This window comes from Homo sapiens, chromosome X, assembly GCF_000001405.40.
Source record: "Homo sapiens chromosome X, GRCh38.p14 Primary Assembly".
Classification (NCBI taxonomy): domain Eukaryota; kingdom Metazoa; phylum Chordata; class Mammalia; order Primates; family Hominidae; genus Homo; species Homo sapiens.
In genome coordinates, this window is record NC_000023.11 from 35,598,359 (window position 1) to 36,751,791 (window position 1,153,433).

The following is a 1,153,433-nucleotide window of genomic DNA, read 5'->3' on the forward strand; positions in this document are numbered from 1 at the left end:
AGATCTACTGTTTGATCCAGCAATCCCACTACTAGGTGTCTAGCCAGAGAAAAAGAAGTCGTTATACAAAAAAGATACTTGCACACACATGTTTATAGCAGCACAATTTGCAACTGCAAAACCAGCCCAAATGCCCATCAATCAACAAATGGATAAAGAAAATGTGGTGTATATATATTATATATATATAATATATATATATAAAATATATATAAAATATATATAATATATATTATATTATATATTAAATATATTGTATATATAAATATATATAATATAATATATATAATATAATAGATTTATATAATTATATAATTTTATATAATTATAATTATATATAATTATAATATATAATTATATAAAATTATATAATTAAAAATATATAACATATATTATATTATATATATTTATATAATTATATATTAATATATATATTATATATATTAATATATATATAAAATGGAATACTACTCAGCCACGAAAAGGAACAAGATAATGGCACTTGTGACAACCTGGATGGAATTGGAGACTACTATCCTAAGTGAAGTAACTCAGGAATGGAAAACCAAACATTGCATCTTCTCACTCATATGTGGGAGCTAAGCTATGAGGACACAAAGGCATAAGAAAGATACATTCAACTTTAGGGACTCAGGGGAAAAGGTGGAGGGGTGGCAAGGGATAAAACACTACAGATTGGGCACAATATATTCTGCTCAGGTGATGGGTGCACCAAAATCTCAGAAATCACCACTAAAGAACTTATTCATGTAACCAAACACCACCTGTTTCCCAAAAGCCTATTGAAATAAAAAATAAAATAAAATTCTTGTTTTAAAAAAAACAATGCCAATCTTCTCATCTTTGGAGGAAGTTTGAAAATGTATTTATCTTTCATTAAAATGTTTATATTAAAATGTAATAAATTTGTAATTGTTTTAAATAAATGAATAAATATTTTTTTAAAAGAATTAAATGAGTTATTATTTGTAAAACATTTAGAATAATGCTTGGCATACAGTTAGTGCTGCCTAAGTGTATATTAAATAAAAATTAAATATCAGAAAAAAAAGTATAAACATTTTCTTCTAGTAATATAACTTAGGATGGGCCAGAGTTTAATTTTATGATGCTGGATGGCATTATGAGATCAATAAGGCATCCTAAGATTTAGTGTGCCTAATGTTCTTTGTCTTTTATTGTGTATCATAGAACATTAAAGGATGATGGCTGTAGAAAAACCAAGAAGGAGATTGAGGAAATGATTTGGTCTGATTTAAAATGTATACTCTTAGATAATATTTTTAGAGAGAAAATAAATTTTATTCTTATGCTTTCAAGTTATCACAAAGCATAAATTAATGGAACAAAAATTAATGGAGTTTAGCCGAGATGTTTTAAGCTAGCAAGATCTGACACGTTAAATTGAGGTTACACATAAAATTAAAATACACAGAACTCATTTGGGAAACAATTCATTCTATTTTATGCTTCCAAAATCCTCTTTAGCACATCAAAGAAGACTTTGCCACTTATTAGCTGTGTGATTTTGGGAGAATCACTCAGATTACCTAAAGCTTTTTTCTTGTCAGTAAAATGGAGTGGACAAGTATTCCAAAGCTTATCTCCCAAACCCCGTGTCATCCCACATTCTTCAGAGGGCAATCATAAATATAAGAGTTTTTTAAACAATAGAGATATATAGATAAAACTGAGTGTATATCTTGAATTGAGTCTCCCTGATAGCAGATCATGAGACAATTATTTGGGAAGAGGAGATTTATTGACAGGTTATCTACAGAAACATAAACAAAGGAGAAAGGAGTATAATAGTGAAAAAGAGGAAAACCAATAAGGAGCTGATTTTTCCTGTAGACAGATAGGCTCAGTCTCCCTGTAAACCCTATGAGTGACAATGTAGAGTGAACTAAAGAATTGGCTTCCCCCATGGGATAGGTGGCTGGCACTTTTTAATACAGACCCCCATCCCCCACCAGTTAAAGTTTTTCTTTGATGACATTAAAACCCCTGATCGGACCTGAAAGAAGGCAGAAAGAAGGCTTAAGGCAGAAAAGCAAAAGAGGCCAATTTGCTTTTGCCTTGGCACCCTAAGAGTGTGCAGGTTACTGTCCAATATTGCTATAGGTGAGATCAGAAGTAAACCATAAAGTAAAGAAATATATATATTACATATTTCATATATAATATATATATTATATATTATATATTATATATTATTTTATATATTATAATATACAATATATATAATATATATAAATATATAATATATAATATAATATATATTATATATAAAATATATATAATATAATATATATTATATATAAAATATATATAATATATATAAATATCATAAATAAAATATATATAATATATAATATATATTATATATAATATATAATATATATAATATATAATATATAATATATATAATATATAATATATAATATATATAATATATAATATATAATATATAATATATAATATATAATATATATAATATATAATATATAATATATAATATATATAATATATAATATATATAATATATATAATATATAAAATATATAATTACATATAATTATATATATTTTATATATAATATATATAATATATAATTACATATAATTATATATATTTTATATATAATATATATAATATCAGAGAAACTCTGAGGTTTAATTTATTTTAAATGTGCTACTTCAAGGAAAATACAGGATAAAAAAATCAAAGAGTATCTAAGGGGTATATATATCTTTGTGTGTGTATGTATGTATATCTATATATGTATATATACACAAACATATGTATATCTACATATATAGATATACACATATCTATACATATATATAAACACAAACACACACACAGTTATTGAGAGTGCCTTATTTTCATTTCACCAAATGAAAAGAGAACAATAGAGGATTATATCTCATCGGAATTTAAAATAGACTTTTTATATATTCTGAAGGTAGCAGAATTGTAATTACTTGCATTTTAAATTAATTGATATTGATTTTTATTAGTTCACAGTCTAATATGGATCGAAGTGGAAAGAAAACGTGGAAATTCAAATATCCTTCTGAAGCTGACTATGCTAAATATCATGCAAACAGAGGAAAGCTAGGTATCTCGGTTCATTTTCTGTCGCTATGACAGAATATGTGAGACTGAGTAGTTTATAAAGGACACAGACTTATTTCTCACAGTTCTGAAGGCTGAGGAGTCCAAGAACATGGCACTGGCATCTGGTGAAAACCTCCTTGCTGTGTTATCCAGTGGTGGAAGGTGAGAGGGTAAGCCAGGGCATGCAAAGAAGGAGAAAACATGAGGGGCTGCACTTGCTTTATAACAACCCACTCTCACAGCAACTAACCCATTTCCTCAATAACTTCATTAATTCATTAATGAGAATGGGGACCTTATGACCTAATTACTTCTTAAAGGCCCTACCTCATGAGTTTTGGCAGGGGCATTCATGTTATAGCAATAAGTGTTTGATATATATACATATATGTTATATATATGATATATATACATATATGTTATATATATAATATATATAGTTATATATAACATATATTATAATATATAATAATATATAATATATATTATTATATAATTATATAATATATATTATATATAATTATATATATTATATATTATTTATATATAATAATATATATTATATTATATATTTTACATATATTATAATATATATTATATTATAGATTTTATATATATTATAATATATATTATATAGTTATATAATATATATAATTTATATATAATATATATAAATATATAATATATAATTTATACATAAAATTTATATATATATAAATTATATATATATAATTTATATGTATTATATTATATATTATATATATTATAATATATAATATATATATTATATATAAATATGATATGATATAAAAATGAACCGAGATACCTAGCTTTCCTCTGTTTGCATGATATTTAGCATAGTCAGCTTCAGAAGGATATTTGAATTTCCACGTTTTCTTTCCACTTCGATCCATATTAGACTGTGAACTAATAAAAAGCAATATCAATTAATTTAAAATGCAAGTAATTACAATTCTGTTACCTTCAGAATATATAAAAAGTCTATTTTAAATTCCGATGAGATATAATCCTCTATTGTTCTGTTTTCATTTGGTGAAATGAAAATATCTAAGTCACTCTCAATAACTGTGTGTGTGTTTGTTTGTATATATATGTATAGATATGTGTATATCTATATATGTATATATACATGTTTGTGTATATATACATATATAGATATACATACATACACACACACAAAGATATATATACCCCTTAGATACTCTTTGATTTTTTTATCCTTTATTTTCCTTGAAGTAGCACATTTAAAATAAATGAAACCTCAGAGTTTCTCTTATACATTGGCTGAAATCCCCAGCTAACAACTTCATTACTTTAAATAAATAAGTACCTGCAGACCTTTAGGAAGAAGAAATATTTTCTTTCCTTTAATATTTTCATAGGGCAATACTCTATTAAAAACGCATAATTATTATTCAAAAGTTATGAAAGACAAGTAAATTGTGGATATAATTAAAAGTTCAAAAATTACTAAATAAAATGCAGTTTAAATTATTAATGGATCTTTAAGTTAAAGTAGGGATACTACTTTATGTTTTTATTGAAGACAAGAGATGCCTGGATGATGCTTAAAATATATGTCTTTTTGGGCTAATGTCAATATTCATATTATACATTTCAAGTTATTGCAGATGTGTGAAACACTTTGGGACCAAAATTCTAAATTTCTACCTGGAAATCAAATATTAATTTATTTGGAGCAACAAATGTCACATTTTATTTTTATTTTTATTTTTATTTTTTTAGAGACGGAGTCTCGTTCTGTCGCCCAGGCTGGAGTGCAGTGGCACGGTCTTGGCTCACTACAACCTCCGCCTCCTGGGTTCATGCGATTCTCCTGCCTCAGCTTCCTGAGTAGCTGGGATTACAGGCGCACACCACCACAGCCGGCTAATTTTTTGTGTATTTTTAGTAGAGACAGGGTTCCACTATGTTGGCCAGATTGGTCTCAAACTCCTGACCTCGTGATCCGCCCACCTCAGCCTCCCAAAGTGCTGGGATTACAGGTGTGAGCCACCGCGCCTGGCCCAAATGTCACATTTTAAAAGTGTCTTTAGGACATATAATTGAGATCACAGTGTTAACTGCATCCAGCCACTATTTTTTTCTTTGAATAATTATCAAATATTTAATAAAGGTTTATCATCAAAATACAGCTAAAGGTAAACCTTTATCTTTTTTATACCTACATCACTTCTAAGACTTAAGCGAAATTTGTAAACATTATAAAGTTTAAATTTATTACTATGAATTCTAATCATTTTATTAATATTAAGCATATAAGCATGAGTGAAAAGGTAAATCAAAACCATTAAAGTATTATTATCATGGATGATGTGGCAGGTAGAATATTTCCCTGAAGATGTACGTGACCTAATCTCCAACACCTGTGAATACATTACCTTAAATGACAAAGGACTTTTCAGATGTAATTAAGTTAAGGATCTTGAGATGAAGAGGCTATTCTTGATTATTTAGTTAAATCCAAAGTAATCACAAAGATCTTAATAAAAGAAAGAAGAGTCAGAATTAGAGAAGGAGATGTGATGATTAAAGTAGAGGTTGGAATGAGGATGCCAATGCCAAGGAGTGCAGGTGATCTCTAGCAGGTGTGACAGGCAAATAATCGATTCTCTCCTAGAGCCTCCAGAAAAAATGATAGCCCTGATGACAAACTGATCTCAATCCTGTAAGACCCATTTTGAATTCTGACCTCCAAAACGGTAAGATAATACATTTCTGTTGGTTTTGAGGTATAAAATTTGTTGTAATTTGTTAGAGCTGCAGTAGGAAAATAATACAGGTATGTATAATTTAAACTTCCCATATTATAATAGCATGCTTTTATATTTCTAAAGATGTCTTGCATAGCTTAAATCAGACACCTAACTAAATACAAAATGTATAATCGTTATAATTCAAGTTAGCAATCACATGACTCCAAGAAACAGAGACTCACTCAAGATAGTTAAAATAAGTAGGGAATTTAGTTTACTTTGTTGTAAAAGGAGAACCTTATAGGGCCCAATATTTAGAAGTAGAGCTTAACCTGCAGAAACTAGAAGAGCAGGCAGATAGTGTCTTATTCTTTTATTCCCTGACTTTTGTTCTTGCTCTCTCTTCCCAGCCTTCATCAATCTTAATATAAAAATGGATCCTAAGCTGGAAAAATATTTTTAAAAAATCAATGTTGCAAAGTGTACCAAGACTATATTATTACTGGCCTGCCAAGAATAAGACAGCAGTACCACAAACATTTTAGTATGGAATCTAAACATCAAAACAGTGCAGAAACTTTACTTTCTCATAATACAAGCCATTCTAATTAGATGATTCTGTCAAAATGTCTTCTTCAGTGGTAGATGGACATACAACTATTTTCTAAGACAGAGTTAAAGGAATCATTTGGTAGCTTACAGAAAGCCAAACCTCTACTTCTGTCTCTAAAACAGGAACATCCCTGCTCTGCAGATATGGAGTAATCATAAAGTAACTCAATAATTATTCTTCTAGTACACTGGTATAATGACTATAATTTTTTCCTTCCTTCCTCAAATCACCTCAAAAACATTTCGTTTTCTCCGTATCTCATGCAGTGGTCCTAAGATCAGGGCTGCAACTACAAGTGGTGGAAGAAGGGATGGTTTCTAAGCAAGAAACTAACTATTTTTAAAACTTATGTCAGAATTTCTAGGGGCCTGATGAGAGTGGATTGTGCCTTTACCCCATCCGTCAAAATTAGGGCTAACAGTGAATACAACTATATCGTCTGGTGGCAGAAACAGCCTACTAGTTCTGTGCCTATGTAACCTTATCCTAACTGAGTGTGAGTGGACTGAGAGGAAGGCACTTGCTGGACTAGTATTGCTATCAGCAATCTGGTCCAGCACAGTGGCTGAGCCTAATGTCCCTTCCAAATGTGGAAAAGTGTGAATAAAAATAAATGACAAATGGATGAAAAGAGAATAGCTGAGGGTAAAGAAATGAATCAATGGGTAACAAATTGAGGAAAATCTAATATTAACAACTTGACAGAGTCTCAGAGCAAGAGATGACGTTGTCTCTTAGCTCAATTATTCCAGATGCTTGAATGGATGAAGCTATAGATCTGCCAAAATGACTCTTGCTTTTGGAACCTGACAAAATTGAAAGAAAGTCTACAAACGTGAGTGGTCTCACTCTGGGAGACAGCCATACAACATGATGGACTGAACTAATTGTTAATGACTGTGTATATTTATTTATTGATGTAAAGGATCCATGGTAGAAAACCAGGGGTTGGCCTGTGGTGTTATTACACACACTATATATATATATATATATATATAGTATGTGTGTGTGTGTGTATATATATGTATGTATATATATGCACACAATAACAGGAGATACATGTATATACACACTATATATTTTACAATATATAAATGTACGTGTATATTATATATATTGTATACACACACATATATATAATATATATACCATAACCTATATATAGGTTTCCATCCAGGGTTTCTGGCTTATGACACCCATAGCCCTTGTTACAGTTTTGTGTTATAATGATGGGTGCATTAGGCTACAGGGGCAGGCCTCAGGAAACAGAATCTCTGACATTATCCTGTCCTCCTTTCACCTGCCCGAAGCAAGACTCTAACCTTTCCCTGCCTTTCTGATTGTCGGTCTTAAGACCCTCACCAGAGTGGATTCTGTCCTATACTCTGGGGAAAGGAATTCTGGCAGCATGAAACTTCCATAAAACCCCAAGGAAACTGGGTTTGGAGAGCTTCTGGATGGCTGAACATGTGGAGGTTCCTGGAGAGTGGCACGCCAAGGGATGGCGGGGAAGTTCCACACCCCTTTTTCGATACCTCTCTCTATGTTTATCTTTATCCGTATCCTTTATAATATCCTTTAGAATAAACTGGTAGGCTGGGTGTGGTGGCTCACGCCTGTAATCCCAGCACTTTGGGAGGCCAAGGTGGGCAGATCACGAGGTCAGGAGATCAAAACCATCCTGGCTAACACGGTGAAACCCCATCTCTACTAAAAATACAAAAAAATTAGCCAGGCATGGTGGCAGGCACCTGTAGTCCCAGCTACTTTAGAGGCTGAGGCAGGAGAATCGCTTGAACCCGGGAGGCGGAGGTTGCAGTGAGCCGAGATGGCGCCACTGCACTCCAGCCTGGGCGACAGAGCGAGACCCATCTCAAAAATAAATAAATAAATAAACTGGTACTTTTTTAAAAAAAGAAGAAAAGTAATTATCTTCTTTAATGCATAGGATCTTTAATAATAATAACACCCAGAATTTATTATATATTATAAAAATCAGTGGCTATCATGGGCCAGAGACCCATACTGAAGTCATTTATAAAATATCTTTAAAATTCCCCACCCAAGTAAGAGGCAGAATCAGATTTTGGATCATTCTATCCCCTATTAATAAAAACACTACTCCATTTTTGTCACTGTAGTGATAAGAACACTGTACATTCTTGTTGGTTATAAAAAATAGGCTGGGCATGGTGGCTCATGCCTGTAATCCCAGCACTTTGAGAGGCTGAGGTGGGCAGACTGCTTGAGCTCAGGAGTTCGAGAACAGCCTGGGCAACATGGCAAAACCCCGTCTCTACAAAAAATGCAAAACTTACCTGGGCATGGTGGCTCACACCTCTAGTCCCAGCTACTTGGGAGGTTGAGGCAGGAGGATCACTTGAGCCAGGGAGGCAGAGTTTGCAGTGAGCCAGGATCTCACCACTGCACTCCAGCTTGGGTGACAAGAGGGAGGCCTTGTCTCAAAAATAAGTAAATAAATAAAATAAAAACATACACAGCTCTAAAATCTACAAATTGTTATTTAATACTACTAGAAACATATAAAGCAAATGAAAAGAAAAAATAAAACCAAGTGCAATATTTTCGAGCTTTTCTACAGGATATTTACATTATTCACAAGTCATTTACCTGAATCAGAGACCTAACCACACCATCTTTTATCACTTTCAGCCTAGATTCATCCTTCTCCCAGCAGCGGTGATGAATGGCCACCAGATGAAAAAGCATAGGCTGTATCGAAAAAACTGACAATTCTTCTTAAGAGGATTAACTATGCAGTGGTTGTTGTAACAAAGATAAGATTATTTTCAAACTTGGCAGCAAGTGCATCCAGGGATAAATCCAGGTTCTGTAGTGCTTGAAGCTTGTTTGATTTGCACAGCCTCTTTAACAGAGGAGAATATAAAATTAAAACTAAAAAACAAAAGTATGAAAGGGAATATTTATTTAGCATAGGAAAAGAGATCAAAACAAATTATAAATTTTGAAAGCTAATAAATATCACAAGCACCACGAAATTCAGAAAAAGAATAACTTAATTGACTGACACATTTCTGAAATGCATTTAGCCCCTATATTTCTTGTCTATATCATCTTTTATTCCCTCTTCATGTGACAATGATTTTTGTATCATCATTTTCTATAGGAAGTATTATTTTCTATAGATAATGGTATCATTTTACATGCATAGCTGATTGAATTTTTAAATATACGTATATTTCAGCTTTATAACTTATTCATATCATACACATTCTTAAAAAGACTGTCAAGTTTGTGATGCCTCTTTTAAAGTTATTTTATAGGTGAGTTGTAAAATGTCAGGGCACTTACAATTTTCTTATGCAGTTTCTAATCTTAAATAATATTTGGCATAACACAGTTTTTTGATGTCTTCATTGAAGTGCCGTATTATGAGTTTTGAGCTCTTTCATTAATAACACTATTTCCTGTCAAAACAGCTAGAAATTTAAAAAATTGCAGTGTATTTATATGATTCATTCATCTTTATTAATTGTATTATACATTGATACAAAGGATTATTTAATAGATCTATTCAAAATGCATCTCTTCTTCATGAATTACTGTTTTAGTTATTTTCAAAAAAAATACAACTTGTTTTTTTTTTAGCTTTGTAGAGGAATGTTCTGTGTTGTCTAGGCTGGTCTCGAACTCCTAGCCTCAAGTGATCCTCCTACCTAAGTCTTCCAAAGTGCTGGTATTTCAGGTGTGAGCCACCATGCCTAGCCATAACTTGCTTTTTGATGTTATAATAATTTCTATTGCTTTTTATCATGCATTTTTGTAACATGCTACAGTTAATTATTTTAGTTTTAACTGTTCTTTTTTAAATTCCACATATAAGTGACATTATGTAGTATTTTTCTTTCTGTTTCTGGCTTATTTCACTTAGAATAATGTCGTCCAAGTTCATCCATGTTGTAGTAAACGACAAGAGAAGATAAAGAGAATAAAAGGATGGTTACCAGGAGTGGGAGGTGGGGAATGGATACAAATGGATACCAGGAGTGGTGGAGGTTTATGTCAAAGGATACAAATTCATAGATATATAGGATGAACAAGCCTGAAGATCTAATGTACAACATGAAAACTATAGTTAATAAAATAATCTAAAGTTTTTTAAGTTCTTCAATAAAGATATTTAATAAAGATAACAACAGAAGGTAGCTTTCATATACATCCAAATTAGATGTCTATATTTCATACTTCTTTCATTTATGGAACACTTTGAAATGTTCTTTAAGCTGAAAACTTCAACATCCCACTTCAGCAATGGACTGATTATCCAGTCAGTAATTCAACAGAGAAACAACAGACTTAATCTGTACTGTAGACTAAATGGAAGTAATAGATATTTACAGAACATTTCACCCAGTGGCTGTAGAATACACATTATTCTCCACAGCACGTGGATTATTCTCAAGGATAGACTGGATTCTAGGCCACAAAATAAATTATTAAAAATTCCAAAAAGTTGAAATTATATCAACTATCTTCTCTGAACACAATGAAATAAATCTGAAAATCAATAACAAGATAAATACAACTTGTATCCCCTGTGACCTGCACGTATACATCCAGATGGCCTGAAGCTACTGAAGATCCACAAAAGAAGTGAAAATAGCCTTAACTGATGACATTCCACCATTGTGATTTGTTTCTGCCCCACCCTAACTGATCAATGTACTTTGTAATCTCCCCCACCCTTAAGAAGGTTCTTTGTCATTCTCCCCACCCTTGAGAATGTACTTTGTGAGATCCACCCCCTGCCCACAAAACATCGCTCCTAACTCCACCGCCTATCCCAAAACCTGTAAGAACTAATGATAATCCCACCACCCTTGGCTGACTCCTTTTTCAGACTCAGCCCACCTGCACCCAGGTGAAATAAACAGCCTTGTTGTTCACACAAAGCCTGGATGCGTGAAACATTTAGTGCTGAAGGCCCAGGTCAGAGGGACTCCTTCGGGAGACCAGTCCCCTGTCCTCACCCTCACTCCATGAAGAGATCCACTTACGACCTCGGGTCCTCAGACCAACCAGCCCAAGCAACATCTCACCAATTTCAAATCAGGTAAGCAGTCTTTTCACTCTCTTTGCCAGCCTCTCTCGCTACCCTTCAATCTCTCTGTCCTTCCAATTCCAGTTCTTTTTCCTCTCTAGTAGAGACAAAGGAGACACATTTTATCCGCAGACCCAAAACTCCAGTGCCGGTCATGGACTTGGGAAGCCAGTCTTCCCTTGGTGTTTAATCACTGCAGGGACACCTGCCTGATTATTCACCCACACTCCATTGGTGTCTGATCACCTGCCTTGGTCATTCACCCACGTTCCCTTGGTGGCAAGTCAACTGAGGGGATGCCTGCTTTGGCTGCTCACCCACATTGCAGCCCAGGGCTGCTCCCTACCCCACTTCTCTGTGTCTCTACCCTTCTCTTTAAACTTGCCTCCTTCACCCTCCATTCCTCCTTCTTCTCCCTTAGCCTGTGTTCTCGAGAACTTAAAACCTCTTCAACTCTCACCTGACCTAAAATCTAAGCGTCTTATTTTCTTCTGCAATGCTGCTTGGCCCTAATACAAACTCGACAATGGTTCCAAATGGCCAGAAAATGGCACTTTTGATTTCTCCATCCTATGAGACATAGATAATTTTTGTCGAAAAATGGGCAAATGGTCTGAGGTGCCTTACATCCAGGCATTTTTCACACTTCGTTCCCTCCCTAGTCTCTGTTCCCAATGCAACTCATCCCAAATCCTCCTCCTTTCCCTCTCACCTGTCCCTTCAGTCCCAACCCCAAACATCACTGAGTCTTGTGAATCTTCCTTTTCTACTGACCCATCTGACCTCTCACCTCCTTCCCAGACTGCTCCTCCTCAGGTTGCTCCCCGCCAGGCTGAATCAGGCTCCAACTCTTCTTCAGCCTCTGCTTCCCCACACTATAACCCTTCTATTACCTCCCCTCCCCACACCCGGTCTGGTTTATAGTTTCGTTCTGTGACTAGCTCTCCCCAACCTGCCCAACAATTTCCTCTTACAGAGGTGGCTGGAGCTGAAGGCATAGTCAGGGTACATGTGCCTTTTTCTCTATCAGACTTTTCCCAAATCAGCCAGCGTTTAGGCTTTTTCTCATCAGACCCCACTAAATATATACAGGAATTCCGATATCTAACTCTGTCCTATAATTTAACCTGGAATGACTTAAATGTCATCCTAACTTCTATCCTCTTCCCAGATGAACGGGAAAGAGTTTTTTCTCTAGCCCAATCTCATGCTGATAACTGCCAGCTTCATGAGCCAGACCTCCAGGAAGGCATTAGAGCAGTTCCCCGAGAAGAACCCCAATGGAACTATCAGGCAGATTCCCCAGGTATAGCTAGGCGAGATTACATGGTTTCCTGCCTAGTTGAAGGGCTTAAAAAGGCAGCTTACGAAGCTGTTAATTATGACAAACTTACAGAAACTACCCAAGGTAAAGACGAAAACCCAGCCCAGTTCATGGCTCGCTTAGCAGCAACCCTTAGACACTTTACCATTCTAGACCCACAGGGGCCAGAAGGCCGCCTTATTCTTAATATGCATTTTATCACCCAGTCAGCTCCTGACATTAGAAAAAAGCTTCAAAAATTGGAATCCAGCCCTCAAACCCCACAACAGGAATTAATCAACCTCGCCTTCAAGGTGTACAGTAATAGAGAGGAGGTAGCCAGACAGCAACACATTTCTGAGTTACAGCTACTTGCCTCTGCTGTAAGACAACCCACAACCACGTCTCCAGCATACAAAAACTTCAGAACATCCAAGCCACAGCTCCCAGGGGCTCCATCAAAATATCCTCGTGGACCTTGCTTCAAATGCCAAAAGCCTGGCCACTGGGCCTCAGAATGCCCACAGCCCGGGATTCCCCCTAAGCCATGCCCTGTCTGTGCAGGCCCCCACTGGAGGTCTGACTGTCTGACTCACATCACCATCGCTCCTAAAGCTCCTGGAGCCCAAACCCAACATTCCTTGGCCGACTCCTTCCCAGATCTCCTTGGCTTAGCAGCTGAAGAATGACACTGCCCTATTGCCTCGGAAGCCCCCTGGACCATCACAGATGCCAAGCTTCAGGTAACTCTTACAGTGGAGGGTGAGTCTGTCCCCTTCTTAATCAATACAGAGGCTACCCACTCCACATTACCTTCTTTTCAAGGGCCTGTTTCCCTTACCTCTGTAACTGTTGTGGGTATTGACGGCCAGGCTTCTAAACCTCTTACGACTCCCCAACTCTGGTGCCAACTTGGACAACATCCTTTTATGCACTCTTTTTTAGTTATCCCCACCTGCCCAGCTCCCTTATTAGGTCAAGACACTTTAACCAAATTATCTGCTTCCCTGACTATTCCTGGGCTACAGCCACACCTTATTGCTACCCTTTTCCCCAGTTCAAAGCCTCCTTCGCATCCTCCCCTTGTATCTCCTCACCTTAATCCACAAGTGTGGGACACCTCTACTCCCTCTTTGGAGACTGATCATGCACCCCTTATCATCCCATTAAAACCTAATCACCCATCACCCTTACCCCACTCAATGCCAATATCCCATCCCACAGCATGCTTTAAAAGGATTAAAGCCTGTTATCACTCGCCTGCTATAGCATGGCCTTCTAAAGCCTATAACTCACTTGTAAAGGTTATAGCCCAGGGACGGAGGCTCACTAAAAGACTGAGACCTAATCATAAGATTATAGAATTAATTCTCACTCTCTTCCATGATTTACTACTCCGTTGATAGATTTCCTAAATAATAAGAGTACATTGCAGTTCAAAGAACTGCCCACCTCAAGTTTTATTTAATAAGGAGTTTCTAGGGAAACCCAATGGCAACAGGGAGGTAAAAACAAGGACACTAGAAGGCATTTTAGCTTCTGAGACCACAATTATGGCAAACAGTAAATATAATTTAAATCCCATCAAGATAAACATAAAACCTCAAATTAAAGTTCTATTATCTCATTTCCTTTCATATGCTACATTGTGTCTGGCTTTCAATAACAACAACAAAAAAATTAAAACCATGCTAAAAGGCAAGAAACATAGTCTGAAGAGACAAGCCAAGCATCCTAACATGCCTCAGACATGGTATCACTATTGGAATGATCAGACTAGGAATTTTAAATAAGTATGATTAATATGCTAAGGGCTCTAACAGGAAAAAAACTGGATAACATTCAAAAGCATAAGGGTAATATAAGTAGAGAAATATATACATATATAAATAATTACTTCAAGTATAAATTGTCGAAATACAACAAATAAAAGACATGTTTTCATAGAGGCTTTAAAAAAAATTTTGTTACACAGATAAATTAAAACGAAAAACACAACACTTGACTTTCAAGGGTGTTGAAGATTGGCAATAATATATGCATAGTGCTTGACAAATAGTAAGCATGTGGTTATTATTATCACATTTACTATTAATTTTTATTCCTCAACAAAATTTATTGTCTCAGAAATGCCCAGAAGTGCAGCACAAGTTATCAAATTGTCTTTCATGTATGATTAGAAGTGTCCGGTCTTAGTAATATCTTGGCTTTAACAGAAACTGACCATCAAATCAGTTTACTACTTCCCTTTCAGCCTCCTCGATGGAAAACTTTTTCTCTCTCTTTCTCTCTCTCACTTTTACCATTGCATGTACTGCAGGGTCATGAAATGATGAAGGTACATATTTAGTATTGAGGCTTCCAAATAATTTTTGCTGCTTTTTTCCTTCAAAAACTCCAGCTCCAAGGATATGGGTAATCGGGCAATCTCATGTATTTTAGAGTAGGAGTGCTACAATCTTTTTGGAAAGTAATCTGTTAATATTGACTTAAAAGTAATAATAATAAAAAAACTAAAGACATAGGTACTTTTTGTACCCGGAAATAATACATTTGGCAATATATTTTTATTATAAATAAAAGCATCATTATATAACCGTGCTTTTTTGCAATTAGTTGGAAGAAACAAAACCAAAAAGGCAGGGACAAGGGCTGAATGAACGAAATATAGCACATTCATGTTATGGAATATTATGCAGCTATTATAAAGAGTATCCTATGTACCCATATAGGCATCTACTTATTTAATTACTTTTCCAGCTTTGTTAAAGAATGATTGACAAATAAAAATTATATGTATTTTAGGTGTACAATGTGGTTTTGATATATGTGTACATTGTGAAATGATTACCACAATCAAGGTAATTAATGTATACATCACCTCGCATAGTTACCTTTTGTGCATACGTATGACATTTACTTATTTTTAAATACGTTTCTTTGTGTATACCACCCGTAGATATGTCAAAAAAGTTATCTGAACTGAAAAAAGCAATATGGAGATGTATTTATGTTTGCCTAGATGTTCATAAATATAAGTAAAGAAAACTGGATGTCAGAATGTTCACATTAGTTTCTGTGGTGTTAACAGGTAAAAGAGGAAAAAGATAGTTACTATTGTATTTATGCATCTTTACATTGTTTAATTGATTATACTGAGAACATGTTGTTTTTAATTAAAATATTTTTAAAATGTTAAAGATTACATCTCATTCCCCTTTTACAAGCTTACTTCTTCTGGTTAAAGTCAACTACTTGAAGTCTAGTCACTCTTCCTCATTAACTGGAAGCTCTTATTTCTGGCTCTCAGTTTTCCTTTCAATACATTTTTTTTCTGTGATTATCTTCTGTAACAACAAGGACATATGCAGAAATACATTATAGACATGCGATTTGAGATCATGTTGACATTAGGTTGCTCTCTTCCAGTCACTGGTAAAAGACAAATTAAATATAACAACTTATGAAAGTACACTGACATGTTGAGAAAAAAATATTATAGCAGCAAAAACATATATAACAAAATCATCATGAAGTCTAGATAACTTGAAGTGGAAGTAAGGGGAATGAGAATCTGTCACTATGTCTAGAGATACAACAGGGCCAGGAAGATTACTACTGTTCAACACACTTTTTGCAAGAATTCAATGATAACATCTCACAAATTGTCCTAATATTTTGCTTCAACTCTAAACTTCTTATTTCAATAGAAAAAGCAATACACAGTAGAGCAATTTTTAAGAAAATGTATTGCTGGCCAGGCGCGGTAGCTCACGCTTGTAATCCCAGCACTTTGGGAGGCCGAGGCGGGCAGATCACGAGGTCAAGAGATGGAGACCATCTTGGCTAACATGGTGAAACCCCATCTCTACTAAAAATACAAAAATTAGCTGGGCGTGGTGGCGTGTGCCTGTAGCCCAGCTACTTGGGAGGCTGAGGCAGGAGAATCGCTTGAACCCGGGAGGTAGAGGTTGCAGTGACCCAAGATTGCACCATTGCACTCCAGCCTGGGCAACAAGAGCAAAACTCTGTCTCAAAAAAAAAGAAAAAAGAAAAAAAAAAGAAAATGTATTGCTGAGGCAAAGGATGTACAGATTATATGTGATGGAATGGTTAATGCTGTTTGAATGTAGGGATTTGGGGAGGGCTGTCTGAGAAATTGAAAATGTCTGCAATGATACTAGATGCATTGTTTAAACTCAAAATCTGTCGTTCAACTTGTTGTGCAGTTTAGTGTTTTTTATTAGTCTGTGTTTATTCATTCACATGACACTGTAATTTGATCTTTTAAAACCCTTCTAAATATGTTTATTTTTCTCCTTTATTCCTATAATAACAAAGGAAAATAAAGGCAATGATGAAGTTTAAACTATCACTATAATCAATCTACGAAAGTTACCTAGCCCTTGGCTTGACCTGCATCAGTTCAGACTTAGCTGGAAAACTACTAAACATGTACAACTTAAACCACTTTTTTCCCTATCTAGTCTCAGCTTCAGAGATTCAGTCAACAACTGGATATTAACATGTAAATATCTTATTGCCATATCAAACTCAGAAAGGAAAGGACAAAACTTCTCTAGGGTATGTGACTTTGTTTCTAAATCTTTGCTCCCATTGTATCATCCTTCTTTGATGCCTTCTTATGTCCCTACTACCCACCCATAAAAGACGAACTCATTCACTCATTCTTGAGGAAAGTTGTCATAGCTTTTCCCATTCTCCATCATCTCAGTTTTCTTTGACATTCTAATAAAAATATATGATGTTTAACAACATTCATAAAAAGTTTTTATAATATAAAAAAGGAAAATAGTAACAGTTGTTTTGGCCTGTGGGTTAGATTGTTAATAACTCCCGTATTGAAGAAAACCATATTAAAATGTTAAAATTGTAATGACACTCACTAGTATTTTATTGCCTATTAGCCAGAAATTTTTATAGAGTAACTGATAAAACATATGTAAAGCTTTTCACTTTTCTTATGGAACTCTAGGCAGCTTTTAGTTTGAAGTATTATAAACTGTTAGATTTTACTAAAAGAGATCCAGAAAGTACATTACATTAAATTAACCATGAGATAAGAAAATATAATTTTTACACATATATGGAACACAGATTTGCATATGCATTATTCGCAGGTATGTGGATTGCTCTATAAAGTGTCTGTTTCATTTAGAAGTGAATAATGAACATCTGGTTTCAGCTTGGACATATTAGAAAAAACTAGGTAGTCATCACTTCCATCCTAAAAACAAGAAGAAAGCTTGACAAACTGAAAATCGAAGGCTTTTTTAGACACGTAGGAGAATTCAGGTCACAGGGCAAATTGCTACTCTGGAATCTGGAAAAAAAGACAAACACAGAGGAGCACAACCTAGATAAACTTACTTGGAGAAGAAGCCTCTGGAGCCATAAACTAGTCAAAACTTAAATGGAAATTTCGAGAAATTGCTAGAGGCTAAATGTGGATTAGCTTGAAAGTAAGAAACTACAGTTTTAGGGGTGCTGCAGCACTTTCATGGGCTTTACCTCTAATAACCTCACCACTTTCTGAAGATTAAGACAGTAAAAATCCTCTGATACTTTTGGACAGGGAGAGGCAAAGTAATAACATTGAAATACTCCCAGGGCATTCTCCATAATAAAAGCCTACTAGCCAAAGAAAGCTACTTCATTAGAGCCTTATAACTGGGTAAAGGCATCCATTAGCCAACTCCAGCACCCAAAAGCTTTTCTGTCTCCTCTAAGAAGAGAAAATAAAAGGATAAGAACCACTTTTGAAATTTGGCCCCTATTACCCAATACATCATATCCAACTTTAGGGAAAAAAATTATAATGCATGCTAAAAGGAAGAAAAATACAATCTGAAAGGACAAATCAAGCATCAGAACCAGATGCAGATATGGTGTAGATTTTGTAATTATCATACTGTGAGTTTAAAATAAGTCTAATTCACGTTATAGGCTCTGATGTTGAAATAAACAATGAAAAAACAGATGGGTAATATAAGCAAATACAGTAAAATTCTATGAAACAATCACAAGAAAATGCTAGAAAACTGAAACGGTGTGACAGAAATAAAGAATGTCTTTGATGGGCTCATTAGTATAATAGACATATCTGAGGACAGAAATTGTGAAATTAAAGACATCAATAGAAACTTCCCAAAGTGAAATATCAAGAGTAAAAAATTGTGAAATTAAAGACCTATCAATAGAAACTTCCCAAACTGAAATGTCAAGAGTAAAAGAAATTTGAAAAAGGAACGGAATATGCAAGAATTGAGGGATAGTTATAAAAGATATAAAATATGTATAATGAGAATCCTAGAGAAGAAACAAGAGGGAAAGGAATAGAAGAACTACTTGAACTAATAATGGTTGAGAATTTTCCAAATTAATGGCAGACACCAAATCAAATTCAGAAATCTCAGAGAACACCCTGAAGAACACCAAGAAGAATAGCAAAAAAAAATTTTCACTAGGCTATTATATCAAAAATGGAGATAAAATCTTGAAAGAAGTCATAGGAAAAAAAAACCCACCTTTCTTATAGAAGAACAAGGATAATATTTACATTGGAATTCTTCTCGTCAGAAACCATAAAAGCAAGAGGAGAAAGGAACAAAATATTTAAAATGTTGAAAGAAAAAAAAAGAACACTAAGGTAGAATTCTACATCCAGCAAAATGTGTTTTTCAAAAGAAAAGGGAAATGAAGACTTACTAGACAAAGAAATACTAAGGGAATTAATCACTGGTAGACTTGAACTGCAAGGTCCTGTGAAACACAAGGAATTTGAGGGTGATGAAACTTTTCCACAAATAATGTAATAGTAGGTACAAGATATTACGCATTTGCAAAACTTTTAGAACTTTTCACCAAGCAGTGAAACTTAACGTTTTTAATTTTAAAAAAAATTGTGTAGGAGTTTGGGAGATCTCAGAAAAACATTCAAACTGTGAAAAGATAAACTATATTACAAGTTACTATCATAGAAGCATACAGAGTAGAACAGTGGTTACCAGAGACTGGGGAGAAGAGAAGAAGGGCAGGGAGGATGGGAAGGAGAGGTTGATCAATGGGTCAAAGTTATAATTAGAGAGAAGAAATAAGTTTGTTCTACTGCACAGTATGACAGGGATAACAGTAAGGTATCCTATATTACAAAATGGTTAGAAGAGAGGCTTTTGAATGTTTTCATTACAAATAAATAGGTACATGAGGTAACGGATATGCCAAATACCCTGATTTTGATCATTATACAACATATATATGTAGGAAACAATAAAATTATTACCCCATAAATATGTACAACTATAACGTGTCAATTTAAAAACAAAAAAATAAATTTTAGTAATAGTTATCTCTGAAATTATAGTTGTTGAAATATGCAAACCTTTAACTTTTCACTTCACAACTCTCTACTCTGTTTTACTTTCTATAATTAGTATAAATTATTTTACATTTTGTTGTTGAGGCGGAGTGCAATGGCGTGATCTCGGCTCACTGCAACCTCCGCCTCCTGAGTTCAAGCGATTCTCCTGCCTCAGCCTCCTGAGTAGCGGGGATTACAGGCATGTGCCACTACATCCGGCTAATTTTGTATTTTTAGTAGAGATGGGGTTTCTCCACGTTGGTCAGGCTGGTCTCGAACTCCTGATCTCAGGTGATCTGCCCGCCGCGGCCTCCCAAAGTACTGGGATTACAGGTGCGAGCGACCGCACCTGGCCTATTTTACAATCTTGACAGATATTTTTAAAAGGGGATGATACCCAGTGATCAAGTAAGATTGGACTGAAATACAAGAATGATTAAGTTTTTGGAACTTATGTAAGATTTTTGGAACTAATGTAAGATTAATAGGTTTCAAGATGTGAGAAACACAAGCATTAAAAGATATACAGAAGCAATTTGTAGATAGATTGTGAAAAAGCATTCTTGCAAAATTCAAAATAAAATTCTGATTTATAAATAATCTTATTAAATAAGGAATAAAAATGTACTTCTATAAGATAGAAATTATCCATAATAGGACAGTAGAAAACAACTAATGTAATGGTAAATGCAAAAGGGGTTCCCAGTAAAGCCAGCAATGGAACCTGCTTTGACTACCATTTAAAAACTTTGCTCTATATGTTCATTTCCAATGGTTAAAACCAGGAAAAGAGACAGCAAGAAGACACTTTAGAAAACGAGTATTGCTCAAATATTTCATCTCCTTGGTTAAATTTAATCTTAAATATTTTATTCCTTCTGATGCTATTGCAAATAAGATTGCTTTCTAAATTTCCTTTTCAGGTAGTTTGTTGTTATTGTATAGAAACACAACTGATTTTTTTTTTTTTTTTTTTTTTTTTGAGACGGAGTCTTGCTCTGTCGCCCAGGCTGGAGTGCAGTGGCACAATCTCGGCTTGCTGCAAGCTCCGCCTCCCAGGTTCACGCCATTCTCCTGCCTCAGCCTCCCGCGTAGCTGGGACTACAGGCGCCCGCCATCACGCCCAGCTAATTTATTGTATTTTTAGTAGAGACGGAGTTTCACCATGTTAGCCAGGATGGTCTTGATCTCCTGACCTTGTGATCCGCCTGCCTCGGCCTCCCAAAGTGCTGGGATTACAGGCTTGACCCACCGCACCCGGCAACTGATTTTTTTATATTAGTTTTTTATCCTGAAACTTTAATAAATGTGTTTATTAGTTGTAGTATTTTGTGGAATATTTATGGTTTTTTAAACATAGAATCATGTCATCTGCAAACAGAGACAATTTTACTTTTTCCTTTTGGAATTTGGATGGCTTTTATTTCTTTTTATTGACTAATTGCTCTGGCTAGGACTTTCAGTTCTATGCTGAATAGAATCAGAGGTGTGGGCATCCTGGTCTTGTTTGCTGAAAACTGTAAAACATTGACAGAAAAATTAGTAAAATTATGAAAATAAATTAATGAAATAATGAAGAGATTTCCCATGGTCATAGTTGGAAGACTCAATATTTTTAAAATGTCCATACTTCCCAAGGAAATTCACAGATTCAATGCAAAACTATCAAAATCCCAAGATAAAATTTTAAAGATGTAGTAAAAAAATCTTAAAATTTGTAGTGACATTAAATTAAAATTTATATAGACCCAAAATACCTCAAATAGCCAAAGTAATCTTGAAGAAGAAGATCAAAGCTGGAAGCTTTGTTCCTGGTTTCAAAGTATGTAACAGAGCTATAGTAATGGAAGTAGCATGTTATTGGCATAAAAACAGATACAGATTCCAATGAAACAGCATAGAGAACCCAGAAATAAACCTATACAGATGTGGTCAAGTGATCTTTGACAGGGGTGCCAAGAATATAAAATATGAAAAAGATAGTCTCCTCAACAAATGATCTTGGGAAAACTGGAAATTCACATGCAAAAGAATGAAATTAGACCCTTATTTATACGATACACAAATAAAATCAACTTGAAGTAGATTAAAAACTTAAACCTAAAACCTAAAACTATAAAACTCCCAGCAGAAAACTTAATATAAAAGTTTTTGAGATTATTTTTGGCAATGGTTTTCTGGATATGACAGCAAAAGTACAGACAACAAAAGCATAAATAGACAAGTGGGACTATATCAAACTAAAAAGCACTTGCACAGCAAAGGAAAATATCAAGAGAATAAAAAGGCAGCCTAGAGATTGGAGAAAATACTTGTAAACCACATATCTGATATATGAGAAACTTATACAACTGAGTAGAAAACAATAAAAACAAAACCCAATTAAAAAATGGGCAAAGGACCTGAATAGACATTTTTTCTATAGAAGACATACAAATAGTCAAAAGATATATGTTAAGATGCTCAACATCACTAATCATCAGGAAAATGCAAATAAAAACCACAATGAAATATCCCCTCACATGTGTTAAGATGGCTATTAAAAAATAAACTATTTTTGTAAAAAATATGATAAATGTTGGTGAGGATGTGGAGGTATTAGAACCGTTGTACACTGTTGGTGGAAATGTAAAGTGGTGCAATTGTTATGGAAAACAGTATAGAGATTTCCCAAAAAATATTAAAAACAAAAGTACTATATGATGCATCAATCCCACCTTTATGTATATTTTCAAAAATTTGAAATTAGGATCTTAAAGACATGTGTGTACTCTCACATCCATTGCAAATTTATTAACCATAGCCAAGATATGGAAACAAACTAAATGTCTATCAAGGGATAAATGGATAAAGAATATATGGTGTGTGTGTATATATATATATGTGTGTGTATATATATATATATACATTAAAATATATATGTATTTGGAGGTTGAATAATATTCCATGATATATATGGCATATTTATATCATGGAATATTATGTATAGCATATATATGCCATGTATAATGGAATATTTTATATACTATATATGGCATATATATGTATATCATAGAATATTATTCAATTTTAAATATACACACACACACACCATATCCTGGCTATGGTGAAATTTATTCACCATAGCCAAGATATGGAAACAACCTAAATGTCTATCAAGGGATAAGTGGATAAAGAATATATGGTATTATACATATGTATTTTTTGAATACATATATATTTGAAGGTTAAATAATATTCCGTGATATACATATATATATGGAATATTATTTAACCTTCAAAAAGACGAAAATTCTCCCATATGTGATAACATGAAACCTAGAGGACATTATGCTAAATGAAATAAACCAGACACAAAAACACAAGTACTGCATGATCTCACTTATAAGTGGAATCTTAAAAAATTAAACTCATAGAAGCAAAGAATAGACTAGTGATTGCCAGGGGTTGTGGGGAGGGGGAAATGAGGATGTAAAAGAAATAGCCTGTGGCATGGCAAGTGTAATGCCATATTGAAGTGAAACCACCATGATGACCCTTGTTTGACTCTGGCATACCAAGGTGTTTTGCAGCAAGTTCTTTAGACAATGCCTGTGGCATAGATAACATCTCATAAAGATGCTTATCTAACTTCCTTAGTTGTCATCAGTTTTCGCAAGAAAGTCTGGGATGTGATCAGCTGCACGTGTCTTTACCCTAAAAGCTTGCTGTATAAAAGATACTTTCTGGAGAGTAGGTGCTGGGATTCACTGTGTTGCAGCCATCCAAGGCAACACTTCTGTTCTTAAGTCCCTATTAAACATTTCTTTCTGAGAAACTGGATTTGTCAGCCTCTTTCTTGGACCTCTCATCTCCCTTGGCTGTTGGGGGTAGATCTGCATATACCTGCTCACCTTGGAACAGGGAAGTTGCTGTTCAGTGGGTACAAAGTTTCAATTATGCCAGATGAATAAGTTCTAGGGATCTATTTAATATTATACTGTAGGAGATGGGTGAGAGTGGTGGGAGAAGCTATAGGGAAAGGAGCAGGCCTTCTGAAAGGTCAGAAGGCTCTGCATAGCTTCAAGGGAGAATAAGCTGAAGGCAGCTGTTCTCTGAAACTGAGGCAGAGGGCAAGGAGTAGGTACAAGGAAGTGTAGGGGAATTTATCTTAAATAGGCTTGTTTACTTACCTTGTCTGGAAACCGACCTTTGATCATCAGCGCACAAGACTGCTCCCTGAATGGGGGAACAATAATATTAATTACCCACAGATCGTGTTGGCTCCAGGCTTTTGGCATTATGTCTGTACTGAATAAAATCAAGCAGCTCCAGCTTATCGAGACTGCTCTTTCTTTGGCCCTTAGTGCCGGGCAGTCCCCTAGCTGCTCTTACACTGCATACCTGTGTCTAAGTACTCCTTTCATCTGTCACTCAGCCAGCATCTGCAGGACAGAACCAGCATTGTACAACATTGTGCCTATGGTTAATATTGTATTGTGCATTTAAAACATTTAAGAGTAGATCTTACAATGTTTTCTTACCACAAAAACTAACAAAACACAAATGAGCACAAAGAAGCTTTTGGGAGTGATGAATATGTTTATTACCTTGATTGTGATGATGGTTTCACAGGTGCATGCCTATGTTCAAACTCACAGAATTGTATAATTAAATATGTGCTGTATTTTGTATATCATCTATACCTTAATGAGTTAGTTATAAAAAGAAAAGGAAATGTCTGTCATTTCAAGCAGATATTATTTCAATCTAGGATATCCAAAAGGATAAATTGAAAGTGAGTAGAAATCATATATCTGTAAGTTTAAAATTTTTCCAATTATAATATAAATTTTTAGAAAATAGCTTTTTCAGATACCAAAAATATGATGAGGCAAGGTCTGGACCATAACAGTACCAACAACAAAACTTTCTTCATCTATATTGCTTACGTTTGAAATATTTTCTTGGCCAGGCACAGTGACTCACGCCTGTAATCCTAGCACTTTGGGAGGCCAAGGTGGGTGGATTACCTGACGTCAGGAGCTCTAGTCCAGCCTGGCCAACATGGTGAAACCCCATCTGTACTTAAAAAAATATAAAAATTAGCTGGGCATAGTTGCAGGTGCCTGTAATCCCAGCTACTTGGGAGGCTGAGGCAGGAGAATCGCTTGAACTGAGAAGGCAGTGACCTTGCAGTGACCCAAGATTGCACCATTGCACTCCAGCCTGGGCAACAAGAGCAAAACTCTGTCTCAAAAAAAAAAGAAATATTTTCTTAAGATAAATTCCAAGAAGTGAGATTATTTCATCAATGTATTTAAATGTTATGGCCATTTATAAACAATCAACAAATGTTAAAAAAGAATTATAAACAATAGTAGTAACAATGTGCTTTAAGATTAAATTACTTTTTCTTCCTTTCCAAGTTTTTTTGAGATTTTTTTATGCAATAAATAACAGTAAAAAATGCATTAATTACTGTTGTAGCACAATTTTTCATTAACAGTCTTTAGTTTTTTTTTTTTTTTGAGACAGAGTCTCTATCACCCAGGCTAGAGTGCAATGGCGTGATCTCGGCTCATTGCAACCTCCGCTTCCCGAGTTCAAGTGATTCTCCTGCCTCAGCCTCCTGAGTAGCTGGGATTACAGGCATGTGCCACCACGTGCCTGTATTTTTAGTAGAGATGGGGTTTCACCATGTTGTCCAGGTTGGTCTTGAACTCCTGACCTCGTAATCCACCGGCCTTGGCCTCCCAAAGTGCTGGGATTACAGGCATGAGCCACGGCACCCAGTCGTCTTTTTTTCCCCTTCTTTCCCATTCAATTTATCTGAACAATTTTTCTCAGTGCTCTGAAATGCTTTCTTAATTTACCATCTGGCTTTTGTGGGATAAAGCAGACTCATTTGAATGCACATATTTATACTACATTGCCTATAGTAGATATATGCCCATTCTATGTGTGCATATATACAAATTTATATCTGTGTATATTTCATTTTTGAAGAGATGGAGGACATGAAACTCTAGAAAAATAATTTAAAATAAATACACTGTAGACAATCTTCCAAAATATTAAAAATATAGTAACTTTCAAAGACCACTGTATAAAATGAAGTTCAAGATAATACATTCCATTTAAAACAAAATTTTGAAGAAATTATTATTATTATTATTATTATTATTATTATTATTATTTAGATGGTGTTTCACTCTTGTTGCCTAGGCTGCAGTGCAATGGCGTGGATCTTGGCTCACTGCAACCTCTGCCTCTTGGGTTCAAGCGATTCTCCTGCCTCAGCCTCCTGAGTAGCTGAGATTACAGGCATAAAACCATCTGCTACTGAGAGAAAATCCCTGAATACTGAACCCCTCATTTATAAACATTCAAATGAAAGTTTAATTGGTAATTATAGCATCAAAAACAAACTTAAAGCAGTAAGTTCTGGTTTGATCTCTAGGACTTAGTAAGCAATTCTCAAGCTATTTATTTGTAAATAGTGATAGCTTCCATTAGAAAGTAATGCACTGGCCGGGCGTGGTGGCTCACGCCTGTAATCCCAGTACTTTAGGAGGCTGAGGCAAGCAGATCACGAGGTCAGGAGTTCGAGACCAGCCTGACCAATATGGTGAACCCCCTGTCTCCACTAAAAATATAAAAATTAGCTGGGCTCGGTGGCGTGCGCCTGTAATCCCAGCTACTCAGGAGGCTGAAGCAGGAGAATCCCTTGAACCCGGGAGGCGGAGGTTGCAGTGAGCAAAGATTGCGCCACTGCACTCCAGCCTGGGCCACAGAGGGGGACTCCATCTCACCAAAAAAAAAAAAAAAAAAAAAAGTGGCCCAGCGCAGTGCCTCACGCCTGTAATCCCAGCACTTTGGGAGGCCAAGAGGGGCGGATCACGAAGTCAAGAGATTGAGACCATTCTGGCCAACATGGTGAAACCCCCTCCCTACTAAAAATACAAGAATTAGCTGGGCATGGTGGCAGTGCCTGTAATCCCAGCACTCAGGAGGCTGAGGTAAACAATCACTTGAACCCGGGAGGCGGAGGTTGCAGTGAGCCAAGATGTCGCCATTGCACTCCAGCCTGGGTGACAAGAACGAAACCCCATCTCAAACCCCCCCCCCCAAAAAAAAAGTAATACACAGCACGCTCGAGGACTCACAAGATGACGGCAACCCGTGGGGAGACGGGCTCGAGAACTCGCGAGATGACGGTGGCCATTGAGGAGCTGGGCTTGAGGACTCGCGAGATGACTGCGGCCAATGGGGAGCCAGGCTTGAGGACTCGCGAGATGACACCTGCCGGTGGGACGCGGGCTTGAGGACTCACGAGGCGATGGCGGCTGGTGGGGAGCATGGCGGCCCTTGCTAGGGGCGTTCTACAGTGCGACTGAGGAGGCCCAGGGTGTCCCGTTTGTTTCATCACCAGCAAGAGGCAGGCAGTGGTGCTGTCCGCGGTGGCATTCTTGGAGTGACTGGCGACAGAATACGTTCGTGACGGAACCGGGGTCTGAGGAGAGCTCTCCGCCTGCAGAAATGAGTGAACAGACTGCTGCATTAGATACCTCGTCGCCACGCAATAAGGCGCCTGCCCGTTCTGACAGGACTGTATCCAACAATGACTTGGCAAGTATCTTCCAGTGTCCGGTCTGCTTAGACTATGCGTTACCACCAATTCTTCAGTGTGAGAGAGGCCATCTTGTTTGTAGAAGCTGTCACTCAAAGCTCACATCTTGTCCAACTTGCCGCGGCCCCTTGGGATTGATTCGCAACTTGGCTATGGAGAAAGTGGCTAAGTTTGTACTTTTCCCGTGTAGATATGCCTGTTTGGGATGTGAAATCACTCTGCCACACACAGAAAAAGCAGATCACGAAGAAGTCTGTGAGTTTAGGCTTTATTCCTGCCCGTGCCCTGGTACTGTCTGTAAATGGCAAGGCACCATGGATGCTATAATGCCTCATCTGACTAAAATGCATGAGTACATTACAACAATAGAGGGAGAGGATATAATTTTCCTTGCTACCAGCATTAATCTTGTTGGCGCTTACGATTGGGTGATGATACAGTCCTGTTTTGGCGTTCGCTTCATGTTAGTCTTGCAGAAACAGGAAGATCACAATGGCGGCCAGCAGTTCTTCGCAGTCGTACAGCTGCTGGGAGCAAGCAAGGAAGCTGAAAATTTTGCTTACCAACTTGAGCTAAAGGGTAATCGGCGACGACTGACTTGGGAAGCGACTCCTCTACCTATTCATGAGGACATAGCAAAAGCCATTAAGAATAGAGACTGCTTAATCTTTGACGCCAACACTGCGCTGCTTTTTGCAGAAAATGACGATTTAAGCATCAATGTAGTTATTAGTAAGCGTTGAAATGGCAGTGGAACATTTTCTAGCCAGTGTTTAAAACTGTTTAATTTCACAGAAAATAAGCCACCCATCTGCCTGCCAACCTGAAACTCTTCACAAGTATAAGCTCAACAAATAGAGATAAAAAGAAAGACTGTTGAATACAGGAAACAGTTGTGTGTAGTAACATTAGTATATATAAAGATGAGCATATTTTGCATTAAGAAAGCATTATAAAATAATTTTGAATTTTGTGTTGTAGATTGATTGTATTGTTGAAAAATAATGTTTTGTTTTGTTTTGTTTTTGGGTCTGTGAGTGTGTGTGTATGTGTGTGTGTGTTTTGGTTTTTTTTTTTCTTTTTTCTTTTTTTTTTTTTTTTTTTTTTTTTTTGAGACGGAGTCTAGCTCTGTCGCCCAGGCTGGAGTGCAGTGGCGCGATCTCGGCTCACTGCAAACTCCGCCTTCTGGGGTCACACCATTCTCCTGCCTCAGCCTCCCGAGTAGCTGGGACTACAGGCACCCATCACCTCACCATGTTAGCCAGGATGGTCTGGATCTCCTGACCTAGTGATCCGCCCACCTCGGCCTCCCAAAGTGCTAGGATTACAGGCGTGAGCCACCGAGCTCGGCTGTTTTTTTTTTTTTTTTTTCCTTTAACTGACAAGCCATTTTGAGTGGTCATGGACCACTGCTTTTCCGCTTTGTGAGTCAATACGTAGTGCTACTATGTGGGGTTTTTTTTGTGTGTATTTGCTAGTTTTTTCTTCTAGTTTTTCATTAAATAGATTTGACTTTCTGTTCTGTAATTCAGGTTGCATCTCACTGTTTTGTACCGTTTTAAAGTTAGTGTCTTCTGATATGCATAATTGTTTATGGTAAAATTTATAACATGTGTTCCATACATGTTCTCTTTTCCCCCATTAATTGGTTCATTGGAAATTTTTTTTTTTTTTTGGACAGAGACTCTGTCGCCCAGGCTGGAGTGCAGTGGCGAGATTTTGGCTCACTGCAACCTCCGCCTCCTGGCTGGGTTCAAGCAATTCTCCTGTCTCAGCATCCCAAGTAGCTGGGACTACAGGCGCCCGCTACCACACCTGGCTAATTTTTGTATTTTTAGTAAAGACGGGGTTTCACCATATTGGTCAGGCTGGTCTTGAACTCCTGATCTCAGGTAGTCCACCCTCCTCGGCTTCCTAAAGTACTGGGATTACAGGTGTGAGCCACCATGCCCAGCCAGAAATATTTTAAAATCAGCTGTTTTGTGAAGATAGGAGTTCCAGAAAGTAAAGGTGACATCGGAAAAATTACCAAAAGCTATTTAAAACATCTATAAGATGGTCTTCCCATCTTTCTCTCTTCTACAGATGAGTCATATCTTTGAGATTAATTTTTGAAAGCTTAGAGAATAAATAGATGTTTACAAATACTGAAAATCATTCCTTTTACAAGTATCTTGGACAAATTACGTTTAAAATTTGTTCTTGTGTTTATTGATTGTAAAGGCATTGTCATGCACAGAACTTAATTAAAAGCAAATCATTTGTTTAAAAAGGCACTTTGCAAAAACTGTTTTGGTCTTTCATAATTCTCATTAAAAGAATATATGGCAAATTAAAAAAGAAAGTAAAGAGAATAAATGTTGTAGCTTGGCTCAGTAAACGGCTCTAGCAGCAATGCTGGACTCGTCTTTAAGAAGTGTATAAAATACACATTTTATTTATCCAGTCTATCATTGATGGGCATTTGAACTCATTCCATGTCTTTGCTATTGTGAATAGTGCTGCAATGAACATATACATACATGTATCTTTATAATAGAATGATATATATTCCTTTGGGTATATATCCAGTAATAGGATTGCTGGGTCAAATGGTATTTCTGCTTCTAGATCTTTGAGGAATCGCCACACTGTCTTCCACAATGGTTGAACTAATTTGCATTCACACCAACATTGTAAAAGCATTCCTTTTTCTCCACAACCTGGTCAGGATCTGTTTCTTGACTTTTCAATAATTGCCATTCTGACTGGTGTGAGATGGTATCTCATTGTGGTTTTGATTTGCATTTCTCTAATGATCAGTGATGTTGAGCTTTTTTTTCATATGCTTGTTGGCTGCATGAATGTCTTTTGAGAAGTGTCTGTTCATGTTGTCCTTTGCCCACTTTTTAATGGGGTTTTTTTTTCTTCTAAATTTGTTTACGTTTCTTACAGATGCTGGATATTAGACCTCTGTCAGATGGGTAGATTGCAAAAATTTCCTCTCATTCTGTAGGTTGTCTGTTCACGCTGATGATAGTTTCTTTTGCTGTGCGGAAGCTCTTTAGATTAATTAGATCCCATTTGTCAATTTTGGCTTTTGTTGTTAATTGCTTTTGGTGCTTTTATCATGAAATCTTTGTCCATGCCTATGTCCTGAATGGTATTGCCTAGATTTTCTTCTAGGGTTTTTATCATTTTGGGTTTTGCAGTTAAGTCTTTAATCCATCTTGAGTTAATTTTTGTATAAGGTGAAAGGAAGGGGTCCAGTTTCAGTTTTCTGCATATGACTAGCCAGTTCTCTCAGCACCATTTATTGAACAGGGAATATGCAGCCATAAAAAGGAATGAGATCATATCCATTGCAGGGACAGGGATGGAGCTGGAAGCCATTATCCTCAGCAAACTAATGCAGGAACAGAAAACCAAACACAGCATATTCCATAAGTGGAAGCTGAACGATGAGAGCACATGGACACCTGGGGGGAACAACACACACTGGGGCCTGTTAGGGAGGTGGGAGAAGGGAGAGCATCAGGAAGAATAGCTAATGGATACTGGACTTAATACCCAGGTGGCAGGATGATCTGTGCAGCAAACCACCATGGCACATGTTTACCTATGTAACAAACCTGCACATCCTGCATATGTGCCCCAGAACTTAAAATAAAAGTTGATGAAAAAACAGTGTATAAAGTACACATTTTAAAAAGAAAAGCACCAATGCAGGGAAAGGCATGAAAAGTGGTAAATGAGAGGTACAATTTGTAAGTAATGCAGCTCGGGAAAAAAACAAAACCCTCATTTGGACAATCCTAACAAAGAAACTGAGACTTGGAGCATTCATCTTTAGGTGAGAGATTCATAACCAAAGTCTTGTAGCTGGTAAGTTGTATCACAGTATAATTTGTTTTTTTTAAAAATTTAAGTGATACGTGATTATTTACTTTCATAACTTAAAAAAGTTACAAACCAGTTAGAGAAAAGCAATATTTGGATAAACCTACACATGTCACACAAGATTTGTGGACTTTATAATAAGGAAGCCTAATCACTAATTCAAATACTATGACATGCTTGCAAGAATTAAAAGTGCATATCTTCCATTTTCTTTTAATTCTAGTCAGTTTTATATCTAGCATATAATTAGTCATTGGTTCCTTTCTCCAACTCACCTGTTTAATTGGTATTGCATTTTTTTTTATTTTATTATACTTTAAGTTCTGGGATACATGTGCAGAATGTGCAGTTTTGTTACATAGGTATACATGTGCCATGCTGATTTGCTGCACCCATCAACCCATCATCTACATTAGGTATTTTTCCTAATGCTTTCCCTCCCCTAGGCCCCCACCCACCGACAGGCCCTGCTGTGTGATGTTCCCTTCCCTGTGTCCATGTTCTCATTGTTCAACTCCCATTTATGAGTGAGAACATGCGGTGTTTGGTTTTCTGTTCCTGTTATTTTGCTGAGAACAATGGCTTCCAGCTTCATACATGTCCCTGCGAAGGACATGAACTCAACCTTTTTTATGGCTGCACAGTATTCCATGGTGTATATGTGCCACATTTTCTTTATCCAGTCTGTCATTGATGGGCATTTGGATTGGTTCCAAGTCTTTGTTCTTGTGAATAGGGCTGCAATAAACATACGTGTGCATGTGTCTTTATAGTAGAATGATTTATAGTCCTTTGGGTATATACCCAGTAATGGGATTGCTGGGTCAAATGGTATTTCTGGTTCTAGATCCTTGAGGAATCACCACACTGTCTTCCACAATGGTTGAACTAATTTACACTCCCACCAACAGTGTAAATGCATTCCTATTTCTCTATATCCTCTCCAGCATCTGTTGTTTCCTGACTTTTTAATGATCGCCATTCTAACTGGTGCAAAATGGTATCTTGTTGTGGTTTTGATTTGCATTTCTCTAATGACCAGTGATGATGAGCGTCTTCTCATATGCTTATTGGCCACATAAGTATCTTCTTTTGAGAAGTGCCTGTTCTTATCCTTTGCCCACTTTTTGATGAGATTGTTTGTTTGTTTTTTTCTTGTAAATTTGTTTAAGTTCCTTGTAGATTCTGGATATTAGCCCTTTGTCAGATGGATAGATTGCAAAAATTTTCTCCCATTCTGTAGGTTGCCTGTTCACTCTGATGATAGTTTCTTTTGCGGAAGCTCTTTAGTTTAATTAGATCCCATTTGTCAATTTTGGCTTTTGTTGCCATTGCTTTTTGTGTTTTAGTCATGAAGTCTTTGCCCATGCCTGTGTCCTCAATGGTATTGCCTAGGGCTTCTTCTAGGGTTTTTATGGTTTTAAGTCTTATGCTTAAGTCTTTAATGCATCTTGAGTTAATTTTTCTATAAGGTGTAAGGAAGGGGTCCAGTTTCAGTTTTCTGCATATGGCTGGCCAGTTTTCCCAACACCGTTTATTAAATAGGGAATCCTTTCCCCATTGCTTGTTTTTGTCAGGTTTGTCAAAGGTCAGATGGTTGTAGATGTGCGGCATTATTTCTGAGGCATCTGTTCTGTTCCATTGGTCTATATATCTGTTTTGGTATCAGTACCATGCTCTTTTGGTTACTGTAGCCTTGTAGTTTAGTTTGAAGTCAGGTAGTGTGATGCCTCCAGCTTTGTTCTTTTTGCTTAGTATTGTCTTGGCTATAAGGGCTCTTTTTTGGTTCCATATGAAATTTAAAGTAGTTTATTCTAATTCTCTGAAGAAAGTCAATGGTAGATTGATGGGGATAGCATTGAATCTATAAATTACTTTGGGCAGTATGGCCAGTTCCATGATACTGGTCCTTCCTATCCATAAGCATGGAATATTTTTCCATTTGTTTGTGTCCTCCCTTATTTCCTTGAGCAGTGGTTTATAATTCTCCTTGAAGAGGTCCTTCACATCCCTTGTAAGTTGTATTCCTAGGTATTTTATTCTGTTTGTAGCAATTGTGAATGGGAGTTCATTCATGATTTGGCTCTCTGTCTATTATTCGTGTATAGGAATGCTTGTGATTTTTGCACATTGGTTTTTTATCCTGAGACTTTGCTGAAGTTGCTTATTAGCTTAAGGATATTTTGGGCTGAGACGATGGGGTTTTCTAAGTATAGAATCATGTCATCTGCAAACAGAGATGATTTGACTTCCTCTCTTCCTATTCGAATACCCTTTATTTCTTTCTCTTGCCTGATTGCCCTGGCCAGAACTTCCAATACTGTCTTGAATACGAGTGGTGAGAGAGAGTATCCTTGTCTTGTGCCAGTTTTCAAAGGGAATGCTTCCAGCTTTTGCCCATTCAGTATGATACTGGCTGTGGGTTTGTCATAAACAGCTCTTATTATTTTGAGATACGTTCCATCAATACCTAGTTTATTAAGAGTTTATAGCATGAAGTGGTGGGATTTGATAAAATCCAAAGGCCTTTCCTGCATCTATTGAGATAATAATATGGTTTTTGTAATTGGTTCTGTTAATGTCATGGATTACATTTATTGATTTGCATATGTTGAACTAGCCTTGCATCCCAGGGATGAAGCTGACTTGATCGTAGTGGATAAGCTTTTTGCTGTGCTGCTGGATTCGGTTTGCCAGTATTTTATTGAGGATTTTCACATTGATATTCATCAGGGATATTGGCCTGAAATTTTCTTTTTTTGTTGTGTCTCTGCCAGGTTTTGGTATCAGGATGATGCTGGCCTCATAAAATGAGTTAGGGAGGAGTCCCTCTTTTTCTATTGTTTGGAATTGTTTCAGAAGGAATGGTACCAGCTCCTCTTTGTACCTCTGGTAGAATTCAGCTGTGAATTCATCTGATCCTGGGCTTTTTTTGGTTCGCAGGCTATGAATTACTGCCTCAATTTCAGAACTTGTTATTGGTCTATTCAGGAATTCGACTTCTTCCGAGTTCAGCCTTGGGAGGGTGTATGTGTCTAGGAATTTGTCCATTTCTTCTATATTTTCTAGGTTATTTGCATAGAGGTGTTTATAATATTCTCTGATGGTAGTTTGTATTTCTGTGGGATCAGTGGTGATATCCCCTATATCATTTTTTATTGTGCCTATTTGATTATTCTCTCTTTACTTCTTTGTTAGTCTGGCTAGCAGTCTATCTATTTTATTAATCTTTTCAAAAAAACAGCTGCTGGATTCATTGATTTTTTTGAAATGTTTTTTGTGTCCCTATCTCCTTCAGTTCTGCTCTGATCTTAGTTATTTCTTGTCTTCTGCTAGCTTTTGAATGTGTTTGCTCTTGCTTCTCTAGTTCTTTTAATTGTGATGTTAGGATGTCGATTTTAGATCTTTCCCACTTTTTTCTGTGGGCATTTAGTGCTATCAATTTCCCTCTAAACACTGCTTTAGCTGTGTCCCAGAGATTCTGGTATGTTGTGTCTTTGTTCTCATCGGTTTCAAAGAATTTATTTATTTCTGCCTTAATTTTGTTATTTACCCAGTAGTTATTCAGGAGCAGGTTGTTCAGTTTCCAGGTAGTTGTGTGGTTTTTAGTGAGTTTCTTAATCCTGAGTTCTAGTTAGATTGCACTGTGGTCTGAGAGACTGTTATGATTTCCGTTCTTTTGCATTTGCTGAGTAGTGTTTTACTTCCAATTACGTGTTCAATTTTAGAATAAGTGGGACAGGGTGCTGAGTAGAATGTATATTCTATTGATTTGGGGTGGAGAGTTCTGTAAATGTCTATTAGGTCCTCTAGGTCCAGAGCTGAGTTCAAGTTCTGAATATACTTGTTAATTTTCTGTCTCATTGATCTGTTTAATATTGACAGTGGGGTGTTAAAATCTCCCACTGTTATTGTATGGGAGTCTAAGTCTCTTTGTAGGTCTCTAAGAACTTGCTTTACGAATCTGGGTGTTCCTGTATTGGGTGCATATATATTTAGGATAGTTAGCTCTTCTTGTTGCATTGATCCCTTTATCATTATGTAATGCCCTTCTTTGTCTTTTTTGATCTTTGTTGGTTTAAAGTCTGCTTTATCAGAGACTAGGATTGCAACCCCTGCTCTTTTTTTGCTCTCCATTTGCTTGGTAAATATTTGTCCATCCCTTTATTTTGAGCCTATGTGTGTCTTTGCACGTGAGATGGTTCTCCTGAATATAGCACACTGATGGGTCTTGACTCTATCCAATTTGCCAGTCTGTGTCTTTTAATTGGGGTAGTTAGCCCACTTACATTTAATATTGTTATGCATAAATTTGATCCTGTCATTATGATGCTAGCCAGTTATTTTGCCCATTAGTTGATGCAGTTTCTTCATACAATTTGGTATGTTTTTACAGTGGCTTGTACCGGTTTTTCCTTTCCATATTTAGTGCTTCCTTCAGGAGGTCTTGTAAGGGAGGCCTGGTGGTGGCAAAATCTCTCAACATTTGCTTGTCTGTAAATGATTTTATTTCTCCTTCGCTTATGAAGCTTAGTTTGGCTGGATATGAAATTCTGGGTTGGAAATTATTTTCTCTAAGAGTGTTGAATATTGGCCCCCACTCTCTTCTGGCTTGTATGGTTTCTGCAGAGATCCGCTGTTAGTCTGATGGGCTTCCCTTTGTGGGTAACCCGACCTTTCTTTCTGGCTGCCCTTAACATTTTTCCTTCATTTCAACCTTGGTGAATCTGACGATTATGTGTCTTGGGGTTGCTCTTCTCGAGGACTATCTTTGTGGTGTTCTCTGGATTTCCTGAATTTGAATGTTGGCCTGTCTTGCTAGGTTGGGAAGTTCTCCTGGATAATATCCTGCAGAGTGTTTTCCAACTTGGTTCCATTCTCCCCGTCACTTTCAGGTACACCAATCAAACGTAGGTTTGGTCTTTTCTCATTGTCCCATATTTCTTGGAGGCTTGTTTGTTCCTTTTCATTCTTTTTTATCTAATCTTGTCTTCACACTTTATTCCATTAAGTTGATCTTCAATCTCTGACATCCTTCCACTTGATTGATTAGGCTATTGATACTTGTGTAAGCTTCACAAAGTTCTTGTGCTGTGTTTTTCAGTTCCATCGGGTCATTTATGTCCTTCTCTAAACTGGTTATTCTAGTTAGCAATTCCTCTAACCTTTTTTCAAGGTTCTTAGCTTCCTTGTATTGGGTTAGAACATGCTCCTTTAGTTCAGAGGAATTTATTATTACCCACCTTCTGAAGCCTACTTCTGTCAATTTATCAAACTCATTCTCTGTCCAGTTTTGTTCCCTTGCTGGCAAGGAGTTGTGATCCTTTGGAGGAGAAGAGGTATTCTGGTTTTCAGAATTTTCAGCCTTTTTGCTCTGGTTTTTCCTTATCTTTGTGGATTTATCTATCTTTGGTCTTTGATGCTGGTGACTTTTGGATGGGGTTTGTATGGACATCCTTTTTGTTGATGTTGCCCCTATTCCTTTGTGTTTGTTAGTTTTCCTTCTAACAGTCAGGCCTCTCTGCTGCAGGTCTGCTGGAGTTTGCTGGAGGTCCACTCCAAAGCCTGTTTGCCTGGGTATCATCAGTGGAGGCTGCAGAACAGCAAAGACTGCTGCCTATTCCTTCCTCTGGAAGCTTTATCCCAGAGGGGCGCCTACCAGATGCCAGCCGGAGCTTTCCTGTATGAGGTGTCTGTCGACCCCTGCTAGGAGGTGTCTCCCAGTCAGGAGGCATGAGGGTCAGGGTCCCACTTGAGGAGGCAGTCTGTCCCTTAGCAGAGCTCGAGTGCTGCGCTGGGAGATCCGTTGCTGTCTTCAGAACCAGCAGGCAGGAACCTTTAAGTCCACTGAAGCTGTGCCCACAGCCGCCCCTTCTCCCGCTTGCTGTGTCCCAGGGAGATGGGAGTTTTATCTATAAGCCCCTGACTTTCTTTCAGAGATGCCCTGCTCAGAGAGGAGGAATCTAGAGAGGCAGTCTGGCTACACTGGCTTTGCCAAGCTGCGGTGGGCTCCACCCAGTTCAAACTTCCCGGTGGCTTTGTTCACACTTTGAGGGAAAAACCACCTACTCAAGCCTCAGTAATGGCAGACGCCCCTCCCCGCACCAAGCTTGAGCGTCCCAGGTCGACTTCAGACTGCTGTGCTGGCAGCAAGAATTTCAAGCCAGTGGATCTTAACTTGCTGGGCTCTGTGGGGGTGGAATCCACTGAACTAGACCACTTGAGTCCCTGGTTTCAGCCCCCTTTCCAGGGGAGTGAACGGTTCTGTCTCACTGGCATTCCAGGCACCACTGGGGTATGAAAAAAAACTCCTGCAGCTAGCTCCATGTCTGCCCAAATGGCCGCCCAGTTTTGTGCTTGAAACCCAGGGCTCTGGTGGTGTAGGTTCCTGAGGGAATCTCCTGGTCTGTGGGTTGCAAAGACCGTGGGAAAAGCATAGTATCTGGGCCGGAATGCAGCATTCCTCACTGCACAGTCCCTCACAGCTTCCCTTGGCTAGGGGAGGGAGTTCCCCCACCCCTTGTGCTTCCCAGGTGATGCGACACCCCACCCTGCTTTGGCTCACCCTCCATGGGCTGCACCCACTGTCTAACCAGTCCCAATGAGATGAGCTGGGAACCTCAGTTGGAAATGCAGAAATCACCTGCCTTCTGCGTTGATCTCACTGGGAGCTGCAGACCAGAGCTGTTCCTATTCGGCCATCTTGCCAGCCACTCCGGTATTGCATTTTTATCATCCCTAAGAAATAGAAATTGGATAAGCATTTGTAGAACACTTAAAAAGCCCTAGATGAGTATAACAAGACCATATATTGTAAATCTAAATGAGAAATTAGGCATTTATCTTTAAAAAATAAATGAATAAAGAGCTTCCATAGTTATGGAAGCAATTATATTTAGCAGCTTATATTTTAGTAAAACAAAAAGGTTCTAAACAATATATGTTCGAACTATGCCACTAATTTCTACATAATTTTTTTCCAATGAAAAACCTTTTTCTTGGCAATGTCATTTTAATTTTATTTCTAAACAATTGCTCTTTTAATTGGATCTTTATTGGTTATTAAGTATTATGAAAGAGGCAGGTAGTCTGCTTCTTGTACAATTATTACAAAGAATAACAACAAACCCGGAAACCTGTCTGCAATGAACCTCAAACCAAATGTTGTGGTAATGATTATAAGAAGAAAACAATGTTCCTGAAAAATTATCAGTAATGTTTTTTCACAGGAGTGTAAATGTGATTACTTTAATCCCTGTATTCCACTACTCAGACCATGGGAATCTTACTCAAAAGGAAACGGAAATAAATAAAAACTTGGCTAGGGTGCTTAAGTTTTTCAGAGTCATGGAAAAATTCTGGAATGATTTGAAAAAGGCTTCTGTGTAACAGAATAATTGTAATAAGAGAATGTAAATCTCTTCTTTAATTAAAGGAGATTTTTAGTCTATCTAAAGAGAGTGTTGGGGAAAAATCTAATAGGAATAGTAAATGTAGCTATTAAGATTTTCAGTAGCACGAGATTTTATTTTGACAAATGAAGTATTTTTCTGCTAAACACTTTTTAAAGTAGTTTATTTTTTTAAAAACATACATATTTTTGAAACCAGGAAAAAAAATTCCCTAGTAAACAAATCATTTTTTTAAGTTAGAGATTGTTTTTCTCTTCTTTTCTCCTATTCCTTAAAATCTACATATAAAGACACAAGTTTAAGGCTGAGAAACATAATTTTACAATAGTCATTTTTCTATTAAATACAATTTTTAAAATATTTACTGAATGTTTGTCCTGTGCTAAGCATATGCTAAATACTTCCCATTCACCCTCTTAGTTTACACCTGCAATGAACATATGAGGTACTCATTAGACCCATTTTAAAGCTGAGCAATCTGAGGCTTAGAGAAGCTTTGGCTAACAGCCCAAATCATGCAGTTACTAAGTGGCCAAGGCGTATACCTTCCCCTGGCATAGAATATTAAAAAGGACATATTAAGTCATGTGCAAATATCACCAAATCTGCTGCAGAATACATAGGATTTTAATGGTAAAAATAGCAAAATAATTCAAAGGGTGCTCATTGGTCACCTAAACTACTTTATCTTTTAGAAAACCTTCAAAAGCCAGTTTCCTTGGGAACAGGAAAATCTGACAGTCTTTGCTATTATTGCACTTGGTCCCCTCACACCCACCCTGCTTCCTCCACTGGCTTCATGCTTCTCCTCTCCCTATCACTAAGGAGGAGTACTGTTAAGAAAAATCTCTGTGTGACTTCGATTTCATCAACTTGTCAATTTCATGGAAGCAGGTTAATTCTGTAGAGAAGTTTTTGTTGTTGCTGATGATAAGTATTTGGTCTATACACGTTATATTACACAGGATCAAATGAATTTTAATAAAGTTTTGTTTCTCTAATATCATACTACTCTGTAAACTCTGAGTAGTGAGACTAAAGATGAAAGCCTGAAGGATCCTCCTAAGCCTCCTCTAATACTCCTACTCTTACCATTTTCCTACTTTCTTCCTTCTTTTCTCTCTTCATCTCCTTTTATCTATATTTTAACCTTATGTCTAAATCACTTTCTTACACTTTATCTACCCTCCAATAGGGGATCAAAAATAATGTGAAGAGAAGGAAATTGTATGGCTGATAGTGAACAGTGATAGTATAATCTAGTGTATTGGTAGGTTACATCTGCCTTTACTGTGCATAATACAACAATCATCCCCCACCAGTTTTAGGTTTATAATTTCTCCCCAAAATAGGGTAATCTTGAAAGTATGTCTTTGGGGTATTTTTACCACCCCTGAACAAAACTTGTATGCTACATATTTTATTTCCTAAGGGTCGTGTTTATTAAGCATCCTATAGTTAAAACCAACTAATAAACCAAAACTAAATTCATCTAATTTGGCTTTCTCGCAAGGATAGAATCTCATGGGGTCTTTTCAACATCCTTGGAAGCACATGAGGTTCATGGCTATCTAGAATCCCAGGATCTAAGTACCTAAGATTGGCAGCCATAATTCTAGCTTTGTAAGTTAATTTTCTTCTTCCTTCTTTTTTTATTTTTTTAAAATATGTTGGTTGTACTCGTTGTTCTTTCTATACCACATTGTTAACATAAAATGAGCATAACAGAGATACCATGTATAACAAAAGATGATTATTAAAATCTACAGGATTCAGAATTGTGTTATAGAAAACAGTAATGTTTTAGTTTTAGGAACAAATGCATGGGTTTTTTTTTTTTTTCTGCAGCAAAATGTCAAAGCAGTGTTAGTTCAGGTCCCTATTAAAACTACATGCTCTTCCTGATCCATAGAAGAGAAAAAGATAAATTGGAATTCATCAAAATGTAAAAGTTCTCTTCAAAAAAACACAGTTAAGACCATGAAATAACAAGCCCTGAGCTGAGAGAAAATATTTGCAAAACATAGATCAAATAAATAAATTTTATCTTAAACATATAAAGAAATATCAAAACTCAACAATAAGAAAACAAAACCTCAGTTAAAGCTGGGAAAAATAGTTGAGTAGACATTTTACCAAAATATCTCTGTGAATAACAATCACATTAAAAGGTATTCAACATCATTATTCATTAAGAAAATGCAGATTACAATGTAGTAGTACTAGACGCTTATTAAAATGGTTGAAATTAAAATGACTAACCACACTATTTCCAAGGATGTAGAGGAGCTGGATTCCCATACACTGTTGGTAGGAATGAAAAATAGAACCGCTTTGGAAAATTGCCAGGCAGTTTCCTTAACAGTTAAACATACATATACCATCCATAGGATTTTACCCAAAAGATATGAAAGCATATATCTGTACAGAGATTTGTATGTTCATAACCATATGTACATAGCAGCTTTATTTGTAATTTATAAAAGTTGGAAACACCCCAATGTCTGTCAACAGGCAGATCACTAAACAAATTTTGTTATACTGATACCATAGAATTCTACTCAGCAATAAAAGAAATGAACTATTGACACATGTGAATGAATCTCAAAATAATTATGTCAAATAAAAGAAGCTAGACCAAAGAGAGTACACACTGTATGTTTTCATTTATATAAAATTCTAGAAAGTGTATACTCTAGTGATAGAAAACAGATATTTCGTTGCCTAAGGAAATGGTAGATTGGCATGAAGGAAGCAGAAAGGGAAAGGTTTACAAATGAACACAAGGAAAATTTCCAGAGTGGTTGCTTTGATTTAGACTGTTTTGATAGTTGCATGAGGCTATACAAATGTTAACACGTCTCACATTTTATACTTTAAATATGAGCGATTTAACATATGTCAATTACACCTCAATAATCCTGCTACAAATCACTGTATGCTTCAGAGACTGTACTCACCATTCCCAGGGAAGTATTTCTCAGCAGGATAATGACGGTAGTTGAGAACTGTCACCCAACATTGGAAGTACTGCACAAACAGGGTGTGTAAGTGGAGCTTACAACCACTTATAGATTTCTTTTGGGCACTGGCAATGCCAAGTGCAAGATAATTAATGCAGAATAATTAATGAAGCCTCTATATTTCAATAATTAGAGAAGCTTTACATGGCTATCATCTGTCTCCATTCATCAACTTATCTTAGTTTTATCAATGTGCTTTAGTCAAGTATGTTTTACTGGTATCAAATGCAACTGTAATCACCTGCTTGGATGCACTGCACTATGAAGGTGGCTTCCTAAGTCTCCATGTAAAACCTTCGATTTTAAAGTTTTAGAATCGCTGAAGGATCTTCTAACCCTACAAATTTAAATAGGGTGTTTTATTCCTTATATATTAGAAAAGCATTTTTGAAGAGTATTTGAATTTGAAAAGAAATTCTAAAAAATGTATGATATTTGAATAAAATAGTTTTTTATAACAAACCCTTATATCTTAAATTCTTATCTAAATACTATACATGAGAAAAGCCTACCAAATCATGTTTTCATTTGACTGTAAATAACCCCTCACAAGATATACAAATTATTTTTGATTTGCCAAGCAAGACACACACACACACAAACACACACACGTGAGCACACACATGCACACAAACGAAGAGTTTTATCTTCTCAATATACATGCAAAATATATCCTGGTAGTTCTGAATTCAAATGTAAAGACTTTTACAGGTGGATTCATTAACCATTAGAGCCTTTCTTCCTAAAGCAACCTGAATTTATATTCAGTAGAGCATCTACAGCCTGACTTATATTCCCAGGGAGAACTAAGTCTATAATACATAATCAAGAATTAAAAGTGAATGTTGTGCCAATTAAATATGGGCCTCATGGAAAATACTGGAGTTGTAGGAGTGTCTTTCCTTCAGCCTGACAGAATGTATGCCATTGTATGCTTTTCTTCAGGTTTCTAAGTCTTCCTTGATGGTTCTTATATATTTTATGTTTTATTATACTCCTGTTATTGCACTACTATGTTTTTAATATTTTAGAAACCATTTTATTTTTGAAATGCACTGTTTCTTCTCTTTAGTAATAGCTGGATACTTGCTGCTATATGCCAAGTATTAGTCTGGAGGCCAATTCTGGCATGAAAGTCAAAGGACAGATCATTTCATGTAATAACAGAAAATGTAGTATGTGTCATGATTCATTGATGTATTAACACTAAAGAATTTATCTCTAGCCATTCATCTAAATTAGAATTGGGACTAGAATTAGTACATATCTTGATTTGAGGATCAGGGGGCTGAAAGAAAAGGTCTAGTGCTCACGAATCCTGGAGGGTAACACCATGAAGGCAGCTAAAACTGGTATGAAACATCAGAGCCACCTTGGAAAGCAGAGATGGTAAAAGCAAAAAGGAGAGTTTTGAGGACCATGAAGGGATCTGAGAAAACCTAATCTACTCTCTTCACGGTAGATCAAAACCCTCATTTTGCACACCATTCCTCTCACCTAAAAGATCATACAATGCTTTGTAGCAACCAAAACTTGTTTTGAAAGACTAGTAGCACCTGATTGTTTTTTATGCTTTTACAACTATGCAATAAACAACACTGGTGATGGGAGCAAGCTAGCAAAATACAAATTAGATTTCAGTGAAACTTTTGGCATCATCCTTCCAGGCTTTCTAATGAAATGAGCTAGGAGAGGGTGGGAGACAAATGAAGTCCAAAATCCCTATATACCCATATCATGTTAAGAGAGTTATTTTTAAAGGGATGTATAATCATCTGGCCATCACTTCTAGGCATTTGCCTGTTAACATAAGAAGAGAACAGTGGGAAGAAAGAGAAAATGGAAAAAGCAGTAATCTACATTGGATAATACTTTAACATTTCCTATGGTGGTATGGTCACTAAGTTTCTTTCAACATTAATAAGAGATGGTATGTTGGAAACAATCTGTCTGTCCACAGGCAAACATGTATGATTTCATTTATACTTGGAATGTAAAGTAGTCATATTTATAGAAGCAGTGAGTAGTAAGGTGGTGGCTAGGGGCTGTGGGAGAGGGAACGGGGAAGATGTTGGTCAAAGTATAGAAACTTGCAGTTATAAAGTGGGTAAGTTCTAGAGACCTAATAATAGCATGTTGACTGTAGGTGGAGAAAGATGTGATACTTTTCCTTCTTGAGCATAAGGATCAGGGTCAACGCTCATATAACAAAAGGCAGGTTAACAATAGGAAAGTATAACAAATTTATTTAATCAAATTTTTATATGACACAGGAGCCCTCAGAAATTGATAGTGACAGGTGGCAGTCAAATGCCTAGGCAGATAGGGGCAGATCTCCTGTGAAACCCCACCTCCAAGAGGAAGACAGTTTAAAGCCTGAAAGCTAAGCTACAAGTTAAATCCTCACAGGATTGAGAACCTTCCCTTTTGGCAAGCCTTCCTGTGATTGATCCTCACCTTTCACCTATTTTACATATACCTACCCTTTCCTAATTGGTTTTCTACACTGTTGTGCCCACCTTTGAGTGGTATCTTCACTTTAACCTTTTTTGCGTACTCACAAACCAGCCAGCATACACTCCCCATTCTGAGTCTATAAACAACCAGGGACCCAGCCACACAGGGAGAAACCACCTGACTGCGGGGGTGGGGGAACAACCCCGTGCCCCTACATCCCCTCTCCTCTGAGAGCTGTTCCATCACTCAATAAAATCCTCTGCTTTCATCACCCTTCGATCCTCAGCATGACCTTATTCTTCTTGGATGCTGGACAAGAGCTTGGGACCCACAGAGCACGGGTACTCTGAAAGGCTGTTGCACTGGCCTTTTGCCCTCACTGGTGGATGGCAGAATCCCTGTATGATGGGGCAAGAGGCCAACTGAGCTGCTAACATGCCGCCATTCATCAAGCTGTGGATGGTGGAACTAAAAGAGCTAATTAACACAGTAACACCCCTTCTGGGGCTTCCGTATCATGTGCTCCCCTGCCTGGGTGCCGCTGCATTTCCCTCGATGTAACTTACACACCTGGTCTGGCTGTGGGCCCGGCACAGAGGTTGCTTCTGTGTTGGCACTTGGACTGGCCAGCTGAACCCCCGCACTCATTGCTCATGTGCTCCCTCCTGCAAGGGGCTGAGCATGGCTGGCCAAGTAGACAGGATGCCCCTGCTGCGTGTCTGGCAAAGGGGCCAAGAAAAATCATGCTTCAAAATGAACATCCAAAGACCCAGGGAAAACAGTCTGTTTTTATGCTTAGGTGCAATGAAGAATTAACAGCTGCATAGAAATGTAATTGTACAAAAAGTATGATCTAGTGGTAATAGACTGAGGAAGGAAACCCAACAAGGCCTTTCCAAAATTTTCTTGGACACCCTGTGTGGCATTCCTTCCCCGAGGGTATGAGGCAGGACCCCTCTGAAATTAGGGTCTTCAAAGAGAAAGCAGAAGGGAGATAGTGACCTTTCTAGGTCTTATGTCTTGCTCTGGGAGAGAGCGGTTCTAGATCCTATGACCTGCCTTGAGGGTGAGGAATTATGTTTGGGAGAAGGAGACAGGGGAGCAGGAGAAAGTCAGAGAGACTTGTTTCTGAGACTGTATCTGAAGCCTTCCAACCTCCTTTTCTTCAAATTACTCAGCATGCCAAAACCACCATACTTTGGGGTATTGTGTTCTCAGCTCCAACTGTGACTACAGTTAATAATAATATATTGTATACTTGAAATTTGCTAAGAGAGTAGATCTTAAGTGTTCTCACCTCACACAAAAAAGATGGATATGTTAACTAGCTTGATTGTGGTGATTATTTCACAATATATGGGTATATAAAAACATCAAATTGTATACCTTAAGTATATCCAGATTTTATTTGTCAATTATACCTCAATAAAGCTGAAAGAGAGAAAGACAGACAGTAATGGCACAGAGATACATAACAAAGACTCTGGATACTTTGGTTCAACTCCCAGGTATACCACTGATTAGTTACATGAATGTCAACAATTTACTTAAGTTCTTCATGCCTTAGTTTCTTCTCCTCTGTAAAACAGGAAAAATAACAGCATCTATATCAATCAGATGTTTCTGAGAATCAGAGAAAAAAATATATATATAGTGTTTGTAGTTACGATTAATAAAAGAGCCATGTGTTGCTCAGTAGCTATTAGAAGACATAAAAATGAAACTGATAATCACAAGCAAAATTCTCATTAATCTCAAATACTATACATAGTTTTCTCAAAGATACAAGTAAGTGGTTGATTTTATATTTGTATATTCTAAACCAACTTCCAAATAGATTTTTTTCTAAGGCTTGCTTTATTTACATATTAAAAGATAAATTTTAATTAACACTGTTGTTTGCATGCAAAGAATGTTCTTACATGATTTTTTCTAAATAGTTTTCTAATGTCAGCAGATAAAATGAGGTGAAAATTGAAGTCAGTGTATTAAAAAAGAGTGATAAACATTATTGAGCACTTACTAGGCAAGCCCATTTCATATATTTTTATTTAATACCTATAACCACCCTGAAGGGTTAAATATTATCTATATTTTACAAATAAGAAACCTGACATTTGGTAAGGTTAAGTAAATTATCCAAGGTCACACAACCAGAGAATGACATAATTAAGTGGCAAGACCAGCTCGGTCGGGGAGACCCTAACACAGCAGCGCTAGAGGAATTAAAGACACACACACAGAAATATAGAGGTGTGAAGTGGGAAATCAGGGGTCTCACAGCCTTCAGAGCTGAGAGCCCCGAACAGAGATTTATCCACATATTTATTAAGAGCAAACCAGTCATTAGCATTGTTTCTATAGATATTAAATTAACTAAAAGTATCCCTTACGGGAAACGAAGGGATGGGCCAAATTCAAGGAATAGGTTGGGCTAGTTAACTGCAGCAGGAGCATGTCCTTAAGGCACCAATCACTCATGCTATTGTTTGTGGCTTAAGAATGCCTTTAAGCGGTTTTCTGCCCTGGGCGGGCCAGGTATTCCTTGCCCTCATTCCCCTAAACCCACAACCTTCCAGCGTGGGCGTTAGGGCCATTATGAACATGTTACAGTGCTGCAGAGATTTTGTTTATGGCCAGTCTTGGGGCCAGTTTATGGCCAGATTTTGGGGGGCTTGCTCCCAACAATTAAGAGTTGAAGTCATGCTGTCCAATTGCATAAAATATATCATTATTTTACTTTATTTTATTTATTATTTCTTTGAGACAGAGTCTTGCTCTGTCACCCAGGCTGGAGTGCAGTGGCACAGCCTTGGCTCACTGCAACCTCTGTCTCCATCTCCTGGGTTCAAACAATTCTTGGGCTTCAGCCTCCCAAGAAGCTGGGACTACAGGCATGAGCCACCACACCCGGCCCAGGGAAAACAGTCTGTTTTTATGCTTAGGTGCAATGAAGAATTAACAGCTGCATGCATAGAAATGTAATTGTATGAAAAGCGTGATCTAGTGGTAATAGTCTGAGGAAGGAAATCCAACAAGGCCTTTCCAAAATTTTCTTATGCATGGAATGAAAATACGAATACTTCCAACATTACTAGTTGTTATCCCATCAAGGGGTGGTAGTGCTATGAAGCCACTAGAAGAGCATGCAGAAGCCAGTAAATACATGATTGATCTTATATCCTGTGTGGCATTCCTTCCCCACATATATAAGGCAGGACCCCTCTGGAGCAAGGGTCTTCAAGGAGAAGGGAGAAGGGAGAGAGTGCCCCTTCTAGGTTTTATGGCTTGACTAACTTTTGTTAGTCAACTTTTGCATTTTTAGTAGAGACAGGGTTTCGCCATGTTGGCCAGACTGGTCTAGAACTCCTGGCCTCAAGAAATTCACCCACCTCAGCCTCCCAAAGTGCTGGGATTACAGGTGTGAGCCACCACACCCAGCCAAGAAGATCTCTCATGTATTTAGTGCCCTCTACATGTTCTGTTAGTGGCTTCACAGCACTACCACCCCTTGATAGCATAACAACTAGTAATGTTGGGAGTAATCATATTTTCATTCCATGCATAAGAAAATTGGGGGGTTGAATAACCAGACCGAGGTCCCAGAGGCGGGAGGTGTCTCAGAGTCTGTCTTGCACGTAATATGGATTATAAAAGCAATCATATGCTGATAATCGCCTTTGAGTTTTAAAAAGCTATATTTAAAAATAAAATATTACATATTTCTATTATACATAAATTAAAATTAGATTTTGTGAAAAATGATACTAAGTTGTTACAATAATATTGTTGAAAATCTTGAAATAGCTGCACACCATTTAAGTGGCAAAAATCAAAGGATGGCTTGCTCAGGATATAAAAAGTACCTTGGCTTATATTCAAGAACAAAGAAAAGTCTCAAAAAAGCTCTCATTAAAAAGAAAAGTATTTTACACACAAAAATGGTAACTATGTTAGGTAATGGATATGCTGATTAGCTTGATTGTGGTAATTATTTCACTATATATATATTAACACATCACATTTTACACACTAAATATATACAATTTTGGTTAATCAGACCTCACTAAAGCTGGAGAAAATAGCATTTCTTGATTTCTTGATATTTTAAAAAATATTTAACATTTGTTTTGTAAAAGCAATAATAAAATTAGCCTATTTTAAAGGAATCGTATTTAAAAAAATAAACCTCATTCTCAAAGTTACTATTATGGTTATGGTATATTGCCTTAAGAAAAAGATTAATGGTAAAAATCAATTAAAATATGTAATATTGGCTTTACCTTGAAATGTTTCCAAGGGATATTTTAAGAAACCATTGAATATCAAATTGTTTGACTTCTGAATATGTTTCTTTGAAACACAATAACAGTTAAATAGAAAGTTGAAAGGTATAAGACATGCAATTTTGCCATTACAATGTGGTGGAAAGCAGAAATATCCTGACCAAAGTTAAATGAAAATGCAAAATTAAATGGCAATACATTTGCTTGGCATCACTTTTTAAAAATAAATGGGGCAAGCAGTGCTTCTCCACACACATAATATTAGAAATCAAATTTTGGATTAAATTTTCCATTTTGAAGATGGCAATTGGCAACAAATATCTTTCTGAAAAGTATATCATTTCAGAGAGTGGCAGAATGATGACTATAAAAACTATTTTTATCTTGCTTTAATGTAGGCCTAACATAAGACCTTTATTGTGCTCACATTAAGCATTTTATTTAGACATTAAGCAGAAGTTTTCTAATATCGTATATTTACGAAAGTGGAATAAAAGCTTGTTTGCCAATTATTTGGATGAGGCTTTCTTGTGCCAATGTCATAATAGATCTTTTTCTAGTGTGCTAACTTCTGAATTGCAAATTTTTAGGAGGTGTCTTAGCTATAATTCACAGTTGTGCTGAACTAAATGAATACAGTCACTTTTCAGCAAGTAAAGCACTTACAGCTGCTATTGAACAAAAATACAAGGTATTGTTTGATTATGTTAAAATTGATCACTGTTACTTATTTTCTGGAGCTACCAGCTTAAATGACTATTTGTTACTCTTAAGGGTCATGAATAATAAGAGAGAATTTCAGACTATTATGAATGTGCAGGGTAAAGACTAAATATACCGATACAAGTGGAAACCACCTTTAACATGGGTTCTCAGCATTTTTTTTTAATGTGGAGTAAACAAAGTTAAAATCACCTTGGTAACTGCATGAATCTGAGTCCCTGCAGTGTTCTGTAATGTCTAATGACTTATTGCAAGTACATGCACATGAAAATATTTTTGTTGTGTGACGTTCAGAGATAATTTTAGGACATCAGGCCATGATCAGTATATTAAATACTTATAACTTGAATTTTGTTCTTACATCTAAAGAAATCACAATTTAATAAATGATACTTATGGCATTTCCCTGTTGCACTTCAATCAACATCGTAGGCAACAGAAAGACAGTCTATTACTTGATGATCCTTCTTCAGTTTATATAATTTCTTGAGGGGTCACAAATAAAATGTCACTAGTGAACCAAGAGAATAATTCAAAAATTAAAAGTTCGCAATGTTATCTAGAAGTCACTCATAAGAGATAATTATGATGTCTTATGTTTAAGTTAAATCCATGGCAGAAGTTCACAGTGAGGTAAATTTTGTTTAAAATAAGTTAGTGCCAGCCTTTTCTGGCAATATGCTGAAAAGGATGTTCAGAGAATCTTATCCCAGTTAAATATATCTGAAAATTTTACATTCAACACACATGCATGCGCGCGCGCGCACACACACACACACACACACACACACACACACACACACACAAAACCACTTTTTAAAATGTAGGGAACTATAAAAGGGTGAATCCACAAAAGTCAGGGAGTACTAGAGTTGATATTTTCTTTGGTGTATCTGCAACTCTACCGTGGCCTGGATGGAGTCTTGATTTTTAAGGGCTACATGTGGGAATCATGAGACAAAGGTTAAGGTGAAAACCCTCATAACCCATGTGGGTCTGAGCCCACAATTCATATTATACCTGAGGCCTCAAAAACCCTACTGTAATTATTTAGTTGAAAGTGGTGCTAACAGCTCTGGCAGATACAAATGTAAATCTTGTCTGGAAGAAATTACATATGAGAATTTCTAATAATGACAAACTATAAAAATTACAAATAAATGGCCTAGTCAGTCAGCAAATTAAAGACTATTGAAGAGAGACATAGTTAGAAAAAAGGAGCATTTGGAAAAAAAATCAGAATTCAACACAGAAACACAAAGAAATTAATAAATATAAAACAGAGATAAAAGACTTAAGGAGATAGACTAAAATGATCTAAATATATTTAATCTGGATTCCAAAGGAGGAAATAGAAAAATGGAGGAGTGATAATATCAAAAAGATAAAACGTGAGAAATTTCCAGAAACAGGGAAAGACACCAATTCTCAGATTCAATAGCCTAATTAATCCCAATTGTGTTTGTGAGTGTTTGTGCTTATATGTGTGTTTGGGAGTGAAACTGCAAAACACCAAAATCAAAGAGAAAATATTTTTTTTAAACTATAAAGAAAATATGGAAAGAAAGAACAGTTAGATTGAAATCCAATAAAAGCCACAATGCAAACCAAAGAGCAGTGGAATCATACTGCCAAAGATAAATTATCAATTTCAAATTCTATATCCAGTGAGACTACATTTCAAGAACAAGGGTAAAATAAAAATATTTTCAGACAAACTAAAATAAAGACAATATGCCACCAATATACCTTCACTAAAAGCACATTTAAAGAACATCCTCAATAAAGAAAGAAAAAGTGTGAAATTCAAAAACCATGTTGAGAAAAAAATTGGTGAACATGATGCTTAATCTAGTCTAAACGAACATGAAATAAACAACAGAACCGATATGGAATTTGTACTATATATAAAGATGAAAGTAAAGCCATGGAAAATAAGAGCGTGTAAGTGGCAGGGGACTGATTCCCTCTTTACCAGATACCTGATAACAATACTCTATTTCCTGTGTTTCAAGATCTTCCTTCACAACTCCTTTGCCCCCACTTTTATGTAGCATTCCTCTGCACATTGTCCCTCAGGTGTCTTACCACCCTCACAAATCCAAATAGCTGCTTGTTCCCTGTAGCTCCCAACCGAGATGTCTAGCTCAGTCTTCCACCCAGAATTTCAATTCAAGATTAACAAGTGATGGTTGGAAATTTTCTCAGCCAAAATATCAAATGGGGAACATTTCAAATCAAAGACATATGGCCCTCCCAGTTATGTTTTTCTTTCTCATTTCCCTGCTTCTGTGTGCATTACAACAGCTTTCATATTTATCTGGTTTGGAAACATCAGTGAAAGCTTTGACTCTATGAACCAAATTCTGTACTCAAGTTTTGGTAATACGTGACACTGATCGTCACTTTACTTTTCATTGTTGAGACAGAACAATGACAGTAATATCCTAACTCCACTCATACTTCTTCCCCGTGCCTTACCCAATTACCACCTCTGCTTTAAGCCATCCTATTTACCACCAACAAAGTTATAAGACTAAACCATTGCTTGGATCACGGCGGCATGCTATCAGAAAAGTATCAAAGCCTGAAAAACGTCTATGAATTAAAGTCTCAGGTTCTTGTTCTGGCATTTACATTCCTTTACCATTTGGCCTCGCTTACATTAAAGGGAGTGCCCTCAGGGAAAGGATTTCATTGAAGTGGACTGTGCAGCGGGGCCACTGCCCTGACTTGCCAATATCAAACTCACCACAGTTGTAGCTCCAGCAGAAGGCAATAGAGAAGGGCCAGCTGTGGGTTTTTAACCTAGTAGCCACGAACATCCAGAAGGCCAATGTATAGAATTTAAGGGGTTGGGAAAGGCTAAAGAATTGGATCAAAAAATAAAATTTGTGTTTTCACTAAATTCTAACTGAAATGCTTTATTTCCTTCAAATCTGAATGTGGGCAATGAATCCCAAGAGTGGTAAGCATCAATGACTATGTCACCAGTAAACATCAGAAGTATTTTTATCATGTAACAGTAGTGTCATATGTATTGAGATATGCATTACTGTTTCAATATTGTAGAAATTATAAGACTTTTTACTGCATATTGTTTTCCAATGTGTTAAGGTGTGCATATATTCCTATGTCACACGTGCATTTCATTTTTATTTTGACATTATTTCAAAATTATTGGTTTCCTTTGCTATCTTATGTATTTTTATTTATATAAAAGTAGTTTATTAATATTCTGATAAACATATGTCTATAAATAGATAGATGGATATTTAGGCTGCGAAACAGGTCTGAGTCAGAAAATAGCTCAAAACTGCTACACTGTACCTAGTGTGCTATGGAAGTAGGTAACTGATAACACAGGAAAGTGGTTCTGGAGGTAGACCTACAAGTTTAAACACATATCTGCTTGTTGTTATTAACTTTTTTTTTTTTTTGCTGGGCATGGTGGCTCAGGTCTGTAATCCCAGCACTTTGGGAGGCTGATGCGGCAGGATCCCTTGAGCTCAGGAGTTTGAGACCAGCCTGGGCAACATAGTGAGACCCTGTATGTATCAAAAATACAAAAAAAAAAAAAAAAAACCTTAGTCGAGTGGGGTGGCATGTGCCTCTAGTCCCAGCTCCTTGGAGACTTAGACTGAAGGATTGCTAGAGCCCACGAGACTGAGGCTACAGTGGGACATGATTGTGCCACTACACTCCAGCCTAGGTGAAAGAGTGACACCCTGTCTCAAAACAAAATTGTTCTTTTTAAAGGTATATTATGCCCTTAGAGTAGCAGCTGGAGAACATCAGGCTGATTAGTGTGGCATCCTCCCATGGAATTTAAAATTCTCATGCCAGAGGCACACAATTTAGACATATGGGTTCCATCTAGATTATTAAAAAGCAACTAGAACAAATTATTAGAAAATGATATGCAGGTTATACCAAATTATACAAACTTTAATTCTTACATGTGCAAATTAATTTTCTTACTATTGCATTAGGAGTTTCTGTATTATAAACATCCATATTTTGTAACCTCTCTAAATTATGTTTATGAATCATACTATGTTATTGCAATCAAACTAAATTTAAGAATTGTTGTTACTAATTTACAAGTTAATCAATTAGGCCTAATCATCTTCATGTAAATATTAGTCTTATGCAAAACAAACTTCTTCCTAAGCAAAATAAAAATGATTTTCCATATTTTACTACTTCATGTAAACTAAAGACCATAGTACTACATTTCTGCAGTTTGTTACACACTAATTTTGTAATAATCAACAGTCATATTATCTCTTCAAGTTATAATTTTTATGCAGATCAGAGAGGTCATTTTATGGTTATTAAGGAAAGAATCTTGACTTTCATTATGTCTTAAAGCACGACATCATTAACAAATTGTTTCTGCCATGGCCTTAAGAAAAATAGACTTCACACATAGTATGTTTCCTTGCTTGTTTTGTTTTGCTTCTTTTGTCAGTAATATAATGCTATATTTGTGAAATCGGAGTCCATAGTTTCATGTCTAGGTCATCTTATTTAATACTTTTTTTCATTTTGTGAAATATGTTGGCAAAAAAGACAATTTTAATCTCAAAATATAACTGGGTTTTTTTATCCTTGTTTTAATTCTCTTTAATTTAATGGTATCACCTTCCTTACGATTGCTCAGTACTATTGCCATTTGTGCCTCTTTTTTCTCCTTCATCTCCTCATACCCAATCATCATTAAATGTACCTGTGATGGATATTGTCAGGCACCAACCAGGAACTATTCCCCCAGGGGCTGGGGTCTTGTGGGAACATGGCATTCAGCTGTCAACCTTCTCTCAGTGTTTCCTCAGCTCAAGAACACTGCCTCTCCCAAGATCGTGAGTCCTCCCAAACCTAATCAACTTCCAATGACTGTCAGGGGTATAAAGGATTGACTCATTTGCCCCGACTCAGGATAATTCTGAAGGGTCGTCTAGCTATAGCATTCCCCATAGGGTCAGCTGAGGTCTCTGTTAGGACTGCATCACAGCTCAACATCTCCCTTTCCCAATTGTATTTCACCCTTCTCCCTGTCCCATCCATACACACGCTAGTTGATACTAATAGCAGTTCCTAATAAATATTTTGCTTGCTAAACTCCATCTTCGAGACTGCTCCCCAGGGAGCATAAAATGTGATAGAATGGTTCTACCTTTTTATTTCTCTTGAAACTGCCTACCTATTTTTTATTGGTGAAGTTTAGCCTACCATTAACTTTTTTCTTTTTTTTCTTTTTTTTTTTTTTTTTTGAGATGGTGTCTCTCTCTTGTCACCCAGGCCGGAGTGCAATGGCACAATCTCAGCTCACTGCAACCTCCACCTCGCAGAATCGCTTGGGCTCAAGTGATTCTCGTACCTCAGCCTCCCAAGTAGCTGGGATTACAGGCACACGCCACCACACCCAGCTAATTTTTGTATTTTCAGTGGAGAGTTTTGCCAGGTTGGCCAGGCTAGTCTTGAACTCTTGACCTCAGGTGATCTGCCTGCCTCAGCCTCCCAAAGTGCTGGGATTACAGGTGCTACCATTAACTTTCATTTCCACTGGCCATTCTTAACTTTCATTCCACGCCAAATGGGCTTTCAAATAAATGTTCCTCCTACAGACACATATGAATTTTGATTGGCACTTCTTGAAAGCACACATTGCAACATCACCCTTTTTTTAAAATTTCCCCCACCTATCCAAATACCGTGATAATCACTAAAGCATATGCTGTTCACAGCCTGTATCTCCTCCATAGATGATTAGATGATTCGCATGCTTACAAATGTTTTCTTGCATCTCTCTGCCTGAAGCTATTTTTTTTTTTTTTTTTGGTCATGGGAGCATACTTAGCCTGTTGATACCAGAAATATGTGGAAGATATAATAAAGTGTGTCCTAAGATAACTTTCCAAATAAACTATTTGCACTAAAATTCTTGTGTCAGAGTGTACTTTATGGGGAACCCAAATTAAGGTGCTTACATTGATAACTGATGATCTAGAACAGGGGTCAACGGGCCTGCGTGTCATGTCTGGCCTACCAACTTTTTTTTTTTTTTTTTTTTTTGGAAATCAAGTTTTATTGAAACAGGGCCACTCATGTTCATTTAGGTACTGTCTATGGCTGCTTTCATGCTATGAAAGCACAGTTCAGTAGTTGTAACAGAGACCATATGGCTCACAAGCATAAAATATTTACCATCTGGACCTTTACCAAAAAATTATTGTTACCTGATCTAAATTATTACCAAAAGCGCCTAAATAATTTCCCAGATTTAGATGTCTTATCTCTCCCCACCCATCTGTTTTATATATTACCTCCAGATTTTTTCCCTAAAAATTGTTTGATCTATGCCTCTTGCTTCCTCAGAAATAGTCAATGACTCCCACTACAATAAAAAGTAAAAGAAAATTCTGCCCTGCAAAATCTGCCTGTATTTCTAACCGTATGTCACTCTGCATTCCCCACCATATACACACACTCCAAACACACCCATCTATTCATTATTTACAGAAACTGTCTTCTCTGTGTTTTCGATAAGGTTGTTTTCTCTGCCGAAATGTCCTCTCCAAGCATAATAACTTATAAATTCCAGCTCATCCTTCAAGGTCCAAATAAAACCAAATATCTCTTAGGAATCCCTCTCAGACCCCTACTGTTGGCATTAATCTCCTCATCATGCTACCCAGCACCGTGTTCACATTTTTATTACATCAGAGTGTACCCTGTATTGAGATAATTTATGAATATCTATTTCCACAACCAGATACAAACTCCTGGAAGGAAGGAGCCATATCATATCCATCTTTGTATCCAGAGGTAACACAAAATTAACAAGCATAGATTAGAGCTCTCACTTATCGGAAAGACTGAGGTCCTGAGGCCTCCTGAGATATTAACCCTTTAGGTGCTGCTGGATTGTTTGGAGGCCCATGGAGTCCTTGGGGAAGGGTTGCAGTGGTTAGACTGGCAAAAGTTACACTATAGTAAAAACAACTATTACAATATTTTAACAAATAGAGCATAAATGTTTGAATGCCAGCCTTATTAATTACTATGCTTTTCAAAGTTTTCCTAATTATACGCTTTCAGTAAATAATTGTTGTATATATAAGAATATAATTTAGAATGAACACCGTTTTCAGCGACACCACAGACACATACACATAAACATACACAAATGTGGAAATATAGATACACATCTTCGACCAGAACAAATAGGGAATTACATGAGTGAAAATTTTATAGTCTAGTTTTCCTTATTATTTCTGATTAGTTAACAGATTAAGCTGTAATTGTTAAAAAAAACAATTACACTTACAGTGTTTTCAAACATTGCACAAGTCTTCCTATAGTAATATCAATAAAAATGAAATTAGCCTTTCCTTGGCTAATTCAATTTTTCCAGAGCATAATGGCAACATTATTTCAATTCTAAGGGACCACTCTGGACAGAGCTGTCATGATCATATCTTGCAAATATTTTGCAAATTAATGAGGCTTGCAAAACCTCTAATGTAAATGTAACCAGCAACATTTACTCTAATCTACTCTCACTTTGCAATGCACCCTGACTTGCCCTTACTTCCCAAAATTTATTTTAAAATCTGCCATACAAAAATGGTTTAAAAGCACTTATCTTATTGTAAATATGTCTTGAAATGCACGGTCTAACAAATGTTGAGAAAAACAATCCAAAAAAGTTTACACAGAAGAAAAGCTTATGAAATCTAATTATTTTATTCTTCTGTTTATTTCAATGACTCCTGGTCCAGGAGCTTTTTTTAAGGTTGTCATAAGCATTCCTAATTTAACAATGTTCTACACTTCATTGTGCCTCTTATGGAATAAGCTTGCTAGAGCTAAAATCTACCAACTTTGTAAAGCAAAAATATTGAAAATAACTTGAAGATTTCAGAAGATTTTGTAACTATTATGACATTTAAAGTCAAGCACAATAGAAGCTGAGGAGTGAGCTGGTGGGCTACTTCAATCACTGTAGGTTCTGTTATAGTGGCAATGAACAATGGAGTTAAGTAGAGCTTCAACTTTATGACAAGTTTATGCCTTTCTAAGGTTTTCTTTCTGCTTGCTATTAACATCTGGATTCAGTTTACTATGCACTTCCTTCTTTACTAAGGTTCTCTACACCTTTCATGCTAGGTATGGACCTTTCTGTCAAAGAATATTTGGTTCTCCCATTCAGTTCTCATTGAGAACCTATTCAGTTCCTCAATTCTCTAATATCTTCCAGCTCATCACATTCATCATGCCATATTTACTGTGTTCAACCTTACTCATCATATATTCCTTGTCAAAGATCAGTTGGCTTTATTTCCAGGTTCTCTATTCTGTTTCATTGGTCTACATGCCTTTTTGCATTTCAGTACCATGCTGTTTTGGTAGCTACAGCCTTGTAGTATAATTTGAAGTCAGGTAATGTGATGCCTCTAGATTTGTTCTTTGTGCTTAGTACTGCTTTAGCTCTATGGGACCTTTTTTTGATACCATATAAATTTTTGGATCATTCTTTCTAGTTCTGTGAAGAATGATGATATTTTGATGAGAATTGCCTTGAATCTTCAGATTGCTCTGGGCAGTATGGTCATTTTTGCAATATTGATTCTACCCATCTATGAGCATGGGATGTGTTTCCATTTGTTTGTGTCATCTATAATTTCCTTCAACAATATGTTGTAGTTTTCCTTGTAGAGATCTTTCACCTCCTTGGCTAAGGATATGCCTGAGCATTTTATTATTTTTTGCAGCTGTTGTACAAGAGACCGAGTTCTTGATTTGAGTCTCATTTTGGTCGTTGTTGATGTACATTGATTGTGTTCTGATACTTTACTGAATTTCATTTATCAAGTCTAGGAGTTTTTCGGATAAGTCTTTAGGGTTTTCTAGTTCTATGATCATATCATTGGCAAACAGCAACAGTTTGACTTCCTCTTTACCAATTTGAATGCCCTTTATTACTTTCTCTTGTCTGATTGCTCTGGCTAGGACTTCCAGAACTATGTTGAATAGAAGCGGTGAAAGTGGGCATTCTTGTTTTGTCCCAGTTCTCAGGGGGAATGCTAACATTTCCCCATTCAGTATGATGCTGGCTGTGAGTTCATCATAGATGGCTTTTATTAATTGGAGATGTATCTCTTCTATGCCAATTTGTTGAGGGTTTTTGTCATAAAGTGTTGCTGGATTTTATAAAATGCTTTTGCTGCATCTATCGAGATGATCATATGTTTTTAATTTTGTTTATGTGGTGTACCACATTTACTGACTTGCATATGTTAAACCATCCCTGCACCTCTGGTATAAAACCCAATTGATCATGATGTATTATCTTTTTAAAAGTTGCATATATCTTAATAAGTTGTTTTATTTATTGTTTCTAATAGCTTTGTCTGTTAGTCTTCTAAGCAAATATATAATTTATGCTGCATAAAATATCGTTATAACAATTATGTTACCATCCTATTTCAGTTTAAAGGACTCATTTTAATATTTGTATAGGACTCATACATTCCTTCAGAATTTTTTGTCGGAGGGAGGGTCTGGAAAGTCTTTATCTCTCTTCATTTCTGAAGGATTTGCTACAGTGACAGATTGCTTTTACTTTTTCTTCAGCATCCTGAATATATCATCTCACTCCTTTTCAGTCTGTAAGATTTCTACTGAGAAGTCTACTGCCAGATGTATTGGATTTCCCATGTGTTATTTGTTTCTTCCTTTCATTGCTTTCAGGATCCTTTTTTTGTCTTTGAGTCATATTTTTGAGAGTATCACTATACCATGCCTTGGGGTATTCTTATTTGGGTTGAATCTAATTGGTGACCTTTGACTTCCCTATACCTGGATACTTATATCTTTCTCGAGGTTTAAAAAGTTTTCGGTTATTTCTTTGAATAAGCTTTCTATTCTCCTTTGTCTTTCTCAGTTCCCCCTTTAACTCCAGTTACCCAAATATTTGCTCTTTTGTTGTACAATAGATCCCATAAGCTCTGTTTCTTTCTTTTAATTTTTCTTTCTTTATTCTTCTCTATGTATTTTCAAATATTCGATCTTTGAGTACAGTGATTTTTTCTTCTGTTTGATCAATTCTACTATTGATGCTGTCTATTGCATTTTTATTACAGTCACTGTACTTTTCAGCTCCATGATTTGTTTTTTTAAATTACTTGAATCTCTCCACAATTAATAATTGAATTATTTAATTCTATGATAAATTTCTGAATTTATTAAGAATGCTTTCTTGAAGTTCATTGAGCTTCCTTAAAACAGCTATTTTGAATTTTTTTTTATCTGAGATATTGCATATCTCCATCACTTTAGAGTTGCTCTCTGCCACCTTATTTTGTTTGGTGGTCATATTTCCTTGTATGTTCTTGATGCTTGTGGCCATGCAATGAAGTCTACGCATTAAAGGATTAGGTGTTTAGTCATCACAGTCTGGCTTTGTTTGTGCCTATTTTTCTTCAGAGGGTCTTCCAGGGACTCAAAGCAGATTGATGAGTTCCTTGAGCCTGTGACTGCTATAGCCATCTCAGCATTAGAGGATACTCTGAGCCCAGGCTAATCACAATTCTCACAAGAACTCCATGGTTGACAAAGATTTTCAACCCAGATGGACCTGGGGAAGGTCTAAGAAGGGCACTGGGGCTGTGTGGGAATGCTGGCCAGGGATATGAGTTCAAAAGAAACACAGTGGCCCAGACAAGGGTGCCTCCCAAAAGGTCTCTGCACAGGTAGAATTGGTCCCCAACTTCAGCAAGAGAGGCTTTAGTTGAGACTGGGACCTCTCAGGATCTGCTGTGAGAAGGAGGCTTGTGGACCTTTCTCATTGGCTCAGATGAGCTTGCATCACCCATCAGGTCTTTGCACAAGTGGGGTAGTTCTTCAACTGCAGCAGGTTGAGCCAGAGCTGAGACTTGTGCTCTTCAGAATCTACTGTAGGAAAGAGGTTGGTGTGCCTATCACTTTGGCTAAGATGGGTGCATGTCTCCCAGCAGGTCCCCGAACAAATGAGATAGTTCTTTGACTGCAGCAAGAGAGGCCAATCCTAAGACTACCCTCCCTTGGGATCTTCTGTAGGGCAGAATCTGGAGAGCCCTATCTCATTGGTTAAGAGGGGCATGCATCTCCCAACGTGTCCTTGAGCAGAAGGGATAGTTTGCTGATTGCAGCAGGAAGGGCTAGAGCTAGTGTCTCTCAGGATCTGCTGTGGGTTGGAGGTTAGAAGAGCCCATCTTGCTGATCTAGGCAAGAACACATCTCCCAGCAGGTCTCAGGACAGACAAGATAGTTCCCCAATTGCAGTGAGGGGGCCAGAGCCGAGACTGGGACCCCTCAGGATCTGATGTGGAATGGGGAATGGAAAGCCAAGTCTTGTTGTCTCAGAGGGGCATGCATCTCCCAAGTGGACCCTGCACAAATGGGATAGGTCCCCAATTAAAGCAGGAGAAGCTGGGGCCAAGATTGTGTCCCCAAGGGATCTGCTGTGGGACAGAAGTTGGCAAGATTATCAAGGAAGCTCAGACTCCAGAGCTGCGAGATATGGGAAAGTCTCCCTTTGTGTCCTTGTGTGAACCAGTCAAGTCTGACTGGGTACTTCAGCTGAGCGGGACTGAAGCTGAGCTATGGGTCAACTTTCAGGTTCGCTGCTGAGACCAATGTCAACAGACAGATAAGCCTTTCCACACACAAGGCATGAGTGTGCACAATTCCATCTGAACATTTAGAAAATGGTTTTAGTTGCAGGCTCGAGACCAAACAGGTGATGTAGCCAAGCTTCTTGAAGGATTGGTACTTTTCTGGGCTTGAATCCTGGAGCAAAGTCAGTGGATCAGACACCTGTATATTGGTCTATACTCTCAACACAGCCCTCCAAGATTTTGGACCCCATGAAGGTTTCACAAACTCATACCTGAAAATTGATGCTCCCACAGAGAGAATTTTGACTGTGGATGGGCATAGAATTCTTATTGTTGTGAGAAGATATGAGTGGATTAATGTCTACTCTGCCATCTTGGTGACATCACTCTAATACTTTACAATGTTAGCTATTACTTTAAGTGTTTTTTAAGTTTGTGTTTGGCTGTAGTAATGTGGTAATATGGACTTGTAGTAATGTGGTAATATGGATACTACACAAGCTTAATATATGGAATATGAAAACAAATTATTACTTTCTTAGTAATTTAAAAAAATGCTTCTTTTAGTCAAGTAGAGCTAAAAGTGGAACCCAGTCTTTTAATGCATATTCCTGTGTATTTTGTACCTTTTTCCATCCCAGCAACACCATCAGCAGAAAAATGGAGGGAAAGGTCAGCAGTAAAATGATGTGCATACTATGAACCACAACATAAAGACCAAAACCATCCTTCAACATGCATAAAAAGTCATAGGAACAAAGAGTGAAAAATAAGTAGAAAAATTTAGTGCCAATTAAGATGTTGAAAAACAAGTTCACAGATATAAATAGTTTCAGTATATTCAGTAGATAGAAATAATTCAAAATAATGTAGGAGTACTCAATGTGTTAAATTAAAGGAAATGATTATGTAAATTTAAGTTTCCATAATCCCCAATTGAGCCAGATACATGAACAATTGTGCAATATTCAGATATACAAATGGCACCTCAGACTTACTTTATAATTTTACTGAAGAATGGTATTTTACTATACTTATATGCATATACCAGGGTCTTACATCTGTAATAACAATTTCTATACTGAACATTATGTTTCTGGATATTTTAATGTACGTGTTACATTTTGACTTAATTTTTTTCAGTTAGACTTTAATTTGCTTGGGATACTGTCCTATACATGGCTCAATACTCCAATTTCCTATATCAGGTAACTTATAAGAATAGTTCAGGTTTCCTAGTACAGAGGAAGCATTCAGTAAATTGAACAGATTTCCTAAGTTTACTACTGCATTCAATTAATGAGGAAAAATAACTTTCACACATGATAGTCATAAAACTAACACATGATATAGATTCTCATATAATTACACAATTTTAAACAATTTTCAAAATGTAAGACTGGATTTCCAAAAACTGTTAACAGTTTGTTTAAATTCTGCTGTCTCCTTGTATTCTGAAAAATTGCTAGAAGTGTAGATTTTAAGTGTTCTTACCACAAAAAATGATAATTATATATGTAAAGTTATATATATATTAATTAGCTTGATTTAGCCATTCCACAATGAATACATTCTTCAAAACATGTTGTACATGATAAATATATAACATTTGTATTTGACAATTAAAATAAGTAAATTAGTAAAAATGTTATCAAGTATATTCGAATTTAAAAAATTCTATAATCTTCTTTGTTAGGAGCCTTACCTCCTCCTTTAGCTACCTCTACTTACACCTTTGCTATCTTCATGCTGACTCTACCTATGCTCATGGATAATATCTCATGCTCTGAGCTTTTTTGACTCTATTAAAGGTTACCAGACTTTGGTCTCAATTCCTAAGGCTTTTTCTAGATTATATATTCAATTATTTATTTCATTACTCAAAGTAGTTAACCCACTAACCTTTCTGAATGCCAGCAATGCATTAATCCACATAAAAGACAGGCATTTTAAGATCTATTGAAGCCAGATGGAGATAGGCTTCTAGAAAGACACTTCAGCAACACTGACGTAACGCCATATAAGCAGCTATCTACTTAAAAGCAGCTGTAAAGATAATGGCTGGAAGGAAGAAACTTAGTCAATATTTCCACTGGCAATTTCCATTTAGGTACTGGAGCATGAGCATTCCTGAAAAACATTTGTTATATTTCTTTATTAAACTTTAAGATAAAAATTTGCAGCTATTATTGGAATATTCTGAGTCAGCTCAACCATTGATACTTGGGGGAAAACCACTCTGTAAAACTAAGACTAAGAGACAGTAAGTATATTATTTCAAATCATTTAACTCTCCAAAGTTAGTGCTTTAAAATCTTTACATTAAATCAAGTACAGCATAGTATTATTTCTCGTATGCTTAGGCCATTTCTTTTTACTCGGATGAATTAATAATAACAGCAACAACGATAACAAATTTAATAATAATTTATCATATGCCGGAAACTGGCTTAAAGGTGTTAAACATATCATCACACAGCCTTCATTGAACAATACCTGTCTCAAAATAAAGAAATTGAGGTCTAAAGTAATTAAATAACTCATCCTATGTGAGGAGGCTGATGAGCATTGGTGCTAGGGTTTGAATCTTTGCTTATTTATGCTATAGTTTACTCTCTGAGAAGCAAAAGGAAACTTCCTGCTGCCAGTTTTTATGAAGTTTTCTTCTTGTTTGCTCTCTCATTACATTATAAATATGATCCAAAGTTAAAATGAGAACAATTGCATTACTAATATTTCTACCTTATTAGGTTTCAGACATTAGGTTCAACTATATTTGAAATAAGTTATTTTGTTTTTTCATAAGGTCAAGATTAATTACCAGTTAATTTAAAAATTATTACTTTATCTACTTTTGTCAAGCAAACTGTTATACCTATTGGGAGATACATGTACCATTTTTTTGGACATAATTGCAATTAAACAAGTTACCTTTAAGCAACATTCATGAGTATATTTTCAGTATATTTTCCTGTATTCAATTTTGTCCAAATAGAGAAATATAGGAAACATTGAACATCAGTGCCACACTAAAATTCAGCTTTAATATGTGGATTTCATTTTGTAGAATACATTTTTGTTGTTACGAAATTTATCGTGCTGTGGTATTGTCCTCTGTTCAAAAATGAGGTTTTTAGGGTTGCTTATTGCATAATGTATATTAATTCTTCATTCTAAAGTAAAATCACACAATGAGATCAAACGTTTTGAGTTCATAATATGCAATGAATAATTGTAAAATAAATCTATACTTTAGTATTAAGGCAAAACTAAATGTTTGCCACGAATGACTTAATACAAGGACATCTATGCATTGTGCATTTCTTAGCAACAAAGGCTATGAATGGGTAAAGGTAAAGTTTGAATGTATCCCTATCATAACATGGGGAAAACTGTATGCAACTAGGCATGGGAGTGGATTCAGTAGATTCCCAAGATAGTGCTGAGAACAGCTGACGTTTACAGCTACAAATATCGCTGTGAGACTGCTAGCTTAAAACAAACATCACTTGGGTGTTGGAGAGGAGAGGGGTGTTTATAATCTGTAGTCTATATTTTAAAATGTGGGTTTCTAAAAAAGGATATGTGAGTGTCTGAATATCTTTTAAGATAAATAAGAAGGCAAGAAGTCATAAGGCTAAGCAGTGAGTAAAAAAAAAATTGGGACAATGCAGGGTAGTCACAAGATATTAGGAAGAATCAATAGAAGTGGACACACTTGGTTTCAATTCTGGCACTGCCAATTATGTCCTACTTAGCCTTAAGCAAGTTTACTAAATCTCCGAGATCCAGTTTCTTTCTGTGTAAAATGACATTAACAATTTCTTCATCTGGAGAAACCTAGGGATTAAATGAAATTTGAGAGAGAAAGGGAAAAAGAGAAAGACTTAAAAGACATGTCAAATAGACAAAACCTATCAATCTTATTTAGATCCTTATCCAAACAAAGATGCTTAGACACAGCAAACACACACACACACACACACACACACACACACACACACACTAACAGAAAATCAGAGAAATATGAATACCACCTGAATATTTGATGATACTAAGGAATAATTATAGAATATCTTTAATTTTGATGGTATCATGGCCTTGTCAAAATAAAAGGATGATTCTTTTTAGAGACAGTAAACAATGAATAAAACCATGTGATGATTGGGATTCATATCAAAATAATCCTGATATTTGATTATTTTAGCCCTGTACCATTGAAGGTAGGTGAAGGGCATAGAGAGAATGATACTATAATTTTATCTCTGTGAGTGTATATACTTTATATCTTCCTAATGAAAAGGTTTAAAAATCTATATAATCATGGGAAATATTTCTTAATCCTTGATAATCCTTGTTATAGACTGAATTATGTCCCCCCCAAAATATATATGTTGAACTTCTAACCTCCACTGCTTCAAAATATGACTGTATTTGGCAATAGCGCCTTTAAGGAGGTAACTAAGGTAAAATGAGGTCATATGAGTGAGCCCTAAACCAATATAAATGGTGTCCTTATAAAAAAAAACAAAAAAAAAGGAGATTAGAGCACACAAAGGGAAGACTGTCAGGACACAGCCTGAAGGTAGCCATCTTCAAGCCAAGGAAAGGGGCCTGAGAAAAAATCAAATCTGCCAACACTTTGAGTGGGTTTGAATTTCTAGCCTCCAGAATTGTGAGAAAATAAATTTTTGTTGTTTAAGTCACTCAAAAGTAAAGAAAACTATGCCACCAAGTCAGGGATGCTAACAACTGTCAAGCAAAGACAAATGTGGACTTAGGTAAAGAGAACATTTATTCAAGAAAAGTATCTTTCTCTCTATGCCCTTCACCTACCTTCAAAGGTACAGGGCTAAAATAATCAAATATCAGCATTATTTTGATATGAATCCCAATCATCACATGGTTTTATTCATAGTTTACTGTCTCTAAAACAAAAGAATCATCCTTTTATTTTGACAAGCAGTGAGTAAAAACATAAAAATTGGGACAAAAAAAGTATTTTAAAAGAGTATTAAAATCACTCCAAAGTAAGGAAAACTACCCACCAAGTCAGGGATGCTAACTGTCAAGCAAAAACAAATGTAGACTTAGGTAAACAGAAAACTTATTCAAGAAAAGTATTAAAATAAGGAGAATGTTCTGATGTTAAAATCTGCATGCATCTAAATATCAGACTGAAAAATGCTTTTCTTTTATAGGAAGGAGTAAGCAGAGATAGCAGGAATTTAAGAAGGGAAATTGAGTGAATGAGTAGAAGCAAGCAGACAGCAGGATCAGGGCTGTCGGTTTCTCACTGTGGCGAGCCAATTCTCAGGATGAGCTTTTAACAGGCAGTGTTCTGCAGTGTTAACATTTGCTCAGATTTGGAGGCAAGCCAGAGTTCAGAAGCCTGTGTAAAGGAGAGAAATTTGACTAAAGGTTGGTCAAGTGAAGGCAGAGGATAAGTAATGGGCAATTGTGAACACCTGGTCACAATCTTATCAGGTAATACTGAATTTATTAAAGGTCTAATCTATATCTTAATAATGGAGATTAGAAATGATGCAGTGAGGACTACATGAGATAACATACATTAGGAACTTAATCCTTTGCCTAGCATTTACCAGGCACTTAAAAGATGCATTTAAATGGAGAGGGAACACTCTTTGAGAGCAGTTGATTGTGATCCCAAAGTTTCATGTGCATACAAATCACCTGGAGATCTTGTGAAAATGCAGATTTTTACTCAAGAGTTTATGAAAGGAAATAGAATCTGGGGACTTCAAACTCACTATGCCTAAGGGAAAGTTAAGCTTGAGAAGTGAATCACACAACAAACTGCCTTCCTTTTGTTCCCAGATAGCTGTAATTTCACAAGCCTGTGTCATAGGCTCAAACCTAAGCCAGTTCCCCTCAATAATAGAAGGCCACTTATCTCCCCAGAAGGCTTCCCTCACAAAATTCAAGAGGAAATTACTTGTTGGCCCCTAAATCTTTCAGGAAAACTGAGTTCTGTTCAATCTCATCCTGACAATATTAATTACAAGCTAATCTTCACAGGTATGGGACAAGGATAAGGCCAGAAATATCCCTCTCTCTACCCCCAGACAAATGAATAATTGACTTTTTCTCTACTCCCTCTTTTCACATGTAAAATGTAGATTCACTGAGCGCTAATCAGAGCCTCATGGCTTAAATGTAAACACTTGCCTCATGGCCTATCCTCCTACCTCTTTTTTCCTCCCCTTCTGCTTGCTCTTTCCCCTTTAAATATTGAAGTTCGAAAAATGCTCTTAAGTAAAACCACAGGTCACAGACCCTTCCGTGACTTCTGTTTCTTTTTCCTGGGTGCATCCTCAACCTTGGCTAAATAAACCTCTAATTGAGACCTACCTCAGTAATTTTTTGGTGTACAAGGTCTAGGATGGAACCCAGACTTGAGAAGACCAATAAAACTGAGGGCTAAAAATTTGGGGTTTAGTTACATAGTGTAGAATCTTTTCTTTTTTTTTAATCTAGCTAATGCAGGACATAATGGAGAATCTCACAACTGAATTGGATTTTGATAGGAATACAAATAACTATCGGAAAACCAAAGGGGATAAATCCAGCTTTGAATTTGGAATTGTAGCTAGTTTGACAAGTCTCACAATATTAAAACAATATTAAATGCATGATTGAGAAATTACTCCACAGATACCTTTGAGCACCCGATATATGTTTACATGGTAGATAAGTAAATATGCTAATTAATGTATATTTTAAAATATTAGAAATACCTTATATAATAACTGAAATGACAGAAATTAAAAATTTAATAATGAAACAGTTATTTCCTATTATGAGGTCAATTTGTTTCTAGTTTTATCACCACTTTCAAAAAATTAAAATCTGTTTATTATACAATTCATTTGGTGTTTTTTCTAGGATAAACTTCCCTAGAATATTATTAAGATCCTCTGTTATCTTCTGTTCATGCGGAAAAATTAAACATGAAAAAGTTTGAACATTTTAAATTGGTTTTAATTAAAAGCCATATACTCCTAGAAATAAATAGTATAGTGCATAAGATTGTCATATAGTACTTGTTTCTAAACAGCTATGTACTCTGAAAAAATTTTGAAGCAAGCAATTTTAATTTGTTTTTGTTGTTTTACTAGAAATACATTGTAGAAACCAATAAAAAGATGAATTATTTTCCAAGATAATTAGAGGGCAAATAGTTTAACAAACCAGAGACCGAACAAAACAAGATACAATTTTTTTGTTTCATTTAAATTTCTTGGCATCCATATATTTGTTTAAAATTGAGTTGCTTCCTCCAAATGTAGTATTTATAAGGATTTGGGTGTGGTGAGTATAAGATTATTATTTTCGTCTTCTGTGTGGTGCCTGAATGAAACCTGAAATAGAGCTTGCCAACTCAATGCAAATGAATACAACCACATGGGAGTCAGTTTAAAGTAGTAAACTGCTATTTGGTAGAATATTGTGCTCTAATGTAAATTATAAACAACCTCCCAGCCATTGATTGGTGCATTTTTGTTAAAATATCAGGAACTAACCATTCAATTCCATTTCATTTCATATTTTCACACAGATAGCATATTCTTTTGGACTCAGAAAAGCAACAGGCCGAGTACTTTGAACTGAAGAAGCAGCCTTAGAACCAGTCTTTCTGATCTCCTTCCCTCCCATCTCTTACCTCTCTTCCTCTCCGGAAGCACAGGCAGGGCCTTTCTCTGAAGTTTCTTTATCGAACTCAGGTAAATTCCTCCAGAAGGATTGTGATATGGTTAGGCTTTGTGTCACCACCCAAATCTCATCTTGAATTGTAATCCGCATAATCCCTATAATGCCCACATGTCAAGGGAGAGACCAGGTGGAGGTAATTAAATCATGGGGGCAGTTTCCCCCATGCTGTTCTTGCGATAGTGATGAGTTCTCACAAAATCTTATGGGTTTATAAGGGGCTCTTCCCCCTTTGCTGGGCACTTCTTTTTCCTGCCAGCTTGTGAAGAAGGTGCCTTGCTTTCCCTTCAACTTCCACCATGATTGTAAATTTCATGAGGCCTCCACAGCCATGTGGAACTGTGAGTCAGTTAAACCTTTTTCCTTTATAAATTACCCTGTCTTGGGCAGTTCTTCAGAGCAGTATGAAAACAGACGAATACACGCTGCAATTGTTTTGGGCCCCCTCCCAATAATCTCATCACACAGAGATGATTAACTCACATGAAAGAATATTTAGAGTGGACACCACATCCAGAACCCAGAGGAACTTTGTCTTAGGCTATTGCTTCTTTTTCCAGCCCATTTATCTCTCCCAAAAATCATTTATTCTTTCTCTAAAACTGTCTACATCTCCAAACTTTCCTCTTCCCTATGATGAAGGTATTTAAATTTCAACCATATGGCCCTTCTTTGTTTTTCATATTTTGTATGACTTCTCTGCACTTGCATGTTAATACATTTATATGCCTTTTCTTCTGTTAATCTGTCTCTGTCAGTTTATTTCAGCAGACTGAATTGTTGAACCTTCAGAGGAAAATTTAAACTTTTCCACAATTATCACTTCTTTTCTTTTTTCTTTCTTTCTTTTTTTTTTTTTTAAGAGACAGGCTTTTACTTTGTTGCCTGTAGGAGGTTGGTCAGGGTAGTGGGTAAAAGTTATAGGGAAAGATGCAAACCTTCTTGGAAGGCTGAGAGGTTTTGCAAAAGCTTTGAAAGAGGATTTGGCTGAAGGCCCCCAAATTCTCTTATCTGGAGCCTGAGAGCAAAGGGTATATAACAAGGGAATGTAAAGGAGCTTATCTAGATAAATTTATTTAGTCCTGTCTCCAGAAACCAACTTTTGATCATTCGCATGCAGGACTGCTCTCTACTCAGGGGTCAACAATGTTTATTACCCACAAATTGTGTTTGCTCCAAGCCTTTGTCATTAAATCTGTACTAAGTAAATGTGAGCAGGGCTGGCTTATGGGGGCTGCACTCTCTCGGTGGCTGCAGCACTCTCGGCGGCGGTGCTGAGCCGTGAGGTCCCGTAGCCATGCTGTCAGGCAAGATACCTGTGTCAGTGTACTTCTTTCATCTGTCGCTCAGCCAGTCTGTGGGACAGACTCGGCAACTGCCCAAGCTGGAGTGCAGTGGTGTGATTATTGCTCACTACAACCTTGACCTTCTGTGCTCAGGTGATCTTTCCACCTCAATCTCCCTAGTAACTGGGACTACAGGCACTTGCCACAATACCCACCTAATTTCATACTTTCTGTAGAGATGAGGCTTCACTATGTTGCCCAAGCTGGTCTTGAACTCCAGGGCTCAAATGGTCTTCTCATCTCAGCCTCCCAAAGTGCTGTGATTACAGGTATGATCCACTGTGCCCAGCCTCATTTTTTAAAAATATATTCAACTTTCATTTTCAGTGTATGTGTACATATATACTTAATATATTTGAAAATTATGCCTATTTTGCTTATGTAAAAAAATTAGGAGATCATTTTTTCTTGGAATAAAATCTGATCTAGTAAGGAATGGTAATTCAGGAAATGACCACTATGAAGTAGTGAAGCCCCTTTCCATACCAAATCTAAAGATTGTGACCAGGTAAATAAAATTCTCTGACCCATGACTGACACTTACCATTGTGAGGTATTCTAATAATCAATTCAATGAGTTTCTTTCTGCTTCTGGTTTTACATTTTCCAGTAAGAATGCTTAAATGGAATTATATTTTTTAGAAAAATGACAAAGATGTTGTAAATTCTAAGAAACCCTCCAAGAAAACATTTTATTCATTGTATGTCTAGTCAAATGCAATCCCCAATTGGAGAGTTGCATTTAACACTAGAAGAAGATTTGCTGTTAATGACTCAGAAAAAAAGAGAAATAAACATAATATTGGGAGAAAAAAACAAATCCCAACTCAGCCAGTAATTTGTTGGGTAACCTGGAACAAGTCAGGAATGCCTTCTAGATACATATATCTTGAATCATAAAACATGGCATTGACCTATACAGATAATCTTCATATTCACAATTTCTATTTATTTTCCTATCTTGAGCCTACATCTTGCCAGGTTTTGTAATTTATTTGTTTGAATTGACTGGACAATATTATATGATTGTATTAGTTCATTTTCATGCTGCTGATAAAGACATACCTGAGACTGGGAAGAAAAAGAGGTTTAATTGTACTTACACTTTCACATGGCTGGGAGGCCTCAGAATCAAGGCGGAAGGTGAAAGGCACTTCTTACGTGGTGGCAGCAAGAGAAAATGAGGGAGATGCAAGAGTGGAAACCCCTGATAAAACCGTCAGATCTCGTGAGACTTACCCGCTGCCACGAGAACACGATGGGAGAAACCACCCCCATGATTCAAATTAACTCCCACTGGGTCCCTCCCACAACACGTGGAAATTATAGTAGCACAATTCAAGATGAGATTTGCATGGGGACACAGAGAAAAACCATTATCAATGATTTTGATGGCTAAACGGGCATATTTGAGCTAAAGTAAAATTACAAAATGTTAAATTTCATGGACTAGAGAGATCATTAATCATTGTAGATTATTATTTGACTTTACCATAATTATAATGTGAACCTGATCAATAAGAATAATCACTTTTCTTTTTAGTTATGGTTTTGCATGGATCATTTGTAATAATTAAGTCAGAGAGATGAGCTGAAAGATTCAGTGAGGGTGAGAAGAAGGCTCGTAAAAAGATTTTTATGCCTACGCTGAAAAGTTCAGCCATCTTTAACACATTCTTAACACAGTCTCAAGCATAAGCTTGAGAGATTATTCCAGATACAATTTGGGAGAGCAATATATACTATGGCATGAAATATAAATGGATTACTTAATAAACATATATGGTATGCTGTGTGACATCTTCTTGTTATGTATCAGGAAGTGTTACTTTCCACAGGTTCTTAGGGTCCCATGCAATAGAAATTGACATGAGGCCAAGTCATGTATTTGCTATTGTTTCCCATGCAAGACTTTACTAGAGGTTTATGTTTAAACACAAGAGAAACAGCACTAGAGGGAAGGTTCTTCTGCTGGCTTCCTGACAGGAGTGCATTGTGGTGCCTTGAGAATGACATGTATAAATCATGATGTAGGTGAGAGTCACTACATGTGTGAGGTGGAGTGCAGGGTGCACAGGTGTAATAAGAAATCATGCTAACACATACATCACATGATCAGAAAATGGCAGATAAGCCCCTCCCTGGATGGGAAGTTTAGTGTTAAAATGAAGCAAGGAGCAAAGATCCGTCATTCTTCTAAGTCTTGTGCGCATACATGCAATAAAATTAACTTCCTTGAGTAAGATTTATTATAAGTTGAATGCTGCTTATCTTAGTTTAAGGTCCCGTGATCAGTGGGTATGGCGACTTGAGTAAGATTCATAGTTTCTTCAAGGTCTTGTGGTTAGTGGGTAAGAAAGAAAAAGAAACAAAATGCATTAGTCGGGGGAGGGGGAGGGATGACTTCCATCCCTACTCTGTCTCAGAAGCTATGCCTAAACTTGAGAAGTTATTCTGACAGTGAAATTAACATTATCTTCACCCCTTCATTACCCTTTTTTTTTTCAACTTTTATTTTAGGCTTGGGGGTACATATGCTGGTTTGTTACGTGGGTAAATTGCATTTAATTGAGGTTTTGTGTATGAATGATCTCATCACACAAGTATTGAGCATTTTGGCCGGGCACGATGGCTCACGCCTGTAATCCCAGCACTTTGGGAGGCCGAGACGGGCGGATCACGAGGTCAGGAGATCGAGACCATCCTGGCTAACACGGTGAAACCCCGTCTCTACTAAAAATACAAAAAAATTGGCCGGGCGTGCTGGCGGGCGCCTGTAGTCCCAGCTACTCGGGAGGCTGAGGCAGTAGAATGGCGTGAATCCGGGAGACGGAGCTTGCAGTGAGCCAAGATCGCGCCACTGCACTCCAGCCTGCGTGACAGAGTGAGACTCCGTCTCAAAAAAAAAAAAAAAAAACAAGTATTGAGCATATTATATGAGAGTTTTTCAACCCTTACCCTCCTCCTGCCTCTAGTAGTCACCAGTGTCTATTGTTCCTGTCTTTATGTCCATGTGTACTCAATGTTTAGCTTCCACTTGTAAGTGAGAACATGTGGGTATTTATTTTTCTGTTTCTGCGTTAGTTCACTCCAGCTGCAACCATGTTGCTGCAAAAGACATGATTTCACTCTTTTTTATGACTACATAGTATTCTGTGATGTATATGTACCACATTTTCTTTATACAATCTGCCTTTGATGAGCATCTAAGTTGATTCTATATATTTGCTATTGTGAATAGTGGTGCAATTAACATATGAGTGCATGTGTCTTTTCAGTAGTTTGGAGATTTCTCAAAGAATTTAAAACAGAACTACCATTGGACTGGCAATCCCATTATTGGGTATATACCCATTATCATATTTCTCAAGAGAAAGCTTTTATTTAAAAAACTGCTGCCAATTTACTCTGCGAGTAAATGAAAATTTGCTTCCCTTCAAGTGTAAATATGACCTAAACTGTCATTATTAATAATATTGATCTTTACAAACAGTTTCATCTTTACAATTTTCTCTTCCACCTTCCTTCTTCTTTATCTTCTTTCCTCCATATCCAAAATCATCACCTCATTTTTTGCCATTGACTCACATCTTTCTTGCTGTTTCTACTGTTAAAAATTAAACAGTGGTCCTTGTCATTCCTTACCAGAATTACAGAAAGAAAATCACAGATAGAATAGAGTGGTGTTGTGTGACATTATGTAATAGAATGTGCGACCTTACTGGTCTGTCTTTCTGCCTCCAATTTCTGTCTCCGACCCCTAAACTACTGTCTACTTTGGCTTCAGAATTACTTTCTAAAACGAAGATGGTATCAGAGAATGTCTACGATCAATACCTTCCATTGTGTTTCCGTGTTTAATAGTATTAGTAATAATAAAACTATGTTATACAACTTGAAACGTATTCCTCTCCAAAATCAGTCTGACTCATACATCCATCCCTCTGTCACTTTCCACAAACCATTCTCAGATTCAGCCATTCAAAAGTCTGTGAATTTTTGTGCTTGGCTGTTTTCCTTATGTACTTAAAATCATTTCCCCAGCATACCTCTCCCTTCCCTAACCTCTTTGTTTTATTGGCAAATTTCTACTCATCCTTCTTGACTAACTTCCTCTATTAATCAGTTATCTCTCTCTCTCTGCAATCATATAGAAATGCATTTTTCCCTCTATTCTAGAAATTGTCATGGTCTATCTGTGTTACAGAAATTAGTGGACAGATTTCAGGACACTGTGTACATTAGCAAAGACTACGCTTTGCAAAGTGTCATATAATTGAGGGCAAGGTTGTTCCAGCATAAGATTGCATCCACTGAAGGAAGGAATACATTATTATAATTTTTACCGTTGTGACATATGCTCAGTAAGGTTTTCTTATGCACATGAAGGGAGCACCTACTTCAAATTTACCGTCTCTGTGTGAGCTGGGCCAGCCCTATGCAATCTTGCTTCCTCCTCTGGAATGTGATTCCCTTGAATGCAGAAATTAAACTGTGTTGGAGGACTGAATAGAATAAAACTGTAATTATGTTATTGAGAATTCACTTTAAAGGTGACAAAGTTTATGTATTCTTATTGCAGTAAAAATACATAAAGTGAGATCTACTCTCTTAACACATTTTAAATTAGACAGTACAATATTGTTAACTATAGACACAGTGTTATATAGCAGATCTCTGGAGCTTTCTCAAATTGCATAATTAAAACTTTATACCCATTGAATAGCAGCTTCCCATTTCCCCCTCCTTGAGCCCCTGATTGTACTTTCTGCTTCTAGGAATTTGACTAGTTTACATACCTCATATAGATGGAGTAATACAATATTTGTCTTTCTGTGACTGGCTTATTTTCAGTAACAATAATATCCTCCAGGTTCAACCGTGTTGTCCCCTTGTTCACTGATAGTCTGAGGAAATGCACTGATTTTTATGTATTGATTTAGTGTTCTGCAACCTTATTGAATTTGTTCATTAGTTTAATTTTTGTGGTATCTTTAAGGTGTTTTACATATAACATCATGTTATCTGCAAACAGATAATTTTACTTCTTCCTTTTCTATTTGGATCCCTAAAAGGGATTTTTCTTTTTCTTGACAAATCATTCTGCCTAGGACTTCAGTACTGTGTTGAATAAAAGTGGCAAGAGTACGTAATCTTAGGATAAAATATTTTAGTTTTTTACCATCAAGTATGATGTTAGCTTTTAGCTTTTCATATATGGCTTTCATTGTGTTAAGGTAATTTCCTTATATTCATAGTTTTTGTATCATGAAAGGGTTTTTATATTTGGCACATGCTTTTTCTGCATCTATTGAGATGATCATGTGATTTTTTTTCATCCTTCATTCTGATAGTCTCTCTCCATATTCTACCTTTCGTTTTAAAAAGTGAGATGGTCCATAATGTTAACATGGATGTGGAAAAACATGAAATTACTCTTCAAATTACAGAAAAACAGTAATTACTTCCTTCGTCTATTACATGGTATTTGAGATGGTACCCTTGGTGCTAAAATGCTGGCACCCTTGGCATGTGGAATCTTTACAGGCTAACTGGTAATGCCATTGATAAGGAACCCAGAGGAGACCTTTAAGAATACAAAGTTATCATTTTCCAATTTTCTTCTAATTATATCTCTTGAAAAAATTGCAGTGTTTATTGTAGGATAAAGGTTTCACAGTATTAGGAGAAAGAAGTGTGAGTAAAACTGGACAAGGCTCTGCAGTGTGTAAGGGGCTCAAATTATGTGTAACTTTATGAACATTTACCATATTGATGGAGACTTCCGATTTCATACAACTCGCACCCGGTTTGCCAGTGGGCATCATGAGGTCAATACATGTTTCCAAATGTTCATGAAACAGATGGGTTTTCAACTTCTGTATGTGACCCAGGATATGAAGGGGTTTATGGGGAGGAGCTTAGCTATGAAAAAAAAAAGAGCAGTAATAACAAATTGAATTAAAGTCACAGGGCAAATGGAATGAGGCTATCATTAAAAATGATGAAGGAAAAAAGATAATAATACCCAATCTCTTCAGTTAAAAAAGAACTTTCATAAAACCCAAATTAGTTGCCTAAATGTAAAATTACATTTACAAATTCAGCAAAATATAAAAGTTTAATTTTTCACTTTCATATTCAATAAAATTAAACAAAATATTATTTTTAAACACCACGTATTAATTATGATTAAATGGTTATACATTGATGGTTGAATATTTGGAAATATACATAATATATATTGCTAGCAGGATGTCTGCATTAGCAGAGACAAAAATCTCAAGAGACTAAGAGACGATGAAAGAAGTAACATTGCAAAGAATCAGTCTAGTGCCCTGGATTTTTTCATACAATTATATGGGAGATGGCTAGAGTGACTTTCAATATATTTCACAACTGGTATGACATAGCTTCACATTAAATTGTTGTAGACAATAAATCAACAAGAAGGCCTTGCAGGGTCTTCTACTTGGGAATGAGCATGCTTGCCCTCCCAACTTTAGTTTGACATGGCAAGGCTGAAACTCCTTTTAGTATGTAGAGCTCTAGTGTGGGACTGGACAAATTTGCATAAGTTATTCAGGGATACTAAATCACATCCTGGCTTTTTAAAGTCAGCAATTCCTGGACTATCATCTGAATTGCTTCTGACGTAGGTTTGCAGACAGAAAAGGACAACAAAGGCCTGTAAGATGAATCGTCCAGAGGAAGAGGATATCTAAGTTGTCTCAATAAAAGTCTAAGGGTTGGTAGGGGAGGACTGATTATATACTACACAAGTAGCTGCAACTAGAAGCCAATCTCAACCCAGCCCTAGATCAAAAGGTTTTACTTGATGCTCTTGCCTCCCCTATACAGATCAGCTCAGTAACATCTGCTGATTTCTTATGTGGGAACTCAGGAATATACATACCAGATGTTCACATGCTGGGTATCACAGTGAAGATAGAGCCCAGGGTTGTGTCAATACAGTGATGTGCACTTTACAGTGTTTATGTGCTTTGAATGGGGTCCAGTAACCTCTCCTTGCAGAAGGTGCATTTCCTCGGGGACTGAGTCATGATTCTGCTCCCCCATTCAATCTGCCACCATTCACATGAGAGCAGACACTTCTTTAGATTTCTGACATTTGATAGGATGTATTTTTAAGGCTTTTGTAGCTTTTCCCCTATTCTGAGAATTTCTATGAATCTTGCCATATTTTTAAAGAACTGTTTATATTTTCAAAGAGCTTTTACATAAAGCATTTCAATTTTACTTAAAAGTTCAAATGGAGCAGCCAAAATGAAACAACTAGTCTTTTCTTGATGGCAGTGTTAGTCAAATGTTTCGGTTTTATACATGTAAAGCTGCCAAATGGAGGCTTAATTACAGCATTCAACAGGTGATTCTTAATGGCAAATCAGGCCTCACACATTTAATTAAGAACAGCTGTCAACTAGGTGGCTTGACATTATCTATTGTGCATAATTGCATTTTTCAATATACTTGGAAATATAATTAAATGCACAGTTTAATTGATGCATTCCCCCATATAAATTATTGCAAACTGTGTAATCTATTACATTGAAGGCATTATTTCACATTTGACAGCAGTATAATTTCATGACTTTTGCTCTTTGCTAATACTTTTTCTTACAAAACAAAGTATATGTAAAAAAGTAGTGACTTAATAAATATGAATGATAGATTAAGTGCTGTTATATTTTGATTAATTGATATAAAAACTACAGAGTCACAGAAATGGAAAACCAAACATCATATGTTCTCACTCATAAGTGGGAGCTAAACTATGAGTATGCAAAGGCATAAGAATGACACAATAGACTTTGGGGACTCAGAGGGAAAGGGTGGGAAGGGGCTCAGGGATAAAAGACTACAAATTAGGTTCAGTATATACTGCTCAGGTGACAGATGGACCAAAATCTCACAAATCACCGCTAAAGAACTTACTCATATAACAAAATACCACCTGTTCCCCAAAAACCCATGGAAGTAAAAAATGTTAAAAAACTCCACAGTCAAATATTAATATTCCAATAGTCCAATTCAAAGAATGAAATTTTCTTCCTTACTATGGTATTGAGAATTAAGCTTAGTATTTTTTTCTAAGGCTATAAATTAATATTACAAAGGGATTCAAAAGCTTTAGATCAAACTACTGTTCACATTATAATTACCAATTTTCACATATTCAGAGGAATTAATTTAAATCAAACATTTCTTTAATGGAGAATAAAAAATATTTAGTATTAATGTAAAACAGCATTTTTCATGAGTGGTAATTTAAGTGTAAAATCAAACTCCACATATATAATATGATACAAGATTTTTCATGTACAAATGAACTCATAGACAACAGGTAAGTACAATACCTCTTTCAAGTTACTATTATTTCATTACACATGCATTTAAAATAGCGTAAATATATTTGATACATTTTAGTCTGTATCCTGTGCACCTTGTCAGATAAAAAAAATCAGTGCCTTTCTGAAAGAGAGTAACTCTATAAAACCTTCCTTTTAGAGTTGCTCTGTCCTCCATTGCTGTATTTGAAGAATCAAACTGCCTTGAATCCCAAAGCCATAAGCAAATGAATTATTTTAACACGAAGGAGGTTGAAAGCAGATTCTTCCTTCCTTGAGCCTTTGAGAAGAACACAGCCCAGGTCAATCCCTTGATTGAAGAGTTATAAGATCTTAAGCAGGCCGGGTGCAGTTGCTCACGCCTGTAATCCCAGCACTTTGGGAGGCCGAGGTGGGTGGATCACGAGGTCAGGAGTTCAAGACCAGCCTGGCCAAGATGATGAAACCCCATCTCTACTAAAAATACAAAAAAATTAGTCGGGCGTGCTGGCGGTGCCTGTAATCCCAGCTACTTCGGAGGCTGAGGCAGAGAATTGCTTGAACCTGGGAGGCGGAGGTTGCAGTGAGCCGAGATTGCGCACTGCACTCCAGCCTGGGCAACAGAGCAAGAGTCTGTCTCAAAAAAACAAACAAACAAACAAACAAAAAAACACCTTAAGCAGAGGATCCATTCCAGTTGTGTCCGCACTCCTGACCCATGAAAACAGTGAGATAATAAATGTGTATTGTTTGTAGCTGCTAAATTTATGGTAATTTGTTATGCAATAATAGAAAACTAATATGCATAGGCTCCCAACAAAGCCAGGATGCCCACCCTTTGATATCATGGCACTTCTGGGTGTAGTCATAAAATTTGCTCACAGCTAGTGTAAGTCTTTGTTTATCTTTAAGGTTATGTTCTTTGTTTAGCAACTTGAGGACTGAGATTTTTATCTACATTTCTAGATTCTGTCAGAGTGCTTGGCACCGAATAGGTGCTCAATATTGTTTGCTGTCAGATATTAACCGCTATAGTGGGATAAATTAATTTTTTTTTTTTTTTTGGAACGGAGTGTCACTCTGTTGCCAGGCTGGAGTGCAGTGGCATGATCTCAGCTCACTGCAGCCTCTGTCTCCCGGGTTCAAGTGATTCTTCTGCCTCAGCCTCCTAAGTAGCTGGGACTACAGGTGAGCACCACTATGCCCAGCTAATTTTTGCATTTTAGTAGAGACAGGGTTTCACCATGTTAGCCAGGATAGTCTCGATCTCTTGACCTTGTGATCTGCCCACCTCGGCCTCCCAAAGTGCTGGGATTACAGGCGTAAGCCACTGCGCCCGGCCTAGATTAACATTCTTACTGAGACCATCAGGACAGTGAAGTGATAGCAAGGTATTGAAAATGCGGTCTATAAAAAAAGAAACAGGCTGAGCGAAGTGGCTCATGCCTGTAATCCCAGCACTTGGGAGGCTGAAGTGGGCAGATTACTTGAGCCCAGGAGTTCGAGACCAGCTTGGACCACATGGCGAAAACTCTGTCTCTACAAAGAATAAAAAATTAGCTGGATGTGGTGATGTGCTACTTGGTGGGGGGCTGAAGTGGGAGGATCATTTGAGCCCAGGAGTTTGAGGCTGGAGTAAACAGTGATTATGCCCCTGCACTCCAACCTGGGCAACAGAGAGAGACCTTGTCTCAAAACAAACAAACAAACAAAAAGGAGCAAAAGAAAAATAAAAAGCAAAAAGAAATAAATTGGGGTCTGAAAAGGATAGTTGTCACCAATATACATCTTAGAATTTGGGTCTATTCTGTTGAACTGAAAAAAAACAAAACAAAACCAAAAAAAACACCAAAAAAAGAAAACCCAGCATCCATGTGCTAGATATTACTTCAACATGATGGGAATAATTATATAAACACAACAGAAAATTTTAGTTTTATTGCTTTTTAGGCAACTTTTTGATATTCCACTGTAATGAGAAGAATGGAGAAAAATGAACAACTCTTCAGAATGTATATGAGGTTAAGTACAACTACATGAGACTGCAAAACAAAAAGCGGGGGATGGGGAGCCAGTTTATATTTACAGACACATCTTAAGTACCTTAAAATAACATGAAATCTTTTTGTTGTGATAAAATACAGACAACTCAAAATGCATTTTTAAACCATTTTTAAGTCTACAATTCAGTGGCATTGAATACACTCAAAATGTTGTACAACCACCACCACTATCTAGTTTTAGAACAGTTTTCTCACCCTTAAAATGAAACCCCATACTCATTAAGCGATCACTCACCATTGCCCTATGCCCCCAGTCTTTGGCAAACACTGATCTACAGGATGGATCAAGCTTGAAAACATCTTGTGAAGCAAAAGAAGCCAGACACAAAAGGCCACATATTATATGATTTCATTAACATAAAATATCCAGAATGGGAAAATTTATAGGATCAAAAGCAAGTAAGTGTTTGCCAGGGATTTTGGGAGAGGGATTAATGAGGACTGACTAGTTAATGTTCACAGCGTTTCCTTCTAGGGTGATAAAACTTTTGGAACTAGGTAATGGTGATGACTGAACATTGAACAGCATTGTCAGTGTACTTAATGTCTCTGAATTGCACACTTTAAAATGGTTAAAATGTTGTTTTATATTATATGGATTTTATCACAATAAAAAGTTACAATGGAAATATGAATAAACTATGAACTTAATAATGTATCCATATTGGTTCATTAATTATAACAACTGTATCATCCTAATTAATGTCAGTTAATTAGTTAATATGAGAAACCGTGTGAAGGTGGGCATATGGAAAAGTTCTGTACTCTTTTCAATTTTTCTATTAATATAAAACTGTTCTATAAAATGAAGACTATTTGTTAAAAACTCCAAGGAAAGAAAACAAAAGGGTAAAGAATATAGAATCTTTTTTTTTTAATACTTTAAGTTCTGGTATTCATGTGCAGAATGTGCAGGTTTGTTACATAGGTATACACGTGCCATGATGGTTTTCTGCACCCATCAACCCATCATCCACATTAGGTATTTCTCCTAATGCTATCCTTCCCCTAACCTCCAACCCCCGGCAGGCCCCGGTGTGTGATGTTCCCCTGCCTATGTCCATGTGTTCTCATTGTCCAATTCCCACTTATGAGTGAGAACATATCAAAAAAATCCAGGTATGAATCATGTCTCAACCCTCACCAGCAGCAATGCCTATCTAGTATAAGTCATATGATATTTCCAATCCTTAGTTTTCCTACCAGCAACATGTTAATAATCCTACATCAATTAAAATTATTTCCTTGAAAGCAATCAAAATAGTTGTTTTTCTTGAATTTATGTCCCTTCTACGAGGACTATATAAAAGCTAACCTTTGAATTATAAGATACATGTTAGAGCTATAAGATTAAGGACAGCCATAAGGCCCACCCTCGAGTATTGCAGGGCCTACCCTATGGGTCACTTAGCAGTGTGATGCAACCTGGCCCAGAATTTTTAAGAGACAAGGCCACCTCAGCACATTTATAAACCTTAAAGCTCAACCTTACAAGAAAAGCTTAAACTTCCTTTATGGAAGAAAGACCTGGTAACTCACCAAGAATGAATGCAATTATAAAGAAAGAGGGAAAGATTCCCCAAACTGAGAATAGTTTCCACACAGAGACCTTCCTGGTCATCTGGTTATCAGACCACCTGAGTATATCTGGCCCATGACACCAACATGTTTCCTCTAACCGTCTTGTGAGAGCATTGTCAGAATAAACTGATTGAATACTCAGATGGTGTCTAAGACTCATCTTTAATGCAAATAAGGCTGAAAGGGAAAAGTTACTCCTGCAGAAGCTGATTAACTAGGACCAACCACAACACCTGAATGTGACAAGCTGCAGCTTAAGATATTTGAATAATTAGAAACCCTAAGAGAAGTAAAGAAAGCTTTAGCCCTACTAGACTTCAATATGAATATAAACACTTCTTAAATGAATGTCCTTATGGCTTTGAGTGAAAGCAGTCTGACCATGTTATGACATAAAGAGTGTAAAATAAATCAGGATGGAGAATTGGCGTAAGTGATGAAAGAGACTTTTTTTTGAAAGGGAGGCGGAATTAGTCAGAAATAGAGAATGGGGTGAGACAAAGGGAAAAACAGAACTTTCAATCGGTGGTGTCTCAGTGTCATCAATGTTGTTAGCTTTCTTAATGTAACTGAGCCAAGTAGGGACAATCAAGGCTGGACTACTCACTTCTTGTGACTTGGAAATGAACACATGGTGCATTGTCTGAATTATGGCTGTTGTCTGCGCACTTCTAGATGGGCTGCTAAGGGGGGATACTATTGGTAATAGAGTAGAATTCCACACTTCAAAAGACCTCCGGCTGCCTTCAAGTCACCTGTTCCTGGTTACTCCATTAAAGTGGCAGCCCATGCTGAAAGCACAAACCACAATTCTGTCCTCATCTTTTTATTGCCCTCTCCACAGTAGCACAGATGTCAAAGGGAAGAAAGTAGAGTTCCAGGCTTGAAGTTCCTTTCATTCCCAGGTAAAGAACACACACTGAGCAGGACTCTCTGATGAAAGTGGATTTAACTTCTGTCAAAACATGAAGCAAAGCTTGTTTGCATATCATTTTATAAATGCTGTTCAAATAAAGCAGCTGTTTCAGTTAGTGATTAACAGTTTGAGATACATTAAAACGTTCAATGCATTAGAACACGATTGAAAATAATACATACATTATTTAATGAAATTACGGGTGACCCTAGCTCAAGTTTAATATAACAAAATGTATAATTATGACCTTCTATTAAAAATTCCTTAATGGAGAATTTCATTACAAAGGGAACCTCACTACAGTTTAAAATTAACCTAGTTATACATAGCAAAGGAGTCACTTATGAGCCTCTAATTTTTTGTGAACTATGTAATAGTTCACATTACAAAGTCTAATGGGCAATTCAAACTGGAAATAAAAGAATTTTATATACTCAAATATCTCTATATATTATATGTTATATATATTTATACGATATGTTATATACAAGTATATATTTTATATATTTATATATTTTTATATATTTTATATATATACTTATATATAGTTTATAAGTACTTATATAATATATATAATACTTATATACCATTTATAAGTACTGTATAATACAGTATAATACTATAGTATAGCACTACAGTATAGTATTATATATAATACTATACTATATACTATATTATATATACTATATAGTATGTATATTTTTATATATTGTTTATATTATATGTTTCATATAGATATATTTTTCTTTTTGGTGGTCATAAAACATGCCCCAAAATTTTTAAATATTGCCTTAAATTTGGTGACATAGTAGGTCAGTCTTAGTGACTTGATTCTAATCAATAGTACACTGGAAAGTGAAGTGGTGTGATTTTTCACACTAGTTCAGATACTGTAATGCAACTTCTGACAATTCTCTCTCCTTCTTAGCTCATCTGTCTTCCAGGAAGAAGCCTGGGCCACGTGGAGAAGCCATGAGTAAGTGTCCATGCCAACAGCCCCAGCTGATGTCCTAAACAAAAGGCAACATTAACAGTCAGGCATGTGAGCGAGGAAGACTTTGAAATGACTCAAGCCCCAGCCTCCATCTGACCCTGAGCTAGAACCACCCAGCTAAGCCCAGTCACCCCAGAAGTGTGAGAGATAACCATCATTATTAATTTGTGTTGTTTTATGCTAGTATATTTGGGGTGGTTTGTTCTGTAGCTCTGGATAACCAGAACATTCCTATATCCATTTTTTCTACTGATCATTATATCCGTCTTTTCTAGACGTATAGTTATTTCATAAAGTAAAGTAAATCTGTGCTCCCCTTACAATTCTAAACTTGGTGATACCTGTCCCTTAAATAAGTTTAAACAATTTGGAATAAGCCAGAAGAGACATAAAGGCCGTATATCTAAACACATTCTCTGTACATTGGAGGGAACTAGACTTGGCAGTGACACGAGACATGTGCGAAGAGTCATCCAAAGGGTCATCGAGGGAAAAGGGTGAGGACCTACACTCCAGTCTCAAATCAGCCAGCAATCTCCAGGGCTTGCCATTCTGTCTATCCTCGTAACCATGCCTGTTTAATATTTCATTTCATATTATGCTTTGTGCATAAAACAATCAGACATGAAAACAAGTAAAAACTTTTATTGAGTACTCACAGATTTTTAAGGCATCTGTGGCATGGGAACAGCCCTGACCAGTGTCACATCCACTGCTACTCACACTGTCACAAGAAAATAGGAAAATAACATCAACACAAGCAAAACTCAGAAACAATTATCTGTATTAGTTAAAACTTAGAGTCTTAAAAGTTATGGCTAACTACAATAGGATATGCAAAGACTACAAATGCATTTTATATATCATCTGGCTTTCTATATTGTTTAATTTTTTTAAAAAAAAGAAAAATACAAAAAGGAAACTAACAGGCGTCCCTATTTCCACCACTCTTTTTCAAAAGTAGATGATCTTCGTTTCGGACTAAATACGTATTATCTCCAAAAATGTTCTAGAACTTTCTTTCTTAAAAAATTATCTTCTATAAGCTGGTGTTTTCCACATTTGTTTATTTCTCATGAAGTTAGAAGGAAGCTTGGGCAACTGCATTGATTACATTTTTGAAAATTAATTTGCAGATGACAGTCTGAAGCAGCTAACTCCCTTGAAATATTCCCTGGTTTTCAGAATCCATCAACTCCAACCATATCCCTCTTGTCTTAGTATTTCTGATTGCTTTTCTCAACAAACTGTTAATTAATATTTGGTCTCTCAAACACAATTTACCTGACATTTTCTGAAAAACAAAACAAAACAAAACAAAAAACAGATTTGCCTACCTGGGCATCTGCTTTTGCCTGAAATCAGATCTATTGACTATTTCCAAAAAATTATAGTCTTCTTTCTACAACATCCTCTCATTTTGTCCATTTGATTTTTATGAGCAATACCGTCTTTTTATACCACACTCTTAAGAGGTCATATAGTCCATCTCACCATTTATTCTGTGCTTCTGGTTAACAATTTAGATAACTTTTTTTTTTTACAAAAGTAAAGATTACTTGATATTTCAATGTATTTTGATGGTTCTATATACATCTTAAATTAAGACTATTGTGGAAATAATAGATATTTCATCATTTATGTAAGAGACCATTCCAAAGTGGATAGAAGGAAGCAGAGTCTCCCTTAGTGCCTCCAGAAAGAAATGTGGCCCTGCCAGCACCTTGATTGTAGCCATGTGTGACCTGCATAAGACTTGCGACCCACAGAAATGTAAGACAGTAATTTTTATTATTTTAAGCCACTAAATTTGAGGTAATGTGTTACAGCAGCAACAGGAATCTAATACAGTCTCCAAACCTCGTTTTGCACAATACTTGCAATCTTCAGTCCTTCAGTCCCTTTTATCATAGTGTGTACAGAAACAGATTAATCTGAACTTCATCTCTATTACTTTTCTTTACCTGTTTTGTGGGAGGGTAGCTAATAAAAGTGAATAAATTTTTAAAAATTGTTTTAACAGCAATAATAGAACAACCTGATTAAAAAATAGGCAAAAGACCTGAACAGACACCTCACCAAAGAAGATAACAAACAGTAAATAAACATGTGAAAAGATGCTCTAAATCATATGTCATTAGGGAAATGCAAATTAAAGCAACAATGAGATACCACTATACACCTATTAGAATGGCCATAATTCTGAACACTGTCAAAAACAAATGCTAGCAAGGATATGGAGCAACAGAAATGCTAACACTTAGATAATGGGAATTTAAAATATTGCAGCCACTTTGGAAGAGAGTTTGGCAGCTTCTTAGAAAACTAAATATACCTTTACCATATAATTGAGCAATTGCACTCCTTGATATTTTTCTAAAGGAGTTGAAAACTTATGTTTACACAAAAGCTTACACAGGTATGTTTATAACAGCTTTATTCATAATTGTCAAATCATGGAAGCAACTAAGATGTCCCTCAATAAGTGAATGGATAAATAAACTGTGGTACATCCAGACAATGAAATGTTATTCAGCACTAAATAGAAATGAGCTATCGAGTCATAAAAAGGCCTAGAGAAACAAACCTTCAATGCATTATTACTTAGTGGAAAAAGTCAATCTGAAGAGGCTACATACTGGATGATTCCAAGTCCGTGACATTCTTGAAAAGGTAGAACTATGAAAATAGTAAAAAGATTAGGGGTTGGGAGTGGGGGATGAATAGGTGGAGCACGGAAGGATTTTAAGGAGGTGAAAAAACTCTCCTATGAAACTGTAACCATGGATACATGTCATTATACATTTCTCAAAACCCACATGATATACAAACAAGAGTAACCCTGGAGGACAGAGCAGCATGGTAGAACAGAAGCGTCCACCGTTTGTCCCCCATCTGCAAGAACACCAAATTTTAACAACTATCTGCACACAGAAAAGGACCTTCATAAGATCCTTCATAAGATCCATAAGCCCTTCATAAGATCCTTCATAAGATCCAAAAATCTGGCGAGCAAACATAGCACCTGGTTTTAACTTTACATCACTAGAAGAGGCACTGAAGAGGGTAAGAAAGACAGTCTTGAATGACTGATGCCACTCATCCCCACTCCCCTGGCAGCAGCTGCGTGGCACAGAGAGCGAATCTGTATACTTGAGGAAGGGAGATAGCAGTGACTGGGGGACTTTGCATTAAACTCAGTGATGTACTGTTACAGTAGCAAGCAAAACTGTGCTGAACTCAGCTGGTGCCTGACCATGGAGGGAGCATTTGGACCAGACCTTGCCAGAGTGAAGTGCCCAGATTAGTGGTCAGAACTTGGGTTTCTTGGCAAGCCTCGCCACCACGGGTTAAAGTGCTCTGGGGTCGTAAGTGAACTTGAAAGGCAGTGTAGGACACAAGGACTGCACTTCTAAGGCAAGTCCTGATGCTGTGCTGGGCTTAGAGCCAGTAGGCTGAAGTAGTGTGTGACCTGGTGAGACATCTCATGGGGTTGTAGGGGGAGTGCTTGCACCACTCCTCCCACAACCCCAGGCAGCACTGCATGCAGCAATGAAAGTGCTTGAGGAGGGAGAGGGACAAGTAAAGACGTTGTCTTGCATCTTGGATAGCAGCTCAGCCACAGTAGGATAGGAGAAACAGCAGATCCGTGAGGCCACCATTCCAGGCCCTAGCTCCCAGATGACATTTCTAGACACGCCCTGGGTCAGAAGGAAACTTGCTGCCTGGAAGGGAAGAACCCAATCCAGGCAGGATTCATCATCTGCTAACTGAAGAGCCCTTGGGCCCTGAATAACTAACAGTGATATACAGGTAGTATGCCACGGGGCTTAGGGGAGAGTCTGAAATGCGCTGGCTTCAGGTACCAGCTTTGCGACAGTGGAGTAGAGTACTAAGCAGGCTCTTGGGGTTTCCAAGTCCAGGCCTAGGCTCTTGGACAGCATTTCTGGACCTGTCCTGGTTCAGAGGGGAGCCAGCTTCCCTGAAGGGAGACTCCCAGATCTGGCAGCATTCACCACAAGATGACTGAAGAACCCTTGGGCCTGAAGTGAACATTGGCAGTGGCATAGCAGAACTCCCCATGGGCCAGTGGAGGTAGTGGCCTCAGGGAGAGGCTCCTCTGCCAATAGAAAGGGAAAGAAAGATCAGAAAGGACTTGGTCTTGCAGTTTGAGTGCCAGTTTACCGGCAGTTTAATAGAATACCAGGTAGATTTCTAAGGTTTTGACCCTAATCCCTGACTGCCAGACGGCATTTCTGGGACTTGCCTGAGGCCTGGGAACACTTGAAACCCTGAAGGGAAGAATACAAACCTGGAATGCTTGGCCACCTGCTGATTCTATTACCCTATGGTCTTCAGTGAACACAGAAACCTAGCCAGGTATTAGTCACAGCGAGCCTTGAGACAGACCCAGTGTTTTGCTGGCTTCAGGCCTGACCCACTGCAGTTCCAATGGTGGTGGCCACCAGTGTGTGCTTCTGTCACCCCATCCGCAGCCTATGGCCAGCCACTTCTCTCAATACTATTTATTAAATAGAAAATCTTTTCCCCATTGCTTGTTTTTGTCAGATTTGCCAAAGATCAGATGGTTGTAGGTGTGCAGTCTTATTTCTGAGTTCCCTATTCTGTTCCCTTGGTCTATGTGTCTGTTTTTGTTTTTTTGATGGGGTTTTCTAGATATAGGATCACGTTATCAGCAAATAAAGATAATTTGACTTCTGCTCTTCCTATTTGAATACATTTTATTTCTCTCTCTTGCCTGATTGCCTTGGCCAGAACTTCCAATTCTATGTTGAATAGGAGTGGTGAGAGAGGGCATCCTTGTCTTGTGCCTGTTTTCAAGGGGAATGCTTCCAGCTTTTGCCCATTCAGTATGATATTGGTTGTGGGTTTGTCATATAAGGCTTTTATTATTTTGAAGTATATTCCTCAATACCTAGTTTATTGAGAGTTTTTAACATGAAGGGATGTTGAATTTTATCAAAGGCCTTTTCCATGTCTATTGAGATAATCACATAGTTTTTGTTTTTAGTTCTTTTTGTAATTAATTACATTTATTGATTTGTGTATGTTGAACCAACCTTGCATCCTAGGGATGCAGCCAGCTTGATCATGGTGAATAAGCTTTCTGATGTACTGCTGAATTTAATTTGCCAGTATTTTATTCAGAATTTTTGCATCAATGTTTATCAGGGATATTGGCCTGAAGTTTTCTTTTTTCTTTTTCTTTTTGTTTTTTGTATCTTTGCCAGGTTTTTGTATCAGGATCATGCTGGCCTCATAAAATGAGTTACAGAGAAGTCCACCCTTTTCCATTGTTTGGAATAGTTTCAGCAGAAATGGTACCAGCTCCTCGTTCTACCTTTGGTAGGATTCAGGCATAAATTCATCTGCTCCTGGGCTTTTTTTGGTTGGTGGGCTATTTATTACTACCTCAATTTCAGAAGTCACTATTGGTCTATTTACAGATTCAGTTTCTTCCTGGCTCAGTCTTGAAAGGGTGTATGCCTTCAGGAATTTATCCATTTCTTCTAGATTTTCTAGTTTATGTACATAGAGGTGTTTATAGTATTCTCTGGTGGTTGTATTTCTGTGGTGTCAGTGGTGATACTCCCCTTACCATTTCTGATTGTGTCTACTTGTTTCTTCTCTCTTTTCTTCTTTATTGGTCTAGCTAGCAGTCTATCTATTTTGTTAATTTTTTTTAAAAAAAGCAGCTCCTGACTCCACTCTAGTCTTGGTTATTTCTTGTCTTCTGCTATATTTGGGGTTTGTTTAATCTTGGTTCTTTAGTTCTTTTAGTTGTAGTGTTAGGTTGTCAATTTGAGATCTTTGTGGCTTTTTGATGTGGGCATTTAGTGCCATACATTTCCCTCTTAACACTGCTTTAGCTGCGTCCCAGAGATTCTGGTACATTGTCTCTTTGTTCTCATTAGTTTCAAAGAACTTCTTAATTTCTGCCTTAATTTCATTATTTACCCAGCAGTCATTCCGGAACAAGTTGTTTAATTTCCATGTAGTTGTGTGGTTTTGAGTGAGTTTTTTAATCTTGAGTTCTAATTTGATTGTGCTGTGATCTGAGAGGCTGTTATAATTTCAGTTCTTTTGCATTTGTCTAGGAGTGTTTTACTTCCAAATATGTGATAAATTTTAGAGTTGTTATAATTTCAGTTCTTTTGCATTTGTCTAGGAGTGTTTTACTTCCAAATATGTGATAAATTTTAGAGTAAGTGTCATGTGGTGATGAGAAGAACTTAAATTCTTTTGTTTTGGGGTGGAGAATTCTGTAGATACCTATCAGATCCACTCGATCCAGAGCTGAGTTCAGGTCCTGAATATCTTTGTCAAATTTCTGTTAGTTTTTTATTTCTTTTCCCTACTTGATGGTGGGTTTTTTGAGGATCAGACCTGTGACTTATTAATTACTATATCTTTTTTCTGTACTAAAAAGAGTGCTTGAGGTTCTATCTAGTATGTATTTGTTGAGTGAGTACATAACTCAATATTACTGGTAAAAGCAGCAAATCATAGTATAAGAAATTATTTTCAGAGGGCTCATTTCAGAGCACAGATGATCCATTGACCATTTTTAAATTGTGGCTAAAATCTATCTTTTATACAGATCCTTGCCAGCAAATTCCTTTGGGATTAACTAGAGTAAGAACTTGTTAGCAGTTCTTGCTTATGCTAATGTTTTATAATTTCATGAAGTTAAATGTGTGATGAATAAAGAGTCTATTACCCATACCATTTCAAAGATTTTTCTACATTTACCTGTTGCTTTCAAAGAGCAGTTTATACACAGAGGCATTTTAAACATATATAATAACAGTTTCTATTATATCTTAACAACCCCTGAAAGATCATTTGAGTAACATAAAGCTCATTTGAGAAGACAAAATGTATTTATTTGGGATACATTAGCAGAAGTTACTCCAGAGAGGAGTATCAGGTACCATGAACTAGGTCATGCTGCAGTGAAAAAACAACCTCCAATATTAGTGAATTAGAAGAATAGTTTATTTCTTGGTCATACTATATGGCTATCATAGATTGAGACTATGCAGTCAGAAATCCATGCTGAGGGAGGCTCAGTTTTTACACGTTTCTACGATCATTGTATGTAGCAGGAGAAAGGAATCTGAAAAATTGTTCAGTGGCTCTTAAATTTGAAACTAATGTACAGCACTTCCCCCCACCCATGTTTTTTGCCAAATAAGTTATATTTTCACACATAACTTCTACATTGTCGAGAATGTGTAATATCACTATGTGCCGAAAAAGAGAAGAACACGAACATTTTTAAAACACTAAAAACAATTCAGTCATTATATGGAACTTTAATTTTTTTTTTACTTATTTCCTAGTGTTTCCCTGCTGATTAAACATAGATACCAGACTGGGGATTCTGTTAAGACAATGCCATGTTATTTGATTTTTAGTTTACCTAAGAAAGTTAACCATAAAGGTACTTTGCAGTATTCTCATTCTGGTTATACTTTAAAATGTGCATTCTTACATTTTGTTTTTGTTTGGAATTCTGTTCAAAAACAAATATTAAAGAGAGCGTTATAAAAATGTAATATTGTAGCATTGCTAAGCATTATTTTATTAAGACATAAAGATCAAAAGATCTTTTTCTGCCTACAATGTCAGATTAAAGATATACTAAACAACTGTGTTATTAGGGACAAAAATAATTTTTGTGTGTCCTTATGGAGAAGATTATTAGTTGTTTACTCCAATATCCTTTACCCTCTTCTCCTCACTGACAAAACCTTGATTTCAGGTAGTCATGAAAGGTTTCCTTTCATGCCAAAGTCAACTTCTAAATGCTTTTCTACTGTGCATTTCATTTTGTTTTTAACATGGCAAGCTTACCATAAAAAGGCAAATATCTTTACCTGTAACTACAGTCTATAGCTTCAATAATTTTGGAACTTTAGATCTAATCAAACAATTTCCAGAACTATATATATATATGTATGTATTCACACACATACATTTTGAAATGTGAAACAGAATTCTTATATTTTATCCCAAACTGTGAAAGTAGACTCAATTTTCACTGTTCATTAAACTGAGTCAATTTTGTTACTTATACTCACAGATATACCCAGAACATTGCTTTGAAGTTTGACTCTCATTTAATATGTGATACTGTAAATTATTTAAAATAAAAAGTAAAAATACAAAATCTTTTGAGGTGACCCAGGCAAAGTCAACATCACAAAGAAGCCATTTAATCCAGAAGATACAAAGGACCAAAGAGTTCGATTTGTAGAATTATTACTAAATAATTTGGCAATAATAGAATTTTATATTTTCAAATAAGTTAACATAATGTATCTAAAATATCCTAGTTTTATGGTACCTATAATGCACCCTTCGAGTTCAATGCATTAATCTATCTTTTATTGTTTACTAAAGCCAAATAATAAAGCAATTATTTGAATGTTCTGGTTAGTTATAATATGAACATTTAATGAAACAAATGCAGTGAGCCAAAATGTTATTTTTCTTAATAACTTCTCTCCCAAAACAACCAATAGAGAAATAAAATATCTTGCAGTATATACAATCTTTATAATTTGCTTAAAATATTGGTTTGAGTACAATTTACTTGGGGAAATTATAATATACTTCTTTTTAATCATGTGCTAAGATTAAATTTAAAAGTACTTGAACTATTTTTAATAAGCTAGGCACAAGTACATTGGCACATGGTTTCTGATGACTTTCACATTGAGAAGTCCCATGTTATCAAAATTGTCCCAATTTTTACCTGCTGAGCACTTTTTACATCTAAAACAATTACATAGACAGAGACAAATAAACATGAAAAAAAAACTAAAAGCATAGCAATAAATGTCAATATATGCCTCAATTTCATTAATAGAAATCTGCATTATTTTCTTTTGACCTGGCCTTCCTTGTCATATCACTATTTTTATTCTATTTTATCTTTGTTGGGAATGAAGTTTTTGGTGTTGCAAAAAAAGAATTAACATGAGAACAAATGGTCTCTCAGCAAGACGAGCTTTACTTTCTGCAGAAAGGGTGCTACTCAATAGCTATCCAGCCACGAGAGCACACCCAACAAAGGAGACAGAGTTATTTATAACCTGATGCAGCTACCCTACTGCTGTGTCCAGTTCCTATTGGCTGGAATAGGACCTCTCATTTTACACTTTACCCAATTGGCTATTAGTTTAAAACTTTTTTAACTGGGTAAGGGGAACAGAACAAAGAAAGAAAAGGAAATTGCCCAGGGATAGTTAAGGAAGCATCTCCAAATAAGGAATGGCCTACACTATGGGCTGGGGCTTGTCTAGTTCTGTCCAAGCATGCTGGAGCAAGCTAGGACAGCTGATTGGGAATATATATATACTATATATAAATATATATATACACTATATATAAATATATATACTATATATAAATATATATACACACTATATATAAATATATATACACTATATATAAATATATATATACACGATATATAAATATATATACACTATATATAAACATATATATACACTATATATAAATATATATACGATATATAAATATATATAGCATTTTATATATACTATATATAATATATATAGCATTATATATATACTATATATAATATATATAGCATTATATATACTATATATAATATATATAGCATTATATATACTATATATACTATATATAGTATTTTATATATATACTATATATACTATATATAGTATTATATATATAAACTATATATAGCATTTTACATATAAACTATATATAGTATTATATATATGCTATACATAGCATTTTATATATATTATATACAGTATTTTATATATAGTTTTTATATATAATATTTTATATATATAGTATATATATATTAATACTGGATAGCAATCTTATAGTAAGAAATTGTGACTTTTTATAATCTTTGAAGAATAACTTTCCCATTTCTCACATCTTCAATAGCTTTCTATAGTTTAAAAGAATTTAGAATTATAAAGCAATCTAAGTTTTAAAATCTCTGCTTCTATACTCGGAATTCAGATTCTTTTTAAACTATAAAAAATAACTTCATAAAATAGATGAAAGAAGTTTAAATATTAATGCTATCAGGTGCATATTTACCCTAATTCCATGTACATAAACCTAGTAACACATAAACAGATATATCTGAATAAAGTTTGAATAATATAAATTCATCGTTTTGAATAAATTAAAATCAACATGTAAATTGACAGTAAATTTACTCAGTGTAAATTATTCTGAATTTCCTCTGATATTTACAAGTTTAGAAACCACAAATTTACCAAAAGTTCATGTGCTTAACTAATTGACTAGGTTCAGTTCATTGTTATGGCAAAAATACAAATGTTGAAAATGACACTGAAATAAATAAAGCAAAAACTATTCAGAACTCTGTTAAAATCTAGAGGACCACAAAAAATTCTTCCTTTTATTATCATTAGTGAACAGTAATAATAATTAGAATAAATTAGAATTGAAGATGTCTAAGTCTTCTCGTCTTGCAACTCAAAATACATATGTTACAAGAGGAAGCATAGGTTTTCAGGCTCCTCTTCTGGAAAGTCTGATTCAATTGGTGTGGAATAGGGCCCAGATGAAGGAAGAGAAAGACCCTCTCATATTATTTTATATTGTTTTATACTCAGTACCTGTTTTAAGAAAAAACAACAAGGAGGTAAAACCAAAGACAGGCAGCCCGGCGCCAGGCCCAAAACCAGGCCTGGGCCCGCCTGGACTAAACCCAGTAGTTAAAAATCAACTTATGATTTAGAAGCCGACGTTATTCATAGATTCCTTACATTGTATAGAAGAACATTGTGAAACTCCCTGCCCTGTTCTGTTCCTCCCTGACCACTGATGCATGCAGCCCCTGTCACATACCGCCTGCTTGCTCAAATCAATCATGACCCTTTCATGTGAAATCTTTAGTGTTGTGAGCCCTTAAAAGGGATAGAAATTGTGCACTTAGGGGGCTCGGATTTTAAGGCAGTAGCTTGCCGATGCTCCCAGCTGAATAAAGCCCTTCCTTCTACTACTCGGTGTCTGAGAGGTTTTGTCTGCGGCTCGTCCTGCTACACAGAGACTTATTTTTTAAATAAATACCTCAAAATAGACATATCAGAAAAATTTCAGGAAAAAATGAACTAGCCTATGCAAGAAATTTTGTGAAGGCCCGTAATCTAAATGACACCTGGTTCCAAAAGACAAGCTAACATTATGCTTAGGATGCCAAAGGCCACCTCTGTGTTCCTGACAATCATCACTCCTCACACTGACTCGGCCACGCTTGCCAGAGAAAAGACCTCAGGGTACATTTAGAAGTTTGCTGGAGGTTTGCCCAAGATGACAGACTAGAAGCATCTAGTGTGTGCATCGCTCTCATGGAGAGAAATAGAAGGAGTAAATAAATACAGTACCTTCGACTGAAACATCCAGGTACATACATTGGGATTCATCTAGAAAACAACTCGACCCATTCAATACAGAGAAAAGCAAGGCAGGATGACTGCCCACCAGGGAGTGACACAGAGCCAGGGGAGTCTCCCCCACTCAGGGAAGCAGTGAGTGAGTGAGCAACCCCAGAGACTCAAGCTTCTCCTATGGATGTTTCCAAACCTCGGCTCAGGAGATCCCCTTGTGAACCCACTCCAGCAGGGCCTTCAGTCTGACACACAGAGCTACATGAGTTTTGGCAGAGCAATCGCTTAGGCACACGCAGAGCCCCAGGAGTTTGAGATACCCAAGCTTTCTGGCAAAAGCAGTTGCAACTCTGGCAAGGTGGGAGGTTAGACCCTCATACATACCCCTAGGAAAGGGGCTGAATCCAGGGTGCTGAGCAGCAGTGGTCTGCAGGCCCCACTTCCACCGCACCTCACAGGATAAGACTCACTGGCTTGGAAATTCAGCCAGCCACAGGTAAGCAGATGAGGACTAAACTCTGATTTTCTTATCTTGCCCAAATTCTTGCCTAAGGGGTCTGAGGAGTCATGCCCTACAAATCAAAAATTATCATCACATGGGTTTTATTTAACCCTATATATTGTGACTTACTTTCCAACCTGACTCTAGCATAACATCAAGACACAAGGAAGAAAATCAAAATATTTTACCGCACAACAGGTTTCTTTGCCGTATCTTGAAATGGCCCTGCAAAGCTGTCCTTTGTGGGGCAAAATTTGCGTCTATAAAGAATCTCTATTAACATAGCTAGGTCTTTTTCTGCCAGGCCCTCCTAATCCTAAAGAGATTGACTAAAAGTCTAGCACCTTTTAAAGATCTGAATAGGAAACATTTGTCATCTATTGTCTCTAAGGGCAACCACTATAAGATTTCAAAAGAACCTTGGTCTCCACAATCTTTTATCTTAATATGAACATTTCCTTTCTATGATCCCAGGTCTTTAGACAAACGCAATCGTCAACAAAAAAATGTTTACATTTACCTATAGCCTGGAAGCACACTCCCGCCCCCGCACTTTGAGTTGTCCCGCCTTTCTGGACCAAACCAATGTATTTCTTAAATGCATTTGATTGATGCCTCATGCCTCTCAAAAAATGTATAAAACCAAGCTGTGCCCTGGCCACCTAGGGCACATGTTCTCAGGACCTCCTGAGGGCTGTGTCATGGGCCATGGTCAGTTTTATTGGGCTCAGAGTAAATCTCTTCAAATATTTTACAGAGTTTGTCTCTTTTTGTCAACATCTGTATAATATAATGCCTATAGTTAACAATATTAAATTATGCACTTAAAAATTTGTTAAAAGGCCGGGCACGGTGGCTCATACCTGTAATCCTAACACTTTGTGAGGCCAAGGCGGGCGGATCAGGAGGTCGGGAGTTCGAGACCAGCCTGGCCAACATGGTGAAACCCCGTCTCTACTAAAGATGCAAAAAATCAGCTGGGTGTGGCGGTGCACACCTGTAATCCCAGCTACTGGGGAGGCAGGGGCAGGAGAATCACTTGGACCGAGAGGCGGAGGTTGCAGTGAGCCGAGATTGTGCCACTGCACTCCAGCCTGAGTGACGGGGCAAGACTCCGTCTCAAAAAAAAATATTTGTTAAAAGGGTAGATCTCATGTTCAGTGTTTTTACTACAATAAAAAAGGGATATAAGGTAACTTTTGGAGATGATGGGTGCTATTACTTTGATTGTGGTGATGGTAATAGGGGTATATGCATATGTCTCAATTAATCAAATTGTATATGTCAAATGTGTAATTTTTGTATATCAATTATACCTCAATAAATATCTTTAAAAAAGTCAGTAACAAGATTAATCAAAGATATTTTTAGACTCATTAGCACATAAATGCACAAGAGGGCACATGCACACAATTAAAATATTTTTCCATTTCTTGATATTTGAAAACTAACATCATATTCTCCTCTTTTATTTTAACCTGATATTTTGGATGCTTTCTTATTTGAGGTGTAATGTGTATCAATATTATATACTAAAAAGTTTTCACCATTCAAACTTAATCATAGTAAGAGGCAATTTATGAATTATGCAAGACATATGACAGACTTCCAGATGTACCTTTATCACTGTAAACTTAGGGTTAGGCAAATACATGAGGAAGTGTTCCTCTCCAGAGAGTAATTTAAAATTAAAGCTGGGCACTGAATTCTCATTTAAATTTTATGAAATTATGAGGCAAAAAATCTCCAATGCTTTTTTATTTCTATAAATCTAAAGTGAATCACCAGGGAAATTTATTTTGGTGATTTTCTATTAAGTCTATTAAATGGCTAGAAGGGTAAAACATTCTGACACACAAATCAAACGATTAAGCCAATATAATAAGTATTTGATCTTTTATATACTATGTATGTGCCATTTAGAGAGAAAATGGCATCCCAGTTGCTTTTGTTTGAGAAGCTTCTGTTTAATTACAATAAACAGGTTTTCCTTAAAATAGATGAAAATATACATTGTAAAAGTGAAACACAAACTGACTGATTTAAAGAAATACTTCATGATTGAAATTTGTAAAGCAGTGGTTCTCACTTTCCAGTGTGCATAATAATCACCCAGGGTGCTTATTTAAAATGCAGATTCCCCAGGTTTTACCTGCAGGCACTGGGATTAGATAGGTCTGTTATAAATCCTAGGACCTGCATTTAAAACATACCCCCAGGTACTTTTGATATGAGTTGTCCATACATTCACTCTGAGAAATCCTGTCCTAGGCCTGTTCTCTAACTTTATTCTGTGGAGAAATCCCCTGAGGATGTTAAAATGCAAATTCTGACTCAGTAGTTCTTGAAGGTACGTGAGGATTCTAACATGTTCCCAGATGAGGTCAATGCTTGTGGTCTGTGGGCCACACTTTGAGAAGCAAGTTTCTAAAACCTAAATATTTGTCAAATATTCTAGGAAACAACACTCTCAGAGCTAAAATTAAATAACGTCAAAGTCATTAATCTGTAATCACCAAGGAAATGCTTAGCAACAAATAAATCAGCTAAGTGGCTGTGGAGTATGTGTATGTGGGGAGGGTGAGTCAAAGATTTTTAAGTGCTAGAAAGGGGGTTAGTTAGTGACTATGCCAATTAAGGATTAAAAAATATCACTTTAGAGAAGACTTGAAGAGTACATAGACCTGTACATGTTGGATTTAATTCAAGTCCCACTATTCATTGGACAGAAAAGTGCCTTCAGTTAGGTCCAGTGAGTGTCACTCAAAGGTAATCATACTTTTTCAGCTTCCGCTGGCTAGAACAGTTGTGACAAAGCACAACATTCAGTTTTGCATCCCCCAGTCAAATGCTGCTGCAGATGAGAAATTTTTTAAACACTGCTAATGGAGAATCTGTTCAGCAAAACAAGGCAGATGATCATGAAGTCGTAAGTTTGATTAGCAGGTTTCCTTTCTAAGTTTTCCTAAGTGCCCTCTTCCCAACATCGTTACTTCTGTTTTCATCTTATGTTAAGAAATTCATTCAACAGTTGATAGAACCCAGTTTCAGTCTCTTGATCTAAAAACAAACCAACCTAATATTGACTGCTTTATGTGCTGAGTGAAGAAGAAACCCTGTTTACCATTCACTTCCCTGAGTTGCAGCCGTCAGACTTGAGGCTCCCACCCCATGCTCAGTTGGCTGAGCATATAAAAGCCATAGTTTCCTTAGGGAATCCATGAAATACACGTGTTAAGTTAGGTAAGTATATAATTATATGCAATACCAAATACTTTGACAAATGTTAGGATATGTAAAATTTTGTGAATATTAATAGTTTGAAGAAAGCATTCCAGTAACTCCCTCAGGTAGTATCAATCCTGGAAAAACTATAAATGTGAAAGGAAACATGTATTTCAGGAACTTACACACAGATGCAATGGACCTGGAGAGAAGGAAAGCTGTTTAGAACTGAGGTTGGGCAGAAAGTGAGTGACTGCAGGTGGCAAGAAGGAAGCCATGAGAGGGGGGCCTGGAGAATCATTTTAAGTTCTGTTTTTTTGCTTCTCACCACAGTTGTCTAAGGACAATCACCATCTTCCCCTTCACTGCAGAAAAAAGCATCAGTAGGCTGGATGTGTGGATGCCTGATTCCACAAGATTGGGTGAGAAGGTGACACAAAAAGGGGGCAGATGGACTCCTCAGACAGTCACCCCTCACCCACTTTTTCCAGTTCCCAATGGCTGGTGGATTACAATATTAGGGCCTCGCGCTGCTGCTGAATTTGCCTGGTGAGTGAGCATCAAACAGGAGTGAGCGATAGCAATTTATATGATGCCTAAGGCTTTGCAACCTGGCAAGTGATCTCTTCCCTGTCCTTAAATTCCCTGGGACTGACACGGACCACATTGAGCCTTAGGAATTTCTCCAGTACTCAGGACCAGACAAAGTGGCTGATGCTTCATCCCCATGTGAGTTTACTGTAACTGCCTGCCGCCTGAGAGGTTCTTCCTGCCCACTACATAAAGAAAGACCACGACATTGTAGTATAGAAAGAGTTTAATAGACATGAGGCTAGCCACATCACATGGAAGACAGAGTTGGTACTCAAATCATCTCATTCAAAGCTCCTACGTTAGGGGTTTTTCAAATGCAGTTTGGGGGAAGGAGTTAGGGGTGACCAGGTAACAGGTGCTTGCTTCTGATTGGTTGGAGCAGAGATGAAATCATAGGGGGTCAAGGCTATCCTGCCAGCTGAATCGCTTCGGGGTGGGGCCACAGGAGCTGGGTTGGCAGGTCCAGTTGGAGCCATGGGTGTCAGACATGCAAAAAACCTGAAAATATATCTCAAAAGGCCAATCTACAATAGTGGTGTCATTTGCAGGAGTAACTGGGGAAGTTGCATATCTTAAAACCTCTGGAGTAATGGCTGACAATCGTTCATGGCTGAGCCTTAGCAGCACATAAGTTCCTCCCCTCCCTCCAGCCTGATGGCCTCCCACTAGGATTACAAAAGTGGCTGAGTTTGGGGGTAAGGCCTATTATCATTTAAACTATAGCCTAAATGTCTTTGAAAGTCAGCTTGTGCCAGTAGCCCAGGAATAATTAAGGGAAAGGCAAGATGGGTAGTGGGGAGGGGTGGGTAGCTCAGATTTCTTTCACGGTCATAATTTTCTCACTGATATAATTTCTGCAAAGATATTTCATATGTTTTTATAGATGATATATATCATATATAATATTTATTATATATTATATATATTTCTGCAAAGATACGTTTCATATATATATATATATATATATATATATATATATATACCTAATACACCTGACATAAGGAAGAGACAGGAGTGTGTGTATGTGTGTGTGTGAATGTGTGTGCTCATGAATATTTATCTGTATGTGAGAGTGTGTGTGTGGCATGCCTGTGTTTATAATGTGGTGGTTACACTGACAGAATTATATTCTAATAAAAGCACAGATATACAATTTAAACCTCAAATTATCCAAAAAAATAAAGAAAATATTCTAGAAATTTTAGTTTTAGACTGATTACATCCTTGCCTTATTTCATTTCTCCATTATGATGTAATCTACTTCCTGGTGACTTAAGACCATGCATAGGCAGTTGGGGGAAGTACAAAAAGTTGCATGAGCTTCAGGCTTCTCTAACCCAGAGCCACATTAATGACAGGCTAAAACCAGCCCTGTCACTTAGCCACATGTGACAAAGCAATGTCCTGTTTCAGAGAATTTGTGTGAGAAAATCGGGAAGTGTACATGTTGATTATTCAGCAGGAAATAAGATCACACCACACATCTCAGTGACAAATGCTCACTTCCTATTCTGAGCATCATTGTCGTATAAGCCACTCTGTCCATACAAGCATCTCAATGCCCTCCTCACACAACTAGCCATCACTCAACCCTCCTACAGTCATTCCTTCTACTTGCCACTCTTGACCTGCACACCTAAAATTCTTTATAATCCATTTGGAAGTCTGGCGATATAATTGAGACTGACAAAGAATCCATATGGATCTGCAGCAACCTCAATTCTTCCCTCCTCAGAAGAAAGAATTTGACTGAGGGGCATAGGGCAAATTGAGAGACTGAGGCAAGTTTTAGAGCAAGAGTGAAAGTTTATTAAAAAGCTTTAGAGTAGGAACAAAAGGAAGTAAAGTACATTTGGAAGAGGGCCAAGCAAGTGACTTGTGAGATCAAGTGCATAGTTTAACTTTTGCCTTAGGGTTTTATGTGTTGGCATACTTCTGTGGTCTTTCATCTCTTTTCTCTTGATACCTCCCTCGGGGTGGGCTGTCCTCATGTGCAGTGGCCTGCCAGCACTTGGAGGGGCCACATGTGCAATGTGTTTACTAAAATTGTGCACATGCTCACTTGAGGTGTTCCCTTTCAGACGAGTGTTCCTATATATCAGTTAAACTCTGCCATTTTGCCTCTTAGTGCACATGCTGGAGCCCATTTGCCCAACTCCTGAGATCTTACCAGGAAGCTGCTGATCACCAGTTTCAGGTTTTTCCTATCTGTTGGGAGACTGCCTTTCCTTGGCACTGGCTGTGACCAATTATTAGTTTAGAGAAGCAGTTTAGCAACCACCTGACCATCACCTGATGGTTCTTTGACATTCCTGGTGGTCGAGGGGCATGCCCTGCTCATGTCTGACTAGCTACCTACTGTAACATAATGAATTTATTTACCATACATCCATGCTAGAAAATAATATTTAGATAAGATAATGGCTACAAAAAGTCAATTATAATAATGTCACAACCATTTTATAGAGATTTAAAAATCTCTGTTCCCCACTCTTTGAGATATAAACACTTAGAACACTGTTTGGAACATCATCGCCTCTCAAATGCCAGCATTAGTCTTATCCTTATAATAGATTTGCTCCACAGAACACTCAAGAAAGTGATGAATGTTTCCATCAGAGAAGACAAAAGTATTTTGTCTATAGATCACCATCCCTTAATCTAAACAGAAACATAGAAATAGGTCCTGGACTGCTTTAACTTAAATCACAAGTCTCCGTGGCAGAAGGGTATGTAAGTTACTACATGCATAGCGAATGACTCTTTCATGAAAAGCGCAAATGTGATCCTAAAAAGCTGATCTTAAAGCAACACTTGATATACATTCTTTCAACTTCTATTATAAAATTAGGGACTTGTTTTCTCAGAAAGAGTATCAGAGCAATAATGTCAGAGGCACAGAAGCCAAATAATTGTGTACATGTAAATAATGTGCACATCTGTGTGTCTGTACATACGCATGATCTCAAGGAACAAGAGTTGCCTAGAGATAAAACTTGGAAGAAGAGCCGTTTCTGTGATACTCCTTGGCTTGAGAAGAGAAGAAAAGAAATACAAAATTGAGGACTTCACCTTTAAGTAACAGTCATTGTAGTTCCTCCTGTTGCATTCTTGGGTTTGGAAATCAATAGCAGTGAAGCTTCAGCAGGACGAAGGAAGCAGCTGGTGCATTTCACAGTGATATTTATTTGAGTTCTTTTGAATAAAAGATATAAGAGGAAATATTTTGTTTTGAGAAAGATGATGAACAAGCATCTGTTCAGTATAGACTTTGTGCCCAGTGCCTACACCCTTCAATGTACTCACTTCTACAGTAAAATTAAAGACTGTTGCAGTTCTCAAGAAGCATAAAATGTAGTTATTATCATCAGTTAAGACATCTTGATCCAGTCTGTAAAATCTGAAGATAAGTTCCGAATATATAATCTCGCAAATAAAGGATTTTCTAACAGCAAGCCATAGGAAATTATACATGTATTGTGGTGTTTGAAATTCATAGGACATTCTGTGCTACTGTTTATGCAAATACTTTGTCATGTCACTGGTATTTGGTAATATGGAGAAAAAAATAAGAAAGATTTTTAAAAATGTGTAAAGCCATTACAGAAAATAACATTCAAAACTCAAAACTAAACAATGGTAGATAATGGTAACTGTCAATTATAAAAATGAATAAAGAAAATATGTTCATCTTACTGAATCTTTAATTTAGGAGTCTAAAACACAGTATATAGTAAAAAGGCTATGGAGGAGGACACTCCATTCACCAGTTTGTGGGAAATTACTATAGCACAGCATCTTGACAACTTTGCATGATTCTACATAGGCTGTATACTATTTTAGCTTTTTGAGGTGCAGTAATTAGGAAAAAAAACCATATTATTCCTAATCTCCTGGATTTTACATTCTCTAGGACATGCCCGATATTGATTACATCATTATTAAATAAATTTGAAAACCACAAATCATGCATGTGACATCCAGGAAGTAATATGAGAACATATAATAGGGAGTGTGATATAGTCTGATGGGTTAGAGGTAGTGACATATTAGGTGGGAAATGAAGGATGGGAATGAGTTAGCCAGACTGAGCAGGGGAGGAAAAAAGACATCCAAGGCCTCTGCTATGGAGGAGTATAATGTGTTTGAAGAATTAATCAAAAGCAAATAGTTAAGGCTTAGAGAGCAAGGGCGTTACTGATGCCAGATATAGCCAAGATAAAGCCATGAAAGGCTGCGTGTTGAGATACTCAGTCTATATCCTAATGGCAATGGAAAGCTATTGAAATATTTTAAGCAGAAGAGTAACAAGATCAAATTTCCATTTAAAAAAAGACTGTGGCTCTAATATAGGGGATGTATTGCTGAGAAGCCTTTTAGGAGTCTTTTGTGGCAATCTAGTTTAGAGATAATGATATACAAATTAGGGTGGAAGAGATGGGAAATAGGAAAAGATGCCAAATGTAAGATATATTTGGTAAAATCAACAGGACCTGATAATGGATTAGATCTTCATGGAAGTTGATGAAAAAAGAAGTGTTCAAGAGTGACCATAGACTAAATAACATGCACTTAATAAATGTTTTTATGGTCCCATACTTAAGTCCTATATTATGCGTTGTATAATGCATTGTATTTTTTGTATTAGGCCAATGGCTGGTTTTAGAACCAAGAAGATTTAGGTTTGTCTTGCATATAGTAATTCCTTTTTCATTTAAAAAATTCGTATAGTCATATTGAATCATGTAAATGACAATGACTCCTTTCTGAAGATATTAGCAAGTTCAGAATCAAACATGTGATCCACTTCAAGGAAGTGCCCTGGGTCTCCAGGTATTTATATCATAATGATAGGCTTCATTTTAATTTCTTTACTTTTCATTTTCTTTTGATGGCTCAATGAGAATAATGAGGAAAAAAAGAGTCAGAATTGTTTGTTAAAAACTCTAATTCACTTTCATGACAATCGCTGTATGGTTGTAGCTAAATTTAGGCATTAAGTCAGAAGGAGATATAAATATGTTTGTGCACATCCTGGTGTAGCTATTTAATCTTTTCTATATAAATGCTGTCTCTTAAGATGTGAATTCACAGCTGACAGAAAGAGCCACTATTAATTGTGATTTGGACAGGATTTAAAAAAGAAAGTGATATAAATTGGTAGATAATTATATAATTTTGATAATGATAAAGCTCAGAATTGCTTTTTTCTTATTAAAGAAAATAAAATATTTTCCAATCTCTTCTTATAAAAATCCAAGAATTTAAAATTATTTACTTAGCCAAGGATAAGAGACATTTAAAGAGCAATTTAATAATACTATTTGAATCCATATAACAGAATTCAGCCTAGAAAGTGCGAATAATTCTTTTCTGCGTGTATATTGTCAAGAATTGCCTCTTCTCTGAACCCTTCCTTCGTTTCCCCCCAAATACTCAAATGCTTCTTTTTCCGTTTTCTTTTAGTTATCTATACATATCTTAAATATAGCCATTGTCAAATTATATCCTTATTGTCTATTTGCTTATCTGGCACTCTGCTGGACTGCAAACACTTGCAAATAGCATTTCATCTTTGAATCACCAGCATTTCAGATTTAGAGTGGAGGAAGGAACAAATACTTATTGATTGTGTCCTATATTTTACAGTTAAAGCACTAAATGTTTTACCTACATAATCATATTTATTATTGACAACACTGTAGGCAAATATTCTGATCTTCATTTTACAAATAGGGAAACTGAGTCTGGGTCATAGAGCCTCTACATGTCAGAACTGAAGCCCGGAATTTAAATATTAAATGACATGAGAGAACCCTGCTAGATCACAATTGCATCTGAAACTAGATGTCTCATCTCTTCCAAATAGAAACCTCATTAAAAGTAAAACAAAATATTTAAAAGAAAAAGGCAGCTATTTAGAAGGAACCATCAATGAGCATCTGCACAGAGGCTGACAAGGGAAATAAAACTGCCGTGTAGACTCCTGGAGAAGCCATCAGTGTCCAGAAATGCCCATTCACTTGGAGAGAAGGATGGGGCTCAGACAATATCACGCTCCTCAAGGACATTTTATGCAGACAACTGAGCATAGAAACAGAATGTTTTCCACCCTAAAGTAAAGCCTTCCAATTGACAAACCTGTGCAAATACAACATCATAATTTACTTTTCTATTGCTTCTTTATAAAATACAAATGGATAAGAAAGAATCACAAACCGTTACAGTAAGTACTCCAAAATGAAACACTGAGATCAAGATAAACAAATGTAACAATTAACCTCAGAGAAAATAGATATAATTTAGTTAACAGATGAGAACTTAAAAACATAATTATCATTAATATCATCAAGAATATTAATGAAGATATTGTAACCCCAGTTTAAGAATAGGATAGTATGAAATAGGCATAATCAGATAACAAAAACTATCCGTTGGATATTTATATATCCAAGAGCAAAAGTCATAGTACTAGCAGTAAACTTTCCAGGAGGCCTGGGAAGCAATAGGTCTAAATGAGAGTAGCGCAAATTGATACAGAAGGGTAGTATACTAGAAGGAAAGAACTCCAGAGACTAGGTATAATTCTTTCAAATTCACTGGCATTCTCATCTTACAATGGGGAAGTGAAGACATACTGTATATACTGGTGGAATAAAAATATAGATAAAAGTACAAATTTTACTATTGCAAAGTAACCAAGATAAGATAAAAAGAGGAATGTTTTGGAGGTGATGATAACATTGAGGGGAAATAAACTAGATTCTAAGGTATAGATAAAAGTCAATATATTATATAAAATATTGATACACATATAGTGCCATATATATGGACTATTTAGAGATAGAGGATATTACAGGAAAAACTAAAATCAAACATAATTAAACAAATTAAAGTAGTTGACTCTGGGAATTGGATTTCTAGCAGCAGAAACTTTTCATTTATTTTTTAAGTACATGCTTATAATACACAGAAAAAAATACTATGGGAATAAGAGGATAACACAAATATGAGTAAAATATGAGTGCAATATGAATACATGTATGTATGACTACATGTGTAACTGTGCATGTATGTATGGTCACTGAATGTTCATTTGTCATTGCAGTCAAAGTTTCAAGTATATATGTATACATTCTCCTATAAAAAGTAAAACTGTGAATAAACAGAAATAAAGCACTGCTAAGAAAGTGATGATAGTCTGTTAGGTTCACTCAAGAGATGTATTATCAAAAACTAGCTCTGTTAAAGAATATGATTAAGTTCTGTTTCAGTTACACACACATATTAGTTATAGGCCTAACATATGGGAGACAGGCTTATAAGAGTGCCATATCTGGACTTAGATTGCCTATGTTTGAATCTATATTCCAACACTTAGTAGCTGTGGGATCTTTGAAAAGAAAATTAATGTTTTGTGGTTCAATTGTATTTTGAAAATGTAGATTTTCATTTTTAATGTAGATTAAAAATGTAAAATGTAGATTTTCATATTAATGGTTAAATATGAAAATCTACACAAAGTGCATGCTGTATACACGTGGTACATAGTAGATGTTCAATAAATAATAGATATTAATATTTACTATATAATGTGGTTATCATATATATGAATATACATATGTATTATAAGCACAAATGTGTGCATAAAAAAACAATAAATGGTCCAACATGCTTAGTTGTATTTATCTGAAAGGTATTTGTATTTCTTTACGTATTTTTCTGTATTTTCAATTTTTAACAGTATGCCAGATTTACATTTGTAATCAGAAAAATATATGGCATTTGTTTAATTAACAGAACAATTACCTATTGGGTAATTAAGTTCTGGGTGATGGCTACACTAAAAGTCCAGACTTCATCACTGTATAATTCATCCATGAAACAAAAAACCACTTGTACCCCTAAATCTACTGAAATAAATATTTAAAAAAGAAAAAAAGGAAAAAAAAGATCTTAAGCTGACACAGTAGAGGTTTAGTGTGGTTATCAGAAATAATTTCTCATATTGAGATCTTTTAGCTACTGGAATAGAATATCAGGTTTATGAAATTTTGCTTTTTGGAAACCTTAAAGCTGTACAATTATATAATCCTATTTGAAGGTTGGAGAACAGACCTCAGATTTTCAAAGCCCTAACAAGTTCAATGGTATTGGGATAGTATCCAAATTAACTTGTATTATCAAAGTCATCTTTTATAATGGACATATTGAAGTATAGCTACTTATGTGTCTAGAAAATGAGTGGGTTGCTTTAATAAGAATTTAATTCTGGGATTTCATTCATAACATGGACATAGTTGAGAAGATCATTACTTTTCTCAAATTTAATTAATCTGAATACAGTCATGACCATTAATAATCAGATTTGATGGTGAAATAATAATCCTTTTAGAAACAAGTATGCACTGAAGTAAACAACCACAGGCTAATGACACAAAGTTCAGGCAAGTTCACTGTTGCAACTGGGTTGCAGTTATTTTATTTACAATTTAAACTTGACCCCAGTCCAATTATTTTCATGTTTTGTGTATTAGAAGTTATAAATATTACAGTTAAAAAAGACAGGCAAATACATAATTAAATACCAAATAAATAACAAATTACTTTTAGTCGTTATAATCCGTCTCCTTTCACTGAGAAAAAATAATTGAAGTCAAACAACTAAAATGCAAGACTAAAGTACATCAGTGGTTATCAAATTTGTTAACTCTTTAGTACTGACAAGGCTATTTTAATATAATTCTTGTATTATTTAATATGACGAATTACCATCATTAACACCTATTGATATATCAAATGACATTTGTTAATCCAGGAAGAGTCATGCATTAGGTTATATTTATATTACCAAGACTATTTCCTGGGGTTCTCCTTCATACCTTATTTTGTTATATATAGTTGTAATTAACAAACTCTTTAATTAGTTTAAGAATTTGGATTTTGCACTAAATATATTTCCCCCTTTGTTTTAATTTCCTAGGAAATATTTAAGACACACAAATATGCATACAAAATAATTTAATGAGCACCTGTGTAACCAACATCACAACTGAGAAACAAAATATTGTCAGTATTGTTTAGACACCTCCTGTACCTCTACTCAATATAATAATAATAAAAGAGGGTATAACCCTCTTTCCTGACCACCTCATCAAAATAAGGCCTTTCCTGGATTTTGTATTAAACAACCTTGTTGCATTTTTTACACTTTTACTATATATAAATGTGTCCATATACAAAAAAGTATTTTTCATGTTTCCTAATTTTACATAAGCATAACTTAATTTTTAGTGATTTTTGAGTTTTTGGATTTTTCCATTGATATTATGCTTTCAACAACTATCCATGTTGATTCCAGCAGCTTTGATTCATTCATTTTCTCTAAATCTAATTTCCCATTATATATTTTAACATATTCTCCATACAAATGATACTTTTTTAACAAGTGTTTTGGTATCAGAGAGATGCTAGTAGCATTCTTATACATTTCTCCATGTGTAAATGTGCTATAGTTACCCTAGGATACATACCCAAAGGCAGATTTGATATTTCACAGACATTCTTCATATTCAAATAAATATGCTCTTGAAAAATGGCTCTACAAGATGATTATTTTGATATACTCACTATCAATGATATCCCTAACCCAATGCCTTATTGCTAGACTTTATGGCCATTTCAGTTTCTTCTTTGGTGAATTCTTGTTTATGTCTTTAGCCTTTTTGTTTTTTGTTTTTTTTGCAATAGGATTGTTGGAATTTTAGTTCTTTAGGTTTCTGAGTATTAATCCACTGTTATTTATATTTATTGAAAAAAATTTACCAGACTATAGCTCATCTTTCCACAATATTCATAGCTTTATTTAAACTTTATTTTGAGCTAACTATAGACTCTCAAGATTTACCAAAGGAGTACATACAGAGTGAACCCAGGTTGCCCCAGTGGTGTATATGTTCCTAGTTTGTTTAGTTTTTAAAGAAATACCCCCCGGGCGAGGTGGCTAACGCCTGTAATCCCAGAACTTTAGGAGGCCGAGATGGGTGGATCGCCTGAGGTCAGGAGTTCAAGACCAGCCTGGCCAACATGGCGAAACCCCGGTCTCTACTAAAAATACAAAAATAAGCGAGGTATGGTGGCTTGTGCCTGTAATAGCTACTAGGAAGGCTAAGGCTGGAGAATCGCTTGAACCCAGGAGGCAGAGGTTACAGTGAGCCGAGATTGCACTGTTACACTCCAGCCTAGGCAATAAGAGCTAAACTCCCTCTCAAAACAAACAAACAAAAAACAAAAAAAGAAAGAAAAGAAAAGAAAAAGTAATTCCTTAACGTTTTCTAGAGTTGCTGTGCCATTTTACATTCCCCGCACTGTATGAGTGATCCAACCTCTCCTCGTCATTGCTAGTATTTGTTATTATTACCATTTTTTATTTAGCTGTTCTGACAGGTGTGCATTGATATCTCACCTTGGTCTTAACTGGTATTTCCCTGATGTCCAGTGAAGTTGAACCTCATTTCATGTGCTGATTTGCCATCTGTATATCCTCTTCAGGGAAGTACCCTTTCATATATTTTGCCCATTTTCTAATTAAATTGTTTTTTAGCTATTGAGTTTTCAGGGTTCTTTATATATTCTACATACAAATTCTTTGTCAGATATGTAGTATGGAAACATTGTCTCACAGACAGTGGCTTGTATTTTTATATTTGCTTGACAGGGGACTTTTGCAGAGCAAAATGTTTAATTTTATGAACTCTGATGATATTTTTATGGATCATGCTATTATGTAATAAGAACTTTTAATCAAATCCTAGGCTACCAAGATTTTTTCCTATATTTTTATAAAAGTTTACAGTTTTATAATCCACAATTATGTGTATGCCCTATTTTCACTTTATTATTGTATATAATGTGTGCTGGAGTGCAATGGCGCGATCTTGGCTCACCGCAACATCCACCTCCTGGGTTCAAGCGATTCTCCTGCTTCAGCCTCCCAAATAACTGGGATTACAGGCATAAGCCACCATGCTCGGCCTTGTATCTCTATTTATTTGTATCTTCCTTGACTTCTGTCATCAGTGTTTTATACTTTCAAAATACAAGTCCTACCTATGCTTTGTTAGATATACACCTAAGTGTTTCAGAGTTTTCCTTTAAAAAAAATGATTGTAATTGGTACAGGCTGAGTATTACTTATCGAAAATTATTGGGACCAAAAGTGTGCTGGATTTCAAATTTTTTCAGACTTTGGAATATTTACATATACATAATGAGATATCCTGTGGATGGGACCCAAGTCTAAACACAAAATTCATTTATATTTCCTATATACCTTATATGCATAGCCTGAAGGTAATTTTATACATTTTAAAAATAATTTTGTGCACAAAACAAAGTTTTGATTGCATTTTGACTGTAACCTATCACACGAGGACAGGTGTAGAACTTTCCACTTGTGGTGTTATGCTAGCCCTCAAAAAGTTTCAAATTTTGGATCATTTCAGACTTTTTTTGTTGTTGTTTTTTGAGATGAGAAATAACTATGTTGCCTAGGCTGGTCTCGAACTCCTAGGTTCAAGCAATCCTCCCATCTCAGTCTCCCGAGTAGTTAGGATTACAAGAGTGCACCAAGGAGCCTGGAGATATTTTGGATTTTGGGATTAGGAATTCTCAAACTGTATTTCATTTGTAATTGTTGTTTCCATGTGTTCATTGCTAGTATGGAAAAAATAATTTTTGTGCATTGATTTTGTGTTCTGTGACCTTACTTAACTCACTTATTGGTACTAGAAGATTTTGCAGATTATATTGGATTGCACATGGAGACAATCATAACATCTATGAATAGAATCAGTTTAATTTCTTTATGATCTTTATGTTTTTTATTTTCTTTTTTATGGAATTATCATGCTGGCTAGAAATTCCTGTATAATATTAAATAGCAGTGGTTACAGTGGACATTCTTGTCATATACTATGTTGAATAGAAGTGGTAAAAACAGGAATCCTTGTCATGTTCCTTCCTCTTTTTTTCATTATTTCACCACTGAGTATGTTAGCTGTGCGTATGTGTTTTTTTTTTTTTTTTTTTTTTTTTGAAACAGAGTCTTGCTCTGTTGCCAGGCTGGAGTGCAGTGGCGCAATCTTGACTCACTGCAACCTCTGCCTCCCAGGTTCAAGCGATTCCCCTGCCTCAGCCTCCCAAGTACCTGGGACTACAGGTGTGCACCACCACATCCAGCTAAGTTTTTGTATTTCAGTAGAGACGTAAGCAGAAGCAAGAGAGGTAAGCAGAAGCAAGAGCGCTAAGTCCTTACCAGCAGCTAAGGTAAGGAAACTTAATGAGAAAGGAGGAGACAGTCTAACCTACAACAGAAGTAGTAACACAGGGTCTGACCCTTCCTACTGTGCTGTGAACCTTGGAAAGCTTTTAGCTGGCCTGGCTTCCTGTCTGTTCCACCCACACATATTATCATGCCCTGTGACAAAAAGCACCCATCCTTCCCACATGAACAACACTTTGAGGCTCCCAGAGAGACCCAGGGCCTGGAGAGTGCACAGGTCTCAGAGGCTGCAAATGAGGCTTCCTCTTCATCCTCCTGTTCTTTGATACCCTGGAAGAGGCTTCTACCCCTAAGATGCCCAGTATACTCTAGGATCCTCAGATTGCCAACTCCTCTTCCTTCACCTCATTGAGCAAATCAGATAATGTCTCCAGCAGCCAAGAAGAGGGGAAATAAATCCAAGCACCTTGCAGTCCCCACCAGATACTGAGAACTTGCCCATACTTCCTCTAGATGAAAAAGTGGAATTGTCAAAGTCCTGCTGCTCAAGTATGAAAATGAACAAGGCCATAAGAATGGCAGAAAGGCTGAAGAATGTCATCAGGAAATACAAAAACCACTTCTCTGGAATGCTCAGGAGAGCCTCTGAGCATATGGAGCTACCCTTTGACACTGAAATAAAGAAAGTGGACTTCATCAACCACTGCTATGCTCTTGTCAACAAACTGGACCTCAGCTATGGTGGGATGCTGAGTAATAAGAAAGGCATGCCCAAGACTAGGCTCCCAATTCTTATCTTGTGTGGGATCATGATGAAGGACAACTGTGCCTTTGAGGAAGAGATCTGGGAAGTGTTGAATATGATAGACACATATTTTTGGAGGAAGTTCTTCATCTTTGGGGAGTCAAGGAATTTTATCATCAAAGATTTGGTGAAGTAAAAGCAGCTGCAGTACTGGCAGGTGTCCAATAGTGATCCTACATGATATGAGTTCCTGTGGGGGCCCAAGAATCCAGGCTGAAACCAGCAAGATGAAACTAGACTTTTCATGCTAGAGTTCTGGCCAAGATTAATGAGTCTTACTCTTGTTACTTCCCATCCGAGTACAAGGAGGATTTGAAAGATGGGAAAGAGAGAACCTGAGTCAACACTGCAGGCAAGTCTGGCTCCACTTTCATGGCTTATGCGAGTTCCAGTGCCATGTTCAGCAGCTTCTCCCAGCTCTAGCGAATACTGAGGTAGATTCTTCACTTTGGTTTTGAAGGAGGCAGTTAGAGGTCTACATAGTGAAGAGATGAGTGGAGCTGGAGAAAAGAAAATAGTGTATAACATCTTTGTTTTTCTGTTCTACATGGGTAACATGAAGATTTATCATTTGGGCGGAGATTATTCAAATGTTGTTCCTTTTACTATAGCCTTTAGTTAGTCACAGAATCTAAGTTTATGAATGATATTGGCCATATATTTATTGTATCACCAAAATTAATCTAACAGGTCTTCTGCTAACCAGCACCTAAATTGTTTTCCATTTGTGAATATGTTTATAAAACTAAAATCAACATTTTGTAAATGAATTATAAGGCTTTCTAAAAAGACAGATACAGCAAAATGTAAATTTTGTTAAGATGAGTAGGATACAACAATTTTACATTTTTCTAAATATTCTCATATTTATTTTCAAAATTTTCTTTAAATTGTTATTCTCACAAAATGTATGTTAATAACATATACATTTATATTTTACTTCATCAATTCTTTCAATTGTAGTTGAACTTAAGAGTGAGAAAAAACTACATCACTGTTATTTTGTATTCCCCTTTTGTTTAATTAGGTTAAACAGAAAATTATATTATAATCTCACTCATATAAGCTAGATTTATACAGTCATGTCCTGAGTAACAGGATATTTTTAGCAGGCTTTATAATTCCGTTATATCAACAAAGCACTTTCCCTTCATTTGAAAAGCAAGAATTTCTCCAGAATGACCAGGTGCCAAGGAATAGGGCCAGACCAAAAAACACCTCAGCTAGTGAGGATCCAGGGGAAGAGTATTGTCCAGAGTCCATGAGAGGAACCATATGCAAAACCAAGTCCAGAGACCCCAGTGCAGAATGGCTGTTGGGATTCTGAATCTAGAGTTCAGTATCATGTGGAAAAAGAACCAGAAATGAAGAAAGTAGGGAACGTGGAGGAAGGTCCTGGACAAATTGCATGAATAGTTTTAGAAAATCTCTGAATCGCCATTGCCAGCTAAGTGGTAAGGTCATCTCAGTGGGCAAGTCGACCGCATGAAATGAACAGAGGCATGCAAGACACCCACCCTACCTTAGAATCCTCCTACCTACAGTCAGGCAGAGTACAGCTAGCTCTCTTGTGTCACCCAGTGATGTGAAAAATGGATTCTGAGAGAGCTATATGTTTTGACGACCCTGGGAGTCCAGCACACCCTCACGGATGTTCTAGGGCTGGGAGCTGTCTGGAAACCTGCTGGAAATGAGTTTTTCTTTTTTCATGGAAGTTGGCTCTCCTCCATTGAGATTGGGGCCATGTGAATATTTGATATTGCTGAGTGTGTGACAAACAGTTAAGACAGGCTAGGAGTCCCAGAGTGGTGAAAGTTAGTATGGAGCTTCAAGTATGTATTGCTTTATTCACTTGGTAATTAAAAGGGGGATATGCTGTTACTGATTACCTCAGTAACTCTACAGATAAAAGGATGGGTGTCAGTATGTCTTCTAAATCAATCCAGATGATGTCTTCTGCTCAGACTGCTTCCCATGGTTTTTGAGTCTTTGGCACACCAGAGAGTAGGTGTACCAGGGCTTTAATTGCTGGCCTACATTGCCACTACTTACTGCTTGGAGCATGAAGTTGGCCCAAGGTGCAGCCATATGTAGATTGGATAGAAAACACACAGAGATGGCACACATTCTTTTTAAACTGGCTGGAGTAACCGGGAAATATGAAGTCCAATGTCCAATGTAGAAAGCATACATCATCCTGGTGTGTGTACCCCTGCCTCCAAGATTTTAGAGCCTGGGGATCAGATGTCCATTATAAATACTCACAGTGATAATTTCAGATGGGAATTAGCAAGCTGGGTGAGCAACTGGAGCATTTTGAGTTTCTTCAATGGAGGCAAAAAGCCTGACTAGAGGTAAGGCTCTACATTCTGAACCAGAGAATGTTACCTTCTGGTACTTTGATTCATTGTTTCATTTATTCATGCATTCATTCATTCATTCATTCATTCATCTATCCAGCAAGCACACTGTAAACAGTATATGCTGTAGGTGAGACATGTGTCTAGCATGCCTGAAAAAATGAAATGAACTACTTGTCTCTACAGAAAATTTTAAAAATTAGCTTAGCCTGGTGGCGCATGCCTGTAGACCTAGCTACTGGCAGGAGTGAGGTGGGTAAATTGCTTGAGCCTGGTAGGTCAAGGCTGCAGTGAGCCATGATGGCACCACTGCACTCCAGCCTAGGCAACAAAGCGAGACCCATCTCAAAAAAGAAAAAAAAAAAAAAAAAAAGACTGTCTTAGTAGGTTTTCTGGTGTTCATTAAGAGAACAGGTAATTTTAAATTTCAGACATTTGTCTACAACATTATTTAAGTTCCTAATTTCCACATTCAGGAGGTTTTAGAAATCATTCTGGACTCAACATGAACAGTTGTTGGTTGATAGTCCATAACTTGCCCTGAGACCTTAGGAAAGCCACTTTGTCTCATTATATCTATGACACAAAGATTTTGTGCTCATCTGTCGTCAAACTGTTCCACTAAATTTTAAATTCAGTTTCTTAAAAAAAATTTAAAAATACGATCACAATGTTTTTGCTGACTCTAACATTTCATGTGTCTACTGGTGACATATACCTACATAAATATGTTTTCAATTATAATAGCTAGTCTTGAGGTTTTAATATATTTAGGAAGTTTGCAAGGCTTTGTGAGAATGACATTTTGTGACTTAGGCACTGTCATTTCACAGCTGGTTCATAGGAGCAAACTGTGCCAAAGAGTCTCAGCAATGCAAATTCATGATTTTCTTAGGTGGAATTTAATAACAAAAGTTGCTGTAATTGATATTTTATATTGTATTTATTTATTTTTTCTTCAGAGAACCTTAGCTTATGTTTGTGAATAATGTTGTCTTACCAGGAGTAGTGGTGTGAGTCTAGAGTCCCAGCTACTTGGGAGGCTGAGGTAGAAGGATCACTTGAGCTGGGAGTTCAAGTCTATCCTGAACAACATAGTGAGATCTCATCGCATTAAAAAATAAAATTGTCAGCCAGGCGCGGTGGCTCACACCTGTAATCCCAACATTTTGGGAGGCCGAGACAGGCAGATCACGAGGTCAAGAGATCAAGACCAGCCTGGCCAATATGTTGAAATGTCGTCTCTACTAAAAATACAAAAATTATCTGGGTGTGGTGGCGCGTGCCTGTAGTCCCAGCTACTCTGGAGGCTGAGGCAGGAGAATCCCTTGAACCTGAGAGGTGGAGGTTGCAGTGAGCCGAGATCGTGCCACTGCACTCCAGCCTAGTGACAGAGAGAGACTCTGTCTCAAAAAATAAATAAATAAAATAAAATAAGTCTTTATAATTTTGTCCAAATTCTTAAGTCTGAACATTATTTCCAGTAAAAGGCTAAATAAATAAGGGAATCTTGATTCCAGTTTAAAATGTTTACATTTGATTTTTATGTCATAATTAAATTTTATGTTTAAAATAGCTAGTCTTAATATTAAGTACTTTAAAAAATGACAAATTATATAGAGAAATATAAACATATGTGCATTAGAAAACTAGTAATTATAGTTAACTGTAATAACCACTGCTTAATCTAATTCAGACTCCTGCTGTTACGTGTTTAAGAAGACCATTTTTTATGCTTCTAAAACTTTATTTTGAAGTCAGAAGTTACTGCAATGTGATTACAGTTCAAACTCTAGTAGCATCCAAAGTCCTTGGATGTCTTTGCAGTTATGGAATTATCTTAGTAAGTACTGTTGAGGAAATTTTCTAAGTCTTATATCTCTTCTTCTGCCAAAAATGGAAAGAAATGAAATCGAATACAAAAGAAAACATCTCAATACTTGTTGTCAGAAAATGAGAAGAAAGATATTTTCCCTTTCCTAATCTGAGCCCTTTACCCTTTGAGACAAGAACTTAGTTTTTCCAATTTATAACTGAATCCTTATCAAGTATTACTCTAACCCATATGCAGGCTGCACAGTTATTTTCTCAAGGAGATTACAGTTACAAATTAAACATCACCGGAACATACATTTAAAGACCAGTATGAAAAAGTATTTAAGATAAGTATAAAATTATTTTACCCCAATAAAAATATAAATAAGAAAGCATTAAAAAGTCTGAAGAAAAAAATTAATATGAATCTGATCAAGTGGTAAAGTACCTGGTACACAAAATTAAAGTATATCAGCCCCTAATGTGCCGAGGGAAAAAAGGCATAGAGATGTAGATAAATCTGGTTGAAAATTTTATGCAAACTAGTAGAAGATATAGTATCAGATAAAATATAACCAATTAAAAATATTATACTATAAAATATTTGCTAAGAGTTAACAAGGAGCAAATGGTTTGAAAAAGGCATTCGATGTACCCTAACAAGATATTTCTCTATCAAAGAAAACACTTGCAAACACTGACGTAATTTTATTGAAATATTATCAACACCAGACTCAGATATTTATTTCTTCTGCAAATTGACAAATACACAGCAACACTTTTATCAGATCCAGTGTATATTAAAACCATTAGTGGGAATTAGGTGGTTCTGGTCAGAAGCATTTTCAATTTTTCTTTCCGTTCTGTGTCCTCATTTGAAAAACAAAAAAGACACTCCATCTAGTTGTGTAAATGTCTAAAGAAAAGCTGAACACATTCAAATCGCTAGATTCCCCATAAAGAGTTAATCCTCTCATGTATGAAATAGATTTCTGGTGGCTTAGGAAGATTGGACTTTACCTCTGGTAACCATCCTATTCTTTGTTTTTCTGAATTCAATATTGTAATTTATTTTTTATTTTAAAACTTTTAATTGATAATAATTTTACATGAGGTACAAAATGATATTTTGATATATGTATGCACTATATAATTAAGTGTTATACACTATGTAATTACACACTATAATTATTATATACTGTATAATTAATTATACACTATATAATTAAGATAACACCTCACCTCACCTACTTATTTTTTGTGGTGAGAACATTTAAAATCTACTTTCAGCAATTTTGAAATATACATAAAATAAATTACTATTAACTATGCCATCTAGGCTTTTCTATAGATCACTAAAAGTTATTTCTCCTATCTAACTGAAACTTTGTATCCTTTGACCAATATTTCTCTTTTGCCTATCCCCCCAACCTATCCTCTGGTAACCACCATTCTGCTCTCTGCTTGTATGAGTTTGACTTTTTTATATAGCACATACAAATGAGATTATGCAATATTTGTCTTTCTGTGTTTAGCTTATTTCACTTAGCATAATATCCTCCAGTTTCATTCAGGTTGTTCAAAATGCCAGAATTTACTTCGTTTTTAAGGCTCTACAGTATTTAATTGTGTGTATATACTGCGTTTTCTTTATCCATTCATACACTGATGGACACTTAGGTTGCTTCACATCTTGGCTATTGTGAATAATGCTGAAATGAATGTGAAAGTGCAGATATCTTTTCAACATACGATTTCAATTCTTTTGTATATATACTCAGAAGTGGGATTGCTGGATGATATAATTCTATTTTTACTTTTTTGAGGAATTTCCACACTGTTTTCCAAAATGGCTGTACCTAATTTGCATTTCCAATAAGAGTGTAGCAGACTTCCCTTTCCTTTTCTCCACATCCTCACCAACACTTGCTACGTTTTGTCTTTTTGACAACAGACATTCCAGCAGGTGTGAGGTGACATCTCATTATGGTTTTGATTTGCATTTCCCTGATGATTAGTAGTGTTGTGTTGTGTATTTTTTCATATATTTCTTGGCCATTTTTGTTGTCTGTTCAGGTATTTTACCCATATTTTATTATATGCTTTTTGGCTATTGAGTTGTTTGAATTCCTCATATATTTTGGATTAGCTCTGTATCAAATGTATGCTTCACAAACATTTTCTCTCCATCCTTGTGTTGTCTCTTTTCATGGTTAACTCTTTCCTTGGCTGTGAGGAGCTTTTTGATTAAGACAATCTCATTCATCTATTTTTCCATTTATTGTACCATCTTCAATTTCTTTCATCAAAGTTTTAGAGTTTTCAATATTCAGATCTTCTACCTCCCTGGTTAAATTTAACCTTAAATATTTACTTTTGTTTGATGCTGTTATAAATTGAATCATTTTCTTAATTTATTTTAGAATAGTACATTGTTAGTGTATAGAAATGCTACTGATTTTTGCATGTTGATTTTGTATCCTGAAACTTTAATGAATTTATTAGTTTTAGTAGTTTTATTTGGTGGAATTTTTAGTTTTCTATGTATAAGATCATGTAATCAGCACACAGAAACAATTTCACTTCTTCCTTCCTTATTTGGATGACTTTTACTTATTTTTCATGACATGTTGTTCTGGCTCAGACTTCCAGTACTGCGTTGAATAGAAGTAGTGAGAGTTGGTATTCTTTTCTTGTTCCTGATCTTAGAGGAAAAGTCTTCAACTTTTCATCACTGATTATGTTAACTGTGAGTTTGTTACTTATAACCTTTGTGGTGTTGAGTTTGCTTTTCTTCTATACCTATTTTGTTGAGAGTTTAAATCACAAAAGGGTGTTGAATTTTGTCGCATGCTTTGCCCTATCTATTCAGATGATCATGTGGTTTTGTCCTTCATTCTGATAATATCATGTATAACTTATCGATTTATATATGTTGATCCATTTATTCATTCTATGGATTAATCCCATGTAATCATGGAGAATCATTTTTTAATGTGCTGTTGAATTTAGTTGGCTAGTACTTTGTTGAAAATTTTTACATGTATGTTCACTAGGGATATTGGCCTGTAGTTTTTTGTATTGTATTGTCTTCGTCTTTGTTATAAGGGTAATGTTGGTTTTATAAAATAAGTTTGAAAGTGTTTCCTATTCTACAATTTTTTGGAAGAATTTGAGAAAGAAAAGTTTTATTTCCTCTCTAAATGTTGCATGAAATTCAGCAATGAAGCCATTAGGTCCTAAGCTTCTCTTTAATGAAAAAATTTTATTACTGATTTAATCTTTTTACCAGTTTTCGGTCTTTCCAGATTTTATATCTTTTTCATAATTCAGTCTTGGTTGTTTCTAGGAGTTTATCCATTTCTTCTAAGTTATCCAAATTGTTGGTGCATAACGGTTCACAGTATTTTTATATGGACCTTTGTATTTCTTCATAAATATTTATTAATTTTGTTTTTAATATTCTTTCTGCATGCATCTATGTGCATTCATACATTGTAAGTCAAAAAAACATAATTTTTTTTGCTTTGAAAAAATGAACCAGAAGTGAACAAGTGAAATTTTAAATTAAAAATACTTTACCAGTGACATTAGCACCACAAAAATGAAATAGATGTAAATCTAATGAAATATGCAAAAGATGTATATGAGGGAAACTGCAAAAATCTTGTGAAAGAAATCAAACAAGAAGTAAATAAAGTGAGAGATATTCTATGTTTATGCATAGGACAACTGTAAAGCAAGCTAATTTTCAATTGTGATTATGATTATTCTCATCGCTTTGCAGTCACATCTAGCATATTAATGCCTTGTATTTGATTTCGTTTCTTCAACCTGACACACCCAACATTCAAAGGTAGAAAATTGTGACTTAACCATTGTTTTAGGAACCAAATCTTGTTCTCTTTGTAAACGATTCTTTCTAGCACCTTCTTATCGCTTCACTGTCTTGATGTCCTCATGATTCCTAACCACTGTAGAGGTTAACATCTACACTTGATCTTAGCCAAAAGGCTGAGAAGTGATATAGAAGTTAACATCTAACAACAAACAATTGTTGAATGACAACTATGTGTCAGGTACTGTGAGAGGCTCTAAAATTATAGATAACAATCTCCATCCTCAAGTTGCATAGATACTAATGAGAAAGGCAGATAAGCCAAGAGTTACAGGAGTTGTGAATAAATTCTGAATGACTTCCTAGAAATTTCTCTGAGAGCAGAGTGGAGGCATACCTAATCTTTCACTGGTATTATCTATGTTAGCTATTTATAATTGTGTAACATATTAACATAAATTTAGCAGCTCAAAACAATACTCATTTATTATATCATAGTTCCCATGAGTCAGTAGTCTAGGCAAGTCTTCGATGGGACATCTGCTGAGAGTCTCACACATTTTCAGTCAAGGTATTTCCCAGAATTTCCTAGTATATATGGATTGTTTGCACATGAAAAATAATATGGACTATTAAATATGTAAAATAAAGTTTAATTATATTTAAAATTAATTTTCATAAAATTAATTTTTTATAAAATTACATATGAAGTGGTTGCATAAAACTCTAAATCTTGTTTCTCTTTTCAGTTAAAAGAATATTTCTTTTAACTGAATTTTCCAACATAAAATTTTGTGAGAAATAAAAACTAGAATGTGATTAGTGGTTTGATCAAATGCTTCTGAGTCCCCTTGTTATATAATTCATAACATTGCCTTAGAAAACTGCTAATGTTAATTTATAGTAGCATTGTAATGAAGTCAATTTCATTCTTTAAAGTAGACTATTGGAATATTAACATTCTATTCTGTAATTCTTATATCAGTTAAGATATAATTGCACTTAATTTGGCATCTGAATTTATTAAATCATAACTTTTGATTGCACATACTTTGTATTGCCTGAGAAAATATTATGAAAAAAGAGCAATCATGAACTCCTATTGCTGTCAAATTAGATAAACTATTTGCAATCTAATAGATTACAATGAATTATAAATACTTATGTAGAAAATGTATCTATTAATTTATTAATTCAATTATATTAGTACGTATATTAAAAAGCAATTATACACTTAAATGTATATTTGACCAATCTAGAACCCAGCCTACTTTGCTCCTGTTCTAATAAATGTGCAATAACAATTTTGCCATTAAGAACCACATGCTTAAACCTATAAAGTAATTTGGCCTCTATTTGATATCTTTACCTTTGTACAACAGAAACATTTCTACTAACACTGCTATCAAAAAAAGGTCGTTTGTTTTATTTTAGGTGACGTATTTGAACTTTCAAATAAAATGAAATGATTTATATAAATTACCTTCAAAAATAGTAAGATTCTACAGAATTTTCCAGTAAGATTCTTGGAAATTCTAAGTTAGAGGAAACCCTACAAAACCTCCCCCAATATTAAATGCCAGAAATCTAAAGCAATGTCTGCTCTCCTGTGAATGGGAGATTAAATGTTAGAACCTTGAGCAGAATCATGACTCAGTCCTGGAGGAAATCCACTTTCTGGGAGAAACGGTTACTGGACCCCCAAACATAGCACACAAGGACCGCAAAACACACAGCACTGAATTAACACAGCCCTGGCCACTGTCTTTGCTGTGGTGACAAGCGTGTGAACATCTACTCTGTTTAGTCCTTATTTCCTAAGTAGGAAATCAACAGACATTGCTCAGCTTTTGTGCCTGGAGGAAAAGGAGCAGCAAGTATGGGCATCAAGTATTAATATAAAGGGAAAAGGAGGGTATGCTTGACCTCGGGGCTAGGTTAAGGTAAGATTCCAGTTGCAGCCACTTGCAATGGCATAGCCAATCCTATCTCATCAAACCTTTGGGCCTTTTTTTTTGGCAACAACGACTCCTACTCCTTGTTACACTTACCTCTCAGGCTTTTGTTGCCCTTTTTGGTGTACAAATGGTTTGGTTAGAAACAATTGAGATGATAGTCCAGGCATTTCTGTTTAAAGGAAGCCCAGGTGAGAGTCAGCATCCCTCAGCAATTTATGCAAATTAGTCTAATTCCACCCTTGAGATCTACATACAAAAGGGAGTTTCAGCCTTGCCAAATCAAATGAAAGGCCAACAGGAGAAAAGGTGTTCAATCCCAGGCAGAAGACTCTGTAAGGTCTTCTGGTGATTTATGTCATGAAACAATTCGGTCTAAGGGTATACCATGCCAGTTGTTAAATATACTGAATTTCACTCTGGCCTTCTTTTTTATGTTCATTCATGTTATAGCGTGTATCAATATTTTATTCCTTTTAATGGCTGAATAACATTCAATTTTGTGGATATTTCACATTTTTGTTATCCATTCATCAGTTGATGGACATATGATGTATAATACTTTTTTGTGATCCTAAATGTCTCAAAATGGAGTCACTTATGACAAATGACTCAGATCACAGTAAAAATACTGACCTCAGAGAATAAGTATATGAATGGTGGACTGAGGTAATAAGATAACACTTGCTGTGGCCAGGCACTCCTGAAACCTGAGAAGACGATGGAGCCAAAAGGCAGCTGAGCTAGCTATGGACATTTCTCTGGCGGATCATAAAAAATGCAAAGAAACTTACCGTGGCCAACACCTGCAGAAACTCTTCCCTTTTATGTCTGCAGCAATGGCTGAAAGTCCTGCTAAGAGAAGAGCAGCAACCACTTCCTTCCGGCTCCTCCAATGGAGTTAGCACAACTAGGCTGATTAGAACCTGACAGGAGAACACATGGGTTATTTTTACCTTTTGGCTATTGTGAATAGTGTTGCTATAAAAATTCGTGTAGAAGTTTTTCTTTGAATATCTGTTTTCTATTCTTTTGAGAATATACCTCGCAGTGGAACTGCTAGGTCCTATGGTAATTCTGTGTTTAACTTTTTGAGTAATCTGCAAACTATGTTCCACAACAGATACACCATTTTACATTTCTACACACAATGTATAAGGGCTACAATTTTTCTACATTCTTGCTAACACTTGTTATAATTTTTATTTTGATTGTAGCCATCTCATTGGGTGTAAAGCAGTATCTCATTGTGGTTTTGTTTTGCATTTTCCTAATGATAAATTATGCTGAGCATCAATTCATTTGTGTGTTGGTCATTTGTATATTTTCTTTGGAGAAAAGCCTATTAAAATCTTATGCCCGTTATTTTTTTGTTTTGTTTTCTGTTGTTATTACAGTATTTTATATATTCTGGTTATTAATTTTTTAACAAATATATAATTTACAAATATTTTCTCTAATACTGTGGCTTTTCTGTTCTCTTGATAGTGCACGTATTAGTCAGGGTTTTCCAGAGAAACAGAACCAATAAGAGATGGATGGATGGATAGATAGATAGATAGATAGATAAACAGATAGATAAAGAGGGAATTTGTTATGGGAATTGGCTCACACAATTATGGACACAAGAATTCCCATGATATATCATCTGCAAGCTGGAGAACCAGGAAAGCTGTCGGTGTAATTTAGACTGAATCTGAAGGCTTGATAACTAGGGACACTGCTGGTGTAAGTCATGGAGTCCAAAGGCCCATGAACCAGGAACTCTGATGTTTGAGGGCAAAATAAGATGGATATCTTAGCCTAGGAAAAGAGAGTTAATCCTCCACTTTTCCACTGTCAGAACTCTCAACAGATTGGATGATATCCACCCACATTAGTGAGGGTATATCTTCACCCAGGCTGGAGTGCAGTGGCGCAATCTCAGCTCACTGCAACCTCCACCGCCCTGGGTTCAAACAATTCTCCTGACTCAGCCTCCCAAGTAGCTGGAATTACAGGCACCCGCCACCACGCCCAGCTAATTGTTGTGTTTTTAGTAGAGACAGGGTTTCACCATGTTTCCCAGGCTGGTCTCGAACTCCTGACCTCAGGTGATCCACTGGCCTCGGCTTCCCAAAGTGCTGGGATTACAGGCATGAGCCACAGCAGTTTGCTGATTCAAATGTCAGTCGCTTCTGGAACACCCTCACAGACACACTCAGAAAGAAACTTTTACCTGCTATCTGAATATCTGTTTTTAAAGTAACGGCAAGAACCGCAATTACTTTTGCACCAACCTAATACCTTCACATTTTATTCTTGTCCCCATCTATGTCTTCTCTCCTTCCGTAACTTTCATTATGCATATGTTAATGTGTTTGATGGTGTCCCACAGGTCTCCTGGGCTTTGTTAACTTATTTTTTTTTCCTCTGTTCTCCTCAGACTGGATAATCTGAATTGTCCTATTTTCAAATTTGTCGATTATTTGTTCTGTCTTATTATGCCGTTTTTCTTTTCTACTAAACTTTTTGTCTGTTATTATACCATTCAGCCCCAGAGATTCTAGTTGGATTATTTTTATATTTTTCATGTTTTTATTGATATTTTCTTTCTTTCATACATGTGTGTCCTTTGTTCCTTTAGTTATTTGTCCATGGTATTTTTTTAGTTCTTTTAGCATATTCAAGACAGTTGATTTAAAGTCTCTTTGGAAGTTCGGTATTTGGCCTTCCTCAGGGACTGTTTCTACGTTTCCATTCATTTATTTTGTGTATTTATGATTGGGATATACTTTCTTTTTTCTTTGCTTGCCTCATGATTTATTTTGAAAATTGAACATTCGGAATATTGTAAAAAACTGTGAGTTTTTTATTAGATCTCAGAATTTTGAAAAAAAATGATTCTGAGTTGCAATATTAGAAAACAAATTATTCTACCTCCTAAGGGTTTGTTCTGCTGGTTGTTGTAGTTACTTTTCATTAAGTGACTTTTATGAACTGTTTTTATAAAGTGTATATATTTTGCATGTGTGGAAATTGATGTGTTTGTTCCATTAGCTTAGTAATCAGCTAGAGATCTGGCAAACAATACCTAAAATGCCATAAGGCAAAAATAAATAAATATTTAAATATCTTCCAGTCTTTGCAAATTGGGTCTGTGTTGGGACACCCCTACAAAGCTTAGCTAGGTTGTTTATAACTCTATCTTAACATTTAATTTCTGCTTGCACAGAGCTTAGCTATTAGCTAGTAGTGAAAGCTCATGGTCTTCGTACTTATTTTCCGAGTATGCATTTTTGTCCTGGGAATGTATATGGCCTCCTAGGTTCCCCAACATACACCAAAACTTTTAAAAGTACTTATTGCTTCAAGTATCTTCTCTCCCAGCTTCTTTTTTTACCAGGCTTCTCATTCTGTCGAATGTTGGCATCAGTTTTAGTCCTTTACCCCAGGTGGCTGTAGCTAATACTTTTGCATTTAACATTTGCTTTTGACAAATGTTGCTCAAGAAGCCACTTCAGCCCTGGCAATGCTTTATGCAAGTTTAACAAACACAAGCTCTTGAGCTAATCCTTCAGAGGTATATCAGACATGTCAAAACACACAACCCTTTTGCTTTGAGAATAATGTGTATATTGCTCTCTCTAGTACCAGAAACTTTTAACAGGTATGTGGATTCTTCCATTCATGGCTACTGCCAAGCTGAGGAGTAGGTTATAAAAAATGATTAGGTTAAAACACCAAAATATTCTCTTATCAATATTCAACAGCTTTTTTTTAATTGAGTTTTCCTGATTGCTGTGAGTTTTTTATTAGATCTCAGAATTTTGAAAAAAAAATTGATTCTGAGTTTGTGCCAGCCTGTCTATTATTTTATGGAGGGACAAAGTTTTAATAGTTTTTACTGTGCCATTTTTGATGACTTACAAAAGTTATTTTTATATCAGAAGGAACTGAGTATTGTGTGAAAGTAGTTTTCTTTTTTTCCTCATAATTTCAATGGTAATTCACAATCTATTTGCTCTTTGATTTTGATTCAACTTATTACAACTGTTTCTCTTTTGTTTTTGTTGGTAGCTACTCTCCTCTCTACATGCCTATACCACTGACTTCTCTGGTTAACATAGAAAAAATAAAATCTCATCCTGTCAATGAACATTTGGGAAGAATTATTAACCTCATGATGACCATAGGAATTTGGGGAAACGTTACATGAAAACTGTAGTCTCAAATCAAAATAGTAATTGTTCAGAAAATTACACATAATATGAGTCTCCTCTACATTGGTGTATCTTCTCCCACTTTAGTCACCCTAATTCATTTCCTTATTGTTATCATATCATTATCATCCCACGCTCAACAATCACATACTCCTTAAACAAATGTGAGGATAAAATCTGGGAATCAAAAATCTGTACACATGTGGTAGTTATTTATTATTAGGCATCTTCTCTGAGTTTCTTATCAATGGTACTACCACTTAGTCTGCCAGGTTCTGTATGCTTTGGAGGTACAAATATTTTAGTACCAAGCAACACCACTTCAAATGCCATATACTAAATGAAGAAATAGTAATTTCTATTGGTCTACACCCATGCTAATTTTATAGACCTGATTACTATTGCAAGAAACCTTAGAATATGGAAAAGGAATACAGCAAATTTTAAAGTTTGACATTTTTAAGCTAGATTCTCAAGAATTTTAATTTATTATTTTGTTTATTACTCCCCAGGGTTTAATTTACCAAAAAAATACAGCAAGTATTCTAGGCTTGAGGACAGTAAATACCAAAGAAAGGATATGATTCCTGCCCTCAGAGTAGTCACATTAAAGTGAAGGAAGCAACCTTGTATAGGACTAATCTAACTTACAATTAAACTGTTTTAATTTGGAGTAGGCGCCCTCTCCAGGTGGATGGTAAAAGTTTACTGAGCACATATTTCATTCATAAAAATAAAAAAAAAAATGCATCTTTTGCTTCAGTGTATGCAACCTTGTACTGAGCGATCCTTGCCCTCAACAAGGTGCTCCTTGCAAGGCATCATCTATGCTAGTGTACATGGTGTCCTTAAATATGTCCACTAATTTCTATAACACACACAGAGCATGACAATTTGTATAACAAAAGGAGGAATTTATTTGTTTATAATGGTACAGACAAGAGATAACTGATAAACAAATATGTTTGATCAAAGAGAATGAGTAGAAATTTGTCAGATAAACAATGAGATGATCAAGAGAGATGTGTTAGGGAGAAGACCACGAAAAGAGCAAGGCAAAACAGGTAAGCATGAAATTTGACGGACTCTTGACCAGAGAACTCTGAGAATGGTTTGGAATAAGTGACAACAAATTGTTTGCTTAGATAAGATAAAGTGATATTGAAAAGAGCAGTAAAGTTCAAATTGAATAAATTAGGTTTTGTTTTACTGAAGGTATTGAGCATAGATATAATCTGATTTCATCTTTGTTTTATAGTCTCTGTAGCCAATATTGGGTGTATATTCATTTGAAGACAAAAACGGGAATCAGGGAGACTGGCTAATTGGATCTTGCAATCTATTCTCTGCTGCCTTTCATTTTTTTCTATGATTCTGGAAAGGAATATGCAAATCTACTGTTTGATTACTAGCAGTAGAAACAGAAAAAGGACTGTAAGAAGCAATGGTAAAAGAAAATGTGACAAAACTTGATTTGATAAAAGAAAGAGGAAGAAGAAAATGGGGTATAAGGGAGAACTGTAAAGATGAATCTGGCTGTAAAAATAAATATTAATAAGGGTATGGATGATATTCAGATTTGAAGGCAGGCAAATTTTCATTTGCTTGCAGAGCAAATAAATGGCAAATTTTTTAATCAAATATTTTTTTTTCCAAGAAATATGGTAATAATGGGCAAGAGAGGAAGGGTGTTCATTTTATTCTCACAATAACATCCAGAGTCTAAATACAGCTTTCTGGTATTTGCTAGAGAATGTCATACCACGTACTCTGTATTTTTATTAAGCAACCTGTTTATATGTTATTCCATTTAAATATGTATTACTTTCTGCAAGTGTTTGTGAAGTAATCTCTCAGGAATGCAGTTAAGATTCTGTAAAAATGACGGAATTTACTCAGTATAGTCATCCAAACCTTTTTTTAAAATTTACTTAACTTTTATTTTAAATTCAGGGGTACATATGCAGGTTTATTACATAGATAAATTTGTGTCTTGAGGGGTTGTTCTGCAGATTATTTTGTCACTCAGGTATTAAGCATAGATTATTTTTCCTGGTTCTCTCCCTCCTCCCACCCTCCTCCCACTGATAGGTGCCAGTGTCTGTTATTCTCCTCTATGTGTTCATGTGTTCTCATCATTTGGCTCCTGTGGTCTCATCATTTAGCTCCCACTTATAAGTGAGAACATGCAGTATTTGGTTTTCTCTTCCTGTGTTAGTTTGCTTAGGATAATGGCCTACAGCTGCACCCATGTTGCTGCAAAGGAGATAATTTCATTCTTTTTATGGCCGTATAGTATTCTATGGTATATATGTACCACAATTTCTTTAGTCTACCACTGACAGGCATTGAGATTGATTTCATGTCTTTGTTATTGTGAATAGTGCTGCAATGAACATGTGCACACATGTGTCTTTATAATAAAATGATTTCTATTCCTTTGGGTATATACCCAGTAATGGGAATGCTGGGTGGAATGGTATTTCTTTTTTTAGCTACTTGAGGAATCAGCACACTGTCTTCCACAATGGTTAAACTAACTTAGACTCTCACCAACAGTGCATAAGCATTTTTTCTCCACAACCTCACCAGCATCTGTATTTTTTGACTTCTTAAGAATAGCCATTCTGACTGGTGTAAGATGGTATCTCATGTGGGCTGCAATTTGCATCTCTCTAATGATCAGTGATGCTTTCTTCATATGATTGTTGGCTGCATGTATGTCTTCTTTTGTGTAGGGGTTCAGTCAGGATGGTGGGGAAAATTATAAAATAAAACACGAACCTTCTTGGAAGGCCAAAAGGTTTTTGCATAGCTTCAGATAGTTTGGCTGAGAGCAGCCAGTCTCTTTGCAGGAACCAGAGTGCTTAGGGCCCAGATACAAAGGAATGTAGAGTAGTTTATCTAAAGAGCTTGTTTACTCATGTGGTCCTAAAGCTAACCTTTGATTACTCATGGGCAGGATGGCTCTCTCGGGGGTAGGTAACCAGGTTGATTACCCTCTAATAGTGTTGACTTAAAGCTTTTGTCATTTAATGTGTGCTAAATAAATGCCAAGAAGGCCAGCTAGCTGGGGCCGTGGCTGACAGCACTCTCCTTAGAGTCTGTAAGTGGCCTGGATACTTGGCCGGTCTGACAAGCAGAATATCTGTGTCAGTGTACATTATGCATCTGTCATTGAATCAGGATATGCAAGACAGACTCCTGCACTTTTGAAAAGTGTCTATTCATGTACTTTAACCATATTTTAATGGTGTTTTGTTTTTCTTTTGTAAATTTAAGTTTCTTGTAGATGCTGGATATTAGACCTTTGTCAGATGCAGTTTGTAATAATTTTCTCCCATTCTGTAGGTTGTCTGTTTACTCTGTTGATAGTTTCCTTTGTTGTGCATAAGCTCTTTCATTTAATTATATACCACTTGATAATTTTTGCTTTTGTTCCAATTACTTTTGGTATCTTCATCATAAAATTTTTGTCCATTCCTATGTCCAGAATGGTATTGCCTAGGTTGTCTTCTAGGGTTTTTATTATTTGGGGTTTCACATGTAAGTCTTTAACCATAATGAGTTAATTTTTTATATGATGTAATGAAGTGGTCCAGTTTAATTTTTCTGCATATGGCTAGCCAGTTATCACAGCACCATTTATTGAACAGGGAATCTTTTCCCCATTGCTTGTTTTCAGGCTTGTCAAAGATCAGATAGTTCTAACTGTTCAGCCTCATTTCTGGACTCTCTATGCTGTTCCATTGGTCTATGTGTCTGTTTTTGTACCAGTACCATGCTGTTTTGTTTACTGTAGTCCTGCAGTATAATTTGAAGTTGGATAGTGTGACGTCTCCAGCTTTATTCTTTTTGCTTAGGATTACCTTGGCTATTCAAACTCTTTTTTTGGTAACATATGAATTTTAAAATATTTTTTCCTAATTCTTTGAAGAATGTCAGTGGTAGTTTAGTGGGAATAGCTTTGAATCTGTAAATTGCTTTGGGTAGTAAGGCCATTTTAATGATACTGATCCTTCCTATCCATGAGCATGGAATGCTTTTTCATTTGTTTGTGTCATCTCCAATTTCTTTGAGGAGTGTTTTGTAGTTCTCCTTGTAGAGATCATTCACCTCCCTGGCTAGTTGTATTACTAAGTATTTGTTTTTTTTATGTGACAGTTGTGAATGAGATTGCACTCCTGATGTGGCTCTCAGCTTGACTGTTTTTGGTGTGTAGGAATGTTAGTGATTTTTGCATATTGATTTTCTATCCTGAGACTTTGCTGAAGTTGTTTATCAGCTTAGGGAGCTTTTGGGCTGAGACTATAGGGTTTTCTAGATATAAGATCATGTCACCTGCAAACAGTGATAGTTTTACTTCCTCTCTGCTTATTTTGGATCCCTTTATTTTTTTCTCTTGCCTGATTGCCCTGGCAAGGACTTCCAATACTATTTCGAATAAGAATGGTGAGAGAGGGCATCCTTGTCTTGTGCTGGTTTTCAAGAGGAATTCTTCAAGCTTTTGCCTGTTCAGTATGATGTTAACAGTAGGTTTGTCACATATGGCTCCTATTATTCTTAGGTATGTTCCTTCAATATCTAGTTTATTGAGAGTTTTTAACATGAAAGGATGTTAAATTTTATTGAAAGCCTTTTCTGCATCTATTAATATAATCTTGTGTTTTTTTTCTTTAGTTCTGTTTGTGATGAGTCATACTTATTGATTTGTGTAGGTTAAACCAACTGTGCATTAAAGAAATAAAGCCTACTTGATCATGGTGGATAAGCTTTTTGACGTGTTGCTGAATTCCATTTGCCAATTTTTTTTGATGATTTTTGCATCAATGTTCATAAAGGATATTGGCCTAAAGTTTTCTTTTTTTTTTTTTTTGGTTGTGTCTCTGCCAGGTTTTGGTATCAGGATAATGTTGGCCTCATAGAATGAGTTACGGAGGAGTCCCTCCTCCTCAGTTTTTTGGAATACTTTCAACAGGAATGGTAGCAGCTCTTCTTTGTACATCTGGTAGAATTCAGCCACGAATTTGATCCTGGGCTTTTTTTTGTTGGTAGGCTATTTATTACTGACTCAATGTCAGAGCTTCTTATTAGTCTTTTCAGATATTAAATTTCTTCCTGGTTCAGTCTTGGGAGCATGAATGTGTCCAGGAATTTATTCATTCTTCTAGATTTTCTAGTTTTTATGCATAGAGGTGTCCATAATATTCTCTGATGATTGTTTTTATTTCTGTGGGGTCAGTGATAATATCTCCCTTGTCCTTTCTGATTGTGTTTATTGAATCTTCTATTTGTTCTTCTTTATTAGTCTAGCTAGCAGTTTATCTATTTTATTAATTTTTTCAAAAAAAAACAACTTCTGGATGTGTTGACCTTTTGAATGGTTTTTCATGTCTCAACCTCTTTCAGTTCAGCTCTGCTTTTGGTTGTTTCTTGTCTTCTGCTAGCTTTGGGATTTCTTTGCTCTTGGTTCTCTAGTCTTTTAGTTGTGATGTTTGGTTGTTAACCTGACATCTTTTTTACTTTTTGATGTTGTCATTTAGTGCTATATATTTCCCTCTTAACACTGCCTTAGATTCATGCCATAGATTCTGGTATGTTGCATATTTGTTGTCATTAGTTTCAAATAACTTGATTTCTGCCTTAATTTCATTATTTACTCAAAAGTCATTCAGGAGCAAGTTATTCAATTTCCATGTAATTGTATGATTTTGAGTGAATTTCTTTTTTTTTTTTTAGATGAAGTCTCATTCTGTCGCCAGGCTGGAGTGCAGTGACACGATCTCAGCTCACTGCAACCTCCACCTCCTGGGTTCAAGCGATTCTCCTGCCTCAGCCTTCTGAGTAGCTGGGACTACAGGCGTGTACCACCATGCCCAACTGATTTTTGTGTTTTTAGTAGAGACGGGTTTTCACCATGTTGGCCAAGATGGTCTCGATCTTTTGACCTCTTGATCCACCCGCCTCAGCCTCCCAAAGTGCTGGGATTACAAGCATGAGCCATCATGCCCGGCTGAGTGAATTTCTTAGTCTTGAGTTTATTTCACTGAACTGTGGTCTGCGAGATTATTTGGTATGAATTCAGTTCTTGTGCATTTTCTGAGGAGTGTTTTACTTCTGATTATGTAAACAATTTTAGAGTAAGTACTGTGTGGCAATGAGAAAAATGTATATTCTGTAGTTTTTGAGTGGAGTATTCTGTGTGTATCTACCAGGTCCACTTGATCCAGAGCTGAGTTCAAGTCCTGAATGTCTTTGTTAATTTTCTGTCTCAATTATCTGTCTGAGATTGTCAGTGGGGTTGTTAAAGTCTCCCACTATTATTGTGTGGGTGTCTAAGTCCCTTTGAAGGTCTCTAAGTACTGGCCTTGTGAATCTGGGTGCTCCTGTATTGGGTGCATATATATTTAGGATAGTTAGCTCTTCTTGTCGAATTGGACCCTTTACAATTATGTAATGCCCTTCTTTGTCTTTTTTTGATCTTTGTTGGTTTAAAGTCTGTTTTGTCAGAAACTAGGATTGCAACTCTTGCTTTTTTTTGTTTTCCATTTGCTTGGTAAATTTTCTTCCATCCTTTTATTTCGAGCCTAGGTATGTCTTTCATGTGAGATGGGTCTTTTAAAGGCAGCATACTACTGGGTCTTGTTTCTTTGTCCATCTGTCCACTCTGTCTTTTAATTGGGGCATTTATACCATTTACATATAACGTTAGTATTGTTATGTGTGGATTTGATCCTGTCATCATGATGCTATCTGGTTATTTTGCAGAGTTGTTTATGTGGTTGCTGCACAGTGTCACTTGTCTGTGTACTTCAGTGTGTTTTTGTAGTGGCTCATAACCATTTTCCTTTCCATATTTAGTGCTTCTTCCAGGAACTCTTGCAAGATGAGTCCAATAGTAATGAATTCCCTCAACATTTGCTTGTCTGAAAATAATCTTATTTTTCCTTCACTTATGAATCTTAGTTTGACTGGATAGATATGAAGTTCTGAATTAATTTTTTTCTTTAAGAATGTTGAATATTGGCCCCCAATCTCTTCTAGCTTGTAGGATTTCCACTGAGGAGCTTGCTGTTAGTCTGATGGGCTGTCCTTTGTACATTACCTCTGCTTTGTCTATTCTGCTATTAATACGTGTGATTACATTTTGAAGTTCTTGTAGTGTGTTTTTCAGCTCTAACAGGTCAGTTATCTTCCTTTCTAAACTGACTATTTTGGCTGTCAGCTCCTGTATTGTTTTATCCTGATTCTTAGCTTCCTTGCATTGGGTTACAACATGCTCCTTTAGCTCAGTGAGGTTTGTTATTACCCACCTTCTGCAGCCTACTTCTGTCATTTCAGCCATCTCAGCCTAAGCCTAATTCTGAGCCCTTGCTGGAGAAGTGTTGCAGTAATTTGGAGAAAAAGGCACACGCTGGCTTTTTGAGTTTTCAGCATTTTTGCATTAATTCTTTCTCATCCTTGTGGGCTTATCTACTTTTGATCTTTGAGGTTGCTGATCATTGGATGGGGTTTTTGGGTTTTGTTGCTGTTGTTTTCTGTTTGTTTTTCTTTTAACAGTTTGGGCACTCTTCTGTAGGGTTGCTGTGGTTTGTTAGGAGCCTGCTCCAGACCCTAGTTGCCTCATTTTTTCTCATACCTGGAGGTATCACCAGTGAGGGCTGCAAAATGCCAAAGATGACGGCCTGCCCTTTCCTCTGGAAGCTCTGTCTCAGGGGGGTTCTGACCTATTGCCAACCCAAACGTGCCTGTGGGAGGTGACTGGAGGCCCTGGTTAGGAGGTCTCACCCAGTCAAGAGGAATGGAATCAGGGACTCACTTAAAGAAGCAATCTGGCTGCTTTTTGGTAGAGTAGTGGTGCTGGGTTAGAGACCCCTTCAGCCCCTGATCAGCTTGAGCTTTCGAAGGCCTACAGGCTAAACCGGCTGAGAAGCCTGAATGGCTAAGCTGGTGGCCTGCCCTGCCCCTCAGGCACTCCATCTTAGGGAGAATATGGGTGGCCAGAGGCCCTGGCTGGGAGGACCCAGCTGGGGGAACCCCCCCCCCCCCACTAGAAGGAGTGGATTGGGGTCCTGCTTAAAGAAGCAGTCTGGCCATGCCTCGATAAAACAGCTGTGTCATGGTGGGGAACCGCCTCTGCCCCTGTTGGCTTATACTCTACAAAGCCCATAGGCTGGAATGGCTGAGTCGTTTGACATACGCAAGTGGTGGTCCTCACCCTGACTCAGGCATTCTGTCCCAGGGAGAGATCAGAGCTCTGCCCCTAATACATGCTGACAGGCATAGCTGGAAGGTCTGGCTGGGAGGTCCTGTCCAGTGAGTAGGAATGGATCGCGGCCTGGCTTAAAGAAGCAGTCTGCTGTGATCTGGCAAAGCCGTGGTGTTGCACTGCTGGGGGGCCCTTCCTCATCTGGACTGTTTGGACTCTCCAAACCCCGCAGACTGGAACTGCTGTGTCATCCAACCAAGCCGTGTGGTGGCTTTCCTTTCCTCTGGGCACTCTGTCCCAGGTAGAGATCAGAGCTCTGTCCCTAATACATACTGGCAGGCATGGCTGGAGGGTCTGGCTAGGAGGTCTCACCCAGTGAGGAGGAATGAATCGGGGCCCTGCTTAAAGAAATAGTCTGTCTGTAATCTGGCAAAGCTGCAGTTTTGCGCTGCTGTGGGGGACCCTTCCTTGTCGAGAGCCTTTGGACTTTTCAAAGCCTGCAGTCTGGAATGGCTGAGTCAACCAAACAGCAGAGTTGGTGACTGTCCCTCTCCCCAGGGCTCCATCCAGTCTCAGGCAGGCTCCACACTCTTGCCAATGGTGGGCTGGAATTCCAAGTCAGTGGATCTTGTCTTGTGACATGCCATGGAAGTGGGGCCCACAGAATGATGCTGCTCAGCTCCCCAGATCCACCCCCTTCCTAGGGGTATGTGTAGACCTCCTGCCTTGCCTGAGTTGCAGACACATTTGTTGGAGACCCTGGGGTTGGAATATGTAAAGCTCCTGGGTTTCTGCGCATGCCCATGCAACTGCTCTGCAAAGACTCCACACCACTCTGTGTGTCACACCCAAGGCTTTGGTGGCATGGGCTCACCAGGGGATCTCCTGATCTGTGGGTTGCAAAGATCCATGGGAGAAGTGTGGTTTCCTGGGGTCACGCAGTCACTAACCACTTTTCTTGGCTGGGTGTGGGGGTTCCCTTGGCTTTGTGTCACTCCCTGCTGGGCTGTCACCCCACTCTGCCTTTCTTCTTTGTGTGTCTAGTTGTTTTCCTAATCAGTCCCAGTGTGAGAACCTGTATATTTCAGTTGAAGGTGCTATATTCACTCACCCCTTTCATTCCTCTCCATGAGTGCTGTGGACTACAGCTGCTTCTAATGGGCCATCTTGATGCATGTGTATTTTCACAAAGCTAGAAGGGAGGATTCTGAATATTTCCAACACAAAGAAGCAATGTTTGAGGTGATAGATGTGCTAATTACACTGATTTGATCATTACATATTGTATACATGTATCAAAATATCACACTGTACTCCATAAATATGTACAACTATTATGTGTCATTTAAAAAGTTTTAAAAAGTTAAAATTAAGATTCCATATGAAAAAAAAACACAGAAAAACCCAGTAAGGTATCTAGAAGAGGCATGTTTAAAAATACTTTAATAAATATTAGACTCTGACCCAACATGCAAAGATACTCCCTTCACAAATATCTAAGTATGCGTTGAGTAAAATTAGGATTGACTTCAATGATTTCTCATTTCCAGTTAAATTTTTGAAGTGTTTTAATAGTATTTCTATTTCAGTGAGTGTCAATGCTTTATCACATGAATGAGATGAGCATACCAAAATTAATTGTGCATCCAAAAGTTTTATGAATTCATAACAAAGTTGAGAAAATATTACTGCAGTGTCAGAAAACAGTGTAATTAACTTTTACATTCTAAGTTTTTACATCAGATTTACACATTGTAAAATACATTTGTAATTAGTGAAATATTCACTACGTTTATTTTAAATACTCTGAGCATTGCCTTAGCTTTAAAGCTAGAATAGAATGCTTAATTAACATATTAATAAGAAAGGTATAAATTATTATATAATTGCTTATCATTTAAGCTTCCTAATGATCAACATTAAAAAGTCTGTATGTGTAAGATTCCTTTTATATCTGTTTCAAAGTCATTTTACATATCTATATATGATATGTATAATATAAATACTATATGTATTACACATATTAAATTATATATACATATATTATAGATTGAAATATTATATTATATACTGTATATATGTAATATTATATAAGATATATAATATGTATGTATATAATATGTATTAATCCAGCACCTAAAAGCCAACAACTTCCACAAATTAATAAAATTGTGTCCAATTATCTTTCACGAAAGTACAAGAGTTCTGTGAAACCATATCTTGCTCATAATTTGGAAAATCACCAATTGATATTGGTTCAGAGTGGACAACTAAATCAGGTACCACAGAAAAGTTTGTGTGCCAAGCAATTCAGAGGAAACATTTCATTTGCAGATTTTCTGTTAATGACACTGAAGCTTCCGTGTAATCGTATTTGCAATCACAAATGTGCAGAACCACTGCTCCTGATGTCATTACAGCTACAATAACTATGTTTTTTCAATACATAATCATGTTTCATATGGAAAATGGGGTGATGTTTGGAATGGTTAATTACCAGTGCTAGCAAATTCTACAATGTAAAAGGGGCTATACAAAAATAGCACCGGATCCTGAAGAACCCCTGCTGTTCCAGGCCTTAACTCTTTAGTTACCAGGTCTCGAATGGGTCCAAGATCCAGAGGAAATTTTTGAGGCAGCTCTGGTACCAGATGGGGCACTGAGAATAGTAGCCAGCTATCAACTATCCAAGAAGTATGTCAAGATTTTATTCCCTGGAAAGTATCTACCACTGTGTGCCAGGTGAACACCAGCCCTGATTTTAGTTGAACCTCATCATACTAACTTACTGTACATATCTAATTGTCCTCGCATTTAGAAGGATGTTTAATAGATGTTAATCCATATATTATGTGTCCTCTCATCCACATATGTGGATAACATCCACTAAACACAAAAGACTTGTTATATAAGTAATGAATTTTATAACAATTGGTGTATAACAAATTTTAAATAATTTTATACAATTTTCTTAGTAAACAGATTATGTAATAGCAATAAAATACTCATTGGTAAAGCTGGTTCTCATAGTATTACCATTTAACAATACAGAGAGCACTATACATGTAAATTGAATTTAATGACTAAATACATGAATAGTAGATGATGGATATAAATTCATTACTGTTGGATTGGGAAGTTATAGAAAAGCAATGGGGCAAAGCTAGAATGATCTGCTTGGTACTGAATCAGAATTTTAGATGTCAGAAATAACTCATGTTTAGCTTTATATATATATATACAGATTGACATACACAGAAATATTTATAGCTATATGTACATGCAGAAGTTAGCATACACACATATATTTTCTTGCTCTGTCAGTTGAGAGGGCCTAGAAGCATCAAGACTTCAAATATAACTACCACCTATTTGCCAATAAAGAAGACCATTCTTCGGTAAACAGAACCAAGGCTTCTTGTAGAAATAGCCAATTCTAGGCTTGGGACAAGCAACATGCAAGATGATCCTGCAGCACCTTGTACTGATAGAAAGTAAGAAAAGCCTCAAAAAATAACTATGAGGCTGGGTGTGGTGGCTCATGCCTGTAATCCCAGCACTTTGGGAGGCTAGAGTTGGAGGATCTCTTGAGCCCAGGAGTTCAAGACCAGCCTGGGCAATATATCAAGATTCCGTCTCTACAAAAATATTTAAAAATTAGCTGGGTGTGGTGGTGCGTGCCTGTAGTCTCAGCTACTCAAGAGGCTGAGGTGGGAGGATTGCTTGAGCCTGGGAGGTTGAGGCTGTAGTGAGCCATTGCACTTCGGCAGCCTGGGTGACAACAACAACAACAAAGAAATAACTACAAAGATGACAAAGATGAAGATGTGTCAAAGGGGCACAGGAGCCAGCAGAAAAAGTTCCTATTTGCCAAAGCTGGAAAAACTTGAGGAACAAAATAAAGTAGTATAGAATTATAATTCAATATATAAAATAAATACCCAAGAATTCATAGTGATACAAATAAATGATTTAATAAATAAAATAAGTAAACAGGGGAGAATAGGTAATGCCCCTTTGCAGGACAATTTCACATAATTTATGTTGATATGCATACCCTTTAAGCAGATCATGCATAACTTCCCACTTCTATGGTAGGCAGAGTGTATTTACTTTATTCCAATAAGTATATGGAAAGGGGATATAGCATAACATTATAGTGGAAAAACCTGACAATCAGTACCTCAGGCAGGTGAACAAGATAGCAGACCTCATTCCTGCTATCAGGAATATCAGTTTATCACATATGATATGTACTGAGAATGGTATTTTATCTCCATGTTCTATTGCTCCGAAACCATGACATAAATCTAAAAATGAAAAACAAATCAGACAAAATTAAATGGAGAAAAACTGTACAAAATATCTAACCAGTACGTCTCAAAACTGTCTAGGTCATAAAAGCCAAGAAAAGACTGAGAAACTGATGCAGAAAAGTGGAGCTTAAGAAGATATGGCAACAGAATGTAATGTGGCATCCTAAATAGGATTCTCAAAGAGTAAAACGCCATTGGGGTAAAACAAAAAAATCCAAATGGAGTATAGACTCTGGCTAACAATAATATATTAATATAGTTGTATTAGTTGTGTCAAATCTGCTATGCCAATGTAAAATGTACCAATATAGAAAAGTGTTTATGAGTGATATAGGAAATCTCTGTACTATTGTCATTTTTGTAAATGCAAAGTTGTTATAAATTTTTTAAAGGTTATTAAGATAAAATTTAGAAGGAGACAAAATATTGTACTAGATATAATAAAACTTGATCTTAAACCTAGCTTCTCTCATTTAAGGGCTGATTGAAAATACAGAAGATAAAGTACCTAGCAGTGCTTCTGATTTTTATACTGCAATTGGGACTTATATAATGTAGAATGTGGAGCTCTTCAAAGCATAAAGTTAGATAATATTTGTTTTTGCTCTTCATTAGCTTATTTGCAAAGAGAGAATTATTAGCAGGATAAACCAAATATACCCTAATGTCAGGAAGATACAAATCTACCCTGAAGATTCTCACAACACTATTTTTTAATAGTAACGTTATTTCCTGACAAAATGTTTGCCAGTTTTCTTAGTCCATTCAGGCTGCTGTAACAAAATGTCTTAGACCGGTAACTTATAAGCCATGGAACTTGATTTCTCACAGTTTGGAAGGCTGGCAAGTCCAAGATCAAGGCACCAGCAACATCTGGTGAGCGTCCATTCCTCATAGATGGTACCTTCTAGTTCACATCATGGAAAGGACAAGGCCTCCTTTATCAGGGCAATAATCCCATTCCTGAGGGCTCTGCCCTAATGACCTAATCACCTCCCAAAAGGCCCCACCTGCTAATACCGTCACCTCGCCAGTTAGGATTTCAACATATAAATGTGAGAAGGACAAAAACATTCAGACCATAGCACCATTGTTTAATCTAATCCCACTTGTTGGCAGTTTCCCTAATTCAATTTTTCTATGACAATTGCTTCCTGAGTTTTACTATGCACATGAATTACCTGGGAATTTTTTTAAAACATGGAGGCTGATTCTTTAAATCTGGAGTGGGGCCAGAAATTCTACGTTTCAAAAAAGTTCAAATTCTACCTTTCAAAAGTCTATATCCTCAGACTAGCAACCTCAGCATCAAATGGGAACTTATATAAGAAATGCAAATTTGCAGGTTCCATCTAAGACTTACTAAACCAGGAACCCTCCGTGTGGGGCCCAGAATCTGTTTTAACAACCCCTCCAGGTGAGTCAGATACAAGATAAAGTTTGATAACCACTGTCTAGAGCAAGGGTTCTCAACTTTGACTTCCCCTGGGAAGCATTTGAAACTTTCAGCTCCTGGGTCACCCTCCAGACAAATTATGTCAGTATTCCTCGATACCAAGAAGACATCTGTAGTTTGTAAAACCTCCCATGTGTTTTTAATATCCATCCACAGTTTAGAACCACTCTTCTAGAAAACAAAAACGCTAATATTTTAACAACCATCCTATATGTATTTAAATAACCCTGTTTCATATTATCTAGTCAAGTAATTTATAATTTTATCATTTGGCTTAAATTTTATTTTTCAATATTTCAATATCTCATTTTAATTATCTTATAAAAGTGTTCATTTTTTTTCTTTTGCTCTAAAGTTGTTTAATCTCAACCTGGGTACTAAAACATGGGAAACATATAATCATGTTTTAATACAATGGGTATGCCTTAAAAATTTGTGGAATAAAGAAAATAATGAATTGAGGACTTCAGGGTTCTGACATTCTCCTCATTGCTATGTATGAACCTTTGGATTGTGCTTGTGTTTTAGCACAGGGCCACTCCTAATTCAGGTTACCATGATGGCTGCCTGAAATATACAATTGAAATCAATTCTTGCCTTTCCAAAAGTAAATAGTCTAGGTTTGGAGGTTAATCGTAAAAAATTATTAATCTCTTTTTGGCATTTTTAGAATTCCAGTGAACATAATCTCTCAGAGCATTGCTTTAATCCTTCGCAAGATCTAGGTAAAGTACCAGTCTGACAGCTAACTTATTCTAAGTTAGAAGAAAGCAAGGAGACTTCATTGACATTATTAAATTTTTTTTTCCAGAATGTAATGTTTCCTCTCTAAAATCTGAAATGGAAACTATGGTATACAAGATGGGATTTCAGCATTCTGGTACCTCTTAAACCATGTTATCTCTGTGCATTTCCCAGATCAGACACATCTTCAAACATAACAATAAATACCAATTCTGAAACACGAAGTAAATAATCTGGAGAGTCTCCAAAGCACTCTTCAACCTCCATGAAAATTGCATTGCTACCTCTTGCCCCTTCTTTTCTCCTGCCCAAAACTCTATGTCCATGGCGACTTCTCTTATACTCTAGAAGAATTCAACAACACTCCTAATAGTAGAAAACTCATGCCTCTATAATAGCTACTGGGATTGTTTTGAAAAAAAAATTCGGAGTACTGATTCTAATGCTAACGACAATGCTAGTGTATTTACCCAGTTATTATTGCTTGTCAGGGACTGTTGTAAGTACTTTGAAAGAATTTCTTGTTAAGTTCTCACAATAATCAACTACTCAAATATTAGATGCTCACAATGACTTATCTGTTTGTCACATACCACTCTTACTCTCTTTCTTCTTTAAACTCATTTATTTTCCCTTTATAACATCACTTATCTATATGTTTGCTGCTGTTTTCTCTGTCTTTACCACTGAAATAAAAGCTCCAAGAGGGCAAGGCCTTCTCTACCTTGTTTACTGATCTGACTTCATTGCTTACAAAAAAAGCCAGGCCTATAGCAATCGCTAATTAAAGACAGAAGAAAAAAGGGAAATAAGGAAGGAAGAAAGGTAGAAAGGAAGGAAAGAAGAAAAGAAGGAAAGGAGAGATAGAGGGAAGGAGGAAGGGAAAAAGAAAAGAAAGGAGGAAGGGAAGGAGAGAGGGAGAAAGCAAAGGAGGGAAGGAAATAAGAAGAGAGAAAGTGTGAAAACAAGAAAATGAGTCAAGGAAGGAGTAAGTGAGGGAGGAAGAAAAGACAAAAATGCCTGCTTGTAGACCAAGAAGATTCACTGGAGCAAACAGCCAAGACATATTAGGAACCCAGGTTTTTGGTGGTATGAAATGCCTGTGGCTGACCTTACTTGTCACTGTTACAAAGTCGTGGACACCTGTTAGGCTCACTCAGTGCTCAGCTAAATTAAAAAATATACAAAACCTAGAAGCACCTTATATTTTGTATGTCAGAGATCCTTCTAACATAACTTTAGTTTTGTGGATGATAATATCCTAAGAAATACTGAAATATTACCTCTTTGTTCTTATACAGGCTTTTCAGAATTACATTTGCAATTCATTGGGTTTACATTTACAGTGGAAAATTATTCTTCTAATTGGGGATTTCTGATTATCTTGAAGCTGTTTAATAATAAATGCATTAACCATAGGTGATGATGTGCAGCAGGATTCAGGGAACATTCTCTATAGATGCAAATTTCCCCCACTAAAGTTAGCTTTTCAAGGCCACTTCAGTTTACTGGCTCTCTGACAACCATCTTAAAATATGTCAAAGAACTATCTTCCCCTTGAGGTAAAATATTTTGATTTACTTCACTTGCAAATTGAATTTTATGAAAGACGGGTGTGAAGACAAGTACAAGAGAAACTGGAACTGAGTAGGAAGTTACAAGAAAGCACACAAATTCTACAGTCCCTTCATTTTTCTCTTTGTGCCATAAAAATTGAAACCAACATAAAGAAATCAAACATTTGAATGAAGAAAGTGTGCATTTCAATAGTAAATATCTCATTCAAATATACTCAAGTGATAACTTGATACATTGATACTTTACTAAAAGAATGATGATTCCACACCCAGACTTGAGAGGACTAGAAAACCAGTGCTGCATCATGAGTCAGGAAAATAAAGATTTTTATAAGCAACTGGTTGAAACTTCAGAGAGGACAAAATTGTAGGCCAAAAATACAGAGTTTCCCATCAGTAATAAAAGCCAGCCCTGCAAGAATTCTCAGAGATTAAAGCATGTTTGGAATACAGAAACAGAAAATTTCCTGAACATTTAGTGACAAATAGGAAAAGATGAAAGTGGCCATGCAGAAAAGTGACTCCATGGAATAGTAAATCTCCAAACCTTAGATGTTCAGCAAAGAGATGAAAACTTAGCTTGAGGATACCATTGATAAGGCTTCAAAGCAACACACACTTTGTGAATGCACATAGCACTTCTCCAAACGAATAGAAGTGAGCTTTGAGGTCCTTATACGATGAAGCTAGGAAAATTGCCACTTTAGGGTATCAGCAAGAGATTTCTAAATTAAATCTGAACTTGAGAAGAAAGTATTATTTTGCAAAGAGGAATGCGAGGTTCGAAGAAAAGAAAATAAATTAACTGGTGAAAATGAAAGGCTTTTTTCTGTTGTGGATAGCTTAGCAGCTCAAAATAGACAATGTGAAAATGAGCTTGAGATTTTGTCATTAAGAGTAGGTTGCCTTCTGGAAAACTTAAATTGCAGAAACCATGCATTAGATCAGCAATGAGAAAGATTTTCTGGAGTGTTTTCAAGCTACTGTTTCTAAGAAGACCAAAGAGTTTGAGATTTTGAGAAGTTCTGACACAGAATCAAGAATGCTGGATCCACTTTTGAAATCTCATTATAGTTATTACCTGGGCAAGTCTTTAAGGATTGCAATCTCTCTTTAGAAAGCCAGGCAGGCCAAACAACTTGTTCAAGAATTGAGAAGTCTAAGGCTTAATTTGCCTGAAGGAAAATCCATCCAGCTGGCATTGTTGTGAGCCAATCTTGTATCTTAGAGATAAAGATATTTTGATGAGCTCTGTCTTAGCTTCAGATGTTATACATGCTATGAGCAAAGATAGTTTTTGTATATTCAGGGTGACAGCTTATCTCTTACATGTACCTTGAAGGCCAGTTCTGTTGGTCTTCTACTAATTCTACTACTAGTTCCAACAGAAAATGACAATGAAAAGAATAAGATGGCCAGGATTCTGGAAGGATTTAAATCTGTCCTACATAAAAACAGACTGAAAATCAATCTGTGTATTTTCCACCGGAAGCCTAAGACAGGATGTTGGCTATTATTAAAGCAATTCTTACAGCTGTTGCTGAAAATCATGTTAGAGTCCAGTTGGTTTAAAAGAAGGGCTGTACATTACAGAGATTACTTGTGATGAGCTCATTCTAGCTACTGTTTGTAAGAAACTGTATCATATTGAATGTGTTCCCAAAGGGAAAATTACAGTCTTTGTCTGTTACTGGAATCACGGTGTTCCCAGGAACATGCTCTATTTTATCCATGTTCTTTCTTTGAATGAGTGGAAGGGAGATTTGGCATCAAGTTCCCAGAAAAAATAAAAAAGGTCGCCTACTCATAATAACTTCAACAATTAGGAAGGGCTCTTCAGCTAGTCTGTTTGTAGCAGTGGACTGATCCTTTGCTAAGAGAGACATAGAACTAAACTTTCTCACAGAAATTTCAATGAACCTATGGCTCAGGAACTGTACAGTAGATAACAATCTTCAAGGAAAAGCTGTGTTGGCTGCCTTTCTCGATTCTTTCTGTTGAGCAACCATGAAGATGTCTAACCCTGGCATATACCAATGACCTCTCACTTACATTTTTCTCACAGCAGTCTTTCGAGGCCCTTTCTTCTGTGGAATTCAATCACGCAGAATATATGTTTTGCTTCAGCCACATGGGATTGGATATGGACTCACAGTATGAAAGGTTATGTGTGCAGGAGCTAATATGGCCTGTAACTCCTGTTCCCAATTGTTATAGCTCTCTGCATGTCATAGTATGAAGTGAGTATGGCATCAATACACCACAAGGATGATAAGACTGTGGAATGGGTTCAAACCACCAGCCTGAGGAGCATAAGAACACTAAATCTGAATGCACCTTCAACCTTTTCAACTCTGAGCTTCCATGCTTAATCTAAGAACAAGTTCTCTGGAGAAGTTCTAGTATGCCAGACACTTGAAAATGTGATTTGTTTTTAAGAGTCTGGAGCAGGAGAGATTACAACACCTGTAAGAGATTCTAAGAGCCAAGAATGAGCTTCAAAATTATACCAACCCAACCAATTTCAACCATGTGGTTCACCCTGCCTGGAGATGGAATGTATGATGTCGTGGCTCTCACTCTAAATACTTTGCTTACTTCATTAGAGAAAAAGCCAGGTTCTGCTCCGGTCAATCTGTCCTAGTAGGGTTAGTTCAGAAATAAGGCATACATTTCAAGGCTCTCATCAGATGGATCAGAGGTGGGAGTGAGCATGCCTTTGAGAAGTGTCTGATCTTGACCAGAATTTTGACAAAGTGCCTCATTCAGATTCTACCACACACTGAACTCTATCGAATGAACGACTTCAACGCCAGCAGCCTGCTGAGTTGCACCTTCCCTCACAAAAGCCAACTCTTACTAGGTTTTGAGAGGTTCTCCTTATGCACCTGAAACTTACTCCATGGCCTTTCACAATCACCTCCTATTTCAATGTCAAGGCTAATGCTGAATCTCTAGTGTTGTCCAAGGACATGTAGAATCTATTTACTAATATGAAAATGAAGAAAATATTTATTACACTAATGATTAGTTTTAGGCCATGTTATTCCGTAGAGGTAGGCAAGATCCATCTTCTGCATAGCTCTGAGACAACACTGTTTTTATTTTCCCTTAAAAGGTCACCACACAGTGTCTCTTCTATTCTGAACAAACTGAGATGCTGAGTAGGACTCGTGCTCAACTGTGCCTGTGAATGATTACATGCCTCCTTTGTAGGAAACTCTTTTCTATAGTATGTATGGTGTAGAGGAGTAGAGATCTGAGCATGAGTGTAGGTGAATATCCTTTCATTTTTAACTCAATGTAAATTCAAATGACAAGTATCATCCTTTATTATTTTTATGTCTTCTCAGAAGACAGACTATAATAAAACTCATTACATTTATAATTAAATTTAAAATATCAGTGACAGTTGTATGTTCCTTGCTTTTCCCAATTTGGGTTTTTTTTTAAGTTTATTTTTTGATCTTATAAGATTTAAATGTAGTATATGGATTACTGATTTGCTTTCACAATCTAATCACATTCTTTTATAGACTATAATTGGATAAGATGGTTTACAGTTGTGGCAATCCTATCTGAAAGATGCATATGAATTTTACTTCAAAGTGAGTTACAGAAATTCTATTTCAATTTTTTTTTTTTTTTTACAAATTTGAAGAGCTTTTGCCAAAAACAAATGTTACAAATATAATAATAACACAAGTTTAACTCTTGGTATTTTTAGAAAAATTAACTGAAGCATGCTTTTAATATTGCGACCCTCGGCAATGCTGACAATAAAGTGTAGTAGATTTGTTCCAATTAAAATCAGTTTAAATCATTAAAACTAAATGTAAATTGATACTCTGTTAAATAAAATTTAACTTTTTTCTGTTTGAAGCGTATTTGTGGTTATTCGATATAACACAGAGATGTCGGGTTTATTTTTCAAAGTATATTTCATAAATTTTAAGGAGTAATTTAGTTTCATTTTTATAACAATTTCTCAATTTTGTTTTCAGGCTGAAAAATAATTTAGCTATTAAAATGAGTAGAACTACAGTTGGCCTTTGAACAACATAGGTTTGAATTGCATGGGTCCACTTATATGTGGATTTTTTTCAACCAAATGCGGATCAAAAATACAGTATCGGCCAGGCACGGTGGCTCATGCCTGTAATCCCAGCACTTTGGGAGGCCAAGGCAGGCGGATCACTTGAGGTCAGGAGTTCAAGACCAGCCTGGCTAATGTGGTGAAACCCTGTCTCTACTAAAAATACAAAAATTAGCCGGGTGTGGTGGCAGGCACCTGTAATCCCAGCTACTCGGGAGGCTGAGGCAGGAGAATCACTTGAACCTGGGAGGCGGAGGTTGCAGTGAGCCAAGATTGAGCCATTGCACTCCAGTCTGGGCAACAAGAGTAAAACTTTGTCTCAAAATAAATAAATAAATAAATAAATAAATAAAACCACAATGAGATATCATCTCACACCAGTCAGAGTGGCTATGATTAAGAAGTCAAAAAAACAGATACTGGTGAGGTTGTGGAGAAAAAGAACGCGTTTACACTATTGGTGGGAGTGTAAATTAGTTCAACCATTGTGGAAAACAGTGTGGCAATTCCTCAGCAGCCTAGAAGCAGAAATACCATTTCATCCAGCAATTTCATTACTGGGTATATACCCAAAGGAATATAAATAATTCTGTTGTAAAGATACATGCACGCGTATGTTCATTGCAGCACTATTCACAATAGCAAAGACATGGAATCAATCTAACTGCCCATCAATGATAGACTGGATAAAGAAAATGCAGTACGTATACACAATGGAATACTATGCAGCCATAACAAGGAATGATATCATGTCCTTTGCAGGGACACGGATGGAGCTGGAAGCCATTATTCTCAGAAAATTAACAAAAGAACAGACAACCAAATACCGCATGTTCTCTCTTATAAGTGGGAGCTGAATGATGAGAATACATGGACACATTGGAGAGAACAACAGATATTGGGGCCTCTCAGAGGTGAGGAGTGGAAGGAGGGAGAGCATCAGGAAGAATAGCTAATGGGTGCTGGGCTTAATACCTTAGTGATGGGATCATCTGTGCAGCAAACCATCATGGCACATGATTACCTATGTTACAAACCTGTACATCCTGCACATGTACCCCTGAACTTAAAAAAAAAAAAAGATAAAGCAAATTTTAAAAAAAGAAAATACACAATTATTGTTAACTGGTTAACTGCAGTCACCCTATAGTGATATAGAACACTAGATCTTATTCCTCCTAACTGGCTATAATTTTGTATCTGTTAACCAACTTCTCGTACCTGACCCCCAAACAATTTCCCAGCCTCTAGTAACCACTATGCTACTCTCTACTTCTGTGACTTTTTTTTAGCTTTCACATATGGGCGAGAACATGTGGCATTTATCTTTCTGTGCCTGGCTTATTTCACTTAACAATGTCCTCCAGCTAATCCATGTTGCTTTGAATGACAGGATTTTCTTCTTTGTTATGGTTCGCTCAATAGTGTCTTATCATGAACGTATAACTCATTTTCGTTTCCATTCATGTATTGATTGGCACTTAGGTTAAGTCCCAATCTTGGTTATTATGAATAGTGATACAATAAAGGTGGGAATGCAGATATCTCTTCAACATACTGCTTTTCTTTTATTTATTTATTCTTTAGATTTATACCAAGTAGTGGAATTGTGGGATCATATGGTAGTTATATTTTTAGTTTTTTGAGGAATCTTTATACTGTTTTCTATAGTGACTGTACTAATTTACATTCTCATAAACAATGTATAGAAGTTTCATTTTCTCCATGTCCTTGCCAGCATTTTGTTTTGTTTTGTTTTGGTAATAGACATTCTAACTGGGGTGAGGTGATACATCATTGTGGTTTTGCTTTGCAATTCCCTGATGATTAGTGATGTTGAGCATTGTTTTCTATACTTATTGGCTGTTTTTATGCCTCCTTTTGAGAAATGTCTATTCAGATCATTTGCCCATTTTTAAATTGGATTATTTATTTTTGGTGTTTTTTTGCTGTTGTTTTAATTCCTTTTATATTCTAGATATTAGCCCTTTGTTAAATGAATAGTTCACAAATATTTTATCCTATTTTGCAAGTTTTCTCTTCACTTTCTTGATTGTTTACATTGCTGTGCAGAGGTTTTTTAGCTAGATATAATCCCATTTGCCAATTTTTGCTTTGCTTGCCTTTGCTTTTGTGTTCTCCATAAACTTTTTGCTCACACCTATGTCCTGAAGCATTTCCACAATATTTTCTTCTAGTAGTTTCACAGTTTTAGGTCTTACTTTTAAGTATTTAACCCATTTTGTGTTTATTTTTTTATACAGTGAGATATTGGGGTCTAATTTATGTCTTCTGCATATAGATATTCAGTTTTTCAGCCCTATGTATTGGAGAAACTATCATTTCTCCAATGTGTGTTTTGGGCACCTTTGTGGAAAATTAGTTGGCTCTAAATAAATGAATTTAAGGGTTCTCTATTTTATTCCATTGGTATATGTGTCTGTTTTTAGATACCTTATTGGTTTTAAAAAAGGTAGGAACCTGCATCATGTAGAAGAGACCAGCAAAGAATGAGTCAGACCCAGATCAAGCCACTTGGAATGCCCTCAGTTTGGCAACAGTTTAATAATTGTAATGCAGGTAAATTAATATTTGCTCTTTATGTGCATTTTTAAGATGTATTAATTAAATATATATTTTTAAAACTATGGGAAATGAGTTAAGTACATCTAAGGACTACTAGTACATAGTGAGAAGCAACTTTTTAGGTACTTAAAACACCCTTCAGGATTACATAGAGCAATTCTTTAGGACATTTTCATATTTTGGAGACTACAGTTTTAGAGCAAGCTAAGAGTATGATGAATATTTAGATTTGTTTCCAAACATCACCTGGCTTTTACATTTCACCATTCTGCATTTCAAACTCCTCCAGACATGTTACCTGGTATTTTTTAACTAATATTATTACAAATAATTTTTTCAGATACTTCATGGTAGGGCATACTGTGTTTTTCTCCACTGACCACTGAAAGTAGCACTCTGTTGTCTATTTCTTTAGTGATAATTTTGAGGGAGAGAGTAGAGATTTATTTTTGCTAAAATTTTCAAATTCTGAAATCCCAACATTAATTTTGCATTTGTAAAGAAATTTCCAAAAACTTCTAAATTTGTACTCAGTGGAAGCCATACCAATTTTATTTTTCTATTATCAGAAGAATATAAGTTGAGGGTATCTTGGTTTATCTTGGTTTATAATTAGTTTACTGAATTTTGGTTTTGCTTGTCTTTAAGGTTTTCCCCTTGAAATGACATGGGAAAAAAAAGACTTAAAGTTATTTGCATATTTTAACAAATAATTATAAAATAAACACTCTTGTATTCAAAATTCTTGTCAGGAAAGAGAACATTATTAGTACTCCAGAGGTCTATCGTAGATAATTTTCTAATTAAAATATGGTTTAAAGTCTGTAGGCATTGGTTCTCTATAGCTATTGTTTTCTACAATTTGGGGAATTTGACATGAAAAAGGTGAAATGTTAAAGTTCACCAGAGAAACAGAACCAATATGATGACTGAGAGGTCCCATAATCTTCAGTAAGCAGACTGAAAACCTAGGAGAGCCGATGTGTAGTTCCAGCCTGAGTCTGAAGGCCTTAGAATCAGGAGACCTGATCGTATATGTTACAGTTTGAAAGCTGGGAGGCTTGAGACCCAAGAAGAGCTGATGTTTCAGATTTATTCTGAAGTCTGGAAAAGACCAGTGTCACAGCTCTGACATGCAAATGTCTTACCAGTAAGTCTAAAATAGTTCCTACTTTTTGTTCACTAGGTCTAATCAGCATAATGTAACCAATGTGATGGATCAGTGTGATAGATATCGTGTGGAAAAGAAAGAGAATCGATATCCCTATGAACTAAATTTTAACATGGGGCTGAACAGTGGAGGTGATTTGATGGCCTTAGCTGAAAGCAAATTGCTTCTGGTGGTCCTTATTGACAAATATGGAGAAAAAGGAATTTGACAGATCAATAGCTATATACCATATACCACCAGATGTGTTAATTCGCTAAAACAACAAAACCATATCTGGTACATGAGCTGCAATTGGAGTCATCACCTGATTAAGCTAATGATTATCTGCTGTCACTCTTCAAGATTGTTCTGTTTCTTGCACAGGCCAAAAAGGAAGTTAAATGGGGATGTGGTGGGAATCACCACCCTAGCCTCTTTCAGGTTTTTTTATGAAGGCACTAATCTCTGCAATCCCTCTAAGAAAGTAGTATTCCTTTTACTTGACTATTTTCCAAGGTTTAGGGAGTTCTAGTGGCTTCCACTTGGCTTTTCTCATCATAATGAACCTTATTCCACATGTCAGGGAACCAACGTAGGCATTTTGCCAGCTACTGAGTATATCTATTTCAATTATGCTTTTCCAAATTGGGGAAATAACTACAGAATTGGTTTAGGGACCCACTGCACCCACTGCGAGATTAATGTGAGCTAAAACTTTATTGATTACATGACTTCCATAAGTTCTTACTTTGACTGGTGGACCACAGTGAAATTTTGAGCTTCCTGGAATTAGTGTCAGCTCGGAGCCAGTGTCCAGTAAACCCTGAGAGGTCTATTTATTTTATTTTCCCCAATGCACAGTTACCCTGATAAAAGGGCTTAGGTCCTTTTGGGGAAGGCTATGAAATAGATTAACATTATAAATTTTTAGCAATGTATTGAGGTCCTTGCATAAGGATACCTGGCCTCCCCTTCATCTAGGTGGTTCTTGGTCTGTAAGCCGGCTCACGTCTGGGAATTGATTGAAGGGCCATGACTCTGTTTTTATTACTCATGTTAGACTTTTATTCACTTAAGCTAGACATTTTCTTCTTATAAGATCAAGTTAGGATTTAGTAGGCTTTATACCCATTTTACTTCTAGGAACACAATAATTATCTAGCCAATGCCATAGTCCATGTGAATGAGACTATTCTGATTGCTGTTTTGAATGCCACCACTTGATCTCTGCCACTCTGGGATCCAATTATTCCTATTGCATGAGGGTTTCCCAGTTTGGTGACTGCAGTTCTCACTGTAATGTCTGGCCTACAGAGAAAAATGATCACACAACTCTTCAGTAATGCCAGGACTCCTCTCAAGAATTTATTTCTCACAGCGTTAATGAAAGCTGTGTCTTCTGTATCCTCTCATTGTGAGTGAGTAGAACATTTCATGCTCCCTAAACCTTTGAATCCCTTCCTCTACATAAAACGAAAGCAGGTTTGGCATTTCCAACTTGCTCACTGTGGGCTATTTCTTGGTCCATGTTTCAGCCAAACAACCAAACTCTAACTCCCTGAGCTTCAACATTAAATGTAGAATATCTGATTAGTAAGTTCATATCAATAAATTAGGCCCGATTCAACTTTATGTTTCTTCCACTATTATTTTGTACTTTCAATATCCATTGCCATATATGTTCTTCAGATTTATCTGAATATTAGAATATTCAAGTAGTTATTTTGGAGTGCACTGTACCTTTTCATGAGTCATCCTTTGTACCTTACCTTTGTAAGTGTATGTTTTTGGAAATCAAAATTGTATTACTTCTCCCAAGCCAATATTACTTCTCCCAAGCCAAAAATAAGGTAGAATATGATACAACATAGGAATATTTTATTCTGTTTATAAATTCCTATTCGATATAAAATTAAATGTATTTTCCATTGTTCATTTAATTACTTTTATGAAATATATTAAGTTATATTAATTCTTTTAATTTTATATTATTTCACTCTTTTGTTTTATTTGACCTTTATAACCTTCATTATAGCCTGAAAATTTTTAGCATTCAAACTGAACAGAAATGAATATTAAAAATGATTTAATAAAATGTTTCAGAATTTCAGCAGAGCACTTAAAATTCATCATTTCAGTGCTTCGGTTTTACTTAAAGATGAATGTCATTTTAATGAACCTAGGAGGACATGTCCATGCCCTGACTTTCAAAATAAAAGTTATCTTCCACTTGCATTAATTTCGTTCCCACTTGATAAAACTATAACTTTAAATGCCATGTGGATCACCTTGGTTATTATGTATTCAAAAAATACATATTGGGAAACATGAGTGACATGTGACATATACCATAGGTATTGACCAACAGAATTAGAGTTCGGCATGAGGAAAATGTACTAAGAAAGGTATTTTACATTTATAGTCGATAGAATTCAAACTAATGCTTCAAAAGGCTGTGCTTTCAAAGAGTTTCACAAATTTAGCGGGGGATATGAAGACCTTGAATAGCCACTTAAGCTCTCCTCACTTAAGCTGGAATGTCTAAATGGTGCACTGACCAACATGTAAGTGCTTTGTTATAACACACACCGATTTTGGGTTAGCAGATTGTATACCTCGCTTTAGTAGATGATCATTTCACCTGTTAAGTTTCTCTGATTTGGAAATAAAGATAAAAGTGGATTAATTAGGGGAGTGACATCAGCAATACACTAGAATAGGAAGTCCCGGACTTCATTCTTCCACAGAAACACTGACTTTACAACAACATAAGAATCAAAATGCTTTCCTGATAACTCCAGAAGCCAGTTAAGAGGTTTTAGTAACCCAGGTGAGCACACAACTAAAAACAGCTGCATTTAAACAGGTAAGAAGAGCTGGTTCACTTTACCAATATCCACCCCACCCCCAAGCCAACACAATTTGACATGATTGAGAGGATATATAAATACAGCTCGTGGCTTCTTTCTTGGGGAGAAGGGGTGAGAAGACTGGAATGTGCACCAGCATTCAGGTTTTTCAGAGGGCTGTTCTAGGAACTATTTTATGTCACCTAAGGGTGCTCACAGAACCAATGTAGTTCAAATGCATGGGAGTCGCTGAAAGCAAAGGAGAGTGAAGATGGCTTGCTGTGGTACCAGAGGCTGTGCAGTGCTACAGACAGAGGCGAGAAAAGCTCAGAACAATGGGGAGAGAGCATCCAGTTTACAGCTTCTCCCACAGGAAGAAGGGAGAAGAGCAGAGCATGCGTCTGGTGTTCCAGCTCTTTGGAGGATTCCTGAGGTACTGATTTCTGCTTTGCTTTACCTACGGTGCTGACAGAGAGGCAGCCTAGTTTGGATGCCTGATTATTACTCAAATCAGTCTCCCGGAGTATTCGGGGATTGGAGTTTTTAAAGATAATTTGGCGGGTAGGGGCTCAGTAAAATTCCCTCCCAAGGTTAGTTCAGCCTATGCCCGGGAATGAACAAGGACAGCTTAAAGATTAGAAGCAAGATGGAGTTGGTTAGGTCTGATTGCTTTCATAATTTCCTGTGTTATAATTTTGTGAAGGGAGTTTCAGTTACACTGAGAGAGGAAAAAAAGAAACCCAAAACAATCAACCAAGAATACAATGTCTGACAAAATTATTCTTTAACAGTTAAAATGATGCTATCCTGATAAAAACTGAAGAGGTCCTTCCTTTCTGGAACTGCCTCATGAAAAATGCTAGAGAGAATCCTATAAGAACCCTAGACAGCAACATGAAAGTATCTGAAGACATAAAATTCATTTATAAGCGTGTCGACAGAAAGAGTCAAACTCTGTAAAATATTTGAAGATATTTATTCTGAGTCAAATATGAGTGACTAATAACCTGTGATACTGCCCTCAGGAGATCCTGAGAACATGTGCCCAAGATGATTGGGCTAGAATTTGGTTTGATACATTTTAAGGAGATTTAAGGCATCAATCAATACATGTATTATGTACATTGGTTTGGTCCAGAAAGGCAGGACAACTGGAATTGGGGGCTTCCAAGTCATAGGCAGAGTCAAAGATTTTCTGATTGCCAATTGGTTGAAAGAGTTATTATCAATAGAAAGGAATGTCTGGGTTACAATAAGGCATTGTGGAGAATACTAGGTAGCAGGCTTCAAAGAGAATAGACAGTAAATTAGTAAATACTTCTTATCAGACATAAAGAGTCGTTCTATCAGTAACTCCAAAAGGGAAGTGGGTAAAATGAGGCATGTCAAGCTCCTCCTTCCTATCATGGCCTGAACTAGTTCTTTTCAGTTTTACTTTGGAATGCCCTTGGCCAAGAGGAGGTATCCATTCAGATGGTTTGGGGACCTTAGAATTTTATTTTTGGTTTACAACGGTAAATGTGTAGACAAATAAAGAATACTGTAACGCTGTAATAGAGGTGCTTAAAGCTCTCTTAATTCTGGTATAGAATTAAAAGCATAAAAATTGTTATAATTATCAAACTACATTAACTGATACACAACATGTAAAGATATAATTTGTAAAATCAATAACATAAAGTGGGGCTGGGGAGACATAAAATAATAAAATTTTTGCATGCAGTTGATGTTAGGTTTTTATCAGCTTAAAATATATTGTTATAACAGTAAGATAGTTTAGGTAAGCACAATGGTCACCACAAAAACTATACCTGTAGAAGATACACAAAAGAAATGAGAAAAGAATCCAGGCATGTCAATACAGAAAAACAAACAAACAAACACACACACACACAAAGAAAGGCAGCAACAGAACAAGAAGGACATGTTAGCTACAAGACAAATAGTCAACAATTACAAAAATATTAATAGTAAGACTTCCCTATCAGTACTTTTTAAATATAAATCAATTAAACCCTGTAATCAAAAGACATAGAAAGGTTGAATGTATCTTTTAAAAGATGCAACTATATCCTTACAAAGACTTACCTTAGATGTAAAGACACAAATAGGCTGAAAGCGAGATTATGGAAAAAGATTATCCATGCAAATTGTAACTAAATGAGAACTGGAGTGGCCTTACTTACATCAGATAAAACAGACTTTAAATCAAAAGTGACGAAGAAGGGCATTATATAATGGTTAATGGTCAATTCACCAGGAAGACATAACATTTGTAAAATATATTCACTTTACATCAAAGCTCCCAGATATATGAAGCAAAAATTGACAGAATTGAAGGCAGAAATTGGCAGTAACACAATAATATTAGGAGATTTCAAAAACCTCATTTTCAACAATGAATAGAACAACCAGACAGAAGATAAATAAGGAAAGAGAGGACTTGAACAACAGTATAGAACACAATTGAAGCTAGGAGACATATACAGAACAATCCATCCATTTCGTTCCAGGCACACATGGAAGATTGTCTAGAATAAATCACACTTTAGGCCAAAGAAGAAATCTTAATACATTTAAGAAGTTTAAAATTATACTGAATATCTTTTCTGACCACAATTGAATATAACTAGAACTCAATACATGTAGAAAAACTGAAAAATTCACAAGTATGTGGAAATTAAACAACATACACTTGAAAAACCAGTGGGTCAAGGAAGAAATCACAAAGAGAATTAGAAATATCTCGACCCAAATGAAAAAAAAACACAACATACCAAAACTTATGGGATACAGCAAAAGAAGTACTCAGAGGAAGGTTTATAGTGATAAATGCCTACATTATAAAAAAAAGAAAGGTCTCAAATCAACAATATACCTTTACAAATCGAAGAACTAGAAAAAGAAAAATGACATAAACTCAAAGATAGCAGAAGGAAGAAAGTAATAAGTATTAGAACAAAAATAAATAAAATACAAGAATAGAAAATTAATAGGAAAAAAACAATAAAACCAAGAGTTGCTTTTTTGTAAAGATAAAGAAGTGGACAAAACTTTAGCTAGAGTAACTAAGAAAAAAGAGAGAAAACTCAAATAATTAAAATCAGAAATGAAAGAAGAGACAACAGAACTAATGCAACAGAAATAAAAACAATTATAAAATACTATTAACAATTATGCAAATAAATTGGATGATTATAAGAAATGAACAAATGTCTGGGAACATACAAATTACCATGAATGAACTATAAAGCATAGAAAATATGAATAGATCTGTAACTATTAAGGAGGTTGAATCAGGAATCAAAAATCTCCCAACTAGGAAAAGCCCAGGGATAGTTGGCCATAGTGGAGAATTCCACCAAATAGTTAAAAAATATTTAATGACAATTCTTCTAAAACTCTTCAAAAAATTGAAAAGGAAACACTTCTTAACACATTTTATGAGGCCAGAGTTACCCTAGTACCAAAGCCAGATATACAGGAAAAATAAACTACAGGACAACATTTCTGATTAACACAAAAGCAAAAATCCTCAATGAAATACTAGCAAACTAACCTCCACAACATACTTAAAAGATTGTACATGATGACCAAGTGGGATTTATCCCTGGAATGCAAGAATGTTTTAACATATGAAAATCAACAATTATAATACTTCATGTTAATAGAATGAAGGACAAGAATTAGATGTTCATCTCAATTAGTGCAGAAAAAGAATTTGACAACATTCACCACCCTTTCTTAAAAAAGTACTCAACAAATTGAGAATAGAAGGAAACTACCTCAACATAATAATGATCATATATAAAAAGCCCACAACTAGCATCACACTCAACAATGAAAAAAGCAAAAGTTTTACTGCAAGATTAGGCAATGATTATCACTCTCATCATTTCTACTCAACATAGTACTGGAAGTCCTAACAGGAGAAATTAGGCTAGAAAACAAACAAAAGTCAACCAAATTTGAAAGAAGGAAGTACAGTTATTTTTGTTTGAAAATGACATGACCTTATATGTACAAAACCGTAAAGATTTCACACACGAATATATAAGGAAACTTGTTAGAACTAATAAACAAATTCAGTAAAGTTTCAGGATAAAACCTCAACACTCAAATTTATTAGTTGGGAACTTTTTGGAGGAAAAATGTGAGAACTTAATGTATTCATGTAATTTGGAAGATTAAATCAGTGTGATTGGAATATTCGTCACCATAAATACTTGTCTTTTATTTATGCTAGAAACGTTTGAATTATTATATTCAAGCTACTTTGAAATAAACAATGGATTATTGGAAACTATAGTCACCCTACTGATCTATAAAACACTAGGTTTATTTCTTCCATCAAATTCTCTATCTGTATCCATATATAAACCTCTCTTTGTCTCCCCCCTCCTCAGCACCCTTCTTGGCCTTTGGCAACCACTAACCTATTTTCCATCTTCATGAGACCCACTTCTTTAGCTCCCACGTATGAGTGAGAACATGTGATATTTGTCTTTCTGTGTTTGGCTTATTACACTTAACATAATTGTCTCCAATTCCATCCAGGTTGTTGCAAATGACATGATTTCATTATTTTTTATGGAGGAATAGTATTTCATTGTGTACGTATACCACATTTTCTTTTTTATTCAACTATTGATGGACACTTAGGTTGATTCTATGTTTTGGCTATTGTGAATGCTGCTGCAATAAACATGAGAGTACAGGTATATCTTCAATATGTTGATTTTCTTTCTTTTGGATATATACTCAGTAGTAGAATTTCTGGAACATATTGTAATTCTAATTTTAGTTTTATGAGGAACCTCTATACAGTTTTCCATAATGACTGTACTAATCTACATTCCCACCAACAGTCTATGAGTGTTCCCCTTCCTCCACATCCTTGCTAGCATCTTTTATTCCCCGTATTTTGGATAAAAGCCATTTTAACTGGAGTGGGATGATATCTCATTGTGGTTTCGATTTGCATTTCTCTGATGATTAGTGATGTTAAGCATTTTTTTATATAACTGTTGACCATTTGTATTTCTTCTTTTGAGAATTGCTTATATTTTTTGTCAATTTTTTAATTGGTTTATTAAGGTTTCTTTTTGCTATTGAGTTGTTTGAGCTCCTTATATATTCTGATTAATAATCCCTTGTCAGATGGATAGTTTGCAAATGTTGTCTCCCATTCTGTGGGTTGTATCTTCACTTTTTTCATTATTTCCTTTGCTTCACAGAAGCTTTATAGCTTGATACAGTCTCATTTGTGTATTTTTGCTTTGGTTGCACATGCTTTTGAGGTCTTATATTAAAAAGTCTTTGCCCAGACCAATATCCTGGAGCATCTGCAATGTTCTCTTTTAATAGTTTCATAATTTCAGATCTTAGATTTAAGCCTTTAATCAATTTTGGTTTGCTTTTTGTACATGTGAAGAAATGGGGACCTATTTTTTTTCTTTTGCATATGGATATCCCATTTTCTCAGCACCATTTATTGAAGAGATTGTCCTTTCCCCGTTATATGTTCTTGGTGCCTTTGTTGAGAAAGAGTTGGTTGTAAATATATGATTTTATATGTGGGTTCCTCATTCTGTTCTATTGGTCTATGTGTCTATTTTTATGCCAGTACCATACTTACATCATTGCTATAGCTTTGAATTATATTTGAAGTCAGGTAGTGTGATGCCTCCAGCTTTGCTCTTTTTGCTCATAATTGCTTTGGCTATTCAGGGTCTTTTGTGGTTCCAATATGAGTTATAGGATTGTTTTTCTCTATTTGTGTCAAGAATGTCGTTGGTATTTTGATAGGGTTTGCATTGAATTTCTAAATGTCTTTGGGTTGTATTGTTATTTTAATAATATTATTTCTTCCAATCCATTGGCATGGAATACTCTTTTTGATGTTTCTTTTCTGTGTATTTATAAATAACCTTTGAGCTAATTTTTTCCTCTGCTTGATTTATGCTGCTGTTGAGAGCCTGTAATAAATTTTTTAGTTCAGCAAATATATTTCTCTGTTCCAAGATTTCTTTTTTAAACATTTTTTATTTTAAATTTTTGTAAGTACCTAGTAGGTGTACATATCTGTGGTGTTCCAAGATTTCTGTTGAATTTTATTATTGCTATTTCTACCTCTTTGTTAAATTTCTCTGATAAATTTCTGGATTGCTCTTTTGTGTTATCTTGGAGATCACTGAGTTTTCTTAAAACTGCTATTTTGAATTCTTGGTCAGAGAGTTCACATATCACAGTCTTGTTAGGGTCAGTCAGTGGTTTCTTGCTTTTTTCAGTTGGGGAGACCATGGTTCCTTGATGTCATTGTTTCCTGTGGATGTACAACTATGTCTTTGCATTGAAGGATTAGTTATTTATTCCAGTCTTCCCTGTCTGGTTTGTTTCGTTTTTAACTGCATATGTTTGCTTAGAGATTCTTCACCATTTTCCTGTTGATTTTCTTTCTCTTTTTTACCACCAGGTTTCTGGCTCCTTTTTGCCACTAGATAGTGCTTTAAGCCCAGTTTTGCCTCAGTTGTAGCACATAAGCACAGTGTTTCCTATTCTGAACAGGAGAGGTTCCAAAGGGGTTAACCCAGTAGTATGAGAAGTCTGTTGATATGGTTTGAATATTTGTCCCCACTCCAAGCTCGTGGTGAATTTTAATCCCCAGTGCTGGAGGTGCAGCCTGGTGGGAGGTGTTTGGATCAAGGGGGCAGATCCCTCATGGCTTGGTACTGTTTTCATGATGGTGAGTACTTGTGTGAGCTGGTCATTTAAAAGATTGTGGCACCTCCCCCACTACTCTCTCTCTTGCTCCTGCTTTCACCATGTGACGTGCCTGGTCCTTCTTTGCCTTCTGCTATCATTGTCAGCTTCCTGTGGCCTCTCCAGAAACTGAACAGATGCCAGCACCATGCTTCCTATAAAGCCTGCAGAACCATGAGCCAATTAAACCTCTTTTTTCCCTAAATTATCCAGTCTCAGGTATTTCTTTATGGCAATGCAAAATGGCCTAACACAGCTGGCTAAGAGTTTATTCCCCAAGGACCTGTGTAATAAATATCCTACAGTGTGGTGCTACTGAACAGTCACTCTGATTTGGCATCTCCTACGGCTGAATTACAGAGCAGAGTTTCCAGTGCTGAGGATGGTACCTTCTCCCTTTATCTCTGGCTGTCCTCGGAGATATTTATCTCTTTAGGCACTCCTAATGCTTCCTGTGGATTGAGTCATGAGCAAGTCTCTTATCCGGGAACCCAAAATAATGGAGAACCTAGTTGTGTACCTCAATTTGACTTTTTCCTGTGTAGAAACTGTGAGTCAGGGGAAATTTTTTGCACACTTGGTGCTGGTGAGATTGGCAGGAGGAGCATTGCAGGTATGGAAGTTTGATTCTTTTACTGTCTACTTGGAGTTTTTCACATCTCTGTGGCCCTGGGAATTGTCTTATTCCCATATTTGACTACTATGATATTGCTGATGATAATCTCAGTGTTGCATGTCTGTTCTTGGTTTTCTGTGAGGTGAGGAGGTAGTAAAGACAACTTACTTCTACACCACCATTTTCCTCAATTGGGTTTCTATATAGTAAAAATGAAAAATCTTTTAAAAAATGAGAAAATATTCCTATTTACATAGCATCAAAAATAATAAAATACTTTAGAATAAACTTAACGGAGGTGGTAAAAGATGTGTACAGTGAAAACTACAAAACACTGAAGAAAGATATTAGAGAAGACACAAATAAATGGAATGACATCCTGTGTTCATGGGTTGGATTAATATTGTTAAAATATCCATATAACCTGAAGTATTTTACAGATTAAATCCAATTCCTATTAAAATTTCATTGATTTTTTTGAAGAAATAAAGTCTAAAATTTATATGGAATCTCAAAGGATCCTGAATAGTCAAGCTGATCTTGAGAAAGAATAAAGCTGAAGGCCTCACGCTTCCTAATTTCAAAGCATATTACAAAATCTACGGTAATCAAAACAATATGGTACTGATATAAAGACAGACTTATTGACTACTGAAACAGAATAGAATGTTCAGAAATAAACCTTCATGAACTTGGCCAGTTGATTTTTGACAACAGTGCCAAAACTACACAATGGCATAAAGATAGTCTCTTCAACAAATGATTCTGGGAAAACTTAATATCCACACACAAAAGGATGAAGAGGCACCTTTGTGTTACACCATATACAAAAATCAACTCAGAAAGGATTAATGACATAAATGTTAGACCTGAAATGGTAAAACTCCTAGAAGAAAACATTAAGGAAAGGCTTCCTGAAATTGGAATGGGCAATGATTTGTTGGATATGACACCCAAAACACATGCAACAAAATCAAAAATAGACAAATGGGACTACATCAAACTTAAAAACTTCTGCCCAGCACAGGAAATAATTAACATACTAAACAGGCAGCCTACAAAATGGGATAATATATTTACAAACCACTTACCAGATAAGAAGTTAATATAAAGAATGTATAAAGAATGCCTACAACTCAATAATATTAAAAAGCATGACTAAAAAATGGTCAAAGGTTCTCTGCACATTGCACCATACTGGGAGTCCAGGTGCCAAGGAAGGGAGAAGGAAAAAGAAAGGGCCATGTGCAAATACCATGGCTGCCATCTTGTTTGAGCCCCCACTTCACACCCTCTGTTCTCTATAATGCATGCTTCTTCCCTCTCTACCCTGCCTGGGCCCTCTGCATTGCCCTGCTTAGCAGGAGTGCAGGGAGAGTTCCTGCTCTTCCCTGGACTCCTGTATGGAGGCATTTTTCAAAATGGAGGCATTGCCAAAATGATTTTGTGGCACTAGCAGCAGTAATGCCCAGTAAAGCCTACAGTCCTTTTGGGCTTCACATCCTGGAAGAAATCCAGAATTTAACAGTGAAAGATTTACTAGTGCAGGAACTTCCACGGCTGGTATTAAGAAGATTATGAAACTGAATGATGTAAAGATGATCAGTAGAGAAGCTCCTGTGCTCTTTGCCAAGGCAGCCCAGATTTTTATCACAGAGTTGACTCTTTGAGCCTAGATTCACACATAGGCTAAAAAGCACTGGACTCTATAGGGAAATGATGTCACCATGGGAATTACAAAATTAGATCAGTTAAACTTTCTCATTGATATTGTTTTGACAGATGAACTGAACCCTCCAAAGCGTCAGGAGGAGGTGTGCCAGTCTATAACTCCTGCCAAGCCCATCTAGTACTACTTCATGCTGGCTTAGCAGCCCTCCACGGTCCAAGTCTAGGGACAGCAGCAAGGCCAGGAGACCACCAGCTCTATGACCACCATCCAGCTTGGGTAGATCATCATGCAGCCTCAGCAGGGCCAAATCATGCCCCTGACAGTGCAGGTTGGAGAAGGTTGGCAGGTGCAGATTGTCCAGGCCCAACCACAGGGTCAAGCCTAACAGTCCTAGAGTGACACTGGACAGACTATGGAAGTTATGCAACAGATTATTACTAAAACAGGAGAGATCCAGCAGATCCCAGTGCAGCTGAAGTTGGGCCAGCTAGAATATATTCTCTTAGTCCAGCCTGTATCAGGTACTCAAGTCGTGCAGGAACAGATATAGATGCTTGCCACCAATGCCCAACAGATTACATAGACAGAGGTCCAGTAAGGACAGCGGCAGTTCAACCAGGTCACAGATGGACACAAGCTCTACCAGATCCAGCAAGTCACCATTCCTGTGGACTAGGACCTCACCCAGCCCATGTTCAACCAGTCAGTCAACCAGCTCTCCTACAGGCAGAACCCCCAGGTGACCCATGACTGAGAGTCTGAGCTGGCAAGGCCAAGGACACCCAACACAATTTTTGCCATACAGCCTTATGGTTATGGGTTATGGGCATAGCCTCCCTCCCCAGAGGACCCGGCTGACTTCAGCACCTCCTGCAGGCCAGGACACTGGGGCACTTAGACCTCACGCCTGGGGCCTGAGATTCTTCAACAGAAAAATATAATTCTTTTTGTTTTCTTTTTTCCATTTATTTTCCTCCAAGGAATCAATATTTCAATATGTCGAGCTGTGTGTCCAATGCTATGAAATGAAAATATTAAATGACATATTTACGACATTTTGTTGAAGAGCGTGGTTTAAGAAATATTTCCCCGTTTGTTTTTCCTTTTTTTTTTTGGTTCTCACTGCCACTTCTTTTTAGGTGCAAATCTCCCAGGAGTGTCCTGTATCTCCTGACTCTTGGAACAACTGCTGCCCCCAAGATTTACCACCTTTTCTACCCTCAGATTGAGTTACGTGAATGTATATAGCTTCATTTTCAGCAGCGATCCTTTCCCCTGACCTCTGTGTTTTTGTATCCCGAGGCCGTGGAAACATTCCTTGCATTTAAGAGACAAATTCATTCCCCACGGAGAGTGGGTGAGTTCATTCCTACACCCTTCTTTCCCAGGGACCCAAGAAGACTAGAACTTTGGGCATTTGCTGCCCACCACCCTTTATTTTAAAATGCATTAAAAATTGTGCAAGTTTCCTTTGCTGCATGGACTTCAAACTACATAAAATGCAATAAATCTCGTTTTAGATTAAAATAGTGGGCAAAGGACTGGAACAGACACTTTTCCAAAGAAGTTATACAAATAGGCAAAAATCACATGAAAAAGTGTGCAACATCATTAGTGATCAAGAAAATGCAAACCACTGTCTCAATGAGATATCGTGTCATACCTGTTAGGATGGCCACTATCAAAAAAAACAGAAAATAACAAGTTTTGGTGAGGATGTGGAGTAATTGAAATCGTTACACATTGTTGTTGGGATTGTAAAATTGTGCAGCCACTGTGGAAAACAGTATTATGTTTCCTCATAAGTTTGAAAATAGGAGCACTACTACTATATGATCCAGGAATCTTACTTCTGGGTATTTATCCAAAAGAATTAAAAATTGAATCTTGAAGAGATATTTGCACATCCATCTTCACTGCAGCAATATTCACAATAGCCAAGATGTGGAAGCAACCCAAATGATCATGGATGGAGGAATAGATAAACAAAATGTGGTACATATACAATCAAATATTATTCAGTATTAAAAGAGAAGGAAATCCCAGCACTTTGGGAAGCCGAGGTGGGTAGATCACCTGAGGTCAGGGGTTCAAGACCAGCCTGGCCAACATGGTGAAACCCCATCTCTACTAAAAAATACAAAAGTTGGCTGGGTGTAGTGACAAGTGCCTGTATTCCCAGCTACTCAGGAGGCTGAGGCAGGGAGAATTGCTTGAATCTGGGAAGTGGAGGTTGCAGTGAGCCAAGATCACGCCACTGTATTCCAGCCTGGGCAACAGAGCGAGACTCCATCTCAAAAAAATAAATAAATAAATAAAAAGAGAGAGAGAGAGAGAGAAAGAAATCCTGGCACAACAACATGGATCAACCTTGAGGACATCATGCTAAGTGAAATAAGTTAATCACAAACACATATATAAGATAACTAAATTAAACAAACTTACAGAAACAGAAAATTGAATTATGGTTGTCAGGGTAGAGGAAGGGGAAACGGGCAGTTTTATCAATGGGTAATAGACTTTCAGCCATGCAAGATGAAAAAGTTCTAGATAGATATCTGCTGTACAACATCGTGCCCATAGTTAAAAATACTGTACTTGTCAACTTAAAAATTGTTTAGAGGGTATATTTATTGTGTCTGTTTTACCACAATAAAGAAAATGGGTTGATTAATGTGGAGGACATGAAACTGCACCTCTCAAATACTCCTTCAAAATAGGACTTGCTGCCCAGCTATGTGGAGTTCTGTTAGCTGACTATCTTCTTTTGTCAGCTCCTACAGAATTTGTCTCAGCTGCAGAGTGTCTCCTGGTTAAACCCCACCTGGCAACCCATGTCCCCTGACTGATGGGGCTTAGAGACCCAGACATTTTATCCTGATTGCAGAGACTCTGAAAGACAATACCGGGCTCCTACTTGATTTGGCCAATGACTCGTGGAACCTGCATAGCTGTTCTTCCTTTGTCCAAATATGCTTCCTCCCATTTTCTTAAGCAGAAATCGATCTCTGTCTGCTTCCCACAAAACCAATTGCTGAAAATTCTTGACTGAATGTCACACTTTTGGCGACCCTGCTGATAGTTACAATACAGTCTTTTCTGGTAGTCGAAATATATCTTCGATGAGGATCTCAAATTCTTTCCATCTGTCCATCCATACATCTGTCATCCTACATATGCAGTCAAAACTTCCAAGTGTCTTTTATGTGCTATGTGCTGGCTTCTGTCTTTAAAAAGCTTTTACTCAAACAGAATAAATAAAACATTTATGTGCAAGATGACTATGAAAGGAGTAGGGCAGAAATAGAAAGTAAATAAACTCTGCCAGACTGACACAATATAGAAGCACAGAATTACAGTGGTGGTAGTGAGAGTGAAAAGGGATGGATAGGAAAAAAGAGTGATTTTTGGTGAAAAAAACATAACAGGAGGTGGTGACTGATGGCAATGTGAGACATCTAAAATCCTTTGAAAGGAAAAAAAACTAAAAAGCATCGTATAGGTGCATATAGGCTTTCACAGATCAATTGCTGTAGCTTGCTCTAAACATCTTAAAAGTTTATCCATTGAATAGAACAAACTTTAAACCTTGTTAATGAAAGTCATGTTCTAGTTATAACTAGCACGTGGTTTTAAAAATCCTAGGTCTTTCTTGCTGGTTTGGTTACTGTGATCAGTGAAGTAGTTCTTTTATTTTATTTGTTAATTAAATAACCTATATCCCACTGATATCCCACATATAACATTTCTAGTGATTAGTAACTACAAACTTGATTAGCCAATTTATTGAAATCACTATGCACATTGATTCTGTTTTAAATTTTTTTGATGTCTCTCTTTCCTCCTACATTTACTCTATAGTTCTCTTGATAACTGTTAACTTCAACAGTTAAAATTCAAGGTTTAATATGGGTTTATTTTTAAGGGTTTATTTTTCCAATTTCTAAGTCCAGCAGCAAATCTTAGCTCCATGATCTTAATAATATTTCCTCTGTAACAGTGAGAGTCAGTCTCCAACTGAATTTTGTAGCAATCAAGGTTTGTAAATATCTAAATCTAACCTTTTGCAGTGTCTTGCTAGACATAATGCTTTCCTGTTATTATACTCTAGCCTGTATTCAAGCTGAAGAGCAGTGGTTTTATACTTTTCGAATACTGAAAATGTTTTAACCTAAAGCTACTAGATCCTCTGCATGACAGTACTTACATTTTACTCTGTCATTGTTGTTTTTGAAACAACAATTTACTCTAAATTCAACAACACTTTGAAGGAAATTTTTATTGTACTAAATATTAGGGCATGAACTGAAATCCATAAGATCATGTTTAAAAACATCTTATGCAAATCATTTGTTAGACGGTTGTGCATGAGGACAAGTGGAGTGTGTCAACTGCTTTTTATGATTTTGCTGCCCCTCAGGTGTCCCCAGTCCAGAAATTGGAAACCATTTTCAAAGATGATGGAGATTCATTAATAATTTTAGCACTGCAAGACTATTAATGATAATAAGCAGAGATGTTTTGGATAGATTTCACAGAACCCTTATTGGAAAAGAACAAAGCAATTAAAGGTAAATAAAGTTTGTCTGTTTCCCTATCATTGGATTTACATCCAATGGGAACATTCTGAAAAAAAATCATTTATTTTTGGAGAATTAGTGTGGTAAGGCAGCCTTAGACTATACTTGGTACATTGCAGTTCCCAGATAATTTTATTTTTTACTTTCCTTCTGTGACACTCCTGTGTGGTCACGTGTCCCTGGGTAATCACACCTTCTGCAATCATATTCCCTCTGAAAGCGATGCCAGATCATTGCCTGGCTTCCTAAGCTTTTGTGGTCATTTCATTATGGCCTAGTTGGTCTAATAACTATACTCTTGCTTAGGCATTAATACCGAACTTTCAAGCTACAAATTTATAAACAACAATATTCTTCTTTAGCATTGTTCTAATCAATGAGAATACGCATTTCATAGTGTGGTTTCAAGCATTTGACTGATGATTGGGGAAAAATATTTTAATAGAGGATTCTATAAGATGGAGTTCTATCATGATACAGAGTTTATGATCTTTTTAAATGACTTATAAAGCCAACTTTGACCTTAGTCTTTGTAAAACCCCCTTCGTTTAGAATAGTTTGATTCCAGATATTCCAGGCATAACTGTGACTTCTTTTGGCTTAGTTCACTTCAAAAACCATAAAATCTTCTAAGATATAAAATGAAAATAACCTACAAATATTATCTAGTCTATTATTTAGATAGATCATGGCTGTCTTAAGGTGCATTAAGAAATTTGAATGAATTGCTTAATAAAACTGTGCCTGCTGTGTTCATATGAGTTTATGTCATCATGGTGAAAGTTTTAGCTTTTTGTTACCAGCAGGTTGCAGATGTTGATTCACATAATATATTTAAGGCTTTTGTCCCTGCTCAAGATTCCTTGGGATTCACCATTAAATATGTAAGGATGAAAACAGGAGAAAAGCTATTATTTCATATAGTTTTACAAATTATTTTTAGATTCAGCCGCCTTAAGTATTTTAAGGCTTATCACATTACCAGAACAATCTACCATACATCACATTTCTACTCTTTGGATATTAAGACAGTGCAATTTAGTACTTTGTTAAAGTAATCTTGTGTATCTTTCTGAATACTTAAAGTATAAATTTTGCCTTTGTATATTTTTGTAATCATAGTTATTTACATATATATTTGTAAAGACAAAATTTATAAATTTAGAGTATATATACGTGCATATATGTATATACACACATACACACATATGAGCTCTTGCTGAAACAAATATATTTAGGGACTGGTAATTTCTCCTTTTTATCACAATTCATTTTTGTTTGTTTCTTTGATTTTTGAGATGGAGTTTCGTTCTTGTTGCCCAGGCTGGAGTGCAATGGCACTATCTCGGCTCACTGCAACCTCCGCGTCCCAGGTTCAAGTGATTCTTCTGCCTCAGCCTCCCGAGTAGCTGGGATTACAGGCGTGCACCACCATGCCCAGCTAATTTTTGCATTAGTAGAGACGGGGTTTCACCATGTTGGCCAGGCTGGTCTTGAACTCCTGACCTCAGGTGGTCCACCCGCCTTGGCCTCCCAAAGTGCTGGGATTACAGGAGTAAGCCACCACGCCCAGGCTCACAATTTATTTTTGGGAACCACATTGTGTTAGTCCGTTTTCACACTGCTATAAAGAAATACCTAAGACTGGGTAATTTATAAAGGAAAGAGGTTTAATTGACCCACAGTTCTGCATGGCTGGAGATGCCTCAGGAAACTTACAATCATGAGGAAGGTGAAGGGGAAGCATGCTTGGGCCTTCTCACATGGCGACAGGAGAGAGAAGAAGGGAAGGACAAAGCGGGAAGAGCCCCTTATAAAACCATCAGGTCTCATGAGAACTCACTCTCTGTCATGAGACCAGTATGGGTGAAACCACCCCCATGATCCAATCACCTCCCACCAGTCTTTCCCTTGACATGTGGGGATTAAAATTTGAGATGAGATTTGGGTGGGAACACAAAGTCAAACCATATCACACATTTTGAACTGTGTTAACAACAGATTATAGTATATTCCTTTAGGGACATTCTCTTGGAAAGAAAATATATATTGATACATATTAATCAAATGTAATGACTTAAAATACTGAAAGTGGGTCCTAAGAGAGATTTTCAGATTTTTCAAATTTTTTATAGAAATTCCATTCTGTTTATTTTACCAAATTACTGGGTATCCAGCAATTGAGATGATTCATGTGAAAACAACATATAAATTTAAGATACTGCTAAATAAACATGTATCTGTATATTTGATGAATATCTGTGGATCTCTTATGTGATCTAAAGAAGACTCTGCATTTAGTCTGCTATGCTGCAAATCAGTGGAAGACATTCATATTTGCAACATACTGGAATGGATTTAAGAAAATTGAGATTATATAAGAAAATCTATTTTAGAGCACTAAATTAATTAATGTATAATTGCTAGAACTGTTAAATTTATAAATAACAGAGACTTTATGGCCTGCAGATAGCATATATTCTTTGTTATTGCAATGCCTAGAAAAGTTAGCTGTAACTCTGCTCCTTTTTCTCCTGTCTACAAAAAGATTATTGAAAGACATATAAGTAAAAGTAACATTATTGTCAGGAATATTTTGAGTCCAATTTGAATTTTGAAAATGAATAAATCAAAACTCTGGAACTGTATTCCTAATTAACAAAATGACTTGTGATAGAGTCATTTTTATGTCTTATGACACCATGGATAAACTACCATTATAAATATACATTACAGCACTAGAATTAAAATGCACTATTCCATCAATTGTCCTAACATAAATATACTATCTATAGTAAATATTACATATTTGAATAAACATTAACACTTTTCTACATAAGAAAATTTACAGGTAAATATTTTTACTAACAGTTATTAAATTGAGAAATATTTTAAATATTCAGATGTGACTAGTGTAAGCTTCTTTACAAAGCTTACTGAAGAAACTTCGTTTTCTAGAATAACTTTCCCTGAAGCAAGCATAATCATTCAAAATTATTTCACTGATATTATGTTTTTACTTAAATAATAGGTGGATGGTAACAAACACTTCTTTTGGATGGTGATAGTGCTGGTAGAGGAGTACACAGCGGAAAACATTTTCAAAGAGGTGATGTAACATCTTTTCATTTTTCTGTTTCTAAGTGTATTTAGTACAATAAAAAGCATTGTGGCACTTCAATCCAAAGCAGTGTTAGCACTGAACTCTTTGTTAACCATGTACAGCCACTCCCAGTTTTGCAGACATAATTTCAGGTTTAGTTGCCTCATGGAGAAAGTTTAGATACACAATTCTATTAAGACTAGAGATACCTGCTCTTAGAAACCGTAACCTAGCACTCTGCCTTCTCCTCTTGTTTTAACCCTGTTGCTATGAATTAAAGCACATTCAATCAAATTCCTTTTCGAACACTAGATCTGTTAAAAATATGTTTAGGAACCTTATGAACCTTAGTTAAGACCAGAAAGAAAGAAATAATATTACAATCTTACTGTACGTGATATATTGTCTATAGACCTTCACAGCACTTCAGATGCTATTGGAAAGCAATAAAATAATGTAATTAAAAAGCTCTTTATCACAAATATTTAATATGAAGCTTCAAAATTTCAACTCTGAGATAATTTGGAATAAACAAGGTTAAAAGTAGCTTATTTCACTAATGAGGAGCAAAGACTTCAAGATGTGAGATTAGAGTGTCATTATTCTCCAGCTAATTACTGGGCAGATGAATAGTGAGACTCTATACACCTTCTGTAATGTGTTACAGGTACTTATCAGGCATTCAACTCAAAATTTTGATACTTAACACCATCATTTGCATCTTATTGGTTATTCTCTACTGTGAATTTAAAAATTCTTCGGTGATGTACATTTGTGTTTGAGGCTTTTAAAAGATAATTTTGTTTGCTTTCCCTTTTTATTCATGACAGTGACCCCTTTTCTATAATCCAACAGTGAGAAGGAGTAGAAAATAGAATTAAAACAGTAATGCGCGCCTGGGACTGGGAAAAGAAATATGGTGCTTGTGTGTTCATGCAAGTCTCTGTGTGTGTGCATTACACTGAGGGAGACAAATGTATTAGACTGAATCACATAAAACTGCCGTTTGTGTAGTTGGTGATGTTATGTAGTTCAGCCCAATATTTTGAGGTTCTTTTGATGCCCACAGTCTTTGTACTAATCTAATTAGTGCCACTGAAGCTTCAGGCATATTCCATCATTATACTTATAACATGCAGAAACGTCTATTTTTATAAGAGAAAATTAAAGCAAGCACAAAACAACATCATGAGGACTTCAAAATACCAGTGAGAGTTTCATCACTATCAGGAAATTTTTGAGTCTACTTTGATCTCTTAAAAATAAATACATATTCCAAAAACTCTGATACTTCATTCTAGTTAAAAAAATATTAACTGTTATGCCATCACAAGAGATTGAGATATGCTTGAGTATGGCAACATCAAAAAATATTTATCTAGGATCAACTTGATAAACTCTGAAAGAAAATATCTCTATATGGTAGTTTTAGTTAAAAGTTATACAGACATTAGAATGGCATGTTAAATAAGTAAAATTTGCATAAATAACAAAGAAATAATCATTTTCATAATAGGAGTTTAAAATTATTTCCTAATTTATATAGCTCTTAAATTTGATTCAGAAACTATGTTTTAATGAAGCAATCTGAAACAGATCTGAATTATCACTCCTTAATTACTTCTTTAATTATTTATATAATAATAAGAACAAAATAATCTAAGGCATGAGAGTTCTAAAGACAATGTCCCATAATCCTAGCTTTCTATGTTTAAGATTGAAAGCACCCATGCTATGAAAATATAGGCATTACAAATATACATTTTTAGAATTGTGATATTAGAACTATTATCCCAGCTGTGAATCAATGGCATTTATTGTGTACTGATTTATATCAGAGACTAAGAGATTCCTGTCATAGAACCCTTAGCAGAAGTAAGCCAAATGATATTGTTTGATGAACAAATTCTAAAAAATATGGACTAATAAATAATTAATAAAAATATTTGAAAATTAAGTTATACAAAAGGATACATCATAGTAAAAGTGTTAAGAATAATTGATTTTCATTGAATTAGACCAATTATCTTCATATTTCTTAGTTTCATGTAGTTATAAAAGACTGCTATTTTTAGACAACCTCTTGAATGAATATAGAGTAATTGATTTCCTATAGTTCTAAACCAGAGGAATGATGCATAGCCTGAAGTTTGTAGAAAATAGTGATAATTTCTGAGTGTGATACTTGAAAACAGATATACCTATCCTGTAAATTTGTATTTATAGAAAATAAAACAAATTTATGCATGTACTTCCTCATGATGCTATAAGAGGTATCTGGTTTATTTTTCATCTGCTAATAATGCTGTCCTATGCTGTGCTTTTCAATTTTGGGACCTGGCTCAGTAGTTTTTAGCTCTAAAAACCGACAATTTAGCTGCATGATGGAGTCCTTCCAGAAGACTTTACATGCCCTGTGAACCCCAGATACCTGAGACAGGTCTCAATCAATTTAGAAAGGTTTTTTTTTTTTTTTTTTTTTTTTTTTTGCCAAGGTTTAGGGTGCACCCATGACACAGCCTCAGGAGGTCCTGATGACATGTGCCCAAGGTGTTTGGGGTACAACTTGCTTTTATACATTTTAGGGAGACATAATATATCAGTCAATACATGTAATGGCTTACAATGGCTCCATCTGAAAGGGCAGGACAACTCGAAAGGGGAGTGGACTTTCCAGGACATAGGTAGATTTAAAAATTTTCTGATTGGTAATTAGTTGAAAGAGTTATTATTAACAGAAAAGAATGTCTGGGTAAGATAAGGAATTGTGGAGACCAAGGATTTATCATGCAGATAAAGCCTCCAAGTAACAAGCTTCTGCGAGAATAGATTGTAAAGGTTTCTTATCATACTTAAGGTCTCTGTTGATGGTAATACTGGAGGGGTACAATGAGGCATGTCCAACACCCTCTTCCATCATAGCCTGAACTAGATTTTCAGGTTGACTCCCCAAATGCCCTTGTCTGAGAGGAGGGATCCATTCAGATGGTTGAGGGGGGACTTAGAATTTCATTTCTGGTTTGCATTCTCCCGCTTCTGGCCAAGATTTGCCAAATGCAAGATTTGCCAAATGCCACGAAATTTTTACTCTGTCCTATAGCATTGCTGGAATGACATGGTTGCCTGCCCCAGGTCCATCCTGTCCCTTGGTAAGACTCCCTGTGCCCAAGGAACTTAGAGTATTAATAAAAAGACTTAGAGCCAGTTGAATGCTTTAGGCCAGATAGGAATGGATGTGGACATGCATTCTTTACCCCTTGAATTTTTTTTAAGTAAAAAGTCAACAAACAAAAAACCAAAGACGAGGTTACAAAACTGACTTATCTTTAACGTCTATGCTTTGAGCTACGGTGATATTGGTTTAATTACAGACTTATGGCAATGAAGTATACAAAACTTAAGGTTTGTTCTGAAATTTTTAATTTTATTTGTTTATAAAATGTATTTATTTATAAATTTATTTATCAATTTTAATTATACTTATATGTATATATTTGCATGACTCATAACAGGGAGTATTATACCCAGGAGGCTTTGTCATGGGGTGTCTTTATCCTCTAAGTAGTTATTTTTTTAATTCTACAGGAAGCAGGAAATTATGGTTGGGATGGATGAAAAGGTGCCACATAAAAGCGCAGAAGGCAAAATCTCTTGTTTTATAATCTGTTTAGGTATCTGTATACCCACTCTTGATTTGGAGGGTGTGATCTTGACCTAATTCTATGACTCAAAACCAGCCCTTACAATCTCATGCACCTACCTTTTCCATGACAGTCCCTGGACCTAGAGGGAGGGTTCTTGTATAGTCTTAGCAGGAGGACATTTGCAGTGAAAAAAACAGATCAGGCCCAGTGGAATGCCAAATGAGGGAAATTTGCATCTCTGGACTTCAGAGTACCATTATTTTGTTTTCCTTGAAAGTAAAACAAGGAGAGATAAATAACATTAATATTTTGACAATCAAAAGAGTATTTGTGTGTCAAAACAGAAAAAGAAAACTATTCCATTAGGCACCAATTACAAATAGGAAGAATAATCTAGTACTCTCTAGAGTAGTAGAGAGTACTACTCCTGGGCCACAGACCGGTACATGTTTGTGTCCTGTTAGGAACTGGGCTGCACAGCAGGAGGTGAGTGGCAGGCGAGAAGCATTACCAACTGAGCTCCACCTCTTGTCACATCAGTGGTGACATTAGATTCTCATAGGAGCGTGCAAACCCCATTGTGAACTGCACATGGAGGGATCTAAATTACGCGCTCCTCATGAGAATCTAACTAATGCCTGATGATCTGAGGTAGAACAGTTTCATCTCAAAACCATGCCCCCGATCCATGGAAAAATTGTCTTCCATGAAACTGGTCCCTGGTACCAAAAAGGCTGGGGACCACTGCTCTGGAGGATTATCGTAGCCTTAAGTTGGCTTTGCTGGAACTTTACCTTAAAATATGTTATCATGGTCAAAGCCTTGATAAAAATAACCAGTGTCTCCAAATGTCCTGTTTTAAAAGACTCTTACTAAACGTATGCAAATAACTATATTGTCTTAAGATCAGAATACTCGTGAACAGTTTCTGAATTTTGGAGAGCTCAGAAAGAAAATTAAATTTGCTCACAAAAGCATATTATACTTCACCCAATTGCTCTATACTATAAATAAAAGAAAAAGATTTGCTTGATTCTTTAATCAGAGCAGTGGCTTTCAAACAGGGTATTGTTTGTTCACCTTGGAACTGCTGTCCACAAGCCAGACAGCTCTTGTTATCTGAGAGTTGTCTATCAGGCACTGTAAAATCTAGCAGCTCCTCACATAGTTGGAATCAGTCCTAGGGGGAAAAAACAGGCTCCCTGCTTATGAGTATTCTCCCCCTTGCATTCCCTGGGTAGCAAGATCCTATATCCAAAGGATTTGGGTCCCAGCAAGGGGTTGGGCCAAGGGACTCAGGCCCTTTGGTTAATGTTTATCTCATTTGCCTCAACACTGTCCCAGGCAATGTCAGCTTTCTCATGATAACCTTTGCCTATTTGTTTATTTATTTATTTTTAAATTTTCAATCTGGGGCAAATAGTGAATGACCATCCAAAAATTTCAATCACCTTTCTGGGGCAAATCCATTGACTCCCTTTTTCCTTTTCCTTTTCTAATTACTCTAATATTTTATGAAGCATCTATAAGACCCATAAGGGACAGCAAATTTGATAGGGCTTCTCAAACAGTCACATGAGTCTGCAAGAGCAATGTTTCCCAGAGTGCCCACGTAAACGGAACCCCGTTAACCCTTAACCCCCAAATTTAGCATGACCTGGGAAATAGACATGTTAGGTGGAAGAACATTCCAGTCATCATAAAACCAGTCTCAACGTGGCTTGCATATGAAGCATATCAGCTGCTTCATCTGGGGTGCTCCATTTGGCATTTTATAGAGAGAGCTGGACAGTCCCCTTCTCAGGGTAAACAGACCTTACAGTGGTATTTATCTGGTCCACTAGGTTGTTTGCGGGAATAACCTCTTGCGCATTTGGATCACATATACCATCAGTGATTATTTAACAATGAGCTGTGGGTCCTACATCAACCCAAACAAGCTCATTCTACAGCATTTATAATTAAGGAGTTTGTCCTTACAGTAACTATTTTTAAAATTCCTTATACTAAAGATGTCTCAAGAAGCTGATGATACAAATCTACAAAATGGAACAATTCCTTTACATTATACCCTCTGGTTTTAATAGTTACTTGGCTTTGCCCTTCCCCCACATTGACTATCTTCTTGGTAACCACAGGTCTCAGAGGTAACTTTTGTTGCCCTGGCTTAATGTTTCTTTTAATCCATTTAGTTTTATCTGTGTAATTTTTCCTTTATTTTAAAGCAACTCTTAATTAACTAGAAAAAAATTACATTTTCTTTTACAAAAAACACATGCTTGTGTTTTATGAACTTCAACAAAAACACCTTTTACACTCCTACTATTTTAACTCTTAGTAACTCAAATTCCCAGTTGGGGGGCAGGGGGAACAAAAACCCAGTTTACTTAATTTAACCTGACATGACTTTAAGATTTTAAACTGCTGGAGATAATTTTGAGATTAAATTCACCAAACTAATCTTACCAAAGATTACCAAGGTCATGTGAATTAAAAGGCATCTGAGCTAGCTTCCACCAGTCTGATAAGCACTCACTTTTTTTTTTTTTGAGATGGAGTTTTACTCTAGTTGCCCAGGCTGGAGGGCAATGATGCAATCTCTGCTCACTGCAACCTCCTTCTCCAGGGTTCAAGCGATTCTCCTGCCTCAACCTCCTGAGTAGCTGGGATTACAGGCACCCACCACTGTGCCTGGCTAATTTTTGTATTTTTAGTAGAGATGAGGTTTCACCATGCTGGCCAGGCTAGTCTTGAACCCCTGACCTCAGGTGATCCACCCACCTCAACCTCCCAAAGTGCTGGGATTACAGGGGTGAGCCACCACGCCCGGCCAGCACTCACTCATTGAAGTCAATTGATTAGTGCTCTTTTAGGTAATTTGGTAGTGAAATATTACTTCCACATGACACATATAAACATATAGATAAAACAGGAATGCAGAATAAAAAAGGCAGGTCCAAAAGATATTTCATTTGTCTGTTTACAAATTCTCTGTCTTAGACTATTAATTTTTAAAAGTTACAGGAGACAACAAAAGTTAAAGGAAGGAGTTACCATCTCAGGCCTACTCAGAAGAGAGAAGGAGCTAAAGTAACAGTGTACAGCTTCTGAGATATCAATCTGAATAATTTCATAAAGAAATAGATTGTGGAATTTAAAAATTAAAAACTTCTTGGATTAAGAGTAACAATACTTTTAATAAAATCATGTTTTAACCAGTTCTTTGGTTTTCTATGAGTGTATTTTTAATATCAAAGTTGAATTTTTAGAAAAACTATTTATTATGATTTTCTCTATAGCCAGTTAATAACATAACATTTTAACAAATTTATCTTTTACTAACCTTATTATGAGTTAGACCATTGAGGACATGCTTGGACTTTCTGGTTTGTCATAAATATTTTTATGTTTCGAACAACCCAGTCATTTTATTTTAGAATTAAAAACCAACATATAAGATCCTTCCTTATATGAAATTACTTTTCTTTTAAGCTTTCTTACCAAAAAATACTTCTTTATTTTGATAAGTTTCTTTACATTTTCATATTTTCTGATTCCTTTTACCTTGTTTTATATATAACCTTTAAATAAGCTTTGAATTACACAACAATTATTTACCTTTTAATAAAAACACATTTTCTAGAAAAAATGTTTTTCTAAAACATAATTTTTTTAAATTGGAAAATACCCAGACATTTAATGAAATATCTATTATTTAATTTATTATAACTTTAGATTCTAAATTGTGACAACTTTCTATACAAGTGTTTATTTCAATACATTTACCTAATTATTTTATTTTAATAGTTTACCTAGATTATTTATAAAAACTATGATAGTCATCATTTAAAGTTATTTCCCTGTTAACCATTTTAATAGCCTGTGAATTTCAGGGCTGTACCTAAATAAGAAACTTGTGATTAAATATATGATTATTCTACCTATAATTCAAGATTTAGCTGTTTTCATTAAACCAACAATATTAACATCTTATTTATCAAGAATTACAAAAGCAAAGATTATTCTGTTTTGGGCTGGGCTTATGGTTTTATAACCCTTATGCCAAATTTTGACACCTTATAGTATTTGGCAAGGATAAGTGTGAAATCTCTTGAACAATAAATGCAAACAAAAATGTATGCTGATAATTCTTAAGGCATTGCTGATATTACTTTACCAATAATATTAAAGCAAGCTTATTTTTTAAAGATTTTGCTTAAGTCATGTGAAATAGAAAAGCATTTAGTCTTATTATTTAATTTATAAATATTCTTTAACTTTAACCTAATTTGGTAACTTGTGGCCAAAAACACATAACAAAATGTGTGTTTGTACACATAAACACACACTTACACACTCATACAAAGATCCTATAACTTGTATATCAGAACTCTGGCCATGAGATATTAATACAAACTCACTGGTTTGCAAAAACAATAACAAGAAGAAATGGTTTTAAGGCAAGAGAATAGGGAATAAGGGTAACCAAGGGTTAAGGCATAAGCAAAAGAACAGCAGGTACGGCCAGTTCACATAAGCAGAAGAACAGCAGGTGCAGACAGTTCTAGGCAAGATTAGGCAGTATACAGGCCACATCCTCACGCCTGTGATAACAACACAGAAGCTTCCACTTCAGCCCCTGACTGCTCATAGGCCAGTCCTTCATAGGGTGTAACCAATTGGAGACCCTTAAAGGTGTGTTACCACATTGTTTCAGCTTTATAAAAACCCTAATGGGGGCGTTCTTGAAAGGCCTGCTCTAGCCTACTCCCACTCTCTGGAATGTACTTTGGCTTCAATAAATCTGTGCTTTTGTTGCTTTGTCTTTCATTGCTTTGTTCTTTTGTTGCTTGTTTGTGTTTGGTTCAATTCTTTGTTCAACACACCAAGAAACTGGAAAACTCACAGTCAAGACATTCCATCTGGTAACAGTTGGATGCAAATGGTACATTTTATCTCAGTAGAAAAGTAACAGCAGACTTAAAGCAGGCAGAAAAGAAAACAGAGAGAGAGAACTCAGAAACTTCAGAGTTGCAGGTCGACCTTTGGGCTCTGAATTTTCATTGATGTAATTTGCCCATCATTTTAAAATGTGCACAAGACCAGACCTAATGTGTAACCAGCTGGAGTATTAAAAACTCTGGCATATCCTTCCATTTACACAGTAGTGTGCAAGTAGAGGCACCATAAAACCAACTGGGGGTTCATTCTCCTTGTCTTTCGTCATTCTTGGAATATTTGTTTCCCACATTTTTTTCTTAAAAGGAGGAACTGAGCTGTGGCCTAGGGTTTAGTGTAGTGGATCAAAATGTACTGATTATGGGCCAGACTCCACAATGTGTCACCACCGAGTTGTTTCTGCCTTCTTACGTGCCTCAGTTTCTCTCCCTGGAAGTCCAGCATCTCTGAGAAGGCTCAAAAACTGCAGTGACCAGCTCTTATATTCATTTCCTGGATGAGCCTTTTTAAACTAATTTTGTTGGGAGTTCCCTGTAGGGCCGCTGCATATCATGGGAGGGGTCAATCCCCCAGACACTCCCACGTGGCCCCCAGTCACCCAGGGGCACCTTTTGGCTGGGAGGATCAAAATGTCCTTTCTCTTCAGACCTGACGAAACTCAGTCTCTCATTTATCTATGAAAATGACAGAGGTCGGGCATGGCGGCTCACGCCTGTAATCCCAGCACTTTGGGAGGCCGAGGCGGGGGGATCACGAGGTCAGGAGATCAAGACCACGGTGAAACCCCGTCTCTACTAAAAATACAAAAACATAGCTGGGTGTGGTGGTGGGTGCCTGTAGTCCCAGCTACTCAGGAGGCTGAGGCAGGAGAATGGTATGACCCCAGGAGGCGGAGCTTGCAGTGAGCCGAGATCGCGCCACTGCACTCCAGCCTGGGCGACAGAGCGAGACTCCGTCTCAAAAAAAAAAAAAAGAAAAAAGAAAAAGAAAATGACAGTACAGTTGCTCATACATATGTGCAGACAAGCCAATTGAGATTAATTTTGGGAGGAAAGGCAATGGAGAAAGCTGTTTAGAATGCATCTCTGAACTAGAATTAGGATCCTAAACAACAACTTCCTAAAGGAAAAAAAAAAATGTAAGGTCACTTCCTGTAGACTGTCCTCAGCTACACCTAACTTTGTAGCTCTCATCCATCATTTCACATGCCAAGGTCAAATCCTCTCACACTACAAGGTAATCTCTGTTGCCCCCGCCCAAAGCCAAAGAGGACAGGTAATGCAATACAGGAAAACAGAGCTTTAGTTCTAAAAATAATCTGCCTATGACTCTTTAAACTCCACAAAGAAAACAGAACACTCCAAAAAGGGGTGAATGGCACCAATGTTTTTAGTTATTTGAGGGGTTTGAGTCATTGTACGCCTTCGCTAGATTTTTTATTGGTACCAAAGATGGCAAAGGGAAAAGGAGGAATAGGGTGAAAGGAAAGTAAACCAAAAAAAATTATTTATTTATTTATTTTTAAGACAGGAAGCAAACACAGAAACCAAGCACATGGTTTTTTCTTTTGTTTATTGTTTTGTGTTATTTTTCTTTTGTTTTTTTTTTTGTTTTTGTTGTTGTTTTTGCAGCTGAGAGAAACTTTAGCCAATTCAGAGGGCTTGTTCCTCATAATTTGAAATTCTCATTTGGATTTGACCAAGTTGGGTAGAGTTGGTCAACTATGATGGGAGAAAGACTGAAACAAACCAAAAATTAAAAACAACAACAACAACAATATGACCACGGAGCACTATAATGGTAAGGAGAAATGAAGACCAGCTGGTTGTCAATTTTAACCTTCAGTCATTAAGGAGAACTTTCAAGAGAGAAAAAAAAAATTCAGCTACTTACCTAGGAATGGAACCCCAGCTGAAGACAGCTCCCCACAATTCTAGAAGCAAGAACACACTCAAACTCTCCTTCCCTTTTGGAAGCAAGCTAAAACTCCAGAATGAAACTACTGCCTTCCATTGTCATGCAAGCAGGAAAACTTGCCTTTCTTTTTGGAAGCAAGTAAAACTCCAGAAAAGGAGTTGTAGAGCAAAATAACTTAGATCTCAACCAAATTTTGGGATATCAGGGATTCTCTGGAGGGAGGGGAGCTCCCAGGCCTCAGCAAATTGTCCTATTGGTTGAACCATAAATATAGTTCAAGCTGGTACCAGGCACTGGTACATTTGTCAAAAGTCAGGGGCACCTCCACTCAGAATCCCATAGTGGTTGCCAATATGTAAACCCCAAATATCCGAGACAGGTCTCAATCAACTTAGAAAGTTTATTTTGCCAAGGTTAAGGGCACGCCCATGACACAGCCTCAGAAGGTCCTGACAACATGTACCCAAGGTGGTCAGGGTACAGCTTGCTTTTATACATTTTAGGGAGACATGATACATAAATCAATATATGTTAGATTTACATTGGTTTGATCTGGAAGGGCAGGACAGGACAACTCAAAGCATGGGCTACCAGGTCATAGGTAGGTTTAGAATTTTTCTGATTGTCAATTAGTTGTAAGAGTTATTATCAATAGAAAGAAATGTCTGTGTTTCAATAAGGGATTTTGGAGACCTAGGTTTTATCATACAGATGAAGCCTCCAGGTACCAGGCTTCAGAGAGAACAGATTATAAATGTTTCTTATCAGATTTAAGGTCTGTGTTGATGTTAATACTGGGAGGAGGACAATGAGGCATGTCCAACCCCCTCTTCCATCATGGCCTGAAATAGATTTTCAGGTTAACTCTCAAATGCCCTGGACTGAGAGGAGGGATCCATTCAGATAATTGGGGAACCTTGGAATTTCATTTTCGTTTACAACTCAAACACAGACTGTACACTATCTTCAGGGCCATTGGGAGAAACATTGATAAGGAAAAGGCTGTTCACAGTCTCAAAGTTTCATCCATAGGTCATTTATTAGTTGCCAACGGGTATATTTAACATAAAGACATCTGGTGGACACCACTGTAACCAAATAACAAACTCAGCATTATTATTATTTTTTTTTGAGATGGAATCTCACTCTATTGCCCAGGCTGGAGTGCAATGGCACAGTCTTGGCTCACTGCAACCTCTGTTTCCTGGGTTCAAGCGATTCTCCTGCCTCAGCCTCCTGAGTAGCTGAGATTACAGGTGCACACCACCATGCCTGGCTAAATTTTGTATTTTTAGTAGAGACGGGGTTTCACCATGTTGGCTAGGCTGGTCTCAAACTCCTGACCTTGTGATCTGCCTGCCTTGGCCTCCCAAAGTGCTGGGATTACAGGTGTGAACCACGGCACCCTGCCAAAACTCAGCATTATTAATAACTGGGCATTCTGACCTGCTGTGCTTCCTGATGGGAAAAAAGCTAGAACTACACTGTAGCACATATTAATTTTTCATTCCAGAAATGTTCAAACCTTATCCACTCATGAGAGGACAACCAGGGAATTTAGAAAACTTGGCCTCAATTCTTTAAAAAAGGTCAATGTTATAAAGGATCAGAGAAGGCTGGAAGACTGTCCTAGATTGAAGTGAACAAAACTCAATGGGTGATCCCAATTTGGAAACATATTACCAGGATGTGGTTTTAAATATAGCTCAAAACTGGGACTCTTGAACATGAGCTATACATTAAATAATGTTGCTTTATCATAATTAAACTGTATTAGTTATAATGATAGAATAGAATTGAAAGCATGTTCTTTTTTTAGAAGACAAATGCTGAATATTTAGGGGTAAATGTGTGAATGTGTGTGTGTGTGTGTGTGTGTGTGCACATCTTAGGTCGGTGCAAATGTAATTGCAGTTTTTGTCATGGCAAAAACCGCAATGGCATTTCCACCAACCTAATATATGTAGATTAAGAAATAAATTTCAAATAAAATAGAGAAAGGCAGAAAACAGATGTTACAAAATGTTAATTGTTGAACTAGTGGAGAATGTGTGTGTGTGTATTGTACTAATATTTCAGCTGTTCGGTATGTTTGGAATATTTTAAAGTGTAGAGTTGGGATGGGGGAAGAAACCATTAATAAGGATTGTTGGGTTTGCATAACAGAAAAAGAAAAATAAATAAATATTAGACTCTAGAGATGTCTTGCTATAGATTTACCATATGCTCCATAAAGCATTTGGTCAAGTCAATTTTAAAAGTGTTGGTTAGTCTTTCCTCTGGGGAACATTTAATTCAAGTGTGCTTCTTCCTAAAAACAAAGAGAATATTTATAGCTTCCAAAATATGTACTATTTAAATACTGTCTACCATGAACATATTCAATTGTAAATTTTAGGACAGCTAGAAATGATTAAAATGTGTGTTAGTGAATTACATAATTGAAAAAAGAAGTTAGTTCAAAAGATCATAAGTGCTTCCATTCATCATTGATTATATGGCTTTGGCCAGACGTTCCAAACTTGAGTATACGAACAGCAAGACAGATATGGAAACATACCATTTTCATGCAGTGGCTAAGTACATAGCTTTATTTCAGGCAAGGGGAACTTGTACATGACCCCATTATTTTCTAATTGTGTGACTTTAAACAACTACTGGCTTTTTCAGGGCCCTGATATCAGAAACAAAGTCCAAGAAAAATATTACCTACTCTCTAAGACTATTCAGAGGCTATATGGAAATGATATAATGAATGCTAGGTAATAACACAGTACCTGGCACAAATAGTACAAGGCCTTTAGCATCACTTTTATCACACAATCCTCTCGTTTTTATCAGAAATGTCCTTCCCAACTTATGCCCAGGGAGACCATCCTAAATCATGCCAGATTGTAATTTAAATAACAGAATGGAATTGAAATCCACAATGTTGGAGTGCCTTTTCATTTCACTGTGACTTTTTTATTATTATTCTTTAAATGTTTGTAAAATTTTTTGAGTACATAGTAGGTAAATATATTTATGGGGTACATGAGATGTTTTGATGCAGGCATGCAATGTGAAATAAACACATCATGGAGAATGGGGTATCCATCCCCTCAAACATTTATCCTGTGAGTTACAAACAATCCAGTTACATTCTTTATGTTATTTTAAAATGTAGAATTAAGTTATTACTGACCATAGTCACCCCGATTGTGCTGTCAAATAGTAGGTCTTATTCATTCTTTCTTATTTTTTTGGACCCATTAACCATCTCCACCTGCCCCCCAAACAACTACACTTCCCAGCCTCTGGTAACTTTAATATTGAATACTTTTATTTATTTATTTACTTTTTTATTTTTTGAGATGGAGTTTCACTCTTGTTGCCCAGCCTGGAGTGTAATGGTTGTGATCTCAGCTCACTGCAACGTCCACCTCCCGAGTTCAGGCAATTCTCCTGCCTTGGCCTCCTGAGTAGCTGGGATTACAGGTGTGCACCACCACGCCCGGCTAATTTTTGCATTTTTAGTAGAGACTGAGTTTCACCATGTTGGTCAGGCTGATCTTGAACTCCTGACCTCAGGTGATCCACCCGCCCTGAGTAAATGCTCTACCACTAACTGTCCCTGTATGTGTGGAAAGGCATAGCGAATCTATAACTATTGCAATTGTTTTCTGACAAGGTACAAAATATTGCCCTTTAAAAAATATTTTTATTAAAATAATAGTTCTTAAATATTTTATTTAAATTTAAGCTTAATTTAATAATATGTATTATAATTTATAATATATTTTATTATATATCCTTATAATGTATAAAATAAATAGAAATTTATTTAGAAACAAGGTCTCATTCTTTTGCCCAGGCTGGAGTGCAATGCAGTGATACAAACATGGCTCACTGCAGCCTCAGACTCCTGGGCTTACATAACCTCCCAACTCAGCCTCCTGAGTAGCTGGGACCACAGGTGTGCACCACCACACCTGGCTAATATTTTTTGTTATTGTTTGTAGAAACAGAGTCTTGCTATGTTCCCCAGGCTGATCTTGAATGCCTGGGCTCAAGCAATATTTCCACCTTGGCCTCCCAAAGTGCTGAGATTACAGGCATGAGCCACCATACCTGGCAAAATTTAAAATTTAAATTTATTTAAAATCATAAAATATTGAGACATAGAGAATTAATATTAACTGCTGTGCTGTTCACTTTTCTGTTTTAATGCATTTTTAATCATAATAATTGTACTAAGTGCCCATATAGCCATCCTGTATAACTTGTAAAATTTTTGCTTCATGGAAGAATATGGGCAGAAGCCAATTTTGTGTAAGTTGGTTATTCTTTTATCAGAGGAAAATTGGAAATGAACTGTTACCTTCATTAAAAACTGGTTGTGTGAAAATAATATTAGTATAGCTGTATTCCTATTTGATATAGGGAATAAATTATTATTTTCAACTTTATTTTTCTTTAGTCCACCATCATTTTATGACCACTTGAGAGTGCTTCTTCCATTCGCTTTGTAGTTGTCATGTGCAGCTGCTTGTGGATTGTCACTAAGCTGACCTACAAATGAGAATTCGTAGGTATGTGATTAAGAAAATGCTCCCAGAAGAAAAAAAGTGGGAAGCAGAGTAAGCAGGGCAGAGAATCAGTTACTCCAAATAAAAGATAATATTTCAGTCAAAGTCAGTGTCAGTCTGATCCCATAGGGTTCTGTAGAACTGAAATTGCACCAGAGTTTTTTTTCTGTTTGAGGCAAGAGACCTGGGGTCTTAAACTCTCACACCAAACAGATATTGGCTATGAGTTTGCCACAGGGAACATGAACACCCAGGTATACCTCAGGCTTTGAACAGTAATAATCCAATGGAAATTTTCTGAAGAAGGTTAGAAGTGCACAGTTAGGACTAAGCATGTAGAAGGTGAGGGACAGGAGCACATCACAGGTAAACTGGACCCAAGGGGACATTTGATAGAGTGGTCTTTTTCTTTTTTTTTTTCTCCTTCTGGAATCACTGTTAAAATAATTTTTTGATTCTATGATAGCAATGATGATGGTGTTATGAATCAAGTATTATACATGATCTAGGTAATTATTAATTAAAAGCAGATGATCAGTTAATAGAATTTTGATTGATCACTATGCTTAGTATAAACATACAATAAGCAAAAGTAATAATTCATGATATCAAGAAATTTTAAGCTTCATTGGGAAAGAGAACAACACATAAAATAATTACATATATGTGTTAGTTCTCTATTGCTGCCATAAAAATTAGCATAAACTCAAAGGTTTAAAACAACGCTGATTTTTTATCTCACAGTTCTGTAGGTCAAAAGTCCAATGTGGCATGTTTGGGTTCACTGCCCAGGTCCCAATGTAGCAGGATGAGCTGCAGATAAGAACCCCTCAGACACCCAGTTGTGGAAGGAAAGGGCTTTCTTTATTCAGCTGGGAGCATCGGCGGACTCACCTCCAAAAACCGAGCTCCCCGAGTGAGCAATTCCTGTCCCTTTTAAGGGCTCACAACTTTAAGGGGTCTGCGTGAGAGGACTGTGATCGATTGAGCAAGCAGTGCATATGTGACTGGGGGCTGCATGCCCTGGTAATCAGAACAGAACAGAACAGGACAGGGATTTTCACAGTGCTTTTCCATACAATGTCTGGAATCTATAGATAACATAACCCGTTAGGTCAGGGGTCATTCTTTAACTACCAGGCCTGGAATGCAGCACCGGGCTATCTGACTACTGATTTCACTTCTGTCTTTTCTTTAACTCCTACTTTTTCTTTGAGGCAGAAATTGGTCATAAGACAATCTGAGGGGTGGTCTCCTCCCTTACCAAAATCAAGGTGCCAGCCAGGCTACAACACCCATCTGAGGCTTGGATCCTTTTCCAAACACAATGGTTGTTGGCAGAACTTGTTTCCTTATGGTTATAAGACTGAGACACCATTTTCTTTCTAGTCATCAGGCAGAAGTGACTCTTAACAATTAAAGACTTCATACTCGCAGGCCATCTTACAACATGGCACTTTATTCCTTCTTCCTTGAAGTCAGCAGGAGTGCATCTTTCTATCACTTCTGTACATGCAGACAAACTCTACTAGTTTCTAACCTAGTTAAAAATCAACTAAGTTAACCATAAGATGTAATTGATAATTTAGTTTGTAAATATAAATAACAAATATAATACATTCCCTGAGTAATGTTTAACTTCTTACCTGAATGAGTAAGGACTACCCAGATAATGTTCATATTTTAAGGCAAACTGACCGGGGCTTTAATTACATTTGCAAAATGTATTCCTAGAAGGACATTGATCAGTGTTTGATGAACAATTATGAGGCTGAAAGCTTTGGGGGCCATATTTAGGATTTTGCTCATCATAGCATGTAAAAACAAATCAACACTGAACAAAGAAATGAGATGTATGTCTTTAGGATGAAGAATATTAAATGATTGATTTAAACAAAATTAACTTAGAAAAAACAATATCATCCTGAGGCCACAGTAAAGAATGCAGAGCATGATTAGAAACAGGTAAATCAGGTTTAGTGGCAAGACAGGTTGAGAGGGAAAGGAAGAAGCTTGGCTAGCAAAGGTGGCCTTGTTATATAGATGAAGCCTTCTTCAGCGAGAATGGATGGTAAATGTTTCTTTTCAGACATTGAAAGGTGTCAGACTCTCGGTCTTTTCTGGATGGTGGCAGGAAGGCATAGAAAAGGGAAGGGGCATGGCTGCATTAATGGCGATTCTTCACAGATGAAAATTTTCACTACTTAAGACAGCTTTGTAAGGCCACTTCTGTCAGAATGGCCAAGCTGCAGCCATTTCAAAATATGTCAAAGAAATATATTCTGGGGTAAAATATTATAATTTTGTTACAGGTAGTTAGACAGGCATGAGCAGGGCAGGAGAGAACGCTCCCCTGACTCACCAGGAATGTCAGGCAATCATTGGGTGATGGTTCAACAATGATCACATTTCCTCTCTGAAAATGATAATTCAGCAGCCAGCACCAGGGAGAGACAATCACGTGATGGTTCACAGCTGTTACATTAAAGTGTTAATTGAATGCAGGCACCAGGGAGAAAAAAGGGCACCAATATGATCTCAGGTATTGGGCAAGTAAGCCTGGGCATGCGCATTAAGAGACAAAATGGCCGAGTATGACCTTCAGGGTGCACTCCTCAGGAAAAGGGAAGAAAGCCTCAAATGGGCATGTGTACACCCTAAACACACTGCATGTGCTCACCTCCCAAGCATAAGAAGGGCACTGCACATGTGGGCAGCCCACCCTAAGCAAAGAATCATGGGAAAGGGACACAAGACTCCAGAGGGGGGCCAGCATATAAAGTCCTAGGATCAAGGTTAAATGGGGCACATGACCTTCAAGTCACCTGCTTGGATCTCTTTCAAGTGTACTTTCCTTCTCTAAAGCTTTTTTTTCTTTCTTTTAAATAAATCTGCTCCTGCTCTGAAACTTGCCTTAGTCTCTTTTTCTACCTTATGACCCTTCGTTGAATTTTTTCTTCTGAGGAGACAAGAATTGAGGTTGCTGCAGACTTGTATGGTTTTGCCACTGGTAACTCGGATACTTTCCACCCCTAACAATTACTTTCACTTACCTACCATAAAATGTGCCAACTAGTGGCTGGCATAGTTCAAAACTGAAAGATAAACTATGCACCTGTGAGGAAAAGAAGGAAAAATGGGCATGAAATGAATGGACTCCTTCAGTACTATGAAAAGAATTTGAAATTTTTCATCACGGCACTATTAACATCTGTATGAAAGGAAAATAAATCTCGGGACTCTCAAATCACTAAGCCAAGGGAAAAGTCAAACTGACAACTACGTCACACAAACCTGCCTCCCATTTTATTCCTAAATAAGATAGCTATGAAGATATTTATTCCTAAATAAGATAGCTACAAAGATATTTATTCCTAAATAAGATAGCTACAAAGATACTTATTCCTAAATAAGATAGCTACGAAGATAAAAAGCTACCTACTTCCCTCACAATTTGCCTGCCAGGAAATTCCTTGTGGACAAAGGACAGACAGAACTCAAAGTCATCCCTCTGAGGCTCACCTGAGAGAAATGCACATCTGATTACTTCCTCCGCCCTACTATTTGGGTAAAAATGCTGATTGACTGAGTCAGACTAAATTGTGTATTCAGTGGAATACACAATTTAGTGGCTGATCAGGACTCAAAAGAATGCAACCTTTTGTCTCTTATCTACTTATTACCTGGAAGCCCCCACCTCAAGTTGTCCCACCTTACCAGGCTGAACCAATGTACATCTTACACAAATTTACTGATGTCTCCCTAAAATGTATAGAAGCAAGCTGCACCCCGACCACCTTGGGCACATGTCATTAGGACCTCCTGAGACTGTCACAGGTACATTTTTAATCTTGGCAAAATAAACTTTCTAAATTGACTGAGACCTGTCTCAGATATTTGGGGTTCACATCTGAAACATTTGAAAGTTGAATGATGCTTCATTCCGCAAAGAAGAACTTATTAGCTATCATTTAAATAAGTGTGAGGACTAAAATAGAATCTGAATCCAAATTAAGGACAAGCAAATGGCAGAGAAAACAACCATCAATTAATTAGAAGAGGGTAATGAGATAATTAAGACCTCAGTGAGGTCACTTTTTAACAAAATGATATTATTTAATAAAACATAATCTAAAGTTCTCATACATTATAGCTTTCTAAAGATTCTAAAGTAAAGGTAAAGGAAAAGTGAGTAAATTTAATTTGACACTAAAGGCAAAAAAAAAATAGATGTCATACATGAAAAAGAGAATAGGCACATTGTGATGTAATGGCATCCAGACGCTATGATAGTAAAGGTCAGGAATAATAAATTTTTAATTTCTGGGCTAATTCTTTAATAAATAACATCAACTAGCACTCAACACCCTGCAAACAATTTAAACATTGAGCTTGAGTGTAAATGATTGGTTTTCGATGATTAGAGTGTCCTCATATTCATCCCAATGATCATTAAAATATGTATATATTTTTAAAAAGTACTTGAGGTTTACTTGTTAGCAGTGGCGAATCTCTATGGGTCTGCAACAACCTCAATTCTTGCCTCCTCAGAAGAAAGGATTCAACCGAGGAGCATAAGACAGAGGGAGAGATCAAGGCAAGTTTTAGAACAGGAGTGAAAATTTATTAAGAAGTTTTAGAGCAGGAACAAAAGGAAGTAAAGTACACTTGGAAGAGAGCCACACAGGTGACTTGAGAAATTTAGGAGCATGGAGTTTTATACGTTGGCATGCTTCCAGGGTCTTGTGTTGCTCCTTCCCTGATTCTTTCCTTGGGGTGGGCTGTTCACACGTACAGTGGCCTGCCAGCACTTGGGAGGTGTCGCACACACAGTATGTTTACTGAAGTTGGGCACATGTTCACTTGAAGTGTTTTTCCCTTACCAGTTCCTAGAGGAAGGCCATATACCAGTTGAACTCTGGCATTTTACCTCTTAGTGCACATGCTTAAGCCCACTGTCCCAGCTCCTGAGATCTTATCAGGAAGCTGCTGGTCACCAGTTTCAGGTGTTTTCTATCTATTGGGAGCCTGCCAGTCTCTGGTGTGGGCTGCAACCAATTATTATTTCAGAGAGACAGTTTAACAACCACCTGACCATCTCCTGATGGTCACCTGATATTCCTGATGGGTAAGAGGGGGCCCTCTCCTCCCCTGCTTATGTCTGCATAATTACCTACTGTAACAGACTGTGATGGATGATTTAGAATATACAAATCATCAGGGTCTTTGGAAACTAGAAGTATGCAAAGAAAAATCAACTAGGTTAACCATAAGATGTAACTGATAATTTATTTTGTAAATATAAATACCAAATATAATACATACCCTGAGTAATACAAAATCACACATACACATGTTCTATTTGAATGGCATTTATCAAATATTTCTCATATTCTTAATATTTGTTATGTTCAAAGATTCCCATTGCTACAAGTCTCCATTGCATTTCCCCAGTTCATTTCTTTCTCAGCTCTGGATACTTTTCCCTCTATGTCCATGAAATTTAAAGGGAGTCCATCTTTAGGTTCACTTAAGGCATTAATTCTCACAAAATAGTTCTGCAAGGAATATTTAATCTTTGTTTCAATAAATTGCATTTCATGAACCTGGACCTTCAGGATTGCCTACAGACACTATCAAAATAATAATTTTGTTAAATTAACAAATGCCAATATTTGTGTGATGTATACATGTGTGTATCTGTGTATATATATTATAGTTATGTACCTACATAACTAGTACAAGTGCCAATTTGAACCTCTACTCTGACATTTAGTAACAAGAGGTGTGGGATATTGGGCAATTTTTTAAATGTTTCTGTGCTTGATTTTTTTTTAAATGAGGATGCAAATAAGATTATAATGAGAATTAAATATGAAAATGTACATAAAGTACATGTTCCTTACATTTGGCATATAGTAGATGTTACATAAGTATCAATATGTAAATATAATGTGTTTACCATGTGTATATGCATATACATATATGTAACAAACACAAACATGCACTTATAAAAGAAATGGAAAGAAATAAATGAATATATTAACTCTACTGTGTTTATCTGATGAGAGTTTGTATTTTTCATCATATTTGGATACAAATTTCAAATTTTCAATTATGTGCTGATCTCTCAGGTACAGTCAGAAAAAAATGATAAATATTTGTTCGTTCACTTGGAAAACTGGTTTTAATCTGACACATTAGAGTTCAAGTGATTATCAGAAATAATTTCTTCATAATGAGAGCTTTAAATACTAGAATAGGCTACTAGTTGTGTGAAAGTGTTTTTTGGACACCTTAATACTTTTCACTTTTTTAAGGTTAATTTAAGAGAGAAGAATAGACCTCAGATTTTTCAAGCCCTGACAGCAAGCCCGATGGTTCTATGATTATATGGAAGTCAAATCCTATTATCAAAGGTGTGCTTCATAATCAAAATATAAGAAGCATGACCACTAGTGTACCTGGAAAACTGGTGGGCTTTTCCTTAAGGGATTTTTTTTTCTGTGATTTCGTTGATAATATGGATGTAGATGAGCATTTTTTTTCTTATATTTAACTTAAATTGGCTATACTTCCAAACGTGACTATTCATATTTGATCAAATACATATATGAATTTACATATAAATATATATACACAACCACAGTCTAAAGACAAAAATCATCCATGTTGACTCCAAGAGCTCCAACTGATTCTTTTTTTCATATTTAATATTACATTATATAATTGTAGCACATTCTCCACATTAAGGACACTTTTTTTGTATCACAAAGTGCTGCTAGAAGCATTCTAATACATTTTTCACGTGCCTAAATGCAATAATTAGAATACATACCCCAAAGTGAAGTTAATATTCCATAGAAAATTTGTATATTCAAATGAGCATGTTAATGATAAATGGCTCTGGAAAATGTTTGTATCAATTTACTCACCACCAACAATACTCCTTATCAACATCTCTTATTAGTAGACTCTAGCCATTTAGGTCTCTTTCTTGCCAAATAACTGCTCATTTTTAGTCCACCTTTTGCTATAAAATTGTCTTTTTTCTGAATTGATTTTTAGTTTTGTATATATTCTAAATATCAATGCATTGTTACATATATTCATTTAAAATATTTTTCCACAATGACATCTTTCATGTTATTCAGCTTTATAAAATCTTTCATTAAAAAATTATACTCACAAAATGTTGCTGAAGAGTATTGTGTTGCCATTACCAAGCTTTTCCTAAAACCCAGCTTCCTCCAGTGATGTGCACGTCATCTAGTTTCCCCAATAGTAACACCTTATGTTACTATAGTACATTATCCAAACCAGGAAATTGACATTGACACAATAAAATAACTACACTAGAAACTGTACATGTGCTTCATCAGTTTTTGCATACCTTCTTGTTTTGGGTATGTCTTTTTGTATAATTCTACAAATTTTGTATAGATTCACATATATATGTGTCTACAGATTATATCTGTATGGATTCATAGAACTCCTACCACATTCAAAATACAGAACTTGTCAATTGCTAAAAGGAAGCTTACTTGTACTATCAATTTATAGTAACATACACTCCTTCCTATTTCACAAATCCCTGGCAAAAACCGATCTGTCCTTCATCTAAAATTATGTCTTATCAAACATGTTATATATATATTGAATCATATAGTGTGTAACCTTTAATCATTTATGTTGAAATAAATAAATATTTCCTAGAACTTGCAAAGATAAGTATAAATAAATATTTCCTAGAACTTGCAAAGTGAAGTGGTTTTGTTTTTAGAATTCTGCCTACCAAGTTAGTGTTTGTATACTACATCATATTCCATATTTTTATTTTTAAATTGCTGTCATTATTTTTTGCCTATGTCATTATTTTATCCAGCACATAGTTACATCATATTAATTTTATCCATCTGTCAATCTTTTTCAATTAGTGCACTTAGAACATTCATATTTCACATAATTATTCATACCTTAAGATTATGTCTGACACTTTATTTGCTGTTCTGTTTATTCCCACTGCTTTTCTTTCTGTTTCCCTTTTCCTCACTTTCTGCAGACTACTAGACCTTTAAATTTTATCTATAACTTTTAGTATATCTCTTCTTTTACTTTTGAAATTTATTTAAAATTATGCTTTATGTTTGAGGACTGAGAGAACCATCACACCATATTCATGGGAGTACAACAGAATACTTCCCCTACTTAGGTCCTAGGAAGCCGAATGCAGAGTAAGGCAGAGGTGTTCTTCAAAATTTCCTATGAAGGAACAGAAGTGAGGGTCTTGGACTGAGAGGTGTGGCCTCAAGTGACCAGAAAAAGGAATCGTGGATCCTCTCAGGGGCCAAACTAAGGATCCTGAGTGAGAACTGATGCAACCACCCAACCCAGAACAGAAGGTGACCTCTAGGCCTTGACCTACCTGCTGTGGCTGTAAGTGTTGGGAGATCACAGAAAAAACTGTAGCCAGATGAAACAGCCTTCAGTTCCTCCTAGGAAAGTGAAGGGCTTCTTCAGGGAGGTGCAGGTCTTTTTTTTTTTTTTTTCTTGAGTCGGAGTTTCGCTCTTGTTGCCCAGGCTGGAGTGCAATGGCGCCATCTCAGCTCACCACAACCTCTGCATCCCAGGTTCAAGTGATTCTCCTGCCTCAGCCTCCCAAGTAGCTGGGATTACAGGCATGTGCCACCATAACTGGCTAATTTTTTTTTTTTTTTTTTTTTTTTTTTTAGTAGAGACTGGGTTTCTCCATGTTGGTCAGGCTGGTCTTGAACTCCCGACCTCAGGTGATCCACCCACCTCGGCCTCCCAAAGTGCTGGGATTACAGGCGTGAGCCACTGTGCCCGGCCAGCAAGGCGTAGGTCTTAATGTGAAGAAATAAGCCTGAAGTCAAAAGGGAGAGAAACACCAATCCCTGACAGAATTGAAAGCAAAGACTTGGAGTGAGGACCGAGGCACTACCCACTTTTGAATAGAGGTAGCAACAAAGAGTCTGGCCCTGCCCTTATGGCCAGTCCTTGAATACCCTAGGCTGGCCCGTCGGGCTGAAGCTCCTCTTCACTTTTTAATATTAGGTCTAAGGGAGGTGAGATCCGTGATCTGAAGGTGCAGCCACTGGTTACCCAGACCCTACATGGAGTCAAGGTGGGGACCTTCAGTGAGAACTGAAGACCCCAGTAGCTCAAGACAGAAAGGGTGCCACAGATCTGTCAGCACTGGGTACCACATGGCAAGGATGGTGTCTGAAGCACCGCTTCCTTTTCTCTGAGAAAAGCCTTGGTTTGAGGTGTCAACTTTAGAGCAGCAGAAGGGAGGAGACCCAAGCCTTGCCAATCATTGATATGATAATTCTGAATGTGAAATGACAAGACAACCTAACCCAGAATAGAAGGGTCACCCCAGTATACCTCAGACAGGACTGGCAGACCTACGGCTCACTATAACTTCTTTCTAGGGTGTATAGTTTCCTAGGACTACCGTGACAAAATAGCACACATTTGATGGCTAAAAACAACAGAAATTTATTCAAGTTCTGGAGGCTAGACGACCAAAATCAAGGTGTCAGCAGTGTTGGTTCCTTCTGGAGACTCTAAGAGAGAATCTATTCCATTTTTCTTTTCTAGCTTCTGACTTATATCACAAGTTCTTAACTACTATGGATTTTTAGTAATTCGAAACATCTGATAGAGTAAAGCACATTTTGTTCTTTTTTTTTTAAGGGGATATGGGACAGTTTTGACCATTTGCAAATTAATTTAAATTTTATAATCAGCTTGTCAAGCCTGACAATGTAACATATACACAGATACACAAAAACCTTTAGGGTTTTATTTATGGGAGAAAAATTACAATCATCTATAGTTTGAATTTGAAAAGAATTAACATGTTTATAATGTTGAATCTTCTAGCTACCAACATATAATATTCCTCTATTTAGTTAGGCCTTGATTGACTTATACATAGTAGCTGTGTAATTTTTCCATTGAGTTGTTACAGTTTTTATATTCCATTGAGTTGTATTTACTTTTAGGTACCAGGTATTTTGTTATGGTAGTTTACAAATGATATTTAATTTCATTTTCATACTGTTTGTTACCACAGAACCAAAGTGTATGTTTGTACGTTAATCTTATTGTCAGAAACTTTATAAACAATTTTATTGATTAGTTTATCATTAGATTTTCCTCATAAATTCGAATCCTCTGTTAATAATACCAGCTTTGTTTCTTATTTTCCAAGAATAAGCCCTTTGATTTCATCTGTTTCCCATTACTTTCCTAATGTAGTATCTTCATTAAAATATTGACTAGAAATGATGATTGCAGGCATCCTGTTTTCTTCCCAATTTTATTTTCTTATTTTTATTTATTTATTTATTTTTGAGACGGAGTTTTTCTCTTGTTACCCAGCCTGGAGTGCAATGGCAGCAATGTCGGGTTACTGCAATCTCCCCCTCCCGGGTTCAGGTGATTTTCCTGCCTCGGCCTCCAGAGTAGCTGGAATTACAGGTGCCCACCACCACGCCGGGTAATATTTGTATTTTTAATAGAGACAGGGTTTTGCCATGTTGGCCAGGCTAATCTCAAACTCCTGACTTTGGGTGATCCGCATGCCTCAGCCTCCCAAAGTGCTGAGATTATAGGCATGAGCCACTGCACCTGGCCTTCCTCCCAATTTTAAAATAAAACTCTCAGTGTCTCTATATTGAGTATATTTACTATAGATGTTTTGTAAATATCCTTTACCTAATTTGATAACATATCATTTATCATAAACACTAATTTTTATAAACCAGTTTAAAAACTTTGATATAATTTAAATTTTTTTTTGTTAATGTGGTATTCTCTTCTGTTATGTAAGTATGAAAGCTTTCAGAGTAAAAAATTTAAAAGTATGTTTCTAACCCGCCAGGAATTGATTTTCGTGTTAAATGTGAAGGAGAGTTTCAGTCATATTTTGTTTTTAATATGGATATCAAATTGTTCCATTGTCATTTCTTAGTAAAAACACTGTTCTTTCCCCCATTTATTTGTAGTGGCATATTTTTAACAAATCAGGAGACCTTGTATAACAGGTATGTTTTGACACTCTCTATTCAGTTTCTTTGGTCTACGCGACTATGCCTGCATCTTTACTAAAAACTGTTATTTACTATATGTTTTAATAATCCTTAATATCATATCTTCTTTTTCTTTCTCAAGTGTATACTGTCTGTTCTTAGCCATTTGCAAGTCTATTTATATTTTAGAATCAGCTTGTGAAGTTTGACACACATATGCACATATACACAGTCATTCACGAACAACAACTACGTGACTTTATTGCAAGAAAAGGATTATACTCATCAGTAGAAAAAATTTGGGGAGAATTAACATGTTTACAATATTGAGTCTTCTATCTAAGATGGTATTATATTTCTCCAATTAGATCTTTAGAAATTTCTCTAAATAATAGCTGTATAACTCTTCCACAGAATTTTTTTTTTTTTATTTTTTTGAGATGGAGGTTCACTCTTGTTGCCCAGACTGGAGTGCAATGGCGTGATATTCGCTCAAAAGAACCTCCACCTCTCAGGTTCAAGCAATTCTCCTGCCTCAGCCTCCCGAGTAGCTGGGATTACAGGCATGCGCCACCATGCCCACCTAATTTTGTATTTTTTTTTAGTAGAGATGGGGTTTCTCCATGATGGTCAGGCTGGTCTCGAACTCCTGACCTCAGATGATCTTCCCACCTTGGCCTCCCAAAGTGCTGGGATTACAGGCATGAACCACTGCGCCCGGCCTCCATAGAATTTTTATACTTTACAAATTATATTTACTTTTAGGAACTGGGTATTTTGTTATTGTAACTTACAAGTTATATTTTATTTAATTTAATCTTCATGCTATCAATTGGTACAGAAAAAAGAGTATTTTTGCATATTAATATTATACCCAGGAACCTTTAAAAATACTTTTATTGCTTTAATAGTTTTTCTTTAGTAGATTTTCCTCATATACATTCTATTCATGTTTAATGACAGAAACACTGTTCCTTATTTTCCAATCCCAATCTCTTTGATTGCCTCTGTTTCCCATTACTTTATTATCTTCATTACAATAAAGAATAGAAATGGTGATAACAGGAATCTTTGCCTACTTCTCAATTTTAATGTAAAAGTTTTTAATATTTTTACATGAAGTATGATTTTTACTGTAGGGCTCTTTTGTAGATGTCCTTGATCTAGTTTAAGAAAATATATTTTTTATAATGAATGAGTGATGACTATTTTTATGAACGATTTTTTCTCTAAATTTGCATATAATTTTTGTCATTTAATCTGTTAAGTGGTATGCCAATACTGAACCTATTTGTCTCAGATCCATTCTTTACCCTTGCTCTGCTCTTTCTCTACTATACAGAGCCTCTCAATCCCTAGGCTCCCCCACATCTGAATGCCAACTGGGTTCTGCAACAGGAGGCAACAGTAGGAGATTAGAGTACACAGAAATCGGAGGGGTCAGCAATTTTCTCCTTCTTGCTCTAGTTACATGAAATATATATATAATATCATTTTATAAATATTAATTACAAAAAGCAGAAATTATTATATTCAATGATATTATACAAAATATAGGTGCAGAAGAGATTCAAATATAAAATAACTGTATACCATTATCTCAGAATAACCAACTGGTGGATAAGGAAAGGTTTGTACCTATAGTAGAATTTCAGTTAGTAAGCTAGGAATGAATAATAGAATGAGATAATTATCCTTGTATAGCCCCTAATATTATAGATAATGGATAAAAGTCATGATCTTCAGCACTGCCAATGTCACCAAAAAGGGAGACCTGTACACAGGCATTGGGTATACCCAATGAAAGTACAAAGAATAATCTTTGGAGTGGTTTTGCCAAAGAACAAATTCTTAATCTGAACAAGCTGCTACCATTAACTACTGATGACATGGGAAATGTCAAGTATATTGGGTTCATTGTACTATCATTTCTACTATTGCATATGTTTAAGAATTTGTATCATAAACCATTTTACTATAAATATTATGTCCTTCAAGTTGAAAACCCAAGTGAAATGAACTAATTTTTAGCAAAATCTAAAGGAATAAATAGGTTCATAAAACATACAGAAATATAGTCAAACAACACAAACTGAAACTGTAGTCAAAGATCAAGCCATCCTCAAACAGTTTGAAAACCAGTTAGGTTTGAAGGCCAGTTGCACTATCTATTCAGAGGAAAAAAATTAGTGTACGGGTCACGTCTGTAATCCCAGCACTTTATGAGGCCGAGGCGGCCAGATCACTAGGTCAGGAGTTCAAGACCAGCCTGACCAACATGGTGAAACCCCGTCTCTACTAAAAATACAAAAGTTAGACGGGCATGGTAGCGCACGCCTGTAATCCCAGCTACTCGGGAGGCTGAGGCAGGAGAATCACTTGAACCCGGGAGGCAGAGGTTGCAGTGAGCCAAGATCATGCCACTGCACTCCTGCCACGGTTACAGAGCGAGACTCCATCTCAAAAAAAAAAAAATAGTATCTTATGGAAACTCATCCAAAAGATCCAAAAAGATTTGAAATTATTCAAAATATTTTTACAAGTGAACATTTTTTGATAGAAAAACCAGATAAAGGTGGTCCAAGTAAAGGGGACTTGAACCAAGGCTATTCACAATTAGACAATATCCTAACTAAATTAACAGCATATTCAATATCGGAGTGAACAGGGCGCTTCACGCTTTCCACCCCGCCCCGCCCCGCCCCTTTTGTTGGTCCTGCGAGGCCTCCGTCTGGGGTAACTGGATGTGACGCCCCGGATTTCCTCTTCTGAGTCCGAGGACTGTGACGACCTTATCTGAGGAAGGTGCACCCTAGTCATCAGAGGAACGAGTCGCTGCAGGCACTGTCAGGTGTCGAGGTAAAACTCTGAGACTGAGGGAAATAGAGCGCCCTGCAGATAAGAGCCCCAGGCCCTGCAGTCAACTCTGGGAGGCCGTGGGCTGGACTTTCAGGCTGAACCCACCCCACATTTCTCCCTCGGGAATCTGATTAAGGTGAAGTCCTTATTTGGGCAAGGGTAAGAGTCCTTAGATTTGCCGAGAGTTAAAAAAGAAAAAAGCCCTTGAGTGAGTGCTGAGTCGATCACCAGAGATCACTCACAATAGAACATTGGCGGACACACTGAGTGAGGGCCGGCCTGTTTGTCAGCCCTGCAAGGCTTGGGGGCAAGGGCAGCCGGAAGTGTTGCTTACTGACTTCCGCCTGCGGAGTCTGAAGGAGGTGAAGCTTTAGTCTGATATAGGCAGTGTCGTGTCGGCAGAGGAAGGCATCTCAGGCCCTGCAGGAGTCCAGGTGAGGACCCTGAGTTTCTTTTGTTTTGTTTTTTTTGAGACGGAGTCTCTCTCTGTTGCCCAGGCTGGAGTGCAGTGGTGTGATCTCGGCTCACTGCAAGCTCCGCCTCCCGGGTTCACGCAGTTCTCCTGCCTCAGCTTCCTGAGTAGCTGGGACTACAGGTGCCCGCCACCATGCGCGGCTAATTTTTTTTTTTTTTTTTTGTATTTTTAGTAGAGACGGGGTTTCACCGTTTTAGCCAGGATGGTCTCGATCTCCTGACCTCGTGATCCACCTGCCTCGGCCTTCCAAAGTGCTGGGATTACAGGCATGAGCCACTGCGCCCGGCCTCTGAATGAGTTTTAAGGTTCTGCAGGCTCCACAAAAGAGGTTGTGCCACAGTGCCTAGGCCATGTTGTCATTTTTGGGTGTCCGTTCGTGAGGCGTTTGCTCATTTCCTTTGTGGGTATCTCATAGAGATGAAGTCTTGGTTGGAAGGGGGCAGCATCAGTTAGCCGACTGGAGGGAACACATTACCAACTAGTTTCCAATATGGGGACCCCGTGTGAGAATTATGGGATTAGCCAACTGATGACAGAGAAGGATCCAAGGAGCTTTTCCCCTCCCTGGGAGACTCACCCTAGGGGTGTCAAACTGAAGATACTGCTAATTTTCTCCTGGGGTCTTAGGGAAGTGAAGGTTTTGTCTGAGTATATTACATCAGGCCAGCAGAAGGAGTTCCAGGCCTTGGCAGGTTTCATTGAGTTCTGTCAGAAGGGAAAATACACTGCATAAAACTGTAGACCCACAAGTCACAGGGAATGTTTGGGAGACCCAAACAGAGATAGCCAGATGAGACATCCACACACTCCTCTATGGTGTTCAGTGAGAAGGAGGTCTTATTGTGAGGGAAAACTTAAGTCAGAAGGATAAGTCCCAGACCATGAAAAAGATCTGGGCCACATATTCTGGAACAGGGTGTTACCATGGGGCTGTTCTCTGTCCCTTTGGTCAGCCCTCGGAGACCCCTGATATGGGGGCCCACCAGTCAGACAACTTCATGTCATCCTTTTTGGTTTTGGGCAAGTGTAGGCCTTGGTTTGAGGGAGCTAAGTAAGGCCATCAGAGGGAAGATTCCCGGGTGCTTAAATGATTCAAAGTAAGGATGTGGACTTAGGACTGAGAGAAGAACCCACCCCAGAACATAGGTGGCCCCACAGTCTCCACCCATGGTGTCAGTCATAGGAGGCTGGATATCTAGATGAAGTGTCCCCTCACATCCTTGGTAGTCACTGAGGGGTGAATCTTTAGCATAAGGAGGGAACATCAGGCCAGCAGAGAGGAGGAGTCTCTCGCAGTGCCTGGAGCCAAATTGTAGACATTGAGTATAGATGAAGGGGACACCCATTCCAGTACATTTGGGATCTCCATGAGCTCCACTCTGCCTCTGAGTTCAGCCCTTGGAAGTCCAAGGCAGGAGTGGGAAGAATTTCCATACTGTCTTCATCTTCAGGGGTCTCAGGAAGTGAGTGTCATGGTCTGAATAGCAGCCTCAAGTCAATATAGGGGTAGGTGCATAAGGGGTACCGAGAGGTTAGGTGAAGACACAGACTTAAGACTGAGAGATGTCTAATCTCTTCCTTTACAGTTGCCACAGGGAGATGAGATTTTTCTTTTTTCGGCAGGAGTGGCATTAGCTATCAGAAGATGGGGACTGAAGCCCAACCAGTAGTCAAAGTAAGGACCCTGAGTGAGGTCTCAGGGAACCACCCATCCCAGATAATGAGGACAGAACGTAGCCCTGCTTAGCCCTGCTGTCGGTTGTGGGAGGCTCTGGGCAGGGCTGTCAGGATGAGATATCTACTTATTTCCTGTTCAGTGAACTCAGGATAACAAAGGTTTTGGTCTAAGGAAGTGATATCAGGTCCCAGATGCTTCCATTAGTCAAGGGAAGGACATTAAGTGAGGCCGATGGGAACACTCACCCCAGAAAAGAGTAATCGCCACAGAGCCCTGTCCTGCTTATTTCATACACTGGGGTCTTATGGAGGTGGTAGTCTTGAAATGAAGGCAAAGGTTCAGATAAGCATTGGATTGGGTGTCCAGGAAGTGCAAGGAGTTAACATAGAGACACAGAGTAAGGACCAATAGGAATCCACTCCAGGATATATGTCGCCAAAGAGCCCTGATAACTTTTTCAGCCAGGGAGCACTGGGCAGGGATCATGTGACAAGCACCCACTCCTCCTTTTTGAGGGTTTCTGTCATGTGAGGTTCTTGATTAGTGTACCTACATCATATCAGATCAGTAGACAAGGGAGGCCGGGGCCTGTGAAAAGTCACAGTAAGGACCCCAAGTAAGGTCCACAGAGGAAAAAGGACACAGGACACAAGGACAAAGAAAGCTTCACAGTGTACAGCCTTTGTTATTAACACTGTGAATCCCCAGTAATTGCAGATAGGTAGTGTCCTTTATCACTTCCTTCTCAGGTGACTCAGGAGGATGAGGTATTCTTGAAGGTGGAGAGTGGCATTAGTATACTGGTAAGTCACCATCACTAGCCAAGTCAAGGAGCCCGAATGAAAACTAAGGGCCACCCACCCCAGAAGAGCAGGGATTCTGAAGACTCAAGTACTGCACTGTTGTCAGCCCTGAGTGGGTATGGGTAAAGCTGTTAGGTGGAGGTGACACCTCACTACCTCCTCCAGGGTCTTGAGGAGGTGGAACCTTTTGTCTGAGGGGACAACATTAGGTTAACAGAAGGAAGGATCCCAGGACCAGCCTGGATTCAAAGTAAGGCACCTGAGTAATAACTGAGGGGACTACCCATACCATTACAGTGCCTCTCACAGAATCTAGGTCCTGCTATCAGCCCTGGTAAACTCCAGGTTGGGTAACTGGAGGAGGTACCTGACACTTCCTTTTGACTTTGGTCTTGGGGGCACAGCCCCACATTACCACAGGGGAAGTGGCACAGGCCCTATCAGGTGCCAAGTTACTGGCACTTCTGGCCATCAACTGATGACATTACCCTCCTCAGAACAAAAGGAGCTGTACTGAGCCCAACTACAAGTGTCTACTGTGAACCTGAAAAATTCTCACGTTGGGTTGGCTGGCTGCACCCTGAGAATTCTCACTTCATCCTTCAGGTTCTTGGTAGACCCAGAAAACACAATATCAGATCTGTGAGGCTCTATAACACTGCTGTCAGGAGAAGTCTATAGGCAGTGGCTTCCATCAGAGCTACCGCAGTTGAGTTTACCAGCTGAGGACATTTACACCCTTTCTCTCTCCCTTAGGCAGTGATTCTTCATTGCCTGCCCTCCTGTCCACACTCCTGCCTACTGCCACCCACAAGGGTCATCATGTCTCAGGATCAGGAGAGTCCACGATGCACACATGATCAGCACCTTCAGACCTTCAGTGAGACCCAGAGCCTGGAGGTTGCACAGGTCTCCAAGGCTCTGGAGAAGACCCTCCTCTCCTCCTCCCATCCTCTAGTGCCTGGCAAACTGAAGGAAGCTCCTGCTGCTAAGGCAGAGAGTCCTCTTGAGGTTCCTCAGAGTTTCTGCTCCTCTTCCATTGCCGTCACAACCACCTCATCAAGTGAATCTGATGAGGCTTCCAGCAATCAAGAAGAGGAAGATAGTCCAAGCTCCTCAGAGGATACATCAGACCCCAGGAATGTGCCCGCAGATGCTCTCGACCAGAAAGTGGCTTTTTTGGTGAATTTCATGCTGCACAAGTGTCAGATGAAAAAGCCAATAACAAAGGCAGATATGTTGAAGATTATCATCAAAGATGATGAGAGCCACTTCTCTGAGATCCTCCTGAGAGCTTCTGAGCACCTAGAGATGATATTTGGCCTTGATGTGGTGGAGGTGGACCCCACCACCCATTGCTATGGCCTCTTCATCAAACTGGGCCTCACCTATGATGGGATGCTGAGTGGTGAAAAGGGTGTGCCCAAGACTGGCCTCCTGATAATTGTCCTGGGTGTGATCTTCATGAAGGGCAACCGTGCCACTGAAGAGGAAGTCTGGGAAGTGCTGAATTTGACGGGAGTATATTCTGGGAAGAAGCACTTCATCTTTGGAGAGCCCAGAATGCTCATCACCAAAGATTTTGTGAAGGAGAAGTACCTGGAGTACCAGCAGGTGGCCAACAGTGATCCTGCACGATATGAATTCCTGTGGGGCCCAAGAGCCAAAGCTGAAACCAGCAAGATGAAAGTCCTGGAGTTTGTGGCCAAAGTTCATGGGTCTTACCCACATTCTTTCCCATCTCAGTATGCGGAAGCTCTGAAAGAGGAAGAAGAGAGAGCTAGAGCCAGAATTTGAGTCAGGGCTGACTCCATTTCCACAGCCACTGTGAGTTCCAGTGCTATGTCTGGTAGCTTCTCCCATACCTAGTGAAGACAAGGATAGATGTTTTATGTAACATTTGCAGAAGGCAGTTAGTGTTCAAGGATGCAGGTCCAGGGTGGGGCTGGAGGAAAAATAGTATATATCATCTATATCCCTATTTTGTATGTGTAACTTGACAGTTTATTCTTTTATTTTTTAATGGCTATATTATTCAGATGATGTTTCTTTTAATAGAAGTTTAGGTAGTTTCCAGATCTCTTAAGTTTTGAATAATATTGGTCATCCATTTAATGTTTTTCATGAGGTTTAGTGGCATATGTTTTGCTGATTTTGTAAAACAGATTGGGAAACCATCTATATTGTGTTCTGATATAGGATGACATGACATTACTAAGAACTCTGCTTTTAAATATCCGTTTAATGTTTTGCATGCAGTTTAGTAGCAAAGGTTTTGTTAATTTTGTAAAACAGATTAGAAAACCATCCATCTATATTGTGTTCTAGTATAGCATGACATGACATTGCTAAGAACTTTGCTTTAAAATATTTGGAATAAAAAATAGATAAAAGATGATCAATGTATTTCTTACTGAATACCTTTTAGTTTTTTGTTTTGTAAAATTAAATGATATATGCATTAATTTGCTTAACTTAGAAATATCCGAGAAATAGATCTCCATAAATTGCACAGGATCCTCACTATCTCTTTTATTCCCCAAACCTTAGTTAAGCATTTGCTCTTTAGTAATAATCAGAATAATACTGGAATGCTAGGATGAACAAAGCCTAGGACCTCTCCTTATAATTCTAACTTATAGGAACAGAAATCTTACAATGATGGTTGTGGGATATTTTCTGATATCTAAAGGACAAATAAAAGGAGTTAATAGGTAAGTTGGGGGGAATCCATATGAGACTGTCAAATATAGATTCCCTGAGGCAAAGAAATTTGGGGCTTTGAGAGATTAAAATTCTTTCAATGAGTATAATTTTTAATTTAATTCGGGTGTGGTGAAAGATGAGGCTGAGAGAGTGGTGATCAGGGATCAGACCTCAAGATGGCTTGTCTCAGAGTTGAGACCCAAAAGCCTGGTGTAGAAAACTCCTCATCACAGTTACCTTGGGATCATGGTTTAACCAGAGACAAATCACCCAGGGAAGGAATGGAAACTGTTCTGCTCTTATCCGTATGTCACTGAACATAGTTCATAATTAAGTCTTGTTACATGCATTGTCTCAAGGAGTTTCTGAGAGATACCAGTGACACTTTCTTGAGATGAAATACACAAAAGCCACTGGGTTGGTAGTCATTACCCTGGGTAAGAAGAACCAAGTACCACTCCACTTAAGGGATATTTAGAATAGGTTATCTTCAATATATTTTAATTACTTACTCTAAAGAATGTTTATATTTTTGGTGGGGGTGAAATAAATGAAAACACGGGTAGTTTGGATGGAGGCGAGGTGTTGGTCCTTGTTAACTGTTCTAGGAGTTGCATCAGCTAAAGAAGAAACTCTCGCCCTCATGATTGAAGGACATAACTTCCGAATGGAAAAAAATGGCTGAGATTTACTTTTCAAACAGCATTTGGTTGATGTGATATTTCATTTTCTATAGCACTTCTTGTTCTCCTCTGAGACATACTAGCTTGGAAAACATCACTAGTGGCAGGTAGGGTCAGTGATGAAAATAATCACGGTAATAACTGCCTTTCATTAAAGACCCAAGATATGCCAAGCATTGCGCCTGATGCTTTTCATACATTGCATTCTTTCCAACAGTTTTTTATCACATGCATTAACAAACTCACCCCTAGGATGAAGAATCTAAGATTCATAAAGCTTGGGCATGTGCTTGAGTTCACAGGTCTCATATATGACAGACCTGAGATTAAACCTGTGGTCTGAATTCTTCTAGAGCCTACTCTGTTCCACTTCTCCATCCTAATGGCCAGTCTTCTTTTTTCTTGATTCAGTTGTCTTTTCACTACTACACAGTGCATCTTGGGATAAAAAGGTCCTTCCATCTGAAGTACCAAAAGCAGGTGTAAAGAAGAAAGGTGAAAGTGATAACCAAATAAAATTTGAGGATTGTCTGTGGGCTTCATTTACATGGGATCCTGATGCCCTTAGCCCCAGGATTCCTTTAAAGTTACCTTTGCCCAGGGGCTGGCATTATCCAGCTCTAGCTCTTTCCTGCATTACCACACCCTTCCCCTGGGTTTTCTCTGATGTGCACTCTTGTCCAAATGGAACCCTGACCTGCTGACTAGCTGCTCACTGTGTCCTCTGAAGGCTGCACCCTGCTCCCAGTGGAACAAACCGTCCAGAATCACCTCCCTTCCCCCGACTTAGGGTATCCAAACTCCCAGGTAGGCCCATTCCTCACTTTAAAACCCCTCTGATAGCAATATCTTGTTCAATGCAAAAGGTCATTTTGACAGTGAAATTTAGACCTGTTCATCACCACTAAACATCTCCAACACATTGTCAAAATGATTTGCAAATGAGCTAGTGAATTATAATCTGATTTGGCAAAGCATCTACTAGTTTTGGGGCTATATCCCCAAGAAACAGGATTTTGAAAACCACCCTGATATTTGCAGTAGAATTTTAATGGGATTTCTTGTTTGACACAGTCTACTGGCCACATAAACCAGTGAGTGAGCTTACCTTAGTGCTTAAAAGCCAAAGCTTCTCCTGTAAGTAGCACATGAGAAAAGATCATCAAAGTAACTATGCAAACATCTGTAGTATATCAAGTCCTGAAAATTCTGGAGTCCTTCTAGACAGTAGAATATAATTTCTTGGTAGACATGATACCATTGGATAATATTAATTGATTAATTTGACTGGGCGCTGTGGCTTATGCCTGTAATCCCAGCACTTTGGGAGGCCGAGGCGGGTGGATCACGAGCTCAGGAGTTCAAGACCAGCCTGGCCAAGATGGCGAAACCCCGTCTCTACAAAGAATACAAAAATTAGCCGGATGTGATGGCAGGCGCCTGTAATCCCAGCTACTCGGGAGGCTGAGGCAGAGAATTGCTTGAATCCGGGAGGTGGAGGTTGCAGTGAGCCAAGATCGCACCACTGCACTCCAAAAAAGCGAGACTCCGTCTCAAAAAAAAAGAAAAAAATATTTAATTGATTAATTTTTAAAAATCTAGGTTTTCACTGTACATAACTGCACCTGTGCTGATGTTCAGGCATTTTTAGTCAGGTGATAGATAGCAGAGAATCCTAGGTCAAGGTTTTGTCAGTGCACCTGTGGGAAACCAAAATAGGCCACCCCAATATATATTTCTTTGACATATTTGGAGATGGCTAGTCAGAGGAGCTGTATAGCTCTGAAAATAGCTCTGAAAGGCTGTCCTTTCTTAGGGAAGATTTACACCTGTAGAAAAAAATCTACATTAGTAAGGCGAACGGGATGCTTGGCAGAGGCTTTCTCTGAGGCCCCCTTATCTGCCTAAGAAGTTTGTAAAAAAGATTCACTCACAGAAAAAGGAGGCTAAAGGTCTGATAACTTTTAAATCTCTTACAGAGAAACTTTTGCCACAGGATACATCTATTCTTTCTTAGGACTAGTACCTAGGACACTATCTGCCTAACAAGAAAGCCTTTGCTTGCCATGCTTCTCTTCAACCTTACATAATTTCAAGGAGCTTCAAGCCCCTACCCCTTTCTGTATGGTATAAAAACTTCAGTTACCTGGCCCTTCTTTGAATTTCATATTTTGTGTAACAGCAGTGCTCTTGCACCTTAATACATTTTTATGAGTTTTTCCTGTTAATCTGTTCATTGTCAGTTTATTTCAGCAGAATTAAAGACTCAAACCTTCAGAGGAGGAAGAATAAATTTCCTTCACCCTTACCTAAAGTAATGAGAAAATTCTCAGTATACTTTGATTATAGTGGTCACTGAAAATAACAGCGCAGAATGGTGCTTTTGAGTGAAATATGGTAAGCCCATACTGTAGATATTTACAGGGTCCTTTTGACAAATAATTGTGATGCTTGTTTGTTACATAGTAGGAGAATCACTTGAACCTTCTAGGCGGAGGTTGCAGTGAGCCAAGATCATGCCGCTTGTTAAAGGATACTAAATATGGTCTGAAAAGGACTCCATACTTCTATATTTGAGTCCTTGTGGATGAAGTGTAACCTAGCTTAATAGACAAAACTGAAAACCTAACTTAGTAGTATGCCCCTGTAACAAAAGCTGAGTGTTGGCTAATCCCAGCAGCCATACTTCAACCACTCATAGACTGCAGAATGTTCAAACTGCATTCAAATAAGCCAAATGCCGAGTTGTAACCAATCTCACTGTTTCTGTACCTTACTTCTGATTCCTATACGTCACTTTACCTTTTTGTCTATAAATTTGTTCTGACCATGAGGCATCCCTGGAGTCTCTGTGAATCTGCTGTGATTCTGCGGGCTGCCCAATTCGTGAATCATTCATTACTCAGTTAAACTCCTTTACATTTAATTCGACTGAAGTTTTTCTTTTATCACACTGCACTCCAGCCTGGGCAACAGAGCAACACTCTGTCTCAAAAAACAAAACAATTCTAACAATACAGATAAGTCACAATTTCTACCTGTATGATATTCCCTCATAATTCAGATCCATCCTCAGAGATAATCACAATAAATAGGGTATATCATTTTAAAGCTAATGCTAGGGTTTCTCATACATAGAGGTGCTATAAAAATATATTGTGATTATTAATCATAATGGCTAGTGAGGTGCATATTATTTTGCCATATTATTTTGCTACTTCATAACATGAATGCAGGATCTTTCTATGATAACACATTTAGATGTACTTCACCTGTGGAACTACCCAGTAGCATGTATGTGCCATGATTAATTTAGCCATCTCCTTCCAGTGTGCACATAATTAGTTTACTCATTTATTGCTATAACTTACAGAACTGAAATATTCTGAACATAAAATATTAAGCTAAAGCCTATTCTGATAGCAAAGTGGAAATTAGGTTAAAGTGGGTAGTGTGTGGAGATTTTAAATTTGTATAAATATTACAAAAATTTCATCCCCCAAATGTTTACCCATTCATATTCTCACAAAGCAATGCATGTAAATATTATAAATATACATATTTTATTTTATAAACCAAAATGCTTAATTTTAGTGCTTCTCAAATTAGATTCAATTAGAATGACCAGGTGATAGGGAATGGGGCCAGATGAGACACTCACACTTAGTATTGGATGAGGATCCAGGGGGAAATCAATTTTCAGGGTTCATGAAAGAGACCACATGAACCACATGAACCACATGAACATCAACAAAACCAAGTCTAGAGAGCCCAGAGCAGGATGGTAGTCACAATTCTGAATGCAGATGATGTGGTTTGGCTGTGTCCCCACCCAAATCTCACCCTAAATTGTAATAATCCCCAAGTGTCAAGGGCGGGGCCAGGTGGAGATAATTGAATCATGGGGGCAGTTTCCCCCATACTGTTCTTGTGGTAGTGACTAAGTCTCACAAGATCTGATGGTTTTATAAATGGGAATTCCCCTGCACAAGCTCTGCCGTCTGCCATGTAAGACGTGCCTTTGCTTCTCCTTTGCCTTCCACCATGATCATGATGCCTCCCCAGCCATGTGGAACTGTGAGTCCATTAAACCTCTTTCCTTTATAAATTACCCAGTCTTGGGTATGTCTTTATTAGCAGCATGAAAACGGACTAATACAGCAGAGTTTAGTGTAGGATGGAGAAAGGACTAGAAGAGAAGGTGGGGGATCTGGGTGGAGGGTCCAGGGCAACTCAAATGACTAGGTTTGGGGAATCTGAATCACCAGTAATAGCTAGATGTGGTATGGTTATGAGAGTGGACAGGTCTACTGGATGACAAAAAACAGAGGCATTGCAGACACCCATCATCCTTTAGAATGTCTCTGTCTACTGTCAGGCAAAGTATAGTTGTCTCTTCTGCAATATCCAGTAATGTTATTGGTCATTTCTAGGAAAGCTACATGTCTTGACTTCTCTGTTTGAACACTTGCCAGTTTTTCAGGACTTGGACCTGTCTTGATTCATGCTGAAAATGGATATTTCATCCTTTGTACAGTAGACCCTCTCCACTGTGATCAGAGATATGAAAATGGTAGTGAGTAATGAAAGACATTTGAGACACATCAAAAATACCAATGAGCAGTGGAAGGCAGTATCCAACTGCAAGGAGGAAATTAGAAAGGATTTACCCTAGTAGTAATGTTTTCAGTTTCTTTGTAGATACTGGGCTTGGTATGGACATGTCTCTTAAAACAATCCAGACAGAGTTAGACCCTGTGAAGACTGTACTCTTCCTTTCTGAACTGACTAGGGGAAAATGAGATGTGAGGGGCCCAATGAAGGAATCATCACACATATTACTCAGACAAAACTAGGGTCCACCTGCTGGGTCTCACAGTCCAGCAAAATGCAGACAGACTGGGAAATAAGAGAGTTTACTTCTGTAACCAGCCCCAGGGAGAAGGTTAGGGAAATTCACCAGACCAACTCAAAGTTACAAGTTTTTCTTCAGGATTTATATACATTTAAGCTATATGCCTACATGCGGGTGTGCATCTACAAGCAAGAGTGTTTTACTGAATCTATAGCTAATCTTTAACGAGGGTCTGGGGTCTGGTAAGTTTCTCTAGGGCCTTGGGAAAATTTCTTAATCTTAAGTGGACCCTGGTACCAGGTGTATGTGTAAGAATGCTTTTATCATTGGATCAGACGTTAGGGTCTGAAAAATCCCAGACAGGGTCTTAATGGGTTTGTTTTCACATTCCAGCCCTTGTACTCAGGCACCAGTTTCTCCAGTTCTTTAATGTTTAACTTATACATTCATCAGAGTTATAGTAAAGGGTTAGTGGAAACTGGCTTCTCTAGTTGCTAATGGAAACCTGGCCGGCCAAAATATCACCTTATTACAGGCATCTCTAACTCCAAGACACTGCTTGGGCCTGGGGAGGAGAGATCCATAATTATATTTTCAAGGAAAGTTTCCCAAGGGAATTCTCAAATTAGGTCAGCAGTTACAACTTAACACATTGAGTTTCTTTCTTGGATTCAGAAGAACTTGCCAAGTGGTAAGCTCCAAATTTTGAGTCTTTAAATGTGAGCCTGTGGTACTTTAATTCACTCATTCTTTCATTGATTCATCTAGCAAACAATGTCAAACATATGCTGAGGGTGCATCATGGACCATAAATGGGAATGTGTTGAAAGATGAAAATCACTATTTTCAAAATTCGATGAGAACTCCGGTAATTACCAAGGAAACTTACTGTGTTTTTGCTGAAGTCTGACTTTGACTTCTCTGAAGATTTGGGCATCACAGGCTGCTCAAATACTTACAGGTATCATTTATAAAAGGAGTAAGCTTTTTAAAATTAGTTAATTTATTTATATCTGATGTTCATTAAGATGCCAGATAATTTTAATTATCATTTATCTACAACATATTTGTTGCCACTTTCCAATTTTAGGAAAGAAATTTTGGAAATCATAGTAGAGTCCACATGAACTGTTATTGTTTGATACTCTTGGAGCTCTCATAACCAGCCCTGAGATCTTAAGGAAGCCACTAAGTCTTATTACATTTATGACAAAATGACCTTGAATATATCTATTCCACCAAACTTTAGTATTTCATGAAGCAGTAGTGACAGGTGGTTAGAAAAAAAAGCGAACTATTCTATAGAAGCATCCCAGCATTAAAGAAATACATAATTCAGTAAAAGAATAATGACAAGTAGACAAACCACAGTGTTATTAGGTAAAAGATGGCAAGGTATTCAAACAAAAGTTCGAGGGAGGAAGTGACATTTGAAATAGGCCTTGAAGTATGCTAAAATTTTGAAAAGGTTGTTTTTGGGGCAAGAGAAAAGTTATATTCCATCAGAAAAAGAAAGTGGTGTAAGGCAAGGAGATAGGTAAGCTAAGTGTTTTTCGGGAAAAAAGAAGTATGATTTGAGTCATCCATAAGAAAAGAGAAAGCAAGTAATGAGTGATAAGATTTAGGAGTGCTGGGGCCACATTATGAAGGGCTTGAATGCCAGGATGAGGGGTCTTATTTATAAACAAAGAATAACATGACAAGCATACCAATTCAGGCAGATCAGACAGTAGTATTTGGGGGAAGTACTTTTCCCAAGAAAGCTGTATTAAAAAGCAGAAAAAGTAATTATACTGATAAACAAGATAAATTAGAGATTGGGACTGAAATGCGTTTGAGCTGAAATACAAAAAGGCAGAGAAATAATAGTAGAGATAATAAATGGTCACAATATGTACTGGAGCCAAAAAAAGGGCTAGTATCAGAAAAGGGGGGTGTTCTTTCTATCAGTTTATACAGTGCCTAAGGTCTTCTAGAAAGGAAAGAGCTATATGCTCACTTTGGCATCACATAAACTAGAATTGAAATAAACAGACTAGAGGTAGTGGGGGAAAATTATTACCTGCAAAGTATTAACATTGCTGTGAGGCAGGAATACAGAGATGTATACATTGCCACCAATTCAGCCACCAACTCTGTCATTTTCAAAGTACAAGGAGTTCTCTGCACTCCATGAAATGAAGATCTACTATGTCTTAATGACACATAATCCACTTGCCAAAAAGAGTCCGGGTCTGACCTTGAAAACCCAAATAGTGTGAGAGCCAAGCAGACCAAAAGAAGTGTCATGTGGAAATAATACACTTGACTGTGATATTTGGCATCAATTAATGGAAAATAATGTTCTCTCTGATAATCTGCGGATCTACACTTCCTCATATACTCTTCTTCTGCAGAAGAAGAGAAGGGTATATTCATTCTTGTTTTATTAATAGGAAGTAAAGCTTACCAAAGGAAGAAGGAGGTTGTTAGCAAGAAAATAGGAAAGTGACCTGTTCTAATAGAGAGGAAAGCAGACTGGGTATGATTTGAAGAAAATGGGGACACACCTAATGCCAAAGTATCTTCTCAGTATTCTGTTATCTCACATTTATTCAATAGAGACAATATTAGACAACAGACATAGAGAGATTATTTCAGAAAAAATCAAATTTTTTTTTTTTTGAGATAAAGTTTCTCTCTGTTACCCAGGCTGGAATGCAGTGACGTAATCATGGCTCAGCTCACTGCAGCTTCAACCTCCTGGGCTCAGGTGATTCTCCCATCTCAGCTTCCCCAGTAGTTGGAACTATAGACACATGCCACCACACCTGGCTAATGTTTTTGTTTGTTTGGTTGGTTGGTCGGTTTCTTTCTTTCTTTCTTTTTTTTTTTTTTTTGAGACAGGATTTTGCTATGTTCCCCAAACTGGTCTTGAATTCCTGGACTCAAGCAATGCACTGCCTCAGCCTCCAAAAGTGCTGGGATTACAGGTATGAGCCACCACACCCAGCCAACAGCAAAATTTACACTTATATTTTAAATTTTGTTTGATTCTCAGATTTACTTTTAAACCATTAAGAGAAGGAGAAGTTAATTTCAAAGTGAGAAATGTGGCCCTGCTGGGCCTTGTGTGATGAACCAGCCTGCAAGTGTGAACCAAAGAAATCAATCTTAGGTGATGGGAAATGTGTTTATTGGAGCAAGAGGTAACATTGTTACTGAAACACCGGGGTTTGGTCTAGGACCCATCATTTGCCACACAGAATGCCAATCGCTGAGACAATGAGTATTTACCAAGGACGAAGGCTTTAATTGGTATTGCAGCGGAGGAGAACCAGAGATCTATCTGAAATAATCTCCCTGAACCAATTAAAATTGGGTTGTTATATAGAGAGGGAGGTGGGAAAATTAGGGAAAGGTAAGGAAGCAATCATGATGGATAAGAGGTCTGGTGTCTCATTGTCTGGATGTGGTGATCTGATTAATTTCAGCTCCTTGCCTGAGGGACGATTTTGTGAGGAAGGAACTTAGGTAAGACAAATGTAAGTTTCAAGTTTTAAGACCAAGAGGGTCAACTTCTATGTTTATTTGAAAAAAAAAACAGTAAATATCAGTTCTATGGGACAATTGGGTCAGTTTCACCCCCCTTTTCTATTTTTCAATTTCTCAATCATGGGAAATCTGGTAGTCAGTCTTTCTGGGTGCTTTATGCTGGGGAGGGGCATCGTGGGATAATAATGAAGAATAAAACATTACCCCTGTAACTGGAAGTACTCACAAGTATTTGGTCAGCATTTCACTTATTGGATAGCCATGATCTGGGTACATTTATCTTTATTTTGGAACAGCTTACCATATTCACTGAGATGATTAATAACACAGATAACTCAAATTTTAAAAATACCAAAGCTAGGGTCTTTGGCTGGTCTTTGAATAAGTCCATCTGAGGGTTCTCAAGACCATGTCTGTTTCCCCTGGAAGGATCCCAGAGGGACTGGTTTTACCTGAATATAATACATAAAGCCAGTTGCCCATGGCTTGCATATGAAGTATATCAACTGCTTCATCTGGGGTGCTCCACTTGACATTGATAAGTGAAGTTGGTCAGTTCCTTTTCTCAGGGTAAAAAGATCTTACAGCGACTTGTGTCCAGTCCATGAGGCTGGCTATTTTCTCATGAATAACCTTCTGTGTGTCTGAGTCTTATATACCCATCTGTGATTGTTCAATAGAGAATTATGTGTCCTGCCTCAACCAACACATGCTCTTCCATTCTCCAGCATTTAAAACCAAAGACATTGCTTCCAAATTAGTTACTCTCATAGTCCATTTTAGAAAAGGTTTCTCAGGAAGCTGATTATACCAGTCTACAAAATGGAACAATTCTTTCACATTATATCATCTGGTTTCAATAGTTATTGAAATGTTTGGCTCTGCACTTTTGCCACATTGACTACCTTGTTGGAAACCATAGATTTCAAGAGGCATTTTCTGGTTCCCTGGTGTAATTTTCCCTTTTGTGGGTAGGCTTGAGGCTAGTAATCAGAGCTCAGACAGACCCATATCTGAGCTTGGTCCAGGCTCAAGGCTTAATTCAGTATTCTCTTTACTTTCATTTTATCCATTATAGATAACAATAACCAAGAGATTGAATTTCACTTTTTCCTCATTAGTTTGCATTTCCTCATGCATCTATGAACCATCTCTCAAAGAACTGGATCCATCTTTAAATTTTATTGATAACTTAAACCTTTAATAACTGAATGCAGAACAACTGAGGCTCCATACCATGGATGATCAGGGTGCCACCCAAGAATCGAAGGTTAATCTAATAGCAAGTGTACTATGGTTTTCTTCTTAAACATATTTTTTCTTTCTGTAGTACCCCATTTATACCAAAGACAAATCATAGTAGGACTAATTTATTTGAAAAATAAGTTTTAGTCTTATTATACTTGGCCTGATCATTTGCATAAAGCACAGCAATAATTAATGTCCATGTAGTCTCTTTTAAATTGTTTTTGCTGGAACTTTTTATTTTTATTTAAAATTTATTTCAAATAAATTTATTTCAGATTAAATTTTTAAAGGCCTCTCAAGTCCAGCCAAGGATTTTCTGTGCCTGCAGATATCATTATGAATTTAGTTAATTCCTCTCTTCTCGAGAGGAATTTACTAAATTCCCAAATATTATTCCCAAAATAACTCAAGATTCTTGGGCCTGTCAGAAAGTGACATTATTTACTTACCACAGGTCAGAAACCCTACTAAGGAGCTTGTGTAGTCTTTCCAAGGGACTTTTATCAGCTCTATAAGTCGACCTCAATTTCTCAAAAAATTCTGCTCATTTTTGAAAATATCATTCCAGTCAAACCCTTGGTAAAATAACCAGTGCCTCCAATTGTGTCCTTTCATTTAAAAAAAAAAAAGCAGATTCTTATTGAATGTATGCAAATAACTATTTTGCTGTGAATTAACCATATTCACAAATAGTTTCAGAATTCTGGGGAAATCAGGCAGAGAGAAAGAGAAATATACTTAAAATTCTGTTTTCAAATATATATTCTACTCAATTGTTAAAGGTTATGAATAACTCAAAAAATCTTTTCTTTACTCTGAAAACAAAATGAATTGGCAATGTCTCAAACCAAAAAAGCCACAAAAAATATTTCAGTCCTCTATTAGTTCAGTGCCTGCATTTAATTCTTGTTCTGCTTCATATTAGGTTAGCAATCTTTATGAACACATCAGCATTTTAATTAGAGTTTTGGAAGTTTTCTCTCTAGTCCAATGGTACAATCTCCAATATTACCAGAAAACTGTACTCAAGAGTTATTTTCATGAATTCCCCTAAAGAAGTAGGTTTTGGACTGTAGCTAACTGAAAGCTGAATTTTTTTTTCTTTTTCTCTTTTCTTTTTTTTTTTTTTTTTGAGAAAGGATCTTACTTTGTCACACAGGCTGGAGTGCAGTGGTGTGATCACGGCTCAGTGTAGCCTCAACCTCCTGGGCTCAAGTGATCCTCTCACCTCAGCCTCCTGAGCAGCTGTGATGATTGGCACACACCACCATGCTCAGCTAATTTTTTGTAGAGATGGGGTTTCATCACGTTCCCCTGGCTGATCTTGAATTCCTGAACTCGAGCAATCTGCCCACCTTAACCTCCCAAAGTGCTGGGATTACAGGTGTGAGCTACCTTGCCTGGCCAGTAAGCTGCTTTTTTGAGAAGAATCAAAGTAAAACAATAATTGTAGAAGACAAAAGTCTTAGGACAGCCATAGTTAAAGACACAATTGACAAGAAATTTTGGTTATTTCTGTGACATACAACAATTTAACATAATCATCATAATTAATATTAGCAACATATCAGAATTTGATATGTTGTTAAGACAACTAATACACATCAGAATTTTAGGAAGCTCATACAGTTTTGTAACACATATTAATAACACATTTATATAAATATAACCCAAAGTAAGTTAAATATTATTTTACATTGGACAATACTTCCTGTATAAGTTTAACATACCAAAAAAAGCCTAATATGTCTCTCTTTGGTTTCTATTATCTAAAAAATCTTGGACCCTATTATCTAAAAAATTAGATTAGTTTGAAGTCAAAAAGACTGAATTTAGAACATTAAATTTTTGCTTTTAGAAAGTTTGTCAAATATCAAAGGTACAAAACATTTGATATCACAAAATAGCATCACAGGTCACTCATTTAGCCAAAATGATACTTCAAAGATTAAAAAAAAAAAAGAAACCTTTATTATTTAATAGAGATGAGACTCAGTTTCTAAAACAATAAAACCTAAGAAAGCATGAAGCCAACTAAATCTGTCTCTCTCTTCCCTTTTACCTGCAGTTTACTCAAAAGGTAAACAAAAATCTTTTATTATCTCTTATTAATATTACATGAAAATTTTGTTCAAAAGAGAACAAATCTCACCTGTGTGTGATGTATCATTAATGTTAAAGCTAATTTTTACAAAACCTGTTGAATAAATCTATCTAATTTTTATCAGTTTAACCACAAGGTAATATTTCCATAAACCTTTTGGGACCTGTTACAATTTTCTATTGAAGAGTAGGTCAATACTCTAAGAAAAGCCTGTTATTCCAACACAGGGCCCCAGATGCTAGTCTTGCATCAATGTGCCTTTGATATTAATATTTAATTTATGGAAAAACTCAACTAATTTTGTCCCTCAAAATCAGCCCTTACAATCTTGTGTGCCCACTTCCGCAGTAATCCCTGGGCCTAGCAGGTTTGAATAGCTTTAATATCTGGCCTTGTGTCTTATTAAAGCAGTTCATTTTGATTGTTGCCTTCTCCTGGATCTGAAGACAAGGCTTTGACTGTTGTCAGTGTTCAAGATTTAGCAGGAGTTGGTGCCTTTTTCAGATCCAGGAGTCAAAACCCTGTAGCTTAACAGAATAAAAAATTTAAAAGCAATACGGAAAATTACATGGATATAAAAGCCTTAATTCTTTTAAATTTCAGTTTTCCTATGCAATTAAAAACCTAATAGCAATGATATAGGAACTTTCTCAATAAAATGTAAGACCTGTTACTTAGGCCAGTTACCAAAAGGCAAAGGAAGAACTTCTGCAGCATGATTGCTTCTCCTTATGGGAAGTTCATTTAAGTAACCTGAAAGTCAAACCTGATGAACTATTTAGACATATCAAGAAAAACCAAGAGTACAAAATGAAGTTATACTGGAGGAAAATGTTGCTTTTCTAGACTTTCAGGATAAATAGTTTAGCATCAAGCCACAATAGCAGTTAGAACCAGAGGGAGGAAAAATTGCAGGAGCTGACAAAAGAAGTTGAAAGAGAGAGTTATTATCTCAGGCCTTTTCAAGGGGAAAAAAAAATTGAATGCAGCAAGACACGACAAAGTTGCACTTCTGAGATATGAATTCTGAGAAGTTTTAAAAAGAAACAGATTATACAATCAAAATCCAAACCTCATGTACAAGATCGTTTCACATACAAAATTATTCTATTTTCCTTATAATATAAGCAGACAGGGAAGGTTTCTCCAGGTATAGGAATTTAATTAACCTGATCAATCAGCCTGTTTTATGGCTTCCTGCCCTTAAGCCTATTCTTCCCCAAACCCTGGGTAGAATAGGGTCAACTCCTTGGTTTAAGTCAGCTCCTGAGATACCCCTGAGAACTTGTAGATGAACTCAAGTGAACTTGCCTCATTACTATGCTAAAGTCTTCATCTTGGGAGGAGCTATAACTTTATGACTGTAACATGCAACCTATGTGCTGACATGATGATTCACAGCATCTGCACCACTGGGGCTCCTCTTTTACATGCATTGACATACGCTTTCACCTCTCAATCACCCCATGAGATCCTCCTGTCACTTTCCTGGCGGGCACTGTTAATGAAGAATATTTCCAGTATCCTCTTTACTTGAACCAAGTAATAAAACTCTTACTGATCAAAATCTGCATTCCTGTAGACAGTCCCTTGTTACTCACCAGGTGAATGAAGCCCAGTATTTTTCAGGTAACAATAACCTTCCTTATGAAAAATACATCTTTATATTCATAAGTTTTTTACATCTGTCTCTAAGTTTTTTACATCTCTCACTCCTACTTACTGTTTTCTTTCTTCCTTATTTCATAAATAACCTTTCTAAGTCCATAATTTGAATCAACCTTTAGATAACTTCTGAATTAGACAAAATTATTCTTTTTCTCAATAAGAACATATTTTCTATGGCAAATTATATATATAGGATTATATATTAACTAAAATTATAATTCTTAGTTACCTTAAATTTTAGTGAAAAACATAAGAAGCAAGAAATCCTATACTATCTATTAGATGTTATCATTTTGTAGATGAGAAGATTCCACAACTTTAAAAAGAAATGCCTCTCCATATTATAACCGTTTCTTAATTGGATGTGACACAGACATTTAACGAGCATGCAAAATACTCAAAATACTTTCCAGATTTTAAGTTACACGAAATATTTACCTACAGGATTTACCTCATTTATGTTTAATTCAGTTTTTATAGTTTATTTAGATTACTTATTAGCAAAGATAAGTTATTAATAACTTATAATTAATAAGTAATTAATAACACAAAGCTAGTTATTATTTTCTTGTTAATTATTTTTGTAACCTGTACATATTAGGTGTTCATCTAGGAACCTTAAAGTTAAGCATATGAGTATCTTCACCAATAACTCAGTAGATTCAGCTGTTTTCATTAAACTAACAACATTACACTTGTCTTATTTATCCAAAAAACCACACAAAGATCATTTTCTTCTTGGCTTGGTTTACAGTCTTATAATCTTTTGTGCCAAACTCTGACACATTAAAATATCTGGCAGAGACAAATATAAAATCCAGACAAAATGTATGCTGACAATTCTGAAGGCATTTCTACTTTTATTTTATCAGTAATCCTAAAGCCAGCTTGTTTATTAAATATTTACTTAAATGATATGAACTTGAAAAATGGGCTCTCATTGGCTGAAGGGCATGCCAGTATAAAACTATCCTTCTGAAATAAGTGGACAAGACTGGTGCCAGGAGGAAAAGGAGTCTTCCAACAGATAGAAAACACCAGGAGCCAGTAAACTGCGTTTGCTGATAAGGTTTCATGCATATGCAAAAGGGGGTAAGATGGTGAAATTTGGCTGGTATATGACCTTCCTATGCGGATGTTGGACCAGTAAAGGAAAATTGCCCCAAGTGATCATATGCACGAATTCAGTAAACACATGCCCATGCAGTCCCTCCCAAGTGCTGACAGGCCACTGCACACGCGGTAATCAAGCAACAGCCTGCCCAAGGGAGGAATTAGGGGAGGACAATAGGAAGCCCAGGAGATGAGCCAATGTATAAAGTCCCAAGCCAAGGACTGAGCAAAGCACTTGAATCTCTCAAGTCATCCACTTTGGTTTCTTCCAAGTGTACTCTGTTTGCTTTCTTTGATAAACTTTTGCCTCTGATTTAAACCTACTTCTGCCTCTCTGCTGAATTCTTTCCTTTGAGGAGGCAAGGACTGAAACTGCTGCGGACCTCTGTGGACTTACCACCAGTAACAGCACTGCAGTTCAAAGACCCGTGGAAAGTTCAAACCTCCTCAGACTCCAAAGAACACTGGGGCCAAATAGCATTACATAAGAATAGCATTTTCCTTTGTTCCTTTGTCTCATAACTATATGCAGAACAATTTTGAAGAATGCACCCAAGAGGGTGGCATTCTAGGATTAAATTCTGATTTCCCACGACTATAGTGACACACACACATAAAGAAACAATAATCAGGGTGGGGCACAGTGATGCATGCCTGTAATCCCAGCACTTTGGGAGGCTGAGGCAGGTGGATCACGAGGTCAGGAGATCGAGACCAGCCTGGCCAACATGGTGAAACCCCGTCTCTACTAAAAATACAAAAATTAGCCAAGCATGGTGGCATGCGCCTATAATCCCAGCTACTCAGGAGGCTGAGGCAGGAGAATCGCTTGAACCTGGGAGGCTGAGGTTGCAGTGAGCCAAGATTGCACCACTGCACTCCAGCCTGGGTGTCAGAGCAAGACTCCGTCTCAAAAAAAGGAAATAATAATATAACAAAAAAAAAGAAACCTAATTGCAGTAGTGACTAACAAGCTCCAGGAATGTACAAACTGAAGCAGTCAGGGTACTTACTTCTTGCAGTTGGTTGGGTTTGTTCAACCTGCAAATGGAAATTACTTCAAAATTCTCCAAACTGAGAGGAGCAGATACTGCTATCTAGGCCCACAAAAAACACTCACCTATTCCTACGTAGATGTCAAATTTCAAAGGCTGCTCTTCCTAGACACTCAGAAATGCAGTTGAGGTTGGCAATGGCAGAGCCAGAGAGAGACTGAAATCCCCTCTAGCCAAAAAAGGGCTGGCAGCTGCTTAGGAGGATTTCCGAAACTCTCCTGGCCCTGCAGCAGCGGAGCCACTAGCGATGCGATCCCAGTCAGGGAACCAATATCTCTTAGGGAAATGCCAGGGGTCCAGTCTAGGTCCTGTTGCTCACAGCACAGAATGCCAATCACTGAGATGAGTATTGCCAGGGAAGAAGGCTTTAATTGGTGCTGCAGCCAAGGAGAATGGGAGATCAGTCTCAAATCTGTCCCCCTGGACCAATTAAAAGTGGGGGCTTATATAGCAGAGATGACAGGGAAAACAGGAATTAGGGGAGTACTGAAGCAGTCAAGATGGATAAGGGGTCTGGTTTGGGGGTTTGGTTTTTAGGTTTGGGGGTACATGTGAAGGTTTGTTCTATAGGTAAACTCGTGTCACAGGGGTTTATTGTACAGATTATTTCATCATCCAGGTATTAAGGCTAGTACCCAATCGTTACTTTTTCTGCTCCTCTTCCTCCTCTCACCCTCCATTCTCAAGTAGAACCCACTGTCTGTTGTTCCCTTCTTTAGGTTCATGAGTTCTCATCAGATGTGGTGATCTGATAAGTTTCATTTATTTGCCTGAGGGTCGGTTTCCTGAGGAAGAAACTCACATGAGACAAATGTATGTTTCAAGTTTTAAGATCGGTTATGTTAACTTCCGTGATAATTCAAAAAAAACGGTAAATATCAGTTCTGTGGGACAACTGGGCTGGTTTTAGCATTAAAGGAGAACAAACTGATGACGATAAAAGTCTTGAATTTCATTTGGTGAACACAACTAAACTAATATAGGTAATGTAAATAATTTATTTCAAAAACACGTATTTGAAAAATATATAACAGAATGGCAATGAAATAATTTAAATTTTAAAAATTCATTATCTCAAAGGAAAATATAATTGATATCTCAGAAAATGCAGTAAGAAACCAGATGAAGCTCTTCAAGTGATAAAGCATTTATAACTTCATGATGCATTTAAAAGAAAGAAAAAGTGAATTATACTTTAGTTACTCATAAGTGTAAAAAGACAAATGTCAAAATATGTCAAGTTCCTTTAAAACAATAATTTAATGTGAAATGTCTTTCAAAAATATAGTCATTTCTCTCCATATGTAAATCTAACCACAAAGAATTGTAACTGTATAGGTATATTTTTTCCCTGAAGGTAGTGTTTGCTACTGGACTAGCAAAAGACAAAAGATAAAATTTAAAAACTAGAGAAAAAACTTACATTAAAAAAATAGTGGAGTAGAAAATTAATAAAGTAGATTGAAGTCCTGTTACTCAGTGAGATGACCTTCACTAAATCAACTGGATTGGATTGCCCTGCTTTCCTCATCAATAACAGGAAGAGCTTCCTGATAGACATTTCATGTTATGGCTTCTTGATGTCAACAGCTTTCAAACTAGCCCCTAGTTATAACTAGCAATATCTATTGATGTATTGTAATCTTAAAGAAAATGTCATTGTTTGCCTTCCAAACTTCCTTCTTCTTCACTAAGGTTCCTGCTTTTTGTGGTCTCCATTCCCTTTACCAAACACTGGTTTGACCACAAGTATGGAACGTGATAGGTCAATGGGATCTATGAAGAGCCATGGGGCTATTGGGAAAGGTTTGCCACCTGAAAAAAAAGATAAGCACAAGAAGAAAAACCATTCATCCTGCTCCATGAATGGCAGTATGCTTTTCTCCCTCCCCTAACATGTTTTGCTGCTGAAACCTGATTTACTATCATAACCTCCCAAAAGGCCCATGCTCTGAGCCCCCATTCTTTGTGTAGCCTCAAGATGGTATAAAAGTGTCAACCATCTGGTTGAATTCTTATGCTTTGTATGACTCCCAGGGACATTGTAAAAGAAAATAAACCTCAGAACCCCAAAATTACTAAGCCAAAGGGAAAAGTCAAGTTGAGGACTGCTTCAGGCAAAACTGCCTCCCATTTTATTTCTGAATATGATAGCTAAGAAGATAAAAAAAAGTGTAAACCAAAAATAAAATTTGAAGGCCCCCTGGATCCATCTGAATGGACTCTCTCCTCAGTCAGAGCACCCTAAAATTTAACCTGTAAGACTAGTTCAGGCCATGACAGGAAGTGGGGGTTGGACATGCCTCATTATATCCCTCCAGCATTAACATCAACACAGACCTTAAGTCTGATAAGAAACATTTACACCTTAGGTCTGATAAGAAACATTTACACCTCAAGTCTGATAAGAAACATTTACAATCTATTCTTTCTAAAGCCTGCTACTTGGAGGCTTCATCAGCATGATAAAACCTAGGTCTCCACAACCCCTTACCATAAGGCAGACATTCTTTTTGTAGATAATAACTCTTTCAGCCAATTGCCAATAAGAATATGCTTAAATCTGTGAATGAGCTGGAATTCACCACTTCGATTTGTCCCATTCCCCTAGATCAAACCAATGTAAATGTTACATGTATTAATTGGTGTATTATGTCTCTCTAAAATGTATAAAAGCAAGCTGTACCCTGATCACCTTAGGCATGTGTTGTCAGGACCTCCTGAGGCTGTGTCATGGGCTCGTCCTTAACCTTGACAAAATAAACTTTTTTTTTTTTTTTTTTTGAGACGGAGTTTCACTCTTGTTGCCCAGGCTGGAGTGCAATGGCGCCATCTCGGCTCACCACAACCTCTGCCTTCCAGGTTCAAGCAGTTCTCCTGCCTCAGCCTCCCAAGTAGCTGGGATTACAGGCATATGCCACCATGCCTGGCTAATTTTGTGTTTTTGGTAGAGACGGGGTTTCTCCATGTTGGTCAGGCTGGTCTTGAACTCCTGACCTCAGGTGATCCACCCGCCTTGGCCTCCCAAAGTGCAGCAAAATAAACTTTCTAAATTGATTGAGACTTGTCTCAGATACTTTCTGGTTTACAAATGCTACATACCTCCTTCACAATTTGCCCACAAGGAAATTCCTTGTGGGTCTCAAGACCTTTACTTTAAAACAGTTCTGTTGGATTTCATCCTGGCAATGTAAATTGATAGCTTACCTTCACAAGTGTGGAACAAAGGACAGAACTCAAAGTCATCCCTCTCCTCACCTAAGACAAATGCATATCTGGTTGTTTCCTCTGCCCTATTGTTTATGTAAAAATGCAGATTTGCTGAGCCAGAGGAAGGTGTAAGTGACTATTCCTCTAACCCCCTCTCACATGTAAATTGTGTATTCAGTGAAAGGCTGATCAAAGACCCAAAACAATGCAACCATTTGTCTCTTATCTACGGATGACCTGGAAGCCCCTGCTTTGAGTTGTCCTGCTTTTCTGGACCAAACCAATGTACATCTTAAACATGTTGATTGATGTCTCATGTTTCCCTAAAATGTATAAAAGCAAGCTGTACCCTCACCACTCTGGATGCATGTCGTCAGGACCTCCTAAGGCTGTGTCTGTCATGGACACATCCTTAACCTCGGCAAAATAAACTTTCTCCTTTTAAAAAACTTTTATTTTAGGATTGGGGGTACATGTGAAGGTTTGTTCTGTAGGTAAACTCATGTCACAGGGGTTTGTTGCACAGATTATTTCATCATCCAGGTATTAAGGCTAGTACCCAATAGTTACTTTTTCTGCTCCTCTTCCTCCTCTCACCCTCCATTCTCAAGTAGAACCCACTGTCTGTTGTTCCCTTCTTTATGTTCAAGAGTTCTCACCATTTAGCTCCCACTTATAAGTGACAACATACAGTATTTGGTTTGCTGTTCCTGCATTAGTTTGCTAAGGATGATGGGCTCCAGCTCCATCCATATTCTACAAAAGACATGATGTCATTTTTTTTCTGGCTGCATAGTATTCCATGGTTTATAAGTACCACATTTTCTTTGTCCAATCTGTGATTGATGGGCATTTAGGTTGATTCCACGTCTTTGCTATTGGGAATAGTGCTGCAATGAACATAATATGTGCATCTGCCTTTATAGTAGAATGATTTATCTTCCTCTGGTTATATACCCAGCAATGGGATTGCTGCAAATAGTATTTCTGCTTTTAGCTCTTTGAGGAATGATCATACTACTTTTCACAATGGTTGAATTAATTTACACTTCCACTTGCAGTGTCTGCATTCCCTTTTCTTTGCAACCTCACCAACGTTGGTTATTTTTTGACTTTTTAATAATAGTCATTTTGACTGGTATGAGATGGTATCTCATTGTGGTTTTGATTTGCATTTCTCTAATGATCAGTAAAATTGAGGGTTTTTAAAATATGCTTGTTTACCACATGTATGCCTTCTTTAGAGAAGTGTCTGTTCATGTCCTTTACCCACTGTTTAATGGGGTTGTTTGTTTTCCTTTTGTAAATTTGTTTAAGTTCCTTAATGATGCTGGATATTAGACCTTTGTCAGATGCATAGTTTGCAAAAAATTTTTTCCCATTCTATAGGTTGTTCATTTATTCTGTTGATAGTTTTTCTTGCTGTGCAGAAACCCTTATGTTTAATTAGATCCCATTTATCAACTTTTGCTTTTGTTGCAATTGCTTTTGGTTTCTTTGTGATGCAATCTTTGCCCATTCCTACGTCCAAGATGGTATTGCCTAGGTTGTCTTCCAGAGATTTTTATAGTTTTGGGATTCACATTTAAGCCTTTAATCTATCTTGTGTTGATTTTTGTATATGGTGTAAGGAAGGGGTCCAGCTTCAATGTTCTGCATATGGCTAGCCAGTTATCCCAGCACCATTTATTGAATTGGAAGTCTTTTCTCCATTGCTTGTTTTTGTCAGCTTTGTTGAAAATCATATGGTTGTAGATGTGGGATCTACGTGTGTTTCTGGGATCTCTACTATGTTCTATGTGCCCGTTTTTGTAGCAGTACCATGCTGTTTTGGTTACCGTGGCCCTGTAGAATAGTTTGAAGTTAGGTAATGTGATGCCTCCAGCTTTGTTCTTTTTGTTTAGGATTGCCTTGGCTTTGGGGCTCTTTTTGGTTCCATGTGAATTTTAAAATAGTTTTTTCTAGTTCTGTGAAGACTATTATTGGTAGTTTCACAGGAATAGCATTGAATCTATAAATTGCTTTAGGCAATATGGACATTTTAATGACATCGATTCTTTCTATCCATGAGCATGGGCTGTTTTTCCAATGTTTATGTCTTCTCTGATTTCTTTGAGCAGTGTTTTGTAATTCTCCATTGCAGAAATCTTTCACGTCCTGATTAGCTGTATTTCTAGGTATTGCAGAATAAACTTTTAAAATTGATTGATACCTGTCTCAGATACTTGTGGTTTACAACATTAGTAAATTTACATACCTTTTTTTCCTATTAATCTGCCTTTTATCTGTTGATTTTCAGGAAACCTCCAAAGGGTGAAGGGGAAATTTTTTTGTTTCTTGGCCCCTACAACCCAAAGAATAAAAAGGTATTCTCACAAACTTATAAGAACATGAATAAAATAGAGATTAAAAAGGAAAAGATAAAGCTAGAATTAATTAGAAAGGTAAAAGAATCTAAATAACATGATATTAGAATGTTAAAAAGAATCTCTTCCTTTTTCAGTTTCAACCAAGAACACAATAGATTTCATAAGGAATGCTGTGCCAAATTTACAAAGATGTTTTGGAAGAGATGTCAAAACTCTTGAATCCCTCAGCCACTTTGAAATTATAACAGAGTCAAGAACGATATAAAACAAATTATATACAAGCGAGAAAATATCAGGTTAATCTCCCTTTTTCACCTCCATTTTTAATGTCATGCGACAATGGGGCACTGCCTACACAGCTCTGAGGAAAGCAATGACTCCAAAATTTCATACACAGTCATGATGAATTCATATATGAAGTAAATAAAACTGCCTTTGCAAAAATTGTAACAGTAAAAGAAATCTAACCTAACTGTCTCCACCTTGCTTCTAACTTCACAAGCTATCTGCCTTTGTTTACTTTAAAAACAAAAATGAACTAATCCCCTTCTTGCTTGGGGACCAAAATAATCATTATAGGACTAGTGAAAAGGCCACAAGTTTAGGATTGGGAGGGGCCTGAATTCTGTTAAGATGTAGGCATAGTTAAACAATAACCAGTCATTGTTCTGGAGGTCACAGGATTTGTAATTTCCCCAAAGGCTCCTATAGAAAACATCAGTATTGTTAAAACCTAATTGGTCTTTGAGATTACTTTCAGACTTTTGAATTCTCGCAATCAACTGACTCCACCCAGATCCATGACTCATACCAAGTAACTGGATCAACTGGTCCTGTGACCCCCACCCAGAAACTGACTCAGTATGTGAAGACAATTTGGATACTTCTATAATTTCATTTCCAACCAATCAGTAGCACCTGTTCCCTTGTCTGCTACCTGCCAAATTATCCATAAAAACCATAGCCTCTGAGCTTTCTGGGAGAAGGATTTGACAATTAACTCCCATCCTTCTGCTTGGCTGGCCCTGTGATTATTAAACTCTTTCCTTGCTGCAAAAGCCTGCTGTTCTCAGTGCCATTGCTTTTGTGGGTGGAAGCAGGCAAGATAAACCCATCAGGCAATTATAGAAACAGACAAATACTTGGAAAAAGAGAAAAGTCAGAGACTAGAGATCCTATCAGTCCTTTGGGAAAAACTAAGATAATAATGAAATCCAGCCAGTGAATAATTGGATTAACATAAAGACTTTAAAAATGGAGAATTTATAGTAAAATGATAGTTGGTGAACACTGGTAAAACAGAATGTAAATGTTATAAACATTGACAATTTATGAAATTTTATTTTTCATACACAAAAGTCCCTGGAGGTAGAAAATTGTGAAACGTGAGAATTACATTATTACATTATCTGTCATAGTGGAACGTCAATCAATACTGCATAAAACTGAAACATAGTAACAAAAAAACCCATAATTTATAATATTACTCATAATGTATTTTGTTAAATTTGAGAACTATTTTTAAATTATGGTGTTTATTTTGGTGACAAATAGTTACATGAAGTTTAGTAATTCTTCAATTTAACTTCAAAATATTTTGTCTATTAGATTCTAATAGAATTAAATTTAATACATTTGATTTGATACAGTCTAATCCCATTTTATAAAAAGTAAATCTAGTTTTCTATCCATCCATCTATTTATTTGTCCATCCACCTATCTATCCACCCACTTCAAGCAGTGAATAAGCCTGCAATGCAGTTTGCTTAATGTTAAGAATTGATTCATGCATAGTGAGATTTATGGTTATTTTTACATCATCCTTTTTACTTTTCTGCCATTTTAAATTCTAAATATTGAGTATGCATTATTTTTTAAAGTCATTATGATAATTTTTAAATAACCGAAAACTATTGTTTCAAGTGAAAACAGAAGAGTTATTGTAAGACCTTACATAATTAGCTACTAAATGGTAAAGACAATAATTGCTGTAGTAGATCAGGGGAAGAGGAGAAAAAGTTATAATCATTGCCTATATTTATTTGTGGTCATTTAGCCTTAGCAAATAATGCTGATAATAGTTTTTATTTACAATAGAAACTCTCATCTACTTTTAAATTGTTAACTTTAATGCAGTTATTTGTTACTGTTCGCACATCTTAATGAGCCAGGCAGATGGAGTCATGTTTCAAATACTTGGTGATTCCAGGTAAGTATGTATATAAGAGAGAAAATAGGGTCTGACAATTGGTCTATTTTTATACCTCCATTTTCTGGGATACATGACTATTGCCTTGTTAATCAAAGCTTATTACCATGCCTCTCTAGTCAATTGGAGAAGGTTTGCCTTTCTGTTCCACATTCATTTTGTCTCTTTGGCACTTCTCTGAACTTAGTGCTGAGTTTCACACTAATCACACCATCCATCTATTGACTGACTGTCACTCTCCTGAAATAAAACAGTGTAAATATAATGTAACAATGTCAGATTACCCTATTTCCATTGTCCCTGTGCGTTCTAATCTTGCAACGCCAGTGATAAATATTTATTACTGACATTTAAAGGAACGATTTGGCACCTCTGGAAGAAACAGAAACACTTTGCAAATAATTATTACTTTCTAGTTCAGTAAAATTAAAAGTTAGACATACTTGAAATAAATCAATGCCTATAAATTTAAGACTTCAACACCATATTAATTTTAAGAATACATAAAACTACTAAAAGGCCATTAGAATGTCTGAAACACTAAATGTTGCTTACTTTAACAAACTATTACAAAATGAACACTTTAAATTTTATGCAGAAATTCAGGGGCATCTTTAGATGGTACAAAAAATAAAACATTAATGTTACCAAATATACATAAAGCTCTTCTTCACTAAATAGCATAATAGCAGTATTTTCATATGTGGGAATTACAGTTATTATTTCATCAAAAATGTGGAAATAGCATAAGGAAAATATAATAAAAAGAATTTATTTTGTAGAACATCAGTTATTTGAGCAGACGTTTCCAAATGTCCCAGGTGCTAGATTTTGCTAAGAGTATAGTCAAATGAAAATACTTAGTTTTGTTGGAAATTACACCTTAGCAATAGAAAATGCTCTCTTTGCTGCTTTCAGAACTACCAGGTGATTACAGGATGATAAAATTGCCATTGGAAATCCAATGTAGCAATTGAAGAAAAGGGTCAAAAGGAATTGCACTGAAGATACCTTATGATAGGCATGATCTATTAAAGAAGATACTGGTCAGCAAGGTGTGAAAAAATGTTAGTCAGTAAAAAATGTTAAATATAGTGTTAATGCTAAAAGAGTTTTAAGCATATACAGTGCAATGAGCTATTGGAAATAGAAGGATGAATGTGTAGGAGCAAGCACTGGCAAGCATTACAAAGGCCCCTTATTCACATGAACAGATGTTTATTAAATGAAAAAATATGTATATTTTTATTTGCACCACACCTAGAATAAATAACCACATGTTATGGAGTCACAAACACAGAATGTGTATCTTATTTTGTTTTTGTTTTTGTTTGCCTTTTTAAAATAAGAGGTTTCCAGCAAGTATCTTTAGTTACTAAATGAATATTTCCCCAAACTACTGCGTGGTATCTTGTGCTCTTGGACAAGTTTATAGTAGTCTCAGGGCTAAGATATTTTAGTCAGCAATCAGTGCTGCTGCCAGACTAAATGCATATTTTATTATACTGTCCCAGGCTCATTCATCTCCCATGACTCTCCAAGGCCTACAGAATGAAGTTGTAAAACATCTGCTTGGCTTTCACAGCCCTGGATAGTTGGGCCATGTAGCCAACTATTTCCAACTTTACTACTTACTACTGTCCAACAGGCCTCCTGCTATCAAGCTAGTCCCTCGCTTGTGATCCTTCCGCATTACATCATTGCTAAGAAACTCTAATGAGAGAAATATAGTAGATCTGTTATGTAATGTAGAAAGAGCTTATCATGTTGACTCTACTGCTAAACTCTCAAGGTTTTGGGAAAATCCAAAAAGAACTTAAAATACTTTATTAATGCCCCATTTGGCCTATTTTAGAATAGAATATACAGAAAGATGACACTCCCCACCACCAACTAATCAGTTTACCCAAATAATATGCAAGCATGACCCACTTCTTCCCCCTGCAGTGTTTAAATCTTGTCTCTGCTCTGATTTTTATGCTTTCTGTTTCTGTTCATGTTAAATGAAGTCAACCTATTTATTGGTTTTCCTTGTATACAAGTAAACAGTGTGCTAAAAATAACCTCTAGGTCCCTGAGTTATTCTTTGGCATTCCAATCTTTACTCTTTTGTATTGTTTTTTAGATCTACTCCCCAATTTTCATCTTCAAGAGAAATCCTCCATGCTTTCCCATCCAGATTGTTCATCTCCATTCACGACATTTCTTTAGCATTTATCATTCCTACCACTTGCTTTGTATTCGTCTCAACAAATTTACAGAGTATCCCAAATAAATCCAAAATCAGGGTTTTGATGTGATTCTTCTTTTTAATACTCAACTTTCTCAACCTGTGCTTTTCATTCTTAGACACACTATCTCTTTATTTTATTTCCTTTTTTTATTTCAATAGAATTTGGGGTAAGAGGTGGTGTTTGGTTACATGAATAAGTTCTTTAGTGATGATTTCTGAGATTTTGGTGCACCCATCACCCAAGCAGTGTACACTGTACCCAATGTGTAGTCTTTTATCCCTTGCCACCCCCTACCCTTTCCTCTGAGTCTCCAAAGTCCAATGTATCATTCTTATGCCTTTGCATCCTCATAGCTTAGCTCCCACCTATGAGTAAGAACACAAGATATTTGGTTTTCCATTCCTGAGTCACTTCACTTAGAATAATAGTCTCCAATTCCATCTAGGTTGCTGCAAATGCCATTATTTTGTTCCTTTTTATGGCTGTGTAGTATTCCATTTATATATCTATCGATCACATTTTCTTTATCCACTCGTTGATTGATGGGCATTTGGGTTTGTTCCATAGTTTTGCAATTGCAAATTGTGCTGCTACAAAAATGCATGTGCAAATATCTTTTTCATAGAATGAATTATTTTCCTCTTGGTAGATACCTAGTAGTGGGATTACTGTATCAAACAGTAGATCTACTTTTAATTCTTAAAGGAATCTCCACACTGTTTTCCATAGTGGTTGTACTAGTTTACATTCCCACCAACAGTGTAAAAGTGTTCCCTTTTCACCACATCCATGCAAACATCTATTTTTTTTTTTTAATTTTTCAATTATGGCCATTCTTGCAGGAGTGAGGTGGTATCACATTGTGGCTTTGATTTGCATTTCCTTGATAATTGGTGATGTTGAGCATTTTTCCATATGTTTGTTGGTCATTTGTATATCTTCTTTTGAGAATTGTCTACTTATTTAATTAGCCCACCTTTTGATGGGATTGTTTGTTTTTCTTGCTGATTTACTTGAGTTATTTGTAGATTCTGGATATCAGTCCATTGTCAGATATATAGATTGTTAAGATTTTCTCCCACTCTGTGGGTTGTCTGTTAACTCTGCTGCTGATTATTATTATTATTATTATTATTTTGCTGTGCGGAAGCGTTTTAGTTTAAGTAAGTCCCATTTATTTATCGTTGTTTTAGTTGCATTTGCTTTTGGGTTCTTAATCATGAAGCCTTTGCCTAAGCCAACTTGGCTTCTTTCAGACTATTCTTCTATGTCCTTCCTCATTCTACCACTCTGTCTTTTCTTTGCTGATTCTTCATAGAATTGTCTTCTTCAACTTTCTCTTATATTCCTTATATCACTCTTTATATTCATCCTAGAAACTTTGCTTGGCCTTTATCAAACTGTTCTCAAATCCATCACAATAACTACAACCCCATTCCCACCTTTCTAATTGTCTCTACATGGCTCTATCATCAATTCAGCATGGTCAAATGGAGCTTATCATCTTCAGCCCCCAGTCAGCTTCTTTCTTTCGCTCCTTCCAGTGACTCAATTCATAAGTTTTAAAAACATCTCTGACTCTACCTCATACTCCTCATCCAATCAGTAGTGAAGTTCCTTAGATCTGGACTTATAACTGTGCTCACATTGTAACTAAAATGCAGGTTCAGTCACTCATCGCTTGCAGAGTCTAATTAGCAAGAGCAAAGACTAACGTAAAGAAAGTGACTTTGTATTCCAAAGCTAGCTTAGAGGAAGAAGTACAGCTTTCCTGCTTTAAAAGTACCATTTCTCTTCTAGAGAAGAAAGCAGGTGCTGTTAAAAGGAGACTTAGTGTGAATGGCCCACAGGGAAGGGAGCGAACAGCTGAGGGTCTACATGACTAGCTTCGGTGCCTTATCTATCAGGTGGTTGAGCTGACTCCATCATGGACAAAAGTAGTTGTACTTTTGGTTGTAAGCTGACTTTTGTCTCTTGAGGCTATCTCCTGGTGGGATAAGCATGCCCTGTAAGGAGTGTCTGGTGAAGGGAAGGTGTAAGGTTATAATTGCATTTCTAAAGAGCTAAGTAGGAAGAAGGGAACAGGGGAAAAGGGAGAAAAAGAGAAAGAAATAATTAAAATATTTCTTAGAAAAATTGGGGTACTTGGTTTTAACATTGGTTTTCTCTTCCAATAATTTGACTTCTTCAAATTATTATTCTAAGTGAAGTAACTCAGGAGTAGGAAAACCAAACATTGTATGTTCTGACTCATAAGTGGGAGCTAAGCTATGAGGATGCAAAGGAGTTCGAGACCAGCCTGGCCAACATGGTGAAACCCCATCTCTACTAAAAATACAAAAACTTAGCCGGGCATGATGGCGCATGCCTATAATCCCCGCTACTCAGGGGGCTGAGACAGGAGAATCGCTTGAACCCAGCAGAGGTTGCAGTGAGCCAAGATCATGGAGTGCAGTCACTCCAGCATGAGTGATAGAGTGAAACTCTGTCTCAAAAGAAAGAAAGAAAGAAAAAAAAGAATAACACAATGGACTTTGGGGACTCAGGCGGAAAAGGTGGAAAGGGGATGAGGGATAAAACACTACAAATTGGGTTCAGTATATACTGTTCGGGTGCTGGGTGTGCCAAAATCTCACAAATCACCACTAAAGAACTTACTCACATATCCAAGTACAACCTGTTCCCCCAAAACCTATGGAAATAAAAAAAAATTATCTAAAACGGCAGGAGAGATATCTTAGTTAATGGAGATGTTCTAAAACTGAATTTGCAATGGTAGCATGGCTGTAAATGTACTAAAAATCATCATCGAATTGTGCATTTAAAATGGGTGAATTTTATGATATTTAAATTATGCTTCGATAAAACTGTTGTTTTTTTTTTAAAGGAAAAAAAACAAATTATGTCTATGTAATCTTCACATGTAAAATCCCATCCAGGGTAATTTAAAATATTTCCACAGCCAAGCAGCCCTCCTTTAATCCTATAGTTCTTTGTTTCTACCTCTTCGCATTCATTGTATTTTCTGTATATTTTCCAGGTAAATATTTCATTCCAAGTTTTCTTTTTCTTTTTCCTTTTCTTTTGGTTTGGGGAGCAGTGGTATTTATTTGGTTTTTCTATTATTTATCATTGACAGGTAATAATTACAAATATTTATGGGATATACAGTGATATTTCAGTATGTGTATACAATGTGTAATGATCAAACCAGGGCAACTAGCATAACCACCATGTCAAGTGTTTATGATTTCTTTGTGTTCATTTGAAATATTCTCTTCAAGTTTTTTGAGCATATACAATAAATTATAGTTACCCAGGTTTTATTTTATTTTTTGATAGAGATGTTTAAGAACGAAGACAAACTTACTCATTTTTGTAGACTCTGCAGGACCTTGCTTAGTTCCTCACATATGAAACATTTTATCATATTGAAATAGAAGACATTAACTAAAAATATACTAGAAAAAGGGATAATAAATACCTGCTACTTCAAAAGGAAAGTCAAAAGCTTTTGGTCATAAGAAAAAGTTGGAAGAGAAAATTACAAAGCAGAGGAACATAAAGTTGGAGATAATCACTTGGCCCAAAAAACTGGAAGTGCAGTTAAAACAGTTACACCAGTGGATTTAAAATAAATGAGAACACGAGAGAATGATGTAGCAACAGTGGATTTCTTTAAATGTCTTTGGTTCCTTAGAACACATTTGTGAACAAGAGTTTTTGAGTTTTCTATTAATTCTAAGCAGTTATATCTTGGTATACAGCTCTAACCCTAGATGCTTCTAAGCAAAATTACATTTCAGTCCTAAAACCTTCTGCTGAAAAGGATGCCTCTAGAGTGTTTTATTCCCTATCACCTTTAGAGAATTTGCAAAGTGGATTCCAGTGTCCACTTTTATTCTTGAAGTACTGTGTGGTCTCAGTCCGTTTAATAAGGGGATTGTTAACACCTTTAGTTCTAAGGAAAATGTAAACCCTTTCTTCCAAAATTATGTTAAGAAGAAAAAACAATAATTTTCCATCTTCTCATGAAATTCGTAACATGAGCCCAAGCTAAAGGAGATTATCAGCAGCAAAACACACTAGGAATATTGTGGCTGATTTAGAATAAGTGAAGGAAGAGATGTTTAAAGAGACAGAGATAAAGCTGCCATATATATACCTAGGGGGATGGAGGGGAGTGGTTCTCAAACTTTGATGTGTACAAGAATCCAATGGCAAATTTGATAAAGAGAAAATTATCAGGTAAGAATCCCAGAAGTTCTGGCCGGGTGTGGTGGCTCAGGCCTGTAATCCCAGCACTTTGGGAGGCTGAGGCAGGCAGATCACTTGAGGTAAGGAGTTCGAGACCAGCCTGGCCAACATGGTGAAACCCTGTCTCTACTAAAAACACAAAAATTACCTGGGCGTGGTGGCAGGCGCCTGTAATCCCAGCTACTTGGGAGGCTGAGGCAGGAGAATCACTTGAACCCGGGAGGCAGAGACTGCAGTGAGCCGACATCACGCCACTGCACTCCAGCCTGGGTGACGGAGAGATCCTCTGTCTCAAACAAAACAAAACAAAACCCAAAGAAAGAATCCTAGAAGTTGTGATTTAGACCATTCTGAATAAAGCCTGAGAATTGCATTTTAACAAGCATCCTCCAGTGAGTCTATGTATGAAGTCTATGGTGTATATTTTGGGTTAAATTACTACAAGTTCTAGTCTTACACTAATTTTCACCTCAGTATCTACTAAGACAAACAGACGTATTTAAATAACACAGTTCTATTTACATGAAGGTGCATCATGTGTTTAATATTTAAAGCTGGAATTCAGTAAATATACTAATCTCATCTATTAAAAGTCCATTCGTGTACTCTAAGTAGTCATCACTAATGTTTCTAACGGTTCTATATGGTTATACTTTAAAATGAGCAAGATTTAGCAGATGTTGGCCACAGATCTGATTTAAGGATTTTTTACCTTATGTCATTGGAACTATATTTGGTTTTTAGTAAAGCAGAAATGTTCATACAGAACTCATTTTACAATGTTTTAAAATGTCCATTGAACAAAAATTCTGAACTATCTCATTTTATTTTTTAATGCAATCCATGATGTCTTCAACTGGCATCTTGCCAACACAGCTGGGCTCTTTAATTAACACACAGTTAAATTTATGTTAATGGCATATATATTGAAATTGATGTCATAAAATGTAACTATGACAATTCTGGCTGTGAATGAATTTTACCTAACATATTCTACATGGCTTGTGCCAAAATAAAGCAAACATTTAAAGAGAGAGAGAGACACAGAGAGAGAGAGAAACAGATCTCATTGCAATACAAAGAAAAGGTCAGAGAGTTATCTGGTCTCCTTGTCTTTATGTTTAGATGGAAACTGCAGATTTATCTCTTATTACATATGATTATTCTGAAAAATCTGTGATGAGTCAATTTTTATGACTAGAGTCATATTTGAAGTGCACAGGGATGCTATGAAGAACTCCAATAAAGCTAAGAGTCATCCTAATTTTATATATGTTGGTTCTTTTATATATAAATGTATATTTTAAATATCAGCCATTTTATAGCTAATCTTATCTGTAATATTATTCTGTATCTCCTGCCATTTCTAGGCATTCTCAACAATAAATCATAATTTTATTATAATTATGACACTTTTCCAATTTTCCTGTCTGAATTCCTGATAGGTCCTATGGTTTAGTAAAGCATATGAAATGTCTAATTTTAATCCAATGCCTTCTTATCATAGATATTGTGCTGGTGCAGTACCTTGCCAAATAATGTTGACTTGTTGATGTTTATTATTCTTATATCTCTAAATGAGAGACACCTAGTATGTGTGAAACTGTTCTTTGATTTTTTGTTAATTATTTTTTACCAAGATAAAATTCGAATAACAAAATTTACCATTTTAAAATTCAATCATTTTAAAGTGTACAATTCATTAGCTTTTAATACATTAAGAATGTTGTAGAACCATCATCAACATCCAGTTGAAGAATATTTGTGACACTCAAAGACAAGTCATACTCATCAGTCACTTCACATTCTCCCCTCATCCAGCTTCTTGCAAGCAGTAATTTGTATTTTCTAACTATGAATTTCATATAAATTGAATTATAAATTATGTGTCCTTTGGTGTTTTAAATTCTTTTACTTAGCATATTTTCAAGGTTGATCCACACTAGAACATGTATCAGTATTCCATTCCTTTTATTTATTTTTTATTTATTTTTATTTTTATTTATTTATTTTTTTGAGACAGAATTTCACACTTGTTGCCAAGGCTGGAGTGCAATGGTGCAGATTTCGGCTCATTGCAACCTCCGCCTCCCAGGTTCAAGCGATTCTTCTGCCTCAGCCTCCCGAGTAGCTGGGATTACAGGCATGTGCCACCTTGCCCGGCTAATTTTGTATTTTTAGTAGAGATGGGGTTTCTCCACGTTGGTCAGGCTGGTCTTGAACTCCCGACCTTAGGTGATCCACCCACCTCGGCCTCCCAAAGTGCTGGGATTACAGGCATGAGCCACCACGCCCGGCCTCCATTCCTTTTCATAATTGAATAATATTCCATTATATGAATTCATTGCACTTTATTAATCAGTTGTATTGTTTCTACATTTTTGTCTATTGCAAATAATGATGTTATGAACATTCATGTACAACTTTTTGTTTGAACTCTTGTTTTCAATTCTCTTGGGTATATACCTAGAAATATAATTGCTGAGGCATATGGTAATTCTATTATTGACTTTTTGTGAAAATATCAAAACTTACAGACTGATGCACCTTTTTACATTTCCAGCAACAATGTATGAGGATGACAATTTCTCTACATCCTCACCAATACTTGTGATTTTTGGTTTTTTTTTGGTGTGGTTTTGTTGCTTTTAAAATAAATTTATTATATGCACCCTGCTGGGTGTGAAGTGGTATCTCTTTGTGTCCCCAGTGGCAAATGCTGTTAAGCATCTTTTCATGTTTTGGGGGTTTTTTTGGCAATTTGTATATCTCTTTTTTGAGAAATGTCTATTCAAGTCTTTTGCCCATTTTTAGTTGGTATTTTTGCCTTTTTATTGTTGAAATAAAGGTTTTTTCTACATATTCAGTATACTAGGCCATTATCAGACATATGACTTGCAAATATTTTCTCCCATTCCGTGGATTGTTTTTTCATACTCTTGATAGTGCACTTTGATGTACAAAAATGTCTCATTTTAATAAAATCCATTTTATCTATGCTTTCTTTAGTTGCTCATGAATTTAGTGTCATCTCTAATAATGCATTGTCAAACCATCGTCATAAGGAATAGTTCCTATTTTTCTTTAGGAGTCTTAGAGTTTTACTATTGTATTTAGATCTTTGATCTATTTTAGTTAATTTTTATATATGGTTTGAGGGAAGGGTTGAACTTCATTCTTTTCTATATGAATATCAGTTGTCCCAGCAACATTCCTTGAAGAGTCTATTCTTTCTCCCATTGAATTATTGCCACTCTTGTTGAAAATAAATTAATGATATTGATTTCCGTGTTTTCTTCTAAGATTTTATCAAACACATTTTACTGTCCTTTTACATCTTATATATAAAAATGTTTCTCCAGTAGTCTCAATTACATATGTTACAATGTTAACTCTTAACAACTTTTATTTTCAGTGAAAAACCTGGTAAGTAAGCAATTTTAACCATCTGTCAGTTTGCAGAGTGCAGGACAAGGGCAGAGTTGTGTACAATGTGTGACTCTTTGTGTTACAACCAGAGGACATGGCTACCTCCACATGACCCCAGGCCTTACCTAGAATTTAATAGTTGTAAAATAGACAAGTCAAAACAATTATCAAAAATGTTTAGAATCAGTTTGTAACCTTAAAACATCTACCAAAGACAGTATCTGACCTGCCTAATTCAGACCACATGTCTAAGTTTTGAAGACCATTTAATTTTGCCAATAATTTTTAAATTGTCTTTATTTTCCAGAGACCACTAAAGTCACATGAACCAGAAGGCATTTCATTTAAAGTTTTTTATTTTTCTGATAAAATATTTTATTTAAGTGTCTATTCTTTCCTTTTAAGGAAATTACTTAGAGCTCTTTCATGTACTTTGGTAGTAAAATATTACACACACGTGACATATATAAACACACAGACAGAAGCATATCTTATAGAGTTATAAGATGCATTTGCAAACTAACTATCAGGAAGTTGTATTTTGGCTTTTTAACTTAACTTGTTTCTTAAGTAGATTACTGGATTTAGGGAGGGGGGGTTTCTGGTTTTTTTTTCCCCCCAAGGGATCCCAGGCTGTTAGAAATTATTTTAGGTCCTCTCATGTGGGCATTGAGGGTGGCACGAAGAAGGATGGACAGACAGTTGTAAATTGAAAAACAGACAGAATTTTTAAGTGACTAAGAATTTTTTTCTTCTTTCTCAGAAATAGAAGAGAGGCCTTAAAATTATATGTGTGTGTGTGTATAACTATATATATAATTTTATAATATACACATACACACAGAGATCTATATCAATTATAATTAAGTTGGCATTTAACTATAGAGCTCTTAAAGATAAATCTTTTCAAATATTACCAGATCTTAGCTGGGACAAACAGCTGATATTTCAAAAGTAGCATAAATATCAAAACAGAAAGAATTCATTTCTTGTGTTGGTAATTGAACCCAGACTGTCACTGTGACAACACAAAATGTAACCACTAGGCCACAGCATGGGGTGGTCTCCATTGCAGCCAGCAGGCTGCATAGGTGAACCAAATTAACATTTTCTATTCTGGCAGTGAGTAATATACACATTACAAAACACAGACACTAAGGTGCCAAAGACAACCAAAAGACCTTTCAAGACAGAGCTCCAAACCAAAATTTCCCAAGGGTTTTCTTCCAAACATGCTTCCTGTTTTTCATCCAATTGAGGAATATTTCGTCAAGTCAAGACCCTCCCTACAATCTAGGGAGGGCCAATCCAAGACTTGTAAGGGAGTCCTGATGCCTCTGGGAGGCTATGGAATCAGGAGAAGGGAAGGGATGTTGATTGCACTTAGAATGCTCACCTCAAAATCCCAAAGCATATCTTCCAATTCCATAAACTTTTTTCACTGCAAGGAAGTTAAGACACAATAGGTCAACCACACCAGTAAGAACAGTGCCAGGTGCAGCCTTCAGTTCAAAAGAGCTGCACAGCTGCTGTGGCTTGCCTCCTGGTCCACTCCATTGGCAAGGGGCCGCCAAACTGAGAGTAAACACCCTTAGGGCAGATACTGGAAGAGCCCCCAAATTTGTTACAGCCTGATGAGCTCTTCTTGCCTACTGTCATGTGTGGCAGAAAAGAAAGAGTTTAATAATCACAGCATCAGCCAAGCAAGGAGAACAGGGAGAAATTTCTCAAACCTGTCTCTCTGAAAATTCAGAGGCCAGGGTTTTTAAAGGGTACTTGGGTGGGCAAGGGGCTGGGGAACTGGAACAATTGACTGGCTGGGGATGAAATCTCAGGAGCATCTTAAACTGTCTTTGTGCAGCTTAGTTGGTTCCTAGAAGAGGTTGTGGTTCACCAGGTGGTGCCAAAATGCTGAATCTGAAAACATCTCAAAGATCAGTTCTTCAGTTTTCACAATAGTGAAGATATCTATAGAAGTAGTTGGGGGAAGTTATAAATTTTACAACCCAGGTTGTGTGACTTTGGGACAGCCAGCAACTTATAGGAAAACATATTAAGCAATGGCAGGTCGTTTTTAACTATGTCTATTCTTTAGCAAAGTTCAAGCACCTACCATAATTTTAACCTGTGTTAAGAATTAAGCTTCAGTCTCCAGACAACAAAAGGGGCATTTTTCTTGCCTCCAAGTTTAACAATAAACCAATTCCCTCTCATAGTTATCTTAGCATTTGTGCTACAATAAGCAATTATTATTATTATTATTATTATTATTTAGCCTGTAAGATTAGAAGGAAGATGAAGTCAGTCATGTTAGATTTCTTTCATTATTTATGATTCTGGAAAGGTGGTTTAAATATACGGCCTAGTTCACTGCACTTGCTGAGTAAATTCATTAAATAAATACTAATTGAAAACCTACTATTTTGGGGGCCCAGAAACCAATACCCTAAAATATAGCATTTTGGCCAGGCGTGGTGGCTCATGCCTGTAATCCCAGCACTTTGAGAGGCCGAGGCAGGCAGATCACCTGAGGTCAGGAGTTTGAGACCAGCCCGGCCAATATGGCAAAACCCCGTTTCTACAAAAAATAGCTGGGCATGGTGGCAGGTGCCTGTAATCCCAGCTACTTGGGAGGCTGAGGCATGAGAATTGCTTGAACCTGGGAGGTGGAGGTTGCAGTGAGCCAATATCTCGCCACTGCACTCCAGCCTGGGCCACAGAGTGAGACTCAGTCTCAAAAACAAACAAACAACAAAAAAAGTAGCATTTTACAATGCTACATTTAAAATACTACATTTAAAAATGTAGCATTTTAACGTGCTGAACAAAAGAAGCCTCAAGTTCTCACACTCCTCCTCCCCCTCTCTCCACAGTCTTGCCCAAATAAGTTGAAGTTCCTTTATCTTTCTAGGATCCAGACTCACTAAGAAGAACAACTGTTTTTTCTTTCTCTTCCTGTTATCTCATCATCTGTTGGAGAAAAGAAGACCAAGATGTGACCGCCTCTGAGTGGATCTTTTTAGATTTATAATGACTGTCTTTGAGAATCATTAAAATGCCAAAGAAAACTATTTACAAGTTAATCTCTGTTTTCTGATCTAATCATTCCCCCTCACAATGATTTATCGCCCCTCAATTCCTCTTCTCCCCTAACCCATAACCTCTTGCCAGGATCAAAATCCCTATTCTTACTGTAATCTTAAGATGGTGTAATATATGTTTCTATAACCACTGGGAAGTTGGTTCTTCATTCTGAAGGCTCCATTGTATACAAATTAAATAAATTTGTACACTTTTTCTCCTATTAATCAATCTGCCTTATGTCAGTAATTTTTTAGTGAAACCTTAGGGGACAAGAGTCTTGGCCCCCACAGAACCCATATATGAAAGCCTAGCACTGAAATAGCGGAGATTCACTGCTATGCCTGAACCATTCACTTTTTGAGAGCTCTATGAAAAAGAAATTTCTGTCTTATTCAAACCACTTGATTTTGTGTCTATTTTACAGCAGCATTGTCTATCCTTCAACTAATATATTTTTCATGTGAATCAAGCAAAAAAAAAAACAGCTTTAAACACAATTAGAAGTATTACCTTGTATAGCTGAAGAAATACATCTGTACATGCTTGTTTACTTAAGACTTTAAAGATAGTAATAACTATAACAACAAAATTATATTTCTTAGGTAAACAGGAACTCACAGGCATGTTTTAAGTAAAAATCATAAAGAAATAAAATTTTAAAACATTAATTAAAATGGAAAGCAAGCATAAGTCCAAAGTTTTAACTACTTAGTCAACAAATAGTTCATTAAAAATAAAACGTGTTAGATATTTATCAATAGCTAAATGAATAAATCTATGACTCCAATAAGGGATTCAGTGTTCCATAAAGTTACCTAATGACTCATATTACCAACACTTGAAAATGACTATTAGCTCATTCTGTAGTAGAAGTAACAAAAGGAGATATAAAGTTCTGAGCCTGAGTCACACCCTTTGGACTAGGCCACAGGGGCTTAGCATAGTACCAATGAACGGGGACCTGACTCTCCTACTTATGTCACATGGCCAGCATAGTACCAATGAACAGGGTCCTGGCTCTCCTACTTATGTCACATGGCCAGCATAGTGACAATGCCACAGCTAAAGTAGAGTTGCCTCATAGCCTGCAGGCTCCTCAAAAACAATTATCCTTCTCAATTAATTTACATAAAAAGAATGGTTTATTTTGCAGAAACATTATGCATTTTTGCTTTAATTTCTCTCTGTTCAGCCTGAGATTTTTTTTTAACCCCTAAAACTGAAGAAGGGAAGTGGTAATCAGTGGAGAAATGAAGCCATTTTTTTTTTTTTTGAGGATGTATATTTTGAAAAGTCTATTGAGAACAAAATTTACAGAAGCATACAATGTATTTTAGTTCTAAATTTCCAAAGAGATGTAAGTAGATATTTCTGTTAGAGGTGTTTGTAATCATTTTTGCATAGAAACACCATAAAGATTTGTGGAGAAATGCAGTAAAAACAGGGCTGCCCAGAAATAATCAAGTTTTGGGATATTATATAAATGAAACCCAAAAGCTCAAGAATGAAGTTGTCAGAGTAGGCAAATGAGCAGGAGGAGAAGGCCCTGAGAAAAGAAGATCTGGGAAATCTCACACCCAGAGACCACCCAAAATAACATGGGATAGGAACTAGGCGGGGTTGCCGAGGAGAGGGGGAAGCTGAGGACTTAAGGCAGAAGCAGGAAACTAAACTAAACAAAGAGGCAGGAACCTAAAGAGTCCAACATAATAAAAGCCACAAAACGGAACTGTCAGAGCTGCTGGCTCATTCTCTTTCAAGCAGCCCCAACTGCCTCTTTAAATAAACTCTGCTACCACTTAATTCTTGCTGCTACTGCTGTGTCTCCCAGCTGGGTCAACCCACTCTTCTCTTGAAGTATATTTACTTCAATAAACTCCCTGCTCTTTATTTTCCTTCAATAAATTATCTGCTGTTTGTTAAATTGTCCTTTGGCCCAATTCTTTGTACCAAGAACGACAAGAACCAGGGACTCAACTCTTCCCAGCAAGAAAATCTTCTGGCAAAACCCAAACACCACTCTATTCAACAATAACTATGTAGATTGTTCCTAGAAATTACATTCCTTTACTCTAACTTTCACAAAATAAATAAATAAAAATTTTAAATAAAAACTCTGTTTAAAACTCTGAAGTCATAGCTAGTAACCTCCAGGTTCCTGGCATTTTATTTTTCAACTTTTATTTTAGGTTTAGTGTGTACATGTGCAGGTTTGTTACATGGGTAAATTTTGTGCTGCTAGGATTTGGTGTAGAATTAATTTCATTACCCAGGTAGTGAGCATAGTACCCAATAGGTAGTTTTTCAACCCTTGCCCTCCTCCCACCTGTCTCCCTCAAGTAGGCCCCAGTACCTTTTATTCTCATCATTGTGTCCATGTGTACTCAGTGTTTGGCTCCCACTTATAAGTGAGAATGTGCAGTATTTGGTTGTCTGTTTCTGTGTTAATTCACTTAGGACACTGGTCACCAGCTTCATTCATGTTCCTGCAAAGGGCATGATTACATTTTTTTTCATGGCTGCATAGTATTCTATGATATATATGTACCATATTTTTAAAATCCAGCTCACTGTTGACAGACATCTATGTTCATTCCATGTCTTTGTTATTGTGAATAGTGCTATAATGAATTTAGGAGCATGTGTGTCTTTCTGGTTGATAATGATCCGTCAATGTTATTTCATCTACTGTAGCCAATGTACCACTCTGGTGCTGAATGATGGTGGTCAGGGAGGCTATACATGCTGATGGGGAGAAAGTATATAGAAACTCTCTGTTCCACTCAACTTTGCTGTGAACATAAAACTCTCTAAAAATTAGAGTTTATATAAAAATTGAAAAAAGAGAGTCTTACTTTTTTATACAACAGTATATTATCAATGGACATTCTATTTTTATTATAGGGATATCATAAGAGTCAATTTTCAGTATGGCACACATGGTTTCTCTAGTGGAATAATTTGAGGGATCATCTTGACTATAATTTCTTCCATTTTAAAATTATCATAATTATTTACTGTATGTCATATGATATATATAATATTATTTGTAATTCATCTAATAACTAAGTCTTGCAATCTTTATCCTTAACTTCATAGATATTGAGAGCGAAGCTAAAGAAAGGATATATAAGTTTTGCAAGGTCACAGTAGTAGTAAAAAGCAGAAATGAAATTAAGACAGGGACCAACTAATTCTGGAGCCATGTTATTCTAACCCAGTTCAGGGATCTCCTCCAGAATCACTTCTTAGATCTTTTGCCTTGGAAACCATTTCACTAAGAGACACAAATCCTTAAAAAAAAGGTACCAGAATGTCCATGCAAAAAATAATTTTGTTAAAAGTTATTTAAAGCACTTTGCAAAGCAATAGGGGTTGTATTATTGGTGCTCATGTCCTCTATATTTTACTAATCTCATTATCATCATTATGTAGCATGCATTCATGAACGCATTGAACAGTTTTCAGAAAAATAGCGCTTACTGACTGCCAAGTACATTGAGTAAAATAAATCATTCTCACATGCAGAATGTATTTTATGTACATTTTAGGATAGCAGATAAATGGGAATTATAAAATAATCCTGATAGAATGAACATGAACTTTTGGAGGCCAAGACGTGAGGATAATGAGATCAAGAGATCGAGACCATCCTGGCCAACATGGTGAAACTCCATCTCTACTAAAAATACAAAAATTAGCTGGGTGGAGTGGCGCGTACCTGTACTCCCAGCTACTCAGGAGGCTGAGGCAGGAGAATCGCTTGAACTCGGGAGGCAGAGGTTGCAGTGAGCCGAGATCGTGCCACTGCACTCCAGCCTGGCAACAGAGCGAGACTCCATCCCAAAAACAAAACAAAACAAGTAGAACTCTTACTAGAAAATGATCCAAAAATATATTAGAAGAGAGTATAAAAGTTTGTATTTTTTGATCCAGTCATATCACGTTTGAGAACTTTATAATATCTAGAAATGGCTGCAGTCATTTATAAACATATGTTAGCATTTTTTGTTTAACCTTTTTTTTTGCATACTTCTAGTTTCCAACATCCTTGATGACTGAAATATGCCAAGTCATACTTCAGACAAATAATCATGAATAGTCCACTTCAGTTTCTTTAAAAAGATTGTTCATTTTTTTTGTTTGTTTGAGATGGAATCTCTCCCTGTCACCCAGGCTGGAGTGCAACGGTGCGATCTCAGCTCACTGCAACCTCTGCCTCCCAGTTTCAAGCGATTCTCCTGCCTCAGCCTCCTGAGTAGCTGAGATTACAGGTGCACACCACCATGCCTAGCTAATTTTTTGTATATTTAGTAGAGACGGGGTTTCACCATATTGGCCAGGCTGGTCTCAAACTCCTGACCTCATGATCTGCCCGCCTCAGCCTCCCAAAGTGCTGGGATAACAGGCCTGGGCCACCGCACCCGGCCAAGTTTGTTCATTTTTTATGGTCGTCATGATGGAGATAGGGATCCTCTGTGGTTAATGAAAACCACTCATTAAATTCAATATAGATGTTGCAATTAAGTATCTGCAGAGTACTTAGTGCCAATGAATATAAATTATTTCAGAATTCATCCAGAAATTGAAAATATATTATTTCTGACCTGAGCTATAATAGTACTAACATGGTATTAGGTTGTTATTAATCACAAATCTCTTCTTTTCATGTACAATTCTATATACTATTTTAGTGTCAACTACATTAATTCACCCTGACTTTACCTTTTCCTTAAAGCCTTTCTGAAGGAAGTCATAATACATGAGAATTTAAATTTATATTTTATAATACATAACTTGATTAGGAGAATATAATGAAACTGACAGATCACAGAAACAGGGATTTATAACAAGATATCAAAACAGCCAGTTATTTTTTAGGGCCGCTTCTTCCTTTAACAACCAAATTCTGAATTCTAACATTTCACCTCGGATCCCTGATTCAATATTTTCCTCAAATACCTTCTGACTACCATCAGCTCATTAAATTTTACAAGAATTATTTTATTAACTAATTTGCATAAGGACACAGAAGTACATATTAACCAAGTTTCTCACCATCATAATTGTTTGAAGGAAATAATTCACTGAGGTTTTAGTGTTTTTATTGCTGTTCTCTACTTAATTGATGGTTGCTTCCCTGACATTTGCTCATTCTTAAATTGGGGGCAGATTTTGTTATAGTTCTCACACTTATTTGGATGGTAGCTAATAAGTTCTTCTTTGCTGAAGGAAGTGCCATTCAACTTTTAAGTAACTTAAGATATATTCATGCTTCCATAATGAAATATTTCCAATTCTGTTCATACTGCTTCTCCAGACATGCCTTTGATTTCTTTGTTGCTTTTTTCTCTTCATATGAACATAATCTATTTTGCCAGTTCTGAATTATGTCAGCCACTAATTGGGAGATTTTGTGATTGAGCAGAGAAGTGATGTATTTATGAAAATGGTTCACTGGGTAATTCTGCAGTTACATAAAGACCCAAGCCTCAGAAAAGCATTATAGCCCAGTTGGCACCTTGATTTCACCCTGTGGAACCTGAGAAGAGGATCTATCTATGTCATGTTAGACTTTGATTTTCAGAACTCTAAGATAAGTGGGTGTTGTTTAAAGGAATTTAGTTTGTGCTCAATTGGTATGAAAGCAAAAGGGCATTTTTAGCAGTTTGAGGAAAAATAGAGTTAAAAGGTGAAAATATAAAATATAAACTGTATTTCTCAGCCTACGTTCAGTCAAGCTCAAAATACTTTTGTAAGTGATTATACAAGCCATTTAGTCCATCCCCAAAGGACTGAAGGTCTTGAGAATTTAACCATTACAATGCAGTCTTTTTTACATTTTTAACTGACGAGAAATGGGTGACCTTTAAAGATGCTTTTAAGATTAGGAAATAAAACGATGTCAGAAGTAGCCAAATCAGGATTGTAAGGTGAATGCCTAAAGATTTTCCATCAAAACTCTCACCAAATTGCCCTTGTTTGATGAGACATATAAGCAGGAGCCTTGTTGTGGTGAAAAGTACTTTCTGGTGAAACTTTCTCAGGCATTTTTTCTGCTAACGCTTTGGCTGATTTTCTCAAAACGCTCTTGTAATAAACGATGCTTTTTTTTTTGGATGGAGTCTTGCTCTGTTGTCTAGGTTGGAGTGCAGTGGCACGATCTGGGCTCACTACAACCTCTGCCTCCTGGGTTCAAGCAATTCTCCTGCCTCAGCCTCCTGAGTAGCTGGGATTACAGGTGCCCGCCACCACGCCCAGCTAATTTTTGTATTTTTAGTAGAGATGTGGTTTCACTGTGTTGGCCAGGCTGGTCTTGAACTCCTGACCTCTTGATCCGCCAGCCTCGGCCTCCCAAAGTGCTGGGATTGCAACTGTGAGCCACCGCGCCTGGCCAATAAGCAATGTTATTATTCTTCAGCTCTCCATAAAGTTAACAAACAAAATGGCTTGAACATCCCAAAACACTCTTGTCATGACCTTTGCTCTTTTTAATTAATTTATTTGTCTTTCTTAAATACAGTACTTTGAGTTCCTGTGTAGACTTTTGCTCTTGACTAGTCTGCTTTGCTTTGACTGGCCCACTTACACCTCTTGGTAGCAATTGCTTTCATTGTGCTTTGTCTTCAGGATCATAATGGTAAAGCCATATTTCATCTCCTGTTTTAATTCTTCAAAGAAATATTTCAGGATAATGATTCCACTCATTTAAAATTTAAATTGAAAGCTCTGTTCTTGCCTGCAGCTGATCTGGGTGCAACAGTTTTGGCACCAATTGAGTAGAAAGTTTACTTAACTTTTTCAGTCAGAATTGCATAAGCTGAACCAGCTGAGGTGCCTGTGGTGTTGGCTATCGTTCTGCTGTTAATCTTTGATCTTCTTCAATTAGAGCATGAAGATTAATTTTTTCCTCACAAATCGATGTGGACGGTCTGCCACTTCGATCTTCATCTTGACCATCATCTCATTCCTTCTTTAAACAAGTTATCCATTTGTAAACTGCTATTCCTTTGAGACATTGTCCCAATAAAGTTTTTGTAAGGCATCAACGATTTTACCATTCTTTCACCCAAGCTTCACTATAGATTTGATGTTTGTTGTTACTTCAACTTTAGTAGAATTCATGTTGCACTGATAGGGTTATTTTTTCAAGCTGATGCCTTATCCTTCTTACTGCCTCAAACTATATCTTGATTAGACATGTTATAAGAAGTTAGTAAGACTATTTTTGTTCAAAACATTTTGAAAATCATGCATTTTTTCATAATATGCATTTTCCATGAAATTTTTGAAGACTCCTCATATAATTATTTTGCATGCTGTCCCATTTACAAATACAACTTAAAATTTATTGACAGCAAGAATTATTACTTTATTAATTGTGTATTTGTGCAAAGATAGTGATCAATGAAAAATTCTAATAACTGGCCAACTGTATTTAACCAATAATTACCTCTATTATATACAACATTTTATTCACAGACACCATGATCATTGATATCATAGAATCAAAAGTGTTATTTTGGGTTTAGCAGTGATTCTTAAAAGAAGGGAAAGAAAAAAAGAATAGATAGACTACTCCAGCAAATGCTGTGATTGCTCTGCCCTTTCGTCTTTATCCTCTGGGATGTTTTTTACTTGTGCTTTGCTCCCATCATCTGGGGAGGCATAGTGGGCTATGTGTAACCTTCCTCAGCGAACTACCCTTGGGCTACAGGATTGTTCAAAACCAGAAGAACCTGGGAGTTTATGTCTCCTGGGACAGGCCCACATCCAATACCTGTGTGGTGTGAGAATTTCAAATCCCAGCTCCCTATCCTCAAACTAGAAAAACACTTTGGTGTTATTTAAGGTCCAGAGAATCATATAGGATCAAACTGAGCCTGGGTCTTTAACTTAAATTTCACTCTTATTTGGAGGGTTTAAGTCTGTTTCTCTGCTATGTTTGAATGTGTCCCCACCAAAATACAGGGATTACCAATATGATGGTATTAAAAGATGAGGCCCTTAAATGCCCTTAATCCCAGCACTTTGGGAGGCCGAGGCGGGTGGATCACTTGAGGTCAGGAGTTTGAGACCAACCTGGCCAACATGGTGAAACCCCGTCTCTACTAAAAAATACAAAAAAATTAGCCGGGGATGATGGCGAGTGCCTGTAATCCCACCTACTCAGAAGCCTGAGACAGGAGAATTGCTTGAACCTGGGAAATGGAGGTTACAGTGAGCTGAGATTGTGCCACTGCACTCCAACCTAAATGACAGAGCAAGATTCTGCCTCAAAAAAAAAAAAAAAAAAAAAAAAAAGATGGGGTCTTTGAGAGGTGATTAGGCCATGAGGTTTCCTCTCTCCTGAATGGGATTAGGTGTCCTTATAAAAAGGTTTAATGAAGAACATTCATCCCTTTTTTGCCCTTTTACCTTTTGCCATGTGAGGACACAGCATTCCTACCTTCTGAAGGAGGCAGTGTTCAAGGCACCATCTTAGAAACAGAGAGCAGCCTTCACCAGATGCCTTGATCTTGAATTCCCCAGCCTCGAGAACATTGAGAAATAAATTTCTCTTCTTCATAAATTACTCAGTCTTAGGTATTTTGTTTTAGCAACACAGAAAAGACTAAGGCGTTTTCCTACCCCCTTACTGTTTTTTTCCTAGGAGTGTTTCCTTAATATATCACATATCTATGACTCTTCATTTAAGAGTTCGTTTGTAGACAATTTCACTGAAGAAAAATAGAAAACGAACAAACAAAAAGAGAATTATTGGTTCAATCATTTATAAAAAGATAAAAGATAATGAAAATAAAATTTTATTCAGAGAATCAGGTGGGAATAAATACACTAATTTTTGTTACAAACCTACTTTATTGAAGATGACCATATTTGATATCAGATGTTCCCATAAAGAGTAATTGACATAGAAAATCGACATGACCACATTCTTCTATGGAACACAGAACACAGAAATTCTTTAAGTTATGTAACATAGCTATATAGGAAATTCAAACACTGGAATCATTAGTATTACAATATATTAAAACAGAAAAGGTATTTGTGGTTAATAATATTAATATTCTAAGCTTTAATAAAAATATTTTCTGGAAAATATATGATACGTTTTTCAAAAAACAATGGTAATAATATTTATGGATTCCTACACCAATTTAAGCAGACAGAAATATTGAATGGTATGGGCTTCACTCTAAAAATAGTAGTACAGTGACAGTGAAATGAAAAGTCACTCTGACACTATGGATTTCAATTCCGTTCTGGAATTTAAATACCAACCTTCAGACATTGATTATTTATAATGGTTCTACTGGGCATAAATCAGGATGGACATTTCTGGTAACAAGAGGAATGATTTGATGCAGATGTTGATGAAAGTGATGGCAATGGACTTTTACTATTCTTGCCAGGTCCTGTGCTAAACACCTAATATGCATTACTTTATTTCCATAAATTCTCTCAACAGTCTTAGAGATTGTGTATGACTACCTTTCTCAGACTCTGACTCTAATAAAGGTCCTGAAAAAGTCAGTCACACAATTAGAAAAGTAAAAAAGTAAAGAAAAAGAGTCACACAATTAGAAAATAGAGGGGTAAGGTACAAGTTCACCCTACTTATAACAAAACTATAGTCTTAGCCACTGCAATGGGAATGGTTAGTTGCCAGATATGTCTTGCTCTATATATATGCTCAAATTTAGGAAGTCTGCATAAAGCCATCTACACAACAGTGAATTTAAGCACTTGTACCCCTTTTCATCAAATTCTCAATTATGCCATTAAGCAAAATATATTTTAATAATTTCTGGCTGTTCTGCAATGTAAAATTTTATGTTTATTTTAGAAAATAGTTTAAATAAAAGTTCTATTTGTGAAAACTATAAATATTCTCTTAGGTTCTCAGGAGAAAATATATTTGATTTCAAATGCTCCTTGGAATTAACATTAACTGACCTGTACAAAATTGTCTTCACCAAATATTTATATGGAGCACATGATGAATTCTTAAAAGAGATGGGAATTAGCAGGGAGAAAAGGCATACAAATTTATTAACATGCACAAGTGCACAGGAGCCACACAAAATATGAAACTCAAAGAAGGTCCAGATGGTTGAAGCTTAAATGCCCTCCTCACAGAAGAGAGGGAAGTGGGAGGAAAAGTAAATAAGTTTTAGGGGACATGAGTAGGCATAAGAGCAGATAGTAGCCTGGGACAAAGTTTCCTTAGGCCCTGGGTAAGGAGAAGAAGGTGGCCTGCAGAACTGCACTGTGAAAGAAGGTTGTTATATTATGCAGATAAAGTATCTCAGGTCACTGCCCTTAGAAGAAGAGTTGAAAGAATGGCTGAAAAGTCTGTCCTGTGTGGTGTCCTGGATATGGAGACTTTTAGTTTTCTCTTCTGGGATGCATGTTAATCTTCTCTGGTTTATGTAGACTACAGGGAGGAGGCCCAAGACAATTGCATTCCCTCTGGATAAACTTCCCTCAGCCAGATAAGGGAACTTCAGAGACAGCCCCTGCACTTCAGAAGGGAAGGGTAGGAGATGGTCAAAGGGAGAATTTAGTTCTGAGGCTTATTTTAGAGGCCTTGCAATCTCCTTTGTTCAAAGCACTCAGTATGCCAAAGCAGCATTATTTCGTAGTATTGTTTTCTGAGCCCCAACAATTTCTTAGCTCCCCCTTAAATCTGTAGTTTATATTTTCAACTTGTGGAAGAATTGGAAGACTAGTACAATAAACACACAAACATCTTGCACTAGCTCACCAATTAACATTGAGCCACATATGTGCTTTTTTCTCTTTTCATTGCTGTTATTTACAATTTATTTTCTTAAAGCATATGCATGTATGCACATGCGCACACATATACACATGCACACACATATACACATACACACACATTCACACATAAATATTTGGCAGATGTCTTCTAAGAACAAAAACATTCTACCATATAATAACAATTCCATCATCACAAACAAGAAATTTAATCATGATACAACAACATTCTCTAGTTTATAGATCATATCCAAGAGTTCCAATGATGTCAGGGTCCAAATTGGGATCACTCATTTCATTTAGTCTCCTTTAACCCAAGACAGTCTTCAAACTTTGTTTAATAGTTCATGTCATGGATATTTTTGAAGAATCAAAGTCAATCTCTTTATTGCTCTCATTGTCCTCTGAATGTAAACCAAAAATAAAATTCTAAGCCCCCAGCCAACTAGATAGACCCTTTCTCTTGGTCAAGGTCATTCTAAAGTAAACCTGAAACACTAGCTCAGGCCATGATAAGAATGAATGGTAGGACACGCCTTATTATAATCTCTTTCCTTTGGAATTCACGCACAGCTAACCAGCATGAACATTAAAACAGAGACCTTAAGACTAACCAAACAGATTCTTTGTAGCAATAAGAAACCAACATGACAGATAACAGATCCTGAAAGAAGCATTTCAGGAGTATTTTACACCCCAAATGTATTGTTTTGACATATTTTGAAATGGCCCTGTAAAGCTAAACATTTACAATCTATTTTCTCTGAAGCCTGCTCCTGGAAGCTCCATCTACATACTAAGATTCTTGGTGTCCACAGCCCCTTATCTTAACCCAGACACTCCCTTCTATTGATTCCAAGGCTTTAGATAAACTCTTAACCAATTGCCAATCAGGAAATCTTTGCATTAATCTATGACCTGGAAGCCCCCTGCTTCCAGTTGTCCCACCTTTCTAGACTGAACCAATGTACATCTCATGTATATATTAATTGATGTCTATGTCTCCCTAAAATGCAAGGTGTAGCTCAACCACCTTGGGCATATGTTCTCAGGATCTCCTGGGGCTGTGTCACAGGCCATGGTCACTCACATTTAGCTCAAAATAAATCTCTTCAAATATTTTACAGAGGTTGACTCTTTTCATCAACACATGATTGGATAAAGCTTAACCTTTTCTGGCAAGAGAGCTTCATGTATGCTTTCAATTAGTTTTCATTATATCCCATCAGGAAGCTCAGCAGGTCAGTGCACCAAGTTATTAGTGACGTTGAGTTTGATCATTTGGCTACAATGGTATCCACAGGATATTTTATGTTAAAACTACCTTTTCCCCTTTGTAATTGACAGGCACCTCAAAGTAACTCTGAAACTGTGTGAGCATCTTTCTTTATCAGCTTTTCCCCAAATGATCCTGCAGATAAAGTGTACACTGTGTTTGGGTTGTGTAAAGCCTTCTGGAAAGACTCTTCTGAGATTCTATTCCAGTGGTTCCAAGATCCCAAAACTGAAAGACACAGTGACGGACAACATCAGAAATTATTGTCAATATTAGCCTCATGTGGTGGCACATACCTGTAGTCCCAGCTACTCAGGAGGCTAAAGCAGGAGAATCATTTGAGCCTAGGGGTTCAAGACTGCAGCAAGCCACGATTGTGCTACTGCACTCCAGCCAGAGCAACAGAGAGAAAGAGACCCCGTCTCTAAAAACAAAGAAACAAACAAACAAATAAATATCACTTTTTTTTTTGTAACAAACTTCAATCCATGTATACAGTCCTCTGATACTACAGGAAATCAACTCCTGTACATTCCTCCTAGTGATTGTTTAAGAACAGCAGTCTTTTAGAACCACAAGAAGCTAAGGATTATGGTGATAATTGATCTACTTCTATGCAAATAAAGTACTTCTATGTAAACACTTTTTCTATGGTGCATCCTTTTTGTATTTAAATATACAAATATATATATATATATATATATATATATATATATATATATATATATACACACATACACACACAGATATACTCCAAATATATCACGTTAATTTTTGGCTAGTTCACATTTTATAGGATATGAGTTAGTTCATTCAGCCAAATCATTTGACTAACTTCTGCTAAGAATTTATCGACAAGAGTCTGTTTATTTCTAGTACAAATCAGCATACAATAAATGTCATAGGCTTATAACTGGGATGTTAGTTTTGTTATTATAATTCAAAAATGTATTTTTATAATGCTGTAATTGCCCGATAATTCTTCCTTTCTGCTGCACAGGGAAAATCAGTTCACTGAGATAGTGGTATTACAGCAAAAAAAGAGCTTAATTGATATGAGGCCAGCCCTGTGGAAGAACTGGACTTATCACTCAAATCAGTCTCCCCAAAGGTTCGGAGGTTAGGATTTTTCAAGGATGGTTTGGTGGGCAGGAGGCTAGGGAATGGATGTTGACGACTGGTTGTGGATGCAATCATAGTGGTGTGAAAAATGGTCCTCATGCTCCCAGTCAGCCTCTCAGTGGTTGGGGGAGGGGCACAAGACTGAGTAAAGAGTTGAGTGTCCTGGTGGAGTTATCCGGTAATCAGAAACGCAAAAGTCTGAAAATACGTCTCAAAAGGCCAATCTTAGGTTTGGTAATAGTGATGTTATCTACAGGAGTAATTAGGGAAGTTAAAAATCTTGTGACCTCTGGAACAATGGCCAGTTATTGTATAACAATGCCTACATCTTAGCAGAATTCAGGCCCCTTGTATAACCCTAACCTTATGGTCTTTTATTACTTTTATAAAAGTGGTTTAGTTTTGGGAAGAACTATTATCATCCTTGCTTTAAGGTTAAACTATAAACTTAATTCCTCCCAAAGTTAGCTTGGCTTACACCCAGGAATCACCAAGGACAGCTGGGATGTTGGAAGCAAAATGGAGTCAACTAGGTCAAATTCCTCTTCCTGTCATAATTTTGAAAAGGCAGTTTCAATGCCTACATTTTCACACAATGAAAGCTCTCAATCTTCTATTAAACTAAAAATGCTAGGATTAATGAACACTGCCTATAAAACTCCCATGCCTTAGTGCATTTTTTTCTTACATACATAATGTAAGAAAAATTAAAGTGTGATCATCCAAATACATTTCAGAACACATTAGCAATACATGTTTATGAATGAAACTCATAAGCTATATAAATCAGTAAGTCATTTTACATTGCTACTATGAAATTCTGATTTATTTGTTTCATTTTTAGCTATAAAATGTATCAATTTTAATATATCATCCCAATGTTTATGTTAATCTTAACCAACACTTGTATATTAAGTAACTAATATTTTATTTCAATGAAAGCATCAAAGAATGTAAAAATAACCTGTGGAGGACACATTGAGACCATGTGAACATCCCTTTCCTTATCAAACTTTCATCCAGTGGCAATCATTATTTTCTGATGTTGCAACATGCAAGAATATCTCAGTCTCTTGTGAGGGCATCATGATTCATTTTACTAATATATTATTAGACTATTAAAAGATGTGTTACGTGTAATGAATCAAATCTGACTCAAGTTTCTGGATAATGATGTAACTCTTCATTTACTTCTACTTTTATATACTCACGAGGCTGTTTTGGACTTATCTCTATTTCTTGCTGCGAAAAAAAAACATGCTTCTGAATGCTACAAATTAATTATGGGATATGCCTGAAGCTGCAGTGGCACCCATTAGATTTACATTAAGGCAGCAGGCATTAAAAGAATCACTAAATATTAGGTTGAACAGTACAAAATGGTAAACTACAAAAATGGCAGTTTCATTTAAGGCTGACTGATTCATTTGTGTTCCCGAGTTTAATGCACATATACACAGACACAGATGCACCCCCCACATACACACTCACCACATCCTTCTCTCCAGGCCCAAGCATACAATACTATCTCAACTCTGTTTTCTAATTATCTCCACAGCTAGACTGTAGGAAAGAAGTCAGTGTCTTCTATAAAAGGACAAAGCAAACAAAAATACCTAAATAAAAAATAAAAAGTAAATCAATCCACAATTTCCAGGTACACAATAAAGTATAATCAATCAAATACAAATGATAGTTTTAAGAACCATAATTTTGAAATTGAATGATACAATGACCATGTATAACATATTACAGAAAGTGTGTAAGGAACTCTTTTTCATCATCTAACTTATTGGAGAAATAATAACACTCAAATCTCAAATCTCTCAGCTGTTAGTGAAGTTAAGAGACTTTTATCCTTGTCTTCCCAAATTATTTTAGGGATGAAATTTTGAAGTTCTATCTTAAATTTCTGTGATAAATGGCTTTATAATTGGAGTATTTTATTCATTCTCAATGGCTTATGAAATACTATGATGACCTGTCAAAAATACACCATGTACTCTAAGATTGTAGTGGTATGATATATCTTTCGATCTTAGTGAAAGTTTTGTTCTTATGTGTATTACCAGAAAACGGGTTTTGTGTTCAAAAAGCAGTTCTATTGAAAATCGCTTTAATTCATAGAAATAGGGACAGAGCAAGAGAAAAGAGCAGGGCTTTATGGTGTGGCTTTTAGGAGCAGGTCTCTCTAGTTTTACTACAGTTGCCTGTCTAAACTTTTTTCCTCAAGGCTGCTGAACCAAAGATTACATGTTGGCAAAACTAAAAGATACTAGAAAGGGTTAAAGAAAGAGTTCACTGCTTTCAATGTGTAGGGCCGAATAAAATGAAAAATAGGAGAAGAAAAGAAGTTGAGTCAACCTTTGAAATTGCTATTCATTGTGAAACCAACTACCACCACCATCACCATCCAAAGCAAGTGCTTATTACTATTATTTTAAAGTGAAGACTAACAATTAGTGAAATGATTTTGAATGACTATACTTGCTTCAGGCAAAGTTACTGCAGAAAACAAACTTCCCTCAGCAAGCTTTCTAAAGCAGCTTGTACTACTTACATGTATCCAAATATATCTCAATTTAATGACTGGTAACAACATTATTTGCATGCAACTTAACCTACACAAAGAGTTAATTATTATGTTTATTTAAATATTTAATGTTTACTATAGCTAGTTTTTTTTTTTTTAGTTAGCTAAATTTATGGGACAAGTGAATTTTAATTCTGGTAGTGTAATTAGTATATTTATAACAGTACAGTTTGTCCATAATATTGCAGCATTCAAGAATGTCTCTACCACATTTGAAGACATCAATAGTTGTTTTGCCAGTTGTGATAGACTTCCAGAGTTTTTATTCATTTATTCTTTTTTTTTTTTTTTTTTGAGACAGAGTTTTGCTTTTGTTGCCCAGGTTGGAATGCAATGGCGCAATCTCTGCTCACCGCAACCTCTGCTTCCTGGGTTCAAGCGATTCTCCTGCCTCAGCCTCCTGAGTAGCTAGGATTACAGGCATGTGCCACCATGCCCGGCTAATTTTGTATTTTTAGTAGAGGCAGGGTTTCTCCATGTTGGTCAGGCTGGTCTCGAACTCCCAACCTCGAGTTTAATGGCTCACAGAGATTCATACGTTTCTCTATAATAATGTAGCTTTTACTCCTCTGTATTTTACTATCTCCGAGTGAAAAAGAAAAGAAGTAGAGTGTAGTTATTCTAATGGGCATTGCAATAACACAGACTGCTATCTGTAGCCCTGAAAGACATCGTTATTTATGAACATAAACACTTCTAAACTAAGTGTTAAACTGATTTAGTGCCCTAATGGTTTTAACTTCATCTGAATGTGCCTGGTCCATGCAAATGTATATCTTCTAATGGTTTCATCACAGCAGAATAAATTCTGAGAATTATTTTTTATAGCACGAGTCTACAAATATTCACCAAGGTTAGAAATATATGTTCACTTATCAGAAGCTTGAATTTGTGTAAGTTATTTTCACAATAATCATCTCATCTGTTAGATAATAATCTGATAAAATAAACAAAGGCTGCAATTTCTATAAACATTTGAGAAATCTGAAAATCTCTTTTAGGGCCTACCTTTACTATTTTAAAACATTATCTTGGATAAATATCTGTCAATACATATTTTCTTTTCAGGAGAGTGTACTTACAGAAAAATTCTATAATCTTTTGTTAACACAATTTAAAATACTGTTTCCAGGAATGAATTATGCCAAAAGTGAAAAATTGCCATTCCCTAAATATACTTAAATTTGGGCAAAATTGCATGTATGTATGTGTACATATGTGTGCATATACTCTAGATTTATATACTCTTTTGTCCTAATGGATGGATAGAAACACACACAGATACACACACCCGCACACACACACACACAGACACATAGAAAGAGAAAAAGAGAGAGGTGATTACATAAATATACAAGGGTAGGACATAAATTGTAAGCATTTGTAAAGGTACACAGATTACTTCAAAAGAGTAAACAGTACTGCATTAGGCCCCAAAGAGAACTTCTATATATGTTAGATTGCTCTGGTAGTGCAATCAGCTTTATAATGACTAATGAAGTTAAGTCAAAAAATTATCTGTAAACCATAGGAACCATTAACAGTTCTGCTATTTGCATCCTTACATCTTTAATGGTTAATTCCAAAGAATTCTCAGTGGAGGCAATAGTCATTAAATATATTATCTGAATCATTATCTGCAACCTGCTGATAACCAAAAGCTAAAAATCCCACAGTGATGACATGAACCCATATAAACACAGCAATCTCATTTTCATTAAGCCATTCCTTAGAAATGTGTAATGTACTTATTTTAGAAGAGAGCCAAGAACTAGCTAAAACATAAACGAAGTAATTTTTATGGGTTATTTTTATTTTATCTCTTAAATAATTTCAGCATGTTTTTTAGTGGGCATTTTTTCAAAAAGAAGAAGAGGTAGTTATGCATTGAAGTACCTATAATTAATCTATTTGAATGCAAGGTTTTTTAAATAAATATATTGTAATACAGACTAAAGTTAGAGCTGACCGTACAAGTTATTAAAGGAGGCTATCAACATTGTGTCATAATGGAATTCTCTTTGATAGAATCGTTATTAAAAATGTATTTTTCTCAATCATCTGGCCAAATCTCTGAACTCTCACCATGAAATGTTCTTTTTGATTAGAGCAATGACAAAGCAGAATTTTTTTGTTGACTATAAATCACTAGCTTGGAAGCTAAATACCGATGCCTGAGCCAGGGAAATGTTATCCACTGGGCCACAATAAAATCACCACAGGAACTTGGGAAGCAACAAGTTGGTCAGGCATCACTTTCCTAGGGAATATGGTTGCAGAAGGTGAGGTCAGCTGCAAACTCCTAGTAATAGAAGAGTGACTTAGAAGAGAAGACAAAAAGAAAATTAATCAGAAACTGTGTTATACCAAGTACAGCCAAAAACATCTTTAGCTTATTTAATATTTCAAAGTTACATGATCTCTTTCAAGACATTATCGTGTGTGTAAGGCCAGTGATAGGAAAAGAGACAAACTGTATTGGTATTGCATTGTTCCTTTATAATAAGAGGTCAATAAATTTTTTTTTTTTTGAGACAGAGTTTCACTCTTGTTGCCCAGGCTGGAGTGCAGTGGCGTGATCTCAGCTCACTGCAACCTCCGACTCCCGGGTTCAAGCGATTCTCCTGCCTCCGCCTCCCAAGTAGCTGGGATTACAGGTACCTGCCACCACACCCAGCTAATTTTTTGTATTTTTAGTAGAGATGGGGTTTCACCATGTTGGGCAGGCTGGTCTTGAACTCCTGACCTTAGGTGATCCTCCTGCCTCAGCCTCCCAAAGTGCTGGGATTACAGGTGTGAGCCACTGCGCCCGGCCAGAGGTCAATAAAATTTATCAAAAACATCTCTGCTCAATATTAATAGCAGACATTCAATGGTAGAATTACCAACCAGTTTCCATCATCTGTGAAAATGATTACCGATTTCTGGCCTGAAGACACCCGAAAAGCAGCAAATATGTAAGAAGCAGTTGAGGCTCTCCATGTCCTTACGCACAGCAGTCAGATAAATAACTTGCCAAAAACCTGTTTTTAAACATGATCTTATGGCTATTAGTGCCTTCTTTAATAGTAAATACACTGAATTTTTTAAACATTTTGTTTTTATCTGACACATTATAATTGTATATATGTATGGGGTACAGTGTGATATTTCGATAGATATATACATTGTGCAACGTATCAGGGTAACTAGCATATCCGTCACCTCAAACACTTGTCATTTCTTTGTGGTGAGAACATTCAAAATCCTCTCCTCTAATTATATTAAATTAAGTGTTGCTGAGTTTACAGTAACTTTTGGTCATACGTTTTCTCACAACAGAGAGTAAAATAAAGTACTCTCAGCCGGGCGGGGTGGCTCATGCCTGTAATCCCAGCACTTGGGGAGGCCAAGGTGGGTGGATCACGAGGTCAGGAGTAGGAGACCTGTCTGACCAACATGGTGAAACCCCGTCTCTACTTAAAATACAAAAACAAAAACAAACAAACAAAAAATACAAAAACGGTGGCACGTGCCTATAATTTCAGCTACTCGGGAGGCTGAGGCAGGAGAATCGCTTGAACCTGGGAGGTGGAGGTCGCAGTGAGCGGAGATCGCGCCATTGCACTCCAGCCTGGGGGACAAAAGAGAGACTTCGCCTCAAAAAAAAAAAAATTCTCTCATGTAGTTGGTTTAATGAATGGTTTGAGGTTAAAAGTGTCTGCAGAACTTGTAAAACATGAAACCGCTGCTCTTCATATTGAATATATAGTCTTAAACAGAGCACACCAGGCTCTCATAAGTTTATACAAACTGGGATGAAAATAAGAATGGAAGAAAGGAAGGCATCGCTACAAGTATTAAAATAGAATTTGGAACTACCTTTTGAATTTAGTAGCAGAAAAATGAATTCAACTTCCTCCGTTGATGCTTCTTTCCATAGAATTTACTTAAGTAAGAAGAGACAGAATGGCCAATCAAAGACTTCATATCCTTCCTAAACCTGTGAAGCCTTTAGGAAAGCAGTTTCTTGGCACGCCAATCAAAATCTACTAAGTATAATTGTGAAACGCCCTCCTGAGTAAAATATCTTCATTTCTAGATCTTATTTGTAAGTGAACTCTACTGCATAGGTCATATGTTACTTATCTATTACAGTAAATATTATTTGAATACTTAATGACAGGTGATCTAAAATGGTATTTAAAACTGGTTTCGTCGAGAGATTAATGCAAGTCAATAATAATTTTATTTCAAAAGTAACAAGAAGAATAAGTCCTCTAAGATTATTTGAAATGGCATTCATCTTTAAATAAAATCCAAAGATCAAAATAATGAATTTTAAATAGTCTGCTAAAATTCTGAAACACTTTTATCAAAGCACTTTTTAAATCTGGTTTCTATTCGGTTGGAATAGTGAAAATGTTCATGCTGTAGGTAAAGGTTAAAAAATTAAATGCTGAAATTAAATAAAATTAAGGATATTAAAATAAGATCGTTCAGTATATTTAATAAAATAATTAAATAAGGAATGGAAGAAGTATAGCTAGTTTTACCTTAGATGGAAATTTATAAACAGAGCAAAATATTTCCATTAGTAGTGCCATATTCTACCTTTATTTTTAACCCGAAGGAAGTCAATGAATTATGATTTCTTATAACACATCTAGTAAGCATAAAAAGTAAGGCTGAATTTTTCTTATGTGAAATGCCCCATACTATAGAAAACCATAGTTATAGAGAACTAATAACTAAAATATTTAAACCCATGCTATGATTAAGAAGAGATACATTAGACCCTTGGTGTGCTAGTAACATTCTATTTCTTGACCAGAGTTGTGGATCCAAGAGCATTTACTTTACATTGGTTTGTTAAAATATTCAAATAAGTTTTATATCATTTTCTTTATTTTGCTTCCAAAAAAACTTTTAAAAGCAATAAACTGTAATAACAAAAAAACTGACTTGTAAACCAAAATGCCTTCAAGATCATATTCCTGTGATACTTGAAAATTAAAACTGATATGGCTTCCACTAAATATAAATTTAGAAATAATTGAAAATTTCTTTTAATCAAGTAAATGTTTTCTGAAATACTCCTGAGATTTCCCACTGCCTACCTTTTAGCAACCATCATGCTAAAATTCAAGATGTCTCCTTGATCATGGGCAGCAGATCTGAGCTAAAAATGGTGTCCACAAGATGAAAACATCCTAAAGAACAGCTGTTCTTAATCAGTGAAGGGCGCTTTGAGTATCTCAAAAGTTGTTTTTCACTATCCGGTAGGGTCCCTTAGAGGTATATGACTCACTTTACATACTGATTATAAGTATATTTTTAATCCAAACATCCCAGAAAATCATACAGAGAGTGGATATTAATTTACCTACATTACACTTATTAAGCTGTTGCGAGCATTAGTGCATTCACACTCCAAGTGATTTGACTCTGGGGGTGATTCATTCTCTGCTAGTGTTCTCAATATGATGCAGGTTTCTACCTCCTTCAAAAAAAGCAGGAAGAAGCACGTGTAAAATACTTTTAAAATACTAAATTCTGACCTATTATACCCAGGTACAACCTTCACAAATACCTAAGTATATACTGAATACATCTAGGATCAACTTCCATTGATTTCTTGTTTCTAGTTTAGTTTTATAAAGCTTTTTTTTTAAATAGTAAGATTTCGCTTTACAAAAGTGGCAATTCCTGATCATATTAATGAGACAAGCATAACAAGCTTTATTATGCATCAAAAGTGTTTATAATGTTATACAAGGCTAACAAAATGCTTCTGTAGTATAGATAAACACAGTATGATTATAAGTTTTAATATCAGATCTGCACATTCTAAAATACATTTTCATCAGAAAATGTTCAGCACATTTATGATAAACACCAAGTATTGATTTAGCTTTAAAATTATAATGGGATGGTTAAAACCTACTAATGAGTAAAGTATAATTTATACTTTGTTTATTCTTTAAACTATGTCTAAACTCACATATCGTTATCTGTGTATACACGGTTCCTTTTTATTGTTACCTGCTTCAAAGTAAGAATGTGTAGATGATTCAGTATTTTAAAACCAGCAACTTCCTAAAGTAAACAATAGATGCCTACTTTCTTTTTACAAAAAGGCCAAAAATTCAGCTAAACCATATCTTACCCTTGATTAGAAAGACTGCTAATTATTATAGGTTTTAAGGGGACAACTTAATCAGGCACTACCTAGTAGTTTGTGTACCAAGCAATTCATAGAATAGACACTTCAGTGGCAGCTTTTCTGTTAATGACATTGAGGCTTTTGAACACCAACCAATTACAAATGTGCAGGACCACTGCTCCTGATGTCATAACCATAATAACTATGTTCTTTATACATACAATTATGTTTCTTAGAAAAAAAGAGTGATATTAAAAAAATTAACTTCCAATACCAATGAATCCTACAACGTATAAGGAACTACAGATAAATAGTACAGGCTCCTGAAGGACCTCTGCCATGCCAGGGCATAGCCCTTTAGTCACTAGGTCCTGAATGCATCCAAAATCCAGAAGGAGTGTTTGATGCAGCTCAGGCACTGGATGTGGGCACTGATGACAGTGGCTGCTTATCAACCTGCATAGAAGTACAAAGATTTTAATTTATTTTTAGAAGCTTTTTCTAAAACTTTCAAGATTTCATCCACTGGTTAGGACATACCATGGTGTGCCCTCTGATCACTAGCACTGATTTTAGTTCAAGCTTGTCTACCAGACATTCCTGCATTATTATTACTGTACATTTCTAATTTGCCTATCATTTAGAACATGAGTGGTTTAGCCTCCATTAAAACACCAATGTTTTAGTATACATGTAATGAATATTATACCACATAGCATAAAATGACTTGAAAATAATTTTATTCAATTTTCTTAATAAACTGACTATTTAATGGCAATAAAATTATGGTTGCTAAAATTGTTTCCCATGTGTTATAGGTTAGCAATACCAAAAACACTACACATGTAAACTAAATTTAATAATTAAATAAGTGGATGGCGGATGATAAATACAGGTTTCTCAGTGTTGGAATGGGAGGTTACAGACAGGCAAGGGACAAAGGCTAGAATTAGCCATGTGATACTGGATTAGAATTGGAGATATTAGAAAGAACTTATGTTTAGCTTAAAATAGTTATAGGTTGATTCATACATTAATATTTATAGGTATATTCATATGTAGGCATTGGTATAGGCACATATATTTTCTTGCTCTGTCAGCTGAAAAGGTCTAAAAGCATTGACACCACCAAGCAATGAACACACCTACAACTCATTCTCCAATAAATAATTACATTCTCCAATAAGAGGAACTAGAGTTTCTTAGAGAAATGGCTGGCTGATCTTGAACTGGAACAAAAAATATGCCTTATGAACAGGAAGTATCTTATAGTGATACAAAGTAAAGAAGCACAGTATTCAAAAATAGCAACAAAGGGAAGGGCATTAGAAAGAAACACAGGAGCCAGTATAAAGAGTTTCCAGCCGGGCGCGGTGGCTCATGCCTGTAATTCCAGCACTTTGGGAGGCCGAGGAGGGCGGATCACGAGGTCAGAAGATCGAGACCATCCTGGCTAACACGGTGAGACCCCCCCGTCTCTACTAAAAATACAAAAAATTAGCCAGGCATGTTGGCAGGCTCCTGTAGTCCCAGCTACTCGGGAGGCTGAGGCAGGAGAATGGCATGAACCTGGGAGGCAGAGCTTGCAGTGAGCCAAGATAGCACCACTGCACTCCAGCCTGGGCCACAGAGCAAGACTCCGTCTCAGAAAAAAAAAAAAAAAAAAAAAACAACACAAAGAGTTTCCAATGACCAAATCTGGGACAATTTGAAGGATGAAATGAAGTAGTGTAAAATTATACCTAATTATGTAAAATAAATGTTAGAGTTCATAGTGATTTATGTTTTTGAATAAATGAAAAATAAACAGGATAATAGACAAATCTCCACTGAACAACAGTTTTGAATAATATATGTAGAGAGTATCCTGAATGTAGAGACAGTGTTTGATGTACACCTCTGCCTGCGCACTGAGAATAGCCAGTTGGCCCTGTGCTGCAATAAGCATGTGGCTGAGTTTCTCATGCATGAGATAAGTTTCTTCCGTGGACTAAACAATTTAGACAACTGATGAAGGAAATGCAGATTCACCATGAAGTCTCACAAAATTAGTTCAAAATAATGCTTTCTGTGATATTGTTATAAAAATGAATACCAAACAGATTTATGCAATGAAAATCCTCAGCAAGTGGAAGACGCTTTAAAAAGCAGAGAATGGGCGGGGGTCGTGGCTCACACCTGTAATCCCAGCACTTTGGGAGGCCGAGGCAGGTGGATCACCTGAGGTCAGGAGTTCGAGACCAGCCTGGCCAACATGGTGAAACCCCATCTTTACTAAAAATACAAAAATTAGCCAGGTGTGGTGGTGCACACCTGTAATCCCAGCTACTCGGGAGGCTGAGGCAGGAGAATCACTTGGACCTGGGAGGCAGAGGTTGCAGTGAGCTGAGATCTTGCCACTGCACTCCAGCCTGGGCAACAGAGCGAGACTCCATCTCAAACAAACAAACAAACACAGAGAACGCTCATTTCCAAGGAGAACTTGATGTGTTGGTAAATTGTGATCAACAGTAGATCACTTCATGCTTTTCATCTCAAAAAGGATTTTTCAAGATGCTTGAAATGTTCATGCTTTCAAAATGAAAATCATTTGTACTTAGTAATGCATTACTATGTGAATGATGATTTACTGGCCCTGGTTAGTAAATCTGAAGGCAATCTTCTGAATTATTTGGCAAGATTCTACATTGAGGAAGTGGTGTTAGCCATCAACTTTACTATGTGCACAGAAACGTTAAACCTGATAATGTTATTTTGAGTATAAAAGTTCAGGCCAGGCATGGTGGCTCACGCTTGTAATTCCGGCACTTTGGGAGGCCGAGGAGGGCAGATCACCTGAGGTCGGGAGTTCAAGACCAGCTTGACCAACATGGAGAAACCCTGTCTCTACTAAAAATGCAAAATTAGCTGGGCATGGTAGCACATGCCTGTAATCCCAGCTATTCGGGAGGCTGAGGCAGGAGAATTGCTTGAACCTGGGAGGTGGAGGTTGCAGTGAGCCAAGATCACACCATTGCACTCTAGCCTGGGCAAAAAGGGCAAAACTCCATCTCAAAAAAAAAAAATTAGTTCATATTTTCCTGGCTGACCCTTGGTTATGACTGAAGATAAATGATGAACTGTTTGGTCTCCCATGGCCATTAACATACTTAACTACATAACACCTGAGATTCTATAAGCAATGGAAGATAGCATGGGAAAATACAGCCCAGAATATGACTTTTTTTTTTTCTTGGTGTTGTTGGGGCTCAGAAAACTATGCCCCAAAATGAAGGCTTCAGAAGCAGCCTCAGAAGAGAAAGTTTTTTTCTGACCTTCTCCTGCTCTACTGTCTTTCACTCCTTTTCTCCACAGAGGCTAGCTGTAGAAATCAGAATTCCTCTACCCCAAGGTGGATTTTAGCAATCAAAACCCCTTTTCCCTACAACCAGCCATAAAACCTGAAAATATTACTCTAATTTTCCCTCCACCTTTCTTTGTAAAAACTGGCCATAAATTATCTGACATACATTGACTGTAGGTCGTAAGACCCGCATTCCAGAGAGTGCTCTGCCCCACACCCAGAAGAAAAGAATGCATGCTCAGAGAGGAGAATCTAGGCATACAGGCCTTGCTGGGTTTCCTCACTCAGTATTAGATTATGCCCTTTTTGTCCAACCATATTTTTACACAACTGTTCATACTTTATTGAACCTAAGCATAAAAATAGATATTTTCCCCTCTATCTTTGGTTCTTCACTGATATGGTTTGGCTCTGTGTCCCCACCCAAATCTCATCTTGTAGCTCCCGTAATTCCCACGTGTTGTGGGAGGGGCTCAGTGGGAGATGACTGAATTATGAGGGCGTGTCTTTCCTGGGCTGTTCTCTTGATAGTGAATGGGTCTCATGAGATCCTATGGTTTTTTTTTTTTCTTTTTTTTTTTTGAGATGGAGTCTCACTTTGTTGCCCAGGCTGGAGTGCAGTGGCATGATCTCAGCTCATTGCAACCTCTGCCTCCTAGGTTCAAGCAATTCTCCTGCCTCAGCCTCCCAAGTAGCTGGGATTACAGGCACATGCCACCATGCCTGGCTAATTTTTGTATTTTTGGTAAAGATGGGATTTCACTGTGTTGGTCAGGCTGGTCTCAAACTCCTGACCTCGTGATCCGCCCACCTTGACCTCCCAAAGTGTTGGGATTACAGGCATGAGCCACCATGCATGGCTGAGATCCTATGGTTTTAAAAATGGGAATTGCCTTGCAAAAGCTCTCTCTTTGCCTGCCACCATCCATGTAAGATGTGACTTGCTCCTTCTTGCCTTCCACCGTGATTGTGAGGCCTTTCCAGCCATGTGGGTCCGTAAGTCCATTAAACCTCTTTCTTTTGTAAATTGTCCACTCTCAGGTATGTCTTTATCAGCAGCATGAAAACAGACTAATACATTCACTCTGAAGGCTCCCGGGTATATACGTTAAATATATCTGTATGCCTTTTCTCCTATTAATCTGTCTTTTTTGAGTTAATTTTTTAGCAAAACTTCAGAAGGTGAAGAGGAGCTTTCCCATTGGCCCAAAGTGTCTGTATGTGTAATTGCTACATGGAGGAACAGTTTTATACATAATCATTAATGAAAACTGAAGTAAAGATCATGGACCTAAAAGAACAATTTCAATTCCCTTATCACATCATGGTTGTACCTGTAGAAGCCAGAGAGACATTATTCACAGACTCATCTTCAGAAGAGAGTGTAATCTAGGGCAAAATGAAATTAAGGATTTCAAAAGCATGCATTTTTTGAAGATACAAATTGAGAAAATATACAAGAGCTATAATCAACTTGTGTTTTGGATGTTAGCAATTCTTCTAACACACCCCAACTTTGATATGTATGATGTGTAAAGAAATACTGAAATTCTGCCTTCTTTTTCTTTTACAGTATTTTTCAATTACATTTATCATTCATTGGTTTTACATGCACAATAAAAAAGTGTTTTTTTCCAATTAAGGCTCTCTAAAGAACATGATGCAGTCCAATAAGTACATTAATCACAAATGAGGATGTGCAGCAGAATTGCAGAATTTAGAGAACAGCTTTTGAATTGAAGATTATGTAAGAATAATAAGAACCCTAGCAAGATAAACCAGAACTAAGTAGGAAATGACAAGAATGCACACAGACCTAATAGCCCTTTCCTTGTCCATCTTGTATCATAGAGAATTCAAACCAAGATAAAGAAATTTTATAAATTAAATGAAGATAAAATATAGATGGATAAATAAATTATAGATGAAATAGTTGATTCAATGGGTTCAGGGACAGCTTGAGGATACAGCAACATTTTCCTAAGAACATGGAGATTCCACATCTAGACTGAAGAGAATAGAATAGCAGTACCACACTGTGAGGTCATGTACTCATTGAGCTGTGAGAACTCCAGAAGGACCAAATTTTGCTAATGATGGGTATTTTTTAGTACTTTCACATTCAGACAGCTGTAAATCCCAGGCCAAATGATTCAAAGATGTCTATCAGTAGCAAAAGCTGGCCCTTCAGGAGTTCTCACAGCTCATTGAGTGCATGGCAGAATCCTGTTCCCAAAAGCAGATTTTTGAAAAGCTTAGTGACAAAGAGGAAGTGATGGAAGTGATTATGCAGGAAACTGACTTTATGAAATGGGAAATCCCCAAGTCTGAGATGTTTAGGAAAGTGCTGGAAGCTCAACTTGAGGATGTCATTGCTGAGACTTCAAAGGAACATAGACTTGGTGATCACAGACAGAACGTCTCTGAACAAACAGAATGTTAGCTTCAGGTCTCACAATAAAGCAAGAAAGCCAGTAACCAGGTGCCACTTTAGAATATCGCAAGATATTTCTAAAACAAAATAGTAATTTGAAGAGGAAGTATTACTTTATAAATAGAAATGTGTCAGACATGAGGCCTCTCGTGTTTTAGAAGCAAAAAAACATGCATAAGAGGAGCTGCATGTTTCAGAATGCCATTAGCAGCAAGATATATTAATGTTTAAGGAGAAATTATAAAAGTCTAAAGAAGAATGGCATAATGAAACAAAATGTGAGGCAGAAGACATGGTAAAAGTGTGTGTGTGTGTGTGTGTGTGTGTGTGTGTGTAGAATAAGGTATATGAAAAAGCAAGAGCAATAAGATGTGAAGAAAATGAGAAAATAACTGGTGAAAATGAAAGATTTGTTCTATTGTGGATAAATTAACAGCTCAAAATAGATAACATGAAAATGAGTTTAAGGATTTTGCAACTAAGAGTAGGCTGCCTGCTGGGAAGCTTAGACTGCAGAAACTACTCAGGAGGTCAGTGATGAGAAACATTCCCCCGAGATAGTTTCAAGTTCTTAATTCTAAAATGACCGAGCTCATGACTCCCAGTTCTAGTTTGATATAGACAGTGCTGGGTTCACTCTGGAAAGATCATATTCAGAAGTTAGATATGGCAATAGTGTTAGAATTACAATCTGCTCCTGAGATAGGCAACTGGGCCTGACAGCAAGGTTCCAAAACCTACCGGGTGAAGAAATGATGACAAAGGATTTATGTGTTGGTATGTGATTGTATATTATTTTTGAGCTTGCATAAATACAGTGCTTTATATAAACTTACATCCTTGAAGTAGCTACAAGAAATTGTAGATAAAGAATTGTTGATAATGATCTTTCAAATCCATCACAGTCATGAAAAACTTTTTTTTATTGTGGTAAAATATATATAACATAAAATTTACCATCTTAACTATTTTAAAGTGCATGATTCTATAGCATTAGGTATAGTCACATTGTTGTTTAACCATCACCACCACTCATCTTCAAAATATTTTTATCTTCCCCAGCTAAAACCTTCATACTACTTAAACAATAACTACTCATTGGCCTCTCCTCTCAAACCTTGGAAACCATCATTCTATTGTTTTATGAATTTGACTACTCTAGGTACCTCCTATAAGTGGAACCATACAATATGTATCTTTTTGTGACTGCTCATTTCATTTACTATAGTGTCATCAAGATTCATCTGTGTTGTAGCATGTATAAGAATTTTCTTTTTTTTAAGGCTGAATAATATGCTATTTTATGTATAAACCACATTTTGTATATGTATTCATCTGTTGGTGGACATTTGGTTTGCTTCTACCTTTTGGATATTGTGAATAATGATGTTATCCACATGGGTATAAAAATATCTGCCCAAGTTTATTCTTTCACCTCTTTTGTACATGTATGTACCCAGAAGTGGAATTGCTATATATACTAATTACGTTTAATTACTTTGAGGACCCATCATACTGTTTCTTATAGTGGCTATACCATTTTACTATCCTGCAAGCAATACACAGGGTTCCACTTTCTCCACATCCTTACTAACAAGGATGGGAAGGATGTATTTTATGTATTTGTTTTTAGTTTTTGTTGTTTTTGAGAGTAGCCTTTTTAATGAGTGTGAAGTGATATTTCATTATGGTTTGAATCTGTATTTCTCTAATGATTAGTGTTGTTAAACAACTTTCATATGTTTATAGGCCACTTTTATATTTTTGGAAAAATGTTTATTCAAGTCTTTTGCCCATTTTTATCTGTGTTGTTATTGTTGTTAAGTTGTAGGAGTACTTTTTTTTCCCACTTTTTTTATTATACTTTAAGTTTTAGAGTACATGTGCACAACGTGCAGGTTTGTTACATATGTATACATGTGCCATGTTGGTGTGCTGCACCCATTAACTCGTCATTTAGCATTAGGTATATCTCCTAATGCTATCCCTCCCCCCTCCCCCCACCCCACGACAGGCCCCGGAGTGTGATGTTCCCCTTCCTGTGTCCATGTGTTCTCATTGTTCAATTCCCACCTGTGAGTGAGAACATGCGGTGTTTGGTTTTTTGTCCTTGTGATAGTTTGCTGAGAATGATCGTTTCCAGCTTCATCCATGTCCCTACAAAGGACATGAACTCCTCATTTTTTATGGCTGCATAGTATTCCATGGTGTATATGTGCCACATTTTCTTAATCCAGTCTATCATTGTTGGACATTTGGGTTGGTTCCAAGTCTTTGCTATTGTGAATAGTGCTGCAATAAACATACGTGTGCATGTGTCTTTATAGCAGCACGATTTATAATCCTTTGGGTATATACATAGTAATGGGATGGCTGGGTCAAATGGTATTTCTAGCTCTAGATCCCTGAGGAATCTTTAATATATTCTGTATATTAAATCCTTATCAAATATATAATTTGCAAATGTTTTCTCTCATTTCATAGGTTGCCTTTTCACTCTGTTAATACTTTCCTTTGATGCACAAAAATTTCTACTTTTGATGGTGCCCAACCTATAAACTTTTTCTTTTGTTGCCTGTGCTTTTGATGTCATATCCAGGAAACAATTGCTATATCCCATATCATAGTTTTATATATGGTATAAGATAATGATGCAACAACTTCTTCTTCTCCTTGTCCTCCTCCTCTTCTAACTCTTCTGTGGGTATCCAATTTTCCCAACAGTATTTGTTGAAAAAATTGTTCTTTCCCTATTGAATTGTCTTGACATCTCTTATTGAAAACCATTTAATCTTGTATAATAGGATTTATTTGGAAGCTTTGTATTCTATTCCATTGGCATATATGTCTGTTATATTGCCAATACCACATTGTTTTGCTTTGTGTATCTTTGTAGTAAGTTTGGAAATCATGAAGTGTGAGACCTCAAATTTTGATCTTCTTTTTCAAGATTGCTTTGTCTACTTGGAGTCTGTTGAGATTCCATATGTATGTTAGGATGGATTTTTTTCTAATTTTGCAAAAAGAAACATTATTGGAATTTTGAAAGGATTGCATTGCATCTGAAGATCACTTTGGGTAGTACTTGCATCTTAAAATATTAAGTCTCTTAATTCATAAACACAAAAATATCTTTTCATTCATTTGTATCTTCTTTACTTTCTTTCAGTAGTTTTATAGTTTTTACATTACAAGTCCTTTACATCCTGGGTTAAGTTTATTTTAAATCATTTTATTCTTTTTGATATTGTTGTAGATGGAATTATTTTAATTTTCTTTTTGGATTCTTGAACTGTTAGTGTATATAAATGCAATTAGTTTTTTAGTGTTTATTGTGTATACTGCAACTTTGCTGAATTTGTTTATTAACTCCAAAAGTATTTGTGAAATCTTTAGGTCTTTCTATATACATGATCACCTCATCTGATAACAGAGATAATTTTACTTCTTCCTTTCCAATTTGCATGCCTTTTTAAATTTTTCTTGCTTAATTGCTCTGACTAGGATTTCTACTACAATGGTGAATAGCAGTGAAAGCAGGCATCCTAGTCTTGTTCCTGAGCTTATGGGGAAAGCTTCCACTCTTTCATCACTGGGTATAATTTTAGTCTTGGATTTTTTCATATACAATCTTTGTCATGTAGAAGAAATTTTCTTCTATTTCTAGTTTACAGTTTTTATCATGAAAGGGTATTGAATTTTGCCAAACACTTTTTCTGCAGCAACTGAGATTACTGACTGAATCCCTTTAATAGCTGTACTTCTGTTAGGATTTTCTATGTATTTATGATTCAATCCTGGTGGGCTGTGTTTTTCTTCGAGAATTTGTGTATTACATTTTGCTTATTTAATACATTGGCAAAGAATTGTTCATAGTGCTCTTATAAAATTCTTTTAATTTCCCTTTAAAATAGGTGGTAGTATAGTTTGAATATGTGTCCCTGCCCAAATCTCATACTGAAACGTAATTCCCAATGCTGGAGGTGGGGACTGGTGGGAGGTGCTTAGATCATGGGGGCAGTTTCTCATTAATGGTTTAGTACCATGCTCTTTGGTGCTGTCCTTGTGATACTGAGTAAGTTCTTGTGAGATCTGGTCGTTTAAAAGTGTGTAGCACATTCCCCCTTGTTCTCTTAATCATACTGTGGCTATGTGTCATGCCTGCTCTCCCTTTGACTTCTGCAATGATTGTAAGTTTCCTGAGGCCTCTTCAGAAGCTGAGCATGTGTCAGCATCATGCTTCCTGTACAGTCTTCAGAACTGTGAGCCAATTAAATCTCTTTTATTTATAAATTTTCCAGTCTCTGGTATTTCTTTAGAGCAATGCAGGAACAAACTAATACAGACAGTAATGCCTCTTCTTTGATTGCATACTTAAGTTGTTTGCGTAATCTCTCTTTTTGTCTTAGTTTAGCTGAAGATTTGTCATTTTGTTTGATCTTTTTCGAGAACCAACTCTTTGTTTTCTTGATTTTCTCTGTTGTTTTTCTATTTTCTATTGGATTTATTTCTGCTCTAATCTTTAATATTTCCTTCCTTCTGCTAACTTTTGGTTTAATTTATTATTATTTCTATTTCCTTAAAGTCTAAAATTAGGTTGTTACCTTGAGATATTTCTTCTTTTTTAATATAAGTGCTTCCAGTTTTAAGTTTTCCTCTTAGCACTGGTCTCACTGAATCCCATGAGTTTTGGGATTTGTGATTTCATTTTCATCTGATTCAAAATATTTTCTAATTCTCCTTTTGACTTATTTGAATCATTGTTTTTTATGAGCTTTAACCATTGGCTCTTTAAGAGTGTGTTGTTCAATTTCCGCATATTTGTGAATTTTTTTGTTTTTCTTCTGTTGCTGATTCTAGCTTTATTCCATTTGAAGAAGAAAATATACTTTGTATGACTTCAATCTTTTTATATGCATTTTTTTTTTCTTTGAGACAGAGTCTTGCTCTGTCGCCCAGGCTGGAGTGCAACGGCACAATCTCGGCTCAGTGCAACCTCTGCCTCCCAGGTTCAAGCAATTCTCCTGCCTCAGCCTCCCAAGTAGCTGGGATTACAGGTGCCCGCCACCAAGCCCCGCTAATTTTTGTATTTTTAGTAGAAATGGGGTTTCGCCATGTTGGCCAGGCTGTTCTTGAACTCCTGACCTCTGGTGATCTGTCTACCTTAGCCTCCCAAAGTGCTGGGATTACAGGTGTGAACCACCACATCCGGCTTTAAATGTATTAAGACTTGTTTTATGCCCTAGCATGTGGCCTATCCTGAAGAATGTTCCATGTGTACTTGAGAAAATGTATATTCTGCTGTTCTTGGGTGGAGTGTTCGCTATATGTTTGTTTAGTCTAATTGTTCTGTAGTCTTGTTCAGGTCCTATATTCTCTTATTGATCTTTCTGGTTTTTCTATTTTTTGTTTAAAGTAGGGTATTGAAATCTCCCACTATTATGGTAGAGTTGTCTCTTTATTCAATTTTGTAAACATTTGCTTCATATATTTAGGTACTGTAATACTTACATAAGTAATAGAAAAAAACATGAAAGAAAGAATGCTTTATTTTTTTAGTGATCCCACAGTCTTCGACTCAGACAAACCAGATGCAAATAAAGGCTGCAACTTAAAGCAAACACTAGTAGGTGTAGTTTGTCCTTTGTGACTTTACTATCCCAAAGTCTATCTCCACACTGAGGACATCATTACTTGCTCTATTTGGGTTGCTTTTTCTTTCTACCTCTATTGGCACCAAATAGAGTATATAAAGAGAACTTATTAGACATAATTTTACCATAGAATTGAGGAGTGTGCTTCTTGTATTTACATAAAGGAATTGAAAACTATGTTCATACAAAAACATCCATACAGATATTTATAGCAGCCTTATTCATAGTTGCTAAAACACAGAAGCAGCCAAGGTAGGTTGTGGTAGGTGAACGATAAACCATCGTAGATCCAGACAATAGAATATTATATAGTGCTAAAAAGAAATAAGCTATAAAATCATGAAAAGACATAAAAGAAACTTACATGTATATTACTAAGTGAAAGAAGTCAATCTAAGAAGACTACATACTGTATGATTCCAGCTATATGACATTCTGGACAAGATAAAACTATGGAGACAGTTAAAATATCAATGGTTGCCAGAGGTTAGTGGGGAGGAAGAGATATACAGAGAGCAGATGATTTTCAGAGCAGTGAAAATACTCTGTATTATACTAGAATGATACATACACATCATTATTCATTAGTCCAAACCCATAGAATGTACAAGAACCAAGAGGGTACTGTAATGTAAATTATGGACTTTGAGTGATAATGACATGTCAATCTAAGCTCATCAATTGTAACGAGTGTACTGCTCGGGTGTGGGATATTGATAGTAGGGGATGTTGATAGTGAGGAAAGCTGTACAAGTGTGGGGGCACAGAAACACCCGTGTCTTTTGGTTGATTTTGCTGTGAACCTAAAACTGCCCTGAAAAATCAAGCCCCCAAATTGCATTTGTTGAAAAATTTTTCTTTCCTACTACGCTGACCTTCATCAGCAAATGGCCCCTTGCTTACCCTAAATCTGGGACAGAGTACACATATGGATTGTCTACAATAAATATGAACTAATAGATTAAAAACAATAAATGAATTTAATTTATTTCATAACAATTCTGTGATAAAAAGGAAACTTCTGAGAAATTTCTTGCTGAAAGATGTCATTTGTCTCAATGAGATCAGAGGTGAAATACCTAAAGACAAGAAAAGTAAGATCAACTTTGGAGAGGTGAGAAGAAAAGGAGGATCTGATTATATTCATTGTGAGAAACTAGATAAGCAGTTAACAAGACACCAGTAAGAGGACCTGCCACTATTAAGATTCCAAGGAACTCATGACTTTGGTTCCTTATTTACTTAAGTGCATGGAAAAGCCTTTCATTGCTCATCTATAATTTACAAAGTTTCTAAATTGTTTCCAATGGTTCTACTTTATCCTAAACCTACTGAGGGTTGAAACAGTTTAATGGAATTTGAGGTAATTAAAAGAAAAGTAAGGAATTTCAGGTAAGAGAAAATTTTAAGGCTAAAGAGAAACACTCAACAAAAATAAAAGAAAACTTTTGAATACAATCATACTCCTCCAAGAGAATATTTCCAGTTCTCCTCATCATCCTATTTGCTTCCCAGACCTCAACACATTGGCTCAGTGAAGTCTATTCATGCCCCTCTTAAAGGCAGTTGTACTCTTCATCTCAGAAGGCACTTAGTCCACATTAGTATTCAGAAAAACCATTTCCTTCTTCACTTATTTTATATTTCGTGTTATATTTTTGGTAGGAGATTAGATCACACTGGAATTAGAAACCAAAGCATAGAAAAGATTTTCATCAAAATTGTTATTTTTGTAGGAAATTTCATACTTGATCACAGTCAACATAAAAGTTCATTTCTTCAAAAAATTTTGACATATGTGAGACTTGTTCTAAAACTCCCCTTCATGATATAATGCATTTTATTTTGATATATTATTTGGATTTTAGGGGGCATTATCATAAAAACAATGAATACTCAGTAAACTGTTTTGGAAAGGTAAAAATAACCACAATTTACAGTCTTTTTCTCATGCATACCCACATATAATGGTTTTTAATTGTGTGCTATATGTGCACTTGCCTGAACTTCTATATATTGGTAATTTTCTTAGTAACTGCTTGTCAAAACTGCCAATTAATGTTTACCTAATGTTGTATTATATACTTTTACTTTGTTTAGCCATTCAAAAATGTTTCCCATTTTAAAATTTTCAAATGTCCTATTCAGATTTAAATCTAATTACCACTTTATAATTGGTTTAGGGCAAAATAAATGTTCATATATATTATATTTAAAATTTTTATTTTAATATTGTCTACTAAAAAATAAGTTATCAAATTATTTAATCATATTTCTATAAAATACGATTTCTCAGTCAGCAGATGACAAAAAATAATCAATATCAGAGCTGAAGTGAGTGAATTTGAGATGTGAAAAACCATACAAAAGATCAATCGTCTGTACACCAAACTCCCATGACATGCAAATTACCTGTATAACAAACCTGCACATGTACCCCTGAAATTGAAAGTTAAAAAACGAAGTATAGTAAATACCAGAAAAATAGAAAAAAGCACAATGATATGATTTCCCTTCTATAAGTTTAATAAGAATCAGAAATATTCATCTAATTAGTTAACAATTAAGAAAAGTCTCCATTGGGATTAGTTAAACCAATGTGATTCTTTTCAAAATCATGGATAAGTAATTGAGAAATTGGTTTTGAGTTGAAGTCTGCTGCTATTTAGCTATCATTGGACAACTCATTTATGCCGTTAATTTTATTGTATATGTAATGAGAAAATTTGATTAAATCTTTTTTTTTTTTTTTTTTTAGAGACAGGGCCTTGTTCTGTTGCCCATGCTATAGTGCAGTGACATGATCACTGCTCACTGCAGCCTCAACATCCTGGGTTCAAGCAAACCTCCTACATCAGCCTCCTGAGCAGCTGGGACTGCAGGTGTGAACCACCATGCCTGGCTAATTTTTGTATTTTTTTTGTGTCTCAATAAAAAAAAAAAAAAAAAAGGAAAAGAATGCTTATAAGCAGTTCATACTGGTACATTTAGAAATCCTTAAAATATATATGACTAATTTGGCAGCTAACTACTCTTTACTTTTAATATGATAATTGTATACACATGGCAACAGAAAGTCAATTTTAAAACCTCAAAATTTGAACTTCGGTTATACATTTCATTGGTTTTTCCTCTATCGGTCATGATTTTAAAAGTTTTATTGCTTAAACATGCATTTAAACAAAAGAATACATGTAACTTATAATTTATAAGTAAGCTAAAAGTCATAGTAATAAAATGAATACCCATGAATCCCACTATTCAAGTGAATTAAATAATATTCCTAGTACTTCTGCATTTTTCCCTTGGTGCTCTTGCTCAATCTTATTCTCTTATACCCCTGAACATCAACATTCTGGATTTTTGTGTAATCATGTCTTTTCTTTATTTTTGTATCTTTATTTAGGCATATATTTCTAATTATAAATATGCTTGACCTTGTACCTTTTGTTGTTTTGTAAAATGTTATCATACCATACCATAATATATGTGGTCTTCTGTGACTCATTTTTTTAAACTGAATATTATGTTGCTATGATTCATGACATCACTGTTACTTTAGCTGAGGTTCATTAACTTTCACAGATATATAATATCTGAATGTACATAAATATCCTTAATATCCCTTCACTTGTCAAAGGAAGCTTGTGTGCTTCCAGATTGGCTATTTTGAATAATGCTACTATGAAATAAAATGGAACGTTCCTTGTTTTGCACATGTAGGAGAGTTTTCTTCAGATATACTTAGAAGTGGAAATGCTGGTCTGTAGGATTCACAAACATTACACTTGCATAATACTACCTGGTGTGGTTGTATCCACCAAGAATATGGCAAATAGTCACCAACATTTGGTATTATTGGGGTTAACTTTTGCCTAAGGCAAGTAAGTAAAATAATATATCACTGTAGTCTTAATCTTCTTTTCTAAGTTTACAAAAAAAATTAGTTATATTTTTGTTTATTTATTTACATCAATATTCCTGTTGTTAAATATCTGTTCATGGTTTTGCCAACTTTTCTACAGAATTGTTTGATCTTTTTGTTCTGATTACTTCTTATCAATTCATTATTTTATATTTAGCACCTTCTAATGGCAGGTTTGAGAAATTCTTCCCTACTACTTAATCCTTCAAAAGTGGATTTTTGTGTATAGTGTGATGCAGGGATCTTGAGGTTGTAATGATGACAGGGTAACCTCCACAGGTATCTCTGCATAGGGCATCTTCCTTTAGTCAGGGGTGATCCTCTGGAGAAGGGGACAGGCATAACCTGTCAGGAGCCAACATCCACAACTGAGGCATGCATGGAAAAGCCCTGTAATGGGGATCTGGGTGTGCTCAAAGAGTGTATGCAAGAAATAGGGAACCTAATGTCACCTTATAAATAAGCCTAGTTGTGAAGAATACCAAATAAGTTATTATAACCCTCCTTTAAATAGAAAAATTAGTATGAAAAATGGCATGCAACATTATTATTATTATTTTTTTAGACTGAGTTTCGCTCTCGTTGCCCAGACTGGAGTTCAATGGTGCAGTCTTGGCTCACTGCAACCTCTGTCTCCCAGGTTCAAGCGATTCTCCTGCCTCAGTCTCCCGAGTAGCTACGGTTACAGGCATGAGCCACCACGCTTGGCTAATTTTGTATTTTTAGTAGAGACGGGGTTTCTCCATGTTGGTCAGGCTGGTCTCGAACTCCCGACCTCAGGTGATCTTCCGGCCTTGGCCTCCCAAAGTGCTGGGATTACAGGCGTGAGCCACCGCACCCAGTCTCAACATTCTTATTCAGGTATGGGCTATCAAGTATTAAATGACTGAGCTAGACACTTTAAATAAAAGACGAACATCAGTATAGACTTTCTAAACAACAACAACAAAAATTTCCTACATGTTATTTTCCAACTTTTTCCTGCTGTTACTTTGTTGCAGCCTGCTTAAAGTAACTACTTGTCAATGCTCTCACTCTCTCAAGTTTATTACAAGAAAAAATGACATATCTGTATGTAGTGGTGGCTGTCAACTTGATAATTTCCCAAGCTGTGTGCACCCTGGGTGTCAGATTTTCCTAACATTGAGGCTATTTACATGAGAACTAAGAAGCTTCTCAGAACAAGATTATACAAGAAGGGTGAGAATCTAGCCACATGAATTGAATTCAAGAAGAATGGCTTATATTCGGAAGGGGTTGGAGATTTGGATAGAACTCAATGCGAATAACACATATACCACCCATCCCCAGTCTTCTGATCCCTGTGGCAGTCCAAAGTAACAATGAAGGGGAAGTATAAATTTAAAAAAAAATAATAACCTCACCCAAACTCTAAAGATATTGAGAGTATAAGGCTGCCATGCTCTACAGCCAGTATAACAGGGCCAGTCAGAGTGGGGACAAAGTATATCAGCTCCCATTCAGGGTAATATTAATGGCAAGGGTTGCATCTGCAAGCCAGAGGGAATAGAAGTGAACTCCAAGACCTTGACCACGGCATGGCACAGGAAGTCCATATCACAGCCAGATTATGGAAGGATAAAATGACAGAACAGGAGTGTAATTAGTTGCCAATTCAGGCTGGAAGAAAACAGCAGATGCTATGGGGATAGCCCAAAGAACAGGTGTAATTGGAAGGTATTTTAAGTCAGTTAGAGATTCACATTCCTCAATTACTAGAGGAAAAGAGAAAGTAAACAAGCTGTTTTCTGTGCTTTTTATGACCCTATATTTACCCTCAAGCTCTTGTAACCTAGGGGTAAGAAGGCAAAAGTATTTTCATAATATCTGTGAATCATGGTTTGAACGTAAGTGGGAGACCGTATAAAGAGGCTGTGGGTGAATCAGATTTAAGGAAAATCAAGTAGTAGGACTAGAAAAGTACATTTTAATTTAAAAAGCAAAACAGTACTGTCGAAAGTTGTTAAGTAGGAAACCGTTCTCGTCCAAGACTTTGATTCTATTTTCTAAAACAAACAACTGGAGCAATTTTGATTCATCTGAAGCGCACAGATGCACAGAAATACCTCTAGTTTCCATTCTTTTAAAACAATATCTTAGTGGGAAAAGATTGCTGCAGTTTGTAACATAAATGATAACGATCAATTTCTCAAAATCCTAAAATGAGTTACAATTATATGTTAAATAATGTCCAGGATGTTAATCTGTAGCAATAGCACTGAGATTGGTGAAAAACGGGGGGGCCAAACAGATAAATGGATCCTGACTGTAGGATTTTTTTCTTGCCTACTCATCACTATGGTAACCAACATATTTTATTATAACAACTTCCCATGCTGTCGTGTTCCCTGCTGACCTATTTCTTCAACACTTCACTACCAGACTAATTTTTTGAAAATGTACTATAAATCTTTCAGTTCCTTGCTCAAGAACTTAAAATGGCTTCCTGCTGCCTATGAAAAAGTTATGGCAATTAAATGGCTCAACAATTTCTAAGGTCATTTATTTTCCATTGCCCAATTTCTAATCTTCATGACCACCAAGCCCTTTGCCAAGTTACTTCTATCTATTCCACTGTTAGGACTGCTTAAAAACTTTTGCCTAACCTGTTTCCTCCATCTTCCACATCGTGTCCAAACTTTAAACTCTGCCTTTTTCAGTAGACCATCTCTGATAAATCGTGCTCTTTCTTCTCTGTACTTCTGCTACAGTTTTAAGAAAATATCATGCACAGTAGCAACTAAATATTCTGAGTGTTTGAAGTGTATTTTACTTATACACTCAGTTCTTTAAAGGCAAGTGGAGAGCAAGGACAAGGACTGTATCTTGTACATTTATGGTGATCTACATGAAACTCAACACCATACATGCTCCATTAGATACACACAGAAAGTAGCTGTTTTTCTGGGCTTTCAGTGCTGACACACCTTACATTTAATCTCAGCTTTCTTTTGCTCTTCTAGTGGCATTATATCTCCACGTCACAGTTTCCTCAAAATCAAAATGAGCACAAGAGCTATTTTTATCCTAGAATACAATGAGATAATGTATGTCTGATAAATAGTGAGTTTTTAATAAATTCACTATTATTAACCTATAAAGACAGAATTTAAAGCATTGTTTTTGAAAGCTTGGTCCAGCAGCAGGTGGGGAAACGTGTTTTCTACATTTCCATCAATGGCTTACTATATAAACATATCATGTTGCTCAAGGATGCTATGGGTACAGAATATGACAGAGATGAGAAGAATGGAAGTAGTTATCTGCTTATATAATCTGATGTGAGTCAACCTTCTCCACTGAAAAATTATAATTCTTAGAACTGACTCCAGCTTAACCTCTAATCCACCCTATTCGTAAGATTCACTATCTTTGGAAACTGGAAAAAAATTTAGAAGGCACTTGCCATAATTCAGGCCAAATCTGTCAAAAACTGAAAATAGGAGATAAAATTAGGGATAGACATAAGGAATGAAACCAGAAAAGTTAATGAAAGAAGAGAAGACAGGATTTGGCATTCCAAAAATATTGCATTGGTGTAGCTAAGAGATTAGCATTAAGCTAAAGGAAATATTTATTACCTTGATTACAAAATTTAAAAAGCTCCCCAGAATATTGTGACATTCAAGTCTTGGATTATATCCTAGAAATAAAGGACAGCTTTTACAGCAGTCACATAATAGTAATAAAAGAAGATATTATTGCTGAGCTATCGCTCTGTTCCAAGTCTGTGCAGTCTTTTGGAATTCTCAAAACAACTCTATGATGCAGTCACTACTATTACTCTCTATTATAGGAGAAGAAACAAGGCTTAGAGAGGTCTAGTAATTTTCCTAAAGTCAGAGAGCTGGTAAATGTCACAGGCAGGATTTGATTCTGGGCCAGGCCTGCTCCAAAGATCACGCGCTAAACTGCAGTTATTACACTTCTCAAGTCACATCAGAAGGTTGGCTCAAATGGAGATGGTGATGCCCCACGCTTCATGGATTATTCAATTTTCTCTACTTAATCTTTAGGTGACTTTAAAGGCTTTATTTGCATGCAAGTTTTTCAAGTAACAACAGCAACTAATTTAACAAGAACATTTATTGAGAACTTACTGGGTGCCAGAGACTATTCTAGGTACTTTTTCTAAATATTTTTTAAACTTCGCAGTCATCCTCTGATGTAAGCATTAATCATCATCATCATCATCATCATCACCACCACCATCACCATTACTACTATCATCATCATTATCTATGCTTACCAGATAAGGAAATTGAGGCACAGTGAGGTAACTGTCATTGCCAAGTGTTAATTCACAGTTAGTGGTGGTACCAGCATTTAAACCCTGGCAGGCTGATCACCAGACTTGTGCTGTAACATACAGGGGCAAATAGTATCCTGCCAGAATTCTGTCTCTGTTTTCTGTATTAATTTTTCAATTAAATTTTGGCTTGTTAGTTTCAGTATATTATTCCAGCCTGTCAAGGTTTTAACTTTGATTCTCTCTCATTCATCTATTATAATAGGTAGCCTGCACAGGTTTCTACCATCTGCAAATTTGAGGTTTGAATTGCACTTTCTGTTTTTTTTTTTTGCAACAGAATTGAATTATAAACATTACTAAAAAGCCAAAATATACATAGATATTTACACATAAGGCCATGGATGATTTGTTTTTCGATATAATCATGAATTATTTTTATTCCGTATTTATTATCTGACAAAATTATGTATTTAAAATCTAACAAATTGGGTTCATAATAGATTCCAAAAGTATTCAGGGATAAAGCTACCATGATGCCTTATTTCTGAAAGCTAAAAACATGTAGTATGTTTAAATTGTTCATACTTAAAACATTCTCATTGCATTGTTGAGTTATTTCCAGTATTTCTGTCATTTTTGTATTTGCTAGAGCACCTTAAAAGAGATAAAATTCAAATTGCTAGTGTTTAGTTTTGAAAATCCAATGATGCTCAAGTGGGACCTACTATGATGTGAATATATGAATATTTGGTATGCTTTTAGTTTTTCAATATTTATTTTGAAATAATGATAGATGCATAAAAAGTTCCAAAAATAATACAGAGGTTCTTGTATGCTTCTTCCAGCACCCTATAATGGTAATATCCTACGTAGTTAGGCTATAGTATCAAAATCAGGAAATTAACATTGGTGCAATATGATTAATTACACTATAAATTTATTTAGAATTAATCCATTTTTACATGCACTGATTTGTGGGGGGTGTGTGTGTGTGTGTAGTTCTATGTATTTTTTTCAAATTTATGGATTCACATAACCACCACAGCAACCAAGACATAGAAGAATAACTCCATCACCACCAAGAAATTCCTTTGTGCTACCCCATTAGAGCTGCATCCTTCCCTATGTCCCTAAACACTGGAAACCATTAATCAGGTCTTCTTTTGTAAAATTTTGTGATTTCAAGAATGTTATATAAATATAATCACATAGTATGTAACATTTTGAGATTGACTTTATTTACTCAGCATAATAATGTTCTTGGGACCCAGTCAAGTTGTGTATCAGTAATTTGTTCATTTTTATTGCTGAGTAATATTCCATGGTATGTATGTACAATACTTTTATTTATTTGTTTTTTATTTAGAGACGGGGTCTTGCTATGTTGCCCAGGCTGGTCTTGAACTCCTGGCCTCAAGCAACCCTCTCACCATGGCCTCCCAAAGTGCTAGGATTACAGATGTGAGTTACCATGCCTGGCCTACAACAACTTTAACCACTCACTCATCAAAAGATATCTGGGCTTTTCCTGTTTTTGACTATTACAAATAATGCTGCTATAAACACTTCAGTGCAGGTTTTATGTGTGTACATGCATAGGTTTTTGTGCAGATGAATGCCCAAAAGTATCATTACCATGTCATATAAGTAATAGCAAATTTAATGTCATAAGAAAGTTCTAAATTGTTTTCCAGAATGACGTATTACTTTATATTCACACCAGCAATCCATGAGTGACCCAATTTCTTTGCATTCTTGCCAGCATTTGGTGTTGCCACTATTTTTAACTATAGCTATTCCAATAGGAGTCTAGTGATAGGTCAGTGTGGTATTTTATTTGTAATGGCTAATGGTGTCCAACTTTTCATGTGCTTATTAGCCATCTGTATATATTCTTCACTGAATCTCTATTTATGTCTTTTTCTGATTTTCTAATTGAGTTTTTTACTGTTAAGTTTTGAAAGTTCTTTATGTAATCTGCATACAATTTTTTGATGTATGGTTTGCAAAATTTTCTCCAGAATTCTACTATTGTTGGTAGAATGTTCTAAGTGTCAATTAGACATGTCGATGGATTATGTTGTTCAGCTATTCTATGTATTTTTCTGAATAACTGTCTAGTAGTTCTGTCAGTTCCTCAGATGGGTACGTTGAAGTCACCAAGTCTAATTGCTGATTTGCCTCTCCTTTCAGTTCTAGCAAAATTGCTTCTTGTATTTTTCTAGATCTGTTGTTTAGTATATACATTTAGGATTGCTAAGTTTTCTAGATATATTTGCCTTTTTACCATTACATAATGCCCTTTGTTCTTAATTTGTCACTGGTAATTTTCATGGCAATGAAGACTACTTTTTATGAGATAATACATATATTTATATATATTTGCCTATATATATCCCAAACACATGTATATATAAATATGTATAAATATACATGTGTGAATACATTTATATATATATCTAACTCTCTCTATATATATACTTGTATATACATAAAATCTATATACCTATATCTAGCTATTTATTCATGTGTGCAATAGTTTTTTTGATTTTTTTTGGATGAGTGCTTGCATGGTATAACTTATTTTATCCTTTTAATTACCACCTTCTCATATTATATTTGTAGGGAGTTTTAAAAACCTACTCTTTTTTTAAATTGGCATATTGAGATAATTTACATGTAATATAAATAATATATATGTTAGAACTAAATCTGCCACTTTATTATTCGTTTCCTCTATTAATCATCTCCCTTTCCCCCCTTTCTAACCTTCCTGTGGGTTAGGTGGGGTTTTTTTTTAGAATTCTATTTTGTTTAATCTATGATTTCTGTAATGTTTTGCATACAGACAATTTTATTGGCATATATGTATGTATGTATATGTGTGTGTATATGTATGTATATATGTGTGTATGTATGTGTGTATGTATGTGTATATGTGTGTGTATGTATGCATGTATATGTATGTGTGTATATACATTGGCATATTTACACACATACATATACACACACATATATGTATGTGTGTGTATATATATATATATATATATATATATATATATATATATATGGATCAATGGACAGACATAGCTATATAGATGTAGATATCTATTTCAGCCTCTCTACCATTTCCCCATCTGACAATGTTATACTTTTTGCTTCAACAATCAAATAGAATTTTACACACTCAAAAGGAGAATAATCAGTTATATTTGCCCCTATTTTTATCTTTCCTGTTGTTCACTATTACTTTTTAATATTCACTGTTTCCTTTTGTTATTTCTTGTCTGTTTGAAGATCTTACTTTATCCACTCTTTTAGGGATGGTCTGCTGCTGACAAAGTCTTAGTTTACATCCACCTGAGGATGTCTTTATTTCACCTTTTGTCCTAAATATATTTTTATTGCATACAGAATTCGGCATTCACAATTATTTTTTGCACTTGAAAAATGTTGTGCTACTTCCTTCTGGACTGCATGGCTTCTGAATAGAAATATGCCATCATTCAATGTATTTTGTTCCTCTATAAGTTATGTGCCATTTCTCTCTATCTGTTATAGAACATTTTGTTTATCTTCAGTTGCCAGAAATGTTAAGACAATGTGTTTTGGTGTTGATTTGTTTGAAATTTATCCTATTTGGAATTTGCTGAGTTGCATTATTTTATAGGTTTTCACCTGGTTGCCAAAATTGGAAAAGCTTCTTTCTTTCTTTAATTATTTCTCAGGCCTATATTATTCTTTTCCCTTACCTTCTTGGACTCCAATGATACAAAATTCAGGTATTCTGCTGTTGACCCACAGGTCTCTAAGGCTCTGTTATTTTATTTATTTTTAGCCTATATTTTCTCTATTATTCAGAGTGGGTGTTTTCTTTTTAACTATCTTCAAATTCACTGATTCCTTCATTTGCTATCTCTAATCTGCTATTGAATGCTTCCTGTACATTTTTTTAGTTTCATGGTTATATATTTTGTATTTAAAATTTTCTTTTTAAACATATTTTTCTTTTTTAAAATTTTTGGTAAGATGTTCTATTATTTCCATTTGTTTCAAGAGTGTTTGTAATTTCTCCTTGGTTGTTTTTATACTAGTTGCTTTAAAATCCTTGCTAGATAATTACAACCTCTGTTTCAGACTCATGTTGATGCTTGTTGATTTTCTTTTCTCATTCAAGTTGAGATTTTTCTGGTTTTTAGTATCTCTACATTTTGCATATTATGTTTTAAGACTCTTATTCCTACGGAAATAATCTATTTTAGGAGGCAGCTATTCAGTTTTGACTTAGCAAACAGATCTTAGCCTACTTTTGTGAGCTGTGATTAAATGACAACTTCAAATTTCAGAACTATTTCAGTGTTATTCTTGTCTGTTTCTTTTGTGCAGTACCCGGAGAGCAATCTGATTCTTGGAAAATTCTGAAGGTTTAAGGTTTTAGTTCTTAAACCTTCTGACATTTTGATATGGTCAGTTTCACATGAGACTTACTCAGGAGTTTGCACAGGACTTTATATTTGTTTTAAGAGTCCCTTTTTCTCATCTCTACCCTCTCTGTAATTCCTTTTCACCTCTCAAGTGTGGAGGGGCAGGAGCACCGCTTCATTTGTACTGGGAAGGAATGGGAGTCCATGTCCTCCAGTCAACCTCTGTTGACTCCAAACCAGCAGTGGGAAGAGGGAGAGGCACCTCCTCGTTACTGCTATGCAGGGAGTAGATGTCTGAGCTCCCCACTCAATCTCTGCTGACACTGTATCAGCAGCAGCAAGTGAAGTGTCACTGCCTCATTACTGCTCTGTATGGATAAAATTCTAGGTTTCCCACTCAGTTTTTGTCAGTGAGGAGGGGGCACGGCTTCACTGCCGTTGGGGAGGGGATGAAAATTCATACTTCCTCCTCAGCCTCCAAAGACACTGTGTGGACAGCAGAGAGGGACAGGTCAGTGTTTTTCATCATGGTCTTCAGCTGAAGAAGGGTGATTATCGTAAAAATGATTTTTGCTCTCCTTTTTTGTCCCCCTTCTGGTCCTTAGGCTCGAGAGGGAGCTTTTTTTTTTTCTATACTTGCTGCCTTTTCTAGATTGTGAGTTTTTCCAGCATCTTGTCTGGGATACATAGGAAGTAAGAAAAAAACCAAAACCCAGAAAACTTACTGCCTTGCCGTTCATCAAATGCCAAGATCTTTAGCCAAATTCCTCATCCTTTCCAACTTTTTGGAGGGTATTTCTATGGTTGCTTTATGTGTCATGTATAGGAGTTTTAGCTCTGTTTAATGTGAGGAACAAAGAGAAATCTGTATTTATTTATTTATTTTTTGAGATGGAGTTTTACTCTTGTTGCCCAGGCTAGAGTGCAGTGGCACGATCTCAGCTCACTGCAACCTCCGCCTCCCGGGTTCAAGCGATTCTCCTGCCTCAGCCTCCTGAGTAGCTGGGATTACAGGTGCATGCCACCAAGCCCGGCTAATTTTTGTATTTTTAGTAGAGACGGGGTTTCACCATGTTGGCCAGGCTGGTCTTGAACTCCTGACCTCCAGTAATCCACCCGCCTCAGCCTTCCAAAGTGCTGGGATTACAGTCATGAGCCACCGCGCCCAGCCATATCTATCTTTTTAAGAACTAAAGTCCAAACATTTTTTTTACAAACAAATTTATATTTGCTTTATGATAACAGCTCACACACGTGAATATAGGGAAAGCTGTTAACAGTTGTGTTAGAATGGCAAGATTATTCCTCTTTTTTTTTAACCAATATTCTACCATGATACTTATATTACTTCTATGAAGGAAACATTAAGTTTCTAATTAAATTTCTAAATGTGCTTATTGTGCTTTATGTTTCTCAGTTATTTAAATACTCTTTAGCTCAGGTTTACTTACTTACCTATCACCGTAAGTGCCAACGTCTCTATTTGCCAGATCACCGCTGACCTTTCTTTTGAGAAGGAAAAAATTTTAAAGAAGTAAAATACTCTATCTTTTGCTGAGCATAACACTCAAGGTTTGAACAGGATCAAAAGGAGATATATATTTAAAAATTTATTGCCAGGAATTGGCTTACATGATTGTGGAGGTTGTTTAGGCAAGTCTGAAATTTATAGTGCTGGCCATCAGGAAGGGCAGGCTAGAATGCTACAATAAGAACTACTGCTATACACAGAATTTATTCTTGTGTAGGGAAGCCTCAGCTCTGATTTTAATGCCTAGTAACCGATTGATTTAGCCTTACCCTGATTATCTCGGGTACTTTACTTTACTTAAAATCTATTGATTATGAGCCTGGTGCAGTGGCAAACACCTGTAATCCCAGCTGCTGAGGAGGCCGAGGTGGGAGGATCACTTGAGGCCAGGAGTTCAAGACCAGCCTGGGCAACATAGTGAGACCCTGCCAAAAAAAGAAATCAAAAGATTATAGACTTAAATCACATCTACAAAATACTTTCATGACAATACCTAGACTAGTGTTTCAATAGCTGAGGACTTTAGCAAAGCCAAGTTGACATACTCAAAAACCCAATACACTGGGTAATCTAATACAAGATTTTCTGTTATAGCTAATAAAATATTTCAAAACAAAATATAAAAATTACATCAGAGCATAGGTCATGTTCAAATGTGTACTAAAAAAAGTTATTTAAGCATTGTGATTGTACAAGATGGGGCATGAATTGTATATAATTTATAGGTAACATATTATTATATGGATTTAAGATATGTTAAAAACAGCAAAATTATATTGTGAAAAATTACTACAAAATATTTCTGTGTAATAAATAAAATTGCCTTAGCTATCTTTTTATCAGATTTAATTAATATAAATGTATTACCTAACCTTTACAATGTAATATTTGTAAAAAATTAATTTTGAAGCAACAAAATGTGACATAATAAACATTCTGGAAATGTTTTTATAATAAAATAGAGTGAAAAATATAAGATGCAAAATCTAGTATGTATATTATGCACTCAATAGTAATGTTTGTTTTGTTTTGTTTTGAGACAGGGTCTTACTCTGTCACCCAGGCTGTAGTGCAGAGGACTGATTTCGGTTCACTGCAACCCCTGCCTCCCGGGCTCCAGCAATCCTCCCACCTCAGCCTCAAGAGTAGCTGGGACCACAAGTGCGCATCACCATGCCCAGCTAATTTTTTGTAGAGATGGGGTTTCGCTATGTTGACCAGGCTGGTCTTGAACTCCTGGGCTCAAGCAATCTGCCCACCTCGGGCTCCCAAAGTGCTGGGATTACAGGTGTAAGCCATGGCACGGGCCTGCTAATGTTTATTATAATGTTAATTATTACTAGAAAACATTATTAATCAATGCTATAGTAAGCCCATACTATATGCCAGTCACTCCAATAAATGTTTTTGATGCTCAAAGCAACTCCATTAAGTATTATTATCTTCCCCTTATTACAGATGAGGAAATTGAAAGTCCAGGAATTTAGCTCGTAGGGATTAAATCTAACACATAGGCAATGTAACAATTATCTCTATAATTAAGTTTAAATACATAGGAAGGAATTTTGGTGAATAGCTTTAAAATCTTTAGGTAGGCCGGGCACAGTGGCTCACACCTGTAATCCCAGCACTTTGGGAGGCCGAGGTGGGAGGATCACCTGAGGTCAGGAGTTCGAGACCAGCCTGACCAACATGGAGAAAGCCCGTCTCTACTAAAAATACAAAATTATCCGGGCGTGGTGGCGCATGCTTGTAATCCCTGCTACTCGGGAGGCTGAGGCATGAGAATCGGTTGAACCCGGGAGGCAGAGGTTGCAGCGAGCAGAGATAGTGCCATTGCACTCCAGCCTGGGCAACAAGAGCGATATTCCGTCTCAAAAAAAAAAAAAAAATTCAGGTAGGGGAAATCCTTTTTAAAGATTGAAACTTTCCATAAATCATCAAGAAAAAGCCCATAACTGACAGTCTGCAAATTTAAAACTTTTAAAAAAAGTTTAAACGTAAAAAGCACTGCAAAAAACAATGTTTAAAGACAAGAAACACTGGAAGAAAATATTTTCGTTTTTCTTTCTATGTTACATATTTTTCTGCTGGTTATCAATTTATTGACTCTCAGCTCCAAATGCAAAATTTCAGGATGCTCTCTGAAATTGAATCTGGGCTCTTTAAATATTTTTCCTTTGCCAACTGAAATTGAATCATTCTCAATAGAGGGCGCCAAAGATACACTGCAGGAGGAAAGGGTTGTACTTCCTTGTTCCGCTGACTCAGCGGGTTCCTGAAGCATGCTTAGCTTTCTCCGACATTAGGCTCCTGCAGCACAGGCAGTTTCTCCAGTACCTAGCTCTTGCAGTGTACAGTGCCAGCCGTATCCAGCAGTAAGTAGCTTCCCCTGGCATCCTCCCGAAAGCCTTTTTGTAGCAAAGTGTTTCTGATGAAATACCTCTCCACGCCGGGAGCGGTGGCTCACGCCTGTAATCCCAGCACTTTGGGAGGCCGAGGCGGGGGAATCACGAGGTCAGGAGATTGAGACCATCCTGGCCAACATGGTGAAACCTCGTCTCTACTAAAAATACAAAAAATTAGCCGGGCATGGTGGCACATCCCTGTAATCCCAGGTACTCGGGAGGTTGAGGCAGGAGAATCGCTTGAACCCAGGAGGCAGAGGTTGCAGTGAGCCGAGATCGTGCCACTGCACTCCAGCCTGGGCACCAAGAGCAAGACTCCGTCTCAAAAAAAAAAAAAAAAAGAGAAATACCTCTCCATGGGCAACTTACCTCCTCACCATAGAGGGAAGATTTCCAAAAAGTTCTGTGAGTGTAGTATTCCAGACACGTCTCTGTTATTCAGTGAACCATGGCTGTGGTCTCTCCAACAAGGTCTGGATTTCAACCCTAGGGGAGGGGTGTCTTCCTGGGGTGCTCTATCTTAACCCTGACATAGTGATTACTCATTATATCTGCTATTTCTATATTCTTTAGAGTCATCTTTTCTTCCTACTAGCCGGTCTTTCATGATGCCAATAATATAATTATATTATTGTTGATAATTTTTTATGCTATAGTTAATGATTATAGTGAATATTCTTTATATTAAACACTCCCTGTTCAGATTATAATATGGTTTGTCTCAGATTCAGATTGATATGCAATTGGTACCAGTAGTGATCCCAGGAGATAGACTCTCTGTCAAAAATAGGATTTTAGTTTGGTCATACCTTTGGGTTTGAGAGCTGTGCTGATCTCCTTGCCAATGGGAAAATTGATGTTGGTGTGGTGGCCTCAAAATTAATCAAGCTATCACTTGTGGTTGATTGTGATAAAATGCTAACTGAAACTTGTGCCTTAGGAGCCCAAGTGGCTGCTAAACTTGATTATTATGACAGTAATGATGACTAAAATGACTGTGGTATGGAATAGATTATTTGGAGTTCACTTGAGTGCTAACAAAGAGAAAATGACAAGCTCAGAAATGTTAAATCCCAGCTCCAGTTATAGTTCACGAATCAAAGACCTTCTATGACAGTCCTAAAAGGAGCTATTACTTATTGTACTCAGAGGGCTGATGTTGCTGAAAATCAAACACAAAATTTAATTATGTGGGTTGCTGAATTACAATGACAGTTAAATTCTCAGGCTTGCCAAGTTTCTCGTGAAATTTAGGGCTAAGAATGGGATCCTGAAATTTGCAGTGGAGACAATTGGTTGGATCCACATAAAATTGACAATCTCGAGCTCCAGTGTCAAACTTTCTAAGGCATTTCATTGCGAAAGCTGTGGGCAAGAGCTAACAAGCCAGGTTTGAAAATGCATCACAGGCTGCAGACTTTATTTCAACCTGTAGTGCCCTTGAACATGTTCAGAGGTCAAAAATATCACTATATGGAATCAATTCCAGAAACCTGTCAGTGGATAAGAAAACCCTGAGAGTATCTCCTGAAGAAAAAAGAAATCTTTCCTCTGAAGAGTGAATGGAGTAGGAGCCATTAGAAGGACAGAGAAAAATAGAAGGAAATAGGAGAGGAGGATGTTGGGGAAACACATGTAGGAGGGTATTTACAAATGATAGAAAGGGCCAATGGTGTAAAATACTGCAGTAAGTTCCATTAGTGAAAAGACTTAAAAGTGTCCACTGGATTTTCTCTTGGTGACGTTTGCAAGAGTGGTTTGAGTATAGTGGAGTAGAGAGTGGGATGGTAGATGAGGAGGTAGGAATACAGATTGCCTTAACTCATCTGCAATAAGTTACTTCCTTTGAGTTTGCCCTGTGTTTCCTTGACTGACAGTAATTGTGAAACAATATGTGTATTTCCTTACAGACAGGAATAAGGTCAGCATGCCTGACATCACCACAAACCTTAAATATAATTCTGGATGTTCTGACAGTGTAATGCAGTCATAAAAAAGGAAATGATAATGATGGTGATGATGATGGAGATGCATAAATTCTTGACATAAAGATAAACATTTGGTAAAATATCATTATATGAGATTGAGAAACTGTTTACTTAGAAAACCTTGAAAAATAACTGATGATATACTAGAAATAATCAGAGAAGTTCAGTGAGGGAACCAGATGCCAGATGAAATGGAAATAAATAAAATTAAGCTTTCTTTTAACGAGCAATAACAAATTAAAAATAATAATGAAAAATATTTCCCACTTACAATATATGTGCATATTAAAGATAAATATGTGGTAAAATTTGCCATTTCTTGAGTGGAAAAACTCAATGGCTTAAATGTATCAGTTTTCTGAAAATTATATATTTAAGGTCATCCCAATTCAACATTACAAAACTTTTTATTTCTTAACACAGAAAAAAATTACTCAAGAGTATAGACAGTTGAATGGATGAAAAGAGTCGAGAAGTCAATGTAATTGATATCTTTGAGGTAGAACTTTCTGTAAAAAATAGTAAAGAGTAGTATAAAGTTGTTGTAGTTTAAAAGAAAAAAGAAAAACACCAGGATTTAAATGGACTGATAGATCAAGAGCACATAATTAACTTAGCATATCACAAAAGAGTTATTTTATATCACTGTAGATACAGAATAGTATTCAATAAATAATGTCTATCAGGAAAAATTTAGGGAACAAATACTGCTAGACTCCTACCTGAACTCCTCCGTAAGAATAAATTTAAATGATTCTTTCCATTATAAATGTCTGTGAATATGCTTTTCCCCCAAGCTCCAAAAAATTAGTCATAATAAAAACACACAGACGAGTATGAAACAAATGACAGTGAAAAGGTACTGACTGCAGCACTGGTATAACACTAAATAGTTGGAGATGACCTAAATATTCAAAGAAGGGATTGGTAAAATAAATTAGGGTGTATCTATAAAACTGGATAATATAGAACCATTGAAATGAGGATTTATATATGTGTATAAGACAAAGATGATCACTATTTGTTGCGTGAAAAATTGTTTAAAATATTATTGGAATATGTATGCATTTTAGTAAAAATGTATATATTAATATATGTTTAGAAAAATTTAACTATGCTGACAGTGATATATTCATGTATAATATATAATGCCTATGATATTTATTTGCTATCTTCATTATATTTTTTCTGACATAATTTTGCATTCATATGAAGTAGCAAATCTATTTCATAATTGACAGTAATATATTGATGGCAACCATTTTTGTGTATTAACAGAAGCTGCCTTTTAGATTATTTGTAATGAAAATAGAAATAATCGTATAAGCTAGGTATTACTGCATAATGGCTTAAAATAACAATCAATTGTTGTTTACCATAGTTGTTATGAGTCCGAAATTGGAGAGGGCCTTGGATGGTTGCTTCTGGCTTTGGGTCTCCTATTAGGTCTCAGGACTGAAAGATCAGATTCCAAGGTAGATCATTTACATGGCTGGGAAGATAGTGCTGGCTTGTGGATCAAAGACCACAGTTCCTCTCCTCATGAGGAGAGCAGCCACGGGACTGCTTGCATGTCCTCAATATATACCTGCTGGCTTCTCCCACAGTTAGTGATTCAAGAGCACAAATTGGAAGCTGCAAAATCTTTTATGGCATATCCTTTCAAGTCACAAACTGTCGTTTTCATAGTATTTCATAGGTTGCAGGTTTGCCCCATTTTTTATTGGAGGGGATTACATAAGGGTGTGAATATCTGGAGGTGTGGATCAGTGAGGACTATTTTGAAGCCTAACACATAATTATATTAAGAAAACATAAAAATAAAATAATAAATGTATAAAAAATTATAAGATGCAATAGAATATCTGTTATGTTAGCATAGCAAACTGATTGGTCTTATTCATCAGCTGAAATGATTGAAAGCGTTATTGCAGAGAAAATATTTTAAAACTAATATTAGGTAAACAAAGATGCACACAAAAATGCATATAGGGTATTAGCTACTATTTAAAGTGAACGGTGGATAAAGATTGAGGTAAAATGAAGAAATTCAAATGGTTATATTAGAGAGTAGGATTATGGGCAGATAAACATTTTTATTTATTTTCTTTAATATCGTACCACTTTTTTTTTTTAACAAGACGTATTTAAAACAGAGACAATGTCAGTATTATACAACATTTAAGTCATTATATATTCTGTTTGTCTATAATTGAAATAATGGATGATTAATTCAAAACAGTATCAAAAATTAATAAAAACAACACAAAAGCCTACAAAGAAACCAAGAAAATTTATAAGAAATTTATAAGAAAATTTATAAGAAATTTATAAGAAAATCTTACAAACATCAAAGAGCAAACATAACCTAATGATAAATATGGATAAACCAATATTGAATATGCTTCTGTAAAAGTTGAGGGATTTTAAATTTGGACACATGAATACAAATGTTAGAAGGTAATATGATCCCAGCACTTTGGGAGGCCGAGGTGGGCGGATCACGAGGTCAGGAGTTTGAGATCAGCCTGGCCAATATGGTGAAACCCCGTCTTTACTAAAAATAAAAAAATTAGCCGAGTGTAGTGGCGCACACCTGTAGTCCCAGCTACTCGGAGGCTGAGGCAGAAGACTCGCTTGAACCCGGGAGGCAGAGGTTGCAGTGAGTGAGCTGGGATCGCGCCACTGCACTCCAGCCTGGGTGACAGAGTGAGACTCTATCTCAAAAAAAAAAAAAAAAAAAAGGTAATATGAACTGTTTCCAAATTGTTATGGCACATTTATTTCTTCATTCAATAAACAATTATGGAGCACTGGTTTTTTGTGTGATCATTAAATGAGGTGTTTATTACATAAAGTTGGATAAGACACTGTCTTTATTCTCCAGGTACCCATAATCAAGTAGTGAAAGCAAATAATTGCGATATATTATGATAAATCTTATATTTAAAAGCCTGGTATAAATAAGGAAGTAATCTCCATAAAAAGAGAAAGAAGGGATCAGCAAAATGATTTAAAAACTGAGTAGAGCTCTTATTTTCTATATACTATCAAAATGAATAACAAACCCAAGAACATTGGTGTTTTAAAAGATTAATTTTGTTCTATTTTGTAACATAGTTTTCTGTACATATGTTAGCCTCTTTCAAGTTGCAAGACACATGCTCAATTTCCTTCCTGTAATAAGATTTGTTTTAAAGATAAACAGAGAAGGCAGGAACAGCAGCCACACAGCCAGGACTCATGTGCGATTGAATTGTCAATCAGAATGCAACAAAGCCTTAGCAATTCAGGTATCCTGTCCTTCTCTTAAGAAAAGCTACACCTTGCTGGCATATCCTGTAGATATGTAATACCAAGTTTGTTTTTTCAGTGTGTAACTCAAGGTTCCTGCTGTTCGTGACTTGTACCATCCAATGGCTTCTCCACCATTAGCTGAATTTATCATCCACTCACTACTTCATACTCAGTGCCCTGCTGGGTAGCAGTCTAATGTCAGACCATATAATGAAATACCACTCAGCAATAAAAAGGTATGAGCTACTAATCCATGTAGCAACATGGATGAATTGCAAATGAATTATGCCGAAATACACCACTCAAAAGGCTACATACTGCATAATTCCATTTATGTGAATTTAAAGATAAAACAATATTTTAGGGGCAGAAAGCAGACCAATGCTTGGGGTTGGTGATAAGGGGAGAGTATGAGGTAATATTTTGGGGTGATAGAAGTGCTCTATATCTTGAGTGTGATGGTGGTCACATGACTATATGCATTTGTCAAAACTCATAAAACTGTACACCAGAAAGAGCAAATTTTATTGTATGTACTTTATTTTTATTTATTTATTTATTTATTGAGACAAAGTTTCACTCTAGCTGCCCAGGCTGGAATGCAATGGTGCGATCTTGGCTCAGTGCAACCTCTGCCTCCTGAGTTCAAGTGATTCTCCTGCCTCAGCTTCCCAAGTAGCTGGGATTACAGGTGCCTACCACCACCCCCGGCTAATTTTTATACTTTTACAAAATACAAATGAGGGGTTTGAAATATTTGTCATTCTTTCTTATTTATTTCCTCTTACTTTTAGTCTCTAACCAAGGAACTATGGAGAGACGGGGTTTCACCATGTTGGCCAGGCTGGTCTCGAACTCTTGACCTCAGGTGATCTACCTGCCTTGGCCTCCCAAAGTGCTGGGAGCCACCGCACCCAGTCTACTTTGTTTTTAAACAAGTAAATATAAAAACTAATTTACGGTTTTTATGCACGTAGCTTCAAGATCCAAAACAAACTTACAACAGAGTTACCTGGGAATCACAGAAAGAAAAATGAAATTTAGATCTAGAAAACTTGCTGTCAATAACCCCTCATTTTATTTAAAAAATTCAGAAGTTGAGCCTTGATGGAAACAAAAATACTTGCAAAAGGGGGCAGAAAATATTTAGTCTTGATCCTTTGAGGCCCACATCAAAATATAAGGAGAAGATGACAGCTGCTAGGCACTTCCCAGAACCCACCATTTGATTATCTCAAGGGGCCAGAGAAATAAAAAAGAGAAATAAATTCTTGAAAAATGTCCAGGAATCTCTGAATTAGATTACAGGTGAATATGAGACCTCAAGGGAATATTCTATATATTGAGAGTAAACAGGTTATTCTTTCTAATATTCTTCCATTTTTCAGAAAGTTTAATCCCTGACAAATAGTTTATTTGAAATATGAGATAGTCAACCCACAAACTCCAACTTGAAATTTTCTCCCTCACTCTAAGCTTCTCAGAGAAGAATTAATAATTGAGGAATCGGGCAGTTTGAGTGGAGTCTATTACTTTGCCTTGATATTGGGGACAAAATGAAGGTTTCCCTTCTTTCCCTTTCTCTGACTCCTATGTGAAGACATCACAGGAATAGGGAGAATATTTCTCAACTCTGGAAATTAAGTATCATTTAATTGACCCGCTTTTCTAATAACTGATTCAATTTTCTTATCTACATGCTATTTTTTTTAAATATAAACATAGTGTTAGATTACTTATTTTAAAAATAAGTTTGAAAAGATTAACTCTTCCTCCATAGTTCCTTGGTTAGAGACTAAAAGTAAGATGAGATAAATAAGAAAGAATGACAAATATTTCAAGAGTTGGAAAAAAGAGAGTAATAGTACTATTTGGCCTCTAAGATCTTAACAGCAAACACTGATGGTTTTAGAGGTACATATACCTCATGCTGTGCTGTGTTAATAAATACAATTTTTAAATGAAATGAAAAGCTAAATAGTATAAAAGTTATACTTTCAACTCCAGTCATGCATATTGTGTAACTGGGGCTGAACACTTGAGTTTTCATTATTTAACATGAACTGGTCATATCACTGCCAATTCCTTTTTTTTTTAGAGATGGAGTCTTGCTCTGTCACCAGGCTGGAGTGCAGTGGTGCAATCTTGGCTCACTGCAACCTCCGCCTCCTTGATTCAAGAGATTTCCCCTGCCTCAGCCTCCTGATTAGCTGGGACTACAGGCACACGCCGCCACGCCTGGCTAATTTTTTGTATTTTAGTAGAGACAGGGTTTCACCATGTTAGCCAGGATGGTCTTGATCTCCTGACCTCGTGATCTGCCCGCCTCAGCCTCCCAAAGTGCTGGGATTACAGGCGTGAGCCACTGCGCCCAGCCCAATTCCTTCTTTTGTCATAGAATTTTTTTGGAAATAGTTTGTTTTCATGACAGAATTATGAAAGCATAAAATATCAGAGCACTTGTTACTGGTTACTGAGCACTGGAAATATGGCTATTGTGATACAAGAGATACATATTTTATTTCATTTAATTTCAATTGATTTAAGCTTTAAATAGCCACATGTGGCTAGTGGCTACCTTATAAGGAAACATAATTCGATACACTGGCCAAGAAGACATGTGTATGGCACACAAGAAAAGGAGAGGTTTGAAGGACAAACAAATTAGTCCAGTCAAGGATGTCAAATATAACTGCAATTGTCTGCTAGCACTTTTGATTATATTGAAACCTTATGCGGCATGGGAAAGGGTTACCACTAAAAATAAATCAGGGCCTTTACTGCTGATTTCACGTTTTCTTGCTACATAGGTCAACCAAGAGAGTACCAACTGGCTGGCTATTTACATTTCCACAAGAAAACAACAGACAACTTACAGCTGCCTATAAATATAGTGGAGGACACTTGAAATGGGAAACCAGATAATCAATCTGCCTCACTGGCACAAATTTACTGAGCGAATTCTCGCCGGGTGTGCTGTCTATGCAGGATTTTATATATTCTTCACACTGTCTGGCTGAATTATATTCATATAAATGAAATAAATCTCCCTTTGAATCCACAACAAAAGTGGAATGGTTTAGAATTTTGAGCAAAGTGGTACACTCACCATCAGGAATATTGTGCCCAAACACGAGATATTATGTTTTGTTATATTCTTAGACCTCATATACATTTTCCTCAGATATCCGAATGGTAACACTTTCAGGAGTAGAGGATGCTATATACATTTTATTTATTTGTATTTATTCAAAATTTTATTTAAATTCTGTATTAATATAATTGTGGATTCACATGCAGTTATAAGAAATAATACAGAAATCTCTTGTGTAAAATTTTTCAAGCTTCCCTTAATGGTAACATTTTGCAAAACTATCATATAATATCATATCCAGGCTGTTAACATTTATATAATACCCCTATATTATTCAGATTGCCAGTTTTACCAGTACGTGTGTGTGTGTGTCTGTGTATGTGTGTATTTAGTTCTATACAATTTTGACACCTTTAAAGTTTCATGTATCCTCAACCAAAGTCAAGATAACACTTCCGACACCACAAGGATACTTTATCCTGCTCTTTTCTAATCATACCCAGCTTGCTTCTGCCTTACCCTATACTTAACTACTGACATGTCCTCCATTTCTAAAATGTTATCATTTTAAAGATTACAGAAAGGAATCATGCATTATGTCATCTTTTGGGAATAGATTTTTTCTCACTCAACTATTGATACACCCAAGTTTCTGCATGTATCAGTAGTTAATTCCTCTTCATTACTGAGTAGTGTTCCATTGTATAGATATATGACAGTTTGTTTAACAATTTACCGGTTGAAGAGCACTCAACTGTTTTCAGGTTTTATTATTATGAATAAAGCTGCAACGAATATTCAGTTTTGTGTGAACATAGTTTGCGTCTCTCTAGGATGAATGTGTGTGACTGCATTTGGTGGACTGTATGGTAGTTATATTTTTACTTTAATAAGAAAATGTAAAACTGCTTTCCAGAGTGGCTATAAATGTTACATTCCTACTAGAAATTTCTGAATGATCCAGTGGCTCCACATTCTCATCAGCATTTGATGTTATCCTTATTATTTATATTAGAAGTTGACAATTTAGTGGTCTTTCACCAAGCAGCTCTCGGTTACATACAAACACTTCCCTCATCACCAAGTTCCCCGTATAGTTTAGCATAATTTTGTTTGGATTAACATACAACTGTTTTTTAGTTTTGATTTTAATTTTTGAGGGGAGGTAATGGGCATATATATTTATGGGGTACATGTGATATTTTGATACAGGCATGTAATACATAATAATCACATTATGTGAAGTGGGATATCTATCCCTTCAAGCATTTGTCTTTTGTGTTATGAACAATTCAATTATACTGTTTTAGTTATTTTAAAATATAAAATTAAATTATTTTTGACTATAGTGGCCCTGTTGTGCTATCAGAGACTAGATCTTATACATTATTCCTAACTATGTTTTCTTTTTGTACACATTAACCATCTCAACCTCCGCCCCACCCTCCCACTACCCTTCCCAGACTCTGGTGACCAACCCTCTACTCTCTACCTCCATGATTTCAACTGTTTTGATTTTTAGATGCTACAAATAAATGAAAACATGAGAAGTTTGTCTTTTTGTACATGGTTTCTTTGATTTAGCATAATGACCTCCAGTTTCATCCATGTTATTGCAAATAACAGGACCTCATTCTTTTTATGGCTGAATAGTAATCCATTCTGTATAAGTACCACACTTTCTTTATCTGTTCATCTGTTGATGGACAGTTAGCTTGCTTCCAAATCTTGGCTGTTGTGAACAGTGCTGCAACAAATGTGGGAGTGCAGATACCTCTTTGATATACAGATTTCCTTTCTTTTGGGTATATAGACATCTACAGAACTCTCCACCCCAAATCAACAGAATATATATTCTTCTCAGTGGCACTTGGCACTTATTCTAAAATCAACCACATAATTGTAAGTAAAATACTCCTCAGCAAATGCAAAGGAACTGAAATCATAAGAAATAGTCTCTCAGACCACAGTGCAATCAACTTAGAACTCAGGATTAAGAAACTTGCTCAAAACCACACAACTACATGGAAACTGAACAACCTGCTCCTGAATTACTCCTGGGTAAATAACGAAATTAAGGCAGAAATAAAGAAGTTCTTTGAAACCAATGGGAACAAAGAGACAATGTACCAGAATTTCTGGGACACAGCTAAAGCAGTATTAAGAGGGAATTTATAGCACTAAATGCCCACAGGACAAAGTGGGAAAGATCTAAAATCAACACCCTAACATCATAATTAAAAGAACTAGAGAAGCAAGAGCAAACAAATTCAAAAGCTAGCAGAAGACAATAAATAACTAAGATTAGAGCAGAACTGAAGGACATAGAGACACAAAAAACCCTTTAAAAAAGCAATGAATCCAGGAGCTGGTTCTTTGAATAAATTAACAAAACAGATAGACCACTAGCTAGACTAATAGAGAAGAAAAGAGAGAAGACTCAAATAGACACAATAAGAAATGATAAAAGAGATATCACCACTGATCCTACGGAAATACAAACTACCATCAGAGAATACTAAAAACACCTCTACACAAATAAACGAGAAAATCTAGAAGAAATGGATAAATTCCTGGACACATACAGCCTTCCAAGACTAAACCAGGAAGAAGTTGAATCCATGAATAGACCAATAACAAGTTCTGAAATTGAGACAGTAATTAGTAGCCTACCAACTAAAAAATACCCAGGACCAGATAGCTTCACAGCCAAATTTTACCAGAGGTACAAAGAGGAGCTAGTACCATTCCTTCTGAAACTATCCTAAACAACTGAAAAAGAGGGACTGCTCCCTAACTCATTTTATGAGGCCAGCATCATCCTGATACCAAAACCTGGCAGAGACACAACAAAATAAGAAAACTTCAGGCCAAATATCCCTGATGAACATCAATGCAAAAATCATCAATAAAATACTGGCAAACTGAATCCAGCAGCACATCAAAAATCTTATCCACCATGATCAAGTCAGCTTCATTCCTGGGATGCAAGGTTGGTTCAGCATATGCAAATCAATAAACGTAATCCATCACATAAACAGAACCAATGACAAAAAACACATGATTATCTCAATAGACGCAGAAAAGGCTTGCAATAAAATTCAACATCCCTTCATGTTAAAAACTCTCAATAAACTAGGTATTGATGGAACGTATCTCAAAATAATAAGAGCTATTTATGACAAACCCATAGCCAATATTATACTCAATTGACAAAAGCTGGAAGCATTCCCTTTGAAAACTGGCACAAGACAAAGGATGCCCTCTCTCATCACTCCTATTCAACATAGTACTGGAAGTTCTGGCCAGGGCAATCAGGCAAGAGAAAGAAATAAAGTGTATTCAAATAGGAAGAGAGGAAGTCAAATTGTCTCTATTTGCAGATGACATGATTCTATATTTAGAAAACCGTAGCATTTCAGCCCCAAAACTTCTTAAGCTGATAAGCAACTTCAGCAAAGTCTCAGGATACAAAACTGGTGATTTTGCCCGTTATTCAATGCAGTTTCTTCATAGTGTCATCGGTCTTTATTATCTTGGTGTGTTTTTGCAGTGACTGGTACTGGTTTTTCCCTTCCATATTTAGTGCTTCCTTCAGGAGCTCCTGTAAGGCAGGCCTGGTGGTGACAAAATCCTTCAGCATTTGCTTGTCTGGAAACGATTTTATTTCTCCTTTGCTTATGAAGCTTAGTTTGGCTGGATATGAAATTCTGGGTTAAAAATTCTTTTCTTTAAGAATGTTGAATATTGGCCTCCACTCTCTTCTGGCTTGCAGGGTTTCTGCTGAGAAATCTGCTGTTAGTCTGATGGGCTTGCCTTTGTCAGTGACCTGATCTTTTTCTCTGGTTGCCCTTAACATTTTTTCCTTCATTTCAACCTTGGATAATCTGATGATTATGTGTCTTGGGGTTGATCTTCTCATGGAGTATCTTAGTGGTGTTCTCTGTATTTACTGAATTTGAATGTTGACCTGTCTTGCTAGGTTGGGTAAGTTCTCCTGGATAATATCCTGAAGTGTGTTTTCCAACTTGGTTCCATTCTCCCCATCACTTTCAGGTACACCAATCAATTGTAGGTTTGGTCTTTTTACATAGTCCCTTATTTCTTGGAGGCTTTGTTCGTTCCTTTTCATTCTTTTTTCTCTTCTCTTGTCTGCACACCTTACTTCAGCAAGGTGGTCTACAATTTCTGATATCCTTTCTTCCACTTGATCAATTAAGCTATTGATACTTTTGTATGCTTCACGAAATTCTTGTGCTGTGCTTTCCAGTTCTATCGGGTCATTTATGTTCCTCTTTAAACTGGTTATTCTAGTTAGAAGTTCCTGTAACCTTTTATCAAGTTTCTTAACTTCCTTGCATTGGGTTAGACCATGCTCCTTTAGCTCAGAGGAGTTTGTTATTACCCACCTTCTGAAGCCTATATCTGTCAATTAGTCAATCTGATTCTCCGTCTAGTTTTGCACCATTGCTGGAGAGGTGTTGCGACCATTTGGAGTAGAAGAGGCATTTTGGCTTTTGGAATTTTCAGCGTTTTTGCACTGGTTTTTCCTCATCTTTGTGGATTTATCTACCTTTGATCTTTGAGGCTGATGACCTTTGGATGGGGTATTTGTGTGTGGGGTGTCCTTTTTGTTGATGTTGTTGTTGTCCTTGCTTTCTGTTTGTTTTTTTTTTTTTCTAACCGTCAGGCCCCTCTTCTGCAGGTCTACTGCAGTTTGCCAAAGGTTCAGTCCACACCTTGTTCACCTGGGTATCACCAGTGGAGGTTGCAGAACAGCAAAGATTGCTGCCTGCTCCTTCCTCTGGAGGCTTTGTCCCAGAGGGTCACTAGCCTGATGCCAGGTGGAGCTCTCCTGTATGAGGTGTCTGTCGACCCCTGTTGGGAGGTCTCTCCCAGTCAGGAGGCATGGGGGTCAGGGACCCATTTGAGGATGCCATCTGTACCTTAGCAGAGCTGGTGCACTTTGCTGGGAGAATCCGCCTTGTCGAGATCTGCTGCTCTCTTCAGAACTGGCCAGCAGGAAAGATTAAGTCTGCTGAAGCTGTGACTGCAGCCGCCCCTCCCCCGAGGTGCTCCATCCCAGGGAGATGAGAATTTTATCTGTAAGCCCCTGACTGGGGCTGCTGCATTTCCTGTAGAGATGTCCTGCCCAGTGAGGAGGAATCTAGAGAAGCAGTCTGGCCACAGCCACTTTTCTGTGCTGTGGTGAATTCCGTCCAGTCCAAACCTCTCAGTCTCCTTAGCACTGTCAGGGGAAAACCACCAACTAAAGCCTCAGTAATGGCAGATGCCCTTCCCCCCAACCAAGCTTGATCGTCCCAGGTTGACTCCAGACTGCTGTGCTGGCAGTGAGAATTTCAAGCCAGTGGTTCTTAGCTTGCTGGGCTCTGTGGGAGTGGGATTTGCTGAGCAAGACCGCTTGGCTCCCTGACTTCAGCCGCCTTTCCAAGGGAGTGGATGGTTCTCCTGTCTCGCTGGAGTTCCAGGCACCACCAGAGTATGAAAAAACTCCTGCAGCTAGCTCGGTGCCTGCCCAAACAGCTGCCCAGTTTTGTGATGGAAACCCAGGGCCCTGGTGGTATAGGCTCACAGGGGAATCTCCTGATCTGCAGAATGCAAAAATCCATGGGAAAAGAGTAGTACCTGGGACAGGTAACACAGTCCCTCACTGCTTTCCTTGGCTGGGGGAGGGAGGTCCCCCAGTTCCTTGCACTTCCTGGGTAAAATGATGCCCCATCCTGCTTCTGCTCACTCTCCATGGGTTGCACCCACTGCCTGACCAGTCCTGATGAAATGAACTGGGTGCTTCAGTTGGAAATGCAGAAATCACTTGCCTTCTGCATTGGTCTTGCTGGGAGGTGCGGACCAGAGCTGTTTCTATTCAGCCATCTTGACCAATACTATTGAACACCTTTTCATATGCCTGTTTGCCATTTGTATGTCTTCTTTTGAGAAATGTCTATTCAAATATTTTGCCTATTTTTAAATCAGGTTATTATACATTTTTTTCTTATAGAGTTGTTTGAGCACCTTATATACTCTGGTTATTAATCCCATGTCAGATTGGTAGTTTGCAAATATTTTCTCCCATGCTGTGTGTTGTATCTTCCCTTTGTGGATTGTTCCCTTTGCTGTACATAAGCTTTTTAACTTAATGTGATCCTATTTGTCAATTTTTGCCTTGCTTGCTGTGCTTGTGGGGTACTTACTACTCAAAAAGTTTTTGCCTAGAACAGTACCCTGGAGAGTTTTCTCAATGCTTTCTAATAGCAGTTTTATAGTTTGAAGTCTTAAATTTAAGTTTTTAACCCATATTGATTTGATTTTTGTTTATGACGAGATATATGGGGCTGGTTTCCTTCTGCATGTGGATATTCAGCTTTCCCAGCACCATTTATTAAAGAGATTGTCTTTTTCCCAGTGTATGTTCTTGGCACCTTGTCAAAAATGAGTTCACTGTAGGTATGTAGATTTGTTTCTGGGTTCTCTCTTCTGTTCCATTGGTCTATGTGTCTGTCTTTATGCCAGTACCATGCTGTTTTGGTTACTATAGTTCTGTAGTATAATCTGAAGTAAGGTAATGTGGTTTGTTCTGTTTTCTTCTTTTTGCTTAGGATAGTTTTGGCTACTATGGGTCTTTTGTGGTTTCACATAATTTTTAGTATTTTTTCTGTTTCTGTGAAGAATGTCATTGGTATATTGATAGGGATTACATTGAATCTGCAGATTGTTTTGGGTCTTATGGACATTTTAATAATATTGATTCTTCCAATCCAGGAACATGGAATATTTTTTCACTTTTTGGTATCTTCTTTAATTTTTTTTTATCAGTGCTTTATAGTTTTCATTATAGAGATCTTTTACTTCTTTGGTTAATTCCTAGATATTTAATTTTATTTGTAAATGGGATTACTTTTTAAATTTCTTTCTCAGATTGTTCAATGTTGGCATATAAAATGCTACTGACTTTTGTATGTTATTTTGTATTCTGCAAACTTACTGAATTTATCAGTTCTAATAGTATTTTTTTGTGGGTTTTAGGTTTTTTCAAATATGAGATCATATCATTTGTAAACAAGGATAATTTTACTTCTTCTTTTCCACTTTTGATGCCCTTTATTTCTTTCTCTTGTGTGATTGCTCTAGCCAGGATTTCCACTACTATATTGAATAACACTGGTGAAAGTGGACATCCTTGTTGTTTTCTAGATCTTAGAGGATATGCTTCAAATCCATTTATTTATGCTCTGATCTTGATTATTTCTTTCCTTCTATGAATTTTAGGTTTGGTTTGCACTTGCTTTTCTAGTTCTTTCAGATGCATCATTAGGTGGTTTATTTGAAGTTTTTCTTCTTTTTTGAAGTAGGCATTTGTAACTATAAAATTCCCTCTTAGTACTGCTTTCCCTGTATCCTATAGGTTTTGTTATGTTGTGTTTCCATTTTCATTTGTTTCAAGAAATTTTTCAATTTCTTTCTTAATTTCTTCATTGATCCACTGATCATTCAGGAGGATATTATTTAATTTCCATGTATTTGTACAGATTCCAAAATTCCTCTTGTTATTGATTTGTAGTTTTCTTCTATTGTGGTCAAAGTAGATGCTTGATATTATTTTAATTATTTTGAATGTTTTAAGACTTGTTTGGTGACCTAACATATGGTCTGTCCTTGAGAATGATTCATGTGCTGAGCAAAATAATGTGTATTCTGTAGCCATTGGATAAAATGTTCTGCAAATATCTATTAGGTCCTTTTGTTATATAGTGTAGATGAAGTTTGATGTTTCTTTGTTGATTTTTCTTTCTGGAAGATCTATCCAATGCTGAAAGTGGGGTTTTGAAGTCTCCAGCAATTACTGTATTGGGGGCTATTTCTCTCCTTAGCTCTAATAATGTTTCCTTTTTCTATGTGAGTGCTCCAGTGTCGGGTGCATATAAATATATCCGTAATTATTATAGCCTCTTGCTGAATTGACCCCTTTATCATTATACAGTGACCTTCTTTGTCTTTTCTTATAGTTTTTGTCTTGAAATCTATTTTGTCTTATATGAGAATTGCTACTCCTGCTCTTTTCTGGTTTCCACTTACATGGAGAATCTTTTTCCATCCCTTTATTTTCAGTCTATTTGTATCTTTATAGGTGAAGTGTGTTGCTTGTAGAGAACATATCATTGGGTGTTGTATTTCTATCCATTCAGCCACTTAAAATCTTTTGCTTGGAAAGTTTAGTTTATTTACATTGAATGTTTTATTGATAAGTAAGCTTATTCCTGCCATTTTGTTATTTTTCTGATTGTTTGTGGTCTTCTGTTCCTTCTTTCCTTCCTTCCTGTCTTTCTTTAAGTGAAGGTGATTTTCTCTGGTGATATAATTTGGTTTCTTGCTTTTTAATTTTTGTGTATATGCATTGTATATGTTTTGGTTTGAGGTTACCATAAGCCTTGCAAATACTATTTTAAATTCCATTATTTTTAAGCTGATAAAAACTTAACACTGTTTGCCTAAACAAACAAACAAAAATGAAACTAATAAAGACTCTGCACCCTAAGTTCATCACCCTAGTTTTTAACTTTTTGTTGTTTCTTCTTATATCTGATTGTCCTATGTCTTGAAAAGTTGTAGTTATTTTTTTATTGGTACATCATTTAGTCTTTCTACTTAAGATTAGAGTATTTTACACACCTCACAGTGTTATAATATTCTGTGTTTTTCTGTGTACTTACTATTACTAGTGAGTCTTGTACTTTCAGATGATTTCTTGTTGCTCATTAATGTTAATGGCCTTTTCTTTCTTATTGAATTACACCCTTTAGCATTTCATGTAGGACAGATCTGGTGTTGATGAAATCCCTCAGCTTTTGTTTGTTTGTTAAAGTCTTTATTTCTTTTTTTAAAATTTTTTTGAGACAGAGTCTCACTCTGTCACCCAGGCTGGAGTGCAGTGGCATGATCTCAGCACACTGCAACCTCCACCACCCAGGTTCAAGCGATTCTCATGCCTCAGCCTCTTGAGTAGCTGGGACTACAGGTGTGCACTGTGAAGCCTGGCTAATTTTTGTATTTTTAGTAGAGATGGGTTTCACCATGTTGGCCAGGCTGGTCTCGAATTCCTGGCCTCCAGTGATCCACCCACATCGGCCTCCCAAAGTTCTAGGATTACAGGTGTGAGCCACTGCCCCTGGCCTCCAGTGATTTTCTCTTTCTTAACAGAAATTTACTTATGTATAATAACATCTCTTTACAATCACACCAAGAAAGTCCTAGGTCTCAGAATCTCTTTTTTATTTTATTGATATAATAGAAATAATGGCTGTCATTTGTGGAAACTGCATGTAAGTCTGGTTGTAAAACAGTGTATTGAGGGTTCAGCCAAAAGCAAACCCCCCCCACCAAAAAAAGAGGAAAAAGGGGAGTAGGAGGGTGTCAGGAAGAGGGGAAGAGACAAAACTTTCAAGAGCTTCTTCATGGAGAGGAAAGAGTTTCCGATGTATGCTAACAGGGATGAAAAAGCAGTTTATCCAACATTGAATAACATAATGGATTTGGGTACACTACAAGTTATATTTTCTGCAACCATTCAACAGGAGCAAAACTTTCCTATTCCCACTCTCACCTCCCGACTCCTGCCCCTGAAGATATAATTGCTAGGATTACTGGTACTCTTCAGATGCAAATCATCAGTGCATTTTTAAACACTCATTTTTTATTATGAAGAATCAGCTACTTTATATATTTACTTTCTAAAATAATATATGTATATATATGATTTGATATATTAATTTTCAGTGTGCTTTTCTATAAAAGAAAATATATATAATATATGTATAATTTGATATATCAATTTCTAGTATGCTTTTCTTTTCTTTTATTGAAAAGCAAAACATACTGAAAATTATATCAAATGATAATTATATTATACATATATATTATTTTAGAATCTGTAATCAAACTTTTTTTCATTACCTGTTTCACAGTTTTTTCATCCCCTTTGGTTACAGAACATATCTTCAAATTATCTCATTTATTTTGCCAATATCACAAGCCCTATGGAAACAGATTTTTTTTCTATTGCACATAATTAATACCAAAGGGGTTTGGGGAAGCACTAGGAAATGAATTGAGGTAAGAAAGATTCTTGAATCATTTGATGAATAATTGCTTTCACAATTACTACTTTGGGACTTTTTTCTCAGTCAACTAGTCACATTTATTCAGGTCCTGATTTGATTGTAGTTGCGTTGTATAATTCAAAAGGCATCAATATCCCATAGCCAAAATATATTTGATACAAAACTAGTTTTGTCTAAAACGCCAGCGTATATAGTTCAGCAATCAAATACTGAACTCTTAAATAAAAGACAGAAAGATACAGCAATTTTTGCTTTGACAAAAGCATAAAGTTAAAGGGAGAAATGACAAAAATGGAATTGGAAATGTACAACAAAGGGAAAGGGCAAAAATTCAGGCATGTTGAAACTATGGAAAAAATCAGAGTGAAACAATTTAAAAATACATTCAGAGTCATTACCTAGATATAGTAAATCACAACAGAGAAATATAATTATTAATACAAATTGAAGAGAAAAAGTAGGAAAACCAATATGCCAAAGTGATTATTTGATAGAAGTATTGGAACTCAACAAGCAATTCCCAGAGAATAAATAAGGGAATGTGCTATCTAAAGAATTAATGTTCAGTTGTTAAGTTCTGCTAATCATACACTAAATTAAACTTTTGAGGAAACTTTTAATATACTGTACTACATTTTGAAATTATTATCATAAATTATGCAGTAAATGATGTTGGGGTAGTTTGGATCAGCAAATCACTTTTATATCAGGATAAATTTTATATGAATAAAAACCCAAACAAACAAAAACATGAAAAAGCCCCCCAAAAACCCCAAACAGAAACAATAGTAAACAAACAGTAAAAGCACCAGAAGGAACCATGGGAGAATGTTGGTTCTTCATTATCCAATTTTGGCATAAGGAGAGTTTTTCTAGGAATAAATAAAAATGCTTTTTAAAAACCTGAAGCCATAAAAAATGATACATTTCACCAATACAATAATTAGAAAAGTTTAAAAAATAGATATACAGAAACATATATTTATGCAGACAAGACTAATTTCCTTAATATATAAAGCACTTCCACTATTGATAATAAATAGATCAACATTCCAAGAAAAAATATATGAATAGACAGAGTATAGGAAAAAATAAATACTAATGACTTTTAAATAAATGAAAAGATGTTCATTTCTATCATAATAAGAGAAATGCAAATTAAGATGCATGGAAATATCATTTCTTATGTAAGATAGTTGCAAAAATATCAAAACATTGATAAAGTTTTTGTTTCCTGTTGCTGCATAACAAATTACCACAAAGTTAACAACTTAAGACAATAGACATTTATTATCTCACGTTTTTTGGGGGGCAGAAATCTGAGCACTGCATGGCTGGATTCTCTGCTCAGAAATGCAAACAAAATCAAGATGCCCGCAGAGCTACACTCCTTTCTGGTGGCTCTAGGGGAAGAACTCGATTCCAAGGTCATTTAGGTTGTCGATAGGATTTAGTTCATTTATACTAGAATATTCAAATTCAAATCAGTAATGGTGTATTAAGTCCTTCTTATACTAAAAATGTCTCTGACTGGCCGGGCGCAGTGGCTCACACCTGTAATCCCAGCACTTTGGGAGGCCGAGGCGGGCGGATCACAAGTTCAGGAGATGGATACTATCCTGGCTAACAAGGTGAAACCCCGTCTCTACTAAAAATACAAAAAATTAGCTGGGCGTGGTGGCGGGCGCCTGTAGTCCCAGCTACTCGGAAGACTGAGGCAGAAGAACGGTGTGAACCCGGGAGGCGGAGCTTGCAGTGAGCCAAGATCGCGCCACTGCACTCCAGCCTGGGTGACAGAGCGAGACTCGTCTCAAAAAAAAAAAAAAAAAAAAAAAGAAATAAAAATGTCTGACTTCTGGCTCACTCCTGAGCTTGAGAAAGCGCTCTTATGTTAAATTAGGCTCACCTGGATACTCTCCGTATCTTAAGATCTGTTATGCCATACAAATTTACATAATCGTGGGAGTGATAAGTCATCATATCCACAGGTTTTGTGAATTAGTTCAGGATATATGAGTGGAGGGGGTATTTTAGAGACCCTGCCTACTACACATACTGTAACAGCTTAGGCGTGGGAAGAAATGTACTCTCATTTTTTGCTAGACTATGATGAATATAAACTCACTGAAGAACAACTTTCTAGTTTCTATTAACAGTGACATTTCTTGATAACCGTCTAGTGACAAGTGCACAGAACTTTGGTCAATTCTCCTTATAGTAATTCTATATTATTCTATAGATATACTCACACATGTGAGAAAAAATATACACGACAACAGTCATCACTACCCTGTTTGTAATTTTAAAAAGATTGCAAACAACTCAAGGTGAATCAGAAGTTCACCAGGTCAATAAATTATTATACATCCACATAATGGAATATTATGCTGTTGTAAAAAATGAAGATACTCTTGATGTACTGATATGACTTCCAAGATGTATTGTTGTGTGAAATAAGCAGTAAAGTAATGATGTAATAGTATGCTACGAGTGATATCAAAAAGAGGGAGAAAATATTCCCCCTTCCCCTGTGCCCCACGGGTACATGTAGCAATGTTTGGAGTTAGTTTGGGTTGTCATAATTGAGGGGAGGGGGATGTGCTACTGACATCTAGTGGGTAAAGGCCAAGGAAGTAGCTAAATATTCTACAATGCAGAGGATAGCACCTTAAAAATATAATTATCTGGTCAAAAAATGTCAATAGTTCTGAGGTTGAGAAATTCTGCTGTAAAGCTACCATTTTGAGATTTTCAGAGTCTTGTTGGTTTTAAAGTTTCATGAAAAAGTTTGTGTCTATTTTGCTCTTTCATGTGAGTACTATATAATTCAGCCAAATTCTTTCCTAATTCTTCACATTTCCATACTGTAAAGTCCTGATATTTTAGATTGCTTGTCTTTCTCTCGATTCCTGTAGATGTTATTATCCAACTGTGTTAAAACTTTCTTGTGATAGATTGACTAAAAGTGCCAACATCCTTTCAGGTAGTACGAGAAATGGCCCTGTAGGAGAGTAAAATAATGCAAAAATTACTCTTGTTACTATCAAGTGAGGCCTCTCCTGATGAGAGATACTGCATGAGATGATTGACTTTCAATTGCCTGTTTCACTCAGGAATCTATAATTACTCAGGAACCAGAGGTATACTTGCCATCAGGTATTTGCCCCCAGTGAACATGAGAGGAAAATCGAGGGTCACCACAGTAGTCTAGAGGTAGGAAAGGTTGGCAGGAGCTTTGGATGGCTAAAACAAGGTTTTTCAAAAGTTATGATACTCAATCTAATAGGGTGATATTATCAGAACTGTTCAACTTCATGGGGACATGCCCTTCAGAGCTCCTGTCCTCTGTTGGTGTCTGCGTTGATTAGATTTAGCTGCTCTATAGGGACTCAAACTAATAGTGCATTAAATATGATTTAGTTTCAACTCTCTCTCAAATAATAGTCCCAGCTGGGTTGGTAGTTTTGCTATACAATTTAGTCAAGGCCCAGGCTCCTTTGATCTTTTCACTCTATCTACCTTAAAGTGATCAGGTGGCCCACTACCATATTTACAATGAGCCCAAGAAGCAAGGTAAGAGGGTAGGGAAAGCATCTCCCACCATTGTAAGGCACCACTTTAACATTATAATTCAGAAGTGGCACAAGTCAGTTACACTCACAACGAAACCTTGTTTGCATGGCTATATCTAGCAACAAGAAAGCCTGGAAAATGTAATCAACCTGTGCAGTCATAGGCACATCTAAAAACTCTACCATGAAAAAATAGGAAAAAATGGATAATGCGGCACAGTTAGCAGTCTCTGAAATAATTTCTGTTTGTAGTAAAGCACACTTGTTACTAACGTTAGAGAAACGTGTATCCTTTGGCCCTGATCTCTTGAAGCCTTTCCTCATTCATCATATCCTTTGTAAAAACAATGGATTATTTTTCTGGTAATTCATCTTGCTGCCATCCAATTCACGCTATTCTATTCTATCCAGGCATTAGTCTCATCACGTTATTCTTATTGGCATGGCTTTTTATTATCTAGAAGAACTTTTAATCATATGCTACGTTAGTCAATTGTATTGTACATTACTCACTTTCAAATTATTTCATAAACACATTGATTACTATACTTTTGTATTTTATGTCAATGATTTTTGGGGAACAGGTGGTTTTTGGCTATCTGAATAACTTCTTTAGTGGTGATTTCTGAGATTTTGGTGACCCTGTCACTCGAGCAGTGTACACTTTGCCCAATATGTAGTATTTTATCCCTCACCCTGCTTCTGCCCTTCTCCCTGAATCTCCAAAGTTCATTATATCATTCTTGTTTTTTTTTTGAGACATAGTCTTGCTCTGTTGCCCAGGCCTGAGTGCAGTGGGACAATCTTGGCTCACTACAACCTCGGCTCACTACAACCTCTGTCTCCTGGGTTCAAGAGAGTCTCCTGCCTCAGATTCCCGAGTAGCTGGGATTACAGGCATGTGCCACCACACTGGCTAATTTTTGTATTTTTAGTAGAGACTGGGTTTCACCATGTTGGCCAGGCTGGTCTTGAACTCCTGACCTCAGGTGATCCACCTGCTTCGGCCTCCCAAAGTGCTGGGATTACAGGCGTGAGCCACCACGCCTGGCCCATTATATCATTGTTATGTCTTTGGATCTTCATAGCTTTGCTCTTACTTATAAGTGAGAACATAGGATATTTGATTTTCCATTCCTCAGTTACCTCACTTAGAATAGCAGCCTCCAACTCCATCCAAGTTGCTTCAAAAGCCATTATTTTGTTTCGTTTTATGGATGTGTGCCTAGAAGAAATCTTTTTATCCTATTTCAGTAACATCTAAGTCAGTACTCTAACCACTATAGTAGATTTTTCTTGATTGCATGCAGACTGCATTTTAAATGAATTATTTGATCTTTTAAATCATTTTTTTCAGTCCTTTAAGCAGATCTAAAAGTAAATATCCAAACATTCTACTAAGGATAATTTTGCATACTTCCTCATTGTTATCCCTGCCTTGTTGTTCAGAAACTCTACACTTCATTAGAATTTCCTCTAGCTATATATGAAGTAGAGCCTTCGATTTCTAGTTCACATGGCAACTTTTATAGTTATTAGATGAGAGTTATATTTTTTCATAAATTAATTCAGAGTAGAATGGCAAGTCTGAATTGAACATTTAGGACGTCTCTCCTTAACTTCAATGGCCCCGTAATAGTACTGTTCATCATTCACTATAATAATAAAATAAAGTTTAACCTTATTTATAATATATACATTGTTTCAGTAAGAACACCTTCTTTGACTTTTACATACAAGTTCTTGCCAACTATGCTGTCTTGGAAATGTGAACAAAAATGCACATGCATATTTAATCCATGGTATATAATCAACATTATTCTTCATGAAGCCCCCAGAAGATTTTTTAAAAAATATAAATAGTATTCTATATGTATAACATATAGAATACTATTTATATTTTAATTATGATTATGCAAAATCTCTTGTCATTTTGTGTTATTTGTTCAACTTTAAAGTAATTACATAAATACACATTGTTGAAAATTTGGCTAAAAACAGCTTATATTTCAGTAAAAAGCCTTGAACTGTTAGTCAACATAATACTGGAAATCTGAGCTAAAGCAATCAGACAAGAGAAATAAATGGAATGGAAGAAGTCAAATTATCTCTGTTTGAGATGATATGATCTTATATTTGGAAAAAAAATCTGAAGACTCCAGGAAAAAACCTATTAGAACTGATAAACAAATTCAGTAAAATTGCAGGATGCAAAATCAACATACAGAATCAGTAGCATTTCTATATGCCAACAGTGAACAATATGAAAAAGAAATTTAAAACGTAAGCCCACTTGTAATAGCCACAAATAAAATTAAATATCTAGGGATTAACCAAAGAAATGAAAGATCTCTAAAATTAAAATTATGAAATGCTAATGAAAAAAATGAAGAGGACACAAAAAAATGGGAAACTATTCCATGTTCATGAATTGGAAGAATCAATATTGTTAAAATGTCCATAAGACCCAAAGCAATCTGCAGATTCAATGTAATCCCTATCAATATACCAATGACATTCTTCACAGAAATAGAAAAAACAATACTAAAATTTATATGGAACCGCGTAAGACCCATAGTAGCCAAAACTATCCTAAGCAAAAAGAAAGAAACAGAACGAATCACATTATCTTACTTCAGATTATACTACAGAGCTATAGTAACCAAAGCAGCATCATGATACTGGCATAAAGACAGACACACAGACCAATGGAACAGAAGAGAGAACCCAGAAACAAATCCACATACCTACAGTTAACTCACTTTTGACAAAGGTGCCAAGAACATACACTGGGGAAAAGACAGCCTCTTTAATAAATGGTGCTGGAAAAACTGGATATCCATATGCAGAAGAAAACAAACCCCATATATCTCGTCATATACAAATATCAAACCAAAATGGGTTAAAGACTTAAATTTAAGACTTCAAACTATAAAACTGCTATTAGAAAGCATTGAGAAAACTCTCCAGAGTCCTGTTCTGGGCAAAAATTTATTGAGTAGTACCCCACAAGTACAGGCAAGCAAGGCAAAGATTGACAAATAGGATCACATCAAGTAAAAAAGCTTGTGTACAGCAAAGGAAGTAGTAATCCATAAAGTGAAGAGACAACACACAGAATGGGAGAAAATATTGGCAAACTACCCATCTAACAAGGGATTAATAACCAGAATATATAAGGAGCTCAAACAACTCTATAAGAAAAAAAAAACTAATGATCCAATCATGAAATGAACAAAAATTTGAATAGACATTTCTCAAAAAGAGACATATAAATGGCAGTTACATGAAAAGGTGTTCAGCATCACTGATCATCAGAGAGATGCAAATGAAAACTATAATGAGCTATCATCTCACCACAAATAAAATGGCTTTTATCCAAAAGTCAGGCAATAATAAATGCTGGAAGGGAATCCTCATACACTGTCGGTGGGAATGTAAATTAGCACAATCACTCTGAAGAACAGTTTGGAGATTCCTCAATAAGCTAAAAACTGACCCACCATGTGATCCAGCAATCCCACTGCTGGGTATATATCCAAAAGAAAGAAAATCAGTATATCAAAGAGGCATCTGCACTCCCACGTTTGCTGCAGCACTGTTCACCATAGCTAAGACTTGAAAGCAACCTAAGTGTCCATCAACAGATAAATGGATAAAGAAAAATGGGGCATTATTCACAATAGCAAAGACTTGGAACCAACCCAAATGTCCAACAATGATAGACTGGATTAAGAAAATGTGGCACATATACACCATGGAATACTATGCAGCCATAAAAAATGATGAGTTCATGTCCTTTGTAGGGACATGGATGAAATTGGAAATCATCATTCTCAGTAAACTATCGCAAGAACAAAAAACCAAACACCGCATATTCTCACTCATAGGTGGGAATTGAACAATGAGAACACATGGACACAGGAAGGGGAACATCACACCCTGGGGCCTGTTGTGGGGTGGGGGGAGGGGGGAGGGATAGCATTGGGAGATATACCTAATGCCAGATGATGAGTTAGTGGGTGCAGCGCACCAGCATGGCACATGTATACATATGTAACTAACCTGCACATTGTGCACATGTACCCTAAAACTTAAAGTATAATAATAAAAAAAGAAAAATGGGGTACATATACACAATGGAGAACTATTCAGACATAAAAAAAGGAACGAGGTCCTGTCATTTGCAACAATGTGGATGGAACTGGAGATCATTATGTCAAGTGAAATAAGCCAGGCACAGAAAGAGAAACATTGCATGTTCTCACTTATATATGGGATCTAAAAATCAAAACAGTGAACTCATGCATAAAGAGAGTAGAAGGATGATTTCCAGAGGCTGGGAAGGGTAGTGGGGGGCACTGGGAGAGGTGGGGATGTTTAATGTGTATTAAAAAATCATTTAAAAGAATGAATAAGACCTACTGTTTGCTAGCACAACAGGGTGACTTGACTATAGCCAATAATTACTTAATTGTACATTTAAAAATAACTAAAAGAATGTAATTGAATTGTTTGTAACACAAAAGCTAAATGCTTGAGGTGATGGATACCCCATTCTCCATGATGTACTTATTTCACATTACATGCCTGTATCAAACCATCTTATGTAACCCATACATATATACACCTACTATATACCCACAAAAATTAAAAATTGAAAAAATTAAAAAGTCTTTATATGGCCATTCTTTGAAAATAGAAACTGAACAAGAGAGTTTAGAGCTAAACATGTGATGCAAATATTAGACTATTTCATCTAAAATTAATAGTTTGAGTGGATAAAAGAATATATAAGAAGCCAAGAAGGTTTATGTATAGTTACTAAGGACAATGGATTGAGCTTTAGGCTTGTTGAACTTGTAGAGCTATGTGACATTCCTCCTTTGTTGATGAGAATACCAACAGAACAGATAAACAAAATTGTTCTTCATTTGATTTTTATTGCCATATCTTTGGATTATACACAGAAGTCCAGACTTGGCTTTTATCCTTGAGAGTAAAAAATTAGGGAGTTTTGAGGCTTCTTCGCAGTTTCCAATTTTTTCAGAAATTGATTGAGGGGCTTTGTATGAGCTGTGGTCTTGATTCAGTCAAGTTATATGAACTATTGTTATTTCAATGCTGTAAAATTGTCCTGCTTAGGGGCTCAGGAACATGGACAGGATTTGTATTGTGATATGGTAGTAGCGACTAGTATAAAAATTCCAGCCATGATTCACATCTCCCACTTGTTAAACCAAGATCTATAGAATTTTGAAAGATAATGTCGATGGTTTGCATCTATCAATTCCTAAGAATTTACAAATAATAATCACCACTTCTGCTGTTTTTCAACTATTGACAGCAGTTCCAAGAAATGTGACTACTTGTCTTTGTATTTAGAACTACTTATTAATCTCTGCATCCTTGTGGAAAATGAAGCAAGAAATTCTTTATCATCTTGGTACTGTGAGAACCTTGTAAAAGTGTTGTGGGAAAGGTTTTACTGTTCAAGAATGACTAACTGTTTGGCTGGCAGATGGAGAGGCCATTCTCCTCAGAGTGAACATAATGTGCAGTAGCAAGGAGTAAATGAAAGCGTGTGGTATATTTTGAAACTCTGAGATAACAGAAGAAGGACGAGGAGAGAGTAGGGACTGGGCAATGTGAATATGAGTTTGTTGGAAAAGTCCTCATCTAGCAGCGAAGACGTGTGATCTCTATCTCCTGAGCAACACCATTTCACAAATGAGGACCCTGGAACAGTTAACAAGGTTCCTAAAGCCTCTATATTCAATGTGTGGCCCCGGAACCAGAAGCATTGTAATCACCTGGAAGCTTGCTTGTCATAAATACAGATACTTAGACCTTGCTTCAGACATACTGAAACAGAATCTGCATTTTAACAAAAGACCCAGAGGATTGCTTTTACATTGTGTGTGTGTGTGTGTGTGTGCATTTAAAAAGATACAGGTGTCACAATTTCTTATTGTTTGGTCAATTTTAAAATTTAATACTGTATAATGGATATCTCTTATGTCAACACAGATCTACGTTATTATTCATCATAAATAAACAGTAAGTTATTGTATCCATCGCTACTGATTGGTATTCATATTAATCCAATATTTTGCTATTGTAAGAAACATTCTGATTCAGAAACGCTGACGTAAAGACCTCTGAGCAGGACATCTAGGAGACACTGACTTTGTTATATCTCCCTTTCTGTTATATCTTGCTGCCTTAATAGACCACGTGGGCACATCACTTTCACTGATCTTTTTTTTCTTTGTAAATGTAAATTTTAATTGAATTATAAGGCCAGTTTACAGTGCATCTGTGGGCAGATTTCTTTAAAATGCATGGTACTTTAAACTTTGTCTTACGAGAGGTCCAGGAAAATGCCCACTAAGCCTCTGTGATTTTAATACCGTGCCAGGCCATGGCAAAGTGAGGTGCCTCTGACGTTTGGGCTGCCACAGCGTGTTTTTCAGTTACTCTGGTAACACCTGTGACCTGAGGGTTATTCTATTCGCGTTAGCAACTCGCGCGGGTTGGGAGGCGCCAATGAGAGCAGGGCTTGAAACTAGCGCTTGGCGTCTGATGGTTGCCTAGCGACGGTCGTCGACGCTAATCCTTGGCCGGACGGATCCACATCTGTTTTCTGGCTACCGAGAGGGCAGCCATGAACACCCAAAAGGGTTCCCTCACCATAAACGTCCACAGAGGTTCCCTCGCCATGAGCATCCAAAGGGGTTCCCTCGTCCCCCGGGATATGGATAGCTCGGGTAGAGACATGCAGCTGCGGGTGATCCCGGCTGAGGTGAAGTTCCTGGACACGATGGCCGGGAGGGTGTACCGCCTCCCGATTACTGTGCATAATATTTGCCGCTGGAACCAGAAAATCCGATTTAAGGAGCCCGTCAAGCCACAGGTGACACACTAAGGGGTGCTGGGAGCGGGACCTTGTGAGAGCGCCTCCTCACACTGCGTCTCTCTTTGCCCCAGGGAGTAGTCATCTGGCTCCTGCCGGGATGGAGGGAGGATTGGGCTTCCCGGGAAACAGTGACAGGTTTCTGTGTGTGTGCTCTTTTTGTTTCTCTTTGTTTTCTGTTTTGTTTAGGATTAGGAGATGGGGAGGGCAGGGTGGAGAAAAGCTGACCTAGAGCCTCCCCATTTCTTCAACCTGGGTTTAGAAACTTGTTAACAATCCCAAAATCTGTGCAACTTGGTTTTATGATTTTGCTGTTGCCTTAAGAATTATGAGAACAAAATTCTCTATTAACTGCCCTTTGAATCATAAAGTGCCTGATAACTCCAGGAACTGTAGGATTAGTGGAAAGGTTCATTATTTCATATTTTAACAAACATTTGTTAAGCACCTACTATATAACGGGTAATAGACATGAGGAATACGGAATGGACACAGCCCTGCCCTCATAGAACTTAGAAACTAATGAGGGGGTTTTAGTACAGATCTAACCATCAAGAAAGTTAATGTTCTGAGAGGGTGTTTCTATCTTCTAATTTAAAGTGGGCAGAATTTCCTCTGTATCTCACTGTGTTATTTTACATCATGTGTGTGAATGGATGGTTATTAGTTCAGTATGATCACATTTTCTCAGGCAAATTTTTGATATAGGAAATGCGATAAGAATTTTTGAAATGTAAGCAATAAATAACTGAAAACTTCAAGAGATATTCCTAATAAAAAGTAGTGTTGAATACAGCTGGACTATATGTGCAGAAAAAAAAGATGTCCGTAATTTTAGATTAAATTTACATATATTTCTTTGTATATATGTAGAAAAACCTATGTTAATGATTAGAAGAGCAATGAGAAAAAGGACTTCCATGTTCTAATTTTTGCTCTGTTAAAAAAATCGATGTATTATTTACTTACTAAAGTGCACAGATCTCAAAAGTAAAGTTTGATGAATTTACAAAAAAATAAATATGTGTGTGTGTAGATAGATAGCTAGATAGATAATCTCCATTAGCTACCACCTGGATCAAATAATAGAATATGTTCACTACCCCAGAAGATCCCCAGTGCTTCTTCCTTACAGTACCTGGAGTAATCACCCTGTGGAACTGACCACTATTCTGATTTCTAACATGGTAGATTAGTTTGGCCTCTCCTTGGCTTTCATATAAATGGAATCAGGTTTTAATGATTTTCATATTTAAATATTTTTATTAAAAAGTATATCTCAAGAGACTATTAACTCCTCTTTAAATCAAAAAGTACTTGCTTACTCCAGACACTGTAAAATTAAGGAAAGCCTGTGTTATTTCACTACCTTAGCACATATTTATTGAACAATTACTTGTGTATCTGAAAATACTTTCTTTTGAAACAAGCTGGTGGTAATAATGTTTGGATGTGGACAACCACTATTTTATGGATGTTCAGGGGACACTTGTATGGATGGTTTCTGTGCAGTAACAAGAAAAATATTATAATTGGTTTTATTTCAGTTTATATCTAGGATATAATGGAAAACAATTCATTCCACAAGTCTTGACATTGACAAGAGAACATCTAGATATGCTTAGTAGTTAGAAGCCAATATCAGTGTGAATTTTCCTTTGTTGCAAGACTATGAAATGCACTCCTGATCCTTCATAAAGGGAATTAGATAAATAGTGAAAAGTGCATCTTGTTGGGGTGGGGGATAAGAAAAAGTAAAAACAAGGTGCTGTGGAAAGGGCATTGTCATCATCACTATTATAATCACTCAGAAAATGATTCCTCTAACATACAGCAGTGCTTGTTTTTCACCCAGACTCAAGAACCTGCATTGACCCTATGTATTGAATACCCACTATGTGTCATAGATTGCTGGTAGAAAAATAAGAAGACACATACTTTATCTTCAAAGAAAATATAATTGATAGTACTATTACTGATTTTCAATAACATCCTTCAATCTCACGAACACTATCCATCTAAGAGTGTTTTTATGGCTTGTGTGGCCTCTGGTCTGGTCAGACCAGCCTTACTCATACCTGCCCCCTCTCCCTTATGACTCAGACTTCTTTTTCTTCTCACCCACATTTTCATACCCTGTCATCTGCAAAAATCATCCCTTTCCAAATCCCATGCATCTTTTAAGGTCAATGTGAGTTCTCATTTTCTCTAAGAAGTCTGTTATTATTTTATCCCCAAATTATTTCTGTCTTACTGGATACCATTTTCATTTACAGACATTCCTTATAGTTTGAATTTGTGTCCCTATGCCTCTTGTTAAATGTTAGTACTGCCTCCATTTTCAGCTCATAAACTGCTAAGAGTAGGGATGGTGCCTTGCACACATTTGCATCTCACTAAGAGTGCTCAACAACATGCAGTTTGACCAAAAGCACATGGTTCTGAAGTATTGGTTTTCCTTCTTGAAACTATAGCTTACTTACAAGAAGATAGTCAAACCTGATATGTGGACTTCCAACACCCAAAGGCTTATGTGGAAAATATTGTATCCCTTGTTTTCCTTCTGTTCTATAAATTGCACGAGGGTTGAGAGTTCAAATGTGGTAGTTAGGAGGTATCAGCATTGTTTGCTGAAAGCATGAAGCTCCCAGATCAGTGTTACTTCCAAATCACTCCACTTCTCTATATCCTTAATTGCTGCAAAGCACTATTTAGACTCAGCCTCACATTAGAATCCCTGAATAATCATTTTCAACATAACCTCCATTGTTTCTGATTGAGGACTCTTGCCCAGGGAGGCTGGCTTATTATCTGCTTTCTGAGAGACTATTTTGCTTATTCTTGTTTCTGCTTGTGTCTGAGATATTTTTACACCTATAATGAGCACCTTCCTCGCTTCTTCTCCACCTTTAATATCCATTCTCTAAGACTAGGCCAGGTACACTCCTTTCTAGCCCACAATAATCATGTCCTCTCATGGATTTTCTTGACACTTATGTCTCTATCACTCATATGGTGCTTAACTAGTCCCTGGCTTATATTTAATTTTCAAGGGGTTTGTAGTCTGCTTCCTTAAAGAGATTATGTATTCAGGAGAGGGACTCTTTCTAGTTGAAGGGGAGGAAGTGCTTATGATTTAGAGTCAGATAGATATGTTTTTGAGTCTTCACTTCCTGAGTGACTTCAGACGTTAATTATACTTTACATGTCCCAGTTCCCTCATCTATATACTGAGAGCCTTAATATCAGCCTCACAGGACTGTAGAAGTGTATTTACATAAGATAATACATGTAAAATGCTTGACACATTATAAATGCATAATAGATATTATTTCTCTTTTTTCTCCCTTTATATTTTTCCTGGCATCTAGCAAACGTCTTACTAGAACAAAAGTGTTTTTATCCTCTTTGTTGTATTCTTCTTTTATTTTTCCTCCAAGTTATGAAGCTCAAATTCCCATGGATAAAGCATATAAAATATACATATGAGGGCTGGGCACGACGGCTCATGCCTGTGATTCCCAGCACTTTGGGAGGCCGAGGCGGGCAGATCACGAGTTCAAGAGATTGAGATCATCCTGGCCAACATGGTGAAACCCCGTCTCTATTAAAAATACAGAAATTAGCTGGGCATGATGGTGCACACCTGTAGTCCCAGCTACTCAGGAGGCTGAGGCAGGAGAATTGCTTGAACCTGGGAGGTGGAGGTTGCAGTGAGCTGAGATTGCACCACTGCACTCCAGCCTGGCGACAGAACGAGAATCCGTCTGAAAAAAAAAAGTGTATATATATATATATGTGTGTATATATATATGTACATATATGTATATATGTACATATATATGTGTATATATGTACATGTGTATATATGTACATATATATGTGTATATATGTACATGTGTATATATGTACATATATGTGTATGTATGTGTATATATGTACATATATGTGTATATGTGTAAATATATATGCACATATATATGCACATATATGTGTATATGTACATGTATGCGCACATATATGTATATATGTACATGTATGCGTACATATATGTATATATGTACATGTATGCGTACATATATGTATATGTGTACATGTATGCGTACATATATGTATATATGTACATGTATGCGTACATGTATGTGTATATATGGACATGTATGTGTGCATGTATGTGTATATATGGACATGTATGTGTGCATATGGACATGTATGTGTACATGTATGTGTATATGTACATGTATGTGTACACATATGTATATATGTACATGTATGTGTATATGTGTACATATATGTGTGCATATGTGTATATATGTATATGTGCATATATGCACACATATGTGTATATATGCACACACATATGTGTATATGCACACATATGTGTATATATGTACACCTATATGTGTATATAGGTGCACCTATATGTGTATATATGTGCACCTATATGTGTATATAGGTGCACATATATGTGTATATATGCACATATATGTGCACCTATATGTGTATATATGCGCATATATGTGTATATATGCGCATATATACACACGTGCATGTGGGTATATATTATGTATGTATATGATTGAGCAACATTTTTATTAGGTTGTTCTTCCTTTTTTCTGTATTCAGATTTTAAGCTTCTTAGAATAGAAGCCACGTTAGTTCTATAAGTATCTTATATTTTTAAAGTAGTCCATTGGCATTTATATGTTTCTTAGCTACCTGCATTGTCAGATTCAAGTTGTGTACTCTTGAAAGCATATCTTAAATATTTAGAATCAGATAGGTAAAAACATGAGCATTAAGTCTTTGCCTTTAGGTACATAAGACAAATATCACTTGCTCTCACTTACATGTGAAATATAAAAATTCAGACTCGTAGAAGTAGAGAGTAGAATGGTGGTTACCAAAGGCTGAGGGTTGGGGTGGGCAGAGAAAGGAAAAATGTTGGTCAAAGGGTACAAAGTTTCAGTTAAACAGGAAGAATGAGTTCCGGTGATCTATTGTACAGCAAGGTGACTATAGTTAATAATAAAGTATTGTATGGCTGGGTGCCGTGGCTCACGCCTGTAATCCCAGCACTTTGGGAGGCCGAGACAGGTGGATCATGAGGTCAGGAGATCGAGACCATCCTGGCTAACACAGTGAAACCCCATCTCTACTAAAAAATTACAAAAAATTAGCTGGGCGTGGTGGCGGGTGCCTGTAATCCCAGCTACTCGGGAGGCTGAGGCAGGAGAATGGCGTGAACCCCAGGGGGCGGAGCTTGCAGTGAGCAGAGATCACGCCACTGCACTCCAGCCTGAGCAACAGAGTGAGACTCCATCTCAAAAAAAAAATAATAATGTATATCTCAAAATTGCTAAAAGAATGGATTTTAAATGTTCCCAGTACAAATAAATAAGTGATGTGATGGATATGTTAATTAGCCTGATTTGCTCATTCCACAATGTATACCTGTATTAGTACATCATATTGTAGTCAACGAATATATACAATTATTTGTCAATTAAAAATAAAATTAAAATTAGAAAGTCTTTGGCATTAGGGCAGGAATAGAGCCTGTATTTTGATAATAATATAACACTCCTAACTATAGTTGCTAACGTTATTTATTTATTTATTTTTTGAGACCGAGTCTTGCTCTGTCACCCAGGCTGGGGTACAATGGCACGACCTCGGCTCACTGCAATCTCCACCTTCTGGGTTCAAACAGTTCCCCTGCCTCAGCCTCCTGAGTAGCTGGGACTACAGCTGCACACCACCACGCCCGGCTAGTTTTTTGTATTTTAGTAGAGAAGGGGTTTCACCATGTTGGCCAGGATGGTCTCGATCTCCTGACCTCATGATTCGCTGGCCTCCACCTCCCAAAGTGCTGGGATTACAGGCGTGAGCCATTGTGCCCAGCCATGGTATTTTTTTTTTATAAGGAGTTAAAATGTATAATTTGACTCTCTTTCTCCCACTGAAGTTCAAACTGATGTTGACCAGTCTGGATAAAGAACTTGCTTCTGGCCTTCAGATGACAGCTATGGTGGAATATCATCCTGATAAAGACGAAGACACTTTTGACCGGCTACTTATTTCAATAGAAAATAAAACAACAGAAATTCCTCTAATTGGGTATGTAATCTTCATAGTTCATGCTGACATTTTGAATACTCTTTAAATAAAAATGAGGGTCAAAGTAATATTTTGTATTTTTTCTGACATAGTTTCCTGACAGTTGAACTTAAAGGACACATTTTTAGAAAATAGTAGTGTTTGTAAGAAATGAAACCTCATTCTCTGTTATTTTTATTTAAAAAACGACATTCAACAATTGAATGTATTAATAATTGAATTTTTGCAAACTTGTATTCACATTTTAATTTAATTTTAAAGTATTGTCAGGTTCACTTCACCAAATTTTAAATTAGGCAAATGTTTGGTGTCAAAAAAATCAAAATGCTGTTCTTCTGAGACTGGTTGAAAAATATGGATGGATGTAAGTATAAAAAAGAGCTAAGTGACTGACTTGGTTGTTACAAATTATTTAACCAGGATGAATGATGATTCATTTGTTGTTTTTTAATATTAAAAAGTATATTTCTGTTCATCATAAATTTATCAAAGTTAGTGTTAAAATTTAAAGTGTTTCTTTATTTATATACATACATATATGATCCTCCTTTTCCCCAGCAGAATGTGGTTTCCATAGGTGTTTTCTTTTGCCTCTATTTGCCCACCACCTACAGAATTAATTTGGAATATTTTCTGCGGATTACATGGTATTAGATATATACCTTTTACAAAATTCCCTTCTATTCAGGCTGGGTGCAGTGGCTCATGCCTGTAATCCTAGCACGTAGCACTTTGGGAGGCCAAGGCGGGTGGATCACTTGAGCTCAGGAGTTGGAGACCAGCCTGGGCAACATGGTGAAACCCCACCTCTACAAAAAATACAAAAAAAAGAAAAAAAAACCTGGGAGTGGTGGCGCATGACTGTAGTCCCAGCTACTTGTAGGGCTGAGGCAAGAGGATCACTTAAACCCAAGAGGTAGAGGCTACAGCGAGCCGAGATCACGCCACTGCACTCCAGCCTGGATGACAAAGTGAGACCCTATCTCAAAAAAAAAAAAAAAATTCCCTTTCTTTTTCATTTCTATAAACTAAATTTAGATCCTCAATTATTTTGTTTCTTTGTGTTGTTGAGAAGTTCTGATTTAGCACATCATCCCATTTTTGCATAGGAATCAAACAGTAGACACATGGTAGGAAAAAAACAAGCTATTAACCCAGTATAAATATTTAATTCGTGTTTTGCAGTTTAAGTAGAACCATTTTGTATGCATTCTGCACTTTGACATATCTATGACTGGCACTCAGATTTGCTTGTTTGTGGTATGTATGGAGAGACAGGTTGAAGATGCTTCTGTCCTTGAAAACAGAGATTTTTTTCTTGTTTCCAGAGTATATGCCCTCTCTCATCAGAAGCCTGTTTCTCACCATGGTTGCAATATAAGAAGAGCACTGCCCTTCTTTTGGTGTGATGGACAGGGTTGAAGGAAGGTGTGTGTGTGTGTGTGTGTGTATGTGTGTGTGCATGTGTGTTATTAATTTCTACACATTTTTTATCACCTGCGTAGGTTCTTGTATCCACCACCACAGTCAAGATAGTGAACAGTTCCAATACCACAAGAAAGTCCCTCCTGTTGCTTTATTACAACTGTATCTACTTCCCTTCTGCCTCACACCCACGAACCCTAAACTGTGGATACTGCTAATCTGTCTTCTACATCTCAAATTTTTGTCATCTCAAATATATTACATAAATCGAATCACACACTATGTAGCCTTCTGTTTTTTTCTTGCAGCAAAATTTCTTGTAGCAAAATCTTGCAAGAGATTCAGCCAAGTTGTTGAATGTATCAATATTTTGCTCCTTTTTATTGCTGAGTAGTATTCTATTTTATATATATATATATATGTATATATATATATCACAATTTGTTTAACAATTGACCTGTTGAAGAACAAAGGGACAGATTCCAGTTTTTAGCTATCACAAATAAGCTGCTTTAATATTCCTGTACAAGTATTGTCTGAGCATAAGTTTTTATTTTTTCTGGGATAAATGCTCATGAGTGTAATTGTAGGGTCATATAGTAATTACATATTTTGTTTAACAGAAAATCCCAAATTGCTTTTCAGAGCGCCTGTACCATTTTACATTTCAAAGAGTGATACATGAGTAATCCACTTTTACGGTATCTTTGCCAGTATTTTTTGCTTTCATCACTACTTAAAAATTTTAGCTATTCTGATAGATATTTAATGGAATCTCTCCATAGTTTTAATTTGCATTTCCCCAATGAATAATGATGTTGACAACATATTTTCAGGTGCTTCTTTGCCATCTGAGTACCCTCTCTAGTGAAATCTCTGTTAATGTGTTTTTCTCATTTTATGATTACATTGCTCTTTATTATTGAGTTTTGCAATTTCTTTGTATATTCTGGATACAAGTCTTTTGATGGTTATGTGGCTTGCAAATATGTTCTCCCAGTTTGAGGTTTGACTTTTCATCCTTTTAACTGGGTATTTTGTAGAACAAAAGGGTTTTTTTTTTAAACGTTCAATGATGTCCAATTTATCAATTTTCCTTTAATTAGTACTGCTTTTAGTGTTAAGTCTAAGAACTCTTTACCTAATCCTTGATCATAATGGTTGAAGATTTTCTTCTATTTTTAACTTTTAAAGTTTTACATTTAAGTCTATGATATATTTTGAGTTAATTTTTGTATAAAGTGTGATTTACATTGAGGTTCTAATTATTTCCTATAGATGTTCAATTGCTCTGACCAAATTTGTTGAAAAAGCTATTTTCCTCCATTGAATTGTGTACCCTTGAAAAAAATCACTTCAACATAATCTGCATTGGTCTATTTCTGTGTTCTGCATTTTTTTTCCATTCATCTGTGTATCCATACGTTTGCCAACATCATGCTACCTTAATTACCTTTGCTATATAGTAATTCTTAATATCATGTAGAATAATTCCTCACGTGTTATTCTTCTTTGTCACCATTAGTTTAGTTATCAAAATATCTCTACCTTTCCATGTAAATTTTAGAATAATCTTTCTGAGCCTGCAAAAAAAAAATAACTTGCTGGGCTTTTGAGAATAATTGAGCTTAGCTTATAGATCAATTTGAGGGAAATAGACATCTTTACTATAGTAATTCTCCCCAAACATGAATGTGCTATGTCTTTCCATTTATTTGGGTCTTCTTTGATTTCTTTTATCACTATTTTGTAATTTTCAGCCCAGAGATTCTCTACATGTGTTGTTAAGTGTATAACTATTTCATTTTCTTTGGAGTGATTGCAAATAATATTGTGTTTTTAATTTTGGTTACTGCATATTCCTTGTTGCTATATACAGAGAAGTGATTGATTTTTGTTTGTTGACATTGTATCCTCTGACCTTGCTGAACTCCCTTTTTAGGAGGTTTTTGTATGTTTTTTTAGATTCCTTGCCATCTTATATGTAGATAATCGTGCCATCTGTAGACAGGGATAATTCGTTTGTGTGTTTTTTCCCATTCAAAAGCATATGCTTTTTACCTTTTTTTCTTTCTTTATTTCCATGGCTATAACTTTCAGTATTATGTTGTGTAAGAGTGGTGAAGCTGGCTTGGTGGCTCACGCTTGTAATCCCAGCACCTCGGGAGGCTGAGGCAGGCGGATCACTTGAGGCCAGGAGTTCGAGACCAGCCTGGCCAACATGGAGAAACCTCGTCTCTACTAGAAATACAAAAATTAGCTGGGCGTGGTGGTGCACACTTGTAATCTCAGCTACTTGGAAGGCTGAGGCACGAGAATCACCTGAGCCTGGGAGGTGGAGGTTGCAGTGAGCTGAAATCATGCCAATGCACTTCAGCCTGGGTGACAGAGTGAGACTGTCTCAAAAAAACAAAACAAAACAAACAAACAAAAAAAAACAGTGAGACATCCTTTCCTGACGATTTTAGCTGTCAGTATTTTTGGATGGCCTTTATCAAGTTGAAGTAATTCCCAACTATTCTAAATTGCTAAGAGTTTTTATTATAAAGGAGTGTTAAATTTTGTCAGATGCATTTTCTGTGTCAACTTACATGATCATATTTTTTTTCCATAACTTAGTGATATGATGGATTACATTGGTTAATTTCTTAATGTTGAATCAGTCTTGCCCTTGTATACATGAAATAAATCCATTTTAGTCATCATGTATCATTCTTTTTATATATCCTGGAATTTGATTTGCTCATGTTTTATTAGGGATTATTGTGTCCCAGTTTATTAGTGATATTGGTTTATAGTTTGATTGATTGATTGATTTCTTTGCTTTTTTTAATTGTCATTGTATGGTTTAGCTATCAGGATAGTGCCAGCCTCATAAAATGAATTTGGAAATGCTGCGTCTTCTATATTCTAGAAGAGCTTATTTAATATTGATAGCAATTATTTAAATGGTAGAATTCTCTAGTGGAACTGTCTGGCCTGGAAATTTTTCTTTCAGAATGTTTTAAATTATGAATTTAGTTTTTTGATGCTTATAGGGCTATTCATACTGCCTATATTATTATGTTGTTACTGTAGTTTCTCATTTCCATGGAATTCTTCCAACTCTAAGTTGTCAAATTTATGATTTTAGAGCTGTTAGAAATTTTTTCTGATTATTTTTAAATAAATAATAAGCTGCTGCATCTGTAGTGATATCCTTTCTTTCATTTCTGATGTTGAACATGTGTGTATTTTGTCCTTTTTAAAAGTATTGCTAGTGGTTTATCAACTTTATATTTTTTCCAAAGAATCAGCTTTCTATCGTTGACTTTCCTTTCATTTTATTTTAAATTCCGTTGATTGCTGCTCTCTATTATTTCTTTTCTTCTGTTTGATTTGAATTAATATTGCTCTTGTTCTAGTTTTTGATATTGGAAATTAGATAATGAGTTTGAGAAAATCTCTCATTTCTAATGTAAATATGTAACGTTATAAATGACCCTCAGCACTGCTTTAGCTGTGTCCTACAAATTTTTATATATTTTTATTTTGACTCAATTCTATGTATTTAATTTTTTTTAAAGTTTCTCTTTGACTCCTGGATTATTTAGAAGTGTGTTAATTTCCACAGGTTTATTATGGACATATTTATGATCGTTATTCCTTTCTGGTAGATTGATCCTTTTATTATATATAATGTCCCTCCTTGTGCATGGTGATTTTCTTGCACTGAAGCCTCTAGTAGATATTAATGTAGCTTTTTGCACTTTTTTTTCTAAGTAAAATTTGAATACTATGTTTTTTCCTATTCGTTTACTTTCACCCTACTATGGCCTTGAATTTAAACTGAGTTTTTTCTAAGCAGCAGCATATAGTTGGGCAATGGTTCCCTTCCCCATATTTCGACCTCTGTCTTTGGATTGTTGTATCTAGGCTATTTATATTTAAGTTAATTTGTATATGCTATAATTTGTCTGCTTGTTTATTATTTGTTTTCTCATTGTTCTCTTTGTTTCTCATACTTCTGTTTCTCATTTTTGCATTCCTGTAGGTTAATTGAAGGTTATTTTAGGGTTGCATCTTGATTTATTTATACTGTTTTGTGTGCATCTCTTTGCATAATTATTGTAGTGGTTTTTCTGGATACTTCAATATGCATACATGATATAATATTCTAGTGGCATAAACATTTTGTCACTTTAAGTGAAGTGTAGAAGCTTCATTTCCATTTGAGTCTTTTTTTCTTTCCCTACTTTTAAATATTACTGTCTTGAATATCTAAGGGTGTTATGATTCTTGTTTTCATCATCAAATATAATTTATAAAACTTATGAGGAAAAATATAGCTGATTGTATGTAGCTAGTGCTTTGCTATTTCCATTGCTCCTCCCCCTCTCCCTCCCTCCCTCCTTTCCTTCCTTCTTGGCTTCCTCCCTCCCTCCCTCCCTCCTTTCCTTTCTTCCTTCCTTGCTTCCCTCCTTTCTCTTTTTTGAGGCAGGGTCTTCCTCTGTTGCCCAGGTTGGAGTTCAGTGGTGTCAACATGGCTCACTGCAACCTCAACCTTCTGGGCTCTAATGATCCTCCCTCCTCAGCCCCCCAAGTTGCTTGGACTACAAACATGCACCACCAAGCCTGGCTAATTTTTTCTTTCTTTCTTTTTTTCTTTTCTTTTCTTTCTTTCTTTCTTTCTTTTTTTTTTTTTGAGATGGAGTCTCTCTCTGTTGCCCAGGCTGGAGTGCAATGGCGCAATCTCGGCTCACTGAAACCTCCACCTCCCAGGTTCAAGTGATTCTCCTGCCTCAGCCTCCTGAGTAGCTGGGATTACAAGCACCCGCCACCACGCACTTTTAATTTTTTGTAGAGGTGGGGTTTCACTATGTTGTGCAGGCTGGTCTGAAACTTTTGGGCTCAAGCAATCCTCCCACCTTGGCCTCCCAAAATGCTGGGATTACAGGTGTGAGCCACCATGCTCAGCCTGCTCCATTTTTTTCTTTCTGATACTCCAAGATTCTCTCTTTTATTATTTCCTGACTTTCTGAAGAACTTTATTATATTTAATTTTTTTTTTTTGAGACGCAGTCTCACTCTGTCGTCAGGCTGGAGTGCAGTGGCGTGATCTCAGCTCACTGCAACCTCTGCCTCCTGGGTTCAAGTGATTCTCCTGCCCCAACCTCCTGAGTAGTTGGGATTACAGGCACGTGCCACCATGCCCAGCTAATTTTTGTATTTTTAGTAGAGATGAGGTTTCACCAGGTTGGCCAGGATGGTCTCGGTCTCTTGACCTTGTGATCTGCCCGCTTTGACCTCCCAAAGTGCTGGCATTCAGGTGTGAGCTGCCATGCCTGGCCATATTTAATTTTTATGGGTGCATAGTATGTGTATATATTTAAGGTTCACATGAGATATTTTGATACAGGCATGCAATGACTAATAATCACATCAAGATAAATGAGGTATCCATCACCTCAAGCATTTATCCCTGTGTTACAAATAATTCAGTTACAGTCTTTTAGTTATTTTAAAATGTACAATTAAATTATTTTTTACTGTGGTCATCTTGTTGTGATAGTAAATACTAGGTCTTATTATTTATTCTTTCTAATTATATTTTTACACGCATTAACCCTCCCCCTTCTTCCCCACCCCCAATTACCCTTCCTAGCCTCTGGTAACCATCCATCTACTCTCTATCTTCATGAGTTCAATTGCTTTAATTTTTAGATCACACAAATAAGTGAGAAATAGAATGCTTGTCTTTCTATGCCTGGCTTATTTCACTTAACATAATGACCTCCAGTTACATCTATGTGTAAATGACTGGATCTCATTTTTTATGGCTAAATAGTACTTCATCGTGTATATGTAGCACATTTTCTTTATCAGTTCATCTGTTGATGGACACTTGGGTTGCTTCCAATTCTTGGCTACTGTGAACAGTGCTACAATAAACACGAGAGTGCAGATATCCCTTCAATACACTGATTTATTTTCTTTGGGTATATACTGAGCAGTGGAATTGCTGGATCTTAATGGTGGCTTTATTTATAGTTTTTTGAGGAGCCTCCAAACTGTTCTCCTTTGCTTTGTGGTTGTACTAATTTACATTCCTACCAACAGTGTATGAGGGTTACCTTTTCTCCACATCCTTGCTAGCATTTGTTACTTCCTAACCTTTGGATAAAAGACATTTTAATTGGGGTGAGATGATATCTCATTGTAGTTTTGATTTGCATTTCCCTGATGATCAGTGATGTTGAGCATTTTTTCATGTGACTATTTGCCATTTGTATGTCTTCTTTTGAGAAATGTCTATTCAAATTTTTTGCCCATTTTTAAATTTAACTATTGATTTTTTCCTAGAGAGTTGTTTGAGGTCCTTATATATTCTGGTTATTAATCCTTTGACAGATGTGTAGTTTGCAAATATTTTTCCCATACTGTGGGTTGTCTCTTCACTTTGTTGATTGTTTTCTTTGCTGTGCACAAGCTTTTTTACTTGATGTGATCCTGTTTGCCAATTTTTGCTTTGGTTGCCTGTGCTTGTGGGGTGCTACTCAAGAAATCTATGCTCAGTCTAATGTTCTGAAGAGTTTTCTGGGTGGGTCCAGGGGGTACCATCCAGGAACAAGGGACTGGGGTAAAGTACCTTAGAAGTCTACCTATTGTACTGTGGCTGAGCTGGTACTCAAACCACAAGACAATGTTCTTCCCAGTCTTTCCTTCCCTTTCCAGAGGCAGAGGCGCCTCACCCTATGGCCGCCACCACCACTGGCCCACAGGGAGTACTGCCAAGCTTACTACTGATGTTCTCTTAAGGCCCAAGGTCTCTTTAGTCAGCTTGTGGTGAATGTTGTTTGGCCTGGGACTCATCCTTCAGGTCAGTAAACTCCCTTGTGGCCCAGGGCAGGTCCAGAAATGCCATCCAAGAGTTAAGGCCTGGAATCCGGGTCCCCAAAGGCCTGCTTGGTGTTCTATACCTCTGTGGCCAAGCTGATACCTAAGGTACTAGATACAACCCTTTTACTTTTCCCTCCACTTATGTCAGGTGGAAGGAGTCTTGCCCTGTAGCCACCACAGCTGGGAATGTGTTGAATCTCACCTGAAGCCAGCAAGTTTCCAAGTGTCACCCAAGGCCCATGGCACACTACTTAGGTATCACTGCAGGTTACTCAGGGCCCAAGGGCTCTTTAGTCAGCAGGTGATGAATCTTGCCAGGATTGGATCCTTCCCTTCAAGGCAATAGGTTTCCTTCTGGCCCAGGGTGTGTCTAGAAATGTTATGTGTGAGCTAGGGCCTGGAAAGGTGGCCTCACACCTCTGACTGGTGCTCTATCCTACTGTGGCTAAGCTGGTATACAAGATTCAAGACAAAGTCCTATTTATTCTTGCCTCTTCTCTCCTCAAGTAGAAGGAAGGGGTCTCTTTTGGAGCCATGAGCTATGCAGCCTGGAGTTGGGGAAAGGGTTGGCACAAGCACTCCCCTAGCCACACCAGCTGGTGTCTTAGTAGGTTGTGTGTCTCCCCATGTCCACTGACTTTGACCCCAGTTTAACACTAGAACTCATCTAGAAGTTGCAGTCCTTGTGGCCTAGACTGCCTTTCAAGTTAATCTATGGTCCCAGAGCATGTTAGCTCATGGTGGCAAGGCTTGCTAGAACTCAAGTCGTGACCACTGGGATAGGTGATTCCTCTCTGGCTAGTGCTGGTTTAAATGTTCCCCCCATGGGCAGGCATCAGCTTAGTTCCCCTGTTTTACTTTCTGCTGTGACAGGGCAGCAGTGAGTTCAATGCAGTGACTCACAATTGCTGTGATCTTCCTCCCTCAAATGCACAGATTCTCTCTCCATGCCATGCTGCCACTGCTGGGGGTTGGGGAGGGTTGACAGAGGTGATTCAAAACTGTGTTTCCTACACTCTTGAATGCCTCTTTCAGTGATATGAAGTTAAAACCAGGTACTGTGAGTGCTCACCTGATTTTTGGTTTTTACGAAGTTGCTTTTTTTTTTTTTTTTATATAGATAGTTGTTAAATTGGTGTCCTTGTAGGAGGGATGATAGGTGGAGCCTTCTTCCTCTGCCCACTTGAAGAATTTTTTTAGGTGATCTTTAAGTGTGTGTTTGCTAGTGACAAGTTCTTTTAGTTTTTCTTTGTCTAATGTCTGTATTTCCCCTTCATTATCAAACGTAGTTTTAACAGAAATCGAGTTTTCAGTTGACAGTTTTCTTTTTCTTTCAGTACTAGAAAAATATTGTGACACTTCCTTCCGGACTCCATGGAGTCAGATGTGATACGTGCATTCATTTAATTTGGTGTTTCTCTATATGGAACACATTCTTTCTCTCTGGCTGATTTCATGATTTTTGTTTTTATCTTTTGTTTTCAAAAGTTCAATTATGATATGCCTTTACATGATTTTCTTTGAGTTTATCAGGTTTGGGTTCACTCAGCTTTTTTGAATTTGTATGTCAGTGTCTGTTGCCAAGTTTTGGAAGTTTTAGCCATTATTTGCATTTAACTATTATTTCAGCCCCATTCTCTTTCTTCTGTTCTTCTGAGACTTTAATGATGCAAATATTGGATCATTTGTTATTGTCCCACAGGCCTCTGAGACTTTGCTCATTTTTTTCTCTTTCTCTCTCAGTCTTTGTCAAGTCTGGGTGAATTCTATTAATCGAGCTTCCATTTCACTCATTTTATCTTCTGTTATCTCCATCCTGGTATTGTGTTCATCACTATGTTTTTAGTTTGGTTGTTGTATTATTCAATTCTATAATTTCTATTTGATTCTTTTTTATAACTTGTATTTATTTGCTGAGATTTTCTATTTATTCATTAGTTTCAAAAAAACTTGAAATTGCTTGTTGCAGCATTTTTTTTTTTTTTTTGGCAGTTGCTTTAAAATCCTTGCTAGATAATTTCAACCTGAGGTTCATCTTGGTTGACATCTGTTGATTGTCTGCTCTCATCAAAATCGTTATTTTTTTGGTTCCTGATATGACAGGTGATTTTTGATTGAATGCTAAATTTTTTTTTCTGTTATGTTAGGAGACTCTGGGTCTTATTTAAATCTGTTATTTTAACAGGCACACACCCCATTTATGTTCAGCATGTTTTTCTTAGCCTATTTTGTATGCTGTGGTTGTGATGACAATTTAGTTTTCAGTATGTTTGAGGTATTATTTTGATCCATTTTATTTATATGTTATCACTACTGCTCCCACTGTCTTCTGCTGGTGCTTCCTGAAGGAGTGGAGGCATTTTTTTTTCCCAGGCCTGGCTGCCACATGTCTCTTGATAGAGGAGAAATGTGGTGAGAACGCTATACAAGTACCCCCTTGGCTGCCCAGGTCTTCTGAGCAGATAGAAAAATCTGACTTATGGGGCAAAGAAGTTTGTTGTACTGGGCCAGTTGCTGTATCTAGATCTCTTGCAAGTCCCGCTTACCTTTCCAGTGTCCCTGAGTGAAAAAGGAGAGGTTTGAGCCAGCAGTGACAAAGAGGCTTTTCAGATATAGCTGCTTGCAATTGCTGTTTTTTTTTTTTTTTTTTTTTTTTTTTTTCCTGGTTTCCTCAAAACTACCTTGGTGTCTTTGGACAGAAAACTCCTGAGAAAGAGAACTCCTCTTCTGCAGGATCTCAGGCCTGGAGTAGAAGGAGAGTGCTTCCCCTTGTCACTTATGATTGGTATACCTCTTAATTGATCCCCAGGCTGGCATTGTCTGGCTCACCTGGTGTGTTCAGGGGGGCTCCTGTTTGATCCAGAAAAAGAATGATTCTAACTAGGTCAGCGGGCAAAGAATACTGGGTCTGCGTGGCCTTTCTCTGTTGGTTGGGGGATTGTGAGACACCCTGCTGCTATTGTTCCTCCAGTCCCAGAGTTCTAAATCAGCCAGTTCTCCTTTTCACCACCTTTCATCATTCTCTTTTGCTTGCCTCGTGTACCATTTTCAGGGTTTATAGTTGTGTTTAGTAGAAGGAACAGGAAAAAATAGGCTTATGCTATTTTTTTCTGGACCAGAAGTTTGTATTTGTTTGTTTCTCTCCATTAGATTGTAAAATTCTTGAGGTCCAGGGGAGTTTTATTTTTTTCTATAATCTAAATTGTATATACTCAGTGAATGTTTTGTGAATAAAGTTAGTCCAACTGGATCTGAACTACTCCCTAATGGCATGACTGGAATGTGATTAAAAAAAACTGTTGGAGTGAGCACATTTATTTTTACTTCAGAGTTTCTGTATATGGATCAGACATGTAATGAACCTTCTATTTGTTATGGAGTGAACCCTGAAAAAAGAAGAAAGAAAACAGAAACTACATGATTGATTTCTACATTTTCGTACATCAACCTGGACTTCCAAAGTGCCCTAGTTGGTAGATGATATAATTAGTGATTTTCAGAGCTTTTTTTTATGTGTCTCCCAAAACTATGACCTTCTTTTATATTTAAAAATATCTACGATTTTCATCATTAGTTTGAACACTTGTAAAGAGGTAATGGCTTATATATAGTGAGTGTTACGATTTAAAAATAAAATACTTATATGCCTTTTTAAAATGTATCCAGTAGAATGAAAATATCAATAATATGTTAGCAGGTGAAAAAATTACCTCTTTTCTTTTCCTCTTAAATTTGTAGCTCCATTCCATTTTTCACCACAGCATCACATCCTAATGTATTACATTTTTATGCTTAGAAGTTTTTTTCATGATCACCAGGAATAAAGTGCATAGGTAATTTGTCTATAGTTTATGTCTATATAGGTATATGTACATATGAACCTATATGTGTGCATCAAATAAACAGCTATATGTTTAAATATACTTGCTATAGTCATAAATCCATGCATATTTTTAATAATTCTTATAAATGATATTATTAATACAAATTGATTTAAACTCCATATATCAAACTAAGTTTGACGAGTTTTTTTTTAACAGAAAAGCAAAGTATTACTGGAAATATTTATAATCAGATGAATGGAGCATTTTAAACTTTTATTTAGTTAGCATGTTTATGGATGATAGATACTTATTGCTTATGTGAATCCCACATGCATTTTATCCCTATTTAAAATTTTTTGATATGGATGCTGAGAGAAGTTGTCTCCATAATGAGTAGATTGGAATGAAAGGATTTTATTGTAGTAATATCTCTCAATTTTTTCAACTCCGTAAAGTTATAGGGTAAAATTACAGCAGTTGTTTATCAAGTGTTATTTTTAACAATGTGTCAGCTACGTCAGTTGTATTCCCCTCTTTTAATGTTGATGAAAGAAAACTGGATAAACACATTTATGTAAATGGATTTGTTACCTAGTAATTTTGGTCACTCACTTTATCAATATCAACACCAATATTTTCAATTGTCCCTTAGTTTGGTGTCCCAGAGATGTTTCCACTCCAAAGCAATGCATCACCATTAAACTAAGAAAAGATGACATCTATTTCTCCTTTTGTATAAATAAATGGGAGAGGAATTGTGAAAAATGGGCTGAGAAAACAAAATATGCATAGACCTCTTTGTTCTATTTGTATCAGCAAATATACCGAATGAGATAGTAAAATGAGAAGATGCCTTTATACCATTGGAAGGTATTGTTTACCTATTAGGGCATCCCTGAGTTTAATGACCACTTGTACTTAGCCTTGTTGTGTTTGTCATTCTCTTCTTTTCTAGAGATTCCTTATACTATTGTCCTTATTTTTTTTAAATTTAATTTAATTTTATTATTATTATACTTTAAGTTTAAGGGTACATGTGCACAATGTGCAGGTTAGTTACATATGTATACATGTGCCATGCTGGTGTGCTGCACCCATTAACTCGTCATCTAGCATTAGGTATATCTCCCAATGCTATCCCTCCCCCCTCCCCCCACCCCACAACAGTCCCCAGAGTGTGATGCTCCCCTTCCTGTGTCCATGTGTTCTCATTGTTCAATTCCCACATATGAGTGAGAATATGCGGTGTTTGGTTTTTTGTTCTTGCGATAGTTTACTGAGAATGATGATTTCCAATTTCATCCATGTCCCTACAAAGGACATGAACTCATCATTTTTTATGGCTGCATAGTATTCCATGGTGTATATGTGCCACATTTTCTTAATCCAGTCTATCATTGTTGGACATTTGGGTTGGTTCCAAGTCTTTGCTATTGTGAATAGTGCCGCAGTAAACATACGTGTGCATGTGTCTTTATAGCAGCATGATTTATAGTCCTTTGGGTATATACCCAGTAATGGGATGGCTGGGTCAAATGGTATTTCTAGTTCTAGATCCCTGAGGAATCACCACACTGACTTCCACAAGGGTTGAACTAGTTTACAGTCCCACCAACAGTGTAAAAGTGTTCCTATTTCTCCACGTCCTCTCCAGCACCTGTTGTTTCCTGACTTTTTCATGATCGCCATTCTAACTGGTGTGAGATGGTATCTCATTGTGGTTTTGATTTGCATTTCTCTGATTGCCAGTGATGGTGAGCATTTTTTCATGTGTTTTTTGGCTGCATAAATGTCTTCTTTTGAGAAGTGTCTGTTCATGTCCTTCACCCACTTTTTGATGGGGTTGTTTGTTTTTTTCTTGTAACTTTGTTTGAGTTCATTGTAGATTCTGGATATTAGCCCTTTGTCAGCTGAGTAGGTTGCAAAAATTTTCTCCCATTTTGTAGGTTGCCTGTTCACTCTGATGGTAGTTTCTTCTGCTGTGCAGAAGCTCTTGAGTTTAATTAGATCCCATTTGTCAATTTTGGCTTTTGTTGCCATTGCTTTTGGTGTTTTAGACATGAAGTCCTTGCCCATGCCTATGTCCTGAATGGTAATGCCTAGGTTTTCTTCTAGGGTTTTTATGGTTTTAGGTCTAACGTTTAACTATTGTCCTTAGATAGGCACTTCCTCTGATAGCTGACTAGATACTCTGTTGTCCTCAGAGGTCAACTGTCTTTATATGCTGTGGTGTGTATGAAGCCAAAACAAGATTTCAAGATTTTTTTACAAGAGGAAGAGAAACTAACAGGAGATGCAGAGAAATCATTATATATTACCAAAATCTTAACACTGAAGTAGACTCTGTCTCTCTTTTTCTCTCTCCCCCGCTCTCTCTCTCTGTGCGAAGTGTGGAGATTCCTAAGAAATTATTCTTAAGACCTTTTCCTATATCCAAAGTATGATAATATACTTAGGGGTACTTTTTAACCATGAATGTCTAGCCAAATAGAAAATGTATGTAACCTTATATGGTTTGTATATAAGATGATAATGGATTTTTACAAACTTGTAGGAACACATGCTACAAATATGCTACAGTGAATTTTTTAGAAATACATATGGAAAATAAATTGTACTTACATTTTGTAAGTACTTACATCTTGTACTTACATCTTGTTTTAGACCCTAAATGATATGTTACAGCATCACTGCATTCTTTTATTTCATAAGATTTGGAGACATTCAAACTATTTATTTGGGATGACATACCATGCACTTAGATGCATAAAGTCTCATTTCTTTGTTAAAAATGTAACCCATTACCTTGTTTTCATATCTTTATTTCATAATTCCTTTTATTGACAAACATGCCACCAGTAGACCTGTAAATAAACTGAAATGTCTTTTAAGGGCTTAAGTGTCCATCTATATTCCCCTACATATTTAGCTATCAGGCTCTTATGATTGTTAAATTAATTATGTGGCCTTCTTTTCTCCTCCCTAGGTTGATTCCATCCTGTCAATTGGAAATTGAATCAGTAGTTAATTTTGGCACACTGGTTGCCAATAGTAAAGTATATTCTAAAGAGATTACTATCACTAACCATGGCAAAGCTCCAGGTAAATCCTTCCTGTCATATTTACTTACACTTTTAGAAGAGTTGGTATTATTTGAAATGTATACCTTGTGTAATAGATTACCTAATTTAACTGAAAAAAGGTCTATCATTTCAAATAGCTCAAAACCAAAGGTCCTTAATAGTATTACTGTAAAAGACTGATAGGCAACAATTCAAGAAAAATGAACCTTCCTCCTTATGATCCTGATTAATACAGTCAGAAAATGGTGAAATCCCTCAGGATAGGAGGCAGGATAGTGTCAGAGAAGTTACATAGTTCAGAGACAGAATTAGAGCACAGCGCCTTATTAGTTGTGTGATCTGGGGCAAGTATTTTTAAGGATTTTGAACTTGAGATTCCTCATTTATAAACGGGTGCTGATAAAATGTATGATGATGAATTATGTACATACTTTAAACTGTGGTATGTTACTTGGCTCATCATAGATGCTTAATAAATATTTGTCTTCTTTCTCAATCATATTCAACTTTAATTTAATGTCAAACTCCCCAGAAGGCTTTTACTAATTCTTTTTTGAAGGAATAAATACTTCTCTCTTTTCCAGATTTAATTATTTCCAGGGATTCTTACTGTGGCCTAAGAGTTTACATAAGGATGTGTGTGTGTGTCTGTGTGTGTGTGTGTGTGTGTGTCTGTGTGTGTATATTCATATACACTTTAAATTGATAGCATACAATAAGCATAGGATTGCTTATCCCTTCAGTGTCCTGATTCAATGGCATGTGGGGTTGCAAGATTGCCATTTCTCCCAATCTAAAATGAGGACTAGCTCCAGACAGGGAGGGTATTTCTATCTGAGACTGTTTGTTGAATATATAAAGTAGGTCTTAAATCCAAGCTTCTATTCCACTAACTGAGAGTGTTCTCTGGGGCCACCTGATTGAGCATTGGGAATTATGAAGACAAAGGCAGTCTGTCAGTTTACTGATTTCTTCTTAGGATACAAAGGAATAAAACTCATAACCGTTCCACATTGGATGTTACTCATCTCACTTTCTATGCTTTGGTTTTTAAATGAGTGCATGTCTGATGCCTGTGGGATTATAGAATTAGGCTCGTTTGTGGCCTGACTCGAGTGTTAAGGAGGAAGTCTCTTACAGCAAGTGATATGGGCAATATGATCCTTTAGACTCTCTAGTTATATTTTAGAGCACTGATATTTAATTAAGGTATTTTTATTTGTATTATTTTACTTTCCAGAATTTCTTTTAACTGTTGTATATTCAATAACCTTCAATGTTTTGATAGCAATAATATATTCCCTTCTTGTTCTAAAATCTCACCAAATTTTACAGTTTCATTTCATATGAAAACTCTCTGTAAGTAAAAAAGGAATATGGTTTTACTTTTCATTGAACATTTAATATAATTTTACTCAATAAATTAGAATAAGTACAATTAAGCTGCAGACCAGAATACATAATGTTTTAGGAAAAATACTGCGCATTGGCTATTAGGATTATGTTAGTATTTTATTTGTATATAGTATTTGTAATACCTTGGTTGGGTTTATTATACTTGAGTACTGTGAAATGTTAATGGCTATTACCTTACAAACTGAAACAAATTGTGATCAATGAATTACATTTTCTTAGTGTTGACTTTATCCCACATGCTTGGAATCAAATCAGATTATTGTTTCTACTATTATCAAAATTGATACTGTATATTACATTCAGATTAGCTAGTGCCTATAAAGTGTCATAAAGTCCTTATCATCTACAAGCAAAATATATACGTGTTCATGATAATAGCAATGTATATTCATGAAGAAAAACATTCTGAAAATAGATTCAGCCATCAAAGTTGATTTTAATAACATTTTTAAAAAACATTTTATATGGTGAATTTTTTGTAGGTTTAGAGTCAAAGTTCAAATGCTTACAAATTTGTATGTATACTTAATAGGATATTTAAAACTCAACACTTGGCAGATTTAACATTTCCACATCTTTGTTTTCTCTCTCTGGTAGTATCACTGCAGTTATAACCTTTGTTTTTATAGACCCCCAAAGTTTATGTGTGTAACAACTCCTTGATGATTTATTTTAATAGTCTCTTATGGAGTAAACATCCATGGATCTAGCCATATGTTGTTGAATAACTTTTGTTTCCTCATCCTTTATAGAAATGGTTCCCAAATTTACCCCTGACTGTACAAAGCAGTGCTCATCTTTTCTTTCTGAAGACATGGTCCATTCTTTATGGTGTCTCTAATGTTAGTACTTTGTAGGTTAATAAATTCCATATTTACTTTTATGATTTTATGGCTTGATAATACCACTATTGTTTCTCAGCTTTTATCACTGAAGATTAGAAAAAGAAATTATTAATTTAGCATGCCTTGAATTAAAATCATTTCTTCCTTAATGTGAGCATACTTATTTATTTATTATTTTTTAAAATTTTTGTGGGCACATGGTAGGTGTATATATTTATGGAGTACATGAGATGTTTTGATACGGGCATCCAATGTGAAATAAGTACATCATGGAGAATGTTGAGTAGACTTTTTCTACTACAGTATTATAACATAGAACAGTTTCTCAAATTCCTAAGTGAGAGCCTTACATATCATTTCTGAGTTTGAACATCTGCCTCAGAACTTATCATCCTTTAGGTTTATTTGGTCTACTTTGTCCAAAATATATGACCTTTCATTTGCTCTTAAGGCCCACTCTGCCTTTTCCCCTAATCAGCAGCATCATTTCTCTACTTCATTGTCTAAAATATCCTGGAATCAACTGTAAACCAGGAAATTTGTCAAACTGTACCAAACCCAGAAGTGGTCCTGGGGATCTTCCTTAGTAACTCACAAAAGCACCCCCTACTTATTCTCAGTGCATAATTCTTGTCTTCAATTTTTTTTTGGAAACTGATGCCATGGCATCTCCATATATTCTTCATGCATAACATAACCCTAATTTATAGGATTATATATTTTGACATAATCATAATTTATTTGGTTTAGTGATTTCTTGGAGTTTCACTAAAGAACTATGAAGCTTTTAATGAAAGATGATTAAACCCAGAAGGAACCTGTTAAATCCATATGAGCATTCTGAAGAATCTCTAAAAATTAGTCATTTGGAAACATGTGGAGCCTCATACATATTTAGTGTGCTTAGAACCAAGGGAATTTTAAAAAATCATAAGAAATAGCAATAGCCTGGGGTACATGACAACTGATTTTTAATAACATTCTATAGAACTACAGAATCTGGTTACCCTGGCTTGATCTTACAGATACTCTGAGGCAAAAATCTGCTTAGCAGTTCCTAAAAATTTTTTCAAGGAGTATAGACAGTGTAACCATGTATACTGCACCACTTAGTGTCTAATTTGCTTCTCTAGAGAAGATAGAAGAATCCAGATTCAAAAATCACACAGATTTGTGTGAGGGACCCCTCATCGCAGCTGTAGCTGTGGGTACCCTTATGTTTTATGTGCCCCCACTAACTCTTATCAGTGGGCAAGTCTATAGGTCTGTTTTACATGGCTTATTGGCAAAAGTTGACATAGTTAGCCACTGCCACTTTCTTGGGAAAACAAAACAAAAACAATTCAAAGCCCTTTGGCTTCTGTGACAACTCACTCTCTTATATAGAATGCTAATTAATAACTCAGGTCCTGAAGTGTGGTTGAATAGGGCCCAAATCTTAGTTGCATCATTTACTATCTGGGAGGCCCTGGGTAAGGAATTTGCACTTCCAAAACATCCATTGTCTGACTTACACATTAGAGATAAAGATAGTACCTTCCTCCTCTAATGGTGGTGATGATTAATAAAATGCTTAGCACACTCTCTGGCATATATAACTTTTCAGTAAATGTTAGCTATTTATGTTATAATTATTATTTTTCTACCACCTCTGCCCTCTTCAGTTCTCTTTCCTAGACTGGTGTTTCTTTTTGTGGTATATTAAATGTGAATGTTTCCTAAGGTTTGCCACAGACTCTTATGTTTCTTCAGTCAAGGTACTCTCCTTGGACCATCACTTCCCTTCCTTTTACTTCACTGACTACTCCTAGATCTATACAATCCTTTGGGTATCCTTCAGTTTTCTCAAACTTAACAGCTTCCCCCAATACTTCTTTTTTCTTTGTCAATTAATGTTACCACTATGTATTTGGAGAGTTCCAAAACTTGGCAAAATTTTCAACACCTCTCTCTTTTTCACTTCCTACCCCCTTAGTCAATTAGTAAATCTTATCTGTTCACTTCATAATTAAGCCAGTAATACTACTTTTCTCTGCCCAATGCCACTTTTTTTACAAAAAGCCATTATCTTCCCCTGCTGAATAACTACATTAACCTAAATTATTTTCCTGACGTTACTTCCTTTTAGTTTATTTCCCACACATTAGCCAGTGCCATATCTGAGAAGAAATGAAAATTTGATCACAAATATTCCATTTTTAACATTCTTTTTTCTTCTTCTTCTCCTTCTCTTTTTTTTTTTTTTTTTTTGAGACAGAGTCTCACTGTGTCACCCAGGCTGGAGTGCAGCGGCGTGCTCTTGGCTCACTGCAACCTCCGCCTCCCAGGCTCAACCGATTTTCCTGCTTCAGCCTCCCCAGTAGCTGGGATTACAGGTGTGCGCCACCATGCCCAGCTAATTTTTGTATTTTCAGTAGAGATGGGGTTTCACTATGTTGACCAGGCTGGTCTCGAACTCCTGACCTCAAGTGATCCTCCCACCTCCGTCTTCCAAATTGCTGGGATCGCAAGCATGAGCCACCGCACCTGGCCAACATTCTTTTTTTCAATAACTCTCTTCTCTTAGGATGATATTCTTGCTTCTGTTGTTAGCAATTTAAAAAGCCAAACAAATGGTTTTTGTATTAAAGTTAAATAAGACATAGTAATGTTGACATACCTGCAATTTAAACATATTTAGAAAATTAAACAATATTCTTTTGTATTTTGTGTTGCTTCTGAATAAGTTTTTGAAATATTCACTTAAACTCTTTTGTCAAATTATGTCTAAGTAGTTACAATATGGGAAACTTTTTCACTGACTCAGTCCTAACTAAATTTATATACCTTTTTTTCTTACAGAATGGAGTCAATAATACCTATTTATTTGAAATGGATATAATTTTATATATTTTTGATTTATGATATAAAATTAACTTCAAATATTATGCTGTTAGCACATCTATGAAATGATTGAAGTGACCAATTTTGTTACTTTGCATTTTCAAATATTGTCTTTTTAATATTTTCATTACTTTTATTGTGCTAACATTTTGTTTTCCTAAATTAAATGAATACATTTGGAAAATATCATCAGATGTGATTTAAGACTGGTGATTTCAGAATTTGCCAAACTGTTTATTTTAGCACCATGCTCATTTGTGTTATAATGATAATAAAGGGACTAGTGATTGGCTGCTTCTATTTGTTGGCCATACTTTAAGTACTGCTTAGTGCTAAGCAGTGTGTGGGGTGCTGTGACCACAGACATGAGAAAGAGATTGTATCTGATTTCAAGGACCACATGCTGTAATATAGGCACAAAACATTACCATAAATTATGAACCATTTCTGCTTTCAGAATAAGAATCTTTGTACCCTCCTTCTCATATGCCATTTGATTTCAGAAACCAATCCCCTTTGCCCTTATCCTGTGTGAACTGGATAAATTCATCTCCTAGGGAATGGTAATAACTATAAGTATGAACCTGTGGTCAGAAATATCCAAGTGAAAATCTCATCTTCATTAGTTAGTTACTAACTGTAGTAGTTATTGCTATATAACAAACCACCCTAAAATATCTTCAAACAGCAGTTATTTTTTAATTGGTCATGTGGTTATGTGTATGCAGATTGGCTGGAACTTGACTGATCTAGGCTGGGCTCATCTGGGTGCTCTGCTTCAAGCTGAAGCAGCTGGGCCTGTTCTGTTTCTCACTGCAGGTCTGTGGGTCAGCTGGGTGGCTCTGCTCCACATTTGCTCATTCTAGGGCATGGGCCAAAAGGACAGCAGTTACTCAGGAGAAACACTTCCCAAAGTCAAGGGGCTTGATCATGTGATTTGCTTTGGCTAATAACATGTGGGTGTAATTGATAGCATGCCAGTTCCAACCTAGATGCACTTCTACCATGGGAGGTGGGAAGTGTTTTATCCTGTGTAATTGCTGTCCTTTTGGCCCATGCCCTAGAATGAGCAAATGTGGAGCAGAGTCACCCAGCTGACCCACAGACCTGCAGTGAGAAACTCTGGAACAATAGGGTAAAGATACGAATGTGGAAAAAGGTGAAGAATTGTGGTCAGCAAGCTAATCTACCACAGTAGTTGTGTGACCTTGAACAAGTCATTCATCATTTCAAAACTTCTATTTTGTTACTTGTAAAATGGAGGTAATGATTGAAAATATTATATCATAGATTATTTACGGAAATTAAATAACCTATGCAGAGCTCTTAACATAAGTGTCTGAACGTAGTAAGCAGATAATTTTAACTATTGGTGAGACTTGAATTCTAACAACAGGATCATATTTGTTGGGTGACCTCAGATATTGGACTTACAATTAAAGCTTTAATTCTTGGTACACTGTAGACCATCTGCTCCAGGGGTATTCAATCTTTTGGCTTCCCTGAGCTACGTTGGAAGAAGAAGAATTGTTTTGGGCCACACATCAAATACACTAACACTAATGATAGTTGATGAGCTTAAAATGTCTCAAAAAATCTCATAATGTTGTAAGAAAGTTTATGAATTTGTGTTGGGCTGCATTCAAAGCCGTCCTGGGCTGCATGTGGCCCATGGGCCATGGGTTAGGCAAGCTTGGTCTACTGGGTAAAGTATGTTGGTCCCCTACTGAGAGTGTACATGCAACATTGTAAGGGTCCAGATGTAAATCAACTGCTCTTATTCCCTATAGGCATATTTAAGGCAGAATACCACGGCCAATTACCCATCCTCATTTTTCCAACTAGTGGTATCGTGGATGCTAAGTCATCAATGGTTATTAAAGTAGATTTCTGTGCAGACCAGCCAAGAATTGTAGATGAAGAGGCAATGTGAGTATATACTGTGGTTCTAAAAATTATAATACAGATCTCAATGCTTTCCCGTTTAACCCTGCAGATGTGACTTTGATTGTATGTTAGCTCCTTTGTTCTTCCATTCAGCGTTGTTCATTGAGTCTCTACTATTTGCCAAGCAGTAGGTTTTTAAGAAATGGGAAGAACTAGAGGATAGCATATGGGTACACATAACAGGATCTTCTATTTTGAATTTCATTGAGGTGAGAGAGTGGACCAGGGAAGGGCTCCACTAACAAGGTGATAGTTGAATCAAATACTTACTGGTGAGTAGTAATTAGCCAGGCAAAGAGCAGTGATGTGATTTGGGGTGTGTGTGTGTGCGTGTGTGTGTGTGTGTGTAGGGGTGGTGGGAGTTAGTGATGGGAGTAGCATAGAGGAGGGATTTCAGGCAGAGCAAGTAACATACTGGAAATCCTAGAGGCAAAAAGACAGTGTTGCACACCAAGGCATCTTTGGCAATGTAGAATTAAAAAGATGGAGGTGGGGAGTGACAGGAGACAAGACCAGAAAAACCAAATGGAATGTCTAGTTTGAAGGGCTTTGTAGTCCAACATTTTTGTGCGGTATGTCTTAATTCATTGCTAGAATGTGCAGTCAATATAATGAGCCATCACCAGTATTTTTAACAAACGACTTAAAAATATCAGAATGCATCTGTGGAGTGTGTGTGTGTGTGTGTGTGTGTGTGTGTGTGTTCCGGCACTGGAATATAAAATACTTTTTTTACTGAAGGTCACAGCCATAAATATGTGATAAACAGGTGTGAACCCTGATAGGAGCTTGGGTTTTATTGTGAAGGCTATGAAGTCTTAGGAGGGTTTTAGGATGAGAGTGTCATGATTAGTTTGTATTTTAGAAAGGTCCTCCTAGTGGCAGTGTGCAAAACAGACCAGGGAGTACAAATGTGGAGTGAGAATCTTGACTAGAAATTACAGTAAAGCAAGAGGAAAATGATAAAGGTCTGAGATAAGGTCAACTGAGAAGACTGATAGAAGTGTGCAAATTGGAGATAGGTTGTAGAAGTAGATTTGACTAGATTTGGTGACTGATTGTAGCAAAGGAAGATAAAAGGTGGAACAGGGTTATGGGAGAGGATCTTAAATTCAGTTTTGATATGTTGGAATGGTTTTACTTTTCAGATTCCTGGTGGAGCTGGCTGCAGCTTATTAAATTATCTTGAGTCCCAGAAAGAAATTTGATTTAGATGTACAAGTTGAATGTTCCTTACTCAAAATACTTGAGATCAGAAGTGTTTTAGATTTCAATTTTGTTTGGATTTTGGAATATTTGCATTATACTTACTAGTTTAGTAACCCTAATCTAAAAATCTGAAATCCGACATGCTCTAATAAGCATTGCCTTTGAGTTTTATATCAGCATTCAAAAAGTTTGGGATTTTGGAGCATTATGGATTTCATATTAGGAATACTCAGCCTGTATAGGGTTGAAGATCATCAGTGTATAAGTGGTAGAAGAAACAGAAGTGTTGAGAATAACTTTGAGAAGGAGAGTAGAATGAGAAACAGTAAGAGAAAAAACACTACTATTCATGTTAACTATTTATCAAGTTTAAAAAAGGTCCCAGTCTTAGAAGAGTGAGAAGGTGGGGCCTGAGTGAGTTAAAAGAAAACCTTGAAATTATGGTGTCAAGGAAGCTAAGGGAGGAGCAATTCAATGCCCAATGTTATAGGATATAGTGTAAGATAAGGGTTAGGTGATAGTTGTGGAGTAGTCAGTTATCTGTGGTATCTGATGGGCCTAAATTGAAAGATTGCATTTATGCCAGAGTGGAATAAAATGAAAGAGCAGTTCCCAAAGAGAATTGAAATTCATTTGAGAAGTGAAGTTAATGGGGAAATGTTTATTTCAGCAAAGAAGTGGGATTTTTGTTTCGTTTTGGTTTTGAGATGGGGTCTCTTCCTGTCACCTTGACTGGAATGCAGTGGTGCAATCACGGCTTACTGCAGCCATGACCTCCCATGCTCCAGCAATTCCCCTACCTCAGCCTCCAGAGTAGCTGGACCTTAAGGTGTGTGTCACCATCCCTGGCTATTTAAATTTTTGTTGTTGTTGTTGTAGAGATAGGGTCTCACTGTGTGGCCTAGGCTCGTCTTGAACTCCTGGACTCAAGCAATTCTCCCTCCTTGGCTGCCCACAGTGCTAGGATTACAGGTGTGAGATCACACCCAGGCAGCAGTGGGTTTTACTGAGGTACGTTAGATTGTAAGGAATTGAGGTGTAAGGATGGGGATGAGATAAGCTGTTGGACTTGGGAGATGAGAAGAATTAGAAAAGAATTTCAGAATTTGAGAGCTAGAGGTAACCATACAAATCATTTAAATAATTGGCAATATGAATATGCCATTGAGTTTTTTCTGGGTTCAATTCATGAGATTGTTTTACAACTTTACTGTTTCCTGAAGACAGTGAATTAGGCTGCACATATGCCATTCCATTTTGTAGATTCAGATATACAGAAGAACCTGATAACCTCTGGTATGTACGTGAAAGGAACTACTCTTAGGCTACTGAATTTTAATGATAATGTGATTCTATAAAGTTTCTGTTTGTCGAAATGTGTGGGAGAAAAACAAAGTATATAGAATTCTAATTAAAATATGTATGTATGTGCATATCTTATTATCCTGTAGAGTGATTTTGCAAGGTCAACCTGAGATGCTCTTGAGTATCAAAGCTCATGTGGTTGAGCAGATTATTGAATTATTAAGCATGAGTAGTGACAGAAGGCTGGAATGCATACACTTTGGTCCTGTTTTCTTCGGATCATCAAAAATTAAACATGCACGTGTATACAATAATAGCCCAGAGCCCATAAATTGGGTGGCCATCATACAAGATGATGCCGTGGGAGAAGAATTGGTAAGTAAGTGGTGCGACAGGGATATCAGATATTATGACTTAAAAGAGATTGTGTTAAATCTAATAATAACCAACAAGCTTTTTAATTATTCAAAATATCTTTTAACATGGGCAGATAGATTTGATTTTATGTGTATCCAATAGCAACCTCAAAAAATTCAGAAATTAAGCTAACATTTATAGTAATATATATCTGAAGTAAACCAGACAAGTGCTTCTTATAGATCAGTGGCTAATTGAAGGTATTTCTGTTCTCATCAATTTTTTAATCCTTTTTCAAATTGTATGATGTGCCTTGGTCAAATTTATGTGTAAATGTTACTTTAAAGATAGATATTTGCTATTTCCTAGATTCTGGAATTTCAATAATTATTTTGTAACCTCCTCAAAAATTTTTTTGTGTTTTGCCTTAATACTCTTTTATATCTGACTTTATATTACAGGGTACAGATATTCAACAAAGAACAGATATTGCTTTAAATAATCTCACCTACATAAGAAAAATAAAGAACATAGATACTACTATCATTATCTCCTGTCTTCCTAATGAAGGGACTTTACAACCTTATCAAAAGACTGTAATTACATTTTGTTTCACCCCAAAGTAAGCAAAAATTAATTTCATTGTAATGTTAAATATTAATGGAAAGTATATTAACCACACTTTAATCAGATTCACTTTAATACTATAATAGTAAAACTTGCCAGAAGGCACAAGTCAGATTTTTCTTGTCATGGTTCTAGATGTTTCTAACATGGTTAGTAATATTTCTAATAATTCTAAATATGGTTCTAAATACTTCATGTAAAGTTAAAAATATCCCTAGACCTTGTGGAAATGGGGTGGTGGAAGTGCAAGTTTTGAGTTGTTTTGGAGTGTGGCCCCAAATTGTTTGTGCAGTCAAGACCTTGTTGTCCCCACGAATAGTCAGGTGCATGCAGCATGTCGTAGGTCCCTCCAAAGAGGATGCAATACTTCTGGCAGGGCAGAATTATTGCTGACTATCCTAAGTATTAAACCTATAGCACCTTCCAGGGATCAGTCAAACTTGTTTGCTGAAATTCATACAGACTTTTAGCACTTAAGCCAGTGTACATTTTTCATAATTCCATGAACTTTGTTTTGTTATTAAATTTGAAGAGCATGCTGTTTTAAATATATAATAGCAATTTCAGTGACACCTTGATAAGTTGTAATATGTGTGAACTGATTCAATTGCAAGAATATTTTCCCTTGTTTGTGAGAGGGTAATGTTTAATGTACTTCTTGTTTGTGGAACAGGGTTGCCTGTTGAAGATTGAGCTTGCTTTAATTTAAAGAGGTTAATAAATCAAGTAATTGTTCTATATGTAAATCCACAATTGCCTTATTAATGATACCTTCATACAAGTAGTTTCTTTGGTGAATCTGTAAGATTCTGTTTAATACACAATCTTTGAAATTTGAAATATTCTATTCTTTTTTCATGGCAGCATGTTAACTTGAGAGTCTAGCATAGAATCATAGGTATATGTATGATTTGAAGTCTTAGTTAAATGTGTTCTGACCACACTATTTGTATTCATATTTAATATTACATGTCAGTATTTTGTAAATGTAGTTGAGTTTGCACTACTAGAGAGCTGACCTCTAGGTAAGGCAGGTAAAAATAGCCAATGAGCAGACCTATGACATAAACCATCTCTGCCTTTACTCCTATTTCCCTTCTTCCTAGCCTTCCTTTCCTTTTCTCCTCAAACAAAATTTAACTGTTAGCAATTCGTGTTCTCCAAATTACTTGTCCACAACAAGAGCATGGCTGGCAATATGCACTTAGTACATTGGGGAAGACAAATTTGTAACAAATGTTTTTTATTATGCCCAAGAGTAAGATGGACTATTGTAAAGAATTAATCAGAGTCCTTAGTTAGAGATGAATTTTGTCTGGAAGAAAATTCTTTGCAGAGAAAGTGGCATTTGAGCTAGACCTTGATGACTTGGTATATTTAAATTACTCTTGTCTTGACGATGTTGGCACGAACTCATTTTTCTCAGCTTTATACTCTGTAGCCTTCTTTTGGCAAATCTCTCTGGCTGTGCAGTAAATTTGGATAATGGATTACAGTTGTATTTTCATTCCTTAACATTCATTTGCTTGCATAGATTTAAAGATTGGATTGATATTTCCTCTTACAAGGTGATAAAGTATATCAACTTTGCTTTAAAAATAACTCATTGTGATTTTTTTACAGGCTAATGGCTGTTGGTAAAAAGGATATTGGACCTTCATACAGACAGGACTATGCTCTCTTTTTGAGATTTGAGTCCGTAGGAAGTAAAGATGGATTTTTGAGAGATGATGACTATAAAACCATCAAAAGTAAGTGTGAAATTAACAAAATTATCAAATCCGTAGCCATTTAAATTGTTTAAAAATTTGAACATGAATATCTGTAGAGACAATCTAATAAAATATATAATTATTGAATAGAAAAAAAAGCAAACATGTTCAAGAGACCTTAAAGTGTCATCTGTGGCATGTTAAGAAGTCAACTTCACAATCATTTACATAATAATTTTCCAGGTTGGAAGTTAGGTTATAATTTTAAATGATGTTAGATAAACATGATGATCTAGGGTTTAAGGAATAAGAAAAAAAAACCCGGATTTGTTTTCTATGTATGCCTAGGTTTTTTCTCAGGGATTGGTATGGGGACAAATGACCCTTTCCATCTCTACTAATCCTTCAGCTCTCTTAGAATCTACAAATAGGAACAGTAAAAAACAAGATCTAGAGATCTAGTTAGTAGGGTACAGGACAGTGTTATTGGATACTGATAATTGCACATGTTTTGCAGGCCACATGTCAATATGCCTTATATGTTTTATATTCTCAGGTTATATTAGGTTGGTTATAGTGAGGAAAAAAATGGAATGGGACTTGGAGTTCAGCTTAGCAAGACAGATCAAAGAGAAAATAGAGAATTAGGAAGGTTAGGAATCAAATCCAGGAAAATGAACTATACCAAGGAGGGATTAGATCACCATCCTGGATATTTATGCAAATCGAGTGTGTCAGTATAAGTGATATTGAGCAGGATTTAACTGTATTCCTTGGGCATAAATGGATTGTTCTGTTACTATTTATATTGTGTTTTGTGATATTGAGCTACGTCTGCTGATCCTAGACAGCAATGAGAATTCCACATTTGTACAAAGTTTACAGGTTAATCCAGTTTTGAATAGCCAGGGATGGAGTTACTAGGTTTGCCTTAAAGATAATTTAGTCTAAGATTGGCTACTAAGAGCATTAGTGAAAAAATGCAAACTCTTTTTCTTTGGTTCTAGTTACACTGCTCTCTCTCTGCAAAATTGTTCTTCTGTTATCATCTTTCTGGTTTCCCAAAAACTTCATGTTTATATTTTTGCCCAGCTTCTATTCCATTGTCCATTATTCTAATTATTCTTTTTCATGTGCACTTATATCTGTTGGTCTGTCTCCCACAATGACTGAGTGAAAAGCCTCTAATTCTATGAAATTCAGCTTTCAGCTTACATTGGGTCTGCACATGGGAATCTGATTGTGTTGGAGAAAAACATACAACCTTGTTGAGAGGTTTCACTTTGTATCTGTAATCACTAATCCCAAGTGAGTTCTTTAAGCTGTTTGGCATTCCCTATTGCATTCACCCATTCATTCACTCTTACACAATCTGAGATGAATATCACACACCTTTTATTCTCTCCTCAAGTCTCCACTCTTTCCTCCTTCGTCTTCACTTGTAAGCTTGAACACAGAGTGGTCTAGTAGACATTTCCATAAGAATATCTACTAGTTATCTCAACTTAACATGTCCCAAACAGAACTCCTGATTTTTCCACAACCGGCTCCTCCTTCAGTCTCTTGTTTCAAGAAATGGCAATTCCATCATTTTGGTTGCTAAGGCAAAAAACTTAGAGTCATCCTTTATCACTTCTTCATTTCCCTATTCTGTGTCCAATATATCAGCAAATCTTCTTAAGCCTACCCTCAAAAATATATCTAAAAATCTGACAATTTTTCTCCATTTTTCTACTCTTCTCCTCCAGCCATTTGTTCTTTAAAGGCGTTTGAACATGACAGACAAGTTCCTGCCCTAGCGTATTTGTGCTTGCTGTTCTCTCTGCCTGGAATAAACTTTTCCTAGATTTTCACATTTTTTTCCAGACTCCCTTTATATCTTGGCTCAAGTATCTCCCTATCAGAGAAGCCTTTTTGGACATCTCTACATAAAACAGAATCCCCAAGACCTTGTACTCTGTCTCAACCTGTCTTACCTTTACCCATAATACTTATTTTCTATGAAATGCTGTGTAAACATATAACATTATTTGGTTGATTATTGTCAATGTCACCTCACTAGAATGTAAAGTCCGTAAGAGCAGGAATGTTGTCTCTTTTATTCACTGCTGTATCCGCAAGGCGTGACACAGAGAAGACACTCAATAATTGTGTTGAATGAAAAGATTGAATGAGCTACCCAATTTGCATTAGGTATTTCAGACAACAAATAGACTAAGCAAATATATTCTGGATTCCCCAAACACTTTTTATGTTCAACAGCTATTATTGCTTTTACAGGTGAACGATTTCAGAAAGTGGAATTAGCACTGACAGGCACAGGACTTCCTGTTTTACTACAGTTTGATCCAGGACCAGTTCTTAATTTTAAACCTTGTTTCATGGGTGAACGTTCAGAAATTCAGTGCATCATAAAAAATCAATGCGAATTACTTCCTGTGACGTACCACTTTAAAAAAACTGCAAATTTTGAAATTGATCCTGAAAAGGGCAAGATTACTGGAGGGGGTATGGTGGTAAGATAATTTTTCTTTGCGTTTACATGGCAGCTAACATTTTAAGGTGTGCTAAAATGCTATGCGGAGGATTAGAAACAACATGTGTTCTACCAGTGTTTATAAATTGTTTCTCTTCTGCAGCCTAGTTATGAAGATTTTTGTATTGGTACTCATATAGAATCCATAATGATTTGTTAAGTGCCTGTCATGTGCCAGTGAAAGCATTTGGCACTAGGGAATTTAAAGAAATGCAAAACATAGTTACTTCCTCTAAAATATTAGACATATACACAGGTAGGTATGGCTTAAGGAGAATATAAAACATGTTAAAGTTGTAACAAGGTGATATAGAAACTCAAATAACAGAATGTTTACTTCTAACCAGATAGAAAGGTCTCCATAGGAGAGTAATGTATGAGCCAGACATTGAAGCTTGAGTAGAATTTTGAAGTTTGAAACTGGTGATATTTACCAGGCCTAGAACTTGTACTGCTGGTACAAAGCAGAAAAAGAGAATGCCAAGGCATACCTGTGAGCACTAGGTCAGCTTCTGGTTGTCAGGAGCTGTTTTTCTCTTAATTGCTGCACAGGTAACTCTTTCCCATATCCTCTAAACCATGGGTTAAAAGACGATGGTCCACAGGTCAAATATGGCCTGATGCCTGTTTTGGTAATTAGTGTTTTTGGAATATAGCCACTCTTATTTGTTCACCTATTGTCTAAGGCTACTTTCATACAAAAAGACAGAGTTGGCTGGGCGTGGTGGCTCACACCTGTAATCCCAGTACTTTGGGAGGCCGAGGCAGGTGGATCACAAGTCAAGAGATCAAGACCATCCTGGCCGACATGGTGAAACCCCGTCTCTACTAAAAATATGAAAATTAGCCGGGCGTGGTGGCACATGCCTCTAGTCCCAGCTACTCAGGAGGCTGAGGCAGGAGAATCGCTTGAACCCAGGAGGCAGAGGTTGCAGTGAGCCGAGATCACAGCACTGCACTCCAGCCTGGTGACAGAGTGAGACTCCATCTCAAAAAAAAAAAAAAAAAAAAAGACTTAAGTGGTTGTGAGAAAACCTATGCCTCATGGAGCCTAAAGTGTTCACTGTCTGGCAATTTACAGAAAGGGTTTGCTGAACCCTGCCTTAAATATAGCAAACATGAGTGCTTTCAGTTTCTCCTCAGTTTCTTATGTTATCATATTTCTTCCACTGCAGTGATGCAGTTCATAAAGTTATTGAAGGAAGCTTTCTTCCAATTGCAATTAAGAACTATTGTATACATGTTTATATACATGCAGCTCCTATTTATATCTTACTGCTTCATTAGTATGACTCTCTCCCTCCAAATTTGGATAGATGTTATCAGTTTTCAAAGAATAGCAACAAATGTTAGCCACTTTATACTAAATGTTTTCTTTTTAACTGCTTTCTAGATTTCCTGTAGTCCAAGTCTCTTAAACCTACCGACTCAATTATTTTTCTCCAGTAACATATGCATCTTTCAAAACATATCTAATAGCTAACTCCCCAATATTATTTTTAACCCTCTACATTTATGAATTTTTCCAACACTAATAATTTTCAAATTAGTAAAAATGCGAATGTAAGAAGTATAGTAGACACTGGAGAATTGTGGCCTGCACAGACTGGTCAAATGGCCTTTGACTATTTAGAAGTGTGATAAGATTATTCTTTTTAAATAATAACTTTATTGATATGTAATTCACATACCATAAAATTCACACATTGAAGTATACAATTCAGTGATATTAATATGTTCAGAGATTGCACACATCAGCACTAATTCCACAACGTTCTCTTCACCCCAAAAAGAAACTCCATGTCCATTAACAGTCATTCCCCTTCTCCTCATTCATCAGCCTCTGGCAAGTATTAATCTATTCTCTCTGTCAGTAGGTTTTCCAGTTTGGGTCATTTTCTATAAATATTATATTTATATAAGGCATTTTGTGTATGGCTTCTTTCATTTAGCGTAATATTTTCAAGGTTCATGCACATTGTAATATGTATTAGTGCTTCATTTTTATAGCCAAATTATATTTTTTGTATGGATATACCACCTTTTGTTTATCCGGTCATCAATTGAGGGACATTTGGGTTGTTTCCACCTTTTGGCTGTAATGAATGATGCTGCTATAAACATTCATGTACAACTTTTTGTGTGGACAGATTTTTAATACTGTTGAAATACACCTAAGAGTGGAATTGTTGGGGTCATATGAAAACTCTATGTTTAACTTTTTAAGAAACTGTCATACTATTTTCCAAAGTGACTATACCATTTTATATTCCTACCAGCAATAAATGAACATTCCAATTTACCCATACCCTCCACCACACTTGTTAATGTACTTCTTTTTTTATTATAGCCATCCCAATGGGTACAAAGTGGCATGTCCTTATGGTTTTCATTTAAATATCCCCAGTAACTAATGATGATGAATATCTTTTCATGTACTTATTGTCCATTTGTATATTTTCTTTGGAGAAATATTTATGCATATCTATGATAGGCAGAATAATGGCCCCCTAAAATATCTCTATCCTAATCTCTAGAAATTATGAACATGTGATGTTCTATGGCAAAGCAGAATTCAGGTTTCACTTGAAATTAAGACTGTTAATCAACCCACCTTAAAATAGGAAAATTAGCCTGGATTTTCCAGGTGAACCCTATATACTCTCAGGTTCCTTAAAAGTGGAAATGGAGGACAGAAAATGTGTCAGTGTCAAAGTAATGGAAGACTTTACTGTCCATTGATTTCTGGCTCTGAAGGTGGAAGGGGGTGGGGTGCATAAGTTGAGGAATGGGATGGCTTCTGGAATCTGGAAAAGGCAAGAAAGCAGATTCTCTGCTAGAGTTTCCAGAAATAAGCAGTCCTGCTGACACCTTGATTTTCATCCTGTGTTAGGCTTCTGACAAGTGTAAGATAAGAAATTGAGTTATTTTTGTCAACAAGATTTTTGGTAATTTTTTATTGCCAAAATAGAAAACTAATAGAATACATTTTACTATTTTTTTAATTGGGCTGTCTTTTTTTTATGGAATTGCAAGAGTTCTTTATATATTCTCAATACAAGTCCTTTGACAGATACAGAAATCACAAATATTGTATTCCATCCTGTGGATTGTCTTCCCACTTTCTTGATAGTTACCTTTGAAGGATAAAAGTAATACTTTTGACTAAGTTCAATTTATCTATTTTTTTCTTTTGTCTCTTGTGCATTTAGTATCATATCTAAGTAGTCATATACTGTCTGAGGTCATTAAGTTTTGTTTCCATGTTTTTCTCTAAGAATTTTAGCTCAAACTGTTAAATCTATTTGTTGGTCGGGCGCGGTGGCTCACGCCTGTAATCCCAGCACTTTGGGAGGCCGAGGCGGCTGGATCATGAGGTCAGGAGTTCGAGACCAGCCTGACCAATGTGGTGAAACCCTGTCTCTACTAAAAATACAAATATTAGCTGGGTGTGGTGTCACGTGCCTGTAATCCCAGCTACTCAGGAGGCTAAGGCAGGAGAATCACTTGAACCCAGGAGGCGGAGGTTGCGCACGCTTGTAATCCCAGCTACTCAGGAGGCTAAGGCAGGAGAATCACTTGAACCCAGGAGGCGGAGGTTGCAGTGAGCCAAGATCGTGCCACTGCACTCCAGCCTGGGTGACAGAGTGAGACTCCGTCTCAAAAAAAAAAAAAAAAAAAAAAACTATTTGTTATTTTTTGTAAATGGCATGATTTAGAGGTTGAAATGTATTCTTTTTCATAGAGATGTCAGGTTATCACAGAATATTGTCACATATATAAAAAAACCAATTGAATGTGAATATAAGGATTTCTAGACTAAAAATTCTATTTTGCATATCTGTATTTATCCTATGTCAGTACTACAATATATTAATTACTGTAGCTTTTTTTTTCTTTTTTTCGAGACAAGATACTTCACCATGTTGGCCAGGCTGGTCTCGAGCTGCTGATCTCAAGTGATCTGCCCGCCTCAGCCTCCCAAAGTGCTGGGATTACAGGTGTGAGCCACTGCGCCCGGCCTGTAATTACTGCAGCTTTATGGTATTTTTTGAATTTGGGAAATATGAGCCTTCTAATTTTTTTCTTTTTAAAGAAAATTTTTGCCTAATGTGGGATGCTTGCAAATACATATGAACTTTAACATTAGCTTGCTAATTTCTGAAAAAAAAAAAAAAAAAAAAAAAAAAAGGACAGCTGGAATTTTGAAAAGAATTGTGTTGAATTTGTAAGTCTATTTAGGGAATATTGCCATTTTAACAATATTAAATCCTGTGATCCAGAAGATTGTATGCCTTTACACTTATTTATGTCTTCTTTAATACCTTTTAATAATATTTGTAGTATTCAATGTACAAGTCTTGCAATTATTTTAAAAATTTATTTCTAAATATTTTATCCTTATTTGATGCTATGTAAATGAAATAGAATTCTTAGTTTTATTTCTGGATTATTCATTGCTAGTGCATATAAGTGCATTTGTTTTCTGCATATTGACCTTGTATTCTGCAAATTTGCTGAACTCATTTATTAGTTCTGGTAGTTTTTTGGTGGATTCTTTGGGATACAAGAACATGTCACCTGTGAATGGAGGTCACTTTACATCTTTCTTTCTAATCTGGATTCATTTTATTAACTTATTTTCTTACCTACTTGTCCTAGCTAGAACCTCTAGTACAATATTAAATAGCAATGGCAAAAGGGGTATCTTGTCTTGCTCCTGATCTGAGGGGAAAGCATTTAGTCTCTTATCAAGTTTCATGTTAGCTGTAAGTTTTTCATTGACTGCCTTTATAAACTTGAGGGAGTTCCCTTCTATTCCTAGTTTGTTGCATGTTTCTATTATGGAAGTGTATTTTGTCAACCACTATTTCTGTGTCTATTAAAATGATAATGTGATTTTGTCCTTTATTCTATTAAGAGTGTGCATTACATTGACATATGGATATTAAACTTGAAATCATACTTGTACATAGTATATAATCTTTTCTACGTTTTGCTGGCTTCAGTTTGATCGTATTTAGTTGAGGATTTTTGCATATATATTCATAAGGGACATAAGAATGCAGATTTTTAAAAAATGTTTTTGATTTTGGCATCAGAATAAAACCGGTGCCACAGAATGAATTGAGAATACACTCTTCTTTTAAATTTTTTGTAAATGCTTGTGAAGGATTGGCACTAATTCTTCTTTAAACGGTTGGTAGAATTTACCACCAAAGCCATTTTGTCCTGGGATTTTGTCAGAAAGTTTTTGGCTATTAATTCAATCCCTTTATTTGTTGTGGGGCTATTCATATTATTCATTTTTTCTTGGGTCAGTTTCAGTAGTTTATGTCTTTCTCTTTATAAGAATTTGCCCATGTCATTTAGGTTATCTGGTTTGTTGGTATTCAGTTGTTGATCACATAATCTTATACCCCTTTTTACTGGTGTAAAGTTGGTAGTGATGTCCTCTCTTTTATTCCTGATTTTAGCAAAGTTAGTCATCTCTTTTTTTGCTTATTAAGTCTAGTTAAAATTTTTTCAGTGTTGTTAATCATTTCAAAGATATAGTTTCAGGACTGTTGATTTTTTCCTAACATTTTCTATTATCTTTATTATTTATTACTACTTTTGTGTTTATTATTCCTTTCCTTATACTCACTTTGAACTTACTTTGTTCTGTTTTCAAATTTCCTAAGGTGGATGGTTAGAATATTGATTAAAGTCTTTTTTAAAAAATACTTTTGTTTATAACCATAAATTTCTGTCTTGTCACTGCTTTTTCTGCATTTCATATGTTTTGGTATGTTGTGTTTTAGTTTTTCTTCATCCCAAAATAATGTTGAATTCCCCTTGTGGTTTTATTCTTTAATCTATTGGTTATTTAGACATGTATTGCTTAATTTCCAAAATGCATGAATTTTTCACATTTTCTTCTCTTATTGATTTTAATTCATTGCATTTTGGTTGGAAAACATACTGCACAGATTTCAATCCTTTTAAATTATTGAGGCTTATTTCACAGACTAACATAGTCTATATTTGAAATGTTTCATTCAAAGTGCGAATGTGTACTTTGGAAAAATGTGCATTCTACTGTAGTTGGGTAAAATGTTCTACAGGTATATTTTGGGTCTAATTGGCTTATGATGTTTTTCAGTTCTCTGTTCTTTGTTGATCACATGCTTAGTTTTTCTAATCATTATTGGAAGTGGGATATCAAAGTCTCCCACTATTGTAGTTGAATTGCCTATTTCTTCCCTCACTTTTGTCAGTTTTTTGATGCTATTAGGTGCATATATGGTTATAATATGCATTCCTGATGTCTTGACCCTTTTATCATTATAAAATGCTCTTTTTTCAATGTAGAACTTTTTCTATCAATATCTATTTTGTCTTATATTAGTATGGGCACCCTGCTCTCTTTTGGATATTGTTTGCATATGACATATTATTTTGCCATCCTTTCACTGTCAACCTATTTGTATCTTTGTATACAATGTGTACCTCTTGTGGGAAATATGTAGATTATGTGTTTTTGCCTACTCCACCAATCTCTGCTTTTTGACTGCACAATTTAATCCATTTATGTGTATCCATTTATCTATTGATGAACACTTAGGTTGATTGCATATTTTGGCTATAGAATGATGCTGCAATTAACATGAGAGTGAAGATATCTCTTCAACATGCTGATTTCATTCCCCTTGGATAAATAAAATGTGGTGTGTGTGTGTGTGTGTGTGTGTGTGTGTGTGTGTGTGTGTGTGTATGTGTATGAATACTATACAGCCTTAAAAAAATAAGGAAATCTTGTCATTTGCGAAACATGGATGAACTTGGAGGATGTTATGCTAAGTGAAATAAGACATACTCAGAAAGACAAATACTGCATGGCTACACTTATATGTGGAATCAAAGTTGAACTCATAGAAGCAGATAGTAGAATTGTGGTTGCCAGGGGCAGTGGATGGCGAATAAGGAGATGTCAATCACAGAATACAAAATTTCAGTTAGACAGAATGAATAAGTTCTGAGAGTCTATTGTACAGAATGGTGGCTATGGTTAATAAAAGGGTATAAATATTTTCAACACAAAACAGTAAGGATATATTATTTAGCTTTATTTAATTGTTTCAAAATTACATCAAAATTACATATTAAATACTATATATTTACTATATATTTGTATACAAACAATTTCTATTTATTAGTTGTACCTTAATAGAGCTGGGGGAAAGAAATGTAAAGAAAATCCATTTACTTTTTTCAAAAATTTTAATTTTAATTTCAAATTCTGGGGTACATGTGCAGGATGTGCAGGTTTATTACATAGGTAAATGTGTGCCAATCCATTTATATGTAATGTAACTACTAGTAACATAGGATTTGCATTTGCTATTTTTCTATTTGTTTTCTATAATTACATATCCTCCTAATTTTCTATTATTTCATTATTGCTTTATTTTGTACTAAATAGATATTTTGTAATATACCATTTTAATTTTGTCATTATTTATTTTACGAAACTTTAAAAACATTTAATTTTCTTAGTGACTGCCCTTTGGGTTACGTTTAACATCTTTAACATAAAACAGTCTCATTCACATTAATGTCAACTTAATTTGTATAGTATACAAAAACTTTTGCTCCAATAGAATTATGGTTCTTGTCTCCTCTTTGTGCTATTCTTGTCATACAAATAATATGTGTTTATTCTTTAAAAGCTCATCCATACTCTAATACTTATTTCTGTATGCATTGCTTTTTAAATCAGATAGGAGCAGGAAAGCATTGCAAACAAAAGTACGTTTATGCTGTTATATTTATCTATGTAGGTAGTTACATTTGCCTGTGCTCTTAATTTCCTTGTCTGAATTTGAGTTACTATCAAGTGTCCTTTTACTTCATTGTGAAGAATTCCCTTTATATTTTTGTGATGAAAATGTACTAATGATACATTCTCTTCATTTATATTTATCTGGAAATGTCTTAATTTATACTTCAGTTTTGAATGATAGTTTTGCTAGTTATAGAATTTTGCATGTACAGTCTTTTTCCTTCAATATTGGAACACACCTCTCCACTGCCTTTTTGCCTTCAGTGTTTCCAATGAGAAGTTAGCTGTTCATTTCTAAAGAATCCTTCTCATGTGATGATTATCTTTCTTCTTGTAGTTTTTCAAGATTCTCTGTCATTGGTTTCTGATAGTTTGACTTTGTTGTGTTTAGGTGTGGATCTATTTGATTTACCCTGCTTGGGTTTTGTTGAGTTTCTTTGATATGTAGATTGTCTTTAATCAAGTTTTTGAACTTTTCATCTATTATTTCTTCAAATATTTTTTCTGACCTTTTCTTTCTCTCTTCTCCTTTTTAGACTCCCATCATACATATGTGACTATGCTTGATGATGTCCCCAAAGTCTCTGAGACTCTGTTCTTTATTCTTCATCCTTATGTATCTCTCTTCAATGTGAATAATTTCAAATGTCTTGTCTTCAATTTCATTGGTTAGTTTTTCTGCCAGTTCAAATCTGCTATTGAGTCCCTTAAGTAAATTTAAAATTTTAGTTACGTTACTCTTCAATTCCAGAACATTTATTTGTTCTTTTTTATAATTTCCACACTTTATTGAAATTGTGTATTTTGTGAGACATTGTTCACATACTTCCTTTAATTCTTTTGACCTGTTTCCCTTCAGTTCTTTGAAAATATTTACAATAGTTAACTTACTATGTTTGTCTAATAAGTTCACCATTTGGATTTCCATAGGGACATTATCTATGAACTACAGCTTTCCTAGGTATTGGCCATACTTTCCTGATTATTTGGGTGTCTCGTATTTTTTTCATGTTGAAAACTGGGCATTGTACATAATATAACTTGGCAACTATGGAAATCATTGCATTATTTATTGTTGCTTTTTTGTTGTTGTTTTGTTTATTTAGTGATTCTCTAGACTAATTCTGTGAAAGCTTTTTGTTTATTGTGTGCAGCCAATAAAGTCTCTACTCAGTTAATTTAGTGTTCAGCTAATGATTGGATAGAGGTTCCCTTAAATTCCTTGAATCAATAAGTCTCACAGCCTATATCAAGAGCCTCTGTATAAGTAAGTATGTTGGGGCATGTCTTCAATATTCTGTCAAGTAGTTTACAACTCTTTCTAGACTTTAATTCTTCCTTGTAAAGAGCCTCAAATTCAGCCATAGATGAGACATGAGAACTTAATTAAATCTTTTCTGGGAATATACACAGTCCTGCAGATGTGTGTCACAATCTAGGTTCCCAGGAATATTTCAGAGCTTTTCAAATACCATCTGAATATCTTGTTCTCAAGTGATTTTTAAACTTTTCTATTTGTGCATTTATTATGAATAACCTTCTTTTAGCCTTAAATGGTAATGCCACCTCAAGTTACTGAGAAGTTAAAAAAGTGCTGCATATATGCATACACAGAGTAATATATACCTATATATTTGACAGAACCCTGGAGAGAGAATTGTGCACACAGAGTGAGCTCTGAATCATGTGAGACAAAACAAATATGTACATCTCTCTGGTAGTGAGGCGTTTGGAGTGTTCCAAACTCATTCTTTTCCCTCTTTTGGCTACTAGGCTAATGGTTTTCACACACAGTTGCAAGGCTGTTGTTTTTCAAGGAGACCACAAAGCTGAATTTTAAAGAATGGGATTACATCAAGTAAAAATGGCACAGTCTTCTATTCCTTCAGAGATTCAACCTTTTTTCTTTAAGTAAATACTCCTTGGATTTTTGTGAGCCTTTAGGTAATCTTCAAATATCTGAAAGGACTACATTTTGACAATTTTTATTGCCAGTGTTCTCTTTCCTCTTCTGGAGAAGTAGGTTTTTGGAAGTCCTTAATCCACCATTCTGAATTTGCTTTGGTACTATGTTTAATTTTTCTTAAAATTATTTAAGAAAAATAATTTTTTAAATAATTTTTTAAATAATTTCATTACTTAAAGTTACTAATATTTAAGAAATATTAGCTGCTAATATTTAAGAAATATTAGCTGCTAATATTTAAGAAATATTAGCTGCTAATATTTAAGAAATATTAGCTGCTAATATTTAAGAAATATTAGCTGCTAATATTTAAGAAATATTAGCTGCTAATATTTAAGAAAAATAAAAAATTTTAATAATTTTTATTAAAAAATTATTTAAGAAAAGTAATGAATATTTTAAAAGTTTGTCAGTGCTGTATATTTCTGAAGTACTTTCATATTACCATTATGAGCTAGCTTTCCTTGAAATTTTATTAACTGGTTTTTTTTTTAGATTTGCTGTTAACTTTTTTTCTACCAATTTATTATTGGTTACTTTTCATCTTTTTTTTTTAGGATGTGATGTGTTCATTTGTTCCACATCAACTTGGAGTCTTCAAAGTGAAGCAGATGATAGAGATTATTGGTTTAGTGGCAGAAGAAGATTTGCAATCTTTGTCGGTAAAATCTTTCCATCACGTATATTTAGCTTTCAACAGCATCTGTAAAGCTTCCACCAAGAAAGTTGTGATGAAATTTGATCCTGGTATGCTATTGTGTAGTGCCCACCTGGCTTTGTTGTTACTGTTGTTAATTTAAGATTATTTTAATATACTAATTGCTTAATTACACACGCACATATATGTGAAAGAAGTGCTTTTAGCATTTCCCAACGACCGAGCTGCAACTATCAGGTCTAAAGACATATATATATGTATATATATAAAATAATGTGGTCTGACCCAGGAGTTCTCATCTTTTAACATGCATCAAAATCACCTAAAAGGCCTGTTAAAACACATGTCATTGGCTTACATCCCAGCAATGATTATTAAGCTTGTCTGTGTTACGGCCCAAAGACACATTTTTACAATGTTCCCAGTAGATGCTGACACTGCCATTACTGCCATTCTGAGGATTGCGCTTTGAGTAGCACTGGTTTATTGATGTATACAGTTTATTTAATATTTTCCTGGTTTTTATATTTTATTCTTCTTAGTTTTGTTGTTGAGGGAGTTTATAATATAAACTTTTTGACTATTCTATGGATTTACTTGTTGCTACTGTTTTATCTAATTCCTCATTATCTTTTATATGTTGAACCATATGAAGTTGCTGATATTCAACTGTTTTGGACCAACAAAAAATTTAGTTTCATATGGGTAAACCTAAATCCTTCAAGTTATCATATTTTATATTTTTATATATGCATTTTTATTATTCATATTTTATTATTTTGCTAAAATTGTGTAGGTCTTTTTTATTAATGATTTGTATTTTCCAAATGTGTTTAGGAGTTGAGCATTTAAGTTAGAATCAATTGTCTAGTGTATTAATTAATTCATGGTTATTGTTTTTAAAGTTGAAATTAAAAATACCATCTATAAACTTATATTCAATTCTATAAAAGGTATATTGCCTTCGATCCGTAATCCCACGGGAAAGTTTGTGGTCAAAGACTTGGCAAAACGCAAGAATTATGCACCTGTAGCAATGCTTCAATCAGCCATGACACGCACTCACAATCATCGCTCATGTGAAGAGCCAGTGAAGGATATGCTATTAGCCTTTCCCAATGACCGAGCTGCAACTATCAGGTCTAAAGACCATCATAAACATTTCAGGTAACATGAAATATTAAAACCCTGAAATTTGGAAAAGCTTAATGGACAACACGACATGCAGAAGTTTCATCAGATCCTGCTGTATAACACTAATGATTACAATAATAATAATAATAATAATAATAATAAAACTGCAATTATCTTTTCATTTTTTTTACATGGAGTGACATGGTTGTTGAATGCCACTGTGTTTGTTTTCGGTTAGAACCTCTTTTCACCTCAATATGTACTTGCCTGGAAGTGAATGGTATATAAAATGTTCTTCAAATATGCTATTGACAAGTATAGAAGAATAATACAAATAATCATCTTTGGAAATGTAACAGGTCCTCAGAGTAGTAATGTTTATTAAGTATGGTTGAAAGCTTGAGTTTATTTAAGCTAAAAAATAAAATTGTGTAAAACAATCATGGTTATCATCATCATCATCATCCTCCTCATCATCATCATCTTTGTTTGACCCCCTTCAAAGGCACATTTTTAATAATCTTCCACAAAGTGAACTTAAACCTCCCCAATTAGGATGATAAAAAGTGTTCAACCTCAGTTTATATTTATCCAAATCTCAAATAAATTACTAATTTTCCAATGGTTAGTGAGAAGTGAACCAGGCATCCCGACATGCTTATCTGGGCCCTGTGCCCAGGAATAGTTTTTACACATTTGAGACCGGAATAAGTTTTTTTATTTTTTTCTGCCTGCTTGTATGCTACTAGTAAAGTATCTAAACTTTATAATGGCTTTGGGCTTTCTGCACTTGTCTTTTTAGCTTTGGTTAGTCATTAAGCTCACTTAATTCTGCAGACATTTTCTTGCAATACCATTTGATTTTTAGGACATAATTGTTTTATTGTCTATGATAGGAAAAGTCCAGGTTTTTCTATAGTCTATCTTATTATTTTACAAATTCCATCCAAATTAGCCTTTTTAAAAATTATTACTTGACAAGTACCATAAAACACAGAAACATAAAAACCACTCAGACTCCATTTTAAATAATTGCCATATTATAGAAAAGAAAATTCTGTTTTTTCCTCTGGCTCATTCTGTTCACTCCCACCCTGCAGAGGTGGCTTCTAGCAATAATTTTTTATGTACTTTTTTCAACTCTTTCTTAAGGTTATACACATCTATATAGAGATATATCTATGTATCTACATATGTATATATGTATATATCTATATATGTATATAGAGATATAATGTGTTAATTTAATATTAATATTTTGTTTCTGTCTCTCTGTATTAATCAAATGATCTAAAAATAGCAGAATTTTAAAAATAAGGCCAAGTATTTACTATTTATCCCCTGACCATAATTATTTTTCTCAATGAACACTTTTTCATATTAATAGTTAAGGCAGTATTTAGTCCTTATGTTTTCTGGCCAGCAATTAGTAACTTTAAGTAATGAAATAAGTTTTATAGTGTATTTACTTGTTGATAATTGTAATTTCTATTTCATTTTAATGCATTTTACCTTTTCAGTTTTTGAGAATAAAATAAGGGAGGGATTTTTGTCTAGTTTTTATTTGCTGCAGTATGCCTTGTGCTTAGAACAGTGTCAGGCATAGAGTAGGCACTTGGTAAATATTTTTTGAATAAATAAATGAGGAAAAATATTTTATTTCCATAGTAATTTTTGTCCCCTGTTCTTTGCATATTTTAAAAAACTTATCCTCCTTAAGCTGCAGAGATTACATTTCTAGATGTTTTTCTAAGGAGCTGATAAGGATTTAGATATGTTAATAGTCAGCTCTTTCTCATTTAAGGCATTTACACCACTACTTCTTTCCTTATCCTTCTCTCCTTGTTAGAGGTATCAGGACTTCAAATATATGTAGGAATTATTTCTAGGTTCTAAAGGTGGTTAAGTGTCTCAGATCTTGAAGGAAAATTTAAATATCAAAAATCGTCTTTGAGCAACAAAGCATTTGTTTCCTGTCTTGTTTTTTCACTCTCTTAAAGAAATTAACACAGTTAAAGCTGTATTACTGTAAACATTGAGGAATTGTTGAAGACAAGAAGAAAAATTAATTTTCATTTGACTTTGTGACTAATACCTTCATACTTATGTTTTTTTTCTTTTTTTTCATTATACTTTAAGTTCTAGGGTACATGTGCACAACGTGCAGGTTTGTTACATATGTATACATGCGCCATGTTGGTGTGCTGCACCCATTAACTCGTCATTTATATTAGGTATATCTCCTAATGCTATCCCTCCCCCCTCCCCCCATACTTACGTTTTAATTACTGAGGGTGAATATCCTAATGATTAAGAACATTTGCTGAAGATTGAGGTAGACCAAAGCCAGAAGGTGTGAATACTTGCACATTTTTTTTAATTGAAAATATATGGTGGGTAAAAAGGAAGAGCATAAACCCAGTTGAGTGAATATTAGATATAAAGTAATTCGCAGTTCTTTTATGAATTGTTTCCTCTATATAGGCTTATTGTTGATGGTTATTTCATAAGTTGTGAAGTTTAAAGGAGGTAGCATGTTTAGCAAAAAGATTCATTATTGTACATTTTTTTTTCTGACTTTGATCATGATGATCTAAAAACAGTTAACTTTTAGGAAACACTAGTCAGATACAGATCTAGTTTCTTGGAGTCTTGTCTGTAATCTAGCAGTGTCCAAATTGCCTAACTGACTAATTCTTCAAAGATGGATTTAGAATAGGCACCATTACATCCCAGTGACCTTACAACGGATTTTTTTTATTAGATTAAGAAAAAATAGGCTTCACTCTAGTTCTACATTCAATCATGTCTTGATATAGAATAGCATATGAGGGGAAGGACTAGAATCTGTTCTATTTGCCATTCCACATCCAACACCTGATATAGAAATTGGCTAGGAGGCTGTCAGTAAATACTGATTGAACAAATGCATATATAAAAATATTAACATGACTTGCTTATATTGCAGGCCAATTTTCACAAAAGTTCCAAGATTTAACTATGTGAATCATGATTTTGCATATACTACATTTGAAAAACAGCAAAAGAAATTACATGAAAACTATTATGCAATGTATCTTAAATATTTAAGAAGTGTGCGCTTGCAGAAGAAACAAGCAGAGAGGTAATGTTCAGTTCCTCAAAAAATATGCAACAGATCATGGTGTCTACAGAGTCAGAATTTTTTTTTAACTCCTTGGTTTCTTTTTATTTTAGATGTTGTAAACTACATTTCAATACGTGATAAAAGCAAAACACTGAGCTGCTTTAACTACAATTATTTCTTTTGTTACCTTTTAACTCGGAATTGTCTTAGATGGGTTTCCCCAGAAGCAGATCTTGAGACAGGGATTCCAGTGCCTATGATTTATGGAGTGTGTGCTCTCGGGAGAAACCTGTACAGAATGAGGGAAGCAGAATAGGGAAGGAGTGAGAGCTGAGGAAAAATGTGTTTCAAATAAAGTTGACACTCAGGGTCTCTTGAGACTAAATTTTACCACAAAGTTGTTGCTGGCTTGAGCCAAAGGGGCTTGTCTTTTGTGTTCCATATCAGTCATTGGCTGTCCTTGGGTGTGGCAGGCATGAGCATAATTTCCTCGATGAGATGTTTGAGAAGGGAGTCTCCTCAGCAGAGGACAATTTTATGTGGATTAGTGCACCAGTCTGGTTAAGTGGATATGAGTGAGGCAGCAGCAATATGCACTATGGGAAAGGCTTGAATTTACAGATGCATTTTTTGAATGACTTGACCTCAATTACTGATTATTATTATTATTAATTTTATAGGGAGCGCATGTATTCATATGATGATACAGACATAGGCTTAGAGCCAGGATCAGGTCTAAAGTCACCCTCACTCTCAGAAGCGGAAATAGAAGAGGAGCTGTCTTCAGCAGCAAATTCAATTAGAGCGAATCGATTGTTAACCACCAGGGGTATAGCATCTCAGGAGGAAGAGTCTGTGAGAAGAAAGGCACGTGCAATGTTTTACATTTGGTTATTCCACGAGAATTCTTAAAATAGCTTTTGCTAATAATGAATAATTCTGGAAAAATATGATTTTTTACAGGTTCTCAAAGGACTTAAATCAGAACCATCCACTCCACAAGAAAAACATGATTGCAGCTTAATGTTGACACCAAAGCAAATTCATCAAGTAATTGTTGGTGAGAATACACAAAAACCTACTACAGCCTTTATTTTTTTATAAAAAAAAGATTTCTTAAAGTGTAATTTATATTTCATAAAATTTAAAGTATGCAAGTATCAACTTTGGAAATATAAGAAGTCCTCAGAGTAGTCATAGTTATTAAGTATGACTGAGAGAATTAACTTTAGTAAATTTAAAGTTATATAACCACCTTCGCAATTTAATTTTAGAATGCTGCCATCACTCTCATGCCCATATGCAGTTACTCTCTATTTCTTTCTTTCTTTCTTTCTTTTTTGAGACAGAGTCTCACTCTGTTGCTTAGGCTGGAGTGCAGTGGCATGATCTCGGTTCACTACAACTTCCACCTCCCGGGTTCAAGCGATTCTCCTGACTCAGTCTCTCAAGTAGCTGGGATTACAGGTGCAGCACCACCACATCCAGCTAAGTTTTTGTATTTTTAATTGAGATGGGGTTTCACCATGTTGGCCAGGCTGGTCTTGAACTTCTGACCTCAAGTGACCCACCAGCCTTGGTCTCCCCAAATGCTGTGATTACAGAGTGTGAGCCACCGCACCCCGCCCAGTTACTATTTCTACCCCTTGCCTCAGACAACCATTAATCAACTTTCTATACAGTTGCCTATTCTGAAAATAAATGGAATCATACAATATCTAGCCTTTCATATATTGTTTCTTACACTTAGCATAATGTTTTTGAGGTTCACCCACGTGGTAGGTAGTATCAATATTTTGGTCCTTTTTCTATTGAAACAGCACCCCATTTTATGAGTATACCACACTTTGTTTATCAATTCCCCAGTTGATGGACATTTAGTTGTTTTCAGTTTGAGGCTATGATCAATAATGCTGCTATGAACATTCACATAAAATTCTCTGATTTCTAGGAGTGGAATTGCTGGGTTGTACAATAAATTTATATCTAACTTAAAAAAAAACCCTCTAAAATGTTTTCCAAAGTGATTGCACAAAGTTGTAATCCTATCAGCAATGTATAAGGGTTACAAGTTCTTCAACATTCTCACCAGCACTGTTACTTTCTGTCTTTTTGATTATAGACCTACTAGTGAGTATGAAATGTTATCTCATTGTGGATTTGATACTCATTTCCCTAAATGAATAAGATGTTGAATATATTTTCATGTACTTACTTAGAGAAATGTCTATGTATGTCATATATAGTCTTTGGAGAAATGCCTTTTAAATTCTTTACCCATTTATTTATTTATTTATTTATTGCGACGGAGTCTCGCTCTGTCGCCCAGGCTGGAGTGCAGTGGTGTGATCTCAGCTCACTTCAAGCTCTGCCTCCCGGGTTCATGCCATTCTTCTGCCTCAACCTCCCGAGTAGCTGGGACTACAGGCATCCGCCACCACACCTGGCTAATTTTTTGTATTTTTAGTAGAGACGGGGTTTCACTGTGTTAGCCAAGATGGTCTCCATCTCCTGACCTCGTGATCCGCCCGCCTCGGCCTCCCAAAGTGCTGGGATTACAGGTGTAAGCCACCGTGCCCGGCCTCTTTGCCCAATTTTTTATTCAAATATTTGCTTTCTTATTATAGAAAATGTTCTGTGTATGTGTTTATCTGTAGCATAATGTAGATATGCCTGCAACTTGGATTCTTAGCTTAGTTCTCTCTGGAATTGTGTTTGTGTGCTTCAAGAACACCATGTGTGCTATAGAGTAGGAAGGCTCTGTACTGAGACCAAACTGGGTTTGGTTCTGCAACCTACTAGTGCAGTGACATTAGGGTTTACCTCTATGGGTCTCAGTTTCTTCATCTGTGAAATGGGAAGTGATAATATTGCCTACCCCATAGTATAATTGTGTGAACCAAGTGCCTTACACATAATAAGTGTTTAGAAAGTTTTAGTGAAAACACTTCATCCCTAAGATGAGTATGCTGCATTAGAAAATGCTTAAAGTCTAATTGTAATTCCTTTATCCATTCAGTCATTTTATAAGTGTTAATTGAATGACCACCATATACTAGACACAGTTCTGGGTTCTGGAGATACAGCAATGAAGAAAACAGACTGAGCCCCTGCTCTCATAGAGATTACATTTGGCTGGGGTGGGAGGGAGATAATAAACCTTTCCTTATATAATACATAATTGGTATACAAGGTATGAAGAAACATAAACCAGGTTAAGTAGATCGAGAATAATAGAATGTTTTCATGGAGAGTCTTTTTTACCAGGTGGTTAGCATCTCTGAGAAGTATATTTGAGCAGAGACAGATACCTGTGTGAGGTAAAGACATGAGGCATCTGGGCTGACTGTGAGTTAGGAGAACAAGTGAAAACTCCTTTTTAACCTTGAAGAAGTGCTATACAATATACCCTTCTAGGTCTGTTTTCACCAAGTGATTGAAGGACAGTTATGATTAAAGAAGTAGTGGCTATAATGGTCTGAAGTGGGAGTTCTCATTTCATTCTAACCACAGTTAAGGTGGCCATGAGGGAGATGTGGACAAAGGATGATTGATTGGGCTGATTCTCTCTCTAGGGGGGAATTCAGCATATAAAACATGGAGAATGGTGGGAGAGAAGGAATGTAAAGGGGCACAAAATTTTTGGAGTGATAAATGTTCAGTCTTTATTGTGGTGATTGTTTCACAGGTGTATACATATACGAACACTAATGAAATTCTATACTTTAAATATGTTCAGTTTACTTACTATATGCCAGTTTTAACTAATTAAGCTGTTAAAGGCAGGGCAAAACTTAAAATTATTAAAATTGCTTTGATATAAAATCCTGGGCATTTTAAGGGGAAAACTTAAGCAATGGGTCATGGGAAATTTACCAGTTTCCGTAAATTATAGATAAGTGAACAAAATACTTGTACTAGTGGGAATAGAGGAGGTGTTGAAGTGTTGCAAATTAAGGTGCTAAGATAAGTTGTAGTGAATGGTTCTTATTTAGTCATATAATTTTTCATATAATTAGAATATATTTATATTGAATTGTAGCCAATAATGTCCAAACATTTAATCATGGTCATCTAGAAAAAAAATGCTTACTTAATAATTCCTGCTATTATTGTAAATATTTTTTAAAATTTCATTTTTATACAAATTGGTTGATCAAAATATATTTTGAAAACTTAAAAAGTAAATGAAGTCATTTGCCATCTTTAAACTTAACAAAATACTTTTCATTTTTTTTCAGGGCCTTCTGTCCTTAACTTTGGTAATATTTGTGTGAACTCTCCAAATACTCATCTACTTCATGTTATTAATATGCTACCTATGCATGTTTTGCTCCAGTTAGATACTGATTTAGAAGAACTTCAGAAGACCAACCAATTTTCATACGTGATTCTACCTACATCCAGTACTTATATTTCAATGGTATTTGACTCTCCCACCATTGGAAAATTTTGGAAGTAGGGATTATTTTTGAATTTCTGCTTGTTAGAATCAAAGTGTACTTCTGTAGAATATGTATTTATTTTCCTGAATAATTGTATTGTATATTATATTTGTTCTCCAAACATAGAAGCTATATGTGCATCAATTTTTAGATATATAGATTGATAGTTTAGTAGCAATCTAATTATCTTTCATAATTAAAGTATTACGTGCTAAGAATTGTGGATGTTAATCAATGCTATGTGCATTTTACGTGTAGCTGAATTCTATAATCACAAATAACTATTATCAGTTAAATTTGGATGCTTTTGCTGCATTACAGGTCTTTCACCTTTACAGTGAACAATGTACCCAGTGGACACATCCTAGTGGTGGCAGTTGTCCAGCCAGTAACACTTGAGCTATCTTCTAATGAGCTAGTATTGAGACCACGAGGCTTCTTCATGAAAACATGTTTTCGGGGGACAGTTAGATTGTATAATCGTCAGAATTGTTGTGCTCAGTTTCAATGGCAACCCGTAAACACAGGAAGAGGGATAGCATTTTCTATTTGTCCAGCTAAAGGTAACAGTTTATTGTTTGTTTGATTTAGACATTTATTTTTTCATGTATTCATGTATTCTGGTATTAATTATTTATTGAGTGTGTACTGTGTACTGGTGCCAAGAGTATAGAAGTAAATCAGATACTGTCATCAGGGGTATTTATTTTTACAGATATAATATGATTTGGAAATATGGAACCCTTGTTAGGGTTCTCCAGAGAAACAGACCAACAGGGAGAGAGAGAGACAGAGAGAGAGAGATAAAGAGAGAGACATTTTAAGGAACTGGTTCTGGCTCACAGGTTGTGTGGTTGTGTGGCCTGGCAAGTTTGAAATTTGCAGGGCAGGGTGGTAGACTGGAGATACAGGGAAGAGTTGATGGTGGAGTCTTGAGTCCAAAGGCATTCTGGAGGCAGAATTTATTATTCCTCCTGGGACATCAGTCTTTTCTGTTAAGGCTTTCAAATAATTGGATGAGACCCACCCGCATTATGAAAGGTAATCTGCATGTTAATTAACTGATTGTGATAATTATTATACTATATATGCATATCAAATCATTATGTTGTACACCTTGAATGTATACAGTCTTTGTCAATTAACTGTTTCAAAAAGCCTACTGATTTAAGTGTTAATTACGTCTAAAAAAACACTTTCACAACAACATCTGGACTGGAGTTTAACCAAATAACTGAGCCCTACAGCCTGGAGCAGTTGACAGATAAAATTGATCATCACAGATACTTATGGACAAAATAAATTTTGTTTAGTTTTAGTTAGATAATGATGATAATCTGTGATTCAGAATGACATATTTTTCTAGTATGAATTCTTTTAGAAAGATCTAGAAATTACTTATAGCCAATATTTAATACAACTCATAAAATCCAATTAATAAAATTAAGAACTTTAAATAAGATGATTTTTAATTAATAGAAGACAATCTCAGATATACCATTTTTGACGTGCCCTGTATTTGTGAAGCATCCTCTTAACCTTGTTTCTGCCATTCCCTGGAGTCTATAATTCCACATAGTATACCTGCTGTAACATGAACAATCGTAACTGCTAAACTGTGACTTATTTAGTAGCCTGTCAAATTTGGCAAACATCCTTGTGATGTGCTGTGAGGACCTCATGATGGCACAAGCTATCATTTAGGAAATAAGATAGCAATTAAGAAGTTGAATGATCAATACGGTATCTTTGTTTTATGTACATGTTGTGCCTTTCCAGCTAGATGAAAAGGCTGGATCTTTGTATCAATAGTGACCCATTTGGTGCTTTATAACAGCCGAAGTCCAATTTTGCATGAATGGAAAGTAAAACAGACTTTGGATAATCGTAGCTGCTCACTAGCTATTTTAACTTAAGCAAAGTACTCTGTGAATACAAGTTTCCTCATCTGTAAAATGGAGAGATGACTACATCTCAAAGATTAATTGTGTGAGAAACTTCTCTAATGCCTGGCAAAGAGTAGGTGCCAAATAAATGGGTAGCCATTTTATTACGAAAATTTTCTAAATCTGTTTGGAATTTTTTCCTGAAACGATCCTCAGAGTAATAACCTATCCTGCACCTTTCCATCCATCCTCATTAGAAAACCCTTGCTCCCTGTTTCCTTCCATCTTTCCTCCCTCCTTTCATCTTTCCTCCCTCCTTTGTTCTCTTTCTAGTTCCCTTCCCCTTCTCTCTCCCTCCCTCTTTAAGTCTAATTTAGCAACAGTAATTATTTAGGGTCTAAATAGAAATATACTATACTTCATATTTCAGACGAGTCCTGGTTTGTAGAAATCTTGCCTTAAACATATTTTCTTGTGAATATCAGTCATTTCCAAATCAGTATTTTACATAGCTCTAAAAGTGCTTGTAACAGGGAGTGTTATAAAAACAATCTTAAGTATTAAATTAAATTCACTTAATTTTAGTGTGGATGTGTAGATAGAGATTTTGACAAATTTAACAAGTGGAAGAGTAGGACAGTCCTTTCATTAGGTTTGGAGATCACTGACACAGCTATTTAATCTTCTTATTAATGTGGATTGATTTAACACCATTCTACATCATAATTTGTTAAGTATCTGAAATATACTTTCATCAACATTTCACAGATTCACTTGACCGAGCTCTTTATAAATTTTAATACTGAAAATACTGGATCCTGCCTCAATCTATTGAAATGCTGAGAGAGTAATTAGAGAAGAAAGAACATATTTCTGTACATTTAAGATATTTTAGATAAACCTTCTTCAGTTTGTTTGAACAGGTATCAAACAGTGGTTGTTGTATTATCAGCATTCCAGCTACAGGTGCTGACCAACCATCTGATATTGTGCTAAGAGTGTTAAAAAGCTCACTAGCCTATACTTCTCCTTGTATTAATATTTCTATATTCTAACTAGGGAGGAATGGGCTGGGCTTGCCTTATGGCTGCTATGGAAATGCAATGATGATACTTAATTTTTGTAAAAGAGAAGTGGAATTATGATATTATAAGCTGGAGTACCAGTTATGCTTCTTGTGGTCTTTAGAACTCTTATTTTTACAGGAGAGGTTTTTACATTTAATTTTATTTTCTTTGGTTGCTCATGACACCTCTTATAATTTTTAAACAAACAATTACCAAGGTACAAACACACAAAGATATTTAATTTCAAGTAAAATTTTTGTGTAGGTAATGCCATTAGTACTTAAGTTCTTTTTAAGAATACAAAAATATAATCCTCAAATCTATCTCATATAGCATTGAAAAAAGTGTTTGTAATTTGTAGCATATACAGTTTTGCTTATGTTCCTTTCCTCAGAATATTTATATAATGATTACTCAATTTCATATTGTTTTTACCATTTTATAAACAGAAAGTGACTTTTTACCAAGCTATTTTTCTTGTGCTGTATCAGTTTTGCATCCTGGACAATACATTTAATCATATGCCTCTCTCTATATTTTTATAAACTGAAATGAATAATTCCAAATTAAAATTTATATTGTCTTTGTCCTTCTTCCCTGAGGCATGATAGGTTTTGTGTTTGTGTTTGATAGTGGATATTGTAAGGGGAGAATATAAGAGTGGATTGATATTTTCTTTTTTATTATTTTTGAGACAAAGTTTCACTGTTGTTGCCCAGGCTGGAGTGCAATGGCGTCATCTCAGCTCACTGCAACCTCCACCTCCCGGGTTCAAGCGATTCTCCTGCCTCAATCCTCCCGAGTAGCTGGGATTATAGGCATGTGCCACTACGCCCGGCTAATTTTGTATTTTTTAGTAGCGATGGGGTTTCTCCATGTTGGTCAGGCTGGTCTCGGACTCCTGACCTCAGGTGATCCGCCTGCCTCGGCCTCTCAAAGTGCTGGGATTACAGGCATGAGGCTCCGTGCCTGGCCAAGAGTGGACTGATATTTTCTAAGACAGAATTCAATTCTAATTTGACTTTTTCTGTGGGTATTTTTCATGCTTCTGCTTGTTTTGTTTTGTTTTTGTCTGTTATCTTTATCCTTACTAAAACCTTGAATCACACAATCCATGAACTTGTTTTTGATCAATTCACTCCCACTCTCTTTCTCACTTCTCTCACTGCTTGGTTGTATGCAGTACCAGCTCTACCAGTCCCAGCCTTGCTCAATCCAGCTGAAGGGGAGAAAATCTAATTTATTTTTTCAATCCTCATAAATTTTTAACTGAGATACTCTCTCGAAACAAAAGTCAGAATAACAAAAGAAAAACCAGCAGAAATTTATTGATGCATGCTGTACTGATCACATAGGAGAGGCCTCAGTTCAAAAGTATCTCACAAGGCAGTGGCTTAGAGGTCTTATTTAAATAGTATTTTAACAAAGAGCAATAAATCTTAGCATAGTAAGACAAAGGAGAATGCAGTTCCAGTCTTTTAAAAGGCAGAAAAATATAAGAAGGTAGATTTTACCATGGCAGCCGTAAGGCAAGCCCAGCCCATTCCTCCCTAGTTAGAATAGAGAAATATTAATACAAGGAAAAGTATAGGGTATTGAGCTTTTTAAACCTTAGCACAGTATCAGATGGTTGGTCAGAACCTATAGCTGGAATGCCGATAATACAACAACCACTGTTTGATACCTGTTCAAACAAACTGAAGAAGGTTTATCTAGAATATCTTAAATGTACACCTAAAATCTGCTCCCAGATTTCTCTGGTGCCTGCTGATGTCTTCTCTGGGGCAATAAGCAAGTGATGTCTCCAGTAAGGAAGGATTTACATCCCAACATCAGGCAAACAGAGGCTGAGGCCCAGTGTTCTCCTGTGTTTTTAATTTAACAATCTTAATATATTGGGGAGAAATACTTTGTTTTCCTTTACAGCCATCCAGTTTCTTTCCCATACCCCTGATATACTTAATATTCCTGAAGAAAAAATATATAACTGTGCTCATTGGAGGGAGAAAATTCTTCTCAAGCTGACCTGTCAATATGGATGTATAATTCTTTCACTGCTTTCAACTCTTCTCAGGGCACTAAGATGGCTTTATTTATAGGACTGAATCTTCTTTGCAGAAATTACTTCCCATCACAATCTTCCCCAAACCCCAAAGAACAGGAAAAAGCTGTTCCGTAACCTGACTTTTACATATTCCCCAGGATTTGTCTTTCTGCAGAATTCCTGATCATCTTTCATGTCACAATTCACATGCCACCTCCATATAATGAAGTTTCCTCTAGCTTTTTGGCTAATTTATTTTTTTTTACCCTTTATTTCTGCTCCTATTATGCATTTGTTATGTCATCAACAATTATTTGTTTTTATATGTCTCTTATTTTGGCAGGCATTGCTAAATCCATATCTGATGTTGGTTCCTCTTCCCAACAGGACCCTCATTTTGTTTAGGGCAACAATGTTCTCATCTGAAAAAACTCTTCCGCAAACCTCTTTTGCTATGGACATAAATTTTCTTTAGCTTCACCCTCCTCCTATGTACTTGAAACTGTTTCCCCAAGTATTTTTTACGTGTATTATCATACTTATTTATTTGGACAATAAGACGTTTAATATCACAAACATATATGCGTGTATATATATGTTTGTGATTTTACATATATTTATATATATAAAATTGCTCTCTTTGTCTTTCCAGCTTATTTAAAACAAAATTACATAAAGAAATAGCTATAAAAAGATATTGTTGAGATTGTAACATAAATATACAATAAATATAACATTAGTACCACACAAAGGAGGAAAAGGGGAGTAAAGTTATGTAAGAGTAACAGTTCTATAAACAGCGTAAAGGAGGAAATAATTACACAAATTAAAATGTCAGTGGAAAATACTTACTTAGTACCAAAGAACATAGTAAAGGTGGAATAAAGAATAAAAATACATGAGCCAAACATAAAACAAAATATAAAAGAGCAGATATAAATTCAAATATGTCAATTCTAGCACTAAATATGAAAATATTAAACAAGTATCAAATAAAAAGGCAAGGACTGCCTACTAGATATTAAAACAACAGCAAAAACTGAAATATCTACCACAAACAATCTACAAAAGTAGCTTAAATCCAGAGAAACAGGATAAAAGTAAGAGGATAAAAAACTTGCAAACAGGAAACATAAGAAAGCTGGAGTGATGATATAACAATTAGACAAAATATACATTTTTAAAAACTTTTATTTTAGGTTCAGGGGTACATGTGCAGGTTTGTTACATAGGAAAATCTGCCTGTCACATGGATTTGATGTACAGATTGACACTCAGTTAATAAGTGTAGTACCCAACAAGTAGTTTTCAATCCTCACCCTCCTCCCAACCTCCATCCTCAAGTAGTACGCAAAGTCTGTTGTCCCCTTCTTTGTGTCCATGTGTATTCTATGTTTAGCTCCTAGTTATAAATGAGAACATGTAGTATTGATTTTCTGTTTCTGCATCAGTTTGCTTAGGATAATGGCTTCCAGCTACAATCAAGGTTGCCGCAAAGGCCATGATCACATTCTTTTTTATGGCTGTGTAGTATTCCATGGTATATATGTACCACATTTTCTTTATCCAGTCTAGTGTTGATGGGTGTTTAGGTTGATTTCATGTGTTTGCTATGGTTAATAGTGACAGACACATGCGTGTGTCATTATGGTAGAATGATGTATATTCCTTTGGCTATATACCCAATAATGGGATTGCTGGGTCAAATGGTATTTCTTTTTTAAATTATTGGAGAAATACCAAACTGGTTTCCACAGTGGCTGAACTAATTTAAACTCCAACCAGCAGTGCATAAGTGTTCTGTTTTCTTTGTAACCTCAACAGCATTGGTTATTATTTGACTTTTTAGTAGTAGCCATTCTGACTGGTGTGAGATGGTATCTCATCGTGGTTTTGATTTACATTTCTCTAATGATTAGTGATGTTGAGAATTTTTATATGCTTGTTGGCTGCATGAATGTCTTATTTTGAGAAATGTCTGTTCATATCCTTTGCCCATTTTTTAATATTAGACTTTTGTCAGATACGTAGTTTGAAAATATATTTTCCCATTCTGTAGGTTGTATTTTTACTCTGTTGATAGTTAATTTTGCTGTATAGAAGCTCTTTAGTTTAATTAGGTCTCATTTGTCAATTTTCATTTTTGTTGCAATTGCTTTTGGTGTCTTCATCATGAAATCTTTGCCAGGGCTTATCTCCATAATGCTATTTCTTAGGTTATTTTCCAGGATTTTTAGTTTTAGGCTTTACATTTTAATCTGTAAGGCATCTTGAGTTGATTTTTGTATGTTGTGTAAGGAAAGGGTCTAACTTCAATTTTCTGCATATGGCTAGCCAATTATCCTAGCACTATTTGTTGAATAGGGAGTCCTTTCCCTATTGCTTGTCTTTGTCAATTTTGTCAAAGATCAGATCATTGTAGATGTGTGGCTTTATTTCTGGACTCTCTAGTCTGTTCCATTGGTCTATGTATCTGTTTTTCTACCAGTACCAAGCTGTCTTCATTACTGTATTCTTGTAGTATAGTTTGAAGTTGGATAATGTGATGCCTCCAAGTTTGTTCTTTTTGGTTAGGATTGTCTTGGCTATTTGGGCTCTTTTTATGGTTCCATATGAATTTTAAAATAGTATTCTAATTTTGTGAAGAATGTCAGTGGTAGTGTGATAGGAATGGCATTGAATCTGTACATTGCTTTGGTCATTTTAACAGTATTGATTCTTTCAATTCATGAGCACAGAATATTTTTCTATTTGTTTGTGTCATCATTGATTTCCTTCACTAACGTTTTGTAATTCTCATTGTGGAGATCTTTCACCTCCCTGGTTAACTGTATTTCCAGGTGTTTTATTCCTTTTGAGGCTATTGTGATTGGGATCACGTTCCTGATTTGGCTCTCAGCTTAGACATTGTTGTTGTATAGAAAAGCTACTGATTTTTATACATTGATTGTGGATCCTGAAGCTTTGCTGAAGTTGTTTATCCAATCTAGGTGTATTTGGGCAGAGACTATGGGGCTTTCTAGGTATAGAATCATATCATCTAAAAACAGAGATAGTTTGACTTTATCTCTTCCTCTTTGGATGTCTTTTATTTATTTCTCTTGCTTGATTGCTCTGGCTAGGACTTCTAGCACTACACTGAATAGAAGTTGTGGGAATAGAAATTCTTGTTTTGATCCAATTTTAAAGATAAATACTTCCAGCTCTTTCCTGTTCAGCATGATGTTGGCTGTGGGTTTATCATAGATGGCTCTTATTATTTTGATCTTATTATTTTGAGATGTGTTTCTTCAATGCCTAGTTTATTGAGGGCTTTTAAACATGAAGGGATGTGGAATTATATTGAAAGCCTTTTCTGCATCTATTGAGATTATTATGTTTTATATTGTTAGTTATATTTATGTGATGGATCACATTTATTGATTTGTGTATGTTGAACCAACCTGTGTCTCTTGGGATAAAGCCTACTTGAACATGATGGATTAGCTTTCTGATGTGCTGTTGGATATGGCTTGCTAGTAATTTGCTAAGAATCTTTGCATTTATGTCCATCAAGGATATTGGCCTGAAGTTTTCTTTTTTGTTGTATGTCTGCCAGGTTTTGGTATTAGAATGATCCTGACCTTGTTGAATGAGTTAGGGAGGAGTCACTCCCCCTCAATTTTTTGGAATAGTTTCAGTAAGAATGGTGCCAGCTCTCTTTTATACATCTGGTAGAATTTGGCTGTAAATCTTTTTGGTTCTGGGCTTTTTCTGGTTGGTAGGGTTTCTACTACTGATTAAATTTCAGAACTCAATACTGGTCTGTTCAGGGTTTCACTTTCTTTCTGGTTCAATAATGGGATGTTGTATGTTTCCAGGAATTTATCTATTTCTTGTAGGCCTTCTATTTTTGTGTACAGAAGTGTTTGTAATATAAGTTTTTTTTTGTATTTCTGTGGGGTATGTGTTAATGTCCCCTTTATCATTTTGGATTGCATCCATTTGGATCTTCTCTTTTTTTCTTTCTTACTCTAGCTAATGGTCCATCAATCTTATTTATTCCTTCAAATAACCAGTTCATGGATTTGTTTATATTTTGTATGGTTTTCCATGTCTCAATTTCATTCACTTCAGCTGTGATTTTGGTTATTTCTGGTCTTCTGTTAGCTTTGGGGTTGGTTTGCTGTTTTTCTAGTTCCTCTAGTTATGATGTTTGGTTGTTAATTTGAGACCTTTCTAAGTTTTCAATGTGGGTGTTTAGCACTATAAAATTTCTGCTTAATACTGTATTAGCTGTGTCCTAGAGAGTCTGCTATGTTGTATTTTTTTCTCATTAGTTATAAAGAAATTTTTGATTTCTCCTTAATTTCATTTTTTACCCAAAAGTCATTCAGGAGCAGGTTAATTTCCATTTAATTATATGGTTTTGAGCAACCTTCTTAGTATTGATTTCTATTTTTATTGTGCTGTGGTCTGATGGTGTTTTGTTTGATTTTGTTTTAATTTACTGATAATTTTTCTATGGCCAATTGTATGGTCAGTTTTAGAGTATATGCCATGTGCAGATGAGAGGAATGTATACTCTGATGTTTGGGAGTGGAGAGTTCTGTATATGTCTGTTAGGTCCATTTGGTTAGGTTTTTGAGTTTAGGACCCGAATATCTTTGTTAGTTTTCTGCCTCAGTGGTCTGTCTGATAATGTCAGTGGGATGTTGATGTCTCCCATTATTAGTGTGTTTATCTAAGTCTCTTTGTAGGTCTCAAAGAACCTGTTTTATAAATCTGGGTGCTCCTGTTTTGGGTACATATACAAAGGCTTATCTCAGCACTCCTGGGCTGTGTGCTGTAACTCTGGGAGCTGGTAGTGGGCCCCAGGTTTGTTCTCTGGCCCCTCAAGATTAGGAACATCCGTGCTGGAGGGACTGAAGTGTTCCTGGTCTGCTGGCCACAACATTCCTATTGGGGGTGCTGTCAAAAGCACCTCATCGGGGCCAGGGTGGTGGGATGCACTTGTACTAGCAGTGGTGGTGTAGTGGGGTGCACATGGACACTAATGCCAGCAGGGGAGGAGAGGGGAGATCTGCCTGCACACATGTCCTGGCAAAGCAGTGGAACAAGTTGTGGGTGAGTACATGCCAGCAAAGTGGCAGGGGAAGGCTGTGATGGGGGGAGAGTGCAGGTGGGCTGGTACATTTCAGTGGAAGCTGGTCTGCTATAGTTCCTTGATGGTCAGGCACAGTCTGACAGTGAAGGAGCTATGATAAGGGCCCCCAGGAAGCACCCTGGTTGGGCATCCAAGGCTGTGGTGCAAGCAGGCATGGCCAGACTAGGGCTACTGGAAATGACAGTAGACAGGAAGTTGCTCAGATCAGACTAGTCCTGTCCTATGAGCAAGACAGCCCTGCTCTGCCCAAGTCTAATAGTTACCCAAAGGCTAAATTATTCTAGAGGATCACTGTAAGCCTTGGAGTGTGGGGATCCCAAGTTGTGCTCAACTGTGGCAGTCCCCATGCCAAACCCTCGGGGCTCTACACAGCCTGGAGTCCTGCCCCTTCCTCCTAAGCGGCTCTCCCTGCCATCATTAGCTTATTTAATCCCCACAATGTGATTCTCTCAGTTAAATACAATTGTTATCTCCATTTTACATGTAATTAAACTGAGCTACAGAGCAATTAAGGAAATTGCCCATGGTCTCAGGTAGTAAGTGCCGGTTCTGAAATTTGAACTAGGAAGACCTTAGAATTTGTGCTCTTTTGGGGTTGCTCTTCTTGAGGAGTATCTTTGTGGTGTTCTCTGTATTTCCTGAATTTGAATGTTGGCCTGTCTTGCTAGGTTGGGGAAGTTCTCTTGGATAACATCCTGAAGTGTGTTTTCCAACTTCGTTCCATTCTCCCCGTCGCTTTCAGGTACACCAATCAAATGTAGGTTTGGTCTTTTCACATAGTCCCATATTTCTTGGAGGCTTTGTTCGTTCCTTTTCATTCTTTTTTCTCTAATCTTGTGTTCGTACTTTATTTTATTAAGTTGATCTTCAAACTCTGATATCCTTTCTTCTGCTTGATGGATTGTGCTGTTGGTACTTGTGTATGCTTCACAAAGTTCTCGTGCTGTGTTTTTCAGCTCCATCAGGTCATTTATGTTCTTCTCTAAACTGGTTATTCTAGTTAACAGTTCCTCTAACCTTTTATCAAGGTTCTTAGCTTCCTTGCATTGGGTTAGACCATGCTCCTTTAGCTCAGAGGAGTTTGTTATTATCCACCTTCTGAAGCCTACTTCTGTCAATTGGTCAAACTCATTCTCCATCCAGTTTTGTTCCCTTGCTGGCGAGGAGTTGTGATACTTTGGAGGAGAAGAGGCATTCTGGTTTTTGAAATTTTCAGCCTTTTTGCACTGATTTTTTCTCATCTTCGTGGATTTATGTACCTTTGGTTTTTGCCATTGGTGACCTTTGGATGGAGTTTTTGTGTGGACGTCCTTTTTGTTGATGTTGGTGCTATTGCTTTCTGTTTGTTAGTTTTCCTTCTAACAGGCCCCTCTTCTGCAGGTCTGCTGGAGTTTGCTGGGGGTCCACTCCAGACCCTGTTTGCCTGGGTATCACCAGCGGAGGCTGCAGAACAGCAAAATTGCTGCCTGCTCCTTCCTCTGGCAGCTTTGTCCCAGAGGGGCACCCGCCAGAAGCCAGCCTAAGCCCTCCCGCATGAGGTGTCTGTTGACCCCTGCTGGGAGGTGTCTTCCAGTCAGCAGGCACGAGGGTCAGAGACCCACTTGAGGAGGCAGTCTGTCCCTTAGCAGAGCTCGAGCACTGTGCTGGGAGATCTGCTGCTCTCTTCAGAGGCGGCAGGCAGGAAAGTTTAAGTCTGCTGAAGCTGTGCCCACAGCTGCCTCTTTCCCCAGGTGCTCTGTCCCAGGGAGATGGGAATTTTATCTATAAGCCCCTGACTGGGGCTGCTGCTGCATTTCCTTCAGAGATGCTCGGCCCAGAGAGGAAGAATCTAGAGAGGCAGTCCAGCTACAGCAGCTTTGCAGTGCTGCTGTGAGCTCTGCCCAGTCTAAACTTTCTGGAGGCTTATTTTACACTGTGAGGGGAAAACAGCCTCCTCAAGCCTCAGTAATGGCAGACGCCCCTCCCCCACTAAGAGCCAGTGTCCCAGGTCAACTTCATACTGCTGTGCTGGCAGTGAGAATTTCAAGCCAATGGATCTTAGCTTGCTGGGCTCTGTGGGGGTGGAATCTGCTGAGTGAGACCACTTGGCTCCCTGGCGTCAGCCCCTTTCCAGGGGAGTAAACCGTTCTGTCTCACTGGCATTCCAGGTGCCACTGGGGTATGAAAAAAAACTCCTGCAGCTAGCTTGGTGTCTGCCCAAATGGCCACCCAGTTTTGTGCTTGAAACCTAGGGCTCTGGTGGCATAGGCACCTGAGGGAATCTCCTGGTCTGTGGGTTGCGAATACCATGGGGAAAGTGTAGTGTCTGGGCTGGAACGCACCATCCCTCACGGCAAGGTCCATCACGGCTTCCCTTGGCTAGGGGAGGGAGTTTCCCGACCACTTGTGCTTCCCAGGTGAGGTGACACCCCACCCTGCTTCGGCTTGCCTTCTGTGGGCTGCACCCACTGTCTAACCAGTCCCAATGAGATGAACTGGGTACCTCAGTTGGGAATGCAGAAATCACCCACCTTCTCCATTGATCTCGCTGGGAGCTACAGACCAGAGCTGTTCCTATTCGGCCATCTTGCCTGGGAATTCAAATTTGTGCTCTTTTAACCACCATGATATATGATACCTTTTTACATTGAGAAAGGCCACATGGTAAGGAATGTTAATATGGGAAGCTAGCAGGAGCTCACTGGTCTTTGAAGGCATTGTCAACCTATTAAGACAGATCTGGAATACCTATCCTTGGGATTTTAATTGCATAAGATAAACTCTTACCTACCTAATCCACTGAAGCAGGACTTTTTGTTATTTACATTCAAATGTAATCTTGATGGACCCTGATTAAGCTGATGGCACTTCCATAACCAGTTCTCTTCTTTTTATAAATTAATGTGCCTAACAGAGTGTTGGCATTCAAGAGTATTAAAAATATCTGATATTAGGTGCTTTCCAGGCATCATACACTATGTTACTCCCCATACATATGTTGTTATCTCCCTATATGGCCACTGCAAAACTAAGAGGGAGGTAGGCAGTATATAGTTTTTAAGATTTAGAAAACTTCCATTCCATGACAGTCAACCTGTTCCAAGGCAAAGTTTTCTTGTGATGGTAATTGATTTCTTTCATTCCGTATCCTGTGCCTTTGAATCTCAGGGGCTTCTGCCTTTCCGAAGGAAGAACATCTAAGTTATTGTTTCCATTAAGTAATATTTTCCTTTCTCCAAAGGAAATGATGAATCTAAACAGATAAAACAGCTCACTCCAAATGTACCTGATACCACATGAGTTCTCAATGTATTTGAATTATAGCAATGTGTTAATTACCGATAGCTAAATCAGAAGCTACATCTCTAGGGATGTATGTATTTCAAAAAACTTCTGTGGTAATGATAATTCTTCCTTCTGAAAGCTGAATGAATGATGCTGACAAGTAGTATTCCAGAATGTCAGAAAACATGTGGTGTGGGCAATTTGGTTAGGAACCACAAATGATTTTCTACTGTCTATATGTAAATTTATCTCTAATCATAGAGTGTTTGCTTCATTGTTAAATATTCTATTGTTTTCCAAATATTGGCATATTTTTTCATATATTTTATTTGCCTATTAAAATTGAAAAATAAGGCAGGCATTTTCTATTTTAATCAAACCCTATAGGTCAATACTCATTTGATAATATCTCACTTAGCATTTTTCTGTTTTTGGAGTTTAATTTTAATAGTTTATTTAATGCAATCACATTTTTACCTTAACTCTTATTTTGGATATTAACAAAAAGAAATACAATTAAAATGTGGAAAATGTCTTATTTTCTCTCTACATTTTCCGTAGGCACTGTTGAAGCATATTCCTCACTGGAATGTGAAGTAACTTGGCAGCAGGGCTTCAGTTCTCCAGAAGAAGGAGAATTTATTCTTCATGTCTTTCAAGGAAACGCGTTGAAGCTAAAATGTGTTGCACATGTAATTATTTTCCTTGAACATGGTTTTTGTTTTGAGGGCTATGAATTTGTTGGGTATACACTGGTGTATATAGTTACCTATATCTAGAATTAACTGTAAAACCCAAGACTTTCATGCAACAGTACTAGTTTTTTTGTTAGAGCCTCTATAAATATGTAATATCATCATGGGAGCCATTGAAATGAAATTATTTTATTAAGAGACACAAAAAGTATTTTCAGAGAATATACTTGATGGATTAAAAATGTGAGTAGAGGGAAAGCTGTAATATGCAATTTTAACCTTTTTCTGGTACAGTCCAGAGGGCCTTAAATTCATGACTCAATCACCAAGCATGATTTTACATGTGTACCAAATTTCCCACTCAATGTTCTTAGAAATATTAAAGAAGCCAAATGCTCTTTTACTAAACCCCATCTATATTTCTAGGACATGATGATACTCTTACATATTTCAGCTGTGGAGGAGTTTTTAGCCTCAAGAGATGAGAAATTCATCTACTTTTAGTGATGGCAAGTGACAGAACTCAGTATGGTTTTTCTTCTAAGCCTAAAATAAGCTGGGTCCTACTACTTTTCATTATGTGTAAATTAGTTTTATTTTTTAAAAACTTTCTATTGAAGTATAACATGCATATGTATATGTATATGTGGAGAAACATGAAGTGATTAAATAAAATATTCATTTGTTTGTCATTCATATACGAAGGCCTGATTGGTCTGTTTACTCTTCTGTTAGTTTTGTTTGAAAATTTATTATTCCAATTACCTGGATAATATTCTTCAAATAAATGTAATTATAGAGTATATTAAAACCTATGACAATAACAAATAATATTTCATATGTGAAGACAATAGGGTCTGATATAAAGAACACATAATGAGAAGTTGGAAAACTTGGATTCTAGTTCCCCTTTGGCTACTGCTTGCTTTCCTGAAAAATCGAAGAGGTGGATGATACCAACATTTCCAAAAATCAGTCTATGTTGCACTAGTTCTGTGAGGTGCTTTGTGTGAGATGAGGAGGGGGAGTCCTGACCTTAAGTAATTCTGTGAATCCCCATTTTTCGATAAGCAAAGTGCTCATTATCAGTATGTTAAGCCCCATGAGTAGACTTCTAGTAGAAACATGCCTGAATAATTTCATTTGACACCTTCTTTTCCATACTTAGGTGAGCCTTCAACTCTTTCCTTTTGCACTGCACATGGTAACACCTTGTACATAGTTGTTTAGATACTGTCTAAGATCCCTTTCAGTGATTAATCTACACAATTCTTAGTCATGGGTCTACTTTCTTAATAGAATTATCTTATTCCTTTTGCCTTACCTAGTTTGGGAGTATATTTTAAATATTCCATTCATTTTCCTTTCTCTTAAGCACTCCACAAAATCTGGTAACACTTTTTATTTTAAAAGTCACTATGAAGCTGAAAAAAATTGTGTCATGTCTTAAAGTGAAAAATATATTTTTTATAGCTTCATTACCTTCTCTTCTTTCCCCATGAGGAGAATTGACTTTACTTCCTTGTTCATAGTTAGGAGTTTTTTCAACTGTAAAGAGACCACACAAGATTGACACATTAAAAACTGCATATGTTTGTTGAAATATATTTATACATGTTTTGTGGAGCTGGCGAATGTTATGTAATCATTGTATGACTTAGACAAAATACTTAATCACCCGAAATTTTGGTTTCTTCCACTGTAAAATGTGATAGTACCATCCATTCATTCATTTAACATTTATTTATTGAGCCCCTACACTGTACTAGGCCCCATATAGGCTCTGTGTATTTAAAGATGGATAACATAAGCATAGTCTAGCTTCCCTCTGAGCACTTTCTGGACTAGTAGACCATAGTGGAAATGTAAGTAAAAATTAATCATATATCTGGTTAATACTGGGTACACAATAATATTATTATTACTATTATCCCCATTATTTATGATTACCACCAGTATCTAGATATTTTACCTAAAAATATCTAAATATCTAAATTCTAAATATCTAAATATTTAGTTACTATTACAGCCAAAATATCTAAATAAAATATCTCCTGTGATGTTATTACCCCATCTTAACTAGATTATCACAGATTTAGTTTAAATTTTGGAAAATAAAATTATTATACCTTGGGTACTTTTTCATCAAAACTAGCATATAAAGTCCTGATTTGTGATTTATTTTGCATGTTAGAACATACTGAATAAAGAATATAGGAGTATTATAATTTTTATTTTCTTTTAGTATTTATATCTTTGGTTAATATATATTCAAAATTAGAATATTTTTGTGACCAAAACAATTAAACAAAGTATTTTATTTACCATTAATTCAATTGTGTTTTTTCTTTCCTCCTCTCGTTATTAGCTTGGTCGCACCAAGGTTTTACTTTTGCAGCCAAGGATACTCTTTAGTAATTGCCCTCAAGGTTTAACAACTTGGAGGAAAGCCATTCTTCAAAATGTAGGACAAAACCATGCTTATTTCAAGGTAACATAGGATGTTGGTAATTTCTTATTTGGATCAGATGACATGGTCATAATGCTGTGAAGTTAATACTTTATTCTTCACTTTTGCTAATTTTTAGATACTTCACATTAAATTTACCTGAGTATAGTTCATCTAGTTTGTCCTCTTAATTTCTTGTAAGAACAATTTTTCTCACTACCTTCCTTAGCCTCCCTGTTTCTTCTCTTTTCCCTTTTATTCTTTCTGTTATTTGGTTTTATTGAAAAAATAGATGTTTATGTTTTAAAATATACATTATTAATTAATGTTACACTCCATATTTAGTTATATGATTTTCCTTTTCATTTCAGTCTGTAATCAGGGCCATGATGGTAGCACCTGGGAACTAGATCAAGGCCATTCTGGAGAGAGTATGTTTATGGTTGTTGCTCCTGATTTAAATGGAAAGAGGAGCAAAGTGGTGATTTTTTTTTTTAAATTGAAAAATGTAGTAAGACCGGCTTCCCCTCCCAGTAATAGTAATAGAGTTTAGCATTTGAGATTTTCCATTCAAGCTTTACATTAATGTGTTTTTTTCTGCCCAAATTAAGTCTTTAGCAAAACTGAAAAATGAGGATGATCTTTTCTACTCTGCTTCTTTAGAATTAATTCTTACCTACATAGTCTATTTGTTCCTTTAGTCCCAAAAACCTCTTGGCCATTTTTCCTTTAAATTATTCTAGCTTAAAGCATGGTAAATAGGTTTAAATTGGCCTATGAAAATCCATAGAATAAATAATTGATAAGTTACTTAGAAGTTTTCTGAAGATCAAAATGATATCTTAGACATTAGGCTTTCTGTCAAGGAAATAAACAAGAGATTACTTCATCATCCTACCTCCTCACTAACATTATTTTGAGTTTTTAGGATCAGGGAAAGACAGACTCTCAAAAGTAGTATCTAGAATGTTGTCATCTTCTCGAACAGAAATATCATCTTTATAAATTTTGCTGTCTTGAAAGCACTCCAGATAATAAACTTCAGCATCCTATTTGAATTGGAAGTTGTCACTACCAAAGGTTCTGTTTTCTTGGATAGGGTTGCAGTTTCTTGTTTTAGTCCAAACTATTTGTACCTTTGGTATTTTCAAACACTATTACAAAATCATTTTATGTCCTGTGCCTGGAGATCTTCTCTCTAGGTAGTGGCATGGAGGCTTTCCTATGAAAGCTTTGAAACTATAATTTTAAAGAATAATGTATCATTTCTGCAAATTTTCAATTACAGGTTTGTAGTCAGAGTCTTTTGCCTATCATTAATATTATTCCATCGCAAGGAATAGTTCCATTTGGGGGAATAACTGTTCTCAATATCTCCTGTAAACCCACTGTGGCAGAAAAGTTTGATACAAGAGCAAAGGTATGTCCATACATATGAGTTTTTGCACCTTACATATGTCTATGTGGGTTTGTTGGTTGTTTAACTTATCTATAATGGTAGGTATAATGCTACAAAATGGAGTACACATGTTTATTATTAGAAAACTTGTTTTAATTCTTTCTTCTATTGGGAATGGGATTTAAAGTTATGACATTAAAGAGCAATTTTCAAAAAGTATATTATTTTTCTAGAAATTAAGTTAGCTTTAAAGAAGTAGAGTTTTTGGAGATTTAAAAAAGCACTTAGCTTTATCATCTAATGAAAAATTGGATAGCAGAACTTGGAGAGGATTTGCAGAAAATATTTTTGATGAAGTTGGTAATGGAAATTTCTACTAAGTTGAAATGGATACCTTCCATCAATATGAGGCACTTTCTTATGAAATTGAAATGATAGTTGTCATTTCTGAGTTTTGACGAACCTAGATAGCCACAGAGAAGAGGGTTGCTTTTTTCAAAGCATTAGTTAGGTAGATTAGGAAAAAAATAATCAATTTTGCAATGCTAATTCTAAAGAGTCTTAATAATATGAATTATATGTAATTTCTATATGATTTTAACATCTATATTTTAGAGCACACATAAAATGTTTTACTGCTTTATGTTCTCGGAATTATGTAAATGAAAAATATTACCCTGGGCCAGGTGTGGTGGCTCACGCCTGTAATCCCAGCACTTTGGGAGGCTGAGGCAGGCAGATCACAAGGTCAGGAGATCGAGACCATCTTGGCTAACATGGTGAAACCCCATCTCTACTAAAAATACAAAAAATTAGCCGGGCATGGTGGTGGGCACCTGTAGTCCCAGCTACTCGGGAGGCTGAGGCAGGAGAATGGCATGAACCTGGGAGGCGGAGCTTGCAGTGAGCTGAGATCACATCACTGCACTCCAGCCTGGGCAACAGAGCGAGACTCCGTCTCAAAAAAAAAAAGAAAGAAAAATATTACCCTGATATTAGGCACTTCTGTAAGTGATAAATAAAATATGTAAGACAGGTATGTGTAAAATTTAATTGTAAAACTCAAAGACTAGAGTGTTCTTGGTCAATCTTATGATCAACTGTTTGTATTTACTCACATTAAAAATAATATATACACTGTTATCAGATCAAAATGAATAACTTTAAGTATATCTTACATGTTATCCCTGAATAGACCATAACAATACATGAGTAAATAATAGGTAACTTAATATAATAAAAACTGATTTCCCCAACCCTTGAACAAATCACTTAAGAATGATATCTTATTTTCATAAATAAATGTGTTGAAAATGTTTATAAATTATATATTATGATATGTTATCTGAGACTTGGGTAGAATACTTTTAAACACAATATCTGGGAAAAATAAAAAAAATGGCCACCAAAAATGTAGGTTTTACTAAACTTAATTCTCACTATATTTTAGAGGATTATGCTGGGTTTTTTTTCTAATCTTACCTTTATTAACATTATAGTATAATGAGACTCATTTATTCATTCATTCAACATTCACATTATGCACTAATCTCTTGTAAATGTTAAGGATGCAATGATGAACAAGATAACCAGGGTCTTTGATGTCAAAGAGCCTACAATCTGGTGGGTAATATAAACAACTCAATAAATAATTAAAATACACTATCATAAGTATTGTGATGAAGAAATGTTGCAGGCTAAGGAAGTACACAGGAGAGATACACAACCCAGTCTTAAATTATCAGAGACAGCTCCCTAGGGGAAGGTATATCTAAAAGACACCTGAAGTTAAGAATAAGTTAAGAATAAGCCAGATTAAAAGGATGGAAGCGGGGTGTAAGGGGAGAGGAGGAAAGGTTATTCAAGGCTAGCATGTGTTAAGGCTTGTGTGAGAGAGAGAGCTGCAATGCAGACATAAGAAACTTAAAGATTAACATGACTAGATTATACTACCAAATGGATGATAGTGGGAAAAAATGTACTTATATGACCCGTGTAAGTTTTAGATCATACAGGGCCTTATCAACATTAAGAAATCCAGGCTTCATTTTAAGAGGTAGGAGTTTTAACTACGGGGATTTCACAATGAGATTTGCATTTTTTAGAGATCACTTTGGTGGTAGAGCAGTAAGCTGGGACCAGAAAGATGGAATGCAGAGTTATTAGTCTGGTGAAGAGGTCCAGGCAAGAGAAACTGGTGAGAAACTGATAAATATATGGGGATTGGTGATTGAAAAGGGGTCCCATGTAAATAAAATGGGTATGTCAAGAGTGAGGCAGATGGTGGCAACATTTAGAGAGAAAGAGATCAGAGTGTGAGTAACACCCTATTAGAGGAAAACGTTTGCTTGAATTGGAGGCATCTTTTGATTGTAGAGATGTCTAGTAAAGAGGCAGCCACATATATATACTGGTCTGAAGGCTAACGATTCATCATAGAGATGAAAGAGAATGTTTCTACTGTTGCTCTATGGGTCCAGATGTGTGTAAGTGAACCAAATATATAATTGAGAAGTTGGAATGATAAAAGTTGAAAGAAATTGAATAAAGGAAAATATAGAGGAGAAAGGTGAATTGGGGTTGATTGGGAGAATATTACATACACATCACAGGCTTCAAAGTCTCTTCGATATGTGACATCCAGGAACTGTTCTCTCTGAAAATGAGTGAGAACGCAAGGGAGAGAGGGAGTTGTAAAAATGAGACAGATGAATGAATTTATGGTTTCAGAGGTTGTGCATTTATGAGGAGTGATGTTGTCCAGGGTGTAGTTTAAGTCTCTAGAGATGAAAATGTCAAGAGACCAGTGGTCTTGGGTGGTGAATAAGCTATGACAGCCAGGAGTTTTGGATGAATAAGGAATGATTGGGAGGTGAGTAAAAGGCAGCCATAGGGAGTTGGGACTTGTGTATGGGGTTTATTAATGAAGAACACATCAATTTGTAATTTTCTCTGAAGCATTAAGTTATGCTTCTTTTGATTTTAGTCAAATATGTTTTTTATGTATTATATACTCTGAATAAAATGTGGCAATCATATAGCATTATGAATATAGCTACTTTAATAAGGCTATCTAGCTGGCATATTGATTTTCCCAGTAATTCTGAAAAATGGTATTTTGTGGTTTCTTTGCATATAAACAGTATCAGTGATTGTGGAAGAGTGAAATACACTCGCTTTACTTTCTTAGATATAATATACATTTAAATTTAAATCTAGACCTTGACTCTTTCCTGTGCTTATACAGACAGGGTTTCCAAGGAATTATAGGTTTACACTTCTGAGACTTTGCTTGAGCAACTATATGCTCAGATACTCTATAGCTCTTATTTTGTAGGAATTATACAACTAAATTCTTAATTTGCTATTTTAATTTTCTTGAAAGCAATAAAATGTTCAGGCAGCCCTTAGTTTAGCTGCTGCTGCTTTCAAGTTTGTGATCTCATGAAAAAGACAAAATACTTGGCCTCTGCAAGAGTCAGTTTCCTCAGTTTAAAATTAGGAGTATTAACAGTCGTTATCTAATAGAATACTGAGCACTAAAAAGGATTTCACTGTACTTGACCCATATACACAGCAATTTTTAGTTAGTCTCATTACTATTATGGTTGTTGTGCATATTTGTATCTTTCTAGGGGAAGATATATACTGCAACCATTCTCCTGTTGTTTTTTAAAAATTTTGAATAATGCTTTGAAATTAGATAAATAAAAATTGTACTGCAAGGAGTGGCAATAAAGTTTAGTCAAATAGGTAGAACTCTGCTTTCAAATTCACAAACCATCAGCTAATCACATTTATGGTGGTTCTAAGGGGTCAAACACTCACTTAGGAGTATCAATTCTGCAAAACAAGAAATGTGATGACAATTACCAGAAAAAATCTTGTGCATTTATAATATGTTACTATTATTTAAATGAAAAAAGTTATATACATGCCAGGTAATACTTCAGCAACTTATGATTATATTTTAATGTGGTTTCTACAAAGTTTTTATTTCTCCTAAATAAGGTTTCTATTCGTCATGCGAATGTTATAGACCTTAGGATTGGTGGATCTGCTGAAATTGCTGATGTAGAAATCAATCCTGTGAGTATGTTACTTATTTGTGTGATGAAACTCTGAGTGTGGTGATTTTTATTTGTTATGTGTTTCTAGTTAGCCCATTTATGTTAAAAATATTTTCCAATGTATAATTTTTAAAAATTACTATATACAAAGTTAAAAATTAATAAAAATTAATATATGTCATATAAATGTAAGTGTTGAAACAGAATATTGAATGAAGGTTTAAGAATTTACCACTGAATGTAAGGATCAGAACACTACCAGTACCATTAAAATCATCTTCATTATGGTCCTGTCCCTTATAAGAGATAACCACTTGCCTAAAATGACACCACATAAATATGAATATGAATGCTTTCATTGTTGATTATTTAGTTTGTTTGTTTTTGAGCTTTATAACAAAGATGTACTATTTGTAGCCTTTGGTGAGTTACTTTTACTTAAATATTGTGTTTTCAACATTCACCTAAATTGTGTGTAATGGTATGTTAATCATTGTCATACTGCATAATAGTTATTTGTGTAGACATACTATAATTTACATGATCATTCAGTTGTTCATCCCAATAGGTATTTCTGGGTTTTTTTTAAACACAAAAACTGTAGCTGTGAACATTTATATGCTTATCTTCTGAGGTACACATACAAGAGGTTCTCTCGGAATGGAGTTATTGAGACATAGAGTTATGAGTGTGTTTAACTTCACAAGACTATTCCTAAAATGTCCTAATTTCCATTGCTTCAAATTCTATTATTCTACAAGTTATATTGTCAGATTTAAATTTTGCCAATCTATTGAGTATAAAATGATACCTCACTGTGGTATTGATTTTCATTTTCTGAACTAGAATCACATTTATTTTTGCATTATTGTATGTACCCTGAAAAAATTTTGTTCTATAATTGATAGAGTGCACACACACAGACAAACACATACACCACTTTTTTGTTGTTGTTCTTGCCAGCGCTTTAGTGTTTAGATCTGGACTTACCTATTCAAAGAAACTTTCCTTGATTCTTCAAAGTAGGGCCCCCTCATTGTGACATTTATAAGGTATTACAGAAATCTTATACCCTGGGAACATCACCATCAGAGCAGTTGTCATATTATTTTGGGGCTATTTGTACTTTTGTTTTTTCTCCCACTAGTACTGTTAACATCTACCACCATACTGGTGTGGAGCTAAATTGAGCAGAAATTGATGATAAAGAGGTCAGCTTGCTGCCTCAGGTAGGGGGCTCACTGCTAGTCTGCATTTAAATGGCATCACCAAAATTCCAGTGTATGGCTTTAACTTATACTTTTATAACCTTTCTTTATTCAGTGGTGAAGGCATAAGTCCAGGTAGACTGACAAATACTAAGTTAGCTTGTCCAAGGCTGTGGTGATTCCTGGAGGTTAAACTCTGTAGTATCCAGAGTGTTTTTTGCATTACTATGGCATCCTTCCTTGAAAAATATTAGATAATATTGAGTCTTTTATCACTTTCTTTTCTCATCCTAAAGTCATTTTGGGCATGCTTTGCATGTTATGGTACAACTGAATAATTTATAGGACTTTAATATATTTTATCAATATTCCCTTATAGCATTTTAGACATAGCTGACTTTAAAAAATAATATTCACACATCACTAGATATTTTTAGCTATACATTTATTAACTATACAGTAATGGCTAAGGCATTGACTATGTGTCTTAATAACAATTAGGACATTTTACTCAAATGAGCACATATACAATGCTCATTTGCATATATGCTCATTTGAATGGGATAACAAGAGTGATTATTTTTACATATACAAAACATCAAACTTTCATTTTCCATTTTGGATTTTACAAATTTTACATATACAACTGCGTTGACATTTTAAATGAAACAAATAGCCAGTCTACTTTCATACGGAATTCTCCTCAATATTAGGATGCTGTTGTCTCGATCTCCTTTAAATGTTGTATGTAATTCTATCACTAAGAAACTCCATGGTATTTTAGTAACTCTACTACAAGGAGGAATTCTAAAGAGTTTTGTGATATAAGCACATGCCTTGTGTGTGAGCTACAGCTCAGATACACTTAATAAACATTCCTTGTTTATTTAAGGTAGATGTTGGATAGGTGCTAGGGATACAAAAATGAATCACGCTAAGGTCCAGTAGAAGAGACAGATAAGTAAATAAATACATAAATAAGTTATGTGATATCATAATATAAGTAAATAAAAGAAACAGAGTTGGTCCTGAGCACAGCATGATTAATTGTGGTTTATCCATCTGGGGTTTGAAGGATGTGTAATATTTTATTAGGCAATTGCAAGTTACAGAAAGGCTTTCCTGATAGAAGGGGCACCAAAAGGGTGAAGACACAGAAGGGTGAAGCATCAGGTGTTGGTTGGAAATACCAAGTCATACAGCTTGCTGAAATATTAAGTTATCACTTAATAGAGTGGAGCTAGTTGAAGCTGGAACATGAGGCAGCAGAAGACCATGGTGAACTTTATGAGCCCTGCTAATGAGCTTGGACATGGTCCTGTAGATTGTGAGAAACCATCAAATTTTAAAACAAGAAGCGATATGATCAAATTCTTAATTAGTTTAAATATGGCTTCATTATGAAGGGGAGAGTTTGAGAAAAGTAAAAATCTAGAAACTAAATGAAAAGTGATGATTTACTAATTTCATACAGTTACAATATGGACAAGAGGTGAAGAAAGGGGAAGAATTAATAGGATTTATTAACTTATTACATGTAGGAGGCATAGAGGAGGTGGGGGAGAGGAAGGAAAATGTGACAAATTTTTATAGGGTTCTGCTTTGTAGTTAATAATTTCCTTGATAAATATAATATTGCAAGTTTTAGTTTACATTTTCATAAACTATTCTATTTTCTAATTATTTTTATTTTTTAAATTTTAGGATGTATTTAATTTCAGTGGCGCCTATATTGGTGGTACCCAGATTATTCCATTTGTAATAAAAAACAAAGGTATAACACGTGCCAGAGTGGAGTTTAATCTAAAAGACTTTCCGGATTTTTCAATGGATCTTAAAGACAAATCAGGTATATATTTTGTATATAATGGTATTACTGTAAAAGGAAAACAGTTTTAAATTGCCCTGTGGTATAATTTCTAAAACTAATTCAATCAAGGGAAGTTCTTCTTAAATGTTTTTAATGACCACTGCATGTTTTTCTTACACTCTGTAACTCATCATGGTTTTATTTGTAGAAATACATCATTATTAATATCAAAACACTTTGGTAATACATGAAACGTAACCGTTCTTATTAGTGTGTTAAATATGCTAAGTTAAGTATGTTATATATAAGTATATGCCTTAAATGAACATAAAATTATGAATCGCTTGTTTTAATTGCTCAATAATTTTAGATAAATGTCTTTGGGGAGCTATCTCTATATGTTTACTCATGTATTAGATATCTTGATGTTAAATTAGATTTAAACAAAATACGCATTTTTGTAAGTTTACTCCATAGGTTGTCAAAATAAGACCTATGAGCCAAATATGAGCCATCACCTGTTTTTATAAATAAGGTTTTATTAGAACACGCACAGACCCATTTGTTTGTATAATGCTTATGGCTGCTTTTATGCTATACTGGCAGAGTTGAAAAGCTGTGATAGGAACCATATGTCTCACAAAGCTTAAAATATTTACTATCTGGATTCTTACAGAAGGTTTCCTAATCATTGGTTTAGTCATTTATTATTCATTAAATATTTGTTGAATCCCAATTACAGGCAAGATAGTAGCGTTTGAGTCCATACAAATAAGTAAGACATCTTACATATCCTCAAAAAGTGAAAAGTAAGTATATCAGTGAGGTAATGGATATGCATTTGTATTACTTACGGACTCTTTGAGACATCAAAGGAGATCTGACTCTTCCCTGATCAATTTTCACTGGAAAGGGAGTCTCCTAGCTGTTCCGGGACCTAAGATTTAGTTAATTACTTGACCTTGCCCTTTATTCCTATTTATATTCATCTGAGTATGACTATAACATGCTTCTTGAACTTTGGAGTTATTTTTTAATGAGTTTACTGTCACTGTTTTGCCAATTGAATGTATATTTGTTCCATGTATAGATATCAATTTTGCTAATTAGAATCTTGGTATTTAGAACAATTCTTTACTGAGCATCTTCACATAGCCCTGCACAAATATTTTAGAAATTGATTTTTGATTGTTATGAATATGTGTACTTTTTCACCTCTTACAGAAGAATTTAAAGACCCTGCAGTTCCTTATATATATTCTTTGGAATTAGAGGAAAATACATCTCTGGAATGTAGCATAACATTTTCTCCCAAAGAAGTAAGTTCAGTTTTCTATTCCTCATATTACTGCAGTTATGGGTATTCCGAACCAAAAACCTATTAAAGATCACCCAAGATCTATCTGTGGAGGGTTTTTCTTTCTGACTTGTAAGCATGCCTGGGTATACCTTAATTCAGTAAAACGATTGCTGGAGGGTTTGGCTCATGCTGCAGAGTGCCTCAAGAGGAGTGGAGGGCATGTACAGGGGACCTATGATTGTGTGGTCTTTGTTATACTATCTAGAAAATTCAAGATATTACACATTTTGAAGGAGAGGAAAGTTATATTCCAGGCAGTTGGTGCTTTGTACTTATATTTGAGTGGTGTATGCTCTGTGAACCACTACCTGAAATTGTCAAAGACATATTGTGAAGATTTAAGAGGAGTTGCTATGATATTGGCTCCTTTTATATTGTACCCCTTGATGTTTAGTGATTTAAAAACAAGAGCAAACAAACAGACAAAAAACCTATTCTGAAATGTGCCCAGAAGGAAGGGAGACCACTGGTCAGGTTTCAGGAGCCAACTCTAGCAGGCTTTTGCTTCACAGATTCTCTAACAGAAGTGCCCAACGAGAGAGCTTCTCTCTACGCATGATATGAAAGTGCATATAGCCCTATAATCCCAGCACTTTGGGAGGCCGATGCCAGCGGATCACCTGAGGTCAGGAGTTTGAGACCAGCCTGACCAACATGGCAAAACCCCATCTCTACTAAAAGTACAAAAATTAGTGTGGTGGCAGGCGCCTGTAATCCCAGCTACTCAGGAGGCTGAGGCAGGAGAGTCGCTTGAACCTGGGAGGCAGAGGTTGCAATGAGCCAAGATCGCGCCATTGCACTCCAGCCTGGGCAACAAGAGCGAGATTTCGTCTCAAAAAACCAACCAACCAACCAACAAACAAACAAAAAACTGCATATTAGTGTATCCTTCCAAGCAAGAATCAAACTTCTATGTGGCAATCAGAGTATAAGATTCTTATGTCAAAACTTTTTTTTAATACACCAACATAACTAAATTGATTCTGCTCAATAGGTATAGATTAGAATTAAGAGAAAATAACTAATACACAATAAAATTGTATTGAATGCTACTAAATGCTATCTTTAATAATCTAATTTTTGGTAATGTTATTTTTACTGAGATTAAATTTTATTTCAGGAAAAATGTAAGCTGTTATTTGGCTTTCAGATGGAAAAAATAAAGTTTGAGGATGAGTTTGAATATTAGAAAATGATAAAGATTAATTTTGCTATTTTGAAGTTCAGTACTTCAGTTGAGATAAGATAATGTTGAATAGAAAAACATATTTGTCTTGTTCCTGAAAGCATGTATCTTACACCTTTAAATATAAGGTTAGCAACAGTTATCTTTTTTAAAAAATTTCCTTTATTAGGTTGAGGAAGTTTCCTTTTATAGTTTATTGAGTATTTTGATTTTGAAAGACCTGGATTTTGTTAATTTTATTATCCACTTTGATGGTCACGTTTTTGTCCTTTATTATATTAATATAGTATATTATATTGATTGATTTTTTTAATGTTAAACCAACCTTGCATTGTGGAATAAATCTCACTAGATCATAAGATATAATTCTTTTTATATATTGCTGAATCCAATTCCCTAGTACTTTGATGAAGGCTTTTGCATCTATACTTGTAAGGAACATTGGTCTGTAGTTTGTTAGCCTTATTGTTTTTTTTTTTCTTCTGATACCTTTGTTTTGAATATCAGGCTAATATTGGCTTCTTAGAATGAATTATAGAGTGGTGTCTCCACTTCTATTTTGGCAGAATTTGTGAAGGACTGAATTAATTATTTAAATTAGTCTTATAATTCATCATTGAAGTCATCTAGTCCTCAGCATTTTTTTTTAAAAAATATTAATTTTAAACTAGGTATTGAAGGAACACACCTCAAAATAATAAGAGCCATCTATGACAAACCCACAGCCAACATCATACTGAATGGGCAAAAGCTGGAAGTGTGACCCTTGACAACCAGCAAAGACAAGGATGCTCTCTCTCACTACTCCTATTCAACTTAGTATTATAAGTCCTGGCCAGAGCAATCAGGCAAGAGAAAAAAATAAAGGGCATCTAAATAGGAAGTCAAATTATCCCTGTTTTCAGACGACATGATTCTATATATAGAAAATCACATAGTCTCAGCCCAAAAGCTCCTTAAGCTGATAAACAACTTTAGCAAAGCTGGAGGATACAAAGTCAGGGTACAAATCACTAGCATTTCTTTCTTTTTCTTTTTTTTTTTTTTTTTTTTTTTTAGATGGAGCCTCACTCTGTCACCCAGGTTGGAGTGCAGTGGTGCGATCTCAGCTCACTGCAACCTCCACCTCCCCGATTCAAGTGATTCTCCTACCTCAGCTTCCCGAGTAGCTGGGAGTACAGGCATGTGCCACCACACCCGGCTAATTTTTGTATATTTTTTTAGTAGAGATGGGGTTTTGCTATATTAGCCAGGCTGGTCTCGAATTCCTGACCTCAGGTAATCTGCCCACCATGGCGTCCCAAAATGCTGGGATTACAGGCGTGAGCCACTGCACCAGACCAAAAACCACTAGAATTTTTATACACCAACGACCAAGCCAAGAGCCAAATCAGGAAGGCAATTTAATTCACAATTGCTACAAAAGAATAAAATATCTAAGAATATTGCTAACCAGGGAGGTATATTTCTTCCCAAAAGAAGGGAAATGTGTATTCATGTCCATACAAAGACTTTTATGTGAATGCTCATAGCAGCATTATTCACAATAGCTTAAAAGTAGAAACAACCCAAATGTCCATCACCTGATAAATGGATGAACACAATGTGGTATATCCATACTCTATAATATTATTTGGCAGTATAAAGGAACAAATTGCTAATATGTCCTGCTAGATGAATAAACCACAAAAATGTTATTTTAAGTGAATGCAACTAGATAAAAGAGAGTACATTTTTTATGATTCCATTTATGTGAGATTTCCAAAAGAGACAATCTATAGAGTAGATCAGTGGTTACCTGGAGTTAGGCAAATTGTCATGAAGAAGCTCTTGGGGTTGATGGAAACATTCTAAAACTTAATTACGGTGATGATTGCACAATTCTGTAAATTTACTAAAAACCATTGAATTGTACCCTTTTGGTGAAATATATCTCAATACAGCTGTTAGAACTGTAAAAAAATTATTAATGTAATCTGTTTGCTGTTATAGGTCTGTATTTATAAAATGTTCTGTTTCTTCTTGAGAAATTTCATTTAAGTTACCTAATTTATTGATATATATGTGTTAATGGTTTTTTTTTTATTTCTGTAAGGTAGGTAATAATTTAGTTCGTTCTTTCATTCCAGATTTTATAAAATTGAGCCATCTCTCTTTTTATCTTGGTCAGCATATCTAAAGTTTTGTCTGTTTTGATATTTTCAAGATCCAACTTTTGGTATTTCTGATTTGCTGTATTATTTTTGATTCTTTATTTCATTCATTTCCACTTTATCTTTATTATTCATTTTTTTCTGTTTGATTTGATCTTCTATTCTTATTTTTAAGTGTGAAATGTTAGGGCATTGATTTGAGATATTTCACTTTTTAAATATAGGTTTTATGGCTACATACTTTCCTCTAAATACTGTTTTACATTTACCCCAAAAGTTTTGATATGTTTTATTTTCAGTTTTACTCTTCAAAATATTTTGCAATTTCCCACATAATTTATTTTTCACCTATTAGTTATTTGGTGTGTCTCGTTTAATTTCCACATATTTGTGCATTTACCTAGTTTATCTTATTGATTTCTAATATAATTCCCTTATAGTTAGAGAACACACATTAGTTCATTTAAATCACTTTAAATTTATTGCAGCTTGTTTCATGACACTCTATGTAGGTTATTTAACTATGTTGCAGTAAGTCTAAAACAACTAATGATTACATCTGGATGTGTATGTGTATGTTTGTGTGTGTGCACATGTGTGCAATGGTGAAATGAGGGGAATGCTCATTATTTTAAAAATAAACTTTGTAAGATTATTTTTTCAAATTTGTATTCTTATTATTATGATTTTTAAAAACCCTCTAAATAAAAAGAAACTAAGTAATTCTTTTCTCACAAGTTAGTATTCTGATAAATTAAGGTATGTCATTCACCTATATAATGTTTATATCTCACATGTACATAGAAGTATGCAGACATACACACACACATACACACACACACACAATTTCAACAAGAAAAAACCTAAATGTTCTGCAGTAATTTATAGATTTTTAAAAATTATTTTAAGGCCAAGTTTATGTATTTTTCTAATAAGTCTATATTGTGATTTTATATTTTCATATAATTGAAATGTATATAAAACATTTTACTTAAGGATCATTGAAAATTAGAAAAATCTATCATGCAATTTAAGTATCTTACATGACTTTTTTGGAGAATGTATTATATATAATATATTTAGACAATAGTTCACCAACACTGTCAGCAATTTAAAAAGTTCTAAGTATTTCTTAATGTTTAGGATTCTAGAAATTGATCATAAAATTAAAATTAATTATATATATTTAAATTTCTGTGAAGTGCCACACTTTGCTTAGATTCTGAATCATTCTACGTTAACTGGGTATTTTAAAAAGAAGATTTACTTAGTGTATTGGAGTGTAATTCACTTCAACAATGAGAAGAACATATCAACTCCTGCAGAGACAGCACACCCTTTGAGAATTTATTCTATAAATCTGTGCCAGTAAGGCAGATTGATTATCTGGTTTCCAGTCATTTCAAATGTCCTCCACTATATTTATTGCTAGGTGTAAGTTGTCCATCTTTGTGCATGTGTCAAAATGTAAATAGCAAATTGATGCTCTCTTGGTTGACCTATGTAGCAGGAAAATGTGAAATCAACAATACATGATTGATTTATTGTTAGTTGTAAACCTTCCTTTCCTACACTGCACCAGGTTTGAGCACAACCTGAAGTGCTAGTAGTCAAATGCAGTTGTATTTGGCATTTTCAAATGGATTTGTTTATTTTCTGTAAGTCACTCAAGCTCCTCCTTTTCTTGTGGGCTACTAACGTGTCTTCTTGGTCAATATATGGAATTGTACTTCCTATATGGTAGTCAGTACCTACATATGGCTATTTGAATTAAAGCTTAAATTTATTAAAATTAAGCCCAACAGAAATGTTGTTTCTTTATCACAATACCTACATTTCTCATTCTGTAGATTCACACGTGGCTATTGTACAATGCAGAGCATTTTCTTCATGACAGAGTTTCACTGGACAGCACTAGTATAGATCTTTCCCTATTATTACTCCTATTTTTCCTGCTGCTATGACCCAGGTTCTGCCCTGAAGCATAGGCTGGTTCATCTTCAGTGCCTTAGTTACTCTGCAGCTCTTTGCAACTTTCATCTTTGTTGCTCTGTATTTTCCCTGCAGTTTTTGAATGTGAGGGAGAATTGTTCATGCTTTTTATTTTTCCCACTAGCCTTGATCTGCGATTTAAGGATATGCAGAACCTTGGGTAAACCTTTCATAACGATTATTCTAGATTTACAATCATTCTTACGGGAAGCTAAGAATAATTCCTCAAGGATTAAAGGAAAGGACATTTGAATGACACCTGCTCCTTTTCAATTCATAAACATGTCTGTCTACCAACACTGGACTGGGTACTGAAATCTGACTTCATTAGAATATCCTTTTCAATTTGAGGTATTCCTGTCTTTGAATGACAACATCTGGGAAATCACTTAAAATATCACACATCACAAAACGTTCAAAGTTTTCTTTCCTCATTGAATACCTCAGTGATTTTATAATGATAGGGCTCGTCTTTTCTTTCAATGTGTCATTTAGTTTCTGTGTAAAAGATAAGTCTTGTATTCTTGCAGTTTTGTTGAAGGGAGAAGACTTCCATGGGCAAAGGAATCATGGAACCTCCTAATTTGGCATTCTGTGTAATTATAGACCTACTTTGGATAAAAACATATTTTATGCAAATTGTGTGTGAAGATGTCAGTTAAGAGAAGACAAGTCCAGTATGACTTTTCACCTATACCTACTTGATAATCAGAGAAGGCAGGGATTAACCCTTAGCCTTGTGAATTCACCACACAGTTTTAGAAAAATTGTATGTTTCAGGAGGGAGAAAGGCTTCATACTTAAAAAAGACAGTTAAGGGCTGAGATGAGTACATTGAATTATCTCGATAATTACCAACAGTCATTATCATTGACAGTCACCAACAGTCATCAACAAAGACAGCATCAGACATTTTAAAATAGAGCCCTCAGTCTGGTCCTGTGTTAAACCTGTCCCATAACTTCAGCTTTCCACTCCTATCATCCCTAACTTTGGGACCCAGCACTAGACTCGAAGACAGACAGTGAAGACTCAAGCCCCAGTAACTGTCGATTCAATTCATCATGACTCAGATTCCTCTTTATTTCAGTCATTCTCCAAAATTGGAGCATCCTGTGAATAGCTTCTCTTCCCTGTCAGCTCTGATTCCCCTCACACTTAGCTTCCCTTCCCTTTTTCTCTGCCCTCTAGTGTCCCTACGCTTCTATAAGTCCTCTGTATTTTTCTGGGCTTCCTTTTTCTTCATGATTTCTTCTCATTGGGAACCTGGCTATCTCAATAGCACTGTTTTTTAAAATAGCATTTCCTATGAATCTTGCTGTGGGTCTAGAAGTGATCCTTTCTGGAGGCCTTGTTCCCTGGGGTGATTTTTCTAGAGGGTCCTTATCTGTTAAAAATGCCTGCTTCTGGCTGGGTATGGTGGCTCATGCCTGTAATCCTAGCACTTTGGGAGGTCGAGGTGGGAAGATTACCTGAGGTCAGGAGTTCCAGACTAGCCTGGCCAACATGGTGAAACCCTGTCTCTACTAAAAATACAAAAAATAGCCGGGCATGGTGATGCTCACCTGTAATCTCAGCTACTAGGGAGGCTGAGGCAGGAGAATCGCTTGAACCCAGGAGGAGGAGGCTGCAGTGAGCCGAGATCACACCACTGCACTCCAGCCTGAGTGACAGAGTGAGACTCTGTCTCAAAAGAATAAATAAATAAATAAATAAAATAAATAATTTTAAAAAGCCTGCTTCTTTGAACTTTGTATTGTGTGGCTTTGCCAGTTCCCCTCTGTGAAATCTCTGGTGAGTGGTCTCTTGTGAATAGTCATCTCCAGACATGCTCCTGGTCACCGCCAGCTAGACTCATAGTATATCCGGTACCCTACTCATCTCATTTTCTGAGTGATTTCAGTATCCAAATGGAGGTTTATCCAGAACCCTGGCCTCACACTTCCTTTTTCTTCACATTTCTGTTGATGTGGAAGAAACTAAGTGACACATTGAAAGAAAAGATGGGTCCTATCATTATAATTTTCCTTTTCTTCACATTTCCAGTCCCCTCAGCTTCTGTTAAAGACTAATGTCCATCCAGCAATCAGATGAAGATGACAGTTTGCGAAACATACTCTTTGGCAGTATTTGACTTTAAAATATGAGTCCATATTATTAATATATAAAAAAGCCTTAAAAATAAAATAATAGCCTAAAATAATAGTAATATTATAATATGTATGATATTAATAATCAAATTAAGAAAAAAAGCAGATGAACCAGAAGTGGAAAAATAAAAATGAGACACAAAATATAACCAGCTGCTGATGATTAAATGCTAAGATTCCAGGGAAATAAGATCAAGCAAAGTTGTTGTTGTTTTTTCTTATCTATGAAATATCAAAACAGGTTGTATTTGAACATGAAATACTACATCTTTATGCAATTTATTCCTTGATGTCTGCAAGCTAGTGCCACTGCAGAAATAGATTATCATGGGAATGAATTGCTTGCTGTTTTGACCAAAGAGTTGAAACCTCAGGAAAATAACATATGAGCAGTATTTTAGGCTTCTATAATTTGGTTATAAGAATGGACTGTACATAAGATTCTATGACAGAAAATGGAATTGGCAGTGGTACAGCCAGTTAAAGTTAAATAAAAATAGAAACCCAAGTGTTTTGCCTATTAGGGCAATATGAATGACTAGAGCTGAACATATGCACTTTATAATATTCAGCTCCTCATTTTATTTAAAACTGTTTAGATTGTCAGCACTGAGTTTATGAGTATAGCACAGTACTAGATATATGTACCTCTGAACCCATCAATGCTTGTTGTCATGACCTTGGAGGTTTTGGCATGTGAGAAGTACTATTATTCTTCCCTTTTCACATTTAAAATATTCACATTCTTGCCTGTTTTCTACCTCCCACCTCTAGAAGTTTACCAAGGTACCATGGAATAACAGGGTCGACCATCTTAATATTTTTTAAACATAAATAATGTAAGGTTTTGGTAAAAAAAAATCAACACAAAGTTTAAAAACGTCATTAGAAAAAATGAATTTTTATTTTAAATTATCTGTAATGTAACTTGAAATGCAATAAGAATTTTCTCATACATATGTAAATATTTTAGCAGTGATATTACTTCCGTAGCATTTTCAGCTTTAGTATAGATCAATTTTATTTTTATCAATTTAAATTTCTAATAAATTATGTAATTTATAATTTTATTTTCAAAATTGAGATTTGGATCTTGAGCCATAAGAATGGTATTCTCTTTGAATTAACCCTTTTTTATATGGTTGATAGTAATGTCCATAATCTCATCTTTTATTTTAGTTATTCATGTCTCCTCTCATTTGTTTACTGTCAGACTAGTTTAAAGTTTTGTCGTTTTTTTTTTTTTGAGATGGAGTCTCGCTCTGTTGCCCAGGCTGGAGTGCAGTGGCATGATCTCGGCTCACTGCAAGCTCCGCCTCCCGGGTTCACACCATTCTGCCACCTCAGCCTCCCGAGTAGCTGGGACTACAGGCACCCGCCACCATGCCTGGCTAATTTTTTTGTATTTTTAGTAGAGATGGGGTTTCACTGTGTTAACCAGGATGGTCTCGATCTCCTGACCTCGTGATCCAACCATCTTGGCCTCCCAAAGTGTTTTGTCATTTTTATAATATTTTTAAACAACCAACTTTTTGTTTATTGATTGTTATGATTTCTCTGTTGATATTCTCGTTTCGTGTATACATTATTTTCATGACATTCTTTTGTTCTTTTCTATGGTTTCCTTTAGTTCTATGAACGTATTTAAGACAGTGGCTTTAAAGTCTTTTTCTAATAAGTCCTATGGCTGGGATTTCTTCATAATCTTTTGTTTTGTTTTGTTGGTTATTGAATACTGGACATTTGAATATTATAATTTGGTAACTCTGTACATCAGATTATCCTCCTTTCTCTGGGTTTACTCTTCTTGCTTATTGAAGGCTGTAGTCATCCATTTGTTTATTGACTTTTCAAAACTATTATTGCAAAGAATACATTCTTTGCTATGCATGGTCACTGAAGTGTCTGTTCCTTTAGCTGGTGTTGAGTAGTGTTTTGAGATATATTTCCTTGAATGCCAGGAACTAAAATAATCAGACACATAAACAAAAACACCTATCATAGTCTTTTTGGATAGAGTGTCCTGAGGCACTTCTTCAGCAGTTAGCGAGGTTGTTTACAACAATTTCTTAGTTTTTACTTACCACTTGCACTTAGCCTAGAGTCAGACAAAGATGAAAGTTTAACATCTTCTCAGGTATTTTCTGAGCACATGTCCTACTCTGAGTGTCCTTGATGCTTTCTAAATTCTCCAGGGCACTTTTAAATGCCTTAATTTCTCCAAAAGCTCTCCTACTTTTATTTCCAGACTTTAGGTAGCGTTTGCATGTCTCAACCATAATATTCTGTCAGGTGGCTTTGGGTTTTTTGTTTATCTTACAATATTTTTTAACAATTTCACTGCTTTTCTGCCTTGAGTGAGTTCAAAGATAGGCAAAACATGCCAAGCACATTGCATCAGTCCTTCATGTACCCCCAGGAAGGTTAGAAGAGATAAACACAGTAATTTCTGAATGAAGTCTGTTTTGTTTCATCAAAAACCAGGTATCTTTGTTTAAGTTCCTTGTAGATTGTGGGTATTAGAACTTTGTCAGATGGGTAGATTGCAAAAATTTTCTCCCATATTGTAGGTTGCCTGTTCACTCTGATGCTAGTTTATTTGCTGTGCAGAAGCTCTCTAATTTAATTAGATTCCATTTATCAATTTTGGCTTTTGTTGCAATCGCTTTTGGTGTTTTAGTCATGAAGGCTTTGCCCATGCCTGTGTCCCGAATGGTTTTGCCTAGGTTTTCTTCTAGGGTTTTTATGGTTTTTGGTTTTACATTTAAGTTTTTAATCCATCAAAAGATATGAACAGACACTTAAGACATTTATGTGGCCAGCAAGCATTAAAAAAACATCATCATCACTGGTCAGTAGAGAAATGCAAATCAGAATTACAATGAGATACTATCTGATGCCAGTCAGAATGGCAATTATTAAAAAGTCAGGAAACAATAGATGCCGGTGAGGCTGTGGAGAAATAGGAATGCTTTTACACTGTTGGTGGGAGTGTAAATTAGTTCAACCATTGTAGAAGACAGTGTGACGATTTCTCAAGGATCTAGAACCAGAAATACCATTTGACCCAGCAATTCCATTACTGGGCATATACCCAAAGGATTATAAATCTTTCTACTATAAAGACACATGCACACGTATGTTTATTGCAGCACTATTTACAATAGCAAAGACTCGGAACAACCCAAATGCCCATGAATGATAGACTGGATAAAGAAAACGTGACACATATACACCATGGAATACTATGCAGCCATAAAAAAGGATGAGAGCATGCCCTTTGCAGGGACACGGATGAAGCTGGAAGCCGTCATCCTCAGCAAACTAACACAGGAACAGAAAACAAGCACCACATGTTCTCACTCATAAGTGGGAGTTGAACAATGAGAACACATGGACACAGGGAGGGGGACAACACACAGTGGGGCCTGTTGGTGGTTGGAGGGCATGGGGAGGGAGAACATTAGGACAAATACCTAATGCATGCGGGGCTTAAAACCTAGATGACGGGTTGTTAGGTGCAGCAAACCACCATGGCACAAGTATACCTACGTAACAAATCTGCACATTCTGCACATGTATCCTGGAACTTAAAATAAAAAATTAAATTAAGTTAAAAAAATAAAGAAAACAGGTCCCAGGGTCTTGCACTGGGGAATGAAGTCTGCTAGCCTCAAGACAACTGCTGAGTCAGAGGGAGTGGCACAAGGGCAAGTAAAAGTGCCACAAAGCTTTCCTACTATTTTTAAGTTGTCTTTTTTTTTTTGATTCAGTGTTCACTTGATTGCTGTAAACTTTTGACTTTTTTCCAGTTCTGACAACACGGTTCCTGACAGTTTTTATGTGTTTTTCACGTTTCTGTGGGGCCATGGACATTTGGAGCTGCCTGTTTACCATTTGGCTGAAGCCAACCTTTTTAGTTTTGATACAGCCCCCAAACATGAAGATCGACTCTTTCTTTTCTCTTTGATGCAGACTCTGTGTTTTCATCTAGACTGGACCACATATTCTTTTTTTGAAAATGAGGGGCTAGCACTATATAATTGCAAATATATTTTGTAGCTCTGAGTGTTAATTGTTTTATGATTCACCTGCCTGGGTGCCGATATTGTCAGTCCATTTCGGGTTTTGAATCCAGATGTATAAAAATCACAGCCAAGGAATTCGCTTTAACTTTTTAAAAAATGTGCATAAACTAAAAGTCTCTTTCGGATATATGAACAATTAACAAATGTATACAATTGGGCAAAAAATAACAAAATCAATATAGAGAACAGTTGCATCACCTTCTGTACATTTTCTTGTGTGTATTACTATAGGCTGTGAAGGGTACTAGGTGAATGAGGGGGAGGTATCGATGGTTAATGGGTACAAAAACATAGTTAAAAAGAATGAATCAAGACCTAGTATTCATCCCCTCCTCCACCTCTAGTCCATGGCAAACACTAATCTGAATTTGACTCCATAATTTTGCCTTTTATAGAATGTCATATAAGTGAAATCATAAGGTATTCATAAGGTAATCATGAGGTTTTCAGTCTGACTTCTCTCACTTAGCATAATAAATTTGAAATTCATCCACATTATTGTATGCAACAGTAGTTCATTCTTTTATTGTTGAAAAGTAAGTTTGTTATTCATTCACCATTTGGAGAGCATTTGGATTATTTTCAGTTTTTGGCAATAATGAATAAGTTGTATGAATAAGTTTCACTTCTCTTGGGTAAACACCTAAATTTGGGAGTCCTGAGCTTTATGTGAAATATATAGTTAACTTTCTAATAATGAAGAAACTTGTTTTTCAAAGTAACTATAAAATTTTGCGTTCTCATCAGCAATGTATGTGTTTTACGTGTTCACATGTTATTTTTGTTTAAGCAGTTGTGATAGGTGTGAAGTGATATCTCATATGGTTTCAATTTGCATTTCCTTAGTATGAAACATCTTTCCATGTGCTAATGTGTAATTTGTATAGCTTCTTTTCTGAAGTGTCTTTTCAAATATTTCACCAACTTTTTTCATTAGTTCATTTTCTTAAATTGAACTTTGAGTATTCTTTATGTACTTTGGATACAAGATAGATTTTTTGTGAGAAATGGGTTTTTGACTTATACTTTTATTTTCTTAATAATGTCTTTTAAAATAACAGATTAAACAATTGATACTGTACAATTTAATTGCTTTTCAATAGATAGTTTAATAGATGGTTGCTTTTGTATTTAAGAATCTTTGCTTACCCAAGGATTACAAGGATTTTTTTTCCTATAATTTCTTCCTAAATATTTACCACTTTGGATTTTATATTTAAAATCTGGTTCATTTTGAATGAATAAGAATTATTTTAAAAATTTATTTTTATTTTTTTGAATTATTTTTGAACTCATTAAAAATGAACCATCTTTTTTTTAAAAATGTAGTTCAATGTCGCAAGATAATTTTATTTTTTAAAACTGCTTTTTAAAAACTGCTGTTTGGCTAAATAAATAGTATCCCATATTTCGCAAAGCAAAAATTAACAAGTATAATGTATTTTTTTTGTATCAGGTGACAGTAGTTGAATTCATCATTCAAGTTCAGATTAATTTCTTTGAGTCTTCAAAGCTCTACACTAAATATTTGTCCAGTTCTCCTTCGAATCCAAAAACAGTACCACTTATCCGACCATGTTACGTTCAAGCTACTGGTATGTAATATAAAATAATCAATTGGTGTGGGTAGGCCAAAGATTTACACTTAAGTGTCTAAAAGATAAAAAATAGAATATGCCATTTGTTTTTCATAAATGGAAATATTAGAAAATAAAATTTTAAGAGGATTCCTTTGTGTGTCACTTAAATTGAGTCTATGAGATTTGAGTGTTGACAAACAGCGCAGATATAATCTCTGGCAAGCAACTTGCTAAAAAAAAGAGAATAGAATGAAAATCAGGCCAATTTAGTACATTATTATGTGGTCAATTTTAAATAATTAAGACAAAATATAAATTATTAAAATATTACAAAATGCATTTAACATAAAATAAAATAATAAGAATTTTGTTTAAGAACATATCTCTATTCCAAAGGGATGGGTTACTAAAAGACTGAGTACATGAAAAGAAGAAGTATTTTAGAAATTTGAAAGTTTTGCTGAATATTTATCTACTCATTTTCTTCAAATATTAAAAGATAAAAACTGATGTACTCTGCAAATTACATTTTTGCAAGTTGGCTTTGCTTTCAATTATATATGTATATTTTTCATGAAAAGAAAAGAAGTCTATATTTTGTTTTTATAGTTCTGATATTAAGTTAAATCGTCATTAATTCTAAAATAGTAGGGAGTATCATATCAGTTAATAATTGCATTTGGTAACTAGTAAGAGAGGTCTCACGAAAATAGCATGCAGATGATAAAAATATTTCACTCTCATTTAAAATCCAGAATTAGGAATTCCACAGCTGATATGGAGGCTCAATGAAGTTAAAGTTTTTCCCTTTGAATTAAGAATTTCTTTTGGAAAGTAATCATAATCTAATATTGCTTCCTGAATTAGGTAGATAAGCTTTCAAAACATTTACTTGTTTGAAAATTAAAAATTAAGATAGCATTGTTAAAGAAAATTGGAAAATGTAGAAGCAAAAATATCTGAAATTCAAATATTTAAAGTGTTCTTAATATTTTGATATCTTTTTTGTTCTATACATCCCTTTTGTTAATGTATTTTTTTAATATGCTTGTGATCTTACTGCTTATGCTAAGTTGAAACCAGCTCTGTTTCATTTTATTTTTTAATTTTTAGTTTTTGGGGGCACATAGTAGGTGTATATCTTTATGGGGTACATGAGATGTTTTGATACTGGCATGCAATGGGTAATAATCACATCATGGAATATGGAGTATCCATCCCATCAAGCATTTATTTTTTGTGTTAGAAACAATTCAATGATACTCTTTTGGTTATTTTTAAGTATATAATTAAATTATTATTGACTGTAGTCACCCTGTTGTGCTAGCTAATACTAAGTCTTATTCATTCTTTCTAATTATGCTTTTGTACCCATATACCATCCCCTCATCCTGCCCCTCATCCACCTACTACCCTTCACAGCCTGTAGTAACCATCCTTCTGCTCTCTGTCTCCATGAGTTCAATCATTTTCATTTGTAGATCCCACAAATAAGTGAGAACATGTGATGTTTGTCTTTCTGTGCTTGCCTTATTTCATTTAACATAATGACCTCCAGTTCCATTCATATTGTTGCTAATGACAGGATCTCATTCTTTTTATGGATAAATAGTACTCCATTATGTATCTGTACCACATTTTCTTTATCCAGTAATCTGTTGATAGAACCTTAGGATGCTTTCTAATTTGGCTATCGTGAACAGTGCTGCAACAAACATGTGAGTGCAGATATCTCTTTGATATACTGATTTCCTTTCTTTTGGGTATATGCCCAACAGTGGGATTGCTGGATCTTATGCCAGTCTTTTTTTTTTTTTTTTTTTTTTTTGAGGAAACTTCAAACTTTTCTCCATAGTGGTTCTACTAATTTACATTCGCATCAACGAACAGTATACAAGGGTTCCTTCCCTTTTCTCCGTATCCTCACCAGCATTTGTTTTTGCCTATCTTTTGGACAAAAGCCATTTTAACTGAGGGGAGATGATATCTCATGTAGTTTTGATTTGCATTTCTCTGATGATCAATGATGTTGAGCACATTTTCATGTGTCTGTTTGCCATTTGTATGTTTTCTTCTGAGAAATGTCTATTCTTTTGCTCAATTTTAAATCGGATTATTAGATTTTTTCTCATAGAGTTGTCTGAGGTCCTTACATATTCTGGTTATTAACCCATTTGAAGTTTGAAGTTTCCTCAAAAAATACAAATAAAGCTAGCATATGATCCAGCAATCCCACTGCTGGGCATATACCGAAAAGAAAGGAAATCAGTGTATCAAAGAGATATCTGCACTTCCATGTTTGTTGCAGCACTGTTCATGATAGCCCAATTAGGAAGCAACCTAAGGTTCCATCAACAGATTACTGGATAAAGAAAATGTGGTACAAATACACCCTTGTCAGATGGGTAGTTTGCAAATATTTTATCCCATTCGGGTATTGTCTCTTCACTTTGTGGATTGTTTACTTTGCTGCACAGAAGCTTTTTAAATTTGATGTGATATCGTTTGTCCAGTTTTGCTTTGGTTGACTGTGCTTATGAGTATTATTCAAGAAATTTTTGCCTGGACCAATGTCCTGGAAAGTTTCCCCAATATTTCCTTGTAGAAGTTTCATAGTTTGAGGTCTTGGATTTAAGTCTTTAATTACTTTTTATTTTATTTTTGTATATGGTGAGAGATAGTGGTGTAGTTTCATTCTTCTGCATATGGATATCCAGTTTTCCTGTGCCATTTATTGAAGTAAGTCTTTTCCCCATTGTGTTTTCTTGGCTTTTTTGTTGAAAATGAGTTCACAGTAGGTGTGTGGATTTGTTTCTGGTTTGTCTATTTCATTGCGTTTGTCTATGTGTCTGTTTTTCTGCCAGTACCGTCTGTTTTGATTATTATAGCTAGGTAGTATAAAGTCAGGTAATGTTATTCCTCTAGTTTTGAACTTTTGCCTAAGATAGTGGATCTTTTGTGGTTCCATATAAATTTTAGGATTGATTTTTCAATTTCTGTGAAGAATGTCATTGGTATTTTGATAGGGATTAGATTGACTCTGTAGATTGCTTTGGGTAATATGGATATTTTTACAATAGTGACTCTTCCAAACCGAGAACGTGAAATATCATCCCTTTTTTTGGCGTCCTCTTCAATTTCTTTCATTAATGTTTCATAATTTTCATTGTAGAGTTCTTTCACTTCTTTGATGAAGTTAATTTCTAGGTACTTAATTTTATTTATGGCTATTGTAAATGGGAATACTTTTAAAATTGCTTTTTCATGCTGTTTGCTATTGGCATATAGAAATCTACTGGTTTTTCTGTCGATTTTGTATCTTGTAACTCTACTGAATTTGTCATTTATAATATTTTTTGATGTAGTCTGTAGATTTTTCCAAATACAAAATAATGTTGCTCTGCAAACAAGGTTATTTTTACCTCCTCCTTTCCAATTTGTATGCCTTTATTTCTTTCTCTTGTTTGATTGCTCTGGCTAGGATTTCCAGTACTATGTTGAGTAACAGTGGAGAAAGTGAGTATCCTTGTCATGTTTCATATCTTAGAGGAAGGCTTTCAGTTTGATACTATCTGTGGGTCTGTCATGTATGACTTTTATTACGTTGAGGAATTGTCCTTCTATCTCCAGTTTTTTGAGGGCTTTTATCATGAAAGGATGTTGAATTTTATCAAGTGTTCTTTCAGCATTAATGGAAATGATCACATGGTTTTTGTCCTTCATTCTGTTGATATGATGTATCACATTGATTGATTTACATATATTATTCCATTCTTGCATCCCAGGGATAAATCCCACTTGGTCATGATGAATGATCATTTTAATATATTGCTGAATTTGATTTGCTAGTATTTTGTTGAAGATTTTTGCATCAATATTCATCAGCGATATTGGCCTGTCCTATCTTTTTTTTTTTTTTAAATGCGTCATTGTCTGGTTTTGGTATCAGAGGAATACTGGCCTCATAGAATGAATTTGGAAGTATTCCATTGTCTTCTGTTTTTCAGAATAGTTTGAGGAGGATTGGTATTAGTTCTTTAAATGTTTGGTGGAATACAACAGTGATGATACCAGGTTTTCCTTACTAGGAGACTTTTTATTATGTCTTGAATCTCATCACTTATTATTGGTCTGTTGAAGTTTGGAATTTCCCCCTGGTTCTGCGGTAGTGCTCCTCACACGGGGGCACCAGTTGTGGGGGGGTCTGTCCCTTGCAGACCCCTGACCCAGCGACAGATGAATGAAGTACACCGACACACAGATATTCTGCTTTGCCAGTCCAGCTGAATGTCTGAGCCTCTTAGAGACTCCAGCAGAGTCCTGTAAACAGTTAAGACTGTGGCCTCAATCAGTCAGTGAGATTTGCATTTATTTAGTAAAGATTAAGAGGTCCTGAGTAAACATCACTAGAGGGTAAAGATTCAAGGCCAGGTTCCTCGGCCTAAAGCAAACACGATTTGCAGGTAATAAACTTCTGCCGACCTCCTCCCCCGAGTAGGAGGCAGTTAAGCACCTGTGGTAGGACAAAGGTTAGTCTTAGGCGCATATAAGTAAACAGTTTGGTAAGATAAACTCCACACATTCCTTTGTATTTGCACCCTAATCTTTCTGGCTCCTGCAAAGAGACCCTGGCTGCCTTCAGCCAAGCAATGTGAAGCTATGCAAACTCTCAGGCCTTCCAAGAGAGGTTGTCGCTATTACTATAACTATCTTTAATATTTTTCCCACCCGCCTGACTGAACCCCAACATGGTGCAATCTTGGTGCATTGTATGTGTCTAGGAATTTATCAATTTCTCCTAGATTTTTCCAATTTATTGGTATATAGTTGCTCATAGTAGCCACTAATGACCCTTTGAATTTCTGCAGTATCAGTTGTAATAAGCCTTTTTAAAAATCTCTGATTTTATTTATTTGGATCTTCTCTCTTGTTTTTTAGTTAGTCTGGCTAAAGGTTTGTCAATTTTGTTTAACTCTTCAAAACAACAACTTTTCATTTCATTGATCTTTTGTACTCTCTTCATTTCATTTTTTAAAATTTCTGCTCAGATCTTATTTCTTTTTTTCTACTAATTCTGGTTTGTTCTTGTTTTTATAGTTTTTTAAGATGCATCATTAGGTTATTTGAAGATTTTCCTCTTTTCTGATATAGACACTTATAGCTATAAACTTTCCTTTTAGTATTGCTGTTGCTGTATCCCATAGGTTTGGATATGTTATGTTTTCTTTCTGTGAATTTGTATAGTTTCCAAAATTCCTCTTATTATTGATTTCTTGTTTTGTTCAATTGTAGTCAGAGAAGATGCTTGATATAATTTCAAATTTTGAATGTTTTAAGACTTGTTTTGGGACCTGACGTATGATTCTTCGTTGAGAATGATCCACGTGCTGAGAAGAAGAATATATATTCTGTAGCCATTGGATGAAATGTTCTGTATATATCTATTAGATCCTTTTGGTCTATAGTGTAGATTAAGTCAAATGCTTCTTTTTGGATTTTCTGTTTGGGAGATCTGTCCAATGCTGAAAGTGGAGTGTTGAAGACTCTAGCTATTATTGCATTCAGATCTATTTGTTTCTTTAGGTCTAATAATATTTGCTTTGTATATCTGAGTGCTCCAGTGTTGGGTTCATATACATTTATAATCGTTATATCTTCTTGCTGAATTGACTCCTTTATCATTATATAGTGACCTTCTTTGTCTCTTCTTATAGTTTTTGCCTTGAAACCTATTTTGTCTGATAAAAGTGTAGCTACTCCTGCTCTTTTTTGGTTTCTGTTGGAATGAAATATCTTTTCCATCACTTTGTTTTCAGTCTATGTGGGTCTTTATATTAATAGATGAATTGTGTTGCTTATAGGCAGCAGGTCACTGGGTCTTGTACTTTTATCCATTCAGCCAGTCCATTTACATTTGATGTTATTATTGTTAAGTAAGGACTTACTTCTTGAATTTTGTTATTTCTTTTCTGCTTGTTTTGTGGTCTTTGTTTTCTTCTTTGTTTCCTTCCTGTCTTCCTCTTAGGGATGGTGATTTTCTTTGGTGATATAATTTAGTCTCTCACTTTTTATGTTTAGTGTATCTGTTGTATTTTTTTGGTTTGAGGTTACCATGAGGTTTGCAAATAGTATCTGATAACCTTTCCTTTTAAGCTAATAACAAGGTAACACTATTTGCATGAAAAACAAATAAAAAAGCAAAAAGAAAACTAATGAAAACTTTATGCCTTAACTTCATCCCTCTGCTTTTTAACTTTTTGTTGTCTCTATTTATATCTTATGGTACTATGTCTTGAAAAGGTGTTGTAATTATTATTTTTGATTGGATCATCATTTAGTCTATGTAAGAGTATTTTACACACCATAGTTACAGTGCTATAATATTTGTTTTTTGTGTGTCCTTTTTTTAATTTTTCTCTTTTTTGAGATGGTGTCTTGCTTTGTTGCCCAGGCTGGAGTGCAGTGGCATGATCTTGGCCCTGCAACCCTCAACCTCCTGGGTTCAAGTGATTCTCCTGCCTCAGCCTTCCGAGTAGCTGGGACTACAGGCATGCACCACCATGCCTGGCTAATTTTTTGTGTTTTTATTTTTTTAATTGTTTATTTACTCATTTTACTATACTTTAAGTTCTGGGATACATGTGCAGAATGTGCAGGTTTGTTACATAGGTATACATGTGCCATGGTGGTTTGCTGCACCCATCAACCCATCATCTAGGTTTTAAGCCCCAAATGCATTAGGTATTTGTTCTAATGCTATCCCTCCCCTTTCCCCCCACCCCCCGACAGGCCACGATGTGTGATGTTCCCCTCCCTGTGTCCGTGTGTTCTCACTGTTCAACTCTCACTAATGAGTGAGAACATGCGGTGTTTGGCTTTCTGTTCCTGTGTTAGTTTGCTGAGGATGATGGTTTCCAGCTTCATCCATGTCACTGCAAAGAACATGAACTTATTTTTTATGGCTGCATAGTATTCCATGGTGTATATGTGCCACATTTTCTTTATCCAGTATATCATTGATGGGCATTTGGGTTGGTTCCAAAAAATATGGAACACTTCATGAATTTGCATGTCATCCTTTTGCAGGGGCCATGCTAATCTTCTCTGTATCATTCCAATTTTAGTATATGTGCCTCTGACGTGAGCACTTGTCTGTGTCCTTCTTATTCCCGGTGAGTTTTGTACCTTCAGATGACTTCTTACTGCCAATTAACACCATTTGCTTTCTGATTGAAGTACTCCACGCATTCCTTGTAGGACAATTCTGGTGTTGATCAAATCCCTTAGCTTTTGTTTGTCTGAGAAAGTCTTCATTTCTCCTTCATGTTTGAAGGATAATTTTGCCAGACATACTATTCTAGGCTAAAAGTTTTTTTTCTTCAGTACTTTAAATATTTCATATCACTCCAACCTGGCCTGTAAGGTTTTCACTGAAAGATCTGCTGCTAGACATGTTGGAGCTCCTATGTATCTTATTTGTTTCTTCTCTTTTGTCTGCTTTTAGGATTCTTTCTTTATCCTTGATCTTGGAATTTTGATTATTAAATCCCTTGAGGTAGTCTTCTTTGGCTTAAATCTGCTTGGTGTTCTATAACTTGGATATCTATATATCTTTCTCTAAATTTGGGAAGTTCTTTGTTATTATCCTTTTGAAGCAACTTTCTACCCCTGTCTCTGTCTGTTGCCTCTTTAAGGGCAGTAACTCTTAGATTTGTCCTTCTGAGGCTATTTTCCAGATCCTGTAAGCATGCTTAATTTTTTTTATTTTTATTTTTATTTTATCTCCTCTGACTGTGTATTTTTAAATAGACTGTCTTTGAGCTCACTGGTTCTTTATTCTGCTTGATCAGTTCTCCCATTAGAACTCTGATGCAAATTGCATTTTTCAGCTCCAGAATTTCTGGTTGATTTTTAAAAATTATTTCCGTCTCTTTGTTAATCTTATCTATAGAATTGTGAATTCCTTTTCTTTATTATCTTGAATGTCTTTGAGTTTCCTCAAAATAACTATTTTGAATCCTCTTTCTGTACAGTCACATGTTTCTGATTCTCCAGGATTGGTCCCTTGTGTCTTATGTAGTTCATTTGATGAGGCCATGTTTTCCTGGGTGGTCCTGATACTTGTAGATGTTTGTCTGTGTCTGGGCATTCAAGAGTTATGTAGTTATTGTAGTGTTCACATTCTGAGATTGTTTGTACGTGTCCTTCTTGGGTAGGTTTTCCAGATATTTGAAAGGACTTGGGTTTTGTGATCTAAGCTGTGTCTGCTTTAGGGGGCACCCCAAGCCCAATAACACTGTGATTCTTGCAGAATCAGAGAGGGACCACCTTGATGATTTTGGACAAGATCCAGAAGAAGTCTCTGAATTATCAGGCAGAGACTTGATCTTTTCATTACTTTCTCCCAAATGAACAGAGTCTCTCTCTCTGTTCTGAGACACATGGAGTTGGGAGTGGAGTGATACAAGTACTTCTGTGGCCACCACCACTAGGACTATGCTGTGTCAGACCTGAAGCACAGCACTCAGTTTCACCCAATGCCTCCTATAGCCACTCCCTGGCTACCACCTATGTTCACTCAAGGCCCTAGGGCTGTACAATCAGATGGTGGCAAAACCAACCAGTCTTGTGTCTTTTCCTTCAGGACAGCAAATTCCCCCAGGCCCCGGGTGGGTCCAGAGGTGTTGTCCTGGAGCCAGGGACTAGAGTCAAAAACCTTACATGTTTCTCTGATGTTCTATTATACTGCAGCTGAGCTAGCACACAGACCACAAGATGCAGTTCTCCCCACTCTTTCTTCCCCATTCCAAAGGCAGAGGAACCTCATCATGTGGCCACTGCCACCACAGGCCCACAGGGAGTGCTGCCAGACTACTGCTGATGTTTCCTTAAGGCACAAGGGCTCTTCAGTCAGCTTGTGGTGAATGCTGCCTGTCCTGGGACTCAGCCTTCAGAGTAGTGGGCTCCCCCCGGCCCAGGGCATGTCTAGAAATGTCACCCAAGAGCCAAGTTCTGGAATTGGGAATCCCAAGAGCCCGCTTGGTGCTCTCCCCCACTGTTGCTGACCTGGTACCTAAGGCGCAAGACAAAGTCCCCATTACTTTTCCCTCTGCTTTTCTCACCCTATAGCCACCACAGCTCTTAATGTGCTGAGTCTCACCTGAAGCCATCAAGTCTCAGAGTTTCACCCAAGGCCCTTGATGTAGAACTTGGGAGTCACTGCTGATTATTCAGGACCCATAGGCTCTTAACAGGTGATGAATACTGCCAGGACTGAGTTCTCCCCTTCAAGGCAGAGGGTGTACTTCTGGCCCACGGTGTTTCTAGAAATGTCATGTGAAAGCTAGGGTCTGGAAAAGGAGCTTATGACCCTGACTGGTGCCCTATCCTGCTGCAGCTGAGCTCTTATCCAAAATGTAAGACAAAGTCCTTCCTGCTTTTGCCTCTCTTCTCCTCAAGTGTAAAAGAGAGGGATCTCTTTGCAGCTGTGTGCTCTGCAGCCTTGAGTTAGAGGATGTGTGATGCCAGCACTTACTTAGCTCCCCCAGCTGGTGTCTTATTAGGTCACGTGCCTCCCCAGAACACTGGCTCTGGGCCCAGCTCGGCCATTAGGACTTACCTAGGAATTGCTGTCCATGTGGGCTAGACTGCCTTTCAATTTTATCTAGGGTTCCACAGCACTTTATTTTGAGGTGGCGAGGCTTGTGGGAACTCAGTTTTCGACTACTGGGATCAGTGATTCACTTCTGGCTAGGGCTGGTTTAAACACTCCCTCCATGGGTAGATGTCAGTTGTGTTTGATCCAGTTTGACTTTCTGCTCTAATAGGGCAGTACCGTACTGCCACTGCCGGGTATTTGGAACAGGTGATGTCAGTGATTCATGACTGTTTTACCTACTTCTTCAGCCTCTTTCAGTGTTATGAAGTTGAAACCAGGTGCTGTTAGTGGTCACTTGATTTTTGGTTCTTATGAAGTTGCTTTTTTTGTGTAGATACTTGTTAAATGGTGACCTTTGCAGGGAGGACCTTCTGTTTCAACATTTTGCTGCACTCATTCTCTCTCTGTTTAATCTTAATAGAATGTTTTACTTGGATATTGTAGTTCCTTATTAATTATTTAAATTAACCCTGAGAGCTAGTGCAAAAAAAATTCATCCCGTAAGTATCTCTTCTAGGTGACCTAAACGTCATCATAAGCATTTAGGTTGTTTCTTCCTTTTACCTTCTTGTTAATATAAATATTGTGGTAGTGAAAATTTTTTGTATAATACTTTTTTTCTTATTTAGAATTTTTTGGAGAGATTCTCAAAATGGATTTTATTATTTCTAAAGTGCATACATGTTAAAGGTTCTAGATGAATGTTGTCACAGAACATTTCTAAAGGGTTGTACCGTTTTACTCCCTCCTTGGTGTAAAATCTTATTAATGTTGACTTAAAGAAATTGGCTATCTTGACTGGTAATTTCTGCTCACACCTATAATCCTAGCACTTTGGGAGGCTAAGGCTAGAGGGTCCCTTGAAGCTAGAAATTCGAGACCAACCTGGGTAGCACAGTGAGACCCTGTCTCTAAATAAAAATGAAAAAAAAAAAAGTAGTTGAATGTGGTGACGCATATCTGTAGACCCAGCTACTCAGGAGGCTGGGGCGCGAGTATCTCTTGAACCTAGTGGTGAGCTATGATCCTGCTACTGCACTCCAGCCTGGGTGATAAAGTAAGATGGTGTCTATAAAAAAAAAGAATTTGTATATCTTTCTCTGTGATTAAAAATATATTATTTCAATGTTCAGTTTGATTGCTCATGAGGATGAGAATTTCCTACCTTTGCTTTTAATTGTATATTTTTATGTAACTTGTCTGTTCATATACTTCACCTTTAAGTAAAGTACCTTTGCTTTTTAAGTTTTTGTATTTGTCTGGTACATTTGGGTGAGCTGTTTATATTATTTTTATATTTAATGTGAATGTCTTCCAAGATTTGTTATTTGCCTTTAGTATTATTCATTTTCCGATAGATCTCTTTGTTAAATTTATGGAAAATCTCTCTTGTTCATGACGTCTAACATTGCTTGAAAATTTAGAATGTCTTTGTCAGCTAGAGGGTTGATAAATATGTAATACTTTATTAGACATTTTGTACTTCCAAAAAGTACATATGTAACGCATTTACAGATATTTTTGTCCTTCCACAAAAATTTGAGATGTAAAATCAGACTTACTTGTATTATATAACTTAACCAAAACCAAAGTTCACTAATGATTCAAATGATACAAGAAAAATTAGGCAAAGATGTAGCATTTCTTCTTCAAGAAGATGAGATCTGTCAGACACATCTTCCAAATTGTTCTTTTCTCCCGCCCTAGGATTCCTTTTAGTTTTGAATTAACAGGTGCGTTTTTAAATTTTTATTGTGTATATTTAAGATGTACAACATGATGTTTTGATATACATATACATAGTGAAATGATTTCTATAGTCAAGCAAATTAACATATCCGTCATATCCATCATCCCACACAGTTACATTTTTTGGTGGCAAAATTACTTAAAATCTGCTCTCTTAGGAAATTTCCAGTACACAATATAATATAATTAACATTAGTCCTCATGCTGTTTATTAGATCAGTTTGAATGACATTTCTATAAACCTTGTTCCCAAAGAATGCCATTTTTGTTTGATGCTCCTTATTTTTGTACTCTTAATAGTTACATAGATACAAAATGCCTATATGATAAATTTCTACTCCTTGTCATCCATGCTCCATAAATTCATAAATTCTATGTATTTTTGATAAGCTCTCTAGGCAGATATGTCAAAGGCCTTCTTCTTATAAGTCCACTGTGAACACCATTTCAATGTTAACAAAAAACTCTGATCAAGTCCATCATTAACTCCAAGGGAGTTAATTTTTTGAGAATTTTCATGTCTGAAAGTATCATTTTTCCTCCCACATTTGAATGATATAATTCGATTGAATATATAATTTTGTATTCAAATAATTTTTCTTCAAAATTTTGAAACTATGGTTATTGTCTTCTATCTTCTCTTGTATTTAGAAATCTGTTATTTTTCTTCTATATCCATTATATGCTACTCAGTGTTTCCTCTTTGAAGCTTTTAGAAACGTCTCTTTTCTCCTGGTGTTCCATTATTTTATACTGGTGACTTTCATGTGAATCTGTCATCATATATATATATGATTATATATATGTGATTATATATATATGATTATATATATATGATTATATATATGATTATATATATGTGATTATATATATATGATTATATATATACACATAAATATATATTTAGGGGATACAAATGCAGATGTCTTACATGCATATGTTGCATGGTGGTGAAGTCTAGGCTTTAAGGGTACCCATCATCCAAATAGTGAGCACTGTAGCCAGTAGGTAAGTTTTCAACCCTCGCCATCTCACACCATCCCACCTTTTGTAATCTCCAATGTCTATTACTCCATGGGGTATGTCCATGTGTCTCCATCGTTTACCTCCCACTTAAAAGTAAGAACATGCAGTATTTGACTCTGTTTCTGAGTGATTGCATTGAGGATAATGGCTTCCACTTTCATCCATGTTGCTGCAAAATACATGATTTCATTCTTTTTTATGGCTGAGTACTATTCCATGGTGTGCGTGTATGTGTGTGTGTGTGTGCATGCATGTGTGCATATGTGTGTATCACATTTTCTTTATCCAACATGTGCAGGTGTCTTTCTGATGTCATGATTTCTTTCTTTTTGGGTTTATGCCCAGTAGTGGGATGGCTAGATCAAATGGTAGTGCAATTTTTAGTTCTTTGGGAAATCTCCACACTATTTCCATAAATGTTGTACTAACTTATATTCCCATCAACAGTATATAAGTGTTCACTTTTTTTCCATAGCCTCACTAACATCTGTTGTTTTTTTAGTTTTTAATAGTAGCCTTTCTGACTAGTGTAAGATAGTATCTCATTGTGGTTTTAATTTGCACCTCGCTGATAATTAGTGATGTTGAAATGTTTTTCATGTTTGTTGGCTGCATGTTTGTCTTTTTTTGAGAAGTTTCTGTTCATGTCCTTTGCCCACTTTTTAATGGGGTTATTTGTTTTGTTCTTCTTGATTTGTTAAGTTCTTTACAGATTCTGGATATTAGTCCTTTGTCAGATGCATAGTTAATATTTTCTCCCATTTTGTATGTTGTCTGTTTATTCTTTCTCTTGTTTATTTTGCTGTTCAGAGGCTTTGTAGTTACAATAAGTCCCATTTGTCCATTTTTATTTTTGTTGTTTTTGGTTTTGAGGACTTGGTTATGAATTCTTTGCCTGGGTCCATGTCTGGAAGAGCTTCTTCTATGTTTTCTTGTAGGATCATTATAGATTATGGTTTTATATTTAGGTCTTTAATCCATTTTTAATTAATTTTTGTATATGGTGAGAGGTATGGGTCCAGTTTCATTATTCTGATATGAATTTTAGGATTGTTTTTTCTAATTCTGCGAAAAATGACATTGGTACTTTGATAGAAATTGTGTTGAATCTCTAGATTGCTTTGGGCAGTATGGCCATTTGATGATAATTGATTCTTCTAATCTGTAAGCATTAAATGTTTTCCCATTTGTTGTGTCATCTGTGTTTTCTTTCATCAGTGTTTTGTAGCTCTCCTTATAGATATCTTTTACTTCCTTGGTTAGTATTTTATTTATTTTTAAGCTATCGTAAATGAGATTGCTGTCATTATTTGATCCTCAGCTAGATTATTGTTTGTATATAGAAACACTACTGATTTTTGTATATTAATTTTGTATGCTGAATCTTTACAGAATTCATTTATCAAATCTCAGAGGTTTTTAGTAGAGTCTTTAAAGGATGTCAGATTTTATCAATGAGCAGGGATAGTTTGACTTCCTCTTTTTCAGTTTGGGTGCCTTTTATTTATTTATTTATTTCTCTTGCTTCATTGCTTTGGTAAGGACTCCAGTACTATGTGGAATAGGAGTGTGAAAGCTGGCATCCTTGTCTTGTTCCAGTTCTTACAGGAAATAGTTTTAGGATGATTGGTATAATTCTTTGTATGTTTGGTAGAATTCAGCTATGAATACACTGGTCCTGGGCTCTTTTGGGTGGTAGATTTCTTTTTTAAATTACTGATTCAATGTCTTTACTCATTATTGGTCTGTTCAGGAGTTTTATTTTTTCCTGGTTCAATCTTAGAGATTGTATGTTTCCAGGAATTTGTCCATTTCCTCTAGATTTTCTAGTTTGTGAGTGTACAGTTGCTCATAATAGTCTCTGATGATCTTTTGCATGTCTGTCATATTAGTTGTAATGTATCTGTTTTCATATCTGATTGTGTCTATTTGAATCTTCTCCCTTCTTTGTTAGTCTGGCTGGTATAATAGCTTATCCGTTTTTTAAACACTTTCTGAGAACCAGCTTTTCTTTTTGTTAATCCTTTTTGTTGTTTTTTAGTTTCTATTTCATTTAGCTCTGCTCTGATCTTTATTTCTTTTCTTCTGCTAATTTTGGCTTTGGTTTGTTCTTGTTTTCCTAGTTCCTTAAGGTGTAAAATTAGGTTATTTGTGATCTTTCTTCTTTTTTGATTTAGGCACTTAATGCTGCAAACTTCCCTCTTAGCAATGCTTTTGCTATAACCCACAGGTTTTGATCTTCACTATTGTGTTCCATTTTTGTGTTCTTTCAAATGGGGAACTCATGTCCTTTAGTTCTACAAAGCATTCATAAATTATTTCCTGAAAATTTTCAATCATCGTTTTCTATATTCTCAGATTACTATTGGTTGGATTTTATACTTTATGGATTATGTCATATATGTGTATATATATGCGTATATATATTTATTTATTATCTTAGGCAGTCTCTCTTATTGCCATTTTCCTCATCTTTTTATTGAATTTCCCAATATTTTTCTTACTTGACTTTTCTAAATCTTAAAATCTTATTTTGGCAGTTTTAAATTAGCAAGAGTTCTTAGTATTTACTAATTATTTATTTATAGCCTGTTATTTTTGGAAAATAATACCTTTTATTTCTAATTATAATATGATTTCATTGACTTTTTTCTGTTGACTACATTTTCACTACTTTTACTGAATTATTTCTTCCTTTATGTCTCTCTTTCATGTTGAATAGTTCTTTAATATCTATTGACCCTTGCCTGTTTGCTCATGTTTATTAATACCTCTCAAAAGGCTGGCTTTATCATTAAATATTATATCACTGTCTGGCAATCAGGATACTAATGAATGTTTTAATTTTAGGAAGTATGTCTGGGAAATTAGTCTGTGATCTTTAATCTTAGGTGGTTTGGTTTCTTCAGAAAATGATTCTATAAAAATTTGTGATAGGCAGAGTATAACTTATTTGTTTTAATGAAATAAGGCTCTCTAAATGGTGAAGTAATATGCCAGAACAATGCTTTGTTTTTAAAGTTATAGTCAACATATTATTTTCACTGGTTATTCCTAGATGCCAATTTGTAAATGGAAATACAATATTACATGTGCCACTTTTTTATATATCTGTGGTAACATTGTCTCTTTTAGGATTTCACATGACAGGTTTTGGGAGTAACACAAGGATGAACACTATCCATAACTTTCTCCTATCCCACATGTCCTGGCCCCCTGTCAAATCATCCATTAATTCCAGTGGCATAATAAAAACACGTGTAAGATACATACATTTTTAGGATCAGAAATTGTTTTATTTTATTTACTTTTTTTTTCAAAAGCTGGTGATACCCTTTAGTTTTCATTAAGAATTACAAATGTCTTAGAGGTAAGTTTCAAGAAGTATAGGTTTTTTCCAGTAGATTATAATATCTTCTCTAATGCAGTGAGTATTTTTACAGATACCCCTTTTCTTAATCTTCCATAGAATAGCCATTTACTCCCAGAGTTTTCTTGTTTTATCTAGGAAATGTTACATACTATGCCAGCTAAATATTTTCTCTGTATTCCAATAAATTTTCCTTCTGCATTTCTGCTCACTTCTGTGTTGTTCAAACTCTAGTGTGGAGATCATTTTAGCTCTGTTTACTTTTTTCTTAGCTCAATTTCATCTTTTTTATTATCTCAAGGATAATTTTCCTATTTTACTTATAATTCATTACCATTAAAAAAATTCCACAAAAGGGAACTTTGTTAATTCAATAAACCAAGATATTTTAGAAATGTTTTTAAATGTTATTTTATTTTCTGGTTGGGAATATAAAAATATATAGAAACAAATCTTATTTTCTTATTGTTTAGTGTTTTAAAGTATACTAAAAAGTACCTATGGGCTTATATCTGTTGACATTTTATCAGTATATTTATGTTCCTCTCACAGCATTGCAATCACCATTGAACTTATCTAGTACTAAGTTTGTATTTGAAATCCCTTTACATGAGATGAATCCTAATAACAAGGTCACAAAAACTCAGGTATGTATAAAGAAGTGATACAGTTTACAATTCTTTTCATGATTATGAATTCTAGTTTGTTAAGTTGATTATTCATAAGCATGAGTGATATGAACTATTCCCTATGATTAATTTCTCCCCAATTGTTTATGCTCTTCGGAGCAAGAATACCGGCATTTTTTAGAAAACTTACAGATAAAATTTCTCAGGAGTAATTTTCAAAATATACAAATACATATACAGCTATTTATAAATACATATACGCATATAATTAATAAGAATATTAAAATAAGTTTAATATAATTAAATTATTCCATTCTCCTTATACAAATGGAAGCTATGATTTAAATTAATATGAAATATATTCCATAGATAAAAGAAAATATGCTAGGAGGCAATAATAAATCTGAATAATAATAATAATAATAAAGTAGCTTCTCTATTGAGTTACTATTTTTTCTTAAAGGATATCTCTGCCTCTCTTCTAATTAGGAAGGAAAACAGACATGCATAAAAAAGAAGCTCAGCACACATTATAGAAATTTGTATTTGCACTGCCCCTTTTTGTCTTATATATTGCTATACCTGTAACCAATTTTGAACCTTTATAGCATTGAAGAAAAATTATATGGAGAGAATATTTAGCCTTGCATTAATAAAAAAATAGCAGAGTGCTATATAAAATTATAGTTAGAGATCAATAAAGGATCTACTGAAATTAAAATGTGACTGTTTAGAGTATCAAAAGTCAAGAAAACTACTTTGAATAGAACTTCAAGGATACAAAGACCTTATGTGTGGGGCTAGAAAGGCAACTTTAATTAACTGAATTTAATGGATTTCAGATAAAAACAATACCTTCATAAATGTGAGATTATTTTATATCATTGAAATTTTATTCAATCGATGTAAGCAAAGAAGATCTAGACACCAATAGCATTCTCTCTTTTGAGGAGAAAGAGGGACATTGGCCCCATGGAGAAAAAAAAAACGTGACTCTAATCTTCTACTTAAACTTCCCATGAATGATATTTGCAGTCATAATATATAAGATATATGGTACAGAGAAGACGTAATATGTTTATGGAAGGTTAATTTGACTAAAGGTTTAAGGATTTTGGAATAAAGAAATAAAATTCATTTTACATAGTGGGTAATTAAAGGATATTGTCTAAAGTACAGAGAAAAAGAAAAACAAGAGATATATATATTTTGCTTAAAATTACCAAGTTGACTAATGGAAGAATTTTAAAATTTTAAAAAATATGAATATCCAAAATAGGAAAAAAATAGGAAGTGGAGCTGAGTCTTCATTTTTCCTAGTGGGCAGTCAAAAGACAATATCTGAAGCTGATAAACCATAAAATACTCATGCTGCAGGCAGATAATGGCCCCAAAGATGCTTAAGTATTAATCTCCAAAATTTGTGAATACATGACCTTATATCACAAAAGATACTTTGCTGACGTAATTATGGTAAAGGACTCGGAGAAGGGAGGATTTTCCTGAATTATCTAGGTGGCCCCAATCTAATAACATGAGTGGTTAAAAGCAGAGAACCTTTTCTAACTGTGCTCAGAGGGAGATGTGATGACAGAAGGGTCAGAGTGATGCAGTGTTCAACTTAGAGGAAGAAGGCCACCAACTGAGGAATGCAGCTGGCCTCTAGAAACTAGAAAAGGCAATGAAATGGGCTCTTCCCTAGAGCTTTCAGAAAGGAACACAGTTCCTGCTAACACGTTGATCTTAGCCAAATGATATTTGCGTTGGACTTCTAATCTACAGAACTGTGATATATAACAATATATTTGTGTTTTCTTAAGTCCCTATGTTTGTGGTAATCTGTTATGGCAGCAACAGAAAACTAACATAAGCCATATTGGCGTCACATTTAGATAAAAACTCAAATCACAATTGGCTAAAATTGGTTGCTTCTGGGAAGCAGAACTTTTGATGAAGAGGAATTTGGTGGGACAACTGCTTTTAAACAAGCATTTTGAACTTTCTGTGTAAGCTGCATACATATATCATTTTGACAAAAATATAAAGAAAAAATAACACTAAACATACTGAACAAATTAACCAATATTTCTTTATAGATAACTGTATCATTTCATTTCTCAGAATTATAAGATATAGAAGATAGATAGTATTTTGGAAGTATAATAACTTTTCCTCATTTTAAAATGACAAAAATTAAGCTTCAAATGGCTGGTATGATTTTGTGCTCATTTCCTGTATTGAAACATGTTGTTTTCTTTAGAATGTGTAAATTAACCTTTTATAGTTAGGATATACCAATATTAGAGCTAAATAGATGCTTGAGTACTTCAAGGCTTGGGAAAAAAATTGGCTCGTTGTTTATCCTATATGTTTTAAATCAATCATGCTTTAGAAAGAAATGAGGTATGTATTTTGTTGTGCTGATAATTGTATGGCTCATTCTATAGTCTTCAAATATTTGAAGAGTAAAGTTAATGAAAAAACCTGGTTGATAGTTTTATTTTAATAGCAGGTTACATTGGAAAGATGAGTCTGCATGCAAGTCAGGCCCATAATGTTCAGATTTACTAAAATGTTTCAAAGCTAGTGCAGAGAATTTCTGATAGCTTTCACCCAACTTTACCTAACATTACCTTACACTACCATAGGGCATTTTTTTAAAATGAGAAATTAACATTAGTACAACATTATTGACTAAACAACAGACTCTATTCAGAAATCAATGGTTTTTCACTAATGTCCATTTACTGTCCCAGGGTCCAACCAGGATAGCACATTGCATTTAGTCTCATCCAACCTGTGACAGGCTCGCAATCTTGCTTATTTTTTATTATCTTCACGATTTTAAATAGTATTTGTCCAGCATTTTTTGAAAATGTCTTTTAATTTGAGATTGGTGTTTTTCACCTGATTAGACTGAGTTTTTATTTTCCATGGGTTTTGGAGAAGAATGTTACCGAGGTGAAATAATTTTTTTATCACATCATATAAAGGAATACATGATATGAAAATAACTAATTACTGGTGATGTCTGCTAGGTTTCTCCACTGTGAAGTTACTATTTTTCACTTCCCATACTCTATCCTTTGGAAGTGTGTGATCAATTTTAGCCTACAATCAAGTGGTAGGAGGTTAAGCTCTACTTATATATTACATGTATTACTTGGAAATTTTCTTTAAAAAAGATTATTTCCTCTCCCTATTTATTTATTTTATTACATAATATGTTAGCATGAACACACATATATTTATTTTTATACTTTCAGTTATAATTTAATATTACATTTTTTATTTTGTTGCTAAAATTGTTTCTGCTTTGGCCATTATAAGCTCTTCTACGTTGGTCCTTTGACAGGCTCCCATCATTGTGATTTTGAAGTATTTTCTTAGTGGTACTACCAAATGTTCCAGGCTCATCTTTTATTTTACTTGCTCCAGCTCTAAAATCAACATTTCTCCAAGATCCCCTAGTACTTTTTATTGTAGAATGATATTTAGAAACCAAGGTCTAAGTACTGTGTATAAGAGTTGCTACTGCATTGTCACAGGTTCTAGGCCCTTTCAACAATAGAGTCAGGAAATATGTGTATATATACTAATCCACATAGACACATATACCTATAATTATTTATATATGTGTCCCTCTCTCTCTATATATATATATCCATACATCCATCTAACACCAGCTCAGACTGATATCTCTAATCTAGCACCACAATGTCCATTCCCATCTTTCTCTCTTACTCATTTTTGACTAATTTCTCTGACAGTGAGAAATCTGCCTCTCATTTTTTACACTTCATTTACTTATTTTTTAATCCTAACTTCAAATAAAGAAGTTTCAGAATTTCTAACCTGTGGCCTATTAAAATTGCTGACACGTTTATCACCTAGAGTACATTATTCATACACAATTCTTACTCTTTAGCCTTGTAGCTTTCAGTCAAAAACACAGTTTTTCAAAGTTACTGACGTCAATTTCTCCCTACCCTAACTACATTCAATGAGGTTATTTCACACATTTGTAAGACAGTGTATCAACATTCCAAGATGGATTACAGACTGTGATGCACTGTATTACAGCTGGGTTGCTTGTTTTTGATTTACATACATTTAAGTTTACATAAGATCTTTGGGTTTTGAAAAATGCATGGAATAATGTGTCTACCACTTCAATGCCATAGAGAACAGTTTCATCAGACTAAAAACCCCTTTGTTTGTCTAATATCATTTTAAAGCATTTTATCTATGATTAATCATTTGAATTTATACATAGGCTCATCAAATTGAGATGGTAATACAACTAAACTTTAGATTGCATGCTATAATTTTAAACTTTTTTTGTCTTTTTGTGTGTGTGAGCAGAATCTTGTTTTATATAATATTACCAAACACCATGTGACATGGACTTTGGATCTTAGTAATACTGGCAAACTTTTCAAAGACGGCACATTCAAGTTCAGTGTACTGAATGGGATTCTACGACCAAATGAAAAGTATAATGTTTCCATAAGTTTCTGTCCAAGTAAGATATTTTCTCCTATATTTGTAGTTATACTTTCAATTTACCCTTCATATATGAAATTGTTTTATTATGTATACAGAAATTTAGATTATTTGTTATTTCTTTTAATTTGAATAATTATAAATAATACAATTTTATTAATCTCATTTTTGAATGTTACATTATTTAATTGACAAAGTTGGTATATATTCAAGGTGTACAATGTGAGGATTTGATGTATGTATACATTGTGTAATGATTGCCACAATGAAATTACTTAACATATCCATCATCACCCATGTTGTACATTAGATCCCCAGAAACTTGTTCATCTTATAACTGAAAGTTTGTACCCTTTGATCAACGTCTCCCCATTTCCCCCACTCCCAAGCCCCTAGAAGACAATGCCCTACACTCTGCTTCCATGAGTTTGACTTTTTAGATTTCATATGAGTGAGATTATACAGTAATTGTCTTTCAGTGTCTGACTTATTTTACTTACAATAATGTCCTCTAGGTTCAATCATTTTTTTTTTTTGGAAAGGGCAGGATTTTCTTCTTTTGTATGAACGAATAATAGTCTATTGTGTACATACATCACAATTTCTTTATCCACTCATCCATCAATGGACACTTTTATAATCTGGCTATTGTGAATATTGCTGCAATAAACATAGGAGTGCAGATATCTGAGATACTGATTTCATTTCCTTTGAGATTACTGGATCATATGGTAGTTCTATTTTTAATTTTTTGAGGAACGTTCTCAGAATTCTGCTTATCACATTCAGCCACTATAGTGCAATGTAATCTGTTTTTCATTTTATTAGACTTATAAAATACCCAAATTCCGAGGACACTAAGTTTTACACATGTGGTAATCTAGATAAAATACCCACAACTGGCTCAGTTATCAGTAGAAGTTCAGGCAGGGTAAGAATCTATTATAGCTTTAAAGCTTATTAGAGAGTTCATTGAAGTGTGCTCTCTCTCTCTCAATAATATTCTATTAGCACTGTGTTGCATTAAGTTGATGTTCTACTATATCTATTAGCATGGCATTGTATAATCATTTTAGCTTTGTGTGTGAGAAACATCTCATAGCATATTATGATTAGTAGGCTTAAAAATGTTTAATCTTTTTATTACCTCTCTTTAAATCTCTGAAAATATGATAGAAAATACCAACTATTCTTTGCATTCTGAAATTTGTTTAGTAAAAATAATTGTTTTATTATGTATTTCTCTAGTTTCATCTCCATTTCTTCCATATTCTGGTTTGAAAGAAATAGCACAAAGGCTATTCCAGCTGAACCTACCATCCATTTTTCTGTTCAGAACTTCTCCTTTATGTGCCTGTCGACATTTATACTCAGATAAAATGGACTGGACTGGTCCATCTAGAAGGAAATAAAAAACATTTCCATTTGACTTTTCTTTCAATATGCGCTGGGCCCTAGCAGTCATATCTGTCGTTTCTTTTATTAGGCTCCCAACTTTACTCTTTGTTGTTGTTGTTGTTGTTGTTGTTGTTGTTGTTGTTGTTGGAGATGGAGTCTCGCCCTGTCGCCCAGGCTGGAGTGCAGTGGTGCGATCTCAGCTCACTGCAACATTTACTTCCCAGGTTCAAACGATTATTCTGCCTCAGGCTCCCGAGTAGCTGGGACTAGAGGCGCACTCCACCATGCCTGGCTAATACAACCTAACTCTTAAGAATCAAACATGCTTAAAATGCCTTTATAAATTACATCTCAGATGAGAGAGAAAACACTCTCAGCTTAAAAAGGGTATGATTGAATCTCCAATAGTCTGAAGTTATACAAAGAATCCCCTTCTCTATCACCCTAGAACCCTTTAAGAGGTCTGAAATTCTGAAATAATCTCAAAGTAGGCCTTTCAAAATCCAGAATTCAATAAATCTTAAAACCTTCCCTAACTCTGAAATTATTTTTTCTCCCCAAAACAAATTTAACCATATCAAATTTATGAAATGAAACCATTATTTCCCTATAGATTTGTAATGTTTTAAATACATACATTCTCTTATAGCTTATTTTATCAGCTCAAAGTATACATAATTTATTTAAATTTTTCACATAGTCTTTCCAGTACTCATTTGTCATTATTAGTAGGGAGCCCATTATTTTTCTATTCCTCCTCTCCTTTCTTCTCCAGCTGCCTCCCTTTTTCCAAGAACACTAGACTACTTACTTGATCAGGTAAAGGGCTTATTTGATTAAGTAATGGCCTTCAGTACAGAGAGCACTAGTATGGCTGATGATTTCAATGAGTTCATTGCTTTTGCTTCTAGCACTAAGTGCCACTTTTGAACATGGTCTTGCATCACCCAGTGCACTGTCATTTTCTGCTCTGAAGATACCCTTGATGGCCCCAATCTTTGCTAAGGGGCACTGGTGTCCCATTTGAGGGTTCTAAGATATCAGCTTGAAATCACAATCACTGGGTCACTCTTTTCTCTCTATCACACACTATTCTTGGAGATTTCGATGTGAAAGGGTATTGATCACTCTCTGTGATGGAAACTGTCCCCAGAAACTAGCTTTCAGCTTCCCGTGTTGAGCCCTGCTCTCTAACACAAACTATCTTTTCTCTTATTAAGCTATGGCATGGGAATTTCCTGTCCTTTCCTACCAGGTAAAATTGGCCAGTCAACCCTGGTAGTATTTCTTAAACTTAAAAATTTGGGATACAGCACATTCCTTTCATCTCAGGACCTCCTTTTCTCAGTAGTCCCCTGGGATCCTTATGGCAATGATCTATCCTCATCTTCATACTGCATATTTTAAAGGCCTGGGAAGCTTCTATTAAAACACAGAAAATACTTTTTTAAATGTTCAATTGCACTGCTTTCCCAGGGCATATTTATTTTCTCCAAATTATGAAAATCTACATTAAAGAGACTTGCTCCATTTCTAGTCAAGCTGTACTTTAAAATAGTTTTCTTTCAACAGCACCTCATTACATGTCTTAAGTTCTTCAGCAAGCTAAATCTTGTTTCTGGGTAGTTTATTCTGTCCCATTAAGTTGTAACATCATCGTACATTTTGAAATTTAGTAATAGTTCAGCTATGTAAATTTTTTGTGTGTTTTAACTAATTTAAAATACCCTTAAAATTTGTTTTTCATTAGATCGTCCTGGGACATACACAGCAGATATTCCTATGCTTTTAAATTATATTCCAGTTTGCTATAAAATATTACATCTTACTGGGGAAGTAAAATCACCAGAGTTATTGTTTGACCCTCCATTTATATTTTTCACTCCTGTTCCTTTGGATATAACAACTGTAATGGATATCAACATTTTACCTCAAAACTATTTCAGGTAAATACTCAATGTGAATTTACCACATTTTCTTTATGTGCTTTTTTGTTTGTTTCTGTGTTATATAAGAATTATATAAGAATGGCTTGTTTCTATAGTTGGAAAGAACTATTAAAATATTTAACCATACATTAAAATTTAACAAAAAAACCAAAAAATCTTTCTTAATTATCTCACAGTTAGTCATTGAATTTTCTTGTAAATTTTCTTTTGCTGTGTCTCTCTTCATGAAGTAATAAGCAAGCCTAAAAATTCAATATATTAGTTTTCTAGTGCTATGTGAAAAATTATCACAAACGTGGTGCCTTAAAACATGCATTTGATATCTCAAACGACATGAATTTGTTTATTATCTTGCAGTTTCTCTGACTTAGTAGTCCAGCTGTCTTAGCTGCATCCTCTGCTGAGTGTCTCAATAAGCAGAAGTCAAGGTGTTGGCTGCAGTGGCACTTTCACTTGAGGCTCAGTCTTCCTCCAAGCTCTCAAGTTGTTGACAGAATTGATTTCATGGTCCTTATAGAACTAAAGCATCATTTTTTTGCCTAGGGACACTCTCAGTCCACCCTCAAGTCCTAGCCATGTGGTCACATCCTCACAACATGGTGTACAACTAATTCAAGGCCAAAAGTATACCATCTCTCAGACTTCTCTGCTTCTGACTTTCAAACCCTCTTTTGTGATCTCAACTGATTATGTCAGACCCATCCATGATAATTTCCCTCTTGCTTTATTCAAAGTCAATTAATCAGAGACCTTAATTACACCTGAAAAGTCTATAAATATATATAGTGGGAGGCTATGTTGTTTATTGTAGAATGTTTAGCAGCATCCATAGCCTCTATCCAATAGTGTTCCTCCCCATGATATGACAGAAAATATGTATCTCTACACATGGCTACTTGTCTCCTGGGGAGCAAAATCACCCTCAGCTGAAAAGCACCAAAGTGAAATGATAGGAAGAGATATAACAGCATAACCAAAATAAAGCTGGGTAGCAGTATTAATTTCAAATGCAATAACCTCTATAGGTAAAGTGTGTTTTTAAGATATAAAAGTCATCAAATAATTATAAAAGATTAAATTCACCTGAAAGCCAACTGAATTCTAAAATTCTATGTATAATTAAAATAGTCTTAAAATGTGTCACCTCCAAATTAAAATTGGGAAAATATGACTAGTCCTTCATAACTCTAGGATATTAAAACATGTTTCAGAAGTGTTGATGAGTCCAGAGACAAGATATTTGAACAATATTTGTAACAAGCTTCATTCATTTAACATGTATAAATTGCACGTTACAATTAGAGAATACACATTTTTAAATCAATCATGAGACATTTATAGAAATTGACAATGTATGATTCTATAGTTATAATTCAAGTCTCAAAAATTTTTAAAGGGTTGACATAATATAGACTATGTTCTCCAAAAATAAATATAATAAACTAAAAGTCAATAAAGAAAAGATAACAAGATCCACCATGAGTTAGAAAATGTTAAAAAAATTCTACAGAGTGAAAGAAGAAATTATACTGAATTTCACAAATAAATAATAATTAAAATACTAGATTCCAAATCTTGAAAACATTCACTGAGGATCAGGAGTGTATAATACAATCAAGTACTATAAACACCATGTGGACATTAGAGCTGAAAACTAAACGTAAAACAGCTACTGGGACTTCTACTACTTCCTTTAGAAAAAGAATTAGGCCGGCATCATTGTTTACTTTATCTGTTTTATTAAATAAACATCAAAATTTCAGTGATTGAAGAAAAAACCTTAATAAAGTACAGCAAAATTATCCATACATGGAAATATATAACCTTAAATACTGATATTAGGAAAGAAAAAAATGATTGGAAATTTTAAACATTCAGCTTTATAAGTAAGATTACAAATAATAGCCTCTTAGACTAACTTATGGGGTGTAGAAGGTGAGATAAAATTATACACAGTAGAAATTAAAGGAATATAAAAATATATACAAAACAGAAACTCAGTGGAACCAAGTTTCTTCTTTGAAAGAGGAATACAATGGATACTAATACAGTGAAGTTGACAAGGAACAAAACAGAGAAGGGACAGTTAAATAATATTAGAAATAAGGAAGCATAACCATAAATCCAAAGAAAAAAATGAGATAATCAAAATACTATAAAGAGGTCTATTCTAATACATGTGAAAACTTAAATATGAAAGTTGTAGAAGTATATAATTTACTAAAAATATACTGGGAATAAGTAGAAAGCCTTTGGGTTAATACTTGAAACTTCACGAGAAAACATCCTCTGATGATTTTACAGTCAAGTTTTACTGAACTTTCAGGAAACAGATATATCAAACTATAGAATAATAATAATGCGGCCTAATTTGTTTTATGATCTCAGAAATTTCTATTATGAAGTCAGGAAATGACAGTATAGAAAAGCTGAATTATTGGCTAAACTGTGTTATGAGAACATACATATAATTATCCTTAAAGAATCTACCAGCACTTTGGGAGGCCGAGGCGGGCGGATCACGAGGTCACAAGATCGAGACCATTTTGGCTAACATGGTGAAACCCCATCTCTACTAAAAATATTAAAAATAATTAGCCGGGCATGGTGGCACATGCCTGTAATGCCAGCTACTTGGGAGGCTGAGGCCGGAGAATCTCTTGAACCTGGGCGGCAGAGGTTGCAGTGAGCCGAAATTGCGCCACTGCACTCCAGCCTGGGCAACAGAGCAAGACTCCATCTCAAAAAAAAAAAAAAAAAAAAGAATCAAACAACGTGTATGTAAGATAGATCATGACCAACTTGTTTGTATTCCAGTATTTCAAGGCTTGTCTATCATCAAAAAATCTAAAATGTCATTAAAGAGAATAATGATATGATCATTTTCATAGACTGAGAATAAAGGTATGTGATATAATTTTTAAATCATTCATGGAAAAACTCTCAACAAACAGTAATAAAATAGATATTCTTTAATTGTTTAAGGTTCCTATCATAAGCCTAGAGCAAATATTATTGAAACTGGAATATACATGAATTACCTTTTAACAAGAGAAAAGTCAACAATGCTTATTATCACTGCTTCCCTAAAGCATTTTAATAGAGAACCTAGCACATGGCAGGGGGATAAGAAAAACAAAATGTATAAGGATTAGGAAATAAAACTCAAAACTGTCATTATCTGTATATTAGATTATTTTTTCATATAGAAAATTCAAAGAATCTACAAGGAGATTTTTTAAAACTGGGAAGATCACTTATCAAAATAGGCAAATATAACTTAAATACTTAAAATTCAATATAATTTCAGCATATAATATATAGAGCACACAACTTTAAATTACTACTTATAATAACATCAAAAATTAAAAGATAATAGATTAAAAGATAATAGATAAATATAATAGATAAAGATATGAATGAGCTGTATAGAACTGTATAAAGAAAATTATAAAACTCAAGTTAAATACGCCTGTATTCAAATAAATAAATAATAAACTCAAATAAATACACCGATATTCATGGATTGGAATATTCGATGCTGTAAAAAAAGTTTTCCACAAATAAATTTACATATTTCATGTGACTTCAATAAAAATTCAACTAAAGTTTTCATGGAGATTGAAAAGTAAAATTTTAATTTTATATGGAAGGGTCAAGGATCAAGAACAGCTAAGCTCCCCAAGAGGAAGAAGAATAAGATGGGAAGTGCTTTCCATAGGGAACCTCAAGACTACACCAATATGATAGTGGTACAGGGGTAGATAAAATGACCAAGGAATAAAATAGCCTTAAAAAAGTTTCATAGATGAATAGTTATTGGATTTATGATGAAGATGTTATTGAAGTTCTTTGGAGATAGAAAGTTATTATTCAGTAAATGATGGAATGATTGAATATCTGTATGAAATATTCCAAATTGTATTGTATCTCTGCTTCACACAATTCACAAAAATTCATTACAAATGTATTAAAAGCTTAAATATGAAAGGCCAAATGTAGAAACTAAGTATTAAAAACATTTAAGTATTAATATATACAAATATATATAGTTGTATTAAAAACAAATAAGTATTAAAAACATTTAAGTCTCATGTCCTTTTAACATTTCAAAAGCAATCATGTCTTCCTGACAGTCTCCCAAAGTCTTAACTCATTCCAGCATTAACTCAAAAGTCCAAGTCCAAAGTCTCATCTGAGACAAGGTAAGTCCCTTCCACATATGAGCCTGTAAAATCTAAGACAAGATAGTCACTTCCAAGATACAATGAGGGTACAAGCACAGGGTAAATGTCCATATTCCAAATAGGAGAAATTGGCCAAAACAAAGGGGCCACAGGCCCCATGCAAGTCTGAAACCTAGCATGGCAGTCAAATCTTAAAGCTCCAAAATGATCTCCTTTGACTCTATGTCTCACATCCAAGGCATGCTGATGCAAAGGGTGGGCTCCCACACCCTTGGCCAGCTCTGTCCCTATGGCTCTGGAGGGTACAGCTGTTGTGGCTGCCTTCACAAGCTGATGTTGAGTGCAGGCAACTTTTCTAGGCACATGGTGCAAGCTGTTGGTGGTTCTACCTTTCTGGGGTCTGCAGGATGGTGGCCCTCTTATAGCTCAACTAGGCAGTGTTCCAGTGGAGACTCTGTGTGGCACATACAACCCTACATTTCCCTTCTGCACTGCTCTAGCAGAGGTTCTCCATGAGGACTCTGCCCCTGTAGCAGACTTTGGCCTGGACATCCAGGTGTTTCCATACATCCTCTGAAATCTAGGCAGAGGTTCCCAAAGCTCAACTCTTGTCTTCTGTGCACCTGCAGGCCCAACACGATGTGGAAGCCACCAAGGCTTGGGGTTTGCATTTTCTGAAGCAATGAGCTGAGCTGTACCTTGGCCCCTTTTAGCCACAGCTAGAGCTGGAGCGTCTGGGACACAGGGTACCAAGCCCTGAAGCTTCACAGAGCAGCAGGGCTCTGGGCACAGCCCAAAAAGCCATTTTTCCCTCCTAGGCCTCTGGCCCTGTGATGGGAGGGGCTGTTATGAAGATCTATGACATGCCCTGCAGACATTTTCCCCATTGTCTTGGCTCCTCATTATTTATGCAAATGTCTGCAGCTGGCTTGAATTCCTCTTCAGAAAAATGCTGTCTTCTTTTCTACCACATGGTCAGGCTGCAAATTTTCGAAACCTTTATGCTCTTATTCCCTTTGAAACATTAGTTCCAATTTCAAACCATCTCTTCGTGTATGCATACAACTGAATGCTTTCAGAATAAGCCTGGTTAAAACTTGAATGCTTTGCTGCTTAGAAATTTATTTGACCAGATACCCTAAATTATCTCCATCAAGTTCAAATTTCCACAGATCTCTAGGGCAAGGGCGACATGCCACCAGTCTCTTTGCTAAAGCATAGCATGAGTGACTTTTACTCCAGCTCCCAATAAGTTCCTCATCTCTATCTGAGACCACTTCAGCCTGGACTTCATTGTCCACATCACTATCATCATTTTGGTCAAAACCATTCAACAAGACTCTAGAAAGTTCCAAATTTTCACTCATCTTCCTGTCTTCTTCTGAGCCCTCCAAACTGTTTCAAACTCTGCCAGTTACCCAGTTCCAAAGTCACTTCCACATTCTCAGGTATCTTACAGCAATGCCCCACTACCTTAGTACCAATTCTATTATTTTTTATTTCTTTTTCAGATTGTTATCTGTTGGCATGTAGAAATGCTACTGATTTTTTATGTTTATTTTGTACCCTGCAACTTTACTGAATTGATCAGTTCTAATAGTTTTCTTGCAGAGTCTTTTTCAAATATAAGCTCATATAATCTACAAACAAGGATATTGTACTTCTTCCTTTCCAACTTGGATGCCCTTTATATCTTTCTCTTGTCTGATTGCTCTATCTAGAAATTCCATTACTATGTTGAATGACAGTAGTGAAAGTGAGCATCCTTGTTGTGTTCTAAATCTTAGAAGACATTTTTCAGTTTTTCTCTATTCTATGTGATATTAGCTGTTGGTCTGTCATACATCACTTTTATCATGCTGAGGTATGTTTCTCCTGTCCCCAGTGTTTTGAGGGTTTTTGTCCTGAAGGGGTAATGAAATTTATCAACTTGGTGTTCTACTCCGCTGTGGCTGTGCTGGTACCTCAGGTGCAAGACAAAGTCTCCTTTACTTTTTCTTCTGCTTTTCACAAGCAGAACAAGTTTTGCCCCATAGCCACCACAGCTAGTAATGTGCTGAATCTCACCTGAAGCCAGCAAGTCTCAGAGGGTCACCCAAGGCCCTCAATGTAGTACCTGGGTATTGCTGCTGGTTATTCAGGGTCCAAGGGGGCTCTTCAGTTAACAGGTGATGAATGCTGCCAGGACTGAGTACTTACAGACTCCATGGGGCTCGCTCAAAATGTCATTTACTTTGTTAGGTAATGTTCAACATCATCAAAACTTTGGGATTTGCAGTTCCTTTAAGACCTTATCTTATAAATAGACACTAACCTTTGTTGTTTAAACGGGAAATAGTAGTGGCTTCAATTAAATTGTGCTAGAAAGCAGTTTTAAATCAATAATCATTTTCTAATATATGAATTAATCTCTTAATTTTTCAACTTTGGAATTAATGTATAAAGGTATCAATTTAAAAGCTACTTCAACTCAAAAGTTGAGTCTTGCTAAATATGGTATAATGAAATGAATATGAGAGGTACTGAAGAAATAATGTAATGCAGTGTCCAAGTTATACATATGTAATAAAATCAACAGCATTAATCACTTATGCAAAGATAAGTTAATTAGCTAAGTAATAACTGAATTATTTTCAAACTGGATTTATAAATTACTTTCCATGTTTTTATTCAAGGTAGCGTATAGGTTTAACTAATACAATTTTAGATCTTTATTTTTTCTTATTAGCTAAATAGTTCTCATACTGATTAAAATAGCAAGGATATATAATTTCCATTTGATGATACCTCTTATCTGCCATAGATATGTAAGTTTTTACATATATAAGTAAACAAAGTAATATGATTAAATATTTATTGGTCACTAAAAATAATAAGTAGTAATTCAATTTTAAAGTGAATACTATTAATACATATTTTTATATTAAAAATAAACAGTTTGGAATGGCTATAAAAAGTATAAATGTATAATTAAGTATGTCAACATTAAGTGGAATTTTTGAATGGTAATGATTGAAAAACATTCATAATATATGTATATATGCGCTTAATAGTATCCAAATTTTCAAATATCTACCTACATGTATATGCATCTGTTATTATTATTCAGTCTATATGCATTAAGTTTGTACCTATTAAAGTGATAACTTTTGGTAAATTTTCATCAGAATACATTTAAAAACAGTAATTTCTATCATGATGGTGATTAAGAAATATTGTGTTTAATCAGGTGTCACATGTCTTTTTAATCCTTATAGAACAAAAGGAATATTTGATCATCTCAAGTGGTTCTTAGTTATCATCCATCTTATATTGTGATCAGAAAATAAGAGATGATACAAAGATATCTTTAATAATTAGGCACATGATTACAAATATTTCTTATTTTAATTTTCTTGAGGATTCAAAAAAATGAAATATACATTTAAAGCCAATGACTGGCAGGTATTTTGAGCTAATGAAACATTTTTTTTATTTTAAACAGAAATTCAACTCTATGTGTCCAGATTCCCACAGTAAGGCTTCTTGATGGTGAAGAGATTCACCCTCTTTCTGTGAAATTTCCAAAAGGCAGAGTCATCCCAGGCTCTCACAGTGGAATTAATAATAAGCTCACTTGCCACCTCAGTTTCAAGTCATCTAAACCTGTGTCATTTTTTACCAATCTTCTTTTCTGTGATGACAGAAAAAACTGGTAAGATATCTAAATGTACATTATTTTGTATCTGACATTAAAGAATAACATATTTATATTTTACACCATGGTAAAATGTTAAAAAGAGAGGGATCTAATATAATAACCTTGGACATAAAGATTATTTCTAAAATTCCAAATGTAAGTGCGCTCTCACAAAAAGCAGCATAATAGTGGCTACCAATTTATACTCTGGAGCTAGACTGCCTGGGGTCAAATCCAGGCTTTGTTAACATTACTTCTGAGACTCTCAGTTTCCTCATCTATGAAATGGAGCTAATAGCAGAACCTATCCCATCTGTCATCATGAAAAGTACAGTGAGTTAGTAATTATTGAGCAATTGGACAGGAAATAACCCAAAGGAAATGCTAAATAAGTGTCAACTGAAAGTGAGAAATATCAACATAATGATTTCCCTACAATATAGCTTTGTTGCATGTTACTTTAACGGGGTGAGGAGATTTCAAATACATCTTGGTAAAATGATATTTCTGGATATCTTATCTTATAGGACCAGAAATACCATTTTTACATCATATCCTGAAATAACTTGACTAACTAAATGGCAAGAGGTTGAAGTGTAGAGCTATAAAGTTTGTTTAAAAGGCTTATAATGAAAAGTAAAATTAGTGTCAGAGTATGTTCTCTATGTGCTCATTTATTAACATTTAGAGGCGTCATTTGTATATTTGTAGTTAAAGGACTGATTCATGTGTTTGGCATTAGGAGAGGGACATCTCTCTTCTTAATACATAGAAATATCTTCTTCTTAATACATCATATTTCACAACATCCCATTTCAATCATCAGCAGATTTGTGATAAATTAGAGCTATTGGAACTAATTTAGAAACTTTGCAAATCATAGATGAGCAACAAAAGACTTTTCTGTACACCCAGATAAACAAGGCACTAAGGCCATAAGCATTCCCCAGAGCCTTAATACTGGCAAATCCTTTTACTGGTGACTGGTTAACTCCTTATCTGGTTTTCTACAGTGAATATGATCAGATCCTCTTACTCTTCTCTACTCTCCAATGCTGTCCTTGCCTTTCTCTCTTTAGGCATACCATTTCTGATCTCATTGAGATAAATGAGGTCTTCCAGAAAGGAATTCCTCAAGAGCTTCCTTTTCATTTTAGAATTTCTATGAAATAAATTATACTCATTTATTATTGGTAATCTATTAGCATATATTTATTGTAGGCAAACCATGTGTGTACTCTGCCCAAGATTTAGGTAAAGAAAGGGGGCAAATCCTTGATGGATGTCAGTGTGTTAGGTTTTTTGCCCTATGTTGAAGCCTTTATTTGCATCTGGTTTGTTCATATGGAAGCCCATGGGCCTAATTAAAAATATAAGACTGATTTCTTGATTTTTTTGCTTTCTTTTACTTTGTAAGATTCTTTCATAATGTGGCTTCTCTTGGGGGCCAACATGCTTGGCTTTTAATTTTGTTTTCTTTAGATTTTGTCACATTTGGATTGGCCCAACCAGCTGGAAATCTGTGAATAATAGCAGGAATAAATATTTTCTGCTAATCTGTCTGCTTTCCCATCCACAATAATGTGCTCCCAGCTCAGAGATTGTACACCCTACTTGCGTCTTACCCAAATTCCCCAAAAAGTCTGGGGATAGAAGTTTTATTCAATTGGTGCAAAAGCAATTGCAGTTTTTGCCATTATTTTCAATGTCAGAAAAACCACAATTACTTTTGCATCAACCTAAATATATATCTGTGTGAGAAATGGTGATGTGAATAAGGAGTATTATAAACAGTAAAATGAAGCATGAGGTATGGAGGCTAAAGCAACCCATATTTTAATGGCATTTTTGGTGTTACGGTTTGGTGAATTCTGGCAAGACTTAGCTGGGGATGAAACTGAAAAGGCAGCAGGAACAGATTATGAAAGTCGTCCATGCTCTGCTTTGCTATCCATGAGTGAGAAATAGGGTGAGAACCAGGAGAGTGTGATGTTATGGATATCAAGTTTGAACAAATACAGGAAGCATAAGGTCTACAGCTATTAATTAATACAAGTCAGGTACTACTCATAGGCTAGATCTCATGGAATCCGCACAATAGTCCTGAGAAGTGGGGTTTTTTTTCTTTTTTTTTGTTTCTAGATTATCATCTCTGTTTTATAGAAGAGGAATCTAAGGCTCACAGTGTGACCTAACTTGTCCAAGCTCACTCAAACATTAAATGGGGGAGCCAAGAATGTAAACCATATTTTGGTTTCCAAAGATTTTCCACTTAGTCACCTTATTTTAAATACCATTTAGACTATAAATAATTATATAGAAATTTTTATAATAAGCATATGTTTTCGAGGGTTACACTACTATATGTCATATATAGATTTTCCAAAGAATAAGAGATGTTTTCTTTCTTTCTTACTCTTCTGCATGTATTTCTCTCTCTCACACACACACACACACACACACACACACACACACACACTAGTGAAACTTCTGTGTTCCACATATAGTAATGATAGAATTACAGTCTACTCAATAAGTACTGAGGCATTATTAATTTATTTTGCTCAATATATTAATTAATGAGGCAAAATCTCATGAATCGTCTCTATGGTTATAGAATAAAATCAAACAAATATGAAATGTGACTGTGTATTCAAAGAACGTAGTTGTTGTGGTTCCAATGACATCAGGAGCAATGGACCCGCACATTTGTTATTGGCCGGTGTTCAGAAGTGTTAGTGTCTCATACAGTTTGGCTGTGTCCCCACCTAAATTTCATCTTGAATTGTAGCTCTTATAATCCCCACATGTCATGGGAGGGACCCAGTAGGAGGTAATTGAATAATGGGGGTGAGTTATCCTGTGCTGTTCATGTGATAGTGAATAAGTCTCATGAGACCTGATGGTTTTATAAAGGACAGTTCCCCTGCACGCTCTCTCTTGCCTGCCACCATGTGAGATGTGCCTTTGCTTCTCCTTCACTTTCTGCCATGATTGCGAGGCCTCCCCAGCCATGTGGAACTGTGAGTCCATTAAACCTCTTTTTCTTCATAAATTGCCCCATGTTGGTATTTCTTCAGAGCAGTATGAAAATGGACTAATACGGTAAATTGGTACCACAGAGAGTGGGGTGCTGCTATAAAGATAGCCAAAAATGTGGAAGTGACTTTGGAACTGGGTAACAGGCAGAGGTTGGAACAGTTTGGAGGGCTCAGAAGAAGATAGAAAAATGTGTGAAAAGTTGGAACTTCCTAGAGACTTGGAGGGCTCAGAAGACAGGAAGTTGTAGGAAAGTTTGGAACTTTCTAGAGACTTGTTGAATAGCTTAGACCAAAATGCTGATTGTGATATGGACAACAAAGTTCAGGCTGAGGTGGTCTCAGATGGAGGTAAGGAACTTGTTGAGGACTGGAGTAAAGGTCCCTCTTGCCATGCAAAGGGACTGATGGGATTTTGCCCCTGCGCTAGAGATCTGTGAAACTTTAAACTTGAGAGAGACGATTTAGGGTATCTGGCAGAAGAAATTTCTAAGTGGCAAAGTGTTCAAGAGGAAGCAGAGAATAAAAGTTTGAAAAATTTGCAGCCTGATACTGCAGTAGAATAGAAAAACCCATTTTCTGTGGAGAAGTTCAAGTCAGCAGCATAAATCTGCATAACTAACAAGGAGCCAAATGTTGATCACCAAGACAATGGGGAAAATGTCTCTAGGGCATGTCAGAGATCTTCACAGCAGCCCTCCCATCACAGGCCTGGATGCCTAAGAGGGAAAAATGGTTTCCTGAGCCAGGTCCAGGGTACCCCTGCTGTGTGCAGCCTAGGGATGAGATGCCCTGTGTCCCAGCTGCTCCAGCTATGGCTAAAAGGGGTCAAGGTATAGCTTAGGCCATGGCTTCAGAGGGTGCAAGTCCCAAGCCTTGGCAGCTTCCATGTGGTTTTGAACCTGCAGGTGCACAGAAGTCAAGAGTCAAGGTTTGGGAACCTTCCCCTAGATTTCGGATGATTTATGTAATCACCTGGATGTCCAGGCAGCAGTTTGCTGCAGGGTGGAGCCCTTATGAAGAACCTCTGCTAGGGCAGTGTGGAAGGGAAATGTGGAATCAGAGCCCCCACACAGAGTCCCCACTGGGGCACTGCCTAGGAGAGCTGTGAGAAGAGGCCCACCATCCTCCAGACCCCAGATCCACCATCCTCCAGACCCCAGATCCACCATCTTCCAGCCCCTAGATCCACTGACAGCTTGCACCATGCACCTGGAAAAGTTGCAGACCCTCAATGCCAGCCCATGAAAGCAGCCAGAAGGGGGGCTGTAACCTGCAATGCCACAGGGGTGGAGCTGCTCAAGACCATGGGAACCCATCTCTTGTATCAGTGTGACCTGGATGTGAGACATGGAGTCAAAGGAGATCATTTTGGAGCTTTAAGATTTGCCTGCCCTGCTGGATTTTGGACTTGCATGAGGCCTGTAGCCCCTTTGTTTTGGCTAATTTCTCCCACTTGGAATGGCTGTATTTACCCAATACCTGTCCCCCATTATATCTAGGAAGTAATTAACTTGTTTCTGATTTTACAAGCTAAGCGGTGGAAGGGACTTGCCTTATATCAGATGAGACTTTGACTGTGGAATTTTGAGTTAATGCTGAAATGAGTTAAGACTTTGGGGGACTGTTGGGAAGGCATGATTGGTTTTAAAATGTGAGGACATGAGATTTGAGAGGGGCCATGGGTGGAATGATGTGGTTTGGCTATGTCTCTACCCAAAGCTTATCTTAAATTGTAGCTCCCATAATCCCCATATGTCATGGGAGGGACCCAGTCAGAGGTAATTGAATCAGGGGGGTGGGTTTTTTCTTGCTGTTCTCATGATAGTGAATAAGTCTCACAAGACCTGATGGTTTTATGAAGGGCAGTTCTCTTGCACACACTCTCTTGCCTGCCGCCATGTGAGATGTGTTTTGCTTCTCCTTTGCCTTCCACCATGATTGTGAGGCCTCCCCAGCCATGTGGAACTGTGAGTCCATTAAACCTCTTTTTCTTTAAATATTACCCAGCCTTGGGTATTTCTTCATACAGTATGAAAATGGACTAATACAGTGTCATTAACAGCAAAGCTAATATTGAAGTGTCTGCTCTATGAATTTATTGGCACAGAAACTCCTGGAAAGTACCTGATTTAGTTGTCCACTCAAAGCCAATAAAAATTGATTGTTTTCCTAATCATGGATGAGATATAGCATAGTAGAATGATTGACCTTTTCTTAAAAATAACTAACCACATTCTTGCTTAATTTTGCAAGTTGCCACATTTGAGGAACTGGATTATATATATCCTCTGCCTTTAAAACAGGTACAATAAAATTTTGCACATAAAGATAAATTAATGCATTTATAAGTGTTTTAAATAATAAAAATTAGAATTCTTACATTTTTCATTGAGGTTTTAATTAATCAATACATTCAGACTTTAGAGATAAAACTCATAGACTTTGTTGCAAATGTACTTAACATTTTTCTGATGAGAAATATATTTTTAAATAGGCAGGTCTGATGTTTAAAACTGAGAATATACAGCTGTTAATTATATTAGCTCTTTTCCTCTATTCAGTAGCATTTTATCAACCATGTTATGGGTTTATAAACAACTTTTGCTGCATAATAAAGCTTCTTATACTTACTCTCATTGACAATCACTTAAATGGAAATTATACTATTTTTAGAAAGCATTCAATACAATTAGAAAGAATTGAGGAATAATGAAGGTAATTCTAAATATTGTTCTGCTCAGTGCATAATTTGGCATTTGGGTAGAGTGTGCTTGGCACCATTGGGTCAGTCCCTAGTGCTTTAAAATGTATATTTAGCATGCCTCTTTCAGATACCTTCCTGTTTTTGAATGGATAGGAAACTGCATCACATAAAGGAGGCTAGCAGAGAATGAATCAGATCCAGAGTCAAATCAGTTTGAAAGCACTTATTCACTCAAGTTGGCAATGCTACCTTAGGAACTGTAGTGTAAACTAATACCTGCTTTTTATGTGCCTTTTTGGGATATTTGATATTGGATATTTAAAATAAGTATGTAGATATATTTGAATATATATTTAAATTAAGGCTTATAATAAGCAAGTAATGTGAGTTGCGTACCTCTGAGGGATACTACCAGGTAGCTACAGGCAACTTTTGAGGTACTCAAAGCTCTCCTTATGGATTAAGAAGAATTACTAAGGATAGATTCATCTTTTGGAGACTCCATTCTTAATGCAAACCATTTACAATGGTCCATCTCAAATTTTAGCATCATGGCAACAAAAGGCAGGCAATGGGAAATCTTAGTATCCATTTAATTGTTCATAACTGAAGTCAGTATGGTAATATTACCTCAAAACATTATTTGTCATGGTTTGGGGGGATGAGTTATGCATAATACCATACACTTGTCCACCTTCCTTAGTGTTGTGTGTGTAGATAGAATAAGCAGTGAGGAAGGGAGTAGAGTTCACATGAGACCGCTCTGTGTTCTGATATAATCATCTGCTCTGTATTCTTTGTCCTAGCCCTGTGAAAAGCTGTTTGTAATGGCACCTTCATCCTACAAAGAACATTATTTTCATGGTTAATCTATTCAAACAAACCATAGTCTCTATACAAGGTAGAATGTTTCATTTATATTTAACAAAAAATATAATACTGGTGTGTCATAATACACTATAAATATACGATGTTCATAACTGGAAGTTATTCATCGTTTACTTGTAGCCAAATGGTGGAGTTTAAAATTTGCATAGAAATGCAAAAGCTGAGAAACTGTCAAGGTAATATTTACCACATCTTCCCAGATTATTAAAATTATAGTACTGTTAACACCAGGTAGCAGAATAAAAGAGTTAACCACAGATGTAGTTTTTCTAATATCCTTCTTTTTCTTTTCTCTAACCCCATCCTCTTTGGGATCTGTGAAGTTGGTTGGAGAACCTCTGCCTTGCTTAGAGATTTTTCATTTTAAAGGAAATTCCAATGTCTTGTCCTCTTTATCTCCCTTACTGGTTGTGAGCACCTTCCTGGTTGCTGTTCTTCACAGAACTCCTAGAAGGTGGATGCCCATGCAGTCAACGGCTACCTTAGGACCTCCTAGTACAGCCCTCTCCATCTCATCTTCCTCAGACCCACCCCCACTGTGGCTACCCAGTTTCTCACCTATTTGTAAATCTGAACTGATTACTCAATAAATTACCTAGCCATTAGTTATCCATAAGTGTTGCTGTCTATAATTTGGGCATTTCATATTAGATAGGTGATATTTAAATGTATGCTTTATGCTTACAAAGGGTGTTATTAGAAATCAAAATGCATTTACTTCATGTTAAAAAGAAAAGAATAATGTGTACAATTAAATTAAATATTTTTTCTGTTTAAAAATTTCTGTTCAACTTAAAACCAACTTTATTATATCAATTCTTCATTTAAATATTTTATTAAATGTATTGAATGGTTTTCTCTTAATGTCCTTAATTTTATGTAATTTAATTATTTAAATCTATTTAACATTTACCTTTATCCTGAACATTTTTAGTTTTTTCAACCAAATAGAAACCAATATAAAAAATGCTTTTGTAATACGGTTTTCAGAATTTCAGCAGACTTAAAATTCATCATTTTAATGCTTGAAAGTTATTTAAAGATGAATATTATTATAAAGAATCTTAGAGAACTCATTCAAGCTCTTACTATTTTTTCTCTTTTTTTTTGAGATGGAGTCTCGCTCTGTCACCCAGGCTGGAGTGCAGTCGTGTGATCTTGGCTCACTGCAAGTTCCGCCTCCCGGGTTCACGCCATTCTCCTGCCTCAGCTTCCCGAGTACCTGGGACTACAGGCGCCCGCCACCACGCCCAGCTAATTTTTTGTATTTTTAGTAGAGATGGGGTTTCACCGTGTTAGCCAGGATGGTCTCGATCTCCTGACCTCATGATCCACCCGCCTCGGCCTCCCAAAGTGCTGGGATTACAGGTGGGATTACAGGCGTGAGCCACCATGCCCGGCCAGCTCTTAGTATTTTTTCTTATTTTTTTTTTTAATTTAACACCATGTAGACATGGTCAGTTTATTTATTTATTTATTTTTCTTCAATTTTTATTTTAATTTCAGGGGTACATGTGCAGGATGCGCAGGCTTGTTACATAGACAAATGTGTGCCATGGTGGTTTGCTACACAGATCAACTCATCACATAGGTATTAAGCCCATTATCCATTAGCTATTCCTGAAGCTTTCTCTCCCCCTGCTCCCCACTGACAGGCCCCAGTGTGTGTTGTTCCCTAGCATGTGTCCATGTGTTCCCATCATTCAGTTCCCACTTATAAGTGAGAACATGTGTTTGTTGTTTGGTTTTCTGTTCCTGCATTAGTTTGCTGAGCATAACGGCTTCCAGCTCCATCCATGTCCCTGCAAAGGACATGATCTCCTTCCTTTTTGTGGCTGCATAGTATTCCATGGTGTATATGTACCACATTTTCTTTATCCAGTCTATCGTTGATGGGCATTTGAGTTGATTCCATGTCTTTGCTATTGTGAATAGTGCTGCAGTGAACATACATGTGCATATGTCTTTATAACAGAATGATTTATATTCCTTTGGATATATACCCAGTAATGGGATTGCTGCATCAAATGGTATTTCTGCTTCTAGATCTTTGAGGAATCACCACAATGGTTAAACTAATTTACATTTCCACCAACAGTGTAAAAGTACTCCTTTTTCTCCACACCCTCACCAGCATCTGTTGTTTCTTGACTTTTTAATAATCGCCATTCTGACTGGCGTGAGATGGTATCTCATTGCAGTTTTGATTTGCATTTCTCTAATGACCAGTGATGTTGAGCTTTTTTTTTTCATGTTTGTGGGCTGCATGAATGTCTTCTTTTGAGAAGTGTCTGTTTATGTCCTTTGCCCATTTTTTAATGGGGTTGTTTTTTTCTTGTAGATTTCTTTAAGTTCCTTGTACACTCTGGATATTAGTACTTTGTCAGATGGACAGACTGCAAAATTTTTTCTGCCATTCTGTAGGTTGTCTGCTCATTCTGATGATAGTTTATTTTCAAGCTCTTACTTTCAAAATAAAAGTATCATCTACTTGCATTGTGGTGGTTCCTACTGGATGAAACCATAACTTTAAAAACCATAATGCATCATCTTGGTAATTAGTATCCTAACAATATGTATAAAAAAAGAGTGATATGTGACATATACAACATGGGTTGACTAATGAATAAGAATTGGCTATGAGCAAAATTGACCAAGAAGGGCATTTCATATTTATACTCGATAGAATTTCAAGTAATGCCTGAAGAAGCTGTGCTTTACAAAGGGCTTCGCAGACTTACAAGGATATGAAATCCTCAAGTGGCTACTCAGTCTCTCCTCACTTAAGGAAGGCTGCTCAAATGGTGTACTGACCAGCGTGTATCTCTCTGTCCTAAAACACACCAAAAGCACCAAGTGTGTGGGGTTGGCAAATGATACAGCTTGCTATAATGGGTGATCACAACTGTTAGATTTTTTTATGATTTGGAAATTAGGATAAAAATGAGTTGATTAATTTGAAATATGTGGAACTGAACTTGCCAGATGCCTTTTCATGTTAGCACTTGGTGCTTAGCTATGTGAAATGCTATCAGCTACCTGCCTCCTTTTGTCAGTTCCTACAGGATCTTTCTCAGCTGAAGAGTGCCACCTTGACTAAGGTGACACCCTATCAGGCAAGTCTGCCTCTTTTAACTGATTAAGACATGTTTAGAGGACTACACATTTCAGCCTGATACCAGAAACTTTGAAAGGCAATCCAGAGCTCCCAGCCTGGTTGAACAAGTCCTCACTGGGCTTGCATAGCTGTTCTACTTCATTCTGTTCTTCATTTGGTTCCATCTCCATTTCTTACACGTGTTACTCCCTAATAATCCTCTTAAACTCCAAACTGTCTGCTTCTAGAAAACTCAACCTATGACAATTAGGGATTGAATGTTATACATGTAGGATCCCCACTGATGTCTAAAGTAGTTTTTTTTTTCCAGTAGCTCAAATGTATCACAGATGAGGATGTCAATTTCTCCATCCATCCATACACTCATATTGCAGTCTTTTTTACATGCTGTATGCTTATCTTTGCATTTAAGAGGCTAGACATAATGAGTAAGATATTTATGTGCAAGGTAATTATGACAAAGGGCAGAAGTAAAGAGACCAATGAATAAGCTATTCCAGGTTGATGCTGTGCAAATGTGCAGAATTAGAGTGGTGGTTGTTAGAATGAAAATTAAACTGTGAATGGGAAAGAAGAAGTCATTTTGATGGAATAAATATTAGGACATGGTGATTGATAGCAAGTCAAACATCAACAACCCTGTGAAATAAAAGAAAATAAAAAGGCAGCATATATACATGTCAATTTTGTGCTACACCTTCACAAATCAGTCTTCATAGCTGACTCTAGTTTGTTTTGTGTAATGGAATATTTATTAACTTTTGTTAAAAAATACCCTATATTCTACTAAAAATATAGACCTTGCAGTGATTGGTAAAACTGCAAACCTTCTAAGTCAATTTATTGAAACGGGCATGCAAATTCATTATGTTTTATAATTTTTTTAATGCCTCTCTTTCCTCCCATACTCACCCTCTGTTATTCTCTTGGCAACTGTTTTCCTCAGGCTTATTACAATTTAAACATTTTGTTTCCAAATTACTAAATCTGGAAGCAAATGTTAGCCCCATAATCTTAATAGTATTCTATGTAACTGTGAGAATCAGTCTCCAACAGCACCAACCTAAGCTTTTGTAGCCAGAACATGGGTGTTTATGACCTTTTCCAGTAGTTTGCTGGGCATGGTACTTTCCTATTACTACTGGATAAGTGTACATAAAGAAGCATCAATGGCAGGAAGTTGGATTTAATTCTTCCATGCTGAAATGCAAATAGTACTTCAGAATTCTACTTTAAGGCTTGAAGTGACATCTGACTTCCATGAACATTAAATGATTTTTATTTCAGTCTTGCATAAACTAATGAAATATTAGCATGATTTATTTTCTGCTACATTCAAACTGAAGAGCTGTGATCTCATTCTTTTCAATTCCTGCATGCTTTTTAAGCTCAAACCATTTGCCAGCCACTCTACATGAAAATACTTACATTTTATTACCTGTTTTTTGAGAAAACATATCACCAAACATTACTATAAATTCAGATAAACTCTAAAGTAAAATGTAATTGTATTACCTCTTAGAGTATATAATGACATTTGTAAAGTCATTTTAAAAGACGTATTAAAAATTATTTATCAAACTGACTGTTTTGCAGGTACACCCTCAGCTGCTTTGTAAGAGTCTGCAGCCTAGAAATTGGGAACCATTTTCATAGATTACAGAAACAGTAGTTTTACCATTCCGAGTCTGTTACTAATAATGCAGTTATATTTTGGATGGATTTTACTGACCTCTCATTTGAAAGGAACAATACAACACAATATGTGAACTTTATTTTTATTAAGTTCACACATCTTTCTATTATTGCCCTTATATCCAATGGGGACATTATAAAAGAGATCATCTAACTCTGGAAAAATCAATGAGATAAGAGAGTATTTTATGCTGTGTTGAATATATTGTAGTTCCTAATTGATTTATTTTGCCCTTCCCTTTTGTACCATTTTCTTATTGCCGGGAGTTCCCAGCTGAGGCACTCACCCATATGCAATCATATTCCCTTTGAAAGTGATGTCAGATCGTCTGCTAACTTCCTAATTTCCTATGGTCATTTCATCATGTCCTAGTTGATCTCTAATAGCTGAGCCCTTGCTTAAATGTTAATAGCTAATCTTCAAGCTACTAATTTATAATCAACAAATATTCTTTCGGATTGTACTGCTCTAACTAATGAGAATACATATTTCATGATAGGAATTCAGACCATTGGCCAGACAGTTGGGAAAATAATTTTAACAAGTATTTCTATCAGAGGAAGTTTAACATTACACGGAGTTAATGTCCTTCAACTTTTAAGGCCAGTTCTGACCTTGTTTTTGTGCTATTCTTTGTTTATAAAAAAATTAGAATCGAGCCATTTCAAAGTATAACTATTCCTTTTTAATTAGTTATATATATCCTGAAATCTCCTAAGAGATATAAGGAGAAGAGCCTGTAAAAAGCATGGTTTGGATAGGTCATTCCTGTCTTATAAAGTCAATAAAGTGCACTACACTATTCTTGGAATGAAAATAACAATGATCTTACTGTTTTGTGTGACTTCATATCATCATGTCGGAGTTTTAGTGTTTGGTTCCATCAGGCTGCAAATATTAACCCATATAGGGTATGTAATAGCTAGTGCCTATGCTCTAAGTTCTGTGAAATTAACCTTCAAGTAGATAAGCATGCAAACAGTAGAACAGCTAATGATTAGAAATAATTTTTCTTTGTTAGGCATTGCTGTACTTATTGCATTACAGGTCAAGGCGTGATATTTAGCAGTTCTACTCTTTGAGGTAAAGACACAGCCATTTAATATGTTAATCTCTTTCTGATTAAAGTTTAGATTCCTTCTGTGTATTTTTAGAATATAATACATGTATATGCCTTCATAAAAACACAAACATAAGGTTTATACATTAATAATGTGTATATCTGTGCATATGCACTAGTAAGTTTGCTATGATTTGGATATGGTTTGTTTGGCCCTGTCAAATCTTATGTTGAAATTTTATCCCCCGTATTGGAGATGGGGCCTAATGCGAATTGTTTAGGTCATGGAGTGGTTTCCTCATGAATGGCTAGGTGCTGTCCTTCAGGTAATGATTGAGTTCTCGCTCTGTTAGTACCCAGGATAGTTCCCATGTGAGCTGATTCTTAAAAGGAGCCTAGCACCTCACTCCTCCCTCTCTTCCTTCCTCTCTCACCATGTGATCTGTACACACTGGCTCTTCTTTGCCTTTCACCATGAATGGAAGGAGCCTGAGGCCCTCACCAGAAGCATATACTGTTTCCATGCTTTTTGTACACCCTGCAGAACCATGAGCCATATAAATCTCTTTATAAATTACCTAACCTCAGGTGTTTCTTATAGAAATGCAAACAGACTAAGACAATGTCCATGTATTTCTGTGCACGTGTGTGTGTGTGAACATATATATATACACAAAATATAATATTTCTAAGTATAAACATTTTAGAAGTGATAAATTTTACTTTTTGCCCCAATTCCTTCCTGGAAACTTCATTTGAAACAGCATTAAAAATCTGTTATATTTTCTTATAAAATCACTGAATTACAAATAAAACACATACTGATGTATACTGATTGATGTTAACACAATTTAAAATTGTGCAAATAGACCCTAAAGAGAGATTTTGAAATTTCAAAAATGTTTTACATGAATTATAGCATCATTTCCAGAGAAAAAGGCATACTACCAATGAGATGGTTCATGTGAAAAGAATTAATATACACCTATAGAATTGCTAAATGAACATATATTTCTATATTTGATGAATATCTATGGATCTCTCATGTGATCTGAAGAAGAATTCTCTTCCTTTATCTTACTCTGCTGTGGTACAAATCAATGGAAGACATTCATATGTGAAACATACTTCCTTGGACTTAGGGGGATTTAGAACCTAAAGTCTATTTTAGGGCACGAAATTGGTTCATAGCACATATTTTCTAGAATTATTAGTGTTTATAAATAACAATTTCTTGATGGGCTACAGCTAACATATTATGGGTTATTGCAATGCCCAGAAGAGCAGCTATAACTTTACTCCCTTCCTCCTCCTCATTCAAGTTAAAGACACTGAAAAACAAGTGACAATCACATTATAATAAAAAGTATGTCCAGTCTGTTTTTATCTGTTAGAAATAAATAAATAAGTCCAGACTTTGCGATATGGTTTGGATTAGTGTCTCTGCCCAAATCTCATGTGGAATTGTAAGCCCCAATATTGGAGGAGGGGCCCTGTGGGAGGTAATTGGATCAAGGGGGTAGATTTCCCCCTTGCTGTTCTCGCAGTAGTGAGTTCTCACAAGATCTGGTTGTTTAAAAGTGTGTAGCATCTCCCACTGCCCTCTCTTCCTCCTTCTCCGGCCGTGTAAGACAGGCCTGCTTCCTCTTCACCTTCTGCCATCACTGTAAGTTTCTTGAGGCCTCCCCAGGCATGCCCTCCTGTACAGCGTGCAGAACTGTGAGTCTATTAAACCTTTTTCTTCATAAATTGCCCAACCTCAGGTAGTTCTTTATAGCAATACGAGAATGAACTAATACACTTCGTAACTCTATTACTGATTAACAACATGACATATGATGTCCTCACTTGTGATCAAGAGATTCTTGTGTCTGGCAACATAATGAATGAGCTCTACTCATACTCAATGAGCTCTATGTATGTTATAAATATACATAAGAGCACCAGGATTAAAATTCTTTTGTCCCATCAATTGACTTAATTGACATGAAGTAATAGCTATAGCAAGTGTTAGATATTTAAGACACATATCAATGGATTTTTGTGCATGTGAGTAAAGTTACATATGAAATATTTTGCTAATGGTTATTGAAATTGAGAAAAATTGTAAATAGGTATGGATAAACCACATCAGAATGGTTGCTCAAGGAAGTTTGTTTTGTGTAATAAATTTCCCTGAAGGAAATATAGTCATCTGAATTTATTCCATTGATTTTAAGTCTTTACCTAAATGCTATATGAATTCTGTAAGCATCTGTTTTTTATGGTGATGGGGGTGGTCATTGGTTTCACAATTTAAAGCATGTTCAAAACACCAACCCAGCATCTTTTCCTCTCCTTCACCTGTTGTTCACTTTATTCAAACCTATATACAGAAATATCGTTCCTTAATCAAAAGCAATGTTACCATAACCTCTTCTTTTAACCCTTCGTAGCCACTGCCAGTGTTACCAACATATAATTTTTTTTTCTAGCTGCTTTGCAGAAAAAAGTTTAGTCAGATAACCATAGTAAGACTAGAGAGACATGTTTCTATAAACCTGGAGGCTTTCTTGCTCTGTCCATTTCTCTGTGAATTAAAATCATGCTAAGTAAGATTGCTTTTAGAATGTAAGATCTGCCTTGAAATAGTATCGATGGGAGCAGAACTTTAGTAAAGATGATAAATATAATATCATGATATTTTTTATGATGTTGACATGTGTTTGACATGCCATCACGGTATTTTGTGTGCTAATGGGAAGTGCTAAAATATTATAAATACAAGGCAAAATATTATAAATACAAGGCCAGTTATCATGGAAATTTAACATGAAGCTTCAAAGTTTTATTCCTAAAAATTGCTCAGACAACCATAAAATCTCTCAGCCTCACTAATGATGTGGAAAGAATTAGTGATGTGTGATTAGAGTATTAATTATTCACTAGCTAATGACCAGAGAGATGAATTGTGAGACTTTTCACACCTTATTTAATGAATTGTATGTGGTCATCATACCATTCAATATCAAAATATGAAAGACTGGTGAGGAAAAGGATGTACACATGGTCTCCACATTTCATCCACAGAATACTTATTAATTTCCAAAAGAGAAATTTCCAGCATAGGAAAATCCGTAGACAGATTAGTTGTTTTCAGGGGCTGGGGGTGGGGTGGAGTTGCAAATAGAGAGTGACTGTTAAGCGGTAGAGAGTTTCATTTAAGGACAATGAAAATTTTCTAAAGTTAGATAATGGTGATGGTTGCCCAACTCTGTGATTATATTTTAAAAAAACACTGAATTGTACATCTTTAAAAGATGAATTTTATGGTATGTAAATTACATGTCTAATGCTGCTGTAAAAAGAAATGAAGACATCCGGTGGACACCACCATAACCAAATGACCAAACACAGTATTACTTATAACAGGAAACACGGCCAAAAATAGTACAAGCCCATTTACATTTTCATTAACATTCACATCGTATCTTTGACCCTCTTATTGCCAGGAATATTCATTCTGATTTTTACCCAGTAGAACTATTTTAAATCACATATGCCTGAGGTAGCTATTTAAATCTTATAATGGAATTGAAACTCATAACATCAAAGGGCCTTTTCATCTCATTGTTACTGTAATACTGAGTATTTTTTAGAGCAATTCCTCTGTCAGTAACCATTTGTGTCTGTATGCATTGGCATAGGGAATTCATAAATATTACCATTGTCCCCTGATGAAGTAACACAAATTGCTCTATTTCTCCAGAAATATTTTTATTAAAATATAGGCTATTGGTACTACCAACTGTATGTCCTTTTTTCTGTTTTAATATATTTTAATAGTAATATCAATGAGTGAAGTGTCCATAGTCCCATGCCATATTACTTGTATAATTTCTATATTATATGCTCTATGAAAAGAATGTGGTCAAGTCAGTTTTGTATATGTTTGGCTATTTTTTACCATGAGGAACATCTGAAATCAAATGTTATCTTCTGCAAACTAGGTTTGTAAGAGAAACAAATAAACATTATACTTATTTCCACTTCATTCTTGGAATAAAATTTATTTTCAGAATTATTTTCGTTAATTCTTTACCATTTTAGAAATATTTCAAGTGATAGTGTTTTTTTGGTTTGTTCATTTGGTAGTTGTCTTAGGGAACTTTGTCCACAAGCTCACTTTTAGATGATGATGCATGGGTCTGTGCATTAAGGAAATGTTCCCCCCACAAAAAACAAGTAATGGGGTAAGAGAAGTAGAAGAGGGAATTGATCACTCCAAATAAATGTGACATTTAAATCAAAATCTCAACAGCAACCTAATCCTGTAGGTTTCTCCAGAACTGAAATGACATCACAATTTTTGTTGTGATTGGGGTGATGGAGCTGAGATTTGAAACTTCCATACCCACAGGTGTTGGCTATGGGCCTGCCCCAGGGTACATCACAGGGGATATGAGTATAAGGGCAGAGCATCCACAGAATTTATTACAGTGGTCTTTTTTTCCTTCTGTAGTCATAGTTAAAACAAAAAGTAATATTTCTTATTCTATGTGGTAGTGATGATGGTGCCTGTATGTAAACTATGTTATTTAATCTAAAATTATTGGTTAAATATAGATAATTGGCTAATGAAATTTTGATTGATCACTATGTTTAACACAAGTGCACAATTTGTAGAAGTACTGATTTATGCTATCAAGGAAATTTAAGTTTAAGAATGATATCATATGGTAAAAATTACATATAGATATGAAATGTAATCCTGAATAAGGCTATCTGATACATGTGCTTAGGATCCATAGCAAAGAAAGATAAGGTTAGTGTTTGTTAACCAAGATGATGTTGAGTGTGTGTATTTTACATAAAATGTTAATATCAATGTTTATATCAATGTATAAAGAGAAAAATGTAGTTCCTTTCTTACTGGAAAATATTGTATGCAGAACTGAGGTGGAAATCATTCAGTTGCATGTAATATATGTTTACCATTAATTTACTTGATAACTCATTATATTTCAGCTATGAACATTTTTTTACTTTCATCCTATTCTATATTTACTTACAGTTACTTGCATTAAAACATGGGATTTTGGCATTTTACCTCAGCTAGTGACCATAAAGTACTAGTAGATGATAGATGGCTGATTCAACAGTGATATTTTCTTGGTATTCTATAATGCAGATCTGAAATTAATAAGGCAGTATTAAGGTGATATAGATATAAAATATAGCCCTTCTATTAAAAAATCAGTTGCACAAGAATAGAATTGTCATATAAGATAGACAGCCCAAATATAGTTTAAGAGTGTTTTGTGGTTGGTAAACATAATAAGACAATTTCACAATGCTTTCATAAAATAGAGTATGCAGGTTATAGAAGGTAATAGTACTCTGTACTTGTTGAATAACTTTTGCAGTATATATTGCTTTCAGTCCTCAGACACATTTAAAGAAGGACAAACAGAAAACAAAAGGTTATCTAAATAAATGAGACTGATATATAAGAGATTTGGAGACCTGGCAGTAGAAAGAATCCTTGAATGTTCTAAATTTCTGAAATCTGAACATAAACCTTAGAGAAAAAATAATGACTGTATTTAAATATTTGAAGAACTGTAATGGGGTTCAGATTGTAGGTTTTCTTCTATGTTGGGCTGGGACAGATCTAAAGTTACAGCTCTCCAGATATAAAATGGGCTGTTTCTGTGTTGTGAATGTCATCTGGTAGTGTCTCCCTAATAGCATCATCCAAGGCTACATACCATTTGTCAGGGACTCCATAGAAGAATGGAGTAAATTAACTATGAGACACCTTCAACTCTAAACTTTCCTGAATCTGTGTTTTTGCACCTGCACAGTTACAAGCTGTGTTCTATAGCACACTTGACAGTGAAATTTATACTATCTATTAAAATCTTTAGAAGTAAAAATTTTAAAAATCATTAACATTGAGTAGATGGTTAAAAAAACAAAGTAAGTAGAAAGAAAAAATGAATAAATCATGTCTTCATCATTAAGGGCATCTGGGATACTTAAATGCATGGCATTTACTGCATCTGAAATTTTTATTGTATTGAAATGCAATGTTTTCACTTTCAGGTTTTCACTTCCAGTTACTGCAACAGCAGAAAACTGCATTCTTACTATTTACCCATATATGGCAATTCATCTGGATAAGCAAAACATTATTTTAAAGAATGGTAAGCTATGTATGACTTATTTATCCCTAACTCTCACTGTATAGGTTCTTGGCCAACATCTAGAAATAAAGTGAATTTAAAATTATCAGTTGTTTATTAAACAGCTGCCTCTGATAGAAGCTGTGCTTGTCATTGAGAGTAGAATCTGTATGTCTCTTAATTCCAAAAGTTGACGATCTAGTTTGAATAGAATGATTTGGGCAAAAGACAATATAGCAGAAACATGCAGGTGTGACAGGAGGTGTAAGGCAGTAAATGTAGGTACAGGACCATAATGCTATGCCCTTTATTCTGTAGCAGTGGGAACCTTCTGTCATTTTTTGAGTATCAGTGTTTAGAAAGGGAACAATTCTTGGGATGTGTGATGAATTAAAGTGGGACAGAGTGTGGTCATTAGACCAGCCTGGAATTGCTGCAGGGGAAATTGTGAGAGAAGCTAAGAATACTAAACAAGCTAGTGAGCAGGGAGAAATATGAAAGGCAAGAAACAGGGGAGTACATTAGAGAAAGGAGGGAGAGTGGGTAACAAAAAAAAATCCCATCTGTGTAGATCGTCAAGGTCTTAATTTTCAGTGCTGAATTAGAGGTCTTTTGTTTGTTTTTAACCAATTTTCTCATATTCTTCACTTGTTTCTTCAAATATTTACAACTCTGATGAAACATATTTAGTCTTATTCTACCTTAATTTCAGGGGATGACTCTTTTTTCTTACTATTCAGAAGAAATAGAGGCCATTAAGCAGTACCACTCTGAACTTCCAAATACCCTCTTGGATTGGAACTGGATTGTGACAAGCAAGTCACAAGCATGTATCGTGACTCTTTTTACTGGTCACAAAGCTGGGAGCCAGGGCTCTCTCTTGCCTTAACTTATTCCTTTATCTGAATCCCTTTACCCAGGTACCTTCTCAATCAAGTAACCTTGCTTATCTTTTCATTTCTGTCTCCCTCTTAGCTGCTTTGAGTGAGCATCTAGGAAGACAGTAGAAAGGAGAAAGGAGACTGTATTTTCCCAGTGGCCAGCAGGCTCATTCCCAAAGAGCAAAAAGGGTAGCTTCAGGCCATGCATTCCTTATTAATTCTTTCCAAATCTAACAGTAAAATAAATCACTCAACTTCCCAGGGAGAAGGAGAAAAGCAGCAGAGGAAATTAAACAATTAGAAAACTTCAACTGCCTTTAACAGGAAAAAAAATTCAGGGGTAAGGAAGAAGAATTTATCCATTATGCTGCCATAACTAAACTACTGAGCACAGCTAACACTTGACTATTCTCTTTCTCCATCTTCAAACTTTCTCTGGGTTTCCACATACCATACTTCTTTTGGTCTCCTTTAACCTCTCTGACTGTTCCTTCTGAGCATCTTTCATAGATTCCTCCCTCTTCCTCTATCTGTACTTTTAAATTGTTTGTGTCAATAGGAGTTCTGACCCCTCTCTTCTTCCTTCCATGACTTCAGCTACAATCCATGGGCTATACCTCTAGCCTTGTTTCCTCTCAGAGATTCAGGAATTCAGAATTCAACTGTCTTCTGGATACCATTCTTTGTATTCCCATAGGCACCCCCAAAACAACATAACCCAAACTGAAGTCATCTCTCTGACATTTTTTTCTCTATATACCCCATCTCTATGTTTGTACCTATAGTCCATACAGGTGCCAAATCCGGAAACCTGAGTGCCATCATTGGCAATGTCTTCTCTCTCACACTCCACTTCCAGTCAACCAATTCCTGTCCCTTTTGCTGCCTAAATATTTATCAAATCCATTCACTTTTCTCCCTCTCCACTGCCACTACAAACATTCAAGCTGCCATAATACCTTTCCAGGGTTGTTGCAGGGGTTTCTAAACTGTTCTCCTTCCTCCTACAATGGTCTCCCCTTTCACATAGCTACCCTCAGAGAATGGCCACGGTGATTTTTTTTTTTTTTTTTCTTGGAGATGGAGTCTCGCTCTGTCTCCTAGGCTGGAGTGCAGTGGCATGATCTTGGCTCACTGCAAGCTCCGCCTCCCAAGTTCACGCCATTCTCCTGCCTCAGCCTCCCGAGAAGCTGGGACTACAGGTGCCCGCCACCATGGCCGGCTAATCTTTTTGTATTTTTAGTAGAGACGGGGTTTCACCGTGGTCTCAATCTCCTGACCTCGTGATCCGCCCACCTCGGCCTCCCAAAGTGCTGGGATTACAGGCGTGAGCCACCGCGCCTGGCCGCCACGGTGATATTTACAGACTGAAAATTCATTCTTTAATTCCCAGGTATAAAATCTTTCCATAGAATATCATTGCTAGGTGGATGAAGCCTACAAGACCACACATGTTAGCAAGTGGTTTAGTTGTCATTTCTGGACATTTTTCCCTTTATGCTCAAGCCACATTAATCTTCTGCAAGTTCTTTGAGCATCTTGATCTTTACTGATACTCTTTCTTGTGACTGGAGCATTTTACCCATGACACCGTACACAGTTATAGAAGATCCCTGCCTCTGCATGCAAAAATTATGTGTTTCTCTGGTGTATCCTCATAGCTCTGTGCAATTCTTCTGTCATAGCCCTTACTACATTTTGACTTAACCTGCCTATTATCAATGTCTTTTTCTAAATGTTGCTATCTATAAAGTCTGTGAGAGTAGGAATCACCTCTCTCTTTTTCACCCTTGTGTCCATAGTGCCTCACACAGTGTTTAGCAGATAAAAGGTATTTATTCAGTATTGTAAAATGGATTACTTGAATCATAAACCATCAGGAAGGCATCTTTTAGCTATATATTTTCATAAAAGAATGGGTTATATGTGAAATAGCATATTCTGAACACCAAAAAATTATTTTAAAGCAATTTATGGAATAATGCAGTTGGCAGAGTGGAGATATATAGGGAGAGATAGATATCTCAAAATTTTAACACACATTGTCAAAATGTAAAGATTTTTTTTTTTTTGGCCGGGCGCAGGGGCTCACGCCTGTAATCCCAGCACTTTTGGAGGCTGAAGCAGGCAGATCACAAGGTCAAGAGATCGAGACCATCCTGGCCAACATGGTGAAACCCCGTCTCTACTAAAAATACAAAAATTAGCTGGGTATGGGGGCACGTGCCTGTAATCCGAGCTACTCGGGAGGCTGAGGCAGGAGAATCACTTGAACCGAGGAGGCAGAGGTTGCAGTGAGCCAAGATCATGCCACTGCACTCCAGCCTGGCGACAGAGCGAGACTCCTCAATTAAAAAAAAAAAAAAAAGAAAAAAGATTTTTTTGACGAATATTGACATAATATTTTTATATTCCACTCTACTTCCAGGGGGAGGATTTCAGATTATACAACATAATAGTTATGAAGAGTCACACAAACTAGATGATGGCAATTCTCATTTGTGTTCTAACCACACTTTTATGCCATATGATTTTATCTTTTATTCTTAAATCTTCAAATTTACCATCTTTTATTAAGCAAAATGTACATGACAGAACAGTAATAGAATACTGATAATATCTGTTTTACCTATTTAAAAGGGCTTTTGTGAGGACCCATAGACTGCAAATACATGGAAATTATTGTTATGAATAATATTTCATTATTATTGCTATTATCACTGTGGTTGTGATTGCTTTATCATTTTTATATGCTTTATAATTTACTTCCAGAAAATAATGATTAATTACTGGGCAATAAATAATATTGTTATCTCTTTAAAATAAATAAATAAATAAAACCTTGTTGTTAGATTATTAAGCATAAAGTCTATGTGTGAAAATAATGCATCCATTTGGGGAAATATTTCAAAAGAAAGAAATTATAATTCTTAAATATCCTAAAACATCTTTAGAAATATATATAGTGATAATTTCTAATATATATTTAATGCTTACCAGGTATATGGTGCTCTGCTCAGTGCCTTATATTTGTCCTTTAAATTAGTCCTCCCAGAAGTTCTGAGTTAGATGCCCTTATATATCTCACTTTACAAATTAAAAATCTGAATATGTAGAGAGGGTGAGCAGCTTATCCCAGGGAATTCTAATGAAATTTGAGGCCTCAGCTCCCACACACTTTGGTAGTGTGTGCTAGGGTATGATATGATCAATAAAGGTAAAATCTTAAAATATATCAAGTATATCTAAAAGTAAAGCAGTATGATTATTTTAGTATAGTTCATCTGCAAAATTCTTTTAAAAAGTGAATTATTGAGTTTAGTTGAAAGTGTATAGATGTGGCTTTGCATTCCACTGGGAACTTTTTATCATTTAATGGCAAGTTAAAAACATTTAGCCTAATGCATCTACCACAAATAATTTTATCATTGAGTTCTCTGAGGCTCAATTCTATGAAGTCTATAGTGGTGTAGCATTCTGGAAATAATGCACACCTATTGACTACAGAGTCTCAGGCAAATTCTAAATGACTCTGTTATGAAAGAGTGCAAGAAACTTAGCATATAATAGCTCATTTATATTTGTTATTGTCTTTAATGTAATCTTCACAACAAACTCATGAGCTCAGAAACTTTGGTCTCATTTTATGGATAAATACATGTTTTAAATAATTTGTATAACACACTCACAGTTTAACTGTGAGTAGAAGTAGGCATGCCAAGTTTTCAAATCAGATTTTTCTAACTGCAGAGTCTATGCTTTTTTGACAGAATTAGACTGAGTTAGGAGCTGGGACTTGACACCAGGGTGGGGCTTGGAGGCTTGGACAATGGACCATATGGAGGACTAGCTAAAACAGAGTGCGGGCAAAATTAGCTTTCTTTTTCTTTTCCTTTTTTTTTTTTTTTTTTTGAAACAAGGTCTCCATCTCTCTCCCAAGCTGGAATGCAGTGGCACAATCTCAGCTCACCTCCACCTCCTGGGTTCAAGCGATTCTCATGCCTCAGCCTCCCGAGTAGCTGGGACTATAGGCACGCGCCACCACACCTGGCTAATTTTTGTATTTTTACTAGAGATGGGGTTTCACCATGTTGGCCAGGCTGGTCTTGAACTCCTGACCTCAGGTGATCCGCCCGCCTTGGCCTCCCAAAGTGCTGGGATTATAGGCGTGAGCCACCTCACCTGGCTGCAAAATCAGCTTTCAATCAGACATGCCTACCAGTGTGCCATGTCAATTTACCATTGCCATGGCAACATTTGGGAGTTACCGCCCCTTTACATGGCAATGATCCAAGGATTACTACCCTTTCCCTAGAAATTTCTGCATAAACCACCCCTTAATCTGCATGCAATTAAAAATGGGAATAAATATGACTGCAAAACTGCCCTGAGCTGCTACCCTCTGCCTAGGGCTAGCCCTGCTCTCCAAGGGCAGTCATGGAGCTGTAATATTGCTGGAGGTGTAACACTGCCTCTTCAATTAAGCCGTTTACTTCTACCTCTGGCTTGCCCTTGAATTCTTTCCTGGGCAAAGCCAAGAACCCTTGCAGGCTAAGATCCACTCTGTGGCCCACCTGTCCTGCATCAAGACTATGACTATATGTAAATTGCATATGTATTTTGAGGCTTGGCCTTAGGTCACACCTACTGGCTTTTCTTGGCCAGCACTGCCTTTGGTTGGATTCAGATTTACACTGTGGCAGTCCCTAATATACATATATAGCAACTGTAACTGAAATCGAGATTGAAATCTGTACAAAAATGGTATCAGTTCATAACCAAGCTGTGATGTTATTACAGAGAGTTAACTAGGAAGATATTAGTTTTTCTGGTGACTCTTTTCCTATATCTTATTTTGAACAGCGTATGTAATAATTTCATTTATTTGGATGTAGAAACATTTAAAATATTTTCATATTCTTTTTTACGCTAAAGTTGAACATTGTTCATTCTCTAATAACTTTGATGTACCATAACAATTGCCTTACCAAAAAAATTCATTTAGTTTAGAAAATTGTATCAACTTTTATCTTTTTCCTATTTGACATCTTATTTTATGTACAGTGGGTGTTTAGACTTTTTTTTTACTTTGTCATAGATAGATGGATACATAGATAGATATATACATCAATAGATAATAGATAAACTCAGGTTAAATAATGGTATAAAGAAATACGTGAATGCATGTTTTGCTTACTGTGATCCAATGTGTCATTTGTAGATAAGGATGAATATCTTAAGAAGACTAGAGATGGTGTTTTGCCTCCCTACCAGGATGCTAAACCACCCTCTCCTGCTTCAATTAAAAAGACATACACCACTAGCAAATTCAATGATGCTGAACCTGCAAAGGGAAACTTATTTATTGGTATGTAGCAAATATATAGTGTACTTTCCAAAATTAGTCCATGACATGATCTCCTTAATATCACTTAATTTAAGGTTAGGTTTTTACAAATAACAAGAAATTCATGAAGAAAATTGGGAATTTGTCATTAATTTTAAATGGATCATCTGTTTGGAGAGTTGTCTTCAAGGGTCAATAGTAGAGATTCTCTAATGTTCTTGGTTCACAGCACTCTTACTGTTTCAGTATTTACTTTTCTGAATGCCAAAATGTAGCACATAGTTCCATTTATTAAATGCATTGGGACAAAAATGTAAGAGTAGTACTTATGTGCTGTCTAATAGATGTTGCAGTAATATTTAACAAAAACGTTAATACCTGTGGAGCCTCTGTAAATTTACTGTGACATCCCAAGCACTCTCTGTGCACAGTTTGGGAACTGCAGAACTAAGGACTTGTCTCTTCGTTGTCTAACTAACTGTAGCCAAGGTTTCCTGTCTTAGAAAGAGGTCAGCACAGATAAATATGTGAGTTTCATACTATTATTTACCATTAACTGTTCAAATATTTATTTCTCTGGATGTAGGTAATAATGAACATTTTTCTTTTTATTGAATGGACCAAACCAAATTAAATAATATGAGGTTTTTAGTGAGTATGTGATTGTGCCATTATATAACCAGATATTTTTGGAAAAAAAAGATGAAATCATTTTATATTCTTGAAAATTACTTTAACTTGAAAATGCTTTGTTTTATTCAAGTACTTGATTTGGATAGAAAGTCATTTGGGATCTAAACCAATATTGTCTTTGTATAATTTTTTCAGATGAGATTAAATTTTTTCTAATACATAATGCTGAAGATTGTCAATACATTTTATTAATGTAATAAAAAATGAAAGATTCCACTTCAGGGAATATTTTCACATACCATTATGGCAAGAAGAAAATGTAACTTTTATGTATTGAAATCCAGCTATTGTTAAAACGTTTCTCTTAGGTACTTAAAAGTAAATGTATTTTCATTGTTTACTTTAAGATATAGTAAATTGACTCAGAATTTCTTTGAGAGCATAGAATAATTTGTAGAATAGGTTCTATTAGTCTGCATACAAATGACAATAACTGACAGAATATTTTACTCCTCGTCAAGTAGCCCTTTTTTAACAAACTAATTTTAATTTTAGGAGTGGAAGTACTGCCTGAAAATTTGCACTTGGATGAAAGTGAAACATCAGAGGAAGATCATGGGTCTCTGGAAAAGGAAAAATATGAACAATTCCTTTCTCTTGAGGAAGGAACAAAGGCACACTACTTTTTTGAGAAGGTTGTAAATGCAGCACAGACCTGGTTCAGTCTCTTTGGCTGGCCTGAAGGACCCCATTCTTTTTCTATTCCAGAGACTATAAGAAGGTGAGAGTCCCATGTTTCTCTAAATTCTTTGCTTCATATCACATCATAAAATATAATCTATTGATTGAGATTATTTTAAGTGAAATACAATATGAAGTAATTTATTCTAAACTGATATATTATGAAGCATCTCATAATTTATTGTTGTTATTGCAAGAAGAGTAAAATGATGCAAACACAAATTTTTTAGTATAATGTCATCTTTAATTTCTTTTAAATATCTGATAATTTTAGGCAAGCACTGAACATCTCTGAACCTCACCTTCCTCATCTGTGATATGAGGAAGGTTATACTGTGAGTAGGAAAGCCCTTTTAATATTAGCCCTAGATCGAGATTATAGCCAGGTAGACAGGTAATGGTATTAATGAACAAGGAGGGCTCACTTTTCTTTGACTTGATTTCCTCTTTTACAGTGCATTTACTTCCCTTCTTTCATGTGCTGTTTTGTTACTCAGTATGTCTAAAATAGTTCAACTGTTTTGATTATATCAAGTGACTTACTTCTGTTGTTAATGTAAACAGGAGTTTAGGCCTGTTACTGGTTATAATGTTGTTGGTGTGATATGTTCTCAGAGCTTTTCTACCTGCTTTCTCAGCAATGAGGTAACTTGCTGCAACCACGGCAGGGAGTACAGTACTCATAGCTATAGTGGACTATGGGCTATTTATAGAATTTCTGCTCTATATTCGAGTGACCTAGGTAAAACTAAGGCTGCAGTTTTCCTATATGTTACCTTTTTCAGGTTTTTTAATTAATAGGACAAACCTAGCTTCATGGAATGAATTGGCTAATATTTCATCTTTGTCCCTGCTGTGAGAAAATTAATGCAATTGATACCCTGAAAATTTATAGTTTTCATCATAAAATCATTTGTTATTGAAACATTTTTTGGAATGTTTGTGCATCTTCTTTCTTGAACCTGAAGATAGAGATTGTCAGAAATGCTCTTTGTTGATGTGTACCTTGCGTAATTTCACTCTTTAGAAACACCACTTCACAGCAATAAGGAAGATAAGGCCCGGTTCATTTGTTGATTGCTGAGATATATACAAGTAGAATAGCAGAAGACAAAGAAATTATTTGAGGGGATTTCCTATTTATTGATAATTCTTAGTCTGTTTTCTTTTTCATAAGGCTATGAAAATTTTATTAACTTATATTTTGTCTTTTACAATAACTTTTCTTCATAAACATATTTTGGGATCTAGTTAATGAATTAGATGACTTATGGAGTTTTTTCAAATTTTTGAACAAATTGCAATCATATATAATTATACGGTACACAGCGTTAATATGGTATATATATGTACAGTGTGGAATAATTAAATCAAGATAATGAACATATTCATCATCTTAAGTATTTATCATTTATTTCTCTTGTATAATTGCAACCTTGTATCATTTGACCAACATCTCTCGGGTCCCTCAACCTTCAGCCTCTGATGACCACCATTTCACTCTCAGCTTCAATGAATTCAACTTTTTTAGATAAAATGTATGAGTGAGATCATGTAATATTCATCTTTCTATGCCTGGCTTATTTCACTTAGCATAATGTCCTTCAGGTTCATCCATGTTGTCAAAAACTACTGGATTTCACTCTTTTTTAAGGCTGAGGAGTGTTACATTTTCTTTATCCATTCATCTGTTGATTGACACTTAGGTTGATTCCATATCTTGGCTATTGTGAATAATGCTGTAATAAACCTGGGAGTGATTATATCGTTTCAATGTACTGATTTCATTTACTTTAAATAGATGCCCAGTATTGGGATAGGTGGATCATGTGGTAGCTTTATTTTAATGTTTTAATTTTAATTTTATATGTATTATTTTTATTTATTTATTTATTTATTTATTTATTTATTTATTTATTTAGAGATGGAGTCTCTCTCTGTCACCCAGACTGGGGTGTAGTGGCGCAATCTCGGCTAACTGCAACCTCCGCTTCCCGGGCTCAAGCAGTTCTTCTGCCTCAGCCTCCCAAGTAGCTGAGACTACAGGTGCTTGCCACCATGCCTGGCTAATTTTTGTATTTTTCATAGAGACAGGGTTTCACTATGTTGGCCAGGCTGGTCTAGAACTCCTGACCTCGTGATCCACCTGCCTTGGCATCCCAAAGTGCTGGGATTACAGGCATGAGCCACTGCGCCCAGCCTGTTGTTATTTTTTAATAATTTCAACTTTTATTTTAGATTCAGGGGTACATGTGCAATATACATGCATATATTGTGTGATGCTGAGGTGTGGAATACAAATAATCCTGTCACCCAAATAAAGAGCACAGTACACAACAGTTTTTCGACACTTGTTTCCTTCCCTCATGTCTCCTTCTGTTAGTCCTGAGTGCCTTTTGTGGCCATCTTTTTGTTCATGAGTACCCAATATTTAGGTCCCACAAGAGAGAGCATGCGGTATTTGGTTTTTTTGTTCCTGTGTTTATTCATTTAAGATAATGGTCCAGCTGCATCCATGTTGCTGCAAATGACATGATTTCATTCTTTTTTATGGTTTCATAGTATTCCATTGTGTATATATACCACATTTTCTTTATCCAGTCCACCATTGATGGGGAACTAGGTTGATTCTATCTCTTTGCTATCACTATTGCTGTGATGAATATACAAGTGCATATGGCTTTTGGTAGAATGATTTATTTTCTTTTGGATATATACCCCACAATGGGATTGCTGGGTTGAATGGTATTTCTGTTTTAAGTTCTTTGAGAAATCTCCAAACTGCTTTCCACAGTAGCTGATCTTACTTGCATTCCTACCAATAGTATTTAAACATTCACTTTTCTTTTTTTTCTTTTTTTTTTTTTATTATACTTTAAGTTTTAGGGTACATGTGCATAACGTGCAGGTTTGTTACATATGTATACATGTGCCATGTTGGTGTGCTGCACCCATTAACTCATCATTTAACATTAGGTATATCTCCTAATGCTATCCCTCCCCCCTCCCCCCACCCCACAACAAGCCCCGGTGTGTGATAAACATTCACTTTTCTCTGCAGCCTCACAAACATCTCTTTTTTTTGCCTGTTTAGTAATAGCCATTCTGACTGGTGTGAGATGGTATCTCACTGTGATGTTGATTTGTATTTCTCTGATGTTTAGTAATGTTGAGCACTTTTTCATATGTTCATTGGCCAGTTATATATCTCCTTTTGAAAAGTGTCTGTTTATGTTATTTGCCCACTTTTTAATGGGGTTATTTGTTTTTTGCTTTTAAACTGTTTCAGTTCCTTCTAGGTTATGGATATTAGACCTTTGTCAGATGCATAGTTTGCAAATATTTGCTCCCATTCTGTAGGTTGTCTGTTTACTCTGTTAATAGTTTCCTTTGCTGTGCAGAAGCCCTTTAGTTTAACTGGTCCCACTTGTCACTTTTTTCTTTTTGTTGCAATTGATTTTGAGGACTTAGACATAAATTCTTTCCCAAGGCCAATGTCCAGAATGGTGATTCCTAGGTTTTCCTCTAGAATTCTTATAGATTGGGACTTTATATTTAAATCTTTAATCCATCCTGAGTGAATTTTTGTATATGGTGAAAGTTAGGGGTCTACTTTTAATCGTCTGCAAATGACTAGCCAAGTATCATAGTATCATTTATTGAATACAGAATCCTTTCTCCATTGCTTATTTTTGTTGACTGTGTTGAAGATTAGATGGCTGTAGCTATACAGCTTTATTTCTGGATTCTCTATTCTGTTCCGTTGGTCTTTGTGTCTGTTTTTATACCAGTACCATCCAATTTTGGTTCCTGTAGCCTTATAGTACAGTTTGAAGTCAGGTAATACAGCGCCTCCAGCTTTTTTTTTTTTTTTTTTTTTTTTTTTTTTTTTTTTTTTTGCTCAGGAGTCATTCGGTTATTTGGGCTTATTTTTGGTTACATATGAATTTTAGAAAAGTTTTTTTTTATAATTCTTTGAAAAATAGCATTGGTAATGTGGTAGAAATAGCAGTGAATCTGTAGATTGCTTTGGGCAGTAAGTCCATTTTAACTATATTGATTCTTCCAATCAATGAGCATAAAATGTTTTTCCATTTGTTTGTGTCATCTATGATTTCTTTCAGCAGTGTTTTATAGATCTCCTTGTATAGATCTTTCACCCCCTTGGTCAGATGTATTATTAGGTATTTTATTTTTCTGTGGCTATTGTAAATAGGACTGCCTTCTTGATTTGGCTCTCAGTGTGAACATTATTGGTGTATAGAAATACTACCAATTTTCATACATTGATTTTGTATCTTGAAACTTTACTGAAGTCATTTGTCAGTTACAGCAAATCTCTGGGATGCAGCAAAAACATTGTTAAGAGGAATGTTTATAATGCTAAACACCTACCTCAAAAATTAGAAAGATTCCAAATTGCTGGGTGCAATGGCTCATACCTGTAATTCCAGCACTTTGGGAGGCTGAGGTGGGTGGATTGCTGGAGGTCATGAGTTCAAGACAAGCCTGGCCAACATGGTGAAACCCCATCTCTACAAAAATACACAAAAAATTAGTCAAGCATGGTGGCACACTCCTATAGTCTCAGCTACTAGGGAGGCTGAGGCAGGAGAATTTATTGAACCCATGAGGCGGAGGTTGCAGTGAGCTGAGATCGTGCCACTGCACTCCAGCCTGAATGACAGAGCAAGACTCAGTCTCAAAAAAAAGAAAAAAAAAAGAAAAATCTCAAATTAAACTTCACACATTGAGGCAGTAGAAAAACTACATTTACTGAGGAGTGCTTTACTTCCAACTATGTGGTCAATTTTGGAATAAGTGCAATGGGGTGCTGAGAAGAATGTATATTCTGTTGATTTGGGGTGGAGAGTTCTGTAGATGTCTATTAGGTCTGCTTGGTGCAGAGCTGAGTTCAAGTCCTGGATATCCTTGTTAATCTTCGGTCTCGTAGATCTGTCTCATATTGACAGTGGGGTGTTAAAGTCTCCCATTATTATTGTGTGGGAGTCTAAGTCTCTTTGTAGGTCTCTAAGGACTTGCTCTATGAATCTGGGTGCTCCTGTATTGGGTGCATATATATTTAGGATAGTTAGCTCTTCTTGTTGAATTGATCCCTTTACCATTATGTAATGGCCTTCTTTGTCTCGTTTGATCTTTGTTGGTTTAAAGTCTGTTTTATCGGAGACTAGGATTGCAACCCCTACTTTTTTTTTGTTTTCCATTTGCTTGGTAAATCTTCCTCCATCACTTTATTTTGAGCCTATGTGGGTCTCTGCACATGAGATGGGTCTCCTGAATACAGCACACTGATGGGTCTTGACTCTTTATCCAATCTGCCAGTCTGTGTCTTTTAAATGGGGCATTTAGCCCATTTACATTTAAGGTTAATATTGTTATGTGTGAATTTGATCCTGTCATTATGATGTTAGCTGCTTATTTTGCAATGATGGTCTTTACAATTTGGCATGTTTTTGCAGTGGCTGGTACCGGTTGTTCCTTTCCATGTTTAGTGCTTCCTTCAGGAGCTCTTTTAGGGCAGGCCTGGTGGTGACAAAATCTCTCAGCATTTGCTTGTCTATAAAGGATTTTATTTCTCCTTCACTTATGAAGCTTAGTTTGGCTGGATATGAAATTCTGCGTTGAAAATTCTTTTCTTTAAGAATATTGAATATTGGCCCCCACTCTCTTCTGGCTTGTAGGGTTTCTGCCAAGAGATCCACTGTTAGTCTGATGGACTTCCCTTTGTGGGTAACCCGACCTTTCTCTCTGGCTGCTCTTAGCATTTTTTCCTTCATTTCAACCTTGGTGAATCTGACAATTATGTGTCTTGGGGTTGCTCTTCTTGAGGATATCTTTGTGGTGTTCTCTGTATTTCCTGAATTTGAATGTTGGCCTGCCTTGCTAGGTTGGGGACATTCTCCTGGTTAATATCCTGCAGAGTGTTTTCCAACTTGGTTCCATTCTCCCCGTCACTTTCAGGTACAGCAGTCAAACATAGATTTGGTCTTTTCACATAATTCCATATTTCTTGGAGGCTTTGTTAGTTTCTCTTTATTCTTTTTTCTCTAAACTTCTTTTCTTGCTTCATTTCATTCATTTGATCTTCAGTCACTGATACCCTTTCTTCCACTTGATCAAATTGGCTACTGAAGCTTGTGCATGCATCACGTAGTTCTAGTGCCATGGTTTTCAGCTCCGTCTGGTTATTTAAGGTCTTCTCTACACTGTTTATTCTAGTTAGCCAATCATCTAATCTTTTGTTCAAGATTTTTAGCTTCCTTGAGATAGGTTCGAACATCCTCCTTTAGCTCGGAGAAGTTTGTTATTACTGACTTTCTGAAGCCTACTTCTGTCAAATTGTCAAAGCAACAATGGTACTGGGAAAACTGGCTAGCCATATGTAGAAAGCTGAAACTGGATCCCTTCCTTACACCTTATACAAAAATTAATTCAAGATAGATTAAAGACTTAAATGTTAGACCTAAAACCTTAAAAACCCTAGAAGAAAACCTAGGCTATACCATTCAGGACATAGGCATGGGCAAGGACTTCATGTCTAAAACACCAAAAGCAATGGCAACAAAAGCCAAAATAGACAAATGGGATCTAATTATACTAAAGAGCTTCTACATGGCAAAAGAAACTACCATCAGAGTGTACAGGCAACCTACAGAATGGGAGAAAATTTTTGCAGTATACCCATCTGATAAAGGGCTAATATCCAGAATCTACAAAGAACTTAAACAAATTTACAAGAAAAAAATCAAACAACCCCATCAAAAAGTGGGCAAAGGATATGAGGAGACGATTTTCAAAAGAAGACATTTATGCAGCCAACAAACACATGAAAAAATGCTCATCATCACTGGTCATCAGAGAAATGCAAATCAAAACCACAGTGAGATACCATCTCACATCCATTAGAATGGCGATCATTAAAAAGTCAGGAAACGAGGTACTGGAGAGGATGTGGAGAAATAGGAACACTTTTACACTGTTGGTGGGACTGTAAACTAGTTCAACCATTAGTGGAAGACAGTGTGGCAATTCCTCAAGGATCTAGAACTAGAAATACCATTTGACCCAGTGATCCCATTACTGGGTATATACCCAAAGGATTATAAATCATGCTACTCTAAAGACACATGCCCATGTATGTGTATTCCAGCACTATTCACAATAGCAAAGACTTGGAACTAACCCAAATGTCCATCAATGATAGACTGGATTAAGAAAATGTGGCACATATACACCATGGAATACTATGAAGCCACAAAAAAGGATGAGTTCATGTCCTTTGCAGCAACATGGATGAAGCTGGAAACCATCATTCTGAGCAAACTATCACAAGGACAGAAAACCAAACACCGCATGTTCTCACTCGTAGGTGGGAACTGAACAATGAGAACACTTGGACACAGGGTGGGGAACATCACACACCAGGGCCTGTTGTGGGGTTGGGGGATGGGGGAGGGATAGCATTAGGAGAAATATCTAATGTAAATGACGAATTAATGGGTGCAACAAACCAACACAGCGCATGTATACATATGTAACAAACCTGCACATTGTGCACATGCACCCTAGAACTTAAAAGTATAATTAAAACAAAAGAAAAACTAGGAAAACTAACTCAAAAGCTAGCAGAAGAAAATAAATTACTAAAATAAGAGCAGAACTCAATGAACTTGAAACTCAAAAATATATGCAAAGAATCAACAAAACCAAAACATGGTTTTTTGAAAAGATAAACAAGATTGATAGACTACTAGCTAGACTAAGAAAGAAAAAAAGAGAGAATATACAAATAAGCACAATCAAAATCACTAAATGTGGCATTACAACTGATCCCACAGAAATACAAAGGATCCTAAGAGATGTTTATGAACACTTCGGTGCACAAGAACTAGAAAATTTAGAGAATGTGGATAAATTCCTGGAAGCACACATCCTCTCAAGATTGAATCAGGAAGAAATTGAATCCCTGAACAGATCAATATTGATTTCAAAAATTAAATAAGTAATAAAAAACCTACTAACAAAAGCCATGGGCCAAAAGAATTCACAGCCAAATTCTACCAGATATTCAAAGAAGAGCTGTTAACAATTATACTGATTCTATTCCAAAAAATCAAGGAGGAAAGACTCCTCCCTAACACACTCTTGGAAGCCAGCATCACTGTGATACCAAAACCTGGCAGAGACACATTGAAAAAAGAAAACTATAGGCCAATATTCCTGATGAACATAGATGTAAAAATCCTTAATAGAATATTAGAAAACTGAATCCAGTAGCACATCAAAATGCTAATTCACCATGATCAAGTAGGCTTCATTCCTGGGATGCAAGGTTGATTCAACACACACTAATTAGTCAATGATTCACCGCATGTAAGGAATTAAAAACAAAAACTGTGTGATCATCTCAATAGATGTGATAAAAGCCTTCAATAATATCCAACATCCCTTCATGATAAAAAATCTCAACAGAGTCACCAGCAAAGGAACATACCTGAAAATAACAAGAGCCATCTATGACAGCCAATATCATACTGAATGGGCATAAGCTGGAACCATTTCCCTTGAGTACTAGAACAAAACATGGATGCCCACTCTGACCACTGCTATTCAAAATAGTATGAGAAGTCCTTTTCAGAGCAAGCAGACAAGAGAAAGAAACAAAAGGCATCCAAATAAAAGAAGTCTTACTTCTGTCTTCACTGATGTTATGATTTTATGCTTAGAAAACCCTAGTTTTATTTTTATTTTTTTGAGGAACCTCCATAATGTTTCCTACATCACTGTACTAATTTACCTTCCTACCAGAAGTGTGCAAGGGTTCCCTTTTCTCCGCATCTTCTCCAAAACTTGTTATTGTTCATATTTCTTATAAGTCAATATAACAGGCCTGAGATAATATCTCGTTGGGATTTTAATTTGTACTTCCTTTATAATTAATGACTTTGGGCATCAGTCTGTTTTCAGTTCCTAGAAGCCCTTAGGTATTATTTCTTTTTTGCTCTTCCCCTAATCACCAGAAGATAGAAGTAGCCCTGGAAATAGACAAGAAAACACAATTTATGTTTCAGAGATAATCACAGAAAATGTAGTAAATATTATAGTCTATTCTTTTCAAGCTGGGTGAATTGTAGAAATAACATTTTCTATAAACACCGCTGAGAAGATCTCTAAGCAACTAATCATAGAGTCATTTGAATCGTACTGGAAGTCCCACTTATTCTGAGAGAAGTAATTGCAGTACATGTAGGTGCTGTCCCAGGATTCCACTCTAGCATGAAGCTTCCTGCAGCTGCCACATACAAACAACACATCCTAGAATGCCAGTCAGGAAGCTTAAGGGGAAGCTTAAGGAAAGCTTGTTCCAAAGCTAACTATTCCATCCCAGAGCCTCTCATTTAGTATAATACATAGAATCTTATAGAAAATCAAATCCTTCCAGTAGAATGTTTTATCTTTCATAACAAGAGGATCTGAAATGAGGAAAATATTTCCTCTATGCCTCCATTTTCTCATCTGTAAAAAAGGAGATAATGATAATACCTAACCAATACAGTTGTTGTAACATTTATGAGATAATATATTTAATGCATGTCAGAGCAGACCTTAGGACCTAGTAAGTCTTCAGTAAATCTTAGCTATTATTAATAAGTTTAATTAGGATTATGTTAATATAGTTATGTATTTCTAATTTCATTAATCATATTCACCAACTCTTTTTGTATTTGGCAGTAGAGAGTCAGTTTAAAACTCATCATTTTCAAGAGAGCACTTTTCCAAATTATGTTTTATTAATAATATTTCACCTTTCTTTGCAGGATGTTTCCCCAGCTTGATTCAGGAACATTTGACTTTTATTTATATAAATACACACACATGTGCATACATACATATAGATGTAGTATACATATATGCATGTATACATGCATGTATACATGTACGTATGTATACACATATATGTGTATATGTACTTATATATTACATATATACTTATATATGTATGTATATATATGCACATATATATAGCATAGCATGCTTTTCTCTTTGCAGCTTTGAGCTGCTGGCAAGCTCACTGATAAATTTAATAGTATTAAAATGAAATGTCACCTCCATTTCTGGGCATCCTGCCCATTCATACTGTAAACAGTGTCCAACAAAGTCATAGAAACTTGACTTTAGATTCAAGCTAAGTATTAAAATGAAAATGACTATAATAACTCATTCTAGTTGTGTTCCTTGAATTCTTACTTTTGCACACTAGTATAACAATAATGAGATATTCTACAATTCTTATGTTTAAAAGAGTTTTATTTGTTAATCATTTTACTGCATGTTTGCTGGTGATAGTGATGGGTGAGACTTTTGAATATTTTCAATCTCCAAATAGGGGATTCTCATAATTGAAAAATAAACAAAATCCTTTAACATATTAATATATATGTAAGAGCAAAATGAATATAGTTAAACTATATATAGGCAACTATGGAGTTATTAAACAATAATGATTTAATAATGTTTAATACTATTATTTTTGTTTAATTATGGTTTTTAATCAGTTCATATTTGCCTATATATTTATCAACATCATTGTTCTTTTTTTTGCATCATTAGTCTTGCAGGTAGGATGATTTTTATTTTCTCAAATGTTGCAGTATGAATACTATTCTATGACCTATATTTCATTGCAGTAATTTTGTTTTTATTTGATTTAATCTACTGTTAGACTCATCCATTGATTTCTTAATTTTATTTATTCAGATTTTTATTTGTGAATGCTCCATTAGTCAAATTTTATGTACCTTATTGTTCCATGGCAAAATTATCAATTTTGAACATAGTACATATGGTTAGTTTAAAACCTGTGTCTTACAACTATAATACCTGGGATCCCTGAATGTCTGTTTTTATTGCTTATTGTTCATTTTAGTTTGCATTAATCTTGACCAATAGTGGTATTAATTTTCTCCATAAAATATTTGTTTCTTTGCTGGTAACTTCAGGATACACTAGCTCTATCATACCCATTACTTATGAAGAAACTAAGGAACAGAAAAGTCAAGTAACTTTTATAATGTCATGCAATAAGTGGAAGAGCCATATTTTGAGCAGTGGTAGTCTATTTCTTGCCCAGTGGAACGTATTTTCTTCTGTGTGAACTTCCTATCTACCAAAGTGGGTAACTGCCATTCAAAATGGCCTCGGGTACTTATTTGTCAATCTAAGCAAGTGATACATCTGTGACTCTCATTGCTAACAGTTAGACAATGTGGTGTGAGATATTTAATAAATTATAGACAGCAAGAATAGTGGTAATTTTTAACTTCATTTAAAGTCAGTATGCATCACAACCTTGTGCAATATTACTAGGAATTAGAGATTGCAGTATCTGATTTAAAGAACAGAGGAATATATGTTATCTGTGGGCTTTATCTTTAAAATGAAAATCCCTGCTTATTAAGCCAATGTGCAGGATTTGCCCTTCTAAGCATTAAAATACAAATAGTGAGAAAATGTGTGTACATTATTTTTGTATATACATGTGTGATAAACATTTGAAATCTATCTTGGAAACTATTACAGACCTCATTATCTCCAATTTATATCATGCAAAATTGAGCTCAGTGAGTTTAGATAGCTTGCCATACTCACTCAGCTAGTAGGTGATGGGTTTAAATTCAATCTCTATTCTGTTTCTCAAGATCCAATCTATTCATAATCTAATACTTCAGATTTGACAGTTGCAACATTAGATAATTATGTGTGTTTAAATGAGATACTGGAAATCTATGATAATATTTAACAAATCTTTTTTGACCAACAAATGGTAGCCTAGTGAAGTGTATTATGGAGTTTCTTACTTAGTTGATTTTAATAGAGTTTCATTTAGTCATTGAATTGAACATGTTTTTTTTTCCCCCATACTATAACATTTTGAGACTGTTTTTAATTTTAAGTCTTTTTCTCATAGGGATGTATATAAAATGCAATTCTACTCATCAACCTCGCCACCCCAAAAGTTTTCCAGACAGAATGACTTTTCCAAATATAATAAGACCATTTATGATGTGCTGCTCCATTTGAGTGGAAAAATGCCACCTGGAATTAATTCAAGTCAATCTTTACCTGTAGATAACCATGAAAAAAGGGTAATTCAACTCCATTTGCAACATTCCTCACTTCTGGACTTTCTCAAGTAAGTGCCTGGATGTGCTCATATAAGCATATAACTCTGGCTTGGATAGTTAGATAAATGAACAGATAGATAGACTTTGATATTATTTTCCTTTCTAACCAAACACACACACACACACACACACACACATAAATATACACACACGTATATATATATTATATATATATATGTATGGTAAAGTATATATATCTCACACATTTTGAAAAATATATAATGCTTAATAGCCAATAAGCATTTTATGATGTATTGGATTTTTAAGGCAATCATTCTTATACTTTATCATGCATCAAAATCACTGAGAGGGTCTGTTAAAACAACAGTTTACTGACCCTTACCCATTGAGTTTTTCAAAGTTAATTTTCATTTATAACAAGTTTCAAGGTGATGCTGATATTTCTGATCCATTACCTTCATTTTGAAAATCCTGGTCTACAGCAAATACATAAATCCATTTAGCTAAAAAGGGATGAAACCAACAAGCTTTATTTCTCAGACTATTATTAGTATCATCTCAATTTATGGGTACTGTGGACTTTTAGTCTGCATAGATAAATTAAAATAGTAGGAAGGCGAAAGGAATTTTAAATGGTTGATGCAAAAGATAGGAAAAATAATTGTCGTAATATCTGTGTTCCTCTGCAAAGATTAAATGGCAAGTCGCCAAGAAATGGAAAAACAATGTACATTTACATTCTGAGAAGAGTACTGGTGAATTTACATTGCTTCTTTAGCCTGCGCTTGCAACATCCATGTACACTGAAACATCCCACATCCATAGGCAGTAATTTATTTAGCATCGAGTTGAACATGTTATTACTCCCTCTTCCATGCTCCTATACAATTAAAATGGCATTTATCACTTATAATTGTTTATGTAATATGGTTAATATATTTTTAGATGTATTATTGTGATTTTCTCTTTTGCTTCTTTGTTTATGGAATCTGCTCCATAGTTGTTCAGAGATGTTCATCTATCCTAGCAGGAATAGAGATGGAGGGCAAGAAGAATACTCTTATAGCAGGAATACAAATTAAAGATTTGACATTCAATTTTTTATTTCCAAATCAGGATTTTTGAGTCCCTAGTGATACTGTGTATTAAAACTTTGACATGTTACTTAAAATATTTTCTTTCATTTCTTAGGCTCTCAATATCATGGTAATAAGGCAAGACTGGCTTGGTTCCTTGTGGATTGCAAGGTAGCTAGAAGTTTCTAAATCACTTAAGGTGACTGAATCAAGATCCAGGCAGCTTGTCATGGCGGCTTCTGTGTTGGGATGTTAGAGGGACGCCACTGGAGAGGCAGAAGAGTGGCAGTTGTCTGGCCCTGATGCCACAATAGGAATGACAAATATATGAGGACTAGGGAGTGGCTGAGTCAGTTATAGGAGACCTCTTGGTCCTTGACGGGCCTAAGGGCAGAGACAGAAGATCCCCATCTCAGACATCAGCAGCATATGCCCACATGACACAGACATTTCAGGCAGAGAAGAGGCACAGCAAAAAAAGAACAAGTATCCAGAAATGCAGTCACCGACCTTCATGTACAAATATAGGAATCCCTCTCCCTGTCTCGTGTAAGCCCAAATCCAGCATGGATGATCCTAATTCTGAGAGTTCTTAATACAATTTGAGGAACCCTTCTATATAAAATAGCAAATGAAAAATATAAATATTAGATACATGGCTTTAGAAGGTAATCATGAAAGTAAAAAAACCTGAAGTTAAAACGGTATTTATTTGACAATGAGTCTACCTTTTCTCAGGTGCCATCTGGCATGGATAGGTGGGGGTGAAATTTTGCCTGTTAATCACAAATAACAGAATTTCTGTAAAGAGATTCTTTGGGTAGAAGACCTAAAGATACATGGAGATGCAATTTTGCATTTTCTCTGTATCCTTCTGCACTCAATCTAAATGGGAGAATGAGAATGGTTATATCAGTTAAGGAAATAACACAGCTATGTGGAATTTTGTAAATCACTTTCAACTCCGCTGGCTTATCCCTGAGTCAGTGAATCCCACAAATCTGTGAGCATCTTAAGGGCAGAAACCACATCTCATTCATCTGGAATTTCTAACACCCAGGATCACTGGGAGCATGGAATGGGGCCAATGTTCATTACATATTTATTTTTTAACATTTTCTTTCACAGAGATTTACCTTTTGAATTTGTGTGGTATAAGGAATGAAACATGGAAATTGCATCGCAGGACATTTATATAAGAATGAAGAAAATGCTGTGAAATATAAAAAGTGGTAAAAGAAAGGGTGAAAAATTTGCATTTCAGGAAGGAGAATGTAACAAATGAGAGGGTCAAGTTGGAGCAAACAACGTAAATTTTTTTTCTCAGAGTTCTGGATGCTAGAAGTCCAAGATCAAGGTATTGTCAAGGTTGGTTTCTTCCGAGGTTTCTCTGCTGGCAGATAAACTCTTCTTGCTGTGTCCTCATGTGGTTTTTCCTCTGTGTACCCATTTCCCTGATGTCTTTCTGTGTATTCAAATTTCATCTTCTTATAAAGACACAAGCCAAACTGGATTTGGTACCACTCTAATTACATCATTTTACATTAGTTATCTTTTTAAAGACCCTAACTCCAAATACAGTCACATTCTGAAGTCCTGAAATTTATGGTTTCAACATATGAACTTTGTGGAGGGGTGTAATGTAGACCATAGCAATACCATATGTGTTATATTATGAAACAATATTCTGTAACTGAATGTTATATTTTATAATAAATTTTGTATGGATATATTTGCAGTAATATATTTCTTGTCATTTGTGTCTGGTATGGACTGAATTGTGCCCCATCCCAAATTCATATGTTGAAACCCTAACCCCCAATGTGATTTTATTTGGAGATAAGGCCTTAAAGGATGTTATTAAGGTTAAATGTAGGGCCCTAATCCAATAGGATGGATGTCCTTTAAAGAAGAGGAAGAGATGCCAGATCTCTCTCTCTTCTCTTCTCTCTCTCTCTCTCTCTTTCTCATTATAGAGAGAATGCTATGTGAGTACACAGTGGGCAGATGGCCATCTACAAGCCAGGAAAAGAGGCCTCACCTAGAACCAAATTTTTGACACCTTGATCTTGAACTTACAGCATCCAGAATGGTGAAAGAATAAATGTCTTGTTTGAGCCACTTATCCTGTGGTATTTTCTTATGGCAGCTTGAGCTTACCAATATCATATCTAACATCCTTTGATACAATTTCACTTGTTTATAGTTATTATCATTTTATGATTAATTAATTTTCATTGAAAATAATAAAATTTTTAAAAATTTATAATTTGTGTAGTATAAAACTAAAACCGACACAGAATATCAACATCTTCTGCCGTACATTGTAACTAAAAAGTAGACCATCAGAAGAATATAAAGCTATTGTAACTCTTATTTTTAAATTCCACTAAGTTTTTAAATAAATAGTTAATTCACCAAAATAAATACACTTAGAAAAAGCAACTCACATCCCCTTATATGTAAATTTAGTTCCACTTGTGATTTTCACTTTTATCCTTAAAAATTTTATATCCTGGGCTGGGTGCGGTGGCTCACGCGTATAATCCCAGCACTTTGGGAGGCCGAGGTGAGTGGATCACACAAGGTCAGGAGTTTGAGACCAGCCTGGCCAACATGGAGAAGCCCTGTCTCTACTAAAAACACAAAAAATTAGCTGAGCGCTGTGGTGGGCGCCAGTAATCCCAACTACTCGGGAGGCTGAGGCAGGAGAATCACTTGAACCCGGGAGGCGAAGGTTGCAGTGAGCCAAGATCGCACCACTGTACTCCAGCCTGGGCAACAAGAGCGAAACTCCATCTCAAAAAATAAAAAAAAGGAAAAAAAGAAAATAAAAAATTAAAGTGTTATATCCTTCTCACTTATGCATGACCATTATAGTATCTTATTTAATGGAATTGCATCTAAGAATGAAAATATTTCAAAGAAACAATCCAAGAAGTAATCCTGGAAGGGTGCACTGAACTGGGTTGAAGGAACATGGCTTTTGAATCATGCAGATATAGGCTTATATTCCAACTCTTCTGTACTCCTGTGACCTTCCTTGCACAAGTTACTTCACCCGTTTTAGCTCTAAGTTCAATATGTAAAATTAAGGGTGATAATTCCATAACTAACTTGGTTGTTAGAAGAATTACATCAGGGAAATAACTAACGGATGCTAGGCTTAATATTGGAGTGGCAGAATAATCTCTACAACAAACCCCCGTGATACAAGTTTGCCTATATAACAAACCTGCATATGTACTATTGAACTTAAAATTTAAATAAAAAAAGAATTAGAAATAATATAACGTGAATCACGTGACATATAGTAGATTGTTATTGTTATTGTTGTTAAATGAAATGAATTATGGCCTAAGGCTTTCACCTGCTTAGATATTTCCTGAAACTATTCCAATATAGTAACCACTAGTGACATACTGAAACTGATTCTTGTGATATCACTATCACTGAAATGGAATATTTATTTTAAAAATCCATTGTATGAGTAATAAATGTCTTGTTGACATAAAAATGTCAGAAAGCCAGTATTTATCAATTATAGCCTCACATTTATTAGACTGAATGGAAACTTTATTTAAATTTTAATAAGTTTATAACAGAAAGCACATAGCTTTTAATTTTACCACTTCCTACTTTTGGTCCTCAATAATTGATTCAATAAGGTAAGTGCTCTAATTCAATAAGTCCAAAACCTGAATGCATTTTTTTCAGAAAGTTAGTTTTACTCTGAAAATATAATAAATATTAACTGTGAGCAAAAGAAGGAGGCTTACATACTTAAGTCAATCCTGATTGTATGCATATAATGGAAATCAAACAACTTTGTGACAGCATCATTAAACCTATGGAACTTGCAATCGTTGTGTTATTCTTGTAGAATTCTTTTTGGCACAGCTCCCAGTAGTGTTGACATTAACATGGGTCATTTGTGTTATGACATTTTATGATGTGAGGATGCAGGTATGGAAGAATAATTTTGACATTAAAGCCACGCCATTCAGATTTATTTGCTCTTTATCTGCAAATACATGCCTATCAGGATATGTTGACTGTGATAAAATGACTTAACATTTAGAAAGTGACAGTATGGTTAATAAAATTGGGTCATTAATTCAAGATATGTGCATATGTTTCATCATGGAAATATATGTATTCAAATACAAAATAATCATAAATGTTATCAGCTTCCCCATTTAAATTTGATAATACAATAGGTAAGAACTTTTATACACGTGAAATATCTACTCTGCATAAATGAGCAACTTATGTTTAGGGATTAAGCTAGGATTTTTTAAGAAACAAATTTTTTGAAGATTAAGTTTAGCATTTAATAACTAATTGCACCTAATTATGTTTTGATCCACCCAATGCGAACTTGGAAAAAATATTCAAATAAAAAAACTACTATGTAAAAGTTTAATGAAATCAATTAGGAAAGTCAACTCTTTATAAAACTACTGACAAGACGTAAAATCTACTGATAAGACATAAAGGTAAATATTGTCTTGTGCACTGATGAAGTTAGGCCTTGAGGTAGATTCAAAATGAAAAGCATAAAACAAGTCTTCATAACAGTCTCAGCCTTTAAAATGAAAAAAATGCATTTTTCTTGTCCTCAATTTTACCTAGGGTTTACTCTCTGGTGGACACTTTGGAATACTCAAATAAATAACATGTAGGCTCCCTCCTCAAGAAGCTCCCATTTTAATGGTTCCCTGATATTTTCCTCCAGTTCTCAGTAACGTTTGATATAAGTGACCACTTACACACTGAAATTCTGTCTTGGCTTTGGGCACAAGAAAATATTCCAGTTTCTTCATATGCCTCTGAGTTGTATGTTTTGTTTTACTCTAGAGGATTTCAACTTAATGGAGACATCATCTCATTGCATTTCTACATAGGCTGTCGGTTGGCTAATCTTGCTGAGGAGTGGTGTTACGTAAAATTAGATCTTATTTAAATCTATACCAATTTGACTGTAATGAAGATTCACAGAAGTAATGTGCATGAGGACAGGAATTGTGTGAAAATCAAAAAGACAGTTTTATGTTTCATTTCCCAACAAAGGAACTTTATGTAGGCAGTATGATTTCTTCTACTAGCTTAGACTGACCCAGGGCCATGTCAAACTTAACTCTAGAACAGGGGACACTGCCTCCACCCAAGAAGAGTTTCCTTCCTCACTTCTATTTTCTCAGTCATCTGCACCATCTTCAAGGTTTGAGTTTTCAGAATCATCTTAAGCCTCCATTTTCCTTTTTCTTTTTCCAACTTCTCTGTAATCACAAGACTGCAAATTCTGAGGGTATTTCCAGAATTGAGAACTAGATGTAGGATTCTTTCCTATTAAATGTTTATTGGTGAGTGGTGTTCTAGGTTCACTAACTGAGTTAGACCTGAATATCTGAATCTCCGTTAGGAAATATTTGCCACAAAATACTAGATTTCTACACAGTGGCTCTGATGGTGATGGATATTCATATTAAGAGTTTGGCTAAAATTATTTCAATGAATTTGACAATGAAAAAAGTATATATAAAAACATAAATGTGGTAAATTATATGCATATAAATATGTACATACATAGGCTTTAAAATGTATTAAATGATATAAATAAATATTTACTGCTTCAAATATGCTACCACAAGAATATATAATCAGAGTCTGCAATTTTTGGATATTCTCTTTAGAATAAATAGATAATGAATTACCTTACACAAGCTTTCTATATTTAGGTATTTGTGGTTATAGGTACTCAATAAACATTGGATGACTAGTGATCTCTCTGTTAGATGTTTTATTGTATTCAAACATTTCCAGATGTTTTATTCAATTTTATAATATTATAACAGGAATAAAATGATTACTGCATTGACTACAAATCCAATTCATAAAACTCTTTGTGTTTTGTTACCATGTAGGGATTGATGTAGCTGATTATAGGTCTAAGTAAGTTCTTTCTCATTTATCAAGTTCTCTAAAGAAAACATCGTAGGCACATTTTAGAATTAAGGGAGGTTTTAAAAGTTAACTATATAACTTTTATTTTTTTTTTTTACTTTTTATTTTAAATTTTGGGGGTACATAGTATGTGCATGAGATATTTTGATACAGGCATGCAATGCATAATAATCTCATCATGGAAGATAGGGTATTAATCCCTTTATCCTTTGTGTTACAAATAATCTATGTATACTATCATTATTTTAAAATGAAAAATTAAATTATTATTGACTAGAGTCACTCTGTTGTGTTATCCAATACTACACTTTATTCATTAATTATAATAATTTTTCATATCCATTAATTATCCCCACTTCCCCCTCACTGCCTGACTACCCTTCCCAGACTCTGGTAACTATCCTTCTCTTCTCTATCTCCATGTCTTCAATTGTTTTGATTTTTAGATCCCACAAATAATTGAGAACATCTGACTTTGGTCTTTCTGTGCTTGGCTTATTTCACTTAATATAATTACCTCCAGGTTAATACATGTTCTTGCAAATGACTGAATCTTTTTCTTTTTGATGGCTGAATAGTACTCCATTGTGTAGTTGTATGACATTGTCTTTATCTATTCATCTGTTGATGGACCTACGGTGGCTTCCAAATCTTGGCTATTGTGAACAAACCTGCACAAATGTGGGAATGAAGATTATCTCTTCAAAATATTGATTTCGTTTCTTTTGGCTATATACCCAGCAAGGGGATTGCTGGATTTTGAGGTAGCTCTGTGTTTAGTTTTCTGAAGAAACTCCAAACTTTTCTCTGGAATGGTTGTACTAATTTACATTACCACCACAGTGTACAAAGGCTCCCTTTTCTCTATATTCTCAGCAGCATTTGTTACTGCCTGTCTTTTGGATAAATGTCATTTTAACTGGGATGAGATGATATCTCTTTATACTTTTGATTTGCATTTATCTGTTGATCAATGATGTTAAGTACATTTTCATGTGGCCATTTGCCATTTGTATGTTTTCTTTTGATAAATGCCTTTTCAAATATTTTGCCCATTTAAAAAATGAAATGAGAAATAGAAAACTACAAAAATGAAAAAACAAAACAAAAAATGGTGTGAGTTGATTGAAGGTAAAAAAAGAAACAAAATAAATATAAAAATTTTAAAAAGAAACAAATATTATGCCCATTTTAAAATTGGATTTTTAGATATTTTTCTACAGAGTTGTTTGAGCGCCTTATATATTCTGGTTATCAACCCTTGACAGATGGGTAGTATGCAAATATTTTGTCCTATTATAGGATTTGTCTATTTTCTTTGTTGATTGTTTCCTTTGCTGTGCAGAAGCCATGTATTCATTTATGCTTTAATTGCCTGTTCTTGTGGGATATTACTCAAGAAATCTTTGCCCAGACCTGTATCGTTCAGAGTTTCTTTGAAGTTTTCTTGTAGTAGTTTCATAGTTTGAGGATATAGCTTTAAGCCTTTATTATATTTTGATTTTATTTTTGTATATGGTGGGAGACAGATGTCTAGTTTCATTCTTCTGCATATGGATATGCAGTTTTCCCAGTACCATTTGTTGACAATACTGTCTTTTCCCCAGTGTGTGTTCCTGGCACCTTTGTTGAAAATGAGTTCATTGTAGGCCTGTACATTTGATTTTGGTTTCTGTATTCTGTTCCATTGGTCGATGTGTATGTTTTTAGACCAGTAACACACTGTTTTGGTTACTATGGCTCTGTAGTATAATTTGAAATCAGGTAAAGTGATTCCTCCAGTTTTGTTCTTTTTGCTTAAGATAGCTTTGGCTATTCTGGGTCTTTTGTGGTTCCATATAAATGTAAGGATTTTGTTTCTCTTTCTGTATGGAATATTATTTGTATTTTGACAGAAATTGCATTGAATCTATAAATTGCTTTGGGTAGCATAGACATCTTAATAATAATGATAATTCCAATTCATGAACATGGAATAGCTCTCCATTTTTTGGTGTCCTCTTCAACATATTTCATCAGTGATTTATGGTTTTCTTTATAGAGATATTTTACTTCTTTGGTTAAGTTAATTCCTTGGTACTTAATTTTATTTGTGGCTATTGTAAATGGGACTCCTGTTTTAAAATGTCTTGTTTCAGTTTTTTCACTGTTGGCATATAGAAATGCTATTGAATTTTGTATGTTGATTTTGTACTCTGCAACTTTACTGAATTTGTTTATTATTTCTAATAGGTTTTTTTGTGGAGTCTTTAGGTTTTTCTAAATATGAGATCATATCATTTGCAAACAAGGATAATTTGACTTTTTTATTCTAATTTGTATGCTCCTTATTTTTTATCTTGTGTGATTGCTCTAGCTGGGACTTCCTGTACTGTGTTCAATGACAGTGATGAAAGTGGGCATCCTTGTTGTGTTGCAGATTTTACAGGAAAGGCTTTTAGTTTTTCCCCATTCAGTATGATACTAGCTGTGGGTCTGTCATATATGGATTTTATTCTTTTGAGGTATATTCCTTCCATATCCAGTTTTTTGAGAGTATTTTATCTTAAAGTGATGTTAAATTTTATCAAATACTTTTTCACTATTGGTTGAAATTATCATATGATTTTTGTCCTTTATTCTGTTGATGATGTGTTCTACTTGATTGATTGTATGACATACATTGCATACATTAAACCATTCTTGACTCAACAGGGATAAATCTCACCTGGTCATGATTAATGATCTTTTTACTGTATTGCTGAATTTGGTTTGCTAATATTTTGTTAAGGATTTCTGCATCAATATTCATCAGGGATATTGGACTGTAGCATTCCTTTTTTATATTTCTTTGCTTTCAGCATTAGGGTAATAGTGTCCTCATATAATGATTTTGGAAGAATTCCCTCCTCCTCTATTTTATAAAATAGTTTGAGTAGGGTTGGTATTAGTTCTTCTTTAAATATTTAAATATTCAGCAGTAACGCCATTTGGTCCTGGGCTTTTCTTTATTGGGTGACTCTTTCTTATGGTTGTGGTCTTGTTATTTGTTATTGGTCTGTTCAGGTTTTGGGTTTCTTCCTGTTACAGTCTTGGTCAGCTGTATGTGTCTAGGACTTTGTCCATTTCTTCTAGATTTTCCAATTTATAGGTCATCGTAGCTACTTGTGATCATTTGAATTTCTGCAGTATCAGTTGTAATGCCTTCTTTATCACCTCTGATTTTATTTATTGTATCTTCTTTCTTTTTATCTTAGTCTGGCTAAAGGTTTGTCAACTTTGTTTATCTTGTCAAAAAAGCAACCTTTGTTTTATTGATTTATTTATTTCAGTTTCATGTATTTCTGCTCTGATGTTGATAATTTCTTTTCTTCTATTACTTTGGGATTTCGCTTGCTCTTGCTTTTCTCTTTCCTTAAGATGGAATGTAAGGTTGTTGGTGTGAAGATTTTCTTCTTTTTGAAGTATGTACTTACAGCTATAAACTTCCCTCTTAGTACTGCTTTTGGTATATTTGATAGGTTTTGATAAGTTGTGTTTCCAATATCATTTATCTCAAGAATTTTTTCAATTTCCTTAATTTATTCATTGAACCACTGGTCACTCAGGAGCACATTTTTAAGTTTTCACATATTTGTATAGTTTCCAAATACCTCTTGTTATTCTTGTTTTATTCCATTGTAGTCAGAAGATGCTTGATATAATTGAATGTTTATATATAATTGAATGTTTTAAGACTTGTTTTGTGACCTAACATGTGGTCTGTCCTTCAGAATGATCCATGTGCTGAGGAAAACAGTAGGTATTCCATAGCCATTAGATGAAAACTTTTGGAAATATCTATTAGATCCATTAGGTCTATAGTGCAGATGAAGTCTGATGTTTTTTTCATTTTCTGTCTGGAATATCTGTCAAATGCTGAAAGTGGGGTTGAACTCTCCAGCTATTATTATCTATTGGCCTATCTTGCTCTTTATTTCTAATATTTGCTTTATATATCTGGGTGTTACAGTGTTTAGTGCAAATATATTTACAATTGTTATATCCTCTTGCTTAATTGACCCTTTTATCATTATATAATGACCTTCTTTGTTTCTTCTTATAGTTTTTGTATTGAAATCTACTTTTTTTTGATACAAGTATAGCTACTCCTGCTTTTTTTTTATTTCCATTAGCATGGGGTATCTTTTTCCATCCGTGTATGTTCAGTCTATGTGCATCTTTATAGGTGAAGTGTGTTTCTTGCGGCAACAGATCATGGGATCTTTGTTCATCCATTCAACCACTCTATATATTTTGATTTAATACTTTAGTCCATTTACATTCAATGCTATTATTGATAAGTAAGGATTTACTTCTGCCTTTTTAAAATTTCTTTTCTCATTGTCTCCTCTTTCTTCTTTCTTTTCTTCCTGTTTAATGAGATGATTTTCTCTGGTAATGTGATTTTGCTTCTTGCTTTTTATTTTTTGTGTATCTGTCATATGTTTTGTGGTTTGTGGTTACCATGAGGCTTGCAAATAGTATCTTATAACCCATTATTTTAAGCTGATAACAACTTAACACAGTTTGCATAAACAAGCAAACAAAAAAGAAACAAGCGAAAAGAAAACTAATAAAGACTCTACACCTTAACTTCAGCCCCTCGCTTTTTAACTTTTGTTGTTTCTATTTATATCATATTGTACTCTATGGCTTTGTAGTTATTATTTTTGATTGATTGATTACTTAGTCTTTCTATTTAAGATAAGAGTAGTTTACACACCACAGTTACAGTGTTGTAATAATCTGTGGGTTTTTTTGTGTACTTACTATTGCCTTTGAGTTTTGTACCTTCAGATAATTACTTATGGTTTATTATTGTCCTTTTCCTTCTGTTTGAAGTATTCCTGTTGGCATGTCTTGTGTTGATGAAATCTCTCAACTACTGTTAGGGGTCTAGTAAAGTCTTTGTTACTTTTTCATATTTGAAGGATAATTTTACTAGATATTCTATTTTAGTGTAAAAGTGTTTTTTGTTTTGTTTTTTTTCTTCAGCACTTTAAATATGTCATACCACTCTCTCCTGGCCTGTAATGTTTCCACTAAAAAGTCTACTGTCAGACATATCAGAGGTTCATTATATGTTATTTATTTCTTTTCTCTTGCTGCCTTTAGGATCATTTCTTAAAATTTTTGATATTTGGGAGACTGGTTATTTAATGTGTTGAGGTAGCCTGCTTTGGGAGTTTTATTATTAAATGGCTTGAGGTAGTCTTCTGTGGGTTAACTCTGCTTGGTGTTCTAACATTCATTCGGATATTGGATATTTGGATATTGATTTGGGATATTGATATATTTCTCTAGGTTTGGGAAGTTCTCTGCTATTATCTTTTGAATAAACTCTTTTCCCCGGCTCTTTCTCTACCTCCTCTGTAAGGCCAGTAACTCTTAGGTTTGCCCTTTTGGGGCCATCCTCTAGATCATGTAGGTGTGCCTCATTGTTTTTATTCTTTCTTTTTTTGTGTCCTCTATCTATTTTTAAATAGCCTGTCTTCAAGCTCACTTTTTCTTCTGCTTAATCAATTCTGCTATTAAAAGACTGATGCATTCTTTAGTATGCCAATTACATTTTTCAACTCCAGAATTCCTACTTGATTTTTTTAAATTATTTTAATCTGTTTGTTAAACTTATCTGATAGAATTCTGAATTCCTTCTCCACGTTATGTTGAATTTCTTTGAGTTTCCTCAACATACCTATTTTGAATTCTCTCTCTGAAAGGTCATGTATCTCTATTTTTCCAGGAATGGTCCTTGGTGCCTTATTTATTTGGTGAGCTCATGTTTTCCTGTATCATCTTGATTCTTGGAAATATGTATCTGTATTTGGGCATTGAAGAGTTACAATTAGCTGGTGGCAAAGCCAGCCAAGCCTATATCTTTCCTTTAAGGCTTAGAGTTCCCCCAGACCCCAGGTGGGTCCAGAGGTGCTGTTCAGAGCAACGGACTAGAGTTAAAAAAAACTAGAATTCCACCTGGTGTTATATTGTACTGTGGCTGAGCTGGCACTCAAACCATAGGACACTTTCTTTTCACTCTTCCCTCCCCTTTCCAAAGGCAGAGAAGCTTCACCCAGTGGCCACTGCCACCTCTGGCTAATTATATAACTTTTAAATTTGAAAAATAAAATCTAGCATATATACAAATGTGACTTGAAATATTTAATTGATGGTCAATGCAAATCATATATAGAACATGTATATTATATTATAATTTGAGTTTTTCTTTTTTAATTTTAGTGCTCAAGGAGGATGTATTTCACATGTCCTGCCAGAATTTTTGCTTGAACCAGAAGATTATAAGAGGTGGATTGAAATTATGGTAAGAAAATATAATTTCTTGGAACAAACCACACAGTTATTATTGTATGTACTGGTATTTGGCCTATGTTAGAATATTCTACTTCAGACTGTTGAGTTTTATATGCAAAATATTATTAGGATCATAATTTTTGGATAACCCATATGTTTTTGTACATTTGTCTAAAAATCTCTATGGAGTTCCTATGCAAAAAATGATTACATGGCTTTCTTAAATATATAAATAATTCCTACTTTGGAGAATTTATAAATGAAGAATAAGGTGGGGTTATGTAAATTTTATTCTTAAACTTTTAGAATACATATTTTCCAAAGAAAATACTGGTTTTATTTCACCACCATGTGCCACTTTTCTTCTTCGTTTTCAGGGGAAAATAGAAATGTAGCAAGAAATATATAGTTTTGTCATAATATATAGTTTACTTTGTGGTAACCTACTGAGAGGGGAGTGGTCTTTGAGGAGTCTGCAGGCTTTGAGGCAACTATGGTTGTAGGACTCTCACTATGCTTGCCATGTGACATGAGTAGAGAACCAGGTGCCTGCCTGTTCTTTGGCACTATGCTGAGGTCCTGTTGCCTTATCCAAAGGGTGTGATTCTTTCTTGGCTCAGCAATCAGAAGAACTTCGTATCGTGTTCGGCCACTTATTCTGCAGAGTGATCTAGTAGGTGCGTTGAATGAATAAATGTATGATCTAAATAAGAGACTGTGTGCTCCATAAAGTTACCTGTGGTGATATCTTCTATTATTGGCACATTGCAAATTAGAGCTCTTGATTAAAGTATAGAAAAGGCATCCACATGTTTTGAAAAAAAAAACTCATATGCTAAATTTGCCTTAAATTTTAATTAATGTTGTACTATTTTATTTCTTAAAGTCTTCCACTAATACGATGCCTGTGAGTTCCTGTACACCTAAGAAAAAATGTTCTATTGTTATAGAAATGTCTAAATTTGAAGCCTGGAGTAAACGGGCATGGACAGATGTATTTCTACAGATATACAAGGTAACATTTCCATTATTGTTCGCTGCTTCTCTGTTGATTAATATGAATCATATGTTAATTAAAGTATAGACAATGCTGCTATGAAAGATTCAAAAACACAGTGCCTTAAATGAGAGATTTTTTTTTATTGCTTTCTCATGGAACTGCTGAGATGTGAGAGGGTCAAAGCTTCTGGAGTATCTCTTTCCTCCTCAGTACTAGGCTTTCATGTATGGGTCTGATTTCTCTGAAGAAGGAAGAGCAGGTAAAGGAGTACTGGAGGCAAGGAGTTACCTTTTAAGGATGTGACCTGTGAAATATGTCTTTTTCATTTCAGATTTCATTAGGCAGAATTCAGTCATACAGTCATATCTAACTGCAAAAAAAGTTGAGAAATACAGTCTCTAGAATGAGTAGCTACAGGAATATTCTAGTACTAAAAGGGAGAATTAAAGAATGAGTACTGGTGAAAATTATTGTCTCCACATCTAATACACGGTAGTCTCTTGCTATAAAACTATATTCACTAAGATTCATACAACTATAGGCAAAAGGTTTTTATGAGATTCTCGAACTTACTTCCTGCCAAATTGCATTTGTGGGTAGATTAACATAGCGTAAATTATACCTCTATACTCTGTACCCTTATTGCATAAGCAAGTCCTGGTTTCAGTGCTTGAATAATTCCTTAGGTTTTCAAATATAGCACTATAGATCTTGTCCACTAGGACCAATGGAGGCTTTTGTTCTGTCTTCACACCTTGCAACCCCAGACGGGTGAGCTGTAGGACTGAGAGTTAGAACAAGGGAGGAATTGAATAGAATCAGGAATTAGTGACTCAAAGGAAAGGGCAAAATTAAGAGCTGAATAGTGAGTAGTATGTGTAAGACTCTGTCAGTAAATTTTTTAATATTAAATCCTCACAACTGAAATCATCAATTTAGCAATGAAGAAACTGAGTGTCACAGGCGCACATTCTTTCTTTCAAGATCACATGAATTTGACCATATGCAACAATTTGATGCAGGTAGTGCTTATTTCTTCCATGTTGTTCTCTGCTGGGGCCCAGGAGTCCAGGGCCCTCATGTTGCCCCCTGGCAGTCTGAAGTCTCCTTTGGAGTCAGCCACCCAGATCACCCTCTGGAGAGTTCCTTCTTCTGCATGATTCCTGACTTGCTCCTCCTGTGCTTCTCTTTTTCACCATCAACCTGAACTATCTTTCTTGCTGAATGTAAGAAGAGTATTCTTGTGCAAAAATTCATTTCATTGGTGACTGGTTGTTAATGCTGGAAATATGATCCTTTGCACTGTTAGTCATATAGGGCCTACTCTGCTTCACCAGAAGCATGGTCTTGGGTTTGGTTTGATAATCCAAACTGTGAAATACAGTAGATTTTACACAGCAACATGTTAACTTAGTTTTAAGGAAGTACAAAAGATAGTTATAACACAGAATGCACACCAACAGCGAAGCCAAGAGCTGTGACTCAAAGCATAGCTTCCAGTGTCCCACTGACTTCACACTCACGTCAGAAATGGTTACAAGAAGTGGAATATGGTGGGCAAGGACCATTTCAATACAGGAAAGCCTTCAAGTCTGAGAAATCTTTTCAGTTTTCTAGTCATGCAGCACCCTCAGAGTAATGAGCAATTTCTCATTACTCAATACAAAACACTGACAATGAGGTATGAGCGCTTGATCTGGTACACTATCCTCATCTGGATTCTCAAGTAACTTGGATGTCCTATAAATGTATTGCTATACATTTCTTTAGTTAAGGGGGTTTAAAGAGACTCCAAATAAGTGTTAAACCATCAGGCGTCTCTAAATCTAAAGGAAAGATCATACATAAACTGACAATTGATTCTTTTCTTTGGGTCAACATAAGCCTAGTCAAGATGATTCTTCAGAACAAATCCAAATATCTCATTAGTCTCAAAAATACAGAGATTTTTATGGACAAGTAAAAATGAACATTATGTTTTCTAAGCCAGTGGGTTAAAAGAACACATAATTTAAAAAGTTGTCATTAATAAACAATAAGCCAAATATAATAGCAAAGTTCATGTGAACCTGAAAGTGCATATGATAGGGGTGGGATAGCGCTCAATATATGTAAATGTATACTATTAGTAGTAGTTTTGTCATTGTTGTTCTGAAGTCTTTTAAATGTCCCATAGTGACATAGTGGGATAGCCCAGGACTATGTTCTATTTTGTGGCCAATGTATTGACTTTAAAGGGTGCTATTACATTTCTTGAATCAAATCTTTAACAAAAATGAAAGATAATTCGAAACAATGTTTTCTGAGGGCATGAAAGAATTTCCTGAGTATGGATCACAAAATTTGATTTACCCAAATTTCATCTTAGCTGGCACGGCTCACAGCACATTCTTGCCTCTGTAATTCTTACTCCATTCCTTCAACTCATGCTTGGTGTGGTTTGCATGTTAATGGATAAATAGTAACACTTATTGCCCCAGGTGTATTTGGATTTGCAAGTGATGGAGTCTTGGACTTTGCGTACATTTTAATTCTTCGTTTTATTTTTCTAGCAATTTATTTTCAGAGTATTTTACAAAACTATCATTCTGTGGTAAAGAGAAAATTAATAAGTTTTTTTTTACCACCGATAATTTCAGAAACACTGCTGTAGAATTAAGCACTCAGTGTAATGGCTCTTCCAATACTAAAGGTTACAACCATGCTCCATATGGGTCCATCATTAAATCAGTATTCTTAGTCAAGGGTCACTTGCAGATCTTGTCTTATTTGCAGAGTAGAAGTGACAGATGACAGATGAATCCTGAGCCAGTTCAGGTCATTAGTCCCAAACATATATCTCATCAGCTGTACTCAAGTAATTTATCATTTGGTATTTCCCAGAAATAAACAGAAATTGATGGGGGTCCTTTTCAAAGGCTTTAAATTGCATTTTTATAATACGTGAGATTTGAAATGTAGGACTTCTAGACCACAAAACTGCCAGAATGAAAGAAGGCAGTTCCATTAAACATCTATACAAAATGCTAAAATGGTGCAATTCACATATGCTAGATAAATAGCTAACATTCAGAAATGGATTTTTTTAATCAAATTTTGAAGTACTTCTTATAGTGGTAAACAAAAGAACAGTTTTGGATGCTCATAGGTATTTTAACAATCTGTATACTGTAGTTATTTGAAACACTGTATGGCATAAATATGCATTACTTAGAAAAAGAGCACTTTTTCAGTTACTATTCACATGTACTTGACTGTAAGAGTACTTGTCTTAGGTTTGATTCCCCTAAAAGCAGACACTGAGACAAGTATTTGAGTGCAAATCATTTATTTCAGAAGTGCTCCCAAGAAGCATCAGTAGTAGAGTAGTGAATTAAAGCAGATAATATAATGAAGTCAGTAACAGTTGTGGTTTCAATCAGGTTTCGCTGTGGGCAACTGAAGCTCAATGCCACTGGGGACCAATAGGATACATTTTAGAACATGTCTCAGACTTATCTCAACTGACTAGTGAGGAATCTGGAGTAATTAACTACCAATTCCCTGACCATCTTTGGTAAGGGGCCGTTGCTGGGGTCATTATCTTCTGGCGCTCCTACCTTGCCCTCTGTGAGCTGAGTGTGCTCTCATATGCCAGAAAAAAAAAAAAAAAAAAAAAAAAAAAACATCCCTCAAGCAGAGACTTACAGGTTTTCACAATAAGCAAGCTTCAGAATGTAAAGGTGGAACTAAGGAGATATGAGCAGGGTATCAATAGTATCTTTATAGCACATATGACTCAAATTGTTGTGTTCATACCCATACCACTGGAAAACCATCTATTAAAGGTTTGGGATAAATCAAGGAGCTGAGCTTACACTGTGTACTTTAATGTGAACCAATGCTCCATTCGGAAACTCTTGAGATATATATAGTGAGGTAGCAGATCACAAGCTGTTCATCTCATCTAGAACTTGTAGACAATGGTTAGTAGAGTGTTACTTTGAGTAGCTCTGTACTATAGTACTTTACTGACAGACACAGAGTTCTTTTCATCTTAATATCGCTAAAATTATTTTTAAATCCAGTTGCATTGCTACCTAATAAAACATGTGGTGTACATGTAGTGAATGGTGATATGATGTGAATATACCACACTTTAAGTTATAGGGTAACAATAGGTCAAATGACAAATTGTGTACACTTTTATCATCTTAAAACAGACCTCTTAAATAAATGTAAGAAAATAATTTTTGGCTTGTTAACTTATTTACTTTTACTTTGGCTTTTCTAAGCTGCATGAGCTGGTAAGGAAATAAGAAAGGCATCTTACATCCTTGTGTTTTAAATGAATTTACATCCTAACAGAAATGTTCTTAAATGCAGTTATGTTTTAAATGTACAATAAGCCTCTTGTAAATTATACAGTGTAGTTCCTTAAGACTAAATACCACAGAAGCAAAAAGTTGTCAATTTAAAATGAGCATTATTGGGACACATCTGTTCTACTCTTTTACTTCTGATTGAATCCATTTAACCAGAAAATACTAGTGCCCTCTTTAATCTCCTGTCATGTTTTTTAAAATTTTCTCTTCAAATATTAATTTGCTATTTTTCCATTTGCATCTAATAAAAGTTATCTCTCCCAATTTCAGGTTTTGGTTCTATCCCGTGTAGTGCCATACTGCAGCAATAATATGCCCCCCATATGTGTGCAAAATACACCAAAAGTCAATCCTTGTTTTGCATCCAGCAACATATATTCTGATTCTGAAAGAATTTTGCTTAGTTGGATGAACATAAATTATGAGAATACTCGACATGTGATATGGAAAAACTGTCACAAAGGTGAGAAGTGATATTTTTCTTTAAACAAATTATTGCAAATTGTAGTGTGATGATGGAGAAGGAGCCATGGATACACAATCAACTCAGAATCCATGGATTCTAGACCCCTCTCCAACATTTACTTTCTGTTCTACAAAAATAATGCCTCCTTAACATCTTCAAGATATGTTTCCTCACATATAAAATGGAAATAATAAAAGGTGCTTCTTTAACTTATTTTGAAGAATAACTGATTTTAAAAGCATATGGAGGAACTCTAGAATGAAAGCATTAATCATTGCTGACATTTTCAACTGTATAGAGTATTAAATATATAGGTGACACTGCTCAAACTTAGTATATAACTAGTCGAGATCAAGTAAAATCTCCTAGAAAAAATTTCACATGTCATATGAGGATCATGTTGGAAATCACTAAGAGCAATAATGCTTCATGAATTCTTTGGAGGGTAGGTCATATTAGGTATTTCACAATGAAATAAAGTCATTTCACATCCTTGTGTTTTAGATGAATTTACATTCTAACAGAACTGTCCTTAAAATGCAGTTTTTTTAACCGAGTCATAAGCCTCTTGTAAATTATACAGTGTGGTGCTGAGACATGTTGGTGTTCACAGATAGTACTAAGGACAGTGCGCATGGCCATTGTTCCTTTAGCTTCAATTCAACTCCTTTCTTCCAAGTACATACAAACCTATTGTGTTCAAAGTAGACTGTTTTTTAACATGAAATAACTTTTTAATATCCAATATGCAGAATTTAATTCAAACTTTACAAGTAAGGGGAAGATTAAGAGTTCAGTTTAAAAATGAGACTTTGAATTATGATTGCCCTTAAATTGAAGGTGTTATTTTAGAAAACATTCAAGAAAACACCAAGATTGAAAAAGATATATTGACATGTTGGTATTTGAGAACAGCAAACATAGAATACTTTATTACCTTCTAATTGACATGCTGAAAATATCAAAATTTATCTTATAAAAATATATTTGCCCCATTAAAATACAAAACAAAGTACAAATAAATAATGCTAAGGTGAACTACACAAAAACACATAAAAATTAGTTTGATTATTGCAGAGTAACACTTTGACCAGGGTGTCATAAAATATGTGCATGTATTAAAAATTAACGTGTTAATTTGTTATAAAAGTATTATGGTTCTAATTTTACCAAAACAGTGGCCTATGCCAGTTAATTTCAAAGATTTTGCCACATTTTTCCCAAATAATATATTATAGACATTTACCTCCTTGCTGTTTTTTAGCACACTGAGTCCAATGCCTTTACAAAGCTTTTGTGCTTCCTGTTCCCTTTGACTAGACTATTATTTTACCAGATATCTTCATGGTTCCCTTTCTCATTTCATTCGAGTCATTGATTAAATGTCACCTTATCTGAGAAGGTTTATCAATATCTTCTCTAAAACAGGATATCCTTCAGTCCTACTCTTTCCTGCTCTATTTTTATTCTCAGCAGCACTTTTTAAATATAAATGTAATTGTAAACATAAATGTATTTGTTTATCATCTGTCTCTTCCAGTAGAATGTCACCTTCTGAATAAATTAGACAAGATTGCTCTTTGACTAATTAGGAATGTGACCTTCTTAATTAGCCAAGGAACAATCTTGTCTCATTTATTCCCAAAGCCTAGAACTGTGCCTAACAAAATAACAGACACATACTGTCTTAGCTTTGTCCTGGTATAACAGAATACCATAGACTGGGTAATTTATAAAGATCAGAAATTTATCTTTCACAGATCTAAAGGCTGAGAAGTCCAAGATTAAGGTACTGGCAGGTTCTATGTCTGATAAGGGCTGCTGTCTGTTTCCAAGATGGTGCCTAGACGATGCACACTCCAAACAAGAGGAACACTGTGTCCTCACGTGGCAGAAGGCACAAAAGAGATAAACTCCCTCCATCAAAGAACAATGTATTATTCAGCAGTAAAATGAAGTGAGCTATCAAGGCATGAAAAGACATGGAGTAAACTTATAGATGTATTACTAGGTAAAAGGAGCCAATTTGAAAAGGCTACATACTGTGCGGTTTCAACTATATGACTTTCTGGAAAATGTAAAACCATAGAGACAGGAAAAAGATCAGTGGATACTAGGGGTTAGCGGGGAAGGAGTGATGAATAGGTAGAGTACACAGGACGTTTAAGGTAGTGAAACTACTCTGTTTGATACTATAATTATGAATACATGTCATTATACATTTGTTAAAACCCATAGAATGTATAATATTAAGAGTGGGCCCTGATGTAAACTGTGAACTTTGGGTGATAATGGTTTGTTAATGTAGGTTCATCAGTTGTAATAAATGCACCACTGCAGTGCAAAAGGTTGATAGTGGGGGAGGATTGTGTGTGTGTGGTAACTCTCTGTAACTTCTGATTCATTTTGCTACAAACCTGATAATGCTTTAAAAAACTGTCTATTTAAAAATAATTTAGTAATACATTTTTAAAGCAAAAAATAACAATTCCATTGTTAGACTCATTAAGCAATATGTCTAATAAATATGAATCCATTGCTCTGATGACCTGTACAGTAAAAAAGTCCTTCAGAAAATTCATAAACTTCAGTCCATTGCAATTTATGTAAAATTATTTGTGTGTTTTAGGTAATCATTGATCTAAATTTCAAGTCTTTAATAATGTTAGATACAACTCATATTTTCTAAAATATTAATATAGCAAATATCTGTAAGCTCCGCACCAAGCTTTAAATCCTATGTGAGCACGTTGAAGGTGCTGAATAAATATCTCTTAAATAAATCAATGGCTAAATGGATGGTTATATAGATAAAGCCAAAAGAAGTTGAAAAGATGTTCAAGTATTTAAAACTAGTTGAAAAGCTGAACATCTGACAGGAACAGAGACAAGCCAACAGCTTATTATTGTATCAAATATTATACTTTTTCCCTTGAGGATATAATTAACCTATAAACAGTGTTCTATACAGACTTATTTTGTGTTGATGTGCTGATGTGCACTCTTGTCTTGGCTTTGTTCTTCTCATCTTATACATTCTCTCTTCTCCTCTGTTACTATTTTCCTTCATTTATTACCATATATAACATTCTTTCTTTTTGCCACATTACTTTCCTCAATCTTGCTATTTACCTAAGATTCTTATTTCTATATTACCTTTTTCTTACGTCTCTTTTCTTTTCAATATCTTCCTTTACGTGCCTTACACCTCTCCTTCAATCTCTATTTATTTATTTTTCCCTTGACCATTCAGGGAATAAACACTTGAATTTTAACTATGAGTGTTTCCAGAAGATACTGCTCACTGTGACTTCTGCTTAAAAATTACAAGCTTTTTGAGCATTAGAGTTGTTCAGATTCAAAGGGAGGCATTTCCTCTACCCTCTGATATACAGACACCATTTTTCCTCAGATTTCCTGTCTTGCCCTTGTATGCTAGCTAAAGCATTTTGGCTTTCTTTGTGGCTCTCAAGACCCTCCTTAGCATTCTCTGTTCAAGGTCTCTTTCCTTCATCACATTGATATTTTCCTTCTTCTGTCTTTGCTCCAAACCTCCACATTTTGGCCATCTATATCCTCTTGTGGTTTTAAGTTACTCTTCCAATGCCTCCCAGATCCAAATCTACCTCAGACCTACCTCCTCACCTCCAGTTCTGTATATCTTTCTCCTTATGAACACCTTCATTAAAATGTCCCATAAGCACCTCAAATTTCACTGGTCAAAAATCTAGGCATCCCTCCTTCTTACATCTAATTAATCACCAACCAACAATTTATTTTGATTCTATCCACAAGTTATCTTCTGAATCTACCTACTTTTTTCTAGCTCTTCTGTCACTTTTGTAATTTATCATTTCAATCAATGTCACCCTCTCATATTTACCACATCCAGTCCTGCCATTTGCCCATCTGTTGCTCACACAGCCATACTTAGTTCTTCATAAAACACAAATTTTAGCATCAGACTCCTGCCTAAAATCCTTTAATGGTATTTTATTCACTTCAATATCTACCATACCTTATAACCATAACTCTTTACATTGACTTTTGCACATTATACTTCAGCGCTGTAAACTATTGATTGGCTGCTGCTTCCTTTTTTTTTTTTTTTCACTTTTATTTTAAGTTCATGGGTACATGTTCAGGTTTGTTATATAGGTAAACTCATGTCACGGGGGTTTGTTGTATAGATTATTTCATCATCCAGGTATTAAGCCTAGTACCTATTAGTTATTTCTTCTGATGCTCTCCCTCCTCCCATCCTCCACCCTCCTGTAGGCCTCAGTGTCTGCTGTTCCCCTCTATGTGTCCATGTGTTCTCATCATTTAGCTCCCACTTTAAAGTGAGAACATGTCATATTTGTTCCTTCATTAGTTTGCTAAGGTTAATGGCCTCCAGTTCCATCCATGTTCCTGCAAAGGACATGATCTCATTCTTTCTTCTGGCTACATATTATTCCATGGTGTGTATGTGCCATGTTTTGTTTATGCAGTCTACCGTTGATAGGCATGTAGGTTGATTGCATGTCATTGCTATTGTGAACAGTGCTGCAATGAATATATACCTGCATGTGTCTTTATGATAGAACAAATCATATTCCTTGGGTATATACCCAATAATGAGATTGCTGGGTTGAATGGTAGTTCCATTTTTAGGTCTTTGGGGAATCACCACACTGTCTTCCACAATGGTTGAACTAATTTACACTCCCAGCGACAGTTTATAAGTGTACCTTTTTCTCTGCAACCTCTCAAGCCCCTGTTACTTTTCGACTATATTTTTTTATTTTTTATTTTTTTGAGATGGAGTCTAGCTCTGTCACCAGGCTGGAGTGCAGTGGCACAATCTTGGCTCACTGCAACCTCCACCTCCCGGGTTCAAGCGATTCTCCTGCCTCAGCCTCCTGAGTAGCTGGGATTACAGGCACACGCTACCACGCCCAGCTAATTTTTGTATTTTTAGTAGAGACGGGGTTTTACCATGTTGGCCAGGATGGTCTCCATCTCCTGACCTCGTGATCCACCCACATCGGCCTCCCACAGTGCTGGGATTGCAGGCCTGAGCCACCGCGCCCAGCCTACTTTTTGACTTTTTAATAAGAGCCATTCTGACTCGTGTGAGATGGTATTGCACTGTGGTCTTTATTTGCATTTCTCTAATGATCAGTGATGTTAAGCTTTATTCATATGCTTCTAGGCTGCATGTATGTCTTTTGAAAAGTGTCTGTTCATGTCCTTTGCCTACTTTTTAATGGGTTGTTTCTTTTTGGCTTGTAAATTTAAGTTCCTTATAGATGACCTTATATTCCTTATATTAGACCTTTGTCAGGTGCATAGATTGCAAAACTTTTCTCCCATTCTGTAGGTTGTCCGTTTACTCTGTTGGTAGTTTCTTTTGCTGTGCAAAAGCTTATTAGCTTAAACAGATCCCATTTGTCAATTTTTTCTTTGGTTGCAATTGCTTCTGGTGTCTTTGTCATGAAATTTTTTCTCATTTCTACATGAAGAATGGTAGTGCCAAAGTTGTCCTCCAGGGTTTTTATACTTTTGGGTTTTACATTTAACTTTTTAATACAATTTGGATTAATTTTTATATATAGTGTAAGGAAGGGGTCCAGTTTCAATCTTCTGCATATGGTTAGCCAGTTATTCTGTCAGTATTTATTGAATGGGGAGTCCTTTCCCCATTGCTTTTTTTGTCAATTTTGTCAAAGATTAGATAGTTGTAGGTGTGCGACCTTATGTCTGACCTCTATTCTGTTCCATTGGTTTATGTATCTGTTTTTGTACCAGTCATCCCCTTTTTGTTACTGTAGCCCCTTTGTATAGTTTGAAGTTGGATACAGTGAAGCCTCCAGCTTTGTTCTTTTTGTTTAGGATTGCCTTGGCAATTTGGGATCTTTTTTGGTTCCATATGAATTTTAAAATAGTTATTTCTAGTTCTGTGAAGAATGCCATTGGTAGTTTTATAGAAATAGCATTGATTGTATAAATTGCTTTGGGTCATATGGTCATTTTCACAATATTGATTCTTCCTATCCATGAGCATGGAATGATTCTTCCATCTGTTGGTGTCATCTCTGATTTCTTTGAGCAGTGTTTTGTAATTCTCCTTGTAGAGATCTTTCACCTTCCTTGTTATTCCTAGGTGTTTTATACTTTTTGTGACAATTGTGAATGTGATTACATTCCTGATTTGGCTCTTGCTTGACTGTTGTTGGTGTTTAGAAATGCTAGTGATTTTTCTGTATGTTCCTTTTGTGTCTTGAGACTTTGCTTAAGTTGTTTATCAGCATAAGGAGTTTTTGGGTTGAGACTAAGGAGTTTTTTACATATAGAATCGTGTTGTCTGGAAACAGGAAAGATTTGACTTCCTTTCCTCCTATTTGGATATCCTTTATTTCTTTCTCTTGCCCAATTGCTCTGGCTAGGACTTCCAATACTATGTTGAATAGGACTAGTGAGAGGGCATACTTCATCTGTGCTGGTTTTCAAAAGGAATGCTTCCACCTTTGCCCATTCAGTATGATATTGGCTGTGGGTTTAATATAGAGAGCTCTTACTATTTTGAGGTATGTTCCTTCCATACCCAGTTTATTGAGAGTTTTTGACATGAAGTCATGCTGAGTTTTATTGAAAGCCATTTCTGCATCTATTAAGATAATCATGCACTTTTTCTATTTAGTTCTGTTTATGTGATTCATCACATATTTTTATTTGCATACATTGAATTAATCTTATGTTGCAGGGATAAAGACTACTTGATCATGGTAGATTAGCTTTTTGACATGCTGCTGAATTCAGTTTGCCAGTATTTTGTTGAGGATTCTTGCATCGATGTTCATCAAGGATATTGGCCTGAAGATTTCATTTTTTTGTTGTTGTTGTGTCTCTGCCAGGCTTGGTATCAGGATGATGCTGGACTCATAGAATGAGTTAGGGAGGAGGGCTTCCTTCTCAATTTTGGGGAATAAGTTCAGTAGAAATGATACCAGCTCTTATTCATACATCTGGTAGAATTTGGCTGTGAATCCATTTGGTCCTGGGCTTTTTGTGGCTGGTAGGTTATTTATTTCTGATTCAGTTTTGGAGCTCATTATCGGTTTGCTCAGGGATTCAATATCTTCCTAGGTCAGTCTTTGGAGGGTGTCTGTGTCCAGGAATTTATCCATGTATTCTAGATTTTCTAGTTTATGTGCTTAGAGGTGTTCATAATATTCTCTGATAATTATTTTTATTTCTATGGGGTGACTGATACCCTTTGTAATTTCTAATTGTGTTTATTCAGATCTTCTCTCTTGTCTTCTTTATTATTCTAGCTAATGGTCTATTTCATTGTTTTTTCACAAACTCAACTCCTGGATTTGTTCATCTTTTGAATGGTTTTTTGTGCCTCAATCTCCTTCCTTCAGTTCAGTTCTGATTTTGGTTATTTCTTGTCTTCTGATAGTTTTGGGGTTTGTTTGCTCTTGACTCTCTAGTACTTTTAATTGTCATGTTAGGTGGTTAAATCGACATGTTTCTAACTTTTCATGTGGGCATTTAGTGCTATAAATTTTCTTTTTAACATTGCCTTAGATGTTTCCCAGAGATTCTGGTATGTTGTATCTTTTTTCTCATTAGTTTCAAAGGACTTCTTGATTTCTGCCTTAATTTCATTATTCACCCAAAAGTTATTCAGGATCAGGTTATTCAATTTCCATGTAATTATATGGTTTTGAGTGAATTTTTAAGTCTTGATTTCTAATTTTATTACTCTGTGGTCCAAGAAGTGGTTGTTATGATTTCAGCTATTTTGCACTTGCTGAAGCGTGTTTTGTGTCCAATTATGTGATCGATTTTAGAGTATGTGTCATGTGGCAATTAGAAGAATGTATACCCTGTTGCTTTTGGGTGGATAGTTCTGTAGATGTCTGTCAGGTTCATTTGATCCAGTGCTGAGTTCAGGTCCTGAATATCTTTGTTAATCTTGTGTCTTGATGATCTGTTTAATACTACTAGTAAGTTGTTAACATCTCCCACTATTATTGTGTGGGAGTTTGTCTTTTTGAAGGTCTCTAAGAACTTGCTTTATTAATCTAGGTGCTCCTGTGTTGGGTGTATATTAATTTAGGATAGTTAGGCATTCATGTTGAATTGAACCCTTTACCATTATGTAATGCCCTTCCTTGTCTCTTTTGATCTGCTTTGGTTTTGTCTGAGATGTAGATTGCAACCCCTACTTTTATTTTTGTTTTCCATTTGCTTGGTAGATTTTTCTCCATCCATGTATTTTGAGACTATGGGTGTCATTGCATATGAGATGAGTCTCTTGATGACAGTATACCAATGGGTCTTGGTTCTTTATCCAGCTTGCCACTCTGTGCCTTTTAATTGGGGCGTATAGCCCTCTTACATTCAAGGTTAGTATTGATATGTGTGGCTTTGATCCTGTCATCATGATGTTAGCTGGTTATTATGCAGACTTGTTTGTGTGGTTGCTTTATAGTGTCACTGGTCTGTGTACTTACATGTGCTTTTGTAATGGCTGGTAAAGGTCTTTTCTTTCTATATTTAGTGCTTCTTTCAGGAGCTCTTGTAAGGCAGGTCTGGTGGTAACAAATTCCAACATTTGCTTGTCTGAATAGGATCTTATTTCTCCTTTGCTTATAAAGTTAATTTGGCCAGATATGAAATCCTGGGTTAGAATTTCTTCTCTTTATGAATATTGAATATTGGCCCCCCATCTTTTCTGGTTTGTGGGGTTTCTGCTGAGATGTCTGTTGTTAGTGTAATGGGCTTCCCTTTGTAGGTGACCTGACCTTTCTCACTAGCTGCCTTTAACAATTTTTCTTTCATTTTGACCTTGGAGAATCTGACAATTATGTGTCTTGTGGATTACCTTCTTGTGAAGTACCTTACTGAAGTTCTCTGCCTTCCCTAAATTTGAATGTTGGCCTCTCTAGCTAGGTTGGAGAAGTTCTCATAGATGATACCCTGAAATATGTTTTCCAAGTTGTTTACGTTCTCCCTGTCTCTTTCAGGGACACCAGTGAATCATAGATTTGGTCTTTTTATATAATCCCATATTTCTTGGATGTTTTGTTCCTTCCTTTAAATATGTTTTTCTCTATTCTTGTCTGTCTTTTTTTTTTTTTTGGAGTCTCGCTCTGTCGCCCAGGCTGGAATGCAGTGGCACGATCTCGGCTCACTGCAAGCTCTGCCTCCTGGGGTCACACCATTCTCCTGCCTCAGACTCCTGAGTAGCTGGGACTATAGGCGCCCACCACCATGCCCAGCTAATTTTTTTGTATTTTTAGTAGAGATGGAGTTTCACCGCATTAGCCAGGATGGTCTCGATCTGCTGACCTCGTGATCTGCCCGCCTTGGCCTCCCAAGTCTGACTGTCTTAGTTCAGAAAGCCAGTCTTCAAGCTCTGAGATTTTCTTTATAGCATTGTCTATTGTGCTATTAATACTTGTGACTGCATTATGAAATTTTTGTAGTATGTTTTTAAGCTCTATGACGTCGATTACATTCTTTTCTATACTGCCTATTTTGTCAGTCAGCTCCTGTATTACTTTATTATGAGTCCTAGTTTCCTTGGATTGTGTTTCAACATACTCCTGCATCTCCATGATCCTTATTCCTATCCATCTCTGAATTCTATTTCTGTCATTTCAGCCAACTCAGCCTGGTTCATAATCCTTGAGAAGTGATGCAGTAGTTTGGGGAAAGAAGGCACTCTGGCTTTTTGAGTTGTCAGAGTTCTTGAACTGGTTCTTTCAAATTTTTGTGGGATGATGTTTCTTCAGCCTTTAGAGTGGCTCACCTTTGGGTGTTTTTTCTTTTTTCTTTTATCTTATTTTATGACCTTGAGAGTTTGATTGTGGTATAAGGTGGATTCAGCTGATTGGCTTCATTTCTGGAAGATTTTAGAAGGCCAGCGCTCAGCTCTCTACTCCTAGACTGCGTGCTCTAACTCTGGGGAATATGTGCCAGGCCCTGACTTTGTTCTCTGGCTCCTCGAGTTTAGGAATGGACTGCACTGGGTGGGGGTGGAGGATGAGGTGCTCCCAGACTGCTGGTCACTACACTCTGGTGAGTAGTGTTGGCTGAAGGCTTTCATAGTGCAGTGGCAACAGGATCCTTCCTAATTTATACGTGCCAGCAGCAGCACGATGGGGTGCATGCATATCAGCTGCATTAGGGTGCTAGTGGGTGCTGGGATTCCTGCCTTCATGCAAGTGTTCACTCCAGTGGTGGAGGCAACTTGGCTTTGGAGTGCAAGGAGGCCCCTACTGGTGACTCTGTCTGCTTCTTTCTGCATTTAAATTTTATAGTACTTTTTGCTTTGTCTGGAATCTCTTTTCAGTGTCTCCTTATCCTCACAATTCAAGTCTCATTATAGACATCAGCTCTTCTAGGAAACCTTTCCACAATCTCCCCAAGACTAGATGGAATACATCTTCCTTGTCTTGTAACATACTTTATGTAAGCTTATTAAAGTGTTTGTCATATGGTTTTCACATTTGTTTCTACTTGTTTCTCTCTCCCATAGTAATTTAAGTCCTTTATTGCAGAGGTTTTTCTAGTTTATTATTAGCAAAAATAAAAAATCATAATCACAAAAATATTGAATATTTACTAAGTGGTTCTATGGTAAGCTCTTTACTCATATTATTTATCACAACACTTGGAACATTATTGTCAAATAAACATCTGTAGAGAGTTTTTATTTCTAATGTTAAAAATATTTATGAGGATAATAAAAATCAAACAAGTCAATATTGTTTGGCAAGGTACTACATCACCATAGTGTCTGTGATGAGAAGTTATTGTATTAAAATTTGACATAATATGTACTATGCTAATCAAGCACTGGGACCTTCCAGAGATTCAGGCAGGTGAAACTGGAGGGTGGCATGACCATTATGAACTTCATCATTTATTTATTTTGAAGTTTCCTATGTATGGAGGGAGGAACAGGATACAGTTATGGACAAAATTAGGTTTTTTTAAAAGCTGATATTTAAACTGTGGATTTATATATGAAAATAGCTAACAGATATAAAATTGGAATGTTTATTACCTTTACTAGAGCCATTTCCATAGCATTCCTGTGCACTGAAAATACATCTCTCCTCACAAAAATTGATTCATCACAGATATTTCAGAAGAATAACTGCATCTAATAGGACATAAATCTGTAGTTTTTCATCTGGAGATAAAGAGTAAATAACTCTCTGAACTCTCAACTTTTCTTTATAGTTTGAATAAATCAACCCATCTCTTTCTCTCTCCTATCAAGTTATTTGTTTTGAAATAGACCAAGTAGTATGTTAGACATTTTTTCACACTGTAACCGTTGCAGTTTCTTTTTTGAGTTAAATTTAATTTTATTTTAGATTCAGAGGGGACTTGTGCATTTTTGTGACATGAATATATTGCATACCAGTGGGGATTGGGCTTCTGGTGTGCTTATTACCCAAATAGTGAACATTGTATCCAATAGATAATTTTACAATCCTTGACCTCCTCCCACTCTCAACCCTTTTTGAGTCTCCAGTGTCTGTTATCTCTATCTTTATATCCATGTGCACCCATTGTTTAGCTCCCACTACAAGTGAGAACACGTGGTATTTGGTTTTCTGTTTCTAAGTTAGTTCACTTAGCATAATGGCCTCCAGCTCCATCCACGTTCCTGCAAAGGACATGATTTCATTCTTTTTATTGCTGGGTGTGGTTCGAATTTCAATATACATTTCCTTACAATACGTTTAAATATATAATAGTTAACGAGCTTAGGTGTTTTGGTGAGATGCCAGTTGGGCATACCAAGAATTAGTCAGAGAATAAACTGATTAGCTGGTTCAGAATTTTTTGTTTAGTGGACATTTTAAAGCAGTGTGGAATAGCATTAAATTAGCCTTTTTCTTATTTTTAGTTTTTGTGAGTGCACAGTAGGTGTATATATTTATGGGTTACATAAGATATTTTGATACAGGCATGCAATATGTGTTAATTATATAATGGGGTATCCATCACCTCAAGCATTTATCCATTGTGTCACAAACAATCCAATTATATTCTTAGAGTTATTTCTAAATGTACAACTAAATTATTTTTGACTATAGTCACCCTGTTGTGCTAGTAAATACTAGGTCTTATTAATTTTTTCTAACTATTTTTGTACCCATTAACACTCCCCACTTCCCTCCCACTCCTCCACTACTCTCCCTAGCCTCTGGTAACTATCCTTATACTCTATAGTCCCATGAGTTCAATTGTTTCAGATTGCAACTCCCACAAATAACTGAGATCATGCAAAGTCTGTCTTTCTGTGCCTGGCTTATTTCACTTAACACAGTGACCTCCAGTTCCATCTATGTTTTAGTAAATCACAAGACTTTGTTCTTTTTATGACTGAATGGTTCTCCATTGTGTATATGTATCACATTTTCTTTATTCATTCATCTCTTGATGAGCACTTAATTTGCTTCCAAATCTTGGCTGTTGCGAACAGAGCTAAAACACACATGGGAGTGCGGATATCTCTTTGATATATTGGTTTTCCTTGTTTTGGGTATATATCCAGCAGTGGGATTGCTGGATCATATGGTAGCTCAATATTTAGGGTTTTAATGAACTTCCAAACTGTTCTCCATAGTGATTGTACTAATTTACGTTCCCACCAGCAGTGTAGGTGGATTCCCTTTACTCCACATCCTCGCCAACATTTGTTAGAATCTGACTTTTGGATAAAAGCCATTTTAACTGGGGTGAGATGATGTCTCATAGTTTTGATTTGCATTTCTCTGATGATCAATGATATTGAACACATTTTCTGTTTGCCATTTGTATGCTTTCTTTTGAGAAATGCCTATTCAAACCTTTTGCCCATTTTTTGATTGGATTATTCCATTTTTCTTATAGAGTTGTTTGAGCTTCTTATATATTCTGGTTATTAATCCCTTAACAGATGGGTATTTTTCAAACATTTTCTCTCATCCTGTGGGTTGTCTCTTCACTTTGTGAATTATTTTCTTTGCTGTGCAGAAGCTTTTTTACTTAATATGATTCTATTTGTCCATTATGCTTCGGTTGCCTGTGATTGTGGGGTATTAATAAAGAAATTTTGACACAGATCAGCATTCTACAGTTTTCCTTAAGTTTTTTTGTAGTAATTTTATAGTTTGAGGTCTTAGATTTAAGTCTTTAATCCATTTTGATTTGATATTTATATACGAAAAGAGATTGGTCCAAGTTTCATTCTTCTGCATATAGATATCCACTTTTTTCAGAACCATTTATTGAAGAGACTCTCTTTTCCCCAGTGTATCTTCTTAACACCTTTCTCAAAAATGAGCTCACTGTAGATATGTGGATTTGTTTCTGGGTTCTCTATTCTGTTCCCTTGGACTATGTGTCAGTTTTTATGCCAATACCATGCCATTTTGGTTACTATAGCTCTGTAGTATAATTTGAAGTCAGATAATGTGATTCTTCCAGTTTTGTTCATTTTGTTTAGTATAACTTTGGCTATTCTGGGTCTTTTAGAAATTTTAGAAATTTTAGAATTGTTTTTTCTTTTTATTTGGAGAATGCCCTTGGTATTTTCATAGGGGTTGCATGGAATCTGTAGTTTGCTTTGGGTGGTATGGACATTTAAAAGATATTTATTTCCCCAACCCATGAACATGGAATATCTTTCCATTTTTTTATGTCATCTTCAATTTCTTTCAAAAATGCTTTATCATTTTCATTATAGAGACATTTTACATCTTTTAATTAATTTATTTATTTATTTTTTTGAGATGGAGTCTTGCTCTGTCACCCAGGCTGGAATGCCGTGGCGTGATCTTGGTTCACTGCAAGCTCTGCCTCCCGGGTTTACACCATTCTCCTGCCTCAGCCTCCCTCCTGAGTAGCTGGGACTGCAGGCACCCGCCACCATGCCCGGCTAATTTTTTTGTATTTTTAGTAGAGATGGGGTTTCACCGTGTTAGCCAGGATGGTCTTGATCTCCTGACCTTGTGATCCACCTGCCTCGGCCTCCCAAAGTGCTGGGATTACAGGTGTGAGCCACCGCGCCCATGCTAGAAACATTTTACATCTTTAGTTAAGGAAATTCCTAGGTATTTAATTTTATTTGTGGCTATTGTAAATGATATTACTGTTTTTATTTCTCCTTCAGATTGTTTGCTATTGGCATGTAGAAATGCTACTGATTTGTACTTGTTGATTTTGTAGTCTGCAAGTTTACTGAATTTGTTTTTCATTCTAATAGTTTTTTTGAGGAATCTTTAGGTTTCTCCAAATGTAAGATCATATCATCTTCAAACAAGGATAATTTGACTTTTTCTTTACCAATTTGGATGCTTATTACTTTATTTTCTTGTCTGATTACCCTAGCTAGGATTTACAGTACTTTGTTGAATGACAGTGCTAAAAGTGAGTATCCTTGTTGTGTTCCATACATCAGAGGAAAGGCTTTCAGTTATTCCCCATTTGGTATGATACTAGCTTCGGGTCTGTCATATGTAGCTGTTATTATGTTATGTCCCTTCTATACTCAGCTTTTTGAGGGTTTTTATAAGGGATGTTGAATTTTATCAAATGCTTTTTCAGCATCAATTGAAATGGTATTTTTTTAATTCTTTATTCTGTTGATATGGTGTATCACATTTGTTGATTTGCATATGTTGAACCATCCTTACATCCCAGGGATAAATCCTCCTTGGTCATGATTAATGCTGTTTTTAATGTATTCTTGAATTCAGTTTGCTAGCATTTTGTTGAAGATTTTTGCATCAATATTCATGAGATTTATTGGCCTGTAGTTTCCTTTTCTTGATGTGTCTTTCTCTGGTTTTGATATCAGGGTAGTATTGGCCTTGTAGGATGAGTTTGGAATTATTCCATCCTCCTCAGTTTTTCAGAATAATTTAAATAAGATGGATATTAGTTCTTTAAGTGTTTGGTAGAATACAACAGTGAATCCATCAGGTTCTGGGCTTTTCAATACTGGGAGACTTTTTATTATGGCTTCATTCATGTTACTTGTTATTGGTCTATTTAAGTTTTGGATATCTTCACGGTTTAAAGTTGGTAGGTTATATGTGTCAAGGAATTTGTCCATTCCTTCTAGATTTTCCAATTTATTGGCATATAGTTGCTCATAGTGTCTTCTAATGATCTTTTGAGTTGTTGTGGTATCAGTTGTAATGTCTACTTTTTCATCTCTTCTTTCTTTCTTCTCTCTTTTTTTCTTAGATGGTCTGTCTAAAGGTTTGTCAATTTTGTTTACCTTTTCAACACATCAGCTTTTTTTTTTTTTGATATGGAATCTCGCTCTGTTGCCCAGGCTGGAGTGCAGTGGCATGATCTTGGCTCACTGCAAGCTCCGCCTCCCAGGTTCAGGTTCATGCCATTCTCCTGCCTTAGCCTCCCGAGTATCTGGGACTACAGGTGCCTGCCACCACACCCAGGTAATTTTTTTTTTTTTGTATTTTTAGTAGAGACGGGGTTTCATCATGTTAGCCAGGATGGTCTCAATCTCCTGACCTCATGATCCATCCACCTTGGCCTCCCAAAGTGCTGGGATTACAGGCATGAGCCACCACTCCCAGCCCACATTGCCTTTTTATTTTGTTGATCTTTTGTTTTATTTTCTTCATTTTGAATGAATTTATTTCTGCTATGATCTTGATTATTTCTCTTTTTCTACTAATTTTAGGCTTGTTTTGCTCTTGCTTTTCTAGTTTTTTAGTATGCATCGTTAGGTTGTTTATTTTAAGTTTTCCTGTTTTTAAGGCAGGCACTTGCAGCTATGAAATTCTCCGTTACTACTATTTTTGATGTATCCCCTAGGTTTGGTATGTTGTTTCCATTATAATTTATTTCAAGAAATTTTTCAATTTCCTTTGTAATTTCTCCATTAATCCACTGGTCATTGAAAACATATTGTTTAATTTCTATGTATTTGTATAGTTTCCAAAATTTATCTCATTATTCCTTTCTCATTTTATTCCATTGTGTTCAGGGAAGATGCTTGATATGATTCATTTTTTTTTTTTAAAGTTTGAAGGCTTTTTGTGCCCTAACATATAATCTGTTTTTGAGAATGATCCATGTGCTGAGGAAAACAATGTGTATTCTGTAGCCTTCAGAGTAAATGTTCTGTAACTGTCTATTAGGTCCATTTTGTCTATAGTGCAGATGAAGTCTGATGTTTCTTTGTTGATTTTCTGTCTGGAAGAGCTGTCAAAGCTTGAAAGTGGGGTGTTGAAGTCTCCAGCTGTTATTATATTGGGTTATATCTCTCTCTTAAGCTCTAATAACATCTGCTTTACATATCTGGGTGCTCTAGTGTTTGGTGCATATATACTTACAATTTTTTTGCCTCTTGCTGAATTGACCAATTTATCATTATATAGTGACCTTCTTTGTCTTCTGATAGTTTTTGTCTTGAAATCTATTTTGTCTGATGTAAGTATAGGGACTCTTGCTCATTTTTGGTTTCCATTGGCATGGAATATTTTTTCCACCCCTTTATAATTTTAGTCTATGTGTACCTTTATAGGTGAAGTGTGTTTTTTTCATCATCAAATCATTGAGTATTGTTTTTTATTATCTATTCAGCCACACTGTATGTATTGATTGGAGAGTTTAATTAATTTACATTCAATATTATTATTGATAAGTAAGTACTTACTCCTGCCATTTTGTTGCTTGTTTTCTGGTTGTTTTTTGGTCTTCTCTTTCTTCTTTCTTTCCTTTTGGTCTTCTCTTAGCGAGGGTGATTTTCTCTGATTATATGATTTAGTGTTTTGCTTTATATTTTTTGTGTATCCATTGCATGTTTTTTGGTTTGAAGTTACCATTAGGCTTGCAAATATTGTCTTATAACCCATTATTTAACTTGATAACAACTTAACACTGGTTGCCTAAACAAACAAACAAGCCAAAAGAAAGCCCTTAAGAACTCTATGTCTTAACTTCATCCCTCCCCATCTTCTGAACTTTTTATTGTTTCTTTTTATATTGTATAGTACTGTCTATGTCTTGTAATGTTTTTGTAGTTATTAGTTTTAATTGGCTCATCATTCAGTCTTGATACATTGAAAGTGGAGTTTACACACCACTTACAATGTTATTATACTCTGCATTTTTCTGTATGCTTATTATTACTAATTTGTTTAGTACCATCAGATGATTTTTTTATTGTTCATTAACATCCTCTTCTTTCTGATTGAGTTACTCCTTTTAGCATTTCTTGTAGAACATGTATGGTGTTAATGAAATCCCTAAGCTTTTGTTTGTCTGATAAACTCTATTACTCCTACATGTTTGATGGACATTTTTGCTGAATATACTATTCTAGAGCAAAAGGTTTTTTTTTGTTTTTCTTCCTTTTTCCCTTTATTACTTTAAATATGTCATGCCACTCTGTCCTGGCCTATAAGGTTTCTGCTGAAAAGTCCACTGCCTGATTTATTGGAGCACAATTGTATGTTATTTGTTTCTTTTCTCTTACTGCTTTTAGGATTCTGTCTATATCCTTGATCTTTCGAAGTTTGATTTTTAAATTGCTGGGGGTAGTCTTCTTTGGGTTAAATTTGTTTGCTGTTCTATAGCCTTCTTGTACTTGGATATTGATATCTGTCTCTAGGTTTGGGAAGTTCTCTGTTATTATCCCTTTGAATAATCTTTATACCCGTATCTCTTTCTCTACCTCCTCTCTAACGTCAGCAACTCTTAGATTTGCCCTTTTGAGGTTATTCTCTACGTTTTGTAGACATGCTACTTTTTTTTCATTTTTCTTTTGTCTCTGCTGACTGTTTATATTCAAATAGCCTATCTTCAAGCTCAGTAATTCTTTCTTTTGCTGAACAATTCTGCTATTAAAGGACTTTGATGTATTTTTTAGTATGCCAACTGTATGTTTCAGCTCCAGAATTCTACTTGATTCTTTTTAATTATTTTAATATTTGTTAAACTTACCTGATATAATTCTGAATTCCTTCTCCATATTATCTTGAATTTCTTTGAGTTTTCTCAAAGCATCTATTTTGAATTCTCTGTCTAAATGGTCACCTATCTGTGTTTCTCTGTGATTTGTACTTGGTGATTCATTTAGTTCATTTGGTGAAGTCATGTTTTTCTGAATAGTGTTGATGCTTGTATATGTTCTTCGGTGACTGGGAGTTGAAGAACTCTTAACATTTATTGTACTATTCTCAGTCTGGGCTTGTTTGTACCCATACTTCTTGGATTAGCTTTCCTGATACTCAAAAGGACTTCAATGTCATGTTCTAAGCTGTATCTGCTTTAGGAGGCACCCAAGCCCAGCAATGTTATGGTTCTTGCAGACTCATAGAGGTATTGCCTTGATGGTCTTGGACAAAATCCAGAGGAATTTTCTGGATTATCAGGCAGAGACTCTTGTTCTCTTTCTTTACTTTCTCCCAAGCAAATGAAGTCTTGTTCTCTTTTCTGAGATACCTGAAGCTAAGGGTGTAGTGACACAGACACCTCTGTAGTTACCAGTCTTAGGACTGTGGTGAGCACAGCACTGGGTCTTACCCAAGGCCTGCTGTAACCACTCCCTAGCTACTGCTTGTGTTTGCTCAAGGTCCTGGGTCTCTACAATCATCAGGTGGCAAAGCCATCTAGGATTATTCCCTTCTTTTCAGGGTGGTGAGTTCCCCCAGGTCCCAAGTGTGTCCAGGGGTGCTGTTCAACAGCCAGGGACTAAAGTCAAAAACCTTTATAGTCTACCTGGTGTCCTATTGTATTGCAGCTAAGCTGGCACTAAAACTATGAGACACAGTCCTTCCCACTCTTCCCTCCCCTCTCCGAAGGCAGAGGAGCCTTACCCTGTGGCCACAACCACCACAGGCTCACAGTGAGTACTGCCAGACCACTGATGTTTTTTTTAGGCCCAAGGGCTCTTCAGTAAGCTTGTAGTAACTTCTGCATGGACTGGGACTTCCCCTTCAGAACTGTGGGTGCCCTTTTGTCCCAGAGCAGGTTGAGAAATGCCATCCAAAAGTCAAGTTCTGGAATCGGGGACTCCAGGAGCCCACTTGGTGCTCTATCCACTGTGGTCATGCTACTGTCTAAGGTGCAAGACAGAGGTCTCTTTACTGTTTCCTCTGCTTTTCTTAGGTGAAAGTAGTCTTACCCCATAGCCACCACACCTGGGGATGTGCTGAGTCTCACCTGAATCCAGCAAGTCTCAGAGTCTCATCCAAGTTCCTCAACATTGTACCTGGGTATCACTGCTGGTTATTCAGGGCCCAAGGCCTCTTTGGTTAGTGGTTGATGAATCCTGCTAAGTCTAGGACCTTCCTTTCATGGCAGTGGGTTCCCTTCTGGCTCTGGATGTGTCTAGAAGTAGTGTCCAGGAGCTGAGTTCTAGAAAGAGGACCTCACAACTCTGAAAAGTTCCTTATCCTGCTGTGCCTGAACTGGTATTGAAGATGCAAGACAGGGTTCTCCCAACTCTTCCCTCTCTTCTCAGGTGGAGGGAAAGAATCTCCTTTGGAGCCACAAAAGCTATGCAGCATGGGGTTAGGGAAGAGGTGATGCCTACAGTGGTGTCTCGATAGGTTGCAGCCCCCAAGTCTTCTGGCTCTGAGTACGGTTCAGCACTAGGACTTGCCTGGGAGTTCCCGTCCTTGTGGCCTATATTGCCTTTCAAGTTCACCTAGGGTCCAAGAGGACTTTAGTCTGTGATGGTGAGCCTTGTGCAAGCTCAAGTTTTGACCACTGTGATTGGTGATTCCCTTCTGGCTATGCTTGGTTTATATGTTCCCTCTGTGTCTGGTCATCAGCTGAGTTCAGTCCAGTTTTGTTTTCTATTATAACAGGGCAGCACTGAGTTCAGTGCTTCACAATTGCTGCAATATCCCTCTCCCCAGTGCACAGAAATGCTCTCTGCCCCACACTGCAACTGCCAAGGCTTAGGGGAGGGATGGTGTCCACAATTTAAGATTGTTTTTCCTACCTCTTTATTGCCTCTTTTAGTGATATGAATTTAAAGCCAGGTTCTGTGAGTGTTCACCTCATTTTTGCTTCTTATGAAGATGTTTCTTTTGTGTAGATAGTTGTTAAATTTGTGTCTTTGCTGGGGGATGATCAGTAGAGCCATTTATTCTGCTATCTTGTTCCACCCTCGATTCATAAAAAATATATATTTTAAAATTTTAGGAATATTCACAATTGAATTGAACACAATAGGGAACTCAGAACAATGAATGTATATAATAGAATTTAGTATAATGAGAGTGACATTTCAAAATCCATAATAAATATTACTTCAGTCAGTAAATAGAGCTAGATCAATTGGCTGATACTTTGGAATACAGGTAAAATTATCTCTGTATTACATACCATATACCGAAAATGAATAAATAAATGCCAAGATTGTAAATAACTTGAAGGAAAAATAAGTGAATCATTATCTGATTTTTGTATGATAATTTATTTAAAATAATCCTCACAAGGACAGAAGCCACTAAAACTATTATTTGGTTAACAAATATCTATTAATCACCAATTTATATGTTTAGCACTGTTCTAGGGATTAGAGATGTAGTAGTGAACAACAGAGCCCAAATCCCTTCTATCATGTCAGATAAATTCTAGTAAAAAGAAGCAAGTCAGCTGCATCGGCCCTGGAAATTAGTCTAGTCTCTTGAGTAGCAGGTGGAAATGTTTATCACTCACAATACATTCACAAGCTGATTAAATAAAATTTTTATTATATTTATAATTGGAATTCTTGGTTGATTATTGAACTACAAAAAATCAAAAGAATTATAAATATTACATAAATATACATATACACATCCACATATAATTTAGCATTTTTTAATATAGAAAAATACATAAGTAAATATATGTTTATTCGCCAACTGTTTTATCAATGTTTCCATGCCTGACTCCAGTGATTTACAATTTAGCTGTCTTCTGTCCTTAATCCCATTATCAGGACAAACTGTCACCCTTTGTAATGGTCAGAGAAACAACAGTGTTTGTGATATCATTGTAAATAGAAAGTTAAGAACTATGAGAGACAAGCAACTATCATATTCCATAATGTTCAGAGTTATTGTGTAGATAATTCATTTTTGAAGAAATCTTACCTTTTAATGTATTGTCTAAATAGTACTCTCATTTCCTCTCACCTTCCTCCCTCAGTGTCATCATTTTTGCTACATTTACTATGCCTGCGTTATAAATATGTGTAACACTTATATTCTGTTACTACGATTCAACCATGTGTAATGTTACCTGGAACTTCCATTTTTACTGCATTTCACTATTAGATGGATAAATACCATAATAATTTTCTTTTTCTTTTTTTTTGCTTTTGTTTTATTTTTCCCTTCAAAATTATTATTATTATTATTATTTTATTATACTTTAAGTACTGGGGTACATGTGCAGAACGTGCAGTTTTGTTACATAGGTATACACGTGCCATGGTGGTTTGCTGCACCCATCTACCCATCACCCAATACCTAACATTAGGTATTTCTCCTATATGTTATCCCTCCCCTAGGCTCCCACCCCCTGACAGGCCCCGGTGTGTGATGTTTCCCTCCCTATGTCAACGTGTTCTCACTGTTCAAGTCCCACTTATGTGTGAGAACATGCAGTGTTTGGTTTTCTGTTCACGTGATAGTTTGCTGAGAATGATGGTTTCCAGTTCCATCCATGTCCCTGCAAAGGACATGAACTCATCCTTTTTATGGCTGCATAGTATTCCACATATGTATATGTGCCACATTTTCTTTATCCAGTCTATTATTGATGGACATTTGGGTTGGTTCCAAGTCTTTGCTATTGTGAATAGTGCTGCAATAAACATACATGTGCATGTGTCTTTATAGTAGAATGATTTATAATCCTTTGGGTATATACCCAGTAATGGGAATGCTGGGTCAAATGGTATTTCTAGTTCTAGATCCTTGAGGAATCACCACACTGTCTTCCACAATGGTTGAACTAATTTACACTCCCACCAACAGTGTGTAAGTGTTCTTATTTCTCCACATCCTCTCCAGCATCTGTTTTTTCCTGACTTTTTAATGATCGCCATTCTAACTGGCATGAGATGGTATCTCATTGTGGTTTTGACTTGCATTTCTCTAATGACCAGTGATGATGAGCATTTTTTCATATGACTGTTGGCTGCATAAATGTCTTCTTTTGAGAAATGTCTGTTCATATCCTTTGCCCACTTTCTGATGGGGTTGTTTTTTTCTTGTAAATTTGTTTAAGTTCTTTGTAGATTCTGGATTTTAGACCTTTGTCAGATGGATAGATTGCAAATATTTTCTCACATTCTGTTGGTTGCCTGTTCACTCTGATGATAGTTTCTTTTGCTGTGCAGAAGTTTTTTAGTTTAATTAGATCCCATTTGTCAATTTTGGTTTTTGTTGCTATTGCTTTTGGTGTTTTAGACATGAAGTCTTTGCCCATGCCTATGTCCTGAATGGTATTGCCCAGGTTTTCTTTGAGGGTTTTTATGGTTTTAGGTTTTAGGTTTAAGTCTTTAATCCAACTTCAGTTAATTTTTGTATAAGGTATAAGGAAGGGGTCCAGTTTCAGTTTTCTGCATATGGCTAGCCAGTTTTCCCAACAACATTTATTAAATAGGGAATCTTTTCCCCATTGCTTGTTTGTGTCAGGTTTGTTGAAGATCAGATGGTTGTAGATGTGTGGTATTGTTTCTGAAGCCTCTGTTCTGTTCCATGGGTCTATATATCTGTTTTGGTACCAGTACCATGCTGTTTTGGTTACTGCAGCCTTGTAGTATAGTTTGAAGTCAGGTAACGTGATGCCTCTAGCTTTGTTCTTCTTGCCCAGGATTGCCTTGGCTATGCGGTCTCTTTTTTGGTTCCATATGAAGTTTAAAGTAGTTGTTTCCAATTCTGTGAAGAAAGTCAGTGGTAGCTTGATGGGGTGGCATCGAATCTGTAAATTACTTTGGGCAGTATGGCCGTTTTCATGATACTGATTCTTCCTATCCATAAGCATGGAATGTTTTTCCATTTGTTTGTGTCCTCTCTTATTTCATTGAGCAGTGGTTTGTAGTTCTCCTTGAAGAGGTCCTTCACATCCCTTGTAAGTTGGATTCCTAGGTATTTTATTCTCTTAGTAGCAATTGTGAATGGCAGTTCACTCATGATTTGGTTCTTTGTTTGTCTATTATTGGTGTATAGGAATGCTTGTGATTTTTGCACAGTGATTTTGTATCCTGAGACTTTGCTGAATTTGCTTATCAGCTTAAGGATATTTTGGGCCGAGACGATGGGGTTTTCTAAATGTAGAATCACGTCATCTGCAAACAGAGACAATTTGCCTTCCTCTCTTCCTATTTGAGTACCCTTTATTTCTTTCTCTTGCCTGATTTCCCTGGCCAGAACTTCCAATACTATGTTGAATAGGAGTGGTGAGAGAGGGCATAATAATTTTATTTTTCTGATCACTTCAAGAATCTCTATTCTCTTAGTTCTCTTTGTAACTATCTTAGTGTGATTTATATGTGAATAGTATCTTACTAAGTATAAAATTTGGGGGTTATTATTTTTCTCTGAACACTGTGCACAGTGCCCTCACTATGTTATGCCTATAAAGTAGCTGTGAAAAACTGAGATCAGCCTGATAACTCCTACACTGTAAGTGAATTGCTTTGCGTTGTTCTGCACTTTTTTATATTCTCAAAATGAGTGAGGTTTTGAAGGATTTAAAACCTATTCTACAATATACATTTCTTTGTAAATTTGGCATATAAGATATTTTTGGTGCTCATTTAAATTCTACAATATTGCTTGAAACTCAGATATGAAGATGCTTTTTAGAATATTCTATTAACATAAATGCTCTTGTATTATACCTGATATTTTTGTATAATCTTAAACAGAGCATATTTAACATTTAATTATTAACTATGGTATTTACTATATGATTATTTTGCAGATTATTTTCATTACATCCTGAAAGTTATCTACTCTCCTTAGTTTTTCTAGGAATTTTATGATGAATAATATTGAATATATATATATTAATTTGTCAAATTAAATTTATTTAAAAATGTGAATTAACCTTGCATCCTGGCACAAACTCAAATTTTCCATGATAGTTAAATTATTTTTATTTAACTTACCAGAAAGAATATTTACTGTTATTTTAGTTGATTGCTTTAACTTACTTGAATGATAATTAATCTGTAATTTTTTTCTACCATTTTATTTTTTTTAATACATTTAATGCAAACCTTAAACAATTGCCTGGAGAACATTCTTTTTTTGGAGACATTGAAAGAGTTTCTGTGTTAGTGATATTTCTTGTTTTTTGAATTTTATGGTATTCACTGATAAGACCATCTAGATTTTTTTCTTTGTAGGATGATTTTAAACAACAAGTTAATTGTTTAATCGTTATAGGATTATTCTTATTTTCTGTTTTTCCTTGAATGAGATTTTGTAACATATTTTTGTGAAATTAATGAGCTTTATCTAAATTTTTATAATACTAGCACAAAATTATTCATAAATTATTGCATCTATTCTATTATATGCAACTTCTGTAATTGTTTTCTTTTTATTTTCAATTTTTTTCTTATAGCATCTTCTGTTTTAATTCAGTCTTTCTCCATAGCAATTTTTATCTTGATACTGAAAATATTTTACTTAATTTCCAGTTTATTGTTCACTTATGTAGAAGTTATATCAAGTATTATATACATTACTTTATATCACATTTCATGTGACTCATAACTATTATATGTGACTGATCTTATAATGATTTAGAGTTCACATATCTTCATAACTCAACTACCTTTACAAGCAAGATTATCTATGTCTGCATTAAAGAATATACCTCATTGCATTTCAGAAGTGTTTCAAAACAAAATTCGAAAATGCCCTATTATATTTTATGAAGATAGACATGGAAATCTGAAATTACTAGCAAATGGAATCCAGCAATATAGAAAAAGAATAAAATATAATCAGGAGATGAAATCTATCTTAGGAGTACAAAGTTGTTTTAACATAAATGCCAGTCCATGTAGTACATCATATTAATGAAATAAAAATGAGGAAAAAGGAATATTTCAATGGACACAGTAACAGCAAAATTATGTATCTAGCAAGAGACTTGTATGAAGAATATATAAAAAACACTTACAAGTCAGTGATAAAAAGACAACCCAATTTAAAAATGTGCAAAATATTTGAATAGACATTTCTAAAAGGAAAATAAGTAAATGACCCACAAGCACATTAAAAGATGTTCAGCATAATTAGTAATTTGGGAAATGCACAGCAAAATCACAGTAAGTTAGCATTTGGCACCAACTTCTGTAACTAAAATTTTTAAAAAGTCAAATGTAAAAGCTTCTGCACAGTAATGGATACAATCAACAAAGTAAAGAGACAACCCACAGAAATGGGAGAAAACATTTGCAAAATATTCATCTGATAAGGGATTAATGACCAGAATATATAAGGAGCTCAAACAACTCCATAGGAACAAAAAATTTAATAATCTGATAAAAAATGGGCAAAAAATTTGAATAGATATTTCTCAAAAGAAGACATACAAATGGTAAATAGGCACATGAAAAGGTGCTCAACATCATTGATCATCAGAGAAATGCAAATCAAAACTACAGTGAGATATCATTTAACCACAGTTAGAATGGCTTATATCCAAAAGACAGGCAATAAAAAATGCTGGTGAGGATGTGGAGAAAAGAGAGTCCTTGTACACTGTTGGGGGGAATGTAAATTAGTACAATCACTATAGAGAACAGTTTGGAGGTTCCTCAAAAAACTAAAAATTGAGCTGCAGTTTAATCCAGGAATCCCACTGCTGGGTATATATTCAAAAGACAGGAAACCAGTATATTGAACAGATATTTGCACTTAACAGTTTGTTGCAGCACTGTTCACCATAGCCAAGATTTGGAAGCAACCTAAGTGTCCATCAGCAGTTGAATAGATAAAAAAAATGTGGTACATACACACAATGGGGTACTATTCAGCCATAAAAAAGAACGATATCCTGTCATTTACAACAAGATGAATGGAACTGGAAATCATTATGTTAAGTGAAATAAGCCATGCACAGATAAACAAACATTGTGTGTTCTCATTTATTTGTGGAATCTAAATATCAGAACAACTAAAGTCATGGACAGAGAGTAGAAGAATGGTTACCATGGACTGGGAAGGGTAGTGAGAGGCTGGGGGAGGTGGGGATAGTTAATGGGTACAAAAAAGAATAGTTAGAAAGAATGAGACCTACTATTTGATAGCACAGCAGGGTGATTATAGTCAATAACAACTGTACTTGTTAAAATGGTGTTATCAGATTGTTTGCAACTCAATGGATAAATGCTTGAGGAGATGGATGCCCTATTCTTCAAGATGTGCTTATTTCACATTGAATGCCTGTATCAAAACATCTCATGTACCCCATAAATATATGCATCTACTATGTAGCCACAGAAATTAAATTTTTTGAATTTAAAAAATAAAGACTATAACAAGTGTTGGCAAGGATTCATAGAAATCGGAAACCTCATGTGTTGCTAGAGGGATTGTAAAATGGTGCAACCACTTTGCAAAACTGTTTGGTAGTTTCTCAAAATGTTAAAATTAGATTAACTAATGAGAGAGGTTATGCATGCATGGGGGCAGGGAGTATATGGGAAATCTCTGCACTTTTTGCACAATTTTGCTGTGAATGTAAAACTGCTATAAAAAAAAGTCTCTTGAGAAATAGATTAGCAATATGATTCAACAATTCCACTCATTGGTTTATACTCAAGATAATTGAAAATATATGATTACAAAAAACTTTTACATAAATGCTCATAGCAGCATTATTCACAATAGCCAAAAATTAGAAACACAAATATCCATAAAGAAAATGTGGTATATTCCCAAAGTGGAATGTTATTCAGCAATAAAAAGAAATGAAATACTTATACATGCTGCAACATGAATGAACCTTGAAAATATTATGCTAAATAAAAGACAACAGAACACAAAAGGGCACATATTTTATAATTTTATTTCTATGACATGTCCATAATAGACAAATCCATAGTGACGGAATGTACATTCATTTATGTCCATGGTATGAGGGAAGAGAGAAATGAGAAGTGACAATTAATGAGTATCAAGTTTATTTATGTGTTGATAAAAATATTTTAAAAGAAGATAGTAGTGATGATTGCACAGCTATATGACTATACTAAGCAACAATGAATTGAACAATTGAATTGCATGAAATTTGTGTTATGTGAATTATATCTCAATATAACTTTTATAAAAATGTACTGTTATAGTCATCTAACATAAAATTCATGTGACAATTATTATATTCAGAATAAGTAAATTGACTAATTTTTTCTAAAATTTCTGATTAAATTTTGTGTTTAACAAACACATCTCTAATTCATAATACTATAAAGACCAGTATTTTTATTGCTACTTAAATATACCTGAATATCAGAAGTGATGTAATATAAAACTGGATAAAAACATAACTTCCCAATTAAAAATTTTAAAAATGTGTGGAGCATCACTTGAATTTTCTGGTTTCTGACAAATGACAACTACATTAGACTGCTGGTTCTGTCTCCAAAAAAAGACAACCATTGACCAACACGTCTCAGACGATAATGTGAATACTTGGAGATTTTGCTAATATGTTTTTATATTTTGCTAGGTGTTGGGTGAGGCCAGAAATTCTGCATTTTCAACAAGCTTCCATTTGATGTAGGTGCTGCTGATTCACTTAGCTCACTTTGGGTAGCAAATCCTTAGAGGGAGTATAGAAGAGAGAGTAGCTTGTATCAAAGGAACTATCATAAAAGTAGAGAAAATCCTTGATGTATCAAAGCTGTGATAAACTGTGATGAGGGCTTGGCAGCAGCCTTGAGTATAAAAGACAAGATACAGGCATAGGATCAGAGATTAGAGAAGAGCTTTGAAGTTTTGTCTTTACTTTTTCACATCATCGCCTTGGAAGAATCATTGTCATCCTATTCTTACTGAGAGCCTTGTTTGAACAGCTACGGCCCATGCCTACTGGTATTCAACAAGTAAGAATATCAAAGCAGATTCAAAGTTGTGATGGGTTGAACAAAAATAGATGCCCTGGTTTCTACTCAGGGAGATAGAGAACTGGAAACTGTTTTCTTCCACCCTTATAACAACAATGAAAGTCAGACAAGCAGCAAATTCTCTGTTTTTCTTGAACCTTAACATAAAGCTGAGATTGCAGGGCAACAAAGAGAGACTTGGTTTTTACTGGAAGAAATGAGATGATAGCAATGGTCTACTTGTAGATAGAGCTAGACGCCATTAAGAATAGTTGAGTTAGGGTGATTGGCGTATTGGTAGAGGCCAAGTATACACTAGTGAGAGATCATGAAACTCCTAGTGGCCACAGTTATAGACTCTGCATCTTCTTGCAGGTGTTTACTCCACAAACTTCACATGTTGCTCACAGAAATGACTAAAGTGAGTCTGGAGAATGTGTACTCCTTAGTACCTAGTGTAGGGGCAGGCAATTCACTCCGACTTCTGTATATCTGTCTTAGTCCATTTAGTGTTGCTGTAACAGAATACTACAGATTGGGTAATTTATAAACAATAGAAGTTTATTTGGGTCATGACTCTGGAGGCTGGAAAGTCCAAGATAATTAGGTTGCATTTGATGAGGGCCTTCTTGCTGCATTATTACATTATAGTAGGCATCCCATAGCTAGAGAAGATGATAAAAAGTAAGAGCATGCAAGAAAGAGAGAAAAAGAGGGCCAGACTCCCAATGTAACTAACACACTCCTGAGATAACACCATTAATCCATTCATGAAGCCAGAGCTCTCATGATCTAATTACCTCCTAAAAGTCCCACTTCTATTGGTTGGTATTAACCATTGAAATGGCAATGAAATTTGAACATGAGATTTAGAGGGGACATTCAAACCATAGCAATACCTTATAGAACAGATGTGTTCATCTATGTTAATTTAAGGACAACAGATACTGTCCCCCAAAGGGCTCTGGTGAATACTCATTGCAGTTTAAAAAAAAAAAAGAAAAGAAAAAGAAAGAAAAAGGAAAAAAAAGAAAATAACAAACCACCTCTTGCCCCGAGAAAGGGGCTGGAATTCAACATTTCTGTCAAATAGAAAATCCCAAACAATCTATAAAAAGCTCCTAGAAATACTATATTCATTTATCAAAGTCAGAGGATATATGATCACTATACAATTAAATTAAATTATATTTCTATATATTGGCAGTAAACAATTGGAATTTAAAATAAAAATATACCATTTAACATAGAAGAAATACTTAAGTATCTAATATTAAGTACTTAGTATAAGTATGTATAACAAAATAAATTAGAGATATATATGCTATAAACTACAAAACACTGATGAAAGCAATCAGTGAGAAATAAATAGAGAAATATAGCATGCACATGACGTTGGAAAACTAAATGTTGTTAGGCTATCAAATTGATCTCTAGATTCAATTCAATTCCAGTGAAAATACCATCACATATTCTTATAGTCAATATCAGTAAGTTGACTCTAAAATATATATATAAAGGCATTGCCATTAAAATAGCCAAAACAATTTTGAAAAGGCGGAAGAAATTCTGAAACTACGATAATTAAGACTGGGTGGTATTGACAAAAGAATAGATGTGTAGATCAAAAGAATAGAATTGAGAGGCAAGGAATATATCTACACAAATATAATCAACTGGGTGTTTTTGGTTACAAAAGTGCAAAAGCAATTAAATCAAGTAAGGCTAGTGTTTTCAACAAATATTACTTGAATAATTGGAAGTGCATATGTAAAAAATGAGCATTGGCCTATACCTCACATCTCGTACTAAAATTATCTCAAAGTAGATCATAGATCTAAATGTAAACCCACACAACTTTTATATACATACATATATACACGTATATACATGTATACACATATCTATTTGTATTGGACTTTACCATATTAAAATTTCTGCTTTATGAAAGACTATTAAGAGAAAGAAAAGACAAGCTACAGACTGGGGGAAAGTATTTTTGAATAACATATTCCACAAATTTCTTGTATGCAGGATACATAAAGAACTCTCCAAATTCAACAACAAGAAAATAAACAACCAAATTTGAAAAATAGTCAAAAGTTCTGAAAAGATACATCACCAAAAAAAGATAGAAAGATAGAAAAAAGACATATATAAGTTGCCCAATACAATTACTATATAATCCAGAAATCTCTTTTCCAGCTGTTTCACCAAAATACATTAGAATTACCAAGCATCGTATGTTTTCACTCATAAGTGGGAGCTAAGCTATGAGGATGCCAAGGCGTAAGAATGATACAATGGACTTTGGGGACTCGCGGGGAAAGGGTGAGAAGGGAGTGAGGGATAAAAGGCTACCAACTGGGTTCGGTGAATACTACTTGGGTGCTGGGTGCACCAAAATCTCACAAATCACCACTAAAGAACTTACTCATGTAATCAAGTACCATCAGTTCCCCCCAAAACCTATGGAAATAAAACTTTTTTAAAAAAAGAATTGCTGATCACAATAAGCACTACATGAGATAATTTATAGCAGATTTTCCTAATTGCCTCTAAACTGAAGACAAACCAAATGCCCTTCAATTGGTGAATGAATACCTCATCTCTGTGACATCCATCAAATACAGTACTACTCAACAATGAAAACAACAACGACTATTGATTCACACAACATAGGTGCATCTTAAATGAATTTCACTAAGTAAAAGAAGCCAAAACAACAAGACCCCACAAGACTACATATTGATATTGTTTGATTCAACTTTTATGGCATTTTGGTAAAGGTGAAGTTATTGAGATTAAAAACACATCAGTGTTTGCCAGGTGCTAACAGATGACGGTAGGGATTGACTACAAAGGTGCAGCACGTTGGAATTTTGGGGGTGATCACACTTTTCTTTATGGAAATGTGATGGCAGGTACGTGAAAATGTATTCCTCAAGTTCCTATAGGTGTGTACCACAAAGAGTGAATGCTAGTGTAAGTAATTTTATAAAATCAACCAACATATGTAAGTAATTAAGGACAAAATGCAGGCTGTGGCAAATGAATATAACTGGGTTACAAATGTTGGACAACCTCACTGATGGTAATGAAAAAGAAATGAGCTTATTTAATGGTAAAGAAATATAACTGTGTAGTCTAAGACTAAAGGTGTAAAGAACTATACATACACACCTTACTCTAGTTTCTGACAGGGGTATGGCTTTGCAATTCTGAAAGCACTTTATATACATACTAGGGTTTAACCAATACATAAAAATATTGTAGATAATGAGATTGAGATTTTTCACTGTTAACAAAATAAGGTGGGGCGGGTGTCATAATGAATTCTGTGGTCCTGAGTTGTGATTGGTGGAGTGGGAAATAACAGGATAACAGTTAGTTGTTGCTGTATTGTTATGTATTCATTGACTTCTGCTTGGAGGATTTTTTTTTAATTCATTGTTTTCCTGTTATGGATGTGATTTTCCTGCAACAAGATATTAAGCTCCTTCAAGACAATTTCTGTCCCTCCTCTAATGTCTGTACAAGACAAGGATGTGCTATCTGGTGGATACAGTCTATGTCCACTGCTAACTGACTGATTCTCTATCAGTGTAAAAGGCTAGTAAATTATCTTTTTCAGATCAAAAGTTATCATTGCTTCCAGTCCAGAGAAAAATAAATATTAACTACAAAAGTGAAATATTTTGCTTTTATTGATAGCTATGGGTGGCAAATATACATTCAGAGAAGCACATTTTACTTAGGTAAGAGAGTACATCTTAGGTTCTCACCACATACATATACACAAAATAGTGACTATGTGAAGTGATGAATATGTTAATTAGCTTGATTTTGGGAATCACTACACAAGGTATACTTATATCAAAACACAATTTATGTTCTATATACATATACTCTTTATTTGCCAATTATACATCAAAGCTGGACAAAAAAGAGAAGCACATGTAGGTTATCATTATTCAGCCAACTGAATTTAAAATCATTAATTCGATTACATTGAATCTTATATCAAAAATGTTATTTATAAGTTTTGATCAGGAAATAATACTTTGAAAAATACAGAAGTTGTTTGCTATGCATTAGTTGAAAATCCTTAGTGATCTGTGTTTACTAGACTGATTTTGTGACAATATGCTATAGAAATCCTATAGAAATGTTCAATGTCATAGCTTCTCAGATGAAAAAGTACTGGACATTGTCTGTGAAGTGTCCAGGACATCTGTGATTCAAGAGATAATTAAGTCTTCCAATTCCAGGTGTAAAGCAATCCCGGTTTTGAAGCTAATATACATGTCATGGGTGTATCATGTCATGGTTTTTCTTCTTCACAGAAAATGGGAGTAGAGAGATTTGAGGGAATTTATAAAGATCACCATTTGCCCCTTGTTTTCAGACAAGAAATTGTCTCACACCATGAAGAATCTAGGCCATTTGGAAACTTATTGAAAAAGAAAATGTCGCATTCAACATAGGGATTATTTCCACTGTTTAAAATTAACCTCCACCCAATATAGGTCAGTATTTCAGATATTCACTTAAAATTCAGATACTTCCTCTTTTTGTTCCAGACTCAGCGTAGTAATCATGTCTGTAATTGAGAATTCCTTTTACTACTCCTCCATCCTGTATTGCCTTTTATAGGTCAATTTTGGTTTCTTTAAGCCATAAATCTTGAATTCCTTTCACATACTTTCCTGCCACGTGGATGAATTTCTGCAAGAAATAAAGAAACTGGCACTAGCACTCTAAAGTTAAAAGTAACTCCATGCCTTTTCAGTCTCCTTACCCATGTTGATGATCATTGATTAAACATTTGAACCTCAAGGTACTCAACAGAATGGGTAATTTTGAAACATTGAATTTCTATTCCATTATTACACTGTAGTGTATTTTTCAAAGCAGCTCATATAGAAATAAAGAAGACAGCTTGCAATTGTTTATAAAGCCTTACAGGTAACTCTCATAGTATTAATCTTCTGAGACTTAAAATTTGTTTTTATTTCCAATATAATATACTTTTTGTTTCCCAAGCAGAAGCAAAATTTTCTTTTACTATTGCTCAAATTTCCATAGGTATCTTTTAATAAAGTAAAACTATTGTTGTATTTACTCTCCCTCTTTTTTGAAACAGATGTTATCCCTTCTGAGAGATGGATAGTAAATTTTGACAAAGACCTTTCAGATGGTCTTGTTTTTGCAACACAGTTGGGAGCCTATTGCCCATTCTTGGTAAGAGTCGTTTTTATGCATAATGATCTTCTATTATTTAAAAAAACTTAGTGATTAAAATTTGAAGTGTATTTTCTGTAAACAGATTATTTCGAATGTCTTACATTCAAGTCAAACACCTGAATCTGCATGGCCAGCACTACCTTTTTGTTTATTCTTGCATTTTGATTGCAATAATTTATTACTGACAAATATTAATATTTAAATGATTCTTTGCCTAACTATAGAGAACACTTAAAAAACAGAATTTTTTATTCCATTACCAAAAGGTTTGATTTTTTTTTTTTTACAGATTGAGTCTCATTTTATAAATATGTACACACGACCAAAAAGTCCTGAAGAGTATCTGCACAATTGCCTGATTATTGTAAATACTCTTTATGAAATTGACTTTGACGTGGAAATACAGGTGGGTGCCTTTATATTAAACATTCTACAAACATTTTATAAATTTCTTTTGATAGCTTGCTCATTTATAATATTGCTTTGTTCATATTTTTGAAATTTAAATTGAAACAGGCTTTTGATGAGACATTGCTAAAATGTAGAAATTGAAATATGACTCCACAGAAATCGACTGGATATTTTAAAATTTGTATAATTATATACATCCAGCTGTGCATAATAGGAAAGTACTTCCAGTCCAAGTGCCTGAAACCCCAAAAATAAACATTGAGTGAATTATAATCATTACTCAAAATCTAAGAATGAACTAAAAGAGCATATTTATTTAAATATAGATGTCATATTATTATCTTCTAATTTAGTAGCAAAAATAAATTTTCACTTTAGTATTAAAATAAATGTTTGTATAGTGGTCATAATGGCAATATACGTTTTAATTGTATGTTGACCTTCAAGTTGTAATTCCTTTTGGCTTTTCACATCAAGACCTCAATAGCAATAATCAAAAATATATTGGATTCTTACTATTTTATGAGCCTTTTGTTTGTTACTTAGGGGCAATAAAATGGTAAAATAAATGATTCCTGACTTTGAATATATAAATTCATTAAATTATCAAGATATTTGCCTGTTAAAAGATAATGCTCTACTTATTTAATTGTTAATAATGGTCTATGAAAAAAATGAAGTATAGAATTCAGATGAAGGAAGAGATCAATGTGATGCAGACTGATACATCAAAGACAGTGTGGAAGAGACAGAATTTAATTGGCATCTGGAAGGGTGAATTGGATTTGCATTGGTAGTGGTAAGAAAGAAAGTTGTTTGCTCAGAGGAAGTAACATGAACAGAATGTAGAGTTTGAAAAAGTGACATACGTTAAGGAAATTGTGTGAATAGGTTTCCCCAGTTGAAGTTTGGTATTGGAAACAGAGACATAGGCATATACTAGGATATTGAATATCAGCATAAAAAAATCAGGAGTTTATCCTGTGGGCATTATGGGGGATAAAAGGCCTTTACTCTTGCAACAACAATTGTCAGGATGGACCGAGAGGAAAGGAACTGGTGACAGGGAACGCAGACCAGTCGCAATGCAATTTGAACTGGTCAAGGAGTACAGTAATTACTTTCTCTACTCTTATCATTTTAATTAGGATTTAAACATAATAAGCTGATGTAGGAAAAATCATGAGGTTTGCTAGAGTTGGTGACCAGCCACAAAAGAAGGGCATTGGAGAAAGACTATTATAACTAACTCTGAGTTTTTCATTCTGTGATCCAGAAAGACTGATGATACTAGTGCCCAAAATGATATCTTACACCTGCTGGAGAAATGAGTTTTATAATTGCTCACTTTTTTCTTTGTATTGAAGTCACTTGCATGTTAATGTCACTTTGTACCATTCCTGACATTTGTATTCTTTTTATTTCATTTTCTTTTCATTTATTTTTTTTTGGTACAATTGTAAAGGGAAACTGCAATCAATAATTTTAGTCAGAGAGTTCTAATAGTAGAATTTTAAGGACAAACTCTAATAAAAGTCTTTGGTTTTGAAGAATAAAAATATTACAATTCCCATAAATTCAACAAATTATTTAACCTCCCTCATGAAAGACACTGGATACATCCTTCAGGGGTGCAGATGTGACAAAACTACACTCATGCCTTCAAAGGTGTTGCAGACTAATAATCACAAGTTACATGAAACAAGGCTAATGCAAAGCGACAGTGAATGTCACAATAGACATAGAAATAATATGCTATGAGACTCAAAGGAGACAAGAAGTCACTCTAAAAAGGATACCAGGAAAATTTGCACAGAACACTTAGAGTTTAAGCTGACCCTTGAGAGTTTGGTAGGAGTTCATAAGAAATTTAAAATACCTTTGTTTAGAAAAACCATACATTGTGACTCTCTCCTTTGCTTTTTGATTTCCTCACATATGTTGGCTCAATATATTTATTTTATTGTATAGTCAAAAATAATTTAAAAATAAGTATCTACTAGATAAAAATGTAGAAAAGTTGTCCAAGATTTGATGAATGAAGTAATTGAAAGTCGGCTTAGCAGATAATGACCAAAACTTTATCAGCCAATTCCAATGCCCTAACTCTTTATTAGCCCAGATTTACCAACCACACTAAATGGCAGATTTAAAACCATCACCCTCTAATGAACTTATACATAATGAATTAATGCTGGTGCTTGTACTGGTCCACCATTGAATCCTGTAAAATTCAGCAATGGACTTAATTATTAATGCTTAAGTTTCTTCTTTATTATGTTCTTAATTGCAGCCTGAAAATTAGCTTCATAAGTTGCTGGGGTAATGTTATGTCTTTTTGGAGAATCCTGCCAGTAGGAATATACAGTTATTACATATTACATATTCTCCTTTTCATGACATGATTTTTATTTGAAGCAAAAATACTATGGAATTGTTTGACCACAGCGTAGAATGCATGTTTTGTTCCCTCATGCAAAGATAGATAACAAAATACATATAATAAGCATTTATGGAGCTTTAGTACACATAATTTAATGAGTAGTGATTGGAGCTAAGGGTGAATAGATATTCTAATTTTGTCCTTAAATTTTTTTTTTTTTTTTTAATCACTTGTTAGGGTTCTCTAGAGACACAGAAACAATAGGATATATGAGAGGGGATTTATTAGGGGGAATTGGCTCACATGAACACAGAGTCAGAGCAGTCTCATGATAGGCTGCCTGCAAGCTGGAACACAGAAGAGCTGGTGGCATCGCTCAGTCCAGAAGCCTCAGAATCAGGGAAGCCAATGGTGCAGCCCCTAGTCCAAATCTAAAAGCCAGATAGCCCCCAGAGAGCACTGGTGCAAGTTTCAGAGTCTAAAAATTGAAGAACCTAGTCTGATGTCCAAGGACAGGAGGAGAAAAGGTGTCTCACTCTGGAAGGGAGAGAAAGCAGAGAGTCCTCCTTCTTCTTACCTGTTTGTCCCAGCCCCAGCTGATTGGATGGTGTCTGTCCACATTGAGGGCAGATGTTTCTCTCTCAGTCCACTGACTCAGCTTCAACCTCCTCTGAAAACACTCTCACAGACACCCAGAAACAATGCTTTACCAGCCATTTAGGTATCCCTCAATCCAGTCAAATTGACACCTAAAATTAACCTTCACAATCACTAGGAAATTTTCAGCTTTAAAGAACAGAATTCTTGAGTAAAAGTGGTTTAAAAATAAGGAAATTTAATATTTTATAAAAAGATAAAGCCAGACAATCAAAGATTATAAGGATAATTGTTCAGTTTTTTAACAAAGTTATCAGAGATTCAGTTTTGCTCAGCCATTCTTGACCTACAGAGTGTTTTAGGACTCTGCACAAATAACTCCCAAATTTCTGCAGAAGTCTCACATAACACCTTCATACAGTTCTGTCTGGGGCTGGCTGAGTGGCGTCTTTTCTTGTGCTTCTCTTTTTCCAGAAGGTAAACCTTTCCCAGCGGCCCCATGGCATATTCCCCATTGCATATCATTGACCGGAATTGAATCCTATTCTTGTGGCTAACCAGTGGTTGATTAAAAATAAAAAAAAAGAATATTCACAAAAAGTTAGGTTCTTAGTAAAGAAGAAAGGGGAAAATGATTGTTGGGAAGGCATTCAATAGCTGTCTTTGTAGGATTATAGTATATCATTATGTACTGCTAATTATATTTGGCGTCTTATTTGAAAGTTAGTGATACCTTAAAAGATATGGCACATTAAATCCAGCATAAAACTCAAGATCTTATCACCCCTTCTATTTACTGATGATGAAACTGAGGCCCAGGAAATTCAATTGTCTTAAGAGCATGGCACTGTGTCATAGCAGGACTTGAATTAATTTACCAGATTTATTGATTTTTTTGTTATGATTTTTATGATTTTTTTGTTTGTTTACATTCCTGCATTTTGTTAATCTAGTAGGAAAACATAGTCATCAAGGAGAAAAAAAGGACCAATACAATTGAAGTTATTTTTGGTTAGATCTATGTAGCGAAAATAATGATTATGTCCTTAAAAGTACTTTCATATGAAATTTTAGTTTTAAATAAACCTAACTTACTTTATTTAACATTTGGCTTTCTAGCCTAAGGTTGACAAAAGTCTGATTGCTTTAGGTCACTTTTGTTTAAATGTATAAGGAAAGGTAAGAATGCTCTTTTATTTGGTTTTTCAGTATAATGTCTTATTAAATATAGTTTCCCATTAAAAACGTATTTTTTAATTTGCCAAATTGCTGGATTTTTCAAAGTTTAGCTTTTGAAATAATTTTTATATTGCTATTTATATCATTTTATGGGTTACTTACTAAAACATGGTTCAAAAGACTTTGATTCATCCCAGACTTGAGCCCAGAGTGTTCTGCTATTAGTACTCCTCTTTTCCCCAGTAAACACACCTCCCGTCACCCTAGATAGCCCTCTTCGGATCATACCCTATAGGTTGATTCCAAACACAGGGCCCAGCAGAGCCACACATTCTTCACTTAAAAATTTACCTTCTTAGGCTTCAAAAGTGGATGTGACAATTAAACTCTGCATTTTTTTATTTTGTTCTTATCTTAAATCATTTTTCTACATCTATTTACTAACGTCGTCTTTAAAGAATGTGAGACCACAAAATACTGATGAGAAACTTTATGGTCCTGGTATATTTCCAAGGCTTCCTCAAATTATACTCACAGTTAGCTTTCTACCCTGCTAAGGCAGGCCAGTTTTCTTTCTGTCAGTCTTTTGCCCAGGCACCTTCGTTGGTAAGCCTTACTTCTAATTAACAAAACAAGAAAGAACAAACTCTTCTATTTTCCCGAGAAGAATAAGAGAGCATGAGGAAATGTGGACTAGCAGATCACCAGTGGGGTTGTCATCATTCTCTAAAAACTGCTGCCAAATTTCAGAATCAAGTGCCTTAGTTCCACCTAGCACATTGGGTCTCCTTGGCTTTCACACTATTTGCATTTCTAGGCCGGGCTCAGATCGTGTTCAGTTGCTAACTTGAATATGTGCCATTAAGTCATAGCAGACCTTCATTTCCATTTTGTGGAAGTACAGAGAGCTCCCTGTATATTGACACTGACAGAGTTGTTTGTCTATTAATGGTGTTTTTTATGTCTTCAAATCCCTCACACCAACCCCAATACTTTTGTGCTGTGAATAACTTTTCCCCACTGCTTCTATCTTCTTCTGTTCCTGACATTACTTTTTGGCTTCAGCTTACGTTCTGGCTATGTTTATTGTCCTGATACCATTGCGCTGTAATTTTGGATTTTATCTCAAATATACTCCAGTAATCATTACTAATGTATTTTGTTTATCAGAGTAATTACAACCTCTGCCTTATTGTTTATCTGTTCTGGGAAAAGTACTTCTTCAACTGCCCCCTACCTGATCTGCCTGAATTGTTGCTCTTATTATGTTATTTCTTGTTCAGAAATCAAGTCCCTCACCCTGCCGTCTAAGACCTCCACAATGTAGCCTGGCACTCCTTAGTCTTTTTTCTCACTAATTGTCCCATCTTTTCTTATGCGTGACCCAAATGGTAGTTCTTTACTGAACAAACACTATGCTTCTCTATCTCCTCATCCTATAGTAATTTGCTTTTCTGAAAAAATACACTCTTTTCCTCACATCAAATACATATTTGAAGTTCAAGCATTCTATAAGGCCTATTTAATGTGCCATTGGTTCTATGGGCCTTTGCTTGAAAATCTCTTGCCATCTTTAACTTCAGGAGTAATAGTCACATTAGTCATAATTTCTAGAGTGTAGTGTTCTTCTGAGTTCCGACTAGCTTTTACGGAGTCTGAGGTTACTAGATCAGTGTTCTACTTAGGACACATTTATTTTTTAACACTTAGGTCAAGCTCTTCTGATTCAGAGCGGTATTATTGCTGTATCTATGTTTCAGTGTCATTGTCAATCACAAATATTTTAAATGTTTTAAAGTAATTCAATAATTGATTTACTATGCTTTTCCTCTTTTTATATTTTTATCTATTATCTTATTTGATGGTTAATATTAGGTGTCAACTTGACTGGATTGAAGGATGCCAAGATGACTGGCAACGTTTTGTTTCTAGGTGTGTCTGAGGGTGTTTCCAAAGGAGATGGATGCAGGAGTCAGTGGCCTGAGAAAGGAAGATATGCCCTCAGTGTGGGTTGTTACCATCCGATTGGCTGTGGCAGTGGCCAGAACAAAGAGACAGAAGAAGGGGGATATTCAGTTTGCTTGTTTTTTTGTTTGTTTGTTCTTTTTTATTTTTGTCGTGATCTCTTTCTCCCTTTGGAGCAGGATGCATTTTTTTCTCCTTCTGCCCTTGGACATCTGATTCCAGGTTTTTCAGCCTTTGGACTCTAGGACTTGCACCAGCAGCCTCCTTTGGGCTTTCAGCCTTCGGCCTCAGAATGGGGCCTGCACTGTAGCTTCCCTGGTTTGGGGGATTTGGGACTTGGCCTGAGCCATGCTTCTGGCTTCCCTGGGAGCCCCTATTGGCTTCTGTCATTCTGCAGTTTGTAGCCAGCCTACTGTGGGACTTCGCCTTTGTGATTGTTCAGCCAATTCTTCCTAATAAATTCCCGTTTATATATATATATGCGTGTGTGTGTGTGTGTGTGTGTGTGTGTGTGTGTATGTGTGTGTATGTGCATATATACAGATATATATCCTATTGGTTCTCTACCTATGTAGAACTCTAACTAATGCATCCTCTAATTTCGATTTATCTTCTTTGAAACTAGGCCACAGACATCTGTGACCCAAATCCAATCCTGATGCTCATGCTTTGTGTCTACATGTATGAAAGACTCCCTACATATCTCCCTAAGAAGGTGGTGTCCTTTGAATGTACTCTACATGACACGGTGCTGAATAAGGTAAGGATAATTTTGGGGTCAAAATGTGTAAGGAGTTACACAATTAAGAGAGGTTTTAGATATTTCTTTCCCAACCCAAAATTAACAGCAAGCGTCTGTAGGAATAATTTTATTAAAAGTGAATAAGCCTTATCAAATGTTGCTTCTTCTAAGCCAAAGGTCTAGATGAGCGAAAGGTGCAATTTTTGCTTAAGAGTAATCACCACTTGCAATGAAATGATGACTCTTTTCTTACTCATTTTCATTTGATTTAAAATAATATTATTCTGTATACAAGTTAATTTACTGCTTTGATAAGATTCATGTTTATTCCTTTTTTCAGGCTCTTTTATGTTTGTCTCTCTTAATATATGATTGGGAAGGAGGATAATTTTATATTTTTGATGCAAAACTCATCCATATGTGGTCTTCAAAAGATATGCCACGGTGATCTTTGATCTGTAATTGTAACTTCTTTGAGAAAATAACTGTAGCCTCCATGATGGTGTGAGCATCAGTTGATAAGGATTTAGTTAAAAATTGAAGAAAAAAAAAAACAAAACCCAGGTTCTTATCTCAAAATGTAGAGGACTGAATTTAGTGAAAAGAAAGCCTCCTCTTCTTTGTGTTTGGTTTGTGTTAGTAAATACTGAGGTTCAATCTCTTTTATTTACTTTATTTCTTTCCTTTTTTGTCAAAAAAAAAGACATAAAACTCCATAGAATTCAGTATTTACTATGATAATTTGCTAATTGCAATGATATCCAAGGGCTTTGGATAAATAACAAGCCTTGAGCTATAATTATATTGAATTTTTGACTTCAAAATAACATTTCAGAAGAGTTAAAAGTTTTTTGCTTAGGCCTGCAGGAGACAGGAGTGTAAATTTGATTTAAGTATAATTTATTACTGTTAACTATTATTACCAATTCTCTATTTCTGTCTACATGATTGTATTCCTTCATATCACTTAATTGTTATTGATGTTTTTAAGTAGTTAATATTAATGCTAGCTAACGTTTAAAAATAAATTTAAATTATGATGTTAAAAACCAAATTAAATCATGTTTAAATAGAACACGATTTATTTTCTCATTTTATTATTTTGCTAGAAATAATGCTCATACCTAAGATTATAGATAAAATTATACAAATATACCTTTCATTTTTCACAATGTAAGAAAAATTTTTGAAAGAAGAAATAAATAAAATGTATATGCAAGATAAAACAAATTACAACAAGCTTTGATTTTAACTTTTATTTAAGAAAATTAGTGATTTGGAAATTGCTGAGAATCTTTTATGTATTTTGCTCCTGTGAATCAACACGATGAATGGCAGTGCGTTAAGTCATAGAAAGTCGTTCTTACCACCAACCCTATCAATGTTACAGAATATAGCAAAATCTCCAGAAATGGCTACAAAATTGAGAAAGTATTTCTTTTCTTTTTTTTTTTTTTTTTTTGAGACGGAGTTTCACTCTTGTTGCCCAGGCTGGAGTGCAGTGGCACGATCTCGGCTCACTGCAACCTCTGCCTTCGCAGGTTCAAGCGATTCTCCTGCCTCAGCCTCCTGAATAGCTGGGAGTACAGGTGCCTGCCACCATGCCCAGCTAATTTTTTGTATTTTTAGTAGAGACGGAGTTTCATCATGTTGGCCAGGCTGGTCTTGAACTCCTGACCTCAGGTGATCCACCCGCCTCGGCCTTCCAAAGTGTAAAAAAGTATTTCTATAGCTATGGGCAAATAATAGAAACATAGACTGCTAGAACAAGTACAAAAAAGTAGTGGTCAGTGAAAAAACATAGAGTGCAGTGATTTTCCGAGACATTCAAAAAGCAGTTGAATTTTGTTTTCCTTTTGAAACAAAATTTACACAGAAGCAGAATAAAGAATGTCATTGCAAAAAAGGAATTGAGACTTTAAAACTTTCTTTTGTTCCCTTAAACAGCTAGCTCTTCTTCCTATCTACTCCTCATCACCCCTACACGAAATCCTGGAGTTGGGTGGTATGACTGTCTGACCACAGATGAGTCCAATACCATTTTGTCATATGTGTGATATGTATGATATAGTGACAATGAATGGCTTCCTTATGATCTAAACAGTTCACAACAAATCTACTATAATTTGCAACATTTCCTTCCAAAACAATAGGAATTAGCTCTCTGGGACTTAAAATCGCTTGGTCTGTTAATGAATATTTGAAATGCATACATTTGTATGAATGTATGTACCTACAAAAAGATTACCACACCACAGTGGGGTACCACACTATAGTGGGGGTCTTGCCCCCATTATTGATGTCTTTAAGTATTTGAGAACATGAGGCCTCCAAATCCTTAAAGAAACTAAAGTTGGAAATGCTTTATCAACAACACACTTGTTCTATTGGTTACCAAAGTTTCCATTGAACTAAGAAAATAATTAATCTTTCACCAGATTTTCATCATATTCCTTATGACTCACTATAACCATACCTACTGCTACTTTTTCACTCTTCGAATATCTGTGACTATAGGTCCTGAACTTCATAATTTGCAGTGACCTTTTATTCACTCTAATTTGACCAATTATCCTTTTCCCCCATCCTCACCATTCTCTGGGTCAGAACTTTTGGTGATACCTTGGCATCTTGTTAAATAAAAAAAAATATTCATGACACCTGTTAAAACGGTAAGGCAGACTTTATTCAGGACTATTATGATAGTTATAGGGACCACTGCAAAGCAGTTTTGCAGTGGGGGAGAGAGATTGAGCTCAACTCGAAATAAAACAAGGAAAAGCAGGAATTTACAGCCAAGGAGCAGGATGGAGATCAGTGGGTGGGAAATGACTAAGAGGAAACATATGGGTAAGGGGGGATTCTGGCTAAACCAATATAAGATTTTTGCTAAAGGAAGGCCAGGGTGATCATACATTACCTGAGCAATGGCAGGAGATGAGGAATTTGGTTAGATATCAAGGGTGATTAGATACTGAAGGTGTGGAATTCTGGTTAAACTGATTTAGCAGGATTCTTGCTAAAATTGGGCTCTTGAGGACATGCCCAAAGGTGGGGCCTAGTTAAAAAAAGAGTTCAGACAAGCCTTACTGGAGTGTGGTTGAGAAGAAAATCTTTGTCAGTCTTCCTAAAGATTGTTTTTTGAATCTCCATTATATTTTACATAAACACTTTGTGTACTCACGTTTTTCAAGAAGTACTCTTTTGTAATAAAGCAACTCATTTTCTAATGCTCCCCATGTCTCTGGATCAGGAGGAAGGAGACAGCCAACCCTTCGTTGAACTACCACATCTAGACTGGGCCACCATTATATTCAGCCTGAAACTGTTTTTAAATCTATACTCCTTATAATACCTTCTACACTGAGCAGCCAGAGTATCCTTTTTGTAAATTGGATATATAAGTTCCCTTTTTAAAATTCCCCAGTGGTTTTCCTTTGCAATAAAAATAAAATCCAAGCTGCAAATGCTGATCTTCAAATCACTGGTGATAAGATGCTTTTGCATTTGTAATTCCCTTTGTTGAAAGTTCCTTCTCTTTGCCCACTTCAGCTAAACTGTATGTATGTGTGTGTGTGTGTGTGTGTGTGTGTGTGTGTGTGTAGTTGTTATTTTAAAATACAAATTCTGGCTTTGTCCAGTTGGTGTTCATTATAAATAAGTATATTTATGACTAAAATCTATTGCTATCTTTGATAAAAATAAGAAATGATATAGTTGCATAGTTTTTAATTTTATAATCTTACTTATATCCTCTTCTACTTCTACATAGATTCTACTGAAAAATTCCAGCTCGCGAAACTTAGTGTATAATGCTAGAATTGTTGGAAGAGATGCTGCTGACTTCTCCCTTTCCCAAAAAGGGAATGTTGTGACAATTTCTCCAAGGTAAGTATTTTTTTTAATTTTACATTATCAGACATATCAACCCCAAATATTTAATGTTATAATTATAAAATGTGACTTTGATTTTAATATTGATAGATATTTAATGAAACGATTGTCACTCACAGTCAGACAAATATTCGTATGTTTCTACAATTCCTCACCAAAGTTGTTGAAACAATTCTAACAACATAAAACAGCTGTTTTATATGTGCATTTAATTTTAATTTGTTTTTTATGCATACGGGTCATAGAAACAAGACTATAAGTTGGTTTGTTGTGTACTGCCATTCTGTTTCCTGCAGGAAACTGAAACCAGTGCATTCTAAAAGTATGTATGTATATAATTTAAAGATATATATATTTTATTTATTTATTTATTTATTTATTTATTTTATTTTTTTTTGAGACTGGGTTTCCCTCTGTCGCCCAGGCTGGAGTGCAGTGGCACGATCTTGGCTAACTGCAACCTCTGCCTCCTGGGTTCAAGCAATTCTCCTGCCTCAGCCTCCCAAGTAGCTGGGATTACGGGCGCCTGCCACCACGCCTGGCTAATTTTTGTATTTTTAGTAGAGGCAGGGTTTCACCACGTTGGCCAGGCTGGTCTCGAACTCCTGACCTCATGTGATTCACTCACCTCAGCCTCCCAAAGTGCTGGGATTACAGGCATGAGCCACTGTGCCCGGCCTATATATATTTTATATATAGTTTTTGCTGATTATAAAGGCAGCATGTACTAATTATAGGAAATTTAGAGACTATGAAAGTATGAAGAACCAGAAAATAAAAGGTTCATAATCCTACCTCAAAGAACTCCCCATGTTGCCATTTTTCTCTGTGCCCTCATAGTCATTGTGTATGTGTGTGTAAATGATGGATAGACAGATAGATGATATATATACATGTAAATATACTCCCAAATTTTGATAATGTTATATGTGTCATTTTTATCTAATTGTGTTCTCATAGTTATTTAATGTTTCTACTACTATCCCACTCACAAAAATAAAGTATAATTGAAACCTCCAGAGAATAGTTTTGGGAAATTAAATCTGAGCATAATGTGAGTCTTCCCAGATCAACAAATCATGTTGGATATGCCAACACATGCTAATGACATAAATACTCTTGTTTATTAAATAATACAAAGATGATATGAGAACAGCTGTGTCAGTACCATAGCAGTTGACAAATTTGATAACTACTAATGAACTTTAACTAGTCTTGAATTTTAGTCATTGCCTTTGCATTCAATTATTTTTCTCCAATGAAATGTGATAGATAACTACTAAAGTTACTTTGCTTGATTATCTCTTTGGATTTTAACTATACATTAAATTGAGTAACTTTTCAAGCTGTAGTCTTTATTTCTGTACTAGTATATCAAACACAGAAATAATAATAAAAAAGGGCCATTTTAAATTGTACCTAAAATATCCTGTAACCCATTTTCAACAGTGCCCTTGTTTCGTGTCATTAGCCTATGTTAGCTTTCTTCAGTTATTACTCCATGCTAAAGGGGCATATAAAAGATCTTAATTCAACCTAAAGTAAACCTGAGGAAAAAATCTATACTTGCCTGCTTCTTTATTATAAATAAAATATTAGAATAAAATTCCTTGTATAATAAAAAGAACCTACCCATTTTCCAAGATCATAATAAAATAGTTAAATTTCTAATATGTCTATTAAAAAACATAATGATAATAACACAAGTTCATTTGGACATTGTCACATAACCATTTATTTTGTTGTCAAAGATTTTAAAACTTGAGATCTATACTCCACTCTTCCAATAGGGTGATACAAGTGAAAAGGATGAAGTTTCTCCTGCATTTTTTCCACTCATAAACCTGATAGCCTATTCCAGTATTTCAAAGCTTTATGTGGAAATTCTTCCTAATAACCACAATAAACCTCTGATAATTTAGTTTAAGATTACTTTTCCTGTTAAGGAAGTTCATATTTGTTATTTTTATTATAAATGTGCACGGTAGAAAATTTGAGTTATAGAAAAATAAACAGGATAACAAAAATCACCTAGAATTACATCAAACACAGTTTGTTAGTTCGTTTCTTTCCAGTCTTTTCATAGGCACACATAGGTTTATTATAACATATGCATACTTATGTATTTACATAATACAGGCATTATATGTAAATATTAACATACTTAATATTTATTCAACATTTGCTATATAAAAATATCTATATCATATGAACTTTGTTTCATATGTCAATATCTATATAGTATGCACTTCATATTTAATCTTCCTAATACCCTATTAGTGTTCTCATATTATAGAAGAAGATATTGGACACGGAGACATTAAATTACCCAATGTTCCCTGCTATTAAATGCCAAAGTAGAGATTCAAGACCAGTGAATACAAATTCAGAGCTGGCACTTTTATTAAACTGACACTTGCACATATCTTGTGCATGTGTATGTGTGTGTGTGTCTGTCTGTGTGTCTGTGTCACATTCAACAAAGCCCTTTGCATTCAATATAATGTTACTTTGACTATTTCTAAGCAATCCTGAAGATCCATGATATAATTGTGTCTTAGTCTGTTTGGGCTGCTATAACAAAACACCAAAAACTAGGCAGCTTACAAACAACAGAAATGTATTTTTCACAGTTCTGGAGGCTGAGAAGCTCAAGATCAAAGCACCCACAGATTGATTTAGTGTCTTGTGAAGGCTTGCTTTCTAGTTCATAGATGGTACTTTCTTTCTGTGTCTTCACGTGGTGGTAGGATCAAGGCAACTCTATGGGGCTTCTTTTCTAAGTGTAATAATCCTATTAATGAGAGCTCTGCTCTCATGATCTAATCACTCCCCAAAGTCCCCAACTCCTAATACCATCACAATGGTGATTAGGTTTTCTTCTCTCTTTTTTTTTAGCTTTATTGAGGTAAATTGGTAAATAAAAATTATATATATTCAAGGTATAGAGTATGATGTTTTGGTATACATATACATTGTCAAATGATTACAGCAATCAAGGTATTGACATATTCATTACCTCAAAAGGTTGCCTTTTGTATATGTCTTATGAGAATACTTAAAATATACTTTCTTTACACCTGTCAAGTGTAAATGACATTATAGTCACTTTGATATAAACTAGGTATCCAGAACTTACTCAAGTTATATCTTCATGTTCGTACCCTTTGATTAGTATCTCCTCATTTTCTCCACCACCTGACCCAACAGTGGCTCCTTCCTTGATGGGGTACAGGACCCAGCAGCATTTCCCTTTCCAAGGGATTCACAACAGGAATGCCTATTGGTTATGACAGGAGTGAAAGCTGCTGGCATACTCTGTAGAGCAGTTTACTGGGGACCTAAGTAGCACCCACTGTGTGGCTGATAATGATAAGCCCTGCCCTTCCTTGTTCCTAGCCACCTCTAGACAGCTCAAGTATGCCTGTCTCTCTAATGATCTTTCTGTGTGGTTTTCGTCAGGTTATTGCTCCATTGTGTTACTTCAGGGTCTTAATTGGAACCTTGAGCCCTCTCTAAGCTATTTTCTTTCATAGATAGCTGTTTAATTATTGTTTTTATGTGGAGAGAATGAAGATTAGTATCTCCTACTCTGCTGTTCTGATGATGTCACTCCTCTTGTAATTAGGTTTAAACATGTGAACTTGGTGGGGGGGACACAAACATTTAGACCTTAGCTTTCTACCCTGTAGCCCCAGAATTTATGTCTTCTTGCCTGAAGAATATATTCATTCCATCCCAATAGCCCCCCAAAATCTTAGCTCACTTCAACGTCAACTCAAAAGTCTGAAGTCTTAATTCTCACCTATCATATAAGTCTTGTATTTAGGGTTTGCCTAGAAAAATAAAAGTATAAGTCTGATATGGGTGAGATTCAAGGTATGATTCTTCCTAAGGCAAATTACTTTCCAGCTGTGATTCTGTGAAATCAAATAAGTTATATTCTTCCAAAATACAATGATGGAATAGGCGTAGGGTAGACACTTCTACCCTATTCCAAATGGGGGAAATAGGAAAGAAGAAAGTGATAACAGGTCCTAAGTGTGTCCAAAACTAAACAGGACAAATAACATTAAATCTTAAGGCACCAGAATAATCTTCTTTGACTTGAAACTCTGTTCTCCAGGCCCACTGGTGGTCCTGCCCCCGATGGCTTTGAGGCAGCCCAGTGCCTGCCACAGCTCTGTGTCTGAGAACATGTCAGTTCTCTGCAGTAGCCTCACCGCTGTGGTCATTCTATGCCTGGGTCTTGTGGTTGTGGTTACCCTGAGCTGGAATCTTGCTCCAATGTCTCTACTGGTGTGAGGTCTTCAGGGAGGCCTGCCTCCAGAGCTCTACTGGGCATTGCTTTAGTGGGAACTCTGCAGTGGCCCTTCCCCATGGCAATTCTCTAACTGAACCCCAAGACTCTCCAGGGTACCCTTTGAAATATAGGTGAAGGCATGCACTTTCTGTGCTTTCTGCACCAGTGGAAATGGTACTACATGGATGCCTCCCAAATTTATTGTCTGTGCCCATCAGAGGGGCAGCTACCACATTCCAAGCCACACCTGGGTCTGCTGAAGCAGCACCTGGGGCAGCCAAGGAGCATGATACTGGAATGTGGACAGTAGAGCCTTGAGGCATTGGTGGGCAGCAAACACCAGGGTCTCACAGCTGTTCATACTCCCTTCTCCTTAAAATTATTCTGTCTCTCAGGCCCTGGCATTCTGGGCCTATGATGGGAGAGGCAGCAAGGATGATCTCTGAAATGTTTTGGGGTAATTCTCCATAGTTTTAATGAATATCATCTGGTTTTCATGGAGATTCCTGATCCATATTAATCTCCTTATCAAACAGTTCCTTGCCCACACCCTTGTTCTCCCCTAAACATGTTTGTTCTCTCATTCTTTTCAATATGGATAAGCTAAGAATTTTCCAAACTTTTAAGTTCTGCTTCCCTTTTGGTTAAAAATTCTGTTTTTAAATCATTTCTTTCTTCTTCCATTTTACTATATGCATTCAATAGAAGCCAATCCACACCTTTAACACTTTCTTGGAAAATTCTTTAGTCAGACATTCTATTTAATCACTCACAAGTTCTACCTTCCAGGAAACACCAGGACACAAACACCATTTAGCCAAGTTCTTTGTCACTTTTTAACACGGGTTTTCTTCCTCTGTTGTCTAGTAACTTGCTCCTTATTTCTGTCTGAGACCTCATCAGGATGGCCTTTACTGTCCATACTTCTACCAGTATTCTTTTCACGAACTTTTAGGTAATTTCTAAGAATGTTAAACCTTTCTCTACAGCTTTATTCTTTTGAGCCTTCACCAGAATCACCCTTTTAGGTAATTTCTGAGAATGTTCAAGCTTTCTCTACAGCTTTATTCTTTTGAGCCTTTTCCAGAATCACCCTTTTAGGTAATTTCTAAGAATGTTCAAGCTTTCTCTACAGCTTTATTCTTTTGAGGCTTTACCAGAATCACCCTTTTAGGTAATTTCTAAGAATGTTCAAGCTTTCTCTACAGCTGTGTTATTTTGAGCCTGCACCATAATCACCCTTTATGGCCTTTATATAGTAATGTTGGCTTTTTTTTTTTTCAGCATGCACCTCAATTCTTCCAGCCCCTACCTATTACCCAGTTCCAAAGCCACTTTGACATTTTAGGTATTTGTTACAGCAGCACCCCCACCCACTTCTCAATACTAATTTGCCATCTTAGTCCATTCAGGCTGCTATAACAATAAACCATAAAATAGGTAGCTTACAGACAACAGAAATTTATTTCTCACAGTTCTAGAGTCTGGGAAGTCCAAGGGATCCAGGTGCTTGCAGATTCAGTGTCTGGCAAGGGTCTGAGTTCTGGTTCATATATGTATGAATTTATATATATATAAATTGCTAAGAGCACTTGTTCTCTGACTATTTCTATCTCATGACATCCTGTTCTTAAATTGAGGTACCATATCTTCATAATTGTCTCTGACTTTTATGTTCTCATCTATCCTTGAATTTTCTCTAAAGTCAGTTGCTTTATTTACCTTGATCTTAGTGTTCCCTGTTAAAAGATTCGCTCAAATGCCTCCTGACACATGGTTATTCATTCATATGTAATAACATGGCAATAGAAAAGTAAATTTCTGTACTGTATGTGCACAGGTATGTCAATTGGTAGGCTTCACATTAGGGTGAAAAACCATTCTGCTTTTATGCCCAATTGTCTGACATTTTATAATGGCATTGAAGGGAGTAGGGTTGTCTGAACCCCATCTTGCCCTTTATGTGGTGGTGGTTTCCTCTAACCAGCTGTGTTTTGAAAATCTCTTTATTATAATTTTCATGAGATTTTTCTTAGGAAAAGAAATGATGAATCTGGGTTTCAGATGCCATTGTGGTTTAGAACTCCTCTTATATCATTTAACAATTAAATGTTATGTTTCAGTCTTGACATGTAAAGGCTCTATGATCCAGCCTCAGTTTCCTTATTTGAAAAATGTGGATAAGGCTATGTACCCACAGTGCTGTCAGTAATAAATATGATTATGTAGGCAAAACACCTTGTACCATAATGGAACTTATAGGAAGCAATTAATAAGGATGACCGCCTCAATTTGGAGTACTGGTGACTCACAAATTAAAATATATCAACACTACTCGCAAATGCTTACAATCTATCCCAATGCCAGGCAAGCAAATACATACCGAAGATATAAATCAATAATTATTTTATTTATTATGTGTGTATAGAACTAGATGAAAACTGAAAAAGAAGTGCCTGCCTACTCTTGAGGAAACCAAGGAAGGGTTCCCAGAAGAAGTAATGCTTAATTCTGAACACATATAAAAAACAACTACTCACTTATCTAAATGCATTTTATTTTGTAGGCTTGAAATAAAATTATTTTAGGTAGCTGTTATTTTAGGTGGCTCTCTTTAGTTAGGCTAAATAATTTCATAGGATTTGGTTTTTACAAATACGACTCAGAAAACATTTTGTTTTCCTAAACAAAAAAATGAGTAATTTTATCATTATAAGATATTATATAATTATATATTTATGTGTGCCACATTCTTTGTTAGATACTGTCTAGATCACAGTTAATAATGTCTCTTTCTGCCAGCTATGGATTTAAATTCTCAGACATATTACTTATATAGAAAATGTTAAACAGCTACACCAGCATATAAACAAACATATTTACTTCTGCATCTAACTTTATGACTACATTTAGCTATAACCATAGAGTGACTGTCATAAAAGTGAAAGTATAAATTTAGCAAACCATTCTTTTTTTCTCATTATTTTCATTGAGCCATATGTGCACTGACATTGATGTGTTGTATATTTATTCTCCATCTATTCCAAAGGCTAAATTGAAGTAGCTTACAATGTATATATAATATCAAGGAGGTTTTTTTTAAAAAAAAATCAGGGAAAGGCAATTGGAGCAAAAAAAATAAAAGGTAAAATAATTAAAATGAAACCTATAGTTATGATAGAAATGCCTGGAGACTTAGGAAACTTACTCTAAGTAGACTACACATTTGATTCTGAAGTTTCTAACAAATTCAGAAAAGAATGCTGGTCATTTACATGCTTCAATATAACTACAAAATTTAAAAAATAATTACCTATACTTAAGAGAAGGCTGTTCATGGAACCAGCTATTTATCTCATAAAAAGGATACTCTATTTTGAAATGTATTCCATAAGACTTAAGTATAGGTTCATAAAATCTTTCATTAAATTCATGTTCTTTAGATGGTGGTCATTCTTGAATGCTTCTCTTTTCATCAGCTTCCATCGAGATCCAATCCGTTACCAGATCCTATCGATTTTACCAATCGTGTCATAAACCTTGTTTCTTTTTCCCTTCTTCACCTGTTCCACCCCGATTTAATGTAACATCATCTTTATACTAGACTGCCACAATAGACTCCTAAAAATCTTGTCTGAAATCTATCCTCTATATTAGAATGACAGCTAATTTTTAACAGAAATTTAAACCTTTAACAGAAATTTAAAAAGGTGCTTAAAATATTTCAGCTTCCCATCAACATTTGGATATAGATTGAATATGCTTAACATGGTCCAAAGTACACTTTCACTTTTGTGACAGTCACTATGATTTCGCAGCTTGCTCTTGGCTATATTTTGCATCATTACCCCTATTGCTTGCTAAGATTTAGCATTACTGGCCTTTGATTAGTTATTCAAACACATTTTAATTCCCCATACCAGAGGCCTTGGATGCCTTCTTTCATCCCCTGTTCAATCTAGTTAACTCATTCTGATACTTCACATTCCACCTAATATATCACTTTCTCTGACCTTTCAGACTATGTCACACTCCCCATTGTATGCTCTCACAGCACATATATAATTTGTAATTTTCACATTTATTTTGTGTTGGTAGAATGTTGGCCATGTCCTACCGTTTGTACTATCCAGGAGAGCAGGAATAGTGGTGTTTTTTTTTTCTAATTACTGTATCTCAGAAACCTAAAAGAGTGCCTGGAACACTATAAATTATCTAAAAATATCAATTGCATGAAAGAATTAATGGATAAATGATCTTATATAGTGATGTACTTTAGAATAACTGGAAATAGTCTAAATCACTCACTGTTATCTTAATAAATAATTTGAGCCTATATACCTGGAAAAAGACCTCAAGGTCAAATGTTCTTTGTTCTCAGTTAAATTCATGCCCATGAGTTTTCATAAGAGTCCTTTTGCACACAATTGAAATTGTTGAGGACACATATCTAAATTAAAATCACCCCCACTCCTGTAAGTTGTGAGCTGTAATTTTCCCTACAAAACTATTTTGAGAACATTTCTATTGCTTTTGAAAACCCCTCATTTATCTCACTCCTCGTTTCTTCCTAGTCTCACCCATTCAACAGCAACTGCACAAAAGTTCTGGCGCAATTAGGTCAAGGTTTGACACCAAGGGAATCTATTCCCATCTCCATTCTTAAATATGTGCATTCTAAGCGAAGACAATAGGTAGTAGTTGGTACAAAAGAATAACTGTTATGGGATGTATAATGGTAACCATGCTAAAAACCAGAGGAAAAGCAAAGATAAAATTTCCCCAAGTTTTATCACCTACAGCGGTATCAAGGCAAGGCAAGATTGAAAGATTGATCCAGTAACAAAATCGAGAGTCCATTGTTTAATTTAGAGTGTATAACTTATTTAAACAGTGAAAGCATGAGTAATCAAAGGTACTAGATTCACATGTCCCTTGTACAGGGCAATATCAAAATAAAAGGGGTCAGATCACTGCCTCATGGATGGTAAGACACCCTCTTGCTGAGGAGCTAAATTTGTGCTGTCATTAAGCTTCATGGCCTGTAACTCTATCCTAAAAGGAGTAAGGAAGCAAGCCTCATACCTCATCACAATCCAGGAAGCAATGATAAACTGTCTGGTGACAGTCTCTCAGGGGAGATTAGGGAGGCAAGTGAGAAATGTTCCTAGAGCAGCAATTCGTGAGCCTCCATGCTCTTATATTGCAGGAGGATCATGGGGTTTCTGCCAAGACTTTTGTCAGCTGCATTTTTACAGTGCATATGTGGCCTATGTGGACTCATGCAAGGTTGCTGGGGTACCATGGTGCGGTCATTTTCCTACAGACTGGTGAATGGAATCTCCAAATCCATAGCCTCTTCACCATTATACTATGTCTTAGACTGCCAAATTGAAGATTAAGGAGGATGAAAATATTTTCCTTATTCCTTTTTGTAATTAATTAAATGTTATTATTATCTGCCATTATTTGGTTATGAGTTTTGAATGTTATTTTCACTAATGATTTTATGCATTTTTTGAATTTTTACTTTCTTAATGTTTCCACATGTTACCAGAGACCAGTGACATGACAAAGTATTTGCCTAAACAGTAGCACAGAATGTCCTATGAATTTCCCTCAAAACAATTCATACATGGTTTCCTGTGGCTTGCTGTTAGAAAATCCTTTATTTGAGAGATTATATATTTGAAAGTTAACTTCAGATTTTACAAAATATATTACGATAGCTTAACCGATGACAATAACTAGATTGTAGGCTTCTTGATAACTGCAGCTGAAGTGAGTACCTTGCAGGGGGATGTAGGCATTAGACACATGGTCTACATTAAACAAATGCTTGTAAGTTGTCTTTTTTGTTAAAACGTTTTCTCTTTTATCTTTTACTAAATAGAAATGAAATTAATGTCACTCTGAAATTCACCAGTCGCTTTATTCGTCCTGCTGAAGCTTCACTACTATTAATTTCAAAACCCAAGAATGCAGTAAGAGGAATTACAATGACTTTTGCTCTTAAAGGCAAAGTCCTCGATTTTAAAGCCATTGTAAGTAAATTTTACCTACGATGTCTTTGCTTCTCTTATCAGACCATGAAGTATCAAAAGCATGTTATTGTTATACATTTTATCTCTAGGCAGCTGTTTCTTGAGTCATCCCTGTGCCATGGATACTTGTGATTTAAGTTAAAGCAGTTCTGGGCCTGTGTCTGTGTTTTTGCTGGACTAAGGGTTGATAGTTTATGCAGTAAAAAAGGACTTTCCTGTTCTCTGGCAGGAACTTTCATCAGTTTATCTTGTGTGTCCTGTAGATCAAATCTATTATAAAGATAAGACTAATGCTGGCATTTATTGAGAGGTGACGATGTTCCAGACAGAGTTCTAAGTATTTCTTTTTCAAAGGGTGGGGAAGAGAGATTTTTAAATCTTTATAAAATGGTTGTGACATTATTGTGATTGACTTTTTGTAGCCATTATCTCTTCTAAATATTAATTTCTACAATGGATGTATGGTACAGAATAAGTAAATTCATTAGATTGCCAGATTTCCAAATGGATTATAAAGAAATTTAGGTGTGCAGGGCAAGAGTGGTAAGCAGAGAAAATGACTGTAGGATGGTTGAGTGATGGCCTGTTGTTGAGGAAGGCACTGAGATGCTCATATGGACAGACTGTCTTTTGAGACAATGATGCTCAGAACAGGAAGTGGGCATTTGTCACTTCCTATGTGTAATCTTATTTCCTCCTGAATAATGAACATGTACTTTTCCCAACCCTCTCACACAAATTATCTGAAACAAGACATTGTTTTGTCACATGTGGCTAAGAGATATGGCTGGGCTTAGCCTGTCATTGGTGGTTCTGGGGGTAGACATGCAACTGTTTACTTCCCCATCTTCCCCTATATGGTCTTAAGTCACTGGAAAGCAGATTAGATAATAAAAACAAAATAAAATAAAACAGTAAAATAATCTTTCTGAAATTATAGAATACCTAGAAAGTTTTTCTCCATGGAATTTCTTTTGATAGTGGGAAGTACTGTCAGTGTAATATTAAATGGACGGTTTATAGATTTTTAAGATTATATTTTATAATTCAGAAAGTTCATTTTTTGTTATTATCATGTGGTAAGACTTTATTTTTTTACTTTAGGACATTATAAAATGCGAAAGCCCATGTTATCAATTTCAGGAAGTCACTGTAAATGTGAAAAACCCCTTCCATACGGCTGGGGACTTCAGGTAAGTTATTGTTTTGGTGTAAATTCATTGCAATTAGCTCTATCTCCACTCTGAAGAGACATATGTGATTTTCTTTCTTTCTTTTTTTTTTTTTTTTTTTGAGACAGTCTCGCTCTGTGGTCAGGCTGGAGTACAGTAGCACCATCTTGGCTCACTGCAGCCTCCACCTTCCAGGTCAAGCGATTCTCCTGCCTCAGCCTCCCAAGTAGCTGGGACTACAGGGGTGCCCCACCACACCCAGCTAATTTTTGTATTTTTAGTAGAGATGGGGTTTCACCATGTTGGCCAGGATGATCTCGATCTCTTGACCTCGTGAGCCACCCGCCTTGGTCTCCCAAAGTTCTGGGATTACAGGCATGAACCACCGCGCCTGGCCGTAATTTTCTTCATCTCTTCAACATGAACCATTTCGAGCAGAAATTATATGTGTTCAAATTCCTATAAACTTCTAAGCACCATCAGAAAAAATTAAACAGCTAATTAAAGTAAATCAGTTTTCCTGAAATGATCATACTAAATTTATGAGTTTTGTCTGCAAGTTGTTTGTTGAAATTCAGTGTTCTTTCAATTATTAAAAAATATGTATAATTAATAGATTTTTTACTTCTAATTTTATTCTGTACATGTCCAAAATTGAAATATCAATTTAAGCAGAAAAAAACATTTTTACTTAGAGCATCATAACTAATTTATACTGCACAATCAATGTGCATGTGTTCATCTTAAGATTTAATAATAATAACAAAAATACATATTTGTGATAAAAAGACAATAAAATTTTCAAGTATTATTTAATGACACAATAGAAAAGTAACTTCCTGGAAATGTACACCACGTTGAGGAAGACGACGGAAGGTGATACCTTCTGTGCTGATTAAACTAGGAACTCTGTTTTTTCCAGCTTCAGCTATCAGATTCTTATGATACTTATATTGAAACTGGAAGTTATAATATGCTTATTATTTTACTATTTGATAATTTCCAGTTCTTTTAATCACTGTATGTAAAGGATTTTGGTAATTTCTTATCTTTCTCTAATAATTTTGGTCATTTTGTTTTAAAAAATATTGTTTTGAAACAGTGATTGGTAAATACCTGGTTCCTAGGTGCATGTAAGAGAGAATATGATTTAGTGCAATTTTATTAAAGTGATACATTGGAGTATAAGAAACACAAAATTTTAGAATATATGGTGTGTTAACACAGTATTAAAGTATGCCCTTAAGTAGACCAAATGACTGACTGCAGTTCCTCAGAGAAAAACAGGATCAAACAAATTTAGTCTTACATTCTAGTGTTAAAGCAGAAAGAAAATCTGGATATGCCAGAAATTGGGAGAATATTACAGATACATATTTCTCAAATAACAGTAATATTTTAACATGTCTTTATGTTGTATCTCAGATTTAATTAAAATGGTTAATGCTTATAAGGGGTTTGTGGTTTGATAGGAAGCAAAATTGTTAATCAAGTGATTTTAACTATATCCTTCCTTTGAATATGTCCCTCAAACTTAGGCAATGGACAAATAAACTCAAAAATATAAAACCAATTTCAAAATGTGCAAAACCAATATTGTGTAAGAGTCATATATTATGTTTGAAATTTTAACATAATAAAATAGATTGAATAAGAAGGAATTTGACCAATTAATTAATATAGAAACTATTTTTAAGTTATAACCAATATAACAAGAGACCCAGTTTTTAATATTACACTTAATAAATGATTGACTTGGTTATTATTAGCAGTCTCATATTAAACATACTTTAAAATAAAATAAAAATATCCCCATATATTCCCCAATATTGTATGCATAAGTGACAAGAATTGATCATGTTTTATCAAAATTTCACATTACTTTGAACAAATAAGGCAATCCAGTCTATATTTAACAGAGATAGGATTAGCTGACCAGGTTGTTAATTCCCATGCCTTGCTCCCAGACTGGTGATTCTCAAATTCTTCTTTTGCAGAACACCACTATTTCATGCTCTATAATGCTGTTTTTTAATTTTATATTTGATAAGATTTAGTTTGCTAGTACAGTATTTTATTGAGGATTTTGCCTGTACAATTATAATATTTAATAGTGTAATTGCCTTTTTCAGTGATTTGTCTGTTTTTGTATGATTAATATTAACCTTATAGAATTATTTCTGAAATGTTACCTTCTATTCTATTGTTTGGAATACTTTGTGAAGGATTGGTATTAGTTATTTGAATGTTTGATATAATTCACAGGTGAAGCCATCTGGTTCTGAGCTTTGCTTTGTGGAAGTTTATATAATTACTAATTCCATCTCTTTGTTATGAGCCTGTTCAGATTTTCTGTTTCTTCTCAAATCGGTTTTGCTAGTTTATTTTATTCCAGAAATTTCTGCATTTCTTCTAAGTTATCTAATTTGTTGGCACAGAGGCTTTCAGAGTATTCCCTTATAATCCTTTTTTAATTTCTGAAAGGCAAATAGTGATGTTCCTCCTTCTATCCCTTATTTTAGTAATTTAATTCGTTTATATTCTTGATCAGTCTAGGTAATAATTTGTCATTTCACTGATCTTTTAAAAAAATTCCTTCTGCTTTCCTTGATGTTCTCTATTGTTTTACTATCCTCTATTTTATTTCTGTGCTAACTTTTTTGGATATTAATTATTTCCTTCTATTTGCTTTGTGTTTAGATGTCTCTTTTTTTTCTCACTTCTTAAGGTGAAAATTTAGATTATTATTATGAGATTTTTTTTCATATAGGCATTTTTATCTACATATTTCTCTCTAAGGACTGCTTGAGCTTCATCTCATATGTTTTGGAATGTGTTATTTTTATCTTCATTAATCTTAAATTATTATTATTACTTTTGAGACAGAGTTATGTTCTTGCCCCCAGGCTGAAGTGCAATGGCGTGATCTCGGCTCACTGCAACGTCTGCCTCCCGGTTTCAAGTGATTCTCTTGCCTCAGCCTCCTGAGTAGCTGGGATTACAGGCGCCTACCACCACACCCAGCAAATTTTTGTATTTGTAGTAGAGATGAGGTGTCACCATATTGGCCAGGCTGGTCTCGAACTCTTGACCTCAGGTGATCCACCCACCTTGGCCTCCCAAAGTGCTGGAATTACAGGCATGAGCCACCATGCCCAGTAATCTTAAATTATTTTTAATTTCTTTTTTATTTCTTGCTAACCCACCAGTTATTTCGGAGTATGTTGTTTAATTTCCCCATGTTTGTTAATTTTCAACTTTTCTGTCACTAATTTTATTCCATTCAAGTTAGAGAGCATACTTTGTATTATTTAAATCATTTTAAATTTATGAAGATTTGTTTTATGGCGTATCATAAGGTCCATACTGCAGAATGCTCATGAGAAGAATCTATATTTTGCTGTTGTTGAGTAAAGTGTTCTATAGGTACCTCTTAATTTTAGTTGGTTTATAATATTGTATAAGACATATTTTCTTGTAGATTTTCTGCCTAAATTTTTCTATTCATAATTAAAAGGGCAGTATTTAACTATCTAACTATTAATGTTGATCTGTTCATTTCTCCCTTCACTTATGTCAGTTTTACTTTCTGTCTTTTGGTGCTCTAAAATTCAGTGAATATATATTTATAGTAATTTTATCTTCCTGATTGTTCATATAAAATGTCTCTATCTATAGTTACAATTTTTGTTTCAAATTCTATCATGTCTTGTATTAGTATAGCTACTTCAACATTCTTGTGGTTGTGTGTATGATATATAATTTTTCATCCTTTTACTTTCAATCTATTTTTTATCTTTCAATCTAAAGTATGTCTCCTTTATATAGCATATGGTCAGATTTGGGGGTTTTGTTTTGTTTTAATAGCTTCATTAAGATAACATTTATATGAAAGAACTGCAGGTATTTACTGTGTACATTTTGATGAGTTTAGACATGTGCAAACACCCATGATATCATTACCATAATCAAAGGAACAGAAATTTCCAACACCTCCCAAAGTTCTCTTGTGTCCCTTTGGTTTTCTGGTTTGTTTGTTTGTTTGTTTTTTGGTAAAAACACTTAGCATGATATCTACCCTCTTACATTTTGAAGTGCATGATATTGTTAACTATTGGCACTATATTTTATAGTGGATGTCTATAACTTACTCATCTAAAAGTATAATTGAAACTTTATACCCATTGAACAACAACTCTCCATTTCCGTAAACCCACAGCTACTGTCAGTCATGATGGCCTTCTTCGCTTCTATGAGTTTGACTACTGTAAACACTTCATATCAATGGAATTATGCTTATTTATAATTCTGTGACTGACTTATTTCACTTAGCATAATGTCCTCCAGGTTCATCCACGTTGTTACAGATGCAAGACTTCCTCTTTTTTTAGTCAGAATAATTTTCTATTGTATGTGTATATTACTCACTGCTTTAGATTGCATTATTTAATCAATTCACAAATTTGTTATTATTGACACAGTTGATTTTACTTTTGCCAATTTCCATTTAGTTTGCTATATTGTATGTCTTTTTGTTTGTTTCTCTATTAGTCCATGACTTCTTTTTTTAATAATAGTGAATATTTTTCAATGCAGGATTTTAATTTTTAAAGGCTTTTTCAAAATATTTTTGAATTTGTTTTCTTAATGATTGCACCAGAGTTTACCATAGACATTTTTACTTATCATAATCAACTTCAGATATATACTAACTTAATTCCAGTAAGATTCACAACGTGTTACTCTTATATAGCTCTATTCCCTTTCCATTCTTTTCCTGGTGGTATTGTCATACATATTACATCAATATTACATACCCAACAATATATTGCTATAATTATTACTTTATATAATTTGTATGACTTTGAGAAAGCTGGGAGAAAGTGTATTGGTTTACTAGGGTTTCCATAACAAAACACCACAGATCAGATGGAATAAACTACAGAAATTTATGTTCTTAGAGTTCTGGCAGTTAGAAGTCCAAGATTAAAACACCGTCATTTTTTCTTTATTCTGAAACTTTTCTCCTTGGCCTACAGATAGTTGTCTCCTCATTTTGTCTTTTTTCTGTGAATGTATATCCCTGATATCTCTTTGTGTTTTCAAATTTCCTTCTTCTTATAAGGACATAATTCAGATTGGATTAGGACCCACCCTGAGGGCCTTAACTTAATTATCTACTTAAAGGCTCTTTCTCCAAATACAGTCACATTTGGAGATACCGGGGTTAGGGCTTCAACATATGAAGTTGGAGGGGACAAACTTCAGCCCATAACAAACAGCAAGTATATATCTATAGTTTTTTATATTTTAACCTTCCTACTTATTATTTCCATTTCTCTTCATTTGTTCGCATGGATTGTTGCTACCATATAGAATAATTTCTGTGACCTGATCCAGCTTTCATCTCACCCACTTTATTTTTTGAACATTTTTTCTCTTCTTTTTCCTCTCTCCTTTTTTTATTCAGGTAATTTCATTGCCCACATTTTGTTCTTAATGGTGTGCCTACCATACATACGTCAGATTCTATTTACTTTTCTTCATTTTTTTCTCTGTTCTTCAGAATGTGTAATCTCTACCAATCTTCAAGTTTGTTAGTTCTTTCTTCCCCCAATTCAAATCTACTATTAAGCCCTTGAGTGAATTTTTATCTCTCTTATTGTAGCTTCCATCTCCAAAATTTCCATTTGTTTCTTTTTTTTATAATTTCAATTTCTTTGTTGATATTCTCTATTTGATGCCACATTGTCATCATGCTTTCCTTTACTTCTTTAATTATAGTTTCCTTTATTTCTTTGAAGATATTTATAATGGCTATTTTAAATTTGATTTCTGTTCAATCTGATACCTGGGTTACTCTAACAGGCAGTTTCTACTGTCTGTTACTTTTCTTCTTTTTGTGTGTGTGTGTTTCATGTTTATGAAATACAGTAGACATTGTAGACAATATATTATGCCAATTCTAGATATGTGTTCTATCTGCCCCAGGCTTGCTAATGTTCTTTGCACTTCTAATTTTTTTACTGACTGGCTGGGTTATTTTGGTGATGTCTATCTCCCCCTGCTCAAACCTACACACACATAGTGTTAAGGCTCTGATGTTGCTTGTCAAAGGCCACCGTCTTTGGCATGCCCACAATTACCCTGGGATTACAGTGGTTTTGGCAGGGCTCCCTGTGTGTTTTCCTGACCACACCCTTCTGTTAAATTCCCTGCGTGGGGTGGGGGTGGATAAGTTACTCTTCAAGCTAATTCAGTCAACTTCAGACCTCTTTGAAAAAACAGTTCTATAAATCATTGTTTAAGATTTTTTCTGACTCCAGGAGGACTTCTAGCAGTCTCCTTCACCAGTTCTCTCCAGCAAACTAACAGGCCTGTAGTTTAGCTTGCATCTTTGTTGATCTACCAATCTCCATCCAATTGTATTTCACCATAACTGGCACTATTTCTGAGAAATTCAACTTTCGCTTGAATTTCTCCACACATTATTGAAAATGAAATCAGTACTTTGGGAAGCGATTAGGAGCTATTCATTTTAAAGCCCGCTTCTCTCCTCAGGGAAAATATCTGATCCATGACTCTAGAGCTAGGGGTGGGGACAATGGTGCACTTTTTCTTCAGCAAACCCTCCATTTTAGGAGCTGAGTGCTAGGTGGGCAAGGGGGCAAAATAGCCTCAGGATTTTTTGACTTGCTTCTCCCAGTGTGGAACTACCACCTTACGAACTGGGCAAAGGCAGTTGGGGTTTCAGTATTTTCAGCAGTGCCACACTCGTGAGAGCTTCAGTCCGTGAGTGGGTGCTGGGTAGAAGAAAAGAGCTTCTCACGGTCTCTCAACTGCGCTTGCCCAGAACCTAGCCTTAGCAACATGTACTGAGGTGAAGATGTTGGTATCCCATGCCTCCCAGAAACATAGGCCTCCAAATGGGAGCCAGGGGAAGGAAGAGCCCTATGTTCTTGGCAAAAACAGTCTGAAACTAAGTTTCTTTTTTGTTGAGCTTGAAAGGAAGAAGGAGATAGAGTTCTTGGTTCAAATATCACAGACTACTGGTTTTCTTATTATATTTTAGTTTATTTTGTTTAAAGATTTTTCTTAATTTCCTGTATGCCCTTAGAACAATCTCCAGAGAATTTCAAAGTGTTTTTTTGGGTTTCCTTGTTTGTTTGTTTTGTTTTTACTCATTTGCTTGGGGTGAGAGTCCAAGGATCTCTCATGGTGTCAGGCTTAATGTTGGTCTTAAATATTATTTTATCTGTTATTAAGATAGCCACTCCAGCTCCTTTTTTATTACTATTTTCATGGTATTCCTTTTTAAATCTTTTTAATCCCAATTGGTTTGTGTTTTTGAACCCAAAGTTTGTCTCTTTTCTTTTACCCATCTTGTCAATCTTTCCTGTTTGATTGAAGTGTTTAGTCTGTTAAATTTAAGTCAATCTGTAATCTAGTAGATTTTATATGTCACTTTTATATTTCCTTTATATATGACTAATGTCTTTGTTCATCTATTTCTCTGTTACTGCCTGAGTTTTTTAATAGTTATTTTGTATAACATTTTAATTCCTTTTAGTTCCTTTTACTTCATGATTTTCTAATTGTTTTCTTAATAGTTACCCTGAGGATTACAATCAGCGTCTAATGTAAAACAATCTAACTCAGATGAATACCAACTGAATTTCAATATAACTCAGAAACTTTGTATCTGCAATGTATCTCTTTTTCCTAGCCTTTCCCTAGTGTTATTATACCAATTTCATCTTAATGCATTATAAGCCCATAAAGCAGTTTTATATTTATTGTCCTACTCCTGCTTATTTTACGCTTATTTTTTTTTGTCTTTTTCTTTTTCTTCCCTTTTGTGGAGAACAGGGTCTCGCTATATTGCCCAGGCAGGTCTCGAACTCCTGGGCTCAAGCTATCCTGCCGCCTCTGCCTCCCTGAGAGCTGGGATTACAGGCATGAGCCACCGCACCCAGCCCTCCTGCTTATTTTAAATGAGAAAGGCAAATATAAAGAGTTGCAAAGAAAATGAAAATTTACAGCTTGTTTTTAAATATATATTTACCAGTGTAGTCACCTTTCTTCATGCCTTTTATTACCTCTTGTGGTTTTGATTAATTTCTTGTGTCCTTTTATCTCAGCTGAAATATTTCTTGTGCCACAGTTCTGCTAGTAATGAATTGTTTTAGTTATTCTTTACTTTAGAATATCTTTTCTCCTTCATTTTTGAAGGACAGTTTTTTTGTTTTCTTCTCTTTTTTTAAAAATTTTTTTGAAGGAGAGTTTTTTCTGTATACATTGTACTTCATCAACTCGATTTCTTGCAGTGTACTGAATACATAATCCTATTGTCTTCTATCTTCCAGCATTTCAGATGGAAAGTCAGCTGTTAATCATATTAAGGAGCCACTGTAGACACTGAGTCAATTTTGTATTGCTACTTACAAGATTGTCTATATCTTAGCCTTTCCACTGTTTGATTATTATTATCTATATGTGGATTGCCTTAAGTTTATCCTACAAAGTGTTCTTTGTGCTTCTTGGATGGGGAAATTAATGTTTTTCATCAAATTTTAGAAGTATTCATTCTTTATTTTTAAAATGTTTTTTTTTTTTACCTCTTTCTCTCTCTTGTCTTTTGGAAATTCTCATTAGACTTATGTTGGTGTCCCACAGGCATCTGGAGCTCTGTTAGTTTTTCTTTATTATTTTTCTCCCTGTTCCTCAAAAGAAATAATATCAATTGACGTATTTTTAAATGCACTGCTTCTTTTTTTCTTTTGCCATACCAAACCTGCTGTTGAGCCCCTCTAGTAATTTTTAGTTTCAGGGATGTTATTTTTCAATTCTAGAATTTCTAATTGGTTCTTTTGTATCATTTCTATCTATTTAATTGATGTTGTCTATTTGGTGACACATCATTGTATCTCATATGCAGCATTAAAGATCTTTGACATATTTTGGGGATCAGGCAAGTTAGTTTAATCCAACACATGGGCATCTTTTCCCCCATATGTTCCTCTCATGTTTCATCAGGCTTTTGTTTGACCCAACTGCTGCAGCAATCTCACACATAATTGCTGTGGATTGATTTCAGCAAACATCCTGGTGTGGTAGGTGTTCTCCCTTAAGTCAGGTCAAATAAAGACAAATGCATTACAAATTAAGGCTTGAAGTTTTCCAGGAAGCAGCAAGACAGGATAGATAAAAACAGTGCTCAGGAATAAGATTTTTTTGAAGAAGTCCAATCTCAGTCTTTCCCTTCTTCAGGTTGTAAGCTACAGAGTTTTACAACTTCCGTGGATGCAAGGCTGCTGCAGAGCTGTCAAAAGGAGGATGGGAGTTACAACACACAAGTTCCAATGCAACAAACTCCACTGATCTTACCAAAGTTTGGAGTTTTTCTTGGATAAACACTACTCCTGAGATTGTTGCATGCCTCTCTGTATTTACCAGTGTTCTGAAAAAGTAAATTTTCACAACCCTTACCTGTGGTTTTTGTTGCTTATATAGAGGGATAAATGTATGGTGGTTCTTTTTATTTATTTATTTATTCATTATTATTATACTTTAAGTTTTAGGGTACATGTGCACAATGTGCAGGTTAGTTACATATGATACATGTGCCATGCTGGTGCGCTGCACCCACTACCTCGTCATCTAGCATTAGGTATATCTCCCAATGCTATCCCTCCCTCCTCCCCCGACCCCACAACAGTCCCCAGAGTGTGATGTTCCCCTTCCTGTGTCCATGTGTTCTCATTGTCAATTCCCACATATGAGCGAGAATATGCAGTGTTTGGTTTTTTGTTCTTGTGATAGTTTACCGAGAATGATGATTTCCAATTTCATCCATGTCCCTACAAAGGACATGAACACATCATTTTTTATGGCTGCATAGTATTCCATGGTGTATATGTGCCACATTTTCTTAATCCAGTCTATCATTGTTGGACATTTGGGTTGGTTCCAAGTCTTTGCTATTGTGAATAATGCCGCAATAAACATACGTGTGCATGTGTCTTTATAGCAGCATGATTTATAGTCCTTTGGGTATATACCCAGTAACGGGATGGCTGGGTCAAATGGTATTTCTAGTTCTAGATCCCTGAGGAATCGCCACACTGACTTCCACAATGGTTGAACTAGTTTACAGTCCCACCAACAGTGTAAAAGTGTTCCTATTTCTCCACATCCTCTCCGGCACCTGTTGTTTCCTGACTTTTTAATGATTGCCATTCTACCTGGTGTGAAATGGTATCTCATTGTGGTTTTGATTTGCATTTCTCTGATGGCCAGTGATGGTGAGCATTTTTTCATGTGTTTTTTGGCTGCATAAATGTCTTCTTTTGAGAAGTGTCCGTTCATGTCCTTTGCCCACTTTTTGATGGGGTTGTTTGTTTTTTTCTTGTAAATTTGTTTGAGTTCATTGTAGATTCTGGATATTAGCCCTTTGTCAGATGAGTAGGTTGCAAAAATTTTCTCCCATTTTGTAGGTTGCCTGTTCACTCTGATGGTAGTTTCTTTTGCTGTGCAGAAGCTCTTGAGTTTAATTAGATCCCATTTGTCAATTTTGGCTTCTGTTGCCATTGCTTTTGGTGTTTTAGACATGAAGTCCTTGCCCATGCTTGTGTCCTGAATGGTAATGCCTAGGTTTTCTTCTAGGGTTGTTATGGTTTTAGGTCTAACGTTTAAGTCTTTAATCCATCTTGAATTAATTTTTGTATAAGGTGTAAGGAAGGGATCCAGTTTCAGCTTTCTACATATGGCTAGCCAGTTTTCCCAGCACCATTTATTAAATAAGGAATCCTTTCCCCATTGCTTGTTTTTCTCAGGTTTGTCAAAGATCAGATAGCTGTAGATATGTGGCGTTATTTCTGAGGGCTCTGTTCTGTTCCATTGATCTATATCTCTGTTTTGGTACCAGTACCATACTGTTTTGGTTACTGTAGCCTTGTAATATAGTTTGAAGTCAGGTAGTGTGATGCCTCCAGCTTTGTTCTTTTGGCTCAGGATTGACTTGGCGATGCGGGCTATTTTTTGGTTCCTTATGAACTTTAAAGTAGTTTTTTCCAATTCTGTGAAGAAAGTCATTGGTAGCTTGATGGGGATGGCATTGAATCTATAAATTACCTTGGGCAGTATGGCCATTTTCACGATATTGATTCTTCCTACCCATGAGCATGGAATGTTCTTCCATTTGTTTGTATCCTCTTTTATTTCCTTGAGAAGTGGTTTGTAGTTCTCCTTGAAGAGGTCCTTCACATCCCTTGTAAGTTGAATTCCTAGGTATTTTATTCTCTTTGAAGCAATTGTGAATGGGAGTTCACTCATGATTTGGCTCTCTGTTTGTCTGTCGTTGGTGTATAAGAATGCTTGTGATTTTTGTACATTGATTTTGTATCCTGAGACTTTGCTGAAGTTGCTTATCAGCTTAAGGAGATTTTGGGCTGAGACAATGGGGTTTTCTAGATATACAATCATGTCATCTGCAAACAGGGACAATTTGACTTCCTGTTTTCCTAATTGAATACCCTTTATTTCCTTCTCCTGCCTGACTGCCCTGGCCAGAACTTCCAACACTATGTTGAATAGGAGAGGTGAGAGAGGGCATCCCTGTCTTGTGCCAGTTTTCAAAGGGAATGCTTCCAGTTTTTGCCCATTCAGTATGATATTGGCTGTGGGTTTGTCATAGATAGCTCTTATTATTTTGAGATACGTCCCATCAATACCTAATTTATTGAGAGTTTTTAGCATGAGGGGTTGTTGAATTTTGTCAAAGGCCTTTTCTGCATCTATTGAGATAATCATGTGGTTTTTGTCTTTGGTTCTGTTTATATGCTGGATTACATTTATTGATTTGCATATGTTGAACCAGCCTTGCATCCCAGGGATGAAGCCCACTTGATCATGGTGGATAAGCTTTTTGATGTGCTGCTGGATTCGGTTTGCCAGTATTTTATTGAGGAATTTTGCAGCAATATTCATCAAGGATATTGGTCTAAAATTCTCTTTTTTGGTTGTGTCTCTGCCCGGCTTTGGTATCAGGATGATGCTGGCCTCATAAAATGAGTTAGGGAGGATTCCCTCTTTTTCTGTTCATTGGAATAGTTTCAGAAGGAATGGTACCAGTTCCTCCTTGTACCTCTGGTAGAATTCGGCTGTGAATCCATCTGGTCCTGGACTCTTTTTTGTTGGTAAGCTATTGATTATTGCCACAATTTCAGCTCCTGTTATTGGTCTATTCAGAGATTCAACTTCTTCCTGGTTTAGTCTTGGGAGAGTGTATGTGTCGAGGAATTTATCCATTTCTTCTAGATTTTCTAGTTTATTTGCGTAGAGGTGTTTGTAGTATTCTCTGATGGTAGTTTGTATTTCTGTGGGATCAGTGGTGATATTCCCTTTATCATTTTTTATTGTGTCTATTTGATTCTTCTCTGTTTTTTTCTTTATTAGTCTTGCTAGCAGTCTATCAATTTTGTTGATCCTTTCAAAAAACCAGCTCCTGGATTCGTTAATTTTTTGAAGGGTTTCTTTTGTCTCTATTTCCTTCAGTTCTGCTCTGATTTTAGTTATTTCTTGCCTTCTGCTAGCTTTTGGATGTGTTTGCTCTTGCTTTTCTAGTTCTTTTAATTGTGATGTTAGGGTATCAATTTTAGATCTTTCCTGCTTTCTCTTGTGGGCATTTAGTGCTATAAATTTCCCTCTACACACTGCTTTGAATGTGTCCCAGAGGTTCTGGTATGTTGTGTCTTTGTTCTCGTCGGTTTCAAAGAACATCTTTATTTCTGCCTTCATTTTGTTATGTACTCAGTAGTCATTCAGGAGCAGGTTGTTCAGTTTCCATGTAGTTGAGCGGTTTTGAGTGAGATTCTTAATCCTGAGTTCTAGTTTGATTGCACTGTGGTCTGGGAGACAGTTTGTTATAATTTCTATTCTTTTACATTTGCTGAGGAGAGCTTTACTTCCAAGTATGTCGTCAATTTTGGAATAGGTGTTGGGTGGTGCTGAAAAAAATGTATATTCTGTTGATTTAGGGTGGAGAGTTCTGTAGATGTCTATTAGGTCCACTTGGTGCAGAGCTGAGCTCAATTCCTAGGTATCCTTGTTGACTTTCTGTCTCATTGATCTGTTTAATGTTCACACTGGGGTGTTAAAGTCTCCCATTATTAATGTGTGGGAGTCTAATTCTCTTTGTAGGTCACTCAGGACTTGCTTTATGAATCTGGGTGCACCTGTATTGGGTGCATATATATTTAGGATAGTTAGCTCTTCTTGTTGAATTGATCCCTTTACCATTATGTAATGGCCTTCTTTGTCTCTTTTGATCTTTGTTGGTTTAAAGTCTGTTTTATCAGAGACTAGGATTGCAACCCCTGCCTTTTTTTGTTTTCCATTGGCTTGGTAGATCTTCCTCCATCCTTTTATTTTGAGCCTATGTGTGTCTCTGCATGTGAGATGGGTTTCCTGAATACAGCACACTGATGGGTCTTGACTCTTTATCCAATTTGCCAGTCTGTGTCTTTTAATTGGAGCATACAGTCCATTTACATTTAAGGTTAATATTGTTATGTGTGAATTTGATCCTGTCATTATGATGTTAGCTGGTTATTTTGCTCGTTAGTTGATGCAGTTTCTTCCTAGTCTCGATGGTCTTTACATTTTGGCATGATTTTGCAGCAGCTGGTACCGGTTGTTCCTTTCCATGTTGAGTGCTTCCTTCAGGAGCTCTTTTAGGGCAGGCCTGGTGGTGACAAAATCTCTCAGCATTTGCTTGTCTGTAAAGGATTTTATTTCTCCTTCACTTATGAAGCTTAGTTTGGCTGGATATGAAATTCTGGGTTGAAAATTCTTTTCTTTAAGAATGTTGAATATTGGCCCCCACTCTCTTCTGGCTTGTAGAGTTTCTGCCGAGAGATCCGCTGTTAGTCTGATGGGCTTCCCTTTGAGGGTAACCCGACCTTTCTCTCTGGCTGCCCTTAACATTTTTTCCTTCATTTCAACTTTGGTGAATCTGACAATTATGTGTCTTGGAGTTGCTCTTCTCGAGCAGTATCTTTGTGGCATTCTCTGTATTTCCTGAATCTGAATGTTGGCCTGCCTTGCTAGATTGGGGAAGTTCTCCTGGATAATATCCTGCAGAGTGTTTTCCAACTTGGTTCCATTCTCCCCGTCACTTTCAGGTACACCAGTCAGACGTAGATTTGGTCTTTTCACATAGTCCCATATTTCTTGGAGGCTTTGCTCGTTTCTTTTTATTCTTTTTTCTCTAAACTTCCCTTCTCGCTTCATTTCATTCATTTCATCTTCCATCACTGATACCCTTTCTTCCAGTTGATCGCATCGGCTCCTGAGGCTTCTGCATTCTTCACGTAGTTCTTGAGCCTTGGTTTTCAGCTCCATCAGCTCCTTTAAGCACTTCTCTGTATTGGTTATTCTAGTTATACATTCTTCTAAATTTTTTTCAAAGCTTTCAACTTCTTTGCCTTTGGTTTGAATGTCCTCCCATAGCTCAGAGCAATTTGATCGTCTGAAGCCTTCTTCTCTCAGCTCATCAAGGTCATTCTCCGTCTCTTTGTTCCGTTGCTGTTGAGGAACTGCGTTCCTTTGGAGGAGGAGAGGCGCTCTGCTTTTTAGAGTTTCCAGTTTTTCTGCTCTGTTTTTTCCCCATCTTTGTGGTTTTATCTACTTTTGGTCTTTGATGATGGTGATGTACAGATTGGTTTTTGGTGTGGATGTCCTTTCTGTTTGTTAGTTTTCCTTCTAACAGACCGGACCCTCAGCTGCAGGTCTGTTGGAGTACCCGGCCGTGTGAAGTGTCAGTCTGCCCCTGCTGGGGTGGTGCCTCCCAGTTAGGCTGCTCGGATGTCAGCAGTCAGGGACCCACTTAAGGAGGCAGTCTGCCCATTCTCAGATCTCCAGCTGCTTGCTGGGAGAACCACTGTTTTCTTCAAAGCTGTCAGACAGGGACATTTAAGTCTGCAGAGGTTACTGCTGTCTTTTTGTTTGTCTGTGCCCTGCCCCCAGAGGTGGAGCCTACAGAGGCAGGCAGGCCTCCTTGAGCTGTGGTGGGCTCCACCCAGTTCCAGCTTCCAGGCTGCTTTGTTTACCTAAGCAAGCCTGGGCAATGGCGGGCGCCCCTCCCCCAGCCTCGCTGCCGCCTTGCAGTTTGATCTCAGACTGCTGTGCTAGCAATCAGCGAGACTCCGTGGGCGTAGGACCCTCCGAGCCAGGTGCGGGATATAATCTCCTGGCGCGCCCTTTTTTAAGCCCATCGGAAAAGCGCAGTATTCAGGTGGGAGTGACCCGATTTTCCAGGTGCCGTCTGTCACCCCTTTCTTTGACTAGGAAAGGGAACTCCCTGACCCCTTGTGCTTCCCGAGTGAGGCAATGCCTCACCCTGCTTCGGCTCGTGCATGGTGTGCGCACCCACTGACCTGTGCCCACTGTCTGGCACTCCCTAGTGAGATGAACCCCGTACCTCAGATGGAAATGCAGAAATCACCCATCTTCTGCGTCACTCACGCTCGGAGCTGTAGACCGGAGCTGTTCCTATTCGGCCATCTTGGCTCCTCCAACTGTATGGTGGTTCTAATGCTGTAATTCTCTGCCTTTCTTTCACTGGTTGTCTAGTTTTGTAATTTGAAAAATATTTTATGTTTTAGCTTAGGCTCTTGCTTCTCAAAGTGTTATCCTTGGATCAGTAGCACCAGCATCACCTGGGAGCTTGCTAGAAAGACAAAATTTGAGGCCCACTTCAATCCAATTGAGTCAGAATCTGCATTTAATAACATCTCCAGAAGATTTGTTTGTACATTAATATTAGAATCACGTTGTTCTAGGTCAGCAGGTTTCAAAGTTTAATAAATGGGTGAGGCCAGGCTTGGTGGCTCATGCCTGTAATCCCAGCACTTTGGGAGGCCAAGGCGGAGGGATCATGAGGTCAGGAGTTCAAGACCAGCCTGGCCAACATGGTGAAACTCAGTCTCTACAAAAATTCAAAAAAATTAGCCGCGCATGGTGGCATGCACCTGTAATCCCAGCTACTTGGGAGGCTGAGGTGGAAGAATCACTTGAACCTGGAGGCTGAGGTTGCAGTGAGCGGAGATTGTGCCATTGCATTCCAGCCTGGGCGACAGAGTGAGACTCCGTCTAAAAAAATAAAAATAAAAAAATTAAATAAATGGGCAAACTATATTAAAAGCATCTTAAGAACTTGTTTTAAATAAAGATTTCTGGAACCCATTCCAGACCTGCGTAGAATTCATATAGGTAGAACTTTGGAAATCTGCATTTTGAACACACTTTAAGTAATTATTATGCAGATTGAAGTGTGAGAGCTGCTGATTTAGAAACTGCAGTTATCAAGTAGGATTATTTTTTTCTTTTAACAGGTAGTTCATATTGCATTTTTACAGTTAATATTTCTGTATATTTTAGGAAAACGTGCTCTTTGTATTTAAGCAGGGATGATTCAGACACATGTAGATTGCTATTTTGTCTCAAAATGGTGTATGTACAGTGTATAAAAATATGATATTTATTACGTTGGGCTAGTCATTTTATTTGTGTGTCAAATTTTATGATCCTTGTGACTACTTTTTAGCCAGAACAGATTATCACCAAAATAAATTTCTCCAATTAGTTACCTTGGATTTATAGAAATATAAATAAATGTTGGAATATTCTTCTGCCTCATAATTTTATGAAATTTAGATGAGAATTTAGAATTTAGTAGCTGACTTTAAATGTAAATTACTCTCTGGAGAGGAATTCTTCTTTATGTATTTGCCTAATTGTGACTTAATAATAATATAGGTGAATCTGGTAGTCTGAAAGATGTTTCACAAAGTTCACAGTTTACATTTTACTATAGTTAATTTTGTCTGTTTAAAAATTTTTAGTATTTAATATTCACATAATTCTTTATAATTCTTATATGAAAGCATCAGAAATATCAATTTAAAACAATAGTACAGAATCTGATGTTGGCATTAGTTCAGCCACTGTGGAAAGCAGTTTGGAGATTTCTCAAAGAACTTAAAATAGAGTTACCATTTGATCCAGCAATCGTAATAGTGGGTATATACCCAAAGATAAGCAAATCATTCTACCAGAAATACACATGCACTCGTATGTTCATTGCAGCACTATTCACAGTAAGAAAGACATGGAATCAACTTAGGTGCCCATCAATGGTGGATTGGATAAAGAAAACGTGGTACATATGCACCATGGAATACTCTGCAGCCATAAAAATGAAAGAGATCATGTTCTTTGCAAAAACATGAAAACAGCTGGAGGCCATCATCCTAAGAGAATTGATGCAGAAACTAAAAACCAATTACCACATGTCCTTATTTATAAGTGGGAGCCAAACATTGGGTACACATGGACATAAAGATGGGAACAATACACACTGGCAACTACTAGAGGGCAGAGGGATGGAGGGGCAAGGACTGCAATACTACCTATTGGGTACTATGCTCACTATCTGGGTAATGAGATCAATTATACCCCAAACCTCAGCATCATGCAATATACCTGTGTACCAACCCTGCACATGAACTCTCTGCATCTAAAATAAAAGTTGAAAGTTTTAAAAATAATAAAATAAAAAATAAAAATTTGACTAAAGAAAAAAATAGAATAAGAAAAATAATAAATTTTAGGATGTAGGAAAATGTGTTTTAGTTTATATGTGCAGAGTTGTGTGTGTGTTTGTGGGTGTGTGTGTGTGTATCAAGACAAAAACTTTTGATTAATTTATTACTAGCCTAGTTTTTCTCAAAAAGCTAGCATTTTGGGATCTCAATAACTGTTACATAATAAAAGGGGTTTCTTTTGATAAATCAAGTTTGGATATTTTATTCTTAACAATATTTGACACAATCTGTTCACTTCTGAAGGTAGAATTAGCCATTCGTGACATGAATTTTCATGACATCTTTAATGTACTGCTAAGGCATCATTTGTATGCTATTCCTACCCTATGATGTGAGCAGCCTGAGGCAAAAATGTTTGTGTTTCCAGAACCTCATGTCCTACAAGTAAGAAACAAATGCGTCTCTATAACTATTTCTTGAATATATGAGCATTGTCATATAGGAAGACTTTCCATTGCTGTGTGATTTCAGAAGATGGCATAATTATTAACATACTGATTGACTAGCTACCCACATCTCATGTCCACTCCTGAAAGAAACATTTTTCTTTTATGGAAATAGGTTTAGAAATTATGAAACGTGTACAGCTCTGGTGATGTGTAAGACCAGTGTGATATTTCCTGTTTGTTTCTGGAATATAATTTGACCAGTCACTTATCTTCTAAATGTCCTTGCTATGAGAATTCAGTGCTGCCATTCCATATAAAAAGATACTATGTTTCACATATTTCCATTCCCGATCTTTCCCTTCTTTCTAACATATATCTTTTGAGTTGCAGAATGAAAGCACATGGATTTTTTTAAACTGTAGTTTATTCTGATTCTAAGGATATTTTGTGAATGATAGGAAAAAATAAAAGAAGAATGTTTTGTGGTTATCGGAATTTTGTTGCAATCAATTAAAAATAATTATTTCTTCATTTATTCCAGTGTCATTTTGGTGGAATCCTCAACATTTGTCTCTTCGCCAACGAAGTTAACTGAATCCAGGCAATACCCGAAACATGAGTAAGTGTCTATATTTTGTACTCATAAGTATCTGAGAAAAAGTTTTGAGAAATAAGTAGTCAAGGAAACTAGTTATATAATTACACAATAGTTTACATTTATTCAAAATGTTTAATTTACCTAATTCACACTCATATCCAAATATATATTTATATGTTACTAGATTCATGTGCATAAAAATTGAATAAATCTGAACTTGATTAAATATAGTAGATTTTCATTATTTGTGGTAGTTATGTTCTATAAAATTTCTGCACATATTATGTTTGTGAATACTGAACCATTATTCCAAGAAGAAACACATATAATCATACAGATTACAATAGTAAACTCTAAAAATAACCTGTCATGGAAGACTCTATTTTCTTTTTTTTTTTACAAAATGAAAACAAAGTTCAGAAGTATCAGATGGCTTTCCTGACACTGCCCCAATAAAAGGCATCAGAGAAGGTATTCAAACCCTGTCCACTAGGCCTGAGTGTCTTGCATTACTCTGCACTGCCCACTATTGTCTCTACCTCTTGTCATCTCTATACTTTTATAAGGATTGAAATAAGAAGGCCCCTTGTCACCTTGTTTGACCTCAGCTGCGAATTGGTGCAACCGGTGATGAGAACTTTTCACCACTCTGTGCACGTCCTTTAACACCATGAACGCACCATGAGTATTGATTTTGGGGTTGCAAATACATTTTAGGAAGTAGGTGGATTTGCAAATATGGAATTCATGGATAATGAGGATTGACAGGATTTAAATTTATTCTACCTACTTTATGAGGGCTATATTTAGTTTATAAAGAAATTTGCTGAATAATGAAACAGGATTTTTAAAAAAATTGATTGTTTTATGTTGCTCCTCTGTTTTACACTATAGAATCACTATATAAAGTTAAGTACAATTAAAAACAATGTTATCAAGGTTAAAGAAAGTTAAGTAGAGAGAAAATAATGTAGATGTCTATTAATGAAATGCATGCCTATGTTGACCATTACTACTATGTTTTTAGTTTATTTCACACCCTTGTTTGTCTTTGTATAGTGCTTGACAGCATCAATATCATCCTTTTAGATCCAAAAATGTATCAAGGGGCAAGAATTTGACAATTTAGATGACAGGAATTCCCAGTGTCATTAGAAACCGTTAAAGTGCTTGTACAGATCTTGCTAAGATTAAAATGAGTATAGTTTTTATTTTTTCAAAAGTGACTTGTATTTAACTTAACACTTTTGGGAGATTATATGAGTTGCATCTATTATGAGATGTTTGATTCCTTCAATGGTTATTCTGTGAGAAAAGTTATTAAAGAAGAAACCATTTTTGTCTCACTGAATTTATTTTATTGAACGCCAATGTCATGCTTACCTAGGGCTTTTGAAGTCTTCTTTCACATTTTGCTTTAGTGAACAATAAAATATGAATTGATGTATTGAGCTATAAGGTAGCATTAAAGATACCAAAAGAATAAGAGGATTGCAGGTATTTTATGTTAATTTCTTTGTAGATGTGAAATTCAAGTTTTACTGAAGTATTGCTAAAAACACTTCTGTAAACAGTTCTCCTAGATTTTTATCTTTTCAGCCCCTTGATTCTTCTTGATTAAGTGGCTGCTTTGTGATTGTAGATTTTGCCTGAATGGACTTCAAATAACTTCTTCACTTTAATTGTGTAAAATTTATAGTATATGGTAAATTAGAGTCAGATCTTGAAGTAACACTGTAGGTATCTGTGAGTATAAATAACTCAAAATTGAATCAGTGTAATGAACAGAAAAATTGAGTATACTTTCAGGATTTAGAATACAAAATATGATTTCTGCATCTCAAATTTATCATGTTTTTCTTTATATAATACTCTGGAATGGGTTTGATTAGATCCAGAGTTCTGGGATTGTTGAAGCCATGGAATCTAAAGCTGCAAGTAAGGTTATCTTTTTTGTGGTAGTGCTCCCCAAATCAAAAAGAAAATAGAGCAAACAATTATAAAAGCATTTACAATTTAATTTTTCCAGGAAAGGAAACCTTGGAAGTACTCATCCCAAATAATTACCAATTCAGCATGAAATATAGCTTAAGAAGTGTGCCTGCCATGGTCCCAAGCATTATTGATCATTCTTTCTAATTAGTGTCATACATTTTATTTATAATGCTATACTTCCTTAGTTCTTCTCTCAAGCCTTTCTGTGATGAAAAACAAAACAAAACAACAGCCAAGAAAAACTTAAAGATGCTGAGACATTGAGTGTTGGGTCAGAGAGAACATTGATCCCAAATAGAGCAGTCAGGCTCATGCAGATTAACTCTGCAAGAATAACTCAGAGCCATACATTTAAAATACTACGGATTTACTCATGTGTACCCCTGTGAAGACTGTCTCCTAAATCAAAGGCAAGGGCAATTCTTATAAAGGCAAAAGCCACAAAGTTTCTTAAGGAAGAGGGCTTGTCAATTAATGCAAGCTCTTGGTTTATCATTTAGGGACTAGCATGAGATGATGGCTGAGGCCCAAGTCCGTATGTTGAATTGAGATAAAGTAGTCTTAATTTCATGCAAAAGGTTGTTTTTCTGACAGTTCTAAAGAGAAGAAGTTACTATGGCTCCTTCATCTGGAATTCTGCCTGCTTCCTGTATAACACCTCCAGACTCTAGATCATGTAGCACGAAAATCTGTATTCAGTTTCTGAGGGATTGATTAAACTATCCAGAGCTCCGACAATCAAATCCACTTCTTAGGCAATGGAAAGGAAGATGCACAAGGATAAGAGTGTGCCTTTTTCTTTTAGGGAAGTTTGCCAGAAATACCACACAGCACTTCTGTTTGTAGCCCATTGGCCAGATTTTAATTAAATGACAAAACCTAGCTGGAGGAAAGACTGGAAAACCTCCTTTCTCCATACACATCTAAATAAAATTAGGGTTTTGTCGGTGAGGAGAAAAGGAAAATGATTATTGGGGTAATTAACCAAGTCTCCACCATGAAGGGACACAAAGACTTTTATCCGCAAGTAGCACAAAACGATCTAATATTTCATCAATCTGGCTTCTTTGGCATAATGAGGCATTTCTATCTTTAAATATGTCTTAATAAAATAATACTTAGTAACGTTACACGTTACTTTTAAAAGCTTTTTATTGTTTATCTTGAAGAGATTTCCATATACAAACTGAAATTTAATAACATGTATTTTAAATCATGACCAGAATGAAAGTCAATAGCAGTGCCTCTATGATTAATTTTCTTATGCAATCCACCATATAATAATCATTATATTGTCTCAATAAAATCCTAGTATAATCTCTATGTTTAACCAGCATGGTAGCAAGTAAAACAAGAAAATGTTTTTAAAAAAACTCCATAAATAAACTGGATTTTTTAAAGAGGTTTTCTCAAATGTTCCTGTTTTCCTCTACTTAGGCTCATGGTAATATTGCACTTCTCCACCAATGTGGAATTTATGTGTCAACATATAGCCTATTTGGCCAATGGTATGTGAGGAGAAGTGCTGTATGTTATTTCCAAATGGTAGCTTTAAGAACCAGTGAGAAATTTTTCATGTTCCCTTCTCCTGCCACAACTATCGTTGAAACACATATAGAAAGGAGCCTCCTGATCAGGCATGCTGGCTCACGCCTGTAATCCCAGCACTTTGGGAGGCTGAGGTGGACAGATCACTTGAGCTCAGGAGTTCAAGACCAGCCTGGGCAACATGGTGAAACCCTGTCTCTACTAAAAATACAAAAATTAGCTGGACATAGTGGCGGGTGCCACTACTGGTAGTCATCTCAGCTACTTGGTAGGCTGAGGCATGAGAATCATTTATGCCTGGGTGGCAGAGGTTGCAGTGAGATGAGATTGCGCCACTGCACTCCAGCCTAGGTGACAGAGTGAGACCCTATTTCAAAAAATAAAAATAAAGAAGAAAGGGGCCTCCTTCACCAAGGATCCCTGAGTGTACCCTCCACCATGATAGACATGTAGCATTAGCAAGAAATAAACTATTGTGCTAATCCATTGATACATGAGGCTGTATGTTATTGCAGCATGACCTAGCCTATACTATTAACTGATACTCCTCCTCAGATTCACATCAGCTAATATCTCTCCAAATAATACATTTTCTCTTCTTAAGTGAGTAGTAAAGTATGAAATAGTAAGCATTGTTAAACTGGCTTTAAAATAATGATAGACTCGTCTACTTAAAAAGCCTCCATGAGCTGCTCTTTGTAAGCAATCAGATACATATATTATAAAATAACCCATTTGGAACCACATGAATGATAAAACTTTATATTCATCACACATTTTATGTTGTGGGGACATGATCCATGAGCATAATTAGAGCATTTAGTAAGTTCTTATTCTAATGAAACCCAAAGGAATTATCAGGAACGTATCAGTGTAGACAACTGATTTTAGCCAAACCTTGAAATTAATGAATGGAACAGCTGGGCTCAGAAATGAGTACTTTGGCAATTATTTCTAATGGTTATAAGACCTGCTGTGTTTTTTTTCCAGCAATATTGAGTTATTTAATCATTCAACATATTCTTATTAAGTGGCAACTCAGGCACTGGAAAAACATAAAGATAAATAAGTCACATATCTGGCCCTCGAGGAACCAATCATCAAGCAGAAAACAAAAATCCCTACCAGTGGAGGAAGTTTTACAGTGAAGAAAGTATTTGTTAGTATTAGATGAAAGTATTAGATGACAAAAATACTCTATGATCTGATTGCTTAAGAATATTACTATCTAGATGTTATGGAGAATTTCATGGAAGAGAAGACATTTTAAAAAAAGTATTTTGGTATTTTCTCTTATTATAAACAAATTGTGACCTGAAATATGAGTAAGATCTTGATGGCCAGAATCTAGAGAAGGAGGAGAACTTTCTTATGAGCATAGGAACATGGGTGGAGGGAATTCCAGAAGCAATGGGTAGGGGCATGCAAGGGGAAATAAAAGACATACAAACTGCAGGGCCAATATAGAAGCATAGGAATTAATGTTGAGAAGGTAACAAAGTGTTTATCATTCTGCTTTGAAAGTATTTCTCACAAACCTATGTTTTATTGTAGACTGTATGCTCCATGAGCTTAGGGGCTTCATCATTAATCTCTATGTCTCAGAAGAGCTTGGTTCAGAATTGCAACCAAAAATGAAAGAAGGCCCTGATAGAGATAATTTTCTGGGTCTTGATTTTTGTTAAAAAAATAAATAAATAAATAAAAGACTGGTTGCAGTGGCTCATGCCTGTAATCCCAGCACTTTGGGAGGCTGGGGCGGGAGGATCACCTGAGGTCGGGAGTTCGAGACCAGCCTGACCAATATGGTGACGCCCTCTCTCTATTAAAAATACAAAATTAGCTGGGTGTGGTGGCTCATGCCTGTAATCCCTGCTACTCAGGAGGCTGAGGCAGGAGAATCACTTGGACCTGGGAGGCGGAGGTTGCAGTGGGCCACGATTGTGCCATTGCACTCCAGCCTGGGCAACAAGAGCAAAACTTCGTCTCAGAAAAAAAAAAAAAAGAAAGCTGGATTCTGGAGACTCATGATTTTAAAATATTTCTTTTTACTATGCTGAATAATTAGGAACAATTAGAATTAGGCAAGGGTCTTAGTCTGTTAGGGTGCTATAAAAAAATACTATCGATTGAGGGGCTTAAACAACAAATATTTATTTTGCACAGTTCTGGAGGCTGGGAGGCTGGTGAGTCCAAGATAAAGGCACTGGCAGGTTCGGTGTCTGGTAAGGGCCAAATTCCTGGTTCATAGAAGACAGTCTTCTTGCTGCATCCTCCCATGGCAGAAGGGGTGAGGGAGCTTTCTGGAGTCTTTTTTATAAGGGCACTTATCTCATCCATGAAGACTCCACTTTTCTGACCTTTGAGAGGTCTTCACCTCTCAAAGACCCCACCTCTTAATACCATGAAACTGGGGATTAGATTTCAACAAATGAATTGAGGGGGTCAGGGCAGGGGAAGCACATTCAGTCTATAGTAGCTAGTCTCTAAAGAAAGCAGAGTGAATTGAAGGCCAAGTATGGTAGTTATCTTCCATGATCCTATTCTTCTAGATTAGGATTTCTTAACTTTTGAAAATGTTATCAGGCTCTTTGGTTCTCATGAAGGCAATTGCACTTTGAAGAATAGCGTTTTCTAAACACATAAGATAAGATGTAAGGATTAAGACTATCTTAGTCTGCATGGGCTGCCATAACAAAATACTATGGACTGGATGGTTTAAATAACACAAATTTATTTCTCATGGTTTTGGAGGCTGGGAAGTCCATTATCTGGGTGCTGCAAGATAGATTTTATTCTGTGTCCTCTTCTGGTGGCTTGTAGATGGCTGCCATCTTATTATGTGCTCATATGACCTCTTCTACATGTGAGAATGGGCAAAGAGAGAGAGCTCTCATGTATCTCTATTTATAAGAACACTAATTCTATTGGATCAAGGCCATTGTGATCTCAGTAAAGCTTAATTACCCCCTTATATTTCTCATTTCCAAATACGGTCACATTGGTGGTTAGGATTTTAACATATAAATTTGGGGGTGAAGGGCACCATGCAGTCCATGGCACAAAGGAAATGAATATTACAATAGATTATCAAAATATTTTAAGAGTGTAATATAATAAAATATATACTTGTTTATTAATAGACATAATGGTGAAGTTAATGCCTACTATACTTTAAAAGCAGTGATGAACATAAATAATATCTTAAGATATGAACTGAGATGTAGTATAAACGTATCTGTGATTATTTGGTGACCAAATCATAGATATGCTTAATACTACTGTGGTTTGATTTAAATTGTTGTTAAGTTAGTGGAAGTCAAGCTGAAATTTTTTCCCCATTGACATTTGTAGATCAGCTCTGCCCTTCTATCTTAGGACTCCTTGCTTTAGACACTTCTCAACTGCTCAGGGGTCAAGGTGGTGCAAAAAACAGCAAATATTTCATTTTTACTTGCCTCTAGATATCCACTGGGCCTTTTATTGAGAAACACCTATGTATATCAAGATAGAATGAATCTAAAACTTAATGCTCTCTAGTTTTCATGATGCATGTGGCATTCAAAGGGCATGATGCATCAAAACTAGACTTGAACCAGACATTTTGCTATTTGGTTGAGATACAGCCTTGAATGTCTGTCCTGAATTAACTTCATGAAGGCTTATGATAAACATCTCCCTAACCCTTTTGGTAGAGGTTTGAGTAGGAAATCACTTTTTGGGTTGATTTAGTCATACCCTTAAGCGAATCAATCCAATGCCATTTTTATCATTTTAGCTTGAAAAGTGATGCATACCACTACTGCAGAGGAAAAAGAAATATTACCCCTTCACACCTCAAAAGTAGTTTCCACTCCCTGACTCTGGGCCACTACTGGGTTAGCAGGAAATATTTCACTGGTTGTTCTACAGTATTTTTTTTTTTTATAATTTTAGCCTCTTTTGATTCTATTTTTTCCCTAAGGTTAAAGACTTACTGTTCTTTTAATTCAACAATAGTTTATGAGCATTTAGAAAGTGGTAGTGTGGACTGAGGTGCAAGGATTAACAGAAAGGTAAATAAAGTTATTTTCCATTCTGTCTTTGGGACCCCGAAGTTTTGTAAAAATGTTAGATTTATCACTGGCTTTCTAGACTCAGAAACATTCATCAGGTAAAATAGAATTTTTCCAGTCAAATTATTTCATCAAATTATTTTCTGATGTCTTTTGTAATCATGATAACCATTGGATTCATTAGCAAGTCAAAACAAATATCTAGGTCTGCAATGTGTTCTGTCTAGCTTAAACAGTCAATGAATTGTTCTGGGTTTGAGAGTCTCTTTTTGGGGATGAGGCAACTCTGATTTCTTCAAAAGGTACTTTCCTTACTTGTTTCCAACAAAATAGGTAAAGACAAGGAAAAAGATATGAAGCCCAAATTGGTCTGCTTTTCTACTCACTATAATAAACATGATTGAACTAGAGATTACAAGGATTGAACAAAATGAGGTTTGGAAATTATCTGTATATTTTAATCAGGCTTTCTACCCAGAGTTCCAATATCAAAGAAATAGCAATGGAGCCAAATATGGAGAAATAATAAGCAGTCTTTGTTATTCTTTCTATTCTGTATGGTCTCCCTTATAAATGCTAAGATATCCATTTATTGTGTCTATAGCAGTGGTAAAATGTTTATCAAATGTGCAAATTATGTAAAATAATAAATGTTTTTTTAAAAAGGTATTACCTTTTTTTAAAAAAGATATAATTTATAGTGCTAACCAGAATACCTGTGAGTATAATTAAGCCACAGAATAACTGTAAGAAGTGGTAAGTAACCTCATTACAAATGTGGTGTAAAGAAAATACAGTACAGTGTTACTCATCAAAATCAAATGGTGAAAAGGAATGGATAACTTTAGAATAACTTTACATGTAAAGAGTCAAAATATTTTACAGCATCAAATTCAGGGAAAAGCAGATGTCAAAGTGAGCAAATGTGGGGTTTTGTGTTCTCAGAAAAAAATCACGTAATCAATATCTCTAAACCAAAATAGTAATTGACAGCTTATTGAGCAAAATAATCATGAATATTACAAGAAGAGTGATATGGGTGAAATTGATGGGTTCTGGAAGACCTGGAACCTTTCAAGGGAGGCAGTTGCTTCAGGCTGTGATCTACTAGTTTGTTTTTAGAAATGCAATCAGAAATTAATCAAATTCCGAAGTCTTCTTATACCTTTCTAAGAAACAAGCAAATGTGGAGATAATAAACTTAGAGAAGGAAATTTTATCAAGAAAGCAATTTCTAGAACCACTTTTGGAAAAAGTACCTATTTAGTCCTAAATTGAGATCATCCACGTTTTGAGTCTTTGGATTAGGGTTTCTATTATTATCAAATTTGTACTTCTCTATAGCACTGTATTTTAAAGTGAAAATAATTATTTTATCAATTTTTTTGAAAAGAGTGGTGGAAATATGGACGTTTGTTAGTTTTCTTTTTGTATTTTTATGTTTTTTAATTTCTAAAACAATGTGAACATCAAATAATATTTGAAATATGTCTATGGTCTTTTCATATCATTTGTACTTAGCCATAACTTTCAAGGCTCTATATGATTTAACTAATATGAAGAATTGTTTTTGAGTTTTGTTTGTGTTGTTGATGTTGTTTTCCTATTTTCTTGTGTCAGTGATGATATGAGTAGCAGTGGGAGTGACACTGATCAGGGCTGTTCCGATTCCCCAAATGTCTTACATACCTGTGAGTACCTAAATAAAAGTTTTTATTTGTTTTCATGTCTGATTTTTATATGCAAAGCATAATATGAAATGAGATATTCAACAGGGATGGTTACAAGAATAGACAGAGTAGTAAGCCCTGGGGATTGCTGGCTGATTTGAGGCTGAAGCATAGGTCCTGAGTCTTTTCCCTTGATGACCCTTTGGACAACTCTGCACACATCTCTCCTTTCACTGCCAGTCTACTTCCCTCCAATGTACAAATAATGTGTTTAGATATATGGCCTATATGTCTCTTCTGGCTTATTCCAAATTGTTTAAACTTATTTTGGGGACAGGTATCACCAAGTTTAGAGTTGTAAGGGGAGCATTTTATTTCATAAAATTACTTTATGAAATAACTATAGGTCTAGAAAAGATGGATATAATGATCGGTAGAACAAATGGACATAGGAATGTTCTGGTTATCTAGAGCTGTAGAACAAACCACCCCAAATATACTGGCATAAAACAACACAAATTAATAATAATGGTTATCTCTCATACATCTGGGGTGACTGGGCTTAGCTGTGTGACTCTAGCTCGCGGTCAAATGGAGGCTGGGGCTTGAGTCCTTTCAAAGTCTTCTTCACTCACATGTCTGGCTGTTAATGCTGCCTTTTGTTTGGGACATCTGCTGGGGCTCTTGGCCTGAACACTTATTCATGGCTTCTCTATGTGGCCCAGGCTTCTTTATGGGATCTCGTTAAGTTCTAAAGTGAGGTGAACCAAAAAAGAAAGAGTTGGCAGAATTCAGTTACATTATTTGATCTAGTGTCAAAAATCACACTGCTTCACTTTTGCTGCATTCTAGCATACAATTTGTAAGGATCAAGTCACTAAGGCTGGCCCACTACATCATCATATTTAAGGCAATATCAGATAATGTGTGGACATGTTTTAAAACTGCTAGATAGATAAATGGAGCTCTATGGCACAATAAGTTAGTGTGCCATACTTAGATAGATAAACATATAGATAATACATCCTTTGTTTCCAGTTTAAGTTATCCATTGTACCCTGTGAAACATTGCATAGTCCACACAAATTTGAAGATTCTTGGATGACCACTTTGTTTCACATATCCTGGCTAATTTTACACATTAGTGAAATTCTTCGTAATGAAATTATGTATTAAGGAATCTTTATAGAGGGTCATAATTAAGCATTGTTTCATAACAAGGTTGATCTAGGGTCACTGTATTTTCATTAACAAATGTACATATCATCTTCTAATCTTACATGCTAATGTTATGAACATTTTTTGATACCAAAACTTTAATCACTAAATGAACAGCACTTACAAAATTATATGTCAACAAGCTCTGTTTATGTTTTGCTAGCAATTAAGTCCACTTTTATCAGAGAGTTCTTCTGCTCCATGCATACTGTTCACCTGGGAGTGAAAGGAACTTCAAGCCTAGAGCTCCGCTTTCTTCCCTTTAACATGCACGTGCGCTACTGTGTCATCATCTTGAGCAACAAAAAGGTGAGAACAGAATTGTGATCTGTGTGTTTACACGAGCTGTCACTTTAATGGAGTAACGAACAGCAGGTGACTTGAAGGCAACTGAAGACTCTAGAAATGTGGATGATTTCAGCTCTCAAGTTACTAAGCAAAGAGCTTATCCTCAAGAATATCCACAGTTACACTAGTTGTGGGTAAATTTTATAATAGCTGCATAAAGCAGTCCCATGGGAGCAGAGTGACCTTTTTGTGGCTCTATTTGTATTAGTTATCCATAGCTTTGTAACAAATTATCACACACCAGGTGGCTTAAAACAAGACATGCTTATTATCTCACAGTTACTGTATGTCACAGGTCCAGATATGACCTAGATAGATATTCCGACGACAGTCTATCAAGTCTCCATTCAAGGGATTGACCAGAGCTGGATTCTCTTCAGAGGTTCAACTGAGGAAGGATCTGCTTCCAAACTCCCTCAACTTGTTGGCAAAATTCATTTCCTTATGTCTCTGGGATCCATGCCACCTACACTTTCAAAACTAGCAAGGGAGAGAGACAGAGAGAGTTAGAGAGGGGGAGAGAGACAGAGAGGGTTAGAGAGGGGGAGAGACACAGATGTGAGAGAGAAAGAGAGAGAGAGTTAGAGCCACCACTGAGGGAAGGTTTATAGCATTACCTGCTTCCAGAGAGACACTGCCATGTGTTGACCTTAGGAAGAAATTTATAACCCCCAGGATGTAGTCCCAAATTTATCATCAGTTATATGTACACTAAATTGAATACATATACAGTGAAAAATGGTAATTGGAAAGAGGTATTGTACTTACCTGGTGTCTATGGCAGTATTTACATGTGAAAAATAATATACCTATTAGAAATGTAAAATATAGTTTAATTTTACACTTAAAATTACCACTTAGAAGGAAAAAAATGCCTTTTTATAGTAATGCTGAAACTTGTTTGTTAAATTCTTTTAAAGGAGATCAGGATTTAAGTAAATTCCTGCATATATAAAATTTGTGAAATGTAATAACTATATTGTGACCAGTAGTTTGATCAAATACTTTACAGTCACTTTTGTATATTAATTTGTAATATGACCCAACAAAATACTAGAGTTAATTCTCAATAGCATAGTAACAAGGTTGATTTTATTCTTTGACTTAGTATATTGGAATATTAATATTAGCTTACACAAATTTAATATAATTAATCAAAATATAATTAACATGTTATCTCAATTTACTAAAAACTAAATCTTGCTTACGTATGTTTTGTCCTTGTCAGAGAAAACATTAAAATAAAACAACAATCTTGAAATTATACTGCTATCAATTGAGAAACAATGCCCTCAGTACAAAGTATTGCATTGAATTAATGTTTCTTACATGAAGAAGATCTATTGTTTTACACGTTGCTAATTATATTAAAAATATAATAGTTAATCAAACATGCAAGCTCACCTAGTTAGCTACTGTTCTTTTTAAACGGGCCGTAACTGCTTTACCATTAAGAACCACCTGTTGGCCGGGCGCAGTGACTCAAGCCTGTAATTCCAGCACTTTGGGAAGCCAAGGTGGGCAGAATACCTGAGGTCAGGAGTTTGAGACCACCCTGGCCACATGGTGAAACCCCTTCTCTACTATCAATACAAAAATCAGCTGGGCATAGTGGCACGCACCTGTAGTCCCAGCTACTCAGGAGGCTGAGGCAGGAGAATTGCTTGAACCTGGAAGGTGGAGGCTGCAGTGAGCCGAGATCATGCCACTGCACTGTAAGCCTGGGCAACAGAGTGAGACACTGTCTCAAACAACAACAACAACAACAAAAACCACCTATCGAAAACTGAAATTAGACCCCTACTTGATAGTTTTCCATGTATAAAATTGAAACATTGCTACCAACACTGTTACGAAGCAAAGACTATTTCTTTCATTCTGGCTCTTCTGTTTGAATTTTCAAATAAAGTTGAAAAGATTTAAGGAACAACTATTTAAAAACAGAATAGTTTTACAAATCTTACATTAGTGTTCATAGAAATTCTTAACTAAGGGAGAAACCTATGAAAGCCCTGAAAATTCGTGCTATCAAATGCTACAGAGCCAATAATGTTTTGCTCCAACATGGAATGGAGCAAATTAGGTGGAGGAATTTCAAGCAGAATCAGTGTCCAGTCCCTGGTGAATTGTACCTTTTAGGAGGAGGGGTTGACAGACCCCTTTACAAAGCACACAGACGTTGCAAAACACACAATGATGTATTGATAAAACCTTGGGGTTCTGTCTTCACTGTAGTGTCTGTAGTGTCTAGCATGTGAACACCCACTCTGTGTGATCCTGGGTTTTTATGCAGTAAACCACTTGGCATTGCTGAGCTGACCTGTGTAAGGGAGGCAAGGGTATAAAAGAGGATGCCTGACCTGGGGGCTGAGTTAACAGCGGGTTCCAGTTACAGCCATTTGCTGTGATATAGCCAGCCCCCTCCCAACAAACCTTCAGTGTTTTTTATTGACTTGACCCAGAGCCTCCCTTCCACCTGGTAGATTTATCTTCTGGCCTTTTTTGTTCTCTGTCTACAAACCTTGCTTAGAACAAATTGAGACCAAAGTCCAGGCATTGCTGAATTGAAGAAGCCAGAAGGGAGGTCAGCATCCCAGAATAACTTATGTGAATTGGTCAGGCCCACACCAGGGTGCCATATACCAAAGTGAGTTTCAGCCTTGCCAAGTCAAGTTGGAGGTTAACAGGGAAAGCATGCCCACTCCCAGGTAGAAGACCCTGCAAGGCTTTCTTGTTGATTTATGGCCTATAATAATTTAGCCTAAGGGTATGAAGCACCAGTTCTTAAGTATATTAATGTCACTTTGGCCATCTCCCATATATTTGCATAAATCAATAGGGCCACTCCTCTGATTCTTTCCACTCTCAGTCATTTCGTTTTCTCTCAGTCTTTTGTGTCTTCCTGTGTCTGGTGATGCAGAGATTAAGTTGGCAGTCTCTAATATGCATATATTTAAATATTTTCCAAGAATGTGCAACTTTTTTCAATTATAATGAATGTTTATAACATTAATACAGAATTTAACAGTATTGATTTTGCTTGTTTATTGAATGTGAAGGTAAAAACATTAAACTATATTATGCTAAAATCTTTATGTGATTTTATATTTAAGCAGACTAACTTTTGTTTTATTAGAGATATATTTATAGCTTGAGGAACTGAGTATTATTTGAGGATGCTTTCTTTTTTATTTTTCATGATTTATAATGGCAAGCCCTATTTCATTTGTCCTTTGATTTTTTTATTCAATTTTCACAACTTTTTTCTTTTTTTGGGGAATGAGGATAACTACACACCTCCCTACAGGTAACACCCCTGAATTCCTGGGGAAACATAGGCAAGATGAAATCCCATTTGGCCTATAATTGCTTTGAAGCATTTGTTAACCTCATAAAGCCTGCTGCCAATATGGGGGCAGGTTATGTCAACCTTGAAGTCTCTGTCAATGTGGCATATACTCACAAAGTTACAAAGATTCTCAGCTCCCTTCATACTGCAAGGCCTTTTTGCTCTTCAGCCACCCTCCTTTCTCCTATTAACCAGAAAACCCTCATCCTACAATAAGCAGTGCAGACTTTTTCAAGATAAACATGAAGAGAAAAATCTGAAAATTAGAATTTTGTACCTAATTGTCAGTTATTTATTTTTGGGCTACTCTCTTGGTTCCTTATCAACGGTACTATCAGATAGACTGTAAAGAGTCCACATGCCTGAGGTACCAACATTTTAGCTCTAGGGAATATCACCTCACATGACATGGCACAGCTGAGGAAACAGTAATTGCTATTTTCCAAAATCAATACTATTTTTATGGACCCTCACATTCTACAAAGAAGTTGTAGAATATAGAGAATGACTATATCACATTTTAAAAAGTTTGTATCCTTCAAGCTGGATTTTAATAATTTCATTTTATTATTCTGCTCACTCTTCCCAACATAGTTTAATTCACCAACAGTATACAGCCAATTTTCTAGGCAGAGAGAGAGTGAACATATGCAAAATCCATGATCCCTGCACTCAAGGGACTCACATTCCAGTTGTATTAGTCCATTCTTGCACTGGTCAGCGCTTGGTCCCAACCATTCAACAAGTCTCTATGAAGTTCCAGACTTTCCCTCATCTTTCTATCTCCTTCTGAGCCCTCCAAATGGCTCCAACCTCTGCCTCTTACCCAGTTCCAAAGTCCCTTCCACATTTTCAGGTATCTTTATGGCAATACCCCAATTCTGGTACCAATTTTCTGTATTACTTCATTCTCACACTACTATAAAGAACTACCTGGACTGGGTCATGTGTAATGAATGGAGATTTAATTGGCTCATGGTTCTGCGGGCTGTATAGCCTTCTGCTTCTGGGGAGGCCACAGGAAACTTACAATTGTGGCAGAAGGAGAAGGAGAAACAAGCATGTCTTCACATGGCTGGCAGGAGAGAGAGAAAGAAAAAGAGTGAAGGGGGCGGTGCTACACACTTTGAAACAACCAGATCTTGTGAGAACTCTATCATGAGACAGCACTAGAGGAATGGTTCCAAACCATTAGAAACCACCCCCATGATCTAATCACTTCCTACCAGACCCCACCTCCAACTTCGGGAAATACAATTCAAGATGATATTTGGGTGGAGACACAGAGCCAAACTATATCACCAGTGGAGAAGGCAAACTTGCATAGGGCTGGCCTATCTCACACAGAAACTTTGCATGAATTTGAAATATAAGGGCCTCCTACTGGTGAATTAGAGAAGCTTACTGAACATATGACACAGTCAAATGAATTAGAAAAATGCATCTCTTACTCAGTGGATGGTGCTTTGTGATGGGACATCCTTGTCCTTGACAAAATGCCCCCATGCAAGGCATACTCTTTGCTAGTATACACAGTGTCCTGAAACATGTCCGCTAATTTCTATAAAACAGTTAGACAGATTGTGACAATTTCTAGAATAGAAAGAAGAATTCATTTCTGTATGATAGTGAAGACAGGGATAATTGATTAATACAGGAGTTTGATCAAGGATGAGTTGCCAATAAAACAAAGAGACTGGGCAGGAGAGATGGGTACTCCCAAGAAGATTCTATGAACACAGCAAAACAGCTAAGTATGAAATCTCATGTACACATGGATTAATGATTCTGAGAATGGTTTCTTGGAAGTGATAGAAAATGGGTTGGATGGATAAATCAGACTGATATTGAGTAGGGCAGTTAATTTTAAGTTGAATTATTTATAATCATTATAATTATTATTGAAGCAGGAATCCAGTGGAAGAATAGGCAGGGCCTGATTTCATCTTTGTTTTAGAAAGCATCTTTGATGCCAAAACAGATAGTAGATTACAGGTTGGAGAAAGGAACTGGAGATAGGGAGACTGGCTAGGAGACTTTTGTATTGTGTTACACTGCTTCACATACTCCCTTTCTATACTGCCCTCGGCTATTCCCTCTGTAATTCTAGCAAGGGATTCCAAGGACCACAGTTTATATTGCTATAAAGATCAAACTTAATGACAGTTTGAGTGATGTTCGCATTTGAAGGGAAGGAAGTTTTCATTCACTTGCAGAGCAAATTGGTGACACATTTGAGTGAAATGGTTCTGAAAAATGTGGTGATAAAAGGAAAGAGAGACTGTAGATTTCATTGCCACAGTGACTTCTAAAGTCTAAGGACAGCTTCCAGGTTTTTGAGGAAATAATGTCCTAAAACATACCACCAATTATTATTAAACAATCCATTAATAATTTATGTCATTTAAATATATTTTATCTTCTCAAAATGTCTGTGGAATAATCTGTAAGGCCTGCAATTAATGTTGTGTCAAAATTTTGTTAAGAAAATTGAACTTTTAAGTGCAGGTATACAAATCTTTTCATGAGTCTTCTCACCCTCACTGAGTTTCCTAGCTCCTAGCTCACTGCCTTAATTATTATAAATTGTTCTATAAAAATATAATTTTAAATAACAGTGATTATTCTTACTAATCAGGTTTATATTATAATTTTGATAGCCAAATGGTGACCTATAATGATTAATGATCTCTCTTTAGCATATGGAATTTAACATTTCGAATTTTAGCTTAACTTCCATGTGCCTGTTTAGCCATCAAAATAATATAATATTGCTCAGCCTTCTCAAACAAATAAATCACAAAACGGGAAAGATCCGAACCCAAAATAAGAGAATAAATACGATTTAATACCTATGAAAAATCAAGGAGATTTTCTGTCTAGGTAAATGCACTTTTTTGGGGGAAGATTGAGGTTATTTGTATCTAGAGGGCATCCGTGACTTGTCAAAGGTTACCCAGCTAATTAGTGGCAGAGCTGGGATTAAAACTTTTGTGCCAATTCAGTGTTTGTATCCCTCTTTTCTGGGTAATTAACAGCTGGTCTTCTTGCAAATTTGCATGTAACTGTGCTATTTGAGGACTGCATTTAACTAGATACACAAGAGGAACAAAATATCTTCTGTAAAAGTTTCTTATAATTGACAATGAGCTTTGGCATCTTTCTGGAAAATACAATATATTTCTAATTAAGCATGCCAAACAGAAGTTATGAAATTAAAAGCAGGAAAAACTTGTATAGGTGATTATTAGAACAGCTCATGATGACAAGCGTCTGCTAAGTGTCAACTAATTTCATTTCCCTTGTCAAAGCTTCTAGATTTGGAATATGAGAGGATTTTCTACTTTAAAACAGCTTTTTATTTATTGCATTTCTGTGCCTTTCATGGTCTAATTTTATTCCAAGAAAAAGTGGAAGCAAATAATCAAACTATAGTAGAGATTATGGCTCTTCTGAATAATGTTCTGACACAGGCAAGATAAGCATTATTTTCGATTATATTAAGTGATTTTTTAATACAAAGAATATATTGATATTGAACATGTTAGTCAAAATAATTTTTTGAGATATGGTAATATACTGTGTGTGTAAGATGTAGAATTTAGTGGAAATTGAGTGGAGTCCTAGTTAATAATATTTTAACTGATGAATCAATGGCTGAGAAGATGTTATAATTTATATTTGAGGAAAATATTCTGGCAAATAGCCATTTACTCCTTTTAAATTGACTCCCATAGGTTGGTATTCATTTTCACATGGTAGACAAGCCCTAGTTCAGGTTTTATTTGGGCACACATTAAAGGAAACAGGTAGTTATAATAACTCTACACTCAATGAGTCTAATTGCTTATGCACATTTTATTTTTGATAAAACAACGAATTTTTAGGTAATTAGTTATCTAATTTCGTTGTTTTATCTAAAGATCTTCAGTCTTTAACTGATGCATTTTTCCTCTACTTGAATTACTGAATATTTTACATCTTTAATTGTTGATCATTCAGTTGTATTTGTGTGGAAACACATACAAACACACAAACACACAAATCACATTTCAAATGGCTAGCTTGGATTTTTGCTTGTAAAGTACGTGGCTGCTTAAGAAAATATACTATATGAAAATTGTGTATTATGTAGTATTTATTGCCAGGAGTGTATAGACTTAAATGATAAATAATATAAAACGTTCAAAGTTTTTCATATTCTTTTTTCCAGCATGAACTATAGATAACTGTGGGTCTTAATTAATAAAATTTTAGGGAACATTATCATACAGCAATAGACCACCAAATGAATTATAAACAAATCCTAATGGGGGATAACAAAGCTATAAATAATAGACCTCACAGTGAGAAATTTTTCATTCTTATATTGTTTATAGATTAATTTTTAATTTCTGTTTCATTTGTTATCTAGATTTGTAATATTTTAGAATATGTATTTTTTGCATGATCAATTTACCTTTATATCATTGTTGACAAAAAGAGTCAAACTCTAAAATATTTGGGGAGATTTATTCTGAGCCTAATATGAATGACCATGGCCTGTGACCCAGCCCCAGGAGATCCTGAGAACATGTGCCCTAGGTAGTCAGGATGCAGCTTGGTCTTATACATTTTAGGGAGGCATAAGACATCAATCAATACATGTAAGATATACATTGGTTCTGTCCAGAAAGCAGGATAACACAAAGTGGAGACTTCCAGGTCATAGAATTTAATGATTTTCTGATTGGCAATTGGTTGAAAGAGTATATCTAAAGATCTGGAATACATGGAAGGGAGAATGTTGGTTAAGATACTGGGTTGTGGAGACCAAGATTCTTCTTATACAGATGAAGTCTTCAGATAGCAGGCTTCAGAAGGAATAGATAGCAAATTATTCTTATCAGACTTAAAAAGATGCCAAACTCTTTAGTTAATTCTCTCCTGGATCAGGAAAAAGACCCGGAAAAGGAAAGGGGATTCTCTACAGAATGTAGGTTATCCCCGTAAGTGACAGCTTTGCAGGGCCATTTCAAAATGTCAAGGAAATCTATTTTGAGATAAAATACTTTGATTTCTTTCAGGGCCTGCTATTTCATGTTGATACCTTCCTGCTAGAGTCTGTTTTTCAGTCTTAAGGTCTCTGTTGTAATGTTAATGCTGGTAAGCTGTGCCTGAATTCCAACAGGAGGAAGGTATAATGAGGCATGTCTGGACTCCCCCACTTCCTGTCATGGCTTGAACTAGTTTTTCAGGTTAACTTTGGAATGCCTTTGGCTGGGCAGGGATCCATTTAGTTAGTTGGGATCTTAGAATTTTATTTTTGGTTTACATCATTTATCTAGATGTTTCATGATTATAATGAAGCAAATCCCAGTGATCACAGAATTTTATTCATAAGCAATTCAGTAAGTGTTTCTACAACAAAAATGTTTTTTTGACACTGCCAAAGATATCCTTGCTATAAAAATATGGTAAAGTTTTTCTTAATATCGTCCAAACATCCAAGCTGTTTTCAGATTTCTCCAATTGTCTTATACTTATTTGTATGTTTTTTCTGTCACTTCGTTTTAAGATTCTTTGAATCAGGATCTAAATAAGGTTCAACCATTGTGATTGCATATGTCTTTTGAGACTCCCTCTCTCCTTTTCCTTTTTATTAAAACTCTAGGTTCCTAAAATTAAGGTATTGATCATCCCATATTACAGAGGAGGAAACTGGATTTCAGAGGTTTAGTAAACTTGCTTGAAGCCTAGTAGCTAAGAAATGGCAGTGCCAATTAAAACCAGAAATGTCCACCTCTGCTGATCTTTCACTATATCATGTTGCTGCCCTTGCATTATTCCTGCTTTTGTTTTTGCCTTATCTCTTTAGCCTGTTGGTCTAAAGAAAGAAATTGAGGCAACATTAATATAGAGAGGTTATTTGGGCCAAGGTTCAGGATGGCTGCAAATGACTTACTTCCAGGTCGCCTTGGGTAGTGCTCCCTTCATTCTTTGTTACAAACAGATTTTTAAAGGCAAAAAGGGACAAGGGTGGCTGATACAAAGTTGTTTGACAGGAATCCTCCCTGATTTATAGAAATAATATTGGCTAATGATTGGCTATACATTGTTTGAACTATAGAGTATGAGTTATGGTTTCTAGCATATGGCATTTTATGGCTACTTGGCTTCAGTTAGTGTAGAGACCACATATCAAGTGGCCTCAAGAAGTAATTATTTAGCTCAAGGGGATGTGAAACTCAACTGCTGTCACATTTTAATGCCTCTCTGGGACGGATAATTAAAGAGGGCTTTTGTTAATCAAATAAAAGATTCTTTTCTTTCTTAAGCCTTTTCTACTTCTGGTCTAATTATTTTTTCTAAAAAAAATTTAGACTTTTCCATGTTCATTTTGAAAGCCTGCACTTTAAAATGTAGAGTTTTGGGGACTCAGATGCCTGGCAAAACTGATGTCACTCCTGTCCAATAATAAGTTACAGACTAAAGGAAAAAAATTTCTTGCTTCCTCATTTTGTTCATTTTAAGACAGCATTTGCCTGAGGATATTTGGGAAGATCAACTGCTATCAATGCAATCCTGGGACCTTCTTAAGCAATCCCTGTGCTCTGGTTGCAGGCAAAGTTTCTCCCATACTATGGTTGAACTATATTTGTGCCTTACCTTTGTTTACCCATTTATAGGCTGTGTTGCTTATAAAAGCACAATGCATGGTAGTTCTTACAGTATGCAGATTTCCCTTGTAGCAGAAAAAGTTATATTTTTATGAGAGATTTTGAAATTTAATACTATAATGTCTTGTGTTTTAGATTGGACAATTAATATATGTTGCGGAAGGAAAAGGTATGACCCCCTTGCCTTCCAGTTGCCTTCCAATGAATACGTCTTCAAGTCCAGTTTATTACAGCACTACTCGAGAAGAAGGTAGAGTACACATGTGTTTTATTTCATTTATAATGTTGAAGAATGGACTTTTCCTCATATAGTTACCTAAGCATACTCATAGCAAGCTTCTCTTCTGTGTGTTTAGATTTCGAAAGGGCTTCTTTTAACTTTATTATGTCAGTATCCATGAAATAGAGCAGCACCATTTTACCAATTAAAAAATTTCAATGGTGATTTTTTAAGTCTTCCTTTTCCAGTCTTAAGCTAAATATTGGAATTTGGCATACAAAATATTTACTTGGCAACACTTTCCATTTCTCAAATAATCTGGAAATTATTTTACTCTCAAAAAATCTACATAATGTTATATAACCTGGAATTTTACCCTGGCCCCCAGTTCTTGATTATTTTTCCTTAAGGAACTAAGCATTAAAATGTTGTCAGTGAAAGCAAATGACAGTTCTTGGGAGTTTTTGACAGGTGTCTTTTTTTTTTCCACATTTATGTCTACTCTCCCCCTACCTATCACTGATAGGAGCACAATGGTCACTGAATTTTTGAGCATGTTGATGACGTTTATATGGACCAATCATTTGACTAGATCTCTTAGAGAATACCAATAATCTTTAATTCCTGAAAACTTGCTCTTTAATTACTGAATTAGAACTAATAGACATGTGCTATGCATTTATTTTTACTCTGTTTCATAATGACCATAACTGCAATTTTATATTTCAAACCTCCCAAGTCCATCCTGGATGACAATGTCAAGGGCATAAATGTTCATTGTATTCATTAATATTTTTTTTCTTCCTCCAGGGCCTAATAAGAAATACCCAGTTCTGTATTTGAAATGCAAACCCTATCAAATCCTGTATGTGGACCTTAAATTGCCAATGACTAATGAAGCCAAGGAAAAGGCTTTGGCTTTTGCAGCACAGCAACAGATGTCGAGTATTGAGTATGAGCGAAGGTTGATCACAGGCACTCTAGAGAGCAGTAGTATCCGTGTGGCCATCGCCCTCCTGGGACTGACGAAGATCGAGGTGGGAATGGAGTAATAGATGATTCACTTCAATTACTCTCTCTTTAAAAATACACAGAGTTACAGAGCTGTTACTATTTAAAATATTATTTTCATTAAATAACATTTTTAGAAGGAAAAGTAATGAGTACCGAAGGACAGCTCAGTTGTCATTTTTTCCTTTATACCTCGTTAAATAATGAATCTGAAACAAAGCATTCTACTATGTAATTTAAGGCATTACAGTGTAGTCATTAATTCACAGTAGTTTTCACTTCTGTTTGCACATTAGAGTGCCCTGGAGAACTTAAAATAATGCCCATACCCAGGCCCCACTCAAGAAAAATTAAATATGAATCACTAGGAGGGGGTGGGTAGGAATATGTTCTAAAAGTTGCCCAGGATATTTTGCTGTGTAGCCAGGTAGAATCATCTCTGGTGTCAGATAGCCAGACTGAGAATTCAGACTCTAACACTGTCTAGCTGTGTGACTGTAGGCTGGTTATTTAAACCTCCTCAAGCCTAAATTTTTATATTTTTTTATATGGAGATATTGGTAATTTGTAAAAACTGAAATAATTATACATAAAATGCTTACCTCGTATATATAATAAGTGCACTCTTTATGCATGATATTGAGGTACTTATTACTACCCTGTAGTAATAGTACACTACTATTGCTATTAACTATTGCTATAGACTCTATCATTACAGCTTAGAATAAGGTACAATCTATTTTTATGATTGGAATTAGGTACAATCTATTCTCACAGAGCAGCCAAAGCGATTGTTGTAAACGCAAGCCTGCTCATGTTGCTCCTGTGTGCATATTCTTCTACTGGCTTTCCAGCTAACGTTTGTTAAAAGCCCATATCCTTTGGATGATCTACATGACCCGTCATGTAGGAGTCCATCAGTTCCTCTTCCTTCCCTCATCTCACCTTTTCTACTGGAGTCCATTCTCTAAGGCCACTCCCTCAGCACATGCCTGGTTGCTTTGCTTCAAACATGCCAGGTGTCTTCCCCATGGCCTTTGAACTTTCTCTGTTACTTTTCCCTACACATTAGTGGGCTACCTCTCTCAGTTACTTCAGGTGTCTGTTAAAGTGCTCTTACTGGCCAGGCGTGGTGTCTCACGCCTGTAATCCCAGCACTTTGGGAGGCCAAGGCAGGTGGATTACCTGAGGTCAGGAGTTCAAGACCAGCCTGACCAATATGAAACCGGGTGTTCACTAAAAATACAAAAAACTTAGCCTAGTGTGGAGGCGTGCACCTGTAATCCCAGCTACTTGGGAGGCCGAGACAGGAGAATTGCTTGAACCTGGGAGGTGGAGGTTGCAGTGAGCTGAGATCACACCATTGCACTCCAGCCCTGGCAACAAGAGTGAAACTCCGTCTCAAAAAAAAAAAAAAGAGAAAGAAAAAAAGCTATAAATGAGGTTTTGTTTTAGCAACTTACACACATTTTTATATACATTTTTCTTTCTTAAGATTTATCTTCATTTATATATATCAAAGTACTTGGCATTGTAGAAATTATTTATTTTTTTATTTGTCAGAAGCTAGAATCAATACAGCCTAATCCCAGATTTCTAACAATTGGTGATGATATTTTTAAATGACCTGGATTTTGAATTTCTGGTTGGCTCAAAAAATGTTAAATCCTGAGGCTTTGATACTTTCTTGACTGCACCGTGCTTCTAAGAAGTTGATGGTTTTCTTTAGCTCAAACCAAACCACTTCTTTCTGATATAGAACAATAGATTTCAGAAGGTTTATGTTCAACTTTCAGTACACTATTACATTAAAATTTTTCAATTAGTGGCTCTTTCAAAATTTAAGCCTGTCATAATGCCCTCCCATTTTCTTTTTCAATTCATTTTCTTCATTATTACCTCTTGTCAAAACATTTTATTTAAATTATAAATGGTTGAGAGAGGTGTTATTTTGTCCATGACTAGCCTTTTCATTGTGTATGCATATATATAGTTTCTTTCTCCTTCTTCCTTTAGCTTTTTCCTTGGAACGCAGCATATGTGTTTATTATTACATTTAATAAATTATGTTTTTATTGGATTTACTTTTATGTTTAACTGTTTCTCCTGTCAGATTGTGAAATCCTAGAATCTTAAGAACTTTTCTCACGTGTTTTGGTCTATCCTTTGACATCTTATGCATGATATGAGCCTTGTCGTTGTTTAATTGAATTGAAAATATGCCTAAAGAAACAAAAGTCACTTTTAACTTGCTTCACTTACACTTAGAGACCTGGGCTTATATTAAGTGTCCACTTTACGAAGAATAGTATTGAACTACATTTTGTCTAGAGGAGCATATGCATGGAGGTGAGTTGTTGTAACCCCCATTATCATTGTAATCATTGAGGAACTAAAAATAACAAACCTAGGTAAGAGAGTTTTTGAACATCTGTGGAGAGGTGGGACCCAGTTATTTTTGTAAATTCACAAAATTGTCTTTAGTGAAATAGGAGGCCTCAGTCTGTGCTACTAATAAGAATGTATCTGATGATGAGCATTTTTTCATGTGTTTTTTGGCTGCGTAAATGTCTTCTTTTGAGAAGTGTCTGTTCATATCCTTCGCCCACTTTTTGATGGGGTCGTTTGTTTTTTCTTGTAAATTTGTTTGAGTTCATTGTAGATTCTGGATATTAGCCCTTTGTCAGATGAGTAGGTTGCAAAAATTTTCTCCCATTCTGTAGGTTGCCTGTTCACTCTGACGGTGGTTTCTTTTGCTGTGCAGAAGCTCTTTAGTTTCATTAGATCCCATTTGTCAATTTTGGCTTTTGTTGCCATTGCTTGGAAACCATCATTCTCAGCAAACTATCGCAAGAACAAAAACCAAACACCGCATGTTCTCACTCATAGGTGGGAATTGAACAATGAGAACACATGGACACAGGAAGGGGAACATCACACACCAGGGACTGTTGTGGGGTTGGGGGAGGGGGAGGGATAGCATTAGGAGATATACCTAATGCTAAATGACGAGTTAATGGGTGCAGCACACCTACATGGCACATGTATACATATGTAACAAACCTGCATGTTGTGCACATGTATCCTAAAACTTAAAGTATAATAATAAAAACAAAAGAATGTATCTGATATATCTGATGGGTAGATATGAAGGAGTACAGGTTTCAACTAAAGGAGAAAAGCACTTTCTCAAATGCTGGTCAGCGGTGGAATAGTTTCCTCTTAAGGCAAGGCATTTCTCAACACTGAAAGCATTAGCACGGGGGACATTGGTCATCTCTCAATAAAAGAGGACTCCACTGGTTTTCTGAAATGTGTTTGTACTGTTTTCCACCAATTAAATAAAAATAATGAAATAATCAAATTCAATCCTTGATGGATTTTTTTCCCCAAAGGTATAGTCTAAATACATAATGCTGTCTTTTGTGTTTTGGAGGTGAAAGTTAAGAAAATTACATTCTAATTTTACTGTTTGTTCACAGACTCTTATGCTCTTTCGTATCTCAAAGTTGAGGAAGCCTAAGACCGTTTCATACACAACAGAAGTGAGCCTTCCAAAGTATTTTTATATCCCTGAGAAAATCTCCATTCCTTGGATTCCAGAACCTCAAGTAATTAAACTTTCAAAAGCAAAAGGTAATCAGTGATGTGCGGCCTAAAAATCTAAGTGTTCCGGGAATGATGATGTATTCACTTCACAGTTGAGGCAAAAAGAGATTACACTTTTACTGACAAAGTGTTCATAATATAATTGAAGGGTTTCAGTGAAGTAAATACCAATTATTGAATGATGCTTTGCATTACATATAATCAACATATTACATCACAGTAATCAAAATTATGTACTGAATTTGGGTGCTAAATTACTGGTACTGAAACTTGCAGGCTTACAAATTTGTTAAAGAGTGGTAATCTGATAAAGATAATAAGTGCACTTTGAGGAAGGTGAGCTCTTGCTTTGAGAGTGAACTTGGTTATGGAAGTTGTGCTGAAGTTGAGGCTTAGGCTGGCTCTAAAAGAAAGGAAAAATGTTGATGGCTAGAGGTTATCAGAGGAGAAGAATGTGTTATTGGTGAGTAACTTATCTTTGATCTGGAGCAGGATTTTTATTGAATACTGTACTTATTTTTGATCTCCTGGTGCCCCTTTATTCTGTTGCCATTATCAATAAGGTTTAATCCAAATTTAATATGAATATTGATATACTAGCATTACTAAATACAAGTGATAAGACATAAACAAGTGACTAAATATTTTTAACTATTCAAAATTACCTTTCTTTTTCATTTCAGTTCTTTTCAAACAACTGGATAATAGTAGGAATGTAATTTATTCACTAAGGCTATTCCTAGAATGTTCCACAATTCCAGTATCATGGATTCTCACTTATGCTTTTGCTAAATTTGGTTTTGTTAAATCTTCATTTGTCATTCTAGTATGGATTTGTGTTGGCTACAAAATATTTGTAAGCCTGAAAGGGTGATTACAACTTATAAATTACAAGATAGTCTGTTTACTTTCCCTCCCTAGGAGAACTGAGATCCCAGACTCAAATGCTAAGTGGCCATGCAAATAACAAGGAATTAAGAGTTAGGTCTGGTCTAAGGTAATAGGGATGATAGATCCTATGGTGAACTAGAGAGTAGATGCCCTGTCTAAACATTCACATTCAAAAAGTAAAAATAAAAATAACCTGAGCCAGCCAAACAACTACGGAGGGATATTTGGCTTACCAGCAATCAGTTTGAGACCCTTCATCATAAGTCTTTATCTTATTAAAATCTTTATTAACTCAGCTTTTCAATGTGCTATTAGAATTTTAAATGGATAACTTGTTTTAGTAACTTTTTAATCCCTTTTGAGATAACTGGATAAAGCTGCATCTACTTTGAAACACAGAGAGGATTGTGAATGTATTTATTCAGCCATTCGTTCATCGACAATGTTGAGCATCAATTCCCCTAGGCAAAAAGATAAAAATTGCCTTATTCTTTCCTTTGGTGGACTCACAGATAAGTAGCTCTTATAATACAATGAGATAAGTGTTATATATAGACACATATAGAATGTGTTTATAAATAAAATTAAGAATTAATTCAGGTGACTATATAGGATAATTCAAATGTTAAAGCATTTCACTTTGAGAAAATGTATAACCAAGGATACACAGCATAGAATTGACTTAAAACTTGAAGTATAGCCTTATTAAACACTCATGAAGACTGTGTCATATTTAAATAGTTTTTAAGTTATCTACATTTAAAAATCTGTTCAGATATTTTTCTAAGGCTGATTTTTTCTTTCATATCAATTATTAATTATCCATTTTGGTAAGATGATTACTGTCAAAATATGAAAAAATAAAATGGCAAACAATTTTGAATTATCATTAATAAAACGTTTTAAATGTAGTTGGGCTATCATGGTTTATGTCTAACTCGATTTTCTGTGCAGCTGAGATTATAAAGGGATCTTTTCATCCTATGTTTCTGTTTTCACTGCCTTAAACAGGCACTTAAATGAAGTAAGTTTAAGAAGAAAGATATTAGTAAACTTTCAAAAATAGGATATTATAACTCAGGATAGTAACAAATGAAATAAAAGGCATGCCCTAAACTCTGTGCATTCTGCTGTTCAGAGGTGGACTTGAATAATGAAAAGGAATGGGATGCAAGCATTGTAACTTTAATAAATGCAATTCTATTAGAATTTGTGCCTTAGAAGATTAGAGTTATGTGTTTAGAAAACATATTTTTATGGTATAAACTGATTTTAGGAGAATAAACAAGCAAATTTCTGATAATAAATATGGCAATATTGAAACAAAACTTTTTTTTTTTCTTTTGGTGTCATGGAGAAAGAAACAAATGACAAGAATTTATCTGGAGAACCAGGGATAGCCCAGTGTTCCCCTAACTGCAGAAGACAGGTAGAAGTAGGACCATATTTATGATCACTTGAAGTTCTAAACTCATCAAAAGAAGCTAGTTTTAAGGTATTAAAAAAGTGGCTTTCTTTCCTCTCACATTAATGTTGTCAATCAGTCTTTACTGAAACATTTAGTGATTTTAGGGACGGATTTACTGTGATACCAAAGGAGCAGAAGCTTTATGATTTTTTACTTTTTTGACCCCCTTTCCTAGTCCCTGTACCTACTTTTATATTTCTAATTTTACATTATTGCTCTTTTGGAAGGCCCCTCCCGCAAATTGTGACAACCTCATGCCTCACAAAACTCAGAATTGAACCTGGGTGTAGATATTGACTTACAATCCCTTCTACCTGTGGTTCCTGGGATGTTGAAATTTATGGACAGGCAGAGCTTTATTGGCCTTAAATTGCTAGCATAGCTAAGCAGGAGACCTGCTATGTTTCCACTAGCAATTATCCAAATCACTTCCCCAATATACAGAGTCCTATATGAGCAATATTTGCCAAAGCACTCAAACAAAATGCTCCGGGCTGGTTTTGCTGATCAATTAATATGGAGCAAAAAACCCTCATTCCTAAGTGTTAATGACTTCAGTTTCTAGTATTTTGTATCGCTCTAATTTCTTCTGCTCCTTCTCTCTTGGGAGAAGAAGAAGAAATTAGATTAATTCAAAATATTGATCTAAATATTGATCTTCTAATGTGACAGACATGTTAGAAGAGCATATTGTAGGAGCACTGTTATCCTTCTGTCCCTTCTCCCACCTAATTCCAATTTCCCTAATTTTAAAATATTCACTAATAATTAGCAGTTAAATTGGTGGCTGAAATACCAGTAAATCATCCATGACAACTTTTTAATGTGTAACGTAATTGTAAATATGTAGAAAATATTTATTATCAATAACTAATACTATATGTACAGTCATCCCTCAGTATGCACAGGGGATTTGTTCCAGAACCACCCGTGTATACTCAAATCCACTCATACTCAAGTCCCACAATGGATCTCGGGGAACTCACTGATAAGAAAACTCAGCCCTGGGTATACACGGGTTCACGGCCCACAGACACTGTATTTTCTGTCTACATTTGGTTGAAAAAAAATCTGCATGTAAGTGCACCCATACAGTTCAAATACGTGTTGTTCAATGGTCAACTGCAGTTCTCATTTTACGAAGATTAAATACATTAATAGCTAAATTACTCTTCAGCCTCAAAATATAATTGAAAAATTGTGAAAAAATGAAACTAAACTAATCCTTAAAACATAAAATAGGTGAGGTGCGGTGGCTCATGCCTGTAATCCCAGCACTTTGGGAGGCCGAGATGGGTGGATTACCTGAAGTCAGGAGTTTGAGACCAGTGTGGCCAACATGGTGAAACCCCGTCTCTACTAAAAATACAAAAATTAGCCTGGCATGGTGGCGGGTGCCTGTAATCCCAGCAACTTGGGAGGCTGAGGCAGGAGAATTGCTAGAACCTGGGAGGCGGAGTTTGCAGTGAGCCGAGATCACACCATTGCACTTCAGCCTGGGCGACAAGAGAGAAACTCTATCTCCCCCAAAATAAAAACAAACAAACAAAAAAACCAAAAACTTATGAAACATACTTTGTAAATAAACTCTACATCTCTGTATCATATGGAATAACCACAAATACATTTCAAACAGGATAAAAAATAAATTTTGTTTAACAGAATATCAAATTAAATGCTAGTTTTAATGATGTAAGCTGACTTTAATTGGAACAAATCTATTATACTTTATTGTTAGCATTGCCAAAACTTACCTAATATTAAAAGTATGAGTCGGTTAATTTTTCTCAAAATAACAAGGGTTAAGCTTGTGTTATTATATTCGTCACATTAGTTTTTGGCAAAAACTCTTCAAATTTGCAAAACAAATTTAAAATTGAATTTCTTTAACTCACTTAGAAATATAATTTATATGTATCTTTCAGAGAGGATTGCCACAATTGTAAAGCATCCTGTCCAATTATAGTCCATATAAGAATGTGATTAGATTCTGGAAGAAAATCAGTAACCCATATACTACATTTAAATCTTATAAGATCAAAACATAAATTTTTTAGCAAACCCAAATTGGCAAGAGCAAGGAAATGACAACTCTGTTTTTGGTCTTTAAATGTAAATTTAATTATAAATATAATAAATTTTATTATAGTCTATCTTCCTAGAAGAGTTGCAAAAATAACCATAAAGGATACTTGTCATTTGAATTTACATCAAGTAAAAAATAAAAGGATATTCACCTGTGCTCACACTCAGATCTCTAATCCTCTATTTATGTATTTTGATTTTAAGGTTTGTTGAGATATCTTTCACATACCATACAATTCACAAATTTAAAGTGTATAATTCAATAGTTTTCAGTATATTTATAAATATGTGTAGTCATTAACACAGTCAATTTTAGAACACTTTTATGGTCTCAAAAAAAACCCAGTACTCTTTAGGTACCATGCCCCTCCATCCTCCACCATCCCATCAGCCTTAAGCAGTCACTAATCTAATGTCTATCTCTATAGAAGTGCCTATTTTGGAGATCTCATGTAAAATGAATCGTATGTTACATTTTCTGACTGGCTTCTTCACGTAGCAGTATGCCATTTCTAGTAATGATCAAATAATATTCCATTTTGTGACTATGCCCTACTTTGTTTATCCATTCATCAGTTAATGGACATTTGGGTTGTTTCTACCTTTTAGCTACCATGAATAATGCTGCTATCAACATTTGTGTACAAGGTTTTATGCAGACATATGTTTCTATTTATCTTGGGTATACATCTGTGAGTAGAAGGGTTGAATCATATGGGTAACTCTATGTTTAACCATTTGAGAAACTGCCAAAATTTTTTCCAAAGTGGCTGCACCATCTTACATTCCCACCAACAGTGTATGAGGATTCTAATTATTCCACATCATAGGCAACACTTGTTATTGTCTGACTTCTTGATTCTAGCCATCCTAGTGAGCAGAAGTAGTGTCTCACTGAGGTTTTCATTGGCATTTTCCTGATGAATAATGATGTTGAGCACCTTTCCATGTGCTTATTTGCCATTTGTATACCTTATTTGTATAAATGTCTATTCGGATTTTTTACCCACTTTAAAAATTTAGTTGTCTTTTTATCATTGAGTTGCAAGTGTTCTTTCTATATCTCAGATACAATATCTTATCAGATAGACATATGATTTGCAAGTATTTTCTCCCATTCTGTAAGTTGTCTTTTTACTCTCTTGATAGTATCCTTTGAAGCACAGGAGTTTTTTATTTCAATGAAGTCCAGTTTAACTGTTTTTGTTGTTCTTGTTGCTCTTGCTTTTGATCATATCTAAGAATCCATTGCCAAATGTGAGGTCATGAAGATTTATCCTTATCTTTCTTGTAAGACTTTCATAGCTTTAGTTCTCACATTTAGGTGTTTTATCCATTTTATGTTAATATCTGTATATCCTGTGAGAACTTCATTCCTTTGCATGTGGCTACCAAGTCGTCTTAGCAGCATTTGTTGAAAACACTACTCTTTCCACACTGAATGATCTTGGCACCTTTGTTGAAAATCAGTTGACCCTCTCACAGCCATTGCAGTACATTGATCTCCATAGAGACAGTGCCAGGGCAGGTGAGAGCCAGAAGGGCACTGGGCAATTCTGTGCCTCACTGAAGAAAAGTAACTAAACATGGGCAAAAGAGACCCTAAGCAGCCAAGAGGCAAAATGTCATCATATGCATTTTTTGTGCAAACTGCTCAGGAGGAGCACAAGAAGAAACAACTAGATGCTTCAGTCAGTTTCTCAGAGTTTTCTAAGAACTGCTCAGAGAGGTGGAAGACCATGTCTGTTAAAGAGAAAGGAAAATTTGAAGACATGGCAAAGGCAGACAAGGCCTGTTATGAAAGAGAAATGAAAATATATCCCTACTTAAAGGGGAGACAAAAAAGAAGTTCAAGGATCTCAATGCACCTAAGATGCCTCCTTCGGCCTTTTTTCTGTTCTGTTCTGAGTATCACCCAAAAACCAAAGGAGAACATCCTGTCCAGTCCACTAGTGATATTGTAAAGAAACTGGGAGGAATGTGGAATAACACTGCTGCAGATGAAAAGCAGCCTCATGAAAAGAAGGCTGTGAAGCTGAAGGAAAAATACAAAAAGGATATTGCTGCATATCAAGCTAAAGGAAAGCCTGATGCAGCAAAAAAAAGGGAGTTGTAAAGGTTGAAAACAGTAAGAAAAAGAAAGAAGAGGAGGAAGATGAAGAAGATGAAGATCAAGGGGAGGAAGAAGATGAAGATGATGATGATGGATAAGTTGCTTCTAGTGTAGTCTTTTTTTCTTGTCTATAAAGCATTTAATCCCCCTGTACACAACTCCCTTCTTTTAAAGAAAAAAAATTGAAATGTAAGGCTGTGTAAGATTTGTTTTTTAACTGTACAGTGTCTTTTTTTTTGTATAGTTAACACACTACTGAATGTGTCTTTAGAAAGCCCTGTTCTGGTGGTATTTACAATAGCCACTAACCTTGCCTGGTAGAATATGGGGGTTGTAAATTGGCGTGGAAATTTAAATCAGATTCTCGTTAGTGCACAGCACAAATTAGTTATATATAGGGATGGTAGTTTTTTCTTCTTCAATTGTCTGTGATGCATCTAACACAAAATAATTGTTCTGTTAACTGAATATCTCTCTAATTGCAAAAAAGAAACAGTTTCAGCTGTTTTGTTGACATTCTGAATGCTTCTAAGTAAAAACAATTTTTGAAATAAAAAAATCAATTGACCATAGATACATAGTTTATTTCTGTATTCTTTATTTTATCCCATTGGTCTACATGTCTGTCCTCATGCCAGTCCCAAACTGGTCTAATTACTATTGCTTTGTAGTAAGTTTTGAAATCAGAAAGTGTGAGTCCTTCAATATTTTTCTTTTTAACAAGATTATTTTGCTTATTCCAGACCCTTCCCAACCACAAATGGATTTTAGAATCTGCTCGTTGATTTATAAGAAGAAGCCTACGGGCCTTCTGATAAGTATTGCATTGATTCTGTAGATCAATTTGAGGAGGATTGTTATCTTAACAATATTGTCTTGAATCAGAAATTTGGAATTTTTTTTTATGTCTTTAGAAATTCTTTATTTTTTTAAAATGGGTTTTATATTTCTCAGAGTATAAGTTTTACACTTTTTTTAGTTAAATATATTCCTATTTTATTCTTTTTGATAATATCTTAAAAGTAATTGCTTTCTTAATTTCATGCTAAATTATTCATTACAAATATATAGAAACACAATATTTTTGTATATTGAAAGTGTATCAGAGATAAGCAGAGCAAGATGGCAGAATACAAGCCTCCATTGATCATCCCCTCTCCAAGGACACCAATTTAAAAACTATACGCAGCCAGGAGCAGTGGATCATCATGCTTGTAATCTCAGCACTTCGGGAGGCCAAGGTGGGTAGATTGCTTGAGACCAGGAGTTCGAGACCAGCCTGGCCAACATGGCGAAACCCCATCTCTACTGAAAACATAAAAATTAGCTGGGCGTGGTGGCACAAGCCTGTGATCCTGGCTACTCCGGAGGCTGAAACACGAGAATTTCTTGAACCTGGGAGGCAGAGGTTGCAATGAGCCAGGATCATGCCACTGCATCGAAAGTGAGGTATGGTAACCTCCAACTATTATTATTATATATTATTATTAAAAAGCCTATTTCTCTCTTTAATTCTGTCAATGTGTTTTATATATTTGAGGATTACATTTTATGGTTATATATGTTTCTAATTGCTGTATCTTCTTAAATAATGGAACTTTCATCATTCTATAATGATGTTCTTTGGCTCTTTTAACATTTTTTGACTTAAAGCTCATTTATAATTGTAGTATAGCCACTCCAGCTCACTTTTGGTTGTTGTTTGCCAGTGGTCACCAACCCTGGATGTACATCAGTGGTACCTGGGTACCTGCAACAAAATACATATTCCAGGCCCAACTCTAGGCCTACTGAATTATCCTCAGTTTGGAAGGAGTCTAGAAACCTATATTATCAAAATTATCCCTGCCCAGATCACTTGTGTAGTTAATCCATGTATTAGAATAAATTGGGGAACCACCACTTGCACAGCATAATGCCACCATGGTCCAACATCTCCATTTGTAAAAGGGAGAATGTTAGGCCCAGGAAATTTAAGTGTCTTCACAGACCATGTAGGAGATCACATCAAGTCTCCTGAGTAAGCATTCAAGTCTACTAAGTAATTAGAGTAAGTACACTGAGTAAGCCTGCTAAGTCTTCCTCTATTCTGTTTCCATTATGTTATGCTGCACAAAATGTGAAATCACAATGCTGTTTATTCTTACTCTAGTAATTGTCTTAGTTTGAGTCCCCTAGAAAATAAAACCTTAAGCAATAATTAAATACGAATACTTTATTTGGGAGATGCGAATTCAGGGCACTGAGAGTGGAAAAATAAAAATAGAAACAAGGAAGGGAAGGATGGGAGGTAAAGCAATGCATGATACATGAGCCGTTGCCTCAGTATCCACAACTTACCTCTGTGAATACAATCATGCATGGCTTAACAAAGGGGATACATTCTGAGAAATGCCTTGTTAGGTGGTTTCATCTTTGTACGAACATCACAGTGTACTTACACCAACCTAGATGGTATAGCCTACTAATCACCTAGGCTATATGGTACAACCTGTTGCTCTGAGGCTACAAACCTGCACACCAAGTTACTGTACCAAATACTGTAAGCAATTGTAACACACTGCTAAGTATTTGTGTAGCTAAACATATCTAAACCTAGAAAAGGTACAGTACAAATGGGGTATAAAATATTTTAAAAAAGATATACCTGTACAGGATACTTACCATGTATGGAACCTATAGGACTGGAAATTGCTCTAGGAGAGTCAGTGAATGAGTGGTGAGTGAATGTGAAGTCCTAGAAGATTACTGTACATTCCTGTAGACTTTATAAACACTGATACTTAGGCTACACTAAATTTATTTTTTTAATTTTATATAATAAATTAATCTTGGCTTACTATAACTTTTTTGCTTTATAAACTTCTTAGTATTTTTAAACTTGTTGACTCTTGTAATAAAACTTAGCTAAAACATATGTAGCTGTACAAAAATATTTTCTTTCTTTATATCCTTATTCTATAAATTTTTTTACTTTAAAGTTTATTTATTTATTTATTTTACTTCTTAAACTTCTTTGTTAAAAACTAAGACACAAGCACACACATTACCCTAGGCCTACACAGAGTCGGGATCATCAATATCACTATCTTCCACCTCCACATCTTGTCCCACACTGGAAGTTCTTTAGGAACAATAGCATGCATGGAGCTGTCATCTCCTATAATAACTATAATAACAATATTTTATTTTGGAATACCTCCTGAAGTAACTGCCTGAGACTATTTTACAGTTAATTTTTAGCAGGACACCCTAAAATAACAAGAAAAAGTATAGTATAATAAATACATAAATCAACAACACAGGCTGGTAATTATTTGCCATGGCAAATAAATTCTGGTAATTTATTACCATAAAGTTTTATGAACTGTACATAATTGTATGTGCTAGGCTTTTATACCACTTGGCAGCTCAGTAGGTTTGTTTACACCAGCATCACCACATAATATGCACTGCAGCAGGACATTATGACGTCACTAGGCAGTAGGAATTCTTCATCTCCATTATAATCTTATGGGACCACCATCATATAGGCACTCAGTGGTTGACCAGATAGTGCATGACTGTATATGCATCAGATTGCTCAGCAGGTGTCTCTGCAAAGTACCCTTGAGCCATCAATGTGAGAGAGAAAAGAAAAGGAATTTTATCTGCATATTTACTTCCTTGTCTCCTGTTCCTGTTTGCTAAACTTTACTCCATGGCCCTAGCATTTAAGGTGGCATTCTCTAGCTAAGATGTCAAATTCCATGCTCTACCAAGGCAAAAGGAGCCTGAAACTGAGCATGGGGGCAGGTCTGCTTGGTTGTAAAGGAGCAGTGAAGGGGTTGGCTCTATTGCTTCTGATGCAAGATATAGGTCACCCCCAAGCAGAGGAACCTGGAAAAAAAGACAAGTGGCTGAGGTTGATGGAGGTGGTGGCAGCGAAGGAATTGGAGTAAGCACATAAAAAAATTGGAGGAGGCACATAAAATGTATCACATACAGAAATGTTGTCTGTTGGGATTCAATCAGAATGGTGGCAGAAATATTAGGGAAAGTTATAGGGAATAGTCACAAACCTTTTGGAAGGCCGAAAGGTTACATAGCTTGTAATAATTGAACAGGCTGAAGGCAGCTGGTGCTTACCTTAGAGCATTAGGTCATAGGGTAAATACTAGGGACAATAGAGGCTTCCCCAGTTAAGTCTGTTTACCCTACCTCCATTAACTAACCTTTGAGCCAGATGGCCCTCTCCGGGGGAGGTCAACTAGGGATGTTGCCCCCTAATGGTATTTATTTCAGACCATGGTACCTGAGTTTTAATCATTCTGAGAACTACTCTCTTAACCATGTTAATTACCCACAAGTGTGTTGACTCAGAGCTTCTGTTGTTAATTGTATATGAAATAAATGCCTGGAGTGCAAGCTGCTCAGGGCTGGCCGCAGTGACAAACCTCTCTTGGTGGGCAGGCGGTCAGACACTCAGCAGGACTGGCAAAATAGAATATCTGTGTGTCAGTGTACGTTTTATTCATCCGTCATTTGGGTCAGGGTCTGCGGGCAGAGCCCCGCAGCTAATGCCCTCTTGTGAGAAGCAATACCTCAGTTGTAGTATTGTTATTTTAAAGAAGTCTACTAGTTACATTGTCAGTAGCATTAAATGTACTAAATTTCTGATTTCTTTCTCTTCCCCCTACCATCCCTGTTGACATGTTCCATCCCAGGTCCTGAGCCAATTTCTATCTCAGGAGTGGGTTCCAGAGGCCCATCTGTGCTGACCACCAGTCTCCCATGTCCTACTTGCAGTCTAATGAGTACCAGTCTGATGCTGGATCTGTTAGCCCTGGCTCCTCATTTACATTGTAACCACCCAATGGGTTCTCCTTGCCTGCTGCCTAGACAGAGCCAATTTATCAAAACAGGGGAATTGTAATAGAGTTTAATTTATGCAGAGCTGGCTGTATGGGAGACTCGAGTTTTATTATTACTTAAATTAGTCTCCCCAAGAATTCAAGGATCAGAGTTTTTAAGGATAATTTTTCAGGTAGGGGCTGGAGAAGTGGGGATTGCTTATTGGTCAGGTTGGAGATGAAATCACAGAGGGTAAAAGCCATCCTCTTGAACTGAGTCAGTTCCTGGGTGGAGGCCACAAGACCAGATGAGCCAGTTTATCATCTGGCTCCTGGCAGCTGATCCATCCAGGATACAGGGTCTACAAAATATCTCAAGCACTGATCTTGGGCTTTACAATAGTGATGTTATCTCCAGGAGCAATTTGGGGAGGTTCAGACTCCTAAGCCATAATTTCTAATCTTTTGTCTAATGTATTAGTTCCGTAAAGGCAGTCTTGTCCCCAGGTAGGAAGGGGATTTGTTTTGGGAAACAGCTGTTACCATCTTTGTTTCAAAGTTAAACTATAAACAGAGTTCCTCCCAAAGTTATTTTGGCTCATACCCAGGAATAAACAACAATGGCTTGGAGGTTAGAAGAAAGATGGACTCCATTGGATAAGATTTCTTTCACTGTCATTATTTTCTCAGTATTAATTTTTGCAAAGGTGGTTTCAGCATGATCCTTCTTTGTGATACATTTATTTCTGTCATGTCTGTCCCAGCACTCAGGCATAGATTTCTACTTTATTTCTTAACAGCCTAGTTTGTTTCTGCCAGCTCCCTCCCTGGGTACTGGTACACTCTTCCTGCCATCCATCATTGTTCTGGATAGCCCTAGGCCCCTCAAATAGGAATCTTTCCCTCAACTTGGGATCCTGGGTCTTTAACTGTGGAATTGGCGTCTTTTATACCAGCCTTACCCATTTCTTCTTTTCTCTATGCGACTCCCCTTATTTTAAGCTTGCTTCTTACTTTAGATAACCCCAGTGATAACTGTTACTTGATGGATATGCCTTTCTCCTGCTGCCCTCCCATACCTATCTTCTCATAGTCAGAGTCTGTACTTTGTTTAGTTGCAAATATATGCCCTGTGTACTTTGTTTAGTTACAAATATATGTCCTACTAACATTCTGGTTTTCTGCGCAATCCAAATTCTTTCCTCCTACTCTGCATGCACCAAACTACAATGAGATTTGATTGTGTTCTATGTTATTTAAAAAAATACACTTTAAGTCAAATAATGTAACATAACCAATTCAACATAATTGTAATATCCAAGACTGCATATATTCTTTGTCCTTATAGTTTTAATTTATTTTCAATTTGATAAATGACTCACTTTGCCTTTCATTGCTTTATATTTATAGACAGAGCTGGTAAGTAAAAAAAAAGTGAACTTTTAAAAAGTTTCTTGTTCTTTCTGTTAGGTCTTCAGTGGTAAACACATGCTCTACAATTATATATTTAGGGAGGCATTTAATCAGAAATTTCAGTAGTCTTTTCCATTATTTTAAGTCCTAGAAAACATGCTGTTTATTGGCTTGCTAGCAGCACATTCATACTAATTTGCACACTTAGTAAATCAGTCTGCAAAAATTAAAAATAAACTCTGTTCAAAACAGAATTTATATTTAATACAGGACAATTAGAGAAAGTTTATGGTATTCAGAAATGAAAATGCAAAATACAAAGTTAATTTGCTGTCAGCAATCCCTTGCTTCTTTCCATGTGGAGGGGTTAATTAGAAAGTGAAATCTTACATCAGTTGTTCTCTTTGGGTAATTTTGTCTTCTTAGAAAATAATAGAAAACTTACTATTTAAAATGCTATCAAGCTAGAACTCCTTGAAAGGTCCCCTCCTAATTTTTCATTAAATGACCCATGAAGGCCTACAGAAATCCGAAAATTCAACAGCAGCTAGCCATTTACATGTATCCTATGAGGAATTCCCAAAAATGACCACAACTGTAGGGGATTATCTGGAGGAACATCACTCTATCAATAATGTATAGAATCTCACATGAGATCTGGTAGTAGTGGTGGCAGAGATGGGAAGAGTCTACGTGAGTTGTGGTGCATTTTGTTGATGAAAAAGCCAAACTCTGTGAAATATTTAAAGAGGTTTATTCTGAGCCAATATGAGTGACCATAGACAGGAGAACAATCTCAGGAGGTCTTGAGAAAGTGCCTGAGATGGTCGAGTTACAGTTTGGTTTTATACATTTTAGGGAGACAAGTTACAGGGAAAGACATAAGGCAATACATACATGTAATGTATACATTGGTTTGGCCTAGAAAAGTCAAACATCTCAATGTGAGGACAGGGAGGGCTTATTACAGTTATAGAAGGATTCAAAGGTATTCTCATTGGCAATTGGGTTAAAGAGTTAAGCTGAAGACTTGCAGTCCTGGAAATCTGCTTGGAAAGAAATGCTTGAGTTAAGATAAATGGAGTTGTGGAAGCCAAGGTTCTTGTTATGTAGATGAAGCCTCCGGATAGCAAGCATCAGAGACAATAGATGCTAAATGTCTTTTTTTCAGACCTTAGAAGGTATCAGATGCTTAGTTAATCTCTCCTGGATCAGGAAAGGCCTTAGATGCATTAATGAAGATTCTCTACAGATACAAAATTACTCCCACAAAAGACAGAAGATTTGCAGGGCCATTTCAAAATATGTCAAAGACATGTATTTGGGGGTAAAATGATTTTATTTCATTCAGGGTTTGTTATTTGCCATGTGATGCTATACCAGAGTCAGTTTGGAATATGGTATCTTATTGACAAAAAGAGTCTGTTTCATCAGTCTTATGATATCTATTTAATCTTAATGATGGTCAATTGTGTCTAAACTCCAAAAGGGAGAGGGTATAACAAAGCATGTCCAACCTCCCTTTCCATCATGGCTGGTAATTCAATGTTTCAGGTTTCCCTTGGCCCAGAGGGGGTCCGTTCACTTGCCTAAGTGGTTGGGGTTATATTTTTGGCTGTAATATTATTGGTGGGACAAGAGTTTATTGTGAAAGGAAACTAAATCTTGAGGTCCCAAAATCACTATGCTAAAGGGAAAAGTCAAGCTGGGAACTGCTTAGGGCAAACCTGCCTCTCATTCTATTCAAAGTAACCCCTCTGCTCACTGAGATAAATGCATATCTAATTGCCTCCTTTGGAGAGGCTAATCAGAAACCCAGAAAAATACAACCATTTGTCTCTTATCTACCTATAACCTAGAAGCCCCCTCCCCTCTTCGAGTTGTCCCACCTTTGCCCACCTTTTCGGACTGAACCAATGCACATCTTACACATATTGATTGATGTCTCATGTCTCTCTAAAATGTATAAAACCAAGTTGTGCCCCGACCACCTTGAGCACATGTTGTCAGGACCTCTTGAGACTGTGTCACATCACGGGTGTGCATCCTCAACCTTGGCAAAATAAACTTTCTAAATTAACTGAGACCTGTCTCAGATTTTCAGGGTTCACATTATTGATTATAGGTTGAGTAAAACCAACGTGGAAATCCAAAATTTGAATGTTCCAAAACCCCAAATGCTCAAAATCAGAAACGTTTTGATCACCAACATGGTGCCACAGGTGGAAAATTTCACATTTGATCTCATATTAGGTCACAGTCAAAAGGCAGTCAAAACTTGTTTCATGAACAAAGTTACTTAAAATGTCATGTAAAATTACCTTCAGGCTATGTATATAATGTGTATATGAAACGTAAATGAATTTCCTGTTTAGACTTGGGTCCTATCCCTAAGTTATCTCATTATGCATATGCGTGTATTCCGAAATCTGAAAAATTCTGAAATCTAAAATACTTCTGGCCCCAGGCATTTCAGATAAGGAATACTCAACCTGTTAACACAAAGATATATATATATCCTGTTTGTATATGTATACATATATATGTTATATATATATTTTTAAGATGTAAATTTTTCTTTAGATCATTACAAAACTGCCAGGGCGTGAAAAACCAAACAAACAAACAAGTACCCTATCTACATTTAATAGGTAGATGCTTGTTTGATACAGGAAATGGGCCCAAGGGCTGCATATTGAGTTACCTCCATAGTTAGAACTAAGAGATTGCTGTAAAGTAAATATGGAATGAGGTCCTCTACAAGTGACCACCTAAGACAGATAAATTTCTTATCTTACTAGGAGCAAATAAGAATAAGGAAAAGCAGAAATAAAATGTCTACAATTCCAGAAGACAATAGAAGAATACCTAAATTTACACGTAGATAGATAGGTCATAGTGAAACCATAGAATGGCAAAGATAAGAGAAATTCCAAAAAGCAATGAGAGAAAAAAGCAGATTATTTTTAAAGGAACAAAAGTTATACTGAAGGCAGAATTACCAACAGTAACATTAGAAGCCAAAAGACAATAGCATTATAGTGCTGATGAAAATTAACTACCAGTCTAGAATTTTATGTCCTAGTGAACTATCACTCATGAGTAAAGATGAAATAATAACATTTGTAATTTAACAATGAACTTGAGACCATTTAAAACTCAGAGATTTTGGTAAAAGAACAAGTAGAAGGCCTCTTATTGGTGAAGGAAATTGAATTCAGAAGAGAGAATTGGGATCCAAGAACAATGGTTACTAAAATAATCAGTAAATGTGGGTAACTCCCATGAGGATTTGACTGTAGAAATAATGATAAGAATAAATAATTCGGGTGTTACCAAAACAAAGTGAGCTCAATTACTAGATAGCAACTTTATAAGGAAGGGTTTGCCATTATAGGCAAGTAAAGTTCTTACATTTTAGGGACCAGGGTTGAATTACTGTAAGATATTTTTATGTGAAGTATTAGATGTTGAATATTTGGGGCAATGAAAAGTATAGGGATAGAATGTATAATTTCTAAACCAGTAGAGGCATAAATGAAAATAAACAAAACTTGATGAATTCAATAGAATTCAAGAATAGAAAAGAACAAAATAAAATGGGATAAAGTGTGGCAAAAAATGAGATGTTAAAATAAACACAAATATATCATTAATCACAATAAATATGAACAGACTAAACTATAAAAGGTGATATTTTCACAATGAAAACTAAAATGTAGCTTTATACTGTTTATAAAATTTCCTGGTAAAATATCAAAAAACCTATACCAGGTATTTACTAATCATAAAATAGTTGGCATAGATATATTAATATTAAAACAAGTAGACTTTGTGGTAAATAAAGTATTACTTAATTCAAAAAGGGAAAAATCCAACTTAGAGAAGAAACTTTGAAATTATTTATACCTGAACACATATTCTCAAAATGTATAAAGCCAAAATCAATTAATGTGAAAAGAGAAATGAACAAATTCTAAATTACAGTGGAAGATCTTATTAGACCTCTCTCAATAATTGACAGATCAAGCAGACAGAAGGTTAATAAAGCCCTGCTAGACTTGAACAACAAAATTAATAAGTTTTTCTATAGCTCTTAAGGCTAGCTTGACTGTGCTGGTAATGATTGGCCATCCTTGCCATTTACATACTACAGCACTCTGGTATCTGTCTATGACCTTCTTTCCCTGTGCTTTAGGGCACCTGGGAGAATGTGCACTTAACAACTTTTCAGTAACAGGGAACTGCATACCAGTCTGCCCTGCTGGCAGATACTTACAAACTTCATGGGAAGGCAAGTCCAGTGCTTTCAGACATTTGAGGTTGGTCCGGCAGAAAGGATCACATGACATTCTTTTAGCATTCCAAATACTTTTCATTTTCCTTCCTCAATTCCTACTTCCCCTCTCCTTTATATTTATCCTCTTTTTTTCTTCTTTTCTTCCTTTCTTTCCTTTTCCTTTCCCCTCTCTCTTCCTATCACTCTTTGTCTTTTATCCCCTAAGTATTATATTATTTTAAATCTCCCTGGTAATAGAAAAGGAAAAGTAGTTCAACCTCTTTTTAAATAATAAAATGAATTTTAACCAATATTTTAAAAATTGAATTTGTCAATAATAAGTATAGGTCTTTATTATTTTAAATTATTTTATTGAATATTATAATAAATATAACAATTTAAGCAGTTAGTCCATTTTAGAAAATGGATTTTTTTCCTGAGTGGACCATATTACAAAATTTCTACTAATACAAATTTTTTACAAAATAAACACTGTAAATTTTTTAACTGCTGATTTCTTTTTTTAATGTCTATGGCTACATTTCATATTTTTATTAAAGAGGAAATAGTAATGAACAGTTTTTAGCGCAAAATCACTTTTCCAGAGTATTTGTGATTCAGATACTCATGTACATGCCTACAAAAATATAATAATATAACCAAAATGGGAAAAATTTCACTTTACTTGTGATATAGTTTGGATCTGTGTCCTTGCTCAAATCTCATTTCAAATTGTAATCACCATGTTGGAAGTGGGAACTAGTAGGAGGTGATTAGATCTTAGGGGTGGTTTCACATGAATGGTTTAGCACCATACTCTTGATGCTGTACTCAGGATAGTGAGTGAGTTCTAGTGAGGTCTGGTTGTTGAAAAGTGTATAGTACCTCCCCCTACTCTCTTCTCTTACTTGTGTTCCTGCCATGTAAGATGCCTGCTCCTGCTTTGTCTTCTGCCATGATTGTAAGTTTCCTGAGTCCTCCCCAGAAGCCAAGCAGATACTTCCATGCTTCCTTTATAGCTTACAGAACCGTGAGCAAATTAAACTTTTTTTTTAGTTAAATAAATTTCCCAGTCTCAGGTATTTCTTTATAGCAATGCGAGAATGGCCTAAGAGAGCAGGTAAGTTAGTCTTTTGACTTATACAATAGAAAAAAAGCCTACATTGAGTTTTTAGCAGTAGATGGCAGTGTGATTAACAAATAGGCCAAAAAATTCTCTAAAATATAATTATTCATGTTTTCTTATAATAAATATTATACAATTATGTATATACATGTAATAAATATAATTATTCATTCTTAATTATTCATTTTCTGAATTAAAAGCTCTGACTATTGTTTGTTAATAATATACCAAAAACAACTATAGAAGGCAGTGTTCAACTTACTATATTACTTAATCTCTTCCATATGTTTGATGTGTTTTTATACAATTATGACCTATTAAGGCACAAACAAGTCTAATAAATTAGTTAATCAAATTATATTCTATGAAGCCCCAAAATTCTTCTGAAGTGCTTTGGCTTATCTATAGTGAGGCCATGGAAGTAAATGGGGACTTCTAGCTCCTCATTCTACTTCAACCAGATTAACTCCAGTTTCCTTTGTTTTATATGTTAATTCAATTTTAAATATTGTTCATACACAGTACGTCTAAGCCAGAAAATAAAAATTTTTGAAAGCTATTAATCAAATCCCACTCATTGAAAGAGGTTAAGAAGTTTGGAGGGACGTGTGGGTTGAAAAACTACTTATTGGGTATTATACCCACTACCTGGGTCCAATATACCCATGTAAAAATTCAATACATGTACCTCCCTGTATCTAAAATAAAAGCTAAAATTAAAAAAATTATAAAGTTAAAAATTGTTTTAAAAATTGATGTTCTTAAATAGTTGGGAGGATATTAAAATAATGCTTATGTCTTAACTTTCACAACTATTTTTAGATGGCTTTCAGTTTTAAAATCACATGCCAAAAATATCTGGGAGGGACTACCTTGTATCCATGGGGGGAAATAAACCCTTTTCTGGTATTAAAAATATATAGAGTACATTTAGAAAATAAACTTGTGGTTGAAAAATGAAAGGAAAAAAAAAGAAGTTGAGTTTAAAAAAAAACCTTAAGTTGTTTGCTTAAGGTCACACAATGTAGAATTGGAACCAAAACTGAAAAAAAGTGTTTTAACTCTCAGTTGATTTTATCTTTTTCAGGTCACAAGTTTTATACATGTATGTTTCTCTGCAGTTAGGGAATTGTAGATTATTACAGTAAAAGCCCAAGTGGATCATATCTGCCTTTACACAGGTTTTGTATAGTCTCCCTTTCCTCGTTGACCTGGTTGTGGCCATGTGACTTGCTTTGGACAAAGGATCATTTAGGAATGGGAAAGAGGCAGATATTTGATAGCTTCTTTTACATTAGTCTCTTTTTTGCTGCTGGTAATTCTTCTGTACTCTATGAAAAATGATTGGGCTCATCTCATACAGGATTTGAGTGCTCATGGACAGAATTCCCAGCTGAGATCCAAAGACCACAGTCAATACCCAGTATATACACAGGTCAAAATACCCAGGTAGTACCATGTGGAGATGATAAGCTGTCCTAAATGAGCTCAGGCCACAGAATTATGAGCAAATGAATGGTTGTTGCTTTAAATCACTAAGTTTTTGGGTAGTTTGTTATGCAGTTGTAGCTGAACAAAACAATGGTATTGATTTTTTGTTCCAACTATGACCTATTCTAGGATCTGAACATAGTATATTTTTATGGGTTATTTGAAAAACTGTAGATAGCACTGATTTCTTCCAATAACCAAAGTTAAATGAAATGATGTAGTCTTTACTTCAAGAAATTCTTTCTTTATGTTTATTTTCTTCAGTAATTGTAATTTTTCTGTAAATTTACATATATTCGGTTATCTTTAAATATAGAATCTTGACAATTGCCACACTTGTAAAGAAAAGATACAGGTTAACTACATCTGAGTTGAGTAGGGATGGAAGGGACAGATCCAGATAGTCCCTAACATTTGTTATGCCCAAGTCAAGAGTACAAATGGAAACCCACATAACATATGTCTAAATTTTAAAAACTTACAAATCAAACTAACACATTTCAAAATAGAATACATTCTATTATTCCATTTTAACAAATCTAACCTTATAAGAACCTTGAAGACCAAGTTTGAATTTAGAATTTTTGGACTCCTCAGAGTTTTGCACTAGAAAATGACAGCACAGGGTAGCTGGGTGCTAGTCAGGTGCCCACATCATTGTCTTCTTTCAACTCTTACATGCACTCTAATGGTTCTTATGTTTAAACATGTGGATATGTCAGCCCACACACTTACTCTTGGTCCATACCCTCCTAATAGTGACCTCTTAGTTACTGCACAGTTCTAGGAGTCTTCTACCAAGAGGACTGACCTAGGGAAGAGTCTTGTGAAAGCACTGTAAACAGGATCAAGGAACTATGGATTGTGAATTATAATGTCTCATGAACTTGAACCATGGGTGGGGCTGGGATCCATAGAGATCTGTCCCATTGGGCCCATGTACTTCTTGCACGTGCAGAGAGGCAATGCCAGAGGAGGATCAGAGTAAGGCCCTAGAAAGCATGAGACCAGGACAGGAACCTCTCTATCCTGGGATTTAGGGCATGTGTTAAGCTAGGTAATTCCAAAGCAGACCCTGAGATCTGGTCTTGAGAGCAAGTAGTTTGAGAGGTGATCCCAAAGCATAGGTAGGGGAGTAGGAGACTGCAAAGAGAAGAAACCAATTCCAGGGATTTTAATTATCAGGTTATCATTGCAGGCAATTGGGACTCAGTCCCACTGGGGGCCTCTGGAAGTTGGTGTCAAATTCACCTCAGAGTTCTTCTAACCAAAGGGCAAGAAAACAGATTTTTTTGTTCGTTTGTTTTTTAGCAATTTTGATCAATTTTTGGTTTGGTACTGCTCCTGCAGGCTTTTACTACCACTTCTGGATGATCTATGTGAGAACTGAGTACCATTCTTTGTCTAGAGAGAACTTTCAAGGAGGAAGTCACACATATCCATAAATCCATGCCCTTTAAGGCATACTTAAAGGGGACATGTCAAGGCATGGACAGCATTTGCTACAGTCCAGAATTGGAAATAGATTTAAGAAAACATGTCCCATTATTATATGATGGCACAATGTGTCCAGTAAAATTTCCAAATTTCTGAAGATCAAAATGGTTTCTACCTCTGCTAGTTTACATCTGATGGGGACGCAAATACTGTCAAATAAATATCTTAACCCAGAAGTTTTTAAATCTCTTATTTATAATATATATCACCCCTACTTATGTTTCTTATACAACTTAATAAAATTATTTTGGATATTTAAAAATGAAACAGATATTGATTTATAAATACATCATCAAAATTAAAATTATAATTTCCACAAATTCCACTATTATAATGATTTACTTTTTGGATTTGTAAGAGAGAGGGGCTGACATTGTGTAGCCCTTAAAGTCCTTGCTCATAAACATTTCATGAGTTGGAAAATGTACACTTAAGAATGTCTTTGGCTTTAACTTTCAGACTCAGCAATCATTAGGAAATGAACATTTTTTTTGGAAAAAGAAATGTATAACATAAAGCTTTTGACAGAAATTTTATACTTGAACTTGTGCGTTGCAATGATTGTGTAGCATTAAATAGCAAGAGGTTTTTATCTTTGATGAAAACAATAGATATTCTGCAATTCTTAAAATTGTCTGAACAGTTTAATTCTTATATAAATAAAATAAACGTAAATTAATAGAATTCTATTTAAATTACATATTCTAAATATTTTTATTTCATTCTCTTCATCCAAGAAAAAAAAATGAGTTCTGTTTATGCCTGTTATTAAAACAACAAATAATTTTCTGTGCTGATTTGTTCTATTGAGATTGCCACAACACAAATACCTCTCTCAGGATAAAAGTAATCAATTAACAACAGATGATAAAATGTGCCTGGAGTCCTTTTTGCCAAGAAAAAAATGTGTTCTAAAATTAGGTTTATGCTTGAATAGGATGGAACAAAAATAACATTCTGAGAGCCTTTGAGAGTAACTGTTTTCTCCTCAGACCAGCTGAAGTCTTGAACTTGTTGGATGTAATACAAATTTCAAATATTATCCATTATCAGCATGTTTTAATATGTACTATTCAATGTAGCATTATACATTATATATATTGTATTACATATAGCAACATAGACATGGAATATATGCTATATAATATTCAATTAATATAAGATATGTAACATTACATAATGTATAATTTATAACACACACATAAACTCTTGTTTGATAAAGGATTTAGGGTAGTTAATGTTCTTGCATAGAATGTTCTTGCGTATAAATGTTCTTGCATATCTTGGCATATACATTTCATTGTATTTGAAAACAACATGCCACCTTTCACATTTGAAGTGTTCACTTTGGGAGAATTAAAATTGTAGCCATTTAATGTCATAATATGTGTCTGGCCAATTGATTGATATGCTTGATTTGTTTTCTTGGTTTCAGAGAACTTCCTTGTACAGAATTAGGCGTCAGATGTTTTTAAAATCATTTGTTGTTTGTTGACTATTTAAATAGTTTGGCATTAACTATGAAACTTTTATTATGTTCTTATACTGCATTCTACTTTAGGGTTGCCAAATTTTTATAACTATTTTCTCATTTTATGGATGCCAAGGAAATGGTGACCTTCAGAGAAAAAGTGGTGTTGCCTGAAAGGAAAGAATGAGAATAGATAGCTCAACCTAGCGTAAGAAGTAAAATTAGCTAGTAGCTTAAGGTAAATGTTGTAACGGGGTGTTATGAGAAGTATTAATTACACATGCACTTTTCTGGTTCCCTTGGTTATTAGCTATGAAAAAATTATTTCTATCTGCTGGCCAAGTTGCAAATTATTTTGATTGCTGTGAGACAGAGCACCTCTAAGTCATAGAAATGTGGCTGACAGTAAAGCCCATCTAATATTGCATGTATTTCCTTCTATCTCAGCCCCCTTTCTATTAGGTAGAGTCACATAGCTGGGTCTGGCCAGTTAAATGTAATGTTTATATTAATTTTGAGCTGAAAACTGAAAAGTCCTTGAGCAAACTTCCAGCCATTCCTTTTCCCCTGACCTCTCAGCCAAAGAGCAGAGACATTTCTTATGGTACAAATGCAAGATGGTGGTATCTTTCACAGTATGGAGTCCTGAGTGACTTTGAGGAGCACACTGTTCTCTGACCAGTGCAGTATATATACTCTAATTGATAAATAAGCTTGCATGGTAAGCCCTGGAGATTTAGAAGTATTGTGTTATCCCAGTGAAACCTATTCTAGGTTATGCAGTACAATTTAATACAATAATATTAAATATTGCTTACCAAGATGAATTTTAGGTTTTATATGATTTTAAATGAACTGTTTTAAAATTATTTTGATAGCTTCAGATGGATCTGTTCCACTTCCTTTGCAATTTCTTCCTCTCCAATCTGGACGCTACCCTTGTAAAATTTTATTGAAATCAAGGTATGATGTGCGTGCCTATTATGTTGAAGGTATTGTGAATGAAGAACAACCAGAGGCCAAATTTGAGTTTGAAACACCAGCATTTGAAGCCCTTACTCAGAATATTCCAATAGTATGTATAAACTTTTTTGGTACCTTTCTTTATTCATATTGCCACTGTGTCAATTAAAGTCCTCCAGACCTCTCATCTTGGACTATTACAAATTTCTGACTGTCTTATCTGCTGTCAATTATTTCTTCATATTTATGTCAGAATCTCTTCCTAAATATAAATGTTATTATGTTACTCATCTCATTAATCACTTCTGCTGGCTCTTTGCTTAAAACAATTAACTCCAATGTCCTTAATGTATCATTAAATTCCTTCTTGCTTCAACAAGCAGAGTTATGGACTCTCAGGTCACTCTACTCTAAATTCTGTTGTGATCTAACACTTGGTTAAGATGGGTTCATAGGCACTGAGAACAATGATTGCCTGTAGCTTGGCTACCTATTAGTCAAAGTGACAATATAGTGTAAAAGAAGGTAAGATAATTGTAAAGAACTTTGGCTTTTTAGAGGGATAAATTGCCTTTTTTGGTTTATTTGTCTAATTATTAAAGACATGACAAAAGTCAATCTGAAGCACAAAATTTTGTTCTGATGAGATATATAATCTTTGCTATGTGAGCAACATACCAGGTAGAATGACAATTATTACCTTGAATTAGAAGTAAAGTGTGTCCTCTAAGGCCATTTTATCATCTTAATGGTAATTAGTAAGTGAGACAAAGGGAATTTCTTTAGATATTAAATGATCCTTCGATAGATCTATTAGGCAATGCTCTTATGTGACATAGAAAGAACATGTAGTCATCATTATGCCTTATGTTTACATTTTTGATATTTATTCTTTTTTTATTTTATTATTATTATACTTTAGGTTTTAGGGTACATGTGCACAATCTGCAGGTTAGTTACATATGTATACATGTGCCATGCTGGTGTGCTGCACCCATTAATTCGTCATTTAGCATTAGGTATATCTCCTAAAGCTATCTCTCCCCCCTCCCCCCACCCCACAACAGTCCCCAGAGTGTGATGTTCCCCTTCCTTTGTCCATGTGTTCTCATTGTTCAATTCCCACCTATGAGTGAGAATATGCGGTGTTTGGTTTTTTGTTCTTGCGATAGTTTACTGAGAATGATGATTTCCAATTTCATCCATGTCCCTACAAAGGACATGAACTCATCATTTTTTATGGCTGCATAGTATTCCATGGTGTATATGTGCCACATTTTCTTAATCCAGTCTATCATTGTTGGGCATTTGGGTTGGTTCCAAGTCTTTGCTACTGTGAACAGTGCCGCAATAAACATACGTGTGCATGTGTCTTTATAGCAGCATGATTTATAGTCCTTTGGGTATATACCCAGTAATGGGATGGCTGGGTCAAATGGTATTTCTAGTTCTAGATCCCTGAGGAATCGCCACACTGACTTCCACAATGGTTGAACTAGTTTACAGTCCCACCAACAGTGTAAAAGTGTTCCTATTTCTCCACATCCTCTCCAGCACCTGTTGTTTCCTGACTTTTTAATGATGCCATTCTAACTGGTGTGAGATGGTATCTCATTGTGGTTTTGATTTGCATTTCTCTGATGGCCAGTGATGATGAGCATTTTTTCATGTGTTTTTTGGCTGCATAAATGTCTTCTTTTGAGAAGTGTCTGTTCACGTCCTTCACCCACTTTTTGATGGGGTTGTTTGTTTTTTTCTTGTAAATTTGTTTGAGTTCATTGTAGAATCTGGATATTAGCCCTTTGTCAGCTGAGTAGGTTGCAAAAATTTTCTCCCATTTTGTAGGTTGCCTGTTCACTCTGATGGTAGTTTCTTTTGCTGTGCAGAAGCTCTTGAGCTTAATTAGATCCCATTTGTCAATTTTGGCTTTTGTTGCCATTGCTTCTGGTGTTTTAGACATGAAGTCCTTGCCCACGCCTATGTCCTGAATGGTAATGCCTAGGTTTTCTTCTAGGGTTTTTATGGTTTTAGGTCTAACGTTTAAGTCTTTAATCCATCTTGAATTAATTTTTGTATAAGGTGTAAGGAAGGGATCCAGTTTCAGCTTTCTACATATGGCTAGCCAGTTTTCCCAGCACCATTTATTAAATAAGGAATCCTTTCCCCATTGCTTGTTTTTCTCAGGTTTGTCAAAGATCAGATAGTTGTAGATATGCGACGTTATTTCTGAGGGCTCTGTTCTGTTCCATTGATCAATATCTCTGTTTTGGTACCAGTACCATGCTGTTTTAGTTACTGTAGCCTTGTAATATAGTTTGAAGTCAGGTAGTGTGATGCCTCCAGCTTTGTTCTTTTGGCTTAGGATTGACTTGGCAATGCGGGCTCTTTTTTGGTTCCATATTAACTTTAAAGTAGTTTTTTTCCAATTCTGTGAAGAAAGGCATTGGTAGCTTGATGGGGATGGCATTGAATCTATAAATTACTTTGGGCAGTATGGCCATTTTCATGATATTGATTCTTCCTACCCATGAGCATGGAATGTTCTTCCATTTGTTTGTATCCTCTTTTATTTCCTTGAGCAGTGGTTTGTAGTTCTCCTTGAAGAGGTCCTTCACATCCCTTGTAAGTTGGATTCCTAGGTATTTTATTCTCTTTGAAGCAATTGTGAATGGGAGTTCACTCATGATTTGGCTCTCTGTTTGTCTGTTATTGGTGTATAAGAATGCTTGTGATTTTTGTACATTGATTTTGTATCCTGAGACTTTGCTGAAGTTGCTTATCAGCTTAAGGAGATTTTGGGCCGAGACAATGGGGTTTTCTACGTATACAATCATGTCATCTGCAAACAGGGACAATTTGACTTCCTCTTTTCCTAATTGAATACCCTTTATTTCCTTCTCCTGCCTGACTGCCCTGGCCAGAACTTCCATCACTATGTTGAATAGGAGTGGTGAGAGAGGGCATCCCTGTCTTGTGCCAGTTTTCAAAGGGAATGCTTCCAGTTTTTGCCCATTCAGTATGATATTGGCTGTGGATTTGTCATAGATAGCTCTTATTATTTTGAGATACATCCCATCAATACCTAATTTATTGAGAGTTTTTAGCATGAAGGATTGTTGAATTTTGTCAAAGGCCTTTTCTGCATCTATTGAGATAATCATGTGGTTTTTGTCTTTGGTTCTGCTTATATGCTGGATTACATTTATTGATTTGCGTATATTGAACCAGCCTTGCATCCCAGGGATGAAGCCCACTTGATCATGGTGGATAGGCTTTTTGATGTGCTGCTGGATTCGGTTTGCTAGTATTTTATTGAGGATTTTTGCATCAATGTTCATCAAGGATATTGGTCTAAAATTCTCCTTTTTGGTTGTGTCTCTGCCCGGCTTTGGTATCAGGATGATGCCGGCATCATAAAATGAGTTAGGGAGGATTCCCTCTTTTTCTATTGATTGGAATAGTTTTAGAAGGAATGGTACCAGTTCCTCCTTGTACCTCTGGTAGAATTCGGCTGTGAATCCATCTGGTCCTGGACTCTTTTTGGTTGGTAAGCTATTGATTATTGCCACAATTTCAGAGCCTGTTATCGGTCTATTCAGGGATTCAACTTCTTCCTGGTTTAGTCTTGGGAGAGTGTATGTGTCAAGGAATTTATCCATTTCTTCTAGACTTTCTAGTTTATTTGCGTAGAGGTGTTTGTAGTATTCTCTGATGGTAGTTTGTATTTCTGTGGGATTGGTGGTGATATCCCCTTTATCATTTTTTATTGCGTCTATTTGATTCTTCTCTCTGTTTTTCTTTATTAGTCTTGCTAGTGGTCTATCAATTTTGTTGATCCTTTCAAAAAACCAGCTCCTGGATTCATTAATTTTTTAAAGGGTTTTTTTGTGTCTCTATTTCCTTCAGTTCTGCTCTGATTTTAGTTATTTCTTGCCTTCTGCTAGCTTTTGAATGTGTTTGCTCTTGCTTTTCTAGTTCTTTTAATTGTGGTGTTAGGGTGTCAATTTTAGATCTTTCCTGCTTTCTCTTGTGGGCATTTAGTGCTATAAATTTCCCTCTACACACTGCTTTAAATGTGTCCCAGAGATTCTGGTATGTTGTGTCTTTGTTCTTATTGGTTTCAAAGAACATCTTTATTTCTGCCTTCATTTCGTTATGTATCCAGTAGTCATTCAGGAGCAGGTTGTTCAGTTTCCATGTAATTGAGTGGTTTTGAGTGAGTTTCTTAATCCTGAGTTCTAGTTTGATTGCACTGTGGTCTGAGAGACAGTTTGTTATAATTTCTGTTCTTTTACATTTGCTGAGGAGAGCTTTACTTCCAAGTATGTGGTCAATTTTGGAATAGGTGTTGTGTGGTGCTGAGAAGAATGTATATTCTGTTGATTTGGGGTGGAGAGTTCTGTAGATGTCTATTAGGTCTGCTTGGTGCAGAGCTGAGTTCAAGTCCTGGATATCCTTGTTAATCTTCTGTCTCGTAGATCTGTCTAATGTTGAGAGTGGGGTGTTAAAGTCTCCCATTATTATTGTGTGGGAGTCTAATTCTCTTTGTAGGTCACTCAGGACTGGCTTTATGAATCTGGTTGCTCCTGTATTGGGTGCATATATATTTAGGATAGTTAGCTCTTCTTGTTGAATTGATCCCTTTACCATTATGTAATGGCTTCTTTGTCTCTTTTGATCTTTGTTGGTTTAAAGTCTGTTTTATCAGAGACTAGGATTGCAACCCCTGCCTTTTTTTGTTTTCCATTGGCTTGGTAGATCTTCCTCCATCCTTTTATTTTGAGCCTATGTGTGTCTCTGCCCGTGAGATGGGTTTCCTGAATACAGCACACTGATGGGTCTTGACTCTTTATCCAATTTGCCAGTCAGTGTGTTTTAATTGGAGCATTTAGTCCATTTACATTTAAGGTTAATATTGTTATGTGTGAATTTGATCCTGTCATTATGATGTTAGCTGGTTATTTTGCTGGTTAGTTGATGCAGTTTCTTCCTAGCCTTGACGGTCTTTACAATTTGGCATGATTTTGCAGTGGCTGGTACCGGTTGTTCCTTTCCATGTTTAGCGCTTCCTTCAGGAGCTCTTTTAGGGCAGGCCTGGTGGTGACAAAATCTCTCAGCATTTGCTTGTCTGTAAAGGATTTTATTTCTCCTTCACTTATGAAGCTTAGTTTGGCTGGATATGAAATTTTGGGTTGAAAATTCTTTTTCTTTAAGAATGTTGAATATTGGCCCCCACTCTCTTCTGGCTTGTAGAGTTTCTACCGAGAGATCCACTGTTAGTCTGATGGGTTTCCCTTTGTGGGTAACCGACCTTTCTCTCTGGCTGCCCTTAACATTTTTTCCTTCATTTCAACTTTGGTGAATCTGACAATTATGTGTCTTGGAGTTGCTCTTCTCGAGGAGTATCTTTGTGGCGTTCTCTGTATTTCCTGAATCTGAATGTTGGCCTGCCTTGCTAGATTGGGGAAGTTCTCCTGGATAATATCCTGCAGAGTGTTTTCCAACTTGGTTCCATTCTCCCCGTCACTTTCAGGTACACCAATCAGATGTAGATTTGGTCTTTTCACATAGTCCCATATTTCTTGGAGGCTTTGTTCATTTCTTTTTATTCTTTTTTCTCTAAACTTCCCTTCTCTCTTCATTTCATTCATTTCATCTTCCATCACTGACACCCTTTCTTCCAGTTGATCGCATCGGCTCCTGAGGCTTCTCCATTCTTCACGTAGTTCTCAAGCCTTGGCTTTCAGCTCCATCAGCTCCTTTAAGCACTTCTCTGTATTGGTTTTTCTAGTTTTACATTCGTTTAAATTTTTTTCAAAGTTTTCAACTTCTTTGCCTTTGGTTTGAATTTCCTCCTGTAGCTCGGAATAGTTTGATCATCTGAGGCCTTCTTCTCTCAACTCGTCAAAGTCATTCTCCATCCAGCTTTGTTCCATTGCTGGTGAGGAGCTGCGTTCCTTTGGAGGAGGAGAGGTGCTCTGCTTTTTAGAGTTTCCAGTTTTTCTGCTCTGTTTTTTCCCCATCTTTGTGGTTTTATCTACTTTTGGCCTTTGATGATGGTGAGGTACAGATGGGTTTTTGGTGTGGATGTCCTTTCTGTTTGTTAGTTTTCCTTCTAAGAGACAGGAGCCTCAGCTGCAGGTCTGTTGGAGTTTGCTAGAGGTCCACTCCAGACCCTGTTTGCCTGGGTACCAGCAGCGGTGGCTGCAGAACAGTGGATTTTCGTGAACTGCGAATGCTGCTGTCTGATCGTTCCTCTGGAAGTTTTGCCTCAGAGGAGTACCCGGCCGTGTGAGGTGTCAGTCTGCCCCTACTGGCGGGTGCCTCTAAGTTAGGCTGCTCGGGGGTCAGGGGTCAGGGACGCACTTGAGGAGGTAGTCTGCCCGTTCTCAGATCTCCAGGTGTGTGCTGGGAGAACCACTGCTCTCTTCAAAGCTGTCAGACAGGGACATTTAAGTCTGCAGAGGTTACTGCTGTCTTTTTGTTTGTCTGTGCCCTGCCCCCAGAGGTGGAGCATACAGAGGCAGGCAGGCCCCCTTGAGCTGCGGTGGGCTCCACCCAGTTCAAGCTTCCCAGCTGCTTTGTTTACCTAAACAAGCCTGGGCAATGGCAGGCGCCCCTCCCCCAGCCTCGCTGCTGCCTTGCAGTCTGATCTCAGACTGTTGTGCTAGCAATCAGCGAGACTCCGTGGGCGTAGGACCCTCCGAGCCAGGTGGGGGATATAATCTCCTGGTGCGCCATTTTTTTAAGCCTGTGGAAAAGCGCAGTATTGAGGTGGGAGTGACCCGATTTTCCAGGTGCCGTCTGTCATCCCTTTCTTTGACTAGGAAAGGGAACTCCCTGACCTCTTGTGCTTCCCGAGTGAGGCAATGCCTCGCCCTGCTTCGGCTCACACACGGTGCGCTGCACCCACTGTCCTGTGCCCACTGTCTGGCACTCCCTAGTGAGATGAACCCGGTACCTCAGATGGAAATGCAGAAATCACCCGTCTTCTGCATCGCTCACGCTAGGAGCTGTAGACCGGAGCTGTTCCTATTCGGCCATCTTGGCTCCAGCACATCGATATTTATTCTTAACAAATATGACTTTCCACTGGTGATTCCTTGGAAATACAATTAAAAATACAATATATAATGCTATAGAAATTACCAAGAATTCATATGTAATTCAATTTCATCAATATCATCTCTCTGATATTTCTGTACCTTTTTCATGCTTTAGAAAAATCAAACAAACGATAAATGGACCTTTCAAGTTACTATAGAAGGAGAATGGTTTTATGGACCTGTTGATTTACATGTTGGACCAGATGAAATTGTGGAGTATCCTCTCACATTCAAACCTATTTTTGAATGTGTCATTACGGTATGAACTCCTTGATATTTTCCCCAGTATTAATTAATAGTATCATTAGTTAATAAACTAATGTATGACATTAGTCTTTTAATTGATAGTACAACTGTTTAGTAGAAAAGTTAATATTTTCCATGAATTTGACTATTTTTACTTAAAACTTTAATACATGTTTTAATTTGAGGCATAAACATCATGAACATAACAATATTTTTGTCTGTGAATACTAGCATTCAAATTAATTTTGTACAACATGCTGAACAAAGTAAGATAATTACTTTTCCTTCCTATTCATTAAAGAAATTGGTGTATCAGAAAATACTTTCTTAAGACAATATTTCTTTTACATGGAAGTAGACATGCATATAATTGCTGTGTATGAAAATACCTATATACACTCTGTAATTTAGCAAGGGTAATCAGAAATAAATGACTTTTCACCAGAAATTTGTCTTTATGTGTTTTGTAGAAGCAGTTATTTGTGTATTGAAAAAGTCAATGGCTAACACCTCTCTACAAGCTCTTTTTATTAATCAGACACAAGAAGAATAAGATAGCAGAGGTTGTTTAACATTTATCTATGACTCCTATAGACCTGAAATTTGTCTGGTTTCTCATAGGGTAAACTTATTCTACAAAATGAAGTAGATGGTAGGGAGCACATCTTTGACATAAAAGGGGTTGGGAAAAAACCTTCGGCCTTGGAACACATCACTGTGGAATGTCAAGTGGGGAATGTGACACAAAAGCATATAACATTGCCTCATTTCACAAATACTGCCCTAACATTTAAGGTAAGAATTTATTTTTAGTGTGAAAGTGTTTTTTTCTGAATATAGTGAATCACATGAAATATAATAATTACAAACAATTTTTTAAACATTTAGTTTTACTTAATCAGTTGAAGCAATGTCACATAAGATGTCTACAATCCTACCTATTATTAGTCCAACAGCTTTTAAATATCATTTCAATTATAAAGTTGAATTAGGATGAAATAAGTCTTATATGTATATAACTATAAAGCACATTAAAATCTACTTATTTGAGTCATGTGCTTTTCATTGAAAAAATTGTACATGATAATAAATGGTGTTTTCAAAAATATTTAGAAACATCTTTTAAAATTTTAATGTGAAATCTGTAAGCAAAACAAAATTTCAGAAGTGTAGCCTATCATTTACCAGTGTAAATAATGGTGGAAATATTAAGGAATGCATAATTGTTTACACCCTTTTACTTATTTATTTTTTGTTTTAGGTTTTATTTATTTTATTTTATTTTATTTTATTTTTTGTCTGTTGCTCAGGTTGGAGGCCAGTGGTATGATCTCGGCTCACTGCAACCTCCACCTCCTGGGTTCAAGTGTTTCTTGTGTCTCAGCCTCCCAAGTAGCTGGGATTATAGGCATGTGCCACCACGCCCAGCTACTTTCTATATTTTTTGTAGAGATGGGGTTTTACCATGTTGGCCAGGCTGGTATCAAACTCCTGGGCTCAAGTTATCCACCCACCTTGGCCTCCCAAAGTGCTGGGATTACAGGCATGAGCCACTGCGCCTGGCCTATATCCTTATTTTTTATGAAGCATTATACTCTGTCATCCTCACTTGGTTTGTTTAAACCAATCTTTAAATAACATTTTCCACTCACTCCTACAATTACCCACAAATAGTTATTTGCTCAATAGGATCCTCAAAAGAAGCTTCAAATATCTACCCATTATAGGTGCCTGAATTCAATTTTAGAGGGGACTACAGAAGTTTGTAAATTCTCTGGGTTTACTCTTTGCTTTTTTTGTAACCCTGATAAATATGTGCCTTGGTTTTCCTCTTCTTTTTTTTTGCTAGATTGCAAATGGAATTAATATTCTAAATGAAACTCTTATCTTCTCATGTCCGAGTAAAATTATTCAGTGCCATCTCTTACCTTCAAAATCAAAACCTAGTCCTTTGCCCATTTTTTTATAGGGATATCTGGATTTTAATGTCTTTTTTTTTCTGTTGAGTTGTGTTTTCCTTATATTTTATGATATGGTTTGGTTGTGTCCCCACCCAAATCTCATCTTGAATTGTAGCTCCCATAATTCCCATGTGTCATGGGTGGGACCTGGTGGGAGGTAATTGAATCATGTGGGTGGATTTTTCCCATGCTGTTCTCGTGATAATGAATAAGTCTCATGAGATCTGATGGTTTTATAAAGGGAAGTTCCCCTGCACATGTTCTCTCTGGCTTATTGCCATGTAAGACATGTCTTTTGCCTTCCACCATGATAGTGACGCCTCCCCAGCCACATGGAGCTGTGTGTCCATTAAAAATCTTTTTCTTTATAAATTACCCAGTCTTGGGTGTGTCTTTATCAGCAGCATGAAAATAGACTAATACATTTTATCTATTATCCTCATATCACCTATGTAATTTGCGAATATTTTGTCCATTCCTTAGGTTGCCTTACATTTCATTGATTGTTTCCTCTGCTGTGACCTCTGTGAACTCAAGGGCCAGTAACATGTGAAGTTTGACACTGTTGACCTACCTTCTTAATGTTATTCACCCTTTATTTTATATTATTCTACATTTCTTGTTTCCTTGACATTAATTCCTTAACATTGGATTATCAAGTGATAATCAAACCTTGATTATTACTTATCTGGTCCGTTTATTCCTCTAACCTTCTGATTTCAAGTTTCACGCATCAAAAGCATCCTTATTTCTGTATGACCTCCCACTTGGCAGTTTCCTGGCTTCAGGCTATCATCTAAATACAAATACCAAATTCATACTTTTATTCAAGATGTACATGTAAGCTCCAGCCCTTCATTTTCAACTCCTTGCTATACCACTCCACTTTGATAATCTGTTACTATAGACTAGACTCAGCATGTTCTTTTAAATGTTTTCCTTGTTCAATTTTTCATTGGTGCTAGTAACTATTTTTATGATGCTTTGTATTTTTAAAAAGCTTTTTAATATACATTTCATTTGATTGCTGAAGGTTGAGACCTCTTTAACATGAAAGAGAAACTAAAAACTAGAGAACATAAATGAGATATAGGTAAAATGCTATAGAATTTTATCAAATTAACAAAGTAGTAGAAAATAATTATATAATAAAGAAGACAAGAGATGTGGGACTTCCACGAAGGTGAAGCAAGAAGGTTTGTAAATTCATTTTTTAAAGAAAAGCAATGAAAACACTGGCAAAAATTGTCAAAATCGAATTTTTCAGTGATCTTGAAATTAAAGACTTGAAATAATCTAAGAAGTATATATTTAAGAAAAACTCGGAATTCTGGAAAGAGCAGGATGGTTTGTGGCATTTTAACTTGAATTATTCTTATCCCTCTCTCTTTAGCTCTGCAGTCTTGCAACTGTAGTAACTATGAAAACCAGCAGCTTTGCAGTCAAAAGAAGAGACAGTGTATGGATTACTATTTGACCTTTTTCCAAGTTTGCTAGCAGCATCCCACTAGGAAGGCATTATCATTATTTGACTTGTCTCAGAGTTTGCTCTGATGGATAGGTCCTATCCTTAGAGCATTTGTCAAAAATATTTAGCAGCAATGGTTTAACATTGCAGTTGTCTGAGGCTGCAATAACAATAGCAGCTAATAAGAGATTGGCTAAAAACTTGAAAGGAAGATCTGGAATATAAGATGCCCTTAGGGGATTTTAGAATCTCTGGTATATTCCTGGGAAACAAGCAGGCCGCACGGATGTTCAAGATTGTGTACATGCCTGAGAGAGTCCTAATTTTTCACCTCTGGCTGATACAGACACTGTGAGAGCTGAAAATTAAGGCTAAATCAGAGTTTTAAACTACTTGAGTACTTAAAGTATACAACAACACATATACAGTACTCCTTGTCAAAGGATAGAAGATTTATTGGTTCTTTCACCGTTTATAGAAACCTGTGGCAAATTACTGCTGACCGCTAAGCCAACTAAATAGAGCTTCAGTGGGCACATACTATAATGAATACAGACTTTACAGAATTAGTTCAGAAAAGTCACTAAACCATAAAAGAACAAAACAACAAAAACAAGAACAATGAAAACAAACCATTAGGAGGGGATGATCTGATTTCCAAAGTGGCTATATTACCTTACATAAAAAGTAGTTTTCAATAAGAAATTAATTATGAGATGAAGCAAAAGGACAAGGAAGCAAAGAAACAGGAAAGTATGACCAATGCACAAAAAATAAGCAATTGTTAGAAGCTGTCTCTAAGGGGACCTACACGTTGAATTACTAGACTAAGACTTTAAATAAGCCTTTGTAAGTATATGCAATGAACTAAAAGAAATCCCATCTAAAGAATTAATGAAAAGTATGACAATGATGTTTCAATAAATATATCATATAAATATAGTTATAAAAATAATGAAAAAGACCAACATTCTGGTGTTGACGAGTACAATGAGAATTATTAATTATACAGCCTCAACAGTAGATGTAAGCTGGCAGAAGAAATAATCATCAAACTTTAATATGAGTCAATACAGATTGTCTAGTCTGGGGAAGAGGAAAAAATAAAGAAAAATGAACAGAACTTTAGATATACATGGAACAGCATCAAGCATACCAATGTATGACTTACAGTAGTTCTACAGAAGAGAAATATAATGGAAAAGAAATAGTTTTCAAAGAAATAAAGGCCAAAAAAGCCCCAGATTTTATTAAACTTTAAACCACATATCCAAAAAGCTCAACCAACTTAAAAACAGCATCAAAAAAATTACTGTATAGGTGAATAGAATATACAACATAAATATATGCTAGATGTAACTGCTTTTCCTTCTAGGTCATTTAAAAGAAAAAATGGGGAGGGGGACAATACGGCCAAATAGACACAGCCAAGAACTGCTGTTCCCATTGATAGAGACAAAAATATCCAGTAAGCCAACATAATTAGAGCAGATCTTCAGAGGGAAAACACCGAGAGTGGATTGAGAGGCAACTCAGACTCTGAGGCTGAAGGAGGAGGAAGCTGGAAACCCTACATGGGGTACCTGAGTGCTAGAGATAGTTCCTGGCCCCAAACAACTTCTGGGGAAGGGAAGAGTGAAGGAACTAAGGTACAGCTTATTCTCACTGCAGACCTTTAGGATACCAGCTACAGAGGACTCCATGTCCCCATGGATGTTTGAGCTGAGAAAGAGATGTTTTCAGAAAGTAGGCAGAGACAGGACTTCAGCTAACATGGAGCCAGGGGCTTTCCTGCATGAAGCAGCTCTGTTGGAGTGCAGCCGTAAGTGTCCAGGCCCCAGGGATCCCCATCTCCCTTCTAGAAGCTCTAGCCCCAGCTGACTGCCAGGCCAAGAGAGAGCAAGGGCAGCTTCCAGATGGAACTGGGGCACATTTATTCTGTACGCCCTACTGCTAGCCAGCATCTCCCAGGGCACCTGCCTGGCTGCCCCACAGAAGTGTGTGCACAATACAGCCTACACTCTCCAGGCTGAGTGCTTTGCTCCAACTGAGTACTTTCCTGGCAACCTGGGAGCACTTCAGATCCCTGAGAGCAGCTGGAGCCTGACCCCTAGCTGTGGGCCTGTCATGATGCCTTAGGGTTGCATCATGCAGCTCAGGAGTACTGAGCCAATATCTTTGGCCAGCACTCAAGTTGAAGAGGAGCCCCCAGTCTTAGAGCACTGAGAACAGTGAGACACATTAGTCCATCAGCTGGTGTGGGAGTGGGACATTCCTTTCTCTGCAAGGCCAGTCTAGAAACAGTGTGGCCTACCTGCCTGCTGCAGCCTCTGCCCAAGTGAGCCCCCTGGCCTGGAACGCCTAACAAAAGAAATGTGGGTGCAGTGCCAGTAATCAAATGGGGCTCCTCTAAGGCCCAGAAATCGACCTGGTGAGAGTGTCATCTCTTCCCCACCCTCTCCCACCACAGAGCACACATGCAAACATGAGAAAAAGAGTCACGTGGCTGTGTAAGAGCTTATCTACCAGTCATTATTCTTAAGCACCATCTACTGGATCACAGCCCAAAAGACAGCCCCCAAAATATTCTGCTAACATACACCCCTGTGAAACCAAGGGCAAGAATTCAGCCTCAAATAAATATTGTTTCTGAAAACATCCACAAACAAAGCAAACTGACTATACCCAAATTACACCACAGTTAAAGGAAAACCAACCCTCCCAGATAAGAAAGAATCAATGCAAGAACTTTGGCAATTCGAAAACCAGAGCGTCTTCTTACCTCCAAATGAGCCCACTAGGTCTCCAGGAATGGTTCTTAACCAGACTGAAATGACTGAAATTACAGAAATAGAATTCAGAATCTGGAGGGCAAGGAAACTTGACGACATTCAGGAGAAAGTTGAAACCCAATGCAAGGAATCCAATAAAATGATCCAATAAAATGATCCAAGGAGCTGAAAAGTGAAATAACCATTTTAAGAAAAAAACCAAACTGAACGTCTGGAACTGAGAAATTTACTACAAGAATTTCATAATGCAAATGGAGGTATTAACAGCAGAATAGACCAAGCTGAGGAAAGAAGTTCATAGCTCAAAGATGTTCTTTGAGTCAACTCAGTCAGACAAAAATAAAGTAAAAAGAATTTTAAAAGTTGAACAAAACCTCTGATAAAAATTAGATTATATAAAGAGACAAAGCTTGTGACTCATTGGCATTCGTGAGAGAAGGAGAGAAAGTAAGCAACATGGAAAATATATTTGAGGATATAGTCCATGAAAATTTCCCTAATCTTGCTAGAGAGGTTGACAAGCAAATTAAAGAAATACAGAGAACCCTGGCTAGATACTATACAAGACAACTATCCCAAAGGCACATGCTCATCACATTCACCAAGGTCAATGTGAAAGAAAAAGTCCTAAAGGCAGGTAAAGTGAAAGGTTAGGGCACATAGAAAGGACACCTGATCGTCTACCAATAGATCCTTCAGCAGAAACCTTACAAACCAGAAGAAATTGGTGGTAGTGGTGGGCTATTTTCTACATCCTTAATGAAAGGAAATTCCAACCAAGAATTTTATGTCCCACCCAACAAAGCTTCATAAGTGGAGAGATAAAATCTTTCTCAGATAATCAAATGCTGAGGGAATTTGTTACTACTAGATGAGACTGACAAGAAGTCCTTTAGGGAGTGCTAAACATAGAATTGAAAGGACACCTGCTTCCACAAAAACACACTTAAGCACATAGCCCATAGACATTATAAAACAACTGTGCAACCAAGGCTTCATAATTACCAGCTAACAACATGATGATAGTATCAAAATTTCACATATCAGTACTGACCCTAAATGTAATTGGACTAAAAACCCCACTTACAAAACACAGAATGGAAGGCTAGATTAAATGACAAGACCCAATTGACTGCTGTCTTCAAGAGACCCGTCTCACATGTAACAATACCCACAGGCTCAAAGTAAAAAGGATGGAAAAGGATTTACATGCAAAACAAAAAGAAAAAAGAGTACAAGTCTCTATTCTTATATCAGATAAAATAGAGTTTAAACCAACAACAATTAAGAAGAACAAAAAAAGGCATTACATTATGATAAAGGGTGCAAGTCAACAAAAAACTTAACTATTATATGTGTGTGTATATATATATATATATATATATATATATATATATATATATTCAATATTCGAGCATCCAGATTCATGAAACAAGTTCTTGATGTTCCAAAGACATAGACAGCCACATAATAATAGTGGGAGACTTCAACGCCCCACTGACAGCATTAGACAGATCATCAAGTCAGAAAATTTAGAAAGAAGTCCTGAACTTCAAAGAAGTCCTGAACTTAAACTTCACACTTGTCTAATTGGACCTAATAGAAAGCTATACAATGGTCCACCAAACAATCACAGAAAATACTTTCTTTTCATCTGTGCATAGAACATATTTTAAGATTGACCACATGTTCAGTAATTAAAGCAAGACTCAATACGTTAAAAAACAAAACAAAACTCATGCCCAGCACATTCTCAGATCACAGTGCAATAGTAATAAAAATTAATATCAAGAAGATTTCTCAAAACCACACACATACATGAAAATTAAATAACTTGCGCCTGAGTAACTGCTGGGTAAAGTTAAAAATTAAACCAGAAATCAAACATTATTTGAAACTAATAAAACTTGAGGCATAACTTATAAAAATCTCTGGGATACAGCTAAAGCGATGTTAAGAGAAAAGTTTACAGCACTAAAAGCCTTCATAAAGAAGTTAGAAAAAGCTCAAATTAACAATTTAACTTTGCACCCAGTGAAACTAGAAAAAAATAACAGACCAACCCCAAAGCTAGTATTATAAAAGAAAGAATTAAAATTAGAGAAGAACTAAATGATACTGAGACACATAAATCCATACAAAGGATCAATAAAATCAAGTGTTGGCTCTTAAAAAAATAAACAAGATAGAAAGTGCACTAGCTAGATTAACACAAGAGTAAAGAAAAGAAGATGCAAATAAGAACAATTGTAAATGATGAAGACATTGCAGTGGATCCCACGGAAATACAAAAGATCCTCAGAGACTATTATCATCAACTCTATGCAGACAAATTTAAAAATCTAAAGGAAATTGATAAATTACTGGAAACACACAACCTGCCAAGATAAAACCAGAATGTGAAGACCTGAACAGACTAATAACATGTTCCAAAATTGAATCAGTAATAAAAACCCCTACCAACCAAAAAAGCCCTGGACCAGATAGATTCACAGCCAAATTATATCACTGGTACCAATCCTACTGAAACTATTCCAAAAAATTGAGGAGGGGCTTCTCCCTAACTCATTATATAAATCCAGCATTAACCTGATGCCAAAATCTGGCAGAGACACAACAAAAAAGGATAACTTGAGGCCGATATCCCTGATGAAAGTACACACAAAAATCCTCAAAAAAATAATAGCAAACCAAATGCAGAAGCACATTAAAAAGTCAATACACCAGGATCAAGCAAGCATTACTCCTGGCATGTAAGTCTGGTTCAACATACACAAATCAATAAATGTCATTCACTCATTATAAGAATTGAAAGCAAAAATCATTTGGTCATCTTAATAGATGCAGAAAAAGCTTTTGATAAAATCCAGCATCTCTTCATGGGAAACACCTTCAAGAGACTAGGTATCAAAAAATCCATCTATGACAGACCCACAGCCAAAATCATAATGAAAGAGCAAAAGCTGGAAGCATTCACCTTGAGTACTAGAAAAAGCCAAGGATGCCAAATTTCACCACTCCTGTTTAACATAGTAGTGGAAGATCTAAACAGAGCTATCAGGCAAAAGAAAGAAATAAAAGGCATCCAAATGACAAAAGAAGAACTTAAACTATGTCTTTTTGCAGACAATATGGTTCTACACCTAGAAAACTCTAAAGACTGCCAAATGGCTCCAAGAAATGATAAAAAAACTTTAATAGAGTTTTAGGATAAACAAATAGAAGTATGAACATCAGTAGCATTTCTATCCACCAGCAATGTTCAAGCTGAGACCCAAATCAAGAACACATTCCAATTTACCATAGCCACAAAAAGTTAAAATATCCAGGAAGACAGCTAAGCAAGGAGGTAGAAGATCTCTGCAAAGGAAAATGTGAAACACGCTCTAAGGGTACAGTAACCAACACAGCATAGTACTGATGCAAAAACAAACACATAGACCAATGGAACAGAGTAGAAAACCCAGAAATAAAGCCACACACCTACGATCATCTGATCTTCAAAAAACCCTACAAAAACAAGCAATAGTAAAAGGACTTCCTATTCAATAAATGGTGCTGAGATAACTGTCTATCCATATGCAGAAGAATGAAACTGGATCCCTATCTTTCACTGTATACAAAAATTAACTCAAGATTGATGAACAATTTAAAGGTAGGACCTCAAACTATTAAAATCCTGGATTTTATTAGCTTGAGCACCTTTCTCAACATCAGCCTTGGCAAGGAAATTATGACTAAGTACCCAAAAGTAAATTGCAACAAATCAAAAATTTTATTAAGGATCTAATTAAATTAAAGAGTATCTGCATAGCAAAATAAATTATCAACAAAACAAAGACATCCTACAGAATGGTAGAAAATATTCACAATCTGTTCATCCAACAAAGGTCTAAAACCCAGAATCTATAAGGAACTTAAATCAGCAAGCTTAAAAGAAATAAGCCTGTTAAAAATTTGCACAGGACGTGAATAAACCCTTCTGAAAAGAAGACATACAAATGTCCAACAAACATATGAAAAAATGCTCATCATCACTAATCATCAGAGAAACACAAACCAAAACCAAAATGGCATACCGTCTGTATTAGTCCACTGCTATAAAGAACTGCCCAAGGCTGGGTAATTTATAAATGAAATAAGTTTAATTGACTCACAGTTCTGCATGGCTTGAGAGGCCTCAGGAAGCTTACAATCATGGCAGAAGACACCTCTTCACAGGGTGGTGGGAGGGAGAGGAACAAGCAGGGGAAATGCCAGATGCTTGTAAAACCATAAGATCTCATGAGAATTCACTCGCTGTCATGAGAACAGCATGGGAAACCACCCTCGTGATCCAGTTATCTCCACCTGGTCCCGGTTTTGATACGTGGGGATTATGGGGATTATGGGGATTACAATTGAAGATGAGATTTTGGGTGGGGACACAGCAAAACCATATCACCATCTCACACTAGTCAGAACGGCTGTTATTAAAAAGTCAAATAATAACAGATGTTGGAGTGGCTGAGAGAAAAGGGAATGCTTATACACTGTTGTTGGGAATGTAAATTGGTTCAGCCACTTTGGGTAGCATTTTGGAGATTTTTAAAATAACGTAAACTGAGCTACCATTCAACCCAGCAATTTCATTATTAGGTATATACCCAAAAGAAAACAAATCACTCTACCAAAAAGACACATGAACTCATATGTTCATTGCAGTACTATTCACAGTAGCAAAGACTTGGAAGCTACCCAGGTGCCCATCAGTGGTGGATTGGATAGAGAAAATGTAGTACATATATACCATGGAATACTATACATTCATAAAAAGGAACAGCATCATGTTCTTTGCAGCAACGTGGTTGTAGCTGGAGTCTAGAATTCCAAACAAAGTAATGCAGTAACAGAAAACCAAATACTGCAATTTGTCACTTACAGGTGGCAGCTAAACTTTGAATACACATGGACATAGAGATAGGAACAATAGATACACAAACTATTAGATGAGGAAGGGAAGGAGGGGGCATGTGTTGAAAAGCTACCTATTAGGTGCTGTGCCTACTACTTGAGTGACAAGATCCATAACCTAAACCTCAGCATCATGCAATATACCCATGTAACAAACCTGTACAAGTAACCCCTGTATCTAAAATAAAAATTGAAATTATTAAAAAACTTAAAAATTAATAATTATATAAATATCTTGGCAGGCTTAAAATGTGTAAAGATGTAATTGGTATGAATGTAGTAACATACAGGAAGACTAGAAGGATAGGTGCATACTGGAAAAATATTTCTGTATGCTACTGAAATTAAGTTAGAATTATTACAAAGCAAATTGTTTCAAAATAAGATGCTAGTTATAAAACCCAAGACATCTTAGAAAATAACTCAAAAATAGAGTAAAATATACGAAAAGGAATTTAAGTGACACATTAGAAAATATTTTACTCAAAATCTGACAGTAATGGAAGATTACAGGAACAAAGGTGACATAAGATATATAGATAATAGGAAAATGGCAGATTTCAGTTTTCTTGTCTGCATTATATATAAATTGTCTAAACACTCAAATGTCAGAAATTGGAAGAATGTATTTTTAAAGAAAAGTTCAACTTTAGGCTGCTTATATTAGACCCATTTTAAATAAAATGACAAAAATAGTTTGAAAGTAAAACATATACCATGAACATAGTTTCTAAAATAGAGCCAAAGTGGCTGGAGTATTTCAGAAATCAAATGACTTGAGACATAAAATTATTACTGCATATGAAGAGACATTTTATAAAGATAAAAGTGTCAATCTATCAGGAATATATACCAATTATAAGTATATACATGTATATGTATGTGTGTATATATATTATCATATATTATACACATATCATATATGTATTATGTATTATATTTATTATGTATTATATTTATTATGTATTATATATCATATATGTATTATGTATTATATTATACACACTATCAGAAGATCTACAGTTACCTATAAAAGATAATTCAAAAACAAGAATTATGTAGTATTAACATAAAATATTTTTCTATGCTTTAGAAAAAATATTTTTCTATGCTTTCTTTATAATATGTGTGTATATATATTATAACATATTATATATTATATTATATTATATATTATGATATATTTGATATATAATATAATTTTATTATAACATAAAGAAAGCATAGAAAAGTATTTTAAAAATATCACATATTATATCACACACACACACACACACACACACACAACAACAGAGCCTGAAAAGACATGAAGCAAAACCAACAGAATTTAAGAAGTCAGAAACAACAATGTTAGTTGGAGGTTTAAATATCCCACTGTCAATAATGGGTAATTAACTAGCCAGTAGATCAACATAGATATAGAAGACTTGCAAAAATCAATGAGATCTAATAGACATCTGTGGAACATTCCATGTAATAACAGCAGAATAAATATTCTTCTCAAGCATACATGGAATATTCTCCCAGATAGACTATGTCTTATAGCATAAAATAAACCTTAATAAATTTAAAAGCGAGGTAATCATGTACAGTATGATTTTTGACAACCACGGAATTAAATTAGAAGTCAAAAATGGAAATAAATTTGGGAAATCCTTGAATATGCGGAATTTAAAACAACATACTCCTAAATAACCAATAAGTCAAAGAAGAAATCACAAGGGAAATTAGAAAATGATATGAGATGAGTGAAAATGAAGACATAATTGACCAAAATTTAGGAGGTGCACCTGAAGCAGTGCTTAAAGGGAAATTTGTAGATGTGCATACCTGTAGTAAAAAAAGAAGAAAGATGTTAAGTCAGTTACCTAACTTTGTATCTTAAGTAACTAGAAAAACAAGCAAATGAAAGACAAGGCAAGCACAAAGAGGCAGTAAGAGAGAGTAGAGTGAAATAAAATGATATGGAAAATAAATCAATAGAGAAAACCAATAAAAACAAAAGTTAGTTATTTGAAAAGGTCAGTAAATAAGCTAATTTACCTTGACTGACAGAAAAAGAGAGAATACTCAAACTACTGAATTAAGAAATGAATATGGAGACACCACTATCTACCTGAAGAAATAATAATTAGAGATAAATACTAAGAAAACCTGTATGCCCATAAATTTGATAATTTGGAAAAAAACTGACCAATATATAGAGTTACAAAAACTACTGAGCTGACTCAAGAAGGAATAGAAATATGATGCACCTACAACAAGTAGAGAATTAGCATTTGTAAGACTTCCCACAAAGAAAACACAGTCTTAGATGGCTTTAATAGTGGATTTTACTCACAGTTGAAGAACTAATATTAATGTTTCACAAACACTTCTAAAAAATAAAAGATAAGTAAACATATTCTAACTTCCACTTTGAGATCAATATTATTACCTAGATAATAAATCCAGACAGAGGCATCATGGAAAATGAAAACTACAGATCAGTTTTCCTTAGGATTATAGCCGAAATACTCTCAACAAAATATTAGAAAACTGAATTCAACAACATTTAAAAATGATTATACACCAACATAGAATATATGGAATTGTATTACCAGAGTCCATGGCGATATATGGACTTTCCCTACACTACTGGAGTGTTTGAAGATTCCTAGAAAAGAAAATTCAAAAACAAGTGTTGGTGATGATGTGGATAAAGGAAAACCCTTTTAAACTGTTGGTGGGAGTGTAAATTAGTACAGCCATTACGATAAACATTATGAAGTTTCTTCCAAAAATTAAAAGTAGAACTATCATATGATTCTGTAATTCTACTGCTGGGTATATATTCAAAAGACTTGAAATCTCTATGTCAAAGAAATATCTGCACTTTGTTGTTCATTGCAGCATTATTCACAATAGCCAAGATATGGACTGAACCTGTGTCCATCAACAAATGAATGGATAAAGAAAATGTGATATGTACGCAATGAAATACTATTCAGTCTTAAAACAGAAGGAAATCCTGTCATTTGTGACATGGATGAACCTGGAAGCCATTATGTTGAGTGAAGTAAGCCAGGCACAGAAAAGCAAATATTGCATGATCTCAATTATATGTGGAATCTAAAAAAGTTCAGTTCATGGAAGTGGAGAGTAGAATGGTGGTTATCAGGAGCTGATGGGGGGAGTTGTTGGAGAGATGTGAATGAAAGGACACAAAATTTCAGTTTGATAGAAGAAATAAGTTCAAGAGAATTATTAGAGCTTGTGTACAGCATGGTTATGATAATTATAACAACGTACTGTATTCTTGAAAAGAGCTGAGAGAATAGATTTTTTGTTCACCACAAAAATGATAACTATGTGAGATAATGCATAGATTAATTAGTTTGATTTAGCCATTTCACAATGTATATATATATATATATCAAAACATCATGTTGTACATTATATACAATTTCTCATCCATTAAAAGTATGAAAAAGTTTTTAAAAGTATGCTAAATAAAAAAGTCAGTGACAAAAGTCCACATCGTACTGTTTAATTTCATTACTAATAATTGTTCATAACAGGCTCATATGTAGAGACACAAAGTAGATTATTGTTTCCCTGAGCAGTGGGAAGTAGGAAGATATAAGCACGCAGTAAACTGAAAGTTGGGTTTAGCCAGGGTGTGGTCAAATGCTGCTTAAATATTTTTTATTTGTTTTATTAATATTGATGTAGAAATTTATTGAAATGATTCATCTCTTTTGTATATCAAACTGCCTAAAGACAATTGTGCATGGTTGATGAGAGCTATTCAGACTTTCTAAGCATCAATGATCTTGATATAAGTAGCAACAGAATATAAGCATCATTTGTTTTGTAAGAATAATTTCCTTTGTTCCATTTTTAAATAGGTTTGTTCTTAGATTTCTCTTCTACTGGATGTAGAATTTTTCTGGCTTGCTGTTTTTTAAAAAAGTGAATGATTTTATTGGGGGTATTTAAATTAAATTTCAGTTTGTTCTATGCTTTAACTTGTTACAGTAATTTCATGTAGTGTAGTGTACTTATTTTATGTTGATACTACATAATTCTTGTTTCTGAATTATCTCTTATAGGTAACTGCAGATCTTCCAATAGTGTGGGGAAATCCACAAATTACAGTATACCCTTATAAAGAAATTCTGTACCTGATTCATGTGCGCCCTTGGAAACGTGGTATATTGAAAGGTATAAAATCCATTAATAAAATATTAGTCATTTTCCTACTACGCTAAGATGGAAATATGATGAGACAAATAGAAATGCAATTTGTATTTCCACTTTCTATTAAATGACTCAGAAGAAAGTTTAATTTTATATTTCAGTCATTAGCTTTCTAAGTAATCAGGGCTTTGATGCATACATTTTATGTCTAGTGCTATATTATCTTGGCCATTTATTCAAATTTATTTGTGGAACAAATTTCTATAAATGAAAATATTTAATTAAGGGTATTTACATTTAAAATGTGATAAATACTTTCAAATACTTATACCCGCGTATCAACCCAATGACATTTTAAGAGAATGTTTATTTACAGGACTGGATATTATAAAAACATTCACATGCACTTACTTGATATATGAAAAATAAGTTAAAGGTTTGATATATGTGAATTTTTTCCTTTATCTTCCCTTGTCTGTAATAAAGTATTTATTTATGCAGATTTCCGCAATGGTCCCAGAACAGAATTACTTACATGGGAATCGGAGGGAGAGGTGTTCCTGTTACTTTTTGAAGGGAGAGGGGTAAGAAGTGATAGAAGAGTAATAGCTAGTACTGAGTGATTATGATTCATCAAAGGAATAAGTTGTCCTATTTGAGAGAAAATTAAATTCCCTATGGTAGTTGGATACTGTTGAGGAAATTATTATAATGTAGGTAAGTGGATACAACTTTAGAAGTGTAGAAAGCATATACATATACACATATTCTTTCTACACTTACATATGTAGTGGTATCTACTGCTCCTTGGATGTACTAGCCTCACATCCCTGCTTACCTCAACAAAGTGTTTGAGGGAAGGGTTTATATCTAGTATAGAAGCGATAGTGAGCTGCTGCAAAGAAGAAAGTGCAGAGAGCATACTGGATGCCTATGCTATTAAAAAGCAGAAGGGAAATTTCAGAGTGCCAACCACAATGATCCAATTATTACCACTGTAATAGAATTTATGTAGGAAGAAACAGCTGCCAATCCCCATTCCCTGCTTCTAGTGTGCTTAACCTCAAATGCCAACACAACAAAAATTGTTAGCATCTTCTGAAATCTTCCCCTTGTTTTTGAGATGTTTAGATTTACAAACCCCATTAATAAGTCCTCATTTGATAGGTAGGTTTGAGCTATAATGTCTCTAGTCCAAACATTTCAATAAAGTAACATATTTTACTATTTTTTAGGTAATCCATAAGAAGTGAATTGATTTAAAGAAATTTAAGTTTTAGTTTTCATTTTAATTGTCATTGACAGTCCTAGTAGTTGGTATATTTTCCTTAATTTTAGAGTTTTAACTCGTCTTTTGTAAAAGGCAGCAAGTCATTCAGAATTGGTATAATTAGTTTTGATAAAACATAATCAATTTCAGTTTCCTGTTCTGTAGGAAGCAGTGAGTTCTACTACTTATGAGAAGAAACACATAAGAAACCACAAACTGTGAAACATTGTTGAATTTGGAATGTTTATAACTACCACAAAGCCCCTGGTCTGTGAATCAAACTCTTAAAGTTATTGGAATAGACTGACGAAAAATTAAATAATTAGATTTGGCAGGCCTTTCCTTTGTGTAATCTTTTTTGTTGTTGTTGGTTTTAGCAGCTTTTGTGGCACCACAATATTTCAATACATATTTTTACTATTTTGATATGGACTATTAACATGTTGGTTTGAAAAAATTTGGAACATATTTGGTGAAGTTAAATGCAGCGCAGGATACATTGTTAAGTGAGGATGAATTAGGTTAATGTTTCTGGCTATACAAACCATTTTACAGGCTTCATAATTTTGAAAAATATTTACAAGACGTGATCATGTTAGCTCTTCCCAGGGCAGTGCCTTAGAGTTAAATTAGTTGTCCCATTATGCTTTGGAAAAAACAGCCTGTAAAAGGGAGCCTAGCTCTAATTTTTATTGATATTACTATTGGAAGACTTAAACTATAGATTAAACAGTATAAATACAATTGCTTCTGAACAGCTGCTAACTAATCTGAAGTGATATAAAGAAAGCTAGATTATAAAAATTTCACACATATGAGAATTTTCCTGCTTTTGCTGGTTAAAGAACCGTGTCCATGTATGGGTGCATGCATGTGTACGCACGTGTGTTATGTATCAGATACTTTTTTAAAATTTTGTGTTCATTTTCAATTCTGTTATTGATTATATAATAATTATTTACTAAAGACCTATAATTTGGAAAGCCTTTATAAACATAGTAGTTATGAACAAAGCTGACATTCAACTAATTATGCTTTGCTTATTGAAATATTGTAACAACTGATCTTTTCTTATATGTTGGCAAATATTCAGTTGTTTGAGCTCCACTATCAAATAACTTTTGCCAGTCCAGATACCACAGCCCCTCACCCAGAACTCTTGGAACCTCCCAACAATTTAGCAGCTCCTAAAGTGTTAACACATAAAGCATCAGGATGCCTCAGGACCTAGATCAGGCAGGACCTAGATCAGGTGTCCTTTCTGGTTGGTCAGTATTGGGATAAAGTTTTGTTAATTATTTTGAATATTACCACTGTATCTAAATATGAATATCACGTAGCTCCTTCTTCCTGAGAATTCACATCTGGTGGTGGAAACAGGTATCCATAAATCATCTCAATGAAGGTATGCTTTGATATATCTAAAGTTTAATTATAGCACTGGGGAGCCTGATGGAAGGAAATATTAATCCCAACAATGGGGGTCTGAGAGGGCTTCACAGGGGATGGTGGGTTTGATCTGAACCTTGAAGAATATGGCAGAGGGTTGGGGAAACTTTCCAGCAGGAGAAATAACCTTATTGAAAACACAGAGAAGACAGTTTCTGTAAATTAAAAAGTAGATGGATGTGTTTGGAGTGCATGTGTGAGGTAGGGAGTGCAGAGTGACATACAATTAGCAATGCAGGTAGACATTTTAGGGCAGAGTTTTGTTTTACTTATTGCACTGGGAGCCATTGAAGATTGCTGAGGAGGCAAGAGGTATGAGTCAACTGAGTTTGAAAAAGGGAAATCTGGAGGTAATATAAAAAACAGACAGGAGGGGTGAGATAGGCCAGTAAGATCTGGGAGATCATTTAGGGGTCTTTGACAATATCCAAGGTAATCAGTTCTGTGTACCCACTCCCAAAAGCAAACCCTAAGGCAAGAGTTTAATTGCAAGTAGTTAATCTGAGAGGTGATCAGGAGAATCACACTAAGTAAATGGGGAAGTGAGATGCTGGAGGGAGAAAGCCAATAAGTAAGCAAGCTAGTTATCAGGTTACTGCTGAAAACTGAGGGACCTCACTGGGACCTTCAGAAAGAATTGTCATACTGAAGGGCAAGGGAGTTGGAGTACTTATCTGTTAACCCCTAATTGATTAAAGCTTTCTCTTAGGTCAGAGGTCTGTAACAGTGAGTTCCCACAGGCAGAGTTGTAGGAAACCACTGGTGTGTATAGGAACTCTCTGCAGGGGGGATTTTTGTGAGGGCACTGACAGCATGTACTAATGTTATACCAATATTATATTTGGTATGTTTGTTGGTAGAAAGAAATGTTGGGAACTGGATGGATTTGGAATTTTCAAGGCAGCCTGCAGTGATCTACGATCATGTTCCAAGTGTGCCTGTGTGGAGGTTTGTTTTAAATGCCTGTTTGGCCATGGAACCAAAAGTGAAGATGGACCATTCTAAATCAGAGTTAGGGCAGAACAAACTAGGCAATGATAATGAATTAAGAAACAGAGGGACAGCTTCAAGAGAAATAAAGAGGGAAAATGATGCTGTAACAGGTTGAGTTTCCAGGAAATCAGATTCCGAGAGAGGAAGTTAGAATGCAGGACATTTATTAGGGAAACTGTTATGAGCAACACTTGTGGGAAAAAAAGGTAAGAAAGTATGTTTAGCAGAGGTAGAAACTGAGCTTTGGCGAAGGCCCACTGAAGGCTTCAGCCAACTCATTAAGGCTCCTGAAGCTGGGATGGCTCTTCAGAGTTGTCCCGAGTTGGGAGAAAGAGACTAGACCTTCACAGTACTGTGTTGATCAGTCATTGAAAGTGGGCTACATGTGGAAGGAGGTTTGACCTTGAGTGAAGCTTTTATTTTTTTTTTCAAGCAAGGCAATGCATAAAGAGGGCTGACCTGTTGGCCATCTTCCAGCATTATATCCAGTAGCTATGGGAGTAAGTTCCTCATTCCTGAAAAGATATATCATTAGTGCATTGTAGTGTCTTCCACAGTTGTATTTGATGAAAATTGAATATGAAAAAGAAAGGAGAAAGTAGAGTCAAATGTACTTCGGACAGTAAGCAACTCTAAGCAAAGTGAAACCAATAACTGTGAGGGGGAAGTAATCAGAAGGGTAAGTTTACTGCTTAGGAATGAAAGCCTAGTTCTATCTCGACTTCAAAGTTATCTTTTTATGTCATTAAGTTTTGGAAAAAAATGACAATATAGAATAAGTAAACCTAGATATAAAAACATATAACCTTAAGGAGAAACAAACAAATCCAAGCAAAAATCACCATGTTTGCAGGTGTGAGAGAGATAATGTGTTAATGACTGAAAGCAATAAAACACGATTGCTTAATTCTTTCTTTTGTAACTGTAAAATGACCTATCTGGTATAGATAAATATGAGAATGCAAAAAGCTATTATTACTGTTCATTATTACAGGATTAGTGTGTAACCAACTGTAGACACAGAGTAATGGCCTGTTACTTATTTGCAGTGGTGAAATATGCAAATAAATTTTCATTTATCTTAGCTAGAAGCTGTTTTGTTTTGCACAAGACTAGTATATAGGTGAAGATGAGTAGGCCTTAGTGGTGATTATATACTTTATTAGTAGTAATTCTCAATTTTATTTTGATTGCAACAACATAATATGATTCAGAAATATGATTTAGAGATGGCTGTAAAGATGCATGTTCACAACATAAAGCAACTAATTTGTAATGTAGCACTAGCAAAATAACTTGTAAGTGTAAGAGTTAAGACTGTATCATTTGGTATACCTTACATATCATTTTCCTAATAATTTGCTCCAGTTGTTCTTTAATAATCTACATAGACCTCATGTCTCTGGCATGACTTTTCTGAGCTCTGTATGAAGACGTCATCAATCAGCTTAGCTTTTTTTCAGCCTGTGAACATCAGGGTTAAACTACAACTTTAAAAAACATGTTTTACAAACAACAAACAGGGAGATGTGTAAACTTGTAAAGATACTTCTAGGGATCCCTTTCTATGTCTAGAGCTAGGAAGCTAAATAATTAATTTGGGGCTTGGTGATCCAAAAATATGTGAAAACTGTACCCCAAACCATGCAAATGTGAGCTCTTTAACTAATGATTTTGCTCTTATGGTCCCTAAAGCCAAGATTCCAGCCACTACTGAGTAGCACATATTCCAGAACAAATGTCATCTCCAATGATGACCCACTACAGTAGATTCATGCTGTTTTAGTTTCTGTGTGTTTAACTCAAAATTTTCAGTTGAGAGAGGATTCTCTGAATATCTTTCCAACATATTATAAAAATAGAAACCCATGAATGTTTTTAAAGGCTTTTATTTTATTGTTAACTAGTGCAGTTGATTTTTTAAAGCCTTAGTATAGGACTTCATAATTATCTCTTGTGAACTTCTACATGTAAGCAACAAATACAGTTTCATCTCCAAGGAAAAAGTTTTTAGAATTTCTTACAGTCATCAATGATGTTTTATTTGTGAACCTGAAGGACATAAAAAGAGGGGGTAGAACTCAGTAATCGAGTATCTTCCCTTTGCCCGCAGGATTGATGAAAGGACAACAGAGAAAGGATATAACAAGAATAATTTATTGAATTATGAGCCATTTAAGCATATGAACAAAACCAGGCTAGAAGACTTTAATATGTTGATCATGGCCTGGTGGCCTAAAACTATCTCCAAACATTACACAACAAGAATATTTTCTTTTTCTTTTTTCTTTCTTTTTTTTTTTTTTAAATTGAGACAGGGTCTCACCCTGTTGCCCAGGTAGAGTTCAGTGGTGTGAACATGGCTTACTGTAGCTTCGACCTCCTGGACTCAGCGATCCTCCCACCTCAGCCTCCCATGTAGTTGGGACAACAGTTGTGTACCACCATGCCTGGCTGTTTTTGAATTTGTTTAACATATGGAGCCTGACCATGTTGCTCAGGCTGCTCTTGAACTGCTGGGCTCAAGCAATTTACCTGCCTTGGGTTCCCAAAGTGCTGAGATTATAGGCGTGAGCCACTGCACCTGGCCAGCAAGAATATTTGCACACAGTATGTACTTTGTGCACTTACAGTGGCAAGTCTTTGGATTTTATATAACCCTACATGGACTCAGTTCACTGTAGTCACCAAGGTGCTTTAAATATTTTTACTCCATACTAAAAAACTAAATACAAAGGACCAAAGGGTTTCCAGTCATATTAGTAGTCTTCATTTCTACCTTGAACATTCATGCTATAGTAGTGTGAAATTCTCTTATTATCCATGACTGTTAGTAGCCTGGTAGCTGCAGCAAGTAAGTAAGAATGATCAATTTTGATTTTGTCAAAATTCAGCTTGTATTTTGTTTAATAGCACCGAAAAGTGCTTTCTTACTTGCTGAAAAATTATTGTGTTCCTTAACACAACTGTAAACTTTGTGCTTGTTTATGTATAGAGAACATTCATTTCTAAAAATTTGCAATTTGGAACTTGCTACACTGGAATGGGATCTTTTTATGACACTGGCATAAGAAAGCTTCATTCAAATTGCAAACAAGCTTTTAGTTCGCTTTTGTAAAAGATCCCCAAACCAATAGAGTTAGCTTGAGAAATATGAAGTTTTGTTTTTATTCAACACTAAATATATCCATAGTAGGCTTATTTTGTCTTTACTTTTATAAAACAATTTTTAGATATTACTTTCTAGAATATAAAGAAATAATTTTCTTTACAATGAGAGCTCTTTAATATTTATTATTTTTATTCTGGAATATAAGCCAAGCTACATTTACATATCCTGAATAAGCCGTCTTTGATTTTTGACATTTAATTGATGCACAACTATTTTCAGGGCTTCAAACAAGAATATTGTAGCAATTGAGGATAACTTTACATAAAATGTAGTCTCAGTGTGAGTTTATGTATCTTAGGAATATGTAATATTTTCTCAAATAAATGCAGCTTTTTAAAAATGAAAGGCCACCATCGACATATAATTATTTTTCTATATTTCCATGTTGCATAAATAAAAGACTCTGGTTATGTACCTGATACCACTTTCAGGCTGTAGAACCTCAGCCAGGTTATTCCATCCCCAGAGCATCCATTTCTTTATCCACGGAAATGCAATATAAATACTTTCTCTATCACCTGTTGCTGTGTCATCAATGGGTGATAGCACTGTGAAGCCCCTAACATAGAACATGCAGAAGGCAGTAAATAAATATTATTATTTTATGCAATTTGACACACATCACTTCAACTACCAATATTATCCTTCTCTAACTGTGTAATCTTGGGTAATTTACTTAACCTCCCTGAATGTCGGGTTTTTTTGTTTGTGAAATATAGATAATATTTAGACTTTCAGGGTGGCTATGGGGATTAAATGGAAATATATGAAAACTGTTGATTTAGTAGGTGTTCAATTAATGTCGATTGCTCTTATTTAAAACACTAACTCTCAACTCTACCCATCTGCTCCTCACATTTGGAAAAAGTCATTTCCAACATTGAAAACGATCATTTAGGGGCATAATTTGCACAAAATCGCTGTGTTTATTAAAATTTATCTTTTATTCTTTAAATGTAGCAAGTGCTAGAAAAAAATCTGTGTGAGAAACTGGCTTAGGGCATGCATGATACAAATGTAAAAATATACCATTTACATATAGATTTGCAAAATATATAAATATATATGTATATATGTAGTATTTGAGGCTTATTAGAATTTTGCTTATGATTGTCAGTTTCATTTTTATGTCTCCTAGTAACTATTGAAAAATGCATGATTTCTTTATTAATAATAACTATTAACAGCAACTACATATACTTCTCTAATCCTCTAACAGTATTTGATATAGGTACTATTATTTTTTTTGTTGTACCAAGAAGGAAACTAAGTCACAGACAGCTTAATTTTTTAGGCACATCGTTTGTCAATGGCAGAGCTGGAATTGGAACCTGGGAAGTTTGACTCCAAAGTATTTGCTCTGCATCACTCTACCACATTGTCTCTTTATTAATTTTTTTTTTGCCTTTTCTACTTTTATTTTAGATTCAGGGAGTACATGTGCAAGTTTGTTACATGGATAAATTGCATGTTGCTGAGGCTTGGTGTGCAAATGACTTTGTCACCAAGGTATTTAGCATAGTACCTGATAAGTTGCCTTCCAACCAATGCCCTTCTCCCACTTTTCCCCCTCAAGCAGTTCCCAGTGTCTATTGCTCCCATCTTTGTGCCCATGTCTATTCAATCTTTAGCTCTCATTTGTAAGTGAGAACATGTGATATTTGGTTTTCTGTTCCTGTGTTAGTTTGCTCAGGATAATGGCCTCCAGATGCATCCATGTTGCTTCAAATGACACAATTTCATTCATTTTTATGGCTACATAGTGTTCCATGGTGTGTGTGTGTGTGTGTATGTTTGTGTAACATTTTCTTTATTCAGTACACTCTTGATGGTCATCTTGGTTGGTTCCATGTCTTTGTTATTGTGAATAGCCCTGTGATAAACAATATGAGCACATAAATTCTTTTGGTAGAACTATTTATTTCCCTTTGGATATATGCCAAATAGTGGGATTGCTGGGTCAAATGATAGTTCAAAATTCTTTAAGAAGTATCCAAACTGCTTTCCACAGTGGCTGAACTAACTTACATTCCCACCAACAATGTGTAAGTGTTCCCTTTTCTTCACAACCTCGCTAGCATCTATTATTTTCTGACTTTTTAATAATAACCATTCAGATTGGTGTGAGATGGTATCTCATAGAGTTTTTGATTTACATTTATCTAATATTTAGTTATGATCAGCATTTTTTCATATATTTGTTGGTTACATGTTTGTCTTCTTTTAAGAACTGTTTGTTCATGTGTTTAGCTACATTTTTAATGGGGTTGTTTGCTTTTTGTGTATTAAGTTACTTATAGATTTTGGATATTAGACCTTTGTTGAATGCGTACTTTGCAAATATTTTCCCCCATTCTGTAAGTTGTCTGTTTCTCTTGCTGTGCAGAAACTTTTTACTTTAATTAGGTCCCGCTTGTCTGTTTTTGGTTTTGTTGCAGTTGCTTTTGGTATATTCAACAAGACATCTTTGCCAAGGTCTATGTCCAGAATGGTATGTCTTAGGTTTTGTTCTAGGGTTTTTTTATAGTTCAGGGTCTTACATTTAAGTCTTTAATCAATCTTGAGTTCCTTTTTGTGTATGGTGAAAGGAAGGAGTACAGTTTCAGTCTTCTGCATATGGCTAGACAATTACCCCAGTACTATTTATTGAATAGGGAGTCCATTACTCATTGCTTGTTATTGTTGACTTTGTCAAAGATCAGATAGCTGTAGGGGTTCAGCTTTATTTCTGGTTTCTCTAACGTGTTGGATTGGTCTATGTGTCTATTTCTGTACAGGTACCTTGCCATTTTGGTTACTTTAGCCTTGTAGTATAGTTTCTTTTTTTTTTTTTTTTTCCTTTTGCAAGTAATTTATTTCCCCTTCAGTTCACTGACAGTGTAGCTGTGGCTCATTTTCACTGATGTAGAGGAATAGTTAGTGCTTATTAAAACACCTGCTATGTGCTGGGAGCAAATGGTTTATATTTCATATTTGGTTGAACCCTTAAGGCCACCCTATCAGTTAGATACTATTCTTTTTTTTTTTTTTTTTTTTTTTTCATTGATCATTCTTGGGTGTTTCTCGGAGAGGGGGACTTGGCAGGGTCATAGGACAACAGTGGAGGGAAGGTCAGCAGATAAACAAGTGAACAAAGGTCTCTGGTTTTCCTAGGCAGAGGACCCTGCGGCCTTCCTCAGTGTTTGTGTCCCTGGGTACTTGAGATTAGGGAGTGGTGATGACTCTTAATGAGCATGCTGCCTTCAAGCATCTGTTTAACAAAGCACATCTTGCACCGCCCTTAATCCATTTAACTCTGAGTGGACACAGCACATGTTTCAGAGAGCACATGGTTGGGGGTAAGGTCATAGATCAACAGCATCCCAAGGCAGAAGAATTTTTCTTAGTACAGAACAAAGTGAAGTCTCCCATGTCTACTTCTTTCTACACAGACACAGCAACAATCTGATTTCTCTATCTTTTCCCCACCTTTCCCCCTTTTCTATTCCGCAAAACCGCCATCGTCATCATGGCCCGTTCTCAATGAGCTGTTGGGTACACCTCCCAGACGGGGTGGTGGCCGGGCAGAGGGGCGCCTCACTTCCCAGAAGGGGCGGCCGGGCAGAGGCGCCCCCCACCTCCCGGACGGGTCGGCTGGCCGGGCGGGGGCTGACCCCCCACCTCCCTCCCGGACGGGGTGGCTGGCCGGGCGGGGGCTGACCCCCCACCTCCTGTAGTATAGTTTCAAGTCAGGTAGTGTGATGCCTTTGGCTTTGCGTTTCTTTTAAATTTTTTTATTTTTAATTATTGTGGGTACATAGTAGTTGTATGTATTTGTGGGGTACATGAGATGTTTTGATAAAGGCATGCAATATGAAATAAATCATGGAGAATGGGATATCCATTCCCTCAAGCATCTATTATTTGTGTTACAAACAATCCAATTACAATCTTTTAGTTATTTTAAAATGTACAATTAAGTTATTATTGTCTATAGTCACCCTGTTTTGGTATCAAATAGTAGGTCTTATTCATTTCTTCTATTTTGTTGTACCAATTAACCATTCCTACCTCCCACCAACCCCCCACTACCCTTCCCAGCCTCTGGTAACCATCCTTCTACTCTCTGTCACCATAAATTCATTTGTTTTGATTTTTAGATCCACAAATAAGAAAATGCAATGTTTGTCTTTCTGTGCCTGGCTCATTTCACTTAACATAACGATCTCCAATTGCATCTATGTTATTACAAATAACAGGATCTCATTCTTTTTTATGGCTAAATCATACTCCATTGTGTGTATATACGCATTTTCTTTATTTATTCATCTGTTGATGTATGCTAACATTGCTTCCAAATCTTAAATATTGTGAACAGTGCTACAACAAACATGGGAGTGTAGCTATCTCTTTGATATATTGATTTCCTTTCTTTGGGATATATACTCAGCGATGGGATTACTGGATCATACAGTATATCTATTTTTCATTTTTTAAGGAACCTCTAAACTGTTCTTCACGATGGTTGTACTAATTTATATTCCCAACAACAGTATATGAGGGTTCCCCTTTCTCCACATCCTCAGCAGCATTTGTTATTGCCTGCCTTTTGGATATAAGCCATGTTGCCTGGGGTGAGATGATATCTCATTATAGTTTTGATTTGCATTTCTCTGATGATCAATAATGTTGAGAACCTTTTTACATGCCTGTTTGCCATTTGTATGTCTTCTTTTGAGATATATTTATTCAAATATTTCTCCCATTTTTATCAGATTATTAGTTTTTTATAGAGTTGTTTGAGCTCCTTATATATTCTGGTCATTAATCCCTTGTCTGATGTGTAGTTTGCAAATGTGTTCTCTCAATCTGTGGGTTGTCATTTCACTTTGTTGATAGTTTCTTTTACTGTGCAGAATATTTTTAATTTGCCATTGTCTTCTGGCCTATAAAATTTCCACTGAAATGGCTGCTGTCAGACACATGGGAGCTCCATCGTATGTTATTTGTTTCTTTTCTCCTGCTGCTTTTAGGATCCTTCCTTTATCCTTGACCTTTGGGAGTTTGATTATTAAATGCCTTGAGATAGTCTTCTTTGAGTTAAAACTGCTTGGTTTCTGTAACATTCTTGAAGGTGGATAGTCATATCTTTCTCTAGGTTTGGGAAGTTCTCCATTTTTATCCCTTGGAATAAACTTTCTACCCATAGTTATTTGCTTACCTTCCCTTTAAGGCCAATAACTATCTTTCCAAAGACAGAGGAGCCCCACCTGTGGCTAAAACCACTGCAGGCCATGAGGAATACTGCCAAATGACAGCCAATGTTCCTTTAAGGCCCAAGGGCTCTCAAGTCAGCTTGTGGTGAATGCTGCCTGACCTGGGACTCACCCTTCAGGGCACTGGGCTCTCCTCTTGCCCAGGGCGAGTCCAGAAACGTCATCCAATAGACAAGTCCTGAAATCAAGGACGCCAAGAGCCCCTGTGGCCATGCTGGTACCTAAGGTGCAAGTTGATGTCCCTTTTACTTTTCACTCTGCTTTTCTCAAGCAGCCACCCTATAGCCATCACAACTGGTGATGTGCTGAGTCTCACCTGAAGCCAGCAAGTCTCAGAGGCTCACCCAAGGCCCTTGATGTAGTACCTGGGTATTACTGCTGGTTATTCAGGGCCCGAGGACTCTTCAGTTAGCACGTGATGAATGCTGCCAGGACTGTGTCCTTCCCTCCAATGTATCTGGTTCCCTTCTGACCAAGTGTGTGTCTAGAAATGTCGTCTGCGAGCTAGGGCCTAGAATGGGATCCTCACAACATTGACTGATGCTTATCCTGCTGTGGCTGAGCTGCTATCCAAAATGCAAGACAAAGTACTCCCCATTCTTCCCTCTCCTTTCCTCAAGGGGAAGGAAGGGGTCTCTTCTGGAGCTACGAGCCTTGCAGCCTGGGGTTAGGACTTCAGTGATGCCAGCTCTCCCTCACCCAGCTGGTGTCTCAGTAGATCACGTACACCCCCCAGTCCATTGTCTCTGGGCTAGATCTAGGGTTTGCTTAATGACTGCAGTCTTTATAGACTATACTGCCTTTCCAGTATATTTATAGACCCAACACAGTTTATCCCTTGGTTGCAAGGTTTGTAGGAACTCAAGTTCAGACCACTGGGATTGACAATTCCCCTCTGGCGAGGACTGGTTTAAATGCTCCCTCTGTGGGTGGGCATCAGCTGATTTTGGTCTGGTTTTCCTTTCTGCTCTAACAGGAAAGCACTGAGTTAAATACCCCACAATTGCTATGCTTCTCCTCCTCCAGCACCCAGAGATGCTCTCCGCTCACTGCCACCATTACTGTGGGGTGGGTGACGGGTGACATTGGAGACTCAAGACTTTTTTTCTATTTCTTCAGTGCCTCTTTCAGTGACACAGATATAAAGCCAAGTACTAAGAGGGCACACCTGATTTTTGGTTCTTATGAAGGTATTTTTTCTGTGCAGATAAGTGTTAAAATGCTATTGTTGCAGGGGAGATAATCAGTGGAGCCTTCTATTCTGCCGTCTTGCTCCAACTCTCCCACCTTTGACTTTCTTCTTTTTGCTTAGGATTGCTTTGACTATTTGGGCACTTTTTTGGCTCCATATGAATTTTAAAACAATTTTTATTTCTAATTCTGTGAAAAATGTTGTTGAGAGTTTCACAGAAATAACATTGAATCTGTAAATTTCTTTGGGGCATTTGGCCATTTTAATAAGACTTCTTCCTGTGCATGAGCATGGAGTGTTTTTTCATTTGTGGTGTCTTGTGATTTCTTTCAGCTGTGTTTTGTAATTCTCATTGTAGTCATTTTTCACCTCCTTGGTAAGCTGTATTTCTAGGTAGTTTATACTTTTTGTGCCTATTATAAAAAGGACTGTGTTCTTGATTTGGCTCTGAATTAGGACATTTTCCATGTGTAGAAATGCTACTGATTTTTTTGTGGGTTGATTTTGTATCCTGAAAATTTACTGAAGTCATTTATCAGTTCTGGAAGCCTTCTGGTGGTGTCTGTGAGTTTTCTGAGTATAGAATCATATTGTCTGTGAAGAGATTGTTTGACATCCTCTCTTCTGATTTGAATGCCCTTTATTTCTTTATCTTGTTTGATTGCTCTGGCTAGGACTTCCAGTATTATGTTGAAGAGGAGTAGTGTGAGTGGACGTCCTTGTCTTGTTTCAATTCTCAAGGTGGATATTTCCAGCTCTTGCCCATTCAGTATGATATTGGCTATAGATTTGTTGTACATGGTTCTTATTATTTTGAGGTTTGTTCCTTCGGTAAGTAATTTGTTGAGGGTTTTGAATGTGAAGTGATGATAAATTTTATTGAAGACCTTTTCTGTGTCTCATATCTTAATGTGCTTTCTTGCCATCCAGATTTTGAATTCTATGTCTGACATTTCAGCCATTTCAATCTGATTAAGAACCATTTCTGGGAAGATAGTGTGATTTTTTTGGGGGGTAAAAAGATACTGTGACTTTTAGAGTTTCCAGAGTTCTGTGCTGGTTCTTTCCATCTGTGAGGGCTGATGTTCCTTTATCATTTGAAATTGCTGTCATTTGGATGGGCTTTATATTTTTATGGTCATTATTGCCCTTGAAGGTGTGACTGCGGTACAAGTTGTGTATAGTTGAATGACTTAGTTTCTGGATGCTTTCAGAGGGCCAGTGCTCAATTCCACATTGCTGGGCTATGTACTCTATCCATGAGTGACTGGTACTGGGTCCATGGCTTTGTCCACTGTTCCCTTGAGGTTAAGCCCAAGCTGGGATGGAGGAGCTGAGGCACTGCCAGATTATTGGCAACAGCACTCCATAAGGAATGATGGGGGCACGGTGGGTGTAAATGCTCCAGTGGGGGTGGCGAGAGCACTATGAGTGGGAAGTGCTCTGGTGGGGGACTTGGGAGCACCACAGGTGACAGGCTCTTCAGCAGGGGTGCCATGGGTGGGATGCACTCGGGCTGGGTTGATGGTGGCACCACTGATGGGACACACTGTGACGGGGTGGCAGGGGTGCCACAGGTGGGATGCACTCCAGCAAGGGTGACACCAGAAGGAAGTACTTGGGGAGGTGGGTGGCCATGGGCTGGAAGTGCTCCAGTGGGCACAGCATGGGCACTATTTGTAGGAGGTGCTCTGGCAGGGGCACTGTGGGTGGGAACCCTTCTGGCAGGGGATGCCATGGTCAGAAAGTACTTCGGTGGGACAGTGGTGATGCCGCAGCTGATTGTGACCCATAGGGACAGTGGTGAGGTTGCAGACAAATGCCTTCTGGTGGGAGGATGTCAGCAAAAGTGCTCCAGTGGGGTGACAGGAGGATCTGGTTAAAGTGCTATGATGGTAGATGCTGGCAAAAAACCTTTTGGTGGGGTAGCTGAGGCTGCACTGCGTGTAGGCATGGCCCGGCAGGAACTCTGGGAGGGGCTGGGAGGTCAGTGGGGCATGCAGATCAGATTCGCCCTGGTCCTATGGAAAAGACAGCCCTTTTCTCTCCAGGTCTAGCAGCTTACATATGTCAGACCCACCCCTTTCCTCAGGAGCTGTTCAGGGCCTGGAACGTATCCTGCCACTCAGCAATCCCATGCATGGTTCCCAGCTTCCTCCTCCTTCAATCCCAACATCTGGGCCCTCTCTTCAACCTCTCTCAGTGCATTCTTTCAGACAGTCTGCTTGACGCATGCCATATTCCTCAATATTCTGATCTGTCTTGGTGAGAGAAGTTCTTCCTGGCTGTGTCTAGTTAGCCATCTTGTCCAAGTCTTTGACATTGAAAGAAACTTATTGACCATAGTACCACAGGAACAGTTGAGATATTATCTAATGTAAATTTTGCTTTTTTCTGTGTTTTTCTTTCTCCTCACTGTTCCCTTCTTAATTTGATTTGCAAAAGCCAAAAATGCCAGATGATTATATACACCTCTCTTGACAACTTCCAAATATGATATGGGCATATGGGGGATTTGGAACTTCTTTTGTCCCCTCTCTATCCTAGCTTATTTCAGTGAAAAAAGCTAGGTAGAGTGCTATCAATATCTTGGCTGAAACTGAATTTGGATCTTTTTGGTTTTTTGCCATCAGCAATATTGACTGCCATACTTGTAGACACGAAACCAATCAGGTGTCATTGGTCTTTGAAAATAATTATTGTTTGCTATAAAGTGGTTCATGTTCTTTTTTTTTTTTTTTTTTTGAGACAGAGTCTTGCTCTGTTGCCCAGGTTGGAGTACAGTGGCATGATCTTGGCTCACTGCAAGCTCCGCCTCCTGGGTTCACGCCATTCTCCTGCCTCAGCCTCGTGAGTAGCTGGGACTACAGGCACCCGCCACCACACTCAGCTAATTTTTTGTATTTTTGGTAGAGACGGGGTTTCACCGTGTTAGCCAGGATGGTTTTGATCTCCTGACCTCATGATCCACCCGCCTTGGCCTCCCAAAGTGCTGGGATTACAGGCGTGAGCCACCGCGCCCAGCAAAGTGGTTCATGTTCTTTTAGGTGACAGGAGTGATTTTTAAAAGCAAGACCTTGAGGCATTGTGGAGATCGTATATTTGGTATTATTGGATGCTCTCATGGTCCTTTGGACATTTTTCTTTTCGTTTACAATTTTAGCTTTCCCAGGTAGCCTATGCTCTGATGTTTCATGATGCTATTACCCTAGAGGGTTTGTGAGTACTAGACTTTTTCTTTCTGACTCTTGATACCAAAATCAAGATGAGTATTAATTCTATCCCCAAGTTGTACTCACATGATTGTCTAGACATGAATTCATTTGTGTAAATAGATCTACAAGTGATGTCACATACGGCATTTTCTGCCTTTACATAAGATGATCTGTCCTCTGATTGCTAGCCTGGCCTTGGCCTCCAGGCCAATTTCTGGCATACAGCTGCAGGTGTCCAGTCAACAATGAATAGAAGAAGCAATGCATTTTCAAAAATAAAGTTGCTCCCAATATATTTTAAAAGTTACTTAGTATTGCGATAATAAGAGTACAATAAAATATGAGAACAAGGAAGATTTACCTGCTTGAAGAAAAGTAAATTTGAAACTGCCTATACTCTGTCATGCTGAAGGAAAGACATTCCTGCAACTTAATTGTTTGCCACGAGGTCCAACACTCACTTGTAATTTTTGATTATATATTAGATAAATAGTTCTCACTGGAAGTGAAGGCTATAGATGCTCTATTGAATATAAATTTGGGTTACTTTAGGAAGAAGGTTCCAGTGGCTGATGAATCCACCCATTATATTCTAGAGAAAGTATTTTTCATTGAATTTTGAGCTACTAAGATATGCTTAGCATTTTTATTTAAAAAATTAAACTTCTCTCTTTCTTTGTGTGTGTATGTGTGTCTGTATGTCTGTCTGTCTCTCTGTCTGTCTTGCTTGCTCAATCAAAAGAATTTGTGTATGTTGTGGAAAGTTATTTACAGTCAAATGAAAATGTGATTTGGCAGGTTGTTGGTTTTTCTCATGTAAGACATAAGAATCTCAGATATAGCAGTTACATAAGAATCACAGATACAAGTGTTTATTGTGAAGTATTTCATTATATATTTTTTTCAATTAGAAACTTTTCAAGTTTAAAATAACCTTCAATGATAATTTTCTAAATGTCAGGATTTAAGCATAATCTATTGAATTTACTAATTCGGTCAGATAATTTTTCAGAAATTCTGAACCTTTAGAAGAATTGGCTCTTAAATCTTTTAAAATATGTCAGTATTTCAAAAAGGTTTGCAAATACTGATAAACCTTTGACTCTGGCCACTCTTTACGCTTTTGTGAAAAGTGATCTCCCTGTTGTTATTGCATGGATAAGGAGCGAAAGATACTTTTAATACTAAAATTCCTTTTATAGCTAATGTAAAAATAACTCATAGAAAAAGGTTACACTAAAGTGAAAGAAAAATAAATGAAAACTTTACACAGAGGCTTAGAAAGCCACCCTCCTAAGTGTAGTGAATCTAAACAAATGGTCAGACAATTCAATTTGATACCAATGAGACATACTTGACTTTAAGGACCTAAGAGGAGAGGTCAACTAACAGAGATTTTAGATAGATAGATACAAACAAACACAGGTGATAGACAGATAGATTACAGTTCTCCTGGATGTATAAATATGGTGGCTTCAGTCATTATTCTTCATTAATTTTCTTGCACATGACATTGCTTCGTGTTGGAAAGATCCATATAAGTGACTGTTAACTACACTTCTGCACTTTGTACAATACTTCTGATTTGGGGTGACATTTCTCAATTCCTATCATACTGCTGAGCAGTGCTTGCTGGAAGGGATGGGCATAATTTCTGAAACATGCAGTGTATATTTTAACAGTTTTATTCCTGTATAATTGAGATACAATAAATTGTGGATACTTAATGTATAGATTTTGAGAAATTTTAACGCATGTATACGCCTATGAAGCCATTGAGATAATAAGTATAACTGTCACTCCAAAAAGTTTTTTTGTGCCCATTTTTAATCCCTTTTCCCCTTCCCCTCATATGCTAGACTACCCTTGCCTTAGGCAACCAGTTACCTGTTTTCAATCAGTTTATATGCATTTCAAACATTGTATATAAATGAAATCATACAGTGTGCACAGTTTTATGCTGTTTTATTTTGTGCAAAATAATTATTCTAAAATCAGTCTACATGGTGCCTAAATCAATAGTTTATTCCTTTTAATGCTGAGTAGTATTTAATGGAGGATATACCACAATAATTTGTTTATCCATTTACCTGTTGATAAACATTTGTTTTTTTCCCCTATGTTTTGGCAATTAAAAATATAGCTGCTATGAACATTCAAGTATAAGTCTTTGTATGGACATATGCTTTTATACCTCTGAGGGAAATAACTTATGAATGCAATGTTTAGATCACATGGTAATTGAGTTTATACTGTTTAAAGAAATTGCCTGATAGTTTCCCAAATAGAGTGTTTCTTTTCCCATTTCTCCCAACAGTGTATGAGAAATCCAGTTCCTCCACATTCTTGACCATACTTAATAGGGTTACTCATTCTAATTTTAACTATTTAAATTTGTAGATACTGCGATCACAGTGTAGTTTAAATTTTCATTTCCATAATGAATAATGACATTGAGCATCTTTACATGTCTTTATTTGTCATCTATGTATCTTGTTTACTAAAATGCCTTTTAAAATCCTTTACTTATTGCTCCCCCATTGGGTTTTTTTTATTGTTGAATTTTGAGAGTTTTAAAATTTGTATATATATATATATATGATACCCTAAACATGTATTTGATAAAGGATTTGTGTCTAGTATGTATATATTATATATAGTATATATATAATATAGTGAATATATATAATTATATATTATATACATATTCTGGACACAAATCCTTTATCAGATACATATTTTTATATATAGTATATATATGATATAATGAATATATATACTTATATACATATTCTGGACACAAATCCTTTATCAGATACATGTTTTTATAAACTTTTCCCCAGTCTGCAACTTGCCTTTTTTTCTTCATGATGTCTATTGAAGAGCAGTTTTTTATTTTGATGAAATGTAATGAATTGCTTTTTTCTTACATGAATCGGAAAGAAGCACGTGGTTTTAATAGCTATCTGAACCATCACTGCTTTAACATTTTGCCCCAGCCTCTGTTTTTCATCAGCCATGTAATTTTGTTTTTCCCACCTTGCTGTTTTGGTCCTCTAATGAAGGGGCAATAAAACAAAAGAAAGTGGGTTAAAAGTAAGCTTAAAATGAAGGGTGGAAAAAAGAAAGGGACAGAAGGAAGAGAAAAATTAGTGGAAGATTTTTTAGGCCATTATAGTCTTGCTTCAATGATTTTATAGATTTTGTAGGGTAGTATGATATTAGAGAAACAAAACTTTATTCAAATTTATTTGATCATATGTAATACAATGTTCACAGAGAAGATACTTATACCAAAACTTCTTGACTGAACTAATTTGCTTCCATGGTTCACAAACTGATGAAATTCCAGTCATACAGAGATTTTCCTTACAGTACGTCTCCTTAGCAGTTGGAGGCAATGAAGCATGGAGTCAAAGGATGATGCAAGGTGGGTGTGAGGGGACCAATTGCAAAGACAGAAAATGCTTTGCCAGATTTACCCATTACTATGGAAACTGGCTTTTGGCAGTTTTCTGAGGGATGAGAGTTTAGGTGATTAATGTGCAGTATCTGAGCTCTATCTCTTTAGGTCAAATTAAATGTTATGTAAGGACAAGTGTACTTCAAAACATTTATGAAAATGCATATTATGAAAAAAATCTATTCATGGATTTCAAAATACTTTTTGCACCAAAATAAACTCATGCTAACTTGACATAACATATGTAAACAGGACCTAGTTTGAGATTCTAAGTAGGATGAGACATCATTTGAAAGAGACCCAATGAAAGCAATATGAATTCTGCTGATATTGAAATAAGAGCAAACACCAAATTTACGGTGAAGCTTTAGCGGAAAAAATGGTGAAATCATTGATGCTTTACAGAAAGTTTATGGGAACAATACCCCAAAGAAGTCAGCAGTTTACAAATGGGTAACTCATTTTAAGAATGTACAAGATTATGTTGAAAATGAAGTTCACAGTGGCAGGCACATCAATTTGAGAGTAAAAATTCATCCTGTTTGAGTCCTAATTCAATAGGACCTACAGTTACTGGCAAAAACAATAGCCAACACTATAGACATCTTAATTTGTTTAGCTTATAGAATTGTGACTGAAAAGTTAAAGTTGAGCAAACTTTGTACTTGATGAGTGCCAAAACTGTCACACCCAGATCAGCTGCGAACAAAAGCAGAGCTTTCAATGGAAATTTTAAACAAATGAGATCAAGATTCTGAAGCATTTCTTCAAGTAATTGTAACAGGTAAAACATGGCTTTACTGGCAAAATCTTGAATACAAAGTAAATTAAAGCAAGAGGTAGAAGTGCGCCAGTTAAAGCAAAATATGATAGCAAAGGTCATGGCAACAGTTTTTTAGGATGCTCAGGGCATTTAGCTTGTTGATTTTCTGCAAGGCCAAAGAACAATAACATTTGATTATTAAGAGAGTATTTTGAGTAAGTTATCCAGAGCTTCAGCAAAAAAAATGCCCAGGTAAGCTTATCCAGATGGTTCTTCTGCACCATGACAATGCTCCTGCTCATTCCTCTCATCAGACAAGGGCACTTTTGTGAGACTTTCAATGGGAAATCATTAGGCATCTACCTTACAGTCTGGATTTGACTCTTTCTGACTTCTGCTTTTTTTTCCTCATCTTAAAAAAATCTTTAAAGGGCAGTATTTTTCTTCAGTTAATAATGTAATAAAGACTGCTTTGACATGGTTAAATTTCCAGGACCCTCAGTTTTCTTAGGGATGAACTAAATGGCTGATACCAACACTTACAAAAGTGTCTTGAACTTGATATAGCTTATGTTGAGAAATAAAATTTATATAATTTTTATTCTTGTTTTAATTCCATTTTTCCATAAACTTTTTGAAGTTCCCTCATATGTGAGTGATTTTTATATTTTTCCAATCAAAATTGTAGTTATTCTGTAGTATATTTTGTGATATTCAAGCACAATTTAATTTATAATTTCTCATATTATATGCCAGGGAAATATATATGCCTTTGCCACTTACTAACTGTGTGATCTAGGCAAAAAGACAACCTTCCCTAAGCCCAGGTTCTTCAGCTTTAAAATGGGCCCAGTGAGTAATTAACTCCTATGTTTCTTGCAAGAGTTAACTAAGATGATGAACAGGAAGCATTTAGCATATGCCTAGCACACAGTAAGCATTCAATAAATATTTTAAAAATTATTTTCAAAGGAAAACCCATTAATATAAAATTATGTTTTTCAGCCTTTAAACTTCAGGCTTTTATATGATAATATATACTTGGAAAAAACTTGATTAAAAAAGACTTGTATACTAGAAAATGTTTTACTGACTGTGAAAAAATGATTTTGAAAAATCAACCACTTAATGTTTAGCAAAGAAACAAGTCTGTTTTTCAAAATTAAAACTTGTGCTATTAAAAACATAATGGGTTTAATTGCTATTCCTATTAGATTTTTTCCCCCTCATAGTCTATTGAGACAAACTGAAAATCTCCATTAATTCAATGATGCTGTTATCTTAATGTGGGGAGTTGCTTTTAGATACTAGTATTATTACTGTCATATTTATAGTTTTACCAAAGCAGTCTAATAATTTTCCTATTACTTTGACAAACTCAAGCACCAGCAAACCAAGTTTTATATTTATTTCTGTTTCCTGTTGGAACAATTGACCTTACCCTGAAGAGTGGAATATAGGCCAAAAACATAGCATGTACATATGTTGTGAAAAAAAGTTATCATGTTTTGGAAAATATATTATTCTCATAATCATTATTTGCTGCATTTCATTTGAAGATTTACTGCTGACAATCAGGTTGCTAAGTATAATATTATTCATTATAATATGTGACAAGAATTTGAGTGTCTCTTCCACAGTAGCTAATTAACAATAAAAAATATACGTAAAAGGAAAAGAAAAAAATGTTTAGAAACAAAATTAAATTGACATTGTCAAGAAAAAGGTTTTTCATGAGAAAAATATCTGGGCAAATTAATGGCATACTTCTAAGATATATTGTTTAAAAATGTTCCTTCAATTAAAACGTGAACTACTGAGTAAACACATAATTGCTTCTGTAGTTCTCTTCACCAATTTTTATTTTTTGTGATAGTTAACTATTTCTCATTCTGTTCTATAATATACAGTCTTGTAATACTCATATAGGGCTTTTAAATTATTTTACAAATGAATGCCCAATTTCTATTTGTTAAGGGATAATAAAACATAATAAACTTTAAATGAGTGAGTTAGGGGAAAGAAAAATATGCTGAGTCTATAATGGACTGAAATGAATGAGAATGGAAAATATGTACTTTTAATTTGTGAGAGCACAGATGGTCCTGGAGTTATAATGTTTCTACTTATGACTTTTCAACTTTATGATGGTGCAAAAGCAATACACATTTAGGACACTCCTTGACTTATGATGGGAGTTATGGCTGTATAAACCCATTGTATATTTATAAAATATGGTAAGTTTAAAGTGCATTGTCAACTTATGATATTTTCAACTTATGATCATTTTACCAGGATATAAGCCTCTTTGCAAATTGAGGGGCATCTATACTTGATAGTATTTGAAATACTGATTAGATTTCCTTATTATTTAAGCCAAGCATATTGTGTAACATATGTAGGTTTATCTAAATATTGGCTTTATCTGACTGAATTGTTTTCTTAATTTCCTACTCAAATTGTTCATTGCTAGTGTATAAAAATGTAACTGATTTTGCATGTTGATTTTGTTCATGAACATTTGCTGAATGCTTTAACAAGTTTTTATGTGGAATCCTTAAGGTTTTCTGTATACAGCATGTCATATAAAAAGAAAAAAATATTTTTTCTTTCTAATTTGGATGCCTCTATTACTTTTTTCATAACTCCTTTGCCTAGAACACCCAGTACTATATTGGATAGAAGTGGAAAAAATACAGGCATCCTTGTCTTGTTTCTGATCTTAGAGGAAGAGCTTTCTGTCTTATACCTTACATATGATGTTACGTGTGAGTTTATCCTACATTGCCATTATTGTGTTTTGGATGTTTCCTTCTATTCCTAGTTTATTGAATGTTTCTTTTTAATCATAAAAGGGTGTTGAATTCTGTCAAGTGCTTTCTTTTTTCTTTTCTTTTTTTTCTTTCTTTTTTTGAGACAGGGTCTCACTCTGTCCTCAGGCTGGAGTGCAGTGGCACCATCCTGGCTCACTGCAACCTTCACCTCCCAGGCTCAAGTGATTCTACTGAGTAGCTGGGACTACAGGCGGGTGCCACCACACCAGGCTAATTTTTGTATTTTTTGTAGGAACGGGATTTTGCCATGTTGCTCAGGCTGGTCTTGAACTCCTGGGCTTAAGCTATCCACCCACCTCAGCCTCCCAAAGTGCTGGGACTACAGGCATGAACCACCACAACTGACCTGAATTTTGTCAAAAGTTTTCTATGCATTAAGTGAGATCGTCGTGTGTGTGTGTGTGTGTGTGTGTGTGTGTGTGTGTGTGTGTTTTCCTACATTCTATTACTGTGGTATATTAAATTGATTGATTTTTGTATGTTGAATGACCATTCATTCATTCTGGAAATTAATTTCATTTGATCATAGTGTATAATCCTTTTACTATGTTGCTGAATTCAGTATGCCAGTGTTTTGTTGAGGATTTCTGCATGAATGTTCACAAGAGATACTGGACTTTAGTTTTCTTTTCTTGTAGTGTCTTTGTCTGGTTTGGTATCAGGGCAATGCTACCCTTCTAGAATGAGTTAGTAAGTGTTTCCTCCTCTTCAAATGTTTGGAGGTGTTTGAGAAAGATTGATGTTAATTCCTCTTTAAATGTTTGGTAGAATTCAGCAGGGAAGACATCTGGTCTTGGGCTTTACTTTGTTGGAAGGTTTTTTATTACTGATTCAATATCCTCACAGTTTTGTATCTATGCAGATCTTCTAGTTCTTCAAGAGACAGTTTTCGTAGATTATGTGTTTCTAAGAAATTTTCCATTTAATCTAAAGTAATCCATTTTTTTGGTGTATAATTATTCATAATATTCTCTTATAATCATTTTTATTTTGGTAAAATTCATAGCATAAAAACATATTTATATATGTATATATATATATAATCTTAATTCATGTCACTAGTCATGCATACCAAGATTGAAATCAAGTCCCTGTTGTTTTGCATTTATGAATAATATTTCAACAGCATCTTTGTATATAACTCTTCACTGTGCTAGTTTACCTGTAGGGATAACATTTAATATACAAGTTATTTATAGGATAAATAACAAAATTGATATGTCAAAGGTGATATGCACTTTCAAGTTTGTGGATTTTGCAAAATAACTCTCCAAAAAAATACCCGTTTTCTCTCTCACTACCAGTGTTTGAGATCAGGGCTGTCACTCAACATTTTTATCTAAGGTGAATGTTACCAAAGGTGTTAAGAATTGCCAATTTGAAAGAAAAATATCTTTTTTTATTTTTGGAGGGGAGTATAAGTAATTTGAATCTATATTTCCATATAATGTGCTTATTAAATTTTAGTATGTGTTATTTTAGCTTTAAATATTAAACTACAACTTTTACTCTCTACCTTTAATGCATTCTAAAATTTTAAGTAGCATGACAATCTTCTGTTATTTACAGATTTGCTTAGGTCAGTGTCAGGTATGTTTTGAGTCATTTTTGGTAATTTATGTTGCACATTCCATCCAGATTTTAGAACTAAGCCTAGAATAATATTAGTATGTGTGTGTAAATAAACATAAAAATATACAAATATACAAATACATATCTACACACCCATTAGAAAGAATTGGTTCTCAGATTTATGTGAGAGTTGAACAACTGGATTAATGTCCAGAAGTAACTGAGAAAGAACAATACACCATGTGCAAAATTATTAAATATAGGATGGTGATCTTGAGTCTAGTACATGACTACCCACGGATGATAGCAGGCAGCATAGTCTAATGTCATGCTTTTCAAAGAAGCCTGGAATTTTGAGGGAGTTGGGAGGAGAAATCTTCTAGCAGAAGCAATACAGAGAAAGAATACTTCCCAGAGTTCCATGACTGTGGGACAATGAGAGGACTGCAGTGAGAACCTTCCTGTGGCTTCTTTGCATACAATTTCTTACAGTATATTCTTATTCTGATTTAATTTATTTTGCAACTATAGAAGAAATTATTTAATTTCATGGACATGTACAGTAAATTATTCACATTTAGTTTCATAATAGCAGTTATATTCCATGTAAACATAAAAGTGATCCAATAATGGAAAAATGAAGCTGATAGTGAATATAAGATGTCACATTGTCTTGTCAAGTCTCTATCCTCTGTCTTTTAAAATGGAAAACAAAAGCAGCAAGTGTTCTGTTGATGATAGTAAATGTTATGTCTTACAAGTATTCAAAGCCCATAGCAGGCATGATCTGTGCCTGGAGGAATTCATGGCCTGTTCCTGTGGCTTGCTGTCACTGCATTGGACAGTGAGGACATATATGTACCTGAGGACAATGCATTTTTAAAAAGAAGTGGATTTCAAACATTTTTGTCTAAGGCCTAGAATTTAAAAAAATATTGATTTTACATTGTGACTCAATAAACACAAACATATACATATTCTCTATTATATGCACAGCTACAAATAAAACAGAAACAAAATTTGTATGAAGCAATACTTTCTTTACTATGTAGAATGTGTTTTCAGTTTAATCTCTGTCCTGTCCAGTATTAAAGATACTGGAAACATGTGGCTATTTCAATTTCAGTTAATTAAAACCAAATAATATTACATTAGCCATATGTGGCTAGTGGCTACCATATTGGATAGCACAAATATAGAATATTACCATCTTGTCAAGTCTCTATCCTCAGCTGCAGGTCTGTTGGAGTTTGCTGGAGGTCCACTCCAGACCCTGTTTGCCTGAGTATCACCAGTAGAGGCTGCAGAACAGCAAGTATTGCAGAACAGCAAATATTGCTGCCTGATCCCTCCTCTGGAAGCTTTGTCCCAAATGGGCACCAGCCTGTATGAGGTGTCAATCGGCCCCTACTGGGAGGTGTCTCCCAGTTAGGCTACACGGGGGTCAGGGAACCACTTGAGGAGGCAGTCTGTCTGTTCTCAGAGCTCAAACACCGTGCTGGGAGAACCACTGCTCTCTTCAGAGCTGTCAGACAGGGACGTGTAAGTCTGCAGAAGTTTCTAATGCCTTTTGTTCAGCTATGCCCTGCCCACAGAGGTGGAGTCTACAGAGGCATCAGGCCTTGTTGAGCTGCGGTGGGCTCCACTCAGTTCAAGCTACCCCAGCTTCTTTCTTTACCTACTCAAGCCTCAGCAATGGCAGACTCCCCTCCCCCTGCCAGGCTGCTGCCTTGCAGGTCGATCTCAGACTGCTGCACTAGCAGTGAGCAAGGCTCCGTGGGCGTGGGACCCGCCAAGCCAGTCGTGGGATATAATCTCCTGGTGTGCCATTTGCTAAAACCGTTGGAAAAGCACAGTATTTGGGCAGGAGTTTCCCATTTTTCCAGGTACAGTCTATCATAGCTTCCCTTGGCTAGGAAAAGCAAATCCCCAAACCCCTTGTGCTTCCTAGGTGAGGCGATGCCCTGCCCTGCTTAGGCTCACCCTCTGTGGGCTGCACTCACTCTCCAACCAGTCCCAGTGAGATGAACCAGGTACTTCAGTTGGAAATGCAGAAATCACCCGTCTTCTGCGTCGATCATGCTGGGAGCTGCAGACCGGAGCTGTTCCTATTTGGCCACCTTGGAACAGACCCCAAATGTATAATTTCACAACATAGCTAACATACAGTTATTAGTAGTATGTTTTACATTCTGTTTTACACAGTCTGTGGAATATAATGTATATTTCACACAGCACATCTTATTTAGGACTACCAACATTTTAATTGCTCAGTAGTCACATGTGACTAATGGCTGTCATATTGTACAGGACATGTCTAAAGTTACAACTTTCAGGACTTTTGGTCACCTGCCTAACTGTCTGTAAAAATATGAAACACGTGAAACATCTGTATTGCCTGTCAACACACGAAACACCTGTATTTCTCACCTCCCCCCAGAAACAAGTTAAAATATTATTTTTTTTCCAAATTAGGCATTTCTTTCTTTTAGATATCTGTCCTCTTCAAGAGCAGTGTGACCAACAGTATCTTACTGTTTGGGACCATCTCCTAACCAGGAATAATAAGAACATAAATAAAGATGTCATTTATTGGGTATTTGCTCTGTGCTTTTGGCTAATTGTTTTCCATATGCGTTTCATTTCAAGTTGGTTTTACATACACACATTATTATGTCTTATTTCAAGATGATTTTACTTCAAGCTCTCTCTCTAAGGAGACCACACTCCAAAAAAATAGAATTTATTAAAAAAAATTCAGGAAGAGTTTGTTACTCTCAAGTAAAAACTAAGAAAATATTGGTGTTTAATTGTAGTTCTACTTGTCTTTACAATTAATGAAGTGTGGATACTACCATAATTCAACTAAACAGTATTTATAGGCATTGCTGTAAACTATTTGATTTTGATGCATGGCTAGAAACATACAGTTTTGTGTGCAAAGGTTTGTTTATGTCAAGCTGGTATTTAGAGGTCAGGGACCATTTCTGAATCATTTCCATAAGAATATAAACTTTAATTTAAAAATTAATACCAACTTATATAGGTCAACTTTAGTATAAAAAAATTCCAGAGTGATGATTTTTTATAGTAATAACTTTTGTTTTTTTGTTTTGTTTTGTTTTTGAGACAGTTTTGCTCTTTCACCCGGGATGGAGTACAGTGGTGCCATCTCAGCTCACTGCAACTTCCGCCTCCCGGGTTCAAGTAATTCTCCTGCCTCAGCCTCCCAAGTAGCTGGGATTACAGATGTGTGCCACCACGCCTGGCTAATTTTTGTATTTTTAGTAGAAACAAGTTTCATCATGTTGGCCAGGCTGGTCTCGAACTCCTGACCTCAAGCAGTCCACCCTCCTCAGCCTCCCAAAGTGCTGGGATTACAGGCATGAGCCACTGTGCCTGGCCTCACTAATAACTTTTATAACAAAATGTTTAACATTTTATATATTAAATATTTTCAAGAAATTTCATGCTTGGGATATTGTGATATTATATAAAATAAAATAAATATTATTTTAATGGGGTAATAAATAGAGCATTAAAATGACTTAGGAAGAAAATAAGAACAGTTACCCAGGGGCAATAAGTATTCTGAAAGTTGATGCATTTATATTATTTTCCACTTTCTAAAATTATCTTAGAAAAGTTGTTGAAAAATTACCATTTTAATGGAGATTTTGAAAACATTTCCTTAAACTCTTTCCTTGAGCTTTTCCTTAAAATGTTCTGAATAGGTATGAGGTTTAATTCTAACACTGACATCTAGAATTAATTTTCACTTTATATTTATATATCTTAAGCTAGAGTAACTTTAATATCTGTAGCTTACCTTTTGTTTCAGAAAACTAAACCCTGATTAATAGGGCATCTTGTACTTATGTGTTGTAGGTACAATTACATTTTCTACTACAAGAAGATGTACTACAAGAAGGAAACATGATGATTATGAGGAAGACACAGATCAAGATCAAGCCCTCTCCTGTCTTGATTCAATAACAGAACAATCTAGCATTTTGGATGATGCAGACACATGTAAGTTTATTATGACAGAGTTTCACTATTAGTTTGCATAAATCCAAATCATCATTCACTTTTGAATGAAATAGATAGTTTACACGCATAATACATATCCAAATTTGTATTGCATGTTTCCATAAGAATTTTATTATTTCAGTATTAACTATATGTAGCATATATTCTGGAGTTCCACTGCTATTAATGTCAATAGTATCAAAATACTTCAGCTAGAAGGGTGCCCACTCTTTCATAATTGAAAAGCTTTACATATTTTTCTGTCACTATACAAAAGCATACAGCAAATTTCTAATAAAATGTTAATGAGTATATTGTTTTAATAATGTAATATGCATTGCTTACTTCAATATAAGAGATACTAGCAATCTTCCTCATATGCCAAAGAAACTAAACACTATTTTTCCCCCTATATTATAAAGCTTTATTTGAATGTTGTTAAACATCATGTCTTTTTAGTACAAGTTCCAAGTAAAATAAGGTGATGAGGAGTTGGAATACTCAGGGCAGGTTTCCTGGAAATGGGTGAATGAGTTTTTCTTTTATGGGTGAGTAGCAGGGATGCAAGGCCTTAGTAAAGAAAAGTGGTTCAACAGGGACAAACTTGTGGAGACATTTTAAATGTTATACAAAAGAAGAAATCTTTATTGAATGAATTCGTATTAGATAGCATTCTTCACAGAAACAGAAATGATGGAGTGTGTGTGTCTGTATTTGTGTGTCTGTGTGTATTGAGAGAGAAAGATTTGCAATTGACACCATTGTGGGAGCTGGTAAATCTAAAATCTGCAAGGCAAGCCAGCAGGCTAAAAAGTCAATGTCAATGTTGCAGCCTTGAGTCCAAATTCCCCAGGATAGGACAGGCAGGCTGGAAATTCAGGCAGTCTTTCTATGTTACAGTCTTGAGAAATAATTGCTTCTTTTTGGAGGAACACCAGTGGTTGCACTTAAGGCCTTCAACTCATTGGAGGAGGCCTACTCAATGGAAGATAATTTGCTTTACTCAAATTATACTAATATAAATGTTAATCACATTTCTAAAATAGCTTCACAGGAACATCTAGACTAGTGTTTGTTCATACAACTGGGCAGTATAGCCCAGCAAAGTTGACACATGAAATTAAGCATCACAGAATCCATGGACTAAAGAGTAGTATTTAGGAATATTCAAAATGATTTGGGAAGAGAAGTTGGGCCAGTTAGACTACTACAACAGCAAATTGAGTTTAAAGTGAAGACAACCAGGTATTTTATGGTGGTGGTGGTGATGGAAATATAGAAATATCACTAAAGATGAGAAATATTTCAGAGACTAGCATTGGATGACTGTCCTTATAGAAGATAATGAAAAAGGGCATTGATTCTAAAAAATAATAATAAGAGTTCGTTTGTATTTTGGTCAATAGAAAAAAAAAGAAATTCAGAAGGAAAGAAAAAAGTTTTGGAGATTGTAACACTTAGCAAAGTTTTGTACTTCATGATGTTGATCTGACATCAAGATATTTACATAGCAATATCCAGTTGCCAATTGAATCTTTGTAGCTGAAACTAGGAAAAAAAAAACAATATTAACATGAGTTGTAAAGGTTTAGGGTCTCTTTCAGTGAAATCATGCAGGTGAGACAAAGGAATAGATAATTGCTGTAGATGTGTTATGTTAAAAGTTAAATCCTCATTAATATCTAGGGCAGAAGAACCATGAAGGAAAACCTTCATGAGGGTTAAAGTGTTCAGAAGAATTTGAAGGAAAATCAAAATATTATGATTTTATGTTAATAGGCTAAAAAAGACTGATCTCTAATAAACATACTAACCTACATATTAACAGGTTGAAAGATAGATTAAAAGCTAGGAAAAATGTACCTGACAACATTAAAGGTATCCCTGATTCTTCAGACAGGTCTTTTCATATCCTTACTCTCAGACAGAATTAACTTTTCCCCTATAATAACATGGATCCTTTTTTAAAGACTGCTCCACAGTGTATTTATTTTCAATTAGAGAAATCTTCTAGCTTTCCTCTCATCAAAGAAATGAAAGCAACACCTAAATCAGAATGTTTTAACCTTCCGAATAGGGAAATATGAAAGATAATGGTAATACCCATTTTTAATGAGAATCAGATCAAAAGATGCAATTGCATGCATTACAACAGAAATTTAAATTGATAAAAACTTTTTTAAGAGAACATTTATAGTATATTTAAACTTTTAATAATTTTTTATCTCCTTCAATCCAATGATTCAGTCTAAGGAATTTGTTAGAATATTCAAAGATATACAAAACATATGACATTTAAGAATGTTTCTTTTGTGATATATTGAATAATTGAAACTAAAGTTTTAATAGTGAGTATTTTCTGAATAATATAAATGTGTATATTCTTATGTACATATGAATGTATCAATTATGTATATTGTATACACCCCAGTATATTTATGTGTCTATGTCTATATATCCATATCTTTCTTGATATTTTGAGCCTGGAATTTTGTACAAATATATTAAGTAGCTGTCATTTAGTCATGAAATTATGAAGAACTTTCATTTTCATACTATTCAGGAATTTCTAAAATCACTATAGTGAATGCTATTGATTTTATAATTAGAAAAATATTTTAATTTAAGGCTCAGAGTTAAAAAACAATCACTATTTTGTTGTTGTTTTCATCAATAAATCATTCACCAATCCCACTCTAATCAATAAATTAATACTCAATGTACATGTCTAGTACTGTAGGAACTAAATCAGCTACATCACAACACTGCCACGTGTGATAGTCACAGTAATTATAAATAACAGGTGTTATTGTCCCTGCGATGGTTAATTTTATGTGTCAACTTAGCCAGGCCACAGGGCCCAGATACTTGGTCAACTTTATTTTTAATGTTTCTGAGAAAGTGTTTTTTGGATGAGATTAACATTTGAATCCATGGACTCTGAATAAAGCAGATTACCCTCCATAATGTGGTTGAGCTTCATCCAATCAGTTGAAAACCTTAGTAAAATAAAATCTGACCTACCCCAATATACTTCAGATTTTGGATTTACCAAGCCTCCACAGTTGTGTGAGCCAATTTCTTAAAATCTCTGTCTTTCTCGCTCTTCTTTACACATCCTGCTAGTTCCATCTCTCTGAAGAACCATGACAAATATAGTCCCTGTTCCACAAATGGGCAGACTCTTGAGATTCTTTGCCAAAAATCACCAACTAATGGTGGTCACATTGGGATTTGAACCCTGGCCTTATAACTCTGAGTCGTTCCACTGATCTTTGCATTAACCCAGAGTCATGAAGCATCTCCTCAGTCATAGCTACTGTTTATTTCCAGAATTATTTTCTCTGTGAGTTCAGTGTGGGTTAAAATATTGGAAAGGCCCAGATAAAATATGCATAAGCTACCTAGAAGGGAAAACACTTTTCATTTTAAGAACTTTGATTTATTTTGGGAGAAGTCACATTTAAATGTCATAAAAGCACTTAAAGTGCTTTTATAAAATTGAAGGAGCAAATGTGAGCAGAGCCTTCCTTAATAATCTCTCATCAGTATAAATTTGGTAACCTTATTTTCTGCACATTTCTGCTTTTAAGGGAATGAACTGATGTCTGAAAAATAAACAAGTACAGGAGTCAGTTCAAAATGTGGAAATAAATTTGCCCTCAAGAACTCCTCATAGTTATTTGGAATAAGAATTCAACTGGGTCTTATTAATTGTAACTATTTTTTTCTCTTTCTCCCTCTTACTAGCTGTTTACGTTAAATATCTGGATTGTTCTCAGGTCCACCAATCTTACAAGTATTTTAGATACCTAAAGTGTTGAAACAGGATGCAAAATAGTACAATACAGTATGGTACAGAACAGTGCAGTGCAGTAAAATACAATGTCATGCAATACAATCCCATACAAAGCTATGAACGCCATACAGTGCAATACAATACAACACAATACGATGCTATTCACTGTCATACAGTGCCATACAATACAGTACAATGCAATGCAAAACATATACTCATGAAAAACCTTTTCAGTAGAGAGAAACACTGAGAATTCCACTAGTTTGTGCTTCTTATTTCATAGATGAGGAAACTGAGGCCCAAAGAGGTTAGCAATTTACCTAAATAAGTTAATCTAGCATAACAGTTCTTGAAATCTTTTAAACATGACAATACTGATGTGAATATGTATACAATTTACTGAAATTGGAGGACAATCTTAAGCCATGACCTAGTTCAACACAGGAAAACAAAAGAATATCAAAATGGGAAGCTGAACAGAGAGGAAAAACAAAACAAAACAAAACTGAATTTGACAGACGTAAAAAACCTTTTTATGAAGGGCCTGGTTGATGAGGATTCCAGTTTTAGCATGAGGGAGTATGGTTTTGGTTATCATCAGGGGCAGAATTGCCTGCTTTTTAAAAATATTAGGAAAGCAAGATATAAAAATAATTGTCTCACGACTTAGTCTATGTCCCTTTCAGAATTTCCTTGGGCTAAATTCTTAGGATCCTTTTTCACATTTTCAGGAAACATGCAATCTCATTTTCCTGACTTTCTCCTTATACTAGATTCTTATGGTCCTGGAAATGTAGCATTGTAAATTGTAATGACTTATTTAGATATATCTATGTACAAATACATGAATAGTTTGTCAATGAGAAAAAAGATTGGTTATTACTTTTTGAAACATTAATCCTTAACTTAAAAGTAAAACATTCCGAAATTCATTTTATGGAAGAACTTAATGAGTTACTGGCATAGGTATAGGGCCAGGAACTTGTACAGGACATTCTCTTGGCCATGCAAGGATGGAGCTTCTCTTATTCCTCACTAACTGTGATAAAAACAGCTTCTCACCCTTTCTTCAGCTGTCTTGACAAAAAGTCCATTAAACAAAAAGGTTGAAAATGATGTCTGTTCATGATTCTCAAATGTGTATGTTAAGTATGGTATTCTGAAGTCTATATTAAAAAGTGTTTTGTTTTGTTTTTCAGATGGTAATTTTAACAATTTAAGATTCTGGTATAATCTTGAGATCCATAGCACTCCTGGACCACCCATAGAGATTATGGAAATGACATGTATTGCTCTGGTAAGTGCCCATTGCATGTTCATAGACTCTGTCATTTTGTGAGCACTCAGACCTTTTGTTGTATAGTAAATTATTTACTATCCCTTAAAAGGTCTGTATCAGATGATTGTATTAAGATAAATTAGTCAATCATAGCAATTTTATTTTTAAATCTAGTACTACGGACTTTAAATGCTTTTGGAAAACATCTTTTAGTTATATGTTATCTTATAGTGACTGCATTGATTAGCATTCTATCTGTTTCAAGAGTTACTAGAGCAAACTTAACCTTAGTCTACATGTTTGTTCACACATAGATGATAAAAACAGGATTGTGCTACTAGACTCTTTCAGCATTGCTTTTTCCTGGTTTCTACAGCAGACCTTTCACTTGGAAACATATTTGGAGCAACTGGCATACATTTGGGGTTTCCATTAATACTCGGAATAGATTTTGTCTGATGTGAATTACTAAAATGTTACTAAATTTGTGTCAAAAATTATTTAATAAAGTTAAATATTAAGAGTCTTATTTTAAATGAAACATGAGGACAATATTGCTATTAACAATGTTTTAGTTAAATTTAGTTTCCTTATTGTTAGTACTCAAATATTTAAATTGATAATAATAAATGTTATTTTTATTTTTAAATATGTGGATAGATTTCTTTATAGAATTGATTACTTAGAATCTTGAACTTTGGTTCCAATAAATAGAAAGTAAAAAAAAAAAAAGATTTAAAATACTATAAATTTACAAATTGATTATTTGCCCACCTGATTTCTGGGTAAATCTCCATTTAGGCATAGAAGATGAATGATTAAAATTTTGAAATGTGCTCAAGTATAGATTGCAAAAGCATTATCTTCTAAGTGGAAAACTATTTAATATGACAGTAGGATCATTTCACTCAATGAAAATGTCTTATTTCTGTGAATTGGTTACCACTGCAGTGTAAAATCTTCCTTAAAGGTTACTTTAAAATATACATTAAAATGTATCCCTTTATCAAGACGTAGAGAAAAACATTTAAATAGGCTTTGAAAAAATTGAGTGCATGATGTAGCACCTCAGAAAAGGAGAAATTGGCTTTCTTATTAACTATATGCTTAAAATAGGAATAGAGATGACAAAATATGCAAAACAAACAGAAGTAAATACAATTTTAAAATAAATTATAGATGGTCAATTGTTGCATTTTCTCATTAAGTGGTGTATAAAGTGCCTTTTTTTTCTGCAAGAGCTATTAGCCCTTCAAGAAAATACTGATAGAAATTGAGATTTCTATAGCTCTCAACCTTAAAAGGTGAAGACTGTCACACAGGCTGAGAAATACACACCATCAGGGTACTTTATGTGCATATTTAAGAAGATTGAGCAAAAAGCAAAAACAAACAAACAAAAAACCAAAACCAAAACCAAAAAACCACTACTTATCTCTTTGAATGAGAAATTTCAAATATGTTTTCATTTATGAAATTAAATTTGCATATACCCTTTCAGGAATATATTATTTTAATAAATAATGTACTTTTGAATAATGGCCCTTGTTCATTTTTCATCAAGGACTTGCCCCTCCCCATGTATATTATAATGTAATCCTAATTCAGTTTGTACTGATTTCCTATAAGTTTTCAATTTAAACCTCTTTTTGTTTTGGCACCACAGTGGGATATGTGTAACTCGTCTTACGCACATATATATTTCTAATTGCTATCATTTTTGCTTTTATTATTCGTTATGAACAGTTAGCATAGTTATTTCATAAATATACTTAAATGATATTTTTTCATGGTCTACTTAGATTAAAACGCAATTATCGAGTCCCCTTTTCATTGAGTAGTTTTACGTTATAAGGCAGGAATGAAACTTCTTAACACATGACAGCTGCTAGATAGTTTCCTTGTTACCATAGGCAGGTTTGCTGTATTAATTAAATGTTCACATTTAACTGTGATTTGTTGAGAAGGGACATCTTTTTCAACTAAGTTTACCAACTTAGGCTATCGTGGCTAGTGATGTTGCCAAATTATTAAGTTTTCTCACGTTTCTAGTCGTAATTGTCGAAGGTAAAAATCTATTCCCTCTTTAACTTTCAGACATGAAGATTTATTTACTAGAGATAGTATGATCTCTTTTAAATAATGCCATCAAATGAAACCTTTGTCCATTATTTGAAGAAGATGCTTTCCAACTACTTTCAGAAGTATACTAAAATTGTGGTCCTCACTTGTATATTATTTCCTAATATTATTGAATGCATATTCTGTTCAGATGAATCATTTGAGAAATACTTTATTTAAACTTTATACCTCCAGATGTGGCAATGGTGCACTCAAGATACTAAGCCATCTCTTATTTTTTTATCTGCATCTCAGTTTTTATTACATTCAACTCAAATTTCCACATTTTTTCTACAGATGAATGATTGATCAGAATCTCTCTAAAATAGGGTTCATGTAAGAAATACTTACAGTCTTGAAACACATATATTTGGTTATTTCTTGCTGCAGGTTCCAAAACCAGATTACATTCTCAGTAAATAATACTTGCTTGTTAGTAGTCCATTCTCTGTTAGTATAAAGTATTTAGGATTTCCTTTGGAAATTTTAACATGTAATAGCTGCTGTTCCATTTTGTTTGATCTCAAAAATCTCTTGTATGTCATATAGTTTGGCTATGGGAGAATGATGACAATAACCCGCTGTCTTTCCACTGACACTCAATAACTCTAATATATAGCACTGAGCTATAAATATTTTGTGGAAACAAAACTTAAGTGTGTGAGCAACTCTTTATATAATTTACATTTTAAACAGCCATAGCCTTCAAAATACTTACTTCATTGTCAGTGAAAATTGCATGATCATTTATTTCTTTCTGAGCTTTTAATTTATAAACAACCTTCAATGAAATTCACTATATTGTTAATTAAGAGATCCAGAAATCTCTCCACAAACTAGCAAAAGAGAAGGACAGTTAAAAACACCGTTAATCCTCTTGGTGTCAAACATAAAAGCATCCATACAAAACAACACAAGTGAGACCAGGTGCGGTGGCTTATGCCTGTAATCCCAGCACTTTGGGAAGCCAAGGTGGTAGGCTTGCTTGAGCTCGGGAGTTTGAGACCAGCCTGGGCAACATAGTGAGACTTTGTCTCTAGTAAACAAAATAAAAATTTAAAAAACACATGTGAGTTGCCAACCATTTTTAAAAAGTTTTTAGTTTTAGCCTCCATAAATTCAAAAATATATTTTGAGTTACTGTTTTCAATGTATTTTCTTCTTTCATCCTTTTTTTTTTTTTTTTTTTTGATGGGGTTTTGCTCTTGTTGCTCAGGCTGGAGTGTAATGGCATGATCTTGGCTCACCACAACATCCGCCTCCCGGGTTCAAGCGATTCTCCTGCCTCGGCCTCCTGAGTAGCTGGGATTACAGGCATGTGCCATCATGGCCAGCTAATTTTGTGTTTTTAGTAGAGATGGGGTTTCTCCATGTCGGTCAGGCTGGTCTTGAACTCCCGACCTCAGATGATCTGCCCCCCCGCCTCAGCCTCCCAAAGTGCTGGGATTACAAGCGTGAGCCACCGCACCCGGGCCTCTTTCATACTTTGTATACTTTATTTTTCTATAGGAAAGATCATATATCATAAGTGTTGTCCATGACATTGAAATTTTTCTTCCTCATGAAATGTTGAGGAAGCAAAATTAGCATTCTGCCTTTAATTTATCCTAAGTTGTAAAAAATTCTTAAATACTATTTTTTAATCCGGAAAAAATATCTCATGGTCTAATTTGAGTTAAATACAAAAAATGAAGATGTAGCTAGGGAGGCTATTTTGATTAATGTTGAAAACACTCATATAAAAAATATTCTATAAAAGTTAGAATTATGATAAAATCTCATCTCTAATCTGCCTATACTCTATTTTTAAAAATTTTAAAGCACTTGTTGGCTCCCAAAAGATATAATGTTCTTCCTAAAATTATAGAGCTAATATACTTGGATTTAATATCTACATTAATTGCCAGAATATTTTCTGATTCATTTACTTATTTCTAAATTCTGAATTGATTTTGTACATAATGTCTGTGGCTTTAAAGATCAGCAATAATTAGCCACTTTCACTTCAACCGAGAGTGGACTCAAGGCCGTGCCTAGAGTTAAATTGTCAACTGTCTGTGCTTCACTGAAGTGCCTAATTAAAGGGAAAAGGTTGTGTGTGGGGGAGGGTCTGCTGTCCAAATAAGGTGCTCTGCCAAAAGGAAGGGTGCCTTTATTCTCTCTTTCTCTCTCAGTCTCCCCCAGTCGTCCCATTCTCCCTCCACACCCTCTCTTCCTCCCTCCCTCTTCTCTTCCTCCTCCCCGCCCCTCGCCCCCGCACCTTAGTTCTTTTTATTTTTTCATCAAAGTCATCTATGCTGGCCAAGCTCTGTGCTCTGAAGGCTGATTCCTTTTCTAGTTTTCACACATACAACTTTTCCAGTAATGACTCTGTATAAGAATTTTCAACAAACAAAGCTTTTCAGGAAATGTTTATTCCAAGTTAAAGCAAGAATGCTGACCTGTATTTACAGAGTATCTAGGTAGTCATAATGAATTCTACTGACACTCTTTGTTCATAATTACCAACAATGCTGTTCTGGTTAGATACGATGTTAACCAGTGTGATTTGCAGAAATGACATGGAAATAGAGATTTAGCTATTTACTCTTAAAAACAGAGAGTGTGATAAACAGCTGATTTTAGAAGCTGAACTTAGGTTTGTCTTTACTTTCTGGTAAACTCAGTCAGCTTCAGTTTCCTCTCAGGTCAGATTCAACTCCTTCTCAGTGTTCTCATGCTCCGTTCTCCTGGGTGTTATGGAGGGGTTAAAAGGAAACTTAGAGGGCATCCTGACTCCAAGTTCAGAGATGGAGGGAATTTGGTCCTTACCATCTTGTCCTGACATCAGCAATATAAAAGTCTTACTGGCTAGTCATTGAATATCAAGGGGCTCTCCCCATCAAATTTCATGTAGCCCCTAAAGGACACAGCAGAACATCCTTAAGGCTTTCTAAATTCCAGTGAAAAGTCACTAAAGTAGCTGAGATAGGACAGGAATTTAGGAGGAAGTTTAAGTCTTGAGTAAAGTGTGTGTTTTCTGTCTGTCGCCACCACCAGCTGAGGAAAACTGAATTTATTCTTTATTGGTTATTAACACTGGCTAGGCAGATTTTCTCCAAAAACTATGGTTTGTATCAGAACAATAGAATCAAAACAAAATAAAATAAAATATCTAAAACAAGAGTATGTTGGAAAAAATAGATGAACTTTCTTTTCCTTGCATTCAGGGTATAGCAACCCCACCCAGTGTGCAGTGAGCTTAGAAAGCTTTAGCATTGGAAATTAGGTGAAGGTAATGGAGTGAGGCGACCTGGGTTAATATGGCAAACTATCAGCCTATTGTACCTGATGAGGAAAAGCTAGCATTAGCTCTGATGGAAACAATCTAATTTGTGATTTTGTGGGCAAGTTCAAATTTTACATAATGAGTTAAGAAGTTGTTCTAAAACTCATATTGTACCTTGGAAATTTTGAGATGAAAAATTATAATTGTTTTGAGATATCTCTGTATTTCTGAGTGAAGTAGTGTTTAGGGGATAGAAAGGAATAAGTCAGGTAAGAAAATTATAATTGTCCTTCCTTCTCGTGTAGGTCTTTAAGTCAGGAGTATATTAATTAGTTGAAATCAACATCACAGCTATCTGAAAGACCATTATTTCAATTAAAGTTCACAAAACATTCCAAAATAAAACAATTTTTGGCTACTCTGTCATTATGAACTATTCATGCCTCTGCCTTCTTCCGTAAATGCAGATGAAGAAGAATTGACTGAACATGACATTGGATTCATTTATGCAAGTTCAAACACCTGACATGCAAAAAAAAAAAAACATGGCAAATACCCACTCACTGTGTCAAGAATTACCCCCTGGGGTACCCCATACCCCACGATTATTAAATTATGTGTAATGTATCTAAGCACTGTTTGCTTAACTCGTGACAAACACTCTTCAAAATGGCTGGCCTACATGGTCATTCAGAGTTAGCATTTTAATAATTCACACACATGCATATACATATATATGTATACTTACATATATATACGTAGAGAATAAATACATAGAGAGTACATACACACATATACGGCGGGGGAGGTGGAATACTATCTTAAACAGTTAAGCAGGAGGTTACTTCCTAGGGATCGGTCCTTGCAATTAGAAATATTTCTATTTTTAATAGTTTTCTTTTCTCTCTCAAGGTTATGGGGTGTGTCTGAATACAAATTAATAAACTTTAGGCTCTTCCAGTGTTTTCTGGCTTTTTCACAACTCCCAGGTGCCTATTAATGCATCTTCAACATACATGTCCCCCAGTCTGGCATTAGCAAACCACCTTGATTGCATCTCAGCATTCTATACATTTCAAGTCATATGGTGGAGGATTGGGGATTGGGGTGGGTATAAGGCATGACATCATTAGATACAGTGTTGTACAGATGGAAATAGCAAAGGAATGACGATGGTGTTTCTAAATATAGCTGTCTACGTGGTTTATGTGAGTTCTGACTTTTCAATTTAGGAAAATTATTGACCCAGATTATAATGATCACTTCCTCTCAATTACATGATACTTTCAAAATACCCATTAGTTGTTTGTTTACTGACTTGATAATGTTTTCAAATTGAATAAAATTAAAATTGAAGATTTCCTCAATAATATGCCTTACTTAATATTATTGTATGTTTTCTCCTCAGAAATAATCCTTTTATAATGAACTTGTGATTATCTTCCGTGAGATGGTATGGTGAAAATACTTCATGCTAGTGCATATTGAATTGTCATTGACTCAATTAAGTGGTTATGTGGAAGTAAATAATCTTTATTTATTCTGACCAAGCAGGAAATGATGAAGTGTTTATTGCACTCAGTGAATTACATTTTTCCTCTTAGAGTAGGTATGAACTGGCAACCAAGTGACAAAGTGATAAGGCAATAAAGTCTTTCTCTCATCTGAAACTGCTGTCTTCACCCTGTAACTTTCAAGTAAGGAGGCAGGCTGAATTAACTGGAGACTTTTAAATTCCTTTTGAGTTAGATTTTTACAAAGTTGCTTTATTATTTAGTTAAAAGTTGTGATTATCCAAAATATCAGACATATCAATAATTATATATAATATGTAATATGTAATGTACAATATGTAATACATAATATATAATGTATAATATGTATATACATATACACAAACACTAAATCATCTCATAAATTGCACATTTTATTTTCTAATGAGTATTTACTGGGTATCTCTGATATTCCTGCCACTGTTCTAGATGCTAAGGAACAGTGATGAACAATACAAGCAAGGCCCCTATTTGCATGGAGCTACCATTCTAGTGGAGTTAGAAAACGAATAAAATAACTGAAATAGGATGTTTCCTGGGAAGTTCTCCTTTTATCCTGGATTTTCAAATGAAGTCACAAACCTGGGAACTGTAGATAATTATATTTCCATATTATGAAAGTGGTTGCTGTCCTGTTTATTTAAGACTCTCTAAATATAGTATTCAGAGTATATCTAGCTGATACAGCAAATAAACCCTAAATTTGCAATGGCTAAACACAGTAAAAGTTTTTAACAATTGTAACATTCTAGTGAATGTGTCCCTGGTTGGTGGGTGGCATACTCTGTGTTGTGATTCAGGGAGCAAGGCTCGTTCCATCTTGTGATTCCTTCCTTTTTAGGGACTCAGAGGTTCCTACGTATAGCTGGAGAAAAAGAAAGCAGAGAGAAGAGAATTTCCAATAGTTTTAATGGCCTTGACACACAGGTGACACATCACTTTCACTCACATACAATTGGAGAAAACTAGTGACACAGCCATGCCCAGGTGAAAGAGGGTCTGGGAAATGGAATCTCTAGTTGGACAGCCACTGCCAAGTGACATCTTCATGCCAAGAAAGGAGAACATAGGATTTTAATGGAGACATGATGTTTCTGGCACATCAAGGGAGGGGAGGAATCTTTAGCCCATCACCCATTTACAGCTCATATCTGTGATGGCCAGAACAAAAAGACAGTGGGAGTGTCTTCTTTAAGGAGGGGAAGCTGATAGTTTAATGCCCCTGGCTCTTGGTGAGTTCCTACCAACAGAATGGACCACAGAGGGAGGGAAGGTGGTTAGAGTGAGAGCAAGATGCACTTTCATCGGCACAAGTCAAGATGTAGTGGGCCAAAGTGAATTTGACATAATGAAATAAGGCTAAGCTTGAGCTTATTTGAAAGGACCCAGAGCAAGAAACATTCTTCTAGGGTGAGAAGACTCCAGGAGAGTCTACATGAGGGTAATTCAAGATAGAAGAAGGCAAAAGGAACTTATATAGTCACCTGGATAAGATCAGGTAGCACCAATTAAGTAAGTGGGTATTGTTCTTCTACCTGTCATCTCATTTCATCCTGCAACCTGAAAGAGCCAGCCACGTCAGCACCATGATCATAAGAGAGGAAGCTGGAGCAGAGGGTTGAAAAGAGCAGGACATGTTTACCTCCTTCCTCACAGGCAGTGTGCAAAATTCCCAGACAGGCCTGAGGGTGAGGATGAGGTGCCAGAAAGAATCAGGAGAAGACTTCAATTGCCATGTGAGAAGAAAGTGTTGATTGATTTGAGATTTCTATAAATACCTCAAAATTAGACTCTTCTGGCACTGGGAGCCAGCAGTTTGGGAGACCGAGGCAGGCCGATCAGGAGGTCAGGAGGTCGAGACCATCCTGGCTAACACGGTGAAACCCCGTCTCTACTAAAAATACAAAAAAAATTAGCCAGGCATGGTGGCAGGCGCCTGTAGTCCCAGCTACTCGGGAGGCTGAGGCAGGAGAATGGCCTGAACCCAGGAGGCGGAGCTTGCAGTGAGCCGAGATCATGCCACTGCACTCCAGCCTGGGCGACAGAGTGAGACTCCATCTAAAAAATAAAATAAAAATGAAAATAAAAAATAAATAAATATGTATGTGTATAAATATATATATAAATGCTGAAAATATCTAATATTTGTTTTAAAAGTGTGTAGGTATTCAAACTTCCTCTGAAAAGCTTTATAATTTGCAAAATTCAATACAACTGTTTTTATATATTTTAAAAGAGTATTCCTCTTCTACATGAGTGGTTAAATGTTTTAATTATTTTCAATTTCAGCATCTTGTGAATGTCTTTTCTGTTTTAAAATTTTTGCTTGTATTTCACGGGATTAAATATGCATTGTTTAGTCCTCTTGTAAAGGAGTCTGAGAAATGGAAGCAATTTCTTTAAACAGCCATTATGTTTGCCACAATATTTCTAAGTACCAGCCAGAAAAAATATTGGGATACCTTATAAAATAATGCTTTCCATCATTAAACCGAAAAGAGCGCATGTGAAGATGAAAGAAGGCTTTAGAAGTCATCATGTAATGTTCAGCCATTACTGTTTTACTTGAGTTTCAAGAAAAAATCAGTCAAAACTGATTTATGTTTAATTCTGAACACAAATTAACTTTAAAAGCCTACTCATGAAAGTGGAGGAATATGCCATTTGCAAAACAGACACCAACCAAGTATTTCAAACGTTTTTATAGCGTATTCACAGAATTCAGTGGACTGTGTACTTCTCATTTAGTAAGAGTTCTTTATAAAATAAAATGGAATGGGAGGTGGCAGGATAACTTAGCCAAAACAATTAATCTTGTTTTAAATATAATCTTAATGTTTTATTTTGTATGTTATTTTCTCAAAATGGTTATGCATTTCTGTAATCATATAGCTAACCTAAGAAAGTTGTTTCAAGAATAAACATCAATTTTGATCGTCTTATAAAATGATGGATAACATAAGTTTCTTCTCTTTAACTTAGTGAACATATCAAATACTTTAAAAATGTAATTTTACAACCTTAAGAAATATTGATATTTAGAAAAGTAATCTTCCCTAAAATTTTGAAGATATTTTGGCAGGTGGATATTTAAAATACAAATTATTCATTATGTTAAAGGTGTCATTTAAGATTTTTTTCTGTTTAAACCTAGAAGAAAATAATATCCAAACAATAATGTAATTTAGAAATCATTTTTGTAATATTATAGTTACATTTGAGATACTTTCTACCATCCTAGAAATATAGTACAGTTAATTAGAAACTTAAAGCTTTTGACTATAGTGAAACATTTATTTCTATTGAGTCTTGCTATTTTCAAAACTCTGAATAATTTGATTCCAGAGATTTTCAAGAGATTGCAGTACTGGTAGCGCTAAGCATTCAACAATTGCTCTCTGGAAGGCTGCTCTGTAAAGGATTTTGAGGATGTGTCCAGATCTACTGAATAAGAGTGAAATGATCAGTTAATAGTATTTGCCATGGATATTGCAAGGATGCCAAGGAGGAGCTGTGATTTAAGTACTCCATAGACACCATCCGTATCTCCCACTCTTAAGATCTGGCCAACTGTAGAATATTATGACACTTTTGTACCACGAGAGCATGGTCTTGTTAGATAGGTTGTAGTTTACAGAGAAAATAGTAGGTTTAATGTGATTTTGTTTCATTTTGTTTTCAAGACTTATATATGTAATAAGACTTCAAGTAGTTCTATATTCCAATATTTATTCCTCTTTAGACCAGAATCTAAATCTAAATTTAATGTGTAGGTCACAACATGTGAGTGGCTCAACATGTGAGTGGGAAATAGAATAGAATAAAAGGTAGTAGAAAGTATCAGAAAATATTACATGTGGTAAATGCAGGGATTGTTTTGTAAAACTTTTGTGATATGCGTATGTGAACCATATTGTGATATAAAACAAATTATTGTGGGTTGTGGTTAAAACATTTTGAAACTCAGTGGTTTAGATTCTAGCATTTTTACTTCTATGACAGGCTATAACATTCTGTTGAACGGACACTGATCTTCTCTGAATAATGTCTGAGTAGTAGACCAGGACAAATGTCTAGGCCAAATGTGTCATTTCCATCTTCTGTCTTATGCCCTGAGTAAAATCTCTAGGCTCATATTGGGTTGATAGTATGTGTTACCTTGGCATACCCTTTTTTCTAGTGGTTGTTATTTTTGACCATTGGAAATTATTTAGTGGCCAAGTCCTCTATCAACTTTATAAAATATGCCAGGTTACCCAGGAAATTAGTCACTGTTCAGTATTTTACATTTTACACTTTTATTTTTCCTTCTTTATAATTATAAGCGTTGAATATTTTGCTGTAGAAGTTTAAATGCCCACTTATTTTAAGAATTCATAATTCTAATGTCTCCTGAAACCATTGTAGAAGACTATTTTTCATTGCATTTATAATCAACACTGATTTCTAATAAGTGATATCTGCTCTAATCTAATTGTTAATTTGTATATATTCTTAGTTTCCATCTTTCTTCACCAGATGTTGTTCACCACACTAAATGTTGTTTCCATTCCTCTAAAATGTAGCATCCTTCCAACTCATTTATTTATTAGAGGTGATCAGGCAAATATTCTGAGCTATGTCCTCTGAAACAGCCATAGACAAAGCTGTAATATCTGCCTTGAAGATATGTTCCCAGAAGCTTAGTAAGAATTTTTTGTCACCCCTGTAACATGATTTGATAAATTTCATAACAGCTCCATGTTCTAAAGTACGTTTATTACCAAGCTTTGATTTATAATTGAAATGCTCAACCTTCTCCATTTCTTTAGGTTAAAACATTTAGGCAACTGGAATTTGTTAAAATTGAGATGTGTCCTGTCTACTAATTATCTTTACTACATTTGCTTCAATTATAGCTTTTGACGTAGTGGAGATCATGGCTGAAATGGGATGCTTTATAAGTCATTAGCCAGGATGGGTCAGTATGAGGATCAGGAAATATCTTAGAACTTAAAGAGTGCCTTCCAGGGCTAAGACAATGTACCTTGGGGGAAGGACAGGACGAACAAGAACAGAAGGAAGAAATCTAAACAGAAAGATGTATCATCAACATAATTTGACTTTTTAGTTTAGATTGTCCCTGCTACTTGATGCTAAGATACGTTGCTACTTTAAGTGTTTCCTTTGGATCAGCAGCAGCAGCAGCATCATGTGGAAACTTTTTAGAAATATAAATTTCAGACCCCATCCCAGAGCTACTGAATCTCTGGGATGAAGAAAGGCTGTCGGGGAGAGGTGGATAAAAATCTGTCTTTTACACTGTTGGTGGGACTGTAAACTAGTCCAACCATTGTGGAAGTCAGTGTGGCGATTCCTCAGGGATCTAGAACTAGAAATACCATTTGACCCAGCCATCCCATTACTGGGTATATACCCAAAGGACTATAAATCATGCTGCTATAAAGACACATGCACATGTATGTTTATTGCGGCACTATTCACAATAGCAAAGACTTGGAACCAACCCAAATGTCCAACAATGATAGACTGGATTAAGAAAATGTGGCACATATACACCATGGAATACTATGCAGCCATAAAAAACGATGAGTTCATGTCCTTTGTAGGGACATGGATGAAATTGGAAATCATCATTCTCAGTAAACTATCGCAAGAACAAAAAACCAAACACCGCATGTTCTCACTCATAGGTGGGAATGGAACAATGAGATCACATGGACACAGGAAGGGGAATATCACACTCTGGGGACTGTTGTGGGGTGGGGGGAGGGGGGAGGGATAGCATTGGGAAATATACCTAATGCTAGATGACGAGTTAGTGGGTGCAGCGCACCAGCGTGGCACATGTATACATATGTAACTAACCTGCACAATGTGCACATGTACCCTAAAACTTAAAGTATAATAATAAAAGAAAAAAAAATCTGTCTTTTAGCAGACTCTGCTGGTGATTCTTATGTGCAATAAAGTTTGAGTACCATTCCTAGAGTAAACACTGAAAAATGGACCTCATAGAAATAATGATACCAGTGAAAAATATATTTTAAATGTAATTTTACAAATAGTTTTCATCCATTTAGTTACATGGATCTCTGTGTGGTATTTGCTGTTGAAAAAAAATAAGGTTACAATTTATCAAGGCTAATGAAAGAAAACATATAAGAGATTCAAAGCTAGTGAGATATATTCAATAGTGTATCAAGGTAAAAAAATAAAACAAATGGCCTTATATTATGTAATAATTTCCTTTACATTTCCTTTCATAGTATAATGACTCCATGCTGACACTAAAAGTTGATTACATATTTGTTGTATAATTCTAGGACAGCACTTGCATTGAAATACCTCTCTCTAATCCAAAAGATAGAGGTCTTCACTTAGAGGTGCAGTTAACGAGTGCTGCCCTTAATGGGGATAATGAAATTATCCTGAGTCCACTACAGTGCACCAAATATATTGTATGGTATTCTCCAGCAACTACAGGCTACAGCGATGAAAGGTATGGTTTGAGTGTGGCATTATATTTCATTGTTGATCCTTAGAAATTAACCTTTAAAATTTATTTTTTCTTATACTATAATCATTAAAATTACACTTGCTCATAGTTTTAACTTTGTTTAATACTAGTCCCTGAAAAAATGTACTGACTTACAGTTAGCTTTTGCTTGCTTCAGTGCAAAAATAGTATTTATCAGAATATCAAATTAAATAATTTCTACATTTCTCCTTTTATCCCCTTTCACTTCACTTTTTACTAAGTAAATCTTTATGGATGCAAAAACTGAACAAATGAAAACAGTTGCATGAGGACTAGGGATTAAACTTTCAATTTTCTTGAGGAAAATTAACTTATATATTTTTCTTCTTAAATACAAATAATTCACTTGGAGGACATAAAGGAATTAAAGTAATTAATTACAGTCATAATGTCCTACAATACATATCTTGAACTTATTTCTGCTAACTGAAATTTTGCATCCATTGACCAGTCTCTCCCCAAAGTTTGTGTCCCCTCCACCTCCCAGCGCCTGGTAACAATAATCATTATACTTTCTGCTTCTGAGTTCAATTTTTAAAAATTCTGCATATAAGTGAAATTTGTCTTTCTGTGCCTGGCATATTTTATTTAATGTAACATCCTTCAGAATAACTCTTATTGGTGCTTCAAGTACAGTATCCTACAATAGAAACCAGTAATTGTTATTTTAATGAGTCAGTAAATAAATGAATACATCTGTGAAATTTTAAAGGACAAAAATTATTATTCTGCGAAGCATGAAAATAAGAATATAACATGAAAGATACTATTCTGAAAAAATTATTATTAGAAATATGGGCTGGTCTTTTTGCCCCAATATGACTGCACAAGCTTTGTGAACATATACTGAATCTTGAATTTTCTTTATCAGCATACATTAAAAAAATTTTTGGCTAATACTTACTGTCTGCCTACTCTGTTATCATCATTGGGGCGTGTATTTTACATATATAAACATAAAATTCTCATAGTAACTGTAAGAGGTAAGATTGATTCCTCCTATTTTATAAATGAGAAAATTGAAGCTCAAAAAGTTAAGTGACTTTTTCAAGACTGCACAAATAAAAGATGACAGAGCTGAGATACCATCCCAGTTATACTTATTTTTTTTTTTTTGAGACAGAGTCTCACTCTGTCACCCACGCTAGAGTGCAGTGGCGTGATCTCAGCTCACTGCAACCTCTGCCTCCCAGATTCAAGCGATTCTCCTGCCTCAGCCTCCCAAATAGCCGGGATTACAGGTGACCGCCACTACACCCAGCTAATTTTCTGTGTTTTAATGGAGACGGGGGTTCCACCATATTGGCCAGGCTGGTCTCGAACTCCTGACCTCGTGATCCGCCTGCCTCGGCCTCCCAAAGTGCTGGGATTACAGGCATGAGCCACCACGTCCGGTCCCCAGTTATACTTGTTTAGACTGTCACAAGCTCTGCTTCCCTGGGAGTTGAGGATGTGCTGATCATAAAGGAAGTTCTCTAGAGCTATATGTCACTTGATAGCATTCACATGAAAATGCACATGCATTCAACTAAAACTAAATTTGACTTAGTCACAGTTAAAAAGCAGGGCTTTTACTGTTCCACCTTCTGCAAGATATTTAAAATACTCATGTTTAAACATTTTTATTGATCCAACAGGCATTTATTAAACAGATATTAATGACAACAACACTGCTTTTCTTGAATAATGAAGTGATTTTCTCAACCAAAAATGAAGAATTAAAAATACATCTACAAAAAGAGTAGTATGTGTTACAGAGTAGTTGTCAAATGTTGTATTTAAAACCAACTATTTATACTAGTTTGGGGTATACTACTTCTGCCCAATTTATTACACAAACTAAAACTGCTGACAAAATTTTGTGTATTTCTCTCCACCAGCATTATTTTTCAGCCTGAAATGGCTGAAGAGTTCTGGTATTTACTGAAGTTAACTATTGAATTACCAAAACCAACCACAATGCCAGAAATACAGTGCGACCTTGGCAAGTAAGTTCTACTTAATAGATAAAGTTATTGCTTGCAAGAAAAATAGTTAATCTATTACAATGTTGTTATAATGCATTCAGTTTCTAAAATAAAGAATAAATATATCTTTAGTCATTGATTTTTTTTCCCCTAGGGAAGGTTTGATATGTAAACTACCCTGTGGAAAACTTGTCAAATAAAAACAAATCAGGACTTAGCAAGGAAAGAGTGTTATTCAAAAGGATTATTACAAGGGATAAAAAGGGACCATTGCAATAGGGAAAGACTCCCATCTTAGAAGTCTACAAGGGTTTACAAAATCAAACAGAAAAAAGTTCATCTTTTATAAAGTAAAGGAAGGTCAAGCAGATATAGACAGAATCTTTGGAGGGAAAGCTGGACAAGCAAGGGAAAATGGCCAGTGATGTCTAACAGGAAGAGTTTTACTGTGGTCAGCTAATTCCCAGGAGAAGCTGACAAAGGGTCATGTTACTTTGTGTGTCTGCATGCTTGTTTAGGCTTAGGGACAAGCAGAGTTCAGGGGCTGGTGGGAAGGAGAGAAACCTGGCAAACTTTCCTCAAGGTGAAGCAGAGGTAAGCAATGAACAACTGTGAACATTTGGTCAGTGGGTTAATGCCGTGATCCCTTGAGATATGACCATTCCTATTTAGGTAGTTGAGTTCCTACTATTTATCAAGTTTGGTGCTGGTAAATAGGGGTAAACAAGGCATAATCCCTACTTTTAAAGAGTATACACCGTAGTGAGCAAATTAGTGCCTTTTAACTAATTTCTCTCCCTTATCACATCAAAAGAGTGTTGCATTCTTCCAGTACCAGCTCTTTAGCCAAAACAATGACATTTGAAATTTTTTTCTTACAGTAGCATAGATATCTAGTATGAAAATATTTTATTCCTATTTTTCTAAGGTATTGTTTATGAGAAAACTTGGGAAATTGGTAATATACGAAGCAGATGCTTACCAAAAAATGATGGGAAATCTGTCATGATTTTTAGTGTATTTTATTCACTATAATTAATGAAGTTTTGGTTATTTTCATTGAATTTCTTCATATGTCCCTGGTGAAAGAACAAATTCATGATTTACAGAGACTTGTTAAATTTGTAGTCTAGAATCACAAAACTGACATATAATGTTCTTTTTAAGGTGAATCATTTTATACATATACTTTATATAAAAACAAGAAAATGGTGCTTTATTTGAATTATATAATTTGAATTTATGAACTGAATTCTGCTCAGCACATATTACCTAATTTTCCTCTGTCACAAGGCCATGACATTGTGAAAAACAATATATGTATGGTGATGATTCCATTCTTTTTATTACAGATTTGCTACCTAAATATTTTAATCTTACTCTATATTGTAAGCAAGAAACAGTAAAGAGATATGAAAAACTGTACATAGATAAAATTATGTTATTATGTTATACTTTACAGAAAGAATGAAGATGACAAGCTGGATGCTGTACATTAAAAACCATTAGAATTGATAGTTGAGAATTATGAACACTCATTTATTATTTGTTTAGAGCATAAATAGTCACATATTTTGGGCATTTACTCATCATCAATTTGGATCTTGTTAATGTTCTCAATGAAAACTTCGTGCATTTATTACTCTGTTATTACGACTAGACTGTGTTAGCTTTTTTGGCTGGATTTAGCATTATAAAACAATAAGTAAACATTATTCCTAAAACTGGAATATATTCTAATATCTAATATGGGATAACATTAGGTCTCAAAAATAGAGAACCAAGGATTAAAATGTCATTAGTTCATACATAATTATTTTGAGTTTGAAACTAAAAGAAGTCATTATATTAGCTTCCTAGGGTTGCCATTACAGGCATCATAAACTGGGTGGCTTAAGACCACAAAAATGTATTGTCTCACAGTTCTGAGGCTAGAAGTTTAAAATCAAGGGTTCACCATGACCATGCTCCTTCTGAAACCTGTAAGGGATAATTCCTTGCCTCTTTTAGCTTCTACTTCTTCTTCTTCTTTTTTTCTATGTTTTAGAGACAGGGTCTTGCTCTGTCACTGAGGCTGGAGCGCAGTGGTGCAATCATGGCTCACTGCAGCCTCAAACACCTGGGCTAGAGCGATCCTCCTGCCTCAGCCTCCCAAGTATGTAGGACTACAGGCAAGCTACCATGCCTGGCTATTTTTTAAATTTTTTGTAGAGACAGGTTCTTACTGTATTGCTCAGGCTTGTCTTAAACTCCTGGCCTCAAGTGACCCTCCAGACTCAGCTTCCCAAAGCATTGGGATTACAGGCATGAGCCACTGTGCCTGGTCTTTTTTAGCTTCTTCTGCTTGCCAGCAACGTTTGGCTTTCTGTGACTTGAGATACATCACTCTAATCTCTACTTCCACTGTTATATGGCCATCTTCTGTGTATCTTCACATGATTCTATTTACAAAGACACCAGTCATACTGGATTAAGGGCCTGTCTTATTCCAGTAAGACGTTATCTTAACTAGTTACATATGCAGTGACTCTATTTCCAGATAATATCACATTCTGAAGTACTAGGAATTAAGACTTCAATATATCTTATGGGGTGACATATTTTAATCCTAGGGGTCATCAAGTTTATGGAATTAACACTAAATAAGTTTATGAATACCAGCAACTTTACTAGCTTTTTTTTTCTCCTAGGCATGTCACTCAGATCATTCCTTTAGTTAATTGTACGCATGAAACCTTAAAATTGCAAGTAACAAACAGTAATCCTGAAAATTTTGTCCTGGATATTAACAGAAAATCACAAGTAAGTAAATTCAGAGAGCCATGAAATTTACTGCTGCTAGATCATTTTCCAATTCTGATTTTGGGACACTGGTGGAGTATTATCACTTGAATTATTACTAAGGATTTAAATTTCTAAAATTTAAGAATTGAATTTTATAGGCCCAGCGGGGTGGCTCATGCCTGTAATCCCAGCACTTTGGGAGGCTGAGGCGGGCAGATCACTTGAGGCCAGGAGTTTGAGACCAGCCTGCCCAACATGGCAAAACCCCGTCTCTACTAAAAATACAAAAATTAGCCAGACGTGGTGTCACGTGCCTGAAATCCCAGCTACTCGGGAGGCTGAGGAATGAGAATCACTTGAACCCAGGTTGCAGCGGTTGCAGTGAGCTGAGATCGTGCCACTGCCCTCCATCCTGGACGATAGAACGAGACTCTGTCTCCAAAAGTAATCAAAAAAAAAAAAAAGGATTTTCTTTTATATACTTCTCCCCTTGAATTTTAATTTATCTACAAAACAATATCATGTTAATATAAATTTTTAAAATTATATATGCTAGAATCATGCTCATGATTACTTCATTCTAATAAATTGGTTGCGTTTTCTTTCTCACCATTTTAGTAATCGGTTTTTGTAATAGTTTCCAGTATTATGATTATTAACTCTATTGTCATTATATGTTGCCAGGGTTCCAAGGGACCAGTTGTTTTCTAGCCTTTCCTGAGTTCTTGCCCATCCCCCATTCCTCACCCCTGACACAGACACACACTTTGAGACAATGCTGACAACTCTAGCCCTCTCTGCTTCTTTCTCTGCCCAACTTTCTCATTCTTAGATCCTGGCAGAGGCTAGGTCCAGTCAATGATACTAAATCACTCTTCTCCTTCCTGCAAGTTACAAAATAAGATCCTAAGGTTTAGCATGACTATCTCTGTTTCTAAAGCATAGGACACCATTTATTTGCAGTGAGTGTCATACTTTCAGGTAACCATCAAAATGATAATTACAATAGACTGTTTTTATCAAGGGACTTCAAAGTAAATCATGAAGCCCTGCTAGTAGATATAGTATTTAAATAAAGGCTTTTACTATTTGTTGTTTAACGATTGTTTAACAAATCTACACTTTGATTTCTTTATTTATATCTTAACATCTGTCTCTTGTCAGTTACTGGTTGCCAACTTATGTAATGATATAAAAGTAGTTCTTAGCTATCATAATATGTCAAATTAGAAATCACTAATTACTATATTGCTAAAATTGGTGTATATGCTTTAATCTTAGAAAGCGTATATTAAAGTGTACACACATTATTATATCATTCAATACCACATTTTTCCATAAATTATATGAAGTCTGATATTCAGGATATAATTTATATATTACTGAAATTCCTCATTAGAAAGTGGTGTTTTTGTATCCTTTATATCTCTACTTTTAGAGAACAGTCTAATCTGTGGTCCAAGGGAAAATAAATGTAATATTTTGCACATCCAAAGTTACATTACATAATCAAGAATATAAACTCTGTTTTAACATTTCCAACCATGGCTTTCTAGTCCATTAATTCTTCTATTCATTTATCAAACATTATTGAGCACTGAATATGCAATTAACTCTAATATTAGAAAACAACTCAAAAAGCTATTTATGAGAAAAATACTATCACATTTTAGAAAACAAATAGGAGCACACATTAATTATAATGATAATAAATGAAAAATATATAGAGAGAAATATCCATCTATTTATATCCATGGAGAGAATAAACTATTTTTCCAAATTTTCTAAGTTGAAAGACTATATAAAATGCAATTTTACTTATTATTTTTGCTAAGTCTGACAGTGAAATTAATTAATAATCCTAAAGTGTATATTAACTGATAATCCTGAAACATTCAAGATATCAGAGAGCAAGCCAGCCTGAGATAAAAATATTAGATGTAGATAAGCTACAATTGTGTAATAAACAGGTGACTGTGTTCTAAATATAAAATTTAGTTTGCATTTGCATTTCATAAATAATTATCACAGTTTATTGGGCATCAACTGCTGTATTCAAGAAGGATTGAAAGATACTGCTTAATTGTAATTTTGCCTTTTCAAAGTTTTTCTGGCAAAATATATTAGTGTAAAATAATAGACTTCCTTTTCATACATGTGCCACTCATGCTATCATTTTGTAAGTGTTTATCTTCAAATTAAATTATTTCCAGTGTAGCATTTTGATTACATAATATACTCAAGCCCTTATTATATTGTGTTGGAGTCACTGGCTTCTTTCACAGTCTCTAAAGAAGTAACTTAAACTAATACTGTACAGACTCAAGTTATCCTAGCAGGTCACACCTTGAATGTGTAGGAGGAAGAGGAAAATTTCCTTGCACATTAAAGAAGCATGTCTTACACCTTTGCTTAGAAACAGTTCATTTCTTTTGAAATGAACAAAAGTAACAAATTAAGTTACAGGTGGTTTGACATGTACCTTGGGATGGGCAATATGCTATGGGATCTTACATAAAGTGTATATGTCTTTTATTGAAGGTTCGAACTGAGCTTTAAAAATTAACCCTGACTTCCTTGTACAGAATGAGTCCTCCAAGTGGTGATTATCTTGGATAAGAACATGATGTGATCACCCCCAAACACGGTTTAACATGGGCCCTTTGAACAATATTCAAGGAGCAGGCATACTGAGAACAGATAATGTGTGCAAGACAACACATTAATCACACAAACATCGACCCTGCATATAGCTAGTACACAAAGATACCAACTCAAGCCAATTGGGTATTAATTTTTGTTCCCCCTTTGCTTTTTCCATTTACACAGCTGATCATATCTCCTCACTCCACCACAGAATTACCTGTTCTCTTTTATCCTTCTGCACTTGGAAGAGCTGATCATCAAGCTTGCATCAACTTCTACTGTACTCAGGTATGATAGAGTATTCTTGGACCAAACCAAGTTAATTAAATTTTAAATCAATATATAAATAAATATAATTCATCATTCACTCAATTATCATATTTTGCAAGTAAAACAAGTTAATTATAAGTTAATTAAATGATTTTTGTAAAATAAAATATGCATTATGTACATGCAGACATCTGAAGAAGGTATTTTTAAATACATAGATCAGTGGAATAAAGACAAATATATACCCAGATTTAAAACACAGATATTTCAATGTACATATCAAATCACTGGCATTTATGTTAATTTTCTGACTTGAGTTTTACTACTCAACTTTCCATAAACTTAAATATAAAATATAGAGTGCAATTTGTAAATATTTGTTATTTTTTCCACTGCATTTCATCTGAACAGTGTTCCTAAATATTAATTTTTAAAAACAATAGTTTTTCGCTTTTGACAATCTCTAAATATGTCCCATATCATTCTAAGAATTATCCCAATTCATTCTCACCGTAGTCCTATAATGGAAGTACTGTTATCAATCCTACTTTATGCATCAGGAATCTGAGACACAGAGAAATTAAAATCAGGCAGCCAGTAAAAGGTTGAGGTGTGACCTGAATCCAGGATAATCTGGTTTCAACTCATCTTCATGTCTACTTTTCACAGCTACTTAGTTAGCCAAGTGATTGTTAACTCTCTTACTACCAATTAAAATTTTATGTAAAATTTTACCATTTATATTATTTTTACTTCTTCAAATGTTCATGGGGAGGAATGCAAATGGAGGAATGTACTTTATATCTTAGAAGACATCAAGGAGCTTACAAAACCCTGACATCTGAGGGGCAGTGGAATCAAATATAATACAGGCGTCTCCATGTCAGTACAGGGCCTATGGGTAGCTGAAGTATCTTCATTTCCAAAAAATTTGTAATTTATTTTTAGAAAATTTGTTTTGAGGCTGTTAACTTGTCTAAATATGGTAATGACTAACTAACACTTTACCTGAGACAAATGCTATAGAAATATGCTTCTTTTTCAAAAATATTAAAGGAGACAAACAGTGATCCTTCTCATACAGAAGGAAATATATAATGGAGATTATTTTCTTTCAGACAAGTAATTTTAACAAAGCTGTTCTTTTAAGCGATTGCTGCATAGCAGGATTAGAACCCCTTCATCATAATTATTGGGGGCAATTTTTTTGCTTGCATTTCTGGTGGAAAGCATATCTATTCAAGGGCAGTCTTAGAACTCAGCAGGGAGATAATCAGTTCTGTATCTTAATAGCTTTAAAAATTCCTAGCCTAGAAGTTGAATGTTAAATTCTTTATCAAACACAAAAAGGCTCAAACAAGAAAATATTATCAATTCAAACCTTCTATGAGTCAGTTGAACACTGATGGTTAATTTCAGTCACTCTGAGTATCTCCTTCCAACTTGTAGCAAATCTATAAGGATTCAGCCATGATTAGACTTCAATCAATAATTCATGCTTTCAGCTATCAGGTCTAGACCTCCTCAACCTTCTCAATATATTGCTGTAACCTTTGTGATTTTTCTTGCCATATTTATCATTGAATCATTTAGTTCTTCCTCTTTTATTTAATTCATCCAGTTGACATCTTTTGCAAGAAAAACTAGTTCATCATAAAGTATTAATTGAATGAACTTTTGAAAATGTGGTATGCATTATGTATGAACAGGCATCTAAAGAAAATATTTTTTAAAATAAACTTTAGAGTTTATTTTTCTAAGTCTGAGTTTGGAATAACATTTACCATTAGGGAAATAGCCATATAGATTTCCATCCCTCTCTTGATTTAACTGATTAAATCTATCTAAACTGACACACACAGCTGATTAGCTGATGAATCTAAAGCCAACTAATGGCTGTTCTTATAGGGTAAACTTTATTTCTGATGGTACCTCTTTGCTGGATTGAGGGAAATGGCTATGGTTCATTATCTGCTTCATTTGTTTCTGGTTTCAATTCATGTGAAAAACTCTGCAATGTAAAAAATCTAACCATTCAGTTATGATTAGGGTTTGGGTTAAGTTCAAATTGTTTGTGCAGATTTTGAATCCTGTGATTAATTTGGTCAGGACATCACAACTGCAAATATCATAAACTTATATTTTATGCAACCAGAGTCTCTAAATTAAATTATGTTACTACATAACAGAATAAGAGGAGCAGTAGTAAGCAGCAAATGTGGTAAATTATAACTTCTCTTTGGTTTCGAAGATTATGTTCTGAGATTTTCTTTCTTGGTTTTCAGATGCTTCCTTTTTATTTTCAGATAGGTGCCTTGTTTATTTCATTCCTATTTGATTGTATGATTTGTTTCATCTAAAGGTCAGAATAGCAAAAATTAAGGAAGAAGTTATAAAATCAGTGGTTTTACAATCCAGCGTGAGTCTGTGATCTTTGTAGCCTGTGCCTATGGAAAGTTCTGATTCTTCTTAACAAGTTTTAATTCTCTGGAGCTCAGTGTGCAAACTAGATTTGCTATCCTTTATATCCACTTGTTTTCTCTTTCAGAAATATCAAAATTGTATCTTTAAAAGTTTTAATGTCTCTCCTTTAGAAGAAGATTGAGAAAAATGTGGGCTGAATATATTAATTGTTGAGTGCATATGTTTGCTGGGTTACTTTTTAATTTGCCATTCTGAACCCAAGTGAATAATGTAATCAATGCTAGGAAAAGTGTTGGATGTCAGTGTTCAATAATCGTGGGATGTGGTTTAACATAGAAACTCCAGTACTCTATGCGACTTGAGAAAACATGAAACCATGACCTTCTTTTTGTCACTTGGCTCATTTACAATGGTTTAAAGTAACACGAGTTCTCCCATTTAAGATTTCTTTTATAAAATATCCAAATAGTAAATAATTTACTTAAACCACTTTTTAATTTAATTGAACTCTGATGCTTGACTTTAAACAGTCAATTTTGTGAATCAAGTTAGGACGTTATTATTGAAAATATAGTTAATTTGTATTATGCTAGTCAAATCTGTGACTAATAGTAATATAGTCATTTGAAGATAATATCCAGATGAAATATGCCTTTAATTCTCTCTACTAAGGAGGCAGGATTTTTATGAGTTTTCTTTCACTACTTCTCCTTATTTGAAGTAATCTTCAAGCAAGTTTCCCTCTTTTTATCAGAATTTAAGCTTGGAAACGTCTATATAGTTTGAGAGATTATAAAGTAGGACATTGTTTGTGATCCCTTTATTCATCTGCACATTACCAAAGTGTTTGTTGCAGAAGTTTAAGAGACCCTGGAACTGAGTCACAGTGTACTGTACTCTGAAGGGACTTTTATCCTAAAATACAAAGAGATTTTCAAACAGAGCTTTACATGCTAATGAAACTTAGATAAAAATAATAGCCACATTCAATCTCCTTCACATAATTTTTGATTCATTTATCCATATCATGTGATAACAGATAATGCACTGGACTCGATGATGGAGATAAATAATATGGCATGCAATTGTACATACTTCCTTTTATTGGAGCTTCAATCTGTGCCTCATCTTCTTTGCCTTAATGTGGCAGCTATCTGAATTTCATTTGAAATTCACCCAAAGAGTTTGGAAACTACATGCAGTGTTTGGTATCAAGTTTGTTAAAAAAAAAAAAACTTGAACAGAAGTGCCAGGTTTTCCATTAAACTTTCTCTTTTATGTTGCTATAATAACTTTATGTGCATTGAAATATGTTTGATATTTGAATATTGCACTTTTGCCCTCTTCTGCCTCAAAGTAAAAATACATAGAATTATTTTTCCATAAAATTAAAAGGAATTTGGAAAAGAAAGGAAAAATAAAACAATGCTTTTTAACAACAAAACTTTTCTTATCTGTCCAAATTTTTATATGCATTATACTTATTAAGTATTGCAAATAAAATATATGCAGTTAGGACACATAAGTTACGAATACTTATCTTCAAACAGTTTACAGAATGGAAATTCTACTTATCTGGAGTAGGACTATTTCCCCAGCCTCTAGACACGGAAAGAATAACCACACGCATTGGTCTTCAGTCAACTATTGTTATACCTTTCAAAAATCCCACAATGGAAGATGTCCTCATTGATATAATACTGACAAGTAAGTTGTTTTTCTTATATTTTACATGTTATTTTATAGGTATTTATCAGACTTATTTTATCATAGAATCAAAACATTTTAGAACAAATGAATACTTTAGAAATCTGTAAAGAAAATTATCTTATAAAAGAGAAAACAAGATTTGAGAGACGCAGTATTTTGGCTGAAATCACAGCTCATAATGGTACAGAATCAGAATTAGATAACTATATAACAAATCAAGTTCTTCCAAATTTGGTCTATAAACCCAAATATGTAAATTAGTAGATTTGTAAGATTCTTATGATATTATTCAAATATGCCAATGCTTATTCCTCAAAACTTTATAGAAATTCTGATATGGTGATTTTGTTTCCTTTTTGCATTTTCTTAATAAAGAGACAACATATTTGGAATAAATTGTGGCTTCAATCAGCCTTGTCCCTTTTTTATGCCATATTGAGGGTATATGTTTTTAATTAGATTATTTGAAGAGTTTGATCACTTTATATTAAACAAATAAATAATGTGAGTCTGAATTAAAAATTAACTCAGCATGAGTTTTTTGAAACACATTTTCAATCTAATATTGAGCAGTACCAATTTATCTTTTCAACTATTATTACTACTTCTACTAAAACTATTATTAGTGCAATTATTGGGTTAAAGTTATATATTTTATGGTTTTTTATATAAATGACCAACTTACTCTCCAGAATGTTTATACTTTTGCAATTCATGCTGCAATTAGAAGTATAATATAGACATTACCTATTTTCCAGAACTGTGTAAGCCCTGAGTAATAACATTGTCTTTAGTCTCCATCAATCTGATTGAAAGAACATTATATTGTATTATCATTGCAAATTTTTTATATAATGTTGAAGCTGAACATGTCATTTACCTGTTGCACTTTGGTGCTTTTCTATCATTTCTTCATCTTCTTGGAATGAAATAATTTTAAATATTAAGAAAGTAATGTCATCTCATGTAAAATTCCCTTATAAGAATTTTGGCTGCGATCAGGAGAGGCATGTGGTGTTTAATAAATGTTGATTGCAAGCTCAAGGAAATTAGCATTTTAAGATGGAAAAGACTTGAGCATATGTATAAGCAGAAGGGAGAAGCCAGGGTTGAACAGGAGTTAAAGATATAAACGAGGTAAGGTTTAACTGATAGACTAAGGGTCTAGGAGGGTTGGGATCAGAACAGAGGTAAAGGAAGAGCTGAACAGGAGAGGATTTCTTCCTTAGGTGGGGGTAAAATAAAACAAATATGGGTGTCAATAAATTGGTAGGTAGTGGAAGGGCTTTGGAATTAGGAGCAGTCATATATTTACATTTTTATCTGCTGAGGAAGAGAGATATAGTAGAGAATTTGAAGAGTGGAGTGGTGGTTTGAAATAACTGTTGGAGAAAAAGGAACATGGAGCTGACAAAATTAAATATAAAAGTTATTGTGTTTGGCTGGGATTTAAATCATAAATTTAGATATGCACCAAAAAAAATATGTGTTTGTGACGTTTATACCAATTGTAGGGCACAGAATTTTTAGAATGTCAGCATACAAGGCGTATCAATGGATCTTTCCAGGGAATGAAATTTTCAGGATAGGTGCAGCCAAATGACTTTATAACTATGAGCATGTTATAAAAACAAATTTGGATTAAGATTTTAACATTAAAAATAAATTTTAAAATAATGTGTGACTTTCTAGTTTTCTAACATTGCTGTACATTTCTTTCTGCTATGTAACAATAAAACATAGCTTGACAATTAAAAATTGATCAGTCTTTTGCAGTTCAAAACAGTCTCTTTTAAGTAAACTCACTTGCTCTTGGGCAAATGTTCAGGCTTTGTTTCTCCCCCTTCTTCCTTAAACCTGAGGAGATATGAGACAAAGGAAGATTCACAGACCTTTAATATCTTGTTTCTCTTTCTCTGTCTCCCTATCCTATGTGAAAAAGAACTTCTTTCCCCGTTGTTGCTGATGGCATCTCCCTTTCTGTTATATTCTTATCCTTCTCCCTTTTGTGGTATCTTTTTTAGGCATTATCTACGTATCTACTTGTGCTTATAGTCCTTGGTGGCTAAGCCTCACAATTTGATCTACAGAAAAACATGGTCTACAGAAAAACATGACTGATGAGAAGAATTAAAATATTTAATATATATGCAAAATATACTCATTAAAAATAGAGATTAATACTATATTAGTTCATTTTTGCACTGCTATAAAGAAATACCTGAGAATTGGTAATTTATAAAGGAAAGAGGTTTAATTGACTCACAGTTCTTCATGGCTGGGGAGGCCTCAGGAAACTTACAATCATGGTGGAAAAAAAACAGGCATGTGTTACATGACGGCAGGGAAGAGAGATCAAGTGTGTAGGAGGAAATATCAAACACTTATAAAACCATCAGATCTCATGAAAATTCACTCACTCTCATCAGAACAGCATAGGATAAACCGCCCCATAATCCAATCAGTTCCCACAAGATTCCTCCCTTATCACCTGGGGATTACAATTTAAGATGAAATTTGGGTGGTGGGGACACAAAGCTAAACCATATCAAATACCTTCTCATTTAAATATTTGGAAATGTCTTTAGATTATTTCATGATAGGAGTAGGCAATCTCATTTTGTCTTTTAAAAGAAGATGTAAATTTTCTTACAGATTCTACAGAATTAAAAAAAAATTCTTAGGCAAGTTGATAACAAGACTCATCTCACCAAATGGTTCCTTGCTGGTGTGAGGAATCTCACAGCTTTTCAGATCCTGCATCCTGCATTCCTCATTTTTCTCTCTCTCTCTCTCCTCATTAGCTGCAAATCCTGGAATGATTTCTTGCCCTTATGGATAGCATGGCAACTTGTGCATAGCTTGATTTAAATATCTGTCACACTCATTGTAGCTAATATTTGTTAATCCCACAATATTTGTGAGATCTTTGCAGACATGATCTATTAGTAACTTGAGCAAATGAGACAGAAGAGGCTTTTGATGCTTGTCTGCTGAATGACTGGACCATAAATAAAATACCCAAATTTCTAAAACTTAGAGATAATACGGTATAAATTAAGTACCAAAGATCTTTGGAATATCAAAAGACATTATTTCTGGGAGAAGTAATAAAAATAGAAATAGCCAAGACATTAGCAGGAGAAAAGACAGAGAATTGGGCAATCCAGAAGTTTGATAGTGAGTTTGAAATTCTAAAAATGCTGCCTTCTTGGAAAAAGTAGTGAATTTGAAGATCTTTATATATTTTATATATTTCTAACTCTGTCTGTGTAGTGATGGAAGAAAAATTTTAGCTGTATTAAGTTTAACAGAGTTTAATTGAGCAAATAATGATTCACGAATCAGGCAGCCTCCAAAGCCAGAGTAGGCCCAGAAACCAGCATAGCCACGTGGTGTAAGATTTATGGACAGCAAAAGGAAAGTGACATACAGAAAACAGAAGGGAGGTGCAAAAACAGCCGATTGGTTACAGCTCTGAGTTTGCCTTATTTGAACATGGTTTGAACACTTGGCAACCTCTGATTGGCCAAACCTCAATGATTGGCACAAGAGTAGGCTTACAGTCTGTTTACAGTTCCATATAGCTTATGGTTCTCAATGTACAGAGAAACCTTTAGGCTGAACTTAAAATATGTAAGGAGGCAGTTTTAGGCTAAACTTTTTAATGCTATCTATCTATCTGCCTATCTATCTATCATCTATCTATTTATCTATCTATCATCTATCTACCTACCTATCTGAGAGAGAGAGAGAGGCAAAAGAGAGTGGAGATATGCTAGGATATTGAAAAAGTCTTAAATACTATCATAAGGAATCCAACTTTTATCCTTTAGATAATGAGAGTTTTCAAAAGATTACCTGTACTTTATAACCCGCATTTTGAACGCTAACTGTAGAATTATTTGTGGATGACGGATATGGATGGGTTGGGGGAAAACTGGAATTGAGAAGCAAAGCTCAGAAGATTTAAGCCAGTAACAGTGGAAAAGTCCATGACCACAGGTAGCAGAAAAGCTCACAGTATATACCTAGAATTTTCCCTAAAGCCTGAGAATCTGTTTCTTTAGCAAACATATTTAATGTTTCATGTGTCCAGACTACTTTTTCTTCAGACAACTATACTATGTTGCCTAAAAGTATGTTTCTAAAGGCTTACCTGTATTCCTGATATTTTTAATACTCAAGATGAGTGTTTTGTTATATCCATCTTAAAATAGTCCGATGCTAAATATTATTGTGGTTGTGCTATTTGGAGAAGAAATTGAGCACCTTGGGCACACACTGGTCTGTGCATTACAACAAACTTACCATTATTTCCTAAGGAGAATTTTGGCACCATTCACAGGGAATTACTTAGTGGAGTGGCTTGCCCTTCACTCAAGCATAAATACTTGTTATGCTCCACAATTTGCACATGAGGGTGTGAACCCGACCTTTAACTTAACTTTCAGTTAGGGCATATGGTGCCCTTGTAATTTAACAGGTGATACACAGTTGTGATTGAATCTGGGGACACATAATAGTTATCAATTATAAAGACTATACTGAGCACTTCATGTGTGTGATTTTTTAAGTTATCTCAGGACAACAAATATTCAACTAGTATTTATCTGGGCCATTGTCCAGCTACCAACACCTGTAACTCTTGGATATTTCTTCTGGCTGCCCTAGTGAGTTAATTTTTCCTCAACCTATGGATGACAGGAAGTGGTGGAAAAATATTACAGTTCCCATTCCCCTGAGCAGTATACCTTTGAGATGTGTGTTCTGCACTGGCTCTCAGAGTTCCCTAGCTGCCTTGAGCCTCATGTATCCACAGTAGTAACTTCCTTTATAATACACCATTCATTGGAGTCCTTCTAATCTTTGTCTCACTTTTGCTCTTCCCTACTGGCATTTCCTGAGGTCACGTCCCAAATAACAGCTTCTGAGGAAACCCCAACTAAGACAGGAACCCTCTGAAATTGGCGTTATATCTGTTTTAAGGAGGATAAAATTGATTAATGGAGAGGCTTAACAACTTGTTCACGATCATGGAGCTATTAAGTGAAGGAAGTAAGATTAAAAACCCAACTCTGCAAAGCCAGGTTTCTGTGTACCTTTGCACATGGCTTCTCAGTAAGCAGGCAGAACAATTTCTCACTAACTGTTCACCTAGTTATATATAAAACTGAAAAGCTCAAATGGAGAGATAGTAAAGGATTACAGGAAAGACTTGCAATCTGTTTCTGTGAGTGGTCTGAAATCTACTTAACAGATTAAATAGGAGCCAAAAGCCCAGTACTTGAAATCAACTACACCCTCCCCCAACCACATTAAGAATTGTGTTCAGTGAATTTCACTGTGTTGTGATGTCATTTACCCATAACACCAGATTGCATAGAAATATTCTAAGGAGGTCATCATGATGTTGGTGGAGATGTTATCAAAGGATTTCTTATTACATTGCAATCTTTTTTAAATGAAATCTTTTTAAGAATCAGCTGTTAGTATCAGGAAGAATGGTTGCCTCTTTTGAGCAATTGTCTGGTTTTTGTACTGTGGAGCCTGATTATGTCACTACATTTTTCCTCAGTATATTAGTTTCTAAGAAAACATTTTGGCTTATTCCAAGTAAGTGACATGACCATACTGTGTCTCATCCGTGACTGCAGATGGTGTCCCTAATCTTGTTTCAACTTTCTAAAAAATTATTCTAATTCATCTTTTTTGTGTTTTATATTTTTGTGACATACCCAACTTAGGAATAGAACTCTTCACGCAAGGAGACATTCAACCTGTAACAGGAACAGGGTAATTTTTTGTTTTGAGACATGGTCTCACTTGGTCCCGTAGGCTAGAGTGCAGTGGCACGATCTCAGCTTACTACAGCCTCCACCTCCCGGGCTCAGATGATTCTCCCACTCCACCCTTCCCAGTAGCTGGGACCACAGGCATGTGCCAGCATGCCCAGCTAATTTTTCGTATTTTTTATAGGGACGAAGTTTTGCCATGTTGCCTAGGCTGGTCTGGAACTCCTGACCTCTAGTGATCCACCTTCCTTGGCCTCCCAAATTTCTGGGCTTATGAGCCACTGCGCCCAGCCCTCAGAGTGAATGTTGGAATTCACATGGTAGAATTAGTTATGAAAATCCCTGGAGGTCCTCTGAATCTTATCTAAAGTACATCCAGAGTTGAACAAATATTTATGTAATATATGTAGTAATCATTGCAAATAGCCAATCAGGATAAGCATGGTTTTATACTTAAGAAGAGAGACAAATTGGTGTAAGAAAATCTCCCAGAACCTAAAAATCCCTCCCAAATTCAGACATGCAACTTTTAAAATATTTGAATTAAGAAATAAATAGTATTGAGAAATTTGAGACTTTTTGGCAGGGAAGTTGGGGTATCAAATATATTAAGTTTTGTGTTTTTTTTTTCTTTCTTTTTGAGACGGAGTCTCACTCTGTCGCCCAGACTGGAGTGCAGTGGTGTGATCTCAGCTCACTGCAAGCTCCGCCTCCTAGGTTCATGCCATTCTCCTGCCTCAGCCTCCCGAGTAGCTGGGACTACAGGCGCCCACCACCACACCCAGCTATTTTTTTTTTTTTTTTGTATTTTTAGTAGAGACGGGGTTTCACCGTGTTAGCCAGGATGGTCTCGATCTCCTGACCTCATGATCCGCCCACCTCGGCCTCCCAAAGTGCTGGGATTACAGGCGTGAGCCGCCGTGCCTGGCCTATATTAAGTCTTTATAACTTAGTTTAATTGGGTTATTTGTCTTAGTTTATTTTGCTCATATTAACATATTGTTAATATTATTGTACTAATAAAAATATATTATTGTACAAATAAAAAGTAAATGTAGAATAATTATAACCATTTTTGAAGTGAGTAATCTGAGACTCTACTTGCTTACAATTATTTTATTTTTAGATGCTGATAAGATATCTTAACATTTGGAACTTGTTTTATCTGATTCTTGATTAACAACACTCCAAATTCAGTAAACAATATTTGAGAGCTTATAAAAATTCATATTCCCAGGTCCACATTCATTTATTCTGATTCATAGGGGCTAGGGTGAGGCCCTGCCATCACAAGCTATTCCAATGCAGGTTTTCAGAAGACTACACGTTTAGAAACACTAATCTATACACAATGATCTCAAAACATGTTTCCCTTTTATCGTATACCACTGTTAGTAAATATCTTTTGGCATTTCCTTCAATGTATATATATTTACATTTGAAAAATAACCAGTTAGCACTATCAACTCATATTTTTAATGTAAGTAGAGCTTATCTTTTTAATAGAGAATTAATAAACATTTTGTATCTATTGGTTTGAACTTGTTAACATTGTTAACATTGGATAAATGTTGTTTATTTGTGCATATTTATATACAGGCCATCCTTCTGTATCCATAGGGGATAGATTTCAGAACCCCCAAGGATATCACAATCCACAAATCCCCATGTCCCTGATACAAAATGGCACAGTGTGTGCATGTAACCTACACATATACTTTCATATATTTTAATCATCTCTAGATTACTTAGAACACCTAATACAATGTAAATGCTATGTAAATAGTTGTCATAGTGTATGATGTAGGGAATAAAGACCAGGAAAAGAGTCTGTACATATTCAATGTAGATGAAACCATCCATTATCTTTTTGAAGATTTTCAATCTGCCTTTGGTTGAATCCATGGATATGGAACCCATGGATACAGAAGGCCAACTGTATTCATCAATACAATCTATTTTTAAACAGCAGGCTCAAATAGACTCTTAATATCTACTTGTTGAGTATTTCACTCTTAATATCTGCTTGTTGAGTAGTTCAAATTAAAATTCCAAGATTTTTAAAATATAGAGATGTGGTCTTGCTATGTTGCCCAGACTGGCCTTGAACTCTTGGCCTCAAGCAATCTTCCTGCCTCAGACTCCCCAGTAGCTGGAATTTTAGGCACATGCCACTGTGTCCACCTGAAAGTTCCAAGAATTTATGAGTTTATTTTTTAAACATCATAGATAAAACCATTTATATTATTAAATATGTTCTTCAAAAATGCCATTTAAATCTCATTTTAAAATATACTTTGAAAGATATTCATCTTATAAGTTTCCTATTAGAGGATAATTTTTATTCTATTTCCATCTCCACCGCTGTTTTTCTTCTTGAATGTGACATTGAAGTGTAATATCTCTTTATTTTTTAATTAGGTGTGGAACATCCCAGGAATCTTGTCATGGATCATTGCTGGGATAGCTTCATCTATGAGAGTTCTGCCTTCAGATTTAGTTCTCCGAGTGAAATACAAGGTACAGGATTTCTACCTTACATTCTATCATTCTGTTTGTTGTTGCATTTCAGAGATAATGAAATATATGTCTGTTGCCTTAGTAAATATTTAACACAAATTAAAAATATAATTTTAAAATTTTGGAACAAATTTTAGTAAGTTGATAGAAAAACATGGATGGTAAAACATATATATATATATATATTACATTTGTATTATTTTTAATTCCTCAGGACATAAGTAAGATTTGCCAAGTATTTTAACTTTGAAATTTTCCATGGTTGAATAGCATACCACTTAACACATGGTTATATGAGTCAAGAAAGATTTCAGAAAATTATAAATAGTGTGTTAAAACTACTGGTACTAATAAAAAGTAGTATATTGATAGTAATAAAAAGTAGTATCAGTAGTTTTAATACTAATAAAAAGTATCAGTAGTTTCAACTACTGTTTTACTGCGAATTTATTACAGGGTATAAATTTTTGTTGTTGTTTGGTTTTGTTTTGTTTTTGAGACTATTTTTGTTGTTGTTGTTGTTTAGTTTTGTTTTGAGACAGAGTCTCACTCTTGTCACCCAGGCTGGAGTGCAGTGGCACAATCTCGGCTCACTGCAACCTCTGCCTCCCAGGTTCGAGCAATTCTCCTGTCTCAGCCTCCCAAGTAGCTGGGACTACAGGCGCACACCATCCCGCATGGCTAATTTTTGTATTTTTAGTAGAGATTGGGTTTCACCATATTGGTCAGGCTAGTCTCGAACTCCTGACCTCAGGTGATCCACCTGCCTTGGCCTCCCAAAGTGCTGGGCTTACAGGGGTGAGCCACCACGCCCAGCCAATATCTATTTCTTCTATATATTAACCACCCCACCTGTGTATTGATGAATAGGAAAAATTCTAAGAACTAATGAAGTTTCTTAAAAATCTAACGCTAAAAAATTATGAATTTGCTTAACAATAACAATGTTTTAAAAATATAAAACATAATTGTTTTGGTAAATATGAATTATCTTAACATAATTAATACAAAAATACTGACTGAAATAAATAACCACTACTAACATTTCAGTAAGAATGGGTTAATTAAGTTCTCTTAAATTTTCTGTAGCCATAGCCATTTATAAAAACATCCTAAATGTCATTAATTGAATTCATTTGCTACAACTTCAAGGGACAGGTGGATGTTATTATTATTCTCACTGAATTATGGAGAGTGCAATTCAGAAAAATTAACTTACACAGAATCAAAATAATTGCTTAATGGCATACTTGAATCTTTTTGTGTTTCAAAATTTTTCTTTCTATTTCTTTGCAATGCATTAAAAAGAGTATGAACAACAGTTCACAAAAGATAAAGTACAAATGGGCAAAAAATGGTTTAAAATATGTTCAATGTCACTAATAATCAGATACTGATTTTTAAAAATGACCATCTAGATTTTTTCCCTTTTTTTAAGTTTGTTTTTGTCTTTTAATGGAACTACAAATGCTAATGTTTCTATAGTGAAACTGGAATAATCAAACAATACTGATGGAAATACAAATTACTACATAGTTTTTGGAAAGCACTCTTTGTAATGTATAAAAAGAAACTTTGTAACTGTCATTCTTTTGACCTAGTAATGCCAATTCTGTTGGTTGCAATGTAAAGTAGTACAACTGCTATGGAGATCAGTTTGGAGGTTCCTCAGAAAACTAAAACTACACCTACCATATGATCCAGCAATCCCACTGCTAGGTATATAACCTTAAGAAAGGAAATCAGTACATTGAAGAGATATCTGTACCTCCATGTTTATTGCAGCACTATTCACAATAGCCCAGATTTGGAAGTAACCTAAGTGTCCATCAACAGATGAATGTATGAAGTAAATATGGTACATATATACAGTGTAGTAGTATTCAGCCATAAAAGAGAGAGAGAGAGATACTGCCATTTGCAACAACGTGGATAGAACTGTAGGTCATTATGTTAAGTGAAAGACAGGCTTCTCATGTTCTCACTTATTTGTGGGATCTAAAAATAAAACAATTGAACTCATGGAGATGGAGAGTAGAATGATGGTTACCAGAGATTGGGAAGAGTAATGGGTGGCGGTGGGGCCATGAGGGGAAGAGGGCAGGTTGATGGGTACCAAAAAATAGAAAGAATGAATAAGTTCTGGTATTTCATAACACAACAAAGTGACTATAGTAAAAAATAATTTAATTGTACATTTAAAAATAACTGAAAGGGTATAATTGGACTATTTGTAACACAAAGAGTAAATGCTTGAGGTGATGGATATCTCATTTACCCTGATGTGATTATCACACATTCTATGCCTGTATCAAAATATCCCATATACCCCATGAATATATATACCTACCAGATACCCACAAAAATTAAAAATTGAAACAAAGATATATTCAAAGTATGGTTAATGTATGAATAAATATACTTGATGTTGCATTTTTTATAATAGCAAAAAATTGAAAACTGCCTTCATGTCAAATAATATTGTTATATTTGTGGCAACTATTTATACGTCTGCTTATACTTAATTTCACTGATTCATTAAATACGTGAGCCATTTTCTGTTTTTAACATTTCTTCCATTGATTCTACACTATCAATGTCATTCCACATTTTGAAATCAATTGAAAATTCACCTACATTTTCTTTTTCTTCTCCTTTGTTTTTAATGAGGAAATGGTTACAGGTAGGTAGGCAACTTTTACTCCTTCAATTTATCTATATTGTGCTTTTTTGCTGTGTAATGAAAACCTAATTTGATTGCCCCTCACTTAATTAGCCACTTTTCCATTTTTTCTTGAATAATAATTATTATTTTGTTGCTATTTATGTTTGCAATGTGACTTATCTGATATTCAGATCATATATATACTTTTCCCTGCATCTGTATTTCAGATCTAATGCCAGTGCCATACAGTTTAAACCCCATGGTTTTGTTTTCTTATTTTATTTCTTTCTCTCTGGTGTCTTTAAATGATTTATTTTCTCTTACCTACTTATTCTTCTAGTAAAAATTATAATAAATTTTTATCAAGTCCCGCCCAAATCCCAATTATTATTTAATGGCAATTACATTTGGGGACAACTACATCTTTATAGTATTTAAACTTCTTTTTCAGGGCCATTCATTTCCTCACTATTTTGAAACACAGTATTTATGACTGCCGATAAAATCTATATTTACAAAACAAAAATATAAACCTTCTAATAACTACTTTTATTTTAAATACTACAATTAGTAGTTATATATAATGCAATTTTTATGCAACAAAGAGACCAACATTTGTGTTCCATTTTAAGAATTTTAGCTTGAAAAATAGAAATTAAATGTAGTTTATTAATTATAATTTCTATTTTTCTTATTGTCATAAAATATTTTTTCAAATTTAAACCAGTTTCTTGGTGAATTTCTTATTGTCTTCTCTAGTTTCTGCCATGACTTGCTTTCTAAGATAAACAATGCACACTGGCCTATGTAGTGTTTTTGACAGTTCATGATGTGCTCCCTGCTGCTCTATATAATAAGATCTCCAAAGGGGCTTGTTTATTTTATAGAAACTTTTTGTTTGCTCTGATATTTTACATGCTATAATACTAGTTGTAGGAGTTTTTCTGCTTATTTGAGGAACATAAAACATTAAGAGTACAACAGAAATGGGAGTTTGGCTTCTTATGTCACTATTGGCATAAGACATTGGGGCACTATTGGTACTATAAAAATTACCTCTAGGGACACTATCATGTAACAGAAAAAGCATTTATACCCTTAAAACTAAGTGTTCCTACATTAACATAGAACATTTTCTTGGTGAATATTTGAGAACTGAAAAGATTACCTTATCCTTGACCAGTGTTTACCTAAGTATTTTGTAAAAACAAGAACACAAAGAAACAGAAACAACTAAGTTATATACACCTACTATGTAGCTACAAAAATAGAATTAAAAACAAATAAAAACCTTAAGTTCTATGCTTAAATGAATTTGAGAAATACTTGGCTAAACAAAGTTTATTTATGGCAGGGTTTCCTAGGCCTTTTTTTTTTTCTCTCTCTCTCTAATGCTATGTGTATTTTTAGGTAGAGGAAGTGATATGTATTTCAAAATGTATTTGGCCAAGAAATATACTTTTGTAAATGTTATTTTCTCATAAACTGATTCAGCAGGGAAGTTCTAAACTTGCACCTTCTAATTTGCCATATGATGTGACAATGCATTCTATTCAATTTTATTCAATATTAGGCAGTAAGGGAGACTGAGTGACAACTGTTACGACTAACATATGTTCCTCAAGTATGAATGCTACTGCTTCATTTCATAATAGCAGCCATTCTATTCATCATCCCAGTCAATCTGACTTTACAAAAATTTTAGTCTCTGTATTACAAAAGGACATGGATAAAAATAATTTCTGTAATTATTTCTCATATTACTTTCTTTCAGAAATTTTATAATTCCTTGTGCTTATAAAGTTGTTTAGTAAAATTAGATCTAGATGTAGTTATATGTTGACCTAGATTGGAGCTCTAGCCACTGAAACTATATTTTTCCCATTGGAAAAAGGGTTCACAGCCCTTTTATTCCTTTAAGCAAATATATATTTCTAGAAATTATTTCCTTGGAATGAGCTTCATACTATACTATAGATAGTGAAGTACTTCATTTTGTTTTTAGAAAGTTCACTGTTCCTTTCGTTATCATTCAAAACTGGTGACAAGGACTAGACAGGAAGAAGAAAAGGGTCTTTCTGTCAGTGAAGAATCTTAACCTGCCAGGTTTTCACTTTGAAATGTTATCTTGTCTACAGATTTAATTAGGTCAAATAACCAAGAACGACACAAGAGTGTAGGTGAATTGTGATTTCAAAGGACATCCTTCTACAAAGCTAATAAAGTTATAGGACTTGCAGTATTCTTTTTTCTCTTTTAATAGGAAATAATCAAATGTTACTGAAACAAGATTAAACTTGTGGAAATACATTAGCTGTAACATCGTACTGGGTCATCTGACTAACATTTAAAAAAAGTTGGAGGTTTAGCATTATTACATCTCTAGTGTTACATACTGTAGCACTAGAGAATAAAGTACTACTTTACAAATCTACACATAGATGTAAAATTAGACCTAGAATGTTAGGAAGGCAGCCAAGGTATGGGGACTGAGCATTATGGTCAAATAATCTGTGTTCTTCTTTTGACTGTAACATGGATAAGCTGTATTAGCTTGGGCTAGTTTCTATCCTGTAAGAACCCTATTTTGGACATTATTAAAAAATCAGTTTTACCTAGTAAGACTTTTTGATAAACATACACAATTGTGTATGTGAAGACATTTCTAAACACTAAAACTATGTACAAATATATGTTATTGGGATTATTATAGATGAAAATAGGTTAACTTCAAAATGGACTTCTACTTTTCCTCAATTTTATAGGAAACAAGATCTTTCACCTGCTGTTACATGCCAGGAAATACATTACTGGAAAAGAAAGAAATAGTTATTTTTCTTATGAAATCCATTTTTTTTCTAGATGAAATAATTCCTAAACAAATGGTTTTAATTTTATAAACTAAAATTACTAATTGATTAAATAATTTTGGTATCTTGGTGAATACCAGTTTTCTAGAAAATAACTTTTTATGGGACTGTTGATATCTATATCTACAGTTACATCTATATCTAGATTTAAATAGATATAAAAAATTATCCAGCCTTATTCCTTTTGACATTCCTAATCCTTCATATATTTTACTCTTCCTCAACATTTCTGTTAGAAAAGACTCTCCATATTTCAGTTATTCGTATGTTACCTTCACAATTTTTGGCATACCTTTGTATCACCTATATAATAATTTAAAGGCATTCTAATGGAAAACGGTGTCATTTACCATGAACAATAGCAATATACAATGTGCCAGGAGCTATTTTAATCACTTTACAAATATTAATTGATTTAGTCCTTACAACACTATAAGATAAATTCCATTAATATTCCTATGTTAGAGATGAGTATGCTGAGATATATAGGAGTTGTGCCCAAGAACTCACAGACAGTACGTGCTGGAACTTAGGTTTGAATTTGGGGCTTAGACTCTTACCCTCTACACAGTACTTCTATAAAACACCAATAAATAACTTAAAAAATGTAAACATATAGATCCCAGTATCACTCGAAAGTATCTTAAACATCACTGTTACGGAATAGTTTTCCTGGGAAGAAGACTCTGAAAGGAGGGTAGTGGGTAGGAAGTGTATTAGGGAGTGCTCTGAGGATCAACACAACTGAGGGAAGAGGATGAAGCAGGATTGAGTAGGGGGAGAAGGTGGGGACAAAGGTGTCAGCTCACACAATGGCTAGCACTGAAGCTAGGATAGCTCCTCAGAGTTGCCCCAATTTGGGATGAAGATGCCAGGATTTTACACATCCCTCCCTCACCTTCCACATCAATTCATCATTGAATGCACTCTGCCCTCAGGAAAGGAGTTTTACCTTGGTCAGGTGACTCTCTTCAGCTGAAATTTAGGTACTATATACTGGCAATAATCTCAATAATCTGGGGCATAAAAAAGTCATGAAGATATAGTTCTCTTTTACCTAGAAGCTTTGTTGTTTACTTTTCATAATTTCGTTACTCTCCATAATTTCAAGTATGGTAAGATATAGGACTCAAAGTTCCATTTAGTCATTATGTATACCAAATTTTCCTAGCAGCATTTATGGTTAAAGCCATACATTTTTTCATTGATTTTTTGTGCTATTTTTCTCCCAAGTCAGGTAACAGTATATGTATGAGCCTGTTTCTAGACTTTATTTAGTTCAAATATTCTATTCATCTATCCTTGCAGTAATACCATACTGTCCACTACTACAGCTTATAGTAAGTCTTGATATTTGGTAACATCAATACTTCAAACTTTTTCTCTTGTTCAGGATTTTTATAGTTATTCTAGATCCTTTGCACTTACAGAAGAATTTTGGAATCAGCTAGCCAATTTCCAAACACACACACACACACACACACACACAAACGTGCTAGGATTTTGATTTGAATTGTGCTATAAAGATACCCAAAAATTTAGAAGCGACTTTGAAACTGGGTAATAGGTAGAGAGTTGAACAGTTTGGAGGGCTTAGAAGACAAGAAGATGTGGGAAAGTTTGGAACTTCCTAGAAACTTGTTGAATGGCTTTGATCAAAATGCTCATAGTGATATGGACAATGCAGTCCAGGCTGAGGTGGTCTCAGATGGAGATGAGGAACTTATTAGGAACTGGAATAAAGGTGATTCTTGCTATGCTTTAGCAAAGAGACTGGCGGCATTTTGCCCCTGCCCTAGAGATTTGCGGAACTTTGAACTTGAGAGAGATGATTTAGCGTACCTGCAGAAGAAATTTCTAAGCAGCAAAGTGTTCAAGATGTGACCTGGGAGCTCTTAAGAGTGTTCAGTTTTAGGAATTCACAAAGAGATGGTTTGGAATTGGAACTTATATTTAAAAGGGAAGCATAGCATAAAACTTGGGAAAATTTTCAGCCTGACAATGCAACTGGGGGAAGGACACTCTCTTCTATAAATGGTGTGGGGATAACTGGCTAGCCATATACAAAAGTATGAAACTGGACCCTTCCTTTCACCATATACAAAAATTAACGCAGGGTATATTAGAGATGTATATGTAAGACCTCAAACTGTAAAAATCCTACAAGAAAATCTAGAGAATATCTTTCTCTACATTGGCCTTGGTGAAGAATTTTCAGCTAAATCACCAGAATCCATTGCAAAAAAAACAAAAAATTGACAAGTGGGACCTAATTAAACTAAAGTTTTCTGCACAGAAACAAACAGACCAACAAACATACAAAAACCTGTAGACACAGTAAACACATTGGGAGAAAATAGTCACAAACTTTACATCTGACAAAGGTCTAGTATCCAGAATCTATAAGGAACTTCAACAAATCAACAAGCCAAAAACAAATAATCTCATTAAAAATGGACAAAGGACACGAAAAAACACTTTTCAAAAGAAGATGTAAAAGTAGCCAACAAACGTATGAAAAAATGCTAAACATCACTAATCATTAGAGAAATGCAAATCAAAACCACAAGGCCGTACCATCTCACGCTAGTCAGAATGGCTATTATTAAAAAATCAAATAATATCTGATGCTGGCATGGTTGTGGAGAAAACCAAACTCTTCTACGCTGTTGGTGTGAATGTAAATTAGTTCAACTTCTGTGGAAAGCTATTTGGAGATTTCTCAAAGAAGTTAAAACAGAGCGTCCATTTGACCCAGCAATTCCATTACTGGGTATATACTCAAAAGAAAATAAATCATTCTACCAAAAAAGACTCAAGCATGCATATGTTCATCATAACATTATTCACAATAGCAAAGATATGCAATCAATCTAGGTGCCCATCAACCGTGGACTGAAAAAAGAAAATGTGGTACATATATATCATGCAGCAATAAAAAACAATGACATCCTGTCCTCTGCAGCAACGTGAATGCAGCTGAAGGCAATAATCCTAAGTAAGTTAATGCAGGAACAGAAAATGAAATACCATATGCTCTCACTTATAAGTGGGAGAGAAACATTGAGTACACATGGACATAATTATGGGAAACAATAAACACTGTGAGGGTGGGAGGGAAGGGGGATTGAGTTGAAAAACGACTCATTGAGTACTATGCTCACTACGTGCATGATGGGATTCATACCCCACACCTCAGCATCATGCAATATACCCATGTAACAAACCCACACATGTTCCCTCTGTAGAGAATATAAAAGGTGAAATTATTTTTTAAAAGACTCCTTATGTTGAATATACAAAAATCAATTCAATTTGAATATAGTAGTAATAGATAATTGGAATTTGACATTAAAAATGTCATTTAAAATACAACAAAAACCCTGAAATTGTTAAATAAAAATTTAACAAAACACATGCAAGATCTTTATACTAAATACTAAAAAATCTGATGAACAAAATCCAGTAAGCCCAAATAAATAGGAAGCGTATTATGTTTATTGATTGGAACACCTAATATTGTTAAAATGGCAATGTTCTCTAACTTGATATATAGATCAAATGAATTTCCAATCTATGTCCCAATATGCTTTTTTGTAGATATTGAAAAGCTTGTTATAAAATATATATGAAAAGACAAAAGAGCAGTAATGTCCAAAAAATTTTGTAAAAGAAAAGCAAATTGGGGCCGGGCGCGGTGGCTCACGCCTGTAATCCCAGCACTTTGGGAGGCCGAGGCGGGTGGATCATGAGGTCAGGAGATCGAGACCATCCTGGCTAACAAGGTGAAACCCCGTCTCTACTAAAAATACAAAAAATTAGCCGGGCGCGGTGGCGGGCGCCTGTAGTCCCAGCTACTGGGGAGGCTGAGGCAGGAGAATGGCGTGAACCCGGGAAGCGGAGCTTGCAGTGAGCAGAGATTGCGCCACTGCAGTCCGCAGTCCGGCCTGGGTGACAGAGCGAGACTCTGTCTCAAAAAAAAAAAAAAAAAAAGAAAAGCAAAATTGGAAGATGTACACTAACAGAGTTAAGGATAAACTTAAAACCTACCTAAATTTGTATTGGCTAAAGATAGACATATGAATCAAATGAGCACAAGGGAAAGCCCAGTTTTAGACACACAACTATAATCAACTGAGGTTTTGTGTTCTCAAGAAATACAAAATATATAATTCATACAAGCAAGATCCACTTATGGATGATCAAATTAGATGGTGAAAGCTCAAAGACAAAGAGAATATTTGCATCGGCTCAGTGTATTTCTGTGAAATGTTTATTAAATACAAACAGAAAATACTAATATTACAGTGATGAAACCTGGAGGATACCACCTCGATCCTATGATAAAGATTATCATCACTGGTAATAAAATATATCAACATCATATATCCCATGATAAAGAGGCACTGAAAAGGGAAAATAGTCTCTCTGATAATATTCTCCAAAATATATATTCTCAATCTTATCATAAAATAATCAGGCAAACTCAAATTGAGGGATATTCTATAAAATAATTGACTTGCACTCTTCAAAGGTGACAAAGTCATGAAAAGACAAAGAAAGGTAAGGACTTGTCACAGATTGAAGGAGAGTAAGAGATAATGGCAGCATCTAAATGCAATGTGAAATCTTGGATTGTATTCTGTGAAATGAAAGAACAGCAGTGGAATAATTAACAAATTTGAATACAATATATAATTTAATTATCTTGTTCCAATGTTTATTTCTTCATTCTGATAAGTGTACATTTTCAATAATAAGTTATAAAAAATAAGTCAGTTGAAAAATATCATTTCTGGCATTATTTCAGACATCATTTTTGTTTTGTTTTGTTATTAAAAATCTATTGCATAGTATATAATTTCTATAAGATCAAGGGTTTTATTTTTAATTTAAGGTAAATTTGGGTAAGTAATTTGATGAGTTTTGGTTGCTACTTTACAAAAAGCAGAACAAGGAGGATATCAAAACTAGACAGCTTATGTTCATTCCTGGAAAAATCCTTGATATACCATTAGAATAATGTAAAATGCTTAAAATAAAAGCAAACATGACAAGTAGCAATAGCACAGATAAATTAAGAGCAAGTTCTGGCATGATAATCTAATTTTATTTTGCTAAATTCTTATATTTTTGAAAATGTGTAATAATTATATTCTTTATTTTCAACAAAGCATTGGATAAATCTATCATAATATCTTTTTGTACAAGTATGTGTATTTTAGTACATTGAACACTTATATCCCAAACTTCTGTTAAATGATCTTTACAGATTTTCAATAATTATAGTCACTCGCTTCCTTATGCTTTCAATTTTATTATCTATCTTCCAGCTTCTATTAATATTCACTAGGCAAAACTAGAACCATGATAAATTAGTCAGTGATTGCTGCATTAATACTGAGTAGCAAACAACCCTATAATCTGTGTCTTACAACCAGAAACATTTATTTATATTTTTGCTCATGGATCTGCTTATCAGCTGGGCATTTTAGATTTTTGCATCAGATTAAGGACTGCTCTATATATTTACACATTCTGAGACATAGCTAGAACATGTTTTTCTCATTGTAGTTAGAAGATGCACAAGAGGGCAAGTGGAAATCCGATATACCTCTTAAGTTCTCAACTTGTATATTATCACCTAAATCCACATTCCATTGGCCAAATTAAGTCACATGGTTATACTCATTATCAATGAAGATGGGAAATATACTCTGCCTACCTTAACATGGGATGCATCAATGTCAAATCAAAATCAAAGCAAGGGCCATGATTACATAATAATAAAGAGGAGTGAAATATCTGGAACAGTAACCCAGTCTACTACATAAGGCACAAGCCAGCTCTCTGCTCTTTCTACACTTGCACGCAAATAGCTGAACGTGGCTGGAGGACAAAGAAAGCAAAAAAGAAAGCTCTGACTTTACTTCCGTTACTAAGACTAAATTGTCTGTGCCACCATCTAAAGCCAGCCCCTCTACTCGAACCCTAGATTCTGCCTTTTCTAATTTTTCAATGATCATACCCGTCAATTATCCCTCATGTCACCTATATCTACCTATATCAATGTTTCCCTCTTTTAGATTATTCCTACAGTATATACCAGCAAGTTACAATATCAATATATATAAATAAACACTTTGATCCCATCGTCCAGTTACTTCTCTTACGAATCAAAATTCCTAGAAAGAGTTGTCTGTATTAACTGTCTGTACTTCTTTACCACCAATTTTCTAACTTACTTCATTGAAGACTTAATCCTGTCAACTTTACTGAAATTGCTTTTGTTAAAAAAATCAGGGCTTCCGTGCTGCAAAATTTAAAGGTTAATCTCTTTATCTTACGTTCTCTCTCAATAGCATTTAATATAATTGATTTTTCTCTCCTTCTTGAAATGTTATATTCACTTGACTATTTTTTTTCTAATCTGTCATTGTTCACTCTTCCTAAGTCTTCTTTTCTGCTCTTATATGCCATCATAACTCTAAATTTTGGCTTGATTGTGGACTCACTCCTGCCTCTTCTTTAGTTATATTATCTTCCTGGTCATTTATTGCAGGCTGGTGGATACCATCTATACATTGTGACTTCCTAATTTATATTTCCAACTATAAATTCTCTCCTGAGTTATAATAGCACATTTTCTTCTTCACATGGATATCCAGTACACTTCTCAAACTAAATATTATTCTTGATATATTTGCCCCCTCATTCTCTTCCTAATTTACTCCCCAAAGATTTCTCCATATCAGTTAATGGCACCATTATTTATCTAGTTTTATCTTGCCAAAAACTTAGGAGTCATACTTAATTTATTTTTGTCTCACTGCAAATTTCCAACACATTAGTAAATACTGATAGTAAAGCCATCAAGATGTATCACATTTCTGACCACTTCTTACTACCTCCACCACTTACACCCTCATCTACGCCAACCTAAGCTGCTGCAACAGCTTCCTTTATTTCAGTCTTGCACCAAGCAGTCTATTCAAACAGAACCCGGAGTAATATTCTGTAACAAAAAATAAATTGGGTCATATCAACATGTTGTTTAAAACCTCCTTGTAATGTGATTTTGTAGGCTTAGCATTTTTGTTTTAATTCTCAGACTCTTATAAGCTAAAATATGTTCTAAGCCATGCATTAGGGGCTATCTGGTACACTTTAAATATGAGAAGTTCTGTTTTATGATAAACAAATATTAAGTTGCTCATTATATTTACTTTTGATTGGAAAAATATATCAAATTCCAATTCCATGTAGATATTATATTCAACCAGTAAGGTTAATTAAAATATTTGATTACTTCCAACCTTTATTTAATTTAAAGTAAAATTTCTGGAAATAACAAAATATATTGGATAAGAAGAATTTAAAATGAAAATCAATCCATCAAATGTAGTTGGAGCCCTATCTGATATGTCAAAAATTTAATTACAACTGAACTAAAATTATCTTTTTTTTTCTTTTAGCTGACATTCCTATGTATATTTAAGTCTAAATGTAATATTAAATGGATATAAGTTGTCACGTCTCCATGAGTAGGAAATAAGTACACAAATGAAACTCTCTACTGTCATCAGCTTTGTGGGCAAGTCAAAATTAATTCTTACAGAAAGGATTAGATTTATGTTTTTTCAGTTATCTCAAAAAAGGAAAATGATGAATGCATTCTATGAAAACATTCATTTTAGAATTTTCCTATTCTAACTGGGCACAACCACACATTACTTTTTGTCACTGTTATTCTTCCTGACTTCTGGTAGCTATAATGGGTATCCTTTCTGAAGCACTGGGCATATACTGGAATCCCTGCCTCTATCAAGGAGAGGAAGAAGCCATCATTGACTATTGTTCATTTTATTATTGCATATAAATGGTGCTGTGATATTTGTCACAACTTCTATCAGAAAGAAAGCTAGTAGGGGTAAAATGGCAAATGATGATACAATTATTTTGCAACCGAGTACTCAATTCCTGGGTACATTAGCAAACTCTCCACATATCACATTAGTGTGTTATTAGTGAGGGCTAAATTTTGGGAATGCCAAGCCCATATGCAGCAAAGTATATACATAGGTTTAGGTAATTAGAGTGTGTTGAATAATTAGTGGATTATTTTCAGGCCATCAGCAATCTTTATATGTAATGTTTATTTTCAAAGCTATCAATTCTGTCCCATCTCCAATGTCGCATCTCCAAAAGGTAGTTGGGGGTGTGAGATTTTCCTACCACTATCTATCTTTCTTCCATGTGGAAGCATCTTATTATACATTTATCTCTCTTTATATCTGTCACCATGTGAATACTAGTTCTTTTGGGTCATCCTTCATCTTTGCATTCATATCTATCCCAAAGTACAGTATACATCTACCTTTTTTTTTACCATAATTCTCACTCCTTTCCTAATCCTAAAACTTTACCATACCATTAATTCAAACTCATATTCTATCATCAGAAAAATACCCTCTATTCTCTACATCAACTTATCTGAACTTTCTCTATACTTTCTTGGAACCTGACTCTTCCCTGAGAAGATACTTCTTTCCCTACAGCCTTTCTAAGTTGTGGCTTTTTCCCACACACTCACAATCCTGGGCGTGGAGGTAGGGAAGCTGTCCTCCTTCTTCTACGTTTCTGCTTCTAGACCATTCTCCCTCTCTCCTAAAAATCTCTAGTTTTGATTTTTCAGCCATCAAAGAAAATGTCTCTAGCTCCAACACTATATTTCTTAAAATCCTTGTTGACGTCAATATCCACATAGTTGATCTCTTCTATAACTCTTGTACTTTCCCTCAATTACCTGCTCTTTACCCAACTTAGCCATGCGTATGTTCAGATTCTGTACTCTCATTCCCAATAACTTCAATCCCTCCATAATCTCCATTTCAAGTGTCTCATTCTCTTACTCCCACCTCCTCTTTCTCCAGTTCATTACCTCTAGTACTGCAATTCTGGAACATGCTCACAACTTGCCCTTTCTCATGCCTTCAACTCACCAAATCAATTTCATGGTCCATAGGTACAATAAATCTGTTGCATATAGTCTCATCTTCCTTGCTTCCTCAGTATCCCTTTCCCCTACCTTATCTAATACTTGTAATTGTGAATGGCGACCTCATTTATGCCTGTCTCTGTTCAGATAAATGTAGCTGAATAAAAATATACAAATGTGCTGAAAGGGATCACATTAAATCCATGACCACTAAATACAAATTGTTCCCTAAGGAATTCTTGCAATCATACTACATTTCCTGAGCCCTCTCACTCTTGACAGTTTCATCCACCTAACTCCTTCCTCATACCTCCAAAATCTCCTACATTCTCAATTTTGACTAATGACCTAGAGTACTAATTCATTGAGAAAAATACAGGCTACAGGCAATCAAATGAGAACCTCCAAAAGCTTCCACAATCTCAATGAAACAGACGACTACTTGCCACCATATGGTCTGCCTTCCCTCCTGTTACAGTGGATGAATTCCTGTTACCCTTTTCTTTAGGTCTGTATATAATTGTCCACTGATTCCATCTGTGATGACTCCAGATATCCTTTTTTATCAGTAGCTTCATAAATGTTTTTGTCTTCTAAATTATTCTAATTTTTATATAAAGTTATACAATTTTACTTGTATTAAAAATTAATGCTTATCCTCACATCATCTCCTACAAGGTATCACCCAATTTTATGTCTCTCCTTTATATTAAAGCTCCTAAAAATTGATGACACCTGAAGAGTTGAGTACTCCGATTCCAAACCTCCACTTTTTTTTTCTTGAGCCAGTTCAGTCAGGCTATTTCTTAACACTGTATCAAAGCAACACTTATCAAGGTTTATATGATCTCTGTGTTGCCAAATTTAACTATGAACTCATTCTCCTAATCTTACCTCACCTCAACCCCTCCAGCCTGAAATAGTTTTTCACTTGCCTTCTAGGATATCACACTATCCTAGCTGTTTTCCTATCTCACATCCTGCAAAGTGTTGCTTTCTTTTGCTTGTGCCTTTTGATCTCAAATACTCTAAAAATGTTGGAGTATTACAAAACATGGTGTTTGTTTCTTTTATGGCAATCTATGATGAATTTTATGGATCTCTATCTGTGCTCATACCATAGGTGATCTCATCCAGACTCATGGTTTTAGATGCCATGTGTATGTTAGTCATTCTCAAGTTTTTAATTTTTTTTCCAACCCACAAACATTTTAAAATTTGGGCTTAAAAATTCAATGGCCTACACATTATCTGTATTTAAATATCTAATATAAATCTGTAAATTTTACATGTCTCAAAACAAAATAACTCTCTCTCTCCAAAATACTTTGTCCTTCGGTTTTACTTGTCTCATTAATTGCAACTCTGCCATGATAGATACTAAGACGAGATATGGTGTCATCCTTGCTCTCACCTTTCTCTCACATCCCCCAATCAACCTGTCAACAAGCCCTACCAACCTTTTTAGAAAATGCATCCTGAATATTCCTCTTCTTAACATGACATCTACCTCTACCAAACTACTTTAAATTGTCATCTTATCTGTCACCTAGTTTGATAAGCTAACAAATACCCCCCGCCTCAAAAATATATCGACTTTCTAATCCCAAGAACTATGAATATTACCTTATATGGCAAAAATCACCTTATAAATAATGTTATAATTTACCAGTGAAGCTATCTGGGCCTGAAGGTTTCTTCTAGGAAGCTTTTAAACTCATAAATAGATTAATGCCCTCTTTTGGAGGGTGTAGTGAGTTTCCACTCTGTTGGTTCCCATGACAGCTGGTTGTTAAAATAACATTCTTGATGTGACAAAATTATAAAAATGGAAAATAGATTAGTGGTTGTAGTAATTCAGGAATGTAATGGGGTAGGAGTTGGTGGTGGCCATAAAAAGCCAACCTGAGAGATTCCTGTGGTGGTGGAACTTTCCTGTATCTTGACTATATTAATATAAGTATTCTGATTTTTCTTCACTATAATATTACAAGATGTCATCATTGGAGATAATTGGGTAAAGAGTGCATGGAATCTTTCATTTCTTACAACTGTATGTGAATCTATAATTATCTCAACTATTTTTGTATTAGAAAACGATATCATAATGAGAAAACTGTAAAGGATAAAGACATACACTATACTTGGCGTTTGTAATATCTTATCATAAATTTGTTTAATATAGTTGCTGCCTTGGCATCCATTTTTGTGCCTGACATAAGTTATTTGAAACCCAGTCATACAGGTGGCCTAGTTAAGACTTCCCCTCCCCTTATGTTTGTTTGCTATTATAACCCACTTGTTTCTCATCTCCACTGACCCAAAACCTAAACCCAACACATTCTCTCTGTCTGTCTGTCTGTCTGTCTCTCTGTCTCTCTCTCTCTCTGTCACAGACACACAGACACACACACACACACACACACACACACACACACACACACACACACACACACACACTCACATTCTCCCCCAGCTGGTTGAGCTCCAAGGAACTTCCCATTGGTCCTCTGCCTTCAAGCCTAACTTCTCTGGGACCTGTGAATAATAAATTTCTTCTGTTCCTTGCATTTGGTTTCACCTCCTCATTGTGTCTCACCTGACACATACACCTGAATCTAACTCGTCACCCATCAGGGCTCTCCTAGACTGACTATTTTGGCTAATGTCCACTAGCAATAGACAGATCTCAAGACCAAATTTGAAAGAGCCATAACAATAAAAATTATAACATATCTAATTTTTAAAAGATAAAATATTCATCATTTATATTTATATGATTGCTAATAACCAGAGCTCAACTGTCAGAGTTCTAGCATCAGCATTTAGAAAAGAAACATTTATGTTTTCTTTCCTTAGGAGATATAATTGCTGTGACTCGTGTCATGTTGATTTTAGTTGACATGTATAATTTAGTTTGACAATAAATAAGAAAAATATTATTTGAAAAATAATATGTTTTTGAAATAAAAGGCAACTATTTATAAATTGGAAAAGGTCTTCAAGGACCCAGTGTTTAGTGACATATGATGATGTTTACTGCTGCTTTACATAAAGCATGCCCAGATCTCCAGATAATTGTCATGGAAGTTTATCAAATTACATTGGCAGCTAAGCATGGTTTCACATTTTAAAATAAACCTTCTTCCCTATTACGTCAAATATTCAATTTTCCACCCAACTTAGCTCAGGTTTCAATTATATAGATTTGTAATTATGATTTATAGCCTAAAGCATGTGAGTTTCCGAGCTAGTCAGTGAAGCTGCTGATTTTATTGAAAAACAAAAGGCCGTAACTCTCATTATGCAAAGATGTCTGGGAGCTTGCCCTTCAAAAAAATCTCCATAACCTGAAATGTAGACCTATTTATACCACCAGAATATTTCTGTGAAGAGAGCAGAAACTGCATCTATTAAAATCACTTGTAAGTGTCTGGTTTTATTAAATGGAACACAAAGCACAGTGTCATTTTTCTGTCATTTTATGCAGTTTTCTTCAATTCAGAAATACAGGTAAATATTATAACAAAAAGAGGACTAATACCTGCTTAGGAGTTATGAATACCAGGCCTTTACAAGAGGTAGATTAGTAGGTGGATATATATAGATGGTAGAGAGAAAGGGAGGTAGAGAAATAGGTAAAATGTGTGTGAGTGATGAACTTGTGATGGGACATCATTTTCCTTTATTAAAATTTGCTATAGTCAAATTTCCTACAGTGAATTGAAACCTGAAGACTACTAGTGACATGTAACACTTCTGCCCCTTTTCTCACTGATATTCGTCCTATTTTATTAAGAATATAGAGGCAAAACAGAGGCAAATTATCTGTTTCTGTCATTACATATTAATAGATTAGCTTAATTTTATTTGCATCCATGTGCCTTGCCTTCCCTCACATTACATCAGAAAAGGACTCTGTGCTCATATTGGCCAGTCCTCCACCAGTTTACTGAATCCCATACCTACTCAATCATGTGAAGCTGTCCAATTTTCTCCTCTGTTTTCCATAATCCTTTTTTTTTTTTTTTTTTTTTTTTTCCTGAGATGGAGTCTCGCTCTGTCGCCCAGGCTGGAGTGCGGTGTGGCGCGATCTCGGCTCACTGCAAGCTCCGCCTCCTGGGGTTCACGCCATTCTCCTGCCGCAGCCTCCCGAGTAGCTGGGACTACAGGCGCCCGCCACTACGCCTGGCTATTTTTTTTTTTTTTTTTTTTTTTTTGTATTTCTAGTAGAGACGGGGTTTCACCGTGTTAGCCAGGATGGTCTCGATCTCCTGACCTTGTGATCCGCCCACATCGGCCTCCCAAAGTGCTGGGATTACAGGCGTGAGCCACCGTGCCCAGCCTTCCATAATACATTTTTAATGGATTATTCTTATCAGCATACCCATGTTACAATAGCTCTCAGTTTAAAAGTCACACGGCTCTTTATCCCCTGACCCTACCAGCTGTCATCCCATTTCTCTGATCCTCCTTGACAGCAAAACTATTTGAAAGCCTGACTGTATTTACTGCCCTCACTTCTTATATCATTATCTCACCCAAGCTAATCCAGTTTTATACACTATCATTCTCTTTTACTCTCTGATACAGCTCTTTTAATTAACTAATAACCTAACATTGCCAGATCTAATTATCCATCATATGCAGTTCTCATCTTGCTCAATCCATGAGCACTGCTTGAAGCACTTGATCTCTCACTGTTTTGGAAACAGTTGATCCCCAGGAATCAATTCTCCCTTTATTCTTCTTCTGTTTCTTTAGTGAGCCCTGCTCATTCTCCTTTGCTGTTCCTGCCCCCCTAACTTCCTAGAGGCTATCTTCTCTTTTCATTTCTATCCACATTCATTTCTAATGGGATCTCATTTATTCACACATAAAATGTCAAGTTCTAAATTGATAGCCTCAGCCTCAACCTCTCCTTTAAATCCAGACTCATATGTCCACCAGCTATCTCAATATTCCCCCTACAGATATCTATGAGGCTTCTCAAATTTCTTTAGGTGCTCTGCTCAAGTGACACCTTATCACAGAGACCTTCCTGGAACACCCTGTATTAATATTGATTTCACTCTCTAACCTTTAACTGTTTTACGTAACACCATAAGTGCTATACATTTTATTTATTTGTTAATGTCTACTCTCACTTGCCGACACATTCTGGAATCTCTGACTCAAGAAAACAGGAGATGTGTTTTCTTTAATATTTTATCCTCAGTGCTTATTATAATGCACAACACATAAGTATTTTCTAAATGATTAAACAGAAGAATAAAATAATGTAGAATAAAAAGCATATTGCACAAAATGGAATTATCTAGACAGGTCTGGGGTTGTACCTTTTCCATAACAAAACCTTGGTGTGTATATTATATTAGCTTCCTTTTTTATATGAAGAAAATCTCACTTATAAATAACTTGCCTAGTTTCCCAGAAATAGTGAGTAATTGAGCACAGAATTAAACTCCTCTTAGTATAGTGCAGAGGAAGAGGAAGACATGATGATTGATCAATAAGGTATGTTAGTTATAGTAGTAGTAGTAGGAGACATTATTTTATCTTAAAATTATCTGTGGGTAATTTAATTAAAATTAAAACCAGCCACTTTCCTAGAAAAATATACAGTTTCTTAACAATGTTTTAAATCTTAGGTGTTTTTTCAACATATAAAGAAAAATGTTATCATGGAGTAATACGGATGGAAGAAGCATTAAGAGATTCTAAACACATGTGTAAAGCCAGAAACCCTTCCCTGTTATACATGTCAGTGGTTATGCAACGTGTGCTTGACAGTCCTCAATGTCAGGAAACTTTCTCCTTCATTGTGCATCCTATCAACAGTCTCTGATAATGGATTATTCACTCATTTTGAGCCACAGTGTTCACAGTAAAAGCAATTTTTGCTTTAAGTATAATTTTGTTATTTGTGCTAATATATTCTTAAAAAGAAAACATAAAACTTTAACTTACAGGTACTTAGCCCATGTTGTAAAGTTTACCTTAGCAATCATATTTGCACTGAATAACCCCAAAACCTACTTAAAAAGCATTATGTCATGTCTCAAACTGAACATTTTCTAAGAAGCATGGATTTGTGTTTATTCCCCAGTTGCATGCATGAGTAATGTGACCTTCTGCTTATGCTTGCTTTTTCTATACTATTTCCTTTGACAGTGTCTTCTTCGGATAACCTTCTATTAAATCTCAAACATTAGCTAGCTCTACGAAAGGTTAACAAGGTAAAACAGCAACAGTTTCTAATTCTTTAGGAGAAAAATGTAATCCCTTAAATGCCCTTCTCACTATTCAGTAGATACTCCCATTCAGTCAAGGGAGTATAGGTAGGAAAGGGAGAATGATTCATCCCTAGCTTTTCCATCATCAGAGCAACCAAATGGCAGTCAGATGATGTTTTTCTATCTGCTCTATGTTTTGACAGCAAGGAGTTAGAATCTCTGTAAGGAAATTTAATGACAGCCATGCCACAGACTCAGGGATAATATATAAAAAGAAAAGATAGTCTCATGAATTAGTTTGCTAGGGCTGCCATAACAAAATGCTGCAGACTGAGTGACTTAAATGAAATTTACTTTCTCACAGTTCTAGAGGCTACGAGTCCAATGTCAAAGTGTCAGCAGGTTTGATTTCTTCTGAGGCCTCTTTCCTGGGCAAGCTGTGTCTTCATGTGGTCTTTTCTCAGTGCATTTGCCCCCAGTGTCTCTCTGTGTTCAAATTATATCTTCTTATAAGGTCACCAGTAATATTGGATTAGAGCCCACACTAATAACCTAATTTTCACTTAATCAACTCTTTAAAGGCCTAACCTCCAAATACAATCACATTAAGAGGTACTGGGGATAAGGTTTCAACATATGAATTTTTATGTTGGGGGCACAATTCAGCCCCTAACATCTAGGAAGAACAAATTACAGGATGCGACTCTCCTTCAAACCACCAATAGAGTAATTATGTTCTATTTTTATTTAAAAAAATTAACTACTGGAAACACAAAGTATTCAAATGGAAAAATACATCAATTTTATGTTTGAAAATGGTTAATGAAAAGTCACATTCTTGATCACTTTATGTTTCAAAAATAAAAACAAGTATTCTTAATTAAAAATAAAAAACTTGAATTTGTATTTAAAGCAAAAATAATAGTACTACTTATGGTGCTAGTATATTTCTTTTCTTTTCTTTTTTTTTTTTTTTTTGAGGCAAAGTCTCGTCCTGTCACCAGGCTGGAGTGCAGTGGTGCGATCTCGGCTCACTGCAACTTCTGCTTCCCAGGTTCAAGCGATTCTCCTGCCTCAGCTTCCCGAGTAGCTGGGACTACAGGCGTGCACCACCACACCCAGATAATTTTTTGTATTTTTAGTAGAGACAGCGTTTCCCCATGTTGGCCAGGATGGTCTCGATATCCTGACCTTGTGATCTGCCCGCCTCGGCCTCCCAAAGAGCTGGGATTACAGGCGTGAGCCACCGCGCCTGGCCGGTGCTAGAATATTTCTTAGTGTCTCTTGGATTATCTGACATGGGCCATTTCTAATGCCACAGTAATTATTAGAAATTGTGCACAGTTTATTAAAAAACGGGAGCAGAAATGTAATACAACTAAAGTGATGAAAAATGAATTGCCCAAGTTGAAATAATTTTATTACTAAAATTAGGGTTATGTTCACTTTACTATCTTGAGAAAATTTTCTTGAAAGACAGAAGACCTCATAGCTATTAAAACACTGTACAATTTCCACATTTCAAATAGGAGATCAAAGAGTAAAAATTTCTAACACCTTTAATCAAAAGAACAATCAAAATAGCAGTTTTAAATATACACCAAATAAAATTTGAATGCTAATTGTAATTGGGCTATAGTAGATTTTAAAAGCAAAGCACAAATAATAATAATAATAATGTCATTATTTTTAGTATTCCTGAGATACTAAACATGATTTATTATCAGGGTTTCTAAAATTCAAAAAATAATGTATAACTCTTTTAAAATATATATACATGTGTAAAATAAATTATGTAAATTAAATATGCATATTTTCCCGAGATGCTTAGTAGAGTTGAACTTTAAGAATGATGACTGTAACAGAAAATAATAAATCTATCAGTAGTTAAATTATATAGTGACTGTATGGAAATGGATAAAAAAAGAAAGAAAAAAGCTCAAACATTTTGAGTTTATAATATGTTTTATTAGGTTACTTAATCTAATAAATATAATCATTATACTAGCTAGATTTCCCAGTCAGAAGATACAAACAACTGATGTAATTACTTCCAGCTTCCTGGTAAACACATATGAAGATGTGTTTAACTACTAGTAACACTGAAAACTAAGACTAGCTGAAAACCTATTCCAAGAACCTAGAAACACTTTATATAATGAGGTTGGCACTCAAATAAGAAAAATAAATGGTATGTTTTTGTTCTTGGGTAGGTATGGATGAACAAAAATTTCAAATATCCCTAAACTGATGTATAAATGTAGGGTGATGGCATTTAAAATACCGTTTGTTCCCCCACGCCAGTCTGCTCCCTGGAGCTAACCGATCATTGCAAGTTTTAAATATTATTTTTAAAAATGAGCTGGAAAAGAAAGCAGTTAGTCTTACTAGAAAATAGAGCATCTGTAATTGACACAAGGTAATACTTACACATGAAGTGACAGAAAGACCAAAGCAAACTTCTAGGAAATCCTGAAATAAACCCAAATATATATGGAAATGCTATGAAGCTAGCATTTCAAATTCATACTCTTTTAAATAAGTGTGTTTTTTTGATAATTAGTTCCATATTAAAACATCAATAACATTAGATAAATTCTTCACTTCATACATGTGTAAATTACAGATGGATCAAATATTTAACTATAAAAATGAAAACATACAAGTATTAGAAGAAAACATGGGTAGATTTTTTTGTTGTTGATATGTAATTCATGGTGTTTCTTTTTTTAAATTTAAGTTCTGGGATACATGTGCTGAACGTGCAGGTTTGTTACATAGGTATACATGTGGCGTGATGTGGTGGTTTGCTGCACCTATCAACTGTCATCTAGGTTTTAAGCCCCACATGCATTAGATATTTGTCCTAATGATCTCCCTCTCCTTTTCCCCCACCCCCTGACAGGCCCTGGTGTGTGATGTTCTCCTCCCTGTGTCCATATGTTCTCATTGTTCAACTCCCACTTATGAGGGAGAAGATGCAGTGTTTGGCTTTCTGTTCCTGTGTTAGTTTGCTTAGAATAATGGTTTCCAGCTTCATCCACGTCCCTGCAAAAGACATGAACTCATTCTTTTTTATGGCTGCATAGTATTCCATGGTCAGTATTCTATCCAACAAAGGTCTAATATCCAGAATCTACAAGGAACTTAAATAAGTTTACAAGAAAAAAGAAACTCCATCAAAAAGTGGGTGAAGGATATGAACAGACACTTCTCAAAAGAAGACATTTATGCAGCCAACAATCATGTGAAAAAAAAGTTCATCATCACTGGTCATTAGAAAAATGCAAATCAATACCACATGAGATACCATCTTATGCCAGTTAGAATGGCGATCATTAAAAAGTCAGGAAACAACAGATGCTGGCGAGGATGTGGAGAAATAGGAACACTTTTACACTGTTGGTGGGAGTGTAAATTAGTTCAACCATTGTGGAAGAATGTGGTGATTCCTCAAGGATCTAGAACCAGAAATACCATTTGACCTAGCAATCCCATTACTTGGTATATACCCAAATGATTATAAATCATTCTACTCTAAAGACACATGCACACATATGTTTATTGCAGCACTATTTACAGTAGCAAAAACTTGGAACCAACCCAAATGCCCATCAATGATAGATTTTTAATTAGAAGGAAGAACAGCTTTCCTGTCCATAGTCAAAGTATTGTGAAGGGCAATGGGAAAACCATAGAAAATAAAACTAATTTGTCCCCAGAGTGTGATATTCCCCTTCATGTGTCCATGTGATCTCATTGTTCAATTCCCACCTATGAGTGAGAATATGCAGTGTTTGGTTTTTTGTTCTTGCGATAGTTTACTGAGAATGATGATTTCCAATTTCATCCATGTCCCTACAAAGGACATGAACTCATCATTTTTTATGGCTGCATAGTATTCCATGGTGTATATGTGCCACATTTTCTTAATCCAGTCTATCATTGTTGGACATTTGGGTTGGTTCCAAGTCTTTGCTATTGTGAATAATGCCGCAATAAGTGGGGTGGGGGGAGTGGGGAGGGATAGCATTGGGAGATACACCTAAGGCTAGATGACAAGTTAGTGGGTGCAGCGCACCAGCATGGCACATGTATACATATGTAACTAACCTGCACAATGTGCACATGTACCCTAAAACTTAAAGTATAATAAAAAAAAGAAAAAAAAAGAGAGAAAGAAAAAAAAAAAGGAACTAAGAGTTGCAGAATAGCAAAACTGAAGTTCAGTTCAAAAAAAAAAAAACTAATTTGTGAGATGAAAAATGAACTTGATACACTCTCAAAGTTCTTTTCAATGTTAATTTTCAGTGATTTCTTGGAAGTTAACAGCATTACAGAGTGGTTCTTATCCATCCAAAGGTATAATAATAGCTAAAGAAACCTGTGGTGAATTCAATAATGAACTTCAGTTCTACTTGTAGGCTTGGTAAAAAAGTTACAACCACAAATGGGGTACTAGATTTTCAATAAAATGGGCATGTTTGTCATGACATCATCTTTCTATACTTTCAATTTAAACGTTAAAAGAAATCATGGTATAAGTAGTGAGCTACTCTTTTTTTATCTGTCTTGACTTCTTACACTATCTTCACTATCTAAAAGCCTAGGTTTATTTTTAGTGGTCATATATTTTTTTTAGTAATAATGTAATCTTGTAAGGCTAAGTTATAATTGCTAAACTTTATCTCCTTGAGGATGCATGCATGGTTTATTTGAGTTAGCCTTTGCTGTTTTTATCTGAACATATTTTAAAATGAATTAATCTATAGTTTCCCTGAAATTAAACATAATGAAATCTCCATAAACTATACTCTTAATAACATTTGCACTTATGACCTGTGAAATATATAGTCATCTAGCGTACTCTTTCATTACCTTGAAGGGAGGTTTATAGATTTAAAGTCACAATAGAAAATCTATGTTATTGTACTAAGAATAATTGAGAACCACAATAAAAATATTAGTCAAAAGCAAAGGAGTAGGTTGGGTTCAAATATATTTTACAAGTTCTTGCAAATATCTCTGTGTATACAAAATGTAATGACCTTCATAATGTATAACTTTTTTTTAGGAAGTGTGTTTATATTAATTAACTTTATCTATTTCGTACAACAATGATTCATGAAAATATAGAATTCATAAAAACAAAGTTGAAGATAATTGAGTTTGTTTAGATCAGCAGTCCCCAGTCTCTGTGGCACCAGGGATCGGTTTCATGAAAGGCAATTTTTCCAGAGATGCGGTACAGGGTCGGGGGAGATTTTTGGCATGAGACTGTTCTGCCTCAGATCATCAGGCATTAGTTAGATTCTCATAAGCAGCCTGCAACCTAGATCCCTCACATGTGCAGTTCACAACAGGTCTCGCTTATGAGAATCTAATGCAGCCACTGATCTAACAGGAGGCAGAGCTCAGGTGGTAATGCTCACCCACCTGCTGCTCACCTCCTGCTGTGCAACCCAGTTCCTAACAGGCCACAGACTCTTACTGGTCCACCGCCTGGGGGTTGGGGACCCCTGGTTTAGTTATCTTAGTAAACAACATAATCTTTCAAGGGGACTTTGGGCAAGTTATTTAACTAAATTGTGTCAATGTTTTCATTTCTAAAATGAGAAACGTAAAAGCATTTAATTTATGCTGGTTTTCTGAGAATTAAATAAATTGTTGTATAAAAATACTTAGCACGGAGCCTGAATATAGTCAATACTCAACAAATATTAACTGTTAATTATATTAATTATTGATTATTATTAACAATGTTACTAGACCTTAGAATGTTTTAATTTCCTCAAGGAATAACATTTAAAATTTGAAAATTTACAAGAATTTTGAGTTGGAAAGTTTTGCAAAGGGGCCATTTTTAATTTCCATTTGTGATGTTTTAAATAGTTTAATAAAATAATTTTATTTGAGAAAAAATGACTTTGATTATCATCAGTCTTACAACAGAATAAAAAATGAGTGTAGTCAATAATCCTCTATTATCTTGTAAAGCAGTGTTACTTTAAATGTAGACATTCATAGGCTTGGAAACCCTCACTGATACAAATGCCCTGAAGCTTAACATTCTTCAAACCTCTGGAAATTTGTCCAAGAGGTAATTTGTTTTTTGTTTGTTTGTTTGTTTGTTTCTGTGTGTGTGTGTGTGTTTTTTTTTAAATACATTCTCATGACCACCTGCCTTTGGATCCTATAAGGTGCTACTTAATCATGCAGCTTCCTGGGCCTTAGCTCAGCCTAAATAAATCAGAATCTCTTGGAATGAGGCTCTGCAGGTTCCATGTCTATCAGGTCTCTCAGGTGACTCATGCATAGTAAATGTTGAAAAATTCTAATCCATTGGACCACAAGAAAATGTTGTCAGTGTTTCTGTCTTATGGTTTTCACAACTAGGAGCAGATGCCCCTTTCTTTCACAGATAAGCTTTGGCTTTCCTCATGGATCAGCTAAATAAATTAACAGCTTTTAGTGGCAGCAATTTGGGGGCTCTAAGCAGAGACTTGCACCTGTTATAGTCTAGAGAAACATATACGAGAAAATAAAGAATCAAAAATTGCTGTACTTTATCCTCTGCAAAATGTGTTAAGATATGAAAAGACTCATGGGTTTTGTGGCTCTTTTATCACTCTGGGAAACCTCAGCCATCACTTTCAACATTTCCTCAGTTCTAGTGGCATCTTCAGGAGAAACTTCTTACTTCAGGAAAATGTGTCTTTTAAAAAGACTTAGACGTAAGACCTAGGACCATAAAAATCCTAGAAGAAAACCTGGGCAATACCATTCAGGACACAGGCATGGGCAAAGACTTCATGCCTAAAACACCAAAAGCAATGGCAACAAAAGCCAAAATTGACAAATGGGATGTAATTAAACTAAAGAGCTTCTGTACAGCAAAAGAAACTATCATCAGAGTGAACAGGCAACCTGCAGAATGGGAGAAAATGTTTGCAATCTATCCATCTGACAAAGGGCTAATATCCAGAATCTACAAAGAACTCAAATTTATAAGAAAAAAACAAACCACCTCATCAAAAACTGGGCAAAGGATATGAACAGACACTTCTCAAAAGAAGACATTTATGCAGCCAACAGACATACAAAAAATGCTCATCATCACTGGTCATCAGAGAAATGCAAATCAAAACCACAATGAGATACCATCTCACACCAGTTAGAATGGCAATCATTAAAAAGTCAGGAAACAACAGATGCTGGAGAGGTTGTGGAAAAATGGCAACACTTTTACACTGTTGGGAGTATAAATTAGCTCAACCTTTGTGGACGACAGTGTGAAGATTCCTCAAGGATCTAGAACTAGAAATACCATTTGACCCAGCAATCCCATTACTGGGTATATACGCAAAGGATTATAAATCCTTCTATGATAAAGACACATGCACACGTATGTTTATTGTGGCACTATTCACAAAGCAAAGTCTTGGAACCAACCCAAATGTCCATCAATGATAGACTAGATTAACAAAATGTGACACATATACACCACGGAATGCTATGCAGCTATAAAAAAGGATGAGTTCATGTCCTTTGCAGGGACATGGATGAAGCTGGAAGCCATCATTCTCAGCAAACTATCACAGGGTCAGAAAACCAAACACTGCATGTTCTCACTCATAAGTGGGAGTTGGACAATGAGAACACATGGACACAGGGCAGGGAACATCACACACCATGGCCTGTTGTGGGGTGGGGGGCTAGGGGAGGGATAACATTAGGAGAAATACCTAATGTAAGTGATGGGTTGATGGGTGCAGCAAACCACCATGGCACGTGTATACCTATGTAACAAAACTGCACGTTCTGCACATGTAACCCAGAACTTAAAGTATAATAATAATTAAAAAATAAGGTTGATGGCATCTAAGGTAAAATAGTGAAGCGAACTTATAATTTTGCATAATGCGTTTTTTGTTCAGAAGCAGTTTTTAAAAATTGATAATCAGTAATCAAATTAGGTGTTTACCTTCTCCTGTTAAAATTATAGTCTGTTAATATTTACCATATTAAAAATTATTTTTGTGTGTTTTACAGGAATTGCACTGCCTCCTAAAGGAAATATAGATATCTCATTGTTATTTATACCTCAAATTATGAAATTACACAAAACAATGGTTATTATTGAGATGACGAAAGCAAATGGAAAATATTGGCCTATTGACAATTTTGATGAGTTGGATATAAAATTTAAAAGGTAACATTTAAATAAAGACATTGAAGGAAAATAATTTTATTTTGACAGCCACTGACATGCTAGGTTTCTTTTACATGTTATACATATATAATGTCAAGCTCATGATTTTATATTCTCTGAACTGTTGAAATTCATATGTTCAGAGGAGGAAAATATATTTGTCATGTGGATATATATAATGTATAGAAAATAATATATACATATATATATATCTCTAATGGTTGATTTGAAGCTCAGAGTGATGAACAACTTTAATCTTAAGTATCATTATCAGTGAATCAAAGTCAGAGACATGCAAAGGGACTCCTTTCTGACATGGAAAATAGTGACTGCTAACATAATAAATAATCAGTATACAGAGGACAACCTAAAACAGCTTGTCTGAGTGAAGTGAATTCATGATACTGGAATTCACACTGTGCCAGGTGGATATGACATCCATCATATGAAACTGCCATGGCTAGAGGTATTCTGCCACTGCCAGAATGCAAGTTACTTGTATCTTTCTTGCTTAGCTGGAAGTTAAGCAAAATTCAATAATCGTGCAAAATCTAAATGTGTTCTCTGTTCTTATAGTTTAATTAAATGATAATCTGGAAATCTTAGTTAAAAATAAATTTTTACTTTGTCCTACATGTGCATATTTCTTTCCTTCATTTTTTGCCAGTTCTTTACTGTGGGCCCATTACTATCCATTCTACCATGCATTTTCACCACTCTTATAGTCAAGATTGGCTACATAAATTGTAAGTCTCAGTGAAAAATGAGAATGAGCAAACTTAATATTTTGCTCAATAACTATGAAGAATTTCAAAACAGTTACAGGAATGCATTAAAGAAGCTTGAAGGCCTTCTAAGGATGGGATCTTATTCTTTTGCATAAGCCCCATGCTCAACCTGTCTTGCCTGCAATGTCTTGTCTTTCATTTTAATGAAAAAAATCCCAACTTCAAAAATGATCATAAATTTTTTTAATTAATTGATTAATATTTTGAGATGGAGTCACACTCTGTTGCCCAGGGTGGAGTGCAGTGGCATGATCTTAACTTACTGCAACGTTCGCCTCCCAGGTTCAAGCAATTCTCCTGCCTAGCCTCCTAAGTAGCCAAGATTACAGGTGTGTGCCACCACGCCTGGCTAATTTTTGTATTTTTAGTAGAGGTGGGTTTTCACCATGTTTGCCAGGCTGGTCTTGAACTCCTGACCTCAAGTGATCCGCCTGCCTCAGCCTTCCAAAGTGCTAGGATTACAGGCATGAGCCACCATATCTGGCCTATAAACATTTTCTAATATTGCTGTGCTCCTAATGTTGTATGATGCACCTAAAATATTTGGACAAATGCCCCCTTTCTTTTAAGTAGTATCCTCCAAAAGTAAATGCCTCACAAAATTCTGAAGTACTGTACTTCATGGCAGTTTTTGTTTTGTGCTTTGCCCATCCAATATAGAATAGATCCCAAGAGGGCTATAGTACCTCTCATTAAAGTAGGGAAAAAAGCTCTTCAATTTTAACTTATATTTCATGATGGTTTCATTACAGTTTGCTTTGTGATGATTTTCCAGGGTTTGCTTTGAAATGTTTATAAAATCAGTATTTGCAGAAAATGTTCTTTCTTTCATCAGTTGCTCTCTACCAAAGTCTGAATTTACAAGCTTTACTAAAATACCATAAAGTTAATAAATAATAAGCTTTTTGTTAATATGGAGTTTCTCCTTTTGTTCCCTCTTAATATTTTAATTTCTAATTAGTATTGTGGGAATCGACAGCGAAGAAATCCAAGCAATACACTGGATATACCCTATTGTTGGACTCCCACAAGCACCACCTCCTAAATCTCCCCCAGGTAGGTATACATTAGGGTCAGAGAATGCCAGAATTCTTAGAGACCTTAGATATTCTCTATTCCCATCTTTTTTGTTTGAAGTCCAGAGAAAGTAGGTAGTAATGTGAACAGTCCTACTGGTGGGCATTCTATGACATAAACATGCTCTCCCAATGTGTCCAATGAGTTTTCCACAAAACCACACTATTTTTTGTTGCCTTCCTGTTGGTGAAATGCAGATATCGGCTAAAATTAAAATCAAATTAACTTCAGACTCCTTTATTCCACAGAGCTCTGCACTAGATTTGTAAGATTCTCAGGTATACTTGCTCTCAGGTCACTTTTAGTCATCCTTTTTCGGCTTCTGTGTAACTCTCGATCTCATCTAAGAACTATGCTGTGGAGATGTGGATCCCTTTATTATTGTCTCAAGCATAAAACTTTATGGTGTTCCCCCAAACCAGTCAGAATGTACTGAAGTTTTCAGGAAGGTTAACTTTGCCAGAATAAACACAATATAAAATCTCTGCCCTTAAATGCCTTTCTTGTTCTCTTTGACCTTTATTATTATTATTTATTTATTTTTTTTTTTGCCTCGGCATACCCTAGACTTCTCTAACGTTTCTGTGTGTTCTCTTTCCTCAATACTCTTCTCACTTCTTTTGCATTCCTTGATTTTCCCATTGCCTTCCCAGGATCAGCCTAAGAAACAAAATTTCTCTTATATAACCAGTGATATTTAGTATCCAGACCTCTTACCAGGCTCTAGATGGCATTCTGCATCACTAAGATGCACTGAATTGCTCTGCAAAGCAAAGGAATATTTATTTTGAATCTCCCCCTTTAGCAACACAGATGAGTTAAAATAAGTCTTGAAATTTTGCTTTTTCTTTCTCCCTCTGATAACAATCTTTGTAAATAAAAAAGAGTTAGACTTCCACTGATGTAATTATATCACCACACTTAGAAAGAAGAGACAGTAGTAAGTTTTGCTTGTAAGTAAAGCATTTCCCCAGATACACTGGTTGTAAAGAAAGATCAAGACTACATGTTTCCTTATGTAGTTTAATTTGAACTGGAGTAAAAATCCACAAATGTAGTAATACCTTTGACCACAAATGTCATTTATTTTCCTTGAAGCATTTTTATTCTTGACTTTAAAAAATCAACACATAGATAAATATTTTAAATATTATAAATTATCTTCAGAATATTTCACAAACTTGTCATAAAATTTATTTTATTTCCTTCCAGAAGATAGTTGATTGTATACTTCTGATATAGCTGAACTGCTTAAAATTTATAATACACAGTCATCTGATCAAAGTGATATAATAAGCCCTAGACAGTACTCTGTTGGAATGCTAATAATACTGTTGCTCATGTCTACTGCAGACAGATTCATTTTATCCAGATTAAAGGTCTAAAGCCAAATTTTTAGTCAAAAACCATGCTTATGAGAACACAAAAACATAGATTTCTTGCACATGTTTCTTCAAAGACAGTTAAACATCGTCTAGAGCATTTTTGTTTGAGTCATTTTTCTTGGTAATTACTTGATTTTTAAATTAAACGTGAGTTCTGTAAATAGCTTGTGTTAGATTAGCACAACCTATCGCAACATTAATGTTCTGAAATAGAGTGTGTATTAGTTATTAAATCATTTTCCCCAAAATCTAAAATCTATGCTGGTGATTATTTTTATCTACACATGCCCTCGAAAGGCAAGTGGATATAATTTTATAAATACATATCATTTACTTTCTGTGTAGTCCATTTTTTGTTCTTAGTAACATCGGATATAACCTACTGCTTTCCCTGCTCACCTATATCATTAGCAAAGTTTATTAATTCTTTTCTTTTTTATGTATCTGTCACTCGAGTTATTCTCAAACCCAGGATACTTTTTTGTTCTTTAAGCCACATTTTCTCTTTGTGCATTCTTATCTACTACTGTCTATTGGGCCAGATAATTGGAAAAACACTCTACTATCTGTCACACTGTAAAGACAATGAAATGATAATTCATTGTGATTGAGTGATCCATACATTGCCAGAGCACTAATTTCCTAAGGACCTCTAGGACACAACCAGTGACATGATACTAATTGTAACTTTGATAACATTAATTTCTGATTTAATGCCTTGATACCGAAGATAGTTATAACCAGAAAAGCTTGTACAGTTTTTCCTAGCCATTTTAAACCGTTTAATTTATATATATCATTGTATTCTTATTGTACATTTCACATACTCATTCTAAATCCAGAATGTTCAATATAAATTTTTAAATTTTAGAATAAAATTTACATTTGTTATAGTATTTTAAACTACAAATATATGTATTGTGAAAACACATACATCTGAGGACATCATCTAATTTTGTAGTTTGTGTGAATATATTATTATTGATGCCACAGAATCATAGCATAATACATTTCACAAGCTTTTTTATATTATGATTCTCCTTTTTCCCCTATATTCAATGTGTATTTGACTTGATAGTAGTAGAGCATTTTATATGTTTGGGAGAAATAATATTCTTATTTATGTGGACTCCAGTACACATGGTTACAGAGCTAATGTCAAAATAATACATTGATATTCCTCCTTGATATAATTGGTAGTTGTACATAAACAGACTATTTTGATTTCTCACAACATTGCTGACAAAGTTTTTCACCACTGGAGATGATAAAATATTGGAATTTAATACATATGAAATATATTTATATATATATATTTAATTCTGTACATTAAATTAATATGTAATCACATTTAACTTGAATTTTAAATCATTACAATTTTACTTTTATGTGTTTAAAAGGTAATTTTTATAAACTTAAAAGTAAATCAAAAATAATTTTAAATATTTTATTTAATTTGAATATGAATTTCATGGTACATGTAAAAACGTAATGAATCTAATAGGAAATATTTTTAAAATATTGCAAAATAAGTGTTACAGAACTTATTTTTTTAAATTATTTGAAGGCATTTTCTATAGTATTGTTATAAAAGTAAAGTTTAGTATTATCACAATGAACATATATTTCAAAAGGGGAAAAATTCATGCATTTACAATTGCCCCTTGAGTTATGGATCTAACTACATCAGTTCCCGAATCAAATTTCTATATCCTAATATAATGTTTTATAATCTAGTATATATCTTACAGATTTATTTTCCTGTGCTATTTTTACATAGTCTTTAATATTCATATTTTCTTCCCAAATGTTAACTGATGTAGATATTGCATGAATGTGTGTGTGTATGTGTGTATGTGGCCAGATACAATGACAAGTCAAAGTATATCAAAGGAAGTTTTATTTTTATGACATAGTTCATTTTCTTCTATCTCAAGAATGATCATATCACCTACAAGTCAAGTTAACTGGAAATATTTCTCTCCTGCAGTTGTCATACAATGTCAGTCCAGGAAGCGGGCAGAAGAGAAGGTAGAAATCATACTGAATGCTGGTTTTTTCGGATTTAGTCTTACTCCAGATCTGACAGAAGTTTTAGTGATTCCAAAAAGAAATTCACATAATTTTTGTGAGGATCCCAATGGTAAGAGAACTACGGTTATAGAAAAAATAAAATGAAAAAAGAAACTTAGTTTCCATGAATTGCAGGTTGCTGATTGTGCAGTTACATTAAGATCCATGTCCATTTACTTTTCATTTCACTACTTATTCACATAGTGCTTAAGGAGTGTTCCGTTGTTATGTGTGTTATTTTCACGTAGCTCAAACATAACAAGTTACAGTTATCACTAGATTTATAAGATGTAGATTGTGATTCCATCAATAGTGAGAAGAGAGAAAACTGTAGTAACTATAATTTCCACTTCCCTCAACTTTGTTTTTTTCTTTTACTCTTTCTTTCTGATTTAAGGATTATGATAATGCCATAAAATGCAGCTTTAAATTTAGAAACAAAACCTTGAGTAAATTATTTTCTAATGTAAAGAAATAGAAAATGAACATAAATTAGATATAATATCCAAATAAAGTTTGTATAATAATAATAATGCTTCACGTATTTAATGTATATTCCAGATTTGTATATAAGAATTTACTATCTCGGGCCAGGTGCGGTGGCTCACGCCTGTAATCCCAGCACTTTGGGAGGTCAAGGCGGGAGGATCACGAGGTCAGGAGTTTGAGACCAGCCTTACCAACATAGAGAAACCCCGTCTCTACTAACAATATAAAAAATTAGCCAGGTGTGGTGGCACACACCTGTAATCTCAGCTTCTTGGGAGGCTGAGGCAGGAGAATCACTTGAACCTGGGAGGCGGAGGTTGCAGTGAGCCGAGATCGTGCCACTGCACTCCAGCCTGGGCAACAGTGAGAGACTCTGTCTCAAAAAAAAAAAAAAAAAAAAGATTTACTATCTCAATTAAAAAACATCAAAATAATTTAAAATAGGTTATCTAATTCTTCAAATATGTGGTGTTTTACTTGAGGTAAATATGTGAAACTGAGTGATGTAAGCAACAAGGGAAAGTAGAGAGTTCTGGACCCTCCAAACACCCACAAACACACCAATTCAGCAATAATTCCCTTCGTAAGACAACAGAAACTAATTGAAAGTTTCTTGCACTTCAGGAGGAACCAGACTTACCAAAGCCTTTAGGGAGATTTAGGACACCCTCTTGCCAAAGACCCTGTGCTTGGCAAAGGGTCTTCTCATGACACATTGGTCTTGGCAATGATTTCATGGATATAACACCAAAAGCACAGACAAAAATAAAATAAAATAAGTAGGACTACATTAAACTGAAAAGCTTCCTCACAACAAAGGAAACAATCAACAGGGTGAAAAGATAACACGTGGAATGGTAGAAAACATTTGCAACCCATATATCTGATAAGTGGTTAATCTTAAGGAGCTCCTACAACTCAATTAAAAAAAAACTAATAATCTGATTTTTTAAATAAGCAAAATACTTGAATAGACATTTCTCTAGAAAAGACATATGAATGGTGAAAACTATATGAAAAAAAGTTCAATATCACTAATTAGGGAAATACAAATCAAAACCACAATGAGATATCACCTCACACCTATCACCATGGCTAACGTCAAAAAAAAACGTGTTGATAAAGATGTGGAGAAATTTGAACCCTTGAACATTGTTGGTAGGAATGCAAAATGGTTCATCTGCTATGGAAAACAGTCTAACAGTATGAAAGCTCCTCAAAAAATTAAAAAGAGAATTATCATCTATTATCTAGCAATCCCTCTTCTGGGCATTTATTCAAAAAAATTGAAATCGGGAGTTCCAAGAGAGGTCTGTATTCCAATGTTCATTGTAACATTATTAACAATAGCCAAGATATAGAAACAACCTAAATTTATGTCCTCAGATGAATGGATAAAGAAAATGTAGCATATACTATCTTGAAATAATATTCAGCCTTAAAAAGGAGGAAATTCTATAATGTGCAATATCATGGATGGACCTAAGTGAAATAAGCCAGTCACAGAAAGACAAAACTACATGATACCACTTAATATGATAAATTTGAAATACTCAATCTCATAGAAGCAGAATAATATGGAATAATAGTTGCTAGGATCTGGAAGGGAGAAGAAATGGGGAGTTGAACATTGGGTATAAAGTTTCCATTGTACTAAATGCATAAGTTCTAGGGATCTGTTGTAAAACATAGTGCTTAGAGTTAACAATATTGTGTGGTGCACTTAAAATGCACTTTAAAAATATTAAGAGGGCAGAACTCATGTTACAGTAACTGTAAAGGAAGGTAAATAAATGCTTATACATATAAACCATTTTAACATGTTCTTGCTACTTTAAATTGCTTAAGTTGTACTCTTGTCAGGTTGTAAACTAAAGAAATTGCAATTCTGATCATATACATTGATTATACTTATAACCTAAAAAATCCACTTAACTCCTAGATAATCAGGGTCTTGAAAGAAGCTACCAACATCATTTTGGGAACTTTGAAAGTCATATTTAGGAGAGCAATCTCTCTCAAAATAGCTCTTGAAAATATACCTTTTGATATGGCTCTTATTTTACTGCTTCCTTATTTTTCATGATGAAAAACAGTATTTACTATTGAAAATAACTGTCGGGAAGGTTTGCAGTCTCATCTCCACCCGTCATTCTCTCTAAAACAGCTTTTGTTTTCTCTGCTCTCTGCTCAATACCACCACACTCAACAAGCTCATTCATATTTTGGCTAACTTGTGAATCTTTTTTGTTCTCCTGATGTATGTCCTGCTATATAGAAGAATAGACCAGTCTCTTCTCAAATTTAACATAGTTCTTTCTATATAGTGCCTAAATATTTAAAAAAAGGAATCGACCTCATTGTCTCCTTAAAGACATATGGCAATAACTTGGTTCCTTTCCCCTGCCCTTATTCCAAAGGTGTAGCCAACTCTCTACAAAATCTGTAATTCTCTCTGCTTGACCCTCCTTTGACACCTTTTTCTTTATGAAAGGACAAATCTTACCAGAAAGTCTGAATACTACTTTAGTCTTTAGTATATGCAAAAGCAGACTAGCTCCTTTCTCACTCCTGTGCAATTTAATTACAGTTTACTCAGCACATTAAGAATAGGAGTCATGTTGACCATGCAGTCTTGTACTTCCTGTTGTCTCCTAAGTCCCTTCTAGTGGAAATTAAAGCACTACACTGAGTGGCATGGACTCTGATAGGATTTTAAGAGTGATAATTAATCACATACTTGTCTTCTCTCATCTGAGTTTGAAACTAACTGAGAGGCAGATATAAAAATAAAGCAGATGGAAATCAAAGTGTTAGCTTTATTAATTATACAAATGAATTGGAAAATGACTTGGAACTGTGGAGAAATTTGGGCTTTTAAATACCTTCCACCAAAATTGAGTGCATTCATGCCAAACTGGCCAGTTGTGAACTCCTTGCAGGAACAAACAACTTACACATGAGCGAGTAGAAGAAAGTGTGAATCCTGGAATCAAGACATTGGGGAAGAAAGAGAAGGGTATGCTCACCTGCTCATGTTCCATTCCTTCACTCAAATTCACTGATCAGATATGTTGCTTTTCCACCCGTGGCAAGTCATCATGAAGGAGGCAGATTGAGGCTGAGATATTTTTCTCCTATACTTTTTCCCTTCTTGAGAGTGAATAGGCCTCTTTATGTAAACCTGATAAGTAGGAGATAAGAATTCCCAGCATTCCCTTCCCATTATATTCATCATAGAATTTCTGAGTCACATAAAACTATCAAGCTTCATTAAATGAAAATACAAGGACCACTGTGCTCTCTTCATCCTTACTCATCACACATACCTTTAAGTAAACTGGGATTGATTACCTTCATGTCTTTATCATTCAGCAACAATCCAGCAAGCATCTTTTCTGCCAGATACTACATTCAGCTCCAGAGGTGCCAAAATTAGCAAAACACATACTCTGTTGTTAAGGTTTTCAAAAATATTTATTCAACATGATAAATCTATGCACCTGTACTATTTACATCAATTGGTATTGTCCTATTGAAATATTATTATTCTTGGATTTTTAGACTGTTTTGCAGTGTCACTTCTGTAAGATTACAAATTACTCTGTGGGCAAGATTTCTCCTATAAGTGTATTTCTTCTTCCTAAGTACCTCCTGGTCCATGCATTCTTTGTAATTCTCTATGGATTAGTTCAGTGACTTTCTCGGGGCTTTCTATCTGAAAGTAGTTTTAGTCATGCCCCTTAATTTTATTTCCCAATTGTTCTATAGCTCAATACTGTTTTTCTTTGATTAATCTGTTGTCTTTTTTCTGTGTGATGTTCTGATTTATGTGACATATGTGTCTCATTTCATCCCAGGCCAGTCATCTTCCTGTGTCGTATTTGCCTGTTTTTTGTAAACTCCCATGTCAGGTTTGGCCTGTAATCACAAACAGCTCCTGAGAAACCTGTCATTGTTCCTCCTGTGACCTCATATTGACCTCCTGTCCTTGATTCTTTGCTCTGTTTCTCTTCACTTTGTTTTTTTCTGATCAACTTACTTCATTCAGCCTTTGTCCTGCTTACTCTAATAGGATTAACCTTGAAAAGACTGCCAACCTTATCCAGTGTGCCTAATACAGCAGTCATATCTGTGTTCCACATGTCATTAGCATTTACCAGTTGATCAAGTTGAAGTACTTTCTGCCCTTGGCTTTCATGACTAACCTTATTAATTTATTATCACACTGGTTGACCCTTCTTGATTTCTGTTATTTTCTTTTCTGACCTAACTTTTTGAGTGCCCTAGGGCTCTGCTCTGAGAGCCACCACATTCCTATGCACAAATTATGTCCTGCACCCTTCCAGACAATGATGCTAATGGTGCTAATGGTGCTTCTGCAGCAATTGTGCCATATGACAAACCTGCTATACTGAGTTGTAAAGTCTTAAGTCAGACTGCTTGGGTTCTTTTATTTAGTATTAATCTTGAATAGAGTCTGAAATTGGATGCTAATCACTAGTAGTCTAGTTGTCTCCTGTTATTCTTAGAAGTCCCACATCTTCACCACACCCTGCATTGTCTCGCTCTTTTCTACTTTGCCTGCTTCACGGTTTGATAAACTCCTCTCACCCTCTCTGCTCTGCCCTCATAAGTTCTTTCTCAAGTGGGCCCAGCTGGTTTTCACCATGAACAATTCCTGCAGTCTGAGTAATTCCTGCAGGCTGCTTTGATGAGTAGAAGGAGTTTTCTCCCTCTCTACATCCAGCTAACCTTTACTCATCCTTCAGTTTGGTGTGTTGGTCTCTTCCTCTGGAATCCTTAGCAGTGATGTTCCCAGGACCTGTGCTCTCATGGGATCCTCTACTTCTCCATGGTAGTAGTTATCACAGTAGTAATTTAAAAACTAGTTGTGGCATTAGTAGTTATTGTCAGTTTCTTCCTCTTGATCATCAACTCCATGAGGACAAGAATTAGACGTCTCATGTCAAGGAAAACCTTTAATTAATATTTGCTGAATGAATAAAGAAATGAAAATATAAATAACGATAAGAAAAACATTATGTTTTTAATGTATGTTTAGGTGTTGGCTGTGGAAACAAAATTATTTGCCCCTTATTCATGAATTTAGCCATAGCTATAAAGTTTCCCCGAGGTAAAAATTTATAGGTCTTCATCAGCAGTTCATGAAAATGTATACAGAAGGGGAGGCAACTGACAATAGAGGTGCTTTGAGAAGGCAAGCATGATAACTATTTTATATCATAATATAGAAAAGTCTATTTTCAGCTGATAAGAACTTCAATCACATACAAAAATACTTTTACTCCCCCTAAATACACTTTATATTATGGATATTAAAAGCCATTTTTTATTGTATATTCATTAACTAATTTTTTGTGGCTATAGTTTTTCTAAATACTTTCTTTTAACATTTCTACTAGGGTTAAAAGTTATTTGTGCACCACTATTACAGTATTACATTATTCTGCATTTGTATATATATTTACTTTGCCAGTGAGATTTATACTTTTATATATTTTTATGTTGCTTTTGAACACCCTTTCATTTCAGCTTGAAAAACTCCCTATTAGTACATTTTATAAGTCAGGTCTAGTAGTGACAAACTCGTTCAGCTTTTGTTCATCTGAGGGTTTTTATCTCTTTATTTTTATTTGTATTTTTTGAGACGGAATCTCGCTCTGTCACCCAGGCTGGAGTGTGATGGCACAATCTCGGCTCACTGCAAACTCTGCCTCCCGGGTTCACACCATTCTTGTGCCTCAGCCTCCGGAGTAGCTGGGACTACAGGTGCCCGCCACCATGCCCAGCTAATTTTTTTTTGTATTTTGAGTAGAGACGGGGTTTCACTGTGTTAGCCAGGATGGTCTCGATCTCCTGACCTTGTGATCCACCCACCTCAGCCTCCCAATATCTCTTTATTTTAAAGGACAGATTTGTCAAGTGTAGTATTCTTGGTTGGCCTTTTGTTTTCTTTTAGCACTTTGAATGTGTCATCTCACTGTTTCCTGTCCTTCAATGTTTCTGTTGAGAAATCCACTGATAGTGTAATAATAGTTCCCTTGTATGTGATGAGACAGTTTTCTCCTGCTGTTTTCAAAGTTCTATTTTTGTCTTCAACTGTTTTTGACTGCTCCATAGACAGAGAAGGGACATCCCATAAGCAGAGTGGCCCAGAGTAGCTTGCCTTTGACTTTCAACAATTTAATTATAATGCATCTTGGTGTAGGCCTGGTGCCTGGGTTTGTAGGCAGATCTGGGGCCATGACTGGGGACACATCTGGCGCCTGTGTCTACAAGGACAGGCCTGGAACCAGGGTCCATGAGGCCAGGCCTAGTGCAAGGATATATGACAGAGTTGGCTTCTCCCTTTGCTATTCCCTTCCCCTGTTTAAGAACTCCTGGGCTAAGGGGATGTCGCATCACTGGGCTGAGAGGGTTGGATTCTGGATTAGCACAGCTGTAGATCCAGTCAATTCATGGTTCTCTGACCTCTCTTCCAAGTTCCATATGCAACAAACTTCTTGATTTGTGAGTTGGGCTCCTTACATATAACTGGAGAGTAAGTTTAATACATGTTTGTACCTCTCATCTACATGCTAGCTCTGGATTTAAGATATTTTTCATGTGCAGGGGACAAAAAACTACTACTTTTCTTTGGTAACCTACTCATTAAGAAAATATTTGTTCATCATATTGTCTGTATACTCCAACACTAAAACATGAGGAGCAGTTTTTGTTAATCAAAATATACCAGAAATTGAAAATCCTGATCTAATAGTTTGAAATGCTGTTTCAATATTGTTTAAACTTAATTCAAAGCAAGTTTTAAATGACTTCTTCATAAGTTTTAAGTCTATAGGTTTTTAATACATTTATTATATAGAGCAAATGTCATTATTTTCATTAGGCAGTTAATGATTATTAATTTCCATGTGGCCTTTCTTGTTTTATAGACCTGAATTATAAAGATTTAAGAGTGGTGAGAATTGTCTTCTATGTTTATTTTTATATGCATTCATTTATTTATTAACTTGTTAACAAAAATATACTGAGTATCATTATATGCCTGATAATGCACTAGACTTTATAGACATTAAGCTAAATAATATATACCCCCTCCCTTTCTCTAAATACCTGTGCATTGTTAGTCTTGACAGGTAATTGATATTAAATCTATGCATATTTAATTAAATTGAAATATATTTTCATCTTGACTTTCCTAGAAATTCCTAAAATACATGAATTCGAGTATGAAATTCAATTTGAATCTGAAGCTATGAAGTCTAAGTTGGAATCCTGTGTAGCTTTATATATGATTGAAAAATCTTATGATATTATGGCTAAAAGGATAACATTTATCTTCAATCTGGTATTCACACCAAAGAAACCATTAAGGTAAATCTACTTTCCTCTTTTTTATTTAAACAATAGTATTACCCTTTTAAATGTATTAATGTTGATTTCTCTTTTTATTTCTCAATATTTGAATTGCAATACTTATTTAATATTATTGAGAAATATTTTGGGCTAGATTACATCTAGCTACAAAAAATATTCTCATGAGAAGAATGTAGTCTAAATGGTTGAAAATCTAAGATATCCCTCAAGAATTATGACTTCCCTAAGGTCATTAGTGTATCACATTAATGAAAGAGAATATTCTCTTCTGTAAAATCTTTTTTTAAAAAAGCTGATTTAGCGTTGTGCAATAGCAACATGATATTTCTTGATGTTGCTTATCAGAACCAGTTCAAATGATGCAAATGCCTAAGCTATATTTTACATTGCAACTGCTTTCATTACATTTTACTACTCAATACATAACATTACACATTCCTTAGTAAGATATAAGTGAATCTGTGCGAAGGGTGGCCTTTAGATGTCTGTCCTCTAGGAAACTTCATTCAGTGTCATTATATTTGCTTTCTGGACACCTGTTACTCAGCATCTGCAAACACTATATGATATTTCACTATGAAATAGTGCTTTATTGTGTCTAAATGCAGAGACACTGATAAGCACCATGATATACACAAAGTACAGCCTGGCAATGAAAAAACAATTGAAAATATTATTTGTGTTTTTAATGATTTCTTTTTTCTTCTCTCAACTTTTGTTTTAGATACAGGAAGTATATTTGTAGGTTTTTTACATGGGTATGTTGCACTCAGGCAGTGGGCATAGTACCTAGTAGGTAGCTTTTTAACCTATCCCCTTTCCAACTAGTAGTTTGCAGCGTCTGTTTTTCCCATGTTTATGTCCACAGGTGCTCAATGTTTAGCTCTTACTTGTAAGTGAGAACATGCAGTATTTGGTTTCCCATTCCTGCATTAATTTGCTTAGGGTTATGGCTTCCAGCCCCATCCATGGAAGGAGGACATGGATGCATGCAAAGGACATGGTTTCATTCTTTTTCATGGCTGCATATTATTCCATAGTGTGTACATGTCATATTTTCTTTATTCAATCCACCATTGATGGCCACCTAGGTTGATTCCATGTCTTTGCTATTGTGAATAATGTGACAATGAACATAACGAGTCCACGTGGCTTTTTGATATAATGATCTATTTTTCTTTGGGTATATACCCAATAATGGGATTGCTGAGTCAATTTCTAAAGTTCAACCTTGTATTCGATGTAGTCATACATCTAAAGTGGCTATGAATATGTAGTTTGATAACGAAAAGACACCAGGGTCATCTTCAGGAAGCAGCAATAAAATCAAGCTACAAGAAGAAAGTATACCATACATATTGACATTTTCTATGTTTGTATTTTCTTTCATTTTTCACAGTTTTCTATGTTTGTTAATTTTTTTCACATTTTGCTTCATATGTATTAATATAATGACATGGAAATTACAGCAACACTAGAAAGGGAACAATGTTATTATTTGTGAAAATGGGCAGAGCCAATGTGAATTTATACTCATGAAAATTTTTTGGATTTAGAACATCTTGGTGAATATTTGAGAGACTAATTTAGGGCAAAATTTTTTGATGATTGATAAATTTCTGTGAGTGTTGTGTGATGTTCTGATATAGCAATTCTATTTTGTGTATATATGCATATATTCATTTACTATGATTTCTTCTTTTGTATATACAGTCATGCATCACTTAACAACAAAGATATGTTCTGAGAAATGCATCCTTAGGTGATTCCATCATTGTAGAGTGCATTTACACAAACCTAGATGGTATAGCCTACTGCTCACCTAGGCTATATGGTATAGCCTATTGCTTCTGGGCTACAAACCTGCACAGGATGTTACTATACTGAATAATGAAGGCAACTGTAACACATTGGTAAACATTTGTGTACCTAAACACAGAAAAGGTACAGTAAACATACAGTATTATAATCATATGGAACAACCGTTGTATGTACAGTTCATCATTGACCAAAATGTCAATGCAAGAGAAACAATTAAACAAGAAAAATCAAAATTACACCAATAGCATTGAGCTATGAAAAACAACAGGAAAATAATTATACCATGCTTTACCTAGATTAATGAATTAGTACTAAATTCAATTCTGTTCTTTTTTGTAGGCAAGGTTAAAAAGAACATTTATGTGTTTTGATAAAAAGAAAATATATCATGTTTCACAACAGTGAATACTAGGTCATTCTGACATTCATCTTTTCACAGAATACAGTGTTGTGCATGCTAAAAATAATAATAAATATGCTAAATGGTGGTATTACAAAAGAAATGCAGGAAAATTATTTCTATTGGTCTTTTTCCAATAAAAATCAAGGGTCCAATACAAAAGCGTATGAGAACAATGGTTAAGAGTGTAATGAATCAGTCTGAAGATCCTAATTTAACAGGTCGTAACTTTTTTAAAATAATGAAATAACAGATATCATTTGTCTTATGGTATCTTCAGAAATGCTAATTACCTTAGCTTGACATTTTCCTAGAACTTTTTACCTGCTCAAGAGCTGAACAGAATGAGAAACAAAGTTCTATTTCAGAGTTTGTGGGTGGCAACTTAAAATAAGAAATATCACACATATGCATTGTTATGAATCTACAGTATTGATCATAAAATGGCTCACCATGTCATCCATGAAATTCTGTGGTCTTCTCCTGAAGGGTCCCACATTTTGACTCAGCAACTTCTCATTAACTCAAAGAAGTCGCTCACAGAATAGAATTATTCAGCATTGTTCATTTGAACCTGTACATTAATTTATCAAAAATCATTTAACATCTACAAAAGAGACAAAATCCCTGCACTTTAGGAGTGTATCATCTAGTGAAAGTGATAGATAACAGAAATAAATGAATAAGCAAGAAAGTAAATTTCAGATTGTCCTAATAAATAAATAAATAAATAAATAAATAAATAAATAAATAAAGGGAGATAGAGAACTTTAAAGGATGCACATCAGATAAAGTGGATAGTTAGGCTTCCATGAAATGATGTCTAAGCCAAGACCTTACAGACATAAAAAAGTTGGAAAGAGCATTTGAGCCAGAGAAAATAATAAATGCAGAAGTCGTAAGACAGGAAGTGTTTAGCACAAACAATGAATAGTAAGAAAGCCAATCTTTCTCTAATGGAGCGAGTAAAGGAGGAAATAAGTTTGGAGAATTTTACTGGGATTTGTTCACATAGGATCATGACAATATGCATTGGCCTTTTATATTAGAAACAATAGAAAACTATTGAAGAATAAATATTTGGAGAACTAGTTTAGGAAAACGTGTGTACATGATTCATCAAATTTTGTAAGTGTTAAGTGATACCTGGTGTAACTTAACAGTTATATTTTGTGCATATATATATATATATATATATATATATATATATATATATATACACACACACACATATTCATTTACTTCTGCCATTCCTTGTTCCAAATTAATTTGGAATGGTTTACTGGAAGACACAGAGTTAAATAAGAAAAACCAAAAGAAAACAGTGGCTCTAAATTGTGGAAATCTTCTTGTAAGATGGTAACAGCAGAAGTGGAGAAACCGGTTCTTGAAACAATGGTCTTGAAATAGTGGGAATAGAGGAATATAGTTTCATTTACAAAGACAGGAGAATGTGAAAGAGGTATAGGTTTAAAATGTATATTTGAATGTGTTAAGTTTAAGATTATGTATTAATCATCATTGACTAAATTATGCTGCATAGTATTCCATTGTTTCTATGCAACATACTTCATTTTAGCAGCACCCTATTGAAAGAACATTTTAAAATTTTACTCCCTTTTTTTTGACAGTATAAACAATGCAGTAATGAATACCCTTATATACATCACTTCTTGAAATCTTAGAGGCATTTCTCCAGAGGAAAGTACCAATAGTGGAACTCCTAATTTACTGAGTGAAGCTTTCTTTTCTGTTTTAAAACCTTTTATTTTAGGTTCAGGGGTACATGGGCAGGTTTGTTATATAGGTAAACTCGTGTCATGGGGGTTTGTTGTACAGATTATTTCTTCACCCATGTATGAAGACTAGTACCCAATAGTTATTTTTTCTTCTCCTCTTTCTCCTTCCAACCTCCATCCTCAGGTAGGCCCCAGTGTCTATTGGTCCCGTCTCTGTGTCCGTGTGTTCTCATCATTCATTTCCCGCTTATAAGTGAGAACATGTGGTATTTGGTTTTCTGGTTTTCTGTTCCTATGTTGTTTGCTAAGGATAATGGCCTCCAGCTGCATCCATGTGTCTGAAAAAGACATGATTTCTTTTTTTAAATGAATGCATAGTATTTCACAGTGTATATGCACCACATTTTCTTTATCCAGTCTTCCTTTGATAGGCATTTAAGCTGATTCCATGTCTTTGCTACTGTGAATAGTGCTGCAATGAACACATGAGTACATGTGTCTTTATGATAGAATGATTTATATTCCTTTTGGTTTATACCAAGTAATGGGATTGCTGGGTCCAGTGGTAGCTCTGTTTTTAGCTCTTTGAGAAATTGCCACACTGCTTTACACAAATTTGTTAAGATACTATCCAGTTGCTCACAAAATGGTTGAGTAATTTTATAGTCCCACCTAAGAAGAGTAAGAGTTCCCAGAAATGTTCTTTCTGTCACTTTTAAGTAAGCGGTATGAGATTCCTTTTCTAATCCTGACTTATGATATTGAAACCACACTGTTACATGTTTGAATCATTTCTACCCTAAACAAGCAAACAGATAACCATTCATCAACTCTGGCTACTGCCCTATCTCTCCACTCTTTGTCATAGTCAAATGCTTTGAAAGTCTTAAGTCTATCTCTACTAACTTTCTTCCTTAATTCAGCTGCCACTCAATTTTATCTTATTCTGCAAGGTGTATGTGGTCTTTACCAATTGCAATTTCATTTTTTAAAAACTGCCATTTAAGTCAATTGTATGGGCTTTGCATGTTTTCACAGAAAATGTATTTTTTCTTTGTGAAACGAGTTGAAAATACTTTCGCATAATGTTTCATTTTTGAAAAAAATCCCCGAATGGAATACCTATTAGTATAAAACATGGGTCTATTTTGCCAAATCCACCCTTACCTTCTTATGCACTATGATAATCTATGCTGGTTACAGAAAATTTGCAGAGTTCATTCTGCATATGTTGTTGGTTCTTAGAAAATAACTAGAGGGTAGATAAGACACCCTAAAAATAATTACTTCAAAGGGAGAATGAAAATATAATCTATGACTCAAAAATTATTTATGAAATGTAATTAAAAGTCATTTACATTATTTTTAAGAATTAAATGTCCTAGTGTTTTCACTGAAACCACAGAGTTTACTTACATTTTTACCTTAGTTTAGTTTGCTATATTTATTCTCTTTACTTGTTTTCACGTAGTGTCATTTAAAATCTCCTTTTATATTCAAGGTCTCACATAACACTGAAAATAGAGTGCGTAACAGAAGGGATCTGGAAGTTTCCCATAATGTTGATCGCTACTGAACCTGATACGGATGCTGTCATTGACATTGAAGGAGTTGGTTTATTTAAGGAATCTGTTTTTGAACTTAGGCTGAAAAGTCAGACAAGGTAATATATTAAACAAAAGTATGTAGCTGTTTTAGTGAATATGCTGAACTTTGGAATGAAATTTAAGATGGAAAATTCTATAGTTCATCTTTTGCTGGTTAAGCCAGCGCAACATTGGTTCTCTGACTCAAAGCTTCATATACTACATAAATTTTTACTTAACAATTGGAAAATAGGGTATACAAAGTGAAGACCAGAATGAAAAACAAAAGTAAATAATTAAAAATTGAAATATAGGATACTATTAATATTTCCATTTGTTTTCAAAGGATGTTTCAGTGTTTTTCTGCAAATGTCAATTGTGTTGGTACGTCAGATGGTTTAACTAAGCAGAAATAATTGGGTAAACCCACGTTGATTCCATGTTATGTTTAATTTTGTTTCTATCATAGCTGTCTGTTACATTTGTGCTAACATAGGCAGTCTGACAATACTTTTACCTAAAATCTCACATGTAAAATATACTTTTACAGCTTTTTGAGGTACAGCATACATAACGTAAAATTCATTTATTGTAAATGTACATTTTAATAGTTTTTAATTATAGGATTTGTAGTCATAACCACATTCCAGATATAGAACTTTTCCATTTCCCTCCATATTTCCCTCAAACCCTTTTGCAGTCAACTCCCATACTCATTACCAGTCTCAGTCAACCACTGATTTGCTTTGTCTCTATAGTTTTGCCCTTTCTGATATTTCAAATAAATGAAATTACATAATACGTAGTCTTTTGCATGTGACTTTTTACACTATACTTATCTGAAGTTCAGTAGTTTTCATGAATAAGCACCTGTTAGCTTTGCATATATTTGATCCATTTCTCGAGGGCTGAAATGGTTGTTTGTAACAGTTGTCCAGCTTTATGGTCAAAATGAGTGGTGAACAGTTAAATGTATAATCACTTGTGCCAGGTGATGCAAGGCTTTATAGATAGGATAACCACAAAATTCACTGTCCAAACTTGAACCTTTTGAGAATGAAAGAGGATAATTAATAATTAGGCTTGGCAACAAGGTAAACTGGGACAGATCTGAGCAAACCAGCACCTAACAGTTACTGTTCTTATAGGCTGTGGCAAGATGTTTGCTGTTTATCCAAAAAAGACTAAAAAGTCACTAAATGAGCAGAGTGATATATTTGAAAAAGAATATTTAGCTGAAATGTGTAGAAAACAAATGCAAAAATGGTAAGAGTGAATGGAGGTAGATTAGTTAGTTGGCTAATGCTGTTGTCTGAAGGTTGCTTGAGGTTTTTGCAGGGCGAGTGGAGAGGGAAAGTAGACAGATTGGAGAGGCTTTAAGGAGGTAAAGTCAGTTAAATTTAGTGGTAGTTTTGGGGATCAGAATGTTCCACTTTGCTAGAGAGTTTTAAATGTTAAGTCAGAGAAGTACCTGTAATGTAGAAGAAACTAACATCAGGTGGATATTGGACTATATGACCTGGAATTTCTCTTACAGTTTGAAAATATGATACTCTTGTGAAAAAAATTGGTTTCATAGTCAAACAGAATGAGAAACAATTTTTTGCTCAACCACTAAATACCTGTGGGACTTTTAGCTATATATTTTTGTTCCTCCAAGCTTCCATTTCCTCATTTATAAAGTGGAGATAAAATATAACCCATAATGTTGCCATGAGAACAAATAATGCAATGTATATAAATTACTCACCACAATGCCAAGAACTTTTAAATATTCAATAAATGGTATTGTTATTATGTATTTTTTCATATCTTTGATCAACCTGATCAGTTATCCAAAACCTAATATTGGGAGAGTAACTGTTTTTGATATTAAGTCTCCTATGTTTTAAAACCCAGAGATTGAGAGCCAGGCAACTCTAGTCAGCCATCTTGCTGATGTGGTACTACAATCAGATTAGTCCAGGTTTATTTTTAATTAGTATTACTAAGATTCTGTTAGATGTTTGGTTTAAAATTAGAAGTAGTCTGTTTCTTCTATTCTGATATATTTCTGCAAGCATTAAGTTCAAGGGCAGTTTCTACAGAAATATACAGTAGACTTAGTTCATTAGATTGCAATAAACATTTTTCTAGTGGATAAATGCAGTTGTCAGAAATTCTATGATATACAATTATGTATGAAAAACACATTCAAAATATAAAAAAAAACAAACTCTGACTCTTCTGTATTGAACCCTTATGGCCCTGTTATATTGAATGAACTACTTAGAATTAGGGATAAATCTGAAAATCTCAATAGGGTATTTTCTAAAGTATAGATTTTGATTTTCTTCTATTTTTGTTCTAAGGGCATAATTATATATACCCTTTATAATATTGATGCTGGAGAGTGATTTTTTTTAAAGATTCAATAGCAAATGGAATTATCCCCCATAAGTGCTTCTAATGTGCAGATTTGAGATATATTTTAATAACATAGGGTCACTCCTGTGGTTAAAATCACATGTTGGCCATGTCTACAGTCATCTGAAGGTTTTACACAGCTGGATGATCAAAATAACTTACTTTTATAACTGGAGATGTTTACTCTGGATGTTGACTGATACTGCCTCCACATAGTCACTCTTTAATGGATGCCCTGGATAGCTGAATTTGTACATTGTGATTGGTTTTCCATAGAGAGCATATTCCGAGAGAAGCACGTAGAAGATGCATGGCATTTTCTGACCTACACACACAAGTTCAACAACAATCACTCTAGTCACATTTTATTGGTTACAAAGGGGTCACTATATTGGCCTGGATTTAAGAAAGGGAACATAGATCCCACCTTTCTATGGGAAAATTGTTAAAGAATGTGCAGGCTTGCCACAGTGGAGTATGCTAACTTGAATGTTTTTAGCTTCTTCTAAGTCAAAAAATTTTGTCCAGATTCCTCCTGGGTATTGTCACCAGCTGCAAGTCTTTGGGTGGCAAGGATCAGATCATGATGGGTAACATAACCAAGTTACAGAAGAAGGTGAATTTACTTTCTCTTCATGGTTTATTTTCTTTTTTAAAATTATACTTTAAGTTCTAGGGTACATGTGCACAACGTGCAGGTTTGTTACATAGATATACATGTGCCATGTTGGTTTGCTGCACCCATCAACTCATCATTTACATTAGGTATTTCTCCTAACACTATCCCTCCCCCAGCCCCCCACCCCCCAGCAGGCCCCAGTGTGTGATGTTCCCCTCCCTGTGTCCATGTGTTCTCATTGTTCACCTCCCACTTATGAGTGAGAACATGAGATGTTTGGTTTTCTGTCCTTGTATTTTGCTAAGAATGATGGTTTCTAGCTTCATCCATGTCCCTGCAAAGGACATGAACTCATCCTTTTTTATGGCTGTGCAGTATTCCATGGTTTATATGTGCCACATTTTCTTTATCCAGTCTATTATTGATGGACACTTGGGTTGGTTCCAAGTCTTCGCATGGGTTTATTTTCTACAGCAAATGGAAACTACCTGCTTCCTTACATTAAGTGTGTTTTAAACTTTTTTTAGAGGATTCAGTGATGTAAATAAGCTACTGAATATTTCTAGCTTATTTACCAGCCCTTGGGAGGCTACACCTAGGAAGGTATTAGAAATTTCAAGTTATCTTGAAGATCTAGGGAACTGGAGGGGCGTATATGAAAAAAAATAGGATAGGAAAACAGGCAGACCTAATTATATTCAGGATTTGACTGGTTCCTCATGAACCCAGTAATATTTCCTTTTTCTTTAAGGAATCAAGAGTAAAATAAGTTCTGAAAAGGAACGACCCCCTGTCCTAGTGACTATACATTTTTCTTGTGTGCTGGGCATACAAGGAGAGGAAAGAAGGACGAAGATGCATGACAAACCCCATGGTGGTAGCTACTCTGTTTCCTAAATTAAATATGTAAAGCGTTAGTGTATCCAGGGGTAATTTTAAACATAATAATACAAAGTATTCTGAAGAATCAGTATAAAAACATAACAGAGTTCAAGGTATCAAAATAGGTTACCTATTCCTAAAATATTTTATGTGCATATAAGTGATTAGCAATAAGTAAAACTTTTGAGAAATATAAAATCCTTATTTTTCTGAATATCCTACTTTTTACTAACGTCTGCCCTTTGTGATAACATTTAAAAATTGTTTTTATATAAATGAGCATTATGAATTACACAAAAAACTATAATGTAAATCTTAGGAAATGAGAAATCCACCATCTCTTGGCCACTATCACTAAGTCCAACTCAATTCTGGTAGAGTATAGGAATTAGAAACAAATGGTTTCCTAGTAATATAAGCTAATCATATTTTGAAATAGTCATTTGGGATCATGCTACATAGAAATTATCTTGTTATAAAATGAAAATCTTCTGTAGATGAGCATTTTCATTAAGAAAACTAATTGTAGGGCTGGGTGTGTGTATATATATGTGTATATATATGTGTGTATATATATGTGTATACATATGTGTATATATATGTGTATATATATGTGTGTATATATATGTGTATACATGTGTGTATATATGTGTATATATGTGTAATATATGTGTATATACACACATATGTGTATATATGTGTGTATATACACACATGTGTATATATGTGTGTATATACACACATGTGTATATATGTGTGTATATACACACATGTGTGTATATATGTGTGTATATACACACATGTGTGTATATACACACATGTGTATATATGTGTGTATATACACACATGTATATATGTGTGCATATACACACATGTGTGTATATGTGTGTATATATGTGTGCATATACACACATGTGTATATATGTGTGCATATACACACATGTGTATATATGTGTGTATATATGTGTATATACACACATGTGTATATGTGTGTGTATATATACACACATGTGTATATGTGTGTGTATATATGTATGTGTATATATGTGTGTATCTATGTGTATATGTATATATGTGTGTGTGTATATATATATATAAACACACAGCTAAATACATATAATTTAAGAAGTCTTTAGTGAATCATGCTGCCCACATTGTTTAAACCCTCTCTAATTCATTAACACTTTTATACCACAGCTGAGTCTCCATTTATTTCTAACAATAACAATAAAGCTACTTTCTTTAAAAAAAATGATGGCATATAAAGAAAACTTGATATGAATTTATACTCATTAAAAATTTTGTGGATTTAGAACATCTTGGTGAATATTTGGGAAACTAACTTAGGGCAACATTTTTTGATGATTGATAAATTTCTGCGAGTGTTGTGTGATATTCTGACGTAGTATAGTAATTCTATTTTGTGCATATATGCATATATTCATTTACTATGATTCCTTCTTTTGTATGTACAGTCATGCATCACTTAAAGACAAAGATATGTTCTGAGAAATGCATCCTTGGGTGATTCCATCATTTTGCACACATCATAGAGTGCATTTACACAAACCTAGATGGTATAGCATACTGCACACCTAGGCTGTGTGGCATTGCCTATTGCTTCTAGGCTACAAACCAGCACAGGATGTTACTATACTGAATAATGAAGGCACCTGCAACACAATGGTAAATATTTGTATACCTAAACACAGAAAAGGCACAGTAAACCTACAGTATTAAAATCATATGGAACAACCATTGTATGTACAGTTCATCATTGACCAAAATATAGATGATAAAGGTCAAATTTTATTTATTTCAGTATAGATATTGAGGTTTCCCAACATCATTTATTGAAGACACTAACCTTTTAAAATTGTGTGTTCTTGATGCCCTTGTCAAAAATTACTTGACAGCATATGCTTAGGTTTATTTCTTGGCTTTCTATTCTGTTCTATTGACCTATGTGTCTGCTTTTATGACAGTAATATGCTATTTTAATTATTGTAGGTTTGTAATGTATTTTGATATCAGGTAGTGGGATGCTACCAGCTTTTCTCTTTTTGCTCAGAATTGCTCTGGCTAGTTGGAGTGTTTACAGATTACTATTTATTTAAAATATAACACTAGAATTTTTATAGATAGCATTAAATTGGTATATCACATTGGGTAGTATGGACATTTTAACAATGTTAATTATTCAATCTCATGAAAACAAGGTATTTTCCCATTTGTGTTTTTGTCAATATTTTAAATCAAATTTTACAGTTTTCAGTGTATAAATATTTTATTTCCTTGGCTAAATTCATTTCTAAGAATTTTATTCTTTTTAATGCTATATAAATTGGATTACTTTCTTGATTTCTTCTTGGGAGAGTTTGTTGTTAGAATATATAAATGCTACTGTGTTTTGTATGTTGATTTTTCATCCATCAATGTCAGTGTTACTGAGATTATGTATTAGTTCTAACAGGTTTTTGCATGTGTGCGTGTGTGTTTGTGTGTGTGTGTGTGTGTAATCTTTACAGTTTTCTACATATAGGAACACACCCTCTGCAGATAGGGATAGATGATAGTATTTCTTCCTTTCTGATTTGGGTGCCTTTTATTTCTTTTACTTGCTTGATTGCTCTTGCTGATATTTCTAGTATGTTACATAGACATGCAAAGAGGGGGCATTTTCTCCTTGTACCAGACCTTAGAGGAAAAGCTTTCAGTTTTTCTCCATTGATTATGATGTTAGCAGTAGGCTTTTCATAAATGACCTTTATCATGGAGAGGAAATTTCCTTCTAAACTTAATTTGTTGAGAGTTTATCATGAAATGATGTTAAACTTTACCAAATGCTTATTCAGCATCCGTTGGGATGATCATGTAGCTTTTTTCTTTTAATTTGGCATATCACGTTGATTGATTTGCATATGCTAAACAAAACATGCATCTCAAGGATAAGTCCCACTTGATTATGGTGAAGAGCCTTTTAATATATTGGCAGAAATGGTTTACTAATACTGTATTGATGATTTTTGCTTTCATGTTCATCAGATATATTGGTCTGTAGTTTTTTTTTCTCTTGTTGTCTTTGTATGGCTTTGGTATCAGGGTGATCCTGGCCTCATAAAATGAGATTTTATCTTTTGGAAGAGTTTAATAAGGACTGGTATTAAATCTTCTTTGAATATTTAGTAGAATTTAGCCATGAAGCTATCTGGTACTGAACTTTTCTATGTTGGGAAGCTTTTAATTAATGCTACGATCTTTTTTAAAATTGGCCCCTTCAAGCATTCTATTCCTTATTAGTTCAATCTTGGTAGGTTATATATTTCTAGAAATATATACATTTCCTTCTTGGTTTTCCAATTTGCTTACAGATAATTGTTCATAATAGTCATTATGTTCCTTTATATTTCTGAGAAATCAATTGAAATGTCTCCCCCTTTATTTCTTATTTGATTTATTGGAGTATTCTCTCTTGTTATCTTAATCTCACTCATGGTTTGTCAATTTAAAATTTATTTTTAAAATACTCTTTGTTTTGTCAAATTTCTATGACTTTTCTATTCTCTATTTTATTTATTTCTGCTCTTATTTTTTATTATTTTCTCCCTTCTGCTAACTTTGGGTTTAGTTTGTCCTTCTTCTAGTTCATATAATTTAAGTGGCTTATTTTGAGATCTGCCTTTTTTAATGTAGATATTTATCATTATAAGATTTCCTCTTAATACTACTTTTGCTGCATCCCATTAAGTTTTGTTTTGTTGTGTTTTCATTTCCATTTGTCTCAATATATTTTTTTTTCCATGAGGCATTTTATTTGTAAATATGTATTACATCTCTAGAAAAAGAATCCCAGGATTTTCACTCCTGTGTGTTTTCGTCTTGCTTCTTCATGGTCCATGATGCCAGCTGAGGTTGTCAGTATAATGAAACCAAACTGGCACAATGGAATCAGATTATTCTGCCGTTTTTCTAGACCTTTGAGTTGCACATCAAATCTGGGCTGATCACTCCACACTTGTTTAGCCTGCCTGTGAGGTTCACAACAATTTTTCCAGCTCTGTGATCATCAGTGATTTCAAATTTGCCAGTGTAACCACACTTCATCATCACACTGAGAAGCTGGATGATGACTTTGGAGCATGACCTAATAAGAACCTGGCGTTTGCCTCTCTTTTCTGCATGTTGATACTTTTGAGAGCATCAGCCAGGACATTCATGAGCACCATTGTGGCAATGCGGAAAGATGGCGGAAAGAGAATGGGAGGGGAGAGCGCACGCAGTTATGGGAACAAGATATTTTCTAATACGCCTTTTGATTTCCTATTTGACCTATTGGTTGTTCAGGTGCGTGTTAATTTCCACGTATTTGTGAATTTTCCTAAATTTCTCCTGTTATAGATTCTCAGTTTCATACCGCTGTGGTCAGTAAGAATACTTGATATAATTTCAATGTTCTAAAATTTGCTGACTTGTTTTGTTGCTTAACATATGATCCACCCTGAAAAATATTATGTGGCCCTTGAGAAGAGTATATTCTACTGCTGTTGGATAGAATGTTCTGCATATAGCTGTTATGTACATTTATCTAAAGTGTAGTTCAAATCCAATGTTTGTTTACTGATATCTAATCTGGATGATCTATCCATTGTTGAAAGTGCAGTATTTTGTTTCTTTGGTGGTGTAATATTTCCCTGATTCTTCGTGATCTTTCTAGCCTTGCTAAGAAGTTTGCTCATTTAAAGCAGTTATCTTCGCCAGACTTTATGAATTGGCTTCAGTAAATAAAAACTTTCACCTTTAGGGTAACAGGGCACATTGGGGTGTGTTGTGGCACTGGGTCTAGTTCTGTAGTGTTCTAAGTGTGGTGACATGCAGTAGCTTCAGGCTGTGAGAGATTAATATTGCTTTGGCTCAGGCAGCTAGAGTCTGTAACATCAGCAACTGTATGATCCATGGTTGCAAGAGATATGGGATGCCCATGGTGGCTGTGAAGACCCTTGAGATCCTTAGTCTTGACTCTGGGTCAAGAAGCAAGAGGCCAGAGCAGGCAGCAATGAGGCTAGAGCCAGCAGTGTACACACACTCAGCTGCAGGAGCCAACTATGGACACTTCTGTGGAGGCAGAGGCCAGCTGTGGGCTTGTTCGTGGTGTCTCTCTTAGTCTTCACAGACTGGCTTTCTACTGGGAAGATTTTCACCAATCATCCTGGCTAGAGATTCTGGAGGCCTTGCAAACCTTTTATGTGGATGTGTCTTTTCTGGACTTGTTCATGTATATTTCTATTTAGAGAGATGTATTGGTTTATTTCTTTTTTCAGAAAGTTATAGTCTCTTGTTCTTCTGGTGTCTGTCTGCTGTACCATTAGTCCTCTGAAGCAGCAGCACACCACTCAGCCTTTTTTTGTTCTTAGTAGTCCTCAGAAATCTAGAGCATGCTAAGTCCCATCAGCATTCTGAGACAGGCAAATCAGAAGCCACCCCCTTGAGCAGCCTCACTCTCCTGTAAAGTCAGAACATTGGATGTCTGGTCCAGCCTTCTTTTTCTTTCCCTACAGAGAAGCCAGAAGCTGAGCATTTCTTCCCAATTATGTGGCACTGTGCCAGCAGGAGGGATAATGGCAAGAGGGTGCCAATAATTTTCCTACTGGCTTCAATATAGTTCGTTTTATTATTATTATTGTTATACTTTAAGTTCTAGGGTACATGTGCACAACGTGCAGGTTTGTTACATATGTATACATGTGCCATGCTGGTGTGCTGCACCCATTAACTCATCATTTAACATTAGGTATATCTCCTAATGCTATCCCTCCCCCCTCCCCCCACCCCATGACAGGCTGCGGTGTGTGATGTTCCCCTTCCTGTGTCCATGTGTTCTCATTGTTCAATTCCCACCTATGAGTGAGAACATGCGGTGTCTGGTTTTCTGTCCTTCCAATAGTTTGCTGAGAATGATGGTTTCTAGCTTCATCCGTGTCCCTACAAAGGACATGAACTCATCCTTTTTATGGCTGCATAGTATTCCATGGTGTATATGTGCCACATTTTCTTAATCCAGTCTATCATTGATGGACATTTGGGTTGGCTCCAAGTCTTTGCTATTGTGAATAATGCCGCAATAAACATAAGTGTGCATGTGTCCTTATAGCAGCATGATTTATAATCCTTTGGGTATATATCCAGTAATGGGATGGCTGGGTCAAATGGCATTTCTAGTTCTAGATCCTTGAGGAATCACCACACTGTCTTCCACAATGGTTGAACTAGTTTACACTCCCACCAACAGTGTAAAAGTGTTCCTATTTCTCCACATCCTCTCCAGCACCTGTTTTTTCCTGACTTTTTGATAATCGCCATTCTAACTGGTGTGAGATGGTATCTCATTATGGTTTTGATTTGCATTTGTCTGATGGCCAGTGATGATGAGCATTTTTTCATGTGTCTGTTGGCTGCATAAATGTCTTCTTTTGAGAAGTGTCTGTTTGTATCCTTCACCCACCTTTTGATGGGGTTATTTGATTTTTTCTTGTAAATTTGTTTAAGTTCTTTGTAGATTCTGGATATTAGCCCTTTGTCAGATGGGTAGATTGCAAAATGTATGCTCTACTGTGCTACAAAAGCCTCTTAACTGGTTTCTGGATTTCTCACAAAAGGGACTGTTATTGAATTTGTGTCTTCATTTGTGGAAGGAAGGTCTGGGAGTTCCTGTTCTGCCATTTTATTGATGTAATTCCCTTAGGTGCCCTGTCTTATTCATTCTCATTTATTGTATCATTCATCATAGCCTAGCACTGGTAATAAAATATTTTAAAATAAGAACAACAGCGATACTGATGACTAAAGTATTATTGGCTAGTCCTTATAATGCACTTTTTGTGTGTCAGGCATTAATCTAATCGCTTTGCAGTGACTATTAACAATTTAACAGATGTCAACACTAAAGTAGGGAAAAGTTAAGTAAATTGCCCGAAGTCATCCATCTAAATAAAGCTATGGTTCCAATCCGCAGTCCATGTTCTCAAACCTTCTGTTATGATACTCAATACATATTTGCTGAATAGATCAGTGAGTTCCAGCCTGAATCCTTTCTGCATCCTCTCCTATGTCTCACTGTTGAATCTGTTTTTGGATGCTGAACTTGGCCTTTTATGAGTATCACTCCTGTCAATTTGAATTTTAAATTTCTCAAAACTTCCATGCAGTGTTCCGCTCTTCTTCTGTATTCTACCAAGAAATTCTTCAAATTATTTTGCAATCCTTATCTCAAGTATAGTCAACCTTGACATAAAGATAGTCACTTGAATCTTAAATGTCACTCAATTTACTTCAGATCATAACAACCCATTTTCAGGCCCAAGAATGTTTAATGAAATTATAAAGTGCTTTCATTTCACTCAGCAAGTGAAAAGCTAAAGGGAAGATGAGTAAATATCGCCATGGAATAGAAACGGAAACAAAAGGTATTATGATAGCTTTGCTGGTCAGTCATTTTATGTATGGATTAATTTACAAATGCCTAAATTTCCATTAAGGACATTGAATAGTTCCAATTTGTATAGATTCAACATTTTTTTCTTTGTGCATTATTATTATTATTTTGAGATGGAGTTTCGCTCTTGTTGCCCCAGCTGGAGTGCAATGGTGCTATCTCGGCTTACTGCAACCTCTGCCTCCCGGGTTCAAGCGATTCTCCTGTCTCAGCCTCCCTAGTAACTGGGATTACAGGCGTGAGCCACCATGCCCGGCTAATTTTTTGTATTTTTAGTAGAGATGGGGTTTCACCCTGTTGGCCAGGCTGGTCTGGAACTCATGACCTCAGGTGAACCACCCGCCTTGGCCTCCCAAATTGCTGGAATTACAGACGTGAGCCACTGCGCTGTGTCTTACTCTGTCGCCCAGGCTGGAGTGCAATGGCATGATCTCAGCTCACTGCAACCTCTACCTCCCAGGTTCAAGCGATTCTCCTGCCTCAGCCTCCTGAGTAGCTGGGATTACAGGCGCACATCACCGTGCCTGGTTAATTTTTATATTTTTAGTAGAGATGGGGTTTCACCATGTTGGCCAGGCTGGTCTCCAACTCCTGACCTCAGGTGATCCACCTGCCTCGGCCTCCCAAAGTGCTGGGATTATAGGCGTGAGCCACCACGCCCAGCCTCTTTGTGCATTATAAGATGTGATTTTAAGAATCTTTAGAATTTCATTTTGTCACCCTGAGAAGAATGACTTCAGTAATTTTTTTTAAAATGCCTCCTCACTATTATTTGGTAAGCATTCAGCATTAATGTTAACCAGGCCTATTGCAGCAGGATTCAAATTCTACTCATCAAGTTCTCACAAAGAGAATGAAGTAATGACGAAATTTACTAAGTTGAATTTTGTACTTTTGTTCCAGAAATCCTGAGCCGTTCACCGCACACTTCCTACCTGGCAGCGATCTGGAGTTTTTTGTAAAACCTCAGGCTGGAGAACTTCTTCCTTTTAACACAAACGGAACTCTCATCACTGTAGGATTTAAACCTAAAATGTACTGTAGGAAATATAAAGCAACATTAGTAATACAGGTGAGTTCTATAAGGGCAATAGCCAAGGATGTTTGATGCAACTAAAGACACTAAATAAACTAGCAAGAAAAGGTTTTACTACATGGTGACAGATAAAGAATAACAATTTTGCTGTGCAAAAATCAACTTATCTCAACTGCTACATCTTGGTTTACCTTTCTTTTGTCAAAGAGCAGAATTTTAAGTATGGTATATAACAAACAGTTGTCAACACTAGAGGAAAGTTAAAAAAAATACTTTCCTTCCATATTAAGGAACTTTAGAACAGACAAATAATGACTGTAAAGTGATTTGTATAGTTATGTATCACTTTCTGTAACATACCTATTCAAGGACTTCATTAACTTTAAGTTATTTGAGATAGGGATTTTGGAGCCCTTAATTAAGGCAGAGTATTGGCAAGATGTTGAAGTCTAACATAAAAAAAAGGAATAATATATAACATTTATTTTGAATTGAAAAAAAAAATGATGTGAGCCAGTAATTATCTGTTAAAGTCATCATTTTATTAACAGTTAAGGTAAATACAATTTTGAACATTTATTCAGTAACCAAAGTTGCTCTATAAAGTTTCACACATATTTTATAGTAAGAGCTTTCAGGCTAAATACAACTTTCAAACTACTTCTAAAAAGGTATCTATTACCACTGTCTACTTTCAGTAGCATTGGCACACAAGCATGTTGTCATATACACACAACTCCTGGTACAAAAGCGATTTCTAGATTTCTCAGTCAAGCAATAATTAGCCAGTGCCATAGGCAGAAAAAATTTATTGTTTTATTTAACAGAGACAAAATATTGAATATTGTTTGAGGAAGTTATTTCTATTCTTTTCATCTTTCTAAGAGTCCTTACAATCTAGGTAGTAAGAAGAAAAAGCATTTGTTGACATTTTGCACCTACCTTGTTGCCTACATTGATACATAATTTTTTTTTTCCTGAGACGGAGTCTCGCTGTGTTGCCCAGGCTGGAGTGCAGTGGCACGATCTCGGCTCACTGCAGGCTCTGCCTAACGGGTTCACGCCATTCTCCTGCCTCAGCCTCCCGAGTAGCAGGGACTACAGGCACCTGCAACCACGCCCAGCTACTTTTTTGTATTTTTGGTAGAGATGTGGTTTCACCATGTTAGCCAGGATGGTCTCGATCTCCTGACCTCATGATCCACCCGCCTCGGCCTCCCAAAGTCCTGGGATTACAGGCGTGAGCCACCACGCCCAGCCTTGATATATAATTTAAAGTGATCATATTGTACTTGCTTCAGTTTGCTTTAAGGGGATTAAATGGCATCTTTAAAAATATTTTCAACTTAAAATTATATTCATTTTATCTAGCATACAGTAGACAGTTCTGCAATTAACAGAAGGCTTTACCAACAAAACCTGTGCCTGATTTCTCTGTGTTGATTTGACAAATTACTGGCAGTGCAATTAAAGATTTTATGTGAGGGAACAAGTTGTTACATGGGAACAACAGAGAATATGCCATTTTTAGCCTGAAGTGGTACAATTTGATACAGTTTATGTAGGGAAAATTGAGTTTGAAACGTTTAAGAAATCATGATTTTCTTAATTCTACTTTTATTATTGAAAATTCCAAATGTGTGTAGAAATAGAGAGCATAATTAATCACCATGCACTAATAATCCAGTATGAACATTCATCAACTTATGGCCAATTCTGCTTCACCTATATGCCTACTCTCTTCCCCACCTTCTGTATAAAGGGTTACCTTGTGCTAAGCATATCCAACACTGTAATTCTTGCCCTACCCCTGACAACCACTAATCTTGTAATTTCTAGAACATTATATAAATGGAACCATTAAATCATTAAAGCATTATCCAAATAAAAAATATTATTTGCATTATCATCTTTTTTAAATGAATGATTTTAAGCATTAAGTCAATGTTTGCAACTATATTATCTTCATTTTGCCTCACTTGGAAATAAAAATGATGATTTTAAAGAACGTGTTAATTAAATATTAGCCCAAACAAACCTCAATAATCTTGTTCACAAGTTTCATAATTTCCCATTCCATTAAATCAAATTTAAAATTGTTAAAAGCTGTCTTTTCCCACTAGTAAACAAGATATATAGTGCTAGTTTTGAGACTTTGAGACTAAAGTTTACTTATTTAGTCTGTTTTACAAAAAGCGGTGCCACTCAAAGAGAGTACTAAATCTGCTCAACTTTCCCTTGGTGGATATGATAAATCTTAGTTTATGAAAATGTGAGGATTATCAGAATTATCTAACATAAAATATATGATGCTTTATCTTTATACTTATATAAATTATTCATATATATTACACAGTAATATATAATACATAAGATTATATATGATAGTGATTTCATTGATAATATATAAGTAATATAGTATTCATATAAGTAATATTTATATACAGATGTACCTGTTATAACTAGAGACATAACCAGACATTGATAATTTGTGTTTGCCTTTAAAGGAATAGATCATTAGCATGAAATTGTGGGAAATGGCATTGTAAATATCTTGGTTTGTATTTCCTCAGATGCAGATCTTGAAATCAGGATTGAAATCCAAGTACCATATTTGCTATGTGATCTCAATTAACAGATGTAGGGAAGACAGGATGTGAGATAGGGAAGGGGAAGAAATCGATAAAGGGTACTTTATCCAGGCATCTGCCACAGTGAGCAACTGGAAAGGAATCCCGTGGAAGATCTCTGGGAAATGGCGTGGAACACATACCTCAGAGTTTTCACACCTGAGAGGTTAAGAAAGTTTGGTTACATATACAGTAACCGCCACTATTCCAATCATTGATTGAAGAGTGCTCTCAGGGATTGTTCAAACTCTAGCACCAGTAGAGAAGCCTTCTGGGGTTTCTGAACAATCTTGAGCCAAAGAGGTACAAAATTGATCTATGAAGTTTCACACATATTTTATAGTAAGGACTTTTAGGCTAAAGACAACTTTCAATCTTACAATTGAAAGTTGAAGCAGGCAGTGATATGAAAACACCTGAGGGTTGTGGGTGGACACAGACCACATTTGCTAATGGATAAGTATCAATTGTTTCCATTCATAGAACTATGCCTTAAATATATAGCTTTCTTAATGGAAACTCGGGAAATAAAAATATATATACAGCTTTGGTTATTCAGTCCATGAGATCACGGACTTTGGGTGATCTCTTTTCAGAACACAGAGAGACACAACCTGAATGTGGAAGTTTCATCTGTTTATTTTTTTAAATTTCTTTAAATAAATAGTTGAGAAGTATAATTGTCAATTTGGCATTTTTTGTGAAAAATCAATGTGGTAATTCTATGAGATGTTAGTAATATGGAAGTATTAATGTATTCTTATATTATTTTAACTTCTGTTCTGTATTTATATTTTCAAAGGGAGATTGGGGATAGAAGATATAAAGTTATATCTTTAAATTTTTTAAAATATACATGGATAGTTGCTTTTATTTATGGTTAAACTGAAGAAATTTAGCTATATGTAAAACAACTATAATGTTCAATCTTTATTTCATAAAATAAGGCTATTAATGTTGTATAGCTGTTTGGAATGAAGAGTATGAACAACTTCCATACACACACACGAAGCACACACACACAAGCACACACACACTCAGCATCACTTATTGTAAAATTTAAATCTTAATTGAATTTCAATAAATGTAATTGGGACTTTAAAACAATGTTTTTAAAAGTAATTATTTTCAAAGTGTCTTGGCGAAGGTGAAGGTACAAGTCCATACTTTTAGCTCTCATTTGTACCCACTAAGTGCTGAATAAGGATATAGATCCCTTCATATAGCTTACTCATGTATACCCACTAAATGCTGGCCGTGGGCACAGGGCCCTTCAGTAACTCAGGCATTAGTATCAAATGCCAGGCATGGTGTAGGTCTCTGCATTTAGCTCACTCATTTTTACCCATCAAGTGGGTCAATGTACTGGAAAATATATGTATATGCACAATCACTAAAATATAGCTTTGTTTTTCAAATTAAACATCCTTATACGAAGTAAAATTTTTTTTTACCCAGTCGTATTATGCTCCTTGGTTTGGTCCACTTTTGACACACTGATTCTGAATACATAATTATTACAAACACTAGATAAATGGTCCAGATATGATTAGGATGAGGCTATTAAGAATGTATTGTTGTGCAATACATTCTTGTATTGTTGTGCAAGACATTCTTGCACTTAATATTAATTGACAGGTATCACACTACATATAAAGCTCAGAGCGTTGCAATATTCACTTTGTCTGGACCTATTCTGAATGAGTTTTCTGAGTATACGTGGTGTAAATCTTAATGTTAGGAGGACACCAGTATAAACACAGGTGGTTTCAGGAAGTTCTGCACAAGGAATGAGACTTCAGTATAAACATAAACATATATGCAGAAGAAATGAAGAATGTTTAAATAAATCACTGTGTAAATTCTACTCACTTGGATTTAGATGGTGATTGTCAGCAATGATCCTACATCATTTGTGGTATATTAAAATGGTTATACGTACTATGGGCTGGGTGCGGTGGCTCAAGCCTGTAATCTGAGCACTTTGGGAGGCCAAGGAGGGTGGATGATCTGAGGTCAGGATTTTGAGACCAGCCTGGCCAATGTGGAGATACCCCGTCTCTACTAAAAATACAAAAATTAGCCGGGTGTCGTGGCACATGCATGTAAATCCAGCTACTGGGGAGGCTGAGACACAAGAATTGCTTGAACCCGGGAGGTGGAGATTGCAGTGAGCCAAGATCGTGCCACTGCACTCCAGCCTGGGTGACAGAGTGAGACCCTGTCTAAAAAATAAAAAATAAAAATAAATAAATAAATAGTTATACATGCTATGTACTTTCATAATCTTCAAAGCAGCTAAATATATTTTACCAGTCATTTCTATGGTTACACTTAAATTCTCATGAATGTGTTTATCTTGGAAGGTACTATTTCCATTAGTTGGCGTTCATACTGTACAACAGTCTTATGCAAGCCAAATAGATTGCTTTCCCTTATTATCAGATGGATGCGTAGTTTACAGGGAGAATCTCTGAGAGATTTTTTAGTAAATAATTCTTAATTCATAAAGTGAAATACTTTCTTTATTTTCCACATTAATTGTCACTCTAAGTGGTTTCAGTTTTGTACCTTTTCCATACTCTACATGGAGAACAGAAGATGTTAATTATAGTGAACTTTTCCCTACATGTTTTGAAGTCCCTGGATATTTCAAATGAAAATTTCTCCCTCTTTCTATCCAGACAGAAGAAATGTACTGGAAGTATGAGATCAATGGATTAACTCCAACTACCGTGCCACCAAAAAATGCAAAAGCCAAAATTGATGCTACTCACAAGACACATGACAACATGCCAGTCCGTCCACATAATTTTGTCCGTGAAAATACTAAACTCATAAGAACAGGGGTGTCTTCCACCATCAAGGGTGCTCCTTTGGTGAAGAATCAATAAAATTTTTTTCCAAAATATTTCTTGGTCTCAGGTAGAACTTTGATGACTATTATTTCATCTTTTGGAATATTTCTGAGGAATAATGGTTTAATTATAATAGGCCTTCTATATTTCCTTGTCTTTTAAAATTCAATCTGTTCTCTGAATATATTATACTTCATTTGTGAGTTATGAATGTTTTTTGGTTGCGAACATTGGAATTGGTTCACTTTTAAAGTGCAGGTGTATATTTGTGGTAAAACGAAATATAATTTAAATGACAACAGTATTTCCAATAACAGCGTTGCTAATAAAGCTAAATGTCTCATGTAGATATTCCTTGTTAGTCTTTATGTTTTAATTGACAACTAAACATTGTATATATTTATGGTATACAACATATTTTGAAATATGCATACATTGCAGCATGGTTAGCCTGAGCTAATTAATACATGCATTGCCTTACATACTTATTTTTTGTAGTAAGAACACTTAAAATATACTTTCTTAGCCATTTTCAACTATATAATACATTGTTATTAACTATCACCACCATGTTGTACAGCAGATCTCTTGAACTTCTTATTCCTCCTATCTAACTGAAATTTTGTATACTTTGACCAGCATCTCCCTATCATCCTGATTCCCCCTACCCAGCTCCTGGTAATTAGCATTGTACTCTTGTATGAGTTCACTATTTTTAGATTTCACATATAAGTGAGATCATGCAGTATTTGTTTTTCTGTGCCTGGCTTGTTTTACTTAATGTCATATCTTCCAGGTTCATCCATGTTGTCACAAATGGCAGGATTTCCTTCTTTTTAAAGGCTGAACGGTATCTCATTGTGTATATATTTCAAATACTAGTATTGCTATTAAAGCTCAATTTCCCATGTAGATGTTGCTTGTGAGTCTTTAAAACATTAATGATTAAATTAGCACTGAAGACAGAAGGATTGACCATTTCTTATATCTGCTTTATAAAATATATGCTTATATCGTATATCTTCTATTTGGAATATTATGTGCTATTTAAAAAGTAATTAATTAAAAATTCCATGTAGATATGTGTATGTAGTTCATCTACTTCTATATTGCAGCATTTAAATAATATAGGTATATCTCAAAAGGATCCAGGAGAAAGTTCATTTCGATGTGTGTCTGATCCTTTTCAGTAATGTATTAATCAAAGTAAAGGGGAGTATGTTGCTTGGTACTTATCATTAAAGGGAAGCCAGTATGGACCAGCTTTAAGATATTTTGACACAAACTGGCTCTGCCACAAAACATTCATGTATTCTTAAGCAAGTTGCTTACCCTTTTTTACCCTATTTTCTTGTTTCCAAAATGAAGGGACTATACTAGGACAGAGGTTGGCATACTATGGTCCATGGGATGAATGTAGACTGCCATCTATTTTTATATAGCACATTAGCTAGGAACAATTTTTACATTGTTAAATGGTTGAAAAAATAAATAGAAGAATATTGTGTGACACAAGAACATTATATAACATTCAAATTTCACTGCCTATAAATAAAGTTTTACTGGAGTACAGCACAATCACTTCCTTATATATTGTCTGTAATTGCTTTGCACTACAACAGCAAAGTTGAGTAGACAGAAACCACATGGCTGCAAAGCTTAAACTGTTTATTCTCTATCTCTTTACAGAAAATGTTTGGAAACGTATCTTTGGGATTAATTTGTATTGTCTGTAGCAATTGAGAAAGAGGGGAGTGGAAGTCCATATTCCATGGATTTAACATCCATGGATTTGGGAAAAACTCACTCTTTTTTTTTACTGTATCCGGTCTTTCTTCTTCTAACTTGGTGATACCCTGTGAACTTGTGTCTTGAGTCATCTTCCCAGCTCACTCTTGCCAAGATAGGAATACATTCTGCTTGCTCTTATGATCCCTGGTGGTAGTTCCATTTTTATCTAACACTAATGAACCCTTCTATAAATACACAAAATAAATGATTATTATATAGATAATAGATGATGAATTTTCAGTCATGTTGCATTGAAGAGAGCACAGGAAATTTAGGTAAGTTAATTGGTGTTTATGTATATGTTCTAAAAGTGACTTTATCACATGTATAACTAAGAGTCTTGAGAGGATGAATAAACAATCCCTACACTGTTGCTACATGTTCAAAACACTTTCTTTTACTTCTTTGCTCTTTTATAAAGCTAATATGAACAAGTTATTCTTGAATTCCGAAGCAGCCCATTGGAACGAATGATGTGGGACAATTTGGCCAAGTTCAAGTTGATAATTCTGGCAGTAAAGGAAAGAATAATTGAATGAATACCACAATTCCAAAAATATGGAATCTTCCATTGGACTTAGAAGATGATCCTGGATTGCTTTCTTCACAAGAAGAGATTAGAAGTACATGCTATTCAAGGTGATATTTATTCTTTTTATTTAAGCTATCAAGAAGACATAAGGGGCAAGGTCATAGTGTCAAACTCTCCCCTCTCCTGCCCCATCAATTTGTGGACTATTTTACATTCAAAAGGTTTGAAATTAGATCAGAAGATTAAACTTTTCCTTTGGCAGTCTTTTTCATTTTCAATTTCTTGTAAAAGCTTTTTTTCAGAATGTCCATCTTTACACAGTTATGATTATAGCTCTTATGGTAACTTTTAGGGCAAAATCAATAAGACCTCTTAAAATTCTGCAAGAAAGACCAGTTTTGTTTTATTTTATTTTATTCTAATAGTACAAAGGCATTGGGAAAGGATTCAGTGAGAGTAAACTTGCATTGTGTACTTCCAGATATTTCTTAGTCCAGCACTAGTGAATATCAATGGCTCTTAAATGGCATCAAACCAATTCAGAGATGAAAGCAGTTACGTGGGAAACATAGAGTGATTATAAAGAGATCTAACAATGTCCTAATAGCCTCAAAATTCTTCCCTAATTCTTAGAGAACAAAGAACATGCTATGTTATGTCGATATTCATAGTTTCATATTAAAAATGCAGTCTGGAAATAAAAAACTCTAAGATGTTTTACTTGGAGTTTCTTATTTGAGGATCACGAATTGCCCCTTAGTATGTGAATTCTCTGAAGAATGCAAGATAGGCCAGGCGCAGTGGCCCACACCTGTAATCCCAGCACTTTGGGAGACAGAGGTGGGTGGATCACCTAAGGTCAAGAGTTCAAGACCAGCCTGGCCAACATGGCGAAACCCTGTCTCTATTAAAAATACAAAAAACATTAGCTGGGCATGGTGGCAGGAGCCTATAATCCCAGCTACTCAGGAGGCTGAGGCAGGAGAATCCCTCGAACCCGGGAGGCAGAGGTTGTAGTGAGCCGAGATCATGCCACTGTACTCCACTCCAGAGTGGGCAACAGAGAAAGACTCCATCTCAAAAAAAAAAGAAGGGAAGATGAGATTTTTTGGGGGGGAATCTGAAAGTTCCACATAAATCTGACATTGTACTTACACAAAATACATATGCAAATTTGAAAGATGATTGTATAATCTCTGAACCCGGATTAAATACTTATCAATTTACTCATGGGTTTATGCCTTTTATTAGGAAACAGATGTTGAGTACCGCTCAGAACTAGTTTCTGTACTCCATCCTAAGATAAAAAGAGAAAAGAATCCTGATCAAAACTTTCTTGACAGTGCTTCTTGAATGGTAAAGAAAGCAGGTATGAGCTGGTAGTTCCCATACTTGTGGAAAGTGCTGTCATTGAGAGCTTGGTGTGGAAGCCTAGAGGTAGAAATCTGGCAGAGGAGAGAGAAAAGGCTTCAAATTGGAGTCTTCCAAGTATAGAAGAGGAGTAACAAGAAGAAACAACTTGAATTTGGAGGAGGAACATGTGAAAACATGGCCAGTCTCAAGAGTAGGAAGAAGTGGCTGAAGCTCAGAAAAATAGTATAGGGGGTGACGAAAAAGGTGGGAACGAATGTAAGTGAGAACAGTTGACCTTAAGGTGACTCACATTCTTAGTTCAGGGACGACATGAAATAAAAATGTAAGAAGATGAGCTCAAATTTGAATATGCTATTTTTAGGTAAAGATATGGCATTTGTATTGAAATGACCAGTTAACAGACAGATACACTTACATGGAACTTAGAACAGGAATTTGATTTTGACGTAAATTTTATGACTCATTGGTTAATTATTTGTCAAAAACCAATCTGTACAAGGCAAGGCTTAGACAAAGTTTATTAAAAAAACAGTAGTTCTCAAACTTTAGTATGCATTATAATTATCTGAGTTGATTACAAAATGCAGATTTATAATATTCACATTCTCTCATTCTGATTCAGTATTTTTGAAGTGAGATCCAAGAATGTATGTTTTAACACATGCTCCAGATGATTCCAAGGTTCACACATTAAGAAAAAATATTGAGTAAGAGAAGCAAGGCATAAAAACAACCCAGAAAAATGAAAACTTTCGAATTAGCAACAAGCATAGAAATGAAAAAGAGGTGGTATACACTGAGAAGAAACTAGTTAGAAAGAGATATGTGTGGATCTTCCTCCTGAGGTGGGAGTACTCCAGTCAAGGGTGCTGTCCTCACTGAGCCAACCACAGCAAGGCATAGGTCTTGGAGAAAAGACTGGACGATGTGGAATAATTACCCACTGGGAATAAAAGGTTAAGGGGAAGCCATGGATTGAATGTGCGTGGCAACTTCTGCCTAGATTTCAGAGGATGTATCAGATAGTTTGAGTGCCCAGGCAGAAGCCTGACACAGGAACAAACTTCACAGAAAGCCTCTCCTAAGACAGTACCTAGTAGACCCTCGGAAGCAGGTCTTCTCCCCTTCAGACCCAAGAATTATAGAGCCACCAGTAGCACGCAACCCCAGCCTGGAAAAGCGATAGGCATTCAACTCCTACTAATGTTAGCAGCCACATGGACTGCACCCAGCAAAGGGAGGGGCTGCCTCTGGCCTTGGGAGCCCACTCCTTATACCAGTGTGCCCAAGATGTAGGATATGGTGTTAATGGTGGTTATTTTAGAGCTTTAAGATTTAATGCCTATCTTTCTGGGTTTCAACTTATGTGGGACCTGTTTCCAGTTTCCTTTGGCCTATTTCTCCCTTTTAGAATCATATCTTGGAAGTAAACAATATGATTTTGATTTTACAGGCTCATAGCTGTAAGGAACTTTCCTTGAGTCTTAGGACTTTGGACTTCGGAATTTTGAATTGATGCTGGAGCATGTTAAGACTTTTGGGGACCATTGGAGACCACTGAGATGAAATGATTGTATTTTGTATGTGAGAAACAGATGAGATTTAGGGTTTCAGGGGCAGAATGCTATGCTTTGGATATTTGACTCTCCAAATGTTGAAATCTGATCTCAATATTGGGGATGGGTGCCTAATGGGAGGTGTTTAGGTCATGGGGCAGATGCCTCATGAATGGCTTCATGCAGTCCTTGTGGTAACGAGTGAATTCACTCTCTATTAGTTCTCATGAGAACTTCTTGTTAAAAAGAAGCTGGCACCTGCCTTCCCTCTCTCTCTCACTTCCTCTCTTCCCATGTGATCTGCATGTGTTGGCTCTCCTTTACCTTTCACCATGAGTCGAAGTGCTTAAAAGCCTCACCAGAAGCAGATGCTGGTGTCATGACTTTTGTACAGTCAGCAGAACCATGAGCCAAAACACTAATAAATAAATACCCAGCCTCAGGTATTTCTTTATTACAACACCAATGTAGTAAGACAAGGCTGGAAGAATTTGGAGGACCAGGATAGAAAAAGCCTAGATTGCTGTGAATAGAGCAAATTTATTATAAAATATTTGTCAAATTTGTCAAATTATTTCATACAATTAACATCATCAAGAAGCAATTCCTGTCCTGTATTTAGTTGGTTGTATTTTTACTTTTAAAAGCTAACTTATTTTTTAATTGACAAAATTTTTATATATTTATCCTGCACAACATGTTGTTTTGAAATATGTATACATTGTAAAACAGCTACATTGAGCTAATTAACATACATTTTCTCAAACACTTATTTTTCATGGCAAGAACACTTAGAACGTTGGTTGTATTTCTTAGCTTTAGATTTCTTCATGCATTTTAGAATTGTGGATCACAGGCTTATTTGAGGGGAACGTATTTTTTGCTTTGCATTGCTTTATTTTTCTTTAATTCCCTTGGCTCCCTCCTCCCTGACAAGAAGTTATGAGGCTATTTTATGATCAAGGGTTGTGCCTCCTCCCTGGTAGGGATATGAAGCATTTACAAGACTGGTTAGTGAGCCTCAGGACAGGGCTGTCCTGAGGCTCTGCCAGTATCCTCAGGCTTATATTGCCTGGAAACCCCACAAAAATTGTAGCCTCAGGCACCAGTTGTCAGTATATTTTCACTCTAATTTTATTAATCATAAGCTCCTGGATTTAAGCAGTGAGGCCAACTTTATTTCTCCATTTTACACAGATCTGTAGTCCTTCCCACCCCCTAGGAGATGAAGTTGTAGCTTCTATTGCCTGCTTTGGAATATGGTACTTCAGCTCCGTTAACCACTTCAGCCTTCTATTTTTGTCTCTGGTCTATGAAAATGTTTATCTTGTCAAGTCTCTTTGATTATTTATTTTTATACTGTATCCATCTTTGCCAAATTTGTAGAGCAGAAGGGGTTACATCAAAGAAGAAAAAGAGCATGCCATTTTTGCTGGTGTCCCTGGGTTCATTTTTAACTCACATTCCATTAGTGATTTTCAGTGTAATTCATAAAGGAAATCCAACCACTTTGAAGTAAAAATGACTATGGAGTATCCAGTAATTTAAAAATATAGATGATAATCAATTACTAAAGTTCTTTCTGCTCTGTTTCAAGAGGTGCTTAGCATTTAAAGAGTTATCTAAAACTGCAATTCAATCAACTAGTTAAGGATATTGGAATGGTTCCTCCTCATCAGCTATCACTGAGAAGAGCCTCAGTGTCTACATTTTAGTGTTGGTTAAGTAATTTTTATACCCTTTTCTGCAAGAGTGAAAAAATTTACACTGAATATCAGGTTGTTGAATCTTTATATCTTTGCTTGTACATTAACATGTACCTGAGTGAAGGTCTGAAGTACTCTGTTTTTAAGCCCTAAAATGTTGTGTTTTATTGAGCTTTAAGCTGAAGGTCTTATCTTTAAAAATTATACCTACAAGGAAACAATCATTTCCTCTTATAAGAAGCACTACATTAATCTAAATTGAGACATAGACTGTATATTTTACCATATTATACCATATTATATGGTTTTACCATGTTTGCCATATTATAAAGTCTGCATAGACAGATTAACATTTTTATTCAAGTGAACTAAGAATGTATGTATCGATTAATTCACTCTACTGGACCTCAGCTGAGAAATATCCTTAGTATGCTTCAAGTCATTGACCATAGGTGGGGAATCCTCTGTATCCAGACATCCAGCAGGGTCCCTCTCCCTTTACGTTTCAATCTGCTAAGATTCCAAAGTGATGAATTTCACTTGGCTTGCCTCTTAATTATTTTACTCCATGATTTGGTTGAAGACTTTGAGCCCTATGCTGGAACAATTCTTCTTTCTTGTTCTGCACAGATCAGGTCTTCCTCCAGTGTTCAAGCCATATTTACTTTCTGTGCACTGACTCAGCGGTGTCCACTGTGGACACCGCTTTCTTATGGCTTTTGCTTACGTCTCTTATCTTTATCAATTATTGGCCTCTTCTGTTTCCCTCCATCATGCCAGCACTGAATGAAGGCCATAAAACCTTAGATGGGAATTTGAGGTATTATAGTTTACTTGGAAGTTGACCAAAGGAAGCACCATTAGGGGATTTAGAAATTGAAATGCAAATGAGGATAAAGCCAGAAAAGGGTATGCTATTACAAGGTTAGTACTATGGGCAACTGGGGCTCACTTCTACTGGAGACATCTGAAATCCGGAACAATATATACCTGAGAGTTATCCCCTTCCTTTTCCAGGGGAATGTCGGATCTAGTATTTATCCTCTAATTCCCATTTGTCATTTCAAAAGGCACTAACCTTCTTAGGACATTAACTTACACATGGGTAAAAGAAAGCCTTCAGGCAGAAATTTGCCTTAGACAAGGTTGTCAGGTACTAGACAGTGAATATTAAGAAAGTATGGAGGAGGTACTAGTAGTAGCTGATGAAACGCTCAGTTCACTGGACTCATCCTCAATATCCATGTTTATTCTCCCACATGATCCCATAGTTAATTGAATGAGGGGCATGGAATTGACCTAGAAAAAAAAATCATTACATTCTCTTTCTAGGCATTTCTCTTTGGAACTGAAGAAGCTATTTGGTCTCACCTACTCAGGTAAGTTTGGGGGCTGAGAGGTAGCACTGTATGCAGCAAGAAAAGCATCAATAATTCCTGACTTCAGATAGAGAAATAAGGCAAATATACATAGAGAGACAAATTGGAGATGTTTGTTTACTAATGACATTCTAATGGCTTGTTCATATTCTGGGGATGTCTGTCCGTATTGCCTATCCTTGGGTTTCACGGATTATACCTGAGTTTTATAAGTTTATCCTTCACACTTAAATATACTCTGAATGAACTTAGCAAATGAATTTCCTTCTAGACCCGTTTAAAGAGGATGCACAAGAATACTGGTATATGGATAAAAAAACATAGGAGGTTGACAGCCTCCACATTTTACCAAAGTCAGACCAAGTTGGAGTGAGGAAGATGAAGTATATTACCAGATATATAGAGAAAAAAATACTATGAGGCACCTTATTATATCTGAGTCAAGTACATTTTCATTTTAACATTTTTTTTTATTATGGTGAAATATACAAAGCATAAAATTTACCCTTTAACCATTTTTAAGTGCACAGTTCAGTAGCATTAAGTGCATTCGCATTGCTGTGCAACCATCACTATTATCTATCTCCACTATTATCTATCCACTATATAATATCTCCACTATTATCTATCTTTTTTTATCTTTCCAAGCTGAAACTCTGTACCCAGTGAACAATAATTCCCTCTTTCTCCATTCCACAGCCCCAGGCAAACACCATATTATTTTCTGTCTCTATGATTTTGACTAGTCTAGGTACTCACACTATTAATGCACACATGTGTGAAAGAAAGCCCCTGGGCAGTAAGTGGAAGCATACAGTGTTTGTCCTTTTGTGACTGGCTTATTTCACTTAGCATAATATCTTCAAGGTTCTTTCATGTTGTAGTATGTGTTGGGATTAAATTTCTTTTTATGCTGAGTAATATTCCACTGTATGTATATGCCACATTTTGTTTATGCATTCATCCATCGATGAACACTTAAGTTGCTTCCTCCTTTTGGCTGTTATAAATAATGCTGCTATGAACATGGATATACCAATATCTTTTTGAGTCTTTGATTTCAATTTCTTGGATATATATCCTGAAGTGAATTACTGGGTCATATGGTAACTCTATTTTTAATTTTTTGAAATTGCCATACTCTTTTCTGTAGCACCTGCACCATTTTACATTAGCACCAGTGATGTGTAAGGGCTCCAATTTCTGCATATTCTTTCCAACTGGGTCAAATAACTTTTAATAAAGATTCATAGTATCTTCATCCAAGAGAGGTTTAGAATTACACATTCTTGTTTTTCTGGTCACAGTTGTTGCTAAGAACTGCTCCCTAGTAGAATTAACTTTCTTAGGGCATTAACTGACACATGTGTGAAAGAAAGCCCCTAGGCAGAAATTTGAAGTAGTTATACTTAAAAACTTGTTTTTAATATTCTTTCTTAAATTAAAATTTTAAATTTACATGCAGTTGTAAAGATAAAAAAGTGACATCTCATATATCCTTTACCCAGTTACCCCAATAGTAATATATTGCAAAACTATAGTATAATAGCCCAAAAAGATATTGACATGGATATATATACTCAAAATACACAACAGTGCCATTACCAGGCTCCTTTAATATTGTCCTTTTGTACCCAAGCTCCTTCCCATGCCATCCCAATCCCCTATTTTACCCCTGGCAGCCACTTGTATGTTCTCCATTTCTATAATTTTGTCATTTCAAAAATATTACATAAGTGGGATCATCCAGTATGTTCCATTTAGGGATTGGATTTTTTCATTCAGCATAATTCTCTGGAGATTTAACCAGGTTGTTGTACCTAAATAATATGTTCCTTTATATCACAGAGTAGTATTCCGTAGCATGAATCTTTGTAATATTCACATGGCTAACATAATATGTTTAGCCATTTAACTATTAAAAGATATCTACATTGTTCACATTTTTTGGCTACTAAAAAGTAAATTTGCCATGAACTTTCATGTACAGATTTTTGTGTGAACACGTACTTTATTTATTAGGGATGAATGCCCAAGAGTGCAGTTGCTGAGTCATATGGCAGTTGCATGTTTAGTTTTATTAAAAACTGACATATTGTTTTCAGAGTGGTTTTGCTGCTCCCCATTCCCACCAATAATGTATGTAAAATCCAGTTTCTCCACATCTTCAAAAGCATTTGGTCTGTTCATGTCCTTTGCCCACATTTAATGGGTTTGTTTGTCGTTTACTTGTAAATTTGTTTAAGTTCCGTGTAGATTCTGGATATTAGACCTTTGTCAGGTGGATAGATTGCAAAAATATTCTCCAGTTATGTAGGTTGTCTCATCACTCTGATGATAGTTACTTTTGCTGTGCAGATGCTCCACAGTTTAATTAGATGCCGTTTGTCAATTTTGGCTTTTGTTGCAATTGCTTTTGATTTTTTTGTGATGAAATCTTTGCCCATGCCTATGTCCTGAATGGTACTCCAAGATTTTCTTCTAGGGTTTTTATAGTTTTAGGTTTTACATTTAAGTCTTTAGTCCTTCTTGAGTTAATTTTTATATAAGGTATAAGGAAAGGGTCCAGTTTCTATTTTCTGCACATGGCTAGCCAGTTTTCCCAGCACCATTTATTAAATAGAGAATCCTTTCCTCATTGCTTGTTTTTGTCAGGTTTGTCGATGATCAGATGGTTGTAGATGTTTGGTCTTATTTCTGAGGTCTTTATTCTGTTCCATTGGTCTGTGTGTCTGTTTTCATTTTGTTTTTTTTGTTGGTTACTGTACCCCTGTCATATAGTTTGAAGTCTGGTAGTGTGATGCCTCCAGCTTCATTCTTTTTTGCTTAGGATCGTCTTTCTATACCGGCCCTTTTTTGGTTCCATATGAACTTTAAGGTAGTTTTCTTCTAATTCTGGGAAGGATGTCAATGGTAGTTTAATGGGAATAACATTGAATCTATAAATTACTTTGGGCAGTATGGCCATTTTCATGATATTGATTCTTCCTATTCATGAGCACGGGATGTTTTTCCATTTGTTTGTGTCCTCTCTTATTTCCTTTAGCAGTGGTTTGAAATTCTCCTTGAAGAGGTCCTTCACTTCCTTTGTTAGCTATATTCCTAGGTATTTTATTATCTTTGTAGCAATTGCGAATGGGAGCTCATTCATGATTTGGCTCTCTGCTTTTCTGTTGTTTGTGTATAGGAATGCTTGTGATTTTTGCACATTGATTTTGAATCCTGAGACTTTGCTGAAGTTGCTTATCAGCTTAAGGAGATTTGGGGCTGAGATGATGGGTTTTTCTAGATGATAGACTGGATAAAGAAAATGTGGTACATATACACCATGGAATACTATGCAGCCATAAAAAGGAACAAGATCATGTCCTTTGCAGGGACATGGATGGAGCTTACCTCAGCAAACTAACACAGGAACAGAAAACCAGACACCACATGTTCTCACTTTTAAGTGGGAGCTGAATGATGAGAACAACTGGACACAGGGAGGGGAACAACACACACTGCAGCCTGTCAGGGGGCAAGGGGACAGAGAGCATCAGGATAAATACTTAATGCACACGGGGCTTAATACCTACGTGATGGATTGATAGGTGCAGCAAATCACCATGGCACATGTTTACCTATATAACAAACCTGTACCTCCTGCACATGTACCCTGGAACTTAAAATTAAATTGAATTTTTAAAAAATTTGGTCTTTTCAATATTTTTAATCTTAGCCATCCTGATACGTGTATAATAATACCTCATTGTGATTTAAATTGCATTTCCAAAATGGCTGATAATGTTGAATATGTTTTAATAGGTTAATTGCTCTATACAATTCCTATTCCATGAAATGTATATTTATGTTTATGTCTCATTTTATAGTCAGATTGCTTTGTCATTATTGGGTACTGCTGAGTCTTAAAAAATTCTAATACATTGTAGATAGTATTTATTTGTCAGATATACATAGAGTTTAGTTTGCAGATATTTTCTTTTTTATTTAACTTTTATTTTAAGTTCAGGAGTACATGTGCAGGTTTCCTATATAGGTGAAGTTGCGTCATGGAGGGTTGTTGTACAGATTATTTCATCACCCAGATATTAAGCCTAGTACCCATTAGTTATTATTCCACATCCTCTCCCTCCTCCCACACTCCACCCTTTGATAGGCCCCAGTGTGTCTTGTTTCCCTCTGTGTGTCCATGTGTTCTCATCATTTAGCTCCCACTTATAAGTGAGAACATTCAGTATTTGTTTTTCTGTTTCTGCATTAGTTTGCTAAGGATAATGACCTCCAACTCCATCCATGTCCCTGCAAAGACCATGGTCTCATTCATTTTTATGGTTACATAGTATTCCATGGTGTGTATGGACCACATTTTCTTTATCCAGTCTACCATTGATGGGCATTTAGGTCGATTTTATGGCTTTGCTATTGTGAATAGTGCTGCAGTGAACACACGTGTGCATGTGTCTTCACAACAGAATGATTTATAGTCCTTTGGGTATATACCCAGTAATGAGATTGCTGAGTCGAATGGTATCTCTGTCTTTAGATCTGTGAAGAATCACCTCACTGTCTTCCAAAATGGTTGAACTAATTTACACTCACGTCAACAGTGTATAAACATTTCTTTTTCTCTGTAACCTCAGCAGCATCTGTTATTTTTTGACTTTTTAATAATAGCCATTCTGACTGGTGTGCAATGGTATCTCATTGTGGTTTTGATTTGCATTTCTCTAATGATAAGTGATGTGAGCTTTTCATATGATTGTTCACCCCATGTATGTTTTCTTTTCAGAAGTATCTGTTCATGTCTTTTGCCCACTTTTTAATGGGGTTGGGTTTGTTTGTTTGTTTTGTAAATTTGCTAAGATTCCTTGTAGATTCTGGATATTAGACCTTTGTCAGATAAATCCATTGCAAAAATTTTCTCCCACTCTGTAGGTTATCTGTTTACTCTGTTGAGAGTTTCTTTTGCTGTGCAGATCTTAATTTAATTAGATCTCATTAGTCAATTTTTGCTTTTGTTGCAACTGCTTTTGCTGTCTTTGTCATGAAATCTTTACCTGTGCCTATGTCCTGAATGGTATCGCCTAGGTTGTCTTCTAAGGTTTTTATAGTTTTGAGTTTTACATTTAAGTCTTTAATTCATCCAGATCTGATTTTTGTATATGTTGAAATGAAGACGTCCAGTTTTAATCTTCTGCATATGGCTAGCCAGTTTTCCCAGCACCATTTATCGAATAGGGAATCCTGTCCTCATTGCTTGTTTTTGTCAGATTTGTCAAAGATCAGATAGTTGTAGGTTTGTGGTCTTATATATTTACTCTTTATGTAAGATGTCACACATTACTGTAGCTACTTTGAAAATTTTTTGTTTTCAATTTTCATTAGTTTGACCTTGCTGTGTGTTAAGTGTGGATTTTTTGTGTTTCTTTTTTTGTTTGGGTTTTTTCAGCTTGTCAAATCTATAGATGTATATCTTTTGCCAAATTTTGGAATTTTTCATTAATTATTTTTATAATTACATTTTCAGCCCTACCTTTTTTTTTTCTCTGCTATTTCCAGAACTCTGATGGCATTAATACTAGATATTTTGATATGGATTAAAAGGTTCCTAAGTCTGTTTGTAATTCTACTTTCTCACTGTTACTCAGTTTTGATAGTTTCTATTGTTCCATCTTCCAGTTCATTGATTTTTTTTTTTTTTCTTATATTGCCTGTTTCTTTGCTGGGACATTCAATCTTTGCTGATAGTTTTTATTTTTGTTTGGTTCAAACATATTCATAATGTTTGTTGAAGCTTTTATTTTATCATTTGTTGAAGGCAACTGCTTTAAAATACTTGTCAGATCACTCTAACACCTCTGCAATCCTGGTGTGGGGATCTATTGGTCAACTTTTTTCATTCAGATTAAGGCTTTTTGGTTTGGGATATGAAGAATACTTTTGTTTTTATTTGAAACCTGGACATTTTAGATATCATGTTATGAGTCTCTGTGTCTTATTTAAACTTTCTGTTTTAGGTGGTTTCATACAATAACAGTCCAACAGGGAAAGGGAGACACCACAGTTTTACAGCCAGGTGGAAGTAGAAGTCCAGGTTCTTCACTTGGCCTCTTTGATATTCAACGTGGATGCGCCTCTTGTTGTTGCTGGGTAGGGTAGAAGTTTGAGCTCTCCACTTGACCTTAAGTGACACTTTTCTGTTGGGAGGCAGAAGTACTTGGTTATTGCTACTCACATGACCTTCAGTGACACCACAAAGAGGGTGTCATCACAGTTAAGAGGTGATGAAAATCCTGTTTCTTCACTATTCTTCCTTTGAATACACCCTAATTAGGAGGGCAGGAGTGTCTTATTACTGCAGGGTATAAGTGGATATCCTGCCCTCCATGTTGTCTTCTCTGTCACTGTGAGTGGGACAGAGCCTTATTACCACCGAGCAGGAATGAATGTGAAATCCCTGCTCCCTACTTGTGCTTCTCTGACACCACCTCAGTGAGGGGTCGTGGCACTTCATTACAGTCTGACAAGTGTGAGTGGGAATGTCAAATTCTCAGCCTCCATTTGTTCTTTATTGGTGAAGGTGAAGGGGAGGGCTCCCTCAATGACATTTTACAGTGTTTGGTTGGAATATAGCAGATTGTCTAAATGTTCGTTCTGCTATGCTGACCTTTTCTTAGTCTTTTTTCTAAAGAGGGAAGGCTTTTTTTTTTTTTGAAAACTCACCGCTGTGTTGTTTCCTGAGTTCAGAGCTTCTTATCTACTTTATTCCCTTTTCTCCATATTTCAGTTATACACTTAAATAACTTAGAAGTTATTTTAGTTATACTAAGTGGGAGGAATAGAAAAAAGTTTATCTACTCCATCTTTACAGAAAAGGAAATCCATCTTTACATTTATTTAATTCAGAGAAAAAAAAATAGCATGCCTGCTTTCATTTCCACCAGTATCTTTGTCATCCATTTATTTCAAAAGTCAAAAGGAGTGCAGAGCTATTCACCTATCAATCCCATTCTATGGTAAATCAATTTTCAATGTGATTCACAGACAACTTTTTCTTTTCTTTTCTTTTCTTTTTTTTTTTTTTTTTTTTGAGATGGAGTTTTGCTCTGTCGCCCAGGCTTGAGTGCAGTGGCATGATCTCAGCTCACTGCAACCTCTGCCTGCCGGGTTCAAGCAATTCTCCTGCCTCAGCCTCCCAAGTAGCTGGGATTACAGGCATGTGCCATCACACCCAGCTAATTTTTGTATTTTTCTTAGTAGAGACGGGGTTTCACCACGTTGGCCAGGCTGGTCTCAAACTCCTGACCTCAGGTGATCTGCCCACCTCGGCCTCCCAAAGTGCTGGGATTACAGGTGTGAGCCACAGTGCCCAGCCTGACAGACACCTTTTGAATTTTTCTGCTATTTGCCTCTGTCCTCTGAATGCATAAGAGAAATTCTAAAATTTAGGGGCATAAAGTTAAGCCCAATGCAGTCAAGGTGAATGGAACTGTGAAGTGATGAGCTTCTGAATGCTCTGATCTCACAAAGACTCCCCAGCATTTGAGACCAGGCCTCTCTTTTTGTCTGGTAGTGCTCTTGCCCCAAATACAGGCTTGAGAAATCCCAACAATCATTTCCTATCTTTTTCATTCAATAGCTTCAGGCAATTGATACTTAAATTATTGCTATAAATTTTGTAAATATAAGTTAAATTTCAAATTCTTTAAAAAAATCATTTCATCTCTCCTTATTGTAAACTTACTGACCAAAATAAAACAGCCAAATGCTTTGATTAAATGAAGATTCAAACATTATGTCTATAATTCTGTAAGAAAATGTCCCAGTTTTATCTCAGTATTTATTTGTGTCTTAGATACTCAATAATTGCATTTTTCTGCAATAACATATTACAATAAAATAAATGACTGAAGAATAGCTTATATTGCTGACACAGATCACAGTGTGTCACTAATGGAGTATTAACTGCTTTTTAAGCAACTGGATAAATCTGCTGATTCATAAGAGACTCATGTAAAGGAAATCCAATTCATGGTGGGGCTCTTACCACTTCTACGGGCATAAAACACCTTCTTCCATATTATCCTTGTTTCAGTCATGGGAATATTGAGAGTAGCACCTGACTTGTAACAAGATCTTTTAACTGGGAGAGTTGACACATTTAATAATATGTCAAGTCTACTATTTAAGGGACAGACACTGCTCAAAATAAAAATGGTATTTAAGAATATCTTTCATGTAAAAATAATCCCCAGGGAACAAGGGTTTGCTCCATTTCAAAGATCAGAAAAGCAGTGCTGAAAGAGCATTATGAGCTTTTCAGAGACAAAAAAAAAACTATGACTTTAGCTTCATCCCTGGGAATCCCTACGTGATTTTATATCTAGGACAACCACTCACAGAGGCCCATGCAAAACTTTAACAGAAGCAAAACATAGCACTTAAGCAGATATTTTTTTTCTTCTTTTAAAAAATTGAGACACGGTCTCATTCTATCTCGCAGGCTGGAGTGCAGTGGCATGATTATAGCTCACTGCAGCCTCAAACTCTTGGGCTCAAGCAATTCTCCTGCCTCAGTCTCCCAGCTAAGACTACAGTCTCTCAAGTAGCTAAGACCATACGCACATGCCACTACACTTATTTATTTATTTATTTATTTATTTATTTATTTATTTATTTTGAGATGAGTTCTTGCTATTTGGCCCAGGCTCATTTCAAACTCCTGGCCTTAAGTGATCCTCCCACCTTGGCCTCCCAAAGCATTGGAACTGCAGACATGAGCCACCATGCCTGGCCCTCTAGGCAGATGTCTTCATGTCTCAGTTTTCCTCAGCATCTAGAGCACCTTCCTGTTTTGTATGCCTTTGTAAGACAGTTCAAACTAAGAAGAAAATAGTTCCATCTGAAGCATGGTTTGGAAATGGGGCTGTGCTTTTCTTACAGGTATGCATATGATTTATCATTTTTTGAAAGAATAATACGGTAAATTTGAAAATAAGATATGTATAAGAAAAACGTGACATTTATAATGTATTTTTATGAATTTCAAAAAAGATAAATATTTAAAATAACACTCTTCACTTAGACTCATATCACAGTCCTCCAAGAATGGATACCTGTAGTAGTTATTTAAACAATAGCTTACAAGAAGTTGTGTAAATTGTGGTGGCTACATAGGTATATGCAGGCTGTAAATTGTTTTTAAGTTGTTAACATCTACATTTAGGAATAGAAAATTATGATACCAAATCTACATTTCAGCATCACTTGCTCCTGAATGCAGCATATAAGTTCTATTGCCTATGCAGATAGATGATCCAGAAATATGACTTGGTGACTCAGAAAGAATATGTGGAAATCATCAGTCCCGAAGTATCAAATAGGATCTTTTACACTATTGGATAAATAATTTCACATCTATTAAAAATATTTTAGTAAGTAAACAAGTCTCAAATATAAAGCTCAAAGAATTTTTACATATGTACCAGATCAAGATGTAGAATTTATCCCCCTATCTAGATAGCTTGTTTGTGCCTGTTTAATATTCCCCAGAAAGTAGCAACAATTTCAAATGCTATCACTATGAAATTGTTTTGGTTGTTTTGGACTTCTTAGAAATGAAATCATAATTTGTTCTCTTTTCTGTTTGGCTTTCTTTCACCCAATATTTTGTCTGTGAGATTCATTCACATTTTTGAATATATCAGTTTTCAATTCCTTTTTATTTCTGAGTTATTTCCCATTATATGTACATATTAGGTATATTTATCCTTTCATGTGTGGATGGACCTCTGTGTTGTTCCAGGATTTTTGTCATTATATATAAAGCTCCCAAGAAAAAATTCTTGTTCATGTTTTTTGGTGCATATGTGTACGCATTTCTATTATATATATAGCTGAGGGTACATTTTCTGGATGCTAGAGTATTTGTTTTTGGCTTTATCATTTGCTAGTACAAATTTTTCCAAAATCGTCTTACCAATCTAACCACCAATCAACAATGTGTAAAAGTTCCAGTTACTTTATAACAGCAAGAACTCATCTCAGCACGTGGTATTCTCAGTCCTTTTAATTTTAGCTATTCTGGAAGTGGCCTACTGATACCTCACTGAAGTTTAAACTTGCATTTCCTGATGACTTAAGATGTTGAACACCTTTTCCTACACTAGTTAGCAATCTGAATTGGAAGTGAACTAGTTTAATTTTAAAAGGTAGAAATTAAATGTTTTTATTTTTTTCATACATATTAGGTAAAAACAGTTGTCATTTCACAAAATTCCCCAAAACCATTCACTATTATTCCAAACTTGAAGAGAAGAAATCAGAATCACATAAGAAAGCCAAACATCAGTGGTAAGAAAGTACTGTAACTGCCAAGCTTTAGCTCAACAGAGCTTCTCTGATCTTTTGCTTTTTGTTCTCTGCTAATCATCAAAAATACAGAGCAGGCTGTCTGTCACAAACCATCAGGGAGGCATATTTTATTAGTCTATTTTCACACTGTTATAAAAAATATCACCTGAGACTGGGTAATTTATAAAGGAAAGAGGTTTAATTGACTAACAGTTCCATATGATTGGGGAGGCCTCAGGAAACTTACAATCATGGTGGAAGGCAAAGTGGAAGCAAGGCACGTCTTAGATGGTGGCAGGAGAGATTTATAGAGTGAAGGGGGAACTGCCAAACCCTTTAAAAACCATGATCTCTCATGAGAACTCATTCACTATTACGAGAACAGCATGGGGGAAGCTGCACCCATGATCAAATCACTTCCCACCAGGTCCCACCCTGAACACATGGGGATTACAATTCCAGATGAGATTTAGGCAGGGACACAGAGCCAAACCATATCACATGTGATAACATTAATGAAATTAGTTACATCTCAAAAGTGGTAACTGTTAGAATAGTACAAGGATTAAGAAGTTATATTAAGATTTTATAAGATATGATCAGTGGCATTTTATTTGCCACACATGGGTGTTTTATAATTTGGTCTGCACACTGAATCATAATTATGCACAAATTACTTATGATGTATATGAATATGAATGTGCATAACATAAAACTATGTAGAGACACATGCTACTATAAATAAATACTCATCCAAAAAGCTCTTGATAGTTCATTAAGCCTCATAATTTGTTGGAGGCTCATAAATGACAAAGATTATACATTTTTCTGAAGGCAAAAGGCAGAATTCCAGTGAGTCTCAGGTCTTAGAAGAAAGAATAACCTCACACTCTGGCGTAAATATTGGAGTCAGATGGTGGTGTCTTAAATTCTTATAACAACTAATCATATTGGGAGTTTGGCTGCAAATGCAGCCATCTCCAGTCCACTGATCTGAATATTCCTGGGCTACCAATCATTTAACATTTGTCTACAAGTGCTATAGCTGTGTCACCATTACTGACTACATACACAGAAATAAATGGAGCTAAGTTGCTTTTGTCTTAAAATCGGACATATTTGAAGTTTATTGAAGCATTTGCCTGATAAGACAAACTTTGGAGTCAGACTTCAGTTTGAGTCTTGAGTAAGTAACTTAACAATGATCTGAATCTCCATTTCCCTCATTGTAATATGGAAGCCAGTTTCCACTGTCTCCACCTTTTCATTGAGTTTTAAAGATAGTATATGTTAAATAACTGCAAATTGAAACAGACTAAGGTAATAATACAAAATGTTGTTTATACTAAACTTTTGCAACTTATGAGAGTTCTTGTCTTCCCAAAGAAAGTGCAAAAAATAAAAATAAGGTGGTAAATTTAGAAGTTTTTAGATTGACCATTGTTGGATGGTTGTTGGTGCTTGATATGTTTCTGTGAGGATTCCTTGTATACTTCTGTCCACTTTTGTTTATTTTCAAAATTTTCCAAAATGTAAAATTCAAAAAGAAGCACTTTAAATTAAAATACTATAAGTCATAGGAGGAAAACATTGCAATGCAGTATTTCTCAAAGAGGTGTCCCTGAGACCAGCAGCATCAACAGCTATATGGGATCTGGTATAAAATGCAAATTATTGGGTACCATCCCAAATCAACTAGATCAGAAACTTTGAGGGTGGGTTTCAGCAATTTATTTTTTTAACATGCCCTCCAGGTGATTTGGATGCAAGACTAAATAATGGGAACCACTGATGAAACAAAAATATTATTCTGGAAGTTAAGGGATCTGAATTTTAGTTCAGGATCAATTGGTTTGGCAACCTTGGACAAGCCACATACTTTCTCTGAATATCAGTTCTCTCATCTCCAAATGAGGTCTGGATCATATAACTTCCTGGGCTTTTTCTACCTTAGCCTTCTAGGATGACCCTGAAACACACAAATTAGGTAAGGAAGTATGATCTCTGAGAAACTACTATCTAGAATTTGGTAAATTATATGAATTGGGAGCTTTGTTGACTACACAAAGGGCTAACAATTAAACCAGTTGTGGCTTTAATTAATAGGTTCTTTGTATGTAGCTGGGAGAGTATGAATTTTCATCTCCACATACAATTTGAAATGTAAATTTTCCTTTACAAATAGAAAGTGTTTCAGGTTTCTTATTACAATAGTCACTGATTTTACTATTAAGCCTAGATGACTTGGGGTGATTTGCTTGTGTTGTTGTAATTGTGTGTTTTTGTTTGATGCAGAATGGGGACTTATATTTTCTATAACTGTAACTCATTTGAGAACTAACACTTAGGTTCTTAACTATAACTATTTATAAATAGCAACTTATGAACCTAAAAAGTATTTGCAAAGTACTTTTAAGCACTAATACTTGTCAGGAGTTTGTGTAAGTAAGTCTGCCACACTCCTCTGGTTCAACACAAGATGTTAAAAAGTTTACAGTGTCATGAAATTTTGGCCACTCTGAATTATGTTTAGAGAGAACAGAGAGAATACGAAGTGAGGGGAAGAGATTAAGAATCCTTTCTACAGATTTCTACCATCAATTGGCAGGACCTTTCTGCGGCTGAACACTTACAAATATTAGCAACATAATGAGGACAGTCAAGCACGTTGGACCTGGAGGAGTGTGAGCAAAGGCCTCATTCAGAAACATAAGAAACTGGGAGCTCATTTTCTTATCAGATGTGATTAAACTATGAGAAGGCAAGCAAGAACTTCCTTTATTGTCATCCCATGTAACCCTGTAGATTCTGATAATGCTTCTGGCACTGCTTACTCCTTTCAGTCACTATTAAAGAGCAATTAAATGGGAGATCAGGAAGTTGTAATGCTTCTGGGCCCTCTACGTTCAGGGAATGTAATGCGTAGGGCTAAGAAAAAGGGGTCCATCCTCAATAAAAAGCCACAGGAAGTCCCTTCCATCCCAAATGGTCTATTGGTGCAGATTTAAAGTGTCTTGTGGATAACAAAGATACCTGATTTTTTAAAACCCAAAACATTGTTGTTATTTACTAATCCTTGAAGAAATGACAGCAATAAGCTGGAATAATTCTGCACATGGAGCAAGCAAGAGGCTTGCAATGCTCTATTTATGGAGATTTATAGCAAAGGTAAAGACAGGTGTTTATTTGTTTCTTAAAGCAAGTTGAATCTCCCTGGATGCATACACTAGCCAAGATGAAACAATTCAGGTGTTTCAGCTGGTCAAGGTCTCTAGGTGGACATTATTATTTAGAGAATAAATTAAAAGAGATAAGAGCAATGAAGTGTGGACAGAATTTGATGCTTACTTTACTCACATTCAGCTGAGGTTATAGATATAGATTGAAAAGCAGGGAGGGTGTCACAGTAAAGGTAGACATCTAATGCTGACACGTATCTATGTTCAGCCTGCTTTATTTGACCCATATAATTTAGAAAGGTTTTACATAATAAAGTTACTCCCTACTCTTCCTGGTGACCCTTAATTGTTTGCACTCAAACAAGGTGGTAAGAGACTTTCAGTTCCAACCAAGACTGAGAAGACCCCCCTGTCCTTCCAGGTTCTCCCTCTTACAACTTAAACTCTGGATATAATACAACACAAAATCATGAGAAGACTCTGAAACATGGAAAGAAGGTGGGTTGCCTAGGGACCTTGTGACTTGAAGAACAATATGGCAATGAATTCCCTGGTATATTAGTTAGCTTAGGGTGTCACAACAAAATACCACCTACTAGGTAGCTTAAACAACATAAATTTATTTTCTCAAAGAACTGAAGATTGGAAGTACATGATCAAGGTGCCAGTAGGGTTGATTTCTCCTGAGGCGTCTCTCCTTGGCTTGCACATGGCTACCTTTGTACTGTGTCTGTTACAGTAGGCAGCTAGTCAGGCATGAGCAGGGCAGGAGAGGGATCCCTGCCACCCCCATCAGGAATGTCAGGGGACCATCATGTGATGGTCAGGTGGTTGCTACACTGTTTCTCTAAAATAATAATTGGTCCCAGCTGGCACTAAGGAAAGGCCGTCTCCCAATAGATAGAAAAAACCTGAAACTGGTGATCAGCAACTTCCAGATAAGATCTCAGGAGTTGGGCCAGTGGGCTCAAGCATGCACACTAAGAGGCAAAATGGTGAGGTTTAATTGGTATACAACCTTCTAGAAACATTAGGACTGGTACGGGAAGAATGTCTCAAGTGAGCATATGCACAATTTTGGCAAACACACTGCACATGCGGCCCCTCTCAAGTGCTGGCAGGCCACCGTGCATGCGGACAGCCCACCCTAGGGGAGAAATCTGAGAAGTAACACAAGACCCTGGAAGCATGCCAATGTATAAAACTCCAAATCAAAAGGTCAACTCGCGCACTTGATCTTTCAAGTTGCCCACTTGGCTCTCTTCCAAGTGTACTTTACTTCCTTTCATTCCTGCTCTAAAGCTTTTTAATAAACGTTCACTCCTGCTCTAAAACTTGCCACAGTCTCTTATTCTGCCTTATGCCCCTCAGTCGAATTCTTTCTTCAGAGGAGGCAAGAAATAATGAGAGTGCTGCACAGCTGTACAGACTTACTACTGGAAACGCCTTCTCATGAACTTTCTCTGTATACATGTAAAAAGAGAGAGAGAGAGCAAACTCTCATATCTATTCCTCTTATTATAAAAACGTTAGTCATGTAAGATTAGGGCTTCATTTATGAAGCCTTATGACCTCATTTAACCTCAGTCACCTCCTTAAGGGCCCTACCTCCAAATATGGTCACATTGGAGGTTAGGGCTTCAATGCATAAAATTGGGGAGGCCACAATTCAGTCAATAAAACCCATTTTTTTAATCAACTTCACATATCCCAGAAATGCCGACAAGCACAGACAAAAGAAGAATGTCTTTTTTCCTAGCCAAAGTTGAAGAAAATGGGAGACCTAAGAACAGAAATCTTTTGGCAATTTTCTTTAGTATTTTTCCATCAATATCCATCAGAGATATTGACCTGTAGTTTTCTTTTTTGATGTGACTTTGTCTGGTCTCTTTTTTGATGTGACTTTGGCCTTTTAGAATCAGTTTGGACGCATTCCATTCTCTATTTTTCTGAAAAGTTTGAGTAGAATTGGTATGACTTCTTTGTTAAATGTTGCATAGAATTCAGCAGTGAAGCCGTCAGTTCCTGGGCTTTTCTTTACTGGAAGATTGTTTTATTAAGGCTCTGATCTTATTACTTGTTATTGTTCTGCTCACATTTTGGATTTCTTTCTGGTTAAATCTTGGTAAGTTTTATGTGTCTCAGCATTTGTCCATTTCTTCTAGGTTTTTCAATTAATTGGCAAAGAGTTGCCCATATCACCATTAATGATCCTTTGAATTTCTGTAGTATAAGTTGTAATGTCTCCTTCTTCACATCTGATTTTATTTATTTTGATTTTTTTTCCTAGTCTGGCTAATGGTATGTCAATTTTGTTTAACCTTTCAAAAAACAACCTTTTGTTTTAATAACCCTTTGTACCGTTTTCTTCATTTCAATTTTATTAATTTATGCTTCTGATCTTTAGTATGTTTTTCTTCTACTAATTTTGGGCTTGATTTGCTCTTGCTTGTCTAGTTCTTTAAGATGCATAGTTTATTTGAATTTTTTCTCTTTTTGATGTACTCACTTACAGTTATAAACTCCCTATTAGTACTGTTTTTGCTATATCTCATAGGTTTGGTATGTTGTGTTTCCATTATCATTTGTTTCAAGAAATTTTTCAATTTACTTCTTAATTTCTTCATTAACCCACTGGTCATTCAGGAGCATATCGTTTAATTTCCATGTATTTTTATAGTTCCAAAATTCCTCTTGTTATTAATTTCTAATTTTATTTCATTGTGCTTAGAGAAGATGCTAGATATTACTTTACTTTTTTGAATGTTTTATGATTTGTTTTGTGACCTAACATATGGTCTATCCTTGGGAATAATTCATATGCTGAGGGAAATAATGTGTATTCTATAGTTGTTGCATAAAATGATCTGTAAATATCTATTAGATCCATTTTGGTCTATACTGCAGATTAAGTCTCATGTTTCTTTGTTGATTTTCTGTACAAAAGATGTATCCAATGCCGGAAGTGGTGTGGTGAAGTCTCCAACTATGATTGTTTTGGGGTCTATATCTCTCTTTAGCTCTAATAATATTTGCTTTATGTATATATCTGGGTGCTCCAGTGTTGGGTGTATACACACACACACACACACACACACACACACACACACCTATATATAGAGAGAGACAGAGGACATAACAAATATATACATATAATTGTTATAGCCTCTTGCTGAACTGACCCCTCTGTCAATATATAACGACCTTGTTTTATCTCTTCTTATAGTTTTTGTCTTGAAATCTATTTTGTCTGACATAAGTATAGGAAATCTTGCTCTTTTTGGTTTCCGTTGGCATGTAAGATCTTTTTTTTATCACTTTATTTTCAGTCTATGTGTGTATTTACAAGTGAGGTGTGTTTCCTGTAAGAAACAGATCAATGGGACTTGTTTCTTTTTAATCCATTCAGTCGATGTATATCTTTTGATTGGAGTGTTAAGTCTATTTAAATTCAATATTATTTTTGATAAGTAAGTACTTACTGCTGCCATTTTCTTATTTGTTTTCTGGTTGTTTTGTGGTCTTCTCTTACTTCTTTCTTTCCTTCTTGCCATCCTTTAATGAAGATGATTTTCTCTGGTGATATGATTTATTTCCTTACTTTTTATTTTTTGTGTATCCATTGCACGATTTTTCATTTGAGGTTACCATGAGGATTGCAAATACTACCTTATAACCCATTATTTTTATCTGATAACAACTTAACACTTTGCCCAAACAAAGAAACAAACAAGCAAAAGAAAATTAATAAAGATTCTATACCGTAACTTTATCCCTCTGGTTTTTATCATTTTATTTTTTCTGTTTGAGTTAATTTTTGTATATGGTGTAACGTAAGGGTGTAACTTCATTTTTTTTGCCTGTGGATATCCAGATTTTCCTTCACCACTTGTTGAAGAGACTGTCTTTTCTCCACTGTGTAGTCTTGGCATTCTTGTCAACAATTATTTGGACAAATATGCAAGATATTTTTCTGGGCTCTGTATTATGTTCCAGTGGTTTATATACATTTGTCTTTAGGCCAGTACCACACCATCTTGATTACTGTTGTTTTGTAGTATGTTTTGATATCAGAAAATGTTAGGCCTTCAACTTTTTTATTTTTCAAGACTGTTTTGGCTATTCTGGATCCCTTGAGAGTCCTTATGAATTTTAGAATGTTCTTCACATTTTTTTCCAGGAAACAACACCAGATATCACCTGGTACAATGATTCATGTTTTTTAGTGGAAATCTTTCTAGAGAGGTGGACTTATCCAATGCAAAACATTTTAGGGGCATAAACCCTGGTATATTCACCTTATGTTGGCTCTACTATGGAGCCAATATTCTTAAACAACTCAGATTTCAGCAACAGTCGCCTATAATTATGGCTTCCTGATGCCATGTTGTTTCTCCTCAAGCTTTTGCATGGAGATTGACCTGTAGGAGTCTGAATAGGGATTTAATTCATGACATATTCTGTTACATAAGTTAAGATTGGCACATGATAGTTGCTCAGTATATGTTGTTCTTCTCTTTCGTATACATTCAGGTTTTTTTCATTACTCAGCCTAATGCAATAGATAATTTTTGTTTATAAATATGATGATTAATAAAGATAAATGCCTTTATTTTGTACTCAAGATATATTGTAATTTGGCCCAAATTATATTGCTTTAACTAACCCATTGGTCTTGCAATATCTTTTTCTCTACAAGTACCACAATACTTTTAGTGTGTTTAAATATCTTTATACACTGCAATGATTTCAAAAGTGCCATTTCATATGCCAGAAATGTCCTTTATTCTTGTCTTTCTAATGACCTAGGACTTCTAAAATCAGCTCAAACTTCAGATTCTCTATGAAAAGTTTTATTGTCTTTCCACAAAAGGGTTAGCCTCCCTCCTTTGTGCTCCTATTTGTCTCATATATTTCCATCTCCTTCAGTTCATTTTCGTCTCTGACTCTATAAAAGTATGTTAAAATAATATGCTAATTCCTAAAGAAAATGTTTCCAAAAATGTTAAAGCAGCATAACATGAAATGAACACAGAAGACAAGTTCAGTAAAGAAAAAAAAACAAAAACAAAGCTTTAATAAGTTGAAAGTTATTCTGATGGATCAACTCATTTAGCTAAACATCTTATTCTTCTTAATGATAAAAGTCTAAAAATAACATTATAAACATTCAAAATTTCCTCCCATGTATTCAGAATTTTGCCGAAATAAATATAAGCAATGGCCTGTCCATAAAAACTGTAGTTTTATGTGCTGTTTTTTTCAGGATGAGTTTCTGTGTTAAGACCTGAACTGGACTATGAACTCTACTGGTCTTCCCTGTTTCTGGGAAGTGTACCTCTTATGCCTACAAACCTTGTGTCACAGTGAAATGAGGCCATGAGCAATGAGGGTGTCTCATTCTTGTCAGTAGTGATAATGTAACACCCATTGCCCGAGCTTGCACACCAGAAAATATAATAGAGTTCTGGCCCGAGAACCCTATTGAAATCTCAATTCATAGTTAACAGTGTTGCCAGGAACTTGCTAAAGTAGTTTTCTGTTTGTTTTGTCAGGCTCTGTACAGCTTTAAGCTGCTCACCTAATGTGTTTAATGTTATAGTTAATGTCAGAAAACTTAGTAACCAACATATGAGCCCAGCGTTACTCTCATCTGTTTGAAGTTACGCTCTCCAAGATGTCAGCTTTGATGAAATGTTCTCCATAGGGCTCTTGTAAAACTCATCAGTAGTGCACTGATGAAAAATTCCTGCAAGCTACTAATGTCCTTTAATCATATAGCTTTGTGTATTACTCTTTGATATTTTGTGCTTTTAGCCAGAGAACCTACACAAGATGGAAAATACTACTCTTTTCCATTCTATAAATGCATGGCATACAAATATAAACTCCGCTTTCCACTTATGGCTAGGTATTAGTGGAGGAAATTAAGACACAGTGTGCCAATGGCCTGAACCTAGGCTTTCTAGCCGTCTTTGCCATTTGACGGTAATAGTAAATCACTTTTGTTTGTACATATTAAGAAGGTTTTATGAAATCTCTGCTCTAAAACAACATTAAAGAAAAGGAAGGGTAGTCTTACCCCTTGGTTTCCCCATTATAACATTTTCACTAGAAAAATGCTGTCCTCACAAGGTACTGTTATTTACAAGAGATACAAAATAATAAATAGTATTAAGAGATTTGGGGAACATTTTCTTTCTTATATACACTTTAACATATCAAAGTTTCTGCTGGTGGGTACTTACTTACACAAAGCAATTGAGATCTATGATACATTTTACATATGTAACTAAGCACAGAATATTTATAATGCATTTTACTGTAAAAAGTTTCATGCATGCATATCTTCTCTTACTCTACATTACCCCTTCATCTCCTACTTTAATTTAAAAGGTGATGAAATTGTAACCTGTCTCTAGGTTTGGGGGTACACAGTGAAAAATTACCCACTGGTAACTTTTGCACCTTGAGTTTTTGTTTCAGAAAAGTTCCAGGAAGAAGTTCAACCCTGATGTAGTTGTCCATTCTTGCATTGCTATAAAGAAATACCTGAGACTGGATAATTTGCAAACAAAAGGGGTTTAACTGGCTTATGGCTTTGCAGGCTGTACAAGAAGCATGATGCTGGTATCTTCTCAGTATCTGAGAGGCCTCAGGAAACTTCCAATTATGTCAGAAGGGGAAAGGGGAGCAGGTACATTACATGAGCACAGCAGGAGCAAGACAGAGAGAGGAGGTAGGTACCACACTTTTAAATGATCAGATCTTATGATATCTCACTCACTATCGTCAGGACAGCACAAACAGGATGGTGCTAAACCATTCATGGGAAATGTGCCCTGATGATCCAATCACCTCCCAACTAGGCCCCTCCACTAATGTTGAGGATTACAATTCAACAGGAGATTTGGGCAGTGACACACATCTAAACTATATCATTAGGCCCTGGACCCTCCCAAATCTCATGCTCTTCTCACATTTCAAAGTACTATCCTGCCTTACCAATAGTGCCCCAAAGTCTTTACTCATTCCAGTGTTAATTCAATAGTACAAAATCCAAAGTCTCACCTGAGATGAGGCAAGTCCTTTCCACCTATGAGCCTCTAAAATTAAAAAAAAAAACAAGTTAGTTACTTCCAAGATAGAGTGGAGCTATAGGCATTGGATAAACATTCCCATTTCAAAAAGGAAGAAATCAGCCAAAAAAGGAACTACAGGCCCTGTGCAAGTTTAAGACCCTCAGAGCAGTCATTAAATCTTAAAGCACCAAAACAATCTTCTTTGACTTCATGTCCCACATCCAGGGTACACTGGTGTGAAGGGTGGGCTCCCAAGGCCTTGGGTAGCTGCATTCCTGTGGCTTTGCAGTGTTCTTCTTCCATGGCTGCTCTTACAGGATGGCATTGCATGCCTGTGGCTTTTCCAGGTTAAGAGTGCAAGTTGTCCGTCGATCTACTATTCTTGGGTCTGGAGGATGACAATCCTCTTCACATAGTTCCACTATGCAGTGCCCCAGACTCTGCATAGTGGAACTGTGGGGGCTTCAAACCTACATTTCCTTTCTATATTGTAACTGTCCAAGGGGTTCACCTTGCCTGCTGCCTAGACAGAGCTGATTTATCAAGACAGGGGAATCGCCATAGAGAAAGAGTAATTCATGCAGAGCTGGCTGTGAGGGAGACTAGTGTTTAATTATTACTGAAATCAGTCTCCCCTAGCATTCACACATCAGAGTTTTTCAGGATAATGCGGTGGGTGAGGAGGGCCAATGAGTAAGGGGTACTAACTGGTCGGGTCGGAGATGAAAAGGAAAAGTATCCCTACATATTTTTTCCAGAGCAAGTGTGGATATAATTTTAAGTGAAATAAAATTATTAACAATTATGAAGTTTTTGTTATTCATGGTATATTTAATAGTGGTGTCTGTGTAGAGGATGACAGTGTATGTTCACTATTTGGTGAACATAGTGTCCATGATATCTGTCTTCTACCAATCCAAAAAGTACAAAAATGAATATTAAAATTTCAGGAATCATTATCTCTCTTAATCTTTTCTCTTCTCAGTTTTGTTGTGGTAATGGAGGTAGCTTACAAGCCCATTGTCTACTAAAAGTACACTTACAGGTCTTTAAATGTTAAAAGAAAAGAGGGTGTTTTTTGTATTACGTATACGTGTATCTCAGAATTTTCCTTGTCTTAGTTCCGTACCATGCCTCAAAGTGTAAATGTGAAATATCTAAAATAAATTTAGGATCAAATAATTGCTATTGTTATGCTCAGAAAGTGGTTTTTAAAAAATTATACCTTAAGTTCTAGGGTACATGTGCACAAGGTACAGGTTTGCTACATAGGTATATATGTGCCATGTTGGTTTGCTGCACACATCAACTCGTCATTTACATTAGGTTCTTCTCCTAATGCTGTCCCTCCCCCAGCTCCCCACCCCCCAGTGTGTGATGTTCCCCGCCCTGTGTCCAAGTGATCTCATTGTTCAGTTCCCACCTATGAGTGAGAACATGCAGTGTTTGGTTTTCTGACCTTGTGGTAGTTTGCTGAGAATGATGGTTTCCAGCTTCATCTATGTCCCTGGAAATGACACGAACTCATCCTTTATTCCATTGTGTATATGTGCCACATTTTCTTAATCCAGTCTATCATTGATGGACATTTGGGTTGGTTCCAAGTCTCTGCTCTTGTGAATAGTGCCGCAATAAACATACATGTGCATGTGTCTTTATAGTAGCGTGATTTACAATCGTTTGGGTGTATACCCAGTAATGGGATGGCTGGGTCAAATGGTATTTCTAGTTCTAGATACTTGAGGAATTGCCACACCGTCTTCCACAATGGTTGAACTAATTTGCCCTCCCATCAACAGTGTAAAAGTGTTCCTATTTCTCCACATCCTCTCCAGCATCTGTTGTTTCCTGACTTTTAATGATTCCCATTCTAACTGGCGTGAGATGGTATCTCATTGTGGTTTTGATTTGCATTTCTCTGACGACCAGTGATGATGAGCATTTTTTCATGTGCTTGTTGGCTGCATAGATGTCTTCTTCTGAGAAGTGTCTGTTCATATCCATTGCCCACTTTTTGATGGGGTTGTTCTTTTTTTCTTATAAATTTGTTTGAGTTCTTTGTAGATTCTGGATATTAGCCCTTTGTCAGATGGGTAGATTGCAAAAATTTTCTCCCATTCTGTAGGTTGCCTCTTCACTCTGATCGTAGTTTCTTTTGCTGTGCAGAAGCTCTTTAGTTTAATTAGATCCCATTTGCCTATTTTGGCTTTTGTTGCCATTGCTTTTGGTGTTTTAGTCATGAAGTCCTTACACATGCCTATGGCCTGAATGGTATTGCCTAGGTTTTCTTCTAGGGTTTTTATGGTTTTAGGTCTAACATTTAAGTCTTTAATCCATCTTGAATTAATTTCTATATAAGTGTAAGGAAGGGATCCAGTTTCAGCTTTCTACATATGGCTAGCCAGTTTTCCCAGCACCATTTATTAAATAGGAAATCCTTTCCCCATTTCTTGTTTTTGTCAGGTTTGTCAAAGATCAGATGGTTGTAGATGTGCGGTGTTATTTCTGAGCTCTCTGTTCTGTTCCATTGGTCTATATCTCTATTTTGGTACCAGTACATGCTGTTTTGGTTACTATAGCCTTGTAGTATAGTTTGAAGTCAGGTAGCATGATGCCTCCAGCTTTGTTCTTTTGGCTTAGGATTGTCTTGGCAATGCAGGCTCTTTTTTGGTTCCATATGAACTTAAAGTGGTTTTTTCCAATTCCGTGAAGAAAGTCATTGGTAGCTTGATGGGGATGGCATTGAATCTATACATTACCTTGGACAGTATGGCCATTTTCACGATATTGATTCTTCCTATCCATGAGCATGGAAAGTTCTTCCATTTGTTGTGTCCTCTTTTATTTTATTGAGCAGTGGTTTGTAGTTCTCCTTGAAGAGGTTCTTCACATCCCTTGTAAGTTGGATTCCTAGGTATTTTATTCTCTTTGTAGCAATTGTGAATGGGAGTTCACTCATGATTTGGCTCTCTGTTTGTCTATTATTGTTGTATAAGAATGCCTGTGATTTTTGCACATTGATTTTGTACCCTGAGACTTTGCTGAAGTTGCTTATCAGCTTAAGGAGATTTTGGGCTGAGACAATGGGGTTTTCTAGATATACAATCATGTCATCTGCAAACAGGGACAATTTGACTTCCTCTTTTACTGATTGAATACCCTTTATTTCTTTCTCTTGCCTGATTGCCCTGGCCAGAACTTCCAACACTATGTTGAATAGGAGTGGTGAGAGAGGGCATCCTTGTCTTGTGCCAGTTTTCAAAGGGGATGCTTCCAGTTTTTGCCCATTCAGTATGATATTGGCTGTGGGTTTTTAATAAGTAGCTCTTATTATTTTGAGATACGTTCCATCAATTCCTAGTTAATTGAGAGTTTTTAGCATGAAGGGCTGTTGAATTTTGTCGAAGGCCTTTTCGTCATCTATTCAGATAATCATGTGGTTTTTGTCATTGGTTCTGTTTATGTGATGGATTATGTTTATTGATTTGCGTTGGGGAAGTTCTCCTGGATAATATCCTGAAGAGTGTTTTCCAACTTGGTTCCATTCTCCTTGTCACTTTCAGGTACACCAATCAAACATAGATTTGGTCTTTTCACATAATCCCATATTTCTTGGAGGCTTTGTTCGTTTCTTTTTACTCTTTTTTCTCTAAGCTTGTTTTCTCACTTTATTTCATTAATTTGATCTTCAGTAACTGATACCCTTTCTTCCACTTGATCGAATCAGCTATTGAAGCTTGTGCATGCGTTACGAAGTTCTCGTGCCATGGTTTTCATTTCCATCAGGTCATTTAAGGTCTTCTCTACACTGTTTATTCTAGTTAGCCATTCGTCTAACCTTTTTTCAAGGTTTTTAGCTTCCTTGTGATGGGTTCAAACATTCTTCTTTAGCTTGGAGAAGTTTGTTGTTACCGACCTTCTGAAGCCTACTTCTGTCAACTTGTCAAAGTCATTCTCCATCCAGCTTTGTTCCATTGCTGGCAAGGAGCTACGATCCTTTGGAGGAGAAGAGGCACTCTGATTTTTAGAATTTTCAGCTTTTCTGCTCTGGCTTCTCCCCATCTTTGTGGTTTTATCTACCTTTGGTCTTTGATGTCAGTGACCTACAGATGGGGTTTTGGTGTAGATGTCCTTTTTATTGATGTTGATGCTGTTTCTTTCTGTTTGTTAGTTTTCCTTCTAACAGTCAGGTCCCTCAGCTACAGGTCTGTTGGAGTTTGCTGGAGGTCCCCTCCAGACTCTGTTTGCCTGGATATCACCAGTGGAGGCTGCAGAACAGCAAATACTGCTGCCTGATCCTTCCTCTGGAAGCTTCGTCCCAGAGGGGCACCCACCTATATGAAGTGTATGTTGGCCCCTACTGGGAGGTGTCTCCCAGTTAGGCTACACGGGGGTCAGGAACCCACTTGAGGAGGTAGGCTGTCTGTTCTTAGAGCTCAAATGCCATGCTGGGAGAACCACTGCTCTCTTCAGAGCTGTCAGACAGGGACGTTTAAGTCTGCAGGAGTTGTCTGCTGCCTTTTGTTCAGCTATGCCCTGCCCACAAAGGTGGAGTCTAGAGGCAGTAGGCCTTGCTGAGCTGTGGTGAGCTCTGCCCAGTTCGAGCTTTCCGGCCACTTTGTTTACCTACTGAGGCCTCAGCAATGGCGGGTGCCCCTCCCCCAGCCAGGCTGCTGCCTCACAGTTTGATCTCAGACTGCTGCACTAGCAGTGAGCAAGGCTCTGTGGGCATAGGACCCACCGAGCCAGGCACGGGAGAGAATCTCCTTGTCTACCAGTTGCTAAGACCTTGAGAAAAGCGCAGTATTTGGGCAGGAGTGTGCCGTTTTTCCAGGTACAGTCTATCACAGCTTCCCTTGTTTAGGAAGGAAATCCCCTGACCCCTTGCACTTCCCAAGTGAGGCATGCCCCACCCTGCTTCAGCTCACCCTCCGTGGGCTGCACCCACTGTCCAGCTAGTCCCAGTGAGATGAACCAGGTACCTCAGTTGGAAATGCAGACATCACCCATCTTCTGTGTCGATCACACTGGGAGCTGCATACTGGGGCTGTTCCTATTCGGCCATCTTGGAACAGAGCTCTATTTTTTTTTTTTAAAGTTTTCTGTCTTTGTTACTACTTTCCTGTCAAACTTGGCTACATTTTGGTCTGTGTGGAAAATAATATTATGAATAAAAGACAGCTAGGCTAAATTGATTTTTAAGAGAATTTAATGACTCATTTATAGAATCTGAATTTTTAGACTCAGTGAAAAAATCATGCAAATTCTCATCAGTTGATGTTCTCTGTTTGAAATCAAATGTTTCTATTATACTCCTAACTCCTAGAGACATTTAGAGAAACTTCCTTCTAATAATAATACAATAGGCCTATTAATCAGACTATTTCTACATGATAGAAGAGTTACAGACTATTTCTACATAATAGAACATCTTCCAACTGTCATCTAAAGTAATTTGCTATTGTTACTTCATGTGAAGTTGAATGAATGATGAAAATACATACATATACTTCACTTCACATTCAAAGAATTTATAATTATACCACTACCAGATAAGAAATATTAATATTGTGGTGCCTATTTTATGTACAAAATTGCGCTTACAAAAATTCTGTAAATACATCATACAATACACATATATATTTATGTATCTATATTTACATATAATATCTATATATGTACACATTAATCTGATTATACTTAATATAACATAGTAGTTTACAACATCCTTAACTACAATTGGAAATATGATTTCTAAAGCTGATTACCATTCTGATTTATAAAAACACCATAATTTTAAATATAAGATGAATTGTATCACCCCCACCAAAAAATTATATGTTGAAATCCTAATCCCAGTACCTCAAATTGTGACTTTATTTCGAAATAGGGCTTTGGGGATGTAACTAGTTAAGATGAAGTCATACTAGGGTAGAGTGGGCCCCTAACCCAATATGACTGGATTCTTCGTGAAAAGAATGTCATGTGAAGAGACAGACATGCATTCACACTGAGAGAACATAAGAAGATTAGAGTTATGCTGTCACAAGCCAAGGGACTACCAGAAGCTTGGAGAGAGGCCTGAGAGAAATACTTCTGTAGCACCTTCAGAGGGAATGTGGCCCTGCTGACACTGATCTTAGATTTCTGGTCTCTAGAAATTTGTGACAATAAATTTCTGTTGTTTAGGTCACTCTGTGGTACTTTGTTACAGCAGCCATGGCAAACTAATATGTCTCTAATTTTTTCACTTTTTTGCTTTTGAAAATGACAATAAGATGAATGTTACTGTACCAGAAAGGTTATTCACCTGTCCAATTATTTTATTTTACAAAATAAGCTTTATTAAAGTATAATTCACATTGAAAAAAGAAAAATGACTTAGAGAAGTCTGAGCTATATGAGGTATGCAAAATTTATCAGGCCCAAAAAGACATGATTATGGGACTTCAGTCATGCCTGCTGCACTCGTGACTGGGATGGGGGAAATTGTTTAAAGGTATTTTGTTCCTGACTCACCCATTATCTACCTGTTCCTGGAATTGGTGATAGAAAGAACATCGTAGAACCAATCAATAGCTCATGCTATTTTAATGTAAATTCTTGGTAAACAACTTAGGAACTGCCTTTTCCCTTAAAAGCCCACTTGTAAGTACTGCCAATCAGGGCACATATTCAGGGCAACTTGAATCTGTGCTTCCAGTTTGCAGTTCTCAAACTTGGTCGAAATAAACTCTCTATTCATATTAATTTTTGCCTCAGTTTTTTCCCTTTGGGTTGATGTATCTGGTACAGTCGACATGTTTCAAAGTGACTCTCCCAGATCATCCAGTGTTTCTGTCTGAAAGGGGTGCTTGATGGCAGCATGAAGCCATTGCCTTCTCTCTCTTCTAGAGTCCCATTAGTTGTTGTGGGTAAGTTTTACTGAAATATGGACTTTATCCCACTCTTTGATGGAAGGTCTACACTTTATTTGGGCTGTTTTTACAAACCATTCCTTTCTAGAATAGAGATTTTTTAATGTTTTCCCTGTGGGCAGATTTGGATTACAGTAAAAAACAAAACAAAAACTGCGTTTTCTCTGCCTCTGTCTCACAGCAGTTGGTTCATGTCAAAGTTTCTCTGCTTTTGCCTCAGGACTGGAGGTTGGGGTCAAGGTCAGGCAAAGAGCTCTCCATAGAAATTTTGCTTTTCCACCTGTCTCACAACATAAGGTTTGGATGAAGAGATTGGCAGTTTGGCAACAGGGGTCTTGTTTTAAATAGCATGCTTTAAAAATTGCAGCTGCTTGCTTTCTACTGCTTAAAATTTAGGCTTGGCTTTTTATTTGTCATCAACTAATTAAATACCAGTTGGTTTTATGTACAACAATTATTGGGTATTCTCTTTTAAATATCTAGGAAAGAGGACTCACCTAACCTGGTATGGTCATATGCGGAAATGGCCAAAATGGGGGCCCTTGGCTTGCTTAAATAATGTATTAATGCACATAACTGGAAAAAGCTACCTTTAGAACAAGAAAATTGAATGGGAGAACTACTTCATGTTTGTTCTGGATGAAATAAGAGATTTGAAAATAATTGCTTAAGAACTCTATTGTCATAAATTAGCTTAATTAAAAGCTTATATTCAAGGCCAGGCACACCGGCTCACACCTGTAATCCCAACACTGTGGAGGTCAAGGTGGGAGGTTCACCTGAGCCCAGGAGTTTGACCTCAGCCTAGACAACATAGTGAGACCCTGTCTCCATAAAAAGATTAAAAAAAACAACAACAACAGAAACTAATCAGGCATGCTGGCAAGCACATGTGGTCCCAGTTACTTGGGAGGTCAAAGCAGGAGGATCACTTTAACCTGGGAGATCGGGGCTGCAATGATTTTTAATTACATCGCTGCACTCCAGCCTGAGCAACAGAGTGAGACACTGTCTCTAAAAAAAGAAAAAAAATTCGGATATTCAGGCTACAAATTTTTTGGGAAAATAAAAAGCTGTTCTGCTTTTTTCTCTTGGATCATATTTCTGTGAAATTTTTTCAGTCAAGTAAGCTTTTAAAAAAATGTTTCATACCTCTGTTTGCTTACTGTCTTGTTGGTATAACTGCTGAGAAAAATGTAAAACTTCCTTGGCCTTTCAGAAAGCATAAAATCTCCTCAAATTGGCTTCTCTATGTATTCTTTTTTTTCCACTTATGCTTTTCCATTCCTTTGCCATGTTTGATAACACATGAAGAAATGCAAAGGAGACTTCAAGTGACTCAGACTTTATGTGGAGTACAGAAAAAAATGCCACTTACTCCCTTTTGGGGGTCTTCTGTTTTCCTTGCAGAGTTCAGTCATAGGCAGGTTTTTTCTCCAGTCAAAAGCTTTGCTCTCTTTTGCATAGAGTTACCTGATGTCTTTTGCTTTCAGGGTGCCAGGGACTACATTATACTGTGAGAGAGAATTTGACTTTTGTGTGTGCAGTGGCTAAAAAGTCACTGGCAAAAGTTGCAGTTTCAGAAATTGCTGACAGCAGTTACAGTGAATGGGTATCACTGCAGAGGAATACTTGTTTCTTTGTAGATTTCCATAAGAAAGGCACAGTTTGAAGACTTGGAGGCTATGGAAACACTCACCACCAAGAACTAATACTCTGGCAGGAGATGGGTTGATCACAGAGTGGGTTGATTGGTGTTGGGTCACCTATTAGCCTTGCGGAATGTCTTTGTAGTAAGGTGCACTATGGAAGCATTATATGGCCTATTCTCATGGTGCTTCCCTTTTTGGGGGGACCTGGAATTCAGTGTAAAAGTGAGATCCTTGATTTTGTACAGATCTAGATGCCCTGCCTTAGAACTGTGCCTGCTTTTCATATGTTTAAATCTTAGGCCCTGAAAACTACAAATGCTTTCTTTGCCCTATTCTTTAAAGGGCTCAATGCTGAGGTCAGTAATCAAATTTAGAAACAAGCTAAGCAGAAAAGACCACTTATTAAACTGAATCCATCTCCAACCTACAACTTTTTGATATTTAGATGGCTGCTTTGAACTTTTTTAAAAGAAATTTACATCTATAAAAAATTCTCATTAGTAAGGGCATCTCCCTCTTTGCATCAAAACTACTAGAAATTTTATAATGGGGAAGGCATTGCCTTAAATTGTACATAAAATACCTTACCTTTGTTCAAGATAATTATCCTAGGAAACTTGTCTTGATTGGGTTTTTACCTATGCCCTTCTTTGCTTCAGCAAATAATAGTGTTTATATGTAAGTTCTGTGCTTTGGGGATATAAATTTTTACCTGAGTCATGCCTTTGAAAGTGCAAATGTGGGATTGTCTCACTAACAATTGTTTACTGCACTTGAACCGCTAATCAAGGGATCAATAGTCTAAAAGTGGGAGAAAAGGTATTTGAAAATTGGAAAATGAAGAATCTTATAAAGCTATTAGGCCTCTGCTTCTACCTGTGTGTCTGTCTGTATGTATATCTGTATGTTTCATGTATATGTAATATTTCACTACTAAAATATATGAAAGTGCTTTGATTGACTTAAAAAAGTAACCACTGAAATCAAATATTTTATCAGAAAATCAGAAACTAAAATATCTTTTAGTTCACATGACTTAGGTATGTCTCTAACCAATAAGACTAATTTAATATTATCAGTTTGATAAAAACAACTGCCTTCTGAGTAATCAACAAAAAAAGGCATGTATTTAAGTTTTATGTTTTTATGATACTTGCCTGACATAGAGTAATATAAAAATGGATAGTGGAAAACGTAACTTGAAATGATAGCTACAATTGTCCAGTGTCTCCTGAAATTTTCCAAACATAATTGTTAAGAATAAACTAAGTAAATGTAAATGGAATAAATATTTTAATTATAATTTTGCATCATAACGTGTTTGTTAGAGGGGTTTGAACCAGAGTGACTCTGTCTTGAATAGGGCTGGGTAAAATAAACTTGAGACCTACTGGGCTGCATTCCCAGGAGGTTAGGCATTCTTAGTTACAGGATGAGATAGGAGGTTGGAACAAGATACAGGTCACAAAGACCTTGCTGATAAAAGAGTGTGCAGTAAAGAAGCTGGCCAAAACCCACCAAAACCAAGATGGTCACAAAAGTGAACTCTGGTCATCCTCACTGCTCATTATATGCTAATTTTAATGTATTAGCATGCTAGAATGCACTCCCACCAGCATCATGACAGTTTATAAATGCCATGGCAATGTCAGGACATTACCTTATATGGTCTAAAAATGGGAGGAACCCTCAGTTCTTGGAATTGCCCACCCCTTTCCCGGAAAACTTATGAATAATCCACCCCTTGTTTAGTATATAATCGAGAAGTAACTATAATATCAATCAGATGAGCAGGTCATGCTGCTGCTCTGCCTATGGAGTAGCCATTCTTTTGTTCCTTTACTTTCTTAATAAATTTGCTTTCACTTTACTGTATGGACTCGCCCCAAATTCTTTCTTCCATGAGGTCTAAGAACCCTCTCTTGGGGTCTGGATTGGGATCCCTTTCTGGTAACACGTTTACTTAAAAACGTTTTTCAAATCCTTTTGGTAATTTTTCCTTTAGGGATTTTGCTAAGCTAAATTAAATTATAAATGTTCATTGAATACCTAAATCATTTACAGATAAGATGTAATACTAAGACATTAATGACTAATTATGAGTTGAAGCTTATATATTTTTGGCTTTTTATTTCAGAGAAACAAATATATTTAGACCTTTAAATAAATATGTTCTATTCCACGTTTTAAAAATTGTTCCATTAGGAAGACTATGTTTCTAAATATTATAAAATGTGTATTCATAAATTGTTAGTATGCAACTAATAGTTAAAAAATTACTTACTAGGGTTACTACGGGTTAAAATTCTGAGTAATATATGATAATTTAAACTAGACATAAGAAGGAAAATGAGGTTGGGCGTGGTGGCTCACACCTGTAACCCCAGCACTTTGAGAGGCCAAGGCGGGCAGATCATGAGGTCAGGAGTTCAAGACCAGCCTGGCCAAGATGGTGAAACCCCCATCTCTACTAAAAATGCAAAATTTAGAGGGGTATGGTGGCACGTGCCTGTAGTCCCAGCTACTGGGGAGGCCGAGGCAGAAGCATAGCTTGAACCCAGGAGGTAGAGGTTGCAGTGAGCTGAGATCTTGCCACTGTACTCCAGCCTGGGTGACAGAGCGAGACTCTGTCAAAAAAAAAAAAAAAAAAGGAGAAATGATTCTATATACAGAATGTACAAGGAAAGGGAAATAAGTTTTTGGTTATGAATGTTATAAGAAAGATATGAGAATGTGGTTTTTGTTAAAGGAAAAGTAATGTATAAGTTATTTAAAAGTTTTTTTAAGTTGAATGGATAAAAAAGGATACAATGAGAAATAAATTGAAAGGCTATAGAGAAGTTGAAATGAAGGAGAATTTAAAAAATTGTAAGAGGTTATAAAAGATTTATGATGTCCTGGGAATTGTCTTTGCCTGCTGCCTCGTGAAGTGTATCAGAAGTGGCTATGAGGTGATGTAGGGGTCTGGTATCTTCAGCCTCCTCATCTGGGGGAGTGTAGTAGTCTCCTCTAGGTTTTTCAATTAAGTGGATTATTTTTTCAGACAGAAAAAAATAGATTTAATGTTAACAATACATGAATGAAAAGGTAAACTTTAGTTTTCTCTTTTGAACAAGATTTTCATATAGTATTAAAAAGAGATAATACAATATTTTCTTTATCCTTTGAGTAAACTGCAAAATAAAAAAGAGGAGAGAGTTTGCCTTATGCTATCTTTACTAAGTTTCTTCATTGTTTGAGAACTGAATTTCCTCTCTATCAAAAAGTAAAGGTCTTCGCTTAATGAAGTCTAAGAATTATTACTTTGGCTAAGTGAATTACCATTATTTTACAGTAATTTGTGATCCTATTTTGATATCAAGTGTTCTAAAGTTAATATTTGATGTTTCCAAATCAAATTTCAGATTCTAAAATTAAGTATTTTCCAAAAGGAACCCCTGGAAATTCAGGAAAAATGTATTAGGCTTATTTGGTATGTTAAAATTATATGAGAAGCATTGTCAAACAAGAAATGGTATTTAACTTTCTTTGAGTTGTATTTGTATAAATGTGTTATTAATACATGTTTCAAAATTCTGTGATATTCCAAAATTCTGACATGTGTGGTATATGTTATCAGTCATAATTATGATTACTATGTTAAATTGTTGTATGCCACAGAAATAAGAAAATTTCCATGTCAATTGTGTCCTTAACCAGGGCTACTCTAAATCTTTTGCTATCCACAGAAAATTTTTATTTTACTATGATTCTTCTCAGAACACAGTTTACAGTCAGCTAGAGTCCAAAATTTGCTTTTTCTTCAAGAAAATTAATAGAAATGACCCTGACAAGTACAATTCAATACAGGTTTCTGATAACTTTGGAATTCGTATCATTAGACTAAGTAAAATCTTTCAGAGCTTCAGTACAAAAATGATTTGTCCATGAAGATTGCTAACCCAACATCAAGAAGACCAATAATTAATTACATGTTAGTGAACTGATAGAAAACTGAAAGGATTTTTATGACCTTTATTGTGAAACAATGTTGATTTTTAAAAATATTTAGTTTTCTATGGTCAAGAAAACTTTTTTCCTTTGAGCTATCTGTAGCTAACGGCAATTGGGTAAAGTATACTTTTGTGAGAAAAATTCAAACATTTTCCTTTCTCTATACCTGATTTATCCAGAATTCAGAACTACTTTTTGTTTTATTTTTATTTTGCTATTTTCTGGCAATGTAGTTATTTGAGTATGTTCAATAAAAATTTGTTTTCTTTTGTAATAGGACATATTGGATACACTGATTATTTTATCAGGCCTTTGACTGAAATGTCATAGTTTAAAATGTAACCAAACTGCTTTGAGGAATTGAGGTTGATTTGATAAAGCCAATAGATGTGGAAAAACAAAAAAACAAAACAAAACAAAAAACTGGCCTCATACCTTGTCTATTTGGTTCTCTTACAAGGTTCCTAAATTTGTGTAAGTAAAGAATGTCACTTTCTGACAGGCCCATGAAACCCAAGGTATTTTGGGGACCTTGAGAAGAGAGGGATTCACCCAATTTGTACAGATATTATCAGAACGGTCTAATGGCAAAAACTTGGTTTGGCTTCCTACCCATAACATGTATTTAGAAAGTCTAATTGAGATTCCTTATGAAAAAGTTTCATCAAAGCCAACTTAAAAGAGCCTACATCGCCAATCACTATTCTTGTTTCACTTATGCAAATAATCAAGCCAAGTATAATACTAAAACTTATTTTCAAATAAATTTGTCTTAATGAGATTTATCTTCAGTAGAAATGGAGAATTAGAGAGCGAAAATATGTTTCAGAAGAAAAGTATAGAATTCTTGTTATCAGATTCTAGTCTTGAAATTATTTTTAAGCTATTATTTTCCTACAATTTAGATGGAATTCTGAATTATTTCCTGGCTACAAGTATAGAATGCTTGTTATCAGATTCTAGTCTTGAAATTATTTTTGTTATTATTTTCCTACAATTTAGACTGAATTCCGAATTATTTCCTGGCTACAAGTATCTAAAGAAGAATATGGATTCATTTTTCTTCATTATGTTTTTAGTTGACTCCCCAATGGAACAGGTATCTTTTTAAAATTTGTTTTGGCATACAAATTATTTTTTTAATTTATCTCATTGTTTTATGTCTTCCAAGAAAAGTAAACTTGTGGTATTTCGAGGAATAGAGATGATGATTCAACAAGCAAAAGTAGCTCTATAAATCATTGACTTCACCGAAGTATTATTTTTGCCACTCCATCCCCCTGTGAAGCCATCCCAATTCAGATTTCAGTGCTCTTAAAATTCTTGACTGAGACACATCTCCCTCCCACCCACTGACACAGAACACGACTATTCAGGAATAAGCTTTCTGAGCACTAAGGGATGAAGGCTGTCTATCACTGTAGCCTCAGCAAAGATAATCATTAATGCTTCCATGGGAAGATTATTGATCAAAAGAGGGTAAATGAAAAAAATGAAAATAGCTCAGAAAAGTTTGAGCTATGTGAGGTATGCAAAAATTATCAGGCCGAAAAAGACAAAACTATGGGATTTCATTCGCACTTCTGCCCCCATGTTAGGAGCAATGGTTTAAAGGCTGTCTCTTTCATTATCTTCATGTTTCTGGAATTTATGACACTAAGAATAATGTATGTCCGATCAATAGATTGCTATTTTAATGTAAATTCTTGGTAAACAACTTAGGAACTGATCTTTTTCTTTAAAAACCCACTTGTAACTGCTATTAATTAGAGTGTGTATTGTAGCACAACGTGAATACATGCACCTGCGTTGCACTTCTCAAACTTGTTTCAAATAAACTGTTTACTTACATTAATTTTGCCTCAGTTCTTTTCTTTTACGTTGACAACATACAAAATATGCACCGATTATAAGCATACAGTTTACAGAGCTTTGGAGCATTTTTATATACAATTTGTCTAGCACTCTAATCAAAATGTAAAACTTTTTCGTTATTCCAAAAAATTTACTTATGCTCCATGAAGTCAATCTTCTGACTTCCTGACTGAGAGAAGAGCTGCTGTAATTCCTATAATTATAGATTAATTTTGCTCTTTATAAATACATGTATAAGTAAAATTAGATAGCCTCTCTATGTGTGCATGTGTGTGTGCGCGTGTGTGTGTGTGTGTGTGTGTGGCTGACTTATTTCAATTAACATGTTTTTGAATTCACTCATATTATTGTGTGTATCAGCAGTTCATCCCTTTTTTATTGTTGAGTAGTTTTCCATTATATGAATATAGTATATTCTGTTTAACTGGATTGTTTCCAGATTTCGAATATTAAGAATAGGGTACTAAGAACATTCATATTCAAGATTTTCTCTGTGCATATGCTTTCATTTCTCTTGAATAAATACCTGTGAGTAAAATTATTGGCTCATGCAATAGTATATTTTTAACATTATAAAAACTTGCCAAAATGCTATCTAAAGCCATTCTGCTATTCTCCCTTACCTCCAGCAAAGCATGATGAGAATTCCAGTTGCTCCATATCCTTATCGACACGGTCACCTAGGAGATATGTACAGGTATTACATAGTGGTTTTAACTGGCATTTCCCTCATTGCTAATGATATTTTATTCACATGTGCTTCCTGGCCATTCTTATATATTCTTTTTTGAAAGATATCTTCAATTTTTTTGCTAATTTATGATTGTTCATTTTTTCCCTCAATATTGAATTTTTAAATGAATGTATAGATTTATTATGTATATTACTTTTTTTTAAATTTTTATTTATTTATTTTTTTATTATACTTTAAGTTTTATGGTACATGTGCACATTGTGCAGGTTAGTTACATATGTATACATGTGCCATGCTGGTGCGCTGCACCCACTAACTCGTCATCTAGCATTAGGTATATCCCCAGTGCTATCCCTCCCCACTCCCCCCACCCCACCACAGTCCCCAGAGTGTGATATTCCCCTTCCTGTGTCCATGTGATCTCATTGTTCAATTCCCACCTATGAGTGAGAATATGCCGTGTTTGGTTTTTTGTTCTTGTGATAGTTTACTGAGAATGATGATTTCCAATTTCATCCATGTCCCTACAAAGGACACGAACTCATCATTTTTTATGGCTGCATAGTATTCCACTAGAACTAGAAATACCATTTGTATATTACTTTAAAATATAAGATCTAAATATTTACATTTATTTTTGAGATACCAGTCCCTTTTCAAATGTGTGCTTTGCAAATATTTTCCCCCAAGCTGCAATTTGTCTATTAATTTTCTTAACTGGTCAATAAAGAGGACAGGTTTTCAAATTTGATGTAGTTTAATATTTTTAAATTGTATGGTTTATGTTTTTATCTTATATAAAATATCTTAAGGTCGCAAAGATGTTTAAAAATTAATTACAGTTTTTATTTTATTATAAAAATGCTATAGTTTTAACAGTTATGTTTAAATTGGATCCATTATTAATAACTATTTTTTTAATGATGTAACGAGTTAAGATGTTTCTCTTTCCAAGTGTCCAACTCCTCCAGGAGCATTTGTGAAAAAATACTCTTTTACTCACTAAAGTAGTTGGAAACCTGCGAAATTCAGCTGATCACATATGTGTGGATACATTTCTGGACTATATATACTGTTGCATTAAACTATTTGTCAATATTGTGCCAATATTACCCTGTCTTGCTTACTAAAAATGTATAATAGTTCAATCAGATACTACAGATTTTTTTCATAATTTTTGACTATTCTATATCTTTTGTAATTCCACATGATTTTAGAACAAACTTGTATATTGTTACAAAATAACCTGCTGATATTTTGATTGTGTTTGTATTACGTGTATAAATGTATTTGAGTAGCTTGAAAATCTTAAAAGTATTGAGTCTAAGCCGGGCACGGTGGCTCATGACTGTAATCCCAGCACTTTGGGAGGCTGAGGCGGGTGGATCATCTGAGGTCAGGAGTTTGAGACCAGCCTGGTCAACATGGTAAAACCTCGTCTCTACTAAAAACACAAAAAGTAGCCAGACATGCTGGCACAGGCCTGTAATCCCATCTACTCAGGTGGCTGAGGCACGAGAATTGCTTGAACCTGGAAGGCAGAGGTTGCAGTGAGCTGAGATTGCACCAATGCACTTCAACCTGGGTGACAGAGCAAGAGTCTGTCTCAAAAAAAAAAAAAAAATTGCGTCTATCCAATATTGTAATATATCTGTTGCCCATACTTGGCTAAATTTATCCTTTTAAAAATAACTTTATTAAAATATAATTGACATAAAAATTGTATATATTTAGTGTATAAAATGTTATATTTTGATACATGTATTCATTATAAAATGATTCCCACAATCAAGCTAATTAACATAGCAATCACTTAACATTGTTACCTTTTCTGTGGTGAGAACACTTGATCTCTACTCTAGTAGCAAATTTTCAGTAATAATAATAATAATAGTAATACATTATTAAGTAGAATCACCATGTTGTACATTAGGTCTCCAGTACTTATATATCTCATGACTGAAGTTTTGTACCTCTTAACAAATAACTAAGTGGAAAGTTTGTTCAACTTAATTTTTCAGTCAGAATTGTGTAAGCTGAACTAAGTGTTTATGGTGCTGGCTATTGTTTCTCCTCTTAATCATAGGTCCTCTTCAGTTAGAACACAAACAAGACTATTTTTTCCTTGCAAATTGATGTGGATGGTGGGCTGCTGGGGCATCATTTTCAATATTTTCTCGTCCCTTCTTAAAATGAGTTATTCACTTGTAAATTGATGATGATTTCTTTGGAGTACTGTTCCCATAAACTTTTTATAAGGCATTAATAATTTCACCATTCTTCCGTTCAAGCTTCACCATAAATTTGATGTTTGTTCTTGCTTCAATTTCAGCAGCATTCATGTTGCTCTGATAGGGGGTCTTTTCACACTGATGAAATCTTTCTTCTCATCTAGAGCCTCAGACAACTAGATCCTGTTCATACACGTTATAAGAAGTTAGTATGAGTTTATTTTGGTGCAAAAATATTTTAAAATCCATGCATAGTTTTTTCATAATGTACATTTTCCATGAACTTTTTGAAGACCCAGCATGTGGGGGTGTGTGGGTAGAGGGAGGGAGGGAGAGAGAGAGAGAGAGAATATAAGAAAAAATAAAGTTTTATACTGGAGAGAATAAAATAACAAAAATTAAAACCACAGTTTGTATTTTATCAGAAGTGGAAATTAAATAACAACAGAAAGGTATCATACCAACAGCCAAAGGAACAATCTAAAATGACATCTCAAAACTTACCCTTTTTAATAATTGAGAAAACTACATTATCACCAACTGTTACAGTCTTAGTGACTCAACTATAACAAATGTGGGAGGGGAGGACATTTCTTAGTCTTTAGCATGGCTCGACTAAGAGACTAGGCTCCTCCAAACACCTGCACATATGGAGGAAGAGACTTCGCATATCATGTGTCATGTATTCTTGGAATGAATTTAGATAGTTACCATGACAACTGCTAGCCAAGGAGAATATTTAGTAGTATGGGTATGGACATCACCAAATACCACAAGAATGAGGTCATGTTGGTTATACAGCCTAGTGGAACTAAAGCAACTGGACTTCATTTATTTCCATTGTGAAGCCCTTATATCTTGGTTTTATAATAAATGTCGAAAGCAAAAAGACAAGTGGCAGTTACTACACAAATGTCTTTGCAGACAATCTTACCTCATTCTCCCAGTTACAGACAAACGTGTCAAGTGTGGCTTTGCATAAGTCAGAATAGTTATGAAAAATACATAACTTACCAGGGCAAAGTCATGTTTTATTTTTCTCTTCAGAAGTGTTTGATTCCACCAATTTGTAATTTTCTTTTTTTTAGGCAGGCTTTGAGAGATGTTTCAGTGTTGTTGCCTTGCTTGATAAAAATTAAATGGTAAAAGTTTATTCAGATACGGATCTGGCTGAAGAACAAAGAGGGGAGAGGAAATGTGTATGGGCAATATGGGTGATGTTAAAAGCCCTTGAGTCTCATTTCAGAGGTAAGAATCCATACAAAAATTATAACTAATAATAATAAAGCCTAAACGCTGTATATAGAATTACAAGTCATGGTGAATCATTGTCATTTTACTCCAAGAATGCTATTGTTATTGAGATTTTAAATATCTAAATGCCTTTCTGTAGGGTCCAGCCCTACAGGGCCTGTGGGTTTTTCTCTTCGTGTGCGGAGACGAGAGATCGTAGAAATAAAGACACAAGACAGAGATAGAAGAAAAGACAGCTGGGACCAAGGGACCACTACCACCAAGGCATGGAGACCGGTAGTGGCCCCGAATGCCTGACCATGCTGTTATTTATTGTATACAAGGCAAGGGGGTAGGCTAAGGAGTGTGAGTCATCTCCATTGATAGGTAAGGTCACGCAAGTCATGTGTCCACCAGACAGGGGGCCCTTCCCTATTTGGTAGCCGAGGCAGAGAGAGAGAGGGGACAGCTTACATCATTATTTCTTCTATGTATTCCTCAGAGAGATCAAAGACTTTAATACTTTCATTAATTTTGCTACTGCTATCTAGAAGGTGGAGCCAGGTGTACAGGGCGGAACATGAAAGTGGACCAGGAGTGTGACCATTGAAGCACAGCATCACAGGGACATGTTTAGGCCTCTGGATGGCTGCGTGCGGGCCTGACTGATGTCAGGCCTTCCACAAGAGGTGGTGGAGCAGAGTCTTCTCTAACTCCCTGGGCGAAAGGGAGGCTCCCTTTCCCAGTCTGCTAAGTAACGGGTGCCTTCCCAGGCACTGGCGCTACCACTAGACCAAGGAACCCTCTAGCGGCCCTGTCCGGGCGTGACAAAGGGCTCACACTCTTGTCTTCTGGTCACTTCTCACCGTGTCCCTTCAGCTCCTGTCTCTGTATGGCCTGGTTTTTCCTAGGTTATAATTGTAGAACAAAGATTATTATAATATTGGAATAAAGAGTAATGCTACAAACTAATGATTAATAATATTCATATATCATCATATCTATAATCTATTTCTAGTATAACTATTCTTATTGTATATATTTTCTTTATTATACTGGAACACCTTGTGCCTTCAGTCTCTTACCTCGGCACCTGGGTGGCTTGCTGCCCACACCTTTCCATTATAAGGTCCATGTTAGATTTTAGGACCCTGAAACCATTTTATGATAATGGGAGCCTCTCTCTCTCTTTATGTGTGTGTGTATATATATGCGTGTGTGTGTGTGTGTGTGTGTGAGAGAGAGAGAGAGAGAGAGAGACAGAGAGAGAGAGGGGTAATTTTTCAGTAAAAATTTTTATAACCTCTTCTGAGTTGCTCTTGGTTAGTACCTAGTATCAGCTGGATGGGATAATAACTAGGGATGCCCTTTGATGGATGGATTCCACATAAGCTACAGCAATCCCCATCTCCCCTACTTCATGTACCAGCCACCCCCACTTTACTATGGAATGCTAGGGTATTACATAGTCGTCTGAGATATAAGTGAGGATCCGTTGCTACAGATCTGAAGAAACCTAAATTCTTGCCTCCTCAGAAGAAAGAATTCGACTGAGGAGCACAAGGCAGAAGAAGAAACCAAGGTAAGTTTCAGAGCAGGAGTGGAAGTTTATGAAAAAGCTTTAGAATAGGAAAGAAAGGGAAGGGAAGGGAAAGGAAGGGAAAGGAAGGGAAGGGAAGGGAAGGGAAGAGAAGGGAAGGGAAGAGAGGGGAAGGGAGGGGAAGGGAGGGGAAGGGAGGGGAAGGGAGGGGAAGGGAGGGGAAGGGAGGGGAAGGGAGGGGAAGGGAGGGGAAGGGAGGGGAAGGGAGGGGAAGGGGCAGATTGGAAGAGGGCCGCGCGGGCGACTTGAGAAATCAAGTGCGCAGCTTGGCCTCTTCACTTGGGGTTTTGTACATTGGCATACGTTTGGGATCTAGAATTTCTCCTTCAATACATCTAGAACTGAGCTTCTTCTCTGACATAAACAAAACACATTAATGTCTTATGTATCATTAAATTAGTTATGTGAATAAGACAGCTGCAGTTACATACCCAGTCTGTGAGTTACAAATTCTATTGTTTTTTCCTGCTATGAATTATACATTTTAAGTAGCTCTGTGCGATGAAATTCAGTGGAAATTACAGGAAGTGATATCTGGTTACAATTGGTTGATTATGAAAGCACCAGGACCTCCTGTTGCTTGAGAGCTATCTAAATTATCTAATAGCCCTGGTGAAGTGACAACATCCATGGCACTCTGGCCAAGTCATGATTACATCATTCTGATTCCTCATTGTTTGCTTCTGCTGGATTTGAAAGGCTAGAGTGACTTTAAATATCTCTATCTCTAATATCTGACTGCACATTACATCTACATAAAATATTTTAGTCTGACCTACCAGGCACTTAATGATTTGCCATCAGCTTCCCCATCACAGTAATCAACATCATCATCATCATCATCATCGTCACTCCCATGATCCTCCTCTTCATCATCATTGCTAATTTTTATTTAGCATGTCTACCAGACACCTTTACAAAATATAATTAATCATCATAACAACCCTACAAGATAAGCTATATTATTGTCCTAATTTTACCAATAGGGGCTTAGTGACATTAACTTAAAAATCTTCCCCCTCTAACCCTACAGACAGTGTGTAGAGGAGTTGAGATGCAAACCCAGGTCAGTCAGCTTTGAAACCTAGAGGTCTTACTAAAAATGCATTAAAACACACAAATAAGTTTTATAAGACATTTATACATCTAGCCAACCTTCAAGCAATAGGAACTAATAGGGGTCATAGAAAATTAATCTTAAAAAATGTAAACTTTTCTTTTTTCCAAGATGGCAGATGGGAGACTGTGTTAGCACACCTCTCCCACTTGGAAAGGCAAAATTGTGTATAGATATTCACACTGTGAATTTTTTCCAAGAAGCAATGCAGGCACTTAATAGGAAAACTGAAGTACACACATTCTTTGAAAGAACTGGCAGGCTGCAGTCTATGCCATGAGCCAGACGAAAGTGTAAGATGAGGGGAGACTGCCTCAAGGATATACTTCCCAACCAGGGAAACTGGAAATACAAACCACAGGGGAAGGCCTTAACCCTACCCAGTGCTGGAACTGATTTAGGGAGCAGTGATGAATATAAATGTAGGAACAGCAGCAGGAAGAGCCTTGGGCGCATTCCCAGTCTCCAGTGCAGATCGAGGGAGGCCCTCCGTTATTCTGCCTCACAGGGGATATTGCAGAAGTCTGCAAACTAACTCAGGCAATGGTTGCAGGTTGAGAAAAGCTCCCAACTGAATTTCATGATATAACCTCAAGTGAGAAAGAACTCCCTTGGCCAGATTTGGGGGTGAGTGGAAAGTGTGCTGCAGCCACAAGCACTGGGAGCTGGGCATCCCGGTTGTATGGGCGGCCTGGGAGGGGCAGGTGTTGAAAGCCAAGGTTCATGTCTTCGTGGGTAAGACTTATGACCTGGGGCAGTTTTGAGTTCTGAGCATAGATAGCCTGAAACTTAGCTTGCTGCTGCTAGTGAAAAACTGTGGATGTGAGATCTGTCTTGCCAAGGGTGTGGGAGCAGAGCGGGGCTTACTGCAGGCTGTTACTCCCCACTCCCTGCACAAACACTTCTGTGCAGCAAAGGCAGATATACTCCTTTCTGGAACATTATCCCAGTGGTCAGAAAACCACCCCCAACTCCCACAAGGGCTACTGCTTGCCCTGCATGCAGAGTCAGAGCACAGACCTGCCAGAAACAGCACCCACCTGGCTCTGCCCCACAACCCACCCTGGTACTTAAAAACAAAGAACAGAAACTTTTGGGAGCTCTATGGCCCTGCTCATTGCCTAAGAAACCAGAGTACTGTCCCTGGGTAACATAAGAGAAGCACAAATCCGCACACTACTACTGCAGCTGGTGCGCTTTTGCAAATGCCATCTCCTGGCTGGAAGCCAACAAATACAGTCCATCACAGCATCTCCATGTATAATAACACTGCACCCAGAAAGAAGAAAACTTGCATGTGACCTCAGCTTATAAACATTGTGTGCATCACCCTGGCTAAGGAGGAGGTGCTGAGTCTGTCCACATGACCTGTTTATTACTACTATAACTGACATTTGAGAAAGCCGACACACTAACATTATCTATAACCAAGGAATTTCACAGAGTCTTAATCATGCCCTTACCACCCCCATCAGAGCTGGTGCTGGTACTCACTGCTGGGAGACATGAGGACAGGTCACATTTCTGAATCTGCTACAGACATTCCACAGTGCCAAGCTGGAGCATGGCAGCCACACTGGGTAGCTAGACCCAAATTAGCAACAGCATTCACAGTAGTCTGGTTATCAGGGACTTCTACTCCTGGAGGAATAGGGAGTGCACCATCTCAAGGGAACACCCCGTGGGACAAAAGAACCTGGATGACAAACCTTAAGTCTCAGATATTTCTGCTGTTGGGAAGTGTCTTTCAGCAGCAGCACAGTTGCAGTGCTGGGCTCAGCAGGGAAAGTCTGTAGCTCTCTCCCAACAGTCAGGCAACTCTAGTGCTTGTGAAGGGTCTTGGAGAAGAGGACTTCTTTTCCCTCTCATCCACCAGCACAGACAAAGTTGGGGCTTTTCCCATGGGAGCTTGGCATGGGTGCACCTATAAACAGCCTCTCTGGAACACTTCAGGGTGACTGCATCCCCACAGAAGGAGCACCCTGCAGGTGCAGGCTTGCACGAGGGCTAGAGTCACGATTCCTCTATACTTGGAATATAACCATTCCTGGAGATGAAAAGAGGAGCCAGTCTGATCTGAATAGATGCAACACTGGGTCATGAGTATGTCTGGGAGGTGGACAGCTTTCCTGCTGGCCTGGCAAGGGAGCTGAGGTAGCTCAAATTCTTCTCTCTGATAAGACCTCAATGCTTTCACTAAGAGCTCCTTCAGCCACCTCTGTCAAGGCTGGGACTTCTGCCCACCATTGGGTATTACATTTACCCACCTGCTTTACTGTCAGCAATTTTTACCTGTGGACACCTCCCCTATTGTCCTGAAGCCTGAACTATTCAACTCAGTAAATAAAATACCGAGGAAAAATAAATAAATAAAAAAGTGCACACCACAGGGGAATGAGATAAGTTTCAAGAGACTTCTGTCATTCCAACCCTATAGAAGACAGTGAATTTGCTCACATGAAGCACATTAACACTAGAATCAGCATCTGAGAAAGCCATCATACAAAGACTCTCTAGAACCAAGGAACACATACAAGTCTTCATCCTGAAAACACCAAGAGCTGAATTAGGCTATAATAAACTATAATCATTAAGTCACATCCCCTAAGGGGGAAAAAGAAATAAAAGAAAACACAGTCAAACCAAAGATAAATGCAAAAACAATTCAAAAAAATAGTTTACCCAAATAAGAAGAAACCAGAAAAATAATTCTGGTAATATGACAAAAAAAATTCTATAGCAACCCCAAAAGATCACACTAGCTCTCAAGCAATGGATCCACACCAAGATGAAATCTTTGAAATACCAGATAAAGTATTCAAAAGGTTGATTATTAAGCTACTCAATGAGATACCAGGGGAAGGGGGAAAATAACATAAAAACATTAAAAAAATACGGGATATGAGTGAAAACATTTCTGAAGAGATGGACATCTTAAAGAAAAGCCAATCAGAACTTCTGGAAATGAAAGACACATTTAAGGAATTACAATATGCAGTTGAAACTTTAAAGAATGGAATAGAACAAGTAGAATACAGAATTTCAGAGCTTGAAGACAAGGCTTTTGAATTAACCCAATCAGACATAAATAAAGAAGAAACAATCAAAGGAAATGAACTATGTCTCCAAGAACTATAGGATTATGTAAAATGGCCAAATCTAAGAAGAAATGGTGTTCCTGATGGAGAAGAGAAAGCAAAAAGCTCAGAAAATTTATTTGTGGAAATAATTGAGAAAAATTTCCCTGGCCTTGCTAGAGATTTAGATATCCAAATACAAAAGCTCAAAGAACTACAAGGAGATTCACTGGAAAAAGGTCGTCACCAAGGCATACAGTCATCAGGCTACCTAAAGTCAACGCAAAGAAAAGAATCCTAAGAGCAGTACGACAAAAGCATCAGGCAACCTATAAAAGAAAACCTACCAGAGTAATAGCAGACTTCTCAGCAAAAAAACCTCACATGCCAGAAGGGAATGGGGTCCTATCTTTAGCCTCCTTAAACAGAATAACCCTCAGCCAAAAATGTTGTAACCAGAAAAACTAAGTTTCTTTTAATTTTTTTTTTGACATGGAGTCTCACTCAGGCTGGAGTGCAGTGGCGCAATCTTGACTCACTGCACCCGCCACCTCCCAGGTTCAAGCGATTCTCATGCCTCAGCCTCCTGAGTAGCTGGGACCACAGGTGCATACCAACACACCCAGCTAATTTTTGTGTTTTTAGTAGAGACAGGGTTTCACTATGTTGGTCAGGCCGGTCTCAAACTCCTGACCTCAAGTGATCTACCTGCCTTGGCCTCCCAAAGTGCTGGGATTACAGGCATGAGCCACTGTGCCCAGTGAAAAACTAAGTTTTATAATTGAAGGAGAAAAAAAGTTATTTTCAGACAAACAAAAGCTGAGGGAATTTGTTACCATCAGACAAATGCTACAAAAAAATGCTAAAAGGAGTTCTAAATCTTAAAACAAAAGCTCAATGTGCACCAAAATGAACCTCTTAAAAGCATAAAATTCACAGGGACTATAAAACAATAACAGAATGAAAAAAATAACAAAGTATCTAGGTAACAATTAACATGATAAATGGAACAGTACTTTATATCTCAATATTAACATTCAACATAAATGTCCCAAATACTCCACTTAAAAATTGCAGATTGTCAGAATGGATTACAAAAAAAGAAAAGTCACAAACCAGACATCTGCTGCCTTCAAGATACTCATCTAACATGTAAGGATTCATATAAACTTAAGGTAAAAGGGGGAATTCAACCTGCATGCCTTTTACTTACCTATCCTCAGGCTAGTTCCTTGAGTGGACAAATGCAAGGCCCTTCCTGCCCTTTCATCTTAAGAATTCAGTGATGGACCCCATTCACTTGGCTTACTCTCAGGGCTGCTTCCTGAGTATAAACATGGCAGGCCTCTTCTTGTGCTTAATCTTCGAAATCCTGCATTTAAATATAGCACCAACTGATAATCTCATCCTGAAAATGTAAGGTGTGAATCTCCCTTGCTTGGTTATGTATTCACCTAGTTCTTTCTTTGCCCCAGAATACTTCCAAAGTGCAATATAGGATGTCTAGAGGTCAATATCTAGATCCCAATTCCTAGTACTACCCAACATACAATGTCTGTAAATGTCAACAATCCTCAGAGCTCAGAGACAAGGAACAATGCATCATAATAAAACAGTGTCACTGTGTCAGCTCTTGAGCATCTGTGGTTTTGCGAGCAGCATGGTTTTGTGCTATGGGGATAGAGATCTTCATGCTCAAAAGTCAAAGATTTACAACCTGATCCAGCTTGCAGAATGTGCAACCTAGAACATGAGCATCAGAGTTGAAAAACCCACTTTAAGTCAGGTTATTCCTTAGGCACACTAAGAACAGATAGAATATCCTATGATGCTGTGGAAAAAAAAACACAAGAAGAAAAATCAGGGACAAGGGAAAGCAGGATAAACAAATGAAAAGTCATTTGACTATATTTTCCCCAGGAGACCATTGGCTCATCACTGTGCTACTGTTTTGTCCTGGCAGCCTTGTGAAACAATCAAAAGAAGAATGACTGACCTGAAATAATACCTCCAACACACAGGGTACAAACAATGCAATTTGTAAACTCAAGCATTCTTGATTCAGGGTATTTTTTTTTGCATTTTTTTCTCTTACACAACAGTTATTTTTGGAGCAAATAGATAGCTTGTTTTGACAGGAAATGGGATCATTACTTTGCCAGCTGATGGTAGTGTTCAAGGTCAATTTCTTTCTGAGTGAAGGAAAGTGAGTCCCTGCAGATGTCCATGTGCTGCTTCAGAGGACTCATAAGTTATGGTGAAATCCCAATCCTGCCAAGCAGACATGCAAACTGTAGAAGTGCACATCTACATCACCCTGGCACTACAATATGGGTATGCTTTTTGATAATACATTTTGTTCTCTCCATAACAGGCAGCAACATAAGTTTCCTCATTCTAACTGTAACAGAAAAAAAGCCTACTTCACATGCTAGGGGTGTAAATATGGTAACAGTAGTTTCAATAATCAATTCAGCATTTCTATGAATTCCCCTATCAGTACTGCAAGACTATCCAGCCCTCCCCTCATAGGCACATCACCAGGATCATCCCACTCCTGGTATTTGGATGGAGAATATTTACTGGAATATTGTATGCTGTGGAAATTACTTCAGTCTAGAGCTGAAACACCACTAGAAGGTGAGTGATTCTGCAACCACCACTCGCTGTGAAGCCAGAGACCAATGTCTGTGCCTAGCAATCTAGGGAGACAATTCCCAAATCTTCATTGCCCTGCCAAGGTCATTCAGGTAAGCAGAACCCACCAGTTTTGACTAATGCTATTGCAACCTTATGGTGTCACTGTTAAAAACAAAGTGGTTTTGGCCGGGCGCGTTGGCTCATGCCTGTAATCCCAGCACTTTGGGAGGCCGAGGCAGGCAGATCAGGAGGTTAGGAGATCAAGACCATCCTGGCTAACACGGTGAAAACCCATCTCTAATAAAAATACAAAAAGTTAGCCGGGCGAGGTGGCAGGCGCCTGTAGTTCCAGCTACTCAGGAGGTTGAGGCAGGAGAATGGCGTGAACCCAGGAGGCAGAGCTTGCAGTGAGCCGAGATCGCGCCACTGCACTCCTGCCTGGGCAACAGAGCGAGACTCCGTCTCAGAACAAACAAACAAACAAACAAAAAACAAAAAACAAAATAAAACAGAAAAACAGTGGTTTCAATAGCCACATATCATTTCTGTAATACAGTAATACCTCTCCTGGTCGAGTTGTGGCTGCTCAGGTTTTATGATTTTGTTTTTGCTTTTTTTGGTTCCTATTGTTGTGGTGGTGATTTTGGAGGTAAGAGGTGGGGAGGGAATGGGAGAATGTGGAGATAAAATGATCTATTTTCTCCCACTGTTACAGTGAGCTGTGACTACTGCATACCATCATAGCCTCCCAACATTATAACCCGTCATTTTACTATTAATATACAGATGCTCCTTTACTTACCATGTGGTTACCTCCCAATAAACTCATCCCAAGTGGAAAATATGGTAAGTTGAAAATTGAATATACCTAACCTACCATACATCACAGTTATCGTAGCTTAGCCTAGCCTGACCTAAATGTGCTCACTTACATTAGCCTATAGTTGGACAAAATCATCTGGCAACACAGTACACTGTAGCGTATCAGTTTTTGATTGTGTGGCTGGCTGGGAGCCACAGCTTGCTGCTGCTGCTCAACCCTATGAGCAGGTGTCATACCACATATTGTTAATCTAAGAAAACATCAAAATTCAATTTCAAAGTACTGAATGTGTATCACTTTTCACCATCATGAAGTCAAAATATAAGTGGAACCAGGCTGGGCGTGGTGGCTCATGCCTGTAATCCCAGCACTTTGGGAGGCCAAGGTGGGTGGATCACGAGGTCAGGAGATCGAGATCATACTGGCTAACACGATGAAACCCCATCTCTACTAAAAATACAAACAATTAGCCAAGCGTGGTGGCGGGCGCCTGTAGTCCCAGCTACTTGGGAGGCTGAGGCAGGAGAATGGCAGGAACCTGGGAGGCGGAGCTTGCAGTGAGCAGAGATCGCACCACTGCACTCTAGCCTGGGCGACAGACCGAGACTCCATCTCAAAATAAGTAAATAAATAAATGAATAAATGGAACCATTACAAGCTGGGGTTTGTCTGTATAGCCATTAATCCCTAAACCATAGCCTGGTACTTGAGTTATTTAGCCACAGGAAGTTTTCAGGTTCAACCTACTTTCCTTAGCACTCCATGCATCACAGACACTGGTTTTCTATTTAGCAAACCCATTTCCTTTTCTTTTATTTCTTTTTGAGACAGAGTCTCACTCTTATATGAGGCTGGCATGAGGTGGCACAGTCACAGATCACTGTAACGTTGACCACCTGGGCTCAAGTGATTCTCCCACCTCAGCTTCCCAAGTAGCTGCTACAACAGACACACACCACCATGCTTGGCTAATTTGTTTATTATTTGTAGAGACAAGATCTTGCTCTGCTGCCCAAAATGGTCCCAAACTTCTGGGCTCCAGCGACACTTCTATCCCTGCCTTCCAAATTGCTGGGATCACAGGAGTGAGCCACTGTACATGCCTCCTTTTCTTATGGACACCTTTCCTGACCCTCATTGCAGCAGATGAGGACACGTAGATAGAAGTGATACAAACCACTTCCAGATCTAACCCATCAATAAATCTCTTGAACTATCATTTGTGACACAGAATACTGTGCACCAGTACCAGTCCTCGAGAGGGGAACGCTATACATAAGTTACCAATGCCAGGGAAGGACTTTAAATGCCTCATCAATTTCTGCACCAGTTCCTAGATCTGGCAGGAAGCTTTGCACAAACTCAGCTAGCAGAGGTTTTGCACAAACCTGGCTGTCAGAGTATGAGTCTAGCGAGACACATCACTTGCATGAATCAGAGAAAGCAAATTTATTATACACAAATGGGCAGCAAGAATAAACAGAGGCCTAGGATCCACAGTGAGCCAGTTCCCCAAGGCTCAGGAAAGCTTCCCAGGGCAAATGAAGTTTTTCTGTGGGTACTCCACTTTATGTCACAGCTGAGGGACCCCAAAAAGCACTCCACTCTGGGTTTTATACCCCAAAGATAACTTGGCTTGTTGAGATCAAGTGTTGCAGGTAGTCCTGTTCTAGGAGAAATGAGGAAAAAGCCTGGGTTGTTCCCATTTCTCCTTATCTTAGGATGCTGCATTCTAGGTACATTTGATCTGAGAACTGCAAGCGATAGTGGGGAGAGCTGTATCAGTCAAGGTTATTCAGGGCCCTGTGCTCTTGAATTCTCCACTTTCTTTCTTTTTTTTTTTTTTTTTTGGTACTTGGAAGATGAAAACCTAGCAGGAGACCTTGAGGCTCTACAAGTTAGCAGTGCTATAAGAAGGAAAAGTCTGGGTCCTGTATCTCTCCATGCAAGATCATCCACCAAACACACACACAACAATTTCATGAGCCAGTACTAGATTTGTGTCATATTAAGCAACTAAGATTTAGGGGTCGGTAGTTAGGCAGTTAACCTTCCTGGAATGATACATCCTATTAGTTTAAGGCCTGATTTAGGCCTTAATTGCCTTAATTATCACTCCAAATTCCTTCCTACTGCTCTCTGAACCAGTTCATTTATAAAAGATTTTCAAGAATGTGGAACCTTGAGAGGGACAGAAGTCAGACACTATATATATATCTTTTCTCAGGAGAATATTTGGCCCCTTTGCCAATTTGACTGCTATGTCTTTCCTAACAAACTCACTCTTTCTTCAAAACCTGTGGGAGCTTGAATTCATACAACCTCTGAAGCTGAACACATCATCAATTACTTGGCAGAAGTAAAGGAAATTCTATCCGAAAGATTGTACTTTAAATTCCAAAAATTACTCCACTTAAAGCTCTGTAATATAAGATATTACAGTAACACACACATATACAGAGAAACAAAGTATAAATAAATGTCAACAAAAATATTAAACTATGATATCAACTTCGCAAAGAATATTGGCATTATCAGACACGTGTCTAATGTTTTTTTTCTTTTTTGAGACGGAGTCTTGCTCTGTCGCCCAGGCTGGAGTGCAGTGGCGCGATCTTGGCTCACTGCAAGCTCCGCCTCCCGGGTTCATACCATTCTCCTGCCTCACCCTCCCGAGTAGCTGGGACCACAGGTGCCGGCCACCACGCCTGGCTAATTTTTTGTATTTTTAGTAGAGACGGGGTTTCACCGTGTTAGCCAGGATGGTCTCGATCTCCTGACCCCGTGATCCACCCGCTTCGGCCTCCCAAAGTGCTGGGATTACAGGCGTGAGCCACCGCGCCCGGCCCGTGTCTAATATTTTTAAATAAATAAAAGTACCAAAAGTATGCCAATGATAAATTACATTAGTTTTCAGCAAATATTTATCTCTCACCCCATCTTCTTGAGAGGAGTGTGTCTATTTATCTCCATCCCATTAATTCTGGACTTGACGATGTGAGTTGCTTTGGCAATACAAAGTGGATTGAAGTGACAGTGTGCCAGTTTCAAACCTAGGTCAGGAGGCATTGTGTGTTTACACCCACCCTTTGCGGGCAATTTGTATTTCTGCCATAATGAGAATATGCCCTAGGTAGCTAGGGCCCCTTTAGTCTGTGTCCCAGAATGAGGCACATGGGAAGAGATGAATTTGACTTGCAACGTGAAGCAGAGCTTCCTCTAGCCACACAAAGGCATCATATTGGCTAGCAATTGTATTGTTCACCTCAATGCTCTTTAAATGTGTTATATGCTATACATGCTATTTTATATGTATAATGGGTGATGATGGTTATGATGATGAGGATGATAAAAGCAAATATCCTCATTTTTGTTAACAGCTAAATTATCTATATGCCTTCCTTAGGGCATAGAATGGGAAACATTTTAGGATGATTGTCTTAAGAAATTAGTCTATCAGTGTCAAAAGCTGTGTAATCAAAAAGGGTGAGAGAAATCCTTTATTTCTGTGTGTTAGTGTCCAAGGAAAGGATGAAAGTTACTATGATTATATCAGCACAAGCTCTGAATTTAGGAGTGAAAATCCCCTATTCCTTAGATAGGACTATTTTAGCTAGTATGATTTTGGAGTGTACAGTTGAAAATCAATGTAAATAAAGAGATTTGTGGCACTCCTGCATTAGTGTTCTGAGAATGAAAAAGTAAGTATACTTCCAATGCTTGCTTAAGATAAATAGAATTTGTGTAAACATGTGTATTCCTAAGTATAGGTTAGTGTATATCTGGACTTTTGTTGTCTCTGAGCTAAGCTACTGTAATATAGCTGAAAATGCTTACTATTTCCTCCCTTAAACAGTTTCAGCTGAGTCTGGTTAGAAACTGCAGAATCAGGGCTACAGTCTAAAAAAAGAATTCTTCTGGAACACTTTCAGTAAAAGGAGGACATTTGATGACCCAATTTTTGCCTACACTGCATTTCTGAGTAGTGGCTTTTCCCTGAAAGTGAAAGGCAGCCAAACTCTAATTGCACTGTGCCATTCACACTGGAGGCCATTGAGTGGCTGGTTCTTATTTCTTCCTATGCCAGTCCTGTGACTCTAATCTTAAAAAGTTTGTCTTCCTCTATTCTAAAAACCGATTTTCTTAACTCAATAAAGAGATAATCATGATTCTAAGACTGATTTGGAATATCTAGGAAATAAATGACAAAAGTGGATTTATTCTATAAGATTCTGACCACACAATGCATGTCGTATATTTAATTCTGTACTTGGCATCAATATGTTTACAGATACTTAACTTTGCAGTAACAAAACTTAATGAAGACTGTGTGATAATAACTAATGTATAGGATAATTCTCAAATCAGTAGGAAAGACTATTATTGACTCCCATTGATTAACACATGGTGTGGCCTTGGAGACATAATTATTTGTTATATATATGTATGCTTTAGCACCAATTCGAATATAATTATAAACATAGATCAATATATTTTTTCACTGACATTTCAAATCGTATCTGTAGTACTAGTTTACATCAGCTCTCACTGATTTTGAAATAGAAACTAATTTGGAAATATTTGCCTTTCTTACACTAAGTAGGTTTGAAGAGACTAACAAATATTAAACAGGGTAAGTAGGGTAAAGAAAGGGTCTGAGATCAAGTAGTAGAAGTTAACACAAAAGATAAGAAGTCAATCACATGGGCAGGTCCCGATATTGTGGAATTTGAAGTTTATACAATTTGAGTGTGTCCCTTTAAGGAAAATAATACAAGATTATGAAAATATAGGAAATTGAATATATATTTAAAATAAGAAAATAAATAACAACACTTTTGCATACTCTTGGAAATCCAGATTCCTTTCTCCCAGAAACTTCAGGAAATTTGCCAACGATGCTTATAAGACAGGTTTCATCTTGGCAAATTTACTTCGTCTCTCTACCTAGAACACTCTACAACTCCCAGAAAATTCCAATGTACTCAAGGGTCCATGCAATTGAAGGGTGCTGATGATGCTGAAGCATAATTTACTTCCTTGGGAATCCACCTCTGGTCAGTAGAATGTCTAAATGCATTTTGTTTCCCAAATGTTGCCTCTTAGGGATATGAGAAAAAAGTTACATTGCATCGTTTTGTAACAGTTGCTCTATAACTAAAACTGACAGTATCTGTATTGTGTCTATATTCAATTCTAACTTAAAAGACACATAACCCGTAAACTTATTACAGTGCCAAGCAATAAAAAGCAAAATTCATTTACACTTATTTGTCTCAAAAATTCTTGTCAAGAAAGCTTGGTTATTAAAAATTTCAAAAGGATTTGATGACCACTCTGACTCTTTCATAGTAATCATCATAGACCTCGAGACTGTCTGTCACATATTTTCACTGTTATTATGAGCTGTGTGTGTGTGTGTGTGTGTGTGCATTTGCATAAGTGTGTACAACTCCTGCCAAGGACTCTGATTTTTATACCCTTAAGATTATCACAAATTATGTGTTAGTGTTTTCACAATCTCAGAAATGTGGTATATTTGGTAATAATAAGGACAGCAGACAGTGACACTGTGGTAATTGAATGCCAACTCGTATTCTTTAGTTGTATTTACTTATTTGATGTTTACAATGAACCCATGAGGAAAATTTTATTATTATACTCATATATATTGCATTAGGCCGTTCTTGCATTGCTACGAAGAAATACCTGAGACTGGGTAATTTACTTTAAAAAGAAAAGTTTAATTGGCTCATGGTTCTGCAGGCTGTACAGGAAACATAGCAACATAGCAGCATCTACTTTTGGGGAGGTCCCAGGAAACTTCCAATCATGGCAGAAAGCTAAGAGGAAGCAGGCATGTCACCTGGTGAAAGTAGAAGCAAGAGAGCAATGGGAGACCTGCTACACACTTTTAAACAACCAGATCTCATGAGAACTTACTCATTATCATGAGGATAGTACCAAGTGGATAGTGCTAAACCATTCATGAGAAATCCGCCCTCATGATCCAATCACCTCCCACCAGACCCCACCTCCAACACTGAATATTACATTTCAATATGAGATTTGGGCGGTGACACACATCCAAACTATATCATTACACTGCTGTAACCTCCAAAATCTCATGTCCTTCTCACATTTTAAAATACTATTATGCCTTCACAAGAATCTCCCAAAGCTTTAAATTATTCCAATGTTAACTCAAAAGTCCACAGTTTGAAGTCTCATTTGAGACAAGGCAAGACATTTCTACCTACGAGTCTGTAAAATCAAAAATAAGTTAGTTACTTCCAAGGTACAATGAAGGTACAAGCATTGGATAAACACTCTCATTCCAAAAGGAAGAAATCGCACAAAAGAAAGGGGCTTGTATTAGTCTGTTCTCACACTGCTAATAAAGACATACCAGAGACTGGGTAATTTGTAAAGGAAAGAGCACTCACAATTTCACATGGCTGGGGAGGCCTCACAATCATGGCAGAAGACAAAGGAAGAGCAAAGGGACGTCTTACATGGTGGTGGGCAAAGAGAGCTTGTGCAGGGGAACTCCTATTTATAAAAACATCAGATCTCGTGAGACTTATTCACTACCAGGAGAATAGTATGAGGGAAACCACCCCTATGATTCAATTATCTCCACCTAGCCCCACCTTGGACCTATGGGGATTATTACAATTCAAGGTGAGAGTTGGGTGGGTACACAGCCAAACCAAATCAGGCTACAGGCCTCAGGCAAGTACTAAACCTAACAGGGTAGTCATTAAATTTTTTTTTTTAATTTTTTTTAGACGGAGAGTCACTCTTGTTGCTCAGGCAATGGCATGATCTCAGCTCAACACAACCTCCACCTTTGGGGTTCAAGCAATTCTCCTTCCTCATCCTCTCTGGGATTATAGGCATGTGCCACCACGCCAGCTACTTTTGTATTTTTTAAGTAGAGACAGGGTTTCTTCATGTTGGTCAGGCTGGTCTCGAACTCCCAACCTCAGGTGATCTGCCTGCCTTGACCTCCCAAAGTACTGGGATTACAAGCATGAACCACTGTGCCTGGCTGTCATTAAATCTTAAAGCTCCAAAATAATCTCCTTTGACTCCATATCTCACATCCAGGGCACATTGATGCAATGGGTGGACTCTGAAGGCCTTGGACAGCTCTGCCCTTGTGGCTTTACAGGGTTCAGTTCCAGATGCTGTACTCAGGTTGTTGAGTGCCTGTGGCTTTTCTAAGTTGAAAATACAGGCTGTTGGTAGGTCTACCATTCTGGGGTCTGGAGGATAGTGGACCTCTTTTCACATCTCCACTAGGCAGTGCCCCTGTGGAGACTTTGTGCAGGGGTTTTGACCCCATGATTCCTCTCTGTACTGTCCTAGTATAGGTTCTTTGTGAGGGTTCTTCCCCTGCAGGAGGCTTCTGTCTGGACACCCAGGATTTTTCATACATCCTCTGAAATCTATGAGGAAGCTCCCAAGCCTCATTCACTCTTGCACTCTGTGCACATGCAGGCATAACACCACATGGAAGCCACCAAAGATTATGGCTTGCAATCTCTGAAGATCCTGCCCAAGCAGTGCCTGGATTCCTTGGTGATACAGCTGGAACTGGAGTGGGTAGGATGCAGAGAACCATGTCCCAAGGCTGCACAGGGCAGTGGGGACCTGGGCCTGACAAACAAAACAATTCTGTTCCCCTAGGCCTCTGGACCTGTGATGGGAGGAGCTGCCTCTTATGTCTCTGATACATATTCAAGGGCTTTTCCCCATTGTGTTGGCTATTAGCACTTTCCTCCATTTTAGTTATGCAAATTTCTCTAGCAAGTGGTTGCTCAGTGGTCCACTTGAATTCTTTTTCTGAAAATGGGCTTTTCTTTTCTACCACACAGCCAGGGTGCAAATATTCCAAACTTTTATGCTCTGCTTCCCCTTTAAATATAATTTCCAGCTTTAAGTCATTTATTTGCACCGACATCTGAACATAGGCTGTCAGAGGCAGCCAGATTACATCTTGAACATTTTGCTGTTTAGAACTTTCTTATGCCAGATTCCCTAAATTATGATTCTCAAGTTCAAAGTTTTTAGTTCCCCAAAGCATGGGTACAATGTAGCTAAGTTCTTTGCTAATGAATAACATGTGTGACCTTTGCTCTAGTTCCCAATAAGTTGCTCATTTCCATCTGAGACCTCCTCAGTCTGGACTTCATTGTCCATATCAGTATCAGCATTTTGATCACAACCATTTAACTAATCTCTAAGAAACTCCAAACTTTCTTTCATCCTACTGTCTTTTACTGAGCTCTCTAAATTATTTCAGCCTATGCTGTTACCCAGTTCCACATTTTCAGGTATCTTTATAATGATGTCACACTCCTGGTACTAATTTTCTATATTAGGTCATTCCTGCACTGCTATGAAAAAATACCTGAGACTGGGTAACTTATATTTTTTAAAGTTTTAATTGGCTCATGGTTTTCTGGGCTCTATGGGAAGAGTAGCAGCATCTGCTTCTGGGGAGGCCTCAGGAGGCTTTCAACCATGGCAAAAGGAAAGGGGGAGTAGACATGTCACATGAAAAAATCAGGAGCAAGAAAGTGAGGAGACACTTCCAAACTTATTCTACAAGGCCAGTATTACACTGATACCAAAACTGGACACACAAAAATAAAAGAAAAGAAAGGAAAAGAAAAGAAAGAAAAAGAAAAGAAAACTAGAAGCCAATAACACATAGAAATATTTATGCAAAAATACTCAACAAAATACTGGCACACCAAATTCAACAATACATTGGAAAGATCATTCATCATGACCAAGTAGGATGTATCCCAGAGCATTTGATAAAATTCAATATCGCTGCATGATAAGAACCTTCAAAAAATGGGGATAGAAGGAACACACCTCAATATAATAAAAGCCATATACATCAGACCCACAGATAGTATCATAGAGAATAGAGAAAAACCGAAAGCCTTTCCTCTAATATCTGGAACACAACAAGGATGCCCACTGTTACCACTGTTATTCAACATAGTACCTGAAGTCCTAGCTAGAGCAGTCAGACAAGAGAAGGATATACAGGGCATCCAAACTGGAAAGGAAGAAGTCAAATTATCCTTGTTTACAGATGATACAAAGCTATATTTGAAAAAAAAACTAAAGACTCCACAAGAATATTATAAGAACTGATAAACAAACATAGTAAAGTTGCAGGATACACAATCAACATACAAACATCATTAGCATTTCTAAATGCCATCAGTGAACAATATAAGAAATAAATTTAAAAAGTCACATCATTTACAGTAGTCAGACATAAAATTAAATAACTAGGAATTTTAAAAAAAGAACTGAATGATCTGTATAATAAAAACTATAAAGCACTGCTGAAAGAAATTGAAGAGGACACCATGAAATGGAAAAATATTCCATGTGCATGGATTGAAAGAATCAATATTATTAAAATGCCCATACTATCCAAAGCAATCTACAGATTCAATGCAATATCTATCAAAATACCAATGACATTCTCCACAGAAATAGAAAACAGAATCTTAAAATTTATATGGAACCGGAAAAGACACAGACTAGTCAAAGGAAAGTATACTTAGTACACAAAGTATACAAACTATACAAAGCTTATGCTAAGCAAAAATAATGAAACTGGAGGAATTACATTAACTAACTTCAAATTATACTATAGAGATATAGTAACCAAAACAGCATGGTACTGGCATAATACAGAGACATAGATCAATGGAGCAGAATAGAAAATCCAGAAACAAATCCACACACCTTCAGTGAACTCATTTTTGACAAACCTACTATGGACATGCACCGGGGAACATACAGTCTCTTCAATAAATGGTGCTGGGAAAACTGGATATCTATATGCAGAAGAATGAAACTAGGCCTCTATCTCTCACCATGTACAAAATTCAAATCAAAATGTATTAAAGACTTAAATCTATGACCTCAAACTATGAAACAACTATGAGAAAACATCAGGGAAATCTCCAGAACATTGGTCTGGGAAAAAAAATTCTTGAGCAATATCCCAGAAGCACAGGCAACCAAAACAAATATGGACAAATGGAATCACATCAAGCTAAAAAACTTCTGCAAAGCAAAGGATACAATCAAGAAAGTGAAGAGATAACCCACAGAATGAGAGAAAATATTTGCAAACTACACATCTGACAAGGGATTAATAACCAGAATATATTAGGAGCTTAAACAACTCTACAGGAATAAAATGTAATAACCTAATAAAAATGGGCAAAAAATTTGAATAGACATTTGTCAAAAGAAGACATATAAATGGCAAACAGACATACAAAAAAGTGCTCAAAAATTGATCATCAAAGAAATGCAAATCAAACCTACAATGAGATATCATCTCACTGCAGTCAAAATGGCTTATACCCAAAAGGTAGGCAATTACAATTGCTAGCAAAGATGTGAAGAAAAGGATACCTTTGTACACTGTTGGTGGGAATATAAATTAGTACAGTCTCTGCAGTGAACAGTTTGGAGGTTCCTCAAAAAAGTAGAAATTGATTTTACATATGATTCAGCAATCTCACTGCTGGGTATGTACCCCAAAGAAAGGAAGTCATTATATCAAAGAGTTATCTATGTTTTTTGCAGCCCTGTTTACAATAGCTATGATTTGGAAGCAATCTAAATGTCCACCAAGAGGTGGATGGATAAAAAAAAGTGGCAAATATACACAATGGAGTACTACTTAGCGATAACTAAAGAATGAGATCCAGTCATTTTCAGCAACATAAATGGGACTGGCAATCATTGCATTAAGTAAAATAAGCCAGGCACAGAAAGACAAATATCCCACGTTCTCACTCATTTGTGGTATCTAATAATCAAGACAGTTGAACTCATTGACATAGAGAGTAAAAGGATGGTTACCAGAGGATGGTAAGGGTAGTGAGGAGTTGTGTAGTGAAGTGTGAATGGTTAATGGGTCCAAAAATAATTTTAAATAATGAATAATATCTACTATTTGATAGCACAACAGAGTGACTATGGTGAATAAAAACTTAACTGTACATTTTAAAATAACTTAGAGTATAATTGAATTGTTTGAAACGCAAAGGATAAATGCTTGAGGGAAAGAATACCTCATTCTCCATGATGTGCTTATTTCACATTGCATGCCTATATCAAAACATCTCATATACCCCATAAATATATATACCTACTATGTACCCATGAAAATTAAACATTAAAATTTACCAGAAATTTGTATTCAAGAGTAGTTATCAGAGTATTTTCCATGAATCTCCTTGAAGAAAAAGCAATTTTGGACTCCAGTTGAATGCAAATACTTTTACATTATAATTAATGTAAAACAATAACTGTCTATGGAGGACAATGTCCTTAAAATGGCCACAGTAAAAATATAATGTGAATTCATTATAATGATGATGTAAAGGAAAAGAAAATTTCCTTAGTTTTGTGGCATAAAACATTTTAACATAATAACCAAAAGTATCATTTTTTAAACTGATAGATTTCTAGGAATTATTAAATATCATTTAATCACTATTATAATGATTATACATTATTTAATTATATTGATACATTAGATTTCTAGGAATCTTATGAAATTTGGGGGAAACTCATATCAATAATATAGTCATAAATATAACTTAAGTTTTAGCATTTCTTATTTGACAATGCTTCTCATCGAAAAACCAGGATCCAATAGATACAACAGAGAGAATAGGGAGAATAGAAAAGCCCCACAGAAAGCCAGGAAGAAGGACCAGTGAGTCAGGGAATAATCCCCACTCAGGAAAAGAGCCAGAAAGAAGAGACTACCAGTCCAAAGAGTCAGGGAATAATGTCAACACAGAACAAGGGCCCAGGTAGAAAACCTTCCAGCCCAGGACATGTTTTTCCACGGAATCCTAGGACTCTAACCAAGTTTCAGAGAGCGCACACTTACCTTAAGAATCAAAATGTGACTTTGCCAGCTTCAACTGGCATTGTTCTGGAACAGTGGTTCAGAAGACTGTCTCACCAATTGATCTCCAATCAATCAGAAGTGTGTGTGGCACCAACCACCGAAGCGGGCAGCACTTATGCCCAGGAGTGGATGTGGAGAGGGAGTTATCTCCTGCATTCCCATACACTGTTGCAGGTACAGCAGTGGTTCTTCCCACTGGGGGACAGACAACTAGTGTAACTAAAAAAAAAGTGTTTTTCATGCCACTTGCAGTGACTCCACCTCAACCGAATGTGAATGTGTGCCCACTCAGGCTTTCATGAAGGGTGAGGCCCAGCTCCCCATCCCTACACAAAATGACAGTGCCCCAGCAACAGGGGACATACCACAGAGTTGCCTGCCCTGGCCTGGGAAAAAATGGCTGCGCTCCAAGCCCTATTTTAGTGGTAGCCATCAGAAAAGCTTACCAGTAGCCCACAGCCTCACTGAGGCTGGGAAGCAAATGATGAAGTCTTTATAAACTGAAGGTCATGAGCCCTGAAACAGGGGCACAGTAAGGAAGTGGATAATATTCCTGCTGGTTCAGAATGAGGAGCCAGTGCACCTCTTCCCAAGACGTCAGTGCAGCTCATCACAATCTCTTCCTGCAACCCACATCAGGGCAGGTGCGTCCACTAATCACCAGCCTACCTGTGGGCTATTATCTTTAATCAACATATACTTGACTGCAGCCTGAAAAGCACCACCAAATAAAAAACCTTCAACCTGAAGGGCTTAATGCTAGTCCACAATATAAAACTCCTGAGTCTTCCACACCGTCAACCCTTCCAGAGATAGCGTGTTGGCCCTTATGTTCAATACACTGCTACAGTAAGCAGCAGAAAGCCATCACACAAAAGGTATCCACAACTAGGGAACTCATACAAAGCATTGGACCATGGAAAGCACCCTGAAATTGCGCTAAACAATCATAAACAACATACACCTAGTCATATTTTTAAGGGAAAAAGAATAAAATAATTTTAAAAGCCCCATCTGAATGATAGCAAATATAGAAATAACAAGCAACAGTTTCTTCAAGTGAGAAGGAATCAATGCTGAAATTCAGCAGTACAAAAAGTCAGTGATTCATACTGTTAAAGGTTCACGTTAGCTCTCTAGCAAAGAATCTTAACTAGATTGAAATGTCTGATATGACAGACTACAATTCAAAATATGGATTGCAAGGAAACTCAATAAGATGCAAAATAAATTTTTAAATTAGATATAAAGAAAAGAAAAATGATCCAGGATATGAACAACAAGATAACTACATTAAGGAAAAACCAAATAGAATTTTTGGAATTGTAAAAATTTTACCACAGAAATTTTAAAATACAGTTGGAAGTTTTAACAACAGACTAGACCAAGGATATGAACAATGAGATAGATACATTAAGGAAAAAACAAATAGAATATTTGTTTTTCTTTTTGAGACAGAGTCTCGCTCTGTTGCCAGGCTGGAGTGCAGTGGCGCGATCTCGGCTCACTGCAACCTCCACCTCCCAGGTTCAAGCGATTCTCTTGCCTCAGCCTCCCAAGTAGCTGGGACTACAGGTGTGCACCACCACGTCCAGTTAATTTTTTGTATTTTTAGTAGAGACAGGGTTTCACCATGTTGGCCAGGATGGTCTTGATCTCTTGACCTTGTGATCTGCCCACCTTGGCCTCCCAAAGTGCTGGGATTACAGGCGTGAGCCACTGTGCCTGGCCTGAATAGAATTTTTAAAAAAATAAACTGAATCTTATTGAAACATGTGGTTGTGTAAAGCAACTGAATCAATGATTTATTGGCATTCCTGAGAAGGAAAAAAAAAAAGTAAGAAACTTGGAAAACACATTTAAATTAATAATTCAGGAAAAATTCCCAAATCTTGCAAGAGGGATTGTCATACAGACACAAGAAGTTCAGAGAACTCTTACAAAATACTATACAAGACAACCATCCCCAAGACATATAGTCATCTGATTATCCAAGGTCAAAGCAAATGAAAACAATCTTAAAGGTGGCCAGAGAAAAGGGCCAAATTAACTATAAAGGGAATCTCATGAGAGTAGCAACAAACTTCCCAGAAGAAAACTTATAAGCAGGAAGAGATGGGGGTCTATTTTTGCCATCTTAAAAAAAATCCAGCCAATAATTTTATATAGAGCCAAACTTAGTTTCATAAAGAAAGGAAAAAAAAATCTAGCCCAGATAAGCAAACACTAAAGGATTTCATCACAAACAGACCAGACTACAAAAAAAATAGTCAAAGAAGTTCTAAATATGGGAACAAACAAAAACAACAACAAAAGGTACTTACTACCATAAAAGCACATGCAAGTACAAACCTCACAGACCTTATAAAGCAATTATGCAATTGAGACTACAAATAAACTAGCTAACAACACTATGACAGTAACAAAACCTCACATATCAATATTAACTTTGAATGTAAATGACTTAAATCCTCCATTTAATAGAAATAGAGTGACAAATTAGATTTTTTTAAAAAGGACCCAACCTTCTGCTGCCATCAAGAGACCCATGTCACATGACACCATTGCTTACAAGAGACAATCTCTTGTGAGATACATGGTGTAATGATGCCCACAGGTTCAAAGTAAAGGGATGGAAAAAGATCTGTCATGCAAATATAAAACAGAAAAGAGCAGAAGTTGCTATTCTTGTATCAGACAGAAGTGATTTTAAACCAACAACAGTAAAAAAAATGACAAAGAGGGCATTATACAGTGATAAATGGGTGAATTCAAGAATAAGAATTAACTGTACTAAATATATATGCATGCAACATTGGAGCACCAAAATTTATAAAACAAATATTACTAGACCTAGGAAAAAAGAGACACATGGACATGCATTAATAGTGGGGGAATTTAACACTCCACTGACAACATTAGAGATATCATTGTGGCAGAAAGCTAACAAAAATCTCTGGACTTAAGTTCGTCTCTTGACAAAATGGATGTAATAATTATTCCATCCAACAACCACAGAATATGTGTTCTTTGCATCCTAGCATGGAACATATTGTAAGACTGACTTCATGTTTGGTCATAAAACAAGTCTCAATAAATTAAAAAAAAATCATATCAAGCATTTTTTCAGACCGTAGTTGAAAAAATTAGAAAACAATACAAAGAGTAAATCAATATTAGATATCAATACAAAGGTCTCAAACTCACACAAATACACACAAACTAACCAACTTGATTCTGAATAACTTTTGGATAAACAACAACATGAAGGCAAAAATCCAAAAATTATTTGAAATAAATGAAAATAGAGATACAATACACCAAAACATCTGTGATACAGCAAAAGCACTGTTTTTTTTTTCTCTTTTTCTTTTTTTATTTGAGATGGAGTCTCAGTCTGCCACCCAGGAGTGCAGTGGCACGATCTCAGCTCACTGAAACCTCAACCTCCTGGTTTCAAGTGATTCTCCTGCCTCAGCCTCCTGAGTAGCTGGAGTTACAGGCATGTGCCACCATGCCCAACTAATTTTTGTATTTTTAGTAGAGGCGAAGTTTCGTGATGTTGGCTAGGCTGTTTGTGAACTCCTGACCTCAGGTGATCTGCCCACCTTGGCCTAAAATCACTGTTAATAGAAAAGCTCATAGCACTAAATGCCTACATCAAGTAGATAGATTGCAAATTAAAAACCTGACATCACGCCTCAAGGAACTAGAAAAATAAGAACAAACCACAACCAAAGATAATAAAAGAAAAGAAGTAAGTAATACCAGAGTGGAACTAAATGAACTTGAGACTAAAAAGTCATACACAAAATTAACAAAACAAAAAGTTGGTTAGTGGAAAGGAAAACAAGGTTGATAGACCACTAGCTAGATCAAGCAAGCACGAAAGAGAGAAGATCCAAACAAGCACAATCAGAAGTGACAACAGCTACCATAGATGTATAAAAGATTTTCAGAGACTACTATAAACATCTTTATGCCAACAAACTAGAAAACCTAGATGAGATTAATAAATTCCTGGAAACACGCAACTTCCCAAGATTGAACCAGGAGGAAACTGAAGTGCTGGAAAGACCAAAAAATGAGTTACAAAATTGAATCAGTAATAAATAATCTACCAACCAAAAAAATCAAGGAAAAATGGATTTACAGCTGAATTCTACAAGACATACAAAGAAGATCTGGTACCAATCCTACTATAACTATTCCAAAAAGTCAAAGAGAAGAGATTCCACCCTAACTCATTCTACAAACCAGTATATCTTGATACCAAAATCTGGCAAGGACAAAACAAAAAAGAAAACTATAGGCAAATATCTCTAATGAGCATAGACACAAAAATCCTCAATGAAATGCTAGCAATCCTAATCCAGCAGCACATCAAAAAGATAATTCACCACAATCAAGTGGGCTTTATTACTGGGATACAATGATGGTTCAACATACACAAGACAATAAATGCGATTCACCACATAAATAGAATTAAAAACAAAAATTATATGATCTTGTGAATAGATGCAGAAAAAGTATTCAATAAAATCCAACATCTCTTTATGATAAAAACTTACAACAAATTAGGCATTGAATGAACATACCTCAAAATAATAAGTGATCTATGACAAACCCACAGCCAACATACTGAATGAGCAAAACTTGTAATCATGCCACCTAAGAACTGGAACAAGACAAAGATTTCCAACTCTCACACCTTTATTGAACATGGTACTGGAAGGCCTACCCAGAACAAGCAGGCAAGAAAAAGAAATAGAAGGCATGCCAATAGGAAAAGAGGAAGTCACATTATCTTCCCTCACTGGTGGCAAAATCCTATACCTAGAAAACCCTACAGATTCCTTCAAAATACACTTAGACCTGATAAATGACTTCAGTAAAGTTTGAGGATTTAAAATCAATATACAAAAACCAGTAGAATTTCTACACGTCAGTAAGGTTCAAGTTGAGAACCCAATCAAGAATGCAATATCATTTACAATAGCCATACATAAAATAAAGTACTTACAAATACATTTAGCCAGGGAGTTGAACAATGTCTACAAGAAGAACCACAAAACAGTACTGAAAGAAATCATGAATGACACAAACAAGTGGAAAAACATTCCATGCTCGTGAATTGGAAAAACCAATACAGCTAAAATAACCATTCTGCTCAAAGCAATCTACAGATTCATGCAACTCCCATCAAATTACCAATGCCATTCTTCACATAATGCTAAAAAATAATTCTAAATATCAAACCAAAAAAGAGCCCAAATAGCCAAAGCAATCCTAAGCGAAAACAATAAAGTCAGAGACATCCCATTACCTGACTTCAAACTGTACTACAAGGCTATAGGAACCAAAACCGAATAAGGTACAAAAACCAATACATAGATAAATGAAACAGAATAAAGAACCCAGAAATAAAGCCACACACCCACAGCCAACTGATCTTTGACAAAGTCAACAAAAATGTACAATAGGGAAAGGAAACCCTTTTCAAAAAATGGTGCCGGGATAACTAGCTAGCTATATACAGAAGGATGAAACTGGACCTCTACCTCTCACCATATACAGAAAGTAACTCAAGATGAATGAAAGACATAAATATGAGACCATAAACTCAGAATCCTAGAAGAAAACCTAGGAAAATTCTCATGGACATTGGTTTAAGCAAATAATTTATGACTAAGACCCCAAATGCAAATGCAACAAAAATAAAATTTGAGAAATGAGACCCACTTAAACTAAAGAGCTCTGCACAGCAAAAGAAACAATGAACAGAGTAATAGATAACCTATAGAATAGGAGGAAATATTTGCAAACTATGTGTCTGACATAGGAATAATGCCTAGAATACATGAAGAACTTAAATAAACAAAAAAAAAAACCACATTAAAAAGTGGGCAAAGGACATGGACACTTTTTAAATAAGACATATAAGTAGCCAACAAACAAAAAGTGCTCAACATTGCTAATTATCAGAAAATGCAAATTAAAACCACAATGAGATATCATCTTCACCAGTCAGAATGGCTATTACTTAGAAGCCAAGAAATAACAGATGTTGGCGAGGAGGCAGAGAAAAGGGAATGCTTATAAACTGTTTGGGGGAATATAAATTAATTCAGCCCCATGGAAAACACTCTGGAGAATTCTCAAAAAACTAAAAATAGAATTGCAATTTGACCCAGCAATCTCACAACTGGGTATCTACCCAAGGAAAAATAAATCATTCTATCAAAAAGGCACTTGCATTTGCATGTATATTGTAGCACTATTCACAATAGAAAAGTCATGGAATTACCATATGTGTCCATCAATGGTGGATTGAATAAAGAAAATGTGATACATAAACACCATGCAGTACTATGCAGCCATAAAAATAACAAAATCATGTTTTTTTTGCAGCAACATGGATGCAACTGGAGGCCATTATCTTGAGAGAAATAACACAGAAACACAAAAATCAAATACCACATGTACTAAGTTATAAATGGGATCTAAATAATGGATTCACATGAACACAAAGATGGAAATAATAGACACGGGACTCCAAAGAAGGAGAGAGTGGGTAAAGGGTTGAAAAACTACTAGAGGGTACTAAGTTCACTACTTAGGTGGTAGGTTCAGTAGAAGCCTAAACCCCACTATTATGGAATATACCTTCACATGTACTCCCTGAATCAAATATAATAAGCAGAAAAGAAAAACAAAGGAAACATCAGGGGTAAAAGATATTCTGGCTAAACTGATCTAACAGGATCCCTGCTGAAGACAGGCCAGAGTGGTAAAACATCACTTGGGGGACAGTGGAGAAAGATGAACCTGATCAGATATCAAGGATGATCAGATATCAACAATAGGAGTTCTTGACTTAGCAGGAATCACCCTTAAAACTGAATTTTACAGAGAAGTGCTCAGATGGGCTCAGCAGAAGTTTCAGAAGCCTGACCAAAGCTTGGCCAATCAAATAAATTTTGCTATTACAAGAAGTTCCTTGTGGGATGATGCCTGAAAAAGATACAATGCAGGAGGGATCAGGATTGGGCAGAGAGGGGCTTAGTTCAAAATTCAGATCTGACAAGTCTCAGCTTACCCAGAGAGGAGCTGAAGAGCTAGGTTGCTTGTTAGAGTACCCATGCATTGGGCAGAAGTGCCAGGCCTTAGTAACCCCATGTTGCATAGTCATTGACTGAAGACTGTCCAAGAAGAGCATGGCATCAGCTGGAAAACTGTAGTAGATCTTGAAGGTCATGCAGCTGGACGCTGTCAGCCAATTGCACTCCTTGAAGCTGAAGAGTGAGTTTTGTTTTGAAATGAGATCTTAACTGCACATATCCCTGGCTCCCATCACTGATTGTGTATTCAATTTTGTATTCATAGCTTTTCGTTTAATTGTACAAGTGTGATACTTTTTTGTGGTGCTTCATTATATACTCAACAACCACTTCTATATAGACAAACATCTGGACATCCAGGATGCTCAACTCTTCAGAAGGGCCAATTTAGTACAAATGGAGCAAGAATCACTGTAGGACTTGGCCAGATTCTGTGTCACATTTCAGTTTCATTTTGATAAAATGAAGTGTGGATTCCCTGGCAAAGAGTACTATCTTTTATTCTTATTTATATATTTTCTTTATTTATTTTTGTAAGACAGAGTCTCACTCTGTCAGCCAGGCTGGAGTGCAGTGGCGTGACCTTGGCTCACTGCAATCTCTGCCTCATGGGTTCAACTGATTCGCGTGCCTCAGCCTCCCAAGGAGCTGGAATTACAAGCATGTGCCACCATGCTTGGCTAATTTTTGTATTTTCAGTAGAGATGGGGTTTTGCTGTGTTGGCGAGGCTTGTCTTGAACCCCTGGCCTCAAGTGATCTGTCCACCTCGGCCTCGCAAAGTGTTGGGATTACAGGTGTGAGCCACTTTGTCCAGCTATTTATATATTTTCATTGTAATCTCACCCCCCACACACAAAATTAAGAGCCTAGTGTAGCACCTGCTGCCATGGAGGATCACAGTAAATGTATTTAATAGAATGACTAATTATCCAGAGGTTTACCTTTTCCCCCTCACTTAATGTCAATATATAGAGCTTTTGTATCACTTGCTTTTGCTGATGGATCTGGCTCTGGTTTTGAAATCAATTAATTTGTCTATTTTTTATGAAAGAAGGAATACAATTCCTATTGGTAAAGGATAATACAAATAAAACAAAATTGAGAAGAAGAAATGTTACCTTAATAAAAAAAAATAGATTGACCATTTTCTGGGATTTGCCTCACCAGTGACATCCCCAGAAAGATAACCTGCTTTTCAGCACAACACAGCAAATGCTGAGAGCAAGATGTGTTACAAATTGATGGAACCAAGTATTCATGTGTCAAGAAAAGCTAGAAGGAAGGAGGGAAGGAAGGGAGGGAGGAAGGGAAGGAAGGAAGGAAGGAAGGAAGGAAGGAAGGAAGGAAGGAAGGAAGGAAGGAAGGAAGGAAGGACATGTGCTTTGCAAGCTCTGAAAAGGAGAGGAAATGCTCACTGTCAGTCTGTAGCATGCCCTGGTGGTAACCCAAAGGGTAAGTCTGGCAAGTCAGAAGGCCTAAAGTAAGCCTAAAAAGGTGAATAACAACCAATTCTTTTATAGGATGTGGCTTCATTTGCAAAGCCTTTCACTGATAGATGCCTTTCAGTGCTAGGAGCCAAGCCTCTTAACTCCTGACTTTCTGAAGCTCCCTGGGAGAGCTGCAAATGTAGAAGTTAAAAACAAAGCAGCATAGAGGTTCCTGGAAGGCTCTTTTATACAACTGATTATGATATTCTTCTGGATAATTTACTTGTTTCAAGTGCATAATTAATGGAATTATTATTCATAATTAAGAAGTGCCCAGAGAGCAAAGAACGCAAACAATGTTCTGACTGGCTGTCAGTAATTTTCAGGCTCACACTAATAATACTCAGGAAATTAAAAGGCTCTGGCGTTTTCCTTCAATAGTAGCTAGAAATGTCCATTCTTAACAGCAATTTGGTGCTGTGGGCAGTGTATATCCTGTAGATTATGTCACCTCGAAGCACCATTCCTCATGACATCCCTTGCGGAGTACACAGAGAAAGTCAGGCAGGTATCATTGCTTATTTATAAGTAGGGCCATTCTAGTAGGAGCCTTTGTAAATGATACCTGCCTCTTCTCTTGCTTCTCCTCATGTCTTGGTGTAATCACCTGTGCTGCAGGTCCCTTAAGGTGACACACTATGTTAGAGGAACTGAGTTCTATTAGCTACCAACTTGGCCTCTAATGAAATGTTTTATAAGGCCCATCAACTAAGTTTTCATGGCATAGCCCCTCTTCTTCTAGTGGTGGGGGAAATGTCTTAGCAGCCTTTTCGATTTTTTCCATCATTATTTTGTTTTATTTGCTACAACTAAGCATGACACTGTCATGCTCACCAGCACAGTGTTGCAACTACAATATGCTCTAGAAAGACCCCAATCAGAGTGAAGACTATTTGTACAGGCAGTTGCCTCTCCAGCCTAGTTATCTTTTGTCGTTGTTGCTGTTGTTGTTGTTTTCAGAATAGAGCAATCAAAAAGCCTGGGCTTCCCTGTACAAGTGTCCAATAAATTCAACTGAAATGGGAGAAAAGCAGGTAACAGGCCTCAAACACAACTTGCAGTTTGCTTCTCCATTTGTGTGTGTATGCTAGATTTTCCAAAAGTGTGTGGCCTGGGGTGCTGGGTAAGATGTTTGAGTTGTTTGTGAATCTGGGAGCAGGAAAGGGAGGAGGTGGAAAGCACATTGGTGTTGACCAATTCAAAGCAAGTTACATGCAAAAAGCTAAATGTGGCAATTTGGGCCACAGGCAGAGTTAGCCCAAACTCTCTGCAAAGCTCACAAAAAATTATTCTATTTGGTTCTGCCTCAGAGCACCTAAATCTATAGCAGAACTGTGTAGTTTAATCTCAAAATGGGTCACTTTTGCTCACGTCAAGCTAAACAGAGAATGGAAGGGGATAAAGGTTGAGCTAGTTCATTCCTGCCAGGGCTTTGACCAGAATAAATTTGTCCACTCAGGGTATCTAGCCCCTTGCTTGTCAAAGTGTGGTGCATGGTCCAGCATTCCCTAGGAACTTATTAGAAATGCAGAATTTCCATCCCCATACCAGACCCACTGAATCAGAATCTACAAGTTAACAAAATATGCAGAAGATTTGTATAGATGTTACAGTTTAGAATCCTTTATTTACGGCACTTGCTAAAGTTATCTCTGTAGTTTAAATGGGACGAAGGGCATATTTGGCTTCAAATAATAAATCTATTTAGTATGTTAGGGACTTGACTTTCTTTTCAGAAAGGCTTGATTCCCAAACTTTTGAAAAGAAAGATTGAGATGTACCATGGGAATGATAAGAGTCATATTTTTCCGGCACCGGGGAATAATTTTAGTGAGCAGTGGTCTATTTTCAGAGAAAACCTATATTATTAGCCCCAAAGTTACATGAAATATTATAAATAATAGGATTCTATTTCTGTTTTTTTGAGGCAGCAAACAGACAAATTCAGGGGTATTACCCACCTTCTGTCCCAGAATTCTGAAAATTATTCTTATCAAATTAAGGAGAAATAATCTGTAACATAAAGCAGGTTTCCTTTTTAAAAATGAGAGTATGGTTTGTGGGGTTCCACTGGGGGAAAACACAAACTCTCCAGGGGTCAAATTTTAAGGAACTGGGCTATTGTGACATTAGAAAGAAGAAGACTTGATGATTCGAAGTCTTGGATCCTGGAATTAGATAATTTTCTCTAAATATCTGTTTGGGCTAGTTTTTGATCTCAGAGCCTCAGCTGGCCTCTTTGCCCAGAGTCCACTCTGCACAGTAAGGGCCCATTCTTTCCTGCCACTGAGGAGAACTTTGCAGCTGGCTACAGGAGGAGTGAATTACAAAGAGAATCGAAAAATAGATAAATCTTCCATGCAGAATTCCAAATTATTTACGTAGACACTCCATCCTCAAAGACATAGAACATAACTTCCTATTTCTTAAGTGTGGCTTGCCCATATTGATTTCCTTCAAAGAGTACAGTATGGGAAGGGGGACAAAAGGGTAACTTTACAGTGAAGAATCCTGACAAATATTACTTCAATCAAGTGATCCAAATTAACTTTAACAATATGATCTAGCAATCACACTACTGGGCATATAACCAAAAGAAATGAAGTCAGCATGTAAAAAAGATGTCTGCACTCCCATGTTTATTGCAGCATTGTTCACAATAGCCAAGATATGGAATCAGACTAGGTGTCCATCAATAGATGAACTGATAAAGAAAATGTGGTACATATATTTACATTGGAATAGTATTCAGCCTTAAAAAAGAAGCAATCCTGTCATTCTTTTTTTTTTTTAGTAATTTTATTTTATTTTATTTTATTTTATTGTTTTTTTTTAATTATACTTTAAGTTTTAGGGTACATGTGCACATTGTGCAGGTTAGTTACATATGTATACATATGTGCCATGCTGGTGTGCTGCACCCACTACCTCGTCATCTAGCATTAGGTATATCTCCCGATGCTATCCCTCCCCCCTCCCCCCACCCCACAACAGTCCCCATAGTGTGATATTCCCCTTCCTGTATCCATGTGATCTCATTGTTCAATTCCCACCTATGAGTGAGAATATGCGGTGTTTGGTTTTTTGTTCTTGCGATAGTTTACTGAGAATGATGATTTCCAATTTCATCCATGTCCCTACAAATGACATGAACTCATCATTTTTTATGGCTGCATAGTATTCCATGGTGTATATGTGCCACATTTTCTTAATCCAGTCTATCATTGTTGGACATTTGGGTTGGTTCCAAGTCTTTGCTATTGTGAATAGTGCCACAATAAACATACATGTGCATGTGTCTTTATAGCAGCATGATTTATAGTCCTTTGGGTATATACCCAGTAATGGGATGGCTGGGTCAAATGGTATTTCCAGTTCTAGATCCCTGAGGAATCGCCACACTGACTTCCACAATGGTTGAACTACTTTACAGTCCCACCAACAGTGTAAAAGTGCTCCTATTTCTCCACATCCTCTCCAGCACCTGTTGTTTCCTGACTTTTTAATGACTGTCATTCTAACTGGTGTGAGATGGTATCTCATTGTGGTTTTGATTTGCATCTCTCTGATGGCCAGTGATGATGAGCATTTTTTCATGTGTTTTTTGGCTGCATAAATGTCTTCTTCTGAGAAGTGTCTGTTCATGTCCTTCACCCACTTTTTGATGGGGTTGTTTGTTTTTTTCTTGTAAATTTGTTTGAGTTCATTGTAGATTCTGGATATTAGCCATTTGTCAGATGAGTAGGTTGTGAAAATTTTCTCCCATTTTGTAGGTTGCCTGTTCACTCTGATGGTAGTTTCTTTTGCTGTGCAGAAGCTCTTGAGTTTAATTAGATCCCATTTGTCAATTTTGTCTTTTGTTGCCATTGCTTTTGGTGTTTTAGACATGAAGTCCTTGTCCATGCCTATGTCCTGAATGGTAATGCCTAGGTTTTCTCCTAGGGTTTTTATGGTTTTAGGTCTAACGTTTAAGTCTTTAATCCATCTTGAATTGATTTTTGTATAAGGTGTAAGGAAGGGATCCAGTTTCAGCTTTCTACATATGGCTAGCCAGTTTTCCCAGCACCATTTATTAAATAGGGAATCCTTTCCCCATTGCTTGTTTTTCTCAGGTTTGTCAAAGATCAGATAGTTGTAGATATGCAGTGTTATTTCTGAGGGCTCTGTTCTGTTCCATTGATCTATATCTCTGTTTTGGTACCAGTACCATGCTGTTTTAGTTACTGTAGCCTTGTAGTATAGTTTGAAGCCAGGTAGTGTGATGCCTTCAGCTTTGTTCTTTTGGCTTAGGATTGACTTGGTGATGTGGGCTCTTTTTCGGTTCCATATGAACTTTAAAGTAGTTTTTTCCAATTCTGTGAAGAAAGTCATTGGTAGCTTGATGGGGATGGCATTGAATCTGTAAATTACCTTGGGCAGTATGACCATTTTCACGATATTGATTCTTCCTACCCATGAGCATGAAATGTTCTTCCATTTGTTTGTATCCTCTTTTATTTCCTTGAGCAGTGGTTTGTAGTTCTCCTTGAAGAGGTCCTTCACATCCCTTGTAAGTTGGATTCCTAGGTATTTTATTCTCTTTGAAGCAATTGTGAATGGGAGTTCACTCATGATTTGGCTCTCTGTTTGTCTGTTGTTGGTGTATAAGAATGCTTGTGATTTTTGTACATTGATTTTGTATCCTGAGACTTTGCTGAAGTTGCTTATCAGCTTAAGGAGATTTTGGGCTGAGACAATGGGGTTTTCTAGATATACAGTCATGTCGTCTGCAAACAGGGACAATTTGACTTCCTCTTTTCCTAATTGAATACCCTTTATTTCCTTCTCCTGCCTAATTGCCCTGGCCAGAACTTCCAACACTATGTTGAATAGGAGTGGTGAGAGAGGGCATCCCTGTCTTGTGCCAGTTTTCAAAGGGAATGCTTCCAGTTTTTGCCCATTCAGTATGATATTGGCTGTGGGTTTGTCATAGATAGCCCTTATTATTTTGAAATACGTCCCATCAATACCTAATTTATTGAGAGTTTTTAGCATGAAGGGTTGTTGAATTTTGTCAAAGGCTTTTTCTGCATCTATTGAGATAATCATGTGGTTATTGTCTTTGGCTCTGTTTATATGCTGGATTACATTTATTGATTTGCGTATATTGAACCAGCCTTGCATCCCAGGGATGAAGCCCATTTGATCATGGTGGATAAGCTTTTTGATGTGCTGCTGGATTAATTTTGCCAGTATTTTATTGAGGATTTTTGCATCAATGTTCATCCAGGATATTAGTCTAAAATTCTCTTTTTTTGTTGTGTCTCTGCCTGGCTTTGGTATCAGAATGATGCTGGCCTCATAAAATGAGTTAGGGAGGATTCCCTCTTTTTCTATTGATTGGAATAGTTTCAGAAGGAATGGTACCTTGTACCTCTGGTAGAATTCGGCTGTGAATCCATCTGGTCCTGGACTCTTTTTGGTCGGTAAGCTATTGATTATTGCCACAATTTCAGCTCCTGTTATTGGTCTATTCAGAGATTCAACTTCTTCCTGGTTTAGTCTTGGGAGAGTGTATGTGTCCAGGAATTTATCCATTTCTTCTAGATTTTCCAGTTTATTTGCGTAGAGGTGTTTGTAGTATTCTCTGATGGTAGTTTGTATTTCTGTGGGATCGGTGGTGACATCCCCTTTATCATTTTTTATTGCATCTATTTGATTCTTCTCTCTTTTGTTCTTTGTTAGTCTTGCTAGCAGTCTATCAATTTTGTTGATCCTTTCAAAAAACCAGCTCCTGGATTCATTAATTTTTTGAAGGGTTTTTTGTGTCTCTATTTCCTTCAGTTCTGCTCTGATTTTAGTTATTTCTTGCCTTCTGCTAGCTTTTGAATGTGTTTGCTCTTGCTTTTCTAGTTCTTTTAATTGTGATGTTAGGGTGTCAATTTTGGATCTTTCCTGCTTTCTCTTGTGGGCATTTAGTGCTATAAATTTCCCTCTACACATTGCTTTGAATGTGTCCCAGAGATTCTGGTATGTTGTGTCTTTGTTCTCGTTGGTTTCAAAGAACATCTTTATTTCTGCCTTCATTTCGTTATGTACCCAGTAGTCATTCAGGAGCAGGTTGTTCAGTTTCCATGTAGTTGAGCGGTTTTGAGTGAGATTCTTAATCCTGAGTTCTAGTTTGATTGTACTGTGGTCTGAGAGATAGTTTGTTATAATTTCTGTTCTTTTACATTTGCTGAGGAGAGCTTTACTTCCCAGTATGTGGTCAATTTTGGAATAGGTGTGGTGTGGTGCTGAAAAAAATGTATATTCTGTTGATTTGGGGTGGAGAGTTCTGTAGATGTCTATTAGGTCCGCTTGGTGCAGAGCTGAGTTCAATTCCTGGGTATCCTTGTTGACTTTCTGTCTCGTTGATCTGTCTAATGTTGACAGTGGGGTGTTAAAGTCTCCCATTATTATTGTGTGGGAGTGTAAGTCTCTTTGTAGGTCACTCAGGACTTGCTTTATGAATCTGGGTGCTCCTGTATTGGGTGCATATATACTTAGGATAGTTAGCTCTTCTTGTTGAATTGATCCTTTTACCATTATATAATGGCCTTCTTTGTCTCTTTTGATCTTTGTTGGTTTAAAGTCTGTTTTATCAGAGACTAGGATTGCAACCCCTGCCTTTTTTTGTTTTCCATTGGCTTGGTAGATCTTCCTCCATCCTTTTATTTTGAGCCTATGTGTGTCTCTGCACGTGAGATGGGTTTCCTGAATACAGCACACTGATGGGTCTTGACTCTTTATCCAATTTGCCAGTCTGTGTCTTTTAATTGGAGCATTTAGTCCACTTACATTTAAAGTTAATATTGTTATGTGTGAATTTGATCCTGTCATTATGATGTTAGCTGGTTATTTTGCTCGTTAGTTGATGCAGTTTCTTCCTAGTCTTGATGGTCTTTACATTTTGGCATGATTTTGCAGCGGCTGGTACCGGTTGTTCCTTTCCATGTTTAGTGCTTCCTTCAGGAGCTCTTGTAAGGCAGGCCTGGTGGTGACAAAATCTCTCAGCATTTGCTTGTCTGTAAAGTATTTTATTTCTCCTTCACTTATGAAGCTTAGTTTGGCTGGATATGAAATTCTGGGTTGAAAATTCTTTTCTTTAAGAATGTTGAATATTGGCCCCCACTCTCTTCTGGCTTGTAGGGTTTCTGCCGAGAGATCTGCTGTTAGTCTGATGGGCTTCCCTTTGAGGGTAACCCGACCTTTCTCTCTGGCTGCCCTTAACATTTTTTCCTTCATTTCAACTTTGGTGAATCTGACAATTATGTGTCTTGGAGTTGCTCTTCTCGAGGAGTATCTTTGTGGCGTTCTCTGTATTTCCTGAATCTGAACGTTGGCCTGCCTTGCTAGATTGGGGAAGTTCTCCTGGATAATATCCTGCAGAGTGTTTTCCAACTTGGTTCCATTCTCCCCATCACTTTCAGGTACACCAATCAGACATAGATTTGGTCTTTTCACATAGTCCCATATTTCTTGAAGGCTTTGCTCATTTCTTTTTATTCTTTTTTCTCTAAACTTCCCTTCTCGCTTCATTTCATTCATTTCATCTTCCATCGCTGATACCCTTTCTTCCAGTTGATCGCATTGGCTCCTGAGGCTTCTGCATTCTTCACGTAGTTCTCGAGCCTTGGTTTTCAGCTCCATCAGGTCCTTTAAGCACTTCTCTGTATTGGTTATTCTAGTTATACATTCTTCTAAATTTTTTTCAAAGTTTTCAACTTCTTTGCCTTTGGTTTGAATGTCCTCCCGTAGCTCAGAGTAATTTGATCGTCTGAAGCCTTCTTCTCTCAGCTCGTCAAAGTCATTCTCCATCCAGCTTTGTTCCGTTGCTGGTGAGGAACTGCGTTCCTTTGGAGGAGGAGAGGCCCTCTGCTTTTTAGAGTTTCCAGTTTTTCTGTTCTGTTTTTTCCCCATCTTTGTGGTTTTATCTACTTTTGGTCTTTGATGATGGTGATGTACAGATGGGTTTTTGGTGTGGATGTCCTTTCTGTTTGTTAGTTTTCCTTCTAACAGAGAGGGCCCTCAGCTGCAGGTCTGTTGGAGTACCCTGCCGTGTGAGGTGTCAGTGTGCCCCTGCTGGGGGGTGCCTCCCAGTTAGGCTGCTCGGGGGTCAGGGGTCAGGGACCCACTTGAGGAGGCAGTCTGCCCGTTCTCAGATCTCCAGCTGCGTGCTGGGAGAACCACTGCTCTCTTCAAAGCTGTCAGACAGGGACATTTAAGTCTGCAGAGGTTACTGCTGTCTTTTTGTTTGTCTGTGCCCTGCCCCCAGAGGTGGAGCCTACAGAAGCAGGCAGGCCTCCTTGAGCTGTGGTGGGCTCCACCCAGTTCGAGCTTCCCGGCTGCTTTGTTTACCTAAGCAAGCCTGGGCAATGGCGGGCGCCCCTCCCCCAGCCTCGTTGCCTCCTTGCAGTTTGATCTCAGACTGCTGTGCTAGCAATCAGTGAGACTCCGTGGGCGTAGGACCCTCCGAGCCAGGTGCCGGATATAATCTCGTGGTGCGCCGTTTTTTAAGCCCGTCGGAAAAGCGCAGTATTCGGGTGGGAGTGACCCAATTTTCCAGGTGCTGTCCGTCACCCCTTTCTTTGACTCAGAAAGGGAACTCCCTGACCCCTTGCGCTTCCCAAGTGAGGCAATGCCTCGCCCTGCTTCGGCTCGTGCACGGTGCACGCACCCACTGACCTGCGCCCACTGTCTGGCACTCCCTAGTGAGATGAACCCGGTACCTCAGATGGAAATGCAGAAATCACCCGTCTTCTGCGTCGCTCACGCTGGGAGCTGTAGACCGGAGCTGTTCCTATTCAGCCATCTTGGCTCCTCCCCCCCGCAATCCTGTCATTCTTGACAACATAGATGAACGTGGAGGACATTAAAGGCCAGGTACAGAAAGGTAAACATTGTATGATTTCACTTACGTATGGAATCGAAAAAAGTTGAACTCATAGAAGTAAAGGGTAGATGGTGGTCACTAGGGGCTGGGGTGGAGCAGATTTTGAGGAGATGTTAGTCAAAGTATACAAAATTTCACTTATACAGGAGGCATAGGTTCAAGAGTTCTTTTGTGAAACATGGGGACTGTAGTTGATGACAATGCATTGTATTCTTGAAAATCACTAAGAGAGATCTTAAGTGTTCTCACCACAAAATATAGTAAGTATGTGAGGTAATGTATGTGTGACTTAGTTATTTCACAATGTATACATATTTTAAAATTCATATTTTACACAATAAATACATACAATAAAAGAAACAAGGGAAACATAGTAATATCAATAATCATAACAGTTGTTGATCTGATGTGATAAAATGAAAATTTATCTTTGTGATTTTCCTCTCCCAAACCCAAAATCCCAGTCTAATTGTGAGACAAACAGAAGACATTGATATGGTTTAGATTTGTGTCCCCGCCCAAATCTCATGTCAAATTGTAATCCCCAGTGTTGGAGGAGGGGCCTGGTGGGAGGTGATTGGATCATGGGAGCAGATTTTCCCCTTGTTGTTTTCATGATAATGAAGGAGTTCTCATGAGATCTTGTTGTTTAAAAGTTTGTAGCACCTCCCCTTTCACTCTCTTCCTCCTGCTCCAGACATGCCTTTCTTCCCCTTCACCTGCTGCCATGATTGTATGTTTCCTGAGTCCTCCCCAGCCATGTTCCTCATACAGCCTTTGGAACTGTGAGCCAATTAAACCTCCCTTCTTTATAAATTACCCAGTCTCAGTAGTTTTTTATAGCAACAAGAAAATGGATTGAAACATACATATTCCAATTGAGAGGCTCGTGATATTGGTAATTGTGTGAAACACTGGTATGGAAAAAGACATTAGACAAAGAACACTAAAAGTGCAAAAGAAAAGAAAAACACAATTACAAAATGGACAGAAATATTAACAAATACTTCAACAGGCTTTACATATTCTCACTGTCATCTACTGCACCGCTCTTTACAATTTCATAGAAAGGTATACAGTTCAGAATCAGAATATTCATGTATTCATTTTTTGTTGGTTGGTTGGCTTAGGTTGGCTTACTTTTTAAGGAGAAAGTATCCACAAGTCTTTCAGGTCTTTTCTGCTGTGTAGGAATCAGACATCTTATGCCACCAGTGAATTCAGTTGGCATCAAACTATTCAAAAGATTAGGAATCACACATTGGTTGAGGGTAGAAGGTTCTAATATAGTCCTCTCTGTGCATCTGATTATTGAATATAATATACATAGACTGTCACTTAGTGCATGACCAAGTCAGTTGAATAACCACTGTAGCTACTTTATGAGGCACATCCCAGTTTTAATATAACCACTGACTCAGGGATACCTGTGTTTTTTTCACATTTCATCTTTCATGTGGGACCAGAATAGTATACCCATTCTAAGCACTGGAAAGTATCTTATTTTGGAAATTCTTACAAGAAAACTGTCTTTATATTATGGGACAAGTAATAAATTTTAATTTAGAAAATAGAAATAACCTTCCAAGGTTTGGGGTTTATGTTCCCAGATCTCTACATGCATTAATTCATCTTACATATTTTAGATTCCGCCTCACCAAGTATGTATTTGTGCTTCTACATAAAATGGCCCTAATCAGAATGTTCTACATTTATGAAAAAAATGGCTTTTAAATAGTAATTATGTTTATTTGACAGTAAAGAACGTAATAAAAATAGTTTGTTTTTAGCAATTTCAATTTGTTTCCTAAGATAAACAATTGAATAATACCTACAAGTTAACACCTTTACAATGGAATTAATCCTGCTACAATAAATGAGACATCTAGCCAATGAATATGTTTTTTGCTTTCTTTAATATTCAGGTATGACATATGGTGTTTATATTTATACTCTTTGCTTAACAATAGTAAAATAACATCTTCAATTACTCACATTATGTATCTCAGAGGCATATGTCACAGACATAGTTTTTCAAAAGATAGAATATAATGGTTTACAAATAAAATCAAGTTTCTTTGTAACCTGAGGCATCTTATGCTGAAAATCAGCAGCAAAGTAATATTGTTGAAAAAATTATGTCTTACACCAAAATTATGATTCCCATTATTCTTATATGGTAGGTGAAACATGTTTGGGGTGGAGAAAAATAAGATTAAAAATTATTAATCCCACCAAATTGAGGTGGTGACAAAGGAATCGAACCTCATTTATGAACCCAGTTTGAGGTGGAGATATGGGTACAATAGTAATATCTGAATAAAGAAGAGTGTAGACAGGTTACCCTATTCATAAATCTTTACAGAAGACTTTAGGAAGACAATGCTGAGATTTTCCATTTATTAATGAATTCTGATTGTCCTACTAAAAATATATTTCCTTCTAAAGTGCTAGCAATGTTCAACTTATGGGGTAAATTCACTCTGCCTTGTTTTTGTAAATAACATTTTATAAAAACAGATCCAGATGATTGTTTCACATAATGTTCATGACTACTTTTGCACTATAATGCAGAGTTAGTTGAATAGTTGCAACAGAGTCCCCATGGCATGCTAAGCCTGAGATATTACCTACCCCTTTCAATAAGAGGCTACTGTGCCCTGCTATAAAGTGACAAATGATTACTTATATCTAAAGATATACAGAACATAAAATTTACTTCATTTATTATAGAATATCACATATAATAACACTATATTTTAACCAGGAATGCTGAAAACAAACAGGTTGTTGAACATTGTTTAAAAAGCCCTTAAATCTCTAAAATCTGAAATATTAATTATCATAAATAACATCATGCTTACAACTGAAATGAAATTCCCCACACAACTAACTGTTGTTTAAGGGGAAGTAGTCAGAAAAAAAAAACAAATAATGTGATCTGTAAAAGATTTATTTATGTTCATATGTGCTCTGGACAATTGTAGTTTAAGGGATACTATTAAATTTAAGACATTTTAAACACAAAAAGTAATATCAACACCTTGACCTGTGAAACTCTGTGACTATATATTGGCAGTGCCAATTGTAAAATAACTCCACAGAGAACTTTAAGAGCACAAATGTTGTTTTATGATATTAAAACTGAACATTACCCAGTGCTAATATATTGTCAAGCAACTTTTTGATGATGATCAGGATTACTTCACCTATCTCTGGGCCTCAGATCACTCAGTTCAAAAGTGAAGATGGCTGCTGTGAAGGCCCAAATGAAGACTGGCACTAAACACCAACAACCATCAAGTTGAGAGCTAAATCAATTATGCAATCTCTTTCACAATAGCCACCAAATAAATAAAATACCTAGAAAAAAAACTAACCAGGAGGTTAATTATCTCTATGATGAGAATTACAAAACATTGCTCAAAAAAATCAAGAGTTGACAGAAATGGAATAATATTCCATGCTTATGAATAGGATAATCAATATTTTTAAAATGGCCATACTGCCCAAGGAAATTTACAGATTCAGTGCTGTTTCTATAAAACTACCAATGACATTCTTCACAGAATTAGAAATAAAACATTTTAAAATTCATATGGAACCAGAAAAGAGCCTGAATAGACAAGAAATCCTAAGCAAAATGAACAAAATTAGAGGCATTACATTACCCCACTTCAAGCTATACTACAAGGCTACAGTAACCAAAAAAGCATGGTACTGGTATAAAAACAGACACCTAGATGAATGGAACAGAATAAAGAGCCCAGAAATAACGTTGCACACCTACAACCATCTGATCTTCAACAAAGTTGACAATAACAAGCAACAGGGAAAGGACTCCCTATTCAATAAATGGTGCTGTGATAACTGGCTAGCCATATATAGAAGATTGAAACTGGACCCCTTACTTACAACATATACAGAAATCAAATCAACATGGGCTAAATACTTAATTATAAAACCTAAAGCTATAAAAGCCCTGTAAGATAATCTATGAAATACCATTCTGGACATAAGACCTGGCAAAGATTTCATGATGAAGATGCCAAAAGCAATTTCAAGGAAAACAAAGATTGACAAATGGCAACTAATTAAAGAAACTATCAGTAGAGTAAACAGATAACTTACAGAAAGGGAGAAAATATTTGCCAACTACCATCCAACAAATATCTAATATCAAGAATCTATAAGGAACATAAACAAATTTGCAAGCAAAAAACAAACTGCCCCATTAAAATGTGGGCAAAGGACATTAACAGACATTTTTCAAAGGAAGACATACATGCGGCCAACACGCATATGATAAAATGCTCAACATCACTAATCTTAGAGGAATGTGAATCAAAACCGCAATGATATACTATCTCACATTAGTCAGAATGGCTATTATTAAAAAGTTAAAAAATAAGAGATGTTGCTGATGTTGTGGAGAAAAGGCAATACTTACACATTCCTGGTGGAAATCAAATTAGCTCGGCCATTGTGGAAAGCATTTTGGTAATTTCTCAAAGAACTTAATACAGAATTACAATTTGTCTCTGAAATCCCATCATTGAGTATATACACAAAGAAATATAATTTGCTTTTACCATAAAGATGTTTGTACACATATGTTTATTGCAGCACTATTCACAACAGCAAAGACAAGGAATCAACCTATATGTCCATCAGTGGTAGATTGGGTAAAGAAAATGTGGTAAATATACACCATGGAATGCTATGCAGCCATTTAAAAAAAATGAGATTATATCCTCCACAACAACATGGATAGAGCTGGAGGCCATTATCCTAAATAAACTAACTCAGGAACAGAAAACCAAATACTACTTCTTCTTGCTTATAAGTGGGAGCTAAACATTGAGCACATATGGACACAAATAAGGGATAAACAGAAAACAGAACCTACTTGAGGGTAGACAATAGGAAGAAGGTGAGGGTCAAAAAACTATCAGGTACTATGCTGATTACCTGTGTGATGAAATAATCTATACACCAAACCCCCATAACTTGCAGTTTACCTACATAACAAACCTGCACATACACCCCAAACCTAAAATACAAGTGAAAAAAAACAAGGAATCAATAAAAAAATAAGTGAAGACATTGGATAGCATTTTATCTATGGTTTGTCTTTTAGTCATGACTTTTTGTAATTTTATTATTTGTCATTCACCACCAGTGTTTCTTATGTTTAGCAATTCTGTCATATAGTCACACTGCTGTGTTCAAAGGCAACATTATGGACTACTTTTTTAAGAGAGAATTTCAGTCTTTTTTTTTCTGTTCAAAGGGAATAATGGGAATCTTGAACTAACTACTGACACCATGTCTTATTTTTAAATGCAAAGCAGCTGGGTACATTATTTAATATAATAGGACTATGACTAGCGTTATTTAAAAAGTATAATGTATCCCTTAAACAAATTGGGACTATTTTTTTTCTTGCTGATTTCTTTGAGTTCCTTGTAGATTATAGACACTAGTCTTTTGTTGGATGTGTAGTTCGCAAATATTTTCTCCCATTCTGTAGGTTGTCTGTTTATTCTGATTATTATTTCTTTTGTTGTGCAGAAGCTTTTTCACTTATTCAGGTCCCATTTACTTTGTTTTTGTTGCATTTGCTTTTGAGGTTTTATTCATGAATTCTTTGCCTAGGCCAATGTCCAGAAGAGTTGAACAGTTTTTCCAAAGTTATCTTCTAGAATTTTTATGGTTTCAGGTCTGAGATTTAGGTCTTTGATCCATCTTGAGTTGATTTTTGTGTAAGGTGAGAGATAGGGATCCAGTTTTATTCTTCTACATGTGGCTTGCCAGTTTTCCCAGCACCGTTTATTGAATAAGCTGCCCTTTCCCCAGTTTGTGTTTTCTTATGGTTTGCCAAAGGCCAGTTGACTCTAAGTATTTGGCTTTATTTCTGGGTTCTCAATTCTGTTCCATTGGTCTAAATGTCTATTTTTATACCATTGCCATGTTGTTACGTAACTATATCCTTGTACTGTAATTTGAAGTCTGGTAATCTGATGCTTCCAGATTTGTTCTTTTTGTGATTTGTTCTTTTTGCCTAGGATTGCTTTGGCTATTTGGGCTGTATTTTGGTTCCATGTTTTAGGATTGGATTTGGTTCCTAGTTTTAGGTTTGTTTTTCTAGTTCTGTGACAAACAATTTTGGTATTTTGATGAAAATTGCATTGAATCTCTAGATTGCTTTAGGAAGTATGGCCATTTTCAAATTATTAATACTTCCCATACATGAGCATGGGATGTGTTTCCTTTGTTTGTGTCATTTATGGTTACTTAATAAAAAGTATATTTTAATTATCATTTTAATTAAAATTTAAGAAATAAAACATAAAATAGGTTAGCAAAACAATCAATTAAAAAGTATAATGTTTTCTTATAATGCATAAGAAAACATATCAAAAAACAATCATACATGCTACAGAATGGCAATGAAGAGATCAAATCTTTTCTATTGCTACATTCTACCTCAGCCTTCAAAATTTTTCCCTTAAGTTGTGTTCAAAATAAGTTAGCATCTGGCCTCATAGGATAGACATGGGGCCAATGTAGATCCCTAGATTTTCAATATAGTAGTGTGCGGTGGATATCCTTTGCTAGGTTTACCTAATTTCCCTGCAGACCTACTAACCCCATTTTATTCTTTCCCCTAAAAGGCCAGGAAGACAACACTTACGATGCTTTTTATTGTTCAAAAAATGAATATATGAACTCTCAAGTAAAATTAGTTTTTAAAAGGCTATGAAGAATCAGATGGTAAATTTTAAAGAAATGATAATCCTTGCTACACTTTTCATTTCTGGTGGTTCAATAAATATGTACTGTTTGCCACGTAGTTAAATAATGGTGATACTTTAAACCAAAATTACAGAAGGAATGTTATTACTAAGATTCCATTAAAGATATAAATTATATAGAGTAATGGCTGTGGAAAACTCTAGTGATAGGTGATAAACAGATAATTGTGAATTAATACTTTCTAAGCAGAAAATTACCCATCCCCACAACCATTACTCACTTCCATGCTTTGGTCCAAAATATCATTAATGAGAAGTAAAAATTTCCATTTCATAATTAAGAAGAACTTAAACACTCTTACAAGACCTAATGCAACAGATTTATAAATAATTGAAGTTAAGATATTTCCTAAGAGTAGGTCTAAATAAGAGCACAGTAGGAAAGCAAGACTGTACTTGAATGAGAGGGCCATGAGTTGTGAAAGACATTGGATAGGAATATCATAGACTTCAGCACACACAGCATTTATTTTTCTATTCCAGAATTTTGTTTAGGATTGCCTGGCTACCAAGAGAAGCTGAGGATATTTATCAGGTTGATAAAATTAAAAATTGTGACAAAATTTCCCATGAAATATTCCCCTCAAAACACCAACCCAAATATAAAAGACTTGTGGTTCATCAGGGGCAATGATAATTGGTGGAAAGAGGTATGACTTAAATCCTAAGGAAACAAAACATTGGAAAGGTTGACTTCCCTATTTCTGTAACTCAAATCTGTATTTCTTCCTTTTTTCTTGACTCATCCCCTTTCCCTGAATATGCAACTCCCAACTTTTCAAGGGAATCCATTCAAAGGTTATCCTAAGGTTTAAAAAATGTTAGCTGGCAAAAATCCTGTCTTTTTCCGAGTTTGTTGATGAATTAGGTAAAGCAATGACTCAGGAAGTACAGATGCAAGGGTCAAGAAATTGGATAAAATTTTTCTACAAGTGGTACTTAAAATATGTGAGCTCGCCTTTGTAAACATATATGGCATGTAATAAGATGTGGAGTCCATTCTGCCAGCAGGCCAAACCAGGCAAAATCTCTTCCTTTCAAATATCTTTTAAGCTGAATGCTCATCTTGTGAGACCTTTTCTCCTTAAAGGGCATAATTCATGTTTACTAAAGAAAGTCACCATGAAAAGTTATATATGGTTAACTTTGGGCCAGATGGCCTACAAGGATGTTCCTTCCATCCCTTGAGGCTTTAAAAATACCTCAATGATAGTATGTGTTGTGGGGCCCCCAAAGGCAGAACCTGAGTCAAATATTTTCTTTGGACGTTATTTCCTGGAAACTCATGAGGGGCTAGGGAAGTAAGACAAGGAAGGGAGGAAGCCATACATGGTACATTATAAGGTAATTTCTACTTCAAGCAACTGGCACTGAGCCCAATGGGGACTTATGGCCTGCCCATTATTGATTGAAAACTGCTTCTTGAGGTACTGACTCTATTGGCCACTTTGTCCTGCCCACTACAGAGACTGAGCTAGCTCCAAACAAAGCCTTCAGGCAGAGAGTAGCAAGTGCTTGCAGTAAGCTGCCTTTAGTGTGCTAAGGTGAATGCCAAGGGTAGAAGGGCATGGCACCAACAGCATCAGTTAAGGATCCCAGGCCAAAGGTATTTGAGAGCACAAAATTTCCATTTCTCACCTGGGGCAATCCAGAGTGCCATGATAGGAATCTTTGAAAGCCTTTGTTCTTCTGCAAGGCCATTCAGCATGCCAATTTTGTCTCCCTGTGGCAAATATCACATGGAATGGAGACGGAGGTCAAATATTATCTTTTGCTGAAGGTACTGACATTTCTACACTGAATGACAGGCACATGCCTATTTAGAAAATGTGCTACTTGTTAAGTTTCCCACTGACATCTCTTGATCTCACTGGGAATTTTGAGTTCATGGCAATTTCTGAGCTGTGCACTTAGTGCACAGTAGAAGGTTATTGCTCCATATTATGGTCCACTGCTTAACACAATCTGCCAACAGCCAGAAGAATGGTTTTCTTTCCCACCGAGTCTCTCAGATGAGATACTTTCTCAACATTATTGTTATTGTTTCTGTAAGCTGATTTTCCATCAGAGTTAGAACTTTGGAGAAAACAGGTTTTAGCTTTTTTCTAAGAAATGGATCTCCGTGGTGATATTAACAATTTCAACTCAGATTAAATGCTTTGTTCTTGTTGCTGTAAATATGTTGCAGTATCTGTAAATTCTTTTTCTGTGTAGTTTGTAGACTTATTTTTTGAACCACACACATTTTTACAATAGGTTTACTGATATTTCAGTTGCTTAAAACATGAATTTAGTTTTAGCATTATTTTATGAATAAAGAACAGTTAATTATTATGCCATGACAGGAGCACTAATCCTCCTTTATCATTTGCGAATCTTATGAAAGACTAAACTTTGGTGATAATTTTTGCTTATTTGTGTAATTGTAAGACTTTTTAATTGTGTCACTAAGTATTACCTATGAAAATAAAATATCTCCCACTGCCACTTCCTGCTTGGATTTTGTAAGAATAAGGATATTTTATTGCACAACTACAGGCAATTATCAACTTCATATAAAAAAAAGACACATAAAAATATTAAATAAATTGTTCAAGGTCACAAAGTTTCTCAACTGTAAAAATGGGATAATAGTAAAATTTCATAAGTCTGTCAAGAACTTTAATGTGTTAACATTTATGAAGCACTGGTAGAGTAAGATCTCTATAATTTTTTATTCAATAACAAATTTCTAACTGGAACAGATTTATTTTTCCTTCCTTCCTTCCTTCCTTCCCTCCCTCCTTCCTTCCTTCCTTCCTTCCTACCTTCCTTCCTTCCTTTTTTCTTTTGTTTTGCTCCTCATATTCATTAGAAACAAAAGGAACTACCAATTCTTCCACAAAAATGTTGTATAAGTTAAATAGCATTCAATTTTATATAAGTTGTATGCTTTGTGACATCATTAAAACCTCTCTTGGTAACAATTTTGAGGTATTGGATGATGTGTTAAATTGAATTGTCAACATTGCCCTTATCCAGCTAGCAAGTTTTATGAACTGGAGCATTCTAGACTGTGATTTACATTTTCTACCTTTAAATGCAGCCAGCTGCTTTAAAGTAAATGACTTTAAGCTAGTCCCATTCAGTTATTACTTAGCTTTGGACATCAAATATTTCCTCTTCCTATTAATTTCTGCAAACCTTTAAGAACTCTGCAAAATAACTATTAAGTGAACTGATAAGTTCACAAAGATCCCTTTTATTTCTAATATTCTAGGCTTAATGTACCTGTTAAGTTTTTGTGTTTGTTTTGGTCTCTGTATTAGTCTTCTCAGGATGCTATAACAAAATACCACAGACTTAAACAACATAGATTTATTTCTCACAGTTCTAGTGGCTAATCTAATATCAAGGTACCTACAAGGTAGGTTTCATTCTGATGCCTCTTCTCTTGGCTTTTGCTAATAAGACCTCCTTTTTGTTCACTTGGGGAGAGAGAGAAAACTCTCTAGTGTTTCTTCTCATAATGGCACTAATATCACCAAACCTTATCTAACCCTAATTATCTCCCAAAGGCCTCACCTCCAAACATCACATTAAGGGTGAGGGCTTCAACATGAATTTTGCAGGAACACAAGCATTCAGTACATAACAATCTCTTACATGATATATTCTGAACCCAGCTTATAAGCCTCTTCCCCTTTTTCCCCTTTTAAAACTCAGTTCAAATTTGTAACTCAATGGACTTGATAGCAGTTGCTTTATTGCAAGTATCTCTGGTCTCTTAGCCACCTGGCATCAAGTTGCTCAGTATTTATAAGGGTTCAGTAGCATGCCAGGAGCCATTTTATTTTTATCTATTTTATTAGAAATAAGAATAGCTCTTCATTGTGTAGACCACAGCTTATTCTCAGAGCTCCAGGGGTCTGTTATACAACTCTTCTATTGGGCTTTGCCAGAGATTCCACGCAGAATTATTCACATACCAGATATCTCTAGCATTATCAGATCTAAGTCATTTGACTCAAATGACAGTGCAACATATGACACAAACTAGACATGCTAAAGAGCCCTCTCTCAAAATGAGCTAAACTCAAAGCAAATACTTGAGTTATCAAATACATGGATAGCAGCATTATGAGTCACCAAATACATGGATAGGAGTCCCAAGTGCAGTATAGGCACTAAATCAACAGGTGACATATGGTCCTTTGTATTTAACATCTAGAATGCACATAATGTAGGATATGTCCATTTCACCTTCAGTTTTACTGACCCACTTATGGAATCTTTAGCTGCAGCAGATTAAATGTCTTAGGTCTCAGAAGGGGAATAACCTGACAGGTGTACATTATGGAACTGAATTGGAAGGTGCAACCACCTCTTATCAATTTTGGACTCCTTATAGCAGTGAGAAAGTAAGCAAAGTGTTACTAGACTGGGAGATGGAATATAATTTGATTATTATGAAGAGCAAGGATGTTATGGCACAATGGGGGGCAGAGGAGAGTTCATCTTTCAGCCAGAAATTCCAGAGTCATACATTGATGCTTCCTACCTAAGAGATTAGTATAAATGGGCAATTCTTGTAACACCAGGTCAACAGGGGCAAGGCTAAATAGGGATTAAACTCCTAGGGAATGAAGCTCTAGTTCACCCTACCATTCAAGAAACCCATGTGAAACTAAATGTTTGCTGATGATGATGGAAATCAGAACTTCTGGTAAAATAAAAGATGATGAATATCTATTACAACCTCAAGACCAGTAAAAGCAACGTTTATACAAATATTTAGAACTTTAGGAGATTTCAACTGGCGAAGATTGAATCATCACCTTCAGTCTCAGGGTGCAAGTAGATTGGGGGAGTACAATTGGTTAACCCAGTTTATGTACTCCCCCAGATTCTCTTGTACCTATATGCCTCTCTGTAACCACCTAAAGATTTGACCAGCTTCTTAATGAAGAGCCTGATCAAAATATATATATATGAGATGGAGTCTCACTCTGTTGCCTAGGCTGGAGTGCAGTGGCGCGACGCGATCTCGGCTCACTGCAACCTCTGCCTCCCAGGTTCAAACGATTCTCCTGCCTCAGCCTCCCGAATAGCTGGGACTACAGGCATGTGCCACCACACCCAGCTAATTTTTTTTCTTATTTTTAGTAGAGATGGGGTTTCACCATGTTAGCCAGGATGGTCTTGATCTCCTGACCTCGTGATCCACCCGCCTCAGCCTCCCAAACTCATCAATCATTTTAATGGACACATCTCCTAACACTACCAGCTCTCTCTGCCTTCAAGGGTGATACTGGGCTTCCACATGGTCTGAGAGCAGTAGTCATCACAGCTCAGACACTCAAGTCCTACAACCCACAGAAGCTATTGCAAACCGCACCACTTCTTGGTTTAGATGATGTCTTGCATAATGGATGGGGGATCTCACTCTCCTAGTGGTTACCTGAAGAAGCTAAGTAACACAACCTAGAGGTTTGGGGAGATAAAGTTTTGTGTGTCAAACTAAGACCAGCGTGATGCAGTAAACAAGAAGGTTCTGTTAGATAAATCCCATTCACTTTCTTCTTTCCACATATTCTTCTGAGGTACAATGATTCCATATAGCCTCTCAGGGAATGACCAATGTGATGAATTAAGCAGCTACCTTTTCTTATGATAAGCTTGATAATACTATTTCTTTACATTGACTTTACTTTCTTTCTTGTATTTTTTTTCCCCTCAGTTCCTTCTCTCTCTAATCCCTTACTTTCCTGGGATCTCACACCCACCCTCCTCAATAAAACAGAAGTTAAGTTTTGCTGCAAGGTCTGTTTTGTTTTGTTTCTAATGAACTGGTACTAAGATAAGGGTGTTTAATAATTTTGTGCATGCATGTCGTAGGTTGTCTATATGAGAGAATCCTGAGAAGATGAGGGAAATTTCTTGTCATGAAGATGAACAGGATGTCAATTATAAGAAACATCACAGAGAGAAATGAGGTTATGTGAGATACATGAAACAGAAGATGAAGAAAAGAGAAATGTGAGCAGCATGAGGAAGGGCAATTACCAGAGTTAAGCATTAAGCTTCCCTTGAGATATTTCTTAGGGGCAAGAAAGGGTAATGAATTTGGAATAATAAATGTAGAGTGTTGTTGACAGAAAGAGAACACATATAGACTCCCAGAAAAGAGCAGGCTGTCAAGAAGCTGTCTTCCTTCTTGCCTTTGTAATTTTTTTATTGATTTTTAGAACTGCATGCAGATATTCATGTCAAGACCAAGACGAAACAAAAACATAAGTGTGACCTTGGCCATTTACTTACAAAGTAAATAAGAAGTGAAGACTATAATGGAAGTCAAAGTATCTTAAAAGAGTTATGCAGGTCTTGTGGTCCTGGCTGAGCTCTCCAAAGGGATTTTCTTAATAAGTCATTATTGATCCTGGTTTAGGGACAGCAATAGACAGACTAATCTACAAAGTATTATTTAGGGCCTAATCAAACTAAAGAGTTATCTGGATCAGAGCACAAATATAAATGACTATATCTTGTATATCAGTGGTTATTAAACTTAGTACGTATCCGAATTATGGGTTTATTAAAACATAGCTTGCTGGACCCCAGATTCAAGGTTTCTAATTTAGTAGTTCTGAGACAGTGTTGAGAATTTGAAATTCTAAAAAGTTTCCAGTAGATACAAATGTTGCCAGGCGACGAAAGGTTGAAGGAGTGGTATATCTGTGACAAAGATATAATTTTAAGATCTATGACTACAAGGAAAAAAGTAAAAAAATCCTGCTACTGAATATTCATAAGAGACTGTTGGAAGAACAAATTTGAAGTATAGAGTTAGGATGGTCCCATGGAGATGGAAATTGCAGTGCTAAAAATTATTTCCCACTTAGTTTCTTTGAACATATGAAAGTTAATTTTTAAAACAGTTGTTTCATAAATAGCTAGCAGCAGCATTATTATTTTGTATGTAAATGAGTCCATTCTATAGCAATTTTTCTGCTACCTGGGCATAAATTAATTTATTCTAGAGAACTATCTGGACGAATTAGCTCAGCTGTCTTTTGACTTTATTATGTTCTGCAGAAGGGAAAAAATGCTGAAGCATGTATGTACTTCTTATTTTTTTTCTTAAGACAAATCTGATGCCCCCAAGCGTTTCTATGAATATTTGTTTTAAAAAATTCAAAAAGGCATTGAAAATTTGTTGTTTGAAATTATCAAATCAAATTAGCAATGCCATAGGGTAGAGTTTGTCCTAAAATACAGGCTACAAAGGTTATGGTATGAACAGTGCTTTTTCTACATCGTTCAAGGAAGTTGGGTAAGAAGGGACTAGACCAGTGGTTTGTATGTTGGCTTTACATTAGAGCATTTTAATACTCAAAAATTCTAGACTCACCCAACATCAATTAATCAATTGAACTGAAGTGAGGTTTTATAAGCTCTAGTGTGCAGCTTAGATAGAAACCTGGGGTGGGACTTAGGCCTCAGTGTTTTTAAAGCTCCCCAGGTGATTCCTATAAGCACACAGATTGAGAATCAGTGATCTAAAAAAAAAGCCGTTCTGCCACAGAAAGTGTTATATAGTCTGTTTCTAGCAGCACCAGAGTGACATTTTGCATGAAGTAAGGTAATCTTTGACCCTTTCTGAAAAGAAAATTTGTTTTCTTAAATTGAAACAGTTTCATTACACTTATTCAGACACTTGAAAATTGCTGAATATTTATTTTCATATTCATAATGACATTGGTGATAGAATATAATCAAAGACAATAAGGCATTTATTTGTTCATTTCAAAATGAAGAATAAATAGATTCAAACATTAATCTTTGCATTTTCAAAGCTGTTAATCTTAGAGAATGGAAGGTTATGTTTGAGATATTAGAATTTGAAAATGTTAAGAGGATCTGTATTTAGACTTGTAGAAATTCCTACAGATAAACAGATACGAGCATAATGGAAGAAAAGTAATAAAAACGAAGAGATCAGTAGAGTCTTAGAGGAGCAGGAAGGCCCTTGAACAGCATGTCCAGTTAGAAGTGAATGACAGTGCAGCAAATGGCCACAATTTAGGGGCACTATTTAATTGCACAGAAATGTTGGTGGAGTTGTCATTACCATCCACTGCCCAGCTCTCAGTTTCAAGGCACCTTGTATTGCCTGGGCCCTGGCACTGAACAAGCATCTGTGGAGGGCTCCCTTTCACATCAGCCATCACTTCGCCAAAAGACTTCCAAATAAAAGTGATTTACATTCATGCCCTTAGCCAATTTCCTTGTTAGTGTTACTCTCATACTCCTATTGAAACCTGTCAGAAATATATTATTACCAGGAAGATAAATCTTAGCTCATTTAACTGGAAGTTATAGTGATGAAAAGGAGTGCTCAGCACCTATACTTCAAGCCAAGTATGGGGTATGAAGGCAACCTGAGAATCCCCTAAAACCAGGCAAAATCAAAGCACTATTCTTATTATTTATCTTTTGCAACCCCTCCACCTTCCAGAGAAAACAGATCTGAGGTAAATTATTGGTTAGATGCTATATGGGAGATTCCTTGATTGACATGATGTAAATTCAAGAATCTTAATTTATGATAAAAGTTAGACTCCCCCCCAAAAAAAGGAGTACAAGGGAAGGTCAATTTTGAGAGATCCAGTATGGAGACATGGCTGGAGCTGATGTGGCTGGTGAGGCTCTGTAGATCAAACTGTCGTGCCCCAGGGTTGGTGACGTCGCTGGCTTCCAGAAAGGAATATTGTACCAGAAACAGAGATGTTTAAGTATATAAAGGACACAATTTCCTGGTTGTCCTATGATTTTAGACAGTGTTGAGCTTTTCCTTCTTTTTCTTCATAGCAAAGCCTGATTTCCATAAAGAACTTCATCAGCCATTAGTACTTGATGGATATTGAATCTCAATGTTTTTCTAAAGGGTATATGCGTTTCTGAGGCTATCCTAAAATTACAAAAGGAAAGCTTCATCTGTTTTAAAGCAATATAAGTTGCCAATATGCATTATGAAGTAATTTTGAGAGGAGAGAAAAAGTTTCCGAATTATATCACTTAGGAAGTTGTATGATTCACTTTTTAAAAAGGTACATTATTGTTGTGCAAAGAAGACCCTTAACCCCAAAAGTATATGTAGAAAAGATGAAAAAGAGGGCAAATAGAAGAGTGATCCATAAGAATAGGTCAGGTCAATTAAATCAATAATTAATGGAGGCTTGAAAAAAAAGGTGAATGACAAAAAATTCACCCTGAATTGTATTTGCAATAAGTAAAATAAGCAAAGAGATGGGCTGATGTTATAACAGGTCACAGAAAGAAAAAATTCCTCATTGGATGCTGTTTAGTTTTCCCCATCCAGTAGAATAATTTTTTAAAAGAAAATTAAAGAACAAACATACTTGTTACAGAGAAATTCCAGGCTGTAAGTTGGTGAAGTGTTTCAAGAATCATTAAAAAGTCAGGAAACAACAGGTGCTGGAGAGGATGTGGAGAAATAGGAACACTTTTACACTGTTAGTGGGACTGTAAACTAGTTCAACCATTGTGGAAGTCAGTGTGGCAATTCCTCAGGGATCTAGAACTAGAAATACCATTTGACCCAGCCATCCCATTACTGGGTACATACCCAAAGGATTATAAATCATGCTGCTATAAGGACACATGCACACATATGTTTATTGCCCCACTATTCACAATAGCAAAGACTTGGAACCGACCCAAATGTCCAACAATGATAGACTGGATTAAGAAAATGTGGCACATATTCACTATGGAATACTATGCAGCCATAAAAAAGGATGAGTTCATGTCCTTTGTAGGGACATGGATGAAGCTGGAAACCATCATTCTCAGCAAACTATTGCAAGGACAAAAAACCAAACACCACATGTTCTCACTCGTAGGTGGGAATTGAACAATGAGAATACATGGACACAGGAAGGGGAACATCACACACGGGGGACTGTTGTGGGGTGGGGGGAGGGGGGAGGGATAGCATTAGGAGATATACCTAATGCTAAATGATGAGTTAATGGGTGCAGCACACCAACATGGCACATGTATACATATGTAACAAACCTGCATGTTGTGCACATGTACCCTAAAACTTAAAGTATAATAATAAAATTTTAAAAAAAAAGAATAGTTCCTAGTTGAGAGGATTGTTTTTATAGCTTGATTATATTCTTTTCAAATACAATCTCTTTGATGTGAAGTAAAATCTAGGCAGATAGCCTGCCTTTTTCTCTCCCAGTGTTCTAGGCCAAGCTGTCAGATTTTAAAAGTATATGCGGAAGACAGTGTGGCAATTCCTCAAGGATCTAGAACCAGAAATACTATTTGACCCAGCAATCCCATTACTGAGTATATACCCAAAGGATTATAAATCATTCTACTATGAAGACACATGCACATGCATGTTTATTGCAGCACTATTTACAATAGCAAAGACTTGGAACTAACCTAAATGCCCATCAATGATAGGCTGGATAAAGAAAATGTGGCACATATACATCATGGAATACTATGCAGCCATGAAAAAGGATTAGTTTATGTCCTTTGCAGAGACATGGATGAAGCTGAAAACCATCGTTCTTAAAAAACTAACACAAGAACCGAAAACCAAACACTGCACGTTCTCACTCATAAGTGGGAGTTGAACAGTGAGAACACATGGACACAGGGAGGGGAACATCACACTCTGGGGCCTGTCAGGGGGTGGGGGACTAGGGGAGGGATAACACTAGGAGAAATACCTAATGTAGATGATGGATTGATGGGTGCAGCAAACCACCATGGCACGTGTATACCTGTAACAAACCTGCATGTTCTGCGCATGTTCTGCACATGTACCCCAGAACTTAAAGTATAATAAAAAAAAGTATATACGGATTTGAAAATGTGGGAATTATTTTCAAAATGAAATTTATGTATTAAAAAGTTTACCTTGTAGAGTAATAATATATAATGAGGTTACCAAAAAAGTTATTAAAAAAACAAAAAGATATGAAAATTTGCCAGTAGGTTGGATATGCATACATACATCTTATATTTTCCATTTTGGAAAGAGAATAAATGATACAATATGTAGTGCCATTAGAATGATATCATTAGAAAGCCAGCAATTATTATGGATTATTAATACGATTTTTAATATTGTACTTTTAAAATTAAACTTAATTATGAGGATCTTGCATATTGATCCTCTTGAACATGAGGATCATGTTCACAAAACATAAATTATGAAAAGTCAGCTTTATTTGTTTCTTGAAAAAAATAATTAGACTAACACAATGCAGAATATATAAGAGATCTAGATTTTAAGAAAAATTAGAATGCCCTATTATCTTCTTAGGAAAAAAAGAATAAGAAATCTGTAGCTAAATGATCATATACTTAGATGATTTTGTAACTGGCTCACTTATAACATAAACATTGTTTACAAATGAGTTGCATGGCCAAGGTAGAAATGCCATAGGGGCATTTTCACAGGCCACTGTCTTCATCACTACCCTCTTTCTTTCTTCCTTCCTTCCTTCCTTCCTTCCCTCCTTTCTTTCGGGTTTTTTTTTTTTTTTTGACGGATCTCGCTCTCTCTCGCACAGGCTGGAGTGCAATGGCACGATCTCAGCTCACTGCAAACTCTGCCTCCCAGGTTCAAGTGATTCTTCCACCTCAGCCTCCCAAGTAGTTGGGATTACAGGCACCCGAACTCTTGAAAGTTTCTTACTTCTGTGTTATAGATCACAATAATTGGTGTGATATAGACTATGTTTGATGGCAGAATAGAAATACAAAAAGACCTCGGTAGTTGGAAAGGTGAAATGGGCCTAGTATAGTCATTTTTAAATTTTTGTTTAATGCTACAGGGAAAGAGGTTACATTCATGACAAGAATTGTGTAAGAATTAATTATACATTTTATGCCTGTATCAAAACATTACATATATTCCATAAATATGTACAAATATTAGGTATCCATAATAATTCAAAATTTAAAAATAAAACATAGATTTCCAAGGGAAAAAATTGTATAAGAGTAAAATGAACGGCCCCAAGAAGTAGTGAATTAGTTATCTTGCATTTATTGGAGTGTAATTTGATTAAACCCAGATAATGGTTACAAAGAAAAGTCAGGGACTAACCACATGGCTTAAATAACAGACTTTAAGGTATCTTCTAACTCTGAGAGTATTCAATATTTCTGAAGTGCTTACCACTTATTTGGTAGATCATTATTTCTAGCCCTGTAGCAGATTCAAGCTAGCATAGAGCTTTGGCTCTTAAATACCTCCTGACTAAGTTGTTCTATCAACATATCTTGTCAGATCTTATCTTCTACTGACACTTCATACTGACCTTCCTCTTTCATTTTTTTCCCTTCAGCAACTTATCACTACCTAACATACTACTTATACAGTATTATTTTTAATCTTAAATATGTTTCTCCCCCACCAACAGGTAGGCTCCGTATTTTTTATCCGTTTTGTTCTTTGCTGCATTCCCAGTGCTTAGAACCATGCCTGGCACAGAGTTGACAACCAATACATGTTTGTCAAAAAAATGGAAGAAATGATAAAAGTCCATGTATTAGTCGGTTTTCATTCTGCTGATAAAGACATACCCAAGACTGGGTAATTAATAAAGAAAAAGAGGTTTAATGGACTCACAGTTCCATATGGCTGGGGAAGCCTCACAAACATGGTAGAAGGCAAAAAGCATGTCTTACATGGCACAGGCAAGAGAGAATGAGAGCCAAGCAAAACAAGTGTCTCCTTATAAAACCATCAGATCCCTTGAGACTTATTCACTACCATGAGAACAGTATGGGGAAACTGCCCCCATGATTCAATTATCTCCCACTGGGTCCCTCCCAGGAATCATGGGAGCTACAATTCAATATGAGATTTGGGTGGGGACACAGTCAAACCATATCAGTCCACAACGGCACCAACCATATTTATGAAGCACTTTTTCAGGGCCTGGCATTGTACTAAGTACTACACATGCTAATGTGTCCCTGAGTTCTCAAGACAACAACAGCTTTGCCACAGGAACCTTCCCCATGTAGCAGGTGAAGAAATAGAGGTTCTGAGAGGTCAGATAACTTGCCCAAGGTCCTACAGCTACTCAGTGCTAGGTCAAAATAATGTTCAATAATCTACAACTCCACCATGCCCAGCTCACTAAATCAAAAGCAAGTCATACCTTCCTCCTCTGATTGTCTTCGGTTTAATCAAAGGGGTGAGGCATGTGACTCTCAGGGAGAACTGGCCTGTTGGCTGTGATACTGTTACAGGGGGAGGGATTAAACATATTTTTCCAGTATGGATTTGGTAGATTTTACTTAGTGCTGCATCTCAAAGAGGTCAGGACCTCAAGATTGTCAGGACAACGAAGAGCAGCTGCTCACAAATTCATTTCCTGTGGGGCGAGAATCCCTTCTTTACAGTTTTAGATGGGAACAAATTTGGTAACTAGTTATAAAATGTCTGTGGCCAGTGCTCTTGGTTCCATTTAGATCTACTTGATGTTTTCTATTTGATAGGTATATTTAGATTTGTCTTATTTTTTTTCTTTTCTCTTTTTCCTTTTAAAAGTTAATTAACCATATTACAGTTAACTTGGAACAGGTGAAAATAATTTATAATCATCAAACCCTATACAACCTCATTGTCATTCACTTTTTACTACTCAGGTATAATTTACATACAATAAAATGTATCATTTTAAAGTGTACAATGCAGCAGATTTTAGTATATTAAAAGTATGTCTCCAAGGTTGTGCAATCATCTCCAATATCTAATCCTAAAACATTTTCACTACCAATGAGAAACTCCCCACTCATTAGTAACCACTTTCCATTCCTCACTTTCCTGAGTGCCTGGCCACCATGGATCTACTTTCTGTGTCTATAGGTTTGTCAACACTTCATATAAATGGAATCATATAGTATGTGATCTTTTGTGACTGGCTCCTTTCACATACCATGGTGTTTTAATGGTTCTTTCATGTTTGGCAATTCATTCACTTTTATTGGAAAATAATATGTCATCATATGGATTTACCACATTTTGTTTATCCATTCAATGATTGATATACATTTGGATTCTGCCATTAATTGCTGTGTTCATTTCTCCAGAGAGCAATTCTGACTCTACCATCTACTAGCACTTTGGCATTGAGAAAATTACTTAACACTTATGAGAGAAAAGAACCCTCTTCAACCCTCAATGATGTTAATAATCCTTATTTCATAAGGTTTCTTTTAATATTTTTCTCTTTTTTGTTTATTTTTTAAAATTTTATTTCAATAATTTTTGAGGGTATAGGTGGTTTTTGTTCACATGGATAAGTTTTTTAGTGGTGATTTTTCACATTTTTGAGGATTAAATGAAGTATGCAAAATCTGATGCTTAGGGAACTTCTAGAAATATTTTTGTCTCTTCATAGATTCCCTTCTTTTTCTGAATGTTGCTCTCTGCCTTGCTTACAGATACCACCACTCCTGGTTAGCATACTTAGAGGTATATTTTAATATTTGAATTGTCAGAAAATAATATGTAAACAATAGGAAGACAATAATGATATATGAAATTTAAAACTCCCTGTGATGTTGACTTACCCATATGCCAATCCCTTAAAAGCCCTCTGCTTCTCTGCACTGTTAGTGCTGAGGACATAGGGCTTCTCTTTGTCTCAAAGCGAATGCATCACCCGAAGTTCATGGGCCAGTCTCACCTGCATTCTCTAGACTCAAAATCACCATTCCCAGAACTTACTTAGATACACAAGTGTCTCATGTCCTCTGCTCTGTTCAACCTCTGTAAATGCTCTGAAAGCTAGTATTCCAACTCTGTCCTTATTACCTGTGTGAACCCCATTGCCTTTGTTTCCACAGCTATAAAATGCAAATTATAATAAACATAAATTCATGATTATTGTTAGGATTAAATGAGATAATGCACGAACGTGCTGCATATCACAGCGGGCAAACATTGTTCATAGAATGAACACCTTACCCTCAGGAAGAAGAAGGAGGAAAATCTATGTTACCTTCTCTCACTATTCACTTTCTTTTCTTCTTCACTTACAGACTATTTGGCATATATCTATTTCAGCTTGTATTTATTTAAGGAAACAAAATCATTCCCTGCCGAGCCCTTACACTATGTTTCAATTCTTGGTCTCCGTAGTCATTTTCTATATTGCACCATCATTGTCACTATACACACACTCATGCGCACACACACACACACACACATCTTATTTGGTATCATATTTGATGCCATTTGATATTTTTCTACTCGAAAATTAGGTATTGTATTAAGAAAATTTATTCTTATTCATTCTTATTTAGCCAACCACATATTGTTAAATATTTAGTTTATGAATATTTTACTTTACCAAATGTTACTATGATGAACAACTTTGTAACTAAAGTTTTATGCAATTTATTATTATCTACTTAGAATAAGTTCCCAGATTTTAAATTTCTGAATCAGAGGCATATATATTTTTGAATATTTTGTTACATGTTGTTAAATTGCCTTTAAGCGAGTTTGCACCAATGATGAGCAATTAAGAAATTTCATCTATCTTCATCATCACCCAAGAAAATGAAGAAAAATATTTGATAATTTTATAAGCAAAAATATCTAATAATAATTATATATAGGTGTTTTGCTAATTTAAAAACCTAATTGTATTATTCTGCAATGCTTTATAACCTAAAGTGAACTTTTATTCATATGTTGACTGGGCATTTACCTTTATTCTGTTCAGAAATTTCTGGTACTTATTTTTATTATTGTGGCAAAAAAAAAAACCCATAACATTAAATTTAACATCTTAGCCATTTTAAAGTGTACAGGTCAGTAATTTTAAATACATTCACGTTGTTGTACAACAAATCTCTACAACTTCTTTTTTTTTTGAGACGGAGTCCCACTCTGTCACCAGGCTGGAGTGCAGTGGCGCGATCTCGGCTCACTGCAACCTCCGCCTCCCGGGTTCAAGTGATTCTCTTGCCTCAGCCTCCCGAGTAGCTGGGACTACAGGCGTGTGCCACCACACCCAGCTAATTTTTGTATTTTTAGTAGAGTCGGGGTTTCACCATGTTGGCCAGGATGGTCTCAATCTTTTGACCTTGTGATCTGCCCTCCTGGGCCTCCCAAAGTGCCGGGATTACAGGCGTGAGTCACCGCGCCTGGCCGAATCTCTACAACATTTTTATTTTGAGAAAGTGAAACTCCATAGGCACTAAACACTAATTCTCTCTTGTTTCTCCATTCAACCTTTGGTAACCACCTTTCAATTTTCTGTTTCTATGATTTTTACTAGCACAGATATTTCATATAAGTAGAATAACACAGATTTAACCTTTTATGACTGGCTTATTTCTCTTAGCACAATGTTCTTAAGATACATCCTTGTTGTAGCATGTGACAGGATTTCCTTCTCTTTAAATGCTACATATTTTATTTTATGTATATACCACCTTCTATTTATCCATTTATCTGTTGACAGATATTTTGCTTGCATATGACTCATTGCTATTGTGAAAAATGCAGTGATGAAAATGAGCGTGTATCTCTTTGTGATCCCGCTTTACATTCTTTTGGATTAATGCTCAGAAGTGGGATTGCTGGATCATATACTAATTCTATTTTTCATATTCTGAAGAACCACTATAACATTTTCCATAATTCCCACCACGAGGGTACGATTGTTCCAACTTCTCCACGTTTTCACCAAAACTTGACATATTTTGTTATTTTGATAGTGGCCTTTCTGAGGAGGGAGGGGATTATATCTTATTGTGTTTTTTATTTGCATTTCCTTGATGATGAGGGATGTCGAGCATCTTTTCATATGCTTATTGCCATTTGTACATGTTCTTTGGAGAAATGACTATTTCAATCCTTTGCTCATTTGAAAATAATCAAGTTGTTTTGTTGCTATTGAAGTATAGGACTTCCTTATATATTCTGGATGTCAACCTTTTATCACATATGTAATTTGCAAGTATCTTATTCCTCTATGTAAGTTTTCTTCCCACCATGTCCATTGTTTCCTTTGCTGTGCAGAAATGTTTAAGTTTGTTGCATTCTTATTTGGCTATTTAAAAAAATATTTTGCCTATGCCTTTGGTGTCATATCCAATAAATCATTGCCAAATTTAATGTCCTGAAGATTTTACCATATGTTCGATTCTACAAATGTTATAGTTTTAATTCAATTCTTACATTTCAGTATTTAGTTCATTTTAAATTAGTTTTGTATGTGATGTAAATAAGGGTCCAACTACATTTTTTTCTTCTGAATATTGTTTTCTCAATACCATTTGTTGAAGAGACAGGCCTTTCCCTACTGTGTAATCTGGGCACACTGTTGAAACATCATTTGAAGATTTATCTCTGGACTCTTTGTTCTATTTGATTAATTTATACATCTACATTTATGCCAGTAACATACTATCTTAATAATTACTGTTTTGTAGTATGTTTTGAAATTAGGAAGTGTGAGACCTACCACTTTGTTATTTTCAAAACCATTTTGACTTTCCAGTGTCTTGAGTTTTCATACGAATTTTAGCATTTTTTTTCTATTTCTGTGAAAAATGACATTGGTATTTTAATAGGAGTTCTTTGAAAATATCAATGAAAACATGAACAGACACTTTTCAAAAGAAGACATAAATGTGGTCAACAAGCATATGAATAAAAGCTCAACATCACTGATCATTAGAGAAATGCAAATCAAAACCACAATGAGATACCATATCACACCAGTCAGAATGGCTATGATTAAAAAGTCAAAAAATAACACATTACAGTGAGGTTGTGGAGAAAAGGGAATGCTTATATACTGTTGGTGGGAGTGTAAATTAGTTCACCTATTGTGGAAGACAGTGTGGCAATTCCTCAAAGACCTAAAGACAAGTATCATCTGAACCAGCAATCCCATTACTTGGAATTGCCTTTGGAAATACCCAAAGGAATATAAATCATTTTATTATAAAGACACATGCATGCATGTTCATTGCAGCACTCTTTACAATAGCAAAGGCACTTAATCAACCTAAATGTTCATCAATGGTAGACTGGATAAAGAAAATCTGGTACATATAAAACCATTGCATACTACGCAGCCATAAAAAAGAATGAGATCATGTTCTTCTGTATTAACATGGATGGAGCTGGAGGTCATTATCATTAACAAGCTAATTCAGGAATAGAAAACTAAATACCACATGTTCTCACTTATTAGTGGGAGCTAAATGATGAGAACACATGGACACATAGCAGGGAACAACATACACTGGGGCCTATCGAGCTTGGAAGCTGGGAGGAAAGAGAGGATCAGGAAAAATAACTAATAGATACTAGGTTTAATAACTGGATGATGAAATAATCTATACAACAAACCCCCATGACACATGTTTACCTACATAACAAACCTGCACATTCTGCACATGTACCCATCAACTTAAAAGTTCAAAAAAAGGAGGTCAGGTGCAGTGGCTCATTGCTGTAATCACAGTGATTTGTGAGGCTGAGACAGTACGATCACTTGAGGCCAGGAGTTTGAGACAAGGCTGGGCAACATAGCAAGGCCCCATCTCTACAATTTTTTTTTTAATTAGCTGGGCATGGTAGTATGCACCTGAAGTACCAGCTACTCAGGAGGCTGAGGTGAGAGGATCACTGAGCCAAGGAGTTTAAGGTTGCAGTGAGTTATGGTCATGCCACTACACTCCAGCTTGTGTGATAGAGAGACATCCTGTCTCTAAGTACACACACACACACACACACACACACACACACACAAACAAACACAAACACACTCATATTTATATTATTTGTAGCTACTGTAAATGGGATTGCCTTTTTGATTTTTATCAGGAAGGGATGCAGAATTTAACTGAATGCTTTTTCTCTGTCTATTGAGATAATCCTGTGGATTTTGTCCTTAATTCTGTTTATGTGATGTATCACATGTACTAATTTGCATATGTTGAATTATTCTTGCATTCCTGGGATAAATCCCACTGGGTCATAGTGTACTATCTTTCTGATGTGCTACTGGATTATATTTGCTACTATATTCTTGAGGATTATTTCATCTATATTCACCAGGCATCACATTATCTGACATCAAATTATACTTCAAGACTATAGTAACCAAGGCAGCATGGCACTGGTATAAAAATAGACACATAGAACAATGAAACAGAAGAGAGAACCCAGAAACGAAGCCACATACCTACAACCAGCTGATCATTGAAATAGTCAATGAAAATATACACTGGGCAAATGAGAACCTACATAATAAATGGTGCTGGGAAAATTAGATAGCCATATGCAAAAGAAAGAAAGACTCCTACCTCTCACCATATAGAAATATTAACTCAAGGTGGATTAAAAACCTCAAACTATAAAAATTCTAGAAGAAAACCTAGGATGGACTCTTTTGGACATTGGCCTAGGGAAAGAATTTATGATCAAGTCCTCAAAAACAAATTTGCAACAAAACCAAAAATAGATAAAATGGGACTTAATTAAACTAAAGAGCTTCTGTACTGCAAAAGAACAATCAACAGAGTAAACAGATAACCTAGAGAATAGGAGAAAATATTTGAAATCTATGCATCTGACAAAAGGCTAATATCCCGAATCTACAAGGAACTCATACATCTCAACAAGAAAAAAAACTCCATTAAAAAATGGGCAAATGACATGAACAGACATTTTTCAAAAGGAAATAAACAAGTTGCCAACAAACATAAAAAAAAGTCAACATCTCTAAATATCAGAGAAATGCAAGTCAAAACCACAGTGAGATCTTACACCCATCAGAATGGCTAACAAAAACAATGAAAAGATCAGATGTTGGCAAGGATGCAGAGAAAATGGGATGTTTATACACCACCGTTTATACTGATGGAAATGTAAGTTAGTATAACTGCTCTGGAAAACAGTGTGGAAATTTCTCAAAGAACTAAAAATGGAACTACCATTGATTCAGCAATCCTAATTCTGTGTATCTACTCCCTCAAAAAATATATTAAAAAGATACCTGCATTTGTATGTTTATCATAGCACTATTCACAATAGCAAAGATACGGAGTCAACCTAAGTGTCTATCAACAGAGAACTGGACAAAGAAAATGTGATATATCTATAGATAGATAGATAGATAGATAGATAGATATCTCCATGAAATACTACTCATCCATAAAAAGGAATGAAATAATGTCTTATGCAGCAACATGGATATGGATGCAGCTGCAGGCCATTATCCTAAGTGAAATAACTCACAAACATGAATACCATATGTTCTCATTTACAAGTGAGGACTAAAATATCGGTACACATGAACATACAGAGTGAAATTAAAAAGTTGAAAAATTACCTACTGGGTATAATATTCACTTTTTGGATCATAGTCACACAAAAATCCTAAAATTCACGACTATGCGGCATATATATGTTCACCACTATGCAACATATACATATAAGAAATTTGCATTTTGCCCCCTAAGTATATAAAATTTTTAAAAGAAAAACATAAAATTAATTTGCAATTTCACAAATCTGTGCAACAAGTTAATTTGAATGTGTTTAAGATAAATCATAATTTGCTATGAAGTTTGGCACTTCAGTTGAAAACAATAAAAGAGTCCTCTATTTTATCCCTGATTTTTTTCTAGTTTTTTAAATAAAATGTTTCCATATATGTGAAATAATATTTAGAGGGAGAAGAGCTTGAGGCCTATTCAGTAAATCATGAACAAAAGTGAAAAGGGATCCTGAAGCTTTCCAGTAACTTATGTCCAAGTGTTTTGAACCACATGCCTTATGGGTGTTTACAAAGCCAGAAAAACAAGGAACAAAGGGAAGACTATACATTTAGGATGTGAGTGTTTTTGGAGGAGGAGTACAATTTTATGTAAAATTATAAAAATGTTCGGTAGTTTTTTTGGGAAAAAAATGTTATCAATACTGACATTAGCTTAAGTTATTTCTCTTGAGAAAACATATTCAATACAAAAATGAGTATTATGAAACTATATATATATGTATTAATATATAGAAAAGAGCATCACTGACTACCTGTACTTCTAAAATGCTTCTTTAGTACATATATTTTCTTATCAACATTTGTCAATTGCAAACATGAAAATTGATAAAATTGTATTATGTGCATACAGATATTGGTGTGTATGTATATACAAACACCCATATATATGGAAAACACAAGCATGTGGTAGTTGTGCAGAAGACACTATTTTAGACTGATGAAAAGCTCTTCAAAGGAGCTAATGTTTCTATTGTATAAAGGAGAAGTGGTTTAAAGGTGGAAATAGCAAGCTGGGACCTGTAATATATTCAGGCTTTGAGTTTTCCTTTATGGTTATGTTCTTGCCAAATTTTGTTATCAGACTGATGCTGCCTTGATAGAATGAGTTAGGGAGAAGCCTCTCCTTATACAGTTTTTTGGGAATAGTTTCAATGTGATTGGTGCCAGTTCTTTGTATATCAAATAGAATTTGGCTATGAATCCATCTGGCCATCTAGCCCAGGGCTTTTTTTTTTTTTTTGACTGGTAGGTTTTTTTTATTAATGATTCAATTTCAGAATGTATTATGGGTCTGTTCAAGTTTTCATTTTCTACTTGGTTTAATATTAGGAGGTTGTATTTTTCCAGGAATTCATCTATTTTCTCTGGATTTTCATTTTGTATGCATAGAGTTGATCATAATACTCTCTGGGGATCTTTTGTGTCTCTTTTGGGTCAGTTGTGATGTTATCTATGTCATTTTTTTTTTTTTTGAGACAGAGTCTCGCTCTGTCACCAAGGTTGGAGTGCAGTGGCATGATCTTGGCTCACTGCAACCTCTGCCTGCCAGGTTCAAGCCATTCTCCTGCCTCGGCCTCCTGAGTAGCTGGGACTACAGGTGCGTGCCACCATGCCTGGCTAATTTTTTTTTCTTTGTATTTTCAGTAGAGATGAGGTTTCACCAAGCTGGCCAGGCTGGTCTCCAACTCCTGACCTCGTGATCTGCCTGCCTCAGCCTCCCAAAGTGCTGATCTATGTCATTTCTTATTGTGCTTATTTGGATCTTCTCTTTGTTTCTTTGTCATCTAGCTAGTGGTTTACCAATCTTGTTTATTCTTTCAAATATCCAACTCTTGTTTTCATTGAACTGGATCTTTACATCTTAATTTCATTCAGTTATTTGGTAATTATAGTTATTTCTATTCTTTTGCTAGCTTTGAGGTTAGTTCTCTTTTTCTAGTTTCTCTAATCGCATGTTTCATTGTTAATTTGAAATCTTTCTAACTTCTTCATAAAGGCATTTAGCTATATTAACTTTCTTCTTAACACTACTTTTGCTACATCCCAGATATTTTGATATGTTGTGGTCCTATTTTCTTTAATTTCAAAGATGTTTGATTTGTGTCTTATTTTTGTGAGAGGGACTGGCAAGCAGAAGGGTCTGCAGGACAAATATGTGCCGTCCCCATGTGGAAACCAGCCCTGCTTTCTCCTTGTTCAACTGTCAGCTGGGGCTAGAGCTACTTAGAGGGAAATGGGAAGCCCTGGGGGTTGAGTGTATAGCCACACTCTGTGGTACCTGTATCCTGCACAAAAGCCCCTGCATTCCATGCCTGCTAAAGCCTTGTCTCGCCCGTTCTCTAGGGAGATTCCACTGCCAGTTCAAATGTTCATGATGGACATGAAGTACCTTGTAGCTAGGATCCCAGAGCTTCATGGTGAGAATAAACTCTGTCTCTTCACTCACCTATTCTCCAGGAGCTATTCAGGCCTGAGAACTAGCCAAGCGTGTGGGTGTCCTGTGCACCATCCCCTGCCTCTTCCCTCTTCACCCTAAGTGTTTATTTAACTTCTTTATCGACTCTTGATATTTTCTCTCTTAAGTTCTGCTCAAAGTACGTAGATTTACTTGACATTTTGGTCTCTCTCAGTGGGAGCAGTACTTCCTGGCTGCATCTAATTGGTCATCTTCCCACATTTTGTTTATCCATTCATCTGTACATAGACACTGGGGTTGTTTCTACCTTTTGGCTATTGTGAACATTGCTGCAATGACCATTGCCATGCAAGTAACTATTCAAGTCCTGGTTTTAAATTATTTTGAATATGTACTGATATGTTTTGAATGTGTCCTCCAAAGTTCATGTTTTGGAAACTTAATTCGCAATGCAATAGTGCTAAGAGGCGTGACCTTTAAGAAATGACTCATGAAAGGCTTAACGTAATTATTGCAAGGGTGGTGTTTGTTATATAAACAAGTTTGTCTCTTGCTCTCTTTCACCGTTTCTCACCGTTTCACACTCCATCATGAAATGACACAGCAAGAAGGCCTGCATAAAATGCTGACATCTTGATAAAGTTCCCCTTTGTAAAACATTAAATCATCTGAGTCTTATTCACTATCATGAGAACAGCGTGGAAAAGACTGCCCCCCCCCAACCCCGATTCAATTACTTCCCACCGGGTCTCTCCCACAACATTTCAGAATTATGGGAACTACAGTTCAAGATGTAATGTGGGTGGGGACACAGCCAACCATTTCATTCTGCCCCTGGCGCCTCCTAAATGTGAGATCCATACATTTCAAAACCAATCATGCTTTCTCAACAGTCCCCCAAAGTCTTAACTCATTTCAGCATTAACTCAAAAGTCCATAGTCCAAAGTCTCATCTGACACAAGGCAAGTTCCTTCTGCCTCTGAGCCTGTAAAATCAAAAGAAAGTTACTTACTTTCTAGATACAATGGGGGTACAGGCATTGGGTAAATACATCCATTCCAAATGGGGGAAATTGGCCAAAAGAAAAGAGCTACAGGCCCCATGCAAGTCTGAAATCCAGTGGAGAAGTCAAATCTTATAGCTCCAAAATTATCTTCTTTTACTCCATGTCTCACATCCAGGTCACATTGATGCAAGAGGTGGGCTCCCATGGCCTTGGTCTGCTCTGCCCCTGTGGCTTTGCAGGGTACAGCCCCCCTCCTGGCTGATTTTGCAGGCTGGTATTGAGTGTCTGTGGCTCTTCCAGGTGCACAATGCAAGCTGTCAGTGGAGCTACCATTCTGGGTTCTGGAGGATGGTGGCCCTCTCTCACAGCTCCACTAGCAGTGCCCAAGTGGGGACTCTGTGTGGGGGCTCCAACACCACATTTTCCTTCCACACTGCCCTAGAAAAGATTCTCCATGAAGGCTCCACCCCTGCAGCAAACTTCTGCCTGGACATCCAGGTGTTTCCATACATCCTCTGAAATCTAGGTGGAAGTTTCCAAACCTCAGTTCTTGACTTCTGTGCACACGCAGGCCCAAAACCTTTTGGAAGCCACCAAGGCTTGGGGCTAGCACCCTCTGAAGCAATGGCCTGAGCTCTACATTGGCCCCCTGTTGCCATGGCTAAGACACAGGGCACCAAGTTCTGAGACCGCAAAAAACAGCAAGGCTCAGGGCCTGGCCCACAAAAACATTTATTCCCCCTAAGCCTGTGGGCCTATGATGGAAGGGGCTGTTGTGAAGACCTCTGACATGCCCTGGAGACATTTCCCCATTGTCTTCGCAATTAACATTTGGCTCCTGGTTACTTACGCAAATTTCTGCAGCTGGCTTGAATTTCTCCCCAGAAAATGTGGATTTATTTTTTATTGCATTCTCAGGCTGCAAATTTTCCACACTTTTATGCTGTGCTTCCTCTTGAATGCTTGGCAGCTTATAAATTTCTTCTACCAGATACCCTAAATTATCTCTCTCAAGTTCAAAGTTCACCAGACCACTAGGGCAGAGGCAAAATGCTGCCAGTCTGTTTGCATTACAAGAGTAACCTTTACTCCAGTTCCCAAGTTTCTCATCTCTATCTGAGACTACCTCAGTCTGGATTTCATTATCTAAATCACCATCAGCATTTTGGTCAAAGCTACTCAACAAGTCTTTAGGACGTCCCAAACTTTCCCACATCTCCCTGTCTTATTCTGAGCCCTCCAAACTGTTCCAACCTCTGTCTGTTACCCAGTTCCAAACTTGCTTCCACATTTTCAGGTATCTTTACAGTAGCACCCCACTCTACCAGTACCAATTTACTGTATTAGTCTGCTCCCATGTTGCTAATAAAGACATACCAGAGACTGGATAATTTATAAAGGAAAGAAGTTTAATTGACTGACAGTTCCACATGGCTAGGGAGGCTTCACAATCATAGCAGAAGGTGAACAAAGAGGAAAGTCACATCTTACATAGCACTAGGCAAGAGAGACAGCATGTGCAGGGGAACTCCCCTTTATAAAACCATTATATTTCTTGAGAGTTAGCCACTATCACAAGAACAGCATGGGAAAGAATTGCCCCATGATTCAATTACCTCCCACCAGGTCCCTCCCATGACATGTGGGAATGATGGGTGCTATAATTTAAGATTTGGGTAGGAACACAGTCAAACCATGTCACTCCTCTTCAATTTTTTCGAAGTGTTTGCAAAAAATTATTTATTTTTCTTGAAGTGATAGAATTCACCAGTGCAGACCTGTGGTTAATGACATTTTTTGGTTGGATGTTTTGATTACTGCTTTAATCTTTTTACTAGTAATAGTTCTATTCAATTTTTTTTTAATTTCTTCATGATTTTGTGTTGGTAGATTGTGTGCTTCTTAGAATTTGTCCATTATATCTAAGTTATCCAACATTTTGCATAAAACTTAACATTATTGTCTTATAATGCTTTATATTTCTGTAATATTGATAGCTATAGTCCCACTTTTATGTCTGATCTTGGTAACTGGAGTCTAATTTTTAATCATTAGCCAATGTAACTACAGGTTTGTTAATTTTATTGATGTTATTAAATAACCAATTTTTAATTTCACTGATTTTCTCTATTGTTTTTTCTATTCTCTATTTATCTCTGCTCTAAACTTTATTATTTCTTTTGTTATGCTAGTTTTTGATTTCGCTTTCTTTGTTTTTACTAATTCTTTAGGGTGTAAGGTTAGTTATTGTTTTGAGACCTTTCTTCTATTATGTGTTTATAGCTACATCTTTTCCTCTTAACACTGGTTTCATTGCATCTCATATTTTTATTGTATGTTGTGTTTTTATTTTCATTTGCCTCAAAGTATTTTCTAATTTCTCTTGTTACTTTTTAAAATCAATTGGCTGATTAAGAGTGTGTTGTTAAATTTTCATGTATCTACAAATTTTCCAATTTTCTTTTGGGTCTTCATTTCTAGTTTCATTTCATTGTGATAAGAAAGCATGTATTGTATAATTTCATACTTTTAAAATTTGTTAAAGTTAATTTTGTGTCCTAACATATGGTCTGTCCTGGATAATGTCCTATGCCTACTAAGGAAAAATTTGCATTCTGCTATTTTCGAGCAGAGTGGTCTATATATATATTAGTCATAAAAGTTTAAACCTTCAAAATTCAAAGTTTTATTTCTGATAACTATTTTTCTCTTGGGGTGTCTCCTCTTTCCCTTCTGTATGGTAAATTTCTATGTTATAGTTGTCCTGACCTGTATTCTTAATCTCATAGAATGTTAGACCACATTTCCTGTTACCAAACTCATAAAATGAGGTTTGCATGGTATGGTTTAAAAATATCTGATGGGACTACTTTAGAGCAAGCATAAATTTTTCCTGAGGGTTTTCATCATTGGCAAATCATTTTTTGGCATGTGGCTCATTTCTCAGCATTCTGGATGCTAGAGGTTTTTCTCTGTAGCAGCTAAGTGTCATCAGTGAAGACATATGTTTTCACAAAAGTTGAAAAAAAGAACTTTCTTCCAAGATGGTTTTCATGATCCTGAGGGAAAAATGAGCCTACAGTTAAGGTGCAATTAAAATACAACTACAAGGTTTTTCTAGCTCAGTAACTGAAGCAGAAGACTTGTTTTTCTCAGAGTATCAGCTGGCATCACAGTGTCAAACATGCCATGGTATTTCCTAGGTGCATGGATAATGTGGTTAGCTGTGCCCTGGCATCTGGGGAAGGGAAATAATAAAAAATATGAATAGAACGACCCTCTGAATTACAGAAGGGGATGTGTTTCATACCGTGCTTATAAATTGAAGTCTAATGAATTATATGTAATTAAACTTCAGCCTTTATAAAGAGAGGAAGTATTGGCTTTCTATCATCAACAGATGCTTAATTAACATGTCATGATAAAGTCTCTAAATGGCTATTTTTATATTTTTTGGGATTACTTTTTACTATGGCACTTTTGCCCCATATATAGAATTGCCAACTGCATCTTTTTATTTGTAGAACACAGCTGTTTTTTCAGGTAGCCGATATTTTTTTCAGCCTTAATACAACTAAGCTACTGTAATTTTACTTAGACTTATGAGCAAAATCTTCCAGACAGATAAAAACTAATAGGTCTACAAAGGGTTTGGAACGTGAGGGAGAAACTACATATTTGGGAATCAGTCTGTACTTTGCAGGCGTCTGATCTTGGTAAATTCTTCAGTCTTGGTTAATTTAGGTCCTCCTTTTTAAAATACCAGTTGTAAAATCAGCCACATAGAATCTCTACGAATTTATACTAGGAGAATACACATAAAGCATAGAACGTGGTCTCAAAAATTATGCATTTAATAAACTCAGTAATATTTTTAAATGGTAATTCCTTATTACCACTTCTAACATGACTGAGACATGGCCTAGAAATTTCCGTTTAACAAACTTCCTGTGCAAGTCTAGTTATAGATCATAAGTGATATGTGTCACCCCATGGGGATAGAAATTAACAACGATAATACTAATACATTTTAAAATTATAGATGAATCAAACATCAACATATATTATTTCAGGGCCTTGGAAAATCTAACCTAAGAGAAGTCACATTGCTATAAATGAATGTAAATGCCACTGAAATTGCCCACGTCTTTTCTTATAATCAGCAGTTGTGCTTCACAAAAAAGCAAAATGTATACTATGCTTTTCTAGAAGTAGGCTCTATGTTGAGATTGTCTTAGAAAATCTAAACTCTTTAGGCTGAGCCATATAAAATTGCACATATTTGAATGATTTTGACCTGCGCAAATGGCACCTTCTCGTGGTTTGATCTAATACCATTTAATCTGTTTTCAAAAAACAACGTAATGGTTTCAGCTCTACTGTCTCCAATATTCCCTATTATACTATTTTAAAAGTACAATAAAATAGGCTATGGTAGAGTTGTCTGAGAAACAGTGAATTATAATATATTATGAGCCCATAAGTGTTGGGGGTGTGGATTATTCAATAACATACTGTGTTTTTAAAATAAATTTCCAAAACTCCACTTGAACAATCTTACATTGCTTTGAAACATCTGGTGCTCAAACATTATTTAAACATATGTATTATAATGGTTAGAAAGCAATCTAACCACCCAATGGCAGTTTTAAAATTAAAGAGTATTTACAGTCAGATATGAATTCCCTTTTATGTCTGAAAAATTTATTGTAATTCTTATCCATTCATTTTTCATACTATTTCTTTTTCTCACGGATTCTTCAAGATAGTTTCTTTTCTTTTTTTTCCTACACAGGTAAATCTGAACAATCTATTGCACCACCTAGTTGTAACCTCTGTTAGGACTCAGCTTGTAAAAGTCTTATTCACAATTCTACCCCAATAGCAAAAGTGGCATATAGTAGATACTCAATAAATATTTCTTGTAATAAATTATCAAATTAATTATTAATTCTAAAAATTAAATCCAAGTGCTTTCTACTGTGTTAGTCTGTTTTTGCATTCTTATAAAGGAATACCTGAGACAGGGTAATTTATAAAGAAAAAGATTTAATTGGCTCATGATTCCACAGGCTGTATAGGAAGCATGATGATAGCATATGCTTGGCTTCTGGGTAGGCCTCAGGAAACTTACAATCATGGAGGAAGGCAAATGGGGAGTGAGCACTTCCCATGGCCAAAGCACGAGGAAGAGAGAGAGAGGGGAGGTGCCACATAATTTTAAAGAACAAGATCTCACAAGAACTGATTACTGTGACAACAGCACCAAGGAGGATGGTGTTAAACCATGAGAAACGGCTCCTATAATTCAATTATCTCCCACCAGGCCTCACCTCTAGCACTAGAAATTACATTTCAACATAAGATTTGGGCAGAGACACAGATCCAAACCATATCATTTCACCCCTGGCACCTATCAAATCTCATTTCCTTCTTACATATCCAAATAGTGTCATTCCTTCCCAACAGGCCCCCAAAATCTTACCTCATTTCAGCATTAACTAAGAAGTCCACAGTCCAAAGTCTCATCTGAGAAAAGGCTGGTCCCTTCCACCTATGAGCCTGGAATTTTTTAAACAAAAACAAACAAACAACAACAACAAAAAACAAGTTAGTTGCTTCCAAGGTTCAAAAGGGTATGGGCATTGGGTAAATACTCCTATTCCAAAAGGGAGAAATCAGCCAAAAGAAAGGGGCTGCAGGCACTATGCAAATTCAAAATCTAGCTGATCAGTCATTAAATCTTAAAGTTTCAAAATATTCTCCTTTGACTCCATGTCATACATCCAGGACACATTGATGCAAGTGGTGGTCTCTCAAGCCTTGGGAAGCTCTGCTCCTATGGCTTTCCAGGGTTCAGACCTTGAAGCTGCTCTCATGGGCTGGTGTTTCAGTGTTTGTGGCTTTTCCAGGTGCAGAGTGCAAGCTGTTGATGGATCTACTATTCTGGGGTATGGAGGATAGTGGCCCTCTTCTTACAGCTTCACTAGGCAGTGCCCTAGTAGGGACTCCGTAGAGGGGTTCCAACCGAAATTTTCCCTCTTCACTGCCCTAGTAGAGGTTCTCTGTGAGGGCTCCACCCCTGTAGCAAGCTTCTGCCTGGATATCCAGGCTTTTCCATACATCCTCTGAAATCTAAGCAAAGGATCCCAAGCCTCAACTCTTGCAATCTATACACCCAAAGGCTTTACAACACATGGAAGCTACCAAGGTTATGGCTTGCATTCTCTGAAGTAACAGCCAGAGCTGTACCTGGGCCCCTTTTAGTCATGGCTGGAGCTGGAGCACGTGTGATGCAAGGAGCAGTGTACCAAGGCTGTGCAGTGCTGCAGGGCCATGGGGCTGGCCCAGGAAATCATTCAGTCCTCCTAGCCCTCTGGGCCTGTGATGGGAGGGGCTGGTGCAAAGGTCTCTGAAATGTCTTTGAGTCCTTCTCCCCATTATCTTACCTATTGACACTTGGCTCCTTTTTACTTATGCAAATTTCTGCAGCCTTCTTGAATTCCTCCTCTGAAATTTGGCTCTTTTTTTTGCCACATAGACAGGCTGCAAATTTTCTAAATTTTTATGCTGTTTCCCTTTTAAATATAAGCTACAGTTTTATGTCATTTCTTTGCTCATGCATATAAGCATATGCTTTTAGAAGCAGACAGGTTAATTCTTGAATGCTTTACTGCTTAGAAATTTCTTCTGCCAGATACCTTAAGTCATCACTCTCAAGTTCAAAGTTCCACAGATCCCTGGAACAGGGGCATAATGCAGCCAGGCTCTTGACTAAAGCATAGCAAAAGTGACCCTACTCCAGTTCCCAATAAGTTTATCATTTCCATCTGACACCTCCTCAGACTAAACTTCACTGTCCATGTCAATATCAGGATTTTGGTCACAACTAAGTTTCTAGGAAGTTCCAAACTTCCCCTCATCTTCTTATCTTCTGATTCCTCCATACTCTTCCAGCCTCTGCCCATTACCAAGTTCCAAAGCCAATTCCATATTTTTAGGTATCTTTATGGCAATGCTCCCCTCCCAGTACCAATTTTCTGTGTTAGTACATTCTCACGCTACTATAAAGGAATACCTGAAACTGGGTAACTCATTTTAAAAATAGATTTAATTGGCTCATGGTTCCACAGGCAGTTCAGGAAGCATGATGCTAACATCTACCCAGCTTCTGGGGAGGCCTCAGGAAATTTACAATCATAGTGGAAGGTAAATGGGGGGTGAGCCCTTTATATGGTTAGAGCAAGAGGAAGAGAGAGATGGGGACAGTGCCACACACTTTTAAACAACCTGATCTCAGGAGAACTCACTATCATGATGACAGCACCAAGGTGGGAATGGTGTTAAACCATGAGAAACAGCCCCCATAATACAATCACCTCCCACCAGGTCCCACCTCCAGCATTGGGAATTACATTTCAACATGAGATCTGGACATGGACACAGATCAAAACCATATCACTACCATTAGATTTATATTAAAAAGTTAGAACACTACAGATATGGCATAATATTGATACTATGGAGATAAATAGGTAGAAAAAGTGTCAAGATGATCTAAATATTTTAATTACCTCTACTCCACCTGTGGGCTATTATGTCAATTATAAACAATTACTCTTTGCAACTGCATTAAAAAAATCTTCACTTTTATCAAAGGCAGGCTTATCTTCATTAACAAATAAAATAACAGTAACTTTAGTTTGCTCTGCTCATTTTACCATAAAACCCAGCTCATCATAACTTGTCAGAGGAAATATTCACTCCCATTTTTTTGAAAGTTATTTTATAGTTATGTTTTCATGTTTACTGAGGAGTAATTAAAGGTTTAGATACTATGACTACATTACACATTAGAAAACATGAGTCAGGTAAATTATGAGATATACCAATATCATTTTTAAATCTCTAAGGAAATTTTAGTTTTACTATCCCCCTTAAAAACTGTTGTCTTAAATTTAAAAAAATTTATTTCTTAATGATGAACAAAATTTAAATAAATTAAATGCTATTTATTTTCACCAATCAACTCAGGTTTTTTCTTGTCAGTTTTTCAGGCCACAGCATGTTTATTTGCTAAATAATATGAACTCATTGGAATTGGAGTCTGAGGCTGTTAACTTTCAAAACCTCTCTTATAGGAGACAAGTTCAATCAGTCTAAAAAGCACAATGAGGCATGAAATCATTATGTTGCATTATGCAGCAATATAATTTATTTCTTGAAACACCTAAAAATGAATAAGCACATTTTAGAGGAATGAGAACATATATTCTACAGGGTAGGCTGAGATGAATTCAGCATGAAAAAGTTTCAAAATCCTACTGGGATGTATGTTTAGATAGTTTGGGTGTAAAGTTTATGATGACATGGAGGAATAAAGTATACTATGTGGAAGGTAACCAAAACAGAATTCCAAAAGGAAGAAGATGAGAATTAAAATTAATTACCTCTGTTGCACTCTGTCTCTCATATAAGCAGATCAATGTGATTACCATTTTATGTTTAATAATCCATATTTTCAAATTGTGGAGAGTTAAAAAATGTGACTTCTTGTTCTTCTTCCTAGTTTCTTTACACTACTCTCCAGATCCTTTACTAAAAGAGCAAAAATAAGACAAAGATAATTCACTTTTGGTACTGAAGGGGCCAGAACATGTACTATGGAGTGCAGTTTTAGGTCTCAAGGAGACCGTATTGGCATAGATAAAGCTCAATAAAATGAGAAGGAGGGAGAAAAATGGTGATGAGAAGTACCCATTTCAGAAAGCATTGAAAATGAGCTCTAGTGCCTTCATTGTGTCTAATACAATGTCTTGAATATTGGTGTCACCAAGAGGCCCATGGAAGATGTGCAATAAGAAGTAGTGGATTGATATTGTATGTGTTGTTGATTTAAGAATAAACTAGAAATGAGGTAAATACAGCTGAGTGTGATTAGTCTACAGCAGCAATTGAAAATGTGTAAATTCAAAGACAGCATGCCAAATCAGTTTCTCCATAGGACATAGCACAGAGACTAATGGGATTTGTTCCAACTAAAGCCTTTTGAAACATGTCTTGAAGCCAAATCTTATGTCTAAACAAGTTTTACAGTTCTATCTTTCCCTGTGGAAATATTTCCACTGAATTAAAACACAATCATGCTTGATGTTGTATCAAGATTAAACCACAATTTCAGCCTCTTGCTGGACAGCTGATTTTATTTCTCACACACTTATTTGAATTGGCAAGTCCAACAAACAACTGAGTTGAAGAGACCTGCCTGCAAAATTCATGAGGGAGCCTTCTGAAGTTTGCTCCTTCACTTTTCTATATCAAAGCCAATTGTTTTCACAGGAAAATGAAGTTTATTTAGGGCATCAAAATATGTAATAGGAGGGGTTTGTATCTTGCCTCAGGAAAAATTGTCAGTTATATCAGATCACCTTATTTGTCCTTATTTCAACCTACTTTCCTGATAATAATCGTTCCTCTGTAAGTTAGAATTACCTTTCTTGCTCTCACAAAGTATTTATCACAACATTTTAATAGAGGCATTTTAAATCATGTGTTCAGGTAACCTACAGTTTAGGAATTCATAGCATCATTAATGTTTAAAAGTCTAGCATGAGTTTCTTGATGATCCTAAATGATTTTTCTTTGGTTTTCATTCTCTTGCAAAAATAATAAAACCTGCTCAAAATAATAATTCCACCAAATATGAAAATATTAATTAAATATACATAGTGAGATAAGTTATATGAATGCATACTATATATAACATATAAATATGATATATTTAGTATATATACATGTATGCACATGCTATACATATATATGAAAGCTCCACTATGTGAAAAATCCATTTCTAGGTATCTTAAACAAAATTAAAACACATGATAAAGGCTGCCTCTTTCCCAAAGAAGTTTAAAATTTATGTCAAATGTACATAAACAGTTAAATTGATAATTATGTGCAAGGGCAGTATGAATGATAACAGTAATATATTAATGGAAGAGTTCACATGCTTTTCTTTATAAACTATCTTTGCTTATTTCTACAGCCATGAAAATATTGGTAACAGACACCCCGTCCTTAGAAAAATGCAATGGCCATGAATATCTTGTAGGACATTTCTCATTTTATTTAACAAGAACAAAAAAAAGCAAATTAAAATAAAGACATATTTTATTTCACATCCTAACTAATGTAAAACCTTTTCAATGACCCCATAATTTGGGTAAAAATAGGCAATCTGCTCCTTTACAGAAGTTTTAATTACTATGGCAGTCCTAATCTTTATTTTTAAATCTCAAAACTCACAAAGGACTCTCTAAAAAGAGAGAGTCTTACTCCTGTCAGATGATTTAGTGTGTAGGTTTCTATAAACTCCTACAAGAAGTCAGCATCAATGACAAGAGAAGAAACATTTCTTCATGAAGTATGTTGATTCTAAGAAAAGCCAATCATAAAGATGATTGGGGACACAGACTTAGAGGAAAAGAGCCATCCATGAGGGAACAAGTCATTAAGACTGTTCTTATTACTTGGGCAGTTCAGGGATTGTGCATCCAAATTGGCCATCAGGTGAGTGAAGACTTGTTCACTAATTAGACCCTAATTTGTAGGGCACTGATCTGAGGAAGCATAAATGAATCATCAACAAATACTTTTGCCACACTTGTGTGCTTTATCCTCACAAAGAACAGGTAAATTTTCCCAAAGTAAAATATAATATTATTAGAGAAGGGATGAAAATGGAAATCAAATAGAATAATACCCCTTGATATATGTATAGTACACAACATGTAGTTACTTTAGGATGCCATTTTTTTCCCTCTGAGAACTATCAAACTTATAAAACCAAGGTTTCTAACATACTTTTTTCAGAGGAAAATCTAGTTTTCAATTTATCAAAGGGAAAAAAAGTGCTTGTAAGTGGAGAAGGGGATGTAATTGCTGTAAATAAATTGGGAGCTCATTGAGGGAAGGCATACTGAACTGACATTGTCCTGAGTCAACTGGTTATGGTAAAGGCAAAGGACCAGGGAGAAGAATGTGACGGCAGGAAGCTGTGGCTGTGTCACCTGGTATAACCTGATCTGCCTTAACAACAACAGCAACAACCAAAACAGTGACCAGAAGTAACTACTGAAAGTACAAATTATGGAGAGAATTCAGGATGTTCCCTAATCCAATATGACTAATATCTTTATATACATAAAAGTTTGGAGATAGAGTTGCATACAGGTAGAAAATCATGTGAAGATAAAGTCAGAGATCAAGATGATACTTTTACATGCCATAGAATTCCAAATATTTCCAATCAATTACCAGAAGAGAGAAGAGGATCATGGATTAGAAACTTCCTCACAATCTTCAGAAGGAACGAATCTTGCCAGAACCTTGACCTCAGACTGTAGCATCCAAGATTGTGAGAAAATAAATTTTGTTGTTTAATCCACCCATTTTGTGGAAAACTAATAAAGAGCCCTAGACTTTTTGGATCTTTAAATTAAAAAGACTCGCTCCAGTTTCCCACTCATCAAACTCAACAACGGGGGTAGGGTAGTTTTCCTAAAATGCATTTTTATTTTTATATTTCTTTGTAAACTGTATTGCAAATGAGAGCATTTGTTCAACAAATACTGATGAATGCTTTCTAGTGACAGATTCTGTTTCAGGCAATGTTACCAAATATGGCTGGAAATAAGACAGGCAAGTGTTCACACTTTGGAGCTTACAGAATATTTGGAGAAGGTAATAAACAAATGAACAAATATGATAAAATAAAGTAAACTAGAAACTAGAGAGCACCAACAGAATGGGAACTATTTCTGTGATTTGTACAGAGAAATTCTTTGTGAGAAGTAGTCATTTGAGAGAACTGAGTAAAATAGGAAGCAAGACATGCTACTGTCTAGATGAGCAGAAGGGATAAACACATAACCTCAAGTGTATCATTACCTTGTCTTGGGAAGTGAGTGCATGGTGAGGTGATAGAAAAGGGCTATTGAAAGTATAGTTTTATAAATACTTATCTGGATGAATTAGCACACCGAGAGGTTCTTTTATTCACTTATTGTCTGTAATATATCAGAGTGCTTGTACTAATCAGAATGAAAGTACAAGGAGGCCTAAAAAATAAAATGCCTGAATTAATAGACAAATGATGTTATTCAGAGCATTGTCAATATTTTGTAAAGTATTGGATTTCATTAGAATTTTGACAAAATAGCAGACATAAACTAGTGAAAGCATACCTGGAAGAAATATATAAAATCCACAGAGATGAGCAAGATGAAGGAGCAGGATGCCCCACAATTATATATGGGCCAAAATGCTTTTGTGATAACTCAGTAATCTGTTTAAGAAGTTTTAGTACTCTAGTTGAGCACATAACTAAAATCAGCCACAACTGAGAACAAACATTGGTAGAAATAACAATTTCATTTTACCAGAGCCAGCTCCTCTCACAACCCTGCACAGTTTAGCACCTAGAGACATTGCCTCAGCCCACAACATTTCCCGTGGGGGAAAAGAGAGTGTTGGTCATGGGTACAACATCTCAGCCTTTTAGTTCACTGTCAGATGGCTCAGTTTATAGCTTGCCTCACATAGAGCACAGACAGAATTGGCGTAGTTTGGATGCTTAGAAGCAGTTAAGAACAAAGAAAATTGAGCTGGTGGATTGCTGCATCCAGCAAAATTCCTGAGACTAAGAGAAGACACAGAAGTTCAGGCTTCTCCCCCAGGAGAGAAAAAGAGGAGTGGAACATATCTTTAATGCATCAGACTTCCAGTGTGGTAAGGGGCTAGATTTTACCTTGCCTCACTCAGAGTGCTGATGGAACCGGCGTAATTTGTGGGAACAGGTAAGAGCAATGAAAAAGGGGTGGGCACCTTGCTGCAGCCACTATGCCTCTGCAAGAGTGGGAAAAGAGAAATAACTTGAGGCTTCTCCACAGAGAAGGGGGGAAAGGAGAGGCATGTGCTTCCAACATCCCAGAATACAGTACATAAGTCAGACTCCAGAGGAAGAAGGAGATTACAGGCTCCTGACAAAAGGAAAACTAAATAATTCATCTAAGTAGAAATCTACATAAAAAATTCCAGAGCTAACACATATGTAGAAAAGGTTTGAGATGCTTCCAGAATCTCCATACGGCTAATTGGTCAATGACTTTCCTGTTAAAACCAGTTTGTAGTGACTGAAAGAAGTGGCTGTTTATTCAAGCCTTTGACAGACATAAAAGCAAAATTATAAAAACATGGAGAATTGGAAAAACAGAACACAGTAAAAGGTACAAAATATGTCTCCCAAAACAGACTTAAAAAAATGGAGATCTATGAATTGTCTCATTATAAATTCAAAATAATCATCTTAAAGAGGCTCAGTGTATTACAAGATAACACAGATAACTAAATAAAATCAGAAAAAATATAAATCAACAAATTCAGAATATTGAGAAAGAGATAGCAACTATGAAAATACTGAACAAATTATGGAGCTAAAGAATAAAATAACTGAACCAAAAAAACTCACTAGAAAGCTTTAACAGCAGACTTAATCAAACATAACAAAGGATTAGCAAAGTTGAAGGTAGGTCACTTGAAGTTATTTATTAGGAGGAGGAAAATTTTAAAAATAAAGTATCTAAAAGGGTCATGAAACGCTTCTGATTGTACAGGATACTATTAAGTTAACCAACATAGGCATTATGGGAGTTACAGAGGAGAAGAGAGAGAGAAAGGGGTAGAAAGTTTATATAAAGAAATAATTGCCAAAAAATTTACAAATCTGGAGATAGAAATGACAATAAAGACTCATGAAGCCCAAAGAATCCCAGAAAGAATGAACACAAAGCAGTGTAGACTGAGAAACTTTATAGTCAAATTTTCAAAAGTCAAAAGCAGGCAAAAATATGAAAATAGCAAGAGAAAAGTGATCCATTATATACAAGGGAATGATTATAAGACTGTTAGTGGATTTCACAGCAGAAGCTTTGGAAGCCAGAAAGGACTGAGATGATATATGCAAATAGCTGAAATTTAAAAAACGACAGAACAATTATATACTCTAAAAAAAGTCCTTAAAAATGAGAGATACTTACCAAAACAAACAAAAACTAAGAAATTTATAACCCCTACCTCAAAAAAATGCTAAAGAGGGCTCTTCAAGTGGAAACAAAATAATTTAAAAATGCAAGATGAAAGTTGGTATAAGTAATAACTCATGATAAATGTAAACATATAGACAAATATGGAATACTGCAATACTGTTATGTCTAGTTGTGAAACAGTTTTCATTCTAGTATAAAAGTTAAAACACAAAATGTTAAGGATAAATATAACTATAAAACATATGTTAATGAATAAACAATATGGAAAGATGTAAAGTATGACATAAATAACATGAAATTAGTGTGGGGGACAAAAGTGTAGTTACATGTGGTTGAAGTTGTTACTATCTTAAAATAGACTTACAACTAAAAGATGCTTTACATAATTGTAATCGTAACTGCAAAGAAAATATCTATAGAAGATACACAAAAGAGAAAGAAACCAAAGCATATTGGAACAAAACATAAATTTACAAATGAAGCACAAGAGAAAAATAGGATAAAGCACTGAAAAGACAAACAGAAAGCAATTAATGAAATGAGTTTTTACCTATCAATAAACTCTTTAAACAGCACTGTTTACAATGGCTAAGATTTGAAAGCAAGCGAAGTATCCATCAACAGATGAATGGATAAAGAAAATGTGGTACATGTACACAATGGAGTACTATTCTGCCATAAAAGGATGAGATCCAGTCATTTGCAATGACATGGATGGAACTGGACATCATTATGTTAAGTGAAATAAGCCAGACACAGAAAAACAAACTTCACATGTTCTCTCTTATTTGTAGGATCTAAAAATCAAAACAATTAAACTCGTGGACATAGAGAGTAGAAGAATGGTTACCAGAGGCTGGCATTGGTATTGTGGGGCTGGAGGTATTGTGTATTGTGCGGTATTGTGGGGAGGTATATTGTGGGGCTGTATTGTGTATTGTGGGACTGGAGGGGAGGTGGGGATAATTAATGTGTATAAAAGAATAGTTGGAAAAAATGAATAAGACCTTCTATATGACAGCACGGCAGCGTGACTGTAGTTAAAAATAACTTAACTGTACATTTAAAAATAACTTAAAGAGTGTAATTAGATTGCAATTCAATGGATAAATGCTTGAGTGGATAGATAACCCATTCTTCATGATGTGCTTATTTCACATTGCAAGCCTGTATCAGAATATTCCATGCACCCCATGAATGTGTACACCTACTATGTACCATCAACATTTTAAAAAAAATTTTAAAAATAAAAATAGATGCATTATTTTAAAAAGGCTAGCCATTCAGTCCTCATTCAGGGGACAAAATTAGGGCCTAGGTTAGAGTAGAGAGGACAGGAGGAAGGAATGGATTAAGGTGATTTTTAGATAGAATTTAATGTACTTGTTGACTGATGGAACATAGACTATGAGGGAGGAATGACTGAAAGTGTTCCAACATAGGCGTCTGAATAGATGGGGATGTTGTAAATCAGGGCAGAGGCAGAGGGTATGAGGAGGTCTGCAATAAAGCACATAAGGGAAAATGAGTACTTGGTTGTATTTGTGTTGAATTGGAAGTGCCTATGGGCCATATAGGTCATGAGATGGCCTAGTCTTAAGTCAGACATATACGATAGTCAGGGCCCAGCAACAGCAATCCTCAAGTAGACTATGGGCCAAATGGTATTGAAATATGGGCCTGAAACTCTTGCTGCCTTTTGAAACCCTGCTTTTTTTTCTTTTTTCTTTTTCTTTTTTTTTTTTTTGACTGAGTCTCGCTGTGTCACTCAGGCTGGAGTGCAGTGGTGCAATCTTGGCTCACTGTAACCTCTGCCTCCCAGGTTCAAGCAATTCTCCTGCCTCAGCCTCCTGAGTAGCTGGGACTACAGGCGCGCACCACCATGCCTGGCTAATTTTTCTATTTTTAGTAGAGATGGGGTTTCACCACGTTGGCCAGGCTGGTCTTGAACCCCTGACCTCGTGATCCACCCGCCTCAGCCTCCCAAAGTGCTAGGATTATAGGCGTGAGCCACAGTGCCTGGCCGAAACCCTACTTTTATGGTCAAACACATTGAGAGCTAAAACAGCTATATTAGAAATGGAATTTGGGGACATAATATATTTAAAATTTGGGATCAGCATATATTTGGATTTTTAGTTGACTATTGAAATTGTATTGAGAGTGGTATAAACATGCAGTACTTTCAGAAATTGTGGTAATTACCGTCATAATAATAAGAAAGCCATACTGCAAAGATACAGCACAAAAGGGGCTTTAGAATTTGCCTCTACCTCATTCCTCAATGTCTTCTCTCTCTCTCTGGATTTTTACCCAAATAAAGAGAATCACATGTTTACTTCAATATTTTTCCTGTTTGATGCCTGTACTCATGGGAGAACAGAAATGTTTTCATATGCCTTGTGTGCAGTGGGATTATCCCCTATGCCCTGAAAATATTTGAACAATGTATTGAGCCAGGAGATCTATACCTCCCCTGCTGTATGGGCACATTTGTGCATGCACGCACACACACACACACACACTTGCTTCAGACTCACTAGTCTATCTTTGAATCTTTCACTGTGCTAACCTCCCTCAAACTCCCAAGTCTTTGCCCATGCTTTTTCACTTTCTGGGATTTATTTCCCTTTTCTGCCTTCATGCTGATTTTTCTTGCTAATCCTTTCTCTTCCTTCAAGAACCAGCTTGATGCTCCCCTTCCTTATAAGCATTGTCAGAGTCCTCTGGCTAAATCAGGAGATCCTCTGTGTTAGTGTCATTAGACAGCACTGCAATGACAGATTTTATTCCACGCGTTTTCTTACCTATGCTGAGCATAGTGAAAGGCAGGGCTGCCCAGTGCCTGCCCTTAATACCTGTGAAATCTGTGGGTGAACTGGGTAATGCTGGAGAATGAGAAGCCACAGCTGAAGGTTAAGGAAAACCTTCACAGTGATCTTGAGATGAAGGAATAGAAAGTCCAAAAGAAAAAATCAACAGAAAACTAATGAGTTTGCTTAATATAATCTACTACGTTTATACACTTTTCAGGAAAAAAAAAGTTTGATTACACAAGTAAGCATATGCTGATGAAATTGGCCCAGATCCAATTTTATTCCTCAGGAATAGACTATTAAATTTGCTTATGAGAAGAGGAAAAAACAGCCTTATCTGCTGGTTACATTTATTGATAGGTAGTTGCAGGGATATTCTGATGACTTATTATTCATCATTTGCTTCTTATGAGCAAGCAATTCTCATTCTGACCAGGCACTAACTGCCTGGTAGCTGGCAATTGAAGACAGATTCACATCTACAGGAACTGAGAAGTAAATGGGCTTTCTCTTTTTGCCCGCAAAGACCCATGGACATTTGCCACTGTCAGGTGCTGCTATACCTGTTGTGTGATGGTCAGTAAACAAAGCACTACAGTCTTGAGTTTAAGATCTTCATTGCATTTACAAATGATTTATTATATTACATTCATCTGTGGCAAGTCAATAGCAAAATAACAGAACTTCACTGTGAAGGCCACGGGTGACTGCCAAGGAGAAATAGAAGGTTCACTGGCTATAGAAGATTATATTCAGAGGGGAAAATTGAAAATCATGGAGCATTTGCAAATGCAGCCTGCATGGTATTGCTTCCTCTAGCAACACTTCTTGAGGATGTTTCTATCATACAGGAATCAATCTATCATGTCAACTTCAGCCCTTTATGACCTGGCTCATACACCTGCCATTCGGAGGCTCACTTTCTAGTGTATGATATTATCATGCAAATACCTCAGGATACTGTATTGCTCAGCGTTTTGGAATGTCCTCCTTCTTTCAAACAAATCAAAATGCGATTCTTGTTTTTTTTCCCCCCAACATCAAGATTTATCCCTACATTTTTTAGTATTATTTAAAAACTACTCTAGAGTTAATGAACAATGTTTCTCATGAACATAAACCTGTAAATCTCAATGTTACTTTAACACCAAACTGACATTATATACCGAGAGAGACCTACTATATAAAAAGGAACTTAAATGAATGTTATACAAAACATTAAATAAAATGGGAGAAAGTCTCCCCATGTACCAAGAGAGAGATGACTTTCTCCTTCCTGTGGAGAATAACTTAACACAATTTACCTGATGGATGCCTAGATGTAAAATACTATAAGCAAAATACAGCCATGTTTTCGAAAAAAAAAGAAAAGAGGAGGAGAAAACTGCAGGAACCGTGCAGCAATTTTAAACCAAATTTACAGGTCAATCTTCTCTCATAAAAAAAGATCAATTCTAGACAGAAAAGTAGGTATTTACAGAAAACAAGTCTGTTTTAAACTTTCTCTTTCAAATAAATGCTATCCAGGTGAAAAATAATTTGGAGAAATGCCATATGATATAATATGTTAATCCATCCACATATTTTTATCTTGCTCAGCTAACATAGGTGTGGCAGCAGGGTCTGGGAGAGACTCTCTTCCAAATTTATTGTGATCCAACAAAATACTTTTTATTGACATTCAAAGCATAAGCCACAGCTCAGTGTTTTGCACATTTACTGTAACTGAGGGATTCCAATGGAGACTGACAATCACAGGTTTTCACCTTTTTAGATACAAAGACAGGATAGACTCTGTGCCATGGAGTCAGAGTTTTTCTCTGGGACTTGACCTAGACTGAGCCTCTCTTTGATGGCAAAGCTGTGAGGAAAAGAGCTGCCGGGGCCAGGCTGAAGAACATGTGAGGAAGCTGGCTTATGGAAGGCAATGGAGACCACCAAAGAGAAAGACAGTTTGGCAAAGAGCATGCCACTGTTCCTGCTGTCTATCAAAGGACAATTGTAAGTTCAAGAAGAGAGAGTGAAAAATAGAGAAATGGTGATGAAATACCGACATTAGAATAGAGGATAAAAGGCTAAGTGTAAATACTATTGTTAGGGTTTACACTAGCATTTAATCTTTTTATTATGGTAAAATACACATAACAGAAAATTTAAAATATTTTCCATTTTTAAGTATACAGTAACTGTAGAATTAAATATATGCACATCATTGTGAAACAGATCTGTAGAACTTTTTCATCTTGTGAAACTGAAGCTTTATAGCCATTGAATAACTTCCTTTATCCCTGCTCCCTTAAGCCCCTGACAGTAACTATTCTACTCTATGTTTGTAAAAGTTTGCCCATTTTAGATACTTCATGTAAATGGAATTTTGCAGTAATTGTTTTATTTGTGACTGACTTATTTCACTTAGCATAATGTCCTCAATGTTTAGTCATGTGATACCCATACGATAGGATGTCCTTCATTTTTAAGGCTGAATAATGCCCCATTGTATTTTCTTTATCCATTTTTCTTTGGATTAGCATTTAAGTTGCTTTCACCTCTTGACTATTGCAGGTAATGCTGCAGTGAAGATGGGTGGGAAAATATCTCCTCACAATCCTGTCTTCAGTTATTTTGAATATATAGCTACAGTAGGATTGCTGCATCTTAAGGTATTTATATTTTTAATGTTATTTGAGAAATGTCCACAATATTTTCCATAGCAGCTACACCATTTAACATTCCTCACAACAGTATGTGAAGGTTCTAATTTCTCCATATCTTTGTCAATACTTGTTATTTTCTGTTTTTTTGATAGTGGCTATTCTAACAGATATAAGTGGATATTTCATTGTAGTTCTCATTTGCATTTTCTTAATAATTAGTGGTGCTAAACATCTTTTAATGTGCTTCTTGGCAATTTGTATATCTTCTTTGGAGAAATGCCTATTCAAGTCTTTTGATCATTTTTAAATTAGTTTTTTTTTCCTTGTCAAGTTGTATATTCTAGATATTAATCCTTTGTCAAATGTAGTTTGCAAATATTTTGTCCCATTCTGTAGGTTGCATTTTCACAGTGTTGATTGTTTCCTTTGCTATGTAAAATTGAAATTTAACATAGTCTCATTTGCCTATTTTTGCTTTTTTTTTTTCTTGGCCTATGCTTTTGGTGTCATATCCAAGAAATCATTGCTAAATCCAAAGTCATGAAGCTTTTCCCCTAGGTTTTATTCTAAAAGGTTTACCATTCGGCATATGGATATTCTGTTTTCAATCATCATTTATTGAAGAAACTATTGTTTTCCCCTTTTGTAGGCTTGACACCCTTGTGCTAAGATTATTTGACCATATATGCCAGGGTTGATTTCTAGGCTCTCTATTCTGTTTCATTCATCTATATGTAGGTCTTCATATGAGTACCATACTGTTTTGATTACTGTAGCTTTGCAAAATATTTTGAATCAGGAAGTGTGAGACCTCCAACATTGTTTTTATTTTTCAATATTGTTTTGGCTATTTAAGGCCTTTTGAGATAGCATATGAATTTTAGGATTTTTCTCTATTTTGCAAAAAAATGCCATTGAAATTTTGATAGAGGTTACATTTAATCTATAGAAGACTTTGGGCAATATGGTCATTTTAAGAATATTGTCTTCCAATCCATCAACATGAAAATCTTTCAATTAATTTATGTATTATTTAATTCCTTTCTGCAATGTTTTGTTTGTTCCTTTTCATTCTTTTTTATCTATTCTTATCTGGCTGTCTTATTTTAGAAAGTCAATCTTCAAGCTCTGAGATTCTTTCCTCAGCTTGGTCTACTCTGAAATTAATATTTATGATTGCAATATGAAATTCTTTTAGTGTGTTTTCCAGCACTATTAGATCAGCAACATTCTTTTCTATACGGGCTATTTTGTCTGTCAGCTCCTGCATCTTTTTATTGTGATTCTTAGCTTCTTTGGATTGGATTTCAAAACACTCTTGAATCGCAATGATCTTTGTTCTTATCCATATTCTGAATTCTATTTCTGTCATTTGAGTCATCTCAGCTCAGTTCAAAACCCCTTCTGGAGAGCTGGTGTGGTCATTTGGAGGAAGGAAGGCACTGGCTTTTTGAGTGTCAGGGTTCTGGTGCTGATTCTTTCTCATCTTTGTGGGCTTTTATTCCTTCAATCTTTGAAGCTACTGACTTTTGGATGAGTTTTTTAAAAAATTATATTTGTTAAACTTGAGGGTGTGATTGTGGTAGAAGGTGAATTCAATTGACAGGCTTCATTTCTGGAATAATTTAGGGGGCCAACGCTCACCTTCCAACTCTTGGACTGTGTGCTCTACCTCTGGGGGATTTGTGTTGGGCCCTGACTTTGTTCTTTGGCTCCTTGAGGTTAGAAATCCATTGTGCTAGGGTGCCCAGGTACTCCCAGACTACTGATCACTGCACTCCAAAGCATTTCATAGTGAGGCAGCAGTGGGATTTATCCTTGTTAACAGGTGCCAGCAGTAGTAGCAGTGTGGAGGGGTGCACACTTGCCAGCTGTGGCAGGGTGCTAGTGGGTGCTGAGATGTCTGCCTCTGTGCAAGCATTCACCACAGTGGTTGAGGTAACATGGCTCAGGGGGACAGGGGCACCGTGCTGGCAACTATGTGAGCAGTCATGCTGCTGGTGGTGTTGGCATTGGGAGTGGGCAGTTGGCAGACATAGGCCTGTGCGCTTTCTCTGTGCACACAGAGCTGTGCTTGCTTGGGAAAAGGGCTATCACAGGTGACATGTAATGGTTTGTTTTTACCCATTTCAATGTGGATGTTCTTTGCTTTACCCTACACTGGTAAGCTGCAGTTTTTTGTTGCTTTCTGCAGTTTTCATAAAGCTTCCCGGACTACATAGTTTTGCAAAGTCAGTGTTTTTGTTGGGAAATGAGATCTGAGACTTCATGTTCTACCTATCTTTCTGGGGTCACTCCTAAATCTCCGCACACATTTTATGAAAAGGATTAAGTCACTGAGATAGAGGAATAAGTTTTATATACTTAATAATTATTTTAGTAGCTACTCTGTTTTGACTGCTTACCATGTGCCTGACACACAGTATATAATGATATTCTCACAGCCCTAGCAATAAGAACTCAAAATGCCACTTCACCTCTCGAATTTAGCTAGTAAGAGATATGAAAGAAAAAAATTAACAAAGTAGCCCAAGAGCACCCTTCCAGTAAATGGTATGAAAGGCATTTTCAACAAGGCAATCTAAGTCCATAGCCAATGGTTTTAATGAATTGTTTCAAAGTCTTTAGTATTTAAAACTTTAGGACCAGATAAAAGGCAAAATAAACAAAAGATCAAAACACAAGCAGACAGTGATTTAGTTTAGCGAATTAACATTAATTTTATTGCTTAACATCACAGGAAACAAAAAAGGTCACAAGTAAGAAAGAACTAAATAAAATATGACAGTAGATACAAAAAATTCATAAGCTCCTAGACTTTGGGGAAGAATGCATTTTTAACTTAATATTTATTTAAATCTGATAGGTGTACCATTCAAAGAGAATTGGAGTTACTCTGGTTTCTAAATTGAATAATCATTTTGCCTCGTGTAGTAAATTCTGGATATTTATTAGGAAAGCCTTGAATAAAGCATATCAACAAGCCCTAGATATGTTTAATCAATGGAAACCTGCATGAATGGTCCAGAGACAATTTTCCAAACCCAATCAGATATAGGGATTTATGGCACATTATCTCCCCCAAGGAAAATTTTACGTTGAATCCCACAAAACCCAGCAAAACCTTATAAATTGGTTTCCTCCATCCCTTTACCAACATTGAATTCAATATTACTTTGGTATACAATTAACTGGGGAGTTTTATCTTTTCCAAGACTCCAGACTCAATTTTGCTATGTTTTCTAAAGGAAAACTTTACGTTGACCCCCACAAAACCCAGCAAAACCTTATAAATTGGTTTCCTCCATCCTCTTACCAACATCTAATTCAAGATTAACTTGGTACACAATTATTTGGGGAGTTTTATCTCTTCCAAGACTCCAGACTCAACTTTGCTACGTTCTCGAATTATGCAATCATAGGAACAATTTCTAAGGCAGATTATATCAGTAAATTATCTTCAACTACCTGCTTTTCTTCATTATTTGTCTTGCTGTTGGTTTTGTTGTTTCTGTTGTTGTAGCTTCAGCACCTCCTACCACATGGGGGAGAAGGTTGAGGGGCATTGGACAGATATTTTTATTAGATATCTTTTGTTCTAAACAGTCCATCTAAAGTTACAGTATTTAGAAAATATTCACCTCATTTTTCATGTCTTAGCAATACCAACAAAAAACTAACAAATAATTCTGGATCAGAATTTTTAAAAATCAGTGCAATGTTTCTTGTTTATAATTTATGACTCTCTTAACTATCACTCACCAAGGACGTAACTGATTGGCAAGTTAGTGGCCTCCAGATGACCCACCCTGCTTACAGCCAATTCACTTCCAATTATTTAAATTAAATAGCATCAAGTAAAAGTCATTGCTAAGGGTAAAAAGATGAATAAATTAAAATATGTTCCCTAAAGCACAGTTTCTATTAAGCCAGGCATATATGAGAAAATAAATTTAAATTAAAAGTATAAATGTAAAAGAAAAAATCAACAGCAGAGCAAAATTTGAATAGGACTTTAGATGAGATTATTCACGATTGATGGGCTCATTAATTTTTTGGAAAAGTAAGAATATAGATGAGGGAAAATAAAGTTGGTCATTTATTCTTAGTGCTTCTTATTTCCTCAGCAAATATCACCATTTCACTGAACTTAAAAAAAATGAATAAGTATTGTGCACTGGTTCTTGGAAAACTTCCTCTGTGCATTGAATGCCTTTTAGTTTGACCTCAAAAATCTTTGCGAAATGCTTTAAGAGTATGTACTGTTAGTTTTGTTTTTTTTTTGTTTTGTTCTGTTTTTGAGACAGAGTCTCGCTCTATCGCCCAGGCTGGAGTGCAGTGGTGCGATCTCGGCTCACTGCAAGCTCCACCTCCCAGGTTCATGCCATTCTCCTGCCTCAGCCTCCCGAGTAGCTGGGACTACAGGCGCTCGCCATCACGCCGGGCTAATTTTTTTTTTTTTTTTTTTTTTTTTTTTTTTAGTAGAGACGGGGTTTCACCGTGTTAGCCAGGATGGTCTCGATCTCCTGACCTCGTGATCTGCCCGCCTCGGCCTCCCAAAGTGCTGGGATTACAGGGGTGAGCCACCGCGCCCAGCCGTATTGTTAGTTTTAATATTAGCGGATAGGACGGTGGCTGAGAAACTTCCCTTCAGGATACAGAGAGGCTGTGCCCTCAAGGTATTCAAGTCTTATGCCTCCCAAAATATTCACCTGACAATACAAAAAGAAAAATTATATTTGTGGATACATTCACATTATACCAAAAATTACAGATTGATTTAGCCAGAAAAATGACTTGCACATATATGGAATTGTATACTCAAACAAATATGAACTGACAGATTTTTCATATTTTCATTTTAATTTTGGTGTTGCAGATATAGCTGAAAGTGTGGTAAAGTCCTAGATAGTAATTAATTCAGAGTTGTCAATTTTAGAAAACACTTGTTGTGTTGATATTCCACGTGAGTTGTTCCCTTTTGACCCAAACTTATTAACAAATTCTGTTTCCTATCACTCATTTATGTTCTTTTAATTGTCATCACAGCCAAACGTTTCCTATGTGTGAGATACATCAGAGTGTGAAGTGCTACTACTTTCTTTAGATACAATAATTTTAGAGCAATGCATAGAGAGGAATGAGGAGATTCTTTCATTTCATGGTGATAGTTTTTCTTTTATTGATTGTACATAAATCTAGAAAGAGTATGTATGATGTGGTAAAAAGAGAAATGGCCTGGGTGACAAAAGGGATGTTCCTCGTACCAATTATACCCATAACCTTAATGGACAAACTTTGAAAAGTCACCTAGGCTCTCAGCCTTAGTCCCCTCAATTTCAGCAGAAGGAAGAGAGAGAGAGAGGGAGGGAGAGAGAGAGAGGGAGGGAGAGAGAGAGAGGAAAGAAGGAAGAATGAAAGAAGGCAACAAGGAAGGAAGGCAAGAAGGAAGGCAGGAAGGAAGGAAGGCAGGAAGGAAGGAAGGAAGGAAAGAAGGGAGGGAGGGAGGGATTGCAAGAGGGAGGGAGGAAGAAGGGATTGCAAGGGAAGAGATGAAAATGAAGGAGAGAGGAAGGAAGAAAACAATAAATAAAGGAAGGAAAGGACACAAATTGGGAAATATATGTATTATTACATTATGTCCAAATAATTTATTTCTTATCTTCTGCTTCATTTTACCCTTCCACTTGAACTGAGATATATTCAATATGTTCATTCATTCAAGAACACATATTAAACACCTGCCATTGCTAAATATTATGCTTCAGGCTGGAAATGCCACAATAAATATCACATCATACCTGCACTGAATGTTTTCAGAGTGTAGTTAGGGTAACATGTAAAATATACAATGTCAATGCCTGCATGTCAGTGAATAAAGCCAATCAGAAAGTGGAAGATATTTTCTTCCATAAGAAAGAATTTTTCAAAAATTTGTTTTGTTTCTTTTCAGTGCTCTTCAGGTATTACTTCCTTTATGTTTTCTGACTTCTCCACTATTTTTAGGCCTCTCTGGATGTGGAGCAGATAGCAACAGAAATCAGGAGGTAGGCTGTTTTTGACTAGAATGAGATTTCGTTAGTGTCTTGCCAGGATCACCTTTAATTTTGGAATTTCATTTTTTAGCTCTTCCTCTGCTTTAGCCCCCTTAATATTTTTCTCTCTCATCTCTCAGGTTTTCCTTCCATTGGACGTCAATTTCTTGACAAGGAGGCTGCACTGATAATTATCCTGACAGAGGCATTTTTTCTAATGGTCCTCACCTGCTTTGTCTGGTGATACAAGCAATGGAATTCACCACACAGGCTTTTGGACTGTGGTCTGTATATTTCCGGGGATTCACACAAAAAGCCAAGAAGTGATGGTTTGTGCCAATACCTAGGTACACTGCCTCTGGACCTTGTCTTATCTGTAAAATAATTAAACTATAAACAAATCCTGTTAGTCAACAGACCTTTTAAGCCCAGACATTCTGCCACCTGTGTTTTTGAGAATTAGAGGCAGATTGTGCTTGGCAGGTATTTATCAATCCGTACATTGACTGATTTCAAATTCTCCACTGAGCAAACATCACAGCTCATTTAGTAGGTTTGGAAGAAGATGTTTTCACTATTGGACTCAGAAACACTTTGGGAAATATTGTTTTTACAGAGCATCCTGTCAAATCATCCAACAGACAAATATACTCACTTCCTAACTGCCAGGCTATGTTCGAAAGGCAGGACAAGAAGGCAGATTTTTTGCAGGAAGAAAGGTTCAACTACTAGAGGCAAATGTTTAGATTAACAAGCCCTATGGCCCAGTCAAACTTGGTTCACGTATTAAATTCTTTTTTGGTAAATAAACAAGTGCAGCCAAAAGGTTAGAGATGGATAAGAGCTGATAGTGTCCCAAAGGCTCACTTTCAAAATATAATAAAAGCAGGCTTCAGATCAAATTCCAGTATATGCTTATTTATTAATTATCCATTTTCAAATGTCCATAAAGCAATTCCGGAAACTTAGGAATGGCCCCTGATAATTATATTTATAAAAAGTATCCTGGATGATCCTGAAGCACACAAAATTGTTAAAACCACACCATCAAGCTGTACAGACATCAAAATTAATGCCTCCCTTAGCAACCTTCTATTTGGTTTTTGGGAAACTGGGAAAGAATAATGAAAAGAAGTCCAGGGATGGTAATATTTGAGACAGATTGTGCATTATCCATGCTCTTGAGCTTTATTTATTTTTTAAAATATAGAAATTATGTGTGAACATTATTCTTAAATACAGAGAGATAAAACCTACCCCAGGCCTGCTGAATCTGCAAACTTACTGTTGGAGAGTCATATGTATTTTGCAGAAACTTGTGGTTGATTCTAAAGCACAGCAGCATTTATGAATTATTCATATAGAGCTAGCTAGCTGGAAGCCAATTTTCATTTCTCTCATCCAAGTTCTAGAGCTTCCAGCAACAGAAAAACACTCACTTTTCTGCACCCACAGTTGCTATTAGTTAGCACTGTGATCTCAGGCAAGTCACTTAACACTTAAGATCTCTAGTTTTCTCACCGAAAAAAATCATATTAAACATAAGCTAATACAGATATCTTGATAAAATGTTATCTCAAGTCCATCCATTCAAAAACAAGTCATTGTTACAGGGGTGGTAGTAAATAGTATTTTGATAATAACCGAAGCATTTCTTTCTCTTATAATTTCTGACAATATTGGGCACCATACTCATTGGCTCAGTGGTGTTCCTTGAATCAGGGGAGTGATAGCTCAGCTGAGACTAAAGAAGTCAAGAGAGTTTACAAGTAAAGTCTTAAAAAACCCACAGAACACACAGGAATTGTGAAAGTCTAGCATTCCAATAAAGTTGCCTTGAAGCAAGCAGACCTGGAATGTATGCCATATTCAGTTAACTAAAAAAAATTGTATAATGATGTGAGAGCAATTTCCTGTCCCTCGCCAGAAAAAGAACCCACATATTAGAGAAGCCAGAATAATTGGAAGATATGATCAAGGGAGTTAAATTGTGGATAAAATTTTCTAGGGCTATGTCCTCAGGATTTTTTGTGTGTTAGAAATTAGACAGGCTTAGTGAAACCCAAACATAAAGAAAGGGTTAGTAAAAGCCTCCTAGGGTGGTCACAAGGCCACTTTAGCACCTTAATTTTAGAGTAGCAAGTTGTGAGTCAATATCCCTCGATGTGTATCACTGCTAAATTTTGAAAGTAGCCTACACCCTTCAAAAGGACATAAAATGGCTGAGTGGACTGGAGACTTCGAGAGTCCTCAAAATGACAGAAAAGTGAATACACATATTAATATGCAATAAACTAGGCACCACAGAGCAGAGGGACATGGACATTTGAACCATAGAGGCAGTGGATAGATATTAACCAATAAGATCAATTAAGTTTATACATCTCAGCCAAAGTCAACATGGGTTCTTGTTGGTTCAAATGTTGTTATACACAATAAAATCTCTCACTCTCTCTTTTCCAAATGCCAGGTTATTTATAGATCGTTGCTGCAACGTAGATCACCTTCAGGGCAAATAGAAGGAAAGAGAAGACAGAAAATTCCTAAATTAAGAGAGTGTTACCCTTAAAAGATTGAGTTTCAAAACAGAATTTACTGAATTTGCCTCAATTTAAAACATTGTCCAGAATATAGTAGACAAAAATGGTGACTATCTTACACCAAAGAGCTCATGGTTGGGTAGATAACAGATTATACCACCAGCACCCCTAAATCTGACTTAGGCCAATTTGGTCTTGCACAATCCTTAGTTTATTTTTGATAGGCTATGCTGTCCTAAAGGTGGAGATGGATAAAGGTATTATCATAAACTTTTCTCTCGGGTTAAATCAAGTCTTAGAAATAATACAGCCACATATGCAGACATAGATTACTCAAACACTGATCATCAAACAGGAACAAAATAGTTCATGCAACCTGTTCTGTTGACTCCATGAAGTTCAGCTTTCTGTCCGTTTAGGTGCTTTAACTACCTCTTTCCATAAAAGGGTCATTCTATGCTAATAAAAACCATTGCAAAGGCTGGAATCTCCAGCATTTATAATAGTTAGCATTATATATCCTCTCAAACCAGTGGTTTCCAACCTTGATTGCATATTGAAATCACCTAGGAAGCTTTAAAAACTACTAATTCCTGGATTCCTCCCCTAAGGATTCTGCTTTAATTGTTATGAGTTGTGACTTAGACATTTGCAGCTTTTTAAAAGCAAGTACTTCTAATGTGCACTCAGGTTTAAGAACCATAATCCTAAACAAGTAGTGGGCACATGGCTGCATGGAAGATTTTCAGTTTAATAAAGCCTTGGGTTTCATCCAAAAGTGTAAAGTCTACCAACCTCATCAGATTCTTAAAATCTCTGTGCATTGGGTGAGCAATATCTCCTATAGTTTGAGCCAGTCCATAAACCTTAACTACTTTTCATTTTACCTATAAGAGTTCATTAACAAAAATTATTATTCTATTTATTATGACTAACCAATAAAATTTAATTTTCTGGTATTTAATATGTTAATTGGCAAAGTCTAGTTTGTTGACTGAGATACAAGGAACAGAAGCTCTTTCAGGAACTGTCTCTTGAGTTTGGACTTCCTATTTGAGCACCAGCTGACTTTGTCTAGACTGCGTCCTTTAGTGTAATATTTGAATCCTAGTTAGTGCTTGAATTAAATATTTAAATGACACACATATTTTGTGTGTGTGTATGTGGTATTTGAAGTATATGATAAACATTATAACACTTCTTCCTACTGTAATCCTGGTTGGGCAGATTCTGTAACCTAAATTAAAGGTGCCATTTTCAATGCCTTCCATTGGGAAGGTATTTTCCAATGTCCTTCTATTGGGAGTTGATTTTTGTTTCCCACAGTAGACTCTACATCTTTTCGGCATTGGGATCATCTTTCCCTTACTTCAGCAAAGAAATCTTAATCATAAGAATAGTAGTACTCAGTCTTAAATGACTTTGAGAAAACAACATAGAGTGTTGTCCTTGCATAGAAAGTGAAAGTAAAATGGTCTGATTCCAAAACACAAATCTGTGGCCATAGTTTCCTGCCTATAGGAAAATCACAGTTCAGTCTCTTGGCATTAACTGTCTGGCTCCAAATAAAAATAAGAAAGGACAACCCCTACACTGTCCCAGTAACACGGCGACTCTAGTCCTGAAGACCCTTTCACTTCAGTGACCTCCTAATCCTGCCTCACTTTCCATAGCACTGGCCAAGATTTCTGAATGCTTATAGATTATTACAGAATGTGTTGTTTCTGTTTTAATTTACACACATACACACACACACACACAAAATAGTGGAGGAGTCTGAGGTTTTAGTGCACACATCACCTGAGCAGTGTTCATTGTACCCAATATGAAGTTTTTCATTCCCTACCTCCCTCCTGCCCAACGCTTTCTGAGTCTCCAAAGTCCATCACACCATCTGTATGCCTTCATATAGCTATAGCTTAGCTCCTACTTACAACTGAGGACATACAGTATTAGGTGTTTCATTCCTGAGTTACTTCACTTAGAATAATGACCTCTAGCTCCATCCAACTTGCTACAAAAGACATTACTTCATTCTTTTTTTTATGGCTGAGTTGTATTCATATATATATATATATCACATTTTCTTTATCATTGGCTGATGGGCACTTACATTGGCTCCATATCTTTGCAATTGTGAATTGTTCTGTGATAATCATATGCATACAGGTATCTTTTTATATAATGACTTCTTTTCTTTTGGGTGGATACCCAGAAGTGGGATTACTGGATCTAATAGTAGATCTACTTTTAGTCCTTTAAGAAATCTCCATACTGTTTTCCACAGAGGTTGTACTAATCTACATTCCACCAGCAGTGTAAAACTATTTCCTTTTCACCACATCCATGCCAACATCTATTGCTTTTTGACTTTTTAATAATGGCCATTCTGGCTGGGATAATGTCGTATTTCATTGTGGTTTTACTTTACACTACTCTGATGATTAGTGATGTTGAGCATTTTTATATGTTTGTTGGACATTTGTGTTTGTATATCTTCTTTTGAGAAATGTTTATGTCATTTGCCTAATTTTTGACAGATTTTTTGTTTTTTTCATTCTAATTTTGTTGAGTTCCTTTTAGATTCTAGATATTAGTCCTTTGTTGGATACATACTTTGCAAATATTTTCTCCCATTTTGTGGGTTGTCTGTTTGCTCTGTTGATTATTTCTTTTGCTGTGTGGAAGCTTTTCAGTTTAATTATTTTAATTTTGTGGCTTTTGTTTTTGGACTCTAAGTCGTAAATTCTATACCTAAACCAATGTCCACAGGGTTTTTCCTAGGGTTTCTTCTAGAATTTGTACGGTTTTAGGTTTTAGATTTAAGTCTTTGATCTATCTTGAGTTGATTTTTGCATATGGTGTGAGATACAGATCCAATTTCACTCTTCAACCTGTGACTATCCAGTTTTACAAACACCATTTATTGAATATCGTGTCCTCTCTCCAGTTTATGATTTTGTATGATTTCTCAAAGATCAGTTGATTGTAAATATTTAATTTAATTTTGGGGCTCTCTATTCTGTTTTACGGGTCTACTTTTATACCATTTCCATGGTGTTTTGGTAACTATTGTGTTGTAGTATAATTTGAAGTCTGGTAGTGTGATGCCTCCAGATTTGTCCTATTTGTTTAGAATTGCTTTGGTGATTGTTTCTTCTAATTCTGTGAAAAATGTTATTGGTATTTTGATATGAATTACATTAAATCTGTAGATTGCTTTGAAAAGTATGATGATTTTCGAGATATTGATTCTTCCAATCCATGAGCATGGGATGAATTTCCATTTGTTTGTGTCATCTATGTTTTTTTTAAAAGTTTCGTAGTTCTCCTTGTAGAGATTTTTCAACTACTTGATTAAGCATATTTGTAAGTATTTTTTGCAGCTGTTGTAAAAGGGATTGAGTCCTTGATTTTATTCTCAGCTTGATCGTTGTTGATGTATAACAGTGTTACTGATTTGTGTACATTTACTTTTTAACCTGAGACTTTACTAAATTCATTTATCAAATCTCGGAGTCTTTTGGAGGAGTCTTTGGGGGTTTTAAGGTGGACAATCATATCTTCAGTGAACAGAGATAGTTTGACTTCCTTTTTCAACTTGGGTTTCCTTTATTTTTTTCTTACCTCATTGCTCTGATTAGGACTCTGGTTACAATGTTGAATAGAGGTGGTGAATGTGGGCATTCTTGTCTTATTCCAGTTCTCAGAGGGATGCTTTTAACTTCTCCTTATTCAGTATGATGTTGGCTGTGAATTTGTCATATATTGTATTTTTAATTTTGAGGCATGTTCCTTATATCCCTAGTTTGTTTAGAATTGTTATCATAAAGGGATGCTGAATTTTAACAGGTCCTTTTTCTGCATCTATTGAGCTGATCATATGGTTTTAGTATTTAATTCTGTTTCTGTGATGTTTCACATTTATTGGCTTGTATACATTAAACCATCCCTCCATCCCAGGGAGAAAACCCATTTGATAATGGTAAATTACTCTTTTCATGTGCTGTTTGATTCAGTTTGTTAGTATTTTGTTGAGGAATTTTGCATCTATGTTCATCAGGGATATTGGTCTGCAATTTTTTTTTATTATGTCCTTTTCAGGTTTGGTATCAGGGTGATAGTGGCTTCACATAATGAGTTAAGAGGAAGGATTCCCTGTTTGTCAGTCTTTTGAAAAACTTTCAGTAGGAATGATACCAATTCTTCACTGACTGTCATATAGAATTCAGCTGTGACTCCATCTGGCCCTGGGCTTTTTGTGTTGGTATTTTCTTTTTTATTACTGATTCAATATCACTGCTTGTTACTAATAACAAGCAGTGTTACTTCTATTACTTTCCGATTCAAGCTAGGAGGGTTGCATGTTTCCAGAAGTTTATCCATTTCCTCTGGATTTTCTAGTTTGTGTGCATAGATATATTCATAGCAGTCTCAAATAATCTTTTGTATGTCAGTGGTGTCAGCTGTAATGTCTCCAGTTTCATTTATAATTGAGCTTATTTGAATCCTCTCTCTACTTTTCTATGTATATGATAGTGTATATATATATATATATGTGCTAGTACATAAACATATGCTAGTGTGTGTATATATAAATGCTAGTTTATCTATCTATGCACTATGATATATAGGTGTATCTGTATAGATATATGTTAGTGTGTGTATTTATTTTCCTGATGAAATCTTTATTAGCTGACTTTATCTCTTATAATGCTTCCTTGTCTTAAGACACTTACAGTGAAGCGGTGTCATCTGAGGTAAATACCTGAGGTTCGTTGTCTCATGCCAGGGAAATCGAGGACATGGACACACAAGAAGTGAGTTTAAGAGCAGAGATTTAAAAGGCAAAAGAAAGAGAATAGCTCTCTCTTCTGCAGAGAGAGGCTTCTGAGTGGGTCTTCTGGTTTTGTGGTGAAGTGCACGGGGTTTTATAGATGAGCTTGAGGAGGTGGTGTATGATTTACATAGGGCCCGAGAGACTGGTTGGACCAGATGTGCTGTTTGCATAGCATGCAAAGAAGCTGGCCATCTCACCCTAATCTTTTATTATGCAGATAGGGTCTCTATCTGGCCGGCGCCATGTTGCCTGCCTTTTTACTGCACACGTGGTGACAAACAAAAGGGAACAGGGAACCTCCATGTTGAACATGCCTGGCCCCCAGGTAGCCTTTTCCTATTGGCACAGCTGCTGGCATTTACCTACGCAAGATTCCAGCTTGCTTATTTATGTCTGCAGCTTGATTTTACAGGCTTCTCTTTCCTAGAAAAGAAATGATTTGGGGGTTGTTTTTTGTTAAAAGGGACACCTTACTGAGGACTCTCTTAACCTCATTATCTGCCTAAATAATTTCTTTCCAGCTCTTGTATCAACCATAAGGCCAATTCATGGGCGTGTGTTCTTGATGTTTTTCCTTTCCCTTTTTCTCCCATTCTGTTCAACACCCACATGGCTTTCTTCTTGATTCCCTGAGGATGAGATAAGTTCTTGTTTTCCTGAACACTAAGGATTTAGCCCTTTTAGGTCCCAGATTCCCCTTTCTGGGCAAGCTCTAACTTTTGACTTTTGTACCCCTCTTTCTCTCTTTCCCTCATTTTTACTTAAGCCAGATAATCTAATCACCCAAAATGAAGAAAACTCAAAGTCTTTTGGGGATGAGAGAGAAGATGAGGTTAATTGTTCTTTGTTCTGCTAAGCTCCCTGGATTTTCACTTTAGGGTAAAACTTTGACTTGGAATTTTCCAATAGTTTTGCTTGCTCTTTGACACTTTTAACATGGTTTTAATTTCTTATATTCAAAGTTTTGAGGTGTGTGTGTGTGTGTGTGTGTGTGTGAGTGAGAGAGAGAGAGAGAGAGAGAGAGAGAGAGAATTTATCTAAATAGCTTACCATTTCCAAAAAGCAAAATTTGACAGAAATAGTACTCTAGCATGGAACTGTTGAGGCTCAGAAAATGATACTCAAAAGTATGGTGCTTTGGCATGCTGAATATTTTAAATTAAAGGAGATTGGAAGGCATCACAATCAACATCTCTCTGACTTTCTCCTGCTACTCTATCTCTTGCCCCTCTTTCTCCACCAAAGTGAGTCATAGAAACAAGAATTTCTCTTCAGCAAACAGCAAACAGCCAGTGCAGTCCACAGAACAATGAGCTGATTAAATCTATTTTCTTTATAAATTAACCAGTTTTAGGTGTTTCTTTATAGCACTGTGAGAATGGGTTAATACAGAAAATTGGTACCAGGGAAGTGGGGCATTGCTATAAAGATACCTCAAAATGTGGAAGCAGCTTTGGAACTGGGTAATGGGCAGAGGTTGGAACAGTTTGGAGGGCTCAGAAGAAGACAGGGAGTTGAGAGAAAGTTTAGAACTTTCTAGAGATTTGTTGAATGGTTGTAACCAAAATGCTGATCGTAATATGGACAATGAAATACAGGATGAGGTGGTCCCAGATGGAGATGAGGAACTTATTGGGAACTGGAGTAAAGGTGACTCTTGCTATGCTTTAGCAAAGAGACTGGAGGCATTGTGTCCCTGCTCTAGAGATTTGTGGAACTTTAAACTTGAGAGAGATGATTTAGGGTATCTGTTGGAAGAAATTTCTAAGCAGCAAAGCATTCAAGACATGGCCTGGCTTCTTCTAACTGTGTATACTAATATTCACGTTCAAAGAGATAACCTAAAACTGGAACATATATTTAAAAGGGAAATTGAACACAAAATTCTGGAAAATTTGCAGCCCAGCCATGTGGTAGAAAAGAAAAGCCCATTTTCTAGGAAGGAATTCAAGCTGGCTGAAGAAATTTCATAAGAAAAGAGGAGCTGAATGTTAATAGCCAAGACAATGGGGAAAATGACTTGAAGGCATTTCAGGGACCTTCACAGCAGCCCCTCCTGTCACAGGCCCAGAGGCCTAGGAAGGAAGAATAGTTTTGCAGGCCAGGCCTAGGGCCCTGCTGCCCTGTACAATCTCCAGACACTGCTCTCTGTGTCCCAGCTGCTCAAGCTCCAGACATGACTAAAAAGGCCCCAGATATGTCTCAGGCTGCTGCTTTAGGGGGTGTAAGCCACAAGCTTTGGTGGCCTCCACATGGTAGTAAGCCTGCATGTGCACAGAGGGAAATAGTTGAGGCTTGGGAGCCTCTGCCTAGATTTCAGAGGATGTATGGAAATGCCTGAATGTCTAGGCAGAAGTGTGCTGCAGGCACAGAGCCCTAATGGAGAACCTATACTAGGGCAGTCTGGAGGGGAAATGTGGAATTGGAGCCCCCATGGAGAGTTCTCACTGGGACATTGCCTAGAGGAGCTCTGAGAAGAGGGTCATCATCCTCCAGACCCCAGAATGGCAGATCCAGCTGGCACTGTGCACCTAGAAAAGCCACAGGCACTCAACACCTGGCTGTGAAAGCAGCCATGGAGGCTGCACCCTGCAAAACCATAGGGATGGGGATGCACAAGGCCTTGGGAGCCCACCCCTTCCATCTGTGCAGCCTAGATATGAGACATGGAGTCAAAGAAGATTATTTTGGAGCCTTAAGATTTAATGACTTCCCTGCTTGGTTTTGGACTTGCATGGGGCCTGTAGCCCCTTTGTTTTACCTTTTTGTTCCCAAGACTAACCAATTACTGAACGGATGGCTTTGTCTTGATGCCATTAGCCAGGATGATCCTTATGCTCAAAGGGACAAGCAACACCAGGTTCATGATTCAAACTGCAAGGTTTTACATGCACTTTTGTTCAGTGTGAGATATACTTAAGGCACCACAAAACAAAAGTTAGTGTTTGGTTGTCACTTCTTTGATGAGCAAGTCTCCAGAGAACCTTGAAGAAGAACTTGTTAAGAGACTAGGACAAACCAACCCACACCAGGACTCGGAGAGAATTCTCAGCAGGTATTAGGCACCAGCCATAAGCTTGAGTTTCTGGTCAGGATACCAGTTTCTAGTAAGGGAAATAGAAAGAGGAGACAGCTCCAAATTGAAGAGGGGACCTTAGAATCTGTAAGTAATTGTTATAGGAAGGTGGGGACAAAGTTTAAGAAAAAAGCCCATGTCCCAGCAGGACAGTTAACTCGATTCTGAACCCTGGTGTATTAAATTTTATTTTCCTCCAGAAGAAGGCAAAATGATTCTACTTTTGTTTTTCTGTCAGCTCTAGCATACATGTCAAATGGTGGAAGTGAGAATAGGTAACAAAAATAACAAAAATACCAACCTTACTAGCCACAGTCAACATTGGTTTGTACTCATCATTGTAGAAGAAATAATCTCTGTGTTTTGTTTGCAAATAAATATATTAGAGTCATAAATTAACTTTTTTGCAAACAGCCTTGAAAGGAGAAATTTAAAATTAAAACACTTTCTTATGAACAAATAAATCCATGTCTCATATAGTAGATGCATTAGTAAATATTTAGCAATGGCAGACATAGACATTAAGCTAAACATCAAAGGGCTATTTTGTACTTTAAGATTTGGTAAGTAAATCCAATTTACTGTAAAAATACTCCAACAGGCAACATTTTCTATAAAAAAGCATGTGCAAGTTCCTTTTTGTAATTATAGTCTTTAGGTTAAGGATTATATTCTCAGGAAATAAAAATAATAATCTGCAAATAAAAACAATATTACAGGAGGGTTTCTTCCATCTGCAACACATTTGCCTCCAAATCAATTTTATAATGGCAGAATAAAGAATATGTATAGATTTGTTAAATCAGTACATGGCTAATCCTTTTTGTATCTTGTGCGTTTATGGTAACTGATTTGTAAATATTTCTCAGTTTTCTCTATTTACTTTCAATAAAGATTATGAAGAGCCGTGTATCCTGCCTTCACAAAAGCATGTGTGTCAAACACAATGATTTCCCCTAAAATTATTTCTCTCAATAATGTTGAAATATGTGCCTTATCATTTTATTTTAACTAAAGTGGATCACAATACAGTTACTCTTTGACTTATAGTGGGGTTATGTCCCAATATCCATTGTAAATTGAAAATATCATAAGTTGAAAGGTGGATTTTTATACACCTAACTTCCAGAACATGGTAGCTTGGCCCACTCTACCTTAAACATGCTCAGAACACTTCTGTTATCCTAGAGTTGGGCAAAAACTTGTGGCAACATAGTACAATGTAGAGTAACAGTTGTTTATCCTCCTGATTGTATGTCTGACTAGGAGCTGTGGCTCATTGCTGCTACCCAGCATTGCAAGAGAGTATCTTATCACATAACACTAGCCAAGAAAATATCAAAATTGAAAATACAACGTGCAGTTTTTACTGGATGTGTATTAATTTTGCACCAATATAAATTTGAAAAATCTTAAGTCAAAACATCATAAATTGGGCACCGTCTGTATTTGGTATGTAAACATTTGCAATTCCACAGGGATATTATGTATATAGGATATATGTATTTCTATATATCCAAGGTAATATGCTTAGGTGTTTTAAAAGTATTATTTTATTTGACCTTCCTTAAAACTTTACAAGCTAGGTGTTCTTATTCCCATTTTACAAATAAAGAATCTGAGGATTAGAATGGAGCTGCATACCTAGCCTGCCCCAGAGCAGGAATTGGAATCCAGACACTTTGCCTCCAAAGCCCTTCCTCAAAGATGTAGGAGAAGGTGATCTAAAACAGTGCAATGGTAGAGATCACAGTCCAGTTAGGAAAAGTGCACTCATTACACAGTGTTCCACATGAAGTCCAGGCCTTAGTGGATACTTTTGAAGTCACGTAGCACCGTCACCTATGTGTAAACCACCAAACTGAACTCAAGTAGACTTTGGAGTTGTTTGGCTAATGTCTGATTTTATAGACACAAATGTTCCTGGTGCTTTCTGTGAGTTGACTTACAAACTGCAGGGAACTGATGGCATTGTGTCTTTGTGATGGCTGCTTGTTTTTTGCAGAGATAGAGACAGGCCGATGTTTCACAGCAAAAATCCTAGGGTGGTCGGAGGCAGGGACACTTACACTATAAAATAACTCATTTGCATTAAATAAATCCTTAGCAATTAAGACAACTTGTAAGCATATTTTAATGCCACTGCTCTTTCAAAAATAGTGGTGAAGTTTCTTTTTTTTAGAAATAGATAGGTTGCAGACAAATTGTATCCCATTTTTATTGAAATTTGCTATAGTAGCAAAGTAATGTTTGTGTCAAGATATAATAATATTCTATTTAAGAATGAAACTCATTTTCATTTATTTAAAGGGAAAAACAATAGTTTGGGGATGACATTTAAATAATACTCTAATTTACCATATGTCATTATCTTCAGAAATTAGTAGATTACTGTCTGTGCAGAATACAATAGTTCTATTGACTCAAAGAAGAGGAGTACTAAATGATATTTAAAGGTCCCTTAAAACTAATTTTATGATTATATTTAAAAAATATTGATATATGGGTAACCACAATAGAGTAGGGTAAGGAACACAGAGCTGGGAATCCGAAAATTGATATTCTAATTCCATAATTTGTAAAATAACAGGAATCAAGAGTAAGTCATCATCTCATTTGACTAATGTCTCTCATATTGAATATGAGGATGCTGAAGTAAATCATTTATAAGATGACTTTAAGCTGTAAAATCTACAGCTTTAATGCATTTGAATCTCACTGCATTAAGATGATTTTGGATCACTTTGCTCGAGTTTGCAGTTTTAAATATCAGATCAATGGTATAAATAAAATATAAAAATAAGCCTTTTTTTTTTACAATTTAATGTATCTATACACCTGTTCTGTGAATATAATTCGTCTATATTTCCAGAAAAAATATAAGTTAGTCAGTCAGCAGGATATAAAAGATTCATTTATACAAAAAATAAACTTACAGTACATACAGCCTGGGTGTTATATTTGAATGATTATGTCAATATTGTGAGAAAAAAAGAAAATATCTGATGTAAATATAAAGTATATCCTTTTGTAATTATAAAGAATATCCTTTTCCTGCTCTTAAAAGGAAACATCGTAAATGGTTAAGAGTTAGCAATATTGGCTGGGTGTGGTGGCTCATGCCCGTAATCCTAGCACTTTGGGAGGCCGAGGTGAGTGGATCACGAGATCAGGAGTTCCAGACCAGCCTGACCAACATGGTGAAACCCTGTCTCTACTAAAAATACAAAAATTAGCCAGGTGTGGTAGTGCGTGCCTGTAATCCCAGCTACTCAAGAGGTGAGGCAGGAGAATCGTTTGAACCCAGGAGGCAGAGGTTGCAGTGAGCTGAGACCGCACCACTACACTCCAGCCTTGGTGACAGAGTGATACTCTGTCTCAAAAAATAGATAAATAATTAATAGTTAGCAATATTATTGAATGTGCAAAGAAGTACTGAACACCTCAACTAGTGCCCTGAACATACCATTTGATGTCATAACCAAGAGCAAGCAGTTTTAGATACATGAGAAGTCTCACAAATTAGAGTACATGCATTTATCAATGCCAATTTTTATAACATTCCCCAATATCTTGCCATCATGAACCACTAACATTTTCAGAGTTTTCCTTGATCATCTTGAGGGCAACCCATGACACCCTGGAATTAACAGCACCATTTGAATGAACAACATTATGAAGTGGCCAACAACACTACTTTGCCTCTTTAGGCTAAGTATGACGTCCTTTGAGCATGGTCTCAACATAAGCATTTTTATGTCTCACTTAACTCAAGCAGGGATCAAGTAGGATTAGACCCTGACTGTAGAAATAAAAGTTTTAAAATATGTTTTCATGAAATATTTACGGAATCATCTAATCTGTTGTTGGCTGGATTAACCAAATTTCCCCCCACACCCCTTCTGCCTGAAATACCCTTATGCTCATTTTGTCTATCTGAAAAATTCCTCTTTACTATTCCATGCAAGATCAAATATTGTCTCTTACAGGAAATCTCCCCATACACCCAGATAGAATCAATCATGTCCTTTCCTGTAGTCTCATAGCATGTTGCATACAGCTTCTTTAGAGTACTCACAGGCTGCATTAGAGATAATTGTTTATGTTTGTGCTTCTCATTGCTTAGAATTTGGTAGAGGAGTGGTTCATCATGGCATATTCCTGGACAATGAAAAAGTGATAAAGAACCACTAAAATAAATTGAAATTGGATTGCTAATAAAATTCAAACATTTCCAAAGCTGTTTGCACAAATTTATGGTATGCAAACCAATATAGATTGTACCCCAGAGTAGAGATTTAAAAAGAAAGAAGGAAAGGAAGAAATAAAGAAAGGAAAGAGTAAAGGATAGAGAGGGGTAGGAAGAGAGGAAAGAAGAAAGAAGAGAAGAAAGAAGGAAAGAAGGAAAGAAGGAAGTCCTTTGTCAGTTTTTATTCCTATATTTGGTATCATTCATATATGATTTCGTGGTGTAGCTACATGCCATTTCACCAACCCTGATACAGTAAGCTAGTGATTGCAGTAGTTAATAGGTTATTTTCACTAAGAATACAATTATCCTACATGGATATAGTAGCAAAACCTTGCTAAAAAATGCATAAAACCTTTTTGTCCTGATTTTCAATTTGGCAATATATTTCTCAGTTTACTATAAGTTTTCTGATCTCCAATTTTCCATTTTTCTTTTAATTTTTCAGTTTTATATTGTGGTTTTCTGAAATAGACATCTTAAAAATACATGACGAACTTTTAAATACGATAATGATCTAAATCACTCATTCACAGAAAAGGACATAATTTTGTAATACTTGATCTCAGAATTTCAGATTTCAGATTTCAGAGGTATTTTTGATGAGCATTCCTTCACAGAAAGTTGAATATTATATGGATTCAATGGAGCATGAGGTTAGTATGGGATTAGATTATGATAATGGGACAAAAAAAAAACAAAGAAAACTATAATTTGCAATTTATATATTCTGAACAACTAAAACAATTTATGAAGCTGTAAATATTAATTTGTACAAAACAGACAGACAAATTTTCAAGGTAATCCTGCCATTAATCTTCCCATGGGAAGTTAGTTCTTTCTGTTTCATTGTCATATGGATCATTTTTTCATCCTGCTGAGTAGCCTGAGTGGTGTCTTCTCCCTGCAATGACTTTTAGGTTAACTTTCACATTTTCTGGCTTCATGATATATCTTAGACATATTAAGACAAGGGTCATGTAATATTTTTATCAATATTTCCTCTATTATAGATTTATTTCTCTGATAATGCTGATAATGAGGGCTTTGAAAGGCGATCTCATAACTCTTCTGATTATTTTTCTCTAGCTTTTATTCATTTCTTATTGCATTACATTAATCTTTGATGTAAATATTGCTATGAACATCAAATTACTCTGCTTTGTTTTCCTGAATTGAACTGCTTTCTTCCTGCAAACAAACTCTCAGATGTTGGCTTTGTTGCTGAGTATCACTGATATTGAAGCTGACATTCACATAAACTATAATCACTGGCAATATCTACATGATTTAATTTAAACAATGTGTGGCAATTTCAATATTCCACGGGAAAACAAGCATCTATTAGAGGACAAAGAGGATTGTTCTTACCCAGATAGTAAACATTAATGTTACCACCTTCCATTAGAATAAACAATGTTGTGCATTATCTGTTTATGAATAGGTACTAACCTGTTTCACCATATCAGATTTCATTGTTGACATTTGGTTTAAGATTACAGCTGTTGGCTTCATGGCAGTGTTTCAGAATGCAGATGTGACTAGACTGGCTAAACAATTTGCTCTGGCCTTTCAGGTGCCTGGGTGTGAAGTCAGGGAAGTTTATAGCAAAGGCCCTTCTAAACAAAGCCTTTGCTGTTTTCCATCTAAATTAAGAACTAAAGTGGAAGCCAAAGCACAACAAATACAGGTCAAGAGGTCAGGGGACCAGTTCTGCCCTGCTTGCTGCTTCTGATGGACATCATTTCTGATGCTCTGTGGTCACTGAGGTGACAATGGCATGGTTATGGGGCCTGGATAGCATTTTAGTTGCATGACTCCTGTGACGTTAAATAAGTCACCTGACCTCTTAGGACCTCAAATTCATCATCTGTAAAATATGACCTAAAAGCCCTGCCTTTTAACAAGAGCGTTGTGAAAATTATATAAAATAATTATGCAAATATTTTGGAAGCAGGAAAATGTTATAAAATACCATTTATTGTCATTCATTCATTCATTCATTCCTCCACCTATTCAATATCTATTGAGCATCTTCCTTGCATCTTTGGACCTTTTCTTTTGTCTCTTGGGTCGCTGACAATCCACCACTCCCTGTCTAGCCATATCCACACCTGCCACTCTACACCCCTGTGTCTTAACTTTCCTTGATTTATCCTTCAAGACTCCGGTTAAGTGATACCTTTACTTTCCCTATCCAATGCATGCCCCTCTCAACAGTTAATTATTCCCTCTTTAGGCTAATATTCTACCAAGTACATAAGCAGGATTTTATGTTTTATTAGAATTGTTCTGGGCCCCTCTTGTTTTTGAAAGGCTTTGCTCTCAAAGAGTACATGTTCATCTTTGTACTGTTAATGCTGACCAGAGGATGCTGAGAGACTGAGGAGGTATGATGGAGGAACAGTGTGGAAAGAGGCTGGTAGGTGTGGTCCATATTATTTCAGCTTCAATGTGTATTTTGCAGAGGTGGCAAGGAAGGCTTAAACCTATGCTTTGTATACTGCAGGATTTATGTCTGTCCAGGCAGTCTAAAGAACTAGTCATGTGAATGAACAAAGTCCTGTTTACAAGAAGGTCTTGAGAAATTTCTCAGAGATAATAGTTTTTAAAAGATTCCTTAATCAATAAGGCATGTTTAGCCTTAATCTGTTAGCAGAAGAATAATTCTTATTCCAGAGTAGGGTGATATTCAGATGCCTCTAAACAGCATCCTTTTATGAACTCGTCTCTTAACTCGAGGGGAATAAATGTAAGATATCAAAGAGCTAATTTTAGTAAAACACCTCTTTATGAAATAAAAGCAGAATGCAGTGGCACCTTGTTATTTCCCAACTTCCATCCAACATAGGATATAACACAGAAGGGAAGAGAAATTCTCCCTAAGTTCTCAACAGAATAGAGCTTTGGTACCTCAGGGGTCATGGGACATCAGCAGTGATAGCCAGCAGAAGAAGCCTGGGCTTCAATTATAGCCACAGTATCCAGAAGAAGGAAAAAAAATGCCAATCAAAAGTGTCAAGAATCATGTGGCAGCATTGTTCACCTTTCCACAAAGCCTCACCTGAAGACAGGTGAGAACAGGATGATGATTAAGTGGCCCAAGACTCTGTTCCTAAGCAGTCACTTATTTGCTCTTAGACATCCCCTACACTTTCATTTTCCCCAGCCAATGTCACTCTCCATTTCACATAATCCTCTCATCCCATAATTTAGTGACATCTTTTATTCCTTCATACTGTTGTGTAAATTCCTTTTAGCTTGATTCCTCCCTCTGCCAGGAAAACATTATCAGCACCTTTGTGACCCCCAAGTGCCCATACAATTCTGTCCTCTTTTTGCTAGACCCAATTCAAGTGATTCCTTAGTGATGATCTAGGAGACACTAGGATTGCAGGGGGCTTGTCCTCCATCCTCTGGGCCAGGGGCTGGGAATGTGGGTTCTTGAGACAGAGTGCCCTGGTTTTAACGGGAATTCCACAGTTTATCTGCTCTTTAACAAATTCCTGTCTCTAAACCTCAATTTCCTTATCTGTAAAACGAGACCACAGATCATATCCACCCATGGTATTAGCTGGATTCACTGAGTTCATGCAGAAAGCAGTTAACACAGTAAGTAGCATGTTGAAACTGTTCAATAAAAGTTAGCTATGCTTATTATTCATTTACCTGCTGAGACCAGCTCGGTCGGGGAGACCCTAACCCAGCAGCGCTAGAGGAATTAAAGACACACACACAGAAATATAGAGGTGTGAAGTGGGAAATCAGGGGTCTCACAGCCTTCAGAGCTGAGAGCCCCGAGCAGAGATTTACCCACATATTTATTAACAGCAAGCCAGTCATTAGCATTGTTTCTTTAAATATCAGATTAACTAAAAGTATCCCTTATGGGAAATAAAGGGATGGGCCGAAATAAAGGGATGGGTTGGGCTAGTTATCTGCAGCAGGAGCATGTCCTTAAGGCACAGATCACTCATGCTATTGTTTGTGGTTTAAGAATGCCTTTAAGCAGTTTTCCACCCTGGGTGGGCCAGGTATTCCTTGCCCTCATTCTGGTAAACCCACAATCTTCCAGCGTGGGCATCATGACCATCATGAAAATGTCACAGTGCTGCAGAGATTTCGTTTATGGCCAGTTTGGGGGCCAGTTTATGGCCAGATTTGGGGGGGCCTGTTCGCAACATTTTCCCACTCCATTTTGTGAACCCACAATTACTTTTCCAGATAGGCTAGGAACTTTTGGGGAGGAGAGAACGGTCTCTGTATTTCTTTCATCTTTATATCGCCATTACTTAGTACAATGCCCTGGCTTGGCTTGTAATACACGTACAATAAATAATTGCTAAGATGCATGCATTACTGAATAATTAACTGAATGAAGAATATGGTAATAACATATGGACTTTTTATATTTGTTCAGCAGGTGCTGTCTTCAAGAATGACAAGTAGACAGAGGAAATAATGCCACTAAAGGAGAGTTGAAGAAAATCAAGTCTGTAGTGTTAATTCTGGGGTTATATGGATGGTTCCTCCAAGAAGTCATTTGTCCAGCATGACTTTTTGCAGTCAGTAGAATATGGTTAACCAAGAACTTGATGTCTCTCTATTGTTCTATTTATTATTCCATTAGTTGCTTACCCTTTAACCTTTTTAAAAAAGTTCTTGTATAGTTTTACTTCCTTTTATCTTAGTTCCAGATAGTTTAACTTGTTAAAAGCATTATAATTTTTTTAGCCATTGAAAGACTTTATTCTATTGAAAACAATAAAAGCCGTGCTCTCACGCCTCTAATCCCAGCACTTTGTGAGGCCGAGGCAGGCAGATCACGAGGTCAGGAGATCAAGACCATCCTGGCTAACACATGAAACCCCACCTCTACTAAAAATGCAAAAAATTAGCCAGGTGTGGTGGCAGGCTCCTGTAGTCCCAGCTACTTGGGAGGCTGAGGCAGAAGAATCACTTGAACTTGGGAGGAGGAGGTTGCAGTGAGCCGAGATCGTGCCTCTGCACTCCAGCCTGGGTGACAGAATGAGACTCCATCTCAAAAAAAAAAAAAAAAAAAACAAAAAAAACCCCAGCCCTGCTCAACATGACATCATTTGTTAAAAAAATCCCATGTTTCCCCAAAGTGTACATTGTTTTGTTTACTCTTTTAGTTTCTTACATTTATTTGCTTCCTCATTTTGAACTTAAGTTTCCTTTTTTTGGTGCCAGTTTTCTGGGGACAGTCTCATACTGTCCTTTTTTATTTTAATTAAACTTAAAATTTTGAGATTATTGTAGGTTCACATGCAGTTGTAAGAAGTGATACAGAGAGAGTCTACGTAGCTATTACCCAGTTGGTTCCAATGGTAACAGCTTGCAAAATTATAGTACAATATCACAATCAGAATATTGACCTCTATCCTTGTGATGATGGAAATGTTCCTTTAACCTTTTTTTTTTCTATACTTTAAGTTCTAGGGTACATGTGCACAATGTGCAGATTTGTTACATACGTATACATGTGCCATGTTGGTGTGCTGCACCCATTAACTCGTCATTTACATTACGTATATTTCCTAATGCTATCCCTCCCCCCTACCACCACCCCACAACAGGCCCCGGTGTGTGATGTTCCCCACCCTGTGTCCAAGTGTTCTCATTGTTCAATTCCCACCTACGAGTGAGAACATGCGGTGTTTGGTTTTCTGTCCTTGCAATAGTTTGCTGAGAATGATGGTTTCCAGCTTCATCCATGTCCCTACAAAGGACATGAACTCATCCTTCTTTATGGCTGCATAGTATTCCATGGTGTATATGTGCCACATTTTCTTAATCCAGTCTATCATTGATGGGCATTTGGGTTGGTTCCAAGTCTTTGCTATTGTGAATAGTGCACAATAAACATATGTGTGCATGTGTCTTTATAGCAGCATGATTTATAATCCTTTGGGTGTATACCCAGTAATGGGATGGCTGGGTCAAATGGTATTTCTAGTTCTAGATCCGTGAGGAATCGCCACACTGTCTTCCACAATGGTTGAACTAGTTTACAGTCCCACCAACAGTGTAAAAGTGTTCCTATTTCTCCACATCCTCTCCAGCACCTGTTGTTTCCTGACTTTTTAATGATTGCCATTCTAACTGGTGTGAGATGATATCTCATTGTGGTTTTGATTTGCATTTCTCTGATGGCCAGTGATGATGAGCATTTTTTCATGTGTCTGTTGGCTGCATAAATGTCTTCTTTTGAGAAGTGTCTGTTCATGTCCTTCGCCATTTTTTGATGAGGTTGTTTTTTTCTTGCAAATTTGTTTGAGTTCATTGTAGATTCTGGATATTAGCCCTTTGTCAGATAGGTAGATTGCAAAAATTTTCTCCCATTCTGTAGGTTGCCGGTTCACTCTGATGGTAGTTTCTTTTGCTGTGCAGAAGCTCTTTAGTTTAATTAGATCCCATTTGTCAATTTTGTCTTTTGTTGCCATTGCTTTTGGTGTTTTAGACATGAAGTCCTTGCCCATGCCTATGTCCTGAATGGTATTGCCTAGGTTTTCTTCTAGAGTTTTTATGGTTTTAGGTCTAACATTTAAGTTTTTAATCCATCTTGAATTAATTTTTGTATAAGGTGTAAGGAAGGGATCCAGTTTCAGTTTTCTGCATATGGCTATCCAGTTTTCCCAGCACCATTTATTAAATAGGGAATCCTTTCCCCATTTCTTGTTTTTGTCAGGTTTGTCAAAGATCAGATGGTTGTAGATGTGTGGTATTATTTCTGAGGGCTCTGTTCTGTTCCATTGGTCTATATCTCTGTTTTGGGTAAACTCACATGTTGCTTTTTTCTTTTAAATGAACAGTGAACCATTGACTAGAAGTAAAATATATAAATGAGAACTAGGAAATATGAATAAGTCTCAGAGATAGCAGGCATTTTCAGTATATAAAAAAAAACAAGTTCTTTCAAAGGCTACATAGGAAGAGTCTTTTATTTGAATGAGACAAATATCAGTATGAGCAGACTTCCACAAGTCTCATATCTCTTTATTTTGTTCTCTTCATCCTGTACTTGGTTAGCCATATTTTGGTCTATTTTCTTTTATTTTTTCTAGGCAAAGTTTTTACAGAAGTATAACAGAGATTCAGATGTGTAACAGATTATAGGTGGACAACTTGCGTTTTTAGAAAATGAACATACCTGTGAAGCCAGCACCCACATCAAGAAACAGAATATGACTACCCTGTCCAAAACTCCTTCCTCATATGACCCTTCAGTCACTACCCAGCAGGAGCCTCAAATTTTACTTCTTTTATGAAATATTTTAAACACAGAAGAAAGAATACTCTCATGAACCTCTATGTACCCACAAACCAGCATTGTCAAAACTTAGTATGATACCACATTCCACATCTGCTGTAGCTCTTTTTTGTTTCTTTCTTTTTTTTTGAAAGAAAAATTCTAAATATACTTCCGATATCTCAGATAAATGGAAGTTTTAATGAACAACATTCACTGCACATACATAAATATCTTTAAAGCATCTACCATGTGCCAAGTCATTACACATGGATGTCCTCTATTTTAAAATAATACATGTACATAATTATGAAATAAATGTAAATGATTCAAAAATTATGCCAGAAAAATACATCTCCTTTGCCTGTGAGAATGTAAAATGCTGCGGCCTCTGTGAAAAAATCTGCTGGTTCCTCAAAGTTAAACGTAGAGTTACCATATGACCCAGCAATTTCACCCCTAAGAATATATCCCAAATATTTTCAAAAAGAGACTCAGATACTTGTATGCCATTGTTCATAGCAGCATTATTCACAATAGCCAAATGTACAAAGTGCCCAGCAACAGATAAATGGATAAGCAAAATGTGATATATACCTAGAGTGGAAAAGTATCCAGCCATAAAAAGAAAAGAAGTTCTGATACTGCTGCAACATGGATTAAACTTGAAGCATTTTGTTAAGCAAAATGAGACAGATACACAAAAAAGAAAAACATGTATGATTAGACGTGTATAAAATATCTAGAATAGGCAAAATCTTACAAACAAACAGTAAATTAGAGGATAGCAGGGGCTAGGGGCAGGGAAAAAGTTGAGGAGTTATTGTTTAGTGGGTACAGACTTTCTTTTTGGAGTGATGAAAAGTTTTGACACAGATAGTGGTGATGGCTGCACAATGATATATATATATAATAATTGTCACTAAATTGTACACTTCAATAATAATTAAAATGGCAAATATGTTATATACATTTTATCACAATGAAAAAAGTAAAAAAGGCCAGATGTGGTAGCTCATGCCTGTAATCCCAACACTTTGGGAAGCCAAGGCGGGAGGATCACTTGAGCCCAGGAGTTGAGACCAGCCTGGGCAATGTAGGGAAACCCTGTTTCTACAAAAAATAAGCCAGGTGTGGTGGCCCACTCCTGCAGTCCCAGCTACTCTTGAAGCTGAGGCGGGAAGATGACTGGAGCACAGGAGGTTGAAGCTGCAGTGAGTCATGATCTTGTCACTGCACTCCAGCCTGAGCGACAAAGAGAGACCCTGTCTCAAAAAAAAAAAAAAAAAAGAAAGAAAGAAAGAAAGAAAAAGGAAAAAAAAAACCCATAGATAGCATAGATAGACAATAATTGCAGACAGAAGGCAACAGGATAATATACTTATATTGAGAAATAATAAGTTCAAACCTAAAAATGTATACTCAAATAAACAATCACTTACAAATACAGGGCCAACAAAGACCTTTCAGATGAACAAAAGACACATTGGGGGAAGATATTTTTAATTCAAATAAATGATAAAATATTAGTATCTAGAGTAAATTTTTTGAAAGCTTATAAATCATCATGAATAAGACAAATCAAGAGAGAAATGGACAAAGTATCTGAAACAGCAATTCACAAATAAAGGAAACATTAGTGATCGATAAACACAGGAAAAATTGTTTAGCCTCATCCTCCTGCCTCAGCCTCCTGAGTAGCTTAGCCTCATTAGGAATCAGAAACATGCAGAGTAAAACATCATTTATACCCATCACATCAGGAAAAAAATTAAAGTTGGATAATATGAAATTTGGTGAGATTTCAGTGAGAAAAGCACTATTATACTTTACTAATGAATAGGATCATATACCGTGAAAGGCAAGTTGTTAATACACATATCCTGAATTTAGCAATGACACTTCTGAGTATCTACCAAAAAGAAATAGTCCACATGTAAACAAGGAAACAAGCACAAGAATGTTCATTATAGCATTGTGTTAATAGAAAACTTTTAGAAACCACACTTTGGATATTAAAATGGCTAAATAGGATTTAGTGTATCGTGGAATATAATATTCTGCAGCATACAAAATGAATTAACTGGCTCTCTACATTTATCAACAAGTACACATGAATCCATAAAATTTAGAGAAGAAAGCAAATTTGACACTAATTACATGCATAATTCTACCATTTATATAGAAAAACACAAAACAGTGTTGTATATTTTTCTCGTACATATGTGGATGCAAAATTAAGATTTTTTTTAAGTGTAAATATATTTCTGAGGAGTCTGGAAGGGATCAGAATAGAGGATAGTCAAAGGAGACTTTCACTTTACCTGTACTCATCTATTTTTTTGAGTGTATGTTAGTATATTGCACATGCATTTTTTTAAAAATTGGGAAAAAATCTTTCTGAGAAGAAATGTAGTAAATTAATAGTGGTTACCTCTGGAAAGGAGCGTAGAAGAGTATTAGGTGGTCAATGGGAAACTTTTTCTCTAATTTTCTAATTTTTTTCTATCTTTAAATTTTTTTCTCTCAAATCTTCTGCATTTTACTCGGTATGTATTCACATACTACATGTTTTTAAATGTTGAGCACATGATTGTAAGTTTCCTGAAGCCTCCCCAGCCATGCTGAACTGTGTGTCAATTAAACCTCTTTCCTTTATAAATTACCCAGTCTCAGTTATGTCTTCATTAGCAGCATGAGAATGAAATAATACACATACCAAGCCTGACAGCCAATCTGGAATGTTGATGTTGTTTACATGGGAATTGCACTGAATCTGTACATTGCTTTGGGCAATATGAATACCCAGATTTTAAGGAGGTCCTTGATAGTCCTGGAGCAGGAAACACACCCTGGAGGATCCTTGATCATCCTGGTCTCTCCCATTCATGTACGATTAATAGAATATATTTATGCATATTCAATGCTTTTGTAAAGAAAATTTGAGGTTTTCACTAATTTATATATTTTAATTCTCTTTTGTGGGATAGATATTATCTTACACATTGCTTGAAATTTTAACAAGAGGTTTATAGTCAAAGTTTTTTTCCTATGTTGTTCCCACCCATATTACTCTCAGTCACCAAGGACAGCACATGTCATCAGTTTCTTCTAGAGTTATACACATTTTATGTGTGTGTATATATATAAATATATGTGTGTATGTATATATATATTTCATATAGAGTATATCCATCTACTACCCCATTTTTTCTTGCATTTACTTTACTTTTTAACTCAAAACAACTTGAAGTTTGCTTCTTATCAGTGTATGATTACTTTGTTGATTTTTCAATATTTTCTTCTGTGAATGCACAGTAATTTAGAGAGCCCATCCCCTACTCACGAACATTTGTTTCCAGATTGCTATTACAAACTTTCCTACAAGAGTAATCTTGTATTTATGTCATTTCACAACAATGTACGCAAGTATAACTTCAGAATAAATTCTTAAATGTGGAATTACTGATTCCAAGGATAGGAGCATTTGCAATTTTGATGGGTTTAATAAAATTTATATTCCCTTCAGTAATTATGAACTTGCCTTAACCCATTACATACTCACAGAAACATTAACTAATTTATCCTTAACCAATATATTCCATTTGATTTTTACTTCCACTTCAGAAGTGTAAATATCTAATTGACACTGATGTAATGTTGATTTATTTTTTAACACATGAGATTTAATAATAAACATATTGCAAGGGGTGCATTTATATATGGTTTATTTGTAATGTTAACATGACTAGTTGAAAAATCGAAACAAAATTCAGTAGAACAATCTTTAACAATGAAGGAAGACATCTGAGAACAGTTTCTTTCCAAACTGATTGATTTAATAAAAAATGATTTTGCTTCCTATTAAAGTATCTAAAAAGTTTTGTAGATTCCAAAATATTTACTTGATTAAACTAAAAGTTATTACCCCTTACTTTTATTAAATCAATCCTTTCTTTTTCTGAAGTTGTTGCTACTTCTATAAATATACATATTTATATTTATATATAAATGTAAATATAGATGTATATATAAAATGTATAAATATGTAAATGTACATATACACATATTTACATATAAATGTAAATATATATAACATATATACATATGTAAATATATACAAAAATATTTGTGATATGTGGTACCTTCTGGCCTAAGCAATCTGAATTTGAATCCTGTATGTTGGCAAACTTTTAAAATTAATTGAATCACTAATTAAGTTGTTACTAAGAGGCTTTGTTTTTTGTTTTATTTTTGCTTTAAATTTAACATCTAAACATTTCCCCTATTGGGATCAGGGGAGCAAAAGAGATGAGAGTACCCAGGGTTGATTGAATCCTTGTATGATGTCCTGGTGACTACAGAAGTGCTAATAATGGGTGCCCAGTTACAGATTATCAGTATCAACCTCAGCATTTTTAGATCACTATTCCTTTGATGTGATCTTGGGTGTGCCCAACCAGTGCCTACCAAATTACTGAGCCTGGTACTTTACCCTTCCTGCAGATTCCATGCTATCTTTGTAAAAAACTTCTTTTCCTGCCTAAGTGAGCCATAGTTGTCACTTGTTTTGTTCCAAGTGAAAATCTTGACTAAACTCAATAGTAAACAGGCATGCATTTAATCCTTGATTTATAATTGTTTGAATTGGTCAAACTTATATGATGAGTGACTTATAAGCAGATATTGACTATTAACATGTTATCAATAAAAGGCATTACAGATGATACAATACAGATTAAAACCTGTATGTTAATTAGAGCTTGTAGTCCATATTGAAAAGGAAGTGTTTCAAAGTTTTATTGTAGTGTCATTTCATACCAATGTACACTGTAAAGACACTTACAACTTCACACTTTAAGTCTGACATAAGCAGTATAACTTCTGAGCAATTTTTTGAGAGAGGATTTCTGGAATTCTTTCAGTTCCTTAAGATTACAGTTGTGTCTGCCTCCATGGAACTTTATTTCCCATCTATGTATTCAAGTATTCTCAAGATGAAAGAACTAAAGGGGAAAAAAACATTGTACCAGTCATTTAGGCACTTGAGAGTAGGTATTATCTCCAAGGGGAATACATATGAAAGAATATGTTATTTTCCATGATTTGCATTTAGAAATATTAACTTAGATTTTCTTCCAACTGAAGAAACTAAAACAGAAATTAAAAGCAACAGTATCACATCTCTATAGCAAAGAATATAAGGATTTTCTGTTCCATAACCTGAAGCCTATGAGTGTTATTCCCTGCGAAAGGTATTTATCGATCATTATATTTCAGGGGAATTCATAGAATGTATGTATCTATAATAATGTAATTGCCTAAAAGACAGAAAAAAAAACTGACAACAGTGACTTAAACACACAGAAGTGCATTTTTATTACCTAACCTGTGAAGAGGTATCCTGTGCAGTAGGACGTCCTCAGGGAATCTTGGCTCCTTCCCTCTTCCCACTCCATTATTCTTCACTTGAATTTCAAGTATAAAGAAAGAAGAGCCAAAAGCTTTCTCCTTCCAAAGCTTGTTTATTGATTTTTTGAAGGACTTTTACATCCATTTATTTACTTAATTACTGCTCATCTGGCCATTCTGGCTGCAAGGAACGGTGAGCCACTGCTAATTAGCTGTCTACTCTGCAGTGGAGAAAGGCAGGAGAAACGGGATTGTAAAGAACTTTTGAGTAGCCAATGAACATATTCCCCCACTGTATGTTTCCCTGTTAGAGTAAGTTTAAAGCACTTTTAATGAATTGAAACAACTAATCAAACTTGCTTTTTGTTTCCATATTTGATGGTAGGTTTATCTGAAAGGACCCAATCATTAGTTGTTTTGCTGACACTTGGATAAATATGTAGAGAAGGACTAGTGCCTTTGGGAAAATTACACAATACCAAAATTTTAAAAAATATACTTGGCCAAGGAAATATTTTGCTTGTGAAGCAGAAGCGTGAAAAAGTTATCTAAGAGTTCAATTTCTGTCTGGGAAGTGTGTATTTGTTTCCTAAATAACCATGAGTGCAGACCAAGTCTTATAATGCCACTTTCTTCAAAGAAGCAACGATAGGTCATTTGAAATTTGAAGGTCATTTAAAACTCTGCCCTAGACAAATAGAGTCTGATTTTGTCAAATATATTCATGCTTTTGGGATATGGCACATTTGAAAGAAAAGCCTACATTAAATGTCATGCATTACTTTAGATATTAAATAAAAATGAACTCTAAGTACAGTTTTCTAAGAATCTATAGTTCCCTTTTTTTCTATTCAATTTTATTTTTTCAGAAAGCTGTTCCTTTTTTGTCAGTTTAATTTTGCTTGCTGGTGCAGACTGTGTTGTGATATGATATGCTGATTTGGTCTCTCTTCTCATGTTATATGATGTCACCCAATAGGGGTCTGCATTGCTGAATTATACTTCCCTTTGGATATGTCAAACCTGTGGCTCTAATTTACTTTTTGTCAATTATGACTTTGAGAGCAAATGAACCTATGTGCTGAAGACACATGTATATGTTGCCTCAACCCCTACACCTCCACACACATTGATGTATTTGTAGAAACTCAAAGAAAGTGAGTAATTACAAAGCATTTGATGTAACATTTTCACAAATTGGTCTTCATAACTTGTTATGCATTCCACTTTCTCAACTTTTTTAAAAAAACACACAATATATAATAAATAGGTGAATAGGGACAAGCTGTTTCTTACAGTATAATTCCAATTAATACATGAAAAAGGAATGATGAAAAATGAAAATTTTATTTAGTCAAACACTAGAGAACCATCACTGGATGCTAAAATTAGTAGGTAAAGTGTGACCAGAAACAGAATACTTGCCTCATCACAAAGTATCTCCCCACAAAATACAGATTAATATAAAGTGAAAAATGGTAACTTTACGGTAGAGGAACGTGGCAGACAGTAACTTACCCACCTGAATACATTTCACATTGCCAGTATGAGACAGTCTTTCTGCACCTCTTCCTGACAGGATCCAGAGAAGGGCACAGCATCACCTGACATCCTTATGGCTCTGCAGGCTCTCCTCAGAATACAGGGCTCCTTCACATCTCTTTTTGCTAAGGTGACCTCCAAGCTCATATTTCAACCTTATAGGTATATCTTGCCTCAAGGCCAAGGAATTCTCAATTTCTCCAGGAAATTTCTGCGAATATTTTATACACAGAAGGCTGAGTTAGTGTAATAGGGGATATAAACAGAATAAAACATACTGTTCAGCCTCCCCAAGTTCAGAGATTAACCAACGATGCATAAATCTGAGTATGTAAATATAAGAAAAATGTAACCAAGGTCTATGATGCAGGTAGAAGCAGTGTCACCAGCACTAGTGAGCTAGACCTAGACATAATGAGCACTGGTTACTATGTTTAGACTCTTCCATGGTTCACACTTCTGGGGAAGACATGCATCCTCACTTAAGAACCATAAAATCACAAGACAGTATGTACGAACAAAGGGAAAGCAGAAAGTTTTGGATGTACTGGTTCAAACCTATGCTAGACTGTCATTCTGATATGATACAAAATATTATCTTCTACTTCTCTTCATTCATTTTATCCCTCAAATTGCCCTTCCATGTTCTCTCTCCCCTTCTCGAGCACATTCTTTCTATTCTTCTGTTTTCAATGTGGCAACAAAAATTTCACAATTATATTGATATCCATGACCTCTTATTTTTAAGTCAACTTAGACTTCACAATTATACTTTTATGATCTTTAGAATTGATAACCACTAAAAAATGTACATATATATGAATGAATCTTGAACAAATAAACAAATAAATATCTCTTTACCCTTTGATGCATAAAAGTTAAATTACCACATGTGTTTGGAACTGATTTAAACATTTTCTTTTCTGAAGGTCAGAATATCATCAAGAAGGATCTTTGAAGTACATTCTAATTTTGTATCATCTTCCCGTTCAAGGCACTTCAACAAAAGATCGCCTTGCACTTACACATAGCCATGAATACTGGTATCATGTGTCACTGATTAGCAGACTGTTTCTGGAGATACTGTGTAGCAATTGTATTGTGCGGATAGTATTTGAAAATGGAGGACCAAAGAGTCATTCAGCAGTGGAAACAATGAGTTACAGAAGCTAGGGTATCATTACATTACTGGTTGGGGAAATACCTGGAAGAACAAGTTAAAGATTAGCAAAAAGAAGTTAGTATAGTACACAAAGAAAGTCATCAATTTCCCTGTGAGGAAAGGAGATAGTAATACAAAAATTACAAAATGTACTATTGCTGTGTAAATTAAATTCCTTCATTTTCCCTGGGAGTACTAGGTTTGTGTTCTGTTTTGTAATAAAATGTAATGCACCTCATAAATATATACACCTACTATGTACCCACATAAATTTAAAATATAAAACATTATAATAAAATGTATTAAAACTTTAATCCTGTTTTATAATGTAATTTAAAATAAATTACAATTGGTATATGTGTGGTGTTTACCTTGCACAAATAGGTTTCTCTCACACAATCTTATGTGTTTTTCACAATAGTCCTGTGAGATTGGCATGGAAAATATTTTCACTTTATACTTGAGAGAGCTGAATCTCAGTAAGGGCTGATACTTTGTCCAAGTTAAATTGGTCTAACACACAGCAAATTGAGTTCTCAACACCACACTTCCTGTTCCAAGGACCATGCTCTTCACAAATCACTCAGCTCATCAGAAATCTGCTAGAGAAACAAGCTGCCAATAGTTGTTTTCTGATAAGTTATTGATCTAGACTCTTTGTTTAAATTCCTTGACTTTTAAGCAACCCAAAAAGAAATAATGGGGAACTTCTAGTACAACCTAAGAAAACATAACTTTGAAGATGTTCCAAAAGAAGAAATTAAGAATCAATTGGAGCCATGCATTGTGAAGCCAAAGGCCTTTTCTCTATCATAAAGGTTTCAGGGAGAGTGACTACCTTTTTTTTTCTTCCATCTACTCCCCTCCACTCCCTGCTTAGCACCAATTATGGATATCATTGCTATCTTACAGAATCCCAGGGAGATGGAGGGCACTAACAAATGCATCATTCTTCCCCTAACCTGCTTGTTAGTCAATCAAACATCTAATTTATATATTGAGTATGTCTTGCAGAATGGTTTATAGATATTTCCTTTTATAATATTCTCCAGGAAGATAGGATACAATGCAGACAGTTCAATAGATTGTTTTTACAAAGCTGTCATATCTTCAAAAAATTACAAAAATGTGCTGCATCCTTGAGAGATAGCCGGAAACAGTGCAACACAGTGAAAAAAGAAACCATACAGATGTCCTTTGAGAGCCTTTAACCCATCAGTCAATGTCCTCCTCTAGAGTCACTTCTATTCACAGCACTAAAATGAATAAATATCCTGTATAGCATCTTTTAGGTGAAAACAGTTCATGAAGCTGTTTGACATTATTTAATTTTTAGTGCCATATTTCCACAGCTTTTTCCTTTGAGGAAAGTGTTTATGTAAGATTATTTATTTTAAACCAGTGCACTGATGTTAAATAGATGCTCATTCACACATAGGTGTTACCTAAACCCACTGACAATTTCAGCTTCTGACTGATTCATTGTTCAAACTCCTGACATTTTCCTGAACCTATCACAACTCATAAGGAACTCTCAACAAACTATAAACTGTCCATAAAGAGCCACTAAATCAAGCAGAACTTTTGTGTGCGTGTGTGTGCAATTTTTCCATCTTTTGTGAGGTATAATTAACAAAAAATTGCATAAATTCAAGGTGTACATGTCATGATTTCATATACATATGCATTGTGAAATGACTACCACAATTTAATTAACATCTACCACTACATCTTTCCCCTCCTCTCCCCACACCCTCAGCCCCTAAGAACCAGGTTTCTACTCTGCTTCTACGAGTTTTACTTTTTATATTTTACATATTAATAAGATCACATTATGCAGTATTTGCTTTTCTGTGTCTGGCTTATGTCACTTAACATAGTATCCTCCAGTTTGAGCCATGTTGCCACAAATGGCAGGATTTACTTATTTTTTTATGGCTGAAAAATACCACATTTTCTTTATCCATACATCCATCAACAGACACTTCTAGGTATATAACCAAATAAAATAAATTCAGTATCTTGAAGAGATATCTGCACCCCCATGTACATTGTAGTTGTGTGATCATGAGCTTGAGGGTGCAGATATCTCTTCAAAATACTGAATTCATTTTCTTTGGCTATTTACCCAGAAGTGGGATTGTTGGATGGTATGTTAGTTCTAGCTTTAATTTTCGGAGGAATCTCCATATTGTGTTGCATAGTGGCTATATCAATTTACATGTCCACCAAAAATGTACAAGGCTTCCTTTTTTTCTACATATTTACCACTTTTTGTCTCTCATCTTTTTGATAAGTAGCCATCTACACAAGTGAGAGATGATATCTCATTGGGGTTTTGATTTACATTTCTGTGATTATTAGTGATGCTGAGCATCTTTTCAAACACTTGTTATCTAGTTGCATATCTCCTTTGGAAAAATGTCTATTCAGGTCCTTAGGCCATTTGTTACTTGAGTATTTATTTATTTGTTTGCAGTTGAGCTGTTTGATTTCTTTATATATTTTAGATATTAACCCCTTAACAGATACATAGTTTGCAAATATTTTCTCTCATTTCAGAAGTAGCTTTTGAATTTTGCTGATTATTTCCCTTGCTGTGGAAAAGCTTTCTAGTTTGATGTAGTCCTACGTGATTATTTTTGTTTTTGTTGCTTTGCTTTTGGTGTCATAGTGAAAATTCATTGCCATGACCAATAACAGGGAGATTTTTCTCTATATTTTCTTCTAGGACGTTTAGTTTCAGGTCTTATATTTAAACCTCCATTTCTAGTTATTTTTTATATGTAGTTTAAAGTAAGTGTCCAGTTTATTATTTTTGTAGGTGAATATGTAGTTTTTCCCTACCATTTATTTAACAGACTATCCTTTGTCCATTGTGTATTCTTGGTGTCCTTGTCAAAGATAACTTGACTGCACATGTGTGAGTTTATTTTTTATCTCTATATTCTGTTTCATTTTTTTAAACTTTATTTTAAATTCAAGGTTACATGTGCAGGTTTTTTATATAGGTAAACTTGTGTCATGGGGTTTGTTGTACAGATTACTTTTTCACCCACGTTTTAAGCTTAGTAACCACTGGTTATTTTTCCTGATCTCCCTCCTCCCACCTGCCACCATAAAGTAGGCCCCGGTGTCTGTTGTTCCCCTCTATGTACCCATGTAATCTCATTGTTTAGCTCACACTTAAAAGTAAGAACATGCAATTTTTGGTTTCCTATTTCTGCATTAGTTTGCTAAGGATAACGGCCCCCACCTCCATCCACATTCCTACAAATTTGTTTATTGGTTCTACAAGCTCTTTGGTGGAGTCTTTAGGGGTTTCTTTTCCTTCCTTCCTTCCTTCCTTCCTTCCTTCCTTCCTTCCTTCCTTCCTTCCTTTTCTTTCTTTCTTTCTCTTTCTTTCTTTCTTCCTTCCTTTTCTTTCTTTCTTTCCCTCTCTCTTTCTTTCTTTCCTTCCTTCCTTCCTTCCTTCCTTCTTCCTTCTTCCTTCCTTCCTTCCTTCCTTCCTTTCTTTCTTTTTCTTTCTTTCTTTCTTTCTTTCTTTTTCTCTCTTTCTTTTCTTTCTCTTACTCTGTTGCCAAGGCTGGAATTCAGTATCCGATCTTAGCTCACTGCAACCTCTGCCTCCCAGGATCAGGATCCTCCCGCCTCAGCCTCCCAAGTAGCTGGGTCTAAAGGTGTGTGCCACTATGCCCAGCTAATTTTTGTATTTTTTGTAGAGACAAGGTTTTGCCACGTTGCCCAGTATAGTCTAGAACTCCTGGACTCAAGTGATCTGCCTGCCTCGGGCTCCCAAAGTGCTGGGATTCCAGGCATGAGCTACTGTGTCTGGCCAGTCTTTAGGGTTTTCTATATACAGCCATGCATCACGTACTGACAGGGTATGTTTTGAAAAATACATCGTTAGGTAATTTCATTGTGTGAATAACATAAAGTGTACTTACCCAAACCTAGATGGTATAGCTACTATGCACCTAGGCTCGATAGTACAGTTTATTATTCCTGGGCGGCAAACCTGTACAGCATGTTACCATACTGAACACTGCAGACAATTGTAACACAATAGTGTATTTGTGTATCTAAACACAGAAAAAGTACAGTAAAAATACAGTGTAAAAGATAAACAATGGTACATCTGTATTGAGCACTTATCATGAATGGAGCTTGCAGGTCTGGAAGTTGCTCTAGGTGAGTAAGTGAGTGAGTGGTGAGTGAATAAGAAAGCCTAGGACATTACGGTACACTACTGTAGATATTATAAATGCCGTACACTTAGACTACAACAAATGTATTAAATAATTACTTTTTGTTCAATAATAAGTTGATGTTAGCTTACTGTAACTCTTTTACCTTATAGACTTTTTATTTTTTTAAAAGATTTTTACTCCTTTGTAATAACACTTTGCTTAATACACAAATTGTATAGTAGTACAAAACTTTTTATATCCTTATTCTACAAGCTTTTTCTATTACAACAATTTTTTTAACATTTTAAACTTGTTTCTTAAACACTAAGACACAAACTCACACATTAGCCTAGACCTATACAAGGTCAGGACCATCAATATCACTGTCCTCCACCTCCACATCTTGTCTCACTGAAGGCCATCAGGGGCAATAGTATGCATGGATCTGTCATCTTCTACAATAATAATGCCTTCTACTGGAATGCTTCCTGAAGGCCCTGCTTGAGGATGTTTTACAGTTAACCATTTTTTTTAAATAAGTGAATTAAGTACACTGTAAAATAATGATGAAAATGTATAGCGTAATAAATACAAAATGAGTAACAGTCATTTATTATGTTTATCAAATATGTACTGTACATAATTATATGTGCTAGATTTTTATACAACTGGTAGCACAGTACATTTGTTGATGCCAGCATCACCACAAACATGTGAGTAATGCATTGCATGATGAAGGCTAAGATGTCTTAGGCAATAAGAATTTTTCAGCTCCATTATAATCTTATGGGACCATCGTTGTACATGTCGTCTGTCATTGATCCAAATGTCATTATGAGGCAAATGGCTGTGTAAAATCATGTCATCTGCAAACAGATACAATTTAACTTCTTCCTTCCTGATTTGAAGGCATTGTATTTCTTTTTCTTGCCTTATTACTTTTAAGCAGAAAGATTAAGAGTGGAAATATCTGAAGGTTGTGTGACCTTAGTAGTAATCAAGATGAAATGAGTAAATGAAGGGGTGACATTCTATTGGCTCAGTGATATACCTTTCTGACTAGTATTTTCTATATGCTTAGGTCCTCATTTGTTTTATTTGATTATATATACACATATATGTATTATATTTTTAAATTAGAGGGCCGCACCTTTCCCAATCCAACCTTACCATTCTCACTACCATTCTCAGGGGTCACATGTAAAATAAGTGAAACTACATCACTTTAACCGCTTTTTTCAAAGCCATCACTAATTCCAGTGGAATTCCTCTGTCAGTCCTTGGTTAGTAAATTATACCTGCTGACCCCATGTAGAATCTCACTGAAGAGTGGGGAAAATTCATCACTGTTGGGTTAAAAATGGCTTATAGAAGCTGGGGAAATATTTTAGTTTTTCTTTGTGATTGAATCACGTGATCAAAGTCAATAGCCTGCAAACATGACTTACATCAATATATTTGCTCTGTTTTTGTTTTTTTAAGAATGGGTTTTTTTCTCACCATGGGTTCTGTAGAACTCTAGTTTGGTCAATTTGCAAGATAATAAATATTCCATTAGCTACAATCTCCAGGGAAACTGCAATTGCTTTTAACAAATTTTGTCTTTATTTTATTGAGGATTTTGGGGAGAGTAGCCACTTTCTTTTTCTCCACTCTCCTCATTTTCCTTTTCAGAATTGTAAGTAATAAGTTTAATTTAATTACCTTTTTGCTTGAAATTTTAAAACACAAAAATCATTGTGTTTGGTATCATTTTAGATCATCTTTACATTCACATAATATTTAAAAATTTATCAACCACATACCTATATTATTTTCCTATGATGTGGATTCATAAGCTACTTGGGTCAAACATCATCTGCTAAAATTCAATTTTATGTAGTAAATGCACATATATGTATTTTACTCTAAAATAAAGTACATTACTATTAGTTCTTGAGCCTCACCTCAAGCTCATATATCAACACTGCACAAACTTTGTTCTAGGAAATACCATTTTTACTGAGTATGCATACAAGCTCACAGCTCTGAAACCCAAAAACTTCAGAAATTTTCTTAGAAAATTTGGCAAACAATTCCTTAGTATCTAAACTTAAAACTTAAAAGAGTGTGAGGCTATTTATAGTCTTTATTTATCAGAGAGTGAAACTTTTTCCACAAAACTATAGAAATGTTGTGTTTGATTCGCTGCTGGCATAATTATGTAAGATATGTGCTTTCCACCTCATTATATTTCTGAAATCTGAAATATTTTGGTTTCCAAATCAAATCTGACAAAAAAGTTTCACGTAAGAGACTGTGGATCACACACACACACACACGCAAATGAGTGCATTTTGTGGGACATAAGTTTAAAAAATTCTATGTGAAATAAAGACAAAAACGGTCTCTTTTTCATTTCTTAGGTCTTTTACTTTGCTCATTTCCTTGGACTTTCCAAGGATTGATGGAGTATGCAGTATTTTCAGAATATTTGAATGAGTAACCACTTTATCAAGAAATTTCTTATATGCCCAGTCTTCAGCAAACCTTTTTTAGAAAACCACATAACTATAGAAAGACTAATTGTCCTGAATTTGGACAGCTGCACCATTATTTCATTTCTATCACTCACAGGAACTTTACATGCAAGGTCATCAATTCTGTCTGCATTGCCAAATTCAATAGCCATTATTCAGTTCTCATCTTTCCTCTCATAGCATTTTACACTGTTGATTGCCTCCTTCTTGAAACTTTGGCATCCAGGACACCACCAAGTCCTTTTTTTTTTTTTTTTTTTTTTTTTGCTACCTCATTTGCTGCTACTTGGGTCTCCTTGATCAGAACAGTAACCTCTTTTTAATCTCTAAAGATTGAAGCGCCTCAGAATTCAAACCTCAGATCTGTTCTTTTCTCTATCTTTCTTTACCCTCTATGCAATCTAATTCCCATCTATATTTTGAAACATATCATGAAATGCCCATCTATATCTGAAAACCCTCAGTAGTGAATATGTACCCTGAATCTCTCTACAAATAACCAACTTCCTTTACTTCGGTGGAGTTTCTATTGATTTTACTTTTCTTTTGTGATTATCTTTACACAGAGATAACAGTTTGTTATATGTACAGATGTAGTCTTCATCCCGGGTAATTTTATTTAAACAATGGACTTTCCCCATGTAAACCAGACCTTGGTATGCATACTTCAGAGAAGATAGGATAAGCTAATTCATGGCTTTTAAGCTTGAAATTCTGAAGTTTTCAACAACAGAGTTGAGATTATTCTTGAGTATGCCTGTACATTATTTCCTGTCTGAGGCCTTGGAATATGGTGGTTATTATCTGCTTCCTCTCTTCCCAGGTCTGTTATCTGCCTTTCTCTTCTCTGTTCTTTGCCCCAAGAGGCCAATCACTATAAAATGGATTATTGAAGATCCCTGGATCTCGCACTTCCAGTTGGGTTCAGTCAATGGGATTCACCATCAGGAGGCAGGAAAAGGGAGAAGCCAAGGTATTTATACTTCTTGCTTCCGACTAACTTCAGTGAAGTTCTGGAAGTGGCTGTCTCCCGCAGTGACTATACCCTTTTTAGTTTTCCCCTTTATAATGGTTCCAGGCCCTAACCAAAGCTCCACTAACACTATTTCTTTCCCTTATCATCCCTTCTCACCTGGGGTTGGGGAATAGCTTCCTGCTTTACTAGCCCTTAGGTGCCTCAGTACCTCTTGTAGAGATACTCATGGTAACCTCTTCTACTCTATTTCAGCATGCTGGTAAAAGGGAACTTTTAAAGGCTGTGTATCAATCTGTTTCCTGGACAGAAACCAACAGCACTCTCAGAAAATATAATAAAATAACTATTGGCATAGATGTGGGCAAAGTTTTGAGAAATATCAAGGTGAGTTGTACCTTAAATATCTTCATAGAGATCTGATTGAATGCTTTGGATCTGAAATTATCATAGAGCATGACATAGATATATCTAAATATCTGGTTTATTTCTTCCTTGTTTTGCTAGATTTACATGCATCCTGCCTGAGAATTTTACTGCATAATTTTCAGTTTTCATTATTATAAAAGAGGGAGACTATAGATGAAAATAAGTGCTCAATGAATAGTTGAAACTAAGTTTCAAAATTTTATTCTGAGCCCAAAATATATCCTGCTCCTATAAAAAAATGTAAAATAACAGACATATTTATAGATGTATTTCATTGAGGCTCAGTAGTTGTGTATATATGAAGAAAGAAAACATGCAAAAATTCAGCAGAAGGGAACAGAAGGATATAGAGCACAGGCACAGAACCAGATTTTACATCACTATTTCATCTATTTTAATTCTACAACTAACAACATTCAGTGAATAAAAAAAGTGTGCAGAAGAATTGAAATTTTAGGAAGTAATGAAATACCCTCTAGCAAAAGATTCTAAACTCAAAGTTTATCAAGTAAATAAGACCAGGAAAACTTCTATGTCTTTATTTTCTACATAATTAGGAAAGAAGAGGGTACTTGGATATTTGCTTTAGATAGTAGAAAAAAATTAAGTTGGAATTATGGGAGAAAAAATATCTGATCTTTCAATGGCAAGGAATATTTCTAAGAACAAGAGAGGACAAGAAGGCAAGAGGGCATATATAGGTACAGACAAAAAGATATTTTAATAAATATATAAATCTAGAAATAGACAAAGATGTGTTGGAGAAATGTGAGACTATGGAAAGTTATACTTTATAGTATAAAACTAACTATTAAATGTAGAAAGAAAAGAAAAAATTATTATTTGGTAACCATGATAAAAATTAATTCAGGTAAACAATCATCAACAAATGCTAAAACTAGTGGGTTGAAAGTCTACAGAGCAGTAAGATTTGTACAAAGTTTCAAGGAATTTCCCCCAAAAGAAAAATAAAAGCATTGACTTTATAATGGAGAATCCTGACAGATATTATCTTAACCAAGAAGTCAAACATAACATCACTAGAAATGAGACCAATAGACATTATATGCTTCCAGATGTGACGCACTGAAGAGAGTACACATCCCTATTGTAATCTTCCTGAGAGAAAAAAGGCTATCATGATCTAATGATGAGGAAACAAACCAAAAATCGCAGAGTGAGACATATTCTACAAAATAACTGTGCCGTATCTTCCAAAAATATCAATGTCATAAAGCAAGTCACAAACTCTTTTTTGAAATGTGCACTGTTTGCTGCATAGGGCATAGTCTTATATCAGAACTCTATGAATTTGTATTGTGAGTCTTCCCTCAGGTCTTGCCAGAAACTCTGCATGGTGTCTTTTGTCATCTCTGGCATTTGTAATAACCTAAGATCTGCCAGAGCATATGGACCAAGCAGAACCACTTGTGTTGCAGCCTGTTCCTTTCTGCTCTGGGCTCCACTCAAAGCGAGACCGTTTTATGTCACTCAATATATGGGCTGGAACAGTATTGCCAAGGATTATGCCTTGTCCAAGACCCAAAAGTTCTTCTCAGTAATTATGCTTTTTTATTTGTGGATGAATATGTGAGATACAATAATATGCTCTTTACTTTGGAGGAGATATGCTGCCACATCCCAGATCATTAGACCTTTAATATGTTTACCAATGTACTGGACCCCTGTTTTCAGAATGCAAGCTTCTTACTAGGACTCTCAACATACTTGCCACTTTTCACTGGTAGTGTTAGAGAGATATAGTCAATATGTTGGGATATTCTGACATTTTTCAGAATGTCCAGACGGTTCAGGTGTCTTCAGAATAAATTACATCAGAGGGCAAGAGAGCTAACATAAACCTGGGACAAGACTGTAAACATATATTGTTATCTGCCCTTAGTAAATGCAAACTGTTCATGGTTCTCTCCTCTCTTCTAATAAAAACAAAGAAATGCATTGGCCAAGCCAATGATGGCTTAGCATGTACCTGTGGCTGTGTTAATCTATTCTAGCAGAAACACCATTTCTGGCACAGTGGCTGCAATTAGGGCTATTAAATGTTTGAGTGTGCAATAGTACTAATCCAGAATATGTCTGGATTCTGCAAGAACTATACGGATGAATTAAATGAAGATATAATAGAGATAAACCATCTGTCATTCTTTGGCTACTGCTGCTATCAGGAGGTAAGATTGCTTTTATTTACTATCTTGGTTGAGTGTTGGGGCAGTTTCAAAAGTTTCTACTTTGTCTTTTCCACTATGATATCTCTTAACCCTACTGGCCAAGGAACCAGAGTGGGATTCTGTCAACTACCAAAGTTATCTATTTTAATTGCATATTTCATGCTATATACCCCATGGATTAACTGCTAGACAGACCTGGGCCAGGATTCTATTAATTAGCTGGTCATTACAAAGCAGGTTCACTGTGCACCAGCATCAATCCTAGAGGAGGACTCAAATCCCTTACCCACTGCATGTTAGGGTGTGCCAATTTCTATCACTTGCATGAGTCCTGTGAGACAGAACACTAGCACAGAACAGGTTACACGGAGCAGATGGGCAACAAGAAAATAATTACTTGTTTTTAATATAAAATAATAATAAGTAATAATAATTAATAATAATATTATTACTTGCAGATGGGCAACAAGAAAAAATAAAAGCCTAGGATCTGTGGTGAGCTGGTCTCCTAAGGCTCAAGAAAGCTGCACATGGTGGTTGGAGTCTCATCTCCATGTGCCCCACTTGCACCACACCTGAGGGACCCTGGAAAGCTCTCCACTCTGGACTTTATACGCTGGGAGAAACATAAATTGCTGGACTGAAGCATTGTAGAAGATCCTGCTCTAGGAGGGACAGGAACAGAGCCTATGCTGTTCTGGCTAATTCCTTCTTATCCCAGGATGCTGCATTTCGAGCACCTTCTACAGTTATTCTTGAGAACTACAAACAAGAAAGGGGGAAAAACCGAGTCAGTCCAAGGCCGCTAAGGAAACTGTCCTGTAGTCTTTATATGTTCTAAATCTAACGGGTGTTCATATTGATGTTTTGAGTTGCTGGAAGCTCTAATTGGGAGAGCACTGGGAGAATCATTATTGTGTATACTCATCATTGATTTGAAGAGCCCTTCTTGGCGACCAGGCCTCTCTTTCACTCCAAGAGTTAAGTGTCTAAAAACTAACTCAGTTCCGGAAACTGAATAAGGGTGGTGTCTTATATTGGGTCATTTCTTTCAGTATCCTGATAATCCATCTTTGATTTCTTTCGATTGCATCAATTGAACAGAGTACTCCTCAGTTCCATCTGTCTGACTCCTAGAGATGTCATGTTCTAATAACCATCTCTATAACCTTCTCCATGTCAGACTTCCCTGGCTGCCACTTTGTCTTTTTCCACTCAATACAATAATTACAACCATCTGACTTACAGTTACATACTGCCACCTGTCTATTGTTTTAAGTTTCTACCACCTCCATTGCTATCATGAGCCCAATTCTGTAATAGTATCTCTTCCCATCATCCCTGACCTACAGATGAGAGCAACCACTGAAATATTTAGTGGTCTGGTGGCCCCTAACACTAGCATATTCCTTACCATTTTGCATAAGATACAACCTGTGGGCCATACTTTGAAGCATATGTATCTGATAGGTTTTCCAATATCTCATAGTACAGTAGTCTTCCCTTATCTGCAAGGAATACATTCTGAAACATTAAGTGTGTGCCTGAAATCGTGGATAGCACTGAAGCCTATATATACTAAGCTTTTTTCCTATCTGTACATACCTATCATAGAGTTTAATTTAATTTAATTAATCTGGCACAGCACATTGATGTCCATCAAAACATTTTCTGTCTATGTCTTCCACCAACAACTTTAACGTCTTTTCCATCTTAAATAAGCACTTATATTGCACTGTGGCTGCAACTTTTGCAGCTTGAGGTATATGGCATAACTAGTACAAATTTATTTTTTCTTCTTCACAATTTCATGGAAAGGAGTTTCGTTTTTACCATAGATCTTAGCAACCTCAGCATACATAATTTTTTCCTTTCCTTATTGAAAACTTTTACCTTTTTCAGTTAATGGAGCAATTTATGGCTTCCCTTTAGCATATCTGAATTGCCTGCATCACTACTCTTACACGTTGGAGCCATTATTAAGTAAAATAAAGGTTGCTTGACCACAGTACTGAGATACTGTGATAGTCAGTCTGATAACTGAGACGTCTACTAAGTGGGTAACAGGTAGGTAGCATAAACAGCTTGTTTCTGCTGGACAAAGGGATGATTCATATTCCAGGCAATGTGGAGCAGAATAACGTGAGATTTCATCATGTTTCTCAGAACAGCACACAATTTAATATTTACGAATTATTTATTTCTGAAATTTTCCATTTGATAATTTTGGACTGGGGTTGACCATGGGTAACTAAAACCATGGAAAATGGAGGACTACTATACAGCAAATCCACTCTAGCATGCTTACTATTATGAAAATTTTAATATCTTACTTCACAGTCTGCAGTGTGATGTGTGAGGTTTCCATCTCCATTGTAAAAGTTATTGCTTTTTCCACACTTCAGTATGTCCGCAGGATAGAGTGCTCTTGCCAAGGTAATAAAGCCCGTATCCTAAAAGAGTACTAACAAATCAATTAGCTTTCTATGTTCTAACTTTATATTCTATCCACACTTGATCCAGCATCCTTTATCTTCAGTCCTATATTGACTTTTAAGGTTTCTGGTGGTATACGTTAGCTAGGTTCTTTAGATTTTTTAATAATATGGTCCCTTTTCTTCTTCATCAAATATTCTATATATTTGCATGGGTTGTGTTGTAAATTAAACCTAGTGAAGTCTTAGTATCCTAGAGAGAAGATAGGAGCAGATCCTGGGGTGCAATGTGAGCGCATATTGCTGTACGGGAGAAACTTTCAAATCATCTTCAAAGAGGGGTGGTGCTAGCCATTAACAGCTAGGAGTGGGCCACTTCTTCAGGCTCAGATAATTCAGGGAAATTTAGAAATATAATAATTTTTAGGTGTATTAACACAGATGTCTCTAGGTTAAAAGTTTTTACTTGTAATATTTAATGTTTTATGTTGGATTATTGCCTGCATCACTACTTTTACACCTTGGTGCCAAAAATGAAAAAGGCATTACAAAAAGAATTAATATTGATCAGTCTGTTATTACTGACCAACAATATTGGCCAGTCTGTTATTACTGACTTAACCTATTTATGCCTGATGTTGCAATTTTTTGAATTTTTGCAATCAGACCTTGCCGACAACCTTGAGCAGTAGGATATAAATAACTCCCACATGCTTATAAAATTATGACTTGTGAAGATCCATATCTTTAAGCGAAACTTAGCTGCCCTGCAAAAAAAAATTAAATAATAGTCTCTGATATATAAATATCAGCCAAACCAAGTTATAATTTTATTTGGAAAAATGAAATATTTCAATTTTCTATATCAGTATGCCTCTCTCTTGGTTGCTAGGTATTGTTTTAGCAAGGAACCATTGTGATCCTGAGGTAAATTAGAAAGATAGGGAGGGCATAATATCAGCCCTTTGCCAACTGGATTCTACATTTTGTGCTATGGATTTTATAAATGTCTAATTAAATTTTAAATTTTAACATAATATTAAAATATGTAAAAGTGGTAATAGAAACAAAATATATTAACTCAAATTTTTATAATTAAGTTGTAGTGTATTAGATCCTATTAAATCTTATGCTGACATATTAATTATCCTTTTATAATAACTATTATTTTATAACTGTTTTGACTATGTTTTTGGATTTTTAGTTTATTTTAATATCAAAAGGAAGGAATGCAGGAAAGAAAAGAAGAAAGGAAGGAAAGAAGGAAGGCAGGCAGGCAGACAGATAGTCCAGAGAAAAGCAAAGTAGCATGATTATATGGAACAGGATAGTCCCTTAAAGGAAAATAGAAAAGCACCAACCAGAAGAAGTAGGAATGGATGCTGAATATGGAAACATCACTTACAGCTACTACACATGAGTAACACAGAAAAAAAATGGACTTGGGGCTATATGCGTGGCTTCACAATCACTTTGGTCATCAATAAACCAGGACATTAAGAAGTGTTTGGAAATATAATATATTTTGAGCAGTAGGGAAGGGGCAACTTTTCAAAATCTTTTGCTTTGTGTTATCATCTTCATTATATATGCATTGCATAAAAAGAGAGATTTTAAATATCAGAAGTTGATCTAGAATAGCATTTCTGAAGAATTCTCAATATATCAGTGCCTAATAAGCCCTTTTAAGAGACACAGTGCTGGGGTCACATTACACACCAAATGGAAAGGGAGAGTTGGAGCATCACAAAAGCTTGGTGCCAGAGAAAGACATTGAAGCAAAAACTGCACAGATCTGCCTTCACTCCCTCAGCCTGGAATAAGTTTTTCATTTATCAAGGAAAAAACTAAATTAAACCGATCTATAAAATTCTTATCTATTTTAATCAGTGATAGAGAAGATTATAGTGTTCCACTCTTTAAGGAAATACTTCATCACCAAATAAATACCTTATATCACCTATTAGAGGTAATAGGGCAATAAAAGAACATACTTAAAGATTAGAATCTAATATCCATAAAGGAGCTAGGGAAATCCTATATTATATTTGAGTTTATGACAACTTTTCAATATTTTTCACTTTGTGTTATCATCTTCATTATATATGTATTGCCTAAAAAGAGAGATTTTACGTTGGGCACGATGGCTCACGCCTGTAATCCCAGCACTTTGGGAGGCCGAGGTGGGCGGATCATGAGGTCAGGAGATGGAGACTATCCTGGCTAATACGGTGAAACCCCGTCTCCACTAAAAATACAAAAAAATTACCCAGGCGTGGTGGCACGCACCTGTAGTCCCAGCTACTCGGGAGGCTGAGGCAAGAGAATCACTTGAAACCCGGAGGCGGAGGTTGCAGTGAGCCGAGATCAGGCCACTGCACTCCAGCCTGGGGAACAGAGCAAGACTCTGAGTCAAAAATAAAAAATAAAAAAAAAGAGAGAGAGAGAGATTTTAAATATCAGAAGTTGATCTAGAATAGCATTTCTGAAGAATTATCAATATATCAGTGATTATATTTAGCAACAAAGGATATAGTTTCATAAGATCACAGAGTTGTTCTCAAAATAATTTTATCCAACCCTTTCAAATGAGTTGATAGAGATCCTGAGAGATAAAATGACTTGGCCAAGGTCATCCAAACAGCTTATCTCAGAGTTAGAAGGATAACCCACTGCTTGTCTCACACTTTAATGTCTTTGGTGTGTAAGTTTTCTACCTACATGTTTCAGGTTTCCTTACACACACACACACACACACACACACACATGCACACACACACACATCAGGAACAAAGGAACTAGCAAAACGAAGACATGTCTATATAATTGAAATAATTTACTTCGAATGATATAATTATAATTATGCGTATGAGTATATGACCATGAGCACATTAAATTGATGTGGAGTTATAGCTATAAAAACAGATAGTACTAATAGGAGATGATATTAGATTTATAAGATGTAATTATTCTAAAATCTTTATTGTTAGTACCAAGGATTGACAAATCAAGGAGAGTGTATAGACGTGTAATACCTTATTTTCATCAAAAACTATAATTAAATCTCATGACTGCATCGTGGACAATGTGGAAAAGGTGCTGACAGGAAGAATAACACATCCAGATAACCTACAGACTAAGCAGCCAGATTCCCCAAATCACTGGACCCATCTCAATCTGGAGGAATGGGAATTGTTCATTCAACTGCATTCACAAGTACTGCATATCCTTAAAATAGTTTTTAAAAGACAGCTTGTTTCATAGTTACAAGAAAAATTACAAGAAAGATATTTGTCAATAATTATCAAGGTTCTGAGATTTTACCCTACTTGCAAGCTAACAAGTTGGCCTACCACATTTTCATGGATGTTGGCAGAGATACAATATCCCTGGGTCGAAGACAAAGATCTTTATTATACACAGCACAGCAGGCAGCATGAGCTTCATACTTACATTTGTTCTTCTTATCCTGCAAATCCCATAGAATTGATATGGAGAAGTCCAGTCGATGCTGCTGCACATATGGTGGGCCTGTGTCACAGCTGAGCAGCCCTGCACTTAAAAAACCTGAATCCTTCACAGGGTACTGCTGATAAACATGCTCAATTTTTGCCTCAAGGGAGACATTATCTTTATAATCCTGGAGAGCTAACAAATTTATCTTCTGATTAAGGACTGAGAAACTATCTTTATTGCCCAAGCCTGTTCCTTCATACAGACATCCTTGAAAAGACAGTCCAGAACAAAAGCTCTCAGAGCCTCTACTCAAAAGCCATGCAGAAATGTGAGAGATCAGTAGGAAATTATTTCTCAACAGGTGGCTGTATCATCAGCCATTCATGAATTTGCACAAGTTGCTCCAAAAGTAATTTCCTCTAATTGAACACCTAATAAACTTTACTGGGACAGCAAATAGAATGTGACAGCTGGCACTTGCTTTCAGGGGCAGGCATCTAAAAACCCAGAAAAGTTCAATTCTACCTGTTATCTCAAAACCCCACACAAATTTCCTTAGAAACCATAAAAAGCCTATGTGTCTTATATCGACAAATTCCTCATTCTGCACTGGTAAGAAAAAGAAAGGGAAGAAAAAGAAAAAAAATTGTGATATAGTCATTTTATGAACTTCTGTTTGCTATTATGAACTTCCTTCCAGAACTTTTTCTGGTTTCAATGATGAAGCTGGGATGTGCCACATGAGCTCACACATTGGGCAACTTTCTGGAGAAGGGAGGTATGTTAGCCCATTCTGCATGAGAGGTCAGTGGGCACAGGGTCTGAAACCACCATATCAAATAACAATCTCATCAACCACTGTTACTTTTTATTGGGTTGCACCTTGGATTTACCTAGTTAGAGTTTTTCCCAGGTTCGTTTGAAGAAAGTGGTACAGGCAGCAACCTGATGGGCACAGAGCCTTCTCCAAATTGCAAAGAAATCAGACCCCACCCCTATCAACAACAACCATATCTGCCTCAGTAAGACATTCAACAAATCCACAGTCGGAAGGAAATTCAGAGTTGGAAATAAGTCTAAATATCCTTATGATAGTACTTAATAAAGGAATATACAACCTATTTTTTGATTTCTGATTCAAGGGTTAGAATTCTTAATTATTTGCCCTCTATCTAAGGGGCAATTAGAATGTTTGACTCTGTCACTTTCCTACTTATTTATAGAGAATTCATACGCAAAAAAGGCCATTTAATGTTTGATGGTATTTTTAACTCTTAAAAACTCTGTTATTATTATATTAACAAACAAGAAATTATAAATAGCAAGCAGGAATTTTCAAGCTTTTTTCTTTTACAGGTACATGCTTTGACTTCATATTTGTATATGTAGTCTTCAGAATCACAGTGACCTATTTGTGAAAAACGAATGTTCTTCCTAAATCAAACCATCTTGCTTATAATGTTTTACACATGAAGATGGAGTGTATATCACAGTTGCTGAGGAAAGAGTAGAGCTAAACATTCATTCAATTTCGTCATGAACTTTCAGAATTTATGTGAATTCTTTGAAGCCTGTGTCTTAACTCATTTGAAATTATTCATCTTTCAAATAAGTATTCACTCTTTCCCATGCTTTGTATTACCAATGTGTTGCAGAAGACAGAAACGGAGAAAGTTGGGAACTATGTTATAAGTCTTTTGTCAAATGATAACATATTCAGGAATATATTATTGGACTGAAGCATATTTCCTGCTTGATTCTGAACAACTTCTTTGTCTGTTTATTGCCCCTCCTTACCAGGATAATCCAGGCTGCCAAATTGGATTTTGGCATGTGGCTTGGATTTACCAATGTTTTGTTGCCAACCCTAGATCTAAATATGCAACTCTAATAGGTTCTTTGCTGCATGCACACAGCAAGTCAATACACCAAGACAACGGTTGCAGCAGAGAAAGAGGTTTAATCACAGAATCACTGAATGAGAAGATGGGAGGAAACCTCAAATCCATCTCCCTGAGGAGTTTGGGGCTAGGGTGTTTAAGGGTTTTGTAATGAGCTAAAGTGTGGTGATCATTGATTGGTTGAAGAGTGCAGGGTGAAGTCATGGGTCAGGGAGATGAAGAAACTGTATTCTCATGCTGATCCGGTTCCTCTGCGGGGCTCTTCAAACTGGTTGCTAGAATTCTAGGCCTAATAAACATCTTAAGCAATCTTTAAACAAAAGCCTTATGATTCTAATGTCAGAGATTCTATCTATAGGAAAAATGGGGATGCAGATCAATTCTTCAAGCCTTATGACCCCAATGTCAGAAATCCTATCTATAGGGATAATGGGGATGTAAATGGTCAGCATCTAGTGCTGCAGGACTTTTAGCAACAAGGAAGTGGACCAAACTGCAGCCTGATTAATGTTTAATTAAAACTATATTTCTGTCCAGAACCCAGCATGCAATTCTTGTCAACCCAGTGGGAACAGTTTCAAATACATTTTGCAGCTAAACACATTGATGATTTTTTCTGTGTGAAAAAGATAAGTCTCTACAAAAGGGTACAAAGTCCTTTAGGGTAGCAATTAATGAACTCCTCAAAGTCTATGTTAGAAATCCTGATTTATGGACACTCATAATTTATGGAAATGTCAACCTACTTTCCAAAAGATAACATGAGATAAATGCAAATTAAACTCAAATTCAAAATTCAATGACAACCTATTTGGAAAATTCTTGTGTAATAAACAGGTGTTTTGTTTTGTTTTGCTCGTTTCTTCTGTCTTTTGTTTGAATGTATAACTTTAATAGCTGAACCAGTTTAAACCGGGATAGAAATTTGTTTACTCACCTTAGTAGAATTCAGTGCAAATGACTGAGATTAGCTGTATTTTCTGTGCTAATAGACAAGTTTACAACTCATAATGTCTATCATTTAGTACTCTTTTTCTGAATATTCCTTTGTTATCACCTCAATTAAAAGGGAGAAAACAAGAAGTGTCATTTATCCACACAAATGCTTGCTTAAAAAACTTTTTGAGGCATTTTGTTAATGAGTTGATGACTTGCCCAAGGTATCATGATTATTCCATGTAAGAATCTGTATCCTCTCATAGGTAAGGCTGCCTCTAAATCCTGTTCTCTTTCTGCTGTCCTCATAGGCCAAACATTACTATCTTATTACATAAACTGTCTCTTCCCTTATGCTCAGCTGTGGCTTTTTCTCAGAAAAAAAAAATCAGAGTTTTTTATAAAGAATATCTTTAAGACACATTGCTTTCGTGTTTGTCTTCAGCCACTTTGTGCTGCTATAACAAAATATCTGACAGTAGATAATTTATCATGAACAAAAATTTATTTGAGACTTATCATTCTGGAGGCTGGGGAGTACAATATCAAGGTACTGGCATGTAGTGAGGGCCTTTTTGCTGAGTCATCCCATGGCAGAAGGCAGAAGGTGGAAAGACAGGAGAGGGTGAGAGAGATAGGGGGTTTAAACTCACAGCCTGTAGCCTTTTTATAATCTGCATTAATTCATTTATGAGGGCGGAGCCCTCATGATCTAAATGCCTCCCATTAGAATACACTACCCAACACCTTTGTTTTGGGGATTGTGTTAGTGTGTTTGCATTGCTATTAGGTTGGTGCAAAAGTAATTGCGGTTTTTGCCATTAAAAGTAACAGCAAAAACCGCAATTACTTTTGCACAAACCTAATATGAAGATGTACCCAAGGCTGAGAGTAAGTTATTTAATTAAAAAAAAAGAGGTTTATCTGGCTAAGGGTTATGCAGGCTGTATAAAAAGGATGGCACTGGGCCGGGCACAGTGGTTCATGCCTGTAATCCCTGCACTTTGGGAGGCCGGGGCAGGCGGATCACCTGAGGTCAGGAGTTCGAGACTAGCTTGGCCCACTCTACTAAAAATACAAAAATTAGCTGGGCGTGGTGGTGGGTGCCTATAATCCCAGCTACTTGAGAGGCTGAGGCAGGAGAATCGCGTGAGCCCAGGAAGCGGAGATTGCAGTGAGTCAAGACCGTGCCATTGCACTCCAGCCTGAGTGGTAAGAGCAAAACACTGTCTAAAAACAAACAAACAAACAAACAAACAAAAGGATAGCACTGGCATCTGCTACTGGTGAGTCCTCCTCACCTCCTCAGGAAGCTTACAATCATGGTAGAAGGTGAAGTGACAGCAAGTGATGTCACATGGTGAGAGAGTGAGCAAGAGAGAGAGAGAGAGAGGGAGGAAGTGCCACACTCTTTTAAAAAACCAGATCTCATGTGAACACAGAGCAAGAACTTATTACTGTGAGGAAGGCACCAAAATATTCATGAGGGATCTGCCCCAGTGACTCAAATGCCTCCCATCAGGCCCGAACTCCAACATTAGGGATTACATTTCAACATGATATTTGGAGGAAACAAACATCCAAAGCATATCAGGGGTTAAATTTCCAACATATGCTTTTTGTAGGACACATTCAAACCATAGCAGCATTTTTTATTAATTACCTGACATATTTAAATCAGCTCTTTACCCTATATCTTTTCCTCAAATTTATTTAGGATGCATAGTTTCAAGCTTCAGTGTGCTCAACTGATAAAATTGAAATGAAACACTTACTGACTTTTTTCAAATATCAAAAAAGTAAAAATAAATGCATTTGCTTAAAACTGTGCGCTAAAATGCTACAGCATAGGGGCAATAACCAGCCTGATGTCAGCAGAGAAAAAAATTGAAAGGTACAATTTCTTTCAAGTTCAACTTTGATCGCCATTGATCAGCCCACCTTACTGTACTCTATGCTTGTCTGTCAAATCAAAGGAGCAGAGGAGACATTAGGGAGAATCAATAGGTGTTACAGGGTGTTCCACAAAGCACTTGGTGCTTAATTTACTGCAAAGTGAAATATTGACTGCAGAGCCAGAGGAGGATGGCGATATGTGGTTTAGATTAGATTCAAACACTTTTTAGCCCTCAGAATACTATTAATCAGGCTAATATTGAGTAAATATTTATTAAGCACCTACTGAGAAGAGGCCCTAGATGGTTCCTGAGTTGACAACATTAGTCCCCACCCTTGAAGATCTAATGATCTAGCAGAAGAGTAGCCAGAGTAATAGGTATAAACACTGATGAGTCTTATGATGAAAGCTTCTTTCTTTGTGCCCTGGGCTCACACAGTTGAGCTTTATTGATATACCAAGCAAAAAGGGGCAAATCCATATTAGGAAAATAGTCACTAAATTGGGTGGGGGGCGGGGAATAAGAGTGGATGTCTCCTGAAGAGTTTTCCCTGAGTGTGGAACAGTTCTGATTTCCTGGATTGCCACTTTTATTCTAAAGCTGTGTGTTTCCTAAATTTGTTGCTAACCTAACAGTCACTTTTTGCCCACCCCTGACCCACTGGATCAGAATCTGTATGAAATGCATCTGGGAAGCTCCATTATTAACAGGTAACTTTGGTGATTTTATCGGGATGTTTACAAAACACTGCCATAGCTACTCCCTGCAACCCTACCATTTGAGCTTATCTCTTTCATTGAGCAGCAGGTCTCAAAGTTTAGCTTGCAAAAAATCACCTGAATCTCTACTATTTCTATTTCAAGTCCCTTTAGTTTAATTGATCTTCTCAAAGTTTAGAGGCATTCATGTTAACAATGTTAAGGTTCCTGAGTCCTATCTTCATAGGCATTAATTGAGTGGGCCTGCTGTGGAGCCCATTAATCCGTATTTTGACAGGCATGGTTGGGTAAGAGATTCTGATGAAGGTGATCCTTGGAAGGTACTTTGAGAAATATTGGCTCAAATAGTCTTTATTCCTCTTGAAAAGAAACACATTACACTCTTGTAATTTGGTGCAAAAGTAGGATTTAAGAATTGGATTTAATTTCAGGTTATAAATCTAGCAGAATGAAAACTATAGTGAGGACAGGAGTGTTTTTTTTTTTCTGTTCTGTTCAATGATGTGTGCCCAACACCTAAGAGAGTGGCTTTCACATAGTAGATGCCCCCAAACTAGTTGTTGACTTGATGAATCAACTCAAGGCATAAGGACATTATGTCCGTTACTTTGCATGCTCCCCATATCCTCTAATGAAGTGTTATAGACAGAAGGAATTTACAAACAAATTTGCAAATAGAGAGCAGGGTGGCAGTGATAGGAGTAGAAGGACCAACTCTGAAACACATTGGACCTTCAGGAGGAAAAAAAGAGGGTCAAGACAGGGAAGCAACCATGGATAGCATCACCCCCAACTCCCACTCTGCCAACCTTACTGGCTGTGTAAGGCTATCCTGCCCTTGGTCACTCTATTGGTTTCCTAGGGATGCTGTAACAAAGTATCACAAACTGGGTGGCTTAAACAACACAATTATAGTGTCTTACAGTCAGGTAGGCTAGAACGAAGATTAAGGAGTTGGCAGGATTGCTTTCTTGTCGGGGTTATGAGGAAGAATCTGTTCTGTGCCTCTCTCTTGGCTTCTGGTGGTTTGCTGGCAATCTACAGCATTCCTTAGCTTGTAGATTCATCACCCCCATCTCTGCCTTCATCTTTACATGGATTCTTCCTGTGTCTGTGTCTGTCTCTCTGTCTGATTTTCCTTTTTTAAAAAAAATAAGTATGGCCGGGTGCAGTGGCTCATGCCTGTAATCCCAGCAATTTGGGAGGCCAAGGTGGGTGGATCACCTGAGGTCAGGAGTTCGAGACCAGCCTTGCCAACATGGCGAAACCCCATCTCTACTGAAAATACAAAAAATTAGCCCAGCGTGGTGGTGCCCACCTGTAAGCCCAACTACTTGGAAGGCTGAGGCAGGCAGGAGAATCACTTGAACACGAAACCGGGATGTTGCAGTGAGCCGAGATGGAGCCACTACACTCCAGCCTGGGCGACAGAGCAAGACTCCATCTCATGTTAACTTGAACATCTGCAAAGGCCCTATTTCCAAATAAGGTCACATTCACAGGCATTTATTACTGATTTGCCCCAGAGGCTTTGTGTTGTCCCCTTTGATGAGAGATTACACTTTTAAAGCTACAGCATGGGAATGCCACAGGGTGAGGTGAGGTGCTGATGAGGAAATATACATAAATCAAGGCTGCAGCTTTCTCCTTGCCTTACTTTATTTTCTGAACTTTCCTTATGCAGGTGTAGATATATAATTTCATTTTGTCTTTCAACAGGAACTGGGTGGGCAGGGGGAACAGTGGCATCAAATGTGTTGGGGTCACTATCGCCTTCGCCTCTCAGTTCTTTTTGGCTTTGCCTGGGATTCTGTGTCCCTTCATTCAGCCCCTGATTGTTCACTTGCTCCTATGTTAGTGAAAGAGAGATGCTGAACGTTAATGAAAAAAAGCCATCCTGCGGTATGCAGCTCTTATGCATTCTGTAAGGGCTGCTGCCTTCAAATATTTCCAAGGCATTAGAAGTGTTTGCTGTGGAGACACCCACCATCTGTTCCTGCCTTCACTCCTGGGTGTGAGAATTGTTATGAGGACAGTACAATGGCTCCTCCCAGCTGTTCCTGGATCTTGGTCTAAGTCCTTCGGGAACTGATATTTTCAGGAACTAGGGTATAGAGATTGTTGAAATAGGATTTTAGTGGAATAAATGAAATACATAGCGATGTGTGTTATAATCACAAGGAATATTTTCCCCAATTATTAAGTGCCATGTGAGAGATGAGACAGATTAACGGAATGGTATATATTAAATGACTTAGGTTCATGTAACTTTATTTTGATGTTTTCTGAATGTATTTGCTCTAAGATTGAACTGGTGTTGCTTCTAATGGATTTTCCACAACAGTTGCTCCTGGAATATGTAGGATGCCAGAATGTTTCCCTTTGTAGAAGATGAGCTCTGCACTGTGTGTGTGCCTCTTCAGGAAATAGCCTCCTGTCAAAACTTACTACAGCATTTCTTTTATATATATGAAAGGATAATTTTGGTGAAACTAGATTTGTAGGTGGCAAAAGGAACAGAGGTAGCTCCAGTTTTAAGAAAACGTGCTTGGTCTTCTGTTATTTCACTTTTGATAGCTCCCTTGGGGGCAACCCCTTATTTCAGAGCAATTATACCATTTGTAGAGCACTTGATAATTTACCAGGCACCTTTACACATATGTTATATTTTGAGCCACATAATAAACTTCAGACCCTGGATTTATTTTCTTCTTTTAAGCAAGCAAAAAGAGGCTTAAAGATTTTAAAGAAATTCTCTAAGACAACACTGCCAGCAAGTGGCAAAGCAGATGCCAAATATATCTTCCAAATTCTATACTTTTCTTCCCATAAAAGTTTATGATTCTCACAATGAAAGGGGAATAACATCTTACTTACTCTGCCATTTGGATCCCTAGATGAATCAGGAAGTGTCTCAGGTTGTTTGATTCAAAGCAGTGGTTCTCAAGCTTGGGTCCCTAAAGCAGCAGCATCAGCAACATCACCTGGGAGCTTGTTAGAACTGCAGCCCCTGAGGCCCACCTTAAACATACTAAACCAGAAGATATTGGGGCAGGTTCCAGAAATCTCTTTTCACCTGTCCTCCAGGTGATTTTGATGGATAATATTACTTGATAAGCTCTGACTTAGAGGAGACAGTCTCACACAGGCCCTCCATCCCTCCCTCCCGTTAGCCCAGAAGGCAGCATTTAGTTTGAAAACACTTTCTGATGACAGGTAAGAAGCATTTTCTTGTCATTTAGTACATCAAGAGAGTTTTTCTCTATGACAGAGAAACAGGGACAAATGCAATGTGTGAGTGGATGGGTGAGAAGAGTGAAGGGAAAATTATAGGCTGTGAGATTGTGTTATTTGGGGAGATTGTTGAGGACCTCACATCTTGGGACTTCTGTATTGAGAAGATAGAGCAGGGAAGGAAATGCAGAAAGAACTGAATTCTAAATTTCCACTTCCCAATTATGTCCAAGACTAATTCTCTGACAATCATTTTTCCTGAAATGCCACTGCCTTTTAGAATTGATAATTCCAGCCTATTGATTCAACCAATCATTTGATATATTCTACAAAACAATAGAAAAAATAGAGGGTAAGTCTCATAGTAGGAATCATAAATTTCAAGGAACAAGATCCCTGCTTTAACTCTGGAAGGCACCTGGCTAAAGTGGAAGTAAGACATGCTTGCTGGATCTGAAGGCTACTGGGTATGTCCAGGCCGCTCCTAAGAGGTCTGCCAAGACTCTGTGGGTTTAGCAGAGTACAAAGCCAAAGTTAATTGCTCCTCATAAAGCCCAACATGCTCAGAGTGAACCTTCTTCATGGATGTTTTCCAGTCATCAGCATATTTCATGAGTATTTGCCATACAGTTTAATGGTAACCAAAACACTTATTGGGTAGAAATCATCTGGATCATCAATTCTGTTCATTTAAAAAATTAATAGAGAAATGCAATGTTTCTACACAGCAGTGAAAGTCCTTTTGCTGTTATTTTGGTCCACATTTTGACTGAAGTTGAAGGTTAGCTGCCAGAAAACTTTTCATCATATATGAAAGTAGCCCTGCTCCTGAATATGAGACAGAAAAGGTATATAAATCTTACTATACATTTGATGTTGCTAATGCTAATGGAGTTATTTACATACATAAATTTTGCATAATAATATAGACTTTTTTCATTTTCTATATGCAGGATAAAACTGTAAATCCTCTGTGCTGTTTAGACCCCCAAGTGGATGTACTGCAATACAATTCTGACACTAACTACCTGGAGTTAGTATCATTTTGTCAATACTGCTTTGATAGGTATAATGACAAGGGAAATATTTAATTCAGTTAATGGTAGGACGATGATTTGGTTTGTGGGGAGCCTGATATGCTGAATGACAGGCTTAAGTGCTGCAGCCCTCCATGCGTCTACCTCCCTGCAGTGGCTTCATCAAGGGCCCACTGCCCCTCCAAGCCCCTTGACTTTGGCTTGGCCCGCTGAGTTGCTTTGGTCTATTGCATGTCGGTAAAATTGACCAAGAGCTGAGTTCCAAATCTAGGCCTTAAAGGCCCCACATGTTTCTGCTTGCCCTTTTCCACCTCAGGCGTCACTATGAGAAGAGTTTTCACCAGCTGTTGCACATTCAGCCTCAGCCCCAAATGAGGCATGTGGCATAGAGCTGAGTCAGCCAAGCCCAGCCTAGATCATCTGACTCCCAGGTGTGTCAACTGCACTATCCAACTTCAGATTTGGTGAAATAAATTTTTTTGACGATATGTCTTGTGACAATAGCTAATGAGTAAAAGAAATGTTTCCGTTCTTTTCCGAGTTAACTGTCAGGGGCTTGAGTTCAACAATATGCTACAATAAGCGATGAAATTTTGCTTTCTTTCTCCCAACTTTTGATTCTTTAAAGAGAGTTAAACGTCACAGATGGCCCAGGGCTGAGAAGCTAGGACAGGGTCAGCCAAATGAAGAGCCATGGGTATGCTCCAATCTGTCAAGAAAAGCAGCCTCCTTGGGCTAACTCTTTAATGTAGGGATTAGTTCTGTTTGAGCAAGTTGGACTTGGGTGTTTGAAATAAAATTCTTAATATTATCTACAATTTTCTTTAAATATGGATTGGGATATATATATACGTATATATATACACATATATACCTATATATATACGTATATATATACGTATATATATACGTATATATACGTATATATACGTATATATATACGTATATATATACGTATATATGTGTGTATGTGTGTGTGTGTGTGTATATATATATATATATATATATATATATGATGTATGTGTGCTGTTTTTCAGTCTACCCTCTGAATATCATTAGTGGACAGTTGTGGCCCCTAATCAAGAGTATACACGAAAGGGCCTACTTAGTTAACATTCAGAGTGTTTATTCCGAAATTCAGGCTCCAGAAGTGTCCTTCAACTAACTTTATTTTTGATCAACTCCAGATGGTTTGCTACTTAGTATAACGTAAGGAATAATTGTAATTGCTTACTAGAATGCTGTTAATTATGTGTGGATTTGCTAGAATATTGTCTATATTTCTGCCTTTGCATGAATCAGAACAGGAGGTCTGGAGAAGCCCAGATTCTATACCTTTTAGAGTGGTACCCTAAGTACAGGATTATTTCTGATTCATGTGTTCAGTCACTTTTTGAGGATTCTGAAATAGTGTCACATCTACCTTACATAGAGATTTCAGGCAAAGCATTTATTGAAATGCATAGAAGAACAAAATTATGCCTACATCTCTATAAATGTGGCATGTGTAGCAGAATATTATCCATGACTTGTAACATACCACTTGGTTCTGAGGTCCCAGGGGAGAGGAGTTAGACAGCTTTTTCTATATCTAACTATTGGATGTTACCAATATTTACCACAACCTAATAGTTGTGCATAACTAAATTGCCTTAGTCCAGTATAAAACTGTTTCATAAAGAGGTTTAGTTAAAAGCTAATTAAAAGTGGAATGAATAAAGGGTGGCATATTCTTTTCATGAAATTCTTTCAGCAACATAAAAATATTGCTTTATATAATGTCAAAGATAAACAAAGCTAGATACTAGGTAAAGCAGTAAAGACATATTTTATTCAGTAATTACTATGGCAATAGGGAAGAGAACCTAGTGTCACCTGAACTTTACTGAAACAAAAGGCAGGAGATTTTTAAAGAGTGGAGTGTACTAAAAGAAAAAGCATTGAAGGGTGTTAAGGAGGAGTTTGGTCCTTGTGACTAAGCTCTCTGGTTTGCTAATTGGTGCTTATCTGGAAGAGAAACAAGGTTCTCCTATGTGGATGACAGGAGGCAGTAATACAAATTGGAGCAAGGCACCCACTAAAGTTAGGACCTTATCCTCCCATGAGAACTGTTATCAAGAGTGAGAGAGTTGTCTCCTCAAAGGTTTGCACTTCAAAAAGATAGCTTTCAGGTTTTGAGGGGATAGTATTGAACATTGAAAGATTCATATCTCAAAGGGGCAGAGAAAGAATTTATAAATGCAAGGTTTCTTTTTTTTCTTTTTTCTTTCTTTCTTTTTTTTTTTTTTTTTTGTGACAGAGTTTCACTCTTGTTGCCCAGGATGGAGTGCAATGGCGTAATTTTGGTTCACTGCAACCTCCGCCTCCCAGGTTCAAGCTATTCTCCTGCCTCAGCCTCCTGAATAGCTTGGGATTACAGGCATGCGCCACCACGCCTAGCTTTTTTTTTTTTTTTTTTTTGTATTTTTAGTAGAGACAGGGTTTCTCCGTGTTGGTCAGGCTGGTCTCAAACTAAATGCAAGCTTTCTAAAGAAACTGCTCTAAGAGGGGTTGAGAGGCCTGTGAAATTCTATTCAGCAACATAAAAATATTGCTTTATATAACGTCAAAGATAAACAAAGCTGGATACTAGGGAAAGCAGTAAAGACAAATTTTATTCAGTAATAACTATGGCAACAGGGGACAGAACCCAGTGTCTTCTGAACTTTCATAATTATTTTGACTGAAAAGACCTAAATTCTCCTGGCAGCATTGAGATTTATCAGGCAAATATTTTAAGGGGGACAAAGGTCATCCTAGGGACACAGTCTTAGGCTGCTAGAAGCCATGCTAGAGCTTGTCAAGTCTCTTAGTGGCAAAGTTTGGTTGGATAATCATATGCTAGGAGGTTTTTCTGTTTTTCTTTTTTTTCAGTTCTTAGTAACAATAAGGGTGAATATCAAAAACATTAGGTTGGGCTCTACATTTCATATTAGAGCATTTTACTCTACCCTAATTCAAATAAATGACTACTCATAAGAAAGATATCAAGATAATGGAAAGATGCATGGCTTGCTAACAATTGTCCTACCTTTTCAGAACTGTGATTCTTATCCAGAAATTCTTTTTAAATAAAATTTTAGGATGCAGACTGCCAACTTTTAATTTCCTGTTTGCCCTTTTGAAGTCTATAGGAACTTTTTTTCATATACTTGAGAAAAAATATATATACTACAAGTATCATTCACATACCTGAAGAGGTGAAGCCATCTCATTGGAGATTTGCAATGACAGCTAGCCCATTCCCACATGACCACACTAGAGCTAGCTCAGAGGGGTAAAGCAACTTGATTAAAGTAATATATATAGCTAACCACAGCATCCAACTAGAAACTAGAACTCTATTTTGTTTACAATATGTTCTAGCATAAAATTTCCATACATGCATAGATGTGGGGTTAAGAGATTCCTTCAGTATCTTATAATGTGAACTCAATGTATTTATTACCAGAGAAATTTTATTTATCATTCTATTTTTTAAATAAATAGAAATTCAGAAAAATAAAACATGTATTTTACATGGTTTTATCTCTCTTTTAAATTCTGAAATAATCGATATATGAAAATTGATTTAACTTATATCTGTTCCACACTTTTAACAGTTTAGCCAACTCTTTTCAGGCTTAGTCTTTATTTTTATTATAACTTTCCCATTATAATCCACATTTATTTGATTTTTAGAACTCTGAGTTTTTCTCCTTCAACATCCTTTTCGTTAATATTTAAGACAGGTTCCCACAGCTTCAAACTCAGTCAAAGTGAACTGAATGTTGATGCTAATAATGTAAGCTTTCTGAGACTTAAACCTGAAGTTCAGATTGAGATGCATGCCACCAGGGTCAATGTGGAATGTCCAGAAGTGGCATACTTGGTGAGAGAAATAAGACACTTAGTGAGACTGTGCTCAAGAGATTCTGGACCATCTCCTGCTTTAAAATTTCAGGTTCCTATACAGTAGAAAGTAATGCAGATGCAATTCTTTTTTTGAAGAGTGAAGAACATGAAACATTACACTCTGCAGCGTGCACTACATCCAATGCCTTTAAAAAAAAAGTCTGTACCTGTTCATACTGCTGTTTCTCAGGCAATCAAACATATTTGAATGTGAACAATCTCTTCTAGTTTCCCACTATATATTTTTGAATTGGATGTCAGGAGGTGTAACCTTTGAATAAATTCAGAACAGAGAGAAGATGAAAGAAGACAGTAGAAGAGAGAACTCTGATTAGTTCATGGTTTGGTTCTTTTGTTGTAGGGAAAAGAGACGCATTATTCTGGTCACTGTAGCCTGGAATCCTGGAATTAGGTTCATACCATTTTTGGGTACCATCTTTGGCTTTTTCTAGTTCAGCAAATGTGCTTCTAAATTCGTCCTCCATGCTAATGCAATCAATGAAAATTGCACCTTGAATTCATTTCAATGTCTTCCTTGATCTCCACCAAGGGCTGTTGCCAAGTGGGTATTGCACCATGTATCAGAAGAGGGAGAGGCCATTACCCCAAAAACACACCCACTCTGCCTCTGTGAAGATGCTTAGGCAGGATTCGGTTTTAAGGAGAAGAGCTAGGAGCAGAAGGAGCTGAGAGACTGAAATAGTTTAACTAAAATGGGGCTTAGAGTATTACCTAAAATGACTGCATAGCTTATTTAAATTAGATAAGTTTAAAACAAATTATGCATACACATATATACATACACACATATATACACATATATACAATAAATGTGTTTATGTACGTGTGTGTGTGTGTGTGTGTGTGTGTGTGTGTGTGTGTGTGTTCCACCACAAAAGAAGCAGGTTGCGGCTTGGACCCAGATTAGTTACAACATAAAGAAAACAAAGGTGCTGCACTTTTCTACCCATTAAATTGATTGTGTAAAATTTGCAGTGCAGCTGCATTTTCTACCCTAGATTTTTCTTTAATTGTTTTGAAGTGCCTTTAACTATATCTCCTCTTTGACTGAAGTGTCACTAAGTTTCAGTTTCCAGAAAAATCACATGTATGCAAGATGTGCTCAGTAATTAATTTTTGATGCAGGAGTGAAGATATGTCTTCAGTATACTGATTTCCTTTCTTTTGGGTATATACCCAGCAGTTGGATGGCTGGATTACATGGTAGCTCAATCTTTAGTTTTTTGAGGAACGTCCAAACTGTTCTTTAAATTATGACTAATTAAAATTAATTCTCTCAATTTCTTGAAGATGGTAGAGGTGAGTTTGAACTGAAATTCTACTATCACATGTAGTCAAATACAATAGGAATACTTCTATGCTCTCCATTTAATATGATGAATAATGGAAGCCTTGGGATGAAAGGGTAAGTCTTTACTCTTCTGAATGACTCCACTATTAAAGCAGCATTGCCTCCAGGGGAAGGATATTACCTCAAAGCACAGGTAAGATGTGAACAGCTCAAATGAGATAAAACACACAAGCTTAATACCAGAGAGCCATTATTCCAAACTGAGAGAGGCTCCTGGAGTCTTGAGAGTGAGCAACCATAGGGGTTTTCATCTTCAGGGAGGTTAAGTGCACAATGGCATCCAGGAATACCCGTAAGCACTACATTGGCTGTGGACCTGTGAATGAATTATGCTGAAGAGCTTGGTTGCCTTTGCATAAAACACTTTTCAAGGAAATTCTGACAAGAAGTGTAATCATACTTCTCTCCTCTCACACAATTATCAGAGGGGAAATAGTTTTAGCAAGAACATGACAGATGTAAGGTTTATTGTTTACTAAATATGCAATAAATCATCAGTACTTTTCATAGAGAGAATCCCAGAATATGTCAGGAAATTTCATTAATTGATATTAATCTTGACGTATCTTTGCAAAGATTTGAAAAGCAAGCATTGTGATTTATTACGGCAGGAAAACGTGTGAGTTATAAATATGAACTTCAAGTTGGCTAAATTCTTTTTTTTAATTTTTAAATTTTTTTATTATACTTTAAGTTCTAGGGTACATGTGCACAACATGCAGGTTTGTTGCGTATGTATACATGTGCCATGTTGGTGTGCTGCACCCATTAACTCATCATTTATATTAGGTATATCTCCTAATGCTATCCCTTCCCCCTCCCCCCACCCCACGACAGGCCCCGATGTGTGATGTTCCCCACCCTGTGTCCAGGTATTCTCATTGTTCAGTTCCAACCTATGAGTGAGAACATGCAGTGTTTGGTTTTCTCTCCTTGTGATAGTTTGCTCAGAATGATGGTTTCCAGCTTCATCCATGTCCCTACAAAGGACATGAACTCATCCTTTTTTATGGCTGCATAGTATTCCATGGTGTATATGTGCCACATTTTCTTAACCAGTCTATCATTGATGGACATTTGGGTTGGTTCCAAGTCTTTGCTATTGTGAATAGTGCACAATAAACATATGTGTGCATGTGTCTTTATAGCAGCATGATTTATAATCCTTTGGGTGTATACCCAGTAATGGGATGGCTGGGTCAAATGGTATTTCTAGTTCTAGATCCTTGAAGAATTGCCACACTGTCTTCCACAATGATTGAAATAGTTTACAGTCCCACCAGCAGGGTAAAAGTGTTCCTATTTCTCCACATCCTCTCCAGCATCTGTTGTTTTCTGACTTTTTAATGATCGCCATTCTAACTGGTGTGAGATGGGATCTCATTGTGGTTTTGATTTGCATTTCTCTGATGGCCAGTGATGATGAGCATTTTTTCATGTGTCTGTTGGCTGTATAAATGACTTCTTGAAGCACATCCCTTTCTTCCTATTAGGAAACTAAAATTCCTTTGACAAAATTTCCAAAGAAACACACCTTCCACCTCAATTCTATATAGTAGCTGATGGCTATAGTTCTTGAGTGCTCAGACGTTTCACACTTAGATGTTAATTTGTTCCATCATAAATCAATTTAAGGTAGACATAGTTAATAAGGAAAACTAGTAAACCTTTCAAACATCTGCCAAGATTCTAGTACCTGATACGTGTGGCCTCCAGCTAGTTGAGCATCACAACATTACCAAGGACAGCATCATGAAGTGAAGGGGGAGATAACGTACCTAGTGAAAAAATACTGATGAGATAAAAGCTTATGAGTTTGACGTCCTCAGAAGTCTGCATCAGGGGCTACTTGTGGGCCTAATGAATTGTACTACATTAAACAAATCACAAAGTTTTACCAATCTTGAAAAGCAATTTTTACATGATTTATAAGAAATGAAAGCAAAGCTATACCAAAAGGAGTGTGCTGCTGATGAAACTCAAAACAGCAACTTTTGATGAACTTAATATAGTTAAGTCTATCCCTGTGATAAAACATGGTTTGTTTCAGGCAAAAGGATACACATCATCCTGGGAGTTTTGCCAAATACTAACAATTTTTTCTATTTGGCAAACAAGTATTTTCAAAGTGTTCTTGCTTTTTAAAGAAATCTTTTCTAAACCAATTTTGCTAAGAATGTCTTCTAAGAGAGTATGAAAAAAAAAATACTCCGTGTCTTTATAGACTCTAGGGTGTCAGAAAGTGGAACAGGTGATGGAGATCCATGTAATCTCAGCATTCTTAAAGTTGAAGAAAATGAAATAGAATTTGAATAACCTGATTAATGTCATCATTAATTTGGTGGCAGAGTCAGAAGCAACAGCTGAAACAGGGAATATTCATTCACTGAGCCCTTACTTCCTATGTGCTGGGTGTGACCCTATGTGTTTCACATGTACTAACTTCTATAGATGACAAAAACCCTGCAAGACAGGTATTATAATTATCCCTATAGTATAAATAAGGAAACAGAAGCAGAGTAATTTGCCCAAGTTTACATTACATGTGAGTGGAACAGCCAAGTTTCAAACCAGACAGTTTGGTTCTAGATCTTATGCTCTGAAAAATTACACCATCCTGCCAGCTTGTTTTATTTCCCATTTTTGTTTGTGGAGTTGTTGCATTAATTTTTAATCAGAGTTATTGAGATACAATCTGCATACAATGAAATACACCATTTTGTTAACTTTTAAGTTCAGGGGTACATGTGCAGGATATGCAGGTTTATTACATCGGTAAATGTGTGTCATGGGGATTTGTTGTACAGATTATTTCATCACCCAGATATTAGGCCTAGTATCCAGTAGCCATTTTTCCTGTTCCTCTCCCTCCTCCCACCTTCTACCCTCTGATAAGACCCAATGTATGTCATTCCCTTCTATGTGTCCATGTGTTCTCATCTCTACCACTTATAAGGGAGAACATGCCATATTTGGTTTTCTGTTTCTGCATTAGTTTGCTAAGGATAATAACCTCCAGCTCATCCATGTCCCTGAAAAGGACATGATCTCATTCTTTTTTTATGGCTGCATAGTATGCCATAGTGTTTATGTACCACATTTTCTTTATTCAGTCTATCATTGTTGGACATTTAAGTTGATTCCTTGTCTTTGCTATTGTAAATCCTGCTGCAATGAACATACGCATGCCTGTGTCTTTATAATAGAACTACTTATATTCTTTTGGGTATATACTCAGTAATGGGATTGCTGGATTGAATGGTATTTCTTTCTTTAGGTCTCTCAGGAATTGCCACACTGTCTTCCTCAATGGTTGAACTAATTTACATTCCCACCAACAGTGTACAAGTGTTCACTTTTCCCCACAACATCACTAGTATCTGTTATTCTTTGACTTTTTAATAATAGCCATTCTGATTAGTGTCAGAGATGGTATCTCACTGTGGTTTTGATTTGCATTTTTCTAATGATCAGTGATGTTGAGTTATTTTTTAATATGATTGTTGGCTGCATGAATGTCTTCTTTTGAGAAGTGTCTGTTCATGTCCTTTGCCCACTTTTTAATGGGGTTGTTTGCTTTTTCTTGTGAATTAGTTTAAGTCCCTTATAGATGCTGGATATTAGACCTTTGTCCAATGCATAGTTCACAAATATTTTCCCCCATTCTGTAGCCTGTCTGTTTACTCTGTTGATAGTTTATTTTTCTGTGTAGAAGCTCTTTAACTATTAGATTCCTTTTGTCAATTTTTGCTTTTGTTGCGATTTCTTTTGGCATTTTCTTCATGAAATCTTTGTCTCTGCCTACATCCTGAATGCTATTGCTTTGGTCGTCTTCCAGGGTTTTAATAGTTTTGGGTTTTACATTTAAGTCTAAAGACAAAAACCACATGACTATCCCAACACATTCATAAAAGGCTTTCAGTAAAATTCAACATCCCTTTGTCCTAAAAACTCTTAATAAGCTAGGTATTGAAGGAACATACCTCAAAATAATAAGAACCATATATGACCAATTCACAGCCAACATCATACTGAATAGGCAAATGCTGGAACTATTCCCCTTGAAAGCTGGCATGAGACAAGGATACCCTCTCTCACCATTCCTATTCAACATAGTATTGGAGGTTCTGGGTGGGGCAATCGGGCAAGAGAAAGAAATAAAAGGCATTCAAACAGGAAGACAGGAGGTCAAACTGTCCCTATTTGCAGATGACATGATCCTATATCTAGAAACCCCATTGTCTCAGCCCAAAAGATTCTTAAGCTGATAAGCAACTTCAGCAAAATCTCAGGATACAAAATCAATGTGCAAAAATCTCTAGCATTCCTGTACACCAACAATAGTCAAGCTGAGAGCAAAATCACTAATAAATTCTCATTCACAATTGCCACAAAAAGAATAAAATACCTAGGAAAACAGCTAACACAGGAAGTGAAAGATTTCTACAAGGAGAACTACAAACCACTGCTCAAAGAAATAAGAAATGACACAAACAAATGGAAAAATATTCCATGCTCATGGATAAGAAGAATCAATATCATGAAAATGGCCATACTGTCCAAGGCAATTTATAGATTCAATGCTATTCCCATTAAACTACCATTGGCATTTTTCACAGAACTAGAGGGAAGTATTTCAAAATTCACGTGGAACCAAAAAAATAGCCCAAATAGCTAAGGCAATCCTAAGCAAAAAGACCAAGGCTGGAGGCATTGTGTTAACTGTCTTCAAACTATACTACAAGGCTACAGTAACCAAAACAGCATGGTACTGGTACAAGAACAGACACAGACCAATGGAACAGAGTAGAGAACCCAGAAATAAGACCACAAACTTACAACTATCTGATCTTCAACAAACCTGACAAAAACAAGCATGAGGAAAGGATTCCCTTTTCAATAAATGGTCATGAGATAACTGGCTAGCTGTACACAGAAAATGGAAACTGGACCCTTTCCTTTCACCATATACAATAATTAACTCAAGATGTATTAAAAACTTCAATGTAAAACCTCAAACTATGTAAGCATCAAAATGTGCAATTCAAATAATTTTTACAAATATAATACAGTAGTTGTGTAACTACCACCACAATTAAGACATTAAACATTTTTATTACTCCCGCCAAGTTATTTTATGCCTCATCTCAGTCAATCCCCTCACTCCAACCCTGGCCACTGGTAACTGATGATTTGTTATTTGTGTGTTTGCATTTCTAAGCATTTTATGTAAGCAAAATAATAAATTATATATTTATTTGAGTCTGTCTTCTTTTGATTAATATAATGTTTTCAAGATCCATCCATGTTGTATCACTAGTACCCTGCCTTTCATTGCTTAGTAGTATACCTTTGTATAGATGAGTCACAATTTTTTTATTCATTCACCAGTTGTTGGACATTTGGGTTGTTACTAGGTTTTTACTATTATGAATAAAGCTGTTATGAATACTTGTGAAAAATTTTTGCATGAACATGTGTTTCCCTTTCTCTTACAGAAAATACCTACAAGTCAGATTGCTGAGTTACTTGATAAGTATAATCTTCACTTTCTAAGACAATGCCAAAGTGTTTTCAAAATAGCTATTCCATTTTGTATTTGCAGCAAAAACATACAGAAGTTTCTATTGCTGAAAGGTGGTACTTAAATTTTAGCCATTCTGGTGGATATGTAGTGGTATCTACTATGATTTAAATGAGCATTTTATTAATGATCAGTTACATTGAGCATCTTTTCATGTACTAATTGAAATTTTGTATCTTTTGTTTTATGAGATACCTGTTGAAATTTTTATTCACTTTTGAATCAGGATGCTTGTCTTTTAATTACTGAGTACTTTTGAAAACAAATCAATTTGAGGAAAACTATTTTCAAGTTTTGTTTTTTTTTTTTTCTGAATAGACTTTTTTTTTTTTTTTTTTGAGACAGAGTCTAGCTCTGTCGTCCAGGCTGGAGTGCAGTGGCGCGATCACGGCTCACTGCAAGCTCCGCCTCCCGGGTTCACGCCATTCTCCTGCCTCAGCCTCCCGAGTAGCTGGGACTACAGGCGCCCGCAACCACGCCTGGCTAATTTTTTGTATTTTTAGTAGAGACGAGGTTTCACCGTGTTAGTCAGAACGGTCTCGATCTCCTGACCTTGTGATCCACCCGCCTCGGCCTCCCAAAGTGCTGGGATTACAGGCGTGAGCCACCGTGCCCAGCCTCTAAGTAGGTTTTTAATAGATGCCCACTATCAATTTGAGGAAGTTCTCTTCTACTGTACTTTGCAGAATTTTTTTAAATCATCAATCATTGTTATACTTCTGTAAATTTTTTCTGTATCTACTTAGAAAATCGTATATTTTACTTACATACTGTCAGTATGTCAAAACCCTTTGATTTTCAAATGTTAAACCAACATTGAATTTCTAATATACACCTCACTTCATCATGATTTATTATTACTTTTTTATCTTCCTGGACTCACTAGATTTTTGCATAAATATTCATGAGGCAAATTGATTTTGGGGTTAGTTTTTTTTTCCTTTAATATATTTGTCTTGTTCTGGGATCAGAGAAATGCTTTCTTCATAAAGTGAGTAAAGAAGGCTTTGCTTATGTTCTATTTTCTAGAATTTGTGCAGAATTGGTATTACTTTTATCTTAAATGTTCAGTAGAATTTACCAGTGAAGCTATCTGGGTCTGGAGTTTGCTTTTTAGAGTTTACTATGAATCCAATATTTGAATATATGACGTCCTTTTCAAATCACCTATTTCTTCTTGAGTGAGCTTTGGTAGATGTGTCTTTAAGGAATTTATCCATTTCAGTCATGTTTACAAGTCTACAGACATGAAGTTGTTTATAATATCCTCTTTTCATTCTTTTAATGACTACAGTAACTGGAGTGATCATCTCTCTTTATTGTTGACACTAGTAATTTTGTCTTCTCTTTTTATTTGGGTCAATTTAGCATGATACTTTTATCAATTTATAAATGTTTTCAAATATCATATTTTGTTTTCATTAATCTTTTTGTATCATATGTGAATTTTCTGTTTTGTTTGTTTCAGCTTCTCCTTTTATCATTCTTTTCTTCACCTTATTTTCATTTTATATTGCTCATCTTTCCCAGGCTTTTAAGGTGGAAACCTAGATCACTGAATCAAGACCTTTTTTTCTAATATAAATATTTAAAACTATAATTTCCCTCTAAGCATGTCTTTCACTGTAACCCCCAAATTTCAATATGTGGTGTATTCACCTTAATCTTTTCAAAATATCATTTCATTTTTATTGGGATTTATTCTTTCACAAATGGGTAATTTAGAACTGTAGCATTTAATTTCTAATTATTTGTGGATTTCCTATGTATCTTTCTGTTACTGATTTTTTTTCTTTTTTCTTTTTTTCTTTTTTACTTTATTATTATTATGCTTTAAGTTTTAGGGTACATGTGCACCGTGTGCAGGTTAGTTACATATGTATACATGTGCCATGCTGGTGTGCTGCACCCATTAACTCCTCATTTAGCATTAGGTATATCTCCTAAAGCTGTCCCTCCCCCCTCCCCCCACCCCACAACAGTCCCCAGAGTGTGATGTTCCCCTTCCTGTGTCCATGGGTTCTCATTGTTCAATTCCCACCTATGAGTGAGAATATGCGGTGTTTGGTTTTTTGTTCTTGCGATAGGTTACTGAGAATGATGATTTCCAATTTCATCCATGTCCCTACAAAGGACATGAACACATCCTTTTTTATGGCTGCACAGTATTTCATGGTGTATATGTGCCACATTTTCTTAATCCAGTCTATCATTGTTGGACATTGGGTTGGTTCCAAGTCTTTGCTATTGTGAATAGTGCCGCAATAAACATACGTGTGCATGTGTCTTTATAGCAGCATAATTTGTAGTCCTTTAGGTATATACCCAGTAACGGGATGGCTGGGTCAAATGGTATTTCTAGTTCTAGATCCCTGAGGAATCGCCACATTGACTTCCACAATGGTTGAACTAGTTTACAGTCCCACCAACAGTGTAAAAGTGTTCCTATTTCTCCACATCCTCTCCAGCACCTGTTGTTTCCTGACTTTTGAATGATTGCCATTCTAACTGGTGTGAGATGGTATCTCATTGTGGTTTTGATTTGCATTTCTCTGATGGCCAGTGATGGTAAGCATTTTTTCATGTGTCTGTTGGCTGCATAAATGTCTTCTTTTGAGAAGTGTCTGTTCATATCCTTCGCCATTTTTTGATGAGGTTGTTTTTTTCTTGTAAATTTGTTTGAGTTCATTGTAGATTCTGGATATTAGCCCTTTGTCAGATAGGTAGATTGCAAAAATTTTCTCCCATTCTGCAGGTTGCCGGTTCACTGTGATGGTAGTTTCTTTTGCTGTGCAGAAGCTCTTTAGTTTAATTAGATCCCATTTGTCAATTTTGTCTTTTGTTGCCATTGCTTTTGGTGTTTTAGACATGAAGTCCTTGCCCATGCCTATGTCCTGAATGGTAATGCCTAGGTTTTCTTCTAGGGTTTTTATGGTTTTAGGTCTAACGTTTAAGTCTTTAATCCATCTTGAATTAATTTTTGTATAAGGTGTAAGGAAGGGATCCAGTTTCAACTTTCTACATATGGCTAGCCAGTTTTCCCAGCACCATTTATTAAATAGGGAATCCTTTCCCCATTGCTTGTTTTTTCGCAGGTTTGTCAAAGATCAGATAGTTGTAGATATGTGGCGTTATTTCTGAGGGCTCTGTTCTGTTCCATTGATCTATATCTCTGTTTTGGTACCAGTACCATGCTGTTTTGGTTACTGTAGCCTTGTAGTATAGTTTGAAGTCAGGTAGTGTGATGCCTCCAGCTTTGTTCTTTTGGCTTAGGATTGGCTTGGCGATGCAGGCTCTTTTTTGGTTCCCTATGAACTTTAAAGTAGTTTTTTCCAATTCTGTGAAGAAAGTCATTGGTAGCTTGATGGGGATGGCATTGAATCTATAAATTACCTTGGGCAGTATGACCATTTTCACGATATTGATTCTTCCTACCCATGAGCATGGAATGTTCTTCCATTTGTTTGTATCCTCTTTTATTTCATTGAGCAGTGGTTTGTAGTTCTCCTTGAAGAGGTCCTTCACATCTCTTGTAAGTTGGATTCCTAGGTATTTTATTCTCTTTGAAGCAATTGTGAATGGGAGTTCAGTCATGATTTGGCTCTCTGTCTGTTATTGATGTATAAGAATGTTTGTGATTTTTGTACATTGATTTTGTATCCTGAGACTTTGCTGAAGTTGCTTATCAGCTTAAGGAGATTTTGGGCTGAGACAATGGGGTTTTCTCGATATACAATCATGTCATCTGCAAACAGGGACAATTTGACTTCCTCTTTTCCTAATTGAATACCCTTTATTTCCTTCTCCTGCCTAATTGCCCTGGCCAGAACTTCCAACACTATGTTGAATAGGAGTGGTGAGAGAGGGCATCCCTGTCTTGTGCCAGTTTTCAAAGGGAATGCTTCCAGATTTTGCCCATTCAGTATGATATTGGCTGTGGGTTTGTCATAGATAGCTCTTATTATTTTGAGATACGTCCCATCAATACCTAATTTATTGAGAATTTTTAGCATGAAGGATTGTTGAATTTTGTCAAAGGCCTTTTCTGCATCTATTGAGATAATCATGTGGTTTTTGTCTTTGGTTCTGTTTATATGCTGGATTACATTTATTGATTTGTGTATATTGAACCAGCCTTGCATCCCAGGGATGAAGCCCACTTGATCATGGTGGTTAAACTTTTTGATGTGCTGCTGGATTTGGTTTGCCAGTATTTTATTGAGGATTTTTGCATCAATGTTCATCAGGGATATTGGTCTAAAATTCTCTTTTTTTGTTGTGTCTCTGCCAGGCTTTGGTATCAGGATGATGCTGGCCTCATAAAATGAGTTAGGGAGGATTCCCTCTTTTTCTATTGATTGGAATAGTTTCAGAAGGAATGGTACCAGTTCTTCCTTGTACCTCTGGTAGAATTCGGCTGTGAATCCATCTGGTCCTGGACTCTTTTTGGTTGGTAAGCTACTGATTATTGCCACAATTTCAGAGCCTGTTATTGGTCTATCCAGAGATTCAACTTCTTCCTGGTTTAGTCTTGGGAGGGTGTATGTGTCAAGGAATTTATCCATTTCTTCTAGATTTTCTAGTTTATTTGCGTAGAGGTGTTTGTAGTATTCTCTGATGGTAGTTTGTATTTCTGTGGGATAGGTGGTGATATCCCCTTTATCATTTTTTATTGTGTCTATTTGATTCTTCTCTCTTTTCTTCTTTATTAGTCTTGCTTGCGGTCTATCAATTTTGTTGATCTTTTCAAAAAACCAGCTCCTGGATTCATTAATTTTTTGAAGGGTTTTTTGTGTCTCTATTTCCTTCAGTTCTGCTCTGATTTTAGTTATTTCTTGCCTTCTGCTAGCTTTTGAATGTGTTTGACTACTGGGTACACAACGAAATGAAGGCAGAAATAAAGATGTTCTTTGAAACCAATGAGAACAAAGACACAACATACCAGAATCTCTGGGACACATTCAAAGCAGTGTGTAGAGGGAAATTTATAGCACTAAATGCCCACAAGAGAAAGCAGGAAAGATCCAAAATTGACACCCTAACATTACAATTAAAAGAACTGTTACTGATTTTTTGTATAACTTTTTTGGTAAGATAACATACTTTGTATTATTTCAATCCTTTTACAAGCATTAAGATTTGTTTTATTGCATAGCATGTGTTCTAACTTTGTTGTGCTGTGATTGGATAGAGTGTTCTGCATCTGTCAATTTGGTCAAGCTAGTTGGCAGTTTTATTCAAGTCTTACATATCCTGCACTATTAGCTATTGTACTGTCAACTGCCAGGAATGTTGTAGTCTTCAACTATTACCATAGATTTTCCAATTTCCCTTTTCAGTTCTATTAGTTTTTGTTTCATGTTTTTGAAGCTCTCTAATCAGGTGCATAAATATTTAAGATTGTTATGTCTTAATAAAATGACTTGCTTTTTAATATAATACCTATCTTTACCCCTGGAAATCTGTGTTCTAAAGTCAATTTGGTCTTACAATCACATAGCCACTACAACTTCCTTTTGATGCTGATACAGCTTCCTGTTTTCATGTTTTTCATACTTTTACATTTAACCTGTCTTTACATATGATTTAATGTTCGGTAGCACAATAGGGCATCTATAATTAACAATAACATTGTACATTTCAAAATAACTAAAAGAGTGAAATTAGAATGTTCATAACAGAAATAAATAATAAATGCTTGAGATAATAGGAAAATACAAGGTTTTTTTAGACAGCATATAGTTGGGTCACACTATCTTATCTAAATGACAATCTCTGCATTTTATTTGGAGTATTTAGACAATTTATATTTAATGTAAATAATGATATGATTTGGTTCAAATCTACCATCTTTCTATTTATGGTTGTTTACTTCCTTTTTATATATTTTGTATTTTTCTGCTTTCTTTTGGATTTTAATAATTATTTTTGTGATTTTGTTTTATCTGCAGTATTAGCTTACTTGATATACTACTCTGTTTTATTTTTATCAAATACCTTGGGATCCAAAATATGTATTTTTCACTTATCACAGTCTATCTTCAAATAAAGTCATGTAACTTCACATATGGTGTTATAACAATATGCTTAGGATTCTCTCCTGTGTTCTTTGTATTATTGTTATATACGTTATTTCTACTTATGTTACAAACAGTGAAATATATTGTTAAAATTTCTGCTATAATCATTCAGTTATCTTTTAAATAGACTAAAATGAGAAAACAATCTTTTATGTTAACCACACTTACCATTTCTGATGTTCTCCTTTACTTCATTTAGAACCAAATTACTATCAGTTATTTTTTCCTTTAGAAGCATTTATTTTAATAATTTTCATAGCTCTAGCCTGGTGGCAAAAAGTGTCTCGGCTTTTGTGTAAAAATGTATTTATTATATGTTTGTTTTCAAAAGACATTTTTGTTGGATAAATAATCCTATATGGACTTTTTTTTTCTTTCTTTAGTACTTCTGAGGTGCATAGTTGATGGTAAGTATGCTCTCATACTTATCTTTGTTTCTCTGTACATAATGTGAATTTCTCCTCTACCTTTAACATTTTTTTGTTTATACTGAGTCAACAATATGATTATAATGTGGAGTAGTGTGAGTGTGTATATGCGCATTTGTGTGTGTGTGTGTGTTTTCAGTTTATTCTGCTTGAGATTTATTGATCTTCTTGGAAATATGGTTATATTGTTTACATTAAATTTCAAAACTTTTTGGCCATTATTTTTTCAGATATCCTTTCCCCTCTTTTTGGGACATCAATTTCAGGGACATTCATTTTCCATTACTTATTATTCAGTCTTAATTCTCTCTGTATTTTATTTTTGATTGTTTGTATTGCTAAGTATTTAAATTAACATCCCTTTTCTTCTCTAGTATCTAAAATGTAGTTAGTTCCATATATTTATTTTTCTTTTTCATATATTGTACTAACATCACTGATAGTTCCATGTGTGTCATATCAATCTTCCACTTTTCCCCTCATCAGGTTCAGGTTTTTGTCTATATTCTTAAGCATATAGTACATAATTATAATAGCAATTTTAAGGTCATTTTTGGTCAATTCCATCATCTCCATAATTCATGGGTTTATTTTTTATTGAATGATTATTTCTTCTGGCTATAGGTAATATTTTTTGCTCCTTTCCTGGCAATTTTTGATTTAATGCTGGCCTTTGTTAATTTTACTTTGTTGTGTTCTGGATATTGTATTTCTTTAAAGAGTATTGCATTTGTTCTGTCACAATGAAATTTGGATTCAACTTAATCCTTTCAAGAGCTGATATTAAGCTTTGTTAAGGCAAGTTCAGAAAAATATTTATTTTAAGGATATTTAGCATTACTATCATGGTGATAATTTTCTGATAACTCCATTGGATGCTCCATGGATTATGAACTCTCTATCCTGGCCAGGGGGATGCAAACTATCCATAGCCTTCCGTGAGATCCTAGAATTTTTTGGGTTACTGCTTTCCAATGATTCTGTCTTCATCCTTCTGGAAATTCTCCTCACATATACACAGATCAGCATTCCACCAAATATTCAAGGGGAACTCCGCAAAGTTCAAGGGATGTGTTAACCACCATAGAAAACATGGTTTTGCTTCTTCCTCTTTAATAGTCTGCTACTGAAACTCTAGCCAACTCAGCCCCTCTGAACTCACATTTCTGTCTTCTTAACTCAGTGAGATCACTGGAGCCTATTTTAAAACTGTTACTTGTCCTCCAAATTACCTAGAAGCTTCCTATAGGGTAGCTGAAGAAGTCATAGAGCTCACCTTATTTCTTTCTCTCATAGATCCCAATTTCACACTGCCAATTGACCAGTGTCTGAAAACACTTGTTTGATATGTTTTCTCTAACTTTCCAGCAGCTTAGACTGGGATGACAGTTTCCATAATAATTAATCTACTCATCAGATAATTCTAGTGACAATGTTCCATATGTTATGTTGTAAACTATGTTTATTTTAATTCCTTACTTACTGTGTCACCTTGAAAAGAATGCTAAACTTTAATAAGCCATTTCTGGGACTAGCCACTGGAATAGCGGGGAAGTTCATCCTTATTAAACTGTATAGAATTTTGTTAATATTTGAAGTTCCCAATAAAATCTTGAGTCTAAATCCCGGGTCTTCAGCAAGTTAATAATGATATTTAATCTTAAGTTTCTCATTTTTGAAATAGACATAAAAATAATGCTTACTTTATGAAACTATTGTGAAAAATAAGATAATGTATATAGAGAACTTAGCTCAATGCCTAGAATGTTTGGTGCTCAATAAAGAATAGCTTTAGTTTCTATTTATGTAATTTAATGAAATGGATACATAGTAACTTAGTATGTAAAGAGAATATTATAAGAAGAAACATTAAAGTTTATTATACTGATGCATAATTTTTGATTATGTTATTTCTTATAGTGTGCAACCTAACAATGAGCAAGTCTATTGTTTTATTCCCATGAGGATGCCTTTCAACAAACATTTATTAAAAACTTACTATATATGAAACACACTAGTAGGCACATGGGATAGGAAAATATTGATGATAAACAGTCCATGACATTAAGTACCTTACAATCTAACAGTCAACCCTACAATAAAAGTCCTCCTTCATTGACACGAGCATATAACTACCTTAAACTAGTCTGGAATAAGATCTCTAATATAATTATTCTTTAAAATATTTAAAATTGTATGCTGTTTTTATTTTCACCTGAATTGTTATTTCTCCTTTTCTACTATCTTTGGATTTGTTTCTCTCCGGGACTATTGTGACATCCAAAAAGAGGGCTCTATCCTTCCTACCTATGCATCTTTGTGCATACCCAAACTGCCCCTTGCCTCATAGCATAGTTTGCCCCTCCCCATCATATAGTGAATATATATTTTACTATAATTTTTAAGAATCTCTGTTCTTTTCATTTGAATTCCTAAATTAAGTTTGTTGCCAATTCCTCCCAAAATTCATTAAAGAAAAATATCTGAGGAACTCTGTGACAGTTCAAATAGCATATGGTATAGTGACCTAGCTTTTGATAATAACCCACCCTTATGAGGTAGTACTTAAAACCCATGATGGAGGGAGAAGAGCTAAACAGGCACCATGTATCTACAGAACAGAAACATGAGCCACTAAACACTAAAGTTGAAGACAAAACACATGTGAAAGCAAATACGATTAGCACATTATGCTTCTAGTTGACCAAGAACCAATTCCCCACAGAAACTTCTTACAAAAGTTAGAGAGTGCTTTGTCCGTGTGCTGATTTCCTGTGTCATGCTTTCAAGTCTCATCCACACTCATTCCCAGTTCCCTGAGATTTGCAAGTTGTCACAGAGCCATTCCTATGTCTTAACATGTAACAGTATTAATGCATTTGTGTGATGTATTTGTGTGTTTTTCTATGTCTGAAAGGACTTGTTGACCATAACATAACACATATTGGGAACTAATATGGTGCTTCTGATGTTTAATCACATTTTGACTGCAATTACATATTTGCTCCTGCTTTTACTGAATTTGGTCTGTCTTTGCCATGCTTTCCTGTACATGGAGCCTGCTCATGAGGCATAGTTCTTCAGTTTTATTCCTTATGACCTAGTGTTCAGTGTAATCCTGAAAATTCCACCCTCTGTGACTCCTCACAACATATTCTGACTTCTACAAAGACCTCCTGGATACCTTGCATGTTATACACCTTTGGCCTTTATGAATTCGAAATTGCACTGATGCTGTTCTTATAACAGTATCCTTCTCTGTGTGTTATTTTACCACAGATTTATTCTTTGTAGTCCTGGCTTGCAAGATCTTGCATGTCCCTTTCCTCCTAGTTAAATTATTTGTCTATACATTGCCATAAGAAGACATGCATAGCATTGAAGATCACCTGCCAGTTATAAAATAAAATCCTGACATTCAGTGTAATTATAACATGATTTATTTATGGTTGCAAGTTATTGTCTTCTACTAGCACTATAATGCTATCACTATACTACTTCTATCATAGTGTGCTCAAAACTGAATGATTGTTTTGAACATGTCCATAGACTTCCTTGTCTCTGCTTTCCTTTACTTCAAATGCCCAACCCAGACATCTCTCCGTTTACAAAAATGAACCTCATTTATTTCAGTTTTTCTGTCTCCCTATTCTGGTCCAGGGCACACTATGGTTTTTAAAATCATGAAGACATATATTATTCAAGAAATTAAGGTACAAAGACTGAAACAAAAATAGAATTTCATAGTGTCCTGTATTCCATTTTTAGCATCACTGCCTATAAACACCGAGATATTTCTCATAGAGTGTACCAGTGAAACCATCCTCACAGGGTTAACAAGAATTCTGGACAGAAACATAGTTATAATTAAGCATTAATCAGGCTACACTTTGACCCACTTTCTTGTTGCTAAAAGTTGCATAGCACTAGATAATGACCATTTGCATCCTTATTGTTCCTATAGATAAGATTTCTGACATTAGGAGTATAAGAGTGTTTAAGAAGTAATTTGCATTCCCATTGTTTCTATAGACAGGATCTCTGACATTAGAATCATAAGGCTTTTGTTTAAGAATTGCTTAAGATTTTATTCAGATCCTGAAACATTTGATGCCAACCAGTTTGAAGATCCTCACCAAAGAACAGAATCAGCATAAGTATAATTTCTTTATCTCCCTGTTTCATGACTTTGCCCTGCACTCTTCAACCAGTCAAGGATTTCCACATTTTGGCCCACTCCAAAACTCTAATAACCCCAGCTCCAAACTCTTCAAGAAAATGGCTTTGTGGGTTCCTCCCATTTATTCGTTCAGTGGTCCTAAAATAAACCTCTTTCTCTGTGGCAACCCAGTGTCTCAGAGCATTGATGTGCTGCAGGCATCAGGCAACGGACCTGTTATAGTTACACCAGCTTTTACCTAAAGAAGGAATTCTTATGTTTTCCAGACAATCTTGAATCCCTGACATGTCATTGCTCAGTCACTTATAAGTGTCATGACATTAAATGAAGTATTCTGCTTTACAGCATACACTGTCCCTAGAAAGATGTATTTGAGGGATAATCACTGTATTACTTTGCCTGGGACAAAAATTTGGGGCCAATATATGAAACAAGAGGGCACATCTCTCCCACATCTATTTTTGGAGACACATAACTTAAAAGAACAACCAAATGGAATTCTTAAACAAGAAACTTTTTAAACCAGAAGATTTATTATTATCATTCATTTTCCCTTAGAGAAGATATGCAATATGTCTTCTGAGGAAAGGGCTCTGTGATTTGTCCTACTTTGCTTATGTAAGGCAGAAAAAATATCTTTTCCTTACTCATCCCAGGTTTATGTTTTAGGCCTCTATAAGAAAAGATATATTGGCCTGGCGTGGTGGCTCACTCCTGTAATCCCAGCAGTTTGGGAGGCAGAGGCAGGCGGATTGCTTGAGCCCAGGAGTTCAAGACCAGTCCGGGCAACATGCCAATACCCCATCTCTAGAAAAAATACAAAAAATTAGCTGGTGATGGTGGTGCATGCCTGTGGTTCCAGCTACTCAGGAGGGTGGAGTGGGAGAATCACCTGAGTCCAGGAAGTGGAGGTTGCAGTGAGCTGTGATCACGCCACTGCACTACAGCCTGGGAAACAGAGTGAGACTCTGTCTCCAAAAAAGAAAAGATTAACAGGAGAAAAGCAATAATATTATTTCATACAAGTTTTACATGACACAGGAGCCTTCATAAGGAAAGGAAAATCCACAGAAATGTTAAACTTGTTTATCTTTAAAAAGATTGAACAATCATGGACAAACAGGATTAGACAAGGGTATGATCTAATGATAATAAACTAGGGAAAACTTAGCAAATAAGGCTTGTTTTCTTAGATTCTCCTTGGCATGTCTGTGCCTTTGGCTCCTTTCCTCCAGGTATAGGTAGAGCACTTCTCAAATGAAGGTTTTATTATCTTTTTCAGGGAAAAACAGCAGAGAAAGGTGAGAGTGACCTTTCTTCTGCCATTTTTTTTAAATGCCAAGGGTCATATTTTGGGGTAGAATGTCCTGAACCTCATCATTTAACATTCAGAACATGTTTTCAGGAAAAGGGAAAAAATTTAACATACTATTGGGTATAGGTTTTAGGATTCATTTGGGACTTTCTGCAGGATTGCTTATGACACCTTTCATTTAGATCGTGGTTAAGTGCCATGTTCTTCTCAAAGCTCTTCCGATTACTTAATAGAGAAGTGATATCACCCTTATTTCAACTCGTATCAAAAGGGTTCTTGTAGTACATGACATTCTGTAATGTTCACTCCTTGAGGACAAAACCTGTTGCTTATTTCATTGTAATTCCAATATCAACCAAAACAATGATTTAAACATATTAAGTACTTAAAATTGTGACTTTGGAGTTACAAAATCCTGACTCTGAAACCTGACTGTATTATTTATTATCAGGGTACCTATTGTTTCCTCCCCCAGCAAGTATTAATGAAGCATCATGCAATGTCAAACTAAAAAGATTAAATGATCTTAAATTAATAAACTACCTTTATACATTAAGAACCTACAAAAAGAAGAACAAGCTAATTTTTAGTATTGTGAGAGTACAGTTGGTACAAACAGAAACCCATGTCTTCAATTCTGATGTGCTAGAGCTGGGTACCAGCCTCTAAGAACACAAAGAAGTTTATTGAATCATGAAACACTTTCACCTTCTTTTGTGTCAGACTCTCATTCATCCTTCAATTCTTTGATAAGTAGCTCTTTCTTCCTAAAAGCCTCCTGTGTTGGTTATTCTTTTTGCTGTGTACTAATCCGTAACCCCACCCCACCTTGGCCAATTCTCCATCCTTCTGCCCTGCTCTGGGTCCTGGTTAGCTGACCCACCAAGATTGAATAACCTGGGCTCCCTTGCCTCAAGGGTTTGGCCAATGAAATAAAGTCAGATGAAAAAGGGAACAGGATGTTTCCTCTCAAGCTCCCTCCCTGCTCTGGGTAATATCTAGTGAACACCTTCTAACTCAAATTTTTACTACAATTAGTAACACTGTTTTCCCTCTTTTTCCCTTCAGACACAAGGGTGGGGGTAAGAGTCTCCTGTTCTCTATAGATAGTACCTGCAGTATTTATTGATTCCCTTAATCCCACCTACATCTCTGTAAATGATCCCTTTCTTCAAGGTTTTTATGCCACCTGAGTTGTATTTTATTTCTTACTAAGATTTTGACGGTACACCTTCTCTAAGTTTTTAGATTAGGTTAGTTGCTCCCACTGTGAACTTACATCTCACCCTGTACTTCTACATTACAGCATTTATGATACATTACTGCAATTATTTATTTAAACTCTTGATCTTTTCTTCCAGACTTTGTGAAGAAAGGTATGCATTCTATATTATGCACTATTTTGTTAGCCAGTTCTCCTCACAAAGTTTAGCATCAGCAAGTAGTAATTGAGCGTTAACAAATGAGTAATTAGTAGGTGGGATAATTATTTCTCTTCAAAATATTTCATAACATAATAAAGATAAGCTCTGAAGGATGACAATATTTCATCAAAAATAGCTCTATGACAGATCATCAAAGAAAGACTCATGACCCAATTCTTTATACATGATGCCAGAGAATCAGTTCCTTTCTGTCCTGGTTTAGACTCTGGACTGCAAGATAACTCAGGTCTTTTAGATCTTTCAAAATATTTATAAACCAAAAAACTATTCCCTTGCGTAAAATATTTCCAGCCCTGTTAGAGTTGGAGAGCTGACATTGATAAAACACTGGGCAAGTTAATGAGTATTATGGTTAGGTGTCTACCGGTGTGCAGACCTGTGTGAGGCTCTGTGGCATGATATAGTATGGACTACTAATGTTGTTGTCTGTGTTTGACTCGTATGCTACTATAAGCCTTATATTATAGGCATGAATCATTTTCCCTGGAAGCCTTCTTTAGGAGCCCTCCTGAGTTCCCACTACCTCTTAATTTGTAGATGAGGAAAATGTAAGGCATTTCAGAAACCACTTTTGAAAGTCAGGAATATTTTGCCTTTTCAATGGAATATTCTGTTCTGCCTTCTGTAATAAAGCTGCATCTTATTTGTCTTTCAGGGCATGGGATGGTGTTTGGCACCATAGTAAAAACAGGATAAATTCATAAAATAAATAAAGAAAAAGTTAAGCAGTAAATACCAGACTTGCCTAACTCAGTCCCCAGAAGCATATACTTCTTTACAGAGAGAGAAACTAAATGGACATGAAGAAAGGAGCATCGAAATGATGAAGCATATTCCCTGGGAGATAATATATGTCATTCTAAAATACAGAGGTATGTGCAAACCCTCCAGCTGCAGACACACTGCTCTTTGAAATTATACATTGCATGGATTTGAACAACAATACTTAAAAATGAATGTAGAAATGGCAAGAGCAGCAAAACATAGTTGCTGAACTTTAAGAAGCAGAATATTTATATGAGAAAGACTAAAGCTTCTGCTATCAGTATATCAGTTCTGAAATTCAGAGAAAGTAGTCTTACACAAAGAAGGGTTAGAGGTAGAATTTGGACACTTTTGTTAACAAAAAGGGGGATGCAAAATCAAGGCAATGAAGTAAGAAGATCCATAATAAATTTGGTTTTGAGTTACTTTAGTCACTTTCAGTAACCACATCCATGATGCATTTATTTGCAAATTCCTATAAATCTATAAGTGCATTAAGTGATGTTGATCATCAAAATATAGCTCAATCTATTCCTTTACTTGCATACCTTTACTCTAATCCCCTTTTGTTGTCTTCATAAAATCATAAGTAATAAGTCATGTTAGGGATTATTAAGTAGAAAGACATGAAATAGGTGTATGAAGCCAAAATAAAAATCATGATATTGATTTTCTAACTTCACAAACTAGGCAACTATAACTTAAAAAATTAATGCCCTACAGATAATTAGTTATCATCCCCATATGGATGATTACTCCCTTTCAGGATGACCAGTGATTTGAGGAAAGCCTGGGGAAAGTGTTGGTGATGGTCAAGTCCTTCTTTTTACACTTCCTGTTCTGTAAAAACTAAAATACATTTACTCAATACTTTTTTCTTGTCTCAAAGACCTCCTGAATATTTTCCAGATACAAAAATTCCTTCTTCCTTCATTGATTCCATGGCAGTGAAGTAATGATTTTTCTTCCCAATAGCGTACGCTTCTGAAAAGCAGTAATGATGAACACTTCCCACTATTAGTGGAATTTGTTTATTGAGTAGTGTAGGCCCTGATATCGACTTTTAGAATTTCAGTTCTCTGTTTCATCATAAGCAAATTCCACATGCATTTTATTAAACACCCACTTTCTTCACATTCGACTGACTAATACAATGTACAGATATTGTGTAAACCTCTCTAGTGCTGGAGAAATGCTATTTTATGGAAGTGGTAACTTGATATGAAATAGTAATTTCATCCTTAAAGAATGTAAAGCCTCTCCACTGTTCAAACAAGGCTGTGGTGAGATGGACAAACATACAGGAATAGAAAAGCTTATCAGAGTCTCAGCAGAATCTTAAAAACATCTCAGCCAAAAACATTGCTGGAGTGAAAGGAAAGCAGAAGTACAGGGACTAGAATGAGATCATAGTGGGTAAGGGTAGAAATTCACTTTCTTGGGGAAGTGAAATTCACTTTGTGGGAAGAGGTAAAATCTGCCTGAGAAGTTAAAAAAATGTGATTTGAGTTAAGCTTTGTAGAAAGTGATTCTAAAATAGCTGTTACATGGGATATCCACTAGAAGCAAGGAGACTAAGTTGGAAGCTATTACCAAGACTAAGGAAAGATTTGTTATCATGAGCCAAATATTAATATGTGGTCAAAATCCAAAGAATCTACCCAGGAAGGGAGAAGTCAATGATTGCCAGAGGTCCTGGGGTTCAGCCCTGGAGGAGGGAGATTCACTGCACAGGTAATTAGCGTAGATGTTCAAGTACTGAAGTTTCTAGCAGGCAGTGGAGGACCTGCCTGGCTCGAGTAAAAAGAAATGACTAAGAAATGACTAAGTTATAACAATGCTAGTGAGGAATCTATTTTCAAGGTCTTATTTCATTGAATACTAACACTCAACACATCATACAAAGATGACAGCCAATAAATGTTGTTGATGAGCATGACTAAGTTAAAGTTCAAAAGTTTCCATTTTTAGATTGAGAGTGTCAAAAATAAGAATGATAAAAGAACTTAAAAAAATTAGAAAACTTCATATGGAAGAAAGGAAAAAAATGTTACCTTGGAATAAGTAAATTTTATGTTTCAGTATTTCCAAAGAATGGCATAATTTATATCATAGAGGTTTTTTTAAATTCTCAAATTATCCTGATTAGTCAGATTTGGACTTCTGATTGAGAAAAATAAGGCTTCTTAGAAATAAACTAAACCTAAGGTGAGCCATAAAAATTAGATTACTATTACTCTTACACATACAATAAAATAGTGATACTGAAATTACTATTAGCCAAAGAGAAAGTAGGTAGGGTATGACAGAAATGTAATGGGGCTAGAGAGAGTAAATGAAAGTATTAAACCAAGTCCTAACAGGATAACAAGAGCAGTTATGTTTCTTGGAATTTTACTAATAATTTTTGGAAGAAATATTTCCAGTGTTAACTGTTCATTTTAGGATTATATAATCTTCTTCCATTACCTTAAAGTTTTGTCAAAGTCTGCTACAAGCAGGAGCCTTTTTTAAATAGCACTTTGGAGGAATGAAAGGAAATTGATGATGTCCAGCATGGGATAAACTAGGTCAAGAAGAAAAGAGCAATTGGAAAAACAGTTGAAAATGCTGCAGAAACAATACATAGAAGCAAGAGAGACCAAAAGAAGTATGGTTATCTGCAAGGGAACCCTTGGAGATGTTAGGGATGCATGGCATAAAGCTGATTCACTGTGCACCGGCTACCAACCTGTGTGAGTCTGGTGAGAGAGAATATACTCACAACAAGTTACATGAAGTGGATTTATTACTTACAGATAGGCATCAAGAGACAGAAGAAATTTTGGATCCATTGTGAGCTGGTACCCCAAGGCTCAAGAAAGCTGCCAGGGGAGGATGGTCTTTAGTGTGCATGTTCTGTTTGCACCATGGCTGAGGGACCTGAAAAAACAGTCCACCATGGGTTATATACCTTTGGGATAACATAACTTACTTGGCAATGATTTGAAGGACACTCTGCTTCAAGGGGACAGAGAAGCAAAGCCTAGGCTGTCCCTGGAATTTCCTTTCTACCTCAAGAAATTACATTCCCTAGGAGGGACACAAACAAGGCGTAGGCTGTTTTGGGCAGTTCTCCCTATTTCATGGTATTGAACTCTCAGCACATTCTACAGTTATTCTTGAGAACTGCAGGCATTAAGAGGAGAAATGGGTCAGTCTAAGGCCACCCAGAAAATGGTCCTGCACATGTGACTTCCCTCAGTAACTGGGTTGAGGACTTGAGCCATTGTGTTTGGCTATGAAAGGAAAGCATGAAGGTGACCATATCAAGCTTGAGACTTTGGAGGATACAGCAGACACTTGGTGTACACTTAGATCTGCATTATACAGAAAGAAAATAATTCAAAATTTCTCTTTTAACCAAGTGAAAATAGACACAGAAGAGTCAAGAGTTTTCTGAATTCACTAAGCTGATGCTAGAGTCAGGTCTCCAAATGCTTATTTTATGGTATTTTCTGCTATAAAATTCTCATTCTATATCTAAAAGAAAATTTAGAAAACATGCATCAATTTTATGATAATTTCTAAAATAAGTAAACCCTGATTATTATTTTAATTTATCCAAATGTTTATTCCATTACTCATTCTGACTCTCAGTGACTTTTTTCCACATGTGGCCGTGTGTAAAGCTTAAAAAAACAAGCCACATTTTCTTAATCCAGTCTATCGTTGTTGGACATTTAGGTTGGTTCCAAGTCTTTGCTATTGTGGATAGTGCCGACATATACACCATGGAATACTATGCAGCCATAAAGAAGGATGAGTTCATGTCCTTTGTAGGGACATGGATGAAACTAGAAACCATCATTCTCAGCAAAGCATCGCAAGGACAAAAAACCAAACACCGCATGTTCTCACTCATAGGTGGGAATTGAACAATGAGAACACATGGACACAGGAAGGGGAACATCACACACCGGGGACTGTTGTGGGGTGGGGGGCGGGGGGAGGGATAGCATTAGGAGATATACCTAATGCTAAACGACGAGTTAATGGGTGCAGCACACCAACATAGCACATGTATACATATGTAACAAACCTGCATGTTGTGCACATGTACCCTAAAACTTAAAGTATAATAATAATAAAATTAAAAAAAAAAACAAAAAAAAAAACAAAACAAGCAAACAAAATGCATGTGATCTAATAATAGAAATTCAGAGAAGCTCTAAATATATTAATTAAAAATACAGTGTTTCCCTTACAAAATGTACATCAACCATAAAACAAAGGTGTATACGTACAGAATACAGAAAAAAATACATACCTTGTCAACCATATGACAGCTCCTGAATGAGATAATTTTCTATGAGTCTACTACTTTAAGAAGTCATGCAATTCTCAAGCAAGATAGCCAACTAGATGCAGCCAGGAAGACCTTCTCTCATCGAGAAACCTGATGATAAAGAAGACTAGCACACACCAAGCATTGTCGGAAGGCAATGAGACTGGATAGAAGAGGGACACAGACTCTGGGTTGAAGAGGGTGGTAGCTGGGAGCCCTACATGGGGTTGCCAAGCACCAGGACTTGTTTCTGGCATTCAGCAGCTTTTGGTGAATGAGTGAGTTAAGTAGATGCAGTGTGGCCCACTCTTGGCACAGGCCTCCATAATCCTACCTGCAGTAGACCCCACTACCACCATGGACGCTTGGGCTGGCTGCGTGGAGAGTTGTCAGGGACAGGACTCCAGCCTGCATGGAGCCCAGAGTGTTTGGCATGATAATGGCTAAAGTGGAGCACTGCCAGGGATGCCTGTCTCCCAAAGTTTGTTATGCGCCTTTAGGTGGCTTTGGCCTTTGTCGACTCTTGGATTTGACAAAACAGGGTTTGTTGCCCATGGGACAGGGCCAGACTGATCTGAATGGCAACAGTTTTCCATTCTCCCCCAGGGTCCCTGCCTAGTTGCACCCACTTGCAGTGCAGCTTCAAATGCTCAACCAGGGCATAACCCAGCAGCCACTGCCATATAGCTCTTTTGCCAGAAGACCCCGCCTAATCATAAGAGAACTTTTGCAGATAGGCCCCTGCCAGCATGCACCTGACCACAGCCACCCACTGACACTTTGCTGGCACACATGTGTAGATCTTGCCACCACCATCCTACTGCCACAAGCATGTGAATGGACCCTACTGCCAATGGAGCATTCATACAAGCATGGGCTCTGCTGACACCACCTCAATGAGCACTTTTGCCAACAACTCCCATAGGAGTGTTGTTGCCAGGAGACCAGGAACACCTCTGCCCATCTAGTGCACTACGTGCTTAACCTTGAGGGGCCAAAGAACACAGCCATGGGCCTGGTACCAACACCCCAGGGTTAGAGCATGCAGCCAGGAGTGCTGAGCTGAGCCTTATTCCCCTGAAAGCATCCAGACATGAAGCCAGTTGTCTCAACTCAACTTATACCACAGTAAAACCCTCAAAAACACCAAGGAATATAGAAACAAAAAGCCACATCCAAAGGACAGCAACATCAAAGATGAAAGGAACATCAGCTCACACAGATGAGAAAGAGGCAATGCAAGAACTCTAGCAACTCTAAAAGCCAGAGTGTCTTCTTACCTCCAAATAACCACACTAGTTTCTCAGCAATAGCCCAACTGAAATCGCTGAAATGACAGACATAGAATTCAGAATATAAATGGCAATAAAGATCATTGAGATTCAGGAGAAAATTAAAACCCAATCCAAGGAATTTAGTAAAATGATTCAAGAGTTGAAAGACAAAATAGCTATATTAAGAAAAAATCAAACTGATTTTATAGAGCTGAAAAACTCACTATAAGGATTTCATAATAAAATCAGAAATGTTTGCAGCACCATAGACTAAACAGAGGAAAAGATCTCAGAGCTTGAAGACCATTTATTCAAATCAACTAAGTCAGACAAAAATAAAGAAAAGGACAATAAAAACAAATAAACAAAGCCACTGAGAAATATGAAAATATATAAAGAGATGAAACCTATGACTCATTGGCATCCCCAAAAGAGGGAGAGAGAGCAAGCAACTTGGAAGATATTTTTAATATTGTGCATGAAAATTTCCCCAACCTCAATAGAGAAGTTGACATTCAAATTCCAGAAAATCAGATAACCCTTGAGAGATATTATACAAGATGAACATCTCCCAAGACACGTAGTCATCAGATTCTTCAAGGTCAATATGTAAGAAAAAATATATTAAAGGCAGCTAGAGAGAAGGGACAGGTCACCTATGAAGGAAGCCTGATCAGGCTAACAGCAGAATATTCAGTAGAAACATGACAAACCAGAAGAGACTTGGGATATATATTTGGCATCCTTAAAGAAAAGAAATGCCAACCAAGATTTTCATATCCAACCAAACTAAGCTTCATAAGTGAAGGAGAAATAAAATCCCTTTCAGATAAGCAAATGCTAAGGGAATTTGTTACCATCAGACCTGCCTTACAAAAGGTCCTTAAGAGAGTGCTAAACATGGAAACAAAAGACCATTACCAGCCACAATAAAAGTCCACTTAAGTACAAAGTGTATTGACACAATAAAGCAAATATACAATCAAGTCTACATAATAACTAGCTAGCAACGTGATGACAGGATCAAATATGCACATATCAATATTAACTTTGATCATAAATGGGCTAAACGCCCCACTTAGGCACAGAGTGGCAAGGTGGATAAAGAAGCAAGACCCAACGGTATACTGTCTTCAAGAGACCCATCTCACATGCAAGGACATCCATAGACTGAAAGTAAAGGAATGCAGAAAAATCTACCAAGCAAACAGAAAACAAAAGAAAACAGGAGTTTCTATTCTAATTTCAGGCAAAACAGATTTTAAACCAACAAAGATCAAAAAAGAAAAAGAACAGTATTACATAATGGTAAAGGGCTCAATTCAACAAGAAGACATAACTATCCTAAATATATATGCACCCAACACATGAACACCCAGATTTATAAAATAAGTATTTAGACACCTATGAAGAGGATTAAATAATTACACAATAATAGTGGGAAACTTTAACACCTCACTGACAGAGAAATCATCGAGGCACAAAACTAACAAGGGTATTTGGGACTTAAGCTTGACACTTGAAGAGATGGACCTAACAGACATCTACAGAACATTCCACCCAACAAAAACAGAATATACTTTCTTCTTACCTGCACATTGCACATACTCAGATCAACCACATGCTCAGCCATAAAGTAACTCTCAAAAAATTCAAAGAAACTGAAATCATACCAAACATATTCTCAGTCCAAAGTGCAATAAAAGTAGATATTGGTTCCAAGAAGTTCTCTCAAAACATTTCCTCCTGGGTGACTTTTGAGTAAACAATGAAACTAAGGCAGAAATCAAGAAATTATTTAAATGAATGAAACCTCAAAGATACAACAGACCAGAATCTCTGGGACACAGCTAAAGCAATGTTAAGAGGAAAATTTACAGCACAAAATACACATATCAAAAAGTTAGAAAGATCTAAAATTAGCAACCTAACATCACACCTCGTGGAACTAGAGAAATAAGAGTAAATCAACCCCAAAGATAGTAGAAGAAAAATAACCAAAATCAGAGCTGAATTGAATGAAATGGAGATGTGAAAAATGATACAAAAGATCAGTGAAACCAAAAGTTTGTTCTTTGAAAGAATGAATAACATTGATAGACTACTAAATATACTAATTTTAAAAAATCCAAATAAACACAATCAGAGATGACAAAGAGGACATTGCCACTGATCCCACAGAAATACAAAAAAAAAAAAACCCTCAGAGAATTACAATCACCTCTCTGCACACAAACTAGAAAATCTAACAAAAATTGATGGAATCCTGGAAACATACAAACTTTTTGTTTTTTTTTTTTTTTGAGACAGAGTCTCGCTGTGTCACCCAGGATGGTGTGATCTCTGCTCACTGCAGTCTCCACTTCTCGGGTTCAAGTGATTCTGCTGCCTCAGCCTCCCGAGTAGCTGAGACTACAGGCGTGCACCACCACACCCAGCTAATTTTTGTATTTTTAGTAGAGACGGGGTTTCGCCATGTTTGCCAGGCTGGTCTCAAACTCCTGACCTCAGGCGATCCGCCTGCCTAGGCCTCCCAAAGTACTGGGGTTACAGGCGTGAGCCACTGCGCCCAGCAGAAACATAGAAACCTTAAAAGTGCCTCAGTGCCTAATTTCCTACCATTCTCCATCCTAGATTAAATGACATAAATGACTGATTATACTGTAATAATACCAATATCTATAAAGGGGAATTCTTTTATTCATATTAAAATAAACCAACTCTTCTAAAACCTAACAGAAAACTTGTCTAGTTTCCTAGTTTTATTGTAATTTGAGTAGAAAAAATGTTTCTTAGAGGATCCATTTTAGCACAGAATTGATTTCATTTATATCTTCAAATGATCAGAGCAATATTGTGTGCTATGTGTCTAATCTTTCACTGGCTACTATGGGGGAAATTTCAGGTGACACTAATGAATCTTTCAAGTTTCAGGAAGCTGAACAGGGATACAGCCAACTGGTGAAGTATCCTGGAAATAATGAATAGTGAGGACATACTATCAGAAAAAAAAGACAAATTTTTGTTACTATCATTAAATATAGGGCTTTTTTAAAAGCACCCTTTTTATTGTATTCAAATATCTAATTTATCATGTGTACTTTTAAAAAGAAGGACATTTTTAACAAAATTTGCTTTGGAACTATGGAATTGAGACAGAAGGGCTGCTATCAACATATAATCATTATTGGTGCTAAACAATTCAAGATTTGTAAAGATTTGGCAGAATTTGGGGGACCTTCCAATAGTAAGTGTGTAGTATTTCTGAACACAGAAAAGGAAGTGTTTTGGATAGCATTAGATTCCAACACGTTTCTCAAGCAGTTAAGTGCACTGAGGATTCCATCTGTGGCTTTTGTCCACCATTAGGTTCTCTTCAAGATCTGTCTGTGGATCAGAGAGGGAAATGTGGGCCACAAGTTGGGCAAAAATGGACCAGGGAGTTTTTATTCTTTTGATTATTGTGGTTATTATTAGTGGGTCAAATTTCAAATTATTTTCATTGCTAGGGAGAAAATAATTTTGCTTGCTTGGGTTTATTGGCTTACAGGTGGAAATTTAAAATATGGGCTTAACAAATCCTTACAGAAAACTGGACATTCTCCCCTCTATTCATATTTTATACAGCAGTGCAACAGAGATATTGGAATCTCACAGCTATTAAGATTCTGTGAACATAATTCACAGAATGCTTCCCTGAGGGGATGTCCACTCAAGTGACACTTCGGGTCTCTTTCTCTTCAGCATCTGTAACTCATTTATGAGGCTGGATCAATATTGTGGACCAAGTATGCTCCAGGTGTTTCTTTTACTGAAGTGGCTAACGTATTGAAGCAAGACCACCTTCCTAGCAAGAGAACAACCATTTATTTTTTGTTTTTGTTTTTGTTTATTTCTGGTCTGGGATATATAAGTTGGCATGTGCCTCTGCTAGAGGAGGCAGACACTGAGTTTTAGCTTCTGAATATACGTGTTTTCAATAACTATATAAAGGTAATTCTGTAATCCTCTCTGGCTTGAGGGTTTTGCAAAATTTTTCTCATGACAAATTGAAATTTTTAATATATTTGAGACCCATTGCGTTAGCGATTGTTGTGGACATTTTATTGCCAAAGAATGCTCCTGAGTGAAGAGACACATATTTGTTTAATTTCTAATCCCATGTTCATTGAGCTTTACTTGACAATACTCAAAAGATTTCTCAATGATCCCCAAACTTTTCCTTTTTAAAAAGCAAATTCTGTAATTTTTCCTTTTATTGCTCCTTATATTTTTCTGTATTAACTCCCTTGCCGTTTTTGTGTTTTCCCAATCTTGATCTTGTATTTGGACCAGTAATACCCATATCTCCTCCAACTTTCTTAGGAAAATATCTAGGTTTTTTTGGAACAAGGAGCTTATATAATTCTGTGTGAGGGACTCTTAAGAGAAAGGATATAATATTATCATAACCCACCAGAGCCTTGGAAGAGGCCTGTGCAAATGAAGAGTTCCGAAGATTGAGTTTAATTAGCTTCATGCGAAATCTGCCCATAACTGTTAATTTATCCCAGACCTGATTGTCCTTTCCATTGATTTCTCATTATATATTCATTAGAGGACAACTAACAGAGCTTATGCTGCTAAGCATAAGCTTAAAATTTATTCAGCACACCATTTTCACTTACTACAAAGAAACCAGTTTTGCAAAGAAGCAGCAGTGGACTTGGCAGAAATTCTGAGACTTAATTCTTAACGATGTAAATCTGTCTATGAATAAAACTGGAGCTAGATGGGATTATAAACTAGGCAGGCAATGCAACCTTCACTCTGAGCAATGCAACTTTCACTTTAAAAGAGAGGGAGCAGAAGAAAGAGAGGCATGGATGGAGGTGACAAACAGGAAAGCAGTGTATTTCTTATTGTGAAAAAGAATAAATAAATTTAAAGGAATTTCAGAAGCTGTTGACAATAGTGAGTTAACAGATATATTAACTTTTTGGTATATTTAGTTGATGTTCAACATATCTATTCCTACTGCTAGAGAAATAGTGTGAACTGATAGACTTCAGCCTTTGAAATTAAATAGACCTCAGTATAAACCCTGGCTCTGACACTTAATAGCTGTGAGACTCTAATATCTCTGTTGCACTGCTGTATAAAGTATGAATAGGAGAATGTCCAGCTTGCTGTAAGGGTTTGTTATGATGTATGTGAGTGTGTATGTATGTGTACATATATGATACTGAATGAATCAGCAGTCATAGCATTATTAGTATGAAACAATCAATATGTGTGTATATATACCTGTATACACATATATGATGGGTATATCATATATACATATAAATGATATAATGGCCATTAAATAAAAATTATAGATTAAATATTTATAAATATCCATATTTAAGACAGAGCAATAAACCTGTCATTTAAATGATTTCCAGTGTTATCTACTTTATTATTATTATTATTACTATTATTTTTGAGACAGAGTCTTGCTCTGTCACTCAGACTGCAGTGTAGTGGTGTGATCTTGGCCCACTGCAGCCTCCACCTCCCTGGCTCAAGCAATCCTCCTACCTCAGCCTCCAGAGTACCTGGGCCTACAGGTATGAGCTATCACTCCTGGATAACTTTTGTATTTTTTTAGACAAGATTTATCCATGTTTTCCAGGCTCATCTGAAACTCCTGGGCTCAAGTGATCCGCCTGCCTCACCCTCCCAAAGTGCTGAGATTACAGGTGTGAACCACCACACCCAGCCAGTCTTCTATTTGTTTAAAAAATTTCATTAAGTATTTTGCTTTTATTATAATCATAGTAATAATTTTGTGGATAAATGAATGCATTTTTCATTTTTTTCTTTTGCATTGCAGCTTGAATCAAGCAGCCATATTCCCTTACCTGCCTCTCTCTCAAAGTTGCATTCTAGCAACTGTAATTTAAACTAATGTTCTTATTAAATAATTTGTTTTAGGGACAAAAATTAATCAAAGTGATAATGGCTTTTCCATTCTCATAAGCATTATTCTGTTAAAGTTATGAACCATCTTGAGTTCTGAGTTATAAGAATAAAGTGAGTTGGGGTATCTGAGATTTAAAAAGATTATTTATTGGAATTCTAGATAATGCTCATATTTGACAGCACCAGTATTTGAAAAGAAAGAGAAATCTGCATAATTATTAAGGAGTAAGTTGGAAAACCCATATCAGAAATCTGGTATCACTAAGAGCCTAGTTCATTGATTTTTCACACTTCAGATTGGGGTTTATAGTGAGATGTGAAATCAATTTCTAAGTCCTGATCAGCATCTTAAAATGGAATAGAATTAAGCAGAATAGAACAAAACAGAATAAAAAGTAGGAACAGTGGGTTAAATGAGTAGTTCTACAGAATATCATCTCCCCATCCCTGATCATTCACTAAAGAGTTAATGTATTAAGCGAGATCATAAAACTGGACAATTCTAAGTAATAAACTAGCTCTCTGACATATTCTAAAGTTCACTTAATTCTACTAAAATAATTTTACATATATAATATTGTTTTCTAATTGAGCAATACTTTACAGAAAACAAAGTGAAAATATTTTAATTATACAGTTCAATAAGTTTTCACAAACATATGCATCCATTTAACAACTACCCGTATTAAGATCAAGGTTTCTGTCATTTCAGAATGTTCCCCTGTACCTCTATCTAGACAGTACTTGAACCCATGTAGATACACTTACTGTTTATATTTGTCAACATCCTTTAGTGTTTCCCCTTAAAGTACTTCATGTGAATGGAAACATTAAAATCTGATGTGTTTTGAGCCTGGGTTCTTTCACTCAACATGTTTTTGAAGCATTTTTCACATTGATTCGAATATTACAGGTTCATCATTTTTATTTCTTTTCACTAGTGAATTGAATACACATACTAAATATTTATAATACTGATAAACATTTGGATTGTTTCTATGTTTTGGCAACTATGAAAAAAGCTGTGGTAAATATTTTTACACACATCTTAGAAAGAATATATGTTCTATTTTTGGCCCCAGAGTCACTGATTCATAGGATAAGGTACATAGTAACTTTATTTTTTAAAAACTCCCAAACTGTTTTCCAAAGTGCTGGTATCCTTTTACATTCATGCCCAGCAATGTATTTATCAATCTTCTACAATTTAGCTAAAAAAGTGTGAAATAGTAAATCTTACTAATTTTAATCTGTGTTTTCTTACTGACTATTGACTTTTGAGAACCTTTCATTTGCTAAATGGCAATTTCTATATCTTATTTAGAGAAATGGTGATTGGAAACCATTGCCCATATCAGATGTTTGTCATTCTTGTCATAGGAGTTATTTATATGTTATAAGTTCTTTGTCTTGTGAAATAAAATATTTTCCCCACTTTTGACTTACTTTTTAATTTCCTTAACAGTATTTTTAATAAACAGAGCCTTTAAATACTTTTAATAAAATACAGACTATTTTCTCTTATGATCAGTGGCTTCTGCATCCTAAGAACTTTTTGCTAATTTCAAGGTCGTGAGCATATTCTCCTCTGTTTTTTCAAGAAGGTTTATGATTACAGCTTGTATATTTAGATTTGTGATTCAACACAAATATATTTCTATATGATGAAAGAGAGCAATGTGGGTTTATTTTTCTTATGGGTATCCAATTGTTTTAGCACCATTTGTTGAAAAGATTATCTTTTCCCTCATTGAATTGGTTGGCATTGTTGTCAAAAATTAATTGACCATAACTGTAAAGGTATACTTCTGGACTCTCAGTTCTATTTTATTGACTTATATGTTTATTCTTAAGCTAGTATCACGTTGTCTTTATTATGCTAGCTTTACAGTAAGTCGTGAAATCAGGTCTTCCATACTTAGACTGGTCATTCAAGATTGGTTGATCATATCTCTTTTGTATTTCCATATACATTTTAGAATCAGCTTGTAAATTAGTGTCCCCCAAAAGAAGTTAGACAATGTTTTTATTAGAATTGTGTTGACTCCATAGGTTCATTTGATAAGAATAGGCATCTTAATATTGAATCTTCCAATCCATTAATGTGGTATGTCACTTATTTACATTTTGTTGATTTCAGTGTAGAGGTCTTGTGTACTTTTGTTAATTTTATTTCTATGGCTTTCATGCTTTGCTGCTGATAAAAATACTATTGTTTCAACTTTTGGTTTTGCTAGTATATGATAATAATTTTTTTTTATATTGAGTATATATCCTTTGACTGTGCCAAATTCACTCATTAGTTCTGGATTCCTTAATATTTTCTCTCCCTATAATTATGTCATTTGTAAATAAAGATTGTTTTACAGCTATTTTTTTTTAATGCTTGTGCCTTTTAAAAATTGCCTTAAAACACTACCAAGCATCCTCAGTAAAGTGATGAGAATGGATATCCTTGCTTTGGTAATTGCTATCTATGGTCTGAATATGTCCCCAAAAATTAATATGTAGAAACTTAATTTCCAATGTGATAATATTAAGAAGTAAGACCTTTAGGAGGTTAGTAAGTCATGAGAGTAGAACCTTCATGGATGGAATGACGGCTTTTATAATATTGAAGCAGTGAGTTTATTCTGTTCTGCTCTTCCACTGCGTGAGGACAAGGGAACAGCATCTGTTGCTTTTGCCCTTCTATCTTTTCTGCCTTGTGAGGACGCAGCAAGACGCACCATCTTGGAATCAGAGAATAGCTGTTACCAGACACCAAATATTCCCAACATATTAATCTTGTATTTCCAGACTCCACAACCGTGAGAAACAAATTTCTATTCTTTATAAATTACCCTTTCTCAGGTATTTTGTTATAGCAGAACGAATGGACATAAAAAGAAAGTGTATACAATTTTACAATTAAGCATAGTGTTAACGACAGTATTTTTAACAAGGGTATTTTATTAGATTGAGGAATTTCACTTCTGCTAAATAGTGTCAAATCTATTGAGAAGATATTGATTTTCTCCTTTATTCTGTAAAAGGGCGAGTTACATCAATTATTTCAAAATGTTAACGTAAGCAATGTTTTAGAAAAACTTAAAATTTATATTTCTGGCTTATGTTCTTGCTAGTCACTGATTTTATGGTTTTCTTCTGGTTAGAAAAAATATTGCAAACATAATATTCGTTTGTTCTGGTTATTGCTGAATATGGCTTCCTAGCCATTATTATACACAAAACTACTACTTTGAAAGTTATTTTCTTAACTTATAATTATTTTTGGAAGACCATTGATTCCTAGTTTCACTGGTAATGTCACTTCTCATTGAAATAATTAAAATTACTCTTAAGCTCATATTTAAATGCTATAGAAATTTAATTTAATCAGATATTCTTATACTGAATTTTTAAAAACTCAGAATAATTTTTCTAAACAAAAATAATGCAAAAACAAGTTTTCTAAATCCAATAATTAATCTTGAAAGAATTTTGAACTTACAGAAAGGGATAATTGTCATAACTAATAATGAAAATCCTTAATTGATAAGTACAGTCTAGACACAAGTGATACAAATAATTTCCTACAGAGCTGAACATTTTTAGTTAACTGTTATTTTACTGTTCATATTAAATTGAAGTATCATACATTTGTATTTTTCTATTATTTTATATTGTCTTGTGTGCCTCATTGAATGAATATAATAGATACTGATGTTGTAGTTTTGTTTGCCTTTTTTTGTTTTGAGATTAAGAAATTTCTAGTTATTTTTAAAAGAAGGACAAAACAGTGAGTAAAGAGTCAGTTTCACATATTGCTTTAAAACGGTACATGATGGGGTAAATTTAGCAAAATCTAACAAACTTATACATTCTGTCTCTCTTTCTCTTTCATTGCACATACTTTTTTATTTTTTATTTTTACTTTTTTGTTTTTGCATATACTATTTTATATTTGCCGATATGTATTCTTAGGATGGGTTCTTAGGAACAAATTGAATCAAAGCCACGTGAAGAAACTGGGGTGCTTAACATATCTGAAATCACCATTTATTTTAGATCTGTAATAATTACATCAGTTTAATATTGTATATGAAAGTAGTTCTAATAAATAGAGATTACGTACAGATCCATTGATACATGACAGATATTTCAGCATATACCAATGAGGACAGAAATGGCTATTCAACCAATGGAAAGTGGTCTCACAGTTCCTGGTCCCTGTTACTGATCTTTCCACTCTGCCTCCATGTGATCAATTTTTTTTTAATTTTTATTTTTTGAGACAGAGTTTCACTCTTGTTGCCCAGACTGGAGTTCAATGGCATAACCTCGGCTCACTGCAACCTCCGTCTCCTGGGTTCAAGCAATTCTCCTGCCTCAGCCTCCCGAGTAGCTGGGATTACAGGCGTGCGCCATCACGTCTGGCTAATTTGGTATTTTTAGTAGAGACGGGGTTTCACCATTTTGGCCAGGCTGGTATCAAACTCCTAACCTCAAGTGATCCACCCGCCTCAGCCTCCCAAAGTGCTGGGATTACAGGCATGAGCCACGGCTCCCGGCTGTGATCAAATTTTTTAGATTCCAAATATAAATGAGAACATGCACTATTTCTGTTTTGTACATGGTTTATTTCACTTAAGATAATGACATCCAGTTCCATTCATGTTGCTTCAAATACCATAAATTCATTCTCTTTTCCTTTTTTTCTCCCTAATTTTTAGTTTTTGTGGGTACATAATAGGTATACATATTTATGGGGTATATGGGATATTTTAATACAGGCATACAGTATGTAATAATCACATCAGAGTAAATGGGGTATCCTTAACATCAAGCATTTATCCTTTGTGTTATAAACAATCCAATTACATACTTTTATTTCTTTTAAGATGTACAATTAAATTATTATTGACTATAGTCACCCTGTTGTGCTATCAAATGCTAGGTCTTACTCATTTCTTCTAACTATTGTTTTGTACCCATTAACCATTCCCACTTCCTTCCCACCCCCTCACTACCCTTCCCACCCTCTGGTAACCATCATTCTTCTCTTTATCTGCATATGTTCAATTGTTTTAATTTTTAGCTCCCACAAATAACTGAGAATATGAAAAGTTCATATTTTTGAGCCTGGCTTATTTCACTTAACATAATGGCCTCTGGTCCCATATATGTTGTGGTAAATAACAGGATCTCTTTCTTTTTACAGCTGAATAGCACTCCACTGTGTATATTTACCACATTTTCTTTATTCATTCGTCTGCTGACAGACATAGTTTGCTTTTAAATCTTGGATATTGTGAATACTGCTGCAATAAACACGGGAGTGCAGATATCTCTTTGATATATAGATTTAGATTTTCATTATTTGGGGTGTATACATAGCAGTGGGATTGATGGGTCGTATGGTAGCTTTATTTTTAGTTCTTTGAGGAACCTCCAAACTGTTCTTCATAGTGATTGTATTAATGTACATTACCACCCAGTGTGTATGAGAGTTCCCTTTTCTCCACATCCTTGCCAGCATTTGTTATTGCCTGTCTTTTGGATAAAAACTTTTTAATTGGAGTAAGATGTAGTTTTGATATGCATTTTTCTGATGTTCAAAGATGTTGAGCACTTTTTCAAATATCTCATATGCCATTTGTATGCCTTCTTTTGAGAAATGCCTACTCATAGCTTTTGCCCAGTTTTTAATCAGAATATTAGATTTTTTCCTATATAGTTATTTGAACTCTGTATATATTTCAGTTATTAATCCATTATCAGATGGATAGTTTGCAAATATTTTCTCCCATCCTGTGGGTTGTCTCTTCATTTTGTGAAATGTTTTCTTTGCTGTGCAGAAGCTTTGTAACTTGAAATGATTCCACTTGTCCATTTTTGCTTTGATTGCCTGTGCTTTGGGGTATTACTTAAGAAATGTTTGCCCAGAATAATATCCTGGAGAGTTTCTCTAATGTTTTCTTTTAGCAGTTTCATAGTTTGAGGACATCAATTTAAGTCTTTAATCCATTATGATTTGATTTTTGTATATGGTAAAAGATATAGGGTCTAGTTGTATTTTTCTGCTTAAGAATATCCAGTTTTTGAGCATCGGTTATTGACAATGCTGTCCTTTACCTAAGTATGTTCATGGCACTTTTGTCAAAAATGAGTTTACTTATATGTATGGATTTGATTCTGAGTTATCTATTCTGTTCTATTGGTTTATGTGTCTGTTTTTATGACAGTAACATGCTATTTTGGTTATTATAGTTCTGTAGTATAAATTGAAGACAGATAATGTGGCTTTTTCAGTTTTGTTCTTTTTCTTTAGTACAGCTTTGGCTATTCTGGGTCTTCTGTGGTTCCATATAAGTTTTAGGATTTTTTTTATTTCTGTATTTTGATAGAGATTGCATTGAATATGTAGATGTATGGACAGTTTAACAATATTGATTCTTCCAATCCACGGATATGGAATATTTTCCCATTTTTCTGGTGTCCTCTTCAATTTCTTACATCAATGTTTTGTAATTTTTATTGCAGAGATCTTTCACTCCTTTGGTTAAGCTAATTCCTAGGAATTTTATTTTATTTGTAGCTATTGTAAATGGTATTACTTTCTTTATTTTCTTTTCAGGTTGCTCACTGTTGGCATATATAAATGCCATTGATTTTTTGTATGTCGATGTTGTATTCTGCAACTTTACTGAATTTGTTTATCAGTTCTAATAGTTTTTTGTGGAGTTTTTAGGTTTTTCCAAACATGAGATCATATCATCTGCAAACAAGGAAAATTTGACTTCTTCCTTTCTAATTGTGATGCCCCTTATTTATTTCCCCTCTCTGATTGCTCTAGCCAGGACTTCCAGTACCTTGGAACTTCCAGTACTATATCCCCTCTCTGTTGCTCCAGCTGGGACTTCCAGTACTATGTGTTTCACTCTGCTGAATAACAGGGTGAAAGTTTACATCCTTGTTGTGTTCCAGATCTCAGAGGAAAGACTTTCTGTGTTTCCTCATTCAGTATGATACAGTTTCCTGAAGCCTCCCCAGCCACGCCTTCTGTACAGCCTGTGGAACTGTGAGGAAACTAAGCCTCTTTTCTTTATAAATTATCCACTGTCAGGTAGTTTTTCATAACAGTGTGAGAACGAACCAACACACAATTTAATTATACTCTTTAAGTTATTTTAAAATTTACAATTAAATTATTATTGACTGTAGTCACCCTGTTTTGCCATCAAGTAGTAGTTCTTATTCATTATTTCTGGTTTTTGTACCCATTAACCATCCCCCACATCCCCCCAGCTCCCCACTGCCCTTCCCAGCCTCTAGTAACCATCCTTCCACAGTGGGTCTGTCATATACGGCTTTTATTATGTTGAGGTATGCTCGTTCTCTACCCGGTTTTTCAATGACTTTTATCATGAAAGGATGTTGAATATTATCATGTGAGTTTTCGGCATAAATTGAAATGATCATATGCTTTTTATCCTTCATTATGTTTATATGATGTATGGCATTGATTGATTTGCATATGTTGAATCATCCTTGCATCCCAGGGATAAATCCCACTCCCTCATGATGAATGACCTTTTTAATGTGTTGTTGTTGAATTCAGACTGCCAGTATTTCGTTGAGGATTTTTCCATCAATGTTTATCAGACATATTGGCTAATGTTTTCCTGTTTTTGATGTTTCTCTGGTTTTGCTACAAGAGTAATTCTGGACTTATGAGTTTGGAAGTAGTCCTTCTGCCTCTATTTTTTGGAATAGTTTTTAGTAGGATTGGTATTAGCTTTTTTTTTTCCCCCCCAAGGTAATTTAACTCTTTTTATTGTACTTTAAGTTCTGAGATACATGTGCAGAACGTGCAAGTTTGTTATACAGGTATACACGTGCCACGGAGGTTTGCTGCACCCACCAACCCGTCATTTGCATTAGATATTTCTCCTAATGCTATCCCTCGCCTTAGTTCTTAAAGAGTTTAATAAAATTTATCAGTGAAGCCATAGCATCCTGGGAGTTTCTTTGCTGGGAGACTCTTTTTATGGCTTTGATCTCATTATTTGTTATTGGTCTGTTCAGTTTTTTGATTTCTTCATAGTTCAATTTCAGTAGATTGTATATGTCTAAGAATGTATTCATTTGTTTGAGGTTTTCCAATTTGTTGACATAGAGTTGCTCATAGGAGCCTCTAATGAGCCTTTGGTTGTAATGTCTCCTTATTCATCTCTGATTTTATGTATTTGGGTCTTCCCTCTCTTTTACTTAGGCTGGCTAAAAGTTTGTTAATTTTGATTATTTTTTCAAAATTCCAGCTTTTGGCTGCATTAATCTTTTTTTATTGTTTTCTTCACTTCGATTTCATTCTGCTCTCATCTTTATTATTTCTTATCTATTACTAATTTTGGATTTGGTTTGCTTTTGCTTTTCTATTTCTTTAGGATACATTGTTGGGTTGCTCATTTGATATTTTTCCTTTTTTTCGTTTTGGGCACCTATAGCTATTAGTTTCCCTCTTAGTACTGCTTTTGCTGTATCCCATAGGTTTTAATATTTTGTGTTCCATTATCATTTGCTTCAAAAATTTTTCAATTTTCTTCCTAATCTTTTCATTGACTAACTGGTCATTCAGGAACATATTGTTTAATTTCCATGTGTTTATACAGTTTCCAAAATTCCTCTTGTTTTTTATTTCTAGCTTCATTCTATTGTGGTCAGAAAAGATACTTGGTGTTTTAAATTTTTTTAATGTTTTAAAACTTGCTTTGTGGCTTTAAATATAGTCTATCCTTTAGAATGATCCATGTGCTGAAGGTAAGAATTTGTATTCTGCAGCCAGTCAAAGAAATGTTCCATAAATATCAATTATGTCCATATGATAATCTATAGTGCAGATTAAGCCCAATGTTTCTTTGTTGATTTTCCCTCTGGATGATATGTTCAATGCTGAAAGTTGAGTGTTGAAGTTTCTGGCTATTATTGTATTAGGATCTATCTATTTCTTTAGCTCTAATATTTGCTTTATATATCTGGGTGTTCCAGTGTCAGGTGCATTTATATTTTTACAATAGTTACAACTTCTGACTAAATTGCCCCTTTATCTTATATAGTGACCTTATTTGTCTCTTCTTATAGTTTTTGTCTTGAAATCTATTTTGTCTGATATAAGTTTAGTGAAACTTGCTCTTTTTTGTTTCCATTAGCGTGGAATATATATATATATATATAGGTGGGTACATAGAAGGTGTGTATATTTATGGAGTACATGAGATGTTTTGATAGAGGCATGCAATGTGAAATAAGCATGCCATGGAAAAAGGGGTATCATGGAGAAAGGGATGGCTACCTCCCCTTGAGAATCTATCCTTTGAGTTACAAACAATCTGGTATAGTTTGCTTCTGTGTTCCCACTCAAATCTCATGTCAAATTGTAATTCCCAATGTTGGGGGAGGGACCTGGTGGGAGGTAATTGGATCATGGCAGCAGATTTCCCCTTTGCTGTTCTCGTGATATTGAGTCAGTTCTCACAAGATCTGGTTGTTTAAAAGTATGTAGCACTTCAACCTTTGGTCTTTCTTTCCTGCTCCACCATGGTAAGACGTGCTTGCTTCTCCTTTGCCCTTCTGCCACGATTGTAAGTTTCCTGAGGCCTCCCCAGCCATGCCTTCTGTACAGCCTGTGGAACTGTGAGGAAACTAAGCCTCTTTTCTTTATAAATTACCCATTGTCAGGTAATTCTTCTTAACAGTGTGAGAACAAACCAACACATAATTCAATTACACTCTTTATTTTAAAATTTACAATTAAATTATTATTGGCTGTAGTCACCCTGTTGTGCTATCAAACAGTAGTTTTTATTCATTATTTCTGTTTTTGTACCCATTAACCGTCCCCCACCTCCCCCCAGCTCCCCACTGCCCTTCCCAGCCTCTAGTAACGATCCTTCCACTCTCTATGTACGTGAGTGCAATTGTTTTGATTTTTGATCCCCAAAATAAGTGAGAACATGTAATGTTTGTCTTCCGTGCCTAGCTTATTTCACTTAACAAAATAATCTCCACTTCCATCCATGTTGTTGCAAATGTTTCATCCCATCATTTTCAGTCTATGTGTGTCTTTATAGATGAAATGTGTTCCTTGTAGGCAACAGATCACTCGGTCTTGTTTTTTTGTATCCATTTAGCCACTCTATGTCTTTTGATTGGAAAGTTCATTTCATTGACATTTAATGTTATTATTGATAAGTAAGGACTTACTTCTGCCAGTTTATTATTTGTTTTATGGATGTTTCCTGGTCTTCTCTTCCTTCTTTCTTTCCTTCCTGTCTTCCTTTTAGTAAAGATGATTTTCTCTGATGATATGATTTAGCTTCTCTTAATTTTTTGTGTATTCACTGTATGTTTATTAGTTTGAGGTTACCATAGACTTGCAAATAGCATCTTATAACCTATTATTTAAAACTGATGGCAACTTAACACTGATTGCATATACAAGCAAAAAGAAAATAAATAAAAACTCTATAACTTTGTCTCCCTGCTTTTTAAGTTTTTGTTTTTTTCTATTTGTATCTCATTGTACTGTCTCTGTCATGACAAATTGTTTTAGTTATTTTTGATCATTTCATTTTTTTGTCTTTCTTCTTAAGATATGAGCCATTTACACATCACAATTTTGGTGTGATAATATTCTTTTTTTTCCTGCGTGCTTACTATTACCAGTGAGTTATGGACCTTCAGATGATTTCTTATTGCTTATTGGCAATTTTTTGTTCATATTGAAAAACTCCTTTTAGCATTTCTTGTAAGACAGATCCAATGTTGATGAACTCTCTCAGCTTTTGTTTGTCTGGGAAGTATTTATTTCTCTTTTATATTTGAAGGATATTTTTACCAGATATACTTTTCTAGAGTAAAAGTTGTTCTGCTTCCGCACTTTAAATACGACATGCTACTTTCTCCTGGACTATACTATACAGTTTCTACTGAATAGTTTTCTTGCAGACATATTGGAGTTTCTTTGTATGTCACTTGTTTCTTTACTATTGCTGCTTTTAGAATCTTTCCTTGTCCTTACCCTTTAGGGTTTGATTGTTAAATGCCTTGAGATAGTCTTCTTTTGGTTATATCTTCTTGGTTTTTTATATCTTTGTTGTACTTGGATATTGACATCTTTCTCTAGATTTGGAAAGTTCTGTGTTATTATCCCAATGAGTAAACTTTCTACTCCTATCTCTTTCTACCTCCTGTTTAAGGCCAATAACTCTTATATTTGCCCTTTTGAAGCTATTTTCTTGATCTTTTAATCATGCTTCTTTGTTTTATACTCTTTTTTATTTTGTCTCCTCTATATATTTTTAAATATGTAGACTATATTTTTAAATAGCCTGTCTTTAAGCTCACTAATTATTTCTTCTGCATGATTAATTCTGCTATTAAAAGACCAATGCATTTTTCAGTATGTCAGTGGCATTTTTCAGCTCCAGAATTTCTGCTTGACTATTTTTAGTTATTTTAATTTCTTTGTTAAATTTATCTGATAGAATTCTAAATTTCTTCTCTGTGTTATCTTGAATTTCTTTGAGTTTCTCAACACAGATATATTGAACTCTCTGTCGGAAAGATCACATATATCTGTTTCTCTGGGATTGGACCCTGGTGTCTTATTTAATTCGTTTGTTGGTGTCCTGTTTTCCTGGATGGTTTTGATATTTGTGGATGTTCATCAGTTTCCAGGCATTGAATTGTTAGATGTTTATTGTAGTCTTCACAATCTGAGCTTGTTTGTATGCATCCTTGCTGGGAAGGTTTTCCAGGTATTCAATGGGACTTTGGTGTTATAATCCAATGTTTTTTCATTGTAGTCTTATCTGCATTACCCCAAGCCCAATAACGCTGTAGTCCTTGCAGACTTGTAGTTGTACCACCTTGGTGGTCTTGGATAAGATTTGGGAGAATTCTCTGGATTACCCGTTAGAGACTCCTGTTCTGTTCCCTTAATTTATTCCAAACAAATGGAGTCTTTCTCTGTGCTGAGCTACCTAGTGCTGGCGAAGGAGTGACACAAGCACGACTGTGTCTACCACTACTGGGATTGTGCTCGATCAGACCTGAAGCCGGCAGAGCACTGGGTCTTGTCAAAAGCTGCTATAACCATTACCTGGTTACTACCTATGTTCACTCAAGGCTGTAGCACTCTATAATCAGCAGATCATGAAGCCAGTCTTATGTCCTTCCCTTCAGGGTGGAAAGTTCCCTGGGGCCCTGGGTGGGTACAGAGATGCCATCTGGGAGCCAGAGATCAGAGTAGAAAATCCCCCAAATCCATCTGGTGCTCTTTTCCATGGTGGTTAATCTGGAACTGAAACCAGAAGACATGGTTCTTCCCATTCTTCCCTCCCCTTTCCTCAGGCAAAGGAGTGTCTCCTTGTGTCCACCATCACCACAGGCCTATGGGGGAGTACTGACAGCATACCCGTGATGTTCATTTAAAGCCAAATGGCTTCCAATATGCTAGTGGTGATTCTACCAGGCCTGGGACTCACCTTTCAGGACAATTGACTCCCCTCTTTGCCAGGGTATGTCCAGAAATTCCATCCAAGATCCAAAGCCTGGAATTGGGGACTCCTAGAGACCACTTGGTGCTCTTCCTCACTTTGTCCAAGCTCGTACCTAAGTTGCAAGACAAAGTCCCCTATATTCTTCCCTCTTCTTTTCTCAAGCAGAAAAAGGTCTTTCCTTGAGGCCACCACAGCTGTGAATATGCTGGGTCACACCTAAATGAAGCACGACTCAGAGTCTCACCCAAGGCTCAAGGCATAGATTACCTCCTTATAGTTGCTGATTATTCAGGGCTCAAGTTCTCTTAAGTCAGCAGGTGCTGAACCCTGTCAAGACTGGGTCCTTCCCTTCAAGGCAGTGCATTACATTCTAGGGTGGATCTAGAAATGTCATCTGGGAGCTAGGGCATGGAATGAGGCCTCATGACTCTGCCCAGTGCCCTATCCTACTGTGGCTGAGCTGGTATTTAAGTTGCAAAACAAAGTCATCTTTACTCTTTCCTCTCCTCTTCTCGAGTGTAAAGTTGGGATTTCTTTTGTTATTGTAGGCTGTGTTGTCTGGGGTTGTGGGAGGGGTGGAGCAAGCATTCAATCTGCCTAGGCTGATATCTCACTGGGTTATGTGATCCCTAAATCCACTGGCTCTGAGCCCAGTACAGTACTAGGACTTGCCTAGAAGTTGCAGGCCTTGTGGCCTAGACAGCCTTTCTAGTTTATTTAGAGCCCTAGAGTACATTAGCCTGCAATGACAAGGCTGCTGAAACTCAAGTTCCAACTGCTGGGATAGGTAATTCTCCTCTGGCTGGGGCTAGTCTATATGCTCCCTCCATGGGTGCTGCTGAGTTCTGCCGTGTGTCCCCATAATCACTGTGCTCTCCCTCCCCCAATTCATAGATTCTTTCTCTGTGCCACATGGGCCACTACCAGAGGACTGGGGAGCAGTGATGTTAGCAATTCAAACTGTCTCTTCTACCCTCTTCAGTGTCTCTTTTAGTGATATGAAGTTGTTAAAACCAGGTACTATGATTGCTCACCTGATTTATGAAGGTGGTTTTTGTATAGATAGTTGTCAAATTTGGTTTTCCTGCAGGGAGAATAATTGATGGAGACTTCTATTCACTTATCCTTCTCCTGCCCCCTCCAATTTTATTCTTTTTTATGGCTGAATTGTATTCCATTGTGTATATATACCACATTTCCTTTATCCATTCATCAGTTGCTGAACACTTCGGTTGATTTCATCTTTTTGCTACTGTAAATAGTGCTTCAATAAACATATGAGTTCAGATTTCCCTTTCATATATTGATTTCTTTCCCTTTGGTTAGATACCCAGTAGTGAAATTGCTGGACCAAATGATAATTCTATTTTTAGTTTTTGGAGAAATCTCCAGCTGTTTTCCATAGTGGCTGTACTAGTTTACATTCCCACCAACAATATATAAGAGTTCCCTTTTCTCTGCATTCTCGCCAACGTCTATATTTTTTCTTTTTGGTAATACCCATTCTGACTGGGGTAAGATGATATCTCACTGTGGTTTTGATTTGCATTTCTCTGATGATTACTGATTTTGAGAATTTTTTAATATATCTGTTGACCATTTGTATATCTTCTTTTGAGAAATGTCTATTCATGTTCTTTGACCACATTTTAATGGAATTACTTGGTATTTCCTATTGAATTGTTTGAGTTCTTTGTATATTCTGGAAAATAGTCCCCTGTCAGATGAATCATTTGCAAACATTTTCTCCCATTCAATAGGTTGTCTCTAATCTGCTGATTATTTCTTTTAGCATTCAGAAGCTTTTTAGTTTAATTAAACACATTTATCTATTTCGGTTTTTGTTGCATGTGCTTTTGAGATCTTGTCATACATTATTTGCCTAGACAACATCCAGGAGAGTTTTCTCTAGGTTTTCTTCCAGTATTTTAAAAGTTTTGGGCCTTACCTTTATGTCTTTGATCTATTTTTACTTGATTTTTATATATGATGAGAAATAAGGGTCACGTTTTATTCTGCATGTGGTGATCCAATTTTACGAGTACCATTTCTTAAATAGAATTCCCTTTTCCAAATGTAAGTTCTTATCAGCTTTGTGAAAGATCAATTGGCTATAAATACGTGCTTTATGTCTGGATTCTCTATTCTCTTCCATTAGTTTGGTCCATTGGTCTATGTGTCTATTTTTATACCAATACCATGTTCTTTTGTTTCCTACAGCCTTGTAATACATTTTGAAATCAGGTAACATGATGCCTCCAGATTTGTTCTTTTGGTCAGGATTCCTTTGAATATTTTGCTCTTTTTTTTCTGTAAAAATTTTAGGATTTTTTTTCTAACTCTGTAAAAAATGTGGTATTGGTATTTGGATGGGATTGCATTGAATCTTTAGATTGCTTTGGGCAATATCACAATTTTAATATTAATTATTTTGATCCATGAGTATGAGATGTTTTTCCATTTGTTTGTGTGATCCTCAATTTCTATCATCAGTATTTTTTTATTTCTCCTGCAGAGATCTTTCACCTTCTTGTTGAAATATATTCCTAGGTATTTTATATTTTTGTGGTTATTGTAAATGCAGTTGCCTTCTTGATTTCTTTCTTGGCTGGATCATTATTCATGTATGAAAGTTCTACTAATTTCTGTATATTGATTTTGTAGCCAGAAACTTTACTGAGTTCATTTATAAAGCAAATAGTTTTTTGGTAGAGTCTTTAGGTTTTCCTGGATATAAGACCATATTAGCAAAGAGGGACAATTTGACTTTTACTTTTACAATTTAGAGGCTTTTTATTTATTTCCATTGCCTGATTGGTCTGTCTAGGACTTCCAGTAGTATGTTGATTAGAAGTGGTGAAAGTGGGCATCTGTGTCTTGTTCCAGTTCTTAGAGGAGAAGCTTTCAGCTTTTCCCTATTCAATATGATGTTAGCTATGGGCTTGTCACATATGGAAAGCTTTTCACTTTGTTGAGATACTTTTCTTCTATACCTAATTTATCGTGAAGGTTGTCAAATTTTATCAGTTGCTTTTTCTCCATATATTGAAATGATCATACGGTTTTTGTCTTTCATTCTGTTGATGTGCTGCATCAAGTTTATTGATCTGCATATATTGAACAATCCTTGCATTGAAGGGATAAATCCCACTAGATTATGGTGTATTTGCTAACTGTCATAACAGCTTTGAGTACGGACATAAGCCGGAAGTGGAGAACCCATTTCTTAAATGTTCCTAAGAGGTTCATAGATGCTGATCCTTCACAGAACCTGCAGTGAATGCAGTAGTATGCCATCTATGCCTATCCTTCAGGATTGAGGTACTCACACCCATGGCTGTCAGGTGTGACTGTAGCTACAAACACTCATCTGAGTCCTTTCTCCAAAATTTCCTTCAGCCATAGGAAAACCTCTCACCCAATGGCAACCCACATCCCGTCATTCCCCCTCCCCAGTGGCAACCCACATCCAGTGGATGGTCAATGCAGGGATATGAAGGTGAGTCTCATTCCCTCAATTTAAGATATCCTTGAAGGCAATGGCAGCTTGAGCACTCTGTATGGGATCAGTCAAGGCCTCTGTTGCAAGAGTATCATACTTCAGCCTTTTTTTTCTCTGCTTTTTATCCTGCTTCCTTCACTCCTTACAGATATTATGCTTGAGAACATTCTTGGCATGCAAAAATCCACCTCAAAGTCTGTTTCCCAGAGAATCAAGTCTAGATAGTTTGTGCCATGAGTGATCTGAAGAAGATTTGAAAATAGGACTTGGCAGTGGATCACCTGCTGGTCAGCTGGCAATGAAGACCACTTCACTAGTGGTACTTGGAATACTGATAGCTTCTGACACAATGTAGCAGTGTGACTGTTCAATCTTATCAACAGTAAAATGAGATAAAATGGTGGAAGGGAATGTACTAGAACAGGGATCCCCAAACCCCAGGATTTGGACCAGTACTGGTCTGTGGCCAGTTAGGCACAAGTTTGCACAGCAGGAGGTGAGCGATGGGCAAGAGAGCATTACTGCCTTATCTCAGCCTCCTGTCAGATTAGTGGCAGCATTAGATTCTTGTAGGAACGCGAACCCTGTTGTGAACTGTGCATGCAGAGGATTTAGGTTGTTCTCTTCTTATGATAATCTAACTAATTCCTGATGTAATGCCTGATGATCTGAAATGGAACACTTTCATCCTGAAACCATCCCCACCATTCCCCCTACCCCTTCTGTCATCCAGTCAGTCTGTGGAAAAATTGTCTTCCGTGAAATTTGTCCCTGGTGCCAAAATGATTGGGGACTTCTATACTAGAAGATGTAATATATCAGATTTTGAGAATTTCTGCAGAAGTAATAATTATATAAGCACTATGAAACTAGATGGTTGTTAACCAATGCACTGGTGAAAATCAAAAACAAGCTGAGTAAGGATCACCAGTTTAAGGTAGCAACTGAGCACTTCTTTACCAACATATGAATATAGTCTCATTCTTACAGAAAACCCTGAGAATCAGATAAGAACATAATTAAGAGTAGCAGAACGCAAGAAAAGGCTAAATTCTCAGCCAGCAAATCTGCTATACTAGTATCCAGATTGGGAAGGAGTAAGAGCCTGAGACTTGAGATGGGAACAATCTAGGTTAATTTACTTGACATTCTTGAGTCCTCAGATTTCCCTAAACTTCTTGGGCTTGCAGAAGTGAATTATCTCAGCAAATTCTCATTGCCACCTTGTGCCCCCACTTTCTGCCTTGCTTTCAACATAAGCCTTTTTCAGGATATATTCCAACTCCTTTTTAATCTCCAGAAAACAACTAAGTCTCAGTCACAACATAATACAGGAGGAAGAGTGCTGGATGTGCTAATAGAGGAAAGAAACTATGATATAAAAAAGTCTTAGGACCTAGAAAACATTTTCCAGAAGAATCTGGGAGACTACCCATGATTGTAGAATGATACACTACATAAGGCTGGGAGATCCACCAGGAGGCTATATTCCAATAGAAAATCCACTGGATACTCCATTTTCTAAGTGCTGAGACATGTGTTGGTGCAAAGGGATATCAAGTGACCATGTATCCATAATTGGTTAAATTATACTGCTTCTGTCAGACCCACCAAGTCATAAGACAAAGCAGGTCTAGGAGCATTCTATAATAAATGGAAGTGGTGTATGAAGGATTGGGCATGAGCAGAGATGAATACACAAGTAAACTTCCCAACAAGGTGGTCTATCTTCTACTGTTTTTATGAGCATCTCTTCCTCATTTCATACTGATGGCAGCATACGAGAGGCCCCTTGGGACTAGCTATCAGAAGAAGGGTCAGGGAGAGTAGTTTATAGATGAGTGTATAGGGGAATTTATTTTCTATATTCAACAAAGAAAATGTTTGTGACCAAATGTGTGGGGCTTTTTCTCACATAAACCAGTTCACCAACTCTCCAGACACCAACTGGAATCTTCTGGTTTAATTTAATTCTGACACTATCTATGTGATGATAGCATCAGATCTCACAGGTTAAGGGCTCACTCCCACAATACTGCCTCCATTTCAAGTGCCAATCACAAGTTCGGGTTGTTACTTGTGCTTCTGACTGACCAGCTGTTAATCAGAGATTCCCATGACTCCCTCCTTGGGTTCAATCATTTGCTACAATAGCATACATAATTCAGAAAAACAGTTTACTTACCAGATTACAGGCCTATTATAAAAGGATGCAACTCAGAAACAGCCAGCTGAAAGAGATGCATAGAGCAATTTATGTGGGAAGGGACATGGAGGTTCCATGACCTCTCCAGGTAACGTACCCTCCTAGCATTTCTACACGTTCAGCAACCAGAAAGCTCTCTAAACCTCTTCCTTGAGGGGTTTTATGGAGGCTTAATTATTTAGGCATGACTAGTAAAATCACTGGCCATTGGTGATCAGCTCAACCTCCAGCCCCTCTATCCTGCTTAAAGGTTGGGTGGTGGGGCTGAAAATTCCAGCCCTCTTGTAACATGGTTGATTCCCCTGGCAACCAGCTCCTATATTGAGGTTATCCAGGAGCCTAGCCACCAGTCGTCTCATAGGCACACAAAAAGACACTTACACTTTAGAGATTCCAAGGGGTTTAGAAGCTTCTGTGCCAGGAAACTGGACAAAAATGAACTATATATTTCTTATGATAAATTGCAACAAAAAACTACTGCAGCCCTACAGTCCTGCTTCATGGTGGTCTTGAACATCAATGATTATGAGAAATCCTCCAAATAGGCAGTCCTTCAAAAGGTTCAACGGGTCTTCTTTTATTATTAGGAAAGAAACAACCTGAGATAAGAATATAGCATCTCATGGGCAGTGGCAGATGGCTTGACAGGTTGATCAGTGTCCTGTCCATTCACTAATTGGAAGATTAGTGACGAAGACTGGGCAAGAGACATGTGGATGGAGCTATGGAAGTGAGCATAAAAGGTAAAGGTTTTAGTATCATAAATTAATGCTTACTTGAGACTATGCATCATGTAAGATACACTTAACAACCAGTTTTTCTAAATGATTTTGCTAGTTATCAACTGCCATTCTATAACATCCAGTGTCTGTAGCTGGCAAAGTGAAGACACAGAGTAACCAGAGTAGAATAGAGAATATCCCTGGAACCAACAGCATGCACTCCAACATATCAGGCTGGCTTTGCCACTGTGTCTGCCGAACATCCAACCTGCCAGCAACAAAGGCCAAAACTGAGACCCAGTACATCATCATACTTCAAGAAAACCAACCAACTGCATGGTGGCAAGGTGATTACATTGGACCCCTTCCAGCTTGCAAAGGGCAGTAATTCATTGTGACTAAATTCAACATATATTTCAGGTATGAGATTTTTCTTCCTACCTAAATGGCACCAGCCAGGACCACTATTCAAGGGAATACACACAGATACATGATCTTACAAAGCCTCACATTGTACCAAGAGATCAACCTTATATTAAAGGAGACGAGGCAGTCAGCAAATGGCCATGACTTCCTCCAAATATTACCTTCTACTGCATCACCAAAAAGTTGTTGGTTTGATACAGAAATAGAAAAGATTTTAAAGGTGCAGCTCAAGTACTAATTTGAATACAATAGCCTGTGATGGTGGAGTGCCTTTGCCACTGTATACAACCCAAATTTATTAGCATTGTATGGTACTGTGAGACAATACGTAGAATGCATGGGTATGGAAACCAAGGTGGGGGGAGTAAAAATAATGTTTTACCATCATTTCCAAGGACCCATTTGGAATATCTGCACTTCCTCTCCCAATAATTTTAAGTTCTATAGGACTGGATATCCTAGATATCAGAGGAGAATGTTTCTATCAGGGAACACAGCAAAAAGAGTTCCATTAAACTTCAAAGCTGTGGCTGCTTCCCAGGTGTTTCAGGCCTTTTGTACCAAGAAAGGAGCAGGAAAGGAACAGGCAGTATCCTGGCAGGGGAAATGGACCCTGATCATCATGAGCAAGTAAGGCTAAGGTTGTACAAAGGAAGAATACATTTGGTTCCAAGATGATCCACTAGATGTCTCCTCATATTCTGAAGCCTAAATCTAATGGCAAATGGGCAAGTAAGTGGACAGTCATGGCCGATGGAGTATACAGAATATCACCCAGCAAATTTACAGAATATATCAGTCCATTTAAAATGTTAATAGATTATTGTTGTCGAGAATCTGTCATTAGTCCTGTAAGTGCAAAAGTGATTACATCAGCAAACTGAGTGTGTATCCACCGGTTAGGATTCAACTTGTATTAACCTGGTGTATCGATCTGGGGCCCAGCAGGAAACAGGTGCCACACTCAAATGAGGTGACTAAAAATAATTTTATGAAGAAACAGTTTATAAGTGTGTAAGCTGGTTTAAGAGATTGCAACAAGAGATGATAGAGAATCCCTGGGATAGTTACAACTGAAAACCACTGCTACTGGTGGGTCTTAAAAGACAAGGGGTTGAGTGATTGTCAGAACATGAACAGACCTGTAGCTAAAGACCAGGAATCCTCTGTTATGAACTTTGGCTTTAGAAAGAAAACACAGCCAATACCAACCTGGAGCCTAGCAGGATGAACAATGGAGAAATAAATTTTTGCCCTGTTTATTCTTTCTCTCTTTGGTTTAATAATAGCCTTACTGAAATATAGTTTACACGCCATAAACTTCACCCTTTGAAAGTATACAATTTAGTGGCTTTTAGTATATTCACAGAATTATGCATCCATCATCACTATTTAATTTTAGAACATTTTCGTCACCCCCAAAAGGAGTACTATACCCCTTCTACCCTCCCTCCAGAGCCTGACAAACACTAATCTACATTCTGCTTCTATTTATTTTCCTTTTCTGGACATTTAATATAAATATAGCCATACAATATGTGGTCTTTCTTTGACTTCCTTTTTTCACTCAGTGTAATTTTTCAAGGTTCATAAATGTTGTACAATATATATATAGAATTCATTCCATTTTATTCAAAGAAAATTTTATTGTATAGATATACCACAGTTTGTTTATTCATTCATTAGTTAATGAACATATGGATTATTTCTACTTTTGGCTACTATCAATAACCCTGCTGTGAAAATTCATGTGCAACTTTTTGTATGGAGGTATTTTTACATTTCTTTTAGGTACATCACAATAGCGTACATGACAATTCTAGTTACTCCACATTCTTGTTGAACCTGTTATTGTCTATCTTTTTTGTTGTAGCCATCATAAGTGGGTATAAAGTAATATTTCATTGCGATTTTGATTTGAATTTGCTTAATAACTCATATTTTAGTGTTATTTTGTGTATATATTGGCCATTTGTATACCCTTTTTATTTTTATTTTTTAATTTACGTGGGCAAATAGTAGGTGTATATGTTTATGGGGTACATTAGTTGTTTTGATACAGGCATTTGATGTGAAATAAGCACATCATGGAGAAGGGGGTCCATCTCCTCAAGAATTTATCCTTTGAGTTACAAACAATCCAATTACATGCTTTATGTTATTTTAAAATGTAAAATAGAGTTATTATTCACTATAGTCTCATTGTTGTGCTATCAAATAGTAGATCTACTCATTTTTTCTAACTATCTTTTGTGCCCATTAACCATACCCATGTTCCCCCAATCCCTCCAAAACCCTTCCCAGCCACTGGTAACCATCCTTCTACTCTACGTCCTGGAGTTCAAATGTTTTGATTTTTAGATCCCAGAAATAAGTGAGAACATGCAATAGTTGAAGCAATATTTCTGTGCCTGGCTTATTTCACTTAACCTAATGATCTACTTGGGGGCATAATGATCATAACAGTGAGTTTTCTTCTAGCCCTGGGTTGATCTAGAAATGTCATCTGGGAGCTAGGGCCTGGAATGGGGACTTCAGGACTCTCGTTGTTGTTTTACTTTACTGTGGCTCAGCTGGTATCCAAATTGCAAGACAAAGTCCTAATTACTCTTCCCACTCTTCTGGGGCTGTGAGCTGTGCTGTCTGGAGCTGGGGGAGGGGTGATGCAGATGCTCCCTTGGCCACCTCCACTAGTGTCCCACAGGATTGCATGCATCCCAAGTCCACTGGCTTCAGGCCCAGCACAACACCAGGACTTGCCCAGGAATTGCAGTCATTGTGACCTATACTACCTTTCAAGCTTATTTAGGACCCTAAAGTTCTTTAGTTTGCATTCCTGGGGCTACCTGGAGCTCAGATTCCGACTGCTGGGATGGACGATTCTCCTCTGGCTAGGGTTAGTTGGTCTAAATACAACCCGTTTGGGGGCCAGCTGAATTCTTACCTGTGTTGCTTTCCACTGTGACAGGGCAGCACTGAATTTAAATGCAACGTCCCACAGTTGCTTTGCTTTTCCTCCCAAAGCACACAGATTCTTTTTCTCCATTTTATGTGGCCTCTGCAGGGGATGGGGAGGGGTGGTGTATGCAGTTTAAGACTGTCTTTTCTACCCTCTTCGGTGCCTTTTGCACTGTGATTGCTCACCTGAGTTTGTTTCTTATGAAAGTGTTTTCTTGTGTGGATAGTTGAACTTGTTGTTCCGGGGGTGGTGGTGGGGCAATTGCTGGAGGCTTCTATTTGACTGTCTTGCTCAGCGTCTTTCAGTATTTTATTATTTTTATGCTATTGTAAGAGAAATTATTTTCTTACTTTCAGTTTTTGTTTATTAATAATTTATAGGTTGCTTTCAGTATTTTCATGTTATATTCTATGACCACGCTGAATTCATTTATTAGTTCATATATATATATATATATATATATTTAAAATCATTTTAACTGCAAGTAGAGATAGTTGCACTTATTTATTTCCAATCTGGTTGTCTATTATTTCATTTTTTCCCCTATTTGCTCATGGAGCTCTCAGGACAATGTTAACTAGAAGTGGTAAGAACAGATATTCATTTATTGTTTCTGAACTTAGGGAGGAAATATTTAATCTTTAACCATTGAGCATCAAATTAGCTGTGGATTTTTGTTGTTATTGAGGCTGTCAGCTTTAGGAATTTCTCTCTATTCCTAGTGTGTTGAATTTTAGGTTTTTTAATCATGAAGTATACTGGATTATGTTAAATGTGCTTCTATGTCTGTTGAGATAATCACGTGGTTATTGAATTTATTCTATTAATATGGTACAACATACTAATAGAGTCTTGAATGTTAAATCAACCTTGCATTCACAGTTAATTCACACTTGATCATAGAGAATAATCCTTTTTATGTGACTAGATTCAGTTTCCTAGTATTTTGTTGAGGATTTTTGCATCTATATTTACAAGTAATACTTGGTCGATAGTTTCCTTTTCTTGGAATGTTGTAGTTGAGTTTTCGTATCAGAGTAATATTACCCTAATAAAATAAATTTGAAAGTGTTTCCTCCTCTTCCATTTTTTTGGGAAAAGTTTGTGTGAAAGATTGGTACTTATTTCATTTTAAATGTTTGGAAAAAAAATGCCAGTGATGTCATATGGGCCTCTCATACTTAGGATTTTTGTGTGTGTGTGTGTGTGGTTAGAACACATAAAATCTACTCTCAGCAATTTTCAAGTATACAATACATTGTTATTTACTATAGTCATCATATTGTACAATAGATCTATTGAACTTAATCCTACTATCTACCTGAAATTTTGTAGTCTTTGGCAAACATTTTACCATTTTACCCCCACCCTCTTTGACTCCTGGTAACCACTATTCCATTCTCTGCTTCTTTGAGTTTGACTTTTTTAGATTTCACAAATAAGTGAAATCATTTGGTATTTTTCTTTCTGTGCCTAGTTTATTTCACTTAATGTAATATCATCCAGGTTCCTCCATGTCATTGCCAATAACAAGATTTGTTTCTTTTTTGAGGCTGAATAATATTTCATTCTATGCCTATACCATATTTTCATCATCCATTCATTTGTTGATGAACACTTATGTTGATTCCATATGTTGGCTAGTGTGAATAATGCTGCAATAAATAAGACAGTGCAGCTATTTCTTTAGCATACTAATTTTATTTTCCTTGTACATATACCCATAGTGAAAATGGTGGATCACATGCTAGTTCTGTTTTTAAATTTTGAGGAACTTTTATATTATTTTCTATATGGCTCTACTAATTTGCATTTCCACCAACTGTTTACAAGGATTCCTTTTTCTCCACATTCTCAACAACAGATGTTATCTTTCATCTTTTTTTCTCATTTATAATTTACTGAGCCACACTAGAATTTAAATTAGCACATCAATTTTTAAAATACTATTTAAAATAACAATATGCCAGGAAGTTGGTACAAAATTCTTTGTTTATTTTATTGAATATATATTTTTAAATTTATGGATATATTGTAGTTGCTCATATTTATGGGGTACGTGTGATATTTTGATATGAGCCTACAATGTAATGATCAAATCTATAGCCATTCTAACAAGTGTGTGGTGATATCACATTGTGGTTTTAATTTACATTGCCCTGATGATTAGTGGTGTTGAATACTTTTTCATATACTTCTTGGCTATTTGTATGTAGTCTTACCAAATTGGAGATACCTCTCTTTTTTTAACTTTGTTTTCTTTACCTTTAAATAGTTTTTCACTCATTGGTTTTATGATTAAACTCTCAGATAACTAATTCTCCTTATTTGAGTGTTATTGGGGTAAGATAATTCCGTATGTGTTTTGTGTTTTAAATACATTAGGCTAATAATATGGGGCTTTTTGTACTCAAGAAGATCCAGAAATTTGCTATGAAGATAAGAATTGTAATGTGTTCATTGAACCGGACTTAAGAAATCTGTCTGGACTTAAGAAATCCTTATATGAAATAAGGATTTTCATAATCACAACTGAGTATGATTTTCCAGAAAACTTAACACACATAGAGATTTAATACAGCATTATTCTATCTGTATGATAGTTATAGTTATCTATAGATATATCACTTTCACAATCTACAAATGATTAATACAAGAAAACTAATTGTTCGCATATAAAATAAAGTTACAAAATGATTTTTATAAGTCAACTTAGGCTAAGTTTTGCTACCATAACTTTCAACTGAAGAATTTCAGAGTTATACCACAACAAAGTATATTTCTCACTCACTTTACATACCTATTGTAGGTCAGATATGACTTTATTCAAGAGCCCAGACTGACCATAACCCCTAACATACTGATAGTCTCATGGCTGATAAAAACATATAAATAGCAAGATACATTCTGGCCATAAACTTCTCTCCTTAGACATGACCCAATTCATGTCTACTTACAAGTCATAAAGTTAAACCTATATCTAAGGCACAGAAAAATATATTATTCTACTGATAGAGTTATCATAGGAAGAAAAAGCGAGGTAAAGTGTGGTAAATATGTTAAACAATAAAGCAGTATGCTGTACCTTCGTATCTCCTACCTCAGAAACCAGTTATGTGTCTTTTCAAGGCATCTCTAAGCACCTGCTCCTTTGTTTGCATCAAATCTTATCTGCATGCATTATTAATTCATGTGAACTAACTGCATAATAAAAGATTAGGGTGGGGTGGCCAAAAATTTGCACCCTATACAAATGGCACACCTAGTCCTAACCAGTTTTTAACACCTTATGAAAATGGCACACCTACTCTAACCAATTTTTTGCACCCTATGTAAATCTGACGCTGCTTCCTCAGGCTCATCTACATAACTCTCTGCATTTCACCACAGAAGCAGAAAACCCACTTGGGACCCCTCTCTCTGCAGGAGAGAGTTCTTCTCTTTCTTTTGCCTAATAAAGCTCAGTTCTTAACCTCACTCCTTGTGTGTCCACATACTTGATTTTCTCAGCATGAGACAATAAACCTCAGGTATTACCCTAGACAAAAGATGCCATTTCAACATTACATAAAGATATAACAAAAACAACCACCACCGCATAATGAATTCAGTCTGGCTGATTTAAATGAAGGTGTCTGATATAGTTTGAATGTTGTCCCCACCCAAATCTCATTTCAAAATGTAAACTCCAGTGTTGGAGGTGGGACCTGGTGGGAGGTGACTGAATCATGGGGGCATGATATGGTTTGGCTGTGTACCCACCCAAATCTCATCTTCAATTATAGCTCCCATAATCCCCAAGTGTTATGGGAGGGACCTATGACTAGGTAATTGAATCATGGGTGTGAGTTTTTCCCATGCTGTTCTCATGATAGTGAATAAATCTCACAAGATCTGATGATTTTATAAAGGGCAGTTCCCCTGCACATGCTCCCTTGCCTGTCACCATTTAAGACGTGACTTTGCTCCTCCTTTTCCTTCCACCATGACTGTGAGGCCTCCCCAGCCATGTGAAACTGTGAGTCCATTAAACCTCTTTTTCTTCATAAATTACCCAGTGTTGGGTATGTCTTTATTAGCAGCATGGGAATGGACTAATTCAGGGTGGATTTCTCACGAATGGTTTAGCACCATCCCCTTAGTGCTGTTCTCATGATCGTGAGTGAGTTCTCATGAGACCTGGTTGTTTAAGTGTGTGTCATCTCCCCTCGCACTCTTTCTCCTGCTTTTGCCATTTGACATGTTGTCTCCCACTTCACCTTCTGCCATGATCATAAGCTTCCAGAGGCCTCCCCTGAAACAGATGCTGGTGTTATGCTTTCTGTAGAACCTACAGAACCATAAGCCAATTAAACTTATTTTCCTATAAATTACCCAGTCTAAGGTAGTTATTTATAGCAATGCAAAACCAGACAAATACAGTGGTTTAGTAAGGGATATGAGGTGGCTCACGGTTTTGTGAGGTCTAGAGAAAGCATCTAGGAGCTAGCACACTACATCAAGAAGCACAATTGTCTTAATTGGGAAAGTGCAGCTGCAGATATGAAAGCAATTGCTACCATCAATAAAGACTGGGAGCTGGACTTTACCATCATTATTATTTTTCCATCTTTTCTATCACTATTTCTGTGATAGCAAGTAGTCCCTGCTTTCACTGACACATAGATGCCTCTTTTGCCAACTGGGCCAGACAGACAGGATGGAAGATCCTCCTTGTCCTATTTTCACACCCTGCTCAATTTTGAATGAAATTTGCCCATAGTGTCCCTTGTTGATAGAGCCAAAGTTCACATGTCTGTTTCTTGCTGAAAGGGAGGTTTGGAATATGGGATTCTGATTCTTATCTTTGTGGGATAAATCAACTATACAATGTAGAAATTTCCTAAAGTTTAGAAAAACTATTATTAATTTGAAATAATGAGCAACAATGAATATGATTTTTATATACCTCTACACATAGAAATAACTGATTAATTGGGTAAAAGAAAGCTGGAAGCCAAATCCTCAAGAAGGAAGCTAACATAAAACAAAATGTTTCTAATAAGAAAACCATAGAAAGCCTTGGGAATAGTAGGCAAAACCTTTTCTCTCCAGTTTTTTTTTTTTTTTTTTTGGTGGTATGATTGAAAAAATAATCTTGAATTTTTTGCTCACAAGGTGGGTTTAACATTGGAGAATTGGTTGCAAATTTTTAAAATGAGCAGTGTGACCTTAAATCTCTTGACCCAACCAACAGTGTCTAGATACCTCTCCACCCCTGCCCTCCAGGTCTTGCAATTTATTCTCTAGAGAGGTTAAGCCAGAGAGGATATAGACAAGAGGGCACTAGGCACCACTGAAGACAGGGTGGGATGCCATAGTTAAAACAGGATAATTAAGTGTGTTCTGTTAATAGAACTGTGAGAATATCCCAACACTATCTCCATTCAGTTTGAGAAACCATAAAATAGTTCCTGATTGGCTCAGGAGCAAAGACCTAGACATACTGCCATTTGTGGAGCTCCTGATTAAATGGCTGGAATTCTTACCTACCTATTTGCAAAGGCCAATATTTTATAAGCCTCATTTATGCACAAAGTATATGCAATAATTTTATTTTTATCTCACTTGTAAATATAAGTGGACAGCCAAAAATTCTGGCACTTGGGAAACTGTAACATAAAAGACAGAGAAAAGAGAAAAAGAAAGAGAAAAAGGAAGAGTGGAAGAGAAGAAGGGGGAGAACAATATGCTTATAGGCAGGGAGAAGAAAATTAAAGTAATGATAATAATACAAAAACATTATTTTTAGGAAAATGACAAAATACTGTATTCATTGAAGAAGCAGTAGATAGTATTAAAATTAAGAAAAAAACCAACTGACAGGCTAGAATGATATCTTGGAAATAAAATTGAAATGCTAATAAAAGCTTAGGGGATAATTTCAAGACAATACCTCAAAGCAGAAAAAAATGAGAAATAGGACAAAAAAACTTTAGAAAATTAGAGGATAAGTAAGAGATGAGTAAAATCTAAATAACAAGAGATTCAGAAAGAAACAGTGAGAAAAAATGTCAGAAAATTATTCTTGAAATCTTCTAAGAAAACTTTCCAGAAGTAAAGAACATGAATTCCTCAGATTGAAAGTGCCTGCTTAGTAAGAGCAAAATAATAATAAAAATACACAATCATAGAAACCTACACTAATGATAAAGAGAAAATCTTAATATATTCCAGGGAGTTGGGATACTAAGGATCAAAGATCAGAATGGCATTGGATGCCTCGCTGACAAAATGGGAACCTACAAGATAATGAAGAAGTATTTGCACATTTTAAAGCACAAGTTATTTCCAAACTAAAATATTGTACACAACTGAACTATCAAACATGAAAATATAATAAAGGCATTTTAGAGTGTGAATGGACACTCTATAATGGGTAAAGAAAGTTACTGGAGGAAGTGCTCCACCAAATGTTAGGAAGTAAATGATGAGAGGGGAAAACATGGAATGTAGGAAATAGGGATACAACACAGATGAGTGGTTACTAAAATTCTCAGGCTGATGCTGAAGAAGAAGGAGATGGAGACAAATCCAAGAAAAGTGTGAAATTAATAGGTAGCTGATGTATTTAAATACTTGATTACAGGTTTTGAGTTCTATTTAAAAAGACTGAAGATAAGATAATATGAATGTATTTAAGTAAGCATGTGACTATATTGTAATGAAGCGGATCTTATAATTCAAGTCTACACTAAATTTTCAGGGTTTTATATATAGAGAGAAACAACTCTCCTCAGGAAACCCTTTGCAAAGAAGAAATGACCATTTGGTTATTCACTTATTCAACAAATGCTAGTGACGTCCTACTATGTATCAGGCACTCATCTAGGTGCTGGGGATATAGGAGGGAACAAAACAGACAAAAATCCATGTCCTATGGAGCTGGCAGTCTAGTGGGGAAGAAGAGAGAAAACTAACAAAATGAATTAACAAAGTAACAATAGATGGTGTCAAATGCTAACAACAAAAATAAAGAAAACAATGAAGATGGCTAATGAGTGCAAAAACGTAGTTAAATAGAATGAATAAGATCTATTATTTGATAGCAGAACAAAATGACTATAGTCAATAATAATATGTTGTATATTTTAAAATTACTAAAAGGATGAAATTGGAATGTTCCTAATACAGAAAATGATAAATGCTTGAGGTGATAGATATTCCAATTACCCTGCTGTGATTATTCTACATTGTATGTTTTTTTATCAGAACATCACATGTACCTCATGAATATATACACCTATTATGTACCCATAGTAACTGAAAATTAAAAATAAAGCATCTTTTAAAGTTAGGGAGTGCCAAAAGGGTGGAGTAGAGGGAGAAAGGGTAGGTCTTAACAGAACTGCCATTGATGGATAAGGGGGCCTGCAAGGTTGTTCCAAAAGAAGAGTCAGCCCATTGCAGAACTGTCAGTTATCCTGTCCCACGAATGATTCGAACCACTTGTCATAAGGTCTGAGAAAGTCTAGTGAGTCCCACAACTGATTGTGTAGTGGTCTTTTCACCACCACAGCTGATTAAATTAGCATCAACTACAGACATTTATTTGACCATTTCATAAGAGCAAGTTTTTTGGGTAGTGCTCAGACAATTGAATTTAGCTTAAATAATTTTGGTTGATGCATTATTTTGAATTGGTAATAGTTTTTTATCAGGGTTTTTCAAATGGGCATTGTAGCCAACAGATATGAATTTAAAATTCTTGCTCTGCCACTTACTCTCAGTGATTTTTCCAAGGGTCATACACTTGGTTTCTCAGGTTGCAAAATCTGACACGGAGTTTAGCAGACAGGATAGTTAGTAAGGAGTTCCCTGGGGATCAATACCTGGGGAAAGGAAAAGAAAAAAACTGGAAAGAAGAAAAAGTCAAGCTTCAGTCTCAATGGGCAGTCTCAGTGGAGGCCCCAACCATTCCCATGGAGAGCTTAGGAGCTGGGAAAATTTTTCCCGGTTGCCCCAACATGGGCCAAGACAGATACATTTTCTATTTACTTTCTTTCATGTATTTCAATGGAGATTTGTCAAATACAGAAAAACTATGTGATTGATAGAACAATAATTATGAAAACATATGGGTATAAGTTTTTGGCATGGATAGAAATATTGTTAAGCATTCTGTATAACACGAAGGTAACAAAAATAAGATTTCCTTTTTACAGGAGAGGAGATTTTCCAACGGGGAACACACCCGGATGAGAAACTTAGTCATGGCCAGAATTTAAAAGCTGCCCTGAGTGCATTCAGATATTCAAAATTATTTTTAGGCTTCATTGTCTCCCTGACAATGCCTTTCTATTTTGAGGTCATAAGAAGTTTGGAAGCCATCCTTTATAGTGGTTGCATTTTAACTTGCAGTTTGTAAAACACATATTTTCAGATACAAACAAGGCTTTTGTAATCAACATGCAGTTTTAAAATGTGGTTTTGTTTTCAGTTGTGGGTGTTCAGTTGGACTGTTTTGTTGGCTTCCTAAACTGTCAATCCCTTCTCCAGCTCTCCACTGATGTCATATCTACCCTTTAAAGTGTAAGGACTGACTATGCCTTAAGCAGAAGCAATTTCCCAAATGAATGAACTTCAGACCACTTAGCATGACTTCCCAGACCCTGGATGCCCCTTGGGCCTCATCACCTGCAACTGCCCCACTTTCACTCTGAGAGCCAAGTCCCTGCCAAGGTCCCTGCATTGTTTGTAGTTGCATATGCTTTATTTTATGCCTGGAATTTATTTCAATTGTTTCTTTCCTGTGAACTCCTTCCCAACTCAAAAATCAACTCAAATATAATTTTCCCAATGAACATGTTGCTGAGTATCTCAGAAAAGTGTTTTCATGGCCTTGCTGTGGTCCTATAGCATTCACATACACAAAGCCATTACAGTTGTGATCGAATGTGCTGTACTTGTTTAAATGTTTTAAAACATCTTTCTATGTATTTGGAAGTGTCCTGAGAGTACTATATTCCATCCTCATGCCCAGGTCAGTTCATGGAAAACACCAGGCATTCAATGAATAATTGTGAATAAATAAGTGAATCAATCTTCATTATATAATGTTCAAGAACTTATTCTATAGGCCAGGGGAACATGGATTTAGGAAATACACTATGTGTTCTGTTCTAAATTTCTCCTGCAATAATTTAAGATTACTTACACTTTAGAAGTATACCCCCATTGTAACATACTAAGCATTTTACAAGTGAAAGAGTAAATGTTATCACAATAAGTTACTCTCACAACTTCGTAATCATTTTCATTTTAATGTTGAATGTATTAGTCCATTCTCACGCTGCCATAAAGAACTGCCTGGGATTGGGTAATTTGTAAAGAAAAGAGATTTAATTGGCTCACAGTGTCACATGGCTGAGGAAACCTCAGGAGACTTACAATCACGGCAGAAGGCACCTCTTCACATGGTGGCAGGAGAGAGAATGAGTGAAAGCAGGGGAAATGCCACACGCTTATAAAACCATCAGATCTCGGGAACAGCACAGGGAAAAACCGTCCCCATGATTCCATTATCTCCACTTGGTCCCACCCTTGGCACGTGGAGATTATTACAATTCAAGGTGAGATTTTGGTGGGGACACAGAGCCAAACCATATCATTAAGTATGGATTCAGTTTTTAAAAAAAATGATTCCAAAAGTGAACCCATTTTGTTTTTTAAAAAAAAAATGGTTCCTCAAAATAAATTGAAATGATAATATATTTAAACTCTGACCCATGCAATGAGAAGTAGGGCTAAATTAAAAACTGTACTCGTTAAACTTAAGCAATGTAAGAATCTCAGGTTTTTATAAATTCTAGAGGCTTAAGACACATTAAATTCTACCCCTGTAGGTGTTTTATGTGCTAAATCAAATTTTATATGGTGGCTACTCAAGAGAGCTCCCAGTAAGAACTGTACTATTTCATTTTACTCCATTCTTCATTTACTTCCTAACAATGAGAAATCAGAAGTAAAGAATAAAGAAAAAAGGGAGAGAATGAGCAAAGAATAGTGAGAAATTACCCTGGCAAAACGAACACCTGGGATAATTCAGTGTCTCAGACAGAGCTATGTAGATTTTAAAAGTGTATAAATTTGAAAAATAAAGATTTTACAGGAAAAGTATCCAAGTTCTGGAACAGTAGAACTGAAATTCGTTTTAATGTTCCAATAATAAATGGCATATTACTCCCCATCAGAATTTTGGAATATAAAATGACCAAGACCAGTTATAACACTAAATAACACAATGGCATGAAAACCACATCAGCCAGCAAGACGGTGAGAGCTCATAAAGATCACCATGCTCCCCTGCTGCCTTTCCACCAAATGCAAATCAACAGAAAATGGCATTTCAACATTGCACTCCAGAAAATATTAAATATGAAATTATTCCTGATGCTGGAAGTAAGTGGGCTTCATTGACTTTTTCCCCTGACTTTTTCCTCACCTTTTTTCAGGGTTTATGGCAGAGACCTCTATAACAGAAGACAGATTAACAAGAGGAAATCGTACATATGTATTTAATGTGAGTTTTATTTGACATGGGAGGATTCAGAAATGAAAACCCAAAGAAACAGAGACCTGTTTATTTTTATCTTTGGTTTGATGAAGAGTAGACAGTCATACATAAGTATGGATTGGACAAAGAGGGTATGATCTAATGGCTAATAAACTGGGAGGGGCTTAGCAAGGCCTGTTTGTTCAGATTCTTCTCTGTGTCCCTGTGCTTCCAGAGACAAAGATGTTCTTTTCCTCCAGGTATAGGGAGGGCACCTCTGGAAAAAAGATCTTATAACTTGCTTCAGAGAAGGACAGGAAAAGGTTAAAAAAAAAATGACCTTCTTAGATTGTACTGTTTTTTTTTTTAAACACCAAGGTGCCATATTTTGGGGCAGCATGCTCCAAATCCCATTAATGTCAGATCCACGTCCATTGTAGAAACATTAAATACTGCCATGAAAGATTTGGAAGGTATAGTTCTCAATAAAGTGTTCCCAGTTGCAAACTATTATGTAAAACACTGATTCTCAAATTTGGCTGTGCATTAGGATTACCTGGAGAGTTTAAAAAACTATGGCTGACAAAACCCCATAACTAGTCACTGTGATGTAATGGTGTGGGCAGTGACCTGTAGCATACGGATTTATTTATTTATTTATTTATATTTTACTTTAAGTTCTGGGATACATGTGCAGAAGGTGCAGGTGTATTACATAGGTATACATGTCCCTTGGTGGTTTGCTGCACCTATTGACCCGTCCTCTAAGTTCCCTCTGCATGCCCCCCCACCCCTCAACAGGCCCTGGTGTGTGTTGTTTGTTCCCCTTCCTGTGTCCATGGGTTCTCATTGTTCAAATCCCACTTATCAGTGGGAATATGTGGTGTTCAGTTGCGGTTCAACTTTTATTTTAGATTCAGGGGCACGTGTGCAAGTTTGTTACATGGGTATATTATGTGATGCTGAGGTTTGGGGTGCAATTGATCCCATCGCCCAGGTACTGAGCATAGCATCCAATAATTTTTCAACCCTGTCTCCCTCCCTTGCTGCCACCTCTCATAGTTCCCAGTGCTTTTTGTTCTCATAAGATTATATTTCTTATTTCATCAAAAAATAGTGAGAGTTTGCATTCTGATTAAATTGCCAGGGTCAATTTGGGTCACCAATTGATGTTGAGCCATAATCATTCTATTCACCGAGTGCTATTCATTTTGATAGTGAGTGTCTATCCTTATTTTATCAGAATTTCACTCAGCTACAGACACTGAGATTGATCAAATTGTAGGTTTGGGCATACCTAGCTTCTGATCTTGATTAGATGTTGACCAAAGTTGGTAATATATTAGTCTCATACCCAGATCTGGCAAATATCTTACACCTCTATGCCTTGCATGTGATATGTCAATGGTGCTCCGGCTGCAGGCTCCCTACATTTGAATTTAAAAGACAAGAGTTGGTATCTGCTCTAGTATTCCATTTTGGATGCTAATTTTCCTTTCTTCAGTTAAACATTAATGGACCATAACTCTAATTCCTCAGAGATAGCTGTTCAGCCTCACCCCTCTTCACAACTCTCTGACTTCAGTCATTGGAGTAGGGATGCTGAGGCACATCATGTACTTCCGACAATTTTAGACAAGACTTCTGTAACATCCGTGGGGTAACGGCCTGTAGCATCTCTCCAGCAGTCTTTCAATGGGAAGATCTAAAGAAATAATGCCTTAGAAGCACTTCACAGGAGAGCCAGATGAGAGGACAGCCCTTCTACGGTCCCATCCTAAGTGATTGAATCACTAGAAAACAATACAGGATTGAAGATTTTCTGTACTACATGTATTTTGCCTCATTTTCTCATTGCTAAGTCTCCCCTCTCTTTTTCCTGCCTCTGCTTACCTCCTCCAGGACACTTTCCTGATTTCTTTTTCTTTTCTAATTGATACATAACACTTGTACATATTTATGAGGTCGTATGATTTTTTCATTTTTTCAATATATGCACACAATGTGTAATGAACAAATCAGGTTCATTGTGATATATCATTTATTTGTGTTGGTATCATTCTAAAATCTTCTAGTTATTATAAAACATACAATAATCCATCTGGTCCTGGACTTTTTTTTGGTTTGTAAGCTATTAATTATTGCCTCAATTTCAGAGCCTGTTATTGGTCTATTCAGAGATTCAACTTCTTCCTGGTTTAGTCTTGGGAGGATGTATGTGTCGAGGAATTTATCCATTTCTTCTAGATTTTCTAGTTTATTTGCGTAGAGGTGTTTATAGTATTCTCTGATGGTAGTTTGTGTTTCTATGGGATCGGTGGTGATGGGGGAGGGATAGCATTTGGAGATATACCTAATGTTAAATGACAAGTTACTGGGTGCAGCATACCTACATGGCACATGTATACATACGTAACTAACCTGCACGTTGTGCATATGTACCCTAAAACTTAAAGTATAATTAAAAAAAAAGAAATTTAGCAGAAATCAAAAAAATTAAATAAATAATAAAATATACAATAAATGCTTTTTAATTTTTTAAATTTTACTTGTATGTACAAAATAGGTATATATATTTATAGGGTACATGAAATACATTGATACAGACATGCAATCCATAATAATCATATCATGATAACTGAGGTGTCCAACCCCTCAAGCATTTATTCCTTGTGTTAGAAATAATCCAGGCTGGGCACAGTGGCTCACACCTGTAATCCCAACAGTTTGGGAGGCTGAGGTGGGTGGATCATCTGAGGTCAGGAGTTCGAGACCAGCCTTGCCAACATGGCAAAATCCCGTCTCTACTAAAAATATAAAAATTAGCCGGGTGTGGTGGCACGTGCCTGTAATCTCAGCTACTTGGGAGGCTGAGGCAGGAGAATTGCTTGAACCCACAAGGCGGAGGTTGCAGCGAGCCGACATGGAGTCATTGCACTGATAGCGCCATTGCACTCCAGCCTGGGCGACAAGAGCGAAACTCCATCTCAAATAAATAAATAATCCAGTTATACTCTATTATATATTTTAAAGTGTACAATTAAATTATTATTGACTGTAGCCACCCTGTTGTACTATCAAATACTAGGTCTTATTCATTCTTTCTAACTACTTTTTGGACCCATTAACCATCCCCACATTCCCCCAATTCCACTACCTTTCCTGGGCTCTTGTAACCATACTTCTACTCTCTACCTTCGTGAGTTCAATTATTGTAATATTTAGCTTCCACAAAAAAAATGTGAGAACTTGAGAAGTGTGTTTTTCTGTGCCTGGCTTATTTCATTTAACATAATGATCTCTAGTTGCAGCCATGTTGTTGCAAATGACAGGATCTCATTCTTTTTATGGCTGAATAGTACTCCATTGTGTATAAGTACTACATTTTCTTTACCCATTCATCTGTTGATAGGCACTTAAGTTGCTTCAAAATCTTAGCTATTGTGAATAGTGCTGCAAAAAGCATGGGAGTACAGCTATCTCTTTGATATACTGATTTCCTTCAAGCATGAAGTAATTTTTCACCAGATATACTATTCTAGGGCAAGTTTATTTATTTATTTATTTATTCTTTCAACATTTTAAATATGTCATGCCACTCTCTCCTGGCCTATAAGGTTTCCATTTAAAAGTCTGCTGCCAGACATATTGGAGCTGCTTTGTATCTTATTTGTTTCCTTTCTCTTGCTGATTTTAGGATCCTTTTTTTATCCTTGACCTTTGGGAATTTAAATACTAAACACCTTGTGATAGTCTTCCTTGAGTAAAATCTACTCGGTGTTCTATAACCTTCTGGCATTTAGATATTGATATCTTTCTCTAGTTTGGGGAAGTTCTCTTTTATTATCTTTTTCAATAAACTTTCTAGCCCTTTCTCTCTGTCTTTTCTTTAAGGCCAGTACCTCTTAAATTTGCACTTTTGAGACTATTTTCTAGATCTTGTAGGTGTGCTTCATTCTTTTATATTCTTTTGTCTTTCATCTCCTCTGACTGGGTACTTTCAAATAGCCTAATTTTAATCTCACTAATTTTTCTTTCTGCTTGATCAAATCTGCTGTTAAGAAGAGTGGTCCAAGCATACCCTTTAGCCCCCCAGCTGGTATCTCCCTAGGTCACACACCATCCTACTCCACTGGCTCTAAGCCCAGCCCAGCACTAGGCCTTGTCTTGGAATTGCAGTCTTTTTGTCCTAGACTGCCTTTCAAGTTTACCTAGGATCCCAGAGCACTTAGGTTCCTTGTGGCAAGGTTTGCAAAGAAATTTAATTTCTGAACCCTGCATTGGGTGATTCCCCTCCGGCTAGGGCAGGTTCAAATGTGCCCTCCGTGGGTGGGTGCTAGCTGACCCTAGCATAGCTGTGCTCTCCCATGTGACAGGGTAGCACTGAGTTTAATGCCATGTCCTCCAGTCTCTTTGCTCTCTGTCCACCAAGTGCACAGATTTTTTTGTGCCATGCAACGGCTGCCAGGGGCCGGGGGCCAGGGGCTGGGGGGCTGGCATCAGCAATTCAAAACTGTCTTTCCTACCCTCTTCAGCTCCTCTTTCAGCAATAAGAAGTTAAAACCAGATGCTGTGATTACTTACCTAATTTGCAGTTCTTAAGACAGTGTTTTGAGTGTGTGTGTGTGTGTTTGTGTGTGTGTGTTTGTGTGTGTGTGTGTGTGTGTAGTTGTTAAAATTTGCTGTTCTTGTGTGTGTATGTTTTGGGAGGATGATCAGTGGAAGCTTCAATTCAGCCATCCTGCCTCCCCCTTACAATAAATTATTGTTAACTATAATCACCTAATTGTGCTATTAAAACTTCTATTCTCCCAATTCCACAATTTTGGCTTATTTCTTCTGATATAGCACTTCTGGAGTTAGAACTACTAGTAGACGCCCACCCTTTGTTATGCAGCAAGCCCTGGTAACTTCTCCCTTGTATTCCCACTCTCAGAGGCAGTCTCCTTCCTACATATCCTCGGTCGGCAAGCCGTAAGCAGAGAGATAATACTGCTGGTTAGAAAATTTGAGGCTAACTAGGACAAGACTGATGGGAAAAATATAAAATGTTAATGGTTGGACAAAATATAGCTAATACTTCCAAATGATTCTAGATTCTATAATTCTAAGTATAAAAATGTAATTTCAAAGGAAGTTGTTATTTTGCATATATACCCAGAAGTAGAATTACTGAATCATATGGTAATTCCATTTTTTATTTTTTGAGAAACTGCCTGTGATGGTTAATTTTGTGTCAACTGAACTGGGATGTGGGGTGCCAAGATACGTGGTTAAACATTAAACATTATTCTAGGTGTGTCTGTGAGGGTGTTTCTGTATTATTAACATTTGAATTGTTAATGATTTCAGATAGTTGAAGGCCTCAACAACAACAAGAACTTATTATGTTGTGGTTAAAAAAAAAGCCAGATTCAAAACTTGGACAAGGAGCTTGGCATAAAATCTATCATTGCCACAGGGAAATATGGCTAGATATGTCAATTAGCTACTCATGTGGATTGAAAGAAACATTGGATAGGACAATCTGCTTTACTACTCAGTTTTTTCTTAGAGAATATTCAATAGGTTTCCAGTAGTGTAAAATCATCTGGAAAACTTGTCTTTTCAAGTTCATATCTCCTTGGTTCAGCAAGAACTGTATTCTGATTAAACTACTCACTCACTCGTTCACCCATTTGTTCATTCAAGAAAGATTCATTCAGTGCTGAATATTTGTCAGACATTGGGCTAGTACTGTGGGGTGAAAAGAGTATGATATCAAATAGCTTATCCTTTAGCTAAAGCTATACCTGAGTGAAAATGATTACAGCTCTGGGTACTGTATGCTAAGAAGGCTTATACCCAGGGTGAATGCTAGTGTATGAGGGGAACAGCTGTTCTATTATACTTGAGGGAGAGGAGGCACAGAGATGATAACATGCCCTAGCTGACATTTGAAGAATAAGTGTGCCAGTGTTCAAGTGCAAAAGAAAGGCAAGGATATTGTGTGCAGGATTCAGAATGAGAGCAATATTAAGGAATCATTGGTAGTTCAATACAAATAAAGACAGCAAAGTTGAAATTGGAGATGTAGCACAGAAGAGATAAGAATGCATGAGGGAGACCTTTCTCTTATCACCATAGTGTATGATCCAACTCTTCAGGATGAAAGAGATATCTGGCAATTTGACTTCCTGCTTTTTGAGCTTCAGTTCTTGCTATACCTTTCTGTTACTTCTCCTTTCCCCCAACTCTCAGCCCCACCTATTTTCAACACTGTGGAATATTCTGTGAAACTGTCAATCCCCCAGTAGTACCCTGAATGTAACAATTCCTCTCTTGTGATTCCACAGCACATTGCTCTGTGCTTACTATGCTGTGCTATGATTATTCACCATTTCTGCTCCTCCCAATGGATTGTGATCTCCACCAAGGCCCAGATTTTACCTCAATAAATATTTGTTGAAGGCAAAAAAAGTATTTATTTTTAAGGACACATCCAGAAGCCACTAAGAATATGATTGGCAATATTAAAATTAGTCTATATCAAAGAAAATATCAAAAGTAAATTCAAAAAGCAAATGAAAAACTTAGGAAAATATTTTAACCATACGTGAAAAGGGACTAACATTCTTTCTATAGAAAGATACACGCTGAAAAATACAATCATAGGTGGAGCAAGATGAGGGATTAGGAGGCTCCTCTGATTGCCCCCCCCACCCCCCGCAGAAACATGAAATTTCAAAAACTAACTACAGAAAAAAAGCACCAGTATAAGAACCAAAAATCAGGTGAGCAATCACAGTACCAGGTTTTAACTTTATGTTACAGAAAGACACACTGAAGAGGGTAGAAAAGGCAGTCTTGAATTGCCAACACCAGCCCTCCCTCATCCCCCAACAGCAGCTGTGTGACATGGAGAAAGAACAGTGCACTTAGTGAAAGGAGAGCACAGAGACTGGGGGACTTAGCATTGAACTCAGTGTTGCCCTGGGTATATACTTAAAAGAAAGGAAATCAATATATCAAAGAGATATCTGCACTTCCATGTTTGTTACAGCTCTGTTCATAATAGCCAAGCTTTGAAAGCAACCTAAGTGTCCATCAACAGATGAATGGATAAAGAAAATATGGTACATATACACAGTGGAGTACTATTCAGCCATAAAAAGAATGAGATCTTGTCATTTGTAATACCATGGATGGAACTGTAAGTCATTATGTTAAGTGAAATAAGCCAGGCACAGAAAGACAAACATCGCATATTCTCTCTTATCTGTGGGATCTAAAAATCAAGACACCTAAACTCACGGAGACAGAGAATAGAAGGATGGTGACCGGAGGCTGTGATGGGTAGTGGGGGGTGGGGATGGCAGGTGGGGATAGTTAATTGACACAAAAGCAGTTTGAATAAATGAATAAGGCCTAATATTTGATAGCACAACAGGTTGAATACAGTCAATACTAATGTAATTGTACGTTGCAAAATAATGAAAAGTGTTTAATTGGATTATTTTTAACACAAAGATTAATAATTGGGATGGATATCCCATCTTCCATGATATGATTATTATACACTGAATGCCTATATACACCTTTTATGTACCCCATAAATATATACACCTACCATGAACCCACAAAGATCAAAAATTGTTAAAAAGAAGGGATAACTCATGGATGGGTACAATCACTTGGCATCAGAATTGACTCTGTTGTGTACCTTGTCTATTTCCATTTACTATTAACATTTTAATTTACATTCCTCCTTTGAAGATCTATCCATCCTTTCCAATATCACTTCCACTGCTCTATATCAAGCTCTCATCACCTATCTCAGAGACCACTACAGCAACCTCCTTGCCCAACTCTTCACTTTTCTGTACTTAGAACTAAGTGGTTGCATACATATCACTGTAATAACACTACAGATCTCACAAGGAAAATCTTCACAATCTTCAATGAAAGTTTAGTTGACAGCAGAGCTCAAGTTGGTCAAACTTCCTAAGCATCATTCATAATTACAAATTAACCTTAAGTTGGCTGTAGATGGGATGCCCTACAGAGAAACTCTTAAATTAAAATAATTTACAAGCCATAAATCACAGTTGTTTGGTAATATGTTTCTACGGTAAAAAGTAACTGTCAGAAGCTAAATGTCATTATTTCTTGTTATATTCACAAATACATACATATATGCATACCTGTATACATATTTGTGACATCTTTTCCCCAAAACTACTTTTCTTTATTATTCCCATGGAGCGCCACCGTGTACCTGATTAATAATGTATTTGAGTGTCATTATATCATGAAAGATGTTATTAGCTGCAACTAATAGATATCCTGAATAAAACTGGTTTAGACAATAAACAATTCTTCTCATCCATGATAAGATTATTACACATTGAATGCCTATAGCAAAACATTTTATGCACCCCATAAATATATGCACCTACCATGAACCTACAAAGATAAAAAGTTGTTAAAAAGAAGGGACAACTCAGGGACAGGTAAAATAACACCGCTCTTTAGCACTAGCACCTATTCTATGTGGTTTCCTGGAATTGTCTTTCTTTGCATATTGGCTTTATCCCCAAACTAAGAAAAAGGCAGTGGCAGCAGGTTCAGGCATCATATCCAGACATGACAATATCCAAAGGAGAAAAAAAAGACTGTGTTTCCCTGAACCTCCTACTTAGGAATGAGAAAACTTTCCAGAAGATTCCTAAAATGGGTTGCCTTGTGTCCCCCCAAAAAGATATATTTGAGTCCTATCCTCTGATACCTGCAAATGTGACCTTTTTTGGAAATAGGGTCTTTGAATATGTGATTACTTAGGATGAGATTATAGTACATTAGAGTAGACCCTAAATCTAATGATGGGCATTTGGATAAGAAAGCTATGTCAACGCAGAGAGACAGAGGAGACACACAGGGGGAAAGGTCAGTGAAGACAGAGGCAGTGATTGGAGATTGCAGCTGCAAGCCAAGGAATGACAAGGATTGTAGGGAGACCCCCTGAAACTATTGCTGTGGAATAAAAGATGAAATGCTCCTGATTATTGTAAATACAAAGTTGCGTGCGGGATTGTGTAAAGACGATGCCAGGTTGGACTGCAAGAATGAGTCAACAACACGTGATGTGCTTCCCCCTGCAGAGAGCCTAAGAACGGACGTGCAGTCAGGGAGGTTTCACATCACCAAGATTCCTATCCCAGAAAAGCAGATGTTCATAGCTCTGGGAATGGAATGCAACCCTTGTGGAGAGCCTATAAATGGACACATGAGGGGCGCCTGTCCATATGGATAAGATAGGGCTATAAACGCCCTCATCTTGCCACGGCTCTTCTGGGCCTCTTTAGGGTTAAGGTATACTCCCTTCTGAGAATTTCTGGTCAAACTGGTTGTCTAGCTTCACGTCCTGTTGTCCTGTTTCTATGGATTGTTTGTAACCAGCTTTTGCTGCAACTGTTACTGCTGATTAATATCTTGCTAATCATAGGTTATGGAAAGACTGTGTTTCTGTTTTAAGGCTCTGTTAGAAATTACTGGTGAACATACTATATTGTAAATTCTTATCTGTGTATACTGTACTTCTGCATACAGATGTTATGTTAAAGAATTACTTCATCCCCATGTGACCATCTCACCTCATAATCAAATGACCCTAAATCCCTCACTAACCTACCCCCGCCCTCACTAAACTTAATAATAAATGCTGGTATATCCAGTGCATTGGTGGCATCGTGGAACCAGAAGGCGGTGAGCCCCCGGACCCAGCTTTCACTATCTTGTGTGTGTCTATTATTTATCGACCTGCCAATGTGCCTGGGAACAAAGAAAGAGCCCCGTTGCATTGCAGGCTGCTGGCCAGATCCTGCAATAAAGGATTGTCTGCAACTACCAGAAACTAGGAGGGAAGTATGGAACAGGTTGTCCTTGAGAGGTTCCAGAAGGAACTAAATCTCCAGACACCCTGATTTCAGACTTCTGGCCTCTAAAACTATGAGGGAATAAATGTTTCTTGTTTTAAGCTCCCCCTACCCCCGCAAAAAAAAAAAAAAAAAAAAAAAAAAAAAAAAAAAAAAACAGGCACATAAAGACAAACTGCCATTTTCTCACTTACTTGTGGGAGCTGAAAAATTAAAGCAATTGAACTCATGGAGATAGAAGGATAGTTGCCAGAGATTTGAAAGGGTAGTTGGGGGCTGGGGGGAAGTAAGGATTGTTAATGTTTTTAAAAAATACTTAGAAATACTGAATAAGACTTAGTATTTGATGGGACAACAGGGTGACTATAGTCAATAATAATTGTACATTTAAAAATAACTAAAATGGTATAATTGAATTGTTCATAACACAAAGAATAAATGCTCAAGCAGATGGATACTCCATTTACCATGATGTGTTTATTATGCATTGCATGCCTGTATCAAGGTATCTTATGTACCCTGAAAATATATATACCTACTAGGTACCCACAAAAAGTAAAAGCTAAAGAAACACAATCATATGGCAAGGTGCACAAATAAAGAAATATAAAATCAAAATACAAATTTCTCTTTTTGATGGGTAAATGAAGTTGATGTTTTAATGAATCCAGAGTTGAACAGAGAGGTGTAAATAGAAAATGATTTTGACTCAAGCAGAAGATAAGTGTTAGGGCTGGGGCTTTGTAATGAGAGGTTTCATTGGAGATGAAACAAAAAATGTTATAAAATCTGCAAAAATGTCCTTCCAGTGGCAAGGGGAGATTACCCTACTTATCCTCTTAACTGGGTTTTTAAAAAGCTGTGGGCCTCAAATTATGTAGTAATGATCACATCCATGAGTCTGTGTCTAACACACACACACACACACACACACACACACACACACAACCTTAAAGCAGCTTAGAATGATTAAATACTCAAGCTCTGAAGCCATGCCTCTGGGCCCACATCCTGGCTGTATTTCTATGTGAACTTAGCTGTGTTATCTAATCTTTGAAGGCCTCCTTTTCTCCACATGTAAAATGAAGATAGTGTTATGCCTACATATGGGGTGGGGTGAAGGGTAAATTAGTTAAGAAATTTAATACTTAAAAATGGTATGGCAAGAAAGCACTGAGCCATTGTTATTATTGTTATTGTTATAATTTTTATAATTAAAAATTAAAATACATAAAAATATTAATATTAACTCAATAATGAAATGAAATTATAAGTACATCATTTAATTCTGTTTTTGCTTTTGTAGCTCATCTAAATTCCTTAATAATATTGCTTATATAATCAGAAAAAATCAATCAATGTTATTTTGTTAGAATACTAGCAATTTTGAGGAAAATTTTAAGTCTTTCTTGGACCCAAATAAAATTTGATCTATAACATCTATCTAAAAGAGTCTGAATGATCATTTTAAAGCTATTTACATTTGAATCCTTTGGACATTGTAGAAAGCGTAGGTCAACAGAAAGAAAATGGCAAAAATCACAAAATCCAGAGATCCACTCTTAACACTTTGTTGGATCATAATGTTAGGAGGCTCCTGTGAACCATATTACACTAGGTGAGTGTGGTGGTGACTCAGTGGATGCAGCCCTGCCACCTCAGGACTTTTCCAGCCAGCTCCGTCTCCCTAGAATCTTTTGTGAAAGACTTTACTAGCCACCCTGATGGTAGACTCTTCAAGCCAAAAGCGGAGGTTCCCTCATGGAATCCCTCTCTGAGGCTTATTTTTTCAAATCAACTTTGCCTAAACCCACTCTCTCGTGCACTTTTTTCTTTTCTCCTCCCTTCAAGGCTGAAAGGAAAGTAACCAATGATTACGTAACTGAACCTTTTCTTGGGACATTGTTTAAATTTAAAACATTTGAACACAACACAGCATACACAAGGGCATGTGTGAGTGTGTGTGTGTGTGTGTTTACGTTCACATGTATGCTTGGGTATTAATACATCTCAGGACAGTTTAGGAAAACTACTGTTTATTGGTTGGAAAACTGGAGGAAGAGTTCAGGATACTAATGCTGCTCAAGTACAAATTTCCCAGTGCAGATACCTTCAAAAAGCCATCCTTCTGTATTGTAGTGAATTAAAATACTATCTTAGAAGTGATGGGCTTTAAAACCATGTTTTTTTCATATATCAGTTGGCCTTTTATACGTCTTCTTTTCAGAAATGTTTATTCAGGTCTTTTGACCATTTCCTAAATAGGGTTATTTGTTTCTTTTTTCTTTTTTTTTGTTATTGAATAATCGGAGTTACTCATATATTTTGGATATGAAACCCTTACCTGTTGTATGATTTGCAAATATTTTCTCCCAATCTGTGGATTATCTCTTCACTCTTTTCATTGTTTCCTTGGCTGTGCAAAAGTTTTTAGTTTGATGCAATCTCATTTGTCTATTTTTGCTTTTGTTGCCTGTTTTTGGGGTCATATGCAAGAAATCATTGGCCAGACCAATGTCATGTTAAGTTTTCCCCTGTGTTTTCTTCTAGCAATTTTATGGTTTCAGGTCTTACATTTCAGTCTTTAATCCATTTTGAGTTGATGCTGTTTTTGTTTTTTTGTTTTTTTGTTTTTTGTTTTTTGTTTTTTTTTTTTTGAGATGGAGTCTCACTCTGTCACCAGGCTGGAGTGCAGTGGCACAATCTCAGCTCACTGCAATGTCTGCCTCCTGTGTGTTCAAGTGATTCTCCTGCCTCAGCCTGCCAAGTAGCTGGGACTACAGGCACGTGCCACCACATCTGGCTAATTTTTTGTATTTTAGTAGGGACAGGGTTTCACCATGCTGGCCAGGATGGTCTCGATCTCTTGACCTCGTTATCCACCCGCCTTGGCCTCCCAAAGTTGATTCTTATATAAGGGATGTATAGAGTCCAATTTCATTCTGTATTTGGACAGCCAGTTTTCCCAATACAATTTATCAAGGACACTGTCTTTTCGCCATCATGTGTTCTTGGCCCCTCTGTTGAAATTCAATCTATCATAGACAAATGGGTTTATTTCTGGGCTTTCTAGCCTGTTCTGTTGCATACCAGTGCCATTCTGCTTTTGTTACTATAGCTTCACAGTACACTTTGAAATCAGAGACTTTGATGCCCGCAGCTTTGTTCTTTTTGCTAAGAATTTATTTGGCTATTTGGGGTGTTTTGGGGTTCCACGCAATTTTTAGGATTGTCTTTTGCTATTTCTATAACAAAAGGGTCATTGGAATTATAATGGGGGCTGCATTGAATCTGTAGGCCCCTTTATGTAGCATGAATATTTTAACTATATTAATTCTTCCAATCTATGAACACTAGAGAGCTTTCCATTTATTTGTGTCTTCTTCTATTTCTTTAATCAATGTTTTATAGTTTTTAGTATAGAGATGTTTCACCTTCTTGGTTAAATTTACTTCTACGTATTTAAGGTTTTGATGTTATTGTAAATAGGATTGTTTTCTAAATTTCTTCTTCAGATAGTTCATTGTCAGTGTATACAAATGCTACTAATTTTTGTATGTTGATTTTGTAACTTGCAACTGTACTGAATTCATTGATCAGTTCTAAAAATTTTTGGTGGAGTCTTTAAGTTTTTCTATATATAAAATTATATCATCAGCAAGCAGAGATAATTTTACTTCTTCCTTTCCAATTTGGATGCCTTTTATTTCCTTTTTTGCCTAATTGCTCTGGCTTGGATTTCTAATACTATATTGAATAGAAGTGATGAGAATTGTTATCTTTGTCTTATTCCTGATCTTAAAAGAAAAATCTTCAACGTTTCACCATTGAGTATGACGTTAGCTGTGGGTTTGCCATATATGGCTTTTATTGGGTTAATGAACATTCCTTATATACCTATTTTGTTGAGTGTTCTTATCATGAAAAAACATTACATTTTGTCAAATGATTTTCTACATCTATTGTGATAATCATATTATTTTTGACCTTCATTCTGTTAATATGGTGGATCACATTTATTGACTTGCATATGTTTAAACATCCCAAAGATAAATCCCACTTTATCATGGTATATGATCTTTTAACTACTATTGAATAAGGTTTTCTACTATTTTGTTAAAGATTTCTATGTTGATTAAGGATATTCGCCTGTAGGGTTTTTTGTTGTTTTGTTGTTCTGTCTTTGCCTGGCTTTGCTCTCAGAGTAATGCTGGCTTTGTAAAATGAGTTTGAAAGTTCGCCCTCATCCCAGAATTTTTGGAAGAGCTTGAGAAAGTTTGGTACTTGTTCTTTAATTGTTTGATAGAATTCAGCCATGAAGCCATCTGTCCTGGGGTTTTCTTTGATGGGGACCTTTTATTATTGATTCAATGGCTTTATTCATTATTGTTTGGTTCAGATGTTCTATAAACCCATGATTCAGTCTTGGTAGTCATATTTTTCTAGGAATTCATCAATTTATTCTAGAATATCCAATTTGTTAGTGTATACTGGTTCATAGTTGTCTCTTAGTAGCATTTTTGCCTCTGTCTTATCAGTTGTGATGTCTCTTCTCTCATTCCTGATTTTATTGTTGAGCTTTCTCTCTACTCTGTTAGTCTAAATAAGGATTTGCCACTTTAGTTTTACAAAAACCAACTGTTAATTTAGTTGATCTTTTCTATTGTTTTCCTAGACTATTTTATTCTCTAATATTCATTATTTCCTTTGTTCTCCTAACTTTGGGTTTAGTTAGTTCTTCTATTTCTAGTTTCCTGAGGTGTAACATTAGGTTGTGTACTTGATATTTTCATTCTTCATTCTTTTTTGATAGAGGCATTTAATGCCATAAATTTTCCTCTTGGAACTGCTTCTGTTATGTCTCATAAGTTTCGGTATGTTTTATTTGCATTTTTGTTTGTCTCAAAATATCTTTTAATTTCTCTTTTAATTTCTTTTTGGACTCAATTATTGTTCCTGAGCATATTGTCTAGTTTTCACATATTTGTGAATTTTGCATGATTCCTTCTATTATTGACTTCTAGTTTCATAAGATTGTGGTCTGAAAAGATATTTGATATGATTTCAGTCTTCTTAAATTTGTCAAGACTTAGTCTGAGGTCTAACATATGATCTATCTTAGAGAATGTTCCATGCCCACTTGAGAAGAATGTTTATTCTGTTGCTGTTGAATGGAATGTTCTGTATATGTCTGTCAGGCCAATTTGATCTGAAGTGCTCAACATCACTAATTATCAAGGAAATGAAAATTAAAACCTCAATGAAATATTACCTCTCACCTGTTGAAATGGCTATTGTCAAAATGATGAATGAGAACAGATGTTGGCAAGGGTGTGGAGAAATCGAAACCCTTGTACACTGTTGATGGAAATGTAAATTAATACAGCCATTATGGAAAACAATATGGAGATTCCTCAAAAATACTAAAAATAAAATTACTTTATGATCCAGAAATCCCATGCTTAGGTTTCTATCTAAAGAAATCAAAACCAGTGTGTTGAAGACATGTTTGAACTTCCATGTTCATTGAAATGTTATTCTCAATAGCCAAGAATTGGAAATAGCTAAAGTACCTATCAACATTTAAAATATGTGGTATACATACACGATAGAATATTATTCAGCCTTTAGAAAGAACAATAGTTGTCATTTGCAACAATATAGATAGATTTAGAGGACATTATGTTAAGTAAAATAAGTCAAGCACAGAAAGGTAAATATTGCTTGCTGTCACTTATATGTGGAATCTAAAAATTTGAACTTATAGAGCAGACCTGTGGTTACCAGAGGCTGGGGTAGAGGTGGGGTGTGGAAAAGGGGAAATGTTAGTCAAAGGGCACAAAGTTTCAGTTAGAAAAGAGTAATAAGTTTTGTTGATCTATTGCACTTCATGGTGACTGTAGTTAATGTATTGTATACTTCAAAATTGCTAAAAGTGGATTATAAATGTTCTCACCATAAATAAATGACAAGTATGTGAAGTGATTAATGTTAACTAGCCTGATTTGCTCATTATACGATGTATACATGTATCAAAGCATCACGTTGTATCCCATAAATGTACATAATTATTCTGTGTCAATAAAAATATTTTTTATAAAACCCTGAAATATTGGGGAAGGGGCTAAATTGTTGCAGATAAGGTCAGAGAAGGGAAAGAATACTACTATATTTCTAATGAACTCCTGGAGAGTGTCTTGATAACTTTAAAGCCAGGGTTATAGTTGCTGTCTACCAACAATAAAATGTGTGTAATAAGAATTCACATTCATAAAGAGTAAGAAGGGAAAACACATTAGCACCGTGCTGTTTCAAAATGCAGAAAAGGTATTTGATCAAATGATTGATTCTCATCTGTCATGAAAAGCTTTCTTATAAAGGAAAAAGAAGTCTTACTATGTTCCTAACAGCAAAATAGTCGATTCTCATTTCCTGCCTAATGAATTATTTACACACTCTACTGAAGGCCATTTATACTCAACCTACACTTACACAATGCTCCAGAAGGTGGCACATTCAATTACACAAGAATTTCTTCTAAATTCAATATATTCTCTTCATTTAATCTGTGAAAATGTTGGTGTTCTCCACCTTAGAGATGAATGAAGACCCATGTTACGATACAATGGTCCTTTTATGATCACAGAGCAATGTGTGAAGCAAGTTTTTGTAAGAATATCATTATTTGATCAATGTAAATCAAGAACCAGTGCAACTCTAAAAGCATGGTTCAGCCCCTTATCTAGTACCTTGGGTTCTTTTGACATTTCCTTACTCTGCCCCTACATTGCTCCTGCCTGACCCAGCTCCTTCAGGAACTAGCACTCCTTGAACTAGTAGATGTTCAGGAGAAACTGAAGGAGCTGGCAACCTTTAAACTAAAGATGGTGCTTTTAATATCTTGAGAAACCTTTTAAGTGACAAATGAGTTGCTAGTTTTAAGCATTTTTTTCCTCAAAGGCATGCATTTAGCATACTTAGCTCATTCATATTACAGTAGCAGATTTTCACCTCAAAGAAAAGCTCTATTCTTGTTCCTCATGCTGTGTAGGAGGAAAGAAAGGTGTGTCTTAAAAACACTGCAGGCTCCTTCAGTCATTTGTGCCTCATTACAGATGTAGGTTGGGCATCTTACAATAATAGTAGTGGCAACAGGCTGGTTCCCAGACAGAGGTCCCAGTGTAGCAAGGATGAATGAAAGTGAAATGGAGACCAGCTGACATTTAGGTTGCTCAAAATGCATTGGGTTTTCATGTTATGTTGCTGGTAGAGTTAATTTCCCCATTCATACAATAGCTGGAGCAACAGGTGCAATGACTTTCTTGATTTTAGAGCAACATATTATATCACTTTGACATGGTCATTGAAAGAAAATGTCTCTATGTAGAGTAAAGACACAATGGTGAAACTAACAGAAATGTGGCAACAACATGAAAATTTAGCTGGATTAACACATTGCAGCAATAATTTCTAGTTCAAAATAATTTACTAAACACCAGGACCTCTTTGTAGGTAAAATTGGGTACATTTTAATGTATCTAGGAATGCCAGTTGCCTCTTGAGAATTTCATCTTAAAATTCAAATTTAATTTTTGAAAATGATCTTTAAATTATTAATCTTATGGTCTTATATTACTAAATATTATCTGAATGATAATAATACAAGTTTTGCGATTTGGGCTATAAAATTTTGCTTTTTATTATCCATAATAAGCTGAATAATTCCCCCAAAATCACATTTTTTGACTTCCTAGAACTTATAACTTTAAAATTAAGTATTTTAAAATTATTGAGAGATATACTATTGATATAGAAAGATGCATACATGTACAGTTTAAAGAATAAATTAGAAAATAGTGTAAACCCCATCTAAGTAAGGAACGGAACACTGCCAGCCAGCAAGCACATCAGCAGCTCCTTGCACATTCACTATTTGCTACTTATCTGCGTTCCCGTTCCACCAGAGTGTTATTCTGACTCTTGAATATGCTATTTGCTTTTCTGTTTGTTTTTTTACCACATATGATGAAACCATAAACAATATACTATTTAATTTAGCCTGAACTTTATATAATCAAAATGGACTTGGAGATATCTTTTTGTCTTGTTTCTTTCTATCAAAATTATAATTGTGAAAATTATCAATGTTGTTCCATGTAAACATAGTTCATTTATTTTTATTGCTGAAAAATATTTCATTATGTGTAAACAACAAAATGTAATTATCCATTTTACTAATGATAAATTTTTGAGTCATTTATGTTTCTTGCTATTGCAAGCAATGATTCAATGAGCAGTTTTGTATGGGTTTCCTGGTGCACAAAAATATGAATTTAAATATGTTATATACCTAAAGATTGTCTTCTGTATTACAGTTCATTTTCATCTTCAACTTTATGAAATAGTGTCAAAATTATTTCCAAATTTACTTCACCAATTAATATTCCCAACAGCAGTGGATGAGAATTTCTGTTGGGCCACATTGTTGCCAAACCTAGTCAATGATTGCCAATCTGTTGTATAATATACATAACTGTATCACATTTGGGTTTGAATTTGCATTTCAGTGAAACTTGAACACCTATTCAGAAATGTATTGATTATTTGGATTTCTTCTTTTGTGGAGAGATTGTTTAAGTTTTTGGTCCTTTTGTCTATTTTGTTGTCTATAGTATTAATATTGATTTGTAGAAGCTTTTATATATTCTGTACTTGAATCCTTTGTCAACTATACTATAAGAAAACTTTTCCTTTCAGTTGGTGACTAATCTTTTTAAATATTTCCCCTGGTCTTCTGATTAATAAACTTTTTTTTCATTTTAATGCAATTTAACAGTATTTTCTTTGGCTGGGTGATTTTAATGTTTTGTTTAGTAGTTTTTTCCTATGCTACAGTCAGGTTGACAGTCTTCTCTATTGTATTCTAAATGTTTCATATGTTGGGTATTATAGTACATGGCTTAAATTTAGCTGGAATTTATCTTTCACAAAATATTAAGTTGGGGTAGAATTTTTGCCCATGGATTCCTAATTGAGCCAGCACCATTTTTTTAAAAAAATCCATTATTCCCTGTTGATCTTCAAAGGTCTGTTTTTTTAATATATCAAGTGCCATAAGTGGGTCTGTGTCTGTTCTCTCTATTCTGTTTTGTTGAACTGCTTCATTCCATTTACCAACAAAAACATTCTTGATTACTGTAGCTTTATAATAAGCCTTGATATCTAGTTAGAAAACACCTTTACTTTGTTTTTCTTTATGTTGGTCTTGACCCTCCTTACTACCACTTTTCTATTCCTTATAAACTTTTGAATCAGCTTATCAAATTCCACAAAATTGATGGTGAGAATTTCCACTGGGATTATATTGACATTTTAATGCAATTTGAGTAGAATTTATATCTTTATGATATTGTGTTTTTAATTCATGAATGTTTATCTCTACATTTAATTAAGTCTTCTTTAATTTCTCTCATTAAGGCTACAAGATTTCTCTGTAAAGGTCTTACACATACTTTATTAGATGTATTCCAAGGTACTTGACATTTTAAATTTTTATTGCAAATTGTTCCACATAAATAAAAATATAATGGAATTTGTTATAAGCATCTAATATCCAGTAAAATTCTTATTTTTCATATTCTTTCTGCAATTTATTTTAGATCATCCATATCCACAATCATACAATTTGTGAGTAACAACAATATTGTTTCATCTTGTACGATTTCAATATATTTTAGTTACAAATTTTGACTGTGGAGGCAAGCACATGCAATATAATGGTAAATAGTTGTGTAGAGCATCATCACCTAAACAGAAATGTATTAAAAGTTCCCCATAGTTTGATACACTTTAGCAGGTAAAATAATCTTTCTTTTATTCCTGGGCTATTAAAGGATTATTTCTTTTATTTATGTGAGATGTACGTTCAGCATAAAACTTCTTTCAATGCTGAGTATACATTTATTTTATCAAATGATTTTTGTCATTAAATAATTATATGAATTTTGTGTCCTATAGTAATGCAATAACATACATTAGCTGACTTTCTAATGCTATGTCACCTTGTTCCAAGTGTATTAACCTTTTTATGTATTGGAGATTTGGCTTGCTGTTATTGTGTCTGGAATTTTCACATCTATGTTCATTAGAGAAATTGGCCTATAAGTTGCTCTTCCTGTATTTTCCTCCTCAGGTTTCTGTATCAGAGATTGGGTAGTATAAAAATGAGTTGGGGATTGTTGCTTTTTTCTATATTCTAGAAGAGTATCGTGAGATTAGAGCCATTTTGTCTTCAACATTTGAGATCACTTCTTATGAGGCCATCTTTTGCTCATCATCTGACCAGCATTCCTTGCAGTCTACTGAGGGTAGGTAGGGTGTGGGGCAGGTTTATCTCTAGTTCTCCCTTCCTGGGACTGTGAAATTAGCAGGTAAAAATGCAGGGAATCTAGTTAAATTTCAATTATTTTTCATTGCCTATATGACTGCACACTGAGATATACAAATATTGCATGGAATAGATATATGCAAAAATTATCCACGGTTTATCTAAAATAAATTATAAATATTTAAATTATATACCCCTCTGTTTAAGTATATTTACTTGATGATTTCTCTCTCTTTATGAATTCCTTGTTTTCCAGAAATTGCTTACAAATTTCTTTACAGTTAAAGCCTATTTACATTGTAGCATACGTTCTACACCGGTCACTGCCAACTTATTTAATTATTTTGTCCATTGAAAATTATTAATGAGAACATATGCTTAAAGTTAACGACTTTGATAACTTATTTTCAACTTTGATTTTTTAAGCATGGCATAACTTGCTTTACCATTCTTCAAGATTGTGTTTCATCTATGACCAACGATTTTTTCAATGTTGTCCAGTAACAAAAAGAATATTATCATGATTTTTAATCCCCTTCTTCTTTAGTCTTACATAAGATGATTTCATGTATTCCCACACTGGAAGAATATATAATAATATTCATGTAAAAGGATCAAATTATTCAAGCAATGAAATCTATTTCAAAGGATCGTTATGGCAAGTGTCATAATAATTATCCACTCAAGTGAGAATTTCTTTTCCATTAATGAGTAATGTTGTCCTTTAAAAAAAATTGACATTTAAGGGATTATTTATAAATTATTTATTTTTTCCCTCCAACCTTTATTTTAGGTTCAGAGAGTACATGTGTAGATTTGTTACATGGGTAAATTTCATGTCACTGAGGTTTGGTATACAAATGATTTCATTACTCAGATAGTGAGCATAGTATGCAATAGGTGGATGTTTGTTTCTCATCCTCCTCCCACTGTCTACCTTTAAGTAGGCCCCAGTGTCTGTTGTTCCCCTCTTTGTGTCCTTCTATACTCAATATTTAGCTCCCACCTATAAGTAAGAACACGTGATATTTGGTTTTCTTTTCCTGCACTAATTTGCACAGGAAAATGGCCTCCAGCTGCATCTATGTTCCTACAAAGGACATTATTTTATTCTTTTTTATGGCTGCATAGTATTCTGTGGTGTATATGTACCACGTTTTCTTTATCTAGTTCACCACTGATGGGCATTTAGGTTGATTCTATATCCTTGTTATTGTGAATAGTGTTGCGATGAACATACGTGTGCATGTCCATGTCTCTTTATGGTAGAATGATTTGTATTCCTTTGGGTATATACCCAGTAACGGGATTGCTGATTCAAATGGTAGTTCTGTTTCAAGTTATTTGAGAAACTTCCCAACTGCTTTCCACGTGGCTGAACTGATTTAACTTCCTGTCAGCAGTTTACAAGCATTCCCTTAGAAATCTCACCAACATCTGTTTCTCTTTGCTTCTTAATATTAGCCATTTTGACTGGTGTGAGATTACATCTCAACTGTGGTTTTGATTTGCATTTCTCTAATGATTAGTGATGTTGACCAGTTTTTCATATGATTGTTGGTCATGTGTATGTCTTCTTTTGAGAAGTGTTCATTCATGTTCTTTGCCCATATATTCAATAACTTCCTTTAAGCAATGAGCACTTTAATAACATTGCTATTCTTTCACTTTGCAAAATCCTATTGAAAAAGAAGCATTGAAAACTATGAACAAGAAATAAGTAGGCTTCACTCAATGGGCCATTTAAAAAGTCAAAAACAATTTGGGGAGCCTTTACTTCGAAATTAAAGTATAATTTCAATGCTTCCAAAAAAACTGAAAAATCTTTCAGTTGAACTGTATTTGTTAGAGAGAGCCAATATTGTCTTGAATAAGAGAATTAAAAAATACTAGATACTAACAAAATCACAAAAATGTTTTGATAAATTAAGACAGTAAATGCCAAAGAGAACAATTTTATGACAATTACTTCAGAGTCAAGAGAATGAATATCAGATACTATTGTTTTTTTGCAGAATATGGAAAGTACAGCTATTTTCTGTAGACTCATTCGTGTTGTGTTTAAACTTTGTAGGTTTTTTTTTTTTTTTTTGAGACGGAGTCTCGCTCTGTCGCCCAGGCTGGAGTGCAGTGGCAGCGATCTCGGCTCACTGCAAGCTCCGCCTCCCGGGTTCACACCGTTCTCCTGCCTCAGACTCCCCAGTAGCTGGGACTACAGGTGCCCGCCACCACGCCCGGCTAATTTTTTTTTTTGTATTTTTAGTAGAGACAGGGTTTCACTGTGTTAGCCAGGATGGTCTCGATCTCCTGACCTCGTGATCCACCCGCCTCGGCCTCCCAAAGTGCTGGGATTACAGATGTGAGCCACCGTGCCCTGCCTCTGTTTCAACTTTGAATAAACATTGTACCTAAATGAAAATATCCACCAAAATTTGTACTTGGATTATCTCTGCCAAAAGCAGTACGTTTTTCTTGTTCACTCCTAAATCAAAAATAGTCTCTGCAAAAGCTTCTGTTTCTGAAGTTTCATTGGAAGGGATTTCATTCACAATAGCTTTATAAGCAAGCATTTTTCATGAGAAAACTATTGCACAAGCAAAGGAAAAGTTGTTTTGTGCATCCTCATGACTTCAATCTGTGGCTATCCTGTAAAAAGGCCTAGATCTTTTATCACAAATGATTTAAATCTATTATTTAGATCTTCAATAATCTCCATAAATGAACTATTTAATTTTTTAATTATTGCAGTAGGTTTTACCCTGACACATCCAAATTTGCCTGCAATTTTAGAATCAGAAAACACTTCTGGTAGTAGTATATTCAAAACATCATTTGAATTGTAAGACTGATGACGATCTATAGTGTCTACTAAGATAAAATAGTCACTATCCCTTGTGACTATTTTAACTTCTTCATATGAATGTCTCTTAAGTAAAAAATGTTGGTCGGGCGTGGTGGCCCATGCTTGTAATCCCAGCATTTTGAGAGTCTGAGGTGGGCAGATCGCTTGAGGCCAGGAGTTCTAGACCAGCCTGGCCAACATGGCAAAACCCCATCTCTACTAAAAATGCAAAACTTAGCAAGACGTGGTGGTACGTGCCTGTAACCCCAACTACTGGGGAGGTTGAAGCAAGAGAATTGCTTGAGCCTGGGGGGCGGAGGTTGCAGTGAGCCAAGATTGCACCACTGCACTCCAGCCTGGGTGACAGAGGAAGACCCCCTCTGGAAAAGGAAAAGGAAAAGGAAACGGAAACGGAAAGGAAGGGAAGTGAAGGGAAAGGAAAAGGAAAGGAAAGGAAAGGAAAGGAAAGGAAAAATGTGTTATTTTATCATTGTCTTTTTGTATCAGTCCGTTTTCAGACTGCTTATAAAGACATACCCGAGACTGGTTAGAAAAAGAGGTTTAATTGGACTTACAGTTCCACATGGCTGGGGACGCCTCAGAACCATGGCGGGAGGCAAAAGGCACTTCTTACATGACAGTGGCAAGAGAAAAATGAGGAAGAAGCAAAAGCGGAAACCCCTGATAAACCCATCAGATCTCGTGAGACTTCTTCACTATAGTTAGAACAGCACGGGAAAGACAGGCCCCCATGATTCAATTACCTCCCCCTGGGTCCCTCCCACAACACTTGGGAATTCTGGGAGATACAATTCAAGTTGAGATTAGGGTGGGGACACAGTCAAACCACATCATCCTGCCCCTGGCCCTTCAAATCTCATGCCCTCACATTTCAAAACCAATCATGCCTTCCCAACATTCCGCCAAAGTTTTATAGGTGTGAACCACCGCCCCCTGCCATCAGTTGTTTTAAATATCCAAGTCCTGTAAATTCTTTGTCAAAGTTACACTATGTCATTTTTAAGTGCTTGTAAATGGTATTATTACATTTTTAATACCGGTGTCCACTTGTTCTTGCTAGCATATAGAAATACAATTGTGTTTTGTATGTTTATCTTGTGTCCTGTGACCTTATTAAACTCACTAATGAGTTCAAAGAGGTTTCTTACTTTTTCTGTAGATTCTTGGGCTTTTATGTGAAGACAATCATGTCATCTGCAAACAAGAGTCATTTTATTTTTTCTATATGATCTATGTGCCTTTTATTTTCTTTTCCTGTCCTACTTCACTGGCTATAACTTCCAGCACTACCTTGTTCTCAATGTCAAAGGGGAAGCATTCAGTCTTTTGCTATTAAGTATAAGGTGATCTGTATATTATTTATAGATGCATTGTATCAACTTGAAGAAGCTTTGCTCTATTCCTACTTTTCTGACAGTTTTTGTTATTATAGGTGTTCAATTTTCAAAAGTGTTTCCTGCATTTATTGATAAGATTATGTGATTTATCTTCTTTAATAGTGTGGAATAATTTATTTTAAATTTTTAATAACCCATGTATCTCTGGAAATCTGTTTTTATGGTTTTTCAACTGACTGACTCAGATTCCACTAAATATTATATATATACACGCAGAAAGACGTTTGTTTTAAGGAACTCTCTCGAGATTATGGAGGCTGGCAAGTCCAAAATATTCAGAGTGGCCTGGTAGGCTGGAAACCAGAGAAAGAGTCAGTGTTGTTCCAATCCCAAGGCCATCTGCTGGTAGAGTTCCCACTTGCTTGAGGGAGGTCAGTCTTTTGTTCTATTTAGGCCTTCAGCTGGTTGGACGAGGCCCACCCACGTTACAGAGGGCAATCTACTGTACTCAAAGTACATCTATTTAAATGAGACTATGTACTCAAAGTCCATCTATTTAAATGTTATTAACATCAAAAACATCCTCTGAAATATCCGGAAGAATCTTTGACCACATATCTGGACACTATGACCCAGACAAGTTGACACATAAAATTAACTATCATGAATATCTTCACAGCAACATCTACATTTGTGTTTGATTGAATAAATGGAGATTGCAGTCTAGAAAAGCAAATTTTCTGTTCAACCTATTTAGAAAATAAGAAAATATTAATTAGATTACTCTGTAATTTATATATTTAGAAGTTTGATCAAAATTTTAAAATTGACAAAATATCTGTGAGAGTATAGAGTATTAATATAAAATAATTTGTGAGAATATAAGTTTGTATGACATTTTGGAGATAATATTTTGGCAATATTTATAAAAATTTAAAATAATTACAACGTTTTCCATTTTAACCAAATTTCTGCTCTACTGTGTTTTTAAGAAAACATACACATTTTCCAAAGAATTTGTGTTAAAAATGTTTATTTAGTTCCATTTATTACAATATAAATTGGGAAACAATTATGTGTTCATCAGTGGAAAAATGGTTAAATCATGGCACACATATTGGAATCCCAATAGTAATACAAAAGTAAATCTGTATGACCTTGTTATGGAAAAATCATTCATTCATTCATTCATTCATTAGTCAAAAGGTTAGTTTATTAATTAAATCAAAAATTTATATTTATGTCATTTACTATTAGTTAATTTATAATACTTATTAAAGGCAAATGGGAGAAGAATAGGTACATCACTTCTCATTGTGTGTTTTAAAATATTGCAATGAGAGGACTGGGGAAATGTAGGTTAAACAGTACAAAGTTGCAGTTATGTGGGATGAATAAATCTAGAGATGTAATGTACAGGATGATGACTATAGTCAATAATATTTTATCGTATAATGGAAATTTCGCAAGAGTAGATTTTTAGTGCTCTTATCACACACAAAATGGTAAATACGTGAGGCAGAATACATTAATTTGCTTGACTACAGGAATCATTTTATTATACATGTTTATCAAAATGTCACATTGTATACTTTATTTATTTGTTTTATTTTATTTTATTTTATTTTATTTTTGAGACAGAGTCTTGCTCTGTCACCCAGGCTGAGGTGCAGTGGCCCCATCTCAGCTCACTGCAACCTCCACTTCCCGGGTTCAAGCAATTCTCCTGCCTCAGCCTCCTGAGTAGCTGGGACTACAGGCGCACACCACCACGCCCAGCTAATTTTTGTAGTTTTAGTAGACACAGGGCTTCACCATGTTGGCCAGGCTGGTCTCGAACTCCTGACCTCGTGACCCCTCCACCTCGGGCTCCCAAAGTGCTGGGATTACAGGCATGAGCCACTGCACCTGGCCATATTGTATACTTTAAATATTTATATTTATATATATACACACATAAAATCATAATATATGTTTATTAAACACATTTATATAGGTTAAAACAAGTAGGATCAGCTTAAACATCAGACTGTTAATCATGGTTATGTGTTTAAAAGTGTTGAATTTTGAAGAAACACTGTGGAATGTGGTTTATCTGTATTGTTAGATTTTTTTGAGAAAGAATCTTTGTAATATTATTTTTATAATTAAAATATTTAAATAAACCTAACAACAGAAATGGTAGCTGGGGATCAGTCATGTAGTTCCTCCTAGCTGATGAAACAGAGAAAATTTGAAATCTGAATGGCTTATAACAATAAATATTTATTTATTTTGCACATGAAAAAAACAGACATGGGTTGGCATAGGCTCTCTGCTATCAGTTGAACCAGAGATTCAGGCTGCTTTCATCTTGTAGTTCCACCATCTCAACACGGGCTCTCCATGTTTGATGCTGAATAAAGGAGAAAGCATGGAAGAGTCAAGCATGGAAGAGTCAAACTGATTCTCAAATACACTGGCCTAGAACTAACAAAGCCTGAAACTGACAAACAAGTTTTTGTTTTTATTTCAGTGGAAAGGCCTACTCACATGATTCTTTCTAGTTATGAGTGTGCTTGGTAATGCACTCAATAAACCTAGGAAGTAGAGAAGGGTCAGATGTGGACAAGCTTTTGCAGACTCTCCAAGAAATTGCTAAATAGTATGTTCTCAATAAAGAGTAACTATCATATAATTTGTTATTACAATAACTCTATTTATTTGTTGGAGAAGTTTCTTGGAAGTGTAAATGTGTCTTAGAATTCACCAACTTTTTCAACAGCCTAAAATATGACAGGTGCTTTTAAATACAGGAGTGCATTTAATTTTCAAAAGGACACTGAAAATATTTGTAGGAAATGTCTACTCTTCTTCACTCAATAGTGCTTTTCTCCACTGCCCTTTGCAATAACATCTACAATCTCAGTAAGCTGAGAATTTTTCCTTTATTTTGGTGCATAATTACATTCTTAGTCCCAAGTTAAGAAAGTAACTATGCACCAAAAGAAAGGAGAAATACCACCTGACTAACATGTTTGAGCACCTGTACAGGTACCATAAAGCACACTGAAAACAAGAAATTTTCTCTGGGAAAAGTACACAGAGACAAGAGGAAATGAAAGTACGGTGAATTATTTTTTCTTTCAAAATCAAAGCTAGCATGTCTGCCAAGAAAACATTTTCTAACTCTTAGAAATGCATTTAGGGATTATTAAGAATTCAGCTTCCCTACATGTTTGCCTTACACAATGATTTCCATGGTCTTTCCTCGTCTATCATTTATGCATGAGGTTTTGATTTTTCCCACCTAGGTATGCTCACTCATAAGTATATACATGGTCAGTTTCAAATAAAACGCCCTATTAAAACCCTACAGCCAATATTAGGGTGTTTCATAAAATCCTCTTCTGACTTCAGAGTTATATCCTAAAAAAAAAAACCAGTAGGTTATGTGACAATTCATATTCTACTAACCAGCCTATTTGGAAAACACCTTCAGAGTGTGGTGAAGATGTTTATGGAGGATGACCACATGTCTAAACTTCACTGTCTAAAGTGAACTTTACATAGAAAGGATTTTTGCTATCAGAGGGATTCCATGATGAAGATCTAGCCGGGAGATATTTACATGGAATTGGAGTACTCTGTAGGGGGGAAAGCAGGTGATTCTTGGCTGTCTGTTCCACTGATAATAGGGTGTAGCCACCAAAAGAGGAGATGGTAAAGATATGGTCAGCAGGTCAAGTTCCAGAATTGGGCAGGAGAATAAACTGAGTAAGACCCAGGGAAAGTGTGTTGTAATGTAGGAAACAGCTGGAGCTAGATAAAAATGTTGGCCCATGGGCACAGTGAGCTCCCACAGAACCCTGGGACTAAATGCAACAGGATCCTGGGTAAATGAAGCCAATAGGCAATCCTCAAATTGTGTTTGATTCTGATTTTCGACACCCATTTTTTAGTTCTTTAGCCACAATGTCATTCTTTTTATCACCTAAGAGATATTTTAAAGTAGTAAGAAGAGAACTTAATTAAAAGACAAAATGTCTGCCTCCGACTGGGAGAAGTGAAACAGAGTGAACTCTAAGCAAATTCTGATCAGGGGTCTAGTAGTCCCAACCCTGCCACATTCTAGCCTTGTGAACTTGGGAATATTGCCAACCCCACTGAGCTTTAGAATCTTTAGCAGTGAAATAGGATTGATAAACCCTGTCATGTGAGACTGGGATATATGCATTTATGTAAAGCTTCTGTCATTGGTTCTGGCATGCCTTGAGTCTTTCATGATTGGTAGATTATTTTGATTATTTTGACCCCAGACCCTACCACTCTCTTATCTGACTTTAATTTATCTAGGAGATGTCAGAGAATATGCAGTGCTCTAGGGCATGGCACACCAAATCATCCAAAATGCTGCTCAGCAAGAAAAACTCTGTAGATCTTCTGCCATAGCAGGATTTGAGGGAATCCTATACATTTGGATGTACCTTGAAGCTCCCAGATTTGTTTCAAGGCCAACTCCTTCTGTTCCTCCTAGCTGTCCTTTCACCCAAACTACCCTTATTTTCTTTCATTTTATTTCCCCCCCAAATCTAGACCTTACACAGTGTTTGACAAATTACCCTCAAGAGAAACACATCAAAACGGCCTTTGCATGGCATGAGCTCTGGCTTTCCCAGCGCAAAGCAAATGGTGCCAAAGACATAATACTATGTTACTGGGAAGTGCAAGAATCCCCAGTTCTTAGTCGTACTTGAGAGAAAGAATACTGCTAAGAGGCAATTTATCCAGAAAAAGGAAATTTATTGAAGGAAAATAGAGAGCAGAGAGTTTATTTAAAGGGACAGAACACTCGGAAAGATAAGGCAGAGCAGGCTGCTGAAAGAGAATGGGCCAGCAGCAGCCAGAGAGTTCTACATTGGGTTTTTATAATGTCAGATTTTTTCTTGAAGTTCCCACCTCTGTCTTAAGTTTCTGCCTTTTTTGTTTGTCTAGTTTTTCCACTTCTGCCTTAAGTCCCTGCCTTTTCCCTGCCTAGTTCCCATCCCAGCCTTCTGGAATGCTTTCTTACTATTGATTAGTTGGTGCACATGCGTGGGCCGGGTGCTGGATAGGAATTCTACCTAATGGCTGCACTGCTCATTACTACCATCCCAGGAAGATTGTATAGTGGTCAAATCTATACGTATTGTTTCTGCATATCTCTTAGGAATTTCTCCTGTGCCTTCTTTCCCCTTATCAGCATTCTGACAGATTAACTGCAGAGTGAGCAATTAGTGGGCTTAATAAGGGGCATTCCTTCCTGTGTAGGTATTCGCCCTCCTCGCTGCTCATGTCTAGCATGCTTGTTTTGGGTGGTTTTTGGGGTGTGAGCTTTTCCAAATCTCCTTTTTTCAGGAGCTCCCCTAACTTGTTCATGTCTAGCTATATGCCTACTCCAACATGTCCACTTGAAGCTGGCTGCACCCTCAATCAGTGCACCTTCTAATGTGGCCTCTCATCGGCTTGCTGTTGCTGGCATCTCTACATATCCTCATCTAGGAAGACTGAGACTAACCTAATAAATATGAAAACGGGACTTAGTCACAGCAATCAGCAGCACATGAGAAACCTTTTTGTCCCTGCAGGGCTGAAATTCTCCTCCCCATGAGCAGAACTGAGAAAGGGATCAAGTCACAACATGCAGCCTAATCCAATAGGACATTTTGTTCCTATGTGCCAGACTCTCCTTGCCTGCATACACAGGGAAAGGTGGGGTGGGAGGTGACAAGAGAGGAACAAGTTTAAGGGGACCCAGTCACAGCAAGAAATATGGCCTGGAAAACTCTTTATCTGCATGAACCCAAGACTGTAATTCTAGCACAGAGACACCAGGGTGCCAGTCATATTAGCAAAATAGACCCAGTCACATGCAGCCCAATCTAGGATGTCTCTGTCTCCTTGGGCCTGAGGTTCTCTTATGTCTTCCAGGATGGACAAGTGACCTATCTACAGTATACTGCAACCCCCTTCCACCATCTGCTCACTCAGATACTTGGAGATAGTATCTGTCTTTAAATGTTTTTGGCAAATGTTGCCTGGGAGGCTACTCCAGCCCTGAGAGTTTGGAAGCGGGTAAAACAAACACAAGCCCTTGAGCTTTTCCTTCTCTCAGAGAACACAAGATAGGCCAAAATACACAACACAATTATTTAAAAACAAAACTCACCCTTTACCCTCTGGCACTAGCAAGATGAACCAAGAATGCAATCTGCCATACACATAACCACTGCCTAGCTAGGGAATGGGGAATGGTAGGCAGGTGAATATAATGCCACAAAGATCTCTTATCAGAATTAAGAGTCTGTTTATTCATTAAACACTACCTGGTTGCTGTAAGTTTATCATTAAATTCCAGAGTTCAAAAACACTTGATTCTGACAGTTTTTGCGAGCTTACTCTTTGCTTGTGGAGGGATGGATTTTGGAGTTCTTTACTCTGCCATCTTCTGTGACTTCACCCTGATGCCATATTAAATGTTTAATCATAGTGTTCAATCACTGGCAGGGTTGCTTGTGATCTAAATTATGTTATAAACTTTTCTGGATTGTCCATCTTCTCTATAGCAGTTTATCAACCTTGACATTGTGAGCATTATTCATCAGACAGATAATTTTGTGTGGTAGAAGTCTGTTACTGGAATTAAGAGAGTTTTGCCACATCCCTGACCTCTACACACTAGATGGCAGTAGCACTTCCACTCTCACCAATTAGGACAACCAAAAATGTCTCTAGGCATTTCCAAATGTCTGGAAGGTGTGTGCAAAATGTCCTTGGTTGAGAACCATGGCTCTATAGTGAATGAGATTTGGATATATGTAAAAAGCTATATAGGTATAAAAATAAATAGGTAGATAGATATGTAGTGTGGTTAGTTGAATAATGACCCCTCAAAAGCTATTTACATCCTAATAAATGGAACTTGTTAATGCTACTTTATATGGCAAAGAAGACTTTGCAGAAGTCATTAAGACAAAGATTTTGAGGTGGGGAGATTATTCTGTATTTTCTGGGAGAGCCTTAAGTGCAATAACATGTGTCGTTATAAAAAAGAGGCAGAGAGAGATTTGATACAAATGCACAGAGGAGAAAGTGATAACGAAGGTGGAAGTGAGGATTGTGGTGATATAACAATGAGCCAAGGAAGGCCTGCAGCCATCAGAAGCTGGCAGCAGCAAGGAACAGGTTCTGTCCTAGAGCCTCCAGAAGAAGTGCAGGCCTGCCTAATACTTTGATTTTGGCTGAGTGATACTGAATTTGTACTTCTGGCCTTCAGGGTTGAGAGAATACATTTCTATTGTTGTAAGCCACAAAGTTTGTGGTGATTTGTTACAACTACCTCAGAAAATTACAATAAATGGATAGATACATAAGTAGGTAGGTAGATAGATAAGTAAATGTAAATATTGTTTAGTGTATACTGTAATTATGTTTTTATTGGTATGATATTAGACAAAGAGCTATGATATTACAGCTATTTTCCCATGGCAATAAAAGTGCTTCATAAACGTCATATGAAAGCTGCATACATTTATTTTATGGACATTCAGTGCCTTGTTGGAAAATGAGGTCATTTCAGACTTTTAAAAATAAATGACACTATAATAATCACCTTTGAACATATAACTTTGGCAGTATATATGAGTATTTCTTTAGAATTAATGCCTAGAAGAGGTATTGTAGTGTCAAATGTATTTCATGTTTATGACTTTAAATATGTGTTGTCAAATTCCCATCTGGCAATGTGCTATGAATTTAAAACCCCATATAGTAGTAGATGAGACAGTCTGGTTGCTTACAACAGTGTAAAACCTAGCATCAAAATTTAGTTTTTCCAAAGGGCAAATAGCTGTATTTTTCTGAATGTAAGAGTAATGTATAACCTTCGAAAACATTCAGAAAATAAATTATGAAGAGTCAAAAAATCCACCCTTCCAGAATTTTCTCTTCTTATGAGCACATACATACATATATACCATCTAAACAGGAGCAGTGGGAAAGAGAAAGAAGAGAGAAATGAAGACACATCAATGGAGTTAGAGAGAGGGGCTTCCTTAGTTGAATATCTTAGAAGTCAGCCAAATCCGTAAGTGAAAGAGAGAGAGATTATTATGTTTGTGTGTGTGTGTGTGTGTGTGTGTGTGTGTGTGTGTGTGTGTGTGTGTATTCCTTTAAATGGGGGCTAGGCTAGATGGGGCATTTTAGTTAATAAGTCAAGGATCATTACTAAGGCCCAGAGAGATTTCAAAAAACTCTGAGAGGGTAACCCAAAATGACTCCCAGAGGAATACTGGATGTATGAAACCGGTGAAAAGTAACCTCTAGGATTAATGGAAAGTTTATAAATTGGGGTTTGTACCCCTAAATGAATATAATAACTATGCAAGCTGTAGTGATAAACACAGTCAGAATTGAACCATGGATTCCCATTCTCTTCCCCAATCTATTCCTCAACAGAGCAAGTTTTCCCCATTCCAGATTATCTGGCCAAATTCTAGGCGTCATCACTGACGGCTGTTCTCATAATCTCAAAGTCATTCAAATTTTACCAGTTGAGAACTCAGATGTAATGGAGAAGAGATAACCCATCTCCACTCTGCTCTGTCTGAATTCCAAACATACTGAATCCATGAGCATAATAAAATGGTTATTGATCCACAACACCAAGCTATGGAGCAGTAAGTGACTGGAATAGATTCTACTAATTTGTTCTTTATATTACTTGTTTGTTTGTTTTTAGAGACATGGTCTTGCTCTGTCGTCCTCGCTGGAGTGCAGTGGTGCAATCATTGCTCACTGCAACCTTGAACTCTCGGGCTCAAGCAGTCCTCCCACTTCAGCCTCCCAAGAAGCTGGGACTACAGCTGCACACCACCACCACACCCAATTTATTTTTCATTTTAGTCCATCCTTTAATCCATCAGTATTTTCTTTTCCATATTCCATTCTATTCCATTTTTATTTTATTTCTATTCCATCTTTCAAAGCCTTGTATATTATACAGGATTTCACTCCAAATTCCATTCTGTTATATTCAATCATGCTATTTCTAAATCTATAGTGCATGTTTTATAGTCCATTTATTTCACGCCATTGCATTTTTTGTTCCATTTTATATTTTTCTTCTATTTATTTTCAGTTTTCTTTAAAATTTTATTTCACTCTATATTCCATTTTATTCCTCTTCTCATATAACATTGCATCTTTTCTTTTATTCCATACACCATTCAATATACTTTCATTCCCCTTTCCATTCCATTTTCCCACTGTATTCCATTCAATTTCTATTGTATTCAATTTTCCATTTCATAGCCTGTTAAAGTCCATATTCTATTCCTTATTTCTTTCTAGTTTCCACTGTAACCAGTCTCCATTTTATGCCATTCTTCATTACATTTCAAATCAAGTTTCCATTTCATATTATCTAACATTCCAAATACTATTCCATTCTATTTTGTGTTCTTTGCAATTTCTTTTGTTTGTTTGATTGATTTTTTAAAAATTCAATAGTTTGGGGAGTACAGGTGGGTTTTGGTTATATAGATAATTTCTTTAGTGGTGATTTCTGAGAATTCAGTGCATGCATCACCCAAGCAGTATACATTGCAGTTAATTATGTAGTCTTTTATCCCTCAGCCTCCTCTCAATCGTCTCCCTTGAGTCCCCAAAGTCCATTATATTGCTCTTATGCCTTTGCATCTTCGTAGCTTAGCTCCCACTTAAAAGTGAAAACATGCAATATTTGGCTTTCCATTCATGAATTATTTCACTTATAATAATGGCCTCCCGGAGGTTGCAGGGAGCCAAGATTGCACCACTGCACTCCAGCCTGGGCGATAGAGCAAGACTCCGCCTCAAAAATAATAATAATAATAGCGTCCTCCAACTCCATCCAATTTGATGCAAAAGACATTATTTTGTTCCTTTGTACAGTTGAGTAGTATTCCATGATGTATATAAACCACATTTTCTTTATCCACTCATTGGTTGATGGGCACTTATGTTGGTTCCATATCTTTGAAATTATGAATTGTGCTGCTATAAACATGTGTGTGCATGTGTTTTTTTTCATATAATGTCTTCTTTTTCTTTGAGGAGATACCTAGTAGTGGGATTGCTGAGTTGAATGGTAGTTCTAATTTTGCTTCTTTAAGGAATCACCATACTGTTTTCAGTTTCTCATCCATCCTACTAAACATCCCATTGCATTTTGCCAAAATTGTTATAACAGTGAGTTTTAGGAGAACAGCTAACTAATATTTTTATCCAAGATTTACATACTGTATTGCCTTATATGAAGAATTTTAACTTCTGGGAATTTATCCACGACAAGAACCAAATGAGAATATGAACACATTTTCGCAAGAAGGGTATGTGTCACAGTACTGTGTTAGAGAGTGAAAATTTGGAGACAACATAAATGTTGGAAATATAAGAATGTTTGAAAATATACGCTTCCTCTATAAATGGAATATTTCTAGTTACAAAACGACCTTGTGTAAATGTATTATTTGACATGGAAAGTATGATCTTTTGTAAAGTGTGTAATCCAAAACACAGATTAAAAAACAATATGCATGGATAAATAATTCTATTTTCATAAACAAAACAAAAACTTAAAACATGTATAAATAGCTATTCTGCCAATATTTAATTAAACATTTTCAGTAACTGTCTATGAGTGTGTGGGAATTTAGGTGCTAATTTTCTTACATTTGCTTTTCTGCTTTGGGTACTAAGTATGCAAACTTTTTGTAGTAATGACTAAAAATAAGTATCCAAATATTAAATTTCAAGCCTGTACATCACAGCATATTTATATTAATAGAAACTAGACATGTTTTCCAAGAATGGAGAGTATGTACAATAAATTAAGGCACATTTATCCCTGGATTACTATGCAGCCCATACAAATGTCGATGGATGTTTAAGAAAAGTACCACCTTTAATCACAGGTAATGTCTGTGCATGCCTCAGGGGTCCAGGCAAGCAGAAGCATCTTTCCAGAATTTCTAAATTCCCCTCTGGTACCTGAGACCTGCAGGAGACAGCAGTGCCTCCTCATTTTGACCTGCTCTTCAACCCTTCTATCCACCCCAGTAGAGCTTGAGGTAATCCAAAGGCCAGGAGAAGTCCTGGGGCTGTCCCCTCTGGGGTCATCCATGGGCATAGTGTTGTGATCATATTCCATTGGGGAACTGCTTGCTGGGGGACATCTTTTGTTGACCAATGTGGAATTTCTTTCAGGAGATTGCTTAAGATTGAGCCACTAGAATGGCACTGACATGCTGATTTTGGTCGCTCAAACTGTTTATAACCCTAGCCCCCCAACACACACACACTTTTAGGGGTTATGTTTAAAAATCAGGAAATTTACATTATTGATCAGGCTGGGGCAGACCACAGAGGGCTGGCTCACACCCTTCTGTCTGATGTCAGTGGGAACTGGATTGGACCTCTGTGAAGATGAGAAGAGTTACATGATATATAGCTCAACAGTCAGAAGCAAAAATTCAACCAAGTTCTGCCTACCCTGCCTTGATCTTCTAGTCCTGGCTCTACTTGTGTTTACAGCAGTGTTTCTCTCTCTAAGAACCTGATATTATGGCTATCCAGTCATACTGGGAGAAGGAGCAGCAGTTGAAATTCATGCAAGTTGAAGTGACCAGAAGGACTAAGAATGAGGTTGTCCCTGCCACTATTGATGCCAGCAAGAGCAGCAACCTAGATCCTGTTTCCCAGATTCCTCTAAGTCTCAAGTGACCTGATGTCCTTGAGTTCCAAACCCAGCAGCATGGAAGCTTTCTCTACCACAGCCTTTATTTCTATCATTGTTGTGAACCCTCTGATGGTTAATATTAGGTGTCAACTTGACTGCATTGAGGAATGCGTAGATGGCTGGTGAAGCACTATTTCTTGGTGTATCTGTAAGGATGATTTCAGAGGAGATCGATATGCAAGTCAGTGAACTGAAAGAGAAAGACCTCACTCTTAATGTGGGCAAGCACCACTCAATCAGTTGCCAGTGTTGCTAGAACAAAGCAAGAAGAAGGGTAGTATTCAGCATTCAGCTTGCTGAGTTTTCTCTCTCTCTTTCTGTCTCTATGTCTTCCCAAACAGGACGCTATCTCTCCTACTGTCCTTGGACACAAGACTCCAAGTTCTTTGGGCTTTGGACTCTGGGACTTGCACCAGTGGCCTCCAGGGGCTTTCAGGCATTCTGCCTCAAACTGGAGCTGCATTGTAGGCTTCCCCAGTTTTGAGACTTTTGGGCTTGTACCGAACAATGTTACCAACATTCCCCATCTTGCAGGTGACCTGTCATGGGACTTCACCTTTCTAATTGTGTGAGCCAATTCTCCATAATAAACTCATTTATATAAATATATATATGAGTGTTTGTGTGTATATATAAAATATAAACACATATATACACACATATTTGCATACACATACACAAATAGATATGTATGTTTGAGAATATATATGTGGATTTAGTATACATATGTGTGTATATAGTATATGTATATGCACACACTCAAACATATATATATTTTTGTGTATGTATATGTGTATATGTGTGTGTGTGTGTGTGTGTGAATCCTATTGGTTCTGTCCCTCTAGAGAACCCTGACTGTTACAGATTTTGGTAACAGGAGTGATTTTAAGAAATAGAATTTTAAGCATGAATTTTCATAATTGGTTTGAGAGTTTCTGGAATTGGTTCTTGATATGGTTTGGCTCTGTGTCCCCACCTAAATCTCATCTCGAATTGTAATCCCCATAATCACAATGTGTTGAGGGAGGGACTTGTTGGGAGGTGATTGGATCGTGGGTGCAGTTTCCCACATGCTGTTCTCGTGATAGTGAGTGAGTTCTCACGAGATCTGATGGTTTTATAAGTGTTTGATAATTCCTCCTTCACACACTCTCCTCTCTCCTGCCACCTTGTAAAGAGGGTGCCTGCTTCCCCTTCCACCAAACTCACAATCAGCCAAGGAATCATCTGTTTCCTAGAACTTCCAAGGCCTCTGGAAGAGGTCTGAGCCTTTGCTGACATCTTCTGTAAGGTCTCAGCACAGCAGCTGAGTCTGAGGTCTGGCAGCCCAACAAGGCTCTGTCCTCCAAGGCCATGATTAACAACCAGGCCCTGCTCTCCTCAATCACACCAACATGCCAGGCCCTGTTCTTCAAAGCCATGGATCACAGACAGGCCCTGCCTTTAGAAGCCATGCCCCCCAACTAGGCCCTTCTACAGCTGGCACTGCACAGGGATGACTAGCCCTCCACACTCACCCTTTTGTACCTGAGCCTGCTGTCCTGAATCCCGTTTTTCCTGTTGGGTTTGCCTTTTGAAGGCTTGTCTTCAGAGTCTTTCCATCTCTCTTGGTCTTGAGGTCCTATGTGTTGCCTCCCAGCTGGTGATGCCATTTGAGTTAATGTCACTTTATCTTCACATCCTGGTAAATTCTCCTTTCTTTATTCTGGGCAAAGTGGTAGAAACCTCTTATTCTCTCTAAAGTTTCTTAGTCTGAGTCACTCCTCCTCCTCCCCTTATAATGCCTTATCATGCTTTTTTTTTTCCCCTCACTCCAACTCCAGCCTGTCCCTCCTAGAATTAGGCATGCCTTGCTACCCTGAGCCCTGCCTCTCCAAAACTGCAAACCCAAATAGAGGGTACATCTGCCCCTACGTTGTCTGTGCTATGACCTTCAAGGAGCAGCTTCCAAGACCCAAAGATGGTATCATGTGCAAGAATGGAGGTCACAGACATCCTAGAGGATAATACAGCAGGAAGTGCATGGGTGTATGTAGTGTTCATCTTAGGGGATGTTTTAGCAGCAGGATATCTACATTCATCATTCATCTACTGTGTTAAGTGGATTGTCCACTCAATGGTTACCTGTGGGGTTTCTAAGAGTTCTCCTAGCCACAGGCAACATTATGGGAAGTTTTAAAACCTCTCCTCCCCTTCCCATGACTCAGCCACTCAGCACTTACCTGCGATTGACCCTTGATTCTAGGTCCCCTGCTCCCTCAAAGGGCCTACCTTGGCCCTTGAGCTGAAATTTCCCTTTTTTAAGTTGCCTTTTATAGAAAAAAGTCTTAATAAATAAAATTAAGTATAAAATATTTCCTGATTCCAGTCCAAAAATTTAATTTTCTGGCAGAAGATTAACAAAAAATGTAGTCACCATTCAAGTGGACACTAAGGAAGAGAGAGAGAGAGTAAAATCTTATCCCAGAAATATTTATTGGCTCTATTTGAAATAGAGTTTTGACCATGAAATTCCCATTTAGACCCTTCATACCATCTTAGCACACATAATTTGCCACTCGGACAAGAAAAACAGCAGAGTTTATCCAAATGTGTTTGGAGAAAGAAAGGAATGGTGGAGGTATCCAGGGTCAAGAAGTCAAGGTTATGTGGGGGTAGGGAGGGCGGTGAGAGGATAACCCAGACTCAGAATCATAAAGGAAGAGACAGTAAGGGTCAGAAGACTGAGGGGCAAAGATCTCAGTTTTTAGGGGATGAAAATGTTTACATGTGAGAACAGGTGCTCCTGAGGTCTGCAGGTGTTGGAGGAGACTAGGGCAGTGATTCTAGTTTAATAATTGATGTAGAAAAGTGGTCAGGTATTAAGTTAAAAAATGTTAATGGTTAATCTCATTTTTTAAAAAGTAGTTGTGTCTGAGATTGTGAACATACACATGAGAGTGTGTGTGTTTGTGTGTGTGTTTAGACATGTTTGAAAAAAATTGAATGGGTGTACACCATGCTGTGAACAAAGTATATACCCAGTTGTTGAAATACTGATGAGGAAGTCTTATATTTTATTTTCCACATTTTCCACCTTGATCATATCACTACTTCCATGATGAGACCCAACTGAGCTGTTTTTCAAATAATTAAGTTGTGGAGATATGGTAGAAGTTGTGGAGACATTCACCTTAAAGTGAATGGAATGAAAAAAATATTTAAAAAAAAAACAACAGAATGAACTCTTTCTCTCTCCTTTCCTATATTTCTGCTCTCTTTTCTTTTGGTTTTTTGGTATGTAGCCTGAATTGGCACTAGACCTGGCCAAAAAGGTCCCTGGTCCTGAGTCCCTTATTTTAGAGACTCCTTCTCAGAATCTCCTCATGCTACATTTCATCCCAGAAATAGGATCCCACAGAGACGAGAATGAGTTCCTCAGGTCCTGACACTCTGCCAATTTTGTAGAAAAATATCAGACACTCTAATTCTTTTAGAATACTTCCAAAGCCAGTGAGGACCTATTCTCAAAGTTCTGCCTAAGGAAGGAAGAGCTGGGCCTAAATATGCTCAATACTAGACACAAAATGTGGCCAAGTGGCCACTGTTTGTGCGAGCACTGTTTGTGGGAGGTATGGGTTAAGACAGATTCAGGGTTAGGTATGAAGGGCTGCATAGTGTAGTATATAGCTGGCATGGAAAGAGGAGATCCAAGACATGCGCCAGGGGATTAAACATTTAAATCTAAGACCTCAAGCTATGAAACTACTACACAAAATGTTGAGAAAAAATGTCCAGGACATTTGTCTGGGTAAAAATTTCTTAAGCAATACCCCTCAAGCACAGGCAATCATAGCACAAATGAACAAATAGGATAACATTAAGTTAAAAAGCTTCTGCACAGTAAAAGATACAATCAACAAAGTGAAGAGTCAGCCCACAGAATGGGAAAAATACTTGCAAACTACACATCTGATAAGTGGTTGTAATCCAGAATATATAAGGAGCTCAAACAACTCTATAGGAAAAAATCTAATAATTAGATCAGAAAATGGGCATATTTGAATAGACATTCCTCAAAAGAAGACATACAAATGGCAAACACACATATGAAAAGGTGCTCATTTATCATCTGAGAAATGTACATCAAAACTACAGTGAGTTATCATCTCACCCCAATTAACATGGCTTATATCCAAAAGACAATCAATAACACATGTTGGTGATAATGTGAAGAAAAGGAAATCTTTGTATACTGTTGGTAGGAATGTAAATTAGTATAACCACTATAAAGACAGTTTGAAGTTTCCTCAAAAAACTAAAAATTGAGCTACCATATTATCCAGCAACCCCACTGTGGTATATATACCCGAAAGAAAGGAAATCAAGATATTGAAGAGATATCTGCACTCCTATGTTTGTTGCAGCACTGTTTACTATAGCTAAGATTTGGATGCAACCTAAGTGTCCATCAACAGATGAATGGATAAGGAAAATGTGGTACATATACACAATGGAATACTACTTAGCCCTAAAAAATAATGAGATCCTATCATTTGCAACAACATGGATAGAACTAGAGATCATTATGTTAAGTGAAATAAGTCAGGTACATAAACACAAACATCGTATGTTCTCACTTATTTGTTGGATCTAAAAGTCAAAACAATTGAACTTGTAGGCATAGAGAGCAAAAGGTTGGTTACCAGAGGCTGAGAAGGGTAGTGGGGGCCTGGCGGGAGGTGGGGATGGTTAATGGGTAAAAAAAAAAAAATAGAAAGAATGAATAAGACCTACTATTTGATAGAGCAACTGGGTGACTATAATCAATTATAACCTAATTGTACATCTTAAAATAATTTAATGACTGTAATTGCATTGTTTCTACCTCAAAGGATAAATGCTTGAGGGGACAGATACTCCAGTCTCCATGATGTGCTTATTTCACATTGCATGCATGTATCAAAATATCCCATGTTTCACTTAAAATTATACAACTACTATGTACCCACAAAAAATAAAAAATAAAATTAAAATACGTTTAAAAATAGTGCTGCTATGAACATAAATGTACAATTTATGTTTGAACATCTGTTTTAATTATTTTGATTATATACCCCAAATTAGAAATTATGGTTCATATGGTAATTCTCTAACTTCTTGAGAACCCATCAAACTTTCCACAGTGGCTGCACCATTTTACATTTTCGCCAGAAATGCATGTGTGTTCTACATTCTCCATATCCTCACCAAAACTTATTATTTCCCTTTTTTAATCATAGCTATCCCCTTTAGTGCCAAAAGATATCTTATTCTGGTTTAGATTTGTTTCCATTAAGGACTAAGTACTTTGAGTAATTTTTTCATGTGCTTGTTTGTCATTTGCATATGCTGTTTGAAGAAATGCCTATTTAAACTTTTTGCCCATTTTTAAAATTAGGTTTTTGTTATTTTATTGTTGAGTTATAAGCACTCATTATATATTATGGATATAAGAACGTTATTAGATATACGATTTGCAAATTTTTTTTTCTTTAGATGGAGTCTTGCTCTGTCACCCAAGGTGGAGTGCAGTGGCGTGATCTTGGCTCACTGCAACCTCCACCTCCCGGGTTCAAGAGATTCTCCTGCCTCAGCCTCCTGGCAAATAGTTTATCCTATCTTGTGGATTGCCCTTTTACTCTGTTGATAGTATCCTTGATGTATGAAAGTTTTAATTTTGATGAAGTTCAATTTAATTATTGTGTTATTGCTTATGCTTTGAGTGCCATATTTAAAAAACCATTGCCAAATCCAAGGTTGTAAAGATCTGCCAGTATATTTTCTTCTAAGAGTTTTATATTTTTAGTTCTTACATTTAGGTCTTTGATCTATTTATAATTAATTATTGTATGTGGTGTGAAGTAAGGATTAAACTTTATTCTTTTACCTGTGGATATCCAGTTGACCCAGCATCATTTGTTAAATAAATAATTATTTCTCCATTGAATGGACTTGGTACCCTTGTCAAAAATTATTTAATCATAAATATATGGGTTTATTTCTGGACTCTCAATTTTATTCTATTTTGTTGGTCTATATGTCTTTTCTTATGCTGGTACCATATGGATTTTTTTTTTTTACTTTAGTTTTGTAGTAAAGTTTTCAAAACAAAAAGTGTCAGAACACCAACTTTATTCTTCTTTTAATTTTTTTTTTTTGTATACTGGGTCCCCCACACTTTAATATAAATTTTAGGATCAGGTTTTCCATTTCTTCAATAAAGATCATTTGTATTTTTAAAATAATTACATTAAATATGTACCTTGCTTTGGGAAGTTTTGTCATCTAAATAATATTAAATGTTCTAATTCATGAACATGTCATGTCTTCTCATTTATTTAGGTCTTCTTTAATTCTTTCAACAGTTTTTGAAGTTTTCAGTGTACAAGTCTTGCACATATTCAGTTCAATTCATTTCTATATATTTCATTATTTTTGATGCTACTGTCAATGAAACTTTTAAAACTTTTACTTCGGCATTTTTCAGTGATGATATATAGAAATACAGCTGATTTTTGCATGTTGACTTTGTTTTTTGTTTTCTTTATTTCTTCTAAAGGAAAAAAAACGGGATACGTGTGAAGAACATGCGGGTGTGATACATAGGTATACGTGTGCCATGGTGGATTGCTGAACCTATTGACCCGTCCTCTAATTCCCTCCCCTCATCCCCCACCCCCTAAAAGGCCCTGGTGTGTGTTGTTGCCCTCCCTGTGTCCATGTATTCTCAATGTTCAACTCCCACTTATGAGTGAGAACATGCGGTGTTTGGCTTTCGGTCCCTGTGTTAGTTGCTGAGGATGACGGCTTCCAGCTTCATCCATGTCCCTGCAAAGGACATGATCTCATTCCTTTTTATGGCTGCATAGTATTCCATGGTGAATATGTACCATAGTTTCTTTATCCAGTCTATCATTGATGGGCATTTAAGTTGGTTCCATGTCTTTGCTATAGTAAATAGTGCTTTAGTAAACATACATATGCATTTGTCTTTATAGTAGAATGATTTATATTCCTTTGGGTATATACCCAGTAATGGGATTACTAGGTCAAATGGTATTTCTGGTCCTAGATCCTTGAGGAATTGCCACACTGTCTTCCACAATGGTTGAACTAATTTACATTCCCACCAACAGTGTAAAAGCTTTTCTGTTTCTTCCTAGCCTTGCCAGCATCTATTGTTTACTATTTTTTAATAATCTCCATTCTGACTGGCATGAGATGATATCTCATTGTGGTTTTGATTTGCATTTTTCTGATGATCAGTGATGTTGAGCTTTTTTTCATATGTTTGTTGACATCGTAAATGTCTTCTTTTGAGAAGTGTCTGTTCATATCCTTTGCCCACATTTTGATGAGGTCATTCAATTTTTTCTTGTAAATACATTTAAGTTGCTTGTAAATTCCGGATATTAGACCTTCATCAGATGGGCAGATTGCAAAATTTTCTCTCATTCTGTAGGTTGCCTGTTCACTCTGATGATAGTTTCTTTTGCTGTGCAGAAGCTCTTTAGTTTAGTTAGATCCCATTTGTCAATTTTGGCTTTTGTTGCCATTACTTTTGGTGTTTTTGTCATGAAGTCTTTCCCTGTGCCTATGTCCTGAATGGTATTGCCTAGGTTTTCTTCTAGAGTTTTTATGGTTTTGGGTTTTACATTTAAGTCTTTAATTCATCTTGAGGTAATTTTTGTATAAGGTCTAAACAAGGGGTCCAGTTTGAGTTTTCTGCATATGGCTAACCAATTTTCCCAGCACCATGTACTGAATAGGAGATCCTTTCCCCATTGCTTGTTTTTGTCAGGTTTTTCAAAAATCAGATGGTGGTAGATGTGTGATGTTATTTCTGAGGTCTCTGTTCTGCTCCATTTGTCTATATGTCTGTTTTGGTACCAGTACCATGCTGTTTTGTTTACTGTAACCTTGTAGTATAGTTTGAAGTCAGGTAGCATGATGCCTCCAGCTTGGTCTTTTTGTTTAGGATTTTCTTAGCTATATGGGGTCTTCTTTGATTCCACATAAAATTTAAAATAGTTTTTTTCTAATTCTGTGAAGAAGGTCAATGGTAGTTTGATGGGAATAGCATGAAATCTATAAATTACTTTGGGCAGTATGGCCATTTTCATGATACTGATTGTTCTTATCCATGAGGATGGAATGTTTTTCCATTTGTTTGTGTCCTCTCTTATTTCCTTGAGCAGTAGTTTGTAGTTCTTCTTGAAGAGGTCTTTCACATCCCTTGTTAGCTGTATTGCTAGGTATTTTATTCTCTTTGTAACAACTGTGAATGGGGAGTTCGTTCATAATTTGGCTCTCTGCTTGCCTATTGCTGGCATAAAGGAATGCTTGTGATTTTTGCACATTGGAGACTTTGCTGAAGCCCAGGACCGGACGGACTCACAGCTGAAGTCTACCAGAAATACAAAGAGGAGCTGGTACCATCCCTTCCGAAACTATTCCAAACAATTGAAAAAGAAGGACTCCTCCTTAACTCATTTTATAAAGCCTGCATCATCGTGATACCAAAACCGGAAGAGACACAACAAAAAAAGAAAACTTCAGGCCAATATCCCTGATGAATTATATTGTTTTATGCCTTTGTATTTTAAGTCATATAAGCATAAATTAGGAATTACAAACTGAAAGCACAATAATACTGGCTTTTTAAATTACCTATGCAGTTACATTTACTGGTATTATTTTTGTAACTTTTATTTTAGTTTCAGGGGTATATGTGCAGGTTTGTTACATAGGTAAATTGCATGTCTTGGGGGTTTGGTGTACAGATTATTACACAGGTAATAAGCACAGTACCCTATAGGTATTCTTTATTTCTTTATATGGCTTTGAGTTACTGTATAGTGAACTTTTCGTTTTAGCCTGAAAAAAAAAATCCTTTTGGTATTTCTTGTAGGAAAAATCTACTAGCAAGAATCTTCCTCAGCTTTTGTTTATCTGGGCATGTTTTAATTTCTCCATCATTTTTGAAGCATAGCCTTAAAATGCAGTGTTCCTGGTTAAAACTGTTTTTTCTTTCAGCACTTCAAATATTTTTCCACTGCTTTATAGTTTCTATTGTTTCTGATGAGAAAGAAGCTGCTGCTAATCTTATTGAGGATCCCTTATAAGTGATGAGTCATTTCTCTCTTGTTGCTTCCAAGAATGTCTTTTTTTTCTTTGGCTTTTTACAGTTTCATTATAATGTGCCTCAGTGGGGACCTCTTTAATTTTATCTTTTGTGTATTAATTGAGCTGCTTGGAAGAGAAGATTTGTGTCTTTCATCAGATTTGTGAAGTAGAGGCTCATTATTTAAATAATTAAAATATTGTGAATATTCTTATTTAAATAAAAATTATTTTTATTTAATAAACCTATGATTTCTATCAAGAAAATTAAAATCTGCTGCTGCCCCTGATGTAAGATTCTAAAACATTTCTATCTTTGCATTCAGTAACACTGCTAGACAAATGATGGACAATATTACTAATGTATGTCTCTTCCAGGGAAAAAATTTTGATGTTTCTTTCTATTATATTATTGTTACAGAATTACTATACTGTGTGTGTGTGTGTGTGTGTGTGTGTTGGTTGTGTGTGTGTGTGTGTGAGAGAGAAAGAGAGAGAGACCAAGAAATTGAGAGAGGTAAATATAAAATTATAATAAAAGGTAGTATGTGTTACAATAACAATAGAACAGAACGAAGAACAAGAACCTCACACCAAATGTGCAGTGGTATAACTCGACAGAATATGTGAATGGGGAAAGAGGAGGAGTCCTGCCTCACCAATGCAGTGGTGTAATTACACAGTGAATGTTAGCTGACCAAAGAGAAAAAAAATAAGCAGCCTAATTGGTACAGTGCTATAACTTGACAGCAAATGTGAATGTGGCAGGAGTCCTGCATCATCATAGAAGTTATGTAACTGGACAGGGCATGTGAATGGGGAAAAGAAGCACCTTGAACATTTATGTTGTAGTGTAACTAAATAGATGACATGATCATGGAGTGTAGAAAAAGCCAGACACCATCACTGTAGTGCTAAGGGACAGGAGATGTGAATGGGGAAAAGAAGAGCACTCATGATAGCACAACAGAGTGAATATAGTCAATAACAATTTAATTGTACATTTTAAAATAAAGAGTGTAATTGGATTATTTGTAACACAAAGGATAAATGCTTGAAGTGTTGGATGCTCCATTTACCCTGCTGTGATCATTAACATTGTATGCCTGTATCAAAAGATTTTATATACTCCATAACTATATACACCTAGTATATACTCACAAAAATTAAAAATTAAAAAAGAGTACCTAAATGCCTGTACAATATAATTAGTGGAGAAAAGAAAAGACCAAAAAGGTAGTCCTACACCATTAGTAAAATGGGATATCTAGGTATATAATGTGAATAGGGCAAGGAGACGAGCCTCGACTTATAAATGCATTGTGTAACTAGGCAGAGGATGTGAACAGTGATAAAAGAAAATCTTCAGCCGAATTAAATTTATAGGACTTTAATTGAGCAATGAACAACACACAAATCAGGCAGCCCCCAGAATCACAGCAGATTCAGAGATTCCAGTGCAGGCACATGGCGAAAGAAGATTTATAGACAAAAAAAGGGAAATGACATACAGAAATTGGAGGTGAGGTACAGAATGGCTGGATTGGTTACAGCTTAGCATTTGCTTTATTTGAACACAGTTTGAACACTCAGCAATGTATGAATGGTTAAAGTATGGCCACTGGGTTTGGCCAAGACTTAGTGATTGTTACAGGTACATACTTCTGAGTTAGGTTTTCAATCTTGTCTACTATTTTTTTCTCTTTTTTTTCGAATTATACTTTAAGTTTTAGGGTACATGTCTACAAAGTGCAGGTTTGTTACATATGTATACATGTGCCATGCTGGTGTGCTGCACCCATTAACTCGTTGTTTAACATTAGGTATATCTCCTAATGCTATCCCTCCCCCCTCCCCCAACCCCACAACAGGCCCCAGTGTGTGATGTTCCCCTTCCTGTGTCCATGTGTTCTCATTGTTCAATTCCCACCTATAAGTGAGAACATGCGGTGTTTGGTTTTTTGTCCTTGCGATAGTTTGCTGAGAATGATGGTTTCCAGCTTCATCCATGTCCCTACAAAGGACATGAACTCATCATTTTTTATGGCTGCAAAGTATTCCATGGTGTGTATATGCCACATTTTCTTAATCCAGTCTATCATTATTGGACATTTGGGTTGGTTCCAAGTCTTTGCTATTGTGAATAGTGCCGAAATAAACATATGTGTGCATGTGTCTTTATAGCAGCATGATTTATAATCCTCTGGGTATATACCCAGTAATGGGATGGCTGGGTCAAATGGCATTTCTAGTTCTAGATCCCTGATGAATCACCACACTGACTTCCACAATGGTTGAACTAGTTTACAGTCCCACCAACAGTGTAAAAGTGTTCCTATTTCTCCATATCCTCTCCAGCGTCTGTTGTTTCTAGACTTTTGAATGATCGCCATTCTACCTGGTGTGAGATGGTATCTCATTGTGGTTTTGATTTGCATTTCTCTGATGGCCAGTGATGATGAGCATTTTTTCATGTGTCTTTTGGCTGCATAAATGTCTTCTTTTGAGAAGTGTCTGTTCATATCCTTTGCCCACTTTTTGATGGGGTTGTTCGTTTTTTTCTTGTAAATTTGTTTGAGTTCTTTGTAGATTCTGGATATTAGCCCTTTGTCAGATGAGTAGGTTGCAAAAATCTTCTCCCATTCTGTAGGTTGCCTGTTCACTCTGATGGTAGTTTCTTTTGCTGTGCAGAAGCTCTTTAGTTTAGTTAGATCCCGTTTGTCAATTTTGGCTTTTGTTGCCATTGCTTTTGGTGTTTTAGACATGAAGTCCTTGCCCATGCCTATGTCCTGAATGGTATTGCCTACGTTTTCTTCTAGGGTTTTTATGGTTTTGAGTCTAACATTTAAGTCTTTAATCCATCTTGAATTAATTTTTGTATAAGGTGCAAGGAAGGGATCCAGTTTCAGCTTTCTACATATGGCTAACCAGTTTTGCCAGCAACATTTATTAAATAGGGAATCCTTTCTCATTTCTTGTTTTTGTCAGGTTTGTCAAAGATCAGATAGTTGTAGATATGTGGCATTATTTCTGAGGGCTCTGTTCTGTTCCATTGGTCTATATCTCTGTTTTGGTACCAGTACCATGCTGTTTTGGTTACTGTAGCCTTGTAGTATAGTTTGAAGTCAGGTAGCATGATGCCTCCAGCTTTGTTCTTTTGGCTTAGGATTGACTTGGCGATGTGGGCTCTTTTTTGGTTCCCTATGAACTTTAAAGTAGTTTTTTCCAATTCTGTGAAGAAAGTCATTGGTAGCTTGATGGGGATGGCATTGAATCTATAAATTACCTTGGGCAGTATGGCTATTTTCACAATATTGATTCTTCCTATCCATGAGCATGGAATGTTCTTCCATTTGTTTTTGTCCTCTTTTATTTCGTTGAGCAGTGGTCTGCAGTTCTCCTTGAAGAGGTCCTTCACATCCCTTGTAAGTTGGATTCCTAGGTATTTTATTCTCTTTGAAACAATTATGAATGGGAGTTCACTCATGATTTGGCTCTCTGTTTGTCTGTTATTGGTGTATAAGAATGCTTCTGATTTTTGCACATTGATTTTGTATCCTGAGACTTTGCTGAAGTTGCTTATCAGCTTAAGGAGATTTTGGGCTGAGATGATGGGGTTTTCTGGATATACAATCATGTCATCTGAAAACTGGGACAATTTGACTTCCTCTTTTCCTGATTGAATACACTTTATTTCTTTCTCCTGCCTGATTGCCCTGGCCAGAACTTCCAACACTATGTTGAATAGGAGTGGTGAGAGAGGGCATCCTTGTCTTGTGCCAGTTTTCAAAGCGAATGCTTCCAGTTTTTGTCCATTCAGTATGATATTGGCTGTGGGTTTGTCATAAAAAGCTCTTATGTTTTTGAGATACATCCCATCAATACCTAATTTATTGAGAGTTTTTAGCATGAAGGGCTGTTGAATTTTGTCAAAGGCCTTTTCTGCATCTATTGAGATAATCATGTGGTTTTTGTCTTTGGTTCTGTTTATATGCTGGATTACGTTTTTTGATTTGCATATGTTGAACCAGCCCTGCATCCCAGGGATGAAGCCCACTTGATCATGGTGGATAAGCTTTTTGATGTGCTGCTGGATTCGGTTTGCCAGTATTTTATTGAGGATTTTTGCATCGATGTTCATCAGGGATATTGGTCTAAAATTCTCTTTTTTTGTTGTGTCTCTGCCAGGCTTTGATATCAGTATGATACTGGCCTCATAAAATGAGTTAGGAAGTATTCCCTCTTTTTCTATTGTTTGGAATAGTTTCAGAAGGAATGGTACCAGCTCCTCCTTGTACCTCTGGTAGAATTTGCCTGTGAATCCATCTGGTCCTGGACTTTTTTTGATTGGTAAGCTATTAATTATTGCCTCAAGTTCAGAGCCTGTTATTGGTCTATTCAGGGATTCAAATTCTTCCTGGTTTAGTCTTGGGAGGGTGTATGTGTCGAGGAATTTATCCATTTCTTCTAGATTTTCTAGTTTATTTGCGTAGAGGTGTTTATAGTATTCTCTGATGGTAGTTTGTATTTCTGTGGGATCGATGGTGATATCCCCTTTATCATGTTTTATTGTGTCTATTTGATTCTTGTCTCTTTTCTTCTTTAGTGGTCTTGCTAGCAGTCTATCAATTTTGTTGATCCTTTCAAAAAACCAGCTCCTGGATTCATTGATTTTTTTGAAGGGTTTTTTGTGTCTCTATCTCCTTCAGTTCTGCTCTGATCTTAGTTATTTCTTGCCTTCTGCTAGTTTTTGAATGTGTTTGCTCTTGCTTCTCTAGTTCTTTTAATTGTGATGTTAGGGTGTCAATTTTAGATCTTTCCTGCTTTCTCTTGTGGGCGTTTAGTGCTATAAATTTCCCTCTACACACTGCTTTAAATGTGTCCCAGAGATTCTGGTATGTTGTGTCTTTGTTCTCTTTGGTTTCAAAGAACATTTTTATTTCTGCCTTCATTTCGTTATGTACCCAGTAGTCATTCAGGAGCAGGTTGTTCAGTTTCCATGTAGTTGAGCAGTTTTGAGCAAGTTTCTTAATCCTGAGTTCTAGTTTGATTGCACTGTGGTCTGAGAGACAGTTTGTTATAATTTCTGTTCTTTTACATTTGCTGAGGAGTGCCTTACTTCCAACTATGTGGTCAATTGTGGAATAGGTGCAGTGTGGTGCTGAGAAGAATGTATATTCTGTTGATTTGGGGTGGAGAGTTCTGTAGATGTCTATTAGGTCCACTTGCTGCAGAGCTGAGTTCAATTCCTGGATATCCTTGTTAACTTTCTGTCTCGTTGATCTGTCTAATGTTGACAGTGTGGTGTTAAAGTCTCCCATTATTATTGTGTGGGAGTCTAAGTCTCTTTGTAGGTCTCTAAGGACTTGCTTTATGAATCTGAGTGCTCCTGTGTTGGGTGCATATATATTTAGGATAGTTAGCTCTTCTTGTTGAATTGATCCCTTTACCATTATGTAATGGCCTTCTTTGTCTCTTTTGATCTTTGTTGGTTTAAAGTCTGTTTTATCAGAGACTAGGATTGCAACCCCTGCCTTTTTTTGTTTTCCATTTGCTTGGTAGATCTTCCTCCATCTTTTTATTTTGAGCCTATGTGTGTCTCTGCATGTGAGATGGGTTTCCTGAATACAGCACACTGATGGGTCTTGACTCTTTATCCAATTTGCCAGTCTGTGTCTTTAAATTGGAGCATTTAGCCCATTTACATTTAAGGTTAATATTGCTACGTGTGAATTTGATCCTGTCATCATGTTAGCTGGTTATTTTGCTCGTTAGTTGATGCAGTTTCTTCCTAGCCTTGACGATCTTTACAATTTGGCATGTTTTTGCAGTGGCTGGTACCAGTTGTTCCTTTCCATGTTGAGTGCTTCCTTCAGGAGCTCTTTTAGGGCAGGCCTGGTGTGACAAAATCTCTCAGCATTTGCTTGTCTGTAAAGTATTTTATTTCTCCTTCACTTATAAAGCTTAGTTTGGCTGGATATGAAATTCTGGGTTGAAAATTCTTTTCTTTAAGAATGTTGAATATTGGCCCCCACTCTCTTCTGGCTTGTAGAGTTTCTGCTGAGAGATCCGCTGTTAGTCTGATAGGCTTCCCTTTGTGGGTAACCTGACCTTTCTCTTTGTCTGCCCTTAACATTTTTTCCTTCATTTCAACTTTGGTGAATCTGATACTTATGTGTCTTGGAGTTGCTCTTCTCGAGGAGTATCTTTGTGGTGTTCTCTGTATTTCCTGAATGTGAATGTTGGCCTGCCTTGCTAGGTTGGGGAAGTTCTCCTGGATAATATCCTGCAGCATATTTTCCAACTTGGTTCCATTCTCCCCGTCACTTTCAGGTACACCAATCAGACTTTCCACATAGTCCCATATTTCTTGGAGGTTTTGTTTGTTTCTTTTCATTCTTTTTTTCTCTAAACTTCTCTTCTTGCTTCACTTCATGCATTTAATCTTCAATCACTGATACCCTTTCTTCCAGTTAATCGAATCGGCTACTGAAGCTTGTGCATTTGTCACGTAGTTCTCTTGCCATGGTTTTCAGCTCCATCAGATGCTTTAAGGATTTCTCTGCATTGGTTATTCTAGTTAGCCATTCGTCTAATCTTTTTTCAGCATTTTTAACTTCTTTGCCATGTATTCAAACTTCCTCCTTTAGTTCGGAGAATTTTGATCATCTGAAGCCTTCTTCTCTCAACCCATCAAAGTCATTCTCCGTCCAGCTTTGTTCTGTTGCTGGTGAGGAGCTGTGTTCCTTTGAAGGAGGAGAGACACTCTGATTTTTAGAATTTTCAGTTTTTCTGCTCTGTTTTTTCCCCATCTTTGTGGTTTTATCTACCTTTGGTCTTTGATGATGGTGACGTACAGATGGGGTTTTGGTGTGGATGTCCTTTCTGTTTGTTAGTTTTCCTTCTAACAGTCAGGACCCTCAGCTGCAGGTCTGTTGGAGTTTGCTGGAGGTGCACTCCAGACCCTGTTTGCCTGGGTATCAGCAGCGAAGACTGCAGAACAGCAAATATTGCTGAACAGCAAATGTTGCTGTCTGATCGTTCCTCTGGAGGTTTCGTCTCAGAGGGGTACCCGGCTTTGTGAGGTGTCAGTCTGCCCCTACTGGGGGGTGCCTCCCAGTTAGGCTACTTGAGGGTCAGGGACCCACTTGAGGAGGCAGTCTGTCCGTTCTCAGATCTCAAACACTGTGCTGGGAGAACCACTACTCTCTTCAAAGCTGTCAGACAAGGACATTTAAGTCTGCAGAGGTTTCCGCTGCCTTTTGTTTGGCTATGCCCTGCCCCCAGTGGTGGAGTCTACAGAGCCAGGCAGGCCTCCTTGAGCTGCGGTGGGCTCCACCCAGTTTGAGCTTCCCGGCCGCTTTGTTTACCTACTCAAGCCTGGGCAATGGTGGGTGCCCCTCCCCCAGCCTCGCTGCCACCTTGCAGTTCAATCTCAGACTGCTGTGCTAGCAATGAGCTAGGCTCCGTGGGCATGGGACCCTCTGAGCCAGGCACGGGATATAATCTCTTGGTGTGCCGTTTGCCAAGACCATTGGAAAAGCACAGTATTAGGGTGGGAGTGACCCGATTTTCCAGGTGCCATCTGTCACAGCTTTGCTTGGCTATGAAAGGGGATTCCCTGACCCCTTGTGCTTCCCAGGGGAGGTGATGCCTTGCCCTGCTTTGGCTCACGCTCGGTGCACTGCACCCACTGTCCTGCACCCACTGTCCAACAAGCCCCAGTGAGATGAACCTGGTACCTCAGTTGGAAATGCAGAAATCACCCGTCTTCTGCGTCGCTCACGCTGAGAGCTGTAGACTGGAGCTGTTCCTATTTGGCCATCTTGGAACCGCCCCTCCAAGTGTACTATTGATTTTTCTCAGTAAAAGTAAACATATACTGAGAGTCAGAATGGAGGCAGATAATGACAAATGGAGAGCGTAGGTCTATTACCAAACAATGAGTTTTGTCCAGGGGTTTGTTTGCTAAGATAGTGATAGGGCTGGGAATCAAAGGGAATTGAGGTTTAATAAACCTGTAGAATTTCTATAAATCTTGGAATAACTTATATCCTTTTCTGTTTTTTACAGGGAGCATAGGAGTGTTTTGGAATGTAGAAGTTGGTATGAGTAGTCCACTGACTGTGAGTTCCTAGTTGATGGACTGAAATCCAAATGTGGCCCCTGAATTTAAGAAGTATTGTAGCAGTCTTGGGAGTGGGAAGTGACAGTTTTAATGTTTGAGGATTCTGCTTCCAATATTTGTCTATTATAAGTGGGTCTAGAGCTCCTAAGGGCTTCAGGGCTATAAGAAAGCATTTTAGTTATTTTGAATTATTAGAGGATGTTAGAAGCCTTAAGGGGTAAAAAGAAAGCAGGATAGTCTGTAAAAGTTGAGAAAGGGCAAAGGTGTATTACGAAAAAATAGAGGATTTCTAAAGTGAGATTTTCAGTGAAAGAGTTTATGTGAATGTTTCATAAAGTCTCTCTGCAAGAGGATTACTGGTGTATTTGAGCAAAGGAGAAAGCAATGTTGTAAGTACAGACACCTGAGTGACTTGTCTAGTGGTTGGAAGAGTGGCAACTTGTTTAACAAGTTGTGTAATGCTGCCACATAAACCTTACTCAAGGAAGGGTGCACTCAAGGAAGGGTAATAGGAAAGCGTGAGATATTTATGATGAAGTAAGGAGTCTGTGTGTGCACTAAGAAGGTGGTTGTGTGCCCATTACAATAAAGTATAATTTCACCCTCTGTATAAGGGTATCTGTGGACATACAGGGCTTTTTCCTTCAGAGAGATATCTTTGGGGAAAAAAATCTAATCTCTTATTTCCCCTTTCACTTTAAGGCTGAAGAATCTCTAATCTACCGATCATTTTCAAAAAATATTTAAAATGTCTTTATTGACAGTGAGCTTCAGAAAGAAACTGGGATAGATGTATTAGAGCCCTTTCCTTCTGGTTGTTTAAATTGATAAACCCTGAGATTACGTTGAGTTGATTTCGATTTTTCAAGTATGGCAACCTTATGATATTGAGTCAGAGCGTGAATCTCAAAGAGGGTATCTGTGCCGGTTTATGTAATGCTTTTGTCTGATTTCTGTTAGAGATTTAAGACTATTAACAAAGCTGGAACTATATGGTAAATGATGAGGCCAGAAAAATCCTTCTAGATTATTTTTTAAATTTATGTTTAAAGTTGGAGATAAATTTGTCTTGTTGTTTATATTTGTGACCAAATTTGGAAGTGAAAGTCAAGTGGATAGAATCAAAAACATTGCCATCAAATTTCTTGGCTTTTTGTAAAGAAGTTATGCTATTTTTAAATTTATCTGAATGTCATCATTTATGATGACTCATCTAGCCCTTTCAAACCAAAGGCCAGCATCTCCCGTACCCACAAGGAGATTGACCAGTAGATTTTAAAAGCCCTGGTGACAAAGCCCCAAGGAATAGTCTTAACTAATTGGAAAATTACTCTCAATTTTTCCAGGGATCCAGAGAATATTTAACAATGTCAATACATTCAAAAGAATACCATGATTTAAAAATAATATAGTCTCAATTGGTTGTTCTTGGAGTCCTTGAGTTCCCTGAGAGCCCTCAATGGGATGAGGGAGCAAAGATGGTGGAGGTAGGAATATTTAAGGAGGATAAAAGAAAGGATTAAAGAGAACTAAAGGTTAGGTCAAATGTAGTTAATAAAAGGGGAGAGTAAATGTGGAGGGTGTGATAGAAAGGGATAGTCTTAGAAGGCTTTGGGTAAGGGAGATGACTTTTGATAAAAGTAATGGCTTCTGAAAGATTTTGTGGGAGATAAGTTTTTCTGCCTCTTCATACTAGACAAGATAAGCAGACCATTGCTTGGAGGAGATATTGTATATGCAGGACTCAGTATCCCCTAGCAAGTGAACAAGTTTAGCAATACCCCAAGATCCCCAAAGTGGTGGTTCAAAGTCAATGTTGTCTTTAGAAAAACTGTAGTATTTTGGAAGAAATTAGGTGGAATTAGAACTGTAGTGACAGTGTATGAGCCCTGTGTGGGAAGAGTCTAAGGGATATCAGTTAGTTTAAAGGTTTCTCAGGATAATGAAATGATCATCTGTCAGGCCTAAAGGCATTTAAACCCAAGGTATAATTTCCAAGGAGAGACTCAGGGACATTAATCCCCCTAAGAAAAGCAATGGGATATTAAACAAACGCATGATTTTTTCAAGATAGAGTCAGGGTCATAAACCCCACTCAGAAACACGGAAGTGGAATACAGAAAAACAGAAGAGTACTTAAATAAGAGAAAAATAAAGTCAACTGCTTCCTCAGCTAAAACACAAATATCTGAGCATGGGATAAGCAGTTACCATTCACCACCATGAATCCTGATTTACCTAGCCAGAAAAAGACACAAAGGGTCCTTGAAGATGGTATCAATACCTGAGTAAAAACGGTAAGGTCCAAGGGTCAGTCAACACTCTGAGTAATGTCAACATATGGTAAGAGATTTTTAAAAAGCTATCCCAGATATTAGTTTTGAAAGACTTTTTTAAGGGAGGATATTACAATGAAAACATTCTGAAAGTCTAAGGCAGAAACATCTCAGAAAGGGGTGAACAAAAAAAAGCTGTTATATGCAGATACCATGGTATAGGTAGCTGTAAAAAGGGGAAGGCAGTGGTAAAATCTCTGGAGAAGTTATTGAAACTTAGTAAACTCTGTCAAACCTTGCAATAACATAAAAGTCTAGGCAAGGAATACTGCTTGTTTTGAAGAACATGAGAGGTGGGTCTGTCTGAGATGGAGCAAACAAATTACAGTGTGGTAAGTTCAGGTAAAGTTTGAGGCCTACTTGTTTTAGTCAAGCCAGACTAAAATATGCCACGCCCAAAGTTTGATCCTCCTTGTCAGGAAGGACCTTGAAGGAGGTGCTTGGTTCAACGTGAAACTAGCTTTGGGGATGACTGGTCAGGAAGTGCATGGGTCATGGAACTTCCAGTCTAGAGGAGAACTAGGAAGATGTGCATGAATGGAGGTCACAGTTATCTTACAGGAGAATCCTGCAGGAAGTGCATGGGTGTAGATAGTATCCATCTTAGGGGATGTTTTGGCAGCATGTGCATAGACAGAAGGTGCAGTAAGCTTAGAGGAAGAAATGGCAGGTGTTGCATGGGTGGTGATAGGACCCAGACCATGGAAGGCTATGGTACATGCATGCAGAATGCAGCCATCCTAGGGGAGGGATAAGGGAGTGGCATCAATGTAAGATTCAATCATCCTGTAAAGGACTTCACAAAAGATGATGTGTTGGAGGATGAATACAGCCTAGAGTAAGACATTGCAGGAGGTTCTCATCTAGAAGGCACATTTGGTCTAATGTACCTTTCAATGGGAAGTGCATGAGTGGAAGGAACATCAAGCTTATGGCAGCAGGCATCAAGAAGAACATGAGTGGGGAAAGCACTCTACCTACAGAAGGAATTAGCAAGAGATGCGTAAGTAGACGGTGCAGCCAGTCTAAGTATGGTCTGATAGGAAGTTCATGGGTAGAAGAATGAAATTGGACCCTTATATCACAACATGCCCCCAAATTAACTCAATATTGATTAAAGATTCAAATGTGAGATCAGACACTGTGAAACAACTAGAAGAAAACAAAAGAGAAACACTACATGACATTGATCTGGACAATGATTTTTTGGATTTTACCCCAAATGTGCAGACAACAAAAGCAAAAATAGACAAATGATAATACATCAAACTAAAATAGTTCTGTGCAGCACAGAATACAATTAATAAAAATTTATCTCCCAACAAAATGGGAGAAAATATTTGAAACCATACATTTGATAAGGGGTTAATATTCAAAATGTATAAGAAACACAAACAACTTTATAGCAAAAAAAAAAAAAAATTAAAAAATGGGGAAAGAACCTGAACAGACATTTCTTAAAAGAAGACATATAAATGACCAACAGATATATTTAAAAATGCTCAGAATCACTGAACATTAGGGAAATTAAAATTAAAACCACAATGATATATGTCTCATATCTATCAGAATGGTTATTATCAAAATGATGAAGGGTAACAAGTGCTGGCGAGGATGTGGAATAAAGGAAACACTTGAACACTAGGTAGGAATGTCAATTAGTACAGTCATTATGGAAAAATCATATGGAGGTTCTTAAATAAAAGCTAAAAATTGAATTACAATATGACCCAACAATCCTACTTCTTGATATTAACCCAAATGATTTGAAATCAGTTTGTCAAAGAGATATCTAAACTCCCATGTTTACTGCAGCCCTATTCAAAACAGTCAAATTATGGAAGCAACTTAAGTGTCTATCAACAGATGAATGGATAGGGAAAATATGGTGCACACATGTGTCACTGAATGATAGTGGTACATTCTGAGAAATGTGTTGTTAGGTGATTTTGTTGTTATGCGACCATATCATAGAGCATACTTACACAGACCTAGATGGTATAGCCTGCTACACACCCAGGCTATATGGTGTAGCCTATTTCTCCTAGGCTACATACCTGTACAGCATGTTACTATACAGAATATTGTAGGTAATTGTAATACAATGATAAGTATTTGTGTATCTAAACATATCTATATATAGAAAAGGTAATGTTGCACTACAATGTTATGAGGGCCACCACAACATCACTAGGCAATAGAAATTTTTCAGCTCCATTATGATTTTACGCAACCACTGCCATATATGTGGTCCACCATTGACCAAAACACCGTTATGTGGCATATGACGGTACACATACACAATGAAATGCTCTTCAGCCTTAAACTAGAACGAAATTCTAGTATTTGAAACAACATGGATGGAATTAGAGAACAGCATGCTAAGTAAAATACACCAGGAACAGAATGACAAATATAGCATATTCTCACTCAAATGTGGACTCTAAAACAATTAAATTCGTAGAAGCAGAGTGAAGAATGGTGGTTGCAGAGGTTGGAAATTGTGGAAATTGAGGAGATGATGGTCAACAGGTGTAAAGTCTAAGTTAACAAGGGTACCTTTTTTTGAGATCTATTGCCCAGCATGGTGTATATAGTTAATAATAGCCTCTTGAATATTTCAAAATTGTTAAAGAGTAAATTTCAAATATTCTTATCACAAAAAAATAAGTATTTCAGGTGATAGATACGTTTAAAAGCTTGATTTCATTATTTCACATTATATTTATAAATTATAACATCACTTTGTACCCCATAAATATATAAAATTATCAATTACCAATTTATAATTAAATAAAAATTATATAGGTGAAGGGTGCATCCTAGGTGAGGTAAAATTATATATATCATTATATATAATTATAATTATAAAAGTAATTTTACATATATTTGTAATTATATGTTTTTATATTTATTTTATATTTGTTATATATTTATATATATTTTATATTTATATATTTTATATATTTATATAATTTTACCTCACCTAGGATGTACATGGCAGGAGCTGCTCAGGTAGAAGGAGTATCCAGGCTATAAGAGTATTCTGCAGATAATGCAGGCCAGATGATACAATCTAAAAAGGGAAGGACATGGAAGGTGGTACATGGGTTCAAGGTGAAACTAGATTTGTGTAAAATTTGGAAAGATGTGCTTGGGTGAGGGGGAAGTCAGCTTAATGAAAGACCAGGCAGAAAGTACATAGTTGTAAGGAGTTTCAAGCCTAGGGAAGAACAGGGAAAACATTCATGAATAGAGAGGGCAACCATTCAAGGGGATAATTTGGCAGGGAGTGTATGGGTGGAGGGAGAATTCAGTATGGTGGAGGATTAGGGAGGTGATGCATTTGTGGGGAAAACCATCAGCTTAGACTTTAATCTTTTGGGTTCTCTGGGCCACATTGAAAGAAGTAGAATTGTCTGGGAGCACACATAAAATGCACTAACGCTAATAATAGCTGATGATCTTTAAAAATTCACAAAAGAAATTATAATGTTTTAAGAAAGTTTACAAATTTGTGTTGGGCCTCATTCAAAACCGTCCTGGGCCGCATGTGGCCCTTAGGCCACGGGTTGGAAGCTTGGCTTAAAGTAAGACATGGCAGAATGTTTATGGTCGGAGAGGCCATCAGATCTAGAAAAGGATTTGGGAGGAGATGCATTAGTGAAAGGTACAGCCAGCCCACCATAGGACAGAACAGGAGGTTCCAGGGTGGAAGACACAGTCCACTTATAGGAAAATCAGGAAGAAATGAACAGTGGATAGGTCATTGCACATATGAAAGGATATGATAGCAGTGAGCGGATGTTAAATGCAGCCAGTCTAGAGAAATAGCAGTCGCAGATGCATGGGTTAATAACCAGGAGGTGCATGAGTTGAAGGTGCAGCCAGGCTATGGGAGGACCAAGTAGGATATGCATCATTGGATGTTGCAGCCAGCCTGTGTCAGACACTAGCAGGAGGTGCACGGGACTAGTGAACATCTAGGCTAAGTGAGATCTTGGCAATGGGCACTAGGGAAGAAGGAACATTCAGCCTATCACAGAAACAAGTTCATGATTCATGGGTGAAAGAAACATCTAACCAAATGGTAGACCAGAATGTAGTTCATGGGTGGAGGGATAAACTAACCTGGTAGAAGACCAGGCAGTACATGTGGAAGTGGAGGTTATATTCAGCAGAGGGAAGGCCACGGGAAGTATAGAAGTGAAGCATGCAGCTAGCATAATGGAGGACATAGAGGGAGGTAAATGGGTGTAGAAAAGATCTAAGCTAGATGAGTATTCTGATGTATCGGGGGACATTCAGCCAGATATTGGGTGAAATTCGCCCCCGATATTTTACATAGGTTCTTTTCTATTTTCCTTAAGTGTCGGCCAGTCTGAGAAATAAAGGGACAGAGTACAAAAGAGAGAAATTTTAAAGCTGGGTGTCCAGGGGAGACATCACATGTCGGCAGGTTCTGTGATGCCCCCTGAGCCTTAAAACCAGCAAGTTTTTATTAGCAATTTTCAAAAGGGGAGGGAGTGTAGGAACACGGTGTGAGTCACAGAGATCACATGCTTCACAAGGTAATAAGATATCACAAGGTAAATGGAGGCAGGGTGAGATCACAGGACCACAGGACCGGGGTGAAATTATAATTGCTAATGAAGTTTTGTGCATGCATTGTCATTGATAACATCTTATCAGGAAACAGGGTTTGAGAGCAGACAACCAGTCTGACCAAAATTTATTAGGCAGGAATTTCCTCGTCCTAATAAGCCTGGGAGCTCTACGGGAGACTGGGGCTTATTTCATCCCTACAGCTTCGACCATAAAAGACAGCCGCCCCTGAAGCGGCCATTTTAGAGGCCTACCCTCAGGGATGCATTCTCTTTCTCAGGGATGTTCCTTGCTGAGAAAAAGAATTCAGTGATATTTCTCCCATTTGCTTTTGAAGGAAGAGAAATATGGCTCTGTTCCACCCGGCTCACCGGCGGTCAGAGTGTAAGGTTATCTCTCTTGTTCCCTGAACATTGCTGTTATCCTGTTCTTTTTTCAAGGTGCGCAGATTTCATATTGTTCAAACACACATGCTCTACAAAAAATTTGTGCAGTTAATGCAATCATCACAGGGTCTTGAGGCGACATACATCCTCCTCATCTTAGGAAGATGACGGGATTAAGAGATTAAAGTAAAGACAGGCATAGGAAATCACAAGGGTATTGATTGGGGAAGTGATAAGTGTCCATGAGATCTTCACAATTTATGTTCAGAGATTGCAGTAAAGACAGGCATAAGAAATTATAAAAGTATTAATTTGGGGAATTAATAAATGTCCATGAAATCTTCACAATTCATGTTCTTCTGCCATGGCTTCAGCTGGTCCCTCCATTCGGGGTCCCTGACTTCCCACAACACTGATGAAGGCAAATGGTCTGAGGGGGCAGTCAGAATATGTGGGACATGGCTGGTAGTGCATGAGTTATGGGTGCAGCAAGTCTTGGGAGGATATGGCAGGAGATTAGGCATGAAGGCAGCCTAGGGGACAACTTGGAAGAAAATGCATAGGTGTCAAGAGCTTCATGCCTAGGGAAAGATTAGGATGACTTTCATGAATGAAAGGGAGAGTCACCAAAGGAGATTCCAGTAGTAAGTGCATAGGTGGGAGGCATTCAGATTAGGGGAGGATTTGCAAGAAGATTCATTAAAAGAGGTTGAAACCAGCTTAAGGGAGGACATGGGAAAATGTCCATGGATGGCAAAGGCATCAAACTTATGGTAGGAATCAGGAGGAGGGGCATTATTGCACAGAGTAGCCAGCCTAGGGCAGGACATTTCCATAGCTGTCTGTGTGCAAAATGCAGCCAGCCTCAGGGAAGATCATCAAGAAGTGAATGGTGGCTAGGTCATCCAATATATGAAAGGACGTGGGTGTAAAATGCAGCCAGCTTAGGGAAGTACCACCAGAAGGTGCATGGGTGAGGTCTCAGCCAGCACAGGGAAGGTTATGTCAGGAAGTGCATGGGTGAAAAGTATAGCCAAGCTATCATAAAGCCGGGTAGGATGTGTGTGGTTGGAAGGTAAAATCCACCAGGAGGTTCAAGGTGAGAGGAAGCTTCCAGATTAAGTGAGGTCTCAGCAAGAGGTGCAAAAGAGGAACATACAGTCTATGGTAGGACAGAGTGGTCAGATAATGGGTGGAGGAAACATCCAGCCAGAGGGAAGACCAGAAGTTTATGAGTGGAGGGTTCAGTCAGTCTAAAAACATGCCAGGGTGTGTATATGCAGGCTGCAGCCATATTAGGGGAGGTGTTAGAAGATGATATACACGTGGAGGGTGCAAACAACCGAGGGGCTGGCATGGTTGGAAGTGCATGGTGTGAAAAGAAAATAATACCTCAGGAACTCAAACTCACTATATCAAGGGAAAAGTTAAGCTTGGGAACTGAGTCATGCAAAAATCTAACTTTCTTTTGTTCCTAAACATATAGCAGCAAAGAAAGAAGGCCACGTATCTCCCCAGGTGACTTCTCTCACAAATTTCTTACAAGGAAATTCCTTGCAGGCTCCAAAATCTTTACCACCTAAAATAGAGTTGTGTTTAATTTCACCCTAACAATGTGAATTAACAGCTTATCTTCACATGTATGAGACAAAGACAAGACCAGAAATCATCCCTCTACCCACCTTAACAGAAATGCATATTTGACTTCTTCCTCTACTCTACATTATCTAGAATGCAGATATAAAGAACACTAGACGAATGCATAATTGACTATTCTTTCTCTGCTACTCCCTATTTCCCCTTTAAATATTGAAATATTCAAAACCCTCTTTGGAAAAAGTGCGGACCACAGATTTTACTGTGACTTTTGTCTCTTTTTCCTGGGTGTGTCCTCAATCTTGGAAAAATAAACCTCTAAATTGATTGAGACCTGTTTCAGACACATTTTGGTATACATTGGGAAGAGGGAACATCCAGCAAAAAAGGAGGTAGTTGCAAAAATGCATGGGTGGAGAAAATATCCAGTCACTAGTAGGATCAGGTGGGCAGTTCATTGGTAGTTAGAGAATCCAGGCTAATGGAGGAAATGGCAGCAGTTGCAGTATAGGAAAGGGAAGTAAGCTTAGGGGAAAACCTGCAGAAAGTGCCTACATAAAATATGCAGTGAGAACCACCAAGAAGTGCATGAGTACAAGTGAGACAATCACCGGTAGGTTCAAGTATAGAGGGATCAGAAAGCCTAGGGAAGACTAGGCAGGAGATGCATTAGTGGAGGGAGCATGCAGTCTAATGGTGGACATAGCAGGAAGTTAAAGGTTTGTGGGAAGTATTCCAGTTTCTAAACCAGCAGCATGTGAGTCAGAGGAGGGAGCAGAGGGTTCATGGGAAGAGGTAGCATTCATCCTAAGGTAGAATTGGTAAAAACTGCATGCATATAGGAAGGAACAATTCCATACACAGACCGAGCAGGTATTATATATGTAGAGGATGCAGCCTTATTATGAGTGGAATCAAAAGGATCTGCAAACATGGAGAAGACAGCCAGGAGAATTGGCTATAAGTACATGGTAAAGGAGGCATCCAACCAAGGTGGGGAATCTGTGGGTTTATATATGCAGGGTGCAGCAAGAATAAGATAGGATTCAGCAGACAGTGCAAGGGTGGAGAATACACTCAATCTAGGGGGAAAAAGTTTCAGGTGGTGTATGGTTGGAGAGTGAAACTAGCCAAAGAGAGGTACATAGGTGGAAGAAACATGTAGCCCTATAAAAGGATATGGGAATAAGTACATGGCTGGAGGAAGCATCCACCCTAGGGGTAGTCTTGGCAGGAGTTGCATGGATGGAGTATTCAGTGAGTATAGGGACAGATATGGCTATAAGCTCATGGGTAATGGAGCAGCCATTATAGGGTAGGACCTAGCAGGAAATGCCTGAGTCAAGGTTGCAGCCAGATTTAAGTACAGGGCAGAAGGCACATATGTGCAGGGGACATCTAGCTTAGGAGTGACACTAAAGGATATTTATGGATGTACAGTCTTGAGAAGCAGTCACCAGGAAGTGCATAGATCAAATGAGCATCTATCTTAGAGTTGGACACAGTCAGAGCTCTATGGATGCAGCCAACTTAGGAAGGACCTGGCAGAAAGTACATCGGTGGAATGTAGCCAGTCTAGTGAAGGGCCTAGCAGGAACTGTATTTTGGAGTGTTCATCCTGCCTGGGAAAAATACTAGGCAAAAAATATGTGAATGGAGGGAGCACAGAACAGAGGTGAGGACATTGCAATAAATCCATAAGTGGAGAAAACATCCAGTCTAGGGTAAGACTCAGCGGGCAATGTATGGGTGGAAGGAGCATTCCACCTAGGAGAGGACTCAGCAAGAGGTTCGTTGGTGAAAAGTGCCACCAGCCTAGCAGAGGACACAGCAAAATGCAGAGTTTTAGAGACTTTCTCTCCTTGGGAAGAAGTAGGTGAGATATATTAACAGATGAGGGTGCATCCATCGTAAGGTAAAATCTGGTGGGAGATGTATTGTTGGAGGGAGCATGGGAGGATAAGCATGGTTTGGGATGCATGGCTGGTGTTGCATGATGTAGGGTGGACCTAGCCTAGGGGTCAGCCCCTCAGTAAGTGCATAGTAGAAAGGAGAATCAATCCTTGAAAAGGACCTAGCAGGAGATACAGAAGAGGAAGCATTCAGGTTAGAAGAGGGCTTCATAGAAAGTTCATTAGTAGGTGGTTATACAGGCCCAAGGGAGAATGTGGCAAGTAGTTCATAGTTGGAGCATACAGTCAGCCTAGGAGAGAATATAGCAGGAAGTGAATAAGTGGAGGGAGAATCCTTTCAAAGAAAACTCAGCAGGAGTGGTATAGCATTCTTCTAGAGGGTAAACTGACAAGACATGCATGGGAAGCAGTTGCATCCAGACTGAGGGAGGAGTAAGAAGGGGTCTTAGTGCAGAAAATAGCCATTGTTAGGGAGGACCCTGCAGGAAGTGCATGAGTATCAGATGCAATAAGCCTCGAGGATGATTCGGAAGGAGATGCAAAGCTGGAAGTTTCAGCCTTTAATTTTAAAGAATTCATAATCTAATATATTAATACCATGTGGAGGTAAGAAAACCTTACATCCTCACACAATCATAACTGAAGGTGTTTCCAAATTATAGACATGTAGACATGCAGAAATAGAGAAATAGAGCATTTAATTTCAATTTTACAAATTTCAGCCATGATTCAAGAGTAAACACAGAAACAGTAAAAATCCCTGGTACAGATATCCAGTAGTTGTTTCCTTCCCAAGGAGCATGAAATTCTTCATTGGTTTGAGCTGAAAAATAGACAGAACAATTGACGCAACAGACTCTGTTTTCTCTCACTCAAAAAAGAACAGATCTCTACAAACTATCAATCTATTTAGAAAATATCCAAATGGTCAGATCATAAAACCAATTCTCACCACACGCCCAAGCAAATGCACTTTTAGGTATATACACAAGACAATCAAAGATACACGTTCATACAAAAACTTGCACACAAGTGCTTATAGCAGCATTATTTATAATACCCAAAAGGCAGAAACAACCCTAATGCCCATCAACTAATGAATTGATTAAAAAATGTGATTTATGCATATAATGGTCTATTTTATAGTCATAAAAATGAATAAAGTACTGATACACACTATAATGTGAATGAACCTTGAAACATTATACTAAATGAAAGAAGCTAAATTTCAAAAGGCCACATATTGTGTTGTCCCATTTACATAAAATGCCTACAATAAGCAAATCCGTAAAGATAGAAAGTAGATTAATTTTTGCCAGGAGCTTGTGGGGAGATGGGAATAGGAGTGACCGCTTAACAGTCTGAAATCTGATAGGGATGAAAATTGTGAATGTAGTGTAGTAATGGACACTGAATTGTACACTTCAAATAGTTAAATTGATAAATTTTATGTTATGTGAACTTAATTAAAAAGTAAAGTAAATACAAAGCCAAAAACTCAATTCCCAACCATGGTTTTCAACAATGGGAAAAACTTATTGGCTGTAAAATAAACCAAAAACAAAACAAAACAAAAATGAACCAAAAGCAAAACACTAAATTAGCATAGAGGAAAACACAAATTATAAAAACAGAGTCAACAAAGTACTATTGGTGAATTAGATTCACATAGGAGAGTCAATACAACACATGCTGGGCTTCAAACTTGCATGTGTGTAGTGCGCTTCTGTCATCAAAGTTTACATGGTTCTAGTAGGTAAAACAATTGGACATATCAGTGTGTCCTACAAAACAGGTAAAGATAATTATCAAGAGTGTAAAATCATGACACTCACACAAATGTGAGCACGTTAAAATATTTATCACATATGGAAATTGGCAGATATTATAACCAGTATAATGGAGAATCCAAAGAACAGAAACATGCATACTGATCAGGAATAGTGAATGGAATATGTCAGTGGAGGCAAAACTGGTTAGTGTAGTGTGTATTGGTCTGGGGAGACTGAACCTACCGTTGAGGTCTCTAAGTTGTGCATGTCTCTCAGTGACCTACAACTTACAAACGGATGTAAAAGAGCTCAAAGACAATGCAGGACTAGAATCAGATAGATTACATGGAGTTGTATCCTATGAACAAGGAAAAGGTTTTCATTGAAACACACATTTTTTGCTAGAATGTTAAAATCAAGTAGATAGTTAGCATTCCCTTAAAAAGAAGTTCCAGTTACTAGGGTGACCAGATTCCTCTCATGGGCATTTCTAGGCTGAGGCCTGATCACGGCCCAGTGGACACCAATGACATCACAAAGTGGAGGTTGTCACTAAGGCAACTGATGACCAGTGAGGGGCTGGAGCACAGGGGTATAGTGGGCTGCAGTAAGCACTGGCACCTTGAGAGACTCAGGCCAGCAGAAAAATCAAGCTGTGACAACCGGGGCAAAACCCAGCAAACATCATGGCTGGAAACAAACACAGTCGCAGCTCCTGTAAGCCTAGAAGACAGTGCCTTTCCCGTTCCAGAAGAGCGGAGCTGCAGTTTCCTGTTAGCCACATGGAACGCTGCCTGCGAGAAGGTCAGTATGCCCGGCACCTGAGCTCAACCACACCTGTTTTCCTGGCTGCTGTTCTCGAGTACCTGACAGCCAACATCCTGGAACAGGCAGGCAAGGAGGCCCAGAACAGCCACAGGGTGTGCATCACCCCAGAACACCTGAAGAGAGCACTGCAAAAGAATGAGCAGCTAAGATGGATCTTGGAGGAGGAAGATGACATCCACTCTCAGGAAGAAGAAATGCCCCAACCTGAGGAGGAGGAGGAGGAGGACGAGAGAATGGAGGAGGAGGAAGAGGAGAAAAAGGAGGAGGAGGAGAAGGAGGAGGAGGAGGATGAGAGAATGGAGGAGGAGGAAGAGGAGAAAAAGGAGGAGGAGGAGAAGAAGGAGGAGAAGGAGAAGGAGGAGGAGAAGGAGAAGAAGAAGAAGAAGGGAGGATTCCTGAGTTTCAGAGCTGTGCAGGACTTCATCAGCAACCTCTTCCAGCTGCTAAAATTCCCATAGATGAAAGACCCCAGGTTGCTTCCATCTGCCCAAGCTATTAAACTGTATAAATGCACGACAGTGCTCCTGATTCCTCTCAGTTTCTGTCACTTTGGGTTGGAGGTGTCTGTGAGACATTTAGGAGAAACTATCCCTAGAGAGCTGAAGTGGGGGAAGGGGTGGCCTGTGTGGGGAGTGTTTGAATCAGTGATTTAGAGGGGGCAGTTCTCAATGGTGACGGTGAGGGCACTGGCCCTGTGAGGAGGAACTGGCTTGGGTAGACACTGAGACTTCCTCATTGTCTCTGAACAGGAAGGCCTTGTGAGGCCAGGGAGTTGGCTGGGGGCCTCTGAGGCTTGTTGAATTCCCAGCCTGATGCTGGGGCCTGAGGTGGAGCTGCAGACTCTGACTGAGGTGCGGGAGGCTTTATTCAGGATAGCAAAGGTCTGAAGTCAGAGGGCGGTGGCCACAGGGGTGGGTGGAAAGAGGGCACACTGGCTGGCATGAACTTCATGGGACAGGGGATTTACATAGAGATTGTGCTGGGGTTGTCCTCAGGGCCATTTGGGAGATATGCTTGTCTGAATCCCAGAAGCCTTTCTTGCCACATGATTTCCACTGAACCTCATATTCCCAGGCAACTCATTGTGAAGATGCCCACCCCACCACTGGGTGATTCCTTATGGAGAACTATAGAGCATTCCCAGCCTTAGCCCAGATCGTCACTTTCTCTTCTGTGCATTTGAGAAGCAAGCAGGCGTCTCTCCAGCATCTGCAGGTAGGGAGTCTCCTTCAGCTGATCACATCATGGTGACAGCAGCACCCCCTCCCCTTGCCAAAGTGAAACATCTTTGTTTTCAGGTTATGTGTTTCTGCTAGTCCAGTGTCCTCCAGTCAGAAGAGAGTGCCTCTAGGATGAGTAATGGCAGCAAACTGATCATTTTCCTCAGATCTTGACATATTGGCTAAGTAGTTGTCTGGTGTTTAAAAGCTGCTGATGTTGCTTATGGCTGTGGCTTATTGTAGAACTAGACATAATGTCCTGGATACTTCACTGGAATGCACATCTGAGGACTTCACTCAAGGCAGGAGAAGCCATAGTAGGTGGGTGGCCTGTGGCGGGTGAGTCCCTCTGTGTACTCAGGTGGTCACCTTACAGTTTATGCAGTCATCAACACTAACGGTCACTGTGACCCTGTAAGGACCCGGGCTTCTGGGCTCCTTCAGACTCTGTTTCATGTCTGAGGTGGAGTTTGAAGGTTGACCTTGGATGAGCCCCTGTTTCAAGCTCTCTGCAGAGTCAAGGGGCATGGGAGAGTCAGCAGGAGTGACCACCATCCCTTTAAGAATTGTGTTCAGCTGTGCTTGTGGGTTTCACAGGAAGCATGGGGGCCACAGCCAGCATAGCATCAGGCTAATGTGGCACCCTGCCAGATCTCCCTTCCACATGTGCAAGGTATCCTACACTCAGGGGAGACAGGGAGGAAGAGAGAATCGCTGCCATTGGGAAGGCATGAGCTCACCCATATTTAGGCCTTTTGTGCATTTCTAACAGTCAGGAGGGAAAGGTGAGGAAGTAGTCCCTCTGGCCTGTGCCCTGTGGACAGGACAGCATTGGTGGCCAGTGCCCTATTGGGATTGGGAAAACTAACTCCCGAGTGGGCAAGGGCAGAGGCTGGAGTGACTGTGGCTTCCAACTTGTCCAGTGATCACAAGCAGTGTCAGGGCAGGCCGGGGTCAAACTTGTGTCAAGACTGCAGGAAACTTCATGTGTGAGGAAAGATGAGCACCAGAGTTGAGGCTGGGGGCAGGGGACTTGGAGGTTAATGGTGGCTTGGTCTTGGCATGAACACAAGGCCTGGTTACCAGACTGGCCTCCCAAAGAGAACATCCTTTGCAACAGAAGCATTTTGAAGGCCCAGGTCTCCTGGTCCTTGTATGTGACAGATATTGCACATGTGTTCTGAGGGAGATGGCAAGATTCTTTACAAAAGGTCTTTGGAACCCCAAAATAGGATTCAAGTAAAAGAAAATATCAAATACACTATTTCCCGAATGCACAGATTACACACTGCCAGCCCACATGCCTAATCTGGACAACAGGTTTGCTAATCCTACATAGACATTACTAGTATCCATTTTTACAGATGTGGACACCAAGGTTCAGAGATGTTAATTAGCTCACTCAGTCACATGACAAGTATGTATAGCATAGTGGGGGCAAGAGCCCAGCCTTCCTTACCTATTGTTTTGCTCTTTCCTCTACTCTATCCTGAGAAATGGGCCTTGAGAAAAAAATTAATGTTTTCTTCTAGAAAACAGAAACTAGTCTTCAATACTAAGATGTTAGGGTCTATTGGATATCCAGCAAAGCATCTAAATAACTTACTCTCAATTACCTTCATTTCTGTTTTATTTGGTGAAGGCTGGATAAGCTAGGATTAAAAAGACTGATTGTATGAAACTGCTTCTCAACTGAGGTGTTTTTGAGAACTGCCTCTGTTCACTGTCATGGTCTTAAAGGTGATTATGTGTCATCAGAAGTTTCTGTTAGCTGAAGTCTGTATCAAAGAGACTGTTCTTCGAAGTACTAGTACTGAGGGTACTGCCTTTTTCCTCAAAGCTGTGAAATTGTCTTTTGTCATCAAAGACAAGAACTCTGGTTTTTATCTGGTGGCAGAGCCTTTGGGAAGCATCAGAGTAAACTGAAAAAATTATCTGGAGATGACAGGTTTTAATTTAACAGCTCATCAATAATAACAATAAACAAACCTAATTATTTTAACACAATGCTATCCATAAAGTGAAAGAACAAATATTTGTGACATTCCAGGAATTCCATGGAAAACCACAAAGAGTGTTATAGATGCCAAAGATGCTGTGAAAGTTTTATTCTTTATATCATTTTTCATAGAGAATTTAATTTGGGAATGTAAAATTTTAAAGTTGACTAGAGTTTTATGCACTTGAGATGGGCAGAACTCAACAGTAGGTGTGTGGGTAGAGGAAACATCCAGACTAGGTGTAAACTCGTTGGGAAGTCCATAGGTAGGTGGCACAGGTAGCCTAAAGGAGGTATTGGTAATTATGCATGGTTAGAGCTAGTCTAAGAGAGACATAGCAGGAAGTGCATGGTTTGAGGAATTCTCCAGCCTTGGGAAAGATACTGCAAGAAATGTATGAGTAGAAATATTATATAGCTTAGGGGAAAATTCAGCAGGAGATGCACATTTGGAGGAAGGAGTCAGTCTATGGGAGGCCTTGATGAGAAATCCATGGGTCAAGTGAGCACCCAGCCCAAAGAAGAACATTAGAAGAGATGCATGGGTGGAGAAAACATCCAGCTTAGTAAAAATAAAAAAAAACCCAAAAAACAAAACAAACAACACCTCAGCACGAAGTGTATAAACTTAGATGAGAGTTGTGCATTTGATGCTATAGGTTGAGGTTGCAGCATGCCTAGGAGAGAAATTATCAGATGGTATGTCGGTGGAGGGAGAATCTATGGTGGAAAAGGTCTTGGCAGAGAGTGCATTATTGGAGGGCACAGCAAATCTAGAGGAATTTCTGGAAGAAGGTTTATTGTTGAAAGGGGCATCCAGCCTAGAAAAGGACTCTGAAGCAGTTGCATTAGTGGAAAGTGCATACAGTCTAGGAAAAAGGTTTATAGGTGGAGGCAAAAGGTTTATAGATGGAGAATGTAGCCAGTTTAAGTAAGACATAACTGGTGGCACATGGAGAGAGGGGGTATCAAAGATGTGGGGAAGAATGTGCAAGAGTATCATCGGTATATGGAACATTCAGCCTAGATAAGCACCCAGAAGACGTTTTATGAGAAAGGATGGAGTCATTCTAGGGAGTCTTCTTAGGAGGTTATTGGGTAGAGGTAGCAATCAACCTAAAAGAGGACTCAAAAGGGTGTACATGGATGGATAATGCAGCTAGCATAGGGGAGGGATTCAGCAAGTCGTGAATGGGTCAAGATGGCATCCAGCCCATGAGAAGAGTAAGCAGGAGGTATGTGGTGATGGGAGTATACAGCCTAGAAGAAAAACACACAGGAGGTGCATGGATGGAGGATGCAACCAGCCTATAGGGGGACCCAATATCAGGTTCAGTAGTGGTGAGTACAGCTGGCTTTAGGGAAAGCCCAGCAGTAGCTGCAGGAATGGAGGAAGCATTCACAGGAAAGGAAGAACTTTCAGCAGGTAAATATTGGATGAAAAATTATAAATCTATCCTAAGAGAACACATAGTAGAAGGATCATCCAGTGAAGGGAGGAACCTACAGCAGGTGCACGGTTGAAGCAAGTGGAAAGCCTGGGGAATGACATGAGAAGTAGTGGAGGGATGAGTGGAGGGATGCAGCCAAAACAGGAAAGGAATTAGCTGAAGGGGCAAAGATTAATGATACAAGCCTGCTGGATGATCTGAGAGAAAGTGAATGGCTAGAGGGAGAAGTCAGCCTGTGGCATTGCATGGCAAGATGTGTACAGATGGAAGAGGAGGAAGTCAGCCTGTGGCATTACATGGCAAGAGGTGTATAGATGGAAAGTGCAGAAAGGCTATGAGAGGCCACCCAGACTGCTTATGGCTGGAGGATTCATCAAGTCTAGGGGTGGACTTGGCAAGAGATAATGGATGAAGTGTACATCAAGTCTAGAAAAGAACATAGTAGAAAGTGGATAAATGAAGTTTGCAGTGGGCCTAGGGTGGGATCTGGCAGGAAGTTCAGGGGTGGAGTTAACACCCAGTATTAGGTAAGACTTGGGAAATGGGGGAGTAATGGGTAATACAGACAGCTTGAAGAGGAAATGGCATAGAGTGCATAGATTGAGAGTATAGCCAGTTTAGGTGAATAATTTGCAAAAGTTGCATTCATTTAGAGAGCATCCAGACTAAAGGGAAGCTTAGCAGAAGGTGCATGGGAGGGTAGGGGAGGATGTCACAGAAAGTGTATGGCCAGCAACAACATCCTTTTTCTCTCTCTGCTTCTCCTTGTGAGTGACCCTCTGTGGCCCTATGTGACACACCACGCCTCTTGTCCTCTGGGGAACTGTGAGTAATAAACACTTCTTTCAAAGGCAGTTATCTTCTTGTCTATCATCTTGCCATACCTAATTATAATAAAACATATCTCGAGTACATTTTTAAACAATTGGTGCATTGAGCAGGGTAGTTTGGTGATTGGTGAGGATGACATGCCTCTAGACTGCTCTTGGCTTACTAACTGAATCCAACAGAGAGTAAATACTGCCTGGAATGGCACTGCTGGCTTGTATTTTAGCAGCTGCCATTGTGTTGTGACTGTCAGGTACTGCTCTGATTCTCCAGTCTAAATTATGGTAGAGTTCAAAAAGCTGAGTCGTCCCTGAGCAACTGTCCTTAGAGTGCTGTAGTCTGGGTAAAGAAGTCTCCAGTTGACTTCTTATGTATTTACAATGTGTCCAGAAGTGACTATGGTAACTGGCTATTGTACTATGTGAAGGTTGTCCAGAAGGGACAATAGTGTGAAATAGTGTATCACAAGACCAAGAGCTTTGATTTTAGAAACAAGCATAAGAACAAACCAGGCAGTGCCACAGTTGCCCTCATGGAACTAGACTCCAAACCTGGGGAGACTGACTGGGACACCGTAGAACAGGAGATGCCACCTATAGGCAGGACCACAACACCAAAACACTGCCACAAGTAGTAAACAACCAAAGAATAAAAACCACTGGAAAGAGGAGCGAATAGGAAAACAAGGCAGAGACTGAGTTGGGACCTTTTCCTAATATGCAGTTACCACCTTTTGAGACACTATAGGACTCTAAAACATCATCCCCAGACAAACATATGTATTAGAGACATGGGCATCTCTCATGAAAAAAAAAATTAAAATGGGCCAGCCTGCTTATTATAAACTCCAACAACCAAAAAACCTGCTAGATACCTTTGAAACTCATGCAGCAGGGGAAGTTCCCCTCTCTTTACTTCAATTTGGTCCAAAATAGTGGATAGGAGATGCCCCACTGAGACGAAGAAAGGCACTTCCAGTTCCTAGTTAATGGGTTCCTAATATCATGTCCTGACCTTCAACAATGGCAGCCACCTAACTCCCTCCTGAAGGAGACAGCAGCTCCCCAAAGCTTGTCTCACTGCCTGGGGAAAATCACCGACATACTACCAAAGTTTTCATTGAAGCTCAAAGAATAGCCAACATTTTCTGGTCCTTTTAGGTACAGGGATACAGATAACAGTTACTCTGGGTATCCCATCTCTTTTCAAATATATATGTATATATATACATATATATTTGCAACCTATTTAAAATTCAGGGCATATTGGGTCACCCCATTAAGGGCATATGGGTTCCACTTGATGCTAAAATGGGATCTCTTAGCTAAATTCCTTGTGATATTCCCTCTGTCTCTGGCCCATCTAGTCATAAGCATGAACACCAAACACGTTAGGGCCACCTCTTAAATTGGAACATGCCAAAATCCGCACCACTTGCTATAAGACATGCTCAAGGAGAGATCATAGTCCCTCTGCCTCCCCTTAAAATTGTCAAGAAGACTCAACACAAGCTATGACAATGTGCAGCTTGACTCAGGCCTATTATTTTAATCTTTTAAAAGATAGAATTGTGGTTCCTATCATCTCTCTTTTTAATTGCAGTATCTGATCAAAGCAAAAGGCAGACAAACAAGAATGGCCTAAGTATAGATTACTGCCACCTCAATGCATTTGTTCTGTCCATGGAGGCACCTTTTCCTAACATTATTGAAGTTATTAGTATCAGGGTTCACCTAGTGATTTACTTGTGGTAACACATCTAGTCAATATTTTCTACTCAACATCCATTGCCAAAGATTCACAGCCACGTTATGCCTTCTCCTTTGAGGACACACAATATACATTCACTTGATTATCTATAGACTACCTCAATAGCCTGGCCATAGCACATGACTCTGGAGGAAGGACTTATAATTCATCAATTTACAGCATTCCCACTTTTGGCACTATGTAGATGACATCTTACCTAGGAGACCTTCTCAAGATAATGTTACACAGGGCTTACATACTCTTACACATCACCTCCAAGATAGGAAATATACATGAATAAAATACAGGGACCTGCAAAGATGATAAAATTATTGTATATCTTGTGGTCATCAGAGGGTTCTTCCATTCCTGGTTCAGTAAAACACGAATTACTCACCCTCTTCATGGTACCACAGACACTTAAACAGGCCCAAGATCTCCTGAGCCTCTTTACCTTTCAAGACCAACACATCTCACATGTATTCAGTATACTTGGACCCACATATGAGGTCATATGCAAGTCAAACTTCCTCCATTAAGGCCTCTCACAACAAATCTTAATAGTCAGATAACTTTACAGTAGGCATTGACCTTGGTTCCCTTGGGATCCAACTTTTAAATCAAGGCTTTGGCTACAAAGGACTATGCCTCTTGGAGCTTCTGCATCAGGCATGGTTTTAAGTGGTTGCCCATGGGTTTTTGGAATAAGTAACTTCCTCAAATGGCAGATATTCACCTCTCAAACAACAAATTCTGTCCCTTCTGGAAACTGAGGCCCTAATTGGCTCAATTCTATTTGGCATCCAGACACAAATCCTTATCATGCCTTAAGTCAAGACTCCATGCCAAGAGGCTAGGCATGGCCACAGAATCCTCTTTGGTTAAGTGGAAATAGTAATTTAGAGATTCAGTTAAGCCTGATGCCACAGGACTTTCCAAACTTCTGAAGAATTGGCTTCCCATGTGCTCAGTCCCTTGGCCATGCCTATTAAGGAGGTGGAGGTATACACCATGTCATTCCTAGTAGTGATCTAGGGAGCTCCTTGAGATCAAATGTCTGGCATAGGAAGTCAGTATGCCTCACCAATGGCAGGGCCACCATCCCACATGGTGGGAATCAGTAGTGAGTGGTGGCATACCACACTGCTTCTGGTTCCTCTATCACAAGGAATAGACATGAGGGTTGGCCCAATTGGCAGAGTTTGAGGCTGTCTACCTGATTTTTCAGGATGCCCTGCATTGCAAATTGCCTGAGATTTGTTTGTTGACTGATTCCCGCATGGTCGTCATTGGGTCAGAAAAATTGAAGCAAGATAATTTTACCATTCAGGGAAGGTCTTTGTGGGCTATCTCATATGGCAGACATTACTTCATCCCCCATACTTATTCTTGTTTTGCACATCTCTGCACATATCAAATCAAATAAATCAGAATCACATTATAATTCTATCACAGACAGCTTAGCAAGAAATAAATTCACTGTACTAATACATGGATCTGCCTCTCCCAGATAATCTCCATTGTCTGCTTTTGTTCATGGCCAGATAAGCATATGAACCCTAGGGACACCTAGGGTCCCAGGCTACTTTGGGAACAAAGGAAAGACTTCCTTTATAAGGTTTCCAGACATCAAAGTTGCCCAAATTAGCTGTAATCTGTGTACCTTTACCAAACACTGGCCTTTATCATCTGTAGATACAATTTCTCGGGGCATGAGGCCATATAGTCAGTGACAATTTGATTCTATTGGGCCTCTGCCACTCTCTGCTGGTGCCACCTGATATGCTTTTATCATGAATTACACATATATGGGTTTGCTGTTAGCCTTCCACTCCGGGCATTCTAATTCTGAGTCTACTATTTAGGACCTTACTAGGTTGGTCCTTACTAGGTTGGTTCCTTGATCATCCTTCCAGTTCCTGCAGACTTGCATCCCTGACATGTCCTTAACTTGGCTGGCTGTACTCTCCCACTCTGCACCTCCTGCCAAGTATTCTTAGGCTATCTGCACCATCCACCCACGCACCTATTTATGGGCCTTTGATGCTTCCTCCACCCATGCATTTCCTGCATATTCCTCCGACAAGGCTGTATAATGCTTTTACTTCTGCACCTCCTGCCATGTTTTCCCTTAGACTTGCTATATTCTCTGCTTATGAATCTCTTGCCAGGTCCTCTCTGAGAGTGGCTGCATCCTGCACAAACATACCTACTTCTGAATCCTATCCTAGGCTGAATACCCCTTCCACCCTTTCACTTCATGTCAGTATTTTTCTAGACTTGTTGTACTCTCCAACAATCCACTTTGTGCCATGTCTTCCCTGAAGTTGGCTGCGCCCTCCCATAATTACTCAATCCTGTATACCCACCACCCCCACCCCAGGATGAATTCTGAGGTAGAATGTATGCCATTCACATCCGTGCACATCCTGCCAGATTTTCTCCTAGGATGTCTGCACACTTCACTCACGTTCCTTTTACTGAATCTTCCCCTATGCATGGTACTCCTTCCACCATTCAACCGCCTGGATGTCCTCACATCTGCTTACTGCATCCTGCATCCACACACCTCCTGCCAAGTCTTCCCTTACACTGGCAGCATCCTCCACTCATGAACTTCAGGCCAGGTTCTTCCATATGATGGCTGCATTGTCAACAATGTACCTCTTCTCAAGTCCTCCCTTAGACTAGACATTACCTTTTCCCTTGCACTGCATACTAGTCATTCTCTAGGCTCCCTGCACCCTCCACATATACACATTCTGCTGCAGATAGCGTTATGTTGATAATCTCACCACCCACACATGTTCTGCCATGCCCTCTTCACTAGGCTAGATGCTCCCTCCTCCCATGCACATCATGCTGAATTATCAAATTTGGCTCCATTACCAACCCTTGAAATTAACATTTAACCCTCCAATAGTTTAGATACAAAGAATATCCTTGCATTTTTTGCTAGAAACCCTCCTACTCCAGCTTCACTCTCTGTTGATGCACTTCCTACAGGTTTCTCTGTGAGGCTAGCTTCACATTTCCTCATGCAAATCCAGCAATGTCCAACTGACAATGCAATTACTGCTAGTTAGTTCCCAGACTGGCTACACCCTCCGAACCATGCACTTCTTGGTGCACCAAACTTCAGGCTGGCCTCACTCTTAAGCTTCCTGATGGGTCCTCCCCGAGGCTGGTGCATGCTGTAGTCATAATTTTCCTGACTACTCTCCCTTTGACTTGCTGAAAATGCCACAAATGCACTTAGGACTGAGTACTCCCTTAGCCTGGATCTCCCTCACTCACAGAATTCTTGCCATGTCCTTGCTTAGGCTTTACCCTCTCCTAAACCCCCTAAACCTCCTATGGGGTTCCCCCCTAGGCTGCCTTTTCCTACCTCAGTTGCACCTCCTGAGTGCCTTACTATAGTGTGTACATATGCACGGAGTGCACACATACATATAGCACCTGATGGGACCTCCACTAGCCTGGATGTTCCCTCTACATGCCATATCCTCCTTTATACTGCGAGTTTCCTACACCCTTTCATTCCAGCCAGAATGTATTTATTATAAACTCATAAACCTACTCCAATGTTATTCCATAAGCTTTCTGTACCCTCCACCTATATTTTTCCTAACAAGTTATACCATTGGCAATCCACCCTCTCCACCCAAATTTCTACCAAATCATCCCCTTGACCAGATTCTCTTTCCTCCCACAAACATCCTGCCATGTCCTAACCAAGGCTGGATGTAACCTTGAGCCATCCACTATTCTCCGATTCCTCCTGTATGCTAGAAATCTTCTCTAATGATGTTCTCTCCAACCATTCATATAACACTGAGTCCTCTCCTAGGTTGGCTCATCCTCTTCAGATACCATCTTCCCAAGTCTCCACTAGGTTGCATGGCCCCTCCACCCACATACTTCATGCTGATTCTAACCCTAGGCTTAATGCTCCCACCTCCCATGCATTTCTTGATGAGTTCTTCCTAGGTTTGCTGCACCATCTTTCATATACTCAATGCTGAGTCCTCCATTATTCTGGATCCTTCCTCCACCAATGTCATGCCAAAATCTAGGCTGATTACTCTTTCTACTAATGCATTTATTCCACCACACACCACCCATGCAATTTCCTCCAGGTTCTCAACTATACTGGATGTATCCTTCACTTCTGCACTTCATGTGGAATATTTTCCTGATCTGGCTCCAACATGCACATCTTGCCATGTTCTCCCTTATGCTGGCTGTATCATTCTCACTGTACCTTCTTCCTACTCCTTTCTTATGCTAGATAGACACTCCAACCATACGCTTCCTGAACGATTATTTCTTAGCCTGGCTGCACTATGCACCCACGCACTTCCTACTGATTCCTGCTTTACGCTGGCTGCACCTTTCACCCAAGCAATACTGTCACTTCCTACACTAGAAATTCTCTGCACTGCACAAATGTACTTCCTATAGAGCTCAAACCTAGGCTGGCTGGAGTCTTTGATAATGTACTTTCCCCTAGTCTTCCTCTAAGCTGGTTACTACCTCCACATATGTACCTTGAATATCCTGCCTAGTCCTCTCCTAGACTAGCCATACCCTTCATCCATACACTTCTTGTTCCGGGCCTAATCTGATTGTTCTCTCATGCACCCTATAACAAGTCCTACCTGTGCTGGATGCTCCCTCTAGCAATGTATATCCTGCCATGTCCTAACCTATGCACCTCCCCCTGAGCCTTCTACTAGACTGGATGCTCCTTTCACTCATACACTTCCTGCAATATGCTCTCCTAGGCTAGATGTTCCCTCCTTCCTTGCACATTCTAGTGAATTCTTCCTAAGGGTGGATGTTTCTAATTCCCATGTATATTCTTCTGTATCTTCTCCTAGTCTGGGCTCTTCTGTGCAACTAGTTCTGACTGCTCTTCATTGCTGGCTGCTCCAATTACCCATGTACTTACTGAATTCATTCATAGGCTGGATGTTCTCTCCACCCACACACTTCTTGTCAGGTCTTGCATTGGGATACCTACATCATTTAGCCATGTACCTTCTGCTATATCATTCCCTAGACTGACTGCAACTTCCACTCCACTTATGCACATTCTGCCCTTCACTACTCTAAACAGGGGTAGTGAGTTGAATGGTGACCCTCAGAAAGATATGTCCATGTTCTAATCTCCAGAGTCTGTGAATATAATCTTATTTGGAGAAAATATACTTGCAGATGTAATTATTTTAAAGATCCCTAAGATGAGATCCTTCTAGATTATCTGAGTGAGCCCTAAATCCAATGGAAAATATCCTTATAAAAGAAAGGCAGAGGGAGATTTGACACAGACAGAGGAAGAGAAGACACATGAAGGCAGTGTGACCATGGAGAAAGAGATTGGGGTGATGCAGCCAAGTAATCTGAGAAGTAGTCATAGCCACCAGAAGCTATAAGAGGCAAGGAAACATTCAACCCTAGAGATTTTGGAGGGAGCATGGCCCTGCCAACACTTGATTTCAGACTTCTAGCATCCCAAACTATGAGATAATACATTTCTGCTGTTTTAAGCTAACGAGTTTTTGGTAATTTGTCACAGCAGCCCGAGGAAACTAATACAGAAAGCTTCATTCTATACTCCTGCACCTCAGCCCAAGTCCTCTCCTAGACTAGTTGATCCCTCCATCCTTAAACCTCCTGTCAACTGTCACTTAGGGTGGCTGCAGCCACCATTCATGCATGCTGCCTGCTGAATCCTTCCCTAGCCCCTCTGCACTTTCATCTTATACACTTCCCACCAAGGCCTCTGTTCAGCAGGGATGCCCCATAACACCTGCATTGCAAGCTCCACACATATATCTGTGGATTATCCCCTAGACTAGATGCATTTTGCATCCATGCACTCTCAGTCATAGCCTCTCCCAGACAGGATGCTCACTTCACTTATGCACTTCCTGCTGGGTTCTTTGTTAAGCTGGCTGCATCCTGCTTCCATGCATAACCTAACACGTCCTCCCTTAGGCAGGTAGCACATTCCAATCATAATACACCCCTAGGATGGCTTCACTCTTTTCCCATATACCTCCTACTGGCTGTTTCCCTATGCTGGCAGCACATTCCACCAATTAACTTCCTTTAATGTCTTGTTCTAGGTTTAATGTTCCCTGCACTGATGTACCCCCTACCCAGTCCTCCCCCTGTTTGGTTGGACTTTTAATCAATTCCTTCCAGGTTCTCCCTAGACTGGCTCCTCATACCACTCCTTCACTTTCTGCTGGGCCCTTCCTTATATTGGTGTACTTTATGCACCGACTGCTGTATAGATAGGAGTATATCTTAGAGTGGCTGTTTCTTTACCCATGTCCCTCAGGCAAATACTTGCCCTATCTAAATGCTCCCTCCACTTGTCAATATCATGGAAAATCCTCCCATTGGTAGCCTGCACCCTCCACCCAGGCTTCTCCTGTTTTGCCTTACCTACACTGAAAGATCCCTCAATTCAAGAACTTCCTACCGGGTTATCTCTAACTTAGCCGCTTTCTCCATCCATCCACCCATTTCCAAGCTCTTCTTTAGAATTGATGCTCTCTCCACCCATGCACATTCTGCCTGCCCTTTCTCAGGTCTACCTGTACCCTGCATCCATGCTTTCCTTATAGTACCTCATTTAGGCTTCTTGCTTCCATAGCCCAAGCACTTCTTGCAGGGGCCATTACATGGGTGACCGCACCCTGCATCTCTGCACATCTTTCCATGACTTTCTCTATGCTGAATGTGACTTCCATCCATCCACTTTCCAGTGGTCCTTCTCTAGGTCTGATGCTTTCTATATGCATGCACTTCTTGCCTGGACATTCCCTGATATAGCTGAACCTTAAAACCATGCCAGGGCTTCTCCTAGGCTGGAGGCTTCTTTCTCCCTTGAACATTCTGCTAAGATCTCCCCTGGGTTGGATATTACTTCCATCTATGCACCAAGTAACAATTGTCCTTGATTCTGGCTGCAACTTGCACTCATACATCTCCTGCCATGTGATTCCACAATCTGGTTGAACCCTTCACCCATGCATGTTCTGCCTGATTGTTATCTGAGCTGGTGGCATCAGGCACACATACACCTTTTTACTATATCTTTTCTTATGCTGGTTGCACCTGGAACCTATGCATCCTTGAGCTCCTGGGTGAGCTGCACCTTCACCCTTGCTCCGCCTTCCAAGTTTCCCACAAAGCTGGATTCTCCCTTTCCCCATAAACATCTTGCCAGTTCCTCCTCTAAGCTGGCTACAACCTGTATACATGCATTCCCTCTTTTGCCCTCAAGTTAGCTTGGTGTTTGCCCTACCCATGCACTACTTCCTCGGTGGTGAGCTAGGCTGTATGGTCTCTCTGCCACTGCACTCATGCGGATTACTCCTACTAGTTTGGAAGTGTCCTCAATCATGCCCCTTATAGGATGTCATTCCTTATGCTGGCTGCACAATCAATGTATAAACCCCTTGCCAATACCTCCTTTGGGCTAAATGCTCCTTTGAATCGTGCAAATATCTCTCTGTTCTCTCCTAGGCTGACTACACCCAGCACACATTAGTCTTATGCTGTGTCTGCTCTTAGACTGGTTTCATTCTTGATCAATGCACATATCCGAGTACATTTGGCTTTCAACAAACTGCACCACTGCCCTCCATGCCATGTATTTTACTGGATTACATCTCCTGCCATACCCTTCTTTAGGCTGGCTGAAACCACCACAAATGTATCTTCCATGGTTCCTATCCTAGACTGACTACATTCTGTATCCATGCCCACCTGTCATTTATTTCCCTGGGCAAGATGTTATTTCTTCCACCTCTACACCTCTGGTCAGCTTTACTGCTAGGCTGGCTGTACCATGCACCATTGCAACTCCTGCTGAGACTTTATCTAGGCTGGCTATTTCATCCACTCATACACTTTCTACTTATTACTTTCCTAGGTTGGCTGCACCCTGTACCAGCGCACCTCTTAGTATATCCTACTCTAGACTGACTTAACCTTTAACTATATACTACCTGCAAGATTTGCTCTATAATGAATGGCCCCTCCTCCAATACATTTCCTGCACGTCCTCATCTAGCCCTAGTGATTTCACTCCTGCATTTCTTGCCAGATCATCCCATAGGCTGAATATACCTTTCACCCATGAAAGACCTGCCAAGTGTCCTCTAGGTTGAATTCTTCATCCTCTCATGCCTGTTCTGCCAGGTCCTGCCTTAGGTTGTATGCTCCCTCCAACCATACACTTCTTGCTGATTCTCGTCAGGCTGTTTCCAACTTACATAATATAAATTCTACTGTTTCCTTCCCTAGGCTGACTATATCCTCCAAACATGCACCTCCTGCTATTCTCTCTTAGGTTAGATGCCCCAAACAATTATGCATGCCCTGAATATTTCTCACCTTGGGATGGAAGCTCCCTGAAACCATACCCTTCCTACCATATCCTCTCATAGACAATCTGCACATTCCACCCCTTAACACCCCTACCAAATCTTACCTCTGGATGCTCTCTCTACCAGTGGATTTTCTACTGTGACTTCCCCTGATTTGGTCATTTCCCCAACCACGATGCTCCTGTTGAATGCTCCACTGGCTAATGCTCCCATTCCCAATGCACTTCCTTCCAGGTCCTCTGCTAAGCTAACTGCAATCTGCATCCATACACCTCCTACTATTTCTCCTCCTAAGAAGGCTGCATTCTTAATTCTTGCACTACCTTTTTGGTCCTTTTGGCTGACTTTAACTGCATTCCTGAAGATCCTCCCATGTCCTCCCCTAGGCTGGTTACACCCTGCAACTGTGCACCTCCTGCCATATCTTCCCCTGGGTAGGTAGTACCTTCCACCTTTGCACTTCCTCTGAGTTTTGCCCTAGGCTGGCTGCACCCCACACCCATGCAGCCATTATCAGAGGCTTCTTTAGATAGACTCTACTATCTACTCAAGTACCTTTTACTGAGACTTCATGTGATAGTTAACTTTAATGTCACTTTGACTGGGCTAAGGAATTCCCATATTAAAACTTACTTCTGGGTGTGTCTGCAAGGTTTTGAGATGAATATCTGAGTCAATGGGCTCAGTAAAGCAGATTGCCCTTCTCAGTGTGGTTGGCCATCATCCAATCCATTGAAGACCCAAATAGAATTGATAGATTGAAGAAGGAGCAATTTGTCCCTTTTCTTCCTGCCTCACTGCTCAAGCTGGAACATTTCACCTCATCTTTTCCTGTGCTCAGGCTGGGATTTACACCATTTGCTCTTCTACTTCTCAGGCCTTTGAACTTGGATTAAAATATACCATTGGCTTTCCTGGGTTTCTAGTTTGCTGATGGCAGACCATAGGACTCCACAGCTTCCATAATGACATAAGCCAATTTCTCATAATAAATCTCTCTCCATACACACACAGCATCACCACCACCACCACCACCACACACACACACACACACACACACACACACACAAACACACATACACAGAGAGAGAGAGAGAGAGAAATAAGTTTGTGGAAAAAAATGAAATTAGAAGATAAAAATTCTAAAAATGTACTATATTACTTGTCTTAAGGTCCATCAAGTTCAAGACACCTTTTTAAACAATGATACCACTCATATAGTTCATCCCTAAAGAACAGAGGTTCCAGGAAATTTAATCATGTCAATGCAGTCTTTTTTATGGTTAACTAAAGTAAAATCTTTAAAGTTTTTTTTTAAGATAAGAAAACCAAAAGAAGCCAGAAAGAGCCAAATTAGGACTGTAAGGTGGATACTTTATAATTTCCCATCAAAACTCACAAAAATTGCTCTTATTTGGATAAGAAGAACGAGCAAGAGCATTGTCGTTGTGATGGTTAATATTGAGCGTCGACTTGATTGGAGGAAGGGTGCAAGGTATTGTTCCTGGGTGTGTCTGTGAGGGTGTTGCAAAGGAGATTAAAATTTGAATCAGTGAACTGGGAGAGGCAGACCCACACTCAATCTGGATGGGCAACATCTAATCAACTGCCAGCATGGCCAGAACAAAGCAGGCAGGAGAAGATGGAAGAGCAGACTTGCTGAGTCTTTCAGCCTTCATCTTTCTCCGACGCTGGATGCTTCCTGCCCTCGAACATCAGACTCCTAGTTCTTCAGCTTTTGGACTCTTGGACTCACACCAGTGGTTTGTCAGGGTCTCTTGGGCCTTTGGCCACAAACTGAAGGCTGCACTGTTGGCTTCCCTACTTTTGAGGTTTTGGGACTCGGACTGATCCACCACTGGCTTTCTTGCTCCTCAACTTGCAGATGGCCTATAGTGGGACTTTACCTTGTGATCGTGTGAGTCAATTCTCCTTAATAAATTCCCTCTCATATATATATATATTCTATTAGTTCTGTCCATCTAGAGAACCCTGACTAATACAGTCATGATGGAGAAGGACTCTCTGGTGAAGCTTTCTCAGGCATTTTTCTGCTAAAGCTTTGGCTAACATTCTCAGAGCACTCCCATAATAAGCAAATGTTATTATTCTTTGGCTCTCCAGAAAGTCAACATAGAAAATGCTTTCAGCATCCCAGAAAACTGTTGTAATGACCTTTGCTCTTAACTGGTCCACTTTTGCTTTGACTGGACCATTTTCACTTCTTCGTAGCCATTGCTTTAATTGGCTTTGTCTTCAGGATCATACTGGTAAAGCCAAGTTTAATCTCTTGTAAACATTCTTGGAAGAAATGCTTCAGGATCTTGATCCCATTTGTTTAAAATTTCCACTGAAACATTTGCTCCTGTCGGCAGCTGATCTGAGCACAATGGCTTTAGTACCCATTGAGTGGAAAGTTTGCTCAACTTTATTTTTCAGTCATAATTGTGTAAACTGAACTAACTGAGATGTCTATGGTGTTTGACTACTGTTAATGCGGTTAATCGTCAGTACTCTTCAATTAGGGCATGAACAAGATTAATTTTTTCCTTGAAAATTGATGCAGATCATCTGCTGCTATGAGCTTCGTCTTCAACATCATCTTGTCTCTTCTTCTTCTTAAAACTGGCTATCCATCTGTAAACTGCTGATATTTGGGGACATTGTTTACATTTTGTGAAGCATCAGTGATTTCACCATGCTTCCACTCATGCTTCAACATAAATTTGATGTTTGTTCTTCCTTTAATTTTAGCAGAATTCATGTTGCTCTCTGGTAGGGGCCCTTTTCACACTGATGCCTTATCCTTCTTAGTACCTCAAGCCAGATCTTGTTCAGACATGTTACAACAAAGTAGTGTGAATTTATTTTGTTGCAAAAAATGTTTGCATTTTTCCATATTTCATACTTTCCATGAACTTTGTGAAGATCCCTCATAAATATATATATATATGTATGTTCTGCTTCTCTGCAGAACCCAGGATAATATACCTCTCACTGCTTCCTAATCACATGTAAATGCTGAAAGATCCTCTCTTGAGCTGGCTGTATACTCCAATTTTACAAATCCACCAGAATCCCCCATAATCTGACTTAATTCTCTCATGCAATTTATTCCACTCCTATTCCAAGTCTGATGCTTTCTCCACCCCTGTACTTCATTCTGGGTCCTTCCCCAGACTGGTTACTTTCTGCACCCATACAAAAACTCATGGGACCTTCCCTAGGCTGAATTTTTTTTCATGCACTTCTTTCTGAATCTTATCCTGGGATGGGTGCTCCCTTGGTTCATGCACTTTATGCAAATTGTCCCCTAGGGAGTCTGATCCTTATATCTCTGCACCTGATCCCATGTGTTCTTTCAGGCTGAATGCATCCTCCACTCTAAAATCTTCTGTCAGATCCTACAAGAGGCTTTCTGTATCCTCCCCCATATATATCCTGTGGGTTTTAACCTCAGATAGCTGCAACTTCCACCCAGGCACTTACTGCCATATCCTCCACTAGGCTGGATGCTCTCTTCACTCATGTACTTCTTCCCAGATCCTCTTCTGATCTGGCTTATCCTGACACTGATGCAATACCCTGTTGTATCCTCCTCTAGAGTTGCTGCACCCTACAATCATGGACCTCTGGTCAAGTCCTCCTCTTGCCTGAATGCTACTTTCACCCATGTACTTCCTGGTAAGTCTTCCTGGAGGCTGGCTTCAAATTACACTCATGCACCTCCTGTCAAGTCCTCTCCTAGGCTAAATTCTTCCTCAACCTATGAACTTTCTGCCAGGTCCTCTGCTAGTCTGGATGCACCCTGAATTTGTATACCTCCTGAAATATCCTCCCTGAGGCTGGATACATTCTCAAGCCATGCACTACCTGTTCATTTTTACCTCAGGCTAGACTATCTGTCCACCAATGCACTTTCTCCTGGTTGCTCCACTAGGCTCACTACACATTCTACCCAGGGACTTTGCAAGTCCTCTCCTAGCCTGGATGCTTCCTTCACTAATGCAGCTCTTCTCAAATCCTCTCTTAGTACATATTTTCATTCCACTGATGCATTGTCTGAAATATCCTCCCTTTAGTTGGCTGAACATACCACACATGTACCACCTACTAGGTTTTCCCCTTTATGGATTCTTTCTTAGACCATGCATCTCCTACCAAGTCCACATCTAGATGGAGTGCAACATTTCCTCATGAACATAAATCTGTGACTTTTTCTAGATATACTGGAATCTCCACCATGCACCTTCTGACATTTCTCACCCTCAGTTGGCTGGATCCTCTATTATGAACATCCTGCCTGGTGTTTTCTTAGGCTGGGTATTCCTCTGACCCATGCAACTCTTGCCATGTCCCCTCCTAGGCTAACTACACCCTCTACTTACATACATCCTGCTAGGCTAGTTGGAACTGGTGCAATTTTACAGGAATTACCCCCTTGGGAAGATGACACCTCTATTCATGTTCTTCCTGCTAAATACTCTCCTAGACTGGCTGCAACCTCCACTAATTCACTACCACCCAAGAAAACCCTTATGTTAGCTGTACCTTCTACCGATGTACCTCTTTCCGGGTTCTTGCCTAGGCTGGATGGTCCCTACCCCCAATCAATTTTAGTGAACACTTCTCCTAGGAAGGAGAATTCTTCTGGTGCTCCTTCTACTGAGTCTTCACTGTGAATAGGTGCTTGCTTCACCATTGAACATCTTGTCATCTTTTCCCTGAGTCTGACTGCATCTCCCACCCATACACTCCCTAAACAGTGAAAATCTAGGTAAGCAGCAACTTTGTTTTCACTTTTATTTTAAGTTCAGGGGTACACGTGAAGGTTTGTTCATGGAGGGTTGTTGTACAGATTATTTCTTTACCCAGGTATTAAGCCCAGTACCCAATAGTTATCTTTTCTGCTCTTCTTTCTCCTCCCACCCTCCATCCTGAAGTAGACCCCAGTGTCTGTTATTTTCTTCTTTGTGTTTATAAATTCTGATCATTTAGCTTCCACTTAAAAAGTGAGAACATGCAGTATTTGGTTTTCTGTTCCTGCATTATTTTGCTAAGGATAATAGCCTCCGGTTCCACCTATGTTCCCACAAAAGACATGATCTCATTCTTTTATATGACTACATGGTGTATATGTACCACAGTTGTTGTTTTTTTAATCCAATCTGTCATCAATGTGCATCTGGGTTGATTCCATGTCTTTGTTATTGTGAATAGTGATGCAATGAACATCCGTGTGTATGTGTCTGTATGGTAGAATGACTTATATTCCTCTGGGTATATACTCAGTAATGAAATTGCTGAGTCGAATGGTAATTCTGCTTTTAGCTTTTTGAAGAATCACCATACTATTTTCCACAATGATTGAAGTAATTTACACTCCCGCCAGCAATGTACAAGAGTTCCCTTTTTTCTGCAACCTCACCAGCATCTGTAATTTTTTTTACTTTTTAATAATAGCCATTCTCACTGGTGGGAAATAGTATCTCATTGCGGTTTTGATTCACATTTATCTAATGATCAGTGATATTGAGCTCTTTCATATTCTTGTTGGCCTCATGTATGTCTTCTTTGAAAAATTGCTATTTATATCCTTTGTCCACTTTTTAATGGAATTGTTTTTCTCTTGTAAATGTGTGTAAGTTCCTTACAGATGCTGGATATTAGACCTTTGTCAAATGCATTCTTTGCAAATATTTTCTCCCATGCTGTAGGTTATCTGTTGACTCTGTTGATAGTTTCTTTTTCTGTGCAGAAGCTCTTCAGTTTGATTAGATACCACTGTCAATTTGGTGTCTTTGTCATGAAATCTTTGCCCATTCCTATGTCCAGGATGGTATTTTCTAGATTGTCTTCCAGGATTTTTATAGTGTTTTGGTTTTACATTTAAGTCTTTAGTACATCTTGAGTTGACTTTTGCATATGGTGTAAGAAAAGCATCCAGCTTCAATCTTTTGCATATGGCTAGACAGTTATCCCAGCACCATTTATTGTTAGGGAGGCTTTTCCCCATTGTTTATTTTTGTCAGCTTTGTTGAACAGCAGATGGTCATAGGTCATAGGTGAGTGGCCTTATTTCTGGGCTCCCTATTCTGTTCCATTGGTCTTAGTGCCTGTTTTTGTACTAGTACCATGCTGTTTTGGTTACTGTAGCACTGTAGTATAGTTTGAAGTTGGGTAACATCATGCCTCCAGCTATTAGGATTTTCTTGGCTAATCAGGCTATTTTTGGTTCCATATAGATGTTAAAATAATTTTTTCTAGTTCTGTGAAGAATGTTGTTTGTAGTTTGATAGGAATAGCATTGAATCTGTACATTGCTTTGGGCAACATGGCCATTTTAATGATATTAATTCTTCATATCTGTATTAGTCCATTCTCATACTGCTATAAAAAACAATCTGAGACTGAGTAACTTATGAAGGAGAGAGGTTTAATTGACTCACAGTTCTGCAGGCTGTACAGAAAACATGGCTGGGAGGCCTCAGGAAACATACAATCACGACAAAAGAACACAGGGGAGGCAAGCACGTCTTCATATGGCAGCAAAAGCGAGAGAGCAGAGGGGGAAGTGCCACATACCATCAGATCTAAAAACTCACTCACTATCATGAGAACAGCAAGAGCAAAATCCGCCCCCATGATCCAGTCACCTCCCACCAGCTCCCTCCCCCAACATTGGGCATTACAATTTAACATGAGATTTGGGTGGGGACAGAGAACATAACTTATAATTCCACCCGTGGCCCCTCCCAAAGACTGTGTCCTTCTCACATTTCAAAACATAATCATACATTCCCAACAATCTCGCAAAGTCTTAACTCATTCTAGCATTAACTTAAAAATCCAAGTCCAAAGTCTCATCTGAGGCAAGCCAAGTCCCTTCCACCTATGAGCATGTGAGATTAAAAACAAGATAGTTACATCCAAGATACTATGGGGGTACAGGCATTGGGGAAATGTTCACATTCCAAAAGGGAGAAATTGGCCAAAATAAAGGGGATATAGGCCCCATGCAAGTCCAAAACTCATCAGGACAGTTGTTAAGTCTTAATGCTCCAAAATAATCTCTTTTCACTCCATGTCTCACATCCAGGGCACACTGATGCAAGAGGTGGGCTCTCAAAGCCTTGGGCAGCTCCACCCCTGTGGCTCTGCAGGATAGAGCCTCCACAGCTGCTTTCATGGGCTGGCATTGAGTGCCTACAGCTTTTCCAGGCCCATAGGACAAGCTGTTAGTGGGTCTACCATTCTGGGGTCTGGAGGATGGTGGCCCTCTTCTCACAGCTCCACTAGGCAGTGCCCCAGTTGGAGATTCTGTGTGGGGACTTCAACTTTGCATCCCTCTGCACTGCCCTAGTAGATGTTCTCCATGAGGGATTTGTCCCTGCAGCAGACTTCTTCCTGGGTACCCAGGCATTTTCATACATCCTTTGAAATCTAGGTGGCTCCCAAACCTCAAGTCTTGCCTTCCGTATACCCACAGGCCCAATACCATGTGGAAGCCACCAAGGCTTGGGGCTTGCACCCTCTGAAGCAATGGCCAAAGCTGCACCTTGGCCCACTTTAGTCATTCCTGAAGTTGGAGCCCCTGGGATGCACGGTGCCATGTCCTGGGGCTGCATAGAGCAATGGGGTCCTGGCCCTGGCCCACAAAATCATTTTTCCTTCCTAGGTCTCCACACCTGTGATGAGAGGGACTACCACGAAGTTCTCTAAAATACCCTGGAGGCATTTTCCCCATTGTCTTGGCTATTAACATTCTGCTCTTCTTTATTTATGCAAACCTCTGCAGCCTTGAATTCCTAGCCAGAATTTTTTTTTCTTTTCTACTGCATGGTTGGGCTGCAAATTTTCTAAACTTTTATGCTCTTATTCCCTTTTAAACATAAGTTCTAGTTTCAGGCTATTTATTTGTTTATGAAAATTAGTGTAGGCTCACAGACCTCAGTGCTCAGTTCCTAGGAAAACTACATTTACTCTTAGCATCACCAAGGAACTAAGGTCTAGCAAGCATCAGGTTCTTGGAGTCTGTGTGCTAATTAACACACATCAGCCAGCAGCCAGTTAGCAAATCAAACTTTTACTGCATGCAAGGCACTGTGAGAGTTTCCACCAAGGACAGTAGATCTGAGAATAATCATTCTGAGATTCTATAGAGTAAAAATTTCCTAAGAATTCCTTGAATCACAGAATGGTAAGTGATCTCTAATATTTTGTCCAGCTCTAGGTTCCACCCCATAATTTTACAGAAGAGACAGACATGCAATTAAGATGACCTGCCTGGGGCCCACAACATTAGATCATTTCCTCATATAGCATGAATTTGACAAAGTTCACAGAAAATGGAACGTACTCACAGGGTGCCATCAAAACAAAAAGGCTGGCTCAGAATCAGGTAAGACAAATTTGTGGCAAGATAAGATCATTCATTTATATATATGGATATATATCAATTGTTTTAGTCCACATACTACATGAACAGGTATTAATAAAATCTATTCATTTGTGTGGAAAATTTCCCAACCATTTGCTATTTAAAGGAACCCAAATAATTTGACAGTTGTTGCAAAATATTTTTAAAGTATACTTTTATAGGCATAAGAGAATCTAATTTCAATAAATGTGAGCACTTATAATCAAATCAGCAAAAAGTATTTCCACTGTGTGAAACTGCTCCAGTTAATCAGGTGAATATAATTTCTATATCCTCCTAGGTCAATATAGTACATTTTAATACAATATTGTTTGGGAGCTTTATGTTCAAGTAGTGAGGTTTTATTTTTTTAAAATGGCAGCTTATTTGTAAACAAAATAAAAATGCTAATGATCTTTTAAAGCTTTCATACATTTGTTCAAAGACTTACACATTTTTAAACTTTATTCAAACTTCATCAAAAATGGTAGATAAAACAGTTTGATTGCTCAGATATTAGTGTTTACAGGCCATAATAATAATGTGTGCTTTGTCTGTGTAGAATCTGTCTATGCAGTTGGTATTCAGGCAAGAATTATAGCTGGAACAACAATGGAAATATTGGAGGACCCACTTTGGCATTTATGTGAAGATTTCATATCCTATCCAACATTTACTTTAGTGTCTAATCAAATTCCATACCCTCAAAAAGATCTGTTGGAACAAATTGATAAAATTAGGTGGAAAGGAAAGTGGTATGGGACTCAAATGCAAGTCACTTCTGGTTTAATTATTGGCTCTGCTGCTTAATTCCTCTGTACCTCACGTCCTCATCATTGAAGTGGGGACAATAATCTGGGCCTACCTCACAGGGGAATTGAGGATATTTTGATATATTAGTGTGCTTTGAAGTTGACTGAAAGATATACTGGATATCATAATTATATAATTTCTAAATAGATTTCTTTAAATCCATGCTATGTTTTCTTTCTCAGTCAGGTCCTACAGAATGACTGTTGCAGTTGATCTATTATTTTAATAGTAAATTTTGTTATTAATTCCCTATGTGTTAAACGTGGGTAATTGTATTAAGTTAATACATATTTAGGGAGGAAAAGCAGGTGGATATAAATCAGTGGTTCCCAGCTTCAGCAGATGATAGCAGTGGAGGGTATCCTTGAGCTTTTTGTAATATTTCAAAAAGTATATTAGAAATTATACATTTACCCATAATATTCCTGCTTCACAAGCCAATTAAGACATTGAATTTCTATGCATTTTGCCTATGTGCTCTCAATTCTGTGTTATCACTGCTTGCTTATCAACAACTGATCAAAAGCTGTGAATGGCAGTATGTTTTTGATTAATAATAAAATAAGAAAGCCTATTATGTGCAACCTATTAAATACTTGGAAACATGGGAAAAGAATAATGAAGGGATTCTTGTGGTCAAATGTTGGGAACCACTTTTATAAAGGAACTAAGATTATTTGACCCTCTCCACAGGTTGCTTACCTAGTCTCTAAATAATGAAATGTGTGTGTTTGTGTGTTTTGGCTATATTAGGCTATATAACTTCAGGTTAGAATTTGCCTTCAGTTTTTTTTTCTGTTTTAGAATATAACTGGCCTAATTTATTTAGGTGTATACATGTTGCTCATACATACACACACATATAGGATTACAAATGTGGAAAATGCTATAATGTCATATTCTAGCATTGAACTAAATATCAATTTCTGACACTTAAAGTAGTTCTGTATATAAATTCAACATGATGAATCAAGGCAATAATTTCTCAAATGCTCTTTTATTTCTTTGTTTGTTTTTATCTCGACTTTTTTTATTTTCCATTTTTTCTAGTATGCAAATAGTGTAAAATTGTTTTAATGCCTGGACTTTGAAACAAGTAACAAGTGTTCGAAAGTATATAATCTAAGAGCGAATTTGCCCTCCTTGGACTAACCACATACAAATATGAATCTGGCTGCAAGAACAGGATATCCAGGTAACCAGAAAGTGGGCATTGATAAAAATATCTGGTGAAGAAGCCTAGGATTTTGACTTTTTGTCAGAGGATTCCTGTTGGGACAGCTTTACCAGAAAAGAATAATAGTGGATATGTTCATCCAAACTAAGAACTTTCATGCATCTTGCATTGTTACATAGCCTGTGGAATGAATTCATTTTTTCTCCCTTGAGTCCAGGAATGACTTCCCTGGAAAAACTCAATCTATATACAGCTATGCCAAAATGAAGGATACCTGCCTCTCTGAAACTTTCACTGCTGCTTCTGCCATTGTTCATTTGTCAGATTAAATTTTATTATCTCAGGATGCAAATTTAAAATAAAGTGTAAATCTATGTTAATGAAAAAAAAAGAAAATTAGTGTAGGCTTTTAGAAGCAGCCAGGCGAATTCCTGAAAGCTTTACTGCTTAGAAACTTCTTCTGCCAGATACCCTAAATCATCTCTCTCAAGTTCAAAGTTCCACAGATCTCTAGAGCATGGTCCCAATGCCACCAGTCTCTTTGCTAAAGCATAGCAAGAGTGACCTTTACTCTAGTTCCCAATAAGTTCCTCAGATCCATCTGAGACCACCTCAGCCTGGACTTCATTTTTCATATCTCTATCAGCATTTTGGTCACAACCATTCAACAAGTCTTTAGGAAGTTCCAAACTTTCCCTCTTCTTCCTGTCTCTTCTGAGCCCTCCAAACTGTTCCAACTTCAGCCTGTTACTCAGTTCCAAAGTTGCTTTCACATTTTCAGGTATCTTTATAGCAATGCTCCACTTCTCTGGTACCAATTTTCTGTATTAGTCGATTCTCACACTGCTATAAAGAACTACCTGAGACTGAGTAACATATGAAGGAAATAAGTTTAATTGAAAAAAATTTTGCTGTCTGTACAGGAAGCATGGCTGGGAGGCCTCAGGAAACTTACAAGCGTGGCAGAAGGGCAAAGGGGAAGCAAGCATGTCTTCACATGGAGGCAAGAGAGAGAGTGAAGGGGAAAGTGCCACATAATTTTAAGACATTAGATCTCCTGAGAACCCACTCACTATTATGAGAACAGCAAGGGGGACATCCACATCCATGATCCAATCACCTCCCAGCAGGTCCCCTTTCCAACACTGGGAATTTTATTCAACATAAAATTTGGGTGGGTACACAGAACCAAACAATAACACTATCCATGAGCATGGGATGTTTTTACATTTGTTTTTGTCTTCCCTGATTTCTTTGAGCAGTGTTTTGTATTTCTCATTGCAGAGATCTTTTGCCTCTCTAGTTAGCTGTATTCCTAGGTATTTTATTCTTTTCATGGCAATTGGGAATGGGATTGCCTTTCTGATTTGTCTTTCAACTTGGCTGTTGTTGGTGTATAGGAATTCTAATAATTTTTATACGTTGATTCTTGCATCCTAACACTTTGCTGAAATTATCAGCTTTTGGGCTGAGACTATGGGGTTTTCTAGACACCAAATCATGTCTTCTGCAAACAGATATAGTTTGACTTCCTCTCTTTCTGTTCAAATATCTTTTATTTATTTATCTTGCCTGATTGTTCTGGATAGGAATTTCAATACTATGTTGAATAGGAATGGTGAGAGAGGGCATCCTTATCTTGTGCTGGTTTTCAAGAATGCTTCCAGCTTTTGGCCCTTCAGTATAATGTTGACTATGGATTTGTCCCAGATGGCTCTTATTAGTTTGAGGTATGTTCCTTCAATACTTAGTTTATTGAGAGTTTTTTACATGAAGCAATGTTGAATTTCATCAAAAACCTTTTCTTCATCTATTGAGATAATCATGTGGTTTTTATCTTTAGTTCTGTTTATGTGATGAATCACACTTACTGATTTGCATATGTTGAACCAACCTTGCATCCTGGGGATGAAGCCTACTTGATTATGGTGAATTAGCTTTTTGATGTGCTGCTGCATTCAGTCTGCAAGTATTTTGTTGAGGATTTTTGCATGGATGTTCTTCAAGGATATTGGCCTAAAGTTTTCTTTTTTTTTTCTGTGCTTCTGCCAGGTTTTAGTATTAAGATTATACTGGCCTCATAGAATGAGTTTGGGAGGAGTTTATCCTCCTCAGTTTTTTGGAATAATTTCAGAGTGACTGCTCTGCTGAGACTCCACATAGTTCTGTATGTCAGACAGAAGGCCCTGGTGGAGCAAGTTCATCTTGACCTAAGGGTTGCAAAGATCTGTGGGAGAAGCATGGGTTCTGGGGGTCACACATTCACTCACCACTTCCCTTGGCAAGGGAGGTACCCTTGGCTCTGTGTCTCTCCTGGGTGGGTCGTCTTTCTGCCTTTTCCATTCTCCATGGGTCAAGTTGTTTCCTTCATTAGTCCCAATGCAAGTACCTGGATGTTTCAGTTGAAGGTGCTATATTTAATCACCATTTCTGTTTCTCTCTGTGAGACCCACACACATTAGCTGCTTCTAGTCAGCCATCTTGGCCACCTCCCACAACTTTCATTTGTGTAATTCCTGTCAGATATTCCTTTAGGCTGGATACAGGTTCCTTTCATTAATTTTCTTCCAGTTTTTTTTCCCTCAGCTGGCAGCACAACCCATGAACACAGTTCCTGAAAGAGCTTGTCATAGGGTGGATGTGCTATTCACCGATGCAGTTACTGCCTCACCAACACCGCTCCCAATAGCTCTGGTATACCCTACAATCATGCATTTCCTGAAGATTCCTCCCTAGACATGTTGCATCTTCCATGCATGCACCTCATGATTAGTCCATGCTTTAGCTTGATGCTTCCTCTACCCATGCAGTTTATTATTTGTCCTCCCCTTTGCTGGTGACACCCTTCACCTATGCACACCCTGCATAAGCCACTGGTAGACTGGTTTTTCCCTAAACCCACGGACCTGGTCCTAGGTCTTCCTATAGGCTGAATTTTCCCTATGCCTATGAAAGTTGTCCCAGGACTTCTTCTAGGCTCTTTGAATTAGCCTAACTTACATATTTTGTGAAATTCTTCATTATACTGTATATTTCATCCATCCATGCACTTCCTGTGGTCATCCCCTGGGCTGGTTGGATTCTGCACCCCTGTATCTCTTGCCTTTTCCCAATAATAGTATGGATGCACATGTGACCCATAGACCACCTGACAATTTTTCACCTTATCTAGATTCACAATTCACCATGCACAAGCTGCTAGAACTTCCTTTGGGCTTGTACACTCTCCATAATGTACCTCCTTCTAAGACCTCCCTTTGCCAGGATGCCTTCTACGTTCATCTCCTGCCATATCTTCCTGTAGACTGGCTACAGCCCTAGTCCAAGTATCTTATGTGAGCTATCCTCTAGGCGGACTGAATTTTACACCCATGTACCTGCTGCCATATCTTCCTGTAGACTGGCTACAGCCCTAGTCCAAGTATCTTATGTGAGCTATCCTCTAGGCGGACTGAATTTTACACCCATGTACCTGCTGCCATATCTTCCTATTCGCAGGATGCTCTCTCCACCTATGCAAGTCCTGCAGTGTTCTTCACCTAGGCTGACTGCTCCGCAAGCCATAAGCTCTCTGTCAGGTCCTGTATAAACTAGCTACACCCTCCACCCATGTATCAGTTGCTGATCCTTCCTTAGGCTAGGTATTTCTTCCACCTATGAAACTCCTGCCATGACCTCTCCCAGATTGTTTGCACCATCAACACACATACTTACTCCTAACTCCTCCTTTACATTGGGTTCTCTTGCCAACCATAAACTTTCTGCTGTATCCCCCCCATACCCTGACTGTAACCTCAACATATGTACTACTGCCAGGTACTACACTACACTGAATATTTTCTCCCACTACGTATCACCTGCCTGGTCATTCCCTAGGCTTGATTTTCAATGCTCTTATGCACCTCTAACAGGTTCCTCCCCTTAGGCTGAAAGCTTCCTTAACCCCCACACATCTAAACAAATTCTTCGCTAGACTGATTGCACATTCCATCCATGCACATATTGCTGACCCTAGCCTACATGCTCCCTCTATCTATGCCCTTGTAGAAAGATTCTCCCCTAGGGTGGCTCTGCCCTCCATCTATGCAGCACCTCCTGAGTTCTACCCTTGGCTGTGTGCTCCCTCCACCCATGAACTTCCTGATGAGTCCTGCACTATATTGCTGCATACTGCATCCATGTACCTCCTATAATATTAGGCCCTAGTCAGGATAGTTTCTGTATTTTTGTAAGGTTGGCCACGTTTTCTCCTTAGGTGGATATACCATCAACGGTGCCCTTATTTTCAAGTACTCCTACAGGCCGAATGCTCCCAGCAATGGCAAACAATATTAATACCCTATCTGAATGATACCTCTTACCCCTATCTTCTGCCAAGTCTTTCCCTAGGCTAGCTACACACCCCAAAGGTGAACTCCCTGCAAGGTTTTATCCTAGGCTTGAAGTTCCCTTTATCTTGGACTTCATGCTAAGTACTCTAACAGGAGGCCTGCACCCTGGATTCACCTCCTATCTCTTTCTCCCCTACACTAGATTATCCTTTAAACCTTGCACCTACTTCCTAGTCTTGTCTAGAATGGCTGCACCATCTACTCCCACATCTTTTGCCAAGTCTTCCTCCAGTCTGGATGCTCATAGGGTTTGGCTGGGTCCCCACCCAAATCTCACCTTGAATTGTAATAATCCCCACATGTCAAGGGTAGTTCCAGGTGAAGATAATTGAATAATAGGGGCAGTTTCCCCCATACTGTTCTTGTGGTAGTGAATAATATCTGATGGTTTTATACATGGGAATTTATACATGGGAATTCCCCTGCACAAGCTGTCTCTTGTCTGCTACCATGTAAGACTTGACTTCGTACCTCCTTTGCCTTCCACCATGATTGTGAGGCCTCCCCAGCCATGTGGAACTCTGAGTAAATTAAACCTCTTTTCTTTATAAATCACCCAGTCTCGGGTATGTCTTTGTTAGCAGCGTGAGTTGCAGATGCTATATCCATCCTCACTCCTATTGCTGATTACTCTCCTAGCCTGCATGACACCTCAACTTGCTTCTGTACCCTCCCTGTTTTATTGCTATGCCCCCAACTACCTTGTCTACACTCTCCATCTATGTATCTCTTGCAGATCTTCCCCTATGCTTGTTGCTTCCTCCAATCAGGTAACTCCAGCCATACTCTCTCCTCGGCTGGCTCTATTCTCTTTTTCCTCCGATGATTGAATGCTTCCTCCACCAGTGTACCTGCTGAATATTCCTCCACTAAGCTGAATCTTCCGTTCACCCACGCACTTACGGCTTAATCCTATTTAATCTTTATGCTTCCTTCACTCATGCATCTATTTCCGATTATTCCCTTAAGCTGGCTGGACCTTCCACCAAAACACTGACTACAGAATCTTCCCCAGTTTTGGTGCACTTTGTATTTATAAACTTCTTGCTGTCTCCTTCTCTGCAGCCTCCATTCATGCATACCTTACCATGTTATATCCTAGTCTGGAAGCTTCTTATACCCATGCACTTCTTGCTAGATCCTTCTCTAAGGTAGATGTACCCTTCATTCATGTACTTCCCACCATGTCTTTGCTTAGGATGACTGCACCCTCCACCTATGCATCCCCTGTGAGGTCTTACCCTAAGATGAATAATCCTTACATTCATGCACTG

General features: G+C 36.3%; 2 protein-coding genes, 2 long non-coding RNA genes and 8 pseudogenes across 9 annotated transcripts, besides 7 other annotated features; 9 read left to right on the forward strand and 3 right to left on the reverse strand.

Moving 5' to 3' along the window:
• On the forward strand, window positions 27,581-30,214 carry SIAH1P1 (siah E3 ubiquitin protein ligase 1 pseudogene 1; annotated as a pseudogene).
• On the forward strand, window positions 112,592-113,500 carry LOC100420325 (MAGE family member B16 pseudogene; annotated as a pseudogene).
• Window positions 129,907-130,645: an enhancer, noted in NCBI's record as "OCT4-NANOG hESC enhancer chrX:35746382-35747120 (GRCh37/hg19 assembly coordinates)". NCBI's record gives its function as "activates a minimal SCP1, AML or CMV promoter by ChIP-STARR-seq in naive and primed H9 embryonic stem cells {active_cell/tissue: H9 hESC(naive and primed)}" and the evidence as "EXISTENCE:reporter gene assay evidence [ECO:0000049][PMID:30033119]".
• LOC100421602 (CDC42 binding protein kinase beta (DMPK-like) pseudogene) lies at window positions 143,637-146,513 on the forward strand (annotated as a pseudogene).
• On the forward strand, window positions 162,946-164,420 carry NFYCP1 (NFYC pseudogene 1; annotated as a pseudogene).
• On the forward strand, window positions 199,984-205,414 carry MAGEB16 (MAGE family member B16). Of its 3 annotated transcripts, none has more exons than NM_001099921.2 (2): window positions 199,984-200,196; window positions 203,773-205,414. In NM_001099921.2, the coding sequence occupies exon 2, from the start codon at window positions 203,839-203,841 to the stop codon at window positions 204,811-204,813; it is 975 nt and encodes a 324-aa protein (NP_001093391.1). In that variant the 5' UTR covers window positions 199,984-200,196; window positions 203,773-203,838; the 3' UTR covers window positions 204,814-205,414. The 3 variants fall into 3 exon arrangements, with proteins under 3 accessions (NP_001093391.1, NP_001357087.1, NP_001357088.1); NM_001370158.1 differs by having other exon boundaries at window positions 199,984-200,060; NM_001370159.1 differs by lacking the exon at window positions 199,984-200,196 and adding an exon at window positions 200,396-200,494.
• Window positions 224,912-225,660: an enhancer, noted in NCBI's record as "NANOG-H3K4me1 hESC enhancer chrX:35841387-35842135 (GRCh37/hg19 assembly coordinates)". NCBI's record gives its function as "activates a minimal SCP1, AML or CMV promoter by ChIP-STARR-seq in naive and primed H9 embryonic stem cells {active_cell/tissue: H9 hESC(naive and primed)}" and the evidence as "EXISTENCE:reporter gene assay evidence [ECO:0000049][PMID:30033119]".
• Window positions 321,376-786,959, forward strand: CFAP47 (cilia and flagella associated protein 47). Of its 4 annotated transcripts, NM_001304548.2 has the most exons (64): window positions 321,376-321,690; window positions 327,659-327,810; window positions 342,925-343,040; window positions 349,956-350,094; window positions 352,773-353,001; window positions 353,445-353,605; window positions 355,234-355,361; window positions 357,603-357,838; window positions 368,207-368,396; window positions 369,261-369,474; window positions 372,410-372,565; window positions 373,228-373,414; window positions 373,511-373,607; window positions 376,789-377,005; window positions 377,314-377,555; window positions 390,961-391,091; window positions 393,463-393,585; window positions 394,832-394,963; window positions 398,954-399,031; window positions 401,925-402,069; window positions 403,255-403,349; window positions 416,416-416,554; window positions 432,895-432,989; window positions 437,337-437,496; window positions 440,626-440,821; window positions 448,496-448,705; window positions 467,285-467,385; window positions 473,467-473,613; window positions 474,781-475,006; window positions 486,956-487,180; window positions 500,435-500,516; window positions 501,393-501,521; window positions 506,141-506,333; window positions 539,600-539,697; window positions 539,990-540,106; window positions 546,861-546,995; window positions 550,750-550,865; window positions 561,068-561,218; window positions 562,323-562,411; window positions 580,987-581,064; window positions 590,262-590,332; window positions 591,693-591,838; window positions 602,021-602,135; window positions 602,916-603,142; window positions 606,599-606,752; window positions 630,270-630,466; window positions 637,576-637,719; window positions 638,328-638,501; window positions 652,975-653,086; window positions 682,129-682,272; window positions 687,271-687,368; window positions 700,619-700,794; window positions 702,714-702,821; window positions 705,491-705,602; window positions 708,414-708,518; window positions 712,475-712,631; window positions 720,851-720,949; window positions 749,771-749,930; window positions 751,680-751,774; window positions 755,171-755,323; window positions 762,972-763,143; window positions 768,608-768,769; window positions 780,992-781,160; window positions 786,439-786,959. In NM_001304548.2, the coding sequence occupies exons 1-64, from the start codon at window positions 321,442-321,444 to the stop codon at window positions 786,646-786,648; spliced, it is 9,564 nt and encodes a 3,187-aa protein (NP_001291477.1). In that variant the 5' UTR covers window positions 321,376-321,441; the 3' UTR covers window positions 786,649-786,959. The 4 variants fall into 4 exon arrangements, with proteins under 4 accessions (NP_001291477.1, XP_016884941.1, XP_016884942.1 ...); XM_017029452.2 differs by lacking the exons at window positions 705,491-705,602; window positions 712,475-712,631; window positions 720,851-720,949; ... (5 more) ...; window positions 780,992-781,160; window positions 786,439-786,959 and having other exon boundaries at window positions 708,414-708,498; XM_017029453.2 differs by lacking the exons at window positions 546,861-546,995; window positions 550,750-550,865; window positions 561,068-561,218; ... (24 more) ...; window positions 780,992-781,160; window positions 786,439-786,959 and adding an exon at window positions 546,203-546,721.
• On the reverse strand, window positions 423,582-423,687 carry RNU6-641P (RNA, U6 small nuclear 641, pseudogene; annotated as a pseudogene).
• Window positions 600,089-600,643: an enhancer, noted in NCBI's record as "OCT4-NANOG hESC enhancer chrX:36216564-36217118 (GRCh37/hg19 assembly coordinates)". NCBI's record gives its function as "activates a minimal SCP1, AML or CMV promoter by ChIP-STARR-seq in primed H9 embryonic stem cells {active_cell/tissue: H9 hESC(primed)}" and the evidence as "EXISTENCE:reporter gene assay evidence [ECO:0000049][PMID:30033119]".
• On the forward strand, window positions 612,646-613,574 carry HMGB1P16 (high mobility group box 1 pseudogene 16; annotated as a pseudogene).
• Window positions 616,635-617,136: an enhancer, noted in NCBI's record as "NANOG hESC enhancer chrX:36233110-36233611 (GRCh37/hg19 assembly coordinates)". NCBI's record gives its function as "activates a minimal SCP1, AML or CMV promoter by ChIP-STARR-seq in naive H9 embryonic stem cells {active_cell/tissue: H9 hESC(naive)}" and the evidence as "EXISTENCE:reporter gene assay evidence [ECO:0000049][PMID:30033119]".
• On the reverse strand, window positions 767,268-841,934 carry LOC101928627 (uncharacterized). The gene is made up of 8 exons (NR_110412.1): window positions 841,170-841,934; window positions 833,944-834,049; window positions 832,672-833,112; window positions 830,628-830,684; window positions 815,557-815,591; window positions 781,024-781,126; window positions 769,563-769,739; window positions 767,268-767,444 (listed from the first exon to the last, which is right to left on the reverse strand). It is a non-coding gene; the product is annotated as an uncharacterized LOC101928627 (long non-coding RNA).
• On the reverse strand, window positions 776,397-776,855 carry RPS15AP40 (ribosomal protein S15a pseudogene 40; annotated as a pseudogene).
• Window positions 833,384-834,583: an enhancer, noted in NCBI's record as "MED14-independent group 3 enhancer chrX:36449855-36451054 (GRCh37/hg19 assembly coordinates)". NCBI's record gives its function as "activates an origin of replication core promoter dependent on BRD2, BRD4, P300/CBP and CDK7 cofactors, and independent of MED14, by STARR-seq in HCT116 cells {active_cell/tissue: HCT116}" and the evidence as "EXISTENCE:reporter gene assay evidence [ECO:0000049][PMID:35650434]".
• Window positions 834,631-834,836: a silencer, noted in NCBI's record as "fragment chrX:36451102-36451307 (GRCh37/hg19 assembly coordinates)". NCBI's record gives its function as "represses an EF-1alpha promoter that drives an FKBP-Casp9 reporter gene in an ReSE screen in K562 erythroleukemia cells {active_cell/tissue: K562}" and the evidence as "EXISTENCE:reporter gene assay evidence [ECO:0000049][PMID:32094911]".
• Window positions 872,566-873,146: an enhancer, noted in NCBI's record as "H3K27ac-H3K4me1 hESC enhancer chrX:36489007-36489587 (GRCh37/hg19 assembly coordinates)". NCBI's record gives its function as "activates a minimal SCP1, AML or CMV promoter by ChIP-STARR-seq in naive H9 embryonic stem cells {active_cell/tissue: H9 hESC(naive)}" and the evidence as "EXISTENCE:reporter gene assay evidence [ECO:0000049][PMID:30033119]".
• H2AL1Q (H2A.L variant histone 1Q) lies at window positions 1,121,560-1,121,863 on the forward strand (annotated as a pseudogene).
• On the forward strand, window positions 1,122,023-1,147,771 carry LOC105373155 (uncharacterized). The gene is made up of 4 exons (XR_950546.3): window positions 1,122,023-1,122,173; window positions 1,122,776-1,122,916; window positions 1,145,587-1,145,760; window positions 1,147,642-1,147,771. It is a non-coding gene; the product is annotated as an uncharacterized LOC105373155 (long non-coding RNA).
• The last annotated feature ends 5,662 nt before the right edge of the window (window positions 1,147,772-1,153,433 follow it).

Excerpts from the sequence above, each read along its gene's own strand:
- MAGEB16 (NM_001099921.2), top strand. The coding sequence starts at position 203,839 with ATGTCTCAGGATCAGGAGAGTCCACGATGCACACATGATCAGCACCTT.
- CFAP47 (NM_001304548.2), top strand. The coding sequence starts at position 321,442 with ATGAACACCCAAAAGGGTTCCCTCACCATAAACGTCCACAGAGGTTCC. Across the intron at positions 357,839-368,206 it reads TTACTGGAGGGGGTATGGTG|GATGTGATGTGTTCATTTGT; the intron begins GTAAGATAATTT and ends TTTTTTTTTTAG. Across the intron at positions 500,517-501,392 it reads AGAGGTGGATTGAAATTATG|TCTTCCACTAATACGATGCC; the intron begins GTAAGAAAATAT and ends TATTTCTTAAAG.